Raw genomic sequence first — 1,153,433 nt, 5'->3', positions numbered from 1 at the left:
TGTACCAAATAGCTCCTCTTTCACAGTGGACTATTTATTGGAAACACCAATATCTCTTGTGCTCTTCAAACGTTATATTCCCAAAGGACCTGTGCTTACAGTGTCTCCGGTGATCATCAGCCTTCAATAAAAAAAAACCTCTCATCACTTCCTCGTTCTGTTTCAGCTGAAAAATCCACCAACAATGAACAGAAGAGGGAAAGGGATCTAGTGAATTAACTTTTATTGTGCATAAAACTCATATAAAAACTCAACAAATAAAAATATAAAAAGATAAATACATTCTTCCAGCAATAATAATAATGACTGGATTCGTACCAGACTTCTCTGAATCAAATGGCGCTCAAAATTTCATTGTTGAAGTCCCAAGAAGTCGGGCCGAGTTCCAGCTGCCAATGCGTTTCGACTCTTCCCACTAGTCTTTGTCAAGGTAAGTTATTCAATCATACTTGCCGGCATTTTATAGTTATTTCCCCGTTAATAGCGAGGCTTCAATCCAGTTTTCCACTTCCGCTTTTGTCAAGCCCGGAAGTCTCAATAAAGTTGTTTAGTTCCATTCGCTTACATGTCTAATTAAGGCTTCGCTTTCCTAATTAACATATCACATGACCTGACTGAATGCAGAATACTATACAAACAATATGCTTTATGATTATTCACATAAAATATCACAATAAAATTCACTAAAAATCTATCAATAGAGTTCCATTTGCATCATTTAACATAACTGAAAATCATTTTTTAAACGTCGCAGACATAGTCCATAATAATCATTCATAAATCTCACATCGAGACCATTTAAAAAAAGATAACATTAACAATAAATCAATAAGCATTCTTTTCTGAATGTATACTCTTATTAATTATCTATCATTGTATACAAGAGATGTCCATTTTACACCTACATCAATGAAATTCTTAATTATATATCTCTCCCTTGTTTTTATTTCTAGCCCCCACCTGGAGACAAGACTCTTTCTTCTTTCAAATGCAGCTGTGTTTCCTTATTGCAAAAATATAATTATTCACCCCTTCTCAATGAATTAATTAATACCTCCACCTAACCCAATACAGCATATGTTCAAATAATGTCTCATATTGTTTGAGTCATATACAACCCATATGTAGCTAGAGGGATAATATCTTAAGCTGGGTACACACTACAGAAATTTCAACCAACTTTTTATGCCAAGAGATTTTACATGTGAACGATGGTCCGATCGCTCGGTCTATGGACTGCATACACAGTAGCCTTGTTTAGGACGATAAACGGAAGAGCGAACATCCCTTTAGCGACTTTTTACAGCCATGTTGTCGTGAGCAATGATTTTAATTTCATACACACTGAAGCGACATTTGCGGGAAATGTAACGAGATACCAAAGACATTAGCATAAAGGGGCAGAGCTTTAGTAACATACATAAAATTTAGAAAAACATTTAACTGCTAAAGTGCAATGCAATGATTATTCCCTAATAAAAAAAATCCCTTTGGATGTAATGGAATGCTCCATTCTTGGCATGCATCATAGCTGATTGGTCCACAGCAGATACGAACGCCCATGTCTGCGTTTACACATAGTGTGTGCTTCCTCAACAGTTCTTATTCCAATGAGTCCCTTATATGAACCACTTCAATTCACAGTCCACATTAAGACCCTTGGGGACCGGGATTTTTAATGTAAAGATCCATTTAATTTCGGTTCTGGCCAGACAGTCTACAGTATCTCTATTCCTCCAATTATTTTCAATCATTTGTAAACCCCAAAACTGTTTAATGTTTTCTGGTTAACAGGAATGATAAACGTTAAAATGATTGGATAATGAGTGGGTCTCTAGTCCCTTGCGTATGTTGTATATGTGTTCTCATAATCTGACTTTTAAAGGACGCGTTGTCTTTCGAACATAAAACTTTCCACACCCACATTCTATGACATATACTACATTACTCGTATGGCACATTATAAATTATTTAATCTTAAATGTATATCCATTGATCTCTAGATCCGTGATCTTGCTCATATTGGACATACAAGCCCTATAGGCCATGCAAACTCCACATCTATGGAAACAGTTCTGATGGACTTCCTCAATTCCTAAGGTAACAAATTCCACACTAATTTGTTTTTCAAATTAGGGGCTTTCATATACATGAAGACTGGTCTCTCCGGAATAAGATCCCCTATTATGTTATCCTTTCTTAAGATATCCCAATGCCTATTGAAGATTTTATTTATATGTTTGAAAACGTTACGATATTGGGATATGAATGTCCAATCATATTTCATAGATCACTCATTATTTGTTTATCTTTTTGGTATTAACAAATCTTCTCTATTAGTTTGTAACACTTTATCCTTTGCTTTATCTAACAACTCCCTCTTATAGCCTTTCTTGACAAAAGCTGATTTCAAATCCTTAACTTGGTCAACAAACATATGATCTTCCGTACAGTTCCGTGTAAACCTCTTCATTTGACCAAATGGTATGTTGTTTAACCATATATGGTGGTGATTGCTGTCATATTGGATATAACCCACTGTGTCCGTAGGTTTTTTGTAGGTCTTCGTTTGTAGACCTTCTTCATTAATGTATATTGAAATATCGAGAAAATTAAAACTAGATTTACTAAACTCAAAAGTGATTTCAATATGGCAGCTTTTCGCAATTAAATGTTGGCAACATTTATGAAGGTCATCTTCAGAACCTCTACAGATGAAAAAATTGGCATCTATGTAACAGTACCAGACCACCAGGCTTGCCCCAAAATTATGTCCACACCACACCCACAATTCTTCCCATTGGACCATAAAAGTATTGGTGTAGCTTGGGGCGAACTTGGTGCCCATTACTGTACCGATACATTGTAAATAATAATGGTCCTGAAATCTGAAATAATTGTGCAAGAAGAATTGTCTACCATCAAGTGTATTTGGAGGTCTTATCTATCCCCTTTTGTGCCATAGATTGAGCGCTAGATGCACGTATGTATTTGTTTTTTGCCAGTTGTTAAAACATGTTTGTCACTTTATCAAAGGACCATCTCCATAAAAGGTATCTTTGTTCAATTCCAGCATAAAATCTCTATCACCTAAAACCAGAATTCTGTCTGAATTATCCACACCTGAATCATGAAGAATCAATTTACTATACTGTTAAGGAATGTCAAAATGTATGCTTTTTGAATTGGACAAATTACTGTGAGGTTCTGTGATAGAGAAGACTTCTTGCGAGAGAAGATTGTCTGGGCATATGGGCCAATATATTATTATTTAACCATGACAACATATGTCCCATCACATTGCGAGGAGTGGAACTTGCTACTCTCATGTCTTGCCTCATTTTGTTTCTGGCAACATTTGCTGCTGCTTTTTGAGAACAAGAGTCATGGCAATGTTCTGTTGGTTCTTGAACTATGTTGCTAACTTTTGTTTTATAATTGAATGACACTTTATAAAGCAATTTTCTTGCATATCCAAGTCACCACTCCATAGGGTGAAAAACAAGATATTGAAACCCCAAATAAATCATAACTTTGTTGTTTTTCTGGCTTCTCTAAAACTCAATTGTTTGCACTAGGAAGGAGCCCTGTGTGAGGATATAAGGTTTGCAGATCATTCAGGTATGGAGTTATCAGAGGACTACTAGCTTACAATAGGATACTTTAAACATATTTAAACAAAGAAGGCTTATCCGTGAGCAATTTTCCTGTGGGATATTTTCATGTGAGCTTTTTTCTGGTTACCGGTGACTGTATATCTTAGTGCATCGACTTTGACATGTTGGCTGTAATAAAAGAGCAGTTTGAAAATGGATTTTTGTACTAAATGATCTGAAGTCCTTCCTATGTTTGCTCACTAATCCATAATTTGTGAACAGTGGCACTATATGCGAGAGTCTTGGCTTGGATAAGACCTTATTCATGTGAAAATACTTGAAGATGACAAAATTAAACACTCAAAAGAAAATATTTCTTAACTGTAAAATCTTCCCAGGCCCTGTTAACCACCAGTGTGTTGCAATGTTATTATCTATTTTTACTTCCACACAAAGATGTGAACAGACATTCTCTAAGATGGGACACATTAAAAAGAACATGCACATTAGGTTGTTGGATGGGAAGGAGTAGTTTGTACTAGCTATAACAAATATCTTTTTATACTATTTTTTTTTTTTTCTTAAAATGCCTATCATTATGTTATTATAGAGTGGTGTCTCTTTCTCTGATAAAACTTATTGTTGTGATTTATTACATTTAAGGGTACTGTACGTCCCTTTTCAAGGTAAGAGGGAGCACATGCGGCCTTTAAAGTTTATTAGGTTGTCCATCACTGCCTTAGGGTTATAGTCACTTAACTGCCTGAAAACTCAAAACGCACACTTTACTTGTGTTTATTTATTAATGCACCTTTTTCTGGTGAAAAACTAAAGTGTTGATGTAGAGTGAAATTGTCTGACCATCCTCTCCAAAGGAGGCAAACAGCTTAAAAATGTGCCTAGTCAGTTTGCGGGATTTAGAGTTTTTGTATGGGAATCTGCTTCATTGATTTTGTTATATACACTTTAGATAGAGATGTCTGTGCTTTTAATTAGCTATATGCCCTATCTCCCACATAATCTCCTTCTGACAATTTTAAAACCATTGCAAAATTGTGAAGGCAGTGAGAAATTACAAGGCGGTGCCGAGGATTATTATCACACCAAAGAACGGGTTGTTGAAAAGGATTTGCATATCTGCAATTATTGGGAACAAATATCCTGTCCAGCAACAAGCACAACTCCAAAAATACCACTGATATGATAGTTAGCAGGTAATCACATGGTGAGAACAGGAGGATGTTTTAACAAGCCCAAAAAAATTATGGACACACTAATAACCATGCAGAACATTAACTTGTTATTTGACACAAAATTCAAGAAGAATATGAGTGTAGACAGGGCTCTTGGCTTTTATGCCCTTGACTTGGAATCAAAACAAGATGGAGGTCCAGTTAATTTAAATGGTGAAGGACAATTAAGGTGGAAGCTGACTGTCTTAAGATTTCTACAATGTCATGCTATCCGTACTATACCAATAATAACTGCACAATTCCAGCCACTAATGACTGCTTTATTGTTGGTGGCTGTTAAAGCTTCTGCCTTACTGTAGCCACACACATTCTCCTAAACAAAAACTGCAGTTGTCATTCCGCTACCTTATGTAACAATTTTTTCCAACACCTTTTAGATTCTTAGGTAACATGCTCATTTGGGAAGGACCGTTTTTATTTCTGATTTGTTTAATTGTATGTAGTTTATTTGCATTGTGATCCCCTTGATGTACAGTGCTGTGCAACATGTTGGCACTTTATAACTAAAGGATATCTTTATTTGTATAGAAAAGGGGAGATACTGTATTGCAGATATAGATACTTGCATTTGCAAGGGGTATAGAGAGTGTATTTAATGATTTGTGATGCAACATTTCTCCCTGCAAAAAATACTTTATTTTTGGCAAAGCTTAGACCTTGTCCTACAGTTATGGCCCAAAGATTTGAGAATCACACAAATATTGGTTTTCACAAAGTTTGCTACTTCATTGTTTTTAGACCTTTTTGTCAGATGTTGCTATGGTATACTGAAGTGTACAGACTGATATTCTGCAAACGGTACAGGGATTGGACTGCTGAGGACTGGGGTTAAGTAATTCTCATTGAAGAATCCACTTTCAGATTGTTTGGGGCATCTGGGAAAACGCTTGTCCGGAGGTGGAAAGGTGATTGATACCATCAGTCCTCTGTCATGCCTACAGTAAAGCATCCTGAGACCATTCATGTTTGGGATTGCTTCTCAGCCATGAATAAAAAATGGTGCCAAAATATCCGCCAAGAGCAACTTTTCCCAAACATCCAAGAACAGTTTGGTGACGAACAATGCCTTTTCCAGCATGATGGAGCACCGTTTCAAAAGGGAAAAGTGATAAGTAAGTGGCTCAGAGAGCAAAATATCTACATTTTGGGTCCATGTCTAGGAAACTCCATAGACTTTAATCCCATTGAGAACTTGCGGTCAATTCTCACGAGGTGGGTGGACAAACAAAAACCCACAAATTCTGACAAACTCCAAGCATTGATTAGGCAAGAATGGGTGGCTATCAGTCAGTATGTGGCCCAGACGTTTATTGACAGCATTCCAGGGCGAATTGCAGAGGTCTTCAAAAAAAAGGGTCTGCAAATATTAACTCTTTGCATAAACTTAATGTAATTGTCAGTAAAAAGCTTTTGACACTTATGAAATGCTTGTAATTTGACTTCAGTATGCCATAGCGACATCTGACAAAAAAGTGTAAAAACACTGAAGCAGCAAACATTATGAAAACCAATACTTGTGTCATTCTCAAAACTTTTGGCCATGACTGTATATTGACCGCCTTTTGAACCTTTCAGGAGCACTTCATTCAGAAAAGCATATTCATAATTAAAATTCTACCCATGTAATAAAAACATTTAAACAAACTGTAGAGACACATATAATAAATACAATCATGATATCCCTTCTTTATTCTAATTTAATGACAAACATAAAATAGGCTCAAATAATCAATATATTAGAAGATAAATTGTAAATTTGGAAATAATTAAGTGGCTACCCTAATGTTGTAATAACCTAAACTTGAAGTGACCTCCCCCCCCACCACCACCATGAGCACTTCCATGTCAAAAAACATTCTTTGGGTTACTTACTGTATATACCAGTTTGTTAAGGGCCCCTAGTAGGCTACTAAAGTAACTGAAGGCTTATAAGTCCAATTTCTTTTATAGCTTGAGAAGGGAAGCTCTGAAAAATAAGCATTTTAACAATAATCCTTCTGGTCTCAATTAGACTACTGCATTGGAAAAAAAATATGTTTTTAAGTGTTTGACATTTATATTATTTACTTATTTTTGAAGGTCAATGATCAAAAGAAAAACTTGCAGTTTGACAATTTTTTTCTTCCTGGAGCAAGTTCCTTCAAGGTTAAAGCCGTAGGAGAAATATGAAACCTGTAATCAAGCTTCCAATTCCATTTCATTTGTTCATTGACCAATAATATACCATTCTCAGCAGTTAAATGATTCACTTTGCTCATCATGCTCCTAAGAAACTCGCAATCACTTCAGATCTATCCAAGCACTCATAATTCTTTCCATTCTTTTTAAATCATATATCTTTTTTTGGCATAGATCATGAATATGCGAAATACTTTTGAAACATTTAAAGAATCACAGCAAAATGCCTGTTCTAGTGACATGTACTTTAAGGGTTTTGAATAGCAACAAAATGCATTTCACCTCTGAAAAGAATTAAAGTTTTCACCTGAAAATGTATATTTGGTAATCTTTTTTATTTAATGAATTGTTCATGTTAAAATTAATGCAAACATATTTACTACTTGTCTCACAATTATATCTGCATTTACAGTAAATGTACTGTAAATCATGGTTCATAATTCAATGGTTATCAAAATGTGTTTGACATTTTAACAAAAATAAGAATTGCAAAATTAAATAAATTAGCTCTACTTTTGCTACAAATGTAAAACGAAGTTAAATGTCTACTTTTTTCAGTTAAATAAAATAAATATGCCCACTGACAAAATGGACTCTAAAGGGGTACTAGTCTTACAAAATTTTGATCAATGTAAAAAGGGAATCACTATAATGTGAATGCTATGTGAAAGTTCTGTCATGTGTATAGTTGAAATGTTTGATGCCTTGCTTTCTACCTCATGCAAGTCATTGTCCTCTGTTAGCAGCCATCTTGGGTTCAGAAATAACTTGTGACAAATAAGGTAGCAACAGATCTGTAATGACAGACACTAATGAGAAACCTATCAACTGTATGGTAAATAGGCTATTGTATGTTTATTCTATCCAAAGGTTATAAATTAGTAGCACACCTTTGATATCCTTCATGGGGAATAAAGACTTATAACTGGTTACATTTGTAACTATTCATCTTCTGCTATACACTTGTAATTATACCCTCAATTATAATTTTAACTTGGTTTAGATTAAGGAGCCAATATTTGTCAAAAGCCCTAGTTGCATTGTTTTGTATATCATTACAATGCAAACTGCAGTGCAACTTGGAAAAACATATAGAAATAGAATATGTAAGATATCTTCTTGTAATTTCCTAATGTGATGTTAAATACTTTTGTGTCAAAAAAGACAAATGTATTATAGGAGTGATACCTTTATTGGCTAACCAAATAAAATATTATTATATTTGCTAGCTTTCAGAGCAGAGAGGTCCCTTCATCAGACAACTTTACAAAGGAATGACTAAGAAACAGGCACAACATTTAAGAGCTGTTACGTCAAGAAATTTGTACAGGGAGGATGGGAATATTTCATTAAGATAAGCTACAGTAATAAAACTGAGGTTTTATTTATGGATGGAAGCTTAAAGTCCTATGAGTTCAGAGATCAGGAGTCACTTTGCAGTGGGGTGTGAAGTGTGTCCAAGTAGTGGGTCATAAATCCAGGTGTTAGATTGAACCCTTGTGTCAATGAGTGGAATGTTCTTATGAGCTTAAATTCACAGATTATTATCTCCCTTTCATTTTTAAAAAGACCTTTCAGGACTTTTAAATCAGTCATACTGTGTCCTGGTCCAGAAAAAGTGTTTACCCACGGGGGTGTCCAGCCTAAAGTTGTCTGATGAAGGGGCCTCTGTGCTCTTAAAGCTAACAAATATATATTAGCCAATATTTGTCAATATATCGTGCTATGTTTTTCAACATATATATTATTGATTTAAACTTATTTTATTTTAAATAATAAATAATAATAATAATGCTAGATAAAAGTTTATGCCATAAAAAATTCTCCACACTTATTGTTAGGGGTTTATTTTGTGTTTACAGATTATTTTTTCCCTGAACTAATATTGTATTCGCTTCACTTTTAACTACCTTATGAATAACATGATGCAAAATTATTACACTCTAATTTTATTCTTACAAGGTCTCATTCATTTGATTTTTTCCCTTCTTTTACTATATGTTGTCCCTGTATTACAGAATGTTTTGTTCAACTATTGTACTACAAACAAATATATTAAATTTATCCAAACTTTTCATATTAGAAGTTGTTTCTGCTAAGGTTATGTACATGTTACAAAATGCAGTGTGGTGATTTAACCTGTTTGCTTAACCATGAAGCTACTGATAAGTAAAATACATTTAATCAGACATGTCTCTCTTTGGGACATTTATAGTCACAAGGCAATTTGCTATAATAGAAAGAGAAATTACAGAGATAATTATTTGGGGATTTAGTTTAGCTCTCAGTCAGCAAATAATTGTCCCTGTCCTCATAAGTGAATGGCCTACAGAACAAGAAATGCTAAATCTACAGTAGGAAAAACAATCAACAAATAATGCAGTATTTTGGCAAAGATGGATAAATGTTTAACAAAACTATAGAGGATTCTGAACAAGTGGGAAATGAATAATTATTCAATTAGTATTGACCTAATTAAATTGAATTGTAACTTCTTTACAACTTGCGCTTTTTTTCTCTTTTGTTCAAAGAAGGTATATTGCCTAACATATAGGTGGCTTTTAGTAACATGTTAAACGCTGTATATATATCACATATTACATTGGGCCACTGGTTACCATGCTTTGCACTATGTGGCAGTTTACTGAAGCCTGGTGATGGCTAGAAGTCGTAAACCCTACATTATACTGTCAAGGGTTTTATTATGGCTAATTTGTTAAAAAGCAAATGCCTTTGTGAACACTTATATTAACTGGTCAAGCTGAGGTCCAGCTTAATTTAGATTATAGAAATTAGCCCTCCAGTCTAGAGCAGCACTGATTTAGTATTTTTGCTATATTGCTTTCTATTAGATAACATGTAAATTATATATTGTAGTTTAACAGGTCAGCTTTTGTTGTAAGGCATCTAGAGGTAGATATTCCAAATTACACTTCCACATTGCACTAAATATCAGTAAGGATTTGGGTGGTGCCCTCTTCATCTGATGTTGTTGCAATTGTCCCTGTTATACTTACCTCATATACTCTGGGCATTAATTTATAAAAGAACATATCTGCAGGGAGTAGTACAAATACCCACAAACAGGCTCTGCATACACCTATAGTCAACAAGGAATGGATGTCAAGATACGTTCCTTGTCGACTACGGATGCTTTTTGACTCAACTCTGCTCTACTACACAGGATGCTGCAGGATACGTACCTATCAGGTACCTATGTACCGTTTTTCTTTCACTATTTTCTAGCTTGTTTTTCTGGGAGTTGACCACTCCCCCCAGGTACTGCATGCTTTATAACATGGAGGTTCAGGGGAAAGTTTTAAATGGGACACCCTGAATATAAATTTGTATAACTAGCTTTGGGACTCACTTACAGGAAATTACTTGACACTGGCAGGTGATCTTACTTCCAATATAGCTATATTGTGCACAAAATACTTATTTATGTATATACTGACACATAGTGATTTTTATATATTGTTTGTTTCTGAGTGGCCGACAAAGTATTTATTTTATTTGCACATGCACATTGGTCTCATTTGTCCTTGGCTGCCATCTCAATGATTTTATTCACTTGTTCACATTTCATTAATTTAAAGAAGCGCCCTTTTTTTCTCTCTCACTAGCTCCTGCAACTACCTACAGGTCTGGAGGCATTGCAGCCGCCGGATCTGACAGCACTATACAGTATTTAAATAAATCATTTAAAAATAAACAGCGTGTCTCCCCTCTCCCAATCAGATTAACCCTTGTGCTGCCAGCCTAGTGCTAGTAGTTGCAAAATTAGGGGACAAGGAGTGTGGGGTCCCCCCGATTCTATGATAGCTAGCACTAGGCTTAGCCAGTTGGCACTTTTTCAGAGGAACCCACAGTGTGGGGTACCCCTGCCATGATGCCATCCAGCTGGTCAGCACGGGCCAGGATTCCCTAGGTGGTTGAGGTCCGCAAAAAAAATGCGGGCCCCCCCTAAGATTACCCAGCCCAGTGCTGAAAAGCACTAGGGATCTTCCCAAACCCCTGGGCAGTGGGTGTAGGGCAATAAAGTGTTATTTTGCTTTGTGAAACTACATGTCCCAGCAAGCCCAGCCTGTCATTAACAGTCTGGCTATGTTGGTACTTGTATTAGTACAACCATCAGCATACCCATGGCAGCCACGGAATGCTGGCACTTGGGGAACCACAAGTGCCAGCATGCCCTGGCACCCAGGGCCCACTGTGACATGTAGTGCCACAAAACAAAATATTAAAAAACACACACCTTGTTCAAAGCATATTATTTTAATAAAAAATACATAAACCCAATAATACCAACATCTGTGTTTTTCATCTGCATGATCCAAGTCTTGTAAGCTTTAAATCCAATTTGTGTGTAAAAAATAAATAAATCCTAAAGTGTCCTCGTTTATTATTGCTTGAAACCACTAAAATATGCAACAGGAACGGTTTTGGCAAAAAAATAAACCATGTCAAACACAGAGAACTTACTTCTATATGAAGAAACAGCGATTGCATAATGAAAAAATGAAAGATGGGAGGTCTATTTCCCTAGCGGCTTTCCCAATTGCAGCTTGAACACTTAGCACTTGACCTGGTGTAAGCACTAAGACTAGACCCCTAGCTGCCGCAGGAAATAGGGCTGCAATCCAGCACAGTGAGAAGTGCGGCGGAAGCTAACTTGGGCATCCCTGCATGGGAATGCCACTAGTATACATTGCCTATGTGAATCCGGCCATTCCCCACCCCGTTCACCCCCCTAAAACATAGCCTTGCGTAAGTCTTTTTTCACTGAAAAAACAGCCGGTTATGCGCATGCGCAGAATGATTTTGTACAGGATACGCTCAAAACAGCCACCTATGCTCCTTCATGACTCACGCCCTATGTGTGTATTTTAACAGTAGCAGTGGGAAATGGGTTACATGACTCGTTATGTTTAAAATTTGCCAGGTGGATGACTCATAACACCTGGCGAAATATACAACACTGACCAGAAGTATCTGTAAGGTTATCTACCAGCAGTCAACAATAATCACTTTGAGGTTAAAGTTCAGCACATATGGTGGTAATCATGTGGAAACCTCATTACTGACAGATTGCTTCATCCCCATTGGACAGATTATCCTACTCTGTTCCTTCCAGGAGCCATAAAATTGTGTGTTTGTCTGTGTCGGTACCTAAACCATATCACCTGAGGGTGGTGGGAAGGTTTGGCCAGGGACATGTTTTATCCTATGAGAGGATACTTCATGGCAGAGGGGCTGTCTGTTCCCATGGCCACCCAAGGTTGCCAGAGCTCTGTTCATTTTGGAAAAGGTTGACTTAAGAAGTGTAATCGGCACTCCATTGGATTGGTGCTCTATTGGGACTTGTTGCCAGCCATTTACTTTGAGAACTGTAACCTGCCATTTGCCAGACTCTATTACACACTTTATGATTGTATTTTATGCTGATGTGATATGTTAATGTCCCTGACTCTTAAGAATACCTTCAACACTTAAATAAATCGCATTGGATGTATACCTGGTGTTCATCTGAGTGATATAAAGAATCCCATACCCACACACATAGCATCTGTGATGATATTTATTTTACACTTCACTGCCGTGGACTTAAAATATTATCAATGACACTAAAGCCCTGTATTCATCAATAATGGCTAGAGTATTGATATGGCTGTCTCTTAAATGTAATCAAAATTCATAAGGGTACAAGAAAGGGTTGACCTCTGTTTTCTTTCATGTTTGCATCAGTGATTGAAACCCTGGCTGCATTTTTTAAGAACATCACAAGATGTCAAAGGAGTGAGTGTGGGAGACTCCAAATATAAAATTATTTTCTTTACTAACATTCTCCTTATCCACACACAACCACGAACTACGCTTGCTAACCTCTATAAAATCATAGATGGTCTCTGAATATATGACACATTTTTCAAAGTCAGAAGCTATGATGCTTCCTATTCCCCCACATGAAAAAGCCCTCATTGTCTCGTCATTTCATTTGAAGTGGCGGCAAAAAAATTAAATATATTGGAATCTTCATAACCTCATAAGGATAATTGTCCTCCACTCTTGAACAGCATAATTAAAGACATTTCTTCTTGGAAACACTTGATAATATTGTGGCTAGGTATAATCACAGCTATTAAAATAAATGTCCTCCATAAACTCTTATACCATTTCAAGACCTGTAGTGAAAAGTTAAGAATTGCAATTATAAGAATTAACTAATAACATAATTGTGGGGAATAAAGCTTAATCAGTAATGCAGAGTAAATATGTTATATGAAATCAATCCATTGATAAATGAAGCTACAAAAGTGTAAAATGTGAAGTCAGAGGTTCTGTTGTGTGTTTACCTTGGAGTTCTGCCCACTTCTATGTTAAAAGATAACAACAACCCTTTCAGAAAAAGCTAAGCAGCTTCAAAGGCCCCTGAGGTGAGCGGTATCCTGACATAGGAGAGTTTTTTGACACTGAGAGAGACTCTAAGGATCACAGCTTGAGATCCTTGTAGACAAAGGCAACACATGAAGACTCTCTATGCAGGTATATAGAGATATGAACTTAAAAAAAATGCCTTCATATTTCATATTTTGGGAAATCCATGTAATACTCCATACAGAGGGACAGAAACCACACCAGGATTGTGAATTACAGGTACTAGCAGTACAGGGAACAGCTTTAGTCACGTGTCTATGGGAAAGTTATGTCTTGTTCTTATAATCTCATCACATTTGGTATTTAAATGTGCGGTAGATTATGACCAGTTTATTGACAAGGGAGTTATGTTTCTGGGATATATCTGAGAAAAGTTAAGACAGGTCAAAATTTAGGAATAGTTTTGAACAAGTCTTAGGTGACACCCAAGGGCCTTTTCCACCCCCGCATTGGCATCCACAATGCCCCTGTGAAGGTCGTTCCATTTGAGTTTGCTCAAAAACCAGTGTTGTAAAGGGGCAAACTGTCAGTCCTTTGGGAAATCAATCATCATTGAGCCAATTTCTCTTGGCGCAGATTATACCAACTTGCCTGTAATATATGTATGATGATATATTGTTTGATTCTGTGAATATATAATAAGATATTAAATCAGGGAGTAGCCAGAGGGGGCTATTTGTGACAAGACCCTTTTGCTATCTGTCCCACACAAAATTTTTATGGAATGGTAAGCCCTTAGGAATTAAACACTATAGTCTGGGTTGATGTTGAAAACAATTTTTCAGCTTTTTCCTCCCTATCCTTCTTATGGAGACTTCCCAAACCTTATCAGCATATTAAGCTTAATCGCTTACCTACCCTCAAATTTGCAATAAAAGTATGGACACCTGCTTTCATAAGTTAAACCTCTCTACCACTATTTCCACTTTTTATCTGATATGGGAAAATCCTCTGTTTCTGCCAGTGTGATCTCTTGGATACTTTGTGCATTAGTCCAATGTGGGTATTGCAGATCTCACCAATGACTCAAAATTGGCTTTGCTTGATGTTATTAGGCAAAATGACCCTCTAAATTCTAAATTCTTGGAATATTTTCAAATTGAACAATTTGCCCATTCCCCTCCCAAACCACACACACACACTTTGTGTTCCGCTAACTAACCTCATTCAATGCAATCTGCCTACAAAACCCTCTAGATGGAGCATGATCTCGTCAATTTATAGTATACTGCAAGGTTCATCTTCAGAACTTCATCACAGATATGAGCTTGAATGGGAGGCAGATCTTGAACCTCCTACTGATGATGAGACATGGCAGCTCAGGGAGAGAATATAATGCACCTTTGTTTCTACTCTTATCAAGTGAACAGCTTAAAAAGTGGACAATCGATGGTACTATAGCCCTGATAAAATTAATAAATTGTGGAGAAATTGTGGTCACAAGGGAATCTCCTATCATATATTGTGAAACTGCCCTTAGATTTAAGTATTTTGTAACAAAATACACATAATCATCAACTACATGATGGAAGCTTGGATTCGCAAAGATCAATGAGGTTTTCTCCTTTCCCTTCTTTGCATATCCTGGACTGTAGACAATCAACAATTTTTTTCACACATGCTAGCATCTGCCAAATCCATGATCGCATCCTACTGGAAGAAGGCGGATACACTCTTTCAGTGGTCAAAAACCATTTGTTTCCCCTGGCTCTTCAACAAACTACCCACACCTAGAGCTCAGCCATCACACACTTGGATGTTTTTCTTGATGGAGCTGCCCTCCTCTCTCAAATTTGAGTGCACCTACTACCAAAAAAAATGTGCTTTATGCCTTTCATATGTTTTTCTTTCCCCCCCTTCACCCTTTCTCTTTGACTTCACCTCCCTATCTTCCCTCCATTTCTCATCACCAAAATCTTGTTGTATAATCTTATTGTTTACTCGAAAGTGCTTTTTTATTTGTAAGCAATGGACCATGTACATGCTGGTTTTCTCTTTTTCTTTATGATTATGTTTATTAAATGTGTCCTTCCAAAATAAAGAGTTAATTTATTTTTTAAAAAATGCAGTTGCAGCGACATTTCTCACATGTCATGTGTTCTTCATTTCTTTTTATTTTATCTTTACTGTGTCCACATTCCTTCATTACAGTATAAAAGTATTAACTCCTTTAAAAAAATTCATTATCGTTGAATCAAAATGATTTTTATCAAATAAAAAAACTCTAAGGGCTAGATTTACTAAGCTGCGAGTTTGAAAAAGTGGGATGTTGCCTATAGCAACCAATCAGATTCTAGCTTTCATTTATTTAGTACCTTCTACAAAATGACAGCTAGAATCTGATTGGTTGCTATAGGCAACATCTCCCCTTTTTCAAACCCGCAGCTTAATAAATGTAGCCCAAAGCTCTTTCTTTATTAATTACACATATAAACTAGATAATGATTGTAAATGTATTTATAGAATATGTATAAAAATACATTTTTGGGATTTAAGAAAGTTTAAAATAAAATAGCTTTAACTTTTCAATAATGGGCCAATTATAATCCGCCTAAATTGTTGGCTTGAGTAAAACTTCACTGAACCAACAGGCAAAATAACAAAGCATTTCCTTTCATATATTACCAGTGAATTATATCACTGTAATCACCTATAGCATTAGACTGTAGGTTCCAAAGTTCTAATAGGATATGAAGTTTCAACATAAGGCAAAAATTTTCAAACACGGTGTCTCTGTCTCTTTCTTGTCATATTACCATTCCATCAATTGCCAAAAGACCTTAGAAGCAGCTTTATTCTCTGTTTTGGTCACTTGATGAAAGGAGATCCACTAGCATTCTAGTCACACAAGGAGCTGGTAGGTGCAGTCTTCTATTCAAAAAGATTAGATAAGTATTCAGATTTGCTAGCATGAGTGTTTCAAGAATTGACAAGAATTCACAACTATGGGGCTAAAAAAAGGGTTAGGATATTAAAACAGAAAGAGAAAATAATAAAGCAGGAATTCATCATGCAGCTTAAGATTTCAGTAACTCATCATTCACGTAGAAGCCTTTGCCATGTATACAATAGTGACAAGCAAGCATTGTTTTTCTATTCATACATTCATACCAAAGGTATTGGAACAAACCAAAAAACATTGACATTTTGAGGCAAACTGTGGCACAGGTACAAGTCGAGGGCTTTTGGAATAAAGGAAAAAGTGGTAATATTGGAAGAGCTATTCTGTCTGCTTAAAGACACATCCTTGAGAATCAAAGTACTGACACAATGATTTTAGCAACATCCAACAGATCCCTAACACTCTATCTAATCTTCATCAGTCACCTTTTCTGTGTATTTATCTTCTCTATCCATGAAAGTTTTGAGATATATTTTTCACTCAGAGGCAAGGCATGGTAGCAAAGTTAGGCATTATCAGGATTCAAAATACTGTATTAAGCTACATTTATACTGGAGAGTTTTACCTCGAGTGGAGTTGGCTACATCCACTGCACAGTGGACACAGATAACATGGCATTCACTATAAAGATCATTGATACCTAGATAAGCACAGCTACCATGCTCACTAAGAGAAGGATATAGCCCACGATACTTTAGGTGTGTTACAGAAGAGTTCAGTATTCAGGTGTGTTTAAGCTGTATTTCTAGAGATTGCTGCTTTAGACTATTTTTATTTGTTCAGCCTGGCCAGAATTGCTACTTTCACCTTGCCATAGTCTTTAGCTTAGTCTGGCTTTGAATTTTAATAGACTTTGGAGCAAATTAATCTTGTCTTTCATACAGATGGCCTGCGTTTTCTATCTAGAGAGGAAAGCCTTTACATCACCTGCAGTTATTTTAAGCAACAGATGAGACTCAGGGCTAGATTTACTAAGCTGTGGGTTTGAAAAAGTGGGGATGTTGCCTATAGCAACCAATCAGATTCTAGCTTTCATTTATTTAGCACCTTCTGCAAAATGACCGCTAGAATCTGATTGGTTGCTATAGGCAACATCCCCACTTTTTCAAACCCGCAGCTTAGTAAATCTAGCCCTTAGATTTGTTTCCTAGCCTTTTGTAGAGAACCCCATCAATCTGGAGTGTGGGTATTTTGTCAGAGAGGGTGAAAGACAGGAATGTAGGACTAATAGCATTGTAGAAATAACTGAAAAGAAAACATTGTGCAATTTGGCAAAAACACAAAGTGGGGCAGGTGACATTACAGAGGAGAAATGCTTCTAATGATTCACAGTCTTGCTCCTTCTAAGGAATTACTTGGACCAATTTGTCATTTTTTCCAGAGATAGCCCTTGTTAGCAACAGTATATGGGCTACCAACCTACAATCCTTTAATAAGGCAATGTTGTCGAATAGCAAGCTTGCTGAAATGTTTACTAAGGAGACAATGACCTTTATTTTTATTGAGTCTAAGGTATTCTGTAAGCCTAACTAGACCATCCAACTCCTTAACTTTACCTCCAAGTTCATTCCAATGACGCACAGAGAGATCTACAGTTATTATTAATATTATTATTATTACATGAAAACAAAAGGAAGAAGGTCTCTGCTCAAGAGAGAGCTTACAGTCTACTTGAAAGAGGGTACAGCTGACACAAGATGAATGAGTGTGGCTCAGAGAGGAGATCCTGGCAGCTAGTAGGAATGATGAGTTTTTAGAGAGTTTTCAAAGATTTGAAGGCTGGGAGTGTCTGACTGAATGCGGTAGGGAATTCCATAAGTGGATAGCAGCATGTAAGAAATCTTGTAAGCAGGATAAGAGATAGTAGCTAGAGATAAAGCAAGGCGTGGGCCAGTGGTAGATCTAAGAAAATGAGAGGGAGAGTATATTGAGATGAGATTTGAAATGTATGAAAGAGTGGAGCTGACAAGAGATTTGTAGGTAAGAGTGATTAATGTGAATTGGATTCTGATGTACGCAGAGCAGAGTAGCCCACAGCTAAAATCGCATATGGGAGGTGTATTGCTGTCTATCTATCCAATGCTCCACTAACTCTGGGTATAATTGAGCAAACCCTATCAGTCCATGCAAAGTATCTCCTTCTAAATTAGGCAAGTGAGCAAAAGCATCCAGCGAGATGCCGACGCGCGTTTCACTGAGTATGCTTAGTCTTGACATAATGAAATTATTACTGACAGCTCTTAAGTACTCAATGGGGGCGGTTGTTATGATGTAACAATGATTAATTGGCCAATGATGAGAGAGCGTGGAGATAGACGTAAATACTAGCCAATGCGGAGAGACATAATCATATCCGCTGTCTCCAATAACTAAGGAGTATAGTCATAGCAACAAATGACGAGGCTCGAATTAAGCCAATACAAAAAAGTTTTAATGTCTGCAACTCCTCCTCCGGAGTATCTATTGGGTAATTGCAGTGTAAGTGTTACTATAGTAACCTGAAAGCGGAATATAGTGACCATCTAAAATCATAAGTTTACTGTCAGCAAATAATCATCTGACAATGTGTCAGATTTAACAAGGATTTGTATACTAATAATGTAGTGTATGGGGACCTGAATTTATGTTAAGCCACTGATGTAATAATCCTATATTAACATAATAGGTTCCTGTTTGTCCACCACGGCAACTCGGAAATATCCAAGTGTAAAGATATGCAGACATATTAAGTTTCTCCTCACGCTGGGGAGGTGTTGATATAATAACGGATAACAAATTTATCTAAGGTGACTAGCGATCATTATGAAGATTTGTAAGAAAATATCTACCATTTCTCCTTAGGGCTATATATCTAATAGCCTCATTGTGAGAGTGTTATTATAGTAACCAAAATACGTGTCTGACCAATATTAATTAATAGTGACTGGGTAAGTATAAATCGATTTAAATTCAACTAGTGAAAAAGTGTATATCAATAAAAGGGTGATAAAAATACCAAATTATTGGTAAAATGTGTAAAAAGTTAATGTAAGGGAATAACCCCGGAATGTGAAAAAACACATGCAGGAATATTATTCCATAATAAGTGTCAGAATAATAAACTAATCTATGGTGTACTCAAGAAAATAAAGTGAATTGGTATAATATATAACATTTCAATTCCATAAGGAGCATGTAAAGAATTCGAGAACTGCTACTTAGATAAATTAAAGAAAAACAGTGTAATTATTTTTGTCATTTAAACCTGCGGGGTGTGTTGTTCCCATCAGGAAAATGATATGTCTATGTTTCTGCAAAATTAATTCAATGATGCGCCATTGGTTATTAAAAGTACTAATGAATCTGACGCAAGCATTATCAAATTTCGGTCGACGTTGTGGAAAGACAAGAGAATCTCGTAAGATATTTCTTGTTTCTCTGTAGGCTTTTTCACCAAATTATGACTATACCCTCTTTAAGTAACCTCTTACGTAATTCTTCTGCTCTTTTGTCAAAAATATTTAGGTCTCCACAATTGTGTTTAGTTCGCAGAAATTCCTTTTTCGGGATACTGCAGATAGTTGCTGGCAGATATGAACTAGAGGCATGAAGGATACTATTTGTCGCTGTAGTTTTCCTAAACATATCACTAGATAATTATTTTTGTTCAGTGATGAAGATTGTTAAATCTAGGAATGTCACTTTCTCAGAATTGATGTCAAAAGTGAGTCTGAGATTCAACTGGTTATTATTCAGATGGCTAAGGAATTCAACGAGAACATCCCTGTCTCCTTCCCAGACCAGGAATATGTTGTCGATAAACCTTAGCCATAAAACAACATGTCGTGTGTATACTTCATTTGCCATTGTAAACACTGCCTCACTCTCCAACCAACCCATATAGAGGTTGGCATAAGTCGGGGCACAAGTCGTCCCCATAGCTGTACCCCTCAATTGGAGGAAAAATTTGTCATCAAAGACGAAGAAATTATTTGTTAGAACAAATTCTAGCAATTGTAGGATGAAGATATTATGATCATTTCTGACTTTAGTTTCCAAAAAATGTCTGACAGCCTTTAAGCCTTGCTGATGTTCAATGCTCGTATACAAGGCTTCAACATCACAAGTGCAGAGCCAGGTCTCATTGTGTACCGTAACATTCTGTATTTTACTTAGTACATCAAGAGTATCATGTAAGTATGAAGGTAAGGAGAATACAAATTCTCACAAATAGGTGTCAACATATATACTGGCTTTTTCTGTCAGGTTGTCTTGATCAGAGACTATTGGTCTACCTGGTGGTCTCCTTTCATTTTTATGAATTTTAGGAAGTACGTAAAGACTAGCTATTTTTGGGTTTTCAACCCATAAAAAATCATATTTGGTTTGATGAATTATTCCTTCATCAAAAGCCTCCTTAATAAGATTTTGATATGTTCGGAGAAAATAAATTTGTTATCTGTTATTATATCAACACCTTCCCAGGGTGAGGAGAAACTTAATATGTCTGCATAGCTTTACACTTGGATATTTCTGAGTTGCCGTGGTGGACAAACAGGAACCTATTATGTTAATATAGGATTATTACATCAGTGGCTTAACATGAATTCAGGTCCCCATACACTGCATTATTAGTATACAAATCCTTGTTAAATCTGGCACATTGTCAGATGATTATTTGCTGACAGTAAACTTACGATTTTAGATGGTCACTTTATTCCGCTTTCAGGTTACTATAGTAACACTTACACTGCAATTACCCAATAGATAGTCCGGAGGAGGAGTTGCAGACATTAAAACTTTTTTGTATTGGCTTAATTCGAGCCTCGTCATTTGTTGCTATGACTATACTCCTGAGTTCTTGGAGACAGCGGATATGATTATATCTCTCCGCATTGGCTAGTATTTACGTCTATCTCCACGCTCTCTCATCATTGGCCAATTAATCATTGTTACATCATAACAACCGCCCCCATTAACAGTACTTAAGAGCTGTCAGTAATATTTTCATTATGCCAAGACTAAGCATACTCAGCGAAACGCGCGTCGGCGTCTCGCTGGATGCTTTTGCTCACTTGCCTAATTTAGAAGGAGATACTTTGCATGGACTGATAGGGTTTGCTCAATTATGCCCAGAGTTAGTGGAGCATTGGATAGGTAGACAGCAATACACCTCCCATATGCGATTTTAGCCGTGGGCTACTCTGCTCTGCAGTGATTGTCTGGATTTTGTGGTGGTGCTCTAACCTAGTAGCTGTGATTATTTTTCGCAAACCAGATTCTCATTTACATACTCCTGATAAATTGTAGGTGATTTTTCCCCTTTTCATTGTATACTAATTGACACCTCCATGATATTTAATCTTGTATCTATTCATAGGGAAGGCTGTCTCCATACAAGGTATATTTCTTTGAGCCATTTCCCTGATTTTGTGCTACTCCCATATTATGTATAATTAAGGCAAGCAAGCATCCAGCTATTTTAATACATTTTATTTTTGATATGTCATATATCTCGCTGTTTTAATGTATTAATAAAAGTTATATATTATTTAGATTCCACTGCATCACAAACAATGTTATAGTGAGCATCAGTGCACCTAATTCTTTTCGTTCCTTTTTCATTTCGATATATATATCTCTACGGTTGGTTGCACTCCTTATGGTTAGATTGTTACAGGTTTTTACCTGTCCTTATTACCAATTTTTGGTTGACGCTCTTCATTGGTGCGATAGGACAAAACTTTTTTCCTTTTCTTTTGTATCCCCTATTTATATTTAACATTTTACATTGTAGCCTCAGACCACCCTATAGTAAATACAGCACTTTGGATTACAAAATCGCTGACTATGTGTGGCAGATTAAATCCGCCATCAAGCGCAATTTTTAGTAAATTCACCCCCTTGTGCCTGAATCCAAATCATCTTTTTCCACTATTTGAATAATCCTGTGCTGCAATTGTCTATCAAGTTTTCTATGTCCAGGAAGATTGACTAAATCTTCCTAATAACATTATGTATGGTTAAAACTGGAACATAAAAGTCTGTAGATATTAATTTAAATTAAAATCTGATCTAAATCTAATTATTTATAGCTGCTTCTAATAGGTGACAACAATTTTGGCCTACCCATATAATGATTACTTTGTAGAATAACTTATAAATTAGTACATATTCAGCTTTTTGTGTTTTATACCACTGAAAACCAACTATGCAATATATTGTTTATTTATTTGGATACCAATATATATATATATATATATATATATATATATATATATATATTTATTTTTTTATTTCAACAATTCTCTGGTAGAAATGGTGCATTATTAGAAAAAAAAACCTGCAAGGGTGCCAATATTTCTGGAGACAAGTACAAATCTAAGATAAGATGTAATATTCGGCTATAAAATGAAAAACATATGTTTGACTGTCACTATAATATTATCAATATTATCATTATAGAGCTTCTGAGATATAGAGGTAGATTTTCTAAACAGCAGTTTTGTAAAACCACATGAGTTTTGGTGTCTGAAAACTGTGCAATTTACTAAATGCAAAACTACACATCAAACTGCATCAATCAAACGCACCAAGTCTAGAACTGCTATCCTAATCTGTAGACCTGGCAGATATACAATCCCAATTACTAGGCAGCGGATTGCCAAACTGCATGGCAAAGTTACGTTTATTAGTAGAAAAATAAAATTAAATACAGGGTTCAGACAGGTGACATAGCTTAAACCTCATACTGTGTAAGCTATCTTTATACATATGTTTTGGTGCACACAGCTGAAATTGTGGTGTGTGTATATGATTCAGCAGCTAGAAAAAAGGGGGCATTCAATCTCCCTAGAGAGATACAACAAAATATTCAGCACTTAAATCAAGGTTAAAGATGAACATCAGCAGGTGACTAAGTAAAAAAACTATTTAATCAGATAATAAAATTATGCTAGATAAAACCATGGATATCAGTCCACTGTATAAGAGAAGTTAAGCACAAATATACAGTTCTTAGGAGAAATTAGTTCACTACTGTTACAAGAAAAGGAGGGACCAGTCTAAAATAGAATAATGTGGTTCTTGTGGTTCAGTTCCTCAGTTCTCCTTGGTACAGATCCAATTCAGGAAATCCTGGTTCTGACCTTGACCTGCTCCTGACTAATCTTCTGTCTGATGATTTGGTTCTGTTTGGATCTTCCAGTTCTTACCTCGGCTACCCAGAACACTTTTCTGATCTCTCCTCAGTACTTTGCTGTCTGTCCTGGTTCTGACCTGGTTTGCTCACCACTAGAGATGGGCGGGCTCGGTTCCCCGAGATCCGAATCCATCCGAATTTCGCCTATCCGATTACCAAGCCTTTTCAATTCTATTATTAAATCAAATTCTATTTGAAATTGTTAGAGCAGCAAAACAGGAGGATAGAGGAGGCTTATTTTTCAATTTGTTTTCACTACAAGTGCTTTGGGGTCTCCCATATTCCCCAGTGTTTTAGACTAATTTTTCTGGCTGTCAAAAGTGACATTTGTCAGCAGTATTTCTAAAGTTTTTTTGCACTACAAGTGCTTTGGGATGTCCCATATTCCCCAGTGTGAAACACTAATTTTTCTGGCTGTCAAAAGTGATATTTATCAGTAGTATCTATACAATTTATTGCACTATAAGTGCTTTGGGGTGTCCCATATTCCCCAGTGTGAAACATTCATTTTTCTGCCTGCAAAACTGATATTTGTCAGTAGTATTTCTAAAAAATGTTTGCACTACAAGTGCTTTGGGGTGTCCCATATTCCCCAGTGTGAAACAATAATTTTTCTGGCTGTCAAAAGTGATATTTGTCAGCAGTATTTCTAAAAAAAAATTTTGCACTACAAATGCTTTCGAGTGTCCCATATTCCCCAGTGTGAAACAATACATTTTGTTGCTGTCAAAAAAATGTCATATTTGTCAGCAGTATTTATCTAATACAATGTTTGGCACTACAAGTGCTTTGGGCTCATTAAAATGGATTCAAAGCAGTCCACATATGAGCCGAATCAGCAACCAGGTTCTGTCACCAGTCCTGATGGTAGTGTTCCCAGTACGTCATCTGGTAAAGGAGATGTAAAAGCACATAGTCTTTTTAAATCAGGGAAAAAAACACACAACACAAAAAAATGTACCGCGTTGTATCGAAAAAGAAGTGTAACTGAGGAAAAGTTAAGTGCCGATAAAAAAAATTCCCAACATGCCATTCTACACACGCAGTGGCAAAGAAAAAAATGAGGCCTTCGCCTTTCTCTATTAGTGGCAGATCAAAAAATGTTACTGGGCATTCTTCTTGTACGGTCACTCGTGACCAAGCAAGACCAAGTAATTTTGAGTCTAAAAGTGGTGCACAACTACTGTTACGCGTGAAAGCCGAGCTGCAAGTAAACAGAAAGGCATTAGAATCAGAAATGACACCAATCCCTGTGGAGAGTCCATCCACCAGTGGTATCTCTAGTAAGTGTAATCACATAAGAAAAGATATATATGGATTTAACCAGTTGAAAACACTTTAAGAAGAAAAACCCAAGTTTAAAGTTCAAATTTATATTTATTGTTTAAATTATATCACACTATGTTGTATTTGTTTGTTTTTTTTATATCATGTACCATTCATCTCATAATATGAAGCAAAGAATCTGAATTACACTACTGAAGAATCTTATCATAAGATAATATAAATATAATTTTTTTATTTTTGGTTTTTAATTGTTGTTGTATGATCACATGAATTATATACACATATGTGAACACTCCTGATTGCGCTGCAATACTCTTATCCAATATACAAATAACACCAGTGGTATGTCTAATCGTGAGCATTCTGTTAGTGACAGTGTACCCATAAAGAAAGGTCCTTTAAGCAGTTCTGCTGATGTGTGCCTTAACAGCCCGAGTGTAGCCGGTGATACACCAATTGAGGATGCCACTTTGGAATTAGAAAAGGATGAGGGGGAGATTTGTGTAAGCGACGAGGGCACTAATGATGATGTTGATGATTATGATGCAGACAGATACCAAATTGCCTTTCTCAATTTCTATTTATATTCTAGACTCTATAACGGCTGAATAGTTTTCTATTTTACTCCTAGTGGAGAGGGGGTCTGATGCAGACAGATACCACACTGCCTTTGTCCATTTATTTTTATATTCTAATTCTACAGCCTATGCAGGTTGCTTTTTTTCTATTCAACTGCAAGTGGAGGGCGGGGGGGGGGGGGGGTCATAGACAGCCACCAAACTACCTGGGTCCATTTATTTTTATATTCTAATTCTACAGTCTTTGCAGGCTGCTTTTTTTCTATTCAACTACAAGTGGAGGGCGGGGGGGTGGGTCATAGACAACCACCAAACTACCTTCGTCCATTTATTTTTTATATTGTTCAGTCTATGCAGGCTGCTTTTTTTCTATTTAACTACAAGTGGAGGGGGGGGGGAGGCTATAGAGACAGAAACCAAACTGCCTTTGTCCATTTCTTTATATATTTAACTATAAGTGTAGGGTGTAATATACACCCAAAGACAATGGCTGCATTGCCAATAGGTTAAGATGGAGAGGAAGACAATCAGGTTTGTGTGCAGAATTAAGGACGGCCTACCTGGGATTAAACTGTTTTCTTCCTAATTTATTAGCTTTAGAATTACCTTACTTATCCAAGAAACAGGTGGAGCACTAAATTACATTGATTTTTAAACAAAATTGCAAAACAAAACCAAATAAAACCAAAACCAAAACACGCAAGGGCGGTTACCAAAACCAAAACACGACGGTAATCCAGATCCAAAACCAAAACCAAAACCCAAAACATGGGGGTTAGTGAGCATCTCTACTCACCACTCTAATTATAACTCCAGCTACCTTGCTACTTCTGAGTCATGTTAGACTCTGCGTTTCCTTGTCCAGTTGTGACAACTGCTAGCAGGTACATGTCCAGTCTTCCTAGTGAATTTATTACAATCATCAACTCCAAATTAGAGAGAGGCAAAATCCCTGAACTAGGACGAGACCCCCAATAACCCCAATAACCTAAAACTTTAAAAGGAAACGCTTTTATCTCAAGGAATGAAGTACAGGGACAGAAAAGGCAAACGAGTGTACTTTTTAGGTGGATGATTTTTACTATAAATGTAAAACTCTTATGAAAGACATATCTATACCACATTAATACATAAACCATGATACATTTTGCCTGAATCTTAGTGTATCCAGCTTATCCAGCAAACTGATAAATTATTTCCACAGTTACTTTATGCCTGCAACTTCTGAAATTTGTATGAATGGGCCATTATTTCCTCTCCTATACTGATTGTATTTTCTCTATGCTCTGTAAGGTGGCCTAGAATCTCTGTATGTTCCTTTGGAAGATCCCACAAATTAGGTTCTTTTAAACTGACACTGGTCAATGTTAAACAATACCTTGTCTTTTTTTTCACCTGACCATAATATGGTTTGAGGAAGTGTAGGACTGCACATTTACATCAAACAAATGAGTAGGTTACTTAATTGTCTAAACAACTGAATCCTCAAATGGTTCTGATGTCTTTGGGCCTGATTCATTAAGGAAAGTTAGGCAAAAAATTAAGTAAGTTTTCTTGCTCAAATTTTCTGGACAAAACCATGCTGCAATGCAAGGGGTGCAAATTAATTTATTATTTTGCACATAATGAAAATAATGACTGCTTTTTTATGTAGCACACAAATACTTGATAGCTTTTTTGTACACTTAAATTCAAAGTTCATCTAGGACATGCCCTACCCCAACTATAAATCTGCCATCACATTTTAACTTTAGTTCCTCCTCCAATGCAACATGGTTTTGCCTTACTTACTTACTTTTGCTTAACGTTCCTTAATTAAGCAGGCCCAAAGAGAGCAGGTTTTCTTCTCTAGATATCAGTTGCAGCTCTCGGTCCTCTGACACTTCTCTGAATTTTACTTGTTGCTGCTCTCACTATCTTCTAACATCTGTCTTAGTAATCACTTTGCATTGTTTAATCTACTCTCTTCCCTAGCTCAGTTAAATAATCATATTCTTCACTATGGATTTCCTTTTACTTCTTTTTTCCTGCACCTTTATGGTTATCTTCTTTTGTCTCACTGTTAACTCTCTTATTTAATTGTATGATTTCCTGTCTTTCTCTCTCTGTGCTTCATCTCTTATCTCATTATTTTTCTCAGACACTTTAATTGCCTACATCGGCTATTCCAGTCCGGTCTTCTGGTATTCATCACTCACTTTTATTCAATTTCCTCTTTATTTCCTGATAGTTATTCCTACCTCCCCCCGATCTACTTATTTTGTCTATTTTATTATTAGTTTACTTTCCCTGTCTACCACCCAATCCTCTTATTTCCTTCTTACTTTTATTATCTCGCTCTCTTGCTCCTCCTTCTCTCTGCTCACTCCTTTGCGTTTGCAAAGTCAGCTGTAAAACCAGCACTCCTAAACTTTGAGATCTTTCTGCTGCAGCTGACTGTTGACTGTACCATTGTGGGGAACGCTGGGAGACTTGCTCCTACCACATGATCTGCCATTTTAAGTAAAGGCAACATCAATTGTCTCCCATTATTTGTATATAGTTAATTACATACATGCATATTTTAGTCTAGTCAATTGCTCCCACATACCTGGGTGCAGGAACTCCATATTGTAGGGAATACAAAAAAGTGCAAGTTGCCATTTTCAGTTAACACTGTATTCCAGATTAGCCCACTTTGACTAAAACAATATTGTTTTATTACTATATATATATATATGTATATGTATATATATATATATATATATATATATATATATATATATATATATGCAAGTTAACCCGTGCATGATACTCATGCATTCTAGTCAAATCAAGCTACTTAAGGTGTTAAAAAGGTTCTTGTCATGCATTTGGGCCTAGCCCAGGCCTCCTCAGGGGAAGAGCGTTACTTCCCAATGCAAGCGCCCTTTTTTAACGTGGTTTTGTCCACATGTCACCACCTCATCATTTTCCTCCATCACCTCATCCTTCATCTTCATCGCCACATCCTTCATCAAGCTACTTAAGGTGTTAAAAACTCCCCACTGTCACCCCTGGCAACCACCAACCACTCCCAACTGTCACTTCTCCTTCAAGAAATATATAGGTCAGTGTATAAGTCTGCCCAGCAGGTGGCGCTGCAGCTTGTTTTTTGTTTTTTTTTCACACACGCCACTAGGCATTTATATAGTAGATATATACAAGTTAACCCGTGCATGATACTCATGCATTCTAGTCAAATCAAGCTACTTAAGGTGTTAAAAAGGTTCTTGTCATGCATTTGGGCCCAGCCCAGGCCTCCTCAGGGGAAGATCATTACTTTCCGACGCAAGCGCCCTTTTTTAACGTGGTTTTGTCCACATGTCACCACCTCATCATTTTCCTCCATCACCTCATCCTTCATCTTCATCGCCACATCCTTCATCAAGCTACTTAAGGTGTTAAAAACTCCCCACTGTCACCCCCGGCAACCACCAACCACTCCCAACTGTCACTTCTCCTTCAAGAAATGTATAGGTCAGTGTATAACTCTGCCTAGCAGGTAGCGCTGCAGCTTGTTTTTTTTTCCAACACACGCCACTAGGCATTTATATAGTAGATATATATATATATACTTACCTCCTAGGATACAAGTATGTAACTTTATTTTCCTTTTTAAACACTTATAGCAAAACATATATTTTAGAATAACAGTATTTTGACTCTTGTGCATCCATGTAGAAAACCAGTGGAAAATAAACCCTTACAACATTATTAAACTTCAGGGTGTTGTGAAAGTAGCAGACAATATACAGTACTTTAAAAACATTTTGGTTGGCAGGAAATCCTTACAGAGTATTACACAGAAATTATTTTATTTACTACAGGAAGATCTATCTACTCATTTAAACATCCCTTGCAGAAAATTTATGTTCTCCTCTTTCTCTGACAAAGGGGCTTGTAATTGGCATTCCTGTTTTTTGTTTTTCTCAAGGGGGAGGCAAACTTAAGTTTAACTTGAACGTCAAACACACTGTGGTTGCTTCGCTAAAATTAAATGCCTTTCAAACTAAACAGACAGCTCTTACATCATTTCGGATTCTTCAGTCTGACCTGTTTGAGCAGTGACATTTGAAGACAGACTGTCCCTTACCCTCTAATCTTCAATTACAATTTTCATATTTATTAGATGCACTTTTCAACGTCTTCAGTGTTTAATATTTGGAAAAGAATGCCTAACTTTGTTGTTTATAGTTTATTGTAGTGAGATTAAACCTCTAATAATAAGTAGCAATGATACAAATAATGATCATCCCATATTAAAATTTTTTTTTTTTTACTATTACATATTTTCTCTATAGAAAAATTTAACAGAGGCATAAAGGCATTTAAGACATAATTATACATTTATTAATGCTACTGCAACATTTTTATAGGAATTGTGCAAAATAGTTTACTTAATTGAAAGTAAATTTAGACCAGAACATTGCATCAGAACCAGTATATAAAAGTATTTAACACTAAAATTAAGAATATCAGTGTCAAAATGTAAAATAATTTTTATAAGAGAAAACTGAAAAGACTGATTGTCGAGAAATTTTGGAGATTTTATTTTTGTATTTAATGCTATAAAACCTTAGAAAATACCTGAGTTTGCTGTACATCAGGTAAAGCATCTTGGGTCTGGTTTAATAAGAAAAGTAAATGCCTATACATGCCGTATTTCATGCAAAATCACTCTGTGCATGTCCACAACCAGACTAAACGCCAGTCAATGCATCTACATCCAATTCATCTTCTAGCATAAAGGCCCCATACAGTATATGCACATAGTCAATGCACAGTAAGTACTGATTACTAGTGATGTGTATGCATGATAGAACATGTGTTTGCAATCAGGAAGAACTGTAAAAATATTTTTAATGTACGGTGGACATTAAAAACATCATGATAAATGTTTTGTAGTGAAACAAAATAGAAATAAAATGTTATCATTAATGATCATGTTGTTAACAGGTGATAATCATTAAATAATTTTATTTTGTTTCCCTTTGGAACTTTATATTTCACATATGTATTGAACGTATCCTGCAGTGTATTGTCTGTCAGAGCAGAGTGTACCCTGACCAGTATTTCACAAGAGACCTTTCTTCAGGTTCGCTCCTAGTTGAATACGGATGTGGGTATGCCCAATTTACGTGTGTTTTTAAAAAAATACAAATAACGTTTACTTTGCGAGCCTTAATTAATCAGACCCTTATGTGATGAGACCCAGTGCTATCAAGCAGCGGGCTGTTTGTCCCTAGGGAAGAGGGTCTCCACATCATTTGTGGGCCCAACTTGCAAACCAAACTGCAACGGCAGAGGTACTCCCTGCTATTATGTGACTAGCCCAGCCTGGTAAAGCCTGGTGCTGATTATCGCTTTGCAGAGGAACCCCACAATCATTGTCCCCATGCTTTAATGGTGACCAGACCAGACTATAGCACTGGTGCTGGTTACTTATATTAGGGGATTACATCATTTATTTATTCTCTTTTCTTTTAAACCAGTACTGATACAGTAGTTATCATCACCAAGTTAATGATGGCTGACATACCTTTATTCCGATCACATTTATACACTCTGAACGTATCTTGATGCAGCCTCAGGTATACACTGCATTTTGAGTTGCACATGCTTCCTGATAGAAAAAACACACATAAGGCTCAATTTTGCAGTCATAGGTTTATGTCTACATTTGGGCTACAAAATTGACTCTAAATCAGATCCATAGTGCACACTGGCCTCTTTATTTTCCTACTTGATATTGTAATGATTGCAGTTGAGTAAAAGCAAATACATAGGCAGATGTTGCAAAATACGATTAGTTTTTATGATGTTTCAATTGATTAGTCAGTGCATGGCCAAAAAAATGTGAGCCTCTAAAACTACACACTGTTCACTGACTATGCCGGTGAGCCAAAGAGAAACTGAAAGTGACATTATTTTAGGTGTGAGACCAGTTTCAACATTTCACAAATGGTAAGCATGGTGGCTTAGTGGTCATGAGTTCACTTCCCAACCATGGCCTGTGTGGAGTTTATATGTTCTCCCAGTGTTTGCGTGGATTTTCTCCGGACGCTCTGGTTTCCTCCCACAATTCAAAAAACATACTAGTCTCTCTCTGTCTGTTTGGGTGTATGTTAGAGAATTTAGACTGTAACCTCTATTGGGGCAGGGACTGATGTGAGTGAGTTCTCTGTATAGTGCTGTTGAATTAGTGGTGCTATATAAATAAATAAATGATAAGATATGATTAATAACATAGTGTATATTTATTTCTGGGTGTAGTACAGTTCTCATGTCTTTTTTAATATGATTGTTTCAATGGTGGATGTCTATGAAATAAAGTACAATCGACAACTAACTGCCTAAGAAGCTTGAATGTTAATGTTCATTTGATTTGTGCAATGCCAGAGGTTTAGTTAATAAGGCTTCCTGCAATAGCTTAAAGACATTAATCATGAAGCCTGATAGCTTTGTAAAGGGATGCTTGATGTGCCCAATTATTTTAAAATGGTGCTGTGGTCTCATGTGCAAAGCTTGGTACTAGTAATCATCTCTATTTTATACTGTAATTGGTGCTGATCCAAACATATTGTAAATATACTGGGAAATCTCTGATTGATCCTCTTCCTGAAAAGAGACTGTGCCCAGACTGTCATTATATCCTTTGCTTCCTTGGGAGTCAAATAATGTTAAGTCAAAGAGTCAAATAATGGTCTGTGGAAACTAACACAAGTGGTAGAAGCCAGATCTGCACTTTGTCTTCTTGTTTATTACCAAACCCAAAGCAAAGTGGGGAGATTGGTTCTACACTGGTCACTATGGCCCCAACCCACCACATGACCTAAATCAGAATATATCAGCTCTCTTCTTGTAAATAGTGTTGTCTAGGTTGAACACTGCATAATGCTTCACTATGTTTGCCCTTCGGTCATCAGGGGTCCTAAGCTCAGTATCAACCCGCTATCTTTCCCCTCTCACCCTCCACCTTCCATACCATATACACTGTGACACTCTCTCACACCTCTTTAATCCTTTTATCTATTTATGTTGTGCTAGTGCCCCGACTCTGTTTGATCTTTATATTATGGTTTACAATTTATGATTCCATTTATTTATGCCCTCTTGGAACAGTGTCTAATATCTGTTAATTGTGTGACAATTATTTACAAGTAAAAGGTTTAAAAAAACAAAAACAAAGTAAAGGAAAATCTTTATGTTCTCAACTTGAATTCTCTGACTAGCGATAGTTTCTATGACAAAGTGTGTGTGTGTGTGTGTGTGTGTGTGTGTGTGTGTGTGTGTGTGTGTGCGTTTACATGCATTCTTATGCTAATGGGGACATTGATCTGGTTACACACCAACACTTTGGGGACCTGAGTCATAGTGGGGATGAAAACTTAGGTCCCCAGAAAGCTGCCCAAGGTTAATCAATGCAGGGGACCTGGCTGATATGCTCAGCATAAAAATCTGACTTGTTTCCGCAAGTCACATTTGTCAGAACAAAAGTGTGCATGTGTCCAAGATGGAGGGGAGAGTGTGTGACCATCCCACCGCCAGAGGCCAGTAGACTGTCCAAATGTATAGCAGGAGCAGGATGAGGAAGTGACTGCAACTTGCAGGTGCTTTATACACTAAGCGAGTAAAGACACAGTCGAATCCGTCTGCTGCTGAAGATAAAGCGGGGACAGTGAAGCATGACAGAGCTTCGACTATAGCCCAGAGAGCAGTAGAGATGAGTATGCTCTTGACACTTTGGAAGAGAGCAGTTCAGACACCAGCATTGATGCCCTGTTGCCCACCAGCGCAGCAGAGTGCAGGTACCCAGAGATGAGTTCTATGTTCGACCTTTCTCGACATTCTGGCAACTGTGTTTTAAACACAGAGGGTCAGAGAGACAACGCGGTGTCTGTCCAAATGCTATCCACAAACAGTGATGGTTCCAGGGTGTATAACAAAAAGCAGTACTGCCTGTACCATGAGAAGGCCCTCTTAAAAATTCCCCGGCAGATGGAGCTTTATCATTGCAATGAGACTGAAGGAGCCTGGGCCCTGAAATTCCCCAAGCATTCGAAAGAAAGGTGGATGCAAATGGCACATCTTCACAATACGGGCAACTTTGCACACAACGCTGAGGCAATGAGGGCAGGCCACGGTGGTCTGGTCCTGTGCAAACTTGCAGACAAAGAGTTGGATGCTGATGACTTCATGCACTGCATAGCCTGCCAGGGCTTGTTTGCAAGGAAATACATGTGACGACACATGAAAAGATGTAAGCTAAACCAAAGAGGGAACAAGTGAACACATGACAAGAGCAGAGAGCAGACACTGTGCGCCTTTGCTCAAACTGATCCACCTGACAACAGTGGTAACTTTGGTAGCATTTTAGTGACATAATCCAGGATGAGGTCTTACTCGCAATCAAAAATTACTGATGCATCATGCAGATGGGGCAGCATCTCTTCAACCAGGTCAGTTCAGATGTTGACAGACACGACTACATATGTCAGAAGCTTAGAGAAATGGGCAGGCTACTGCTACAGGCCAGAAGATCTACCCCTTTGGAGAGGATGGAAGACTTTACCGCCCCATCGAACTTTCTACATGAAGTAGACGCTGTGAAGCTGGTAGCTGGCTATGACGAGGAGACAAGTACATTTAAGATGCCCTCACTTGCAAAATATAGTGAACATTGTGGAGTGCCAAGCCATGTTTGTGGGCTGCACTGCTGCAGTTGAAAACACAAAATTTCAGAAAGCTATATGAGGCGAAATGGAATGAGATGATCTCATCGGCTGTCTTAAAAACTCTTAAGGAGTTGAAGTGAAACATGCTGAAGTGGTCTATCCACCAAGCCTATGGTTAACCACAGGGCACTATTTGCAAAAGTCACCCTGGCAGAGGTGTTCTTGTTCAATCGAAGAAGGGAAGGGGAGGTTTAAAAAATGTTATTGACTACCTTCTCCTCAAGAGATACTTTGGATCTCCATTAAAATGTGTCCCTAGTGCCTTCCAAAGTTGAGAGGAAGCTCTGCTGCCACTTTACTCGCATTGAAATCTGAGCTAATTCAGGGAGAAAAGTCCCCATCCTTCTGACACCAGCCATGCAAGCTGCAATGGAACTTCTTGCTGAAAAGCGTGACAAATGTGTGGATAGCCCAAATGTCTACATGTTCGCAAGACCAGCTGCCTTGTCACACTTCAGGGGCTCTGAGTGCATACGACTGTTTGACAGTGTGGGGCCAAGCATCCCCACACACTGTCTTTCACAAAGCTTCAAAAGCTTGTTGCCACTATCTCGAAGATCCTCAACCTAAATGACACAGAACTGGATCAGTTTGCAGATTTCCTTGGGCACGACATCAGGGAGCACCAGCAGTATTACCGCCTCACAGAAGGTACCCTCCAACTTGCAAAGATCGGCAGACTGATAATGGCTTTCGAGAGTGGCAGATTGGCTGAATTCAAAGGCAAGAATTTGGAAGAGATGCACCTTGATCCGGATGGTAAGTGGAAAATCTGGTGTCTGATGTATGCTTTTGACTTTTACCTCGGTCATTTACATATCTGTTTCCTTTCAGAACCGGTCCAACTACAGAGCAAGATGTCGGATGATGAGCAATCCCCAGTAACAGAGGGACAAGTGGCCAAGCGTTTGATTGACATTTCCATGTCAGAAAAGAGGCGGTGTATGTACCTGGCAATATGGGACCAGTGCCCTGGCATGGCTTTCACAGAAAGTTGTAGCACACAATTTTGCTAGACAGAAGAACTTTGCATTTTGCAGAGCCATAATGGATCAATCTACTTCCTTTCAGGTTGCAAAGAAGTGCATAGGAAATCCTGGGACAGAGAGGAGGTCCAGGCTGTGGAGCAACACCCGAAAAGGGTTAATGCAGAAATGTGGGGTACCCGGAAAGCGAGACTGTGTTGCATGCCTCGTGGCTGAACCATCCATACTGAAAGATCGGAACTGGTCGGGGGTGAAATTCTACATAAAGAACCGCATAACAGCTTTAAAGAGGGATAAAACTTGTTGAAATGATGCACAGTGGTTTGGACAGGGCTGTAGCCTCCATGGCTAGGTGTCGGTGTAAGCGTGGATGCGGATGTCCTCAGACGGCCAGGCAGGGCATGACAGCCTGTGCGCTGAGCGATGGGGTCGGTCCTACACTTATTCCTGGTGTGGCCACGCGTCCCCTTCTCCTCCCCTCAGCTGAATGGCCGATGAGTGTCACATGGGACGTACACCATGTGATAGGTGCCATCCCATGTGATAGAAGAGACTACAGAGCGCGCCGCGGAGCGCACAAGGTAAGGGGACGGGGGTAGTTTGTGTACAGGGGATCTCTGGTAGGTTTTGTGTGTGTGACAGGGTATGTATAGTATGTTTTGTGTGTGTGACAGGGTATGTATAGTATGTTTTGTGTGTGTGACAGGGTATGTATAGTATGTTTTGTGTGTGTGTCAGGGTATGTATAGTATGTTTTGTGTGTGTGACAGGGTATGTATAGTATGTTTTGTGTGTGTGACAGGGTATCTATAGTATGTTTTGTGTGTGTGACAGGGTATCTATAGTATGTTTTGGGTGTGCGACAGTGTATGACTATAGTGTGTGTATGTGTGTGACAGGGTATGACTACTGTATGTGTGTGGGGGCCGGCGTATGACCATAATGTGTGTGTATGTGTGAGAGCCGGTGTATGACTATAATGTGTGTGGGGGCCAGTGTATGACTATAATGTGTGTGTGTTAGGGGCCGGTGTATGACTATAATGTGTTAGGGGGAAGGGTCTCAATATAATATGGGAGGTAGGCTATTAATCTAATGGTGAATTGCAGGTAGGGGCTAATTTTTGGGTGTTATTTTATTTGTGGGGTGATGGTGGGGCAATTTAATAGTGGGGCCTAACAATTTAAGATGGGGTGATTGGATTTTTAATTTAATGCTGGGGTGGTTTAGGAGCTATTAATTAAATGCGGGGCTGTTTGGGGAAAATGAGGTCTATTTATTAAATGTGATTATGAGTTAATGCCTGGGGTGGTTGTGGGAAATGGATATATTTTTTAAACGTAAATGCTATTTAATTTCTTGCTGGAGTTGTTTGGAGGGAAATAGTTTTATTTATTAAATGGGAATACTATTTAATGTCAGGGCTAGTTGGAGAGAAATAGATGTATTTATCAAATGTGAATACAAGTATTTTAATGTTGTGGCTGCAGTGAGGCCTAATTTTAAAAGTGGATGCTATATTGATTTAACACCGGGGCTAAATTTCATGTACTAATTTTTTTTCTCCAAATAGGGCATCCAACATTCCAGGATCCAGACAAGCAGCAACTGATATAAAGACACCAGCAGCCACAAGTGGGGACCATGACAAGACAGGTAGGAGAGACCAGGACAGTCTGCCAACTGCTCTGAATTTGGTGGGTGACTATCCCGCTTAGTCAGGATTTGGTCTGACTACAAGAACAGTTGGGAGATATGTCCTACATCACACTGTACTGCTTGTTAAGGCAGAACTGCGTGCACCTAACAGTAGTGCATACATTATTGCCTGTGTATTTGTCAAAAATATGTCTAATAGCCAAATTACATCATAGGAGCCCCCCTGCCTTAAGTGCCCGGGTCCCCACGAGCCTTGATCCAGTTCTGGTCAGCAGGAGGAATCTGTGCTTCCAGTCCAAGGCAGGACACAGACTGCAGAGCAAGCCGAGGAGCTCTAAATTTCATGAGATTTATTAATCTCGTGAGACTAAGAGCTTCCCTGCTCACTCTACAGGAATGTCAGCAGCATTTGAAGCATAGTTAAGTACAGTGGGCTAGGGGTGTCATAATGTGTCTGGGGGGTGATGTAATGTGGATGGGGAGGGCCTGATAAATGTAATGTTTTATTATAATGTATGTATCAACGCACCATTTTGACCACGCCCCCAACATAATGTAGCTACGCCGCAAATGCGCTGCGGCACGCTTTTTTTCCCTGCTCGTCAACAGAGGTGGGCATGTATGCTTTAAATGCAAGGGCTGATTTTTAGTCACAGTCCGGCCCTGCGGCCAGGATACACAATACTTTCCCTACCATTCCTATTATTTGTTAATTTATGTATGCAGGAATGTGTATGTCCTCAGACAGTCAAAATATATGACACTTTCCCCATTTTGCAGTCCGTGTCAGTACTTTATGTAAAGTCAAAGTGTAAATCTCATGTGGTAACTCTGGTGACAGCCCGCTCCTACACATACCCCTATGATTGTTCTATTGACAGGGCATTAGGAAAGGGGTGTCCCTATATGCCATGTTTCAGACATTGGTTGTCACAATGCAATAAAAACAAGTATGTGTGTGTGTGTGTGTGTGTGTGTGCGTATGTGTGTGAGACTCCGCTACAATTCTTTGCATAAAATAATTGCCTTCAGTAAAATGCCCATGATACTCCCTTGAATATTTCTGATCTTTTAAAAAAAGTTGTAAAGCATTTTTCTTTTGCCGAATATGAACATTGTATTTTATATCCTAGATAGAAGGCATCCCAGTAAATTACAGTACTGATATTTGTATTTTAGAGCATTACTTTTTTAACTTGGTGCCAATCTTTGTGCTGCAAATATGACTCTGAGTGTGTATTTATGAAATAGGAAAAAAACTAAAAATTAAGCATTCTTTCTATGATGAAACAAACATTCCCTTATATGTATATTAAATTAGTCATTTATCTAATCTGAAAAGAGTTTTAGTTTCACATTCAATAATAAAGCCAAGAAAAGAACATTTTTACAAACCAAAATCTACCATTAAAGCTTTACTTTTTTAGATAATTGGTTCTTTTAATCTATAATAGAACATGGACTTATGAACAGCCATGATTAAAATTAAACCTTATTTGTCTTTTAATATGGAGCTATGTTCTTTTATAATTAAGTGAGGATCGATGCCAGCTTAGTGATAGACAGTAAGCTTATCCAACATGACGGAGATAGATTTCAGGGAAAACAGGATTACTATTACTGTGTACAAGTGGGATGACTAGGCCATATCAGCAACAATTAATTATTTTGCAGGTAATTATTCATTTGAGAAACATGTTCCAGAGTAATATCAGAACAGAAAAAAACCCAAATATAATTACTGTTTGTTTCTCTCAATATGTTGTTTGCACTGTTGGATATAAAATCCTAATGAGTTTCTGAAAGAATATACAAGAATGTACTTAATAGTTTAGTGACACAATAAAATGTTCTCATACAATATAAAGTTATGTTCAAAATAGGAGGTGGACTTTTAAATGAAAAATATATTTACAAGTGTATATTTAAAATAAACTGAACAAGTTTAAATTGATTAAAAGAAAACAAACTTTCAGGTAAAATTATATTTACGATGATTATTCCATGCTTTGAAAAACATGTTGTTTGTGTTATAATTGATTAAAATTAAGCATTTTTATTGATTTGTACTATGTTGTCTGTTTGTTTTGCACTTCAAATAATCTTCACATCATTTAATGTGCTACAAAACATATTTTTCCATACTAACCACATTTAGTATAATTAGTAGAGCAATATAATAATTCCACTTGCAACAGTAGGTAAATTTTGTCATGCTTATGGTCAATATGGGAAAATGAATGATATACAGTATATGTGAATATTAAATTGATAAGAAAATGATAATAATAATATATGGGATCAGGTACCCTTAACGTAAAATATGAAATGTGAAAAAGAAAATGAATAATGATCAAAGTGGTATTAGGATCAGAATATTATTTCATATACCTTGTTAAAACGTACATATGTAAGTAAAAGGGTTGTAGGTGGGACTTGCAATGATTATTACTTCTTAACTTACACCTGGCATTTTAATACTGTTTGGAATAATTCAAAGTTCATAGTGATGAGCCCCCAGGTCAGTTTATTCTCTATTCTGTTTCAACATGTGCATTCTTAAAATGTTCTGGAAGATCGAGTTCATACTCATCTGAGTTCATGACACCATCATACAATTCATAAAACATTAAAAAGCCATCTCATGTATTAACTGGAAGATGCATTACTCTAAGTGAGATTCATTTTTTTACTGCTTATATAAAAGTCCCAAATCTGTTGTTTTAGTGCCTGCATACAAGTCCCAGAATGTTTTTTTTAGATAATCTGTACCATAATACAATTGATATGAAAAATGTTTGTCTGTAACTTTTTCCCTTTGCTTTATTTTGTATTTACTTTGTTTATACTCTGACACTAGTTGCAGGAAACATTGTCTATGATGTGTTAAATATGGGACAAGCCTACCTCAATCACAAGGAAATTACTAAAGTGAGTTATAGTTTTTCACTTATCCCAGCTAACATTTGCACTGGGATTGCAGCATCAGGGGAGAAATCCAATTATTAGTAAGGACTTATGCAGGAGTACGTGTTAGGATGTTTACACTATACACATATTCTTCTGACATTCAAACATGCCATTTAGACAGATATTAATTACAGAAATGCCATTGACAATGTCAATAGACATACATTAATCGAATTGGAAGATATTGGTAGGCAGATTTCAGTAGATTAGAGGCTAGGAAAAGCTACAGCATTCACTCATAATTAGAGCAAACATGTGTCCACTAATGACAATGATTAATATTCTGCATTTGCTGGCTGACCAATTTTTATATCCAGTGCTGCATTTTTAGGTGAGAGAGAGATAAAGAGAGAGAAAGACTATTGAATATTTTAATTTTGACGGTCTAAATACATGAGATTCATGGAGAAATAAGGTAGAGGGCCTTCGTGAGAGCTTACATTCTAGCGGGAGAGGTAATGAGAGACAATAGGATCAAAAGGGACATTACGTTTAACGGTCCAGATAGGAAGCAGAAGAGATGAAGGCTAAGCTGTCAAAATGGAAGGCAGGTAGTTTGAAGTGGTGATATGCTAGGTTGAAGTAGTTAGGATATTAAGCAGGCTGAATGTGGAAGAAGGGCGGCAAGGGAGGTTAGGTAGGATAGAAGATTATGATGGGGCAGTGCTGGAGAGACATAGAAAGCAGTCAGTGTAGTGTGGGTAGAAGTAATTGGTAATACAGATGAATAACTTGGTAATGCAGTGAAGAACAGAGTGGACATACTCCAAAATAAAATAGGACTGTAGGAAGAATGCAATAATACACTGAGTTATGCAACAATGAATACAGTTACCAGATGGAGTGAGGGAGATAGATGGCACTAAATATATTAATGCAAAGGTCAGAGGATGGAGAATTAGTTAGTACAGCAAGACATTAATTTATACCACCAATGAGTATATCATAGGTACCACCAGAAACTCCAGTAATATAATCAGAAGTAGTGTATTCTAACTCCTTGCTTTTAGATGATGTTCTCATGTGAGTCACCTGGCAGACAGCAATGATCAGGACCACTGAATCTTTTAGTTGTTGTCCCCAAGTGCAGATAATTTACCTTTTTCTTTATCGTTGCAAGATGGTGCTGCAGTAGCAGAGTAGACAGACTATTGTCAATGCAGGGTGCCCTGACAATGGGTGGAACTTTCTGGGTAGATGAAAATGACAAGGTCACTGTGCTTGGTGGGATGAAGCTCACTCCTTGTTAGTTTAGACCAAAACGTCAGCAGTGGGGTACTGCTCAGGATGTTGAGAGGCTCAGTGGCAGGATGTAGATCCTGATGATGTGGGGATTCATGTGAGAGGCCGATGGCACCAAAGCCAGTAAATGCAGTAGATAAGAACCTAGGATTGTCTGAATGAATGCAGTCCACAGAGACATTGATTGCTCACAAGACAGCAGAGCTGAGGAGACCCCAGGGACATCCGATGAGCTATCAACTGCAGGTCTCAGGTATCCATGTATATCTGACTGTGCTGAGCCGGGATGTTGAGTCAGAGGAGGGGGTTGGCTACATTAATGCCACAGGTGCAATTGGGGTCAAAATGAGGTGTTGCTGATAGAGAAGGTCTGAGGAGAAGAAAGGCTGTTGGAAGAGGAGTCATTAGAGGGAAGTAGAGTCCAGGTGTATGGGTCTTGACTCCCAAAGGAAGCTGATGGATGGTTCAGGATGGTCACATTAATAAAAAGGGCACCCTTGGAAATGATTTGGTGCTCAAAAAATGGGCCAGATGGATGGATGGAGGCAGATTGTGAAACCGGGGATGGTTACTAAGTGACCATCCTTCTTGGTTACTATTTTTAATGATGACTCAATGTGATAGTTCTCAGTGAAATCATGCTAGCCAAATTAGACATGTTATAGTTAGTTTAATGCATATGAGGAAGGGGGGAATCTGCTACTTTTGCATTTGGTGTACTAGACAATGGGTTTGCTAACTATCATATAATAATGTTTAAAATGATTAATCTATATATTGCCATCAGTAACATCATTATTGATATAATTTGTCTTGTGATTTTATTAGTGATGTCATCAGAAAATCAATGAGAGTGGGGTTATATTAGGTTGTACCCTAGATTTTATTCTAGTAATAACAGCTGTCTATCTATCTATCTATCTATCTATCTATCTATCTATCTATCTATTATGCACAAAGCAAGCATGTTGCCCACAGTGTTTTCTTTTTCTATATACTTTTTTTCAAAATGCATTTGAGTATATGTAAATCAAAACTGTCAGTGGGCAAGATTCCTTCCATGAACAAATCTTATGAGGTTCTCTCCTCCCTATTTATAAATTTAACTGTCTGTGTAATAAAATTTTAACTGCACAATATTATATTTTAACAGTGTAACAAATCCAATAAAATCTCTGTATTTTTTAAATGCTCTCTGAAGAATTAACTTTAAAACCAGCATAATTATTTACTTTTTAACATAATTATGTCTCTTATGCAATTTTTCAACGTTAATTCCTTGTATAAAAGATTGAATGTATGAACACTTGTCAATGTGATTTTATAGGAATTAATTGCATTTTTGGAGGAATACATCAGTTTAACATTAAAATAACTACATTGCCCTTGTATAACTATTTTATTAAGTAATGTTTACTTATAGTACATCTGGTAGAACACATAAAAAGGTTTCCAAGTTGTCAGCTCAAATTGAAAACAAATATACTGTATAGACTGTAGTGTAAGTGATCAAATTAGGAAAATTGAGAAGGAAGATGCTTACTTAATCAGCAGAAACACCATAGAAGTATTTTGTGTTTTCAATATATAGGAAGACATGGTAAAATTAAATGTCAAATATAATTTGGCTGTAAAAGGTTGAAATATATGATTATCTCTAGGGAAAAAATCTGAGATCTGTTTGCCAAATTGCTATTTGCATAATGTTGAGGTTTAAAGTATATATCAAATTGTGGCAGACCTCCAGCACATAAACTTTTTGGAAACCATTAAAAACTTCAATCTTAAATACATTCATCTTTGTAAAAAGGAGAAAGCTCATATAAAATATGAAATGTATTGACACTTTTAGTAGTTCTTGGGAAAATAGAATAGCTGTTAAATGCTATTTATTTTAGCATCTCTCAAGTTGAACAGTGCTGGACACAAATGCAAAATGAATGCTGACATACTGTATTTTGTAATATATGCAACTATTTTAAACAGCCTAAGCTGTTCATGCATCTTCCAGGAGATTGTATACTGAGTTAAGAAATATATACACACACAGTAAATATACAAAGCTTATACAACTAATACAAAAACAATCTGACTTGGAAAATGGCGAGGATTAATCACAGTAGCATAAAATTAATTTTCTCAAAAAGATTATTATTATTATTATTATTATTATTATTATTATTAACATTTATCTATATAGCACCAACATAATCCACAGTGCTTTGCAATTGGGAACAAACACAGTAATAAAACAAGCATGGGTATTACAGACAGAGAGGTAAAAGGGCACTACTCGCAAGATTACAATTTATAAGATAGTGGGAGTTTAAAATATGATGTTAAGTTCTACATATTTCACATTGATATTGCAATGGTACTGTCAAACACCAGGTTCTCAGGTCCTGTCACTTAGCTCTCTGCTGTCTTTCCAAGCTGACTTTGCAGTGCTCAAGCTATGGCGGTTTCAGATCTCTCTGCAAAATGCTTCCCGTTCTGTCTCCACTCCAGAGATCCCTCCAGAATCAGGGTATGGGCGCTGCCATTTTGGATTCGGTCACATGATTCCTCCCAACCAATCAGGGGATAGCAGCTTCCACTTCAGGTTTCCTCCAAAACCAGTTCATGGGAGCTGCCATCTTGAATATAGTCACCTGATCCATCTCAGCAACTCAGAGTCCTGCTTCTGCGCAGCTGACCGCAGTCTCCAATAAGGAATCATCAACTACTATAAAAGGAATTCCAGGAGCCCTTACCCATTGCCAGTGCAACATCATATTTCCAAGTACCAGCCTGGTTCCCAACAGTCTTTCTATCCTTCCAGCTCAGACAATGCAGTCTGCAATCCGGTTTCCAGCATTCTGGTTCCAGTTTGGTTCAGCCTTCCAGTTCCTGAATTGTTTCCTCTGCTCATCTATCAACACCTGTGCCAGTCATTTCATCTTCATTCAAAAGAACATAATCAGTCCACGAAGCTTTGTGTATGTAGTCACCAGCCTAACTCCAGACACACCACCCAGTCTGGGTACAGACAGATCCTCAGGCGTGACAGGTGCAAGTCCTTAGTGGTCTATATGGATCTAGTCATACAATAATTTTGGTCAGGGATCAGATGGTATTTGTCCTGTGTGAAATGTGTAAAGGAGTGATAAGAAGATCCCCAAGGGCGTTTAAGAAGGGGGTTGAGGAATTTAATATGCTTGTCTGAAAATATTGATTTTAAAAGTATGCTTGAAGGGTTGAAAACTAGATAAAAGTATTGTTGTGCTAGGTAGGGAATTCCAAAGGTGGAAAATGTCCTTTAACCGGGAATGGGATCAGGTAGTGAGTGCTGATGAGAGATGCAGATCTTGTGAAGAATGGAGGTGTGGAAATGGGACATATTTGGAGAGAAGCAACGCTGTTGTAGTTTTGTTGATGGCCTTGTATGTTAGTAGAAGTGTTTTATTTTGGATTCAGTAACAAACAGGTAACCAATGTATAGTCTGACAGAGAGGAGAAGCAGTGGAAGAACGATTTGCATGGAAAATCAATCTAGCTGCTGTGTGCAAATTAGATGCTAGGGGTAAGAGTCTGGTTTGTGAAAGGCCAGTAAGATTGTTATTTCAGCAGTCCATGCAGGAAATGATGACTGGATGAATTAAAGTTTTGAACTGTTTTTTTGTGTGAGGTGTGTGCATATTCTGTAAATGTTACTTAGATGTATGTAACAAGATGTAGATATAGATTGTTTGAAGGGAACAAAGGATAGTTCTGAATCAAGTATCATACCAAGGTAAAGAACTTATGAAGAAGGTAGGATTTATTGTCATGTTATCAACAGAAATAGAAATGTCATGTAGGTAACTTCTGATTGCTGATGGGAATATTAGCTCTGTTCTTAAAAGATTGAGTTTTAGGAAGCGAGAGGACATCCATGATGAAATGGCAAAAAGACATTCAGCAACGTGGGCCAACACAGATGGTGACAGATCCAGATGGCATAGATACATTTGGGTATAATCTGCAAAGAGATGATAATGAAATCCAAAAAAACTTTTTATTTTTCCAAGAGAATAGATAGAAAAGATCAGCAGACCTAGGATTGAGCGACGTGGTACTCCAAATGATAAAGTAAGTGGAGAGAAGGTGGATAAAGAGAAACTAACACTGAAAGAGCAATTAAATAGGTAAGATGAGAATCAGGCTAGGACAGTGTCCTGAAAAACTTAGTTATTGTAGTGTTTGTATGAGAAAAGAATGGTCAAAAGTGTCAAGTGCAACAAAGAGATCCAGGAGAACTAGAAATGAGTAATTTAGATTTAGGAATGATCAAATCATTGACAAACTTCGTCAGTGCAGTCTCTGTGGAGTGTAATGATTAAAAGCCTGACTGAATAGGGTCTAATAGGTTGAGAGCAAAGAAAGCGAGTGAGGTGAGTATAGACAATTCTCTCAAGAAACTTGAAGGGGCATGGAAATTAAGATATGGGATGGCAATTTGAGGGACAGTTTGGGTCAGAATTAGAAGTAATCATTATGTGCTTCAATAATGTTGGGAAGATACTAGTAAAGAGAGAGATTACAGATTTTAGTTAACACCTGTTCATGGACTGTTGCTAGGGTTTTGTGAAACGTGGTACGCGATATAGTAGCATGTTTATTAAGGGGTTAAGAAGCTTGACATGGTTGCTGTTCCTGGGACTTTTTTATATTTGTTTATGCATATTGAAGGAAATATATTTGAACCCTGTTATATTTGCTTTTCATAGCTATATATTCGTTTTTACAAAATGATTGCAATACTACATAAATATGTATCATCATCATCATCATCATTTATTTATATAGCGCCAACATATTCCGTTGCGCTTCACAATTGGGGACAAACACAGTAAACTAATAAACAAACTGGGTAAAACAGACAAAGAAGTGAGAAGGCCCTGCTCGCAAGCTTACAATCTATATATATATAATTTAAGTAAAGATTGTGTTTTAAATACTTTGTCTATAGCGTTGTCTATTCTTTATTGGAGAGATGTTTAGGTAGTTATTTGAAGGAAACGCTTAAATGGAGCAAAGCTTAGACATAGAAGATCTGTTTGCCAACTCTTGATAATTGCTGATAAATATGATAATCTTAACAATAGATAACCACTTTACTACAGACCAGTATTAACATTTGGCAAAATTCAAAAATTGCATATATTATTTCTCCACACATACAATTTAGCCCATTCTATTACTGACCAATCAGATGGGTGAAAAGCCCAAATACACACTTAGACCTACCTATGCTCAATTGTTTTGAAGCATCAACCAGAGAGACTAAGATGGTTTTGCAAATCCTGCATTGCTTGTTTTCTATACTGTTACAGTCAATTTAACTCATAAAAATAATATAAGGAACAGTTGTACACTGCAAATTTACTGATTAGGATGACTGATTTTAAATTGTGCAAGTGAAATTGCAAACCATTTGGAAAAAAAAGTCCTTTGAAGGAGGAAGTAAAATTACAAATAAAGTTTGACAACCAGTATTACCTTGTTGCATGTGAATTATTCAGTACAAAATACAACAAAGAAGCTTTTACGCAGATACATTGCAGTGACAATATGCGTCTCAAACATATATGATTCTGATGGGGAAGATTAAAGTAACATGCTAGCTATGTAAATCGAGACACATGAATGACAAATATTGAATGAACAGTTTAAATGCATCTATTTTAATAAAATGCAGTGCCAACATGAGATTAACATGGCTGATGTAGTAAAACTAAGAAGTAACTGTCCTTTAATTTGCAGTGAAATCGATCTTACTTTACCTTATGTCAGACACCAGGCTCTCAGGTTCTGTGACTTACCTCTTTGCTGCTATTCCAAGTTGTCTCTGCTGGATTCAGACCTGTCTGCAAGATGCTGTTCAGTCTGGCTACACTCCAGAGATCCCACCAGAATCAGAATATGGGCGTGGCCATCTTGGATTCGACCAAATGGTTCCTCTCAGCCAACCAGGTGATAACAGCCTCCATTTCAGATTCGCTCCAAAGCTAGTTCCTGGGAGCTGCCATCTTGGATATGGTCACATGATCCATCTCAGCAAATCAGAGTGCTGCTTCTGCCCAACTGACTACAGTCTCTAATCTGGAATCAACAACAACTATAAAAGGACTTCCTGGAGCCCTTAGCTGTTGCCAGCGCAACTTTGTATTTCAGATGCCAACCTAGTTCACAGCAGTTTGCAGTCTTGCTATCTATCTTGCTACAGTCTTGCTATTAGTCCAGCTCTGACAGTGCAGTCTGCATCCTTGCTCCTGTCCGATTCCAGTACTCTGGTTCCATCCACTCTGGCTTCACTCCAATTACAGCATTCTGGATCCAGTTCGGTTATGGCGATTCACTTCCAGCATTCCAGTTACAGCATTCCGGTTCCAGTCCAGTTCCAGCTATCCTCTTTCAGCATTCCAGTTACAGCATTCCAGTTTGAGCATTCCGTTTACAGTCTGGTCCAGTATTCCGGTTCCAGTCCGTTCGAGCAATCCACTTCCTGGTTACTCTCCTTTGCTATTGTAGCCACCATCGTCACCAGTCCTCTCGCTACATGCAGAGGAACATTATCAGGACACCCAGTTTTGTCCACGTAGTCACCAGTCCAGCTCCAAAGACACAACTCAGTCCGGGTACAGACAGATCCTCAGGCGTGACACCTTACCACTGGGGCACATTTGAAACTCTATGATATTTTGGGCTTATGATAAGCCTGCTAATGATGTGACTATCAACTTAATTATTCGATCAGTTTTTGTCAACTGTAGTCACTCCCTTGTGTATTACCATTTGAATTGATGTTTTGCGTGTGTATGACAGATTTTGCTTTAACTAATAAAAATATAGTACAAAAAAGTAATGTACAGCACTATATGTGATGTGGTTGTGGACGGTGGAATTCTAACCTGTACTATGAAAGTAAATGTCAAAGAATTCAAGATAATCACTACTACATAAGGAAAATATTCAGGTTCATTCTCTGTGTGGCAAGAGGAAAATGGACCACAAAATAGTACAATGTATCTAGAAGTGTGAAAAAAATCAGTTAATAAAATACTACAATAGAATTAATATAGGCCTTGATTGATATCTGATTGTACTTTTTGTGGTGGAGGTTGGAGGTACAACTGTACCTAAAAAGTGTGCATTGGGCTGCTGGGTGAGTGAAAACTCCTGTGTCCTGATACAACACTATATCTATTGATGGTAGTTAGGAATGTAAATGGTAACTCAGGATAAACAACTTATAAAAACAATAAATCTAACATTTTGCAGGTTACCATCTATTTTATTACTATATGGTAATAAAAGTCAAACAAATAAAAGTCACTGTGACATTTTTGAAGTTGTGGTGATAACATTAACTGAGAATGTAAACAAAGTAATAGAGGATAGATTCTCAATAAGTAGCATATATTTAACAATCCAATAGTGAATTGTGTGAATGAATATATTTATTGCAAAAGATGTATTAGAGGAGATGGATCAATCCAGGGAGTGGTGAAAATGAGCAACTCAACTGCTTCTGTCCGGACAGAGTTTTGGTGCGCACCACTGGTATCGGACTTCATCTCTGGACTCAGAAGACCGCACGGCCGGACGATCGTTGTGAGTGTAAGCAATCTTGCGCATATGTAGTGTTTCTGCCTGCTACTTTGCTGAGCTCCAGGTGATCGCTAAAGGCATTAGCAATGATTGAATAAGCTGAGTATATAAAGAAGATAGTTAGTGAGACCCCATATGCCTTGTCAAAGAGTTTTACAATTGAAACGCATTGGGTGGTGAAAAGCTTCTCTGCCCGATTATTCTGTTCCCGGTTTTGATGGACTGCGTATTGCTGGTGATCTTTGTACATATGTATGTGTTTTACAACTAACATCCTGGGGGTAAGAGTCCATTTGGAATGAGTTGCAATAAGGAATGTTTTTTCTTCTGTTTTTATTGTGTGTGTTGGAATAAATATCACTTTTTGAAATAAGAGGTAATGCACTATCGGTACATTTTGTTCTCTCCTATGAGCAAAAACTGAAGTTGACCTGTTGGATGTTACTAAAGCAAAGAGGAGCATATAGGAGACTACACGCCTACTATCAAAAGCCTTCTTGTAAGTGCATTTCCTGAAGGGTAGAGCACGGAGGGAGTGATTGGTTCACATGAGAGAAGGGTGTTCTGCCATCATTTGAAAACATACTTGGGTGTATTCAACTACATTTTTGATATAAGCACTATGATGGTTTCTGTCTCTTCTCTTTCATGTGGGAGGATGAGATAATATGAGAAACATTATCCATCAAGCTTATCTCTTCACTTCCATCGAGCACATCTTAAAGAAAATTTGTATTCATCAGCGAAGAAGTCACTTCAGCCACTATTGAGACGCTCCACTGTTGAAAACTGCGAGATTTCTGTTTCGGATTATTTCAGACCATTTAGTACAAGTCACTAGCGTCATACCTCTGCTTTATATTGTTTGTCACTTAAAAAAAAGGGATGGGAAAGGGAGGGTAATGGGCGGAGATTGGGCGGAGATTGCACTGACTTAAGAAGAGTAGACATTTACCTCCGTATCCGTCGGATAGATAAGAAGAAATGCTTAGCGTTCTTCTTAACCTCTTGCCAACATGTAAGGAAGCTCTGGGTCATGTTTAAGTCCAGAAAAGCTATAGCAGCAGTGAATAACAACACTAAAGAGTAAAAAAAGGCATTGTTCATTTAAAACACTAATAACGAAATATGCACAATATACATCTTAACATCTTCACTCAGAATTTTTTAAAAAAAATATTATATTAATGTCAAACATGAAACAATGAACCATTTTTTTTTTCAGCAACCATGTTGGATGCACAGTTGTAATAAACTTGCAATGTGAAGTGGTTGATGTGTAATATCTAATAGTTAGACTAAACCTTTTTTTTTAAACGGCTAATAATAGTACGCTAGTATAAATAAAATGCGTTACAGCTTAATTTGTTTAAAGTATGTAAAAAAATGTGAGTACATAAACCCTGTGGTAATCGTTTTTATGATTACCACCATTCCGACACGCAGAATTCCTGCAAATAAAAAAACGAAAGAGTGGAAAAACGAAAGAAAATGAAACAGACTTACCTTTAATCCGACGCTGGAGATGACCGATGGAAACAGCATGCTGGCAGTAAGCCATTCCGATGAAAGAACTGTGCGGCACTGCAATTTGACATTATCGCAACGTCTGTTAATCTAAATTCAATGCTGCAATGTGGGGACCCCTAAGATTAAGTGTTTAAACACTTAACCCCACATTGACACTTTAAATTTACTGTCAGCATGCTGTTTCTATCGGTCATCTCCAGCGTCGGATTCAATGTAAGTCTGTTTCATTTGCTTTCATTTTTTCACTCTTTCGGATTTCTTTTGCAGGAATTCTGCATGTCGGAATTCTCTAGCCACAAAGCCATAGTTTAGATAGAAACAAGCATACAACACAACACAGGCACTAGTGGCAACCTAAAGTGTTAATGAGCATAATTAAATGAGCAATTGCACACACCTTCTTAGTAACATACATGAAGGATGATTTTTTTTATAAAAATTAAAATAATAATAATATCTATGTAAATGCATCTCAGAATAAATAGCAATCAGAAAAAAAACACAAACATATTTTAGTCAGTATAATATGAAATAACAGATTCTCGTGTTGCATAGACCCAGCATCTGATCTCGTCATCTGATACCACAGTGGGCCATACACCTGCATATACTTGTCTCCTTACAATCCACTATAAAAGACTGCTTCATGCACACTTGAAGTTGGTTAGGAGTCTATAGTGGAGTTTACTGATGTGGCTTTGTATAGTGGACTTTTATTTGCATTGTTAGTTATATTTTAGGTTACTCCTTTATAGATCTTTTAAAAAAATGTGCTTGAAAGATATTTTATGTTCTATAATAACAGTGCATCTCTGTTTTCATATGTAATGTGCATCTTAACGTGTGTGTTGTTTGTATTATAAATTTTAACCCAATTTTTTTTCTACTTTTTCGGTGGGGGAGTGGTGTTGTGAAGCTGCTCAATCCCAATCCAATGGGCAGCATGGTGGCTAAGTGGTTAGAACTTCTGCCTCACAACACTGGGGTCATAAGTTCAATTCTCAACCATGGCTTTATTTGTGTGGAGTTTGTATGTTTTACCCATGTTTGTGTGGGTTTCCTCTGGGTGCTCCGGTTTCTTCCCACAATCAAAAGACATACCAGTAGGCTAATTGGCTGCTAAAAAATTGACCCTATTCTGTCTCTGTCTGTCTGTCTGTCTGTGCATATTAGGGAATTTAGACTGTAAGCTCCAATGGGCAGGGACTGATGTGAATGAGTTCTCATCACTAATTCCACAGCGCTGTGGAATTAGTGGCGCTATATAAATAAATGATGATGATAATATCTAATAAGATGATTCTTATGTGTTTTTGCACTTCCCCATGTTGCATGCTTATCCAACAGATCCCCAGTCCTCCTGAAACTGTGGAGGCAGGTCACTTCAGGTTCCAGACTGATTTGCAAGTTAAGATATTCTTCTAATATGGTTTATATCACACAGATGAACCCTCAATATAGGAATATTTTCTGCGCCACATACAGTATTATGTGATTTCCCCACTAGCGTGGGAAAATACCATAATACAGTAGTTAGCTCTTACGCAAACGGCGTAAGAGCATTGCGGCTAGGACCTCCTACTGGGTAGGAGGTGTTTGCGGGGCCTCAAGTTTTTTTTTTTTAAGAACTTCAATCAAGCCTAAAGAGTCGGGATGTTACAAATATGTGCCCCTTCTGGGCGAACAGTTCCTGTTGGAAAAGATTCCCTTATGGAGGTATAAATGGCTGGGACTGGGGCAAGCCGGCAAGATGGATTTACAAATACTTAAGGACAGGACCAAGCCATCAAGAAAGAAGACATCATTGGTAAGTATTTGGGTTTTATTATTTTTAATAAATACTTGTGGTTTAAAAGAGGGTGGTTAGTGTCTTTATTGTGGGGTTTATTATTTTCAATAAATATGTGTGGTTTGTATGAGGGTGTTGTGGCTTTGTAAACTTTTTTCTTTGTGGAACTACAGGGCCCAGCAAGCCAGGGATGCCAGGGCATGTTGGCACTTGTGGTTCTCCAAGTGCCAACATGCCCTGGCTGCTGTGGGTATGCTGGTGCTTGTAGTTATACAAGCACCAGCATGGCCACACTGTTTTTGGCAACCTGGCTGGCTGGGACTTGTAGTTCCACAAACAAAATTGGTGTCAGTTTGTTTTGTTTACTACTTTACGCCGTATTACCCTACTACCCACAGCCCAGGGGTAGTAGGAAGAGCCCTGGTGCTATCAGCACTGGGCTGGTTCTTTCTAGGGGGGGGCCCGCTCGTTTTTTTCAGCGGACCCCACTCCCTAGGGAATCCAGCCCAGCGCTGAACAGTCTAGGGTTGGTTAGTCATTATGGCAGGGGGACCCCTGCCGCGCGTCCCACTGCTATAGTGCCGCCAACCCTGGCTGGTTTGCCTAGTGCTGGTAAAGTGAAAATCGGGGGAACCCCACGCAAAATTTTTCCCCGATTTTCACGGGACCAGCACTAATCAGGCAGCACTAGGGTTAAGCATAAATAGCGGGGGGACCGCACGCTTTTTTTTTTTAAAACTTTTATCTGTTCTTTAACATTTTAACAGCTGTATGACAGGGGCAGTGTAACAGTGATGTGTTTACAACTCACTGTTACAACACAGGAGAGTTTGCCAAACACAGGAGAGTTAGCTAAACTCGGGAGTGTATACATCGCTCAAAATCGCCAGAGATGACAAGCGATTTTGAACATGAGTGTCAAAATCGCAGCTTGATACATTTCCATTTTTTTAAAAAAAAAATCGCGAGTAAACACCCGCGATTTGCCGCGATTTCAACACGCTGGCAAACTCGCAGCTTGATACATTTACCCCCGGGTCCTTGCATCTCCCCCTTAATACCAGCCATGTTACTATCGCCCCTTTAAGTGACGAGCATCCCAGTGCCGGCTTGTTCGCCTCTCTGCCTTTATATCAACCATGCCGGGAAATGTTGTTTTTAAGTATTTCACAGTCTGCATGTCGGCATTTTAATGTCGTTCTCTTTCTTGTCAGATTTTTGTTGTTGCAAAGTGACTACCACCGATAATAGCAGTTACTATCACCAGTGTGGTTTTAGTAATGTCTAAACTTTTATAGACATCACTATGATGTCAAAACCTTGTCCTTTCATGGTAATAAATCACTGACACAAACTTCCAGATTAAATTTACAACTATCACCTGTCCTAAATTTAACCCTCTCTTAATTAACATCACTTGAGTTATACAGACCTTGCGCATCTTTTTTCCTTGTTCCTTTTTCAGAAAATAGCTGCATTCTCAAACGCCTATGTGACTTTGCCCTAACACTTGAAATGGAAAGTTATTTGCCTTTTGCAAAATTGTTTCCCTTGTATTTTAGCAAAGTGAAAAAAATAAAATAATCATGTAACCATTAAAAGAATAAATATAAAATAACTACATAGTGTCACTCAGTAACACAAATAATAATAGAAACAGTTAACTGAACATTTAGAAACTGAATAACTTTATTAGGTGTCCATCAAAATTCAATCATTAATCACTATGTGCCGAAAATGCGTACTTCAGAAACTTATGAGCATTTTGAATTAAAATCATCTTTTATTGAACCAAGTTTCTTTGGAAGAGAACAAAAAGTGCCTCTAATACAATTATTGCAATTCAGTGCTTAATGCATGTGCCCTAAGCAAAGGTTTTAATGCTCTGTACTGATGTGCTCTCGGAAACCTATTTTCTAATATTCCTTTTTTAAATATAGGTTTTAGAAAGTAGAATTGATAATCTGCAATTTACTGAGTTTGTCTTGAAAGTTTCTTGCTAAGTATCTTTTTAAACATGTGATTGAGCAGCTATAACAAATATGCACTTTCATGAAATGTCTCAACAAAACAATAATATTACATACACTGTACTATTTTACACTATACACTGGATTTGGATAGTGTCAGTGACAGACACTGACTTCACTGCCCTTTTTTTTAGCTGTTACCCCTCTGTAGTGGTTGTCAGAAATAGATTAACTAGTTTTAGAAAAACAAAAAATAATATATTTAAAATGAAATGACATCACCAATGTCATTATGCACTATAAGAATGCCATAAATGTAATACTTTTGTTTAGTTAAAATTTGTTATACACTATGTCCTTAGTATAAATGTCTAATAAAGTTTTATATTCTGCAAGGATAGTATAACATGTCCTCACTGATGGTATCTAAAAGTAATTCTTAATGAGGTTGCCTGATATATTGGATAAAATGTATATTGCCATGAAACCTAAACGGTACCCCTACACATATATTATATTATTTTTATAAAACAAATGGAAGAAGAGGGACTTAAAAATGTTGAACTCTTCTTCCTAAGTGTTCCCATTCAACAACTTTTCATCTACCTCATGTAGAGCTACCTTAGTTATGATGCTCACAAGTAAGGGGTTGCCATGCAGTCGCTTGAATTATAACCTGACACAGGTTGCAAACTGTGTTCCAGGATGCCCTGATTTCTGTATAAGGATGTTCCGGTGGTCTGTCCTGTGGTGGCTTCAAATTCTTATTCCAAAAGCGTTGGGCATGTGCACTAATAGTATAAATCAACCACAATACACAGGGATATCCGCAAGTGGAGTTGTCCACTTAGCTTTCGGCCTGTGTTGGATTGCATGCAATCCATTATAATTTCAGAATTGAAAAGAAACCTACGTGTAGTAAGACTACACCACCTACTGTAGATTAAAAGGCGATGAGAAGTTAAAAATATATCACTGTTAGAAACTGGGCAGTAGATGGCCTCACCTGCTGGTATCAGCGCTGCTACGTTGGGAGGCGCGGAGTCTAACCATGCCTCAAGTCTTCACCAGGGAACCCCGCAAGGAGATTTGGGCTTAGCTGCAGACACGTGTCGGTCGCGGCCCTCCCAGGTAGCTGCCAGCGAGGTCTGGTGAACAATCAAATTCGAACAGTTGAACAATCCGGGGTCAAAACCGAGCGGACAAGAAGGCACCGAGGGATAAGGCAGGAAAGTAGTCAGGGAGCCAGGGGTCAAACCAGGAAATCAGAACAAGTACAAAGGATAATCCAAAGGGAGTGGTCAGGCAGGCAAGGTCAAATACGAGGAGGCAAGTAAGTATACACAGAGAGAACAGGAGCCAAGAGACTGGAGGATAGACACTGGAGACTAGATACTTTGGCACCCTAGTGGTGTCAGAGTCTGGTTTAAATACTTGCCCTCCTTCCTTCATTGGTGGACGTGGAGGTCGGCGGCCAGCCGGCCTGACCGCTGACAGGAAGTGCGGCCTGGCGTCTCCGTCGCCTAGCAATGGAGACACGATGTTAGGGCGCATACACCCGAACTACCTGTCCTGGACGCCCGTCCCGTTGCTAGGCAAAGGAACGGGCGGCTGGAGAGAGGGTGTCCGCCTGACAATCTCTTTGGATAAGCAAAGTGATTTGTAGTATCCTTTTAATATGCACTAAGGTCACATGGAAATGTTTAGCAACATTGGTGACATTAATCGATTTTTTTTCCGTGCATTCTTTTGTAAGTTTATCTTCTACTAATGTCCTGGATGTATCCTGCAGTGTAATTATCTTTTAGAGCAGTGCAGACCTATACCCATATTCAGTACCACAAATATCTTCAGATCATCCGTTCCTTGTTTAATTTGGATGTAAGTTTACCTGATTTATGTGCATTTTAAAACAAATGCACATTGCTTTCATTATGCATCCCTTAAAGAATCAAGAACATAGTGTGCAGCATAAAAAATGTATGGTAACTCATATAGCTGTAAATAGAATGTCCAGAATATGGAAGTTGTATAAATTTTTATGGTTTTTGGAATTGTGGGAGGAAACAAGGAGCATCCAAACTTCCAAAAGAAAACATGTGTGGTCACTCGTACAGCTGAAATTAGTATGCCCAGAATATGAAGCTTGCGCAATGGTGAGATTCTTAATGATTACTTATTTAGTGCCACAATTTTATACAGAGCATTATCGAGAATAATAAATTTAGTCACATCAGTACTTGCACCATTGGAGCTTGCAGTGTAATGGACAGATTTATCAAAGAGTAAAACTTTGGTGATAATATTGCTATGATAACATTGATAACAGCATTACATGTATCTAATATAAATGAATTGGAAAAAATGGGATGTCTACAAAGTGTGGTGGCACCATATGTGCACTGAGAGACAGCAAAGCATATGTTCACTTATAAGACTATCATATTATTTGAGTTGGCACATGTATCTATTCTGTAATCACCATTCCAGGATGGAATAACTTAAAAAATGCTTTATTATTTGAATAAAATATATATTTTTTAATGTCTAAGACTCTAAAATCCAAAATCTGGACTTTTAGTTCCACCCCCAGATGCATGCTAGCTAGCCGGCTCATGCATGCGCATATTGGCAGAGACTGGCCCAGAAAATTGGTAGGTTAACAGTATCTTTAACCTATCTTTTTTATAAATTGCGTCAAAAAAGGATTTTTCTATCATGATAAGCAACGATATTAAAAAAAATTATCAGTCTTCTTGATGCAAATGGGGACCTATTGATAAATAGGGGCCTGATTCATTAAGGATCTCAAATGGAGAGGATACTCATTTCAGTCTCCTGGACAAAACCATGTTACATTGGAAGGGGTGCAAATAAGTGTTCTGTTTTACACATAAGTTAAATACTGCCTGTTTTTTCATGTAACACACAAATACTTGATAGCTTATTTGTACACTGAAATTTAAAGTTGATATTTGTGTGCTACATGAAAAAACAGTCAGTATTTAACTTATGTGCAAAACAGAACACTTATTTGCACCCCTTCCATTGTAACATGGTTTTGTCCAGGAGACTGAAATGAGAATCCTCTTCATTTAAGAACCTTAATGAATCAGGCCCCAGGTCTCTAAGTTCTCTTCCACACAAACACACACACACTACAGTCCATTTAGCTAAAAGCCAATTCACCTATTGGTATGGTTCTTGATAATGCAAAAAAAACCATGTTAAAAGTGCATTCTAGTTTACCACCACTATCATCATCATCATCATCAATCATCATCATCATCATCATCATTTATTATATAGCACCAGCAAATTCCATAGCGCTTTATAATATATAAAATGTGTAGCTTCTGTTTCATAGTACTTATTTAAAAAAAAAAAATGACATCACATTGTAATCTTAGTTAGTACTTTATTTTATTCTTGTTTACTTTTTATTTTAGTTTTTTTGTTTATTTATTGTAAGAGATTTCCAGAAGGAGAATAATATTAAACTTGCTTTATATTTCGAGTATTCTATGTAGCTTGCATATCTTTATCATATAGCACATATGCTTAATCACTGGTGTTTTCTACAACTTTAATACTTGAACTGAATTTGAAGAAGTAAACATTCTAATGCTTCTATACACACAATAAAAAAAAGTCTTATTATGTTGTCATATTTTGCTTTAAAATCAATCACGAATCTACACAAAGAACTGGCCTTGTATAGTTTGATCTGTAAAACAGGTGGTGATTAATTCTTTGGCATTCTTCTCCGTATCTGGCATAGAGGCATGAATGCATTATAGGAAGCTAAATGGCTCAGTGAATTATTCTTCCCTTTTATGATGGCTTCAATACATGACACTTGGTAAACCTTTCTGTAGAAGTCAAGGCACTTGGTAATTTTTCTACAGTCACAGCTGTATCTCTTTTATTTCATACATTAAATGTAAGACTGTGAATTGCATACACAGCAAATAGACATATTACAAAATAAGTATATTTACATATAAAAATCTATTTTACTAAGGGTATACATGCTTTAGGGGTTGGGCATTTGGGTGTATACATGCTTGCCAAAATAATCTGTATGAATTAAATTGTGCATAGATGTGTATGTACATTAAGGATTGTTAATAAATGTTTTGAAGAGAAGTAAAATGAGTTTGATATATTCTATGTATGTGTGATTTAAAACTGCTGTGTATTTTCCTTCCAGTGGTATTGCCATCTGAAATGGCAGACTAGAGCATCACGCAAAGTAATGCAGTATGCCAGTACCACTTGCAAATCTTCTTTCTGGCAAAATCTAAATAATATATTATTAACTAAATATTTTCCCTAAATCTGTGCATATTCTGATGTGTAAAATTTGCCACTTGGACCATTGAATATATACCGTATATGTACTCAAGATGAGCCCTATGATTTACAAAGATAGTCTGCACTTATCTGTAATGTCAAGCAGGACTTTTTTAAATGTAGTTGGTCTGTTTAAACATTTAATACTAAAACCATTATTTAGCCCTATGTATTAACAATGCATTTGTTACATCTCATAATAGATTGCACTATAGATTGCATGAATAGTACACTTTGATTAGTTTGTAGGCACCTCATGGTTAGTCTATTTTGTTCTTCCTTTGGACGAAAAAAGTTTCTGGGGTATATTAACTAAGTTTCGGGTTTGGAAAAGTGGAGATGTTGTCTATAGCAACCAATCAGATTCTAGCTGTCATTTATTTAGTACATTCTACAAAATGGCAGCTAGAATCTGATTGGTTGCTATAGGCAACATCTCCACTTTTCCAAACCCGCAGTTTAGTAAATCTAGCCCTCTGTGTCCTTATGACTTCACCGTTGCCTATACATACTGTAAATGGACTTCTGCTTCCCTCTTCCATGTGAAATAGATGCAATGCATATTCTATTATTGTTTTCTTGAATGATGATTGTTAGTATACCATTCTGATCATTTAAAGTGAAAACACAGTTTGCTACTGATTTCTAAGTACAGAAGTCTATATATATTGGCAGCTACACTGGCAGTCTGTAGTGCTTCACAAACTTGTAGAAGTGGACACAGTACTTACAAGATGCAATATTGGTATTGGAGACTATCCAATTTTCCTGATATACCTAGAGAGAGAAAAAGTCCAAGTGAAACTGAGAGAAGCCTAGAGCCCCTCAGTGCTGTAATTAGCTGGGAGAGTAATATAGAAAAATGTCCTTCTTAGCCAGCTGAACAATGTTTAATAGGCTGTGCAATGTTCAAATGCTGTAATCACAGAGAGTGGTAAAAGTAAGCTGGATGTCGGTCTGCTGAGTTGGAGTTATAATGATGTTTGACAGGGTAATAGAGACAGAACTGAAGAAAAAAATCAGAAAATTTAAGATTCCCATTGAGGAAACTGTAAAGAAGTCTAGAGTGAAACTCTATTACTGACAAAGCTGCACAGAACAAAAGCGATTTTTAAACTCTTAAGATCTAATCAGGTCAGGAGAGAAGCACATCCTATTTTAATGAGAAACGAGTACAATTGTTCATGCTCACCCCAGCTGAAGAGATAATATCAACATATGTAGTCAATAACTGATAAAAAAGAGTCATTCCTAATATCCTAACAGTTTGACTCTTTCTCCTGGTCCATCCTGCTTTCTTGGTATCTTTTCCATTATTTTTCCCATCTTGCCCTGGGTTCAATATAACACTTGACCCTGGTCCAGTAATTTTCTGAATATGGTTTTGACTGGTTTCAACTGCTATTTAGTCATATTTTTATCCATTATTGTGCATATGACCTTCTCCCTTTATATCTGTGCCTCTTTAGCTCTCTCTAATTTACGTATCATAATTTTTTTCTTCTTTAGCATTTGTCCAGCAACTCTTGTTTGTCTCAGTGGGTATCATGTGTGCATTATATGTCTTAGGAAATCTTTGTACCTTATGATGCCTTCTGAAAAGAAATATAAACACTAAGGGGGAAAATCAATTAACAGTAGGGATGTGCACCGGCCACTTTTGGTGTCTCTTGTTTTGTGTTTTAGATTCAGATTTGCTTGAGGTTTTGGGTTCGGATTTGTTTTGCAAAACACCTGACGAAAAGTTTTGGTTCGGATTCAAGGTTTTGGATTCGGACTTATTTTGAAAAAAACATAAAAAGTGTTAAAAACAAGTTTTTTGGTTTATTTTCACTCCTACGCTATTATTAACCTCAATAACATTCAATAACAATCATTTCCACTAATTCCCAGTCTATTCTGAACACCTCACAATATTGTTTTTAGTCCAAAACGTTTCACCGAGGTAGCTTTCTGGACTGCATAGTGCAGTGGTCCCGGTACACAATTTGGTACCGGGGCCACAAAACCTCCGCCTTCAAATGGTCTGAATTCCACTGCACAGCTGCCTGCTCCTACATCCTCTGCAGCATATACAGGGTGTAGTTCAAGCGTGTCAATACCTCTTGTTTTTGACGATGACAGGTCATTTTCATTAATTTATGATTTGGCAGCAACAGTCAATGTTGTTTAATATCTGATACGCCTCTATCTGGACTGCATAGTGGAGTGGCCCCGGTACCCAATTTGGTACCAGGGCCACAATACCTCCTCCAACTTTCAAATGTAGTGTTTATAATTTATAAAAACTACAGTAGTTATAGCACGTCAATAACTCTTGTTTTAGACGACCATGGTACAGAGCATTCATCATTGAGATCCCATCAAGTATGTGAAAGACAGACAGGGTCAAAGTGTTATTTGTTGACTTTGTTAACCAAAAAACTGTCCCTGTTGCAAATATTCGTGCAATGAAGAGTGACTTTTTCTATTAAAGGCTCAAGCTTTCAAGTGTAGTGTTTATAACTTATAAACACTACAGTAGTTCAAGCACGTCAATACCTCTTGTTTTAGACGACCATGGTACAGAGCATTCATCATTGAGATCACATCAAGTATGTGAAAGACAGACAGGGTCGAAGTGTTATTTGTTGACTTTGTTAACCAAAAAACTGTCCCTGTTGCAAATATTCATGCAATGAAGAGTGAATTTTTCATTTAAAGGCTCAAGCTTTCAAGTGTAGTGTTTATAACTTATAAACACTACAGTAGTTCTAGCACATCAAATCCTCTTGTTTTTGATTATGACAGGGCATTTTACTTTTGGTTTAATTTGTTGAATTTGTTTTAATTTTGTTTTACTTTGTGCTCATGGCAAACGACTGTTGAACGGTCACATAATGGCAAAAAAAGAGTTGCAAGATGGAATTGTCCTTGGGCCCTCCCACTCACCCTTATGTTGTTGAAATAGGACATGCACACTTTAACAAACCAATCATTTCAGCGAAAGGGCCTACCAAACTGTGCCTGAAATGATTTGTTTGTTTGGACCCCCACAAAAAGAGCTGGCAAAGAAATAAAAGAGTTGCAAGATGGAATTGTCCTTGGGCCATCCCACCCACCCTTATGTTGTTGAAATAGGACATGCACACTTTATCAAACCAATCATTTCAGCGACAGGGCCTACCAAACAACTGTGGCTGAAATGATTGGTTTGTTTGGGCCCCCACACCAAAAAAGCTATTCATCTCTCCCTGTACAAAATAAACAGGCTCTACTGAGGCAAGATGTCATCCTCATCCTCAACCTCTGATTCCTCTCCCCCTACAGTGTGTACTTCCTCCTCCTCACACATTATCAATTCGTCTCCGCTGGACTCCACAACCACAGGTCCCTCTGTACTATCTGGAGGGCAGTGCTGTACTTGATTAAGGAATTGATAATTCAATTTTATGAGCATCATTTTTTCAACGTTGTGAGGAAGCAACCTCCTTCGCCGCTCACTGACCAGGTTCCCCGCTGCACTAAAAACTCTTTCCGAGTACACACTGGAGGGGGGACAACTCAGGTAAAATAGAGCCAGTTTGTACAGGGGCTTCCAAACTGCCTTTTTTGCCTGCCAGTAACAATATGGACTGTCTGACATGTCTATTTGGATGGTGTCAGCAAAATAATCCTCCACCATTTTTTCTATTGTGACAGCATCCAATGCAGCAACAGTAGACATGTCTGCAATGGTTGGCAGGTCCTTCAGTCCGGACCAGATGTTATCAGCATCCCCGCCAGCGGCTCTTGTAGGAAAACTGAGCTTTTTCCTCGCAGCCACAGATGTGGAAGAAAATGAGGGTAGAGCTGTTGGCATGTCACAGTCCTCTTCAGAGGACAATCTCCTGACCAGCAGGTCTTTGCACCGCTGTAGACTTGTGTCCGCCGGAAACAGAGACAAAACATACGCTTTAAACCGAGGATCGAGAACGGTGGCCAGAATGTATTCCGCTGACTTTAAAATAGTGACCACCCTCGGATCCTGGCAAAGCGTACAAAGGGCTTCATCCACAAGAGCTACATGCTTGGTGGAATCGCAATGGTTTACCAGCTCCTCCCTCACTTTCTCCAGCTGCTTCTGCAACAGCCTGATCAGGGGAATCACCTGACTCAAGCTGGCAGTGTCGGAACTGACTTCTCGTGTGGCAAGTTCAAACGGCTGGAGAACCTTGCACGACACGGAAATCAGTCTCCACTGCGCTTGACTCAGGCGCATCCCCACTCCTTTGCCTATGTCGTAGGTGGCTGTGTAGGCCTGAATGGCTTTTTGCTGCTCCTCCATCCTCTGCAGCATATAGAGGGTGGAGTTTCAGTGCGTCACTACCTCTTGTTTGAGGTGATGGCAGGGCAGGTTCAGAATTTTTTGATGTGCCTCGAGCCTGCGGTAGGCACTGGCAGAATGCCGAAAGTGTCCAGCAATTTTGCGGGCCACCACAAGCATCTCCTGCACACCCCTGTCACTCTTGAGGTAATGCTGTACCACCAAATTAATGGTGTGGGCAAAACATGGGACGTGCTGGATATTGCTCATATGCAATGCCCGCACAATGTTACTGGCGTTGTCTGACACCACAAATCCCCAGGACAGTCTAAGTGGGGTAAGCCACTGCGAAATAATTTCCCTCATTTTCTCTAATAGGTTGTCAGCTTTGTGCCTCTTATTAAAGCCTGTAATACACAATGTTGCCTGCCTTGGCACGAGCAGATGTTGTGTAGATGCTGCTACTGATGCAGCTGCTGCTGTTGCTGCAGAAGGGGATGTATCTACCCAGTGGGCTGTCATTTTCATATAGTTTTTCGTTTACCCAGAACCACTTGTCCACATGTCCGTGGTTAAGTGGACAGTGGGTACAACCGCATTTTTAAGAGCACTGAGGACACTTGATCGTACTTCTCTGTACATCTTTGGTATCGCCTGCCTAGTGAAGTGGAATCTCGACGGGATTTGGTACCGGGGACACAATACTTCCATCAACCCTCTAAATCCCACTCCACTGATGGCGGACATCGGGCGCACGTCTAACACCAACATAGCAGTTACAGCCGCAGTTATACGCTTTGCAATAAGGTGACTACTATCGTATTTTGTGGTCATGGCAAACGACTGTTGGACGGTCAATTGTTTTTTGAAAGACGTAGCGGTCTTACGACTTCCCCTCTGGGAAGATGACCGACTAACAGCAGCATCAGCAGCAGTGGCAGTAGTAGGCGTACCGCTGCAGGATTCCTTGGATGAATCCCGTATAGAAGAGGACTCAGTCTGGCTGGTGACATGGCCTGCAGTACTAAATCTGATGGAGATCGTGGAGGAAGTTGACGAGGAGGGTGTTGGTGGTGTGTATCTAACAGGACCAAGGTATTTAGGTGTCCCTGTACTGATGACGGTCCTAGGCCCAGTTCCTGAACTAACCACTGAACTATGAAGGTGATTTAGGTGACGTATAAGGGAGGATGTCCCTAGGTGGGCAAGATCCTTACCCCTGCTTATTTGAGCTTTACATAAGCTTCATATGGCCATACATTGGTTGTCCGGATTTGGATAAAAATAACTCCAGGCCAAAGAGGTGCATTTTTTGGTCTTCTGACCAGGCATGACAATGGGCTTTTTCATCCCATGGACATCAGCTGTTTCCCCCCCTGGTGCCTCATTTACAATAACCACATCACCATCCTCATCATCAAGTTCCTCCACAGCGCCAGCTACATCAATAGCCTCCTCCCGGTGTACAACATTGACACCTTGATTATCCAAATCTGGATCTACACTGTGGGTTATCCTTCCAACATATGCAGAGGGTGTGCTGCAAATGCTGGATGGAGTCACCTCTTCCCGTACAGTGATGGGAAGGTCAGGCTTCACAACCACCAACACCCTTGGACTCGCCTTGGGGATTTGTGATGTCATCTGTTTAGAAGGCAGAGTTCTTTGCTGTTTTGTTGTTGTTGTTGACAGCATAACTCTCTTAAATTTTTTGTAGGGGGGGGAGGAGGAGGGCTTAGATCCTTGGGTGAAGCTGGACCACTAGTCATGAACACAGGCCAGGGCCTAAGCCGTTCCTTGCCATTACGTGTCGTAAATGGCATATTGCCAACTTTACGTTTCTCCTCAGATGATTTTAAGTTTCTCTTTTCGCTACTTTTTGAAAACTTGGGCTTTTTGGATTTTACATGCCCTGTACTAGGAGATTGGGCATCGGGCTTGCCAGACTACGTTGATGGCATTTCATCATCTATGTCATGACTAGTGGCAGCAGCTTCAGCATTAGGAGGAAGTGGGTCTTGATCTTTCCCTACTTTATCCTCCAAATTTTTGTTTTCCATTATATGTAGCACAAGAGAGCGTACCCCTAAGCCACACACACTCGGCAAAGCCTTTAAAAATTATATGCGTCACAGGAGAGTACCACTGGACTTATACTGCTGAATCAGTGAACTTTGTAATATTGCAGTACCACTGGACTTATACTGATGAATCAGTGAACTTTGTAATATAGCAGTACCACTGGAATTATACTGCAGAATCAGTGAACTTTGTAATATTGCAGTACCACTGGAATTATACTGCTGAATCAGTGAACTTTGTAATATAGCAGTACCACTGGAATTATACTGCAGAATCAGTGAACTTTGTAATATTGCAGTACCAATGGACTTATACTGCAGGATTGTTTTTGGATAGTTAAAATGGAAATATCGTATATATAATGTAAATTGACAAATGTGACTCCACAAATATAGCAGCCACACCAATGATTTAAGGCTATCAACTAGAGAGGTCAATCTAGAGCCAGAATCAGATTCATAAATGGTCATTGTATATAATTACACCAGCCCTCCAACACCTGAAAGTGATATACCTACTAACAAATGTATCTACATGTGCATCCATGTCTACTTTAGTCGCAATTATGTGAGAACACAATTACTGTAGTCGGCTTACATTTGTCCACTGTTTTCCTTTCCTGTTCTGCCTCTCCATGCATAGGAAGTTGTGGGTCTAAGATGCACAAATATCTAAACATGGACGTTCGTATTTGTATGTTTTCTGATATGCATGTACATTAAAAAAAATGCATACATTATAATAAACAATAAAGCTTCAAATAACATAGACATAATGTTAGATGCATTGGGTGCAAATGTGTTAAACATTGATCCATTTGCCTCTCCCACAGATTCTCCATTGTCAGGGAACCGATGAGTAGCCAAAATGATTGTGCAGGTGATCACAGTATTTGCATGTATGCTACAGAAGAGGCTCGGCTTGGTAGCTCTTTACTGATCAGCTTTCAGACTTTTAAATAACAGGAAGTTTTGTTTCTCAGTGCTGGTTATAGATGCTGTTATTCTGTGCTCCGTTTCCTGCTCCTTGTTACTTGTTGGATCTTGTTACTGACTTCTACCTGAAATACGGAGCACTCTCTGTCTGCCAATTGTCCTGAACCTTTGCCTAGAATATTGTCCAATCTCTGATTGCCACCTGCCTTGATCTTTCAGCCTGGAACTCTGACCTCAGTCTGGAACCTCTGCTTTGGATAAAATTACAGTTCAACCTCATTCTTTGAATCTATCTGTAATTATTATTTATTATTTTGCACTTTGTACCCAATATATTTATTGTGCCAGTGGGTCCAACTTAGGATAATACTTAGGATAACTTAGGATAATACTGCATGTTCAAGTCCTGTGGATAACTGAGCAACTCTGAGCGAAATGTGTTCTATTGGAAAGGGGACTGCTAAGGGTAAATGTCATGGATATCTGAGTGTAGTAAATGTATCTGTTGTCCAGACTACCGTCCACACATTACCTATGAATCTTGTGATTCTGGGTTATCCTTGGTTGTTTAGGCATAACCCTAATATTATTTGGACCACATGGGATATAACTCACTGCAGCAAACTTTGTCAGGAACACTGTCTGTCTTCCCCAATTCATCTTGTATCTACTGGTTATGATACTTTTCCTAATCTATATAGGGAATTCTTTGATGTATTTAGTAAGAAAAATGCAGATCTATTACCTCCTTATAACAGATTTGATTGCACCATCAATCTCATTCCCAGTTCTAAACTTCCTAAGCATAAACTGTATCCTCTCTCAGTTCCTGAAACTAAGGCTATGGCTAAATATGTCAATAAAAATTTAGGGAAAGAGTTTATCAGAGCTTCCACATCCTCAAGAGGTTCAGGTTCCTCTTTTGTATCCAATAAGGACTTTGGATTACGTATATTGTCCTGCCTTGAATATCTGTAATGAATAGAATAAGATCTAGTGCTAATCTAGATTGGTGCTGGCCGATCAGAGATGCAGAGTCTAACGAGCTCCCTGGTATTCACCAATATTTGCTGCAAGGCGTGGTGGACTGCTGAGGTTGTGGTCCACTCCTGCTTCAAGATGTAACACTGCGAATAATGAGGACACTGGGATGCAGGAAGAGAAGTGTAGTGTAAACAGACAACCAAGTCCAGATACTCGTAAGCAGAAGAATCAGCAGGCAGTTTTGGAGTCAGAATATGCTGGGTCAGGTACACATTGGATGGCGAGGTACAGAATCAGGAGGCGGTCTCAGAGTCAGAGAATTACAGATCTGGTACACAATCCGGTGGCAAAATACAGAATCAGAGAGTGGTGTCAATGTCAGTACAAGTCGGGAATCACATACCGGGTCCATCGATCGCTCGGTCAGGTCCCAGCCTACTTACCTAGGGGGTCTCCTGGTCCAGTTCCCTGTCGGGAAAACACTGCAAGCTCCTATGTCTGGCGCCATCTTGCCTTTGGTCTGTGCATGCGCAGATCGGACATTTAACAGCTTCTAACCTTTTCTATTGGATGGCGCACTCTATTGGTTGCATTATTTCAGGACACCTGTTTCAGTCATTCTCTTCCAGTTCTTTGCGTCTTCCCTCTATCCTGATCCAGTACCAGTGCTCACTAGCATCTCTGGATTTAAAAATACAGCCTGCCACAGTTCCTTGTACTCTTCAGTTCTTGCTACAATGTTTTCAACAAATACTTATCCACTGTCGTCTACCGTCATACCATTTCTGATACACTACCTGTGCTCAACCGCACTCAACCTGGACCCAAGTATACCGCCTGCTGCAATTCCTTGTACGCCATCAATTCAATAAAATTTTGGAAGGTTGTACAAGGAGTTAAATATTTAGTGGACTGGAAAGGTCTTGGCCCAGAGGAACATTCCTGCGTAAAGGTGACTAATGTAAATGCTCCTTTTCTCTTAAAACAATTTAATTTCAAAATTCCCAACAAACCCAGGCCTAGGTGTCCGGTGTTTACCTTTAAAAGGGTGGGTACTATCACATACTGGGTCCGCCGATCGCTCGCCGGCTCCAAGCCTTTTTTCCTGAGGGTTCTCCTGGTCCAGTTCCCTGTCTGGAGATAACCACGGGCTCCTCTGTATGGCGCCATCTTGCTTCCGGCCTGCGCATGAGCAGATCCGTCCATTAGCAGCTCCTATCCTTTCCTAATGGTTGGCGCCCTCTATTGGTTGCATTATTTAAGGACACCTATTTCATTCATTCTCTGCCAGTTCTGAGACTTCCTTCCTGTGTGGATGTGTTTCTCTTGGCTCTAGTACTCCCAACAGTTCCTGAATTTCTGCCACAGTCCAGTGTACTCTGCAACTCCTGTTACAGTACCCTCAACAGTTCCTGGATTTCTGCCGCATACCGTTATACTATCCTGATCCAGTACCAGTGCTCACCTGCGTCTCTGGACCTAAGTATACAGTCTGCCACAGTCCAGTGTACTCTGCAATCCATCCCTGTTATTAGTACTCTCTATAATTCCTGAAGTTCTCTCCCACACCGCTATACTATCCTTGATCCAGTACTGCCACATTTCCTTGTACTCTTCAGTCATTGCTACAGTGCTTACAACAAATATCTAAACCACTGTCGCATGCCGTCATACTAATTCTGATCCAGTACCTGTGCTCATGCACATACCTGGACCTAAGAGTACAGCCTGCTGCAGTTCCTTGTAAGCCATCAGTCCTCCAATATTGTAACTTATACATCTGGTCTTCATCTCAGTAGTAATTGCAAACTAGATGACGCCTAATATCTGTTAGGTGGACCATGACCTGCGGCTTGGAAGCAGTCAAGCCCATATCTCCATGCAGGGGTCACTGGTGAATACCTTCCAATTCGGTAGACTCTGCACCTCGCTAACGGGCAGTGCTAAACTAGGCTGGTCTAAAGGGTTCTCTGAGCCCAGTGTCATGACACTGGGTCTAATACACAATAAGTCAGCAGCGTCACGTCAACAAGCCAGGGGCAGTATATGAAATGTAGGAGGATCAGGAATAGTCACACAAACAGCACTGGTACACAAGAGGCAGTTAGAATACTTAGGCAGCACAGGAAAATCACACAGTATTGGAGTAAGGAAGCCTACTAGTTGCTCTGACCCTAAAGGATTGTCAGAGCGAGGTTTTCAAGAATTGTAAGGAACCTCTGAAAACTCGGGACACCAAGATCTGTTTAACTTTATACTCCAATTGGTCCTGATCCACAACTGGCAGTGGGGTTTTGAAGGTAGTAGAAAACTGATTAGTGACCACTGGTTTCAAGAGCGAAACATGGAAGGCATTGGTTATGTGCAAAGAGGGAGAAAGTTTTAATCAGAAGGTATTTGGGTTAACGACTTCAGAGATCACAAAGGGTCCAATGAACTTATCTGCTAATATTCTACTGGGGACCTTCAACCGAATATTTTGAGTAGACAACCACATTCTATCTCCAATGGCTAGTCTGGGAACAGCACTTCTCTTCTTATTGAAAATTTCCTTGGAATACTTATAAGATCTTTTCAGGCTAGCCTTGACAAGCCGGGTCTGGATACACAATAAGGCAGCAGTGGGAGGTCAACAAGCCGGGGTCAGTACACAAAACACAGAAGGATCAGGAATAGTCAAACAAGCAGCACTGGTACACAGGAGGCAATCAAAATACTTAGGCAGCACTAGGGAACTGCACATTAATGGAGTCAGGAAGCCTACGAGTTGCTCTGACACTAAATGAGTGTGAGATTGAGGTTTAAATAACCATTGCAATATTAAAGTCCATGCCCACGGGTTGCGATCACTTGATCGCCAATACTCGGATGCGCAGACGGATGGTGCTGAAATGTGGAGAGGTAAGTTATAATACCACTATCAGGGCCTTAATAAAGTTACTATAAAAATAGTTACCTACTGCCTTTTATTTTTGAACTGTTTGACCAGACAAAGGTAGCTGTCCTTTTTTCCAAGATAGCCTACAATCTTATTCATATCCAGAAAAGTAATAAATGGAAGACTGCATTAAACAACATTTAGACATATCTAGTTATGCCATTTGGCCTAAGGGGATCTCAGACACTTACGACAATAAGCTCAAACACCAGGTGGCCATATGTTGGTGGTTACCAATAACTTCAATAAAGGTGGCGCCCCTCTGAGTCCCCTGCTCTAGGGACAGGCTTTATGGGGCAAATTTAGTTTCCACCTTTGGTGCAGCATGTTGCATAGAAATGCTGAGTGGACAAGAATCAGGGAATGGCTGCTCCCTGATACTTTCATTTTGTTCAAAACACAATTGGAGCAGCTGAGGAGCATCAGTTGCCTGCTTTCAAGCAATCAGTTGCAGACATGCAGTGTGGACCTGTACAATTACTTGATATGACAGGATTTTGTCATACCTAGTAGATGACTCCTAGCACACTGATTAGCAAATGGTGCTGGCCATTCACCAATCAGATTGCTGAATGGTTGGAACTATCCACCAATCAGAATGCAGGAAGCTGCCAGATGTCTTCTACCACAGAGCCAATGTGGGACTTCAGGAGGGATTAATAAATTATTTGGTTCATCACCAAGGATATGAGGTCTCATTTATATTATAAACATATATTGTGGTGGGAGCAGGTCTTCATTACAAAGCCAACAAAGAGTTAAAGTCTGATTTTGTCACCAACAAATGTACTTCTGGGTGTTACATTGTAAAACCACCAAAGATCTGGGGTCTTTCTGTCCTACTCTGTATCCTCTCTCTAAGATCATCCATATTAATTCAGTTCAATAGTATTGTTGTTTGTTATACCTTCTGATGTTACTAAAGGTGTTCAGCGGTGTTAATGTGGATGTTAAGCCACAACGCTTTTGTAACTGAAACAGGTTGCTGTTTATTTAAAGATGATAACAAGAAATGAATGCAGTTACTCACAGCTGCTTGTAGTACAGCAGTATTCAGCAGTAACAACAATTGCAGCAATCAGGCAATACAGATTTTATAAGCAGTACACACTTGTAGATATGCTCATGGTGATGCACTCTTATGTAGATATACAGTTGCAGGCAGGACTCTTTGTATATACTGCACAGCCATGCAGTCTATTGTATGCAGACTCCTCTATTTATTATGGGATACAGTAGGTAGCCTCTGGTCACCATATTAAACACTTTGGGGACTTATATTATACTAGGTGCACTGCTCCTGGTGCTGCGCTTGTTCACTTTACTGTCTGGATGGAAGGGCGGCGCGAAAAGCCGAACTTACGGTTTCGGAGGTCTGGGCACAGTAGCGCAAATCGGACACTGGAGTCCTACCCCACTTGCTGTTTCCTTTTAGACCACCTATGGAAATGCGGTAAGGAGACCGAGCAAAGCGTTCCTTAATACTAACAATTGTCACCTATACATTACTGCTTATATTTAAACTATAAACCTGTGTATGCGTACTGAGTTGAGATAGGGCTATGCATCAAATGATCAAGCCGAAGATTAACCCCATAATTTTTTAGTCTGTACATCAAAAGTACACAACAGTCATATCATCACCTGTGACAGAACATATGTTTTCAACCAGGAACATTTTATTAGTAGAATTAAAGTAAGATATAGGACACTGAGTTCTGTCAGTAGTCATTGGCAAATGTTTTGAGAATGACACAAGTATTGGTTTTCACAAAGTTTGCTGCTTCAGTGTTTTTAGGCCTTTTTGTCAGATGTTGCTATGGTATACTGAAATAAAATTACAAGCATTTCATAAGTGTCAAAGGCTTTCATTGAAAATTGCTTTAAGTTTATGCAAAGAGTCAATATTTGCAGTGTTGACCCTTCTTTTTGAAGACCTCTGCAATTCGCCCTGGCATACTGTCAATCAACTTCTGGGCCAGATACTCACTGATGGCCGCCCATTCTTGCTTAATCAATGCTTGAAGTTTGTCAGAAATTGTGGGTTTTTGTGTATCCACCCATTTCTTGTGGATTGACCACAAGTTCTCAATGGGATTAAGGTCTGGGGAGTTTCCTGGCCATGGACCCAAAATTTTGATGTTTTGATCCCCGTGCCACTTAATTATCACTTTTGCCTTATGGCAAGGTGCTCCATCATGCTGAAAAAGGTATTGTTCATCACCAAACCGTTCTTGGATGGTTGGGAGAAGTTGCTCTTGGAGATTGTTTTGGTACCATTCTTTATTCATGGCTGTGTTCTTAGGCAAAATTGTGAGTGAGCCCACTCCCTTGGCTGAGAAGCAACCCCACACATGAATGATCTCAGGATGCTTAACTGTTGGCATGACACAGGATTGATGGTAGCGCTCACCTTTCCTTCTCCGTACAAGTGTTTTTCTGGATGCCCCAAACAATCTGAAAGGGGATTCATCAGAGAAAATGACATTACCCCAGTCCTCAGCAGTCTAACCCCTGTACTTTTTGTCTCTGATGTTTTTTCTGGAGAGATGTGGCTTCATTGCTGGCCTTCTTGACACCAGGCCATCCTCCAAAAGTCTTTGTCTCACTGTGCGTGCAGATGCACTCACACCTGTTTGCTGACACTACTGAGCAAGCACTGCGCTGGTGGGAGTGCACTCACTCACAATTGTACCTAAGAACACAGCCATGAATAAAGAATGTTACCATAACATCCTCCAAGAGGAACTTCTCCCAACCATCCAAGAACAGCTTGGTGATGAACAATGCCTTTTCCTTCAGTTCTTGAATTTAAGATTAATATTTAGTTTAGTATCTGTATTGATGTTAAAATAAAGCTGTAGTGGGGATTACTTCTATTTGCTTTACTGTACAAAATAAAATTAATTTGGAATAAAAAATTCATAAAATGTAATAAAATTATGTAATAATGTAATAAAATTAAATAAAAATAGTTACATTTATATTCTCAAAAAAGGACCCATATTGAAGATCCACCTTGTCTTTGTTTTAGATAGATTTTCTACAGAGTTCCTCCCTCTCCAGAATTTCTGAACCTGTTCAATCCCCAAGATTTCAGGTTTCTTTGCTCACTGTTGTGGACTTTTCGATAATTCAAATCAAAAGAGAAGAGTTGACTAGGGTTGCACTCCAGGTATAGACATATTTTTAATGCATTTATACGTTTAAATTTTATTGATATAAATTAAAAAGATATATTCAACCAGGTTGAACTAAGAGCGAAATATTAAAATTAAGTGTTGGAAAAAGAAGAGATTAAAATCTAGTGACCCAGTAGTGGGACTGGATCATGTATACTAGTGTCTCTAGAAAGATCCCCATTAGGGGATCTTTCTAGAAACATTAGTATACATGATCCAGTCCCACTACTGGGTCACTAGATTTTAATCTCTTCTTTTTTCAAATTAATTAATTGCTACTGCTGTTTGCACAGTGGTAGGAAATTAAGATTTCTATTTGATTTTTAAAGGGAACAAGTGGAGGAGTTTCTATTTAATGTAATGTGCATTTTCTATTTGATTTGTATTTAATTATATTTAGATGCTATATGCGACTTTTGCATTTACTAATAACACTCTTGTTACATTATGGCACTTTATTACATTATGTACATTGTGTATATTGTGTACGAATAGGACTTTATTATAAACAATAGTTAGCCACATTCTACGTTCTTTGTTTTCACTTTTCTTTCTCTGCACAGTCTTGGGACGCAGCCTATATTCTAGTGATATAAAAGTGGACGCCTCTTGAAATGCCTGACTGAACGTATGCACGTAAATCTACTTTTTCATGTGTGCATCACAGAAGGCACAAATGCTTCCTGCTCTACATGAGCACAAGTGTGTGTAAAAAACAGACTTTGAAGCTGAGATTTCTTAAGGATTTATCTCACTTATTATGACAGTGAGAAATATGTTTTGCAGTTTTCATATGGTCAGGTATGACATTAACTATTTTGTGATAATAGGGTGTACTAGCTGAAAGTTCTTTAATTTCAATGCGACATGAATGTGTTTTTGAATATATTTTTGCTACTGTATGTTTAAGGTTGTTTCTTCCCAATGTTCAGAATATTTCCCTTGATTCTCCAAGATCACATCAGTAATTGTATTTATTTTTAATAAGGTTCCCAAATACCTGCCTTCAATGTGTCAATATTCCACGTATTTGTGGTAGGAACAAATGCAAAATATGATTTAAGCTGTTTCAAGTGCGCTAGTATCATGTCTGTATAAATCTGGCTGAAGTTTAAATTCCTGTTATCCTAGTACTGATCACTGTTCAACACCATCTATAAGTGGTTTGTAACAATGATACAGTCATGGATGAGGACTCTAGTAAGCATGTGGATAAGGAAATTGAATAAAAAAACTCAATAATTTACACAAACCCTGTAGATATTTGTCTCTCTGTCTACTATTCTCTTATGTTCTTCATAGAAAAGCTCCATGATATGGTAAGTGTTCTATGGAATGTATCTTTCTTTATCCACAATATTTTATCCTGTGAAACTATCAGAGTCTCCACATGAGTCTGAATAAGAACTTGGCAGGTAACCCAGGATTAGAGCAGCCAGGGGTCGACTCAGGAAGTTCCCCCTCCCCAAAACTACTAAACTTAACACATTTATATATTAGAAAAACAGTTTTCTATGGTAGAACTTCAATCAATCAGTATATATTTATTGATCTATTCAAGGTTTAAGCCACTAAGCAATTTTATAATTGATAACTAATTAATAAAGCCATTTCATAACTTCATGTCTTTGAGAAAATTCCCCAAAGGCATTAAAACGATTCAGTTTGTTAGATAGATGTATATGTATGCTGAGAGAATATTGGTTTGAACTGCCAATACTGGTTAATACCTGTTATAAATAGCACATTGGCTACTGCTGCAAAGACGCGCCGTGGAACATACAGTGACATCGCACAGTGGAGACTTAAGATAAATATATGCGGACCAAATGTTCTACTAATCATCTATAATCAATCCATTAAGGAGGCATAAGAACCAATACACACAGGAAGTTCTTGAGGAGGGAGTACTTTTGTTGATGCACAACTTCGAACGGCAATATGCGGCCAGTGCGATTTTGATACTCCTAGGACTGTAAGAACGAACTATAGTCCAGCAAGCTGGTAAGCTGCCGATTATTTCCTCATCATCTTAGTTGGTGTTACCGAGAATCTTCCATATTCAAGAACGATTCTGACTATAAACTGTGTATTAGCAGCCTGAGTAGCCTAATTTAAACAGGATACTGTGGGATGCAAACCCATACCCTTGTAATACCTTTGATTTAAGGAAGTCTTTGGAAATTTATAATATTACTGTACAGTCTTTTTTTCCCTGAAGAATGATAAGAATTTCAAGCGGATATCTGTTGACTATATCCTTATTAAGGAGCTGCAACATACTATAATCAGATTATCTACTGAGAATCTTTATTTTATACAGGTTCCTGATACACTCGGCACTTCTTTGGTGCAATATATATGTTTTATTAGATGATTATTTTATTGTATGGAATTTATGTTTTTAATGAATTTATATAATAAATATCTTTTGAAAATCCACAGTTCACATATTTGGTTTGTGGTTATAAACACACTGGTGCTACTTTTTTCTTTTCAATATTTGTTTAATTGAGGATCGCAGACTTCTTGCATCGAATGATCTATAACAACTGCCGTATTAAGCGCCAGAAGGTAAATTTTCTTCATTTCCTAACTTCAGAATCTATGAATAGAAAAACTACAATAGTTCCAATGAATGTTTTCTTTCAATATGTAAGCTCTTATCTGGCTGCAAAACCTATTAAGCATTATTTACACTAAATAACTTCTAATACAATGAAGATACAATACTATATACAATTTTTATGGCTAGCAGCTATTGTCATAAGCTTGCAGAACTAGAAATAGAGGTCTTCGCCTATAGCTAGGGCTGCCAAGAGGAATTCAGGGCCCCGGTACAACAAATTCATGGGTCCCCCCCTTATAGTCAAGTAAGCTAAAAAAAAATGCGACGCCTAGCAGCGGCGCAACGTTTTTCAGGGGTGTGGTCATACAATTGGGGACGTAGCAATGCACCATTGGGGCGTGGCTAGCACATCAAAATCACTAGGTCCTGAGTTCACCGGAGCGTGACATATGTCCAAGCACTCCTGACTATCAAGACATCTAGCACCATAGTGTAGTATAGAAAGAATGCAGTGTGTACAGAAAGAGTTCAGTCTTGGCCTGCACCTTACCTTGGGAACAACGCTCACCAAAAATTGGCATTGTCCCTACTAGAATCACAACATTTCACACACTCTGCTGCTCTCTCCTACCTGTTCTTCTCACTTTCACCACCTGTGGCTGCTGGTTTCTTTAGTTGCGTCTTGTCTGGATCCTGGAATGTTGGAGAACCTATTGGGGGAAAAAATGGCTACATTTAGAAAATTACAACCACCCCCGGTCTTAAATCAATAGCACCCATCACTGCCACTAAATAATTCATAGTCACATTTAATAAATAGACCTCATTCTCCCCAAACTCACCCCCATATTCAATAATCCCCAAACCCCCCCATCTTAAATTAATAGTCCTCAATATTAAATTGCCTCACCATCACCCTACAAACAAAATAGCATCCATTAATTAGCCACCACCTACCTCACACACACTACATTGCAACAAACCTGTTCTATCACACACACATTACTGTGCCCCTTCATCACAACTACACTGTGCCCCCTTATGCTCACACTGCGCCCTCCATGCTGCTTTCCCCTTCTTTTTCACTCTGTGCCTCTCTTCCCCCCTTCTTTTTCACTTTGGTATCTGCTCTGTGCATTATTTGTATTTTACCTTATTATTCATATCTTACAATTTAATTGTTTTTCTTAGGCAATATGGTAATTTGCATAAAAAAGTACATTTTAATCATGCCTGTTTATGATGTGAAGCTGTTTCTTGACATCTGTATATCACATTGCATGCACCAGGTACTTTCCTAGGCAGGAATCCACCACTGTGCATTTACGGTCAACTTAAGCCTTTTCTTGGTAACCTCTTTCTTTTACTTTTATAGCAGTAAGTTGAAGAATACCAGAGAAGTTGATGCTTTGGGTGTGGCTGCAAGCTTGAGTTTGAACTGATTTTTGAATTTGCTTGGTAAGTTCAAAATGGCTGGTTACAGCTCATTTTCACTATTTACCAGATGTTCCTTAAAGTATTCTTAACTACTGTAAGAAACAGACTTTGAAGCAGTATCTTTTTAATATTTTACCCTTATCCAAAGTATTGCAGTTTGTGTAGATTACAGGTGCATGGAAGCAGGGGTGTATAAATAGAATGGTTCCAAATGCAGGAGGAGGTGGGGCAGGTAATGACTGTGGAGGGGGCCATCAGTCTCTGCCAACTTAGAGTTTTCTAGGTGTAAAAGTCCCACAAGTCAAAGGGATAAAACATGTTCCCTTTGACTCATGGATCCTTGTGCACTACCCAATCTGCACCCATAGTAGATACTTTAAATCTTAGAAAGATACAGTCACACATTATCGCTCTGTCACTCATCGGTGTCTTAGTCCCTCTTACCTGGTTCGGCAGTGTCACCTCACGGCCTTGACTCACACCTATCCTTTGTTCTCCACATTGACTCTATATCTAAGTAGTGTTACATACATCTAAAAACATTTCCAGAATTCACACATATCTCACTGCAAAAACCTGAATTCATGCACTTATCATCTCCGCATTGACTATTGCAATTCCCTCCTTACTGGTCTTCCCCAAAACAAACTCAAAACCCTACAATCTTTTGCACGCTGCGGCAAGATTGATTTTCCTTGCAAATTGTTATTCCTCTGTTGAATCACTCTGTATGTCTCTACACTGGTTGCCTGTTTTCTACCAAATCCAATATAACATACTTTTACTAACCTACAAGGCCATCAGCAAAGCTGCACCAACATACATCTCCTCTCTTGTTTTAAAATATCTCCCAACTCGGCAACTTCGTTCTGCACAAGATCTGCGTCTCTCATCCACCCTCATTACATCCTCCCATTTCCGGTTACAGGACTTTTATTCGGGCTGCACCCACTCTATGGAATTCTCTCCCTCGCACAATAAGACTCTCCTCTGGTCTACAAACTTTCAAGCTTTCTCTGAAAATCCACCTCTTCAGACAAGCTTATAATATTCCTCAACCACTCTCTTAACCTCACTACATTACCCTATTACCACTCGTTACACAATTTCACACAAGACAACTACTCCCTGACCAACATTGTTGTGTGACAGAATCATTTAGCTTATGAGTCACTTTTACCTTTGCAGTCTGGCTGGGCCGAAATGCAAAATGTAGACTTAACCTCATGCATCAAACTCCCATTGTCCCATAGATTGTAAGCTTGCGAGCAGGGCCTTCTCACCTCTTTATCTGTTTTACCCAGTTTGTTTGTTAGTTTACTATGTTTGTCCCCAATTGTAAAGCGTTATGGAATATGTTTGCGCTGTATAAATAAATAATGATGATAATGATGATGATCTGTGCCCCTGCTATGGTACTCCTGATTCAAGTGTCACTATCTGTAAACAAACACTCCCAACTTCATTGGTGTGGTCATCTTGGATTGCATCACATTATTCACTCTGACATCCAGCCTATCAGTGCATAGGATGCCCTACTTAAACCAGGAATTCCTAGCTGCACATTGCCAGAAGAAAACTCATCCCCCTGGGTGAAGGTTTCCTGACTCTAATCCTGTTCCTGTCTGCAGTATCTTCTACCAACGTTACCAAGTGCTCTGTTCCTGTCTGCAGTATCTTCTGCCAGCATTTCCAAGTGATGGTATGTGCATACCAGTACCAGCTTATTAAGGTATTTTACATAGATCCATCACAGAATGAATTGTTCGGAAGTTATATTATAGTGGTGTTATAGTGCTCACCTGCACAAAAAAATTAAGCTATCCAAGCAGAGAGCTGATCCACCCGCATCCACAGCAAGGCAAAAACTCATCTGTATCCAGCAGCAACGCAGACAATTTAGAGACAAATGTAGTTCACCAGTTTTATTAATACGTTTGTCTCTAATTTATCTGCATTGCTGCTGGATACAGATGAGTTTTTGCCTTGCTGTGGATTTGAGTTTGCACATACAAATTTATAAACGGAATGACTTGAGAAATAACAATCACCTAGTAATCCCTCGTGGTTTTTCTTTGTCTTATCTTTATTAATTGTATATAATGACAGTCCAGCAGAGATATTAATGATTTATCTCTCGATAACATTGCCATGCTTTCTCCTTGCTACCTTTTATCCACTGTTTACCTACTTATTTATGCGGTTACTTAAATTTTCTATTACTCACAGAGCAACCACCCCTCCCCTGCCTGTGTGGGGACCCTCATATGTGTCCCCCTTTTATATTCTGTACTCTCAATTTCCTTTAAAAAAAAAATAAAAAAATATATATATATATATATATATATATATATAGTATTCAGGTACTTGGCACTCATAAATTACATGTGTACATTACCCTGTTGCCTTCCTCTGTACTTCACGTGTGTGGATAGTACTACAAATAGATTCCAGGTGAGGCAACACTCAAGGATTTAAGTCAAATTGTAGTCTGTAGCTCTGCCACCCCAGCGTGCTATTCCCTTGCAATGCATGCTGGGATGGCAGAGCTAACTTAGGCAGCTCATTTCACATTGCAGCAGGTGTATGGTATGTTAATTATGCTGTGCACTATATTTATTGAGTATGTTTGTCAGATTCTCACATGATGTCCCTGAGGAAAGTACTATACTGAAACGTTGGAATGGATTAAATACACCCCTTTGATACAAACCACAATTTGTCTTAAATCCTTGAGTGCCGCCTCACATGGAAACTGTATATATATATATATATATATATATATATATATATATATATATATATATATATATAAACATTGATGTAAAAAAAGACATGCAATTTTACCTTAATGTCAATGTCAATGATTAAATGCTGCACAATTGATAATAAAAAAAAAATGGTATCCATTTAATTCATAGCCATAAAATGCATTTTTATAGCTACTCTTACTTACATAAACAAGTTATGGCACTTACACTTGCCCTCTAGCTGGTGCAAGTGATACAGTAAAAAACACATAGCTGAGATAGGCCCTGAGCTTGAATCGAACAAACGTGCGTAACCTTACTATAGATTGCCTATGTGCGTCCACCCCTTCTCACCTCCATGTCTCCCCAAAGTCATAGGCAGTAGGAAATGCCATTTGTGTTTGGACATGATGTAATAATATATGAAAGAAACACTTAAACAATGCTTTTACAGAAGTGCTAAGCTTTACAGAAGCAATGTGTGACTAGCCAAACAACCAACCCCATCAGACTTTGCATGCTCAACTTGAGATGCATAGCATTAGAAAACCTGAGTCTTGTTTGCTTTGTACAAAGCAATATGCACACATTGATAGCTTCAAGTTTGTTGAGTTTCAGTTCACAGAAGTAATTTTAGGCTTGTGACATCTACTGCTATCAGTTTACTAATAATGAGTTCGCTAGCAGTACCAGCTTGCTCAATGACTCTGAAGTAGTTCCCCCACAGGGATACTCATTTTCTCATGCTAATTTCTATTAGTGAAATGACAGCAACATCTTATTAAGTCTGTTTTCAAAATAGCTGTTTGAGTTGCAGAATAATGAAACAATTTCTGACAGAAAACAAATCCATTGCAGATCTAAATTTGCAATGAATATTAAATTCTTGTTGATTATATGTAAATAAGTCAAATACTACTAAATAAATGAAAATATGTATAAATGAAAGTATTAATTGTGAAAATAAAGTAAGTGGTCAATGTTTATCAATACATAAAGATGTTTTTATTTGTCCAGGACAGGAGAGTTGCATCATTTTCATATACAAAATTAAATAATAATAATAATAATAATAATAATAATAATAATTCTGGAATTGTATTTTACAACAGTAAACCTAGATAGTAAACCTAATCTCTGTAGATGTTTTCTCAAATTAGAAGGGCATCTAGAGATGCAGAGATGTGGAAAATCTGAACAATCTATACAATCCAACTTCCCACCCTTACATGCACCAACAAACCCTGATAGCTATTGACTGTGCGTGTTTGCAGCAACTTTTAGAACTGCAAGCAACAGCATCAGGCTGAGTCGGTGGGCAGAGTGGCATCTGCCCCAGTACCAGTACAATTTTATTAGTTTGGGACTAGTAGGATGCCTATGCATGAGAAATAGGCAAGACTGGAAGCTGAGATTATTATTATTATTATTATTATTATTATTATTATTATAGCAGCAACATATTATGCAGCACTGTGCAGATAATTTAGACATTCAGATTAGTCTTTGCCCCAGTGGAGTTTACAGTATAATTTCCCTTCAACAAGCCAACTGACATGCACACACCAAGGTCAATTTCAAGAAAAACAATTAATTTGGCTAGGGGAGGAAATTGGAATATTTTAGCATTTTCTTATTTGAATTGCCAACAGTACTAGTTCCAAGTTTGTTATTTATGTTGGAAGTTTGCAGTTGGCCATTAAAAACAGTTAACGTGTCTTAATTTAAGTTCAAACTTGTTCAAGCCGGTCTGCACATGTGTGAACCAACTTGAGCATCATTGAACATACTCAAACATGCTCAAGTGGATCAGAAATTCAGATAAATTATCAAATTTAACAAATTATAAACAAATATCGAAAAGGTCACCATGTTTGGTGTAAAGTTGTTGATGAGTCCTACATGAGCATACAATTCATAAACATAGATTTCATACAAGGTGTGGAAATAAGGGAATAAGGAGTTAGTGAATTTATGCATTTTAGACTACCGGTAATCATTGTTTAATTAGGTTAGTTTACAGTTTCAGCTCTTATGTCTAAAGTTCTTTACTGCTAAGGCTATCAGTATTCAATTTGTGAGAGCAAACACCATTTTTTAAGATTGTACTTCATGCTATCTTATTTGTTTCTGGTGAACTTGAATAAACTGGACATTTTTATTCAAAAGATTCTTGGCTGATATCCCCTTTTTGGTAACTCATGTTATAATCTGAATGTCAAGTAAATTATCATTTCTATTTTTCAGCTATATCATACTAACTTACTGGAACCATTTTAACATCTTTTCTGACAGCCTTTGCAACTCTCCCACTTGTCTTTGTTATATATTTCATTTGCCCCCAGCTGTAATATTTGTGCACCACAATTCTTCCATCATCACCTTTTTCCAGAATGGCAAATAGAGATTAATAATTCATTCTTCCCCTGTGTTCTGAGTTAGCTGTTTTAATTTCTACATTCAGTACAGTGTCTATGTTAGGATAAGAACATTTTTCCTTAGGAATAACAATGATTCCAGCTTCAAGAGCTTTTTTGGAGAAGGACCCACCATGTAGCATACTGTTGAACACGTCAGTAAGATAAGGCAAAAGCAGAGCATTAAATGTTTTATACTACATGGAGGTGAAGCCATCTCGGCCTGGGGCTTTATTTAGTTTTAGATTTTTGATGACATTAGAGATTTTCCAGCAGAAAAAGGATCGAAAAATAATAATGTAAATTAATGACAGTTATTGTAACCCCTAATGAACAAATGTTAATCTCTGCAAAAAGTGTGTTCTTTACAGGAATTCTCCAGCTAGCAAGTAGGGAGGATGTGAACCTGCCCACACAGGTTTGTGGTGCAGTAATGATGGACCAGGAAAAAAAGAGTTTGTAGCCTGTTTTGGCACAGCTTAGTTGTAGTTTAACACACAAAGACTGCTATGGCTCAATTAATTATGGCCTACTGGTATGCTCCGAGATTCTTTACACTAGCTGCAAATTTCTGCTACTTGTTTAGCCTGTTTGCAGGCACATCTTGGATGCACTGTTTTCACAAAACCAACACACCTCCCAGCTACAGAGAGATACCCTTTAGATAATCCAGATTGAATTTATCCAACTTTCAATGAGTAGAGGAATGCAATATGTTTTGGGTTGTGTGAGTCCACAGCCACAACAAACATAAGTAAACACTAGAAAGATTTACGTGATATAGATTCCGCTGAGTATGACTATTATGTTTTATAAAAAAGACTTAAGACTTTATGAGCTATTATCTGTGATCCTGCATTGGCATTTTTGGAAAATAGCAAGTCATTTGAACTCTCCCTTAAGCAGGAACAAATGTTTAGCCAATTGAAAGGCGATGTAACCTCAGCGCCAGCACTGGCTTTGCCAGATTTTAACAAGTTAGTTAATCTGTTTTCTCATGAAACACAGGGACATGCCCAGGTAGTGCTCACACAAGAACATGGAAGGAAAGAGACTCCCTTAGCATATTAGTATATGCAGTTAGATGCTGTAATCAGTGCATTAAATCAGAAGCCGCGGCCTCATGTACTTGTAATACAGGTACCTCATTCTGTAACAGAAATCCTTAATCAAGCACAGACGAAAAACCTGTCCTCAGCGAGGCTTACAAAGTATGAAGTAGCTTTGCTGACCTCCTACAATGTAAAAATAAAAAGGTGTGCAACTCTGAACACAGCAACATTATTCTATTGCTGCTGTATTCAAGAGGGAAAGAAGGGGTGCTTACTGACACAAGAAGCAGATATTGATAAGACACATAGTGAATGTAACAGTCAGTCACAGCAGCTGCAAGACACAGAAAATACATAAACTTTTTATTTTTCTTCCTGCATGATTGCATTGAACTAATGTGATTAGAAAGTGCAGCTATACCTGACATATCTGAAATCCCTATACCAAATGCTGATTTAGAATTGTTTGTAAATTGTTTCCGATAATATGTTGATGGCAAACCATACACAGGGTGTGCAGAACTCATTAGGTCTCTGTTTGCTGCTCTTCAACTGCTTAAGTAAATGTAAGTGATAAAGGTACAGGCACACACTAGGGAACAAACCTCAGAAGCCAAACATAATGCCCTAGTAGATGCCGCTGCAAAGCAAGCTACTGTAATGCCACTGTGAGCATAAATGTTGTGGCCCTACCCCCAAGACTTAAAAGACACTCATAAAATTTCAAAAATAAGCCCCAAATGCTGTAAAACAGGCCAGAGAAAGGCTGGGGCAGAGGAACAAGGACATGAATGGCGGTTGCAGGATTGTTATTGTTTGCCAAAAGCATTGTACCCAGTGATGCCACAAGCCCTACATGGAAAGGTCAATGTGTCCAAGGGCACCATGTTAAAGGACCTGGAAATAAACTGGGTGGCTCCTGGATTTGCACAAGCTGTAGAAGGATATGTATCTTGATGTGTGATATGTGCTTTACACAAACCTGGTAAGACTGTAAAAGTCCCATCCAAAAGTACCCAACAGAGTCTGTACTCTTTCCAAAGGCTGCAGATTGACTTCATACAGTTGCCAAAAATAGCTGGCTATGAGTATGTTCATGTGTGTACTGCACTTACTTAGTCACAAAGTGGAGGTGTGGCCTTGTAGAACAGCAACCAACAAATCAATGTCAAAGGAAAAATTTCAAAGTAGTATGTTGATATGGGTTTTTCAGAAGTGACAGAGGTACGCATTTTATGGGAAGAAGCTACAGCAGGAACCAGAAGAAGTGGGTATCACGTCAGCACTACACCCCCCCAAAGTAGTGGGTGGGTAGAAAGGCTGAATGGTACATTAAAATTAAAAATGAAGAAACTAATGGCATACACAGGAAACCATTGACTAACATCCACTACTAGGTGTTCTCTTCCATTCCAGATCCAAACCAGGATCCTAACACTCAACTGTAGGAACCTGGAGATTGGGTTGTTATAAAGAAAACATGAGAAAAGTTCTTGAACCAAGGTTTGAAGGAACATACCAGATCTTATTGACAACTCCCACTGCAGTAAAGGTGCAAGGAACAGACACCTGGATACACGCTTCACACTGCAAGATCTTCAGACAAGGGGAGTCTGAGTAAAATGTATAAGTACAAGTTACTTAAAGGTCCAAGGAACACAAGAGAGTGGTGTTCAATGATCTTAGTGGGAGGCATATTGATTGCAGGTTATTTTCTTTTGTTGTGGGCTGTAGGTGCTTATCAGTCTACAAAAGAAAGCCAGGTCTGGAAAAACCAGACTCACGCCAGTAGTAGTGTAGAGATTATTATACATAATAATAAATATTCCAATATGAAAGTTCAACTCAAACACATAAAGGAAAGAGCAACTCACGACTGTAGGTGTTTACCGCCAGTACAGAAATGTATTTGTGAATATTGTGGACACCCTCCTGAAACAAGGTGTATCAGATGGTGCCAGAGCCCCACTAGCAAAGAGCCCAGTGTTGCATCTTTTTCATAAATGACACAGATGACCCCAAAAAAATAGTTGGTGAACACTTACAAAAATGAAAGACATGAAATCAAAATTTTTAAAGGAACACACTGGAGATGCTTATCTAGAAGGATGGTTTATATGACTGAACCTGACCAATTGGTTCAAAGGTATAGGATTATGGATATCAGATCTAATACAGTTTGCATTTCAAGGACTGTTACTAATCCTTATTGTATATATAGACACTAATAAAACTGATGATGTGGCTTTTCAACAAGTGTATTAAAGCTAAGTGTTTCTTTTCCAGAAAAATTAAAGCCACCAGTCTTAACTGCTGTACTGTACACCCCGCTAAAGAAATGCGCTTTGTGTGGAACTCTAAGCACCACTTCCATTTGTGAACAACACAGATGCCAAGAACCTCTTTCATGGAGTCCGCATGAATATTACTGATGATAGAACCTACCCAAATGAAGATATACAACACAATGGACAATCCTTTATATTGTGAAATAAGTGACATATAACACTTGCAGAGCGCACTATGTATTTTCTCCTTCCCTTTCCTTTTTGCCTTTCCATGAAATCCATAGTTAGGGTGAGATTCTATTTGGTACAGCCACTAGGCTTGAATGAATCTATAAGATTCCATTGTATAAAACCTTTAGGGAATTATACCATGAAGTAAGGTTTATACAGGAGCCAAATAGGATTACAGGCAGGGTATAGTTTAGAAGTTTTAGATTCAATAAGGTGAATAAAAGGAAGGGAATGATAATATATTTTATATAAAATGTAGTGTACCTTTAAGAATGTTTCACATTGAATATGCTCAGGGATATATTCTAGAATTTGTAAGAAGTTTGCAGCAGAAGTAAAAAATCTGCAGAAGTAGCTAATTACAAATAACTTACTACCTCAAGGCTTTTTGGAAAATTGCACCATAAGGCTAGAATAAGTACAACCGCAGGCTTGTCAGGAAACTGATCTTGTGATTCATCAACTGTTTTTGCACATGAACAAGATCCTCAAATGCACTATAAAGGTTTTAACCTAATATGCATTAAAGCAGAGCAGATTTATACAGAAGAGATAGTGTTGTGTATATTCTGTTCTCTGATCGATCATAATGCATGCAGGAAGATTTCCTTTAATTGTGTATAAGCTCGGCATCAATGTAAGGATAGCATACATTGAATTTGACACCTGTGAGGTGTAAACTGCTCCCAGCACCTCAAGTGCATAGGGTTGAAGTCTAGGCACGTGACATTGAAATAAAAAGTCCTGGATTGATTCCACCAACACCAAAGGTAAACTACCCTCAGATGAGATGTTATATAGTTTACTGTAGAATCTCCGGAACTCCTCAGTGATTTGGTCAGATTCATGAGTGGTGACTCCCAAATGTAACTTAATTTGCGTTACATTACTTTGGGATATTTTGGATCTCAGCCTGGACGCCAGCAACCTGTCGGTCTTATCACCTTTTTCATAAATGGTCTGGTTCAAGTGCTTAAGTGTGTTTTCAGCTTTGGCAGAGAGGTAAAGATTAAGCTCACCTCTAGCCACCACAAAGTTGTTATAATCCTCTGGCAGACCTGTGGATTTGTGGAATTTGTCTAAGCTGGCAACTCGTTTAGAGACTCCAAGAAATTTCTGGGACCTCATTTTTTTAGTGTAGGAAGCTGCTGTTATCAGACGACCGTGAACCACAGCTTTATGGACATCCCAGAGGAGCAAAGGAGAAATTGAAGGGTCAACATTAGTGGTATAATCATCATCATCACCATTTATTTATATAGCGCAACTAATTCCGCAGCGCTGTATAGGGAACTCACTCACATCAGTCCCTGCCCCATTGGGGCTTACAGTCTAAATTGCCTAACAAACACACAGACACATGGACAAGGGTTAATTTGTTAGCAGCCAATTAACCTACCAGTATGTTTTTGGAGTGTGAGAGGAAACCGGAGCACCCGGAGAAAACTTACACAAACACGGGGAGAACATACAAACTCCTCACAGATAAGGCCATGGTCGGGAGTGGAACTCATGACCCCAGTGCTGTGAGGCAGAAATGCTAACCACTGAGCCACCGTGCTGTTGAATTTCAGTGGCGATTTGTGATTTTAGGTGAGGGTTGAGTAGAGTACTGTCGTTTAAGTACCAGGTAAACTGGCCAAGGCCTGACGATGTCCACCGTAGCCGGGCAGCAATGCGAATTCTTGCAAAGATTACAGTCATTTAGGACAAACTCATTTTATTTTGAGTTTTCAAGGCAATGATTTTATTTTTTAGCGATATTGATTTCTACGTAGAGTTTTTTTTCAGGCAGCAAGTGACTGCATGGCAGTTAGTGAGAAAAAATAAGCCTAATGAATATTTGAGGGCAAGCACCACAGTCTATGAAGTGTTTTCATGGGAGAAAGTTCCCTTGTCATTATTACTGAGTCATGATACATGGGGCATGACAACACTCTAGACACATTTTTGGAACGCAAGCTGAAATAGTTATCTCTAGAAATAGAGATAAAACTGAAAAAAGCTAACAATCTAGTGTAACAAAGAAGTGTAATCAATCCATTTTTGAATTAGGGTAAGCCACAGCCTCCCATACAATTCTGAGGGACGTTCGGTGGAATTGGAGAATTCTATAAAGGATCCCAGTCTTCCAAAGATCTTCAGAAACCATGTCTGTTCTATCATACAAAGGGCAAGTGCACTATACAATATTTGGTACAAGCAGATTGCCAACCTGAAAAGGAGATACAGATGTTTTTACCTGAAAAAAAAAAATGTTACATATCTTTGTTTAAGTTTCACCCACTGTAATTCTGCTATAAAAGGGATAAATCCATATTCAGGTGTTTCTCTACACAGATGTTTTTATAGTCATTTGTTGTTCACTTGATAAGTTTTCCATATGGCAAGATTAATGTGGGAAAGATGATTAGCTCAATGAAGGTTTGAATATCTGAGTGTAAATGTCATACAAGCTCTAAGAGTTTTAACAAAAGAACATATTGGTTACCCTGTAGCTAAGTATTTGTAGAAGATGAGTCATGGTGTTAGTCGATTACAGTGGCAGATAATTGATTCAGTAACCCAGTTAAGGAGAGATGATAGTAGAATTCTTTTTTTTTAAGAAAGAAGGTATGTTTTTGGATGTTTATATCGTAAAGTTTAGCACCAAACTATATGAAGTAACATAATGAATTTCATTCTTTATAATTTGAAATGTGACTCGACACTGTCAACTTTATAAGAATGACATGCTGAACTACTAACTACCTTAAATTTTTGTTAACCCTTTGTTATATCTGTGCTATGTGAATTAGTTTGTAGTAGAAGCGTTTTCTTGATGTTTTTCACTGTCTAACTTATTTGGTGCTGAGAACTTTTTACATATTTCATGTCTGGCATTCCGTAACCCTTTTAAAGAAATCTTATGAGTGGGGATTCTTCTATTTGAATGTAGAAAAATGCAGTTCATGGTGTTATATGCATTATCGATACAGAAACTTAATTGTCATTTTTATAAAAGTATTTCATAATCTTGTGATTTGGTTAGAATTTCTAAATATATATTACTTATAATCTTTCACTATGATTGCAATATGTATTTGTTTGAATAATTTACATTGCTTAGTTAAGCATTTCATTTGATTACAATGTTTCATGTTTTTGCCCTTGGTCAGATCACATGTTGTTGTATCTGTCATAAAAATACATTTTGTAGGAAGCATTTGCGCAAAAAAATAATAATATATGCTTTGGCTGAAGTATGTTGTCTTGTATTTTGAGATAACGTTATGGTGCAGAGCATGATGCATTGTTATGCATGTGTAATGTTGCATCTATTTGGCTGAATCATTTTTGTAAAAATAGAAGATTTGAATGTACACATGTAGGCCACTGTGTGTGGCTCAAAAGTTTGATTTATGGGATATTTAAACTTCTCAATAAATGAAAGAAAACAATATTTTACATGTATGTCTACTTTTGACTGAAAATTGTTTAATTGGTGCTGCTTAGGATTTTGTTTTTGGGATATTTTAGATAAAATATTGTATTTCAAATTTCGACCCTGAAAATTTGTTTCAGAGACAAATTTTGTTTTTGTGTCATTTTGTAGAATGCACTAAATAAATGAAAGCTAGAATCTGATTGGTTGCTATCGGTAACATCTCCACTTTTTCAAACCAGAAGTTTAGTAAATATACCCTCATGTGTTAGCTAATTTTCAATTTTCAATTTCCTAATAAATATTGTAATTAGAAAAGAAAATTATCAATTGTGTGTTGTGGTCTCCAAACATCTGCTAACAAACTTTTGAAACCCATCGATTGCTTAACAGTTATGTATAGCTGTTCTTAGGGGGGCAATTTGAATTTATTCAGAAATGGATCTGGGGAAAGATTAAAATTGCCCAAGATGATCAAAGAGCACTGTCTAAGTAAAAGAGCACAAAAGGGGTAGCTAACGTTAAACAGAAAGTAAACTTTGTTATGTTTTGATGAACTGTTAGATGAAAAACTAGGGAAAATGATTGTCAGACATTCAATGTGGGAAATTATAGGAAAAGTTTGTCTCTTGTATTGTTAATAGTGCAGTCTTAGCTTGGTGGAAGGACCACAGACCCAACCAACATCCCTCTGGCAGCGTTAGAAAGCCCCAAGTTATAAAAAGACCTAGCGCCTGTCATTTTATCATTTCACGATGGAAACTCCTGCAGTCAGGAGCTAGTCTCTGTCATGTGATATGGTTTTTATCTTTATCAAGCTGGAAGAACAGAAGAAAATTTTTTTTCCCCGCTTGGACCCTGGGATTCATTTTACTAGGTTTTATTTTGGACAAGCATGAATATTGGGAATTATTATATACTAGCTAAAGTACCCGGCATTGTATAGACTTATATCTTTAATCCATTAAGTTATAAATGAGTTGGATGTAATTGTCGACATTTTAAAATTAACTAGCATCTTAGCAGCTCCAACACACCATGAAGTGGCTGCCTAGTGTCATTTTTCTTTTTATATTAAATATCATCCAAATCCATCCAGTGGATGTAAAAGAGCAGGCTCTCCAAGTCAAAGTTCTGGCCAGTGTACACCGACGGGAGGTCCAACTGGGACCTCAACTGTATAGTATGCCTTCTGGAATCCAATGTTACCACTTTGTGAAGTTTTCATCCAAGTCCATCCAGTGGAAGGCTCATAACAGGCTCTCCAGGTAAAGTTCTGCCCAGAGTACATCAATGGGAGCACCGACCGGTACCCTAACTCCCCTAAAACTTGGCCAGGATCCAACTGGACCAGCTCACATTGGTTTGATCCCAATCAGTGCCGGGTGTCCAAATGTATAACAAGACAGACAAACAAACCAAATCCATCCAATGGAAGGCCCAGAAAAGGCTCCCCAGTCAAAACTCTGTCCAGGGTACATCGCTCGGGACTTTAACAACCAAGTATGTCTTCTGGGATCCAATATTACCAGGCGGTGAAGTTTACGTCCAAATCAATCAAGTGGAAGGCTGAGAACAGGCACTCTGGGTAAAGTTCTGCCCAGCGTACATCAACAGGATGTACGACCGGGACCCTAAACCTCCTAAAAACTGTCCAGGATCCAACTGAACCACCTTGTGTTTGTTTCATCACAATTAGTGCAGGGGTGTCCAAATACATAACCGGACCGACAAACAAACCCAATCTATCCAGTGGAAGGCCAAGAACATGCTTCTCATGTCAAAGTTCTGCCCAGCATACACCAACAGGAGGTCCAATCGGGACCACAACCGCTAATATATTAGTAATTTGACAGATAGGCACCAGGAATTGTCCTTCTCGAAAGATCTTTCACGAAAGTGAATGTCCATACGATTGCATAATGAGATCATATCGTCTAAGGTGGTTGGACATTCCTGCAAGGCAAGGACATCTTTAATTTTGTCCGACAGGCCTTGCCAGAAGGTAGCCACCAAAGCATCGTTATTCCAGCAAAGCTCAGAAGATAAGGTTTGGAATTGGATGACATATTGAGCCACAGCGAGAGCCTTGACAGAGGCGAAAAATACTAGCTGCAGCAGAGGTTACTATTCTGGGCTCATCAAAAATGTTACAAAATACAGCAATGAAACCTGCACTGTCTGCTAGGAGCGGATCATCTTTTTCCCAGAGGTGAAAGGACCAGGTTAAAGCTTGACCCGACAACAAAGAAGTTAATTGCGCCACCTTGGATTTCTGGGTAGGGAAATTTTATGGTTGCAACTCAAACTTGAATGTATGGAGCATTGGTTCAGGAAATCACGACAGGATTTGGGATCCCCATCAAACTTGGTAGGTGCTGAAATCCGTAGGGTAGAGGTAGAAGCTGAAGTTGTCACCTGCGCAGGAAGGTGGTGCAGCAGAGAGTTGAAGTAGGATTGCGCCCTGTTGTTCCACTCAATTAAGCAAATGCTAAAGCATATCTTTGGCTGATAGTTCCACGTCCGGATCCGTTATTTGGCCTGTTCTTACTGTCCTGGTTCAGGAAATGGATCCTTTGGTTTGCCCAGACTTGCACTACTCAAGTAAAGCGTGGAGTCTAACGGGGACACAGTATTCACCGGTGTGAGGATACCGGGTCTAACGTAACCTTCTGCACCACACAGCTGGCCTACCCGGTACCTTCCCAAGGTTCAAAATCACCCAGGCAAATATCCAAAATAAAACAATTAAGTTTATTCAACAAAATGGTTGCACCAAACAGCAATACACATATTTAAATAATAACTTGCAACAAATAACACTACAGTCTGGCACAGACAACATACAGGGTATAATGAAAACAACTCACCAGTATACTTGTCACTTTCAAGGACTGCTGTCTATCAATCCAAGCTTCTCCCCTCTCTCCTTTAAGGCTACCAGCAAACGTAGCAGTCCTAAATCATTAACCCCCCTTCCTTTTTTAACGGACACATAGCTCCCCAAGACTTGGAGAGGTAGATCAATGCAATAGCAGTACTCCAGGGACCGATTGTCCCGTTCCTGTCAGGGGCAGAGATCTATATCTCAATGCCAGCCTGACTTCAGATATCACTTGGTAGTGAATGCCAATTTGCTGTCCTCTAGATCTCTCTTTTAAGCCCACAAATGACCTCATCAGGACCTGCCTGATTGGTCCATTTCTGTGTTTACCTTTTCACAGGTAAACACGGAGACAAAGGGATAGCAGATGAGTCACTCTGGATTTAATTAGGGAAAGGTATTGTTCTGTGGCAAAACAGCATAGTTTGTTAAAACAGGAGAGATCACAATCCAGACACATTTACATTTAAATACAAAATGCAGTCCTCCGTAGTTAAACATATAGCTCACTGCTAAACTAAGACAAGGGACCCCCTGGTGTGGTGTACATTCATACAGGACTGGTGGACAATAATCCATTTGCCTAGACTGTAAAAATGGACTAGTCTGCAAGATAACAATACATGCTGGTAGATATTTTAACTACTTTCAAAATAGTCTAAATATGACTGAGAAATATGGGGGACAAGAGGGCTAGAAAATGTATATGTTTTTATAGTCCGCAGTTTGTGAGAAACAAGGTGAAGACAGGTTGAGGTGATATTAATACCTCATTTCCCCACAACTGGGAAAAGCCGTGAGGCAGTTTGGCCTGCGTCTATTCCAGCAGGTCGCGGCCCCTACTAAGAGTACAAGGCAAAACACCTTAGGAGAACATGCAAAGATGGTCAGCAATGGCAGACAACACGAGGAAAAGAGTAGTGGGGATCGGCAGGTACCAACTGGAGAGATGGTAGCAAGTACACTATGAAGTGTTAGTTCTGCAGTAGACAAGTTACCACTGGAAAGGCGGTGAAGTACACAGTAAAGTGTCAGTTCTGTGGACAACATGTTACCACTGGGATGGTGGCAAGTAAACTGTAGAGTGTCAGTTCTTTAATCAGCAGGTTATCACTGGAATAATGGTAAAGAACTCAGTAGAGTGTCAGCTCTGTGCACAACAGATACCATTGGATAGGCGGCGAGTACACTTTGGAGTGTCAGCTCTGCAGTCAGCAGGAGAAGAGGAGCCACATCTAGCACCTAGGAGGTAACTAAAAGAACAGGTATCAAACATCGGTAGGAAGTGCCTTTTAAACTTTGGAGCCAAAACCCTTAGCCAATAGGAATGGAGCAGAGGGAATGAAGATGGCGGCGGCCAGGACAGAGCGAGCGGTCGGCGGGACCAGGTAAGAACGCCAGGGATCGGGTGTGAAGCCCGATCGCCCGACGACAGAACAGAACCAATTGTATCATATTTAATGATATTGTGGACCAGTGTTTTGAATTGCCAGGTAAACAGTCCCTCCTTTTCCTATCTCATTGGGCATTCTCCTGTTCTGGTGGCAGCTACAAGTAGCTCCAACGTCAAGTAGCTACATTAAACTCCTGTTGTTAATCATGGGTCAGTCTATAGATCAGAAGCATTCCAGTATTAGTACTGGAAGTAGTAGTAGTACTTTTTGTACCTCTACTAGTAAAAAAGGTAATGTGGGAAGAAAGTGTAATAAACGTCACTCCAAATCCAAACAATGCTTGCCAAATTTAATGAAAACATCAGCTTTTGATGTAAGTATTTAGGGAAAAGTTATTGATGAATGTGGTGATTTGTCTAAATGGAAAACCGCTAGCATTCCATACACCACACACAGTGGCAACAAAAGGCTCAAACCATGGCCACTTTTTTGATGGCAGTTGTCCTGTAACTTCTCTTACACATACAGGAATGCCTACTGAAAAATGATAGTGACCAACACAGTCATTCATATTCTGTAACTTCCCGAGCACCACCTTCTCTTTCTGAGTGTAGGACTGTCACCTCCAAACCAGTCACATCAGTGCATGAATAGACCACAGAGGCTGAAGAACAACTTGTGTACTTACAGAATTCTGAGTGGAATCTAAGGGTGTCCATGAGTTATTTGTGCTTGCATTCAGGAGCAATCTGTAACAAGTTATTTTATGTACAGTAGGCATTAAGAACATCGTAATAAATGTATTTTATGGGGGGTGGAAACACTTTATTTTTATTTTTAAATGTTGTGTCATTAATGACTATAATATTAACAGGTGACATTCATTGGGACATATTCAATTAGCTTCTGGGATCGCAGCATTGCACGGCCAGGCCACACACATAAAGTGCATTTATGGTAACGCCACACCACAGATTTCCCTTTGGTCCCCATAGTGTCTGTAGTGTAGCGGTATCAGGAAGGAGGCGGCCGATCTTAGCTGTGATCATGGAAGCTAATTCAATATGCCCCATTGAATATTATTTTTCTTCCTTTGCGTTCTTTTGTGATTTGATATTTCAACATATGTATTGGACGTATCCTGCAGCATATTGTCTTTAAGAGCAGAGCCGTATTCCTCAGCACACATATCTTCAGATCGGCTCATTTCTGAATACGGACGTGTGTATACCCATTTTTAAAAAAATGCACATTACGTTAATTTTGTGTTTTGTTCATGAATCAGGCCCAAGGTCATTCAGTCTCTAGAAATTGGCATTGTACTGACTATCCGTTTACAGTAACTACAGGTATGTGGACAAGTGTTACTGGTCAAACAAAAGATTAAATGACTGTGTCAGCCCACTGGGTAGGTGTATTGTCTTCAGTAGCAGCACCTGTAGCAGCAGCATTATCATCATCATCCTCATTTCAGAATAGTAGTGCTAGTACACAATTCCAGGTTAATTCACAAGCAAGCTACTCTTTGTATCGTTGGTTTCACTTGGAAACATAGGGGTGTCAATCTGTTGGAAAAACTCGGAACCGTCATTGCAAAATGGCTCACTCCACCAAGACTCTCTTCAGGATTCCTCATAATTGATAAAAGAGAATATTTTGTGTGCATCACGACTGGGTGAATTTCAACACATACCCTGATTTTCACACACAACAAACCTGTTGGTTCTAAATTTCTTAAAAAATAAGAGGTCAGTGCAGGAGATGCTGTCTGTGCCCCATAAAATTTCTGCGTATTTTTGCCATTCAGCGATAGCATGCAGAACATTGCAGTCGATGCATAAAAATATGATATGCCATACCATCAAGTGAAGCAAAATTAGTAACAAGGGGGAATTCTTCATTTTATATACTTCAGCAAATGGAGGAACAAGCTTTCAAAACCTACACATCAAGAAAGGATATAGGGAGAAGGGGGACATGTCACCTTACTCCAACACACCGGAAAGTCTTTTCGCTTTCATGCAAGCGTCTCAAATAATTTGAAATTGTAACAAATGTTGTGAGTTCAACACTGCCAGCCTCAAGTCAAGTTTTTTATTCACTTTGTCAGGAGCCAGTGGTTTGCAGCACCTTGAAATAGGATTATTACATTTTTGGAAACAATGCTATCCTAGGTTTAAGTCATATGTAATGTTTTTCTTTCCAAATGACAAAAATTTTAAGAGAAGAAAACAGCTCCTTGTGAGCAGGCTACCAGCTGAAGGGACACATGACACGTCCCCTGCTTCAGTTTCTCTTTAAAAATGCTACTTCTAGAAACAAAACAAACCTTTTCTTAGAGTCACGCTGATAATGAGTCAACACAGCACGCCAATGTGAAAGATTTTTATGACATCTGGTCAGGCTTAAAAGAATTGCCCAAAAATACTGTCACTTCTGCTACTATTCTGTCAGATACACTTTGCATTAGTAGAATGGTGGAAGATTATTTTAATGATAATGATATTAATAATTTAAGGATAATGTATAAATTAGCATCTCAGGCATTCCCTTTGAATTTTGGAAGAAAATAAAACAAGCAAACCAGCTATGCACAAACTATCTGGTGTACTTAAGCTGTTGTACTTGAAAGAGTGTTTAACACAGCCAAGAACATTGTGAGCAATTGTTGTAGGAGGCTACTTCCACAACATCAACATTGATGATGATGACCACTATTAGCCTAATACCTATTAGTAAATTGTTAACACCCTTAACTATTCTACAGTTCAACCCCAATTTTTTTTTGTGTTGCTGAAGTTTAATATAGAAAATAAGGGTGGGTGGGAGGGCCCAAGGACAATGCCATCTTGCAGTATTTTACATTATGGGCGTTTCACACCTTGCTGTAACATCCTTTCTAAAATGAGCTTGTATTAATGCTACTGCTATCCCTTTCCATGTCACACATGCTATATAACATTGAGAATGAAATAGAACCATTTTCTTTCTGAAAACACATCACTTCTGGGTGAGACCCACCTGGTGTAACTTATTTTGTAAAATGACAATTTATTATGGCCTCTGCTCCCCTTTTCAATGTGTCACACATTGAGAATGTAATAGTACCATGTTCTTTCTCTACCATTTCACTTATGGGTGAGTCCCTCCTTGGTGTATCTTCTTTACAAAAATGACCTTTTACTACTGAGGCTGCTCTCCCTCTACAATCTTTCACACAAGCTGTATAATATTAAAAATAAAATAGTACCATTTTATCAAACCATTTCATTTGTGGGATATCTTCCCTTCTAAAAGAACTTCCTATCAGCCAGTACTCTGCCTCTATGTTTTAAAGGTGTCCTTTACTTTATTAAACGTCCATCCTATATGCCACAGCTGTGCCACTATGCTTCAAAGCTATCATATTTTTTTAAAACTGCCATTTTTTGTGTCACTGCTCTTTCACTGTTTTTAGCCAGTCAACTGTTTTTAGCCAGTCAGCTCGCTGCTGTCTTCAGCCAATATCGATGACAATATTGACAGTTGTAAGGTGATTATTAGAAAATTTACTGTAAATCATCACTTATTTATATAGCGTCACTAATTTTGTAGTGCTGTACAGAGAATTATTATTAATATTATTATTATTATTATTAATTTTTATTTATAGGGCGCCACTAGGTGTCCGCGGCGCCGTACAGGGACAAACGAAATTACAATACGAGGTGAGACAGCACAGTACAGTAAACAATAATCACAATAACTCAGTGAGCTCAGTGAGCTCAGGGCACAGCTAGAGGGGGGAAGAGGAGAGGGGATGGTCTGCCAACAACGGCACCTAGGAGGGAGGGCACGGATGAGATGGAGACCCCCAGGGGGAAGAGGAGGGAGAAAGAGGGGGCGGGGGAAGAGGGTCCTCGAGGAGGAAGCAGGGAAGCTGGCGAGCAGAGTTGAAAGTGGAGAAGACAGGAGGAGAGAAGACCCTGCTCAAAGGAGCGTACAATCTAAGGGGTGGGGTAGACTGACAAAGAGACACAGGGGAGAGAGGGAGAGAAGGAGGAATAGAGAGGGGGAGGGGAATGAAGGAAAGGGGAATGAAGGGGAAGAGTCAGAAGAGCAGGTAGGGAGTTAAGTAGGAGACTGAAAAGCTTTAAGAAAAAGGTGGGTTTTTAAACACCGTTTGAAAATGGACATATTGGGGGATGTTCTGATGGAGGGAGGGAGCTTGTTCCAGTGGAGAAGGGGAGCGCGGGCGAAGTCTTGGATACGCGCGTGGGAGGAGGTGATCAGGGGGAAAGAGAGGCGACGGTCATTGGCCGATCTGAGAGGGCGGGATGGAGCATGAATAGAGAGGAGGGAGGAGATGTAGGGTGCTGTGGAGTTGGCGAGGGCCTTGTATGTAAGAGTGAGGAGCTTGAACAGGATTCTGTAGGGTAAGGGGAGCCAGTGAAGGGATTAATAGAGGGGGAGACAGAAGAGGAGCGGCAAGAAAGGAAGATAAGCCTAGCGGCAGCGTTAAGTACAAATCGGAGGGGAGCAAGGTAAAAGTGGGGGAGGCCAATGAGGAGGAGATTACAGTAGTCCAAGCGGGAGATGATCAGGGAGTGAATGAGGCATTTAGTGGCATCTTGGGAAAGGAAGGGCCGGATGCGAGCGATGTTCCGCAGCTGGAAGCGGCAGGATTTAGCAAGAGAGAGAATGTGGGGGCCAAAGGAGAGAGAGGAGTCGAGGATGACCCCGATGCAGCGAAGTTGGGGGACAGGGGAGATAGAGGTGTTGTCGACAGTGATAGAGAGGTCCGAATGGGGCGGGGAGCGAGGGGGAGGGAAGACTATGAGTTCGGTTTTGGTGAGGTTAAGTTTGAGGAATCGAGAGATATCCAGGAGGAGATGGCAGAGAGGCAGGCGAACACCCTAGAAAGGAGGGAGAGAGAGATCAGGAGAGGAGAGGTAGATTTGAGTGTCGTCAGCGTAGAGATGATAGTTGAGGCCGTAGGAGCTGATAAGTTCACCTAGGGGAGAGGTGTATAGAGAGAAGAGTAAGGGTCCCAAAACAGAGCCCTGAGGGACCCCGACTGGAAGGGTGGAGGGGGGGGAGAGAGACCCAGAGGTGGTGACGGAGAAGGAACGGTCAGCAAGGTAAGATGTGAACCAGGACAGGACAGGGCCGGAGAGGCCAAAGGACTGGAGGGTGTGGAGGAGGAGGGGGTGGTCGACGGTGTCAAAGGCTGCAGAGAGATCAAGGAGGATGAGAAGGGAGAAGTGGAACCTGGCTTTAGCCGCGAGGAGATCATTGGTGACTTTAGCCAGGGAAGTTTCAGTTGAGTGAAGGGGGCGGAAACCAGACTGGAGAGGATCAAGGAGGGAGTGTTCAGAAAGGTAGGAGGAGACACGGCTACAGACGAGCCTCTCGAGAATTTTGGAGGCAAAGGGGAGAAGAGATATGGGCCGATAGAGGGAGAAGTGGGGTCAAGATTAGGTTTTTTTAGAATGGGGAAACGAGAGCGTGTTTGAAGGAGGAGGGGAAGATTCCGGAGGAGAGGGAAAGGTTAAAGAGGTGAGCGAGGTGGGAGCAGGTAGAGGGGGAAAGGGAGCGAAGAAGGTGGGATGGGATGGGATCCAGGGGACAGGTAGAGGGGGGGGAGATGAAATGATAGAGTGGACTTCCTCGCCCGTGGTCGGGCGGAAGGAGTGGAGGGGCTGGTGGCTAGGGGGGAGGACGGAAGAGTGGGGGGGGTGAACGAGAGAGTGGAAGAGGAGATTTCAAGTCGGATGGCCTCAATTTTAGAGGAGAAAAAGGAGGCGAAGTCGGAGGCAGTCAGGGAGGAGGGGGTGGGAGGAGGGGGCAGGGCCAGGAGAGCGCTGAAGGTGGCGAAGAGGCGGCGGGGGTTGGAGGATTGGGAAAGGATGAGGGACTTGAAGAAAGGTTGTTTAGCGAGTGAGAGGGCAGAGCTGTAGGATGAGAGGATGAATTTGAACTGGAGGAAGTCAGCCAGGGAGCGGGATTTTCTCCAGTGGCGTTCGGCAGTACGGGAGCATTTTTTGAGGAGGCGGGTAAGTTTGGAGTGCCAGGGTTGGGGTCTGGAGCAGCGAGGGTGGACGGATTGGGTAGGGGCGACCGCGTCCAGAGCAGAGGTGAGGGTGAGATTGTAGAGGGAGACCGCCTGGTTGGAGCAGGACAGGGAGGAAAGGGGAGAAAGGAGAGTATCAAGAGAGGAGGACAGAGTGGCCGGATCAAGGGCATCGATGTTGCGAATGGATAGAGTAGGTTTGGGCAGGGGGAGGGTAGCAGGAGAAGAGGAGAGAGAGAAGGAGAGGAGATGGTGAATGGCAAAGGCAGTATGAAAGACAATGGCAATATGAGAGACAATGGCAATATGAAAGACAATGGCAATATGAAAGACAATGGCAAAATGAAAGACCATGGCAATATGGAAGAAGTTAGGGCGAGGAAGGTAAGGACAAAGAATGAAGTAGGACTGTAGAGGGCTAAAGACCAGAGCGGAATAAAAAAGCAGTGTCAGAGACAAAATAGAGTACAGTAAGCAAAAAATAAAAATAGGAAATACAAATAAAATCAGAAAAATCAGATGCAGTAAATAAAAACAATGAAATGAACTAAAAAGAGAGAAGGTAAAGGTGGCCTAATGGTAAGATTGAAATGGGAGAAAGAGTACAATGAGAAAAAATACAATGTAGATGAGATGAAAAATGTAGATAAGATGAGAAATGCAAAGAGAACTAAAATAAAAATACAAAATAACAGAAGAATGGAGGACTAAAGAGAGCAGGTACCAGGCGATGAGGAAGGAGATCGCAGGAAACAAGCGAGTCCAGGCAGAGTCCAGGCAGATCACGGGTCACAGGTAGTAGCTGGAGGGATGGTGATCTGAGGGAAACCGAGTTCAGGCTGGATGAGAGGTCCGGGGAGTCGCAGAGTCACAGAGAGCAGGTAGGACCAGAGTACGGGAGACTAGAGGTGAGGAAGGACCAGGAGAGCCCAGAGATCAGGTGGTCCAGCGATTCGGAGGGCCAGAGGAGACAGCAATGGAGCAGCAGGACGGGAGACCACAGAAGACGGAGCAGCAGGAAATCACAGGCGGCGGCCCAGGACAGGATCAGAAGGATCGGAGAGAGCAGCAGCGTCGTCCCGGAGGAGTGAAGTAGAGAGGGCCACAGGACTGGAGGCAGCCGGAGGACCAGGATCGGAGGCAGCCAATGAAGGAGCAGCAGCAGAGAACAGCGTCTTGGAGGCAGGAAGCGGCCACGTGGTCGAGACTGCAGGTGTCCAGCGGAGACGGAGTCAGGAGGGCAGCGGGAGTCGGCAACATGAGAGCCAGGAGGCAGCGTGGCAGACAGGTAAGAGCACCATAGAATAGGCAGCCGGGAAGTCAGGTGGACAGCCGGGGAGATGACCCAGGTCAGGGCGGAGGGGGAGGCCGTAGAGTGAGGCCAAAGCCACGGCCTGGAGTGAGGTGAGTTGTCCGGGGGGGGAGGCATCGCCCAGTAGCCTAGTTCCCCATCAGCAGCAGCAGCAGTCATCAGCGGGGAAGGCAGGCATCACCGTGGAGGGTTAGATCGCCCGTTAGCATAGTTCCCCATCAGCAGCAGCAATCGTCAGCGGGGGAGGCAGGCATCACCGAGGACAGTGCAGGAGCCAGAAGGGGTTCCTAGCTGGGCTCCGACGGAGGACAGGAGAGCGTGGAGGACACGTGTGTCCTGTTCAGTAATTACTAATTACTTAACCCTACATTAAGGGGTATATTAATGTTCGCATTACACAGAGGGACCTTAATTTCCCGGTAAGAGCACTATCGTGCTTTCTTAAATATGCCCCTAAGACCCAAAGAGACCAAAAACTTTCACTGACCAATTACAAGCAAGACAGAGCACACGTTAAGGTGCGCTGCAGCGCTCATTGCACTATCCAGCCGTGCATCATTCCGTAACACACACACACTTGTTTTTCTTGCATCGTGTGGAGCTATGTGTAGACCGCATAAAGTATAAAATGTGTACCATTAGGATTTTGCGACATTTAAAGTGAAGCATAGAACATCTACCCTTAGTTTACATATTTGGATAAGTTTTTGGGGCTCATACAGAGCTGGATGTACATGTTTGTTTTGTATACAATACAAATTTCTGTACTATGCATCTGCACACAAAAAAATAAACTTCCATTTGTATGCTATATGGAACGATTCTTATTTTTATAATACACAAAGATGAAAAAAACCGTCCGCGCAACAATAGATTTGCTGCTGTTAATTATACCAAAAATAGAATCCACCTGATTTCTATATTAAAGTAAACAGTAAAACAAAGTATAACATACAGCGCTAAACTTTTACTCATAAGATTATATAGTTGAGTCCAAGACTTTCTATGAGTCCATATAGTTGCTTGATCCAGGAATTAGTCAAATAATTCACTCAAATATGTCCCCATTAGATACTTCAAATCTTCTCCATATATGTTGGAAATAAGCATCAGTATTTAAAAGCATATGATCTTACTGGTAATGGTATCCTCAAAAAAAAGGGAAAAACATGTGTCAGAATTTATCCGATAAAACTCCCCTCGTCTAGGACACACCTCATGTGTTTAACACTCTAATTTTCAAAAGATTTGTGAAGTCAAAGAAGCCCATCCATGTTATTTTACAGTGGGTCATGCAATAAAGTTGTGACAAAGAGCATACATAAACACCACAGTATGCACTTACACAGAAGATGGTATAATTCGTCACATGATCATCATGGCTGTTAGTTTGTATCACACTACTACTTCTCCTGCAGATTTTCACTCTCATGTATTTCACAAGATGGAGAGATTTCAACAAGACAGGGAAGATATAAAAGTATATAGTGTTTTATCGTTTATTACAAATGACTAACAGCAATATTACAAATAACAAAATAATCAATTAAAAACAAAGTCCAATCCACAATCAGCGTAAATCAATAGATGCAAGTCCGCCTACCAGAGCTCCGGAGTATAATCAGCCTGTTTCAAATCCTTGGGCATATCTCCTCTCCGCAATCTAGATGTCAGCTCTGTAAGAAGATGGAACTTGTCTCCGTGTAGCCAACACGTTTCGACCTCACCCAAACGGTCTTTATCAAGGCTGCTTTTAAATACTGATGCTTATTTCCAACACATATGGAGAAGATTTGAAGCATCTAATGGGGACATATTTGAGTGAATTATTTGACTAATTCCTGGATCAAGCAACTATATGGACTCATAGAAAGTCTTGGACTCAGCTATATAATCTTACGAGTAAAAGTTTAGCGCTGTATGTTATACTTTGTTTTACTGGATTCTTATTTTTATGTCTCCTTACGCTTAGAGAGGCAGAATGTGGAAGGGAAGGGGCTGGCAAGCATAGAGTAGGTATAGTAAAGGCATGTTTACGTAACTCTAGCACAATCAAAAGTAGAATTAGCAGCAGATACTCTTTCTTGCTTGCATTTATTATAGTGTTTGTCAGGTTAGCTCACAAATACTTGACTGAGATCCCATTGTCACAATGGATATTGACTAAACTTCCCTGGAGGCGCGGAGTCCAACAAAATGGAAGGTGTTCACCAGGGATTCCCACAAGGGAATATGGACTTCTGTGGCTCCCACCTTGCAGGTCGCGGCCCTCTAGGAAAGCTCCCTGTGTGACAGTTGTAAAACAAGTTACATAACAGAAGGATACAATTCGGACATCAAATGGTGGTAACAAAGATTACCATTTATTATTAAATATTAATACAAGAGTTCAATGAAGACTTGAGTAATTTGCAACTGATGATCATGAAGACATGCAAGTGTAGTAATTGTCAGCAACATCCAATAATACAGGCTGCAGATGTAATAGTCAAAGTCTCTACTAGTAATAGATTTGAGGCACAGGAATAAGCAGAGTTCAGACATACGCAGCCACGATGAGACACAGCTTGTCACAGATTTATGGAACCAGAAGACAATAGTCAGTAATGCAGGCAAAGTAGATACGGGAGTAGATTATAGCGTTTACCATCGGCAATAGAACAGGTGTGCAGAGATTGAAGAATTCCAACATACAGCTGCGATGAAACACAGCAACGATGAATAGTAGCTTACCTCAGATTGTGGAACAGGAAACAGTAGTCAGCAATGCAGACAGAGTAAGCAGCAGGTGGGGATAATCTGTGTTTACCACGAACAGTGGAACAGGTATGCAGAGATCGAAGAATTCCAACATACAGCTGCGATGAGGCACAGCTTCCATGGGTATGCCTCACAACAGAGAAATCAGAATACAACAGGTAAGACTTGAAGAACCAACAATGTAAGGATGAAAGGTGGGACATTATAAAGGGAGACTGACCAATAACAGAACTGATCAGCATACAGGTGTAATAATCACAGGTGCAGACCATGACCAATAGTCAGTAATAGGAACAGAAAGTGACAGTCTGTGTTTAAAAGCTCGGGCAGAGGCACCCGGGGAGCAGAGTGTTTCAGTAATGTTGTGAACAGTGGCTCGCGCCCACCTGTTCTCATCTGCTTCTTGGCTGTCATGACAACAGCTGGGGCCTTACTTCCAGTAGTGCTTTCCTGGCCACCACCACGGCAACGGCCGGGACGTCTTTGCAATCAGCATAATGTTCCGGCATCTGTGGCTACTATATAGGCAAAGACCTCTGTTACCTCTTCTGGAAGCTTATATCAGTAGCCGCTAGCTGTAACATTATAACTGGATTATAAAAAACACATTGGAGGACTCTGCCTAATGTACTCCAGTCAAGCCACTCACGGTTCGGGTCAGGTTCTGACAGGCCAGATCCAGACCTTGTCACAGGTAAACAAGAACTCTCCCATCGTTTGTCTGTGCAAGAGGAAGCTTCAAAGTCCTCACCAGCCACTATGACACCACCTGTGGATCCTAAACTTAATCCTCTGAATCATAGTTTTCTGGGGACCGCATCTTGTTCTGGAACTTCAAAGAGAGTTGTGAATTATATTTTCGTCTCACACCTTGCTCCTCGGGTTCTGAGCAAACAGAGTAGAAATTGTGATCTCTCTGTTTCAAGAAGATCAACACACCTGGGTCTTTGTGCTGAATCCAAGTAGTCCTACCCTGCAATCCGTTGACACGTTTTTTAATGCCTTAGCTATGATGATCTAGATTGGCTAGCTTCGGCTGAGTCCCATCTCCGATCCCTGAAACAAGGTCGGCACTCTTCTGAGGAATATTGTGCTGAATTTAGGAGATGGTCAACTGACAGCAAATGGAACGATTCTGTTCCCCGCAGTCAGTTTTGTCTTGGAGTGTCCAAACAAAACAAACAAATTATGGATTCCCTGGTACAATTCCGTTCCCCAGCTTCATTGGAAAGTCTCCTGCAACTGACCATTAAAATTGACAGATGATCAAGGAGAGAAAGGTGGAGAAGGAAGCGCCTCCTTCATTTGTTGCACCTGCTTCCTTTCCTACACCAACGGAAAGAGTAGAGCCTATGAAGTTAGGGGCATACCGTTTTTCATCAGAGGAGAGAACCAGAAGACGAACCGAAGACCTTTGTCTTTATTGTGGCAACAAAGGTCACTTCCATCGCTCTTGACCCTATAGATTGAGAAAAAAGTCAGGCCTAGGCAATGAGGAGGAGGTTTGTCTAAGTCTACCGGTAATTTTCTCCAAAAATGCAGTCTTGGTCCCTGAACACATTACCTGCAGTTTACGCTCCATTGAAATCTTTGATTGTGCCATCGAGTTAATTCTAGGATCTAAGTTCTCTCTCTGGTCCTAAAAGCGAGACAATGCAAGAATGTGTGAAGGATAATGAAAGACCTTATTAGGCCTTCAAAATCTCCAATAGTAGCCGGATGTTTCTTTGTGGCTAAAAAGGACGGTGGAATGCATTCTTGCATCGATTTTTGGGCCTTAACAAGATCATGATAATGGACACCTATCTACTCCCTCTCATCTCAGTTTTGTTTGATCAACTGAAAGGTGCTATTATCTTCATTAAGATTGATCTTCATGGTGTTTATAATCTTATTCGTATTAGAGAGGATGACGACTGGAAAACGGATTTCAACACCCATTCTGTCCATTATGAATACTTGGTCATGTCGTTTGGTCTCTGTAATGCAGCCGCTGTCTTTGAAGACCTCATCAATGAGGTTCTCCAAGATTTCCTTGGTCAGTTCGTTGTTGTGTACTTGAATGACATCCTGATATACTTATAATCCTTGTCGTAACATCGTCTGCATTTCAAACAGGTTCTCCACAGACTTCGAGATCATCACCTCTTCGCCAAACTCGAAAAATGTGAGTTTGAAGTCCATAAGGTATAATTCCTGGGATACATAATCTCCTCTACTGGACTCTCTATGGATCCTAGAAAAGTCCAAGTCATCCTGGATTGGGCCCACCAATCTGAAGTTCATCCGGAGGTTCTTGTCTTTTCATATTACTATCGAAGATTCATCCGTGCTTTTTCAGATCTGGTGGCTCCCATTGTTGCTGTTACCCGTGAGTGGGGCAGACCTCAGTAATTGGTCACCAGAGGCTTTAACCTCTTTTGAAGCTCTTAAAAGGGCATTTGTCTCTGCTCCTGTCCTGAGGCATCCCTTATCCTTTGTACTGGAGGTAGATGCCTTTGACATAGGCACAGTTCAGTCCCAGAAGGACCCTCGTAACCACAAATTGAATCCTTATACTTACTTTTCCTGTAAATTCTCTGCCACTGAAGACAATTATGATGTAGGCAATCGGGAACTATTGGCCATAAAATGAACCTTTGAAGAGTGGCATCACTGGCTAGAAGGAGCTATTCATACCATCTCTGTCATCACTGATCATAAAAACCTCCAGTATATTGAATCCGCTAAACGGTTTAAACCCAGGCAAGCTCGGTGGGTATTATTCCAAACCTGGATCCAAGAATATCCAGGTGGATGCATTATCTCAAAGTTTTGTTTTCCATTATGTACCTGTTGCTGAACCATTGCATATTATACCATCTTCTGCTATTCATGCCGGGCTGACCCAAGACTTGGGGATAACGCTTTGACAATTTCAAAAGTTGGCTCCCTCAGGAACCCCTGCAAATTGCTTATTTGTTCCAGCCCACCCTAGGAAAGCTGTTGTCTCTGAAGCTCATGAAAACAAAACGGCCGGACATCCTGATATATCTAAGACTGTGGAGATTTTTCACACTCCGTCTGGTGGCCTTCCCTGTCTTCAGATGTCAGGAAATTTCTAGTCCCCAGAAATTGCACTTCAGGCCAGCTCATTATCTATCCCTACAATTCTCTGGACGCACCTGTCTATGGTGTTTAACACAGATCTCCAATGTTCAGCAGGGCACAACACTATATGGGTGGTTGTAGACCGATTTATTAAAATGTCCCATTTCATTCCCTTGACTAGACTTCCTAGTGCAGAGTCTAGCATCACTCTTTATTCAGCACATCTTCCATCCCCATGGCTTTCCCACAGATATTGTCTCAGATTGTGGCTCTCAGTTTGTTGCTCACTTATGGAAATCCTTTTGTGCACTCCTTTGGATTAACATCAGTCTTTCATCAGAGTTTCCTCCATAGTCCAATGGATAGACTGAAAAGGTTACTCAGTCCTGAATTCCCCAACAATTGGTCATCTTTACTACTATGGGTGGAGTTTGAATATAATAAATGGTGTCATTCCTCTACTCGCACCTCTCTGTTCTTTTGTAAGTTTGGTTTTCACCCTAGGTCCAACTCCTTGTCTTCTCTCAATCCTTCTGGTCTTTCAGCGATATGCTTTTTATTGACTTCTAGTCTCAGGGTCATTTGGAAAAAAGTTTAATCTGCCTTGATGTGGGGCTCGTTCCATTCCAAAGTGCACCATAGAGCTTGTTCCTTTAACGTAGGTCAGAAAGTCTGGCAATCCGCTCGCAATATTAAGCTCAGACAACTCTGTAAAAGACTCGTTCTCTATCATCCAACAGGTTATTCCTGTTGTCTTCAAGCTAAAGCTTCCTCATTCTCTGACGATTTCAAACACATTTCACTGCTCTCTTCTCAAACCAGTTATCTATTCAAGCAAGTTTAGACGCCACCAACCACAGAGTGCTCGTTTAGTCAACAGGGATGGACATCAGGAATTTCGTCTAGAAAATGTTTTTGATTCTAAGAGGGTCGAAAGGCAAATCCATTTTCTGGTACAGTGGAAGGTCCGTGGGCTGGAGAAACGATCTTGGGTTCCATGGAAGCGTTTACACGCTGACAAACTAATCAAGAAGTTCTTCAAATGATTTACAAAAAAAACAGGGTGTTGGGGTTCCTTGACCCTTTCTCAAGGGGGGTACTGTTGCATGAGCCAGCTTGCGTCCTCCTGCTCTCACCTGCGTCCTGGCTGTCATAACAACAGCTGGGACATCAGTTCCGGTAGCGCTGTACCAGGCGTCACAAAAGGCAATGGCTGGGAAACTTTTGCAATCAGTGCAGTGTCGAAGCATCTGTGGCAGCTGGGTGCATGAGCAAATAGGTATAATTATTTAGGTACCATCTGGAGAAGCAATTAATTCCATCTAAACCCTATCCTCTGATTGGCCACTTCCTGTATTTAAGGCAGGGAGAGCTTTGCCTCCCTTACTGCCGGTTATAGCATGGATACTGTCTGTTGCTGACCTGCTCTGTTGCTGTGTTTCTGTAATATCTGCAGAACTTCTGATTGACCCACTGTTGTGAATCCTATCTTGTTTCATGACCCTGCTAGTACTTTGATTGCCCCGACCTTTGGCTTTGTTCTTTGGATAGCCCTGCTCGCTGCCAGTCCTTGGTCCCTTTGGCCTGTTCCTGATCACTCTACCTGCTATAGAGTCCTGACCATGGCCTGCTTCTGACCATCTGCTTCTATCTTGGCTACCGCCTCCTTTCTACGTGCTGCGGTATCGCATATACGTTTCCACTATGCTAAGAGTTAAAACCTGGGGCATAGAAGTGCCTGTGAGCACAACAAGCTCTACAGGAAAGGCAACTGCTACAGATGATGACCTCTGTCACATGTTGTGAGGACACCGGGGTTAGAACCAAAGCTCACTAGATACCCAGTCCTCTAGGTTCACAGGTCACAAAGGTAAGGAGACAGGAAAGAAATGATAATCCCTTTTATTAAACAAAGTGCACACACTTAGTAAAATACAACAGTGCTCCCCAAGGAGAAACTTGTTCCCCCACCAAATATATCAAGTGTCAGAAAATCAACTGTGCAAGTAAAAACTCCCCAACAAAGTCCCCAGCAGGTTACCTCCAAGCACAGAGTCCTAGCAGGCCCAAACTCCAGGTAATAAAATCCACAGCTGACAATCCAAGTGGGCCAGGGTTTCTGATCCTTAAGGTGGGTTTGTGTATCTTGCTGATCCCAGCCGCTCGGCCAACTCTCCACCAGCTTGGTGGGACCCTGGGTATTAGTCTCTCTACCGATGTAGGCTCACCAATTCCCCAGAATCTGCAAATGTCTCCCGATGGAATGGTAACAGAATCAGTCCTAGAGGTACACTGTCCGATCTCTGTCAAGAAGCTCCTGCTCAAAGCATTCCTTTAAGGCCCTGTGAGAATACGGTTACTCTCGCTGTCTCAAGATTCTCCAACAACACCCCCCTCCCCGAGACAGCTCCTTTTTGTCTCTTTTCATAAGACATCTGATCCTGGCCACCTCCCTGGGTCAACCCCCCCACTCATTGTCCTCTTGTGATTGGTGGTGTGAAGAGTTTGGGTGGTAACAGGGGTGGAAATAGAGCACGACATCAGTGGTCTCCCCCCTGCGGTGATGGTGCCATTCGGACTGTGTTGCAGAGTTGCTAGAACAATAGTTAGCAAACAGACGCCCTCCTGATTTTAGATAAGGTCCTGACCCTCCTCTTTTTAACCACATCCACTCCTTTTTGATGTCACAGGGTCCACAGCTGATTCACACTTCCTGTGAGCTGCTTCCCCCCTCCCTCTCTGGACACCACAACAATAACAGATCTGGCCACCGGGCGGCATTTAATAACAGAGTGGGCCATGGTTGTTTAATTGGCCCACTGAGGACAGACCGGGTTGGCACAATATTCCCAATGTAAGGCCCGGGTCTGTCACACCTGTTCTGGAAGCTTATGTTAGTATCCGCTAGCCATAACAAGTAATTATAATATAAATTAATAATATATTAATAATATAATAATAATTAATCATATAAATTTTTCAGAGACATTTTGCGTCTGCATTTTGAATGAAACTGCATACAACCCTACATTATGCCCTTTATGTTACTTTATGTTGTGATTAGACCATTTGATATTAAAAAAATAATATTTTATAAGCAAGTAAAACAAACATTATTTGATATATGTAAGTAATGAACATTTTTAAATGTCAAATTTAATTAGTATAAAGTTTGTCTCACATTCACTATTATTATGAAGCTCTTGTTAAGGTATAAAGTTTCTTTATAATGTTTATTAATATAGATATTTCAAGTATTGTTTTGAGAGCCATTTCAAGTAGATGGATCCGTAGAAAAATAAGTTAAAGTGTTAAACTGCTTTAAAAATAGAAGAAAACCAGTTCTGACAGTAAACAAAATATTTCTGCAATTCTATCAGACTATTTAATGAGTTCTGCTTTAGAATGTTCAGAATTAATTCTACGTATCTCTTTGGCAATGACCTCTCTGATCTTTCTGGATAAACTTAGAATTAAATCCTCATAGCCTTTCTGATGCAAAAGATAAGCCTTTAGATAAATTGTTATTGTAGTTGCTTTCTCATCCTAATGTTGAGCTGCCAGTTAAATTGCAAATTAAAGGCTCAAAATCTGGATTATGGGAACATACATTGTTATTAATAATAATAATAAAATATCTGTCTCACAGCTTGTCATTTTAAGTATGTTCTTTTAAGGATTTTCCCATACTAATAAAAACTTAAGCTGCTGCTATCTGCGATCATGTTTAATGCAGAGTCTGACAATTTAAATCTAATTTACAGCAGCAAGGCACAACATACATTAGCTTTCAAAGTGAGTATTGTACATTGTAGCATCACAAAATGCATGTTTTTTGTTTTGAATGTAGATAAATTTACTATACATATACATTCTAAAAAGTATGACATAAATAAACATTTTAGTAAATGACTGGATATAGAAGTACTTAATATTAAACATTACGGTTACCAGAAAATAGTTTATGATTTATACCCATTTAAGTGCAGTGCTAACTTTCTACTGTTAAAATATTTTCCCTAGAAAGGACTGTTGCTATTTTTTGGATACTATGGGGGACTTTCAATTCAATGGTCTGCATATTCACAGTACAGTGTCATTTACACACATTTAATATGCATCTAACAGTTGTCAAAAGAAAGTCTCTTTTAACTCATCAATAAAGTCATTACCTGAAGTAACAAAACAACACTTCGGCATATTTTTTAAGAAGAAAATACTGTAGACTGATAAAACAAAAATGTTATTTTTTTGACCCTAATAAGATGCATTTGCAAAGAAACAAAAGAGCATTTGAAGAAAACTTCACTTCAACAATCAATAGATATGATGTGGATCTGTTAAGCTTTGTAGTTATATGGTAGCCAGTGGCACATTAAATATTGTCTAGGTAAAATAAAATGATTCAACTAATAACAACAACACTTGGAAACTAATATTCCAGTGTCAATGAAGACATCGAAACTGAAAAGAGGTTAGATAAATCATGATCCAAAAAATACCTCCAAATCAACTATATAATTACTTACAAGAATGAAATTTACGGTTTGTGATGGCCATCAGACTGTGGAAAGATCTCAAATATGTAGTACATGCAGAAGACCTAAAACTGAGCTAGAAAGGCTGTACAAAGATGATTGGACAAAGACTCTTAGCTGGCTACAAACTGCCTAATTGGACTTCACATCAGTCACTTTACTATTTTGGAGTCTCTGGACGGTGTCTGCTTTATTCAGAATATCCTAGCCTTATTCTGTAGGTATTATGTGCTCTTTCCTAAGCTCTGTTTCCCAATTTCAGCCTATTGTGTTTCTCAGCTCTCTGCAGTCATTGTGCCTGACAGTATTAGTTTCTTTCCATGTGAGAAGCTTTTTTTTATTATTGTGTATTACTATTTGAATAAATTCATTGTTTTTTTGTGTTCCATATTATGCTTATTAGACATCTATTCAATTTACACCTGTGTTATTTTGTTTTTTGAGCGAGACCGGTATGTAAGTTCAAACCCAAGATTCCATCTCCCTGGATAATCTCTGCTATAAAGGTGGTGATAATGTGCCAGTCTATATGTGCATAGAATGTATGTCTGAATGGGTATATATTGTACAATGTTCCAAACCACAAGAAAATCCATTCATATGAACCTTATCAAATGCTCAGATCCTGAATGATCAACTGTTTTTGAACAGAAATTAAGAGCAGTGAAGAACAAATGTAGTATTACATTGTGGGCAGCACAGTGGCTAAGTGGTTAGCACTTCTACCTCATAGAACTGGGGTCATGAGTTCAATTCCCGACCATGGCCTTATCTTTGTGGAGTTTGTATCTTCTCCCCGTGTTTGCGTGGGTTTCTTCCGGGTGCTCTGGTTTCCTCCCACACTCCAAAAACATACTTGTAGGTTTATTGGCTGCTATCAAATTGACCCTAGTCTCTCTCTCTGTTTGTGTGTGTGTTAGAGAATTTAGACTGTATGTTCCAATGGGGCAAGTACTGATGTGAATGAGATATCCGTACACCACTGCGGAATCAGTGGCACTATATAAAGAAATGATGATGATGATGATTAGGTAGAGAAAGTAGAAATGTTGACTAGAGAGGGAATTGATGATAAAGAGTGGAATTTTAAAGTGAACAAAGGTAAATAGACTTAGGTTACTTGTTAGGATATTGGGAATGCCTCTCTAACTCTGTTAAGCATTGCACACCTGTCTCATTAAATTAGGGTATGCTTCCTGATATGATTGTACCTTTCCGGTTTGAAACTTTCTTCTGTTCTATGCTTATTTGACAGTGATAGATTTTACGCTGGATTCCTGCACAGTCTCCTCTCTGGGATTCTTCAGATCCTCTGCCTTAACTTTGGCTTTACAGCCCTGGCAAACAGCATAGAAATAATTCAGACTCTGTATTTTGTCAAGCAGCAAACAAAGACTTCAGACTCTGCACCCTGGCAAACAGCATTACTACTCCAACAGAGCATTCTGGCATCCTGTTTAATGTGAATTCTCTCTAAGTGAGTACAGCAGCCTGAACACAAATTTATTGAAGACATATCTGCTGCCTAAGGAAGAATCTTTCTTTATCACTCTGCCGTCTGATACTGCACTGAGGAGCTCTGGGCTTATCTGAGTTGAACTTGGAGTTTTGCTGCCTAACTTCCCTTTACAAGGCAGCGCCGCTTTAAATTTAAGCTGCGAACACGGCCGATCTTCCGCGAGTTACAAAAACCGGGGTATAATACATTTACCCCCTGGAATACTGAATATTCTCCATTACCAAGATTACATTTTGTGAGTACTGTGTCTGTGTCTACAAATCTGAACTTTAATTATGGAGATATTTTATTCACTTCAGAGACTGCCATTACTAGTGATTTTGTTCTGTGCTTATTAATAAAAGGCAAAATGTATTTACAAGGTATACGATCATTGATTATCCTGGATATTTTCAACATAATTAAATAAAATCACACTTGTTTGAACTTTTCTCATGCTTCTATTTTGAATTGACTTACCTAACACTACTTATGCAATTTAATAAGCTTCCTATAACAGTTACATTTTGGGGAATATTTAAAAGTTTGAATGGTATGGCTTGGACAAAAAGAGTGGTATTGAGCATTCAAGACTATAATTGCAGCATGGGACATATCTTGAAGACAGGAATGTGAAGAGATAATGATAGATACATTGGTTGTTTGTCAAATCCAATTGGATGATTAGGCAAGTATTTGGAGACTAGTGAAGAAATGTATACTGGTGTTTCATTTATAAGGATGTTTTAGGTGAGAATATTTTTTTTTCCTGGAAGATATGACTAACCAAGACAATGGACCTCATTTACTATACCCCTGTGATGGGCAGTGCAAAATGATGAGTACATCAGGATGACCCATCTAATCATTTATCTGCTCTTGGTAGACACCTTTGTAAGATAACAACATGCCTAGGTATGTGGAAAGGCATACTGAAGAGGTGCACTTTGCAAAGATGTAATTGCCACATTAAAAGTCCAGTCTGCTACCATATTGGAACCACCCCTTTTTATTAAATAAAACCAACATTGTTCTAATAAAATCCTTCTGTATTATCTTATTTATTAATCTTGAAAGAGAGGTGCCATCGGGAATTCCTTTATCGCATATGTCACTTATATATGTTTTTAAAATGTTTTGGGTAAGGTAACACACAAAATGCTTCCATTAAAAGTATACATTGAAACCTAATCTTTGAGGCTCAGAAATGGTGCAAAAGTGAAGTAATTTTGCCATGCTCCACAAGACAAGGCTCATCAGCAGGCCTATTCCAAAATTTGCAGAGAATTTTCTAACTCCAGCCAATTCCAGTCAACATTTTGCTTCAAAAACCCAAGCGTTTTGGTAATATATATGCAGTCTTGTGCAAAGGCAGATAATTTAGAAATTCTCAAAATTCCCCAGGTTATCCCTTATAGAAATGTATGTACAGTACTTAAACATATGTTTAATATATGTTGTGTTTGAACACTCATGAGTATAAAGCAATGTTGCACAAGCCACCTTATTAAATAGGTGATATGCATTTTAAAAATACAAGGGTTGGTTCACAGTTGCAAATATTATGTCACATAGAAGAAAAATTGTGTCACATAGAAGTTCTATTCGTACAACAACCTCATAATATCATATTAACTTACAACATACATAACATAGATGCAATAGATGATTGATATCACTTAATAATTAGTTTAATATGCCTTAGGTGCTTGGTAGGATAATGTTAAATAATGACATTTTGCAGCAGGAGAAAAAATAGTGTGACAAATATGTTCTATTTGCCCTTCTCAAGCAAAATATTTTCTTGATTGAGATTCACATCATGAGGTTCATTAATATTACCAACATTTATAGCATATATCTTGCATGTAAGAATTTATGATGAATAATGCACCATACAAAGTTGAATTAAAGCCACAAAGACCAATGTTATCAGAACTGATTTGTAATAAGTTATAATGCTTCAACATTATAATACATGCAATTATAACTACAAAATATATTATTTAAAGTTTTGAAGTCTCAATTAAATGCACAGCATCTTGATAAATTTCTTATTCAAAATATCAGCATGTTATATACTACAATTCCCTTAATCATGCAGAGCCAACTTCTGAGCACTGTGAAACTAAATAAAACATTAAAAATCAAACCAAATTAAATAAAATAGCTTTAGTTTCTACATAAACCAATGTTTAGATTATAAAGCGGGCATTGATGTTGTTTACTTAAGTATTAGTGATATTACAATTCTTTATACATACTAGCTAATTTTTCAAAATTATTTCTGTTGGATCTTTTTCTATTAAGCAGCTGACCCTGCACACATTGACACTCATGTATTGCTGAACTTAACTCTGAAAAAATATGGAAGAGTAAAATGTGCTTTTCCTTACTGCACATGTGAAGTAGGAAGGAGCAGCCAGAGATGTATCTACCCATTGCACCTATCTAGGTGTAGAGAGCCAGAACAGGGAAGAGAAGGAGCAGGCTGTGTAGTCCGAGTACAGTAAGGGCATGTTAGTCTAGCAGTATCTATTATATTTTTTTATTTTACAAGGACCAGGATTTTTACATCAAGATGCCAATGGTTCCTACCCTATCCAAGGTGAGGAAATAAAGAGGGTAAAAGAGGGTGCAGAGGAGTATATATTTAAATCTAATTATTTTTCAAATCTGTGTGTTTGTCTGATTGCCCCTAACCTCTGCCTGTCTTCTGGATATACTTTGCTTGCTACCAGCCCTGACCTTTGCCCTGTCCCTGTTTACTCTGTTTGCTGCTGATCCACAACCTTTGGACCATCTCTGATATTTGTCTCCTGCCTCCAGTTTTTCCTTCCATCTGCACTAGGGCTGCCATAGAGAAACTTTTACTACATAAGAGCTTAAGACCTGGAGGCATCCATGTAGCTGCGAGCACATTAAGCTCCACAGGAAAGGCGGCTGCTAAAGGTGAAAACCTCTTTAACATCTGTTCTAAAAATTCATCTTGGCGAGTGTTAGCCCTAACATCTACACTTCCGGCTCTGGACGAGGAAGGACGTGCCGCGCGAGCTCTCCACTGGGGTCATATCCCTGGCTCCTTATTCCCGTGGAGCAGCTCGGCAACTCCCCGTTGTCGTTCCCTCCTCACTTCTCACTTACCTCCACTCACCCGGCTTCAGCACCAATCGGCGATCCTCACTACGGCTGCATCCCGCGGTGCCACCTAATCGAGCCCCCGGCTCCGGCCTGCTGCCTCCTGGCTCATCGCTCCTGGTGTCTCTGGCTATGGCCCAGCTGGCTCCTCGCCTCTGCTCCTGGATCTCCGGCCCAACTGTCCCCCCAAGATTTTCTACCTCCTCCGGATCTTCGCTGCCTGCACGTCGGTGAGGCCTACTTCCGGCCTGAATCCCCGGCCTCGGGTGCCGGACTCCTCGCTTGCCTTGTACCGCAGCCGCCTTCTTGCCTCCGCTCCTGGCTTTCCTGGATCTCCAGCCCAGCTGCAACCACTGGCTGTCTTGCCTCCTCCGGATCTTCGCTGGGGCCTGCCTGCACGTCGGTGAGGCCTACTTCCGGCCTGAATCCCTGGCCTCGAGTGCTGGTCTCCTCCCCTGCCTTGAACTGCCGCTGCCATCATCCTCGCCCAGGTCACCTCCTCCTCCACTGATCGCCATCGGATACTTCCCCCGTGCTCCTGGCCTTCAGCGATCCTGCTGGCTCTCCTCACCTGATGCCCACCTCCTGCCGTGACTCATCTCCTATCCTCCTCTGATGTCTTCTCCATGTTCCTGCTCCCCCTCATCTCATCTGGTGCCCTGCTTCCACAACCGTCTCCCTGGACCTGTGACTGACCTCCTCACCGTGACTTTAACTTTCCCCCCTGGATCTGCACCTCTGCCTGCACCTCAGACTTGATTGGTACCAGATACTATTTTTCCGGATTTTAATCTTTATCTGTTTTAGTCTACCTGCCATTATTTTGTTTTGTCTTATAATACTTTACCTACCTTTACTCTGTTTTGTTTCTTTTCTTCTTGATTTTACACTTACCTGTTACTTTTTTTTACTATATATTTTTTACTATTTGTACCTGTTTTCATTCTGACCTGTTTCATTGCCCTTAGTATCTCTCTGTCCTGTTGCTCCATGCCTTCCACGCCCTAACTTTGTTATTGTCTCCCATTTTGCCATTGTCTCCCATTTTGCCACTGTCTCTCATTTTGCCATTGTCTTCCATTTTGCCATTGTCTCCCTGTTGTCTTCCATATTGCCATTGTCTCCCTGCCTTGTTTTATCTATATTTCTCTGTCCTCTTTCTCTTTATCTCACTGTTCTGTTACTCTTTCCTCCCTGCTTTATTTCCTGTTTTTGTCTTCCCAGCCCTCCCCGCCTGATCTTTAGCTTCATCATACTAGGCCTCTCTTACCGACCTCATCCCCTTCGCTCTTGGTCTCCCTTCCTCCTCCCTCCACCCTTTTTTTGCCATCTCTCTCCCTACTATGCCTCCCTGCTCTCGTTCCATACCCACACTCTCCCCCCGCCCTACCTCTCCTGCTCCTCTCAGCCCTCCCCCGCGTACTGCCCTTCTTGCTAACCTCATCCCCATCTCCCCCCTCTCCTCTCCCCCTTTCTCTTGTGCCCTCTGGAACGCTAGATCAGTTTGCACCAAGCTGACTGCTATCCACGACCTCTTCTTATCCACCTCCCTCAACCTTCTCGCCCTTACTGAAACCTGGCTCTCCGACTCTGACACCACCTCTACCGCTGCCCTCCCCTATGGTGGCCTCTCCTTCACCCACTCCTCTGGAACGCTAGATCAGTCCGCAACAAACTGACTGCTATCCACGACCTCTTTTTATCCAACTCCCTTAACCTCCTTGCCATTACTGAAACATGGCTCTCCGATTCTGACACCGCCTCCCCCGCTGCCCTCTCCTATGGTGGCCTCAACTTCACCCACTCCGCCAGACTTGGTGCCCACCCAGGCGGGGGAGTGGGCTTCCTCCTATCCCCCACCTGTACTTTTCGCGTCATTCCCCCTGAACCCTCCCTCTCCTTCTCCTCCTTTGAAGCCCACTCCATCCGCCTCTTTTATCCCATCCATCTCCATGTCACGGTCATCTACCGCCCCCCTGGCCCCACCTCCCTCTTCCTTGACAACTTTGCTGCCTTGCTTCCTCACCACCTCTTCTCCGACCTCCCCTCCATCATCCTTGGCGACTTTAACTTCCCCATGGACAATCCCACTGACCCCGCTTCCAGCAAACTGCTCACCCTTTCTTCCTCCCTTGGTCTTACCCAATGGACCTCCTCCTCTACCCACTGCCTTGGTCACTCCCTAGACCTTGTCTTCTCCAACCTCTGTAGTCTCTCTGACTTCTCCATCTCTCCCTTTCCTCTATCCGATCACCATCTCCTCTCCTTCTCTCTCTCCTCTTCTCCTGCTCCCCCCCCTGCCAAAACCTACTCTATCCATACGCAACCTTGACGCTCTTAACCCGGCCTCTCTGTCCTCCTCTCTCGATACCCTCCTTTCTCCCCTTTCCTCCCTGGCCTGCCCCAAACAGGCGGTCTCCCTCTACAATCTCACCCTCACCTCTGCTCTGGATGCGGTCACCCCTGCCCACTCCGTCCACCCTCGCTGTTCCAAATCCCAACCCTGGCACTCCAAATTTACCCGTTTCCTCCAAAAATGTTCCCGTACCGCTGAACGCCACTGGAGAAAATCCTGCTCCCTAGCGGACTTCCTCCACTTTAAATTCATCCTTTCATCATACAGCTCTGCCCTCTCTCTTGCTAAACAATCTTTCTTTAAATCCCTCATCTCTTCCCAATCCTCTAACCCCCGCCGCCTCTTCACCACATTCAGCACTCTCCTGGCCCCACCCCCTCCTCCCTGACTGCCTCCGACTTCGCCTCCTTTTTCTCCTCTAAAATTGAGGCCGTCCGACTTCATATCTCCTCCTCCACTCTCTCATCCACCCCCCCTCTTTTCCATACTCCCCCCCCTAGCCACCTTCCCTTCCACTCCTTCCGCTCCACCACCGGCGAGGAAGTCCACTCTCTCATTTCATCCTCCCCCCATCTACCTGTCCCCTGGATCCCATCCCCTCCCACCTTCTTCGCTCCCTTTCCCCCACCACCTGCTCGCACCTCGCTCACCTCTTCAATCTTTCCCTCTCCACCGACATCTTCCCCTCCTCCTTCAAACATGCTCTCGTATGCCCCAACCTTAAAAAACCTAATCTTGACCCTACTTCTCCCTCTAACTATCGCCCCATTTCACTTCTCCCCTTTGCCTCCAAAATCCTCGAGAGGCTCGTCTGCAGCCGTCTTTCCTCCTACCTTTCCGAACACTCCCTCCTTGATCCCCTCCAGTCTGGTTTCCGCCCCCTTCACTCCACTGAAACGGCCCTAGCTAAAGTCACCAACGATCTCCTCTCTGCTAAATCTAGGGGCGACTTCTCCCTTCTCATCCTCCTTGATCTGTCTGCAGCCTTCGACACCATCGACCACCCCCTCCTCTTCCACACCCTCCAGTCCTTTGACCTCTCCGGCCCTGTCTTGTCCTGGTTCACCTCGCACCTTGCTGACCGATCCTTCTCCGTCACCACATCTGGTTCTCTCTCCCCCTCATCCTCCCTTCCAGTCGGGGTCCCTCAGGGCTCCGTCCTGGGACCCTTACTCTTCTCTCTATACACCTCTTCTCTGGGTGAACTCATCAGCTCCTATGGCCTCAACTACCACCTCTACACTGACGACACTCAACTTTACCTCTCCTCTCCTGATCTCTCTCCCTCCCTCCTCTCTAGGGTGTCCGCCTGCCTCTCTGCCATCTCCTCCTGGATGTCCTCTCGATTCCTCAAACTCAACCTCGCCAAAACAGAATTCATAGTCTTTCCTCCTTCTCATACCTCGCCCCCTGCTGACCTTGCTATCACTGTCGACAACACCTCTATCTCCCCTGTCCCCCAACTTCGCTGCCTCGGTGTCATCCTCGACTCCTCTCTCTCCTTCGGCCTCCACATTCTCTCTCTTGCGAAATCCTGCCGCTTCCAGCTGCGTAACATCGCTCGCATCCGGCCCTTCCTCTCCCAAGATGCCACCAAGTGTCTTATTCACTCTCTGATCATCTCCCGCTTGGACTACTGCAACCTCCTCCTTACTGACCTGCCCCAGTCCCATCTCGCTCCCCTTCGATCTGTTCTTAGCGCAGCCGCTAGGCTTACCTTCCTTTCTCGCCGCTCCGCGTCTGTCTCCCCCCTCTACCTATCCCTTCACTGGCTCCCCTTCCCCTACAATCCTCTTCAAGCTTCTCACTCTTACATACAAGGCCCTCGCCAACTCCACTGCACCCTACATCTCCACCCTCCTCTCTATTCATGCTCCTTCCCGCCCTCTCCGATCAGCCAATGACCGTCGCCTCTCTTCTCCCCTGATCACCTCTTCCCATGCGCGTATCCAAGACTTCGCCCGCGCTGCCCCCCTCCACTGGAACAAGCTCCCTCCCTCTATCAGAACCTGCCCTAATCTGTCCAGTTTCAAACGGGCTCTAAAAACCCACCTTTTTCTTAAAGCCTTCCAGTCTCCCACTTAACTCCCTACCAGATCTTCTGCCTCTTCCCCTTCACTCCCCTTCCCTTATCCTCCTTCTCTCCCTCCCTCGTATCTCTCTGTCTGTATACCCCACCCCTTAGATTGTACGCTCCTTTGAGCAGGGTCTCTCTCCTCCTGTCTTCACCACTTTTAACTCTGCTCTCCAGCTACCTTGCCCTCCTCCTCTCCGTTCCCTCTTGCTCCCTCCTCTCCACTCTGGGGGTTTCCCTGCCTTCCGTGCCCTCTTGGGCTCCGCCGTATGCGGGACCTTCCCCTCTCCCCTCCCCCGCCCCTCTAGCTGTGCTTTGAGATCTCGGAGTTACTGTGCATTTTGCTTACTGTATCGTGCTGTCTCACCTTTGTATTGTAACTTGTTTGTCCCTGTACGTCGCTACGGATACCTAGTGGCGCCCTATAAATACCATGTATGGTGGCCATTTTGCGCATGCGCAGTGCGCGGACTCTACTGCGCATGCGCAGTGTGCAGGTGCTACTGGAAAAGGTTGGTGAAACCGAGTGCGGCGGCCATCTTGGATAAGGGCATCTAACATAGATTGTCATCAAGTGGAGTCTACAGTGGCATTTTCCTGGACTTTCTTAACTTATATAGGACACTAGACTTGATCCACTGGGGCCCAGAGACTCTGCCCTGCATGTCTATAGATACCTTTAGAGTATCATCCATCCTGTAGCACCTGCACACTGCGCATGCACAGTAGAGTCCGCGCACTGCGCATGCGCAAAATGGCCACCATACATGGTATTTAAACAAGCCCTGAGAGTGGGCACTTGTTTTTCCTCCTGAAGAAGTCTGTCAAGACGAAATGCGTTGAGGCCCCATCACTTAGCTATATGCTTGTGTAGGTCACACTACCATCCTGGACATCTATTGTGTATACCCTGATACTTCTGTGTGGAGATCGTTGGTAATACCTGTAAAGCTCTCCAGGGATCCATACTGGTACAAGCTGACCTACTGCCTAATTACAGATAAGCTTATTATTATCTTGTTAAATGTGAGTGTGCATTTATATGATTTCTGAATACATTTTTTGTACATAAATTACTACACTATATGGCTCCTCTATCTCTACTATTACGGTTGATTGGAGACTGTGAGCGGTGATTGTATGGGGACGGCTGCCCGAGGCTAAGAACTACTGTATACTGCATTTGCTGTCTTGCCTGTTCCTGACACACCAGACGGAGCTGAGATTTCCTGTCGGAGACCCTGATACAGATAAGCTGGTTTTATATTACTTTCTGGTACGCTCCCACCTATTTGATTTGTTATCTGGTGAACTGTATCATTTCACACATTTCCACTTATCCCTGTCTATCTGTTGAATCGTAAGCAGTATTACTTCTGTTCGACGAGCTCCATATGGTTAACTAGCACACCTCAGACTGTGGCATTAGAAATTGACTTTCTGTACATCAGTGACTGTTACAATTGAACATTCTGTCTAGCATTTGGATTTGTGAACTGGTTCAATTACATTATTGTTGGATACCAACCCAGAGATTTGTATCACATCCTTATGCCAACCTATTCTGTACCCACCTTGTTCAGTATAATCTGTTAACATCACTATTGCGCCCTCCTTCTGTTGCACCTACCATATATATATATATATATATATGTATGTATCCCCATCTCTGTCGCCATTCATGCATCATCTTCTTCCTATATGACAGCTCACCTGTCCTGGCACCCCACCGATCCTTCACATCATCCCTGACCAGTTTTCCCACTGCATACAACCATTCTGGCCTCTCATGACAAACCGCACTTCCACCCTCCTCACTCAGCATTGTTCCACTTGTTTCCCCCCGCACGCATCAGTAAGGCATGCCAAACTTTTCCCACAGTATCTTTCTCTCTGTTTTTTCCCAGAATTCCAGAGAGTTCTCCCATTAGCAGCTCTTTGGTGTCCAGGATGCCCAGACCTTGGGCATCAACCTCCCTTTCCAAATCCCCCCACAGAAGCCTCCTTGCCCCCTCATTCCCCCACCTTCGCTCATCAGCCCCTTTTTCCCCAATTAATCACAGCCACCAAGCCAAGCACTAAGTACTGTTTCCCCTAGTGGCATGTAAAGATATCAGGCTTTCTGGCCCATGCTACTCACTTCACGCTGGCTGGACATCCATGGGTGCCTTTCTATGTCAGTGACTACCCAGTACCTTCTAGGGTTCTCAATCACTCAGACAAATGCAGTTAGAAAGTAAAGCAATACATTTATTGTAATAAAAACAATCACTAGATTATTATGTACACACAGTAAATAAATGCTAGGCAAGATTACCACATCATCTATCCCTTACCTCACTAGCTTAAGGAGTTCAAGTCACCTGGCTGCCCAGACTTGACGACTCATGGATCTCTCTTAGCTGCATATGTAGAGAAAGACAACTCACAACCAGACCTTGCACCTTCCATGAATGAAATCCCAGAATGTACACCACTTCCCCATTGGTGTGGCTCATTACATCTAGGGTCAAATTTCCAAAGTGCTTCCCCCTCCCTCGGTAAACCCCTGGGTCTCTCTCTTTAAACATTGGTAGGTCCTGGATCAGGGGGTAGGAGGGTGGAGTGGAGATGAGCTGTGCTTCCACAGAAGCCCCTTACTGGGACACAGATAAAACATCTGGACTAGTCCCATGAAGAACAATGGATACTTATTGGCTTCCCAATCTCCAAAGATAGGGTAGCAGTCAGCCACTCCTAAAATTAATCCCTCACACTACCTTGTGATGTCACAAGGTCCCCTGCTGTCCCATGCTTCCTGTAGAGGAAGGAGGGGGGAGAATGAATGCAGCTCCAGCTCCCTCACCTGTATCCTAACCACCACCAGATCTTTAAATATAACCCATCCGGCTTCACTTTAAGGGCAATGAATAACAACCTCACTGCCAAATCATCGATATTCAATACACAATATACATATTTACAATGAGCTACAATGCCCCCTTATCCACATGTAATTAGATGCTACAGTTGTAGTCTGTTGAGCTGTGGAACAAAAGCAAGGGCTATAAAAAGTACTTGCTGTAATCCTCATTATGTGAGAAATGAGAAACAGGATGGTAAGTGTTATCACACTCATTTCGACACACAACATTTTGCACCAGAGACACAAATGGCACGTCCTTGTGATGCCCATTTATACTGATCCCATGCTTCACCACTCCCAGCCCAGTTGCCCACCTCTCTGGTACGCTCCTTAGACCCCTTCACAGCGCATGAATTCCCAGCACTAAGATCTCGATGCCACCCTAGCCCCCCCTCCCTGGGGACAATGGCAGCCGCAATTGGGCTCTTCTAGCCATTCTCAGGCTCCCGCGGCCTCAAGGTTCATTCCCCTGGGTTTTGCTCACTGACAACCTGCCACTGCGCATCACCAAGATATCTGACCATTTACATCCACAAACCTTCAATGAGCATGTGCTAACTGGCTCTATCATGTGCCCCACTTTAGCATGGCAGATACCAGTGAGACAAGAACACGTCTGATGAAAAAGCGGATATTGGGGAGATTTCTCATAAGTCCTAGCCCAACTGGCTGACTGTGTTTTATGTTTTCACGGTGGAGTTAATGGACATGTTGCATTATCTTCGCATAATAAACATAATGTACATAAGTGAGAAGGAGTACGGCGTCTGTACAATGAATGTTTTCAAGCAAAGTTCAGTGGCTAGCCTAGTTTACCACTGGGTTTTAAGGATGTGAAAATCTGATTTACCTTGATGAGGCCTAGCCGAGTCAATGCACCTGGTAACTTTGAGAAAAAGGTTTTCAATTCAGAGAAGGCGTGGCACACTTCTCCAAAATAAAAATGGGTGCTTTGCTTTTAATAACGCACACTGCAACAGAGGAGCAGCATGTAAATACAGGTATGTATGTACTCGTTGCAGAGGCAACCACTTTGCAAAGGACTGTGCCAGGAATAATGTTAGAACAGGAAGGTGCAGGGGTTTATGGGGAACTCTTCCTAACCAAGGACACTTCTCCAATTGACCGCCAGTTCCTGGGGAGATGGCTACGTGGCTACAACTTTTTCTGGATACGGAAACAGCGACCTTCTTAGAGCAATGTTTTAGGATAGGTTTTTGCTTGGCTATTAATAGGCTAATCAAATCCCATTTAGCTGGGAGTTTCAGATCAGCTTACATTTTCCAAATATTTTAACTGAAAAGTTAGCAAAGGCTTTCAGCTAGGAAGCATGTGGGATCTATTTGGCAAGCCCTCCTTTAAAGCTTTATTCATTTAATCAGTAGGGATAGTCCCAAAGAAAACCATTGGAAAATTTAGACTAATCCAGCATCTGTCCTACCCGGTGGGCGGATCAGTTAAAGACGCAATAGAGCTCCACCATTGCAGTCTTTCGAATTTACTCTTTAAGGGGTCAGGAATTTTGGGCGAGGGGCCTTGTTGGCAAAATAGAACATTGAGGGCTTGATTCGTCAAAGAACGCAAAGCGAACACAATTTACATTTTGTTAATTGCATGCACGTATACCCATATTCTAGTACAAGCGGATCTGAAGAATGGTTTCCAGTTGAATATGAAGAAAAGTGCAATTGCCTTATGCAAACAGACACAACACACTTCAGGAAAAGCAAAAGCCATGTGTCCCAACAGAATGCACAGATAAAAAAAACAAAAAAAAAAACATTAACACCTGTTAATAATATAATCATTAACAAAAGTACCTTGGAAAAAATGTTTGTTTCTTATCCAATGTTTTTTAAATTAAATACATTTATCAGCATGGGTGCACCTTGCCTCCTGTGGATTCTGTCCAAATTGATGAACATGAAGAATTTCTAGTAGAGAAAATACTAGATTCACGAATATTTTGAAATAAATATTTAGAAATAAACTTTAATATTTGATAAAACAGCAGGGATATGGTTGATGAAGAGAAAACCCCCTCTTCATTACAATTCTATTTAGCAAAATCAGTTTGCTTGGCTTTGATATCTATACAGACCTAGAGTTGGCCTGGTTTCATCTAAGTTAATTAACATCTTAAAAGAAACCAACGGCAATAGATACTGAGATTCCCCCCACCTTCGGGGGTGAATCAAAAAAGCGTATGTTCATTCATGCATGCATTCACTGGCTAACAGGAATTAGAAGGAGAAACATTATTTCCCTGTATCTGGAGACCTTGCGTGGATTTCACATGGGCCCAAACAGGAAGTGGTAAATTGTTTGAACATGAGGAAATAGAATTAAATAATATTATACACTGTTTAATGCTAGTGTTTTGAAGGTAAAACTATAAATGATAGGAGTTACATTGCGACAGCATGGAGGGCTGATATATATAGAGAGATCAGATTTGGTACCCATCCCCAATGTGTGGGACTTCCTCTGATTATAATGTTTGTGAGAGCATAAATTATCAAGACAATATTATGATATGTGGTAATCAGAGTAAATAGTGCAAACATTGGAATAGAGTTATCTTTCTAAGAAGTGGGTTTAAATTGGAATTAACCCTGTGTGATAATTAAGGTAGCTTATTAAATAGTTATTACGATATTAGCCTTATTAGCATATTTGCCACATCATTGGACCATCGTGCTTTTAGACTAGCACAGTAAGTAGCACTAAAATAGCTACCCTTTTACAATGGTCTAAAAGACAATGGGAACCAGAAGAGAATGTCCATGCACCTCATTTGCTGCGTGAATTTCATCAAAGATACCTGGAAAAACCCAGAAAAGCAACGTCCAGAGGATGTTATTAAAAGGAGGGAATACTCTAAGGATTACTCTGATATTTCTACCTCAGACCACTAGAGGTCTCTGTATTTGTAAACCTGTCCTTACATTTGTCCTCTTCCAAGATGACCATTAAGGCATCAAAAAAGAAACCATTCTGGATTCTGTTTTCTGTTTGGGTCTATAATAAGCACTTCCTGGATCAGACATGGGCTTGATTATTCTGCCTGCGTAGCTCCTGCTTATGCCTGATCAGCTTCTGATACTGCCAGCTCAGCTCCTTTGCTTACCTACTTGCACTGAACGGCAAACATCTGACTACCTGCTTGTACATCGACATATGTCTGACTACTCAAGGTATATTTGCTCGGCCATTGGACTTCAGATAATGCAACTCAGATTGTTACACTTACGTTCCTTAATGAATCAGGTTCTGAGCCCATTGTTCGCCTCCTTCCTGTCCACCCGGACTCATTTCGGTATATGGGTTTCCAATTAGATTATATTTTTTACATTGATAAATGTTTTTCCATGTGGTGTTCCATGTCTTGCGCATACTTCGAAAGGCTTAATTCATTCATTCATTGGTGCTTACAGGCGGGAAAAAAAATTCAGCAAATGTGCCGACACCCTTTTTGCTGCTCAAACTCTATTTGCTACCATCTGGGTGCCCACACCTCATGACTGTCCAGACTGTGAGCTGAATGGAGCTACTAACTGGTATTAGCTGAACTGTACAGGGAGGCGCGAAGTCTAACCCAACACCAGTGTTCGCCAGGTACCCCCGCAAGGAGGTTTGGACTTCACAGCAAGAGGTGCACAGGTCGCGGTTCTCCAAGACAGTTACCAGTGTAGTAGTGACAAGGGTAGTCAGGTCAAATCGGGTCAAGCCAAAAGGACAATGCAGTACTGTGGGAGATCCAAAAGAATGGTCAGAGAAGACGAGGTGAAACCAGGAGAGCATACAAGTAGAAACAGGTTCCAGGAGAGTAGTCACAGAATAAGCTGGGTCAAAACAGCATAGAAGTAATATCTAGGCAGGAATTGACCTGATACTTAGGTTTAAATAGTGGAGCCCTGGAGCTGATAGGTCGGCGGCCAACCAAGCTCCTGTTTGGGTGGTGCTCGGTTGGCCGGGGGATACTGCTTCTCTGTTGCCTAGAAACAAAACTCCCTCAGCCAGAAGTGAGAGACAGCCGTTCCTGCTCCATGGTCATTTTGCGAGGACGGTGCCTGACAATGACAAAACAAAACAGAGGTCACCTCCTTCTGCTTGTCATTTCTTCCAGGCTTTGAGACAAGTTCAGTCCTTGTTACGCTCACTGAATTTTGCGTGCCATATCATCGCCATATTATTTCCATCGGCAAGGTATTTTGCCTCAAACTCCAGTAGGCTACGACAGTAGTACTCTGATTTATGCACGACTATGCTTATCAAAAGACATTAATGATGACTTAGCGATCAGGTTGAGATTCCTGGAGGATTTCAACAAGGTCCACAATGGTAACCGTCAGTTTCAGTTATATATCAACACAATGGGAGTCAAAGGGTTTCAGAGCCTATCTCAATGGTGAATGGTGCATTGCACCTTGGCCAGAGGTATGGCACCAACATGCTTTGGATTTTAACCTACTAGTCTTGGAGCAATTTCTCATTATAGTAGCGTTCGAGCGGTGAGAGAACTTCTTAAGCAGCAGAGACATCATATTTTGTGGCTTTTTTAACCATTGGATGGAGTCCAATGGTTAAAAAATAAATATTAGCCCTCCTATAAAGTAATATGTTCACCCACCGACATCGGTAACCAAACGCTTTGCTGTTCATCACTTTTAGTGAGGGTATGAAGGGATTTTTATTATTTTGTCTCCGAGATTTTTTTACGGGTTTTACCTTCATATTTGTTAATGCAATTTCTGTTCACATCCTCATCCATCTCAACTCTTTCAACTGTGTGTCTATATTGGCCGGTTTGCTGCCAGGATGATATTTGTGTCTTAATTTCAGGTATAGCCATGAAAAAGACACAAATATAGGTGGTTGGACACTCTTTTGTGTTCTGGGAGTACAGACATGTTTGGCCAATAATTGGGCACCGTTTTTCTTAGGTTGAGAAGTGTGAATTGTGCTGGCCTGGACTACGAGAAATTCTGTACACAGGGTTGGGAAGAAGAGGCCTTCCAAAGTCCATCCCAGTCATACATCTTGGGTGAATAAGTTTGATAAAAACAGAAACATTGAATTGATTATTAAAATCAGGGAAGACTTAGAAGTGAATAAGAGTAACTGGCCACCCCTAGGATCTGCTGGAGGGGTCATTTTAACAAATAAGTTATGATGCGAATTCTAGAGAAAATGAATAAGTCCACTGGTAATTCAGTAAAGGAGCAAAACCAGGGTGGCAATTAAACGCCTCTTGATTACAGTTTCTCAGGCCCATTTCTTTATGCACAATAGGGTTCACCTTACCAATGAGGGCTTGTGGTTCTTAATTAAAAAAAATATTGGAAGTTGGACATTTTAGTTAAGTCACTTGGTGTTGGGCCTGTGTCTGTTAAAGGAACACAGCAGTGGCAGAAAGTATTGTGGTTAGTGACTAATACAAGGCACTCTGGTTAATTGGCTGCAGGTTACTTCCCCTTTGAGGTACTTTGGTCATTTGTGTGGAGGATCCCTTGACCTGTTTATGTGGACAGGTCTCTGTGAGTCCAGAGGGGGTGCTGCTTCTCTGACACCAGGTTAAGCGCCAGCAATTAACAGTTAAAGGATTTCATCTTTAGTTTTTAATGGATTCTGGGTCAGTTGGCCATCCACTCATTTTGGTTTAGTATCAGGGGTAAATTTATCAAGTTGCGGTTTGAAAAACTGGAGATGTTGCCTATAGCAACTAATCAGATATTAGTTTTCATTTATTTAGTACATTCTACAAAATGATAGCTAGAATCTTATTGGTTGCTATAGGCAACATCTCCACTTTTACAAACCCACAACTTGACACATTTACCCCATAGTGTGGTTTAGCTGAACTCATATTTGCTTTCTCCGCCGCCCATTTCCAATTATAATTATAATTAAAAAGTCACCATTTTGCGTTTTTTTGGGGATTAGAAATGAAAAAGCAGCTCTTTTCAATTGCTTCAATTATACTACTGTTAGAAAATTAATTAATGGTTTTATTGTAAAAATAAGATTCCTCCTTCCTTGGTCTATGTGATAATTTTATTGCAAAGCCACCCCCCCCACCACTACCACCACCACACATAATATGTGCATACAATTGTTTTTGTATTGAAAAAAGTATATGTTTGAAGTAATTTTACAATTAATTCACAAGTCGACTTAATATATATCACATTATGTACTATGGCAGTCCAAAAGTCTGGTCATTTATCCACCTCTCCTTTGTATTAACATTTCTTGAACCATTCACTCTAATATATATTTACCATTCACACCCATTTTATTCAACTTGTTTACTACTGCACAGCTATCCAGAACATTGTTCAGCTGCAATACATATTTTACTATTACCAATCCCTTCCCTTCTCTCAACCTTTTTACATTCCCCATTTTGCACAGGTAACCCGAAAAAAGTAAATTATTAAACTGAAAAATCTCAGAAAGTGAATGCAGTTCCTGTGTTATTTTTATTTTTAAACTTATGATGCTTCACTAAATATCAATGGTAGTTTCCAAATGTTACAAATCTATAAAAGAGGAACTATGATTTTTCACAATGTATTACCTTTTCACATATTTAAATATCATCTAGGTTTTTTAACATCAAACCTTATCACGTTTCCTAGGACCAGACAATTTTAGTCTCTATAGGGTGCAACTAATTTCAGTTTCAATTTTAGCACCTTTGATAGTTAATTCAAGTGGAAAATGTATTTGACCTAGTATGTCAAGAATAACCATAAAATCCCAGAGGTAATGTCAATTGGCAAAGGATTTCGCTCACCTCTGGTTAATGTGTAGAAGGGAAGGCTTTTGTACCCCTCTTCATGAACAAAATATTCATTAATACAACATTTTTCACACCTACTCCTGAATAAACAGCCACAGAGTGGAATAATTACCATGAAAGCAGTGTGAAAACAGCATCAGCATGCTATGCTGAAATTAAACACATACACTCCCTACAATAAATACTCAAATTACTTTTGGCCACGATAAACATGATTCAAATACAGAAACAATAATGTCCTGTTTGTTTTAGATAAAACTAAAAAAACTGTAGCACTACTGTAGCACACAAATACTTGATAGCTTATTTGTACGCTGACATCTAAAGTTGATATTTGTGTGCTACATGAAAAAAGCAGCCCCGTATTTAACTTATGTGCAAAATAATAAACTCATTTGCATGTCTTGAATTGCAACATGGTTTTGTTCAAAAAACTTAAGTAAGAAAACTTACTAAAATTCTTGCCTAAGTTCCTTAATGAATCAGGCCCAGAAACTGGACTTTGTTTTTGCCAGGTTTAAGGTTGTCACACCATTGATTTAGCGTAGAGTTCTTTATGTGTCGCCACAGTTATTTTCTATACATTGTTTGTATACATTTGTTCCTTTGACTTAAGTAATTAATATAGTTAGCACCTCTAGGAGATCATAACAGAATTAAATTTCAAACAAATATACGCCAAAGTTATAGACACAAAAGTGAATAAAGACAAAGCAATGAATTAGGTGATGCTAGTAGCTGGAGGCTGCATGCACTACTTATGACACTTAATACATTTTCCCAGGATCTTGAGGTATCCTGCTTGTTTAAATTATCCTCATAGTCCATATTCAAGATGACACAATACTTTACACTTGCTATAGGTTTTTTTTGCGCTTTTATTATAAACACGCATTTTCAATGAAAAAAAACTGACGTAACTTTGATTCAAAATATTTTAATATATTCAATATACTAAATATAAATAAATTTGACATATAAACTGATTTTTAAAAATAAAAGTTGAAAAACAATGCTAGGAAACACTACTCCCAACTGCAAGTCACATTAGTCAACTAGAGAGAGAGAGAGAACAATGGCTTTGGTGTTTGAGAAAGCTAGCTGAATTTGCCAATCCTATAGGAATTGTTCTTGTAATCACCAAATTGATTTGTGGATTCACAAAGTTTGCAATTCAATTTGCCAAATCAACTGTGAATCAAACTTTTAAAGTTTTGCTAATGTCTAAAGAAAGTAAAAAAAAAACACTGAAATATACTGCTTACATAAGTATACTAAGCACTCTGGTTTGGTAGTTAGCACATTTTAAAGAAATGTCAAACCAGCATAAAACTAACTTATCATTGACCCCTATTTCTGCACCATAAATGTGACTGTCTTTTTTTAGTGCATAAACAATCCAATCAGTTTGAGATTAATCAAACAGGCATTTAATTTAAAACAAAGGTACAAATTAAAAACTAAAGAGCTTTCAAAGAAAGAGAGAGGTAAAATTAAATGATATACATAGATTAGGAAAAATGTACAAACGTATTATCGTGTTTGGATGCCCCAATGAACACTGTTGATTTAATAATTAAGACATTTAATATGCATCACAGCATCCAGACACTCTCTAGAAAAGGCATCATATACCACTCGACTTTAGCAAAAGAAAAACACATTTATATAAAGATACATTTAAAGGAAGCCAAGTCAACTTTACAAAGCCCTCCTGATTTTGCCAGGCTGCACAGAAGCTGGGATACGAAAAAATGGCTTTTGGAAAATTTTGGCAAAACTCCAAAGCACTATCTGTGGTGCAAGGCTAAAAGTGCCCATGCCAGAAGAATCTCTACATCAACAGGAAAGTATGGCAGCAGCACCATCAGGCTTGAAGGATACTCCTCATCAGCAGGGCTCAAGTATCTTTTTAAAGAATGTGGGAAATGGAGAGGAAAATGTTGAAGAAAAGTACAGATTTTTTTCTAAAGTCTTTATTACTTGCTAACTGATTCCTAGTGAGAACCATCAAAGGCCGCTTCATGTATGAAATTTATTTTTCTTTATTATTATTTTTTGACACCCCAGGTGGATGGGGTCATGAATGTGTGAAGGAGTTGGTCGCATTTGGGATTCGCTCTCTGATATCTTGATTATCATGGGGTGATCCTGTCAGTGGAAAGTGACAGACAGCCAAACGCTCAGCTTCCTGTTTCTGGGTGGAGTGGGGGCTGGGGAGATTTCATGCAGTGCACTTCTTCCGCACAGAGGCCAAGCTGTGCTATCCCTGGACATCCCATGGTAAGTAATGTTTTACTACAGGTACAAACACTAGGCATACATAGACAAGTACACACACTGGGCACACATAAACTAGTACAATGGGCACACATACACTGGTACAAACACTGAGCACACATATACTGGTGCACACACTGGGTATAAATATACTGGAACAGACACAGGGAACACATACATAGAAAAACACCCTGAGCACAAATACACTGGTACAGACACTGGGCACACATACATTTGTCAGGCTTATACAGGTACAGACACTGGGCAAGCATACACTGATACACAGACTGGCATACATAAACATGTACAGACACTGGGCATGCAAATACTGGTACATACATTGGGCATGCATATACTGGTACACAGACTGGCATAAGTTCACAGGTACACACACTGGACACACATACACAGGTGCACACACTGGGCATACATACACTGTTAGAGATATTGAGCTCAAATACACTGGTACAAACAATGGGCACACATACTCAGGCACAGACACTTGGCAAGCATACACTGGAACAGACGCTGGGCAAACATACTCAGGTACACACTGGGAAAACATACACTGGTGCAAACAATGGGTACACGTACACTGGTACAGACACTGAGCATGCATTTACTGTTAAAGAGACTGGGCACACATACACTGGTACATACAGTGGTCACACATATACTGATACAGACAATGCACACGCATATACAGGAACTGAACTCTGGGCACACATTGCAGTCTTTTGAAACTGAGGGAGGTAATGAGGGGGTTAATGAATATGAATAGAGTGGGGATTAATAATTAAACTGGATAAGGGAGTTAACGATTATAAAGGGGGTTAATGATGAAGGAGTTTTTATGATGAGGCTGGAGTTGTGTGGCAGGCACAAAAATGCTTTTTGTATTATATGGGTTCATTAGCATGCTCTCTGTATTGTGATCACAAGAATGCTCTCTGTATTGCATGGTGGGCACAAAAATGCTCTCGGCATTGTATGGCGGACACAGGAATGCTCTCTGTATTGTATGATGGTCACTAGGATGCTATCTGTATTGCATGGCAGTCACTAGGATGCTCATTGTATAGTATGGTGGTCATAGGAATGTACTATGTATTGTATGCCAGACACAAGAATGCTCTCTTTATTGTATAGCAGTCACTAGGATGCTATCTGTATTGTATGGGTTCGTTACGATACACTACGATACTCTTTGTATTGTATGATGTTCAATAGATTGCTTTCTGCATGCTGGATTAATCAGGGAACGCATTCTGAGCGCAATGTGCGATTGTTTAAAAACTCACATAAATCGGTTGCTCTGATCTACTACACAAGACACTATAGGATTAGTCTGATACCTATGTGGATTTTAAATTCGTAAAAGAATGTACAGCAAAAAATACAATTAATGTCACCTGTTGATAATATAGGCATTAATGATAAAACAGTAAAAATACATTTATTAAGATGGTTGATCCTGTTTGCAAACACATATAGCATGCATACAAGACTGTCACCACTAGTATTAAGACTAGCCCTGTAACTATAAGAGATATGTCATGAAAACAAGTAATTTTGCAATGCCCAGAGCTTGATTCAGACATGGCTGCATGTGCTTGAATTTGGCATGCCCTGTTCCAGGTTGAATGAGGTTCTTTCAGTTTCAAAGAGTTAATGGCTCATGAATTCAAGATTTATTGTGAATTTTACCTTTATTTTTACAATAAACATAGCATAAAAGACAAAGTAAATCAAATACTTAGCTTCCAATATGGTCAAGTAGCAGTCAATTTCCAGGAGCCTTCCTTCCCACGATAGCTAGAAAAACAATAGGTACCTTTCGTCATCAAGGTCCAGTCATCAGGTAAGGGTCTCTCTGGCTGTATTCGAGTTTTATACTCAGAGAACAAAGGGTCTTGGAATCAATGTATATATAAGGGTATGAATATATTTGCAGACTCTCTTTTGGTACATTACTGATTAAAAATATACATTCTATGGATATGTGCAGAAGCATCCGAAACACCACCCGGATATAATATGTGGAGATTATTATTATTATTATTATTATTATTATTATCCTTTATTTGTTAGGCGCCACAAGGGTTCCGCAGCGCTGTACACTGCACAAACAGTAGACTATACAGGGTAAGACATTACTGAACAATAAACAATAAATACCAAAACTTCAGAGGCTCCAGGCAGGCTAATGTAGTAAGGACCGAGCAGAAGAACAGGTATGGATACAGGAGGGAAGAGGGCCCTGCTCAAATGAGCTTACATCTTAAGGGAGGGTGAACAAGACTCAGGCACAAAGGGAGTCAGTTGACGTGTATGGGAGGGAGAAGGGACCAGGAGGAGAGAGGGGATAATGGATTAGGTGGAAGGATGGTAGGCTTTAAGGAACAGGTGAGTTTTAAGTGCCCGTTTGAAGGAGCTCAGATTGAAAGAGAGACGGATGGAGCGAGGGTGGTTGTTCCAGTGAAGAGGGGCTGCACGGGAGAATTCCTGGGTTCTGGAGTGGGAAGAGGTGATCAGGGTGGAGGAGAGGCGACGGTCATTTGCCGAGTGCAGGGAGCGGGCAGGAGTGTGAATGGAGAGGAGGTTAGAGATATAAGGGGAGATGTCTCGGCCTAGCCTTTGATCAAAAAAGCTTTTTACAATGCACACAGAAAAGTATGAATACAACAAAATGGAGCTGAGTAGCCATTTTGATGGGCCTGACACATACCCTTATTGTAAATTAACTATGGCCAAATGACTCTTCCCTACACTGTTCACTCCCCAAAATTGTAGGTTGTAGTAAGTATCCTTTGCGTTCGAAGACACAGTGGACATGGGTGCGTTTATTGGTGTTTGGTCTGGTTCTGGGCATGCTCGGAGTGATTTTGCATACTATACGCTCAAAATCTGCAGATAAGTGCCTTGATGAATCAGTCACTGCATTGTATGGCAGTCACTAGCACGTCCTTTGTATTGTATGGTGGGCACAAGAATGCTCTCTGTATTGTATAGGGGTCATTAGAATGCTCTCTATATTGTATGGCAGTCACCAGAATGCTCTTTGTGGTGTATGATAGTCACTAGGATGCTCTCTGTATTATATGGCATTCACTAGGATGCTCTTTTTATTATATGGTGGACACAAGAATGCTCTCTGTATTCTATAGTGGTCATTAAAATGCTCTTTGTATTGTGTGACGGTCATCAGGATGCTCATTGTATTGTATATGTATCACTAATACTGGCCAAATTATAATGCAGGATAGTATAAACCCTGATATACATTTTGAATGGCACATTCTTGGGAGTATTTTCATTTATTTAGAATTGTTTATGCTAGTGTGATTACAAGTAATCACAGTTTTATTTAAAAGTATGTGTTTATTTTCTTCAAATCCCACCCCTACCCCAAGAAGAGGTACAGAAGGCATTGGGAGGAACAGAGGGCATTGGGACAGTGGCACCTCTGGTGGACAGAGACAATGTGTTTTTCTTGTTTTTTTAATTTATGCTGTTAGGTAGACTTTTAAACCGGTAGGAAACTTAACTGCTATTAAATTAATGCTAAACCTGGGAACCCCCTGCTGTTGGATTAAGCTGCTCTACTCACATAACCAATGTGTGTACTCTACCCACTTCTGTGCTGATTCCGCCTATAAGTGCAATGCTTTGAATACTTGTTTGTTAGCTCCGCCAACTGGAACAGGCGGACTCTGCCTACCATTGCGTATTGCATTTGCTTTGCCTTAAACCAATGTGGCTAGGGCTAATGGTTTGCAAACCCCACCCACTCTTGGCCCCACCTACCATTTATTTGGTCTCGGCTACATGAGGCTACTTTCAAAATTTTTACCAGGGCCACTTTAAGTTCCAAATCCACCCCTGGTTGCTCTCAAAGCCTGTTGCCACAAATAGCAGTCACAATTTATACATTATATACAAATCTGACTGCCAGACGTAAACCATGTACACATAGACATACAGGGCCTGATTCATTAAGGCACACTAAACAAACATACTATGTGTTTTTTTAAAAACACATATAATTTGGGCATAGGTACATCGTCATTTAATTACAAGCAGATCTGTAGGTGCGCTCTGCATATGTGGCACTTACCATATTGAGACAGACACAACAAACTGCAGGATACGAAAAATACATATGTGCAATATAAAGTCCCAGTTGAACACACAGAAAATACAAAAATCAATTATCATCTGTTGATAATTTAATCATTAGGAAAAAGACACTGAAAAAATGATACGACTGAAAAACACATACCTTAGAGACAGAAAAAAACAAGATGAATATAAGTACGGCTTTAATAATTAGTATTTGATCGTAGATAACTTCAAAATATAAAGTCTCGGATATTATTAAATGTTCTCACAGTATGGTTGATAAATTCACCAAGTCAGTCTGATTAAAGGTTATCCACCTTCATGTATATCCTCAATGTAATATGCAAAAGAATCAAAGAAAGACAATCATAGTGCAAACTTGTATGTATCATTTCTATCACTTGTATCATTCAGACGCTGTGTGTACTTAACATGCAGCACCAAACATTACCAGGTGACTTTCTCCAAAACAAGCCCCTTAGGGTATGCACTAACAGCAATTCATCCAATATCTCACATGTATCATGGTCTCTTATTCGTTACTAGTAGTTTTATTCTCGTCCATCTAGACCAGTGTTGTTTCTCAACTCCAGTCCTCAGGACCCCTATCAGCGCATGTTTTCCATATCTCCTTGCTTAAGCACAGGTGTATTCATTACTGACTGACACATTGTAACAGATCCACAGGTGGTATAATTATTTACCTTGTCACCTGGAAAGCATGCACTGTTAGAGGACCTGAGGACTGGAGTTGAGAAACACTGATCTAGACTGACTCAGCTGTTTAGCGAATAACCAATGTCATTACGATAGGGTTTCATGTAAACAGTCCACTGGTGGGTATGCCCATCTTCTTCTCTTTTCTTACCAAAATATTTGCCTATATTGCCATAGACTATAGGCTTCACAGTTGTAATTCCCGCAATAATTAAACAGACTATGCCGAGGAGAAAGTAGCCACTACAGGACTATTGTGGGAATTTCAGCGGAACATGTCATGAGCGAAGTCCTGGTGCAAATCCTCACCGAGGATATAACAGTGGCTGCTATCTCCTCGGCACAATCTGGTCGCTTCCTGAGCCTTATATTAATCTTGTTTTTTTCTGTACTGGATTGCCAACTCTCTGGTGGATCAGATTGATTATATAAGTGGCTGCTGGAAACCTAGGGTGTTGCGCTGTAATACAACTTTATACAGGTTTTGTGTTTTATATCTACCTTAGGGATGCCCAAAGCTTGAATCAGACACTGTGCTCGACTTTGGCACACCCATACTGTACATTGACTGCGTGCATATGCCCCGTCCCTTCTCTGTTCTGCCCTTCAAAACATAGGCAGTCAGGAGTGTCAGTTATGTGTGAACATTAATTGTGTCCATTGCCACAAGGTTTGGTTTTGCGCATGTGTGTCATGAGCCACGGCAGTACTCACAGCCGCTGCGGCTCGCTTCCTGTGCCCTCTGGCGTCCCGGCCGTCACCTTGACGACCGGGACGTCATTTCCAGTTCCTGCCCGGCCGGACGCTTCTCCTCTGGCGCATGCACGCAAATTAACACAGCCTGTGGGCTGATTAATTTAATTAGTATAGGGGCTGTGTGAGACTCAGAGCTAGGCTCTGATTGGTGGCCTTTGGTATTTAGGGCAGTGAGGTCTGCAGCCTCACTGCCGGTTATAGCGTTCTGTCCTCAGTTCTGCTGCCTGCTTGTTCTCTCTGTTGGTTATTATTACCTTGGATTGACTACCCGTGTTTTGACCTTTGCTTGTTCCTGGACCATTGAACCTTCGCTTCTGACCCTGACCTTTTTGCCTGGATTCCGGATTTTGCTTCTTTTGCCTGTGTGTCTGACCTTTCGCTTGTCCCCGGATTTTGTACCTGGGTGCTCCTTTAAGTCAGTATACGTTACTCGACCCTCGGTCAGCCCGCAGCCAAGTCTGTCCCCACCACTAGGGGCTCCAGCGAACACCGGGCCTTCAGAGTAGTCCCCGAGTTTCACTGTACTGGCTTGGGAGTTCCTAACAATGTGCAGAGTGAATATACACAAAATGAACTTACGTTTCTTAGTGAATCAGGGCCATAGTCTGCCTACACAAGGATATTTTAGTGAACAAGTTAATCTGACCAGTACAACCATTAACCTTAATAGGGAAATTTTGTGGGCTGCTGTTTACTAATTCATTTCTTTGTCGGAAAAAATTAAGGATATTGTCAAAAGTCTGTGTATTTAATAAATCTATTTTATTATTTTTCCTTCTCTCTCTGAATCTGTGGCAGGGACTAACCATAAGTACACTCTTAACAATACTGAGAAGATTTTTCTCATATGGGCATCTTTTTTTGTCAGTAATACTGACAACAGCTTTTAGTGTGCTTATATCACAAACAGGTGTCCTGTTGGTGCAGTCGGCATTAACCACACTGCTGGAACTATGGCCACTGCAGGCATTGAGGCTGCTATGGGGCATGGTCATGATGGATCGTTTTCTACCCACCAGAGGCATCCATTCTGCTCTTATGAGCATGTGTGAGGTCCAGCCCATATGCTTGTGGCTTAACGGCACATATGCCAGCTCCAATGCATGTTCAGAAGAGCAGAATGTGGGCCTCAGGCATTGGTGGACCTCCCCTAAATTTTACACAGGGAGGACAATCATCCCAACACTGACCCTGGTCACAGGGGTAATGAAGATTTGATTTTAACCTATCATTATGGCAGTGCCAGCTAGGGAAGCTATCTATCTATTTAGCTAGCTAGCTATGTTTTCAAAGTGGAATTAACTTTAAGAAAAGTTTCAGTCACTTCACAAATAAATCAAGACATTATAACAAAGCAAAGAAGTCATACAATCCTTAATAGAAATTGAAATATAAAGTAGTTGCTGTGTATTACTGTATCACAGTCAGTATATAATTTACATCGCTTTGTAATGATACGCATGACATTTATTTGAATTTTTCCCTTTGAACATTCCCATGTGGTTTAATTTGTTCATTTTGCAATGATATTTGTTATCTTGACAGAAAAGGTTGCTTTCTAAAGTGACAGATTCTAACTCAGACAAAATTCCTAAAGGATTTAGGAAATAATGCTTCTGATTTATTCTGTTTTATGTAAAATGAATACATTGTAATCATCTTCAGTCTAGGTTTTGGAATGATAGTTGAAAAGGAAAACAAAGGCACTAAGGTGTGCAGTATAAATGCATAACATGTATTGATTAGATAATAACATTGTACATATTTATAGGATAGATAGATAGATAGATAGATAGATAGATAGATAGATAGATAGATAGATAGATAGATAGATAGATAGATAGATAGATAGAATAAGGCAAAAATGAAATAGTTAAAGATAGTGGAAACCATTGTGCTCTATGTCTGTAATAACTCTGTCCATGCAAACAATTAGAACAAGTTTTCCTGGGAATCCTGCACCAGGTCTGTGATAACTCTGCTTATGCAAGCATTTGGGACAAGTCAATTTTGGCATCATAGAAACTGCTTATGGAATTGGCTAGCACACTCCATATATATGTTTGTCTGGGAGTGGTACCTGGATAACAAGTGTGATGGATGGATCACTTGGGAGAGATCTGCTGGGAGAATGCATTGGTCTTGATATTGCTGGACTGAATTTGGTTATAATGAAGTTAATCCGGGTTAAGAATAGCCTCTTTGCCCCTGAATATATTGCAGGTTCTTGTGTTCAATGAGGATACAGAGAGGGAATCTAGCCCCCTCCAGAAGGTATCTTCATTTATTGAGAGTCATGATGATGGCCAGCAGCTCCCAATTCCCGAAGCTGTAGATTACCTTTATGAAAGTGAACTTTCTTGAAAAGGAAGGAGATGTCCTTGTTGTCAATCTGGAACTGCAAGGCTCCAGGCAAAAATCTTGGATGCTGTCAACTGGTGATTGACTAATAAACCAGAATAACTGTTTGCTTCAGAACACCAATCTATGGTTCACGTATCTCTGAGCAGTGTTTTAAAGTGTCACACTGCAGCTCTACTTCAGCATGCTCCATACTGTAACAATGCCAGTTGCTCCCAAGCAGGGCCGCCGAGAGGGGGGGATCTTTTTTTTTAAAACTTTTTTTTTCTAATGTGTTTTTTTTTTCGGAGGGGGCGCCGGCGTCCCTCTTCCCCTCTCTGTTTGCAATGAATGTCGGGCGACACGCCCGACATTCAGTGATGGCAGAAGACAGAAGAGAGAAGAAAATAAAGATGAAAGAAAGCAATACAGAGGTAAGTGAAAGAGGAAAAACTCATAGAGGCACAGGGGGTTAAAGAAAGGGGGACAAAGGCAGCATGGCACAGGGAGTTAAAGAAAGGGGGACAAAGGCAGCATGGCACAGGGGGGTTAAAGAAAGGGAGACAAAGGCAGCATGGCACAGGGGGTTAAAGAAAGGGGGACAAAGGCAGCATGGCACAGGGGGTTAAAGAAAGGGGGACAAAGGCAGCATGGCACAGGGGGTTAAAGAAAGGGGGACAAAGGCAGCATGGCACAGTGGGTTAAAGAAAGGGGGACAGAGGCAGCATGGCACAGGGGGTTAAAGAAAGGGGGACAAAGGCAGCATGGCACAGGGGGATGATGAAAGGAAGGGACAAAGGCAGCGTGGCACAGGGGGATAAAGAAAAGAGGAACAATGGCAGCATGGCACAGTGGGATAAAGAAAAGAGGAACAAAGGCAGCATGGCACAGGGGGATGAAGAAAAGAGGGACAAAGACAGCATGGCACAGGTGGATGATGAAAGGAGGGGGCAAAGGCAGCATTGCACAGGGGGATGAAGAAAGGGGCAAAGGTAGCATGGAGGGCGCAGTGTGATCATAAGGGGGCATAGCATGGTGATGATAAAGGGGCACAGTAATGTGTGTGTTATGGCACAGGGATCTTTTGGCAATGTAGTGTGTGTAAGGTAGATGTTGGCTAATTAATGGTTGCTATTTTGTTTGCAGGGCAATGGGAATACTGTTTTAATGTTGGGGATGGAGGAAGGCCTAATTATTAATCATGGGTGCTATTTATTTAATGGTGGGGCTGGCTGTAATTTTCTAAATGTAGCCATTTTTTTTTCCAAATAGGTCCTCCAACATTCCAGGATCCGGACAAGCCGCAACTAAAGAAACTAGCAGTCACAGGTGGTGAAAGTAAGAAGAACAGGTAGGACAGAGCAACATAGTGTGCGAAATGTTGTGAACTCTTTCTGTACACACTGCATTCTTCCCATACTACACAAGGGTGCTAGATGTCCTGAAAGTCAGGAGTGCTTGGACAAATGTCACGCTCCGGTGAATTCAGGACCTAGTGATTTTGATCTGCTAGCCACGCCCCAATGGCACATTGCCACGCCCCCAATCGTGTGACCACACCTCTGAAAAAGTTTTCGCCGCCTAACTTTTTTTGCTTACTCAACTATATGCTTACCCATGAATTTGTTGTACCGTGGCCCTGAATTCCTCTTGGCAGCCCTGCTCCCAAGTAAGAACTACTTGGCTGGGGTAATCAAGTAATCAAAAACGCACCACGTGACCAAGCTGCTTAGTCCTGAAAGGAGGGATGTTGCTGAATTTGATAAGCAAGCTAACAGAATAAGGCTCTTTTAAAAACCAGCAAGAAACGTAATTCAAAAATTTGCTCATGCAAATCTTGGTAGTAGTGAGGGACATATAAAGGCTCTACCCAGATGAGATCTCTTAATCACAATTGAATTGAACTTTAGCAAAAGTGCTGATTACAGCAAGTGATAAAGTGTGTGCAGTTCTCAGTGTTTATAGTTCACTGCCACATATCTTCTGCAGCAAATATTGTGCAGGATCACCATATTGTTTGTAGCTGGTATTGTGGCCTGTTCTCACAACCCTCTCCCTCTGCATCTGTCAATCTACCACACTGTCTGCTAGAAGATTTTCAATATATTTGACAGTCATTTTTCACGCTACTACCGTTACAGGTTTTACTTCGTTACCTCCCATGCGTACCCTTGTTATATGTAACATTGTCTCAACCCCATCTCTCTTTCCACTGTCACTGGACTCCATTATTTCTCTCCAATTTCACACACCCCTTAGTGTCCAGAATGCTCTGAGAATCATAAATGAAAAAAGTGAGTGAAGGCTGCTGCTCAATCTGTATTTCACATACAGATAATCACAAGCAAATCCTCATATTACCACCGTGGAGAGCACTGCTGCACAAATTAATTGGGAGGGGGCATTTTAATAGATTACCCAAGCATTTTGGATACATTTTTATTTTCAAAGTTTATATCTACACACCGATCAGCCACAACGTTAAAGACATTGAGAAATGAAGTGTATAAAATTGATATCAATACAATGGTACCTGTCAAGAGGTGGAATATAATAGGCAGCAAGTGAACAGTCATTTCTTGAAGTTGATGTGTTGGAATCAGGAAAAATGGGCAAGCCTAAGGATCTGAGTGACTTTGACAAGGGCCAAATTGTGAGGGCTAGATTATTGGGCTAGAGCTTCTGCAAAATGGCAGGTCTTGTGGGATTTTGATTCCTTCCAAAATTGCTTCAAGGAAGGATAACCAATGAACCGGACACAGGATCCTGGGTATCCAAGGTTCATTGATGAACATGGGTAGTGAAGGCTAACCCATCCAGTCCAATCCCACAGCTTAAAAAGTTAATGCTGGCTATAATAGAAATGTCACCAATTTTGAAGAAAAGAAAAAGATTTGCTTACAAGCGGGCGCTCCGCAATTCTTGCAATTGTTTCATGATAAAATTACTATTCTTTATTAATTATTTTTAAAATAATAAGCATACACCATTTAATAAGTGAAATATTTAAAACAAATTTTAGATAAGTGATAGAAAAAAAAAAAAGTTGTGCATTAAAAAGTTGTGTTATGCAACTTCTTAAGTTGTGTTATACAACTTCTTAAGTTTTCTTCAAAATTGGTGACAATATAGTTTTCTCTTGGGGCTGCACCTTCTACTTTAGTAAATTATGATGACTAAGATTATTATTATTAACTAACATGATCCTAAGTAGGATAATTCAAATTATAATCTTAGTCCTATGTACATTAGGTTAATTGTATGCGGAGGTACTCTAAGAAAAAAATCTTTCTTTATAATAGAAATGTGTCAGAAAACACAGTGCATTGGAGCTTGCTGCATATTAGGTTGCGTAGCCGTAGACTGGTCAGAATGCCCATGCTAACCCCTGTCCAGCACCTACTATGGTTATGTGAGTGCCAGAAATGGACTTTCTTCCATTGAGCAATGGAAGAAAGTACCCTCGTCTGATGAATTATGTTTTCTTTAACATCATATAGACAACTGGGTGCATGTTCGTGGTTTACCTAGGGAAGAGACGGCACCAAGATGTACTATGGGAAGAAAGCAAACCATTGGAGACTTGTTCTAGGGAATGTTCTGCTGGGGAACCTTGGGTCTTGGCATTCATGTGGATGTTCGCTTGATACACACCACCTATCTAATCATTACCGCAGATCAATTACACCCCTTCATGGTAATAATATTCCCTGATGGCAATGGCCTTTTTCAGGAATAGCTTAAGGAACATGACAAACAGTTCAAGGTTTTTACTTGACCTCTAAATTCCACAGATCTCAATCCGATCAAACATCTCTGGGATGTGCTGGAAAAACAAGTCAGAGCCATGGAGACCCCATCTTGCAATTTACAGGGATTATCTGTTGTTATTGACTTGGTGCCAGATACCACAGGACATCTTCCATGTCTCAAAAGGTCACAGTTGTGGCAGCACAACTGGGACCTACACAATATTAGGCAGGTGGTTTTAAGTTGGGGTTGATCTTTGAAAAATAAATATATATATATAATACTAATTTTGTCTGAGGCAGTGACATCTGAATTAATTTTGAAAAAAACTAAATGTTTGCTTGTGAGTGTCACAGTAGTAGAACCCCTCCAAAAAAAATTATATTATAAAAAAAAATATATTTTGCAATACTTGTCAATTTTTAAAGAGTCATCAGTGAAATCTATATTTAAAAGGGTATATATATGTGTCAGTATCATTGCAGCTGTACACCCACAAAAAAGCTATATATTGTAATCTTTCCTAGATAAAAAAAAATGGTGTTTGCATATGCAATTTTTTTTCTGAGCATTTTCGGCATTCAGCGACTGCACGTACAACATTGCAGTGATTGCCCAAAAAAATTGTCATCTGCCATGCCACAAACTGAAGCAAGACCATCAGATAAATTAAACAACAACATTTTGTTTATGTGATGTGCAAGAGGTAAAATTGTTGAAACGCTACGCACACACTAAATTTGGAACCTTATACAGCATTCATCATAGAGAGTAAAGAGGCAGTAGTGTTCACTTCTCGATGGGGAGAGCTTTTCACAGGCGGTCCCATCGTGCGTCATGTGATTTGCATTCAGTTTATGCTGACGGCACCGCTTGTATCCACGGGGGGGGGGAGGGGGGGTAGCGGTCCAAACAGTTAAACAGCGATTATACTGAGCGTCCCGGGGGTAGATCTGTACTACAATGCTGCCCTTTATAATCAAACAATATATACATGATACATATGCCATGTATATCTACATCCAGTTACCATCTCCAGTTTGAGATTAAGATGTCAATCTTGATTCATCCTTTTGCCTAAGCATTGTCCCTCACCTAGTAGGGTTGATTCAAGATGCCCTTGGTCTGGTGGAGCCCAAGGTGCCTGTGTCTCCAGGGGACGGCACCCATAAGTTACTTGATAATGCAAAGGTGGTGGAACTAGAACTTTCACCTTGCACATCCCTGGGGTATAAGTGACTGTCTGAGACTTGCAGCGGAAGTGGTCTCCTAGATCAATATGGAATATATATATGTAGCACTAGCTACCCAAGCAGGTCACACATCTGCTTTAGAGACCTCCCCTGCAGGCAGAGAACAGCATCTCCCAGCATGCAGTGGGGAAGAAGAGCTGGTGAAGTAGCAGTTGAAATGATAGAGTAGAGATGAATTCTGAGAGGGACTGAAAGAGGGAGTGCCGCAATTGTGAGGAATAGCATGGAGAAGAGAAGAGGAAACAGTATTGAGCAAGTGCTACTACGGTGATAAGTGAGACTAATGCAGTATAGACAGAGGAGTGTGCTGTAACAGGAGACACTATAAGCTGGACTGGTGTGAGAGATCTGAACAGAGCAGCAAAAGAGAAAGTACCAACGTTTCTTATATTGTTCATATGATTGGACTGAGCCATATTATTAGTCAGGTGGGGAATAGGCCTGAAGAATATTGTATTATGCCCTTTTGATGCACTGAGATAAAAAAAAGTGTGAAGTACAGGTACATTCAGCTAGGGGAAAGAGACTGAGTTTAAACCGTGAGAAACTGCCCTTTGGCATTATCTGCTATCTGTGAAAAAGCCATATAACTGCATGGTGAGGAGCCAGCTTTTATTAAAGTGATTTTATGCTTACGCCTAAGGGGAATAGGGAGCACAGCGGGGTTGTACATTGTGTTTTGCATTCGTGTGAAATTAGGATAACCACAGACAGGGAAGTGTGCTTTGTCAAATTGCCTGGAAGAAAGTAACTGTTCATTGGAGGAGAGTAACAGTGCAAAGTGCCACTGTGTGGGATTATCAGTGCTAAATTTAAATTGAGGAATGCTGGGAGCTGTGACGGTGCTCTGTGCTATTTGCCACTGAATATTTATTCGATCTGGGAAAGAGAAGAAGTGAACTGTGTTTAAACTGCCACTGTATAGATACTCTCATACCCATATACCTCTGTTTAACATCCAAATGTACTTGAATGATATGTATCTACAAAGCTAAAGCAGCTGTGATAAAGTTTAATGTATATTGTTAGTGATAGTTATCATTGTTAGAGAGATATTGTAAGATAGTTATTAAAAGGTATAGAGGTACCTCGTAGCTACATCAAACTAGTGAGCACTGTCTAAATTATATACTATATACTAATCTATATTGTTTAAAATTATCTGTGACTATTTGTTTGAACCAAAGTAATCTATTTTTTATATAAAATCTATTAAATAAAACCTGTAGAGGTTCATGCCTCACTAGTAAATTTGCCGGTTTCGCTTCTAAAGACCAATTTGGTGTGATAATATTTCCTTTGTGTATGCCTGTGGTCCATTGTAGGGGTGCGAAGAGTTCCTTGGTCTCTCTCTATTGTTACTAATTCCAGACACACTACCCGACAAAGAGCCTACAGACTTTGTTCAAAATTTGTGAAAATTGGGACAGTTGTGAAAAGATCATTAGAAAATATATTGGAAATGATTGGAAATAAGAGCAAAAACAGCTCAAATTACATTTTACCTATTATTCAAATTTTTTTTTATTAAATCCAGACCCAAAACCAAAACTTTTCACAATTTATTATCAAAACCAGTTAGAAAACCAACATGCAACATATATATATTGTTACTTTGTGTGTACTGGACTCTAGTTAGCCAAGTAGAGAGGGAAGCCATAGGCCTAGGATTTACTGATGTTATTTTATTTAGCTTATTTGTATGTTGCACAAAAAAACTAGCTTCAGGCTAGTTGCACTCTACTTGCTGGCCTGTGTTAGCCTTCCTGACTGATTACTGACTGCTTTGTTGAAACGTGTCACAGTTTATCCCAGGAGACGATTGTTGCTACCTAAGTTCATCACAGTACACACGCTCACACATACTAGATATAGATTTATTACTGTAAATACTAATAAGACCTAATAAGACAGTTTAGCTCATAGTTAAATAGTCAATAAATATTTATATAATGTGTACCTTTGTATTGAATGCTGCATTTTATTTTTTATTGATGCTATAGAAGGTAGTAATAATTTACAGTGGATTCTAAGGAAAACGGTAATGTAATATTAATCTGATCCCTAGACACATATGGTAGCTAAAGATTAGTATAGTTTAAACACCCTTTAGATGATAACTGAGAAGTCACAGGAAACTTTTTAATGGCCTCTCCTGACTGTACTTGAAAGCATCACAAAGTGTATTAAATTCAAAAACTTAAAAAAGGTTTGCAAGATTGAAGTTTGTAGTGTGGTTTACAACATGCAGCAAAAGGTCACACAGTGCATCCATTGCCAGATGTACTGTAAAAATAAGATGAGATTGAAAATAGGATTTGGTGAAGTGTTTGCCACCTTATCTCTTTCAAATTTTGTTGCTAAATATCAACATCAAAGACTATTATTTCTGGGGCATATGTGCACATTCTTTCGAAAAATATATGCAATATTTCCTTGTGTAGATATCAAACTTAGTCAAAAGCTACAAAAAAAGAGCAAAGTTTGTCTTCAGTAAAGGAATTATCTACTATTATTTATTATTATTACTATTATTATTATTATTATTATGATCTATTAAAATCGCATTATTTTAAAAATTCACTGTATATTTACCAGTCCTTGTTTCTGAGGAAAAATAATAATAGTAAGTCAATTACCTTATTAAAGTATATTCAAAAACTGAAATGCTTATTTCTTTCGGGAAAATAAATTTTTCTTTTGTTCAATTTTTTCACATAATGATCTTAATTTTTGATGTGAGAAACTGTGAGATACGGTAAATGATTCTCAATTTGCTTATTCATGACAGATATAGGACCATTAAAACATTGTCCTGGAGTGGGGATATTGCACAAACCTTTCTTGATTTGAATCCTAGAGCTGAAATTTTTGGTATTGGAGTTGGATGATATAGATATTCCAATATCCCTGGTGGCTAGTTTTTGGCTGCAGATTGGGTAAGTTGTCTATTGCATATAAAGGTGCATTATAAGAGGAAGAGGACCTCGTGACCCGACTTTCAAATATTTTTGCCCATAGTGTTCCACCTCTCTCCAACACCTTCTCTCCCCAATTTTTACATTTTCCTCCCCTGATCGGGCAGTACCCCATTTTCATCAAACCCTAGCAACTGCCCTGGATAAAGTGGCTACAGCGACACTACATACTTCGCATAGAATGCGTTGCCAGCCGTGGCACACTACAGTAACACGAACTCTACAAAAACTTTCTCGTAAAGCAGAACATCACTGGCGTAAATCTTGTGCCTCTAATGATTTCATCACATATACTGATATCTACCACTCCTATAGAAATGCTATGGACATTGCTAAATAAGCATATTTCCGATCTCTCATCTATGCTCAGGCTTCTAACCCCAAACGCCTCTTTAACACATTTAACTCTCTTCTGAATCCTCTTGCCCCAAATCCTCCAACAAACATCAGTGCGCAGGCTCTTGCTTCCTGTTTCAAGGACAAAATTGATAAGATCAGGCTTGAAATGGTATCATCTCCCTTGACAGGCAATCAATTCAGGCTCAATTTCTGTGTAGCACCCTCTGACACTCTCTCTTCATTTGATCCCACGAATGAAGAGGAAGTTTCTACTCTCGTCTCATATTTCTACTCTACCTCCTGTCCTCTTGATCCCATTCCCTCATAAATTGGTACGTCCCTGTCTTCTGTTCTCATTCCACCTCTAACTAAAATCTGTAATCTCTCTCTTTCTACTGGTATTTTTCCATCACTATACAAGCATGCAGTGATTACTCCTATTCTAAAAAAAACCAAAACTCCCACCCAAACTCTCTGTCAAATTACCGCCCCATCTCTCAGCTCCCTTGCTCCTCCAAGCTTCTAGAGAGACTTGCCTACACTCGCCTCACACGCTTTCTTTCCGCAAGCAACCTGTTGGATCCTCTTCAGTCTGGCTTTCGTTCTCAACACTCCACAGAGACTGCGCTGACCAAGGTTGTCAATAATCTGATCACTGCTAAAACTGAACGCCATTACTCTTTCCTAATTCTCCTGGATCTCTCGGCTGCATTTGACACCGTTGACCACTCTTCTCATAGAAACGCTGCAATCCCTAGGTCTTGAAGGCACTGTCCTATCCTGGTTCTCATCCTACCTATCTAATCGCTCTTTCAGTGTTAATTTCTCTGGATCCACCTCTGCTCCGCTTCCTTTATTAGTTGGAGTACCACAAGGCTCAGTCCTAGGTCCTCTGCTATTCTCTATCTACACCACTTCTCTTGGAAAACTAATAAGCTCCTTTGGATTTCAGTATCATCTCTATGCGGATGATACACAAATTTATCTATCCTCTCCTAATCTTTCACCATCTGTGTTTTCTCGCGTTACTGACTGTCTTTCTGCCATTTCATCTTGGATGTCTTCTCGCCAACTCAAACTCAATCTTTCAAAAACTGAATTAATAATATTCCCACCCAAAAACAGAAGCTTCCTGCCTGACAATTTTAAATTTCTGTTGATAACATGACCACAAATCCCACCCCGCAAGCTCGTTGCCTAGGTGTAATCCTTGATTCACAGCTGTCATTTATCCCCCACATCAACTCTATATCTAAATCACGTTACATACACCTAAAGAACATTTCCAGAATACACACATATCTGACACAAGACACCGCAAAAACATTAATTCATGCACTCATCATCTCCCGCATTGACTATTGCAATTCCCTCCTTACTGGTCTTCCCAAAGTCAGACTTGAACCCCTACAATCTATTTTGCATGCAGCGGCTAGATTGATTTTCCTTACTAACCGTTTTTCCTCTGCTGAGCCACTCTCTCAGTCTCTACATTGGCTGCCTATATTTCAACGAATCCAATATAAAATTCTTCTACTAACATACAAGGCCATCAACAAAATTGCACCGACATACATTTCCTCACTGGTCTCGAAATATCTCCCCACTCGACACCTCCGTTCTGCACAAGATCTACGTCTCTCCTCCACTCTCATCACATCCTCCCATTCTCGGTTACAGGTTTTTTTCCGGGCTGCACTCACGTTGTGGAATTCTCTCCCTCGTACAGTAAGACTTTCCTCTAGTCTTCAAACCTTCAAGCGTTCACTGAAAACCCACCTCTTCAGACAAGGTTATGATATTCCTCAGCCACCATCTTAATTTACCTAGATTACCCTATTACCATCCTCTACACAGCTAATGCAAGACAACAACCCTCTGACCATTACTGCAACACACACACCCAACTCAATACTTTTACCTTTGCGTTCTAGCTGGTCCATTGTGCAATATGATGTAGCACATGCCCTTATGTTTCTAACTCCCATTGTCCTATAGATTGTAAGCTTGCGAGCAGGGTTCTCTTACCTCTCTGTCTGTATGTATTACCCAGTATTGTTTTATCAATGTTTGTTCCCAATTGTAAAGCGCTACGGAATTTACCTGCGCTATATAAATAAATGTTGATGATGATGGATAGTTGAGAACTAAATCACTAATTGTTATGGCTACCGACTACTATCATAAGCTTGCAGAAGAGAATGTAGAGGTCTTCACCTATAGCAGCCACCATTTTTGTAGAGCTTGTTGAGCTCACAGGTACTCAGATGCCCCCAGGTCTTGAACTCAGCATAGTTCAAGCTTATGAATGTTACTGCAGTGTGGTATAGAGAGTGATGACAGGAGATAAGCATGGTCAGGAGCAAGCCGAGGTCCAAGGGCAGAAGCAAACAGCGAGGTGAGATTCAGGCAAGAGAAGGCTAAGCCCTACCTGCCTTAAATATATAGAGAAAACAATCCACAAGCCAGAGACCCAGCAGAGTAATCAGCCTCAGAAAGCTGCTAATTAATTAAAACAAGTTTGCGCACACGCTCGGCCACCCCTCATGACGGAACGAGGCGATCAGAGGCAGAGCAACGGCTGGGGTTTAACTGGAAATGATGTCCCGGTCATCCTGGAAACAGCCGGGACACAGCCAGAGTGAGACAGCGAGTCGAGGAGGCTAGAGGCACCACCACGACTTGTAACACCAATTACACATTGTCAGGATGAGAGCATAAATCTTATATGATGAAATAGAATATTGAATGTCAGGGCCCAAATAAATATTTGCATGAATACCTAAATTAACCTGATCTTCAATTTAGATAAATGTGTGACCAAATGAGCCCAGGAGGAGGTAATTGAGTGAGGCAAACCCTTTGTGCAGAGACCAGCTTAAGATATGCAGATCACAGACATCCATTGTATTTGATCATGTATTTCCCTAGCTAATTGACTTCCTTTCAATAGGTAGTGTAAACACAAACTAACCCCTGGGTGTAAATTGGAGAACCATATGCCTGGGTGAGATCCTTGTAGACAAAGATAGCGTTTGAAGACTGTCTATAAAGATATATGGAAATATGGGTTTCAAAGGAAAATGTCTACATCGTTCACATTTTGGGAAATCTGGATGCCGCTCTGTACTGAGGGGCAAAAACCACCCAAGGGTCTTGAAACATAGATACCAACTACACAGGGAATAGCCTTAGGCACAGGTATTTCAGGATGAGATTGGATATTGTTCTAATCTCATCATATTTGGTATTTATATGTGCGGGAAATTATGATTGGTTTATTGAAGGGAAAGTTATGTCTCTGGGAGGTATTTGAGGAAAGCTAAGACCGGTCAAAACTTAGGAATAGTTTGAACAAACCTGAGGTGACACCCAGGGGACATTTCCGCCCCCACATTAGCATTCACACTGCCCCTGTGAATGGCGTCCCATTTGAGTTTGCTTAAAAATCTGTGTTCTGAAGGAAAAAACTGTCAGACTTTTGCGGAAATCAAGTTACATTGATAAGCTGTCCATCTTGTTAGCCAATTCCCCTTGGTCAGAATGCAATTCATGTAAGTGCAAATCTGAATGTAATTCTTTTTATTTTAAACTGTTTTTGCTTGTTATATCAAATTTATTAATTGTTTATTCATTATTTTTGTTATCTGTATGCCCTGTACTTTTTGTATATTAAATCTATATTTTAATAAGTATCGTCCTTGATACTCTAAGGAATCCATTGCCTGTTTAGAAGAGAGATTGTTCGACCAGGTTAACCCTTGGAATGCCAGTGTGTGATTTGTTGATACATTTGATTAACAAGCTGTGTGTGCTTGTATTTACATTTTTGTAACAGTCTGGAGGTGTTTAGAGTTAACCCTGTGTGTGCTGGTGTGGGTCTTGTTAGTTTGTGGATAAGTAGAAGCCTGTGTCCCAGTGTGGGACAGTATATTGGGGTCCTATTGCCCGTACCCAATAGGTGGTGGCTGAACCTTGAAGTGTCTGGGGGTGTGAGGGCGCTGTGTTTGGGGGTGATTCTGTAGGTCTAGAACCTGTGTGATAGGTGAGAGAGACTGCGGGCTGAAATCGTGTGTGACCTCATACAGCAAACACCCCAAAGTCACGGCAGCTGGGAGCGTGTTCGTGGCACACATTTTTAACCCCTTTCGGCAATATGACATTTACACAAAAAAATCAGCACTATCATTACTTTGCTGAAAGATAGTGTGGTGCCTTGATTGCTACAGGCACCCTAATCTCTGTGACAAATTGTTCATTAGACATTTTTGTGCTACCATTGTAGACACTTTATTGTGCTGGAAGGAGGCCATGAACATAAATTCTATATCAACTGGTATCCACTCTCATAGTGTTCAAAGCTATCTTTGACAGGCAGAAAACACTAATGACGTGAAAACTCTTGCTTCCTGTTCGAAAAAGGTGATCTAGATCTAATAAAAACCAGATTGCCTCTACATCAGTGCAAATGTTAGAAAAGGATGTAACTACTGGGTTATCAGGGGTAGTAGCCACCAGGACTCATAATGCTCCACCCTCGCTCTGCTAGAGACATGCTCCATGCAGTCCATGGTCTTCAAGGATCTTAATGAGCCCCCTGTTCTGTTAGCTCCAACATTGTAAATTATGCAAAACTTCAATATACTGTTCAAGCGAGTAGACATTCTGTGGTTCTAAAATTAAATTCTGCTTGGAGGGAGCAGAAGCTCTGGTGTTCCCTTTCTCTCTGAGCAGGGAGTGAAGTATAGAATGGCTCAGTGAGGTAAGTAAGGTTAGGTGAGCCGAGCAAGGGTGTCCCTACCTAAAATAAACACAGGGTGGCCACCAAATTATTTGCTATGGTGTCCCCAAAGATCTAGATATGCCCCAGGGGTGTATTTAACTTACTCATGCTTTCACCCAGGGGTCGGCAACCCGGGGGTGGCAGGCAGCCACCTGAGTCCTGGCATGCTGTCCGACCATCCTAAATGACAAGCGGAGAAGAGCTGAACTGCTGCGCTTAAAAATATTTTAAAAGTACTTTTTTTTATTTTTTTTATTGAGTGCAGGTGGGATCGGTAGTGGCTAAATTCCCTACAGCTAAGGTACCTTCAGACGCCAGGTCATGTGATTGCAGTGGTCACATGGTACTCGGCGGGCTGCTGGATATCTTCCCATGCTGCGCAGTGGAGAATAAGGTAAGAAGAAGGTGTGCTGGAAAGGGGGCCTTTGTGACTAAAGGTGATGGAGAGGGGCAAGTGTGACTAAAGGTGCTGGGCAGAGGGGGGATTTGTGTGACTAAAGGTGCTGGGCAGAGGGGGGGCAAGTGTGATTAAAGCATGTTGGCAGAGGGAGGCACGTGTGATTAAAGCATGTGGGCAGAGGGGACATATGTGAGCAAAACTGCTGAGCAAGGGGGCATGTGTGAGTAATGCATTTTTCTGTAAGAGGGTGGTCTGGTGCTTTTCACCTGCTAGACATGCCCCCAATGATGCACTGCCACGCCCCCAATTGTACGACCACTTGCATGGCAAAAAAATGTTGCGTCGCAGCACAACATTTTTTTTTACTATGCTTGACTATAAGGGGCCATGAATTTCTCTAGGCAGCCCTGCATGTATGTATGTATGTATGTATGTATGTATGTATGTATGTATGTGTATATATATATATATATATATATATATATATCTCTATCACACCCAACTGGCACACTTGGGTTTGACTAGATTTTATCTGGCACTCTGATAGAAAAAGGTTGCCAACCCCTGCTCTAACCTAGTCTTTGGTGTCTATGACATCAAATTCTAAGGTGCTGCATGCCAACACTTGGTTTTTAAAAAGAAGTTGGAGATTTCTAAAAATAATAAATTAATACAATTAGTTTTAAAAGATTTAAAAAAACTCACACTTTTTTATATATATTTAGGTATGGTCCAAAATATACACATATCCAATAATGTACACATATTTGGAATTCTTTAAAATGTTATAAGTATGGTAAATTATTATATTTTATTTATTACATTATATAATGTGATATATTTCATAAATTAAATTAATATTGTAAACATAGCTGAGAGCAGAATCAAGAAAAAGTGCATTTCTATACTTTTTATTATTCATTTACTAAAACAAATAATTTAACCCTTTGTTTCTGCTGCATTTCTCACCTCAGTGCTGAGCCTATTTTTGCGCTTATGTGCTGGTACATTCCAACACCAATATCAAATCTATGCAAAATAGCCAATAAAGTGTTTTTTGGGGGGTTATTGAAATTGCAAGAGGGTGAAGGTAAAGTCAATGGGCTAGATTTACTAACAGGCGTGATGCATGGCGGCTTGAAGCCGCCATGCATTGCGGCGGTTTTCCGGCGGGTTTGCATTGCAAACAGCCGGATTTACTAATGGGCGCATTTCAGCTTCAATTTGAAGCCGCCGGCGATGTCATGGCGAGATGTAATGCTCAAAGCCGCCGGCGGCTTTGAATAGAACATGGCGCTTTTGCTTGAAATGACGGCGCTTTCGTGTAAAGGCGTTTTTTTTAAAAATTACACCTGTCTCCTGGCCTGTTACTATTGGCTATTTTCAAACTCAGGAGATTTGACATCACAAGCCCTATATAAACCAATGGCCTGACACTTAGTTCTCTGATAGGGTTTTGAGGAGTTTTGAGAGAGGAGTTAGTTGGTTTGTGCTTTGTGAGAGTTGGTGAGAGTTGGACTTTGGTGGATTGGTGGAGCGATATCTGATTGAAGTGGGAATAGTCCTGTGGTATTTTTCTGTTTTGTACATTTATTTTCTCTTTTATTTTCTGTCTTGTATTTTTTGTATTTGATTTGTCCTTTGTCTGTGTTACTTGTGTGTGCCTGTCTGGAGAGTGTGTCTGTATTTAGTGTAGTTTGTCCTTTGTGTTTGTAAGTCTTTCTGTGTTTTCTGTGTTTAGCATTTATTTGTCATTATGTCCAGAGATAGGAGGGGAGAACAGGCTGAGGAGAGGGAGATGGAGGTTGAGGGGTCAGAGGAGGGAGAGGGAGAGGTTGAGGAGGCAGGACAGGGCAGGAAGACCAAGACAGGGAGGAATGTGCGCTTCTCACATCATGAGAATTGTGTGTTGGTGCACAATATCATTTCCTGCTATGAGGTCATCCTAGGCAACCTGGCAGCCCGGACTCCTCTAAGGCGGCGTCACCAATTGTGGGGGCGTGTCTGTGATGCCGTGAACGCGGAGGGCCCACTGAAGCGGACAGTGGCACACTGCCACAAGCTCTTCTCTGATATTAAGAGGAGGCTTAAAGAGAAGATGGCCCAGGAAAGGAGGTCTACAAGGCGCACGGGTGGTGGCCCCCCACTTCGTATAGAGTACACCACATATGAGGAGGAGCTGCGCCAGATAATGCCGGCTGAAATTGTAGAGGGCATAAATGTGCAGGACACAGATTGAAAGCAACCTGTTGCCAAAAAGTGAACTGCACACAGTAGTTTGTGTAGTCCTGACACTGCATTAGAGCGGCTGCTTGTAGGCTCCAAATCAACCTTCACTTGCTCATACAGTGCCATGAGGTTAGTACGATTGAGGTAAAACATTTGTACTACCTCCACATCAGCCAAAGACTCCAGATTCAAACGCACTGGAAATGCACGTGGAGTGCGGGGTCTTTGCAGGCTCCGCGGAACAGATGCCAACTGCTGTTCATCCTCCTCCTCCTGGCGCCTTTCTGCCTCCATCAGGTAAAAAGCTGCAAACATACACTGGCAAGAATGCACCACATTACCTGCAAAAGCCATTCTCCAACAAACCCACACCTGCCAAATAATGAGGGGCCCTTTTTGTAAGCATCATGATTAACTGCTGGGCAATAGATGGTGATTGTCTGTGATTGCTTCAGGCAGAAAAACTATTTTTCACATGTGGATTGCATTAGCATTAAAATAAGGGTTAACTATGTAATGCAACAATTCCCATCCTAATTTCTTTGAGGCAACAGTATTCTAGTGGTTTTTTGGAAAGTACAAAACAACTAGAAAAGGAAAGGTGAAATGAGATTTTACTATGCAATCATACTGGGTGAAAAAATAATGGAAAAAAAAAAAAACCAGTAGCCTGAAATTTCATGACACTTTGGCCATTTTCTATACACAGTCCTAATGGGTCATTAGACATGAAATAGGCCTTTCTCTTATGGTCTGATTGGCAAAATACCTGAAACAGCACATTGTTTGAACCGTCACGCCGCTCACAAGCAGCGCTTTCATTTTGGTCTCTGAATGGCGGTTTTCCGGTGGCTTTATAAACCCCCTAATAGTAAATCCGGCTGTTTGTATGTTGAACATTGTTGAAACCGTCATGGCGCTTTATACAGAGGCGGGTTTGAAAACATCTTTTCTGGTCGTTTGGACGGCGGGTTTAGCCTTAGTAAATCCGGCAATGGCTAAACCGCCGCCAAACCCGCCGAAAGTCAACGGGTTTACAAACACGCCTGATAGTGAATCTAGCCCAATGTGTGTATTTTGTCTTCTAAATACCATAAATAAACACTTTGTGGGTTTTACTTTGACATCAATCCAAAAAGCAGGATTTTTTTTCACAATATGGTTGCACAATACAATCTGCACTTGATGCTAAGGATACTATTTATAATAATGCATTTTTTTTATTTTTTTGTTAATTTGCACAGTCTTGAATACAATTACATTTTTTTTTAGAAATTATATCAATAGCCCATTTTTAAAAATAGATAACCTACCACATCAAATGAGATGGGGAGATCAGGGCATTAAAAACCCCTACCCTATCCTGTGCACCGTTACATTTTCTGTAGTATAGGGTGTTATTGTCTGGGGATCACAGATAATTTCAAAGAGGAGACTCCCCTCTTTCAAATGAAGGTAGCGTAGTGTGTTACAGTCTGGTGATAACTAGAGATGTTCACTGACCCCCTTGTTCTGGTTTTGGTTTTGGATCTGGATTAACTTTGTGTTTTGGTTTTGTTTTTGGAAAAACCGCCCTTTGCGTGTTTTGGTTTTGGATCCCTATTCATCCTAAAATACCTATTTTTTCTTGCTAAAATCACATAATTTTGCTTTCCCCCCCCCCTACATTATTATTATTAACCTTAATAACAATAACTTCAAGTCATTTGCAGTCAAATTGGACCATCTCACAGGTCACAATATTATTTTCATACACTTTCACACAAAGACTGCAGCAACCTGGCTGGATGCTAAGCGACAGAGCAATGACTCAAACACATGGCAGTTCCTAGCACATCTAGGAAACACTGCCACACAGCAGTGCCAGTAAAGAAAAGTGGTGCAAGATGGAATTGTCCTTCATCACCATGATATCAGGTATGGTTCATTTGATCGCTCCACCTGTTCCTTGGATAACTGTGGTAATTCTACAGCTAATACATGGTGATGCAGCACAGTGGCGTAGTGGTTAGCACGTCTGCCTCACAGCATTGGGGGTCATGAGTTCAATTCCCGACCATGGCCTTATCTGTGTGGAGTTTGTATGTTCTCCCTGTGTCTGCGTGGGTTTCCTCCGGGTGCTCCGGTTTCCTCCCACACTCCAAAAACATACTGGTAGGTTAATTGGCTGCAATAAAAAAAAAAAAAAAAAATTGACCCTAGTCTCTCCCTCTCTGTCTGTCTGTGTGTGTGAGTGTGTGTCTATAGTAGGGAATTTAGACTGTGAGCTCCAATGGGGCAGGGACTGATGTGAATGAGTTCTCTGTACAGCGCTGCGGAATTAGTGGCGCTATATAAATAAATGATGATGGTGATGATGATGATGAGCGCTGACCCCCCCCCCCCTCCCTGGGATGCATGCTTTTATCAGACCCAGACCAATCCAGGGTGCCAGACAATGCACTAATATGAGCCATTGTAATTCACAACAAAAAGAAAGTTCATCACTGAGCTTCGAATCAGCCCCAATTTCCCAAAAATTATAATATATTTAGGTACCTTTGACGTAAGGTGAAAATTACAAACACTTTGTGCAATACTGATGAAACAGCAGCAAAGTGGAAGGTAATACATATACACGTCTATTTAGGCATCCATGCTTAAATTACTTCTGCAGAGGTGTCACTAATTCTGGTTTACAGTATACAACCTGATGTCAAAATGTTGTGCTGAGTCATCTGCATCATCAATGGGTGTCTAAGATTCTTGCAAAGCACACAACAGTATATAGCACATTTAGGTAACATTATCACACAGTGGTAGCTGAAAGGAAACGTGGTGCAAGATGGAATTGTCCTTGATTTGTTTGGGGCCCCACAAAACAAGCTAACAATGGTATTAAGGCACCTAAGGTAACAGTGCTGTTAATGAACTCTACTGTGGCAAGATGTTGTTGTCATCATCCTCAGCCTCATCCTCACCCTCATCAGTTTGTACATCATCCTCACACATTATTAATTCATCACCACTGGAATCCACCATTACAGAAGTCTCAGTATTTTGATGTAATTGGCAGGAAACGCCTTCCTTGTGGAAATTGAAATTAATTTTTACAAACATCCTCTTTTCCACATTTTGAGGAAGTAGCCTTCTACGTCGATTAGTGACAAGATTCCCAGCTCTACTGAAAACTCTGGAGGGTGGGCAGCATAGGGAGTGCAAGGCGAGCTGGTACATGGGTCTCCAAATTCCCTTTTTTTTCATCCCAGTAAGTGGACCGTCTGATGTGTCTATTTCTATGCTGTCATGAAAATAATCCTCCACCATCCTTTGGATGTTGATAGTAGGATCAGGTGGAGTTACGGCAGAGGTGTCACATTTTTTGGTCAATTCTTTTAGACCAGACCAGAAGTCAAAATGTTGTGCTGAGTCATCTGCATCATCCCTGGGTCTCTTGGGAAAGTTAAGTTGAGTGAGGAATTGAAGGAGGAGACGCGTCCTGTCACGTAATACTTGAGCTGTCATCTTGCTCAACAGGAGCTCCTTGCATCTCTTCAGATCTGGGTCAGTTGGAAATAAAGAGAAAACATAGTCACCATGACGTCTGTGATCCACTTTGTGACGAAGTTAAAGCTTTCATACTTGCTTCCTCTTGCAAAGGATTGTTTAACAGTCAATTGTTGTAAACTACTAGTAGTCTTCTTGTTAATTGTTGTTAATTTTTTAGCATAAGTTTCTGATTTTCCCAACAGCTTGCCATGATCTCGCTTCAAATGGTGTAACATGAATGAGGTTCCTAGATGGTTAAGGTCCCTACCTCTACTGACTGTGGCTTTACAAATGCTACAAATGGCAAGACAACTGTTGCCAGTATTTGGGTAAAAATAATTCCACACATAAGTGGTGGATTTTTTGGTCTTATGCCCAGGCCTGAAATGGCCTTCTTCACTTCACGTGCAAGAAGTGCTTGCATTGGTGCAGGACTTACACAAACAACATCATCCTCATCAACATCCTCATTAGCCCATCATGTTGCTATTCCAAAGTGGAATTTGTTTATCACCGGCTACACTTGGGCTGTTCATGCACATATCTGCAGAAATGCTGAAAGTGGCCTTATCAGACAGGTCAGGATTACACATAGCACTCGTGGATAGACTCTCCTCAGGGATTTTTGTCATTTCTGAATTTGAACACACATTTTCCTCTAATGCCTTACTATTTTCTTCCAGCTCGGAATTACACGTAAATGTATTTGGACACCAGTTTTGAAGTCCGAATGACAAGGTCTTGCTTTGTCACGACTGATTTTACCTCAGTAACAGTTGCAGAACTAGCACTCATAGAGAAAGGCGAAGGCCTCATTCTTTCCTTGCCACTGCGTGTGTAGAATGGCATGTTGCCAATTTTATTTTTGTCTGCAGACAACTTTTCCTGGATTACAGGTTTTTTTTCTTGACCAAGGTAAAAGGTGTTTTCTTACATTTTTGTTTCCCTGACTTAAAAACACTATGCACTTTAACATAGGCTTTAGTATATGACGCAGAGGGATTACTGTCATCATGACTGTTGCCAGCAGCTGCTTGGTGCTCCTGGTCTTCTCTTACTGCTGTGAATCCACTTTGATAACACAGTACAATGTGACAGCAAATTAAGAACAACACTGCCAGCCCTATTATTTCTATTTCAGCAATGACAATTAGCAATGAAGCTCTCCTCTTTCTGTTTTACCTATATAACACAGTACAATGTGACTGCAGATTTAGAGGACCAAACCTGCCAGACCTATTATTTGTATTTCAGCAATGACAATTAGCAGTGGAGCAATGGAGCTCTCCTCTTTGTGTTTTACCTATATAACACAGTACAATGTGACTGCAGATTTAGAAGACCAAGGGTTGTTACCTATAGCAACCAATCAGATTCTAGCTGTCATTTTGTAGAATGAACTAAATAAATGAAAGCTAAAATCTGATTGGTTGCTATAGGCAACATCCCCACTTTTTCAAACCCGCAGCTTAGTAAATCTAGCCCCAAGTCTGCCAGACCTATTATTTATATTTCAGCAATGACAATTAGCAATGGAGCAATGGAGCTCTCCTCTTTGTGTTTTACCTATATAACACAGTACAATGTGACTGCAGATTTAGAAGACCAAGGGTTGTTTTATAGCAACCAATCAGATTCTAGCTGTCATTTTGTAGAATGAACTAAATAAATGAAAGCTAAAATCTTATTGGTTGCTATAGGCAACATCCCCACTTTTTCAAACCCGCAGCTTAGTAAATCTAGCCCCAAGTCTGCCAGACCTATTATTTATATTTCAGCAATGACAATTAGCAATGGAGCAATGGAGCTCTCCTCTTTGTGTTTTACCTATATAACACAGTACAATGTGACTGCAGATTTAGAAGACCAAGGGTTGTTACCTATAGCAACCAATCAGATTCTAGCTGTCATTTTGTAGAATGAACTAAATAAATGAAAGCTAAAATCTGATTGGTTGCTATAGGCAACATCCCCACTTTTTCAAACCCGCAGCTTAGTAAATCTAGCCCCAAGTCTGCCAGACCTATTATTTATATTTCAGCAATGACAATTAGCAATGGAGAAATCGAGCTCTCCTCTTTGTATGTAACCTATATAACACAGTACAATGTGACTGCAGATTTAGAAGACCAAGATTGCCAGACCTATTATTTCACTTCATCGGATGATGCATCTAGCACTGCACCAGTTGTATATGCGCCAGGTTTACATTAGACATACTTAAACTAGAGATGCTCGGACTCAATTTTCTGAAAACCAAACCCACCCGAACTTAAGGAATCCGAGTAGGCTTGCAAGCCAGCTCGGTACTTTTGTGCGTCCTGATATTGAGGCAAAACATCATTGTTGCATTGACGGATCTCGCGGGTTTTGGATTCCATATGTACATCCCTCCCCAGGAGATCCAGTGCCATTGCTCATACAGAAACAGGGGTAGCAGTGTTTATGACACTCTCCATTCTCCAGTGACATTTCTCAGTGCCATTGCTCACACAGAAACAGGGATAGCAATGTTCTTGTCAATTTCCAGTCTCCAGTGCCTTTGGTGAGTGCCATTGCTCATGCAGAAACAGGAGGAGTATCAGTGTTCTTATCACTTGACAAAAATTGACAGGAAATGACTGGAAATTAATGTTATTGATGTTAATAATAATGTAGGAACAAATAAAGAGCCAAATTATGTGATTTTAGCAAAATAAATAGGGATTTTAGAAAAAAAAAATAGGGATCCAAAACCAAAACCAAAAGACGAGAGGGCTGTTTTTCCAAAACCAAAACACAAAGTTAATCCAGATCCAAAACCAAAACCAAAACATGGGGGTCAGTGAACATCTCTAACTTAAACTCAGATATACATACACTTATTCAGGTCACAAGCACAATAAATGTTTGTTAACATTTGTTTTGCTAGGAAAAAATATACCAGCTGAATCAAATTAAAATGACTTCTATAATATAACAGGTATATTCTTCCTTCTAATGCACGAATGAATGCAGCAAAGTTAACTCAAAAATATGCTTACAAAGTCATACAATATAGACACAAGCAATAAAGAAAGATTCAGAGGTGAATCCGCAATCAACCCGTTAGAAGTGGCTAGCTAGTGCTAGCGACTGTCATCATCCTTATCAGTGTGAATTTGCATCAGCCCTCAGGCACTTGCAATTGACACATCTACTGCCAAGTGCCTCTGCATCTCTGTGCAAGTCTGCCTGAGTTTGCAATTACGCGACCATGCACTTACTGTTCTCAGTCGGTATTTGAATGCCTCTTCCCTCAGTCAGTCAGTCAGTAATGAATACACCTATGCTCCAGCAAAGTGATATGGAAAACAAGCACTGTTAGGGGTCCCTTATTGTCTACTCTAGTGACAGGGAAGAGTGCTGCTGCTTCTATTGCTTTAAGAACCATTTGCATTGACCTCTTCAAGTCTATGCCAAAAGAATAACATATTTTCTTTCTTTTTTCTCAGTAGGCTGGAGGGTAAAGGGAGGTTGTAAATGCTAAATTGCTTGAACTTTGTGTTTGTTTAGTATTGTGGGTTTTAAATAATGTCAATTTCAAATATGCGGACATCACATTTGGACTAGTTCTGTATCACATTAACACTATATTGAATCAAGTAAGTGTCCCTCTAAGTAAAATGCAATGTCAGTGCAATAAGAGCTACATAGCATTTTCATTTAGTTACTATAACACTGTTTGTTACTCCTGATATCACTTGTCAATTAAACTATGGTATTTCATGATGATATCAATCAATCAGTCAAAACAAGTTAATATTTTAGGTGGGGATTTAATTATTTCCAACAAACAATGTAAGTTCAGACAAGATAAAAATTATGTTAATGTGAGAATATACATTTACAAGTTAACCCGTGCATGATACTCATGCATTCTAGTCAAATCAAGCTACTTAAGGTGTTAAAAAGGTTCTTGCCATCTTCATCACCACACACACACGCCGCTAGGCTTTTATATATTAGATAATGCTAAGAATTTAGTAGGTCAGTGTAGTATATAACTCCGCCCAGCAGGTGGCGCTGCAGCTTGAGCACTCTCTCACCCGGTAGTTTTTTACACACACACACACACACACACACACACACACACTAGCACAGCATGTGTGTTCATGAGGTAAAATTACCTCACGAAAATGAGTTTGAGCCCTCAACTGGTAAATTTAGCCTTTACTACCCATCCCACGGGGGAAGTGGGGATGATGGAAGTTAACTGAGTTCACTATTATAATTTTTTTGTCAAATAATGTCAGTATACCAAATTTCAGGTCAATTGGATGAGCCCTTTCTGAGAAAATATTTTTTTCCACACACACACACTAACACACGCCGCTAGGCTTTTATATATTAGATAATGCTAAGAATTTATTAGGTCAGTGTAGTATATAACTCCACCCAGCAGGTGGCACTGCAGCTTGAGCACTCTGTCACCCGGTAGTTTTTTACACACACACACTAACACACGCCGCTAGGCTTTTATATATTAGATAGTGCTACTAATGCTTACTGAAACTAAATATAAATTTCACTAACCTTTATGGATCTAGGTGAAATAGCTAAAGAGACCACTTAATATAACATACACACCTATGCAGCAAGCTAAGCTCTACTGGAGTCCTCCAGCATGGGAGGCTGCAGCAGTATCCAGCGGGTGTAGTACCATTTTACGTTACCGACTACCCTGACAACGACTACAACAACATGGCAATTCTGAAGAGTACCATGACATGAAAAAAGAAGACTTACCATGACACAGATGAAGTGATGCGGCGACCCGATGTGTTGCCGACTGAGGAAAATGACGTCACATCAAAACACGACTCTTTTTAAAGCGCTGGTGGACGGACCTGGCTTGTAAGGGTAAGGTTAACCCTAAACCTAAAATAATATTTACATTGGATGAATGGCAGCTGGGTCCGTCAATTGGCGCTTTATAAGGAATCGCGTTTTGACGTGACTTCCTTTTCCTTAGTCGGCAACACATCGGGTCGTCACATCACTTCAGCTGTGTCATAGTAAGTCGTTTTTTTTCATGCAGGTTATTAGTCTTTGGAATTGTCATGTTGTTGTAGTCGCTGTCCCGGTAGTCAGTATCGACTACAACCGGATCCAGCATAGATAGTGGGTTTACTCCAGAGGGAAATGTCCAGATAATATTCTTTATTCTAATATATTAGGAATATGAAAAACACTGAGTGTTAACAATGGGGCTGAATCTGATATGGATGCATATGAGTTAAAAATAAACTCTTTATTTATTTATTTTTAAAAAATAGCATCTCAAGATGTGTCCAACTCTGTACTAGTAGAATATGTACCAGGTTTATGTCAGGTGTGCATCAGATACACTTACACCCAACCAGATCATAAACACAAAAATATTTGTTTTAACATTTGTTTTGATAGTAAAAAATGAATTAATTTAAAAAAACCTCTATAACACAGCATAAATAATCTTCCTTCTTATGTATGAATAAAAGCAGCAAAAAGCTAATTCTAAGATACACAAACAAAATTATTATTATTATTATTATTATTATTATTATTATGTTTAATTTATAAAATCATATAATATAGGCACGAGCAATAAAGAATGACCTTTGAATGTCATAGTTCTATCTGCAGTCAGCCAATCAGAAGGGGATAGTTAGTGCTGGCAACCATCATCATCATCAGCGTGTATCTGCACCAGTCGTCAAGCAGCAACAAGTGATACCGCTACTGACAGCCGTATGCAAAAACGTAAACACATCTTTACTATACTCAGGCTGCAATTAACTGCGCTTTCCCTCCTCTGTCTTTCCTATCCAAGTGTATGGAGTCACAAAGGTCAAATCTGCATGAGCAGCACAAATTTACATGTTTTACTCTAAACAAATGGACATAGGTCCAACTCAGCATCAGCCCTAATGTCTTTAGGGGTATATTTACACTAAACTAATAAGTAGTTATCATTTATTTGTAATTGGTTACAATGATTTGGTGTAAGTTTCATAATCATATGAACAAAATCCTACAAAGCACAATGATCAGTGGTCGAAGTGGAAATTTAGAAGTGCTGGTATGGAAAATTGAAGTGAATTGCCTGGGGGCTGAGAATGGCCATGGTCCCCAAAAACTTTTGGGATTTTGATAGTGTAAAATTAATTTCAGATACTTTTAACACTATATAGTACAATATAAAACATATTAAATGATGCAAGGCTATCTGCCCTGGGTCCCCCTCCTCTCCTGTGTTCAATTACTACTCTTTATGTACCCTGTGTTACTTTGCTATTCCCTAATGTCTTCTATGTTCCTACATCACTCTCATGTGTCATTTTTGGATTTATTTTTTTTCCTCATATCTCCTGTGTCATTTTATCTTTCCATAATGTCACCCCTGAGTTTCTTCACCACTAAATTATTTTTTCCATGTGTCCCTTTCCATTATTTGTTTACCCATGTGTCCCTATCTACATCCCAGGTAATCCCATCTCCTTCTGTTCTCCTCCGCAACATTCCCTGCTTCTCTCACTCCCTCCCATACCACCTGCCCCAGTCTTTGTATCCCTGTATCTATTTTACCCTATTACCCGCAACAAGATTTCTAAAAGCTCTGGTGATAGTTCTCCGTGTGCTATGTATGTAAAATGTGTAAAGAGGGTGATACCTTCTATGTCCATGTATGTAAATAGATGTGTAATGAGTGATACTGTCTGTGCTCTATGTATGTTGACAGATGTGTAATTAGGGCAATACTGTGTGTTCCATGCATATAGATAGATGTGTAATGAGAGTGATACTGTGTACCATATATGTAAATAGATATGTAATGAGTATGATTCTATGATCTATGTGTGTAGATAGATTTGTAATGAGGGTTACTGGGTGTGAGATAGATTGGTTGGGTGACACATTGCAGAGATCAGGCCTCCTTATACATTTCTCATAAGCCACTGTGAGCCCAAGAACTGACAAACTAGCAAGGCATATACACACTTACCTGACAGACAAGTCCTTCCACTAAGCTGCTTCTGCCTCTGCTTTTCTGGTCCGTCCTCCTGCACAGAAGACTTCATTACCCGACACACTGCCCAGCACTTTCATAGTGTCTGTCACACTTTACTGCACAACCACGCCTGTCACACATGAAATGACAGCCCTGCCCAGTGCAGTCTGGATGAGCGTCATCACCCAATCCCAATATTGAAACATTATTCTGGTAATGAATCAGGACTAATTAAAGAAACACCTAGGTTGTTTAATCTGGATAATGTGGACAATTTGCTCAAAAACATATATAAATTTATATGAATGAGTGAAAGGTCAATTGCTAAAACAACCTTTGAACTCATTAGAAGACATAGTGTTTTTTCTGTAGACCAAGGGGTTAAAAAAGTGATTTATAAAGAATGGACACAAGTTGTGAAACATTAGTCTAACTCAAAGAGACTAAAACGAATGTAACCATTTGGAAATGAGGAAGATCAAAAGTGGAGCTCAATCCTAAAGTTAGACAGAGCTATACTAAAACAATCATTCCACTGGAAAAAAAAGTGGCTCTTTAAGGTATCCCATAGATAGGAAAGCTAAGAGATCTTTGAAGAAGATTCATGTTTCTTCTGGGAGTTGCTATAGCCTACAACCAGGGCTTTAAGGTTACAGGATTATAACCTTTATAAAGACATCATGGGAAAGGTGAACAGACAAAGTTTACTTAAAGTCTTGAAATTATGCAAAAAGCCATAGAATTTCTCTGTGATGTATCTTTGGACACTATTGTTTTTTTCTACAAGGTCCATGGCCTCAGCAGCAGTGTCAATGAGATCTCTCTGATTACGTCCTTTGGGCGCAGCAGATGCCCAGTCAAAGAAAAAATTAGCTAACCTTCTATTTGAATATGCTCTTTTTTATAAAGAAAAAATAGATACCATGATACATAAATTATTTTTTTAATATAATATCCGCTCACTTTTGTTCGCACCTCATAGAGCCGCGATGTTCCTTGAAACATCACGGCTAATTGAATCTGCCCAAAGATGGTAAAGTTGGATGGAAAATCAAAGTTAACAGAAATATTATTGTCAAGAGCAGTCTACAATAACAACTATAAAGGGCAGAATGCAACCTATTTCAGAAGCTTGGACCCACTCTATTATCAATGGGTATTGAACATTGTTAAGAATAGATACAAAATAGAGCTCAATAATTATCTTAAAGGAAATTTCATTGTCCAGTCCAAAACTCCATCAAGCTAGGCATGGGTATAAATGTTATATAAAAGTCCACAAGGTTTAATGAGAAGCAAGGAAATATCTCAGTTCCCCCAGTGCAAGAATGTAGGGGCTTTTATTTAGATTGTTCCTTGTCAAGTAAATTTCAGGGTCCTTTTGTACAGTTTTGGATTTGAGGAGACTCAACAAGTTTGTACATGCCAGACATTTTCATATAGAATCAGTGAATTCCATTGTCAGGTCTATCAACGAAGGAGACTTCACGACATCCATACACCTTCAGGGTGCTTACTTTCATTTTCCTGTGGAAGCGCAGCACAGGAAATGCCAAACTACCTCAAGCACACAAAAATCCATCTGGGGAGTGGAGTCTAAACCAGGAAGAGTTCCAATTACCAAAAAACAAATAGAAGCTTCCACAAGTAGAGATAATGGCAACAAACCAGAATGCCAAAGCTTACAGATTTCTTTGTCGCACAAAATTTCAGGAACACAAGGAATAGATGCTTTAGCAGTTTCATGGGTGTTCCAGTTAGGGCACATCTTACCTCTGCTTTCAACCATTTCTTGTGTATTGGGGAAAATCAAGAAGGAGAAATCAGAAGTAATAGCACTTCTACTATTTTGGCCAAGATGTCTTTTAATCCCGATAGCCCGGGAAATGCTCAGAAAAAAATCATGGCCTCTACTTCTTGAAGCAGATTTACTAAACAAGGGTCCAGTTTTACAGTAAATTTTTAAACACTAGCTTAAATTGCTTGGAGATTGCGTGTGAGTTAAAGGAGATTCAGAATCTGTGATTAGCACACTTTTACAAGTCTGAAAAAAATTCTTGTATAGTTTACTAGAAAATATTAAAAATATTTGTGTTCTGTGAGAACATAAAGTTAACCCAACTTCAACAGCTATTTCACATATCTTAGACTTCTTGCAAGATGGACTTACAAAAGTACCCTTCCAGATACCAAATTAGTTTCGGAAGAACTAATTTTTTTCCATGCAGTAAAAGAAATGCGCCCCTCAGTTAGATCTTGTATGGCTCCATGGAACCTCAATTTAGTCCTCAATGCATTGTTACCGAAAGTAGCATCAACATTTCACATCAATCATCTTTAGGTTTCTTCCCACAACCTAAAGTTAAGAAAGAAAAAAAATGCATTCTCTAAATCTGGTCAGAGACATCTCTATATTTTTGTCTGGGCACAGGAGTTCAGAAAAACAGAACAACCCTTTGTGATAGCTACAGGCCACTAAAAAGGATATTCCCCCTATAAACAAGCTATGACCAGGTAGATCAGAGGCATACAAGATCATTTATACAAGAAGAATGGGAAGAATTATTAGAAGTACTGATAGCCCATTCAACACAAGAAGTAGCTTCATCTTTGCAAAAGAAGACTTAAGCCACTATGACACTGTTGTGCAAAGCAGCAAGATGACCATCCTTCCATACTTCACTAGCCATTATCCCCTGGACTCTAAATTTGGGTATGTTCTTAAGTCAGCACTCCAATTCATCTTTATTTAGCATATGTGGCCAAATGTTTCCTTTATTATATGTGGACCTCCCACAGATAAAAAAAAAATGCAAATTATCCTTATAGTTAATTAGTTTTCCTCTATGTACCCCATGCCAGTCTGAAATTTCCACCCATGTTTCTTTTAATGTTTCAAAGACAGCTTGGGAAGTACTCAGAGAATAGTCTCTAACAAAACAAATGAATACCTACCCATTGTAAAGGCTGTCATGGAGTACTTCAAGTGAAAGGAATTAACGTTAAAGATAATTCAGATTTATTTTTTACCCAAATGTAAATGTTTTTGCTACCAAAACATTTTCAATTTTATCTCATGATCTTTCATCTTGAGTACTTTAAACTATCTGACATTCTTCTTCTCTTTCTTCTCTCTGCAAATTTGGATTTCCACCCTAGTATCTTACTTTATTTACAGCAAAGTCTAATGGTCTTTTCTCAATAGCCTTCTTCCTAGACCTCTATGCCAATTTCAACATCATTGATCATCTTTTTGTATTGCATATACTTCCCTCCACTGGCCATCATGCTACATTGTCCTCACGATTCCTGATCCTCCTTTAAGCTGTAAAACTGGACCTACAGTTTTTACCTCTAGCACATCCTCCCCTTCACTCCCACTATCTGTTGGGCTTCTGCAAGGCTCTTTTATCAGTCCTTTTCTTTTCTAACATAGTCTCAATTCCCACCACACATGTAATATACCTAAATACAGCCTCACCGGGTAATCAGTATGTCCCATATTGCCTCACATGCCACCACATGACTCTCTACCCACCTCTTGCTCCTGTATCTGCTTATTTAAGAGTTGAACATCTGAATTATAACAACATATATAGTTTCAAAGTGTAAAGAAAAAAAGCTGTGACTGTGTGACTTGGCAGGCCAGCCTATTTTTTAGATAAGACAAAATTAAATGTACGGCTGGATCATAATCAAAATCAATATAATTGGGCAAATTCTTTTAAGGTAAAATTGTTAAAACAATAGTTTGTTCCTGGAAATTAAGGACTGTTAGCAACTATGGTCTGAATACCCTAAATATTTTTCTTATTTTTGATTATTTTAACTGCTTTATTGACCCCTTCCTGGGTAGTGTCACTGCAACAAGAAAATGAACTTAGTAACCTGAGTCTCTGGTGATTGTATCCCCACAGCTGGTAGCTGGATGGACCTGAAGACGGATAGTCAAATTGGCCCTTGTGTATTCTGATTCTAGACCACGTGTAGTATTGACGGTTTCTAGAAAGTATAGTCCTTAATCAAGCTAGGAAAGTACAGAGTAAGACAAGTATATAAGAAAGTTCCAAAGATTATATGGTCAGTAAATCCAAAACACAAGCCAAGTCAGTACACAGGGAAGCAGGGTTCCAATGGGAAACACAGAAAGCAAAATCCAAGGTCAGCACACAGGTAATCAAGTAAATAAGCAGGATACCAAGGGAGTAATGCAGTCACAAAGTCCAGAAGTCCAAGCCAAGTTAGTACACAGAGGGAAGTAGCAAGTAATTTTGCACAGGGTTCAAGGAGCTGGATAAAGTTAACATAATTACATAGCAATTGCTGTAGGGATGATCTATCCCTTTTATACTTGTAATCCAGTGCAATTTAATGATGTCAATGGTTTACACATAGAATCTGAGGAATCTGCACCTGTGTAGGATGCTTGAAGACGTTGTCAGGTGACCATGACTGGATATTGTGCAGGGTCCATCAGAGACGATTAGTCAGTGCTGAAAATGTCTAGGCGTTGTATTGGCAGGCAACCTGTGAGAAGTGGCTTGCCCTAACAGGTAAGGTCAACATGTCCAGATTGAGACCGAACAGGCCGCTGTTTGTGACAGGTAGTCACTGCAATTTTCTACAGTGCACTGAACATGTCCATATTCCTCCATTTCAAATTGTCTTCCTGATAAGGATATGATAATGTTTTTTGTTGTGTCTCTGCTGGACTTCATCTAAATATCATTAAAGAATATATTTCTAGGGCACACTTTCTGCATTTTCATAATTCTGAAGCCAAGTTTAGCTGTAGATAACAAAATTGTTTTATTCAGGAAAACAGTTTACATTTTTCTATATGTTTAAACTACCACAACTAGTTACTTTGTATACATACATATAGAAACATCTTAAATTATACCCAAACAACCATCATCATTAAGCAAAAGAAAAAAAGAGTGGCAATTTAGTTAAAAAAACATTGCATGATGAATTAATTAGAGTACTTAAGAATAGAAAGCCCTTAGAACAAAAATAGATGGCATGTTGAGTTAATGGAAGATATTTGGTAGAGACAGATGGGATGTTCAGATTTCCCACAAGTATTTGCATAGTGCTTCTACTTAAGATTGTAGCACTTACAAATACATTTGCATATAAATATAAACATCATTAGTGGGGGCTAATTGCTTTGTATAAAATAAATCTGAAATATAGCTCATTACAGTACATTTTTGCTTGTTTGATATTGAGTATTTTGGAATAGGACTGCATGGAAGGAACACATAACTGAGATAAAACCAAGGGCCCCTGTAAACCATCTTCTGAAATTATATATTTCTTGCATCTTTTGTAGTCAACAGAATTGAGGCTACTTTATTCATGTCCTAATGCATATTCATTAATGATCTGTGATTTACAATACCGGGAGGTTTCATATCTTGCCAACAGAACAGTCCTAAAACCAGACCTGAGATCAAAGGTAAGTTTAGACATCACAAGAATATATCCTGGAATCTGTCCAGAAAACTTAAGGAATTATTTATGTTGATGTACTGATGAGAACAAAAGGTAACTTTGAGAAACATGTAAATTACAGTATAATAAGGTTCATCATTCATCTTGTTGATTAGTTACTCTGGGATTTTAAAATGCAAACATTATATTTATACACATGTGTATATATTTTTCCGGTTTAATGAACTATAGACAACAGATTGTCCAATAAATGCATGTACATTAATTAAATCAAACTATAAATCAGAATGAATCACTAATTGCATTATTTATAATATTGATTTTTGTTACTCACAGACTAGTTTTACAACACACACTAGTAACCCTCACCACCTAATGAATACTGGTAGCAATGGGTTAAATGGACCAGTAACTTTCTGGACAGCTCATCTAGCTTAGGAACCACTGAGGAGTTTGCCATTTATGGATGTTTGGCTGCTAGAAAAACTACATCATCCAGCAGTCTTGTGTAGAAGTGTATTTTTTAAAAAGGGAGAGATCTACCCTGTAGAGTCACTATTATATTTCTTATGGTGGGATCAGCAACATGAACAGATACAGGTGCAGTATGAGAGCCTACTGCCCAGGAAAAGGCCTGGACAAGCCACAGTTGATTATATTATTTTACACAGTACTTACCAGAATAAGAATAAGGGGAGTCTGGGACCCAAGTAGGAGACTCCTGATATCAGTGAATGCAGAGAGATTCTTGATGAAGTGTTCAGCAAGCCTAGGTTCTGAGAGGGAGACCCTGAGGCTCAATACATGCCCAAATGCCTAGAAGAGCTGGGATCAAGCATTGTAGAAAATGAAAACTGTCAGGAACACGCTGTTAGAGCTGGTTGTGAGTAACTTTGGTCCCTTTACAATTTGTCACACACAGAGACTAATGAAACTGTAGTAAGAAGCATCAATATATGTAATGTAGTGTTCATAAAAGCTTGAGAACAATGTATATGGTAAGCTTCACCAGAGACAGAACTTCTAAAGTTACCCACAATGTTAACCAGATACAGCCAGGGAAAGACTGAGGCATTTGATTGAAATATAAACTCCACAGGAAATTGTTTAAGTTTTACTATGTGCATTTACCAAATTGCTTTCCATTTTCAATTTCTCACATCAAAAATGTCAGTTAATGTCCGGTATTGCCTTTCTTGGGATGGTTTCCTGTCTCCTCTGTGTCTGCACTACTTCTGTTCCCCCTCTATTTTAGCAACACTCTAACACCATTAGAGTGCCAGAGTACTGTTTTTTCCCCTGTGCTCCAGTGTTCCTTGTGAAACTTATATAGACACATGGTTTCTGACTTCGACTTCCTTGTGACTATACAACTTTGGATCTTCCCTGGCACTAATACTACTTGTAATTCTGACTCGGCTTGTCTTGACTACTCCTTTTGGATTCTGTATTGGTACCACATTGCCTGCTTGGCCCAGATCCAGATTGACTGACCACTCCTTCACCTTACTACTTCGCTGATAGTTGCTCTGGAGAATCACGACATGTTTGTTGTTAGCAGCGAATCCAAAACCTCCTTGTGGGGGACACTAGGAAAGACGAGGGGCGTGTTAGACTCTGCTCCTCCAATTGCAGCTGTGATAATATTAGCAAGTAGACAACATTCTAAAAGCATCAGTATGAAAAAGAGTTGCATATATATGTGTGTGCATGTGTCTTGGTATTCTTTGGACCAAAAATATGAAGAAAAAATAATATATCCTTATTCTTTTCTTAATTTAGTACCCCACTTAAATTAAGGCTTTAGTAGAGAGATGAAAAAGGCAGGTGTCAGAATTTGCAGAAAGACTCTGTAGCCATTTGCAATTTTAGTGCATACAACAAAGAGAGATGCAGAATGCAAACACATGCTTAAGATCTTTAAAATCAAAGTTTTCTTTACCAGTTTTGGGTTTAGAAATATAGAAATGTTTAAGATCGACCCGGCAAGAGGACATACTGTATGTGAAATCTATGACATGGCATATGAGTTCTTATCAATAGATATACATGGTAAAAAAAAGACACCAGTAAAGGCTGACTGCATTCTTTTCATCTCATCTGTGTAAGCCTACATTAAACAATGGCCTAATGTCCTACTGCTAGTAATTAGTTACTAATTACTAGCAGCCAACACCTGAGGCTTATTGAAGGCCTATTTATGCAGATTCCTGGGAAGAACACATTGACTGTTTATCAATCTTCTCTTCTTGATCTTTTTGTTACCTGCCTTTCTGTATTTGATCCTCAGCTCTCTGATGACTGCCCTCTCTTGCTTTGACTCCTGGTTCTTGAACAACTACCTTCTCTGGCTCTGGACCCTTGCCTATTCCGTGGACTTGCTGCTATCTGAGTATTTAGGTTATTTCTCTGTACTTAAAGGTACAGTGCTTGTTTTCACTAAAGACTATTCCTGTCTGTTCCTGCAACTGAACATTAGGTTGTTGATTTTCCAACAACCTAATATTTATACAATTTATACAGCATAAATCCTAGAGTTCTGACAATAGTCATAACAAACTCTATTTTAGTGTCTTAGGCTGGTTACACACTACAGGAATTTGTGTTATCTATAACGATTAAACAAACAAGTGAAGTTCCGATCAGTATGACAATTTATTCGTACATACTGTACATGTTTTAAATTAATTTTACACGATTTAGCATCTGGGCTGTGGTTTTTGTCTGTTGTAACATCTCCTCAAAAGATTGTGACTCTGTATACACTGTGCAGATATATGACCTCCCAGCAGCAACATGCTAAATAAATTTAAATAAATGGTTGAACCTCAGTGCACACAACACCTACAAATAAGGATTCTGCAAACGGAAATACATAATCACCATTCATTCTATTGTACAGGTTTGTGTATAGTGTACAAGTATGTTCATCAACTCTGTTTGCAACTGCACAATTACTACGGTTTATTTTAATATAATGGCCACAATAAAGGAATATAAAGCTTGTGGTTTGTTGCTTCTCGCTATGGCAAGAACGCTGCAAACATAGACCTGGAAAAAAACAAGATGAAAAAATTGGACTTGTAGGATAGGATATTCAGGACAACAACTCAGATGACTTAAGGATGTTCCTGCAGATGACAAATTCCACATTCCAAGAGCTGTTCCAACTTTTCACCTAACTCATCCAGAAGGAGGACACCCATTTAAGGAGACCCATATATGTAGAGGAGAGACTGGATGCTACCCTACGATTTTTGGTCACAGTAAGGACACTGGCTGATCTCAAATATAGCACAGAAATTTCACTGCAAGCTCTAAGTTTGATCATACCTGAGACCTGTGACGCTATCTTAGCTAGTTCTGCATGGTCAATATATGAATGTTGGTGGAAGAAATAGTCTGATTTTAAACAAACCTTTTTGTATTAAAATAGAAACAGAATATGTCAACATATTAAAAATGCCAATATAGAGTAGAAGTGTAGCAGTGCTAATATGGGCCTATAGGCTGTCGGGATATGGAAAGGTGGGAAAGCTAAAATGAATATTTATGAGAATTGCAGGAAAACACGCGCTTACACTATATGGCAGCATGCAGTAGAAATGCTAATATGTGCCTATAGGTGGTAGGGATATGAAACCCATCTCTGCACATCAGAGATTGGTTAAAGATGGGAAAGCAAAATTAATATTTTAAGTGAAATAGGGCACACATAAAACATATGAAAACTTAAAAAAACTAACTTTAGTATAAAAAAAAATCACAGTTGTCACAGCTGTTTATAAAGTTAATGTTTACTATGTTCCAAGTACGATGGACTTTCTTTGTGTTGTGCCATACTTGTGCTTCACATTGGTGAAGGCAGGAGGGGTATTTGTTTGGCTTCCCATGACGGGAATGCCTTTAGAGCGGTAGTGGATGCAATGTTTGAGATTGGAGGTGGTGAAAATGCTTCTTTGTGTGTGTGTGTGTGTGTGTGTGTGTGTGTGTGTGCATGTGTGTGGGTGTGTGGGTGTGTGGGTGGATGGGGGGTATTGTGTCAAAATAGTGTCTTGTGAGATATACCCCTCTTTGCCTTATAAATCATATCATTAACTGAACATTCCATTTTCATTCACGTTTCAACAGGCATCATTCTTCAGGTTCCTTTGACATTAACTGCGTCACAGACACTATCATTTTTCTAGTAAGGGCGTCACTTTGTTCAAGGTCTCGTGCAATTTTTCCTCCCTTCTGCCAGTTTGCGGCTGGTTGGCTTTATCAGTGCCCTCTATGAGTCAGGCTGTGGTAAGCTAAGTGAGTATGTCAGTTCTTTCTATCTGTCTTCTGCAAGCTGGGTGACATGCAGCATTGTCCCACATTGCTCTGTCACATCACAGAATCTGGCTTCAGATAAAACAACTGGATGTGTAATAAAAACAGAATGTAAACTAGTTAGTATGATAATGCATGCATGCATTGATTTAACATTGCAACATTTTTTCTCTTACAGTTTCCTGCAACGGTTGAGGAATGACAGTTTATTGTACAAGATTTTGAAACACTTTGGAATTTCCCAAATTGTGGGGGCGCCATAAATGGCAAACATGTGAGAGTTAAGCCACCCTCAAAAAGTGGATCGTATTACTACAACTACAAAGCATTATTTTGATGGCCATAGTGGATGCCAAATATGAATTTCTATTCGTGGACGTAAAAATGCTAAAGTGTCAGATGATAGGGCATTGGGCAAACTCATTTTATGACAAACTAAAAAACAATCCACTGAATTTGCCACCATGCACCAAAACAAAATTTGGACTAAATTGTATATTTATTGCTGGTAAAGCCTTTGTGCTGCACAACAATATATTAAAACCTTATCTCCAAAATACTCTAACACCAGAAAGGAGGATCTTTAATTATTGATTTTCAAGAACAAGGCGAGTTGTGGAAAATGCTTTTGATATAATGAGTAACAGATTTTAGGATTTTCCATTCAGGAAAAAAATCTGTGCCTGTACAAAATTGAAAAGGTAGTGATGGCTTGTTGTGTCCTACACAACATTCCTAGGTGTAAAAGCCCAGTGTGTGCAGCATACCTAGTGTTATTTAAAATAATATAGTTGTAGAGGAAATGATAGGGTTGACACCGTTGGAGTCGTCACAGATGAGATTTGCCAGCCACATGGCAGAGCTAAACAGGGAGGTTTATTTAGAATATTTTAATGGTGATGGTGCTGTGTCCAGGTAGGCTGAAATTCTGCAATGTATGTACGTTGATATTGTATGTTATATTGAATAACTTTCAATGTCAGCAAAATGTAAAATACATTTTTTACACATTAACAATGTTCTATGTTTAGTTACTATGCCACTTCCCGATATGTCGTCTGATTGTTGAATGTCAGGTGAGGAACTGCTTTTCATCTCCATGTAGCAGATAGACTCTCTTGCAATTTCTTCATCACAGGTGAAATTCAGAAGGTCAAAATACTACAACTTGGGCACATAAACATCTACAGCCCCTGCCCTTGGTCTTTTGAAGGCCTCCACCTTATTAAGATTTTTTTAAAGACAGCCCTCATGTTTTTTTTATCTTTCCCTTGACCCACTCTACAGTTGTTTCTGGATAATGGGTAAGGCTCACTTTCACCATTACATCCAAAGCCAAGCTCCTCTTCTGCCTGTTGGAGTACTCTTTGGATTTTGTTATCCACAGGCAGGTATGGGACTTTTAATGGAGGTTTCTCTTTTTTCTCCTTCGAAGTTCACTCTATCCATCTCTTCGTCTCCATCCACCTCCATGTCTCTGTCATCTATCGCCCCCCTGGGCCCACCTCCCTTTTTCTCGACAACTTCACAGCCTGGCTTCCCACTACCTTTCCTTTGACTTCCCCTCCATCATACTTGGAGATTTTAACATTCCTATTGGCAACCACTCTGACCCTGCCTTCATCAAACTTCTCCCCTCTCTTCTTCCCTTGACCTCATTCAGTGGATCTCATCCCCCACCCACTGCCTTGGTCACTCCCTTGACCTCATCTTCTCTAATCTTTGGGCTATCCCAGACTTCTCCAACTCTCCCTTCCCACTCTCTGACCACCACCGCTTTCACTCCATCCTCCTTCGCTGCCCCCCCTGTCTAAAACCACTCTCACTAGGTGCAATCTTGACGCTTTTGACCCAACCTGATTTCACCCTCTACTAAAACTCTCCTTTTCCTTCTTCCCAGCCTGGTCTTCCCTGACCTGTCGACCTCTCTCTATAACCACTCCCTCACCACTGCCCTGGATGCTGTCACCCCTGTCTCTTCTGTCCACCATTGTCAGCTTAATTTCCCAACCCTGGCAGTCCAAATTCACCCGCTTTCATCGCTGAACGCCTCTATGCTCCAGCATTCCAGCCTGTTTCCCTGCTCTCTGGCTAACCTCCTGTGTACCGACCTGGCTTCCTCTGGTTCTGTTCCTGGATCTCCCTTTGGCCGGACTGTATTCCGCTGTATCTGACATTTGGCTTGCTGACTCTGAATTGCCTTCTACTTTGATGTCATGTTTGCTGCAACGGTTTGACCTCTGCCTGCATGACCACAACTGTTCATCATCCACTTCGCTGATAATTAGTTTGGAGGGCCATGATCTACACCTCCCTTGCAGCAAACTCCAAACTCCCTTACGGGGGTCCTTGACAAAGTCCGGGGACGTGTTTAGATTCTCCTAGTTTAGCAGCTCAAATATCAGCAAGTGGCCTTCAGTCCCTGTATCTCATGACAGTATTCTTTGGCCATGTCTACTGAAGAACTCAGTGAAGCTTCTGCTTGTGATCTTCTATTGCACTTGGCTCACAGAGTAGTGAAGCAAGAAACTGAGCAGGCCCAGCTCCTCCAGTGTAATCAGGGAGTTGCCGCAAGAATGAAGTCACTCCAAGCATCAGTAACGGTCTCTCAGTCAGTCGTAGTCACCTCCTCAGGGGTTACCTTACCTACCCAGGCCTCCCTTGCAGTGCTCAATCTTTACGCCTTCCATCACCGGAGAAATTCAATGGAGACTCGAAGAGATGCCGGGGATTTTTGAACAATGCCTGATACATTTTGAATGCAACCCTGGATCCTTCCCCTCTGAACACATTAAGATTGTGTGTATCATCTCCCTGCTCTCCGGTCAGGCCTTGGCTTGGGCTTCTCCCTCATGGGAGCACAAAGATCCTCTTCTACAGAATGCCTCATCCTTTATTGAAGGATTCCGCAAAATTTTCTACGAGCCTAGTCGAGTCTCTTCTGCTGCTCCCAGTTTCCTGAATTTATGCCAAGGCTCCCAGACCGTTGGTCAATATGCAGTCCAGTTTCGCACTTTGGCATCCGAGCTAAAGTGGAATAACGAGGCTCTGGTGGAAACCTTTAGGCAGGGCCTGGCAGACCTCATGAAGAATGATTTAGTCTCCCGTGAGCTTCCTGCGGACCTCGCTTCCTTAATAGCTTTATGCAACAGGATCGACTTATGATTTCGGGTACGAACACAAGAGAAAACGTCTGGCAGACACTTCCTACCATTCTTGGCTCCTTGCTTTTCAGAATCGAATGTCTCCTGATGAACCTATACAGATTGGATGGTCCCGTCTCTCTCCCGAAGAGAGGGAGAGGCGCTTTTCCTTGCTCTAAGAGGCCGGGAAATGCCTTCTCCAAGCCGGTATCAGGGAGGCCGATCTAGAAGTCAAGTTCACTACTCCCTATACCTCTGCTGGTTCAGATTTCTTGATGTCTATCAACCTGGATACTCTTGATGAGAATCACGACATGTTTTTTGTTAGCAGCGAATTCCAAACCTCCTTGTGGGGGACACTAGGAAAGTGAGGGGCGTGTTCATGACCTCTGCCTTTGTGGATTCTGCTGGGAATTTCATCTCAGCCACTTTGGCATCGGAATTCCACATTCCTACTCAAGACCTACCTCAGCTGTTATACCTCACCACAGTGGATGGGAACTGAGTTACTAATAGCTCTGTCTTCTGGATCACTTCTTCTATTCGACTGATGGTAGGGGTGCTACATTCGGAATGGATTGAGTTTTTGGTTCTTCCCCAATCTATAAAGTCTGTCATTTAGGGCTTACCTTGGCTCAGACTTCATGCACCCCAATTTGACTGGAATTCGGCTCAGGTCACTTCTTGGGGTACTCAGTGTTTTAAGAGATGTCTTTCTGCCATCAAACCTAGAACGCCCGCTGTTCCTTGCAAAATTATCACATCCCTACAGGGGCTTCCAGCTCCCGATACTTCTTTCCAGGATGTCTTCTTTAAGGTGGCTTCCGAGACCCTTTCTCAGCACCGTTCCCATGTGAAGGAGGTCCTCTCTCGCCTCCATGCTAACCAGTTGTGTCTGCAAATGTCTCATTCTTGGGATATATCATTTCCCTCTCAGGAATCCAGGTGGATCCAGAGAAACTTTCTGCTGTCCTCAACTGGCCTCAACCCTCTGGCTTGAAAGCTGTGCAATCTTTAATTGGTTTTGCCAATTACTACAGGCAATTTATCAAGCACTTTTCCCACCCTGAGTGCTTCCATTACTGCACTGACCCGGAGGTCGGCCAACCCTAGGAACTGCCCCCCCTCAAGCCATCTCTTTTGCCTTTAGCATTTGCCACTCTGAAGGAGGCTTTCATTTCTGCTCCTGTTCTTGTTCTTGTTCAGCCCAACCAAGAGACACCTTTTTATGGAGGTGGATGCCTCCTTAGTTGGAGTAGGGGCTGTTCTCTCACAAGAATCCCCTTTGGGTGATCTCCATCCCTGTGGTTTCTTCTCTAGAAAGTTCTCTGTGTCTGAGCATAATTATGGGATTGGTGACAAGAATTGCTAGCAATAATTCTGTGCTTGAAGAGTGGTGTCATCTTTTAGAAGTATCTCATCATCCATTTACAGTTTATACTGACCATAAAAATCTTCAGGATGCTCAGTGTTTGATCCCCCATCAGGCCAGGTGGTTCTCATTTTTTGCTCACTTTGACCTTAAACTTACCTATCGTTCCAATGTTCATAATTTCCAGGTGGATGTCCTATCTCAGTCATTTGTGGAGTTGGATCTTAATCCTACCTAGGGGCCCCCTGCATTTTTGAGCCTTTCAGTATTGCTGCCCTCACCAGGACTTTGTCTAAGACCCCTCGTGTCGGCTGTTCCTATTTGGAACCACATCTTCGCCTTAAAGCTACTTCGTTGGGTTCACACCATAAAATTTGCTGGTCATACTGTTCTGTGATGGCTCTCTCCTTACTGTCACGTCGTAACTGGTGACCCACCCTTTACACTGATGTGAAGGAATTTGTTGCGGCTTGTGCTATATGTTCTCAGAATAAAGTACCCAGACAACCTCCATCCGGGTTATTCTTACCATTGCCCATCCCTTATCGTCCCTGAGCAAGTGTTTCCATGAACTTCATCATGGATGTACCTCCCAGTAACGGTTTTAATACCATTTGGGTAATTGTGAACAGGTTCTTCCATACTTGCTCAAGTATTTATCAAATTTTTCATCTCCTTGGGTGTCCACAGGAAATCATATCCAATCATGAAGTACAGTTCATCTCCCGTTTCTGGATGGCCTTATATAAAGATCTGGGGATGGGGCTGAAATTCTTCTCAGTTAACACCCCAAGACTAATGGCTAGACGGAGCGGGTTAACCAAGATTTTGAATTATTTCTCCGCTGTTTTTACAATAATAACCAATCTGACTGGACCAATCTACTTCCTTGGGCGGAGTTTATCCATATTAACCAAACCCATGCGTCTTCTGGTTCCTTCCCCTTCTTTACTGCATATGGTGCTCACCCCATTCTTCCAGATTTTTTCTCCTCCCTGACAGTTACAGTTACTGCTGCTCATGCTATGGTTTGCGATTTTGGTAAAGTCTGGTCTGCCACTAAAGAGAAGTTGTTACAGTCCTCTCAGCAGTATAAACTCGCAGCAGACCATCTGTGAAAAATGGTACCAGTTCTGCAAGTTGTGGATGAGGTACGGCTCTCCACAAGTAACCTTAAGCTACGGGTACCCTTCATGAAATTGGCCCCATGATTTATTGGGCCCTTTCCAGTACTCCAGGATGTTAATCCCGTAACCTATAGGTGCCAACTCCCTCCCTCTCTTAAAGTTCACAATACTTTCCAGATTTGTCTGCTGATACTATTGGTGCTCAATAAGTTTTGTCATTTACCATCCTCTCCTCATCCCATCCCTACAGCTACTGATAACGAGTACGAGATTAGTCATATTTTGGATACTCCCCCAATCTCAGCTCATCCCCCTTCACTGTATACTTAGCGCGGCAGTGAAATTCATCTTCCTTTCTCGCCGCTCCTCTTCTGCCTCCTCTCTCTGTCCTGCTTTACACTGACTCCCCTTCCCCTACAGAATCCTTTTTAAACTCCTTATCATCACTTACTAGGCCTTCTCCCACTCAACTGCACCTTATATTTCCAACCTCCTCTCTATTCACACTCCCTCCTGCTCCCTGTTTTCGGTCAATGACCGTTAGCCTCTCCTCCACCCTGATCACCACATTCCATTCCCGAATCCATGCTCCATCCGACTGTCCACTAATTTGTGCTCCTTCAAACGGATACATAAAACTCACCTCTTCCTCAAACCCTACCAGTCTTTCACCTAAACCTCTCTCCATGCTCGTCTCTTCACTTCACTCTTTTCTGACCCTTTTCTTGCTCCTTCTGCGCTTGATCCCCTGACTCCCTTATGTGCCTGCTGTATGTTTGCCCTCCTTTTAGGATGGAATCTCTCATGAGCAGGGCCCTATTCCCTCTTGTCTCTATACCATTTCTCCTGCTCCAATTTCACGATAATTGTTATGAATGGAGCTTCTGGAGTCTTGGTATTACTCGTTTATTGTTCTGTACTGTATTACCTTGTTTGGTCTACTGTTTATATTGTGTACGTTGGCCCGAAGACCATGTGGCACCTTAAAAATAAATGATAATAATAAAATAATAATAGTAATGGAGTCCTTTATGAGCTTTACAGTTTTGTCAGATAGCATCTTTAATGTTTTCCTACAAAAAACACTAAGATATGTCTTGTCATATTTACACCCCCCAAAAAATATACACAAACTCTAATGCTAAAATGAACTTACCTTGCTATATTAGCGATTAAATAAGGTAAATAAATAATTGTATATGTTCGTATGCTATGGAAACTTCAGCCGAAATTCTTCATGACATATATTATTTGCAATGTAAATAATTTTCTGGTTTATTGGATGCACTTGCTAGATAGGTAGACCTGAAATTAAGGCAAAACCAGTGAACCAGTGAACATTTTCTTACATTTTGGTACAGACACATGGTGGATGTAGGTGTCCATAATGGGTGCAATTAAAAAAGTAGACATATCAATATCTTAAGAAAATCAAATATACATAGACAAATTAATGGGTATAATAGGTACAATTAGAAAAGTAGACATATCAATACACATATATAAAAATGTATTCTTTCTCTGCTATTATGTTAAGAAAATCAAATATACATGGAGATATTAATAGGCATAATAGGTACAATTATAAAAGAAGACATATCAATACACATATAGTATTTATAAAGATATTCCTACTCTGTCATTATATTTTTAAAAAATGTAAATACACAGAGATATAGTAAAAAAACATGTAGTAATGTTTATATAATATTTCAGAATTTAAGAGATGGACACATGTCATCAGTAAATACATGGTACTTTAATGAAAATATGTATTTTCACATTTGTGTTACCAAAGCATGTTGTATAGACTTGCATGCAGTAACACATAAATGACGTATGGAGCATGTAAAACAGGTTTATTATTGCTTCTCCATTAAAAAAAATGCTATTCCCATTTGCATGACGTTTTAACACAGCACCACATGGGAGACAGAAAGGTGTTGCCGTTGGAGAAACTTTTGGCAGTTTGGCAATTAGTCAAGAGTACGTACACACTACAAGATTGGAACAATGTCGTTCCATCGATGAACAAGGTTTTTTGTCAGATTTAAAATTAAATGAATATTGTTTCAAATGATATAATGAGAATTGTCATTCATTTTTGGAGCGTACACACTAATGTGACCCTCGACTATCGTGTGATTGTGATCCGATAATCGGCTGAACACAATGTACCCAGTCTTACAGGTCGCTTTTCTAATCACATAATCTAAAAGGGAAACCAACCAATAAATGGATAGTTTTTCAAACACTTAATATTCAAATTTCCAGAAATCATAAAATCACTAAAATCATAGAATTCTTAGTGAGAAGTATAGAACAGGTGAATCTATGAAATATAGATTTAGTAAATAGATCTTGGGAATATCTGAAAATAAACCCACTGGTTTTAAAGACTCAAGATGAGTTAAACACCAGTGAGATAAATAAAAATGTTTATACATGTACAAGCATTGATATGACTCATTAATTGAATGTTTCCATATGTTTGTTAATAATTCAATGGAATTAATGCACACATTCAAATGAAGGTTAAAATCTATTCAGTTTTCAATTACTCGCCAAACCTGCTAGATATAGAATAGTCTGACATTTGGAAACCCTTATGCAGATGTCAGTCAAATTCTAAATGATTCTGCTTTTTTTCCCCATGAAGAGTGCCATAGCTATTTTACTTGCTGTTTTTCCACATCAATGAAGATTTGGAAATATTTGAATTAGTAGTAAATGTATTGACTTATATTATGATAAAATTAACATAATTGTGCCAAATAAGTTAATTATGGTAGAAACACCATTGAAATGAATGGGGACATTGAAATAAATGGTGAACGTTCAGAGATCTCTTGGTGATTCACCTTTTTTAAATAATGAGACTCCCTTCAAATCATTGCCTGTGGATTCGAGATTTGGAACAAAGCATTCCTGTTCCTTTCCAATTATTTAAAGCAATATTGATCAATTTAAAAAAGGGTGTAAAATTAACCTCTAGTAGATACCCCCAAATTATCAGCTGTCACAATGTGAATTTTGTTTTGCCTTCTTCTGAATCAACACAATTATGAAATCTAAGAAAAATTTAATTGAATGGACCTGTATCTCTTCTCCACTATACTTTTGTCAACCATGTCGTAGTCATCATCATCATCCTTTATTTATAATGCTGCACAGATTCCACAGCACTGGACAGTCAGAATATGGATACATGAATACACTTAACTATAATGACAAATACAATTAAGCATACTAGCAGAAGTGTGGTCGAAACCAAATAAAGAGCTTTTGTTAAACCATTACAGATAGCCCAAAAACATGTATAAATTCTTGTGAATGAGTAAATGATATAGGACATCACAGGGGCAAATAAGGTGTATCAACAAAGATGAGACATAGCAATTTTAAAAAAGTTGTTTACATCAATTAAATGTTGATTGATAGCAAAATATATGTATTTTCCACATGAATTTTTTTAACGATAATAATTAGCAAACAAAAAATTTACTGTTTAAAAGCATGGACAGTTAAAGAGACCATATAAAACATATCTACAGTAAGATTTAATGCATTTAATAAGATTTAATGCTTAAATGTCTTTGCATTTAATGCGTGGACATTTTAGCAGTAAGTTTGCTTTCCTTTAAGTCTCATTCACATATGGATAAATCCAAAATAAATGTAAGATTATCCCCTCTGAATGGCAAGCATTGCTAGGGCACTTGGTTTTGCCACTAGTCCTGTCTATGCTAGTGTTCTCAGGTAGGTAGTCCCTGGTGGACAATTGCCCAGACAGGGTTATTTGCCAGTAGCTGCCCATACTCACTGTTCACTGAAGTTTTGATCTTGCCTGAAAAAATTGAATACTGAAATTATATCCCCTGAACTTTGTCACCTTCCTTTGAACAACCAACATTTAAGGCTTTTTATATTTTTAGATGGACAAGATTGACCTTTTAGCTTAAAATTTCAAAATGCATCGGGAGGTTAAAAGCACAAAAGAAATGAAGACAAACTTAAACCAATTTCTGATAAACCATACCTGCAATATATCGTAAAAATCAGAAAACACCAGTGATATTAAAAAAGAGCATTATCCAAGAGACATTGTTAACACTATTAAATTTATAGAAAAAAATCAGACATGAACTTTTCCATCTTATACCCCTCAGGAATATAAAGCAAATTTAGTGAGTCTATTAATAGACTCACTTAATTATGGGGAGGGTAACGGGAGGAGAGCTGGAAGCCACAAACTGAGAGATGGACAGTTGAAGGAGAAATGTCCCATTATAGAACTAAATAGTGATAATAATCCCCTGTCATGCTAGGGCAGAAAGACTGTGGTGTCAAAAGAAACTCTATATGACAAGAAGTTAATACATATTTTTCATGTATAAAATTCTATATCAAATTGTACTTACTTCATTAAAAAAATGATTGGCACGTCTGAAACCGTCATTATATGTGAAATGTTTTTGAAACTTTACATATAATTCTCTGCTTTTTTTAAAAAAAAAATAAAAAAAAATGTAACTGTATACTGTATTTAACTAGGTAGTGTGGAGTTCACATAAGTTCAATGTTATTGCTAATTATTTTTACGTGTTGCGCTAGCTGTTTATATTCCTAGCTCACTATGCTTTACTGGACTATGATTAAGCTACCAAAAAGCAAATCATTTTAAACCACCTGTTGTGTTGTCTTCATCTTTGATCATACCATGTTGATTTTGCTTTGTAAAATGTTTTTTTATTTTACTGTAACTCCTTCCTTATTGTTTCATTTTGATACATATATTCATTTTTCTATTTTTTTTACTTGCATGGATGAAATGGTAATATAACACCATAGTAATCAAATTGTATCCCTCTCTCCTTGTAATACATGGTTGATCAACACACCTGAGTGCAGACATATTCATGTCTATATGTGTCTTTTTATTCCAAGTGACCTCATTGCATGTGTCTAAATTCATTACTTTCTGACTAAACACAATGCATTAATTTTGGTTTGTAAAAGTACTACTACTGCCCCCATTAGCCAGCTGTAAAAATGTAGCAACTTATGGGTAATGTGACATTGGAGATTAGAGCACCTGGATATTTTAGCACTGGGAGCCCAACATTACAGTTCTATTTTGCCTATGGCAGAAAGTGTAACTACTGGGTTTCTGTCTCAAAATGACTTATTTTTAATATATCAATATCATCATTACCTATAAGGCTCTGACTGATTGTACAGTATATATATATATATATATATATACACGCACACACATACCAAGGACGATAATACAATAGTGTGCTCTTCCATGAGTATTAAAACTAAGTTAAAGCTGGGAAACAAGAGGAGAGTGCTCGCATGTTATGTACAAACATACATTGATCCTCTGCACTCACCAAAGGCATTATTACTTATTATAGCTAGTTTAAACTATATTCCACTTTAAAGCTGTAAGGTTTTTAAAATACATGCACTTATCTATTCTGGTCAATCCTATACTAAATATAAACAATAATTCAATCTAAAATTGACCATAATCATTTCTCTGCTTCTTAACTGCGTTGAGTCTAACCTGCAAAAAGCTTTGAAAAGCAGGTTCTTCATGAGCAGTAGAGACTATATTAGACACCTAGAGAATCACTTGGCCCATGTTGAATGGGGATGGGGGAGCCACTACAAGCACTTGGTCAGAAACAAAACCCATATTTAACTAAAGAGACTATTGAATAGTGTGCTCTATAATATACTGTATATTTAATGAAATGACAAGACATTAAATTAAATGAAAACTTGGGTGCAAGAGGCATGTGACCATATATTATAAACAAAAACACATTGACCCTCTGCATTCACTAAAGGCATCATAAATGCCATCATATATATTTTAAACTATACGTTGTATTTTGGAAATTATGTCAGATCTATAGATCTGTAATTAAAAATTAGGGGCCTGATTCATTAAGGATCTTAACTTGAGAAACTTCTTATTTCAGTCTAATGGACAAAACCATGTTACAATGCAAGGGGTGCAAATTAGATTTTGTTTTGCACATAAGTTAAATAATGACTGTTTTTTCATGTAGCACACAAATATCAACTTTAAATTTTCAGTGTACAAATAAGCTATCAAGTATTTGTGTGCTACATGAAAAAACAGTCAGTATTACTATTTAACTTATGTGCAAAACAAAATCTAATTAACACCCCTTGCATTGTAACATGGTTTTGTCCAGGAGACTGAAATAAGAAGTTTCTCAAGTTAAGATCCTTAATGAATCAGGCCCTATGTTACCAAGGTTCATTGACGAGGAGAGAAATGCCCTTGTCAAAAAACTCCTGCACTTCTATTGTTCCATCACTGTGGACAAAGACACTTTTGCACACACGGATACCATGAAGATTAAAATAGCTAAGATTAAGGAGCAAGCCATGGTAAAGGACGGGAAACCTACTGGAGATTCAACTCCTTTATTGGGAGGAGAAGCTGAAGGAGCGGCTTTGCCTATTCCTTGTCAAAGGATATGCAGGATTACTTGAAACAGTGGAGAATCACTTTGGAAAGCCATCATAAGACTTTATAAAAAAAAATGAAAAAATAAAGAAAAAAAGACTTTATTAAAAAAAAAAAAAATGAAAATAATTGTGAAACTGTTATGCTCGGAGATCCAAATGGCATATGTTGAAGGAAGGAGGTAAGCTAATTTCTCTTGCAATATTCAGAGTTCCCAACCATGTTTGAATCTTGTGTCTTTCCTTTCCTTTTCTGTTATTTTTCTCTTCTATTCTTTGTGCGCAAAATCTTCTCAAATTGGTAAAGGCTGGTATGTGGGAGGGTAGAGCATCATCTGGAGGAGGTAATTTAATAGAATACTTCACAATTTCATAGACTTCCTACCCTATCCGATATTTAGTTTCCCATTCAATGATGGGATTGTAGATGGGATTGCATGATTTTACAAACTTCCTACCCTGTTAATCATAGATTGCTTTAATTGAATTTCACAGCTATTACAAAGTAGTGGAGGTTAGATTTCTGTAACAGCAGAAAAGTTGAAGAATAAGATCAACAAGGGATATAAAGATCTCCACAATCTTAAGACACAAATAAGATTTACATTTGGTGATAGATTATAGGGGACAGCATTGTCCATAATAGGTTGTAAAAATAGTTCTTATTGGACATATGTTTTTATTTTCTTTATTCCCTATTCTCAGATACATGCAGAAGAATCTGACATACTGCCAGAGTCTTTGCTACCTTCTGCACAAGCATCAGTGCCATATTTTTGGTGCTCTCTTTGTAGGTAGTCAGGAGGCCAGTCAGTGCCAGAAATATGGCACAAGAATGACACTGGACAGGGTGTAGGGTGAGCAGAGCGACTAGCAATTATAGATTTGCCACTGGCACAGAATCTAGTCAAGTTATGACACAGCACAATCCCAAGAACATGGATGGAACTGAAATTCAGGAACATAATCCTGGGTGCGGTAAAGAGAAGTGTTTAACAAATTTTTGCTTTTTAGTTTATCCTGCTACTTGTCTTTGTGTTCCCTCATGTGATGTTTAAAAAAATGTAACCGATATAGCCTAATATTTTTTTTAAAAAACTCCATGGGGGGGGGTTGTGGCCTCGCAGCCATCATGAGTGGATGCAGACATCTAGAGCTCCATTACTGATACCTGAAATGTGCTTAATAACTGGACTCCTCAGTTCTTCACACATAGCTCTGATAAAACCTCCTCACTGCATCAGACTGCCAAATAACCTAGTGAGACCCCATTACACGAAGCCTCCAATCTCTATCTACCTGTGCAGGCCTGGACAAGCTAAGTATGAGAATATTGCAAGCGCTCTTACAACCGAGGCAGCCATCACAGCTTTCTCCCTGAAATGGAGCACTTCAACTGCCTGGCATCTCCCCTACTTAATTTCCCCACAGGATCCCCATTATTGGCACCAATCCAATCCAGCTAGTTTGACTTTCTGGGATTCGGCTCTTTACCAGCCCCAGAGATTTTCCAGATAAGTCGCAGACAAGATCGGCAGCATTATAGAAATACAGGAGACAGCTATTTGCCAGCTTCATTCAGTGACATCAAGTCCCTGCTTCCCCTAATTTATTGTGAACACCCCTCATGGAAAAGGCTGACTCCACCAGCACTTCATCCAGCAAGGTGGAGAGTATTACAGCAGCTCAGTGCAGTGCAGCTCAGAAACCGATCTTGCAGAGAACAGCTCACATGGATTGTGGATTTTACATTACCCAGCACAAGTGATTATTTTCTCTCCATTTAAAAAGGGACACTCTTGTGAGAAGGCAATTTTGTATTCCTGTTCCACACCTAGTGGATTTCTGCCAGCAGCGCTATCTTTTCTTAGCAAACGGGACCAGAGCTGTTCAGGTTCTCACAGCCAATAGCTTTCCTTTAATGGTAATCTCTATCCCTCAGCTCTGAAGCCACCCCAGAATTCCTACTATCCACTACCCTATCCCCATGTTTCCACACACTTTTGAACACCAAGGCTTGCTATCAGCACAGGTCTCCCCAAAATAGATAACATAGAGATACTTCACAAACTTAAGACACTATCGCTATTTCACCCCTTGGACATAGACTCCCTTTCCAGCTAGACCAAAGAACCGATCAAATTGCCTTCATAGTTATCAAAGCCCTGTCAATCCTGTCCTTCCTTGGTAGTAAATTCCCTGGTCACAGCAATTGACAATGGCAAGCAGTTCAACATTCTTAAAGAAAATCAAGGAAACAGGAGTCCCTGTGCTTCAGAAGATTCCTGAAAATATCCTTTTGTGAAACTGTCTTTGTTTGCTACTAACCATGAAGGCTGCCTTCAGTCACTCTTCATTTCTTTGAGCCCCTTAACTGACTGTTATTTTAACGACAAGACTGCTCAAAAGTTGACATTTTGTTGAACTCTTGTGAGACCTCTACCTAACTAGCCCACTGAGTATTGACCTATGTAGGTCTCGTTTGCCGACCAGGGTTACAAACTTTGTCATCTCGTTTTAAAGTTAAATAGATTATTGACCCAATTGGGAATTTTTTCATATTCCTTGCATTTCCATGTTTTTTCCAAGGTTTTTGATGTTTAATTGTTTAGAATAACCATCGAACTATAGTTTTCATTATTATACAAGTGTCTTTATAGTTACTGTGACAAGAGCACCCCTCTAGAGATACATGCAAGAACAACTTCTTGATCTATAAACTGTATTTTTATTGTTCCATCACATTAAAACAGCATATATATATCCATCAGGATGACACCAGGCAGCCTAACATTGACTAGACAAAGTTCTTCTGTGTAGAAACCGGCTACTATTTGGCACCGGTCACATTGAACAATGAAAAAGACAGGTTTTTAACTTTGACACTTCACTCACAGCCCAAGCTTGATGGACAGGTGACACTCACACCTTGCCCTTAAAAAGGTGTTCTCTGCTGTGTGTATGCAATGAAGAATAATTACAGAACACCTGTAATTATTCTTCACTGCAGATGCACCCTGTCAGCTTTGCTGTTAGATGTGGAAACAGATACTTCCAAACAAATTCAAAGCATATAAGTTAAATCACACTCTGCACTATTATTGTGTCATATTTATGTTCTCCACCAGTTTAACTTTGAAATAGGTACACTTCTGTATAAGCTTGTAATATCTGCAGCTTTGCTCTGTAGACTGGCAGCTGAATATCAGCTGCATATCTAATTCCTCTCTTAGATGCCTGTGGCAAATCACTCCCTTTGTCACTCTATCAATTGTTACCATTACTAATTACCTATTGACATAATTGTAAGAAACGTACGCACAAATTCAACATGCTGCAGTTCTTCAGATACGTACCAAGATGAGTTTTATCGAAATCCACATACGCAATGTAAAAATCAAAGTAAGAGGGATATGCATTCAAACACGGAAATCATGGATACGTCAACAATGGAACACAGACTACAGAGTTACTTACGATGGCGTACTCAATGAAATGTCCTAATAGGAATAGTTCTGTTTACTCGTGATGTGTTGAGATTGTTTATGTAGTAATAAATATTATATTACCAAAAACCAATGCAGACCACAGTGGAGCAGCACAGTGGTTTAGTCACTCACACTACTGCCATACAGCACTGGGGTCATGAGTTCAATTCCCAACCATTCCCTTATCTGTCTGGTCTTTATATGTTCTCTGCCATGTTTGTGTGGGTTTATGCTGACATTCTAAGTTGATGTTACGCAATGCTCTTTCCCTAATTTTATTTGAACCTCATATTTAACATTTACCTCCCCCTTCAATGCAAGATGGTTTTGGGAAGGTGGTAATTTGGTTTGCCATTTGGCATATACCTTCTTTAATGATTCAGGCCCCTAGGGCACTTTATGTGTATGATATTATTACGAATGGCCTACCTTTTGGAGGGGGGGGTGGTGGTGTTGTGAAATGCAATTAGCATCTGCCAACCTTGATTTCTTCATCTCCTGCTTGTATGTTATGTCCCCATCTTGTAAAGAAAAACACTGCAGCCAACACTGGATCTGTACGGTGGCTTAGTGTGTAGCACCGCTACCTTCCAGTGCTGGGGTCATGAGTTTGCTTCCTGTCCATTGCCCTATCTGTGTGGAGTTAATGTTCTCACCATGCTAGTGTGGCTTTCCTCGCAAAATCTAAAGACATACTAGTAGCTTCATTTGCTGCTAACAAATTGTCCCTAGTCTTTTTGTGTTACTGCTTTAACATTGTAAGCTCTTTTGGGACAGATTGCCTTCTCTGTACAGTGAGGCAGAATTAGTGGTGCTATATAAATGTGGAAATGATGATGTTATAGTAACGAAACAATCTACCTTAAATATGAATTAATTATTGTATTATTGAAATCTCCATTCTTTATTGTCCTAATATGCACATATTGTACAATAGTAATAAATTAATAAAGACTAATGAATAGAATATATTACTTTCACCATTTTTGAAAAAAACCATATGTAATTTTTATATTAAAAAAATAATAATCCACCATACAGATCATCTAATAATTTTAGATCCTGTTTAATTTGTTTTTTTGGTATTTGGCAATCTTGCCAGAATACCGCCTGGTGCTGGCAGATATCTCCCCCACCGAAGGCAGCTGCTTTGGTCTGATGGAGGTGTATTCGGAAGCTGTAAAAGAAAATAAAGAAAAAATGAATACATGGCTACCGAATGTTGAACACACATAAGGTGTTAGCAGAGACATGTACTGTTACATAACTTTAAAATTGCAGCAATGTCCAATGGGATGCTAAATACATTTGGAGCAAGAGGCCTTAGGCTTTTTGGTTTCAGATGTATATATCTACATATTTCTGTTGTGGCCAGGGAAGGGGGGAGGAGTGTTTTTCCAAAAATACTTAGTAGGCCCATCATGATGGAAACCTGTGACATTTATAAGTATGCCGACTTTAATTGACCATGGGTGAAAACAGGGATTTATTACCAGTACAATGGATGTCTAAATGGGAGAAAGTTATGTAAAGGCTTTAATGTAAATACTTCCCATCTACCAAGAACTCTGCCTCTTGTCTGACCTCTGCCACCTCATCTTCCTCCACCGCTTCCGCGACCTCCTCCTCCTCTGCCTGCACCACCGCCTCCACCACCTCCGTGACCACCTCCTCCTCTGCCTGCACCACTGCCTCCACCTCTTCCTCCTCCGCCTCACGTCTATTATGACGTCTACAGTCTGTTAGAATAAATATAACAGATAAGTGTATTGTTCAAAGATCAACCTGTTTAACAATTATATAGATGTAGTCCGATAATAATGTGATTAGACATTGTGAAACATTTATTTTGCACCACAGATAAAGATAATCTTTACTAAAAAGATATAAACTTGAAAAACACACACCACTTTCACATGACCGGTTTACTTTAGGCTTAGTGATGTTGAAAATCTCAGTTTAAGTCTGTAAGTTTTAAATAGTCCTTTTTTATTGGACCTATCATAATTAAATCAACCAGATACTTTCTGACTGAATGGGGATATATAATACAGGAGGCATTTGTGTTTGGCCTGCTAATATGTGAAAATCATCTTAGGCCAACTGTGAGTGTCAGCATTGTTTACAAAGATGGCATTCAATTCTTTTTGCAATATAACACATATGCCACTTTCATATTTAAAATATCTGTATGGTAATGTTAGAATGTTGCCTTAGTGGGTAGCAATTCTGCCTCCCACCACTGGGTCAGCAGTTTGAATACCAAACATGGCTTATTGGTCTGGAGTTTGGCCTCAATCATTAAGGAAAGTAAATGTTGCACCATAAAATTAGGATCCTGGGGTCTAAGTATGTGGCATTGGAGAGGGATAACATTTCGAATCTAGAGTCAGATTTATCTTTGGGGTAGGGCACCTCCTTGGCAAACGTTGACACTAAACGTTTAAATTATTCTTACAAATAAAGCAAGTGTTTGTATTACAATATTTTATACGATTAAAAGAGAACTCACTTCCTACTATCTCCTCCCTGAGCTCCGCCAAAAGCTGGGTCTGGCATTGGCGTAGGTCACTTCAGCGCCGCTGAAGTTGGATTATTGTGCGGCGGCGGTTAAAACACCATCAGATATAGCAGCGCACCAACTGGTACGCCCGCAATTTTATGTCATTTGAGATGTACTGACCAGAGGACATGCTGTCCATGCCCTCCGTCAGCACCCTTAGTTTTCTCAGAGCGAATGTGAAGGGCCTCATCTTGTATTTCTACAATCTACTCTCCAATATACTGCTCTCTGATTGGTTCTCTGAGCACACGTGGGCAAGCTTACGTCACACACAGATCTTTTCTACACCTGTGTGTAAAATGTCTGCCTGTCATTCACACATCGCATCCTAGCAAAAAGGGGGCGGATCAATGGGAAATGTATGCTGCTATTTGCAATTACTGGCACTTTATAATATGAACCTGTAATTACAGGCACCTGATAACAGGCCCTAAATAACAGGCCCTAAATGTGGTAGTTTATGGCCTAGCTGATTTGTAAATGTAAGTGTAAAATTGAGATGTAACTACCAGAAAAAGCAGATAGTAATTTACTTACGGTTTTAAATATGTGTCTGTAATTTCAAACATAACTTTGGAATATGATTTTGATCAGGTTCAACATAAAAAACATTTATTGGACTATAATTTGCATCATGATTCTAGTCATCCTATCCTCACAAACTTAATGAAAACTGACATTTTAGGCAACACAGAGGGTAGAGTGGTGTTATAGACAGTGAGTGAGATTGGAGGCCAGTTGGTGACTCTGGCATGAGAGACAAGTATGAGCTCTGTATAGAACATGATTTTGCTTTAGCTATCTTTGTGACATCCATGGGGCGAATGCAGAAAGACAGTGGTTTTCAACCAATAGTGTAGAAAGAAATAGGTCGGGGAAAGCAATGTACATTTGGGTGTCCTCGGCGTAGAGGTGGTATTGGAAGCCATGACCAAATTACTAGCCCAAGACAAGAGGTATACAATATTAAAGTACAACATTTAGAAAACAAAATGAGCCTTGTGAGACCTCAATAGACAGTGAGAGTGAGTGAGTTGGGTACAATACAGGATCAGTTAGAGAGGTAGGAAGTGACCCAGGACGTCAGTATAAAAGGATGTATACCAGCACATATTTAGCATAAGCCTTACTAAAGACCACGAATTGACAGGTCGAAATGTGTTGGAAGTGAACTTGTGTCATCATCTAATTACCAGAACTCCTGCACACACTGTCATCAGTGCGATAGATAGAACAGCGTGGATCTGCATGCTACATGCTGTTTAATCTTGGGACTCCGATAGGCGGCCTTCCCACTTCTGTATATGTGCTGCAATATCAAATTGGCATTGGATGCTATTGTTTTTATTGCTGTTTTTATAGTCCATCTTTTAGTTGATTTTTAAATAAGGGATAATACACTATGTTATCCCATTTGTTCCCTCCATTCCTCTGCTCTCTATATCATGGAGCATACATGTATCCAGATGCAATTAAGGAGAGGTTCAGAAGGAAGGAAGTGAGGAATTTTGGTGTTACACTTTGAAGCTTGTGAAAGTTTTCAAGTGTGTAAGTGCATCCACAAAAGAGGCTTCGAACAACAGGTGGAGGAGATCCACTCATTATATTTGTTGTATGCACTTCTTCTATTTGGCTGTTTCACTATTTTTCTATCCTGGAATTTGGCGAGTTTACACCATTCCTGGAATTTACAGTGTGGAGGTGTTGTCTATACAGGGTGTGTGCACGTGAAACCTTGGATATATTACACCATGATTGTTTTCCTTTATTTATTTATTTTGAGGATATCTGTTTTTGGACATCGTCTTAAGCGACAGCTCAGTGGTTGCAAACATTATCTGTGGATTCCTTGAGGATGGAGGATTCACATTTAGAGACTGGTATCAACTACCTATTTGGACTAGTGGGTATTTGAATAGTACATGCTCCTTATAATATTGAGAACTTTCCATCAGAGGTGTATATCTCTATGTACAAGAGATTAGCGTCATATTGCTATATCTGTTTTTGTGTTATTGCAGGATAGGACAGTGCCTTCAACACCTAGGGATTATAGCATTTGTATGAGGAGAGACTGATCAACAGTGTCAAATGCAGTAGAGTGATTCAGGAGAAATAGAAGAGAGTAATGGCCTTCAGTGATCAAATCATTGACAACCTTGGTAAGTGTAGTCTCAGTGGAGTGTTGAGAGTGAAAGTCTGACTGAAGAGAATCCAGTAGGTTGCTTGCCGTGAGAAAGTGTGTGAGAAGAGTGTAGGCAATTCTCTCGATAAGCTTGGATGGGTATGGGAGCTGTGGCATGGGGTGGTAATTTGAGAGAGAATTTGAGTCAGAATTTTGTTTTTTCAAAATAGGAGTAATCACTGCATGCTTGAACAGTGATGAAAAATACCAGCATAGAGAGAGAGATTACAGATTTTAATTAGAGGTGGAATGAACACAGGAGACAGGGATCCAATTTGTGAGGTTATGGGATCAAGAGGACAGGAGGTAGAGTAGGAAGATGAGAAGAGAGTAGAAACTCCCTCTTCATTTGTGGGATCAAATGAAGAGAGAGTGTCAGAGAGTGCCACAAAGGAATTGAGCTGATAGCTTGTAGAGGGAGATGATACCATTTCAAGTCTCATCTTATCTATTTTGTCCTTTAAATAGGAAGCAAGATCCTAGGCACTGATGGTAGTCGGAGGTTTTGGGTGGGAGGATTGAGAAGAGATTTAAATGTGTTAAAAATGCGTTGGGGGTTAGAAGCCTGAGCATAGATGAGAGATTGAAAGCATGTTTGTTTTGCAGTGTCCAAAGCATTTCTATAGGAGTGGTAGATAGCAGTATATGTTATGCAATCATTAGAGATACAATACTTATGCCAGTGAAATTAGGCTTTACGAGAAAGTTTTTGTAGAGTTGGTGCTACTTTAGAGTGCCATTGTTGGCAACGAAGTCTGCGCTTACTATGTAATCACAAACTTCCTTATGATTAAAAATGTAGGAAGGGCCCTATGTAAGTGAAATACTAGTTTATGTTGAAAATGTACCTTCATTATTATTACATTTTCCAAGAAAACCTTTTTCGGTTGAAAAATAGAAAATACACAGACACACCAATGTTTTGTACAATTTTATTACTAAACAAATATACTGATAAATAAACACAACAATGTAAAAAAATTAGGGATGTGCACCGGCCACTTTTGGTGTCTCGTGTTTTGTGTTTTGGATTAGGATTTGCTTGAGGTTTTGGGTTCGGATTTGTTTTGCAAAACACCTGACGAAAGGTTTTGGTTCGGATTCAAGGTTTTGGATTAGGATTTATTTTGAAAAAAACATAAAAAGTGTTAAAATCATGTTTTTTTGTTTATTTACACTCCTACGCTATTATTAACCTCAATAACATTCAATAACAATCATTTCCACTAATTCCCAGTCTATTCTGAACACCTCACACCTCACAATATTGTTTTTAGTCCAAAACGTTTCACCGAGGTAGCTTTCTGGACTGCATAGTGCAGTGGTCCGGGTACACAATTTGGTACCGGGGCCACAATACCTCCGCCTTCAAATGGTCTGAATTCCACTGCACAGCTGCCTGCTCCTACATTCTCTGCAGCATATACAGGGTGTAGTTCGAGCGTGTCAATACCTCTTGTTTTTGACGATGACAGGTCATTTTCATTAATTTATGATTTGGCAGCAACAGTCAACGTTGTTTAATATCTGATACGCCTCTATCTGGACTGCATAGTGGAGTGGCCCCCGTACCCAATTTGGTACCGGGGCCACAATACCTCCTCCAACTTTCAAGTGTAGTGTTTATAATTTATAAAAACTACAGTAGTTATAGCCCGTCAATACCTCTTGTTTTAGACGACCATGGTACAGAGCATTCATCATTGAGATCCCATCAAGTATGTGAAAGACAGACAGGGTCGAAGTGTTATTTGTTGACTTTGTTAACCAAAAAATTGTCAATAGGGTGACTACTATCGTATTTTGTGGTCATGGCAAACGACTGTTGGACGGTCAATTGTTTTGTGAAAGACGTAGTGGTCTTACGACTTCCCATCTGGGAAGATGACCGACTAACAGCAGCAACAGCAGCAGTGGCAATAGTAGGCATACCGCTGCAGGATTCTTTGGGTGAATCCCGTATAGAAGAGGAACAGTCTGGCTGGTGACATGGCCTGCAGTACTAAATCTGATGGAGATCGTGGAGGAAGTTGACGAGGAGGGTGTTGGTAGTGTGAATCCAACAGGACCAAGGAATTTAGGTGTCCCTGTACCGATGAGGGTCCTAGGCCCAGTTCCTGAACTAACCACTGAACTATGAAGGTTATTCAGGTGACGTATAAGGGAGGATGTCCCTAGGTGGGCAAGATCCTTACCCCTGCTTATTTGAGCTTTACATAAGCTACATATGGCCATACATTAGTTGTCCGGATTTGGATAAAAATAACTCCAGACCGAAGAGGTGCATTTATTGGTCTTCTGACCAGGCATGATGATGGGCTTTTTCATCCCATGGACATCAGCTGTTTCCCCCCCTGGTGCCTCATTTACAATAACCACATCACCATCCTCATCATCAAGTTCCTCCACAGCGCCAGCTATATCAATAGCCTCCTCCCAAGCCACCTCTTCCCGTACAGTGATGGGAAGGTCAGGCTTTACAACCACCAACACCCTTGGACTCGCCTTGGGGATTTGTGATAATTTCTCTTTAGAAGGCAGAGTTGTTTGCTGTTTTGTTGCTGACAGCATAACTCTCTTAAATTTTTTGTAGGGGGGGGAGGAGGAGGAGGGCTAAGATCCTTGGGTGAAGCTGAACCACTAGTCATGAACACGGGCCAGGGCCTAAGCCGTTCCTTGCCACTCCGTGTCGTAAATGGCATATTGGCAACTTTACGTTTCTCCTCAGATGATTTTAAGTTTCTCTTTTTGCTACTTTTACTGAACTTGGGCTTTTTGGATTTTATATGCCCTGTACTAGGAGATTGGGCATCGGGCTTGCCAGACAACGTTGATGGCATTTCATCGTCTATGTCATGACTAGTGGCAGCAGCTTCAGCATTAGGCGGAAGTGGGTCTTGATCTTTCCCTACTTTATCCTCAAACTTTTTGTTCTGCATTATATGTAGCACAAGAGAGTGTACCCCTAAGCCACACACACTCGGCAAAGCCTTTAAAAATTATATGCGGCACAGGAGAGTACCACTGGACTGGAGTTATACAGCAGTACCACTGGACTTATACTGCAGAATCAGTGAAATTTCTAATATGGCAGTAACAACAATGGACTTATACTGCTGAATCAGTGAACTTTGTAATATTGCAGTACCACTGGACTTATACTGCAAAATCAGTGAAATTTGTAATATGGCAGTAACAATGGACTTATACTGCAAAATCAGTGAACTTTGTAATATTGCAGTACCAATGGACTTATACTGCAGAATGTGTGAACTTTGCAATATTGCAGTACCACTGGACTTATACTGCAGAATGAGTGAACTTTGTAATATTGCAGTACCAATGGACTTATACTGCAGAATGAGTGAACTTTGTAATATAGCAGTAACACTAGACTTATACTGCTGAATCAGTGAACTTTGTAATATAGCAGTACCAATGGACTTATACTTCAGGATTGTTTTGGGATATGTTTTTTTTTTTTTTATAATTACTTTTTTTGTAATTTTTTTTATCAATATTTTTGACATTTTTTATAATTTGGGAATAATGGGGAAATAACAATGCCCTTAGAAGGACAGAGCACTGGACACAGCACCACTGGACTGAACAGGACACAGCACAGGACCCAGCAGCACCACTGAACTCAGAAGGACAGAGCACAGGACACAGCGCCACTGGACTGAACAGGACACAGCACAGGACCCAGCAGCACCACTGAACTCAGAAGGACAGAGCACAGGACACAGCACCACTGGACTGAGCAGAACACAGAGCACAGCACAGCACAGAACTGAACAGCACGAGATATAGCAGGACAGAGGACCACCTAACACACCCTCCCTCTACCCTGATCAATGCCCGAGTGAAGATGGCGGCGACTAGCGGGGAATTTATAGGATCCGAGTATCGCGAGATCCGACAGCGGAATTATGACTCAGAGCCTCGCTTTCAGTTTTGCAATTTGCGGGAATACCCGGATCCGGCTCGGATCCGGCTCGGATCCGCAACGTTCGGGTGGGCTCGGATTTCAGAAATCCGAGTGCGCTCATCTCTAAATAAAATATAGTAAAAAAAACACATAAGCATATTACATAGATATAGCCAGATAATGTTAGGTAACATTGTAAATTGTGCATTTCTAAACAGAGACAACAGAGTGTGTATAACAATAAATTACTAAATATAGATACACACACATCACTTACAGAAGGCCTTGGTCAATGGATGGACTTGGCTTATGGCACATAGGATAATAATGTTCATTAATGTCAAATAATGATATAATCATTGCCAGGTGAGGAAGACACATTACAGGTGGTATTTTGTTAAGCCCTTGTAATATGGGTAATTAATTGTAGTACCAGTTTCATCATTGCATGAAAATAATCTAACACTTAAGCTATCAGCTGTATTTAAGCAATCCGATTACTAGAAAACTCACTTCTTCTGATTTCATGGCGCAGCTCCTTCTGAAGCTGGGGCTGGTGCCTTCTCAAATCGCTCCTGTGGCCTGGAGCTGGACCACTGTCCACCTCCGATTGTTTTGCAGGCAAAAATGTCTATTTATCTATCATTACGGGCAAATGGACATATTATAATCATTATTTGTCCATATGTCCAAATTGTCCATTATCTCAGAAAATAAATGGAGCTCTCATTGGACAAATGGGACTGCCCTCATTTTGCCTAGAGAATGTCTTTCTGACGTTCTGCTCTGTGATTGGTGCTCAGTGCACGTCTGGGCAAGCTTACGTGACTAGCAAATCTCTTCAATATCTATCTGTAAAATGTCTGCTCATCATTCAACCATGCATCGTATCCGAGCAATCGAGTAGACAAGACCAGATGTCAAAATGTTGTGCTGAGTCATCTGCATCATCAATGGATGTCTAAGATTTTTGCAAAGCACACTACAGTATATAGCACAGGTAGGTAACATTGGCACACAGCGGTAGCTGAAAGGAAAAGTGGTGCAAGATGGAATTGTCCTTGGGCCTTCCCACCCACCCGTATGTTGAATTTTAAAAAGAACATGCACACTTTAACAAACCAAGCGCTTCATCGACAAGGAGTGCCACTTTTGAGGCTGATGTGCTTGGTTTGTTTGGGTCCCCACAAAACAAGCTAAAAATGTCCTTAAGGCACCTAAGGTAACAGTGTTGTTAATGAACTCTACTGTGCAAGATGTTGTTGTCATCATCCTCCGCCTCATCCTCATCAGTTTGTACATTATCCTCACATATTATTAATTCATCACAGCTGGAATCCATTACAGAAGTCTCATTATTTTGATATAATTGGTGGGAAAATCCTTCCTCGTGGAAATTGAAGTTCATTTTTATGAACATCATCTTTTCCATATTTTGAGGAATTAGTTTTCTACGCCAATCGCTGACAGGGTTCCCGGCTGTGCTGAAAACTCTCTCCTAGTACACACTGGAGGGTGGGCAGCTTAGGCAGTGCAAAGTGAGTTAGTACAAGGGTGTCAAAATTCCCTTTTTTACCTCCCAGTATGTAAAGGGACTGTTTGATGTGTTTATTTCTATGCTGACATGAAAATAATCCTTCACCATGCTTTGGATGCTGATAGTAGGATCAGGTGGAGTTACGGCAGAGGTGTCACATTTTTTGGTCAATTCTTCTAGACCAGAACAGAGGGTAAATCTATCAAGCTGAGAGTTTTCCGGCGGGTTTGAAAAGTGAAGATGTTGCCTATAGCAACCAATCAGATTCTAGCTATCATTTTGTAGAATGTACTAAATAAATGATAGCCAGAATCTGATTGTTTTTTGAAATCCGCCGGAAAACTCTCAGCTTGATACATTTAGCCCCAAATTTCAAAATGTTTTGCTGAGTCATCTGCATCATTCCTTGGTCTCTTGGGAAAGCTAAAACATTTTTTAGAAGCAGTTGAGTGAGAAACTGGAGGAAGAGACGCTATCCTGTCACGCAACACTTGAGCTGTCATCTTGCTCACCGGGAGCTCTTTGCATCTCTTCAGATCTGTGTCATTTGGAAACAAAGAGAAGACATAGCTCTTAACCCACAAGCACAGTCGCCAAAATGTAGTTATCCAATTTCAAGATTTTGATAACTCTTGGATCCTAGTGAAGCGAATAAAGTACTTGATCTACAAGTCTGACATACTTAGAGTAATTGCTTTGTTTAATATCCTTCTTCAGTTTCTCAAGCTACTTTTCCAAAAGTCTAATTAAGGGAATCACTTGACTAAAGATAGCAGTGTCTGAACTCACTTCACAGTTGACTACTTTGAATCGTTTCAGCACCTTGCACAACACGGAAAGTATTCTCCACTGCGCTTAAGTAAAATACATCCCCCTCCTTTCCCAATGTCATGTGGAGTAAGCCTGGATGGCTTTTCGCTGTTCCTTCATATACAAAGTGAAATTCCACCTTGTCTCCACCTCTTGCTTCAGTTGGTGACGGGGCAAATTAAATTGCTCTTGTAGCTGCTGCAATCTGCTACATGCTGTTGCCAAATGCCTGTAAATGTCCAGATATTTTTTAACGGGCCACAGACAGCATCTCCTGCACGTCCCTGTCATTTTTAGGAAGCTTTGCAACATCAATTTTATTGTGTGAGCAAAACAGGGAATGTGATGAAATTCACCCAGCTGCAATGCTCTCACAATATTGGTGGCGTTATCAGATATGACATATCCTGAGGAGAGTCCAAGTGGAATAAGCCATGTTCCAATGACATCCCTTAATTTTTCTAACAGATAGTCAGCTGTATGCCTCTTAGGGAAGCCAGTGATACATAGAGTAACCTGCCTATGAAAAATGTGACGTACTTGGGTACATGCTGCTGCTGTTCCTGCTGGTAAAGGCGAATCACCCACCCAGTGGGCTGTCACAGTCATATAATCTTTAGTTTGCCCAGTTCTGCTTGGCCACATATCTGTGGTTAAGTTTACAGTGGGTAGAATGGCATTTTGTAGACCAATAATTACATTTTTACGAACCTTCTGGTAGAGGTGAGGAATAGCTTTTCAAGTAAAATGGTGTTGTGATTAAATTTGGTAACGGAGACACAAGACCTCAAGCAATTGTCTAAAACCAGCTGCATTAATAGTGGATATCGGACGCAGATCTAATACTAGCATAGTCGCCATGGCGTCTGTGATCCGCTTTGCGACTGGGTGACAGATTTCATACTTGATTTCTCCTGCAAAGGATTGTTTAACAGTCAATTGTTGTAAACTACTAGTAGTCTTCTTCTTGGTCTGCTTCTGGGATAAAGATTCAACCCCAGCAGCAGCCGCTGTAGCAGCAGTAGGATTAACGCTCAAGAATAATTCTGAGGAATCCAGGATAGTGGAGGAGTCATCTAGCCTTAGTAACTTGGATGCAGGACTAACTCCGATCGCTACTTAGGATATTGATGACGACGGTGTTGTGGATGAGGATTGCAGGTGTTGGGATCTAGCTGAGAGAAAGGATCTAGCTGATGATGGACTGCTTGTTGTTATTTTTTAGCATGAGTTTCCAATTTTACCAACAGCTTGCCAAAAACTCGCTTCAAATGGAGTAAATGGATGAGGTTCCTAGATGGTCAAGATCCCTACCTGTACTGACTGTGGCTTTACAAATGCTACAAATGGCTAGACAACTGTTGTCAGGATTTGGGCAAAAATAATTCCACAAAAAAGTGGTGGATTTTTTGGTCTTATGCCCAGGCTTGACAATGGCCTTCTTCTTATCACGTGTAAGAACTGCTTACGCTGGGGCAGGACTTACACAAACAACATCATCCTCATCAACATCCTCATTAGCGCCATTGTCAGCTACACAAATATCCTACTCATCCTGTTGCAATTTTTTTTTTTTCTCAAGGCAACCTCAAGGTGTTGAGAAAACTATTGTTAGTGAAACGCGTGTCAGCACTACACGCGCCGGCCCTTGTTCAAATTATATTATACATTCAAAAGATCAAAAAGTACTGATCTATTACTATGTAGAGCAATCTTATGTGGGAGAAAATATAACTATATAAGGGCTAGTTCGTCCCATTGAAGGAATTAAACTAGTTTGTATACATAGTCTTTGAGCTCACAGTGTAATGCTTTCATTTATAAGAATGTGAACATATCTATATATTTCTACTGACCTTTTGTCTTAATGACAGTATAAGGGTTCTACATACTATAACTGTTATATTTAATTCAATTACCTCCTCATACACTACCAAATGTATTGCCTATTTGTTATTTTAGGATGGTATTGTTTTGGGTCAGTAGAATCTTATTAAATCGGTCAATTTAGGCTAATGTTTAACATAGGTAATTTACTTTGATACATCTTTGTTAACCATTTATTATAGGGTTACCGGCGCGTCTTAGCAGATTTTCTGCTAGTTTTATCAGCTTAACAATTAGGTTCATAATTCCATTTACCTTTTTTAAATATTTCACTAACTGTGTTGTTATTCTAATTGTCATTATTTTAATGCATAGCAATAAAATTTGATCTAGGTTTTATTTATTTAACTTCCGGAGTGCCCCTTTTACACACCTTTGTTTTCTGTGAATATATTCAATCCCATAGAGGCTGACACATTTCCTGAAGATGTGCTCCCTGGGCAGGCGACATTGGACCAGTTGCTGGTTTTGGAGGATAGGACACCTTTCGCCCTTCTGAGGTGCATCCACCTTTTGCTCAAAAGCAGTTCCTTCACCTAAGGATTGGCTATATGTGAGAAAGATGGATGAAGATTGAAAATATTTAAAATTACATCATGGCGTACAACCTTTTGAGTTGGCATGTAGACTAAAGAGTAAAAACATACTTGCAACAGCTTCTGCCATCATATTGCTCAATCTTGGAATTTTTGAAGGGGTGGGGTGAAAAAAGAAAACAAAATAAGTTACCTGCCACAGTGATAAGACACACATAAGAAGCATCTTACTAACAACTGGAAGAAAAATAACATAGTAACATAGTTGATGAGGTTGAAAAAAGACAACAGTCTATCAAGTTCAACCTATTTTGAATCTCCTGCGATCCCTGTAATCCAGAGTAAGCAACCGCCAATCGGTTTCAATTGTGAAAATTCCCCTAGACCCAATATTGCAGTCCTATTTTTATCCTATATCCACTACAATCCATCATTTTAATAAATGGTCATATCACTGGATTCACTTTTCTGCTACAAATTTGTCTAACCCTTTTTTAAGCATATCTATTGAATCTGCCATCACAACCTTCCCAGACAGTGAATTGCATATCTTGACTGCCCTTACTTTAAAGAACGCCTTCCTTTTGTGGTTGTGAAATTTCCTCCCCTCTAACCTTAGGGGGTGACCGCGTGTCCTGTGTATAGTCCTTGGGGTAAAAAGTTCCCAAGAAAGTTCTCTGTATTGACCCTTAATGTATTTGTACAAAGTAATCATATGTCCTCTTAGACGCCTCTTTTCTAAAGTAAACATGCCTAAACTGGCTAACCTTTCCTCTAACTTAATGACTCCATACCCCTTATAAATTTTGCCGCCTTTCTCTGAACCCTTACTAGTTCCAAATTATCTTTTTTAAAGAATGGTGCCCAGAACTGTACTGCATATTCAAGATGAGGTCTTACCAACGATTTATATAGTGTCAAAATTACACTGTCTTGCCTTGCATCTATGCCCCTTTTTATACATGCCAATACTTTATTTGCCCTTGAGCTGCTGCTTGACTTTGAGGACTATTGCTAATTCTACCGTCTATGAGCAAATTCTTTTCCATTATAGATTCTCCTATATTAATTCCATTTAATTTATAGATTGCATTCTTGTTTTTGATGCCTAAATGCATAACCTTACATTTATCTATGTTAAACCTCATATTCCATTTGGCCACCCAATCCTCCAGTTTATTTAAGTTCCTCTGTAGAGAAGCTACATCTTGCTCTGATTTTATTACCTTACAGAGTTTAGTGCCATCTGCAAAAATAGAAACTTTACTTTCTAAACCATCACCAAGGTCATTAATAAATATATTAAAAAGGAGTGGCCCCAGCACGGAACCTTGAGGTACTCCACTTAAAACTTTTGACCAATTAGAAAATATTCCATTTATCACAACTCTGTTCCTTATTCTCTAACCAGTTTTCGATCCAAGTACAAATGTTGTTTCCTAAACCCTTCTTTTGTAAACCAACCTCTTGTGTGGCACTGTATCAAAGGCCTTTGCAACATCTCAGTAGACCACATCTACTGTGCTGCCCTGGTCTAAGTTCCTGCTAACTTCCTCATAGAAACTAATTAGATTAGTTTGACATGACCTATCCCTCACACATCCATGCTGATTCCCACTAATAATCTTATTGAGCACCAAGTAAAAGTGAATACTATCCCTTAATATACCTTCCAGTAGTTTCCCCACTATTGATGTCAGGCTTACAAGTCTATAAATCCCTGGTTGTGATCTCGTCCCCTTTTTAAACAATGGCACCACATCTGCTATTCGCCAATGCCTTGGGACTGAGCCTGATGAGATTGAATTTATGAAAATTAAGAATAGCAGTCTAGCTATTTCTAAGTTTAGCTCCAAAAGAACCCTTGAGTGTATGTCATCTGGAACTGGAGCTTTATTTATCTTAATTTTTTTCAGTCACCTTTGGACTTCTCTCTCTGTCAACCAAGTATTAATTAATGTTATGGATTAATTTCCATTTTTATGTATTATTTCTACCATTTGTCCCTCTCTTGTAAATCTGAAGAAAAGAAAGTGTTTAATACCACTGCTTTTTCCTTAGTATCATTTATCAATTCACCCATCTCACTTCTTAGGGGTCCTATTTTATCTTTTTTAATCCTTTTGCCATTTATATACTTAAAAAAACTTTTGGGGGTTTGTCTTACTTTCTTTTGCAACTTGTTTAGCCAATCTAATTTCCTTTTTGCATGTTTTATTACATTCCTTGTACCTACGGAAGGACTCCTCAGACCCCTCAGATTTAAACAATTTAAATGCACGCTTCTTCCTTTGCATTTCTTCCCTTACCTTTTTATTTAGCCACATTGGTTTAGATTTATTTCTTTTACATTTATTTCCCATAGGAATGAACTTATACGTGTATGTTTCCAACAACATTTTAAAGACAGCCCATTTTTCTTCCGTATTTTTTGCTTTAAAAACTTTGTCCCAGTCTATGCCCTTTATAGACTCCTTTAGCATACTAAAATTTGCCTTTCTAAAGTTTAAGGGCCAAGTTGATCCGTTATACCGTTGTTTCTGGAAACTAATTTCAATTGAGACCATATTATGATCACTGTTTCCCAAGTGTTCTCTTAGTTGAATATTTGATATTTGATACTGGTAGGTTAATTGGCTGCAATAAAAAAAAATAAAAAATAAAAAAAAAAAAAAAAAATTGACCCTAGTCTGTCTGTCTGTCTGTGTGTGAGTGCGTGTCTATAGTAGGGAATTTAGACTGTAAGCTCCAATGGGGCAGGGACTGATGTGAATGAGTTCTCTGTACAGCGCTGCGGAATTAGTGGCGCTATATAAATAAATGATGATGATGATGATGATGAAGTGTTCTCTTAGTTGAATATTTGATATTACGTCTTCATTATTTGTTATTACAGGTCCAGTATAGTTCCTAGTTAGTTCCTCTACTAATTCTGACATGTAATGGTCTTTTAGCGTGCTCAGAAACCTATTTCCCCTAGCTGTACCGCAGGTGTCATTACTCCAATCAATGTTTGGATAATTAAAATTCCCCATAATTAAAATTTGATCTAGTTGTGTAGCCTTTTCAATTTGCTGTTGAAGTTGGGCTTCCTCGGTCATACCAATATCTGGCGGTTTATAGCATAACCCTATCAGCAACTTTTCTGAACTTTTTCCTCTGCTTGATATTTTCACCCACAATGTATCCATATTATCACCAATATTCTCATAAATACCTTCCTAAATATTTGGTTTTAACTATGGCTTAATATAAAGACATACTCCTCCTCCCCTTTTCTTTAACCTATCGCTCCTGAAGAGAGTATAGTCTTTCAAGTTGACTGCCCAGTCATATGTATCATTCCACCAGGTCTCCATAATAATTATAATATCTAACTGCTCATTCATTGCTACTAGTTCTAACTCCCCCATTTTATCTGTCAGGATTCTTGCATTTGCAAGCATACACTTATGTTTATTGCCTCCCTTAGGTATTTCTTTTTGCTTTAAAAAGGACCTTTACTTATCGGCTATGCTTACCCCCCTCCACCCCCTTGACTCTTGTTAAATTCCTCCTTACTACTCTCAATGTCTATCCCATAAATACTTGCTTGCCACTCCCTGAACCTAGTTTAATATCTCCTCCAACCTTCTAACCATCCTCTCCCTTAGCACAGCAGGCCCCTCCTCATTCAGGTGCAATCCATCTCAACAATAAAGATGGCAACTGACCGAGAAATCAGCCCGGTGCTTTAAGAATCCAAAACCCTCCTTCTTACACCAATCTTTTAGCCATGCATTAACCTCCCTTATCTCCCAATGCCTCCCTGGACTAGCGCATGGCACAGGTAGTATTTCCGAAAATACTACCTTGTATGTCCTTGCCTTAAGTTTGCGACCTATGTTTCTGAAATCATTCTTAGGACACCCCTTCCTCCTCTAACTCGGTCATTAGTGGCAACATGCACCAAAACCACCAGGTCATTCCCAGCCCCCTCCCAACAATCTGTCCCCCGATCTGCAATAGGCTGAGCCCGAGCAACTGGGAGACAACACACTGTTCTGCATGCACAGTCCCGGTAACAAATTGCCCTATCTACCTTCCTAATAATTGAATCTCCTACCACCACAATCTGCCTGGGTCCCTGAATAACTTTGGTCCCCTCTATGCTGGAGAGAATGTTCCCCTGGTTGCTATAGGAAGCAGTCTCACCCAACTCTACCAATTCTGAACTGCCTTCCACAGTATCTTCATCCAATCTGGCAAATCTGCTGGGATTGCTTAGCTCAGAACTGGTCTGCCTCTTCCTCCCGCTACTACCCCTAGTATCTGTTACCCAGCTGCCTACCTGTGCATCCTCCTCTGTCTCTGCTCCACCCTGCTCAGCTAACGCATCAATGGTGAGCTGTAAACTCTGCTCCAGGTTGACAATCTTTCTCAATGTTGCAATGGTCTGCTTTAGATCAGTGACCTGGACTTCCAAAGAGACCAATTGCTCACATTTCTCACAGAGGTATAAACCTTGGAACAATTGCTCCAAGTGTGTATACATATGACAAGATATGCATTGAGTGAGATCATCAAGCCTGCTACCACTCATCTTATTATGGCTAACATAACTTCTTATAGCCTACAGTGAACTCGAGAATACTAACCATTGCTAGCCACTTACCAGATTAAACCTCTTCCTGGATTCAACTCCTTACTGGATCTAACTCCACAGTTTAAACAAACAGCACTTGAAATCAAACAGCACTGGAAATCACAAGCTTAATGAAATCGCTTACCACCACCTGTTAAAAAGAGCTTGCATTAACCAGTTGTATCAACTAATGCAATAACTAGAAAGGAATACAAGAAAGACTGCAAACATACCTGGCAAAATACTAACTAGGCAGGACACCAAAAACTATAACTGAAAACACAGAATTGCTGCCAAATGGTAATAAATATGCCGAACACTGTTTGGGGGGATGAAAAAAGAAAAAGAAAATAAGCTACCTACCACAGTGACAAGACACACATAGATGCATCTTGCCCCCAAAATTTTTTTAAACTTTTTGTTTTAATTTAAAAAAAATATAAACACATACACAGGCAACCCAAAAATTAAAAACAATACCATGTGAGAAACTTTTCAACAGGAACATTAAATTAGAAAATAGAGAAGCATTGTTAGTGTGGAAAATAATTTATTACATACAGTTGAGACACAATAAAAGCAAAAAAAATTGGCATCCTAAGACATACCTCTACAATATATGCCACAAACAACCTGTAAAATACGTCAAACTCCTCTAGACTCTCAACAATTGCAAGTGTGCAGAAAACAGTCTTTTACAATGAATTGTAATAAGAGAAAAGTATGCAGGTGTATGGTCGGCTATGATATCAGATGACAAGAACGACAGCTATATCTATGCAGCGCTGCCAATATTATTGTCGTGGACTTAGACATGACCCCTAGCTAATGCAAATGTTACGTTGTGGATTTCTTAAATTGTTGCATTAAGCAGAGTATAAATCAGACGTTTCCTGAGGTAAACGCCTAATTTGAGTAAGTACCAGAGGTGTCCGCCCATCGCATGCCCCTTTTTACTCACTAAAACGTAGTGTGTCGTAAGTGGTCCTTGCTTGTACCTTGCTTGCTTGTGCGTACATATCTCACTGTTTTCAGTAAGTAGCACCCTTTTCTGGGCATGCAAAGTATCGTTTGGCACACAATACGCAAAACATTTGCAGATACGTCCGCTAATGAATTAGGCCCTTTGTGTATAAATATATATAAAGGCCCAAGGCAAAGCAGAGGGACTATCATTATTGACATGAAAATCGCTTTGGCGTGTGAAAATGGTGAATTGAATAGGCCCCTAAAATTTTGTACTCATGCATCTTAACCACATTGGCATTGTACCACATTTGCAGTGAGTTTTAAAACTGTATACAGATAACTAAAGGAAAAATATTTGCTTATATATTCAGTACAGAACATAATTTTTTTCTTCTGCATACTGTCTGCTTTGAAGTTAGGCAGTTCAAGAAAGTGATTGATCTAATCTAAGTTCATAACTTTTTAAAAGTACTGGTTAAATCATTAAATTTTAATTAACCCTTTGAGCTCCTTCTATGATGTAAGGATGAGCAAACATCAAAGATGTGTGTTGTACAGAATATTCTCTATCTTTCAAGCTTGCCAAACTGTATTAAAGAAAGGTCATCTGTAAAATATTTACATTTTTAGTTTAGAACTCAGTGTATGCCTCGCTCATTTTTGTCCAAAGACATTTTGGCTTTAGGGGGCAGTGCAACTATACTATACTTTAAATTTAAATGATGTTGCTGTTTGGTGTACATAATTAAATCTTACAAGGAAAATCATTGTTATAAGAGTTGCATGTAGAAACATCAATTAAGTTAGTTGAGTAGATTTCTGACTCACACATAGGCAGAATAAGATCAACGTTCATTTAAGGAGTGATAGTTATACAGTAATTATTTTATATGTTTTATTACCTGTTGAAAAATAATAACTTGTCTCTATTTAAATTCGATTGGTTAATCCAATCAATATGTTACATAAGACTTTATTAGTAGGGGATTTTTAAACTACCAATTTCCTTCTTTTTAGGGCAACCATAAATGTAGTCCATTTAAGAAAATTCATGTTACAAAGGGTATACAGTTAGGCTTATAGGTTGGTTAATAGTAACCTGTTTTGTTCATGCGGACACTGACAATTTCAATGAAGTGGAAATCCAGTACACACATTTTGTGCACCAGTCAACTCTACTTATGACTAAAAAGATGGAAATGGGAAAAGAAGGGACTGCCGCACGTAGGCCAATGCAAGATTTGGTATAAGTGCAACTCAATTAGACATGAACGCAGTCGAAAATATTCCTGTCAGGAGGCATATTTTTTGCAGCTGTTGGAGGGCTAGTGGATATATACATAATGATGATGACTATTGGAAGAACTATCTAGCTGCTTCAGATTGTCTGCTTGCGGTTTCACCTCTTCAGCTCACAGGACTTAAAACATTGGTGTTTCAGATTTACTTTACTAATTTAGATTTAGATTTAGATTACTAATTTGTCATTTATATTTGCACTACTACAGGAAAGGATATTTCCACTAGATTTATAAAAAAGTAACAAACCATACATGTGTAATTTACCAGTAAAACGTGTTTATACATTTTGTGAACAACAATTATTCACAATATATCAGTAAGAGCAATCAAAATAGATTGATACAATAGACAGTAATAAATTACTAGTGAAATAATTGCAAGTGAAATATTTCTATGGTGTTCACTAGAGCGGAACTGTAATTGTTAAATAGCAGTGTTAGAGAGTAAGTGTTATTGTTAATTTTAATATTTTATATAAGGTTACTTCTAGAAACAGGTGTTTTTTTCCAGCCATATGTATCATATGTGCTGTCTGGGTGTCATATATACATGTTTTAACTGTTTAGACTTACCTGCTTACATTACATTATCGAAACCAGAGGTGCCCAAACAGTCCTCAAGGGCTATCAACAGTTCATGTTTTCTGGATTTCTGTCTGTAGAAACAGGTGTGATAATTAATGACCCAGCCAAAAAGATTAATTCACCTGTGAATGATTAAAGGAATCTTGAAAACATGAACTGTTGGTGGCTCTTGCGGACTAAATTTGGACATCTCAGATCTAAACAATGATTAGTGAAGATCTTCAACATACATTTTCTGTATTATTTTATGTTATATTATGTTATACCAATTATTTTGCAAAATGAACATAATTCATCTGTTCTTGTCTCATATAGACATTTTTTGGCAAATAAGCTTTGTGAAAGTGTCATCAGTGAAAGCACAGGGAGCATGTCTATAGGTCACATGTAAGCCTGACCCAGTTCTAATGTTTGTGAAGATTGACATCAGCTAGGCTTTTGTACAGCAATGCTACCTAGCAGACCACAGTATCTGTGGCAGCAGGGTACTGAAGCATTTTCGAAAAACTCATTGGAAACAGTGCTCAAACCAGCAAAAATAATATTGAGTGCTGTTCTATTTTCTTGTATTATTCTTTACTGAACTGCATATCCTTTTCAAGTTCAGCTGACTCCCAGGGAATTGCATATTAATTTATTATCTATTGCTTATTATATTTATAACATTAAGAGGGTTTATCAATTTCTTTGTAGGCCCTAAAGCAAGTGGCATTAGGCAATTTATTAATTTGCCATTGGATAAGGGCTACCTTTTGTGGCTAAATTAGCAATTTTACTACATTGCTCAGTGTCCTGATGTCAAAGGCTAAGTGACTCATGCTACCAAAAAATTGTTGTCAGTTGTTATCACTGTAACCAACTCCTTCTAGTTGCTATTTTGTTCCCACTGCACAAAAATGTGTTCTTTCTGCCTTGTGACTTGCAAATGCTACAGGAAAGCTAGTTCTTACAGGAGGTATATAAGTTGTTCTATACTATGCTAACCTGTGGCTCTATCTACATGCTGTTCCTCAAATTTTATATGTGGGCCCTCCTCAGTCATTGGGTAATCCTGAGCTTAGGAAATAAAAGATAAATGAGATGTTATGGAACATACTGCTTTCATTAGTGTTAAATTTAATACATATTGCTTAATTGTGGGAATCCATTTTTTTTCCTACTCCCACTTCATCCACTTGAGTATCCTAGCAAAGCCTCCACAACAGTAGACTGCATTTTACATTGTTTATGTTATGCCCTACAAATGAGGAGCTATTTCTTTAAATCTTAAACTGAGTGGCTGGTAAGGTTTATCAATTGACATTTGTGTCAGACAACAGAGCGAAAGCCTTCTGCTGTTACCTCAGCAGCTCATAGAGGAGCTGGAAGAGTTGATGGAAGAGAGGATGTAAGAGTACCAAGATAAATTAAGTAAAGTAAATAAAGACTTTAAGAAAGAGAAAGAGAATAGAACAAAAAGCAATATTATATAGAGGTGGCAGGAAACAAGGAAAAGTCTATCAGAGAGAGACAAAAAGTGTAGCAAGAGTAAGCTTGAAACAGGCTGAAATGCAGCTGACAGAAGATTGTAAAAGACCACAGGTTTGAGAGATATACAAAATAGTTGTGACACAAAGTAAGGTGAAAACTGACAGGTGTTGAAAAAACTATAAATTAAAAAAACTATAAATTAAAAATATGCATGACCCAAAAATAGGGACTCTCATTGTTTGGAGTTAGGACCACACCACCTATTAGCAGTAAAGCTGAGGATGGCTTTCCATACATTTGCAAATGTGTGCAACTGATATTTCTGCATTTTCATGTGCAAATCAAAATAGCATCACCTTTGCTGGTTATAGCAGTGTGCTGGGGGATTTTTCTCTATATTTGCTCCTTGTTGGATAGCTCAACCCTTTCAGGCACCTGCTATGAACCTATAAATTGTTTGAGAAGCTTCCACTTCTGTATTATAAGGTGTTAAAAAAACAGAGAGTGACAGAGGATATACTTTTATTTCTTATTGAGAAATAAAAGGTAATTTGTGGAAGCAAATAGTTGTCACCTCATATTTGCAATATCTTTATTTATATAAAATAAAGGGCCATTTATATAAGTGGGCATTTGCTAAATCTTTATAGATAAATATAGGATAATATCAAGCCATCTCTCCTGAGCTACATTGCATATCAACACTCCAGGAACGACCCCCTGAGGAATCACATGTCATCAGGAAAAGAATCCCGGGAGAGCTACGTTCATCATCCATATATTTCTGCACTAAATAAATGCTTGACATTGCAGGTCTGCACTTTACATTTCATGCACATTTTAGCAAGCTTTGATCAGGTGCAGAAATGAATAACTTTTATTGTGCACAGAAATAGGAGTCAACACTTTCAGCAGAATAAGACTACTCTATTACGCAAACATATTAAAGTATTATATAAAATAAGACAATCAATGACTCGTGCTCCTACCTAGTAGTCCATTGAAATTCATAAACTGTTAGGGTCCATTTTTTCCATTATTAAAGGGCAGTGGGCTCATTTCAGAAATGTATTAAGAATATTCTTAGGCAGCAAGGACAATTTAAAAATAGTAAAGACATTCAGTGCCAGGACCTGGCCTCTAAGGAGTCTGCTTGCGACAGGAAAGCTGAAGGACCACACTACTACCTCGATATGGCAACACACAAGGGGCAGCACAGTGGCCTAGTGGTAAGCACTTCTGCCTCACAGCACTGGGGTCATGAGTTCAATTCCCAACCATGGCCTTATCTGTGTGGAGTTTGTATGTTCTCCCTGTGTTTGCGTGGGTTTCCTCCGGGTGCTCCGGTTTCCTCCCAACACTCAAAAAACATACTGGTAGGTTCATTGGCCGCTATCAAAAATTGACCCTAGTCTCTCCCTCTCTGTCTGTCTGTCTTTATCTCTCTCTCTGCCTGTGTGTGTGTGTGTGTCTATATTAGGGTATTTAGACTGTAAGCTCCAATGGGGCAGGGACTGATGTGAATGAGTTCTCTGTACAGCGCTGCGGAATTAGTGGCGCTATATAAATAAATGATGATGATGATGATGATGAAGTGAATTTTACATTTCGTATTAAAACTTTGCAATACTCTTTCACCCTAGACCTGGATTATTCAGAGGGACTAATGGATCACAACTTTGCAGACAAGATAAGCAGTAGACACAAGCACATAAGTCTACTGATGTGAGTATAACTTACCTTTTCATATATTCATATGTCAATACATTTTCTATGCAGCTATTTTCTGGTCTCTCCCGGATAATATATGGTTGAATTGGAGGGACACCGGGAGCAATTAAATAATGCATTGCACTTGCATTAAAAATTCAGGGCCTGATTCATTAAAGCATGCAGAAAAAGTGTAACAACCTTTTTGTTTTAGCGCATACGCACATCCGTCTTCAACAAGAAGTGGAACAGAAGAAACGTAGTTGAATACGGGTCTAGGTGCACTCTGCTTTGACAGGCACAATACATTGCAAGAAATGTCTAAAACATATGCGGAAAATAAAGTTCCAAAAGAACGCACAGAAAAAAAAAGTATTCACTGATTGTCACCTGTTAATAATATAGTCATTAATGATAAAACATTAAAAAAAGTATTTTTCCCATTTCCCCACCATTAAATACATGTATCATGATGTTATTAATGTCTACTGTACATAAAATGCATTTTTACAGTTGTTCCTGATTGTAAACACATGTTCTAGCTTGGATACACATCCGTCATCATTATCACTCAACTTACACCTGTCCAGTAGCTGATGCAAGTGATACAACAGAAAAATACGTACCTTTCAGTTGTCCAAAACTTGAATTAGATGCTGCTGCGCGCATTTGAGCTTAGCATGCCCTTACTGTACATTGACTACGTGCTTATGCCCATTCCGTCAATGAAATTGTAGGCTGTGATAAGGGTCCTTTGCTCTCAAAGATGAACTGGATATTGCTTCGTTCTCTAGTGTATATTCCAGTTCTTGGCATGCGCAAAGCGATTGTACATAAAATACAGCAGGAATTTCCGTTCCTTAATGAATCAGCCCCTCAATAACTAAATGTCAATGAGTAACCACCCTAAACTTGGGTACATCGATTTAATAGATGAATATTTTCTAAATTGGCTGCAGGATTATATAATCTATGCATAAATTAGAATTGAGAAAGACAAAAGGGCTTAGATGTATTTATAAGTGGGTGCAAAAGAGACAGGCAACAGAGTTATGGCAGCTGAAAAATAGATCATTTAGTTAAATTTATATATAGAAGATAACAACCTGGGTTGCAAAACACAAATTTGAGTTACCTAAAGCAAAGTTTTCACAATTGCAATATTGATTCATTTGATGCTGCTACAATATGAAGAATTCTCAGAAATAGGCTGTGAATATTCAAATCCTTAGAGCAGTGGATCCCAAACTTTTTCAGTTCGAGGCACCCTTAGGGTCTCCATAATTTTTTCAAGGCACCCTTAAGCCAAAATAATTACCAAGTAGTCCCCCAACTTGCTTACCACTGGCCCTGGCCGAGCATCCCTGTGAGATTGCCGAGGCACCCCAGGGAGCCTAGGTGCACAGTTTGGGAAGCCCTGCCTTACAGTTAGAGTAGAGTAGATTGAAAGTGGGGAGCAGTGTATCTCTATGATAAAAGTGATATGAAAGTGAGTATAATGGATGAAGTAATTTGAATGGAAATATAATAATGCTGAAACATTATGGATAACGCTTCACAAAGGTTTAAACACAGACTAGATGGATTATGTTATGTGCCCTGTGGTTTAAATGAGGATATAGAAATACTGTTCCTTTCACAGATAGAAAATACTGCACAATTAGGCAATGCTGTATAATTACAATAGCAATTTTAATTACCCTGAGTGGTAAAATGGTATGAGTTGCACAGCTGAGGAGTAAAATGCGTTGTAGAACAGTTCCAGTTCAGTAGGTGTACACGCTAATTAAAGAAGATGGATACAGTAATCCAAAAAAATTCAAAGCATATTACAAATGTTAACATTATGAATAACATGGAGAATAGTGGTCTTAATGTACAGTAGGACATTTTGAATTAAGCTTTTGCATATTGAATAAATGCACATTGGTTTGACAAAAGAGATTAATCTTAATTTCACTATCAGAAGAACATCACAATATTATATTGATTAGGATGAAGCCTCCTTAAGAAAATTCATAGAATAAATAGGTGAAAGGAAATGGAAATGGAAAGGGAAGCAAGGATATAATCTTCATTTAGACAGGTACAAGACAATTATAATTATCGCCATACCATTATTTCAAAAAGTGCACACATAACATACAATGCCAATTTTTATTATCATCTAGAGGAAACATGGTATTATTTTGTCTTAAAATGACCGTAGACACAATAAAATGAAATTCAGTTTTGATAAACAATCCACACAACTGATTCACCAGAAATACATAAAGTACTGAAAAATGACAGACCTTGGTTGTAGTGGAAAGCAATCCAAGCTAGATTTTATTACACTAGATAAGAGATACTTATTGCTAATAAAATGCATTGATGCCACCAGTTGTAAAATGAAGCATATAGTTCCTTATTTACGAAGTGCACTTGATGTGCACCACAAACAAAAGTTTGTTTAGTACTTGTGCACCTAAAAGGTCCCACTGCCGCTTCATGATGCAGGCCCAATCTTTGCTCTGGGGAGATGCCTCAGTATACTAGAAATGGTTTGTCGGTGCATTCTACAACATTCTAAATATCACATCAAAATCCAATCTCCTACCCCTTTAAAATGATCCTTTAATACAATACATTTTTGAGTTTTTCTCCTATAGCATTGTTTGGTTTATCCTCAAATATGGCTAAAATGAAGCTGAGAATGAGAGGACATCATCTGTATTTACATGGGGCATTTTTGTGTCCGTAGATTTGATTTACAATGAGCAAGATCACCTAGAAATTCATTTTTCTTTGCAACTGGAAGGTACAAAATATATCCCGTAAAAAAGTGTAGAATGAGGCCTAGAGGTATATTTCGCGAACTGCGGGTTTGAAAATGTAGAGATGTTGTCTATAGCAACCAATTAGATTCTATTTATGATTTATTTATTTACTAAATAAATCATTTCTAGAATATCATTGGTTGCTATAGGCAATATCTTCATTTTTTTGAAACCCGCAGTTTAGTAAATCTAGCACCTAATCTATGCGAGCTCTGAGCTGATGCAAATTCAAATATTTTTGTAAAGTGAATGTAAAAATGGCTGTGTACCTATCAGCACAGCAAGGAAGGTCCCTAAAAATGCACCCCTTCACCTTTTTATCTCATTTCCATAATCCATCTTAGCAAAATGAAATCTTATTTTTACACTGCTCCACAAAACTATGATCACTGATGCACCAACTCTATACTTAGCAAGAAACATTTTCTCTCTACCCACATTCTCCAATCAGCCGGTGCAAACTTCTGCTGCTCCAGGAATGCAGTTGTCAATGAAGATTTAGCATTTTTCACATAGTAACTGAAGCCCACTAAGTATCAACAGATCTACAATATTGGTTGCCCACCAAAAGGAAGGGCTTCATAGTTCAAGCGTAAATTTATGTGAGTATATATACTTTGTATATTATTATGTTTTGTGCTTTGTAGGGAGTTGATAAAGAGTGGGAATTGACTACATGAATTTGCACATCTATATTATATTTATTCACAGGGCATTACTAATAATGAACTTACTGTTTGTTATTTAAACTAATACATGATCATTTCAGTATATATTGTTTTTAACCTTATTGTAATTATGCACATTTTAATAAATTAAGATGTTCCAACTAATCTAAAGTGATTGGACAACTGTTTTATTGACTATAACAAAACCGGTATCTTTTTATTTTTAAATATTCCATAACTATCCAGAAATGTGTTACATTGTCATAAAATACATTTTATTGAAAAATATGGCAGCATTATCTAGACAAAACTTATTTTCTGTTTTTAGGATTACACTCAGACTATGCATAGGATATTTGAATAAATCATAAATACATGCAGAGAAGATTTTTTCCTATCATTGTGTACATAGATTACACAACAGCTGGAGACAAAGATTAACAAGAGCTTATTTCATTTCTGCTTTTGTATTATTAGGAAAAATATATAATTTCAATGGCTTCAAGTCAAAAATTCATAATTTTTAGACTTTTTATTTCCAGTGTAAACATTAAGAAGAATATTTTCTAGATATATTCTTTAAATTGTGTTAAGCAGTCCTAAGGTATTATCATTCTAAAATGTAATCAATCCAAAATACAATATATTATATTATGATTCATGTAGTCTGCTGTCTTAGAATGTAAATATCAATGCATTTGTATTTGCATTCTTTGAACATTTTCAGTATCACATTTTTATATTCCACATGTATCTTTGTATTCATAAATAAATCTCATAGTTTACAATTTAAGAAAAAACAACCAAAATATACTTTGTATCTCAACACATTATTAATAATAATAATAATAATAATAATAATAATAATAATAATAATAAATAATAAGCATCAGAAGCAATGATTGTACTTCATTATCATAAGTTTAATATGTCTGCTTTGTGAAGGACAGATCCTTATTTACATTACAATAGAGTTACTTTATATTTTAAAAGGTTGAAGTCTCCCTGAAGATGCTGACATACTGTATGAGTACAGGGAAACATTTTATCCAATTGTAGCCAGTGTAGTTCTAGTGCAGTGATAACATTTTATACTTTAAAAAACACTGATTACAGACTAACTCTTGATAGAGTTAAAATATCTTCAAAGTAAAACATTCCCTATGGACATGGAGCCTGAGTCATTAAGAAATATAAATGCCAATATGTGCCAAATTTTGTGTTAAATTGCTTTGCGCATGCCCAGAAACACACTATACACCAGAGCATGTAAGTTAACGCAATTCAACTTAAAACGCAAAAGACACTTATGACAGGCTATGATTTCATTGGCGGAATGGGGAGAGGAATAGGCGCGCAGCAGTGTCCAATGCAAGGCATTATTAAGGTCATGTGTAAGTGCAGGGTGATAGTGATAACGGTCGTGTATATATGCTAGAACATGTGTTGCAATCAAGATCAACTGTAAAAATGTATTTAATATGCAGTGGACATTATTAACATCATGATAAATGTTTATCATGGAGAAAAAAAAGAAACATTTTTTCATTATATGAACAGGTGACAATAATTGAATACTTTTTTACCCTGTACATTCTGCTTGGATTTTATATTCCACGTATGTACTGTATGTATTGTGCAGTATATTGTCTGTCAGAGCAGAGTGTACCTAGGCCAGGATTCAACATGGGACATTTTTCAGCTCCACTTATAGTTGACTACGAACGAAAATGCACAATACATTCTTTTAGTGTGCCTTGATGAATCATGACCATGATTTGTAGTAGCTAAAGGTTCAAAATTATTATATTTAGAATTAAATTTAATAACAGAATATAATGAACATTATGGGAGGTATTCAATTGTCCGCAAAGGTTTTTTTTTCCCCCCGCAGCATTAAAAAAAAAATCACTAATGGGTTTTTAGCTGCTATGGCAACCATTTTTAGTTAACGCAGCGTGAAAACTCGTGCAATTCAATTGAAAAAGAGGGAATGCTGCCCCCACGCGTAAATCATTATGTTTGCGAGTTTTCTGGGGGGATGAAGGGGAGTTTTAACGCTGTTATGTATAACACAGAAAAAAGGATTGGCATACATTTTCATACATTAAATTGCATTACACATTGATAATATCTACATTACAGTACTTTCTTTAGCATATTTTTTTATTTAACTATTTTTTAATATAGAATCATCTATACCATGTGAAAACACATTAGTACATACATATTTGTACCAAAAATATACATAAATATGTTTAGTGACTGTTATATATATATTTTTGTATGGTTTTTTTTCATTATTTTTTCAAAACAAAATCAACTTTTACATGTTAGGCAATACTGATAAACATAGTTTATCTTTTTTTTTTTTCATTATTACATGATTTCAAATACTTTTCTTAGGTTTTTTATTTTTATCACATCCCAAAGAGGTGCGAGATAAAACAGCATATTGGCCTGTTTAATGTGCCGCGTTAAAAAACAATTGAATAGCTTTTAACGCGGCTTCCTCTCACACACCCTATACTTTCAATTGACCTTCTACTGGACCGTGAGAGGACCGTTTCATGAAAAAAAACGGAGCGTTAAAAAGGGAATTGAATCGCGGGTAAAGTTAACCTGCTCGAAAATGATAAAAAAAGAGTGTTAAAATGACTTAACACGCTCTTTAAAAAAACTTGCGGTCAATTGAATACCCCCCGAGTCCAGGGATAGTGGTAGGATTTTTTTTTTTGGGGATACCAAAAATAGATTCCAAAAGAAATTATTGTGCAAAATACTGAGCATCTGAAAAGCAGTTGTTTGGTCATGGTGCGGTTGGAGGAAATAAGTGGCAGTACCAAAACAGTACAGTAGGAAGGGAAAATATGTATCCTTGCATATATTTTTACAGGGATCTATTAAGATAATGATGTTAATAGACACTGCCAATTTTAGACAAGATGGGGCCCAAAACAGATACTAAGGTTGGTGTCACTTTGCTAAAACTATACACAAAAACAATAACACCCATAGAATGAATACTTCAAACTAAATCCAGTACACAGAATAATGTCTAGTATTACAAAATGCCCTATACCCAGTAACACACATTCCTTAAATTAACATACATTGACCTATACCTAGCAGTACACACTAGTCCCCAGTTGCAGGATCCTAAAAAGTTTGACTAGTCTCTGCTCAGTAATACACACTACCCCATGAGCAATAATAAAGACTGACACATGCCCATTATTACACACTGCCCTCAAATAAAACACACTGCCCCATATCCATTGATGCAAATTGTCCCTTGTTCAGTAATACAAAATGTTGAATGTGGATCCTGAGGATATGATAATCTGACTGAAGTACCAAGGCATGCTTCTTATAAATATAATATTTTGGTTATCATTTGGCTAAACCTAATTTGTTTGATAAAATATTTCTGGACCTATTTATCAAGCCTTAAATCATGCATGTTTCCACGTGGTTTAGGCATATCTAAGTAATGGATAAACAAAACAGAGATCTCCCAGCACATAGAGAAAGGGGTAGAGTTGCCACAAATAAAGGGGTCACAGAGCAGGGAATAGATGCAAAATGTTTATGTATTAGATGCATAACTAATAAATAATGAACATCTTAACAACATGGCATGCAGCTACCAAACAAACAATATTGCCTGCAAAAAGTAACTGTTGCCTACCTATGCTCTTGGGCAAGAGTTCATGGAGTACCATAAACAAGTTAAAACAACAACGGGTAGAATCCACAGATCCAGAGAGTACGTCCCAGATAGAACTGGGTAGATATCTGACCACTAATAGTGGGTTATTTATTGTGCCAAAATAAGTCACTAAACTGAGCAACAATAGGCGGCAAAGCTAGGACAAACAAAAAATCCAAAACTAAGTCCGCTCACAAATCTGGGAAGGGTAGGTAGTGCACTTACCTTCCTCCCCAGGTCGGCTGGACTGGATATCTCAGTCTGAATGTCTAATCCGCAAATCCTGCTCCTCTGGACCTGTTGGGACAGTCTAGTCAGTCCGCATGTCCGTCTGGGATAGCATCGGCAGTCCTGTCTCCAAACAGGGCTGATGCAGGAATTATTATTTATGCATCTAATACATAAACATTTTGCATCTATTCCCTGCTCTGTGACCCCTGTATTCGTGGCAAACTCTACCCCTTTCTCTATGCGCTGGGAGATCTCTGTTTTGTTTATCTATATTAGGGGTGTGGGACTCTCCCCTCATTTATCTCCCTGGCAGCCTATTTTCTTACCATTGGGAAGCGCAGACTCACCACTACCTACACTATAATATCTAAGTAATGGCGCTATTTGACTAGAGCTTAACTCAGGAGATATTTCCTGCGTTATGTAAACTAAGGCAAAATATTTCAGTCCCCATAATCATGAATGAAGACTGCCGAGTGGAGCTATTTATTAAGCTCCATTTTAGGATGGCATTATCAGGTGTAATATATAGCTAGAGCACTGTTGGAGAGGGATAAGCAGGTTGTACGCTCCTCCCCTTCTTCATCTAACTAATGTGTTTGTGCAAATGTGCTGACCGATGGCAACACATGTGCAATAGAGACACAGAGGGCCTGATTCATTAAGAAAAGCAAGGCAAAAAAATGAGTACGTTTTCTCCTGGACAAAACCATGTTACAATGCAAGGGGTGCAAATTAGTTTTGTATTTTGAACATAAGGGAAATACTGTCTGTTTTCCATGTAGCACACAAATACTTGATAGATTATTTTTACACTGTAATTTAAAGTTGATCCAGGACATGCCCTACCCCAAATATAAATCTGCCATCACATTTTGAATTTACCTCCCCCTCCAATGCAACATGGTTTTTTCAAGGTGCAAAGTTCCTTTTTTTTTATTGCTTTACTTTCCTTAATGAATCAGGCCCATATACATAACTAGAAACTTTATTATTTTGCAGTGTGATCTGTGACATCAAACAAATTCAGATTTACAGTGCTGTAGGACCAATGCTCAATAATGTAGATTGAATTTTAAATCTCAAAAAAACATTTGTTTGTATAGAAAAGTGAGGATTCACACGGATCACCTGTATAATATAAATATTTTTACTAAAATTGGTAAATAAGCATTTTTCAATGTAAGCTACTAACTGAAACTTTTAAATGCAAATTTAATTTCAAGTGTTTAATGGTTAAGGACGTAACGACTGCTGCAGAAAAAGCAAAATAGATTTGCCCAAAAATTGATGGCTGTAAATCAAATTAAATTCTTACTGGTTTGAATATTTCCAGCTATTGTACTCTTTAGCAGACTTTCCTGCAATTTCTTGATCTTTGGTAAGCCAAGTATACACTGCCCTTGGTCTACAACTAGACCCAACTGCTGTATCAAATCATCAACATCAGTAGATTGAACTGAGTAGATGTTGAAATTGTGGGGACTAGATGTAGACTATAGACCAAATACACTCAGCAGAACAATGTTTAAGAATCTGAAAGGATTCAAAAAGTTACTGTAGATTCAAGCTCTGGGCATCTCAGGTCTTTGTCATAGAGCCTAGAATTCTCAGACCTTGATCTGCCAAGTTTGATGTTACTCTTACTAGAGGCGCGGAGTCTAAAGTAGCGGCTGGTCTTCTCTAGGGACCCTCGCAAGAAGTTATGGGTTTAGCCTGCATTCTGCAGATCTTTACCACTGGAATGGTGAGAAAGAGAGCAATGATCTGCGGGCTGCAGAATAGTACCACTGGAATTGTGAGGATGAGAGAGATGATCTGCAGACTGCAGAGCATTAACACTGGAAAGGTGAATATGAGAGCGAAGATCTGCGGACTGCAGAGTATTACCATTGGAATGGTGAATATGAGAGCAATGATCTGCGGGCTGCAGAATAGTACCACTGGAATGGTGAAGATGAGAGCGATGATCTGCGGACTGCAGAGTAGTACCACTGTAGTGGTGGAGATGAGAGAGATTATCTGCGGACTGCAGAGTATTACCACTGTAGTGGTGGAGATGAGAGAGATTATCTGCGGACTGCAGAGTATTACCACTGGAATGGTGAAGATGAGAGCGATGATCTGCGGACTGCAGAGTATACCACGGAAATGGAGAGAATGAGAATACACAACCTACTCAGAGCAGGTAGTAGACCTAAAGAACCGGCACTGAGTGAAGAGGGAAGGTGTCTTTAATAACAGGAGGTCTAATTGAGGACTAATTGGAAGTCAGGCAAAGTGTTAAAGAGAAATCGGGTCTAAGATGGCGTCCGGCCACAGTAGAGAGAGAACGCCGGCAGTCGGGTAATTGAGCCGGGTCTCGGTTTAGCAATACCGAAAACCCAGCGCATGACAGTCTTTATATTTTACCCATATCTCTTGTTCCAACTACAAGTCTAGTCTAAGTGACAATTATTAGTGATGACGGCTGTGTATGTATGCTGAGACATGTGATTGTAATAAGGAGCAACTGTAAAAATGTTTGTTAAGTATAGTAAACATCAGTTACTTCATAATAAATGTATTAGTATTTTGTCATTAACATGGAACAATAATTGTATAGTTTTTTTAAAATTTTCTGTGCTTTCATTTGTGACTTTATATTCCTCATATGTATTGGATGTATCCTGAATTGTTCTGCTACTTGTTGAATTCGGGCATACGTATACCTGATTTACATGTGCTTTAAAACAAGCGCACATTGCGCTCAGTTTGTGCCCCTTAATGAATCAGGGAAAATACTGTGAACCTCTGGTTATCAATTCCATGAGAAGGCACAAAAGTAGGTTCGTACTGACAAAGAAGTGTTTATGTTGACAGTAACATCGCAATTGGCATAAGAAAAAAAGTTTTGAATTAAAAATGATAAATTAATTATGGGCTACATATCAGAAAACTATGTGCAAAACTGAGACATAATGAGCTTATGTCACACTTCTTTAAGCTCATCTCTGCAATGCATCAACAAAGGTATTTTATTTTAAGTGAAAATGTTTTTTGCCTATAGTGGAAACATAATGTAAACATAAGACTATAAAACCATCTTGCTAAATTAATAATTAGTAAGCATATATGTTTGTACTGGTCAAGCTGGGCCTGTATGACAGCTTCAATTGTGTTTATGGTTAACTCATGATTTAGGGCTGGTTCTTTTTTTATTCAGCCTCTCATTCAAATTCTGGAACTGAATCTAAAATGGCAAGATAAGGTTCAACATGTTACCTGCCATCATGCCATATCCACATCATAGTATTAATACCTGTGATGGTAAATATCACAAATATTTACTAACCTGACATGTCTGCTAGGAGCCAGTGTAGCATTTCTAAATTTACAATTTGAATATCACATCTTTTAAGGCAAGTCTAACTTCTAACGTGCTTCCTTCCACCTTTGTTCCTGCACTGGCATTTCAAGGTAACAATGGTCCCTCCACTACACTAAACAAGATCAGCTAACCAGAAGAGCCTTGGGTTTGTCAGCTTGTGAAATAAAAAAAATGAAGAGTTACTAAACTCATTTTAATTGCAGAACAAAGTTTCTATAGGAAATATGTCAGGATACCAATTCATTTTCAATTTGACATGAATTAGTTCCACTGAAAGCCACAATCACAATTATTACAATGAACGACATAGAAACCGGTATAGTGAATTAAAAATCCTATTTCCCATCAATGCAGACCATCAATTACTATGTTAATGCTCACTGTTGGTTACAGGAAAGGCTAAGAGGTGAATCATGGTTGTTTACCTGATCTATAGGTTAATGATGAGCTTGAGTTTCCAGTTGCACACAGCGTGACATCTTCCATCAGTAGAAAATATTAACAATTAAAGTGAAAAATAAAATGTATAAAATAGCCTGGTTATCATACTATTAATATTTAAATTTAGAACAGATTGCTAAACTGCAGATTTAAATTGAAGAACTGGTAGGCACTGAAATAATATCAGAAGATTGATGGAATATCTAAATCACTTGGATCACAATTTTAAATTATTTAACTGACAAATATGCATCCATTCTGCCTCATGCACTTAGAAAATGTGAATGAAGCTTTCATTCAGATACCTTAAACAATTATAGTTTACATCTCACATCAACTTAAGAAAACTCTAGTTTTAAGATTTGCAGAGTGTTCCATGGTTACATGTTTCTCATTTACACGAAATGTTTCGCCAAGGATAATCCCAGTTCTGATTCCCAGTTCTGATTAAAAACATTGTAAGTTAATATAGAAAGAAATCATTATATTTACAAATTACTTTATGGCCCTCAGTCATAGTGTGTTCTGGGTGCCAAGGCATGCGGGGACTTGTGGTTCCCTATTGGAATGCTGATGTCCTACCAAATAATTATGGGCTGGGCCATCTGACATTTGATATAGGAGCAAATAAAGGAGAATAGTACACTAATTAAATAATGCATCTTTATGCTCCCATATTTAACCTGCAAGTAGCACAATTTCTCTTCTAAAGGCTAAATTGTGTCATGTTCTAACTAAACTCATTAGCTATTACTGCACTGGTCAATGATCAAAAGTAGTATTGAAGAAAAATCTAATTATATTTTTAATAGATGTATATTTAGGGTCTAATTCATTAAGAGCGTAAATGCAGATACTATGATTTTCATGATTGCCCCTGGGTTTTAGAGACATATACTAAAGGAAAATATATGCAGATGCAGAGAATGAGTGAACATCCCTGATTGGACCTTGGGACTTTAAAATCTGTAGATTGAAGTAGTCAATAAACTTGTTGCTCCTAATGAAACCAACAATAGAGATGGAGTAATGCTTCAATGAAACAACTGCTGTTGCTAAAAGTAATATTTAAATATGCAAGCTGTATAAGGACAGAATTTGGTTTACACCAACGAATTGATAACCTTAACCACGATTAAGATCTTTCAGCTATGGTAAGATTGTATATAACCAGGACTGTGTGATTGCTGAACTAAAGAGCTAATATATAGAGGGACAAAAACTGTTGCAAATGCTTCTCACTGTATTGATTATATTAGTTTTTTCCTAATGTTTTTTCCTGTAAATTTGTGTTAATTTCCTTAAGTTGTAGAACTGCTCTGTGTATAATGCTTCTGCTTTTAATGTGAATAGAAAAAAACAAATTAATTAACTTTTACTGGTTTCTGCTTAGCTAGCTTTTATAAATTTTACAAATGTGCACCAATAGGATTGCCAAATATTTTGTTCCCAACAAGTCACAGAGAATTCACTTACACAAGTTGTCAATGATTTTATCATCACTTAATCAAAGGACACTACTCGCTTCTAATTCTTCACGACATCCTTCCTTCATTTGACACCATTAACCACTCATTTCTCAGAAAAATGCTGCATTTATTATTATTATTATTATTATTACCATTTATTTATATAGTGCCACTAATTCCGCATCGCTGTACAGAGAACTCACACACATCAGTCCCTTCCGCATTGGGGCTTACAGTCTAAATTCCCTAAGACACACACAGACAGACAGACACACACACAGACAGACAGACTAGGGACAATTTGTTAGCAGCCAGTATGTTTTTGGAGTGTGGGAGGAAACCGGAGCACCCGGAGGAAACCCACGCAAACACGGGGAGAACATACAAACTCCTGACAGATAAGGCCATGGTTGGGAATTGAACTCATGACCCCAGTGCTGTAAGCCAGAAGTGCTAACCACTTAGCCACCGTGCTGCATTTCTTATATCACTCTCCTATCTGGGTTCTCATTGTAAGTATCAAACAGCGCATTCATCATTTGTCTTCGCCCTTTACACTTTTCTTCTGCCACAAGGCACAGATCTCTACATTATTTTCTTTGGCGTTCAGTATCACATGTATGTGGATGACAGCCAAATGCTGTTTGGACCTTTCTCTATCTGTGTTGGCTCACTTTATTGACTGGCTTTCTAAAATTACTTGGATGTGTTCTCTCTACCTTTCAAAAACCTAGCCATTTATCTGTTTAACATGCAATAGCACCTAGTTACCTGTTATTACTACTTCTGCTGGCAGTAATACAATACACCTTACCACACAAGCTCACTATCTATGTTTCATCCTTGACTCAGAACTGTAAATGCATCTAAAAACCTCTCCAGAATTTTATTATCATCACCATTTAATTATATAGCGCCACTGATTCCGCAGCGTAATATAAAGAACTCATTCACATCAGTCCCTGCCCCCATTGGAGCTTACAGTTTAAATTCCCTAATATACACACACACACACACACACACACACAGAGACTAGGGTCAATTTTTGATAGCAGCTAATTAACATACCAGTATGTTTTTGGAGCGTGGGAGGAAACCGGAGCACCTGGAGGAAACCCACGCAAACACAGGGAGAACATAGAAACTGCACACAGATAAGGCCATGGATGGGAATTAAACTCATGACCCCAACGCTGTGAGGCAGAAGTGCTAACCACTAAGCCACCATGCTGCCTGTATTTCTCACAAAACACTAGAAAACATTCATTTGGGCACTCAGAATCTCCCACATTGACTATTGTAATTCCTTTCTTATTAGTGTTCTCCTAACCAAGTGTTACATTAAAACTCACCTCTATAGACAAGTGTATCAAATTGCTGAACCCTGATCTTAACCTTTTCTACCTAATTATCACCTCTCTACAGTTTAAATAACATTTATATTTATTCTGTTTTCAAAGTTAAATAACCTACCTATCCTCAAACCAACATTGCTGGATTATAATCCCTATACATGTTTACCAGTTTTAAGTCTTTTTTACTGGAAACATACGCGAGTGCTTGAATGGCTTTTATTTGTACTGTAACTTACACTAAAGGATATAGTGTTAATATCTTGAAGTATGTGAAATTGGAGTACATCTCCTCACATGTGCTTTGATAAGCAGCAAGTAATTATACTTATGTTTTGTATAGGCATTAGAGTGTGCTTATACTAATGTTTGTATATTACTACATATATTTTGTAGGTTGTGTATAAAGGAGTATATGTGTTTACAGCATAATACATTACTAATACAGGGACTTTGAATGTCGTTGCTTGCAAGGGCTTTGCCTGTTAATAAGTGATAGAGAGGACTATAGTGGGGCATTGGTATAAAGAGGAAATTTGGTCTGATTTCATTATATATGCCACTTTTGTCTGTGAAGCTTCTATAATAAGGCTTGCAGTGGGCCTAAAAATACTCTTCTCTGGTGGGTTGCAACATGGAAGCAAAAATAGATATATTGAGCCTATTCCAGAAAATTATATCACTTGAACCTCAGCATCAGTCCTGACATGGTTAGCACTGTTTATAATATACAAAAATACAAAATTGGCAGCATGACCCCTTCCTCAAATCCTTAGCCAGCCCTGGCACAAGACTGGACTGTTTTCCACTATAACAGGTGTAGGGTTCAATTGCGATATGGAAAGCCAACCCCCACACTGGGTCAGTGTAGGGGTTGAATTAAAGATTTGTGGGAAGGGCACAATACACAGTGGCCCCCCTCCCCTGAAGCTATATCCTCATGCTGAAAACCCCTACTGATCCCAGTTTAATGTAATTTATGTTTAAGTTTTGAAGGTAATTTTTCAAGCACTTAAATATTAAATTGGACTTCTTTTCTGCATACCATCCATAGTCTAAAATACAGATGAAGAGGGTCAATCAGATTCTTGAACATTACTTTTGGACTTTTGTCTGCACATCAAGATGATTTAGCAGGTTTGTTTCTCTGAGCTGAATTTTCACACAATAAACATGCCCATGAATATACTAATAAAACTAAAATTTTTATTAGTGCTCTTGCTTGGCTTTCAGTCCCAAATACAGCTTTTTCAGGGGTTCTTGACTTTTAATCCACCATCTCAGATCTGCAAGTTATCTGTAAAAGAAACTTGAGCGTGTCAATCATGTTTCATTCTAGTTAAAGTTACACTCTTGTTTAAGTATTTTTAGTACATTGTATTGCTGTCTATGGGCTTATCTTCTTACATGTAACTGACCTGACTTATTACTGACCATCTTTGAACATTCTTTCTAATTGCTGTTCTGATTATTCATGACTGACCTGGCCTGTGTGTGACCTTTTGTGACTGCCCATGACCCTGACCCTTGGCTTGCTTTTCATCACATTTGTGTTGTGGACCTCTGGCCTATTCCCAACTGTGTTCATACCATTGTTATTTATGCACTGTCAGCTGCTGCCTAGTGGGATTCATCTGGGTGCTACAATATGTGTATGTTTAGTAGAGATGGGCGGGCTCAGTTCCCCGAGAACCGAACCCACCCGAACTTTGGGTATCTGGGTACCGCCCATTCGGAATCCAAATCGAGGCTAAACGTCATCGTGACATCGTCAGATCTAGGGGCTCGGTTCTTGCGATACTTGAAGATTATAAATACACGCCTCCACAGCAATCCATCGCCATTTGACAGAGGGAGAGAGCAGGGTGTAGTCACAGGCTGATTAGAGCAGGGACAGAGAATACAATATTCTGAATCCAATTGTGCTAACAAAAATCGCTAGAGAAGAGAGAAGGATAGGGGAGTTTTGTTTTTTTCAATATTTGGCACTCAAAGTGCTTTTTGGGTGTCCCCCATTATTTTGCCTAAATATTTCTGGCTGTCAAAATTACTATCTGTCAGCAGTATCTACCAAATAATTTTTAGCACTCTCCAGTGCTTTTGGGGTGTTCCCCATAATTGTGCATAAATATTTCTGGCTGTCAAAATTACTATCTGTCAGCAGTATCTACCAAATAATTTTTAGCACTCCCCAGTGCTTTTGGGGTGTCCCCCATAATTGTGCATAAATATTTCTGGCTGTCAAAATTACTATCTGTCAGCAGTATCTTACCAAATAATTTTTAGCACTCCCCAGTGCTTTTGGGGTGTCCCCCATAATTGTGCATAAATAATTCTGGCTGTCAAAATTACTATCTGTCAGCAGTATCTTACCAAATAATTTTTAGCACTACAAGTGCTTTGGGCTCAGAATGGATTCAAAGCAGTCCACATATGATCAGAATAAGCAACCAGGTTCTGTCACCAGTCCTGATGTTAGTGTTCCCAGTACCTCATCTGGGCAAGGCGATGTCAAACTACACACATGTTTCGAAATCAGTCCAAAAAACAAAAACAAACAAAAAATTTACTGTGTTGAAGCGAAAAAGAAGTGTTACTGAGCAAAAGTTAAGTGCCAATAAAAAAAAAATTGCCAACATGCCATTCTACACACGCAGTGGCAAAGAGAGAATGAGGCCTTCACCTTTGGCTATTAGTGGCAGATCCCAAAAAGTTACCCAGCCTACAATTGGTGCACAACTACTGTTACGCGTCAAAGCTGAGCTGCAAGATAACAGTAAGGCATTAGAGGATACTGTTTGCTCTGATTCACAAATGACACCAATCCCTGCGGAGAGTCCATCCAACAGTGGGATGTCTAATCGTGAGCATTCTGCTGATGTGTGCCTTAATAGCCCGAGTGTAGCCAGTGATACCCAAATTGAGGATGCCACTTTGGAATTAGAAGAGGATGAGGGGGAGTTTTGTGTAGGCGACGAGGGCGCTAATGAGGATGTTGATGAGGATGAGGTTGTTTGTGTAAGTCCTGCACCAGTGGCAGCAGTTCTGGCACGTGACAAGAAAAAGGCCATTGTCATGCCTCGGCATAAAACAAAAAAATCCACTTCTTATGTGTGGAATTATTTCTACCAAAATCCAGACAACAATTGTATAGCCCTTTGTAGTGTATGTCAAGCCACAGTCAGTCGAGGGAGGGACCTTAACCATTTTGGAACCTCGTCTATGTTACGCCACTTAATGAGAATTCATGGCAAAGTGTTGGGAAAAGCTGAAAGTTCTTCCCAAAAAATTACAAGCACTCCATCATCAGCTAACACCCTCCGCTCACCGACATCCCGACGGCTACAAAATACACCCACCACACCATCCTCATCAATATCCTCAGTAGAGCTCGGAGTTAGCACAGCATCCCACTTATTAAGGTTGGATGACTCCTGCACTATTATTGATTCCTCTGAAGAAAGCGTTAGTCCCACTGCTGCTGCTGCTGTTGCTGCTGCTGGGGGTGAATCGTCAGCCCAGAGGCAGGTCAAGAAAAGGAGCAGTCCTACATTTCAGCAATTAACTGTGAAACAATCATTTTCTAGGGGAAGCAAATATGACAGCAGTCACCCAGTCGCCAAGCGAATTACAGACGCCATGGCTGCAATGTTAGTGTTAGATCTGCGTCCAATCTCCACAATAAACGTAGCTGGTTTTTCACAGTTAATTGAGGCTTTGTGTCCGCGTTACAGAATTCCATCGCGACACCATTTCTCCCATAAAGCAATTCCACAACTATACCAAAAAGTGTGTAAAAATGTAGAGATTGCGCTGAAAAATGCCATTCTGCCCACTGTCCACTTATCCACAGATATGTGGACAAGTGGAAGTGGCCAAACAAAAGACTATATGACTGTGACAGCCCACTGGGTAGCTCATTCACCTTCACCAGCAGGAACAGCAGCAGCATTTACACCACTACATAACATTTGTCACAGGCAGGCCACTCTTTGTATCACCGGCTTCACTAACAGGCATACAGCTGACAATTTGTTATGCAAACTGAGAGATGTGATTGATACATGGCTTATGCCACTTGGACTCTCCCCAGGGTATGTCATTTCTGATAACGCCAACAATATAGTGCGAGCATTACAGCTGGGTGATTTCCAACACATTCCCTGTTTTGCTTAAACCATCATCTTGGTGGTACAGAGCTTCCTACGAAATAACCGTGAGGTGCAGGAGATGCTTTCGGTGGCCCGTAAAATTTCAGGCCATTTCAGGCATTCAGCCACAGCATGTAGGAGATTACATCAGCTCCAAGAGTAGTTTAACTTGCCCTGCCACCAACTTAAGCAAGAGGTGGTAACTAGGTGCAATTCCACCCTGTACATGCTTCAGAGGATGGAGGAACAGCACAAAGACATCCAAGCGTATTGCACAAGCCATGACATTGGGGAAGCAGTGGGGATGTATTTTACTCTTGCACAGTGGGGAATTCTTTCAATGCTGTGCAAGGTGCTGAAACCATTTGAAGTTGTGACGTGTGAGGTGAGTGCAGACTGCTAGTTTGAGCCAAGTCATTCCTTTAATTAGACTATTGGAAAAGCAGCTTGAGAAAATGAAGGAGGAGCTCAAAGTAAGCAATTCAGCAAAGTATGTTGGCCTTGTCGATCAAGTACTTCATTCGATTCACAATGATCCTCGAGTTATTAACATCTTCAACTCGGATCAGTATGTTCTGGCCACTGTGCTTGATCCAAGGTTTAAGACCTACATTGAGTCTTTACTTGTAAATGAGCGAGATCTGAACTTCTGCAAAGAGCTATTGCTCAGCAAGTTGGCCGCTGAACTGGGCATCGGCTTGACGACGTGTCCTCCTTCACTTTCTCAAGCTGCTGCTGCTCGTAAAAGGGGGCAGACCAGAACAATTTAACATCTTGGCTGGTTTGAAGGATTTTTCAAAAAAATGTGTCACTTTGCCCATAACTCCATCCAATACAAGTATAAACATGCAAAGGATGGTTGAGTATTACTTTCAAGAGGTAGGTAATATGGAAATGTCAGACAGTCCATTTCCTTACTGGGAAGAAAAGCAGGCCATTTGGAAACCCATGTACAAACTTGCTTTGCAATACTTAAGCTGCCCACCCTCCAGTGTGTACTCTGAACGAGTGTTCAGCACAGCAGGGAACTTAGTCAGTGATCTCCATAGAAGGTTACTTCCCAAAAATGTGGAGAAAATTATGTTTATCAAAATGAACTACATCTTCCACGAGGAAGGCCTTCACCATCCAAGACATCCAAGCACTGACTGTTCTCTAATGGCGGATTCAAGCGGCGATGAATTGATTGTCTGTGATGATGACGTACACACTGATGTGGGTGAGGATGAAGCTGAAAATGATGATGATAACATCTTTTTAAAACTTTCTATGTAAGTGTAGGGTGCAATCTACCCCCAAAGAGGAAAGGGACTTGTGGCATTTCCATATCACGTATGGTCTTGAAAGGCTGCTGTTTGGGCAATTTCTCCTTAAGGGTAGGGTGTCATAGACAGAGTGACCCCAAACTGGCTTTGTCCATTTCTCTTAATATTGTACAGTCTATAACGGCTGAATTTTTTTGTATTTTCGACAAGTGGAGGGGGGCCTAGAGAGCCAGAAACCAAAATGGCTTTGTCCATTTTAATTAATATTGTACAGTCTATCACGGCTGATTTTTTTTGTATTTTCGACAAGTGGAGGGGGGCCTATAGAGACAGAAAGCAAACTGACTTTTTCCATTTCTTTACATATTTAACTATAAGTTTAGGGTGTAATATACATCCAAAGACGTTGGCTGCATTGCCAATATGCATAGATGGAGAGGAAGACAATCTGTTTTGTGTGTAGAATAAATGAAGGCCTACCAGGAATTAAACTGTTTTTTTGATAATTTATTAGCTTTACAATTAGATTACTTATCTATGAAACAGGTGGAGCACTAAATTGGGTTATTTTAGGCCCAAAAACATTGATTTTCCAACAAAATAGCAAAACAAAACCAAACAAAACCAAAACCAAAACCAAAACACGCAATGGCGGTTTTGCAAAACCAAAATCAAAACCAAAACACGACGGTAATCCAGATACAAAACCGAATACAAAACCAAAACACGGGGGTCAGTGACCATCTCTAATGTTTAGTAGTGCAGTTTTTTACCTCGTTTAGAGGATTCCTGGTGAAAACAGTTCAACCATTAGAATAAAACATAAAATAGTGCAAACTGTGCATGTGGAAACATATAAAACATATAACATTAATATAAATCAGTGTCGTATTTACTGTGTCCAATATTGTAATAATATATAGTCCCAATGTTATGTCTCTTCTCTTGATTTGAATAATACTCTTCTTCTTTTACTCTCGATGTGACATGTGAAAAAATAAAAAAATAAAGAACATCTTAGTGCAATCTGCATAGGCAAGTTTCTTGTTGTTTCTTTACATGCAATTAGACTTATGGGCAAAAGCACAGAAAAAATACCGACAATATATTTTGTTTTTATTTATCACTCTTTTGTGTGACATATAGGGGTAAATGTATCAAGCTGAGAGTTTTCAGCAGATTCTAGCTATCATTTATTTAGTACATTCTACAAAATGATAGCTAGAATCTGATTGGTTGCTATAGCCAACATCTCCACTTTTCAAACGGGCCGGAAAAAAACTCTCAGCTTGATACATTTACCCCATACTGTCTTTCTTAGAAAACATTACAGTCACTTCACAAAAAACCTGCATGTAATTGTTTTTCCAACTCCCTATTACACAATAATCATATGAAATATTTTAAACACATTGTTTTTCTTTTGTAAGAGAAAACAATACAAATGTTAAGTTTTCTTAATTAGAATCTAAGAAATAAGATCCTGTTTCTAACTTTCTCCTTATTAACCTTTTAATCTTAAAAAATCAAGGCAGCTTAATTAATAATCTCAATAATTGAAAACAATCTGTTGTATATAAAACAGAACTTTATTAAAAAAATAAAATCATAATCTTTATTACCAGACATGATTTGAATAAAATAACCAAACAAGACATATATCCATTGTAGCTTCAAAGCATTGACACCTGTGTAGATGTACTCTTACCCCCGTCAGATGGTATCAAATATGTAGCGTAAACAGTTCTTTGCAGACTGGTATTGCAAAGTGCTGGCAACATGCCCCAGAGATTTTGGGCTGTCGGAGTGCCTTACACTGAATGTCGGGTCCCCACAGCCGCTTATGTGTTTCGATTGGAATCTTTGTCAAGGTGCAAGGGTAACTTCCTTGTGTCCATTTTCTTTAAATGTTTATGGAATCAATCACCTTAACATACACACACATGTATTTATTTGCATGATTTAACATAATTAGAAACCTATTTCTAACATACGGACATACGATAATGCTTCTTTATACCCCTAACTACGATCGGAATAAAAATTATAATATATCATAACGATCACAGTTTGATTTACATAGTTGAATGCGTGTTATTCTTATCCAATATTAACCTGCCGTGGCAGTAAGTGAGGCATGTTCAATCTGTCTTATATTAATCTGTGACTCAGCTATACTTAATATACAAACAGACATATTAAAACGAAAATAGCATTAAACACATATTAATGCATCAAAAGAGAAGTGTGTATACTTAAAACACACCTTATAAAAAAGGCTTGATCAAACTGGATCAGAAGGAAGCTGTTTGATTTCAGCGTGCTATGTTAACTAACCGCGAGAACCTAACCTGCCTCCTAGTAGAAGCAATTAGCGAAATGTATGTCAGGTTTAGGTTTTAGAAGGAGTCTGTGTGTCAGGCTGAATTGGGAGATTATCGTTTAGTTGGTTATGATAGCTTCCATGGATGTATTAGAACATGAATTCTGTCTTACAAGAAAACTCCTCTACACAAACTTATTTGTAGACAATCACAGATGCCATAAATAGAAATTACAACAGATATATCATAATGGGACTTCTGTAGCTTCTCTGTTATAATTAATTCAATTAGGTTCTCATTATGTGTGTCAGAACATTAGGTACTTCAAGAAATCTGTGACCACATAATAATATCTAAACAAGAATTAAATGTGGGATACATGGCAACATCTATATACTGTAATTTTAGATCTATAAATGAATTAGCCCAGTGGTTCCCAAACTTTTGCAGTTAGCGGCACCCTTAGAGTATTCATAATTTTTTTAAGGCACCCCTCCAAAATAATTACCGAGCAGTCCTGTTTTAGAAGTAGTTGGATCAAAAAATTGTAATAAGTATTTAGGTCAGGACAGAAATGCTTATTTAGTTGTATGCAAAAATGCCCCTTCTGCATGCAGACACCCTGCCCTCTCTCATGCTGCCCCCTCTGCCCTCTCTCATGCTGTCCCCCCTCCTCTGCACTCTCTCACGCTGTCCCCCCTCCTCTGCCCTCTTTCACTCTGTTCCCCCTCCTCTGCCCTCTGTCTCCCTCATGTCACGTTGTCCTCCTCCTCTGCCCACTGTCCCCCTCCTCTGCCGTCCGTCACGCTGTCCCAGATCATCTGCCACGCTGTCCTCCTCCTCTGCCCACTGTCCCACTCCTCTGCCGTCCGTCACGCTGTCCCAGATCATCTGCCACGCTGTCCCCCTCCTCTACCCTCTGTCACGCTGGTCCAGCTCCTCTGCCCTCTGTCAAGCTGTCCCAGCTCATCTGCTCTCTGTCCCCCTCCTCTGCCCTCTGAAACGCTGTCCCAGCTCCTGTGCCCTCTGTCACGCTGTCCCAGCTCCTCTGCCCTCTGTCACGCTGTCCCAGCTCCTCTGCCCTCTGTCCCCTCCTCTGCCCTCTGTCACACTGTCCCAGCTCCTCTTCCATGATGTCCTCCTCCTCTGCAATCTGTCACGCTGTCCCAGCTCCTCTGCCCTCTGTCACGCTGTCCCAGCTCCTCTGCCCTCTGTCACACCATCCCAGCTCCTCTGCCCTCTGGCACGCCGTCCTAGCTCCTCTGCCCTCTGTCACGCCGCCCCAGCTCCTCTGCCCTCTGTCACACTGTCCCAGCTCCTCTGCCCTCTCTCACGCTGTCCCCCCTCCTCTGCCCTCTCTCACGCTGTCCCCCCTCCTCTGCCCTCTCTCACTCTGTCCCCCCTCCTCTGCCCTCTTTCACTCTGTTCCCCCTCCTCTGCCCTCTGTCTCCCTCATGTCACGTTGTCCTCCTCCTCTGCCCACTGTCCCCCTCCTCTGCCGTCCGTCACGCTGTCCCAGATCATCTGCCACGCTGTCCTCCTCCTCTGCCCACTGTCCCACTCCTCTGCCGTCCGTCACGCTGTCCCAGATCATCTGCCACGCTGTCCCCCTCCTCTACCCTCTGTCACGCTGGTCCAGCTCCTCTGCCCTCTGTCAAGCTGTCCCAGCTCATCTGCTCTCTGTCCCCCTCCTCTGCCCTCTGAAACGCTGTCCCAGCTCCTGTGCCCTCTGTCACGCTGTCCCAGCTCCTCTGCCCTCTGTCACGCTGTCCCAGCTCCTCTGCCCTCTGTCCCCTCCTCTGCCCTCTGTCACACTGTCCCAGCTCCTCTTCCATGATGTCCTCCTCCTCTGCAATCTGTCACGCTGTCCCAGCTCCTCTGCCCTCTGTCACGCTGTCCCAGCTCCTCTGCCCTCTGTCACACCATCCCAGCTCCTCTGCCCTCTGGCACGCCGTCCCAGCTCCTCTGCCCTCTGTCACGCCGCCCCAGCTCCTCTGCCCTCTGTCACACTGTCCCAGCTCCTCTGCCCTCTCTCACGCTGTCCCCCCTCCTCTGCCCTCTCTCACTCTGTCCCCCCTCCTCTGCCCTCTGTCTCCCTAATGTCAAGTTGTCCTCCTCCTCTGCCCACTGTCCCCCTCCTCTGCCGTCCGTCACGCTGTCCCAGATCATCTGCCACGCTGTCCTCCTCCTCTGCACCCTGTACCCCTCCTCTGCCGTCCGTCACGCTGTCCCAGATCATCTGCCACGCTGTCCCCCTCCTCTGCCCTCTGTCACGCTGGTCCAGCTCCTCTGCCCTCTGTCAAGCTGTCCCAGCTCATCTGCTCTCTGTCCCCCTCCTCTGCCATCTGAAACGCTGTCCCAGCTCCTGTGCCCTCTGTCACGCTGTCCCAGCTCCTCTGCCCTCTGTCATGCTGTCCCAGCTCCTCTGCCCTCTGTCCCCTCCTCTGCCCTCTGTCACGCTGTCCCAGCTCCTCTTCCATGCTCTCCTCCTCCTCTGCACTCTGTCACGCTGTCCCAGCTCCTCTGCCCTCTGTCACGCTGTCCCAGCTCCTCTGCCCTCTGTCACGCCGTCCCAGCTCCTCTGCCCTTTGGCACGCCGTCCCAGCTCCTCTGCCCTCTGTCACGCCGTCCCAGCTCCTCTGCCCTCTGTCACGCCGTCCCAGCTCCTCTGCCCTCTGCCATGGTGTCCCCCTCCTCTGTCCCCCTCCTGTCACGCTGTCACTCTCCTCTGTCCCCCTGCTGTCCTTCTCCTCTGTCCCCCCTTCTGTCACGCTGTCCCTCTCCTCTGTCCCCCTCCTGTCACGCTGTCACTCTCCTCTGTCCCCGTCCTGTCACGTTGTCACTCTCCTCTGTCCCCCTCCTGTCACGCTGTCACTCTCCTCTGTCCCCCTGCTGTCCCTCTCCTCTGTCCCCCTCCTGTCACGCTGTCCCTCTCCTCTGTCTCCCTCCTGTCACGCTGTCACTCTCCTCTGTCCCCGTCCTGTCACGTTGTCACTCTCCTCTGTCCCCCTCCTGTCACGCTGTCACTCTCCTCTGTCCCCCTGCTGTCCCTCTCCTCTGTCCCCCTCCTGTCACGCTGTCCCTCTCCTCTGTCCCCCTCCTGTAATGCTGTCCCTCTTCTCTGTCCCCGTCCTGTCACGCTGTCCCTCTCCTCTGTCCCTGTCCTGTCACGCTGTCCCTCTCCTCTGTCCCCCTCCTGTCACGCTGTCACTCTCCTCTGTCCCCCTGCTGTCACTCTCCTGTCCCCCTCCTGTCACGCTGTCCCTCTCCTCTGTCCCCCTCCTGTCACGCTGTCACTCTCCTCTGTCCCCCTGCTGTTACTCTCCTGTCCCCCTCCTGTCACGCTGTCACTCTCCTCTGTCCCTCTCCTGTCACGCTGTCCCTCTCCTCTGTCCCCCTCCTGTCACGCTGTCACTCTCCTCTGTCCCCCTCCTGTCACGCTGTCACTCTCCTCTGTCCCCCTCCTGTCACGCTGTCACTCTCCTCTGTCCCCCTCCTGTCACGCTGTCACTCTCCTCTGTCCCCCTCCTGTCACGCTGTCACTCTCCTCTGTCCCCCTCCTGTCACGCTGTCACTCTCCTCTGTCCCCCTCCTGTCACGCTGTCACTCTCCTCTGTCCCCCTCCTGTCACGCTTTCACTCTCCTCTGTCCCCCTCCTGTCACGCTGTCACTCTCCTCTGTCCCCCGCCTGTCACTCTCCTCTGTCCTCCTCCTGTCACGCTGTCACTCTCCTCTGTCCCCCTCCTGTCACGCTGTCACTCTCCTCTGTCCCCCTCCTGTCAAGCTGTCCCTCTCCTCTGTCCCCCTCCTGTCACGCTGTCACTATCCTCTGTCCCCCTCCTGTCACGCTGTCACTCTCCTCTGTCCCCCTGCTGTCACGCTGTCACTCTCCTCTGTCCCCCTCCTGTCACGCTGTCACTCTCCTCTGTCCCCCTCCTGTCATGCTGTCACTCTCCTCTGTCCTCTCTGCTGCGCACCAGCCATAAAACAAACAAACAGAAACACTTACCAATCCGCCGGGCGCCGGGACCCAGCATCCTCCTCTCTCACGCAGCCTGTCACTGATATGACAGCTGCGTGAGAGAGGAGGATGCTGGGTCCCGGCGCCCGGCGGATTGGTAAGTGTTTGTTTGTTTGGTTTTTTTTATGGCTGGCCCGCGGCACCCCTGAGACAGCGCCGCGGAACCCCTGGGAGCCGCGGCCACAGTTTGGGAACCGCCGAATTAGCCCTTTCTGTTAATATTTGAGAGATAGTATCGGAACTGAAATTTGCATAACCAATTGACCATCTGTGATGAATGTCAGTTTGAGGTTTTAAAAGGAGTCTGTGTGTCAGGCTGAATAGGGAGTTTACCATGCAGCTCGTTACGATAGCTTTCATGAATGTATTGGATGTGAATTCTGTCTTACAAGAAAATCCCTCTACACCAGTGTTGGCTAACCTGTGACACTCCAGGTGTTGTGAAACTACAAGTCCCAACATGCTTTGCCAATATATAGCAGCTTATTGCTGGAAGGGTATGCTGGGACTTGTAGTTTCACAACACCTGGAGTGTCACAGGTTAGCCAACACTGCTCTACACGAACTTCTTTGTAGACAATCACAGATGCCACAAATAGAAATTATAACAGATATACCCTAATGGAACTTTTTTTTAGCTTCTCTGCAATTATTAATTGAATTATACTCTCATTATGTATGTCAGAACTTTAGACACTTCATGAAATCTGTGGCCACATAATAATATCTAAACAAGAATTAAATGTGGGATACACGGTAACATCTATATAATTCTAGACCTATAAATGAATTAGCCCTTTCTGTTAATATTTGAGAAATAGTATTAGAACTGCAATTTACAGAACCAATTGACCATCTATGATGAACGTGTGTAGTATATCTAAAGACCAATAAACATTGTAACATTGTGAGGTTAATTCAGTGTGATACTTTCATCTATGATGAATGCCGTGGATATGTGTGCAGTACATTTCAAGACCGATAATTATTGAAGTATTTTGAGGTTAATACAGCGTGATATTCTCCAAAATATTTTATCATACCAGGATACTTTAAGTACGAAGCTCAGCAGCGCTAAAATTTGTATATCTATATATATATATCTATATCTATATATATATATATATATATATATATATATATATATACGAAGAATACTAGCAATCTGAGATCTCTATTCAACACCCGTTTGATTACAGTTAGTGAATATTTCAAATAAGTTTTATATAATAGGATGACAACTGAATATAACATGCTTTGCAGAGGATAATTGTATAATAGCCGCACAATTTTAATGCAGATATTAACTGACTGATAGCGGGAGAAACATTTGGCACAAATAATATAATCAATAATTGCCAGTTGTCTACCAATATTGGTATCCGCTATTTATGTCCACTGATTTAAATACTAATCCAAGGCATATATACATACTTCATCATCATCATTTATTTATATAGCACCACTAATTCCGCAGCGCTGTATAGAGAACTCACTCACATCAGTCCCTGCCCCATTGGGGCTTACAGTCTAAATTCCCTAACATACACACAGACACAGACACACAGACTAGGGTCAATTTTGATAGCAGCTAATAAACCTACGAATATGTTTTTTGAGTGTTGAAGGAAACCAGAGCACCCGGAGGAAACCCACACAAACACGGGAAGAACATACAAACTCCACACAGATAAAGCCATGGTCGGGAATTGAACTCATGACCCCAGTGCTGTGAGGCAGAAGTGCTAACCACTGAGCCACCATCCTGCCCTTCTTTCATTATGGCTAGCTTATGACTGAATATAACATACTCTGTAGAGGTCAATCATATAGCAGCCGCATAATAGTATATACCATATACCATATACCATACCATATAGTATATGGGGACATTAACTGACTGATAATGGGAGAAATATTTGACATAAATAATATAATCAACAACTGTCAATTGTCTGCCAATATTGGTATCTGCTACTTATGTTCACCAATCTAAACACTAATCCGAGGTATATTTATATACACTTGTCCTCTTTTATTATCGATAGTCATCAATGAAAAGAAATATACTTACCTTACTTTATTTCAACGTAATAAGTGCATATGTTCTATGATCCCTATATAAGGGACAATATCGGGGCTGTAACCGATATAAATAACCTGATATTTGAGGCTAATATCATGAACACACTTTAAGATCTTTTGATCATTGGAATTTGTTAATGTGAACTCACTATTATAGTGCTTTCCATTTATTTTCCTGACGCTAGTAATACAATAGATATCCATTATCAGCTGAAGGTACAAATAAAGAGAACACTCGGGAACTTTACTTGTATATGTATAACCAATTAATGGACAAGTATATTCCACGAATGAGAACTAAATTACCCTATCAAAGTCTGAATTACAAGCATGAATTATTGAAAATATCTACATGAAGTCTAACCACTAGTATGAACTGTTGAGTTCTTATTTGTCTTGAGATCTGAAAGCAATACAGACTGCAATAATTTTGGATAGAGATATATATACATACACCCTATCTCATTATTAATAAACTTCTGTATCATTTCACCAATACATGTATTTTGTATAAATTCCGAAATTTTAATATTTCGCTTTTCAATCAATTATTTTTAATGTATATCAATAAAATATTCAGTTTTTATGTTAGATGTCCATTTACTATTCCTATCCACCTCCACAAAAAAACTTTTTGAATTGATACAGAATGTCCTTTTACTATTAGATTTAATAACGTGTATCTAGTGTGCATTCTGTTCAAGTAGTACTTATTTTCTTTTTTGTCTCTACTGTAATTCATTACTACTGGAAGTTGCACCTAGCAGAATCAACTTCATTCCAATCATATAAATCTACATCTTGATATTGCCCTTGTGTATCTTACAATATGTAATATAATAGGAATATTTATATAATATAGTAAGAACATTTATATAATATAATAAGAATATTTCTTGTGCGAGAGACAATTCAAAATACTTATACTTAAAACACACCTTATAAAACAGGCTTGATCAAACTTAATCAGAAGGAAGCTGTTTTGATCTCAGCGTGCTATGTTAACTAACCGCGAGAAAGGCATATAGACCTGTCTCACCCTAATCCACATTTGGCTTCACTTAATGTGGAAACTGTATTTCTGTAACCATCTTAAAAAGAAGCAATTATACATATTCAATGTCTGTCAAAAAATAACATTGTATGGCAAATTTAATTGGAATGCATTTCTTAACTGTATACGTTCACTCTTTAATCCACAACTTTATTCCTTTATTTCATAGGTGGAATATTTGTAGAATTACCCCATTCGAATTTGTTAAAAAATGGGAGTCATCCCTCTTTATTATTAATGATCCTGTTTATGGGGATCAATCTTTAAACCTCTTATCTCATAGATGGTATCCTTACCATACAAACCACAGCCTGTTCATATATTTTGTGTTTTATAAATATACCTGTCATGTGCAAGCTAATTTTGAGGCATATAAATCTGCAAATATGTGTTTGTGAATTAATTCCTAGAAATAGTGTGACATGGCTCAGAGGAACTGTTTAAATCAATGTGTTTGTTTATGTTAAACTACCCATAGCGTGCTGGTAGATAAGAACCTAGCTCTATTGTAGCCCCTTGTATCATTTATGGCAGATCGCAAATGTGAAAGCCTTTGAAAATATCTCTTTCAGGACAGTGAAATCTAACACCTCTCTGGGAAGCCTCAGACATGCCGACTGCAGACACAGGGTTATATATGAATGATAAATTCAAGCTGAACAGGGTCACAGGAAAATATCATATCATTTTCTCCAATATTATACTTACCAGAGGCACATGTAGTATGCAGATGAAAGGGAACTTATAACATGTTGTGTAGAGGTAAAATCATGTTTGTACGCCATACTGGTAATAAATCGGGGCAGTGTATTCAAAACCTGACTTAGAAGCTGTGTCCACAGGGGTTATAAAGCCCTAATTTGCATTGACACTGACCTTAGTTCTGACATCACAAGAAAAGGGTCTGTGAGCCCTGCAGCTTGGTTTAAAAACTGCACTGTGACTCTAGGAAATTGTTCACTTTTGGGAGTCAATCTGATATTGAAGAGTATTCCATTTTCCTGCTTCTCCCAGCACCAGAAACTTGATTGTATGTGAGTTTTCAATTGTGTGTTTTATCCTTTTTATTTTATAAGAAACAATTGCATTACATTTCTATGTCATTTTATTAACTGTTTTATCTTAAGCATTGTGGATGTAGTTTCCATATTAAATTACACTTAATAAGTGCAAGTCTCTGTGTTCTTATGAATGCACGAGACAGTTTGGCCAAAACGCTACATAATTGAAAAGAGGAAAACATTGTGGTTTATGTTAACTCTGATCAAAGTAAATTGTGCTAGAATAATTCTAAAGGGGAACTGAAGGCTTCCTAAATAAGAGTGTCAGCTCTTCATAAAAAACCTTTGCAGTAGCATAGTTGGTACGGAAAAGCTAGTGTGTGGCATAGATAGGGAATGATTTAATCATTTTAGACAGACCAGGTGGTTGTGTTTGGTTAACCCTTTGTCACACACATGTCACGCAGGCTCAGGTGGATGTTGTTCGTGACAATACCCATAATCTTTTATTTACAAGAAGACAAATGAAACAGAAAGGATATGCATTCTGTTCTTTCGTTTCCAAATAGTCAGCCAATACATACTTTATATTTACAACTTTGTTTACAGAAGAAACCATTTCATCTCAAGATAAGCATTCAGGCCGTTAGGGAATGAAGTGCCAAAGGAATAAATGAATTGCATTTCTGCTTGTGCTAATGCAATTCTAGAATTACTTTTTCTCCAATCCCAACCAACTGTTTTTATTCCACAAAATTATATTATGGAATTAATGTCACATTATGTTTTTGTTTGCAATGTGCTGATAGGGAGTGTAAGTTATATCCTTTTTAAAATTCCTTACTTGGAGAGCGTAGCTAGGACGCCATCTCGGACGGACACACATCTTGGGATCTCCTCTTTCTGGGACCCTCACAGCATCCTATATTGGGTTTCCCTTACTAGCCACACCACCCCAACTGAGCGGATTTCTTACCAGACCTACTTGTGAACCCCCTTAGCCACATTCATCTTTTGAGTTGCCTGTCCTCAAACTTACTGACTTCATGCAGCCTGCTGGACATCCTGTTCCTGGAGACTCCCCAATTGGGCAATTCGCTTCCTCCCACCAGTTGCATCCTTCCTGCCTTTGGAGGACTCCTCTGGCCCCAATCAATCCGGATTGGCTCCCTGCCTCACTATCCACCCATGGCAAAAGTGGTAGCCTACTTCCAATAGAGACCACGATCTAAAGTTCCAGCCCTTTTCTGGATCCCTCAATAGCGGTTTTGCCGCAGCACAATTGGCTGGACCCGACTGCAGAGGTGAGCAGGGCACCCGCACAACTTCCCCTGTCCTCCTCACTCTCATCCGCCACACTTGAGCCACTAGTGGTAGCTACTCCTGTTGCACTTCTCTGACATCCAACTGGGAGTTTTGGGCAAAGTGCCTAGAAAATAATACCCACAGCCCTCTTCCCCCCTTACTTTCATGATCTTGTTGAGTGCTGTGGGCAGCAGGATCTCTCACCTCTCTATTTCGGGACACCATTCCAGCATGGGGCTAATAATACTACTAAATCTGTGTGCCCTCCTGCACTGGACACACAGCTGTCCTCATTATCTCCCCTGCTATCCCACTGCATCTCCTGCTCTGCTCCAATGTGCCATTCCACTGGCTGTATCCTATTTACTATTTACCACAAAGGATATTTATGTAATTTCAACTGAACAAAGACATCACATCTGATTTGTGGTCCTTCTCATATTCTAGTCCAGTCTACTCATGTTTTAACCCCACATGACTTATAGGAGAAGGCTACCTTCTAACACATTCCTTTGAAATTACTCTGCTGCAGCATCTCCACTGCCTCTGACGTGATACTCTTCTAACTTCTTTGCTTTTCTTCTGTCTCCATGTCTCACAAACAAAAGAAACAGCCCCCACACCAAACAACCAACATGATTTCCAGAAGCAGCCGACATCTCCAAGCTCTGATACAGACTTTCCGCAGACTTCTATGACCGATTTAATGAAGCAAATAAAGTCCACCATTCATTTGAAATTTCAGGGCTTGGTTACAGAGTTACACACCGAAATTGCTGCTCTGGGCTCAGGCACTGATTCGTTGGAAAAAATAACTGACGATCTCTGCGCTTTCCAGACTCAAACCGACCAGGACTTAACAGCTCTTAATGCTGACCTAGACGCTCTCAAAGACCAACTTGAAGATCAAAATGCTCTTGTCGGAATAATATAAGACTCAAAAATGTTCCCGAGTCGATTTCTGAAGAAGATTTATCCTCCTACTAGCAGGTCCTATTTTCCTCCTTGGTCCCAGGTTTACCACCATCTGATTTTCATTTGGATCATGTTCACCAGGCCCTCCGGCCCAAACCTCACTCATCTCAACCACATTGAGATGTTATCATATGCTTACATTATTATTCCATGAAAGAGAAGATCCTCCTTGCCATTCGCGAACAGCCGAACATCTCCTACACTGGGACCAACCCACTCTTCCAGGATCTCTCTCCTATCACCTTGAAGAAACGACGAGATCTAGCTGATATCATACAACAACTGCGTTCTGCTGGCAACTTACCTTTATGTACGACAATCCCACATATTCTTTCAAGAATCCTGAACAAACTCAGGACCTGTTACTTGGAAAGTACCTGATCTCCCGGGCTCATCCTCTTCCTCTTCATTTGTAATCCGCAAACCACATCTGCAAGCTGATTGGTCTACTAAGTAAATATTACAGCTCTGATTCTTTATTTTTCAGGTGTTCCACAACCATTACTCAGGCTTTAAATTTAGTATCTCACAAATACTTTTATGTTGCAGCATTTTGACCATTTTATTTTATTGCTGTCTTGCTTGGGGTATCGCTGTGACAGGGGATTCCCTGAACTCATGCGTTCCACCAATTTGTCTATGGGGCACGCCCGTGTCTTATGTCCACTCTGATCGGCCCTTTCCTGGCACGTTGACGCCCCTGACCTGACTTTTTTTTTACTTCATGTGGTTTATATATATATATATATATATATATATATATATATATATATATATATATATATATATATATATATATATATATAATTATTGGAAAAAACTGCACTCACATCTTCAAGTAAATCCTCTTTGGGGTGCTCCACAATAGCTCCTATTTCCATAGTAGCTAGTACATGTTCAAAAAATAGAGAGGGCACTCCCCATTTAAAGCATATAGATTATTCTTTATTTTAAATCTAGTATCTTTGTATTATAGTCGACATTTCGGTCTTGTATCCAGACCTTTTCCAAAACAGATTTTCATTGAACAGCAGACAAGACAAGCATAGACAATACAATATTATAATTACCTGACTATATATTGTGCCAAAGGGTTGTCAGCTGTAGCTCCTTTTAGGAAATTGTCAATTCTAGTGCATGTGTCCACCTCTCACAGTGTTACAAACAATATGTGTTCCACCCTGGAATGCATATGAAGGTCACATGGTTTCAGACTTCTGTTGATAAACTACTACTAAATACTACATTCTTCAGCTACACAGTAAGTATCATTTCCCATTACTCCACCAATGAACGTATCACCTTCTCCAGACTCCATTTCTAGCTGCACAACAAATTAGCTATAAATTCTTTAATACAAGTTTGTAATTCTAATTCTGTCATTCGTTCCACTGTGGAACGCATAGCAGGAAGTCTAAGAAGGCATTTTGTTACTGGGACCAACAGGTGATGTATTATCTTCAAGCAACAATACTTGGATATTGTCCAATTAGACAATAGTTGTCTAGTTGGAAACATCACTTCCAGACTCAGTATAGTTAGATTTTATAGTTAGATTTTATATATAAATTTGCTATGAGTTCCACTGTGGCACGCACAACAGGAACTGAACAAACAGACTTCTGATTAGTACTCAAGCCAACCATATTGTGATTTTTAAAGCTTCTTATTTATGTATCCCAATGCACTTACAGTAATAGTAATATATAGTTAGTAAAGTTTGTGGCATTTGGCAATGTATATAGTATCATCATATTTCTTCACCAATATATAATATAGTATCTTTATGATTCCTACACTTTATTATTAAATATTGCACAGCCCCAAATATTACTGTAGCCAATAATTGGAATTATGGTTTCTGATATCTATGGTTCAATTGTTGTATATTATTACACAACCCTAAGTATTGTAGCATTCGACAGATAACACTATATTCTCGGATATCCTTTATACATTTCAACATGTCATCTATACTCTTATTTTAAAGACAAAACTTTCATCAGAGAATTATTATATATAAGATATGTTTTTCATTAAAAACAATAGAACAAAGCTTGTGAATACATAGGACCCTATAGGTAGATATAATAGCCATGCATAGCCGAGCTCTTTCTTGCTAGAAAACAATATCGTGTATCCAGATTTAGATTTCTTAATCCCTCCAGAATATATTTAGAGGGTTATTTTCATTAAGTCCTTTTGGCATAATAGTGTCCAACTGGTGAATCCATCTAGTCTCTTTCTTTTTTAGCATTAGTTCTCTATCACCTCCTCTGGATGGTGGTGGCATCCAATCTATAAGCATACATCTCAATTTTGACAATTGATGTTTCTTTTGGAGGAAATGCTTTGCCACTGATTTATCAGTTTGGTCTGTGGCCAATGCTTGTCTGATTGATGATCTGTAATTGGCCATACGTTCACAGAATATCCTAGTGGTCATGCCCACATAAGTTAGGCTGCATGGACATGTTAGAAGATAAATCACATGGTCCATTGTACAAGTCAATCTGTGTTTAATTCTAATTTTTCTTCCAGTTTGTGGATGTGAGAATGTTGTTCCTGTATACATACTTCTACATGTCATGCAATTTATGCATCTGTAGCATCCTGGCTTTCCAGCTCTCTGCCAGTATTTAGTTTTTTCCACAGTAGATTTCATTTCTGGTCTCATCAGTAGTTGTTTGAGGTTGAAGCCCTTACGGAAGGATACTAATGATGGTTTTTTACATTTTGTTTGCAGTAAAGGATCTGTGGCAACAATTGACCAGTATTGTTTTATGGCCTCTTTAACCCTATAGATTTGTGTGTTAAAGGCTGTTGAAGACTATCCGGTCTGTAAGATCTTTATTTTTATCATGTCCTTTTTCTCCCAGGTTATATTGTTTTTTGGCTATGGTGAGGCACCTCTCTATCTTTTTTTTACTGTATCCCCTTTGGAGGAAACTTTGTCTCATTTCTTTAAGTTGTTTTTCTGCAATATCCAACTCTGTATTATTTCTTAATACACGTATGAACTGTGAAATGGGTAGACTCTCCTTTAGTGCTTTGGGGTGATGGCTGGTAGCATGTAAAATTGTATTCCGATCAGATGGTTTTCGATAAAGTGTCGTGCCCAGACCAATAGTTTTTAGAAAAATTTTGATATCCAAAAAAATCTATTTTATGTCTATCATCATCACCATTTATTTATATAGCGCCACTGATTCCACAGTGCTGTACAGAGAACTCATTTACATCAGTCCCTGACCCATTGGAGCTTACAGTCTAAATTCCCTAATATACACACACAGACAGAGAAAGAGAGACTAGGGTCAATTTTGATAGCAGTCAATTAACCTACCAGTACGTTTTTGGAGTGTGTAAGAAACCGGAGCACCCGGAGGAAACCCACGTAAACACAGGGAGAACATACAAACTCCACACAGATAAGGCCATGGACAGGAATTGAACTCATGACCCCAGCGCTGTGAGGCAGAAGTGCTAACCACTTAGCCACCGTGCTGCCAAGTCTATCCACATTGTATGCAAATTTTACAGGTGTATCTTACATGTCAATGTCATTTATACATCAAATAAACTCCTCCTTTGTATCCAACCAAATAAAAAAAACATAATCTATATATCTTTTGTAATATAGTATTTTTGAACCATAGTTAGGGTAAATATGATTTTTTTTAAATTCTGACATATACAGTTTGGCATATACTGTTGCCAGGTTAGACTCCATGGCAGTACCTGCTAATTGTATATAGTAAGTATCTCCATATTTGAAACAATTATATTCCAAAACTATTTTCAACAGATTTAATAAAAATTCAGTTGGAGGGTTAGTTGTTCTTCTACCAGTCATTATCTTTCTTACTGCTTCAATGCCAGCTTCACGTGGTATAATAGTATATAGTGAAGCCACGTCCATTGTAACTAGCCAGGCTTCTGCCAGTATGTCTATCAATTCATAGATTTTTTTGAGTAAATCGGCTGTATCCTTTAAATAGCTTGGAATCTCTTTAACAATCATCTGTAAATATGCATCTAAAAACTGTGCAATTGGTTGTAATATAGGGTGGTCCATTGTTTTATGTATTTTTGGGATTGTAGAGATGATCGGGCACTTTGGGTGTTAAGTTTCTAAACATTCCCCAACTATTTCATTTATCCAGCCACATTCTATCCTTTGGTCTATGAGGTTATCTACCTTAGTTTTTGTACTTTGAGCCTGGACTGGTTTCCCTCCAGGGAGACTGGTCCCCCCCTCTCTTCAGTCACTAGCCTTCATACTCATTTGAAGTACTCTGACTATCCATGACCCTTAAATTTATCTCCCTCAATTGTAATGGCCTTAATTCTCCTACTAAACATACAATGGCCTTACAACATTTTAAACGCCTTAGGGCAGACCTCATTTTCCTACAGGAAACATATTTCAAGATTCCTCACCCATAATTTGACATGTGAGACATTCCCACACACTTGTTACAAATCATCTGACAGTAAGCAAAGAGGTACAGCCATCCATATCCATTGCAACATTGCTTCCTGGCTAGAATTTCTTTTTGCAGACCCATTAGGCAGGTACCTTATCATTGTGGGATCCCTTGGTCTTGCTAAATTAACATTGGTTACGCTATTGTGGGACAAGGTACCTTTTTCTCCACTTTTTTTGAGCAGTTCTGCTCCCTGGTACAGGACCAAGTAGTTATAGGTGCTGATTTTAACTCCATGCTAGACCTCTGTGTGGACCGCTCCTCTGTGTTCTCCCTCCATGCCTCTTCTCGCTGGGAATCCAGTACTTTGACATCCCTCAATAAAATCTATGACTTTTACAATGCTTGGTGCCTTTTCCATCCCACTGGCAGACAATACACCCATTTTTCGGCCCCTCATAACCTTCACACCCGCATTGATCTTATTATTGATCACTTAACCACTCAACAAATTATCGACATTCTTTTGTTTTCCTGGCATTCCGCCGACCCATGTTCCTCCCCACCGAAATGGCACCTTGATGACACTCTGCTTTTAAAACCCAATCAAATCTCCACTATCTCTGACTCTATTAAGGCATTTATCTCCCTGAACTCCTCTCCAGATATCTGCCCTTCCACTCTTTGGGAAGCACGTAAAGCTACCAAAAGAGGCACATTTATTGACTTCCCGAAATATAAAACTCGCCTCAAGCCGATTACTTTACGCGGTCAATTACATCAACTTCTTTCCAAAAAAGCTCCCAAAACTTTACATTGGCTCCACCAGAAGTTCTACGAGAGGGTAGATCGAGCAGACAGATTTTTAGCACCGAAATTACTAGACAAAGGCACTCTTAATCACATCTCCTTTATCAAGACCTCATTTGGTGACCCTACAAACAACCCTAAACAAATTGCAGACTTTTTAGAGACTTCTACTCCTCTCTTTATAATATCTCACCCCAAATTCCAGACCCCACATAACTATGATCTAAAATCAAAGACTTCTTATCCTCTATCAACCTGCCTACACTTTCCTCTGCACAATCTGACTACCTAAATAAACCCATCATGACTGAGGAACTCATTTGAACAAAGAACTCAAAAACACGCTTTACTGCCATATATTACAAAACATTTGAGAACCCCCTCTTACCCATGTTTCTTGAGCTGTTCAACTCTATAATACTTGGCACTAAATTTGTTCAGGCTACCACCCACGCAAACATCGCAGTTATAAGCCTGGCTCTGATCCACAGCTCTGTGGTTATTACAGGCCCATGTTACTTTTGAACGCAGACCTCAAATTATTCCCAAATCTCCTCACCAATCGCCTGAACACTGTCATCACCTCACTGGTTGAGCCTGACCAGGTCGGTTTTATTCCTGGTCGGCAGGCCTCGGATAACACTAGCAGAGCAATTGATTTGTTCTATGTCTCCAACCTCCATAACATTCCCACTCTGTGGGGAATACGGAAAAGGCATTTGACAGGGTGGAATGGCCATATATGCAACAGACTTTTGTGGCTATAGGCACAGGGGGCTAAATTTTACGAGGCGTGACCTCTCTTTATTTTAACCCTACTGCCTCTGTCCTGGCTAATAGCTTCCAGTCCTCTTCCTTTGTAATACGTAATGGCACACATCAGGGATGCCCACTATTTTCACTAAGATTTGCTTTAATGATTGAGCCCCTGGCTTGTAAAATTCACATTAATTCCAATAAATCTGGAGTTTACATCGTTACCTCTGAATACACTGAATACAAATGATCAATTTTATGCTGATGATATTCTTCTATCAATTACAAATCCCACATATTGCTACCAAGTTTACTTATTGCTACCAAGTTTACTTAACGTCATCAATTCTCAACCTTAATGTACTCCCCTCCCCCCGCTCTTTTGTCATCCTTTAAATCTAACTTTGATTTCCGGTTGCAGTCCCTTAATCTAAAATATCTAGGATTTTACCTAACTCGTTCCTATGATCAACTGTATGCTGCAAATTTCCCCACTTTAGTGTCTGCCATCAAAGCGGATCTTTTAAAGTGGGATAAACTCACAATCTCCTGGACAGGTAGGATGAACTCTCTCAAAATTAATGTTCTACCCCTGCCTTTTATACCTTTACCAAGCTTTAGCCCTTAAAGTCCCCTCCAATTCTTTCAAACTTCTAAAGAAAAGGCTACGAAGTTTGTTTGGTCTGCTAGGAAGCCTAGGATCCGAATGCAGATACTTTGTAAATCAATTCAAGAAGGTGGACTTGAAATTTCTCTTTTCCTCAAATATTACCACTCTACTCACCTTACTCAATGTGTACTCCTTCATTCTCCTTCAGGACAGCGTGTCTGGGTTGATATCAAATTTGCTCTTTCTGATACTCTCATACCCACTTCTGTGGCTGAAACCACAACACCGACCCCCCCCCTCTCACCCACCCGACATTCTCGCTAGTTGCTGGTCCCACATGGTCTCCTCCTATAATCTATCCCCCATAGCGGTGATATAGAGGTGACATGCTTGGTGCACGTCACCTCTACGGCACAATCCCTCTTTCACCCCTGGACTCCACCATCCCAATTTTCTAACTGGAGGCATGTTAACATTCATTTTCTCTCTGACTTAGCTCCTCCTCAATTCTTCCCCTCTTTCGCTGATATAGAAACACATTTTCGCATCCCATCGACTTGCTACTTTCAGTACCTCCAACTTTGACCCTTTCAAGACACTACCTGACACACGATCATTGATATCCATCTCTCCCTTCCGTTGGTTTCTTTCTGTTCTCTTCGCTCCTCCCCAAGGAGTCTCATATCTACCTTCTACCATCTTATTTTAAAACATAAATGACCGCTCTAAGGACCCCCACAAACTTAAATGGACGATATATCCGGGCATATCTCTGATGTGCTAGCAGCTCTGTGGACACAAGGGTACCCTGTCTCACATCTGGTGGCACTGCCGGAAACTTCTTCCCTTTTGGGAATCCATCCACCATTTAATTTTCAATATAACTCAGACCTTTCTCCCTCCCTCTTTCTCCTATTCACTTCTTTCTCGCTCAATTCCTAAGAGATCAAAACTCACCCAGAAACTCATTACACATATTCCCAGTGCTGTTAGATGCCAAATCACCCCCTTTCTTGGAAAAATCCAAGCCCACCTCCCCATTCATCCATTATTAATGGCATATGGCAAGTCTATCACGTGAAATATATTACTAGCATTCTTCACCATACCCCGGTTCAATTTAATAATGTCTGGAGCCCTTGGATTGAATATCATAGAGCATCTCCCCCTCTGACTTTTTAATGCCTTTGGGCCCTTACTTTCTCTCTTAGTCATGTTCTGGTTCTTTATATCCACTTTTCTTCTCACCTCTCTGGCTAGTTTCTTTCCCCTTCCTCCGCCCTCTCTCCTTTCTCTCTTCTTTTCTTCTTCTCTTCACTCTCTTCCCCTTGACATTTTATGCTGTTGGTTAAATGCTATCTAAATTCTTTGGAAACTAAACACTGTTTTGTTTTACGTGTTATGCCAGTTTCCCTCCCTCTGCTATTTATTTGAAAAAAACTAATACAATGTCTTTTAAAAAAAAATAATCCTTGAGTGTTCTCCCCATGTTTCTTCCTAGGTATCCTCCCTATATACTGTTTTCTACAACTACATTCTTTAACATAAATGCAATTCTTAGAGATACATGTTATACATTTGTTTATTTGATATGCATAATTTGTAGAGGGAGTTTTAATTTCCAGAATTTTCATGATATTACTTTGAATATTTTGTACACATTATTAAAGATCCACTTCTGTGAAATCTTTTAGATGTGATTAAATTCCCTATTTTCAGTTTGGAAATATAACTTCTAACAAGATGCTCTTTTGAAATTGCTGCTTTTCTGTATATAAACTAAGGGAGGAAAAGGAAGAGGAGAAAGGTCGCTCTAATTATAGGAGTAAGAACACCCTTATTGTATGAAAATATTTAATGGATTTTTCCAATATTTCCTTAAATCAAGGGGTGCATCATAAACCCATACATAGTAATCACACAGAAAAAGAGGTTATTTAAAGTTGATGCACAGCTTACTCCTGATTATCAATCAAATAATGATGTGGGATTATCTAGGAATTCTCAGATTGATATAAAATATAAGTTTTATTAATAAATATTAAAAATATCATATAATTAAAAATCAGCGAAATATAACTAACAAGTATATAAGTGATTAAGTGATAATAGTGTTCTATTGAAATAACTGGATGCACCTATCCGTCTCTATTGATCATGAAAATATTGCATGATCTCTAATGAAAAAGGGGCAAATGGATTAGTTACAGATAAATGAAGTAACTCCCTTGTATATCATGAATATCTATATTTCCTTTAATCCTTCATTAGTATGAAACTCGTTAATAGTATTATATCATCATCATCAACATTTATTTATATAGCGCCAGCAAATTCCGTAGCGCTTTACAAGTTGGAACAAACATTACTAAGGCAATACTGGATAATACAGACAGAGAGGTAAGAGATCCCTGCTCGCAAGCTTATAATCTATAACATCACCATAATTCATATCTAAGCTCACATTCAGGTAGTTATCCCACATATTTATGTTTTTTAATGTGCAGGAATTTGCTAACCAGAGGAGCCAATATTATATGTGTTATCCATGTTATCTGAAATCCTATCAATATTGTATCTGATTGCTAGACGAAATAGTTGCAAAAATTGTTGCTATTGTAACTATTTTCTGTTAAACAGTAGCATTCCGAAAAGCTAGATAGTTCAAATAGGTAGAATTAAATCTAGCTATGCTAGTATTGTGAGTCCTAATGGATTGTAGTAGTTCACCTTGATCACACTACCGATAGGAGAGCCTCTAAGGAAATGTCAACGCTAATTATATTAGAAATCACAGCCGAATAATCGGTATTATTAAAGATGCACTGATGATTCCTCTAATTTGGTATGGAGTTACATGGAGTGTGGATTATAAGATCTGTTTGTTGAAGAAAATAAGAGATTTACACAACATATAATTATGTGGTTCAGATTTATTGATGACATCTTCTTAAATTGGGGAGGAGAAAATATTTTATTTATCGAGTTCATGTATCAACTAAATAAGAACGAAATAAATCTGAAGCCAACCTTTGATATGAATATGACAAAGATAAATTTCTTGGACTTGATCATATTCATTACAGAAATGGAGAACTCTCAACAGATATATTTAGAAAGACAACTGCTACTAATAGTATTCTCCATGCAATCAGTTCCCACTTACTCTCCACTATAAGAAGTGTCCCGAAAGGAGAATGTTTATAAACAAAACGTAATTGTGGTCAAAAGAATATTTTTGAGAAATGAGCAATGAAATTAAAGAGGAGATTGCAGAAAAGAGGATATAGTCAGAATTTGATTAAAAAATCATATAATGAAACAAAAGATATCAACAGAGATGACTTAATTTTCCTCTAAGAAGCACAAAACCAACGAAGGAACAAATTAGATTCATCAGTAGATTAAATAACCAATGGCTGGAGATACAGACTATACTGCAAAAACATAGCCATATTTTAAAATTAAATCCAGATTTACAAGAAGTAATAGGAGAGAAAATCTCAATGAGTTAGAAAATATCAAAACATCTAAGAGTCATTTTAAAGAAGAGAATAAAGCTCAATTAACAATTTAAAAAAATCACAGGATTTTATTCCGGTGGAAGGTGTAAAGCCTGTAAATTTGTTAGAAAGACAAAAAACTTTGTTGACAGATATGGTAAAAATTATTTTATTAATTCCTTTATAAATTGTGAAACTAGAGGGGTTATTTATTGACTCATTTGCACTTGTAATCTCAACAACATAGGCATGACGAGCAGACCTCTTAAACAGAGATTAATCAAACACATTGGTAACATAAGGAATGCACAACTAGATGTAAAAAGATTAAAAAAACAAACTACAGTAGCAAAACATTTTCTAAGAACACATCAAAGTGATCCTAGCAATTTAACAGCATTTGGTATGGAGCAGGTAAAACTGGACATCAGAGGAGGTGATTTAAAGCATGATTATTGAAGAAGGAAGCAAGAATGATTTTTCTAAAGAATACCATAGAACCATTAGGTTTAAATGAGAATACAAATTATACAGTATTTCTCTAAACTTAAATATTTTGGAATAATATCAATCAGAAGACCTCTATAAGATAATATATTCTTGATTTCCAATATTAGATCAGAAACTTAATAACAATATTAAGAATATATTTTTTCCATAACCAGTATTTTCTAAAATATACAAAGGATTTGTATGACAGATTTTCAATAACAACAAGAATGTTGAACCTTAAAAAATAATGACATAATTTAAAATTAAAAAGAAGGGATATATAAAAACAATTTTGATGATTTATGTTAACGAAAATACTTACCAGTATTGGATGATGGGTGGTCCATCTGTGGTTGATTGAGTGGAATGGCTCATTTTTTAAAAGGAATATACAAAAATAAATTAATAACATATAGATGAAGTATAAACAGCTCTAAGAGTTTATAAAAATATAGAAATAATACTTACTTTCTTTTGGAGAAAGGAAGGAAATATGTGAGCCACCTATTGATGGATAGATATCTGGATTATAAATGGATTTGATGAAGAAATATATAATCAATTTTTCAGATTAAAGATTATTAGATTAATTTATGATTGATTATTTAGAAAACATAATTCTGGTGTATTTATAGTTCACTGAAATATTGGTCAAGACACTGATTATAATATTAGAAATCTTACCACTATTAAACACATAATTGCATCACATAACACAATATTTGATATCAATAGATTATTCAATGTAAAAACTGGGTTATCTATCACATTAATATGTAAACAAAACACTTTTATATTTATAATTTTTAAATGTATCACTTTTACACACTAATCTATTTGAGTTCATTATCTTACTGACTTATAGGGGTATATTTACTAATCTGCAGGTTTGAAAAAGTTTAGATGTTGCCTATAGCAACCAATCACATTCTAGCTGTCATTTTCTAGAATGTACTAAATAAATGATAACTAGAATCTGATTGGTCGCTATAGGCAACATCTCCACTTTTTAAAACCTGCCGTTTATTAAACATAGCCCATAATCTCTTACAATTCATTTAAACACTCACAATTTATATATTAACTTAGGCACTAAATCTGATAATAATTACATTAATATGCATTATACTGTAATAGTTTGATAAATTATATAAAATTCATGTGTAACCAATATACAATTAATATTAACCAATTTATAATCATTGACATACTATAAAATCAAATAATGATTCAATTTTATGTAATATAAATCAGTTCCGAATAACTATTCTTCTCTTTGTTGCTTCCGTATTTTAATAGAACTATTATTTCCTTTTGTCATTTTTCACTATTCATTCTCCTCCCTCCCTACTTGTATGTCCTCTGGTTTCTTATTAGAGAATATATATCTAATAATACATGGAATCTACAGTCTCACATCATTATATCATGTCCGAAACATGGCCAATTATTGAGAATCAAAACCGGGAAAATGGCCAGTCATAGGAGACTTTGAGAATAGACAAAGTTTAAAAACTCCTGCTCACCCGGCAAACGGGTTTGCCATGATATAGCTTAGCACCAACGAAACGCGCTTCGGTTTCACTTGATGCACCTAGTTATGTCCGTTTAAATTTACAGATCTTATAATCCACTTGCCATGTAAATCCATACCAAATTAGAGGAATTATCAGTGCATCTTTAATAATACCGATTATTCGGCAGTGATTTCTAATATAATTAGCATTGACATTTCCTTAGAGACTCTCCTATCGGTAGTGTGATCAGGCTGAACTACTACAATCCATTAGGACAATATTAGCATAGCTAGATTTAATTCTACCTATTTGAACTACCTAGCTTTTCGGAATACTACTGTTTAACAGAAAATAGTTACAGTAGCGACAATTTTTGCAACTATTCCGTCTAGCAAGATTTCAGATAACTTGGAGAATACGTATAATATTGACTCCTCTGGTTAACAAATTCGTGCACATTAAAAACATATATGTGTGTGATAACTACCTGAATTTAAGCTTAGATATGAATTATGGTGATGATATAATAGTATTAACGAGATTCATACAAAGGAAGGATTAAAGGAAATATAGTTACTCATGATATACAGAGGGAGTTACTTCAATTATCTGTAACTAGTCCATTTGCCCCTTTTTCATTAGAGATCATGCAATTTTTTCATGATTAATAGAGACGGATAGGTGCATCCAGTTATTTTAATAGAACACTATTATCACTGAATCAGTTATACACTTGTTAGTTATGTTTCACTGATTTTTAAATATATGATATTTTTAATATTTATTAATAAAACTTATATTTTATATCAATCTGAGAATTCCTAGACAATCCCACATCATTATTTGATTGATATTCAGGAGTAAGCTGTGCATCAACTTTGAATAGACTCTTTATCTTTGTGATTACTATGTATGGGTTTGTGACTACTATAAATTGAGGGGTATCAGACACAACCCTTTCAAATTTAGGTCCCTAATTAAATTGGGCCAATGTTTGTTTATGACCCTTTCTATCATTTTAAAGTCAGAATTGTATTGAGTAATAAATAGAAAATTATTCAAAAACTTTTGTATGTATTCTTTCCTTTTGGGAATTAACAGGTACTTTCTAACCAGGATTTCAACTTTCTTTATAATTTTATTCAACTTATCCTCCTTGTACCCTTTTGATACAAATTGATTTTTCAGCCTACCAGCTTGTTGTTTAAAAATCTCTGGTTCTATACAATTTCTCTTTATTCTTTTAAATTGACAATCCAGTATATTATCTAACCACTTGAAATAGTGGTTTCTATCAATTGAGATGTAAGAATTCAAATCCACTGATTTATTATAATTATTAGTAAAAAGTTTATTTCTTTTTTCAAAGGTAAATTTGATACTGAAAGAATTAAGATTCAAGCTGAAAACAACCTCTTCTGCGGAGAACTTCTATATCCTCAGGTGCATTCATTGTGTGCTCAAAGTCTGTGAAATGATCACTTGATCACAGTCAATACTTCTTTCAATGATGCCTCAAAGACTTTTATTGATCGTGGACATGTAGCCTCATATGTATTCTTCTCTTTTTCTTCATTATTCATTCAGACAAAACAGCTCCAAAATATACCCCCAAAACAGTGGATGCACTTGGATCACCAGCAATGCAGGTACATATATATTCGGGAAAGAACTGTCCTTCAGAGATGTCCACTCCCTTCCAACCGGTGGTAGTCAGCATATTGATGCTGTCTACACTGACTCCACTTACCACGACACCTGTACTTTAAACCACATATGTACATGGCCCCATACTTACATTACCCCCTTTAAAGCAGCGGTAACAGCGTCGGTGAGGTCACTGACATCATCCAGTGCAGCCGGCGTCTTCATTGTTCTGCATTGCTTCTGCATTGCTTCAAGTCGTGAAGTGCAACAGTCGTGTTGTATACTCATCGTGGAACCAGGCAGCCAGACTACAGACATCGTGGTAAGTGGTGTCGGTGCAGTCAGCACTGATCCCACCCCATCCAATGCGTTTCAATTAAAACAATCTTTGTTAAGGCACCTTTGTCACACCTTGACAAAGATTGTTTTAATCGAAACCATTTGGAGATATAATATATAGTATAAGGCAGACTTACAGTGCCCAAAGTGCTGTAGATGGTATTTGGTCCCTCTGGCAATGGTACCATCTATTCCATACGGTTCTATAGCCCAACGCTTATCTATATCAGTAATATCTACAACAACAGCTGATCACTGTTTGGTATGGAATCGGCTATCAGAACATGATTGTTTATTATTGCACATGAGATTTTCTATTATTATTTATGCTATTGTCTAATGAATTTCAATATTTGTAATTGATTTTATTGATTTTTAACTTTCATCACATATTGGTTATTAATTTTGTGTGTGACAAATAAATTGTTATAATTTACATACTTTTCAGCATCGAGTTATTATCTTGAGCAGATACAGTGCTGTTATTTTCCATTTTCTATTGTGTACCAAGTGTATTAGACTCACACAACCCTAGACAGCTGTCTTTCAGATCAAGAACTGAGTAACTATTACTTTATTAAGTTTGCATTTCAACTGTCTTATTACTTAACCAATTAGATACAGTGCGCCATTTGTATCTATTGTTGGAAATTTACAATAGGCTTCATATAATGCAGTACTCATAACCTTCCTTTTCGCATATAAATGAATGTAATACTTTCTTTGCTTTTTAAATACACACACAAAATAATAAAATGTATGCTTGATCAATGAAGAAAGCACTCAGAAGCTTCAGGCTGGTGAAAATAATATTTACAGTTAACTCTTAACACACTTTTCTCTCCTGAACACACTTTTATAACAAACATATCCAAACTGCCAATATACCTAACACTCTCACCCTCTGCTTTCCAAACTACAAGCCCTTGAGCTCGTGTTCTCCAATTTTAAACCATCACCCCCATTACCTCTTACCCTGGCTACCTACACCCAACAAACATCCTTATCTTTACTCACATTCTTACCCATTTTATCTCCAGCTCGACACTTCTATAGTTATCCGGTTCCACAAACCATGACCCCACTACAATGACGACACTTTACGGACAACAGCACAAAACCACATCACAGCAGCTCAACACAGCATGCGCTTCATGACCATGGAAATATAATTATTACCTATTTCTAGTTCTACTAGGTGGAGGAACCCGTGTTAGTAGCTCACCCATACCAACACCCATGCAAGCCTAGCGCAATTATACTCCAAAACTGGTGTAAATAATATGGCTGTAAAAGGCATATCTGCATCTCAATTCAGGTGTGCATCAGCTCAATTTTCTTCTAACACAATCTTACTGTACTTGATCTACCTTAGAACTAGCAATGTGCGCATGTATTTTGGTTTTGACATTGGATCTGGATTTAATAAAAAAATTATGAAAAATAGGTACAATCTTGTGATTTTGAGCTGTTTTTGTTTCTATATTTCTATTTAGATAATTAACTGTCATTTAGAGTCATTTACAGTCTATTTTCAAATGATCTTCACAACTGCCACTGAAATAGTTTGCAAAAATCATTGACGCATATAAATTGTGGAATTCCACCTCGTTACTACCTCTGCAGGTTGTGATACATATGTTCAATAGTTACATGATCAACATTTTCATGGTTAACACCATAATATAGATAGGTTTGGAAAGTTGACAATAATGACATCAACAGTTATTAGGTTGTCAACTGAAATGTAGACAGTATTATTAGATTGAGAATTTAAATGTAGACAGTATTATTAGGTTGACAATTCAAATATAGACAGTATTTTTAGGCCGACAATTTAAGTGTAGACAGTATTTTTAGGTTGACAATAATATCAATATCCTTAACCCAATCCTTAGCCCTAGCCCTAGCCTAACCCTATCATCATCATCATTTATTTATATAGCGCCAGCAATTTCTGAAGCAATTTACAATTGGGAGCAAGCACATTAATAAAATAATACTGAGTTATACAGACAGACAGAGAGGTAAGAATTCCCTGTGCCCAAACTTACAATCTCCCTATTATGATATTTGCAACTAATTCATTCAAGAAGTTTATCATAAGGTGGAAAATCCTTTATAGTAACAAACAGTCCAGCATCAGCCAGCTGCAGAATGGACAGACACCACATGCAATCTTCACTATCAACACCTTTATCATCAACCTCCTCAATATTAATATGTAACCAAGCATCAAATTTCCAATTGCAAACTGACTCCCCTAATGCAATCCATGATTCCCAAGAAGCGTCCTTGTGCACTACAGCTGCTGCTTCTGCTGGCGGTAAAACTTCTTTGCAGAAGAGGACAAAGAAGAGTAAGCATAGGTTTAAACAACATTTGTTTGTGAAACAAGCATTTGCAAGTATGACAGTCAGCATCCTCTTGCACAGTGGTTCACAAAAACCTTAACAGGCATGTTAGCTTGGATATGTGTCCAATTTCCGAAATCAATGCATAAGGTTTTAGCAAATTGGTTGAGATCATGTGTCCACACTACCAAATTCCTGCTCTATTCCATTTCTCCCAAACAACAATTCCTCAGCTGTATTAGGAGGTTATACAAAAACTCATTCAGTCCCAAGAAAATGCCATTGTGCTGACTATCCACTAAACTACGGACAAGCGGTACTGGACAAACATGACTTAATATCAAGTCTGCATGACCGTGACAGCCCACTGGGTAGGTACCTTGCCTTCATCAGCAACAGTGCCTGTAGCATATTCATCATCTTTCTCATCCCTTCAGGTTAGTAGTGCTAGTATGCAGTGCCAGGTCATTCACAGCACCTTATTTTTTGTCCACTAAATAGTTCATATGTCACCAAAACTTCTCCTCATACAATTGCTCTCAGATTGAAACACTTGGAGTATGCTGCTCAGGGTCAAAGAGCACCTTATAAATAATAAAGCGTAGCAAGCCTTAATGAAGGAAAATAGCATAAGGGTAAAAAATTGGAAAGCAGCCAGAAAACCTAAAATACGGGTGTCCAAACTGTTTGAAGAGTAAAGTTATTAAACCAGGAATTCACTGCTCAAGATAAAACATACATATATATGGAAAGAAAGATCAGATTTGCTTACATATGATAAAATATTTGAAATAATTAAAAAAATATGAATATGAATAATGAGAATAAAATGTTTAGATAATTGTATGTAAATTACACCAATGCAGACAGAATAATGATTAAACAACAGGCTGATCTCACTAATCAGGGAGACAAACTGCGGTCTGATAAAATTCAATTTGGCTCTAACAGTGTGTTTCCTCTTAACATGTAAAAGAAATATTAGAGTTCAGATAAACAAACTGCTTAGATATATGAGTGTCCCACAGCCTGATTGGTTCTAAAAGGGCATATGCTATTAACTTAATAAGTGGTACCTTGAACTCCATATTGTCCGCAATAATAATGCTAGTCAATGATTTATGAGTCTTGGGTCCCCTCCCCTTCTATTACTTTTAGGGTCAGCCAGATTCTGGAAGGGTTTGTAAGTGGGTAACTATGTACAGCCTACCATCCGATCAGTACCATGGTACTACATAAAAGAGAAGGATACGACATCATGGTTTTGGACCACTAAATACTTCAGATGTCACTAATACTGCCCCTCATACAATTGCTTGCAGATTGAAATACTTAGAATTTTTAAAGCAAGAAATCTGTTTGTTTTTTGGGGTATGCTGCTCAGAGTCATAGATCACCCTGCTTTTCCACTACTAAATAGTTCAGTTGTCTATACTATATGTACTATTATGACCAGTAGCCACTACCAGGGGCAAACACAGGATTTAATGATGGGGTAGTTTAATTGCCACAGTGCCAGTGTGTATGGTAGGGATATGACTATCATTTTCAGACATTGCTAGGCTGCTCTCAACTCTTCAGGTCCCTTTTCAGATACATGGGCAATGGTAGCCAACAGCTTCTCATTCTGGTGGAGCAGTCCCAATTTTGTGTAACTGTCCCGCTCAGTTAGGACTTTGTACGGACTGCATCTAACAATAGTACACACAGTTTGCCCTTAACAAGCAGTAAAGTGGGAAGGGAGACATACCTCACAACTATTTTTGCAGTTGGGACAAAGTTCTGACTGAGCGGAACATTCACACAAAATTGGGACTACCCCATCAGAATCTAGACAGTTTGGCAGACTGCACTGATCTCTACTCATTGCTGCCTATTTCTTAAGCTGAGTTGCTTCTTGTCTGGATCCTGGAATGTGTGGGCCTTGTTTGGAAAAAAGGAATAGGTACATAAAATGTGGAAAGTCTAGCACTGAGTGAACCATTTAGGCCTCTTCTCCTCCAACCAGCCACAATGGTAAATCATTAGCATCTACATTTAACAATTAGTTCTCTCTATCTGAAACCATTGCAGACATTAAATGAGTAGCATTCATATTTATTAAATAAATTTATTGTCTCCCTATCAACTCTGACATTAAATAGCATTTACACTTAATAAACAGACCTATTTTCTCCTAACTAGCACAAATATTAAATTAAAAGCATTCAAAATTAGTAGATCCCTACTTCACCCCTAACATGCCCTGAAATTAGATGACATTAAATGACTCACATTTAGCAAATAAACCTACTTCCCAATGAACAGCCTCAATATTAAATAATTAGTATCCACAATTGATAAATAGCCCTCCCTTTCACTAAACTCAGCCCACATTAAATTAATAGCCCCCAAACCACCCTAGCATTCATTAAATAATGCCATATCACCAGCTTAAATTAATACTTATTACTATGACCCACTATTAAATATTCCCCATCATCAAATAAATTAAAATTTCCCACTCACTATTCGGTAATTACCAGCCTCGCTCACCATTAAATGAGGATCCAGCCTCCACCCCTACTACTGTAAGAATACTCTTCCTGACTTACCATCTACCATCTCAAACTGTAGTTTTTCAAGTCAGAATCTTCTATTTGTCACTCTTTATTTTATTACTGTTAGCACACAATTCTAGCAGACTGTTCTCTAAATAAACTGTAGAAAAATCACAGCTATTGCTATATAAATTGCGTCTTTTCCACATCCAATCCTCTCAAAGTGATTTTCTTAGCACAGAATTGTAGCCAACATCCTGTCCATGTACTATCACTTCTAAAATGGCAGATGAGAACAGAAGGGAGAGATGTATATAGAAGATGTCGTTTCAAAAACTCGCAAGATAGAACATACTTGCCAACTCTCCCGGAATGTCCGGGAGACTCCCGCATTTTGTGAGAGTCTCCCGGACTCCCGGGCGAGTGTGGCAATCTCCCGAATTCTGCCCACTTCACTAGGAAGTGCCCCACTTCCTAGTGAAGTGGGCAGAATTAGATCCCAAACGCCGCGATTCCCGGTGAATCGCGGCGTTTGGCCCCGCCCCCGCTGTCAAATGACGCAATTTGCGTCATGACGTCACAGGGGGCGGGGCCGAAATGACGCGATTTCGGCCACCCCGCCCCTTCACGCCCCCCTCCACTGGCTGGCTCCCGGAAGGGAGCTGAAGAAAGTAGGTAAGTATGAGATAGAACATTTTATCGTAAATTATGTTTTGATTCGTTTTGAATTTAGCGTGCAAAGCCGAGTCGTGTTTCAGGGTTCGACTGGGAACTTAAAAATTCAGATCTGTCAGATTTGTCTGAATCTGTACCATTCATTTCTAGTTAGAACATCCTTCTCCTTCCCCATCATGTCTCTTCAGACAGAAGAAAATATAAATGTGAATGCATTCAACTCTACATAGGTGAAAGTTTTTTTTGTGAGCATGTGCAGAGTGATTTCACCTAACTTGAAGTGTGAATTGTCATAAATTAACATCATTTGTGTAAAGTATCTTAATTAAATCAATATACACTCTCTGATGCATCCAAGATCTCATGTCATTTTCTCTACCATAGTTACCTCAACTACTGCTGATACTATTTATCATGGTAACCAAATGTAAAATACTTTGCATATGCATCTTTTGGAAAATGGTATTAGACATTCCACAACAATATCAGAAGATGTAAGCTAAGAAAAGCTGTATTAAAATGTCATATATTTTATTCCAGCATGAAAATATTTCAAGTTATGACTTATGGTACTAGGGTGCTATGCTGTAAAATTAAATCTTCTTTGCTTCAAATATATGCAAAGGTAGTTTACATATTATTTTTGTTAGAGTGGTTTCTTTTTTACCTATAAATATATACTGTTGATGCAGAAATATATTTCAGATGTTTATAGTTGGAAATTAATACATGTCTACTGAGGGGCTATAACTGTTGTCAAATTGTTCAATTTTAAATCATATGAAACAATATCAGTCACCTGGTATCAGAGCAAAATTTTCTGTCTAATCTTTGACAGAAATGAATTACTTCATTTGGGACAGCAACATTTTGCCTGATACTTTTTGTCAGCTCTCTCAGTGAGATGTGGGTTTCAGAAATGAGTTCCACGGATCAAATGAAATGAAATCTTAGCAGAGAATACAAGTTATACCTCTGAAATAAATTGCACATGCAAAATGATACAACAGGTAAAAAAGTAAATTATATAATTCCCTCCAGCAGATTATCAAAATGTTCAAAATGTACCCTATAAAATAATGAAGCTTCTCTGCTAGGCCTAATGGTACAATTCTCAATATTAGGCATTGCCTTAAAAATAGCACTTTAATAAGTTTTTATTTCATGGGAATATGCACATAAAGATTTATATTAGTGTTTCAATTATCTACCCATCTATTAATGCAGTATTGTATTATGTATTGTATTGTGCTCATCTTCTCTGATACTATCTTGTCAATTTTTATTAAATCATGTTTCATAAAGAATATGTCAAAGTGACAACTATCAAGAAGGAAATTATTTTCTTTAAAAAAAAAACTGCTTTAATTGAAAAAGTATTGTGATTACAAATAAAATTGTAACCACTTTGTGAGTTTTTGACAGCACTGTTTTGTGCATGTAGTATATATATATATATATATATATATATATATATATATATATATAGCAGTATACAGGGTCTTCAGCCCTGCTGATTATGTATATTTATATTACCATTAATGTATTAGAATTTTAACAGCAACATTAATCATTTTGTTTGATGAACACTCTGGCTCAGGTGATACCAAAGAAAAATATCAAATAAAAATAGCATAAACCTGTTAAAACAAATTCAGTGATAAGGTGCAAAATATAGAGTAAGTGAGTGAGAGTGAAACTTGAAAATCATCATATTTTTGCCTACTTCCCATGTGCAAGGAACAATCCTGTAGTGTAACCCATAGTAGATAAAAAAAGGAAAGAGATCTAGTGCTCTCTGTACATTGGAGAAATCTATATATAATAAATGGTAGTATTAAACTAATCTATGAAATGTGCAAACAAGCCTTTAATAATTAAATATTAAAAACCCTTGGCTCCATGTATGTTTCTGAAACTGGAACAAAAAAATCAAGATTAAAATGCTCTCTGTTTAAAATAAAGGGAATCATTAAACATTTTTTTAATAAACTTACCAGTCTGAATTGCCTTAAACAGTGAATAGTTAATGTAATTCTAAAGGGTGTATCAACTAGTACAAAAAGGTTAGCCTAACAATTTACCTAGAGAAAATGTAGACCATTTCTTGAAGAACAACAATCATAACCAAAGGACTCCACAGGAATGTATATTCTTTCAAGATTAGGAGAACATAAATAATTACCTAGATGAGTTTCTCCAGACTTGTCTTGATGCTGGCATTGGTTCTGGAATCCTACACATTATTCTTTTTCTGAATTATTGTATTTCTTATGGCAACCAGTGCGGCATAAACTTGTAGAACTATAGCGGTAGAGGTCTTCACCTATAGCAGCCGCCTTTCCCGTAGAGATCAGGAATGTACTTGCGGGGTGGGGTATATTTGTGTGAAGAAGATGATATTCAAGGCATAATGATTATCTGTTAAAATAGGTAAGACATGTGTGAATGAAATTTCAGGTGACAAAGAAGCTTTTAGGATAATAAAGCAAATTGTTTCACAAGAGGCAACTTACTAATAATGATATTTCTTCTTTATTATGACTTAATATCCCACATAAGTACTATAAACTTTTTTCTACTAGACATTGTATTGATCCAAACTGCACTGTCATTACATCTTATATGTAACTATATACATGGATACTATGCTTACTAAAATCCTAGCTTCAGCAAAATAAGGATGACTTTACTTATATTGTGCCACTTTTTGGCTATGAACTGCTGTTAATTTGCATCAGTTCTGTCTGAGTCACAACATATATTTGAAATCATGGCAGAGCAAATAATCACACTTTTATTTATTGTATATTCCTAATTGACAATTCAGTCACAATATTGAATTAGGTACCTTGGAAATTCAGTCATAACACTCATGTATACATTCTCCTCAGTCTGAACCATATCATATATTTTATAGATGGGTAGAGCAAATCATAACATTTCAAATGTTTCATTGTATCTTACAGTCTTCACGCATGGTGAATCTCTGCATTTTAAAGAAAAGCAGGTTAAGTTCAATCGGATTAGGAACAATTCAATCACAAGCAAACAGCCTACTTTAATCCTCCTGCCCACTGATGGCAAATTATAATAGCTATTTTAACCATTCATTTATAATTTTGTAGAGTACATCATCACTCTGAATTAGCTTTGATACACCACAGACAAAGAGCAACAAAGCATTGCATTGCATTGTTAATGAGTCTATTCTCAAGCTTTACTAATTGTGACACTCACATACCCTACCTGATCATTAAAACAAAATTGAGAATCAAATTAATAAACTAAGGTTATATATCTTTATTCATTAATCAATAATTCATATACTTCGTTGTTAATCTCCATTCCGGAAAATGGGTGATCGTTTTGTACATTGTAAGTGTTATGAAGGAAACAGACAATGGACCATTTGGATCATTCACATAGTTTATCTATTGAGAACATCACATGCAGCTAGCCTACAATAGGGAAAGTAACAATAAATACTAGGAAGATCAATATGTCCTCTACATTTTGGAAGAGTTACAACAAGCCTGCCGAAAAGAACCAACCGATAAATCAGAAATATCTTGTAGGCCCATATTGAAGAAAAAGTGTACATTTCTTTCCAGATCTCCCGATCAGACCCCAAGAAACACTGTATGTGAAACTTCTTTCTAAACATCTGGACATACTGAAACAATAATCTATGTCATCATCTAGAAATAAAGATAACCATAATAAAGTCAAGAAATTGGTTATCAAGGAAATTCAGAGTTTGAAAGACATCAGTTTCAAACCTTCAGACAATGGAGGGAACTTAGTCTAAAGCTTCAGTGAAAAATATCTCACAACTTATGGATGTGTTGGGTTAATATTTAACCTAACACATCATTTTCTGAAACTGTTTGAGAATATTGAATGGGCCTATAAAGATGGAATAATTACAAAGACATATGATGAATTCTGAAAGACACAGAATCACATGATACCTATATTTTTATATGCTCCCAAAAGTCTACAGAGATAAAAAAAATCCCTGAAATGTCAATAATTTTGGGCAACAGAAAAGACCAGCATCTTTGTGGATAAATTCTAGGAGAAATTAATGACCTCTTTTTTGTCCTATGTGAAGGATATTCCAGATGGTTTGAAATGGTAAAGATTGGTTGGCAACGTGTGACTTAGTAAATTATTTTGTGGAAAAAGAAGTACAGAATGACCACAATGCATTTGCACTGACATTATTGGTCTTATATTAATGAAAAATGATTTTGTATTTCAGGAAAGTATATCCAACAAATGATAGAAACCAAGATGGGAACAATCTATGCAACTAGGTATCTGGAGTGTTGTGAACTTAAATATGTTTTCAAAGAGGGTAATGGGTTTACTTATGATAGCCTCATTATTTGGTATGGGAAAAGGGATCTCTTTGAGAAATTAATCACCAATCAGAATTCAAATAACTTTATCCTGAAATTAACATCTGAGATAAGACAGCAAGCAATTTTTTTGACTTATCAATAGAAATAGCAGCAGATGTTTTCCACAAGGAAATGTCAATAAATAGCATCCTGCATTTCAAAAGCTCTAATTTTCCCCCTTATGTTAAGAGGGGTACCACAAGGTGAATATCTATGAACAAAGAGAAACTGCTCTGATGAAAATCCATTTCAGAAAAGGGCTAATGAATGAAGCATATTATCAGTGAGAGACTGCAAAAAAAAGAATCATTAACCATGCACACAAGCCATCTAAGGCAAGAAGTAAAAAATCACTTATCCTAGAGACAAGAAAGGGGAAGAAGACAAAGTAATATTTATCTGAACATTTTGTGACGAGTAAATGGATATGCAAAGAATTCTCCAGAAACATTGGTACATATTAAAATCAGACGCAAAACTGGCAGAAATCTTAGAAGACTGCATATTTATTAGCTGGAGAGGATCTCCAAATCTGAAGAACAACCTGTTTACGAGTCATCTACACACAGACAAGTTTTATGTCAACAAAGGTAAGGACTTTAATGAGTGTAATGTGCGAAGCCTGTCAATACATGGTCCACACTGAAAGAGTTAACAGTTAGATTGACTTTGTTCAAAAGTAATGTCAGCTGAAACTAAGCAGTTTCTGTTTAGGAAAAACATATTTAATTTGGAGATTTGTACTTTGCTACACGCTGGCTCAGTGCCATGAAAGCTACACAACTCTCTGTTACTTGTGGAACCAAGGACGTATGACGTATATAGATAAGGCACCTGTTTGTTATAGAAGTTTCTAGAATTATGTTATAATATCATTACCCACTTCTAATGTATTTTCTTTAGTCTGCTTAAGCCTTGAGATATGTATATTTCTATTTGTTGGCATAATGCCGTATATTATACGCCTGCGTGATTGTCATATGTCTATGTAATGTGAACTTCAAAACTGATGTATTTTGTCTGAATAAATCAGAGTTCTTGCAAAGAACAGACCTGTGTGTTTCTTAGCTCTCTCCGGTTGGTCGCATTAATCTGATACACCTTATCTGATCGCTGACCATTCAAGAAATAACGCTATCAACACCAAACAGTCCAAACATAAATACATTCAGGCTTGGCACATCAGAGAATTTACAAACTTTGATACAACGGTGTAATTTATTGTCTACATGCCCTTGTATCAACCTTTATGTTGGTATGACAAGCCAACTCTTCAGGAGAAGTTAGTTAGAACATGCAAAATGACAAAACAGACCATACCAAATTTAACCCACTGTCACAGACACTAAACATTTCCTTCAGATGTATATTGGTGATCCATATAACAGCATCCAGAGGGCTCATACATCTCAGAGCCCTCATTCTCTATAAAGCAAATAGAAGAAGAAGCTAGCTATAACAAGCTAACGCCAGAAATGTGAAAAACCTTTGGTCAGGTTTGGCTGGAATTAGATCTTTCAATATTCACTAGATATGATCAATCCAGTACTTACGACACGGAGACCACATCAGAAAAAATGTCTACACATTCTCCATTAGGACATGAATTAACCAATGTAGTTGGAACAGATTCACAGACAGATTTAGTGATGTCACAAATGAATACTCAAATTTCAAAAGATCAGACAAATATTTTTAAGAACCAACCACCAGGGGGACCTGGACGACAATAAAATAACAACAGCACAAACACCTTCAATTAAAACAAAACATAAGCTGGAAATAGAAAAAGAGGTTACTGTGGGGGTCAAAAGAACAAAAATAACAAAACACATGAAAGCAGAAGTAAAGACACCACACGCTTAGGGATTTTTAACCTAAGCACCCATTCGTTGACACCAGCTCACACTTCTTTATTAAACAAAGGACTTAGGTTTGCGCCAAACAATGAGATGACAAAATTGTACATATTCTTAGCCATACATAGGTTCACAAGGACACTCGCCTGAAGAAATATTTTCTCAAATCACCAATAACAGCGAGTAATTCCCAGAATCAACCATCCACAAACACATTCCAACATACTAATCTGAAACCCCAATCAACATTCAATCCAACTATTTGAAAGGCCCTTATATTTACACTTTCTAAAAGTTAGCTATTCAAGAGATTAAAAAAACATACACTACAAAAAGACCTATATTTTCAAAACTAACAAGAAATAAAGGAAATGCATTGCAAGATTTATAAAAAAAAAATGAGAATCTCCCTGAAATCAAACTTGCAGACAAGGGGTGGGAGGGCACTGTGATTCTAGATAAACAGGACTACATCAAAGAAACTTTAACTCTATTAGGTGATACATGCACATACTATCATTTGGGTACATATCCCACAACCACATTTCAGGAACAAGTGCAAAAACTTCTCAAAAGATGTCTCAACAGAAGCATACTATTAAAAAAGGAATTTGAATTCCTTACTATGAACCATCTAGTTATTCTGGTATTATACCATTTACCTAAGATTCATAAGAATGTAAAGAACCCACCAGGTTGCCCCATCATTTCAGGAATCAATTCACTTACTGCTAACCTGTCACATTACATAGATTTCCTTCTTCAGAAATATGTGAACAGCCAGCCATCCTATCTTATGAACACCCGTCAAATCCTTCAGATCCTCCAGGATGTAATCTGGAAGTAGGATTACTGGTTGGTTACTAGCAATGCTACATCATTGAAAACAGTGATTGACCACACACAGGGACTAGCTACCATTTAATATCATTTAACATAAGACAGTTAAAATTTGCCACAAAATACAGTAAAACAGAGATAGAATTGGATTTAGTAATGTATACACATGGTAACAAGCTGGGAACTAAAATTCATTATAAGGAGTTAGATGTGATTAGCTATATTATTGCTACGAGCAACAATCATCCTCACTGGCTTTTCAATATCACTATAGGTCAGTTCAAGAGGATAAGAAAGAACTGTTCAGACATTAGGATGTTTGGACACATGATGAAAATCTAAAAACACAGTTCAAAGAGAAATTATATGACCAAGGTCAGTTAGGCAAAGTCTTCACATATATAGAGAACCGCAATAGACAAGATTTACTATAAAGACAAAAAAAAAACCAGAGTCAGAAAATAAGATCTATTTTATAACCAATTGCAATGGTTCAGCATTCAAAATAAAAAACCTCCTCAAGAACATTTGGAAGATTATTCTGCAGAATGAGGACCTTAAACAAATCTTACCTCTACATTCTGGTGTAGTATTTAAGAAGGCCCCTGATTTGAGAGCCAGGTTAGTGAGAAATCATATTAAACTGAGACAAAAAATTTAAACATCTCTAACAACTAATGGGAACCTGCAGCACTTAAGAAGTAATTTATCTTTTAGAATGACCTTGCAAGTTTCAGTACATAGGTCGCACAGTAAGACCCCTAAAAAACAGAATAGGGGAACAAATACAAAAATTTCAAGCTATACAGAAAGTGCAGAGAAACTAAAGGGGAGAGGGAGACTTTTTGAAGACCATCAACATTTTGGAAACTAAGTGGATCTTTGAATCAAAGACCTTGTCGCCAATGGGTCTGAATATTGACTTCGGGATTCAGAGCTGTCTTTAGGATTAGTTTCTGACAGATTATCATCCAATAGATGTGTCCACCCGAATGCTTACAGCCACACAGTATTGAAAAATACCCCACTCCATTCGAACTTGGAAGCGAAACAGGGTTGGAATATGTAAATATCAAGCTCTGGTGAACTTGAGAATATCTAGTGCTGTAAGCAATGGCAAGCAATGGCAGTACCACCTGGGTAAGATAGCTCAGAACCATTCCATTTATCTGCTGAATTTTCCAGCTGCCATCTGTCCATCTCCAGCTTGAAGACCACATAGAAGCCCCCCATAATTTCACAGATTCCTGTCCAGGTCAGCATCAATTTGGGCCCTAAGCATCCAAACTATGTATAATACCTTTGTCACTATCTTTGCACTACGATATCAAGTGCAAGTCATAAATGGCATAGTCAATACAAAATCTTCCTCACCTGCAATACCCTTTCAGTTACAAATAAGGCTGTTTTCCCATCACAACCTCTAATGTTCATCCCTTATATATCCCATACATCAGGCATTTTAAAATACATTAATGGTAGATATTTAACCATGTACGCACCTTTTTCAAACAGTAATTAATTACACGGTTCTTCACACCATCAATCACAAGGAGAGGGAGAGAGGTTGTTGGAGAATCTTGAGAGAGCACAGACTTGGACTGATTGAGAGTAACCATATTCTCTCAGGGTCAGAAAGTATTGCTATAGCAGGAGCTTCTTCACACAGAGCAGAGTGCACCTCTAGGACAGATTCTGTCACCATTCCATCAGGAGACACTCATAAATTCTGGGGAATCAGTGAGCCTGCATCAGCAGGGAAACTAATACCCAGGATACCATCAAGCTGGTGAATAGTTGGCTGAGTGGCTGAGTGGCTGGAATCCTCAATGTACATGGACCTACCTACAGACCAGAACACCTGGCCTACTTGGACTATCTTCTGTTGACTGCTATTGCTGGGACTTTTTGTCTCCTAGAAATCTATGCTGGGGAGGTAACCTGCTGGGGACTTTGTTGGGGAATTTGCTTGCATTGCTGATTGTCTGACTTGTTCATTTTGGTGTGGGGACAAGTTTCTTCTTGGGGAGCACTGTTGTATTTTACTAAGTGTGTGCAATTAGCTTAATAAAAGGGATTATTATCTCTTTCCTGTCTCCTTACCTGTGTGACCTGTGAACCTAGAGGACTGGGTATCTAGTGAGCGTTGGTTTCAAACCCGGTGTCATCACAGCATACATCATCTGTGGGCCATGCAATATATACATTTGAGTTTATTGTGACATTCAAACATGCTTTAGTGATTTGCAGGACTTGCCAAGCCATATTGAGGCCTCATAAATATCCTAGTCTATCAATATCTATATATTTACTGATTTCTTTTGATGCAAATCATTTTTCTTTGTCTGAATACATATACTGTCCCTTGGAAAGCTGCAAATCATTGAAACTTCTCTGTATCACTCTTGGCAAACTCTAGCACTGGAGTTCTCATTTTTATATATGTGTGTTTATGCAAGTCTACATGAGCTGCTATTACTCACATGCCTTTAGTGTACTCATCCTGCAGGCCCAGGCAGCATAAGTGTAAGTATCATGCAAGTCTACATTACAGCATAAATGTGCACTTACTTTCTTTGCATGCACCGAGCGTTTTCATACAAGATGCACTATGCAAACTGACACATGTACTGCTATGGATCAGCCCCAAAGGGTATATTATTTAACAATTGTTTACTTAACAAAAATGCTTTGCTTTATTTTTAGGATAACAGGACACGTAACATATAAGCTATTATTAAAAATCACACAATTTTTTTACATATAATATATAAGCACATAGCACAAATTGTAGTTCTCAAGGGGAAATTATATTTGCCTATAGAATGATTTCAACAGGGTTTAGAATATGCTGTTAGTGGGCAGGAGGATTAGAGTAGGCTGTGTGTCTATAGTTACATATTGGATGGATAAACAGTAAAATATGGATTAATATGGTGCCTAAAAAAAAAATCTAACAACTATGTAGACTGAGACATGGAAATAAAGGAACAGATTAATACTAAGTATATCTGTTGAATATTAAGTAGCTAGAAAGCATAGATACCAGGACTGATTCATTAGCAGACTTATCTGCTGTTTTCTTGCTGATCGTAAAGAAATCCACTCTGCACATGCCCAGATCCGCGAGGTAAGGAAATCAGTCACTTAAGAAAGAAATCTTACTTAGATTAAGACCGCATTTGTGTGCAAGTACACTTAATCAGCTCTCCGAACTCTTAAGATAAAAGGGTGTGAAAAAGTTGGATAGATAAAAAGTAGTACTTAGCGTTTTCATTACATTCATGCTTAACACTTAAGGAAGCTCAGGGTCAAGTCCAAAAGGTATAGCAGCAGTGCCGAATAAGACAAAAGATTAAACTTTGAAAAACCATTTTTTGTTAAAAATCCCCCTAATCACAACTAAATGTGCACACCATACACCTGCATACACTTCTCTCATAACAAACCACTATGATTTTTTCTTTTGCATTAATGTCAATAAATATGCAATGTACAATTTTACACAAAAATTCATGGTAGATGCACAATTTTAATAAATTGCAATGAAAAGTGGTTGATGTATACTATGTAATAACTATTAGCTAATAAAACTGTTATATATATTATATAATATAATATTCATACATTAATATATATATATATATATATATATATATATATATATATATATATATATATATATAAATATAATACTATTACATAATAATACTATTAGACACTAATTTGTTCGTAATTTTTTGGGTTCTGAAGAGTTTTTTTGTGAATTAGGTGTTTTTTACTTTTATTTCGATGTCTAAACTGTATGCAATCTGTTGTGAGCCATAATAACATTTCCCTATTTTAAAATGTGGTTTTATTTGGCTGTGGCATACTTTTTCACATGCTTTATTGCATGTCATTTTGCCTAGGCTTGGTTGGGTATTCCTTATATGTGAATATTTTCTAATTCATTGGATCAACTTTATTTTGATCAGTCGCTTGTCTTTGTTGTAGCTGCACACACAAAAAATTACAATTTAGGGATAGTCAGGAATTGAATTCATGACCCCAGTGCTGTAAGGCACTGTGCTGCCCAAGTGTTGCATGCATTGATTTTTAGAGAAACTAAGAACATAACATACAAGCGGTAGATGAAACAAGGTTTGCAGACGATAGTTGCACTTACCTCAAAGGAGCCTGTCCCCTCCAATTCAACAACACCCCCCCAGCTCCAAGTCTTAGGGCAGTCATAGTAATAGATGGCAGCATGCACATAATGTGAATGAACGTGCCCTGTGGGCCAGATTTAATTTGGGAAAAAAACATTGTCATAAATAAAAAATGCACCTTGGCCTAACAAAGTTTCATTTGAGGAGGAGGTAAATTTAAAATATGATTACAGATTTATAATTGGAGTAGAGCGTGTCGTAGATCAACTTTGAATGTCAGAGTAAAAAAAAAGCTATCGAATGTTAGTGAGTTACATGAAAATATAACCATTATTTTCCTTATGAGCTAAATAATGTTCACCCTTGCTAATTAAAAAACATCTGGTTTGGGCAAAGTTCCTCTTTTGTTCCTTTCCTTAATGATTCAGGCCCACAAACTGCACACAGATGCTAAGGCCATAGTTAGGATTTGAACTTATGAAGCCAGTGCTGTGAGACAGAAGTCCTAACCATGAAGGTAACATGCTGATATTAACTCCCATATATATTTAGTAATAAGGAAGTTTGTGAGGAGGGTAGCAAGTATCCCCAAACTTGAACATCCTACCCCTTTTATAAGTGTAATGAATGAAGTGTCGCCTTTCCACACATTCCCTAGGAAAATGTGCCCCCTCCTTCTTAGAGGTACCCACCCTGTGATCAAAGCATTCTAGCCCTTCCCTGACCGGTGTGTGTGTGTGTGTGATTAATATTAGTAATAACACTTTAAAGACATTTGTCCCAGGATATATAATTATATTAATGTTAATCCTAATAATTAGATAACAACAGTTCTGCACAATACACTCCAGTTTGTTTTGAAATTGCACAAAAAATACCTCTTCGCATCTCCACATTTCTCGTTCCCTAATACAGACTTATCGGTGAGTACTAAATAGTTCATATTTTTAGTTGCAGTTACAACTTAAGATCGGTAGTTGTTTACATCTATGTGATGCTTTTTTGCCTGCAATACGTAAATGGCTTAAGAACGGATTCATCTTTGTTCGTATCTTGACTTTCGTTACCTGTTGAATCGCTCATTACCTATCTCCCTGTTTTTACTTAAAATACTCTGCACAACTTCTGTACAAGATAAGTGTGCTAATGAATCAGGCCCACCATTATTAGTAAGTTGCTACAGATTAGCAGCCTAATATATTAAGGACTGTAAGAAGGTTTTTGAATATATACTATACTTTATGCTTTTTACTACAGAATTCCCTACTTATACATTTCTTCAATTAACTTTTATTCAATGTTTATTTTTATAAAAAAAAGAACTCACAATGATTAAAGGTTAATTTTTAATGTAAAGCAATAAATATATGTACAATCAAAATAAAAGATATATCTGGCGCTAATCACCACAGCGTGACAATTTGAATTAAAATAATATAGTATCAGTCCCACATATAAAATCCATAAAAATCACTTTACTCTCGTAAGAGTGGCAGCCTCAGTAGCCTGAAACCAGATGGTTGGTCCGGACGGATGTAATGCTGTAATACAAAGACAGGCAGGGCGCCTCTAAGTGGAATATCAAATATACAAGGTGGAAATGCGTAATAATATGCGTACCGTAAGGTAAGCAGCAATGGGTTTCCAGGAAAAAATGGAGCAGTCTCTGCTGTTCTTATAGTCCTCCAAATCTCCACCAATCAGTCATACAATGTAAAAAGAGCAAACATAGTGTAACACTGAAATGTAATTGGTAAGGGTCGTTCACCAAATACCCCGACATCCTATGGAGTGTCTGAGATTATTGTCTCAGATTATCATATACAGGACACCCAAATGAGTGCAACAAATATGTAATAAAATCTGCGTACCAAAAATCATGTAGATCTCACGTCTAGGAACTTAAGACATATGCAACATCAATGACTTCACAGTCCCAGCCTCATACACGTGGCGAAAATGCATAAGGTTGAAAAAAGAAGATGATTCAATGTGTATGCAAAAATATTTTAATAAAAAGTATAAAAGCACTCACATGAGGTAATGGAACTAACGCTGGATACCGCTCAACGCGTTTCGTCTTGTAACACCCAAGAATGTCTCTGTACGTTCCTGTGGTCCAAACAGAGTAGCATAGTGTTTGGACCACAGGAACGTACAGAGACATTCTTGGGTGTTACAAGACGAAACGCGTTGAGCGGTATCCAGCGTTAGTTCCATTACCTCATGTGAGTGCTTTTATACTTTTTATTAAAATATTTTTGCATACACATTGAATCATCTTCTTTTTTCAACCTTATGCATTTCCGCCATGTGTATGAGGCTGGGACTGTGAAGTCATTGATGTTGCATATGTCTTAAGTTCCTAGACGTGAGATCTACATGATTTTTGGTACGCAGATTTTATTACATATTTGTTGCACTCATTTGGGTGTCCTGTATATGATAATCTGAGACAATAATCTCAGACACTCCATAGGATGTCGGGGTATTTGGTGAACGACCCTTACCAATTACATTTCAGTGTTACACTATGTTTGCTCTTTTTACATTGTATGACTGATTGGTGGAGATTTGGAGGACTATAAGAACAGCAGAGACTGCTCCATTTTTTCCTGGAAACCCATTGCTGCTTACCTTACGGTACGCATATTATTACGCATTTCCACCTTGTATATTTGATATTCCACTTAGAGGCGCCCTGCCTGTCTTTGTATTACAATAAATATATGTGTTTTAATTGATATGTCAGTGCACCTCAGTAAAAATAACCACTTGTCTTTTTATGAAACAATTTGCTTTATATCCTACAAGCTTCTTCGTCACCTAAAAATAAAATAATACTTTAATTCATACACACCTTCCCTATTTTACCAAATACTTTTTCTTCCTTAAATACCATTGCCCCCCCCCCCAAATATGCTTGTACTTTCTTGATCTTTAGCAAAATACATGCCCTCACCATTGCTTTCTTTGAACTATACCACAGCTAGTCGTCACAAATGATCTTCACATATCTTTAAATCATATTGGTCATGTGAATTGATTAAGAGATGAAATAAGCAACATCATCATCATCATTTATTTATATAGCGCCACTAATTCTTCAGAGCTGTACATCAGTCCCTGCCCCACTGGGGCTTACAGTCTAAATTTCCTAACACACACAGACAGACATAGAAACTAGGGTCAATTTGATAGCAGCCAATTAACCTACTAGCATGTTTTGGAGTGTGGGAGGAAACCGGAGCACCCGGAGGAAACCCACGCAAACACAGGAGAACATACAAACTCCATACAGATAAGGCCATGGTCGGGAATTGAACTCATGACTCCAGTGCTGTGAGGCAGAAGTGCTAACCACTTTTCCACCGTTCTGCCCCAACATCTCCATTCTCAAAAAACAACAAGTTCCAACTTCTGTCTTATGACAACCACAGGCTTCAGTCATGCTACCAAGCAGACAAAAAAGACAACCAGCTGTGAGAATGGACATACATATGCTTGTGACCCACACCTACCATCTTGGTTCAAGGCTCGTCGTCTCTCCCAGTAGCAATATGTTTACAATTATACCACCTATTAATGGAGGAAGGAAGTCTTCTTATACAGTGAAATGAATATCCAAAATTTTGTGATAGTTATTATTGCTTTACAGGTTTTAATTAAGTTCAGTTGATGGTTTATAAAGGCAAGAGTTGGTTTATGTCTGTGTGAATGTGTGTGTGTTGTTTTCCTTTAAATCTTGATAATGATACTAACCATTACTGAGTAATACAAATTATTGAATTCAAATAAAAATGTATTGTATGTGTTTTTTTGTTAGCTGCTTTTTGTTATAGAAACTGTTTTGAAAATATGAGTTACCTTTGAAATTATTTCCTACAGAAGTTATTCTTATTGCTACTTACCATTTTCTATGCAAGTACAGTCAAAATGCATTTTTCTACTTTTGAATAGAGTATAGTATAATTGTTTCTCATTTTAGAAATACAAATGTAAAGAAATGTTCCTTATTCGCACAATTCTGCAAATAACTTCCAGGCTTACAGAACTAGTAAGAATGATTTGTTTAACAAAGATTTATACAAATCCCTATGTTTCTGACTCAATATATCCACTTTAGCAAGTTAGAATTTACAGTTCTATTTATTAGAAAAAATAAAAATAATTACATATATTTTCTTTAAAACACATCAATGTATTATTTTGGCATTATTTATGCATACCATCTTTCAGAGCTGTTAATTTTTTGTGTAATTGAGCACAGCATTTCAAGCAATGCAGAATGTATTTCAAGTCATATGCATATAAATTTGAAATGAGCTTTATTACTAAATAGTACCCTAAAGCTTGCCTAGTTTGTCACAATACATAAAGCATGTTCCCCATCAATAAATTAGCTTTGCTGCAAAGCACAATTGATAGATCACAATTTTGTATTTCCCCAAACACTACTATAACTACTTAAAATGTAAAGAATAATACATGTTTCAAGAGTACATTCTATACACAGAAAATAATCTAAAATCCTGTAAACTACAGATGATAATTTTTTTAATATTGTAAAATGTACAGTTCATTGTGGTATTAATGTTAATGTGAAGAGTTTGAAGGGGAGACTAATTTAATAGAATATACTATTAATTAAAATAATATATACTGTATTTCTTAAAAATCAAAATGATTGGCATTTTAGTTACAGTAACTAGTCCTTTTCTAGTCTTTTACCGTAGTGCAGGCGTTTTTTTCACTTTGGACTTTAGTGCTCCATTTGATTACATTTGTAGTTAGAAACATTATTATTATTAAGTCACCTAGCAGTTGATTCCATATTACTGTTACCCAAATGCTCTTAGCAATTGTTCGCTAACTTAATAAATTAGAAGCACATGAGACTTGTTTGTTGAAAACAATGTCACAAAATGTATTGAAAATCAATCAATCAATTAAAGTGGTGGCAAATAATAGCATGACAAATCAGTTACCAGACATTACAATACAAAATTATGGCAACCAAACAAAAACATACTCTGACACTTCTAGGCAGTCCCACTCTTCCACTTTTGGCTCAGTAGCTGAAGACCATCCATTCAAAGCAGTGCCCCATAATTCTACAAGGGAGGTGTTACTAACATGAGCCTTCCTGTTGCGTCATTGATGGCTGCTGATTGGCCTCCTTTTATGCAACACTGAGGCCCACTGTAAAGAAAATCACTGATTAAACACAATGCAAACTTGACAAACAATACAAGAGACCAAGTGGGATGGGAAATTTCCAGTGACAGAAAAAGTAACCAGCCTATGCCTAAATTTGTAAAACTTCTGAAGCCCAGGCAGTTCTCAAAATCTCTTTTGATTGGCTCACAATTGTTAATAACCAAATCATTAATAACCCCTGCCAGTGACACAGCTTCATTTTATTACCTGCTCTCTGTTATCCTTTTATTGTTATTATTATTATTATTATTATTTAGAGCTGGTCTGGTCACACTAAAATATATAGCAGCAACCTGTTCAGTAGAGGATTGTATGCATAATGGAAAAAAATGTAGGCCTCAACCCCTTAAGAAAAAATGGCCCTGCGCTGATTACCATGGGGTTTCTTCCAACATCACTGGCCATTGACTGTTTGGGTAATAATTGCCAAAACTCACAAAAAATATTTTAATATGCAGCACTACTGGTCTCAGCAAGCATTTGCAGTCATGAACTGCTTAGGTATGTTGGTGCCATTAGAACTACAAATGTCCGCACACCATTTGATACTGGCACTTGTAGAACTATAAGCACATTTACCCCTATGTTCCTATCAAGTGACCCATAAAGTGGACTGGAGTGCTGGTTTGGCAATAAATACAGGTTTCACCACAGCCTCAATACTGATACCAAAAGGAGTTCACATTCTCATATATGCAATACATGTGGATATATCAACCTGCATCGCCTATTTGAAGTACAACGCTGTTTGGATCAATCATAACAATAGTGAAACTGCTGTACAACTAACTAACAGACTGATGCTTGCCCTTTATGTGAGTAATATGGGACATGGAACCATTTCCCTATACCCTACACTGTAATTTATATTCTTTATGTGGGGCACTAAATGATTAGGAGAACATTTTTTACTTTCCAATGTTAAGTATTTTACAGGATCCCGCAAGCTAATGGTTTATTATTTATATGAAAGTTTAATTATGTATATTTAATCAATTAGTGTATAGAGATACATTAGATTTATTGTGGTCATAACAAAACTGGCTGGTTTAAAAATTATATGTTTATGACTTGTTGTTCATATGACTTGTAAGTAATTGATGATTGGTTTAAATGATTTAATAAAATGCAGATCATTGAGTGTCTGCACTTGTGTTTGTACTATCCACAGTTTACCATTACAAATGTTGAGGATATTAAATACTGAAAAAATAATCATTTTATATGAATGAACCAGCAGCATCTGTGACCTGAACAGAGGTAACAGTCAGTCATTTGCAGTAAAACCACATGCTACTGATAAGAGCTGGAGGTTTTTGGCAGTTACCTCTGTCGAAGTCAGCAAATTGGATAAAGTCATTTCAATTAAAGTCTAGCAAACTTGGTTGTCTTTGTCTGAAAAGATGCGTACGGTACGCTATGACGTACAAGGGCACGCTACGGCGTGAAAGGGCGTACGCATCCACTGCACGTGGCAGCAACAGTAATTGGTCTTTTACCATACATTCGCACTAACACGCATACTTATAAAATAGTACACATTAATGGTAGTTGCAACACATAGTCAGTTATGTAGAAATATAGTAGTATTTATATGTTATATCAGAGTTACATGCATATTAGTGAAATACACGGAACAGGTTAAAGGAATAACCTCATGAGTGGTATCATAATGAACCTTGTTACATATCCTACTGTTTGGTTCACTCTGCGAGGGAATCGCAGAGTGCAAATGCAAGTTATGAATGATAGGGAATTATGAACTACTTAAGACTAAGGAATCCTGGCGGGAAGAGCAGAGCATACCCCCTGCAGAGATGACCCCCTCCTTTGGATTCCTTAGGATGAACCAGCCAATGATTGACGACCCCTTGGACGTTCCTGAGACCCGGACCAATAGATGCAAGCTATACCATCTTCATTGTATTACTGTGTTTGATTGTGTATATAAGCAGCAGCTTGTGATCCAGAGTGCAGACATCTTGTCCCCAGACTTCAGGATTGAATGACTGCACTGGATCCAGAGCGCCTGCGATAAGTAACGGCTGTATTTACTATTACTTCGCTTGAGCATATTATTCCACTTATTGCGAATAAATCTTTGTGCTTTGGAAACACAAATCGAGGTTCGACAATCGTTATTGGTTAGCGACAATACGCACATAACTATTTGGGGGCTCGTGAGCTTTGGAGGTTTTGTTGCCGATGATACGCAAGACCAACGGATTTCGGTTCCTCAACAAAGGGTGGAGACGCGTCATAAACGGGTAAGAACGCATGGTGTTCAAAACCTGAATTTTACTCTGTGTTGCGAAACCGAATGTCCGTTTTGCATTATCTAGGGCACGCTAACTAGAACCTAGGGACAAAAGAGAAAACTGTTTCTTTTTTCTGTCATTGTGCGTTTTAACTGTATTGCATTGCTTAGCGTATGTGTATTTCCTGCTGTGCGTACGCGAACTTCCGGTAGACTTGCCACGTGGTTAAACAATCGTTTTGATCGTTATTGTACATGTATAGTATAATTACTTGTGAAAGCCTCTGAGATATTATTACTGTTGTTGGGAACTTTTGATTTTCTGCGCAGAAAAGGTGTATAGTGTGTGATGTTGTAACGTAGATACACTGTTTTATTGTGGATTGTGCTCAGTTGCTGTCTGACGAGGCGGATTGCCCAACTGAAGGACGGTATACAGGGCAGGTATACCAAATGCGAAAACCGGGTTTTCGCAAAAAGCGCTACCAATAGATCGCAAGGTTTGCTAATAATTAGTATTGGTAGGCAGTGCGATCCGATCGCACCGTTAGTGCGAATTGGTGAAGCAGCTAGGAGGAATTATACTGGAAAGGCAGGTTGATTGTATTAACTTGCGCTCCCAGCGATAATAAACTCAGCAGATTTTTGTGGTTGAGCCAGGGTATCGAGGAGCTGATAGCCCTTGGGGCCCACAGTGATATTTCTGTATTAGGGATCCTCGCCAGGGGTGAGAAAAGCGAGTGAACGCGGCTAAAGGAAATACGTTCACCGAGCATTATAGATCTCTAGCGGTGAGTATAGCAACAGAGTTGAAATTATTAGGTGGAAAGAACAGAGCATTGCGGTGTGTCTGTGTTTCACATTTGGCCGGAAGGAACAGAGCATTGCGGTGTGTCTGTGTTCCGGGTAGAAGGTATATTGTTCAACATGGGTGCTAAGCATACGCTAGAGATGGTCAGTGTACTGCCTAAGGAAGGCCCTATTGGTTCAGCGAAGTTTCTCATGTGTAAGAAATATGGTGCATACGCAACTGTGTATTGTGACACGTGGGTCAAGATGACCAAAACTTGTGATAGGCCTTTCCCAACAATAGGAAGTTTTAATGCAGAGGTACTAAATACCGTAAAAGATAAAGTATGGTTGATTACCTCAACGAAAGTGAGGAATAAACATAATGATTGTTTAAAATTGTGGCAAATGGAAAGTAACACGTGGCAGAGCAGCGAATGCAAACCGGAAGTAGGCGTGACGAAAAGCGCGCGCAAGGCGGATGTAACCATTGCGAAGCGTGGCGAACTCAGCGCAAGCGCGCCCCCGCCACCTTATGTGGCGGGAGGGGTAAGTACAGCCGTTGTTAAAACTGAAAATAGAAAAATTGCTAAGTTGTATCCTGTTTTAAACCAGTTTAAATCAAGTGTATCTGAAAGTGAAGATGAACCCACTGTGATTTCGGCCATTGCCCATGCCGTTAGTGTACTAGAGGCTCAGCGCAAGTATGAGAAAATGGCTGAGATAGGTGAGAGTAGCGTGATCACTAGGAGTGAAAGCGTTCTAAATCTAGGACCAGTAAATCCTGTAGTGTCTCCTGAAGTCAGTGTACCAGAGGGTGCGTTCCCGGTCCGCACAATATCAGTTCCCAATGGGAAACCGGATAAGGATGGTGTAGTTCCTTTAAGAAATGTTACAATGCATTGTCCCTGGACTAGATCAGAATTACGTTCCATTATGACTGAATTCCCAGATCCTAGAAAAGAGTTAGCTAAATGTCAGAAATTTGTTAAAGACTTAGGAAATGCTCACGAACCAACCAGTAAGGATTGGCGGGTAGTGTTGAGGGCGTGTCTTCCTCCCAATACTAACATACAAAAATTTATTGAAGATTGTTTGTTGGAGGAAGATGACACCTTGACTGATGAGATTAACCAACGGAATATAGAACAAATTGTCAAACACTTAGCCATCTGTTTTCCAGTAGTAGTAAATTGGAGTAAGATTTTCACCATTAAACAAAAGGATAGTGAAACTGCCTCAGATTACTTTGCTAGAGCTATAACAGCGATCGCACGATTTACTGGGATATCCAACATAAGTGAGGACCCACATCACAGAGAGGTAGCTGTAGGAGTACTGATGGATGGCCTTAGAGAAAATTTAAAGACGAGAGTACAAACCACATTACCTAATTGGAGAGGCGTCACGGTAGACTCTCTTAGGGAGTCTGCTGTGGAGCATGACAAAAACCTTTTTAGAAAAAGGGAGGAGAAAAGTGATAGGTTAATGATGGTAAGTATACAGGCTCTAGAAAGGGTGCATACACGACCACCAGCATACAACCCATATAACAGGAAACCTAAAGTGATCAGGTGTTTCAACTGTAACGAGGAAGGACATTACGCTAGAGAGTGTAAAAAGGAAAGACTCAATACACAGAAAGGTGGGTCACATAGATATCCTCCAAGGAGGGATTCACATAGACTAGAAGACTCACATCTACCCGCGCATATTACGGCAGCAAATGCTGCGCGGGAAATCAATAGTCAGCGGTAGGGGTCAGGTCATACCTGTAGTCTACAGCCAGTGAGGTTAACTGAGAGTCAGAGTGAAGAACCAACAATGATAGTTGACATAGCTGGTAGGAAACAAACTTTTCTTGTAGATACAGGGGCGGCCCGATCTGTGATAACCTCTCCTTTCAACCTACAGGTGACCAGTAAAACTATTCCAGCTATGGGGGTAACGGGAAAAGTGTTACAGTATCCTCTAACTAAACCCGCCGAAGTTACTATCGGGCCTCTGCATACTAAGTATTCGTTTCTCTTGGCTGCAGCGGCTCCTACTAACTTGCTAGGGAGAGACTTGTTATGTAAAATGGGATGTGTCATATACTGTACACCCCTCAAAGGTTAATGTTACACTCTACTGTTATAGAACAAAGTCCATCTCAAGTAAAGGGGATGTTGCTGGGAATACCAGGTTCCCTATGGACCAGAGATGGACAGGACACTGGACTGATGGCAAACGTAGCCCCTGTCATGGTCAATCTAAAAAGTGGTAGGATAGCTCCAAAAATCCCACAGTATCCATTAAAACCGGAGGTGGAACTAGGGGTATATCCTGTTATTGAGAGGCTGTTACAACAAGGGATTTTAATTCGTACAGCCAGTACAGCAAATAGTCCCATTTTCCCTGTGAAGAAGAGTGGGGGGAGGGGCTATAGATTAGTCCAGGACTTAAGGGGAATTAACAAAGTTGTTGAGAGCCAATTCCCCGTAGTGCCGAATCCAGCTGTCATCCTCATGCAGATTCCACCGTCTGCCAGTCATTTTACTGTCATTGATCTATGTTCTGCTTTCTTCTCAGTCCCTCTTCACCCTGACTGCCAATACCTTTTTGCATTCTCCTACAGAGGAGTGCAATATACATGGACCAGACTACCCCAGGGGTTCATTGACAGCCCCAGTATTTTCTCCCAAGCCTTACATGACTGTTTGCAATCCTTTCAACCCCACAATGGGTCTGTTCTAATTCAATATGTGGACGATTTGTTGTTGTGCTCTGATTCTTTTAAGTCATGTTTGCATGATACTAAATTGTTGTTGCTTCATCTTTCACAAACAGGGCACAAGGTGGCAAAGGATAAATTACAGCCATGTCAGACTAAGGTCAAATACTTAGGACACTGCCTCACTAAGGGGCTAAGACACCTGACAACCGACAGAATTGAGGCCATACAACACATGACCCTGCCGCAGAGCCAGAAGCAGATTCGTACTTTCTTGGGGATGTGTGGATACTGTAGGTCCTGGATCCCAGGTTTTTCTATTCTGGCATTACCATTGCAGGAGCTAGTCTCTTCCTCAAAACCAGAGCGTGTTGTACACACAGAAGAGTCAGAGCAAGCGTTCTTTAACCTTAAAGATAGTCTGACAAGAGCACCTGCATTGGGAATACCTGATTATGAAAAGCCTTTTGAGCTATTTTGTACAGAAGCTGATGGCTGTGCAGCAGGTGTCCTCGCACAGAAACATGGTGACGCTAGCAGACCGGTAGCATACTACAGTGCACAATTAGACAATGTGGCAAGGTCACTCCCAACATGTCTCAGAAGTGTAGCAGCAACGGCCCTTTTAGTAAGTAAGAGCAAAGATGTAGTATTAGGTCATAATTCAACCATCTATACACCCCATGCTGTATCAGCTCTGTTAAATTCAGCCCAAACCAGACATGTTTCTTCAGCTAGATTCACAAAATAGGAACTAGCCCTGATGGCACCCTCAAACATCACCATCAAACGATGTAACACCTTAAATCCAGCTACATACCTTCCGTATGTGTCTTAAGAGACACAAAGGGTGGGAGGTGAGGAGACCCTGGTTGATGATGAGTTAGGCAAGAATACTGACACGCATGACTGTATGGAACACCTGAATCAGACCTTTACTGCAAGGCCCGACATACGTGACACCCCCTTAGAAAAAGCAGATTTTACGTTTTATACAGACGGAAGTTGCCATAGACAGACAGAGACAGGAGAGCTATGTACTGGTTACGCTGTTGTAGACGATCAGGATGTGGTAGAAGCTGAACCCCTTGCTCCACCTCACTCAGCCCAGGTGGCGGAACTAGTAGCACTAAGGAGAGCGTGTGAATTGGCAGAGGGTAAATCAGCCAATATATATAATGACTCTAGGTACGCCATCGGGGTAGTGCACGATTTTGGGGCCCTTTGGCGTCTTAGAAACTTTACAACAGCAGCAGGTACACTAGTAGCACACTCACAACACATAAAAGGACTTCTGACAGCGATACAGTTACCCAGAACAGTAGCCGTCATAAAGTGCAAAGCCCAAACCTTTGAAGAAGACCCAGTGTCATTGGGTAACAACAGGGCAGACGAAGCTGCTAAATGGGCAGCAGGGCAACCTATGACTGTATCGACCGAGACTATGATGGTTTTTCAGACATTAGACACGCAGAAATTAATTGAAATGCAAGATTTGTGTTCCCTGCAGGAGAAGGCGGTCTGGAAGGCGAAGGGATGTGGTCAAGAGTCCTCAGGACTCTGGAGGGATGGACAAGGTAAGCCTGTAGCTCCCCGAACATACTATCCAAGCCTGGCTGAAGCAGCACATGGCCTGACTCACCTGGGTAAAGAAGGTATGTGCAAACTGGTGAGAGCATACTGGTGTGCTCCCGGATTTTCCTCTCAAGCTGGTAAGAAAGCAATGTCATGTCTTACTTGTTTGAGGAAAAATGTTGGGAAAACTATTCCAACTGAGCCATCCCACATCCCTCCTACAGACGGACCTTTTCAGGTAATACAAATTGACTATATCCAATTACCACCGTGCAGGAATCTAAAGTATGTGTTAGTGTGTATTGATGTGTTTTCCGTTTGGGTAGAAGCATATCCGGCAGCCACTTATACTGCTGTGTTCACTGCAAAGAAAATTGTACAAGACTTTGTGTGTAGGTTCGGTATCCCTAGAATCATTGAAAGTGATAGGTGTACCCATTTTACTGGTGATATCTTCCAAAATATGTGTAAACTCATGGGAATCAGTAGCAGACTTCACACCCCTTACCGACCACAAGCCAGTGGTAAGGTGGAGAGAGTAAACGGTACTATCAAGAACAAACTAGGTAAGATAATGGCTGAAACTGGGTTGGCATGGCCTGAGGCTTTGCCGTTGGTCCTCCACAGCATTCGAACCACTCCTAGACCTCCTCTCAATCTGTCCCCCTTTGAGATACTGTTCGGACGACAACCTCATTTGATTGTGAGTCCACAAGACGACTTAAAGTGTAATAATGAAGTGACTGTACAATATCTTATAAGAATGAGTAGACAGCTGAAACAACAACAACAAAAACTAAAAATGCTGTCACCTGGTATGCCAGAGACGAACTGTCATGATGTTGAACCTGGAGACTATGTTATGATCCGCAATTTCTTACGTTCAGGTTGTTTAACAGACCGTTGGGAAGGCCCGTACCAAGTGCTGCTGACCAGTACTACATCACTGAAGGTTGCAGAGAGAGACACTTGGGTCCATTCCACCCACTGCAGGAGAGTCCATAATCTGGAGAAAGTGCAAGACAAGACTCAGACCGACGACATAGAGCTGTCACTCGTAAGCCTGTTCCGGGAGACCTAAAGCCTGCAGTTGAGACACCTGAACCAGAGACGTTGCCTCAGAACTACCTTTCCAGCGATGGAGTGGCGGTTTTTGTTTTTCTTTTGTTCCAGGATTTTCCTTGTTTTTACTTTTACTAGGACATTCTATTTTTGTGAAGGAGGATGGAGGACGGAGGAGAGTTCTGGCAGTGATACGGATGAAATGGAGGCCGAAGAAAGGTTAATAGGATATCCTGAGCAGCCCATTATCAAACTTGGTCCAGGGGTTATGAAAAGGTCTGCTAGCTCAGGAACTCGGAGGCAGTGTGAGGGGCTATTGTCTGATGAGTATTGTATCTGCAAGTTCTGCAACTCCCTAGTTGAAGAGAGATGCATCCAACGATGCCAGTCCCCCAGTACTCTGAATATAGGCGGGCATCCTTTGGAGGATTATTACTCCCTGGTGGGTAAGGTGCTAAACCAAACCGAGTGTTGGGTGTGCTCTCATGTGCCTCAAGGGCAGCATAACATAGGACTAGTGCCATTCCCTCTAAACATATCCGAAGTACTCGAATTAAGGGGTGGGAGGCCCATAGAAGGGAGGTACAATAACACTAGGTCCCCTAGTCTGACGCTTCGACAATACTCCATAGGCAGATCTTTGCTGTGCCTAAACATATCTCACGCAAAGCGCCTGGAGAATTGGGAGGCTGACCTATCAGATCAGACAATGGCTCGCCACACTCATTTTAGAGAGAGACTCACAAGGTCACTACTAGGCAGGAATATTGATGGAAGTCACAAGTTAGGGCGTATAACCAAACATAAGAAGGTATCCATTGGAAAAGTCTCTACAGATAAATGTGAAAATGTCATTAATGCCGACACATGTCTAGAGCAGATGGAGACACTAGGCATGGGTAGTTTTATCAAAACTCTGTGTGACATAATTCATGGGCATACCGTCCCTTATGTTCTCCCTGAGGATGTGTACTTTGTTTGTGGAAGAAAAGCTTATTCCTGGGTGACTCCGAGTTCCAAAGGCTTGTGTTTCTTAGCTAAACTGGTTCCTGAAATCATGACTATTACTCATGAAGAAATGGTTGATATTCACAAGACTACATCACCACCATACATACACACACAGTATGAACACCGTGGCAAGAGAAATATGATTCCTGGTGAGGAACCCATAGCTACAAAATTGATTAGTGAAACTGCTGGTTTCCAAGTTATGGTTGCTCTAGATCTCACCAGGACCGCTCGGGGAACATTAAACTTTAAATATATCCAAGACCTAGCTAAATTAATAGATAATATCACCGAGATGTATGATGACACTTTCAGGTATACTGGAAGGGAGCTACAAGCGTACAAAAAGGAGTTGGTGCAACATAGACCGGTACTAAATTATCTCACCTCTATTACTGGTGGGTACTGTGTGACACTGGCCACCCAGTTCGGTGTCAAATGTTGCACGTACATTACTAATAATACTGATGACCCTAAAGAGGTTATAGACCGGAAGATGGATGAAATTTTGCAGCTGAAATGGGAATTTCGAAAGAGCCATAATTCTTCGTTATATGAGGTCGGGGAAAAGGTGGCGGGTTGGTTCTCATGGTTGAACCCAGCAAAATGGTTCTCCGGTCTGGGGGAGTGGGTACAGGAAATGATTGCGAGTGTAGGTAAGCTCCTTCTCCTTATACTGGGTGTCATCTTAGCAATTGGTTTAGTTGTCAAATGTGTTCCTACTGTGTTGAAGTGTGGAAAACGGTCTCATGGGAGTAACACTGAGAAAGAGACTGAAATGGTGGTACCAGATACTGAGATCATGGTCTGTGAAGAAGTATTGTATAATCCTAAACTTGAAACGGTGATTGGGTGATAGTTTATTACACTATCAAAGGGTGGAACTGTCGAAGTCAGCAAATTGGATAAAGTCATTTCAATTAAAGTCCAGCAAACTTGGTTGTCTTTGTCTGAAAAGATGCGTATGGTACGCTATGACGTACAAGGGCACGCTACGGCGTGAAAGAGCGTACGCATCCACTGCACGTGGCAGCAACAGTAATTGGTCTTTTACCATACATTCGCACTAACACGCATACTTATAAAATAGTACACATTAATGGTAGTTGCAACACACAGTCAGTTATGTCGAAATATAGTAGTATTTATATGTTATATCAGAGTTACATGCATATTAGTGAAATACATGGAACGGGTTAAAGGAATAACCTCATGAGTGGTATCATAATGAACCTTGTTACATATCCTACTGTTTGGTTCACTCTGCGAGGGAATCGCAGAGTGCATACGCAAGTTATGAATGATATGGAATTATGAACTACTTAAGACTAAGGAATCCTGGCGGGAAGAGCAGAGCATACCCCCTGCAGAGATGACCCCCTCCTTTGGATTCCTTAGGATGAACCAGCCAATGATTGACGACCCCTTGGACATTCCTGAGACCCGGACCAATAGATGCAAGCTATACCATCTTCATTGTATTACTGTATTTGATTGTGTATATAAGCAGCAGCTTGTGATCCAGAGTGCAGACATCTTGTCCCCAGACTTCAGGATTGAATGACTGCACTGGATCCAGAGCGCCTGCGATAAGTAACGGCTGTATTTACTATTACTTCGCTTTAGCATATTATTCCACTTATTGCGAATAAATCTTTGTGCTTTGGAAACACAAATCGAGGTTCGACAATCGTTATTGGTTAGCAACAATACGCACATAACACCTCAAACCACAGATGGTGCGCTTTGTATTTAAAGCATTGCTCCATATTGTCATCCAGACCCAGCTCTAGACAGCCTGGGATAGCTTCCATGTAACAAGAATATCATTAATGTAGGATCCCCCTACTATCATGAAAAACACCTGGAGGTTGGTACCTCTATGGCAGGCATGTCAAACTCAAAACCCCAATTGGGCCAAATGATAAAATGTGTGGGCCGCAAGAAAAAGAAAAAGTCTCCTATGAAATTTTGTAAGGTTTATTATTAAGAAAAAACAAAAATAAAACTTAATGTTTTCTTCGAAATGCTTTCACACTGTGACCTTCATGCTGCTTTTACTCCCCTTCATCTGTCTCCCCTGTTTCACAGTGTGTCCTTTATGCTGCTTTTGCCTCTCTTCATCTGTTTCCTCTGTCTCGCATTGCGCCCTCCATGCTGCTTTTGCTACCCTTTGCCTGTCTTCTCTGTTTCACACTGCGTCGTTATTGTTACTTTTGCTCCATTTCACCTGTTTCTGTTGTTTCACAGTGCGCCTTTCATGCTGCTTTTTCTCCTCTTCGCTTACCTTTCTATTGCCTTCTTTCTTCTCTTCTGTTCTCTTTTCTTCTGTTTTCTTCTCTTCTTCCCATGGCTCCTCTTTGTGCACACCTCACTGCAAATGAGGGGCGTCATGACGTCACGCCCAACATTCAGTGTGAAGGGAGAAGGGGAGGTGGGCGCCGGCCGCTGCCGCATCAGATAAGTAATTTCTTTTTAATAGGCCCTAGCAGGCCAGCAAAATATATGCGTTTGACCTGCATGTGGCCCGCGGGCTGCAAGTTTGACATATCTGTTCTATGACGTGGTGTCTCTTAACTATCTAATATATATCACATCTGCAGGGACTTCCATTTACCCATATTAACCCATATACTCTTAGATAAAAAAAGACTGAGATACAGCTGGGTGGCGTGCCTAAGTTTATCGCAAGGTAATTGTCAGGGAGAACATGGTGCCATACCACATCAATGCAAACAGCGTTGAATATCACATATCCATTGGTTATTTACATGTGTTTTAACACAAATATAAATGCAACTAAATAGTAGAATGGTTCGATTTATGTTTGTTATGCATTTTGTCTATTGTTCTTACTTGACTTTCAATGAATTTCAAAGCAGGGTAACACAACACTGTTTAAAGCGCCAATAGGTATATTAAAGCTAGAAGCATTGGCTTCTATTGACAAACCCTTTTACATGAATGTTACAAAAATGCATGTAAAATACATTTGAAAAACACCTGTGGATTTGATGCATAAAAAAGGTCATAGACTCAGTAGTGATTACTAGTATCCATATTAATTTGCAAGAGAGTTACATCATTATTCATTAAAGGCAAATAAACATGAACCAAACTAGTCTACTAAATTACAGAAACCCTTCTTAGTCACAAAATAAGAGAGCTAAGAATATTACCCTTAATAGTGTTTCCAACTATTCACAAAAAAAATAAAAATGTATAGCACAAATAATAAACACACTATTATGATTATACAATCTAGGAAATGCAGTCAAGAATAAGATGAAATAATGAAGTACAATCTTATTTATTAAAAAATAAACATAAATAAGATAAACGTATACCATATGAGTCAGGGTAGATAATCTTTAAAAACGTTCTTCCTTTGATGTAAGTGTGTATGTACTGATCTTAGTTTCAATAAAATTGATACTGGTGATACTGATGCTACTTATACTCTGAAATCATGAAAACTCTAAAGTCCCCAGGAAATTGATGGCTTTCCCAAGACCTTCTATAAAATCTTTGCTCAATCTTTATCTTCTCATTTATTACAACTTTTTTAGCAAGCTTCTCGAGGGAGCATATTTTCACCCTGAAGTTCCTCACTCAAAATGTATAGTTATACCAAAACCAAATAAAGACCCTTTGTACTGTGTCAATTAGAGTAAAATACCCCTTTTAAACACTGATTTTTAACTATTCACCAAAATGTTTGCAAATGGTCCTTTACTGCCATCCATAATTGATTCTGATCAGGTTGGTTTGAACCCATCCTGTCAAGAGTTTGACAATACACGCAGAATAATTATTCTAATACATCACATTAATGACTGTAAGTTACCATTGGTTGTCCTTTGACACTATCGTCACACTATACGCGCATTATAACATAACCCTACCTTCTCTGTCCCCATAAATGGCCTCAACTCACTAAGATTCAAAATAAGCCATGGCATAAGATAGGGATACTCCCTTTCACCATTGATATATGCTCTCTATATTGAGCCTTTAGCAGCTAGATTATTTGCCAACCCAGATGTCAAAGGGATCCATTTAGACTCCTAGCACTACAAGATGTCACTTTTCACAGACAATGTAATACCTTCACCAACTCACACATTTCCTGGCCAAATTTGTTTTGGGAAATAGATATTCATGGATCCATCTCTGCATACAAGGTCAATAATCAGAAGGTTTGGCATTTCATCTATCTGCCCACACAAAAATCTATTGGAGATCAATTTGGAATTTCTTTTGAGATCCAATGTATCCAGTATTTAGGCATCTCTATAACTAAGCACTTTAATCAACTATTACAATCAAACTTCCTGTCATTAATTTACCTGATTCAAAGGGATTTGAAAACATGAAGCCCTTCTCAGCACAAGTATTGCTGAGTAGAGATGAGCTGCACAGATAATAGCTGAGTAGAGATGAGCTGCACAGGTAATTGCTAAGAAGCAGTAAGCAGCACAGGTATTCTGAGCTGCACAGGTAATGCTGAGAAGTGTTGACCTGTACAGGTAGTTACTGAGAAGCAGTAAGCAGCAAAGGAATTCTGAGCTGCACAGGTAATGCTGAGAAGTGATGAGCTGTACAGGTAGTTGCTGAGAAGCAGTAAGCAGCACAGGAATTCTGAGTAGCAACAAGCTGCACCATCCACGATGTCAGGAACAACAGGAGTCAGAGGAAATGCTTCCTATCAGGTATAGAGCCCTGATGATCTGACACCCATTAAAGGAAGGAGGGCCCTTATAATGGGAACTGGCTGCAGATGATCCAGAAGGTTCCCAGGGAAACCCATGCGCAGATCACTAGGCAAGGTGGTGTTTGATGATAGAGGAATGCCAGGCTGAACAACAGAAAGCAGTAACCAAGGGAAACCAAAGCACACAGTGAATCAAACGGGGCGAAACTGGTGAGATGCATGCTAGTATCCTCTCCTTAAAAAGTTGGGCACTGAACACCTAAGCTTTTGGTTTCCTGGGGTTTTCCTAATGAAATCTTTATATCCGAGCTAGAGAATGAACATTGGAGGAGTCGATCCAAGAACGTTCCTCTGGTCCGTATGCCTTCCAGTCAACTAGATATTTTATTTTGCCTCGTGAGATATTAGAATCCAATATCCGTGAAATCTCGAATTCATCTGAATGCTGCACCACCAGGAGAGCCGAAGTTGCCGTAGTAGAGAAAAACTGATTAATAACAAGAGTTTTAATGAGAGACACATGGAACGAATTAGCAATCCGTAGTGAATCTGGTAATTTCAGCTCGACTGACACAGGATTAATCACTCGGAGGATCTTATAAGGACTGGTATAGCGGGGTGCAAATTTCATGGATCGGACTTGAAGACGAATGTTCTTGGTTGATAACCAAACTTTGTCTCCCACTTTCAGTGGAGGTACGGCTTGCCGTCTTCTATCTACAAACTGTTTATAGATCAATGAGATGCCTTCCTAAAACATTTGAGAGTCCGATCCCATATGGACAAGAAATCTCGGTGGAGTTCGTTGGCTGGAACTTGAGTTGGAGAAACGTACTTGAAGCTGGATAGATTAGGATGTAACCCATACACAATAGAAAATGGGGTGGATAACGTGGATTCATGATAAAGATTGCTATGGGCAAACACGGCCCATGGTAGAAGGTCCACCCAATTGCCTTGTGAAGCAGAAGAGTATAACTGAATAAAAGTCTCTAGATACTAATTTACCCTCTCGGTTTGATCGTTGGACTGAGGATGATAGGATGAGGAAAAGTTTAACTAAATATCCAACAGTTTAGACAATGATCTCCAGAAATTCACTGTGAATTGAACTCCCCGATCAGAGACAATCTCTAGAGGACATCCATGCAGGCGGAATATCTCTTTGATAAATAATTGAGCACGAGCGGGGCTGAAGGCAGACCAGTCAGTAGAATAAAATGTGACATTTTCGAAAAGCGTTCAACAACCACCCATACAGTATTAAATTTCTTGCATGGCGGAAGGTCTGTCACAAAATCCAAGGAGATGTGCGTCTAAGGTTTGGAAGGAATTGGAAACGGCACCAGGGGACCAACTGAAGATCGACGAGGAGTTTTGTGTTGCGCACAGACTTGACAGGCTGCTACGAATTGTTTAACATCTGCTCTAAGAGTAGGCCACCAATAGTTTCGGGAAACTATTTCAAAGACTTTGGCCATGCCAGCGTGACCCATAAACTGGGAACAATGATACCAGCGTAGAAGTTTTTTGCGCTGGTTAGGAGTAGCAAAGCTTTTCCCCGGATGAGACGTCGGAAGAGGAGATACTGATGAAGTTTGTAAAAATTATGGTTCCAAGATGGGACGATTAGTGACATCGGACAGTTCTGGATCACATGAGAAAGCTGTGGACACCATATCTGCCTTCTTATTTTTTGATTTTGGCCGAATTGTAACATGCAAGTTAAAACGTGAAAAGAAGAGAGACCAAGGAGCCTGTCTGGGATTCATGCATTGAGCTATCTAAAAGTAAAGTATATTTTTGTGGTCAGTAAAAACCGTCACAGGGAACAATGCTCCTTTCAACAGATATCTCCATTCTGTCAAAGCCAACTTCATAGCTAAAAGTTCCTTATCCCCAATTGAATAATTCTTCTCAGCCGGTAGAAATTTACGAGAGAAGAAGGCACATGGGTGAAGTTGTTTCTCTGGAGGAAACCTATGGGATAATACTGTGCTGACTCCAACCGCTGAAGCATTTACTTTAACAAAGAATGGTAACAAAGTATTGGGTTTTCTTAAAACTTGAGCTGTGGAAAAATCCTTTTTAAGGGCATGGAATGCAGATAATGCTGGAGCTGGCCATGTGTTGGTATCTGCCCCTTTCTTTGTGAGGGCAACAATTGGTGTTACAATCGAGGAATAATTCTGGATGAACTGCCTGTAATAGTCGGCAAATCCCAAGAATCATTGGATGTCTTTCAGGCTGGAGGAAATAGGCCAGTTGATAATAGCTTTGACTTTCTCGGAATCTATGCGTAATCCTTGTCCCGAGACAATGTAACCCAAAAAGGTAGTTTCCGATGTTTAGAAAACACATTTCTCTAATTTACAAAAGAGCTGGTTAGCTCATAGCCGAGACAGCACCTCCGCTACATGAGCCCAATGAGATTTTAAATCCTGTGAGAAAATCAAAATATCATCCAGGTAGACAACGGGGAGAATACAGACGGCCTCTGAAAATTTCTGAGGGCATTACGTCCAAACGGCATAACCAGGTATTCGTAATGGCCGTCTCTAGTATTAAATGCTGTTTTCCACTCATCTCCATCATGTATCCTAATAAGATTATAGGCGCCCCTCAGGTCCAATTTGGTAAACATATGTGCACGCTTTATTCGGTCGAATAATTTGGTGACCAGAGGAATGAGATACCAATTTTTTAAGGTAATAGCATTGAGAACTCTGCAGGCAATACAGGAACGTATTGTCCAGTCTTTTTTTTAACAAAAAAGAATCCTGCACCTGCTGGAGAGGTAGATGGTCAAATAAAGCCTCGAACAAGGTTTTCTTTCACATAATCTGACATGGCTTGCATTACAGGAACAGATAGAGGAAAGACCCGACCCCTGGGTTGTATTTTGCCAGGAAGAATATCAATAGCACAGTCCCAAATGCGGTGAGGAGGTAGTAACTCAGATTTTCATTTATCGAATACATCTGCAAATGATTGACACTGGGATGGAAGCTAAGTTTTGGCAGTCGCGGAGAGAGATGTCATGCTGAGCAGAGGTTTCACTTGAAGCAGGCAGCTTGAATGGCAAGAAGGACCCCAGGACAATATCTGAGAAGAGGTCCAATCGATATAAGGGAAATGCAATTGTAACCACAGAAGACCCAGAATGATGTTACTAGTGGTTCACGCCAATATATAAATATAAATATAAATTTTTTCGAAATGTAATGCTCTGATCTGAAGGGACAAAGTTTCCGTCCGGCATAGAATTTTCCCTTTAGTACTCGGACTTCTATCAATAGCGGTAATGAACACCCGTGTAGCTAGTGGACAGGTGGGCATCGACAAGGATTTGACCACCGAGGAGGAAATAAGGGTCCCAGCTGCCTCAGAGCCCAGTAAAGCTGATAACAGTTTGGGGCCAGAAGGTCCATGGAGAATTACTGGCATGGCACAAAATTATTATCAAGATATGTTTTTATGAATAAATTGTTTATATCATTACCTCACGGATCTAGTAGTGGGTGTTGTGTGTTACAGTGGTCAGCGCTGTTACTTGTGCCATTTTGATTGTTTATTTTTTGAGATCTCATTGATCTCAACAGCTGCAGACACTGTTTTCACTTACATCCTGTATTTAATTATCCTATCTCTGTGTGCCAGGTTTGTGGATTTTTTTTGTTCTTTACAAATAGAGGATGGACTGATATTCAAAGAGGATTTAAATATCCCTAAACTGACTCCCCGATCACAAGTTAGGGTTTGGCATTTCCCTGCCGTTTATAACAGGAAGCAAGAAGATGCCCAGGTTCACCACAGTAAATACATAATTTTTTGAGATTCTTCTCAGTCTTTCCTTAGGAGACAAACAACAAGAAGGTTTGTTGCCAACCCGTTGTGGGCATTCCCTTTCAGATGCCGTTTACCCATAACGGATATCCATGGTAAAACGAGATAAGAGCGTCAAGTGTAGAGGGTAACTCCTGTGGAGCCAATATATCTTTGATTCATTCAGCGAGACCTTGCCAGAAGGTGGCTACTAAGGCTATATTGTTCCATTGAAGTTCTGATGAAAAGGTTCTGAATTGGATCATATATTGGGTGAGGGTCTTGGAACCCTGACGCAGTCTGAGAAGACTAGAAGCGGTCAAAGAGACACAACCTGGTTCATCAAAATTTTCCTGAATGTAGCCGTAAAAGCAGCAATATCTTGCCGAAGGGAATCATTCCTCTCCCAAAGGGGCAAAGCACACGCAAGGGCTTGTCCTGATAACAGATATAAGTGACTTTAGAGCGGTCTGTGGGAAAGTTCTGAGGGAGCAGCTCAAATTGGATTGAGCATCGATTCAGGAGTCCTCGACAATCCCTGGGTTCACCATCAATTTTTGAAGAGTTGGCAACCGCAGGGAGGATGAAAAGCTGACAGGAATCATGTTCTTGGCCTCGACTGAGGTAACAACAGGATGAATGGGTAACGATGTCTGTAGTGTGTCCAGACGTGATGCTAAAGCTTGAAGACATTGGGTAGTCTGAATTTGAGTGGCATCCTAGTGTTCAAAACAACCCACCAAATGTTGCAACAAGTCTTTGGCTGATGGTTCTCGATCAGGAAAGCCAGATAATGGGAATGGTCCTGATCGCTGATAGAGTGACAGGTTACCCTCAGAGAGGTGCAGAGTCTAACGGTGGAGAGGTGTTCACCAGGGATTTCCTGGCACTTAGTCAATGTACAGTAAGGTCGTGTGAAGCTCGAGCACACTCATCAGCATTCAAGCTTTGGGCATTTCAAACATGTGTGTGTTTCTGTTGTATCACTTGCACCAGCTACAGTGGTGTAAGTGCTGATTACTAGTGATGACGGTTCCAAATGCAAGCTAGAACATGTGTTTGCAATCAGGAACAACTGAAAAAAAACAATTTAATGTATAGTTATTTTATAGGGAAAAAAATATTTTTTTAATCTTTTAACGTTTTGCCATTATTTTAACATTTGTGCTATCAACTATTAGTTCACTATTAGTTCATATATTATTTTTGTTGTTACACTATTGTCATTATGTTTTACTCAATTGTAAGTTTGTTTTCTCATTTTTTATTTGGTGCATTCACCTACTTGTGGATTTCTATAAATGAAGAGATTTTTTAAAAAAATGCATTCACAGTAATTTCCAATAGATTTCTTTGGTTATAAACCTGGATATCACCACTACATGGGTTTAGCAGCAGGATACCACTTTGCAACCAACCCCTCATGATTTAGTCCTCAATCTTTAGGATGGGGTCTATCCATTTTTTGATGAGAAGCACGGTTTCTCAGTGGTTAGCACTTCTGCCTCAGGACTGGAGTTGTAAGTTCAGTTCCAGATAGGGCAAGTATTCTCTGAACATAGGTGGCGTTATATATATTGTGATGCTAATGATGAATATGTTCTGCTAGAAAAGGAAAATGATAAATACCGCAAGAAAATACACTTGGGGTATAGTCTCCAAATCTACTCTGGAGACTATTAATTTATTTCTTCCCAACCGCACTATGGAGGCATTTCCATGACCCCAATCCACTCTAGGTATGGGTGTGTTGTTTGCTACTTTTTGCCTCAACACCTACCTCTCAAATGAGTTGGGAAGAACCTCTTGGTATCAGGTTGGCAGGTATGGGACCGCAGAAGTACACTAGGAACTATTTCATTAATCCCCAAAAGAAAATACCAGTTGGTGGCCATGCATAATTCTTAGTTATTCTCTGCACCAGTTGTAGGAGATAGAAATGAAGCAAAAAACTATTAAGACACAGTGCAACAAGAATTATCTTAACGTCACTCTCTGGCATGGGTAAAGTACTGTATGTACTAAATTGTATGGCGTAATGAAAGATATTGTAACCTTTGTTGATCTCTGACATCATTAGTTTCCAAAGATAATGATATAATTTTTTAGGTGTTTATAAAAAAGAAAGGTGCAAAGTACTTCCCATTCTAAGTATGGAGATGACACCTGATATTTGGGACCTCACAGGAGCAGAAGAATTCCTCCTTTTGTGGGAAGAAAATGGCCATGCTGCCTCTCATAATGCTGGGTAAATTCATTCATCTCATTTAAACAATCCTGTCCCTTAAAAATAAATCCTATTTCTACATTTTATAAGCCACCATTTGCCTTGAAAATCCATGGACTTTCCTTGAAAATGGGTGCAATTATGCAAAGTAGCTGCGTGACATAACAAAAGATTGTTTGCGCTACTATTTTATAATTTAATGGTATGTAATTGCCCTTTGTGAAGATAAATTAGATGAGGATATGAGAATAAATTCATACAAGTAACATTTTTAAATGTCCAATTAAGATAAAACCATCAACATATTCTGAAACTGATATAAATTAATAAAGGAGTATGAAAAAACCCCAAATATATTTGTTTGAAAACAAGTACATTTTTTTAGACATTGCCATACAATGCACAACATTTAATTAGTAGTTTTATAAGGGTGGATAAATATAGCTGAAGATGATGATGCTTTTATTACATCAACATTTGATCATTTGCAATAGCCCTATAATGTTTGCTTGGCATTAGGAACATAGTTCCTCGCTCCAAATCTATAGTACCCAATTTCTAAAATCTTTAAATTTGTATTATTCAATAAAAAAAAAGAATATTAAAGAATATTAAAATAATGATCAAATAATATAATTTACTATGGCAACAGTTAACTGGGGAGTTAATTAAAATTTCTTAAGAGCACCCTAGACAACTGAGGGATTTGAATAATATTGCATAACATATTATAGCATTTTGAGGAAACTTTTTGCTTCTATGACAAGCTGCTATATATTTAAAATACAAAACTTTTATTAACACATATTAATAGTAATAACCAACCTCATTTGAAATATATCTGTGAACTATTACATAAATCCGCAGTCTTTGTACGTATGATTTACCATTTCTTTTATATCACATTCTTTAACTTTATAGCCTTTTGTTTTGCTTTGCTATGTATGATTCTCAAACCTCTCCAGAAAAGTTGGTTTCAGATATAAAATCTGGAAATATGACATACTTTAGTATTATTTTTCTACATTCTATGTTCCTGTCGAGCAAACTATTTTGCAATGTCTTGTAAATAAACCTGTGATATTATATTGTGAAAGGAAACAGAATAAGTACCACTGCTTCAGCTAATGGGCCTTGAGGGAAATTAGGAAAGATAAAACACGTTAAATTGATGCTGTTCTTCTCTGTGTTTTTTCCTGGAAGGATACCTGTCAAAATATCTATTTTAAATCACGTCTTTTAACTAAAGATGTGTAGGACTACTTTCTCCGAAGAGAAACTAAGTCTTTAAAGAACAGCTTGCAAATACCTCAACTTGTAAATGTTTATATTACTTCTTACACAAACATTAATGTGTTCAAAGTATGATTATGAAAAACTGCTGAATCTTCCTCTTCACATCTCTCTCTCTCTCTATCAAAAAAATGGAACACCTGGGTATATTAAAAATACTGAAAGTATACGCTTCCACACAGGTGTGGCTCATACATTACATAAGCAAATAACATTGGTTAGTGGCCTATTATTATGGCTGAAATAGGAGACATCAGTGACTTTAAAAGGTAGGTGATTGTTGGTAATCTAAAGTGAAGTCAGCTAGGAACTCCAACAGATAAATATCACAGTTACACAATTCAGTGTACGGCAAAACAGATAAGCAAACTGACAACTAGCAAATAGCCAGTTTCAAGACAGACAAGAACTTCACAGATAAATATGATAACCTTGTTGCAGTGCATGAACTGTTCATCACACATAGGAATGACCATGTGTGAGTTCAGTGGTGCAAAGAGCAGAGACAATGGGCTACAAAGTAAATGAATTACATGGCAAGGTCAAGAGTAATTGCTAATAGTATTTTGCAATCATCTTCATCCCATGTTACAGCAGTTCTTTCCTGAAGGGAGGTGTGACTTACAAAATTATGACATAGGGCGTGTGTGGTCACTCAATAATTTAATAAGCATAACACTGATGTTAACCATGCATCATGACTTTTTAGTCACCAGATCCTAATTGAATACTTATGGAATATTCTGGACCGAAGCCTGATACAGCGTTTTCAACCATGATGAACGAATATATTTCAATATATTTCAATAAGTGAGCTATTAATATTTTCCCAGTCAAAAGAAGCTACTTATCTGACATACCTACAACCAAATAGACCCCAATGGGTTAAATCTGGCGCTCTATAGGGAAAGTGAATATATTTTTAAACCAATGTAAACACATATGCAGAGGGTAGAAAGTCTCTAGAGAATAAACCACCCTCCCCTGCAGCTCATCAAGGGTCTATTGGCACCCTAGAAAAAAGGAAAAGATATATACAAAATAATGGCGCTGGAGAAGGAATAGTCAATCATCCAAAAGAATTTAAACAAGATTGGCACATACTTCAAATAAAAATAAAATGGATTTAATACATCACACATTAAAATATACACACAAAAAAACAATCCAATTGCTTGGCAGGGCTCCTATGCAAGGATAACGGAATAAATGTCCCGGTCAAATTCAATCTAGATAAATTCTCTTTATAAGGTGTCCGGATTAAATATATGAGGTCCCGATATTCATCTTATTGCAGTATAAAGATATAAAGTCAAAATAGTATTTTCAATGGGTAAAATATGTGGGTAAAACCACCAGAAAAAAACATTCCAGTTAATCTTCAAAAAAATGATGTATTCGCATGATTAACATACGCACAAGTCAAGGAAAATTACAGAAATTCTTTTGTCATAAAGTATATACCTAGCTGTAATAGCAATGAAAGCAGGAAAAATGTTCATAGTATCCCTTTGTATTCTATGGAAAGTTATCTGTAAATTATTCTCATAAACAAACAAAAAAATCCTGCGCTGGGCTACACCTTTCCTGAAAATAACACAGTGCAGCTGTTGTTAATAGGGGTAAATTGCCAATCCCCTGTATAAGACACTATAGAACAAAATATAACAGAGCAAGAGTGGATTAGGAGGAAAGCTGAAAAATAGTATCAAAAACCAGAGCAGAATATAAACAGTAGTCAATAAAATTAGTGTCAATACAATTTAATAATAAATAAATAAAATGACAAATCAAAAAACACCTATAATTAATACAAAATCCTACTCAGGCTAATAGAAACTGGTAGTCTAAGTCTCTAGAGAAAATTTGACCTTCCAAACACACATGAATAATGGAGGAAATAACTGTTAGTAAGTATGAGGGAGTCAATATCCCACTGCCACTTGTTTCTTGGCATTAATGTATTATCCGCACAAATTCAACAGCGGTTACAATAGATAAATCCGATCTGGATTAGAGAGCTCAATATTAGTACAAAGTAATATAGATAGGAGGATACAGCGGTCGGTACTCAAGGACATTATTATAATCTGTAACAGAAAAATGTAACTCACAGCGCTAGAAGGATCACATGCAATGGATGCCAGCATACATGGATAGCTGTAACACATAAAATAATACACACATAGAGCAGTACAGTCCCAATAGATAAATAAATGTCAGAAATATTTTCCAGTGAAAAATCCCTCTTCCAATGGTGATCTTCGTGGCCAAATAATGTGAATAACCACGTGGAGGGATCCCCCGCACGGTATACGCTTACAAGATACTCTCTTTGGGTACAGCACGTCAAACAACCATCTGGCGGTGACTCCAACGTTATCTTCCATACAGAACTCCAATAATATGGGATATATGCATAGAGAAAAGATCATAGTATAATGCCATTTTTATTAAAAGTATTATAAAACAACAAACAAGTTATACTGTGCTACTAGGAGCGTACAACAATAAAGGATTCAAATAGTGTCTTAGAACGAGGATAGGAGTGGGTTTACCCGATGTCCATCAGCTCTCAATCGACAGGTGAATCCGTGTGGTGGTCCAGATGCCGGTCTTCCTAATAACCAACGCGTTTCGAATATAGAATATTCTTTATCAAGGTAACAGGAAACCCAGAGTAATATCCTTATAAATTCTTGCAATCCGGTCTTGTGATTAGGCCCACAAATCCCGTCAAAAGTGGGCAGTCATGTGATAGTATCCGGAAGCGTCACTATAGATCAAAACGAGGCTTGGAACCTTCTCATCTTGTAAATGCGCAGATGAAGATTAGCTCTCCGTTGTTTAAGACTCTACTAGATCCTCGTAGTGGAAGCCCGTTCGGTCTCTCTCATATTCTCAGTAAATAGATTTAAATAGAAATAGAGATAAAATCAATCTTGGTACATATAACTTTCAATCACAGCAATCAGACTGTACATTTTCTGGACATCTTAGTTTATGTTAAGGAAAGTGTCATACACACTAAAACCTATATAAAACCTACGGATAGATCCTGCTATGTACATTATGAGAGCCATCATCACAAAAATTGGCTTTCAAATATCCCAGTAGGACAAATGAAACGCCTGAAGAGAAATTGTACTGAGGAGAATGTTCTGAAGGATCAACTTCATGAACTTAAAAATAGCTTTAAGAATAGAGGTTATAAAGAAGATCTACTTAACAAGTCTGAAAAGGTAGCCCAAGAATGGGATAGCAAAGTGACTAATAAGCAGGACAGAGATATATCCCACCAAAAAAGGTTTGAATGGTCCTTTGTTTCCCAGTACAGTGCAGCTCATAAACAAGTAGAAAATATACTTCAAAAACACTGGTCCATTTTGAAAAAAGATCCTGTAATAGGAGGGAGTCTCCCGGAGGCACCATCCTTTATATATAGGAAGGCACGAACATTAAGGATAAAATCGTAAGAAGTGTGACCTTCGATGTAGATCAGTCTAATGTAAAGAGTACTGGATTCTATAGATGCGGTATGTGTAGTATGTTTAAGATCACAGTCCGTAATTGTAAGAAATTAGATACTTTATCAAGAAATAACCATACTTTCCGTGTCAAGCAGTTTATAACATGTAATATGGCTAATGTGTACGCCATCGAATGTAGCTGTAATCTTCTATATATCGGTCGAACTACAAGACCTTTAAAGATTCGGTTAAGAGAACATATGAATAACATTAAGAAAGGGTTGGAGACTCACAGCTTATCTGACCATTTTAGAAAGATACATCAGTGTAATCCCAACCATATAGTTAGTTTTTGGGGGATAGAACGTATCCTTCCAAATTGGAGATGTAAGAATACTCTTCAAAGGCTAGCAAAGGCAGAAATGCGATGGATATTTCAGTTAAAGACCCTAATACCTAGGGGTCTCAATGCTGAATTTGAGCTAAAATGGTTCTTATGAACCAATATATTATAGATCTTTTCACCTGGGCTAGGTGTATATGATTCTGTTCTTTATGGGAGTATTTTAATGTTTTATATGTCATCTTTATAGCAAATTGGAGCATAAAGTGAAGTAACAAGTTTTTATTATTATTTTTTATTTTATGTTTATGTTGGTCTATTATCCATGTCATTTTAATTAACTATATCCATGGTACCTTCATAATGAATGGAATATATTATTTCATTTATATGACATATGAAATATGGCCCGTTCTGTTTATGTATGTATATATTTAATATGGTACTTTATTCCTGGGACATATTTATATGTACCAAGATTGATTTTATCTCTATTTCTATTTAAATCTATTTCCTGAGAATATGAGAGAGACAGAACTGGCTTCCACTACGAGGATCTAGTAGAGGCATAAACAATGGAGAGCTAATCTTCATCTGCGCATGTACAAGATAAGAAGGTTCCAAGCCTCGTTTTGATCTAGAGTGACGCTTACGGATACTATCACATGACTGCCCACTTTTGACGGGATTTGTGGGCCAAATCACAAGACTGGATTGCAAGAATTTATAAGGATATTACTCTGGGTTTCCTGTTACCTTGATAAAGAATATTGTATATTCGAAACGCGTTGGTTATTAGGAAGACCGGCTTCTGGACCACCACACGGATTCACCTGTCGATTGAGACCTGATGGACATCGGGTAAACCCACTCCTATCCTCATTCTAAGACGCTATTTGAATCCTTTATTGTGGTACGCTCCTAGAAGCACAGTATAACTTGTTTGTTGTTTTATAATACTTTTAATAAAAATGGCATTATACTATGATCTTTTCTCTATGCATATATCCCATATTATTGGAGTTCTGTATGGAAGATAACGTTGGAGTCACCGCCAGATGGTTGTTTGACGTGCTGTACCCAAAGAGAGTATCTTGTAAGCGTATACCCTGCGGGGGATCCCTCCACGTGGTTATTCACATTATTTGGCCACATAGATCACCATTATAAGAGGGATTTTTCACTGGAAAATATTTCTGACATTTATTTATCTATTGGGGCTGTACTGCTCTATGTGTGTATTATTTTATGTGTTACAGCTATCCATGTATGCTGGCATCCATTGCATGTGATCCTTCTAGCGCTGTGAGTTACACTTTTCTGTTACAAATTGTCTATTTTTGGGAGTTGGTGGCTCCCTTTGTGTACCTCGGGCTGCTGTTTGGAGATACATCAGCGCTCATACTTGATTGTGTATCTATATTATTATAATGTGCCTCCTGTGCCTCTCCAAGTCCGGCTATAGCTGTATTAAAAGGTGCGGTGAGTACCAAAAGTCTGCCTGGGCAGGAAGTAATTAGAATGCTGATGGTTCCTCTTACAATCAACATTCAAGCATATACACAATGTGTATCGTTGTGTCCGTATTTAATCAATAATAATGTAGTATCTCCACTTGTAAAGTTGCCTGACGTGTTTCGCCTCTAAATATGAGACTTTTTCAAAGCCAAAGTAAATGTATTCTCATCACTAGAGCCCATGTTTAAATAGGGAAATAGAAATCCCAAAACTCATTCATTAATTAGTAACATTATGAGCAGCTGACATAGAATATGTAATATAACATTTCTTAACAGATTTTTTATATTTTTTGGCCATAACTTTATTATCCTGGATAATGAAAATAACATCAAGATAATTAATCTCTACTTCATTATATGTATATGTATTTAAGTTATGGCCAAAAATTATAAAAAATCTGTTAATACTAACAGCTGTTTACATTATACTAGTGGTCATTATAGACCTTGGATTAATACCATACCAAAGAGCAAATGAATTAATTAAGACACAACTGTACATTAGATGATGACTTTACTATACAAGCAGATAATATGTGTCATTTGCTATACGAGGCTATCAATGTGAGCTATTGTATGATGCAAAAATATTTGCTTCTTAAATAGATGGGTAAACACTTCTTAAACCTAAGATTTGGGAAGAAGAAAAAACAGCTAATGGATTTGGAAATAACAATATGGAGCAGATAATTTACCTGTATTTCAATCTAAGTATAATACGAAATCATTGAGTATTAGAAAGATGATAATTAAGAACTATGAATTATTGAAACAGGAAGTTATATTAGAACCATTGTTAGGGGACAGACCTAAGGTTGTCTAATTTAAAAACAGAAATTTGAGGAGTTTTTTGACATCAAGCTATTTTACATCAGAAAAAAAAAATACTCTCAGTTGGCTCCCACCAAAAGTGTTAGGTTCTTTTAGGTGTAATAAGAAGATGTGTATAACATGTACCTTTATAAATAATAAAAAGAAGGAGATTACTTCTGCTATCTCAGAAGAGATATTCCCCATAAAACAATATATTAATTGTGATTCTAGTTCTATAGTCTATGTGTTACAATGTCCATGTGGACATCAATATGTGGGCAGATCTACCAGACCTTTGAAAGTGCATTTTTGAGAACATAGATGCAATATTAATCTAGGTTTACAAACACATAGTCTATCAAGACTATTCTCTCTAGTCCAAAATTGGGACCCTTCAGGATTATCACTAACTGGAATTTAATTTATTGGTTGTTTATATTTATATTTATTAGGTTTTTATATGTTTAATATATTATTTGAAGTGATTTTAACTGTCTATATATAGTTATTTTGCTATCAGATATGTGTCGTTTAGATTTGTGTTATTGGGTTAGCCAGCCTTTATCTATCATTATAGTTTTTTCTATAGATGTTATTGTAGACTATTGTAGATGTTTTTTGATTTGTCATTTTATTTATTTATTATTAAATTGTATTGACACTAATTTTATTGACTGCTGTTTATATTCTGCCCTGGGTTTTGATACCATTTTTCAGCTTTCATCCTAATCCACTCTTGCACTGTTATTATTTGTTCTATAGTACTGTAAATTATTCTGTCATATCAGCAAACATGAGGTACTTATACATGAATGAACGTTCACAGACAATGCTCTATTCTGTACCTGTACCAGCCCTGATTTGTCCATTCCAACTGCGAATGCCCATGTCTGCATTTATAAAATTAGAGAGGAGACATTCTGGAGGCAGTGGTACAAGAAAGATAGCGGATGGCAAGCAGCTGCAGCAGAAAAGTGACAGAAGTGATGGAGGAGTGGAGAGGGATAGAGAAGAGTAAAGGCAGTTGACAGACATTAAAAGACCAAAGCCATTGAGCCCAATGGAAAAGAGATCATGGTGTGAATGCTAGACCAGTATGACTACGATTGTTTAAAGTGAAAATACCGAAAATTTAATCACATAAAAGTAATGATTATGCAGAAACTCCTAAATCAGATCAGGGATAAATTTGTGAAAAATGAACGAAACTCCAAATCCAAAAATAGTAGTCTGAATTAAAAAATGAAGAACAGAGGAGGCTTTTGAGAATCCGAAAAAACATAAAGAGTGAGTATTAAAAGTGGTTATTAAAAATGGTTAAAACACATTAGTGAACGGTGTAAGTGATTTACAGTAAAAAATAGTGATTAGTATGATTAATAAAACTTTTATATCTATTTACAGAAATAAGAATGCACGATGAAGTGCGATGCGTAGGTACTAAATAAGTTAAAATGGAATAAGCTGTACTGTCTGTAAAACAAGAAATAACAGAACTAGAAATTGGAGAAATTAAAGAGGAAGGTAAAGAAGTTCATTCTGAATCCTTATAAAATTGTAATAAAACGTAAGGAGCATTCTTTTATAATTAAAAAAAGGCGCCTATTTTTTAGATGATATGGACCACCATGGCATCATGCATTACACAACCCAAGAGTGACCCCACCATAAAATGCAGTGTCCAAGCAGTGTGAGCAAATGTTGGCACTCTGGTAAAAACAAACTTGTATTCCGTTTCTTCATTCAATATAATAAAAATGTGTTTCCTTTCCTAATTTCCTAGTAAATCGCTACGGAATATGTTGGAACTATATAAATAAATGATGATGATAATAATATAGATGCCATCGTCATATCTGATGAAAGTTCAGAAGGAGAGAAGTATGCAACACGGAGTAATATTTCTAGTTCTTCCGGTGATGAAAAAGGTGTGATCGAGAAGATGGAAAATCTGAATTAATATATTTTACAGAATTAAGCTCAAACATCAATGATGTTGATATAAAGTTTAAGAAACTGGAGAAAAAAATCCTGGAATTGTTGCAAGTATATGAGAAAGTAATGTCAGAATGCAGTAGCCAGTATAAATGTTAAATATGTTACAAGATTAAGAATTTCTTTCTTTTATTCTACATCCATTTGTATGGATATTATTTAAAAATAAATGCTATTGATAACAACTACATGGTTTATTTGTTGCACTTGCAAGACATATAGGGCCTGAGTATTAAGGAGAGTAATGCGAAAAAAAGGAGTAAATTTGAAACTCAGAGGAATATAGAACCACAACTGGGACTGGGAAGAGTCAGAACTCAGGCAGAGACTATACAGGGAGTGGCAACCTCCTGAGCAGAATAAGCCTGGACAACTCAGAACTCAGAACCTGAGGGAGGCCTGGAACTTAAAGTCCATACCCCGAAACACAGAGATGGCTGCAGAAAGTGGATGACTCAGAACAACAACCTACTACCCCAGATAGCCAGTAGGAGAGGCAGGAATAGATTGATGAGAGGAGGATCCACACAGAAGGTAACAGCTGGAAACTGTACACGAGCAGATAGAATGAAGGTAAATATCCAAAGTCCTTATTTCAGCAAGCAGAGTGATGCTGAATTCACACAAAGGGTTAATGGTTTGAAATCCATACAACAGCAAACACGATGAGGCTGAACTCACTCAGAGAGTAAATGGTTGAAGTCCATGTATTATCAACAGGATGAGACTGAATTCACTCAGAGGGTAAATGGTTGAAATCTGTATACAGCAGGTGGAATGTAGCAGCAAAAAGGATGAAGTTGAATTCACACAAAGGATTGGTGGTTGATATCTGTATACAGCAGACAGGATGAAGCAGCAAACAAACAGCAACTGTGGAAGGAACCAGGAACTAGAAAAGCATTGCACTGGCAATTTGCTGAGTGTCGGAGGAGGCACTTATGGTCTGCAGAGGAAGCTTATTGGTGGATGAGATGAGGTGTTCAGACTCAGCAGGATGTTAAGCAAATTCCTCACCCAAGGTGGTAGCCTCCAATACTGCAGACAGAAGTCACACTTGTCCCAGTTTAGAATGCTGCCTTCGATCAAGAGGGAGATGTACGGTGATATGGTACCGCCAAGTGGTTTAAACAGAACTAAGACCCCGATTTATGACAACATGTTACTTCAAGAAATACTTGATAATGTAATGAGAATATATATTTTCACATGTGGTAAGAATACATGTTGTATACACTTACATACAGCAACAAATAAATATCATGTGGAGCATGTAAAACAGGTTTACTATTGCTTCTTCATTAAAAGCATTTTTATTCTCATTTGCCTGATGTTCGAACGCCGCACAATGTGGGTACAGACATCTTAAATTTACATACATACGCCCAGAAAGGAGTCGCTGTTTAAGGATCTATTGGCAGTTGCTCAAGGAATTGCTTGTGAATTCATACACACTGCAGAATCAGAGAGCGGTTGGAACGAGAATTTTAAACAGGACAAACAATCAAATTAAGCGACGATCGATACTATGTGACTGTTCTCATACATGTTGTAAGTATACACACTAATGTGATAAGTTGTCAAACGGTCGTTTATCAGGTGATTAGCCCGATAATTGGCTGAAAACACTATAGTGCAGTGTGTTGGCTAACCTGTGACACTCCAGGTGTTGTGAAACTACAAGTCCCAGCATACCCTTCCAGCAATAAGCTGCTATATATTGGCAAAGCATGCTGGGACTTGTAGTTTCACAACACCTGTGTCACAGGTTAGCCAACATTGCTATAGTGTGTACCTAGCCTAACTGTTTACACCATCACAGGTGCTAGGCAATGCAAGAACTGCAATAATACATCACATTATTATTATTACCATTTATTTATATAGCGCCACTAATTCCGCAGCGCTGTACAGAAAACTCACTCACATCAGACCCTGCCCCATTGGAGCTTACAGTCTAATTCCCTAATACACACAGACAGACAGACACACAGACTAAGGTCAATTTTTATAGCAGCCAATTAACCTACCAGTATGCTTTTGGAGTGTGGGAGGAAACCGGAGCACCCGGAGGAAACCCACGCAAACATGGGGAGAACATACAAACTCCTCACAGATAAGGCCATGGTCGGGAATTGAACTCAAGACCCCAGTGCTGTAAGACAGAAGTGCTAACCACTAAGCCACCATGCTGCCCACCAAGCAGTTCTATATATAGTGACGGGCTGAGTTGAATACAGAAGCATTATATGCTCTATGAGATAAAGACTAAGGAGAAAAATTGAAAACTAACTGCCCCATTAGCATCATCACACCCCCATCACTTTAAACAAATTTATTTTTTTCTTTATCAATATAAATTTCTTGCTCTGACTCCCCTTCAGCATCATCATTATTAAATTCAAAACCATAAACATACATTAGCTCTTCAGAATTAGGTAACTGTATAATAATTACCTAACTTTTGTGTAATAATTTGCATGTCCAGTTTGTCTACATTAGTGACACTATTAAATAATTGCTTTGCATTTTGAACAAATGCTGCTGTTGTTCGTGTTTCTCAGATTGTGTAATCATCAAAAGGGACACTACAGGAAAGGATTATATTTACTATGCATGCAATTAAGGTATATAAGTATTTAAAAGAATAAATAAGATTGGTGGTTTTGTTTATTTGTTTTCCTTTCTGTTTCTGTACTGTACTAGTATCAGATAGCATTGACTCTCCAGCTTTTTTCAGACTATAAGTTCCAGTATGCATTTTTAGACGAAGGCACAAATGCCAAAAACCCACTCAGTCATCATTAGAGGAAGCAAAACCATAAGATGGCTTTCAAACAATGTGCCCCACTAGACGTTATTGTCTGCTGATCACACATGATACCCCCATCCTGGCTTCATTAAATTCAGGGCTACTCTCATTTGAAAGAGGGTAGACCCCACTTTCAAATGATGTGGCCCCTAAGTAGATATTGTTTGGTGATCACCAGACATTAACACCCTACACTACAGAAAGTTTTATAAAGTCATGAGAGATGTGGGAGGGGATTATAATGCCCACACATGCTTCATCCTGGACTTAATAAATGCTTGGGTATCCTCATTTTATGAGGTAGGTTGTCTATTTTTAAAAATGGGCTACCCATATTATTCTTACCAAATTTATGCATGTTATTAAAGACACAGTGCATAATAGCAAAACATCAATTATTACTTTCAAGTGCAGATTTTTTTAATGAAAATCCATGTATAGAATCCTGCTTTTTGCGGTTTTGGAAAAATTTGATTCTAGTTCACTTTCTTGCAATTTAAATAAAACAAAATAAAATATGATTTTTACTATTCTGGGTAGGTTTTCTTTGCTGGGTCAGTATTCTGAAAAAAAAAAAACAAGCTATAATGTACCTGGGTACTACATAAATTAACTGCTGATAATTATTTTAGAATGTGACCAGCCCAGAAGGAGCTAAAATAGGCTCAGCATAGTGGTGGGAAAATCCTCAGCTGTGAATGGGTTAGCATAAGCATAGAATATTTCAGCTTTCATATTTGTTAATGTGTTTTAAGACTCAAATTGGCTCCACTTGTGCACTCTATTTAACACCATGTTGAATAAAGTTAATGTACTCCAACTTTAATTTGGTGAGTTTAGTGACTTGTACACTCTAGCAAAAGAGTAATCAAATCTGTTTGAAGTTTCACAGAACCACAGAATGCCACTAAACCCCAAAGTATTTATATTGTGTACTTTATGGTGAGTTAAACTTTAACTATACTGATGGCTTCATATATTTGTAGATATTTGTTGCATCCAGTAAATATCATAAATGCTAAATAATTCTCCTGGGTGCATGGCTTGCCGAGAGTTCACCACACACTTTACTTATTCATTAATTGGGTGTATTATGTAGTTTTACAGATGACCAAGAGGAATAGTGATCCAAAAGCAAGATTGGAATATACCATTTAGTTAATTTAGTACACTAATACATGCTATGTTGCTAGAGAGCACTAACGACTCATAATCCTGAGCTATGCAATCATTATAAATGCAGTGTCCTGGAAAAAAGTAATAGTCATAATTATATTCATACAAAATATGTACTGAAATGTTAATGCAGAAACAAGGGAAATAGCATTACGTTCTTGTCTGTAATGTCAGCCTATTCATGTATTTATTTGAAACTGCTTTGAGTGCTTAGGGAAACTGCAAACAGTTTTAGAATGTCAAGGATTCACCGGGGGCATTACAGTTTTTTGAGGCATGAAGCTAATACATAGTTGTCTCATTACTGTCACAAGATCAGAGTTATTTCATAGATGACAATACATCATAACTCAAATAAGATATAGTTACAAATGACCTCTGGAAGGTCAGAAGCTGAACTGATTTCTACATTCTTAGCATAAGATTGTCATAACCAAGACACAAGGTAACACATGAGCTTTCAAAAAGCTAAGCATATAAATAGTAAACCTTAATAAGTGTTAAGATTTTGGGCACCTCTACAAATTGAAATTCACAATGTGTTATTTTGCCATTAACAATTTTCAGGGATCATAACACTGTTATCAAAAAAACAGAGAAGATGCTGCATTTACGATTTATATAATGCACCTAAGGACCATGCTTTAAAATGAGAAAACAAAGCATTGATATTAACCTGAAAAGTCTTCCTCCTGCACATTTTGCTGGTGATGGATTTGCAAATCATGATTGATGTGCTCTGCAAAACACCATGGATTAATTCTATTTCTAAGTGCGCGCTTAGTGTTTGTTAGGAGGCGATAGCTCAGGAAACTATAAGGGCTAGGTTTGCCAGGATGTTGGAAATATAAAGGAACACACTGTGGAAGCATGCAACTTCAACAAACATTATCCTGTGTAAGGCTCACACTCCAATATACATGTAATCATTAAAGTATGCGCCTTGTGCGATTGCAAAGTTGAAACATCGCTGGTCATCTCTGGCGATTTTCTGCGATTTCAAACACTCCCGTGTTTAGCTAACTCTCCTGTGTTTCCTCGCTGTCAGATTAGTAAACACATCACTGTTACACTGGCTGTTTACAGCTGGAGGTCCGGCAGCTGTCAAAAGTTTAAAAAAAGAGAAATGTAAAAAAAAAAAAAAATGTGTGGGGTCCCCGCACCAGACCACTTTTTACCCTAGTGCTGCCAGCCTACTGCTGGTTGCATGAAAATTGGGGAAAAATTTGTGTTGGGTCCCCCCGATTCTCACATAACCAGCACTAGGCAAACCAGCCGGAGTGGTTGGCACTATAGCAGGGGGACACACCGCAGGGGTCCCCCTGCCATAATGACATACCAACCCCAGACTGTTCAGCGCTGGGCTGGATTCGCTAGGGAGTGGGGTCTACAAAAATAACATGCGGGCACCCCCTCAAGGAATATCCACCCCAGTGTTTAAAGCACTAGGGCTCTTCCTACACCCCTGAGCGGTGGGTATAGGGTAATATTGGCGATTATAATGTTAAAAAAACAAACAGCCATGCCAGGGTGCCATAAACAGTGTGGGCATGCTGATGCTTGTATAACAACAAGCACCAGCATACTCATGGCAGACAGGTCATGCAGGCACTTGGAGAACTACAAGTGCCAACATGGCCTGACACCCATGTCTGTCTGAGACCTGTAGTTCCACAAATAAAAATGTTTACAAAACCACAACACCCTCATTAAAACCACATACTTTTAATAAAAATAAAAACAACAATAAAAACTTAACACAGCCTCTTTATTACCACATAAATTCAATTAAAGTAATAAAACCCCATATACTCACCGATCTGAATTCTTCCTCTTTTTTAAGCAGCTTTTATCCAACTGTATTTAAAACCCATGTCCATAAATATTTACATAATCAAATGTCCATGCTTGAAAAAAACTTTTTTTCTTCGGGTTACACACGTTTCATGTTGTAGTCTTCTTTTTTAAATTATATTGCACTACTATATGTCAGTATGTCTAGCAATCCTTGACTAATTGAATATGTTACCTGAAAGTGTGAGTCCTTGACAGGTTAAAAGGAGCTTAATCATTTTACTTAAATACATGTTTTTATAGTTAAAGTCGGTTTTAGTATTAAAGCAGAGTTGGAGTATTCATATAGGTGGAGGTTATTTCTGTGCCTATAAAAATGTGCATGTCAGAGCTTGAGGGGGTCAGTGTTTTTGTTATCTGCTGGTGGGATTAGAAGCTGAGGCTTCATCTTCAAAGCCCACAAATCCAGTGGGGTGTTAGTTTGGAGTGAGGGATTGGAGAGGTGATACTCTGTTCTGAGTAATTTTGACATTTTGAAACAGCGGTGATCTAACTTTGTCTGAGATTTGGCTATCTTTGCCCTAATGCTACCAGCCTGGAACTTTGATTTGTCACTTGTTAAACTATTGTTACCCACCTGATACAGAAAACATTGCCATACATTGGTACTTAATAAAGTATAATTGTATCTGTACATACAATGAAACATAACACAAGAGATCACTCATTTTCAGATTTTTTTTTTTAATTTTGCACTTCTGCTTCACCCAATATTTCCATTTAGTGATTTCTTCTTTTCTATCTTTCTCTAGATATTTTTGTCCACTTATTTATGCACTTTGTAGCCATCCATCATTGTGAAATGGGATGGTAAAGGGGTCTTTATAATTATTTTGTAAGCATATCTCTGACAATATTTTGCTACTAATGTTTATTTATTATATAGAAAGGCATTTATAGGGTAAGTATAATAACATAGTATAATAAGTTTAATATAATAGTATCTTGGGGTTTGCTAATGTGAGCTTTTAATTCTAACCAATAGTACCAAATGGCAACTAATTCAAAATACCTATCCAGAGCTAAAATTGTGATAAGTTCCATTTCCATGTACATATCAATTCTTTTGAACCAGTTTTGTAAAGGCATGAGTGTGGAGTTTTCCAGTAGACAAGTATAATTGTTTTTTCTGCATTGTTTAGATGTTTTATCATTTTTGTTTGTATCTGGAAATGGGGTTTCTTGTGTGATTAAGGAGTTAGACAGCAACTAGTCTCTCAATATTTATCTAATGACTTTGATTAGTGGTTCCTGGGGCTTGTTCACATCCACAAAACTTGTTTGCTAGGACAGAAAATATTTTGTTTAAGAATGCATTATATACCATCGCAAAATTAATTTGTAGTATGTTTCTACAACCATAGCAAATAGTGAATTTAAATATAATATTCAAGCCTAGTTCTTGCGGTCACACTCATTTGAAACTAGGATGAGTGAGATATTGGCATTATGTACTTAAATAATATATGCTAGATATTATGGGCCTGATTTACTGTACATAAAATGCATTTTTACAGCTGCCCTTCATTGCAAACACATGTTCTAGCATTAATACGTGACCATCATCACTATCACTTGGCCCCTGCGCTGGAGATGGTGTAAATGATACAGCTGAAATTCAAGTCCATCAATGATGCCCAGAGCTTGAATCAGATGGATGGGTATGTGCCCCTTACCTTCTCCAGTTCCACCCATGAAATCATATAGGTTGTCAAAGTTGTCCTTTGCTTTTAAAGATGAATTGGATGTACTTGCGTTCACTGGCATATAGGCCTTTTCTGGATATGCGCGGTGCAATTTTGCGCAAAATACGCCACGTATCGGCATGTGTATTCCTTAATGAATCAGGCCCTGCATGCTTAAGTTTCCCAGAGGTAGAACTAAATGTTTCAAAACAATTGAATTATATTTGCATGGTATTATCTTTGTTGGATATCCTCAATAAATGTTTAATCTGAGTATTTGTTCTGAATTCCTAATTTGGACAAAGTGAATTTTTCCTGAATTGCTTGAAATAAACACACCTTGCCTCAATCCAAGAGCTGGCTGACCTCAAGTATTCCAGCATTTGATATAGTGTGGTGTTATCCCTGAAGAGAAACCCGGATTACATGCATAAGTATGGACAGCATTTGTTGGAAGTAAAGTATTTTAGGCAGGAATAATCATTTTAATTATGTTAACTCCAATCTAATTATGTTGACTCGAATCTAAGAGACCGAGGAGCAGATTTACTAAAGGGTGGTTTGATGAAGCCGCCAGTTTTCAGTAGTATTTACAGCAGTTTCAATACTACTGGATTTAATAAAGGCCAAACCACCAGTAAAACGCCTGAAAATCACAGTTAAACAAAGCCTTATATTACAAAATTGCAATCCAAATTTTTAACATGATCAAAATAAAGTCAGATTTATTAAGCTGCTGTTTCACAAACCACCAGAACAACCTCCAGAAACACAACCAAAATAAATGATCTGGTTGTGAGAGGTGAGATTGCTCATATTACACACTGTTTGAGCTGCTTTGCAATTCAGAACATAAGATAAGGCACCACTTACTTATGAATTATGGGGGCAATCATTGTTTATTAATTAAGGGGTCAAATTAATTTATGATTAACTTATAGGGGGAAAAAAATCATTATATTAAGGTGCAATGTTATTGTTCATTATTTTAAGAGGGAAATTATTGTTCATTATATTAAGGGGGCAATATTATTCGGTTGCTAATATGGGCAATAATTATTTATTATGGGTCAAGACTGTTTTATGATAAGGGCACCATTGATACTACATCCTTGAGGCACTACAAGTCCGCGTATAACAATATATTTGCCACTTAATATAATAAAGAAATACACTTGCTAGCACAAATTAATCATAAATTAATGTTGCCCCTTAATCAATAAATAATGATTTCCCCCAAAATTCATAAATAAATGGTGCCTCCTCTTATTTTCTAATTGGCAAGATAGCTCAAAAGTATGTTTCAGCTATGTAGTCAATCATAAGCAGGTATAAAAAAAACCCTGTCTTTTTTGTAGTGGTTTTTACTAAACTGACAGCAGTTTAATTGTTTTGAATCCGTCACACATGGCTGGCCATTTAACAGCCCAGCTTCAAACTGCCCTATCCAAAATTTAATCAGATTGGAGCACTAAAACACTGGCTCTGACAGGATGGACCGCCTATGCCACCCAGTCTGTTGTCGCTATGACCGGCTGGGCTTACTTTGCCACTGTCCCCTTTCTTTATCCCAAATCCGCCACTCCTTTTGCAATAGAAGGACCCTGCTCCACCACTAGGTTCCTACACCGGCACCTAGAACTGCTTCCTTCTGGGTAAGTCTCGCTGCTAGAGTACCCCCTTGTTTGTACACCTGGGCTTGTATACCTGACCTGCCTTTAGATCAGTGTAGCTGTGGATGGTTCCTCCCTGGCTTATCACCCTGGCCAGAGCTGCAGGTAGCAGGCAAAACGTTGGTACTGGATTCGGGAATAATCTGTAGGCCACAGGAATTTACAGCATGGTAGGTAGTTGTTAGATCAGGTTCTTGAAACAAAATGATGTTTTATTAGCTCAAGTAGTCCTAACAACGACAGTTCACAATCACTAGTTGAAGCTACTAGTGACATCCAGAAAGGTACATATGGTATGATCATTTCATACAGTTCTGTCTCCTGGCAGGGGGTAACGCTACCCTCTAATCCTCCCCGGCCCCAACACATCTAAGTTATTTTTAGTATCAGGATACAATATGTTTCCCCGGACATGGATTCACATGCAATGCAAAGTTAACAATATTTACACTCTGTTATATCCTAAATTGCTGCTTGCATTATTTAAACGGAATCTGAGATGCAGCCACCCCACAACAGAAAGGCAGTGCCCTCCTGTTGTGTGTACAGGCTAAACAGACATATTGGTCACTTCACATGAATAGGTCTAATTAACATGAGTCCTCTTGTCTACAGACAGTCACAGAATACACATTTCCTCCCCTGGCATATGCCTCAGAAATAAATACATTTCCTAGACACAAATATAACCAAATATAATAAAATAAGTACATTTCTAATACACAGTATCAAGAATCAGTACATTTGCAACAATATATATTGGCACATATGTGGTAATAATTTAAATATATTATTACAATAAGTTATAAAACTCTGTGTGAGACTCATATCTTTATACCCTAATGTCATACAAACTCGTAGAATAGTAAAAGTCTTTTTTGCTATCTGAAACCTTCCCTAACCATGTGTAGCGTGTATTCTTCAATATTAGGTGGTTTTTCATTAGCTTAGTCTGTAAATCAGGGCTTTCCTGAATACTATTTTGTATTGTGATGTAAATATTTCTTTCAGTATATTATTCTTCATGAGGATATGCCAGTGTTTCTTAAGGGATTTGCATATCTATCTAGCTGATGTTGAGTAACCAGTAATGAAGTATGGATATTCAGTTGATGCAGTTTTTATGTGTGGTTTATATGTGAGCAATTCTGTCCTGTCCCTTTGTTTTGCATGCTCAAATGCTTCCTCGATTAGATGTGGATCATACAGTCTCTCCATGAATTGATCCTTCATTCTAGCTCGCTGTTCTAGATAGTCATCCAAATTATTACAATTCCGCCTAATATGGGTGAATTGGCCGATTGGAAACCCTGCCAACTAGCTTTGGTGATGACATCTGGTAGCCAAGTTGAAGCTATTTACGTCCACCTGTTTGTGATATGTCTTGGTGTTAATCCGTCTATCGTTAAAGAAAATAGTAAGGTCTAGAAATTGAATTTGTTCCTCGCTATATTGAGTGGTAAAATGCAGGTTTCTATTGTTGTTATTAATGTATATCAGCTTCCTCAAGTGAATCTACATAGCCTCTCCATAGAAACAGTATGTCATCTATATAGCATCACCACAGTACAAGGTTTGCCCCAAAGAAACCGCTCATCAAAATGAAATCCTCCTCCCACTTACTCATGAACAAGTTGGCATAACTCGGGTCCAACCTTGCACCCATAGCTGTTCCTTTGCATTGTCAGTATTAGGAACCTTCAAACATAATTGTGGTTCAAAATGAAATCAATACTCTCCACAATTAAGTCATTCTGCCTGATTGGTAGAGTGCCATTCCTTTACAAAAAATGTCTTGTGCTATGCATACCCTGTTTATAATCTATTATGGTGTAAAGTCACTTGAAACCAACCAAATGTTTATTTATCTATGATATTAATTTCTAATTAGTTTCTAATATCTCAATATTTAATTAGTCCATTTAATATGTCAACTTACAGACATGGGTTTTTTCTGATCATGAAATGTCAACATGCTACACATTCTCTCCATATTGTATTGAAGATAGTGATAGGACCATATACTGTATACATTTAATAAATCTGTACATACGTTTGTCTAGAAAAACAACAACATTCTACAATATGGAGACATATCAGTTTGGTTATATATATGGCATTTAGTAGAATTCACTCAGATGTAACAAACAATGTCAGCGAATAGATGATGGCAATAAAATAGTGGAATAATCATGGTATAAGATCACAGTCTACAGACGCTAAATGGTGTGGGTGAGTCCACATAGCACAGTATACATGGTATTCAATCAGTATCGGCAACTACCAAGCAAGTATTTAACGAACAGGTGATCCATACATGCGCATCTCTTTGAGAAAGTCCTCACAGCAGGATGAAGTGCTTTGGAGTCTAACACAGAATATTCTCACTAGAGCTATATTAACCAAAATGGGGTACAGAGGTGCACCAAATTGGGATACAGATCACGAACAGAACGGCAGAGCAAGCTATGAGTTTCCAGATCCTAGCAGCCCAATAACTGACTAGGAGGTAAATGTATCAAGCTGAGAGTTGTCCGGCAAGTTTGAAAAGTGGCTGTCATTTTGTAGAATGTACTAAATAGATGATAGCTAGAATCTGATTGGATTTTCAAACCCGCCGGAAAACTCTCAGCTTGATACATTTACCCCTAGGTGTCTTTCTACTGGATTGACTATCGCCACACACCACAAGAGGTAACTCATCTTTATACACATCTACAGTGACCGAGTCTCAGGTTTCATCTAGTCCACTACCCATATTCAATACCCTCCATCTTTATCCATACATTATCGTCTTCTACTATATAAATATCTTTTTGATACATATATATATAGATATACATATATATATATATATATATATATATATAGTTACTGACTACCCTATGTGGTCATGTGACACAGCTTGCAGATACGCTGCTCAAGACCCTTGTCTTACAGAACTTCATAACCCAGGTAACGGGCGATATACCACTAGTTAATGATTGGATTAGTACACCGCATGCCGGCACATAGTTACTGATTTCTTATATGTCCATTTGTTATCAGACTTGTGTGAATAATAGAAATCAGCTCTGCTTACCATCATCCCTGTGACTGTAAAGGACTTTTTTTTATCATTTTTTAATTCAGCCGTTATAGGATCAGGAATACCAATCTGATTTATTTTTTGCCATGTATGGGCAGTTTTCTCAATTCTCAAAATTCTCAAAATTAATTATTTTATATCTTATAGATTGTATGCTTATTAGATACACTACGTGAGGGTCAGCAGCTCACTAGACTCACTAGACATCATCAGGTTGTGCGCTGGGATACATTTGTTTATACTGTTCAATTATCTAAATAAGAGGGGTTGCTCTAGGTCCCAAGCAGGACTCACAACAATTTTCTGTGTAGTGCGCTAATTTCTCCCAATTCTTATGGATAAATGCTGGTGTAGGAGCTCTTTAATTTCATCTGAAAAATGTCGGGCATGTAATTGAGTTTAAGTAGTTATCTACACAATTACCTTTCTGTAAATTTTCCTTAATAGTTTGGGAAGTATTTCAATGATGTAATATAGTGTAATAGTTCTGGAAATTTTTTGATATTTCCTCCATTTGGTGCAAGAAATTTTCTTTGTCATCCTTAATTTTGTGAATATAAGATGAAGCTCTTTGGTTTCTAAAAGACTTGAGACAGCAATCTGTTAAGTTATTACCTCACCTAAAACTGTGTGCCTACATTTGTGAAGTGCCATTGTGAGAATATGTGGTTCTTTGGTCACTCAAGTCAACGGCAGATGAATATACAGTGGAACAATGTATGACAATGGAATGCCAACAGGTGATGTTCTCTTTACCAAGTGAGTAGCAAGAGTCCAACAAGTGACAAGGCAAAGTCCCAATACAGTATCAAGATAGCCAAACCCCAGACAACTTTAGTTCACTGCTATTTCCAGATACTGACATTACTCAACATTACTGAATTGGTGGACTTTGAAGACGAAGCCTCGTTTCCAGTCTCACCAGCAGATCATACCCACTGACACCCCTCATGCTCTGGCATTTTTATAGGCACTCCTTTACTCCCAAAACCAACTTTTACTATCAAAATCTGTATTTGGGTAAAAGTATTAAACTCATTTTACTCTGTCAAGGACTCACCCTTTGATTTAAAAAAAAAAAAAATAGTAAAGGTCTGCTAGATATACTGATATTACAGATGTGCAGTATAATGTCCCTTTTATAAACAGCACAACACATTACCCTCTCAGCTTTCAGTACAGTCAGTTATTAATTACTCTGTTTCATTTGTATTCAACTACCATTGGGACTAGCAGAACCTCTTATGGATCTGTTCACTGTGTAAACAATATCTAGGCTGCTGACTACACAAATTAATGCTGACCAAGGCCTGTCTAACTAATTGGATTAAGACATTAGGCTGCTGCAACCACAGTCTTACAATATTAACCTAATTGTAACAATATGTATAACCTATAAATGAACTATGCACATTTTCCCATCTACAATATGAAATTGCCCAGCCAATAACTATAATCAAAGTCTGCTATTTTAACTTACACAGAACAGTTATTGAATACAAGTTGCCAATTTGTTACATGTTACCAACCTAGCATAATTTAAACATTATATCCCAATATACCATAATTTAACAAAAACATCACAACATAGGAAATATGACAGATACTCTATGCATAAAAATGATGTTTCAACAGTAGGATCGTACCAGTCGCATATTTTAATGATTACACAAGATAATGCTCATAGCAACTGCATTACGATTTTTAATATTGTGTATCCTGCTTTCTCGTAGTCATTTTACTTCTGTACTTTAGTAATTCGTTAAGAGCACTTTTGACTTCTACTAATTGTCCATACACATTTTTAATTATGGATGTCTTATGTTTTTTTCTAAAGACTTAGGGGTAGATTAATCAAATCTTCTAAAAAAGAAAAGTATAGATGTTGTCCATAGCAACCAATCATATACTAGCTATCATTTTCTAGAGTGTACTAGATAAATGATAGTTAGAATCGGATTTCTTGCAATGGGCAACACCTCTGCTTAAAACGTTTGATAGATGTTTCCTTAGACTGTTTCTTAAGAACAGAGGTTAGATGCATTTCCCTCTGACTAGCCTGAACACATTTCCCTCTGACTGTATCTGTAGGTGTCCCAGATTGTGGTCTTTCCACCCCTGGAGCATTATTTGTAGATACTTAATTATCTATCATTGTTTCTAATTGAGTCTTACCATGTATGGTTTTGATAAAGTCTTCATATTAGGGCGAAATGCGTCAGTTGGCATACACTTGTTACTAAGACTGGGGTGAAAAGCAGCTGTGTGATTACCTGGATACGTGCTGAGTGCTCAACATTTTGCTAAGTCACAAAAGGACTATTCTATATTAATGAGAAATAGCATGGTATCCTACATGCAGCTGTAGGTGAAGAGCTACATATTATGGGAAACTGAGGACAGTGAAAGTTCCCTGATAACCAATTGGAGCAGCACGGTGGCTTAGTGGTTAGCACTTCGGCCTCACAGCAATGGGGTCATGAGCTCAATTCCTGATGATGGCCTTATCTGTGTGGAGTTTGTATGTCCTCCCCGTGTTTGTGTGGGTTTCCTCCAGGTGCTCTGGTTTCCTCCCACACTCCAAAGGCATACTAATAGGTTAATTGGCTGCTATCAAATTGACCCTAGTCTCTCTCTGTCTGTCTGTGTGTGTATGTTAGGAAATTTAGACTGTAAGCTCCAATGGGGCAGGGACTGATGTGAATGAGTTCTCTGTACAGTGCTGCAGAATTAGTGGTGCTATATAAATTGTGATGATAGTAATAACAACTGATAACTTACTAGACACAGAGGGAGATTGGAAGGGAAAGGAAAATACTCCATAGGTGACATCTACCCAGATCCGGTGAGACTGTTATTTGCTGTTTTCCATGATTGAAAACAATTGTCTTTGATGTGTAATGATCTATTCCAAATATAGGGCATATCTTTATTGGTCCGAGGGTGATGTGGAGGATAAAGACACATGTAAAAATGTGCAGACAATTCGGGTTCGATCCCAGGAGTGAACCTCTGAAATAAAAGTCAGCTTATTAAGAAATAGTTGGGATACCTGTGAAGATACCAGGTTTATCTGGCTCAATGCTACCCAATACACGCCGGCTGGCCACCCACGGGTGCCTTCCTATGCCAGGGAAGTCTACCCAGTACCTTCTAAGATTCGTATAGTCACTCAGGCAAATGCAGTTAGAAAAATACAACAGTATATTTTTTTGTCATACTATTAACACTATAATATTATGCACACACAGTAAATAAATGCCAGGCAGGTTTACCACATCATCTGTCCCTTACCCCACTAGCTTAAGGAGTTATAGTCACCTGAGTGTCCAGACTTCACGACCCATGGATATCTCTCAGCTGCATATATAGACTCTAGTAGAGAACAACAATTCAAAACCAGATCTTGCACTCTTCATGAATGAAATCCCAGAGTGAACAACCCCTCCCCTCTGGAGTGGCTCCTTATATCTCAGGACTAATTTCCACAGTCTTTCGACTCCCTGGGCTAACCCCTGGGTCTATTCTTCTTAACCATTGGTCAGTGCTGGAGTAGGGGGGTTGGAGTGGGAAGTGAAGATGAGCTGTCCTTACACAGAGCCTCCCCTGTTAGATGGCCTGTCTGGACTAGCCTGGTGAGAACAATGGACACTAATTAGTTTTCCCACTCCAGAATCGTGCAACCTTATCCCTACCCATAATCCCCCTGGCTTCACTTTAAAGACATTGAATAACAACCTTACTGCAAGTCATCATTCTACAATACACAAAATACATATATACACTGAGCTACAATGTCCCCTTAGCCACATGTAATTAGACAATGCAGTTGTAGTCTGGTGAGCTGGGGAACAAAAGCAAGGGCTATAAAAAGTACTTGCTATAATCCACATTATGTGAGAAACAAGAAACAGAATGGTTACAGGGTTATCACACTAGTTTCGTCACAATACCATTTACATTTGAATAGATCTGAAGGACCCACATGATTGCGATCAACATGGTGAACTGGCCACTCACCTTAGGATTGCTTAAAATTGTTTCTTGAAGAGACAATTTATACAGTGCACATAAACCAGGTTTTCACCTATATTAAGCTTCTTTGAAGAGATAAACCCATTCCTTTTTTAGACATTGCCAAATACACATTGCAGATAGTGGAATTATTTATCTGTGTGTTTATTATCTATTATATTATTGTTATTATGATGTATAATATTAGATGAATTACATAAGTGATGAATTAGTTAAAACATTTTTGATTAAGATTCAAACTCCTCTGTTTCCGTATTGATATCTAAGTAAGTCTGTGTAATATATCTCTCAAAAGGCGAACCTTTCTTTATATATGTATTTTGTGCTATTAAATTGGTGCATTAGGTGTAAATGTATGTAACTAAGATGAGATAAAAATGTGTAGTCCTGTTTTTCCTTGTGTTGTACTCTTCAGATATCAGTCAACTGGTTGTCTTGGAAAATGTGTCTTACCTTACCTTACCTTATGTGTCTTATTTTAAAAGGTCAATATAGGTGAGCTGCTGGACATAACTAATGTAGGGTAAAAAAAAACAATTTTAGTCACCTACAATCATCATCATTAACAATTAATTATTTATATAGCACCAACATATTGCAGTATACCTTGCTGGAGATATTCAGTCTGCTCCACTATCTTCTTGAAGAATGTTGAGTCTATTTGGGGGTATATGAATTAACAAATGAGTATATTTGATCAGAAAGTTTTCCTTTTACCAAAAGTCCCCATCCAGCATCAAATGAATGTATAGAGAGATCAGTCAGGAGGAGTCATCTAAAAAACAGGATTGACACATGTTTAGCTTTCTCCTTTTTGATGATATCTAAATTTAGGAAGTGATAGTTTCAGAACGTGCAGGATGTCGCTTGTTTAAAATGTGTCTCTTGTATGAAGACAACATTAAGATTTAATGAATGGAAAGAGCATAATGCTTAAACTTTTTTTAATTCATATTTTGGCTTTTGATCTGTTGTATAGGTGGGAAATTGATTGTAGGCAGGGTCATTAATGTGGGAGATACGTCATGTATGTTTCAATTACTGTGGTTGTTTTCTGCCCTAAATATATGTTATGGTGCACCTGAATATGTGACTTTTTGTCTTGATTTTCTCAGCTTTTTTTATACACTTACCCCCCTTCATCTGTCTTTTCCATTGCACACATAAACTCTCACGGCCTGAGTCCTTAAGGAGAGCAAAGCTAAAAAATGCACCTTAACAAAACCATGTTGCATTGGAGGGGTAGGTACATTTAAAATTGGGGGACAGATTTATAGTTGGGATAGGACCTGTCCTAGATAAATTAAATAAAATTCAGTGTAAAAATAAAGCTATCAAGTGTTTGTGTGCTACATGAGAAAACAGCCAGTGTTCTCCTTACATGCAAAAAAATAAACTAATTTGCACCCCTTGCATTGTAACATGGTTTGTTCAGGATCAAATTTACTCCTTTTTATTGCCTTACTTTCCTTAATGACTCAGACCCCCCATATCTATTCAGTGCAGTTCATTTATTTATTTTTTGTTTCATATACTATATTCACATTCTCTTGTGTATTTAACAGGCAGCTTGCATACTGTCACTACATACCTGGAGAAAGCCCCTAGAGTTCTTGCATACTTCTTAACTCTCCAGCTGTCTTTGGCACTTGCAAATATTATAGTGGCTTCTTATTACTTAGCATACCATGTGACTTTTATGTAATAGGTCCATTCTAGTGGTGGGGCATTGAAAATCAATACTGATACATTATTATTATTACTATTATTATTATTATTATTATTATTATTAATAATAATAATAATAATAATAATAACAATATTAATTTATGTATTTATTTATTTATTTATTTATTTGATAGCATCACTATTGTGTATAGCTATATGATATTACTACAGTTGACCGCTTCCACTCACTGTATACCTGTCTGTATTCCTGTCTGGCCTTTGTGTACAGGTGTTTACACTTGGGTTTAATTCCCAATGCCTCCTAAGGTTTTTAAGGGTGTTGGACTGTGTACATGTTTAGTCTTGATAAAGGGCTACATGGAGCCCAAATCGTTAACCTTCTTTTCAATGGAGTAAACATTTTTATTTTACTTAAAAAACGTCATGTAACTTCTCTCTACACATCCTCCTTGACCTCTCTTTCAGAACTGTTTCACTGAATTTTCCTGAAACCGCTCTTTTAGTGTCTCTACCTTTGGCACATCCTCCCTTTCACTTTCACTGTCTGTTGTTGTGCCTCAGGGTTCTGTTCTTGACCTGTTGCTCTTCTTACTGTATACCTCTTCACTTGCAGAACTAATTCACTGATTCGGCCTTTACTGCCACCTCTATGCTGAAGACATCCCAAATCTATTTGACCTGCCCTCACCTTTCCCCTTCCGTGCGTCACATGGATGTTCCAATGTTACGTAAAGCTCAACATTTCCAAAATAGAGCTTGTAATCTTTCCTCTTCTTCTTAGATTCACCACCTTCTCTCAAATCTTCCTCACCATCAATAACTCCACAATTTCCTCATTCTCCCAAACCTGCTGCCTTGGTGTCATCCTTGACGCCACCCTCTGCTTTATTCAGCACATCCAGTCTCTCCCCCAGTCCATTCACCTCCACCTTAGAAATATTGCCAGAATATTGCCCTTAGATTGTACGCTCCTCCGAGCAGGGCCTCCTCTCCTTCTGTTCTCCACCACCTTAACTCTGCTCTCCAGCTCCTTGTCTCCTCCGCGAGGTCCTCCGGCCCCTGTCTCTACCCCGCTGGGGGCTCTCACCTCTAATCTAGCTGTTCATTGAGCTTCTGAGTTACTGTGATTTCTGTTAACTGTACTGTGCTGCCTCACCCTGTATCGTGTTTCTATCTGTCCCTGTACGGCACTACAGATGCCTAGTGGCGCCCTATAAATAAAAATTAATAATAATAATAATAATATGCCCATTATTACCAAAGATGTGACCAAAACTCTTATCAACTCTCTTAAATCCCTCTTTGACTACCACAACTTATCTGGCATTCCAGTAACCCATCTAGCACACTTCAATCCATCTTAAAATCTGAAGCAAGACTGAAATTTCTCTCTCTCACCATTCAACATATGCCACACCCCTTTATAAATTCCTACACTGGCTTCCCATGTTCTCCAGAACCCAATTCAAATCCCTACCCCCATTACCTACAAGGCCATCAACAACTCCACCCCTGCATGCATATATACATACTCTCAGACTTTATTTTCATGTCTGCATTTATTTTGTTTACCTTGCTAAGTCCTTGTTTTATTTATGTCCTGTTTTCCACACTGCCCACGACTTAGTTGCACTGTGGTGGCTTATAAATTAATAATAATAATATCAATAATTATAATAATAATAATAATAATAATAATAATAATAATAATTGAAAACATTGTCCCCACTATAATATACATATTAGTAGTGGACACAGTATAATCTAAATATATAGAAATGCTTACATTGAAATATAAAAATATAAAAGTACCCACTGGTTTAAAAAAATAACATTGTAGTGTCTACGTAAAAATTAAGTTAAAATTAAAACTTTTACCCCTTATAATAATAAAGTTGCCTCCATAATTACTTACTAAAGTGCTCTTTTCATCTTCCTATGCCGTAATCCAAATGGACTCTTGAAATTCGAGAGGAGAAAAAAAAAACATTGAGTGAATGGACAGGTCCTGAGAAGCACTTGATTCACAATTAAATAAGGTCTGGTGAGCCTTGTTACTTAATATCTGGGCAGCCAGGAGCATTCTCTTATATCACTCAGACAACAGTAGATCACATATCAGAACTCCTAAAGGCAATAGAGTAATTATTAGACAGTTTACTAAGACAGATGACATTTCAAAATTGGACTGTCTACTTAGAAGATAATGGTCAAAAATACAATGAACCAATGAATGTGCACAACATTATTTCTTACTTTATAACTGTAAAATAACAAATTAGTTAATTTTACCCTGGAGCTTCCCCTCACTTTTAGTCTCTTGGTGTGAAATCCTAAGTAACCTCATTACGTCTTGTGAAATTGGAAAAGCTATATTTTTCCTATAGGAGATGCTACATGATCAGATCACCTTATTATTTTTTAATATTAGACATCTTTACTTATTTAATTTCCACATGTCATAATGTTGTAATTTCTGACATGTGTCAATCAGTCTTTCCTACAGAGATGTTGCAATACTCCATTGCTCAAATCCAGAAGCCAGACAAAGACTCCTCTTTCAATATCAACTATAAGCTTATTTCCTTATTAAGCGTAAACAAATAGTTATTTGCTAAGACTGATTAAATATCACTTCGCATCACCATACTATTATTAATACAGACCAGGTTGGTTTGTTCCCAGGCACATATATTCCTCATAGCACTCTATATATATATTTAGGCTTGATTACAACTCTCTTGGATGACTGAAAGGCAGAGAAGGCATTTGACAGAACACATTGTGGTTAAAGTTAATAAAAACAATACAGTTTACTCATATCTGAACTATCACAAATTCATTTATTTTTGAAGCAGCACAAAGAACTTAAATTAACAACTGACTTTGAAAACATATCTAGCCCATTGAGCCTCTCTAAGAAGGACCAGCATGCTAACAAATACTGTTATATGGTTGAAGCCTAAATGTGCCCTATAAAGTGAAAAGGCTTACAAATGTCAATGCCCAAAGACCAATGGTATTGGATTTTCATTTTTGTACCTGAGTTCACCTAACATACATAAAGTTGATTCCTAGTTCCTGACATATTGCATAGAATTGACAAAAAATTTTCTCCAATGTGCTAAAGACAATGTCGATATTCTGGCACTTTCTATCTTTCCAAATGGGATTGCTCTAAACTTATACCTGTAAGGGCCTCTGTGCTTGACTGCCTTTAAAATATATTGGATATTCCTCTAGCATCTGACCCTTCAATTGTTCTGATGGTTGTTTTAGAGCAATCACTACCTAACAGTTCACTTAATCTTCAAATCAACTATTAGGAAGCACATACTATATGATCCAAAACCAGCTCAAGTTGGTGCTAGCTACCATGCAGGTAGTTCCACAGACGTAGGTTTTGAGTGTGGTTGCGAGCAGGAATAGAGTACCAGGGTATATATATATATATATATATATATATATATATATATAAAACCAAATGAGAAGTATTGAAATAAAGATATAGAATAGGCATAGAAAAAAGAATAAAGTGCTACAAAAATGGTTAGATGGATGCAGAGCAAGGAGGGTATAGAACCAGGATTAGATTAGCAGGGAACAGGACCTGGTTAGGCTAGTAGGTAACAGCACTAGGAATAAGTGATACAAAAACTGTATCAGGAATACGGAAAATAAAAATAGTGGAAAATTTTTAGCACTTGTGATAAATCAATATGAAACAAATGAACGCATAAATAAAACAAAATAAGGAATGCTTAAATTTCTGTGTGTCTCTATGATTCTTTGTTCCTCTCAAGACATCCAGTCTGGAATGATCAATTACCATAGGTATAAAAATTCACAAATACAGTTATCATTATCTAAAATTATAATAATTACACCACAGTGTTCTTATTAGAAAAAGAAATGAAATGTGAGTCCAAATGATCCAAGATCCATGTCTCTTTTCATGTTGTAAAGCTTGAAATGTCACACATGTCTCCTCCTAGGGGTATCTCACTCACCAGATATCAGACTTAAAATAGTACTTCTGGGTAGTCTTGCAAGGTATATGGCGTCCTCAAGATGTAAGGTCTCAATTCAAATTTCCCAATGTTTGATATGAAAACACATAAAAAGAAGAAAAGTAGATCTAGTGTATTATCATTTTCAATAATAAGGCTTTTAATTCATACAAAAAACCATACACAAACGCACATAATAAAAATGCACATATGACTCCAAATAATAACAAATGTGCAAAATACTCCTTCTGAAAGATAAAGAATAAGTAGGCAGAGTTGAAACAAGATCTCAAATGTCCTCGGGGTGCAAAGGAACACTGGATGCTTATCTGGATCAGGATGGAGTATTAGCAGGTGATTGACACAAGGATTATCTTCTCATCCTAGCTGGGAATTTTCTAATACTGAATCAGGAATACATCAGCAAAATGGAACTGCTCCAGGAGTATCCCAGCAATATTGGGACTGCTCCAGTATAATGGCAGCGATATGAAACTGCACCAGGATATCAGCTATATAGGAACTGCTCCAGGGTATAAACACTATAGAGCCAGGAACAAAGCCTAGGCTTAGGGGTCCAAGCTAACTGCTCTGGCACCCTGACAGTGCACACAGTGAGTTCAAATAGTGTAGGAAGAGAGGGGACATGATGGGCATGATTGGTCATGTGACCAAGTTCATAAAAGATCGGCATGCATGTGGCAATCCAAGACCAGGAGCAGAAGAAGAGTCGGCGACTCTGTAAAGAAGAAGGAAAAGAATAGTGCCCCAGACAGATGAAAGTCCAACATATGATATTACCTCCTTTTTTAAGTTGGACTCCAAACACCTTAGGAACGGCTTTAGGGGAATTGTTTTTGAGAAATTCTTGAAAAGAACAGGGGGCCTGGACATCTTCAGCTTTCACCAACCACACTCTTCAGGACTATATCCTTTACAGTCAATAAAAAAAATGGAAAAGGCAAAAATAAAAAATGTTTTCCTGATGGCGAACTCAATGGGCCTGAGTTATTAAGGAGAGCAAAGCAAAAAAAGGAGTAAGTTTGCTCCTGGACAAACCATGTTACAATGCAAAGAGTGCAAATTAGTTTATTATTTTGCACATAAGTTAAACACTGGCTGCAATTTCATGTAGCATGCAAATATTTCATAGCTTTATTTTCACGCTGAAATTTAAAGTTGGTCTAGGACATACCCTAGACCAACTATAAATCTGTCCCCACATTTTAAATTTACCCCCCCCCTCCCATGCAAAATAGGTTTGCAAAGGTGCAAAGTTACTCCTTTTTTATACTTTGCTCTCCTTAATGACTCAGGACCTATGTTTCTATAATTATCACAGTTTAACAGTTTAAGCTGATTTAATAGTTTAAGCTGATTCATTCACAAAGTAGTCTGATTTATCCATGTCCCTGACTTGCCAAAGGCAATACAAAGATAAAACACAGTGCTGAGGATGGCCAAACTTTTAAGTATTAAAATGCCAGCACAGAGAAAATAAAATAAATGTATACTTTATTATCAATACAAATATAAATATATTCACAACAATGTATGCTGTTTGCAGTGACATTAAAATTCTGAGGATGCTCATGTATAGTGTATACGATTTTTCTATTCTTCTTATTTAAATAATAAATGAGATGAGCAGGTTTCCAAAATATAATATTTCTACTTTTTATTAAAAAGATATTATGCATAGATACAGCCATACTGGACAAAGCAGACATACGCCCAGGGTCTCAAATGCCAATTGACAATCTATATTTGATTAAGTCATTCTTTTATAGAAAATGTTACTCATCATTACTTTAAAACACACCTTCCCAGCTTACATCACTGCTGGCACTCTAAGGGCTAGATTTACTAAACTGCGGGTTTGAAAAAGTGGGGATGTTGCCTATGGCAACCAATCAGATTCTAGCTGTCATATTGTAGAAAGCACTAAAATGAAAGCTAGAATCTGATTGGTTGCTATAGGCAACATTTCCACTTTTTCAAACCCGCAGTTTTGTAAATATACCCCTGAGTCTTTATCATTAGTCTTCATTAAAGTGACATGTTCTTGGAGGTTTTTTTTGGAAGGGTCTCCTTGACCTTATTTGGAGCAAATATTTCATGTTTTTCCATTCTCTTAAAAGCACAGACACATAAAATTCAAGTTCATTAGTTCATTCTATTGAACTAATTGGTAATATAGGGTTTTTGTTAATTATTGCTTCGACAGGTGCACCCTTTTATATACACATAAAAAGGTACTTTTTCATGTGACTATAATTAATTGAATGGGAGTATATATTTCTGTCAGCACTGATGTTCTCGGATTGGTTTGGCTGTCACAAGACTTTGTATACAACACAACCCATACTTGTAACAAGTATAAAGAAACAACATTGCCACAATTATTATCATAACAAATTTCATGGAAATATACATTAGGTTATATAGCCACTTTCCAAGTCCAAAGAACCATATACTTGGATTTAACCATGTCCATGATGAATTATTTTCAAAGTCTTTATAATAATGTTGTCAGCAAAATCTTTCTTCATATTATGGGCGTTGTTTATATAACGTGTAATTACAGTTTCTGGAGTGAAAGTGTTGTTGATTAGGTAATAAACAATGGACTCCAAGTTCAGTCTCAAGGATTAAACTTTATCCTCCTATTTGAGCCGTTAAATGGTCCAAAACTACTCAATGTTGTAAAAGTAAATTTTTAATTACCTTTAATTCAAGTCCAACATAACAAAAGGTATCATGATAAATTCCAGTCACATTGTCAATTAAATCCTGACAAACGTTTAATTTCGTATTGATTAGTCATAAATCCATAATTTCCATAAGTAAACATATTATACATATTTATACCCACTTTATGTCTTACTGACTTATTAATGAGTAGAACATATTTTTATTAAAAATATATTTTTCAACTCATCGTACAATACTGTATAAAACTGAGGAACTACTCTTCCTAAATAGCATAATCCTTCATAATTAATTGATAACAATTTAAATGCATATTTTCCATATATATAATAAATGTTTCCTGGTAGAATGAATGGTATGTGATGCTTTAACACCATGGATGAGACGGTCATACCCAAGTGACATTTCGTATCTGGTATCTTGTCCTCTTCGTCTGAGTCTGGTTCTGGTAGTGTATGATTAAAAAGTTGATTGTAATAATACATAGTACATTGTGTACATATTTTAGTCTTTAGTGCTTTGTGTCGCTCACCGGACTGTTGGTGCCTCTAGGTTGGGACATGGGTCTCTCTCGGTCTGCAGGCGCCTCTCCTGAGCCGCGGCCGTCCGCCATCTTGACTAAGATTGCGCATGTGCAGAGACCCTGAACTGTTAATACCTCGCCTATAGTCTCATTGGTTAATTAATCACCTCTCAGTACTTAAGGCACCTGTTGCCCTATTACCTTTGCCTGTTCTTGGTTCTCATTCCTTGAGACTCTGAGGTGTTTCCTGTTTCTGCTCGTGTAATCCGTTACCTGCCTGCTTCTGGACAAGTCTTCTCTCCACATCGGTAGTAGAACTTACCCGCTGCAGACTACTCTCGCTACTTCCGTTACCTGCCTGCTTCTGGACAAGTCTTCTCTCCACATCGGTAGTAGAACTTACCCGCTGCAGACTACTCTCGCCACTTCCGTTACCTGCCTGCTTCTGGACAAGTCTCCTCTCCACATCAGTAGTAGAACTTACCCGCTGCAGACTACTCTCGCTACCTATGTTACCTGCCTGCTCCTGGACAAGTCTCCTCTATACATCAGTGGTACGACTTGCCTATTGCAGACCACTCACATTGCTCCGCTACATGCCTGCACCTGGACAAGTCTTCCCTTCACATCAGTGGTAAAACTTGCCTATTGCAGACCACTCACGTTAACCCGTTCCATGCCTGCGCCTGGACAAGTCTTCCCTTCACATCAGTGGTACAACTTGCCAATTGCAGACCACTCACGCTATTCTGTTACACACCTGAGATGGACAAGTCTTCTCTACATATCCGTGGTGAAACTTACCAGCTGTAGACCATTCATGTTTTCTTTGTGATATAGCTACTACTCTGTATGGTACCTATTAGCTGGACTAAAGTCTACAAGTGTCTCTGTATTGTAGCTGCAAGTCGCTGACTTTTCTACTATATTGTTGATTGGTCTTTGCCTAACGTTATCCAGTTATCAAGTACTGGCCTGCTATATGCTACCTGCGTGCTAAGGCACTTGGACTCTTTTCTCATTTTATCCTGTTTACTAAACTGCTGTACCATCACAGTTCCACAGTGCCAAGACTCAGCATTTATACTATTGACATTCCTTTCCTCTATTCTACTGTGTGGTTCCACTGATTCACCACACTACCCAGAGGTCCGCACTTCTGGTAAGTGTAGCTACACCTGGTGAATTCTGGGTAAAACTCCTAGTGCCCGTGACACTTTGTTGGCATACCTTTCAAACTTAGTGATATCTGTTTCAAGTTCTAGTTTTAGCTTTGTTTTCTCCTCATCTGCAATTTTTAGATCTCTGTCTACATCAAAAGTACAAGGTTCTTTACATACGGGCACATATGTTTTTGGCACTGTAACAACTGTATCCCACTTCCCTAAACTGACTCTTCCTACTTGGAGTATTTGTTTTTCCAAAGCAGCATTGTATATACCTGATGCTGCCCATATTTGAGGTGTTATTCGTTTTAACCTCATGTATTGTTTTATTAAAACAAAAAGGAATTTATTCAGTTATGTGTGGTGCTAAAACTATAACCGGAGGTTTAGTCAAGTTATATATACTTTCAACAATTCGACCACAATCACTCAGATCTCAATTTTGTTCTTGACATTTTATATCAAGACTAATGTGTGTCATTCTTCATAGGATATCGAAACATTGAAAAAAATATAGGTGACATTGGTATATGTTTACCCAATAAAGGAGTTTTAGTACACACCCAACAATTTGTAACTCCTAACATTTCACTTAACGTAACATGAAATTGTTCAACTGGATATTCTCTCTAGCAATATTCATTATTATTAGACCACCATATTAAACACCTTTCTTTTGGTGGACTGCCACAATCCTCGCAAATACAATTTGGAATTGATGGTAATCCTTTACATGACTGAATTCTCTGGTTTTCCTGTTTAGAAAAGAAGCAGAAATGGTCTCATTAAAATCATCCTCATCTAATATGTCAGATGGGATATCACTTTCTCACCTTCTCCTCAATTCCTTTACAAAAGATATAAATAATGCATTGAGGCTACAAATGTCATTGTTCCTGTAAGTCAGGCAACAAGACTGAATTTGTTTTTGTGTCATAAGTCGATAACAATGTAGCTGATTATACATCATCACTTCCATCTTGATTGAAGAGTTATTTTAATTATAACTCAGTCTCTTTATCTGTGTTCACTTCTGAGTCCTTTGGTTCCTTTAAGCTTAGGTCTTTGACCTGTTTGCAATGGTAACTGTGGATATAAGTGTCTTTCTCTGCAACCTTTACAGCAGTACAAGTTGTTAATAGAACTTGGTTTTAGCAGGACCATCCCATTGATCTGTAAGGGAACCAGAGCGCAAGAAATTTCTTACCCTAACATAGTCTCTAGGTTGTATTCTGTGTGCAGGCCCAAGAGCTGCTTCTGGTTAAATTACTTTGTTCAAGTGTTCTTCTGGGCCTTCTGAAGATTCTGCAACTGTTTAGACAACTGTATACCATATTGAACAGTTAGATCATGAAGTCAGTCTGTGGATTAATAACGTATCTTGGTTGTAGTTCAAATAACAGTTCATATGGAGAGATATTGAGAAAAGGTTTAGAAGTAATTCTAATACTATGATAAACTAAAGAAGTGCCATGCCTGTTTCTTTAGTAAGCTTAGTTATTATTTAATTACTTCATTTATCATTTCAATTTTCTCTGAAGCTTGAGATGATATAGTATACAAAATTTTTAATCTATTCCCATCATATTACACATTCTTTGAAGCAACTTTTTTACTGTGAAATGAGTTCACTCTCTGGGTAAACTACATCTACATACACATTCTGGCAAAATCTTCTTAGCAGTAAATTGCACATGTCTGAGGCAATTAACTAGGCCTCAAACCACCAACACATATCAATACAAACTAACACATACTGTAACCCTCTTAACTTTCTTTTCTCTTAATTGAATAAAAACAATAAACTAATTTGTAAAGTCTAAAAAGGTTATATTAGGCACCTGTCTGACCTTAGTAGGTACTATCTTTCCTTCATTGTTCTTAAGACAAATGATACATATTTCAAATTTAAACTTAGCAACTGTAGTAATTTCTGGGCATACCAACAAGATATAACAATTCTAATCCTGTTCTGCTCCCATGCATACTCACATGAGCACTTTCTGTAAAAGCTGGTAACAACATTTTTAATGCTACTGGTTTATTTTTTATATCTTCCCAAATTTTATCCTCTGTTTTATAACATTGTCTCAATTTCCATATATTAATTTCTTTCAATGTAGCCTTTTCCTGACATTGTCGTAAGTTCTCAAATGTGATATCATGAAAAATCATTAATTGGTTATGTGGCTGCCTTTCTAAAGCAGCTTCTCGAGCTGCTAAGTCTGCTAGTTTGTTTCCTAGTGAGACTTCATCTGTCTGTTTTGTATGTGCCTGGCACTTAATGACTGCAACATCTTATGGCAACTGTATAGCCTGTATCAGTTGTTTGACTATTTCTGCATGTGATATAGGTGTTCCTGTTGATGTTAGGTAACCCCTATGTTTCCAAATAGTTTCAAAATCATGAACCACGGCAAACGAGTAACGTGAATCTGTATAAATGTTTACTCATTTTCCTTCAACTAGCTAACATGCTCTGATGAGTGCTTTAAGTTCCACTACCTGAACTGAGTGCAAGCCTAATGACTTAGCTTCAATTATCTCATTATGTATATGAACTGCATATCCTGTTACTGGTGAAACATCATATGTTATCTATAAAACATTTTCATCAGTAAAGAAACTTTAATCTAAATTCTTCAATGTAGTCTCAGAAATGTCTGGTCATAGAGAAAAACTTTCACATTTACTTAATACAATCATGATCATTATCTTCCTTGTCCTGTGAGGTTTCTAAGGGCAACAATGTAGCAGGATTGGGATTTTGACATTTGTATATTGTAATGTTAGAAGAATTAATACAATTTAATTTAATTTTAATTTCAATTTCCCATTGTATAAACCTTGCTAAATACTCATGTCTGGTCTGTGTACTATTCAGGAGGGACAAACAAATGTAACCCACGCTGCAACACAATATCCTGTGTCTTTTTCACAAGAATAGCTGCTATGGCTATGAACCTTAAACATGACATTAATGCTTTTGCTACCTATCTAATTGTACACTAATTATATTTTATATATCCTAAACAATGTTTTCATCATCGGTACAATAGAAAACATTTGTTATAATTGTGGATGCCTAATGCCGGAGTAAAGGCCAAAAGCCTATTAATCTCTTCAAATGCTCAATGGATTCAGGAGTGTGTGCAAATTTATCTAGCATATAGCTGTGGCTAAAAATCCTGGTATTCACTGGCTACAAAGTTGTTATATCCGTGATGAAGTCCACGGATGAAACGCGTTGGAACACAGCATACTACAACCTAAAATAACTCCCTTGAAAGAACCCAGCAAGCTCCCACACCAAGACCAACATCTGGACATCAACAGCACAATCCAAAGAACCGTAACATCCAAAACGAGGAAGAAACCACAAGGAGAGAACTGCTCCACAGTGGAACGCACAGGCGCCTGTGCGTTCCATCCCAATACCGGAAGTTCGGCATTTGGAATGCATATGCGTTCCAAATGCCGTTGTGGGAAGCCACTCGGCCATAGCTACACTGACCTCTCGGCCAGCGCTACGAGCACCACCCAGGAAGCAGCCTCTCATCACCCACCACTGTAAAGGCTGCCCAGACCCCCCACCAGGAAGGACATCTGAATCTGAAAACTGCTCTTATAAGAGCATTTGAGCAATATAAAAGTCCACGCACTTCAAGCCATCCACTGCATTCATAGCCTAGCCTCCAATTTACACACTCCCAAACACACACAGACACATACAACCACATAGACTACACATATCCAATACTCCATCATTTCCCATCTGGGCAGACTCTGCTCAAGAGACAAAAACACATAACATCCCACTAATAATATCACCTCCAGTACCCAATACCATTGAGCCAAAGAGCAAAACTGATTGAACTATAAACATACAGCCATAAATATCGCTGTCACAACTGTGAGCTATAAACACTGAGCTAAATATAGGGCTATAAACACCCCTGCCCGCTATAACCCCCAGAGCTATAAACCACTAACAATATAGAGTCACGGTACCACCACCACAACAATATACACTGCATTAGAGCTATAATCAAAGCAAAAGAGCTATAGACGCCAAAAATGACATAACAAGCTAAAATCAACTGCTAAATTTAACAGCATCTAAGTATATTGTCTGTACCGTGTATACTGTTTCTCCCACCCCCCCACTCTTTTGCCTCCCACACCCCTCTCTATTTCCATCCCAGGTTGCGCCATGGCAGAAACAACGAAATAGTTGTGACATATCAAGAAATAAATATACTGCTTTTATTTATTTTTCTTTCTTTGTTTTTTATTATTCTGAGGTAGAGGGTGTTCAAATATCAGGGCCACCCTTTAGGAAATCTAAATATCTCTGGCCAGGTGTCAAACAATTTAACCTTTTTAGTACATAAATTAATTTTCTCCTTCTTGGATACTTCTGAAAGAAAACACAATAATTGTTTAGTATCTTCACAGTAGAATACAATTCACATATTCTGGTCACCTGTGGGTACAAATGATTGCAAATTATTCGGAAAACATTAAAACAAATAATTAGAACTGTCTATGAAACCTTATAAAGATTGAACCCCCCTGTAGGTAACAGCAAAAAAAAATATTGTGAATAGTTTTTATTAGCATTACAAATCAGCGCTGCACAATCTATGACTGTAATAAATAGATCTGCATTAGAAATATAGGACGGGTTCGAGTCATTTGACCATAATCGGTCAGGGACTTCGTCTAACATGTCCGCTATATCTGACGAAACAAACATTGGATATTCAGGCATTGGTATGTGAGCTGTGTCTAAATGAGCCTGAACTTCCTCTCTGTTAGGTTCTGGAACATGTAACTATACTCCGTCCGGAGTACAGAAAACTTTGCAATTTAACTTGCATAACAGATCTCTCCCTAACAATTTTGATGAAATTACGGCTGACAAAACAAAAGCATGTGATGTAGAAATTGGACCGAGGATTACATTCTGGCAAGTAGATATAGGAAGTGTTAAGACCTGCCCCATTATTCCCACAGCCTGAACTGTTTGTGAAGTTTTAGGAATATTACACCTATCCTTTAAAATAGATCTGGCCATGCCTGTATCAATTAGAAAAGATACCAATTCATCTCCCACTTGCATCATAACTGTTGGTTCTGGAAGGGGTTCTATTTGTGATGCAAGTATACAGGCATGACCTTCATCCTATGGTTGAGACACAACCCTTTGTCCATACAAAAGTCAGTGTGCGTGGGTTTAATGCTGATCCTCTCCCTGCTGCATGGGAATCCCCGCCCCCCCCTCTGTGCTCATCCATCACGTTCTGCATGGGGATGGGGAGGAGGATGAGGGAGTCTTGGGTGTGGGTTGTAAGGATGTGACATAAGCACTGGACAATACCTCTGAAAATGTCCTATCATTCCACATGCATAACATTTTTCAGACTTTATGTTTGGAACTCACGATTCAAAACTTTGTCAATAACATATTGAGGAGTTTCCTTAACCTGTTTCTTTCCCCAATCCTATCTTTCTTTATTTCACCTTCCAATGTTTTTATCTGCAAAAACATCAACCTCTCTTTTGCCTTGCTCTTTTTGTAAAATATGTTTATCTCAAGTTTTTCTGCCGATTCAACCAACACAGAAATTTCTAGTCCCTTCCAATCTGGGTGTGAGATAGTGACCCTGTCTCGTATTTGCCTGCTTAATCCATCCATAAAAAGTCCTCTAATCATAGGCTTCATCTGAACATCTTCCAAATTCATAAAACCAGGATATTTTCTAACAATCCTTTATGATGTTCAACAACTGTTTCTAACACAAATACAAATACAACTTAGACCACGCAATCACAAGCTTTCTACTGAATATGAAGACGGTTTAATTTTTTTTCTCTATCTCCCTGCCTTTCTTAAAATTAAAGGTAAATGTACCATTTTCTCATAACGTTTAACATTTTGACACATTTCTAAAACCAGCTGTTTCACTGAAATCACACACACAAAAACTCAGGCATGCGCGTTCACAATAAAAACTTTAGAGAAGTTAACACTTAGCTTGCAACGGGACATTTATCTACGCTTTAAAACCACATTTCATTATTACACAAATGTTAACAGGCACTATAAAAAACAGTCTACTGTCTTCATAAACTGACTTATTTTCACATATAAATATTTATTCGCACCTCTGTCTCCAAAGTGATAAAGAAATTAAGGGTTAGATTTACTAAGCTGCGGGTTTCAAAAAGTGGGGATGTTGCCAATAGCAACCAATCAGATTCTAGCTGTCATTTTGTAGAAAGCACTAACTAAATGAAAGCTAGAATCTGATTGGTTGCTATAGGCAACATCCCCACTTTTTCAAACCCGCAGCTTAGTAAATCTAGCCCTAAATGTCCAGCATTTATTGAAATAGAGCTGAGTGGATAGCCCCAGAATAACAGAAGTATGAGACAGATATACCATGTCATTTTATCACATATGGAACAAATAATTCACTGATCAATAATATTAACACAGCTAAAGTAAGGTGTGCAATTCTAAAAACAGATGAAGTATTTTACACAAAGACAGCAGGACAGTTATTAATTCTGAAGCAGCTTTCTTACCAGACCCGTCCTCTGGAACCATAGCTCGATATAATTCCAACATCTTTTTAGTTATAGCTCCGATATGCATCTGTTCATATAAAATACTCCCAATATTTCAACAATGTACAATATGCAGTGATCCAATAGTATTTTCACAACAGACACATTTTAGTTTAACATTTGCAAACCATTAGGATATAAAAAAAGAAAGCATTCAGTTATTCAGGGAGAGCTGAAACATGAGAATGCTATACACGGCACAAAGGCTGTATCATCATTTTTTTTCCTGCTTTATTTTGAAATTCATGCAATTTTGACTGCTCATATCACTTATTAACAACTAACAATTGAATAATATTTTAACTGTCTTATTTTTCACTTTACTCTTATAAGATAATTTTATCCCTCATTACGTCTAGGGTTCAACATTAAAAAATCCAGTCTCTGGAAAACACACTTCATAACTTTTTTTTTGTTATTTTCCCCAGCACCAATTTTCAGTTTCATGCAATCAGGATTGAAACTCTACAGGCACACTTTTGCCAGGGTGCTACCTTTTCGCTCCTTAGAAATAACAGACCCTATCCTGACTTAGGGTCTCTATTTATCTAAGGGATGCGTCCATCACGAGAAACAGGCATTTCTACTCACATATTAACTTATTAACTTTCCAAGTAAGTCTACAGAGTAGTTCACAATAAGTCTATACGGCAATGCATTTCATTTAACACATTAACTTTGCAAGTCACATCTCTTAGCTTTGCAAACAAGTATGCACAGTGTTAAAACACTAAAATGTCTTTTGCCAGTTATGGGTGGCCAGTCCATACTGAAGAAAAGCACATTTTAGCAACATTTAAAACTAACAATAGTTTTAATTACTACAAGCATGAACAACAAGATTGTACAGACTTACGAACTGAAATAAACTGATATATAATTTATATCAATCTGTATTCTTGCATATATATATATATATATATATATATATATATATATATATATATTTATATATATATTAATTGTATTATTGAGTAAATTAAATTTCTTATTCCAAAGGTTAGGGCTGAAGCCTCCTGCATGCGAAATATGTAAACATTCCACTTGGGTATTTCAAAAGACTAAGACAAAGCTGTTACGACATCAACAATTTCAAAACACAGGGATAGAGACTCAAACATCAGTTTGTGGACAAAAAGTATTTCCACATGCCATATTTAATCCAACCTATGGCGTATTTTTAACACACATACGATTACTTAGTTGATTTGTATGTTATTTAGGTTGCATGCTTCTCTATAGCTGCACACATGATCAATGAATCTTGTTTACTATTAATTGTGAAATAAGACACCGGACTGTCTTGAGATTTGCTGCTACTGTAGTATTTCCCGATCCAGATAGCTATCTATCCTGAACTAGCCTCTGTGCACATATCCACTCTGTTTGTAATCTCTAAATCTTGATTTACTCTCTCCATTTGGCCATTAGATAGCAGGTGCTTCACAGAAAAAAATATACCTGAATCCCGATTAGCTTGCATAAGGCTGTCAGGAATCTGGAAACAAATTTTACACTGCGATCAGAGATGATTTCTTTTGGACAATCAAAAAGGGTCAGTGAGGGTACTGAGAAGGGCAGCAAGAAGAATGAAATAAGTGACAAAATTGGTTTACCACCACCCAAATGGCATTGATCTACTAGGCAGATCTGTGATGGAGTCGATTGTACTATGGGACCAAGGTCTGTCAGGAGAAAATAAAGGAAGCAGCAGACTGTAAGGAGCTTGTTCAGGTATTTTATGCTGAGCACAAATTTGACAACCACAAACTCTCTCACATGCTTACGAAGGGATGGCTGCCAAAGATTTCTGACAATTAGCTCAAGGTCTCTTTAGCTCAATGATGACGAAAGAAACATGATGTTTGAGTCCAATGAAGAAGACTTTTCTGAAGATTCTTTGGCAGAACAGTTTCATCAGTTGGAGAGCCTTGACAGGAAGAAGATGATGTGATACAGATCTTCTGGGGATTTAAAATAATTTCTATCAGTGAGTCCTTGCTTTCAAAATATTGAGAAAGGTTGTTTCCTTTTTTATTCCTTTCTCCTGAGCAGAAAGAGATCAAATTGAGAAAAAACTGAGACCTCTTTATAAAAATAAAATATTTTTGTAGCTTATATATATGGTAACTGGGAAGCGAGTGAGTCCTCTATGATGTAATTAATTTTGTCACGAAGAAATATTTGGAGTAGAAATCATACAGGTTGAATTTCCCCGAGAAGAAATCTTGGGAGAGAATAGCCTCTATTCCTACAGAAGAGATGTCAACCTTGACAATGGATGAATATGAGGGATTTGATTTTATGGGTACAGGAGCAGAGACAGAGGGTTCTTTTAGAAAACTGAAAGACTGAATTGCCTCACACAACCATTCCTTAACATTAACAACCTTCTTGATGAGAGCGGTAATGTGTGCCACTATGGTAAATTAGTTTGGAATAAACTGGCGATAATAATCGGCAAACCACAAAAAATGTTGACTTGCCTTCCAACCAGATGGCTGAGACCAACTATCAATAGGTTGAACTTTCTCTGCATTCATCTTCAATCCAATCCCAGAGACAATATACACAAGGAAGTTAATTCTTTCTTGCTCAAAGATACACTTCTCGATTTTACAGTATAAGCAATGTTTGCGAAGTCAAGAAAGCACCTCTTTTACATTGGAACAATAAGAAATACATTGTCATACATTGTCCATGTACCATCTAATACATAAATCCTTTAAATATTGCGTGAGAGTTCTAGAGACTGAAAAGCATGAAGAGTTATTCGTAATAACCTTATCTGGTGTTAAAAGTTGTCTTCTATTCACCTCCAGTTCTGATGCAAATTAAATTATATGCACCACATAGATTGAGTTTAGGGAAAAAGGAGGCTCCTTTAATGCTGTCAATAGCTCCACGATGAAAAGTGAAGGATATTGATTCTTTTTTGCAATTGATCTGGGAGCTCTATTATTAATACTGAGTCTGAGATTGCCAACCTTTTTGCATTTTTTTACATTTTTTTTTGCAAAGAAGAAACCTACTCCTGCTGGTGAGGAAAACGTTTAAATGAGCTCTCTCTCTCGAGATTCTCTTTGCATTTCAACATGGCTCAGATTCTGAGAGGGGGAAAACCCTTCCATGACGAGGCAACTTCCCAGAGAATAAATCAATAGGATAGTCCCAGAGAAGGGAAAAAGGAAGTACTTTGGATTGTTATTTTCTAAATACCTCCTGAAAGCTGAATATTGAAGAGGAATGGCTGAAGATTCCGTATGTGAGATAATAGAAGAATGATTGAGAAGCTGAATGTTCTTCAGAAAATAATTCTGACACTGTGAGCCCTAGCATAAACTTGAGCAGTATGACAATCTATAATAGGGACTGTAACTGCAGGTAGACCTAGTATAATCGAGCATGAGGCTTTTGTGTAAAGCCCACATCTGTAAGGTTAAGTGAATGGAACGTAACCTTACAAAAGGAATTATGGCTGCTGGGACTCTATGTCCATCAATGGCAGTCAAAAATACTTGAGGTTTGACCAAAATAACTGGAATAGATAACTTGGAAATCAGGTTTTGCACAATGAAGTTTCTGGCAGCACCAAAGTCCAATAATGCTGGCAAAGTGATCATCATCATCATCATCATTTATTTATATAGCGCCACTGATTCTGCAACGCTGTACAGAGAACTCATTCACATCAGTCCCTGCCCCATTGGAGCTTACAGTCTAAATTCCCTAACATACACACACACAGACAGACATGCATATTTCAATGCATGAGGATAACAAGCTTCACAGACTCAACAAGTTCCGAGGAGACATCAGGTAACCCCACAATACAGTGCGCTTAGACAAGAAGTATTCACTTCCTGTCTGAGCAGCATGGAGCAAGGCACAATGGTGAAAAACAGCCCCAGTTATCGCAACTAAAGGTAAGTAAGGGTGCTGTAAATATAACAATAGGGAAGGGGCTGTAAATATAACAATAGGGATGGGGCTGTAAATATAACTACATGAAGGGGGCTATATAGGGAACTATAGGGGTCTGTAATGAGAGCTAAAAGGCATCAATGAGAGATATAGAGAGGGGTGCAATGAGAGAGACATGGAGAGGTGCAAAGGGAGAAACATGAAGGGAGGTAAAGAGAGAAACATGAAGAAGGGCGAAGGGAGAGACATGGAGAAGGGCAAATAGAGAGACATGGAGAAGGGCAAAGGGAGAGACATGGAGGGGGCAAAGGGTAAAACAGAGGTGGCAATGGGAGAGAGATGGAGGGGCAATAGGGAGAGAGATTGAGTGGGCAAACAGGAGAGAGCTATGGAGGGGATGATGAGAGAGATATGAGTGTAAGAATAGCATAGTTTTCTCTTTCTTTTTTGTGAAAGATGATACTGTGCCCTTAAATTTAGATCATAGGGGCTCTCCTGTCTTTAGTGCCCCAGGATCCCCAAAGCCTTAATCCAGCCCTGCACACAGACGTGCAGTGTTAAGAATAAGCTCTGACAACAACTGCCTTTATGAATCTACCATTCCCAGCCAGGTTTCAAGGAGATGATAAATGTCAACATATCTTATAACAAAATAAGGCTGTGATATAGATGTGCATGTCTATAGGTTTGTGCACATATATTATTATTTACTATTACTCCAACAGTTTCTTCCTCGCAGGTGTGACACAATAATCAAGGTTTTGTTTTTTTCTTCCCCTTCAACATGTATTTATGATTTTTATTATCTGATTTTGCATTTTTCTCTCCACTTGTACTCCGTTTTGCATTTTGCTCAATTCACTTTAACTTGAAAGGTGAAAGTTTACGCTTTTAAAATAATTATTCATAATTTTGAAGATGTTTAGGTCTTTTTCTATATTTTTTGATATCAATGATATCACATATTGATGAGCTGCAGATTCTACCTCCATGCAGATGCCTTACACAACATTTTGTTTATGTTTAAACTAAAATATCAGCTAAAAGTGCTGCTTATAATGACTGTTTGTTATCACATCATTATTTTGCTAATCTGTGATTGTACCTGTTACAGTTCAATGAACTCGTACCCAGAAGGATGTAAAAGCTGTCATCTAGAGATTGTACTGCAGAAACAGGTAAAACAAACAACTTAAGTCCAAATCCAACAGGCTTAAAAGAACTACAGAAGGAGAGATGATAACAATAATAACACATACAAATGTTGTGTAGAAAAGTAAAACCTGCTTAAAAAGACTAAAATATCTTAATAGTTATAATTTGGAGCAGAGAAGGGAATGGGGGGGTCTATATAGAAGCTTTCAAATATATCAGAGGTTTTAACAAGGTATAGGAGGGAAACTTTCTTCAAAGGAAGAGAAATATTAGAACATGAGGTCATGCAATGAAACTGGAGGGAAGTTGATTCAGAGGACATATGAGGAAAAATGACTTCACAGAAAGGGTAGTGAATAAGTGGAATAGCCTCCCATTGGAGGTGGTAGAGGCTAACACAGTAAAGCAGCTTAAAAATGCTTGACATAGACAAAATGAAATCTTTACAAAGAATAAGGGATCAAATAATGTTTGAGGTTACCATAGGTTAAAGTTTGGCAGACTAGATGGGCCAATCTGTTGTTATCTGCCGTCAAATTCTATGTGTCTATGTAAAAACTGGTTTATAAGGGTAAACAGTTAGAATACATTTATTTTTAATTGATTGAAAAACAAGTTATGGACGATTTTTAAAATACAGTGTATATATTTGTTGCCTTTATCCAGTGACACCCTTTATCTGAGCTATAATAAATGTGTGCTATTAATATTACCAGTTTTGCCTCAGCCTTATTGATCTGGACAGATCAATATGCTCTTAAATACAGTATAAATGTATAGTCAGCTTTGTGGTGTATGATTCCACATTGTAGAAAAGCAACATTATTATCACATATCTGGGAAGGATGATCATTTTTTCATTTATTGCTGGATATATTTAATTAAGAATGCTACCTTATGTACAAAGATATGCAGTATAAAATAGAACTTTAGTTTCCCTTGAAAAGACAGAACTTTGTGTCCATGCTGTGAATTTCTGGTGACAGTTATTTTACTTACAGACAAACTGTAGGATAAAAACACATTTTTTAGAGTAAAGTTCCAAGTTCTTAAGCACCCTGCTGGTATTAAGAAAACTCAGTGTGGTGCCTTGCGACTCTTTCAAAATTCTCCCAGCAAAACCCTACTGTGACAAAGTGTCAGCTTTGACAGATCAGTGTTTCACTACTGGACAACTTTGAATTAATAAAGGTCAGAATAGTCAACAGGAACTGACTGCAATTGTACCTGGGAGAACATATATTTAGTTTAGAAATGAACTGAAATAGAGAAAAAAAATAATCCTGTATGAATACTGTTGAATAATTACAATTTTAATTTTATATATATAGATGTGTATAGAGTTTCATTTATATATATATATATATATATATATATATATATATATATATATATATATATATATATATATATATATATATATATATATACCTATCTAAGTATGCATATATATATATATATATATATATATGTGTATATATATATAGATATATATATATATATATATATATATATATATATATATATATATATATATAGTTATCTATCTATCTATCGTATATGATGCAGTGTACTGTTCAACCAAAACAACGTGTTATTCATGAATGATCATCATCATCAACATTTATTTATATAGTGCCAGCAAATTAAATCGTAATTTCTACACCTGTAATATCATGTGCACGAATATTCATTAATTTAATGAATGATGATTCTTTAACATACACACCTGGTTCCACTGAAAGACATATCCTTTATAAGTGTATTATTATTATTATTATTATTATTATTATTATTATTAATAATAATAATAATAATAATATTATTATTATTATTGTTATTATCATCATAGATTTGTAATGTTTGTAATATTATGCCAGAGCATCCTTACTGATGAAATTCCAATTGTGAAAAAGATGTGGACTGGAGGAATCTTTACATCCTTGATTATATGATGCTCCATTTTGTGTGTTGTAATATTATTGTGAGAAGGGGTTTGCTACTAAAGCTTTAAGGCCTGATTTATTAAGTCACGTAAAATGAACGTACTGTGCATTTAAAAAAAAAAAATTCAATTACATGTGGATTTGAAGAAATATATTTTGTTGAAAATGGGTCTAGTTACTCTCTGCATATACAACACTTGCCGTATTGAAACAGACACAATACACCGTGTGATACATATAATATATAGGGATGTGCACCGGCGACTTTTGAGGTCTCCTGTTTTGTGTTTTGGATCCGGATTTTCTCGATGTTTTGGGTTTGGATTTGTTTCGCAAAACACCTGCCGAAAGGTTTTGGTTCGGATTTAAGGTTTTGGATTCGGATTTTTTTTGAAAAAAAACTAAAAAGTGTAAAAATTAAGTTTTTGCGCTTATTTTCACTCCTACGCTATTATTAACCTCAATAACATTCAATAACAATAATTTCCACTAATTTAAAGGCTATTCTGAACACCTAACACCTCACAATATTTTTTTTTTTTTAGTACAAAACGTTGCAACGAGGTATCTTTCTGGACTGCGTAGAGGAGTGTTCCCCACAATATAATTAAAAACCCATCAACTGGTCTGAATTACACCCAAAAATAGTATCTGGACTGCGTAGAGGACTGGCCACTGGCCACCACAATATAATATATAGAAAACCTTCAACAGGTCTGAATTACACCCAAAAATAGTATCTGGACTGCGTAGAGGACTGGCCACTGGCCACCACAATATAATATATAGAAAACCTTCAACAGGTCAGAATTACACCCAAAAATAGTATCTGGACTGCGTAGAGTAGTGGGCACTGGGCACCACAATAAAATATATAGAAAACCTTCAACAGGTCTGAATTACATCCAAAAGTAGTATCTGGACTGCGTAGAGTAGTGGGCACTGGGCACCACTATAAAAAATATATAGAAAACCTTCAACAGGTCTGAATTACACCCAAAAGTAGTATCTGGACTGCGTAGAGTAGTATGCACTGGGCACCACAATAAAATATATAAAAAACCTTCAACAGGTCTGCATTACACTGCACATACGGCTGCTCCTCCATCCTCTCCATCATATACATGTTGGAGTTTCAGCGTGTGAAAACCTCTTGTTTTTGATAATGTCAGTGCATTTTGAATATTTTTCAATTTGCCCCACAACACTGTATGTACTTTATCTATGATACGCATCTATCTTTCTTGACTGCGTAGTGTGGTGGCCCCGATACACAATTTGGTACAGCGCCAACAATATAATTAAAAAATTGGGCATCAACTGTCACCGTTGTTTAATATCTGATACACCTAAATATGGACTGCACGGTGGAGTGGCCCCGGTAGTAAATTTGGTGCCGGGGCCACAATACCTCCTCCAACTTCCAAGTGTAGTGTTTATAAAGACAGACAGCGACTAAGTGTTATTAGTTGACTTTCTTAACCCTAAAATTGTCCCTGTTGCAAATATTCGTGCAATGGAGAGTTACTTTTCCATTGAAAGACTCAAGCTTTCAAGTGTAGTGTTTATAAAATATAAACAACAATACAATAGTTTTAGAGCACGTCAATACCTCTTGTTTTAAATTATGACAGGGCATTTAACTTTTGGTTTAATTTCTTGAATTTGTTTAAATTTGGTTTTACTTTTTGAACATGGCAAATGACTGTTGATTGGTCATATAATGCAAAAAAAAATGTTCAAGGATGGAATTGTCCTTGGGCCCTCACACCCACCCTTATGTTGTTGAAATAGGACATGCACACTTTAACAAACCAATCATTTAATCGACAGGGCCTACCAAACAACTTTGGCTGAAATGATTGGTTTGTTTGGGCCCCCACACCAAAAAAGCTATTCATCTCTCCCTGTACAGACTAAACAGGCTCTACTGAGGCAAGATGTCGTCCTCATCCTCAACCTCTGATTCCTCTCCCCCTACAGTGTGTACTTCCACCTCATCACACATTATCAATTCGTTCCCGCTGGACTCCACAACCACAGGTCCCTCTGTACTATCTGGAGGGCAGTGCTGTACTTCATTGAGGAATTGATTATTCATTTTTATAAACATCATTTTTTCAACGTTTTGAGAAAGCAACCTCCTTCACCGCTCACTGACCAGGTTCCCTGCTGCACTAAAAACTCTTTCCAAGTACACACTGGAGGGGGGACAACTCAGGTAAAATAGAGCCAGTTTGTACAGGGGCTTCCAAACTGCCTTTTTTTTTCCTGCCAGTAACAATATGGACTGTCTGACATGTCTACTTGGATGGTGTCAGCAAAGTAATCATCCACAATTTTTTCTATTGTGACAGCATCCAATGCAGCGAGAGTAGACATGTCTGCAATGGTTGGCAGGTCCTTCAGTCCGGACCAGATGTTATCAGCATCCCCGCCAGCGCCTCTTTTAGGAAAACTGAGCTTTTTCCTCGCAGCCATAGATGTGGAAGAAAATGAGGGTGGAGCTGTTGGCATGTCACGGTCCTCTTCAGAGGACAATCTCCTGACCAGCAGATCTTTGCACCGCTGTAGACTTGTGTCCGCCGGAAACAGAGACACAACATACGCTTTAAACCGAGGATCGAGCACGGTGGCCAGAATGTATTCCTCTGACTTTAAAAGAGTGACCACCCTCGGATCCTGGCAAAGCGTTCGAAGGGCTACATCCACAAGAGCTACATGCTTGGTGTAATCGCAATGGCTTACCAGCTCCTCCCTCACTTTCTCCAGCTGCTTCTGCTCAGGGGAATGACCTGACTCAAGCTGGCAGTGTCGGAACTGACTTCTCGTGTGGCAAGTTCAAATGGCTGCAGAACCTTGCACAACACGGAAATCAGTCTCCACTGCGCTTGACTCAGGCGCATCCCCACTCCTTTGCCTATGTCGTAGGTGGCTGTGTAGGCCTGAATGGCCTTTTGCTGCTCCTCCATCCTCTGCAGCATATAGAGGGTGGAGTTCCAGCACATCACAACCTCTTGTTTGAGGTGATGGCAGGGCAGGTTCATGCTTTTTTGATGTGCCTCTAGTCTGCGGTAGGCACTGGCTGAATGCCGAAAATGTCCAGCAATTTTGCGCGCCACCGAAAGCATCTCCTGCACACCCCTGTCACTCTTGAGGTAATGCTGCACCACCAAATTAATGGTGTGGGCAAAACATAGGACGTGCTGGAAATTGCCCATATTTAATGCCCGCACAATGTTACTGGCATTGTCTGACACCACAAATCCCCATGAGAGTCTAAGTGGGGTAAGCCACTGGGAGATAATTTCCCTCAGTTTCTCTAATATGTTGTCAGCGTTGTGCCTCTTATTAAAGCCTGTAATACACAATGTTGCCTGCCTTTGCACGAGCAGCCATTTTGTAGATGCTGCTACTGATGCAGCTGTTGCTGTTGCTGCGGAAGGGGATGCATCTACCCAGTGGGCTGTCACAGTCATATAGTCCTTCGTTTGCCCAGAACCACTTGTCCAAATGTCCGTGGTTAAGTGGACAGTTGGTACAACTGCATTTTTTAGAGCACTGAGGACACTTGATCGTACTTCTCTGTACATATTTGGTATCGCCTGCCTAGTGAAGTGGAATCTCGACGGGATTTGGTACCGGGGACACAATACCCCCATCAACCCTCTAAATCCCACTCCACTGATGGCGGACACCGGGCGCACGTCTAACACCAACATTGCAGTTACAGCCGCAGTTATACGCTTTGCAATAGGGTGACTACTATCGTATTTTGTGGTCATGGCAAACGACTGTTGGACGGTCAATTGTTTTGTGAAAGACTTAGCGGTCTTACGACTTCCTCTGTGGGAAGATGACCGACTAACAGCAGCAACAGCAGCAGTGGCAGTAGTAGGCGTACCGCTGCAGGATTCCTCGGATGAATCCCATATTGAGGAGGACTCAGTCTGGCTGCTGACTTGGGCTGCAGGACTGAATCTGATGGAGATTGTGGAGGAAGTTGACGAGGAGGGTGTTGCTGGTGTGTATCCAACTGGACCACGGGATTTAGGTGTCCCTGTACCGATGAGGGTCCTAGCCCCAGTTCCTGAACTAACCACTGAACTATGAAGGTTATTCAGGTGACGTATAAGGGAGGATGTTCCTAGGTGGGCAAGATCCTTACCCCTGCTTATTTGAGCTTTACATAAGCTACAAATGGCCATACATTGGTTGTCTGGATTTGGATAAAAATAACTCCAGACCGAAGAGGTGCATTTTTTGGTCTTCTGACCAGGCATGATGATGGGCTTTTTCATCCCATGGACATCAGCTGTTTCCCCCCCCTGGTGCCTCATTTACAATAACCACATCACCATCCTCATCATTAAGTTCCTCCACAGCGCCAGCTACATCATCAATAGCCTCCTCCCGAGCCACCAACACCCTTGGACTCGCCTTGGGGATTTGTGATAATTTCTCTTTAGAAGGCAGAGTTGTTTGCTGTTTTGTTGCTGACAGCATAACTCTCTTCAATTTTTTGTAGGGGGGGGAGGAGGAGGAGGGCTAAGATCCGTGGGTGAAGCTGAACCACTAGTCATGAACACGGGCCAGGGCCTAAGCCGTTCCTTGCCACTCCATGTCGTAAATGGCATATTGGCAACTTTACGTTTCTCCTCAGATGATTTTAAGTTTCTCTTTTTGCTACTTTTTCTTAACTTGGGCTTTTTGGATTTTACATGCCCGGTACTACGAGATTGGGCATCGGGCTTGGAAGACGACGTTGATGGCATTTCATTGTCTATGTCATGACTAGTGGCAGCAGCTTCAGCATTAGGAGGAAGTGGGTCTTGATCTTTCCCTACTTTATCCTCCAAATTTTTGGTCTCCATTATATGTAGCACAAGATACTGCAGAATGTGTGAACTTGGTAATATTGCAGTACCAATGGACTTATACTGCTGGATTGGTTTTGCAAATTTGGTTATAATTACTTTTTTTTTTTTATTTTTTATTTTATTTTTTTTTATAACTTTTTTTTATTTTTTAAAAACTTGGGAATAATGGGGAAATAACTATGCCCTTAGAAGCACAGAGCACAGGACACAGCACCACTGGACTGAACAGGACACAGCACAGGACCCAGCAGCACTACTGAACTCAGCAGGACAGAGCACAGGACACAGCACCACTGGACTGATACTGCAGAATGTGTGAACTTTGTAATATTGCAGTACCACTGGACTTTTACTGCTGAATGTGTGAACTTGGTAATATTACAGTACCAATGGGCTTATTCTGCCGGATTGGTTGTGCAAATTTTGTGGTAATTAAAAAAAAATTAAATTAGTTTTTGGTATTTTTTTAAATAACTTTTTTTTATTTTTTTAAACACAGGGGAATATTGGGGAAATAACTATGCCCTTAGAAGCACAGAGCACAGGACACAGCACCACTGGACTGAACAGGACACAGCACAGGACCCAGCAGCACCACTGACCTCAGAAGGACAGAGCACAGGACACAGCACCACTGGACTGAGCACAGCACAGCACAGCACAGCATGAGATATAGCAGGACAGAGGACCACCTAACACACCCTCCCTCTACCCTGATCAATGCCCGAGTGAAGATGGCGGCGACTAGCAGGGAATTTATAGGATACGAGTATCGCGAGATCCGTCAACGGGATTATGAGTCAGAGCCTCAGTTTCAGATTTGAATTTGGCGCCAATACCCGGATCTGTCTCGGATCTGACTCGGATCGGCAACGTTTGGGAGGGCTCGGATTTCATAAATCCGAGTGCGCTCATCTCTAATAATATATAGGTGGAATATAAAGTCCTACCACAATGCACAGAAACAAAATGTTCAATTAATGTTATCTGTTTTTTCATTAATGAAAAAACATTAAAAGAAAAAAATATATATCCCCCCATGAAATATGAAATACATTTATCAGGATGTTATTAATGCCTATTGTACATAAAATGCATTTTTAAAGTTGCACTTGATTACAAACACATGTTATCGCATATAAACAAACAGATGATCCAGTGTTAGAAAAAGCAAAATGGAAGGGTTCAGAGGTAACAATCAGGTCACCAAGTGAGCACATCCCTAAGTAGACAGAACTCTACAGTTGCATCCAAATGAATAGATCTGTGTATAAATACCAATCATTCTGAGATAAATTATCATATCTATAGCAAATGGGTCTTTCCTTTTGTATATTGCAGTAAAAGAGTAATAAAAAGTGGGGAACTTCATTTTGCCCTGCATAGGCTCAAATTCATACCACAAATAAAGAGTCTTAGTCCACTTAGATCAAATTTGCCAAAAATCTAATTCAATATGATGTGTCCCGAATAGTGGGTTCTCAGACCTAGACACCTTCTGTTTGAAGTGCTTTCTAAGTAGTCCTTAATGTTCCATATGGTCAGCTCTTGTGTAAGTGTCGCAACTCCGTTCAGTGTTGAACGCACAAACAGCTTGCTGTTTTCTGCCTGTGTTTCTTATTAGCGGGTGGTTTCAACGCGTTTCATCCCTATTGGTGACTTCTTCAAGGGGGATGTGCCTTCTTTCAGTACTGACTCGTATTTATATATGCTGATGTTGATGACTTGTTAATTCAGAAGTGCACGTATGTTGTAATGAAAGATACCATGATGTATCTCATTTTTAACAGAGGCAATCTGATCAAGAGCAAATGTACCCTTCCTGTGATTCCTTGTGATTATAACACTATGTCTAGTATTAAAATTGTAAACTATACATATATAACTACAACAAAAAATGCAAAACAAATAAAATTATAGATGGCAATTATAATAGGTTTCCATTACACTGCTTAAGACTAATATAATTAAAAAAAGTAGTATAATAGTAAAACACCTATCAGTTGTGACAACATAATTGTGAATAATCGTGAATATAATGTCATCAGTTGGTATTATTGCAAGAATAGTTATATCCATAATCAGCACTTTTAACTTAGTGAGCCTTATGACTGCTAGTGATCATAAAATTACATAAGTGGTTAGATGACCACCCTTGTATTAGCTCAGAAGCCCCCTCAGTTGGATGGATAGAGTAACATAAAAATGTTAAAATAGATGGAAACAATGTGTTGATACTTGCAGTCAAATTAAACTAGGATACTGTAAAATGAAAGTCTGACTCAAACCATACTTAAACTAGAGATGCTCACTGACCCCCGTGAAGTTGTTTTGGTTTTAGATCTGAATTACCTTAGTGGTTTGGTTTTGTCTTTGGTTTTGGAAAAACCACCCTCGTGTGTTTTGGGTTTGGTTTTTGGTTTTGCATCTATATTTTTTTGGATTTTTTTTTAACATATACTAAAATCACATTGTGCTCTTTTTTGATCCTACATTATTATAAACCTCAATAACACTAATTTCAAGTCATTTGCAGTCAATTTTGACCACCTCACAGGTCACAATATTATTTTCATACACTTTTGGACAAAGACTGCAGCGATCTGGCTGGATGGTAAGCGACAGAGCAATGACTCAAACACACGGCAGTTCCTACCACATCCAGGGCACATTGGCACACAGCAGTGGCAGAAAAGAAAAGTGGGGAAAGATGGAATTGTCCTTGGACCATGAAATCAGTTATGGTTAATTTGACCGCTCCACCGTTTCTTGAATAAGTGATGCATTTCTACAGCTATTACATGGCAACGAGCGCTTACCCCCCCCCCCACTCCCCGGGATGCGTGCTTTTATCAGACACACACCAATCCAGGGTGCCAGACAATACCCTAAAAAGAGCCATTGTAATTCCCAGCAAAAAGCAAGTTCATCAGTGAGCTTCGAATCAGCCCCAATTCCCACAAATTTATAATATAGTTAGGTACCTTGGATGTAAAGTGCACATTAAAAACACTTGCTGAACCAACAGCAAAGTGGAAGGTAATACATAAAAACGTCTATTTAGATATCCATGCTTACATTACTTCTGCAAGCAATGTTGTTCTTTGTTAATAAAACTGTTGTCATTATACCGTTCAAACAAATTTAAAATAATCCTGCACCATTCTTTGGATGTTGATAGTTCATAGTAGGATCAGGTGGAGGTACAGAACAGGTGTCACTAATTCTAGTCAATACTTTTACAGTAAACAAGACCAGGGTGTAAATGTATGAATCTCCGGATTCTTCATCTCCGGCGTGTTCAGCCTCTTCAGCGCTTAAATTTAAAGCGGCACTGCATTGTAAAGGGAAGTTTCCCTTTACAATGCAGCGCCGCTTTAAATTTAAGTGCTGAAGAGGCTGAACACGCCGGAGATGAAGAATCCGGAGATTCATACATTTACCCCCAGATGTCAAAATGTTGTGAGTCATCAGCATCATCAGTGAGTGTCTAAGATTTTTGCTAAGCACACAAAATTTTATAGCATATGTAGGTAACATTGGCACACAGCGGTAGCTGAAAGGAAAAATAGTGCAAGATGGAATTGTCCTTGAGTCCTCCCACCCAACCTTATGTTGGGACATGCACACTTTATTTTATTATTATTATTTTTTTATTTATTTTTTTTTTAAATCTGTTTATTTTCGACAACAACAGGAACATAAAGTGAAAAACAAATGGCATTAGATATTTGAATTCTAAATAAAAATGTCATTTTTGCATATAATTTTTATAGCTAGAAAATAGAGTTTATACCTGTGCTACTAAATATATTCGAAGAATAGGAAGCATGTTCCAAAATAACTTATTGCAATAGTGAAATACAGTACAGGCGTCTGACAGGTAATGCCTGGATCTGAATCTAATCTTGGAATTAAGGCTGAGAAAAGTACAATGTTGTTGGATTTTTCTGTATAAATGTAGGAAAGGGGAAGGAACCAGGGAAGGGAAAGGGGGTGGTAAGGGAAGACAAGATATATGTCCATCTAGGGTGGAGAGAACTACACCTCTACCGCCCCAGAGGGTAAAAGAGATAATACTTTGTGAGAAAGAAGAAAAATATTTAAATTTCAAGAAGTGAGGAAGTGTCTCATCTAGTACTAGGTAATGGAGTGTGATAAAATGTGTACCATGAATCCCATGTCTTGTGAAATTTTAAAACCTTTAAAAGGCTTGTGATGTACTCCATTGACACTATATACCATACCCGAGAGATCACCGCCTGGATGCATGGAGGAGATGAGGATTTCTAATATGCAGCAATTTGTAAGCGGGTAGCTGCACAGACGTATTGTACAAGTTTGTCCCTATGTTTATCAATGGTTTTCACTGGAGAGGAAAGCAGCATGACCAGGGGGTCAAGGATTATGTCACTGTTCAGGGTCTGAGTAAGTAGCGCAGTCACCTGTCGCCACAAAGTTGAGATGTGAGGGCATTGCCACCAAATATGGTAAAAAGTCGCCACTCCAGATACCAATGTGTGTAAACCTTGAATGCATTTTCCCTGATTGAGGTGTTAATTGATACCTTAGATATCCTGAGCCTCAGCTTGGACCAACCCTCCTTGCCCAAAGTCTTCTGAATGTCATGCTCCCATGTTGTCTCAAACGGTTCCAAGGTCTCAGTGGATGGTGATAAGATATCATGGTATCTGAGGGATACCAATCCTTGGAAACCCACTTGGTGCATGCAAAATTTCTCAAAGGAAGTAGGTTTCCACAATTTGGAGGATTTACATTGGGCGTGGATAGATTGATAGATGGAATTGTACTTGGGCCCTCCCACGCACCCTTATGTTGGATCTTAAAAAGGACATGCACACTTTAATAAACCAAGCACTTCAGCCACAAAAGTGCCACTCCTTGGTTTGTTTGGGCACCCACAAATCAAGGTAACAATGACCTTAAGCCACCTAAGGTAACAGTGCTGATAATGAACTCTACTGTGGAAAGATGTTGTTGTCATCATCCTCAGCCTCATACTCACCCTCATCAGTGTTTACATCATCCTCACACATTATTAATTCATCACATCTTGAATCCACCGTTAGAGAAGTCTCAGTATTTAGAAGTAATTGGCGGGAAAGGCCTTCCTTATGGAACTTGAAGTTCATTTTTATGAACATCATTTTTTCCACATTTTGAGGAAGTAGTCTCCTACACCGATTGCTGACAAGGTTCCTGGCTGTGCTGGAAACTCTTTCCGAGTACACACTGGAGGGTGGATAGCTTAGGCAGTGCAAAGCGAGTTGGTACATGGGTCTCCAAATTCACGTTTTTTCCTACCAGTATGTAAAGGGACTGTCTGATGTGTCTATTACTATGCCGCCGTGAAAATAATCCTCCACATCCTATGGATGCTGATAGTAGGATCAGGTGGAGTTACAGCAGAGGTTTCACTTTTTTTTGGTCAATTCTTTTAGACCAGTCCAGATGTCAAAATTTGGTGCAGAGTCACCTGCATCATCCCTGGGTCTCTTTGGAAAGTTAAGTTTTTTCCTAGCAGCAGTTGAGTGAGAAACTGAAAGAGGAGACGCAGTCCTGTCACGTAACACTTGAGCTGTCATCTTGCTCACCAGGACCTCCTTGCATCTTTTGAGATCTGGGTCTGTTGAATAAAAAGAGAAGACATAGGTTTTAAACCGAGGATCAAGCACAGTCACCAAAATGTAGTAATCCGATTTCAAGATTTTGATAACTCATGGATCCTGACGAAGCGAATAAAGTACTTGATCTACAAGTCCGACATACTTGGCGGAATTGCTTTGTTTAATGTCCTTCTTCAGTTTCTCAAGCTGCTTTTCAAAAGTCTAATTAAGGGAATAACTTGACTCAAGCTCACAGTGTCTGAACTCACTTCACAGGTGACTACTTCAGCACCTTGTTCAGCACCTTGCACAACACGGAAAGTATTCTCCACTGCACGACTAAAATACATCCCCCCACCTTTCCAATGTCATGGCTTGTGGAGTAAGCGTGGATGGCTTTTCTCTGTTCCTCCATATGCAGAAGTATATACAGGGTGAAATTTCACCTTGTCATCACCTCTTGCTTCAGTTGGTAGCAAGGCAAATTAAATTGCTCTTGCAGGTGCTGCAATCTCCTACACGCTGTTGCCGAATGCCAGAAATGTCAAGATATTTTACGGGCCCCAGACACCATCTCCTGCATGTCCCTGTAATTTTTTAAAAAGCTCTGCACCACCAAGTTTATTGTGTGAGCAAAACAGGGAATGTGATGGAATTCACCCAGCTGTAATGCTCAGATAATATTGGTGGCATTATCACAAATGACATATCCTGAGGAGAGTTCAAGCGGGATAAGCCAAGTTGCAATGACATCCCTTAGTTTTTGTAACAGATTGTCAGCTGTATGCCTCTTAGTGAAGCTGGTGATACAAAGAGTAGCCTGCCTCTGACAAATGTGACGTACTTGGGTACATGCTGCTGATGTTCCTGCTGTGAAGGCGAATCACCAACCCAGTGGGCTGTCACAGTTATATAATCTATAGTTTGCCTAATTCCACTTGTCCACATATCTGTGGTTAAGTGTACAGTGGGTAGAATGGCATTTTGCAGCCCAAAAATAACATTTTTATGAACCTTCTGGTAGAGGTGAGGAACAGCTTTTCTACTGAAATGGTGCTGTGATGGAAATTGGTAACGTGGACACAAGACCTCAACTAATTGTCTAAAACCAGCTGCATCAATAGTAGATATTGGACGTAGATCTAATACGAGCATAGTCGGTATGGCGTCTGTTTTCCGCTTTGCAACTGGGTGACAGCTTTCATACTCGCTTCCTCTTGCAAAGGATTGTTTAACTGTCAATTGTTGTAAACTACTAGTAGTCTTCTTCTTGGTCTTCTTCTGGGATGAAGATTCACCCCCAGCAGCAGCAACAGCAGCAGCAGTTGGACTAACGCTCAAGAGTTCTTCAGTGGGATCAAGGATAGTGCAGGAGTCATCTAGCCTTAGCAACTTGGATGCAGGACTAACTCTGATAGCTACTGTGGATATTTATCAGGAGGGTGTTGTGGGTGTAGATTGCAGGCGTCGGGATGTAGGTGAAAGAAGGGTCCTAGCTGATGATGGACTGCTTGTTGTTATTTTTTTACCATAACTTTCAGATTTTCCCAACACCTTGCCATGAAATGGCGTAACATGGATGAGGTTCCTAGATGATTAAGGTCCCTCCATCGACTGACTGTGGCTTTACATACACTACAAATGGCTAGACAACTGTTGTCAGGATTTGGGTAGAAATAATTCCACACATAGGAAGTAGCTTTTTTGGTCTAATGTCCAGGCATGACAATGGCCTTCTTCTTATCACGTGCCAGAACTGCTTCCACTGGTACAGTGTCAGGATTTCTCAGGTATGACCACGGAGAGAGCGTAAGTGGTTAAAGTGGCTTTATTAAGAACACAAATAACAATCCAGCACGGATTGTGGCACAGATATACCGAAATGGAAAGACAGAGCAACAGTTCAATGGGATCAACAATTTGACAGAAATTGGTAATGCAGACTGGAGATATCAACTTGGTAATGCAGACTAGAGATGACAACTTGGTAATGCAGACTGGAGATGACAACTTGGTAATGCAGACTGGAGATGACAACTTGGTAATGCAGACTGGAGATGACAACTTGGTAATGCAGACTGAAGATGACAACTTGGTAATGCAGACTGGAGATGACAACTTGGTAATGCAGACTGGAGATGACAACTTGGTAATGCAGACTGGAACAAACAACTTGGTAATGCAGACTGGAACAAACAACTTGGTAATGCAGACTGGAACAAACAACTTGGGAATGCAGACGGGAACAAACAACTTGGGAATGCAGACTGGAACAAACAACTTGGTAATGCAGACTGGAACAAACAACTTGGTAATGCAGACTGGAGATGACAACTTGGTAATGCAGACTGGAGATGACAACTTGGTAATGCAGACTGGAACAAACAACTTGGTAATTCAGACTGGAACAAACAACTTGATAATGCAGACTGGAACTGACAACTTGGTAATGCAGACTGGAACAAACAACTTGGTAATGCAGACTGGAACAAACAACTTGATAATGCAGACTGGAACAAAGCACATGGAAATGCTCACAGAAGTGACCTGATGATCTGGCCCAGACTGTTTGAAGCAGGCAGGTTTAAATAGGCCTCATGCAGCTGAAACCACTCTCAGTGATCAAGGAGAATAATCAAAGTAGCACAGTGGCCCCTTTGGTGGGCAGTGGTACTACAAGTAGAAAGCATAACAAATCCAATAGAGTGACTGCAGACAGCAGCTGCAGAGTGCAAGTCGTGACATACAGGACTTACACAAACAACATTACCCTCATCAACATCCTCATTAGCGCCCTTGTCGGCTACACAAATAGCCCCCTCATCCTGTTCCAATTCCAAAGTGGCATCCTCAATTGGTGTATCACCGGCTACGCTCGGACTGTTCAGGCACACATCAGCAGAAATGCTGAAAGGGGCCTTCTTTATGGATACACTATCTGAATGGTCACAATTACACATAGCATTCATGCATGGACTCCCCTAAGGGATTGGTGTCATTTCTGAATCTGAGCATCCATTTTCCTCTAATGCCTTACTGTTTTCTTCCAGCTCGGCTTTTACACGTAACAGTATTTGTGCACCACTTTTGGAGTCCGAATTACTTGGTCTTGCTTGGTCACAAGTGACCTTACAAGAAGATGCCTCAGTAACAATTTTAGATCTCGCACTCATAGAGAAAGGCGAAGGCCTCATTCTTTCTTTGCCACTGCGTGTGCAGAATGGCGTGTTGGCAATTTATTTTTCCTTGCAGATAACTTTTCATGGATTCCATCTCTTTTCATCTTCACCACTGTAAAAGGTGTTTTTTATCTGTTTATTTCCCTGACTTAAAAAGACTGTACTTTTACATAGGCTTTAGCAAATGACATACAGGGATTACTATCATCAGGATTGGTGGCAGCAGCTGCTTGTTGCTCCTGCTCTTCTGTGTACTGCTGTGAATCCATTTGGATAACACCCTACACTTATTGCTGCAATTTCAGAAAAAAAGTCTGCAAGGACTAGTATATTATATGTGTATTTCAGCAATGACAAATTCAGCAATGCAGCTCTTGTCTTTGGGTGTATATAACACCCTACACTTATTGGTGCAAATGCAGAATAAAAGCCTGCAAGGACTAGTATATTATATTTGTATTTCAGCAATGAAAAATTCAGCAATGTATCTTTTGTCTTTGGGTGTATATAAAATCTTACACTTTTTTGATGCAAATTCTGAAAAAAGCCTGCAAGGACTTGTATATTTGGATTTCACCAATTAGCAATGAAGCTTTGTTGAACACTGCTACCACCCTCGACTTTCACTTCTGTACGTCTGTCTGCCCAACTGCTCTACACTCTATCCTAGGCCTTCTCTATCCCTTTCTCAAATGACGAAAGATCGCCATGGAAGGCGGTATTTATAGATACCAAAACTCCCGAGATCCGACGACCTCACAATGATGTTTTGCCTCGTTTCGGAATCCAAAAAAGCGCAAAGCCAGCTCGGTACTCGGATCCCCTAAGTTCAGATGGGCTCGGTTTTCGGGAAACCGAGCCCGCCCATCTCTAACTTAAATTATTATGAAGAAAATTGTCCAGCATAGAATAAGTAACCATAAGCTTAATGGCTTGGCACATTGTAGAACCAAATATACAGTAAATCTAAGAATAAATCAAGGGGTAACTGCAATTTTCTTTTTCCAGTCATTTTCTCAGGCAAGTTTAAAATCGCCGATTTATTAAACAGCGATTTCATATAAAATCGACAGAAAAGTGTTTCTTTCAAAATGGGCATTCTCAAAATCACTACAAATCACAGTCCCGATATTTTGCCACTATAGCCATACAAATCGCCAAATGTATGAAGCTGCGATTTTGTAAACTCACCTGAGTTTCAGTTCAAAATCGTCAGAAACAACACGCTGCTTTCTATAGACGAGATTGCCAAACACATCATTGTTACAGTGATAGACAATGTTAGTATCACAGGAGGCTGAATGGGAGTTTCAATAAAGCATGTTTTATGTTTTAGAGGGGCATAAATGTTTATAAATTAGCTTACGGATTATTTTACAAACAAATTACTTGTGCACATTTATGTAATATTTTTAATCAGTCTACAGTATGTGCTACAGTATTATTATCATCATTTAGTTATAAAGCACATGACATGTTAATGTGCATTGAGGGGATCATTACACACAAAAAATAATTGCAATGAAGTGGAACAGAAGGTAAAGATGGACCTCGCCAAATTTTTTCAATAAAAAAGAGGTGTGGGGAACAGTTAATACTCAAGATAGCAGAATAACTATCGTAGCTGCTGGTGAGTAAAGTGTCTGTGGCTATTCTTAGCCATATGCAATATCATCCTCTGACCAAAACATTTTTATTATATTGACTTACTCTCTAATTAACAGTGGGGCAATACTTTTTCTTCCTATGATGTTAATATTAATATAATAATAATTTTTGCCCCACTACAACAAAAAACATGCTTTCTTTAAACTTCCATTGTGCCTCTTGTTATATTAACATTGACTAGATAGCTCAAACAACATTTTACTTCTGTTCAATCTCGGCCGAGTTTGTATTTAATCTTCAGTGAGTTTGACTACAACATGGGAGAGATAGGTATTTTAAAATTGACACAAATCACCAGAGATTGGATTTTGGAAAGTCAAAATCACAGGTTAATACATATGGTGATTTTGCTGCGATTATAAATCGCTGAAAAACTTGCAGCTTAATACATTTACTCCCAGGAATTGGACGGTGATGGTGGCTAATGTGTGGATGCCAAAATAGAAAAGAGTTTATTAGATGAAAACTGAATTGATCAGCATGTCAATGGAGTGGGTCTGACCATCTATCCCAGGTATTACAACTTAAGCTTACAGCACTAGGTATCGTCACATTTGCTAGAGCTTGATATTTTCCTAGCCCAGAGCATGCTCTGATGAAACCACACTTGATATAGAGGGGAAACGCATAAGAGACTCCTACTTTGTATAAGTGCTTTTTTGAGACTTACTCCAAACAAAGAAAATTATCGTTTCATAGATGTATGTTGATGATAAGAATGTGGCTGACATTACAGGAGAAAAGTTATATGCCAGCATGTGAGTAAAAGACTTTAGATCTGGAGAGCTGTAAGTGGAAGTTGCTGCAGAATGACAGCTGAATGAATGATCACACTTATGTCAACACGCTGAGAGATTCTGTGTTGGAAAGCAAAGGCTATGGAGGGCTGTAGGTGAAAGATGCAGCTGTCTGACAGCTTACTGGCTCTCGTGAGTAAGATCTGACAGTTATTGTCACTATATTCATAAGTGGATACAAATTAAAAATCTCACTGATATTGTCACGGTTCCATGGGAATTGGATCCCAGGTCTGTCTAGGTTAGTGCTACTTCCAGCGAGGTGCAGGAATCTAATGGGCAGATGGTCTTCACCAGAGACCCCCGCAAGGAAGTTTGGTCTTAGCGACGTCTGCTCTGCAGGTCGCAGACCACACTGGGAGTACTAAGCGAAGCCGTTAGAGGAGGTCGGGTACAAAGAATGACAGGAACTAATGGGAAGTACGAATATGGTGGAGAGCAGAGGAGGCCACAGGAATGGTAAAGCACAAAGGGGATGTGATAACTTGCTGATGACAGGATGATACCACTGAACTGGTAGAGATAAGACAGAAGGTGCAATAGTCTGCGGAAGGCAGATATACCACTGGAATGGTGGAGATTGCACAGGAGGTACAATAGTCTGCGGACGGTAGATATACCACTGGAATGGTGGAGATTACACAGGAGTTGCAACAGTCTGCGAGTGGCAGATATACCACTGGAATGGTGGAGATGCACAAGAGGTGCAATAGTCTGCGGACGGCAGATTAACCACTGGAATGGTGGTGATACACAGGAGGTGCAGAGGTGCAATAGTCTGCGGTTGACAGAATAACCACTGGAATAGTGGAGATACAAAGCAGGTGCAATAGTCTGCGGTCGGCAGGTTAACCACTAGAATAGTGGAGAAATCACAGAGGGTAATAGGAGCCATGTCTAATACCTTAAGGTAGGTGACCAAAAGAACAGGTACTGAGTTACTGGAAGAGGTGCCTTTTATAATAGGAGGCAAATTAGGCAGCAAATGACCGGGCAGCAGAGGGAATAAGGTAATCGGGTCTGCACATACACAGACCCGATGGAAAGATGGTGGCCGCTTGGGACAGAATAGCTGTCTGTGGCGAGCTGGTAAGCACACCGGGCTTTGGTTATGGAAGCCGAACGCCTGGTGTGTAACAGATATTCAACTATAGACGTATTACTAAATAAGTTTGAATTGTTATATCTAGAATGTCTTTTTTTATTGCAACCTTTTTTTTTTTACTAATGACTGATATTTATTCTGGAGTGTGCACCTCCGGCATATAATGAAGGGAGCTGGTTTCTAATTAGATGAAGTGCTTATTGATTCATATGAAGGATTGTTTGCATTTTGAATTTTATAACTTTTTTGTGTGTAATAAAAGTATTTGCTTTTAATTATAATCTTGGCTATTTGGTCCTCTTTATAGACTAGAGATATAAGTGCCTTTTTTTTCTTTTTTTTAATTGGTGATTTCTATTTATGGATTAGGAAACACTAATACTATTAAAGACAGCTATATTCTCTGTTCCTATATGGTTCTTTATGGTGGTACTCACTATCAAGACGATCCAAACTTAGTCAGTACTATGCCTGACATAAAGAGTCCGAAGCTTACATTCCCGATAGAACCATAATGCCTACTGTTAAAAAATATAACTTTTAATAATAGCGACTAAGCGAGATCTCGGTAACTGTTAATCACGTCACTATAACACCCAACACTAGTATTATCGCTGTTAAGAGGGTATGGAAGAAGGCAGTGCATGTAGAAGGTTTTTTGACAAACACTTGTACATGTGCCGCCTTCTTCCATACCCTCTTAACAGCGGTAAAACTAGTGTCAGGTGTTATAGTGACATCATTAATGGTTATCGGCATCTTGCTTATTATTAAACATCAGTTTTTTAACAGTAAGCATTATGGTTCTATTAGGAATGTAAGTTTCAAACTCTTTATGTCGGGCATAGCACTGTCGCGGTATGCTGCTTCGCTATACAGTACCCAACCCGCTCTTTAACCCCTCTTCATGGGGGTGTATAATTATATATTTTTTTGCAATATTATAAGTGTTTGTAGATATCCTAGCTATTCATATTGTTAATGAGAATTTTGTTGTTTCTTTATTCTGCACAGTATTGATCCCCTTAGCACTCAAATATTTTCCCTTGTTTTTTTGCTTGGGAACTGCACTTTGGAGATTAAAAGTGAATTGAGATTTCAAGTTGGTGTGTTGAATTGTGCTGATAAATGGTTGGGTTTGGCAATTATAGCTGGCTGTTGATGGTAATTTCAGAAAATATTTCTTTAATGCAAGTTTTTTATTCAACCTGTGTTTGTACATAAATATATCAAATTTAATAAATTGGTTAGTTGTCGCAAATTTGAGGCCTTTGTTTAGTAGGGAAACATGAGCAGGTGTCAACGAATGTGTAGTATCATTCTTTCTGCTTTTGTGGGTTTTGACTTTTGGTTCTTTTGACCCACACAGCAAACTCTTCTTCTATTTTTTAGGATCTCCTGGAAGATTGTCTTGAAAAAAAATCTGTGTCTGATTATCTGAAACCTGATCCTGCATTTTTGAAATAACTGATTCTGTCTTGGGGCTCTCATGTCTTTGCTAGGGTTGTGTGCTAGTGTCTGCTGGTAGAAACTCTGTATCATGGATATTGGGTGGTCATGTGTAGTGAATATTGTGAGTTCTAAATCCAACCAGCCCTGACTGGAGGATTCTCGTACCATCTTATTGTGACTTGCATCTTTTTCTATTTGGTGTATGGAGAATGAGGTTTCTGTATGAACCCTCTGAGGTGTTTAAGTAGTTCTCGAATTAAAACAATATTTTTGATTGTGTAGATGTATGGTCTTTAATCACATATATGTGGCTCATATATTGCGGCTAAGTGATATTTAACTGCTTGCATTGTAGTATATAAGCTTGTGTGTTTTTGTTTATTGGTAGATATGAACTCCTGTGAGAGGTCCCTTCGGTTTTGAATTGTTTAGATCTACCTTTAATTCTGAATTGTCTCAGAGTATTTCGGATTTTTACCTTTAGAATTTCATGTTCATTGCCACATATATGTTGCTAACACATATCATATGAAATATATGTTAATGTTGATTGACCCAGAGATATTGTATATAAAGATGGATGGAAATCCAATTTGAAATGGCTTATATACTTAAAATAGTGGGTAAATTTTAATGCCTAAAACATATCAAATATATACAAGAACATGTGGACAAAATGCAGTGAACTTTAGTTAGCCCTGCATAGGCACAAATTCATTTCGCAAATAAAGAGTCTTAGTCCACCTAGATAAAATTTGCCAAAAATCCAATTCAAAATGAAATGTCCACAATAGTGGGTTCCCAGACCTCGATACTTGCTGTTTGAAGTGCATCCTAAGTAGTCCTTAATGTTTCATATGTTATAGTATACATACGCGACCGTCATCACTATCACTAGGCACTTTACACATGCCCTGTAGCTTAGAGATGTCCAATAATTGAAACTTGGCACGCTCTTTCTGCTCATTGACTATGTGCATGCTCCCATTCCCCTCCCTGTTCAGTCCATGAAATCATAGGCTTTCGAAAGTGTCCTTTGTGTTCTAAGTTGAATTGCATACACTTGCACTCTCTGGCAGAGAGCTAATTTCTGGGCATTCATAGAGCTAGTTAATGCAAGACACGGTACGTACCTACATATAGGTTGCTTATTTAATGGGACGCCAGTTGCAAATATATATATATATATATATATATATATACATATATATATTGACAAAGAGAGTGCCTCGCTACAGGATTCTAAGAGAGGAGATATAGATTTAGCTGACAATATGCAGAGCAAGGCTGCAACCAGAGTTGGGTGTCAAGACTGCAGGATACTCTGGGGCACGAGGCACCGGGTGAGTCACGGTAGCAGAACTCCAGGTAACACAGAAGGCACAAGGCACCAGATAATCAGCAAGCAGAGAAAGTGTAGTGGTCTGCAGGGTGGAGTACTCAAGGGTCCAGGAAGGCAGACAGCCAGGAGACTGGATCAAACACAAAGGTAACAACTGCAGACACAGATTTAGATATGCCAGTAGGTGCAGGATTGCTAGTGGTGCAATGAAATGCAGACACGGTAAAGCAGGGGGGTCAAACAAGCCAGGGGTCAAAGCCACACGCTACACCACAATACCAGGTAAAGGCAGAAGAGAAGTCACAACAAAGTCAGGTCTGTGTCATAAGATTGGGTGCAAAACGAGGAACCAAGCAGCGGTCAAAACCAGGAAATTGATCAGGAAACATACACAGGTAAACTAGCAGCAGTAAAGGCAACAGATGAACTGGCAAGAACTGCTGGGGTTTGACAGGCTTTTATAGGCCAGGGATAGGTGCTAAACATCCCGGAATAATGAGCTTAAGTCTGGTAGATAGGAGAACAGTCTAAGTACCACAGTGGCCCCTTTGGTGGTACAGTGGTACCACAGGTTGGATATATATAAAGGCAAAAGACCAACACAGTTCTTGGCAGACAGGAGTTGCAGGAGACAGATCGTGACACACACTTTATATGCTTCATCAATTTTCTCCAACCATTTCAGTTGTGAGATGACAGTTGTGAAAGGATCATTAGAAAATAGACTGTAAATGACTGAAAATGAATGTTTATTCTTTAAATAGTCATGTATGAGCAAAAACAGCTCAAAATTACATGACTTGACATATTTTTCACAATTTTTAATTAAATTAAGATCCAAAACTAAAATTTTTCAGGATTTTCAGACAAAACAAAGACCAAAACCAAAATACGATGAATTTTTAGAACCAAAACCAAAACATGGGGGTCCATGCACATCTCTAATTATATAGATGCAGTAGGGCATTCTCTGTTTAATAAAGCTTTTAATCTCATATACTTTCTAAAAACCCATATTTAAATATTTGTGGAAGTCAAATAATTGGAAGAAGTAAACTAAATTGATTAATATTGTTTTACTGTACGATTGCAATTAGTACACCACGTATAATGACGGATTAACACACACATTTACATTCGCACTTAAACTTGTAAATAATACACATTTATTAAGTTTCCAATTCACATTTATTTATTAGTAAAATGTATTAGAAATTAATTATACATAGATAATATTAAAGTTAAGGTATTTATGGTTCAGGTCCTCTAAAAGGTGAAGAATTTGGTCCCATATTAAAGCTTATTTCACTAGCATTAACCTGGTTTCGCATCTAGCGGTCGCAAGTTATGAGCAATATGAGATTAATACTCAGAAGTACTTTGTTTATGGGTCAGTTTAAACTGGTTATACGGCGGGAAGACACGTAGGCAACAGTTGGAGTACGTTGCCGTTACCCTTGGAAAAGATCAAATTAACTGACCTATGACAAGCAGACAACTGGAACATCATTAACCCTGTACAAGTGAAGACCTTTCTTGGTGTTATCTCTCTGGGCCAGTGTTTTCTTCCTCTCTTTCTGACAACAGACAACATGACTGTAACGGAACCTGGGCCCAGGGGAAGTGCACGTGTAATGTATTTGGTTTATAATTCCCTGTTTATTATTATATTTTATTTAATTTACTGTCTGTTCATGATCTTGCTTTGCTGTCATCCTGTTATATTTGGCTATTAAATCTCTTTGTGCGTTGGACCCAGAGCCGGATTTAGACCTCATAGGGCCCTAGGCAAGATATTGGTTTAGTGCCCCCCTCCGTGAAACAATATTAACTTTTAATAGGTACTAGAAAAGATAGTGCAGACAATGTTATACCAATAAATAATAACTTTTAATTAAATCCTTACATAAAACAGAGTGCAAATAATGTTGTATATAGCTTTTAATGCTAAGAATTGGTACCCCAAGCTTTTTTTTGTAACTATACACTTGACATAAAACACAATGCAAACAATCTTCTATTCAAATTTTGTAGTTTCTCTACAGAATAAGAAAAGTTAATAGCAATTTTATTACCTATACGATACCTTACATTCTATTTTCCTGCTGAAAATGTCATCATTGTGTATTAAGCTACATCCAAACAAAAACAGAAAAGTCAATAATCCTACACAATTGCCCCCAAATAAAATTGGCATGGCAACATTCATTCCTAAATATACAAGAAATTACATACTGAAGGTTTTGGGACAACACTAATCAACTATGTTAAACATATTATCATTTCCAAAATCAGCTCTGCACTTTCTCTACCAGCTGACTGCAGCTGTTGACTAACTACAAGCCCCTAAAAAAGACCAATCACCACCTTGAAACATAAATACATTATTTGTTCTTTCACATACAGATTTCTCTACAGATACAGAAATACATATAATCGTAAAAAAGGACTATGAACCATATCCAAACTGAAGGAAGCTCCGCCACATAGGTCTATTTATAACCTAATGTCTTTCCCATGCAGAAAAAGCAATAAGCATATGGACATGTTTGAACCTCCCATTTGTGTTTGCATATTCTTGTAGTATCCATCATGTCACGTGTCAATACTTTAATGTATGGTAGAATTTTATCCATTTATTTGCATGTGATATTTATACAAGATTTAACCCAGTAGGTGTAAAGTCAGTGATCATATAACATGCAGAGGTCAGCAACCTTATACACACTTAACCAAATCATTTGCATGTGATTGTAAATATAATTTACTACTGTGTGTAACACACACTCCCAGAGAAGACATGCTCCCCCCATGATTTTGCACTATATAAAGACTTGTAATGTATTTAGGGGAACAGGTACTATCTCATTGGTGGACAGCAGCAGTAACCACTCAAGTCCAGACGTTTCAGGATAACAACCACAGCCAGTTTATTCACCAGCTTGTAAACAAAACAAAATATATACAATATCCTAGCCGTCTGGCTACTAGATAATACATTTAGCAAGACCCTCTCTCAGAGCTACAACATATTATTGCTCACTACAGCAGAGTGTCTGAGGAGGCAACTCATCTCCTCCCCAGGTCTGAGACACTGGTTGCATATCCCAGCTGCCTTTTCACAGGCACCTCCCAGGTGCATCTCTTGATCAGTCTGTTTTAAATTACAAACGACAGGAACCTGGGACTTATGTACCTGCCATTTACCATTTGCCCAGAGCTTCTGTCACAGACTGAAGAGTGAACATTATTACAATAGAGATAATTACAGCATTTATAATGATTACTTTGCATTACTCACATTTGCTGATGAAAAGAAAGGTTATTTCAGTCCCTGCAGGTTGATATTATTGGTCCAACTCTGCGCACTGTACCTTGATCCTCCGTATGATGTCACTTCAGTCACTGCACGCCCAGTCCAAGCACACTGAGCCTGCGCAAGCTCTCACAGCTCCCTCCTACAAAAAATGTATTTTGCCAAATAAGTTAAAGTACAGAAGAGAAAAAAATATCCCCAACACATTACTTTTGCTCCTCCTTCACACTGTTTCCCCTTTAGTATATTGTACTCCCTTCATCATCTCACTGTGCATTCCATTATGCTTTTGCCCTTTTATCATTACACTGTGCACCCTTCACCATCACACTGTGCCCTCCATATTTTTGCTCCCCTTGTTTATTTCACCTCACACTGCCTGTTCCACATTTCTGTCATCATGCCCCTCTGTGCCCTTAATGCCTGTTCCATATTTGTCATCATGCCCCTCTGTTCCATATTTGTCATCATGCCCCTTTTACACATTTGTCATCATGCCCCTTTTACACATTTGTCATCATGCCCCTTTTACACATTTGTCATCATGCCCCTTTTACATAGCTGTCATCATGCCCCTTTTACATAGCTGTCATCATGCCCCTTTTACATAGCTGTCATCATGCCCTTTTTACATAGCTGTCATCATGCCCCTTTTACATTTGTCATCATGCCCCTTTTACATAGCTGTCATCATGCCCCTTTTACATTTGTCATCATGCCCCTTTTACATTTGTCATCATGCCCCTTTTAAATTTGTCATCATGCCCCTTTTACATAGCTGTCATCATGCCCCTTTTACATTTGTCATCATGCCCCTTTTATATTTGTCATCATGCCCCTTTTACATAGCTGTCATCATGCCCCTTTTACATTTGTCATCATGCCCTTTTTACATAGCTGTCATCATGCCCCTTTTACATTTGTCATCATGCCCCTTTTACATAGCTGTCATCATGCCCCTTTTACATAGCTGTCAACATGCCCCTTTTACATAGCTGTCAACATCCCCTTTTACATAGCTGTCATCATGCCCCTTTTACATAGCTGTCAACATGCCCCTTTTACATAGCTGTCAACATGCCCCTTTTACATTTGTCATCATGCCCCTCTGTGTCCTTAATGCCTGGCTGTTCCACATTTCTCGTGCCCCCGACTGAACAAGCATGGGCCCTCAGTTAATTAACTTACCTTTTAATTGCCTGTTCTGTTCTTGTTTTCATATTTTTTCGATGGCGCGCTGCCGCTGCTCCTCCTCCTCTGGTCCGGCTGTGCTCCTCGCCGAATTCTCACTGAAAATGACGTCGGGCGTGATGACGTCATCACGCCCGCCGTCATTTTCAGTGGGAGACGAGAGGAGACTGCCGGGACCCGACGCTCGGTCAGCTGAGTTTTTTGTTTTTTTCTCATTTTTTTTTCTTTGATGTTGCATCCATTTGAAGCCTCTATTGTGCCTGCGGCCAGAGGGGGATGGCAGGCGGAGGGGAGCGCCCCTCTGCCTTGCCTACCCCGCTCACCGTTGGCTCTGGCAGGGCCCCCTGGGTACCGCTGGGCCCTAGGCAGTTGCCTAGGATGCCTAGCAGGAAATCCGGGCCTGGTTGGACCCATGATGATCGCATTGGACAATGTTTATTGGTAGCGATAAAATGAACATTACATATTTAATAATGAAATTTCAGTATTTTTAAATAATGAAATTATTTTCCCCTTTCTGCTTTTTAAAAAGGGTAAAGGGTATGGTTTTTGTGACATTGTTGTGTTTAAGTAATAATATATTTATAACTATTTAATTTAATAAATAAATGCTAAATAACAGTAAATAAATGTCTATTTCAACTAATACTTATTTTATTTATGGATTTTAACTTAATTCATAGATATTCATTAAATTGCTAGAATTTGAGTGCCAGTGACATACACTTCTTTGCTATGTATACGGGTTCAATAAAAGTTCCATTTCCTGAAGAGGAACATATCATATGTAGATGGATCTGGCAGATTCCAATTTAGGTATTTAAACATATTTGCCAATTTTTCACCTCCAGTAGATCCCGGAAGAGGGGGCATAGCTTAAGGGTGGCAGGGGCGGGACGGTTTGATTGTGTAATTTGGTCCTGCCCCACAATGAAATTGGTACATTGTCACAGTGGCGAGGCCAAAATGACACAATTCCCCAAGAAACCTGTCATTGTGACTCACATCCTGCCCACTACAATTGAGAGTAGGCAAGTATGCTTTAAAACCAGGATGCACTTTTTATTAATTGTAAGCTGATGCTAACTGTTTATTGTTATTAAAGGATCTATTTAAACCTTCAGCATTCTCCCCTTTCTTTGCTTGATCTTAAAAATACCAATAATAAATGTGATTACAGGTGGAAAGCAGATGTAGAGCATTATCTCACTGTAAAAAGGAATCAGGTTAGCAAGTATTGAAAGCATTTTTATTGAGTCACTTTCTACAAAAAGGAAATTTTTTTGAACAAGGGGTTAAGTACACATGTCCTAAGTATCTGCATACTGTGAAATTAATTACCTTTACATTGATTCTGCACCTGAAAGCCATTTTATGTAAAGCTTGAAGTTACATGTACCCTTACTACTTTTTCTAGTTTTGCACAGTGCACAATATAATAACTAGGTTACATATCAAGCTCTGAAAAAAAATGAAGAAAAATAAATGGAACAGGCTTTCTGCAAGTTTAAATTGTGCCTCTGCATCTCTAGATTCATGCTTTAAATCCAGTATGTATGTTAACCAAAGGGGTCAATTGTTTCCATGTCTCTATGCCTAGAGTACTGACTAACCCTTCAACCTTGATTTTATTACCTAATACAGGATGGTCTAAACTGTGACCATGCACATACCATCCGTTATAAGATGTGTGACAAAGGGAGTTGGATCCCACAGGCGTCTAAATATTAGCTATTCAGCTGACAATCTGCAGGGGAAGGCTGCAAAGAGGGTTAAGATCTTGCACAGTAAAACTCCTAGACTGAACTGCACACACAGGTTGTGCCACGAAAACCAGATAGTTGGAATGGTCTTGATCTCTGCTTGAGTGACAGCCACCCCCAGAGAGGTGCGGAATCTAACAGAGGAGAGGTATTCACCAGAGATTTCTGCAAGGGAATATGGTCATAGCTGCTCTCCCCCGCAGGTTACAGTCCTCTAGGGGATGCAGAGCAGATAATGCAGAGAACCACAAAGTAACTGTAAGGGAGAATGAAATGTAGCCTAAGGTGTATGGAATTCCGGAACAAGACGGGTGCTGTGTGATGATCAGCAGTATAGCCACTAATCTCAAAAATAGGATAGGCTGAGCAGGTAGCACAGTCACAGGTCTAAACAGCGGAATAAGCAGAACAGATATAGCTGTGAAGCGATGTACTGCGGTGACCAGAAGTACTGAGATCCACACAGGTGATATAACTCTGGAACAGGACCGATGATGAGCGATGCTCTGCAGTGAGGTCACAGGTCTTGACTGTAGAATAAGCTGAACAGGTAATGCTGTGAAGCGATGAACTGCGGAGAGCAAAAGCACTGAGATCCACACAGGTGTTATAACTCTGGAACAGGACCGATGATGAGCGATGCTGCAGCCGATGAACGAACGGCCTAATTCGCGAAGACAGGAACAAAGGAAGGAATGAGCATGGACGGAAGTCAGAGGAGATGCTTCGACGGAAGATAGAGGAGATGCTTCTTATCAGGTAGGGAGACCTGATGAACTGACACCCATAGGAAGTAGGAGGACCCTTGTAAAGGGAACTAGCTGGTGATCCTCCTATCACCCTGGAGCAGAGGTTTTAAAAGGTTCCCAGGGTTTCACATGTGCAAAATGCTTGGCAAGATGGCATCCAAGGATAGAGGAATGCCAGGCTTTACAACAGATAGGAGTAATCACGGGAAACCCATGTACACAAGGCTCAGAATGGAACTAAACCAGTGAGATGTGCAATAGTACACCCCCTTTTAAAGGTGGGAACTGAACACCTAAGGTTCAGGGTTCCTGGGATTTTTCATATGAAACCTTCTTATCAGAGCCGGAGCACGAAAATCGGAAGCGCCAATCCAAGAACGCTCTTCGGGGCCATATGCTTTCCAGTTTACCAAGTATTTAATTTTGCCTTGCAATATCTTGGAATCCAATGTTTGAGAAATCTTGAATGCGTCTGAGTACTGGGCAACCGAGGAGCAGAAGCCTTAGAACTGGAGGAAAGCCGATTAATAATAAGAGGTTTGATGAGTGAGACATGGAAAGAATTAGCAATCCAAAATGAATCTGGTAATTTTAGCTTCACTGACACAGGATTGATCACTTTGAGAATTTTGTATGGCCCGATATAACGGTGTGCAAATTTCATGGATGGGACTCGAAGATGAATGTTCTTGGTTGATAGCCAAACTTTGTCTCCCACTTTTAATGGAGGTACTTCTCGACGTCTTCTATCTGCGAAACATTTATATCGGTGAGATGCTTTCCTCAGACAGAGTCCGATCCCATATTGACAAGAAGTCCCGGTGGAGTTCCTTGGCTTCAGGAACTTGAGTTGAGGAAATGGCCTTGAAGCTGGGTAGGTTTGGATGTAACCCATATACAATAAAAAAATGGGGTGCATGAAATAGATTCATGGTAAAGATTGTTATGGGCGAACTCTGCCATTGGTAGAAGGTCGACCCAATTGTATTGAAGCTGTGGAGTATAAACAAATAAAAGTCTCTAGATCCTAATTTACCCTCTTGGTTTGTCTGTTGGACTGCGGATGATACGATGAGGACAAATTTAACTGAATGTCCAGGAGTTTGCACAAAGATCTCCAGAATTTTGCAGTGAATTGAAGTCCCCGGTCTGAGATAATTTCAAGTATCCATGCAGGAAAAATATCTCCTTGACAAATAAATGTGCAAGAAGGGGATCAGAAGGCAATCCAGTCAGAGGAATAAAGTGTGCCATTTTCGATAAGCGATCTACAACCACCCAGATAGTATTGTATTTCTTACATGGTCGAAGATGGTCAGAAAATCCATGGAGATGTGTGTCCATGGTTTGGAAGGAATTGGAAGTGACACGAGGGGACCCACCACATCTGCCTTCCTATTTCTTGATCCTGGCCGAAATGTCACATGTCATTTAAAATGTGACAAAAGAGAGACCAACGAGCCTGTCTGGGATTCAGGCATTGGGCTGTCTAAAGCTGAGGTTGGCCAAATTTTGGTATCTACCTCTTGCTTGGTGAGGGAAACGATCAGAGCCTCAATTGAAGAACAGTTCTGAATAAATTGCCTGTAATAATCGGCAAATCCCAAGTAATGTTGGATTTCTTTTATGCCTGAGGGGATAGGCCAGTTGATAATGTCTCAGACTTTTTCAGGGTCCATACGTAATCCATGTCCAGACACAACGCAACCCAAGAAGGTAGTTTCTGGTGTTTCGAAAACACACTTTTCTAGCTTACAGAAGAACTGGTTATGGTTAGCTCTGAGCCTGTACAGCACCTCCACCACATGAGCCTGATGAGATTTTAAGTCTGGCGAGAAAATCAAAATATCATCTAAATAAACAACAATAGTGTCACAACCTGCATCCTGCAGCTCCTGTCCGCAGGTACTTTGTTGGACATTTTTATATAATTGTATCCAGCCTGTAGTACCACTGTCCACCAAAGGGACCACTGTGATACTTAGACTGCTCTTACCTGCCTCGTTATTGCTAGAAGCTTAAACACCTGCTTCTGGTCTATATAAGCGTGCCTATCCCAAGCAACCTTTGTCAGATCATCTGTTGCATTTACCTGTGTTGCTGTTCTTGTTCCCTGGCTCCTGTTCTCTGAGTTCTCTACAGATTATTGCTACCTGTTGTCTGCAATCCCAGCACATCTATCCGCAGTTTTTCTCAGCCACTGTCTACTCCATTATCCTGTGGTAATGTCTTGCATATTATTGCTACCTGTTCTACTCGTCTCACCATCTTTCCAGAGGTATCCAACCCTGCAATCCACAGGTTACTCTTCTTACCACCTTCCCAGAGGTTTCCAACCCTGCAACCCGCAGGCTACTTATCTCACCACCTTCACAGAGGTATCCAACCCTGCAACCTGCAGGCTACTCTTCTCACCACCATTCCAGAGGTATCCAACCTTGCAATCCGCGGGCTACTCATCTCTCCACCTCTTCCAGAGGTCTCCAACCCTGCAACCCGCAGGCTACTCATCTCACCACCTCTTCCAGAGGTATCCAATCCTGCAATCTGCAAGCTACTCATCGCTCCACCTCCTCCAGAGGTACCCACCCTGCAACCCGCTGACTACTGCATCTCTCCATTGCTTTACAGCATTGCCTATTCCACTGTTAAGAACTGTGGTTATATCATTGTCTTACCAGTTTTGTGTCCTGAACCTGTAATACCTGTGTTTCTAATAAACCACTTCGTTCACCTACCTTCACTCCGTGGTCTTACCTTGGGAACCCTGACAGACAGAAGAATACAGGAAGTCTCTAAAAATTTTGTTCTCAAAACTTTGGAACACTGCTGGCGCATTACTGAGACCGAACGGCATAACCATTATTCGTAGTGGCTGTCCCTAGTATTGAATGCCGCTTTCCATTCATCCCCCTCACGAATTCTGATAAGATTATAAGCTCCCCTTGAGTCCAGCTTGGTGAAGATTTGTGCCCCTTTAATTCAGTCAATAATTTGGTGATCATTGGAATTGGATACCGATTATTTAAGGTGATAGCGTTGAGGCCTCTGTAGACAATACAAGGGCGTAATGTCCCGTCTTTTTTTTTATCACAAACAAAATCCTGCACCTGCTAGAGAAGAAGATGTTTGAATAAAACCTTGTGAGAGATTTTCTTTAACATAATCTGACATGGCTTGTGTTTCAGGGACGAACAGGGGATAGAAACGACCCCTAGGTGGTATTTTACCCGGAAGAATATCAATTGCACAGTCCAAAATGTGATGAGGAGGTAGTAATTCCAATTTTGGTTTATCAAAATCTTCCGCAAATGATTGATACTGGGGTGGAAGCAAGGTTTTTGGAGTCAAGGAACGAGGCGTTACACTGAGTAGAGGTTTCACTTGTAGCAGGCAATTGGAAACGCAGAAAGGGCCCAGGACAATATCTGAGAGGTCCAATCAATTTGAGGAGAATGCAAACGTAACCATGGATGACTGGTGGTGTGTGCTAACACATAAAAAGAAATTTTCTCGAAATGTAATGCTCCAATCTGCAGAGACAAAGGTTCCGTCAAGAATAACATTTTCCCTTGGAGGATTGGACATCAATAGTGATAAGGACCACAGGTGTGGCTAATGGACAGACAGGTAAAGATAAAGATTCTACCACCGAGGAGGAAATAAGCTGTCCCAGAATCCAGTAATATGGGTAACATTTTGGGACCAGATGGTTAATTGAGAATTATGGAGATGACACAAATAGAAGAAGAACTGATACTTGGAGAGGATTTAAACATTCTTAACCTGACTCTCCAATCACAAGTTAGGGTTTGGCATTTCACTGCCATTTGGAACAGGAAGCAAGAAGATGCCCGGGTTCACCACAATAAATACATAATTTTTTAGAAATTCTTCTTTGTCTCTCCTCAGGGGACATTATGGCTCGACCTAATTGCATCGGCTCATCAGAGGAATTTGGAGGACGAGAAAAAGCTTTATAGACAGCCCGTCGTGGAGATTCCCTTTAAGATGCTCTTTCCCGACAGCGGATATCCACCCTGTGACATAGTGAAATAAGAGTGTCTAGTGTAATGTGTAACTCCTGGGATACCAATACATCTTTAACTCGTTCAGCGAGACCTTGCCAGAAGATGTCTACTAAGGCCTCATTGTTCCATTAAAGTTCTGAAGACAGTGTTCTGAATTGGATTATATATTCTGTACGGATTCTAGAACCCTGATGCAGTCTGAGGAGACTAGATGCAGCTGAAGCGACACGGCCTGGTTCATGAACATTTTTTCTAAATGAAGACGTGAAGGCAGCAGCACATCGCAGAATGGAGTCATTTCTTTCCCAGAGGTGCGAAGCCCAGGCAAGAACTTGTCCTGCCAAAAGGGTTATAATATACGCGACTTTAGAGCGGTCTATGAAAAAATTCTGTGGAAGTAGCCCAAATTATTTTGAGCAATAGTTCAAGAATCCTCGACAATCCCTGGGTTCACCATCACATTTTTGGGGAGTCGTCAATCGCAGGGGAGAACGAGGACCGACAGAAACCGGGGGCTCCACCTTGACAGGAGTAACACTTTAAGAAGCAAGTAATTGTGACTGTAACAAGTCCAAACGTGAAGCTAAAGCTTGAAGGCATTGGAGAGTTTGAATTTGAGTGGCGTCCTGGCATTCAATATGACCCACCAAATGTTGCAACAAGTCCTTGGCTGATGGTTCTTGATCAGAATCCATTCCTGTGGTCAGTTTACACTGTCACGAAAGTCAGAATGGTCTTGTTCTCTGCTTGAATGACAGCTACCCCCAGAGAAGTCCGTAGTCTAACGAAGGAGATTTATTCACTAGGGATTCCCGCAAGGGAATATGGTTTAGTTGCTCCTCTAGGGGACGCAGAGCAGATATTACAGAGAACCACAAAGTAACTGTAAGGTAGAATGAAATGTAGCCTCAGGTTTTAGGAATTCTGGAACAGGGTGGGTGCTGTGCGATGATTAGCAGTATAGCCAGGAATCTTGATAATCGGATAGGCTGGGCAGGTCACAGGTCTAAACAGCGGAATAAGCTGAATAGATACAGCTGTGAAGCGATGCACTGCAGTAAACAGAAGTACTGAGATAATAAAGGGAGCTGGCTGGTGATCCTCCTATCACTGTGGAGCAGAGATTTTAAAAGGTTCACAGGGTTTTGCATGTGCAGAATGCTTTGCACATGTCTGAGGATAGAGGAATGCCAGGCTGTACAACAGATAGGAGTAACCACGGGAAACTCATGTATGCAAGGCTCAGAATTGAACTAAACTGGTGAGATGCGTGATAGGTGGTCTAATGAGGTAATTAGATCAAAGGGGGGGTTTGTGTATATAAACCTGTATTGAGCATATGTACAATGTGACCGATGCTAGATAGTGGCTGGTGTCTAGACAGAAAGACTCTCTGTCTAGTCAGTGTTAATTTGCATTGTGTCATCCTGACAGAAATGTATGTTGCTTTATTTTGATGGAACCAGTGGTCGATGTGGCGGTGAATACAGTGGTATGCCATACTGCTACTTCTACTGCCTTCATTGTAAAAATATCAAATTCCAATACTAACATTCCCATTACATTCTTCATACCACACCTTATATATTTCAACTTCGGCCAGTGGGTGGAACAATGAAAGTACTGTTTATATATCAAGAAGTTGTTCTTGTGTTCATCACTGGATGAGTGTCCATGCCACAAACACTGTCAGAAGTGGGATCGCAAAGGACAGCCATAGCACAGTTGTTCACCCAGCCAACCAGATTTAGGTGGTGATACAGTTTATCAAATACCACTATCACATACTAAATTGTTATAAAGCTGTCATTTGCAGTGGGGAGATTGCTGTGTTGCAAAAAAAACCCAAATATTTTGTCTGTGGAGAGGTAGAGAAATGAGTAATATAACTGTGAACTGTTCAGCACATGTTTATGTTTTGTTTTGCAAAGAAAGCAAACATTTTAAAAAATTGCTAGTTGTTGTAGTGTCACACCTGGCCATTTGTTGAGCTGTGAGTGTGCTCAGGAAAAATCCCTGCATACAGAAGTTTGATATTTGCATGTGTGGGATGCTAAAGCACCTGTTCATTTTGCTAATTGCCTATGGAAAGTGCTGTAGTAACTACTACTTACTGCAAATTGCTAATCAGTGAGAAACGACGTAGCAGCTTTACACTGTGGAAAACTTCCAGGTAACAGATGTTATTCCATCAATAACGCAGCAAGGAGCACATGTTCACACCAGTATCATCAGGTAAGACCAGTTTTCTCCCTATTTTTTTACTCCAAGTGACCTCATAATATGGACTAATTGCAGTGCCAGCAGTGCACTCACATTTACCAGCACCCAAACTGCTTTAGGGTATTATTATGTTGACTCTTTTCATTTGTACAGTGTCTTATTGGTCTCTCTAAAAAGGAACCAGAAGTAGTTCACCATCATTGCAGGGGCCCAGAATCCTTGGTAGCGATGCTCCATTGTCAGAATGTCCCCCCTGTTCATCACTTTCACTATCCAGGTTATCAGGAAAAAGTTTAGTTGGAATGTACAAAGTGAATTTTAACTGGCATTCTACAACCCATATTAATGTAGTTGTTCAATAGTTAATTCACGATGTACATGCAGTTGTTCTCTTTTCTGTCCCCTAAGAATCCACGCACAGGAGCCTTGAAGAAGGACCAAGCAGCAGACTCAAATTTCGCCAACTTTGCATTAAATATTTCATTCATAAACAGTTTCCTTATTTGGGGGCCTATAAATATACCTTATTTTAGATTTGCTTTTCTTAACTTCGGAAACTTTTCCTTCAGATAGCTGAAAGCATGGGCTTTATCCAGAGCTTTCATGAAATTCTTCAGTAGGCCCAACTTAATGTGAAGCAGAGGTAAAATGATTTTATGAGGCTCAACCAATGGAGTGCACTTAACGTTTTTCTCTCCAAAAATATAGGTTTCTCTCTCTGGCCACCTCTTTGTACTATAGTGATTTTTAGTGTCTCTGCTGTCCCATAAACACAGAAAACAGCAGGTGAATCCACCTTGCAAACCGAATAGCAGTGCAAATACCTTTAAGTCACAAAAATGTTTCCATTCATGATCCTCATATTTTATTCCTTCCAACAACACAGCCATACTTTCATGAGATTCTTTCATATCCACTGCATAGACCAGAGGCACTGAAGGGAGCCTGTTCCCAGTGCGGAGAAACACTGCTTTCAGAATACTCAGAACCAATAAACAGTCAACGCTCACTAGTACTGCGCTGCACACCAAACGCAATCAAAAAGTCTTAAAAAGGTCCTAAAAATTAAAATAAGAGCCTGTAAGTATTCAAATTATACTATAAATTAAAACATTTAATTTAAACAAGAATTATTTAATAAAAGGAGCAATTTCAAAGCTTTCATTAAGACCATGTTGTATAATAATACCCAGTCTGTCTCTCTCATCCAGACACAGGAGAATTTAATAAATAGAGTTTGACATGTACTGGACATGTGGAATATTTATTTAAATGTCATAATGATGGACTTTTGCAGAAAATAATTTCGGGTGGTCATTTGTTCTGTGTTCTTGTTTTCATAAATGTCACCTGGTGAATTCTGAAGTTATGGCATCACTAAGCATAAATTATAAAGATATAATTTACAAGAATTTAGACATGTATGAATGTCACTAATATATTTGAATGCAAATATTTGCCATTTTTGGCACAGGTTTTTAAGAAAAGAAGTACTGTACTTACATTATAAAGAATTTGGCATCTGTGGGATTTTTAAAAACACTAATTGCAGTTTTGTTATTTATACTGTCACATTAGCTTCTTTAAGATTAAGAATGAACAAGCATTATTTGACTTCCTTGTTAAAAACAAACAATTTATTAAATTCTTCAGGGATTAGTAGGCTCTGCTCAGGGCTGCAATTTAAAGATGCAAATGTCTTCGGAGACCTAATTTAATCTCTGAATCTGAAACTGTTACTTTTCACAGGTTTTTTGCTTTTCTCTTAGGAAACCTTTTCCTGCATCTATGTTAACATGCTTACTTACATCTGGGAAATCTTCCTTTAGTTACTTTATGTACATCGCATAAAAAGTGTATTGTTTTATTTTATTTTAATGCCCTGGTTTATTTATTTTATTATTCAGACATGCTGTGATGATAGTATGAAAATTGCACACAGAAAAATAATCATAACACTTTATTTGTTATGAAAAGCCGATATATTTTAACAGTGCACACACTACTTTGAAATTCTTTCAAACATTTAAACTTTGAAAAATAACATGTAAAAATATTTAATGTAGCACAATACATATAGGGCCTAATGCAATAGATACAATTTTCATCTACAATGCAAGCGTAAATTTCGTCCAAAAAAAACACATTCCATATAACATGCTGAGGCGTGTCTGCATTTGTGTCCAGGGGGTAAATGTATCAAGCTGAGAGTTTTCCGGCGGGTTTGAAAAACCAATCAGATTCTAGCTATCATTTAGTTAGTACATTCTACAAAATGATAGCTAGAATCTGACTGGTTGCTATAGGCAACATCTCCACTTTTCAAACCCGCCGGAAAACTCTCAGCTTGATACATTTACCCCCAGGTCTACATTGGTCGCATTTACTGGGACTCTCCCTTATTGTACTATGCTTATGCTTGCAGGTACCTGCCTCACCCAATCCACCTCTATAAGAGTGAGGCGTTATATATGTAAGATGTAAATGACTGCATACAGCCTCAAGTTTAAATCATTTTTTGTGGGTATGCACAGTATTGAAATATATATTTTACTCTATGCAAATGGACTCTGCATTGCGGTACAATGTTAAACAGGATTTTCTTTTGCTATGCAAGCTTATTGTAATGAGTTAAAGAGATGGAGAGGGCATCTGGAGGGATAGCCATTTCCATTATGCAAACAATCCAGTTGTGCATCAGCTCAGGGAGAGTCTATATACTTTTAATGGAACCGCACTCTGAGCAATGCAATAAAGAGTTCAATGCAAACACAATTTCCACATGTAAACCTAGCAATATATTTTAGACAACATAAAATGCTTATTTCATTGAAAGAGGTGATATTAAAGTTGAAGGAAAATGGAGTTTGACGTGACATTTATTCTTTTTCACAATTCTCCCTATTGGGACTGCATGGAGGCAGGTTGGGATTTTCCAGTCCCAAGTTCAATGATTGGGGACAGAATCTTTGTAGGCTGTACCACCCACTGCTTGTTGCCTAAGAGAGGCAGCCCATGGTCATTTACACAGGCAGCATACACCACAGCTCTCATCTCCTCTTCTCCTCTATTCTCATCCTCTTTGACATCCTTCCCCCTACTTCCTCCATTGGCCGGCACCCCATGGTAATGGCAGAAGGCAGAAATCAGAATTCAATAAGAGTATATTCCCCTTTCCTCCTCTGACTTCATTCCCGACTATTTTTGCCTCACCTTTTGTTTTGATCTGGGATCTCTAACCCCCGCTCCAGTGTGTTTATCTTTGTCACCCTATCTCTTTCTCACCCTTTGCTTTAGTCTCTCTGTCTCGAAAATTGTTTATGTACCGTTCTCTTCAACTGTCTTTCCATATGTGCTTCTGTCCCTCTTTTTGTGTCTCTGCCACCCCTTTGGGAGTGTGTCTCTGTTCCCCATTTGTTTGTGTTTCACTGCCCCCCCTTTTCTGTGTGTACCAACCTCTGTCCTCTCATTTATGTTTATGTGCCTCTGTTCCACATTCTGTGTATCCATCTGTCTCGGTCTCTGCAGGTGTGTCCATGCCCTTCAATTGTTTGTGTCTCTCTCTCTCCAAATTATGGGTTTCTATCTTATTCTTCTCCCCTTTTGTCTAAATGTCTCTTTTCCCCCCTATTTCATCAGTTCTCCCTACTTTTTCTCCCATCTGTTATCAGTTCTGTTACTGGGGGCAGATTGTGGTGGCAGTAAATCAAACCACTGAGCTTTCTTCCTCCCTCCCCCCAGAAAAGTGACATTGTAGTCAAGGAGCATGTTGGCCATAAGCCTTAACAAGACATTTCACGGTGGACCAGTGGTTAATAGGTTAGCCCAGAGGCCATCTGATGCATTTTTTATGCATGTGTTTGTTTCTATTTTTCTTAATCAATGATCTTTTTTCAGGGGAGGGTATGGAATGGCAGAGGGACAGCTTACCTGCCAGACTCATCTTGCAATGACAAACAGTATTGCAGCAAGATGAGGTAATCCTTTTCTTATGAGAATAAGAGCATTCATGCTCACTCTGCAGGAGACTGGCATGATATGACTTGTAAGGGTATGAAATGGCTGGAGAGCATGATATAAATAGCAGTGGCATGTTATGGCTTGGAGTATCATGATATAGCTGGAGTGGTATGATGATGATATGACTGGGGGCCATGTTATGGCATTCTCTCTTTTGTGTGACTGTCACAAGGATACTCTCTGTATTGTGTAACAGGCACACGCATGATCTCAGTATTGTGTGGTGGTCAAAGCATGCTCTGTGTTCTGTGGTGGTCACAAGGCTGCTCTGTATTGTGTGGCAGTCACAAGAAGGCACTCTGCATTGTGTGGTGATCACAAAAATAATCTCTGCATTGTGTTGTGGTCACAAGGATGCTCTGTATAATGTGAAAGTCACAAGGATGGTCACTGTATTGTGTGACAGTCACTAGAATGCATTGTATATAGGTCACAAGAATTCTCTGTGTTGTACAAAAGTCATGAATGCTGAAAACTAGTCAGATTTGGCTGGTAGATGTTGCATTTGGGTATAGATCTCTGACATAATACATAATAACTCCCATGCTGTCATCTATATATCACCTTCCCCGATGACTTGTCCATACTACCTTCATTCTAACTCACCTCCTCCCCTCCACCTTCATCCTCAGCCTGTCCAATCTTATTCTCTCTTTATAGTGGATACGGTGAACAGAATTATCTTCTCATCTTTCTGAGGGTCAGGAAAAGATATATGATAGGTTTTGCAATATCTCCCCTCTCATGTTCTGAGATATAGGGGTAAATGTATTAACCTCCGGATTGTTGAACTCCCGCGAGTTTGCCGTCTTCAGCGCTTAAATTTAAAGCGGCGCTGCCTTGTAAAGGGAAACAAACTCGCAGGAGTTCAGCAATCCGGAGGTTAATACATTTGCTCCATAGTGTTTATTAACATTTTGTATTATAATACAAAATGGCAAATTTTTAAAACAGGACCTCAAATTTGCAGGAGCCAGCCAAATGTCAACACAGCTCAAGAACAGGTAAGAGAGAACAGCAGTCTGTCAAAACTGCTAAAACAGGCAACAGCACAGTCTGTCTACTTTGTTACTGTAATTTTATTTATATTTTTGAAATTGTACATTTCTGATTTTGCCTACTAGTATTTGCTCCACCTACCAGCAGGGCCGCCCTTTAGCAATCATGGGGCCCAGAACGGGCCCCCCGTGTCCGCTGGGCCCATCCCCCCCCATGAGCGCCCCCCCTTCCCCATGAGCAACAGCAACACATACTTGCCTGTGACAGCCAGATCACATGATAGCAGGGGGAATGAATCCTCCACCCCTGCGATCGCATCCTGGTGCCTTACTGTCACGGTGACACCCAGGCTGAAGACAGAGTAGCGGAGACCAGCGGGGCCCCCGGTAAGTCTGTGCCGCGCTGTTGTACTGGGTGAGCCTAGGCCCGGTACAACAGTACCCCCCGTACCCCCCTGATGGTGGCCCTGCCTACCAGTACAATGCTTTGCCTACTTGTGTGTTAGATCCTTTTATTATGACATGCTCCTCCTTGCATTGACTTTTGCATTAACCCTTGCGTATCACCTACATGTCTAGAGATAACTGTGTGCTAATCCCACCAACTTTTGTGATGGCTGCACCTACAGTTGATTTGTTACCACCTATGTGAGGTCACTTTCAGAATCTTTCCAGGGCCACTTTAACTTCCAAATCTGACCCTGTTTGTAGCTTCCAGTGAGACAACACATTGTCTGAATGGTACATATTCTCTGTCATGTATATAATGCTTCAGAACCCTACATTTCAAACATTTATTTTGCTACTTATATGTCTGTTGTGTCTTTTCTGGTCTAACGCTAGACCTAATATTAAGGACTTATTCATTTATCCATTTCCAAAATAGCACCTCTCCCAGATATGCAAAATGATAAGTGAGGATAAATTAGTTTAAAAAAATTTAAGATTCAAGTCTGTCTCTCTCAATACAGTGGTAAATTCTATGAGACCTGTGCCACATGATGAAAATCAATGTATCACATTGCTTCACTATTGCAAACTGCAAATTAGTAAAACTTAAGAATTCTTCTTTAGTACAGAGAAAAAATCATTACAGTGCCCTCTTCTTTTTGCACAATGGGGTGTCTGAAGTCAGAAAAAGCTTTTCTGAAGTAATTATCACACAACAGTTACAGACTGCAATCACTTTTCTGTTTGTAATTATCCACCTCATAACACAAAGTCTTATTTTCCATCTGTACATTGTAAATAAATGTTTGATTATTTAATTCCCTTACAGCACAGTTATCATCAAAATGCATTTCAATAAGTTTGTAAAGTAGGGATCTGTAGCAATACAGCAACCCTTCTGTCTCTCTATTACTATTTATCTCTCTACTGAAACAATTTTCATAAAATGCACTGTACCATCTTGTACAGTCTGCCAAACATAAAGAGGGCTTTATATTGTCATTATGTACATGCCACCCCACTTAGCTGCTGGTCCAGTGGAAGTAGGTTTGGTCATCACATGCCCTTTTACTATAGTGTAGTGGGGTAAGCAATGGTGGATCTACCATTGGTGCAGCAGATGCGGTGCACCAGGGCCTATGGAGATAATGGGGCCTGCTGCACAGAGAACTAGTGAGCTGTGGACCCTGGTTCCCTCCTCCCTGCTTCCCTGCACTGGGGCTCACAGCTCACTCGTTCCACCTCTGGGGGTAAGGGTTAATAGTCACCTTACTCTGGTAAGGACTTCGCAGTAGTTCAGCAGGAAAAAGTTTTCTGCAGAGTAGTGATTAGTAGAGACACAGACCCCACTTCCTGTTTTGATCTACAAGCTGCCTGCAGTTGGCTCTGTTGCCTCAATTACTGAGGTTCCAGTTCATCAGATGCATCTCTTCCACAGTCAAGCTCAACTTGTTTTGCACATCTTTAATTCTCATTTTGAGTTGATAAGTGACATAAAGGATCTGACCTACTTGACGCCACACCATCACTTAAACAATTTCACTACCACTTACTGTACATTTCAGCTCCTAATTGGGTAAGTTTTTGCACCACTTGCCCACTAACTGATGTGCCTGATGCCCTCTGTATCCACAACAGGGTATATTTGCTGTTGGTTGCTTCCCTAGTTTGTAAAACACTGTAATGTAAGCAAAACATTTACGCAATCAACAAAAACCAATTTCCTTGCAACTTTTATTATCCAGTGAACTTTCATATAAAGGACCATACAGAAGACAAGTCATACATTGTAAATGGAAATAAAAATATTTCATTATATCATCAGCATAGAAAAGGATTCTTTATTGTAAGGGTAGTATATGTGTCGAATTCATTATCACTTACAATGATGATAGCAACTTTACCAACAAGGTTTATAAATGGATTGGATGCCTGTTATGCCAAACATTTGTATTATGAGGTATAATTAAAAAAAACATTATGACATACATACTCTTGTTCAATACAGTTTAAAGTGTATGAAAGGATAAACTTGATGGACCTATGTCTATTTATCAACCTTTCTATGTATCTATGTAATTCTACCTTGCTAAGAATTTGTAATCCAAACATAAGTCAAACACACAAAATCATAAGTTAAATTCTCATATTACTCTAAGCTGAGACCCTCAACCTAATTACTATAGTTTCCTATATATCCTGCAGCCATAAATTCACACTTCAGGATTTATTATGCTACATTGTCTTTCAATGTCCTTATTGACCATAGTTGGATTATCTTGTTTTGCTGGTACACACCACAACTCTTTGCATCATGCTGATTGCTCTACTTGTGTTGTACTCTAATCTACATTTGTCTCAGGCATACTTAACAGAAATAGACACATTTAAAACATATTGTAGCGCATGTCAAAAGATACCACCCTGCTAATTTTTGGTTTGATCTCAAATACCAAGAGAGTTCATTATCACTGATTGCACAGCTTGACATTCTAGTGTAGTGCCTTAATGTAGAAAGCAACTCAATCAACAATCGACTCTCCAAATATCCCCACTGGTCAGAGTTTATGTATTTTAAATAGCCATGGATTTATGAAAAGTGTTTATATAGTGCACTGGTAATGATGTCAATCATTTGGTCTTTTGTCAGAATGAGAGCCACAAAACTGGTAAAGATGTCTGTCATTACCAGAACATACTTGTACCCACTAACAGATTATTTCATAGACAAGTAGTATATAATTCTAACAAAAGTGGGAGATGTGTCTGCATAATGCGAAGAAAGACTTGCTGTTCAGTATCTGTGAATAAACTGCAGACCTGACCACCATTTTTTCGTCTCCAGATGAAAATGTTTCTATACGCAATCCTTAGATAGATAAATAGAACAAAAGATAATACCCTTTCGTACCCATTCTAAACATGGGAATATATTTCCCAGTCCTTTTAGTCTACTGTTTTTGTGTAACGAAGCAGCTAAGAGAAATCTTTAAATGCTAATATGAGGGTAAAGTTCAGATACTCCCTAGTTTTTGGAATGAATGTTGTTGGTTTTTAAAGAATGAAAGGGGCTTTCAGTCAGAGTGCAGAGTCCCATAACCCATCAATAGCTAGCATAAATGCACAGTCCTTTTTGCAGAAATGTCCTTTGCTCAGGCACTTTGCAAGGTAATTTCCATTGCTACCTTTGCATTATGGGCAGGGGGCTCAGATTTAATCAAACAACATTTACACAATTTAATTTTCAACCCATGTTCTCTCAATCGTACCACAACTTTAACCTGTGGCCTGCCTATCCAGAAGCTTCAGATGTTCTTGAAATGTAAGCATAAAGGAATAAATGTTATCCTATATCAAATGCAGCCATTGATCTACCATTTGCCATGATTTGGGATATTCCAACACAAATACTGTGGTTTTCAAACGTGAATGTATTAGAGATTCTACTTCTCTCTTTCTTTATGCCCAAAGATGGATATGTGGAATCTGTAATACATTCATATTAGAAAACAGTATTTTTGTTGGAATATTCTGTTGAGGTGGGGTATTATTATTTATTTATTTATTTATAAGGTGCCACAGATTCTGTAGTGCCGGATACAGAAGCAAGTAACAAATAGATGTGGTAATACATGTAAGTAGCACAGATGAGTAGGAGCAATGCTATGGGGATTCAGACTGCAGCAAAATACATGACTGGATGTTTGAGGGTCAGTAGATAGACGTGGGACAATAGGTAGAGAGGACCCTGCTCACATTCTAAAGGGAGGGATGGTAAAAGACAATAGGACGAAAAAGTGATGGATAGAAAGGTTAAAGGTGGTTGGATAGGTGAGCCTGAAAAGGTGAGTTTTGAAGGAGCGTTTGAAGGACTGAAGTTTGGGGGAGAGTCGAGTGAGACGGGGTAGGGAATTCCAAAGATTAGGGGCAGCATAACAGAAGTTTTGGAGGTGAGCATGGGAGTGTCACAATGGAGATGTGATGGAGGCTATCTGCTGGTGTTGACACAACTGAGCAAGGAGGCGTGGAGTCTAACGCACCCTTGGTGTTCACCAGGGACCCCCGCAAGGAGGTATGGACTTTGCTGCAAAGGGTGCGCAGGTCGCGGTTCTCCAAGACAGTCACCAGCGAGATAGGTGTCAATGCCAAATCAGGATCCAGAGAGAAGTCAGTAACAAGCTGAGTCAGTAGGATGCTAGTAACAGAAGACTGGAACCCTACTGGTATCAGAGGCAGGTTTAAATAGGGGCAGGATGCTCCTCATTGGAGCATGAGAGAGCTTGCTCTGGATAGGCAAATGCGAAGCGAACAGCCCGCCGATTCAGACAGGAAGTGTCATAGCTACTTGGCAATGGGGTGCCTAGCGTATGTAGGCGGCTAGACAACAGAATGCCTGCGGCCGGAAAGGAGTCCATCCCTGGCAGCAGCAGTACTGCGGGGACAGCGCCTGACAGGGAGGAGGTAATGAGAGGTGGACTGAGGAGGAGATCAGAGGCGGGGCAAAGTGGCCTAGTAGGTTTGTACTTTGAGACAAGGTCAGAAATGTAAGGACTGATATATAGTATCTTCAAAAAGCACTGGAGTTCTGGTACCTGGTTACAATACATATGAGTTGTCATATGTCACATTTTCATAAAACTTCTCAGTAGTAAGATATAAAGAAGGGCTTATGTTTTGAAAGTTGTTATATTAACATTAGTCTTGACTTATAGTTATTTCTGTCTTTTCAATTACTCATTTTGCTACATGAAGTTATATACGATAGTTTTTGAGATCAAAACATCATTTCTCCTTATTATGAAAATCCCATATTATTTACAGTTCCTGCTTGTTGTATTTGTTGAAAAAGTCTGAGAAGAGATTAAAATACCTCATGGGTAATGTTTCTAAAGTTCTTTTATCTGATTTACACCAGTCTAGATTTTATAGTAGAGTTTATTATTATTTCCATTATTATTAAGGGTGTTATAGGAAGCCACATAATTCTAAAAATGTTATTTTAATGTTTTAAAGCTTCTTGTTGTATTTGTTTAATATGTTTGTTTCAATCAAATTCTGTTTGTTACTATTGATCAGAATGTTTAATTTAGAAAAAATTTCCATGCTTATAATATGTCATACAAATGGGGTAATTTTATTTGTAATACACACATCCGCTTTTTGCTTTGAGACGTGTATTGTGGCTAATTGAATGCATCCATGTAACCTATTTATGTATAGGAGTTTTAAGTGTATGTGTCATAATTAATGAGATTATAACTCTTGCTTATCTCCATGTTATGATTCTTCAGGGACCTTCTTTATATGTTCTGGTTACTACGTCCCCTCAGCCTTGATAAAGATTTTTTAATCGAAACGTGTTAGAAGGGATTAGACACACATGAAGTTGCTCTACTTATCTGAGGATCCTTGGACTGTTTTCCAGCTTCCTACAGTATCACAGAATAGGTCTTTATTCTATGCGATTACTATACTTACCTCCAGTAAGAGTCCACCTTCATTTGTGTCGGAGTATATTTTTATGTGTAGTGTCACGAACACTCAGCCTGTCTCAGATACAGCAATTTGAAATTGCTGGCTGTGACTGGAGTTACCCAGATGACTTACCAATGAATACACCTTTTCTGCCACCACAAAGAATTTACTATGGAGTCCTTACATTCACCAAAACAATTTATTTTTATTACACACTTAAATCCCATACACATGTAGCATGAGCCTCACTTGGCTACGTAGGATAGCAAAAAATCATGAAGAATATGCTAGATTAAATATATTTAATCTGAAAAATGTTTCCAAGAGTTATTTACAAAACAATTAATAACAATACATACAAAATAAGTTGCACAAATATGTTTTAGAAATAAAATAGGAAATAAAACTAACTTACTAGTTTAAGACTTGGCGTGAGAGAAGTACACTTTGAGAAGGATAGCACACTTCAACCTATATATTTACGTTTCCTCAGAAAAATGAACAACGTTACCAGGTCGGGTAATGGATTTAACTTCTTACACTGCTCTCACCCCTACATTTGGAACTTAGCTCTTTCAATGTCAGGGAAGGTTGATTCCCAGAATTACACAGGGTTTTCCATATGAGTCATCTATTCCTGAGATATATGTCTGACATCTCAGAGGGCATGATTCTCATTTTTGCTCTGCTTAAGTGGACGGACTATTTACACAACTCTGTTTTGCCTGGTTACTTTCAAAAGACTCTTGACACTTGCATAGGTCACAGGTGTCAAACAGCAAAGCACACTTTACATTACAAGGTTACATACAATATACACATTGTCATACATGACTATTCAGGGGAAACATAACAAATAGTGATTAGGTACAATGCATCATCACCACAAGGATTTTACAGTTTGACTATTCCCTTTAATAACTGTTTCCTACAGTTCTTCTGGTAATTAAGGTAATACACTATTAGTTTCTCCTCTTCCTTTATTAATTAATTTAAAAAGGAATTGTACTTGGATATCGATATGCGAAGAACAGCGGAGGCAATCAGGTTAAACCCAAGTTGAATCCCGACAAAGATATAGGAAACAGAGGAGATGTGAAAGACACTGCTATTTATGCAGTTCCTAACAACCTTTTCCTAAGTGTGCACACTGAACAAGATTTTTCTACAGTATTTTATTAATTCTTAATTTTAATGCTCTTTTTTACACTCAGTTTTTTTCAGTGTATATATCACTGAAATGTTTATGACAAATAAAGAGTTTAGTTGTAATTTATTTTTTCAGACAAGTGTTATTATGTCACTTTAAGTTCATGCTAGTACGTATTAAACCATGATCTGTTTTTTCATTTGTTCACATGTTTTTTGGGAAGTTAATATGGAGGAACATAAAGACACAGAGAATCACTTGTTGCTGATATGCTTGAACTTCTAACTCCAAAACCCACTTAAAACTGAAACTTAATCATCTGTTTCATGTTGAAGCTTTTTGTTTGATAAACATTTGAACTTATACACATTTTATTGATTATTTTTATGTGGGTCATAGACATTGTATTTTATAGGCTCAACCTAGACTGTCTCACTGTAGATGGTTGAGGTTGAGAATTTTACAGACGACAATGGGAAATCAACACAGTCCTTTTTAGTTTTTAAAACAATGTAAATCAAGAACTACATTGTAAATGGAAATGTTTTATTGCTGGTGCCATATCCATGCAAACAGGACGAGTGCATAGTTTCTAAGCAAAGCTTCGGCCTACTGCTCCTCCTTCCTCCAGTACCTACTTCCCAGCCCTTCACATGCTTGACTTTTTTTTAAATAAAAATAATAACTTACCTGGCTGACTGACAAGGCTGAATACAAGATGCTCCCAAGGCTTCACTGCTGTCCATGGTCAAATACATGATTTTTAGAGGGGGTTCCAAATGTAGATTTCACAACAAAGCAAAAAGAGCTTGTTGTAATAAGCCGGCAATAGGCACTCTATCTAATTACCCTATCCACATCATTAAATACAGGTCATGCTGATATCACACACCTGATAAACACTGATCACTATACACAGGTCACACACATGGTGCAACCACTGACATGCCAAATAGCCAGTCAGTTTTTCCCTCATAAGTCCCCTAACCACCAGCTTTTTTCACACATGTACACCTGCTCACAAGTTTTTATCACATGTGCCAACCCTGCCCACCTGCTTTTTCCCATATGTCAGACCTGCTACCAGCTGGTCTTTCTCACATTTTCCCTTTCATGACAGATTTTCTGCTGCATGCAACTTTCTACCTACCAGCATTGCACTTGCATGCACCTTTGCAAACCTCTATTTCCTCATATGCCCTTTAGCCCACCAGCTTTTCTCTTACATGCTGTTAGGAAACCCTCAGCCAGTACAGCAAAACCCGAAGTCTGCTCTGAAAGTCTGGTGTTCACTGTTGCCCCTAGTGGTGGGGACAGGCTTGGCTGCAGACAAACAGAGGGTCGTGAGATGTGCACTGGCTGAGGAGACCCCAGGAATAGAGTTACCGAGGCCGTAGAGTAGGAAGAGCAAGAGGGAGTCAAATGAGACACCGAGTGGATGGTTTCAAGACTGATATATCCCACGTGGTCACTGGAATAAATAAAGGAACAGCTGACAGAGAAATCCCCTGATACACAGCAACTTCTGTACCGGTGCTTGTCAGGAAAGGAACGGAACTTGCAGTGATAGATAAAGATGATGAAACTGAACGCAGGCAGTAGCCAAGGGTAACTACAACCCACAGTACCGGTGAGAGTCCGGAGATTTTAGGGAAGTAATTCTTAAGTGGTTGCCAGGGGTAACTGCAACCCACAGTACCAGTGAGAGTCCGGAGATTTAGGGGTTTCAGTTCTTAGGCAGTTGCCAGGGGTAGCTACTACCCACAGTACCGGTGAGAGTCAGGAGATTTGAGAGAAACCGTTCTTAGGCAGTTGCCAGGGATAACTGCAACCCACAGCACAGGTGAGAGTCCGTAGATTGGAGGAAAACAATTCCTAGGCGGTTGACAGGGGTAACTACAATTATAGGCACACGGTGATATATCTAAACAGTCAATAGTACCTGTGGCAAGGTTGTGTCTGGAGCCGAAAGGAAGATGTTGAAATCTGAGCGCAGAGATGCTGCAGGGTCTGCATCTCCGTATAAGGTAGGATGTGCAGAGGAGCTGCAGATCACGCCGGAGCCATGCCTGGGAGCATGACTTTACCGGGGTCCAGGAGATAACTGACTGGTGAGTAGATAGTAGAATAGTCAGGAACAGAATCTCCTCTGGTACACGGGATATCAACACAGGAGAAGAGTCAAAGCAGAGCCGAGTTGGTACACAGGGAATCCAAGGAAGAGTAGTCAGGAACAGAAACAATCTGGTACAGGGAAATACACTAAGCCGGCAGGAAACAACAGGAACAGGCAACAGGGCAACACAAGGAATCAGAACACTAAGGTAAACGTATTACCAGCAATCATGCAGAGGATTAGCTGGCTATTTAAGTAGAGCATAACCAGTAGGCTGCAGGTAATAATGAGGAAGCCAGGTGAATGAGCTAGGAGAAACATGCTGGCATGAACCAGGTGAGGCATAATATAGAAATGACAGAATGAATTGATGGCAGATTCTGACAGAGAACAGACCTAACTGAGTATCTAATACCTATCTAATCTATCTAGCTGATCTATCTGCCTATCTGATCTACCTAAAATAATCTATCTAATCTATCTAAGAACTAAGCTAACTACCTATCTAAACACCCAGTGGCTATCTAACTTACCTAACTACCCACCTATCTATCTATCTATCTATCTATCTATCTATCTATCTATCTATCTATCTATCTATCTATCTATCTATCTATCTATCTAGCTACTCTGACAGAGAGCCCTGGCGAGCCATAACACATACCACTCCTTGCCCACCAGATTTTCATTCAATTGCTCCCTTAGTTTATTCTCCACATACCCATCTTTTCACTAGTGCTCCCCACATTACCCATTCTTCATACTTGACTCTCCTCCAGTGCTTTTCGCTACATAGGAACATTGGCAGCAGCCTGCCTCCACTTTGTAAAATGTGACTTCTGCAGAGACTAAGAGGGCGACAGAGAAGCAGCACCCCTCTTTTGTCAGCCTTCAGGCACCTGCCAGATCTTTGTGCTGACTGCTGCACCATGGTGAAACCTTGGCACCCTAGGCAGCTGCCTTAAGCTGCTTTCCGGTTTTGCTAGGACTGCCCGCAAAGGCACTTTCCCACCAAATAAAAGAGCATTGCACATACAAAAGTGACAATAAATGAAAATAGTGCTAGTGTTCTCTCATTCATGATGTTTTTACTATTTAGGAGAAAAATGTGTTTAAGTGTTTTCATTATTTTCTATGTTAAATCAATTGATTATATTACAATGACAGGAGATTGGGCTTTGATGTGATTTTATTTTACAGTGCACATGCTTAAGATTTTTGCTGATAGAATTTTACTTTTAGTTTGGGTTTGGTTGCTTCTGATTGTCTAGAGGAGCTGGGTGGACCATTGAGGTGCACTGGAGCAAAACTTGGATAATTTGCTGTGCGCTTTCTAAATGATCTCCAGTATTAGCAGCAGTTAAAGCACTTGTCATAGTGATCAATAAATTACTATGACAAATGCTGTCACTATACCGTAACTGTATGTACGCTAAATGAATACTATTTTGTCATAACCTTTTGATGTTTTACCAGAAGAATAGTTTTTCTCATAGAGGCAGGTAAACATCAAAAATAATGAATGTCAGAGCTGTCAGCTCCCTGGAAAGAGCAACTTGACTGGGGTAGCAATCAGAGACACACCACGTCTGCCAAAGCCATTTAGTCCTGAGAGGATTGGTAGTGAGGTATAAGCTGAAGTCAAAGGATTGGAGATGGTGGAATAGTAATGAATGAAGTCAAAGTAAAGGGATTGGAGAAGGTAGCATAGTGGGGTGCAAAGCTGAGGTCAAATGATTGGAGAAGGTAAAATCATGATGTACAGTTAAACAAAACAAGTCTTCTTCAAAGTACAAGTAGAGAAAATCAAAACAAAACAAAACAAAAATAGGTTTGGTAGAACCAAGGCATTTATAAAAGCTATAAACAAGTGAAATAAATGTTCTGATTGACTTGAACTTTTCTTAGCAGAGTTCTGATTACAGGAATTGAGAGAAGGTGTTTATACTTGTCATTTTGAACTTTTTTCTGATAGCTGTTCATCTAGAACTGGTGTTGAATCCTCACAAGTGTCAAATGAAAATACAACAGATTTTGAATTGTTTTAGCAAAGGTATGTCATTAGTTAAAAACAATTCAATTGCCAAATTTCAAAGTTATGTGTTTTATTCAACATTGATTGTAAAGTACATGTTTATTAATTAATTTTTAAATTGCTTATGTGTAATCTTATTGAATCAGGTTGATACATGCAAGATAAAAAGTGTTGGAATTGTGACTTCTTGAGTATTTGCCTATTTGGAAATACCAGGTTTAAGTATTTTGACTCAGTGTGATTGTATTGCTTAAATTTATCATTGTACTTCCACGTATCCTCCAAATTATTGAACTGTGACAGATATTCATTGTACATGTTAATACAATAACACCCATAGCAGCATTAATTTGAAACAAAGTTTTAAGAGGTTTACTGAATTTTCATTAAGTAATATATAGTTTAAAATTGTTTGATGCTCTCATTCAAGCAGTGGGTGTTTCTAAAAATAGGCATCTCTTGTACATAGCTCAGACATGTATATTCTCAAAAATGTTTTTATATCAAGCCATGGTAAAGTATATCCTTTGCTGTAATATAATATACAGCAAAGAGATTTCAGTGGTCATTATACACTGATTTGTAACAATGTTCTGATTCCTATAGTGACAACTCTAATATATTAACCAATCTGTGCTGAACACACATACTGTACCATTATTTTTTGTCTTACCAGACAAAGAAGTTTTGAATGCTTTCATATAAGATACAATGCTGTAAGGATCAAATGTGTGAAAGTATATTTGTTCAAATGTATTCTGGAAAGTTAACATTTAGTGCAGAAAACATCAATTACCATAAAATGCACATTTTTGTTCTTAAAATAATGTAAAAATGTTCTATTATTAGTTACTAGGCAACAGCATGTGTAGGATTAACTTTAACATTCTGTTAATATGTTCTGTCCTACTTTAACACTATACTATTTTTCTAGGCTATATTGATTTGTTCTATCCAATAATACAATAATTGAAACACTTAAAAAAAAGTTGTTGGTTTTTTTTTAAAAAAAAAAAAATGTATTTAGCAGCAGTTCACATACATTTCTCATGTACCTAACTTTGTGAAATGTATTTAATAGGGATGAGCGCGCTCGGATTTCTGAAATCCGAGCCCACCCGAACGTTGCGGATCCGAGTCGGATCCGAGACAGATCCGGGTATTGGCGCCAAATTCAAAAGTGAAACTGAGGCTCTGACTCATAATCCCGTTGTCGGATCTCGCGATACTCGGATCCTATAAATTCCCCGCTAGTCGCCGCCATCTTCACTCGGGCATTGATCAGGGTAGAGGGAGGGTGTGTTAGGTGGTCCTCTGTGCTGTTTAGTTCTGTGCTGTTTAGTGCTGTGCTGTTTAGTGCTGTGCTGTTTAGTGCTGTGCTGTGCTGTGCTGTGCTGTGCTGTGTTCTGCAGTATCAGTCCAGTGGTGCTGTGTGCTGTGCTCTGTCCTTCTGAGGTCAGTGGTGCTGCTGGGTCCTGTGCTGTGTCCTGTTCAGTCCAGTGGTGCTGTGTCCTGTGCTCTGTGCTTCTAAGGGCATAGTTATTTCCCCAATATTCCCCTGTGTTTAAAAAAATAAAAAAAAGTTTTTTTTATAAAATACCAAAAACTACTTTAATATTTTTTAATTACCACAAAATTTTCACAACCAATCCTGCAGTATAAGCCCATTGGTACTGCAATATTACCAAGTTCACACATTCAGCAGTAAAAGTCCAGTGGTACTGCAATATTACAAAGTTTACACATTCTGCAGTATCAGTCCAGTGGTGCTGTGTCCTGTGCTCTGTCCTGCTGAGTTCCGTAGTGCTGCTGGGTCCTGTGCCGTGTCCTGTTCAGTCCAGTGGTGCTGTGTCCTGTGCTCTGTGCTTCTAAGGGCATAGTTATTTCCCCATTATTCCCAAGTTTGTAAAAAATAAAAAAAAAGTAAAAAAAAATAAAAAATTTAAAAAAAAAAAAAATATATAATAATTATAACCAAATTTGCAAAACCAATCCAGCATTATAAGTCCATTGGTACTGCAATATTACCAAGTTCACACATTCAGCAGTAAAAGTCCAGTGGTACTGCAATATTACAAAGTTTACACATTCTGCAGTATCAGTCCAGTGGTGCTGTGTCCTGTGCTCTGTCCTGCTGAGTTCCGTAGTGCTGCTGGGTCCTGTGCCGTGTCCTGTTCAGTCCAGTGGTGCTGTGTCCTGTGCTCTGTGCTTCTAAGGGCATAGTTATTTCCCCATTATTCCCAAGTTTGTAAAAAATAAAAAAAAAGTAAAAAAAAATAAAAAATTTAAAAAAAATAAAAATATATAATAATTATAACCAAATTTGCAAAACCAATCCAGCATTATAAGTCCATTGGTACTGCAATATTACCAAGTTCACACATTCAGCAGTAAAAGTCCAGTGGTACTGCAATATTACAAAGTTTACACATTCTGCAGTATCAGTCCAGTGGTGCTGTGTCCTGTGCTCTGTCCTGCTGAGTTCCGTAGTGCTGCTGGGTCCTGTGCCGTGTCCTGTTCAGTCCAGTGGTGCTGTGTCCTGTGCTCTGTGCTTCTAAGGGCATAGTTATTTCCCCATTATTCCCAAGTTTGTAAAAAATAAAAAAAAAGTAAAAAAAAATAAAAAATTAAAAAAAAAAAAAAAATATATAATAATTATAACCAAATTTGCAAAACCAATCCAGCATTATAAGTCCATTGGTACTGCAATATTACCAAGTTCACACATTCTGCAGTATCTTGTGCTACATATAATGGAGACCAAAAATTTGGAGGATAAAGTAGGGAAAGATCAAGACCCACTTCCTCCTAATGCTGAAGCTGCTGCCACTAGTCATGACATAGACGATGAAATGCCATCAACGTCGTCTTCCAAGCCCGATGCCCAATCTCGTAGTACCGGGCATGTAAAATCCAAAAAGCCCAAGTTAAGAAAAAGTAGCAAAAAGAGAAACTTAAAATCATCTGAGGAGAAACGTAAAGTTGCCAATATGCCATTTACGACACGGAGTGGCAAGGAACGGCTTAGGCCCTGGCCCGTGTTCATGACTAGTGGTTCAGCTTCACCCACGGATCTTAGCCCTCCTCCTCCTCTCCCCCCCTACAAAAAATTGAAGAGAGTTATGCTGTCAGCAACAAAACAGCAAACAACTCTGCCTTCTAAAGAGAAATTATCACAAATCCCCAAGGCGAGTCCAAGGGTGTTGGTGGTTGTCAAGCCTGACCTTCCCATCACTGTACGGGAAGAGGTGGCTCGGGAGGAGGCTATTGATGATGTAGCTGGCGCTGTGGAGGAACTTGATGATGAGGATGGTGATGTGGTTATTGTAAATGAGGCACCAGGGGGGGAAACAGCTGATGTCCATGGGATGAAAAAGCCCATCGTCATGCCTGGTCAGAAGACCAAAAAATGCACCTCTTCGGTCTGGAGTTATTTTTATCCAAATCCAGACAACCAATGTATGGCAATATGTAGCTTATGTAAAGCTCAAATAAGCAGGGGTAAGGATCTTGCCCACCTAGGAACATCCTCCCTTATACGTCACCTGAATAACCTTCATAGTTCAGTGGTTAGTTCAGGAACTGGGGCTAGGACCCTCATCGGTACAGGGACACCTAAATCCCGTGGTCCAGTTGGATACACACCAGCAACACCCTCCTCGTCAACTTCCTCCACAATCTCCATCAGATTCAGTCCTGCAGCCCAAGTCACCAGCCAGACTGAGTCCTCCTCAATACGGGATTCATCCGAGGAATCCTGCAGCGGTACGCCTACTACTGCCACTGCTGCTGTTGCTGCTGTTAGTCGGTCATCTTCCCAGAGGGGAAGTCGTAAGACCGCTAAGTCTTTCACCAAACAATTGACCGTCCAACAGTCGTTTGCCATGACCACCAAATACGATAGTAGTCACCCTATTGCAAAGCGTATAACTGCGGCTGTAACTGCAATGTTGGTGTTAGACGTGCGCCCGGTGTCCGCCATCAGTGGAGTGGGATTTAGAGGGTTGATGGAGGTATTGTGTCCCCGGTACCAAATCCCCTCGAGATTCCACTTCACTAGGCAGGCGATACCAAAAATGTACAGAGAAGTACGATCAAGTGTCCTCAGTGCTCTAAAAAATGCAGTTGTACCCACTGTCCACTTAACCACGGACATGTGGACAAGTGGTTCTGGGCAAACGAAGGACTATATGACTGTGACAGCCCACTGGGTAGATGCATCCCCTTCCGCAGCAACAGCAACAGCTGCATCAGTAGCAGCATCTACAAAATGGCTGCTCATGCAAAGGCAGGCAACATTGTGCATTACAGGCTTTAATAAGAGGCACAACGCTGCCAACATATTAGAGAAAATGAGGGAAATTATCTCCCAGTGGCTTACCCCACTTAGACTCTCATGGGGATTTGTGGTGTCAGACAATGCCAGTAACATTGTGCGGGCATTAAATATGGGCAATTTCCAGCACGTCCCATGTTTTGCCCACACCATTAATTTGGTGGTGCAGCATTACCTCAAGAGTGACAGGGGTGTGCAGGAGATGCTTGCGGTGGCCCGCAAAATTGCTGGACACTTTCGGCATTCAGCCAGTGCCTACCGCAGACTAGAGGCACATCAAAAAAGCTTGAACCTGCCCTGCCATCACCTCAAACAAGAGGTTGTGACGCGCTGGAACTCCACCCTCTATATGCTGCAGAGGATGGAGGAGCAGCAAAAGGCCATTCAGGCCTACACAGCCACCTACGACATAGGCAAAGGAGTGGGGATGCGCCTGAGTCAAGCGCAGTGGAGACTGATTTCCGTGTTGTGCAAGGTTCTGCAGCCATTTGAACTTGCCACACGAGAAGTCAGTTCCGACACTGCCAGCTTGAGTCAGGTCATTCCCCTGATCAGGCTGTTGCAGAAGCAGCTGGAGAAAGTGAGGGAGGAGCTGGTAAGCCATTGCGATTACAGCAAGCATGTAGCTCTTGTGGATGTAGCCCTTCGTACGCTTTGCCAGGATCCGAGGGTGGTCACTCTTTTAAAGTCAGAGGAATACATTCTGGCCACCGTGCTCGATCCTCGGTTTAAAGCGTATGTTGTGTCTCTGTTTCCGGCGGACACAAATCTACAGCGGTGCAAAGACCTGCTGGTCAGGAGATTGTCCTCTGAAGAGGACCGTGACATGCCAACAGCTCCACCCTCATTTTCTTCCACATCTATGGCTGCGAGGAAAAAGCTCAGTTTTCCCAAAAGAGGCACTGGCGGGGATGCTGATAACATCTCGTCCGGACTGAAGGACCTGCCAACCATTGCAGACATGTCTACTCTCGCTGCATTGGATGCTGTGACAATAGAAAAAATTGTGGATGATTACTTTGCTGACACCTTCCAAGTAGACATGTCAGACAGTCCATATTGTTACTGGCAGGAAAAAAAGGCAGTTTGGAAGCCCCTGTACAAACTGGCTCTATTTTACCTGAGTTGTCCCCCCTCCAGTGTGTACTCGGAAAGAGTTTTTAGTGCAGCGGGGAACCTGGTCAGTGAGCGGCGAAGGAGGTTGCTTCCTCACAACGTTGAAAAAATGATGTTTATAAAAATGAATAATCAATTCCTCAATGAAGTACAGCACTGCCCTCCAGATACTACAGAGGGACCTGTGGTTGTGGAGTCCAGCGGGGACGAATTGATAATGTGTGATGAGGAGGAAGTACACACTGTAGGGGGAGAGGAATCAGAGGTTGAGGATGAGGACGACATCTTGCCTCAGTAGAGCCTGTTTAGTCTGTACAGGGAGAGATGAATAGCTTTTTTGGTGTGGGGGCCCAAACAAACCAATCATTTCAGTCAAAGTTGTTTGGTAGGCCCTGTCGCTGAAATGATTGGTTTGTTAAAGTGTGCATGTCCTATTTCAACAGCAGACCTCTCAACTGCAGCTCATCCCTCCTCTGCGGGGATAATGTCTCCTGTGCTCTGACACGTCACTCTGTGTACTCTCAGCCTCAGGATCTGACACTACAGCTACCATGCCTCTTGTAGCAGCCCTCACTCCAGGGCCTCTTCCATGTGCAGTGTCCCCCTCTCTCTTGGGTTCACTATAGTGGCATGGAGTTCTCACCCTCATCCAGGGCACACATTCCTTGCCCTGGCTCAGTCACCACGCTCAGACTTCCAGGCAATGCTGGGGGAGCCTGGGAGCTTCCACCCCAGGTCCCCAGCTACAACTCTCCTCTCCTGTGTCTTCTCTCTCTTTCTGACACTTTAAAGATCGTGCCTTTAAATGAAAAAGTCAGTCTTGATTGCACGACTATGTGCAAGTGCAACAGGGACATTTTTTTGGGTTTACAAAGTCAAACAGTAACACTACGACCCTGTCTGTCTGGGGTCTGTCAATGACGAATTGTCTGGAGCATGTTTTGAGGAGGTATTGTGGCCCCGGTATCAAATTGGGTACCGGGGCCACCCCACTATGCAGTCCAGATACTTGTTTGGTGGAATTCCGACACGTGGAGGGTTTTTTAATTATATTGTGGCCTCGGTACCAAATTGTGTACCGGGGCCACCACACTACGCAGTCAAGATACTTGTTTGGTGGAATTCAGACCAGTTGAGGGTTTTATTATTATATTGTGTGGACCACTCTATCTATACCACACTACAACTCTATACCACTCTATTTCCTACTTTAATTCTATTTAATTCTATTTCCTACTTTAATTCTATTACTAATTAATTAACATAAAGAGGAACAAAAAAAACCAATTTTACCAAAAGTATAATATGACTTAGACTTACAAACACTACACTTGAAAGATCGTGCCTTTAAATGAAAAAGTAAGTCTTCATTGCACGACTATGTGCAACAGGGACAGTTTTTTTCTTTACAAAGTCAACTAATAACACTTGGACCCTGTCTGTCTTTAACATACTTAATGGGATCTCAATGACGAATTGTCTGTAGCATGTTTGGAGGAGGTATTGTGGCCCCGGTATCAAGTTGGGTACCGGGGCCACCCCACTACGCAGTCCAGATACTTGTTTGGTGGAATTCTGACACGTGGAGGGTGTATTTATTTTATTGTGGCCCCGGTATCAAGTTGGGTACCGGGGCCACCCCACTACGCAGTCCAGATACTTGTTTGGTGGAATTCTGACACGTGGAGGGTATATTTATTTTATTGTGGCCCCGGTATCAAGTTGGGTACCGGGGCCACCCCACTACGCAGCCCAGATACTTGTTTGGTGGAATTCTGACACGTGGAGGGTGTATTTATTTTATTGTGGCCCCGGTATCAAGTTGGGTACCGGGGCCACCCCACTACGCAGTCCAGATACTTGTTTGGTGGAATTCTGACACGTGGAGGGTGTATTTATTTTATTGTGGCCCCGGTACCAAATTGTGTACCGGGGCCACCACACTACGCAGTCAAGATAGATAGATGCGTATCATAGATAAAGTACATTCAGTGGTGTGGGGCAAATTGAAAAATATTCAAAATGCACTGACATTATCAAAAACAAGAGGTTGTCACACGCTAAAACTCCAACATGTATATGATGGAGAGGATGGAGGAGCAGCCGTATGTGCAGTGTAATGCAGACCTGTTGAAGGTTTTTTATATATTTTATTGTGGTGCCCAGTGCCCACTCCTCTACGCAGTCCAGGTACATTTATTGGTGCGAATCAAACAAGTTGATGGTTTTCTTATTATATATATTGTGGTGACCCACTCCTCTACGCAGTCCAGGTACATTTATTGGTGCGAATCAAACAAGTTGATGGTTTTCTTATTATATATATTGTGGTGACTCACTCCTCTACGCAGTCCAGGTACATTTATTGGTGCGATTCATAAAAGTTCAGGGTTTTTAAGATATTGTGGTGACCCACTCCTCTACGCAGTCCAGGTACATTTATTGGTGCGATTCATAAAAGTTCAGGGTTTTTAATATATTGTGGTGACCCACTCCTCTACGCAGTCCAGGTACATTTATTGGTGCGAATCAAACAAGTTGATGGTTTTCTTATTATATATATTGTGGTGACCCACTCCTCTACGCAGTCCAGGTACATTTATTGGTGCGATTCATAAAAGTTCAGGGTTTTTAAGATATTGTGGTGACCCACTCCTCTACGCAGTCCAGGTACATTTATTGGTGCGATTCATAAAAGTTCAGGGTTTTTAATATATTGTGGTGACCCACTCCTCTACGCAGTCCAGGTACATTTATTGGTGCGATTCATAAAAGTTCAGGGTTTTTAAGATATTGTGGTGACCCACTCCTCTACGCAGTCCAGGTACATTTATTGGTGCGAATCAAACAAGTTGATGGTTTTCTTATTATATATATTGTGGTGACCCACTCCTCTACGCAGTCCAGGTACATTTATTGGTGCGATTCATAAAAGTTCAGGGTTTTTAAGATATTGTGGTGACCCACTCCTCTACGCAGTCCAGGTACATTTATTGGTGCGATTCATAAAAGTTCAGGGTTTTTAATATATTGTGGTGACCCACTCCTCTACGCAGTCCAGGTACATTTATTGGTGCGATTCATAAAAGTTCAGGGTTTTTAAGATATTGTGGTGACCCACTCCTCTACGCAGTCCAGGTACATTTATTGGTGCGAATCAAACAAGTTGATGGTTTTCTTATTATATATATTGTGGTGACCCACTCCTCTACGCAGTCCAGGTACATTTATTGGTGCGATTCATAAAAGTTCAGGGTTTTTAATATATTGTGGTGACCCACTCCTCTACGCAGTCCAGGTACATTTATTGGTGCGAATCAAACCAGTTGATGGTTTTCTTATTATATATATTGTGGTGACCCACTCCTCTACGCAGTCCAGGTACATTTATTGGTGCGATTCATAAAAGTTCAGGGTTTTTAATATATTGTGGTGACCCACTCCTCTACGCAGTCCAGGTACAATTATTGGTGCGAATCATAAAAGTTCAGGGTTTTTAATATATATTGTGGTGACCCACTCCTCTACGCAGTCCAGAAAGATACCTTGTTGCAACGTTTTTGACTAATAACTATATTGTGAGGTGTTCAGAATACACTGTAAATTAGTGGAAATGCTTGTTATTGAATGTTATTGAGGTTAATAATAGCCTAGGAGTGAAAATAAGCCCAAAAACTTGATTTTTAAACTTTTTATGTTTTTTTCAAAAAAAATCCGAATCCAATACCTTAAATCCGAACCGAGACCTTTCGTCAAGTGTTTTGCGAGACAAATCCGAACCTCAAAAATAACGAAAATCCGGATCCAAAACACAAAACACGAGACCTCAAAAGTCGCCGGTGCACATCCCTAGTATTTAATAGACACATTAATGTATGTCTGAATTTCTAGTTTAGTAGCTGTAAATTCACTTCCTCAGTCTCAGCACAATGGATGCAGATATTTTTTAAAAAAGATCACAAAGCTGCCTATACTGATACTGTGTCACTTAACAGAACACAATTCACTACGACCTGCCACAACTTGCAATAAGCTTTTAACATTGTATCTTTTAATGGTTCCATAAGTGTCAATAACATGCTCTGAAAATCCTCCCTCCTTTATCAACTGCTCCCTCCTTCATCAACTGCTTCCAAATCACACTGTCATTAAATATATGTACCAGACCAAACTTTCATGCAATGGGAAAGACATTAATATACCTTACTATTTCAGAAAATAGTGATATTTTTCAGTTAATACTGATTGTGTAAAATTGACTGCAGTTGCCATATATTTCTCATACAGGTTTGTGATTTCTAGAATGTAAGTTCTCACGAGGAGGAACCACTCTACCTATTGTCCCATCTCTTTCCACTGTCTGACTCTCTTGTATGTTCTGTATGTTCTGTTATGTATTTTGCTGCACTCCATTTGAGTCCCCATGGCATTACTCACACTCATATGTGCTACTTACTGTGGTGTATTACCTCATCTATTTGTTACTTGCTTCTGTAACTGGTGCTGGAGAATCTGTGGTGCCTTATAAATAAGTAAGTGATAATAATAATAATAATAATAATAATAATAATAATAGTAGTAATAAAAAAAATAATTATATTCAACAGGATGGTGAGCCGTGCCAGAAAGAAGGTTGGTGTAATGTATGGATTGACACAGCTATGTACTATGAAGTTAAAAACAAGATACATGAATATAATAATATAATAATATAATTGGATGAATGGTTTAAAAAAAAATAAAGTAGAAAAAGTCAAGGAACTGCATAGCTGGGAAGCAGTAATAAGCCACGGAAAGAACAGGAAAGAGTAAGGACTGAAGGCAAATGCCACATACTGAGTTACGATCAAAAACATGTTTAACAAAGACTAAGAACTGACAGAACATTGGGCTGATAAAAGGGTCTGTCTTCAACAAAAGTGCAATTTTCTTAGCTTGCGTATATAGAGCTGAAAGCTGCTGTGAAGAGTTGATAAGAGGCAGCTGGAGATCCTACAAGATAAGTGAAGATTAAAAAAATATTTCACCAAATTTTGAGTTTCTGAAAAATTTGTTGTTACAGTGACAGAAGATGAGCTCTCAAAGATGACACTGAAATAAATTCAAAACTCAAAAACAAATTGTTTGCTTTCTCTTTGGGGGGATTCAATTGCCCGTGATGTGCCGTGGAGTTTCTTTGGAACAGTTGCGAATACACTCTGCAGCGGTGTAACATCATGGATTTCTCCTTATACCACTTAAAGGTGTGCAGGAAAATACATGATGTTCAGGTACTGTACAGAATTGCTTGCACTATTGTAGCAGCAATTCCAAAAACAAATTCACAGACAAAAAGTAAAATATTAAGAAATTGGCTCAGAATATGCAAAAGGTATATCTTCAGGCAGCAGGTGACCTTCATTTTCTCAGCTTAAGTATTCCTAAAAATCAAAAAATAATTTCAAATTGTGGTGATTAAATCGTAACTAGGTCATCAATGAGAGAAATGATTGTACTAACCCAATGAGAATATGACTTTAGTTAAATAGTTGCAATGAACTGCATTTTCACCATTATTTCTCATCATTATTTTTAATTGGGCTTTGGTAAAATAGGCTACGGAGACATGCATATGGTTACAATAGGGGTAAATTGAAGAAAGGGGAAATTGGGTTTGTGTCAGGATCTGCCTGCAGCCCTCTGCATCGCATGCTGCTTATTGGCAGCTCCTGCCTCCAGGACCTTAGACTTGTTTTATTATATTATCTGGTAGTACCTTTTTTCACCAGAGGTGCTACTATTGTGCCTTTTCCTTTGGTATTACTAGAGGTTAACCTGTCTCACTAATTATCTCCTAAACCTGGGTGTTTCCTACTTATACCTGCCTCTCTTCCTCTTCTGTTGCTGGTCATTGTTGTTGCTGCTACATGTTGCTGTGCTGTTCCCTGCTGTTCCCTGCTCTGCTCCTGGTTCACCCGTTCTCTGGAATCTCTTCATATTACCTGCTTACCTGCATCCGCCATGTTCCTGGTATCTCCCTGCAATCTTTTTTCCTACACCATCTGGTTTGTACCTTCCAGCAATAAAAATAGTGTGTTTCGCCATATTATTGGCTCCTTAGCGTGAGTTCTGCATTGAAGTGTGACACTTTGGCTGGCTGTTCACTACTCACTGTTACTTCTCACATGATGAATTTAGTAAACATGTGAAAATGCTGCAATAGGCAGCACTGTATACTTATCGAGATTCATGGATAAGCAGGAAAAAATGTGAGAAATGGACAGTTGTGAAAATCACACAGAGGAAACCAACTCCTAGTTTGCTATGTATGCTACTTAGTTGCTGAAGCTGCACAAATCTTTCTAAAATAAAAAATACATTAAATAAAAAATAAAAATAAAGGCTAGTGTTGAGGGCACTTATTTTAGTATCCTTCTATGAAAACATGATGACCACCAGCCTATTGATTAGAGCCCTACAAATGGGGGACGGATTGGGATGGGATCTGTTTAATTGAATAATATTTCAAAACACCAAGCACCCAACCCTTCATTAAAATCTTTATTAGACCCAAATGTACACTTTGTCAATGCTTAGTCAACTGAAGCTTTGGCAGTCAGTCATTCCAGTCTACCAAGGGTTTGTAACTTATTTTAAACTTTATTTTGTATACTGGCAAACATGTACTCTATCTCCAAATGGAATGGGGAATAAGCCAGATACTGTTGTTAATATAATATATTTCTAAATCAATAATTATTCACAAATATAGCAGATGGGTGGGAGGGGCACATCTCATTAGCACCAGCATTGGAGTTCTCAATCTGTTTATAGCTTTGTAATATGGATGTAGTGTATTACACTACAGAGAAATATGCACAATGCAGTGGTAGTCAGCTCCCAGTATTGTGGGGGCTAAGACCCCTATACTCTACCTGTGGGGGTATATAATTTTAAGGAGGGTTTTCCAAAGGGGATTTCCTTTTAAAGAGAACTGTGTACACAATGTAATAAGCATAAGCAATGGGTCCCATTCATCCAATAGCTAAGATGTAACATAGCCCAAAAGCCAAGTAAGGATGTCAACATACACTACTATCTGTCCCCGTCATGCTTCCTCTTGATTTCATCTCTCTTAATGTTAGATATTGATGACGCCTGGGAGACTGCACAACACATAACCAGTATATTATTGCTTATTGCACAGTGTACAAAATATTATATACATTTAAAAAAAACAGTGACCTTTTTATTTCACTTATTTTAGCATTTAAAATATTTTTTTTGTCCAGAATACACTTTATTTAATACAATTTCACATAAGTTCACTTCAATCCATCGGATATACTGTAGGTTCTTCAAGATGTTCTATAGTTTATGAATGTTATATGAATTTCATATAAGTCATATGAATATGCAATGATAGATGTGGAAATTTAGAGGTGGCGGTATGAAAAATGTAAGTAAATGGCATTAGACAGTGTTACAATGAAATCAGTAAGAGAAGAGGCTGTATGGAATACCACCGTATACAACCCACACTTCAACCACTGTGAATGTGTGATGAATGCAGTTCTATAGAACATGAAAATAATATAAAAACAGCACTAATGGAAAGTAATACATATTTTAAGAGAAATCTCCACAGTGGCAATCAGAATTTGCTGAATTACTATTACTCATTCATCCCATAATCCCATTACTAATATGCAATATTGTTATTACGCACCATGTACTTACTATTTGTACTATACATTTTAAAATGGCATTATTCTGAATCATTACCTATTTTAAAAGTCATACAATGGATAGTTTGTAAAGATTTTTAAATTTAGAAGTCAAAGGTACTCTCTGCAATCTATTTCAAACTTTATTTCAGAGAAAATTTCTGAGATAAGCAAACCATGCTTTTGATTCACATATTAATTAGATCTATTAACCCAATTGTTATTTTTTATGCAATCATTCCCTCAATTTTTTATTTGAAATAATTAGTTTTAATTTGAATTAGAGATGTCCCACAGGTTGGTCTGAAACAGTTTGGTTTGATAGAGATATTGCACAGTTTGGTTTGAAATATCCCACACTGCACAGAGATGTGATATCCCAATTATGTGTGACTCTTATATGACACCAATTGTTTTTAAAACTATAAATAAGGAAGATGTAGAGGCTATGGCCATTTTAAATAAAGTTTATAAGATATAAAAATGACAGTATAGGTTGCAATGGTAACGGGAAGCTGAGTGTGTGACAGTTGGTGATTATGGGGTCTAACAATTGAACTGTATCTGGATATACCCATTAGAAGCAATGCGAAAAGGTCTTTGGATTTGTATAGAGACAAGGCTTTCAATACATTTATGTTGAAATAAGCTTGTATGTAACATATACAAGTAATGACAGAGAAAGGAAAACAGTAAGATATGTTGCCATAGAACATAGACTGACATATACAGTGCTGATTGCAAATCTCCCGACTGTTAATAACAGAAGATATATGGCAATAGGATTACATGGAAAGTCTATGGATATTTCTCTTTGGAAGTTTATAATATTTTTCAAAAGAGGCATCACCACTATGAATGTTGAGAAAAACTGACAGCATACTATACTGTAAATACTTACCTGGCAAGAATGCAAACTAACCAGCCTACTGGAATTACATTGCATTATCTGCAGATAAAAATTAACAATACTGTTGAAGAATAAATAACAGACTTAATGGAGTAAGCTGTTGTTTGTTATACTTGTACTGTTAAATGTAGTTATATTGTGCCTAATTCCTTAACGCAAACAAAATTAATGTATTGTGAGTTTTTGAAAAAATGCAAGTAAGTTGGGTATACACACGTCCATATTCAACTACAAGCGGATCTGACGAAACGCCTCTTGTTGAATACTGGTGTAGGTATGCTCAGCTTATCAGGCACTTTTTGACTGCAGACAGACACAACACACTGTTGGATATGTACAATATATAGGTGGAATAAAATATCCCAGCAGAACGCACAGAAAAAAAAAGGATTCAATTGTTGTCACCTGTTAATAGTATAGTTCTTAATGAAATAACACTTAAAAAAAATGTATTTCTTATTATTTCTTCCATGAAATACATTTATCAGGATGTTATTAATGTCTACTGTACATAAAATGCATTTTACAGTTGCTCTTGATTGCAAATACATATTCTAGCACTTACACCCGACCTATAGTACTAGCAAATGATGAAAAATACATACTTTAGAGAAGTACAAAGCTTGAATTGGATGTTGCTGCATGCGCTCGAGCTTGGCATGCCTCTCTGCTGTGGACAAGCTTCTGCATAAGCTGTGCATACCACATAGGGGGAAAAAGAGGCCATTTAAAATTAGGGTCACAACAAAGCTAAACTCCACTACATACACCCCACTCAATTCACAGAGATTTCCCTTTCCTTGTACACAGTCACCCCCACATTTGCAGACACTGCACCCCTTTGCACAGACTCCAGCACTTTGCACTGAGAGACCACATTTATAGTTTACAATTTCTTAGTGTGATACCTGCTCAGAACCTGACTGGTGTGGAGATTATGTGCTCTGTAAAGCTATGAACATCTATGTCAGCACAAAGATTCTCATAGCACTAAAAGCATCTCTCTACAGACACTCTGCAAATCTACAAGCTTCTCTATAATCAGAGAGATAATCATAGCTCCAAATGGTCTTGGAACCCCCTGCACAGTCATGTGGAGGTATAAGGCAGAAGAGAAGGCTGTCAGGACTTTATCCAGTGGAACGTGAATCTGAAAGCAAGGTAGATAAGACGAGCCTGGAAATCATCAGACTGTATATCACAAGAGGTAAGAAGGTGGTGGATCATAAAGGGTCATAACTTGACTGTTGTGAACGCTGTTACATTACTGGCCATATTGTATTTAAGTTAAACTAATGCTGTTAGTTCCAGATACTTTAGACATCTTGGGCCTGATTCAACAACACATGTATCCTGAGTGCAACCCGCAATCAGAATTAAACACAAGTATTTAGGCTTTGTACACTCCCAAATTTATGGATCTCAAGATACGTTGCTAGATGAAGTCAGTAGCAAAGTCATTTACATAATGTAAAAACTGGTGTGTCGTACAACTGCGTCTGACTGGGGAAGTGTTCCGCTACTGACTACATGGCACACGTACGTTTGAGTGTGCTAGGCATTTGGATTGCTTGCTTGTTATAAATAGGATGCTTCACCTTACATTGCAGGGGAGCTCTAAGGAGCTGATTTTGCATCATTTACCAGGGTTTTGGTTTTATTTCAATCCCGCAATGTAATACAGATGAAAGACCCTTGATATAGGTGACCAATAAACAAGGTCAATGGGTGTGTAGTTTTGCATTTATGGCATTAAAATGATGTTTACATTTGTCTCTGTGTTTTATTTAAATGCTTCTTTGGGACACAACAGGTCCCAGCATGGCCTTGCAACCATGGAGTATGCTTATGCTTGTAGTACTTCATGCACCATCATGCCTAGATACTTAATGACAGCCTGGGCAACCTGAGCTTTAGTGCTCCAGGGACAAAATACTTTGATGCATTATAATTTTATTATTAACCTAAACACACTTACCAAGAGCTGTGGGAAGGGCCATAGTGCTTTCAGCAAAGGGGTGCGGGGGGGGCACATCTTTATAGGGAATGCAGACCAGTGTTGACTATGATGATAATGGCATAATGGCTTTGAAAACATAATAGTCTGTGTGGAAAGCAGATTATTACCTTGTTCATTACAATAATAAGGTCATCATTTGTTTTAGCCCTGCTACCTTCATCACAAGCTTCCTTATGTCTAAAAATGTTTGGGAGTTAATATCTAGCTGAAAGGGACAAATGTAGATTAGAGATTAGTTTATGTTCAAAATGTCCCTTTATTATGGTACAAATGTACCGTTTTAAAAAAAGACACACCAATGTATGTAACTATAATATATTTTTAATATATAAACAAACATAAAAAAGTAAAAAAAATCAAGGGAAATAAATTTTTTCTATTAGCTCAACATTTCTTTATTATTTTTTTTTTTTTTCCATTAAATGCAGTTGGGATGGGGGATTGGCTACTGGGTGAGAGGGACTGGAAAGCGGTTGAGGGGGCTGCCAATATGGCTGTCTTCTTGAGCTGTAAAAAAAGGGAAAAATTAGATTAACTAGCTTAGATCAATTTGAGATAATATATTACTTCTATGGGTATACTGTGTATACACATTTGCTGAGCTCAGCAGAAGCCTGAAGTGTTACATAACTTGAAACTCTCTGTAAAGGTTCATATAATGCTAAACACAGAAGTTGCCAGAGGACTAATACTTTTTGGAGGCACATGAAGATATATATTTGTTTGGTGGCCTGGGGAAGGGGGGGTGATTGACAACAAACTTTTAAAAAAATACACCTCTACACCACTTACAGATGGACTTGACCCAGGCTCTTTATATTCATCACATAGTGAATCAGGAACTTTACTATCACATAGCAGGCTTTGTATTTTATCAAGTGAAGGCTATAACCAGATCTAACATGATTGAAAAAAAAAAAATTGTGATCCATAGAGAACTCACACCTACCAATCTCTTGTCTCCTTCGCACGTTGCTCTACCTCTACCAGAGCTACACCGCAGTATGCCTGTGGTTAAACTATAGCAGCAGGTGCATATCCATACCTGTGGTGAGCAGCTCGGCACAGGCAAACATTGCAGCCCTAATGTTTGCAAGTGAATGACTCTTCAATATTCCACACACTGATTGGTTCTCAGTGCACGTATGGGTGTAGGAACATCACTCACTGATCCCTTCAATACCATATGTAAGATATAGAGAAAATATTCAAAGTGGACAAAACACACAAACATTCTCATACAAATGGAAATCTATATAGAAAATAAAGAGTATCCAGCGCCACTGTCTGTTTTCCCATATCCCAATATACACAAAAATGAAAATAATCTCAAAATCAATACTTATAATTACCTCTCAATTGACAGTGTGACAATTAAATAGAATAGTCGCACATGAAATAAATGTATTCCTATTTTGAATAATATCAGAAAAATAATTATATTTGGTTGAAGAGTGAATCCGTATGTAACTGCTTTGTGATCTTCCCCTCTGTAATTATTCAAAGTGATGTATAGCATGTGAAAAAAGAAATTACAAATACAACATAGTGTGATATCGTTTAAAGCATAATAACATAGAAATATAAAAAACGTGCCAAAATGATAATGGTTGTTTGTGTGAATCAATCCAGACATTGTTCTACCACAATGCCTCACCTATGAAATTTACATACATCACTTTGAATAATTACGGAGGGGAAGATCACAAAGCAATTACATACGGATTCACTCTTCAACCGAATATAAGAATTTTTTCTGATATTTTTCATAATATGTATTCATTTGTTTCACATGCGCACTATTCTATTTAATTGTCACACTGTCAATTGAGAGGTAAATATAAGTATTGGGTTTGAGATTATTTTCATTATTGTGTATATTGGGATATGTGAGCACAGACCTTTTATTTTCTATATAGATTTCCACCACATGTAAGATGTCTGCCGCAATCTGTCAATTATTCTCAGTCATCAACCATCTCCAGGCAATTAGAGGCGTGACAACTGTGATTCATGCACAGGAAATGACAGGAGTACGCACCTAAATGCCCTATATAAGAGCTGGTGAGGCAATCATTCAGCACTGCCATTTTGTGCAATCATCACAACTTATGAGGTGCAACAGTTTGTGGACTAAATCAGAAGTTTAATTTTGAAACCATTGGTGAGTACAATGGCCTATGGCAGACACTTATAGGGCATTTAAGTATTGTTACTAATGATTGTCTTTTTACTTCTCTTTAAACAAAAACATGTCTGAACATGAACAGCCAGGCCTGAGTCACTCCTCAAGTTTCTCTACTTCAGCCACGAAGTGGAGGCAGCCCAGTTTTACCTCACAGGAGGAGGAGGTTTTGGCTCAGCTGGTGGCATAGAGGCTGCACTCCACCACCTGGCAACTCTCCGCCCCAGTTAAATTGTGTGCTTTGGATGAGATAGCAATGCAGGTCAATGCTGTGGCTCCAATTCGTTGCATGGTAACTGAGGAAAAAAAATGGTAATATATATTCATTGTGGTCCACTAATTCATATTTTGTTATCTGCAACCCTAGTACAGGTCAGGTTATTATTCAAAGTACTTTTTATAAGCTAGATATATTTTTTTGTTTTTGGAAAGGCTCATTATTCAAATTTGCAATCACTTTTATTGTGGAAAAATATTCTTCTTAAAAAAGTGTTCATGTGGCCCTTTTTTAATGCTTCCAAAAATCTCAAGGTCAAATACATTTTTTTACAATACGATTAGCAAATCAAAACAAATATTAGTGTTTTGCCTAATTTTAAATATTATTCTCTTTTCTAATTTCACACAGCTGGCAAGACTTTCAGCATTCTCTAAAAAACAAGTAGAGAGACCAATGCAAGCATGATCAGACTACAGGTGATGGTCCCACAGATCAATTAGACCTCAGTCCCCTGGAGACCAAGGTAATGGCCTGTATTAATGGTGCAAGGGGTGGGCCTAATTGATACTGGATGAAACCCACCCCTATTAGAATCTCTATCCCCAAGAGGTACATTGTAAAGAATAATACATTGTTTCACAGAATTAAATGTCTTTAATTGAGCAAAATACCCCCCTCTCCCCAACATTCACTGGCTTATTATTAAATTTGTACTACACATAACATCAAGGCATAATCCTTGACATATATCTTGCAACATAGTCAACCTAGTGTACAATCAGTCCACAATGTTTAAGATGAAGGGTTGTTTCATGTACAGATTATATATTAAGTTCCAAATAATACCTAGTTAACAGTCCACCCATCATATATGCTGGTTGATGTAGTGATGTTTACTTTTGAACCCTGAAATTGGATTGGAGGTAGCATTTCAGCCTTGGAACACAGCAAACTGGGGTGTAAACAATTGACATTGATTAAGATAGCGCATATAGTTGTATGTTCATGATTAACCATAGATTTTCCTTTTTCTCCTTTTACAGATGAGGAGGGTGATGAGGACATTGAGGAAGAACTAGTGGAGGAGGCCCATGATATGGAGGAGACTCATATATGAAGGAGGAAGCAGAGATCATTCGGCAGAAGACACTACTTCCATTCTATCACGACCTTCACTAATCAAACGCAAAACTTCAAAACACTACCCAGGAGTTTAGCCCTACCCTCACCTGTATTGAACAAAAGTTGGACACTTTCCTTACCGCAATGAATACCACTTTAACAGACATCTAGAATATCCTTTCCCGTCTCACTGACCTTGTTTCCAAATATATAACGTTCAACCTTCCTAGACAAATGTAACATGTTTTCTCTCCTTTGCCATTAGCACAATACCTCACACATGTGCATCGTCCTAATTTACCCACACAAGACCTTCGGTCACATAATCAAGTATAATTTTCCTCAGGTTATAACCCCCACTTTTGCAATGCTACCCCACTGCCCTCTCCAACTCAAATGCATTCTTTCGGCCCAAACCCATTTTTGTAAAAGCATAATTTAGCACTACAACCCATTTATTTTCAACCAACCCCCAGTCCTCTGTCTACTCCCCAGCCTCCTCTGCCTACGCCCCAGCCACTTCTGCCTAACCCCAGTCCCTTCTGCCTCCTCGTATATCTCTTCTGCCCAACTCCAGTCACCTCTGCTCACTTCCTCAGTTAATTCTGCCTACCCACCACCCCCCTCTGCCTAATCCCCTGCCACTTCTGTCCTCCCCCAGACTCCTCTGCCTACCCCCTGCCACTTTTGCCTCTCCCCAGCAACTTCAATTTTTTGTTTCTCTTTTCACCAGTGGAACAAGATTAGATGTTTTCATATGACTTTGAGGAGAAATAAATGCTTGCAGGGTGCTTCCAAGGAACTATGCTACAATTGCTTTAATGTACAATATAACAGAAATTTAATTAGCTATTTATTTAATATAGTATGATACAAAATTGCTACTTGGTAAACTGAATTTTTTAATTTTTATTTACAGAAATCTAACAAATGCTAAGGCGTACCTGAGAAAATGCTTCATGCAAATGTCACGAAAGCACAATAATAAAATAATACTAACAGTGTGCATCAAACGGTTACACATTTGCTCCTTGCTGATAAGCTCTAAAATTACTAACATGAATGCTTCTTTGCATGGACAGCTACCAGCCTCAAAGTCATGTACTTGCCTCTGGCTTTATTCTGATCGAAGGCACCTCCAATCTTAACAGGTATGGAATCATTGAAATGCTTTTATATACTCAATGCAGCCTTCTTGTTAAGAGGTATTGAACCAGTGGCCTCTTCCATGATTATTTAGCTTTGCAAAATAATGTGCGCACAATAAAACTATATTTAACTAGCATTCCCAATCAAAAGCTTCCTCTTAATTAAAACAAAAATCAAGAGGGTTGGAGCTATATGCAATTACCTATCCTAATCCCTGAATATTTGTTGCAGTGGTTCCACGAAGTTGTGCTACTTATTCTAATGACATCATGTCAGAAAGAATACAGCTGCTGACTAAATGACAATTCAAGAAAGCAATATATTGACTTTGTGTACACCATGACTCTGGTCAAGGTCTTTCATCTTATTATCTCCATATGGTACCAAAAACAGCATAGATCTAAAAATAATAATGTATCTCTTGGTGCATAATAGCACACATGTATTATGATCAGTACAATTTATACAAACAGGAATTTGCATTCAAATTTATACTAGATTACATTTTCTTTTAAGGTTATGATTTCCTTTTTTCACTTATAAAGATGTAAATACAGCAGAACTGTTCATATTGATATATGAAAATAGTAGCATTACACTTTAAATAAATAATTGCACTCAATAGCACATGTTGGAGTCTCCGTACTATTTTCGCAGACAAGGTTAAATGGAATATAAGCCATAAATTACAATTGGCAATGTCCCATGTGTCCACATTATTAATGAAAATTGTAGGACTTCTATGTAGCTTTAGTAGGCAATAGCAAAATAAAAAATAATTAAAATTATTTTTATGTGGCTTTTTGGCTGATTTAGGAGTTTTAATCTAAGCCACACATATTTGTTATCATTATGAGCCTGGTAATTTTGTGGATTTGGGTGAACATTATATTGGGCCTGATAAAGGCCCAATACAAAAGACATGAGGGGCCAGATTTATCATGGCACGTTTCTGCTGATTTTGAGCGTATAATACGTAAAATCACTCTACGCATGCCCAGAGCCAGCAGATACGGCTGGTGTTCCATGCACATGCGAGTGCAAAGGGCACTTACTACAGCACACAATTTCAGGAGTGTAAGGGGGTGTGAAAGGGGTGGAAACCCGTAAAGAATGCGCAGTGATGGCCTTTATCTGCACAAACGTTCAATGTATACTCTAGCGCACACAGAAATTCCGATATCTTCACACTCTAAGGAGTATATTTACTAAACTTCGGATTTTAAAAAAAGGAGATATTGTCTATAGCAACCAATCAGATTCTACCTTTCATTTATTTAGTGAATTCTACAAAATGACAGCTAGAATCTGATTGCATGCTATAGGCAACATTTCCACATTTCAAACACGCAGTTTAGTAAATATACCCCTAACAGTGCGTCACCTCAGGGTCTAGTTTAAGTGCTCATTCGCAGCTCTGAACAAATACAGCTTCATACCTGCATCTTCTAAAGGATGTTTGTACCATCCTCCAGCACCTCATTATACATCATTACATAAGACCCATGGAGTGAGATTAGTATTGTGTCATTTTAAGAAAACTGCAGTGTATTTGAGAGTTCTGGTTGTTTTTGGAATATTTAGAGATTATTCAGATCACCTTGTTCTGAAGAGGTATTTTTTTCATATTTGTCATGCACTGCATACTAAAGTGAATGGTTTAAGATGTAATTGTAGTAAAATTTGTGTTCATACGTTTATACTGTAGCAATATGCCACATGTTTTTTTATTTGATAGACTTTAAAAGTGACATTTATACAAGATTGTAACAATAACTTACATTAAAAATAAGTGGATAGCACATACTGCTTATAACGGGATGCCTCCACCGTTTCAGGAGGGCTGAGTTCTGTGTCTTTCACCTCCTCGCCAGTAACCTTAGTTTCTTTCATCCATGGAGCCCCACTCCTAAGGGTGATGGATGAGAGAGCAATGATGTTGCATACTGTCCTTGGTGCATACATAAGAGCGCCACCAGATTGGTCGAGATATCTAAACCCTGCATTTAATACTCCAAATGTCCTCTCAACAACCAATCTGTGGCCATATACACCTAGTTTTATGCAACTTCCATCCTTTGTGAGGGTTCAAAATAGGAGTGAGAAGCCAAGGGCGGAACAGGTATTTGATAGCTCCTTAAAAGGGTGACAAGAAAGAGAAAGAGAAAGAAATTAGTAATTACTTACAAAACATACCAAAAATACTTATGGAATATGTTAACATGATATGGTGCCACTATTATTGACCAAAATCTGAATCTTGCATCTAGGTGCCTAATGATTTACAGCAAGCACAGCATCCAAAAATTGCTCATTTATACCTTGGGTTAACCATGTGGCATTGGAGAGGTAACTAACTTTAAAATATGTGAGCATATTTCTATTTGTGTTTGGGCATGTCCAAGATCATCTAGATTTGTTAGCCGGGTAACATGAAAAGTTGTCATTATTTCAGCCACTTGAAAAGAAAACCACAAAAAAATTCACCACTTGTATTGTAACATGCACAATATAGTGTTCAGATTTTGCAACAGAAGGCGAGTACCTAATAGCCATGCATCACCATGTGGCTTTGCACCTCTAGCCTCAGTTGTAATCTGTGTCACATCCCTGTGTCAGTATTGCATGTAGAATTGAGCTACTAACTAGTATTGACGCAACTGAACAAGAAGGATTGGAGCCTAATGCACCCCTGTTTTTTTTTACCAGGGACCCACGTATGGAGGTTTGGGCTTGGCTGTAAGAGGTGCGCAGGTCATGATTCTCCAGGATAATTACCAGTGTAGTTGTGTGAGAGTAGTTAAGACAATCTGGACCAAGCAAATCAGGAAATGTGGTACCAACGTTGATCCAAGAGGAATGTCATATTATCCAAAGTCAAACCAGAGGGGCAAAAGTACCAAATCAGTATCCAGGAGAATGGTCAGAAAGCAAGCTGGGTCAAGCAGGAGTAACAACAACAGCCGGATATCTCACAAGGAACACTGGAGGCAGATAAAACCTGGTACTCTGGCCAATGGTGCCAAAGTCAGATTTATATAGGAGCATCTGAGGCTGATAGGCTGGCAGTCAGTGACATCACAGATCACCAACAGGGTGCCAAATATAGCATCCGGTTTCCTAGCAATGAGATGTGCTACTGTGTATGCAGCCAACAGTGCCCTAGACTGCCAGGGGAGCTGAGTCCCTGTTGCCTGGCAACAGGGCGTTCCTGGCTGGAAATGAGAGGCAGCCATCTCCACTCTATGGGAGAGATGAGGGGACGATGTCTATCACCCTGATTGTCTGAGGGTGAAAAAGTCATGCATACCCCCCCTCCACACAGCTTCCAAGTCACGAACCTGGAGAGATGCGTCACATATAGCCTGGACATTAATCGAGTGGAAATGCTTCCAATACAAAAAAATTTAAGCATTCTCACATGACGGAACCAGGGCTACTTTTGTTCCATCTATTGCCCTTATAATGTGTGGAAAGCCAGCTAATGTCACAAACTGTTTTGCCAGATGGATGAAATGACAAAACCCACAGATAGACCTATGGTAGTTTCCAGGCGCCTGATAAGATGTAAAGGTAAAATAAGGTGCAAACCAAAAAATGATGTAATGTCAGAAATGAGATGTATTAAATCACATACAAATTGACTGCACTTAGACAGAAAACTGATGTTTGATGCAAACAAACAGTACATAATCAGGGTTACAGTTATAAAAACAATAATCAATTCAGCATCCCAGGGCACATTTATGTCTAATTATTTTTAGGCATGTTGAATACATCTCATTGAGAATACCTATTGTTACATGGGAATTTAGTAATTCTAGAGGAGTTTCTTCCACATTAAAACAATATCTGCTCTAGATATAGCACTTAGATTACTTCTAAAGCATTTAAGATGGGTCCAACTATTGTCTAAAAGGGACAACTCTTATGCGTATTCAATATGATCCATTTGTGCATGCTTTGCTGTTTTTTCTTCGCCATTAGCCATTATGCCTTGCTAGGAGCATCCATCAAGAATGCTCACTATGCATTCTTCTATAAATGCAATAGCGATGGAGTCTCTCACCATACAAATTAGTGTATTAGTTCTGGCTAAGTACATGAACATATAAAAAAGAAAATTATGGGCCAGATTTACTAATACTCAAATTTCTGGCGGTTTTAAACCACCAAACACATCTCCAGTGGTTTAATGGTGCAATCCATTTACTATAGGGAGGTTTAAGTCTGCGATTTAAAATAGATGGCGATGTCTGGCGGATTGAAAAAGCTAACGTCAGCGGTTTGGTTAAAACCGCCATCAAAACTGCCATTCAAAAGACAGGACAGGACGGTTTTGTCACTCACCGGACCGTGAGTGCCTCTTCCCGGACATTTAGGAACCGTGGCCGTCCACCATCCTGAGGGTCTGCGCATGCGCAGCCCTTTTCTATACTTCGGTGTATACCCCTTTAACTTAATTGGCAGATCAGGCAACCTCCCTATATTAAACACCTGTGGTCACTACCACGTTGCCTGATCTTGGAGTCTCATTCCTCATGAGTCTCTGAAGGTGTTCCTGTATTACTTGTGTATTCAGTGCTGCTGATTCCTGTGGTTTCCAAACCACTTCTACTACTGTGGTTCCATACCACTTCTACCATCAACTTTATCATCATGACTGTTTGCTGATTCCTATCCGCTGCCTCCGTGCACTACAGTCTTCTACACCACTTCAACGTTATTTTATATCAATGTGACTGTTTGCTCATTGCTATCCGCTGCCTCCGTGCACTCCAGCTTTTACCTCACTCACCTGCTTCTCATCAAGTCTGTTTGCTGATTTCTATCCGCTGCCTCTGTGCACTACAGTCTCCTGCTTGCAACTCGCCTGTGTTCAACATCGTGACTGCCAGCTGACTACTATCCGCTGCCTCTGTGCACTACAGTCTCCTGCTTGCAACTCGCCTGTGTTCAACATCGTGACTGCCAGCTGACTACTATCCGCTGCCTCTGTGCACTACAGTCTCCTGCTTGCAACTCGCCTGTGTTCAACATCGTGACTGGCAGCTGATTACTATCCGCTGCCTCCGTGCACTACGCTCTCATCTCATCTTTGCTGTGACTTCCTCGAGACTGCCGCTTTTCATTACCATCTGCTACACTTCGTGATCTACAGCTCCTGCCCTGCGCTGCACTCCTGTTTCCCATCGCTGTTGGCTCCTGTGGTTGCTACTGGTTACCTCCGTGTGCCGCTGAGTCCTGCCGCTGTGGTCAGCGCTATCGTCCATCTCCTGCTGATCCACTCTCCACGCCTTCTCGTGTTCCACTGGCCTCTACCCTCCTGTCAGCATTGGATTTGTATCTCTTCTACTACCCTCTGCTGGATCATCTCCATTCTCCTGGGTTTCCTATGAGTCCAGTTCCACGTGTTGCTGACTCCTGTGGATTCGTGTCCCTGTCGGTCTACTCACCTGTGCGCTGCACCTGCTAGACCGCTGCTTCTCCTATCCAGGGACTTCCTATCCAGTCGGCCTCCAGCCGCTCAGGTACCGCTGCAATCCCATCTGACTGCTACTGCTGAACCACGGTATGCATACTTCTCATTGACTGTGCTGTGTATTGCATATCTTGCTGGACTGTGTTTGGTTCTCTCTGGAGTCTGCTATCCGCTGAGTCTATTGCCATCATTGACTGTGTTATCATTGTGCTGGACTACTTCAAGAGACTTTCTAGATTGCAGACCTGATCAGTCATTTACATATATATATACCTATATTGTGCATATTACTGTGGATCGTGTATAAGGTGCCTGTGTATATCCTGTGTTGCAGTCTTCCCCCGTGCACCTCCTCACATATATATGCAGTGGTACAACTTGCTGATGTCAGACCACTGATCCCTGTTTCCGGTATCACCTGTTCCATTATCCTCTCACATAGCAGTGGTACAACTTGCTACCGCAGACCACTGACTACCTGGATACCTCCACTTGGATTCCATTCCTTCACTCAGACAGCGGTACAACTTGCTACCCGCAGACCGCTGACTCTCATCACCTCCTTGTTTCTGTTGGACATTCCTCCTCACTATAGCGGTGGTACAACTTGCTATCGCAGACCACTGACTACCTTCACGTGTCCTTGTCCATACAGTTCCTTGTGTATCATTACCTCATTATTACCAGTGTTGCTAGTCATAGACTTTCCTGAGCATCTCATCGGCCATCATTTCATGTTCCGTGATCACCCAGCTACCAGAGTACCCTATTACCATCTACATTGCTCTGGTAAGCCTACCATCTGGTGATCCCTGGGTAAAGACTCCTAGTGCCCGTGACAGTAAGATCAGGCCATGACAGACCCAGATGTGGAACCTACCGCCAAAGAGATGCTGCAACATCTGGTTAGCCGTGTGGAGCAACAGGATGCCCGCCAACAGCTGTTACTTCAGTGTTATCAGTCATTAACCTCCCAAGGAACATCTGGACAGACTGTGACAGCTACTACTGAAGCTCCTGTGCTTTCCTCCGTTTCCCCATTGCCATCCCAGGTGTCTATAGCTTCCACGCTTCACCTGCCTACTCCGTCAAAGTACGATGGAGACCCCAAAACTTGTAGGGGTTTCCTTAACCAATGTTCAGTCCATTTTGAGCTCCAACCTCAAAATTTTTCTACCCATCGTTCCAGAGTGGCCTATCTTATCTCTTTGTTTTCAGGACAAGCCCTGGCTTGGGCCTCCCCTCTGTGGGAGAGGAACGATCCAATATTACAAGATAGTGCCAAATTCATTTCTACATTCCGAAGTGTGTTCGATGAACCAGGTCGTGTGACCTCCGCTGCTTCCAGCATCCTCCGTCTGCGACAAGGATCTCATACTGTAGGCCAGTACGTCATTCAATTTAGGATCTTAGCCTCTGAACTTCAGTGGAACACTGAAGCCCTAGTTGCCGCCTTCTGGCAGGGGCTTTCCGATAAAATTAAAGATGCACTGACTACCCAAGAGCTTCCTTCGTCACTTGAAGATTTGATCTCTCTATGCCATCGTGTTGATATGAGATTTCGTGAAAGAGAGGCTGAGAAAACGACTTCTGCTAAAGCACCTTTTCGCTCTAACCCTCAATTTCGTCCAGTGTCACCCGCTGTGATTCCCATGGAGATTGGACGTTCCAAGTTATCTTCTGAGGAGAGGAAACGAAGAGTCAAGAATAGACTCTGTATCTATTGTGCTGATTCCACTCATGTCCTCAGCTCCTGCCCTAAGAGATCGGGAAATGCCAGGCCCTAACTAGTTCTGGAGAGGTGAAGTTAGGGTCCCTGGAGTCCTCTCCATCGTCTATGAAATCTAAAGTCTGCGCTTTTGATGTGACTATTTCCTTTGCTACCAAGACCTTTGAGTCACAGGCATTGATTGATTCCGGAGCAGCAGGAAATTTTATTTCCAAATCGTTAGTTAATCAATGGTCTCTACCAATGATTACCTTAAAAACTCCCATTACTGTGACGGCTATCGATGGATCACGTCTCATCAACGGTCTCATCACCCAGAGTACGTCTCCAGTAACCCTTCAGATTGGTGCTCTGCATCATGAAGAGATATCGTTTTTAATTCTTCCTGTTACGACAAGTCCGATTGTCCTAGGCCTTCCATGGCTTCAGTGTCACTCTCCCCAGATTGACTGGCGCACCCCTCAAGTCACGTCTTGGGGGCCTGAATGTCACCATCATTGCCTTTCCCAAGTCATTCCTCTCAAGGTACAGCAAGCTTCCATTTCAGCTATTTCACCGGGACTCCCTCCTCAATATGCTTCATTTACCGATGTTTTTGATAAAGCTCAGTCTGAACGTCTTCCTCCTCATCGTTCTTGGGATTGTCCGATTGATCTTCTTCCTGGCAAGACTCCTCCCAGAGGCCGGGTCTATCCACTCTCGTTACCTGAAACTCAAGCTACATCTGAATATATACGGGAGAACCTCCAGCGTGGGTTCATTCGACCTTCCACCTCGCCCGCTGGAGCTGGGTTCTTCTTTGTCAAAAAGAAGGATGGATCATTACGCCCTTGTATAGATTTTCGTGGACTCAATGCCATTACTATCAAGAACCGGTATCCCATTCCGTTGATCACTGAGCTATTTGACCGCATTAAGGGAGCCCGTATTTTTACTAAGTTGGATCTTCGTGGTGCTTACAATTTAATCAGAATCCGTTCCGGTGACGAATGGAAGACGGCGTTTAACACCAGAGACGGGCATTACGAATATCTGGTAATGCCTTTCGGGCTATGTAATGCCCCCGCTGTTTTTCAGGGCTTCATCAATGAGATTTTTCGGGACTTATTATATGTATGTGTCGTCGTCTACCTGGACGACATATTGATTTTTTCACAGGACCTGCCTTCTCACCACCAACATGTGGCAGAAGTCCTCTCCAGGCTACGGAAAAATTCATTGTTCTGTAAATTAGAAAAATGTTCATTCGAATTACCCCAGATTCCATTCTTGGGGTATATTGTTTCCGGAGTTGGTCTGAAGATGGATCCTGACAAAGTAAATGCTGTACTACATTGGCCCCAGCCAACTACTCTTCGTGCCATCCAGCGTTTTTTAGGTTTTGCCAATTACTATAGACGCTTCATTCAAGACTTTTCTTCCATTGCATCTCCTATTGTGGCCCTGACTCGTAAAGGGGCTAATCCTAAGCAATGGTCTACTGAGGCTATTCAAGCCTTTCAAACATTAAAAGAGTCCTTCTCTTCGGCTCCAATCCTTCGTCAGCCTGATGTGACACTCCCTTTTTTCCTAGAAGTAGATGCCTCTAATGTGGGCTTAGGAGCTATTCTCTCCCAACGCTCGGAACAGCAAAAATTCCACCCTTGTGCCTTCTATTCTCGGGGTCTCCTACCCGCAGAGAAGAATTATACCATCGGAGACAAGGAATTACTGGCTATCAAAGCCGCATTAGAGGAATGGAGATACTTGTTGGAGGGAGCTCGCCATCCGGTGACGATCTTCACGGATCATAAGAACTTGTCATATCTCCAGTCTGCCCAATGCTTGAACCCTCGTCAGGCAAGATGGTCTCTTTTCTTTTCCCGTTTTGAATTAATAATTACCTTCAAACCAGCTGCCAAGAACAAAAAAGCTGATGCCTTATCTAGAGCCTTTGCTACGTCCTCTGATATAGAAGAGGTTTCCAACCATACCATTCTAGACCCCAAATGTATCTCACTGGCTGCTTCATCCACCAAAACGCTACCATTTGGGAAGACCCTCGTGCCTCCTACTCTAAGGAGGAAAATCCTTTCGTGGTTCCATGCCTCTCGTTTTTCTGGACACGCCGGTGAACACAAGACTTTTGAGATCCTCTCTCGAAGTTACTGGTGGCCTTCAATGAGGAGAGACGTCAAAGAGTTCATTGCTTCTTGTGAATTATGTTCGCAATTCAAATCCTCCCGCAGAACCCCAGCAGGGTTGCTGCGACCACTACCCATTCCGTCCAAACCATGGACCCATATTAGTATGGATTTCGTTACTGACTTACCACCTAGTAAGAACCATAACACTATTTGGGTCGTAGTGGACAGATTTTCGAAGATGGCTCATTTCATCCCTCTGTCTGGTTTGCCTTCCTCGTCTATCCTGGCTGAACATTTCATTAAAGAGATCTTCCGTATCCATGGATGTCCATCTGAGATTGTGTCTGATAGAGGAGTACAATTCGTGTCCAGATTCTGGCGAGCCCTTTGTAAAACCTTGGGCATACGATTAGCACTCTCATCTTCTTACCATCCACAATCCAATGGACAAACCGAACGTGTCAATCAAGATCTTGAGACTTTTATAAGGATATTTTCATCAGCCAATCAAGACAACTGGGTAGAGTTACTCCCTTGGGCTGAGTTCGCCCATAACAACATGTACCATGAGTCATCATCCAAAACTCCATTCTTTGTGGTCTACGGTCACCATCCGTCTTTTCCGGAATTTCCTGCCCTCCCGCCCACCCAAGTTCCTGCGGTGGAGACTGTTTGTCAGACCTTTAAAAATATCTGGTCTCAGGTTAGAACCTGTTTGAAGAAGACATCTGTCAAATATAAATCTTTCGCTGATAAGAAGAGGCGGGCTATTCCACCACTAAAAATTGGAGATCGTGTCTGGTTATCCACAAAAAATATTCGTTTGAAGGTTCCATCCATGAAATTCGCCCCTCGTTTTATTGGTCCATATAGGATCATTCAAGTTATCAATCCAGTATGTGTGAAACTCCTTCTTCCTAAGAGTCTTCGGATTTCTAATGCCTTCCATGTATCTTTGCTCAAACCTCTTATTATCAACCGTTTTTCAACTCCTCCCTCAGCTCCGCAGCCAGTTCAAGTCCATCAGGAGGAGGATTTTGAGATTACCGAGGTACTAGATGCAAAAATTTCGCGAGGAGCCCTCCACTTCCTCGTTCATTGGAAGGGCTTTGGTCCTGAGGAGCGCTCTTGGATCAAAGCTGAAGATCTTAATGCTCCTGCCCTTTTGAAGAAGTTTTACTCCAAAAATCCGGACAAGCCCGGTTCCAGGCGTTCTGTGCCCACCTTTAAAAGGGGGGGTACTGTCACTCACCGGACCGTGAGTGCCTCTTCCCGGACATTTAGGAACCGTGGCCGTCCACCATCCTGAGGGTCTGCGCATGCGCAGCCCTTTTCTATACTTCGGTGTATACCCCTTTAACTTAATTGGCAGATCAGGCAACCTCCCTATATTAAGCACCTGTGGTCACTACCACGTTGCCTGATCTTGGAGTCTCATTCCTCATGAGTCTCTGAAGGTGTTCCTGTATTACTTGTGTATTCAGTGCTGCTGATTCCTGTGGTTTCCAAACCACTTCTACTACTGTGGTTCCATACCACTTCTACCATCAACTTTATCATCATGACTGTTTGCTGATTCCTATCCGCTGCCTCCGTGCACTACAGTCTTCTACACCACTTCAACGTTATTTTATATCAATGTGACTGTTTGCTCATTGCTATCCGCTGCCTCCGTGCACTCCAGCTTTTACCTCACTCACCTGCTTCTCATCAAGTCTGTTTGCTGATTTCTATCCGCTGCCTCTGTGCACTACAGTCTCCTGCTTGCAACTCGCCTGTGTTCAACATCGTGACTGCCAGCTGACTACTATCCGCTGCCTCTGTGCACTACAGTCTCCTGCTTGCAACTCGCCTGTGTTCAACATCGTGACTGCCAGCTGACTACTATCCGCTGCCTCTGTGCACTACAGTCTCCTGCTTGCAACTCGCCTGTGTTCAACATCGTGACTGGCAGCTGATTACTATCCGCTGCCTCCGTGCACTACGCTCTCATCTCATCTTTGCTGTGACTTCCTCGAGACTGCCGCTTTTCATTACCATCTGCTACACTTCGTGATCTACAGCTCCTGCCCTGCGCTGCACTCCTGTTTCCCATCGCTGTTGGCTCCTGTGGTTGCTACTGGTTACCTCCGTGTGCCGCTGAGTCCTGCCGCTGTGGTCAGCGCTATCGTCCATCTCCTGCTGATCCACTCTCCACGCCTTCTCGTGTTCCACTGGCCTCTACCCTCCTGTCAGCATTGGATTTGTATCTCTTCTACTACCCTCTGCTGGATCATCTCCATTCTCCTGGGTTTCCTATGAGTCCAGTTCCACGTGTTGCTGACTCCTGTGGATTCGTGTCCCTGTCGGTCTACTCACCTGTGCGCTGCACCTGCTAGACCGCTGCTTCTCCTATCCAGGGACTTCCTATCCAGTCGGCCTCCAGCCGCTCAGGTACCGCTGCAATCCCATCTGACTGCTACTGCTGAACCACGGTATGCATACTTCTCATTGACTGTGCTGTGTATTGCATATCTTGCTGGACTGTGTTTGGTTCTCTCTGGAGTCTGCTATCCGCTGAGTCTATTGCCATCATTGACTGTGTTATCATTGTGCTGGACTACTTCAAGAGACTTTCTAGATTGCAGACCTGATCAGTCATTTACATATATATATACCTATATTGTGCATATTACTGTGGATCGTGTATAAGGTGCCTGTGTATATCCTGTGTTGCAGTCTTCCCCCGTGCACCTCCTCACATATATATGCAGTGGTACAACTTGCTGATGTCAGACCACTGATCCCTGTTTCCGGTATCACCTGTTCCATTATCCTCTCACATAGCAGTGGTACAACTTGCTACCGCAGACCACTGACTACCTGGATACCTCCACTTGGATTCCATTCCTTCACTCAGACAGCGGTACAACTTGCTACCCGCAGACCGCTGACTCTCATCACCTCCTTGTTTCTGTTGGACATTCCTCCTCACTATAGCGGTGGTACAACTTGCTATCGCAGACCACTGACTACCTTCACGTGTCCTTGTCCATACAGTTCCTTGTGTATCATTACCTCATTATTACCAGTGTTGCTAGTCATAGACTTTCCTGAGCATCTCATCGGCCATCATTTCATGTTCCGTGATCACCCAGCTACCAGAGTACCCTATTACCATCTACATTGCTCTGGTAAGCCTACCATCTGGTGATCCCTGGGTAAAGACTCCTAGTGCCCGTGACAGGTTTTAATACCTGCTTCTGAATGCCTTGATAGCTTATACATGATGTTTGATCTATTTTGCCATTCAGAACATAAGAGAAAGCACCATTGGCATGTAAATTATTTGCGCAATCTTTATTTATTGATTAAGGGGAAAAATTCAATTAATATTAACTTATAGGGTTTTTTTTCCATTATATTAAGTGGACACAATTATGTAAATATAAGTTAACCCGTGCATGATACTCATGCATTCTAGTCAAATCAAGCTACTTAAGGTGTTAAAAAAGGTTCTTGTCATGCATTTGGGGCTAGGCCAGGCCTCCTCAGGGGAAGAATGTTACTTCCCGATGCAAGCGCCCTTTTTTAACGTGGTTTTGTCCACATGTCACCACCTCATAATTTTCTCCATCACCTCATCCTTCATATTTATCGCCACATCTATCCAGATGTCTATTCAGACACAGGGATCTCTCTCAGCGGTCCTGAGTATCACACTCCTCTCGCTCTGTCACCCCCGGCAAACACCAACCACTCCCCACTGTCACCCCCGGCAATCACCAACCACTCCCAACTGTCACTTCTCCTTCAAGAAATATATATATATTTTTTTAAAATCTTTATAAACACTTTTAACAATTAACAAATTAAATTAACAAATTAAAAACATCTTAGTATACCAAATTTCAGCCCTTTCTGAGTTTTTTTTCCCACACACACTAAGAATTTAGTAGGTTAGTGTATAACTCCGCCCAGCAGGTGGTGCTGCAGCAAATTTCAGCCCTTTCTGAGGTTTTTTTTTCCACACACACTAAGAATTTAGTAGGTCAGTGTATAATTTTGCCCATCAGGTGGCTCTGCAGCTTGTTGTTTTTTTTCACACACAAACACACACCACTAGGCTTTTATATAGTAGACAAGTTAACCCGTGCATGATACTCATGCATTCTAGTCAAATCAAGCTACTTAAGGTGTTAAAAAGGTTCTTGTCATGCATTTGGGGCTAGGCCAGGCCTCCTCAGGGGAAGAGCATCACTTCCCGACATAAGCGCCCTTTTTTAACGTGGTTTTGTCCACATGTCACCACCTCATCATTTTTCTCTATCACCTCATCCTTCATCTTTATCGCCACATCTATCCAGATGTCTATCCAGACACAGGGATCTCTCTCAGCGGTCCTGAGTATCACACTCCTCTCGCTCTGTCACCCCCGGCAAACACCAACCACTCCCCACTGTCACCCCCGGCAACTACCAACCACTCCCCACTGTCACTTCTCCTTCAAGAGATATATATATAGTTTTCTAAAATCTTTATAAACACTTTTAACAATTAACAAATTAAATTAACAAATTTAAAACATCTTAGTATACCAAATTTCAACCCTTTCTGAGTTTTTTTTCCACACACACTAAGAATTTAGTAGGTCAGTGTATAACTCCGCCCAGCAGGTGGCGCTGCAGCAAATTTCAGCCCTTTCTGAGTTTTTTTTCCACACACACACTAAGAATTTAGTAGGTCAGTGTATAACTTCACCCAGCAGGTGGCGCTGCAGCTTGGTTTTTTTTTCCCACACACAGACACACGCCACTAGGCTTTTATATAGTAGATTATATTATCCAAGCTCTATGTATTGCCAAATAGTGCAGCATAAATAATTATATTCACCATTAACAATCATTTGATATTATATATTTACATATCGCCCATAAAATAATGCTATTATAGTGTCCTTTAAAAAATAAAATAAAATTGGCCTTTAGAGCAGGTGGTAAAGACAAGTGGCTGTAGTTTTTTTTAGGAACTAGGAGCAAGGAACTAGCACACTACCTGTATCCACTAACTGGAGTCAAGAAATAGCCAACTGCAATAATGAATATGTTCCCTGACCAACAACTGGAATTGCTATTCTGCAACTATACATATTAAATGTTTTCTCCACCCCTTAGATCTTTACTTTTTGTTTTCTGTCAATCCTGATGGTGCACTGCCACCTGTCATCTGTAGCTTGTATTACAGATGCTCCTCACATGTGTCTGTTGTAACACTAGCAAATGTTTTGGTTTTATCGAAATAAGCTAAAAACACACATCTATACTTTCTTCCATCACAATTCAGCTATAGTTACTCAGATGAACACACACATAATTGAACGTTTGCAGAGTGCAATAAAATTCTATGCACACTGCTTTTTGTTTTATTTTTCTAAACTAATGACAAACTATGGATGTATTAGTGGAGACTGTAGCTATAGCCTATCACCTGCTTTGTTGAAATAAATAAATTAATAAATATATATTTTTTTATCTAAAAGCCTAGATGTTGTACTTAGTTTTTAAGCTTCCCATTAATGCCTCGTTATCCATGCACTTTTCTCAACAAAAGTAACAGATATATGATGGAAAAATATATTATTGTATCCTTAGTCCATAGTCTTCCTTTTGTTGTGTTAATGGTCCTGCCAAACACACTCATTGTGTCTTCTCTTGGAAAGTCATTGCATTGTACTGAATATTTTTAAATGAAACAAGTAAATGACATACAGGTTTTTTTTCTGTTTAATACAAAGTTTCTGTTTTATTTTGTTCATGATGTAATGCAACCCTATATTTTTTTTGAGGTAAACTTTTTTCTTTAAAATAAATTGAAAGTTGAAGAAAAGTTGAATATGTCCTTTGTATGTCATTTTAAAGAACTATTATTTTGTAATGGTGCTCACAGGATAACACTTCATGTCATCCATTTTAGAAAAACATTTTTTCATTACTTTTGACATCTTTAAAGATTTTGATATTTTTAGGGTTATTTGACTTTTGCAAAAGACTTAAAACTAAACACAAAAAGACAGGCTTCAGCCTTGACTTCAAAGACAGGAAAATGACATTGCAGCATTTACTATCCATTTTAACTGTCTTAACTGTCACACAATCAAGGCTTTTGGTTTCTAAAAGTCAAAGCATATGCATTTTTGCTATGTTAAATATGTCAGTATTACTATTGTTCTGAATTCCCATATCACAATAAATAATCCACAGTCAGTAAGGCTTAAGGACATGCAGATTCTTATAAATAAATTGATATTTTTTTTCAAATAACTAAACTCTAACTTACAGACGACCTCTTGGGATTATAAATATTCTTATTAATTATAATCTAAAAGTCTGAATTTCCAGACCATTAGCAAGTTTCATTACTGTCCATGGGTGTACGGGACCACTTCAACAAGGGGAAGGTCAACATGTTTTATTTTTTAACTTAACTTTTTAAACAGGGGATACCACCAATTCGTGAATATTATGAAATTCACTGTGATGGGAATAAAAAGTAAAAAAGCAATGATGGGAAAACTACCTTATATGGATATAATTAGTTAATTTAGGAACAATATAGTTTTATTGCAACAAATTATACAATTTTTTTGTTACAAAGTGTAAATGTTAGCATACTCCTCTCTCCAGCAGCAGCAAGTCTGTAAGGTTAGAGTTGGTGGCTTAAATGCTTATAAAATCGTTCTCATAAACAAATTTTAACTAGTTTCCCAGTCATTTGTTATATCATTGATCATGTGATCAGAAACCATTGTACGGGCCTGTATATGGCTGCAGGGATTATAACCCAGATGTCCCCATCATATATATATCATTGACAACAAGGAATTAATCTCAGAAGATATCAAAGTGTGGGTTATTATGCATTTTTAAAACCACCATTTATAATTTATTGGATGCATTTTTCTAATACAAACCACATGTGGTTTACTGCAAAATAAATGCTAGTTTTCAAACTGACAATCATGCAATAATCGTTAACTTCTGATTTAACTCTTTGCAATGAGTCAATGCCTAACAAGTATATTTACTATATTCCTTTCAGGAGATATACCTGGTGCAAATTTGCTTGATGCTGATGATAACTGTCATATATGTGTTCTAAATTTATCTGCATGCTATATTTAATTTTGTACATATCTTAAGATTATGCACTTCCCCCTTTAAAGAAAATATACTTCCCCCTTTAAAATCAGAATTATACCATTTTCTTTTCTCGTTTGTAGCACCAAGGATCTTCCATACCAACTTAACATGCTATTTTATGTGTCCATATTCTATAGCAATCGAATATACATTCACCACCACTGGCTTCCAAAACGCCCCTAGGACAAGTTTATATTGAAACAAAACTGCACATCCAGATCAAGGAATTCTGAAGTCATGTGACTCAGTGAAAGAGATTATAATATCTAATTTCCCATCCAGACATTCACACAAGTCCCTGGACAATCCTTCCCCACCCAATATGGCATGATTCTAGTCTTTGTCCAACTGAGGGTTGTTAGATTAGTTTTAGACTAAAGACCTTTTAGGTATATATGAAATGACCTTCCTCACATCCTGTACAGGGGCTATGACCACAATAAGCAAGCAATAAGCAAGCAGTAAAAATATTTAGGTTTGGTCTATCTCTATTTCTTACTAGGAAGAATGCAGAAAAGACCACATCCATCTATTGCTCTCCACTTTCCTTCCAGCTTCAAAACGTGGCTTTACACAAAGAGTACTAGTTTCAATATAAGGCTGAGTATGAACTGACTGTAAATAGTGTAACACTGGACTCATAGATAATTGTGTTGGAGGTTGGTAATAGGAGTTGTAAATAGTCCCAATTGTAAAGCGCTACGTAATTTGCTATATAAATAAATGTTGATGATGATGATGATAGTCTCTGTAGATATGTTGACCTGATGAAAATTGTTATGTCATGTATACATTATATTGAAGTAGCAGTGATGTGATGCATTAGATTGCTCATGGATATTGTAGATGATAGGATTAAGTGATATTGATACATTGTACTTGGAAATCAGGAGTTATGAGCTCATGGCTTAGCAGACAAAATGGTATGTTTTACTGGGAATGCAATATGCTGGCAGTGCAATATCTTGTTGGTGATCCATAAGGAATTTCACTGCATGCATAATAGAGCTTGTGTTTGTACAAATAGGAAGTGTAAATTTTCAACTAAGAAATCCCCTCAATGTTGGAGATGTAATTCTCTTGTAGTATCCCATATCCATATATGGTGGTCCTGTTCCAAGATCTCCCCTTATTGAAACAAAATAATCCATCTTTCCACAAAAAAATTACAAGTGCCGATGTTCTGACTGACCCTGGTTTCTGGCTCCTATATTTATTAAAAATACCCATCTCTTGATATAAAAAAATCGCTCTATAAACACCTGAAAAATACAGCGAAATCCCTGATACTGGTTCACTGGAATGTCCCTTTACCTCCTAACATGTTGGAGTAGTTTACTCGTATTGATTTTTATATGTATGTGGAAAATCTATCCCTTTCAGCTAATAATCAGACTTCTGAGTTCACAGCTACTTGATTCAACTGGTTGAAATATAAAGAAAGTGATGAATACCATACAATCTAACATCAGTCCTCCCATCACACTGATAACAGTTCCATAGTGATGACTCAATACATATCTTTTCAAATTATTATCCATTGTATGAGATTCCCATATATGTTTATTCTATAATTAGCAGCCTGGAGATTTACACCCTTTGATTCTTGATATACCTACACAGTTTTTTTATGCACCTTTCTATCTAATCCTTTTTCTTTTCTCCCCTCCATTTTCCTCTCTCCCACTGTCCCTTGTCAAGATGTTTTTCCCCCATATTATATTGTATTTGGTTTTGATTTACGCTTAAAGAAAAAAATATATATTGCTGAATTGCTATATTGATTTCTTGTAAATTGTTATTATTGACTAATGTTGTCTTTTAAGCAAAGTATAAAGAATACATAAAAAATAGAAACTGTATATATTTGGTAACGACTTGTGATTGTAAGATAGCACAGATAGCACAGGCAATTGGGATTGAACAGTATAAATACTATGCTAAATATTGCATAATCATTTGGTGTGTTTTGAAAAACAAGCTTGACAAAGACAACAGACAAATTGGCTGACATTGGGTCATGTGCCTTGTTAGCATTTTTTCAAGATGGCTGACAACATACTACGATTTGTTAAACCCTGTAAGGTTGTGTGTAAGACAAGTCTTACTATGCTGTACTGTTTTACTGGGAAGTGTCTACCACGCTTAAGGACGAGAGCTGTTATAGAGTTAGACGGTGTACATGTATGAGTACAGAACAGGAACAGAGATATATATATATATATATATATATATATATATATACATATTTATATTTTTTTATATATATATATATATATATATATATATATATATATATTTTTAGATTTTCTTTATATATATATATATATATATATATATATATATATATATAATCTCTATCTATATATATATATATATATATATATATATATATATATATATATATAAAAGAACTGTTCGAATCATGACACTTGTGATTCCCAATTACAAATCTATGCTGAAAGGTTTAGAGAACGGGGATATCACGAAGAACTTTTGGAAAGTGCTCTAACGACAACTAAACTAAGGAAAAGAGAGGATATGTTGGTTTATAAAATCAAGGAGAATTCTAAAAATTAAATAATCCCTTTCATCACTGAATTTAATATTGAAAATAAAAGAATAAGACACACCATAAATAAATACTGGAGTATTAAGATGGATCCTATTTTGAACCCAATATTACCTGGTAAACCGGATATTGTTTTCAGACTAAGGAACTTAAAAAACTGTTGGCACCCAGTATGTTACAAAATAAAAAGAATAAAGAAACTTTCCTATCAAAATCAAGGGATGGTTTTCTAAAATGTATGAAGTGTAACGTTTGCAAATGGGTGGATCCCTCTAATAAAATCTTCTCTGGTTCTTTGGGTCATATGTTAAATACTGTAGGATCGCTTATTGTCTAGTTTATTCTCTCCACTTGGTTTATATGTTTTATATATTTTATATATTGTATCAAAATTGTTCTATTGTTGCCCGGATGATATGGGCGGATGTGCAGGAGAGACATCTCTCGGAGCTGGCTTCATAAGGGTGGAAGTGATGTATTGCCGTGTTGCCGTGTTGGCGGAAGTGACGTCACGGCTCGGCAGACGGAAGTCAGAGTGGTTTGGCGCACTCGCGCCTTCTGGATGGCCAGACTATTTAAGGAGATATGGTATTATGGATGGGCATTACCTTTTGATAAAGTTTTCCCGACGAAACGCGTTATGGATTGAGGAGGCACCGCTTCTGTTGTCTATTCATGGTCCCCTGTATAAGAAGGATCCTTGGGATATCTGTACTTGAGGACTTGATCAGATAAGCTTTATATTCTATATTTTAATGTACGGGCATTCATTTCTGCTGAATGTAACCTGCGGCTGAGCATGATAAAGAAAAGACAAGCTGTCTTCATACCTGGATGAGCTGAGGAAGCCATCACAGAACTAAGTCACAGATAAGCTGTTTTTTATATTATTTTCGGTACGCGGCTATTATTGGAACCTATATGTTGATATTCACAAATATTGTCTTATATATTTTGCTTTTTGTTGGCATATATTTGGGTGGTGGCACTATATGCAAGTATATCTGTACGGTATCACACTATTTGGGTTCTTCTCTCATTGCATGATCTTATGAGACACAGCGAACGTACATGACTGCGGAAAAAGCGTCTATTCTGACTTTGATGAGCTGTTTTCAAGTTTAAAGTTGGTACGCATATGCACATACCTTGGTTTTTTGGGCTACCTTACCCATAATCTTAGACCTAAGGCGCCATACCCCTTCATATCTGATTTCATATATATATATATATATATATATATATATATATATATATATATATATATATATATATGTATATATATATTTATTAATTATTTCTACAGTTCCTATTTATATTCATTCCATATTAATATTCATGACATATTTCTTTATATTATACATTACATACATGACATATTATTTATTATATTATTTACATTCCCCTTCTTCACCTAGCAAACCATCATGCACACACTCTTTTTACATGCTGCATGCATCACATATACAAACAAACTGTGTTCCTAAATGAATCCATTAAACATACACTTATTTATAAATAAATCAATGTATTTGAAAGCTCTGCTCTTGTCATGCAATTATGTGATGTCATACGCCTACTTTTGTGCATGTGCATTAAGATTTATGGGAAAATGCATGGATTTGCCAAACAAAATGATAGAGCCTACAGGGTTGCAAAAAGTTTGTCCCAGCCAAGAGGAGAAATTGGGCAGATTAGGGGTTTCCCTTACTGAGTGCAGATTAAGAGCATGAGTACCTACATGCAAAAATGAGATTTCATCTTGTGGGACAAGATTGTTTAAATGAGATACAGCTGGTGACACAATAACAGGGGCACATCATTCTCAAATCCAGGCCCACTACCAATGCATTTTCAGGTCAGCACCGGGCCATGTCCCCCAGAGCCACAGGCAACTTGGGCTCCAAACTCCACCTGCCATCGAGCATACTAGGTCAGATACTACACTTAAGGTTAGCGAAAAATATCTTGATGTTCTTGATGTTGATATCTTGAAAACAGGAGAAATGGTCAAGCGCAAGGATCAGAGCAACTTTGACAAGGGACAAATTGTGATGGGTAGATGACTAGGTCAGAGCCTCTCCAAAATGTCAGATCTTGTAGAGCATTCCTGGTATGCAGTGGTCAGTATCTACCAAACATGCTCCAAAGAAGAATATTTGGTGAACCGACGACAGGGTCATGGGCACCCAAGGCTCATTGATGCATGTGAGGAGCGAAGGCTAGCCCATCTGGTCCTATTCCACAGAAGAGCTACTGTATAACACATTGCTGTAAAAATGAATGCTTTAGAAAGTTGTCAGAACACACCGTACATCACAGCTTGCTCTGTAACGGGCTGCATAACGGCAGACTGGGCAGGATGGCCATTCTGACCACTGTCACTTCCAAAAGCACCTACAATAGGCAGGTGAACACCACAAATGGACCATGGAGCAATAGAAGAATGTGGCCTGGTCTGATGAATCATGTTTTCTTTAACATTATATGGACGGCCGGATTGCGTGTGTTTCGTTTACCTGGGGAAGCAATGGTACCAGGATGCACTGTGGGAAGATGACAAGCTGGCGGAGAAAGTGTGAAACTCTGAACAATGTTCTTCTGGGAAATCTTGGGCCCTGGCATTCATGTGGATGTTAGTTTGACACATGCCACCTACCTACACATAGTTGCAGACCTAATACATCTCTTCATGGTAACAGTATTCCCTGATGACAGTGGCCTCCTTTAGTAAGATAATGTACCCTGCAAAAATTGCTAAAAAATGGTTGCAGAAACACAACAAAGAGTTCAATGTGTTGAATTGGGCTCCAAATCAGTGTGAGAGAGAAAGAAGAACTGGGCCCTCACCCTATATGAATGTTATGTCTGGTGCCAGAGTCAAAATAATACTAGAAAAATCAGTCGGCACTCATTAAATACCAAAACTTTTAAGTATATTTATTCCATGTACGGTAGCAACATTTCAAGACCTATAGGGTATCTTTATCAAGCCGTAAATATATATAATCTCTTGACTATTTAATTTAGCTCAGCAATAAAAATGTATAATAACATTTGTTTACCCGGTTCCTGTTTTATAAATCAAAAATGTTTTAGTCTGACACAATAATGTATTAAAAGTAAGAAACTAAATAATCTGATCATAAAGTTTCATTTTTATACAGACACAAAGTACTGAAATACCGGCTTTGAAACTATCAAACCGGCTGTCAATACGTTTTACTTCAATACATTACATGACACGGCTTTTTGACTCTAGAACGCCCATTCCCTCCCAAACTTCCTGGATCACTTTGTTTTCAGCTGCTGCTCACCATGGGGCATTTAATTGAGTAGTGTTTCCCCAAGCCATTTTCTGAACAAGAACCTTTTTATCTGATACTTTGATCTGTTACTTCAGTTGGTTCAGTTATGTTGGTTGTCATGAACACCACTGAAAGATTTTTTTAGAATGCACAAGGAGAGAAAAATGTCTTCATACAGTATTGAAATAGAAATATTCTGGGCCTGATTCATTAAGAGATGCATACTGAACCTAATTTGCGTTTTTTTAAAAATGTAATTGAGGTATACACATGTCTGAATTCAACAAGGAGCGAATCCAAAGATACATGAGCTCAGGGGCAAGCTGGGCGGGGGAGCAATTGTTTTTCTTTAAAATGCTTCTAATAGGCTGCTGATTCGAGTATTGCTCCCAGGCTAAAATTTGCCAGCCCTCTCCTGTATGAGATGATGGTCTACTCTGATCTATTAGTCAAGACACTGCAGGGAATGTCCAATACCTATGTGGAATATAAACTCACAAAAGAAGAACGCACAGAAAAAGAAATAAACTATTTAATTAATGTCACCTGTTAATAACATAGGCATTATTGTTGAACCATAAAAAAAATGAAGAAGTGTGTTGTTGTTTTTTTTCCATGAAATACATTTATTAGGTTGTTATGAATGTTTACTGTACATAAAATACATTTTTACAGTTGCTGCTGCTTGCATGTCCTAGCATACAGTACATACTCAGCTGTTACCATTATCAATTGGCACTAGACTAGACCTGTAGCTGGAGCAAGAGATACTGCTGGAAAGCAAGTACCTGAGAGATGCTCCCCCCCCAGAATTCGTAGACTGTCGTAAGTGTCTTTTGAGCGTGAAGATGAATTTAACCTTCCTGAGTTCTGTGGAGTAGGTTCCGATTCTCAGCATTTTCAGAGTAAATGTGCGGATTATATGTTCCAAATGGCTGTTTATGTCCCTTTATGAATCAGGCCCTCTGTTTGGAGTACAGCTTAATGGCAAAATATAATCATTGTATTTAAAGGACATGCACCTGGACATGATTACATTTTTAGTCATAATATGATTTGCTGTTTTGAAGAAACAATGTTCCCCTTCACTTGTGGTGATAGAGTGTAAGTACAGAGCCTACAAAATACTCAGTTATACCCTCTAATAAATGAATGAGACAGCAAGCATCAGCTTGCACTAAGAACCGCCCCACACTCTGTTGGTGAAGGGGTATGGCTGCTGATATCATTACTCACAAAATAAAGTGGCTGTTAAGAGAATCCCCGGCACATCCTCTACTTGTGGGTGATTGAAAGTGTAACATCCAAGGATTATTTCGGCAGTCACAAGAAATCTGTGGTCTGTAATATTGTAAGCATTAGTGATTTGGCATCTGTATTTTATATAGGTCAGCAGAATACCTCTGTAATGCTTGTTGTCAACAGCATGCTCTTTGCATTGTACTGTCAGTAGAATGTCCTATTTCTTGTATAATGCTATAGTGGTCAGATAGAGATGCATTTTATTTGGATTTATAGTTCTCCTAAAATAACAATGTTTCATATTTTACTTTGGTTGGATGAAACTGGTTAAGATGCACCCCAATCCTGTACAAATGTAGGCCACAGAGGGGTTATTTTATTATAGTATAAAGCTGCAAAACCAAGGATTACTTTAAATTAGTTTTCCTTAGTCAATAATTAAAGAAGTACAATACATATAGTACCATTGTTTATTTGCCTCAGAATCAGTACATCTCATAGGCAGGGAGCGCGGGTGACTTATAAGAACAGCTTTTTAACAGATTAATCAGCATAGAGGAGTAAAATATACTACTGCTAAATGAGGCACTCCTTGGGTATTAAATAAGGTGTGTTATTTAGGATATGATATGTAAATCTACTTGTGATCAAGCAAAATAACAGTTATTAAATAACATTTAACTTTTATTACGTGTTTATAAAGGATACCTCCTAAAAAAGAAAAAACTTAAAATGTTAAAATAAATTGAGCAGATAGAAGGCAATCAGTATCTAACAAGTAGTTAAGCCACTATATTTTACAGTGTGGGCACCATATATTAAACTTTAATCAACCTGCATAATCCATTATAATTTAATATATAGTATACTGAAATTAAAATACTCAGAGCCTGGTAAGTAATGTGTGAAATGAAGACAGTTTTCAATAATTGACCAATATAATTTTATGATATTTTTTTCAGAATAGTTTTCAAGACGTCTAATCCATGTATCAAATACTGACCAGATAGGTACATAGATTATTACTGTTTCTGTACAATAAGGCATTTAGATTGGTCAAGAGATATTCCAGAAAAGAGAAAAAATTGAAATTAAACCTGAAGGTGAAAAGTCAGTGAACAGGTTTAGATCACAGAGAATGCAGAGAACACCCAAACAAATAGAAAGAGAAGAGGAATTTTTAGGAGAAACTCATCAACCACTACAACAAAGAGAAGGCAGAAGAATATATGAAGTGTAAGGAGCAATACCAAGAAACAAAAGAGGATAGAGAGATACTCCTCCTCAACAACAAAGTACAAAACACACAAACACAAGTGAGCCCAGAAGACCAATTGAAGATCATACATCTTCCAGATAAAATCTTTCTGAAATACACATTAAGGTCCTTAGTGGTGGTTTATCATTTTCTCTTACACAAGATCTGGAGAGGTTTGATTGGGAGAGAGACTTACATTTATTTGAGAGGAAACATGTATTACAAAATATCACTTCTATTACACAGTGCCAGAATGGTCCAACTTGCTGGAAATATCAAGTTTAAAGAATCTTGATACTTTAGTAGAATTACAAGGCATTGAAGATTCAATGAAAGAGAGAGGAGAATTCACTTTTAGAGAAATTAAAATTGACCAATCTTGAAGAGACCTTTATGCTAAAAAATATCTTCCTGTTTTCCTGACATGAATAGAAGCCCATAAATACAGATATTTGTAAAGTCAGTCTCTAGAGACCTGGATAATTTAGCCAAGATAACATCCTCAAGAACAAATAAGATCAAAAATCTAACGACTGGAGAGCTAAAAGCACTAGATGATATAATAAAATGGGATAATGTATTTATTAAACCTTCTCACAAAGGAGGCAATGTTGTTCTTTGGTCAAGCAACTTATATTTGGATGAAACTAAGAGAAAGTTAACTGACACAAGTTGTTACAAAAAAATATTTTTAATCCCACAAAAAATTCTTAATCTTGTATTTTATGTTGAACGACAAAGTTTTTAAAACTGGCATAATACTTAAAATTGAAAGAGATTTTATGTGAATTCAAAAATGTCTATCTTATACCTTTTGCCAAAAAGCCACAAAATTAGTAAAACTTCACTAGGCATACAGATTATGTCTGGGACTGGCAACCTTACTGAGAAAGCCAACATTTTTGTGGACAAATTCTTAAGTCCTTTTGTTACAACACTTCCATCATATATTAAAGATACATCTGAAGCTTTGAAAAAAGTTTATGGCAATAGAACTCAAATCTACTAGTAACAAGTGATGTGGAATCACTGTATAGTATTAAACACAAGATAGATATAGAAGCAATCATTTTTTTCTAAAAGCAAGCCATTAAACCAAATTCAATGATTTTATCATTTCACTTTTGAAATTCATACTAACCAAAAATTTGTGTTCCACAATCAATTTTACCTCCAAGTTAGAGGCACAGCAACGTGTGCCCCACTTAGAACATCAAACAAGCTTATAAATTGGCTAAATTCAAGGAAAGAACTGAAATTCTATATACCCATAAGGAAACAGATAGTAGTAAACAGATTAGATTTGTGGACACTTACTGCAAACAGTGGAGTAATATCAGAAATATCCTATAATGTAACATACATATTTTACAGACTGATGCTGACCCTGATAGAGGTTATTGGTGAAAGCATCTCAATGAGCTGCAGAACCTCACAAAATGTGAAAGATTTGCTGGTTCATAGTCATTTTACGTCCAAATTAATAAATCTTTACAGCAAGAAGGTATCATATAAGTTTGGTGGATGTAAGAGCTGTCAATTCATGACTACCACAAGAGAATTGTATGATATACAGTCAAGTCCATAAATATTGGGACATCGACACAATTATCATATTTTGGGCTCTATACTCCACCATAATGGATTTGAAATGAAACAAACAAGATGTGCTTTAACTGCAGACTTTCAGCTTTATCACTCTGGTACGAGTTGATCTTTGCCTCAACTATCCATAGGATGTTGTTCCAGAACTGTAATGGCTTTTTTAGATGTTGTTTGCCAAACTCTAATCTGGTCTTCCTGTTTTTGTGGCTCATAAATGGTTTACATCTTGTGGTGAACACTCTATATTCACTGTTGTGAAGTGTTCTCTTGATTGTTGACTTTAAAAAATATACACCTACCTCCTAGAGAGTGTTCTTGATTTGGTCAACTCTTGTGAAGGGGTTTTTCCTTCACCAGGGAAAAAATTGTTCTGTCATCCACCACAGTTGTTTTCCGTGGTCTTCTGGGTCTTTTGGTGTTGCTGAGCTCTCCGGTGCATTCTTTATTTTTAAGAATGTTCCAAACAGTTGATTTGGCCACATCTAATGTTTTTGCTATCTCTCTGATGGGTTTGTTTTGATTTTTCAGCCTAATGATGGCTTGCTTCACTGATAGTGACAGCTCTTTGGATCTCATATTGAGAGTCGACAGCAACAGATTCCAAATGCAAATACCACACCTAGAATCAACTCCAGACCTTTTACCTGCTTAATTGATGAGGAAATAACAAGGGAATAGCCCACACATGTCCATGAAATAGGCTTTGAGTCGATTGTCCCATTACTTTTGGTCCCTTAAAAAGTGTGAGGCACATGTAGAAACCATTGTAATTCCTACACTGTTCACCTGATTTGGATGTAAATACCCTTAAATTAAAGCTGAAAGTCTGCAGTTAAAGCACATCTTGTTTGTTTCATATCAAATCTATTGTGGTGGTGTATAGAGCCCAAAATATGAGAATTGTGTTGATGTCCCAATATTTATGGACTTCACTGTATATGGTGTAAAAAAACAAATCAAGGATTACATTACATGTGGCACTACTGGAATCATGTACTGCTTAACATTTTCATATAAAAAGAATTATGTGATGATGACTAGCATACCTTTCAAAAAGAGGATACTTGAAAATGTTGGAAACATAAATGCAATATCAGACATGTCCAAGAGGAATACCCTAACACCAGTAGTCAGTCAATTCCTGATAACCCATGAAGGCATTGCCAGGAATGAAAGCATTTGGCATTAAAAGGGTATATCTAAATATCCGAGAAGGTGATCTAATTTAGGAATTGCAAAAGAAGTAAAATAGATACATTTTTCTCCTTAACACAATGTACCCAGATGGTTTTAAATATTATATAGTGATTTCCTAATCTTTATGATTACTCTCTTTGAGACACAGAAATATTATCATATCGCTCTTAGAGTCATTGCAATTTTTGGGAAAATCCTCTCATCAGATCTTCAGAATTCTTCTTTGTTTAATAAACATTAATCAAGGCTATAATATTGAATTTGATACATTTAAAAAAATATTTACAGTTGATATGTTTCATTAATTGACAATTTTATAAAAAAAAAACTTACATATCGATTATACTTTATAAATTATACAAGATAGAAATAATAAATATCACATTCACTAGATAAGTTTTAAATTTTTGCCATTAATCACCAATTTATATAGCTATAATTTTTCAATAGTGGTCACATGTTTACATACTGTTTAGATTTAATTTAGCTCATGATTTATAGTACAATAAATTCACTCAAATTAACAACAGCTTTATACACTTTTCTATCTAAATATGTATAAGGAATAAGACCATTGCATTTTACTCACCATGTTAGTCACATTTCAGTAGAGTTTCAATTTTCACATATTTTCTCTCACCCAGTCTGTGCTCCTTCAAACGGGCACTCAAAACTCACCTGTTCCTCAAAGCCTACCAACAATCCACTTAACCCTTACCTCGTTGCACCTTCGCAAACATCCTTCTCTTGTTCTCCCCTCTCTCCACCAGCCCCACCCTTCTCTCCCTTACTTTAATGGCTCCCTCCTGTACCTGTTTGTCCACCCTCCCTTAGGATGTGAGCTCGTATGAGCAGGGCCCCTCTCCCCTCCTGTCTCCATACCTGTTCTTCTACTCCATCTTCACTCATATGTCTGCCCGGAGTTCTGAAGTATTGGTACTTTGTGTTTATTGCTGTGTACTATGTCACCCTGTATGGTCTCCTGTTTGTATTATGTACGGCGCTGCGGAAACCTTGTGGCGCCTAACAAATAAATGATAATAATAATAATAATAATATTTTCACTTTTTTTCATCTTATACTTATGCAATTATAAAGAATCAATTTACTTAGTCAACCATAAAAATGTAAATATTATTATATTGGTAAGAGGTTAGCACTGAAGGAGTGTAAAATTACCCAGACAATACATTGCCATCTTCTCTGGTGATGTTTGTGTGTCACAAACTCACTGCCACAATTTTTGCTTTGTACTTTCCAATTACACCATTATCTATGTAAGTGTAGAAATATAAAGGCAATCTGTGGTTATACCAACAAGTGTATTTTTTACAATATACATACTGCATTTTTTGCTCTACTAATCACTAATCAGTGTTTCAACCATCTCTTGCTAAGACCCATTTCCATTGTGAATTAAAACTATATGATTTACTTGTATTTACTATATTGTCAGTGATAGTGTTGTTAGATAGGTGCTTTTTACATTATTGCTTTTCCAACTGAAAAAAACACTAGTTTTAAAAGATTCAATTGCTCCTGTTCTCACACTTTGAAATTGAGGGTGAATACTCGTTACCTACAAGAGAGCAATTACAATGTAACATAGTTGATGAGGTTGAAAAAAGACACCAGTCCATCAAGTTCAACCTATTTTGGATCTCCTGCGATCCTGCACTTATATTTGAAATTAATCCAGAGTAGGCAACCGCCCATCTGTTTCAATTTTGAAAATCCCCCCAGACTTAATATTACAATCTAATTTTTACCCTATATCCACTACTATCCTTTATTTTAAATTAACGGTCGTATCCCTGGATACACCTTTCCGCTAAAAATTTGTTTAACACTTTCTGTGAAGATGCTGTGTCCTATTTCACTGACATGTGTCAGTACAGAAGTGATTGAGCTATAATAATGCTACCATTAAAAGTGTCCGTCTGCTCTCAAACAATCAGTGACATATTTTGAAGCATTCAAAAGAAATTCACATAATTGGCGAGACACTACAAATCCATATGTATATTGTCCTGGTGTAATATGTTTAGGGGTCATTGGGAAGAATACACCATATGGGATTTGCTATCATTATTCGGGCCTTTTGTACTAGTGGATATAGATTGTTGATACCTTATTCAAATAGCAAGGGATAACACTACCGTATGTCATCCAATAATGTAACTCGATTCAAATAATCATCATCCATTAAGCTACCCAGAATTAAGTTGATTTCTTAGACCTTAATGTCTTTGTGACAAACACTGCCAGCCATTCCATAGTGTTAATAGCCATTCCAGTTCCTCCTTGCTAAGGCTACGCCAGCCCCAGTTTCTGTGTGTGCCCATCTTGCCAAGTTTGTATAAGTCTTACATGTTGCAATTTCAGATGTTGTCAAATACATTTCTATTACTAGCATACACTTTTGCAGCATTGTTAGACTGCCATAGTTTCTTTTATCTCAGCTATCGTAAATTTGGAGTTGGCAAAACAGCAGATCAGAAAATGAATATAAAATAATTCTACATATATAGATACAAAAACAGTGGTTAAGGTGGGCTGGTATACAATGGTATGCAATACCACTACTACACCTACTGCTTTCCCTGTAAACTGGCAAAATAAATTCACTTACATTTTCCATTCAACCACTTCTAAATTTCCACTTTGACCACTGTTTGAGTGTGTATATCATCAACACAGAGGAGAGTGAGTATAAGTATTAGAGATTTTAGGCCTTGAAAAAACCTTTGATGAAAGGTGCGGCATGTTTCTGGTTGGGTTGTTTGTGTAAGTTTCTGCCTGCTGCAGTAAAAATTTAAATTTATCCCACTATGCAATTTATATCCTAAAGTTCCTGTACAGTATATAAGTCATAATTTACATTGCTATTTGGATCACAGTGTGATCCAAATAGCAAGAAAAATGACAATAGGGTAATAGAGAATGAGAAAAGCCTTATAGACAGCTCTTAATCTTGTAAAATTGCAAGTTTAGGATCATGGTCAAGTGCAATTAAATATATATACAGAACACTTCCAATTGTCATCAATATATTGTGCATTATAATAAGTAATCTATGACACAAGAATACAGTTCTCATATCTTATACTAGACTGTGTAAGTGATTTAGTCCTGGGAACAGGTCCATGTAAAGAATGAATGAAAATCAACTGCTGGATGTCATAGCACCTGTTCTTAAACTAGCAATGTATAAGTATACAAAACAAGGATCCATTTTACACACACCTATATGAAATTGTAAGAACTTACCTGCTCTATGCTCCCAATCCCAGCACCAACTTGTTCACTTCCTGCACGATGCAGTGATCATGTGACTCTGGGTAGGGAGTTTTAAACTCCCTACACTATATAAGATCCATTCTGACACACTATCTATGTCAGGGCAACAGGTTGCTAACCACTGATGGTTGGGACCTGCGGGATCCCAGCAGCAAAATCCATCCTGCCTTGCGGCAGTTCTTGGTGAAGAATAGGGAGTCCGCTATACTCTGTGCCTCGGGAAGGCCTGCCCCAATCCTGATTAATAGTTGCCCTCAATGACCGTAAAATAAATTTGGTTACTATTTACCTTAATAATTATTTACCTGAGATAAATAATTATTTATTTATATTAAATCACAGGAGCCCATACTTCAAACTCAGGTCAAACTGGTAATCTTAATTGCAAAAATCATTTCAATATAGTTACAGGTTTTTTTTCAAATTATAATAAAGGTTTAACATAATTTTTAATATTTCATAACACTTTCCTACTATTGATTGCTACTGTGAGATGGAAATATTAGTGACATCCTAAATCTTATTATTTCTGAACAGATTACGTTTTGAGAGCATGCCTATTCAACAGTGATTTATCAGATAATCTATTTGGCTACATCAAGACCCGACACATGGTGATGAAGTCATGGTATTTCTGTAATTCTGGCTTCCTCTAATCCTGGCAAATTATAACACTGGTGCTTCTGGTGTTCTCAGTGCTTCCGGTATCTGTGTACTTCTACACACACACACACACATATATATATATATATATATATATATATATATACGTGAAGATTTAAGAGAAGTTAATCTGTGTCACTGTAAAGTGGATATTTCCGTGTTGGAATTACAGAAGAGAGTAAATTTAATATGTTTGCAAAATCATTCAGCAGTAGCTAAGAAAAATTTTTAAAGTGCTTCACAGACTGAGTTTTGTTAATTGCTGTAAAGCAGATGTGTTCAGTAAAACTGTAAAGAAGGAGTTAACAAAAAACCCAAATATATTTTTATTGAAGAAAGAAAGTGTCTGACTCTGCAACACACACGTTGGGTGTGGCCTTGACCTGTGCAAAGTTAAAGAGCAAGGCAGCTCAATCTTTAAAAAAAGGTTTTTGGGACACATGCTGGGTTTTTTAGTGCCACATCTCCTAAGAAAAGTGAAATGGTTTTTCTATAAGGAAAGTGCTTCATCTCTATGAAGATAAAATTGTCTGCTTTTCAAGCTACAAGAAAAGGCAGAAGATTAATGTGTTAAAACCAGAGAGATTGCATACAGGTGTATCAAAGTCTCAATATGGATTGAGACAAAATCAAGGACTTAGAGCACATTGGTGTTGTTATGGAGTATGACTGTTTACAATATGCTGAGTTAAAAGATGATGTTTCCAAAAGAGAGCCATATACCCATTTATTTGGATTTGGGAAAAAGACTATATTACAGTGCCCTAACATTGAGAATGCAGTTAAAGCGCTGTGAGATGCTGCCAGAGTGCAGCTGTTAGCCCTTGAGGAATCCCAGAATCAATGGCACAAAGACCATAAAGCCCTCAGTAAAATGGCGCAAATTTCCTGTCCTCATCTATTGCTCCACTCAAAGTGGTGCAGACCTAATAGTATGTGGCAACAGAGGAACTCATGAGAGCACCCCACTTGCCCCTAGTTCTGCAAAGGCGATCTCCAGTGGATTCTGGTAAGACTGTTCCAGAGAGAAAGGGTGCTGGGCAGTGGAAAGAACTGAAACATACTGAGACTGCATGCTTAGAACCTGGCGATTGGCCAGTTATGCCTAGAAGGTTCCTGCCTCATCTGAGCTGTGATAAATATGTGATCAGATGACTTAGATGTGATGACTTAGGCCATATTGCTGATCATTGTTCACATACTTTTGAACCTATGCAATGTGATAATGCTTTTGTAAGTCGCAGAGTATCTTTATTTGCCCAGTTAGCATGCACTGCAGACTGCCAGTTTGAGCCAGACAAACAAATGTGTAACATTACTGCTGAAGGCAAATAAGCTAGATACTGGTCGTATGGTTTCTTTTGTTAGAACTGAGATGATGAGCGCCTTAAAACATCAAGGGGAAAACTGTTAGGGTAACCTGTACACATGGATCAATATTATGTTACCACTGAAGTGAACATAGAAACACAGTGTGTTCATTTGGTGGTCACTGTAAGATTAGTTCCTTGCTTGGGGTTTGATGCTATATTGGGGAGATATTTTCCCATTTCTGAAAGCTATGGGAAACCAAGTTGATTGCAAAAGTAAATATCCAAACCCACTTGATAATGCCACTGACACAGTAGTAGTCAAATTTTTAAGCATGATTGCAGAGTCATAAAATGATGAGGGCAGCCGTGGAGTACATGATAATGTGCCCCTACTGAAGTTAGAAATGTTGTTAAAACTGTTGACTGATTTGTAGTGAGTAAAGATGTTTTTACCTCAGAACAATTAAAAGACCCTACTCTGGTAAAGGCTAGAGAGATTGTAAAAGTGGAAATGGAAGCCTAGTAAAGCCTGATAGTGGATTGTTGTACACCTACATGGAAATAAGTCAATGTTTGCAATATCAAATGCTGAAAAATTGAGAATATATTTTGGAACGGTTGATAGTTCTAGTTATTAAAACATATAGAAGTGCTTTGTAAGATCCCGCTCATGCTTTTATAACTGAAGATCATCTAGGGGCAGAAAAAACCTCAGACATAATTTTGCAACGGTTTTTCTGGCTAGGGTTCATAAAGATGTGTTTACTACTGAGTATCCTGCCCTGATTGTCAGTACTATGCTCCCAGGCCTCATTATAAAAGTCTGCTTGTCTCATTACCTCTTGTTAAGGTATACTCACCAGAAAAAAGCAAGCCAGATGGATTCTTCTGTTAAAAGTTTAAAAACCTGTGGAGAGATAGAGTAGCTCTGTCAGCTACCCCGGTCCCTCCAGTAAGCTCTATTCCTTTGGGGCTGAAAGAAACCATAGTTAATACAATCCCACCCATTCCACACAGTGAAGCTTAAAAGTTTCTTAAAGGACTTAGAGTTGTATTTAGAATGACAAATGTTGCCCCCAGAGGTCTAAACAAGGAGAGAGTGGTGTGTGTGTGTGTGTGTGTGTGTGTGTGTGTGACAGAAGCACTGGGAAAGTGGCAAATGGTAGGTATACGTGCCCCAAGCTGTCTTATATACTCTTAAATCCCAGGGAAATTGCTTTATGTGGGAAGGAGCTTGATCAGTTATAGGAAAAAGCTGGTAAGGGTACCTGGGTATAAATAGAGAGAGAATGGTGGGCTTCATTTACAAGGTCCAGCCCAAGTCTTCTGATTAGTCTCACAGCAGACTAATTAAGAGTTGCTGAAAAAAATAAAATTATGTTTAACATGGTGCACTGATCTGGATGTTATTTAAATACCTTTCTGTTCTGATTGTGTAACAATTTTTAATAATTTCTACAGTCATTTAAAAATAAAATACAAATCTTTATTGAAACATGAAGACATTAAAATCAATTTGCAGCAAAATTTGGTAAAAATGTACTTGTGTTTGATTAAGGGTTGCACCTGCAAGGTGCTGATAAAAGCTGCTAGGCAGCTTAGTCTGTCTCAATCTGTCTTTCAGACCTGGGGAGGAGGTTGGATACTTCCTGAGAGACACTGCAAACTGTGACTAGAAAGTCATCATCATCATCATCATCATCATCATTTATTTATATAGCGCCACTAATTCCGCAGCGCTGTACAGAGAACTCATTCACATCAGTCCCTGCCCCATTGGAGCTCACAGTCTAAATTCCCTACTATAGACACACACTCACACACACAGACAGACAGAGAGGGAGAGACTAGGGTCAATTTTTTTTATTTTTTTTATTTTTTTATTGCAGCCAATTAACCTACCAGTATGTTTTTGGAGTGTGGGAGGAAACCGGAGCACCCGGAGGAAACCCACGCAGACACAGGGAGAACATACAAACTCCACACAGATAAGGCCATGGTCGGGAATTGAACTCATGACCCCCAATGCTGTGAGGCAGACGTGCTAACCACTACGCCACTGTGCTGCCCAAAGTCCAGTATTTTTTATGTGTGTGGGACACAAGGTCCCTTACTTCAGAGTGAAACTTTTGTTTATGTTTTGTTTGTTTTGAATATGGTAAATAAAAGTAGCTGTGGCTAGTTAAACCAAAACAGTTGACTGGTGTGATACCATTGGCTGATCTGTCTAAAGTGCAGCCATCTACCCCAGAAGATTGCACCCTCAACTCGATCTTGTGACCGATAATCTTTCGTTTTAGTTTCCACAGAAACCACATGATTGTGCTTTATATTAATATCACAATTAGCAAAGATTAATCACTTTATGTCAATGTAAAAGGGTTTCTAGCGTGTTTATGGGGTTTTAATCTCCTTAATAGTCTACCAAATGTATGGATGACCATTTAATAACATAAATTATGACTACTACTGTCAACCGACTCCTCGCAAAGGTAATTCTGATTTAACCTAAGAAATATTATTCTTATTTCCCCTTGAATGCACAGGATCAATATTCATATAATAACTTATGCTCATATCTTCTAAAAAAAACTATGCACAAAATATAGTTTCATTTAAAATGTGTTGTATTATTAACATTCTAATTATATAATGTATGTATATATTATAAAACAATGTATTTATACAAGCTCAACAGTTTTCGCTTCATACAAAACATTGTAGTCGATTGCTTGTTTTATAAATATATAAGATATTGTATGTGTGTTTTGACTAACTATTGTCTAAAGGTGTGTAAATGTGTGTGCATGTAGTGGAAGGAGGGGGGGGGGGTTCTGTGTGTGTTTGTTTGGGGGGGGGGCCTGTGGGGGAGAGAGACACAGAATCAAGCACACATTTTAACCTTCCAAATATTCTCACATTTATCTCAAAACTTCTACCATTTATCCATCTATCATTTCATTTATCTCAGTCAAAGTCCGACAGCCATTATTCATTATCCACATTCTCTTCACATGAAATCTTCTAGATGGCAGTTATTTTACAAGCATGGAGCTTCTATATCCATTTTCTCTATTGGCTGAACTCATCCTACTCTAAACACATGGTATTTCACCTTGCTGCCATATTAACTACATCAACATTTCCAGCAATAAACCATATTATTTCAGAGATTCAGAGTTACAAACTACCATTTAAACCAACCATCTAACAAAACTTTATATTGACAATCTGACCACTTCCTGAATAATCTAATCATTTGCTATCATCAAAGTCCTCCTCTCTTCAAGAGCAGCATAGCAGGCTTTCCAATTCCATCAAAATCTCAGTAATATCAGAAACGATATACTATCTACACGTTTTCTTAATATATTTGCAAGTCCTCCACAAATATTTATTTTACACAAAAAGACATTTAGTGAGAGCCAACAAGGCATATTACACAAAATAACTTTTGCAACCAACACAAATGCTACCATGACAAACACTTCACTAACTCCATTTATCTGAACTCAGACAATTCCATTCAAATAACCAAACAAAACTCAATTTTAACATTAAACCAACACATAACCACACAGAACTATGCATATATCCAGATTCCATTCAAAGACACAAATACACATTACACCTCTTTCAAATTAACTCCATTTACAAACCATCACAAAACTATATATTTCCAGTTTCGCTCACCTTCCATTCATTCCATTCAAAACTCCATTATAATATTGTTTCTGCTAACCAGGGACTCCCAGGCCCCAAGCTGTGTCTGCATGACTTATCAGGCTGGGAGCAGGGCACCAAGAGACCCTTTGTGCTCTTTGCTACATAACAGAATACCTTTCTACTGGGTGGGGTTTACCTTTCCACAAGGAATGGATCACAGCCCTTCATGTATTAATTTTGACCAACTAAACAGATTTGCACAAGCACTCACAAACCTTCTGTTTCTAGTAGGGAGAGTAGAGTTTTGTTCAGACCAACTTCTGCACATGTATTATAAATAGAAAAATAAAATAATAGATTTATATATTCTTCTTCAGTCAACATTTGCATTTACCGGTTATAGTATATTTGCAGCAAAATTAGTTTGAGCCTGCTTTAAAACCAGATAGCTGTATGCATCATTGACAATATCTATGTTTGGCAATAATAATAATAATAATAATAATAATAATAATAATAATAATAATAACATAATATAGAAAGCTATTTTTATTATTGAATACTATTATATACAATACATGGAATTTGAAATGTATTGTAACTATACTGAGTGCCATTCATTTTGTATTATTTGGCTTATTTTCATGAATTGAAATATGTAAAGTGGATTGACTTTATTTGAGAGATTGTAGGTGCTTCCTTACTCAAACACTTAATAATGGCTATGTAGTTTCAAAACAATAGTTTGGTATGCCTTCTTTCTGACCTTGTCAAACTTAAAAGCTCAGAGACTTCTTGCCCACCTTTTTATGACATACTGATTATAGATAATAATGTTTAAAGCAAAAGTTCCATATTATTATCCTGTCTATCACATGTTTGAAAAGGCAACAGTCAAGTTTTCTATAGTGTAAACGCAAAGTCATTTATAAAAATGAAACTAATGCCTCTCTAAAAGTAATGCTTTTGTTAGAGACTCTTGACTTTTGTTCCCTTTTCTGCAACTGACCAATTTCAAGTATACTAATAATGCAAATATTAAAAAACAAAAAGCAAACCAGTAAATTTAAAAATGTCATGCGTAATAGTCGACATATTTTCCTCAAAAACAGGTATATATTTATATTTAAATATTTTAAAAACATCCACAGCACATGTTTACACATTATTTTCAAGACATGTAATATAAGGGGATTATTTATCTACCATCAGATAAATGTTTAAGTTAAATAGTATATTATACAGGGTTTCTAGGTTTTTTCTAACACTACCTCAGCTCCCAAAGACCCAGGGCACAGGAAGAATTTACATCAGAGGCTTGATATTATATTTGCTAAAAGCTTTCTCATTTATAATAATGCTTTGCTTGGGTATTATAGTCATTAAATATTATTATTGGGTGGTATAAAGGTTCCTACTAATAATATTTATCAGCCATAAAGGGGTGACTTCATTATGTATTTAATGAGTATATACAGCACTAGCCACACCATGCAAATATAGCTGGGACAACTAGGGTACTTCTTTCTTTTTAAATCACATTTTCTTTTAAGTAGAGTAATTATCACAGAAGGATCAGATGACATGCAACTTCAGTAAACTTGCCATCATTACATGTTGTGTGACCCTGACATCTACTTCAGCCAAGTAATTCTTCCTGGGGGGGTGATTAGCACTGTAGAAAAATGTAATGATATGTTTCCTTGCTTTACTTCACATTTTAGTTCTAAAATACTAACACAAACAATATTCCAGCTCAAGATATTTCCATAAAGCTATGTAAAATATTATAATATATATTAGATTATATTTTGATTACTAAAAACAGCCAAAGCGCAATACAAAATTGTCACTGGTGATGTCACGCAAGTCAATGTGTGTGGGGTTGCGGTGGCCGATGGGAGGAGCAGAGTGGATCAAGGGCATTCCTTGCTAAGTATGGCGTAGATGCGCTGGTGTGCCTAGTCTTGTGAATCAGTGTAAAATGTAGGTTTTATTTCACAGAGTAAAATTTTTAAAATATAATGCAATGTTGCAGAGGATCCAGTGCCATTTTCAAATAATTTCATTTTTCCACTAACTCAGATGTCTAGGAGTCCCATCAATATATTTATTTTAGGGGCGCTGTTGTTTGCACTTCGATGGAGAAGCACATTTCTAAAGACACTTGAAGCAATGTAAGCAAAATCTTTAAACACACAAATGTGCATGTGGAATAAAGACATAATCATTGATCCCATCTCTGTCATGATTGTTTTTAGTCATAAATGCTAAACAGAGCAACATGTTAGTAGGCAAATTAAAAGTTGGGTGGTAAGTTAGCAGAAGGCTGACCTTTAATGTGACACCACTTCAGATATATACACCTGTACACGAATATTGGGATACTTCTAGTTTATGGAGAAATCGCCACACAATGGCCCAGAGTCATTAAGGAGAGCAAAGCATAAAAAGGAGTAACTTTGCACCTGGGCAAAACTATGTTGCATTGGAGGGGGAGGTAAATTTAAAATTTGGGGACACATTTATAGTTGGGGTAAGGCATGTTCTAGATCAGGGGTGTCAAACTCAAATTCATCGGGGGCCGCATCAGCAGTTTGGTCCCCATCAAAGGGCCGGTTGTATCTGTAGGTCTATGTGTCCACTCTTTATTATCATAAATTAATGTCACTGCATTCAATTTTTACTGTTTTTTGTAATAATGTAAGTAATAACTAGCTCTGAAAGCAGAAACATAGTCAGAATAATGACAAGTAGATATTCAAATGTACAATTATTGTACAATGTATTGAAAAATGTTTTTTGGTAACAAACATTAATTTTTTTTTAAACATACAAATATTGCCAAACACTGTTTATTAAACATATGGAAAACACAAGGCATTACCTTTTTTTTTACTTTTCTGACTAGATGGCTGACATCGTTTTCCTAAGGTCAGTCCATCGATGTCTGGCGTTAGGTCTTGTGCTGTAGCACTCCGCAAAACAGCACGGAGGTTATCATCAGTGATGCGTGATCTGAGCTTGGTCTTGTTCAGATTCATGACTGAAAACATCTGTTCACATAGATAAGTGCTCCCAAACATGGACAGAACACGTGCAGCTTGAAGTCGGAGCTGTGGCATCAAAGCAGGGGGGAGGAGACGGTAAAAGTCGTCGACTGTCGCATCCTGGAACTTCGCTTTCAGGCTGCTGTTGGACTGAAGTTCTATTAATTCCATTTGAAGGTGATGTGGTGCACTGTCAACATCGATGTTGAAGGGATTGGCAAAGCTGGTAAAGGTTAAGTTTTGTTCTTTAAAATCAGAAAAGCGTTGATTGAATTCATCAATCAGCCGATTCACTTTGGTACCCAATCGAGCACATGAAAAAGTACCTGGGAATGAGGTTGAAATGCTCTGGCAGATAGGAAAGTGGGCAAGACTGTCTTTTTCAAGCTGTGACTTCCATAGGCGCAGTTTATCCTGGAAAGCTGTTATTGCGTCATACATTGAGGTTATGACTTGTTTGCGGCCTTGCAGCCTCAGATTCAGTTGGGCGAGATGCTCTGTTATGTCACACAACATGGCAAAATCGCACAGCCAGTTTGGATCTGACAGTTCTGACAAGGGCTTCCCTTTACTTTGCATAAAAAGATTAATGTCTTCCAAAAGCTCAAAAAATCTCTTGAGAACGGTGCTCCTACTCAGCCACCTTACTTCTGTATGGTATGGCACATCTGTATGTTCCATGCTCACCTCCTTCAAAAATTGTTGGAACTGACGATGATTCAGACCCCGTGCACGCAGAAAATTCACTGTTTTCGTGACTGTGGACATTATGTTATCCAGTTGCAGAACCTTGCCACACAGAGCTTCTTGGTGGATAATGCAGTGATAAATTATCAGCGGCGTGTGGCAATTACTTTTTTCCATTTTCTCTTTTAACAGTCCAACCAAGCCATTTCTCACTCCACACATTGCTGGAGCGCCATCAGTAGTAAGTCCCACCAACTTTTCCCAAGGTAATTTCATTTTATTTACGGATTCCTCCACTGCATTGAAGTTGTCCCTCCCTGTTGTTGTCCCATACATGGCGACCACATCCAAGAGCTCCTCACTGACAGACAAGTCTTCCTTCACACCTCTTACAAAAATAGCTAGATGAGCTGTATCAGTAATGTCAGTGCTTTCATCAACAGCTAATGAAAATGCCACATAACTGCATGTCTCTTCAGCCAACTTTGTTTTAAGATTACAGGCTAGGTCCCTGACTCGGTCTGTGATGGTGTTTCTTGACAAGCTGACATTGTTAAAAGCCTGTCTCTGCTCAGGGCACACCTGTTCACATACCTTCAGCATACACTTCTTTACAAATGCACCTTCTGAAAAGCACTTTGAAGCTCGCGCAATTTCTTCAGCCACAAGATAGCTGGCTTTCATTGCTGCATCATTTTTTGCTGTCATTTTTGAAAAAATATTCCGTTGAGAATGCAGGCTACCTTTTAATTCTTGGACCTTTTGTTGCTTTTCCTGGTGGCTAAAGTTAGCAAATTTGGCTCCATGTTTGGTCTCAAAGTGCCGGCGTAAATTGTATTCCTTCATCACTGCCACTGCCTCATAGCAAATAAGACATACCGGCTTGTCTCCATTAATCACAAACATGTATTCACTTTCCCATCTCTCCTGAAATTGCCTTCCCTCTGCATCAACTTTTCTTTTCTTGGACATTTTTGGGGTATTTGATTGTAGTTTATGGTCCCTATACCACTGTAAAGTGACATGGAAGTGGTCAGTATATCCAAAGTTTACCGCTCCACCTGCCTTATATGTGCCCAGCCATCTGCCCCCTTTTAAAGTGCCCAGCCATGTGCCCCCTTTTATAGTGCCCATGCCCAGCCATGTGCCCCCTTTTATAGTGCCCAGCCATGTGCCCCCTTTTAAAGTGCCCAGCCATGTACCCCCTTTTATAGTGCCCATGCCCAGCCATCTTCCCCCTTTTATAGTGCCCATGCCCAGCCATCTGCTCCCTTTTATAGTGCCCAGCCATGTGCCCCCTTTTATAGTGCCCAGCCATCTGCCCCCTCCATTTACTTTACTTATCTTTTACTTCTTTCTTTCTTTTACTTCTTTACTTCTTTCTTCTTCAGTCTGGCTCCTCTCCGCGGCGTCCGCGCGCTCCTCTGATCCCTGGAGATGTCGGACGGACGTCACGTGATGACGTCACGTCCGACACCCAGGGAGCAGTGCGGGGCAGGAAGAAGTCGGGCCAGGTCCCGGAAGGTAAGTAAAAAAAATTTTTTTTGTTAACTTGAGCCATTTTTTAAATGAATTTACTCCGTGCAGGCACGGAGTAAATTAATTGAAAAAAAAAAAGGGGAGGCTGCAAGGCTGGCGGCGGCTCCGCGGGCCATCAGACGAGGTCTGGCGGGCCGGATTTGGCCCGCGGGCCTTGTGTTTGACACCCCTGTTCTAGATCATCTTTAAATTTCAGTGTAAAAATCAAACTATCAAGTATTTGTGTGCTACTTGAAAAAAGCCAGTGTTGAATTTATATGTAAAATAATAAAGTAATTTGCACCTCTTGCATTGTAACATGGTTTGTCCCGGAGAACATTTACTTCTTTTTTTGCCTTACTTTCCTTAATGACTCAGGTCCAGTGGGTGGTAGGTGTGCACCTTAAAATGCTCTGGAGTGATCAATGTGGAACATTACTGCAAGACCAAACTCATATTTAGCGCTCAGTGAGTGCACGTTGTGAAAGAGGTCAAATGTGTATCTTGTTATTTTGCAATTTTTTTTTACATATAACAGTTAATCTTCAGTGGTTCTGTCTATCTTTCATCAAATTGCTAATTTTTTTATTTGGAGAAATTAATCGTTCTGCAAATCAAATTAAAAGAGCTTTTTTATCTCAAAGAATGAGCTTACACATTATAGTAAATTATACATTTCCTACATAGGATGGAACTTTAGTATCTACCAATATGTGACTCATGCTTAAAGCTTGCTGAGGCACAGTCAACATTTAGTTGCTGTTTAACAGTAATAAACAGAAATGAGAACAAATTGATAGTGATGATATCCATGTCATTGTGGGCAGTGACACTTACTGGGAAGACTTTCATCAGGGCAAGCTTGCTAAACAGGAAGCTTTTCTTTCCTTCAAAAAACCTAAAGCATCTATACTTAACCCAGGCCACTTAAGCTCACCATTCACCTCCATTCTCTAGTATCAACTTATGTCATTGAGAGTATTTGTTATTTTGTTCCTCCAGTAGACATTATGCTATTATCAAGTCAACAACCTTATTTCTTTTTTCTTAATAGAAATATAAAGTTTTACTGAACATACAAAAGCAATGGATTGATTTCCCAAATGTTAACAATGAAGATTATGCCCTTTATATTTATGGAGATGGAGGTTTGCTTATAAACAATGCAACGAGGTCTTAAAGAACTAATAAATGCTACCAAAATATTCTGTTTTCGTCTCTCTCTCTCTCACTGATAATATATAGTTGTGCTCTCTAATCCCTGCTAAGGTATCATTGTAACTCAATATAACAGAGCCCATCTTGGGCTAAAGAGCAGTATGGAAAACCCATTCCATTTCTGGTCTTCAGTCTAGAAACAGATAGCTGGGATTGTGGACGAGTCCTGCAGTTTATAATGACCACTACATGGTAATGTGACTGCCATTAAATACTGCAGTAATTGTTCAGAATAGTTTTGAAGTGTAGCAACTTTCCAAAATGGTCATCCACACCACACCTCTATAGAAAATATTTTGCCAGTGTTTATGGGTTATTAATGTTGCATCAAGGGAGGGCTCTTACTCTATTCCTGTCTCCACACATATCTTATCATGCAGTGAAAAAACATGGATATGGAGACCAAATGGTTATTATAATGCTCTGGATCAAACTGTCTTCAGTCACTTTTCCCAACTGCTTACACACACTGCATGTAGAACAAAGCAGAATATTTATATCTGAGAGTTGGACTTATATCTAACTTTAATTGAGGTTTAAACTGAATAAAGCACCTTGACCAGATGGTTTATATCTATTAGTCCTCAATGAACTTAGCTCAGTTATTACTAGACCAAGTTTACTATTCTTGAAAGACTACTACTATCAAATGGTATTTTACCAAAGGATTGTCAAAAGCAAATATGGAATCCAGGGGTAGAACTCTAATTTTGGGCCAGAAATGTAAAATTTGAAGGGAGGGCAATGTAGTTCATTCTCCTCTGTTTTTCTGAACATGCACTGAAACTGGCTCATGTGCAATGTGCAGTGAAGCCTCAGTTTTGTTAAATTGTCTGAAAGTATGCTCTACAGTTACTTAAAGATTAAGTAATCAATTGATCATTTTAAATTCATACATAATTCTAAAATTCAGTTCTGCTGACTAATTTTTTTTTTTTTTAACGAATAAAATTTTTATTGGTTTTTAAAGTTTTTCAAAAAGGGGTACAGAAGAAAAAAAAGGGAAAAGGGTACATGAAGGGAATGGAACACAAACACAATGCACCTGAAAACATACAGAATCTAAATCAATAGTATCTGAAATTTTGATGAATACATTGAACTTAATTAATTAATGTACTGTAAATGGACACACAAAGGATCATTCACCAGCGTCATAAGAGGGTGGGGGTAAGGAACGTGAAGGGTTTCCCTCCCCATCAGTCACATAAATGTGCCAAGCTCTCCATTTGATCAGCGGGGATGATGTTGAAGTGGAGTATGGGACCCCCAGGGAATCCATTTCAAAATTGAAATTGATTTTAGAGATCACCTTGGCCAGGAAGGGGAGAAGAGGCTGTTTCCATGCCTGAGCTATAGCTGCTTTGGTTGCTATCAATATTTGGCCTGCCACGTATCTATCCCAACTGGGAATAGAAGAGGGATAGTACTGCAGTAAAGCTAATTCTGGCGTGGGGAGGACTGAGTGGCCAAGAACTGTGCTTATCAATTGAAAGACCTTATTCCATAGAGGCCTTACTAGAGGGCATGACCAGAATATATGGAAGATATCACCACGCTCAGAACAATTGCGCCAACATAGCGGGGATATGGAAGGCCAAATTGTATGAAGTTTGTCTGGGGTGGCGTACATTCTATTCAATAATTTTACCAGCATCTCAGTATGATTAAGGCACTTGGACATTTTAAAGAAGTTGGAAAATATTTTTCCAATTTTCTTCTGACAGTTCTAACTGGATGTCTAATTCCCATTGGATCTGAGGTTTAGGGGTAAATGTATGAACGTGCGGGTTCTTCAACACTCGCGTGTTTAGCGTGTTCGGCGATTAAATTTCAAGCGGCATTGCGTTGTAAAGGGAAGTTTCCCTTTACAATGCAGCGCCGCTTGAAATTTAATCGCCGAACACGCTGAACACGCGGGTGTTGAAGAACCCGCATGTTCATACATTTACCCCTTAGACTTAGATGTCATATTATTAAGACCCAGCAACATTTTATACCAGCGGGTAATGCTGGCTCTACTACCCCCTTTGGTTAACGTGGAGTAATACATGGCCAGGGGAGGACCTATTACCAGATGTCTCAACGGAGGTGAAGTTAATAAATGCCTGATCTGGAGATATTTATAAAAATTGCCTTTAGGGAGCGAATACAGGGCACTCAGATGAGAGTAGGAGAAGAGCTCACCCGTGTGCAGCAGGTGACCTAGAGTCTGAATACCCCTACTGATCCATCCAGATAGATTCAAGTCTGGTATTTGTTTGGCGACCATCTGTAGGGACACACCTGTCGTGGGACGCAACAGCCCCCTCAGTATCCTGGCATAACTGATCCCACACAGCCAAGGAGTCTCTAATAAGGGCCGGCAAGGTCTCCCCGGGAGGTCTCCACTGAGGGGGTATCCACAACAGATCCGTCAAAGGGAACTCTGGCATATATGCTGATTCCAAGTCAACCCAGGGTTTCACCCCCCTTGGAAGGTACAAGTCACGAATCTGGGACAAAATACAAGCCTCATGGTATTTTGTTAGATGAGGGAGGTTCAGCCCTCCTTGTCGTTTCCCTCTAGTCATACGTTGCATAGCAATACAGGGGGGTTTAGACTTCCAGACATATGTTTTCAACAGGGAGGACAATTTGGATAGCAAGCTCAGGGGAAGACGAAATGGAAGCATGCGGAATAAATACATTAGTTTAGGGAGAAGCATCATTTTAAACGCTGAGATCCTGCCTAACCAAGAGACCTCAAAGCACATCCACGGACCTATAAGCTTCAATAATTGTTGATGTAATATAGAGAAGTTGTGTTCTATAATTGAGTCTAGATAAGGGGTAATTTGGATCCCAAGATACGCAAGTCCAGTAGTTTTCCAAGAATAGCTAAATTTATCTTTTAAAGCTTGTAATTTGTCCACCGGGACATTTATAGGGAGGACTTCTGTCTTTGAGGTATTCAATTTATAAAGGGAGACTTTCCCAAACTGAAGCAGCAGATCCTGGATCGCTGGCAATGAGGTCTCCGGGTCAGTCACAAATAGGAGCACGTCATCAGCGAATAGATACACTTTATGGGATGTCTCTTTTACCTCTAATCCTGAGCATCTTTGGTCAAGTCTTATCCGTCCTGCCAACGGTTCAATGGCCATCAGATATATTATGGGGGACATGGGGCAACCCTGTCGGGTCCCATTAGTGATTGCAAAGTTTATAGAGAGAAATCCATCACTATATACTCGCGCTGAAGGGTTCGAATATAGGGACAGTATGGCGTTTAGGATATTACCGGTAAATCCGATGGTATGAAGCACCTGAGTCATGTAAGACCAGTGCAACCTATTCAACGCTTGTTCAGCGTCTAGAGAAAGCAGTAACATGTTATTGTTATTTTTATGACATTGTTCTATTAGATGAAGTATACGTCTCGAATTATCAGGGCCCTGTCTACCTGTCACGAAACCCACCTGGTCTGGATGAATCAGTTTCGGGATGATAGGAGCGAATCTGTTGGCAATCAGTTTTGCAAAAATTTTAACATCAGTATTTAAAAGGGCTATGGGACGATAGTTCTTGCAGTCAGTAGGGTCCTTTTCAGGTTTGGGGATTACTACTATATGAGATTCTAACATCACAGATTGGAAGGAACCAGAGTGGGTCCCAGCCTCATTTAATTGGAGAAGGATAGGTGTCAGTACATCTTGGAATGTGGAGAAGAATGAGTTACTATATCCATCAGGGCCAGGTGCCTTATTCTTTGGAAGTTGTTTAATAACCCTGTCTATCTCCTCCAGGGACCAAGGGGCATTTAGTTCTTCCCTGAGCGAGGGGGATATAGCTGGTAGGGGAAGATCCCTTCAAAAAGGTAGCAATATCATGTTCTGTCGGCTGATGGGTAGAAGTGTCGGTACGTAGATTATATAAGTCTGTATAGAAGGCTGCAAAAGAATCTGCTATAGCTTTAGGATTAGTAATCTTAGTACCCTTAGAAGTCGTAATGGTTTTAATACGATTCCGGGCTTGCAGGCCTCTGAGTTTACGTGCCAACAAACCGCTCGCTCTGTTACCCGCTACATCGTATTTTTGGCGTAGCTTAGGTAGTGCCATTTGGGTACGTTGCATAAGTAACTTTTGCAGTTCGGCTTTGACCTGTGTTCTCTCGAGATTTAATGCTTTAGACAGATGTGTTTTGTTCTGAGTGTCTAAAAGTTTAAATTTTGCCTCCAGTTTCGTCTGTAAGTACATGTTCACCTTATGAAGTCTGGAGGCTAATTGAATAATTCTGCCCCGAACTACCGCTTTTAGGGTGCACCAGTAAGTAAAGACCAAAGTTTCAGCTGGGTCATTAGTTTGTGTGAAAGAGTGAATAGCATCCGTTATCTCTAATTTCGCCTCAAGCGAGAGTAACAGGTGTTCTGGCAGCTGCCATGGCCGTAACGCAAAGGGTGTTCGGCTAGATTTCCATGTCCACATCACAGGAGCATGGTCAGACCATGACATGGGAATAATCTGTGTTTTGTGCGTGTTTTGTAAGGACCATTTGTCTGAGAGGATGAGGTCAATCCTAGAGTAGATGTTATGTACTGTAGAAAAATAGGTGTAATCTCTATCTTTAGGGTTAGCTGTTTTCCAGACGTCACATAAACCAAATTCGGCCAAAAGTATACCCAGGGCCATATCCGAGGTGGAGGAGGATTGTGACTGTTTAGATCCTGATTTTAGAGATCTGTCTAATTTGGGATCCACTACCAGGTTGAAGTCACCCATAATCACCAAACTACCTCTTTTAACCTTTTCAATCAGGGCTAGAGTATTTTTCAGGAAGTGGAGTTGTCTGGAGTTAGGGGCATAAAGTGAAACTAAAGTTATCCATTTCTCATTCAGTTGACCTATAACTATCAGGTATCTACCCATCTTGACTTCCAATGAATTGGAAAGTTTAAAAGAACATTTCGAGCTAAATAAAATGGCTACACCGCATTTTTTATGGGGCCCATTAGCAGTGTAGCATATAGGAAACCGCCTATCCCTACGAACAGGGGGAGCTTTGGCAGCAAAGTGTGTCTCCTGAATTGCTATTACGTCAGCTTTCAATTTATGAAATGATGTTAATGCCAACCTACGTTTAGCAGGGGAGTTAAGCCCTCTAGCGTTCTGAGACAAAAATGTAACCATCAATTAGCAAGAGGGGTTGAAGGCATATCGACTATAAAGCTATCTATGAGGCACCCGTCAAAGATGACCTGGCCTCTTAATGGAGTCAAAATTTTTGTCTTCAGGGGCTGTGTTCCAAAAGGTGAGGGGAGGGACAAACAAGGGGAGGTTATATATCCCCTCTGAGGATGGGGAAACAAAAATAATCCAAATATGGGATTAACATTTTTGCCGGAGAGGGCAAATACCGGCAAAATCACACACTTGGGGTGCCCGACCTGGGCCAGTCGGCACCACCACCAGCATGTATAACCCAAACCTTAACCCTACTAATGTCAAATAGATAAATAAATATGAGCACATAACAGAATCTATCACACAGTATGCATAACATAACAAGAAAATATACAGTGTTTCTAGATTCCCCAATCACGAGGAAATACTATGTATAAAGACATCAAAAGGGAGATTATTTATATCAGACCCCATAGTATTATATCAGTATATATATAGATCTGGTGAGAGGTAGACATCTCCTTTCCTATATATGAAATGACCAAGTAACTATTACAACAGTGGGAAATATAATAAGCTGTACGTAGACTAACTTTATACTGAATTGGAGCTCCCTCTAGCTATATTATAACAAATATACAAAATACCGGTGAGGACAAAAATAAATCAAATCAAATATAACCTTGACCGATGGATGTGTCGGTACAGAATTGTCTCTCCATTATAAATCAGTCTCTGAAGGCCATGGAGTCACTGCGTCCGTATGTTAGACCATACCTGCAAATAAAAAAAAAGGCATTGTCCAATGCAAATATACATAGAAATGGAGGAATATCCAACGATGAGCAACAGCTCAACCTAACAACTACAGAATCCGCTCGACAGACTTTAGAGGAACTTGGAAACGATCTTCTGAGACTCCAGAGGTATTGAATACACCTAAAAGACACTCAACCAAAGACCAGAGAGATCTAGATGGTCTTGATAAGAGATTGTTCCAACGGATCTCGCTGTATAATCTTTAAGGTGAAGGGATAGAGTCCCAAAAGAATTTGTAGATATCTGCCCGACAGCTACTTCCGCTTCTAAAGGAGGAATGTTTATTTGAAACTCAGTCCGAACAAGAAGGAACTCAATTTGAACTAGGATTGGAGATTCTCTGCGTCTTGAACCCCCCTGAGTAGACCAGTCATTAGAAATGTGGGGTCTAGCTTTGGGGTCAGAATGCGATATCTGAAGGTTCCAGGACGCTAGGAGTTTTGTCCCTTCTTCAACTGAGTTTATGATGTGTAGCACAATATTCCTGTAGACCAACAATTTCACTGGGAACCCCCTTCTATATGAAATATCATTACTTCTTAGGGCTCTTGTGACTGGTTGAAAAGCTCTTCGCTTCACCACAGTATGCTGGGAAAAGTCTGGGAATACTTGGATGTCTTGAAGGAGATCTGTGCCTTCTGCTTCTCTGGCCGTCCGCAGAATGCATTCCTTGATATGGAAAAAGTGAACGCATAATAAGGTATCTCTGGAAATGTTGTCTGGCGCTCTCCTATTTTTAGGAAGCCAGTGAATGCGGTCAATAGTTAGGTCTAGTATGGAAGCCGAAGGAAGAAGTTTCTGAAACAGATTTGTGGCAAAGGATGGTAGCTCTGCATTAGAAATCTGATCTGGTATTCCCCGAATCTTGAGGTTGTTGCGACGCGATCTGTCCTCCATGTCCGCCATCTTATCTCTCATAGTGATATATTCTGCCTCCAATTGCTCATGGGAGGTAATTAGCTCATTATGTGAAGAGACCAGTTCTTCTGATTTGTTCTCCAGATGTACCATCCTGGAGCCCAATGCCGCAACCTCTGCTTGAATGGCTTTCATAGAGGCTCTCAGTTCCGTTGATAAATCGGCTTTCAGAGAAGCTAATAAAGATTGCATTGACTTAAACGAGATCGGAGCTTTAGGATCGGTCATACGAGTAGGGGACTCAGAGGGCGGAGTAGATGTCGAAGCAGCATCCAGCTGTTCAGAATCATCTCCCTATCCACTCCCAGTATCCCGGAGGGGGGACATAGATCGCTGTTTGTTCTGTCTGAAGATGGTGAGCTGCGCAATTGCGCTAGGTGGATTAAGCTTTTTAATCTTTTTGATCCGTCTCGGAGCCATCTGAGTAAATTATCAGGACTCCCTGTTTAATGAGAATATCCGATAAATAGACAGTTTCAACTTGGCAGAAGCTCTACACGGAGGTAGAAAAAGATATCCAGACAGAGTTCTATATTATTATAGATAGAGGGTTCAGTTAGTTTCGGGGTGATTCTTCAGTGCTGTAATATTGACCCAACATGGAGCTTAATCCCAGGAGCTAGTCGTGCTCACTCTCGCCGAATCGGACACATGCGGGTGGTGGTCAGAACATCATGTATATTACATGGAAATTTTAGCTAGAACTGGATTCATTGTTATTCGGCAGCTGTCACCCAGTCAATACATTGCAATAAGTCATATGACCACTAGATGGCAGCCAACCCCTGTGGATGGGTCTGAATGTGGATCTATAAAGCAGTTACAGCTTGGGCACTAGAAGTATTGATGTAATTGATTACAGCAGTTGACTTTATCTGATCAGGATCTGCAGCAGGCAGGTGATGGAAAGATAAGTTATAGTCTAGTAAACAGCCATACAGGCATACATCAAGCAGCTCATCTGAGGGAGTTTTCGGGGACAAGCAGTATTCAGTAGCAGTGTTCAGACCCCTCTCAGGGAACCCCAGACTGACCTGGTGTATAAAGCTGACAGGATGTCCAGTCAATTCTGCCCACAGCTCACTTGATCTCCTGCTGGCGATTCACTGCTGTTCTCCGCGGTCAATCAGCCTCCAATCTGCTCCCAGAGTGCCCTTCTTCTATCCCAAACCGGAAATGAAGCCTGCAATGGCGCCCAGCAACTTCCGGTCCAGCGTGCCCTGGTCAAAAGCCCCGAACCAGGTCAGGCAGATAGACTCCCAGCAGGGGACCAGCCCTCCACGTAGGTTCTCCGCCTAAGCGCTCTAGATGCCACCGCAAGATGAGTGTCCCGGCACCCCTCCGATGCTCTCAGCTGAATACCGCTCCCCCGGGGATATGACTGGCGCAATTTTCTGGCTGACGGGTCTGCAGCACTTCCCACGTCTGCCTCAACCCGTCTGGACAAACAGGGTGGCCACTGGTTCTAAATTAGCGGCAATATAGCTATATATTTCTCGGAGCTCTCAAGAGACACGTCCACCTCCGACGGCTGCCAGGCCACGCCTCCACTGACTAATTTTGTGAATATGCCTTATTCAGATGAGGTTTGGCTCCTCGACACTTAGTACAATCACTGACAAGAAATAAGAAGATGAGCCAGTCATTTTGCTACAGTTATGATCACATGCCCATAACCTAATAAAATAGTATGCACTCAGTTTCACACTCATTTTTTCTGGCTATCTTAAAGGAGAAATATTACTCAGTTCATGGCTCTGCCTATTAAACAGTTTCACTCAAACAATTATATGCATTGGTGTCCACATTGCTCAGTCTGTATACTGCACAGATCTGTCAGTTTAAATAGAGTTTGTGCATCTCTTGTAATATATGTCCTTAATAAGTATATTGCAGTGAATAGTTTTGTATGTGGAATTTACATTATACCAAGGGAAACAAGGATTTTTTCTCCAGTAACTTAGATGTTTTTAGTTAAATATATATTATAAAGTAACATAAGTGTGTGCCTATAAACACCTACTTTTTCACTCAAATATATACCATAGTAGGTTTGATAAAAACAATATGAATATAACTTTGCTTATATAGCTAAAATGTTTCATATATGTTTAGAGGGGTGGGGAAGGTTTCTCTGGCTGCAAGAATGCAGACAAAACTTAGAGCAATGTAAAAATTGCAATTAGTATAAGGCCAACAAGGAGTAAATATAGATTTACCATATAACAGACATCCAACATTCCCCCGCACGCTTAATTGCTGGCAGATAAGTAAGGTAATTCTAAAGCTAATGAATTAGGAAGACAGCAGTTTAATCCCTGGTAGGCCGTCCTTAATTATGCACACAAACCTGATTGTCTTCCTCTTCATCTTAGCCTATTGGCAATGCAGCCATTGTCTTTGGGTGTATATTACACCCTACACTTACAGTTAAATATATAAAGAAATGGACAAAGGCAGTTTGGTTTCTGTCTCTCTAGGCCCCCCTCCACTTGTAGAAAATACTAACAAATTCAGCCGTTATAGACTGTATAATATAAATTGAAATGGACAAAGGCAGTTTGGTTTCTGTCTCTATAGCCCCCACCTCCACTTGTAGTTAAATAGAAAAAAAGCAGCCTGCATAGACTGAACAATATAAAAAATAAATGGACCAAGGTAGTTTGGTGACTGTCTATGAACCCCCCCACCCCGCCCTCCACTTGTAGTTGAATATAAAAAAAGCAGCCTGCGTAGACTGTAGAATTAGATTATAAAAATTAATGCCTCGATTTCGATTCCGAATGGGCGGGAGAGTACCGAGCCTGCTCGCTCGGTACTCGGATGGGCAAAATTCGGATGAATTCGGATCTCGGGGAACAGAGCCCGCCCATCTCTAGTATATGTAAAACAAATAAAGCAAGTAGTGTAAAGTTATATGCAAAGAGTTTGATGCTTACATCATTTAAAAAATTGCATGGCAAGTGACTCAATTCATCATGTCACTAGTGACATCACATAGAACATTTCTAAAAGAAATGTATATTTGACCCCTGTCATCGCACAACATCACTTATGAGTATTTTTATTTTCAAAAATAGGAATCGAAAAAAAGTTTAAACTGACACTTTTAATAGTAGCTCAAAATGTATGTATAGGAAGACAAGGCCAACCCTTTCTCTTGTTTGTTTTTATTAAATATTTGGCAAGAAAGTTATTCAGTGGAAATCAGGAACTGATAGGATAAAGTTTTACTAAAAAAAATGCTTACTACTGCTTTTACAATGTCTTTGGATCTCTTCAGAGATAAATAATTATGTAGATGTTTTTTTTAGTACATGTCGAGTTATTTACTAATATTGCTCAAAAGTGCAACTCCTCAATAATACTATAGCAACCAGACATTCTATAGCTATCACTAGAACATTAGCACAATATCTTTTTTCTCAACTTAAAAGTATACAAAATACATAGCATTGCTCTAACTTTCACATTTAAATAACACTTAATAGAAATAATAAGTCCATGGACTAGAAATTTGAGCAATGCCATCCCCTCTTAGATCCCTTTCTAAGGATAAAAAGAGAAAGAGCTCACTACACCATAGGGAAAAATACACATGTTTGCAGCCTCCCCTTTTTTGCATGCTGTCATGGTAACCAGATTCAGGTTACATTTAATTGCAGCTAAACTAATAGTCCCTATGTGCATTATCTATCCCAGGCTTGGCATATGCATAGCATATTATGATGATGGAGGTCTTTGGGGGGAGGACATTTAGTCCTGGTGTTAAACTTCATATTTATTTTACTATGGATCTAATTAAAGCAATTAATTAATCTATTGGGAATCTTTATTTCTCTTTTTTGTCCAGCACCCTCCATTTATGAAGCTGTGACTATATTGTAACAGCCTGCTTAATGCTCTGTCTGCTTCTTCAGCATCTATCTCAAGCATGAAGAATTGAAACTAGATTACCATCCCCAATTCTCTCTCCACAAGTAACTGCATCTTACACTTCTGAAGTTTTTATATCTAACCAGCTTTACTTTCCACACTTTAAGAAACTCTGTTTCGAGCAAATATAGTACTTACCTCTCCTCCTTAAAAAATGTTATTTCATCTCCTTTCAAACATCCCATTTGTTTATCTTTATGCTAATTGTTTTGCCTCTACCTTTTCTTGCAGTTTATTCAGCGTGAAGTTCACTGTCTCCATCTCACTCACTTACCTATGCTAATGAAATCCAACACTTATTCCCATGGCTCCTGCTCGTCCCTAATGCATTGAGGATCATTTCACTGTACGCCACTATGCAATTATTTAACTCTTGGCTCATTGTTCCCCTTAATAATGCTTGCCCTCATTGCCTTGCAACTTGAGCTACCTTTTTTGTTCCATTTTGACTCAGCTGCCATAGCATTCTCCCCTACCACATTTTCTCCACCTCCCTCTACTTCCACTCCCCCTACACTTTGCCTCCACATCCCATTTACACTGCTTTTCCTGCAAATCTTTCTTATGAAGTTTCTCTTTCTCCCACATTCCCAGACCTAAATGCTGACAATGCAGTGGTATGGGCATCCAATATTCTCCCTACTGCAACTTTTGGCTCATTCCCCCTGAGCTCACTCTTTCCTTTTCCTCATTTGTGGTTTATTTTATTTGTCTCTTCTATCCCGTCCATCTGCATGTGGTGGACATTTACTGGCCCCCTGATACTCAAGTTCGAATTTCTAGATACATTTTCTCTTTGGCTCCTTCACTTCTTAGTCTCAGATCTTCCCTCTTCCATCCTGGGTGATTTCAATATCCCTATTGATAAACCCATAGATGCTGCTGTCGCCAAATTTCTCTTCTTCTCTTCACTTGACTTCTCCCACTGGACTTCCTCTCACCTACTGTAATGGTCACTCCCTTGTTCTGATCTTCTCTTACCTCTGTTGCATCTCTGATTATTCCACCTGACCCTTCTCACTCTCTGACCACAACATCCTTTCCTTCAGCCTCTTCCCACCAACTGCACCACTCCCATCACGTAAAGAAACACACATTAAGTGTCATCGCGATCCTCTTGACCCTGCCATTTTTTCTTCCTAACTAAAGCCACTCCTCTGCGATGCACCAATTAGGTTATCTCCCTGTATAAGCAACTCTCACTTTATTCCATGCCCCTGCCACCACTTACAGCTTCCGGTAATCTAAACTTGTTACTTGCAAATATGCTCCTGCTCATACACTTAATTCCTCCACTTCATATTCATTACAGGACAGCACAGTGGCTCAGTGGTTAGCATTTGTTCCTCACAGCACTGGGGACAAGACTTCGACAAATGCATTATCTATGTAAAGTTTGTATGTTCTCCCCATGCTTGAATGGATTACCTCTGGGTGCTCCTTTTTCCTCCCACACTCCAAAAACATGTTAGTAGGATAATTGGTTGCTGACAAAAATAAATCCTATGTTTGTTGCAAAGGTAACCGCACTAAGTTTATCAATGATGTCAATAATCAGTAACCCCTATATTCCTGAACATATATTAGTTCCAGAATTAATCTATTGTCTTAATTGGAGGGTGCACCCTTACACTGATGGTTTAGAAGTATTGAACAAAGAGAAAGAGTGTAAACAGGGGCACTCCGGGGTATGGAGTATTAAAAATTACATTTTATTGGTATTCATTAAAATTGTAATATCTGGATACAACTAGCGAAAATATAAAAATAAATACAAAGTGAGGGAAGTGAAAATAAAATTGCAGTTACTGCTGCAAATCGCTTGTATTCTCACTGAAAATATTGAAATAATAAGTGCTAATATAGCAATACTGGCTACTGTAATGATGAATTACTCATACATCCTAGAGTTCATACCAGGATAAGACCCTAATGATAGTTGGTATTACGGATGATAAAGAGTATTAATAATACCTAAAAAATATTATTACACAAATTCTCTCAGATGTTGGCTCTCTGTAGTTACTAGCGATGAATACAGATACTTGTGCATGCCTAAATATAGTCTATGATCCTATGTTATAATTGTGCACAATATAGTGCTTCTATAATTACAATAGGATCATCTACAGCATGATCAAGGCAAATGCGGCACTAATAGACTAGCCGATCTCTGTGACCACAGAGAGTTGTCTCTAAAAGTCAATACATAAATCAATTAGGGCCGTGCTTTGTAAATTCTTGTAACATATATAATTGTCATGATACACTATGTAGCGGCCGTATATTGACTCGTTGCTATGACCCCAACTAGTATGAGAGAATATAGTATTGATCTCTATTATAAACTCAGTATTAATTAGCAGCAGCATGTGAGATACAATGCGAACGCCGACGCGCGTTTCGCTTGTATGCTTTTTCAAGGCCTTTTGCCTAATAATTGTAAACATATATTCATTAATGTGTTATTTGTATTCTCTTTAATGTCCAGTTTTGTAATTGTAACTTATTTTGCTGTTCTTTGTATATGATAACATTTATTGTTTAAAAAAGTGTACAGATGTATAATATAAAATTAGCAACCAGTACCAAATGATTACAGTAGCTACTTAAAATCTATAAATCTTTCTACATGTTAAAATCTACATGAGTCCACAGAATGCATCCTAGGACCAAAAAAAAAAATCCAGAAAAACTCCTGGTAAAAACTTGTACCCTTGAGGGAAATATGACACATAAAATAAAATATATGTCTTATTATCCAATTAAAGTTCAATAAGTGAATACAATTAAAGTTATTGCAGTTACCTATAAGATGCAAAATATGGCCATTTATGTGCAGGACTGCCAAGAGGAATTCAGGGCCCCGGTACAACAACTTCATGGGCCCCCTTTATAGTTGAGCATGGTAAAAAAAAATTGCGCAGTGCAAAGGTAACTGTGAGTGTGTTCATACGATTGGGGACATAGCTAGCAGGTGAAAAACGCTAGGCCACCCTCCTAAAAAAAAAAAACTGCATTGTTGTGCACTCCTGACTTTCAGGACATCTAGCATCATAGTGTAGTATATAAAGAATGCAGTGTGTATATAAAGAGTTAAAAATCTTGGCCTTCCCCTTAAATTGGCCAGAACAGTCACCAAAAATTGTGATTGTCCCTCTAGAATCACAACATTTCACAGACTGTCCTGCTCTCTCCTACCTGTTCTTGTCACTTTCACCACCTGTGACTGCTGGTTTCTTTAGTTGCGGCTTGCCTGGATCCTGGAACGATGGGGCCCACTTTGGAAAAAAAAATTGGTATATTTAGAAAATTACATCCAGCCCGGGCATTAAATCAATAGCACCCTTGAGTAATAATTAGGCCTTCTTCCAGCCCCAACATTAAAATAATAGTATTTCCATTTAATAAATTAACTTATTTCCCTCCCTGCAAACAGCCCCAGCAATAAATTAATAATGTTTTCATTTCATAAATATACCTATTTCCCCCAACCGTCACTGCCATTAAATAATTCATTGTCACATTTAATAAAGAGACCTCATTCTCCCCAAACTCACCCCCTACATTCAATAGCCCCTCAACCACCCCATTGTAAAATAGTCCCCACTATTAAATTGCCCCAACATCGCCCCTCAAACAAAATAGCACCCATTAATTAGCCACCATTTACGTCACACACACTACATTGCCACAAGGACCCTGTGCCATCACACACACATTACTGTGCCTCTTCATCATCACCACACAGTGCCTGCCTATGATCACACTTTGTCTCTTCATCACAACCATGCTGTGTCCCCTTATGATCATACTGTGCGTCCATGCTTTTTTTCCCTTCACCTGGCCCCCCATCATCACACAGTGCCATGCTGCTTCTCCCCCCTTTTCAATCACACTGTGCTTTCTCCCCCCTTTTTTCAATCGCACTGTGCTTTCTCCCCCCTTTTTTTAATCACACCGTGCTTTCTCCCCCCTTTTTTTAATCACACTGTGCCTTTTTCCCCCCCTTTTCAATCACAGTGTGCCTTTCACCCCCCTTTTTCAATCACACTTGACTTCCCCCCCTTTTCAATCACACTGCACCTTTCTCCCCCCCCTCTTTCAATCACACTGTGCCCCACCCCCTTTTTTCAATCAGACTGTGCCTTTCCCCTCCCCCCTTTTTCAATCACACTGTGCCTTTCTTCCTCCTTTTTCAATCTTCTTCCCCCCTTTTTCAATCACACTGTGCCTCACCCCCTTTTTCAATCACACTGTGCTTTTCTGCATTCCTCTCCTTGCCTCCGTCCCTTTACTTACCTTTATATTGGCTTCTTTCATCTCTTTTCTTTTTTCACTTCTGTTTTCTTGCTTCTTGCTTCTGCCTGGGTCCTATCTGCGCCGCTCCTCACTGAATGTCGGGCGTGACTTGGTGACATCATGCCCGACATTCAATGTGAACAGAGCAGAAAGGATGGAAGAGGGACGCCGGAGCCGCGATCACGTTAGCATAACAGAAAAAGTAAAAGAAATAGTTTTTCTTAAAAAACAAACAAAAACGTATGGCAGTGAGGCCCGCGCCTGGGTAATTTGTACCACCCCCCTCTCGGTGGCCCTGTTTATGTGTGATAAAGTCTACTGGTGAATACTGCTATGTGTTTGTCAGAAGACATTGACAATTTCAGAGAAGTTCAAGAGAAATAAAGGCAAATCATAGTGTTCTCTTTGTTGCTACTGTAAAATTACTCATACATATATTACACCCCTCAATCTTGCGAAGAGCCAAATGGGGTGTTCCAAAGTTCTCATAAAGTGCATTTTAAAATTCAGTGCTCAAAACTATAGATAAACTCCATAGTGTAATCATTGTTTAAATGAATAGGTGAACCTGTAAAAAACAATGAACAGAAATCTCATAAAATGTAAATCTTTCAAATCAACTCCATGAAATGGATTGAATCAAGTTATCGTTATTCTAAAAAAAAATGACAAATCATAGTGTAACACCTTTTTAAACAATTAAAAAATCTGATGTTAGTGCACTCAAATAAAACCAGGAGTAGAATGCAGCAATTAATTTTTTAAGATTAAATGTAGTGAAAGAAATAGAGATGCTCAGGCTCGGTTCCCCGAGAACTGAACACACCTGAACTCAGCAGATCCAAGTACTCTGTACTTTTGTACGCCCTCGGAATTGAAAACGAGGCAAAACATCATTGTTACATCATCGGATCTCGCAAGCCCTCCATGGCGATCAAGCGCCATTTCAAAGAGGGACACAGAAGAGGTAACACAGTTCTTGGCAGTCTCTAGTGCAGTTAGGCAGCGTCATAGGTAGAAAAGAAAGAGGAGGAGTAGCAGTGTTCTTCAAAGCCCCCAGGGATATTCAGAAGAGCTCCATTGCTCCATTGCTAATTGTCATTGGTGAAATAGAAATAATAGGTCTTCTAAATCTGCAGTCACATTGCACTGTGTTATATAGGTAACATACAAAGAGGACAGCTGCATTGCTAATTGTCATTGCTGAATAGGTCTGGCAGGCTTGGTCTTCTAAATCTGCAGTATTTGTTATGAAAATGACCTTTGAGGTGGTCAAAATTGAATGTAAATGTCTTAAAATTAGTGTTATTGAGGTTAATAATAATGTAGGGGAAAAAAAGCAAAAATATGTGATTTTAGCAAAAAAAATAAGGATATTAGAAAAAAATCCGGATCCAAAACCAAAACACGCGAGGGCGGTGTTGCCAAAACCAAAACACGAAGTTAGTCCAGATCCAAAACCAAAACCAAAACCAGAACACGGGGCTCCATGAACATCTCTAAATGTTTTGTGGGAACATTCCTCCAGGAAAAGTGATGTAAATGAGAAATGTTAAAACATATATAGTGTAGAGTCTATATTCATTGGTGGGTTAAATCAGAATTCAATAAAACTAAACTAAACTAAAAGGACATAAATGAAGCAGTATTTTAGCTGGAGATGCTCACCGACCCCCGTGTTTTGGTTTTGGTTTTGTTTAGTTTTGTTTTGCTATTTGTTAAAAAAAAATAATTTTTTTTTGGCCTAAAATAACATAATTTAGGTATTATTTTGTACCTACATTATTATTAACCTCACTAACACTAATTTCCAGTCATTTCCATTAAATTTTGCCCACCTCCTAGGTCACAATATGATTTTCATACACTTTCAAAGAAAAATTGCTGCAGTTCTTGCCAGTGATAAGAAAAAGGTCATTGTCATGCCTGGGCATAAGACCAAAAATCCATGTCTTAAGTGTGGAATTATTTTTACACAAATCCTGACAACAGTTGTCTAGCCATTTGTAGCATTTTTAAAGCCACACTCAGTAGAGGTAGGGACCTTAACCATCTGGGATCCTCATCCATGTTACATCATTTTAGAGCGAGTTCTTGGAAAGCTGTTGGGGAAATCAGAAACTTAGGTTAAAAAAAAATATCAACAAGCAGTCCAGTATCATCTGCCTCCCTTCTCTCATCTACATCCCAGCACCTGCAATCTACCCCCCAACACCTTCATCATCAATATCCCCAGAACCAATAATTTACAGTTAAACAATCCTTTGCAAGAGGAAGCAAGTATGAAATCTGCCACCCAGTCGCAAAGTGGATCACAGACGCCATAAGGACTATGCTGGTATTAGATCTGCGTCCAATGTCCATTATTAATGCAGCTGGTTTTAGACAGTTACTTGAGGTGTTCTGTCCCTAATTCCAAATTCCATGACAACCCCATTTTACTCAAAAAGCTATTCCTCACCTCTACCAGAAAGTTCTTAAAAATGTAATCATTGGGCTACAAAATGACATTCTACCCACTGTACACTTAACCACAGATATGTGGGCAAGCGGAACTGGGCAAGGTATAGATTATATTACTGTGACAGGCCACTGGGTTGGTCATTCGCCTTCACCAGCCGGGACAGCAGCAGCATGTACCCAAGTACGTCTCATTTTTCAGAAGTAGGCTACTCTGTGTATCAGCAGCTTCACTAAGAGGCATACAGCTGACAATCTTTTCCAAAAACTAAGGGATGTCATTGAAACATGGCTAATCCTGCTTGGACTCTCCTGAGGATATGTCATTTCTGATGATGACCCCAATATTGTTCAAGCATTACAGCGGGGTTGAATTCCATCACAGTTCCTGTTTTGCACACACAATCAACTTGGTGTTACAGAGCTTCTAAAAAATGACATGCAGGGGATGCTGTTTGTGTCCGGAAAAATTTAGGGGCAATTTCAGTTTTCTGCAACAGCATGTAGGAGAATGCAGCAGCTGCAAGAAGACTAGCATTTGAGGGAAATGTACTTTAGTCCAGCGAAGCAGTCACCTGTGAAGAGATTGTAGACATTACATCATAGTACACAGACTTCTATGATGGTGGGATGAATTAGTATTGTTTGAGGAAGATTAGCACTGAACCCTGCCACCTCTCCTGTTTCTGAGTGAGCTATGGTACAATAAAATGTAACTGCAGATTTACACAAAGAGTGTCAGCCCTATTATTTCTATTAATTACAATTAGCAATGGAGATCTTCTCTTTGGGTGTTACCTATATAACGCAGTAGAATTTGCCTGCAAATTCTACAGACAAGCCTGCTTGTCTTCCTCTTCATCAATGACTCTTAGCAATTGAGCACTCGACTTTGGGTGTACATTACAGCCAAACTGTATTAGTGCAAATTAGGAAAAATACAGTTTAATCCCTACTAGGCCCTCCACCATCCTTTGCATGTTAATAGTAGTATTGGTTGCAGTTATGGGCAAGGTCACACTTTTTTTGTCAAATCCTTCAAACCAGCCCAGATGTCAAACTGTTGTGGTCTGCCACCTGCATCATCTCTGCTTGTGTTTGGAAAGTGCAAATTGGTGCCAGTACCTCATGTAATATAATAAAAAAAACAAGCAATATAATAAAAAAATTTACAGACACTGGGGACTGCCATGGGCACCTAGTTTGCCCCGAGCTTTCCTAACATCTATATGGGGGCATTGGAGGAGGAGCTCATTTGGGGTGGCCCCTTCGAGGCAAACCTGGTGCTATATGGCCATTACATAGATGATTTATTTATTATTTGGGATGGAGGAGCACAATTGGTGGCGGATTTTGTTTCATTTCTCAATACTAATGAGTATAATCTATCTTTTACGTATCAATTTAGTTTGTCCTCTGTCAATTTTTTGGACATCACACTCTCGGCTGATGAGGTCAATAACAAAATTGTTTGTACAAATTACAACAAACCACTAGATGCAAATACATATTTTCACTACAAGAGCGCACACCATAAACCATGGATCAAAAATATCCCTAAAGGACAATTATGCAGAGTAAGACGAAACTGTACGAAAGATGAAGATTTTATTATACAAGCACAGAAGATGACTGAAAATTTTCTTGCAAGAGGATATCCTCTAGATTTGGTTAATGAGGCACGAGAATTTGCATGTAAGAAAGATAGATATGATATGTTGATTCCACATAATAAAATTATATCTGGTAAAGGCATTGGAAACGCAGACGAAGATCAGGATAATGATAAAACTTTAAATAAGAACAGAGATAAAAATAAAAATAATAAAAATAACAATAATATAAATAGTAACAGTAATACAAATAATTCCTTGGTTTACGTTTCCAAGTACAAATAATAAATCCCATATGATCAACAAGATCATTGAGAATAATTATAGAATTTTGCAGCAAGACATAAAATTAAACAATGTTCTTGAACAGACCCCTAGAATTGTGTATAAGAAAAATAGTAACTTACAGAATTTATTAGCCCCCAGTGTCTTAAGAAATAAGAAGAGACAAACTGGGGACCTGTCTTGGTTACCCTCCAAACCCTTGGGCTGTTTCAAATGCGGGAAAAAAGTATCTTACCTGTGACTTTATTAAAAAAGGAACATCTAGTATTAAGTCCCATAGCAATGCTTCTGTACATTCCATTTCACAGTTTATTAACTGTGACACCATCTATGTTATCTACGTGCTGGAGTGCCCTTGTGGACTCCATTACGTAGTTAGAACTACTCGCTCTCTGAAATGTCGGTTCAGAGAGCACAGATTGAATATCCTTAAGGGCATACATAACCACAGTGTGTGCAGACATTTCTGCGAGAGCCATAATAGTAACCCTTATGGTCTCTCAGTTACTGGGGTTGAGAAATTTGATTGTACACAAAGAGGAGGAGACAGATACAAGAGACCCTGCAGAGGCGAAGTCTCATGGATGTTTAAGCTACAAACTATGTATCCAGATGGCCTAAACGAAACCATAGCATTTAATGATTGCTACCTATGAATATGTTTTCTGTCTCATGTCATGTAGCAACTTTGGTTAGTGATACATACCTCTTTGGATATGTCTATCCTCCTCCTAAGCCCACTGCATTTGTTATTTGTTCTGTATTTACTTATACAGATATCTTTGCCTGTAGTTTTACGTTAGGTTTTTAGAGTATACTATTCCATATGATATTTTTGGTATGTATGTCTCTTCTAGATTCATTCATCACCCAATACTTACCATCATGATTTAATTTTATGTTTTTTTATATATGTGTATACTATATATTGCAACTATATAATGATATATATGTGCACAGGTTCAGTAAAGGCTCTACTCTAGATCAAATTGTGTTTGTTAATTATGGACACTTTGACTTAATGTCTGTGTATTTCTGCTGATGATAATAATAATATGTTATGCCCAGAATGATTGGGGATCTTAAATTTCACTAATCAGTATTTGGATCAATCACATTCAACACATGGTTGCTATTAACCTAATAAGGTGTCACGGGCACTAGGAGTCTTTGCCCAGGATATCACCAGATGATGTACTTACCAGAGTAATATAGCTGGTACTATGGTTCTCTGGTAGCAGGGTGACAACGGAACAGGAGAATCAGCAGATGGTGAGAGAATGCTCAAAGAAAGTCTATGACTAGCAGCAACTGGTAACGAGTAGATGAATGTACACGAGGAACCAGATGGACAAGTAAACGTGAGGAGAGTCAGTGGTCTGCGTACAGCAAGTTGTACCACTGCTATAGTGAGGAGAAATGTCCAGGAGTAGCGAGGAGGTAGTGAGAGTCAGTGGTCTGCGTATAGCAAGTTGTACCACTGTCTATAGTGAAGGAATGGATTCCAGGTGCAAGTAGGTAACGGGGAAGTCAGTGGTCTGCGTATAGCAAGTTGTACCACTGCTTATGTGAGAAGATACTAGAAACTGGTGTCACAGGGAAACAGGAGTCAGTGGTCTGCGTCAGCAAGTTGTACCACTGCTATATATATGTGAGGAGGGAAACGAGGAGATGTATTTAATGCAGAGGATACACGGGGCACACAGAACTTGATCCCACGATGATATCCACAATACAATAATAACTGACAAGCGCTGCTTGAAGTATACAAAGTCACTAGAGCGATCCAGGTAATAGGACACAAAGTCAATAGTCACAATAGCTTCAGTAGATAGAAGACTCCGGAGATGAACACAACACAGTCCAGACGGATATGCAATACAAAAGCAAAGTCAATGGAAGGTATGCATACCGCGGTTCAGGAGAGCAGGCTGTCAGTGAGACGTGCAGGGATACCTGAACGGCTGAACGCCGGCAGGAGGAAAAACCACTGGAGGATGGAAGCGGTAATCAGGTTGGTGCAGCGCACGGCAGGTAACCAGTATCAACGGAGCAATACTCAGGAAGCAGTAGTAAGTAAAACTGGAAACATGGTGAACACGGGAGAGTTGAGGCTGTCTGGTATCCGGCAGTAGTAGCGGAGGCAGCAGAGGGAAGACAAGCTGAACACGGGAGAGTAGAGGCGGTCTGGAATCCGGTAGTAGAAGCAGATAGGAATCAGTGGAGAGCTGACACGATGAACACAGGAGAGTTGAGGCGGACTGGAATCCGGCAGCAGTAGCAGATAGGAATCAGCTGAGTGCAGGCAAGATGAACACAGGAGAGTTGAGGCGGACTGGAATCCGGCAGCAGTAGCAGATAGGAATCAGCTGAGTGCAGGCACGATGAACACAGGAGAGTTGAAGTGGTCTGGAAACCACAAACGTAGTAGACGGGAATCAGCTGGAGCTGAATACACGAGGAAACACAGGAACACCTTCAGAGGCTCATGGAGAATGAGACTCCAAGATCAGGCAACCAGGTAATGATCACAGGTGGTTTAAATAGGGAGGGTTGCCTGATCATCCAATCAATTAAAAGCAACAGGTACTGAAGGTTTAATAAGGGCTGCACATGCGCAGACCCTCAGGATGGCGGACGGCCACGGTTTCTGAACACAGGAGAAATGGCACTCACAGTCCGGTGAGTGACATAAGGTTTTCCTCCTTCCCTCCTCCCCTTTTTCTAAAAAATATCCAGTGGAGAGAGAGTCAGTCTCATTGCTTGATAAAGTCTGGTTTAACAGACGAAACGCGTCGCAAGTTGCTGCTGCCTCTATAGAGTATTCACTCTTTTTCTGGCCTCATTTATTGTGAAGACTTTGATACACTGTCTCCAGAGGCGTCACGAATGATCTATCCTCAAGAGAAACTGTTCTCCATACAGCCTTGTATCCGTCCGGACGGACTTTGTTGGTGCGCACCGCAGAAAACTCAGTCTGGATTTATGAGCCGCATGTGCGGCGGGACCGGCACTGAAATCTGTCTATTCCTGAGGCGGGTAAGCCTTGTATGATTACCTACTGCTGGTTTTATTATAGATATACTGGACATAAGAATATTACATACGGCGGATTAGTTCCATGCTCCGCTGCAGTATAATGAATGTGATGTGACTATACCAGAGAGTGATACCACCTATTGCTTCTGTGATTTATCTACCATGGGACAATTGCTTACTGAAGTTATCAGCTAAAAACACGGTACAACGGAGCATGTCTGTGCTCATCTCTGTAAGAGCACTTACTTCCTCAAGTATTGATTTTTTTTGAAACATCGGGATCCCTTTTTTAATAAGGAACGACGTCCCTTGGAAGCTTTATCATATAGCTTATTATGAGCCTGTGCGTGATTTTATGTGATACATTGGTATTATTTTTAAATGTTTTGTCTATGTGGAGTAAACACTAGTTTTTTATGCAACCACTCTTTATTCTGTTTTTCTTTATATCCAGTGACCATTTGATATCAGGCCATCTCATGCGCAATCTGTTTCTTTGTACCAAAACCTCACGTGCCAGAACTGCTGCCACTGGTGTCACCCTGCTGCCACTGGCGCAGGACTTATACAATCAACCGCATCCTCATCAGCGCCCTCGTTGGCTACCCAAATCTCCCCTTCATCCTCTTCGAATTCCAAAGTGTCATCCTCACTTGGTGTATCACCGGCTACACTAGGGCTGTTCAGGCAGACATCAGCAGAACTGCTGAAAGGGCCCTTCTTTATGGGTATATTATCAGAATGCTCATGATTAGACATACCACTGGTGGATGGACTCTCCACAGGGATTGGTGTCATTTCTGATTCAGAGCAAACATTATCCTCCAATGCCTTACTGTTATCTTGCAGCATGGCTTTGACACGTAACAGTAGTTGTGCACCACTTGTAGGCTCGGTAACATTTTTTGATCTGCCACTAATAGACAAAGGTGAAGGCCTCATTCTCTCTTTGCCACTGCATGTGTAGAATGGCATGTTGGCAATTTTTTTTTATCGGCACTTAACTTTTGCTCAGTTACACTTCTTATGCGCTTCAACACAGTGAATTTTTTTTTGGTGTGTGTTTTTTTGACTGATTTCGAAAGACTGTGTAGTTTGACATCGCCTTTCCCAGATGACGTACTGGGAACACTACCATCAGGACTGGTGACAGAACCTGGTTGCTGATTCTGCTCATATGTGGACTGCTTTGAATCCATTATGAGCCCAACGCACTTGTAGTGCTACAAATTCTTTTAGATACTGCTGATAAATATGACTTTTGACAGCCACAGAAATTAATGCAAAATAATGGGGGACACCCCAAAAGCACTTGAGAGTGATAAAAATTATTTTTTTTTAGACTGCTGACAAACAGGACTTTTGACAGCCAGAAATATTAATGTAAAAGAATGGGGGACACCCTTAAAGCACTTGAGAGTGCTAAAAATTATTTTTTTAGACTGCTGACTAACAGGACTTTTGACAGCTAGAAATATTAATGGAAAAGAATGGGGGACACCTCAAAGCACTTGTAGTGCCAAATATTGAAAAGAAAGACTCCTCTATTCTCCTCTCTTTTCTATCAATTGTTATCAGAATTGTAATCAGAATTTTTATCAGAATTGTTAGCATAATTGTTATCAGAATTGGATGAAGAATAAGGTATATTCTCTGTCCCTGCTCTAATCAGCCTGTGACTACACCCTGCAGTGTCCCTCTGTCAAATGGTGATGGATTGCTGTGGAGGCAGGTATTTAAAATTTTCAATTATCGTGAGAACCGAGCCCTGAGATCCAACGGTGTCACAATGACATTTGGCCTCGATTTGAAATCTGAGCGGGCGTGAGAGTACCGAGCTTGGTACTCGGATAGGCAAAGTTTGGGTGGGTTCGGTTCTCGGGAACCGAGCCCGCCCATCTTTAATTATAGCAGAATGGGTAAATAAATACAATATCTAAAGAAGTTTCTAAAAGTGATAGTAGGCAGGACATTAAAAGAGCTATTTTTACTTTTCAGCATGAAGAATTTCATCTAGACCTGAAAACAGAAGAAGGACACCTAAAGAGTTTGTGAGTTTAAGGGGTATATTTACTAAACTGCAGGCTTTAAAAAGTGGAAATGTTGCCTATAGCAACCAATCAGATTCTAGCTGTCATTTTGTAGAATGTATTAAATAAATGTTAACTAGAATCTGTTTGGTTGCTATAGGCAACATCTCCACTTTCTCAAACCCGCAGTTTAGTAAGTATACCTCTTAGAGTTTATGGGGAAGTTTCAAAGCCAGAGTGTGAGACTGCTCCGTCTTTCTGCATAAAGCATTTGAATGGGGCATTTCGAAAGTGAAAAGTAAAATTGGACATGTTCCCTTATATGTAGGTTATGCAAAATATAAAATAATTTTTAACAAATCCTCATGTTGATTCCTAAATAGTCCTTTCATATTTATGTATGTGTATAAGACTTAAATATCTTGTATCTGACATATTTTCTTCAAAATATCACACACCATATGAGATTAAGGAAGCCACACCTCCATGTTGTGGCAGAAATGTTCATTGACAACTTCTCCCATACTAGAAAATAAGGGTAATTTAGGAGCTTAAAAATGCAAAAAGTCGGTACCAATGATACTTTGTGATAAGACATGTTTACTTTGCTCAGTTTTAGCTAGTTCAATGCACAAATGCATGGGTTTGTGGTCCAAGAAGGTGACATCTTCAGGGGTGCAAAACTTTGCACCAGCTAATGGGAACAGTTTGGCAGATTCAAGCGTTGCTTATTGTGTGTGGATTAAGAGCTTGAGTGTGCCTACTTGTGCACCAATATCTACAAGCTACATTATGTGCAAAGAAAAAATAATTTCAATGAAAAAAATGGAGGGGAAACCCACATTTACAGGGTCATTCCTTGCTTTCCACAAAAGGACTTGACAAGAGATCAAAGGGTAAATATATTAAACTGTTCTTTTGTTAAATCGCTGTTTTTTTGGCAATTTTGTCGACCATATTGAAAATTTGAATTTCATTAAAAGCAAAACCTGTAGAGATTTGCATTTTAAAAAATTGCCATTTTAAATATGGTTGGCATGCCATATAATCCTATACATTTAATGGGACTCAATTCTGCCTTTCAGATGCACTTTTGCATGATATTGTTTGAAGTATTTTCACCATAACAGATAGTTTCAGCTTAATCAGTTCAATGATGAGACAGCAGGCAGATACAGAGAAGGATATCCTGTCTAAGTGACATGTAATAATAATAATAGTAATAATACACAAATCATTATGAAAACTATTGATGTGTGCAGACCCCTGTGTTTTGGTTTCGGTTGCAAAAACCATCTTTGTGTTTTGGTTTTGACCAAAAATCCTCGCGTGTTTTGGTTTTGGTTTTAGATTTGGATCTGGATTTTGGAAGAGGGTGCTCTATAATAACGGTGTCAGAATCTGAAACACTAGACTCACATATAGCACTCATTGATAACCTTAGACTCTCCTCAGGATTCTATGAGTACCCAAGTTGCTCTTCAAATTCAATCTTCCTTTTATGCACTGATGTGGCTATTTTGGAGGTGACAGTCCTACACTCTGAAACTGATGCATGGGAAGTTAAGGAAGACTGTGTTGGGCACTCTCTTTTGCAATTGGCATTCTACTAAATATAACAGCAGTAGCAGGACCACTACTAGCAGAGGTGGGCTTGGTCTGAGCCTTTTCTTGTCACTGTATGGGGTGTATTAAATGATAGCTCTTTTTATTTTCTTAGCGAAATCACATTCATCAGAAATGTTTCCCTCAAACTTTACATTAAGAGCTGATGTTTTCTTTGAGATTGACAAACAGTGTTTGGATTGTGAGCCCGCTTTATTATACTTTCTTCCCATATGACCAGTTTTACTTGTAGAGGTTGAATAAGTACTAATACTGCCAGTACTGATACTGGGATGCTATAGACCTGTAGACTGATCCATACTTGACGAGTAAAGCTACTTGAAGTTGGAGCTGCTTGTAGTGCCACAACACCAGGTGAACGCCCCATAGATAGGTAAAGGACGAAATGTTACCTTATAATTATTTGGACAATGCTCCACAATATAATTAAAATTTAGTCAATTGGTTCTTAAAAAATATGTTTTATTTTTTTATTGGGGGTTGCTGCTCACAGTCAAGGAGCACCTGTTTTTTGGCTGCTGAGTTGTAAAGATGTCACTGAAACTGCCCCTCTCACAATTGCATTCATATTGAAACACTTGGGATTTTAAAAGCAAGAATATTTTTTTTTGAGGGTGTGCTGCTCACAGTCATACAGCACCCTGCTTTTTCTTCACTAAATAGTTCAGTTGACACTCACTCTTGCACAACTGCCTTCGGATTTAAACCCTTTGGCACTGAGTCATTAAGGAGAGTAAAGCTTAAGTAACTTTGCACCTGAGCAAAACCATGTTGTATTGGAGTGGGAGGTAAATTTAAAATGTGGGAGCAGATTTATAGTTGGGATATGGCATTTCCAAAATCAACTTTAAATTTCAGTGCAAAAATAAAACCTTCAAGTATTTGTGTGCTACATGAAAAAACTTCTAATTAATTTACTAAAATATTATTTCAATCAGTAGCCACTGCTTGTCTACTCTTCACTCTCTAACACCCAGTTTATCAGCACACAATTCCAACACACTGTTTTGTAAATAACTCTTAAGATTTGTACAGTAAAATCACAGCTATTTCAATATTAATTGCCTCTGTCACCCTGTCCAATCCTCTATAAAAACACTTTCTGAGCACAGAATTGCAGCAAACATCCTAACCACATACCTCCATTTCTAAAATGGCAGCTGTGAACAGAAGGAAGAGTTATATATAGACCATATTGATCTAAAACTCGCGAGATTCATCATTTTACCAGAAAATACATTTTGCCTTGTTTTCAGGTCCGAATGTGGCGAGTCATGACTTGGTTCCACTCAATACCCCAAAATCCAGATCTGTTGCATTTCTCCGAATCTAAACTCTCTTTTCTAATGAAAACTATGGATGCTTATAGATTTAAGCTTGTGAACACTTTCATCAAAAGCTCCATTTTAAACTGATATCAGTGAAATCCCCTGTAGCCATTCTAGACCTTGGAGATTGGATGTTGGTAACAAATTATTGAGATGTCTGTTTACATTCCTCTATTGAAGCTGTCTACTGCAGATTCTTTAAAATGTTAATTTAATGACAATATTCTGTTTTATTGCCAGTTTACAGCCCTCTGATTTGATATATTTTCAGATCTTCATACCTTGGAGGTGTGTTTTTGTAGTGTTTGGAGGTTTGATGCAAAGATATGCAATGATGATGATACCAACACTACTGCCTAGCCGCTTCTAAATGGCTGCTTGCATATTGACCCCTCAAGCTGAAATTTCTACATTCACTAGCACCTTTGAGAAGCCAAATGTCTAAATGGTTAGGGCTCAATGGAGGTAGCTTTGGTGCCAAAGTCTTGCCTGGTGTGTTATTTCAACTACTCTCTAACAATCTCATATATCACAAGCTGCCTAAAAATAAATGGAAAGATATGAATCTTAACTACTAAAAAAGAATTTTCCCATAGTTCTTTAGGTAGCACACAAGTCTCTTGCTCTTAAGTTTGTAGGGATCAATCGGTTTGTTTATTCAAGTGAGTTATTGCTGAGAAAATCCATTTTTGAGGTGGGGATACCATTTAAAGGGTTGTTTTATAATAGCTTCATTGTGTGCTTTCTATTATATATGCATTTATAAATACACCTATGTATGTGAATAAAAAAAAATACATTTAAGCTTTTCCTGCATATGTTGGACTCTGCTGGAGAATTCCTTCCTACACAAATATCTGAAATAACATGAACAGAAAGACAAATGTAATTCAACAAAATTACCCAAGAGAAACTTTTTTATACTGTTCAGAGTCATGTCTCCTGTTAGAAGTTTATGTGCTTAACTTTGAATGAGCCAGTAAACAAATTGGTTTTGACAATATATTCAGTTATTGCTTTGCTGGCTGTGTGACAGAGATGTTATTTCAGATGAAGACAGCTTAGGCAAATTAGAAGCAATATAAATGTTCAAACAACTGATGAATTGCTGTTTCGTTCATACAGTATATTTCCTTCTTTTTATATGATTAAAACAATAGGTAAATTGAAAATGTTTATATGAACCCTATCATTAACAAAAAAATACAAAATGTTTATCTCTGTTTTAATTAAGGATTGATGTAATGTAGTTTATGTAATAGCTGTATATTGAAAAATATAGTTTGAATTAAAGCTTAAAGAAAACTTAAATATATATTCATCCTTATAGAGATGTCAGGCCTGTGGATGCCTTTATTCAGCACTCTTGCACATGCCTTTCTGCAGGTTTTACTAGTTACCAGTGGTCAAAGTGAAAATTTAGAAGTCGCTGCATGGAAAATGTAAGTGAATGGAATTTGATAGTTTTACAATGAAGGCAGTAGGAAAAGTGACGGTATGGCATACACCTTGAACCAGCTCACTTAAACCACTGCTGTTAACAAAATTAGTAAGAGTGAAAAAAAAAATAAAGTAAACTCTGCTTAGATAGTAGCAAGAGTTATGCTGAAAACAACAGGAAGCCAAAATAAATTATTTATGTTACCAACTCACCAGCTTGCTGATACTTAAGTCCCTATGTGCATATTTGTATTAATGCCCTAAGAATGTCTTCCTATGCATCAATTATAGTTATAAACACCATACTTCAGTCAGCCCTTACATAAGCCACTAAATATCTAAATGATGTTGCTGATAGACTTATGAATGTTAATGCTTTGACTTATTAAACATTTCCATGTAAACTAGGCAATGGTAGTCGTTGACCTCTCTCTATGATTTTACGTGGTCTTCCACTTTGTGGATGAGTTTTTGTTGTTCTTAAAAATTTCCACTTTCTAATAATATCACCTACAGTTGAATTTCACAAACCATCTTATTGCAAAGGTGGCATCCTATCACAGTACCACACTTGAAGTCAGTGAGCTCTTCAGAACGACCCATTTTGTATTAAAATGTTTGTAAATGAAGATTGCATGGCTAGGTGCTTGATTTTATACACCTCTGGCTACGGGTCTGATTAAAACACCCTGTCACGAACGCCAAGCCTGTCGCAGATACAGCAATCTGAACAGCTGGCCGTTAAAAGGCGTCACCTTAGTCACTTAGCAATGAATAAACCTTTTCTGCCACCAGAAAGGATTTATTATGGTTTCCTTATGTTCATCAGAACCACTTAGTAATGTTTCATACTTAAATCACATACACATAAACAATGAGCCTCCCTGGGCTTCATAAGTTCACAAAGAATCACAGAGAATATACTACATTAAATTTATTTAATTTAAGACCTGGTATGTGAGGGAACACAATATGGGCATCATATTGGCCTAGTGGTTAGCAACTCAGCCTCACAGCACTGGGGTCATGAGTTTAATTCCCGACCATGGCCTTATCTGTTTGGAGTTTGTATGTTCTCCCTGTGTTTGCGTGGGTTTCCTCCGAGAGCTCCGGTTTCCTCCCACACTCCAAAAAACATACTGGTAGGTTAATTGGCTGCAATTAAAAATTGATCCTAGTCTCTCCCTCTTTGTCTGTCTGTGTGTGTGTGTGTGTATATTAGGGAATTTAGACTGTAAGCTCCAATGGGGCAGGGACTGATGTGAATGAGTTCTCTGTATAGCGCTGCGGAATTAGTGGCGCTATATAAATAAATGATGATGATGATGATGAATTGAGAAAATGGGATATTTCAATGTTGATAGACAACTCATGAAAATGCACAATTTGATGTCTAAAGTAGAAGATTTTAAACTCTTTTTCCTCAGAGCCCTCACCCCCCACCTTTGGAGTTTAGCCATCAATAAAGACAGATTAATCTCCCAAATGTCACAGGGCTTTCAAAGTAAGCTAGGGATGTCCTGAGATCGAAATCTTCACAGGAGCTTGATTTATTTCCTCTGCTCCTCCTGCTTTACTACATGGTTTACAACTTTGGGTTTCAAACTCCTCTAAGTTCCTTATCTATCCTTGGTCTGGCTAATTTCAACAGATATTGACACTTGCATACTTGTCATATTTGAATTCAACAGAAAATCAAAATCAGTCACTAGATATACTTCATAAGCTTCACACACCTCAATTCAATAATTAACAAGTGTGGCCAAATACTTTTGTCCATATAGTGTATATAATAATCTCTAGCTCACATCTTCAACCTGCTTCTTTCCACTGGCATATTTCCATCCTTCTTTAAACATGTGTTCACCAATTCTAAAGAAACCATCTCTCAATCCAGCCTCTCTCCCCAACTACAGGCCTATTTCTCTCCTCCCCTTTGCCTCCAAACTGCATGAGCGATTAGTGCACAAATGCCTGTCTCACTTTCTCTCCTCTCATTCCATTCTCGACTCTCTGCAATCAGTCTACCGTCCCCAACATTTCACTGAAACTGCACTCACAAAATTGATTGATGATCTACTTACTGCAAAGTCTAAGGGTTATTTCTCATACTCATTCTCCTGAAACTCTGTGCTGCTTTTGACACTGTTGTTCACCCTCTTCTCCTACACACCCTTCACTCCATTGGCCTTCATGACACTGTTCTTTTCTGGTTCAATTCCTACCTAGCAAACTGCTATCATGTAACCAACTGTCTTTCAGCTATTTTCACATGGATGTCCCAACGCTGCCTAAGACTTAATATATCCAAAACAGAGCTTATTATCTTCCCTCCTGCCACCACCTCCCCTCAAAGCTCCCTCACTGTCAATAACACCACAATTTCCTCAGTCTCCCAAGTCTGCTGCCTTGGTGTCAGATTTGACTCAGTTTGCTGCTTTATTCCTCACATGCAGACTCTCTACCAGTCCTCTCAATTCCAAAAACATTGGCAGAATATGTCCTTTTCATACTCAACATGCTACAAAAACTCTTATCCATTCACCGTCTCAACTACTGCAACTTGCTATCTGGTATTTCCGACACCCATATATCCACACTTCAATCGTTTGTAAATGCTGCTACCAGACTGACCATCCTCTTTCACCGCTCCACATTTGCTGCACCAATTTGTAAATGTTTACACTGGCTTCCTCTGTCTTCCAATATCCAATTCAAATTGCTCACCCTTACCTATAAAGCACTCAACAATACCACCCCTTCATACATTTCACATTTCATATAAAAATAGTTTTCCTCCTGCCCTCTTAGATCTACCTCTGATCTGCGCCTTGTCTCATTCCTTGTAACCACCTCTCAGTCGTGCCTACAAGAATTCTCCCGTGTTGCTTCCCACTTATGGAATTCTCTACCATGTCCAATCAGGCTTTCCCACGGCCTTCAAACTTTTAGACGTTTAATAAAAACCCATCTCTTTTTAAAAGTTTATCTTATCATTGGTGATACTATTCACACTAATACATCCTTACAGCTGTCACCAATCTCCACTCTAAGCCAAACTCGCTCCTCTTATATCAGCTGTGCCCTCCTCAATGTAGAATGTAAGCCCTCTAATGAGCACAATCCTCCATTCCCTTTGTTTTCAAGTCTGCTTTTATTTGTCTGCTTTGTATCTCCTTGTTTTATGTATACCCTGTTTTCCCCACTGTATGGCATGTGCAGAGCACTGTAGTGCCTTACAAATCTATGATAATAATAACAATAATAATAATAATCTGTAATACTCTTGATGTAGGTGAGCAATAAAGATGGTTAATGTGGGTTGTGTAGGGGTGTCTTTTTTGCAGAAAAATTGATGTTTATGCTTGTGTCTGTTTTATGTATATGTTACTTTGGGGCACTGCAAGTACAAGCATGGCTTGGTATCCATGTGTATGCTTCACCAGACATTTAATCTATGCCTGGTCATGCTAGGACCTGTAGTGCACCAGAGACAAAATGCAGTTTCACATTAAAATTACTTTACATTCAAATATCCATATACTTACTTTCTTCCACAAGCACCTGTGGCTCAGCACAAGAGAAGGTGGTAGACTGCATGTTTGTTAGTGAATGACACATTTAAACATCCTGCGCACTGATTGGATCTCAGTGCATGTATGGGCATAGGCACGTTAATCGTGGATCCCTTCAATACCATTTGCAAAATGACTGACTCACCTGTCAATTATTTACAATCATCAACAGTATCCAGGCAATCAGGGGTGTGACAACGATTAGCCATTCATACACAGGCAATCGCAGGAGAACTCACCTGCATATTCTGTATAGCAGAAGGAGAGCCATTCATTTAGCCCTGCCATTTTGTGATATTCGATTAGCAGTTGGAGCTCAGAAATTATTTAGTTACATATCTTGGATTTCCTTTTGTATATTATTTGTGAGTACCCGGCCCCTTATGTGACCACTTACATTATAGTACTGTTACTAATGAATGATTTTTCACTCCTCTTTAGAATCATATTTGCCCAGGAACAGCAAGGCCCAAGTCAAGGCCAGTCTGTTTTTTTCAAGCCATTTACATACCCCTCAGCCTCCTCTTTCTCCCCAGCCACTTCTGCACACCCTCCAGCCATTTCTGTACACCCTTCAGCCTCTTCTACACACCCAGCAGCCACTTTTGACCCTACATTGTTTGACACACCTTCACTCTCTGCTGCCCCAATGACCTCTGCTTCTTCTCAAATGTTGCCTACCACATAACAGGTAACCAGAAGCCAAGTTGAACATCTAGCCCAATGTGAAACAAGCAGCAAGAACCACCTGAAAAAACTCATTAATTTGTTATGTTCAGTTTGCTTCACGTGTGTTTTGTGTGGATTTATTAATATACTTTTTTCTAAAATTCAAAACTTATGTTCATTTACTTAAAACTTTACATTTATACACAATTTCAAAATTTACTTACAGGAAAATTAGGAGGAAAGCACATACTATTTATAATATAGGCATTAGAGATAAAACAGTAAAAAAAAACATTTATTAGGATGTTCTTAATGGTTTACAGTTGTTTGTGATTACAAAAACATATATATGATACTGACATCACTAACACTCGGGACTTAGACTAGTCCTATAGCTGGTGCAGGAGGTGCGGCAGAAAAACAAGTAAGTTTGAGATGCATAGAGCCTGATTTGGACATGGCTGCCTGAGCTTGAATTTGGCACGCCCATACTCTACAGTAGCTATGGCAAAACGCTCCTTCCTTGCCGCTTTAACTCCTTGGAATCAAAGGCTGTAGTAAGTGTCCTTTGCGTATGAAGATATAGCGGACAAGACTGCGTTCATGGATGTATGTTCATTGCACAGAGTGTATGATACGCTCAGAATCGGCAGATACGTCAGGAATCAGGCCCATAACGTATTAATACCCTTCCATAAATAGAGGATATACTGTATTAAATAGACATATATGTATAGCAAGTGACATAGATTAATTATATGTTGGGTTATCCTAAAACATCCAAAGATAGTATGCAACATAAAGTCATAGGGCCTGATTCATCAAGTGACGTATCTGATGATTTTGTTCATATCACACACAAATTTACATTCTTCGCATACCGTGAAATGGCGCATTACACTATTGAACGCAGCCATGTCCGATTCATCTTCGTATGCAAAGGACACTTACTAAAGTCTATGATTCTGAGAGGGAACGGGACAGGGAAAGTGCCCATAGTCAATGTACAATAAGGGCATGTCAAACTTAAACGCACACAGACACATCTGATTAAAGCTTTGGGCATCTTAAAGTGACTAGATTTTTTCCCGTATCTCTTGTACATCCTATAGATGGAGTGTAAATAGTGTAAGTCCTGATTACTAATGATAACAGTCTTGTATGCATTTTGCAATCAGAAGCAACTGTAAAAATGTATTTTAAGTTCAGTAGACACGCTAATAAATTATTACCAACACGCGAATAAATATATTTCATGGGGAAAAAAATATTTTAAAAAAAACACATTTTGTTATACTGTCTTGTCTTTAATATGTATATTGTTAACAGGGTAAAATATTTCAAATAAAGATAGGAGAAATGACAAGCAGAAAGGAATAAAATGCTCTGCTAAAATTCGAATAAATAAAATTCGAATAGACCTTCAGTTGGGTCCAAAATATGTGCTCTGGTAAATCTGTATAGTTCCAGGTCTATATGTGTTTTAATATTCTAATATGTATTATCACCTTTCATCAATGTGTTATTGTATTAAAACATGTATCTTCTTCATTATTACAGTTTTTACATTTTTTGCCACTTATAACCATATTCAATATGATGATATGTTACTTCTTTAATAAAATTGCACAATTAGTACATATTTTGAATTTGTGTTTTCATTTGTTTAATTGTTTATTCAAAAAGAAGATGTTTCCTTATGTTCTATGTTTATTGGTGCACACAATTCTAACTCCCACAACTAGGATCCAAAAGGGAAAGTGCTTAATTTATAGGAATAATATATTAATTCCAGAGGAGTAAGAATCATGAGAAACATAAGAAACATCAATTATATATTGTTTTTATATAATAATAATAATGAGAAACAGAGATATTTTTACAATTATTATTTCAAATAACATATAGACCTTTAATTATACCCCTTGTATCATAAGCTTCTACATCGCCTTGAATAGTTCAATTATATTTAACCAGATATATACTATGATTGTAGTTATGATAATATGTTTTTCAATTGCATTACGCTTCTAATGCTGTTATACTTAATCATAGTTAATCACATATGTAGTTAGTGCTTTATATTCTTAATTTATTTTGATTGTTTTTGTAATATTATCACTGTTGTTTCCTATTAAAGTTACTGTACCACTGTATAGGAAACCCAATAGACTTTCACAAAATTAAGGTGCAAACTGCACTCACTAATTAATGCTACTGGGAGAAGCTGAATATTATTCATTAGGATACTGTTACATTTTTATATGAATATAGTGCAGTGTATCCAATCTTCAGTGCTCCACATCTATGAAGAAAATAGAACAGTCATTTTTATTCTTTTATAGCTAGGGTGCAAGTTGCAACAAGAACTTGATATTGGTCAAAAACATTAACATATTGTATGTTTGCACTCATGCGACACAGCTAATAGCCACTGTGTAATATTTCATATTTGCCACTAATTATTTGGTACCAAAAACAGTGTTGTTCCTATGTAAATAATAAATGCTTCACTACCTACTTATAATGCTATTTGCATCTATTGTTCCCTGCTAATAGGACTAATATTTTATTTCCAAACTGCACAGCAGATGTTCCCTATATAGGTGATAACTGCTTCACTGCATAGATATAATCCTATTTACATCTATTACTCCCTACTAATAGTACCATTAGTTTTTTTTCCAAAAAGCACAGCTCAGATTCCCAGTATAATGTGTTACAAAGACAGCTGCTGATTTTATGAAAGCAAAGTTACTGTTTCTATAAGAGCGGCTCAAAGCTCATATCCGTTATTAAAATCCTCTACCAATCTCTAGTTGTAAGTGTTATGAGTACAGTTGAATCCTTCTCTATGTTCCATAAATATTTTATTTTAAAGCGAAATTGAGGGAACAAACATTCTTTCTACATAAGTGATGTGCAGCACATAGCTGCTGCTGGCACCAACTTTCAGGTCTGAGATGTCATGTTTGACATCTTATCTGCCGTACGTTTTACTCAGGATGCTTTATTGTAGGGATGACATGTAGTGCAGGGAACAGTACCTCTTACAGTATATCCAACCAGTCAGTGCACTTATATTTGATTGACATATCAGGCAGCCTATCAAGTGTTTCTGTTTTTATATTTTAGTCATATGCATTTTTTATCAATGTCACTTTTCATCCTGTGTCACCAATGTTATTACTACACATGCTATGACAATATATATGATGACTTATCTACATCCTTCATTACAGTATCTAAAAATTATACCTATTATGTTTGTCTGTATGTTACATATCATCCCTTATCCTAATGATAGTTATTATAATAGTCACATTTTATATACATTTCGTATACATTTTATTTATATTATTTACACTATTGTATCATTGTGTACATATATCTAACCTAACATCCATTGTGAAAATGAAAAACTGAAATTAAAGACTACTACTATGAATGATTGATGAATGATTGATAAAAAAAAATATACATTCATAGTAGTGTTCTTGTGATACTAAATAAAAACCACTAATGTAAATAAGTGAAAAAAAACATATAAACTATTGTTCTCATGATTATACTATTATGTCTTTATAATGGTGTTGGCAATGCCTTAGGCTAGGTACACACTAGAGATTTTTCATCCAATCATTGTGCAAAACAGTCGACATATGACCGTGTCGGCTTGGTGTGTATAAATACACGATGGTCAAAAGTCGCTCCAAAGTGCCGAATGTAAATTAATTTGGTTGGCTGCACTGTTTAATAATCTAGGGTCTGATTCATTAAGGATCTTAACTTAAGAAACTTCTTATTTAAGTCTCCTGGACAAAACCATGTTACAATGCAAGAGGTGCAAATTAGTATTCTTTTTTGCACATATGTTAAATACTGACTGTTTTTTCATGTAGCACACAAATATCAACTTTAAATTTAAGTGTACAAATAAGCTATCAAGTATTTGTGTGCTATATGAAAAAACAGTCAGTATTTAACTTATGTGCAAAACAGAATACTAATTTGCACCCCTTGCATTGTATCATGGTTTTGTCCAGGAGACTTAAATAAGAAGTTTCTTAAGTTAAGAGCTTTAATGAATCAGGCCCCTAGTTCCAATCACCTTATGATCAGATAATGTGTATAAATTTCCAATCAATCTATGGCCAATTTTTTTCTAGGTATTTTTTTTATATTACTGAGTATATCACCTTCATTCTTGAAAATATTCGTTCAGCTTCTCCCTCTTCTCGACCACACCCTTCAAGGTACTACCAATATTTTTATTTCCCTCAGAACTCTCATCAAATATAACAGTGGCATTTATGAGAAATGTAAAAAATATTTTTAGCATTTTTCTTCTATCACAGTAATAAACAGAACACAAGATCTGTTCCAATATCATACAAAGTTTAATTTCCTCACCTTGCACACTGCTCAAATTAAGTTTATGTTGTGGTCTCTTTTGGTGTTTCTCTACAAAGCTGACCTTTTACTCCGTAGGTACACGTAGCTGCAAACAATTATGAGAGCATTCACTTGTCATTGCAATTACCTTCTTTTACTTTTACATCTTTAATATCTTTGATTTGTGTATATATGTTTTCTTTTTTTAAAAGAATCTTTTCAGCTTGGTCTTGATCCTTTTCTGTACCTACGCAACTCACATCATTGTGCATTCTTCTTTCTGTTAATTATTTTGTTAATAATATAAAAGTAATCTATATAGTTTTTAATATTGTCATTCGTTCATCTACTAATTAACTACTGGTCCAGCACTTTCACTCTTTATCTCTCTCGGGCTCATTTGCTCTGTTAAAGCTCAGTAATTTAATTTCTTCTTCTTCCCCATCCTCCACCACTACTTTTTAATTTTTTTCCATTAGTTCTTGCACATCCACCAACACCTGCTGCTCATTCTCCATTTCTTTAAGTCTCTCATTGCCAGACAGGCACCTCTGTATTTTTATAAACACAGACATTGGTGTTCAATTCACTTGTGGACCAATAATTGATGGTATATGTCCAGAATGGAGCATTGTGGATGAAGTTCATTTTTGTATAACAATCTCAAGTTTGCTGATATATTATAATATTTCACCCCTAAAACTCCTTGGAAAACGAAGGGATAGAACGAAGGGATATTAAGAGCGTTTTATAAGTTTACATCTGTGACCAAACAAGGTGCCTACAAACAAGGATAATGTATGCTTTGTTCTATGTTTGTACTTAGCTGAAAAATTGTCTAGATATATAGCTTGTAATGATACTGCTAACGTGTGTATATTCCAAATTGGTATTAAAAAGTAAACACTCTTTTCCTTTATGATTAAAAACTCTGATTATTTGCAAAAATAACATGGATGTTATCTGTGTGTAAAAATAACATTTTGTCTTCAATATTTTTTAGATCATTTTTTGAAAATGGCATATGACTACAATGTGGAGCTCGTAAAAGATTTTATTGAGAAATATAGGGCTCATTCCTATTTGTGTAAAATAAAATCTAACAAATATTCAAACAGGCAGTTGCGGAATGTGACTATGCAAGAACTTGTTAAAACATGCCTTCCACATTACCCAGGAGCAAATTTAGTATGTGCCAAGGGTAAAAGAAAGAACCTTCAGACAGCATTAAAGAAGTAACTGAATAAGAAAGAGGCCTAAACAAAAAAACAGGGGCTGCAGCAGAGGATGTTTATGTGCCAAAACTGTGGTACTTTCACCTCATGCACTTCATCCGTGAAAATGAGATAACTAGGTAGTCCACCTGCAATCTGGATACGGACAATAATTCTCCTAGAGATGAGGTGCAAAGTGAAGATCTACCATCAAGTGGATTAGTAAGTGAAATATATGACATTGTTGATGGATAAAAAGTTTATTGTATTTCAAATATATAAAGTATACATACACAACATGATTCTATACATATATTATACAATGTCATTCTGCCATGCCACGGCAGCCTTGCAGGTAAAATATTAAGAAAATATTGAAGGTATGCCTCTCTGTTTAATTTGGTGGTGTGACTTGTATTTCTAAACTGCCCTGACTTTACTAGTGTCAGCCCAACAACTTCCGCTTCTTCAATATTGTTGTCCATATTGACATGTATACTATGCACACATGGGCATTTGCGCCTAAGATATTTATGCAGAACATAACAAGCCATCACCACTTTGTCAACCTTGTCTAAACGTAGATTTATAGCTGAATGGAAATCCATTGCTATAATTCCAAAAGGATTTTCCACTACACTCGTGGCAGCCTATAATTAAATATCTGCCTGTCTGTTGATTGATTGCATTGCGGGTACGTTTTTTTGCATGGAAGGGAGTCTGCTCCAATGTCCCTCCATCGGACACTTTCCAATTTATCCCAGTGTCCCCAAATATAAATTCATAGATGGCATCCACTATGGCCATTAGAATAATGCTGAAAATTCCTTTAGAATTGTAATAGAATAATCCACTTTTGGATGGCAGCATAATTCAAACATGTTTCCCATCAATGGCACCACCACAGTTTGGAATATTGCATTGCCTTTCAAAATCTGCAGCAATACCTTGCCATTGCTCTACCGTTGCAAGAAACTGAAAAATAAAGAGCTTTGAAATTGTTACATAGGAACATAAATTTAATGTATACATTTTGTTTTTTCTTTTTTTTTTCATTACACAGCCTGCTGTCCTGTCTGAAGAAGTCAAGTAATCTTGTTGACCAAGAGGAGACAACTACAACAACTATGTTACAGGGAAGCCAGCTAACAGTGGACAGTAAGGATGTAACAGCAACTGCAACAAAGTGTGCAGAATGAGTGAAAGAAAAGTTATACTATATCTGAAAAGATGGTGGAATGTGCATACAGTTTGATGGCAAAAAAACCACTGCAACACTTTTGATCTACTTGCAGCAACACAACAAGTAAAATGAAAACTGAAAGTAGACCTATACAGATCCAAATGGAGCGTTTGGAGTATGACTTCATGCGTAGGGCCACCACGGAGGATCTGTGGCCAGCAAGGGTGAACTAGGACTAAAAATCAGCACTGGCATTTAAAGCATACAGGCACACTGCTGTTGATGAGCAGGAAAGTAACCATGCGACTCCAAGGGAATGGCCACATTGCATTGTGGGTGTGGTCACATGGGGAATTGTTACATACATTATAATAAAACATTACATTTATCACGCCCCCCCATCCACATTATGAGACCACCAGTCCACTGTACTTATTCAATGCTTCTGATGCTGCTGATATCCATCAGGGTGGGACCTTCCTGTAGAGTGAGCAGGGAAGTTCTTAGTCTCATCAGATTAACAAATCTCATGAGATTTAGAGCTCCTTGGCTTGCTGCAGTCTCTGTCTTGTCAGGGACTGGGAGCAACTATCAGCTTCCTCCTGCTAACTAGAGCTTAATTAAGTCTCAGGGGGCCCTAGGCACTTAAGACAGGGGTCTCCTATGATGTAATATGGTTATTAGAAAAATTTTAGACAAATACACAGGCAATACATGTACAATACTGTTAGGTGCACGCAGTTCTGCCTTCACAGGCAGTATAGTGTGCACATTTGATAAATAGAACTATTTCCCTTCAACCAGCCCTGACATTAAATTAATATTCTCAAACCACCCCAGCATTAAATTGAAGGTCCCATCACCTCACCTTAATTAAATAGGCCCTGTTTGTAAAAGGTATAGATTCTGTTCACCTTCTGGAAAGCTGCGCAACTAATAAACACTCTGCGCCCCCCAACCTGCTCCAACATTAAATCAATAGCATTCACATTTAACAAATTGGACTATTTATCCTAATGACACCCAACATTACATTGTTAGCACCCCATTACATCAATAAATATTATGTCAATACATTATTAGTACCCAAATTACAGCAATAAATACCCCTGACACACACACACACACACACACACACACATTTATACTACATCAATACAAACCCACACTACAGCAATCAGCATACCCCTACACTTAACAGCAAAACTCACACATTACAGCAATCATGAAAACCACCCCCAAATTACAGCAACTGGCATTACCCCCACATTACAGTAATACCCTTTTTCACTTATTAAAAATTCTAACCCCCAAACACACTACATCGTTACCACCACCACCACGCCACCCCCACACTGCAGCAATACCACCAACTTTACGGTTGTCATTGTAGGGAACCAATGTTCTGCTTTTTTCAAATCTCACACAAAACAGCAACAACAAAGTAGCTACACAAATATAAGTAACAAGTACCCTTTTCTCTCAATTAAATTGTAATGGCAGAACTTTCATAAATCATTCAAGATAAAATAAAATGCTAACAAATATATCAGGAAAAAACAACAACTGTTGAATAATAACCTGACCCTACACTGCCACGTTAAAATTATATACATCTACTGCAAAACGTCAGAGGAAAATAATTTTTTACTACAGTAATTGGATATGTATCTTTTCTATTAATTTTAAATACCACAGTATATAAATTAAGAGGGGTGGAGGGGGGGATGAGAGCTAATTGGATGTGATCCATCAGTTAGATTAGATAGGTAACATTTAGATTATTTACCTGGAGATGTCTGCTGCCTTGACTCAAAAGCAGCATCACCAAGAGGAATTTTGGGCCCCGGTACAGCAACTTTTTGGGGCCCTTTCCATAGTTAACAATGACAGAGACTTGTGAGTGAAAAAGCACTAGGACATCCAGCTTTGACAGTAGTCCATACTATATCAACTATCACGCCTATGGGGATACCTTCGGTGCTAGTAGACAGGTCGAGTATAGTAAGGCGTTAAATTGATATAGATAAAGAAGGGAAAGGATACATATATAAATAATAAATAAATAAATATGTGGTATCAATTACAGTGCAGCTCTAGCCCGGTCCATCAAACCCTCAAAAAACATACAAAAACAAAAAGCAAAAGCGCTGTGAAATTATTTACACCCCATATGAAATGTCAGTTGTCATCAAATAAATATCTAATAAATAATCATGTTAAAATAAAATATATTCATTTAATCCAACAAAACATAATGATATAGTAAATCCTCATATACCTACATAGAACCTCACAAATTCCATAGAGGAATTAGATAATAATAAAAATAAAAATAAATCAATTCATATAACATATAAATCCTAAATATACACAAACCACAAACGAAAGGTCAAAAATCCCCAAAAATATCCACATATATGCATATATAAATATATCTCTCTCAGAGTAATATGTGGGGACTCCAATGATTTTCCAAGCACCTTAAAATTTATCCCAAAATCCGTAATGGAAAACTGCACAGGGCATAGAGATATAGAAACTGTCCTAAGGAATCCTGTTGTCAGTCATTTAGGGAGAAATATCCCCACTGTATTAAAATTAACTAGTTTTAAACGGATCCTAGTTTCCACACTTTCCTATTCAGTGTTAATGCCCTTAGTGAAGTATCCATCATAATCATTTATTTATATAGTGCCACTTATTCCGCAGCTCTGTACAAAGAATGCACTCACATCAGTCCCTGCCCCAATAGAGCTTACAGTCTAAATTCCCTAAAACATACACACAGGAACAATTTGATAGCAACCAGTTAACCTACTAGTATGTTTTTGGATTGTGGGATTAAACCGGATCGCCAGAAGGAAACCCACGCAAACACGGGAAGAACATACAAACTTCACACAGATATGGCCATGGTCAGGAATCAAACTCATGACCCCAGTGCTGTAAGGCAGAAGTGGTAACCGCTAAGCCACCGTTCTGCCCACACAAACATCTCCTCTATCAGATTGCTTAAAAATCCATCCAGAATCAATAAGTAATAAAAGGCAGACTTCTTACCGGTTTAAAGTGATTATTTACCCTCTGGAGGGATTAACAACTGGTGCACATTGGTCTGTACTTCTAGACGACATCGCTAACACATGGGTATAGTGAGTATGATATTATCTCACCTCTCGCTGTTCCGTCCAGTAGGTGTCCCCTCTTTAAGATTCTGGTGGTAATGAGGGAGATGTATAATAGTTCCTTTGAATAAAGGTGCTTGCAATACAAAACATAGGCGCCTACGACTCTGATAAATACTGACGTGTTTCGTCCCATCAGTCCCTGGACTTTCTCAAAGCTGATCTACGTTAAAACACAGGCCTTATTTAAAGGCTATGGGTGTGGTTTATTCAGACTCTAACATATAATTTAACATATATAATTTAACATACAAAAAATAATAAAAAATAATAAAAAATAATAAAATTATCATGATAAATCTTTCCTGTGGCCAAAAATCTCAGGATAGCAATCAGTCTCTGCTCTGCTTATATGTGTTTCCTTAAATGAGTGTTCTCCTTCTGGATCAGGGGGGTGACTAGTTGGAGCAGTTTCGGGAATGTGGGTTCATTAATTCGCAGGAAAATCTTGAAGTAATCAGGGTTGTTGTCACGTATTTCATGCAGCAGGAGCATATGAGAGAATGAGTCTCTCCTCTGGAACCACTCTTTGGTCCAACAAGACCGATTCTCCTTCTTTCCCTTCAGGTATGTACTTGCAGTCTTCTTTCCATAGCGAGTAGCAAAAGAGCATTGGCTTTCTGTTCTTCAAAAGAATCCATAATAGTAAAAGAATATGCTGCTGTGCAGTTGCAAACAATCATTCACTGTAAACAAGAAGGGGCTACAGAATGAATGAAGAAGACGTGTTTCTGTCTCCTTTTAAGAGCTTTTGGGTGGTTCTTAATGAACATGCTCAGTTAATTATTTAATTTTTGTGAGGATATCACTGCAGGGACCACATATGTCGTTTCTGTGTGTACCAAATCCAAATCTTTTAACATGACAAAATGGCTGTTAAAAGTCGCTGCCCAGTCGGTCCATCTTTCTTTAATCGTTTAAAACTCGTCTAGTGAATAACCAGAGCGATGGGACCTTCAGTCGGAAAATTCTGTACCTAACCCTAGAGTATGTGTAATGTAAATAAAAAATGTGATTACACCTTGTCGAAGTCAGCAAATTGGATAAAGTCATTTCAATTAAAGTCTAGCAAACTTGGTTGTCTTTGTCTGAAAAGATGCGTACGGTATGCATCGAAGTACAAAGGCACGCTACGGCGTGAAAGGGCAGCAACAGTAATTGGTCCTTTACCATACATTCGCACAAACACGCATACTTATAAAATAGTACACATTAATGGTAGTTGCAACACATAGTCAGTTATGTCGAAATATAGTAGTATTTATATGTTATATCAGAGTTACATGCATATTAGTGAAATACACGGAACGGGTTGAAGGAATAACATCATGAGTGGTATCATAATGAACCTTGTTACATATCCTACTGTTTGGTTCACTCTGCGAGGGAATCGCAGAGTGCATACACAAGTTATGAATGATAGGGAATTATGAAATACTTAAGACTAAGGAATATTGGCGGGAAGAGCAGAGCATAACCCCTGCAGAGATGACCCCCTCCTTTGGATTCCTTAGGATGAACCAGCCAATGATTGACAACCCCTTGGACATTCCTGAGACCTGGACCAATAGATGCAAGCTATACCATCTTCATTGTATTACTGTATTTGATTGTGTATATAAGCAGCAGCTTGTGATCCAGAGTGCAGACATCTTGTCCCCAGACTTCAGGATTGAATGACTGCACTGGATCCAGAGCGCCTGCGATAAGTAACGGCTGTATTTACTATTACTTCGCTTGAGCATTTTTATTCTACTTATTGCGAATAAATCTTTGTGCTTTGGAAACACAAATCGAGGTTCGACAATCGTTATTGGTTAGCGACAATACGCACATAACAACCTGTATATTGTGTTGGTCACTTTATACATACTGCCCATATAGAGTATACTTTGATTGTGTTTAAGCATGTACATCATAAAATTTAATATCAAATTTAACCGTACTATAGAATAATATCTTATACCAAACGTATATATAATATTTCCATCATATATAACCATCCATTAAATACAGCCTAGGTAGACTAGTTCATGATTTATTACCCAAAAATGCTTTTAGATAAATTCTTATACACCGTAATTGTGCTCTCAGTGTTTTTTTATCATTATTTTTATTTAGATTTACACTCCTCATTACATTATTTAAATCACATATCTCTGTCTCTGTCACATTGTGAATATTTGATTTGTTGCTTTAAAGCTCTACTTGTCATCCCAAACTAGATATTTTCACTGGGACTTTTTAGAGAATAAATTACTCCTCTTGTATTAAAATTTAGGAATTGGTCAATCTTATGTACCTCTCCATACCTATCCCTAAATTCAACAGTCTTCACCATCTGGTGACATGCTTTACATCTCTCACAACTGTAGGATCCTGTCTGTTCTGCCATTATTTACTTTGAAACAAAATTACTTTTAACATGTCTTTCCTTCAAGTTGGTTGCTCGTTTCCAACTCAAATATACCTTGCAATCCCAAATTTTTGCCAATCCCTCATCTGATAGCAAGATGGACCAATGTTTCTGTAAGATTGATTGTACATCTTTCGACTCACAAAAGAAATCACTTAAACGTAAATCTAATTTTCCTGAAATCAGATTGTTTGTTAGTTGGATATATTAGATAATTTTGATATTTTGTTTTCACTTGATTAAATACTCTCTTAATTGATCTTTTACTATATCCTCTTTCAAAAATTCTAATACCAACTCTCTTGTAAGAATTCTTTGAGTCAGACAAGTTCCTGTCTACTTCCTATATAGGTCTCTTTTTACTAGAGATGGGCGGGTCTGGTTCCCCGAGAACCGAACCCACCCGAACTTTGGGTATCCCGCCCGCTCCGAATCCAAATCGAGGCCGAACGTCATCGTGACGTCGTCGAATCTCGGGGCTCGGTTCTCGCGATACTTCAAGATTATAAATACACGCCTCCACAGCAATCCATCGCCATTTGACAGAGGGAGAGAGCAGGGTGTAGTCACAGGCTGATTAGAGCAGGGACAGAGAATCCAATATTCTTATTCCAATTGTTGTAACAAAAATCGCTAGAGAAGAGAGAAGTTTGAGAGGTTTTTTTTCTTTTCAATATTTGGCACTCCCCAGTTCTTTTGGGGTGCCCCCCCTAATTGTGCATAAATATTCCTGGCTATCAAAATTACTATCTGTCAGCAGTATCTACCAACTAAATTTTAGCACTCCCCAGTGCTTTTGGGGTGTCCCCCCTAATTGTGCATAAATATTTCTGGCTGTCAAAATTACTATTTGTCAGCAGTATCTACCAACTAATTTTTAGCACTCCCCAGTGCTTTTGGGGTGTCCCCCCTAATTGTGCATAAATATTTCTGGTCTGTCAAATTACTATCTGTCAGCAGTATCTACCAACTAATTTTTAGCACTCCCCAGTGCTTTTGGTGTGTCTCCCTAATTGTGCATAAATATTCCTGGCTATCAAAATTACTATCTGTCAGCAGTATCTACCAACTAATTTTTAGCACTTCCCAGTGCTTTTGGGGTGTCCCCCCTAATTGTGCATAAATATTTCTGGCTGTCAAAATTACTATCTGTCAGCAGTATCTACCAACTAATTTTTAGCACTCCTCAGTGCTTTTGGGGTGTCCCACATAATTGTGCATAAATATTTCTGGCTGTCAAACTTACTATCTGTCAGCAGTATCTTACCAAATAATTTTTAGCACTACAAGTGCTTTGGGCTGAGAATGGATTCAAAGCAGTCCACATATAAGCAGAATGAGCAACCAGGTTCTGCCACCAGTCCTGATGTTAGTGTTCCCAGTACGTCATCTGGGCAAGGCGATGTCAAACAACAGTGTTTCGAAATCAGTTAAAAAAAAAAAAAAAATTACTGTGTTGAAGCGAAAAAGAAGTGTTACTGAGCAAAAGTTAAGTGCCGATAAAAAAAAAATTGTCACATGCCATTCTACAAACGCAGTGGCAAAGAGAGAATGAGGCCTTCACCTTTGGCTATTAGTGGCAGATCCCAAAAAGTTACCGAGCCTACAATTGGTGCACAACTACTGTTACGCGTCAAAGCCGAGCTGCAAGATAACAGTAATACATTAGAGGATAATGTTTGCTCTGATTCACAAATAACACCAATCTCTGTGGAGAGTCCACCCAACAGTGGGATGTCTAATCGTGAGATTCTGCTGATGTGTGCCTTAATAGCCCGAGTGTAGCCGGTGATACACAAATTGAGGATGCCAATTCCAGGAAGCCTGGAATTAGAAGAGGATGAGGGGGAGATTTGTGTAGGCGACGAGGGCGCTAATGAGGATGTGATGAGGATGAGGTTGTTTGTGTAAGTCCTGCACCAGTGGCAGCAGTTCTGGCACGTGACAAGAAAAAAGCCATTGTCATGCCTAGGCATAAAACAGAAAAATCCACTTCTTATGTGTGGAATTATTTCTACCCAAATCCAGACAACAATTGTATAGTCATTTCTAGTGTATGTCAAGCCACAGTCAGTCGAGGGAGGGACCTTAACCATCTTGGAACCTCGTCTATGTTACGCCATTTAACGAGAGTTCATGGCAAAGTGTTGGGAAAAGCTGAAAGTTCTTCCCAAAAAATTACAAGCACTCCATCATCAGCTAAGACCCTCCGCTCACCGACATCCCGGCAGCTACAAAATACACCCACCACACCATCCTCATCAATATCCTCAGTAGCGCTCGGAGTTAGCCCGGCATCCCACTTAAGGCTGGATGACTCCTGCACTATTATTGATTCCTCTGAAGAAAGCGTTAGTCCCACTGCTGCTACTGTTGCTGCTGCTGTGGGTGAATCGTCATCCCAGAGGCAGGTCAAGAATATGAGCAGTCCTACATTTCAGCAAATAAATGTGAAACAATCATTTGCGAGGGGAAGCAAATATGATAGCAGTCACCCAGTCGCCAAGCGAATCACAGACGCCATGGCTGCAATGTTAGTGTTAGATCTGCGTCCAATCTCCACAATAAATGCAGCTGGTTTTTCACGGTTAATTGAGGTTTTGTGTCCGCGCTACAGAATTCCATCGCGACACCATTTCTCCCGTAAAGCAATTCCACAACTATACCAAAAAGTGTGTAAAAATGTAGAGATTGCGCTGCAAAATGCCATTCTGCCCACTGTCCACTTAACCACAGATATGTGGACAAGTGGAAGTGGCCAAACCAAAGACTATATGACTGTGACAGCCCACTGGGTTGGTCATTCACCTTCACCAGCAGGAACAGCAGCAGCATGTACACAACTACGTAACATTTGTTACAGGCAGGCCACTCTTTGCATCACCAGCTTCACTAACAGGCATACAGCTGACAATTTGTTACGCAAACTGAGAGATGTGATTGATGCATGGCTTATACCACTTGGACTCTCCCCAGGGTATGTCATTTCTAATAACGCCAACAATATAGTGCGAGCATTACAGCTGGGTGATTTCCAACACATTCCCTGTTTTGCTCACACCATCAACTTGGTGGTACAGAGCTTCCTACAAAATAACCGTGAGGTGCAGGAAATGCTTTTGGTGGCCCGTAAAATTTCAGGCCATTTCAGGCATTCAGCCACAGCATGTAGGAGATTACAGCAGCTCCAAGAGCAGTTTAACTTGCCCTGCCACCAACTTAAGCAAGAGGTGGAATTCCACCCTGTACATGCTTCAGAGGATGGAGGAACAGTGCAAAGCCATCCAAGCATATTGCACAAGCCATGACATTGGGAAAGGAGGGGGGATATATTTCACTCTTGCACAGTGGGGAATCCTTTCAGTGCTGTGCAAGGTGCTGAAACCATTTGAAGTTGTGACGTGTGAGGTGAGTGCAGACTCTGCTAGTTTGAGCGAAGTCATTCCTTTAATTTGACTATTGGAAAAGCAGCTTGAGAAAATGAAGGAGGAGCTAAAAGCAAGCAATTCAGCAAAGTATGTTGGCCTTGTTGATCAAGTACTTAATTCGCTTCACAATGATCCTCGAGTTATTAAGATCTTGAACTCGGATCAGTACGTTTTGGCCACTGTGCTTGATCCAAGGTTTAAGACCTACATTGAGTCTTTACTTGTAAATTAGCGAGATGTGAACTTTTGCAAGGAGCTATTGCTCAGCAAGTTGGCCGCTGAACTGGGCCTCGGCTTGATAACGTGTCCTCCTTCACTTTCTCAAGCTGCTGCTGCTCATAAAAAATTAAATTTCCCAAAAAGAAGCAGGGAAGACTCAGGGGGCAGACCAGAACAATTTAATATCTGGGCTGGTTTGAAGGATTTTTCAAAAAAATGTGTCACCTCGCCCATAATTCCATCCAACACAAATATAAACATGCAAAGGATGGTGGAGGATTACTTTCAAGAGGAAGTTGATATGGAAATGTCAGACAGACCCTTTCCTTACTGGGAAGAAAAGCAGGCCATTTGGAAACCCATGTACAAACTTGCTGCCCACCCTCCAGTGTGTACTCTGAACGAGTGTTCAGCACAGCAGGGAACTTAGTCAGTGATCGCCGTAGAAGGTTACTTCCCAAAAATGAGGAGAAAATGATGCTTATAAAAATGAACTACATCTTCCACGAGGAAGGCCTTCACCATCCAAGCACTGACTGTTCTCTAATGGCGGATTCAAGCGGCGATGAATTGATAGTCTGTGATGATGACGTACACACTGATGAGGGTGAGAATGAAGCTGAAGATGATGACGATAACATCTTTTTAAAACTTTATATGTAAGTGTAGGGTGCAATCTACCCCAAAGAGGAAAGGGACTTGTGGCTTTTCCATATCACGTACCGTCTTGAAAGGCTGCTGTTTTCGGCAATTTATCCTTAAGGGTAGGGTGTTATAAACAGAGTGACCCCAAACTGGCTTTGTCCATTTCTCTTAATATTGTACAGTCTATAACGGCTGAATTTTTTTGTATTTTCGACAAGTGGAGGGGAGCCTAGAGAGCCAGAAACCAAACTGGCTTTGTCCATTTCAATTGATATTGAACAGTCTATAACAGATGAATTTTTTTGTATTTTCGACAAGTGGAGGGGGGCCTAGAGAGCCAGAAACGAAAATGGCTTTGTCCATTTCAATTAATATTGTACAGTCTATAACGGCTGCATTTTTTGTTTTTTTAAACAAGTGGAGGGGGGCCTATAGAGACAGAAAGCAAACTGTCTTTTTTTATTTCTTTACATATTGAACTATAAGTGTAGGGTGTAATATACATCCAAAGATGATGACTGCATTGTCAATATGCATAGATGGAGAGGAAGACAATCTGTTTTGTGTGTAGAATAAATGAAGTCCTACCTACCAGGAATTGAATTGTTTTTTGGATGATTTATTACCTCTACAATTAGATTACTTATCTATGAAACAGTTACACTAAATTGGGTTATTTTAGGCCCCAAAACATTGATTTTCCAACAAAATAGCAAAACAAAACCAAAACCAAAACATGCAATGGCGGTTTTGCAAAACCAAAACCAAAACACGACGGTAATCCAGATCCAAAACCGAATCCAAAACCAAAACACGGGGGTCAGTGACCATCTCTAGTTTTTACCTTTCCATTTTCATCCTTTCTTATGGTAAGGAAGCCTATACTTTACTTATTCACTTCATACGTTAATCTTAAATTGTTGTCAATGGTATTTAAAATACCAGTGAAGACCAATGATTCCCTTAAATGAACTTTAATCACCATTCCAAATCAGAAAATCTTTGATATACCTTGCCCAAATAATCAACTACCTTCGCAAATATTTTAAGGTCATAATTGAAAACTGTTTCTCTTGCCCATCTAAAGCAAAAGCGCCTTGGCGTGGCGGATGGCTTAAACATACATTTGCAAATGTGTGCAACAAAGACTTTTGCATTTTTATCTACAGTAGAAATGGCAGATCTGTTGCTGGCTATAGCAGTGTGCTGGGGGAAAAAATGTTGTGTGTGTGTTCCTTGCAGGATAACCCCACCCTTTCAAGCACCTGTTATGGCCTTAAATTGATTTGAGCAGCTTCCACTTTTGTATTTGTCTGAGAGGCATGTTGGTGTCAGTAGCTGAGAGGGGGTACTGGCACTGAATTGCTGTTTGGAGGCTTCTGGGGTACCTCTTTGGTAAGTTGGCTCTCAATTTAAAAACACATATGTATGGCCCAAATATATGGTACTCTCATTGTTTAGAGTAGGACCATCCTATTAGCAAAAGCGCCTTGGCGTGGAGGATGGCTTAAACATACATTTGCAAATGTGTGCAACAAAGACTTTTGCATTTTTATCTACAGTAGAAATGGCAGATCTGTTGCTGGCTATAGCAGTGTGCTGGGGGAAAAAATGTTGTGTGTATGTTCCTTGCAGGATAACCCCACCCTTTCAAGCACCTGTTATGGCCTATAAATTGATTTGAGCAGCTTCCACTTTTGTATGTGTCTCTTGCCCATCTACCAAGATATAAATTAGAATATGGTGAGGCACACACCGATCCCATTGCTGTGTCCCGAGTTTGACGATATAATCTTTCTTCCAATACAACAACATTTTCTTCAAGATAACTTCCAAAGGTTCCAATAAAAAATTATTAAACACCTGGTTACTATCTGCTTGCATAAATAATTTTGCTGCTTGAATGTCTACTTTCTATTTGATTCTTGCGTACAGTGATTCTACAATCGAAGTTAACAACCATATTTCAAGATCAAGTGTAATTCCATCAAGCATCTTCACAATATCAGTTGCATCCGTCACATACGATGGTAAAGAAGTAATGTGTTTTTTCAGATGAACATCTACAAATGTAGTGGCCTACTCTGCTAATCCACAGATCCCAGATATAATTGGTCTTCCTGGTGGTATCCTTTTATTTTTATGCATTTTGGGTAGTAGGAATATTGTTGGAATCTTTGGAATTTCAACTTGCAGTTATTTAAAATCCGATTTTTTAATAATTGCCATCTCAAAAAGATTTTTTTTATATACTTATGGCATAATGTTTTATAGTCTTCAATTGGATTTGAGAAGAATAGTTGGAAACAACCGCCTAAGCTGCACTTGTCTCCGTTACTCTGCTAGCTGGACTGTTCATGCTGCACCTACCTTTATTGTGTCGTTATATTACAGGCTGTATAGCTCAAGCTGCACTTGGCTTCGTGACCTTGCTGACTGGACTGTTCATGCTGCACCTATCCTTTGTGCCACTACACTACAGGCTGTACTGCTCAAGCCACACTAGCCTTCATTAACCAGTTAGTGCAATTGTTCACCCTGCATCTGTCTTCACTCCGCTACTTGACTGAAGAGCTTAAGCTCCACCTGCATCCATCAGTCTCCCCTGGCCCTCCAGCCAAAAGAGCTTACATTCCATCCACTTCCATCGTGCCCCTACATAACATCTTATTATTGTCTCCCCTAGGGTCTCGTCTGACACTCCTGGTAGGGGTGCGAACTGTGGGCGGACGCCGCTAAGTCCGAATCACCTTGCGGTGGTCACTGGTGAATACCATCCATCCATTAGACTCCGCACCCTGCTGGGAGTACTACCAAGTTGGGCAGATCCAAGAATCTAGTGTACCAAACCGTGACACTAGGGCAGTTAGCATTAATAGTAAGAACCAATAGGGAGTGGTCTGATATTCCCCTAGGCAAGTAACTTGAATCTATTACATTTGGTATCAATCATCTAGACCAGTGCTTACCAAACCTAGTCCTCAAGTACCCCTAACAGTGCAGGTTTTCCAGGTCACAAGTGAAATAATTAGGACCAAATGTGGATCTTTCAAAATGTGTCGGTCAGTAATGAATACACCTGTGCTCCAGCAAAGTGATATGGAAAACATGCACTGTTTGGGGCACTTGAGGATTAGGGTTGGGAAACACTAATCTAGAGATAAGGCTTAAATCTGTCCTACAGGATGCATAATGAGAGGTCGAAAAACAAGAAAATAGTTTTTCCTCAAGATGTTTAATGCATCATATGTCTACCAATCCTATCTCAGTGATACACTCCAGGATCTAGAAGCATTTACTGCATGATATGCCCAGCCCACACAAGGACGTTAAAGAGCTAGTAAATTACCATCCATTAAATGGGTTTTAGTGAGACAAATAACATCCGCCTCATATTTCCTGAGTTGGGACATAACCAAAGATCTTTAAATTTTATCATTGAGGCCAAGAACATTCCATTTTAAGATATGTAATGGTCTGTGTCCAGATAATTTAGCAGTCATGGAGTAATACATAATATAAGGTCATAGCAGAAGTCATTCCTAAGCACCACCGTAGTACATTCCAGGAGGCACCAAGCCATCTAATATGAGTAGAAAAGATAGCCCGCAACTTAATAGTCTAACATGTGAATCGGTTAAGGTCTTTGTTGATAAATATATTATTTGTAAGGACATACTCTTAACATTTTCCTTTTCTGTTGTTGTATTTCAGATTCTCCTTCCAACCCATTGATTTATGATCCTTAGGTTTTTTATGTCCTAACCTAATGGGTTTGTACTTGTTCTTCCTTTTCCTAGAAATCCTAAAGGGTTCCCTAAAATATTCATACTTTTATGCTGTCCTCTACCATGGAATCTACTATTATCATCCTCATTGTCTTATGACTCAATTTATAAAAAGTCATAGCTTACTGATAGTTCTTGCCGAACTCTTTTGGGTCATTTTATTACAATTAAAAATGTTACCTTCTATACAATCTCTTCTTTCTCGGGCATATATTGCTTTTTTCCTCTCTATTATATTTTTCTCATATTGTTCCAAATCTTTCTTATATCTTTCATAACTTTTCTGAAATTATTCTACTGTTTCAAAGTCTTTCAGTTTTGGACTGAGCCATTGATCTAACATGAGAATATCATGTTTAAGAATGTTTTATATAATTTTGATTAGTTGTCATATTCCACAAGATCCTACTTTGTTTCTGTAGTAGAATTCTAAGTATTCTGAGATCCCTCATTCAGACATTAGTTACATTATTTGTATTACTATCACCTCCTCCTGGAAAGATAGATTCTAGATTTTCATTCCATTTTTTAAAATGCTTATTCAGATCTGCTCTCAGATTAAATTCAAAGTTAGCTGTGCTCTGATTGACTTCAACGATGAAGGATTCAAGCGTCATTTTGGTATTCAACCAAGCTTGGGTTTCAGATACAATTTCCAGACATCGATGGACCGCTTCCTTATTAGAGTTTAATTGGACTATTTTCATTTAAATAGATAGAAGGAGAAAATATAGGTTATGCATTTTTTTGCCTTTAAAAAGACTCCATTGAGGAGTAGAAAAGCGTTGGAAGACATTCTACTCGGACCCCTCTTGAACCTGTACGTACTGATTGGAAAAGGGACATCTATAAGATCTTTAAGAACCGCATCTCCTTTAAGAATCTTCAAATCTTGTACTCTTGGTAGGGGTACCCAAATGATTTACTAGTTTTTTATACTTTTTATATATGCATATGTACCTCGTACTTATATGTATCTTGTATTACAGATAATAAATCCCCGGATTTTGTAGCTCTTTTACTCATGAAATAATTATTTAATTTTATTGACAATTTAGGTACAAATAATACACCTTGAACCTCCAGAGCTAAAACAGTCATCAAGTTTCACAGGGACCCAATGGGATATATTCTAAGATCACTGCTTGTTAGTATGTCTCAAAAGGCTTGGTGCTAACATAATTTTTAAGTTGGTCCCTTTTTGAAAACTACTTTTGGATTTTTATAAGAGATCTTATGCTAGGATAAATTATTTTTTTAATAACATGTGACCGCTTATTAAACTTGAGCACATATGTTATATCAAAAGGTATTTTGATCCATAGTTGTTAAGTTCTTAGTGGGGGGGACTTGATTTCAGTAGCTTTGTCCTGTCAATCTAAAATACTTCATCAAGGGCTTTATCTAGAATCTTAAGAGAATAGCCCCTTTTTAAAAACACTCACTCACATCTTTTCCACTTATATTTTATAAGTAGCCTCACTAGAGCAGTTCCTTGTGAGGTGCATTAGTTGTCCTGTGGGGATGTTATTTTTCCAAGCCTTATAATAGGCACTATCATAATGTAGAAAGTTATTTACATCCACCTTTTCCTAAATGTGGATGTATTCAAAACCCCATTCTGAAGCAACACATGAAGGTCTAGAATATCAATTGCCTTTTTATGATAGTGAGAAACAAATATAAAATTGTGCTCATTATTGTCAAGTGCTGCAACAAAAAGTTGTGCTTGTGCTTCACCTCCACTCCAAAAAATGAATCAATCATCAATATAACAGCTGTAGAAGAATATGTCCATCCCAAACTCACCACCCCACACAAGGGCATCCTCAAGAACTCGCATGTGCATTGCTCAGGACAAACCAGGTCCCCATGGCCGTTCCCATCACCTATAAATAATAATTGTGATAAAAAAATGATTGTGCATGAGAATAAATTGATTGTATTTTTATTAACAAATTCTAGTGCACTTCTTTAATCAAAGAATCATCCATTGGCACTTTTTCTATAAAACTGGACCCTTTATCATGAGAATTATTACTGTAAAGGGATCTCATATCTAATGCTTGGAATGCAAAATGAGCTTGCCACTTGATAAGGCTCAATAAGTGGAGAAAATTATTTGAATCACAAATATATGATTTAAGTGCACAAACCTGGGGTTGTTAAAATATATCAATATAAAAAGACAGTGAAGTCATGAGAGATCCTATTCTGAAATAATGGGTTGTGTTCGCGGAGTTATCAAGCTTTTAAGTATTTTAGGCAAATAATAGTATATTGCTGTAACAGGATGTGATGGAAACTAAATCTCCATTCTTCTTTTGTGATAACAATTTTAGTAAGTGCCTCATCCAGTAGAAGCGTAAGATCCCGCTGCAATTCTAGTGGGCTTATTAATAAGGGCCTTATGAAACTTTTTATTAGTGAGTTAAAAGCCTCTTGTTTGTAGTCCTCTAAATCCTGGATCAGGTTTCCCCCACCCTTGTCTGCTACTTTAATCACGAATGAAAGATCCATTTTTACATTTTTAAGTGTTTTATGTTCAGAGTGAATAAGGTTACAATATGGTCTAGACATGCATTGACAAATTTTCTTAATGTTATCCATTGTCAGCAGGCAAAAATAATCAATGTTACAGCTTATAACCGAAATAGGGAAAAAAAATCATAGATTACCTGGTTTCTCTAACTCCCCCCCAATAACATCGAAAATAGGCATTGTTGTATATTCCTCAATATTACTCTGTTTTGAAAATTCTAATCATCTGAGAGGTGAATGAAAAGATTTATTACATCTTATTATTGTTGAATTTTTATAGACATGTGTGCACTTTAATGGAGAATGAGTCCATAAAGTTTAATTTTTTTTAAAAAGATTTTAATGTTTTTATAGCTTGATGTGAATTAAAATATATCTTTAAGACCTTTTTCTATTGAAATTACATCTTTTTGTGGACTAATTACTACAGGTGTGAGCTAAATCTAAAGAGCTGACAGACATGGGTGTACATAATTTGTATAATCTTACATTTTGCTATACAAAAGGGTGTTTCATTAAAACTGACACATGGACAAAGCTATTTATCTCAAATGAGTTTAGATTTTGTGATATTTGGTATCTTCATAAAAATTTCCAGCAAGCAGTATTGACTGTGATGAACAAGCATTTCACCAGCACCCAGATAAATTGGATTGCGACTTCGAGCAACCACTTCTTGATCATATTCTGGTTCTAGTTTTGGATCCTGAAGACTACACTCAAAGACACAGAAGATTAGTACATTAACTCTTTTGTGCTAGTTTGTGCATTATCTGTCACTGCAATCACTGCAATCAGTAGTCATCTTAATATCTGATCTGGAAAAATATATTGAAAGACACAAGAGCTAAATGCAGACATATATATTACTTTCTTGCTAATGTTTGTCAGATTTATCATTATATATATATATATATATATATATATATATATATATACACATATATATATATATGTATATACAGACATATATATATACATATATATATATATATATATATATATATATATATATATATATATACATATATATATATATACATATATATATATATATATATATATATATATATATATATATATATATATACATATATATATATATATATATATATATATATATATATACATATATATATATATATATATATATATATATATATATACAGATAGATATAATATATATATATATATATATATATATACACAGATATATATATATATATATATATATATATATATATATATATATATACACAGAGATATATATATATATATATATATATATACATATATATATATATAGTAACAAAAGGAGGCCTTTAGCTGGCAATATACAGAGAAAGCAGGGAAGTAGAGTAAAACATTTGTGCAGTAATGCACCTAGAGTGAAGACTTATGTTTGAAAAGCAATAGTTTAAATTTAGTTAAACTTACATGATCTGAAATCCTTCCTCTCAGCAAACAGACAAGGAGTGTCTGGTTGTGCAAACAGAGGCAGTGATGGGTGTTTTCTTTTAAAGAGAAGGTGGGTGTGTCACCTGTCCATCAAGCTAAGGCTGGGGGAGGAGCATCATGTATAAAAGCTTGTTTGTTCCATTTGTTCAGGGAGACCAATGCTGGGTGAGCTGGCTGGTCCTGAGAGAGAGAGCTGGACTATGTATAGCTAGTGTTTAGGGTCTCCATGATTGCTGTACAAGTATACAGTGTCAAACATTTACCATCCTGACAATAAAGCACCATAAAAAGGAAGTTGTTGTTCGCGTGTACTTCTGCAGTAGCGGGCTCTTACCACAAGTGGTGTCAGGAGTGGGATCCTCTGGGAAGCAAGTTTCCGCTACCCAACCCGTGCAGACGTCAACATGGAGGAAGTACTGAAAACCCTCGTGAATGTGGCCACTGCGCAGCAACAGCAGCAAGCTCAGATGCTACGAGTTGCCGAGGCACAGGTAGAAAACACAAGGCTCTTAAGGGAAGAGTTAAGCCAGGTGAGGCATGACAGAAATGAACCACCTGGTCCTGTTCTCCTGAAAATGTCACCAGGTGATGACATAGAAGCATATCTGGTGTCCTTTTGAGAGACTTGCAAAAAGGGCAAAATGACCTCCTAAAGATTAGGCTGAGAGACTGGCGCCATATCTGACTGGTGAAGCTCAGCGAGCTTATATGGATCTAGATGAGGAACCGGCCTCTGATTATTTGTGCCTAAAGTCTGAGATATTGGCTCGCATTGGATTTTCCGGGCCAGGCCGAGCCCAGCGCTATCACCAATGGCGCTATAATAAAGAAGAACCGGCTGAGCTTTCTAAAATTTTAAAGAAATGCAGCCTGAGGAGAATTCGCCTTCTCGGATTATTGAAGTTCTGGCGATAGATCACTGCCTCCGGGGGCTGAACCGCGATTTGCAAAGGTGGGTGCTGCAATCAGACCCACAAACTTATGAAGAGCTTACCACCGAGGTAGAAAGGTTTTGTGCGCTACAGTAAATGACTAAAGAACCTGCATTTGTGCCAAAGCTGCTGCCACGCCAAAAGCCAGGTTTGACAATCCTTGCCACATGGCCCAATGGCAAAACTGCTACGGACAGAGGGCCAGGTGCAAAGCTGTCTAATCTGAAGTGTTTTGAATGTGGTGAGCCAGGTCCCTTTAAGGCAGAGTGTCCTAAACTACAGGAACCCATGGACTGTTCCGTGGCACATATTGGTCCTGCTTTTCCAAGCTGTTTTACCATGAGTCCCACATCAGGAAGTCCTTGTTTGTTCCGGGTGACTGTGCTAATCAACCAAAACCTTGTTCTGGCCTTGGTTGACTCGGGGAGTGAACTCTCATTGGTTTCCAATTCTGCCTTACCCGAAACCATAACTTCTCGGTTGCCCAAAGTGAAGGTTCTTTGCGTACATGGCACAACAGAGGAGTATGAAAGAACAATACTACCAGTCACACTCAAAGACAAAACTGTTATGGTGGTAGCTGCCATAGCACCTAAACTCCCATATCCACTCATTTTAGGGCGAGACTTCCCACTGTTTAATGATGTCCTCGGTGAGCAGATCCGGCCGGATATGCCGGCAACTGATGCAACGGTCATAAGCCCGGTCTTAAAGGAACCGCCTAAGAATCCACAGCATCTGGACATCGATCTTTGGGAACCGCCAAACCGGAATGCCATCCTGGGAGTCATAGCAGGAGTTCCACAAAAGCATCCACCTGCGGGGAAACATGGACAGTCCAAACTAGCATTGGTCAGTGAGGATACGGACTGGTCCGCAATACCAATTTTGTTTCCTCTGCAGGACTTTGCTCGATACCAACTTAATGATGCTACTTTGGAACATGCCTTTAAAAGTGTGACTGAGGTAAATGGGGTAGCGAAAGCTGCCCAGCCTGCAGAAGGTATACCATATTTTATTGTTAAAAATAATTTCCTGTATAGAGTTGCTACTGTACAGGGGGATAAAGTAGAACAATTAATGGTTCATCAGGTCCATGTAACCCTAGTGTTAAAAGCAGCACATACACATGTCTGTGGGGGACACCTAGGGGAGGATAAAACACAGGAACGAGTTCTGCTTAGGTTTTACTGGCCTGGTGTACACATGGCAGTGAAAAAGTATTGCCGGTCCTGTCCCATTTGTCAGAGAACCTGTCCCAAACCCATGTACAGGGCACCTCTCACTCTGATACCAATAGTACAATTTCCCTTTGAATGGATAGCTATGGACCTTGTGGGGCCACTGGAAAAATCTGCATGTGGGCACCAACATATACTAGTGGTGCTTAACTATGCAATCAGATATCCAGAGGCAATTCCCCTACGAAACATAAAGTCCAGCACCATAGCTAAGGAACTTGTATTGATGTTTACACGATTGGGAATACCCAAAGAAATTCTCACAGATCAGGGTACTCCTTTCATGTCTAAACTGATGAAGGACATGTGCCAGTTGCTAGGGGTTACGGCGCTTCACACCTCTGTATACCATCCACAAACAGATGGCTTGGTGGAACGCTTTAAACGCACATTAAAGCACATGCTCAGGAAAGCAGTGGCTCAAGAGAAAAAAGATTGGGACACTCTTATTCCCTATTTGATGTTTGCCATCCGTGAGGTACCTCAAGCTTTAACAGGGTTTAGTCCCTTTGAGTTATTGTTTGGGAGACAGCCCAGGGGTATCTTGGATATGTTAAAAGAAGGGTGGGAGCAGCAAGGTCCCAGGGAGCCAAATCTGGTACAATTTGTGTCACAAATGTATGAGAGGCTAGGAAAGATAGGGCCCATTGTGCAGCAACATGTAAAAGAGGCTCAGGAACGACAGAGAAAAAGTTATGATAAAAGTGCTGTTGTTCGATCTTTCAAGCCTGGGGACAAGGTCCTAGTCCTGGTTCCCACCCAGGAAAGCAAACTTTTTGCCCATTGGCAGGGTCCATATGAAATTCTAGAGGCTGTCGGTCCTGTCAATTACAGAGTCCGCCAATTAGGTAGGAGAAGGGAGGAGCAAATATATCATGTCAACCTCCTTAAACCTTGGCATGATGAGGAAACCTCTCCTCAGGTAGTGAGTACTGCCATTGAAAAGTCTGAAGTGCCCATAGAGCCAGCTTTCTCCATTCAGCAGAGACAACAGACTGAAGAAATGGTTCGTCGGAACAGGGATGTCTTCTCTTCCATTCCTGGGTGCACTACCTTAATCGAACACGACATTGTCACTGCGCCAGGAGTCATTGTAAAGCAGAAGCCGTATCGTATTCCAGAAGCCAGACTGGTGGACATGAGAAAGGAGGTCGAGAAGATACTCCAGTTAGATGTGATTGAAGAGTCCACTAGTGAATGGAATAGTCCCATTGTGCTTGTCCCGAAACCCAATAAGACAATTAGGTTCTGCAATGACTTTAGGCGCCTAAACAGTATGCCGCAGTTTGATGCCTATCCGATGCAACGTGTGAATGAACTAGTGGAAAATCTTGCTGGTAGCAATTATTTAACAACCCTTGATCTAATAAAGGGTTATTGGCAAGTTCCCCTGACTTCCACGGCCAAGCCAAAGACTGCATTTTCCACCCCTGATGGTCTCTATCAATATAAAGTCCTACCCTTTGGGTTGCATGGGGCATCTGCCACCTTCCAAAGGGCTATGAATAAATTGCTACGACCTCACACAGCTTATGCAGCCGCTTACTTGGACGATATAGTGATTTATACCCCAGACTAGGGATCACATTTAGCCAAAGTTGAGGCGGTCTTAGCTTCATTAAGGTCAGCAGGGTTAACAGTTAACCCAGAGAAATGTGATATAGCCATGAGAGAAGCCAAATATCTGGGGTACATTGTTGGTCGAGGGCATGTAAAACCCCAGCTAGACAAAGTGGAGGCAGTCAAAAATTGGGCAAGACCAGAAAAAAAGTCGCAGTTAAGAACCTTTTTAGGCTTAGTAGGTTACTACAGACGGTTTGTAAGCCACTTCGCCACTAGAGCTGCTCCACTTACGGACATGTTAAAAAAAAGTTGTCCAGATAGATTAACCTGGTCTGATTCTGCAGAAACCGCCTGGTCTGATCTTCGGTTAGCTTTACAGTTCTACAAGCACCGGATTTTACCCGGAGGTTCTTCCTCCAAACTGATGCTTCTGGTGTTGGTTTAGGTGCAGTCTTGTCACAGGAGAAGAATGGAGTAGAAAATCCTGTCCTGTACCTAAGTCGTAAGTTGCTTCCAAGGGAACAAAAATATGCCACTGTGGAGAAAGAATGTCTCGCCATAAAATGGGCTACAGAAGCTCTGCGCTATTATCTCCTAGGCAGAGAGTTCACCTTAATAACAGACCATGCACCATTGAGATGGATGCAGAACAACCCGGAGGTAAATGCCAATGTAACCCGCTGGTTCTTGGCACTACAACCTTTCAAGTTCTCAGTAGAACATAGACCTGGGATTCTGCACAAGAATCCAGACGCATTGTCACGAAAATATGCGCTCCTCGCGAAGTCCACGTCCCCCGACTTGGAGACGCTAGGGGGAGGGATATATAACAAAAGGAGGCCTTTAGCTGGCAATATACAGAGAAAGCAGGGAAGTAGAGTAAAACATTTGTGCAGTAATGCACCTAGAGTGAAGACTTATGTTTGAAAAGCAATAGTTTAAATTTGGTTAAACTTACATGATCTGAAATCCTTTCTCTTAGCAAACAGACAGGGCTTGTCTGGTTATGCAAACATAGGCAGTGATGGGTGTTTTCTTTTAAAGAGAAGGTGGGTTTGTCACCTGTCCATCAAGCTAAGGCTGGGGGAGGAGCATCATGTATAAAAGCTTGTTTGTTCCATTTGTTCAGGGAGACCAATGCTGGGTGAGCTGGCTGGTCCTGAGAGAGAGCTGGACTATGTATAGCTAGTGTTTAGGGTCTCCATGATTGTTGTACAAGTATACGGTGTAAAACATTTACCATCCTGACAATAAAGCACCATAAAAAGGAAGTTGTTGTTCGCGTGTGCTTCTGCAGTAGCGGGCTCTTGCCACAATATATATATATATATATATATATATATATACATATACAGATATATATATATATATATATATATATATATATATACATATATATATGTTTATTTTACATGTTTCATTAATATTAACGGTTGTGTTTATGTCTTATGTTTTACCACAAACTCAGTTTTTTATCTTTATTTATTCCATTTTACTTAATAACACTATTATATCTCCAACGCTGTGGATTTAGTTTTTGATTTGTAATAGAAGACAATACCCTTCCTCTGAATTAGATCAACAATGTTCTGCTTATTAGCTCTCTCTGTCAATCAGTGTGTTGCACTTCCATCTCTAGCTACATGGCTCAGCATCAGTCAATACCTGTTTTGAAATTTGTAAAACAATGTTTTTTGAAAGGCATCATATTGTATTCTAGTCAAAATTGATATTTTCATGTTATAAATAACAGGGCCATCTTAACAACATTATGGGCCCCCGGGCAAAGCAGTGCACCGGGGGCCCCTAGATATAGATATATAGATGTATACAGATACAGATATAGATATATAGAGATAGAGATAGATAGATGAACTTGCTTAGTGACTCTTGTAGGCTTTTTCTGCAGGTTTTTTTCTTTTGCAGGATTATTTATTCTCATTAAAAGCCATGCCTATGGGGCCCCCTTGCCCGTGTGGACCCCGGGCAGCTGCCCATTGTGCCCAATGGAAAAGATGGCCCTGATAAATAATAGCTGTTATTGATGATTTACCCTGCTCACTTAGTACTTATTAATTTTTCATCATCTTTGGGTTCAAAGTTAAGGCACGAATTGAAAAAATATTATTTTTTTTTACAACCATCAAGTTTAAAGGTTGTGTGATATTTCTGAGAAGGCTATTCAGAAAAAAAAAACAATTACTGATAGTAATAAGCCACTAATTTATAGATCCAGATACACGGAACGCTAGAGAGGTTTGGTGGAAGGTTAACGCAGAATGAATTAAGATAGGGTCATCTGCCTCCCTGAATATGATAATATATAAATTAATTTCTCCCTTGTTTATTATATATTACATAATTTATGAATACCATAAAATGTTAGAAGGAGCATGGAATATTCAGACATCTTGGTGCAGGTTAGTAAAACTGACTGAAGTTTCTAAGGTTGAAATACAGGTATATAGATACTTTGCAGTTGTTTCATATTTAAACATTTTGTCGTTTTCTGCAATAGCAATTTTTATGTTGCTTTTCACATTTGAATCTAATTTCATTCAAAAAATAAATAGTAGTACAATAGTTTTACTGAAATTGGACTACAAACTTCTGATTCTTGCCACAGCAAAAGGATATGTAGCTTGAAATTAATTTTTTATTGAGTGTTGCAAATGATACAGATAAGATGGTCATAGACACATGAAAAGAATATTCATTTCAAAGTCTGTCATTATTCTAGAGAGGCAATGGATTTTAAAGTTAACATTACTATAAACAGTGCTATTTACATTAACATCTCTAAACTATGTTTTTTTTTTTTACAAATTTCATATATTACACTTAACTAATTAACTATTTTTCAAACATAATGCAATTATGTCTGTATCATTTTGTCAAATAGAATTTGTGCTATTTATAAATAATATTTGCATTTTTGTACTTATGTTTTCATGTATTTTACATTTCAGAAAAGGAGAACACACACAACTACCTCTCTGTGTACTTGGTGCCAGTGTGTACCAGTTAGTGGTTTATAGGAATATGCTTAAAGTTGCAAGTACAGTAAAAAAATAAAGGGCTTGATTCATAAAGGTAGGTAAAGAGTACTCAATTTGCGCTTTTTAAAATGTGATGGAAAGTGCATGCTGGTATGCCCATATTCAACAACGAGGAGATATCAAGAATTGTTTCTAGGTGAATACAGGTAAGAGTACGCTATACCTATACAGCACCTGCGGTATGCAAACAGACATAACACTACAGGATAAGCACAATGCATATGTATATATGAAGTCCCATCAGAACTCACATATAAAATATAAAATTGCATGCATTAACTTCTGTTAATAATATGGGGCCTGATTAATTAAGGATCTTAACTTAAGAAACTTCTTATTTCAGTCTCCTGAACAAAACCATCTTACAATGCAAGGGGTGCAAATTAGTATTCTGTTTTGCACATAAGTTAAATACTGACTGTTTTTTCATGCTTCTCAACTTGGTAGAAAAGCAGGTGCTTTAAATAGACAGAGCTGACAGGCAATTAGCCTATCAAGAGAATGCAGGAAGTATTGAGCAGACCAGGTGTGTGCTTGCTCAATTCAGCCCAGCAAGTGAATGCAGAAAGTGTGAAACAGGTGAGAACAGTGACCATAATGCAGGTTTAGCTGGTGCAATGTGTGACAGAAGGATTCTGTGACCTCCAAGAAAAGGTAACTATGTATTTACCCTCATATTACTCTTTCAAGAATGTATTAATTGTTTAGTGTTTGTAAAATAGTTTTGTGTTTTTGTTATAGATTAAGGTAGTTAAGAAAGCATAAATAATTAGAAGACTTATTATTGTGTTTTCTTATCTTGTATTTATATGACGTAGAACAAATGTACCAGTGAAATAGATCTATATTAAAACTACATAAATGTATATATGCCAGGCTGCAAGGTTGGATAAATATATTCTGCATACTCAATGAGGAAAGTTAATATATCTTTGTTTATAGTATATTTAACAACTTTAAATTTCAGTGTACAAATAAGCTATCAAGTATTTGTGTGCTACATGAAAAAACAGTCAGTATTTAACTTATGTGCAAAACAGAAATCTAATTTGCACCCCTTGCATTGTAACATGGTTTTGTCCAGGAGACTTAAATAAGAAACTTCTTAATTTAAGATCCTTAATGAATCAGGCCCAAGGAGTTTCAATAATTTTATGTTTTCATACACAATGATTTAACCTTGAAGAAATTGTCAACTCAGGTGCTACATTTGCTTTAAAATCCAAGTCAGCCACAAGCAGTTATTGAAGCACTTACTAAACTATGGCATTTAATAAGGTACATGCTTTATTACACATACCCTTCAGTAAACATTAACAGGCCAAATAAGGAATTTGTTTATTCCTTAGAAGCTACAGTGCATTAGACTGGTAGAGACAGAATTGATGTATTTTGCTATATGTATTAGACCAGTGATGGGCAAACTACGGCCCGCGGGCCAGATCCGGCCTACTTAGAGGTTCTATCCGGCCCCCCAATATTTTAAAAAATTTCATTAAAATATACATAAAATTATTAGGGCCGACCCTGTGTGTCAGAACCTTCATTTTTATGCCTTCCCAACTATTTCCTCCATTACACACATCCTCCTTCCTAAAAGGACAATTCATATGTCAATCACTCAAACACCTGCCCGCCCCCTAATGGCTGAAAGTCATGTGAGAAGAGATGGGCTGGGCCATATACTAAGGCGGATTTCGATTGGCTTCTGTGTTGTCAGTTAGTGGCTCACCAGAAAGATGGATCTGCAACAACCTGCTGAAATAAGTGCTGTGTCTGTACGATCGCTGCACTTATAGAGGTTACACTGCTATATAACACCCTCCCGTCCCATTCCAAAAATTTGCATTATATAGTTCGATATTTGAGTTTTTTAATAAATTATATTGGCCCGCCTAAAGTTTTTCTTTTTTATTTGGCCCGCTCCTGAAAAAGTTTGCCCATCACTGTATTAGACCAACGTAGAATTGGTGCCTTGGTGCAGAAGCACATTAATTTGCAATGCATAACATACATGCATATGTTTATATTACTGAGCTAGAAGAGTTCTGCAGGCAAGTACCGTATTTCCCCATGTATAAGACGCACCTTTTTTCAAAAAATGTAGGGTCTAAAAATGGGGTGCGTCTTATACAGGGGAAGTGGGGGATCCAGAGAGGGGGGGGTGCAATAGGCAGGTCCGTTCAGCTATAGTGTGCTAAAGGGCTTGCTGCCGGCGGCTGCACACTCTCCCTGCCTGTATCTGCGGAACGGACCTGCAGGGAGAGTGTGCAGTCACCAGCTGCTCACACGGAATCATCCAGCAATACACCAGGGGAGGGAGAGATGGTTCCAGCGGTGCAGAGGGTTGGCTGTCTTACCGACTCTCCATAGCGCAGAGCAGCACAACCTCTGTCTCTTTCCTCCGGTGACTTGTGCCAATTGATTACAATCAGAGCAGCCAGCCGCAACATTCTCCCTGGCTGTCTCTGCCAAACGGACTTGCAGGGAGAGTGTGCAGTCGCCACCTGCTCACACGGAATCATCCAGCAAATCATAACAGCAAATATTTTTTTTTTGAGTTTCAGAGAAGAAATTGGAGGCGCGTCTTATACAATGGAGCATCCTATACATGGGGAAATACGGTAATTCATAAGGAAGAATAAGAATTGCTCTTAGGGGGGAGATCTACCAAAGGTTGATTTTGTTTAGAATAAAAATCACTAAGCAAAATCGCTGTTTTTTTACCATTCCTTTGAATAGGCAGCAGAAAGTCCATTTAAATGCACTGCCCATAAAAATAAATTGAAAAAGCTCAGCCAATCAAATGCACTGCTTGCATGCTGGCTTGTGAAATGAATGCTGGAAAAAATCCCCAAATGTAAAAGATTTGACTTCCACTACAAAAATTCAATTCAAATTTAAATAGTAATTCTCCATACAGCAACTTTTGTCTCTTGATGTTGATAATGCTGATGTTTAACGTGATCTGTTTAACATGATCATGTTGGGAAAGACAATGCCCTCTATGAATGTTCTGAATGCAAGCTATAAGGACAGATTAATCATCAGTTAGCATTTAAGAGTACGGGCACATTTTTATTGTTATCATTAAATCTTTTTATTGTGGAGATTATGAGTTCATTTGGATATTTTATCCTAGTCTCTGATTCTATTTTGTAGCAGTCTGATACTAGTTATTACAGGCTTACTACACTATAATACGTTTCTTCTTAGTTTCCAGTGTAAATGTTAACCAAAGAAGTAAGAACTTGGTGGGACATTACTGGCTTAGAAGAATATATAAAGGCTAAGAGAATCTCTAGGGGTTTGAGGATCTGCAAGAACAGTTTTGGTCTGGACAATCCCCATTTTATTAAAGAATGGGAAAAAAATTTGAGTGAATGTTCTGTTAATCTGATGAAATTAATTATTTTTGAAAAACAAAAGAATTTGAAATCTATCCAAACTGAATTAAAAGAGAAAGAGAAAAAGGCTGAAAATTTGAAAACAAAGGAGGTTTTTAAAATCAATGAAAAAGTATTATATAAGAAATTGGATAAGATTGAACTTGAGGTCATTGAGCGTAAGCAAATTTTTTTTTAAAGAGATAAAAAAGACTGATGAAAATCAGGTGTTTATTTGGAGTAGATTTAGATTTAATCTGGAGAATTTACTGTCCAACAAGAGGTGGAATAATAAGGAATTCCAAGATATGAGTCAGAATCAGGATAAGTGGACTAAAGTTTCATATTATGGGAGAAATATTAAGATGAATAGGAAGTTTGATGCTTTTCCCCAATTGAAACTAGGGAATCGTTTTTCACCTCTACAGAGAGAGACATTTTGGAGTGTTGATGAGGATTTTTTAGCAGTAACCCCGATCTCAGGAGAAAACCCCCCAGGCAAAAGAATAGGTTTAAGAGCAAATATAAGGATTGCCTCCCCTCTGAAACGAAGATTTTTAGATTTAGAGATCACCGGGGAGGATCTAAGAAAAAGACGACGAAATTACTAGAAAATTATGATGATCCCATGAAGTTAGGGATAATTTATTTATCTAATTACCAACCTACGACCTTTGAGACTAAATTACTCAGTCAAGGATTATCTTTTGCCCCTACCCTACTAATAGATTTAATGATTTCCAGACATTTATTGATCTCAATAAGTTTAAAAGACGTCTGACTCTAAAGAGCCATTTTTTAAAAAATGGGAATATATCTGGGAATGATCATTTGAAAACCTCGAAATCAGGCCAAAAACGGCTGTCTAATTCTATCCGTTGGAATCTAGGGGAGGTAATATAGAGGTCTTTTTTCAGCTTGTAAAAAGGGAACTCTGTGATGAGAATAAGACTATTAAATATAGGGGAATTTTACCTCCTCAGGAAAAGAAAGCCAAATGAACATATTGTTATAAAACAGGCTGATAGGGGGGGGATTGTCATTCTAAACAGGGCAGATTATGTTATCTAAGCAGAAAGACTTTTAGGAGATAAGGATTCATATAGTATTCTTGAAGGGGACCCCACCATATCATTTGTTCAAGAACTAAGAACTATCCTGCAAAAAGCTTTGAAAGATAATGTTCTTGATTCTGCTTAATTTATGTATCTCTTACAGGAATCTTCAACTATTCCAATTGTTTATTACCTTCCAAAGGTACTTAAATGTTTAAAAAAAAACTCCTGGTAGACCGATAATAGCAGGAATTAAATACCTTACATCACCTGCTTCTCAATATGTGGATATTTTCCTTAAAAATATGTGGTTAATTTACCAGCATTTCTAAAGGATACCACTTCTTTACTCCAAATTTTGGAGACAGTGAAATGGAAAAAGGGCTACAAATGGGTCTCCCTGAACGTTCAAGCCTTATATACTTCTATTAGTCATTCAAAGGCGCTTGAAGCTGTTCATCATTTTTTAGAATCTGATACCAACAGTTACATCCATTATGGTAGTAACCATTTAGCAAAATGGAAGAATAACATCCTACTATTAAAATTTAGTCGAATTAAACATAATTGCTCTAACCAGAAAGTATGCAATGAACAACTACGCGGAAAGATTCAGAGAACGCAAATACCCTGAACCTATAATTTCTGAAGCATTGAGAAAGACTGATGAACTTCAAAGAAAAGATCTTCTAAGTTATATAATAAGAGAAAACAAAAGAAGTATGATTCCATTTATTACAGAATATAATAGGGATGAGAAGAGATGTAGACATATTTTGAATAAATATTGGAATTTGCTTTTGCGTAGATCATGTACTAGGCCCTATAGTACCAGATAAACCTGACATTGTTTTTAAGAAAGCAAGGAATCTGAAGGATCTTGTAGCACCAAGCAATCTGGAATCTATAGATAACAAGGCTATAAATAGTTTTTTGAAATGTTCTAATGGTTTCTATAAATGTACAAAGTGTAATGTTTGTAAATTTGTAGATGGATCTAATAAAACATTCACAGACTCTTCCAATAAACAAGTTAAACAATTCAAAAACACATGAATTGTCTAGCTACATCTGTAGTGTATATGTTAGAATGCCCCTGCAGCCTAAAATACTTTGGGAAGACGAAAAGAAATTTGAAACTTTGTATCTTTGTATCCAGGAGCATACTAGAGCGAGTAGGAATAAATCAGAGATACATTCTATTCCTAGACATTTTAATAAATATCATAATGCTGATCCTAAGGGACTTAAATTCAAAGCAATTGAACAAGTAAATTTGGGTTTAAGAGGAGGTGATTTAGCTAATAAATTATCACATAGAGAAATGTTTTGGATCTATAAGCTCGGTACACTTGCACCTTTAGGTCTAAATGAAGCTTTTTTTATTTAATAGTAGTTTTATTTTTAAAGCTGATTGATATTAATTACTATTTTTTCTTTTTTCTCTTTTCTGCTTTGTTTTTATTTTTATATTTATTTTTATTTATATTTTATATATTTTTTGAGTATGTTTTGAGTATTACTTTGTATATCTTCATTGTTACTTTGTAAAGATTGGAATACCTCTATTTGTATATTTGTAATTTGTCATTTCCAAAATGGTGTCTTCCTTTGGTCTCCAGTAAAATGGAGATGACTTTTGAGAATATGTATATTATTAGTTATTGTATTTCATTTTATTCATGTTTATTTAAATTGTTATAAGTATTACTATGCCCTTTGTGGAATCGCTCTGCTCCTATTTGAGGTTATACGGTGATGATGTACAATCCGTGTACCAGAAATGACGTAGCGACATTAAGCGGAAGTGACGCCAGTGTGCGGATGGACGCGATGTGGGAAGTTACACAGAGTATTTGTTTCAGATGCTATCTGGAACTTAGGATAATTAGGATAATTATTTAATTTGTTTTGGGACTATATAATCTCTATCTGTGACTGGATACATTTACCATTGTTGACCTCATGATAAAGTCGGACAACGAAACGCGTTGAGGTGGAGGAGGCTCTCTGTTCTCTCCATTGATTTTCCTGAACTACCCTGGCCAGGTGGAACTTTGGAATTTGTACTTTCTACCTTGGAGTTGCACAGATAAGCCTATACAATATGACTCTTATCGCATATCTACCTTTGGAGTGACTACATCAGATATGCTGCTTATTATTTTATTTTTGGTACGAGATTATTTATTTGTTTTCATTTGGAGAATATTCTATTCGTGATACACTATGTGTGGCGCTTCTATTTTTATTTTTTAGCATTTAAGAGTATGCCTGGACAGTTTTTAACCAACTATCCATGTCAACCATCCCTCAAGGAGTTATTAAACAGTAACAAGTAGACATATATGCACCCAAGAGCACAATATTGCCCCCCCACCCCCGTAGAACTAACATACCTTCAAATTGCAGTGAAGACGCTGATCAAAACCACGAAAGGGGCATAGCCAATTGGGACCAAGGGGCGGAGCAAACTAGGACCAGGCAACCAGCATGAAGGGGACGTGACTATGCTAAATCATCCCCCCCTGCTAAAAATAAAGTCTAGATCTGCCCCTGAGAGAAAGTGTGTTATTCTGGCAAAGGGAAAATCCCAGGAGCAGGTTTAAACAGGGTGTTCCTAAAAGCCATTGGTTGCACATATAATGTGATCACAGCTGAAATCTGGTTGGGCTGGAAAGATCATCTGACTGAATCCAAGATGGTCACGCCCATGCAGCAGAGCAAGCAGTAGGTGTTTCTTTATAAATGAAGACGTGGTGCTCAAGACTGCCGCAGGTGACGAGGAGAGACTGGATAGTTGTGATATGAAAGACGTGGACATGGTAAGTGTGAATAAGACCCTGACGTGTGACAGAAAACTTTTAGCGGCCCTCCTTGCTGTGTGGAGGGGAACACAGAAATTTCCACTTGAAAAATGGATTTGATTCCTGCGCCAGGATTCTTCAAATTTTTTCAATTCCCTGCACATTAAGGTGAAAATGTAATCGATATGGACGTCTTTCAAGTGTATAGAGAGAAAGTATTATGTGTGCGCTTCAAGGTATACTGGGAGGACTTTCTGTGTGCATTGGTGTAAAGCAAAGGTATTTTCGCTAAGCATCCAGTGCGCTGTGTAAATGAAAATCGGGAAAATCAGTGTGACATGGCTATATGGTATTCTTATCAAGTATAGTTGTCTGATGGTTGCAGTTGAATTGTGATTGACATCTTTTTGTTTGCATAACAGTTATTAGACTGAATCTACAGGGGACATTCTTAATTTAATGCTCTGAATCAGGGCAGATTCCAAATAAAATATTTTGTGGCCCCAAATTTAAGTAATTCATAAGAATTTATCACTGGCTTATCATATATTGCTAAGCATTACTGCTGCTACAATAAATCTTGTTTTACATAATCACTGAGATTATTATTTTCTACTATTAGTATTTATAAAGTGTCAAAATAATCCACAGCACTGCATCATACAAACAAATACATCACAAGACAATACCATACACCAAAACAAAAGATACACGAGTCACTACCTACCTAATCTTCGCATTTAGCAGCAGTCACATAGCAGTGGTTTTGGTAATCTCCTTTATTGGGGTAAAGGTAAGTGTACATTTTAATTATGTTGTTATTGAATTGTTCAGGTTTTATTTGTAGGTATAGTTGATGTCGGTATCCCAAGCATTGGGATATTGATTACCACCGGCAATAAAAGCTTTAAAGCGGACTATTGGGATTGTCCAATACTATAAATTAAAAAGATTTAAGAAAATAAAAGAAGAAAGAGTGCCGAGTTGAGAGACAACGTAAGCTGGAATCTTTTTAAATAGATCTAAAGTTTCTGTGAAATTGGGACATAGTGGGTTCTTTTCAGAAGAGTAGTAATAGCTACATGCTTTAATGATGGAATTTATCTACCAGATATCTCTTTTTTTGTTGACAATATAACCATTCAAGCTTGCTGTCTAGGCCTCATCCTTAACTTAGAGTTGTCCTTTGTTCCCACATCTAATCTGTATTCAAATCCTGTAACAGTGCCTTTAGAAAATGATTATACCCTGTCAAAATCATGACCTTTTGTCACATTACACAATGGAAATTGAAATAAATTAAAACAAGTTTTTTCCAACTTTATTTACACATTTCACGTTACAGCATTCAACTAATGAAAAAATTTCTAAATTTTGCAGAGCCCCCTTTTGCTGTAATTAAAGCCATCAGCCTGTTTGGATTTGTCTCTATAGGCTTTGTGCACCTAGATTGGGGAATATTTGCCCATTCTTCCTTGCAAAACTGTCAAGTTCAGTCAAATTTAATTGTAAGCAGTGATGAATTACTCTCTTCAAGTCCATCCCCAGGTTTTCTATCATAGGGCTTTGACTTGGCCACTTAAGGACATTCACCTTTATATCCTTGAGCCTCTGCATTATTTTCTTGCCATTAAATTTAGGGTCATTGTCATGCTGCCCATCTTCAGCTGTCTAGCAGAGGGCTGCAGGTTTTCTTTAAGAATTTGGGTGTTCTTTGGAGCATTCATCTTCCTTTCAATCCTGAACAATCGCTCAGTTCCTGCTGTAGGAAAACATGTTTCACAGTCGGTATGGTGTGTTTTGGGTGGTGTGCTGTGTTTGGTTTGTGCTTAACATAGTGCTTGGAGCTCAGTCCAAAAAGTTCTATCTTGGTCTCATCTGAACATACAACTTTTTGCCACATGACATCAGAATGTTCCAAGTGTTTTATTACAAAGTGTAAATGAGACTGAGTGTGGCACTTTTTCAGAAGATGCTTCTTTCTTCTCACCCTGCCATACAGGGCAGCTTTGTGTAAATCTTGCACAGACAGACCAATCTCATCCATTAAGACTTGCAAGTCCTTCACAGTTGCCATTTGCCTCTTTTTTAAACTTCCCTGATCAATATCCTCCTGGCTATGTCATCCAGTTTAGAGGGGCAACCCAATCTAGGCAAGGTGTTGATGGTGTCATACGATTTCAAAAGAGAAAGCATTAGAAATCTTTTTTGGTATCCTTCTGCTAACTTGTGACTTTTCAACAACTTTATTACAGAGCCCTTTTGAAAGTACATTTCCAATCATGGTGAATTCTTTGCCTTCCAATGCACTACTAATAATGAAATCCTCGAGGAGCAGTCAATTTTATCCTGAAGAAATCAAATCCGCTAAAAATGATGTCAGGTGGTGGCCAAGTAGCCCGCTGTGTAATCTGGAAGGTCACTGGTTGTATCTGAGCAAGTTTATATTGGCTACTCTAAGGGTACGATCACTTATCCAAACCAGGTATTTTAGTAATTAAAAGTTATTTTCACTCTAATGTTGATTGTTATGATGTTATAATGCGTAAATATAACTGGAAAAAGTTTAATTTTTTTTCTGCTTCCATGGTGTAGTATGACAAAAGTTGATGATTTTGACAAGGTATGATGATTTTCTGTAAGCACTGTACAAACATCTAAAAACATTTTTAAAGTGTGCATATATCTCCTTTAAGACAAAAAATATAATTTATGCATTCATTATCTTCTGAATTGACTATTGCAATTCCCTTCTTACTGTTCTTCGCTTAACCAGACATTTATCCCTACAACCTATTTTTAGCGCAGAAGCCAGACTAATCATCCCTGCAAAGTGTTCTTCTATTGCTGCTCTGCTTTGTCAGTCCCTACATTGTTTGCAGGTATTTTACCAAATCTAACCTAAAATACTTCTATTACTATAGAAGGCCATTAAGAAAACTATACCAACATACAAATGTTAATTTCTCTCAATCAATCTCACAATTTAACCTCTTCACTCTGCTTAAGGTCTGCGTCTCTAATCCACACTCATTACCTGCTCTAATTCTCAGTCACAGGATTTTTTGGGCAACTTTCTTTTTTTTCTCTCCTTCATAGACAAAGAAGACTTTTCCCTAGCTTCCAAACCTTCAAACACCCATCTTTTCAGGCAAGCTTATCAAATTCCTGAACCACCCTACATAACCAATTTTACCCGTTCACTGCCCCTTTACTAAATTACCTTGCAATTATTCCCCCTAAATCAACATTGCTATGTGTTTGGATCATATTGTCGCACTAAGCACATATGTATGTGCAACATATGGTGACAATGGGGTTATCCCTGTGCAAAATATGTCTAGCAGTGGGGGTATCTTGATGCAGTATATGACTGATAATGGGGGATGTTTGTCCAATGGTTGGAAAATAGGGTATTACTGTAAAATATATCACTGGCAATTAAGAGGTTATCTCTGTGGAATGTTTATATTGTAGTTGTCAATGTGGATGCCCTATACTCACATTGAATAATGAATCATGCCAGTAAAGTCTATACATTTAACTATATATATAGCAAAAGAATATGAAGTTCAACCCTTAATTAATATATGAGTTGAGAAGACTTGCTGAATATGATAATTATGGCTCCTTGCCATTTAGTGTGCTGGAAAATCATAATTGTTTGCTGGTCCTTTTTCTGCAATATAGAATGAATCTAATTTATCACAGATTAGTAAAAAGGTGTCAGAATATCCCCACACAGTCTTCATTCAGAACGTTAGGTGTGTAGATTTGGAAGTGCTACTACCATTGCTATTCTTCTCTTTTCTTTATTTCCATGTGATATCATATACTTGAGGCATGGACTGATGCTGAGTTTCATGGTCTGTTTCAGAAAGGGAAGGAGGGTTTTTTACATGTTTTAATCTTGGTAATGTAGTGTAGAAAAGGATGTTTTGTATCAGGTTTTATCAGATGGGTTCTCCTAAATTGCATGTGGTCTTGAGTATCTCATCTACACAGGCAATGAATTCATTAAGCGCAATAAGGACATGAAGTGTTACATTTTAGATTTAATATACAAAAGTACAATGCTTACAGATTATTAAAATGACATGACATACATAGCAAGCAAAACAGTTTAAAATAAAGGGATTAAATTCAGAGTATAACTTACAGATAAGTGGTATATTCTGGCCGAGGGAAATTGATGTGAAGGTGGACAATTTATCAATAATGATTGATTTCCCAAAAAACTGACAATTTGCCCCTTCCCAAAACAGGTCTTTTAATCAAAATGAAATGGCATGACCTTCACAGGGGCAGTGTTAATGCCAATAGGAGGATAGGGATGTCCACTAGGTGTCACTATAGTTTGCTCACAAATATTCAAAAAGTTTTGCCTTATGGTAACGATTCACAGATATATCCCAGAGACATAACTCCCCCTTCATTCAACAGGTCATAATCTCCTGCACATTTAAATACCAAACATGATCAAATTATGACAATTTGACATACCTTTCCCAAAGACATGTGATTATAGCTGTTCCCTGATACTGCTAGCACCTGTCATTTACAACCCTGGTGTGACTTCAGCTCCTCAGTATGGAGTGCCACACAGATTTACCAAAATATGAAATATGAAGACATTTTCTTTGAAGTTCATATTTCTATATATTTGTATAGGCGGCTTTCAAATGCTGCCTTTGTCTGCAAGGATGTCAAGCTGTGAACGTCTCCACAACGTCTATTCAGGTGTCACTGCTATCTTCTAACACTGAGATGTGCAGAGCCAATAAATAAAAATACAACAGTCCTTCTGACTTTGCATTCTACACCATACAAGCTCAATGTATCAGTGGATTCAGTAGATATATCAAATAAACATGTCAGTTATGAGTTAGGCCTTATTCCCCACAATTATGTGATGGGGTAACCCTTATAAATAACTGTAATTTCTCTATGTTCACGACACGCTGTGTTTTATAATTCTCTAATGTTCACCTTGGAATACCTTTCAGTTTACATTTTCATTAGGTGTTTTTATCTTGGTGATCATGGTTATAAAAAAATATGTCAAGCAATTGTCACAGTGTTGAGTAATGCCCAAGGCCAGTCTTAATCCACCACTGATTGCACATTCATAAAAACTCTATTAATATGCAATTTCAATTGGTGTGTTAACCAGGCATGCAAATAACAACATTCCAATTTCTGTTTAGATGATAGAAAAAGTAATATACAGTTGGTATATCCACTCTAACACTTATCAGAAAAATAGAGAAAACAGTTCATGAATATATAGAATTTTGGTAATAAAATGGTATGATAATATTGCATAATATACACCGATAGATAGATAGATAGATATTGTATTTATTTTAATGGCTGAATTCTTAATTAAGTACATTGGCAAACTACCAATTCAAATTAGTAACTGACATTTTGTACAAAATACTTTAGTCTAAATTTATATGCCGTTCAGACAATGTTATTCATGAATATGAACTGCTTAAATAGACATTTCTATTAATAAAAAATAATACTGAAAACACTAAAAATTTGTAAACATTAAATTGGTGCTCAGCTCAGTTAAAGCTGCTCTACCAGCTTGAAAAAGGAACTTGGATTGCTACAAAATGTCTCTGCTAACACTCAGTGTTCTTTAATTTTTGAATAAGAAGAAAATGCAATGCAAGGTAATAATAAGAAGTGCCTCTCTTTCATATTTATATGTATAAATATGTAAAGAGAAGTGTGGTATTGTAGCTTCCATCATCATAATCTATTTATTTATATAGTGCCACTAATTCCACAGCGCTGTACAGACAACTAATTCGCATCAGTCCCTGCCCCATTGGAACTTACAATCTAAATCCCCTAACATACACACACACAGACTGAGAGAAACTAAGGGCAATTTATTAGCATCCAATTAACCTACTAGTATGTTTTTGGAGTGTGGGAGGAAACCGGAGCACCCAGAGGAAACCCACGCATACACAGGGAGAACATACAAACTCCACAAAGATAAGGCCATGGTCAGGAATCAAACTCAGTGCTGTGAGGCAGAAATGCTAACCACTAAGCCCCTGTGCTTTAAGATCTTTATGGTCTTGACACATTGTTCATCAGGCCACTTTAATATAGCATATTTTGAGGAAATATAGTTCTCCAGAGTGATGTGTTCCAGTAATCTGAAGAAAAGAAGAGTTTGCAAGTCCCGACTGATAGCTCAGTCTCAGTCAGAGCACCTGAAGCCAACACCACCACTAAACTGGAATTATAGTTGCAAACATGTTTGGTGAAAGTGAAGGTCTGATCTGCTGCTAAGGTGGATTCCATATCTAGGCTCTGTTAGTCAATGAGCAGTTTCTAAGAGATGGTCATAACCTGCTAACCAATCAGGATAATGGTTTGAGAGGTGACAACCGAGTATTGCATCCTATCAATGAATATATCAATCTGAGAACTCCTGCCTCTGTACACTACAGATTATCGCACTTTAAAAACACTGTTCCTTATATAGCATTGTATTTTTCAACCAACGTAGTTTAGAACTTCTGTAACTATACCTTGCATTGCATTTTAAAATGACTAATACAGATTTTTGAGCACTACCTTCCTCTCACTGTGCACAACAGAGTAGTACACCCTCTTACTTTGTGAAACACAACTATGTGAACTATTATTGTGCACAACAGAGAACTGATCCCTCTTATTGTACACAAGTGAGCTCTGTGTCCTCTTACTGTGCAGACTTAGTCAATGATGTGAATGGCATTTAAAAGAAGAAAAGGATAGAGGGCCGATAGTGCTTGTTAGGTTCTAGATAAGCTCGTTTGTGGGTCTAGCCACACTCCCCTTATGGCAAGAGCCACACTAACTACAGTGTGATAGAGGGAGCCCCACAATGGATGTAGTATAGGACCATACATTTAAAAATACTAACTCTGTATATCAACAAAAATGATTGTCATCAGAGCCACTATAATACCATTGGAAGGATTATTTTAAACTAAGCATGCAAGGAATCCTTCCAGTGGTGTTGAATTAGTTATTTCCTGTCCAGAATAGATTGAATTAACTTGGGTGAAGCACTATACTTTTGTAAAGCCTTGTAAATTCAGAACCACTTTTATACTTCTTAAGATATAGTATGAATTCAGATGGATAGAAAGGGAGACAAAACTTGCATTGTAATTCTATAATGCTGATTACGGACAACAATCCTACAATTAAAGGCATTAAGGCATGCAAATTTCCTGATAAATCCAATGTTCACCAGTTCTTTAACTGTGGGAAATGTATTTATCTATTTAAAACATTTAGAAGTTATCATAAAAATCCCTATAGCCAACTACAATAAATAACAGAGCAGTATAAATATATTAAGTGCAAAGTCTTTCAAATTCTTCTGAAGTAAATATGAAGACTTTATTGCATTCAGATCAGATGTGGACACGTATCAAGCAGAGAGGAGTGTGTCTTTGTGCAGACAAGTACAAGCTTTTATACCTTTTAATAACATATGTTGCACAGTTTAATAATCTTCACTCATAATTCCAGTTTACTCAGGGCCCTCTTAAGAACATCTTGGGCCCCCGGGCACAGCAGTGCAGCGAGGCCCCTCTATATACAAAAAAAATAAAAAATGATTATATATATGGGCCCTGCAGCCCAGGGGGGCCCGTCGGAGGCAGCAAAAAAAAAAAAAAAACCTGGAAAAAAAGAAGAAAATACTTATCTTGCGGTCAGCTGGCGATCCGGCTCCCTCCATGGTCTCCTTTTCAGGTTTGTTTTTTTTGCTGCCTCCAATGGGCCCCCCTGGGCTGCAGGGCCCCCGGGCACCTGCCCATTGTGCCCAATGGGAAAGACGGCCCTGTGTTTACTAATATGGTAAACAAGTTTCTAATTCACATTGGCTACCTTGAGATAAAAACCAACATACATCAACATTGTTTATAGCATATGTGGTGGCATCATATATCTCAATTTTGCTTGACCTTTCTTAAACGTAAAGTTAAATAAGGCTGGGTACACACTACTGTGTTTTCTGCTGATTATTGAGCCAATCAGATGATGATAAATGAATGATATCACAGTAGTGTGTACCCTGCAATGAGGAACGATTATCGTTCCAAAACCCATCATATCATTGAAAGAGATTTTTAAACTGAACTAAAGATCTTGTTCAACTATGGAACAATGTTGTGTATATGCACTCTGCAGAATAGGAACGTCAATTTAGTAATTGACCTCATTTTTAACAGCTAGTGTATGGGATTCAGAGGTGCTGCAAGGGTTCCTGCCATTATGGATGATGCAGGCAGATGAAGTAGCATTGCTAATTCGATGCAGTGAGCATTGTCATGACAGCATGCCACATTCAAATCTAAAAAAAAATTATTTTGGCAGATCGCTACTGCACATTCGCAGTGATTGCTGTTATCATGCATTGAGGCAACCTGAATGAATGAAAAAGTTTAGTTTGGAAATCAGTCTTTCGCTTAAAAATCTGCAGAATTTCATCTTGTGACAACAACTTGGGAAATGTAGCACCCAGCAGTTAGAAATTTATGGGTTCCCCCCTCACACTGCCCTGCAACCAGTGTCCTCTAACAATCACTGACCGAGGTGGGAGAGAGTCTACACAGCTGCTAAGGAGCACTACCATGCCCTCAATATATTAACCCTGCATCTCCTGAAGAGCACTGACCCTCCAGGGTGAGCGGGCAGAGGTGGAATGAGTTTTGGATGACGAAATGAAGAACACAGATCTAGAGGTAAATCGTATACGTGTGTAAACATGAATTGGCATGCTGATCAGGACTTTTGCTTTTCCCTGTCGTTGGTAAAATAGCTTCAACTACTGTACCATTAGAATTTTCCTATAGTGTGTACTCAGCCTGTATTTAAGGTATGGTGGCTTGGGCATTAAAAGCTGTCAAGATTGGATGCTTGCTTAAGAGGACAGTAACTATTAGAAGGCAGACATTTTCAATTCTCTCTGTTCTGTATCAGACAAATATATATTCCTGAGGGACATATTGGTTTATAAAGTGATCTTCAATGTAAGATGATTGCTCACAACAGTTATCTTTGTAGTATGCATCCAAAGTGTTGAGGTTTAAAAAAAAATGTATGCAATGCTTTTGTGTCCACATCTGTTATTCCTTGCAGACAACCTCACATTTCTTATCTTCTTTCTCAGAATATATCATGTTAAATACCACAGTGCAAAACGTTTCACCTTCTCATTCCGCTAGAAGGATTGTGGAAAGTAGTGGTTTATATTGCAATGTTGCTTACACTGACTGATACAGAAAACTAATAGAAATATCTTGCCCTGTTAAGCCGCATTTTGCTTTGATTATTTTACTAGACGCCTAAGACTTAATTTACAAAGCGCTCTTAATTCATATGACATATCTAGCTCTAAAAAATAAAATCTAATGGTGCACTTATTACATGACTTACAAGGTACACCCCTACTTTTACCATTTCTTTCTATCTGATGGTGCAAACTTCTGCTCGCCCACAATTTTCTCCATCTTGCCCTGCAAACATGAGTGCTTTTGGTGGAGATGTATGTTTAATCAATGCACACAGCACCATAAGATAAGATTTTGTGCTGCACTCCAGCTTATTAGTGTCATAAATGAGGCCCTTTGTTTCCAAGCCTTTAAATTACACTCTTCAAGCACACAGATAACATTATATATAACAACTAAGCCTACTCATCTGACTTATTATCTCCCACCAACACTAGGATTTGATGTAAAAAATAAACAGTTGATTTCTGTGCATGCTTCACAGGTTTTTTTAGATACCCATTTCTCTATATAGCAATAAAGAGCATTGAGAATATAGATAAAGCACTTGACAGATCACTCCTAACATCTTTATTAATTTAGTTATTGTACATACACCAGTTGCAAAGGAAAAAGCAAATCATTAAATCATAGAGTCAAATTGCAAGAGCCTTGTGTTCTCCTCTGCTACACTGTTTGGTTTATTCTTTCTACATGCACTTTAACATGTAGCAGAGGAGGACATAATAATTTGACTAACTGACTCTGGTCATTGATATAAATTCAACTAGTGTATGTGAAAGTACTATATTAATGTAAATGTTACACATACACGTAATCTATGAAGTAATTTCTTCTTTGCTATATACACATCCATTAATTCCTGTGCTTAGCATGGCAGGACAATGAGGTTTAAATCCTCCAATCAAACATGCTGCTAATAGACTGTTTTACTGACACATAAAGACATGCACCACTTGAACTGTCATACACTTAGAAATAATTATTTGGTCTTTGAAGAGCCTAATCATATATATGTGGATATAAAAATGTATCAACAATATATAATTCAGGCAAAAGCAATAGTTTTTAGAGGTTAAAAATATAAACCACAAATTATCTATCCAGTTTTATATATAATAGCAGTTTTTTAACCCATTACCGCCCACCCATTTTGTTTCACACTGAGTGGGCATCATTTTTTTAACCTATGCGCCATGATGCATGCTCTTTTGCGGAGAAATAATTGGAATTTGGCGGCCTGGGACGCGAGAGACATGGTCAACAACCGTTATGAATGGTTTCTGCCCACTTGATAATTTGTGCACAGTGTGGATAGAATGTTGTCCAGTGAATACAGAATGCAGCTACCCTATCTGTTACCACCCTGGAAATCACATGGTTGCTGGGGTTCCAAGAGGAGAGAGCTGTTAAGATGATCCAGATTAGTTCTTGTATCAAAAAAAATAAATAAAGAAAGAATAGAAAACTGCTTTAATTATAACTAGAGGTTATATATCACTATTCGCTTCAGTGAAAGCAAACAAAAAGTTTTTGTAAAAAAAGTATGACTTAATCGGAGAGTGGGGGGGGGCATTCTATTAAAAACATAAAATAAGATCAAAATAAACAAATTAAAAAAAAAATCTCACTTCAGCCCTTTCAAATTCCATAAACTAGAGGAAATTACATATGTAAGGTATAAATAAATAAATAGGTAAAATACATTTAAATACATATTTCTAAGGACGAACAAATTGCTTGAAAATAATTATTGGTATAATTGCGGAAAGTGTATTTTGTTTTAAAAAATATCAGAATATTTAAAAATCACCTATGTTATGTGTGTATTGTCGCTAACCAATAACGATTGTCGAACCCCGATTTGTGTTTCCAACGCACAAAGATTTATTCGCAAATAGTAGAATAATATGCTCAAGCGAAGTGATAATAAATACAGCCGTTACTTATCGCAGGCGCTCTGGATCCAGTGTGCAGTCATTCAATCCTGAAGTCTGGGGACAAGATGTCTGAACACTAGATGTGAAGCTGCTGCTTATATACACACAGAAATACAGTAACACAATGAAGATGGTATAGCTTGCATCTATTGGTCCAGGTCTCAGGAAGGTGCAAGGGGTTGTCAGTCATTGGCTAGTTCATCCTAAGGAATCCAAAGGAGGGGGTCGCCTCTCCAGGGGGTATGCTCAGCTCTTCCCGCCAAGATTCCTTAGTCTTAAGTAGTTCATAATTCCCTATCATTCATAACTTGTGTATGCACTCTGCGATTCCCTCGCAGAGTGAATTAAACAGTAGGATATGTAAAGAGGTTTATTATGATACCACTCATGATATGATTCCTTCAACCTGTTCCGTGTATTTCACTAATATGCATGTAACTCTAATATAACATATAAATACTACTATATTTCGACATAACTGACTATGTGTTGCAACTACCATTAATGTGTACTATTTTATAAGTATGCGTCATTGTGCGAATGTATGGTAAAAGACCAATTACTGTTGCTGCCACGTGTAGTGGATGCGTACGCCCTTTCACGCCGTAGCGTGACCTTGTACGTCATAGCGTACCGTACGCATCTTTGCAGACAAAGACAACCAAGTTAGCTCGACTTTAATTGAAATGACTTTAACCAATTTGCTGACTTCGACACCTATATGTGATACTACTACTCAGGCGACAGTGGACTACCATGGGCTGGGTCACTGAGCCACCTGCATGTTTTTCCCTTTAAAATAGTCTGCTGAGTCAAGTCTTACCATCTGGGCTAAAGTTTGTCAGCCCTCCCCTACTACTAGTATTACCACTACTACTACTACTACTACTACTACTACTACTACTACTACTACTACTACTACTACTACAACTACTGCAACTTCTAATATTAATAGTCATCATCATCATCATAATAATCTTTAAATAACATTCACTCTGATACCCTAACAAATAAAAAAAATGTATTGTAATTTTATATAGCACTGGCTGGCCAATCTGTGGCTCTCCAGCTGTTGTGAAACTACAAGTCCCAGCATACCCTGCTAACTGTTGGCTGGCAAAGCATGCTAAGGTTTACCAGGCCTCATCTAGAACATAGCAAAAAACTCAATTGTGTCTTGTTATGAAGCTAAAACCATCCCTGGTCTGAGAGCCATAACTTAAAATGTAGCGCCTGGGACAAGAAGCAAAACCTGCCACCCTCTTAGACCTGAATTTTAACCAAATATTCATAAACTGTGCCCCCTTCAGTGTTGCGCCCAACCCTACTTATGGCCCAACTGGTCATTAAGGGGTTAAACAGTTTGCTGTCGGTTATTGAATAGATGTTGATATGTATAAAATAATTATATGAAATACAGCATAAATATCATCTAAGATCATGAAATCTGAAAATAACATTTGGCACAGGTCTTAGTTTTCACACAAAAAAATGTTCTCTGGTATTTGGCATAATCTTCTATAAAAGAAACTAGCGTTCCCAGTATATTCTTCCAGAAAGCAAATTTGCCAGATCATACTGTGCAACCATATGTTTGTAAAACAACCTTGCAGGCCTAAAATATGTGCTTGCAGTAGCAACATTAGTTCCTGACACTGTCTCAACTTTATCATGACTTTTATCAGTTTGTATATTTCTACTAATTATATAGTATCCTGTTTCTTTTAAAGTGAACAATGGGGAAAAAAAGTACTGATAAAATATAATCTATAAAGATAAAACTGATGTTCAGTATATATGATGCAGAACATCTTTACTTTAAGTAAGTACTATCTTTCATGAATGTTCAATGTTTAATGTGCCAAAGATTGATACTAAACAGAACTGTGAAACTGAAAGCAATTGGAATTATTATGCTGCAGCAAATTATGGTAGTGATAATCAACATATTTAAACTTTTTTTTGCAATTGAAATAAATGCAGTGTAACCAAATTAGAGTACTGGAGGTTACCTGTGGCACTGCTCAAACGAGAGGTGTGGAGTCTAATGTGCCTCCACCAGTGACCCCCGCAAGGGGATTTGGAATTCGTTGCGCGAGACGCACAGGTCGCAGTCCTCAATATGAAACACCAGCGAGGTAGAGGAGTGTAGAGGGTAGTCAGACAGGCCGGTTTGGTAACGTTCGGACAGCGGAGATGCACCAGAGACATCCAGAAGAATGGTTGGTTAAATGCAAATTGGCTAATTAGGCTTCATCTCATTTAGCGGGTCTGTTTCTTTTTTCATTATATGTTAATGAAAGTCAAATGTTAAATATATATTATTAGATGTATTCACAAAATTGTTGGCACCCATATTGGTCAGGTGAACATGAAAAAGCAGAATAGGACATGCTCTAATGTAATGTATATGCAGAGAAACAGGCACATATATGCGTTAAAAAAATTCTGAATCTACACATTTTTTATTGTTCTTAAATTATGCTTATTGTTTTATCTGTTAATAGAAAATACAGCAAAAAAACTTTCCTTACTTAAAAAAAAAATACATATTAAATTCTCAATTCTAAACATTAAATATCAATTATTGAACATTTTTAAGCATTGCACAACCAAAACAGGAAAATAATTTTTAAAAGTTGATTTAATTATGCCTTATTTTTCTTATACAAAATATGAAAAAAAAGTATTTTATTTTGATTTTCACCAATCTCTAGCAACTGCCCTTGATCAAGTGGCTCCAGTGACTCTTCATACTCCGCATAGACTTCGCTGCCAACCGTGGCAACCAAAGTAACACAAACTCTACAAAAACTTTCTCATAAAGCAGAACGTCACTGGTGTAAATCTTGTACCTCTAATGATTTCATCACATATACTGCTATCTACCACTCTTATCAAAATGCTCTGGACACTGTAAATCAAACATACTTCCAATCTCTAATCTAAGCTCAGGCTTCTAACCCCAAACACCTTTTCAACACATTTGAATCTCTTCTAAACCCTCTGACCCCAAACCCTCTGACTACAATCAGTGCCCAGGATCTTGCTTCTTATTTCAAGGATAAAATTGATAAGATCAGACTTGAAATGGTATCATCTCACTTGACAAGTAATCAGCTCAATTCCTTTGTAGCACCCTCTGACACTCTCTCTTCATTTGATCCCACAAATGAAGAGGAAGTTTCTACTCTCTTCTTATTTTCCCACTCTACCTCCTGTCCTCTTGATCCCATACTCTCAGAAATTGGAAGGTCCCTGTCTCCTTTGCTCATTCCACCTCTAACTAAAATCTCTTTTCTGATATTTTTTCATCATTATTCAAGCACGCAGTGATTACTCCTATTTTGAAAAAAACAAATTTCTGACCCTAACTCTCCCTCAAATTACCACCCCATCTCTCAGCTCCCATGCCTCTCCAAGCTTCTCGAGAGAATAGCCTAAACTCGCCTCACACACTTTCTTACAGCAAACAACCTACTGGATTCTCTTCAGTCAGACTTTCACTCTCAACACTCCACAGAGACTGTGCTGACCAAGGTTGACAATGATTTGATCACAGCAAAAACTGAGGGCCATTACTCTCTTCTAATTCTCCTGGATCTCTCCCCTGCATTTGACACTGTTTACCACTGTCTCCAGATATAAATGCTACAATCCCTAGGTCTTGAGGTCACTGTCCTATCTGGTTCTCATCCTACCTATCTAATCGCTCTTTCAGGTACATTTTTCTGGATCCACTTCTGCTCCGCTTCCTTTATCAGTTTGAGTACCACAATGCTCAGTCTTAGGTCCTCTGCTATTCTCCATCTACACCACTTCTCTTGGAAAACTAATAAGCTCTTTTTGATTTCAGTATCATCTCTATATACCTACCTTATCCTCTGCCTCTCCCCCTTCTTTCCCCTTCCCTGCCTCCGTCCCTCTACTCTCCCTCTCTCCCCTGTGTTTCTCCGTCTGTCCACCCCTCCCCTTAGATTGTACGCTCCTCTGAGCAGGGCCATCTCTCCTCCTGTTTCCACCACTTCTAACTCTGCTCTCCAGCTAATTTGCCCTCCTCCTCAAGGGCCCTCCTCCCCCCTGTGGTGGTCTCCCTGTCTTCCATGCCCTCCTTTTGGGCCCCGTCATTTGCGGATACTCCCCCCACCCTCACTAGCTGTGCATTGAGCTTACTGAGTTACTGTGCTTTATGTTTACTGTACTGTGCTGTCTCACCTTGTATTGTAATTCGTTTTTGTCCCTCTACGGCGCCACGGACACCTTGTGGCGCCCTATAAATAAAAATTAATAATAATAATAATATGCGGATGATACACAAATCTATCTATTCTCTCCTGATCTCTCACCATCTGTGTTGTCTCGCATTACTGACTGTCTTTCTGCCATTTCATCTTGGATATCTTCTCGAAAACTCAAACTAAATATTTCAAAAACAAAATTAATAATATTCCCACCCAAAAACAGAAGTTTCCTGCTTGACAATTCTATTTCTGCTGATACTATAACCAAAAATCTAATCCTGCACGCTTGCTGCCTAGGTGTAATCCTTGACTCTATATATCTAAATCCTGTTACATACATCTAAAGAACATTTCCAGAATACACACATATCTCACACAAGACACTGCAAAAACCTTAATACATGTAATCATCATCTCCCACATCGACTATTGCAATTCCCTTCTTACTGGTCTTCCTAAAATCAGACTTTAACCCGTACAATCTATTTTGCCTGCAGCTGCTAGATTGATTTTCTTTGCAACTCTTTCTTCCTCTGCTAAGCTACTCTCTCAGTCTCTACATTGGTTGCCTGTTTTTCAATGAATCCAATAGAAAATTCTTCCACTAACATATAGGCTGTCAGCAAAAGTACACTGACATTCATCTCCTCACTTTTCTCAAAATTTGTCCAAACTCGATACCTCTGATCTTCACAAGATTTGCGTCTCTCTTCCACTCTCTTCACATCGCCCCCCATCCCCGGTTACAGGAATTTTTTCAGGCTGCACCCAATTTGTGGAATTCCTTCTCTCACACAATAAAACTTTTATCTAGTCTTCAAACCTTCAAGCATTCTCTGAAAACCTACCTCTTCAGACAAGATTATGATATTCCTCAACCACTATTTTAATGTCTAGAGAGGCGGTTCCCAAAGTGTGCGCCGCGGCTCCAAGGGGTGCTGCGGCGCTGTCACTGGGGTGCCGTGAGCCAGCCATAGAAAAAACCAAAGAGCACATAAACTTACCAATCAGCGCGGCACCGGGACCCAGCAGACTCCTCTCTCCCGCAGCTGTCACTGAATATCGACGTCAGTGTCAGTGACGTCAGTGACAGCTGCGGGAGAGAGGAGTCTGCTGGGTCCCTGCGCCACACTGATTGGTAAGTTTATGTGCTCTTTGGTTTTTTCTATGGCTGGCTCGCGGCAGAAGAGTGAGAGGGAGTGCGACAGCGGGCAGACAGGGGCAGGAGTGTGACAGTGGGCAGACAGAGGGGCAGGAGTGTGACAGCGGGCAGACAGAGGGGCAGGAGTGTGACAGCGGGCAGACAGCAGAGCAGACAGAGGGGCAGGAGTGTGACAGCGGGCAGACAGCGGAGCAGGAGTGTGACAGCGAGCAGACAGAGGGGCAGGAGTGTGACAGCAGGCAGACAGAGGGGCAGGAGTGTGACAGCGGGCAGACAGCGGAGCAGACAGAGGGGCAGGAGAGTGACAGCGGAGCAGACAGAGGGGCAGGAGTGTGACAGCGGGCAGACAGAGGGGCAGGAGTGTGACAGCGGGCAGACAGCGGAGCAGACAGAGGGGCAGGAGTGTGACAGCGGGCAGACAGAGGGGCAGGAGTGTGACAGTGGGCAGACAGCAGAGCAGACAGAGGGGCAGGAGTGTGACAGCGGGCAGACAGCAGAGCAGACAGAGGGGCAGGAGTGTGACAGCGGGCAGACAGCAGAGCAGACAGAGGGGCAGGAGTGTGACAGCGGGCAGACCGCGGAGCAGACAGAGGGGCAGGAGTGTGACAGTGGAGCAGACAGAGGGGCAGGAGTGTGACAGTGGAGCAGACAGAGGGGCAGGAGTGTGACAGCGGGCAGACAGTGGAGCAGACAGAGGGGAAGGAGTGTGACAGCGGGCAGACAGAGGGGCAGGAGTGTGACAGCGGGCAGACAGCGGAGCAGACAGAGGGGCAGGAGTGTGACAGCGGGCAGACAGCGGAGCAGACAGAGGGGCAGGAGAGTGACAGCGGAGCAGACAGAGGGGCAGGAGTGTGACAGCGGGCAGACAGAGGGGCAGGAGTGCGACAGCGGGCAGACAGCGGAGCAGACACAGGGGCAGGAGTGTGACAGTGGAGCAGAGGGGCAGGAGTGTGACAGCGGGCAGACAGAGGGGCAGGAGTGTGACAGCGGAGCAGACAGAGGGGCAGGAGTGTGACAGCGGAGCAGACAGAGGGGCAGGAGTGTGACAGCGGACAGACAGAGGGGCAGGAGTGTGACAGCGGGCAGACAGCGGGGCAGACAGAGGGGCAGGAGTGTGACAGCGGAGCAGACAGAGGGGCAGGAGTGTGACAGCGGAGCAGACAGAGGGGCAGGAGTGTGACAGCGGGCAGACAGAGGGGCAGGAGTGTGACAGCGGGCAGACAGCGGAGCAGACAGAGGGGCAGGAGTGTGACAGCGGAGCAGACAGAGGGGCAGGAGTGTGACAGCGGGCAGACAGAGGGGCAGGAGTGTGACAGCGGAGCAGAGGGGCAGGAGTGTGACAGCAGGCAGACAGAGGGGCAGGAGTGTGACAGCGGAGCAGACAGAGGGGCAGGAGTGTGACAGCGGACAGACAGAGGGGCAGGAGTGTGACAGCGGGCAGACAGCGGAGCAGACAGAGGGGCAGGAGTGTGACAGCGGAGCAGACAGAGGGGCAGGAGTGTGACAGCGGGCAGACAGAGGGGCAGGAGTGTGACAGCGGGCAGACAGTGGAGCAGACAGAGGGGCAGGAGTGTGACAGTGGACGAGGGTTGCTAAAGGTGAGGAGCACCTCGCCTCCAGTTTACAAATCAGATGTTGGCCCAAACGTGACAATACCATTTCACATTACAATCTGAACAATGGATTTTGTTTTATAATCTGGGGATTCTTTTTATTATTTTTTTAGAATATTTCATTCATATTTTACCATTTTTATTGACTAGCTTCTTGTTGGACTTTTTCATTTATATATCAATTTATTTTTCTATAGGAGATTGGATGGTTACCCAGCTTCTACAGTCATTTAAGTAATTGATTTTGTTTCATTTTAATCTCGTTAAATAAATATTGATATATGCAAATAAAAGAACATTTCAGAAATATTACATATTATATGATAAATTGTGATTTCATTTTGATTTAGTGAGTTAATTAGCATGTGATTATTTTTACACAGGAATAGACTTCTGTTAAGTATGCCAAGTTTATCTTCTCAAAGAAAGGAAAAGCAGTATGTAAATGTATAAAAGAAAATGATTAAAATCCTCAACTGGCCTGTGGTTTTATTTGTTCTTCCTATAAAACATTGTTTTACAAAATCTGGGTCACAGGGGCCCCCAACAGTGTACAGGTGTAGTAGCTGCTGACTGACACATTGTAAAAGATAGACAAGTGGTACTAATTATTATTTAATTATTTTACTTGTAATACTTGTAATACTTGTAAGACTTGAAAAATATGTTAAAAATGTGGTCCCTGAGGACCGAATTTGAGAATCACTGATTTAAAACTTTGTTGTATGTGGGAAGTACTTAAGAATCTGATGATGTGTAGGTATGAGCGATATACACTGGCCTACTATCTGTATTCCTGTCTTATTTTGCCATGTTATATTTCCTTATTTAAATTCTCAATAATACTTAAAGGGAATCTGATTAGCACAGAATAACACAGAAACATTTGAGAAACAAAAGTGAAACTATATTCCTATATGAAGTGATGAATACTGATTATGGTAACAGAGTAGTGTTTCTTAACTCCAGTCCTTACACTTCTCCAACAGCTCATGTTAGGAGGATTTCTGCCTGTGGAAGAAGGTGGGATAATTACTGACCCAACCAAATAGATTAAGTTACCTGTGCATGACTAAAGAAATGAAAACTAGCTATTGGGGAGGTGTGAGTACTGGAGTTAAGAAACACTAACTTAGAGGAATGAACAAAGTGAGGGGAATGAAGCTGTATCATTTCCAAAGCAGTGTTGCACTTAAAAGGATAGTCAGGATCTGAGATTAAAATAGACATCACATGAAGATTTCAGTGGCAAACCACTTGATTTACCATCTGACAGTTTGGAGGGTGAGAACCCAAACCCCATACAATATATGGCAAATTGTAAATTGCTAAACTGTATGTGCAAATGCAAAACCATATAAATAAAAGTGCATGTGGTATGCCTATGTGGACTGTTTTGTTAGTTGTAGTGTTCCCGGCGTGACTAGGCAGGTAAGTTTTTGTAAGTCATACCAGTTTTATGCTCAGATTTTCTCTCTTCACATTCCATTACAAATATTACAGGTTGAAAATCCCAATAACTTAAATATTCCAAAAATATTCACTAAATTTATTGTCGGGGGAGTGGCTACTGCTATTAACTATTTAGAGAAGTCAGTGAAGGATTCTTAACAAAACTCCTAAAAGCATTGCACCAAACCAAGTATTCAAGGCGAATAAATAAGGGCAATGCAAAAAATTTATTTTATTCAAATACTTGAAATATAACAATAAATCAGTTACTATGAATATATGACCTATAATATAACAATTATTATACAGTCACTTCAATCTTAACAACACTTATAAAATCTTTGAAAATATCCATCTGTCCTATTAAATGATCACACTAGGGGGATCGCCGAAGACGCTGAACTCGCAGGTGTTGAAGAACCCGCATGTTAATACATTTACCCCTAGATCTGCTAATGCCTTCTCAGCAGGCAAAAGAGTACAATCTTCAATAAGCACACTTCATTCTTTCATTTAATCACCTGTCTAATAAGCACGATAGCTGAAACAACATACGACTTTAGCAAACTTGCCTATCAGTACCACAACTAACAAAAAAAATATGCCTTTTTTCTGGCAGTATGATGTGTGGCTTTGTAAAACGCAAATTCATAAATCTCACGGTTTAGCCTTGACATTTGAAAAAATCGATACGGCAGTTTCATATCGTACATTCTTTTTTATGTGTGGTTTGGACCTTTAGTAGATCTCTCGATTTCCGAAATGTACATAAAATTGCCCAAATAGACATGGTTTAGCAAAACCCCACTTTAGCAAGTTTACTCCTCAAACTTTAGTTATCATTTGGATTAGATAAAATGAAAATAAAAAAGACTATCCTAAGTAAGTTTGATATCAGAGTAGATCAAAAATGTCAAAAGTGTGCCGCGGAATATTCAATCAATGCCATGAAAATTTTCATGTTTCTGTAGCAGAATTCTGCCTTGAGTGTTCATGCAAAATCCCCCAACTACACCACATAAAAGAATGAAATTTACACTTATCTCAGCTCTATATAAAGGCTATAAAATCTCCAAAATGTGGAATGCAGAATTTACAAATATAATGTAGAAAGACCATTCCATGGAACAGTAAAGCAAAAAAAGAACTAAAAGACTGTTACTGAAATATTAATTACTAATATTTCTGTTGAAACGGCCTGTTCCTCCATGAAATTCATCTTGCACGGAATACGGACAAAACTTTACTCACCTCTAGCTGGTATGTATACAGCGTATATATAGATGAGCAAATCTCTTGCAGTCTTGTTGATAAAGCCAATAAGTATATTTATGTTGAATTGATTCACAATTTTTTTTAAATGTTTCAAACGAAAAAAGTTGCTTAAACATTATTTTAAGAACCTAAATAAAGTCTATAATGTACATTTTTTTCAGTTTGTTTTGCTTTATACTTTTATCATAGAATCTGTTGATGCATTTAAAAGAGAATACTGTTTAAAAATGGCATTTTAAAAGACATAAGCCGCTATAAAACCAGAAATCTCAATGTTGCCAATTTAAGTGACATAAATTCTTTGTGCCAGTATTTTCTGTGGTCACAATTTAGAGGAGCAGTGTTGAAAATATTATCAGTGTGTTTGATGGTAAGTAAATATTTATGTCATGTCGGCATGATAGTTTTCGAAATTTTTATGTCGCTATAGTCAGTGTCTATATTATCACACTCGGAAACACCCTCCACCAATAACAAAATCACAAAATGAGATGGAACTGCAAAAGCTGTCATAAACACAATGTCACGGGCACTAGCAGTCTTTACCCAGGGATCACCAGGTGGTAAGCTTACCAGAGCAATGTAGATGGTAATAGTGTACTCTGGTAGCAGGGTGATCACGGAACAGGCAATAGTAGATGATGAGATGCTCAGGAAAGTCTATGACTAGCAGCACTGGTAATATGGAGGTAATAATACACGAGGAACTGTATGGACAAGGGCAAGTGGAGGTAGTCAGTGGTCTGCGTTAGCAAGTTGTACCACTGCTATAGTGAGGAGGAATGTCCAACAGAAACGAGGGGGTGATGAGAGTCAGCGGTCTGCGGATAGCAAGTGGTACCGCTGTCTGAGTGAAGGAATGGAATCCAAGTGGAGGTATCCGGGAAGTCAGTGGTCTGCGGTAGCAAGTTGTACCACTGCTATGTGAGAGGAATGGAACAGGTGATACCGGAACAGGAATCAGTGGTCTGCCTTCAGCAAGTTGTACCACTGAAAATATATGTGAGGAGGTGTACGGGGAGAGACTGCAACACAGGATGTACACGGGCACATTAAACACGATCCACAGTAATATGCACAATATATATAAATGACTGAACAGGTCTGCAAATGTAGGAAGTCTCTGAAGTAATCCAGCACAAGGTAACACAGTCAATGATGGCAAAAGACTCAGCGGATTGCAGACTCCAGAGGAGAACCAACACAGTCCAGCAAGATATGCAATACACCAGCACAGTCAATGAGAAGTATGCATACCGTGGTTCAGAAGGCAGTCAGTTAGGAGTGCAGAGATACCTGGGCGGCAGGAGGCCGACAGGATGAGAAGTCCCTGGATGTAAGAGGCAGGAGTCTAGTAGGTGCAGCGCACAGGTAAGTAGACCAACAGGAACTCGAATCCACAGGAATCAGTAAAACATGGAACTGGACTCATGGAGGACCCGGGAGAATGGAGATGATCTAGCAGAGGAGTAGCTGATGAGATACGAATCCAATGCTGACAGGAGGGTAGCGACCAGGGGAAACAGGAAGGCGTGGAGAGCGGATCAGCAGTAGATGGACGATAGGACTGGCAGCGGCAGCAGGACTCTGCGGACCCACGGGAGAGATGAGATAAGGCTGACGTGCACAGGAGCAGCGGATAGGAATCAGCTAGCAGTCACGATGATGAACACAGGCGAGTAGCCAGCTGGAGGCTGTAGTGCACGGAGGCAGCGGATAGGAATCAGCTCACGGTCACGATGATGAACACAGGCGAGTTGCCAGCTGGAGGCTGTAGTGCACGGAGGCAGCGGATAGGAATCAGCTCACAGTCACGATGATGAACACAGGCGAGTTGCAAGCTGGAGACTGCAGTGCACGGAGGCAGCGGCTAGGAATCAGCTCACAGACTTGATGATGAACAGGTGAGTGGATAAGGAGAGAAGGCTGTAGTGCACGGAGGCAGCGGATAGGAATCAGCAAACAGTCACAATGAAATATAATAGCGTTGAAGTGGTATAGGAGACTGTAGTGCACGGAGGCAGCGGATAGGAATCAGCAAACAGTCACAATGGAATATAATAGCGTTGAAGTGGTATAGAAGACTGTAGTGCACGGAGGCAGCGGATAGGAATCAGCTCACAGTCACGATGATACAGTTGATGGTAGAAGTGGCATGGGAACCACAGTAGTAGAAGTGGTTTGGAAACCACAGAGGTAGAAGTGGTTTGGAAACCACAGGGATCAGCAGCGCTGAATACACGAGGAAACACAGGAACACCTTCAGAGGCTCATGGGGAATGAGACTCCAAGATCAGGCAACGTGGTGTTGACCACAGGTGCTTAATATAGGGAGTGTTGCCTGATCTGCCAATTGAGTTAAAGGGACATACACTGAAGTATAGGAAAGGGCTGCGCATGCGCAGACCCTCAGTATGGAGGACGACCACGGTTCCTAAATGTCCGGGAAGAGGCACTCACGGTCCGGTGAGTGACAGTACCCCCCCTTTTAAAGGTGGGCACAGAACGCCTGGAACCGGGCTTGTCCGGATTTTTGGAATAAAACTTCTTCAAAAGGGCAGGAGCATTAAGATCTTCAGCTTTGATCCAAGAGCGCTCCTCAGGACCAAAGCCCTTCCAATGAACGAGGAAACGGAGGACTCCTCGCGAAATTTTTGCGTCTAGTACCTCAGTAATTTCAAAATCCTCCTCCTGATGAACTTGAACTGGCTGCGGAGCTGAGGGAGGTTTAGAAAAACGGTTGATAATAAGAGGCTTGAGTAAGGACACATGGAAGGCATTAGAAATCCGAAGATTCTTAGGAAGAAGAAGTTTCACACATACAGGATTGATTACTTGAATGATCCTATATGGACCAATAAAACGAGGGGCGAATTTCATAGATGGGACCTTCAAACGAATGTTTTTAGTAGATAACCAGACACGATCTCCAATTTTTAGTGGTGGAATAGCCCGCCTCTTCTTATCTGCGAAAGATTTATATTTGATAGATGTTTTCTTCAAACAGGTTTTGACCTGAGACCAGATATTTTTAAAGGTCTGACAGGCCGTCTCCACCGCTGGAACTTGGGTGGGCGGGAGGGCAGGAAATTCCGGAAAAGACGGATGGTGACCGTAGACCACAAAAAATGGAGTTTTGGATGATGACTCATGGTACATGTTGTTATGGGCGAATTCGGCCCAAGGAAGCAACTCTACCCAGTTGTCTTGATTGGCTGAAGAGAACATCCTTATAAAAGTCTCAAGATCTTGATTGACACGCTCAGTCTGTCCGTTGGATTGCGGATGGTAAGAAGATGAGAGTGCTAATCGTATGCCCAAGGTTTTACAAAGGGCTCGCCAGAATCTGGAAACGAATTGTACTCCTCTATCTGACACAATCTCAGACGGACATCCATGGATGCGGAAGATCTCTTTAATGAAATGTTCAGCCAGGATAGACGAGGAAGGCAAACCAGACAGAGGGACGAAATGAGCCATCTTCGAAAATCTGTCCACCACCACCCAAATAGTGTTATGATTCTTACTAGGTGGTAAGTCAGTAACGAAATCCATACTAATATGGGTCCACGGCTTGGACGGAATGGGTAGTGGTCGCAGCAACCCTGCTGGAGTTCTGCGGGAAGATTTGAATTGGGAACATAATTCACAGGAAGCAATGAACTCTTTGACGTCTCTCCTCATTGAAGGCCACCAGTAACTCGAGAGAGCATCTCAAAGGTCTTGTGTTCACTGGCGTGTCCAGAAAAACGAGAGGCATGGAACCACGAAAGGATTTTCCTCCTTAGAGTAGGAGGCACGAGAGTCTTCCCAAATGGTAGCGTTTTGGTGGATGAAGCAGCCAGTGAGATACATTTGGGGTCTAGAATGGTATGGTTGGAAACCTCTTCTATATCAGAGGACGTCACAAAAGCTCTAGATAAAGCGTCAGCTTTTTTGTTCTTGGCAGCTGGTTTGAAGGTTATTATTAATTCGAAACGGGAAAAGAAAAGAGACCATCTTGCTTGGCGAGGGTTCAAGCATTGGGCAGACTGAAGATATGACAAGTTCTTATGATCCGTGAAGATCGTCACCGGATGGCGAGCTCCTTCCAATAGGTATCTCCACTCCTCTAATGCAGCTTTGATAGCCAGTAACTCCTTGTCCCCGATAGTATAATTCTTCTCTGCGGGCAGAAGACCCCGAGAATAGAAGGCACAAGGATGGAATTTTTGCTATTCAGAGCGTTGGGAGAGAATAGCTCCCAAGCCCACATTAGAGGCATCTACTTCTAGAAAGAAGGGGAGTGTCACATCAGGCTGTCGAAGGATTGGAGCCGAAGAGAAGGACTCTTTGAGTGTTTGAAAGGCTTGAAGAGCCTCAGGCGACCATTGCTTAGGATTAGCCCCTTTTCGAGTCAGGGCCACAATAGGAGATGCAATGGAAGAAAAGTCTTGAATGAAGCGTCTATAGTAATTGGCAAAACCTAAAAAACGCTGAATAGCACGAAGAGTAGTTGGCTGGGGCCAATGTAGTACAGCATTCACCTTGTCTGGATCCATCTTCAGGCCAACTCCGGAAACTATATACCCCAAGAATGGAATCTGGGGCAATTCGAATGAACATTTTTCTAATTTACAGAACAATGAATTCTTCCGTAGCCTGGAGAGGACTTCTGCCACATGTTGGTGGTGAGAAGGCAGGTCCTGGGAAAAGATCAATATGTCGTCCAGGTAGACGACGACACATACATATAATAAGTCCCGAAAGATCTCATTGATGAAGCCTTGAAAAACAGCGGGGGCATTACACAGCCCGAAAGGCATTACCAGATATTCGTAATGCCCGTCTCTGGTGTTAAACGCAGTCTTCCATTCGTCACCGGAACGGATTCTGATTAAATTGTAGGTACCACGAAGATCCAACTTAGTAAAAATACGTGCTCCCTTGATGCGATCGAATAGCTCAGTGATCAGCGGAATGGGATACCGATTCTTGATAGTAATGGCATTGAGTCCACGAAAATCTATGCAAGGGCGTAATGATCCATCCTTCTTTTTGACGAAGAAGAACCCAGCTCCAGCGGGAGAGGTGGAAGGTCGAATAAACCCACGCTGGAGGTTCTCCTGTATATACTCAGATGTAGCTTGAGTCTCAGGTAACGAGAGTGGATAGACCCGGCCCCTGGGGGGAGTCTTGCCAGGTAGAAGGTTGATCGGACAATCCCAAGAACGATGAGGAGGAAGGCGTTCAGACTGAGCTTTATCAAACACATCGGTAAATGAAGCATATTGAGGAGGGAGTCCCGGTGAGGTAGATGACATGAAAGATTGCTGTACTTTGAGAGGAATAACTTGGGAAAGGCAACGATGGTGACATTCAGGCCCCCAAGACGTGACTTGAGGGGTGCGCCAGTCAATCTGGGGAGAGTGACACTGAAGCCATGGAAGGCCTAAGACAATCGGACTTGTCGTAACAGGAAGGATTAAAAACGATATTACTTCATGATGCAGGGCACCAATCTGAAGTGTTACTGGAGACGTACTCTGAGTGATGAGACCGTTGATGAGACGTGATCCATCTATAGCCGTCACAGTAATGGGTGTTTTTAAGGTAATCACTGGTAGAGACCATTGATTTACTAATGATTTGGAAATAAAATTTCCTGCTGCTCCGGAATCAATTAATGCCTGTGACTCAAAGGTTTTAGTAGCAGAGGAAATCGTAACATCAAAAGCGCAGACTTTAGATTTCATGGACGATGGAGAGGACTCCAGGGACCCTAACTTCACCTCTCCAGAACTAGTTAGGGCCTGGCATTTCCCGATCTCTTAGGGCAGGAGCTGAGAATATGAGTGGAATCAGCACAATAGATACAGAGTCTATTCTTTACTCTTCGTTTTCTCTCCTCGGAAGATAATTTGGAACGTCCTATCTCCATGGGAATCACAGAGGGTGAAACTGGACGAAATTGAGGGTTAGAACGAAGAGGTGCTTTAGCAGAAGTTGTTTTCTCAGCCTCCCTTTCACGAAATCTCATATCAACACGATGGCAAAGAGAGATCAAATCTTCAAGTGACGAAGGAAGCTCTTGAGTAGTCAGTGCATCTTTAATTTTATCGGAGAGCCCCTGCCAGAAGGCGGCAACTAGGGCTTCAGTGTTCCACTGAAGTTCAGAGGCTAAGATCCTAAATTGAATGACGTACTGGCCTACTGTATGAGGTCCTTGTCGTAGGCGGAGGATGCTGGAAGCAGCGGAGGTCACACGACCTGGTTCATCGAACACACTTCGAAATGTAGAAATGAATTTGGCACTATCTTGCAATATAGGATCATTTCTCTCCCACAGAGGGGAGGCCCAAGCCAGCGCTTGTCCTGAAAACAAAGAGATAAGATAGGCCACTCTGGAACGATGGGTAGAAAAATTTTGAGGTTGGAGCTCAAAATGGACTGAACATTGGTTAAGGAAACCCCTACAAGTTTTGGGGTCTCCATCGTACTTTGACGGAGTAGGCAGGTGAAGCGTGGAAGCTGTAGACACCTGGGATGGCACTGGGGAAACGGAGGAAAGCACAGAAGCCTCAGGAGTAGCTGTCACAGTCTGTCCAGATGTTCCTTGGGAGGTTAATGATTGGTAACACTGAAGTAACAGCTGTTGGCAGGCATCCTGTTGCTCCACACGGCTGACCAGATGCTGCAGCATCTCTTTGGCGGTAGGTTCCGTATCTGGGTCTGTCATGGCCTGATCTTACTGTCACGGGCACTAGGAGTCTTTACCCAGGGATCACCAGGTGGTAAGCTTACCAGAGCAATGTAGATGGTAATAGTGTACTCTGGTAGCAGGGTGATCACGGAACAGGCAATAGTAGATGATGAGATGCTCAGGAAAGTCTATGACTAGCAGCACTGGTAATATGGAGGTAATAATACACGAGGAACTGTATGGACAAGGGCAAGTGGAGGTAGTCAGTGGTCTGCGTTAGCAAGTTGTACCACTGCTATAGTGAGGAGGAATGTCCAACAGAAACGAGGGGGTGATGAGAGTCAGCGGTCTGCGGATAGCAAGTGGTACCGCTGTCTGAGTGAAGGAATGGAATCCAAGTGGAGGTATCCGGGAAGTCAGTGGTCTGCGGTAGCAAGTTGTACCACTGCTATGTGAGAGGAATGGAACAGGTGATACCGGAACAGGAATCAGTGGTCTGCCTTCAGCAAGTTGTACCACTGAAAATATATGTGAGGAGGTGTACGGGGAGAGACTGCAACACAGGATGTACACGGGCACATTAAACACGATCCACAGTAATATGCACAATATATATAAATGACTGAACAGGTCTGCAAATGTAGGAAGTCTCTGAAGTAATCCAGCACAAGGTAACACAGTCAATGATGGCAAAAGACTCAGCGGATTGCAGACTCCAGAGGAGAACCAACACAGTCCAGCAAGATATGCAATACACCAGCACAGTCAATGAGAAGTATGCATACCGTGGTTCAGAAGGCAGTCAGTTAGGAGTGCAGAGATACCTGGGCGGCAGGAGGCCGACAGGATGAGAAGTCCCTGGATGTAAGAGGCAGGAGTCTAGTAGGTGCAGCGCACAGGTAAGTAGACCAACAGGAACTCGAATCCACAGGAATCAGTAAAACATGGAACTGGACTCATGGAGGACCCGGGAGAATGGAGATGATCTAGCAGAGGAGTAGCTGATGAGATACGAATCCAATGCTGACAGGAGGGTAGCGACCAGGGGAAACAGGAAGGCGTGGAGAGCGGATCAGCAGTAGATGGACGATAGGACTGGCAGCGGCAGCAGGACTCTGCGGACCCACGGGAGAGATGAGATGAGGCTGACGTGCACAGGAGCAGCGGATAGGAATCAGCTAGCAGTCACGATGATGAACACAGGCGAGTAGCCAGCTGGAGGCTGTAGTGCACGGAGGCAGCGGATAGGAATCAGCTCACGGTCACGATGATGAACACAGGCGAGTTGCCAGCTGGAGGCTGTAGTGCACGGAGGCAGCGGATAGGAATCAGCTCACAGTCACGATGATGAACACAGGCGAGTTGCAAGCTGGAGACTGCAGTGCACGGAGGCAGCGGCTAGGAATCAGCTCACAGACTTGATGATGAACAGGTGAGTGGATAAGGAGAGAAGGCTGTAGTGCATGGAGGCAGCGGATAGGAATCAGCAAACAGTCACAATGAAATATAATAGCGTTGAAGTGGTATAGGAGACTGTAGTGCACGGAGGCAGCGGATAGGAATCAGCAAACAGTCACAATGGAATATAATAGCGTTGAAGTGGTATAGAAGACTGTAGTGCACGGAGGCAGCGGATAGGAATCAGCTCACAGTCACGATGATACAGTTGATGGTAGAAGTGGCATGGGAACCACAGTAGTAGAAGTTGTTTGGAAACCACAGAGAAAGAAGTGGTTTGGAAACCACAGGGATCAGCAGCGCTGAATACACGAGGAAACACAGGAACACCTTCAGAGGCTCATGGGGAATGAGACTCCAAGATCAGGCAACGTGGTGTTGACCACAGGTGCTTAATATAGGGAGTGTTGCCTGATCTGCCAATTGAGTTAAAGGGACATACACTGAAGTATAGGAAAGGGCTGCGCATGCGCAGACCCTCAGGATGGAGGACGACCACGGTTCCTAAATGTCCGGGAAGAGGCACTCACGGTCCGGTGAGTGACACACAATCAAAACAACAATGTAATAACATGCTGTAATTGACATTAAGATCCGTATAATGCCTACTTCACAAGCTTAAATCAGAAGTCCAACTAAACAGTTGTATCCATAAGTTTAAGGCGACAGTGTATAGTGCCCTTCAAACCAGGGAGTCCATAAACAGAAGCCATCACTGAGGATATAAAAATCCTACAACTGGATCCATATAGACACATAGCTAAGGTGATGTCCATTAAAAGAGAAGATACTTTGTGCCCTCTAAAAAGACAAACTACAACTGATAAATTTCCTTTTATATCACAACAAGTAATTTAATAAACAAAATAGCCAACAATATTGGCCTACCAAGGACAGATACAAACATCAAGGCTTTGACAGGTATAAACATAATGCTGTGTTGTAAATGTGTCTAAGAACATAGTCATGAATAAAGAATGGTACCAAAACATCCTCCAAGAGCAACTTCTCCCAACCATTAAAGAACAGTTTGGTGAGGAACAATGACTTTTCCAGCATGATGGAGCACCTTACCATAAGGCAAAAGTGATAACTAAGTGGCTCGGGGATCAAAACATCAAAATTTTGGGTCCATGGCCAGGAATCTCCCCAGACCTTAATCCCATTGAGAACTTGTGGTCAGTCCTCAAGAGGCAGGTGGAAAAACAAAAACCCACAAATTCTGACAAATTCCACGCATTGATTAGGCAAGAATGGGTGGCCATTAGTCAGCATTTGGCCCAGAAGTTGATTGATAGCACGCCAGGGCGAATTGCAGAGGTCTTCAAAAAGAAGGGTTAATACTGCAAATATTGACTCTTTTCATAAACTTAATTTAATTGTCAATAAAAGCCTTTGACACTTATGAAATGCTTGTAATTTTATTTCAGTATACCATAGCAACATCTGACAAAAAGGTCTAAACACTGGTCTGAAGCAGCAAACTTTGTGAAAGAATATTTGCGTCATTCTAGAACTTTTGGCCATGACTGTATTTTCTGGGACACTGTGTAATTGAGCACTACTGTAATAATATGTTGGCACAGCTAATGTAACTGGGATACTATTGATATGATAATGGTGGCACAGCTGACCCCCTCAGGTAAAACATGAGTAACTGTTAGTGTAATTGTGCACTGCTAATATAATATTGGCCACTGGTAGTCTATTCTCCAGTCTCTTCTTCCTGAAAATGATTCCCTTATGGACATGTTATACAAAGGGAGGAAACCCAATGGTGGTATAATATGGTACAAGTTGATAGGATATGTAATAACAAGCTGTTATAATATAGGGCACTGCTGATATGCTACTTAAAATATAAAGGCACTATTTATGTGCTATACAAAGTAAATAGTATAGTGCACTGCTAGTACAATGCAATATGGGGCAGTGGTGGCATAATAGTGAGGCAATGCTAGCATAACATGGGTGCATACTGTTTAATTTTGGGCAGTGCTGAATATGTTGCAATTCTTTAAGACAAAGCTGGTATGGTATGTGGGCAAGTCTTGTATGTAGTAACTTTTGTATATCAATATATGAGAAGCCACTGGTGTAATGTTTTGGTGGCTCTATGGGAATTAGAAGAAACCTGCTAAACGCAGTTCTAATGTAAATATTTTCTACTTGTGTCTAGTGACATAACATTATTTTCTTGTGTTACCTTTTTTATTTACCTCATTTATTTTATGTTATTTTGTACTTATGGTATACTAAAGACAAGCATATATCCTCTAATTACAATTCCGCATAGCTTTCATTTCATACCTAATGAATTTCTTTAACTCAACATTTAAACACCCTTACTGAGAGATTAACTCACCATTTCTCCCTTGAGGGAGAGTATTCTTTAACTACTGCAAAATGTTTCTGCATAAGAACAATTTATTTTTTCAGTCGGTTCCATTTTCTGTGAATTTGTTAATTTCCCAAAGGCCACATATCTTAAGTAACTCTGTGAATATTATTTTTAATCTCAAAACAATAACATGACCATAATGTAAAATAACATATCATGTTAAGGGTATTGTGTTCAGATATACAGAGTTAGATTTGTTTATAATTCTATTCAATGCAAAATTCTGCATTGAGGCTTATAAAAAATGAATCACACTGAAACTAGTACAAGAAAATTGATTACCTGCAGATGGCGTTGTAAAAAGAGTACTGCTCGTATATTCTGAATTCTCTATGATGCCATTTTTTTTTTTAGAGAGTTAAGTTTCGTATTGGCTTTATTATGACTTATGCCATCTACTATTAGGTTCAGGCTACAATAAATATATTATTGCTGGAGTGCTTGGGAATCATGTGTACCTTGACTTGGCAGTCAGGATCCAAATAAAATGGGTAACTTAATATACTGTAATTCAGATAAGACATGATCAGGTACTCTTGAAATACTCTGTTTATGACACACAATGAATAAATATTTGATCACAGATATGAAGTGAATATATTATTTAAGTAATACTATATATAAGGAGTATTATTCTGAAATATTTTTGTAATCTTACTAAAGCGTGGTAAGAAATGCTATTATATTTCACAACTTATCACCTTTAGGGCTAGATTTACTAAGCTGCGGGTTTGAAAAAGTGGGGATGTTGCCTATAGCAACCAATCAGATTCTAGCTGTCATTTTGTAGATGGTACTAAATAAATGAAAGCTAGAATCTGATTGGTTGCTATAGGCAACATCCCTACTTTTTCAAACCCGCAGCTTAGTAAATATAGCCCTTAGTCTTTGAGATTCTTCATTAAGTAGTGTGAAATTGTGTTAAGTTCAGCCATGATCAGGAGTAAGAAGTTAAATTGAGTTGGTGTGGCATGTTTTTTCGGCAATGGCCTCACCCGCCGCCTGTATAATGTAATCCAGGCGGCGGGTCAGCCCATTGCCGCTTTAAAACCCTCATTTTCACTGTGGCCATTAGAAGTGATGTAATTTACTAGTGGAGAGATGTGTCAAACTCGTATTTTACATTTGCAGGTCATTGAGCGTGGCGGAAATAGTAGTTGTCTATTACATGGTAAGTGTACATTTTATCATTGTCGCTGTTGCAGTCTTTGTCATTTTGTAAGTGTCGTTCCTTTACTATTTGGTATTGTAATTTTGCTGTATGGTCTGTCGGCATTTGGAGAGCCGAGAAAATGACTCCCACCGAAATTGAGCCATGACCGTTGGCTGCTAAGGAAAGCATCATGAGACTCATGCTAACTTACAATAGCAGATCTCCAGCATGATGTAAAGAATATGATTATTTTAAATAAATGAATAGCAATTAGTATATAGCCTTTAGCAAGAGCTCATTTATTCTATTTTCACGTCTGTTTGTTGCAAAGAAGAAGGATGTCTAGCCATCTCTACAAAGTGCACTGAGATGCGGAGGTAAGGTATAGTAAAATAACAGCACCACTGCCTTCACAGGTATACCTGAACTACTGTGGGTCTAGGGTATATTACAGCTAACCTACCTCACACAAGCCTCTATACATTCATTGCAAGTGAAAAATATGTACTATGGAGTGGTGTATGTAGTTCTTGTTGCTGTGTGTGCTTTCAGTGGAAAGTTACACTGAAACTTATTTTGTGCTGTATATAGTTGGTGTTTGAAACTATTTTCCGTGTAATGTGTTTACTGCAGTTCTACAGTAAAGAATTAAGCAATACCAACTGTGTCTTGGTCACTAAGGAAGATTTTAATGAGTTATAAGTACACACCCAGGTGATGTAGTGACCAAGAATTGCCTGTCCAAACCACTGCAATGTAATGTGGTGTACAATGCTAGAATAGAAGGAAGCTGTACAGTCTAGTAGTGAACCAATCCAGAAACTAATCCAGTTTGACGACTTAAAATGTGATTGTAAGGAGTAAAGAGACCATGGCCAGGGGCAAACGCAGGATCTGAGGAGGGGGGTTTCCATGCCACATCTCCAGTGGGCGTGACTAGCACGTGTGGGGGCGTGGCTATAATTTTATAACATTTACACACAAAAAAATCTATATTATATATAATATATATATACACATACATACACATATATATATATATATATATATATATATATATATATATATATATATATATATATATATATATAGTTATTGGGTTACTGGGTGAAGCCAGATACTGCACACAAGCAATCTTGTATGGTGTTTCACCAAAGACAAGCAAACTTGTATAGTGTTTTAATTCATAGACCAAAGACTCCATTTCTGGAGAGCTGTGTGATAGATATATATATATATATATATATATATATATATATATATATATATATATATATAAATAAATATTGTATTATAGGATTAATAAAGTAGAAGATCCTCTACTTTATTAATCCTATAATACAATATATATATATATATATCTATATCACACAGCTCTCCAGAAATGGAGTCTTTGGTCTATGAATTAAAACACTATACAAGTTTGCATGTGGCCAGTATATGAAACTAGAAAGCTATTTTCAGATTATTTAAGATAGCCATATAAACCCTCACCTCGTTCACCAGGGAACACAGCCAGTGAGGTATTGCTGGGAGATATGTGAGGGAGGAGCTGCTGCGGCCGCGCATGCGCAGCAGCTCCATTTCGGAGAGGGGGAATTGTACAGCAGCCGCGGCGCTGTCAAACAAGCGTCTGCGGCGGTGCTGCCTAGGCAAAATGGATTGCATGTTTAAAGACATGCATTGGCGCACGATCGATCGCGGAGGGGAGGGGTTTCTGGAGAACATGAAACCCTCCCTGCGTGCGCCCCTGATGGCAAACATAGAAGCTTAATGAGATAAAAAGTAAATGCTCTTCATTTACTGTAGCCATGACAACAAAGGACACAAGACAAAAGCTGTATAAGATTGCAGATTTTAATGGTGTATAAGATTGCAGATTTTAACTTGTCCTCATGTTCACACTCCTCTTCAAAGCGTAACACAACTTTGGTTTACAGAGCCCTGGAAGAAATGTCAGCACTCTGGGAAGAGTGTTGAGCTAATATGTTGCAGGTGGTAGTGCAGCTTTATAAAGAAATAACCTTAAAAATGTATTTACTCTTCTAAATGGAGGTGCAATAACTGTGGGACATTTCAGAACTACTGACAAACTGATTTGCAGAACTCCGACTGCCTCCCTGACATCATAATATATTCACTTTATTGAGACAGGCTTTGAGTATTGCTTTCAATAAGCTACGATTCACATTAAACTTTTTTGTAGCAATACATATTCAGCTGTGTACAACCAATTATCGTGCCAATCACATGATAAACAACTGTTAGGTCTGAGTTATTGTTGACACTCCCATGATCATGTTTTATTGTACCATAGCAATCCGTATTGTTTGATTTGATTTTATAAACTGACTAAAAGTAACTATCAGGGATGGAACGAAATCAGGCAAATGTGGAATTGTGTATGCACTCACAACTAGCAGTGTAGGCAGATTTCTATAGAGTGTGCAGAGTCACAATCTTTTCAGTGGATGGTTATGACAGATGAAGAGCACAGATCTGAAGTATTATCGTTTAGGTGTTTACACATAAATCTGCACGCTCATCCGGACTTTCAGTTGTTGGAAAATTCGTTACAGAAATCACATCTGCAGTAATTTTCTGTAGTGTGTACCCAGGTTTACGTAAAGCTGTTTTCAAATTTCCCACTGCCAGGATAAGTGTAGTGGAAAAATTATGACAGCCAGGCACCAGGATTTGAAAACAGCTTTGAATAAGCTGCAGAGCTGTTGTACTTAGTTTATCAGTGATGCCCACTGGCTTGTTATGTCGAAAATTTAGTGGTAGACAATTTAGACTGTTCTTGGTAAAATTTTATGTAATTTATAGATACTGTGTAAGCAAAGGATACTTCTAATAATAGCCACATAGCTGATATCACAGTGCTTTGAGCCAACACACTGGCTTACCCAACATTCTTTATTTCTGGTGGAGTACACAGCAATTTGACTAAAACTGACAGATCACATTCATTCCCCATCATCTACAGAGGGTAACTGCCGGAAAGTGTATCCGAAATGTGGTATCATAACAGTGATTGGCTTTAATGTAGTTCAAAGTCTACAACTGGGAAGTAGATTAAGTTGGAGAAATATTTGTAAAATTAATTTAACTAATCCCTAAAAATCCATTCGGTACATATGCCACTGTATTTTTTTTAACATTTGACTTTTTTGTAAACTTTCATATTGTTCAACCATACAGGACCAGATTCTTTAACATGAGCAAAAAAACCTGTAATGTGCGTTTTTAAAAAATACGCACGTACATCGGTCATACACACGTAGTAGTCAGCAAGGTGTGGATCCGAAGAAACGTTTGTTAATGAATATGGGTCTAGGTCCACTCTGCTCTAATGGACAATATACTGCAGGGTATATAAAATACATATGTGAAATATAAAGTCACAAAAGAACATATCATAAAAAAAGCTCATATAAAAAAAACAAACTACTCAATTAATGTCACCTGTTTATAACAGTCATTAATTAATAAAACATATTAAAAAATATTTTTCCCCATAAAAAACATTTATTAGAATGTTATGAATGAGACATAACAGTTGCTCCTATTTGCAAACACATGTTTTAGCATGCATACACAGCCATCATCACTAGTAATCGATACTTACACTAGACCTGTAGCTGGTGTCAAGTGATACAACAAAAAAAAAAAATACCTTAGAGATGCCCAAAACTTGAATCAGATGCTGCTGCGTGCGCTCAAGCTTGGGATGTCCTTATTGTACATTGACTACAAGCAAATGTCCATTCCACTCCCCGTTCTGCCCCTGAAATCATAGGCTGTAGTAAGGGTCTTTTGTGCTCGAAGATAAATTGGACATTGTTTTGGCATATGGTTTGTTTCCAATTGCAGTGCGAATTTACACAAAATACGGCATGCATCAGCATTTACGTGCCTTAATGAATCAAGCCACTGTGTGTAATTTTTTATTTATTTATTTGAATGTCAATCAATAAATTGTATGATTCATGCAATGGTCTGTTTTCTTTATATTTAAAGTAGCAATCCTATGGAGGAATTAATTGGGGTTTTTTCAATCTAAATCACTGTAGCAAGGTAGAAGAAGAATCTTGATAATTACCATTTTTCCTTGGTTTGTTTCTTCACTCTACTATCAATATTTTTTAATTTAACAGTTTGCACAGTGCGTACTTACCTGCATTTGAAAAATAGTTTCAGGGACATTATGAAAGCATCACCAGGCCTATAAAGGGGGAAGGCCCTGCCTCATCCACATGGTGAGTTTTGCTCCATCTTTGGGTATATCTAGTACCACCAACGTTTGTTTCCATCACCACCAAGTGGGATCTATAGCACTGTGCATTGCATGCTGCTAGAAGGCATTTGTGTATGGGTTGGAGGCACCAGTGGGATCCATGACATTAACCTACCTTACTTAGAGATTCCCAATAATCTGGAAGGTCAGGCAGCTATTTGTATTACATGGTACATCAGAGCAGCCAACAGGGAACATTATGGAAACACTACAACCACCTCCAAGCCTTAGTGATACAACCCCAAAAAGGGCAATGCATTACTTAATTAGGTGGTATTTATTAAAGGCTTGACAAGAAAGAGTTCATGACTTTGTCACCTGGAGTTAGTGACAGCTCATGCTATGTGCATGTGACACCAACTCTGTATGTGTGAGGTGAAAATACAAATTGGGTCTGAAGAATTGTGCTATCAATAACAGCATGTAATATGCAATAGAGAGGATGCTACTAAGGACGGTAGAGAGTAAAACATCCCGTTATCCCTTTAACTCATCACCAACAGCATGTGTAAAATGATGCAGCAAATTAAATGATATCTAAAATACATCTATTTTATTTTACCATAGGGTACAGCAAAAACATAAGAACAGGAGGACAAATAAACTTTGTATAAGTACTTAGATTTTCCTGTGTATTATATGATATAAGTAGTAGCACCTAATACTTTACCTTCCAAATATTTGCATATTTAAGAAGGGACGTGGCCTATTTTCTGTCAGCTCCTGGGTGTTGAATGTCAGCACAAGAAGAGCAGAACATTGATGCACAGACAGTTCTGTGTGCACAGAAGACTGATGGAATCAATGGTATAGTGAAACAAAGAGGCTGCATCACTGACCAAACAGAGCACACATATAATTTAATGAGGTCATGTCACTGAGGTGGAGGTTGTCTTCATGCAAAGATCTTTAGTGATCTGAAAAGTGTATTTGTGAGGATAACCTACTTCCCAAGAGTCTGGGAGGTCTCCCAATATTCTGATAGTTTCCCGGATATTCGGAGAGACTAGGCTTCTATGGCACAGTGTCACATGAATACCATGGCATCCACAGTCACATGGCACATTATATAGTGAACAGAGATGCCTTTTCCTTTTACCTTGCTAGACCTCAAATGTTTAGTGTCTCAAGTTGTATGCTCTTTATATTATGATGTTATTTTCCAGTTATAGTACCTACATGTTACAAGTGTCTTCATGATGCCATGAAGGTATGATTTGGGGGGCATTTCAATCATTTTTGGGGGCAAGTAAGAGCCGTTCAGCTAAAAATATGGATATTTTCCCAGAAGATAAGATGGTAGATGTTTGATTTTCAGGAGAATGCAATGCTTTTCCCTTATTAATATTCGATAATTGCCGATGGCAAATTTGGGGTTCCTTATACTAATTATACAGCTCGGTGGAATGATCTGGGAAAACTGATGGGAATTGAGCTTATTTGGAAAATTTAGGTCATTTCAACAAAATAAAGGCACACTGGACTGGTACTTGGTTGCTTGGTTGGACATCATTTCCAGGAGGGCATGGAAGGTTTTTCAATAATGGCCCTCATTTTTATATGGCCTGATTGAAGGTAAGCTTTATTATTAGATAATTCTTAGCAGACAGATGAGATGCCGTGGTGGGCCACTTCATGATTACATTTGTGTATGATCATTGTTCAGGTTGGATAGAGTTTGCCTCAGGGAAGAAAATCTGGTCCTGTTTATTGTTTGTATAGGAGTTTTGCTGGGCTGTGATGCATCACCGTTATTGGCGGGATGCTGTTCCTGGAGTGTGGAACCTGGTTACGGTGGCAAAGCATGCCAATCAGTAGCCATAGATGACACAATAATGTGGCCGTGGAGCACTCTCCCTCAAGCGGGAGGCTCATTGTTAGTAACACTTTCACTCTGGAGGTCTTATGGGGCACCATCTGTGTGGATGGTCCCCAGCTACTGAACCAAAGAAGGAAGAGTCTAGCCTCTCAGCCTAGAAGTATTATGAGTGATGGGTTGCTCCATTTGTGGTGTTAGTGAAGGGCTGGGAGGTGATTGGCTTATGTTTTTCTTCACCACCACTAAAACTGATTTAATTCAATATTAATATTAATAAAATAATTTTGTGACCATTCTCCACCAAGCCAGCCTCCTGTGTCGTTATTTATTATTTATGAGAATGATTGTCAGGGTACATAATGTTAAAGGGAACTTTGGATCAACCACAAGGAGGCATTTACAGTTTTAACTTTAATTTTATGAATTAGTAGTGTTTACATCCATGTGGCCAGATCATTATGTTTGATTGCAGACAACGCAGTAAACAGGTGGTCTATGAAATTATTACGTTTCTTTTCTTAGGTAGTTATACCAATCACTGCCAGATGATTTATTTGCACATTGGGTCAGTAACCTTTCAAATGTGGTTTTCCATTAACCCCCTCACTAATTTCATGTGTTTCAACTCTGACGTCCAATAATACAAATGGGAAAACATATAACCATTTATTTGTGATAAGAAATCAAACATAACAACTCAGTGCAGTGTATTCCCATATCAATGAGCTAAATACCATCTTACTCAGGAGGTGTGCTGAAGCAATTGATGCCATTCTCCAACAAGAAAGCTTCAGATATTATAATCAATAAGACTTTCCCAAAACATCTTTCAACCAGAAGAAGATAATTATAATATACTGTAGACCATTCAAAAACATGTAATAATGTGGTCTGAAGTTTTGACGTACACAATCATTTAAAATATATGTGAGTGCAGAGACTCTTTAAAGGAATAAACATTTTAAACGTTATTGCACTACTGTTGCTTGTAATATATTATAATAATTGTATTATTATTTACTTGATGCCTGGATGTCTTCCTGGACCCTGTATAAGGGATTTATCACTCACAATAATAAATTAGTGCATTTCTTGATCATTGTTTCTTGTACATATTTTCATATGGAATACACTATGATATTCTTTATTTTTGAGAACACATTTTTCTGGACGGTAATCACATATCCACTTTGAAGATTTTCTGGATTTATATTTAAAAGCACATTCCGCACCTTTTATATGTGAATTTAATAAATATTCACTTTTTTATACTTATATCAGTACACAGAGAGCACTATGTTTTATTTTGTTTTCCTTTGAGCACATCCAAAAAGAAAATGAAATAATCAAGATTTAACTGTGAAAAAGTCATCAGTAATTTGTTTATTGATAAGAACATATCTCACTTTAAATATTTATTCATAAATATATTAGCACATTCCATTTTATTGAATGATCTACATTAATTTATTTTTAATTTCTTCTGGGATTCATCTGCACTAGATCTTTTAAAAGTGAACTACCATTAGAAAACCATTAAGTGCTACCGTAGATAACAAGACAGCCAAGTTAAAAGCTTGACAGTTACCATTTACATTAATAGACTTTTCAGACAAACTATTATGTAGTGACACCTAATGTATTGTTAGCTCCTAATTACTGTAGTCAAGAACATTAAACAACCTTCAGTGCCATATACAAGTCTTTCAAATATTTGACTATTTTTTTCCACACAAGTGGTTTGACAGATAAGGTTTAGAATGGTCAATCATCTGTCCAATGCCGCTTATTTACAGAGATAAATCCCCAATGCACTAGCTCCTAAAACAGACTGGACCACACTCACCCCAGAATCTGCAGTTAGAATAGAAGTCCTTGCTGTTGGGGCCCTAATGTGTAAAATGTCTCTTTGTATTCCAGACTCTGAAAAGCTACATTTTCTACAACAAATTGCCCGTAATGGACCACACCAATTTGCCAATGGACTGTAGTACATGAACTTGTACTTTTTGATCTGTACAGGACTTGGACTCTTACTGTGAACTATGATGGTTCGAAGGGTAAACAGGCAAAAAAGAAGGATACTTTGAATGATGTGCACAGAATGCCCAGAGACAGTCAATAGTAATAATGCAGTTGTACTGTTGTGTTCACATTGCTATACTGCACAGTTTGGCATCAGTCTGAAGTAAGTGATATCATTGTGGGGGTATTCTAATGACATACAAGTTTATATATATTATTCATCCCTATATATGCCTAAAGAACTGTGAGTGGCAGGAGATGGACCCAGCTTGGCTATCGGTGTATAAGAGGCATGTGGTTGCGTGCTAGGGATGCAGTGTGTTTATCTATGGTGTTTTTCTATACAATATGTATTCAATAACCGTTTGTTTAGTTCACAGTATTTTCTGACTCTTGATTTTATGCATTGTAACATTGTGGAGAGGCAACTGTGACTCAGTCATTTGCGAAATAAACAAATAAACATATACAGCGTTTTTAAAACTGGAGGACAAAGATTGTAGTCCTGATTGATATATTTATTTTAATGCACTATTTAAATAATTATTTAGTTATTTATTTATTATAGAGCAATTTATCCTCCCCTCCTCCCTAACTCTTAACCAGCACGAGCATCCCAGTATAGCCATGGATGACTTCTACTAATTCAGGGGGATAAACATCATGGGGTTCCCTTCCAAAAGTGACAACCAGCATCAGACTATGCCAGACTGGGCAGTCCACAGTGCAACAGGGAGAACTGCAACATAGTGCCTCCACCCCCTGTCATAATGATGGCCAGCCCCCAAATTCCCTCAGGGCATTCCAATAATACGTGGGACCCCATCAGGGCTAATCAACACTGTTCTGAATAGCAATCTTGTCGATAAAAAGAGTGTGGTGCCACCTAAAAGAGCAGATACCTACACTAGGCTATGACAGGCAGGGTTGGTGCCACTACAGAAGGGAAATACACAGTATGGTGTTCCCCTGCCATAATGACCGATATTATGACAACCACGTATGTGCATTGGGCTAACTTTATTTCTAATAACATAATAATTCATATAATAGCTAATAAGGTTAAAGTTCCAGTGCATTAGTAGAAAGTGCATAAAAGTTAAACTTAATGTGGAAGCACATCCAAATGTGGTAGAAGGCAGTGCTTTGGGTGAACATTTTATTTTTTGAATACCGTGTTGTTTTGGGTAATAGTAAAAAATCTGCACATCATGAAAACAGCTACACAGATGGACAATAAGATTACACTACACTGGACATATATATTACAATATGTGTACTTTGCATTTGTGTTAAACTAAATTAGCGAAGAGGGAACATGGTTACAAAATGCCATAGTTTTTTCTTCTAAACACATAGTGGCTGACACTGAGCTATATCTATGTCCATTTGTTTAGTGTAAAATATACAAATTTGTACTAACCATGTCCACAAATAAAATACACATACGTTGGTATGCAGAGTTGGTCACATCTTACACTTGTGCCTCCTTACGACTAAAGATACGGAATGTGGGGACAGAAGGTTGAGTACAGTAGGAGCATGTTCACATAGTTGCGACTGAGTCAAACCTGCACAGAGAAACATATATTGCTTTCAGGAGCCATATGTTGAGGGTGCTGGAGGGTAGAAGAAAAGATGATGCTGATGACAATTGGCACCACTAGCTAGAAACTAATGATGGGCATTCCTATCTTGCATTTGACAGTTTAGTAACTTGCCATTGGATGAGGAATCCCTTGTCTGGATAAAGCAATAATTTTACTCATTGTTCAATTTCCACATGTCATAGGGACAGTAGATTGTACTCATGTAGCTTTGGTACCAACAGGAAGAAATTAAGATGGTGTGTGGATGTTGCTCAGGGGGAATTTGATCACTGCACCAACTCCATTAATCTCCTGGGGGCCAATGGGGCCCGGCATGTTCCGCTTAATATGCGACAGGTCCAAAAAGCTCCACCACCAGTCCCCATGACATAATGGTAGTGGTCCCAGAGCTTCACTTGCAGGTGCCTTTTGAAGTCCTGCCACCTCTTCTTGATCTCTGTGATGTTTCATCAGGTAGGTGCCACTGAGAAGAGCTGCTCTGTTATCTTCTCCCATTTTCTGAGCTTGGCCCCAGCCGTCAGCTGCATGGTGTTCAGCAGCTTTTTCACCACATTAGTAACCATTACCTTAACTTCAGCATTACTGAATTAGGATTGTCTCTTCACGGTAAGAGAGAATTTTATATTTACATGTTTGTAAATGATAGCAAGGATCTCTATTTGTTTCTTGCATATAGTGCATTATATATAATATTCTAAGATTTGTGTGTAGATTTTGAATATTGCTATATATTATAATATGAATTTCTTCCACATACCTGTTCAACTCAGCATCATCTTCATAGCATTACTAAAACTATATCTTTTATCGTCTGTTCCAAGGTAGATTTTATTTCCAATACAGTAACATTAGTGAAATCTTCTGATACATAAAGTTCCTTTTCCAAAATATCATAAAATGCTTGTAAAACAGTCATAAAATAATCCTTTGTGGGTTTCTCACCATATCATTAAGCAAATGCATTTCATTGATAGCTCATGTAGTGGGTAGAAATGTTTAAAACTTGCTTCTACCAGGTAATGAGAATATTTATGAAATATTGGGAAATGACAGTGCTAAGTATGAAACCAGAGATTAATGATTTACATGAGCAATCAAAATAGTTATCTGACATCAAGATTTTCACAAAGATACACTTTATGGGCAAAATATTTGGACACACCTTTTCATTATTGAATTGAGATGTTTCAATCAGACCAGTTGCTAGAGGTGTATAAAATCAAGCACCTAGCCATGCAGTCTACATTTGCAAATATTGTGATACAAAATGGATCGTTCTGAAGAGCTCAGTGACTTCAAGCGTGGTACTGTGATTGGATGCCACCTTAGTAATAAGACGATTCATGAAATATCATTCCAACTGTTAGTGATATTATTAGAAAGTGGAATTTTTAGGAACAACAACAACTCAGCCCCGAAGCGGAAGACACGTAAAATCACAGAGTGAGGTCAACGACTGCTAAGGTGCATTGTGCGTAAAAGTTTCCAACGTTCTGTTCATTCCTTATGAATAACAAAAAGACTATGAGCTAGATTTACTAAGCTGCGGGTTTGAAAAAGTGGGGATGTTCCCTATAGCAACCAATCAGATTCTAGCTTTCATTTATTTAGTGCTTTCTACAAAATGAAAGCTAGAATCTGATTGGTTGCTATAGGCAACTTCCCCACTTTTTCGAACCCGCAGCTTAGTAAATCTAGCCCTATATGTGTTTCGATCGTGGGGAACTTTCTTGTTATATTGAAGCAAATTTAAATGTTGCCAATCTCTTAAGTATATAAATTCAACAAATTAATAGGGTGCGCCAAGAGGTGTCATGATTAAATAATCATGAATTAGATAATATATAAAGGATATCAATTGGGCTGGCAGATCTTATAAATATAATACATTTATTAACAAATAAGGTTTATACCAGAAGTATATACAGTTCAACTCATCTAGACTATATGCATAATGAGCTTATAAAAATGAATGAAGTGTAACACACCTCTTAAATGTCTTGTATAAAGTGACTGGCCAATACACTATAAAGATTAAAAAATTGGAAATAAAAACTGGTGTAACACATGTGTTATTGAAAAACTTGAAATTGAATGTAAAAGAGTTGAAATAATATTTATGAATATCTAATTCATGATTATTTAATCATGACTCCTCTTGGCGCACTCTATTAATTTGTTGAATTTATGTTGATTCCATAGCTGAAGAGTTCATAACTTCCACTGGCATTAAAGTAAGCACCAAAACTGTGCGGCGGGAGCTTAAAGGAATGGGTTTCCATGGCCGAGCAGCTGACTGCAAGCCTCACATCACCAAGACCGATGCCAAATGTCGAATGGAGTGGTGTAAAACACACTGAGACTGGATTGTGGAGCAGTGGAAATGTGTTCTGTTGAGTGACAAATGACACTTCTCTGTTTGACAATCAGATTGGTGAGTCTGCGCTTAGCATATGCTGGGAGAACGTTACCTGCCTGACTGCAGTATGCCAACTGTGAAGTTTGGTGGAGGAGGGATAAAGGTAATCGTGCTGTTTTTCAGGGTTTGAGCTAGGCCCCTTATCTCCAGTGAAGGACAAACTTACTGCTTCAGCATTCCAAATCACTTTGGAAAATGCTATGCTTCCAACTTTGTGGCAGCAGTTTGGGGATGCCCCATTTAAATTCCAACATGATTGTGCCCCAGTGCACAAAGCAAGATCTACAAAGACATGGTTTGATCAGTTTGGTGTGGAAGAACTTTACTGTCCTGCACAGAGCCCTGACCTCAACCCTGTTGAAAACCTTTGAGATAAACTGGAACTGTGATTGCGAGCAAGGCTTTCTCATCCAACATCAGTGCCTGACCTCATAAATGCTCTACAGAATGAATCTGCACAAATTCCCACAGAAACACTCCTTCTTTGAAAAGTCTTCCAAGAAGAGTGGAAGCTGTTATCACTGCAAAAGTGTAACCAACTCCATATTAAAGTATATGTATTTGAATACAATGTCATTACAGTTCCCGCTGCTGTGATGGTCAAGCGTCCAAATACTTTTGTCCATATAGTGTAGAAAAGTTAATAAAAAGCTAACAAAACACATGGAATAATGTTTTCTCTCCATGACATTGGAAGCATTCCAGTCCATTATCCATATTATTTAATGGACTAAAGATACATTACAAATGTTATTTTCTTAATGAATACATTTTATACACATTTCCTATCCAGTTGTGCCAGTGTAAGTGATGTTGTAATATAAACAAAGAAGGTAACACAGGAAACCACAAAGGTTTAGGCAATATCCACATAAGATGCATACTGTATATAATGTAAAGAGTCATAATATAGTGTGCCATTTTTTTCATATACTTGAAAATCTTGAAAATCTTAGTGGCATGGAACATTTCACTGTCAAATAAATGCTATGGACCTCATTTATAGTTGGATATAAATAATTTTGTGGCGTGTAAATATATGAATTTCCATCCTGCACATTTGTATTTGAGTGTTTCTGAGACTTGGGGCCTCTTAAGCTTGTAACAGTGGAACATGGCTGGGCCTGCACAAATTGACTACAATGTTGGGTGTACATGTAAGTATAGGATACCCCCCTGGAGATGCAACCTAAAGGTATTTGGTTTTGTTTTGTGGGTACTGGAGGCTTGTTTGGATATGATGATGATGATGACACCAGCACTCTCTAGCTGCTTCTGATTGACTGACATGTAGGACCACAATATTTGTGACAGAATTTTAAGGAGTATGTCAGAGTGGAAAATGTGTCAAACACTAATAGGCCCTATATATTTATGTTAATAGAAAGAAAAAAAAAAGAAATGATAATTAAAAATACATATAGTTCTAGTTATATAAAATATAAAAACAAGTGAAACATGGAAGCATATGAACATAATTTTATAGTAAGGGAAAATTAGATCAAATATACGTGGATGAAATATACTTCTATTGACTTAATGATCTTTTCACTCACCCATATAGGAATTGCATTTCACATTCATTGGTTACCAGTAGAGATGCTCTAACTGGCAATTACTCAACCATGTGTCATTTCTCGAAACGGTTCCTGAATTGGTAAATAAAGTAATAAGAATATTCATAAGAACAGCAAACTAAATTCAAGCACATGAACTTTGAACACACTAGTGCAAACAAGAGCAGCAAACCTCTACATGAAAGGAGAACCTCAAATGCAATTGACCTATACAGACTGCAAATATCACATGCGAATTATGACCACAAGCTGCACATTTCTAAACACAAATTCCTATCAGGGTCAATTGGCGATTGTCCTGCAAACATGTTCATGGCCATTGAACTGGTGAAATTTGATAAAATTTTGAATCAGTTTGAAATTTTGAAGTATCTCCAGATACCAATTTATAGTGTAAATCTCCCACAATTCAGTTTGAGGGTTGGTTTGTGATATTGGACAATACCTGTATTTTTAGCAAATTAAATTATACAGATTACACTAGTGTAAATAAAAAAAAGTGATTTTAAAATGTTTTAAACATGTGTAAGTTGTAAAAAATGGATTTATTTTAAAGTCACTGGGCCTGAGTCATTAAGGAAAGTAAAGCAAGAAAAAGGAGTAAATGTTCTCCGGGACAAACCATGTTACAATGGAAGGGGTGCAAATTAATTTATTATTTTGCACATAAGATAAATACTGGCTGTTTTTTCATCTAGCACAAAAATACTTGATAGTTTTATTTTTACACTGAAATTCAAAGTTGAACTAGGACATGCCCTACCCCAACTATAAATCTGTGGCTACATTTTAACTTTACCTCCCCCTCCAATGCAACATGGTTTTGCCCAAATTCAAAGTTACTCCTTTTTTATGCTTTACTCTCCTTAATGACTCAGGCCCCCTGCGTATTAATTTACCAACTCTCTAAATTAGTGTAATTTAGAGACTCTCAAACATTGCAATATTATTTGCATTATCAGTCTATACCTATTACAACATTACACATTGGCTGTGCAGTGTTTCTTTTATTACTATATATATTAAATTTGCTTGGTCACATGTTGACAAGAAGACTTAAATATTTGTTATTTATAATGAGTTTAAAGATACAATAGTTGGAAGCAGTTCAATTGTTGATGTTTTCCTTAAATGTATGCCAAATAACCAATATCATTATTTGATGATGCATACGCTATGTCTGTGTAAGAAGTATGCTTGCTAACCTTGGAATACTATTTCCAGGAACATATTGCATCTTTGCAAAGTATTGTACACAGTAGGTTACCACATTTCCCAACATTCTATGCTCACTGGACAGTGTGGATTGGAAAATTAAAGAGGCTCTGGAAAATATTCTGAAAGTGACCTCATGTGGTACGTGTGAATACAATTTTCAGTAGGCTGGGTCAAATCAACAGGAGGTGAGCTATTAGTGTGGGAGCTGGCATACAGCTGAATGTAGAAGTACCAGCAGGCAATGGGTGTAGCCATTGTATTAGACCGGGAAGGCCATCCTTCAACTTCCCATTCAAACATACTGGCAATGCACCGCTGAGTGCATGAGATAGCCTTGAATCCATGAGATTGTCCCATGACAATCGAAACATTCTCTTTCCTCTTCTTGCAGATTTCCGTACTTGCTGGTATCAGTTGATGATTGGCTGGATCCTGGAATAATCTTTATACAGTGCTGCATAATATGGTGGCTATATAAATAAATGATACAAAATAAATAAATACAGTTCTTGGGCCCAGTTTGGATACTTTCCAGTATTCACATACTAGAAAGTTAAGAAACTAATTAACACTCTAGGCCCACCAATCAACTTCAATATTAAATGAATAGCATTCACATTTAGCAAATAGGCCTATTTCTCATAATGACACCCAACATTACATTATTAGCACCCCTATTGCATAAATAACAACCCCTGACATTACATGAAATTGAATCCTTCTGCATATACATACTACATTAATGCACCGCACACCCACACTATAGTACATCAGCAATACCCTTTATATTACAGCAATCATCAATACTCCCGCAATACAGCAATGCTCCCAAATTGAAGCTATCCCCCCCATATTACAGCAAAATTCTATCAAATTATAGCAATCTGTTATATTACCCCCACATTATAACAATGCTCATCGGTGCCTCCACATTAAAGCAATGTCCTTCAACCCCTTCACATTTTGTTTTGCATGGCTGAGCTCTGTAGGAGAGATGAGAGGTGACAGTGTCCCCCCAGAAGCCAGTTTATGCCATCAAATAAATTGTTTGTGCCCTCACTTTCCAACTTGTGTTACCAGATACCAGCCTGTGCTCCTGTATACCAATCTCTGCTTCCAAATACCAAAGAGTGTCCCTCCACATACCGGTCCATGCTCCCAAGTAAATAAGTCAGGGTCCGACGGCATTGGTCTTTTAATTTCAGAATTGTGATTGGCGTCATTGTCAATGTCGTCAATCACACTGAATACATTGTCAACCTGCCTGCATAATGTAAGTGTAGACATTTAGCCTGTCAATATGTTAAGTACCAACATTAGCTCCATCAAAATTATGATGGCCATGGATTAAATTCTTGCAATTAGAGAAAAATACATTAAAATGCTTAAACAATTCAAGTTCTATATAAAATACAAAACAAAAGATGGCGCAATACAGACATAAAAACTTATTCAAGGAATGTGCAGTTCATATGTACAGATGGATTACATTTGTTTTTGTCAAGGCTCCTTTCACATAAGTTTCCCAAGTAAATGGAAGTTAAATGGACATTTTAGAAATACCATTGTACTTCAACAAATATCAAAATTGAGGGCAGGATTTTCTCATCAAGATTTGTTGTGGCAGTTTGTAAGTTTGAAGCTTGTTTTTTATATTTTGGTAAATTTCACCTACAATATACTTTACCACTGAAATGTAACTGAAAGAGAGAAGCTCATCAGATTAAAACCATTGGACAAGATCCAATCTCCACCAGTTACAGGTTAGGAAGGCTGCTACATGCAAATTTGGTTTGGAAAAAATGCGCTTCCGTTTGTGTGTTGTGGGTTTTGATGCCACTATGGGAAAACTAAGGGGTCTAACCTCTAAGATAGAAAATATAGCCATTTTAAGTTTTCCCTGGTGCAATGAAAAATATGTGGTATGTTTGGCCAATGTAAAAATGCTACATTTCAAGATAAAATAGCAATATTTATTAAAGCAATTGCAAAAATATATATGCTTAAGGTCCGGACCAAAATGACTGATTACAAATCAAACAGTATACGACTATATAGCCAAAAACCACAGTAAGTCACTTCTCTGAGTTAGACTTAGATAACACAAAATAATAAGCAAGCAAGTTAAAATCAAGATCCCAGAATAATTGCAAATCTAACATAAGCCAAACTTGGGTCCAAAATAATTTTAAATCCAGAGTCAAATATATAATCAAAGTCCAGACACCTAAGCGGATAGTGAGTTCAAAATATGGCTGTATACCTTTCTGCAAATCAATAAACACATTTATAAATGCATCCTTTTTTTGGTTTGTTGCATAATCAAGAAGTAGTTTGTAATGTCATAGCCATTAAGCTCTGAACTTCGGCAGCTGAGACAGGTTGGAAAAATTTGGGACCTGGAGCAACTTTTAGACAAGTATTTTATCATTGGCTTTAGGATGGCTTAAGGTATGATATGATAAGATAAGAATTCCATAACCAGCTATAAAAGTTTATTAAACTATTAACATTAACTTGTGAATCAGAGAATTACATTTTCAAAAGGATCTTGCAAACCGAGTCTTCTAAATTCACCCCACATATATTGTGCTATTTTCCAATAGGCCAGGAAACCATTCAGCATAGGCATTCAACAAAGTTAAACTACTTTGTCTACTTATATTTCTTGTATCCAAATGGAGAGATAGGTGTGTGTTTGGAGAAAACAGCAAAACAAGTGGAAATAGATCAAATGAAAGAAGGCTTTATAAAATCATAAAATATAAGCACTTACAATTATGCTAACTCAAGCAAAGTCTTCTTGCCTCTTTAGGTAACTTGTTCCCATGTCTTGGATGCAGGATAGCTGAAAGGAATCACCAGCAATCCTGTAATAGATCAAGTGGGAAAACACTTTATTATAGATAAAAATGAAATTTGTATCTAATGCTTGAGGAAGAATTATTTTACTTTGATACTAGTTGCAGGTTGCATACTTAGATACAGGTTACCTGTTTTCTACATGGTTCATGGCTTCCTTAAGTTCAAAAGTGCTCTATATCTGTGAAACAATGTAATTGCATATATGTGTGTTTTTATCTAGAATCTTATATCACCAGAATTTAGTAAAAATATGTCAGTGCAGCTCCCCAGCAACACTAGCTTGCAGCGGTAAGAGGCATCTTATCTTTTGTCAGGTGTGTGGTGTCAATCTGTGATTCCTGTGCTTCGGCTTCCAGTTTCAAATTCACTAAAAAAATAAAAAATACAGAACTATATTTAAAAAAAATATATATACTTTATTAAAAAGAAAAATAAACTTCATTTTATTAATAAAGCATTTTCTCCATTGTGGAGACTCGAGTCTTACCATACTTGTTTTGCTGGAACCGTTCGGGAAAAGCTAAGGCCAGAGATATCCCTTGCCGTTCCAGGGGCTTTGATAAATAGGGATAAGCTCTATGAAATAGTTCTAAACAGGTCAAGGTTTAGGACAGAATGCAATGATTCACAGCTGGGGAAAAAACAAAGGTCACATACAGACAAGGATGAACACCTATTGCTTAAGCATAGACATGCGCACAAAGAAGAGTTATAAATACAGAACCTCTAGATGTCAACAGATGTGACTCCAACATTCAGCTGCATGTTCACATAGATAAGAGTTTTAATGGTCTACTACAAGTATATAACATCAAGTGGGAGGACAAGGACATCAAACAGCCGAACTTGAAGTCCACTACCATTGTATTTTCTAAGATCAGAAGTTACTTTTAATCAAAATGGTGTCAAGTAAATCACTGTATTTCCTATAAAAGAACTAGGTGTTAATGTGTTACTATTACAATTAATAATATTACACCTCTAGCAACATGCTGTAAATAACATTAACTTGATCACTGTTGTTTTCTGTATGAGAGACAGCATATATAACAAAAAAAATAATATAAATAACATATAAAAAGTTTATAATAGTGTTTAAAAAGAATGTTTAAAAAAATATAAACATTTTAAATATAAGTTCCTTACTCCTTGTGAGAAGGGGATATTTTATATCCACCATAACATTTTGGTAATCTTTATATATTCAGTAACTAAAACCTATTTAAGTATAACCTACCAATTCATGAGCAGATAGACACCTTACACTCAGTAGCAATCAAACACAAACTGTTAGACCACTGCTATATTAAATAGCCAGCAAAATAGTGTTGTCACACTGTAAACACCAGATGATTGATAGCAGCTGAACAGTGTATAATCATAGTACTTCATGTTACTATTTTATCAGAAACCGAAATCTTTTGGGTGCTATTTCAACTTAATCTGTAGACATGATAATAAAGCAAAAACAACAATAAAAAATCAATCTAAAGAATATTGTTTTATCATGTATAGAGGATCTACTACCTTATATCACATTTAACACTCATTAAGCATGTATTAGAGACATTGGACTGCTGTTTATTTTGTATGTTGATAAACTTCTTTTGCATTAGCTATTTTTTTTAATAGCACATGCAAAGTATTTTCAATTGAGACAAAATAAATAAATAAATAAAACAACTGTTGGTCAGAACAATTTTACTATAGATGACATGCCTGTAAAATAAATACATTCTACAGTTGCTGTGAAAGCTCTTAAAACACTTCACTACAAAAAGGATTGCAAATATGTGCTTCCTGCATTGTGAGTGCCGCAATCAAACATTTCTCTAAGAAAGCATACTATAAAGAACACTTTCTTGTGAAACTGATTGCACAGCAAAATTGTTTCTGAACTGAACCCATTGAAATTATTGTTCATCTAAAAGCAACAAAAGATGTATTTTTTTATTTTGTTTTGCTTTGTTCTCATTGTACCATTAACTCCATATTCTGCAGGTTGTTCTCTTTTCTCTTTTATGAATTTAATTGTTTTGCAGTTTAAAATATCTACTCTGTTGATAATCTACAGGTAATATTAATGGGTTTTTTTCCATTTTGCTGGCGTTCCAAGTTTATGGATGCAGACAATATATGACTGATATAGGATGCATCTACAGATATTTGCTATTCCAATTAGAATGTATCTCTAAAGGGACATGCTTCATTTTCATGTGCACACCCCTGCTACATGTGAATGCCCCCAATCCACCTCTCCAGGCACAAAGGACAGTGAGTGCAAGATGCATTTCACTCTAAATATGAATGCAAGCATTGGCCAATGTCCAGAAAATTATTATTTTTTTATTGTGCAATTAGACTTATATTCAACTGTTAATGAGGCCCTTAATGTTGTTCTGACACAGCAATATTTTAATAAATAATTTTTTGTTTTATACTAGCAGTTTTATTTTTTTGTTATATATTTTAATTTCCTAGTGAGCTTTAGCTATATATTCTTAATTTATGTATCATAAATTGTAATTAAAGTAATAACTGTGAGCTCCTGTCAGGACCCCTTTCTACTATTATACCGCAAAGGCTTTTTTTTTACTTGAAAATGCTTTCCAAATCTTATGGCTCATTACCAAATTACAAAACACTGTAAGTGTCCTATAAAAGTGCTTTAACACAGAGGAAATCATACATAAATGACAGTGGCAGAGCTACCATCACTACATGGAGAGCTTCTGCTATGGGGCTTAGACCTGAGAAGGGTCCAGCACCCAGCAATTTCACCCTCAAAAGGCCTGTGCTCTGCTCTCAGTATGGTTGGGGTTTTATTACATATGCTCTGGAACCACAGATGCTTAGACCTGCAGATGTTCTGAAGAGAGCAGAGGCTACGCATCATCACTAAGTCCTCCATCAAATTTAGCTTTTGGTTCCTTCCCTATCCCACCCCTGGTGATGGGCAATAGACATAATGAGAGAGATGAAATGTGTTATGTGCAAGGATGGACTATGACAGAAATAATTCAGATTTCTGTAACATAACAAACATTGATGGTAGTTCTAAGCTGCATGTTGTTGGGAAATATCTATGGAAACACTCCTTTGGAGTCATCCATGGAGAAATGTCTATATCTAAATAGAGATAAGTAAACTATTCAAGTGGTTTTAACTAAAACAGCAAATTCCCTTTCTGCCTATAGCTATCACATCCAGTAGTAAAAGCTGCCTGTTCATATGCAACCTACCTCTACTGCATGATAAAATTCTGCTGACTCTCCACTTGATCTCAAACATTACAAAATATAGTAGGGACTGGTGCAAAGATTAGTCGTATTTGTTGTAAACCTGGGATCTAATAGTGTGTTTAACAAGTACTCTTCTGTTTTTATTTCAGAACAGATACTTTTACATACATTTGTTTATATACAAATATAATGCTATAGTGTCTCCCATAGCATACATTCTACTCCACCACTGTTCTCTTCCACATTCTTTTCCTCCAAAACAACTCCCACATTTGCATTGCCATTGTCTTCCTCCTCATACAATAGCATTAAGGTACGTGTATAATGGGAAATATCTGCGTAACTGCAGGTATGCGCCTGTGCATTTATGAAGACTCAACACAAACACGCAAGAAATTACTTTTCTAAGGGAGTTGCTCCTGGCTGAGAAAGTGCCAACTTAGATCAAAAGGGTTTAAGATAAGACACATATCCAGACAAGTGGCAGTAAAATTTACATGATGATTTTATAACATTTTGCTGTGCACAACAACGCATACCGATGTGTATAAGTTGAAAAGGACGTGTTTTAACATGTGCTTAGAAACAGTAGCATTTGCACCAGACATAGATCATATGTTTGAATGTGTACACTTGCACCCCACAATAGAGTAGAGATTCATTATATAGCAGTGTTAGTAATAACTATAATGTAATGAAGTGTCATATGCACAATAGACAATATTTTTTTGATAGCTGTCAAAAATGTGAAAACTGTATTTTCAATATAAAATGTAATTAAATCCAAATGGAAATGTCAATTAAGCAATGTGATTATAAGTCCACAACATAAAATAACATAGCTGCCATGCTAATGAACTAAGTATTATTAGCTTAAGAGGGCAACACATAAGCAGCCAATCAGAATCAATGAGATAATACAGCTAATAGATATCATAGGTTGTTGTTGCACAAGCCCTCCAGTACCCTCACAAGATACGTGTTGGGAAATCACTAGTTGAAGTGACAAATAATATGGAGATTATTTAAGAAATAATAAGTAAAAATCACAGGCTCTGAAGTAATTCTGATATGAAGAATTAGCTACAATGTTACCCAGTCATAATGCACTAATTTTACAATCTAAGGCAATGCAAAATATGACAGCGAACCTATTGTGATGCAATTTTACACAGTCTTAGGCAATACAAGGTAATAAATAATTTCTTTGTAGCAAAGCTGGTGCAAATATTCACAGTCCAACAAAGCCCTACTAGAGAGTAAAGGATTGTTACCAGAGTCTGCATCTTGGGATCCTAAGTTAATGCAGAACAGAAGGCAGGAACCAGGAGACAAAAAGAAGCAGAGCCAGGAAGTAGCGACTTTATATTAAGCAACCAGGTAACAGGAGTCCAATAGGAGCAGAGCCAGAACCAGCAATAGTGTATGGTGAAGTCCATAATTCAAGATACAAAATAAATGCTGAAACTGGAACCAGTGAAAGGTCAGGAACAAACAGGACAAGATGCAGGAGCCATGAAGCATGCATGTCAAACACTATCACTGGCTATGAGTGCATAACAAGTGAGAGTTTACATAGTTAAAGGCACACCCGCATTGCAGCTAAGAACTAATTGAAAACAGAAGCAGTACTTCAGAGGGATACACACATGTGTAGCTGAAGTGTATAGCAGATATGAGAACTCACAGGTACAGGGCATTTATAATCCTAACAATACGCCTCCTAAAAGGTGTATATGTTGATGCATCCCCCTCTAATTGTTTCACACTTACATGAACAGGCCTTTACTATACTAAGCCTACACTTGTCTGCCTCTGCCCTCCTACACTCTCCCGACGTAAGGGGACAATGCACATAAGTCTTCATATGGATATATGCATTTTTTCTTATAACTAAGGGATAACTCAGCCTGAGGGAAATTAAAAGCAGAGGTTTGTGTTCAAAATATTTGAATCATCTCTATAAATTGAAAAAGTGTCAGGCCAGGTTCAGCTAAGGTACTCCCATAGTATGACACTGGGGGAGATTACTCAAGCCACGTAATAATTTCCCTGTCTGGCTGTGATATCCCTCTGTTTGTCATTGTTGGTGACTGGGATGAGGTATTTTGGGTTCCAATACCATGTGGCATGGTAGTACTTCTCTACCAGAAAACATTGGCAGCCGTCAGTCTGTGCCTGGTGGGCACACTTTTTAATTTATGTAATGGTAGAAACCAAATCCCTTCAAAGAGTCAGGATTTGGTTTCAGCTGTAGGCATTGCCCTCCAGGGTGAATTTATTTGGTTACGTTATGGCAGCCCAGAAGTGATGCTGGTTTTCAAATGCTTGGGTATAAGAGATAACCAAGTTTTGATAAGGGTACACTCCATGAGAGAAATGTTCATTTATTTATATTGAGATATAAATGATCCTCACTGTGATATGTTGGCCATTGAGTCATCATATCAAGCCAAGCTGCATATATTTTCTACTACACATATTTTTGTATGTTCAATAAACTCCTTTATTTTCCCAGCTCTAGTTTTGTGTCTGTTATTTCTTATTAGGTGTGACAGGATGGACCGCCTATGCCACCCTGTCTGTTGTTGCTGGAAACCGGCTGGGCTTACTTTGCCACCGTTCCCTTTCTTTATCCCAATTGCGCCCTCTCCATAGTAGGAGGGGCTCACAATACTGCCACTAATGGAATCATTAATGGCATCCAGAACTGTGTTCCTTTTGTGGTACTAGGAGCTGGGTTCAAACTTCAGAACAGCCGGAAACAGATAAGAGTTTGTTCTAATCTTTAGGTTACAGGAAATTACAGCAGGGAAGAAGTTGTCAAGCAGGTCTTGAAGCAAGTGATGTTTATTTAGTTCAAGTGTCCTGACAAGGACAGTTCACAATGGTTGAAGGAACTAGTGATCAGAAAGTCAGATGGAACAATAATGATACATTTCTGTACAAACCAGTGCTGTTTCATACAATTTTGGACACAGCCTAGCAGAGGGTAAGCCAGCCCCCTGAACTCTTTGCTGGCTCCAAGAGTCTGAGTAATTTTTAGTATCAGGATGCAATATGTTTCCCCAAACATGAATTTAAATGCAATTTGTACTTAACAAAATGTACACTTATCTGTGATATCCTACATCACATGTTGTTTATAATGTTCAAACAGGTTCTAACACACTGGATAAAAGGCTACTCAGGAACACCAGTAACGACATCCTGTGGTGCATTTAGACTAAAAGGGCATGTTGGTTACTCACATAAACATACTTAACTAACCTAAATGAGGATTTTCTCTCGAAGCTACACAACAGACTCCCTCAACAAATGCTTATTGTATCAGAAAGCAAAACCTCAGAAATTAATGCATTTCCTATACCAAGTGCCACATGATATAGGAAAATCAGTGCATTGCATTGATATAAATAAGCGCCCTGCGCTAATTCCTTTAAATAAATTTATGCCATAAGTTATTTATAAGTGATCCAGCCACAGCAGGTTTATAAGATATAATGTTTAAAGGGACTTTATGTGAAAACTTCAACTGTTAAACACCAAAGAAAAAAACCTTTTATAATGGCGCTCAAAATAATTTTAAAGTGACTGGTCAAGCAGCTGTAAAGGAGGCTGTGGATACAGATCAAAACCTGTTGTTTGATATAACCACTAAATGTCTCAAATTCAGTATTACATTTATTGATTAATTTTCATACAAATATTGAATCATGGTAACTAAAAATATCATAACAAGACAAAATCTTTCCTTTTTGATAATTGGTCCATCCCAACTTAGAAGTCTCACTCATGTTATGCTGATGTCACATTGAACTGTGAGATTAAGGGCTAGCTTTACTAAGCTGCGGGTTTGAAAAAGTGGGGATGTTGCCTATAGCAACCAATCAGATTCTAGCTGTCATTTTGTAGAAAGTACTAAATAAATGAAAGCTAGAATCTAATTGGTTGGTATAGGCAACATCCCCACTTTTTCAAACCCGCAGCTTAGTAAATCTAGCCCTAACTGTTCATATAGCAAACAACCAATATATGATGTTTTTCAAAATGGGTTAGGAACAAGATGTTAATATAATTGGCAACACTGCACTGCAGATTTTAATATAACTGTGTAAAGAGTGCTCACAATACGTGTACCACAATCAGCCGAATCCACTGAACCTCCTAATCAGCAGCATTAACTTATATAGACAGGCAGTTGCACTAACCTTTCCGGATCATACTCCATCCATCCAACGGTCTGGTGGCAGTGAATATAAAGGTGCTTGAATGGTCCATCTATTTTTATTATATTGTATTGGTCTGCGTTTTCGCTGGTTACACTCTATGCCCTATTCGTGTATTTGAGATTGTCTTCAGATTAGTCTCAGCTCTGTTAAGTCCAGAGAGTGTTTGGAGCTAGTAGTAGGTAGAGAGCAAATTAATATCCATATTTGGATACTTCTAAACTGGCACATCTGATTCTTAGCCATTGAGACAAAAACATTGGTAGATGAAAGGCTGATTATCGCCAAGGCATTAATAGGGAGTTATAGAGCCCACTATAACCAGGCCATTTATGTGAGATATATCACTGCTGAATTGAATTATAAGAAGAATACATTGCTTAAGTGATAAAGACCTATAATCTAACAAGACAATGGGCTGGCTCTATCTGAGGGAAGGTGGCTGAATATATATAGGGAAAATTACATTCCAAGAAATATTATTAAATTCATCATTATACCCTCTTATATGAATCATAAATAGAGTATATACACACATTTTTATTTAGTAAAATGCATTTTTTTCTTTTATACTTTGCTGGTTTTAAAATATTTAATTTTAGCAATAATAAATAAAGGTTAAATAATAATAGGCTTAAGATGTTCCTGACTTTATATCTCTAATAGTGCTTATTTGGGAGTTTTTCAGTACATCGTCCTCTAATCAACTTCTTCTATCCAATTTGCTAGTCTAGTAAAGTTTTTGGTTACACCCCATGATGTTATGCATGAGAAAGATATATTGAAGTTATAACTAAAATCAAAGGTTTAAAGCTCTGAACATTTGGTGTGATAGGTAAATTATTCTTTTTTTCTCTTCTGGATTTAAATACGGCCATAAATATTCTCAAATTTTGTTTTCTTTTTTTAAAACTCAAGACCTTTCCTTGCCTTTTTCATGCAGTAATAGAGTCATAACACACCCCAAATGATGCTTCATATATCCCAATTTCTTTGGCTAATGCTCCAAGATATTGTATTGTGAGAGGCTGACAGGGTTGTTCATTAGGCTGGCAGGAGAGCTCTGGTGAAGATAAAGGTAACTAAGAAAAAAAGCAGACAATTAAACAGTGTAGTAAATGGAAAACGCCTCTATTTGAGCATGAAAGCTAAAATATAGAAAAAAAACCTGAAATTAGACTGCAATTAAAAAATTTTCAGTAGTGGTCAAAGACATCATGTCTGTACTACAAATTCACACTAGACAGGTATCATCTCAAATGGAAATGAATTAATGCCATGCTGACTTCTTATTGCAGTCAACTCAATATTTTTGAGAAAGGGACTAATCATATTTAGGGACTAATCATACATAATCTATCAAAAAATCGAGGACACTCCTAAAAAATAAAGGATATAAAAGTTCAGGTCAAAGATGAAGGCAACAGATTAGGCTGTAGCAACTAGCATTTTCTGAGAATCTTATGTGAGATACAGCTGCATGGCCTAAATTTGTTATTGAATTTATTAAAAGGAAAAAATGTGAGGTCATGTTATGTGTCTCGCATTATTATTTTACCTAAACCCAGACTCCTAACTGATTTTGCTATTAAAACAGGACATAAAAGTATTCAAAAGTTCCCGGTTGAAAGAGTAACCACAATTTTTCTAGACATTATTTCTACTGACCAAATTAAATGTTTGCTTATGTATACAAGATAAATAGTGCACTCACTATCTTAGATGTTGAAAAGGCTTTTGTTAATATTTGTTGGAAATAAATCTATGAGACTTGGGAAAATGGGAAAGTCTACATATCTCTTTAGTGGGAAGAATACAATTATTCAAAATTATCATTTTTCCTAGATGAATTTATCCCCTCTTAAGTTTGTTAATTCAGTATAACATTGTCACAAATATTTAATCATACTTGTTCACATTTTTGTGGAAAGCTAAAATAAATTCCAGCAGATGTGCAATCGGTTGGACTAGGCAGTGGATAGATAGTATTCCAGTAGATGACTCAACAGTCAGTATGGGCAGTGAACAAAGAGTATTCTAGTAGACAAGCTAAGGGCTATTACAAACGGAAGACAGAGAGTAATCCAGAAAACAAGCCAAGAGTGAGTGACATGCAAAGATACACATAAATGATACACACTATCCAGGAGCAACAGTGTGACAATGATATCACTAGCAAGAAGGCACAGATCTCTCCGTATAAAGACCAGGGAGCCTTTAGATACTAAGTACATTCCTGTATTTGGATATACAGAGTTTATACAAAACTCTAAATATATGTAACAACACCATGTGGATATTTATCTTAGACATGTCACCTGAGATGAAACATTAAGGTGTGTGAAAAAAATGTATAATTTGAATGCTCCACTGCATTCTTTCTTGCAGCTAATATCTCTGAGGAAAATGTTTGCATGAAAATAGCTTTAAAGCAAAGGTGTATCTTTCCACAATTTGGGCATCACTGTACAGGGTGTTTTTTTAAACATATGTATTATCTACTGAAGGTGTTCATGCCATTTTAAAGCTAATGTGCAGAAATTTTGCGCAATGGATGGGGTTCAAAAGATAATCATCAACATATGATTGGGATTCAAATTGGGAAGATGATAGGATATACATTCTAGAAAATGATAGCTAGAATTGGATTAGTTGCTAATGGCAAAACCTCCACATTTCCTTTTCAGAAGATTTGGTAAATCTACCCCTAAATCTGGTTGGACAGTGACCGCAACTGAATGTGAATGTGGTCATTTTCTGACCATGCTATTGGTGAATAAGTATGGGTAAATATGACAGAAATTCACAGAGATCTGGAAGCCTGTATCAACTCATGTTGTTACTAAATTATTTGTGCTGCTAAGTGCAAAGATGCACATATTTATACTGCGATAACAACCTTTTATTTGCCCCTTTCATGACCATACCACTATATATGTTTTGGTTATGCATGAGATATATAGGGATTATTTTTTTAAGCATATTGGATTACATATATATATATTTTATATTTAAGGACTCTTTTCCCCTTGAAGGCAATGTTGATTGTATACTTGTCATGAATTAAATTAATCTTTCCTATTGTAAGGTTCATCATCATCATCATCACCATTTATTTATATAGCGCCACTAATTCTGCAGCGCTGTACGGAGAACTCACTCACATCAGTCCATGCCCCATTGGAGCAGGTTCTCATTGATTCATGCCCTTAGCTTCATCTGCTAGTTACTCTTTGTGAAATAGCATTTTATAATAAAGGGGTCTATTTATTAAATTAGTGCAAAGACAATCAATGTCCATCACTGCAAGTTGCTGTAATGCATTATGAAGCACCGCTGTATTTTAACATGCCCAGGCTGCTCTGGGAGCCCCAGTGAAGTCCTCCCTACAGTAAATTTTTTTTAGTGCTGCCAGTGATTGGAGGAAGTGCTATTTGCATGTACATAGCATTTCCATGGGTGAGGTATCCAGCAAAGCCAGAGAGTCGTCTATGGATCCCATATAAAATGACAGGTAATACCATCCTGAGATGGTATTACATTGCTGTGAAAAGCAGAGCTCTTCAAAGTTTAATGAATTGCAGAATTTCACAGTCCCCATATTAATTTACGGGACTGCGTTAAGAAATGTTAAGTGGGTTATGGCAGGAGAAATTTTTGATTCCTCCTACAATAAAACATTCATAAGTTTTGCAATTGCATTTTATGGAAAATACTGCAGTTTTCTCCGTTTTAATGTCTGACTGTACATTAATAAATAGACGCCAAAGTATGATGAATTTTTTGCTTTTCCTTTTGCTTTTCCTTACTTTAATTTATGACCTAATCAGTCGCACTATTTGTCTGCTTAGCAAGGTCTATCTGTATCATGCTCCACATCTAAGTCTTATGGAAGCATTGCTGACATGCATAATTGTTTTATATGTTTAATTCATTGACTATATGGTGCTTTATGCATTTCAACATTATTATGCAGTTACATATCAGATGTTTAGACATTTCACTACCTTGTGGCTTCATGCCTATGCAGCTTTTTTGCTTTGCCTTAGAAATGTTCTATTTAGAGCAGATCTCTTTAAAGAATATACATCTGTCAACCACAACATTAAAAACACCTGCCTAATATTGTTTTGGTCTCCCTCGTTCTGGCAAAATAGCTCTGACCCATGGACTCCACAAGATCTCTGAAGGTCTCCTGTGGCATTTGGCACCAAGACATTAGCAGCAGATCCATTATGTCCTGTAAGTTGTGAGATGGGGCCTCCATAGCTCAGATTTGTTTTTCCAGCACATTCCACAATATCACGCATCTCACCGGATTAGTTCCATTTTGAGCCTTGCATACATGGGTTTCCCGTAGTTACTCCTATCTGTTGTACAGTCTGGCATTTCTCTATCCTCGGACTTCATCTTACCAAGCATTCTGCACATGCGCAACCCCGGGAACTTTTAAAAAACCTCTGCTCCACGGTGGTAGAAGGATCACCAGCCAGCTCCCTTTATAAAGGTCCTCCTCCTTTCTATGGATGTCAGTTTATCAAATCTTCTACCTGATAGGAAGCATCTCCTCTGACTCCCGTCTGTGCTCATAGTTATCTTTGTTCCTGTCTTCGCGACTTAGGCCAGAATTCGTTGCCAACCGTGGCACAATACAGTAACACAAACTCTACAAAAACTTTCTCGTAAAGCAGAACGTCACTGGCGTAAATCTTGTGCCTCTAATGATTTCATCACATATACTGATATCTACCACTCCTATAGAAATGCTTTGGATACTGCTAAACAAGCATACTTCCGATCTCTCTTCTATGCTCAGGCTTCTAACCCCAAACGCCTCTTTAACACATTTAACTCTCTTCTGAATCCTCCTGCCCCAAATCCTCCAACTAACATCAGTGCGCAGGCTCTTGCTTCCTATTTCAAGAACAAAATTGATAACATCAGGCTTGAAATGGCATCATCTCCCTTGACAGGCAATCAATTCAGGCTCAATTCCTTTGTAGCACCCTCTGACACTCTCTCTTCATTTGATCCCACAAATGAAGAGGAAGTTTCTACTCTCTTCTCATATTTCTACTCTACCTCCTGTCCTCTTGATCCCATTCCCTCACAAATTGGTATGTCCCTGTCTCCTGTTCTCATTTCCCCTCTAAATAAAATCTGTAATCTCTCTCTTTCTACTGGTATTTTTCCGTCACTATTCAAGCATGCAGTGATTACTCCCATTTTAAAAAAACAAAATTCTGACCCTAACTCTCTCGTAAATTAACGCCCCATCTCCCAGCTCCCATGACCCTCTAAGCTTCTCGAGAGAATTGAGTACACTCGCCTCACACACTTTCTTACAGCAAACAACCTGTTGGATCCTCTTCAGTCAGGCTTTCGCTCTCAACACTCCACAGAGACTGCACTGACCAAGGTTGTCAATGATTTGATCACAGCAAAAAATAATAACCATTACTCTCTTCTAATTCTCCTGGATCTCTCTTCTGCATTTGACACTGTTGACCACTCTCTCCTCATATAAACGCTACAATCCCTAGGTCTTGAAGGCACTGTCCTATCCTGATTCTCATCCTACCTACCTACACCACTTCTCTTGGAAAACTAATAAGCTCCTTTGGATTTCAGTATCATCTCTATGCGGATGATACACATCTATCCTCTCCTGATCTTTCACCATCTGTGTTGTCTCGCGTTACTGACTGTCTTTCTGCCATTTCATCTTGGATGTCTTCTTGCCAACTCAAACTCAATCTTTCAAAAACTGAATTAATAATATTCCCACCCAAAAACAGAAGCTTCCTGCCTGACATTTCAATTTCTGTTAATAACATGACCATAAATCCCACCCCGCAAGCTCGTTGCCTAGGTGTAATCCTTGATTCACAACTGTCATTTATCCCCCACATCAACTCTATATCTAAATCATGTTACATACACCTAAAGAACATTTCCAGAATACGCACATATCTGACACAAGACACCGCAAAAACATTAATTCATGCACTCATCATCTCCCGCATCGACTATTGCAATTCCCTCCTTACTGGTCTTTCCAAAGTCAGACTTGAACCCCTACAAACTATTTTGCATGCAGCGGCTAGATTGATTTTCCTTACTAACCATTTTTCCTCTGCTGAGCCACTCTGTCAGTTTCTACATTGGCTGCCTGTATTTCAGCAAATCCAATATAAAATTCTTCTACTAACATACAAGGCCATCAACAAAATTGCACTGACATACATCTCCACTTTGGTCTCAAAATATCTCCCTACTCGACACCTTCGTTCTGCACAAGATCTACGTCTCTCCTCCACTCTCATCACATCCTCCCATTCTCGGTTACAGGATTTTTTCCGGGATGCACCCACGTTGTGGAATTCCCTCCCTCGCACAGTAAGACTTTCCTCTAGTCTTGAAACCTTCAAGCGTTCACTGTAAACCCACCTCTTCAGACAAGGTTATGATATTCCTCAGCCATCATCCTAATTTCCCTAGATTACCCTATTACCATCCTCTACACAGCTAATGCAAGACAACAACCCTCTGACCAACACTGCAACACACCCACCCCACTCAATACTTTTACCTTTGCGTTCTAGCTGGTCCATTGTGCAATATGATGTAGCACATGCCCTTATGTTTCTAACTCCCATTCTCCTATAGATTGTAAGCTTGCGAGCAGGGTTCTCTTACCTCTCTGTCTGTATGTATTACCCAGTGTTGTTTTATCAATGTTTGTTCCCAATTGTAAAGCGCTACGGAATTTGCAGGCGCTATATAAATAAATGTTGATGATGATGATGATGATGATGATTCGTTCATCCTGCTCAAGAGCTATAACACCTGAGTGGATCTCAGTATTTTTGCTCTCCTCAGTTCATCACTTCACAGTATTACCTGTTCTGCTTATTCCACAGTCAAGACCGTGGTCTCACTATAGAGCATCTCTCATCATCGGTCCTGTTCCAGAGTTATAACACCTGTGTGGATCTCAGTACTTCCACTCTCCGCAGTTCATCACTTCACAGCATTACCTGTGCAGCTTATTCCACAGTCAAGACATGTGATCTCACTGCAGAGTATCGCTCATCATTGATCCTGTTCCACTGTTTTAACACCTGTATGTATCTCAGTGCTTTCACTTTCCGCAGTTCATCGCTTCACAACATTACCTGTTTAGCTTATTCCACATTCAAGACCTGTGACCTTACTGCAGAGTATCGCTCATCATCTGTTCTGTTCCAGAGTTATACCACTGTGTGGATCTCAGTGCTTCTGCTCACTGCAGTTCGTCGCTTCACAGCATTACCTGTTCAGCTCATTCCGCTGTTTAGACCTGTGACTGTACTTCCTGCTCAGCCTATCCTATTACCATGATTCGGGGCTATACTGCTGATCATCGCACAGCACCTGTCCTGTTCCAGAATGAGAAGAGCTAAGACCATAGTCCCTTGCCGGAATTCCTGGTGAATAACTCTCCTCAGTTAGACTCAGCACCTCTCTGGGTGTAGCTGTCACTCAAGCAGAGATCAAGACCATTCCCACTATCTGGCTTTCGTGACACACAAATGCTTGATCAGGATGCAATCTGGGGAATTTGGAGACCAAGTCATCACCTTGAACTCTTTGTCATATTCCTCAAACTATTCCTGAACACTTTTTAAAGTGTGGAACGGTGCATTATCCTGCTGAAAGTGTCCACTACCATTAGGGAATACGTTTGCCATGAAGTGGGGTGCTTGGTCTGCAACAATGTTTAGAAAGTAACATCTACATGAATGCAAGGACCAAAGGTTTTCAGGCAGAACATTGCCGAAAGCATCACACATATATAATGGACAAGAACCTGGCCTTTCACATTGCTCCTTGGTTCAGTTCTGGTGCTCACATGCCCATTGTAGGCATCTTTGGTAGTGGACAGTATGGACATTCTGACTGGTCTGCAGCTACGCAGCCCCATACACAGCAAGCAGTGATGCATTTGTGTTCTAACACCTTTCTATCATAATCAGCATTAACATATTCAGAAATTTGTGCTACAGTAGCTATTCTGTGGGATTTGACCAGACACGCTAGCCTTTGCTCCCTACACGCATCAATGATCCTTCTGCATCGATGAACCTGTCGCCGATTCACCCGTTGTCCAACCTTGGACCACTTTTAGTAGGTTCTAACCACTCCATACTGAGAACACACCACAAGACATGTCATTTTAGAGATGCTCTGACCCAGTCGTCTAGCCATTGCAATTTGGCCCTTGTCAAAGTCATTCAGATCCTTACGCTTGACCATTTTTTCATGCTTTGAACACATCAACTTTAAGAACTGACTGCTCATTTGATATATTTGTCAATGGTTTTAATGCTGTGGCTGATCAGTGTATGTTATAACATAGAAATTTAACCATCAATCTATGTGTATCACATCAGATAGTAGATAGCTTGACAAAATCCATATAAAAAAATGTGTTTTATGCCGCCGGACATCTTCTCTGAATTTACTATAGGGCAGCTTGTATGTTAAATGGTTGGCGATGTGTGGTGGATTCAAAACAGCTAAACCACTGGCGATTTAATCAAAACTGTCAGCAAAATCACAAGAAATAAAGAGAGTAGTTATAACTGCTTCGATTTACTAGATAGTTCAAACATTCTGTTGATTGAGTTGTCTTTCCATTCTGAACATAGAGAAGCACAATTGACATATGAATTATTTTGGCAATCAAGGGAGCAATATTATTGTATTATTATATTATGGGGCAATGCGAATGTGCAATTACTTTAAGGGGCCAATAATATTTGATTGCTAATGGGGCATTATTTATTATGGGGAAACATTATTTTATGAAGGGGGCACCATTTATACTGCACAAGTATGGGCGTAAGCATTGTGGAATACTTACCACTGCTTGGAATTTGTAGTTTCATTCCAATCTTTGTGCAGTTTATTTACCAAATCATTGTCTGATTTGCCTATTCTTTACTTACCTACTTACTTTTCCATATAATTACTTACAATCTACTGTATTGAAGTGTAACGGATTAAGTGGATTCTGGACTATTCTTGATTAGCGCTGGCTTACCTGAGGTGCGAACTCCCCGGTGTTCACCAAGAATTTCCGCAAGGCGGGAAAGGCTTAGCTGCTGGGAGACACAGGTCGCGATCCTCAGGCTCAAGAAGTAGTGTAGTGGCAGGAGCAGCGGATGGATGCAGCGAGGAGGTAGTAGAGGTGTCAGACAATCCGGGTCACGGGCACAGGCAATCAAAGTAGTCAGCAAGCCGGGTCGGTACACAGATATGGCAAATATGCGAGTAGAGAGAGGAGCGTCAAACAATCCGGGTCTGGGGCACAAGCAATCAGAGTAGTCAGCAAGCTGGGTCGGTACACAGATACGGCAGATCCAGAGAGGTCAGCAAGCCGGGTCGGTACACAGATATGGCAGATACAGAAAGGTCAGCAAGTTGGGTCGGTACACAGGAGGTCAAATACACTAGGAACAGGCACTAGGAGGAACAGGGATCAGGAGCCAGGAACAGGTAAGTTGCACTGACACTTACCAAGTGTCAAAGCGATATTTTTATAGTAAGCCCTGTTGAATTCCCCGTCCAGGTTTTAGTGGTCATGTGACTGCCGAACCCAGAAGTGCGGCTTCCGTGTCCAACGGAGCGGTGGGGGAACGCGGAGGGGTAAGTATTCCTTACATGAAGTTCAATACATTTGTGTACGTTTTTTTCCCATTGTAAAAGTCAACTAAATCTTCACCACCCCCTAATTATTTTAATACAGTAATACAGGCACATTGCTGCTTCACTCCACTGAGGTTATGGGTTCAATCCAGCTAAGGCCCTTTCTTTGCATGTAAAGTGCTGGCAATTCTGTTGGTACCAATATAGGTGTTCAACTACATAGGTAATACATTGCTTGCTATATCAATTGGTGTATTTTTTGCAAAAGCAATGTTTTCCTCCACTTGTCTTTAGCTATGTGTACAAAATTCATTCGCATCTCAACTTTTATATTTTTACTAGGCACTTACTCAAGTTAAAAATACTTTTCCATGTGTCACTATCATAGCTGATTCTTTCCATCTCCCATAAAGTAAGCACTTATTGTACTGGGAAGTCACAGTATCAAGTTTACTAAATGTTTATTTATGGTAGGTTACTTTATAAAAAACGTAAGAAATGAAAATTATCCTCACCAAAATTATAAAATTATGTACTTAACAAGCTTTCCAGAATTGCCTGAAATTGAGTGGTTCTCTGACTAAGGATTTTTTTTAATTGGCATTAATCTCATCCTGAGGAGCTTAAATAGGGCACAGTGCTCTCTCCAAAGGGACCAGTGTTTTGAGGCTTACTAGCTACGCCACTGCTGAGAGGCACACTGTCATGGGAGAGTTCAATAGCGGGCTTATACATCTACATAACTGTGCTATGTATAGTTGTAAGTGTAAGATATAAAGTATGGATGTATGCGTCTGCTTATTTGGTATGTATGAACAGCATGGAAGTATGTAGATCTTAAGAAGATAAGATAGAAGGACAGAAGAATTGTGTTTCCAGGGCACTCTTTTTTCTCATCATGTATAATAATCCATTATAAAAAGTATATATTTTATTGGTATGCAATAAAAACAATTATAGTGAAATATTAAAAAAACGAGAAAATGATAATGAGAGAGTGATAATAAACAATGCAGTTAAAAAGGTAGAATAACTGCCCTGCTGTCTCACTATCGTTTTTGATTATACGTTGTAACAATCCACTAACTTGCTATTATTAATATTTTTATTTTGATCGTGGGATATCCAACCATTATCTGCACATTTATTAGATTAATATCTTAATAATAGATCAGTTGGTAGGCCATGAATACCCCAATAAAAATTATTCTAAATTCTGGTTCAAAGCAGTTCAAAATTCAGTATGTTATTTCAACCAATTAAATTATAATAAATCAAATGTTAATAGTATAATAACATTTCAAGGATGTTTATGGTTCCAATCTCCTAGATAAAGAGAACATATATGTCAGACCTATTAAGAGCTAACAATACTGGCAATCTGAATGTTCTGTTGCCTACAGTGTGGTTACTCACACAATATGCTGTTTCAACCAATTAACTTATGAAAGATCAAATGCCAACGATATAATGACAATTCAAGGGTGTTTAAAGTTTCAATCTCCAGGACCCTAAAAATAAATGTGTCAGTCCTATTGTGAGCTAACAATGCTGGCAAACTAAATACTTGTTTACCAGCAGTGTGATTATCCACACTAATATTACAGGAGAGAATATCAGCATTGGTTGTTATATGATAATTGCAACCAATCTGATAATACTTAGAAGTGAATTCATTATACTAGTTGTCATCTATATAGATTCATAGCTGAATGAGCACCCTCTTTGATCCCTCTTAAATGTTCCCTTCAGCTTTGTTGATAACAGGATTATAATGCTCTGTTATCATTATAAGTAGTGGATAATCCGAGATAGAATCGAGGACACACATAAACTAACTGTTAAATATGAGCCTCATGAAAAGCAAGCTAGATATGATTCTAAATGAATATAATATAGACAGTGAGGCCAGTGAACGCCAATGCGCGTTTCACTATAGGCTTTGACAAGGCAACCCAATGGCATGCCTTATTTGGCCTTATATAGTGAGGGACACACCCCCAACAATGACGTATTCCACACGGCAATGCATAATAATTACTGAGTCACATGATCATGAACGAAAGGCGGAAGCGCATATATAGCATCCATGGCCCCATCTGTGAATGAATCTGATTAGCTAGATAATATTTATAAACAAATAGATAAATAAAAGTGAAACATAAAAAAAACATTGATTTCTGTGATTCAAACATAGATGTTACAAATTTACAAAAAAAAGGTAAAAAACGGATCACTGTCTGTTACCAACGTCTGAATTCAACCTGACCTCCAACTATTTGTTGGCCTACAATAGGCTTATTAAACAAGCTTTGGATGATGGAATAATTTCAAAAGGGAATTATAATTATTTTAGTGGTTCATAACCCTAATATACCAACATTGTACATTCTTCCTAAGATTAACAAAGATGAGTCCAATCCCCCAGGAAGACCGATTGTGTCTGGGGTTGGCAGCCTTACTGAGAATGCCAGAAAATATGTGGACGTGATAAGTTTGGACTCATTTATTAGGGATACTTTGGATGTACTATCAAAATTGAATAATATTTTGGTTAATCACTCTACCAAGTTGGACTCGTATGACGTTGAGTCATGATAAACTAACATTTCACATCAGCAAGGTATGGGGGCTGTACGATATTTTTTGACTATGGAGAAGTCAAGTAACTTTAATGTTTTCTCCTAATGTTGTTACAGTTCGTGTTGACTAAAAATGACTTTGTCTTTGAAGAAATATTCTTCCTCCAGGTACGCGGGACTGCGATGGGGATAGCCTGTGCCCCCACATATGCTAATCTGTTCTCGGGTTGGTGGAAAAGGGAATTTGTCTTCAATCAACAAAATTAGATATATACTAGTCACATGATTTTGTGGCTACGTTATATATATGGCGCCTTTATTTTATGGGAAGCTGAAGACATCCTTTTTCAAGAGTTTACTACAATCCTAAATGTTAATGAATTGAACCTTAAGTTAACATCAGAAATACATGATACTGAGATCAATTTTCTGGGCCTCAACATCTCAAAATCATCAGATGGGAGACTGATCACGGATATGTACCATAAAAAACCGGCAACTAATAGCCTGTTGCATTTCACTAGCTCACATTATCCCCCTGTCATCAAGGGTGTCCCAAAAGGGGAGCTAGTGAGAACTAAGAGGAACTGCTTAGATGAACAGGTATTTGTACAAAGATCTTGTGAGCTAAAGAGCAGATTATTAAACAGAGGTTTCAGTAAAAAAGTGATTAGACAAGCTGAGAAAGCGTTAATCTAAAGGATAGAGAGAATCTCATTTACCCGCATACCAAGAACCAAACAAGTAATCCCAAAACAAGAATGATAGGGACGTTTTGCTCGGAGTGAAAAGAAATGACCCAGATTTTTCATAAACATTGGCACGTTTTCATGCTTGACGAAGATTTAAAAAATACTCTGGAGGACAGGGTCTCCATTACCTGGAGACGCTCCAAGAACCTCAAGGACAAATTGGTACACAGTTTTCTTACACCAGAGAAGAAGAATATAATATAATCTAAGCCATCTGTTTTTTTAAAGTGTGGCATATGTAAAGCTTGCCAATATATGGTACAGGTCATAGAATATGCAGATAGATTCTCCATGGTTTGGAAGATCCATCAATTTCTAAACTATAATCCTATCAATGTAGTGTACTGTTTGTCATGTTCTTGTCAACTCAATTATGTTGGAATGACTAGTAGACTGTTTAAAAAGAGAATTTTGGAACATTTAGGTAATATTCGTAATGCTACTAGGGATAATGCTAACTTTAAATCACTTACCACAGCAGCAAGGCATTTCTTGAGATATCATAATAGTGATCCTAATTTTTTATTTTTTTTATGTAATCTCTTTTCATTGAAGTGAAACAGCATATACAAGTGAATGTAGCAGTATTAACACATAAATATAAATATAGTACTTCAAGTATTTTCGTTGCATATCAGCAAATGCCAGATCACCTAAAGTGGCGAATATCTGCTTAACTTTTCTTGTATAAAATAGTAAGAGAAAGTCAGGGGGATGGGGGATAGAAAGATAGAAGGGAAGGTTGGGAGGGAGGACATAAGGGGGGGAATTGGGTTTCATACATTCCACTGAGCAAACAACACTAAGCCTTTAAATTCAATCCATTCCGACCACATTACGTAGAAAGCTCTATTTTTATCCTCTGCCGCATAGCTTATTTCATCCATTACCATATAAAAGTCTATTCGCGTAAACCATTCTTTTATAGTGGGAGCTAGCGGTGATTTCCAGTGGACCGGAATCACAGCCTTGGCAGCGCTATTGAGAGATTTTATCGAGGACTTTTTGTATTGGGAGACTAGCATATTGGTATCGTTGAGTAGCCAAAATCTCGGGCAGTTTGGTAAATTGGTTCCCACTATTGATTTGGAGATAAGAATAACCGCTTCCCAAAAAGGTCTGATAGCCGAGCATTCCCACCATATATGTAAAGGAGTACCTGAAGCTCTCTGACATCTCCAGCAGAGATCCGGGACCCCAGGGAACATCTTTGCCAAGAGGCTTTGACACCGGTACCACCTAGTTAAAATTTTGTAATGTGTTTCTACCACTCTTAAACTAATTGAGCTGGCTTTAGTGGGCTGAAATATGACTCCCCATTCTGACTCAGGTATGTCCATGTTTAACTCCCGCTCCCAGTCCCTGGTGAATTTGGGTAGCGCTTTGAATAGATGTAAAATCAAGATCTTATATATAGATGATAATGTATGCCTGGGGCGTTGAGCCGCCATGCATAGGGTATCAAACTGCGTGCACGTCCTACCTGCCTCCTGGCGGACTCCCCTAGAACCTGCAAAGTGTCTCAATTGAATATGCCTCCAAATTTTGACATTGGGTAAGCCCCATTTTGCCTGAAGATCGGCAAAAGGTATGACTCCAGACCTGCCCACCAACTGGCCGACAAGGGTTATCCCTACTTTGATCCAATGTTGGAAAGACTGACTTGCCAAGGCCCGGGGGAAAGTCTGGATTGTCAAAAAGTGCCGTCAGGGGAGAGTGTTTTGTGGAAATGTTTGGAGTATTTCGCACCTTTGACCATCTGGCCAGGGTAGGAGAGATAGTCGGGTGTTTAGTTTTGGGAAGAGAAGACTGCCATGGGACAAGATCAATAGCTGTGTCTATTACATAATCCTCAATCCAAACCCATTGTCTGTCCCCTCCTCCTCTTGTCCAGTCGAGAACCCTGTTCAGCATAACCGCGTCGTAGTATGTTGAAAAATGTGGCAGCTGAAGGCCGCCGTCACATTTGCGCTTATATAATATGTCATGCTTGAAACGAGGTTTCCTGCCCCTCCAGACGAAATGTCTAATAGCCTTATGTAGCTCATTGAACCATGAAGTGGGGACATGTATTGGGAGTGTGGGAAGGAGATATAGAACTCTCGGGAGTAGGTTCATTTTTATAATATTAACTCTACCCATCAGGGAAAAGTCCTTCTGTAGCCAGCCCGTCAAATTGGAACGTATAGTTGCAGTAATGGGTAGGAAGTTATCTGCAAAAATCTTTGAGTTGTCTTTATTTATGATCACACCCAAATATTTAATATGTGTGGGGTGCCAGGCAAAGGGGAAAGCCAACTTCAAGTCTTCGATTACGTTAGGTGGAGAGGAAATATTGAGGGCCACTGACTTTGAGAAGTTAATTTTAAAATTAGATAGCTCTCCGAAAGTACGGAATTCTGAAACTAAGTTCGGAATAGAAACAATTGGGTTCGTGAGGACTGCAAGAAGGTCATCCGCGAAGAGTGCTAGTTTAAATTCTCTCCCTCCCATCCGGACTCCGGAGATATCCGGGTTTGCTCTAATTGACCGCGCGAGTGCCTCCATACATAAGATAAAAATCAAGGGAGAAAGGGGGCAGCCCTGTCTAGTTTCGTTAGCTATTTTAACAGGTTCCGATAGATCTCCATTAACTCTAACTCTGGCCGTCGGGTATGTGTACAATGTTTGGATTCTTCCCAGTCCCACGGGCCCCAAACCCAGATGCCTAAGTGTCCCCTGCATAAAATCCCAGTCGACTCTATCAAATGCCTTTTCCGCATCTGTGGATAGTAGGACGGTTGAATTGCTGGTAGAAGTGACATGCTGGATCAAATCAATTATTTTAGTGGTATTGTCGCTAGCCTCGCACCCTGGGACAAATCCTACCTGATCAGAGTGGATAATTGTAGGTAACAGTTACTTCATTCTGTTTGCTATGAGTTTAGCGTATAATTTAATGTCCACATTGAGTAGAGATATAGGTCTATAGCTTGGACAAAGCGCTGGGTCTTTTCCCTCTTTAGGCAATACTGTAATGTGGGCTGACAGAGATTGATGTAAAAAGTGGGCTTGGGCGGAAATCGCATTAAAGGCTTGAAGCATGAGTGGTATCAGTTTGGCTTTAAAGGTTTTGTAATAAGATATCGTAAACCCGTCTGGCCCAGGACTTTTCCCTGAGGGTGTCGTTTTGATTGCTTCCTCTAGCTCATCAGACGTGAAGGGCGCCTCCAACATTTGTATGGTGTCTATCTCTAGTGTGGGAAACTGGACCCTCTCTAGGTAATTAGCTATGCGTTCCAGTTTAACAGAGCGCTCTGCCAGCGATACCTTACTGTTGAGATTATAGAGATTAGAATAGTATGTGTGAAACGTCTTAGCTATGTCAGAGGGGGTAACGCATAGCTTCACGGTTTCTGATTTAATGTGTGGTATATACAGCTGGGCTCTCTGAGTTCGCAGGGCTCGGGCCAAAAGTTTTCCCGGTTTGTCCCCCCACTGATAAAACTTATTTCGACACTTACGATAGTCCAGCTGTATCTTACCCAACATCAATCTATTGAGGGTCTTTCTCACTTACGCTAACTCAGCCAGGGTTTCTGACTCTCTAGAGACTTTGTGTCTCATTTCAAGAGATTTAATTTTTTCTAGTAGTAGGTCTCGGTAAGCTATCTTTTGTTTTTTCATGAATGTGCCTAACTGGATCATCTTTCCCCGAACAACACATTTATGAGCCTCCCATAATGAGATTTTGGATATGTCAGGAGTGTCGTTATGAAGTATATAATCATCCAGTTCTGTCTCGTTTTGGGATTTACTATAGTTCTCCTGGATCAGGAGCTCGTTCAACCTCCACGTGAATGGCCTATAGCCAGGTTGGGGTAATGAAAGGGACAGGTATACCGGGGCGTGGTCTGACCAAGTGACCTGACCTATTGTTACTTCCCTTATCAGATCTAAGTGATTATGTGATAGGAAAAGGTAGTCCAGTCGGGAGTATATGTTGTGTGTGTGGGAAAAAAAAGTATAATCTCTCTCTGTGGGATGTTTAAACCTCCATGTGTCGGCCAGCTGGTGCCCATGCATGGTGTGTCTCACCTTGCGATAGAGTTTACCGGAATATCTGGTCAGACCTGATGAGGCGTCGACGGCAGGATGAAGCACCCAGTTGAGATCTCCTCCTAGAACGAGAATACCTTCCCGCAGCGTGTCCACCCTGTCCAGGATGGTTTCTAGGAAAACAGGTTGATTGTGGTTAGGCGCATATAAAGTCACCAGGGTGAAGGACTGGTCAAAAATTTTGCAGGTCAGGGCTAGACCTCTGCCAGCTTGCAGCTTGTGAATTGCTATATCTTTTGCCTGCAGTCGCCTGGAAAAAAGAATGGCCACACCTAATGTCTTGCTGTCAGGGTTATTACATGTGAAAATGTGGGGATAATGTTGGCTATGAAGTCGCGGCTCCGCACCTTGCTTGAAGTGTGTCTCTTGTAAAAAGGCCACATCTACTTTTTTTGCTATAAGGTCCCTTAGAAGCCTAGATCTCTTCCCTGGTATATTAAGACCCTTAACATTAAGGGTCATACAATTAAGTTTATCCCTTTTTATCTAAGTGGAACATGGCACATATGATAGCGTGGCAGCTGCGCTGAGGGGAATATGTCTGTGTAACCCAGAAAAGTGGTAGTGGAGTATGATAAGAAGAGGGGAAAAAAGGGAGAGGGAAAGAGGGACAAGGAGAAGAAAAAAGCATATAACAAAAACATTTGCAGATAGTATTAACTACTTTAAACAGAAATGTCAGCCCGCTCCGGGGAAACATGGGAGGCCGTTGACCTCTCAAGCCTCGGAAAAAAACTCTTGCGGGTCAGGGGGTACTGGGGGGGTTTAACGTCAGTGACAACTTTGTATAACAATTTTTCTGTACTTTTGTTTAAACTTATTAGTGAGAAAATGTGTAAACTAACATATCAAACAATCCTAACTTTACAAATATATTTGAAAAACATTCTGAAAAACATTCTGTGAGGAGCAGCCTCTCCCCTCCACCCAACCCCCCTCAGAGAAACAGACCACATTCAGCTGTCAGTTCTTTTCTGTGGTTTGCTGACCCTTCTCCTGATGATGCAGCACTTCCGACCTGTGGGAAAAGATACAGAAAAAGAGAGAGGAGCGGGGGGGGGTACGGTGGAAAGGAGAGACAAGGAAGCAGAGGACATGTGGCTGGTCTGCGAGGCTTCTTTATTGTGTCCATTGTTAAGGAACATACGGTGGCAAAGGAAATTCAGGTCCTCCTAGGACTACTCCTTGTAGCATTTGGATTCTTGAGTCTGTTATTAGTTGGTCAAGTGCCCTCTTGACTCGGTTGACTTTGGCGCTTTTGAGGGCCCCTCTTTGATCCGCCCGCCCGTCGGAACCTTTCTGCTCCCTGAGGAGCCTCCAGCAGCGTCAAGCGGGAGAAGGACTCCTGCCACTCTGGAAGAGTAACCTTTGGGATACCCAGTGATGAGCAGAAGTCCGAGAGACCTGACGGTTTCACCAGCGTGGCCGATTTCCCTTCATGGACCACCTGCAGCTGGAAGGGGAAGCCCCAATGATACATAATGTTATTTTTCCGTAGTTCTTCTGTGAGGGGCTTTAGCATCCGCCTTTGCTGGAGAGTGTGCCATGATAAGTCCTGAAAAACCTGGCTCTCATGACCGTTGAATTGGAGGCCGTCCAAACGTCGAAGCTTCCGCACGATCTCATCCTTTTGTGTGAAATAATGCAGGCGGCAGATGACGTCTCTGGGTCTTTCTGAGGGAGCCCCTCGTGGACTTAATGCCCTATGTGCTCTATCAAAGGTGATGACGTTCTCCGACGGCATTTCTAGTATCTTGTTGAATATTTTCGTGAGGGCGTCCACCAGACCTTGTACGAGGACATCCTCAGGAAACCCCCTTATCCTCAAGTTATTTCTGCGACCTCGATTGTCCATATCATCCATCTTGTAGTGCAGCCACTGTAGGGCTTTTCCCTGTGCTGAAACTGTGGATTGGAGGGTAGTATAACGGCTTTCTTCTGCCTCCTTGCTCTCCTCTAAAGCCACCAAGCGGTGACCCATGTGCGCCAGATCTGCTTGGAGTCTGGCCACCTCGTGGCGGACCACCTCCTTCAACCGGGTCTCCAACATCTCGAAATCCTTCTTGGAGGGGACCTCTTGTTTGGTGTGCAGGGTCCTGAGCATGCCCATGATCTGGGATAGTTCTAGCTGGTCTTTGGCGGGAGAATTTCCAGCGGCCTGGGAGACGGCTACTAGGGAATCGGGTGTGGACGCCCGCGAGTTGCTAGAGGATGCCGCCATGTCGCTTGCCTCAACTCCAGATGAAGATTTCAGAAAGACACGTAAATTTGAGCGCTGAGATGTAGCCAACGGTTGTTTAGAAGCTTTCTTGGTGGGACCTCTCTTATCCTTGCCCATCTGGGCCTTCGACCGATATCCTTGGCAGGTTACAAAAGTTGTTTTTCTTCATCAGTACTATAGCATATAGATTAGTCGTCACTAGACCCGTCCCCCCATTGGAGGTATAGACAGCCATGTCAGGCACAGGAATACATTTCACCTTTTTAGGAGCCATTGCACCAGAGGCTGGATACGGGATGACTTGAAGTGAAAGACATACAGAGGACCTTCCAGAGAAAATATATACAAGCTACTCACAGTTGGGTTTCAATAGCTGTAGTATTATATTATGTCCACTAGATGTCAGTAAAGCTTTCCTTTTTGCAGATCTTCTCCACTTCAGAACTGACTTGATATCTAGTTACAATAACACTCAGGCACATTAGCCAAGCTGAGATGCCAGCTCAATATTTACAGTGTTGAGGAGAAGAAAGAGAATCAGGCAGCTCAGACCAGCCGATTCCCCTCTATCTCAGTGCCACAGCTGAACGGATAGGGACACAGATAGTACTGTGTTGCCTTGACAACCCTCCGACTGATTCCTTCAGCTTATGCTCCCAGCATACACTGCCTCGCCTCTGCTGCCGGAAGTGAAGGAGAGAATGGCGTCTGGCGCTTCCGGTTTTCTTTGCCCACCAGATCCCAGGAAGTAAAGGGCACCCCAGCGGGCGGTCACTTACCGAAGAGGTCTAGCAGATAAGTAGAGGGTATTCCACTCTGTCCGCCCCCTCAGGCAGGCTCCCTGCGTTCCTCTTCCCTGCTGACAGTCTCTGCTTCTGCCACAGCCATTTAGAGTGCTCTAGGAGTGTGCGATCCGCGGTCCAGCCAGTCAGGATCAATGCACCTTTTCACCCCAATTCCAGTCAGTCCCAGGAGAGCCTCTGCGAACAGTCGGGAAGCGCCCGCGCCTCCAGTCCCCGCAGAACTGGCACACGCTGGACAAATGAGTGTGAGAGCTCGTAATACTGAGGACGGGCAGTCCTGGCACACTTATTTCACTATTTTAGTTACACTGATCGCGGTGGGATGGCATCAGACACCGCTATAAATTGAATTTAGGCAGAGCTCCTCCACCACGCGTCTGCTCACAATGGCTTCCAGGCCACACCCCCAGTGATCCTAATTTTTTAACGGCATTTGCCATAGAAGAAGTTAATTTGGGCTTGAGAGGAGGGGACTCACAAAAAGATCTTCTAAAGTGAGAGACTTAATTTTTTTTTTAAAGGGAAGCTAAACTCCCTATGGCCACAATTACCAAATTAACTACATGATATTTCTTTGAGATTATTCCCAACAAAATGTATAAAGGTCAGTTGAAAAACGATCTTAGACCTGATGATTATTTCATCAATGGTGAATTGCCTCCCATATCCAATCAATTAGTGGCTTATTACCTGTTAGGAGCTCCCAAGCCAGTACAGTGAAACTCGGGGACTACTCTGAAGGCCCGGTGTTCGCTGGAGCCGCTAGTGGTGGGGACAGACTGGGCAGCGGGCCGACCGAGGGTCGAGTAACGTATACTGGCTTAAAGGAGTACCTAGGAGTGGAGTGATTGGCGGGCTGCAGTTAAGGAGAATCCTAGGTCAAAGGGTCACAAGCACAGATACAAAATCCAGAGACAAGCGAAGGGTCAGACACACAGGCAGAGAAGCAAAATCTGAAATCCAGGCAAAAGGTCGAGGTCAGAAGAGAAGGGTCACAGGTCCAAGAACAAGCAGGGGTCAAAACACGGGTAGTCAAATCCAAGGTAGCAAGAACAAAACGGATAGCACAAGCAGGCAGCAGGACTGAGGACAGAACGCTATAACCGGCAGTGAGGCTGCAGACCTCACTGCCTTAAATACCAGTAGTGGCCAATCAGAGCCTAGCTCTGAAATCACATGAGCAGACTTAACCCTACCACATTAATCAGCCCACAGGCTTGTGGGTGCTTCTGCGCATGCGCCCGGCTGTCCCCGGCTGCCGGGACGCAGCGCCCCTGTAGTTAGTGTCCGACCGTTGCCCTGGCAACGGTCGGGTAAAGGCAGGAAGTGACATCCCGGTCGCCATAGCGACGACCGGGACGCCTACAGGAACCAGGTGAGAGTCGCGGCGGTGCCCACGGCCGCCGCGACTGCTAACAGTATCCTCCCTTGAGGAGGGGTCAAGGAACCCCGACATCCAGGTTTCGTGGGAAACTTATTAAAAAACTCTTTAATGAGCCTTTCAGCATGGAGACGCCTCTGTGGTATCCAAGATCGTTCCTCAGGGCCATAACCCTTCCAATGTACGAGGAACTGAAGTTGGCCTTGGACCTTTCTTGAGTCAAGGATTCTTTCGACAACATATTCATGGTCTCCATTCACCATCAGAGGCCGGGGCCTGTTGGAGAAAGGTTGATTGAACTTGCTGGGAGCAGTGACTTTCTTCAGAAGCGAACAATGAAAGGTCGCAGGTATTTTTAAGGAAGTTGGTAGTTTTAACCTAAATGCCACTGGATTAATTTTCTTCACAATTGGAAACGGTCCAAAGTATCGGGGCCCCAACTTCCTACAAGGTTGCCGCAACTTGATGTTTCGTGTGGATAACCAAACATGATCCCCCACTTTCAATGAACAGGGTCTACGGTGATGGTCAGCGAAGATCTTGGATTTTCGGGAAGCTTGACCTAGTGCAGCGTGCACCTATTTCCAGACGGACCTTAGCCTGGCCGTAAAAGCAGGCGTTCCGGAATCCCCACAGGGAACAGTAGTAGAGAATGAGTTGGATTTTGGGTGAAACCCGAAGTTGCAGAAAAACGGGGATGTATGAATAGTGGAATGGCAAGAATTATTGTACGCGAATTCTGCCCAGGGCAAAAGAGAGGACCAATTATCGTGGAATTTAGACACATAGATGCGCAAAAACTGTTCCAGAGCTTGGTTCGTCCTCTCTGTCTGTCCATTCGACTGGGGATGATATGCTGAGGACAGACTGATAGAGATTCCGATGGACTTACAAAAGGCTTTCCAAAACCGGGCAATAAACTGGGATCCTCGATCCGATACGATATCTTCAGGAGTCCCATGAAGACGAAAAATATGTGTCAAAAACAAGGTGGCCAGGGTCCTGGCATCCGGTAACTTGGGCAAAGCTATAAAATGTGCCATCTTACTGAACCGATCGACAACTACCAGGATGGTGTTATGTCCTGCGGATACTGGTAGGTCGACAATGAAATCCATCGACAAATGGGTCCAAGGCCTGCTCAGCGCTGGCAAGGGTAACAAAAGCCCAGAAGGACGGTTCCTATCGGTTTTGTTTTTAGCACACTCAGGACAAGCCCGAACATAATTCTCCACATCGTCTGACAAAGTGGGCCACCACAACCAACGAGAAAGAACATCAATAGTCCTACGGATTCCCGTATGGCCAGCAGAGCGGTTGTTGTGGCCTTCAATGAGAACAGATTTTCTTAAATGGACTGTGACAAATAATTTGTTGACCGGTGTCTGAACTGGAGCGATTCTCTGGAAGCGCTGGATAGTTGTTCCTAGTTCCTGGGTGAGTCCGAGATGAACAGTAGTTGTAGGAACAATAGGCAACGGGTCAGGAGACTGAGGATGATGGGCCAAAAAACTTTGAGACAAGGAATCAGCCTTAGTATTTTTAGAACCTGGACGGAATGTAATAATGAAGTTAAATCTGGTGAAAAATAAGGCCCAGCGGGCCTGCCTAGCATTCAGGGTTTTAGCGGTCTGGATGTATTGGAGGTTCTTATGGTCCGTGAAGATGGTGATGTATGAGTAGCTCCTTCTAACCAATGTCGCCATTCCTCCAGTGCCAACTTAATGGCCAACAATTCACGATTGCCGACATCATAATTACATTCGTCAGATAATTTTTTTTTAGAATAAATGCACAAGGATGTCATTTTTTTCTCCTTGGGTCTTTCTGAGAAAGGATGGCGCCAGCACCGATATCAGAAGCGTCCACCTCTACAATGAACGGAAGTTCCGGATCAGGATGTCTCAGTACTGGAGCCGAAATGAAAGCAGCCTTGAGTGCCGAGAAACTCACCAATGCCTCCGAAGGCCAGTTTGCTGGGTTAGCTCCCTTTCGAGTGAGGGCAGTGATAGGAGCCACTAACGAGGAAAAAGAATCAATGAACCTACGGTAATAATTTGCGAATCCAAGGAACCTCTGGATCGCCTTCAGATTAGTAGGGAGGACCCGATCTTGGATTGCTCGAACTTTGGCAGGGTCCATTGCAAATCCTGATGAGGAGATGATATATCCCAGGAATGACACAGTGGCCACCTCAAATTCGCATTTCTCCCTTTTTGCATATAGGTGATGTTCCCGTAATTTCAGCAGAACTTGGCGAACATGCTGACGGTGCTGAAGTAAAGACTCAGAATAGATTAAAATATCATCCAGATACACAACTACTGTTTTACCCAGGAACTCTCGTAAAACGTCGTTGATCAGGTCCTGGAAAACCGCTGAAGCGTTGCATAACCCGAATGGCATCACAAGATATTCATAATGTCCCGACTGGGTATTGAAAGCAGTCTTCCATTCATCCCCTTTCTTGATTCGAATAAGATTGTAAGCCCCTCTGAGGTCAATCTTCGAAAATATAGTGGCAGGTTTTAATTGATCAAACAACACCGAAATCAACGGTAACGGGTACATATTCTTAATAGTGATGTTATTCAGTCCACGGAAGTCAATGCATGGTCTAAGACTGCCATCTTTTTTTGACACGAAAAAGCAAAAGATTTAGAAGGACGTATGAATCCTTTTTTCAGGTTTTCCTCCACGTATAGCTCCATGGCTTGAGTCTCTGGAATGGACAAAGAGTATAACCGCCCTTTGGGCAACTTGGAACCTGGGACTAAATCAATGGCGCAGTCATATTCTCGATGTGGTGGAAGGGAATTGGCTTTCCTTTTGCAGAACACATCAGAGAAGTCCTGGTAGGGTACATACCAATAAAATATATAAATATATATATGGATTATCATACATAATGAGTAAAAAAGCGTGCCCTGGAAACACAATTCTTCTGTCCATCTATTATGACTTCTTCAAATGTTTAAATGTATGCGGGTGCACCTCCCCTCACTTATTATTTATATAATTATATGATTATAGAGGGGTTTATTTATACTCAGTGCGGTGTATTTTGACTTTCAAGTATGTAGTTCTACAAGCACCAGCATGCCTAGACTGTGTAGGGGAGCCCGGCTTGGATGGGACATTCTTCTTTTGATCACCATTAAATCAAATGTATTAACCCGAATCAAACTAGTTATCTTGTCGATTGGCCATAATACCTCTATTAAAATGAATATCTTCCTAAGTCTAGTATGTCAGTTTTATGCATCACCTATAAATATCCCATCCAAGAACTTTGCTGCATGTCAGCAGATGGTAACAGCATTTACTTCACCATAGTCAGATCAGACATCTGTCAATGATCAGTGTGAGCAAGCAGTTTGTGTGTCCCATTCTCTAATAATTTTTTTTCTGCTGAAAAATTAACTCCATACACTCTTTCCCTGTGCCACGTGTCTTGGTAGACAATTGAAGCAACAATATTCTCATCACCATGTACCCATTGGCTTCCAGTGGCATGCTCCCACTTGGTAATTCGCCTATCTCTCTCAATCAGATCACTCTACAATACACCATAATAAATTTTATGCCCTTCCCACATAAATTTTATGCCCTTCCCACATCTGCCTTACACCTTTCTGGTGCAATTTAGACTTCACCCCGTGCCTTATAGCTACCTCATTTACACACTTGTCTAAAGAGAATGTTAGATATTTGAATGACCGAAGCAAACTGGGAGTTTCTAATCTGCAAGAGAAATACAATCTTCTCTAAACAGTCTTCCATAAATATTTAGTTATACCCTTTTCCATGTCTCTACTGAACAATATCCTCTAGACTGCTGATTCCATTATCTGAGAAAAATGCATTCAAAGGTCTCATATCCTCTTTTTACCAATACATGCTTACTTCACATAGGACTAAAAAAGACTCTGATGATTTTAAATGAAAAAAAATTTAGAGACATTTTTGGATGCTGAGGATAGGATGGACATTTTATTTTAGAGTCACAAGATCCTCTTACCCCTATTAATGTGCATGTTAAGGAAAATTTGTATATATTCCTAATGTTGCCATCTAGTCACAGATAGACTAAATATTTCTACCCGTTGCTGGAGAGACTGCCCAGACTCATTTTTCCACATATGGTGGTCATGTCATATTATTCAGAAAATGTGAATAGCATTTTGAAACTTATTGTAAATATCACAACCCAAATAGTTTTTACTTGACTTACCCATTCCAGATCTCAATAAAGACTTAAAAAATGTAATAGGCATTTATTGGAAATACCAATTAAATACAACCCTTTGAGAAAATAAGCTTGAAATATATATGAAATTAAACTCTTGACCAGTATGTAAAGGAATTCCTCTGTTTCCTTTTATGAAATTTGGGCAAATTGAAATAATTTCCGTAATTCTCTACATCCATTATTTTAGCAAAAGCACACTCCGATTGAAACCCCTAATCCCACACTCTCCTTTCCTTTCTTATCCACCTGTTTCTTCATACAAAATAAACAAGCTTCAAAATATTTAATTGCCAAGTGCTTAGTTGAAGTTATATGGAAAAAGAAAGACTTCCCTCCCTCACAAAGGTGAAAAACAAGATATGGTATATTTATGATCTAGAGACCATGTCGATCACAATCAATGATACTTATAAAAAATTCTTAAGTAGCTGGTCCCCTTGGTTAACTCTCTCGTCCCTAATAAACACATAAAATAGATATTAAACAATAACATGGCTTCACTATGCACACTAAATAATCAAAGCAGGGAATTCCCAGAACTCCAACATTTTTATGCTTTCCCAGGTACTCCTTGTTTTGATCCAACACCAATAGAGATAATTGATATGAGGGAGAAAATAAGAATGCCTGGGAGTTTTATTCATGTCAAAGGCCCATTCATTTCAATAGAGTGTCTACACATAGCATAAATGCTGGAAATTCCCATTCAATGAATGGGTCATTGAACTGCAAAAAAATAAATAATTAAAAATTCAAGTAATTTGGCTCTAACCAAATTCATCAACCAGCCCCAATGATAGATAGTCTGGGCTGGTTACTACTAAAACCTGATTGATAATGAGCACGAGGTCCCACTACCATAGTCAGAACCAGACCCATCCTGTCCTGTTTCTGTTAATTGTCAAAGAAAAAAATGCTAATGTCAGTGGTTGAAACAAGAAAAAGTAGTGCTGATGCATTCTCAGCAAATGTATTTATATTTTTTAAATTGTAACTGGTGGAAAATATCCATCAGTTGTGCACTATGTAAAGCAGTCTTTACAGATTCTATGGTTCAAAAAATAAAATACCAATAGATAGAGATTTTTTCAGAGACTACTTGTGAAGTTCTTTCAAGTGGTGATGCGGGAAAAAGAAACAGCCATACAATTAGTTGTAGCTTCAATTCAGCAAGCACACACGAAAAAAAATTATTGCCCAAGCAACCACTGTTGAGAATAACATCCCCACAAATCTACTCCCTCCCATCCACAAAATATTACTAAATGAAAGTGTTATTTATCATAGGCTAAGTGAAATTTATACCAATTTCAAACAGTGCCATGCTTGCTAGTTCCTTTCACAAACAATCTTATAAACAAGTTCCAGGAAAGTTCCCATGTCAAAAAATAAAAGACATCTCAGTAAAAGAGTTACATGAGTAATATGGAAAGACATCATAATTTTGTTTGGGTGAAAAAAACATGAACTGACAAACCTGATGGCAATTTAAAGAAATAATATAAACTGTACATCCATCATTCTTGTCCCTACAGCTGGTGAAAAGGATGATTATGATGTACCTTTTATATTGGGACTGAAACTGCACTTAATGACTGTAAAGTGCAAATCATAAGTTCTCTGCTATTTTGACCCTAAGGCCGGTGCTATTTCCCTTGAGAGTTTGCTATTGCTCTCTGTTATCAGGAGGGTCAATGATGAGGCAAATATACTTTTAATGTTAATATCATAATGACCATTTAATAACTGCCTTCATTAACACTCACAAAGGGTAGGTTCTAGATTAAACCCAATTCTTAAAAAGATTATATTATTTCAATCTGCTCTATTTACTCTGATTACCACAGTATAATATAGGGAATAATGCATATCATATCAAGAAAGGATTTCCTCAAAGTATAATTTAAGATAAATTGATTTTTTATTAAGAATAGGTATTTTCAATAACAGTCTTCACACAGATAATAACACAGTGTAGAAAGCATAATATATTTTACATGAAATACAATGCCTCACCTATTTTCAACTGTTTAATCTATGTATAAATGTGCCTTTCTTATCTATGTTACTAAGTTAACATGGTAGTACTATATGTGTATATGTATGTATATCAGATTTCAGTGTGTGTGTATAAGTGTTAATTGTAAGACAGTGTGTGCACAAGAGAAGAGAATTCACGAGAGAAGAGTGTGCAGGAGAGAAGAGCGTGTATGAGAGAAGATAACCCACACGATAGATAGACAAAGACATTACAATCCAAAATGGACTCCAGACCACATGGCTCTGGCTCTAGAAGAAATCATGACTCACATGTCTCTCACATATCTCACACAGGAGCCATTTTGTACATTCAATCTATCCAGCACTAAACTGAATTTCACAATCCAAAATATATTCATACAGCACTGTTTTATTACAAAACTCATTTATCTCAACTATATCACTTTCTAATTCAATCCCTTCTAATTCTAAATATCATTAATATTCTTTAACGAGCAGTCTATGCAAAATTTTAGACTGAACAATCTATGCAAAACTGCAAAACTCACTTATTCCCTTCAAACTCCACATACTGAATTAACTTAACTTATCCTATGTAACACTTAATCCTGTAATACCTCAACTATTTTACTTTCTATACCAATCCCAGCTAAGTATATTAAACTATCCTTCACAAGTCACTTCCTATACAATGTAATCACTTACTATTTAAGAATCATTTTCTCACTATCCAATCCCCTACACAATGTAAATATCACTTTCGAAATTAACAATCTTCACTTACTAAAATAACTATTTTAATCTTCCAAGTCAGAATAATATTATTATTTATTATAATTATTCTTATTTAACCTAAACACTGATAATAAACACTGGCTCTAAACACTGTACATATTAAACATATTTACAGTATATATTACCTCAAAATCACATATTAAAACAGTCCAGAGGGACAATATGTTTTGTGCTTTTCCTGTGTCCAAATATGGAGAAAGATCATGTATGTGTGTCTACTGGAATCAGGGCTGCAGCAGCTGATCACTAGTTGCCCAGTGCTGTGCTATAACTGCTGCTGTAGAACCTGCTCCATTCTTCTTCTCTCTGTGCAGATGGGGCAGAACTTCATCCTACACCTGCCCGGAGAGAAGATGAAAGAACTATCAGATCCCCGCAGTGGCGTGATATCATGATGCCGACCCTATCAGAGGAGAGGAGCAAAGAGCAGTCAGTTAGGCAAAGAAGAAGCAGCAAGGTAATTATGTATCTAATAACGGGGGAAGAGGTGGCTGGAAACAAAGGGGAAGAGGGGCTAAAAGGAAGGGGGTGATAGGCGGCTATCTAAATCATGCTGGAGAGAGGGCTAAAAGAAGGGGGCTGTATAAATCCTGCTTGAGAGGGGGCACGGGGAAAGGGGGCTAAAAAGAAGTGGTGAGAGGGGGCTGTATAAATAATGCTGCAGGAAGAGGGGGCTGTAGAAAATGATGGAGAGGGGGCTGGAGAGAAGGAAGGTTAGGATGGAAAAAACATGGCGGAGAGGGGATTGGAGAGAAGGGGTATGGATAAAACAAGGGGTTAGAGGGGGGCTGTAGAAAACATGGGAGTGGGGGCTGATGAGAATAGTTGAGGGAGATGGAGAAAACAGTAGAGGTGGCTGGAAAAATTAAGAGGTTAGAAGGGGCTGGAGAGAACAAGGGGGGGATTCAGGGGGCTGCAGTTTGGAGAGAGCGGGGATTTTCTTTGTATGCCAAAAATGCATGCCACATAAATACTACAGAACATAAGTAATTAAGTATAACTATAAAAAAATAAATTTGTGATATATTCAAAAGAAGATGATGTCTTTAGTAGAAATAATAGTCTCTATTAAATGTGGGAGGGGATTTGTAAGCTAATAATTTGATTTTGGGGCTTGGGGGAAATATGTATTTCTATTAGCCCTTTAGAAGCGCTGTTATTACTTTATAATTGGTGCTGCTGGCGTATGTTGGTTTATTAAATAGGAATACTATTATTTTAATGTCATGGGTAGTGGGGGGGGAATTGATCTACATAATAAATAGGAATGCTATTAATTTAGTGTTGGGAGGAAGGAGGCTTATTATTTAAACATAAACACTATTAATTTAATGTTGTGCTGTTAGGGGGATTAATAATTAATAAACATGGGTGCTATTAATTTAATGTCAAATCTGTATTAAGGGGTGAAATAGCCATATTCATTAAATGAGAATGCTATCAATTACATTCATGTCCAGCTGGTTAAGGTGGAGGGAGCCCTAGATTGTTCACTCACTGCTCAACATTCCAGGAGGTGAACAATAACTATCTCATGCGCAGTCTGCATTTAAAGACACGCCAATTCACACCCAATCACAATGACATCATCGCTGGTTTCGCATTTAGGAGTGATTGCTCTTTTACATCTGTCATTTTCACTTTATACTTTTTTAATTCCACAAGCAAATTGCAAACCAGACATAGCTATTACCACCAACCATGTATACTGAAAGTATTAGTCAATGGGAAGAAGGCAAGACTCATACTAATCCACTCTCCATAAATGTAAACTTAGCAGTAATTAGAGCTTTTCAATTTTTTTATTTCAAGCTAATTTGATTTAAATATCAGCAATTGACAAATAAAACCAACACTATTTGCACAAATCCTATTACTTTAAATAGATTGCATGTGGTTCTTTACTGTAGTGACTTTCGGAAACTGCGCTCAAAAAGCATTAATACGGTAGTTTACTCGCGGAATTTCAGCTCGCCGCTTAGGGAGCGGCGAGCTGAAATTCCGCAAGTAATTACCGTATTAACGCTAAGATTTTTTGAGCGCTCGTTTGAGAGCGTTAACGCTAACAATTGAATACCCCCCTAAATATCAAGAGCATTGTTAAACTATTTAATTAGGTCAAAATGCTATCGGAATCTAGGGGAAAGACAGTAATTTTTTATATGTAATGTTTTACACACAAAGTACTTCAAATGCCTCAAAACCCTTTATGTGGAGTATGCATTCACAAGAGTGATGGAGGATAGTTCCCACACCTGCATAATACCTGTATACCGTAAACTTGTTATATACTACTGTATATAAATTACAGTTTTAAACAATTAAAATAGGAAATATTTTTTTTGCATTGATTCGGCTGTCATTTTCAGCTATCACTACAATACTATTGATAATGGCAATTTGACCTGAGAGCTTTTAGTTTTATTTCTATCATCATTTGTACACATTTTGTACACGTTTTGTAGCACACACAACAGCAAATAAATATGTCCCTTTTATTTCTGACCCTTACCTTATTCACCACTTCAAAAACCTTTTAAACGTCCTTGTTACTGTACACTTTGTTTTGTAGCTTTTAGCATGCAACCTCTTATTATTGGTGCACCTCCAAATTTCTGCTTTGCAGTTGCGTATATATATATTTTATCTCACTCTCACATAAAACACTAATGTCTTTTTAAATAAGCGAGCATAATAACAAACTAAGAAAATCATATGAATTCTTTAATGTATGCAAATAACAATACTGCACTGCAGTCTTCAATCAACTTCTCTCTTTCCAGGGAGGTTTGTCACAGTGCCATTATCCTTAAACTTCCTAATAATATTATGCACTGTGGAAATGGGAACACTAAGATCTCTGGAGATATTGATTTGTAGTCTTAATATTGTCCACGTTTGGCTATAATATTCGAATACATGCTACCACTGGATGAAATAATCAGGTATCATTGCCTGGACTTACCCTGTTATGTATATGATACTCAACTGTAGCAGTCCTTGCTCCGTGTACTGAGAACTCAATACCAATCCTAAATGTGTGTAATCCTGACACTTAAACATCAGGTTTCAGCCATGGTCAAATTTTCGTTTTTTCATCTGCAGAACATTGCCTAAAGCAAGCATTTGACTCCCTCAGAAAATATTCCAATGCTCATCAATGTATTAGTGTCCTCACTCTTGGACTACTACACTGCACTATAATTGGGTTTCCCAGAAAATGAACTGCACCACATACAACTGGTACAAAATGCATCAGCCAGACGGTTAACTAACCAGCCCCACAAAACCTGTTCTCCTTTCCCTTCACTGTCTGCCTGCAAGATGGCAAATCTGTCTCAAGATTAGATTATTAAGATTTATAACAAGGGTCCTTGGTCCTTGAAGCAGCTACTGATTCCTTATACTCTCACTCTCACTTATTTCAAACTACTAAAAGTACCTAAAATGTATCAATTAGCTTTGAGTCTCCTACTCTTTGCAGGATGCTGCCTCACACAGTTTGCAGCGTCAGCACTCTAGAAATCTTATAAACAGACTAAAAACGTAACTGTTTATGCAAGCATTTCATTAACACCCCTTTATCATATTTTTTTTTAATTTGCAAATCTAAGAAACCTTGAGTCCTATTGGGAGAAAAGCACTTTATTAAAAAATATATATTTAGCAGAGGAGGTTCTTTAAGACCCATGTATATAAATATGGAATGTATATAAATAATATTTACATGTTCTATTTGTTAAGTGTAAGAAACATAAAAAACAATCAGTTCAGATAGGCCAATAGTTGCCCTTCCAACAAAAGTAAGTATGTATAATATGTGTCACGGCTGAGGATCTGTCTGTACCCGGACTGGGTTTTGTCTCTGGAGCTGGACTGGTGACTACGTGGACAAAGCTGGGTGGCCTGATAATGTCCCTCTGCATATAGTGAATGGACTGGTGCAGATGTGGTTATATTAGCAAGGGGGACAAACAGAAACTGAATTGCTGGACAGGACTGGAACCGGAATGCTAGACCGGATTGTAAATGGAATGCTGTAACCGGAATACTGAAAGAGAATTGCTGTAAACGAAATGCTGGAAGAGGATTACACCGGATTGAACCGGAATACTGTGACCGGAATGCTGTAATCGGAATATTGGAAAAGGATTGCTGTAACCGGAATGCTGTGACCGAAATGCTTGAAGAGGATTGCTGTAATCGGAATGGAAACGGAATGCTGTGACCAGAATGCTGGAAAAGAATTGCTGTAACCGGAATGGAACCAAAATGCTGTAAAGAACCAGAGTGAATGGAACCAGAGTACCGGAATAGACTGGAGCCAGAATGCAGACTGCACTGTCAGAGCTGGGTTAGTAATAAGACTGTAGCAAGATAGTGAGACTGCAAAATGGTGAGAACCAGGTTGGCATCTAGAATACAACGTTGCACTGGCAATAGGTAAGGGCTCCAGGAAGTCCTTTTATAGTTGTTGTTGATTGCTGATTGGAGACTGCAATCAGGTGGGCAGAAGCAGCACTCTGAGTTGCTGAAATGGATCAGGTAACTATATCCAAAATGGCAGCTCCCATGAACTGGTTTTGGAGAGAATCTGAAATGGAGACTGTTGTCACCTGATTGGCTGCAAGAAATCATGTGACCGAATCCAAGATGGCCACACCCATACTCTGATTCTTGAAGGATCTCTGAAGTGGAGACAGACTGTACAGCATCTTACAGAGAGGTCTGAAACCAGCAGAGCCTGAGAACCACAGGGACAATTTGGAAAGCCAGCGAAGAGTTAAGTGACAGGACCTGAGAGTCTGGAGTGTGATAATATGCACATCGATTACAAAAACAAATATACACGTACACTTGGCGCTCACTCTTAAGCATACAAGATGATGATTGAATTCTTCCAAAACATTTTGCGCTATAAATTCTCCCAAAAATGCTTTGCTTAATGGGATTCTTCCTCTATACAGAATAATCTGTCAATCTGAAATGCAAACTCATACAACAAAGGAAATGATGGTGTAGTATGCCGCTATAATGAAATACAGAGTTCCCAAAACCATATAGTCCCAAGATTTTTTCTTTGCAATCTGAGGATACAGGTTAGAAACACCTATGTTCCTTGTGCTTTTTACATGTGATGTCCCCCAAAGGGCCTGTGCTTACAATATCTCCAAAGGTAATCAGCCTTTCAATGAAACCATCCTATCACTTCCTCCCTCTAAGTCAGCTGAAGACTCCACAGATCATGGAAAGAGGGAGAAGAAAGGGATCTGGTGCATTATCATTTATTAAGCACTCATCACATAAAAACACTCCAATGGATAAAAGATATACATAAAAACATAACATCTAAAACATAAAACAATGGTAATGATAGGAGAATAAACATCAATTACATGACTTTATGTAACTGTATAAATATATGCATACATCAAATCTGAAACAACATGAATTATACTCCGTTCACAATTAGTTCAGAAGAAACCAATAAATGCAGATAAAATATTTAATAACACATTTTACTATGCACGTATATAAAAAACCATAAATTACCATTTCCCATAATACATGTAAAATCATAATATATATAATAAACCTTTCGCTATTTTTGTGCATATAAAGTAGCTTGTGTTTGATACATTATGAATGATACATGTTGAGAATGAATGTGACAGATAGTGATATACATGAGATTATATGGCGTGTATTGTAATATAATGTGATAATGTGTCTGGATTATGTTGCATAAATAGGATTTGTATGCATTTGGTAGAAAGCTGTGGTTGTGATTTAGCACAGGCGACTAGGATAGAAAAGTATAAATATTTTGCTATATTTTGCCTAATCTATGGGTTTGGATTGGGGCATGAGTTTGCATGCAGACAATAGACGAGATGGACGACATTACTACATGTGCATTGTTAACATGCTTTCAAGATAGACAAGATTGCACCATGCTTTGTTAACCCCTGTAATGCTGTATAATGGGACTGTGCATATGATGTATGGGAATATTGATGAAAAATATAACATATATGTAAGATAAGATGTACTAAGCAGTGATTTTTACTGAGAAGTGTTTAATGTACACACAGATTGTTATTTATTGTCATATACATTATGTTGAATATATGTATTGTGTATAATATTATGTTATTGAAATTATATTGTTATATTATTCTATAGAAAAGTAATGATTTTATTTTCTACATATATACTGCCTTGAGTCAGGAAATATTATATAGAGCTCTGTGAGATTTGGAGGTTAATTTATTCTAAAAAACTGAATTAGGCATGTTTAAGAGGAGAAGTATAAAAGTGTACGATTATGTACTAAGCATATCAGGAATGACGTATGGAGAAAGCCTACACAATTGAGGTGAAAGCACATGTTAACATATGCCTTGCTATCACCTTTCAATGATGGCTGCCGAATGCTACTTTGGAATAATTCATAATATATAAAGATCGGGCTATTCCTTAGGTTTATAACACCACTATTGTCAGCAAATCTAATAGTAATATTATTAGCTTACAACGATGATTTACTGCCGTTGAATCGGCAGCTACGGCAGACGCATATGCGCAGTAAGCCTAGCGCAGAGCGCATGCGCGGCTTGGATCGCTTAGTGCGCAAATTGCAGCACCTATAAATAAACCCCACAGAGAGAGAGGCTGTAAAACCCTCCTGATAAAGTTTGTTATAGACTAAATGCATTGAGGTATTGAGAGTGTATTGGTATCCTTTTTCTGTGTCAGGTGCCGTCTCCGCGCTCTCCACAGACGCCGGAGATGGGCACCTTCTCTCCGCAATCCACGTCCTGTTACCTAGCAGCAGAACTCTATATTTACTCACCTGTCTGCAGCCAGCATGTCTAAACCAGCTAAATCTCACTAACCCAATCAGGAGGCACCTTATAGTACTTAAAGCAGCCTCTGACAAATGTCTAGTGCCAGAGTATTGGTTCTACCCTGCTCCAGCATTTAGTTTGCATTCCTGTTCCTGATCTCTTGTGTATAGACTCCTTGGCTTGTTTGACCTCTCTTCCGGATTTCCCTTGTACTTCGCTGCCCGCACTGGTATTGACCTTTGGACCGTCCCTGACTACTCTTGCCTACTCTCCGTGGTACCTCGCTTCCTTGGTTTCGACTCGGCCTGTCTGACTACCCTATTCGCTGCACTGGTGACTTCCTGGGAGAACCACGACCTGCACATCGCACGCAGCCAAGCCCAAACATACTTGCGGGGGTCCCTGGTGAACACCGGTGGTGTGTTAGACTCCGCGCCACTCAGGTTAGTAGCGCTAATACCAGTCGGTGATATTCTCTGTGTAATAGTGTGACAAATCTGGCTACTGTTTCCAGCAAACTACCAGTTGAATCTTATGACACCTGGATCCATCTAGATTGGAGATACGGATTATGCTTGAGATACAGATAAACTTGATTTTTTATTTACATTGTGAGTGTGATTCTTATGCTTTGATTAAACTTAATCTTATTTGAACATACTACACTATATGGGACCTCCTTACATTTCCATAATGTTTGTCCTGAACCTGTGATGGAGTGAACTGAATTAGAGATACTTCCAGCTGCAATAACCAATCCTACAGATAAGCAATTAAATATTTATTTCTGGTGCGCACAATTTATGGTGACTGGACATGTTATTGCCCTATATGCTTTACGTTACTGCACTATTTTTGGTTCTTTTCTCTCTATATATGAGTATACGGCACTAGTGTGGACCTGCACAATTGGATTTAAGTACCTGGGCTTTGTATACTGATGAGCACATGTTTTAAGAATAAATCTGGTACACATATGCACACACCTTGCTTTTTTAATCACAATTTCTATAAATATTACACCATAGGAGCCTTTCCCTTCTTCTTGACATTTTATATATATATAAATATGTGTATATATATATATATATATATATATATATATATATATATATATATAAATGTAAATATATATATATATATATATATATATATATATATATATATATATATATATATATATATACACAAGTTAACCCGTGCATGATACTCATGCATTCTAGTCAAATCAAGCTACTTAAGGTGTTAAAAAGGTTCTTGTCATGCATTTGGGCCATAGCCCAGGCCTCAACCACCAACCACTCCCCACTGTCACCCCCGGCAACCACCAACCACTCCCAACTGTCACTTCTCCTTCAAGAAATATATATATATTTTTTAAAATCTTTATAAACACTTTTAACAATTAACAAATTAAATTAGCAAATTAAAAACATCTTAGTATACCAAATTTCAGCCCTTTCTGAATTTTTTTTTCCACACACACTAAGAATTTAGTAGGTCAGTGTATAACTCTGCCCAGCAGGTGGCGCTGCAGCTTGGTTTTATTTTTTCCACACACACACACAAACACACACACAGACAGACTAACACACGCCACTAGACATTTATATTATATATATATATATATATATATATATATATATATATATTATATACTGGGAACAAGCCCATAAGTAATAATGTATTCTATTTCAGACATAAATGTTCCTCAAGTGCCAGAAAAATGTCTTGGTGTGAGGCGGTCCTTAATTGTACATTAGTAATGGTATCATTTCAGTATGCTATCAAGCAGAATTCTTGTCAAAGATTATAGGAATAATATATTATAAAAATCTTTCTCAAGTTGTATTATTATTATTATTATTATTATTATTATTATTATTATTATTATTATCATCATCTAATCTTAGAACTGATTCTTCTGTAATTGGTTTCAGAGGGCAATAAGCTGATTAGGCTAACATAGACATCTGGTGCTAGACCTTTGAAGTTAAACTGGGAGATATAATAGCTCCACTGTGTTCTGGGTCTGAGCCAGTGCCTTCTCCTTGTGGAGCATGTCATAAACCAGCTCTAATGAAAGTGGACCAACAGGCATACAAATTAGATGCCCAATTCACTGCAGCTTACTACTCTCAATTTAAAAGAGCAGTAACTCTACTCCAAGTACTTTCTTGATCACCAATCTACTCACTGTCATGGAAAGTGCATGCAGCAACCATACAGAGAAACCTCATTTCCATCACTTTGACCCGCCCTCTGTGATGTTTGATAGTTACCCACAGTTAATGATTATATTTGAGGATGGGAACACAATTTAACTGGTAAATTGTAAGCCTTCAGAGTACACTATGATTGGTAAACTGAGAAACTAAGCTTCAGCTACCCATTATTATTTATTATAATAGGACAACCCCCTAAGTTTTTTAGCTTCAGGTATAATCTTAATAAAAATATGTATCACGAAATGGAATCTCTTATTTAGAAAAACATTATCCTGACAATTTCGAAATACAGAAATAAAAAGTCAATAATTACTGCTATTTAGTGATAATGTTACACATATATACAGTATTTTCTAGTACTTGCTCTTATTATTACTGTCACAAGCACTCCTAATTAATTTAGTAAATAGAGGAAATCTAAGGGCAGTCTGGTACAGAAAGTGATACTGTTTAAATGTAATTTAATGTGTTTTAGGCATAGTGCTCAAAATTACAGAAAAAAAACCCTTTTCCAGAATACACCAAATATCAAGCATTCCATATAACAGATCTCTTACATCTGTTATATTACTAATATAGAATAATCTAAGCAATAAAAATAAGCATTAACACTCCATTTATTTTAAGAAATAAGGTCTTAAAATCTACCTATTTATTTTTCTTTGTAGTATAAAGAATTAAGATATATAGCTGTGTTCTGCTTTACTGAACCAATTCAATATGGCATTCTGTCCCACTTCGATGGTTTCCTCAAGATGGGGATTGATTGGTGAACCTTTTGCATGATACATTTGAAATATTTATCTGGAGTTCAATTGTCAGGTGTTGGCCAGCTTTCATTATAAAGCAGGAGAGGGATTCAAAGCTGTCAGAAAGATATGATCTCTAAGATATGGCTTCTTTTGATTCCTGTATGGACAGCATTGCATTGTTAAAGCAATCAAAAGCAATGGATTTTCAGCATTGGAGATATTGTAATAATAGAACAATATTTAGAATACAATAAAAAAATACAGTGTGTGTACCAAACTCATTGAAAATAATGTTCATTATACAATATTTTTGTATGACTAATATATATTACCAAATTCTTTACATTGCATACTTAAATAAGTACATTGATCCATCTTTCTAGCATTCCTGACTTTATGTCCTCAATATATCTTACAAACAAGATTATATTGCATTAATGTCCAGGGAATTCCATAAGTGGGGAGCAGCACAGGAGAGGGAGAATTGTTTAACACTTTAACTGTTTTGACTGTGCTTACAGCAGGTCATGTACATATATTAAGTCATAATTAGACAACCCAGAGTGCATTCTTATATGCATAAGAGTGACCTCCGATAACAAAATTATTTGAGGTCTAAAAATATTAAAATATAAGCAATAAATGCCAAAGGGATGTTTACAAATTATGTGTAAGCCCAAAAAATTGTTTACTGTACCTTCAAGCATCAAAATATAAATTAAAGTTATCATGGGAGCCATCATTATTGACAGCCACAGAATAAAAAAATGACTCAAACACAGACTGGTATATGAGCTACTTAAGTATAGAGGTTGAGCTGAATGTTGAAGCTGATGAAGAGTACATTAACGGGAGGAAGAGGCAACATATTATCATAATCATCATTTATTTATATAGCGCCACCAATTCCGCAGAGCTGTATTATTATTATTATTATTATTATCGTTTATTTGTAAGGCGCCACAAGGTTTCCGCAGCGCGGAGAATATGTGTCATTCACCTCAGACTCTGCCCCATTGGAGCTTGCAGTCTAAATTCCCTAACAAACACACACACACTAGAGTTAATTTTGTCAGCAGCCAATTAACTGGTGAACTAAGAGCAAACTGATGAAGAGCATATACATCTTTTATTTTATATTTCATTTTATAATACATGAACAGAAGTTGGCATGAACAAAACTCTACTCCCTCTACTAGAAACAGAAGGTTTATGAATGTTTGTGCAAGCCTGTTTAGTTGGTCAAAATTACCATGTGAAAGACTGTGATCCCTTTCCTGTGGAAAGGTAAACTCCACCCAGTAGAAAGGTATTATGTTATGTAACAAAGAGCACAAATTGTCTCTTGGTTCCCTGCTCCCAGCCTGATAAGATATGCAGACACAGCTCGGGGCCTGGGGAAGCCCTGGCTAGCAGGAACAATAATATAATGCAGTTTTGAATGGAATGAATGGAGAGTGAGTGAAACTGGAAATATATAGTTTTGTGATGGTTTGTAAATGGAGTTAATTTGAATTAATTGTAATGTGTCTTTGAATGGAATCTGGATATATACATAGTCCTGTGTGGTTATGTTTTGATTTAATGTTAAAATGGAGCTTTGTTCGGTTATTTGAATGGAATTGTCTGAGTTCAGATAAAATGCAGTTTTGGTCATGGAAGCATTTGTGTTTGTTGCAAAGGTTATTTGGAATAGATGTCTTTTATGTAATATGCCTTGCTGACTCTCACTAAATAGATGTCTGTTGTGTAAAATAGATATTTGTGGTGGACTTACAAGTATATTACTAGAGGTTTAAGAGCTGGGCCTTGTTTATTGGTAGACAATTATGCCATTACAAGCACATGTGACCAACACGTGCTTGTAACTTCTAACAAAGCAAGTCGGCCATTTTAAAAATTGGGAGCTATTTCAGTTTTTGGAAAAAGCTAATGGAAATTACAAATGCTGTGTAAAGGAAGTGTGTGGTTATAGTTTGTGTAATGCAGTTTACTGTAAATGTATAGTAAGTGTATGGAAATGGTTGTGCATTGTTTGTTTGTTAGATAGAATGGTTGTGTTGGAAAAGTATTTCATGGGAAATTGAAGACAACGTGTAGGTGGTATTGGAAAGCCTGCTATGCTGCTGTTGAAGAGTGTGGCTGAGATGAGGACTTAGATGATAGCAAATGATTGGAATGTTCAGGGAGTGGTCAAATTGTTCAATATAAAGCCTTCTCACCTCTTTGTCTGTTTTACCCAGTTTGATTATTAGTTTATTATGTTTGTCCCCAATTGTAAAGCGCTACGGAATATGTTGGCGCTAAATAAATAAATGATGATAATGATGATGACTGTTGGCTTAAAGGATAGTTTGTAACTCTGAATCTGAAATAATATGGTTTACTGCTGGAAATGTTGATGTTGTTAATATGGCAGCAGAGTGAAATACTATGCGTTTAGAGCAGGCCGAGTTCAGACAATAGAGAAAATGGATATAGAAGCTCCATGCTTGTAAAATGGTTGCCATCTAGAAGCTTATATGTGAAGGGAATGTGGATAGTGAATAATGGCTGTTGGACTTTGACTAAGACAAATTAAATGATAGATGGATAAATGGTAGAAGTTTTGGGATAAATATGAGAATATTTGGAAGGTTAAAATGTGTGCTTGATTATGTGTGTCTCTCTCTCCCACAGGTCCCCCCCCCCCTCACACACACACACACAGGTCTCCCCCCTCCTTCCCCTATAGACACACACACATTCACACACCTTTAGACAATAGTTAGTCAAAACAGTGATTTATATATTTATAGAACAGGCAATTGACTGCAATGTATTGTATGAAACGAAATCTGTTGAGTTTGTATAAATACACTGTTTACCTTTTTATAATATGTACATACGTTTTACAATTAGAATGTTAATAATGCATCATGTTTTAAATGAAACTATATTTTGTGTATAGTTTTTCTTGAAGATATGAGCATAAGTTATTATATGAATATTGATCCTGTGGATTTAAAACAGAATTACCTTTGCGAGGAGTTGGTTGATGGCAGTAGTCATAAATTATGTTATTAAATGGACACCCATACATTTGCCAGATTATTAAGGAGATTAAAATCCCATAAACACCCTAGAAACCCTTATACAGAAACCCATGAAAACATTAGAGACCATATAAACTCCACACAGGTAAAATCATCGTCAAGAATCAAACTCATGACCACAGTGCTGTTTGGCAGAAGTGCAAACCACTAAGCCACTGTGCTGCCTAGGGTATTACAAAATAATTAGGCACAGTCCAAGCAGGCCATAAATAGTTGAAAATGTAGTACATATATATATATATATATATATATATATATCATGTGATAAAGTACTGCATTCACTGGAATCTCACACAGGTTTGCTGAACTATATTCACTGTTTATTAGCAGTTGACAGGATGGCTAAACAGTTTCAGTGATGGTACAGCAGTCATATCCAGCAAAAGTTTCACAAAATCTCCCACCACCTACATCTGGCTAAACAATAGTTCCCTGACTACTAGCCGGCCACTTACTGGCTTTGGTAGTCCCACCCACAACTACAAACCGTGTCTTTATCCTCCACCGAAGCACTACAAACAAATCACAGCAAAACAAACCAATTACACCCATGTGGACACCTGTGTGTATGTGCTGAAAGAGGATCCCAGAGAAAATGTAACCCTGTCTGCAGCCTACCGCTGCAGACTAGCTGTGTTTTAAACCTATCTTCTTATAGGGGAACTATGACAAATATGCCTCTTTGCCATAATATATATATATATATATATATATATATATATATATATATATATATATATATATATATATATATAAATAAAAATATATATATAAAATAGTTTTTTTTCAAAGACTTTATCTTGATTTTCACATGCTTCAGGCCAAAAATATTAACATGCTGGAAATTGAAATAGGATTGGTGGCAATTAAACGCAAGGTACTGGGCATGAACAAAACAACAAATAATGCAAGAACACTCAAAAGTCACCTAGGAGTGTAGGTGACCTGAGTGTCTGCATATGCATAATGTAAATATATGGTAAAAGTAAGATAAGCAAAGGATGCGAAGGAAGGGACTGACAAAGAAAACTTGCTCCTAGGTCCCTGGCAGACCCAGGGTAGAAGAATGTATCAAGAGGTAACCCGTCAAACATCAACAAGTAGCTAAGTGCACATTAAAGCAAATATGCTGTGTGACAAAGAGAGCATTTTTTCCACAGCTAACAGCAAAACTGACAGTGTTTCTCCATATTGAAGAGTAATTACAGAACACTTGCAGATTACTCCCATTAATGGCAAGGTGACAGTGTTACCTGTCCATCAAACTAGGATTATGGGAGAATTTTCATGTATTTAAACCTGTATTGTGTTACTGTGAAGTGCAATCAATGCCATATAGTGGCCGGTGACCAGACAGGAGAATTAAGTCTAGTCAGTGTTAGGTTGTCTGGTGCCATCCTGACAGACGTGTATGCTGTTTGTTGTGATAGAGCAATAAAAGTACTGATTCTACAGCAAGAAATTGTTTGTGTATGCATTTTTAGAAGGCTGCTTGTGTCACAGCAGCGACTACCAAAGAAAGCCTGAAAGTCCGCTAGTGGGACAGTTTTGGGAGAATGAGCTATTGTAGTACTACCATAGACTCCAGATCTGGAAATATTTATGGTATTTACAGTTGAGGTAAGCAGATATGTTCTCCATGGTCATGAGGTGCCATTTTTTATTATGCACCTGTTGTAAAGTGGGGAGGTCCATTTTTTTAAATTACAAGCAATAAGGCATCTGGCCACATTGAGAATCATGACTGATAGTTTATCAAAGTCATTACCTAGGCCCTTGATAAGTAAGGCCAAAAGAAAGGGTCTTTATATATGGATGCTAGCATAAATTTGTAAATAAGGCTATGTTATCATAAAATTTGGCTACATTAAGGCAGGTTAACCAGATGTGATAGAAGGAGCCTAGGTCACCACAACCTCTCCAACACTGAGGAGAAGCCATACCAAATATTCTCTAAAGTCTGGTTGGAACCTAATAGATTTCATATGTGTTTTTTAGTATGAGTTTCGAGATGCAGGACTTTGACACTCTTTCCATAATTGTTGTCCATGTATCCGCATCTGGAGACCTGCCCATATCTTCTTCTCATTTGATTTCATGCTTGGAAGTGGAAGGCTGATTTGTAATTACCAAAAAGCTTAGCAGCTCTTCAAACACACTCATTAGGTGGTTGTCCAGTGTCATTTTGTTTTTATATTAAATATTATCCAAATCCATCCAGTGAAAGGCCCAGAACAGGCACGCAGGTCACACTTCTGGCCAGCGCACATTAACGAGAGGCCTGACAGGGATCCTAACCCCATTAATATCTGGCCAGGATCCAACTGGACCAACTTGCATTGGTTTCATCTCAATTGGTGCAGGGATGTCTGAACACAATATATCCAGATGGGGACACCATTTAAATTAGATACTTGTACAAGTATGTATATTAAATGGTGTTCCCATCTGGAACTATTAAATGTAGCCACAGCAGGAAAAACATTTTTTGGCCCCACTGATAATGAAATAGTGAACCACTATCTATATATATATAAGAAGAAGAAGTTTGTTTGTTTGTTTGTAGGCAAATATCTTCGACACTCCTGCACCGATCGGGATGAAACCAATGCAAGGTGGTCCAGTTGGATCCTGGCCAGGATTTAGGAGGCTTCGGGTCCCAGTCAGAACTCCCAGGGTCATAGAAGAATTTTGACCTGAGGAGACTGTTCTGAGCCTTCTACTGCATGGATTTGGATGAAAAATTCACAGACAGTTAACATTGGATCCCACAAGACATACTAGGGAGTTGAGGTCTCATTCGTGTATGCTCTCAAAAACTCTGACCCGGGGAGTCTGTTCTGGGCCTTCCACTAGATGGATTTGGTTTGTTTGTCTGTCCAGTAATGCATTTGGACACCCCTTTACTGATTGGGATGACACCAACGCGGGGTGGTCCAAATGGACAGGTTTTAGGAGGTTTCGGGTCCTGGTTAGAACACCTGTTGGTATATGCTGGGAAAAACTTTGAATCACAGAGCCTGTTCTGAGCCTTCCACTGGATAGATTTGGACAAAAACTTCACAGACTCGTAACATGGTAACATTGGATCCCAGAAGACATAGCAGGGATTTAGGTCCCAGTCAAATTTCCCGTTGGTGTAAGCTGGACAGAACTTTGACCCAGAGAGCCTGTTCTGGGCCTTTCACTGGATGTATTTGGCTTGTATGTCTGTGCAATTATGCACATGGACACCCCTGTACCAATCGGACTGAAACAAACTTGAGGTTGTCCAGTAGGATCCTGGACAGTTTTTAGGGAATTGGTGTTTGGGTTCTGGTGGGACCTCCCGTTAGTGTACACTGGGCAGAACTTTGACCCGGGCAGCCTGTTCTGGACCTTCCACTGGATGGATTTGGATAACATTTAGTATAAAAACAAAGCCGACACTGGGCAGCCACCTAATGGGTGTATTGGAAGAGTTGCTAAGCTGATAATTATTTTTAAAATGTTGACAGCTATATTCAACTCATTTATAACTTAATAATTTGAAGATTTAAGCACGGGCAATGCTGGGTACTTCAGCTAGTAATATAATAAAATTAAAATGGTTTTTTTTATAATCATTAATGAAATTTGACCCACTAATTTATTTATAAAATAATTTGGTCCCCATAAGTTAATAAAAAAAATTCTAAACAAGAAATCATGACTACCCTCATGAATAAAATTGTATCATGCCTCCTGTCATTATAACATTGTCTAGCAGTGGAAAGCTGACGTTTTTGCTAATCTCACCTATTCAAAGCAGCGTATTGATTCTGATGATTTTCACAGCATTCTCTTGTGACTTTGCAAAATCACAGCTTCACACATATGGTATCCTCAGAATGGCTAAAAGTAGGAACGCTGATTTGTAGCGATTTTGCTTGTATCACTTTACTGACAATAAACTATTAACATGCACTTTTATACATCGGCGGATTCAAGCTCCACAAAGAAAATCACTGAGAAAGGAAAAGGGCAGTTTGATACATTTTTCCGCAAGAATGTTTACGTGGAGCAGACTGGAGGTCTGCCAGGTCTACTGGTCAATGATCAGACCATGTGTTATCAAATATAAATGCATTAATAAGGTTCTGATTTGGCTCAGTACTGAGAAAGATCATATCTAACTGGAATGTATATCATTCAGTGGAAAATAGTAAATATAATCTTTCACAGAGGGGTCCTTTATTCTCCAAACATCAAACAGAAGGTGCTGGATGAGAAGAAGCGTCAGAGCTTCTTAGTATTTGAGGGTGACAATTTAGGTAGATTTTGAAAGGGACTTAGACCTGTCCCGATGGCTATTTAGTATGGTATTAAAGTCACCTGCCATAACCACATAACCTCTAATATTCAGTGATAGAATTTCACTAAGTTATGTAAGAATTGATCTTGATATGTAATAGGGACACATATATTACAAATATGTCCGGGTTATAATTCAGATCTCCTGCCAAAATGAGATCACCCATCATGTCACAGACGGTATTAGAGGCTTTGAAAGACAGTTTACTAGATAACAATGTAGTGATGTGTAGGGTCAAATGCATGGAAAGAGGAGGGGAAATATGACAATTTGAGCTCCGGGTGGCAAAAGCCTGCAAAGTGAGTCTCCTTTGGAAATATGACATCACCCTTATTTGTTTTGTAGTGCTGAATAGGGTGAAACACTTTTGGGGACAGATCAGACCTTTTACAATGTGAGTAGCTTAAGAGACATGTGGTTGTAAAAGTAAGAGTCTGATGAAAGTGACGAGAATAGCGAGTGCACAGCCACCAGGTCCCATCAAAGACAGCCTCAGGGACATAGAGAAGGTGGATAAGGAAATAGGAGATCGGGAAATAAATAAGATGCAGATCTTCCCTAACAGATGAATTCAGGAGAATAAATGGCTTTAAGCCTAGAGACCAGAACAGGGCATTTGTGGCATCAGCCACCATAGCTGGATTGTGTGTGGGCTGTAGAATTGCCCGATGTGAGTAGGAGCCATCTTATATAGACACTAAATTAATGGTAGATTAAAGAGTGGGCAGTGATTAAGATATAGAACTAAGTGGGGTTGTGTGTATGAATATGATGAAAGCATAAGAAAAACTGGAACACAAATGCATATCAACCAAAAATATGCAGATATCAATATAACATTATGTATTAGACTAAGATTTAACTACATGTATTATATTTGTAAAAAGCAATAGATGAAAAAAAATTACCCTGGCATCATTGTAGTGGAAAGTTGTTACATGGACATTGAGGTGGGTCATTATGACCCAAGTATATTTTACGCCTGATTTTGAAATTTTAAGGATAATTTTAAAACATTATTAGTATATTTGGCTTAATGAACTATTGAAGAAGGTATTTTGATAAAAAAAAACGTCATAGAGAATAGAAAACAAACTTTTTTTATTTGAAAACTTCTACATCATTGCTAATATATTAGCAAAAAATAATCTTTTCATCTAAAATAAAACTTTTTTATTGACTTAAGTATGAGATCTTTGGAAATTAAAATACTACAAAAACAAAATTAGTCTTACAACTAATCTGTTTCTCCCAGCCTATCATTATAATCTCTGTAATATGCAATCAGGTGTTCCAGGCACATAAATTTGTAACACGCTTGGCATGTATGAGTAGTCTTACGATTTTTTTTTTTAGCGGCACACATTTGACATCTTTTTCAAACTCCTGGGGCTAGATTTACTAAGCTGCGGGTTTGAAAAAGTGGGGATGTTGAGGGACATCAGACAGACAATCTAACATCTGACAGATCTAATTCTGATCAACGTCATACATAAAATATTAGGCATCTATTGTAAGACCACTCCCTCTCCAGCATCTGAGTGAGATAAAGGGTAAATCATATTCGGTTTTTGGAGAACCAAATACCATCATTTATATACCAGTTTTTTCCATGAGGTGTGACCAAAAGAAACCCTTTCTCATTACCCATGGCAGCATCTATAATGAATTAATATAAAATCTAAGATTCATCTAAAACTGGTAAATTGTAGAGATTCCACTCGTCATGTGGATTTCTCTGCTGAAAAAAACTGCTATTAGGTTATTTATATATATATATATATATATATATATATATATATATATATATATATTAAGGATGAGCGGGCTCGGATTTCTCTAATCCGAGCCCATCGGATCTCGCGAGACTCGGATTGCATAAATTCCCTGCTCGCGCCCGGCATCTTCAGTCGGGCTCAGATCATTGAAGAGGGAGGTTATAGGTTTAGTGGTGCTTCGTCCTGTGTCCTGTGTCCTTTCACTCTGTCCTGCTTAATATCCAGTGGTTACTTGGTCCTGTGCTCTGTCCTGCTGATCAGTTCAGTGGTTATTTTTTCCAGTGCTCTGTCCTGCTGAGTGCAGTGGTGCTTTTGTCCTGTGCTCTGTCCTGCTGAATCCAGTCGTGCTGTGTCCTGTGCTCTGTCCTGCTGAGTCCAGTGGTGCTGCCTGTGTCCTGAGCTCTGTTCTGCTAAGGGCATTGTCATTTATAAATTATTCAAAAGTTATAAAAAATTAAAAAAAAATATATAAAAAATGTATACAAAAATAATTAAAAAAAATTATAAAAAAATTATAAAAAAATAATTGAAAAAAAAGATAAAAAAATTAGTTAAAAAATACTAGGTACTGCTATTTCAAAGTCAAACTACGTTCACTGTTGCTGCTGTACCAAAAAATAATAGGTACTGCTATTTCAAAGTCAAACTACGTTCACTGTTGCTGCTGTACCAAAAAATAATAGGTACTGCTATTTAAAAGTCAAACTACGTTCACTGTTGCTGCTGTACCAAAAAATAATAGGTACTGCTATTTACTATTTATTTATTTATATACTTTTCATTATTTCTGTAGTTCCAAAAAAGAGGAACTGCCATTTCTATTACTACGTTCATTGTTTTTGTAGTTCCAAAAAATAGGAACTGCCAGTTCTATTACTACAGTCATTGTTTGTGTAGTTCCAAAAAAGAGGAACTGCCAGTTCTATCACTACGGTCATTGTTTGTGTAGTTCCAAAAAATAGGAACTGCCAGTTCTATTACTACGGTCATTGTTTGTGTAGTTTTAAAAAATAGGAACTGCCAGTTCTATTACTACGTTCATTCTTTCTGTAGTTCCAAAAAATAGGAACTGCCAGTTCTATTACTATGTTCATTGTTTCTGTAGTTCCAAAAAAGAGGAACTGCCATTTCTATTACTATGTTCTTTGTTTTTATAGTTCCAAAAAAGAGGAACTGCCATTTCTATTACTACGTTCTTTGTTTCTGTAGTTCCAAAAAAGAGGAACTGCCATTTATAATACTATGTTCTTTGTTTTTATAGTTCCAAAAAAAGAGGAACTGCCATTTCTAATACTATGTTCTTTGTTTTTATCTGTGCAGTGGAATTCAGACCAGTTGAGCGTGATATATTGTGGCCCCGGTACCAAATTGGGTACCGGGGCCACTCCACTACGCAGTCCAGATAGATACATATCAGATATTAAAAAAACGTTGACTGTTGCTGCCAAATCCAAAATTAATGAAAATGACCTGTCATCGTCAAAAACAAGAGGTATTGACGCACTCGAACTACACCCTGTATATGCTGCAGGGGATGTAGGAGCAGGCAGCTGTGCAGTGGAATTGAGACCATTTGAAGGCGGAGGTATTGTGGCCCCGGTACCAAATTGGGTACCGGGCCCACTTCACTACGCAGTCCAGAAAGCTACCTCGGTGCAACGTTTTGGACTAAAAACAATATTGTGAGGTGTGAGGTGTTCAGAATAGACTGGAAATTAGTGGAAATGATTGTTATTGAATGTTATTGAGGTTAATAATAGCGTAGGTGTGGAAAACAACCAAAAAACAGGATTTTAGCGCTTTTTATGCTTTTTAAAAAATAAACCAGAACCCAAAACCTGAAATCAGAACCAAAACCGTTCGTCAGGTGTTGTGGCAAAACAAATCAAAACCCAAAACCTCAAGCTAATCAGAACCCAAAACCCAAAACACGAAACACTAAAAGTGCCCGGTGCACACCCCTAATATTTATATATATATATACATATATATATATATATATATATATATATATATATATATACAGGGTGATTCAAAAGTCACAGTACACCCTTCTATTTCAAAAACTCTACAGGAAATTGGGAAACCTGAATACTCCAGTAAGGTATGGATGATGTGGTCTATCTTTTACGGTATGTACCAAAGATGGGCGCCATCTTGAAATCGGCCAATCACCCCAATTCCTGTAGAGTTTTTTAAATAAAAGGGTGTACTGCGAATTTTGAATCACCCTGTATATATAATGTCAGGGATAAGCCCCTCCAGCTACTCTCTGATTAGATATCTTATCATATATTCCAACAGTCATACAATATATCACCTCTATTTTGTCAGGAAGCCACTCCAGAACCCCTCAATCGGTCACAAACTGCCCTCTGCGCACTTGTGACTTGGAAGCTTACTGTAAGGGAACACAGAGGATTCCAGCCCGAATCTCACGCTCACCACTTCCTCTAAGGCTACACATTTCTCTGTTCCCTTCACAACACAGAGGCACGCTTCACACCTCTCAGCAACTTCCACCAGATACGAATAAGGCCCGAGGCAAGCCTATGACTTAATCACTCAATTGCGCACACTTTGTGCTCTGATAGCTAAACAGTTAACCCTTCACACACTGGTTTCGAAAGAGCTAATCCAGTCAATCAATCTGTCTCTTCTAAACAGGCAATGAATTTGTTTTAGAGCAATAAGGACAGAACTATTAAATTGTTAGATTTAATATGCAAAAAGTACAATGCTTACAGAAAAAAAACAGTTACATAAAGGTTTGATATACAAGTAAAAAATTGCAAACAGTTATAAAAACAAATGGGATGAAAGCTCGATTGATAGACTTTATCCTCTAATGCTAATAACTGGTCTATGGTTGAGGTAACCCCAGTTTCCCCCCTGAACACACACCTTATTTGGTATATGTGGGTACAGGGTGATTATGAAGCTTTCTCCAAAAGTGGTCAATTCCTTTAATACATTCCTTAATTATCTTTCCATCTCATTTGTAAATAATGTTAGATGTGTTAGAAGTAATTATTTTAGGATTTTTATGCTGTAAAAGGGTTCATAATTGTGAAGATACTGGGATTTATGGCTCAATTCTACCCACTTTGTGTTGGCTGGCCACCCAGGGATGCCTAACTATGCCAGTGAAGTGTACCCAGTACCTTCTACGGTTCTTATAGTCACTCCGGCAAAAGCAGTTAGAAAAGTACAACTGTACTAATAATAAAAACAAAACTAGAATATTATATACAAACAGTAAATAAATGCCAGGCAGGTTTACCACTTTATCTGTCCTATACCCCACTAGCTTAAGGAGATACAGTCACCTTTCTGTCCTGACTTGAAAAACCCAAGGATCTGAAGATATAGTATGCTAGTAGAGAACGACAACTCAAAACTAGCCACCCTGCAGCTTCAAGCCACCAATCCTCAGAATGAACACACCTCCACCCCTGGAGTGGCTCCATATATCTAGGGTCAAATTTCCACAGTGTTTTCCCATCCCTAGGCAAACCTCTGAGTCTCTCCTTCTTAAACATTGGTGAGTGCTAGACTAGGGGGTAGGAGGGACAGTGGAGATGAGCTGTCATTCCACAGTGGCTCCCCTGCCATTTCCCAGACAGAATGTCTCAGGCAGTCATGTGGAAGACAATGGACAATAATTGCCCTTCCCTCTCACTTGTGTCCTGCAACCCGATCCTTACCCATAATCCACCTGGCTTCACTTTAAGCACAATGAATAACAGCTTCACTGCAATATTAACAATATACAATAAACAATATACATATTTACAATGACTAATGTACAGTCATGGCCAAAAGTTTTGAGAATGACACAAATGTTATTTTTCACAAAGTCTGCTGTCTCAGTTTTTATGATGACAATTTTCCTGTACTCCAGAATGTCATGAAGAGTGATCCATTGAATTGCAATTAATTTCAAAGTCCTTCTTTGCCATGACAATGAAATGTATCCCAAAAACAACATTTTAACTGCATTTCAGCCCTGCCACAAAACGACCAGCTGACATCAGGTCAGTGATTCTCTCGTTAACACAGGTGAGAGTGTTGAGGAGAGCAAGGATGGAGATCACTCTGTAATGCTGATTGAGTTAGAATAACAGACTGGAGGCTTTAAAAGGAGGGTGGTGCTTGAAATAATTGTTCTTACTCTGTTAACCATGGTTACCTGCAAGGAAACACGTGCAGTCATCATTGCTCTGCACAAAAAGGGCTTCACAGGCAAGGATATTGCTGCTAGTATAATTATACCTAAATCAGCATTTATCGGATCATCAAGAACTTCAAGAAGAGAGGTTAAATAATTGTGAAGAAAGCTTCAGGGCAAGAACATCCAGGAAGTGCCAGGACCGTATCCTAAAGTTGATTCAGCTGCGGGATCAGGGCACCACCAGGCAGAGCTTGCTCAGGAATGCCAGTAGGCAGGTGTGAGTGTATCTGCATGCGCAGAGACTTTTGGAGGCTGGCCTGGTGTCAAGAAGGCCAGCAAAGAAACCACTTCTCTCCAGGAAAAACATCAGGGAAAGACTGATATTCTGCAAAAGGTACAGGGATTGGACTGCTGAGGACTAAGGTAAAGTTATTTTCTCTGATGAATCTCCTTTCAGGTTGTTTGGGGCATCTGGAAAAACGCTTGTCCAGAGAAGAAAAGGTAAACGCTCCCATCAGTCCTCTGTCATGCCAACAGTAAAGCATCCTAAGACAATACATGTGTGGGCTTGCTTCTCAGCCAAGGGATTGGGCTCACTCACAATTTTGCTTAAGAACACAGCCATGAATAAAGAATGGTACCAAAACATCCTCCAAGAGCAACTTCTCCCAACCATCCAAGGACAGTTTGGGAATGAACAATGCCTTTTCCAGCGTGATGGAGCACCTTGCCATTAGGCAAAAGTGATAACTATGTGGTTCGGGGATCAAAATATCAGAATTTTGGGTCCATGGCCAGGAAACTCCCCATACCTTAATTCCATTGAGAACTTGTGGTCAATCCTCAAGAAGCAGGTGGACAAACAAAAACTCACAAATTCTGACAAACTCCATTTGATTGATTAGGCAAGAATGGGTGCCATCAGTCAGTATGTTGCCCAGAAGTTGATTGACAGCATGCCAGGGCGAATTGCAGAGTTCTTCAAAAAGAAGGGTCAACATTGCAAATATTAACTCTTTGCATAAACTTAATGTAATTGTCAATAAAAGCATTTGACACTTATGAAATGCTATTAATTTTACTTCTGTGTACCATAAGAACATCTGACTAAAAGGCCTAAAACCACTGAAGCAGCAAACTTTGTGAAAACCAATACTTGTATCATTCTCAAAACTTTTGGCCATGACTGTATAGTGAAAAAGTCTCCTGTATCCACATGTAATTAAGGATGAGCGCACTCGGATTCCTGGAATCCGAGCCCCCCCCGAACATTGCGGATCCGAGTCAGATCCGAGCACTGTCCGGGTATTCCCGCCGATTCCGAAGCTTAAAACGAGGCTCTGAGTCATAATCCCGCTGTCGGATCCCGCGATACTCGGAACCTTTAAATTCCCCGCTTGCCGCCGCCATCTTCACTCGGGCATTGATCAGGGAAGAGGGAGGGTGTGTTAGGTGGTCCTCTGTCCTGCTATTTCTCGTGCTATGCTGTGCTGTGCTCTGTCCTGCTGAGTCCAGTGGTGCTTTTGGCAGTGCTCTGTCCTCCTGAGTCCAGTGGTGCATCAGTCCAGTGCTCTGTCCTTGCTGAGTCCAGCGGTGCATTTTGTCCTGTGCTTTGTTCTGCAAAGTGCATATTTCTTTCAAAAGTATTAAAAATTCTTCCATAAAAAGAAAAAAAAAGAAAAATTCTACAAAAATCCTTTTAAATTAATATAAAAAAAAAAAGTCCTTGCTGAGTCCAGTGGTGCATCAGTCCAGTGCTGTGTCCTTGCTGAGTCCAGTGGTGCATCAGTCCAGTGCTCAGTCCTTGCTGAGTCCAGCGGTGCATTTTGTCCTGTGCTTTGTTCTGCAAAGTGCATATTTCTTTCAAAAGTATTAAAAATTCTTCCATAAAAAGAAAAAAAAAAGAAAAATTCTACCAAAATCCTTTTAAATTAATATAAAAAAAAATTCCAAAAAGTCCTTGCTGAGTCCAGTGGTGCATCAGTCCAGTGCTCTGTCCTTGCTGAGTCCAGTGGTGCATCAGTCCAGTGCTCTGTCCTTGCTAAGTCCAGCGGTGCTTTTGTCCTGTACTTTGCTTTGCTAAGTGCATCTTTATTTTAAAAGTATTAAAAAATCTTCCAAAAAAATTATAATTCGACAAAAATCCTTTTAAAAAAATATAAGAAAATATTCTAAAAAGTCTAAAAAAAATTATTGCAGTCCATTAACATTAATACTGCAATCTATTAAAAATTGTTCACTGTTCTTGCAGTATTTAAAAAATAGTACTGTAATATAACGTGTGCAGCATATAATGGAGTACCAAAATTTGGGGGATAAAGTAGGGAAAGACCAAGACCCACTTCCTCATAATGCTGAAGCTGGTGCCACTAGTCATGACATAGACGATGAAATGCCATCAACGTCGTCTGCCAAGGCCGATGCCCAGTCTCCTTGTAGAGGGCATGTAAAATCCAAAAAGCAAAAGCTCACTACAATTAGTAAAAAAAGAAAATTGAAAACATCTGAGGAGAAACGTAAACTTGCCAATATGCCCTTTACGACACAGAGCGGCAAGGAACGGCTTAGGCCCTGGCCCGTGTTCAGCACTAGTGGTTCAGCTTCACCCAAGGATCTAAGCCCTCCTCCTCCCCCCCTCCAAAAAATTTAAAAGAGTTATGCTGTCAGCAACAACAACAACACAGCAAACAACTCTGCCTTCTAAACAGATGACATTTTAAATCCCCAAGGCGAGTCCGAGGGTGTTGGTGGTTGCGAAGCCTGAGCTTCCCATCACTGTACGGGAAGAGGTGACTCCATCCACCATTTACAGCACACCCTCTACATATGCTGGAAGGATGACCCCCAGTGTCGCTCCAGATTTGGATAATCAAGGTGTCAAGGAGGCTATTGATGTAGCTGGCGTTGTGGAGGAACTTGATGAGGAGGATGCTGATGTGGTTATTTTAAATGAGGCACCAGGGGGGAAAAAAGTGGATGTCCATGGGATGAAAAAGCCCATCGTCATGCCTGGTCAGAAGACCAAGAAATGCACCTCTTCTGTCTGGAGTTATTTTTACCCCAATCCGGATAACAAATGTCTGGCTATATGTAGCTTATGTAAAGCTCAAATAAGCAGGGGTAAGGATCTTGGCCACCTGGGGACATCCTCCATTATACGTCACCTGAATAACCTTCATAGTTCAGTGGTTAGTTCAGGAACTGGGGCTAGGACCGTCATCAGTCCAGGGACACCTAAATCCCTTGGTCCTGTTGGATACACACCACCAACACCCTCCTCGTCAACTTCCTCCACAATCTCCATCAGATTTAGTCCTGCAGGCCATGTCACCAGCCAGACTGAGTCCTCTTCAATACGGGATTCATCTGAGGAATCTTGCAGCGGTACGCCTACTACTGCCGCTGCTGCTGTTGCTGCTGGTAGTCGTCATCTTCCCAGAGGGGAAGTCGCAAGAACGCTACGTCTTTCACCAAACAGTTGACCGTCCAACAATCGTTTGCCATGAGCACCAAGTACGACACTAGTCATCCTATGGCAAAGCGGATAACTGCGTCAATAACAGCAATGTTGGTGTTAGACGTGTGTCAGGTGTCCACCATCAGTGGAGTTGGATTTAGACGGTTGATGGAGGTATTGTGTCCGCAGTACCAAATCCCATCGAGATTCCACTTCACTAGGCAGGCGATACCCGAGATGTACAGAGAAGTACGAACAAGTGTCCTCAGTGCTCTTAAAAATGCGGTTGTACCCACTGTCCACTTAACCACGGACATGTGGACAAGTGGTTCAGGGCAAACGAAGGACTATATGACTGTGGCAGCCCACTGGGTAGATGCATCGCCTTCCGCAGCAACAGCAGCAGCTACATCAGTAGCAGCATCTCCACAACGGCTGCTCGTGCCAAGGCAGGCAACATTGTGTATCACAGCTTTTAATAAGAGGCACAACGCTGACAGCCTCTTAGAGAAACTGAGGAAAATCATCTCACAGTGGCTTACCCCACTTAGACTCTCCTGGGGATTTGTGGTGTCAGACAACGCCAGTAACATTGTGCGGGCATTACATATGGGCAATTTCAAGCACGTCCCATGTTTTGCCCAAATAATTAATAATTTGGTGGTGCAGCATTACCTGAAGAGTGACAGGGGTGTGCAGGAGATGCTTGCGGTGGCGCGCAAAATTGCTGGACACTTTAGGCATTCTGCCAGTGCCTACCGCAGACTCGAGATACATCAAAAAAGTCTGAACCTGCCCTGCCATCACCTCAAACAAGAGGTTATGATGCGCTGGAACTCCACCCTCTATATGCTGCAGAGGATGGAGGAGCAGAAAAGGCCATTCAAGCCTACACAGCCACCTACGACATTGGAAAAGGAGTGGGGATGCGCCTGAGTCAAGCGCATTGGAGACTGATTTCCGTGTTGTGCAAGGTTCTGCAGCCGTTTGAACTTGCCACACGAGAAGTCAGTTCCGACACTGCCAGCTTGAGTCAGGTGATTCCCCTGATCAGGCTGTTGCAGAAGCAGCTGGAGAAAGTGAGGGAGGAGCTGGTAAACCATTGCGATTCCACCAAGCATGTAGCTCTTGTGGATGAAGCCCTTCGTACGCTTTGCCAGGATCCGAGGGTGGTCACTCTTTTAAAGTCAGAGGAATACATTCTGGCCACCATGCTCGATCCTCGGTTTAAAGCGTATGTTGTGTCTCTGTTTCCGGCAGACACAAGTCTACAGAGGTGCAAAGACCTGCTGGTCAGGAAATTGTCCTCTGAAGAGGACCGTGACATGCCAACAGCTCCACCTTCATATTCTTCCACACCTGTGGCTGCGAGGAAAAATCTCAGTTTTCCTAAAAGACCCGCTAGCGGGGATGCAGACAACATCTGGTCCGGACTGAAGGACCTGCCAACCATTGCAGACATGTCTAGTGTCGCTGCATTGGATGCTGTCAGAATAGAAAAAATGGTGGAGGATTATTTTTCTGACACCATCCAAATAGACATGTCAGACAGTCCATATTGTTACTGGCAGGAAAAAAAGGCAGTTTGGAAGCCCCTGTACAAACTGGCTCTATTTTATCTGAGTTGTCCTCCCTCCAGTGTGTACTCGGAAAGAGTTTTTAGTGCAGCGGGGAACCTGGTCAGTGAGCGGCGAAGGAGGTTGCTTCCGCAGAACGTTGAAAAAATGATGTTCATTAAAATGAATAATCAATTCCTCAATGAAGTACAGCACTGCCCTCCAGAAAGTACAGAGGGACCTGTGGTTGTGGAGTCCAGCGGGGACGAATTGATAATGTGTGAGGAGGAGAAAGTACACACTGAAGGGGGAGAGGAATCAGAGGATGAGGATGAGGACGACATCTTGCCTCAGTAGAGCCTGTTTAGTTTGTACAGGGAGAGATGAATAGCTTATTTGGTGTGGGGGCCCAAACAAACCAATCATTTCAGCCACAGTTGTTTGGTAGGCCCTGTCGCTGAAATGATTGGTTTGTTAAAGTGTGCATGTCCTATTTCAACAACATCAGGGTAGGTGTGAGGGCCCAAGGACAGTTCCATCTTGCAACTCTTTTTTTGGCATTATGTGACCATTCAACAGTCGTTTGCCATGAGCACAAAGTAAAACAAAATTAAAACAAATTAAACAAATTAAACCAAAAGCATAATATAACTTATAAACACTACACTTGAAAGCTTGAGTCTTTAAATGAAAAAGTCACTCTTCATTGCACGAAGATTTGCAACAGGGACAGTTTTTTTGTTTCCAAAGTCAACAAATAACACTTCGACCCTGTCTGTCTTTAACATACTTGATGGGATCTCAATGATGAATGGTCTGTACCATGGTTGGAAGAGGTATTGTGGCCCCGGTACCAAATTGGGTACCGGGGCCACTCCACTACGCAGTCCAGATAGAGGCGTATCAGATATAATAAAAAAGTTGACTGTTGCTGCCAAATCCAAAATTAATCAAAATGACCTGTCATCGTCTAAAACAAGACGTATTGACACGCTCGAACTACACCCTGTATATGCTGCAGAGGATGTAGGAGCAGGCAGCTGTGCAGTGGAATTGAGACCATTTGAAGGCAGAGGTATTGTGGCCCCGGTACCAAATTGGGTACCGGGCCCACTCCACTACGCAGTCGAGAAAGCTACCTCGGTGCAACGTTTTGGACTAAAAATAATATTGTGAGGTGTGAGGTGTTCAGAATAGACTGGAAATTAGTGGAAATGATTGTTATTGAATGTTTTTGGGGTTAATAATAGCGTAGGAGTGAAAAACAAACAAAAAAAACTAGATTTTAGCACTTTTTATGCTTTTTTTAAAAATAAATCAGAACCCAAAACCCTAAATCAGAAACAAAACCTTTCGTCAGGTGTTTTGGCAAAACAAATCAGAACCCAAAACCTCAAGCTAATCAGAACCCAAAACACTAAAAGTGGCCGGTGCACACCCTTACATGTAATTAGACACTCTTGAGGGACATGGGGATAAAAAGTACATATTCAACAGTATCATCACAATAATAATCTCCATCTGTCTTTTGTACATGTCCTTTGACCTGCATATGTATGTTGCTTTTAGTAAACCAGATATTGGAGTGGTCCTAAAGGAAACACGTTTTCACATTCTTTAAATACCAATGTCAAATATACAGTTTGGGTTCAAAAACAACTTTGAAGTTTCCTACAATTACTGTTAGACTCCATTTAACCTGTATCTATCAGCTTAAAAACTTTCTTAAATATTTTAAGTCAGTAACCATGTTAGTGATAATGTACTTAACATTATTAAATAAATAAAATTACTATATTAAATCTACTATCTTTGTCTAGGTTTATTTTAATAAGGTAGAAAGCAAGCAATGGATCTCTAAAATGGCTATCCTGCTTTTCATGTACAGAAATGTGGAAACAGCTTTTATTTTAATTTTGAAATTGAGAGCTGCACTTAAAATTTACATCTTTTATTCATCTAATTTTATATTAGCAGTTAATTTCTTTGCATCAGGAAACAGTTTCAATTGCTTTTGCAGGAATTCAAACCCCTCCCTTTTTTAAAATATATTTTAAGCTTCATAATTCAAAGTGAAAATTTGCTGAGACATATGACAGACCACATGTCTGAGGAGAATATCAAATAACTTTAAGTATAAGTTTATGTCCTTATATACTATAAGTGACTAGGGGTAGAACAGTGCATTGCTTTTCCCTACAGCAATATTCAAGTAGTGATCTTTTGACAAACTAAAGTGTGGGTCTCTTCTGATCATTGAACCGATGCATCCTCTGAAAAGGCCCTTGCTACATAGCAGCTGCATGCCCTGCACCCACTGTATGTCTGCCGCTGTAAGTAAACTGTGAATGCAGCCAACCAAATGGAACATGTGTACTAGGCAATAGCCAGATATATTTGCAATTTTATCTTTTGTTAGAGTTAAATACAGCACATTTAGCCTGAAGGAACTTTAATTACCCAGGTAAATGGATAAGATAGGGAGGAAGAAGTGTAAGGAATATAGGGAACAGGACACTTCTCTGCAATTAGGCACAAAATTTCTGATGTTTCTCTGGAATTTGGACATAAATGTTCAGCATTGAATTCCCCCTTATAATTTTTTCTGGTACTTCTTCCTTATTATCCCTCAACCATGCCACATCAAATGAATTCACACCATAATTGTAGCACTTCTATTTATAGACTTTAAAATACATGCACAATGCCCATTCTTAGGGATGGCTAAGCAGACGCCGAACTCGAAGATTGTTTGTTTGCCACTTGTACAATACAGCCTGTTCTGTTGCAAAATGTAATTTGTTCTAAATTATGCTGCAACTTTCCTCATAGCTGTGGTATATGACTTGGAGTTCTGTACTGTCGTTTAAGACAAATCTGTGAATAATCACATATTGTAACTCTACAGCAGATCTGGTTATACCATGGTGGTCTACATAACACCGTCATGTAATAAAAGCAAATTCTAGTGTCCATTAAAGCAGTAACTGGAGCATTTCCTGTCTTGAGAAGCCTTTGTGCTCTATCATTCAATAAATGATGCTCCAGAATATCAGGCAAGTCTATTTTAAATAAATCATTAGTAATGTGAGGGAGTTAAGAGGGTTTTAATATCTCAAAGGCCAATTATCGTGGTGGGAGTAAACTACCATGTGGCAGATCTCATCTAAAAATAAATGTAACAATTCCTCTATGGTCAACCAATCATTACAGACTTTTATGAGCTTTCATCTTGTTTTGTAGGTGGACACGTCTTTCAGCTATTTCTCAGACTTTATCTTGTACATCCTCTTTAACAGTCTGTCGAAGTCAGCAAATTGGATAAAGTCATTTCAATTAAAGTCGAGCAAACTTGGTTGTCTTTGTCTGAAAAGAGGCGTACTGTACGCTACGACGTACAAGGGCACGCTACGGCGTGAAAGGGCGTACGCATCCACTACACGTGGCAGCAACAGCAATTGGTCTTTTACCATACATTTGCACAAACACGCATACTTATAAAATAGTACACATTAATGGTAGTTGCAACACATAGTCAGTTATGTCGAAATATAGTAGTATTTATATGTTATATCAGAGTTACATGCATATTAGTGAAATACACGGAACAGGTTGAAGGAATCACATCATGAGTGGTATCATAATGAACCTCGTTACATATCCTACTGTTTGGTTCACTCTGCGAGGGAATCGCAGAGTGCATACACAAGTTATGAATAATAGGGAATTATGAACTACTTAAGACTAAGGAATCTTGGCGGGAAGAGCCGAGCATACCCCCTGGAGAGGTGACCCCCTCCTTTGGATTCCTTAGGATGAACTAGCCAATGATTGACAACCCCTTGGACCTTCCTGAGACCTGGACCAATAGATGCAAGCTATACCATCTTCATTGTATTACTGTATTTCATTGTGTATATAAGCAGCAGCTTCACATCCAGTGTTCAGACATCTTGTCCCCAGACTTCAGGATTGAATGACTGCACTGGATCCAGAGCGCCTGCGATAAGTAACGGCTGTATTTATTATTACTTCGCTTGAGCAATTTATTCTACTTATTGCGAATAAATCTTTGTGCGTTGGAAACACAAATCGAGGTTCGACAATCGTTATTGGTTAGCGACAATACGCACATAACAATTTGGGGGCTCGTGAGCTTTGGAGGTTTCGTTACCGATGATACGCAAGACCAATGGATTTCGGTTCCGCAACAAAGGGTGGAGACGCGTCATATACGGGTAAGAACGCATTGTGTTCAAAACCTGAATTTTACTCTGTGTTGTGAAACCGAATGTCCGTTTTGCATTTTCTAGGGCACGCTAACTAGAACCTAGGGACAAAAGAGAAAACTGTTTATTTTTTCTGTCATTGTGCGTTTTAACTGTATTGCATTGCTTAGCGTATGTGTATTTCCTGCTGTGCGTACGCGAACTTCCGGTAGATTTGCCACGTGGTTAAACAATCGATTTGATAGTTATATATGCATAGCATAAATCACTTGTGAAAGTCTCTGAAACATTATTACTATTGTTGGGAACATTGTTGATTTTCTGCGCAGAAAACTAAGGTGTATGTGTTTGGAGATTGTATGATTTTGAAGTGAAAGTTGATTTACTGTCAAAAAGACAGGGATATCGGTTGCCGTTTGACGAGGCGGGCTTGCAACCGAGGTAGTATACAAGGCAGGTATACTGGCAACAAAAGCCCTGTTTGAAAAGAGAACAGTTAAAAAGCTTTTGGAAACTTTCTCCCCAAGGGCAATCGCAAGGTTTAGCGATAGTTAGTATTGCTAAGCGGTGCGATCGGACCGCATGGTTTTACAACCGTGCTTGTGACTTGGGTTGAACGGCTGGAGGAATTACGCTGGTACAAACGGGTAAACTCCGGTACTACCAGTTCAGTAATACTCAACAGAATTTTGTGGAGAGCCAGGATATCGAGGAGCTGATATTTCTGTTGTCCATAGTGATATTTCTGTGTTAGGAGGTGTGTGGGCGTAGCCTGTGAAACCGTCCACGGATAAAAAAAAAAAAATCTCTAGTAAGTTCTGTTTGAAAGGAGAACAGGTAAAATGTCTTTTTGCGTAGCGTTGAGAAATAGGTTGTTTTCACAATGGGTGCGAAGCAAACGCTAGAGATGGTTGATGTTGTGCTGCTTAAGGAAGGACCGCTGGGGTCAGCTAGGTACCTTATGTTTAAGTAATATGGTGCATACGCAACTGCGTACTGCGACACGTGGGTCAAGATGACCAAAGATTGTGATAGGCCTTTCCCAACAATAGGAAGTTTTTATTCAGAGGTACTAAATAATGTAAAAGATAAAGTATGGTTGATTAAATCAACAAAAGTGAGAAATAGACAAAACGATTGTTTAAAATTGTGGCAAATGGAAGGTAACACGTGGCAGAGCAGTGAATGCACAGCGGAAGTAGGCGTGGCGAAAAGCGCGTGCACGGCGGAAGTAGCCGTTGAGAAGCGTGGCGAACTCAGCGCAAGTGCGCCCCCCCACCACCTTATGTGGCGGGAGCGGTAAGTACAGCTGTTTTTAAAACTGAAAAAAGGAAAATTGCTAAGTTGTATCCTGTTTTAAGCCAGTTTAAAACAAGTGTATCAGAAGATGAAGATGAACCCACTGTGATTTCGGCCCTTGCCCATGCTGTTAGTGTACTAGAAGCTCAGCGCAAGTATGAGAAAATGGCTGAGATAGGTGAGAGTAGCGTGATCACTAGGAGTGAAAGCGTTCTAAATCTTGAACCAGCAAATCCTGTAGTGTCCCCTGAAGGCAGTGAACCAGAGGGTGCGTACCCAGTCCGCACAATAGCAGTTCCCAATGGGAAACCGGATAAGGATGGTGTAGTTCCTTTAAGAAATGTTACAATGCATTGTCCCTGGACTAGATCAGAATTACGTTCCATTATGACTGAATTCCCAGATCCTAGAAAGGAGTTAGCTAAATGTCAGAAATTTGTTAAAGACTTAGGAAATGCCCACGAACCAACCAATAAGGATTGGCGTGTAGTGTTGAGGGCGTGTCTTCCTCCCAGTACTAACATACAAAAATTTATTGAAGATTGTTGGTTGGAGGAAGATGACACCTTGACTGATGAGATTAACCAAAAAAATATAGCACAAATTGTCAAACACTTAGCCATCTATTTTCCAGTAGTGGTAAATTGGAGTAAGATTTTCACCATTAAGCAAAAGGATAGTGAAACAGCAGCAGACTATTTTTCCAGGGCAAGAGCATCAATTACACACTTTACCGGAGTAATTGACATAAGAGAGGATCCACATCACAGGGAAGTAGCTGTAGGAGTGTTAATGGATGGTCTTAGGGAAAATTTAAAAACCAGAGTACAAACCTCATTACCTAATTGGAGAGGTATCACAGTAGACTCTCTTAGGGAGTCTGCTGTGGAACATGACAAAAATATCTTTAGAAAGAAAGAAGAGAAAGGTTTTAGGCTGATGACGGTGAGTATTCAGGCTTTAGAAGGAATACACACACAACCACAAACATACCAAGCATACAACTCAAGTAAAAAGGTAATGGTATGTTTTCGCTGTAAGAAAGAGGGACACATAAGGAGATTCTGTCCAGAAGCAAGGAAAGAAACATCAAGGGGGAATCATATAGGTATCCTCCACAGAGAAACACACATAGGCAAGAGAACACATAGCTACCCGCGCATATTATAGCAGCAAATGCTGCGCGAGAAAATGATAGTTAGCGCTAGGGGTCAGGTCATACCTGTAGTCTACAGCCAGTGAGGTTAACTGAGAGTCAGAGTGAAGAACCAAAAATGATAGTTGACATAGCTGGTAGGAAACAAACTTTTCTTGTAGATACAGGGGCGGCCCGATCTGTGATAACCTCTCCTTTCAATCTACAGGTGACCAGTAAAACTATTCCAGCTATGGGGGTAACGGGAAAAGGGTTACATTATCCTCTAACTAAACCCGCTGAAGTTACTATCGGGCCTCTGCATACTAAGAATTCGTTTCTCTTGGCTGCAGTGGCTCCTACTAACTTGCTAGGGAGAAACTTGCTATGTAAAATGGGATGTGTCATATATACTGTACTTCAGATGGTGTGTTCCTAGATATACCCGAGAAGGTCGCACATGAGGTACAGGATATATTGGACACCCCTCAAAGGTTAATATTACACTCTACTGTTATAGAACACAGTCCATCTCAAGTAAAGAGGATGTTGCTGCAAATACCAGGTTCCCTATGGACCAGAGATGGACAGGACACTGGACTGATGGCAAACGTAGCCCCTGTCATGGTCAATCTAAAAAGTGGTAGGATAGCTCCAAATTACCACAGTATCCATTAAAACCGGAGGTGAAACTAGGGGTATATCCTGTTATTGAGAGGCTGTTACAACAAGGGATTTTAATTCGTACAGCCAGTACAGCAAATAGTCCCATTTTCCCTGTGAAGAAGAATGGGGGGAGGGGCTATAGAATAGTCCAGGACTTAAGGGAAATTAATAAAGTTGTTGAGAGCCAATTCCCTGTAGTGCCGATTCCAGCTGTCATCCTCATGCAGATTCCACTGTCTGCCAGTCATTTTACTGTCATTGATCTATGTTCTGCTTTCTTCTCAGTCCCTCTTCACCCTGACTGCCAATACCTTTTTGCATTCTCCTACAGGGGAGTGCAATACACATGGACCAGACTACCCCAGGGGTTCATTGACAGCCCGAGTATTTTCTCCCAAGCCTTACATGACTGTTTGCAATCCTTTCAACCCCACAATGGGTCTGTTCTAATTCAATATGTGGATGATTTTTTGTTGTGCTCTGATTCTTTTATGTCATGTTTACATGATACTAAATTGTTGTTGCTTCATCTTTCACAAACAGGGCACAAGGTGACAAAGGATAAATTACAGCCATGTCAGACTAAGGTCAAATACTTAGGACACTGCCTCACTAAGGGGCTAAGACACCTGACAACCGACAGAATTGAGGCCATACAACACATGACTCTGCCGCAGAGCCAGAAGCAGATTCGTACTTTCTTGGGGATGTGTGGATACTGTAGATCCTGGATCCCAGGTTATTCTATTCTGGCATTATCATTGCAGGAGCTAGTCTCTTCCTCAAAACCAGAACGTGTTGTACACACAGAAGAGTCAGAGCAAGCGTTCTTTAATCTTAAAGATAGTCTGACTAGAGCACCTGCATTGGGAATACCTGATTATGAAAAGCCTTTTGAGCTATTTTGTACAGAAGCTGATGGTTGTGCAGCAGGTGTCCTCGCACAGAAACATGGTGACACTAGCAGACCGGTAGCATACTACAGTGCACAATTAGACAATGTGGCAAGATCACTCCCAACATGTCTCAGAAGTGTAGCAGCAACAGCTCTTCTGGTAAGTAAGAGCGAGGACATAGTATTAGGACATAATTCAACTATCTATACACCCCATGCTGTATCAGCTCTGTTAAATTCAGCCCAAACCAGACATGTTTCTTCAGCTAGATTCACAAAGTGGGAACTAGCCCTGATGGCACCCTCAAACATCACCATCAAATGATGTAGCACCTTAAATCCAGCTACATACCTTGCGTATGTGTCTCTAGAGACACAAAGGGTGGGAGGTGAGGAGACCCTGGTTGATGATGAGTTAGGCAAGAATACTGACACGCATGACTGTATTTAACACCTGAATCAGACCTTTACTACAAGGCCCGACATACGTGACACCCCCTTAAAATATGAAGATTTTACGTTTTATACAGACGGAAGTTGCCATAGACAGACAGAGACAGGAGAGCTATGTACTGGTTACAGCTGTTGTAGACGATCAGGATGTGGTAGAAGCTGAACCCCTTGGCCCACCTCACTCAGCCAGGTGGCGGAATTAGTAGCACTAAGGAGAGCGTGTGAATTGGCAGAGGGTAAATCAGCCAATATATATACTGACTCTAGGTATGCCTTCGGAGTAGTGCACGATTTTGGGGCCCTTTGGCGTCTTAGAAACTTTACGACAGCAGCAGGTACACCAGTGGCACACTCACAACACATAAAAGGACTTCTGACAGCGATATAGTTACCCAGAACAGTAGCCGTCATAAAATGCAAAGCCCATACCTTTGAAGAAGACCCAGTGTCATTGGGCAACAACAGGGCAGACGAAGCTGCTAAATGGGCAGCAGGGCAACCTATGACTGTATCGACCGAGACTATGATGGTTTTTCAGACATTAGACATGCAGAAATTAATTGAAATGCAAGATTTGTGTTCCCTGCAGGAAAAGGCGGTCTGGAAGGCGAAGGGATGTGGTCAAGAGTCCTCAGGACTCTGGAGGGATGGACAAGGTAAGCCTGTAGCTTCCCGAACATACTATCCAAGCCTGGCTGAAGCAGCACACGGCCTCACTCACCTGGGTAAAGAAGGTATGTGCAAACTGGTGAGAGCATACTGGTGTGCTCCCGGATTTTCCTCTCAGGCTGGTAAGAAGGCAATGTCATGTCTTGTTTGAGGAAAAGTGTCGGGAAAACTATTCCAACTGAGCCATCCCACATCCCTCCTACAGACAGACCTTTCCAGGTAATACAAATTGACTATATCCAATTACCACCGTGCAGGAATTTAAAGTATGTGTTAGTGTGTATTGATGTGTTTCCCGGTTGGGTAGAAGCATATCCGGCAGCTACTAATACTGCTGTGTTCACTGCAAAGAAAATTGTACAAGACTTTGTGTGTAGGTTCGGTATCCCTAGAATCATTGAAAGTGATAGGGGTACCCATTTTACTGGTGATATCTTCCAAAATATGTGTAAACTCATGGGAATCGGTAGCAGACTTCACACCCCTTACCGACCACAAGCTAGTGGTAAGGTGGAGAGAGTAAACGGTACTATAAAGAACAAGCTTGGTAAGATAATGGCTGAAACTGGGTTGGCATGGCCTGAGGCTTTGCCATTGGTCCTCCATAGCATTCGGACCACTCCTAGACCTCCTCTTAATCTGTCCCCCTTTGAGATACTGTTCGGACGACAACCTCATTTGATCGTGAGTCCACAAGACGACTTGAAGTGTAATAATGAAGTGACTGTACAATATCTTATAAGAATGAGTAGACAGCTAAAACAACAACAACAAAAACTAAAAATGCTGTCACCTGGTATGCCAGAAACGAACTGTCATTATGTTGAACCTGGAGACTATGTTATGATCCGCAATTTCTTACGTTCAGGTTGTTTAACAGACCGTTGGGAAGGCCCGTACCAAGTGCTGCTGACCAGTACTACATCACTGAAGGTTGCAGAGAGAGACACTTGGGTCCATTCCACCCACTGCAGGAGAGTCCATAATCCGGAGAAAGTGCAAGATAAAACTAAGACCGACGACATAGAGCTGTCACTTGTGAGCCTGTTCCGGAAGACCTAAAGCCTGCAGTCGAGACACCTGAACCAGAGACGTTGCCTCAGAACTATCTTTCCAGCAATGGAGTGGCGGTTTTTGTTTTTCTTTTGTTCCAGGATTTTCCTTGTTTTTACTCTTTCTAGGACATTCTATTTTTCTGAAGGAGGATGGAGGACGGAGGAAGGTTCTGGGAGTAATACGGATGAGATGGAGGCAGAAGAGAAGTTATTAGGATACTCAGAGCAGCCCATTATCAAACTTGGTCCAGGGGCTATGAAAAGGTCTGCTAGCACAGGAACTCGGAGGCAGTGTGAGGGGCTATTGTCTGATGAGTATTGTATCTGCAAGTTCTGCGACTCCCTAGTTGAAGAGAGATGCATCCAACTATGCCAGTCCCCCAGTACTCTGAATATAGGCTGGCATTCTTTGGAGGATTATCACTCCCTGGTGGGTAAGGTACTAAACCAAACCGATTGTTGGGTGTGCTCTCACGTGCCGCAAGGGCAGCATAATATAGGACTAGTGCCATTCCCTCTAAACATATCGGAAGTACTCGAATTGAGGGGTGGGAGGCCCATAGACGGGAGGTACAATAACACTAGGTCCCCTAGTCTGACGCTTCGACAATACTCCATAGGCAGATCTTTGCTGTGCCTAAATATATCTCATGCAAAGCGCCTGGAGAATTGGGAGGCTGACCTATCAGATCAGACAATGGCTCGCCACACTCATTTTAGAGGGAGACTCACAAGGTCACTACTAGACAGGAATTTTGATGGAAGTCACAAATTAGGGCGTATAACCAAACATAAGAAGGTATCCATTGGAAAAGTCTCTACAGATAAATGTAAAAATTTCATTAATGCCGACACGTGTCTAGAACAAATGGAGACACTGGGCATGGGTAGTTTTATCAAAACTCTGTGTGATATAATTCATGGGCATACTGTTCCTTATGTTCTCCCTGATGATGTGTATTTTGTTTGTGGGAGGAAAGCTTATTCCTGGGTGACTCCGAGTTCCAAGGGCTTGTGTTTCTTAGCTAAACTGGTTCCTGAAATCATGACTATTACTCATGAAGAAATGGTTGGTATTCACAAGACTACATCACCACCATACATACACACACAGTATGAACACCGTGGCAAGAAAAATATGATTCCTGGTGAGGAACCCATAGCTACAAAATTGATTAGTGAAACTGCTGGTTTCCAAGTTATGGTTGCTCTATATCTCACCAGGACTGCTCGGGGAACATTAATCTTTAAATATATCCAAGAGCTAGCTAAATTAATAGATAATATCACCGAGATGTATGATGACACTTTCAGGTATACTGGAAGGGAGCTACAAGCGTACAAGAAGGAGTTGGTGCAACATAGACTGGTACTAAATTATCTCACCTCTATTACTGGTGGGTACTGTGTGACACTGGCCACCCAGTTCGATGTCAAATGTTGCACGTACATTACTAATAATACGGATGACCCTAAAGAGGTTATAGACCAGAAGATGGATGAAATTTTGCAGCTGAAATGGGAATTTCGAAAGAGCCATAATTCTTCGTTATATGAGGTCGGGGAAAAGGTGGCGGGTTGGTTCTCATGGTTGAACCCTGTGAAATGGTTCACCGGTCTGGGGGAGTGGGTACAGGAAATGGTTGCTAGTGTAGGTAAGCTCCTTCTCCTTATACTGGGTGACATTTTAGCAATTGGTTTAGTTGTCAAATGTGTTCCTACTATGTTGAAGTGTGGAAAGCGGTCTCATAGGAGTAACACTGAGAAAGAGACTGAAAGGGTGGTACCAGATACCGAGATCATGGTCTGTGAAGAAGTATTGTATAATCCTGAACTTGAAGCGGTGATTGGGTGACAGTTTTTTACACTATCAAAGGGTGGAGCTGTCGAAGTCAGCAAATTGGATAAAGTCATTTCAATTAAAGTCGAGCAAACTTAGTTGTCTTTGTCTGAAAAGAGGCGTACGGGGCACGCTACGGCGTGAAAGGGCGTACGCATCCACTACACGTGGCAGCAACAACAATTAGTCTTTTACCATACATTCGCACAAACACGCATACTTATAAAATAGTACACATTAATGGTAGTTGCAACACATAGTCAGTTATGTCGAAATATAGTAGTATTTATATGTTATATCAGAGTTACATGCATATTAGGGAAATACACGGAACAGCTTGAAGGAATCACATCATGAGTGGCATCATAATGAACCTCGTTACATATCCTACTGTTTGGTTCACTCTGCGAGGGAATCGCAGAGTGCATACACAAGTTATGAATAATAGGGAATTATGAACTACTTAAGACTAAGGAATCTTGGTGGGAAGAGCCGAGCATACCCCCTGGAGAGGTGACCCCCTCCTTTGGATTCCTTAGGATGAACTAGCCAATGATTGACAACCCCTTGGACTTTCCTGAGACCTGGACCAATAGATGCAAGCTATACCATCTTCATTGTATTACTGTATTTCATTGTGTATATAAGCAGCAGCTTCACATCAAGTGTTCAGACATCTTGTCCCCAGACTTCAGGATTGAATGACTGCACACTGGATCCAGAGCGCCTGCGATAAGTAACGGCTGTATTTATTATTACTTCGCTTGAGCAATTTATTCTACTTATTGCGAATAAATCTTTGTGTGTTGGAAACACAAATCGAGCTTCGACAATCGTTATTGGTTAGCGACAATACGCACATAACAAGTCTTAAAATGAGCAACCAGGCAATGTCCTTTAGAAGTGTTAGTAAATCTTTTAGTTTTGCCTATGGCATTGAAATTTCCCCTGCAGGCATAGCGTTCAGTAGATTGCCTCCTAGTTGAAAAGCACAATGGACCTGATTCATGAAGGCATGCTAAACGTACATAAATTGCGTCTTTTTAAACTCACGTGGTTCTGTTTATTGCCAGGCAACTTGCCTGTCACTGCAACATATGTAAGCTGAAAATGATTATGGTCACCAATAATGAACCTTTCAAAGCTGAGCAGATCATTATTTGGCACAGTTGGAAATGTGGTTGGAAGATCACCACAGTGGTCATTATTATCATGTTTCTGCAACACATCAAGTGAGAAAAGGATAAAAGTCAAAGCACCAGGCTGAAGGCTGCTTTATTGTGCTGTGCACCACCACAGCACCAGAGGTGGGGTCATATACCTTCATGAGCATTGTCCTATGTTTTCCAGTATTAGCCTGTGGGTTATTTTTTTTTATTTTACCTATTTTATCATTGTTTATACCACAATGTCCAGCTTCTGCAACTACCTTCAACCCAACAAATCCCTTATCACCTGTTTACTGATCACTGCTAAAAGCTTTCCCTCAAGTAATTATTATGATGCTGCAGCTCTTGATATTGCTGCTATTATTTAATAACATTACATTATTTTCTTGTAGTCTAAATAGTCTTAATCGCCTTGAAAGTGATTGCCGTTTTAAATTTCCTCTGCAAAGTCGCTGAATATCTGCAACTTGCAGAATCTGCTACTTAATACATTTATCCCATGGTGTTTTATTGTGCTGCAATATTTTATTGTATTCAGTGGTTGTACCACGTGCCTTGTGATCCTGCATACCAGAGATTGTGGTTTAATTTCTAATATTTAGATCTCTGCCTCAAGTATGTTTCTTTGGGTCTGTGTCTGGGAAGTGTTGAATCCCTCAATATTTTGTCTTGCTGGGCTGGGTCCACAGGGATTAGCTGATATGGTTTAGCTGTTTCAATCTGCGGCCCTGCCTCTAGCCGCAGCATCTTGCTGCCCCCCGTCTAACTGCAACCCATGAGGACTGGGATTTCACTAACGGTTTCGCCCTGCCCATTGCTAAGGCAACGGACGGGACATTCTGCTGATATGTGTAATTCTAATGATATGTGTAAGACGAATCCAAAGCCCTCCATCGGTCAGAACGTTGTGGTTAGGCTTTAATAAGTGGAATATTTCCACAAGGGGGACTGCAGTCTGAGTGGGGATGGAGATTTGTATTTTTGACCACTTTATATATGTAATCTATGTAGCTAAGATACTTGTATGTTTGTTATTGGAAGTTTGGATTTCTAATTTTTAAACTACTCTTGTTGTGGGATATTCTGGAAAAGTATCCTATACAAAAAATGGCTTAAAAGTGATTTAAAATTTTACTTTAGTTGAAACCCATATTCTATAAAAAAAAAAAAAAGTACACACTTTTAAAGCAATTTTAACAGTCTGGAACTTTAAATGTATGCTGATAACATAATAAGTAATTAATTAATATAATGCTTCAGATTAAAAAAATACATTTTGATTTGATGTTCAATTCAAGTTAAATATAAAAATATGCCAAAATTACACTGTAGAAAGGGGCATTTATAAATGTAAAGGATATATATATTTATATATATATATATATATATATATATATATATATATATATATATATATATATATATATATATCTCCCATCAGTATCTTTAGATGCTCCTAAAGAGATATCCAAAGTTGATCAAGAAAGTGGCAACTACGGTTTAATGCCAAAAAATGCAAAACAACGCACTGGGTCTCAAAAACCCAAAGGCTATATATAGTATTAAGAGCACTATGATGGAAACTACTTAGGAGGAAAAAGATCTAGGAGTCACTAATTCAGACGATTTAATGGCAGGTAAGCTATGTAACAAAGCAATGAGAAAGGAAAGTCAGATGCTTGTTTGTATAGGGAGAGGAATCAGTAGCAGAAAAAAAGAAGTAATAATGCCAGTGTATAGGTCATTGGTACAGCCTCATCTAGAATGCTGTGTTCAGTTCTGGAGGGCCTATCTCCAGAGGGACATAAACACAATATAGACTGTACATACAAGGGCAACTAAAATGGTGCATGGTCTACAGCACAAAACTTACCTGAAAAGACTAAAATATCTTAATATGTATAGTTTGGAGCAGAGAAGAGAGAAGAAAAAGGGGGACATGATAGAAACTTTCTAATATATCAAGGGTTTTAAAAAGGTATAGGAGAGAAACATTCTGCAAAGGAAGAAAAATATTAGAACACGAATACATGCAAACTGGAGGGAAGTAGGTTCAGAGGAAATTTGAGGAAAATTTGCTTCACAGAAAGGGTAGTGGATAAGTGGAATAGCACAGAGTTGGTTGAGGCTAATACAGTAGATCAATTTAAACATGCTTGGGATAGACATAGGGATATCCTTGCAAACATTAAAGGATCAAATAGTGTTTGAGGTTATCATAGGTTAAAAATTGGCCAGACTAGATGAACCAAGTGGTTGTTATCTGCCATCAAATTATATGTTTCTAATGTTACTGTTAACTCTAACTGAAATGCTTCTCTAAGGAGCATGCTTATCTTCAGTGTGCACACAATTACTGTACTGTACTTGCATGTGAAAGCCCTCCCGTATGCCTCTTGAGGCATAAAATGCGTTGTAAGCTTTAGCAAATGTGCAGAGCATCAAAGTTTATTTTTTGCAGAGAACACAGATTGACGTCCATCTGTAACTGAGGCCCAGTATGTGCAAAAATTGGTCACAAAATAAAATTTGTTGGTTATCTGGGCTTAATGGTAGTGGTAATATTGCGGGAGGACAAGACTCTGAAAGAGACTGAGATTATTACTTTGGAGTGCTGACTGCAAGAAGTTGCTGGAGGATACATGCTACCATTTACCCTGTATTTTGTGAACGTCTTGTGGTGTTGTGCTGTCGTAATAAAGCCTTATTTTGCATATACTCTGGTATACCCAAGTGAATTGAATCCTCAGAGGGTGTTTCTCTTCAGCAAGGGCTGGCCGATTGGTCAGAAGTGAAGATGGATGTTGACAAGTACACCGGAATTCTTGAGGAAAGTCTGCGGCCCTCTACTAGTCAGCTAAAGATGGGCAGGTGGTTCATCTTCCAGCACAACAATGACATTAGAAATTCCACCAAGAAAACAACAAAGGCGCTTAGGTGTATGTCCTAGACTGGCCAAGTCAGAGCCCTAAAATAAATCTGATAGGAAATCTGTGGATGGACCCCGTCACACAACACAAAATGTGATTGAACGTGAACAATTCTGTAAGGAAGAATGGACAAATATTCCCCAATCTAAGTACAGTAAGCTAGAATACTCATACCCAAACAGATTGATGGCTGTAATTACAGCAAAAGGTGGCTCTACAAAGTATTAAATCAGAGGAGTGATTCTTTTTCACAACCCTGTTATTCTAACTTTTTTCTTTTTTAGAAATAATCAGAACTGTTGCCTTTTTATTGTTAGTTGAATGTTGTAAGGTGAAATGTGTAAGTAAAGCTGGCAAAAGTATGAATTAATTTATTTTCATTTCCATGATGTAAAGTGACAGTGATTTTGACAAGGTGTGATGATATTCTATAGGCACTGTATATTGGTCACTATGTATTGTATATCTATCATTAATACTGCAAAACTATCATGCAAAACAGAACAATACCTTATTTATCTTGTAGTGCAGTTTGTATGGCACCTTAATGGGAGTACTTCTATTTAGTTTGAAGAAAAAAAATCTTTTTTTGATTTGTTGATGCTAGAGTTTATAAGTAATCACAGTTATATTTAAATATATGTGTTTTTATCTTGGAAAGTCACGAGGTACAGAAGGAATTTAGAGGGTGGAACCATCTCTTGGGGCTAAGGGCATACCCACCACCATTGTTGGGACACACTGAAGTTTTGTGTAAAGGTAGCACAGACAATGTGATCTTTTTTTTTCTTTTTTATTGTTAGAGAGACTTTAGAACCAGTGTGTCAGGCGCTATCCCTGTGCTTTCGCTTCTGCATAGGGACGGTATTCCTGGTCTCGGTGGCGGTAGATCACTTCACCATTGCCGGTAATAATGTTTCCTCTCTTCCTCTATTTATACTCGACTCTGGCACCATTAGGGTGTCCTTACTCCAGCGTTTCCTGTGTCTGACTTGTATCCTGTTGCTCCTGTGTATGACCTTGGCTGTATCTTGACCTGTTGATGGTTCTCCCTTCTGGCTTTGGTGATTTATTCCTGTGACTGACTTCCTGATGCCTGACAACGTTTTTTGGATTTCCATTTGGTACCTTTCCTGCCAGCAAGATTTGACCTGGATTGCCTGACTCATCCATTCATCTAATTGCTTCACTGTTTGCTCTCTTTGAGGACCGCGACCTGCGTGTCTCCCTCAGCTAAGTCCAAAATCCCTTTCGGGGGTCCCTGGCGAAGACCAGATACAGACTCCACACCTCTCTGTACAGTTGAGCCAAAATAAGCAAGCAATCCTTCAGTTTCATAAAAAACATGACAGTATTCTGTGGCCATGTCTATAGATGGAACAGGTGAACCTTCTGCCAGTGACTTCTTTCTTCTTCTTGCTCGTCAAGTCGAGAAACAAGAGGCAGATCAGGGCTGGTTGTTGCAATGTGTCCAAGGTGTAGTATACCACCTTGATTCTCTGTAATGTTCACTGGAAACACCCCAAGCTGCTGTTACTACTGCTACAGTTACCACTTCAGTGGCTCCACTGCTTCTTCCTCTGTGATATGGATTCCTTAGAAATGCGACGGTGATCCCCAGAGATGCAGAGGATTCCTAAGCCAGTGACCTATTCACTTTGAAAATAATTCTGCAGCCTGTCCATCAGAGTGAACCAAAGTGGCATTTATTATTTCCCTGCTCAGTGGTCAAGCTCTCGCCTGTCAGAACAGAGGATTTCATCATCATCATCATCATCAACATAATCTTCATCAAAATTTATTTATATAGCGCCAGTAAATTACATAGCGCTTTCAGTCCAATCGATTTCTCTGATTTGGTTTTATGTTCGTTAGAGTTGAAAATCCTTGTTCGCAAAGGTAGGTTGTTGCAAAAGGCAGCAACTTTTTGACTGCCTCATGTGCAATTTTGAATGCCTTTGCAGCTGTTGACATCCAAAAATATGACAGATCTGCTTTGTTTTTAAATGCAATACGTGCTTCATTATTGCATCGAAGCTCAAGAAGTGCGTCTGCCAACCCTTGAGGCTCTTCTGATACAACAGCAATTTCACATTTAAAGGGGTCAGCAATCCAACTGTCAGCATGTGAATCGGCAGGATCACCCCCAGGAATTTCATATTTACCCCATTTGGGGTAATTTACCCCTGTTCCCTGACCACTGTACTAGAGCTTTAGTCATGCCTGTATTTTACAACAAGATAACTGTTATAACACACAGTTAATGAGAGGTCTACTAGGTATAAGTCTTTTAAACCATGTCACAGAAGATCTGCTTTTTTTTTAATGAAAATGGAAAATAAATTTCTCAAAAATTCATGCTGTACAGTTGTCTTTTCTGGCTTGTTTAGTCCTCTCGTTCTACTGCCTAGGTGGTCTCTGGTAGAAAGACTGATGTCTCCAGAAGTAGTAGACTCAGCAAAAAGACATATCTGTAGGCAACAGTTCAAAAGTTAAATAAAGATCAATAAAACTTAACAGCATTCACAACATTAGGTTCAATACATTTACAATACACGTTTGTTCTCATGCTTTTTACTGTAACTAATACACTAGTGTTTTAGGATTTTCAACAAAATTAGTTTAAATATTGTTCTAATGATGGAGTTCAAGGATGAATGGGTCAAATGGGTTTGTTTTTTTTTTTTTTTTATATAAGCAAGGGTACAAAATGAAATATAAATGTGGGACAATGGATTCTAAAAATATGAGTGCAGTGTGACTAATATGGTATATATTTCTTGAGAAAGGATCCTAGTTCAAAATCTATATTAAGTATTTCTGGAGAAAGGACTCCCAATTTGTATCTCTGCTAAATTTCTTCTTGTCTTATAAGGGAAATGTAATCCCTGGCCCTCCATGGTTTCTGAACATTTATAATTCCCACAACTATGAGGAAATGAGAGGGAAATTGGATTGTTATTGTGTTGGATTATAAAATTCTCACATACACTGTGGATAGTAAAGTGTATTAAATCTGTCTTTGATGCCCCTAAGTGTAGTTGTAAGAATCTATATTATTATTGTAAGAGATGTAGCTGGATCAGCACTGTCCTCCTTGCCCTGGCGTGTTTGACTATTTTATTCAAAACTTTCCTTGGTTTAGACTTGCAAACTTATCTTAAGTGTAATGTTTCATCTGCTGTATATAATACCAGTTATACTGCTGTTTAGTAATAAACACCAAATCTTAAGTCACAGGTCCTCAAATTTCAACCTCTGTCCTCAAGAGCAACCAACAGTTCATGTATTCAGGACTACTTTATGATGCACAGTTTAACTAATTTGTTATTCTGGGTCAGTAATTATCTCACCTATTTCTTGAGGACTGGGTTTGAGCATCTCTGTTTTAAGTTATATTTTTCATATGCCTGAATTGCATATGCCACTGTTTCCTAAATCCAGTCCTTGGGTAGCCCTAACAGTTTCAGATTTTCAATGTCCCAAGTGAAAATATTAGTACTGTGGTACTAATAACGAATGCACCAGTGCTCCAGCAAAGAGTTATTGATATGTATATGGAAAACATGCACTGCTAGGGCTTCCTGAGCATATGCCTTAAATGCATTTTGTCTTAGTAGCAATTAATTCAAACTGAAATTTATGTTAACTTTCTATAACACCTGTAATTTAGTGATGCTTATTTCTGACATCTATCTAATCTATCTTTTTTTTAGATATATTATAATTGTATATCACCAGATGCTGTTTTTAAGATGTGTTTTGAATTTAAATTGTCCATATTTTTGTACCCTGGATTAGATGCTTATGACAGAAGACAAATCTTGTAAGTAGGAAGATTTGGAACTATTTAGAAAACACAAATATGGCACAGATTGTAGGAAGGAGGTAGAAGACAAAATAACTGGAAGGGGGGAGCTTGAGAGGGTGGTTGCATTTTAATTTCTCCAACTTTTAAACACCTGATGGAGCCATTACTAATGTTGTAATCTAATAAAATTAAAATCTTTAATGTATTGCTGACAGAACAGGACCATAACTGCTGGATTGAAATATAATAAAAATATATGTTAAAAGTAATATACGTTTCAAAAATGTGTGACATTATTTTCATACAAATATTTAACCGAAAGCAGTGTTTGTGTTTAGTGACCTTTAGGTTCTTTTACAATACGTGAGCAAAACATTATTTTTAGAGCTTGTCTATACAAATTCTAAAGTATTTTTTTATTTTGCCAATTTTATTCATGTAAATATACATCGACAAGCATACTAATCAAGAAAATATATCTTTATGTCAATTTTATTCATATAACAGGTTTTGTGTTTAAATGAACCAATGATGTGGAAATATGGAGGGATAGATTTTAAAAAGTGATATTGTAGATTCAGCGCTATTTCACTATAGCAATATTCAGGTAAACATTTATGGTACCTAAAGGAACACTATGCTGAAAAATTATTTATTTTGAAATCATTATATCATTTTTATACTTTTCATGAGTGAACAAAGATACTTGCTTATCTGATAAATGACATTAGTCAAAAGGTTTTTCTTGTTTTGGAATTACTCAGAGTCCCATAGGACATAGAAACAAAAGACATAACATGCTGAGAAACAATGTGCAAATAAAACACTCTTATTATGTGTAATTGAGCTCTGGGAATTGCAATTTACATGGCAGTCATTTGAGTGAATACCAACTTTCTAAAGAATGATGCTGGCTTATGCTGACACCAAATTTCCAGTATAGAATAGCTAGAGAATCGGAGCCACTGCAACTTTTCCAAACTGACATTGATTAAAGACACCTGTATCCCATCTCTAGAAAGGATGCAACGGTTTAAAATCATTATGTTCCTGGAAGAAGATATATCAACTGTCTGTAAAACCAATAAGGGTGAATAAGATAAACTAATTTATTTACTAGGATACAGTGCTAGTGGTGGTGTAGTCATATGTATTAGATGCAAAGTAAAGTTCATGCAATGAAACATGTTATTTAAAGACAAGTACAAGTATATTCCTGCCATGATGTGAGGGCCTTGCCTCAGGTGACAAAATAAGAGGGACAGGGCACATGACCTGACCATTAAGCATGAAGCAGCACTGGATGCAGCTTTACAGTACTGTTCATTGCATGTTATGACTATTACTTTTCCATACACTGACCTCAATGTGCAGCAAGACACTGACAGCAAGAAGTATGTATTTAGTATCTCTGTGTGATTTTCACTTCTCCCTTGCATCTCCTGAAATGCTTCTCTATATACTAACAGAATGGTATTGTCACCATGTGCCCCTTTCCTTTGTGAAAAGATGGAGAAAAATAGGGGTGATGTGCAATTCCTGTCTTCAACTTACAAAACCTGTCATCATGCAAAACTTATCTTTTAAACCTCTAATGAAATAAATACAAGGACAACTACTAGTTTGACTAAATAGGTCACAGTTTTATTAATTTGATTATATAAAATTGGTAGTGGTGAGAGCAAATTGTGATCCAATTTCCTAAATCGTGGGAAATTGTGATAGGACGTCTGCGATATCATTATTGCAATGTACTTAGCCTTGAACATTATATCCTACTCTAAGCAGTACAAAACTAGGTGCTATTGCCTGACATGACAAAGAACTCTGCCTATTGATGCACTGAACCACGCCTAGGTTGTCACACCAGAAAACCACCTGTTGGCAGCAGACATGAACCGACCACAATTTGACCACAGCCACTATTGGAAATAGCTCCAAAACCAGCAGGTTCTGGACTAGGCCATTCTGTCACCAAAACTCTGACCAGGGAGCGGTGCACCATTCGTCATTTAAGTAGCCATGGAGTCTGATACATTGGTGTGAAATTTCAGCCGCCCATTGGTAATCTGGGGCTTAATCCATATGCAAATTCCATTGAAATTCACCAGGAATCTCAACCAAATATATAACTCCCCTTTAATTTTGAGTGGCAACAAAATCCAAGCGTGCGGACGGGTGACCCCTGCAATTGCCATTTGCAGCTTTCCTGAAAAACACTTACCCTATTGGTATAATTCCTCAAACAAAATTAAACGATCCCAACAGTAAATGTATTTGTCATAAATGAGGAGATAGCAACTGCAGAAAACCAGATCTTCTATTTTAACAGATGGCAATCTACAGCATCCTGCTGCTGTGTCTATTTCAATGCCTAGATAAACATCCTTCCATTCAGGGGTGGGCTGGCCCCCGGGCCGCTCGGTCAGGCCACTATTAGGGCCGGGGGGTAGGCCAGCCGGCTGCCCCCCGGATGCAAAATACAATACTTTCCCCTGCAGCCGCATCTGATGACATCAGATGCGGCCGCATCAGCGCACAGGCGGCCGTAACATATGACAGGTTAAACGGCTGGATATGCGACTAAGCATATCCAGCGAAACGCGCATCGGTGTTTCACTGGATGCTTTTTGCCTATTGCTTTAATTTTGAATGGAGGTTTTTCCCATGGACTTGTGAATTTGCTCAATTAAGCCCAGAGTTAGTGGAGCAGTGTTGAGGTAGTCAGCAATACACCCCCCATAATTTTATTGAGCCGGGTGCTGTTCCTCCACTTGATTAACAATAATAGCCAAACATCATTTAGTTTGGTGGTTTATGATTATCCAGATAGAAAGGCTGTCTGGTTTTGTATCAGGATTTTTCTCCACTACTCAATACAATTGAAGGAGGCTTATTATAGCGGTTATCCATCCATGGTTCTCCTTTATTATATATAGCTAGGCATGCATCCAGTTAGTTTTAATTATACATTGGTTTTAACTTTTGATATTTTATATATCTCGCTGTTTTAGTGGACTAAATAAAAGTTATATTTTAAGTTATTTCTGAACCCACTCTCTGAATTGGTGACATCTTAGCGAGCTTCAGTGAACCTCATTATTTCTTTCGTTTTCTCTCTCAGTTTTTCAACCGTGCTATTCTACCTGGCTGAAATGGACTGACCAACCTTGTCCATCCATGTTTTCATGTCTTTGCAGCCAAATGGGATGTATTTGCGCTTCAGTGTCTGATAAATTATTACTGGAAGATGACATTGGTAGACTACATTTGGGAGATATATGCACATACCATTTTTCATACTCACCGCTATCTGGGGCAACCAGTGTGCCCCAAGGTGATATCTGTACCAATGCTGCGCTCAGCTGGTCGCCAATCCCACCTTGACTTCTGTCTGATGCCTGATCACTCTGTGACTCACCCCTTGTGCTCCTCACAACCTTCAAAGCTGAATGAAAAGAGTCGTCAGTAACAGGATCGGCATGAGCATAACTTGAGCATGCCAGGGATCCGCATGTCAGGTATCTGATGGGAGGGAGGGCCTGGTGTCTCGGGTGGGACATGGGAGCAATGAAAGGCGGGAAGGGGAAAATAAGAAACTGATGGTAGATTTAAATGAGAAAATGAAAAGAAAAAAATAGAGGGAGAGGGGGAGTGACTGAGGGGATGAGGGGAGAGAAAAACAAGCAGGATAAAAAAAAAGAAAAGTGAGAAGAGAAATACAGGAAGAGCTAGTTAGACAGATAGACAGAATAAGAACATAATATGAACCAAACCAGCATACAGGAAATTGTGAAAGATACAGCTACTCAGCCTGATGCAAATCTGTACCCACAGAATTTATGCAACAGAAGAGATTCAGCATGCACTGCAGGAGGAATATATGGACAAGAACCGACCACTCCCACAGGCATTCTATTGTCTGAAGAGATTCACAACTTTACATTTAAAGGTAAGTGCTTGACTCCTGAACATGCAAAAGAGTTTAAGGTTGTTTGGCTTTATGCCTCACTCTTTATTAGTGTCTTTAAAATAACAAGTAATTTATTTCGAAGTATGTGTATTGGAGGGTTGACTTGTGGTAATAAGAATGGTACCGGACAAGTAACCCTTGCAAATAAACAATTGCTATGGTTTAAGCACTTTCTCCATGCCAGGTAAAGTGTGTGTGACGTAGAACAAGTGTAAATATAAACTCCAAGACGTAAATGAAAACGGTTACAGCAATTTTATAAAAATGTGTTCAACAAACGAACAGACCAGCACCAACAACTATGGGTCATATATATATATATATATATATATAATATAAATGTCTAGTGGCGTGTGTTAGTCTGTCTGTGTGTGGAAACAAATAAAACCAAGCTGCAGCGCCACCTGCTGGGCAGAGTTATACACTGACCTACTAAATTCTTAGTGTGTGTGGAAAAAAAAAATCAGAAAGGACTGAAATTTGGTATACTAAGATGTTTTTAATTTGTTAATTTAATTTGTTAATTGTTAAAAGTGTTTATAAAGATTTTAAAAAAAAAATATATATATTTCTTGAAGGAGAATTGACAGTTGGGAGTGGTTGGTGGTTGCCGGGGGTGACAGTGGGGAGTGGTTGGTGGTTGAGGCCTGGGCTATGGCTCAAATACATGACAAGAACCTTTTCAACACCTTAAGTAGCTTGATTTGACTAGAATGCATGAGTATCATGCACGGGTTAACTTGTATATATATATATATATATATATATATATATATATATATATATTTATATATATTGGGTCATGCAGTTATGCGTCTTTAACATAACACTATGAGGGTCAGATACTGATCCCATACATGCCTTGCACAGGCAATGATACATGAAATGCTCAATCAATTTAGAATGTCAGTGTTTTTACTGGTTTAATGTGCTGGTGGATTATCTGTGTCAGTTTTTTTTCATGATTACCCCTCCCTTTCTAGCACCTTTTGTTACTCAAAAATTGATTGAGCAACTTACATTTTCTGTTCAGTTCAACTGATCTGCTATTATTCTGTATGCATGTTTATTGTATTAAATTTAAGTCTCCATCCTGCTGTTTAATTGTTTTATTTCATCTATTATTCTGTGTGTCTTTTAAATTTAAATTTATGTCTATTAAATTTATGGAAGTGTGGGTTCCCATGCGTCAAAATAATATATGTGTTCTCAATTTATCAGTTTTGTAGCTTACTGGCATCATATAACTGCAAAACAACTGTAAAATCAGCAGGATCAAGTTGGTTATTGCTTGTACTGTAGATATAATAGGCAGATTTTAGCCTAACCGGAAACTGATACTCATTGGGTGGGTGTGATTGGAATACTGTAAAATGATGGTCAGGACTAGTCTACTGTCGAGATGCTGACTGACCCCTGGTTTTGGATCTGGATTAGCTTCATGTTTTGGTTTTGGTTTTGGCAACACCGTCCTTGTGTGTTTTGGTTTTGGTTTTGGATCTGTATTTTTTTAGAAAAATTGCTAAAATATGCTAAAATCACATAATTTTGTTTTTGATCCTACTTTATTATTAACCTCAATAACACTAATTTCAAGTCATTTGCAGTCAATTTTGACCACCTCACAGGTCACATTATTATTTTCATACACTTTCGGACTAATACTGCATCAACCTGGCTGGATGCTAAGCGACAGAGCAATGACTTAAACACATGGCAGTTCCTACCACATCTAGGACACATTAGCACACAGCAGTGGCAGAAAAGAAAAGTGGTGCAAGATGGAATTGTCCTTGGATCATGAAGTTATGGTTTATTTGATCACTCCACCTGTTTCTTGGATAACTGAGGTAATTCTACAGCTAATATATAACAATGAGCGCTGACCCCTCCGGAATGCATGCATTTATCAGACTCACACTAATCCAGGGTGCCAGACAATGCACTAAAAAAAGCCATTGTAATTTCCAGAAAAAAGCCAGTTCATCAGTGAACTTCGAATCAGCCCCAATTCCCACAACATTGTAATTTAGTTAGGTACCTTTGATGTAAAGTGCAAATTACAAACACTTGATGAAACAGCAGCAAAGTGAACGGTAATACATATACACGTCTATTTAGACATCCATGCTTACATTACTGTGGCTTTACAAATGCTACAAATGGCTAGACAACTGTTGTCAGGATTTGGGTAAAAATAATTCCACACATAAGAATTTTTTGGTCTTATGTCTAGGCATGACAATGGCATTCTTTTGATCACGTGCAAGATCTGCTTCCACCAGTGCAGGACTTACACAAACATCATCATCCTCATTAACATCCTCATTAGCGCCCTTGTTGGCTACACAAATGTCCCCCTCATCCTGTTGCAATTCCAAAGTGGAATCCTCAATTGGTTTATCACCGGCTACACTTGGGCTGTTCAGTCACACATCTGCAGAAAGACTGAAAGGGGTCTTCATTATGGGTAAACTATCAGAATGGTCACGATTACACATAGTACTCGTGGATGGACTCTCCTCAGGGATTTGTGTCATTTCTGAATCTGAACATACATTTTCCTCTAATGCCTTGCTGTTTTTTCCAGCTCGGCTTTTACACGTAAAAGTATTTGGGCACCAATTTTGGAGTACGAATGACAAGGTATTGCTTGGTCACTGTCAGGATCTGCCTGCAAGCCCTATGCATTGAATGCTGCTTTGCTTGGCAGCTCCTGCCTTTTGGACTTTATTATTGTTATATTGTGGCAGTACCTCTATTTACCAGTGAACTTGGTATTTACTTCTGTATTTCCCTGCAAGCTCATTATTATACCTTCTGGTTTGTACTCTTCAGCAAATAAACATTGTATGTTTTTACCATATTCGTGGCTCCTTAACAGTATTCCTACATTGAACCGTGACAGTATAACCAGCCTACAAAAAATAGCTTAGGAGTCGTGTGCATTTTATTCTAGGACCTTTTTTCTGCAATTCATTTTCATTTGATTTTTGCAACATGTCTGTTTTACCAATCTTGGAATTGCTACTGCTGCAGACTTTACAAATGGACATAATCTCGCTACGTTCTCAGCTTGCTAAATATTCTGCTCTATTAGTGGACCCACTTAGGAGACTGTTAGATTCTGTCTCTCCTAATGCAAAAGCAGCTGAATTGTCTCAACCAACCTTCTCTGCAGTGGAATCTGTAGAAACAGCACCTCTTAATTGTGCTTCTACAAATTGACAGGTTACTAAGAACTATGGTGTAACAAATTCCCGGTTTACAGGTGGTCCATGCCCCCATCTGACTGAAGAGGAGCGGCAGCGCAGAATAGCTAACAAATTGTGTCTCTACTGTACCAGTAATGTACACTTCTTACAGGACCGTCCTCTCCGCAGACCACGAGTCTACACTACCATCTTCTGTAGTTTCCTCTCCGCATTCTGGATTTGTGTACTCTTCACTTCGAGTTGCCTGTCCATGCGGTTCAGCCTGAGTTGCCAGTCCATGCGGTTCAGCCCGAGTTGCCAGTCCATGCGGTTCAGCCCGAGTTGCCAGTCCATGCGGTTCAGCCCGAGTTGCCAGTCCATGCGGTTCAGCCCGAGTTGCCAGTCCATGCTGTTCAGCCTGAGTTGCCAGTCCATGTGGTTCAGCCTGAGTTGCCACTCTATGCGGTTCAGCCCGAGTTACCACTTGGTGCTGTCTGCGCTGAGGCTTCTCACAGTGCTGTCTGCTCTGAGGTTTCTCACAGTGCTGTCTGTTCTGAGGCTTCTCTCAGTGCTGTCCCCTCCAAGTCTGCAGTCCAGTCCAGGCCTGCTGCCAAGTCTGCCACCCAGTCAGGGCCTGCTGCCAAGTCTGCCGCCCAGTCCGGGTTTGCTGCCAAGTCGAGCGCCCTTTCCGGGCCTGCTGCCAAGTCTGCTGCCCAGTCCGGGTCCTCCTCCATATGTGCCCAGCCTCTTGCTGAGGGTCTCCAGTTCGAGCCGTCACCTACCTTTGAGGGGCACCATTCTCAATTTAGTGCTCTAATGAGGTTTTGTGCTTCTTATTTCCCCTCAGTACCTAGCCTAGTCAGTGACCCAAAGAGGCAGGTTTTGTTATTGTTAGCAAACTTTAGAGGAGAGGCCATGGAATGGGCAAACCCTTTGTTTGAGACTGATTGCACCATCCTATCTGACTTACAGCTATTTGTTGAGGCAGTGATCTTGTGGGTCACCTGTGCTTTCAGAAACACTACCCAGCACTACAGTCCTAGTGCTCCTCCCAGTTGGCTCAGGCTCCCATTCCAAGAAAATCCCGTAAAAGGGGAGGACGTAAGACGAGAGGAGGTTCTGCAGTCCTTCGTTCTGGCATGACTTCTTTCGCCTTCCTACCCATGGACGAGGACTTTTCCAGCCGGTCCCCCCTTTGTGGACTATGATTCAGATCAATTTAGACATTTTTGGTAATCGGGTTTCTGGAATCCGCCCTAAGGGGTGGGGGGGATACTGTCAGGAGTTGCCTGTAAGCCCTATGCATTACATGCTGCTTTGCCTGGCAGCTCCTGCATACATGGCTGGTTATTGTTGTTACATGCTGTTGTTGCTTCCTTTCTGCTGTGATTCTGGGTTACTTGCAGCTTGGGATCTCTCCATACCTCCTGCTTACCTGCATCATCTGTGAACCTGATATTTACTTATGTATTTCCCTGCAAGGTCATTATTACACCTTCTGGTTTGTACTCTTCAGCAAATAAACATTGTATTTTTTCACCGTATTCGTGGCTCCTTAGCTGTATTCCTACATTGAACCGTGACAGTCACGACTGACCTTACAAGAAGATGCCTCAGTAACAGTTGCAGAACTCACACTCATAGAGAAAGGTGAAGGCCTCATTCTTTCATTGCCACTGCGTGTCTAGAATGGCATGTTGGCAATTCTATTTTTTTCTGCAGATAAGTTTGCCTGGATTACAGCTCTTTTTTTCTTGACCAAGGTAAAAGGTGTTTTATTACTTCTTTGTTTCCCTGACTTAAAAAGACTATGTACTTTTACATAGGCTTTACCAGAAGACGTACAGGGATTACTATCATCATGATTGGTGGCAGCAGCTGCTTGGTGTAATGCGGTGAATCCATTTTGATAACACCGTACACTTTGACAGCAAGTTCAGAAGAAAAGCCTGCAAGGCCTAGTATTTGTATTTCAGCAATGACAATTAGCAATGAAGCAATTGAGCTTTTCTATTTGGGTGTATATAACACCGTACACTTTGAATGCAAATTCAGAAGAAAAGTCTGCAAGGCCTAGTGTTTTTATTTCAGCAATGACAATTAGCAATGGAGCTCTTCTCTTTGGGTGTATATAACAATGTACACATTACTGCAAATTCAGAAGAAAAGCCTGCAAGGCCTAGTATTTTATTTCATCAATGACAAATAGCAATGGAGCAATAGAGCTATTCTCTTTAGGTGTATATAACATCGTACACTTTGACTGCAAATTCAGAGGAAAGTTCTGCAAGGCCTAGTATTTGTATTTCAGCAATGACAATTAGCAATGGAGCGCTTCTCTTTGGGTGTATATAACACCGTACACTTTGACTGCAAATTCAGAAGAAAAGCCTGCAAGGCCTAGCATTTGTATTTTTCTGCAATGAGAATTACCAATGGAGCTCTCCTCTTTGTGTGTTACCTATATAACACAGTAGAATTTGACTGTAGAATTACACCAACCCAGACAGCACTAGTGTTTGTATTTTTCTCCAATGAGAATTAGCATTGGAGCTCTCCTGAATGTCACTGTAGACTTTGTTGAACACTGCTACTCTCTCCTCTTTCAATTCTATCTATTTGGCTGATCAACTGCTCTACACAGTGTGCTACCCATTCTGTGTCTCTCTTTCAAATGGGACTAGATCGCTGTGGAGGGCGGTATTTATAGATTTCAAAACTCACGAGATCCGTGATCCGACGACGTAACAATGATGTTTTGCCTCATTTTCAATTCCGAAAAGGCGCGAAAGTAACTTGAATACCCTAAGTTCAGGTGTGTTCGGTTCTTGAGGAACCGAGCCTGAGCATCTCTAGTCTACTGCTGCAATGGTCATTTTGCCTGCCTTCCCCAAGCAAACACAAGAAAATATTGTAGTTACTTTGCAATTCAGAGCATTTTGATGAAAATAAGCCTATTTGGGGAGTGTAAACAGTTACGATGAGTATTAAGTATCCAAAAAAAACATACTGGTAGGTTAATTGGCTGCTAACAAAATTGACCCTAGTCTCTCCCTCCCTGTCTGTTTGTGTCTGTGTGTGTGTCTATATTAGGGAATTTAGACTGTAAGCTCCAATGGGGCAGGGACTGATGTGAATGAGTTCTCTATACAGTGCTGCGGAATTAGTGGCGCTATATAAATAAAGGATGATGATGATGATAAGTAGGTTGGCCTCAAAAATAACATTCACAAGGTAATGTGCTTAAAAAAATGTAATAAATAAATGTTTGTCGAGAAAGGTAAGTTTATTCCAGACAGTGACAGCACACCAGGATATTCATAATTGCATTGATTTAAAAACATAGTTGTGTTGTAAATTAACACAGAATGAAACATAACTCAATCTCCTGATTTTTTTTATATTTCAAGTTGAATCTGTATTTTTGTTTACTTTAATTTCCCTTGCCCACTGGCGCTGTAAGTTCTCTTTCTTTTTGATTGCAAAGTAGTAGACATTATTCAAATACTGAAGTCATCTTGAAGGATTCTGCCCAAAACCTACAGAATGTTGTACTCTGTTCATTAAAAGAAAGAATTTGGGGTATGCTTACTATGAAAGTCAAAGCATGCTTTTATCAGTTTTCTTTTGTAGTGGAGATGATGAAAGCAAAATGTAAGTTTGCTTTTTAAGATGTTCCGTAAGTATATTTGAGATTTTATTCATATGATTAATACGTCTATATGACCATTATTACTAATCAATTTGTAATTTAAACATTATCAAAATCGTGTTTCATTTTACAAAGCAATCTGTGAAGTTTAAAGCACTTTCATGTACCGTGTATGTCTGTGTCTTTCTGCCAACTACAGAGAAAAAGTACTGAATAATTGGCCCAGGATGTGAATTATAAAACCATACTTTGTTACCAGGAAAAAGCGATACTGTGAGGCTAGGTATTGTGAAATGTACTATACTCATTTTGAATATGTATATTAAATCTAACATTGCTTATCACCCATATTAAGATCTCAGCTATTATATCTGCAGAAATGAAAATATATGATATAGATATCTATGTATATATATATATATATATATATATATATATATATATATCTATCTCTAGATATAGATATATATATATATATCTATATATATGCTCTGCTCATAAAATAGTGTTTAGGGGATACCAGGGACATAGGAGAGCAGTAGAATCCTGACATTGTTGTAAAGCAGTTCTGTAGAGAATAGTCAGCTACAGTAGTTTGCTGATCAGTTGTTTTTGATTTCAATCTTAATACACTTTACACAGACTAGTGGCTACTGGTTGTTGTTAAAGCAGTGCATTGCATGTATCTAATAGTAATAGATAGTATATACAGACTGAGTTAGATAGATATCATTCTGAGTTATCTAGTATATTCTTTGAGAAAAACAGTGCTTTTACTGTCAGACTATTAGCAGCAGAATCCAAAAGACAAACAGAGTTCTTTCATTTAAAAGTGAAAGTTTTCTAGTGAAAGTTATCTTGTGTGGGGCAGTGACAATTGAAATAATAACAGTTCAGATAGGCCAATTGTCGCCACTTCCCACAAATGCAAGTATGTATAATACTTACATTGATGCAGATTTGTTTGCCCAAAGCATGTCTTGACAATACAATTCAAAGTCCACATTCTGAGAAATTAACAGGACAGATTTTGGACCTTGCAGAGAGTACATGTATACATGGAGATATGATGCCTGATGATTTATGCTATGTGATGTAGTTAGAGAACCGTAAAGTATGTTTAATTATTTTTTTAATTGAATTGGAGAAAGCAAATGCACTGGTGGCAGATTTACAAAATTGTTCCTTAAGACAACAGTGGACAACTACGAACTGTGGCATTATTAGACATTTAAAAGATGATGAGAGGAGCCCAACAGGTGAGATTATGCTTTGATGCATTTACATGTAGCCCTCAAGAAGTTTCTCAGGTCAATTACAAATTAGCAAAGCAAGCCTTGGATGGTTTCCTCTCGGTTCAAGCTCAATCAAAGCTCGACTACGCTAAAAATAAGTACTACCGTTGGGGCAATAAAACTGGAAAACTTTTAGCTAATATGTCTAAAATGACTAAACGTAGAAACCATATAGTAGCTATACAAACATCTACTAATACCCCCTTACTACGAACATCTGCTGAAATTGCAGAAGCGTTCGTTGATTACTACAGAGAACTTTACTCTGACATTCCACCAGATAAAAACGTGATAGACAGACTACTAGACGAGGCAGACTTACCTGTTCTCTCTGACACTCAGAGGGAACTCTTGGATGCGGATATAAGCCCTCAAGAAGTGTTTGAGGTAATATCAAAGCTTAAACTTCACAAGGCTCCTGGGCCAGATGGATTTACAGGAGAATATTACAAATTATTAAAAATTTAAATCACGCCAATCCTCCTTGATTTATACAAAACGATTCATCGTTCATATCCCACCTATTCTACATTTAATAGGGCATTTACATCCCTTATTCCTAAGCCGGACACTGACCCCAAACTATTAGCCTCATATCGCCCCATCACATTGTTGAATTTAGATTTCAAAATTTTGTCAAAAATCATGGCAAACAGACTTCAAAGCATTATACCCTCACTACTGACAGAACATCAATTAAGCTTTGTTCATGGCAGGCACTCGGTTAAGGGAATTCGCTCAGCTATTGCTGCCATAGCGGCTTCCAAAGGTATGAGTACTACCAATAATGTGCTGGTCAGCCTAGACGCCCATAAAGCCTTCGACACTGTATCTTGGCCCTTTATGTACACAATTTTGCAGAGGCGTGGGTTTGGAAGGGACTTTGTTGATTTGATCAAATACTTCTATAATAAACCAATAACTTCTCTTCTAATTAATACACTTCAAGGGGCTCCCATAGAAATGCACAGAGGGACCAGACAGGGTTGCCCTTTATCCCCATTATTGTTTAATTTATCATTAGATCCAATGTTAAGGGTTTTTCAAAATTGCCCAGTCATGCAAGGGATCCAAATTTGTGATGAGAGTATCCGTATTACGGCATTTGCAGATGATCTTTTATTATACGTGTCCAACCCTGAGGCCGCTCTGATTCCCCTGATGTCGAAGATTGAGGAGTTTGGATCTGTCTCTGGATTCAGGGTCAATTTCAATAAATCAACTGTTTTCTCTCTGGGCATGAATAGACATAAACCCAATTGGGCATCTAACATTCCCTTGAAGTGGGAGATGAATTATATATCTTACTTGAGGGTCTTCCTTCCTCGTAATCTAGCCACTCTTTATACACTCAACATAAGACGTATAATCAAATCTATAAAGATAGAGATAAAAGGGTGGGAGAATCTCAATGTTTCGTATCTGGGTAGAGCGAATCTCTTGAAGATGGTGTCCTTTCCCAAATTGCTATATCCTCTACAAACATTACCCTTACTTCTCACAAAATCAGATGAACATTTATTGAATTGCTTATTCCGCACGTTCATTTGGAGGAAAAAACGTCTCCGTATCCCGTTTATCAAACTACAACAGTCATCTTCCAATGGAGGCATCAACTTTCCCAATATAGTTCTGTATAGTTACTCTGCACATTTACGGTACTTGAGAGATTGGATATCACAAACTAGTATATATACCAATTTAGCATTGGAAAAACAATTTATACCTTCTATGCATATAAAGTCCTTTCTTCACATTCAGGACCAGAAAATATCGATAGAATCATTAAATAACCCACTGGTGATGTCTGTGAGAAAGATTTGGCACATTCTTCGATAAAAATTTCATTTAAATTCTTACAAATCTGTACACCTTCCTTTTGTTGGTAATCCTGATTTTCAGGATGGCATGGCGGCTCATCCCTTTAAGACTAGGGAACAACAGGGTCTATACTCTGCGGGTCAATTGATGGATAAATCAACCAAGAAACCATTGCGTTATGCCAAAGCTAGTGAAAAATTTCCATTTCTAGGCCCTTGCGGGATGACATTTCTCCAAGCCCAACATTATGTCAAGAGCCTACTTGTTTTTTTCTCAGACATAGATTGGGATAACCCATTAGACAATATACTACTCTCTAAATCCCCCAAACAAAAAGCTATTTCAATTCATTATAGACTCCTGAGAAACAACATAGACTATTCTACCATACGCTCGGGCCTTGCTCAATGGTTATTGACATTCCCGCACTTAACTAATGAAATTTTGCTTAAAAACTTAAACATCTCGATCAGATTACTCCCAGCCTCTACATATGTAGAAATGTTCCTCAACATATTTCACAGGGGATATATATCTCCACATCGCAGATTGGCTATGGGTCTGTCAGATAATGATAGGTGTCCTAAATGTGGGATGGGAGGGGCAGACTTGTTTCATTGTTTCTGGGGATGTCCGGTTATTAGAGGGTTCTGGATACGCGTGTGGAGGTTCGCTACTGCTGATCTGGTAAATTATCTCCCTTTCACACCAGACTGGGCTATATTGGGCATTCTCCCACCAAATACCCGCACATCCAGAGGTGGCAGACGTATGCTGCTGATTATTTCGGCAGTGGCAAGAAAATGGATCCTACACATGTGGATCCAGAGCACATCCCCCACACTGGACCTCTTTAAAGAAAAATTGTTCTTTGCCATGAAAATGGACTGGTTGGAAGCCTCCTTCCAAAAAACAAAATACACAGGGAGATTTTTTGACACTTGGGAGAGCTTTGTTGGCACTTTGTCAGTCCCGCTGAGAGAACAAATACAAAAATGTTTTCAACACACCCTTTGGTACGAAACTAGAATATTTATGCAAGACCCACCTATCTTTCTGGACTAGGAGAGTGCTTGTGTTGCCCCAGTCTCTCCAGGCTTTTGTATCTTATGTGTGATATCATATTTATAGTTCACTTCAGTAACTCACAGATGACGACTTTCCTCATACTATGTGTCATGGTTCATGATTATTAAGTATAAACATATCTTTGTTCTAATTTATTTACTGATGTGTACATGTTTGACATTCTTCAATAAAGAAATTTAAAAAAAAAATAAAAAGATGATGAGAGGGCACTATGTTAAATATTGCAAGTAAAGATGGCATTGTCCTTAGAGTGAGGTACATCTGTGCTGTAATGCTGCACTTATGAATTAAACTAAGGGACTTGTAAACATTATGAGGAAAAATCATTGCCCCGGGGTAAGCTTTCTTCAAGCCCAGAGTAAAGGTGACTTTCCAAGACTTGCAGCAGAGGTGGCCCCCAAGAAGGGGTGTATACACTCTGATGCCATGGCAACCTTGACACCTCATACTGCCACTGCATCCCATCTAGTGATAGGCAGTCAGAGTGCGAGGCTGTAATTAAATTAACAGGCAGAGTTTATTGGATGGACAGTGGTATGAATGAATAGAGTTAGACATTTTGGAAAGTAGGTAGGCAAAGGTGTCCTGCACCCATACTACAAAAATTAAAAGATTAGGCACACAGTACATTGCCAGAACATTCATCAATAACAAAGAGCAGGGCTTTCATACCTTGTTTAATTATATTATTATCGTCAGCTATTTATATAGCACTAATTCCCCAGCGCTGTACAGAGAACTCACTCACATTTGTCCCTGCCCCATTGGAGCATGTGGAAAAATCATCGCCCCATTTTAACTTCTGCTTGAGACATGCAGCAAAGACTGTCCCCAATAAGGGTGTACTCCCTCTAATGTCAGGGCGCCGTTACGCCTCAAACTGCCGCTGCAATCTGGCTAGCAACAGCAGCTGGGGTGTGCAGTTTTTTAAATTAAGATGATGCTGCTTTCTGAGTGGGCATGGGGGGCATGCTCTTGGCCCAATTTCTCCTATCTCTGTGCTACCGATTCCTGCTTATAAACCTTTACTCTGTTGACTTAAGTCAACATAGAAAAAGCTTCTGAATACCTGTGAGTGCCCCCAACTCTATGGGAAAAGGCAGCCGTTATAGGTGAAGACCTCTCCTGCTAGTTCTAAAAGCTTATGACAGTTACTAGGAAGCTGTAGCATCGTAAAGGATTATATTCTGGGGCCAGTGAGGTAATGGCAATTTGACCTTCCACTGTTTGGTTTTGATATTAGTTGTTAGCTTATTTGCAATCTCTCCGCCACCATATTTGTTTAAATAAAAACTGTGACCATTTGGCAAATGGATATTGGTGTCTGTGTGGTTATTTATTTATTTATTTATTCAATTACAGTAATAGTAAGTCTGAACATGAAAATGAGGTTTGTGTGTATTGAAAGGGAGAGTGAACTAAACAGGAATAAACAAATCTGCTCCCCCAACCAAGAGGTATCGTTTCTGCAGGCTAATGGTACAGAATAAATATCCACAGCAACAGAAGACAATGCAGATCAAAAAATAAATAAACATATAAAGAGAGATAAACATAGAAGATAGGAACAGAAAATGCACAAACAAAATGCTTATAGCAATGTGTGCTAATGCTTAGAAACAAAATTCCAGAACTGAGTGTTTTAGTGACAAGGGATGATCTGGATATTGTGGCTAATATGGAGGCATGGTGCAATGAAAATCATGACTGGACATAGCTATACTGGGATATATATTATTTAGGAAGGACAGAGTGGGAGGAATTGGAGGAGTAGTAGCAATGTATGTGAAAAAAAGCATAAATATTGCTTTAATACAAGTATTGAAGAAAAAATTGAGGCTCTTTGAGTGACCGTAGAAACGAGGGATCATCATCATCATCATTTATTTATATAGCGCCAACATATTTCATAGTGCTTTACAATTGGGATAAGGCTGTTCTTCGTACTGGGGTGATCTGTAGACCACCCGGTCAGGAAGAGGAACTGGACAGGAACTTATTGCAGGACATCAATAAAATGGCATTAACAGGAGAGGTAATAATCATGGGAAACTTTAATCTACCTTATGTGATTTGGGAGGGATCTTTGGCAAGTTCCACTAGAAGTAGGGACATTCTGAATTCTTTGCAGGGAGCATCCCTCAAGCAAATGGTGGAGGAGCCCAATCGCAAAGAGGCAATATTAGACTTAATTCTTACAAATGGTGACAAAATATCTGATGTAAATGTGGGTAAGAACCTAGGACCCATTGATCATCAAGTAATATGGTTTAGTATAAAAACAGAGACCGACTCATACCACACAAGTACAAAGGTGTTAGATTTTAGGAAGGCTGACTTTGTAGAGATGGGAAAATGTGTAAGAGACTCTTTGGCAGAGTGGAAAAACTTGAAAGAAGTGCAGGAGATGTGGGAGAAATTAAAAAGTGCAATACTTAAAGCAACAGACCTTTCTATCAAAAGGGTTAAGAAAAGTACCAGGAAAAGGAAGCCAGTGTGTTTTACTAAAGAAGTAGCAAGTATTGTGAAAGAAAAAAAGATGGCCTTCAGGAAATATAAGCAGACTCAGAATAATTAAGAAAAAGGTGTATCTTGCTAGACAGAAGGAGGCTAAGAAGGTAATCAGATGTGCAAACGCACAATCTGAACAGAAAATGGCCTAGCCAGTAGGTAAAGGGGGCAAAACGTTTTTTAGGTATATAAGTGAAAGGAGAAAAACAAAAGGAGGAATAATAAGACTAGAGACAGAGAGTGATGGTCTTGTTGAGTGAGACAAGGTAATCATCTTAATAATTATTTTTGCTCAGTGTTCACTAGAAAAAGAGCGGGGAAGGGGTCACAGTTAAGTTACAAATATACTCTTAGAAATGAGGTTGTAACAATTATATTTACAGAGGAGAAAGCCCTAACAGAGCTCTCAAAACTGAAAGTTGATAAATCACTGGGGCCAAATGGGATACATCCAAAGATAATAAAGAGCTTAAGAGAGTGCTGGTAACACCATTAACAGAATTTTTTAATCAATCACTAGTTACAGGAGTAATTCCAGAGGACGGGGAAAAATCAAATGTAGCCCTACTGCACAAAAGTGGAAGCAAGGAGGGGAGCAACTACAGACCAGTGTGCCTTACATCAGTAGTAGGGAAATTGATGGAAACACTCTTAAAAGAAAGAGTTGTAGGATATCCCAAATCCAGTAACGAACAGAATCCCAAACAGCATGGATTCAATGGGGGTAGATCATGTCAAAAAAATCTTATTGACTTTTTTGATCAGGTGACTAACGTAATAGATCAAGGGGAGGAGGCTGTAGATGTAGCTTATCTAAATTTTAGTACGGCTTTTGACACTGTCCCACATCGCAGACTGTTGAATAAACTTGAAAGCTTGGGATTGGATTCTAAGATGGTTGAATGGATAAGATCTTTGTTGCAGGATAGAAAACAGAGAGTTATAATAAATTAAGTGCATTCACAGGAGGGGAAGGTTCCCAGTGGAGTACCCCAAGGATCTGCACTTGGACCAGTGCTTTTAATATCTTTATTGGAGACATTGCAAATGGTATTCAAGGGAAAGTATGCCTTTTTGTAGATAACACAAATATATGCAACAGAGTAAACACACCAGGAGGGGTAAAATAAATGATTGCTACTCTAGGTAGATTAGAGGAAAGGTCAAGAGAATGACAACTACAGTTTAATGGCAAAAAATGCAAAATCATGCATTTGGGTCTCAAAAATCCAAAGGCTAATATCAAGGATTTGATCAAGGTACAGGAGGGAAACATTCTTTAAAGGAAGAGAAGAACTAGAACACAGGGACATGCACTGACACTGGAGGGAAGTAAGTTCAGAGGAAATTTGAGGAAAAACTACTTCACAGAAAGGGTAGTGAATAAGTGGAGTAGCCTCCCATCAAAGGTGGTAGAGGTTAATTCAGTAGAGCAGTTTAAACATGCTTGGGATAGATATAAGAATATCCTTATAAAGAATAAATGATCAAATAGGGTTCAAGGTACCATAGGTTAACTAAAAAATGGGCAGACTAAATGGGCAAAGCATTTCTTACCTACCGTCAAATTCTATGTTTCTATGAGATATCAATAATATTCACTTTATATTTTTTTTATTGAATCAGAGAAAGTGAATGCAATAGTTGCAAAGTTAAAAAAGCCTTCATTAAGACAGCTCGCTACAGACTTTGGCCAACACTGGTGAAAATTGGGACAGTTGGGAAGGGATCATTAGAAAATAGACAGGAAATTACTGGACAGTAATGTTAATAATATAAATAGTAATATAGGAGCAAAAACAGCTCAAAATAACATTAATTACCTATATTTCACAATTTTCAATTAAATCCAAATCCAAAACCAAAACCTTTTTTGATAATTCGAGAAAAACGGCAGCAAAGCCGCAAAATGAAGTAGAGGGTCAACGCTCTTCTCTAATATATATATATATATATATATATATATATATATATATATATATATATATATACATATATATATATATATATATATATATATATATATATATATATATATATATGGAAACTTGCTCAGGAGAAGCTGTTTGCATTTATTAAGATTTGTGTAAGCGTCAAGAAATCAAGAATGGCTGCCAAAAAATGGTGACCTAATTTCAAATGCTGCAAGCCCTTGGGCCATGTTGAATAAAGGATTTGATTTACAAGGCCAACATACTTAGCAGGATCATTCACTTTCATCTCCTCTTTTATGACTCATGAGTTCTCTTTTATGACTTTACTCAGACTGGCACTGTCTGAACTTTTATGTGTTGCAATGTCAAATAGATTGAGTAGCTTGCATGAAACTGAAAGGATTCTCCAGTATGCTGTGGTAAGTTAACATAGCCCCCCCTCTCCTTATCTCATGGCTTGATGTGAATTATTGATGGCTTGTTGCTGTTCATCCAGTTCTTGAAGCATATAAAGTTTGGAATTCCACCTTATTTCTACCTGTTGGTGGCATGGCAGATGATATGTTTTTTTTTCAGCTGCTGCAATGTTGTACTACTCGGTTGCAAAATTCCGTAAATGTCCAGAAATTTTACAGGCCACAGACAGCATCTCCTGCACTGACCATTTTTTAAAACAGTCTGAACCACCAAGTTAATTGTGTGTGCAAAGCATGGTATGGGTTGAAATTCACCTAGTCATAGTGCTAGCACAATGTTTGCTAATTTATCAGCAATGAAGAATCCCGAGGGAAGTCTTAGTGAGGTTTTGCCTTGATATTCCTGAGTTTTTTTCAAAACATTTTTAAGCCAGCAATACAGAAAGTAGTTTACCCATGAATGATCCGACATTGTGTGCTAGCACTACTATGCTGAAAGGATGAGGAAGAGGTTGATGATGATGCTAGGTGCTGCTGCTGCTATTGCTGAAGGGGAGAGACCTACCCAGTGGGCTGTCTTCATTCATTATGTATTTTTTATTTGACAAGTATTACTTGTCCACATATCAGTAGTTAAGTGCATAGTCAGTTCAATGGCATTTTCTGGAGACTTAATGACTTTTTGTTTAACCTTCCAGTACAACTGACAAATTTCTGTTCAGGAGAAATGGAATCAAGGTCGAATGTGTTAGCGAGGGAAGTCTTAATCTGCTAAGACCTGATGTATTTATAGTGAAAATGCTAACATAATTTTCATGACTTTAGTGATCCGCTGTGCAACAGAATGTTGGCAGTCATATTTGGTTCCTCTTGCAAATGCTTATATTTCAGACAATTGTTATTTAAAATTATGCTTGGTCCCTTTCTGTGTAGAATTTTCACTCCCAGCAGCAGCAGCCATAATATGAGGGGGTGCCTCTTGGGAATCATGGATTGCATTAGGGGAGTCAGTTTGTATTTTAAAATATAATGTTGGACTACGTAATAATAGTTTGGAGGGTGATGATGAAGGTGTTAAGGTGATGAAAAGTCCTAGCTGGAGAAAGTCAGGAGGGAACAGAAGCCATGCCAGAGGGTGAAGATTGGTCCCCAATAGCCAGGACTGTGTCACTCCAGGATTTTTCTAGGGACCAATTTAATGGTAGCGCTTTGGAAAATGCTTATAAATATGTGGTGGAAGTGAATGTAGTGTGGAAGGCTGTCCGGGCAGACCAGTCAGGGAAGAACCTTATTTTATAATAAAAGGTGATCTGTTATATAGGGTGGTAGCGGTACAGGAGAAAACAGTTTATCACCTCTTGGTGCCACAGGTACATGTTTCTTTGGTACTAACAACAGCCCATTCACACCTTTTGGGGGTGCATCTGTGAGAGGATAAGACTCTAAATCATGTGCTCCTGAGGTTTTACTGGCCGGGAATCCGTAGAGCAGTTAAGAGAAAGGGTCAATAGAAACCGTCAAGCCAGCCCAGTGTGCCAGCGGACAGCCCCCAAACCAGACTATCAAGCTCCCCTAGTACCTCTTTCTATAATTTCAGTTCCATTTGAGCGAATTGCCGTGGACTTAGTGGGTCACTTGGAGAAGTCTGCCCGAGGGCATCAATATGTATTAGTAGTCCTTGATTACGCTACACGATACCCTGAGGCAATTCTGCTAAGGAATATTAAATCAAGCACTATTGCGAAAGATTAACTGTTAATATACACTCGACTGGGAATCCTGAAAGAGATCCTAACAGATCAGGGAACTCCCTTCATGTTGGGATTAATGAAGGAGTTACGCAAATTGCTAGGGGTACAAAGACTGCAGACCTCGGTTTATCATCCGCAAACCAATGTGTTGGTCGAGTGGTTTAATAGAACCCTGAAGCAAATGATTAGACAAACTGTGGCTCAGGATTAAAGAGATTAGGACACCCTATTCCCATATCTTATGTTTGCAATAAGGGAGGTGCCTCAGGCATCAACATGGTTTAGTCCCTCTGAGTTTCTTTTTTGGAGACAACCCCGCACAGTTCTAGTTATCTTCAAAGAATAGTGGGAACAGCGAGGCCGCAAAGAACCAAATATAGTACAATTTGTGTCCCAATTATACGATCGACTACAACAGATCGGCCCCTTGGTAAAACACATCTGACAGAAGCACAGGGATGGCAAAGGAAGGGTTATGATACCCGAGCCATTAGTATATCTAATGACTGATTGTTATTTTCTGTTGTATTCATGTATGACAATGTACATTGTATGTAACCTTGTAATGTAATCTCAACATGTGCTTTGCATGATGACAAGAGATTGAATTTATGCAAGTGTCATTAATATTTTGAAATTAGCCAGGCTCGGGATAGATAAGGAGGAGTTTGAAGCCCCAAAGTTGTAAACCATCTAGCCAGCTAAGCAGAACTAGCAAAGGTGGGAAATCAGGTCTTCTGAACATTCCGATCTCAGGACATCCCTAGCTCCCTTAAAAAAGCCCTGTGACATTGAGGAGATCAATCTGTCCTTTGACAGCTAAACTCTAAAGGTGAGGGTGAGTATGTGGAAAAAGAGTTCAAAATCTTCTGCTTTAGACATCAGGGGGTAAATGTATGAACCTCCGGATTCTTCAACTCCGGCGAGTTCAGCGTCTTCAGCGCTTAAATTTAAAGCGGCGCTGCCTTGTAAAGGGAGACTTCCCTTTACAAGGCAGCGCTGCTTTAAATTTAAGCGCTGAAGACGCTGAACTCGCCGGAGTTGAAGAATCCAGAGGTTCATACATTTACCCCCAGATTATGCATTTTCGTGATGGGTCTATCAAGACTGAAATGTCTCATGTTCCTCAATTGTGTTCCCTCACACATCAGGCCTTAACTAGTAAGTAGTAACTGATTATATTTCATATTTTATTTTCTGAAACTTATTTGTGCAAAATATACTGTTTGTCTTGTTATTAATTTTTGTAGCTAAGCCTTGGAACCATTTTTCAGATTAAATAAATTAAATCTAGTGTATTCTCCGTGATTTTTTGTGAACTTACGAAGCCCAGGGAGGCTCATGCTACATGTGTATATGATTTAAGAGTGAAACATTAATAAATGGTTCTGGTGAATGTAAGGACACCATAATAAATCCTTTGTGGTGACAGAAAAGGTGTATTCATTGCTAAGTGACTAAGGTGACACCAGTCACGGCCATCTGTGCAGATTGCTGTATCTGGGACAGGCTGGGCGTTCGTGACACTGGGTATAGTTGTAATTTTAATTTAGAAATCTGTACTTGTATAGCTTTTGTAAGGTATCTTCAATAATATGTTGCCATCTGGACAAATTTTCCAGAGAACAATGTTGTTTTTCTTCCTTTTTGGACATCAGATAGATGCTTTCAGTAACAGACAGGAGGATAAGAAGAACATGCTAAGAAATTCTGTGTGTATTTTGGTTTTTCTTTATCAACAATCAATTTGTGGGAATGACAAAAACATGCAATCGGATGTATTTTCAAAGCTACAGAAAGCTTAAAAAGGTGTTATGTTTTTTGTTATAAGCAACAACATTGTTCTGAATATAATAGAGGAATCTCAGCTATATTTTTAAGCAATTTTCTTTTTATCACAAGAGACAAGTAACTTAAAGTAAAGGAAAAGCAAAATACATCTATCAAAAATGGCCCAATTGCCCATACTATGGATTAAATTAAAACTATAACTTTTTATTATATGAATAATATTTGTATGGAAAATTCCAGTTTTAAAATAATTTTGTATATTAAAAAAGTTTTAGAAGTCTGCTGCGTGCCTTTATGGTCTGTTCTCCCACTGCCTGCTCTTACCTCGCACACCTTTTCAACCTATCACTCTCCTCTGGTGTAGTACCCCTCTCATTTAAACATGCTCTCATCTCTCCTATCCTCAAGAAACCCAATCTCGACCCCACATCTCTTGCCAACTATCGCCCTATCTCTCTTCTCCCCTATGCCTCTAAATTACTTGAGCGAATTGTCTGCAGCCGCCTAACCAGGCACCTCTCGGACAATTCCCTCTTTGACCCTCTCCAATCCGGCTACCGCCTCCTCCACTCTACCGAAACTGCCCTGGCCAAGGTTACTAATGATCTCCTATCGGCCAAATCCAAGGGTCATTTCTCCCTACTCATCCTCCTTGACCTTTCCGCAACCTTTGACACCGTGGATCACCCCCTCCTGCTGCAAACTCTTCTCTCTCTCTGCCTCTCTGGTTCTGTCCACGCCTGGTTCACCTCATACCTCGCTAACCGCTCCTTCTCTGTATCCATGTCTGGTTCTTCCTCCTCTCCCTACCCTCTCGCTGTAGGAGTCCCACAGGGCTCCGTTCTTGGCCCTCTACTCTTTTCACTCTATACTTCCTCCCTTGGTGCTCTCATCTCCTCCTTTGGCCTTCAGTATCACCTTTATGCTGATGACATTCAACTTTACATCTCTTCGCCTGATCTTTCCTCCACCCTCCTCGCTCAGGTATCTGACTGCCTCTCCGCCATCTCCTCCTGGATGTCGGAGCGCTTTCTCAAAATCAACATTTACAAAACTGAACTCATTGTCTTTCCTCCTCCCAGCCTCCCATCCCACCATGACCTCTCCATTGTCGTTAACAACACCACCATCTCCTCTGTCACCCAACTCCGCTGCTTGGGTGTCACCCTTGACGCCTCTCTCTTTTGCCCCCCACATTCATTCTCTTGCCAAAGCCTGTCGCTTCCAACTACGCAACATCGCCCGCATCCATCCCTTTCTCTCTCAGGAGGCCACCAAAACCAACATACACGCACTCATCATCTCCCGCCTGGATTACTGCAACCTCCTCCTCACCGGCCTTCCCCACTCCCGTCTCTCCCCCCTCCGCTCTATACTCAATGTGGCCGCAAGACTCATCTACCTCTCACGCCGCTCCTCCTCTGCCTCCCCTCTCTGCCTTGTCCTACACTGGCTCCCCTTCCCCTACAGAATTATTTTCAAACTCCTCACCACCACTTACAAGGCTCTCTCCCACTCTACTGCCCCTTATATCTCTAACCTCCTCTCCATTCACACTCCCACCCGCTCCCTGCGCTCGGCCAATGACCGCCTCCTCTCCTCCACTCTGATCACCTCTTCCCATTCCAGAATCCAGGACTTTTCCCATGCAGCCCCCTTCACTGGATTGACCTCCCTCGCTCCATCCGCCTCTCTCCTACTCTGTGCTCCTTCAAACGTGCACTCAAAACTCACCTCTTTCTCAAAGCCTACCAACCATCCACTTAACCCCCATCTCCTCCACTCATTCTCCCCTCTCTCCCATTCCCTCAACTGGCTCCTCTTGTGCCTGGTCTGTTTAACCCTCACTTAGGATGTAAGCTCACTTGAGCAGGGCCCTCTTCCCTCCTGTCTCCTTACCCGTTCTTCTGCTCCGTGTCTATTGCATCTGCCTGCCTGGAGTTTCTGAAGTATTGGTACTTTTGGTTATTGTTCTGTACTGTTATACCCTGTATAGTCTACTGTTTGTACTATGTGCAGCATTGCGGAAACCTTGTGGCGCCTAACAAATAAATGATAATAATAATAATAATAATACAACAGATTACGATTTCAGAGGCAGAACAGGGGAGGCGAATGGGCATATACATGTAGTCAATGTACACAGTTGTGCTGATTTCAGAAATGTAATCCATTTTTTGCAACTTGCTACGGTTCTTGAGATATGTGAGGTACTATTCTAGCAGCAAAGTGCTTTTTCCTCAGCATTTGAGTTGCTGCTGACATGGCTGGACTGGCCATCTGGCACTTCAAGTGCAGATGGCTACATGGGCTGGTCCGATGGCTACATGGGCTGGTCCGCATGCCCGCCTGAACAGCAGGCTGCTTGGCAGACAGAGAGTCACTGACATGCAGCCGATGCAAGTAATCACATGGGACGGCACCTGTCACGTGGTACCGTCCCATGTGATTACTTGCAAAGGCAGCATGTCACTGGCTCTGTCCACCGAGCAGCACGCAGGAAGGAGGTGCTGCTTGGGTGGGCATGCAGACCGGCTCATGTCGCCATCGGCCCTTCTGGCATAGAGGTGTGGCCCCATGTTGCTATAGTGTGTTTGTGTGGCCCCATGTTGCTACAGTGTGTGTGTGTGGCCCCATGTTGCTATAGTGTGTGTGTGTGTGTGTGGCCCCATGTTGCTATAATGTGTGTGTGTGTGTGTGTGTGTGTGTGTGTGTGTGTGTGTGTGGCCCCATATTGCTATAGTGTGTGTGTGTGGCCCCATGTTAATATAGTGTGTGACCATGTTAATATAGTATGTGTGTGTGGCCCAATGTTAATATAGTGTGTGTGTGGCCCCATGTTAATGTAGTGTATGGCCATGTTAATATAGTGTGTTTGTAGCCCCATAATCAAATAGCGTTTGTGTGTGTGGCCCCATGTTAATGTAGTGTGTGTTTGGCCATGTTCATATAGTGTGCGTGTGTGTGCACGCAGTATTTTAACATAGTGTGCGTGCAGTATCTTAAGATAGTGTGTGTGTGCGCGCAGTAGTTTAATATAATATGTGAGGGAAGCGAGGATCTTAATATAGTGTGGGAGGTAGGCTATTCAATGGTGGAGTGTAGGTGGGGGCTAATTATTTAAGGTGAGGTGAAGGAACCTTAAATTTAATGTTGGTGGTTTAGGGCTATCAAATGAATATGGGGCTGATTTTGAGGAAGAGGGCTATTTATTAAATGTAAATATGAATTATTTATTGCCGGGGATAGTTGTGTAAAATGGCTATATTTATTATACTTTAATGCTATTCAATTTATTGCTGGGACTGTTTGGAGGGAGGGAAATATGTTTTGAGTAAATGTGTATACTGTTAATGTTGGGGCTGGTTGGAGGGAAATACTTATTAAATGTGAATATTATTATTGTGGAGACTGGAGAGAGGCCTAATTATCAGGGGAGGGCTGGCAGACTTTAGCCCGGGGGGGCAAGCACACCGCACTGGCCCATAAGTTGCGGCTCAAGGGTGGTTTTTGGTACAATATATATTTATCTATATAAAAAGAGGCTATTTTAGTGTTGCTTAATCCATATATATGTTTTTATGCCCAGGCCCAAAGCTGGAATAAGCCTCTGGGGGGCCTGGGCACTCTAGACAGGGTAACGCCCTATGATGTAACATGGTTATCATTTTAGACAAATACACAGGCAATACTGTGTGCACTAGTGTTAGGTGTACACAGTTCTGCCTTCACGAGCAGTACATGGTGAAGCGGGACATACCTCCCAACTGTCCAAAGCGAAACAGTCACCCAAATTCAGGACTGCCCCACTATATTCAGGACAGTTGGCAGACTGTCCTGCTCTCTCCTACCTGTTCTTGTCACTGTCACCACTTGTGGCTGCAATTTTCTTTAGCGCATTTGCTGCTTGTCTGGATCCTGGAATATTGGAGAACCTATTTGGAGAAAAAAATGGGTACATGAAATTTAGAAAACTCCAACCAATAATAGTATCTACATTTGATAAATAGACCTATTTCCCTCCAACTAACCCTGACATTAAATTTAATAGTATTCCCATTTAATAAATAAACCTATTTCCCTCCCTCCAAACAGCCCCAGCAATAAATTAAATAGCATTTACGTTTAATAAATATAACCATTTCCCACATCCATACCAGGCATTAAATAATTCATAATCACTTTAAATAAATAGACCTCATTGTCCCCAAACAGCGCTACATTCAATTCATAGATCACAAACCACCCCAGCAATAAATTAAAGGTCCAATCACACCATTTAACTTCATAGGCCCCACTATTAAATTAAATTGCCCCACCATCAACACAAATAAAATAGCAATACACACACACACTACATTGGCCCCTCACTCACACATACACAGTATATATGCCCCTCACACACAGAGTATATATGCCCCTTACACAGACACACAGTATATATGCCCCTCACACACACACAGTATATATGCCCCTCACACACACACACACAGTATATATGCCACTCACACAAACACACACACACACACACACACACAGTATATATGCCCCTCACACAGACTCTCTCCGGAACCTCCGCGCGGCTGAAAAACAGCAAGTATTTAATTTCTTATGCCGATATTCACTGTACTGCATACTGGATTTTACCCACATACTACAACTTAATACGGCCCGGATGGACTTTGTCTTCGTCAAGACGCCGAATCTGTTTTTCTATTGCACCTCATAATAGGCACTATACTTGATCAAACTATCGCTTTTCAACACTAGGTATATACTAGTGGGTGGATTACCATTACTCCGGCACAAGGAACACTTTATCTACACATCACTCTGGAGGTCATTACTATTTAGGGATTTACTGTGTAGACTCTCTATATACTATTACCTACACTAACATTATGTTACGTTAAAATGGTGGAAGCCTAATTATCATTTAATGTGAATTATATTATGCTAATCTTTGTTATGCAGAGTTTTTTTAAATGATCTATCTTATGTTATGCACTTATTAACTGGAATATCAAAGTCTGCAATAAATTGTTTTTATATTATTATATTTTATATTATTTATTGCCATCCTATATATCTTTAATCAATGGATATTGTTTTTACTATCATTATTATTGCATAGATTTAGAAGTCAATGAGCACCCAGCATTATTGATGAGTATAAATGCCCCACACACACAGACAGTATATATGCCACACACACACACACACACACACACACACACACACAGACAGTACACACACACACACACACACACACACACACACTATTAATATAACCCCCCACCACACTTACCTTTCTCCATCCGCGCCACGCGCTCTGCATGTCATTCTTCCGACATGGGACGGCACCAATCACATGGTGCGCATCCCATGTGACAGAACAATTCTCAATGATAGGCAGAATGCTTGGCCTATCACTGAGCGGGAGGGGGGCGCGGCCCGAATCACACTTTTTCTGACCGGCCCGGGGGACACATGCCCCCCTGTCCCCCGGGCCAGCCCGCCCCTGCTAATTATAAAACGTGAGTGCTATTGTTTTAACACCGGTGTTGTTTGGAGTTCTCTAAATCTCATGTACCCATTTTTTTTTCAAAATAGGGCATCAAATATTCTAGGATCAAGACAAGAAGGAAGTGAGCTAAAGAAACCAGCTTTTTCACTTAGTCAGGATTTCGTCCGACTGCAAGGACAGAATATTCCGCTTCACAATGTACTGCTTGTGAAGGCAGAGCTGTGTGCTTCTAACAGTAGTGCCTGTGTACTTGTGTAAAATGTTAACCATGTTACATAATAGGGGCCCTGCTCTATTAAATACACTGGGCCCCCTGAGCCTTAATCCAGCTCTGGTTAGGGGAAGGAAACTGATAGCTGCTCTCAGTTCCCGGACAGGACACAGACTGCAGAGCAAGCCGAGAAGCTCTAAGTATCACAAGATTTGGTATTGTTGTGAGACAAAGAGCTTCCCTGCTCACTCTACAGGAAGTTCCCACCCTTATGGATGTCAGCAGCACCAGAAGCATAGATAAGTACAGTGGGCGGGGGGTGTCATAATGTGCCTGGGGGGATGGCGTGATGTGGCTGGGGGGGCATGATAAATGTAATGTTTTATTACATTGTATGTATCAATGCCTCATGTTGGCCACACACACACAACACAATGTGGTCACGCCCATTTTCGGCGTAGCCGCTGAGCGGTGGCATATAGTTTCTTTCCTGCTAGAGCTGAGGTGGGCCTGCATACTTTAAATGCCAGGACTGACTTTTAGTCCCAGTCCGGCCCTGACTGCTGATATCTATAGGTGGATAATTTTTGGGTTGTCTTTTTAAATTAATGTTTCCTTTAACATAACATGTTGTGCAGCTTATTACACTTTGGTCAAACATATAAATAATGTCAATATAACCTTGTTTTTTTTCCTTAAAAAATGAATTCCTCCAGTAGAAATTGTTTGAATGACCCAGGCGTATTATGCTACATATGTGGTAACTCTAATTTTGTAAAACAAAGAATACCCATCACCAACTTTGTGAAACAAGTTTATTTGACATATTTTGGGATCAAATTAGGAGACCAGGACAAGGCATGGGCACCACATAAGGTTTGCAAACCATGTGCAGAGGATCTACGACACTGGAAAAATGATAAACGGAGAAGCTTAAGCTTTGGTGTGCCCATGGTTTGGAGAGGTTTGAAGATAGAATTTGGGAATTAATATGAGCATAAAGGTGCACTTCCTGCATAGCCACCTAGACAAATTCCGACACAACCGTGGTGATTTTAGTGAAGAAAAGGGTAGTGGTTTCCCTAGGACATAAAGGTGATGGAGGAGAGATACCAAGGCAGTTGGGACATACATATGATGGCGAACTACTGTTGGAACCTCCAGCGTGACTGTTCTAAGTTACAGTACAAAAGAAAATCCTACAGGCAGCGTTATTGAAAGGTATAAGAAAGTTGACAATTGAATATTTGCTTTACAAATGATTTTTACAGTATTTTCTAACTTACTAGTTGTAATTATTATAATTCAAAGAAAGAAAGCTAGAAGTTATTTATTCGGTGCACAGTAATTCTCATCCTACCCATCAATTATTATTGGAACATCAAGTATATTAAAATATAACCTTTATTTGCATAAGTATTAAAAACTGGTCTCTTTAAAATACGCAAAATATAATGTGTGAAATAGTGAATTTAGTGAATTAAAACTCTGGATGCGCTTTGACTTCTGTTATTAAGTAGTGACAATGAGGTATGTAGGTTCTATATGGATATTTACAGCTACTGCTGATTATTAGTACTCCTTTTGCCTCATTTACTGCTCTACTTAATGTATCTAATACTTAATATATAGTAGAGTATGGGGAAGCAATGTCCTAGGAATTGACGTTGCCTTATAGTTTATCTTTCCTATGTTACAGCGCTAGCTATAGAGATAGCTTTTCTGTGTCTCTCAATAATTAAGCTCTCAATATAGGTATTATTGGAATCTATATAGAGAGTCTAGGAAGCCACTAACTAGGATTCATTATTAAAGATGACTAGTGATTTAGGAGTGCTGCGTCGTTATAGGTTAGCAGAATATATAGCTCTTATTGGTATGGGTTCCTTCCCCATAGCCTCCTAACAAACTATATAGCTCTCATAATAAAGATTCTTCCCCATAGCTTCTATTACTGCTTCTCTTAAAAAGCTTATGATATATTTCTTACTACATGAACACTACAAAGCTAAGGTTTCCCTTATGCATCTGCTCTATCTGCTAGTCTGTATACTCTTTAACACTGGTAGTAGGACTGTTTCGTTCTATCGCTACAAGGAGATGGTCATATTATATAGTTAAATGAAGTATATGCAGGCATCCAAAGAAACGCTGACGCGCGTTTCGCTTTGCTTTATCAAGGACTAACCGATCGTCTCATTTGACAGGAGTTATATACTCTAAAACACTCCTACTATCTGACGTGACAAATTTGTGTGAGTGTGGATATACATAAATGCCATCTTTCTCTACCAATAGTGTTTCGTCAGTTATAAAGCTCCACCCTTTAAGGCAACTCCTATTGGGCTATTCGCATAACCACCTCTCCTAGGCGGTTTTGATCATTTTATATTATCAAGATGTGTAACCCTTCAATGATCGTGGTTACCTAATCTCGTGACAAATAATTGCTACATTTTGGAGTGTAAAAAAAATCTGATCATAATCCCTTCGATTTCAATTATTCTTCCTGTAAATCTGTGTAAAGATGTAACGGGGTTTATCTGCCTATACATAGATTCCCTTTAATGCATATCATTCTCCTTAAATTATTTATAATATAAACACTTAAAGGTCAATATCTTATTCAATCCTACTCATGACAAGATACATGGATATGTATACAGTCATCACGTTTAAAGGGAGATACAGATCATCTTTCCCAAAGTTATTAGTTATATGAGGAAACATAAATGTATATCTCCTTTAACATTTCTGTTAGTCCGGTGTATAGGTAAGTATGATAAGTGTCAATTGAGTCTTTGGCAATATATCATAATACCATACTTTGATTATCTTATATTGCCAAGATCTATAGACATCAGTGATCTCTTAACAAACGATCACTGTATCTTGCAATATGACAATATCTACAAAACAAATAACAAAAATGTTCATAGTCATTTCAATTGATACTATCATTACGATGAGTCTCCATTTAATTATTCCAATTGTAATATAGCGTGGATATAGTGGGATTCTTCTATCTACACATAAGTACCTTTTGGTACATATCAGTTCCCTAATTTATTAGTTATGAAAATATTCACAAGTTCATATTCTTGTTTAGTCCTGTTCATAACAAGATATGTGGGTAAGTATACATTTTGTCAAATTTACTAGAAAATCCATACTATCATTTCCAAGATTATCAGTCTTGCAGGAACATATGGATACATATCTCTTTTAACCTTTCTAAAAACCCCATGCATGACTAAGTCATCACGTTTAAAAGGAGATACAGACCATCTTTCCCAAAATGATTGATTGTATGAGGACAAATAAATGTATATCTCCTTTAACATTTCTGTTAGTCCAATATACAGGTAAATATAATGAGTGTCAAATGAGTCTTTGGCAATATATCGTAATAACATACATTTGGTTGTCTTATATTGCCAAGATCTATAGATATCAATGATCTCTTAACAAACGATCACTGTATCTTGCAATATGACAATATCTACATGACAAATAAAGGAAATGTTCATAGTCACTTCAATTACTGCGATCATTACGATGAGTCTCCATTTAATTATTCCAATTGTAATGTAGTGTGGATATAGCGGGATTCTTCTATCTACACACAAGTTCCTTTTAGTACATATCAGTTCACTAATTTATTAGTTATGAAGATATTCACAAGTCCATATTCTTGTTTAGTCCTGATCATAACAAGATGCATGGGTAAGTATACAGTTTGTCAAATTTACTAGAAAATCCATACTATCATTTCCAAGTTTGTCAGTCTTACAGGAACATATGGATACATATCTCTATTAACCTTTCTAAAAACCCCATACGCGGCTAAGTCATCACGTTTAAAAGGAGATACAGACCATCTTTCCCAAAATGATTGATTGTATCAGGACACATAAATTTATATCTCCTTTAACATTTCTGTTAGTCCAATATACAGGTAAGTATAATGAGTGTCAAATGAGTCTTTGGCAATATATTGTATATATCGTCTTATATTGCCAAGATCTATAGATATCAATGATCTCTTAACAAACAATCACTGTATCTTGCAATATGACAATATCTACATGACAAATAAAGGAAATGTTCATAGTCACTTCAATTACTGCTATCATTACGATGAGTCTCCATTTAATTATTCCAATTGTAATGTAGTGTGGATATAGCGGGATTCTTCTATCTACACACAAGTTCCTTTTAGTACATATCAGTACACTAATTAATTAGATATGAAGATATTCACAAGTCCATATTCTTGTTTAGTCCTGATCATAACAAGATGCATGGGTAACTATACAGTTTGTCAAATTTACTAGAAAATCCATACTATCATTTCCAAGATTGTCAGTCTTACAGGAACATATGGATACATATCTCTATTAACCTTTCTAAAGACCCCATACGTAGCTAAATATGATAAGTATCAATTAAATAATTGACAATATGTCATGGTGATTTTTATGATTTATACCTATAATAATGTAGCACTTACATGGCCAATCCTTCTCATGCCAGATTTTTAAGGGGATTTTAATCCTGTGCTACTAAATCTGTTGTTCTTATCACATATTTAATATTTTGTATTGTAAGAGTCGGTATGAAACTTCCGATACCTCAATCATCAATTACAGTGAGATGGTACATTCTCAAGAACAATACCAGAGGTGTCCTTGCACCTACGGAATGTTAAAATATATAAAGATAAATACATATAAGATGAGACAAGATCCTACCCAATTATAAATTTCTCATTATCTCTTATGTTCTGGAGATGGAATAACCCCAACTCTTATTTGCCTTATTTAATAAATAATGTGATATATTATTATTATTAAAAATTATTCCAAAATATATCACAATTTATTTTAAATAAACCTCTATCCATATCTATGTTGTATTCATTATATATCACCCACTACCCTTGTGGTTAACCTCGTTACTATAATGAGTGTGTGCGGGTAGTGTTTGTATTAACCATTTCAGTGCAATGATCTGTAATAGAAAATGTGATTCTAAGGTTACATATGTGTGGTTTGTGACAAACACTTAAATCTCATTCGGATGTGCTTGGTGTTTTGTTGGGATAATCTCTTTATTATTGATAAGGTGTATCTATAGATACACTTTGATTACTTAATATAATATTACGTGTCAATAGGACCAATTAATTAATTAAATTGGATAAACGTGAAGAAAATATTATGTTTATAACCCAAAATTATAAATAAATAACTAAAACATTTGGAGTTTTTAATTATGTGATAACTTATAAATATAAATATCAAGTACAGATTACCAGTGATAAGATTTGTATTGTAAAAATAATACAAAGAGGGGGGGTCCAGTTTTTTAGTTTTAGGGTTTAATGTATACTTTATATATAGTTTCTTTGTACATATTTTTTAAAGAAATACCATATAATTATTATTTTCATTAAGACCCATTGGGTGTATAGTGTTCATCAAAAAGATAATTTTTGTTTCCTTTTTTAACAATTCTTGCTTTATATCGCCTCCTCTAATATTGGGAATGGTTTTCTCCATTCCATATCCTTTAAGATGTGAGATTTTACAGTTGTATTTTTTCAGAAAATGTTTCGCAACTGTAGTTAAAGTTTTAAACTTCTTTACATCTTGTTTAGCGTTACGAATGTTGCCTATATGTTCCAATATCCTTTACTTCAAGGGTCTGCTTGTCATCCCAATATATTGCATTTTACAAGTACAGGTAAGGCAGTAAACAACACCCACAGTATCACAATTTATGAAATCCTTAATGGTGTGTTTTTTATTATCTGTAAAATATTGTGTCTTTTTCATAAACTTGCACACTTTACATTTCCCACAAGGAAAGGAGCCTGTGATTTTATTCATTATTCTTGTGGTTTTCTCCTCTTGGAAATGACTACGTACAAGTAGATCTTTCAAATTTTTTTACCGTCTCCAACTGAGTGAAATTCTTTCTCCTAGCGCATCTTGAAGATCTGGATCTTGTTGTAATACATGGATATGTCTTTGTAAACTGGACTGTATTTCTTTCCATTGGTTGTTAAAAGTAGATATGAATTTAACCGCCTCTTTTCTTGTTATTGTTTTCACACGATTTTCTGGGTATATTAGAGTATCTTTTTCTATTGTAACTGTTTCTAAATAAGATTTTTTGATCAACCTCTCACTATATCCTTGCTAAATTGACCAGTCTAAATTATTGGTTTTCGACGAATTTGCGTGACCCCTCATATCTCAAAAACTGTAGCCAATTTGCGAAATCTGACTACAGATTTGTAATCAGCACCAAAAAACTGGTCCTAAAACAACTTTAACATGTTGGGCAGTAAAAATGCTGTTAACCAGTGTTATTAGTAGAGATGAGCGGGCTCGGATTTTGCTAATCCGAGCCCACCCGAACAGTGCGGATCCGACGGGATCCGAGCACTGTTCGGGAACTTCCGGGCGCCAAATGAAGCCAAACCGAGGCTATGACATCCAAATCTCGCGTTGGATCTCGCGAGACTCGGATCTCATAAATGCCCCGCTCGCGGCCGCCATCTTCATTCTCCCTGTGGTTAGTGAAGAGGGAGGTTGATGTGCTCTGTCCTGCTGATAACTTTACTAAAATGGTGCTTTGTCCTGCTGAGTGCATTAGTACTTTGTCCAGTGCTCTGTCCTGCTGATTTATTTAGTCAAGTGGTGCTTTGTCCTGCTGAGTGCAGTAGTACTTTTTCCAGTGCTCTGTCCTGCTGATTCCAGTGGTACTTTGGCCAGTGTCTGTGCTGCTGAGTCCAGTGGTGCTTTTGTTTCTGATAAGTCCATATCAATTTGTTAATCAGCCAAAAATCTTTTAAAAAAAAAAAAAATCTCAATTACTACGTTCATTGTTTCTGTAGTTCCCAAAAAATAGGAACTGCCAGTTCTATTACAACGGTCATTGTTTGTGTAGTTCCAAAAAATAGGAACTGCCAGTTCTATTACTACGTTCATTCTTTCTGTAGTTCCAAAAAATAGGAACTGCCAGTTCTATTACTACGGTCATTGTTTGTGTAGTTCTAAAAAATAGGAACTGCCAGTTCTATTACTACATTCATTCTTTCTGTAGTTCCAAAAAATAGGAACTGTCAGTTCTATTACTATGTTCATTGTTTCTGTAGTTCCAAAAAAAAGGAACTGCCATTTCTATTACTATGTTCTTTGTTTTTATAGTTCCAAAAAATAGGAACTGCCAGTTCTATTACTACGGTCATTATTTGTGTAGTCCCCTTAAAGAGGAACTGCCATTTCTATTACTATGTTCTTTGTTTTTATAGTTCCAAAAAAGAGGAACTGCCATTTCTATTACTACGTTCTTTGTTTCTGTAGTTCCAAAAAAGAGCAACTGCCATTTCTATTACTATGTTCTTTGTTTTTATAGTTCCAAAAAAGAGGAACTGCAATTTCTATTACTACGTTCTTTGTTTCTGTAGTTCCGAAAAAGAGGAACTGCCATTTCTATTACTATGTTCTTTGTTTTAATAGTTCCAAAAAAGAGGAACTGCCATTTCTATTACTACGTTCTTTGATTCTGTCGTTCCAAAAAAGAGGAACTGCCATTTCTATTACTATGTTTCTGTAGTTCCAAAAAAGAGGAACTGCCATCTCTATTACTATGTTCTTTGTTTTTATAGTTCCAAAAAAGAGGAACTACAATTTCTATTACTACGTTCTTTGTTTCTGTAGTTCCAAAAAAGAGGAACTGCCATTTCTATTACTATGTTCTTTGTTTTTATAGTTCCAAAAAAGAGGAACTGCCATTTCTATTACTATGTTCTTTGTTTCTGTAGTTCCAAAAAAGAGGAACTGCCATTTCTATTACTATGTTCTTTGTTTTTCTAGTTCCAAAAAAAAAGGAACTGCCATTTCTATTACTACATTCTTTGTTTCTGTAGTTCCAAAAAAGAGGAACTGCCATTTCTATTACTATGTTCTTTGTTTTTATAGTTCCAAAAAAGAGGAACTGCCATTTCTATTACTATGTTCTTTGTTTCTGTAGTTCCAAAAAAGAGGAACTGCCATTTCTATTACTATGTTCTTTGTTTTTCTAGTTCCAAAAAAAAAGGAACTGCCATTTCTATTACTACATTCTTTGTTTCTGTAGTTCCAAAAAAGAGGAACTGCCATTTCTATTACTATGTTCTTTGTTTTTATAGTTCCAAAAAAGAGGAACTGCCATTTCTATTACTACGTTCTTTGTTTCTGTAGTTCCAAAAAAGAGCAACTGCCATTTCTATTACTATGTTCTTTGTTTTTATAGTTCCAAAAAAGAGGAACTGCAATTTCTATTACTACGTTCTTTGTTTCTGTAGTTCCGAAAAAGAGGAACTGCCATTTCTATTACTATGTTCTTTGTTTTAATAGTTCCAAAAAAGAGGAACTGCCATTTCTATTACTACGTTCTTTGATTCTGTCGTTCCAAAAAAGAGGAACTGCCATTTCTATTACTATGTTTCTGTAGTTCCAAAAAAGAGGAACTGCCATCTCTATTGCTATGTTCTTTGTTTTTATAGTTCCAAAAAAGAGGAACTGCAATTTCTATTACTACGTTCTTTGTTTCTGTAGTTCCAAAAAAGAGGAACTGCCATTTCTATTACTATGTTCTTTGTTTTAATAGTTCCAAAAAAGAGGAACTGCCATTTCTATTACTACGTTCTTTGATTCTGTCGTTCCAAAAAAGAGGAACTGCCATTTCTATTACTATGTTCTTTGTTTTTATAGTTCCAAAAAAGAGGAACTGCAATTTCTATTACTACGTTCTTTGTTTCTGTAGTTCCAAAAAAGAGGAACTGCCATTTCTATTACTATGTTCTTTGTTTTTATAGTTCCAAAAAAGAGGAACTGCCATTTCTATTACTATGTTCTTTGTTTCTGTAGTTCCAAAAAAGAGGAACTGCCATTTCTATTACTATGTTCTTTGTTTTTCTAGTTCCAAAAAAAAAGGAACTGCCATTTCTATTACTACATTCTTTGTTTCTGTAGTTCCAAAAAAGAGGAACTGCCATTTCTATTACTATGTTCTTTGTTTTTATAGTTCCAAAAAAGAGGAACTGCCATTTCTATTACTACGTCAATTGTTTGTGCAGTCCCAAAAATGAGGAACTGTGGCCTTAACAGCTATGTTGGTGTTAGACCTCCATCCAGTGTCCGCCATCTGTGCAGTGGAATTTAGACCAGTTAGAGGAGGTATTGTGACCCCGGTACCAAATTGGGTACCGGGGCCATTCCACTACGCAGTCCAGATAGCTGCGTATCAGATATTAAACTACATTCAGTGTTGGGGCCAAATCCAAAAATAATTAAAATGCACTGTCATGATCGAAAACAAGATGTATTGACACGCTAGAACTCCACCCTCTATATGCTGCAGAGGATGGAGGAGCAGCCATATGTGCAGTGGAATTGAGACCAGTTGGAGGAGGTATTGTGGCCCCGGTACCAAATTGGGTACCGGGGCCACTCCACTACGCAGTCCAGAAAGCTACCTCGGTGCAACGTTTTGAACTAAAAACAATATTGTGAGGTGTGAGCTGTTCAGAATAGACTGGAAATTAGTGGAAATGATTGTTATTGAATGTTATTGAGGTTAATAATAGCGTAGGAGTGTAAAAAAACAAAAAAACTGGATTTTAGTGCTTTTTATGCTTTTTTAAAAATAAATCAGAACCCAAAACCCTAAATCAGAACCAAACCCTTACATCAGGTGTTTTGGCAAAACAAATCAGAACCCAAAACCTCAAGCTAATCAGAACCCAAAACCCAAAACACTAAAAGTGGCCGGTGCACACCCCTAGTTATTAGTGATGACAGCTGTCTATGCATGTTAGAACATGTGTTTGCAATCAGGAGCAACTGAAAAATGTATTTTATGTACAGTAGACATGAAGAACATCCTAATAAACATAATTTATGGAGAAAATGTTTTAAAACCTTGCTAATTTTTTAATGGTTTGTCAGTGACAGCTGTCATCAATTGATTTTTCTTTTCTTTGCATTCTTTTGTGACTTAATATTCCATATATGAATTGGATCTATCCTGCAGTGTCTTATCTGTTAGAGCTGAGCTGACCTAGACCCGTATTCATCAGCAGATGTATCTTCAGATCTGTCCTTGTTGAATTTGGATGTGCATATACCCAATGTACGTGCTTTTTTTTAAAAATTGCACAATATGGGCCTGATTCATTAAGGAAAGTAAGGCAAAAAAATGAGTAAGTTTACTCCTGAACAAAACCATGTTACAATGCAAGGGGTGCGAATTAGTTTATTATTTTTCACGTAAGGAAAATGCTGGATGTTTTTTCATGTAGCACACAAATAATTAATTGCTTTATTTTTACACTGAAATGTAAAGATGATCTAGGACATGCCCTACCCAAACAATAAATCTGTCCCATATTTTAAATTTACCTTCCTCTCCAATGCAACATGGTTTTGTCAAGGTTCAAAGTTAATCATTTTTTTGCTTTCCCTTCCTTATTGAATCAGGCCCTACATTTGTATTTGCGGTTGTACATGAATCAGACCATAAATCTTTGGTACCTATGTACCAGATACTCTAGTCAAAAACACACAGCTTAGGGGAAAGAAGTGGTACTATACAGTTATCAATATACACGCTCTAATAACATTTGCATACAAATTAAGAACAATGCTAACATTCCTTAAATACAGAATAAGTCAGACATAAATTATTTCTAGCATACAGAACAAGAAAGTGATCCTGTGCAGTCGTCCACATAAAGTATTGTGTATTGTATTGCAGCTTAATTCCTATAGTGAAGTGTAATTAAAATACTTTACTGCTGATATCTGTCAATTCACTTAAACCTCTTAATAACTTACTTAACTTCTTTGAATAATTGACACGAGTCATAATTGTGGCAATAATAAATGGAGTTTATTTTGGAAACCAAATATGGTGGTGGAGAAAAAAGCAGTCAGTACGACACACGCCAGGCAACCAGGATATTACAGCATTAACCATAATATATCCACAAACGGTGGAGGACAAGCAAAACACAGCCTGGGTTCACATGCCTAGGTTACCAGGGCTCTCAATCCCAGACACTCCATGAATCCATGAATCCAAAACCCTTCGGGGCTGAACGAAGCACAACTATAAGACAACCCACAGGGTCTGTACTTATACCAAGACTATAGCCGACTCTTCGAAGAGAGGCAGGTTCAGCAGGCCTCTTACCGCAATGTGCGCCCCAACCAGTGGACTGCTATGGCACTGCGTTTTTCAGCTAAGCCCGGATCCTCACGACCCGAGGTCCGCCATCATATCTACACCTACTGTTGCCAAACTCCTTTAAATGTCTCCTATAAACAGGGCTATGCCCTCATTGTATCCCGCCGTAAGAGGAAGGGGCTCTGGAAACATATACATGAGTGTTCAATCCGCAAGCCATCTAAAGTGTGCATGAACCAGGGCACAACAGAATTAACTTTCTTCTAAACCTTGTCTCCTATGCAACCTTCAGTGAAGGGACACCAGACTCTCCTAGACACTACATCGAACCAGCAGAAAAGAAGGACAGGCCAGGAGGAATGGACCCATGCTAGATTGGTTTGTATCAAAACTTTCAGGTCCACAGATGTATATTGGCAATACCAATCACCAATATATGAGGGGAACCCTCATCTAGTTATTTCAGCAATCAAGAGTCCCGTAAATCCAGGCCATCATAAGCCCCACGGTCTATCCAAGAGACCACTACCAACCCCGGGAAAGAAGAGGAGGCTCCAGATGCCCTATGCAACACAGCCCAATGGATGTATGAGTGTCCCAGCACCCAAAACTGCAGTGGGGTCAGATGGTCTGTAAAGGCAGGAAATAAACCAATAAACATTAACAGATATTAACAGTACCATAAGAAAAAATGGGAGGGACAGAGAAACTGCTGAAAAAGTAAATTGAAAAATAGAGAGACAAATGAAGAACCTTACACACCCATTAGCACCAGCTGGGCCTTAGTAAAGGAAGAGGCAATCAATTCACTCTTCCTAAAAGCCCCGAAGTACATCACAATAGCAGCATGAAATAGGGAACACACATAGGCACCGCACGTGCAGTTAATAAAACATAAACATAAGGATCCGCAGTGTAAATACTGTACATAAAACAGCATAACTGTAGTGAACAAAACATAATCATAAGGGGCTGCATTGCCATAAGGGACTACATTGCCAATACTGTATATCAAATGAATCCAAAGCGCAGACTAGGGTGCAATGCCAATGACTTCAAGCAAAGTCTTCTCTCACAGGGTTAACAACCTCACACAAGGTGTAAATGTGAGGTCAGTAATACTGGACTGCATTTATACCTTGTCCCTGGCTACAAGATAACATTGTCACCCATAGGGAGAACTGTGCAGAATCAAAGGCCCCCCAGGGTGAGCTACATCCTGGTACTGGAGTGTTCATTAGTGCCTGACGAGACAGCAAGGAACCAACCACATGATTGCTTGCTAAATTTATATAGACAATAAAAATTCCCACTCCAAATACTACTTCCAAACAATATAACTAGTGATCAAACCCATATTCATAATAAGAAGACGGAAGGGCATAGAATACTTTGAAGCATGGTGTCTGTCCTGCAGGGAATGAGAGGAAATGCGTATCAGTTCAACTATTCCACTTGACCTATATCTGTTCGGTAACTGTAGACAGCTAAATTTGTATTGGAATTAATAATGCTAAAATTGGGTCTCCATGTCTCTCACAAAAAAAGATCTGATATATTTAGCACTGGGGAGTAAAAAGGGAAAATGCAAATTGGAGTTGCAACACTGTGTCACAGGCCTCCCATGAAGACCAACCCCTGTAGAAGAGGAAAAGTGACAGAATGTCTTTAACAAAGGAGACCACTTTGAAGTTATTGTCAGCTCTTGGGGTCTTAATTCAATTGAAGGACTGTTAATCAATACTGCCTGTCCCAGGAACACAGACTTCTTTATGTAAGTTAGTGCTCTGAAAGTACAGCCAACTTGTTTTTATATCTTTTATGCCTAGTTATCTGTATGTTACCATATCCAAATGCCCAGTTCCCTTGTATATTAAATCCAACATTCAATAAATTCTGTCCTGGACACTCTACAAATCCAGTAGACTTTTACAAAGAGCATTGCTTGACCACGTGTAACCTTGGAAAGCTGGAATGGAAATTATTAATGAATTTGACTAATGAGCCTAGTGTGGGCCTGTGTGTAGATTTTTGTAACAGAATACTGAGGTGTTAACTGGGAACCCTTTAATTACTGACGTGGGCATTGCTAAACAATGTGTAACTAGGAGCAATGTGTGTCAGTGTGTGACAATATATTGGGGTCCCACTGCCCTTATTCAATAGGTGGTGGCAGAACTGAGTGTGTGTGGGTGTGTGAGCACTGCTTGAGGGAAATTCTGCAAATCTATAAACTGTGTGATAGATGTGAATAAGATAGAGCACTGGAATTGTGTGTAACCCCATACACCCAAAGTCACAGACACTGGAAATGCTTGGTGGCAGCGGTGGAATGCATGTGCTATATATCTATATCCAGATTATTCATTTAGAAAACAATAGAAAGGTCCTGCTTAAACGGATACAGATAGATCAGCAGATTAAAAATTTTGTGCAATAGAAAGCTGAGTGCTATTTTCCCTTCACATACGCTCCTGCAAGAGCAATGCCACATATACATAATAAGCGTACAAGGAGAAGCCCGGGGTGGCGTTACCCACTATCAACACTGTATGCTATAAGTAAAATTATAATGCAATAGCTGCAAGACCCAGGAAGAAGTATGCCCCTAAAGCATGTGTACCTAATAAGTCTGCACACACCGTGTCAACCATGAGAATATAGCGAACTTGCTGAGGAAACACTTCACTCCAAAACTGTAAGGTACATCATTTAGATAGCAGCTCCTCCATAACATTATTTGTACATGCAGCCCTTCCTTATAGCAGACCCCATTCATATGAACTTCACCTGTTACTGGGACAAAATAAAGTGCAAGAAAAATATGAATATATATATATACTGATATACTTACAGTACATGGAGATGTGCCAGTATAAAGAAATACACATCACAATTATAATATGGACCATGAACCATCAATTAAACTTGCCATATAAGTTTAGCAGGGATTCTGCTACACAGCTCGCAAATCCTATCACAAAGACAGTAATGAGCAGGCCATTGATACATTACCCAATGGGCACGTCCATATATTTTATATAAGCAATTGGGCTCATGTAAATTGATATATGGTAATGAGAATAATAGAGGCAACACATCAGGGGCACTGACACTGCAGGCACCAAAACAGGGGTGCAGGTGTCGTAGGAAATTTACACCTGTGGCATGGGGTGCTGTTGACAGAAAAACTGCGTATGCCTCGCATGTGGGAGCAGTGAGAAGACCACCTTCCCAGGATGCGGGGAATGGGTACACTTATAACTGTGAGCACTTCTGTCAAGGGGAGGGGGGAAACCTTATTAAGTAGTTATAAATTAAGTATCCCCATTGAAATATAATGGATGAGGACAGCATTTAAGAAGCATCCCAAATTATGCAAACTATAAGGAAGCACATTAAAAGCACAATGTAAATAAAACATTTTTTTTTTCTTTAAATTGACACTTGAAGAAATACATAAGACAGTCAAAAGGTCCCCTTATTGCCATAAGATACTTGCCTACTCTCCCAGAATTTCTAGGAGGCTCCCAAATTTTGGAGAGTACTCCCGGACTAACGGAAGATCAGGCAAACTGTGGAGGTGGGGCTTAATTATGCAGATTCACTTCATCAAGCCCTGTCCCTCACTACTCTCTCCCAAAGGTAGGTTATAAAAGTTGGCAAGTATGAAATATGTGTCTACATAAATGAACAAATAAATTATAGCAAGCAGTAAATAAAATAAGCACATGTGTGCAAGAAACTGCTGTGTCACTGTATATGTCTGAGACATTCAAGCAAACCAATAGTCTCCTAAAATTTAGATCGGCACATTTAAATGGAATGTGACAGTCAATGTCAGACTGGGGCATGAAGGGCCCACCAAGGGACTGCAACGCTAGGGGCCCACCAGAGGGGGTGTGGCCAGCCATCAAAGAGGCGAGACAAGACACTAGAGGGGTAATGATCCGCCCATGAAGGACAGCTAGCACCATAGTGTACTATATAAAAAATTCAGTGTGAATATAACGAATACATAGTCTTGACCTGCCCCTTAGATTGGGCAGAACAGTCACCAAAAATCTGGATTGTCCCACTAGACTCAGAACATTTGACAGACTGTCCTACCTGCTCTTGTCACTTTCTTCATCTGTGGCTGCTGGCTTTTTGTCTGGATCCTGGAATGTTGGGGGCCCCATTTGGAAAAAAATGGGTACATTTAGAAAATTCCAACCAGCCCCAGCATTAAATCAATAGAACCCACAATTAAAACTTAGGCCTTCCTCCAGCCTCAACATTAAAGTAATAGTATTCCCATTTAATAAATAAACCTATTCCCTCCCTCCAGACAGCCCCACCAATAAATTAATAGCAGTTACGTATAATAAATATACCTATTTCCAGCAACCGTCACTGCCATTAAATAATTCATATACACATTTAATAAATAGACCTCATGCTCCTCAAACTCAGCCCCGCATTCAATTAATAGCGCCCAAACCATCCCATCTTAAATTAACAGTCCCCACTATAAAATTAAATTGCCCCACCATCACCCCACAAATAAAATAGCACCCATTAGTTAGCCACCACCTACCACACACACATTACATTGCCACAAGCCCGTTGTGCCATCACACAAACATTAATGTGCCTCTTCATCACCATGCTGTGCCTCCTTATGATGACACTGCACCCTCCATGCTACTTTGGCTCCCCCCTTCTCCAGGCACCCCTTCATCACCCTGTGCCATGCTGCTTTGGCTGCCCTTCACATTCTGCCATGCTGCTTTGGCCTCCCTTCACACTCTGCCATGCTGCTTTGGTCCCTCTTCACACTCTGCCATGCTGCTTTGGTCCCCTTTCACTCTCTGCCATGCTGCTTTAGCCCTTTTTCACTCTCTGCTATGCTGCCTTTTCCCCTTCTCACTCTCTGCCATGCTGCCTTTACCCCTTCACTCTCTGCCATGCTGTCTGTGCTCCCCCCTTCAATCTCTGCCATGCTGCCTTTACTACCCCTTTTTTCCGTTCTTGCACTTAACTTTTCTATCGGCTTCTTCACATTCAGTGCGAATGGAGCAGAGAGGAGTCAGGTGAGCATTTTTTTTTCTTTTTTCTTTTAAAGTTACTCGCTCTCCCCCACCAAGGAAGAGGGGAGTGATCAGGGTTGGGGGCCTACCGGGGGATAGCCTGCTTCCCCGGTGGCCCAGATTAGAAAAATATATATCCTCAGCAGCTCCTATTATCAGATTTTAAAATCCTCATACTGTTTTGGATCGTGGTGACTATTCTTAAGTGTTTTTCTTTTGCTATATCTGGGACATGCATGATCTAATGGGGTTAAAGAAGAGCAGGTTAGAAGGGGGGGATACATTGCTATATGATGAGTGAAAAGATTGATATCACATAAAAATCTTAAATAGCCTGGAAATTACCACACATGTATTCTTTAACCACTGACTCGATGCCATCTAATGACTATCAAAGGGCAGTGAAGAAAGTACAGAAGAAAGAGTTATAGAGGAGAAAAAGTGATATAAACATGAGCTGCAGGAAAACATCCTGGAATACAATAGCTATCATAGCGTAACACACTTAGCGCTATGACCTTCTGCAGCTAGACACCCTGAAACTCCAGAGAATTATTTACTCTTCACCCGTCACTTTTATAGACTATTCCTTAGCCTTCCTATTTGACATCAGATGGGCATACACATCCCCAGTTAATCTTTTAATCTTAGAAATTTTGTTACATGACACAGACTCAGATTTTAATTTCCTTCATGCTTACTTCAACCCTGCGTTCCTATTTCTAATTTAGATAGCAATGCATTATAGCATTATTGTATAAATGTTTAGATGTTTTTTTCTGCAGCTCTTGTATTAGAATGAAATGTTTCTGTGAAAGCTGGAGAATTGCTACTGTCTGTTTTACTGTCTCTGATTATCCTCTTATATCTTGTAATCTCAGAGCAAAATCGGAACTCTCACTAATACAATAATTTTGTATGAAGTGAATGGTGAAAGTGCATGAAGGTTGCCCTTATATTAACTGAATGTGGTCAGTTTACTGCACACCCTTATTGAAGTGGTTTTCAATGTATTCAATTATATTCTATCTCCTAGGTCCTGACAGATTAACATACAATATTAATGCATCATATGGGCCTGTCGTTTGGACTGCAGGACACAGTATTGTGAGTCTGCATGTCATTTTACAGAATTACAGAGCACATAAAGCAAGTTTTTGAATCATTCAGGACATTGAGGAAACATGACAGAGAGCAGCACAGTGGGAAAGTTTGGGCTGCACAATTTAAATAATTGAAATACAAAATAAAAAATCTGGGTAAAGTGGTACTGACTGGAAACAGGAAGCAAGTGCACCTATGCACAGGGCTACCATGCTAACTGGCAAACCCAAACTTATTTTATATTGAAGCCAGAGAAGGTAAAAAATTAAATTGGTGCGCATTTCTGTTACGCTGGCAGGTCTTGTCATAAACTTACAGAACCAGTGGTAGAGTTCTTCGCCTATAGCAGCTGCCTTACCAGTAGAGCTTGATGTGCTCACAGGGACTCGGATGCCCACAGGTCTTAACTCTAATGTTGTGGAAGTTTACAAACAACACCACAGTGGACAGGTAAGAGGAGCCAATACAGAAAGTAGCAAGAAGTCCGAAGGCTGGCCTAGATCAGGGGTCTAAAGCAGACAGGATGGTAAGGAATAAGCAATAAGGTCAGGGCTGGTGGCAAACAAAAATATCCAGGAAACAGGTCCAGAAGTCAGGGCAATCAGCAAACAAACGAAGCCCAGGAATCAAGCCAAGGGTCATAACGGTAGGTCCATTAACAGAGAGGCAGAGTATCCACAGGAACGGGGTAACAGAACAGGAGCAGGTCAGCAACAGACAAAATCTACTCTATAACAGGCAGGGAGGCTAAGCCCTCCCTGCCTTAAATACACAAGGTGACTAATCAGGAAAGAGGGGAGAGGTGAATCTCAATGAGCCCCAGAAGTTGCATACATATTTAATTAATAATTAGTCTACAGGCTATAACATTACTGCATGCATGCCCGGCTGCTCAGCGTTGCCAGGACAAGACGCTGATTGAAACAGCATCCTGGCTGTTGCCCTGGCAACGGCCGAGGCAGAGGTCATGGAAGTGATGTCCCAACTGTTGTCATGACATCCGGGACGCAGTTAGGAGCAAGCAGCGGTGAGACGTGACTCATAACAGTATCCCATCCCTTGAGGAGGAAACCCAACACCATGGTTTCCTGGAAAATTGTTTGAAGAATTTCCTAATAAGCTTGTCAGCTTGGACTTTCCTGGAATTGAGAATTTTTTCAATTACAAATCCCTGACGTCCATCGAAATTAAGTGACCGAGTTCTCAATGGCTCTAAACTGACTTGAGTAGAACACAGGCTTGAGAAGGGAGCAATGAAAAGTATTTGGAATTTTCAAAGAATAAGCATGTTTTAACCTGAAAGCCACAGGATTGACTTGTTTGATGATACAGAAGGGTCCAATGAACTAAGGCCCAAGATTTTTACGGGGTTGTCTGAACTTAATTTTACGAGTAGAGAGACAGACTTTCTAACCTACTTTAAAAGAATACGTTGTACGATGACGGTCAGAACACATCTTTGAATGAAACGAAGCCTGCATCAAGTCAGACTGAACTTTTTTCCAGATGATCTTGATATTAGAAGCTGTGGAACATATTTTTGGGTGACCAGAAGGGCTGAGTGAATACAAAGAATTGGATCTAGGATGAAACCCAAAATTACGGTAGAACGGAGAGGTGCAAGTGGAGGAATGAGATGAATTAATATATGCAAATTCTGCCCACAGTAACAAAAGGGGACCATTTGTCAAGGAATTCTGAAGTGTACAATCGTTAAAACTGTTCCAGTGACTGATTAACCCTTTCCATCTGTGGATGGTATGCGGATGAAAGGCTGATATTAATTCAGAGAAGTGTACAAAAAGATTTCCAAAATTGTGCAACAAATTGAGAGCCACGATCAGAGACAATGTTTGTGGGAAGGCTGTGAAGCCAAAACATATGTTGACCAAAGAGTGAAGCTAGACGCTGTGCAGTGGGAAGTCTAGTCAAAGGAATAAAATGAGACATTTTACTAAGTCGGTCGACAACTACCCATATAGTGTTGTGCCCTGCAGAAGATGGAAGATCTAAAATGAAAACCATAGACAGGTGCATCCAAGGTTTCGTAGGAATAGACAGCGGTACTAGCTGGTCTGAAGGGCAATTCCCTGGAATCTTGTTCTTTGCACATTTCCCACAAGACAGAACAAAGTTCCTGACATCTGAGGACAAGGAATGCCACCACAAAGATCGTGAAATAATCTCCACGGTTTTGGAGATGCCAGGATGCCCAGCGGTCTTGCTGCCATGGGCTTCAGAGAGAACCGTCTTTCTTAGGTGGACTGGAAGAAACAAACGGCTGAGGTAGCTGACTTTTGAAATTTATGAAGAGTAATACCCAAGTTTTGGGCCAACCCAGCATGAATAGCAGAAGTCGGTAGAATAGGCCAGTTCCGTAGCAGGTTTTGCAAATTCTATGTACTGGAGAGTCTTGGTCAGTGATAACTGAAATTACATGAATGGCCCATTCCAGCCAGTGAAACCATTCGTCAGAGGCCCATTTGATGGCCAAAAGTTCACAATTACCTACATCATAGTTTGTCTCTGCAGCAGATAATTTACTGGAAAAGAAAGCACAAGGATACAGTTGATGATTGCAATGCTCCTTCTGAGACAGAACAGAGCTGGCACCTATATCAGAGGCGACAACCTCCAGAACAAAGGGTAAATCAGGAATAGAATGCCTCAAAACAGGAGTGTAGATAAATGCTCTTTTAGGAGCTTCAAAAGAATAGCCTCTGGGGAACAAATTCCAGGGTCCGCCCCCCTGCCGGGTAAGGGCAGCAATGGGAGCCACCAGATCTGAAAAAGCACGGATAAATCTTCGGTAGTAATTAGCCCAGAAACCTTTGAACGTCTTTCAGATTAATGGGTCGAACACCAATCCAGGATGGCCTGAACTTTGTTTGGATCCACAGAGAATCCGGATAAAAAGATTATATATCCCAAGAATGATACTTTCCGAACTCATTTCTTCTTGTGCTGACAACCGGTGTGATAACCCTTGAACCACCTGGGACAAGGTCTGAATTTGACAAGCCAGAAACTGAGCTGGTGGTGGGTTGGTCCCGCTTTCATCTATCCAGACGGTTCCTCCAAATGTTTCTTTAAGGCTGGTTATAATGTCACGCTGGCGGGTCTTGCAATAAACTTACAGATCAGTGGTAGAGGTCTTTGCCTATAGCAGCCGCCTTTCCCGTAGAACTTATTGTGCTCATAGGAACTTGGACACCACCAGGTCTTATTGCTAACGTAGTGTAAGTTTATGAACAACAATACAGCGGACAGGAAAGAGGAGCCAATCCAGAAAGTAGGGAGAAGTCCAAAGGTAGGTCTAGGTCAGGGGTCCAAAGCAGGCAGGATGGTCAGGAAAAAGGAATAAGGTCAGGACTGGTTGCAAACAAGAATATCCAGGAAACAGGTCCAGAGGTCAGGGCAATCAGCAAACAAACCAAGGGTCACAACGGAAGATACAATAACAGAGACGCAGAGTATCTACGGGACCAGCAAGTGCCCCTATGCACAGGGCTACCATGCTAACTGGCAAACCCAAACTTATTTTATATTGAAGCCAGAGAAGGTAAAAAATGAAATTGGTGCGCATTTTTGTTACGCTGGCAGGTCTGGTCATAAACTTACAGAACCAGTGGTAGAGTTCTTCGTCTATAGCAGCTGCCTTACCAGTAGAGCTTGATGTGCTCACAGGGACTCGGATGCCCACTGGTCTTAACTCTAATGTTGTGTAAGTTTACAAACAACACCACAGCGGACAGGTAAGAGGAGCCAATACAGAAAGTAGCAAGAAGTCTGAAGGCTGGCCTAGATCAGGGGTCTAAAGCAGACAGGATGGTAAGGAATAAGCAATAAGGTCAGGACTGGTGGCAAACAAAAATATCCAGGAAACAGGTCCAGAAGTCAGGGCAATCAGCAAACAAATGAAGCCCAGGAATTAAGCCAAGGGTCATAACAGAAGGTCCAATAACAGAGAGGCAGAGTATCCACAGGAACAGGGGTAACAGAACAGGAGCAGGTCAGCAACAGACAAAATCTACGCTATAACCAGCAGGGAGGTTAAGACCTCCCTGCCTTAAGTACACAAGGTGGACAAATAGGAGAGAGGAGAGAGGTGAATCTCAATGAGCCCCAGACGTTGCATACATAATTAATTAATAATTAGCCCACTGGCTCTAACATTGTGTAATATACAGTCTGCTGTAGCTGGTGCAATTTTTATGGCTAAAGCAAGTGTACTTACGAGAAACCCGGGACTTGAATCGGTTGCATCTGTATAAGCACACCCTTGACACGCCCTTATTATACATTGACTACATCCATCCAACCCTTCCCACTATCATTTTCAAGCCTGGGCCAGTGATGAGTGTCATTATCATTCGGACAAGAGTTGCATGCAATTACATTTATTGACACGAGATCCATGTCTGAGCATGCACAGGGCTATTTAAAGGAAGGTATGGCATGCAAATGGACTTGCCTGTGAACATGAATTAGGTGCTTTTTGAGTCACCTGCTTACTTAAAATTGGTGGTCAAGCATGATCTGTCTCTAGCCAATTACATGTTCTTTAGGCACATGCAGGGGTGAATAAAGTATATTGTAATGTGAACACAACAGTCCAATTGCATAAATTACCCTTTACTGGATCTGGGCATCCTGAGCAAACCATTCAATCTAACCTTTATTTTTTAAATTATTTCAATAGTCACTGAAAAACAGGAATGCATCTCCTTGCTATTTGTTTTCTGTAAGTTTGGCGGAATGGCTGGCTTACACTTACAATCAATGTAGGTTATTGTTTGAATCCAATTCTTGTACAAATCAAAAGGAAATGGTAACTGGGCAAAGTGGTATGGTTCGTCACTGACAGTTTGCTCTAGAAAAATAAGTTTTATAGAGTCCATGATATGAAAGAATATTTTAAACTTTAAGGCCCACAAAGCAAAGTGGTGTGCTCCAGGTCCTGTTAGGGGCCATTTATCTTGTGCTCAGGTAGTTAATTGCTGCTGGATTCTTGCTCTGTGCGGTGCAGTGGGGTGTTATCGTCATGTCCCACATTGGAGATGCTGATTGGACATTGTGACCTCATATTGTAAAGTACTTGTATGGGCTAATTGGTCAACTGAGGACAGTTTTTTTCTTACATCATCTTACACAATATTTCTGATGCTGTCAGTCAAGATGGAGATCAAGACCTTGATGTGCTTTAGCTCCTTTTCCAATGTTTCAAGTGTAAAATGGGAGAAGTTGAAGTGAAATTGGGGCCACAGGTACTTGTAAAAATAAGGGGACACCTTATTCTGGACAGTGAAAGACAAGTTGTCTTGCATTGTCTCATCACTACTTAGTAAATCCATACTGTCCCTCAGCAGATTGTCTGTAGCCAATTTGTAGAGTAACACGGTTGACAGTTTCCAAGCTGGCCGTTACATCAGCAGGTATGACTGGTTCAAAGCTGAGTGGTATATCACTATAGCCAGTAAAGTTGATTGCACTTCCTCCCCTTGAGAAGTAGTTTGAGCACAAAAATGCCTCCAATTTATAAAAAAATTACAGTGATGTAAGTGTTTTGTAAAAAGCAAACCTGCTGCCACAGTGTTATAAAAACCGTGATCTGCTATCCATATTAAATCAGGTACTGTTTGAACTGCACTTCTGTTATTCATAAATACAGTCTGGTTATGCATCAACCTAATATCCTTGCTAATCTTTCATTAATTTAAAGGGAAGGAACTTGGTCCATGCACTAATATGTGAGAATAATGCTCTTTGTGAGGCCCAAATATAGAGTGCTAAACAGTCAACATGGCATTGATATAACTGAAAGCAGCATACAAAGTTTAAAATGTCAACTTTGTGGACCTTTAGTCCAAGCAGGTGCAGAATACAATATTACAATGCAATCATAAACATATAAACGGTGTAAGTATAATGTACATGAGTATAACATTCAAAACACAAATGCTGTACTGTAATAATACAGTATAAAATGTTGTATATATGATTTTAACATAGAATTTACACCGTGATAAGGGATGTGAACAAAGAGAAAAGAGCAGCCCAGGCCCTTGCTTGGATTGACAGTGGGAAACATTTCAATAACCTGATATTCTTAGAAGAACGATTTTCACTGTTATCATTTATAATTAAAACCAATTTCTCAATCAAATAAAGACCAAACCATCCTCTGCAAGTTTGTGTTTTGTGTACTGTTTCTCCAGCTTATCCAGGGCCAATCATGATTTCTGAAGGTTCTACCTACTTTATGGTTACAGAGATCATTTGTTTTTTTGTTCTATGAATAAGTTATCTTTTTATATCCTGTATGGTGTAGCAAATGTGTCTGATTGATAAATCAGGCACATTTGTTTAAGTAAATTTAAGTAAGTAAATTTAGGTTTAAGTAAATACTGTGATGTTAAAGTATTGAGATTATTCTCATAAGATTTTTATGCTCTCTGCAAATTCAGCCTGTTTTAAGCACTTCTAACTGTTGTCAATTAGAAGCTAACAATATAATTGGATTCACTACGTGGTGGTTTGTCTGTAAAGTCTGCCATTGTAAATAATAACTTTTAAGCTTTTGAATTGTCTATTTCCTTACCTCCTATAGCACTGAAAAATTCTCTAAAGTTCTCTAAAGTAAACAATACTTTAATGAAAAGAAACTCATAAACATTGCATAATAAAGATGAAGATTAGACAGAAACTATTCTAAATTTGTTTTATTTCTCTTCTGTAGGCATTATGTTTAACTAGGTCTCCCAGATTATCCTGATTGTCCCTTACATTAGGAAAGCATGGCCCTTGGGGACAAGACAATAATCCAAAGCATCAATAGAGTCGGCATATCTCCTGAGTAAGATGGTATTCAGCTCATTATTACAGGAGTGTACAGTACATCAAAGTCATGAAATAATTGATTTTAAGCTTTACTAGGCTGGACGAAGAGAAAGTCGATTAATGTATGCCATCTCAAAACATGGTTGAGAGCCACAGAGAAAAAGACCAGCATCATGTAAAACTTAAAACTTAGCTTGACATTTCACATGGTCAACAGTATTATTAGGTCAACAATTGAAATGTAGACATTATTATTAGGTTGACAATTTTAATGTAGACAGTATTATTAGGTCTACAATTCGACTGTGGTCAATATTATATGGTTTGCGCTAAGGTTAGGGATAGGGTTACAGTTAGTGTTAGATTTAGGGTTAGGGTTTGGGATACAGTTAGAGATAGAGTTATTATTACCTAATAATACTGTCTACATTTGAAATGCCTTCCTAATAATACTGTCTACAATTCAATTGTCGACCTAATAATACTGTATAAGTAATTATTGTCAACTTACCAACCCTGTCTATATTATGGTAACAGCCATATAAATGTCAATCATGTAATTGTTGAACACATATGTAAATGTGGAAAAAATATTGTATAGCTAAATCAGAAAATGTTATTATACACATGCATATAGGCATTAGACATTTTACCCTATATGGTGACACATGGCAATTTAAAAAACAATAAAAGAAAAAAATACAATAGCATGCATTTATTAGGGATTAGTTAAATGCCGACTAAACTAAATACTTAATACTTAACTAAATATTAGTTAAATCAAATCTGTTTTTAAATCAGTTGTGGAGCTTCAGTAGCATATAATGTGAAAAGCAGTTTATTAAATACAGTTTTCAAATTTCTCAATGCTTGCCAAGTACAATGAATACATTATGATCTCAGCTAGAGAGTGGGAGTTTTGAAAACACTTACAAATCTGCATTATGAATCAGTTAGTCAGTGGCATATAAACCTTCCCCATTTTTTTTACATTCTACTAATCTGTGATGGATGGAACAAATAGCCAGACAGAGTGACAAAAGTAGCACTCCATTAATGATTTGTATATAATATGCAGATTGGGCAGTGCTGCTAGAATGGCACATCTATACTTAACATGTAGTTTTTTCCCATGTACTACATGCATTAAACATAGCTTATCTGCTTTTTGTCTAAGCTCCAATGTAGAATCTGTTCTATGAGAGAAGGAGAAGACCATCATATAATGAGCAGACTACTTTGGTTTTCTGGCCAAAAGGCCAGCAACTTGAAATTGTGAGATATACTGCCATTAGAGAGGTGACCCAGGGGTTTCTGAAAATCACAATGGGAGTGGTGACCACATATGGCAAATTATGGTACTTAGCAAAAACCCCACTTTTGAGCTGCACTCACTTCTTACTACCCTAGCCTTTTGCCTGGGCAGGAATAATTATTATTTTTCCCAACTAAGACATAATTCATGGCCCTATTTCTTATTTACTTATTATTCTTTTTTTTCACTTCAGCTGTTGGGATGTGAAGACCCTTATGGGCTCCACCCCATGATTTAGGAGACGTGGTGTGGCCCTTAGGCTACTACCTACCTAAAAGCTTTGAGATCCCCCTTCCTGTTGGGACAGAAGAATCTGTCCCATCGGTGAAGGTTCAGTAGATACCAGGGTTAAGGTAACCCCCTAGCCTTATGGTGAAAGGGGTAGCTGAAGACACTTTTTCCTTGAAGTACCTTATGGTTTGAAGGTCATTGATAAAGGGGTCATTCCTCTTTAGAACAATGCCTGAGATTCTGTACCCCTGAGCATTTTTATGTGCTTTTTGCACTTTTTTTTGTGCATTTGGGTAATCGAAGGTGAGATAGAAAAAATAATGCATGAAACTTCAAAAAGTATATGGTGACACAATAAGAAGCTTTAAAAACAGTAAACAATAATAACAAATGTATTTGTTTATTCAGGATTACAGCAGTGAAAACTTATAATTTATTTGTAAGGTAGAACGAAACTGTTACTTATAATGGAATCCCAGGGATATGATTATTGTCACTCCATGGTAATGATTTTTACCCTTTATTGTTGGTCACTATAACCCCTATATTGTTTGAAAGTTTTTTTTGAAAGAGTATATGCCGTTTTACCCTTCTCCCTACTCATGGATTGATAAACACTCAGGGCCACATAAGAAATGCAAAGCGAATGTAATGTGCAATTTAAAAAAAATTGACATATATCAGGTATATGTTTGTCCGTGTTCAACAAGGATTGGATCTGAAGAAACATTCTATGAAGATTACAGTACTAAGTCAATTATGTGATGTAGAAAAATCCTTCTTAAAACTCATGTTTTATTATCATAGTTATTATCAAAATTTCATACTAAACCTGCTCATGAACCCTTTGTATGGTTGAGTATGTACCGTATTTCCCCATGTATAAGACGCACCTTTTTACCCCAAATTTTGGGTCTAAAAAAAAGGTGCGTCTTATACACTGCAAGTGCTACTTACCTGATTGAAGAAGTCGGCATCTGGTGTGAGGAGTCCCCGCTAATCAGCTCCAGCAGCTCCAGCGCGTCCACCGTTACTTTGCAAAAGGACCTTCAGGTCCTGCAGGCGCCTCGCACAGTCTCGGCGCTGTCAGTCACGTGACTGACAGTTCCGATGATCGACGCTGCAGATTCCTCCGTGTTTCCCTGACAAAAGCTGCACAGTCTTGTTGACATTAGACAAGTCACGTAGACACGATTGGGGCGTGTCTACGTGACTTATCTCTTGTCAGCAAGACTGTGCAGTAGTGCTCATTGCCTCATTGCCTCATTTTGGTCTGAATGTGTAAGCTGCTCTAGTGAATCTCAACAAATTACAAGCTCCAGTGTGCTCTGTGACAAATTGCAGGCTCCTCCAGTGTACTTTATGTAATACATCTTTTTTTTCATTTTGGGCCCCAAAATTAAGGTGCGTCTTATACATGGGTGCGTCTTATACATGGTGAAATACGGTATGCTGTTTTCATGATATTGTCTGATATGAAAAATTATCACACAGAAAAGTTTACATAATTTCTCACAGTAACAGGGGTAAGTTACTATACTTTTTTATACCTGATCCCCTCATCTCAAACTGTAGTTAATGCCCAGTTCAAAGGGACAAATGTATTTAATATATTCAGGTATGTTTTAAATGTCCCTTCATTATGGTACATATGTACATGAGTACGCATTTTACTTACCAAAAAAAACACGCACACCAACATTTTCTGAAAAAAAAATCACTTTTTATAATGTCATTTTTAAAAAAAATATAAACAACCAAAAATAAAAAAAAATGTTACAATGGAAATAATATTTTTCTATAAGTGAAGAAAACATTTTAATTTTTTACATTTGTTTTAATAATTTTTAATAATACATGTGCAGAAGGGATGGCAAATTCAGCAGGGGATGGCAACTTGGGCGTGAGTGATAGATAGTTGTGCAGGTGGGATTTCTTTGTCAGCTGCAAAAAAAAGAGAAAAAACACATTTTAATATTATGACATTTTTTAAAACATATCTTGTGTGTATTTTGTTCACACATTTTCCAAGCTCAGCAAAGTTTGGAAGTGTTACAAAAAGTGAAACTCTTTGCAAAGGTTAATGTTATGCTGAACACAGTAGTATCAAAGGACTATTACTTTGTGTAGTCACATGCAGACATATTGAGGAAAACTGGGACTTGCTTGGCAACAAACTCTTATTAGGCCCATGATGTCAAACACCTGTGGAATGGGAAACTAGGATAAGTCACATTTAGGGAAAAAAAAGGCTTTCTGGAGAACTACACTATTATGCTGCAAAACAAAATAATTAATATTAGACTGCATTCTAATATTATATACTTACATTCTATCTGGGCCTGGGCTGGCCCTGTCTCCCCCACAAGGGTCTTCTCCATGGCCTCTTCCTCCTGGGTCTCCTCTGCCATCACCAGGGATTTTCCCAGGATTTGGCCCTAGAGTCTTTCTCCAGAAGTGGGAAAAGGGCTTGGTAGGTAGGGGAGTGGAGAAAGGATCGCCACTTCCTGGGCCTCCTCCCTGTCATCCTTCTGGGCATCCTGTCATTGGCCTGTGCTTCTTCTGTCATCTGCCTCGGTCTCCTTCCTTCCCTACAGATTTTTCTGGCATATTGATTCTAAAACATCACTATTAGATAGCAGCCCTTGTACTTTGCCTAAAGGAGGTTAATACAAGCCATATTGCCTTGAAAAAGGCCAGATATAACTGTAGACAGTTAAAAAAAATATATTAATAAAATGTATTAATTGTGAACTTATGCCTAGCAATTTCCCCTCTCAAATCGGAGAGGAGGTCTAGCTGCCTTCTCCACAGATCCACCACTTTTGCAGTTGGAACATGCTGCATCTGCATTCGCCTCAGCCACAGTTTTACTGCCCGTAGGCATTGTTCTTCTCCTCACTGATTGGTTCTCAGGCCATGTGGGGGTGTACGCATGTCAGTCATGGATCCCTTGTATACCGTATCTATCATATATATACCGTATGGCTGACTTTCTGGCAAATAAATTCTGTCAATAAATCTCAATAATCATCTGTGTCCAGGAGTCCTAAATGCCTAGCCATTCACACACAGGCAATTGCAGTAGAACACACCTGCATACACTATATAACAGCTGGAGAGGCAATCATTCAGCTCTACCATTTTGTGATGTAGGAGATCAGAGGTCAGCACTTTTAAATTACTGTAAAAACTTTGTATGATTTGCAAGACATCTTTTGGTCTACAATCTGCTCTCCATTTCGTTCTATTGATGAATACAAGGCATAGTTGCCTACTCTCCCAGAATGTCCGGGAGACTTACAAATTTTTGAGAATTCTCCTGGACTCCCGAGAGAGCAGGCAAAAATCCCGGATCCAGCTGTTGCAGTTGTTGAAGATGGTGGGGGCGGGGCTAAACATGCAATCATGGCCCCACCCCCTGCTGCGATTGGCTAAAATTGCCTAAGATTGACAGGGACGGAGCCTAACGGTGCACCATGCGTGGCCACGCCTCCCTCAATGGACCCCCTCCCGGACAGCTGCCTTCAAAAGTAGGCTAGTATGATACAAGGACATATGTGAAACAGTTTAATAGACCCTTAAATGTTTTTACTATGTTTACTATGTATTATGATTTTACTAATGTTTGACTGTCTTTTCTCCCTGTTTAAGATACTACACTTTGGAAAGCTGCATCAACATCCAGCTCTTTGGGAATACAGTCTGCCCTCCATTCTGTCCTATTCTTGAGTACAGGACATATGTGAGACACTATATAGGCCCTTAAATGCTTTGTATTACTTTTCCCAGTTTAGATTAATGGCTGAGCCACAACAACCAGAGCCAAGACAAGGCTCTTGCTCCTCCGCTTCGGCCTCAAAGCAAAGGCAGACTGTCAGGCACCGTCCCCGCATGTTTGCTAATTACTAAATCTCACAGCCACATGTTGTTGCCTAGCAGCAGAATGTTCCTTCCTTCCTGGCCCGACATCTTGCGGGCACTTGCGCAGATTAACCACATCTCTGTTGCTAGGCAACGGGATGCTTCTTTCTTTCTTTTCTATGTGGTCAGCAGTTTCCTGACCACCAATTCCACTGCCACCAATCACAAACCCTTATAAACTATATAAGGGAGGCTCTGACACAATTAGAGTGCCAGAGAATCAAGGCCCCCTTATGCTCCAGCACTCCAGTCCATATTTCAGCGCTTAGACTGACCTCCTGGCATTTGCCCTGGATTGGTTTGAATCTGCAACTAGATTCTTTCTTGGGCTTATTCGATCTCCCGATTTGACCCCTGGCTACCTGACTATGATCTTGTCTTACCCTTTGGTACCCCACTTGTCCGCATGGCCTAACCTCGGATTGTACGACTATGCCTCCTCAACTGCTACTTCCCTTGTGGCTACTTTGGAAGGTCGCGGTCTGCACTTCTCCCTCAGTGATCTCCAAACTCGTTTGTGGGGGTCCCCAGCAAAGACCAGAGGCATGTTAGACTCCGTGTATTGCATTATTACCAGCAAGTACCATTCAGTTCAAGTTTATCCATGACACAGACAATAGAAGAGAGGCGGTAGTGCTGGTATAGTTTCTGGTAGAGAGGCTGCACATTACCAATAAGCTCTCAGCTCCAGCAAAATTGAGGTTATTGGAAGAAATCACAATGCAGTTTGATGCTGTGTCTCCAATTAGACTGTGACTGAGGTGTTAAACCTGTATTTTTATTTTCAAAATTATTATAATGTGCTTTGCATAACTAGTATGGTGCTTTGCAAATTTTATAAAGTTTAAATCATTGCCCAAGATTTAGCAGACCAACATCTTTAATGACTTTAAAAACTTGTACATTATCATTCCTACTTTGCCACTTTTTTTTAAGTCTTCAAAATAAGTCTTAGCGCTGGGTAGTTTGTTGTTATTAGTATGTGACCTTTAGGTTCAATACATCTCTATCTGTATTTATTTCTGCACAAGCCTTTTTAAAATATTTTGGATAGAAAGAAGGTTATTATCCAACAAATTGGGGAACATTTTAAAGAGATGTGCAGACCCCTGTGTTTTGATTTTGGCTCTAAAACCTTCTTCATGTTTTGATTTTGTCCAAAAAACCTCATGTCATTTGGTTTTGGTTTTGAATCTTGGTTTCATTAAAAATTATGAAAAACTAGTAAAATCATCTAATTGTGAGACATTTTTGTTCCTACATTAGTATTTATATAATTGACATTCAACCTCTACTAGTAAAAAATGTGACTCCAAATCTAAACAACATTTATCATTTTCAAATAAAACATTTGCTATTGATGTAAGTATTAAGGGAAAAGGTGCTGATGAATGTGGTGATTTGTTTAGCTAACATTCCATACATCACATGCTGTGCAAGAAAAGGCTCCGACCATGCTCAATGCAAAGCAAGTGCTCAACATGGTCATACATCTTCCTTAACTTCCATTCCTTCTGGCTCTGCGTGATAGCCATGTTCAAAACAGCAACATCAGTGCAAAAAAAGAACACTGAGGCTGAAGGATAAATTGGGCATTCACAGAATCTTGAGTCTAAGGGTGTCCATGAGTGCTGTGAGTCTGACATAACAGATTCTGACACCTAACCATTATAAATGTGAGGATGAGTAGTAATGATAATGATTTAGATATCGAAATTGAGTTTGCTCCTTTGTAATTTGCTAATGTGCAACATAATGAGGGGGTTAATTGTGGATCTGAAAATATTAGAATGTGTTGTACTGGAAGAAGATAATGTGGAGGTTAATGATAGTGTCCAAGTAAAGCAGCCACCAGTGGTACTAGCTCGTGCTTTATTATGCCTGGGCAAAAGCCCAAAAAATCTACATTTTGCATGTGGAAATATTTTTATCCCAATCCAGATAATATTTGCCAAGGCATCTGTAGCCTTTGTGATGCCACAATATGTAGAGATAGGGACGTTGACCTTCTCAGTTTCTCTTCCCTGTTACATCAGTCGAAGCAAGTTCATTCAAGTGGTTTATTAAACGGTGAAAAATTGTGTTTAGTAACAATCAGTCCAGCATCAGAATGGATAAACACTTCATGCAATTTTCACCATCAACACGTTCAGCCTCAACTTTCTCATTATTAGTATGTAGTCCAGCCTCCAATTTCAAATATAGACTGACTCCCCTAATGAAATCCATGATTCCCTATAGGCATCCTTGTGCACCATGGCTGCTGCTGTTGCAGCTGGAGGTGAAACGTCTATACAGAAGGGGACCAGAAGTAATCATAGATTTAAACAACAATTGTCTGTGAAGGAAGCATTTGCAAGAGGAACAGCCAACATCCTGTTACACAGCTGATCACTGAAGCCATGACAGCTATGTTAGCATTTGATGTGCATCCAATTTCCATCAATGCATCAGGTTTTAGCAGATTAGTTGAGATCATGTGTCCACGCTACCAAAATACATCTCAATTATATTTCTCCCGAACAGCAATTCCTCAGCTGATTCAGTTCTTAGAAAATGACATTGTACTGACTATCCACATAACTATAGAAATGTGGATATTAGAGCTGGTCAAACAAAAGACTACACAATCATGACAGCCCACTGGGTAGTTGTATTACCTTTAGCAGCAGTGAATGTAGCATCATCAACATCCTCCTTATCTTTTCAGCAGAGTAGTACTAGCACACTGTGCCAGGTCATTCATAGCACCCTATTTTTGGCCACTTCGTAGTACAGGTGCCAGAAATATTGCCCCGCCCACAATTGCATCACAATTGAAACACATGGGTTTTTTAAAACAAGAAATATATATAGTTTTTGGGGTGTGCTGCTCACAGTCAAACAGCACACTATTTTTTGTCATGTCACTGTTACTGCCCCTAATATAATTGCTGTCAGATTGAAACACTTGGGATTTAAAAAGCAAGAAACATATATATATATATATATATATATATATATATATATATATATATATATATATGTGTGCGGGGGGTGCTCAGTGTCAAACAGCATCCTGCTTTTTCTCCACTAAATAGTTCAGATGCCAGTAATACTGACCTCACAAAGTTGCCTTCAGATTGATACACTTTGATTTCAAAAGCAAAAAGAATGTTTTTGTTCACTAGTATATAGTTTGCTAAATAATTTACAGCTATTTCAATATACATTACTTCTTTCATCCTGTCCAATCCTCTAAAAGCCAATTTTGAAGCACACAACTTCAGCAAACTTCGTACCCACATTCTATAAATTTGAAAATGGAAGCTAAGAACAGGAGGGAGCACTATATACGTATAGAAGATATAGATCCAACACTCATGTGAGCCGTTACTTTCCAGGAAATTATGTTTTACCTAGCTCTCAAATGTCTGATTTCTCCGAAACACTCATCTCTAATTTTGGAGAGTTATTCTGGAATGTAATATCAAGGGTAGATTATCTTGATAGCCCTCTCTTGGCTGCTGTCACATATTGAACTTTTAAAGGTGGTCTTATTAATATGGGACCACTACACTATAGATAGTTCCTGAACTGATGGAGAGGAGGGGGTATATGCTGGATAAGAGGTATTGAGCATCTGCCAAACACTTAGTAGTGGGCATCTGCCAAACACATATACATCGGTGCAAATGGTGATTTGACTGTGGTATATTTCTGAGCAGTGAAACTATGGAGATAAAGTGGTGGATTTAGAAATACTGATATGAAAGAGAAGAAACTAAGGAAATAGTGTCCTGAATCAGTGGAAAGATTTTACCTTCCTCTTGTCGAGAATGTCTCCTACCCTGCAGACATCCACAAAGGGACAAACCTGACAGGGCTTCGAATTATTACCCTTAGAGAAGGAGATGTGACCTATCTAAAATTGGCCTCCAATTTATCCCACAATAAATTGTAAAAATTAGTAGCAGGGAGGATTTTTGGATGTTGAAGCCAAAAACTGTGGGTCAGGAGTTCTATATGTATCCATGGCATGAATCTGTAAACAGTATGGAACTGGATCAGCTAGGAGAATTGTACAGAAATAACCTCTAAACATGCAATACTGACAAACCTCCACTCAATGTGGAGGCAGACAAAATATCAAATAACATTCTTGACTTCCCATCCTACAACACAAAATACATAAACTCTCTTTGAAAACAGTTTGCAAATTTTAATGGGGAAAGGATTGGCAATGTCCTCAAACAATACTGAGGAGAAAAAAATTAAGGACATTTTGATTGAATACATGCCCCAGCCAGAAAACAATATAGTGTGTTAACTTTTGCAGCAGGATAGAGTAGTTAGGTAGAGGTCTGGTCTGGGTCAGCAAGATAACATCTACAAATACGGATAACATGTTTTGACCACTAACATTGCATTTTTAAGTAGCTCAGGAAAGAGATAGGAGTGAAATATATGAAATAAGTACATCCAAGCCACCCTATCAAAGGCCTTATGAGTGTCAAGTGAAAAGCGCATAGCAGGGGTCTTTGAAGAAAAGGAAAAAGACTGACCACTTAATTGTCTGATGCCTATCTTTGTTGCACAAAGCCCATCTGGTCACAATTAATCAGTGAAGGTAGAACCTCAGAAAGATGGTTGGCTATATTTTTTTTCAAATATCTTAATGTCTGAGTTAATAGGGGCGATAATTGTCATCATCATCATCATCATCATTTATTTATTTATTTATATTTATACTGCCACTAATTCCGCAGAGCTGAACAGTTGTCACAGCTAGTACTGTCCTTATGAATAATAGTAATATTAGTGTATATCATTGCCAGAATCATCTTTAAAAAAGTACCAGTCATCAATTCCTTGTTCCAATAAAGTCTACAGGATATCACTCTAAAAAAATCAAGGGAGGCTTAAGAAAAGGCCAAAGAGACCTTTAGTTCTAGTGTAAAGAAGTACTGTAAAACTTTGAAATTGCTACAGAAACTTGACAGGATGTTGGATTAAAATGACACTAGATTTTCTGGACAGATTGCTTAGAATGGTGTTATTTAAATGTCTAGCTGATAATATTTCAGTTTTTTTGGAAAACTGGTAGTAATTGTGCCTATGTGAGGATGAGTAGTAATGATAATGATTTAGGGCCTTATTCATTAAGGATCTTAACTTAAGAAACTTCTTATTTCAGTCTCCTGGACAAAACCATGTTACAATGCAAGGATTGCAAATTAGTTTTCTGTTTTGCACATAAGTTAAATACTGACTGTTTTTTAATGTAGCACACAAATATCAACTTTAAATTTCAGTGTACAAATTAGCTATCAAGTATTTGTGTGCTACATGAAAAAACAGTCAATATTTAATTTATGTGCATAACAGAATACTAATTTGCACCCCTTGCATTGTAACATGGTTTTGTCCAGGAGACTGAAATAAGAAGTTTCTTAAGTTAAGATCCTTAATGAATCAGGCCCTTAGACATTATTGGTTTATGGGAAAACTGGTAGTAATTTTGTTTATGCCAAAGGAGAACCTATTAGCTATAGACGTATGCCAGAGAAGGTTAAGAGGGTTGAAGTTTATAGCTATCAGTAAGGGCACCAAGCTAATCCGTCAGGATGATAATAGCATGACATATGGGCTCAGTCCACACTACTTTGTGGGCAACCCAGCCCAGAAGATCAGTCCATTTACATCAAGAGTATGATTAATCAAATATAAATATAAGGTCTTCTAACTCATCTGGTCCCCAACAAGGTCATATTAATCTTTCAAGCGCTTTTGCCTCTCACCTTGTCCTAGTCTTGAAAATTAAGAAACACCAATTGAGAAACAGCCACATTGCCAGCATATGTTAGAGTGAATAGAAGCAAAGAAGTCAATGTGGGAGGACGTACAATGTATGTTAGAGAAAAATGAGTAGCCATATCTACAGAAGGAAGATTATATGATACATTTGCTAAGATAGCTTTGTACTGTAGGACAAAATGTGTTTGGATTCATCATTATGGGTGATGAGTACTCAAAACAACTTTTTACCAGGCACATAGAAAGAGTTATTATATGTGGTCTACTCACATGTAAACACTTTTCTAGCAATCTTTTTATCATTTCTACAGGTCACATGGTTTCCTTGACTGGTAAGAAAACTTTTGCATTTCCAAATTTGATGTTTTTTTCCTTTAGATAGCATTATAAACTTCACTACACATATCTGGGCATGTTTCTTAGATACTGCGAGATACAGACTTCTTGCTGACAAAATGCTTGGCTAACTATGAAAAGAACTAAACAAGAAAGTAATAATTGATATGGCTTTTACATTTTTTACATATTTTATGCTTCCTGATGCATATGCAATTTAGGGGCCTATTTATCACGTTGGCATACAAGAAATTCCACAGCCTGACTCTTGTCTATAGGTGTGAGAAAATAGATTTTGCCTGCTTAGCCTTTGCACATTGTAAAGTTTCCATTCCAGGGCACTTAATTTTGATAAATTAAGTTCAGATTTATCTTCCTCTCTTGCCATTCCACGTCTGCCTCCCTTTTCTACCAAGCCTTTTTACTGGCTTCCTTTTCCCTACAGAATCCTCTTAAAAATCATCCTCACATATGAGCTCTCTCCAGCACCACTGCTCACTATATCTCCAACCTCATCTTTATACATACTTCCTCCCGACATCCCTGATTAGCCAAAGACCAACTCCTCACCTCCCCTCTGGTAATCACATCTCTCTCCTGCTTCCAAGATTTGTCCCGTGTTGCCTCCCATCTATATAATGATCTTACTAATTCTGTCAAACTATCTCCTAGCCTTCAAAACTTCAAATGCTCCTTTAAAACCAACCTTTTCATTAAAGTTTACCATTCAACTGTTTAACCACTCTTCTACACTGTCTCTCTCCTCTTTTCATGTTCCTTCTCACCCTCATTCATCCTCCCCTATTTGCATCACCCACTCTTGATTCATCCCCTCCAATATTATTTCTAGTTTCCTTAGACTGACTTATTCCTATGTGTCACCCTTTTTGCCTTTCCCTTCCCCTTTAGATTCTACGGTGTTGTGAGCAGGGCACTCTTCCCTCCTGTCATCCACTTCTCATTACTTTGTTTTCTGCATGCCATCTATATTTTGTACCTCCTCCCTGGGCTCTGTGCCTTCAATCTCCACATGACTTCTCTAATCCTCTTAGTTGTGTCACTACGCTCCTGTGCACAGGTTCAGCTTGCTCTGATTCATTCTCTATGGTTCATTCCCCCTCCTCTCCTTCTTTCTATTTTGAGTTATATGTGTATGTTTACGAAACTGCGGGTGTGAAAAAGTAAAGATTTTGCCTATAGCAACAATCCGATTCTAGCTGTCATTTTGTAGAATGTACTAATTAAATGAAAGCTAGAATCTGATTGGTTGCTATAGGCAACATCTCCATTTTTCCAAACCTGCAGTTTAGTATATATACCCCATAGTGTTTTAGGATATCCTTTATACCTTATTGTCCTGTATGACTATTCAAAGCTGTGCTGTAAATTATTCTGCAATTAATTTATTGTATGGTACTGTAATGCTATGTACTATATTGTTGTATGCTCTTTGTATGGCATTATGGACATTTGTGGGTTCCTGTAAATAAAGAATGCTACTAATAAAAAATTAATAAATACCCCGACTCTCACCGTCCAGGGGGTTCCTGAAAAACTTGGGGTTGGTATTCCCTGTGAAGGTGGAATGCTATTTATTGTGGATCTAGATAGACACCAGACCTGTGTTGTCCAGCCTGGGGCAGGTTTTAAGTATGTAAAAGGGGCACCCCCCACTCATGTTCTTTCTGTTACACTGGAAATAAGTCCAGTCTATATGTTTTTTTGAGGATTGTGGAAGATGGCATGCTGATATTTTTTAGTTATATAAATATTTTATGTCACAGTGAACTATGTGGCGAAAGTGTTTAGTCGCATGACCCTTTATACATTATTACTTGCCGAAACAAAGACTTGTATTGACAAACAATTTTCACCATTTCTTCTATACATGGCACAATAATTGTAATTGCATTGCACAATGTAATAAAAATAGTAGAGGGGGTGAGTTCAACACAATTATATACTTAAATACCTAAAAGTATAAATATATAAATAACACACATCATTTTAAATAGAGATGGTCACTGACCACCGTGTTTTGGTTTTGTATTCGGTTTTGGATCTGGATTACCGTCGTGTTTTGGTTTTGGTTTTGCAAAACCGCCATTGTGTGTTTTGGTTTTGGTTTTGGTTTTGTTTTGCTAATTTGTTGGGAAATCAATGTTTTTGGGCCTAAAATAACCCAATTTAGTGCTCCATCTGTTTCTTGGATAAGTAATGTAATTGTAAAGCTAATAAATTATCAAAAAAACTGTTTAATTCCTGGTAGGTAGGCCTTCATTAATTCTACACACAAACCAGATTGTCTTCCTCTCCATCTATGCATATTGGCAATGCAGCCATCGTCTTTGGGTGTATATTACACCCTACACTTATAGTTAAATATCTAAAGAAATGGACAAAGGCAGTTTGGTTTCTGTCTCTATAGCCCCCCCCCCTCTCCACTTGTAGTTGAATAAAAAAAAAGCAGCCTGGATAGACTGAACAATATAAAAAATAAATGGACCAAGGTAGTTTGGTAGCTGTCTGTGCCCCCCCGCCCTCCACTTGTAGTTGAATAGAAAAAAGCAGCCTGCATAGACAGTAGAATTAGAATATTACAAGAAATGGACAAAGGCAGTTTAGTATCTGTCTTCATTCTAATCATCCACATCATCATTAGCGCCCTCGTCGCTTACACAAATCTCCCCCTCATCCTCTTCTAATTCCAAAGTGGCATCCTCAATTTGTGTATTACCGGCTACACTCGGGCTGTTCAGGCACACATCAGCAGAACTGCTGAAAGGGCCCTTCTTTATGGGTACATTATCAGAATGCTCACATTTAGACATCCCACTGTTGGATGGACTCTCCACAGAGATTGGCCTTAGTGTTTTCTTGCAGCTCGGCTTTCACACGTAACAGTAGTTGTGCACCACTTTTGGAATTCAAATAACTTGGTCTTGCAAATTCTATAGACAAGCCTGCTTGTCTTCCTCTTCATCAATGACTCTTAGCAATTGAGCACTCCTCTTTGGGTGTATATTACACCCAAACCTTATGAGTGCAAATTAGTAAAAATACAGTTTAATCCCTGATAGGCCCTCCACTATCCTTTGCATGTTAATAGTAGGATTAGTTGGAGTTATGATCAAAGTCACACATTTTTTAAAAAAATCTTTCAAACCAGCCCGGATGTTAAACTGTTGTGCTCTGCCCCCTACGTCATCGCTGCTTTTGTTTGGAAAGTGCATATTGGTGCCAGAACCTCACGTGCCAGAACTGCTGCCACTGGTGCCACACTGCTGCAGGACTTACACAATCAACCGCATCCTCATCATCGGATACCCAAATCTCCCCCACATCCTCTTCTAAAGACAAAGTGTCATCCTCACTTGGTGTATCACTGGATACAGTCGGGCTGTTCAGGCACACATCAGCAGAACTGCTGAAAAGGCCCTTCTTTATGGGTACACTAACAGAATGCTCACGATTAGACATACCACTGTTGGATGGACTCTCCACAGGGATTGGTGTCATTTCTGATTCAGAGCAAACATTATCCTCTAATGCCTTACTGTTATCTTGCAGCTCGGCTTTAACGTGTAACAGTAGTTGTGCACCACTTGTAGGCTATGTAACATTTTTGGATCTGCCACTAATAGAGAAAGGCAAAGGCCTCATTCTCTCTTTGCCACTGCGTGTGTAGAATGGCATGTTGGCAATTTTTTTTTTATCGGCAGTTAACTTTTCCTCAGTTAGACTTTTGTTTTCGCTTCAACACCGTAAAAATTTTTTTGGTGTGTGTTATTTTGGATGATTTCAAAAGACGGTGTAGTTTGACATCGCCTTTCCCAGATGACATACTGGGAACACTACCATCAGGACTGGTGACAGAACCTGGGTGCTCATTTTGCTCATATGTGGACTGCTTTGAATCCATTCTGAGCCCAAAGCACTTGTAGTGCTACAAATTGTTTTTGACACTGCTGCAATATAGTACTTTTTTCTCAGCCAGATAAATTTCTGCAAAATAATGGGGGACACCCCAAAAGCAAATGGAAGTGCTAAATATGTAAATATATTTCTTATTAAAGTGCTGGAATATAGTTATGTTTTCACAGCCAGATAAATTTCTGCAAAATAATGGGGGACACCCCAATAGCACTTAGAGTGCCAGAAACTGAACAAAAAACCCTCCTCTCTTCTCCTCTTACTGCTTTAACAATCTGGTATTAAGCTTTCAATGCTGTTTAATGGAATCAATCACTGTCTCTGCGCTGATATAGCCAGTGTGACCTAACCCTGCTCTCTCCCTGTCAAATGGCGATGGATTGCTGTGGGGGCTGGTATTTATGCTTTTAAAATCTCGCGAGATCCGAGCTCAGAAAAACGAATATGTCACGATGACGTTTTGCCTCGATTTCGAAACCGAATTGGCGGGAGAGTACCGAGCGTACTCGGCTCGGTACTCGGTTACCCTAAATTCGGTTGAATTCGGATCTCGGGGAACCAAGCCTGCCCATCTCTAATTTTAAGTAAAACTTTAAGTTAAATAAACAACTCTCCAATCCCTTCAGTTTCAATAAAAATAAAATAAAGTTGTTTCTTCTTTCTGGACTTTCTGGTAGTCACTTGAAAACAAATTTGCTTTTATTATTTATTAACAGTAAATTACAGTGGTATAAAAGTATTCAACCACTAACAGATTTGTCTATATTGCAAATAGCACTTTCACAGATTGTTCCAAACAATATTTTTATTATGATCCATTAGTCTCTTAAATAAAATTTTCAAACTCACAATTCATTATGTGTCTCATAACACCCAGGCACTGACTAGACAAGATCGTCCCTCAAATCTCAGCATCAGAGCAACAAGGAGACTTGTGAGGGAAGCCACAGAGAGGTCAATTATCAATTTGAAGGAGCTACAGAGTTCAGTGGCTGAGACTGGATTGAAGGTGCATCAGTCAACTATGTCAAGAGTTTGGCATTCACCTGGCCAGCCAGGCTCGAAAAACCACATCAGCGCACATCGGGGGATAAATGTATCAAGCTGTGAGTTCTCAGCGTGTTTGGAAAATGGAGATGTTGCCTATAGCAACCAATCAGTTTCTAACTATCACTTGTACTAAATGTACTAAATAAATGATAACTAGAAACTCGCAGCTTGATACATTTACTGCCTGGAGTTTTCCAGAATCCAGCTAAATTGTGGGACATGGGTTTGTGGTCGGATGAGGCAAAAATTAAGCTTTTAGACACAATTCAAATTGCTTGGTGTGGAGCAATATTAACACCGCCCATTCCTCAGCAAACACATCAGAACAGTAAAGTATGTGGGTGGCAGCATTTTGTGGGGATTCTTATCCTCATTGGGGACTGGGCAGCATCTTGTTAAAATTGAAGGATGAAACAATGGTGCAAAGTACAATAACATACTACAAGATAATCTGCTTCAGTCATCAAGACAATGATCCCAAGCACAAGGCCAAAGCAACACAGACATAGTTGAACAGCAAACAGGTTAATGTTCTACAATAGCCAACTCTTAGTCCAGAGGGTAGATTTATCAAGCTGAAGGTTTGAAAAAGTGGAGATGTTGCCTATAGGAACCAATCAGATTCTAACTGTCATTTGGCAGAATGTACTAAATAAATGATAATTAGAATCTGATTGTTTGCTATAGGCAACTTCTTCACTTTTTCAAATTCACAGTTTAGTAAATATACCCCCAGATCTCAATCTAATAGAGCATCTGTGGCACTATTTAAAAAAATTGCAGTTCACAAGCATCACCCAACCAACGTAAACAACCTGGGGCAGATCTGCAAGGAAAAACCACAGCAAGCAACAATTTAATTTTTTTTACTTTTTAGAAAAAATCTACAAACAATTATTTATGAGTTTGAGTATGAATTTTACTTGAAGACCCTACTGGTTTACAATAAAAAAAATACTGTTTGTAAGTGAAACCTGTTGAATGTTTAGGAGGTTGAATACTTTAGTAAGCTATTGTATATAGCACCAGGAAACTCCACAGCACTTTACAATTAGGAAAAAACACAGTAATCATGCAAGACTGGGTATAAACAGGTAGACAACGAGGTGTACCCAGGTCTCAAGCTTAATATTTATAGAAAAATAGGAGTTTGATACATGAGATTAAGTGCCACATATTGCATTTTTGTCCAGCCAGATTATAATAGGAAAAAGTGTGTTATGGGTCTTTGTCATCCAGTCATACAGCAATGATGGTAGGGTTATTTGGGTATAGATAGAAATACATATAAGTTTTGTTTCAACTGTATAGAGAGTCGGTAATCAGGTAGTGTGAGGTAATGAGGTGACTGCGGACTATCAAACATATACTTTTTCTAGCCCTCTGCTTTCCCCATATTTGTCAGTCATATTTAAGCTTATGTATATTGTTTTTAAGGATGTGCACCGGCAACTTTTGAGGTCTCGTGTTTTGTGTTTTGGATCCGGATTTTCTCGATGTTTTGGGTTCAGATTTGTTTTGCAAAACACCTGCCGAAACGTTTTGGTTCGGATTTAAGGTTTTGGATTCGGATTTTTTTTGAAAAAAAACTAAAAAAAGTGTAAAAATCAAGTTTTTGGGCTTTTTTTTCACTCCTACGCTATTATTAACCTCAATAACATTCAATAACAATAATTTCCACTAATTTAAAGGCTATTCTGAACACCTAACACCTCACAATAATTTTTTTTTTTTTAGTACAAAACATTGCAACGAGGTATCTTTCTGGACTGCGTAGAGGAGTGTTCCCCACAATACAATTAAAAACCCATCAACTGGTCTGAATTACACCGAGAAATAGTATCTTGACTGTGTAGAGGACTGGCCACTGGCCACCACAATATAATATATAGAAAACCTTCAACAGGTCAGAATTACACCCAAAAATAGTATCTGGACTGCGTAGAGGACTGGCCACTGGCCACCACAATATAATATATAGAAAACCTTCAACAGGTCAGAATTACACCCAAAAATAGTATCTGGACTGCGTAGAGGACTGGCCACTGGCCACCACAATATAATATATAGAAAACCTTCAACAGGTCTGCATTACACCCAAAAATAGTATCTGGACTGTGTAGAGTACTGGCCACTGGCCACCACAATATAATATATAGAAAACCTTCAACAGGTCTGCATTACACCCAAAAATAGTATCTGGACTGCGTAGAGGACTGGCCACTGGCCACCACAATATAATATATAGAAAACCTTCAACAGGTCAGAATTACACCCAAAAATAGTATCTGGACTGCGTAGAGTAGTGGGCACTGGGCACCACAATAAAATATATAAAAAACCTTCAACAGGTCTGCATTACACTGCACATACGGCTGCTCCTCCATCCTCTCCATCATATACATGTTGGAGTTTCAGCGTGTGAAAACCTCTTGTTTTTGATAATGTCAGTGCATTTTGATTATTTTTCAATTTGCCCCACAACACTGAATGTACTTTATCTATGATACGCATCTATCTATCTTGACTGCGTAGTGTGGTGGCCCCGGTACACAATTTGGTACCGAGGCCACAATATAATTAAAAAACCCTCCACGGGTCAGAATTCCACCAAAAAAGGGTATGGACTGCGTAGTGTGGTGTGCCCGGAACACAATTTTTTACAGCGCCAACAATATAATTAAAAAATTGGGCATCAACTGTCACTGTTGAATATCTGATACACCTAAATATGGACTGCACAGTGGAGTGGCCCCGGTAGTAAATTTGGTGCCGGGGCCACAATACCTCCTCCAAATTCCAAGTGTGTTTATAAAGACAGACAGCGTCGAAGTGTTATTAGTTGACTTTCTTAACCCTAAAATTGTCCCTGTTGCAAATATTCGTGCAATGGAGAGTTACTTTTTCATTGAAAGACTCAAGCTTTCAAGTGTAGTGTTTATAAAATATAAACAACAATACAGTAGTTCTAGAGCACGTCAATCCCTCTTGTTTTAAATTATGACAGGGCATTTTACTTTTGGTTTAATTTCCTGAATTTGTTTAAATTTGGTTTTACTTTTTGAACATGGCAAACGACTGTTGATTGGTCATATTATGCAAAAAAAAAGTTCCAAGATGGAATTGTCCTTGGGCCTTCCCACCCACCCTTATGTTGTTGAAATAGGACATGCACACTTTAACAAACCAATCATTTCAGCGACAGGGCCTACCAAACAACTTTGGCTGAAATGATTGGTTTGTTTGGGCCCCCACACCAATAAAACAATTCATCTCTCCCTGTACAAACTAAACAGGCTCTACTGAGGAAAGATGTCGTCCTCATCCTCAACCTCTGATTCCTCTCCACCTATAGTGTGTACTTCCTCCTCCTCATACATTATCAATTCGTCCCCGCTGGACTCCACAACCACAGGTCCCTCTGTACTGTCTGGAGGGCAGTGCTGTACTTCATTGAGGAATTGATTATTCATTTTTATAAACATCATTTTTTCAACGTTGTGAGGAAGCAACCTCCTTCGCCACTCACTGACCAGGTTCCCAGCTGCACTAAAAACTCTTTCCGAGTACACACTGGAGGGGGGACAACGCAGTTAAAAAATAGAGCCAGTTTGTACAGGTGCTTCCAAACTGCCTTTTGGAGTTCTACCATGTCACTACCTCTAGTTAATTTAGATTGCAAGGCTTGTAAATATAAATACTTTGAAGATAAAAAAGCAAGCTGCACAGACTGTGGAGCTAGTAAGTGTAATTAAATGGACCACGTTACTTTGGTGGCTATCTATGTCCCCCCCCCCCCCCCCCCGCCCTACACTTGCAGTTGAATATAAATAAGGCAGCCTGCATAGACTGTAGAACTAGAAATTCAAATATACAAAGAAATGGACAAAGGCAGTTTGGTATCTGTCTGCATCAGATCCCCTCTCCACTAGGAGTAAAACAGAAAACTATTCAGCCGTTATATAATCTAGAATATAAATAGAAATTGAGAAAGGCAATTTGGTATTTGTCTGCATCATAATCATCAACATCCTCCTCAGCGCCAGCTACATCAATATCCTCCTCCCGGTGTACAACATTCACACCTTCATTAGCCAAATCTGTAACTGGACTGTGGGTGATCCTTCCAGCATATGCAGAGGGCATGCTGCAAATGCTGGATGGAGTCACCTCTTCCCGTACAGTGATGGGAAGGTCAGGGTTCACAACCAACAACACCCTTGGACTCGCCTTGGGGATTTGTGATGTCATCTGTTTAGAAGGCAGAGTTCTTTGCTGTTTTGTTGTTGTTGCTGACAGCATAACTCTCTTATTTTTTTTGTAGGGGGGGAGGAGGAGGGCTAGATCCTTGGGTGAAGCTGGACCACTAGTCATGAACACGGGCCAGGGCCTAAGCCGTTCCTTGCCACTACGTGTCGTAAATGGCATATTGCCAACTTTACGTTTCTCCTCAGCTGATTTTAAGTTTCTCTTTTTGCTATTTTTTGAGAACTTGGGCTTTTTGGATTTTACATGCCCTGTACTAGGAGATTGGGCATCGGGCTTGCCAGACGACGTTGATGGCATTTCATCGTCTATGTCATGACTAGTGGCAGCAGCTTCAGCATTAGGAGGAAGTGAGTCTTGATCTTTCCCTACTTTATCCTCCAAATTTTTGGTCTCCATTATATGTAGCACAAGATACTGCAGAATGTGTGAACTTGGTAATATTGCAGTACCAATGGACTTATACTGCTGGATTGGTTTTGCAAATTTGGTTATAATTACTTTTTTTTTTTTTTTTCAAAACTTGGGAATAATGGGGAAATAACTATGCCCTTAGAAGCACAGAGCACAGGACACAGCACCACTGGACTGAACAGGACACAGCACAGGACCCAGCAGCACTACTGAACTCAGCAGGACAGAGCACAGGACACAGCACCACTGGACTGATACTGCAGAATGTGTGAACTTTGTAATATTGCAGTACCACTGGACTTTTACTGCTGAATGTGTGAACTTGGTAATATTGCAGTACCAATGGGCTTATACTGCAGGATTGGTTGTGCAAATTTTGTGGTAATTAAAAAAAAATTAAATTAGTTTTTGGTATTTTTTTAAATAACTTTTTTTTATTTTTTTAAACACAGGGGAATATTGGGGAAATAACTATGCCCTTAGAAGCACAGAGCACAGGACACAGCACCACTGGACTGAACAGGACACAGCACAGGACTCAGCAGCACCACTGACCTCAGAAGGACAGAGCACAGGACACAGCACCACTGGACTGAGCACAGCACAGCACAGCACAGCACTGAACTGAACAGCACGAGATATAGCAGGACAGAGGACCACCTAACACACCCTCCCTCTACCCTGATCAATGCCCGAGTGAAGATGGCGGCGACTAGCGGGGAATTTATAGGATCCGAGTATTGCGAGATCCGACAACGGGATTATGAGTCAGAGCCTCAGTTTCAGATTTGAATTTGGCGCCAATACCCGGATCTGTCTCGGATCCGACTCGGATCGGCAACGTTCGGGTTGGCTCGGATTTCATAAATCCGAGTGCGCTCATCTCTAATTGTTTTGAAGTAAATGCCAGCCTGTATAGTTAGCATGCAGACTAGGCGATTGTTTCAGTCTAGACAAAAGGGTTATTGTCCACCAGTCCTGTATGAATGGATATCACACCAGGGGGTTTCCTGTCTTCGTTTACCTTTGTGTCTGTGTGTGCTAGCATAGGAAATGGGTCTACAGACAGAGCTCTAGGTTTAATTACAGAGGAAGGCATTGTGTATTTAAATGTAAAGGTGTCTTGATACTGATCTCTGTTTAAACAAACTTTCCTGTATAGCCACATAACAATATATGTTCCTAATTAAATCAGGAATGATTCATCTGCTATCTCCTGGTCTGTATGTTTACCTGTGAAAAGGTAAAGAAAGGAAAGGACCAATCAGGCTGGTCCTGGAATTGCTGATGAGGACATTTCTGGGTTTAAAAGAGAGCTCTAGAGGACTGCAAATTGGCATTCACTTAAGAGTGATAGCTGAGGTCAGGCTGGCATTGAGATATATTAATCTCTGCCCCTGGCAGGAAAGGGACAATCGGTCCCTGGAGTACTGCCATTCCCTAATCTACCTCTCCAGGTCTTGGGGAGCCTTGTGTCCTCTGAAAGCGGAGTACAGTTACTTTGGGGCACTACATTTGCTGGTAGTCTTAAAGGAGAGAGGCAGCAGTCCCTGAAAGAATACTGTTGAGGTGTTTTCATTATGCCCTGTATGTTGTCTATACCAGACTGTAGTGATATTTGTTGCAAGTTATTATTACTTTCATGTAATTGTTATTATTACTTGCATGATATTTGTTTCTGTTTGGTGCTACCATTTTGTTAAATAAACTTATTTGTATTATTTGGGATATTTGCCTGGGTGATGTTGAACCTTAGATAGGTACCGGGTAGGACAACTGTGCGGTCCAGAAGGTTACGTTAAACCCAGTATCCTCACAGGTAGTATAACCTAGGGTTGTTGACGGAGATCTAGGAATAACAGTAAGAAGGAAATTGCAGTAGTCAATGCTGGAGATAATGAGAGCATGAATTAAAGTTTTTGCAGTGTCCTTTGCTAGATACATGCATTTTCTTAGGAGTAAGAAGTTGTTGTAATGTAGAGACAGGGATCTAGAACCAGAGGTCACTGTTATGCAGAGTCAAAGATCAGGTGCCAAGAATCAACTAGGAAGCTAGCGTGTAAGCACTATCACCAGCAATATGAGCTGGACAAGTGAGAACCTATCTCAGAAAGACTGTGGGCCTTATTTATAGCTGAATATAAAAATGTCCCATTTATGTATGGGCAAAGATGTATCAGCACACTTGCATTTCCACATCTGTGTTTTGATTTGCATGCCTCTTAATTTAAGTGTAACCTTAAATATAGCATGTATATGCACCGGAAGCAAAGACCTTCAGCTCCAAAATGTGTTATTGATTTAATTAGTTGCACGATTTTGGGCTCATTTAGAATTGGACATAATTCTAAGCATTTGATGTGCTTTTCCGTACTGCATATCCTCTGTCCATTTTAATATATTTGTATATCACTGATTAGTGCCTCCTTAAGCCAGGAGAAGAAGAACTGAGGAGGGAAGTTCTGTTATAATGTAGGTTAAGTACAGTGAAGGCGTGTTCATGCACCTGATGTCTATTTAGAGGTCAAGAATGTGGCACATACACCTGTCAAAAATCATATCTGATGTGGGTTGCATCTTTATCACATTATTTGACACATTATGAACTAGGATGCAAAAGCCTTATTGGTTTAGGCACTCATTAGGGTTCAGTGGTGACTTTTGTGCATAAAGTACAGACCATATAAAGTAGATTAGCCAATCACTGCATTGGGTTAGTTTTTTTTAAAACAAATATCACTTGCAAGCATGAGGGCAAAAACTTTAGTATGGAGGAGCTCTGCCTTCTCACAAAATATTTGCATAAATTCACATATGGGAGGGCATCTTTTAGCAATGCCAGGACCTATGAGGCTGTTCAAAGGAATCTTTTCACAGCCATGGACATTAAGTACTCCATTCACCAGCTCCAATGGTGATAGGGTGATAAGAATAGGTGTTTGCCAGATGTGTATAGGCACCTTTCAGGTGGATTAGGAGAGGTATGCATGACATTCAAAATATTTCAATATCATGTTTAGTGATACCCATTTCTCTTGAGTTTATAGAACTTTCCAAACAAAAACACGGGTAATATATTTTATTTTATTTTATTTTTAAAAACAATTAAAACATTAAATAAGAAAATTTAGAGGGACAATTTCTTCTTTATGTACTTTGCATATGGAGCTTTCATTTTTGAAATGGACATAGCTTCAACTATGAAATTATAATGATAAGAAAGATATATGTTTGGCAATCTGTTTATTAACATTTTGTTTTAGGTGAATTTCATTTAGGCTTTTCTTAATTTTTCATCACATATTATGACTTTCTTGTGCGTTATGTCAAAAACATATATCTGCCACAAGTGTGTAAATTTCCTCTACCCAGACAAAGAGGTGTAGCTAGAAATATTTGGCCACCCCAGCAAAGCTGTAGAGGGGCCCTCATGTACCAGCCAATAGTGAGGGCTTTCACAGGGAAGGAAGGCCACCTTCAGCTGTGGGTTCTATGGCAGTTAGATCCCCTTCATCTATGGTAGGCTGTTTTATTTTTAAAATGCAATAGTACATCACTACTGTGACTGAATGAGCAAAAACACATATATAAAGGCAAATCAATTGCTTAATGCATAAATAAATATATATACAAAGTTTGTTTAGCTACCAATGTAGACATTTCGTTGGGCAAAATGGTTTAAATACAAAGGAGATCTAAGCAACTCTTGCTTATGTTGACAATAAATTTACAATATTCCAAAATGGAATCCAAAAATGTATATTATTTAAAATATTTTTGCTTAGTGTGTTAAAGTATACTATTGGCATTGGTGGTTCCAAATTAAGAGGCAGAGCAGCCTGAAGAAGCAAAGCCACTTCAAGAGCTTGAGCTTACACTGCATGAAGAAATGGTGGATTCTCTGGCGGATATACTGCAATAAGTAGATTGGATGCATGTTTTTCCACCTTGTTTAGCTATAGACACATTTACACATGGCATGCTCCATTTACAGTTGTTTTTAATTGCGACCAACATATGAATGGTATAATTGCTCTATGTATTACATGAGGTGTATCTTGAGTTGCCTGTGCCTGAAAATTCACACATTAATGTGCTTTTTGAGTACCACGTATTTTGGGCTGCACTTTGGTGCAAATGTGTCCAGCTACAAAAGGCCCTCTTTATGTCTAGTAGGTTATGTATACTTAACTTACATCTATAAACTTTTACTCTACTGCAGTTGATAAACCTCCCCAAGTGAAGGAGAGCCAAGTGCAAGATTCTTGCAACTCTAAATACAGATATAAGTTGTGTGCACACATCATTTTTCACCAAGGTGCAACTTTACGTCATGCAAATACAAGTGCAAATGTAAATCAGGTTCTTTGTACAGTTATGTATGTGAACAAGACCTAAAAAGAGCATGGTAATTGTGCACAGGACATGGCAAACCCTGACAGTATCCTATTTTTTGTACACTGCTGCTAATAGACTAGTTTATTATTTTAGTACATACATTAGACAATGTTTGTAATTTTACACTTTCTATGTGTTCGTGTTATAAATTTATATTAGCTGTATAAAATTCTGTACAGATTAAACAATTTTAGATGCTATACTAATTGTCTCAGGTATAAGATGGTTCATTTCAAAATACCTCACCTTAATCATTTTCTATTCTGTGAAGCTTATTTACCAAGCAAAACTTTTGTTTAGGCAATTGAAAAATCATCCTTATAGATTGAAACAGGTGTGAGACACTTTCTGCACTTGGGATAAAAATGACAGTTTAATAAAGCAAAGTTATTTTATTTATCCATTGATGAGTGTGGTCTTATCATTAAGTAATATTGTGTTTTTAAACTCTAATAAAATAAATTGAATCAAAATCTTTGCTTGCAAATGGAGTCTGTCACTCATCATTACATATGTGTTTGATGCTGTTTTTTAATAACTTGCTATAGGCATATTAAGGCTTTCTGTTTATTTAAATGGATAGAAAAATGAAAATATGTTTTCCAGCTATTTACAGGGCTATAATATTGACTCACAAACACACTCATTTTTCCTAGTACATTTGCTTCTTTTAAGTTTGCACATTGATTTAATGTTTGCCCTCCCTGAAGAAGGGGGTAATTATTTTACAGGCTCAAAGGCCTAGTTGAACATATGTCTAAATTAAAATCTCTGCAAATTTCTATTCCCACAAGCTATGAAAGGGTTATTACTAATTAATTGTATTAATTGACATGAATGCACAGTAGCTCAGTGTGATACTTGTACAGCAAGCTGCCTTTTTAAAGTAAAAAATGTTTCCCCAGTGCCCTGGTGCTAATATTGTGAGGTTAGAGTGCAATACATTTGCATTGAACATAATAAAGTATTTTTTTATTACTCACACTGGTTACAACATGCTTTTATACTTCATAACTGCTTAGAGATCTAAATAGCTTAATATGTTCCTTTGGGCAAGATAATGGTAACATTTTTTCAATGAAATCTAATAACACCATTAAGGAACTATTCATTTCCGAAATCTACCAATGCTGAAGGAAATTCAGTGACTCTAATGCATTAATACATTTTCTAAATTAACTATTAATATATTTTTTTATGGCTATGTGCGTCAATTTGTTATGTATATATATATATATATATATATATATATATATATATATATATATATATATTAGAGATGTTCACTGACTCCCGTGTTCTGGTTTTGGTTTTGGATCTCGATTTTCTTCTAAAATCCCTATTTTTTTGCTAAAATCACATGTTTTTGCTCTTTTCCCCCTATTATTAACCTCAAGTCATTTGCAGTCAATTTTGACCACCTCACAGTTCACAATATTATTTTCATACACTTTGAGCAAAGACTGCAGTGACCTGGCTGCATGCTAAGTGACAGAGCAATGACACAAACACACAGCAGTTTATTGCACATCTAGGAAACATTGCTACACAGCAGTGGCAGAAGAGAAAACTGGTGCAAGATGGAATTTTCCTTGGATCATGAATTCAGTTATGGTTCTTTTGATCGCTTCACCCATTCCTTGAATAACTGTGGTAATTCTACAGCTAATACATGGCGATGAGTGCTGACCCTCCCAGGATGCGTGCTTTTATCACACCCAGACCAATCCAGGGTGCCAGACAATGCACTAAAAAGAGCCATTGTAATTCACAGCAAAATGCAAGTTCATCACTGAGCTTCGAATCAGCCCCAATTCCCCAAAAATTAAAATATAGTTAGGTACCTTTGACGTAAAGTGCAGATCACAAACACTTTGTGCAATACTGATGAAATAGCAGCAAAATGGAAAGCGATACACATACACGTCTATTTAGACATCCATGCTTACATTTATGTGCCTTTACAAATGCTACAAATGGTTAGACAACTGTTTGTCAGGATTTGGGTAAAAATAATTCCACACATAAGAGGTGGATGTTTTGGTCTTATGCACAGGCATGACAGCGACCTTCTTTTTATTACATGCAAGAACTGCTTCAACTGGGCAGGACTTACACAAACAACATCATCCTCATCAACATCTTCATTAGCGCCCATGTCAGCTACACAAATCTCCCCCTCATCCTGTTGCAATTCCAAAGTGGCATCCTCAATTTGTGTATCACTGGCTACACTTGGGCTGTTCATGCACATTTCTGCAGAAATGGTGAAAGGGGCCTTCTTTATGGGTACACTATCAGACAGGTCAGGATTTCACATAGCACTCGTGGAAGATACAATGGTACAATGTGACTGCAGATTAAGAATAACACTGCCAGCCCTATTATTTCTATTTCAACAATGATAATTAGCAATGGAGCAATGGAGCTCTCCTCTTTGTGTTTTACCTATATAGCACAGTACAATGTGACTGTAGATTAAGAAGACCAAGCCTGCCAGACCTATTATTTCTATTTCAGCAATGACAATTAGCAATGGAGCAATGGAGCTCTCCTGAATGTCACTGGAGACTTTGTAGAATACTGCTACCCCTTCTCTTTCTTTTCTACCTATGACGCTGCCAAATTGCACTAGAGACAAGAACTGTGCTACCCCTTCTGTGACCCTCTGTGAAATGGCGCTGGATCACCGCGGAGGGCAGTACTTATAGAATCCAAAACTTGCAAGGTCCGACAACATATAGTGACGTTTTGCCTCGTTTTCAAATCCGATAGTGCGCAAAAGTACAGAGTCGACTTGGCTCAGTACTCGGATCTGCTAAGTTCGGGTGTGTTCGGTTCTCGGGGAACATATGGACAAGAGAGTGCATATAGTGTAATATGTTATGTTGCAATAAGCAACTCAAATGGTGTCAGTAAATAGGCATTCTACATTGAAAAGAAAAATAAAAAGCTGCCAAATGTTACATAGTTGTTTAATATAAAAATGTAAGCTATTAAACCACACAGAGAGAACGCAACAATGCGACAAAGCGACAGAGCAGCAAATATTAAAAACATCATTTTTGGGCTGTAAACAATTGCTTGACTGCTGGAAGAAAACCTCACGACAAAGCGACAAAGCAACAAATGTTATTTTGTTAATTGCATTTTTGGTCTATTTACCAAATAATTTGCTAATATATAAAAACTGCTACACATTACAATTCAGACCAGCGCAACGCCGGGGGACCCTGCTCTGTCAAATATAAAGTAATAAGCTTTTTTAAAAAAACAAAAACCAAAGTCAAAATATGCTCTATCATAATTTTATATTTTTCAAAAGTAGCATATATTACCCACATGCATAAAATATCCACATTTAGATGAAAAATATAAAAATATTATAGCCTTTTTAATGCATCAGACCAAAAAAATGGCAGACAACACTCCCCGTCCAAAAACCCTGAGAAAAGGAAGGACAAAAAATATTCAGATACTTATTTGCAAAAACAAACAAACATATAACTCAAATTCCCAGGCAATTTTACTAAAAATATTTCATATTTATATATTTATTTAAAAACTTTGCATTTTAGACGTATTAAAAATTATTATTAAAACAAAATTGGCATTGGTTGTATATGTAAGACTGCACTATAACAGTTTATACATGGATACATTTAATAAAATACATACTGCACAGTCCGAATAAGGAGGCTTGTTAAGGAGTGCCAGCAATGCTTGTGCAGCTGATGCATTTCTTTAGCAGCAGGCTAGCTTCATTAGAGGGTATTTAACTATGTCTGAACAGACTTGAAGTATCTAAACAACCTGTATTCAATCAAATATCTCAGAGTCTAAACACACCTATAATCCCTTTCTATCAAGCCTGGGAATGCTTTATTAGATGGTTAGAACATTAAAATATCACCCAATATAAAAAATTAAAAGTAAAAATTACAAACTTAGAATCTGGGGACAGCTCACGTCATCAATGTCAAAAATATAAAGTGCAAAACATTTATAAAAACTATGTTTTCTGCATACATTTCCTATTCATCATCATCATTTATTCGAATTCCGCAGCACTGTACAGAGAACTCATTCACATCAGTCCCTGCCCCATTGGAGCTTATAGTCTAAATTCCCTAATATAGACACACACTTACACACAGAGGGAGAGACTAGGGTCAATTTTGATAGCAGCCAATTAACCTACCAGTATGTTTTTGGAGTGTGGGAGGAAATCCACGCAAACACAGGGAGAACATTCAAACTCCACACAGATAAGGCCATGGTCAGGAATTGAACTCATGACCCCAGTGCTGTGAGGCAGAAGTGCTAACCACTAAGCCACTGTGCTGCCAGTGGTAACATAAACCATTAAATAAACATCATCATCGTTCATCTGCATTATAAATATGTTTTACTTCTGCATCTTATATTTAGAATAAACCAAAAAAAAGAAATAAAATGTAATAAATAATAAAATATAGATGAATAAACACAAGTCTCCCATCCAAACCCTTGAAGGACTGCCTCTTGCTAAGTAAACAGTGCAAACTTCAAGACAAAGCAACAACCCTAACATATCATACTGCAAAATTAAATATATCCAAAGACAAAAACATAGCAATAAAGAACAAAAACCTAGGGGTCTATGCATCAATAAGGTGCAGAGCACCTAAATATACATTGCTGCACATCGCAGTGATGCATATTTATGCACCGCCTGCATGCATCATGCCGGGGCTACTCTGGGAGCCTGAATTAAAATTAAAATTATTACAATAGGGCCTTTAAGTCACTTACTACACTAAAATACCACAACCTAATTCACTTTGGACTCTGGTAGTTCATTAGAAGAACATAACCAAATAGATTTCGGCTAATACTAAGATTATCTTGCATTGCCCTCAACCAAAAGCATGAACAATAAGTGAACTAACACCAATGTTACATTATTCACATGATAATGAGTGGTGAACCAGCCTTACTCTTGAGAAGCTATTCTGTGTAATGTTTATGCTGTCTACTATAGCCAGAAGTTCAAAATCATATGATGTATTGAGTGGTTGTCTGCCTTAGCAATTTGAATCAAGCTATGCATTTTATGATTTTCCATATAAAAGCTGAATGATTTATGATATGATGCACTCAAACCAAAGCGAATACATTGCTATAATTTGATCACATAGATTCAGTTGCAATTACATTTATAGAAAATAGACTAATATTTTTACAAACTGAAACCCCTCTAATATAAAATTAAGTAGTATGATGAGCAAAACTAAGACATATACATAATGCAGAATAATTTAAAATAATCATAATTTGCCATCAAGGTCAATAAGTGAACTAAAACATTAGCATTGTGACCATGATCATTGAAACTTAATAACAAAAGCCCATGGCAACCTGATCCCCTGTGTCTATGGGCACTGCCATATTTGGTGACCAATGTCCAAATGTTTTTATTTTTAACTGTAAAAATAAAATAAGTCAATATGCAACTTGTATTGTTCAAATAAGGGAAGGAAGAAAGTACATATAACAAAAACAAATTTGTACATGCACATGCAGGAAATAGGGGGTGAATAGTAACAAAAAAGTAAACAGTGCTTTAATAAGCTGGCCACACATATAGCAATTTTGTTGACCAATTTATCTCATTGATAGCAATTCAGACTGATCATGCTCAAAGAGTGTAACACTGCGTAAGTATTGAATATGCATTTAAGAGAGTCACAGAGAAATTGTTCAAACAAAGATGGCTCTCCTGCCAGGAGTCAGCTAATGGGGAAGCTAAAAATAACATTTCAGAAAAAAAACAATACTATTATTTGAGACTCTAATTGTTGGTGTAGGTAGAGAAGGTACTATTTAGATAGCTATAAGAGGTTTTTTTATATATTTATTTGCTTTGTAAGGTAGATTTATTAATGTAAAACATGTGCATCATCATTTCACAGAAACTCAATTTACAATAATGTTTTATCTGTAAATACTTGTCCAAATTCAACTCTTTTAAATGTATATTCATTGTGTCAAGTGACTTATGAATATGAGGAGTATAAAGAATAGATGAAATGAAAGAAAAGCAAATAAAAAATTATAATTGTGTGGCTTTTCTATCTGTAGGAATTCAAAACATCTTTTGAGCTGCATTTCCAAAGAACCATGCAAAAATGTACTATTTCACTAGTTATGCTTATTTCTGCTTCAATGCATATTTCTAAATGATTGTATGACTTTTACAAACAAAATTGCTGCTAAACTGATTATGATTTGTGAGCTAATATTTTGTCTGATTTACTGTATTCATTCTGTTGATTGAATCCATGTTCATCTTAGAATCAGCAAATGTAACTCACATGTAATCTGGAAACAGGAACAAGAGGAACATAAACTCTGTAACATGAAAATTAGACGCTTGTTGTACAAAATGGTACATTTATATTGAGTTTAATTAAGTTATTCTGCTATTTATGGAAGAGGCTTAAGGACTGCCTGTGCTTATTGTTGTAGTGTTGTTGTGGTGTTGCTTAGTTGTGTGGAGGGGTTCCGTGGCTCACTTTCTCTGCACTTGATTCTTTGTAAGCATAAGACAGGTGTTAGTGGGTGGTGGGAGCTTACCTTTTTGTAGCAAACTGCCTGGGTTTGGGGTGTACAGAGTGTGGGTGAGATCAAAAATTAAATTGAAGGGTGTATTAATTGTCCTTGCAGGAATGTATCAATACTCCTTGATTTTTTAGGTCTGTTGTGCTAAAGATCTTCTTGTTTCTGGTGTATCAATTCTCCTTGCACGGATAACACACCATGTAAGGCTGCTGCTTGTCATGGAAAAGATGTTTTTTTAAACCACTTCAAAACATGTAAGTTAAACAAGACTCTTTAATATTATTTTGTCACACATATGTCCTCCATCTGCATCTCTTTAACTTAAGTGAACTACTGTACAAGTGAGTAACCCTGTATGCAGCCCTTCGCTGCAGATTGCAAAATAAATACCTCTCTCCTCTTTTAGAAGTCTGTGGCAAACACCTTCCTTTGACACACATGGTTATTTGTAAGAATGAGGGGTCATTTATTGGCATAGCGAGCGATAAGACTCCTTGTTACCACTGCTAGTCAATAGTGACTAAAAAGCTGTGCATCGCTCAGCTGCCCCAGTGACTTTTCTTTGTTAAATAAGCAGCAACATAAACTGTTCAATGTCACTCAATATTAATAAGTAGACTCATAGTTATTAAAATACAGACAATAATGTAAGAGTATAGCAAACTTTAACAAACTAAGAAACATAATAAACGCAACAACATACTAAACGTAACATAGCATGGTGGCAGAGATAAATATTGAAAACTGGCTAAAATACAATTACCACTGAGCGCCTGTTTATGTTTTATTAGAAACTGAAATTATTTGACACAGGGGCACACGTAAGATTGTCAGGGGGGGGATTCCCCCCCTGACCAAAAAACACCCAAAAAACCAAAACACGCGAGCAGCAGCAGCTACGTTTCGACAGCACTGTACTATACAGCAGCCGCGGCGCTGTCAAAGAAGCATCCGCGGTAGTGCTGTATACAACCCAGAAACCTCCCCTTGCGTGCGCCACTGTGACTGGACATAGATAGCAGCCCTACCATTATACAAACTGATAAGATATCACCAGTGGAATCATTCTATCAGTGACAGCCTTTGGTTCCAGTCAGGCCTAGAACAGGTTTAATTTGTGACCTGGGCACCAAATTGCTATGCACATATCATTCAGTATGCACACCATATATCCCAATGAGGAAACACATTCGATTTGCCATGGAAAATCAGGGGTGTCATTTTAAGATTACTAGGATTTTCTCCAGCCTAAGAGCAACCATCTCAGAGCTTGACAGACCAATTCACCTCTACATTAAAATATTACTTATAATAATGTTCTATTTCTAGTTGGCAATCCAGCTAGCATTATATTACTATTACAAGTGATATCTATTGATTTTGATATGCAGGTAGAACATGGATTAATTCCATCAGTATGCGTTTGTAGCTCCACAAATGTGCCCACATCATGAAATAAAAAGTATTCCCCCACCCATACATAAATTAGTATTACCCCCATTAGCAATCAAATAGGGTTGTTCTCACAATATATTGAGGACCTGTAAATATAATCATAACTTAATTTGGCCCCCTTAATAGATTCATAAAATAATTTTACCTACTAAGATCATTTTTTGCACCCTGAATCAATAAAAATTATTGCCCTCATAATTAATAAGTGTATTATGCCTCCTCTTACGGTGGTAGTCAGTTCAGCGACTCCCCAAAATCCAACAGCACTTTCCGCGATAGGAGAACTCAGATTTTCAGGTTTTCAACTTGGCGGCCAATGAACATGCCGCCGTGTAAAAATGAGGTCATCTTAAACTGTGGCACATACATTCTTGGTATTAAGGTGGTCGTTTAAGGAAGCGTGTAGAATAAACATTATACAAGCGGAGCTTCCTTAAATGACCACCTTAATACCAAGAAAGTCTGTGTCGCAGTTTAAGATGACCTCCGGCGGCATGTTCATTGGCCGCAATTGTATACAGAAGGTATACCAAGCAGTCGATGTGACTTCAAGGTAGGAAACCTGAAAATCGGAGTTCTCCTATCGGGGAAAGTGCTGTCGGATTTTGATGAGTTGATAATTAGTACCCAACCCACCTCTTATGTTCTCATTGGCCAGGTAACTGAAATAACATGCGGTTTGAGCTATCTCACCTCTGACAACCACCTCATTGTCTGTCAGTTTTACTGTCGGTTTTTGCTGGTAATTTGTCAAACCGCAGCTTGTTAATTTCATGCTTTGTATTCTTACCATGTAAACAAATCATGATGGCGATATCTGATGTTGCAATTTGGAAATCAGTGGTTTTTTTTTTTGGTTAATAATATATATCTCTTTAGAACCCCCCCATCCCCTAGTGTTGACAAAGATAGATAACCACTTAAGTCTTTCTACTTCACTAAAGAACACTGTTGAATTAGTTAGAAATATGAACCAAGAGCTCCATTTTCTGAATTTAGTAAATTAATTCACCGTCCCATCTGTTAAATTGCACCAAATGCAAAGCCTTGTTAAGTAGATTACATAGAAATTGCTAGATCCATTTGGTAGTATATCAAATATGTCATTATCAAGTATATAAAACTGATGCAAAACATTGGTGTCATATATTTTCTATGGTACCAAACTGTGCCTCACCTTTCTATATGTGCAATCACAAAGTACTTGTCAACATGACACAGTTCTAAATTTCCACATGACCCTATTCTGAATTTCACAGATAATTTTTTTCATCATCATTCTCAACTAGACTGACAGAATGTTTTCCTGCAATCTCAGGAAATATACAATTTTCGGCTGTGTGTCTCAATATTAATTATATCCATTTGCTAAAAGACATCTCTTGAACTTTCAATCCCATTGACTGTTTTCTGAATTTTTCTATTAGTAATTTTATAAATCACTTGATAGAGAAATCCAGCTTTAATTCACTCATAAGTTAAGTCTTTTATATAGGTGAACGAAACAGAACAGCACACAAGCAAACCCTTTGTTCTCTTTGTTACTACAAGAAAAATTCAGCACCTTTTGCCAATAAAGTAAAAAATAATGGCCAACAAGTATTTTGCCTGCTTGTTTATAGCAACTACAATACTGTTGGCACATAAAGATTGCAGTATATTGTCTAATGGAGAAGGAATGTCCTCATCACTTTTTCCACTATGGTTTTCTTCCTTTTTATTGTCTTATCCTCCATTTCCCTCTCTGACATTATCATTGTTGACATCATTATAATATCCTCATTCTTCTCTTTATGTAATGTTCATTAAAAACAAGAATGACTTGTGCGGTGGAACACGACATCACCAGGCCCCGTAAAAATGTTGGTCAGGGTCAATAACACGAGTCAATCATCTCCGTAGACCCCAAACTGCTGGGCATGAATGGGAACCAGAGTGTTAGGGCTCTACTTCTGTTATCTGTTGCTGTTTTCTTGTGTGAGAAAGCTTTTTGCGTTTAATTCGTTTAAGCTGCAATGCAGGTGGGCTACCTGCATCTGATAGGATTCTGTTGTTAGATGCCAGGTTCTGCTTTAATTCCCTCTGTGAGAGCTCTCATTTTTTAATAAACTGATTGATTGCCTGCACTATTTAAGGCCTGACCATCTTTGTTAGTGATAGTGTTTTACTTCTAGCAGTAGCATCCTGGTTCTACTGCTGCATTATCATGTGTCTGCTTTCTGGTTCTGATCCCTGACTACATCTGACTATGATTAGGTTCTGATCTTGGGCTACCGCTTACTATCATCATCATCATCATCATCATCTGGGCAGCACAGTGGCCTAGTGGTTAGAACTTCTACCTCACAGCACTGGGGTCATGAGTTTGATTCCCGACCATGGTCTCATCTGTGAAGAGTTTGTATGTTCTCTCTGTGTTTGTGTGTGTTTCCTCCAGGTGCTCCGGTTTCCTCCCACACTCAAAAAACATACTGGTAGGTTAATTGGCTGTTATCAAAATTGACCCTAGGCCCTCTGTGTGTGTGTGTGTGTGTGTGTGTGTGTGTGTATTAGGGAGTTTAGACTGTAAGCAATGGGGCAGGAACTGATGTGAATGAGTTTCTCTGTACAGCGCTGTGAAATTAGTGGCGCTATATAAATAAATGATGATGATATATGTTTTAAAGTGTAAAATATGCACTTCCATTATGTGCATGCCCGCCAAAAATATACAGCATACTTTCATATGCAGATTTTGTTGCATCCTACACTTATGACTCCTTACATCAGGAGAAGCAGAACGTGGAGGGAAGGGGCGGACAAGCATAGGCTGATATTAGTATGGTCATATTCATATAATTACAAATAAGGTCAGGGCTGTCATAAGAAACTGTGGGGTTCAGCACAAATTAATCTGCCAGGGCCCACTCCCTACCTTATTACAGTACGTGCCCCCTCCTTCTTAACAGCACATGCCCCCGTCTGCACACAATATATGTCCCCCTTCCTCTGCACAATACATTCACCCCATTCACCCCTCTTCACGACTCATGTCCCCCTCACTCTGCACAATACATTCCCTTATTCACTTACCTTGTTCTTGATGCGATGGAGCTGCTCCAGACTCAAATAGACTGGGAGCATGCCAAGCAGTGATGATGTCCCCGCATTGTGGGTTCCCAACCTCTCAGTGACTTGGAACAGTCTCATTGTGAAGGGATGCAGAGTCATGGCAGTCACACTGGGGAGCCCAGACAGACTAAGGAGCCCTAATAGATGGAGGGGTTTGTCTGGGTCCCCTAGTCTGTCCAGGACCCATATAGCTGTACTATCTGTACCTCCTGAATGCAGCCCTGACTATGGTAGATGTGGACACATATACACCTATCTGGAACATATTTCTTGTGGTTCCTGGAGAGCTGGTGCATTGAGATAAAGGAAAGAAGGTTCCCTAGTGATTGAAGTTTCTGGAGAGTTGAGTGCAGCAATTATCATAATGCTCAAAACCATTTTGTTGTTTTGATCTCATTAGACTCTTCTATTTAAAACCTTTTGAACTTACAAGCTATGTTATTAAGTTAAATGCAGCTGCTATTTATTTCTATGCACTGCACCTTCATTATTTTTCTTTTGTACACTCGCACTTATTTATAAGCTTGTTGAAAACAAATGAAAAGATTTTCCAAAAAATAAAAAATGAGTTTACATTACACTAATTTACCTGTTATACAGGTTTTTATGTTTATTGGTGAGAAACAGTAACAGGCACACTAATGCTACAAACATGATGTTGTCCATCTTTTAAATCTAAAATTAAGTTATATTTAGCCATGTGTTGCAATGACAACATGAAAATCAACAGTTCTCAATAAACCCACTGAGGAAGTCACTTCCAGTGAAGAAACACTTCTGGAAAGGTTAAAATGTACAACCTACTTCAAGCAAGCAGACTCTTGCACCACTTCACTGTCTCCCAGTTACACACCACTTGCAAAACATTTTTTATCATTTTTAATATTAAACATGTTTATTCCTGCCTCTCTTAAATGTTTTGTGCCTCATAAGATCTAGCACCATCTATCTCTACAGTCATGCTCCTCTTACTCACCAACCACTCTATGAATCCCTGGATTGTATGCCACACCATTGAGGACATCAACATCCTGGACAGCCAGTTACTCCATGCTCCACAGTGACTAAGTATGTTTGTTGGTGTTCCCAACAAATACGTTTTAGGAAATTGTTCCTGTTATACTGATTGTCATAGTAATGTGGCCATATCATAAGTGGTAGATTTACTGTATTTACTGTATATCACTAGCATGTTCTCTAATGGTTGTTTATTTTATTTTGGACTGTGTAATGTTTTCTTTGTGTTTAATCATCACTACATTAAATATTAGATGTATAATGCTTTCTATGTCTTCTTTAAAAAAAAAAAACAATATGATATAAATATGGAACATATACTACAAACATTTTAAAATAATTTATTGATGAAGATCTAATGAAGAATATGTGGGGAGACTGACTAAGAATAATTAAACTGAATTGGAAAAGGATGGACCAGAAAACTGAAAGATCCAAAAATTAAGCAGAATGTATATATACCTTAAACACATTTCTTTCAATGATGATTCACTCTGAATGAGAATGTTATGTTTCTTTTGCAGATAGTTTTTACAGGTCATGGCTGTTGTTGTCTGTTAAAAGCTTCCTTGACTCTTCCTGTGACCCCGCACTTCGTATTTTCAGTCAAAAAAAGTGACAATACGAGGCGGATTTAATCAATGGGTTAAATGCAACAATTAACCTTCCTCAAAAGATTTGCCAATTTTTTGTAAATATAATTCACATCACATCTTTTATTTTAAATGCATTCTTTAGTATAGAGTTCTTCATGGAGCAATAAATGGTCTTTTAAATATATACGGACCTTACTACTGCTTTATCTGCCCAACATTACAGGGTAATGGAATTTGAATTACTAGCATGAATAGCAATAAGTGACAGAATAAAAATAATATTAAAAATAACAATATTATAAAATGGACCCTTATCGTCTACTATGCCTACCCCACTTAAAAGAAGAAACACTCCACAAATGTGAGGTTGAATCTTAAATAGTAGATTACACAAAATAAATCCAATCCAATTATCCCAGGGTATAGGATTCGGCATGTTCTTCATAGAAAGTTTTTAGTCATGACACTGTGAAATACTTGTAAATTGTATAAGTACACTGTACACTATATGGTGTACACTAAATTGTATAAGTACACTGCTATATTAATTTAAAAAAATTGCCTCCGGCAGGGAGAAGTGCCTCATTGGAAGAAAGTGTTTCCAGAATGAGTTGACTTTGCTTTAGGAACGTTTAGCTCCGTGTACGCACAAATTATGTGCGACCTGCATTGGTTAATAATTCAGCATTTTTCTTAACTTACTCTAGAGTCTGAAGGATCATAGAACATGTGAGGCATGTAAGCATAATATAGAGCAACATTAGAGCATAAGTGTATGGTAGGACCTGAAGGGTCTGCAATATACATTATGAATAAGAAATATGATTAGAGAGCAACTGTGTATTGTTAGAAGTGGACAAAAATAACTGCTGAATGTGTGCAAATTTTCCCTAATGTTGGTAGCTTTGATCCTGATATATTGCATACAGTAAAAGATCAGATTTGTATGATAAGTTCAAGAAAATTACTGCTTAAACATAGAAAAAATTGTAGCAGTATGAGGGCAAAGTTTGGTGCAAGAAATTAGCGCATTGGCAAGAAGTTAAAGAAAACTGTTCAATATCTGAGCATGTAACAGCGCCACACCAACCTTATGTGAATAGTACCACAAGTACAGCCAGGGAAAACAGTGCCCCTTGTAAATTATACCCTGTTTAGGGGAAAAGTAAATGTATTACCTTCAGTGAAGGGGATGGTGAGGACCATGTTTGAATCTCTGATGTAGCTCATACATTAGTCACAGGAAGATTCACATAGATCAGGGAGGTGAGATACTGTCCCACCCCCATTTACTGCTGCAGACACCAATAAAACCCTCTCGCATAATTGTAAACACAGGACTCTCCATTGTGCAGACCCTGGGTGTAGAATTACACCCAGTAAGGACAATTATCACCAGAAGAAGGTAATGCAGGGAGATAAGTTAATGACAGTATATATAGTAGCTTTACAGGAGCAATGTTCGCTACAGCAAATGCAGGAGTACACAAACACAAAATGTTACAACTGTGGAAAAATAGGACATCTTCCTTGAAATTGCAGACAGGATAGGAGACCCTTTCATCCCCATGTAGATAACAGGAAACAGAGAAATGGTCAAAGAATTGACAATAGGCTAAAGAGAGATTAGCATCATCATTCAATGGCAGCAAATGTCATGAATACCAAGGATAATCTCTGAAGTATGGGCCACACCTCTAATCTACAGACAGTTAAATTAGCTGATAATCAGAACAAGAACCAAAGGGAAAAAAAGAATATATCTGGTATTAATCTATTTTTTTCTTTCCAGACACAAGGATGGCCAGATCTGTATTAACTTCTCCTCTAATTTTGTCTTTCACTAGGGAAACCGTTCCAGCTGTGGGAGTGACAAGGGAAATGCATCCAAGTCCCTTGACTGCATCGGCAAAAGTTAATATTAGGACATTGCATACTAAACAGTATGCAATGGCTTCTTCTAGCTGCAGCGACCTCTACTAACTTGCTTGGAAGAGATTTATTATGTAAAATATGGCATGTAATATACTGTACTTTTGATGGTGTGTTTTTTTTAGATATTCCAGGAAAGCACAAGAAAAAAAAAGAAAAAATGTTGTACGCGCTCAGCAATAAACAATATATAGAAGTCACTGTGACAGCATATACATAAAGCAGAATTTTTGTACACAAAATACAATATTGGGTTTAAGCTCACCTACCAGCATAAAGGCATCTCCTGTAGGTGAGTCCCTAAGTTAGTAATACAAATTTATATTCATAGTGTCCCATTTAAAACCTTCCCCTGAACCTCCATCTTATAAAGCATGTAACACCTTTAAGGAGTGGTCAACACTCAGAAAAGCAAACTAGCAAATTGTGAGTGAGAAACAGGCGCACTTATTTAATTTAATGAAATATGCACAAGTGAAAAAAGTTATTTGTGACAGCTGCCAAGTTCAAATGAGACCAATGTGAATGTGCAAACAAAAGAAAAAATGTTATCCGGCGCTCAGAGGAAATCAATATATAAAAATCACTATGTGTCAGCATATACATAAAGGAGAATTTTGTGCACAATATAGCTAAATTGGGTTAAAGCTCACTTGCCAGGGACAAGGCATGCAGGAAAGTACACATAGGAAGCACAAGATATACTGGACATCCCACAGGGGCTAATGTTGCACTCCTCTGTTATAGAGACAAGTCCTTCACAGGTAAAAGAAATGTTATCACAGAAACTGGGTCCCTTATGGACTAAAGATGGCGAGGGCCCTGGATGGATGTCTAAAGTAGCTGCCATTATGATTAAAAAAAAAATAGGGGAGGGGCTGCAAATGAGTTCAACATTTAAGGTGGATTAATAAATTAGTTGAGAGCCAATTCCCTGTAGTGCCCAATCCAGCTGTCATTCTGATACAAGTTTTCTTTGTCTGCAAACAATTTTCACTATTATTGTTCTTCACTGTTTTCATCTCTGTCCCTACCCTTCCTGACTGTCAGTACCTCTTTTCTTCTCCAATAACAGGGTATAAATACATGTTCAAGACTGCTTGAAAGCTTTATAGATAGCCATAGTATCATGTTATAAGCCTTGAATGACTGTTTACAATCTTTTTCGTCCGAGCAATGGGTTTGTTCTAAATATGTATGTAGCATTGCTGTGTTCTGAATCATTTATGTCATCAGTGTCTGATACTAAACACTTGTTGCTTCATTTCTCACAAACACAAGGTCACAAAGGATAAATTACAGCCATGCAAGACTAAGTTAAAATACTTGGGGCACTGTCTCACCTAGGAGCTAAGACATTTTGACAACAGACAGGATTAAGGCTATTCACTATATGACACTACCACAAAACCAGCTGCATTTTTGTACTTTTATACTGCACTGAAGCTGCTGGTTGTGCTGTTGGAGTCTTGATATAAAAACATGGTGATGCTAGTTGACTGGTAGCATACTACAGTGCACAATTTAACACTGTGGCATGATATCTCCCTACATGTCTAAGAAATTTAGCAGCAATTGCTCTTCTGGTGAGTAAGAGCGAGAATGTAGTACTGGGACATTTTTCGACTGTCTATACACCACATGCAGTATCTACCCTCCTAAATTCTGTTCAAATTAGCCATGTCTTCTCAGCAAGATTTGTGAAATGTGCCTCGAGATTTTCATAGGGTGGAAGGTGAAGAGACTCTATCTGAAGTAGAATTTGGCAGGTATACAGTTGAGCATGTTGTATGGAATATTTGATTTAGACCTTTACCACAAAACCTGACATATGTGACAACCCCTTAGAAAAAGCAGATTTTTCCTTTTACATAGATGGGAGTTGTCATAGTCAGAGGGACACACGTGAACTATGTACTAGTCATGCTGTTGTAGATAACGAAGGTGTTATAGAAGCTGAATTCCTTGGCCCACCTCACTCAGCCCCAGTGGCTAACCTTGTGCAACTGATAAGAGCATGTGAGCTGGAAGAGGGTAAATCAGTTAATATATACAATGACTTTAGGTATGCCTTTGGGGTAGTGCATAACAATGGGGCTCTATGGCATCTTAGGAACTTTATGACAGTGGCAGTCCCACCACTAGCACACTCACAACACATAACAGGATTTCTGACAGAAATACAACTATCTAAGGAAGTAGATGTTTACAAGTGTAAAACACACACATATGACTGGGACCCTATATCACTTAGTAACTATTGGGTAGATGAGGCTGCAAGAGAGCACAGGCTAACTCATAAAAACAAATGTAAACAAATTCATGACTTTTGAAGCTCTCAGTGTCACGAAATTAATAGAACTGCGGGATTTGTGTTCCCTAAGGAAAAGGCTGTCTGGAAGTTGAAGGGATGTGGTCAAGAGTTCTCTGGACTCTGGAAAGATGGGCCAGGTAGCCCAGTAGCTCCCAAGGTATATCTTCCAGGCCTAACAGATGCAGTATATGGTCTGACTCACCTGGGTAAGGAGGGTATGTGCAAATTGGTAAGAGCATATTGGTGTTCACCAGTCTTCACTTTATAGGCTTGTAAGAAGGCAATGTCTTGTCATACTTGTCTGAGAAAGAATACGAGAAGAGCATTGCCAACAGAGCCATCCCACATTCCTCCTACAGATGGACCTTTCCAGGTCATACCAATCGACTTCATCTAATTACCACTCTAAAGGAATCTCAAGTATGTATGTATCGATGTATCAATGTTTTCTCTAATTGGGTAAAGGCTGTTACTAATACTGCTATTTTTACTGCTAAGAAAATCGTTCAGGAGTTTGTTTGCAGGTTTAGTATCCTCAAAAACATTGAAAACGATTGGGATACACATTTTACTTGGGATGTCTTTCAGCTTATGTGCAAGCTCATGGGTATTGATAGTAAGTTGCACACTCCCCATAGACCACAAGCCAGTGGGAAAATAGAGAAGCTAAATGATAAGAACAAACTGAGCAAGGTGATGGCTGAAACTGGATTGGTGGGGCCACAAGTTTTTCCATTAGTTCTCCACAGCATCAGAACCATTCCTAGACCAACTCTTAGCCTGTCACCTTTTGAACTATTTTTTTGGCAGACAACCTCACTTGATGTTAGAGCCACAAGATAATTTAAAATTCAAAAATGATGTGACAGTTCAATATATATAAAGATGAGCAAACATTTGAGACAGCAACAAAAGAACCTCAAAATACTGTTGATGCAAGATACTAACTGTCATGATGTTGAACTTGGGGGATATGTTATGATCCACAATTTCTTACGCTCTGTTTTTTTAACAGACAGGTGGGAAGGCCTGTACCAAGTGTTGATGACCAGCACCACATCTCTGAAAGCAGCAGAAAGAGAATCTTGGTTCCATTACACCCTGTCATGAGCTGCGGCGGTACGCCACATCCTGGCCTGAACTAGCAGCAGAGCGTGTGCTTTAGTTTCTGTGCTCTGTTATTATCCTTGTGGCATAGATGTTAGAGTGTGTAGGGACATCCTCCAGCACCAGGGGGTGCTCTCATGTGATTTAAACTGTTCACTTATATTTTTATACATGCTTCCTGGTTATGTTATTACCTATGCTAGTTCTAGCTAGTAATTAATTAGCTGCCTCCTGAGGCTGATTGTCAGCCCTATCCTCCTCTGTTCTGATTGGCTCTTAGTACTATTTAAGGCAGTGAGATCTGAGCCGCACTGCCGGTTATAGCGTCCTGTCTCCAGTACTGCTGCCTGCTATTTGTTCCTGTGTTTGGTGTTTAACCTGAAATTGATTACCCGTGTATGACCTTTGCTTGTTCCTGGACTCTGAACCTGTGCTTCTGACCCTGATCTTACGCCTGTGCCTGGATCCTGAACCTGTGCCTGTGACATTGACCTTTCTGCCTATACCTGACATATCCTCTGGTGCCCTGCCCAGTCCGCTGACATCTGGCCTGTTGCTATTACGTGTGCAACCTCCTATACCTGTGCGCTACCGTGTAAGCATAAACACATACTACTCTGAGCATAAGACCTGGGGGCATCTGAGTACCTGTGAGCATAACCAGTCTCTACGGAAAAGGCGGCTGCTAAAGGTGAAGACCTCGTCTACCTGTTCTATGTGTTTATGCCGCACTGGTAGCCATAACACACCCAATGCAGAAAAGTCAACACTCTGGAGAAGGTTCAAGACAAGGCGAGGCTGATGCCTACAGCCCTGGCACTTGTGAATCTGTTCCGTGAGAGTTAAAATTGCAGTCAATAACATCTGAGCCAAGAATTCTGCAGGGTCTACTCCTCCATCATGGAGCAGCAGTTTTTCTGTTTTTCATTTTCTAGTGTTATTCTCATCCATATTTTTACCAGTACAATCTATTTTTGCATTGTTGATCAGAGGATGGAGACTGGTTTGAATGATGATGCTGATGTTGTGGAGATGAAGGAGAATTTGTTAGCACAATCTGCTCAACCTAACACTTTATTCAATTTGGGTGTAAAGAAAGGGTTTGCTAACCTTGGAGCTCGGAGACAATGTCAAGGACTATTGTTTGAAGAATATTAAGAATATTATATTTGTAAGTACTGTGACCCCATAATTGAAGATAAGTGCATCCATCAATGTCAGTCCAATATTAAATTGAACCTTTGCAGACATCCATCAGATGAATTATCATTCATTGGTGGATAAGGTCTTAAACTAAGTGGATGTTAGGTGTGTTCTCATGTGCCTCAGGGACAAAATAGTGAAGAACTAGTAACCTTTCCACTAAATGCCTATGAGGTTCTCTAACTACGGGGAAGGGGGGGAACCAATAGAAGGAAGGTATAATATTACAAGATCACTCAGTAGACAAAACACTGTTGTGTCTGAAATTTACGCACACAAAGAACCTATTGGGAAGCAGAACAGAATGATCAGACAATAGCCTGCTCTCCAAGTGTTGGTGAAAGACCCGTTGATAATGTTAAAATACATTTAATCAAAAAATCAAAGAGTAATGTTTTAATAGACATAAGAAAGCATTGGTTGTTAAAAATTCCTTTGGGTTACTGTTTAAATATTATCCAAGTTGAAATGTATCTTAAACAGATGGAAATGCTAGGCATGGGTAACTTTACCATGATTTCGTGTATCATTATAACATTATAATAAATTTTATTTCAGGGGAAAAACGCATAGCTGCACATTTAAGTACACGGTCCACAGGGTTTCAGATAATGGTTGCATTGGACCCCACCAAGTTTACCCAGGGAACCCTAAACTATAAATACACACAGGGTTTGGCTAACTAATATTATATTATTATTATTATATGACAATATTACTGAGATGTATGATGACACATTCAGGTATACGGGTAAGGAGCTGCAGGCTTACAAGAAGGAATTAGTATAGCATAGATTGGTGCTAAATTATCTAATTGCAATTACCGGAGGATATTGTGTGACATTAGCCACCCAGTTCAGTGTTAAATGTTGCACTTATATCACTAATAATTCAGGCGTCCCTAAAGAAATAATTGACCATAAAATGGATAAGATCTTACAGTCAAAATGGGAATTTCATAAAGCCCACAATTCCTCTTTACATGAGATAGGGGAAAATGTAGTAGGATGGATCTCATGTCAATTGTTTTTCACGTTTAGGTATGCCTATAAATTGCTAGAAGCTGCAAAATAAATGTAATGCTATATTTGTGGACTAATAGTAACTGTTGAAAAGTTGAAAAAAACAGTCAATGGGCCTGATAAATTAAGGCACACAAAACAAACATGTTTTGCATTTTTGAAACAAAAAAGCATACACATTTCTTTATTCAAAGGCAGGCAGATCTGAAAAAATATTTCTTTTTGACTACAAGTATAGGTACGTTCTGCATGCATGGCACTTGCCATACTGAGACAGACACAGCACACAGCAGGATACGTACAATACATACTGTACGTGGAATATGAAGTCCCAGCAAAACTTACAGGAAAAAAAGAAGTATTCAATTATTGTCATCAGTTAATAATGTAGTCATCAATGAAAAACATTAAAATAAAATATATTTTTTTCTTTTTTCCATATAATGACAAGTTTCGCTATGACTGTAACATTGAGACAGTGCAGTATTTTTTACTGTTCTTTCTTAATGTTTCCTTTTTCTTCACTGATGCTTATTTTTATCTCTCCTCTTCTGTTCCTTTAGCATCCATTCAATTCTTCTTCATTCTGGCTCTCTTCTCATATTTCCCTTGGTTCCCCCTTTTCCTTCTTTTCTATGTGCAGCTTTCCAGATCTCTTTGTTATCTGTTCAGCATATTGATAATTTAGTTCAGTGCTGCTCTGGGTATTTGCTTTTGCCCCCATCCTCACTGACTTTATTATACTTTTACTTCCCGTCTCTCCCTAAAATATGTCATATAAACATATAAAGGTTAGTGAATGTTACAGACTTAACAGGACAAAAAAGAAAAAACAGACAATAGATTTGGGGTCTCTCCTGTGCTCCTCTTTGGATGGGGATAGGGTAGGGAATGCAGCCTATAGATCCCTTAGGAAATACCTACTCAATTTCCACAATACAAAAAAAAACATGAAAAATATGGAATCTGGCGCAAGTAGGGCGGTATTGATAATAGGGTAACTCAGTACCAATAGGTGCCCGAATAGCATAAAACATGCAGAAAGAGGTATACAAATATGCAATATTCACAATAGCAGTCTGATTTGTCCAACTTTCCAATCCACCAGATAGTCTCAATTCAAACACAATGATCGCGGGGTGTCCCTTCCTCAATTTCTCCCGATTCACATAAATATATATCGGATGACAAAAAGACAAATATCTCCAAAGGTGCAATAATCCAATAAAACCATATGGTATAAACAGGATAAAGATCCACTTACATCTCGTAAGAAGATCTATGCATGTAAAGGTTTAGTTCACACATTCTGCCAGCTGTCTTCTCTCATCTCTACCGATTTAATCGTGTATATATTCGGAAGATAAGAAGACAAATTCTCCAATGGTGCAATACTTCAATAAAACATTTATTAAACACAGGCTAAAAAATCTATTTACATTTAGCAAGGAGATCTGTACATATAAAGGTATCTTTCACGCACAATGCTGAATATCTGACCATCCTCATGTCGCGGTTGTTTCCAAACTAACTTCCGGGTTCCGTTGTCCTAGCAACCAGTCTCGAGCTCTCATTGTACCCTACACGTTTCGTCAGGAAGACTTCGTCAGGGGTGATCCAATGAGGGCCGAGTCTCCCTTTTTATACCGAGTCTCGAGTTTTGGTTCTAGCTAATTTAACCGGTGCAGGGCCGTTCGTAAATATGCGTGGCTCCAAATGAACAAAACAAAACAAACTAAAAAGCTGCTGATAGTAAAAGATATACGCTGTGTGCAAAGCTTGGAGCTTACATATATCTTAATGCGGAATAGTGAAATCAGTGATTGAATATATCATAAGGTTAAAAAAAAAAAAAAAATATGTATATATATATATAAAAAAGAGGTTTTAGTTCCACAAATTGATCCATGATGCCTTGAATGCATAATCTATTTTCATGAAATAGTATAATAAACTGCTGTCTGGATGAGTGCCAGTGGTGCACTAGGCATGCCAGAAAGAGAATTGCAAAGACATCAGCAATATTGAATATTTGAACACTCCCCCATTTCCTACTCACCAACTGGATCTGGATATATATATTGAAGGTGGAAAACTAGAAACAAAAACTCACTTCAAGGCAGTTGACAACAGCGATGGGGACCAAGTTTGCGCCAAGCTACGCCAATCTCTTCATGAGCTATTGGGAGGAGGATAACATCTGGTGAAATGGTAGCTTGGTGTCAAACTTTATCCTCTGGAAAAGATTCATAGATGACAATTTTTTCACCTGGAAGGGAGGAGAAGACTCACTTAGGAAGTTCATTGATAATATGAACACTCCACTTAAGAACCTTAAGTTTGACACTAACTTCAGTCGAAAAAAAGTGACCTTCCTGGATCTGGATATATATATTGAAGGTGGAAAACTAGAAACAAGAACTCACTTCAAGGCAGTTGACTGCAACAGTTATATACCCATCAATAGCCATCATCATCCAAACTGGCTAGAAAATATTCCTCGTGGGCAGTTCATAAGGATTAGGAGGAACTGTTCCAATTTGAACACATTCAGGGAACAAGGTAATATGGTTAAATCCAGATTTCATGAGAGAGGCTATAAGGCGAAAAAGGTTGATAAAGTAAAGGAAGAAGTGAGCACCCTTATTATTATTATTATTATCGTTTATTTGTAAGGCGCCACAAGGTTTCCGTAGCGCCGTACATGGTACAAACAGTAGACTATACAGGGTAAGACAGTACAGAACAAAAAACACAAAGTACCAGTACTTTAGAAACTCCAGGCAGGCAGATACAGTAGAGACGGAGTGGAAGAACAGGTATGGAGACAGGAGGGAAGATGGGCCCTGCTCATATGAGCTTACATCCTAAGGGAGGGTAAACAGAATCAGGTACATAAGGGAGCCAGTGAAGCAACGGGGAGAGAGAAAGGGGGCAGGGGAGAACCAGAAGAGGTGAGAGGTTAAGTGGATGGTTGGTAGGCCTTAAGGAACAGGTGAGTTTTAAGAGCCCGCTTGAAGGAGCACAGATTGGGTGAGAGACGAATGGAGCAAGGGAGGTCGTTCCAGTGAAGGGGGGCAGCACGGGAGAAGTCTTGGATTCTAGAGTGGGAAGAGGTGATCAGAGTGGAGGAGATTCTACAATACAAAGAAAAAGAAGAAAACAATACAGCTGGAAGCAGCATGTGCGTCCCTTTTCATTACCCAATTTTCAGAGTCGGCCAAAGATATCAAGAGGATTATAAAGAGACATTGGCACCTCTTAAGAAATGATGAAACACTTTCAAAATTTCTCCCAATGAATCCCACCATTACGTTTAGAAAGGCACCCAACCTTAAGCAGAAAATGGTCACTAGTCATCTACCAAAGGCAGTTAGCAACACATCCAACTGGTTGGTGAATGCACAACAAAGCAAAGGTTTTTTCCATTGCCTTAATTGTAAGGCATGTAGGATCACGAAACCCGATGGAACAAAAGGAGTAGTTGAATTTATTTTACACTCCCAATCTAAATCTTTCAACATCAAAGAACATATATCATGCAATTCTACAGGGGTAATTTATCTAATTAGCTGTCCATGTGGTCTACAGTATGTTGGTAGAACCTTCAGAAAATTAAAAACGAGAATAAATGAACATGTGAAAAACATCACTATTGGATTAGAAATCCATCATTTATCCAACCATTTTAAAACAGTACATCATCAGGATCCATCAGGACTGAAAATATGGGGATCAAACAGGTCAAAAAACATTGGAGAGGAGGAGATTTTAATAAATTACTTAATCAAGAGGAAGCGAAATTGATTTTCAACCTAGGCACTTTAACTCCACTGGGATTGAACTCTGATTTTGAATTATTCTCCTTTTTCTGATAACACTTTACCTTTCTGGCATGCCTAGTGCACCACTGGCACTCATCCAGACAGCAGTTTATTATACTATTTCATCAAAATAGTTTATGCATTCAAGGCATCATGGATCAATTTGTGGAACTAAAACCTCTTTTTTATATATATACATATTTTTTTTATTTATTTTTTTTAACCTTATGATATATTCAATCACTGATTTCACTATTCTGCATTAAGATATATGTAAGCTCCAATCAGTGAAACATTCCCTTTTTTGCACACAGCGTATATCTTTTACTATTAGCAGCTTTTTAGTTTGTTTTGTTTTGTTCACTTGAAGCCACGCATATTTGCGAACGGCCTTGCACGGGTTAAAATAGCTAGAACCAAAACTCGAGACTCGGTATAAAAAGGAAGACTCGGCCCTCATTGGATCACCCTTGACAAAGTCTTCCTGACGAAACGCGTAGGGTCCAATGAGAGCTCGGGACTGGTTGCCAGGACAACGGAACCCGGAAGTAAGTTTGGAAACAAAGATACCTGTATATGTATAGATCTCCTTGCTAAATGTAAGTAGATTTTTTAGCCTGTGTTTAATAAATGTTTTATTGAAGTATTGCACCATTGGAGAATTTGTCTTCTTATCTTCCGAATATATACACGATTAAATCGGGAGAGATGAGAGAAAACAGCTGGCAGAATGTGTGAAAGAAACCTTTACATGCATAGATCTTCTTACGAGATGTAAGTGGATCTTTATCCTGTTTATACCATATGGTTTTATTGAATTATTGCACCATTGGAGATATTTGTCTTTTTGTCATCCGATATATATTTATGTGAATCGGGAGAAATTAAGGAAGGGACAGACAGCGATCATTGTGTTTGAATTGAGACTATCTGGTGGATTGGAAAGTTGGACAAATCAGACTGCTATTGTGAATATCGCATATTTGTATACCTCTTTCTGCATGTTTTATGCTATTCGGGCACCTATTGGTACTGAGTTACCCTATTATCAATACCGCCCTATTTGCGCCAGATTCCATATTTTTCATGTTTAAAAAAGAAAAAATGTATATGGTGCCAATGGACACTCTTACAGCAAGCGGCGGCATGATCAGTGCCGGGCACCGGGCTGGATTGCTGCCACCCAATCACTTACCCGGCGCAGGTATATTCATCCTGCACCTGTCTGCATGGCCCAATGGTTCAGAGTGATCCACCACAATCTGCGCATGCATAGTATGCCCCTTCAGTCGTTCGGCCATTTTTACCCCGTTCCTCAGAGTGAGCAGCTTGCTGATCAGTTCAGAGGACATGCACCATTAGCACCAAGTGGGCAGAGGAGGGGGATCCTCATCCCCTCACTCTGCTCGCTCTCCCAGTGTCTGTGACACAGGCAGTGCCTAAGTCTATGTCTGTAACACACAGCACTCGGGGTTTGCAGCAGCGGGGGGAAAAACCCCCTGCTGCCACCTACTATTCCACCTTAAAATGATACACACAAAGGGCGCATTGATGATATGTGTTACAGCATTAATGAAAAAAAGTTAATATATCAACGCTGATGACACCCAAATTTATATCTCTTCCCCGACCTCTTTCCTTCTGTACTATCTTGTGTTTCTACTATCTCCACATGGATGTCTCAATGCTACCTAAGATTCAACATGTCCAAAACAGAGATTATTATCTTCCCTCCTGCCAGAGTCACCACCTGCTCTCAAATCTTCCTCATTGTCAATAACACCATAAATTTCTCAGTTTCCCAAGCCCACTGCCTTGGTGTCACACTTGACTCCGCTCTCTGCTTTTTTCCTCACATACAGACTCTCTCCCAGTCCCGTCGACTCCACCTTAAAATTCTGCACGCCAGAATACGCCCCTTTCTTACTTTACATGCTACCAAAACTTTTATCCATTCTCTCATCATCTCTTGTATTGACTATTGCAACCTCCTACTATTTGTCATTTCTGACACCAATATATCCACACGTCAATCCATCCTAAATGCTGCATCAAGACTGATCTTCCTTTCTCACCACTTCACATCTGCTGTACTACTTTGCAAATCCCTACACTGGCTTCCTGTCTCCTCCACAATCCAATTCAAATTGCTCACCCTTACCTACAAAGCCCTCAACAACACTACCCCTGCATACATCTCAAATCTAATATCAAACCACTCTCCCTCCCACCCTCTTAGAACTACCTCTGACTTGTGCATTGACTAGTCTCTGGTAACCATCTCTCACTCCTGCCTACAAGACTTCCCCTGTGCTGCTCCCCACTTATGGAATTTCCTACCATGCTCAATCAGACATTCCCACAGCCTTAAAATCTTTAAATGCTCTTTGAATATCCATAATTTTTTTAGAGGTGACCTTATTCCCAATAACGCTATTTACACTACTGCACCCCCACAACTGTCCCAATATCCACTCTGAGCCATACTTGTTCTTATTTCAGCTGTGCTCTTTTCCACTCAGAATGTAAGCTCTCTAATGAGCAGGGACCTTCATACCCTTTGTTTTTATGTCTGCATTTATTTTGTCTACCTTGTATGTCCATGTTTTATATATGTACTATTTTCCCTACTGTACAGCACTGCAGAGTACTGTGGCGCCTTAAAAATCTAATCGAATAATAATAATAACCCCCTCATGACCCCATTCAACTTCATGCCTGGGCCCTACCCTCAAACCAAACATCCCCTGTAACCTATTCCTAATTTTTTCCCCTGTATCCCCCCTCCCCATGCCCACAGAGGGCTTTTGTTTCCCCCAGCTCCCCAGCTAAAGGGTCCAACCCCCCTAACCACCCCTCTAGACTGTAGACTTAAATTTATCATTAACTCCAACTGCCACTGAGCATCATATACAGCTCCCTTATTGGGCTTTTGTTGGTTTATGCCTGTGGGGCCCCCCTCTCACTAAATGACAGTTAATCCACTACTGAGCATTAGAGTACGCGTGTTTAGACCCAGCCTGATGTGGCGTGCTTTCATTTTTTATTGGGGCAGCTACTGCTGCAGCTGAGGAGATCCATTCCATTGCTGTGGTTAAGTCATTTGGTAGATGAGGTCTGATACATACATTAGATCTGAGAATTAGAGCAGTTGTGTTCCCTTTCTCTTTTCCCTCTTTCGGTAACCCAGGACATTGCTGTTAGTTGCTTTTATCAAAGGCAAGAAATGGATTTTTCACATTTTCTCCTTGGATCAAGACCTGATTAGTACGTGCCTCTGGGGTATTTTGGATTTTTTATTTTCATATGGTTTATTGTTACAACCCGTCCCCTTGTTTTTTCCCTTCCAAGGTGGTTGCCTTGCTTTGGTGTGGAGGCTGGTGTTCGTGGATACGGCCTTGCCAAGCTTGATTTGGACCTTTGCTTGTGTTGATTAACAGGCTAGCCTAGGATTGGTTCAGCTTCTCCCGGCCGGTGGAAGTGCAGTGGGTGGATAAGAGAGGTTTGGTTTAGACAGCCCTTTTTCCGTTCTTGGCTGCCGAAGTACATTACAGGGTTCCCCTTGATATTCCGTACATTCCCTTGGGGGCAGGAGGTAATGACTTGGGCAAGGGTAAGTCTTTGTATTTCATGATTTACATTAGGGAGGATCTACATTCTGTACAGGTCCACTGGCCAATGGTAGACCTGTGCTGGTCCGATGTTATCCCCAGACTATCTTGGAGGTCCAATATCCCTGCCACTATAATGAAGACCTTCCTTAAGAAGGTCAACTGGTCTTTTGCCCATGTGTTCATGTCCCTCCTGGGGGTAGTGGTGCATCACCCCTAAATTACAGTGGACCTGGCTCAGCTATTTTGAGATGATGGGGTTCATCTTACTGATGAGGGCATTTGGTTCTTTATAGCACAGTCTCATTTGCAATATGGTGGCTTTGTGCGGTCACTTGTTGGTGGGCTGGGTGTTTGTTAAAGGACTCCGGATTTGTAAGGAAAGCCTTTGTAAACAGCAAATAATACATATGGTGCTATCGCTGAGTGGTCACAGGTCACTTCCCCTTTTTCAAGCTCTTTTTCCCTTTGTGTTGGTTATTCCTTGACCAGCTTGTATGGGAACACCACTGCGAGTCCAGAAGGGGAGTAGTCACCCTGATGCCAGATTTAGTACCGGCCAAATAATAAAGAAGTATATCCTGGACCAGTGACTAGTGCCGTACAGCCATATACTGTTTCAGTTTGGGTATTACTTGGTAGCTGACCTGCAAAGGCTTTCGCTGCAACCATAACCTATGTTTTTAAAAAGCTGTGAACTCATGCCAAAAATTTAAAATGGTGTAAGTGTCCTTATAACTGTATTCGAGTATTAAGGGTTAACAAACAGAATGGTTTGTGCAATGAAGGGAGGCATCAACAGTATGCAGTTTATACATTTATAAGGGTTTTATTAATGTCTACTGTATAGAAAATGTGTCAGGATGAGAGCATAAATCTGATATGCTGAAATAGAATATTGAATGTCAGGGGCCAAATAAAACTTTACATGGATACATAAATAAACCTGATCTTCAACTCATATAAATGTGTGACCAAATGTTTTTTAAAATGAAAGGATTAGCCCAGTAGGAGGTAATTAACTTAAGCAAACTCTTTATGAAGAGACGAGCTTAAGATATGCAGATCACAGACATCCATTGTTTTGATCATGTATTTCACGTTAACCCTTTGTGTGCTGGTGTGGGTCTTGCTAGTCTGTGAATAGCTAGAAGCCAGCATGCCAGTGTGGGATAGTGTATTGGGGTCCTATTGCCCGTATTCAATAGGTGTTGGCAAACCTGAAGTGTCTGGGGGTGTGAGAGCCCTGTGCTTGGGGACAATTCCGTAAGTCTATAACCTGTGTGATAGGTAGAGAGACTGCGGGCTGAAATCGTGTGTGACCTCATACAGCGAACACCCCAAAGTCACGTCAGCTAGGATCATGTTCGTGACAAAATGCATTTTTACAATTGCTCTTGATTGCAAGCACATGTTCTAGCACACCCAACCTGTAGCTAGTGTAAGTGATACGACTGAAAAATATGTACCTTAAAGATGTCCAAAGCTTCAGTCAGACACTGCTGCATTAGCTAGGCTGCATAGGCTGTTGGAAGTGTCCTTTGTTTTCAAAGATGAATTGGATGTATTTGTGTGCAGTGGCTTATAGTCTGTTTCTGGGCATGTACAGTGCAATTTAACACAAAATACAGCATGTATCAGCATTCCCGTTCCTTAATAAATCAGACCCAATATGTGCAATTTCTTACAACTGAATGATATCTCAGCCCGATGGAAATTAAAAGGTTATGGTTAAATAAATAAATGGTTTCTTTCCCTGATGGGGATAAAGTGGGCATGATAGATTATCATGGATGCTTCCAAGGTATGACACTGTGGGAGCTTACTTAGCATGCTGCATTCTTAATTTCCCAGCTTGGCTGTGGACTAATGTGTTTATGGGGACTTTCTTGGTCCAGACACCCTCTGATATTTATGTATAATTTTTGGTTTACCAGGACTGGTGTAAGTTGTTCTGGGGCTGTGGATCCCAACACAGGGTGGAGTAAATTCTGTGTCTGTCGACCAGAAAGCATTAGCAGTCAGAGGCCCATATCTGATGGGTTCACAGTTGTTTATGTTATGCAGCTTAAGAATTCACCTCTATTCGAAGAGTCAGGCATTGGTTTTCAAATACAGCCACCGCCCTAGGGGCTGTTTGCTGGTTGCATTTGGTTAGTCCAGAAGGGACGCAGGTCCTCAAATACTTGGGAGTTATGGATACACAATTTTTGTAAGGGAGATCTCTGGGAGCAAAATGTCCCCTACTTTGTTTATATTGTGAGGTAAAATGATCCTCATTCTGATATAATGGGAATTGGTTCTAACTGAGCTCCTTATGCTTTTTCCTCCACCATATGTTTTTATGTTTAATAAACTTGACTTCTATTTTGCCATCTCTGGTTTCTGTGTCAATTATTTAATTACTAGGTTATAAACTTGTTGATTTTTGGGACGTCATGGGTGAACATCCACTGTTAAGCATTAAATGGAAATCATATCAATCACAATGACATGTACATACAAGGTAGAAAAAAGAAGGTGCAAACATTAGACATAAGGTAGAGAGACCCCGTACAATCTAGAAAATGTATATAAATATCTATTTTATATGGTTAAATAACTGTAGGCGCAAAATAAAATCTTGCATAGGAACAATATGCTTTCCAAGAAGCAGTATTAAAATGACAATGACCAGAGATGCCTCTTGATGGCTATGTTTATGTGTATTCAGAATGTCAGAGTATGCAGTTCATTATGAGTTATACTGAATGCACTAGACAAACAGCAAATCTCTTGCTGCATTCTGACTATGATATTTTTTTTATTAATTTAAGTCTCGAAAGCCAGCATGGAAATCATTTGCTACTAAATCATTGAATATTAAAAATTATTGTTCTGAAACACAGTGCACATTTTACAATTTATCCCCATAATAAACCACTACAAACTCTGTTTACAACCAATACTCATATGAAAAACACTTAGTACAATTGTTTTATTTTTCTGTGTACTGCCAATGTTCAGTGCAGGCTTAGCAAATTTCATATTACCATATTGAAATGCTTAGAAGAAATAGCCTTAAGCAACCTAATTTTGGTTAGCACACCGTGCTAATAAAGAAAAACAAAAGTTCAATTTTGTTATCCAGTGTAAAAAAACTAAAATATGATAATGGCCTATTACTTTGTGTTTTGAAAAATCAAATCTAAGTGGATATTTTTACTGTATTTGTACATTTTTATACTCATTTATATAAATACACACTTTCCATTGTTTTATGGGAAAACAACTGTAAATACAAAATAATAAAATCATGCATAGGAACATAATACTTTATTCATATCATTACAAGCAGTGGTGCCTTCATCTAAAGAGCTAAAGCTGCGTTCAAATGAACTTATATCCTGTTGAGTTATCAAAACAATTCAACATAGTGTTTTAATGGAGCATAAAAAATGTGTGCAATCAATTAACTATTTCCCTCATACTACTGCTATAGTGGGGGAGCTAGGAAAGGAATAAGCCAAATCACAGACTGTTCTTACCTCTTCAACTAGCCCTCTGTCTACAAATTCTGTCTTCTAGTGTTCCTTTCTGTTGTGGGTTTTTGTATCCATTTCTTCCAACGCAAAACTTTGCTGCAATCTAGCCATCAGATCAAGGTAGGCAAAAGACACAAATTAAAGACTATCTATTACTGTAACATTTTTCTACTTGCTGGTGTTTGGGCATAGTGACATAAAAAGAATTTATGCTCATGTTTATCAATTTCCAGACCATGCGACTTAAACAACTCCTCTCCTGCACTTTATTAATTGTTATAAAATCTGGTACCAATGTATAGCTCTAAAGCATTACACCCCTGTTTATTATCAGCACAACAGACCATGTCTCCATATCAACTGCCTATAATGTATGCTAAATAGAACAAGTAATAAAATACATATATAGCTGTGGTAACAATTTCCATACAATTTGAAAGTGCAATAACAAAACTTGGTAAAAAAACCTCTATCTACTAAAAATTAGAGTTTGAAGAAAATAATATATGAGAAAGTAAGTGTTGATACTGGTGTGGAAGCAAATTTCTGCTTAAATTTTCTGTTCTTGAAAAGGAACGTCAATAATATTCTTGGGTATTTTCAAAGACGTATCATCCTCTAAATCAGGGCTTGGCAACCTTTTTCTATCAGTGTGCCAGAAAAAATATTTTCAAGCCCAGGAGTGCCAGTTGTATGTGTGTGGTGTGTGTGTGTATATAAGTGCGTGCGTGCATACGTGCGTTTGTGTGTGTGTGTGTGTGTGTATGTATATATATATATATATGTAATTATATTTCTTATTTTATCATGCTAATATCATGGTAATGTTAATAGTAAAGATACCAACAAATAAACATTCATGTTATGCAGCATAGATGTGCTCCCAGTTTATATTGTGCCACAAAGTTGTGTCTCAAGTTTATATTATGCATCGTACTTACTCTCTGGAGACTCAGCATGCACATCCACACATCATTCCTTCCATAAGGGGACCATGGAGCTGCTTCATGAAAACAGCCGAAGATTATCAGAATGGAACTGTTGCGTTTCGGCTATCTTAGTAAGGCAACTGCAGAACTCAGGAGTGCCGGAAAGAAGAGGTCCAAGTGCCACATCTAGCACGTGTGCCGGAGGCTGCCTACCCCTACTCTAAATTATAAGATTACCAATAAACCTTTTCTGGTCTCCAGTGTTCTAAATTGGATGTATTAATTAACATATAAATGATTGGGGAATAAAGGCTAATATTATACATAACTAAGAACTTAAATAGCTAGTATTATAAATGCTTCGGGCATAAGCAGCAGCTATTATAAACAGCTGGTTGACAAGTATTCTTTTTCACAATATTTATTTTATTTCTATTTTAAGTGAGGGCATATTTTAATATAAAGCATTTTTGTGAAATGATCTTAGATTTACATTATCAGTGTTCTCTTCTTTGTCTTCCTTTTAGAAATAGAATTCTCCTCAATTAATACAGTAAGAAGATATATGCCTTGCATTCATACACTTATTATTATCGTAGATATGTAAGGTGCCACAGTGATCCGTAGCGCCTAAACACTTAGGAGACCATTTACTAAAGTTTACTATTGTGAACTATTTCAGCAAGGAGAAAACCTGATTGAGCCACCACCAGGGCAGAGATTGTTGTGATCCATCTCTGTATGCTAGCTAAAGGCCAATATCCCTGTACAATATGGACCTTAACATTTTTTCCAAGATTTTGGCTTCCCAATTGGCTCTAGTTATCTCTTCCTTAGTCCAGCCAGATCAAGTACAGTTCACTTGAAAAGTAATAGATCTAATTCATAAAGTCTGTGGTTTCTGACCTGGTGGTAGCCTTGAACACTGAAAAAGCTTTTGACAAGGTTGATTGGGATTTATGCCACACACCGGACGCCTTTGGATTTCATGGAGATTCATACATGGTATTGTGTCCTTATACTATAATACCACCAATTTACCAAATTACTTAGCTTTAAATCCATTACTATTTACATTAATCATAATTATATTTAATTATAGAGCTAATGGTTGCCAAACTTCTACCCAAATATAGCTGGGGTTAGAGTTACCCCCTGGAATATAATCTCACTTTCTATGATAATGCATGCCTAGCATCCCTCACTATGGAAGCAACTTTATTTATATGTAGAAGTTTCAACATCAAAATATAATTCTGAAATATTTCCACTCTATATAAGTCTGTTGATGTGCAACCTCCTCAAGAACATACACATTATTTTGGATAGTGGTTAAATATAGGTCTGTACTTGTGCATCATCATAATAATTTATTTATTAATAAGTTGCCACAAATTCCACAGAACTGTGCAGTCAGCATTAAACAAACAGAACATAATACAATATTGGAGCACAAACAGCAGCATAAGACGAAAGTTAAGAGCAAGAGATGGGAGGCAGAGAGTGCTCTGCTTTTTTAAGCTAACATTCAAGAGGAGCAAGGTAACAAACAGAGACAATTGGGGTGAAATGGGCACGTGGGTTGTGAGGAAGGAGTTGTTATAGGATAGGGTTTGGTAGGCAGGCATGAAGAGGTGAATTTTGAGGAAGTTCTTGAAAGTTTGGAGGTTAAGGGATTAGCCTACTCAGGTGGGACATAGAGTTTCATAGGTGAGGAGCAGCATGGATGAAGTCTTGCAGGCAAGAGTGTGAGGTGGTGATAGGAGAGAATTGGAGGCAAAGGTCATTGGTAGTATGGGGATAATTCTTGACAAAGCTGGAGATGTAGAAGTGGGTGGCATTAAAAAGGGCTTTATAGTTGAATGTGTGCAGTTTCAATTGTATACTGTAGTAAATATGAAGCCAATGGAGGGCTTACAGACACAGCAAAAGAGGAACATGCTGAGAGGAAGATTAGTCACGATGCTGCATTCAGGACAGAGAGAGGAGGAGATTGAAATAATCAAGGTGGGAGATGGCAGGAGTGTAACATCCAGGGAGAGGAAGGGGCAAAGACTGCCAATGTTGCAAAGGTGCAGGTGTCAGGATTGCTTGAGGAACTAAATGTGGGATTAAAGTTTAGAGCGGAGACAATGATAACCTCTAAGCAGAGTGTACGATTAACAGGGGAGAGGGTTATGTTATCAACTTTGAGTGAACCGAAATGAAGGTATGTGACAATGGCCAGTGGAAAGATGACAAGTTCAGTTTTGGAGATGTTAGCTTAAGGTAACATTTAGCCAGCCAAATGGAGACACACGGCAGAGGAGAGAAGTCAGCCGATGGTGCGAATGCGTTGACAAATAAAAAAGTTGTGAAAAAAATTGCAAGTTCCCCCCAGGTTTAACCAGTCTGTGCTGAAATCATTATGATGCTTTCCTCACCCCTGGGTCAGTGGGTGTGGGGTAATAGTTATTTATTAAATGTATAAATCCATTGTGTTCCTGGTGCACATCAGAACCCAGCAGATCCAGGATGCTATCAAGTGTTTGGCCATGCTTGTACTTGTAGTACTACAAGTGCCAGGATACTCAAGACTGTCAGGACATGCTGGTGCTTTGGGAACCACAAGTGCAGTCATGTTCTGGCAGAAAGATCACCTGTAGTACACCAAGCAAGAATGTAAATAACACACAGACACAAGAGTAAAAATATATATTTTATTAAATAAAAACACCCCAAAGCATCCCTCATTTACCCGCTATATTTCTCACCTAGATACAGGCTCTTGATCTGTAATAAATCCAGGGAGCTCTTACCAGCGTATTTGTCATATATATATCCTGGGGATTTCCCATGGCTTGAACTCAAGGTTTCAGTTCAGGCTGTAGGAAATCCCCATGTTACATATATGATGGACAACATTTATATATTTAAAAAATAAATACCCTACACCCACTGCCCCAGGGGTGTGGGAACAGCCCTAGTGCTATCATCATGGGACTGGCTAAAGCTAGGGGGGGTATAATTTTTTTTAATGGACCCGATGTCCCAAGGAAATCCAGCCCCATCCTGACAAGCAAAATGGCAGGGGGACCCCATGCTGCGGGTTTCCTTGCTACAGTGCCACCAACCTAGATAAGCAGTTTGGGGAGGAAATGCACATGATTTTTTGTTTAGATTTATTGCCTAATGTCCATATTTTGCACATGTGGACATTATCAACATGTACACAGTTTATTGGTTGATATTAATACAGTATAGATATAATCACTGTTGTGATAATAATTATGGTATTGATATTTTGAATGTCGACATTATAAATGTAGATAACCGCTGAAAGCACCTACAATGGACACGTGATCACCAGAACGGGACCATGGAGCAATGACAGAAGGTGGCCTTGTCTGATGAAATAAAGTTTCTTTTCACTGTGTGGACAGACAGATGTGTGTGCATCATTTACTGGGGGAAGAGATAGCACCAAGATGCACTATGTGTAGAAGGCAAGCCAGCAGAGTCAGTGTGATGCCCTGGGCATTGTTTTGCTGGGAATCCTTGTGTCCTGGAAATCATGTGGATATTAGTTTGACATGTACTGCCTACCAAAGATTGTTGCAGATCAGGCACACCCCTTCATGTCAACTGTATTCCTTGATAGCAGTGGCCTTTTCAGCAGGTTAATGCACCCTGCCACACTGCAAACATCATTCAGGAATGGTTGGAGGAACATGACAAATTGTTCACTGTGATGATTTGGCCTCCAAATGCCCCAGCTCTCAATTCGATTGAGCATCTGTAATATGTGCTGAATATCAGGACCAAGCCATGGAGGTCTCCCACCTCACAACCCTACTTTAAGGATCTACTGCTAACATCTTGGTGCCGGATGCCAAAGCACACCTTAAGAGGTCTTGTTAAGTCCATGCTTCGATGGGTCAGAGAGGGGGGTCACCATGGGGGTTCGCAGTGGGGGTTTGCCGTGGAAGGTTGCCGTGGGGGGGCTGTCACCGCAGGGGGTGGTGGTGGAGGTGGCAACGGTCAAAAGCATTGGTGGTCAGTGGTCAGCAACAGGCAGCCAATCGCTAGGCTGCCTGTTGCTGTGCAGCAGACAGAATGCAGGAAGTCTTCACTTCCTATCTGCTGATATGAAGAGCGAGGAGCGATGCTGGCCAGCACAAGTCAACTACAGGTAAGTGAAGGGGGACTGCCATGTATATCTATAGGGATGGAGGGGGGACTGCCGTGTATATCTATAGGGAGGGAAAGAGGGGTACTGCCATGCATATCTATAGGGAGGGAAAGGGGGGGACTGCCATGCATATCTATATGGAGGGAAAGGGGGGGACTGCCATGCATATCTGTAGGGAGGGAAAGGGGGGACTGCCATGCATATCTATAGGGAGGGAAAGGGGGAGACTGCCATGCATATCTATAGATAGGGAAATGGGGGGACTGCCATGCATATCTATAGGGAGGGAAAGGGGGGGACTGCCATGCATATCTATAGGGAGGGAGAGGGGGGGACGGACTGCCATGCATATCTATAGGGAGGGAAAGGGGGGGACTGCCATGCATATCTATAGGGATGTAGGGGAGACTGTCATGTATATCTATAGGGAGGGAAAGGGGGGGACTGCCTTGCATATCTATAGGGAGGGAAAGGGGGGACTGCCATGCATATCTACAGGGAGGGAAAGGGGGGGGCTGCCATGCATATCTATAGGGAGGGAGAGAGTTGGACTGCCATGTATATGTATAGGGAGGGAGAGGGGGGACTGCCATACATATCTATAGGGTGGGAGAGGGGGGACTTTCATACAAATCTATAGGGTAGGAGGGGGGGGCTGCCATGAAAATCTATAGGGAGGGCAAGAGGTTTATATGTGTGAAGGAGGGCAGAGGAGGGGGGCTGATATATGTGACTGGGGGAGTTTTGATGTGACGGGGGGATAGCTACAGAGTGGAGGTAGGGAAAATAGCAGCAGGGGGATGGATGCAGGGTGGGAGGTAAGGAAAATGGCTGCAGGGGGGGGTTAAAGAAAATGGCTGCAGCAGAGGTTAAGGAAATTGGCTGCGGGGGGGGTGGTTAAGGAAAATGGCTGCAGGGGGTATTTAAAAAATAGAGCCGCTTTGGGGGGCATAAGCTCATGATTGAGTGGCGGTTACATGGATGCTCTGTGGTCTCAGCAATCACTAGAATACTAAATATTAGTGAGATGGGGTTGGTAGAGGTTTGTATTTGATTGACCACAAATATTCAGATATTGCTTATATATGCCTGTACAATGGGGTACCTTTAGCTGGCCATAATGGAGTGTTTTGTTTTAACTAAAGGGCCTAATCATTCAGGGTTTGTTAACATTTTGCATTATAATAAATTTTTGCATTTTCTAAACAGGACGCCAACTTTCCAGAAGCCAGTGAGAGGATAACAAAGTTGCAAGAGAGAAGAACAAGAACAGGTAAGAGACAATGGCACAATCTGTCTAAATTTGAATGCTGGAGAATACGTCTGAACATTCATATTCAGGAGTGTTCCTATACACTTATATATTCGGTGGTGGGGGCGCTGTGGCCGTATTAGCCTAGGGTGGCCAGAACCCTTAATCAGGCCCTGAAAACCACCAAAAGAAGGCAGCGAAATAGTGGTTTTACAAAACTGCCTATTGATACATTTTGTTTCTGATTATCTATATTAGTTTTTTACATTCAATAGTATTTTAACCTAATTCTAGAATACTGTTTGCTTAGAACTGCTGTGTTGATATCTTAATTTGTATTCTGGATGCACCACTTATCCCTATCCTGCTTTCTTTTTCTGTACCCCAACCCTGCTATATCTGAATAATCAATAATATTTCAAAAAAAATCCAGTAATAGTCTAATTAAACACTCCATTAAAATAAGTACAAAATATGAATAGTAGAACAATCATGCAGTTTATATAGCAAGCCATATTGCAAACTAGATTATAAGGTGCTATTCAAGTTATGCCATGTTGAAGCTTATAATAAAATCTGAGCTCATACCATGATAAAAGTCTGCAAAAAGTAACACTTTAAAACATCTACTATTGTTTCTAGCAAGTCTATAGGCATTGTTCTCCAATCCCTAAAATTACTTTGTATGATTTTTTTAATAGGCTTCATTGAGGATAATGACTGTTTGAACTACGATAATGTGGCGTCAAACTTTTAATTGATTGAAGTCACAAGTAGATGATGCGAGACAAGTAAAACACATAAAGGAGGATACAGAAATTAGTGCACTATTGAACATTACAAGAGTTGAACAATGTAAGTGTCTCTTAATGATGTAGGGCCTTATTCATTAAGGAGTTAAGTAAAAAAATTGAGTAAGTAGTCTCCTGGTCAAAACCATGCTACAATACAAGGGGTGCATATGCTAGTTTACTATTTTGCACATAAGTTAAATACTTTCTGTTTTTTCATGTAACCAATAAAAATGAAATAATAAGCAATGTTGGACATGGTCCCTCACCTTCTGTGTCAGTGTATGTTCCAATAATAATAATAATAATAATAATAAATCATTTTCATCATTAGCCAATAAGAACAAAGAAAATTCCTTATAAAGTCGCTGGGTATTAAATTAGTCACAGCAATTTTTATTAGAGCCTGCCACTTCCAAAATAAGAAAATAAAGATGTAAAAGGTGTATACAATATTAAAAAACTATTATGCTGAAACTCATGACTTAGACCCGTTAATTTTATATATTAGAATTATTTATTTTTTAAAAACTAAGCAATAACTCTTCATCTAGGCAAAACAGTTTCTCCATGCTTTCCTCTCCAATTATTCCCATGTTCCCTCTTCCTGTCGGGTTCGCTACCCTCTGCGTTTTTCCCATGGCACTCCAGAGGTGTTAGTTATCTGTCTGATATTCAACTCCACCTTTTTTCCTAAATTTGTCGACATTCAAATGGCCATAGGTATCTCAACTAAATATTGTTACCAGTATCTGTGGAAACGCAATCTCCATACCGCTGTCAAATCATGTCTTACTGTTCATCTATTCACCACGATTGATGCGCTGTGCCTACACAGAGCATTTGAGCCTGGCTTCATTTCCAATATATACTCTGAACTCACTCTCCCATCTGAATATAATAGGGACCCACACAAACAGGCATGAAAATGTGACCTGACTGACTCTTTGGACCTGACTGACTGGACCGAAATAAGTGAGAATACAGATTTAGCTAAGTATCTATTAAGAGCAAAGGAAAACTATATAAGCTCCTGTATATGTGGTATTAAAACCTAACACGGCTTCACAAGATCTTACCCAATTCTTCAGGCAGATGCTGGAGCTGTTTTGGTGTGGGCGCGTGTATTTACATTTGGTGGGAATGCCTGGAAATAGCCCAGTTCTGGCTTGACATTAAGAACCTGATTCAATCCCTTATCCAAATTGACATACCACTCGACCCTAAATTGTTTCTTCTGCCTCCGGGTTTCCCGCTGTTACCCGCCACCTGCCAAATCGCTGAGGATTGAAGCAAACTGCGCCTCCCTCCCGGCTGTAGTTAACAAGGCATGGCATGTCCACCGCATGGAATTTATGATGAGCATCAATAATATTTCCTCTAAATCTTTCAATAAAGTATGGTACCCATGATTGTCCTTTTTTCAATACAACTCTCCCCTCCCATAACATAGTCAGTGCTACTGTCCCCTGAAAACACCTAACCTCCCACTTCTCTCTTCCTCTCCCTCCGCGGTCTCAACCCCACCGCCTACTATCCTTCCCTACCAGTTCTCTTTCTTCTCTCCTTTCTCCTTCCTGCTCTCATCTCTACTTCTCTCCTCTTTTTCTCTTCCCTCGCCTACAAAAACCTTAAAACCTTACAGTCTCTTCAATTGGTTTAACTTCACCTACTTATACTGCAAACATTTATGTATATGTTGGTTTTGTTACCTCCGCAGTTATTTACCTAATAGCATTGTATTGTTCTGCTTTCATGTTAGTGATCTTTAATAAACAAATCTTTTAAAAAAACAAAACAAAAAACCCAAAAATTAAGTAATAACACATCCAATACATATATCACTCTAGCTCAAGAAAAATATAAAAACAGTAAAATAATAACAAAATTAAATAAAATAAATAAATTAATTATCTAAATTGAATAGTGATAATGTCTTAGTCAGATGCATTTCGCTCATTTATTGAAATAATGCCTTATGCCTCGTGATATTATAAACTATTCCTATTGTGATGAAATGAGGTATTAATATCCCCTCAACCAGTCTGCACCTTGTTTCTCACAAACTGTGGCTTATAAAAACATATATTTTTTCTAGCCCTCTGGTTCCTCATATTTGTCAATCATATTTAAACTTGTATATATTGTATTTGTAAGTAGTTAAAACATCTGGCAGCATGCTTTTCCTATCTTGTGTATATATGCAGACAAGTCCATTGTTTCAGCCTAATCAAAATGATTATTGTCCACCAAATTCTTGTATGAAGGCTAAATCACACCAGGGGGTTCTCTTGCCTTTATTTAGCTGTGTGTCTGTGTGTTTTAGCATAGGGAAAAGGTCAACAGACATTATATATTTAAATGTAATGTCCCTGTGTTGTAACCTTACTGGTTTAAAATTTTTTCCTATATAGCCAATACCTGTCCCTAATTATATCAAAAGTGGCTTATCTGTTATCACTTTGTCTGCAGGTCCTAAAAATCCTGAGAAGGTCATTTATGCCTTTAAACAAGACCTCCAGAGAACAGCAAAGAAGCATTCGCTACTGAGTGATAGCTGAAATCAGACTGGCGTTGAGATTTAGATCCCTGCTCCTGACAAGGAAAGGGACAATCAGTCACTGGAGTATTACCTTTACCCTGATCTACCTCTCCAGGTCTTGGGGAGCTGCGTGTCTGCCAAAAGTGGTATGGCAGTGACTCAGGATCATTGTCTTACTGGTAGCCTCAAAGGAGAGAGGGGGTGAAGCTTGGATGGATAGACAACAGTCTCTGAAAGTGACTAGGATATCGGTAAGGTGTTTTATACCCTGTATGTTGTATATGCCTTACTGTAGTATTATTTGTTGCAGGTCATTGTTTAAATATTATTATTGCTGTTTGGTGCTACCATTTTGTTAAATAAACCTATTTATTTTATTATGGATATTTGCCTGGGTGATTTTGAACCTTAGAGAGGTACTGGGTAGGCCAGCTGTGCGGCACAGAGGGTTACATTAAACATGGTATTATCACACATATGACGGGTGGTTCATTTATACATTTCACTATTTTACAAGAATGTCACAGCCATTATTGGTACAGGTACCTAACTGTTTGTCATACATTATTTGTTTTCGGACAATGTACCCTACATGACTCTTCCATATTTTTAGAGTTCTATGCCTCTTTTCTTAAATATTGATCTTATTTCTATTTCCTGGGTTCCTCTACCTTTTAGTCACTAAAATCTATCGTTCTGGTCTTCATGGCACCTATACTAAAGCTGTTCTGAGATGGGTGTACAATTTATCTAAATTCTTGCTTATCCTTATTTACTATGTATATTATGTTTTCACAATTTTTCTCTATGTATTTATCTATGTCAGTGAAGCTATATTGATCGACTTTGTGATCTTTTAAACACATTTACCGCTGTGCATTTAATTTTTTTTTTGTTAAGGGTTGCCTAGACAAAGCTACCCGATATAGATGTTGATTTTCATGATATTAGGAGTCCTGTTACTCTGGATTTAGTATACGCATGCTAATGGGTGTGGCCTGTTTTGCAGTGTACTCCTAAAATCTCTTAGAGGAAGACATTGGTTGGACACAAGAGATTACACAGGTGCAGGTTAAGTTATTTACTAAATTATATAATTAATGTATTTTTATCATTGCATGCATTATTTCCCTTAGGAAAGTTATATTGTTATATTTTTGTAACTGAAATGTTAGAATTTCACAATAAACACCTATTACTGGAAATCCTTCAGTGCATATTGTGGACACCAAGGTTATTTCATGCACATACACATTCCCTAAGCTGCCCTTCTGGGCCGTGGTTAAAAATCTCATAGAGAAAGTCTCTGGCTCATTCTTTATATGACTCCCGCTAAACTCCTCTTATGTACCTAAAACTCCCGTCTTAGCAAAACCACAGACAAATTGATTCTTCATACCTCCTGTACAGCAAAGTTCCAAATAGACCAAAATTGGAAGAAAAGCAGCCCCCCTTTCACACCAGGAGGTGATTATCCATATATGGTTCGTACATTGCTGGTCTCCAAAACAATAAGATGGACTCCTTACACAAAATTTGGGATGGTTGGTACTCGCACTACCCAACACCCCTGCCCGGCGTACTGTAAGACCACTCCTTATACTACAGCAGTTACTCTCCCACCCCACCCCCCCCCCCCCTCATCTGGCATGTTCATCTACTAATATTCCTTCCATCTCCCTATATACTTGCACCATGGCAAGGGTTCCTCGATTTGGGTACAGGCCGTGAGGCTCTACATGGCCTAATTGGATTAGTTTGGAATATTTCCATCTGTTGCCAATATGTTATACTGCACCAGTCTATGTTAACTGTGTTACATGTATCCTGACTGTAAAATTCTTGCAGTGCCATACCTGTTTGCTTGTTTCATATTTATGTTACTTTAAAACTTTTACAAAGAAAAGAGATTTTATTAAAAATACATAAATAGCAACAACATTAATAAAATACAAATGGCAAAACACTTATTTTCCATATAATAGAGCTTCAGTGTACACTGACTAATTATTAGTCGCAGCTGCTATTAGTTTTATAGTTTTTGTAGGTATAACACAGAGACTATGCTACAACAACACATTGAAACAATGCGTTCATATAATCAAGCTGTTATAGCACATATATATATATATATATAAATCCACTTAGTACATTAATAAACTTTAAATAGCACACAAAGTATATATCGGTATAGACCACAAAACCAACTTTGATACAATATGGTGCACATCTATATCACACTTGACTGTGTAATAAATCAACTTGGTACATAATTATCTTGCTGCAGATCTGACCGATAAATCACATCTAAGTGTGAGTGACTACAGTGAGGATATTGCCAGTTATTGCTATGTGTGTAAAAATCCTGTAATGATCCAAGATAGATGTTTAAGACTGGCAATAAATTATTCAATTAGGATGATCTTACCCAAAAGTTAAGTAATCGGAAAAAGCTTATCCAGATCTCTCCTAGTAGGTCACTCTCGTACTATGCAGTGTCCACACCACAGGAATTTACAGATACACGGTAGTGCGCTACAGCCAGCAGTAAAGATATCAAAGTCCCCATTTTGGTAAAATATTGCTTCACTATAATATGAGACCGTTTTAGGTGGCAAGTATATAGCTGCAAATTCGGCAGCGGCTCACATGATGCGTCTTGGGCGGTATCAGGGAAGCACTGCAGCCCGTCCGCTGTTCTGATAGTTTTGCACAGTATCTGAATCAGCTTTTGCAACCTGTCAATAAATCACCAAAAGAAAGTATTAAGGTAAAGGTGGGTCACTTTCTTATTACAGTGTAGTGTCCACACTGATAGCTGTTGCAGACACATAATAGTGCACTGCAGCTGGCAGCAGGGTACTAAAAGTCTCCATTTTGGTAATTTGTTGTTTCACTTATGTCTATATCTGACCGTTTTACATGCCAAATGTAAAGCTGCAAATTTAGCAGCAGCTCACACGATCCATCTTGAGCGGTAGCAGGGGGACATTACAGCTTGTCACACGTGGGGATTTGTCTGTATCTGGACTGGATTGTGTCTCTGAGCTTTACTGGTGGCTACAGGAACAAAGCTGACTGGCCTGATAATGTTCCTTTTGCATGAGAAGTAAAGAACAGATGCAGGTGGTGTTTGCTGAGATTTCAAGAGGCTACTAAATATGAATTGCACTGAAGACTGGCAAGAAGTCAGGAATAGGAATACCGGATCCTATTGAGCAGAGTAGGTCAGATTGGAACCCAAATGCTGGACCGGACTGGAACTTGAGTGCTGGACTTGACCTAGAGTGCTGGACCAGACTGGAACCTGAGTGCTGGACAAGAATGCAGACTGCACTTTCTAAGCAGAAATAACAGAAAAGTCTGCAGACTGCTGGGAACCAGGTTGGCAGCTGATGATTCAATGTTCCACTGGCAACATATAATGGCTCCAGGAAGTCCTTTTAAACTACCTGTACTACCTGATTGGAGACTCTGGTAAGCTGGGCTGAAGCAGCACTCTGACTGGGTGAGATGGATCAGGTGAATAGATCCAAGATGGCAGCAAGCAGGGACTGGTTTTGGAGGGAAACCTGGAGTGGATACCGCTATCCCCTGATTGAAAGCTGCAATCAGCTGAGCTGAAGCAGTACTCTAATTGGCTGAGGGAGAGCAGGTGACTGAATCCAAGATGGCAGCACCCATGTACTAGTTTTGGAGGAATCTCTGGAGTGGAAACAGATTGGGCAACATTCTGCAGAGAGATGTGAGACCAGCAGAGCCTGTGACCACAGGGACAGCTTAGAAAGACAACAAAGGGGGTTAGTAATCGGACCTGAGAGCATGGTGTGTGACACAGCCCATCTGCTGTGCTGATAATTTTGCACAGTATCCCAATCGGCTATTGCAACCAGTCAGTGGATCACCATGTGAAGCATAATTTTGTTGGGCCAAGTGTGGGTACAATATTACTACATAATTTCTGCAGCAATTAAAATTGATGGTTAGTGATCTTGTTACCAAAAAAGGTAGAATAATGGTGAAATAAGTTGGAATTACTCCCAAATCACATTAAAGAGCAAATAAAAATGCAATGCAACTTGCAATATATTTTACGTCACGTAAGTAAGTTACTACTGTATTCATCTACAAATATATTCCTTATGTGCGCTTGCCTTTGAATACATGCGTGCTTAAGTGCAGGTTACATATGTTTTGTTATATTATTTAATTATGTTAGTGTTACCTTCCTATATGAATCTGACCCATAGTCTTCACCAGCCAGGAAACTTTGATAAATACAGAGAAGCCCTGAATACAGCAAAAACTCTACCAGATTTAGGGATTTTCTCTCTTTTATAAATAGACCCCGAGTCTCTGCAATAGGTATAGGTCCTACATTGTCAGTATCCGTTCCCCTTTTCCTCTCACTGCCTTTATGAGAGGAAAAAGATTTTATGAGAAAAGTCCATATTAATGAATGATGTATCACAGTTCTTCTTATTTGTTTTTTTTTATTTAATGAAACACATACACATTAATCCTTGGTAATTCACTTATTTTCACTAAAATCTTTGACAGTCAGACATGACCAATTGGTTATTTAGACTGTTGAACACATTTAATTTTTGTTTTGTAATGTTTTATTGCTTAGGGGAGGTTACATTTTTTAAATAATTTGTTATTTCATCTTAGAAAAGAAATTTTGTAATAAAAATAATAAAAACATCAGCTTGATTAACAATAAGACACAATCAACCCACTAAAAGTGATGCCTCACTGGTTTATGCAGCTCATTAAAATCAGAATAATGTTTCACGTATAGTTTAACATCTGCTATTTGCAATTCCAAAAGGCCGTAATAGTTAAATCATGCTAAGTGGAAATGGCCATGCTAGTTATTTGCTTTACCACTAAATGCTAATGCAGCTATTTACTTGCTTCCCTTTAGTATTATAGAGAGGAAATAATTCATGAAATTGTTGTTGTGCTCAGAGCCCCAATGGGAAAATAACAAGCAGAGTCAACATTTTTACCAAAGCTAACTTGATATTCTACAGATTGGTCATGGCCTTTCTGGACAAAGGACATTAGAATGATGGTGCTGGTGATGTTAATGACACTTTATTATACATTTGCAAACTTGACCTGGGCTATTGATAGAAAGAGTGCTGCAAATTATAATAATGCATAATAATCAAGATTGTACCTAGGGCTTATTAGGCATGTTTACTCAGTACATGATGTTTTCAGATAACAGGATTTAATGGCTAACATAATGTGTTATGCAATATTCAAAAATATGCTCTAGTATTTTAGGCATCTGTATAATTTATACTTGACTTTTAAAATACATTTCAACATCAAGCAGAAATATTCCACCATGTGTGAAAGTGCATCAATTTATTTAGATGAACTTCTAATAAATGCATACATATAATTTCTGCATACTTGTGAAATTACAGTCTATTTGAAAAGGGAAAGTGTATGCTGTTCCTTTTTGTCCAAAGCTGCATAGTGTTATGCTAAAATCTGTTAATCATGTATGAAGACCTAAGACGTGTATGGGATCAATTTTGTGTATTTCTCTTTTTATTAAAACGTGTTGAACTTTATTCATTTACCATCTTAGTACTGGAGAGGTAAAATATTAACTGTATATAATTATATATATATATAACAAGGGCGGCACAGTCGTGCTCTTCTATTAAGGTTGCATCTAATAAACGGCATTCCGCAATGTTAAATCTGTCCGAGGGGGGCATGGTGTTTGAGGGGCTATATTTTAAAAGCTATTAAAGCTTTTAAGCTGAAATTTGGCATGCAAATGGAGAACTGTCCAAAGGTGCTGCATGTCAAATTTAAGACAAAAAGAATAAAAAATGACAAATTAGGAATAATCTAAACTTCAAAATCTCACTGTTTTTTCCATTTCCTGTTTTGCAAAAGTCACCGTTTTTCTATTTTTTTTGAGAGAGCGTAACTCAGTGTACAGGACGTCTTAAGACTTGGGGTCTGTTTTATTACAAGGCTATTGGGGCTGAGGTTTGCCTTTGAGGGTTTAAAATTTTGAGAAAGTTTCAGTTTTTTTACAATATGGTAAAATATGCCCCATTTTAAAGATAGAGATTGCGCAGAATTTCATAACATTCCACATGTCAGATAGAGGTGTGTGCTGGGTGTACACAGAATGGCTTCACTTGCGAGTACAAATATGGCTGACCCCTCTCGCTAATCAATTTCCTTCTGCTTGCTGGAGAAATTAGCCATATTTGCGGGGTACAGGGATGATGGCTGGGGTTTTGGGCTTTCAGGGGACACGCACTGGCATTTTTAGCCCTGGCGCCGCACTCTTTATAAAGTTTAATGGGTCCGTGCGGTGCCAGAGGCAGCTGTTACAGAGCCCATTTTAATCTACCTGCCCCTCAGTTACGTCAGTTAATTGATTCACTGCACTGAGCTGGGTACGGGAGATTTGAAACTGCTCTGTGCTGTTGCTGGATGTGGAGAGTTTGGATTTATGCTGTAGCGCTCAGGAGCTGAGAGCCAGCTAAGGCATTAATAGTAGTGTTGTTCTTACTGTACGTACATATATATCTGCCCTGGACCTGAGTAACTTTATACACTACCAAACATCGCCCCAGTTCATAGAATCCCCCTTGTCCTAGGAAAATCCCCTCTCTATAGACTGCAGCCTGTGCCAGTGTCATTCATAGTGAATGACACCTATATGTTTGCGATCCCGATCCCCCCTGCCCCCAGCAGTGTGTTTGCGATCCCGGTCCCCTCCCTTCCCACAGCAGTGTGTTTGCGATCCTGATCCCCTCTCCCTCCCCCAGCTGTGTGTTTGCGATCCCAATACCCCCTCCACCCCAGCAGTGTGTTTGCGATGCCCCCTCCATCCCTCCAGCAGCGTGTTTTGCGATCCAGATCACCCCTCCCTCCCCACAGCAGTGTGTTTGCGATCCTGATCCTCCTCCATCCACACAGCAGTATGTTTGCAATCCCAATCCCCTCTCCCACCCCACAGCAGTGTGTTTGTGATCCCGAACCCCCTCCCTCCCCCAAGCAGTGTTTTTGCGATCCCGATCCCCCCTCCCCACAGCAGTGTGTTTGGGATCCCTCCCCCCGCCCCCCCAGCAGTGTGTTTGCAATCCAGATCCCCCTCCTTCCCCCCAGCAGTGTGTTTGCGATCCAGATCCCCCCTCCATCCCCACAGCAGTGTGTTTGCGATGTCGATCCCACCCCCCTTCCCACAGCAGTGTGTTTGCGATCGCGACCCCCCCTCCCTCCCCACAGCAGTATGTTTGCGATCCTGATCCCCCCTCCCCTAGCAGTGTGTTTGTGATCATGATTCACCCCTCCCCCCAGCAGTGTGTTTGCGATCCCAACCTTCCCCCCAGCAGAGTGTATGCGATCCTGATCCCCTCCTCCCCCCAGCAAGTGTGTTTGCGATCCCGACCCTCCGCACCAGCAGTGTGGTTGAGATTGCAGCGTCCAAGTGTTACATAGATGTAATAATTCGCTGTATGTATGGTGGCTTTGCCTTTTTAACTTTTTTTACCTTTTTGGCTCCCATAGCCCAAAGAAAGAGTGAGAAGTGGAAGTGTGCGTTCCACATGCATTCCAGTGAGAGTTCCGAGTGAGGCACAAGTAAGTCAAGATGAAAGAAGTCAGCAGAGAAGCGATAGTGATTGGGAATGTTCTAAGAAAGACAAGTGGGGAAGCAGAAAAAGGAAAATTAATAAGTGAGAGAGAAGAAATCTTCAAGAGGATAGGTAAGAGAAACAGGGGGAAAGATGAGGGGGTATGTTGTTATAACGTGAGGGGAGGGAATGTTGTTGTAATGATGTGAGGGGGGTATGTTGTTATAATGTTGTGAGGGAGGGTATGTTGTTATAATGTTGTGAGGGAGGGGGGGTAAGTTATATCATTGTGAGGGAGGGTGATATGTTGTTATAATGTGCAAGAGACGGGAGACATATGTTAACAACGTGAGAAGGGGTGTATGTTAACATAATTTGGTGGGATGTAGCTTATTAATTTAGTGGTGGAATGTAGATGGGGTAATTAAGTAATGGGTGCTATTTTATTTGTGGGGTGAATGTGGGGCTATTTAATTTAACAGTGAGGTCTATTTAAGGTGAGATGACAGGACCTTTAATATAATTCTGGGGTGGTTTGTGGCTATTAAATGAATGTGGAGTTGAGTTTGGGGAGGAAAGTTATTTATTGTATGTGAATATGAATTATTTGATGCCGGGAATGGTTTTGGGATGACATGGTACGACATATCGATGCAGAGTACCCCGGCAACACTTACCCCAACATGATGAGTCCAAAGGGCTCCTTCCCGACAATGAGCAATGACAACTTGAAAGCAACTTCAACCAATCACGATGAAGCAGGAAGCCAACTTCACTTCCTGACGTCAGTGACCAAGACGACGGTATTATCGCTGCTGTTAGGGGGGTAATGTAAGTAAGCGCCCACGTACAATGTAGAAGGCTTTGTAAACTACATTGTACATGGGCGCATACTTACATTACCCCCTTAACAGCAGCGATAATACCATCACCTTGGTCAGTGACATTATGAAGTGGAGCCGGCTTCTTGCTTGTTTGTGATTGATTGTAGTCACTTTGTAGAGTAGTCTTCATCACTGATCTTCGGGAATGAGCCCTTCCGAGTCATCATGTCGGGGTAAATGTTGTCGGGGTAGTCGTCATCGGTATGCTGACTACCACTGATATTTATGAAATGTAAATGCTATTAATTTATTGCTGGGGCTGTTTGGAGGGAGAGAAGTAGGTTTATTTATTAAATGGGAATAATTTTAATTTAATGTTGGGGCTGGCTGGAGGCAAATAGGTTGATTGATCAAATGTGAGTACTATTATTTTAATGTTGTGGCCAGAGGGAGGCCTAATTATTAAAAGTGGCTGCTATTGATCTAACACTGGACTGGTTGGAGTTTACTAGATTTCATGTACCCATTTTTTTCCAAATAAATCACTCAACATTCCAGGATTCAAACAAGCAGCAACTAAGTTAAATCCAGGAAGGGGGGGCATGATCTCCTCACTAGCTGGTTGCTGGAGGCCATGAAGCTGCAGAAATTGTGGACTTTGTCTCTCATTATCTGTATGTTTACCTATCTGCTGGTCGAGATCATTGTATTTGATGCCCTAGAGTTGGATTACGAGATCAGAGAGAAAGAGAAGCGTAAAGCAGAGAAGATCTGCCTCAAAGGGAAGTATAACATCGCAAACGAAGACTACAGGCAGCTGGAGCTTGTCATCATGCAGTCTGAGACTCATCGAGTCAGGTCCAGTGGAAATTTTCTGGCTCCTGTTACTTTGCCATCACTGTCATTACCACTATAGGTAAGTGCCATTTGGAGTGGTACATAAATACATACATGCTGCACCCCACAACTGCTTGCCAGAAAATACATACATACATGCTGCATCACTCATTGTAGCACAGGTGTGGCCAACTCATGGCTCTCCAGGTGCTGTGAAACTGCAAGCCCAAATATGCTTTGTCAGTAGATATCCAGCCAAAAGGTGGCAGGGAAGGCTGGGTTTTGAAGTTTCACAACACCTGGAGAGCCACGGGTTAGCCAGGCCTGCTGTAGCGCATAAGATATGGTTGTGGGCATACAGGCTAGAATGTGAGAGAAAAACTTGTGGGCATATGGGATGGCACATTACAGAAAATCTGTTGGGCATATTTGGTGACATGTAAAGAAAAGCTGGTAAGAATGGGGTGCCATGTGAAAGAGACATAGTAGGTGATGTGAGAAAAAAAAGTGGTGCAGTTGGCAGTGGTGCGTGTGCATGTGATCACAAAGCTGGTGGGCAGTGGGAAATCTGGGAGAGAAAGGCATGCACTGGAAATGGAGGGTGCTAGTTTTAGTGGAAATCAGAGGAAAAATTAATTTACCAAAACAGTAGTGAAGGTATCCAACAGAGGTGATGGAGGTTAGTATAATAGAGTAATTTAAAAACTCTTGTTTATTAGGAATTCTTCCCTGGAAAGAGTATACCTGCCGGGAAACATCTTGGAGGATTATATGCCACGTCTAACAGGCAAAGAGTTGGGTAAGAGTTCTAATATTGAAATACTCAACACCTATCTATCTTCAATAGAAGAGTATAAACATACTGTTTGCATGTTTTATTTGTATATGTGCAAGATCGACTATCTAATTTCATGTTAGTGTTCCATGTGCTGAAAACTTGTATATAAAAATATATCAAACAGATGCATGGTCAGCAGTACAAAACTGCTATTTTACCAGTCATTTAATACTTTAAACTATCTTCATAACTACAAATTTTAAATATTTTGTTAATTATGGTGATTCAGTGATTATAGCGGAAAAAATATTTTAATGCAATAAAATTAAATACATTTCTTCATAAGATATCATTGAGTATCTCAGTTTAACACATTTTTCCTTTCTCTTTATCTTTTGTTCTGTATAATTATATTATAATGTATTATAGCACCTCCCTGAATTAATTATTTTGTATAATTGGAAAGAATCATAAAATAACTATAATAATATACTAAAGGGTGAATTATTCACTTGATGCGGTGTGAGCACGAAATAGATTATGATAGAAAGGTGCCAGAACATATAGTGCATTGCAGCTTGCAGTATATGGGGCTGTGCAGCCACAGACCATTCAGAGTGTCCATGCTGACCCCTGTCAACTGCTAAAAGGAACTACAATGGGCACAGGAGTGCCAGAACTGGACTGTAGGGCAATGGCTAAAGGTGGCCTGGTCTGATAAATCACATTTTCTTTTACTTCATGTGGACATCCAGGTGCATGTGCGTTGTTCACCTAGGGAAGAGATTGCACTAGAATGCACTATGGGAAGAAGGCAAGCTGGCAGAGACAGTGTGATGCTCTGGGCAATGCTATCCGGGGAAAGTTTGTGCCCTGGCATTCATGTGGATGTTACTTTGACACATTACCTAAGTAAATATTGTAGCAGACCAAGTACACCCCTTCATGGCATCGGTATTTCCTGATGGCAGTGGCCTTTTTCATCAAGATAATGCGCTCTGCCACACTGAAAAAAATGTTTAGGAATGGTTTGAAGAACATGAGATAGAGTTCAAGCTGTTGACTTGGCCTCTAAATTCCCCAGATGTGCTGGAAAAACAAGTCAGAACCATGGAGGACCTCGCAACTTACAGGACTTAAAGGATTTGCTGCTAATGCCTTAGTGCCAGATACACACAGAACACCTGCAGAGGTCTTGTGGAGGGCATACCTCAATGGGTCAGAGCTGTTCTGGTTGCACAAGTGGGACATACAGAATATTAGGGAAGTGGTTTTAATTTTTGTGCCAATTGGTGTACGTGTATGTGTGTGTGTGTGTGTGTGTGTGTGTGTGTGTGTGTGTGTGTGTGCGTGTGTAATTGTATACCTATGTTTGTGGGGACATTGATCTGTTTACACACCAACACTGTGGGGGACCTTAGTCATAGTGGGGACAAAAAATGAGGTCCCCGCAAAGCTTACCAAGGCTAATCAATGGAGATGAACCTTGCTGATATGCTTGGTATAAAAATCTGGCATATCCCCGCAAATCACCTTTGTCGAAACAAAAGTCTTCGTGTGTCCCATGTGGAGGGGGAGAGTGTGTGTTCCACTGCGAGCAGGAAGAGGAGGAGAATGAAGCTCTCCCAGTCTGTTTACACCGAACATGGATAAGACACAGTCGCATCCGACTGCTGCTGAAAGTAAAGTGGGGACAGTGGAAGATGACAGAGCCCATCAGTGGCTCTGACTATAGATTGGAGAGCAGTGAAGATGAATATGCCCTTGACACTTCAGAGGAGGAGAGTGGTTCAGACACCAGCAGTGATGCCCCATTGCTCGGCAGAATACAAGTACAAAGATCTATGTTCTATGCACGTCTATCCTCACCCTGCTGGAAGCATTGTTTTAAACATAGAAGGTCAGAAAGATGGTGCAGTGTCCGTCTAAATGCTCTCCAGAAACAGTGATGGTCCCTTGGCGTCTAACATAAAGCAGTACTGCCTGTATTGTGAGAATGTATTATGGAGCATGCTCATACTGGAAGAAGTGATCTTTTCAATTGAATAAGGGAAGGGGAAGTATCCAAGATGTTGCTGACTTCCTTCTTCAAGAGATACTGCATGTCAATGTGGCGCTAGTGCTTTCCAAGGTTAAGAAGAAGCTCTGCCGGCATAACACTTGTATTGAAATCCAGGGAAAACATGGGAGAAACGTCCCCATCCTGCTGACACCAGCCACGCAAGGTGTACTGGAACTTCTCACATAGAAGCGTGAAGAATGTTTAGTGGCTACCCAAAAGGTGTACATGTTTGCCAGACCAGCTGCCTTGTCACACTTCAGAGTCTTTGATTGCATACAACAGTTTGCCTGAGATTATGGGGCCAAACATCCCCACAAAGCTTCAAAAGCACATTGACATTCTTTCAAATGTCCTCAGCCTAAACGACTCAGAACTGGAACAGTCGCCAGACTTACTTGGGGACGAAAATCAGGGTGCACCGGCAGTATTAACGCCTCCCAGAAGGTACCATCCAACTTGCCAAGATCATCAAATGAATAATGGCTCTCTAGAGTGGTAGATTTTAACGGTACAGCTACAGAACAACTGGTTGGATGCTGAGCAATCACCTGTGACTGAGGGACAAGTGGTTACGGGTTCGGTCGACACTTCCATGTCAGAAGAGAGGCAGTGTAGAGACCCGGCAACATGGGACCAGTGCCCAGCCAATGCCTCTACAGATCAGTATAGCACAGAGTTTAATTTTTAAAAAGCACATTGTCTTCACTGTATTTCGCAGAGTCATAATGAACTGCTCTACTTCTTTTCAGGTCGTAAGGAGGTGTGGAGAAAAACCTTGGAAAGAGAAAAGTTCCAAGCTGTGGAGAAGTACATGATCAAATTTATCCAATTATGCTGAGCCTGACTCATTAGAGGACATATTGGCAGATTTTGTGCGTATTGTACACACACCACACTGCACATGCCCAGAACTGGGAGCTATGTATGAAAAACAGTGAGATACAAATAAATAAGTAAGAAAATTGCTTGCGAAAACCAGCGCAAGGACCACTTACGATACCCTACAACCTTGGCAGTAAAAAGGGGTGTGTAATGGGTGGATACCACTGTGAACTACTAAAAGTAGGCGTTTACCTCAGCATACGAATGATTCATACTCTGCTGAATGCAGCAAGTATTAATGCATAACTCTTACCCCAGCACAGAGTCATGTCTAAGTCCGAGCCAATGTTGACAGTGCTGCATAGACACAGTTCTGCTGTTCTCGTTATCTGATGCAGCATCGGACCATACACTTCTCTCATTACAAACCATTATAAAAGACTAGCTGATGCACACTTTAAATTGTTGGGAGTTTAGTAGAGCTTTGTTTGCTTTTGCTGTAAAGTTTATTTTTTATCTTAAGAGGTATGTTTTCTATTTCACTGCAAAATATTTTGGGTATGTTTTGCTAAACTGTATTTAATATTTTATGTGCCACACTAACATTTTTCTCTATTTTCAATTGTAATGTGCCTGTTGAATAGTTTCTCACAAGCTTATTTTTTTTTCTTTTTTCCTTTTTTTTGTTGTTGTTTTTAAAGTTTTTTCAAACTAATTTTTGTAATATGCTTCTAATGTGTTTCTTGTCACTTTCCCATGTTACTTATAATTGTATTTCTTCTTTTCTCTGTTCTTTAATTTGGGGGACCCTCCTCATTTCTGTTTTGCTAGGTATGTTTGCCGTGTTTCCTGTATTCCATACTATTGTATCCGTTTCTAGTTCTCTTTCTGCCAGTTGTTTGTAAGATGCTTCTTATGTGTGTCTTGTCACTTTCCCATGTTACATATATTTTTTTTCTACTTTTCTAACCCCCCTTCAGAAATATCCAGAATGAGCCTTATGATGGCAGAAGTTGTTGTAAGTACGTTTCCACTCCTTAGTCTGCATGCCAACTACAAAAGTTGCAAGGCATGAAGTAATGTTAAATATTTTCAATCTTCATCCATCTTTCTCACATTTAGCCAATCATGGAGGTTTTACAAAATCTATATGAGCGAGAGGTAGCTTCTTCACAGGAGGCCAACAGGCGTCACTCGGAAACTGGTCCAACGACACCAGCTCATGGAGCATATCTTCAGGCCACGTGTCAGCCTCTTTGGGATGTCAGTTCCTGAGATGGTCCATCGTTATCGACTCATTCCTCATATCATCATGGACACCCTGCGCATTGTGACCTAGAGCCAATGCACCACATTCCTACAGCAGTACCGCCGTTGACAAAACTGTTGGCAGTACTGGACATTTGTGCCACTGGATCATTCCAGACGACAGTGGGAGTCACAGCAGGGATGTCCCAAGCCACCTTAAGTTGAGTCCTGCAGGTTTTACTGAGGGCATTACTGTTGTGGCTCAAGCAATTTTTTAGCAATTTATAAATCTGGATTAATTATTTATCACTTTTTCTTTCTTCTCACCATACATAGGAGATAACGTATACCCGTTCTGCCCTTCGCTCTGCCCTTGGCTCCTCACTCCTATTTTAAGCCCAGACACAGAACGTGAATTTGAGTACAACTCGGCCCTTCCGAAACTGTGGAGGCAACCCACTACCATCAATATGTCCTAGACACCAATTTTTAAGGTAAGTTATTTGTACAATCTGGTTTAAATGTAACTAAATGAAGTCTATTAAATAAAAAACAGCATATGTGTGGTGGATTGTTAAATATGCATCAATAGGATCCAGATTTGATTTATATATAAAATATTTGATAATGCTATATACTGTGAACTGAATGTACAGTATTTTGTTGTATGAGAAATGCCATTGTTTTGTTATGTATAGTAGTAATTTATCAATAAGACAGATAATGTTTGTGGCTCGAGATTATTCTATGCAAAACAAACTAATCTCTGAATCAATGTCTAAACAGTTAGTATGTACCTATTAGTTCTCTAGTAAATTGAATTTTAAGATGAAAATGAAAACATGACTTTTAGATTTATTTAGTTGCTATGTTACAACTGTAATAGGCATAATTTGACTACAAGGTATTAGCTGTAAGATGTTTGTCTCACCTGTCAAATATTCTGGCATCAGCCATACACTGTGTTAATAAATTTTCAGATTCAATATGTGATAGATATTCTCCGACCAGATCAATTCCATCTGTAATTGATGTAGAAGTTGTTTATTTAAGCCACTGCATTGTAAAATGTGTTGAAATGGATATTTCTTACATTATCTGACTGTTTGTATGTAAGTATGGTTGTATGTACAGAGAGATAATTTGTAAAATGCTATATGTGTCCAGCTGGAGCAGCCAGGAGGTCCTGCCAGGGAGCAGGCTCAAGAGGAGGCTGAGGAGCAGTCCATGGAGAAGGAGGAGGCTGTTGAAGAATGTAAGTTTCTAGGGGTAACAATGTCTTATATTTTCTGGGATTGTGGGGCCAGCATTAAATTGTACTTATCTGAAATTGTGGATTTTACACATGGAATTTACAGTAGACCTAGGCAATGTTAGCCGTGCCACAGGTTTCAGGCATGATGGAATTTATAAGAGTTTGGAGGGAACACCTCCCCCAGCCACCCAACAAATATATATATATATATATATATATATATATATATATACACACAAGTTAACCCGTGCATGATACTCATGCATTCTAGTCAAATCAAGCTACTTAAGGTGTTAAAAAGGTTCTTGTCATGCATTTGGGGCTAGGCCAGGCCTCCTCAGGGGAAGAGCGTTACTTCCCGACGTAAGCGCCCTTTTTTAACGTGGTTTTGTCCACATGTCACCACCTCATCATTCTTCTCCATCACCTCATCCTTCATCTTCATCGACACATCCTTAATCTCCATCGTCTTACTGTTATAAAACCTCTCGATACACAACGTTTCTGATAAACACCTTATCGCTGTGCTCAATCAGTCTTCCTTGAAGGGCAGTATTCATAACCTGCACTTTCACATCACTGCTTCTCCGTACTCGTGAAAATGCAACATACAATTGTCCATGACCAAACACAGGATCTGGTAAATAAATACCCACACGGTCAAGAGTTTGAGCCCTCAACTGGTAAATTTTGCCTTTACTACCCCTCCCACGAGGGGAAGGGGGGATGATGGAAGTTAACTGACTTCACTATTATCATTTTTTTGTCAAATAATGTCAGTATACCAAATTTCAGGTCAATTGGATGAACCCTTTCTGAGAAAATAGTTTTTTCCACACACACACACACACTAACACACGCCGCTAGGCTTATATGTATTAGATATATATATATATATAAATATGTATATATATATATATATATATATATATATATACGGTCTATATATTGTAACAGATTCTGGATACTATATTACTAATCTTGATTAGCGCTGGCTTACCTGAGGTGCGGAGTCTAACGATCTCCCCGGTGTTCACCAAGAACCGCCGCAAGGCGGGGTGGGCTTCGCTGCCAGGAGTCGCAGGTCGCGGTCCCCAGGTTCGCCTCAAGATGTAGTACAGCGGAGTGAAGCGGTGGTAGCGGAGTCAACAAGCCGGTTCGGTACACAGGAATGGAGTCAGGCAGAATCAGAAGGCAACTCGGAGTCAACAAGCCAGGTTCGGTACACGGGTCACAAGAATAGGAGAATGGTCAGCAAGCCGGGTCGGTACACAGGGATTAGAGAGCCAGGGAAGTCAAACAGGCAGAGATCAGCACACAGGAGACACTGGAAACAGGAAGATACTGCAATCCACGAAGAGCAGGAGCCAGGAACAGGTAAGTGTTGCTCTGACACTCAGCGAGTGTCAGAGTGAGGTTTTTATACTGAAGGGGATTCAAAATCCCCGCCTCTAGGTTGTGGTCATGTGACCGCCTCCGGGTGCGGTCACATGGTCCTGAATGCGGAAGTGCGGCTGGTCGGAGCGGCGGGGATAAGGTAAGTCCGTGACAGTACCCCCTGCCATAAAGGTGGACTCCGAACACCTAATAGGGTTTCAAAGAAATTTTTTTATGGAAGGATTTAAGTAGACGGGGAGCATGTAGGTCAATGGCTCTTACCCATGAGCGTTCCTCAGGGCCGTAACCCTTCCAATCCACCAAGAACTGTATGGCACCTTGAACTTTACGAGAATCTAGGATAGTTTTAATCTCGTATTCAACTTGATCCCGATCCACAGCAGGAGGAGGAGTTCTGGATGAGGTGGAGAATCTGTTGGTTACCATCGGTTTTAACAAGGAGACATGGAAGACATTGGGTATGCGTAAGGAGGGAGGCAGACTCAATCTAAAGGCTACGGGATTAATAATCTCAGATATAGCAAATGGGCCAATAAACTTGGGAGCAAATTTTTTACTGGGAACCTTTAAACGAATGTTCTGGGTGGATAGCCATACCCTGTCACCAACTGCAAAACTTGGAGTCATTCTTCTCCTTTTATCGTAGAATTTTTTGGAACGAGTAGTTGCTTGTTTTAAGTTTGTCTTGGTTTGTTCCCAAATATCAGAGAAGTTACGAACCAGAGAGTCCACTGCTGGAACTTCAGAAGATGAGACTTGAGAGAAGGTGGGTAGTCTAGGATGGCAGCCATACAGAACAAAAAAGGGGGAGTTAGAGATGGCCTCATGAAAATGGTTGTTATGGGCGAACTCGGCCCAAGGGAGAAGGTCCACCCAGTTGTCTTGGTTACTAGAGATAAATATTCTTAGAAACTTCTCTAATTCTTGGTTGGTTCTCTCAGTAGCCCCATTGGACTGGGGATGATATGCGGAAGAGAAGTCAAGCTTAATCCCGGATTTATTGCAAAAAGACCGCCAAAATTTTGATATGAATTGTGATCCCCTATCGGAGACAATATGTTGAGGACAGCCATGGAGGCGAAATATTTCTTTAATAAAAATATCGGCTAAGGAGGAGGAAGAAGGAAGGCCTTTGAGAGCAATAAAGTGGGCTGTTTTAGAGAAGCGATCCGTGACCACAAGCACTACAGTACAGGATTTGGAAGGGGGAAGGTCCGTGATAAAATCCATGGAGATCTGTGACCAAGAGTAATCAGGAATGGGTAATGGGAGCAAGCATCCATAAGGCTTCTTCCTAGAGGTCTTGTGTTGAGCACATTTGGAACAAGCAGCAACAAATCTCTTCACATCCTCCAGCAAGGAAGGCCACCAGTAGCTTCGGGACAATAAGTCCCAGGTCTTGCGAATGCCGGCATGCCCAGAGAAGAGTGAGTGATGAGCCCAGTGAAGGAGCCGGGTGCGTAGATGTGGCAAGATGAATGTTTTGCCTGGAGGACAACCCTTTTTCAGGTGTGTAGCTGCCAATACTTGACATGGATTTACAATGAATTTCTTATCTTCCGAGGATTCCATGTCAGCTGGATCAAAAGAGCGAGATAAGGCGTCTGCCTTCGTGTTCTTAGATCCTGAGTGAAAAGTGATGTTGAAATCAAAGCGTGAGAAGAATAAGGACCACCTTGCTTGTCGAGGATTTAGACATCGAGCAGTGCGTAAGTAAAGCAAATTCTTATGGTCGGTATATATGGTGATAGGGAATTGCGCTCCTTCTAGTAAATGTCTCCATTCGGAGAGAGACAATTTGATGGCCAGGAGCTCTTTGTCGCCAATCCCATAATTCCTCTCAGCAGGTAAAAAGCGACGGGAAAAGAATCCACAGGGATGAAGTTTTCCAGAAGGACCTCGCTGTGATAGTACGGCTCCTGTGCCAACAGAAGAGGCATCTACCTCCAGGACAAAGGGACGAGAACAATCTGGCTGTTGAAGAATGGGTGCGGATGAAAAGAGAGACTTTAATAATATAAAGGCTTGGATAGCCTCAGAGGACCAAATACCAGCATCAGCAGATTTGCGGGTCAATGCTGTGATGGGAGCCACGAGAGAGGAGTACCCCTTGATAAATTGACGATAATAGTTGGAGAATCCTAGGAAGCGTTGAGTGGCTTTAAGGCCTGAAGGTTGGGGCCAGTCAAGTATGGCTTTCAATTTTGTGGGATCCATCTGTAGACCGGTGCCCGAAATAATATATCCCAGGAAGGGAATTTGTTTCTGCTCGAAGGTGCATTTCTCCAATTTGCAAAATAACTGATTTTTTCGGATACGAGAGAGGACCTCCAATACATGAGTACGATGAGATGCTAGATCTTGAGAAAAGATGAGAATGTCGTCCAAGTAGATGACTACAGATTGGTACAAGAGGTCTTGAAACAGCTCATTCATAAAGCTCTGAAATATGGCTGGGGCATTGCATAGCCCGAAAGGCATGACCAGATATTCAAAGTGGCCGTCTCGGGTGTTAAACGCCGTCTTCCATTCATCCCCCTCCTTAATGCGTATAAGGTTATACGCTCCTCTGAGGTCAAGTTTAGAAAAGATGGTGGCACCCTTGATCCGGTCAAATAGTTCAGAAATCAGTGGCAGTGGATACCGATTTTTAACGGTAATGGCATTCAGGCCTCTGTAATCAATGCAAGGGCGGAGGCCCCCATCTTTCTTTTTTACGAAGAAGAAGCCAGCCCCAGTTGGGGAGGCAGACTTGCGGATGAAGCCCCTGTTTAGATTTTCTTGGATGTACTCCTCCATAGCCTTAGATTCCGGGAGGGAAAGGGGGTAAACACGGCCCCTGGGAATGGGTTTACCAGGTATCAGATCAATGCCACAGTCCCAGATTCTGTGAGGGGGAAGTCTAGTGGCCTCTTGTTGACAAAAAACATCAGAGAAGGTTTGGTATGGCTCAGGCAGGAGAGTCACAGGAAATTCTTGGGTACGTCTGGGACTATTCGGGGGAACCACTCTCTGTAGGCAGCGAGAGAAGCAGGACTGTCCCCAGGACAATATGTGACCAGATTTCCAGTCCAAAGTGGGAGAGTGGACACGAAGCCAAGGAAGTCCTAGGATGACTGGGTTGGTAGATCTCTGTATTACTAGAAAAGAAATCTTCTCCCGATGAAGTGCTCCTATCTGAAGTAGAAGAGGAATAGTGCGTACCAGGATGGACCCTTCAGGGATTCTTCCCCCATCAATGGCCATTAGAGAGATGGGTTGTTCCAAGGCTTGTGTGGGAATAGCGAATTGTTTAACTACTGTGGCAGAAATGAAATTTCCTGCGGCTCCGGAATCTAGAAGAGCCGACTGCGGGAAGGTCTTTTGTCCTAACTGAAGGGAAATGGGAATAGACAGGCAATCATTACTATTGGGAACTGACTGACACTGAGAAAAGAGGCCCAACGACACAGCTCCAGAACTCGTTAGGCCCTGTCGTTTCCCGAGCGTTTGGGACAAGAACTCAGAAGATGGCCACTCTCTCCACAATATAAACACAACTTGTTCCGAAATCTCCTCTCCCTCTCCTCGGCTGATAGGCGGGTCCTCCCAAGTTGCATGGGCTCTTCAGGGGGAAGAACAGGGGTTTGGAAGTTGGGGGCCAAGCGAATCATGCTACGCCGCGACTGTTCCTTCTCGGAATTACGTTCCTTGAAACGCAAATCAACTTTGACACAGAGGGAGATAATGTCGTCCAAAGACGTAGGGAGTTCCTGGGATACCAACTCGTCTTTGATTCGGTCTGAAAGGCCCTGCCAGAATGTAGCTACTAGAGCCTCGTTGTTCCAGCGAAGTTCAGAGGCCATGGTTCTGAAGTGGACTGCATACTGCCCCACAGACTGGTTTCCCTGGCGGAGACGTAGTAAGCCGGAAGCGGCATTGGACACCCTTCCTGGCTCATCAAATATTTTCTTGAAGGTGGACAAGAAGAGGTTAAAGTTATGTAGAATGGGGTCATCCCTCTCCCATAAGGGGGAAGCCCATGCTAAAGCTTGACCGGACAATAACGAAATCACATAGGCCACTTTCGTTTTTCCGGAGGGGAAGTTCCCAGGTAGAAGCTCGAATTGTATGGAGCATTGATTTAAAAATCCTCTGCAATTTTTAGGGTCTCCATCGAACTTAGGTGGGTTAGGTAACCGTAGCTGCGAGGAAGAAGCTGCTGCTGCGGCCTAAGGTACAGGGGCCACTGCCGGCCCAGGTGATCCACCAGCCACTAGGGTGTTCTGGACAACATCCAAGCGAGTGGATAGACTATTGAGGAATTTTAAAAGTTGCTCTTGGTTAGCTTCTTGCTTATCCATCCTTCCTACTAAATGCTCCAACAGATCTTTAGCTGTGGTATCCATGGTCAGAGCAAACTGTAACAGATTCTGGATACTATATTACTAATCTTGATTAGCGCTGGCTTACCTGAGGTGCGGAGTCTAACGATCTCCCCGGTGTTCACCAAGAACCGCCGCAAGGTGGGGTGGGCTTCGCTGCCAGGAGTCGCAGGTCGCGGTCCCCAGGTTCGCCTCAAGATGTAGTACAGCAGAGTGAAGCGGTGGTAGCGGAGTCAACAAGCCGGTTCGGTACACAGGAATGGAGTCAGGCAGAATCAGAAGGCAACTCGGAGTCAACAAGCCAGGTTCGGTACACGGGTCACAAGAATAGGAGAATGGTCAGCAAGCCGGGTCAGTACACAGGGATTAGAGAGCCAGGGAAGTCAAACAGGCAGAGATCAGCACACAGGAGACACTGGAATGCGGAAGTGCGGCTGGACGGAGCGGCGGGGATAAGGTAAGTCCGTGACATATATTTATATATATATATATATATATATATATATATATATATATATATATATATATATACACACGTGCAACCCCAAAATGCTTAGAATAACATTATATATCCAAGCGCAACCCCAGGATGCTTGGAATAACATTACCCATGGAAGATAGAAATATATGGTGCCAAAATTACCTAAGATTCTTTTTTTTTTACAGCTCAAAAAGACACTGTATGCTGAATGCTTCTCTGTTAAAAGTCACTCCTATGTGATGAAACGCGCCAGTTATATATATAGGATGCAAAGATATCTAATTACTGATTAACAACTCTAGGGTTACAGCATTTATTTTTAATATATATGTATTACTATTTTTGGAGAAAACAATGAGTGTGATACTAGCCAACTTGTAATTGCCGGAAGACAGATCAGCAAGGAATTGGTGTCAGCATGGTTTAGAAGGATCTCTTCACAATAAACAAGCCGATCACTGCGGAGGTCTGTACTGGGAGAGTGTGCGCCTTCTTATGAATGAAATTTATATGCATCTTATTATTTTTAATAAATTGGATCTATCGCACATGGCTCTACTCTGAACTTGTTAATTCTTTAATACAGACTATGACACACAGTAATTGCCTGGATGATTCTAAACAGAACTTATATATTAACACGCTCTTTCTGTTCCACTACAAGACTTACATATTACACCCAGGAGGGTCAATTTGTTTGTGAAACAATGGTTATGTATAAGAGGTGATTTAATTAGATGCATCTGTTGGATCCAAATATCGGTATAATTTCATGATTGGGTTATTGTGGAATTATTTGTATATTTTTTTAGGTGGCTAGTGGATATATACAAATATATTACTATGAGATCTATGAGATTAGTATTGTGATTTCTTGTATACCCAGAACTTTTGTAGTTATGTATAGATCAGCGCACTGATCAGTAATAAATCATATCTATTTTTTTATATGGTGATTTTGCTGCGTTTTTTTGGGTTTTAATAAATTAACATGTTTTTATATATCAGTTTCACAGATTTATTTGGAGGATAGTATGTACGACTCTCATCGCTGTGGATTCATATATCTTTTGCTTCCACAAGAAGCTGCTGTAATGGACCCTGACCTGCAAATTATGACTATGTGTGTTCAGAGGTAAAGAGTGACCCTCAGGCACAAATACCAACATTTTCAGGACCCTAGCTCAGTGGTACCACAAGGGAGAGAATTACTCAAAAACAGTAATGATATACCCAGCATGCCTGGCTGCCTATCAGAGGATGGAAAGGAAACCCAATCAAAGACAGAAGGAGCTACAGCTTGAAAACTTTGGACAGTGTTTTGAAGGAAGTGACGCTTTCTCAGATGAGAGAGGGCAGTTGACATTGGGTCTGATGACGCAAGCCCCAGATTTTACTCTAGGAGATAGTTATATGGGATTGCCACATGGTGTTAAGCACCAAATTAGCCTATCAGACCAGAAGCCTTTTCAATAGCATTCAAGGAGGCTGGCCCCAGTTGACTTTGAGGACATCTAAGAACATCTGCTTAAGTTGTTGGATACAGAAATAATAATGGAGCCTAAGTGGCCTCTTGCCTCTCCTACAGTGGTGGCTTGCAAGAAAAACGGGAACATCCATCTGTTAATCAAATACAGGATACTGAGCAAAAGATCTGTCCCTGATCAATATACCATTGCACAAATAAATGAGACCCGGGATTGTTTGCATGGAAGCCAGAGGTTCTTGGTGTTGGATCTGTGGAGTGATAACTACCAGATACCAATGAATGCAGAAGATGCAGAGAAGATGGCATTCATCTGTCCTCTTGGATTATTTCTATTCACAGGGTATTACTGGAGTGCTGCCCACATTTCAGCGGTGTGTGGTCAAGTTCATGGGGGATAAAAATTTCCATGAAGTGCTGGTTTACCTTGATGACTTGATCGTTTTTGGCAACACACTACAAGAACATAATGCCAGACTATTTAAGGTACTAGATCATCTAGTTGAACATGGACTTCAATTGTCTCTTGACAAGTGTCGATTGTGCTGTAAAGTACATAATACATGTGGTCAGCTGAGATGGAATAGCCACAGATGCAGCCAAAGTAGAAGTGATATTGAAATGGCCATTTCCCATGAAGGTGAGGGAGATAAAGTCCTTTTTAGGCCACTATAGAAGATTTGTTCCAAATGTTTTGAAGATTACTAAGCTATTGACCATCTTGATATGTGGTTACCCACCTCCACAGGGCGTAGCTCCCAAAAGAAGAGAGAAAAACCTTTCAACAAAGTGAATGAACTGTTTGGAAAGAGATGTACATCTGCCTGTGAAGAGGCACTCCTATGGTTGAAGAAGTTTCGAACCCAGGCCCCAGTACTGGTTTATGCCAACCCAACATTGTCATATATGATTCATTTTAATGCTTCATTCGAACAACTTGGGGGAGTGTTATACCAGAAACAAAATGGGCAGTTATGCCCAGTGTCCTACATCAGCTGTAATCTTTCTATCCTGTCCACAAGTTGGAGTTTCTTGCACTCAATTGGTCTATTGTGGACAAGCTGCACGATTTCCTCTATGTGGTCACATTTGAAGAACACACTGAAACAATGCTTTTACCTATATACAGACGACACTGAAACTTGATGCCACAGGGCACCGATTGCTTTTTGTACTCGTGGTGTACAACTTCAACATCAATTACTGTTCAGGGAGCCATAATATTGATGCTGATGTCTTGTCTAAGCCTCCATGAGACCTTTCGAGTTAAGGGAGAAAGGCTGGATAGATGTCCCAGTGCCTGAAGTGTGAGCAATGTGCCATAAGGGGCAAGTGACATTACCTCCAGTTCAACCCTGGAAGCAGACCTACATTCAAAAATACTGCAAAACTTGCAGTGTCAGCCTGTTGAAAAAGACTCTTCCCACCAGAGCCAATCCCTTAGTAAACATCTCCAGCTGCGGACCACTTGAGCTAGACTGCATTGACTTACTATCTATTGAGCTGGATGAGGGGAATGACAGCAATGTGATAGTGGTGGCAGATCACCATTATCACATCTTGTTACACTCAGGTCTACAACACAAGGGACCAGAAGGCATCCACTGTTGTAAAAACACTTCCAATGTATTTAATGGTAGGTAGAATACAAAATCAAATATAAAATTAAATAAATATTTATTACAACTATATGTGCATTCGTTACTTAAAATTAGGTTTGGTTAAAACAGCATGTAGGTCCCCACTGCATAGCTATAAGCAGTATTTAGAATACAGCCATGCTGTGAGGCTAACATCAAAAAGTGTACAATAGTACCTATAAGTTAAATATAAGTCTACATACAATTCAAAGAAAGCAGAGGTTATCACCTCTATATAACAAGTGTTAAAATAAATCTCTAAGTCTCTCACATATGCTTTGCTCTTGAAAAAAATCAGAAATGAATAAAATGCGTAGTCTATACTTAGAGATTTATCGTAACACTTGTCACATAGAGGTGATAACCTCTTTTATGTTTTGCACTGTATTTGTAGAAGAGTGCATCCAAAAGTGAAACAGCTTGCAAACTTAAGTGAACTGTGAGTTTGAAACATCATCAGATGACTATTCTCTATCTGTTTACAGTATATGCATGTGTTTGTATCTATGTTGTACATTCTTGCTAGATGTTAATAAATAGGTGTGAAGAGAAACTAGGACTAGGGACTGAGTCTATTGTAATCAGCTTTCTGAGATTTTATATAAATAGGCAGAAGAATCATTGGAGCTTGCTCATTGTAGTAGCGTGCATCCTAAAGTGAAGCAGCTTACAAACTTAATTGGACTGTGAGTTTGAAACACAATCAGGTGACTATTCTCTATCTGTGTAAAATATATCTGTCTATCTCATACTTGCCAACTTTTCCTCCTTGGCTTCAGGGAGATCCCGGGGAAGGTGGGCGTGCAGGGGAGGGGCTTGATGAATTACATCATGATGACACAATATTTCTGTCAGTAAGTCCCACCTCCCCAAATTTTCTATTGCATCGGCGAGAACCGGGAGGTTGCCCTGCTGTTTTAGGAGGTCTCCCAGAAATGCGGGAGCCTCCCGGACATTCCGGGAGAGCACGGCAACTATGCATTAAAGAAAAGCAGCTAATGAATTTCTAGAGACTGAAGTGCTTTTTACATTTCTGCCTCCATTACTGAAGTCATGTTGTCTTACCTGTCAGTCTTTGATTAAATCTTGGTCTCCATGAAAATGGCCACCTTCATAGACATCAATACATGGACATAGGACACAATTTCTGAACTGTGTCATTATGCCACAGATGGCGAAGCCAACCACGTCTTGTACTGGCTCAGCATCAGGGAGAATGCCAGACTCTTCAGGGAGTGAGGGAGATAACCCCTATTTCAGGGAGTCTCCCTGACATTCAGGGAGAGTTGGCAAGTATGGTCTATCTGAGTGTGAATCTGTATGTGATTGTATCTGTGTTGTGCTTTTTACTAGGTGTTTAACAATAGGCATGAATAGAAACTAGAAGGAGAGCATAAGACTATTGTAATCAGCTGTCTGAAATTCTATATAAATAGACAGAGGACTCATTGGAGCTTGCTCAATGTTGTAACTTCCAAACTTAAGTGAAACAGCTTGCAAACTTAAGTGAACTGGGAGTATGCAACACAATCAGGTGTGTTAGAATACAGAAACAGGTACACAAATATTGACACTACCATTCGAATCTGATACAATGTTTGGACTAGTGCAGTGCAGTTGATATAATGTTTTTGTTTTACAGGAGGCATTCGGGAATCTCAGCTACTGTCCAATCTGTAAACAATATTCTTTGTTGTGGGAGGAGAAAGTTAAACTGCAAGCTGATGTAGGTAGGATATATATATCCTCGAGACCACTACTGCCTCAGAGAGCCACCAGAAGGCATTCTGCCTGGACTAATGTGAACTCTGAATGGAGGTAATATCCAGAGGCATGCAGAAACATCCTACAGGCTGTGGCAATGCAAAATTCATATGCTGCACTTGCAGGGCTGAAATGTAGAAATAAAATAGGTAATGCACAAAATGAGGATACGGGGACTTTTAGTAGCTATAGGTCAGGAAAATTAAAGCTCCAAAAATAACTACACTTCTCTTGGGAAATTCCATTATAAGAGGAATATATATGGGAAAAGCTACTGAAGTAGAGAAACAAGTCAGTTGTTTACCTAGAGCTTTAGCTCCAAGGGATAAGGAGCGCATGTTAACAATTGTGAGAGAAGCAAAAAAAGATGGGAAGGTGGATGTCATTGTTCACCTAGGGACAAATGATCTGACATGCTGAAATCATGGATGTAATAAATTAATGTAGAAAGTTAGGGACTGCTCTAAAGCAGGTGGCATCCACTATTTCATTTTCAGCAGTATTCCCAGTAAACAGAGGTGAGAACTAGAGATGTGCGAGCTCGGTTTCCCGAGATCCGAACCCACCCGAACTTCGCCTATCCGAGTACCGAGCCGAGGACGCTCGGTACCCTCCCGCCCGTTCGGTATTGAAATCAAGTCAAAACGTCATCGTAACATATTCGTATTTCTGAGCTCGGTTCTCACGAGATTTGAAAAGCATAAATACCAGCCTCCACAGCAATCCATCGCCATTTGACAGGGGGGGAGAGCAGGGTTAGGTCACAGGCTTTATTAGCGCAGGGACAGAGCAATAATTGTACTCATTATTTTTTCAATTCAATTCTATTCTATACAATTCTATTATTATTAATACCAATTCTATTAGCAATTCTTACAGCAGGAAGAGAGGAGGATAGAGGAGGCTTTTTTTTCAATTTTTTGCACTACAAGTGCTTTGGGTGTCCCATATTCCCTAGTGTTTTACAGTAATTTTTCTGGCTGTCAAAAAAAAGTCATATTTGTCAGCAGTATCTATCTAATACAATTATTGGCACTACAAGTGCTTTGGAGTGTTCCATATTCACCAGTGTTTTACACTAATTTTTCTGGCTGTCAAAAAAAAGTCATATTTGTCAGCAGTATCTATCTAATACAATTTTTGGCACTACAAGTGCTTTGGGTGTCACATATTCCCCAGTGTGAAACAATAATTTTTCTTGCTGTCAAAAGTGTTATTTATCAGCAGTATCTATACATCAGTTCTGCTGATGTGTGCCTTAACAGCCCGAGTGTAGCCGGTGATACACCAATTGAGGATGCCACTTTGGAATTAGAAGAGGATGAGGGGGAGATTTGTGTAGGCAACGAGTTCACTAATGATGATGTTGATGATTATGATGCATACAGATGCCAAATTGCCTTTCTCAATTTCTATTTATATTCTAGACTCTATAACGGCTGAATAGTTTTCTGATTTACTCCTGGTGGAGAGGGGGTCTGATGCAGACAGATACCAAACTGCCTTTGTCCATTTATTTTTATATTCTAATTCTATAGTCTATGCAGGCTGCTTTCTTTCTATTCAACTACAAGTGGAGGGCGGGGGGGGGGGGGGCTCATAGACAGCCACCAAACTACCTTGGTCCATTTATTTTTTATATTGTTCAGTCTATGCAGGCTGTTTTTTTTCTATTTAACTACAAGTGGAGGGTGGGGGGGTCATAGACAGCCACCAAACTACCTTGGTCCATTTATTTTTAATATTGTTCAGTCTATGCAGGCTGCTTTTTTTCTATTTAACTACACGTGGGCAGGGGGCTATAGAGACAGAAACCAAACTGCCTTTGTCCATTTCAATTTATATTGTACAGTCTATAAAGGCTGAATTTTTTTGTATTTTCTACAAGTGGAGGGGGGCCTAGAGAGACAGAAACCAAACTGCCTTTGTCCATTTCTTTATATATTTAGCTGTAAGTGTAGGGTGTAATATACACCCAAAGACGATGGCTGCATTGCCAATAGGCTAAGTTGGAGAGGAAGACAATCAGGTTTGTGTGCAGAATTAAGGACGGCTTACCAGGGATTAAACTGTTTTCTTCCTAATTTATTAGCTTTGGAATACCTTACTTATCCAAGAAACAGGTGGAGCACTAAATTAGGTTATTTTATGCCCAAAAACATTGCTTTTTAAACAAAATTGCAAAACAAAACCAAACAAAACCAAAACCAAAACACGCAAGGGCGGTTTGGCAAAACCAAAACCAAAACACAATGGTAATCCAGATTCAAAACCAAAACACGGGGGGCAACGAGCATCTCTAGTGAGAACAGAACTCATTGCATGAGAAACTTGGGTGGCTTTAAAAGATGTATTATGAGGAAAGATTTGGGTTAGACCATAGTCATGCCATCTGGCAAGATAGGTGCTTATACATAAGTGACGGCCTGCACCCATGTTCAAGGGGAACCAGAATACTAAGTGAGCAGTTTGGAAGCTTCATCAGGAAAGGGGGACAGTGAACTAAACAGGAATAAAGCAATCTGGTCTCCCAACTAAGAGGTATTGTTTCTGCAGGTTAATGGAACAGGAAACATGACTATAGCAACAGAAGACAATGCAGATCAAGGCAAACTAAACATAGAGAGAGATAAACATAGCTAGATATAGAATGTGCACAAACAAAACTCTTAGAGCTATGTGTGCAAATGCTAGGAGCTCAGTAACTAAAATCCCAGAACTAAGTGTGATAGTGATAAATGATGATCTGGATATAGTGGTTATTATGGAATCATGATGCAATGAAAACCATGATTGGGACATAGCTATATCGGAATATAATTTATTTAGGAAGGACAGAGTGGGAAGAGTCAGAGGAGGAGTAGCAATGTATGTGGAAAAAAAGCATAAATACTACTTTAATTCAAAGTAGTAAAGAAAAAACTGAGGCGCTTTGGGTGACAATAGAAACAAGGGAGAAAGCTATTCTTCAAACTTGAATGATCCATAGACTATCAGGTCAGGAAGAGGAACTGGACAGGAACCAATTGAGGACATTAATAAAATGGCATTAAAAGGAGAAGTGATAATCAAGGGAGACTTTAATCTGCCTGATATGAACTGGGAGGGGTCTTTTGCAAGTTTCAGTAGAATTAAAGACATTCTGAATTCCTTACTAGAAGCATCCCTCAAGCAAATTGTGAGGGAGCCCACTTGAAAAGACGCAATATTAGACTTAATACTTACAAATGGTGACAGAATATCTGACGTAAATGTGGGAGAGCATAGGATCCAGTGACCATCAAGCAGTATTTTTTAGTATAAAGACAGACTCATACCACACAAAAACAAGGTGCTAGATTTAAAGAAGGTTGGCTTTGTAGAAATGTGGAAAATGTGTAAGTGACTCTTTGGCAGAGTGGAAGAACTTGAGTGCAGGAGAGGTGGGAAAAATTAAAAAGGGCAATACTAAAAGCAACTGACGTGTGTATCAATAGGGTTTAGGAGAAGCACAAGGAAAAGAAGACCAGTGTGGTTTGCAAAAGAAGTAGCACTTATTGTGAAAGCAAAACAGAATCATAAAGACAAAGAGGTGTATCTTGTTAGACAGAAGGAGACTAAGAAAGTAATCAGATGTGCAAAGGCACAAGCTGAAGAAAAAATGGCACAGTCAGTAGGTAAAGGGGGCAATTTTGTTTTAGGTACATAAGTAAAAAGAGAAAAACAAAAGGATAAATAATAAGGCTAAGGACAGAGAGTGAGAGTCTAGTTGAGGGAGACAAGGTAAATCAACTAAATAATTATTTTTGCTTAGTGTTTACTACAAAAGTATTGTGGTAATGGGCCACAGTTACATTGCAAGTATAGTCATAAAAATGAGGTAGATACAAGTACATTTAGAGAGGAGAATGTCATAATAGAACTGAAAGTGAATAAATCAATAGGGCCAGATGGGATTCATCTAAGGATACTAAAAGAGCTTAAAGTGGTGCTGATAACAACATTAACAGAATTATCCAACTAGTCAATAGCTACAGGAGCATTTCCAGGGGACTTGAAAAGAGCAAATGTAGTTTCACTGCACAAAAGTGGATGCAAGGAAGAGGTAAGCAACTACCAACCAGTGAGCCTTACATGAATAGTAGGGCAATTGATGGAAACACTCTTACAACAATAGTTGTAGAATATCTCAAATCCAGCAATTTACAGGAACCCAAACAACATTGATTTACCGGGGGGAGACTATATCAAACAAATATTATTGATTTTTTTGAATGGGTGACTAAAGCAATAGTTCAAGGGGGGACTGTAGTTGTAGGATATCTAGATTTTAGTAAGGCTTTTGACAGTCTCCCACATAACAGACTTCTAAATAAACTCTAAAGCTTGGGATTGGATTCTAAGATGGCGAAATTCATAAGACCTTGGTTGCAGCATAGAAAACAGAGAGTTATAGTAAATTGAGTCGATTCACAGGAAAAAAAAATTACCAGTGGAGTACCTCGAGGATCTGTACTTGGACCAGTCCTTTTTATTATCTTTATTTGTGACATTGCAAATGGTATTGAAGGGAAAGTACTCCTTTTTGCAGCTGACACAAAAGATATGCAATAGAGTAGACACATTTGGAGGGATCAATGATTGATGATCTAGGTAGACTATAGGAATGGTCAAGAGAGTGGCAACTACAGTTTAATTCAAAAAAATGCTAAATCATGCACTTGGGTCTTAAAAACCCAAAGGCTAAATATAGTATTAATGTCACTATAATGGAAACTACAGAGGAGGAAAAAAATCTAGAAGTCACTATTTCAAGTGACTTAAAGGCAGGTAAGTAAAGTAACAAAGCAATGAGAAATGCAAGTCAGATGTTTGGTTGCATAGGGAGAGGAATCAGTAGCAGAAAGAAAGACGTAATAATACCACTGAATAGGCCATTGGTACAACCTCATCTAGAGTTGTAACGATACTGGTGGTATTATCTGAAGCCCAATAGCTGAGTAGATATCCAGTGAGTGGTCAGACGTTTGCCGGGTCGGTACACAAGCAGGTAGTCAGACGTTTGCCGGGTCGGTAGACAAGCAGATAGTTACAGATGCAAGGTAGAGTAGCAAGTAGCAGGAGCTGTGCAAGCAGAATACTCAAGCACATGTCTGAACCAGGAAGTGCCATTTATAGGTCCAAACAGGAAACATGACTCAGGATAGTTTCTCTTTGATGTCAAACTGGCCATTTTGGATAAGGGCAAATCTAAGGGCAAGTTTGTAAATACAGAGGCGTCTAGTGGTCAGAGGTGCAAATGTCAAAGTAATTCCTTACAAGAATACTGTGTTCAATTCTGGAGGCCATATCTCCAGAAGGATATAAATACATTAGACACTGTACAAAGATGGGCAACTAAAATGGTGCATGGCCTACAACACGAAACTTACCCGGAAAGACTAAAAGATCTTAATGTGTATTGTTTGGAACAGAGAAGGAAACCAAGGAACATGATAGAAACTTTCAAATATATCAAGAGTTTTAACAGGAGGGAAACATTGTTCAAAGCAAGAGAAATATTAGAACATGCTGACATGCACTGAAACCAGAGGGAAGTAGGTTCAGTGGAAATTTGAAGAAAATCTACTTCACAGGGTACCAAACAGACAAACAGACCGCAGGCACAAAGGGAGTCAGTAGAGGTTTTAATGCAGGAGAAGCAACTCATAGAGAGAGGGTCAAGTGGATGGCTGGTAGGCTTTGAGGAACAGATGCATTTTAATTGCTCGTTTGGAGGAGCTCAAATTAGGGGACAGTCAGATGGAGCATGTTAGGTTGTGCCAGTGGAAGGTGGAGGCATGGGAGAAGTTTTGGATTTTGGAGTGGGATAAGGTGATCAAAGTGGAGGAGATGCGACTGTCACTGGCCGAGCACAGAGAATGGGAGGAAGTGTGAATGGAGAGGAGGTTGGAGATATAAGGGGCTTTTGAGTGAAAGAGGACCTTGTAGGAGAAGGTGCAGAGTTTGAAAATGATTCTGTAGGGGATGGGAAGCCAGTGTAAAGCAAGGCAGAGAACGGAGGTAAAAGAAGAGTGGTGTGAAATGAAGATAAGTCTCGCAAGGAGGATGAGCAGGGAGCAGTAACCCCTGGATTTAGCTGGGAGAAGATCACCGTTAGACACCGATTGATGACGCTGGGACTATCCAGCCACACGGGATTGGAGAAATCAACTCATCCACCAGTGTTTCAAATGCTTTATGCTTGAGATGATAGAGGAGACTACACACACATACCAGCCTACTTAATTGTAAGAGGATATTATTAATTTTATGTATCCCATGTGTCACAAAGTAATATTATTTATATTACTTTTATATGGCTACAACATGAAATGTCTGTTAAACGATTGATGACACTGGGACCATCCACGTTCAGAATTATTCGATCATCAGGAATTAAGAATCAAGGCACTGAAAAACTGAAAGTTACCACTGACAGAAATGTGATTTAAACCAAATTTACTTGTACAGGTCAGACCTTCTTTTTCTTAAGATTAGAGGATAAGAGGAGCACAAATATTAGCCATGAATCAGTTCTATTGAATTCAAGACTGATGTATTATTATCTTTTATGAAAGACTGTTTACACAAACCCTTGCATTGGCAGCTATATGTAAGTCAGTTATGTTGTATGTTATATATGGTTAATTACATGCAAACAAGAGTAAAAATCAAGACACACCTGCTCAGGTTGGCAACACCTGAAAACTCAATTTAAGAAATTGATTATGTATATGAACAAGGTATTATGATCTGAAAAGTTATCTTCATTTAGAGTTTCATTAATAGAATTATACATGACCATTTATATACCTAGTTATTTGTGCTATAATGCCATACATATTTAACACTTTGATCTGATCCTTGTACACTATAGTTTACCAGCGAAGATCCATTCAGATCAGAGAAAAAATTTCAAAACTCAGGTCATAAGAGAATTATGTGAGATCTATGGGATCATGAAATCTAGGACCACTCTTTTCCATCCTCAAGGAGCTCCTCAGCCAGAGTGGTTCAATTATACCCTTCTAAATATGATGGGCACTTTAGACCTCTCCAAAATCCCAAAGGGCAGCAGACACATTAGCTAGCAGGTTATTGCTTATAATTGCACCAGAAATGAGTCAACTGGCTATTCTCCCTATATCCCGATGTTTGGAAGAGAGGCTTGGTTTCCTGTGGACATCCATTCTGGGGTTTAAACCCTCTCTCAGTTGAAGTATATCATTCAGCTGAGGAAAGCCTATAGACTGGCTGAAAGGTGCACCTAGAAGCTTTTGGAGAGGACCAAACTGTCGAGAATAGTTTGTTCGTCTGTCGGGTTCGAGAATATTTCCTTCAGCCTTGTGACAGACAAGCACAAACTAGCAAAATAATACAGAGATAATATGCACAGTGTGGTGGATAAGTTGTCTGATATTCCATCTTACAGTGTGACGCCGGTAGGTGTCCCTGGCTCAGTAAAGACATACCGTCGTTAGCACTAATTACCAATTGGGGGCAAGACCGATTTCATGAGAGCGGGCCTTATAGACAGAATCATCCATGGTGGAAGTCATAACTTTACAAGAAACCCTAGATTCTGGAGAGGTGCCCCGGGTCATTGGTCTTGGGTTCAGATGACGAGTGGGGTTTTGATGCTGGAAAATTACTCTCCTGGACCCACTATTCATTCCAAATTAATAGACAGAATCAAAAGATGTATGAGGCCGATTGGGTAAAACCGCAAACCAGAGAAGTCTCAGTAGCATTGCAGCAGAGTGTGGAAGACATGCTAGTTGAGGAAGATGCCAATAGCCAATGTGATGTCCAACAAGAGTCACCAGGGGGAGATGAGGGGGATTAATTAGCTATCAAGCACTCTAGATGGGACATTAATCCCTCTATGATGCCCACTTATGATACCTTGGGAAGAGCATCTGTGTATATATTGTGATATCAAAGCATATCTCCAAAACACCCTCCCTCCAGTCCACCTCTATCCAATTAGAAGCTGCCCCAAGGTGTCAATTACATTTAATACAGTGCTAGAGGCTTGACCTACATTATTTACTGCATCACAGGACTATACCATTAAACCAATTGGGTCACTGTAAAAGCCGGATAGACATAATAAGTTTACATCCACGCCGGCAACCATGCACATAACCTGAATTACCACCATTTAAATAAAGTGCCACATTGGTACCATGTTCTAGACAACATATGTGATATTGTTATATAGTGATAGTCAGTTATTGTGATTGTAAGGGGTTGGGTACGTTTTCCAGACTGTAAAAAAAATGACAGCAGGTATGCCTACAAAAAAAATACGAGGGTGTGAAATGCGACATGTATAGAAGACAGACTTACCAGAACACAGGCACACGCTATATCCAGCACTATATCCAGCAAGCTTCATATTAATTATGATGGAAGAAAATTCCGCCTGTCTTAATGACGTCACTTAAGAGGCTGATAGTGAGATTTGTGTGTTTAAAGCGGCAATGCGTGGACCCGCTGGCTATAATATTTTGAACCACTAGCCCTAACCCTAACGTCGACGTCAGGTTCACGCATTGCCGTTTTAAAGTTATAAATTCCAGTGTCGGGCTCTTAAGTGACGTCAATAAGACAGGCAGCATTTTCCTCCATCGTAATGAATATGAAGCTTGCTGGATATAGTGTGTGGCTGTGTTGTGGTAAGTCTGTCTTCTCTACATGTCGCATTTCTCAACACACTTGCTATTGTTCTAATTGTAGTAAAATGTCTACCACCGATTTTAAGTGACTGTGGGTTGTGAGTGTGGTGCAAACAGTATGACAGTGTGTAACAGTTATTGCCAATTAATTTCATTGTATTATATCAATTGATTTATGCCAAACTCTATCCCATTTGCCCACTCCAAATATATCCCCTTCACACATATTAATCGAGCCACCATCTACCCTTTTAATAAATAGGCCAAATAGTTATTTTAGTCCTTTCTGTGTCTGTGTAGAATTTTTTTATGTAAGCTTGTGGTCAAGTACAAGGGGTCTCCTCTGTTGGAAGAAATAACATTCTGCATCCTGCAAACTGAAGTAAAGACACCAGGTGGAGGGACTGTGACTAGAGACAGAGGTGAGACTCCTCAACATTAAAAGTGTTATTACAACCCTTTCTTTTGTGTCAGGAAAGGGAGTGTTACATAGAAATATGACTTTATGTCAAGACCATGGTTGCAATAATTACACCCTTCAGTGGTTACAATGTCACTTACTGAGCACGAAATATCAGAAACTGCTAAGTAAAATGCCAGACTGTCCCACACCTGATGACAAGATGTCTGCTCAAAACGAGATTCCCAAACAAAATTCAGAAAATCCAATAACATTTTACCTGCAAGAAACCTCTCTTTTTTTACAGCTAAAGTAAATTATTCCATATTCACTTTGAAAGTAATGGAATTGTTCAAGTAAAAGAGCATTTTCTTGCATTATATAAACTATGCATGGTGGCCACCATAAATATTGTTATTATTTATGGCCATTTAGGATTCTAAATCAAATCCTTTATTTATATGTCAATAATTTAAAAACTTTTATTGAGTAGGAACCACTAAACCTGATTGTCCCCTTCTCTGTGACTAATAGCAAGTCATAAGCTGTAACTTTCTGCATTTCAAAACTGACTTACCAGAAATAACTTTCGCACTTTGGGTTTGTTTGCTGTCATGATTCATAAGATATAAATGTCTAATTATGTACTAACACAGAAATATGATTGTCTATGCTATTATATAATAAACTTTTTGGAGTTAGTGTAGAACGCAAGTGTGAGGAAGACAAGCATTAGCTTTTTCCTGGACAGAGCCCTTTTTTCCAACTCAAATCTTTGAGGTCCCATTTCAGTTATCTACAGGTATAAGAGGGCTCCCACTGACAGTATAGCATGATACCCCATTTCCATCACCTACAGGTACAAAAGGCATTACACTGAGAGTATAGGATGATGTCCCATTTCCAGCACTTACAGAGAAACTTAAAAATCGTCACTTTGTAGAGAAAAAACATTCTGCCCTTTCCTGCTAGCCCCCAAATAATGCAATCTCTCCACTCTCTGAAGTTAATTTAAATTAGAGATGGTCACTGACCCCCGTGTTTTGGTTTTGGATTCGGTTTTGGATCTGGATTACCGTCGTGTTTTGGTTTTGGTTTTGGTTTTGCAAAACCGCCATTGCGTGTTTTGGTTTTGGTTTTGGTTTTGTTTGGTTTTGTTTTGCTATTTTTTGGGAAAATCCATGTTTTTGGGCCTAAATTAACCCAATTTAGTGCTCCAACTGTTTTAGAGACAAGTAATCTAATTGTTGAGGTAATAAATCATCCAAAAAAACAGTTTAATTCTTCGTTGGTAGGCCTATTCTACACACAAAACAGATTGTCTTCCTCTCCATCTATGCATATTGGCAATGCAGCCATCGTCTTTGAATGTATATTACACCCTACACTTATAGTTAAATATGTAAAGAAATGGAAAAAGCCAGTTTGGTTTCTGTCTCTCAAGGCCCCCCTCCACTTGTATAAAATAGCAAAAAATTCAGCCATTATAGACTGTACAATATTAATTGACATGGAGAAAGCCAGTTTGGTTTCTGTCTCTCTAGGCCCCCCTCCACTTGTATAAAATACTAAAAAATTCAGCCATTATAGACTGTACAATATTAATTGACATGGAGAAAGACAGTTTGGGGTCACTCTGTCTCTCTAGGCCCCCCTCCACTTGTATAAAATACTAAAAAATTCAGCCATTATAGACTGTACAATATTAATTGACATGGAGAAAGACAGTTTGGGGTCACTCTGTCTCTCTAGGCCCCCCTCCACTTGTATAAAATACCAAAAAATTCAGCCATTATAGACTGTACAATATTAATTGACATGGAGAAAGCCAGTTTGGTTTCTGTCTCTCTAGGCCCCCCTCCACTTGTATAAAATACTAATAAATTCAGCCGTTATATACTGTACAATATAAATTGAAATGGACAAAGGCAGTTTGGTATCTGTCTGCATCAGATCCTCTCTCCACTAGGAGTAAAATAGAAAACTATTCAGCCGTTATATAATCTAGAATATAAATAGAAATTGAGAAAGGCAATTTGGTATCTGTCTGCATCATAATCATCAACATCATCATTAGCGCCCTCGTCGCCTACACAAATCTCCCCCTCATCCTCTTCTAATTCCAAAGTGGCATCCTCAATTTGGGTATCACCGGCTACACTCGGGCTATTAAGGCACACATCAGCAGAATGCTCACGATTAGACATCCCACTGTTGGATGGACTCTCCACAGGGATTGTTATCATTTGTGAATCAGAGCAAATATTCTCCTGTAATGCCTCACTGTTATCTTGCAGCTCGGCTTTGACGCGTAACAGTAGTTGTGCACCAATTGTAGGCTGGGTAACTTTTTGGGATCTGCCACTAATAGCCAAAGGTGAAGGCCTCATTCTCTCTTTGCCACTGCGTGTGTAGAATGGCATGCTTGCAATTTTTTTTTTATCGTCACTTAACTTTTGCTCAGTTACACTTCTTTTTCGCTTCAATACAGTAAATTTTTTTTTGGTTTTTGTTTTTTGCACTAATTTGAAAACACTCTGTTGTTTGACATCGCCTTGGCCAGATGACGTACTGGGAACACTAACATCAGGACTGGTGACAGAACCTGGTTGCTCATTTAGATCATATGTGGACTGCTTTGAATCCATTGCGTAGATACTGCTGACAGATATGACTTTTGACAGCCAGAAATATTAATGCACAATTAGAGAGGACACCCCAAAAACACTGAGGAGTGCTAACATTTATTGAGTAGATACTGCTGACAGATATGACTTTTGACAGCCAGAAATATTAATGCACAATTAGGGAGGACACCCCAAAAACACTGAGGAGTGCTAAAATTTATTGAGTAGATACTGCTGACAGATATGACTTTTGACAGCCAGAAATATTAATGCACAATTAGAGAGGACACCCCAAAAACACTGAGGAGTGCTAACATTTATTGAGTAGATACTGCTGACAGATATGACTTTTGACAGCCAGAAATATTAATGCACAATTAGAGAGGACACCCCAAAAACACTGAGGAGTGCTAACATTTATTGAGTAGATACTGCTGACAGATATGACTTTTGACAGCCAGAAATATTAATGCACAATTAGGGAGGACACCCCAAAAACACTGAGGAGTGCTAAAATTTATTGAGTAGATACTGCTGACAGATATGACTTTTGACAGCCAGAAATATTAATGCACAATTAGAGAGGACACCCCAAAAACACTGAGGAGTGCTAACATTTATTGAGTAGATACTGCTGACAGATATGACTTTTGACAGCCAGAAATATTAATGCACAATTAGAGAGGACACCCCAAAAACACTGAGGAGTGCTAACATTTATTGAGTAGATACTGCTGACAGATATGACTTTTGACAGCCAGAAATATTAATGCACAATTAGGGAGGACACCCCAAAAACACTGAGGAGTGCTAAAATTTATTGAGTAGATACTGCTGACAGATATGACTTTTGACAGCCAGAAATATTAATGCACAATTAGAGAGGACACCCCAAAAACACTGAGGAGTGCTAACATTTATTGAGTAGATACTGCTGACAGATATGACTTTTGACAGCCAGAAATATTAATGCACAATTAGGGAGGACACCCCAAAAACACTGAGGAGTGCTTAAAATTATTGAGTAGATACTGCTGACAGATATGACTTTTGACAGCCAGAAATATTAATGCACAATTAGAGAGGACACCCCAAAAACACTGAGGAGTGCTAACATTTATTGAGTAGATACTGCTGACAGATATGACTTTTGACAGCCAGAAATATTAATGCACAATTAGGGAGGACACCCCAAAAACACTGAGGAGTGCTAAAATTTATTGAGTAGATACTGCTGACAGATATGACTTTTGACAGCCAGAAATATTAATGCACAATTAGAGAGGACACCCCAAAAACACTGAGGAGTGCTAACATTTATTGAGTAGATACTGCTGACAGATATGACTTTTGACAGCCAGAAATATTAATGCACAATTATGGGGGACACCCCAAAAACACTGAGGTGTGCTACAAATTATTGAGTAGATACTGCTGACAGATATGACTTTTGACAGCCAGAAATATTAATGCACAATTAGGGAGGACACCCCAAAAACACTGAGGAGTGCTACAAATTATTGAGTAGATACTGCTGACAGATATGACTTTTGACAGCCAGAAATATTAATGCACAATTAGGGAGGACACCCCAAAAACACTGAGGAGTGCTAAAAATTATTGAGTAGATACTGCTGACAGATATGACTTTTGACAGCCAGAAATATTAATGCACAATTAGGGAGGACACCCCAAAAACACTGAGGAGTGCTAAAAATTATTGAGTAGATACTGCTGACAGATATGACTTTTGACAGCCAGAAATATTAATGCACAATTAGGGAGGACACCCCAAAAACACTGAGGAGTGCTAAAAATTATTGAGTAGATACTGCTGACAGATATGACTTTTGACAGCCAGAAATATTAATGCACAATTAGGGAGGACACCCCAAAAACACTGAGGAGTGCTAAAAATTATTGAGTAGATACTGCTGACAGATATGACTTTTGACAGCCAGAAATATTAATGCACAATTAGGGAGGACACCCCAAAAACACTGAGGAGTGCTAAAAATTATTGAGTAGATACTGCTGACAGATATGACTTTTGACAGCCAGAAATATTAATGCACAATTAGGGAGGACACCCCAAAAACACTGAGGTGTGCTACAAATTATTTAGTAGATACTGCTGACAGATATGACTTTTGACAGCCAGAAATATTAATGCACAATTATGGGGGACACCCCAAAAGCGCTGGGGAGTGCCAAATATGAAGAAAAAATAATAAACCTCTATCCTCCTCTCTGCACTAGCGATTTTGGTTAGAGCAATTGCAAGAACAATATGGTATTCTCTGTCCCTGCTCTAATTAGCCTATGACTACACCCTGCTCTCTCCCTCTGTCAAATGGCGATGGATTGCTGTGGAGGCGTGTATTTATAAAGTTGAAGTATCGCGAGAACCGAGTCCCGAGATCCGACGACGTCACAATGACGTTCGGCCTCGATTTGGATTCGGAATGGGCGGGAGAGTACCGAGCTGCTCAGCTCGGTACTCGGATACCCAAAGTTCGGGTGGGTTCGGTTCTCGGAGAACCGGACCCGCCCATCTCTAATTTAAATACCACATTGTCTAAAGCTAAATCTCATCTCCTCCCATCAGTAAAATTCACTAACATAGCACAAGATGTCACAAAATGTTATTTGCTCTACAGGACTGAGTTATTGCATCTTCAGAAATTATTTTTTATGTGTAGGTCACAGAGCCATCATGTGGTCTCTGTGAATGAAATTGTTACCCGCTGAATGTAGACAGTGTACACAGTGTAGAGTGTAATGGATCATCAAGGATTCACTAGGAGAACATTGACAGAGCCCATAACAGTGGGCTATAAAAAGGAGAGAATAGGGAAGCAATTGCATGATCTTATTTTCTAGACAGCAATGCCTACATCAGTGCTATATAATACACAGTTTATCATTTAAACTTACGGTACAAACAATTTATACTATCACAGCAAGTAAACCTTATAGATAAACTAACTATATATTTATTAGTTACTATAATAACACGCCAAAGTTTCAGTCTAATAGGAACTATACTAAAAACATTATAATATTTCACAGCATGACATGTTTAGCGAAAATAAATTCCACTGCTAACCTTTTCCTTTCTTGTCAAGCAACATTTACAGGAAGAATGAGGTGCTGATTATAGTAATAATACAATTATGCTGTAATTTTTTAAAAATCTTTAAAGTATTTAAATTATAAGCTGACAACAATAGGTGCAATGGAAATAGATAAGATACAAGTTAATGCTACACACAGTTAATCCTCAAAGAAGAACATGATACGGCAGAATCTACTATCCTATGTAGATTTTATTCTTTACTTACAACTTATTTTCAACTAGACATTTATGTCAATCCTAGCACATAATACTCTTTATTAAATTTAAGTGGAAGATGAATAGAGATGGAAGTGAAAAGAATCTATGACAAATCATATAAAGTATACATTTACTATGAATGAAAATCCCTATACTAAATAACTGAAAAAGGAGTAGTCTATGGTAAAAGTAATTTAAATCAAGATGCAATAGCATATGCAATAATTGAGTCTTTTTTTACTTAAAGAGAACCTGTCACCAAAAGGAGTATGTGTCTTCTTACGTATTAAAATTAAATTAATGCTGTTTTAAAGATAATGCAATCAAAAAATAAAATTACCAGTGGTTTAGCTAGAAAACCTAGGACATTGATGCCCAACATACACATCCAGCCTGCAAGTCCATATTCATTGGAAGTAGGACAGGTATACCAAATAATAACTACCTTATTTGCCCTTGAGTCTCTAGGTGCCAGGATAGGAAAGATGTGTGCATTATAAAACCCTTCCCCCTTCCTGGGCTCCTTAATGTTTTCTGTAGTTGGATCACCAAAAAATAACTACTAAAGAGCCATATCATTTGAAAGAGGTGGCTCTATCCCATATCCCTGGACGTCTTAATTATTTTTGCTGTGTAGGGGGATGTTGTCAACCATAATCACCAGAGAATATATATTAAGGGGGAATGTCACTTGAAAGTATGGACTTTCCTCTTTTAAACAAAGGTGCACCTGAGTATCTAGGCAAGCTGATGGGGTGGACTTGACATTTTTAGTGCGTTCCTCCACATCCCCTGTGTCTTCATTTTCTTCTGTTGGTAGTGGATGAGGAGATAGGGTTTAAGAAGATCATCAAGTGATGGAGCAACTTAGTCATTAAGTAAAACAGAGTCCAATCTCTGTGTGCCTTTGTTCCGCCTATTCCACCTGATATCATTGGTGGCTTTTGGAAGCTCTTGAGTGACATGAAATTAGATGAAATTTTATTCACAGTCAAAAATGACCAATGCATCTTGCAGATGGGGCAGCATATCTTCAACCGGGTCAGTTCAGTTTTTTGCAAATACGAGTACATGCATCAGAAGCTTAGAAAAATAGGCAGGCTGCTGCTACAGACCAGAAGAGCTACCCCACTGGAGAGAATGTAAGACTTTACCATCCTATCAAATTTTCTAATTGTAGTAGACTCAGTGAAGTTGGTAGCTAGCCATGACGAGGAGACAGGTACATTTAAGAAACCCTCGCTAGCACTGAAAGTCGGGTAGGGCTTGCAAAAGTTATAAATCATTGTGGAGTGTTGAGCAATGATGGAGGGCTGCACTGCTGTGGTTGAAAATGCATGTAACTTCAGAAGATCTATGAGGCATGATGGAATGTGTTGATTTCATTGGCTGCCTTGAAAACTCTTAAGCAGTCAAAGTGGAAAATGTTTTGGCTCTTACCTTTCTCTGGATATGTTAAAAAGATGCACTTGTTTCTGATGAGAAACCATCAAGCAACAGGAACAGCAAGCATACCGAAGCAGTTTATCCAACAGGTCTACGCTTAATAACGGGGCATTGCTTGCAAAGGTCAACGTGATCTTGTTCAATCAAAGAAGGAAAGGGGAAGTTTCCAATATGCTGTTGACTACCTTCTCTTCTAATAATACTTCTGATCTCCATGAAGATTTTGTCCTAGTGCTTTCCGAGTTTGAGAGGAAACCCTGCCTGCACTTCACACATATTGAAATAAAGGGAAAACAAGGGAGAAAGTTATAATCCTGCTGACAGCAGCAATGCAATGTGCAATGGAATGTCTTGCAGAGTAGTGTAAAAATGTGGAGTGACAACCCACTGAATTGGCAGTATTAACTCCTCCCAGAATGTACCTTGCCAAGATCTGCTAAATTTTAATGGCTCTCGAGAGTGGTAGAGTGGCTGAGTTCAAAGGCAAACATTTGAACAAGATGCACATTGATCCAGACAGTAAGTTGGAAATATAGTATCTGATGTATGGTTTTGACTTTTACCTCAGTCATTTACATATCTGTTTCTTTTTAGAATCGGTCCAGCTACAGAGTGGAAATCTGGATTATTAGCAATCCCCTGTAACTGTAGGACAAGTGGTCAAGCAGGAAAGTCTTACAGAGAGCAAAATATTTCTACAGTAGCCAGTTGGACACAGGAGAAAGTCCTGTCCTGGAAAACTGGAACAAAGTGGATTGATCACAGTGACTGCCTGAAGAGGAATTTCAACAGTGTAAGGACTTTGAATTGTATGTTTTACCACTAAAGAGAAATATTAAAGTGGCCTAGCTGTCCACTGGTTAGAGAGGACCCAAGAAGTAAGGTAGTCTTCTAAATTGGGGATAGATTTTCTTGTTCTCTTAGAAACACAAAATTTAATATGTGCTAATTAAATCTCATTTATGTTTCCAAATGTTTACACTCTGATTGTTGACAGTAGTAATGCTGACAGTCACAAAACAGTGTTAACAATTAAATAAGAACACTAATAAAGCTTAAAACTACCCCACCCTGCCAAAACAAATAAAAACTTGTGCTGCCCCCCAATCAGATTACCCCTAGTGCTGCCAGCCTAGCGCTGGCACTAGCAAAATTGCGGGAACAAAAAGCATGGGGTCCCCCAAATTTTGCTAGACCAAGCACAAGGCTTTGCCAGCTGGGACTTGTTGCACTATAGCAATGGAACCTGCAGCCGGGGACTAGGGAAATTGGGTCCACATAAAATAAATAAATAAATGGGAGTTGTGTAATAACAAAATATGTTTTAATAACAAAGGCTCCATTTTGTTGGTGCATTACAGGTCTCAGCAAGTCAAGGCTGCCATTAGCAGTTTGTGCATGCTGGTGCTTGTAGTACTATAAATACCAGCATAGCCACAGCTTCCAGAGTTTGCTGGTACCTTGGGAACCACAAGTGCCAGCATGCCCCACCACAAAATTTAAGTAAACCAGACACCTTGTTTTATCAATAAATTTATTAAAAATAAAATAGCCCAGTAGTACTTACCAAAATGCAGGTTTTTCATCTGTAAGGGATCAATCTTGTAAGCTTTGAAAGGTATCCAAGCTTGTAAGATTTGTAAGGGATCCAATTTTGTAAGCTTTAAATAAACCCCCCCCCCCCCAAAGTATTCCAAGTGTCAATGGCTGTCCAAGGGAAAAAAAACAATAAAATTATTCCAAGCGTGTAAAAAAAAATTATTTTCTTTTCTTGCATCTTATAAAAACTCAAATAATCCTCCGGAACATGCTTACCACAAAAAAACAAAACAATCAAATGACGCATACTAACTCCTACAATCAGGAACTTCCATTGCATAATGGAAAAATGACAGCCTCTAAGTCTATTTACAACCAAGGACTTTACCGTGCTGTCAGAGAGTAAATTCGGGGAACTGTTACGAGCCACGGCGGCCGCGGGCACCACAGCGACTCACTCCCTGCTGCTCCTGGCGTTCCGGCCGTCTCCATGATGACTGGGACATCACTTCTGGTACTTTGCCCGGCCGTTGCTAGAACAACAGTCGGACGCTGAGCTGTAAATATTTCGCTCCCCGACGAACACTGGGCAGATTGGCGCATACGTCATTAAGCCTGCGGGCTGTTAATGTTTAATTACATTTATTAGGCCACACCTGGGGGGCTCATTGCATCATCTCCTGGCCTGTCCCTGATTGGCTGTCTTGACTATTTAAGGCAGAGAGGGCTTAGCCTCCCTGTCGGTTATAGCGTGGATTCTGTCTGTTGCTGTCCTGATCCTGTCCTGTTCCTGTTTGTCCCAGTGTTCCTGTGGATACTCTGCCCGTTTACTATTGGACCTCCTGTTGTGACCCTATTGCTTGTTTCTGTATTCTGATCTTGTGTTGGTGACCCTGACCCTTTGCATGTTATTTGACTATTCTGCTTGCTGGTGACCCCTGACCTCGGCTTACATCTGACCATCAGTAACCATCTATACAGCCTGCTCCAGTCCCTGCCGCTTCGGTGTTGTTAATGAACTTACACTACATTAAGAGTAAAGTCTTGGGAGCATCCGAGTACCTGTGAGTGCATAAAACTCTAGGGGAAAGGCGACTGCTATAGGCGAAGACCTCTTCCATCAGTTCTGTTAGTTCATTATCAGAGCAGCAGCCTAACAGAAACCCCATTATTTTTGTCAACTGATTTTGCTAGTGCCAGCACTAGGCTGGAAGCACTAAGGTAAATCTGTTTGAGGAAGGTGGGTATACTTTTAAAAAATGTTTTAACCCTGTGTGTGCCAGCAGCTGGCAGGGCCAGAGGCTTTATTGCCACTCCACCGGCTGTCAGCACAAGCTTTCATACGTTTTGGGAGGGTGGTAGTTTTAAGTTTTATTGGTGTTTTTATCTACTTGATATCACTGTTTTATGCTGGCGGGTCGGGGGCTGTATAGCCACTGGATCGACCGGCATTGCTCGCTTAATGTTGACACTGTTGACAATCACAGTGTCTACATATTAAATATGTAGACAGAATCAATCTGTCAACAGACTCAGAGTCAAAATATGACTACCACCGCTTACATCAGTATGTTGAGATGGATGTACTTCTAGATCTAAATCTGTAGTATTTATGCCTGGCAAAAATCATCATTATAAGTGTATATACTAACACCTAATGATAGCAGAAAGGCAATTTGACAGTGATAGTAGTAAATGCTAATGACACATTATCTTTTTTGTATAAAATAGAGTCCAACTGCAACCTTTGAGCTATTATCTTCAATATATTTCATAAATATATATTCCGGCTTTTAATTTTTTACAGTGTTTCCTAAATGTCTCTGTGAGTCTGCTCTTCTTCTCTCACTGCTCTATATCTGCTGGACCTTCCTGCAATCCATACTCTGCTCCCCCCCCCAATTACATCTAGAATTCAATTCAAGCTACTCACTGTTAAGATCAGCCACAATATCATATACTGACAACAGGTGGCATTAAATCAATATAGCACCCACATTTTATAATTAGGCCTCCTTCCAGCCCCAGAAGTAAAATAATAGTATTCACATATCATAAATAGATCTATTTCTCTCCAATCAGCCCTGACATTAAATTAGTAGTATTCCTATTTAATAAATATAACGATTTCCCTCCCTCCAAACAGCCCCATCAATAAATTAATTTGCTCCACCATCACCCCACAAATAGCACCCATTAAATAATTAGACCCAACCTAAACTCCACCATTAAATTAATAGCCTACTTCCCACATTATATGATTACCTCTTCTTCCCTCACACATCACTCACACCTAAGTACCTGCCCTCAACTGATATTAAGCCACTACAGAGCCTCCAAATTAAATTATGCCATACAGTAGTGCCCTAGTTCATAGTATGTCACAATAGTCCCCCCAAATCATATTATGCCACACAGTTGTACATTAAGATTATATTATACCATACAGTAGTGCCCACAATCCATATTATGCAATACAGTAGTGCCCCAGTTCATATTATACCACAATAGTGCCCCCAGATCATATTATGCCACAATAGTGACCCCAAATCATATTATGAACCAATAGTGCCCCCAAATCATATTATGCCATACAGTAGGGCTCCAAAATCATATTATGCCATAATAGTGTACCCAAATCATATTATACCACAATAATGCCCTAAATCATATTATGCCATACAGTAGTGCACCCATATCCTATTATACCATACAGTAGTACCCCCCAATTCATATTATGCAGTACATTAGTGCCCCAGTTCATATTATGCCACAATAGTGTCCCCAAATCATATTATGCCACTATAGTGCCCCCAAATCCTATTATGCCACACAGTAGTGTCCCCAAATCATATTTTGCCATACAGTAGTGCCCCAAATCACATTATTCCAGAGAGTTGTGCCCCAAGTTTAAGAAAGTATGGTTAAAAAGGAATTAAAAATACATTCCATTACGAGAAAATACATTTGCATACCTGATTATGGCATCTAATAACCCGTGTACTGTCCTCCTAGTGAACGCTAGACGAGGAGGGTGCTGCAGCTGTCAGCTCAGACAGGCAATCTGATACAAGATGTGCTCACCTGCCGGGAGCAGAGGACAGAGCAAGGAACAGAGAAGGTGAGTATCAGGATGGGCAGATCTAGTAAGGTGGCTGGTTCCTGGGGAGTAACCAGCCAACAGTAAGCCACTGGAAAGCTAGGTCTGGCCCCATTAGCTTGGGACTGCAATGACGGGACATGGGAAAAAATAAATAGCCAATCTGCCCCTGCTTGGGCAGATCCCTGCATCGATCATCTAGCCATCGGCACTTCTGGCATTCGCCAGAACTGCCAGATGGCCAGTCCGCCTCTGAGTATACACAGAAATTGAAAGACATACACTGGGGCATATTTTCAAACACTGACATAACAGTATTTACAGAGATACAAAACAACAATTACATACAAAGGGGCATGCATGCAGACAAAGGTATAGTGACTCTTTAACCAATAAAAAAACAAACACACTTTTAATTTGAAATTGTCAATTTATGTACCACTCACTTCAATATAGAATCATCAATCTTCACAGACAGAAAGAAACTGACATACAGTTAACACTTCAGAATTATGGTGGGCTGCATCTTTCTGTCTCTATCCTTCTTCCAATACCTTATAACTCCTGATCAACACAAGGTGAGGTTATCTCTATAAGCTCTCAGTACAATGTACATTACTGGTGCTGGCATATGGGATGGAGGTAAATGTGCAATTTAACATTCATAACGTATATGTTATTACATTTAAACATGCTTACATTCATGTTAAGTTATCTGTACCATAATTATAAACAAGTATTTTTAAATAAATGAAAACTTAAATATGACTAACCAGTTGCAAAAAGTGTTATCTTAGAGATTCTGATGGGGAGCTAAACTTTTTGAATTAGGTATATCCTAGAATGACTTTAAAAACAATTAGTAATGACATTTCTTAATTGATGTACCCAAGGTTCACTGGAAAACAGTACAGGCTGGCAGTTTTAAGATTAAAAAAGTAATGATTCTGCCGTTAAGCCACATTTGCACCAATCAATAGCTGAAATCATCCAGATTTCATTAGATTCACTTAGTAAGCAGAAATAGAACGCTTTGTTATAAAATAAATTGAACCTATTTTGCATGTTATTAAAAAGTACATTGGTTTAAACAAATATGTTAAAGTTCTATGCAGAAAGTTAGTTTCACTAGTTCTAAATCTATTTTACAGTATTCCTTAGCACAAATTACAGAGTGAAGATATAGCTTAAATATAAGTTTGTCACAAACAGCTACAAATAACACTTTTTTGCTTATATTTTGAAACTATCATTACTGAATATTTTCATAGTTAAGCAACTTAGGAAGTAAATATGGGGTTTGTGATTAAAAAAGATCATTTGATTATACAGTATGTCAAATTAAATCTAGAAGGTAATTTAGAATATCAAAAAAATGTTGATTTCCCAGTTTTTAATCGCAAAGGAGATGTCTTTCTTCCAACTCTGTCATCAGTGATTTTCTTTCCTATTACAGCATTTTTTTGTAATACCAGTTGATTTATAAAACATTTTTTCAACAGGTGTGTGTAGAAACCCCACTGAAATAAATGGATTCATTGAAATAAATCAGAAAGACAAACAGGATAGTTATGGAATACTCTAACATTTTGACATCCAGCAGGAGTTATCAGGTGTATGAAAAATGCTAAATGATCCTGTTTTATTTTCTTTTATTTTTTGCATTCCCATGTTTCTGGAGCTCCACAGTAGCATTACTTGTTTTTCCCCTACATCAATACAAATTTAAAAATATTTAAGTACATGATTAATTAATTTAATTTATGATCTGTGATTATGCTCAATATGGAAGGCTCTCTCTACTATTGCATTAAGTGCATTACTCTGCAGTAAGAGCTTTAAATATTGACCATAAACACAGTGATAAAAAATAATGACTTCATTAAAGAATTTTGAATATTGATGTGAAAAATCAGTTAACTGGATGTTCCAGGGACATGGAAACAAAAAGCAGATCATTTGGAATTGTTTGGCTAGTAATGGAAACTCTCTAAATTATGAGTAATTTCAATGCATCCATTTATGTCAATGTTTGTACATGGATAAAAGGTTTTGTTTGCTTTTGAACTCACTCATGGATGGTCAAGTGTCTTTCCGCAGTGATTTATTTAAGCAATATTTTATTGATTTACTCATTCTATTGTTCATTCTATTATTCAAATATTCAATGAAAAATATGCGATTTCAGTGAGTTACTGATTTCTGTTATTATGTTCCCTTTTTTGAACATTATACTGTACTGGTTGTTTAAAGGTTTATTTTTTTTTATTTTTTTCTGTGATTAGGAAATCGACCTGTAATCCCTAAAAAATCCCTAAAAAAATAGCAGTTATAAAACTGTTTCTGCACATTGCCCTTTTGTAGATTTTACCTAGAGAATCATATTGCTTTTAGAGAAGTCAAAGCATTGACACAACATTGCTAATATGTTTATAATGTTAAAAAGGGCTTCAGCTTGTATTACTTTCTAATGTACAAAATTATTTATTGTTGTTATTTCCTAAATAGATTTGCATACATTGGATTATTAAAAGATTTGTTTGAAACCTTGGCAACATTTTAATACTCTTTGCATTATGGTGTACTTAAATAAAAATGTGTGGACTATTTGTTGGACTATGATAGCACCATATAAATATTATTATTATTATTATTATTATTATTATTATTATTATTATTATCATAGATTTGGAAGGTACCACAGTGCTCCATGTGCTGCACATTAGGGATTACAAAGACATACATAAACCAAGAACAAGCAAGGCAGACAAAATAAATGCAGACATAAAAACAAAGAATATGGATAAACCTGCTCATTACAGAGATTACATTTTAAGTGGAAGAGGACACAGCTAAACAAGAGTAGTGAGTGTGGCTTAGAGTGGAGATTGGGACAGCTGTGAGGGTGAATTAGTGTGAATAGTATCATCAGGGATAAGGTAAACTTTAAAAAAAGAGAAGAGTTTTTAGAGAAAGTCTAAAAATTTGTAGACTGTGGAAAGCCTGATTGGGTGTGGGAGAGAACTTCATAAGTGCATAAGTGAGGAGCAGCATGGTAAAAGTCTTGTAGGCGCAAGTGAAAGGTTGTTACCAGAGATGAGACAAGACGCAGGTCAGAGGTAGATCTAAGAGGGTGGGAGGGCATTTTGATATGAGATTTGAGATAAATGAAGGGGTGGTGTTGTTGAGGGCTTTGCATGTAAGGTTGAGTAATTTGAAATGGATTCTGGAATACACAGGGAGCCACTATATGGATTTGCAAAGTGGTGCAGCAAATAGGGAGCGGTGAGAGAGGAAAATCAGTCTTGCAGCAGAATTTAGGATGGATTGAAGTGTGGATATTGGTGTCAGGGTTGCCGGAAAGCAGGGGTTTGCAGTAGTCAAGACGAGAGAGGATGAGAGAATGGATAAGAGGGTTGGCAGAATGTTGAGCAAGAAAAGGGCATATTCTGGCAATGTTTTTGAGGTGGAATCGACAGGAATGGGAGAGAGTCTGGATATGAAGAATAAAGCAGATGGCATAGTCAAGTGTGACTCCAAGGCAGCAGACTTAGGAGACTGAGGAAATTGTGGTATTATTAACAGTGAAGGAGATTTGAGGGGAGGTGGTGATTCTGGCAGTAGAGCAGGTAATAAGCTCTGTTTTGGACATTTTGAGATATAGGTAGTGTTGAGACATGTGGAGATAGATGAAAGACAATTAGTTACAAGAGATTACAGGGGAGAGGTCAGGGGAAGAGATAGATTTAGGTGTCATTAGCTTAGAGGTGTCAATGGAGGCCAAATGAAAAAATTAGTGCATCAAGAGAAGAGGTGTATAACGAAGTTAAGGGCTGAGAACAGAGCCTTGTGGGGACCCCAACAGATAGTGGGAGTGGAGGGGAGGATGTGCCTGAGGTAGAAACACTAAAGGAGCGGTTCGTTAGGTAGGAAGTAAACTAGCGAGAACTGTAGCATGAAGGCCAACAGAGTGAAGAGTATGTAGGAGAAGAGGGTGATCAACAGTGTCAAAAGCAGCAGAGAGGTCCAGGAGAATGAGTATGGAGAAATGACCAATAGACCTAGATCGTTGATCACTTTTGTAAGAGTTGTTTCCATCGAATATTGGGGGCGGAAGCATGATTGCAGAGAATCGAGAATGGAGTGAGAGGAGAGAAAGGCATTTGTACACTAATCACTCAAGAAGTTTGGAGGCAAAGGGGAGGAGAGAAATAGGACGGTAGTTGGAGAGAGAGGATGGATTGAAAGACATTTTCTAGTTGTCAAGAAATATAGAAACTTGCCCTGGGTGCGATAGATGACACACAACACAAAGGTGGAGTGGATAAAATGGACAGATGTATGGACTTTAAAGAAAAAGAATAAGAGTGATAGTTCAGAGCGTATGACATGGAAGGTGCAACTTGGAGAAAGTAGAATACCAACCCCATCGCCTTGTCTGTTTCTGGCTCTGCGGGTATGGCTGAGGGAAAGTCACCCATTGTTGAGAGCTGGAGGGGATGTAGTGTTAGAGGAAGTGAGCTAAGTTTCTGCCTCGGAAAGGAGGTTTAGGGATCAAGAAATTAATAGATCATGGGATGGCCAGCACGGTGACTTAGTGGTTAGAACTTCCGCCTCTCAGCACTGGGGTCATAAAGTCGATTCCAGACCATGGCCTTATCTGTGTGGAGTATCTATGTTCTCCTTTGTTTGCGTGGGCTTCTTTCCACACTCCAAAAACATACTAGTAGGTTATTTGGCTGCTATTCCTAGTGTGTGTGTGTGTGTGTGTGTGTGTGTGTGTGCGTGTGTGTGCATGTGTGTTAGGGAATTTAGACTGTAAGCTCCAATGGGGCAGGGACTGATGTGAGTGAGTTCTCTGTATAGCGCTGCCAAATTAGTAGCGCTATAGAAATAAATGATGAGGATTATGATGGTGATGGATATAAGTTTGTTACAAACAGATCTGGCATTCTATAGTGCACAGGAGAAGGGAGGAGAGCGTAATGGAGATATGTGGATAAGGTTGGCGGGATTGAAATTACAGGGTGGATGGAAATATTTAGGATTGAGCGAGGAGCAGGTGCAGAGAATGGGGATTGTACAGGGTCCAGGGTTAGGTGAGATGTCACCAGCAACTATTGAATAGGTGCATGATGAAGAGATGTGAGAGATATAAATGAATGTGTATTAGGTGGGGTTTCAAATGAGAAAGTGGAAAGGAACAATTGATTCAAAAGGTGCAAGGCAATGGAAGGATACTTTACTGCCCCTTGGCAGGGGTAACAGAGTAGGCAGTTTCTGTAGCTCTGACACGTCGAATTCCAGGTTACTGACAGTTGGGTGCATAGGGTCTAGCAGCCAAACAGAGATGACAACTGCAATTACAATTTAGCTCAGTGGGTAGCTGAACAGATGTTGAAACAGCAATGGCATTTGTGCTCTGTGGGTTCCACAGCTGAACAGAGATGTTAGCTCAGTAGATCCTAAATCAGCCTTGTTCTTGGTATGAAGTCAATCATCAGCGTTTTTGTGAGTTTGCCAACAGTATTCAGAAATATCTAAAGCTTGATATTTGTGAGAATAAAGAAAAGTGGAAGCTTGGGCAAGGAGCTGAGCTAGTGCACAGCTTACTCCAACTGCCATCCACATGCCTCCTATATTATAATTCAAAATATCTCCCTCATTTTTTAAAAAAAAGTTTGTAAAGGAAAATTCTTATAAACTTTTATTTCACTGATATTTGGTTCCTCACAGACTGAAGACTATTTATCTGATGACATCGGATCTCTGCTCGCGTAATTGTGGTCATTGGGGTTCCCTGTCCTATGTTTGGTGGAACTTTCCTAAAATTATTCTTTTCTGGAGAGAGGTTGCATACCTTATTCATAAAATTACTTGCCTACAGTTTCCTTTCCATCTCACCTATTTTCTTCTCCTACGTCTACCTCCTGATATTCACAAACTAATTTGGAAAGTCCCAAGCCACATTCTCACTGCCTCTAGATTTTTAATAGCTAGAGATTGGAAGTGGGCTGAATGTCCCACTATCCCTGTGTTGATTCAGAATGCATGGCAGATATATAATGTAGAACATATGACTAGTATCTTAATTGAACAGCCTAATCAGTTCCTCCCCACCTGGTACTCCTGGCGAGACTATTTTGCCTCTTCCCAACTTATTTACCTAATGCATTACATGTCCCAAATGTTTTGAGAACATGACTTTTTCTATTGAGTCTTTTACTTTTTATTTCTCCTACTCCCTTTGCTATCTTCTTCAATAATAACAAGCCCCCCCCCTTTTTCCTTTCCTCTTTTCTCATCTTTCCCCTTACTCTATTCAGCACTGTTTGTGTCACACAAGTAGCTTAGTTCTAAATGGACTTCTCCCACTGCTTTGTTTTCTGTTTATTTGTGTAATACTAAAATAAATGATGTATGTACTTTGAAGCCTGGGATTTGGTCTTTTTTCTTTCTCTGTAACTTCTTCATTGAAAAAAAATCAATAAATATGTATTTAATAAAAAAAAAATAAAAAAAAATGTTTGTAACAATGCATATATATATATAATTATTATTTTTCCTACATGCTTATTTTTTTCATCCTTGGCCCCTCACTCCCATTTTACATCCTCACACAGAGAAAAAGATCACATTCAATGCCGCACATACCTCAACTAGACTGGTTTTTGGGCTGTTAAAAGCCTGAGTGTTGCCTTGTCTAGATTGTAGGAGACTTTATGTATGTGTTGGATATTGTATTGGACATCATAGCTCTGTGTGCGTGATATTTCACAATAATGTCATCCAGAATGGGATTCCATGGGTTAAAGTGACTCAGGCAGCTGGACAGGAGGGAGATAATGCTGATCCTGATCCTCCAGATTTACATGTGACAACAAATTACTTTTCATGTAAGTACCTTTTGGGTTTACTTAAAATGGAATGCTTACAATAAATGTACAACAGCCAAAGAATCCATTTTTTCACAAAAAGGTACATTTAGTGAAAAAAGGCAACTTTGTGACATGCACAAACACAAATAAAACAAATAAATATCATTTTGTTTTGTGTACTGACTTTCCCCCGGCCCTATATTCCCACTGCTGGGGTACTGTACCATAGCAGATCATCTGAGCAGGGGATAAAACAGGCACAGACGCAGATGGTACAGCTTCTGTCTCTGCCTGCTAAGTCTCCCTGGAAGCAGCAGGTGCAGCAGGTGCCATTGGGCACCTGTTGCACCTGCTGGGCACCTCTTTTTGACAGATCTGCTGGGCACCTCTTTTTGACAGATCTGAGAATTGGAGCCACATAATTGATCTGCATTGCTATATCCTCCCAAACGCAGTGCTTTGCAGGAGCAGATAGCTGGTGGATAGTGTGGTGCAGTCTATCTAGCATGAACTGCAACAGCACATCAACCTCTTAGCTGAGTAGCTGAAGTTGGGCTGGATGTGTATATTGTACACTTGACTGAATCCAGACGTCTCTTCCTTACAATTGGACATAATTCAAATTGTCACAAAACTATACCTAGCAAATTGCCAAAATGGATACCTAAAATCACACTAAAATCACAAAATGACAAGTCCCAATCCACCTATTCAGCTTTATATAGTACCTGTAGAGGCTTATGCTCCCACCATTTGTTGAATGGGAATGCTCTGGCATGGGAATGTCCCTTCATTTAGTTTATCCATACTCCAGTATAAATTAAAGTATATCTGCCATTCTTGAAAGGAGCCGCAACTTACGTTCCTACATAAACACACACACGTGTCTTGTGAGCCAATCAGTGAAGATATTGTTGAAAATCCTCATTCACTTGTGAATATGCATTCAGAAAGCTTCTCTAGAATGTAGCTTTAGGAGTCTCAGCTGGAAAAGACAGGGAGCCCATCCCAGACCCCTGAAGAAGAATGTAAGTATCTTGATATAGAAATTTAGTAGTATATTTTAGTGTGTTGATTCTGCAGAAAAGTGTAGGCCTCAGAAATCATTTATTTACAAATTTTTTATTTGTCTAGGCCTAGGAAAATATTACTATTATATAGGTGTATGACTTAATGGACATAATATTGCTGGTTCCACTAGAATGACAATGCTTCCATGCATAATATGAAAAAAAGGAGGACAGGAGACATCCCTGACTTGTACCATTGGTGATAGTGAAGGGGTGGTGTAGAGGGTGCCAGTATATTCTATTTTTCACCCACGGTTTGTCATACAAGTATAGAATTTTAGACAGACAAAAGGGCCCAAGCTTAAAATGGGCAAGCACTCTACTCATAAAATGTCAGTCGATCTTGTAAAATGCCTTTTTGGCCTCAGTGTAGAGAGGCATAGTCAATGTAGTAGATAGAGAGGCCAGTTGTATCAGAATAATGACTTTAGTGGTGTTATCCCTGGTCTCACAAACCGAGTCAAACCCCATTTGATCACAATGAATATTTTCTGCCAAACAGGGCTTAAGGAAATCATTTTAGCATCTAATTTAATTTCAACAGTTAACAATGATATGGGGCTACAGCTTGATCAAAGGGTTGTGTTCCTTCCCTCCTTAGGCATAACTGAAATGTGTTCTTTAAAGGCTTGGGAGGTAAAATTCCGGGTGTCTGAGACCTCATTTAGAGCTTGGAGAATAATAGGCACAACCTGCTTTTAAAAGTCGCATAATATGAAATTGTGAAGCCATTTGTGCCAGGACTTTTACCTGAAGGACTAGAGTCTAATGCTGCTTCAATGCTAAATTTGTAAAAGATCAGTCTAAATTCAATCTCAATTCATCTAGAGTAATATTATCTACGTGCAATGTAAGTATCTATGTGTAAAGAACTAACCTCCTGTGGTGGATATAGAGGGGTTGCAAGATTATATAGATCATAATAATATTTATAGAAATTGCTGGCTATTGCTTCTGAGGTGCGATGTAGGATTCCCTGATCATCCTTGATCTTAAAAATAAAAGAAAGAGACCATTGTGAATGAACCAACATCATCCCCAGTTTATTGTCTTAAAGGAAATATTTATTTCTATACTTACAGAAGGCCAGCATAGTCAAATTAGCAAGAAGTGTATTTAAAGCCTGCCTTGCTTCCTGCAGTTACACACGAATGTTAGTAGCATTGGTGGCTTTTTGTGTACCTAAGGTTTTGATCTTTAACAGAAGAGCATCTTTCTGCTTTTTTCTCTGCTTTCTGGCCTTTTATCCAAGCTGAAAAAGTTTTCCTCTCAGTACACAGTCCCCCTCTCCCTTCCCAATTAGTTAATGTCCTCCTCTCCCCCCCAATCAGATTTAATGCTCCCCCAAACACAGTTAATGTCCTCCTCCCCCCAATTACAGTTAAGGTCCTCCTCTCCCTCCCTCCACAGTTAAGGTCCCCCTCTCCACCCCAAGGTTAAAGTCCCCCCTCTCACTCCCACAGTTAAGGTCCCCTCTCTCCCCCCACAGATAATGTCCCCTTCTCCCTCCCCAGGCACAGTTATGATGATGTCACCTTGCCACGCTTCCAGCCTATCAGAGCCTGGGAGGTAGAGATGCAGCATCACGGAGAAGAAGGGGCAGCACGGGCAGTCAGACTGAGAGGCCTGGGCAGATGGAGAGGTCTGTCTGGGCCCCCTAGTCTGTCCAGGCCCCTCAGAGCAGTAGTGGCCATACCCCCCTGATGGCAGCCCTGTGTGGTCTAATACCTGACAACCGCTTCTCTGGAATTTTGAGGCCCTTAACATTGATATATATATATATATAAACTGAAATAACTCCTTGTTAGCCATGGTCTAGTAAATTGGGGAAATGTCAGCAGCTCTCTAAACTAAGTAATTGTGGACCTTTGGTGACTCTGAAGAGCAGCTCTGCAATAGGGTAATAGAAGTTGGAGAATATTGCAAAACAGGAGCATAGGAGAGGGTCAGGAGGCAAAAAAGGATAGGGTACTAAACAAAATCAATATGTAAAAAAAGGCATAACAACAAGTTATGAACATCTGTTGAAAGCATATTGACAATTATCCGGAAATACGCTGAAGAATCAGGTGAGTGGTTGTGATATATACAGCACCCGACATCAGGTGAGTGTTTGTCCATGGACTAATATTAATCCTTTTTTCCTCTGTGGTGTTGGAGTTTCTGGGGGGGGGGTGGATATCAGACTGCACTCATGGTCAATAAAAGTCCATACTATTGATACACTTACACCCGTTAAGGATTCCTCACATTGGATGGAAAGAGATGTTATTTAATAGATAATTGTCATTCTGGAAAAACATTAGGAATATTTGGAACAATTGGCTGGTTGTCTATGGAATACTGATTTTATTGGTGAAGATACAGAGCAATTTTGTCAATCTTTCTCTACATGTTACATGTCTTATATGTTTTTTGGTTCTATGAGGCATTATGTGTTTTAAGTGTTATTAAATGTGATAAAATTTAATACATGATTTAATGACTTCATTGTGATATAGGCATCACTTGCGCAGTTCTAATTTTTTTTAATAAATAAAACCTGTTAACAGTTCAACGCAGATAAGAGAAATTGTAAAAGGGGAGTGCGGTTTAGGTGAAGACGAGTGCTCTAAAGAGGCCATGCTGGATAGATGTAAGTTTGAGTGTAGGGAGTTTGTATGTTCTCCCTGTGTTTGCGTAGATTTCCTCTGGGTGCTCCGGTTTCCTCCCACACTCCAAAAACATACTAATAGGTTAACTGACTGTGGCGCTATATAAATAGCTGCTAATGATGATGATGGTAGTGGCATTGTGGGGGAGTAGTGTCTATATTGGATTTGATATGGTGATCTTGCAATGTATGGAAGGAATGAGATATTTCAGGATCTTTTTGCTGCTGCTCAGCAGATGGCAGAAAAGTGGTGGTATAACCGCTTGTGACGTTAAGCATGGCTACAAACATATGTATATAGGAATCACTGAACCTGAGGTTCACAGAAAGTGAGTTTATATAGAGTTATGAAACCATATGCATTCATATTTAGCACCAGTAGATGGGGACAGTGCTTCATGTGCAATATCAAAAGCTGACCATTTGAGGGCAGTAAACCCTTTTGAATACTTTACAGTTGTATATAATAGTAATTGTAGGTTTTACTGTCAGCGTGGCCATAAAAATTAGGGAAGTATGAATTACTTACTCCAATGACATCTTCACTGTATCATACTGAATCACATTCCTTATTTGAAGGCATGCCAGACTGTTGGCGAGGAGCCCAAGATGACAATCGGTAGGAGATCAAGTTGTGTAGCTATTGGAAATAACATCCATCCATTGGTGAGTTCACCTGGATTGTGATTGGATGTGTCTACAGAAAATCAGATTGGTCAGCCTGAAGGATGACTGTTTGATACAAGTGGTATTGGTGAATCAGGCTGTGCTGGCAGCTAGCCAGATATTGGGTTGCATGTCAGACTGCATCTGTATGTGTCCAGACATGGTCCTCCACTGTGGTCAAGAGCTCCCCAGATGACTTGCTTTGTTTGCCAGTCTCATCAGGAGGTAGTCGGGCTGTCTGCTAAAAGATGGAGAGGAGGCCATGTTTGGCTTCAATTCAGGTGACAGCTTCTGTTTAATTGATAGGCTTGGGGTGATCATGGAAGGAATTTTGAGCAGGAATACTGTGAAAGGTTGTCCCTTGGAACCTGTGAAGAGGGTGAAGAAAAGAAGAAGAGTCTGTATCAGACTTATCTTATCCGTGTTTTAGCTCTGACTCCTCTGTGCCACGATCAGCATTTTCGTGTAGCAGGTCACAGGATTCCCCTCTCGGGGTAGGTTTTCAAATCTGCCTCTATATAATCTCAGCACTGTCACTTGCTCAGTGTCAGTACAAATAGGTTGCTGTGCATCTGACTCCACTTTATTGCTCCTAATATGGTGCTTTTCTGATGGCTCTCCCTGTGTACCATCTGTGCCTTTCTGACCAAGTGTTCCTGGATCTCTCATTGTACCAAACTTGGCCTGTCTGACTACGTGCTGCTATATCTATCTGTCTACTGAACTCGGCCTGTCTGACTACTTGCTTCTGGATCTCTCTGTGTACCGAACTTGACCTGTCTGACTATGTGCTGCTGAATCTCCTGTGTACCAAACTCAACCTGTCTGGCTACTCTCTCCCTGATTTTCCGTGTATCAGATAATAGCCCGTCTCACTATTCTTTGCCAGTTATGGTGTGTTCCTGATTTCACTCCTTGTAGTGGTCTCAGTTTTACCTTCAGAAATTCTTGATCCTGTTAGAGCCTTGTGTTACAACCTGAGGCAGTCTAGAGGGCTGCAACCTGCGGGTTCCAGGCAGCAAAAGCCATCCTCCCTTGCGGTGGTTCTTGGTGAATACCAGGGAATCCGAGCCTCTGGTCTCCAAGCGCTAGTTGGAATTGACACAGGTACCCTTCAGAGCTGTAACAGTAACTCACCTGTCCCATTCATTATTCAGGTCCCGGCACTGGCGGCAGCGAATTGGCAATGATTCACTGCCAGCCAATCAGTGGCTGTAATGGTGAGCCAATCAGTGCACTTCACCAGCCATTTGATATTTTTAGTGCTGTGGCTCGTCAATCAGGGATCTCAATTGTCACCAGTCTGAGCCCGTGCAATGACTATTATAGAGCAATCCCCTGCATCGCAGTTTCAGTTCAATGCCGAGAGTAAAGTGCAGAAGATCTTTCCAGAAAGGAGAAAGAAGACACCAGGATCAACAGAGTAGATATTGGACACAAGAAAGAAGCCAGTTAAGATATGAGACCACAGTCAGCACAGTGCTGGAGAGCTGCAGGATCAAAACAACAGACTGAAGACTCTGACTGGGAGAAGCAGAAGCACGTTGGCAAAAGAGCTATCACAGTTCACCTTTGCTGCCCTTTGGGCATCCTTCTTCCAGGCCCGTGCCTGCACTCTATCTTTTGTACACTTGGGACACTGGGTACAAGGGCCTGAACATTTCTCGGGCACTAGGTCTGTGTGGAAACAGTGGGCATATGGACCTGAAAGTTAGGATTGCTTATATGAATTTTATATTCCGTAGTTAGAAAGTAAAAGTCAAGAGTAGCCTGTAGCCCCATTTACTTCAGGCACTAGGCCTGTGATTTCAGATTGGCATTATGCCTGGTAGCAATTAGGAGGTATGATTCAAGTCCCCATTAAAGGTAAGCTTTTGGTATCCATATACCCTGTCTGCATTTTGTGATTTAAGTTTGTGAACTGTGAGGTTTCAGATAGGGTAGTGCACAACACCCAAGTGCTAGGAGTTTATTGTTGCATGGTAACTGGTCATATTGTTTGTTTGTTGGGACCAGGGCACTGCTTTGTTGTTATTGTAGCTAGCACTAGTGTGCATACCAGTCCACTAGATGTCATTGTAGGTGAGCTGTCTTGCGTCATCGCCGATCCTGTAAGTGCAAACATCCATCAATAGGAAGCGGTGACTACCCAGTTAGTACCATATTTACATTTCATCCCCTTCTCTTGGTAAGGGCCCTCACCAGTACATCAGGGTGCAGGGTATACGGACGTGATACTTCCCTGACACAAATATCTGTAGTCCTACACCCAGGCCCAGCATGCTAAAAGATCATTATATGTCCCAATTAGTAGAGGAACCAACTAGGAACCAGACTATACTGGACCTAGTAAAAACAAACAATGTAGACGTAATATAAAATATTCAAGTAAGGGAGCACTTGGGAAACAGTGATCATAATATGGTCTCATTTGAAATTAGTTTCCAGAAGCAACGGTATAAGGGATCATCTAGGACTTTAAACTTTAGAAAGGCAAATTTTAATAAGCTAAAGGAGCCTATAAAGAGCATAGACTGGGACAAAGCCTTTGAAGGAAAAAATATGGAAGAAAAGTGTGCTGTCTGTAAAATGTTGTTGGAAACATACACATATAAGTTCATTCCTATGGGAAATAAATGTAAAAGAATTAAGTCTAAACCAATGTGGCTAAATAAAAAGGTAAGGGAAGAAATGCAAAGGAAGAAGCGTGCATTTAAATTGTTTAAGTCTGAAGGGTCAGAGGAGTCCTTCCATAGGTACAAGGAATGTAATAAAAACATGCAAAAATGAAATTAGATTGGCTAAATTAGAAAATGAAAGGCAAGTTGCAAAAGAAAGTAAGACAAACCCGAAAAAGTTTTTTAAGTATATAAATTGCAAGAGGATTAAAAAAGATAATATAGGACCCCTAAGATGTGAGATGGGTGAATTGATAAATGATACTAAGGAAAAAGCAGAGGTATTAAACACTTGTTTTTCTTCAGTATTTACTAGAGAGGAACAAATGGTGGGAGTAATACATAAAAATGGAAATTAAACCATACCATTAATTAATACTTGGTTGTCAGAGGAAGAAGTCCAAAGGGACTGAAGAATATTAAGATAAATTAAGCTCCAGGACCAGATGGCATACACGCAAGGGTCCTTCTGGAGCTAAACTCGGAAATAGCTAGACTGCTATTCTTAATTTTCACAGATTTAATCTCATCAGGCTCAGTACTAAGGGATTGGCGAATAGCAGATGTGATGCCGTTGTTTAAAAAGGGGACGTGATCACAACCAGGAAATTATAGACAGGGATAGTATTCAGGATTACTTAGTGCGCAATAAAATTGTTAGTGGGAATCAACATGGATTTGTGAGGGATAGGTCATATCAAACTAATCTACTTAGTTTCTACGAGGAAGTTAGTGGGAACTTAGACCAGGGGGTAAATGTATCAAGCTGAGAGTTTTCTGGCGGGTTTGAAAAACCAATCAGATTCTAGCTATCATTTATTTAGTACATTCTACAAAATGAAAGCTAGAATCTGATTGGTTGCTATAGGCAACATCTCCACTTTTCAAACTCGCCAGAAAACTCTCAGCTTGATACATTTACCCCCAGGTCAGCACAGTAGATGTGGTCTACTTAGATTTTGCAAAGGCCTTTGATAAGTGCCACACAAGAGGTTGGATTACAAAATAAGGGAACTTGGTCTAGAAAACAATATTTGTACTTGGATTGAAAACTGGTTAGAGAATAGGGAACAGAGAGTTGTGATAAATGGAACATTTTCTAATTGGTCAAAAGTCTTAAGTGGAGTACCTCAAGTATCCGTGCTGGGGCCACTCCTTTTTAATATATTTATTAATGACCTTGGTGATGGTTTAGAGAGTAAAGTTTCTATTTTTGCAGATGATACTAAACTCTGTAAGGTAATAAAATCAGAGCAAGATGTAGCTTCTCTACAGAGGGATTTAAATAAACTGGAGGATTGGGCGGCCAAATGGAATATGAAGTTTAACATAGATAAATATAAGGTTATGCATTTAGGGATCAAAAACAAGAACGCAATCTATAAATTGAATGGAATTAATTTAGGAGAATCTATAATGGAAAAGGATTTGGAAGTGCTCCTAGACAGTAGCAATCATGCTCAATGTCAAGCACAGCTGCAAGGGCAAATAAAGTATTGGCATGCATAAAAAGGGGCATAGATGCAAGGGAAGACAGTGTAATTTTGCCACTGTATAAATTGTTGGTAAGACCTCATCTTGATATGCAGTACAGTTCTGGGCACCACTCTATAAAACAAGATAATTTGGAACTAGAAAGGGTTCAGAGAAGGGCGACAAAATTGATAAAGTGTATGGAGTCATTAAGTTAAGAGGAAAGGTTAGCCAGTTTAGGCATGTTTACTTTAGAAAAGAGGCGTCTAAAAGGAGATATGATTACTGTGTACAAATACATTAAGGGTCAATACAGAGAACTTTCATGGCAACTTTTTACCCCAAGGACTATACCAGGACATGCGGTCACTTCCTAAGGTTAGAGGAGAGGAAATTTCACAACCAGCAAAGGAAGTGGTTCTTTACAGTATGGGCAGTCAAGATATGGAATTCATTGCCAGGGAAGGTTGTGATGGCAGATTCAATAGATATGTTTAAGAAAGGGTTAGACACATTTTTAGCGGAAAAGTGTATCCAGGGATACGACCATTAATTAAAATAAAGGATAGTAGTGGATATAGGGTAAAAATAGGACTGCAATATTGGGTCTGAGGGGATTTTCACAATTGAAACAGATTGGCAGTTGCTTACTCTGGATCAATTTCAAATATAAGTGCAGGATCGCAGGAGATCCAAAATAGGTTGAATTTGATTGACTGGTGTATTTTTTCAACCTAATCAACTATATTACTATGTTACTATGTTTCTTCCCTAGACTAAAGTGGAATGGGGAGTCGTGCTGAGGGGTCCATACAAATTGTAGGTGGACCAATTTTGGACAAGGTTGGAACTTTGTGTGCATCTGTCCATTCCCCGCAGGTGTTACAATACCTTCTAAGAGACAGGGAATCCCAGATAATGCCTTGGACAGAGCGCACAAAGTTCCAAGCTTGTCCAAGATGGCAGCTGGTCCATGCACCCTGTGAGTGGGTTATCTTAAAATGATGTTTACAAGTTGAAAAGCAAAATGAAGCTAGAGAGACTAGAGTAAAAAAAACAGGACAGTATATTGTAAAGGATAAATCCATTTTCACTTTTGAGTAGAATATTATATTTGGGTATAATTATCTTTTAAGTCTATAATATGCAATAGACAGCAGCAAACTACTGACATTATGGGGGAAAACCAGTTGGCCACGCTACTGTAAAAAATTACGCAGCCTGCACATTATTACCAATATAATGGTAATAGTTTGCATAATTACTGTTAATAAGGTCATTTCAACCAGTGAGCTGCGAACAGATATCCGAGTTAAAATTATCGTTTTAGCGGTAAAAGACTTTTATTTACTTTTATTATCAAGGGAATTGAATTTCCCCCTATGTTGTAAAAGGTCAAGAAGGAAAAGTACACCATTCAATTTATTTTAACTTAATTTTTTTTTGAGTTGATACTACCTTTTTAAGTAACACATTCTTTTTTGTACACTGCACTTAGCATACACTAGTATTGTAGTGAATGCTGACTGAAGTACTGTAATTGCATTCATATTTCTTATTCTGACTGGCACAGGAGGGATCAATAAGCAGCAATCCAGCATGAAATTGATCACTTTGACTGCCAAGATATTTAGTACACACCTCATTGAGGTCGATCTTTTCAGTGTATTAACATCATAATTGTCATGTGCCTGTAGTAGTTAACTTTTCTAAATGCAAGCCAAATTATATATACATTTATTTGGTAGGAAATTCAGGAGATTTATTCCAACTAATCTTTGTCAATTACCAAAGAATTACTATATTTGTTATGTAGCTGCTTTGCAAATATTAAGCACTTATTTAAAATAGTTAAATGCACATAACATGTATGCATATTAGAGTCTATAGGTTTGTAAAATGTTGCACAAAATAAAAATACAACAATTTGGTCATACTATATTAATGTTTCGCTAAACTGACAATATTATTTGACCCAATTGGAAAAAGCATATTTAAACATTCACAAATGCCCTCTCCTTCTCCATCACCACTGTTGCACTCTCCAATAAACAAGCCAAGGATCACAATGGGTTAACAATCTAGGGACAGGGAAAATATCTAATAGCAGGTCAGCAATATGTGCAGCACACTAATGCTATAACCAGCAGGGAGGCTAAGCCCTCCTTGCCTTAAATAGTTTGATGGGACAATCACAAAGGAGGAACAAAGGCCTGACAATCAGCCCAACAGGCTGCTAATTAATGCTATTAGGGCTGGCATAGTCAGCAACATGGAACTGGTATACATAATAATAAAATGTATAAATACTAAAATAAAACAAGAGCTGCTGATTTTATAACTGACCCTAAGCAGTGCCAACTAAACTCACTTATTTACTTGCGCTGTAGATCATGTCAGAATGCGACATTGTCTGCAGAGAGAATCCCGACCAATGTCCTTGCAATAGTTGGGACAGAAGAGGAAATTACGTCCAAGTCGTCATGGTGACGGCCGGGACAAAGCTGACGCTGGAGCAGAGAGTCATGGCGGGTGAATGCACCGCCAAATGCATACATACAGAAAGGTAAAGGAGCCCTGCTCGTAAGCTTACAATCTATGGTTTAATACACAAGGGTAAATGCTACATCATATTGAATATTTGTCCAGCTACAATGCAAAGGTTACAAAATATTTAGTGGGCTGTATGCTCAGTCACACAATTATGTAGGTCAGAGGGTCGTTGTCTTGTGTTAGCTGTTTAGAGGGTGGTGATAGGGTAATTTAGAGAGATTAAGAGGGTGGTAGAGGAATATTAGAAGCTTGTCTGAAGAGGTGGGTTTTCAGAGAACGCTTGAGGGTTTAAAGACTAGAGGAAATTCTTGTGGGGCGAGGGAGTGATTTCCATAAAGTGGGTGCAGCCCGAAAAAAGTCCTGTAACCAAGAATGGGAGGAAGTGATGAGAGTGGAAGAGAGACACAGATCTTGTGTAGAATAGAGGTGGCGAGTTGTGAGATATTTTGAGACAAGTGAGGAGATGTTTGTCGGTGCAGTTTTGTTGATGGCCTTGTTTTTTAGTAGAAGAATTTTATATTGGATTCTTTAAAAAACAGACCAACAATGTAGAGATGGACAGAGTGACTCAGCAGACGAAAAACAATTTGCAAGGAAAATCAAACTAGCCACTGCATACAAAATAGATTGTAGGGGCTCAAATCTGATTTTGGGAAGACCATTTATGAGGAAATTACAATAGTTGCTGAAGGAGATGATGAGTGCATGAATTAAAGTTTTTCCAGTGTCTTGTGTGAGATTTGTACATATTCTGGAAATGTTTTTTAAATGTTTGCAGCATGATTTAAACATAGAGTTGATGTGGGGAATAAATGATAGTTGTGATTCAAGGATTACACCTAGGCAGCAAGCTTGCAGGGTGGGATTTATGGTCATGTTGTCGACAGAAACAGAAATGTTAGGCAGGAAGCTCTTCCTCCATCACCTCTGTGCCCTCTCCTCCTCTATTACCACTGTGCCCTCTCCACCTCCATCACCACTGCTGCCTTCTCCTCCATAATCACCACTGAATCCTCTGATCACTAATTGGAGGCTTAAGAATTGATGTTTTTGTTTTATTCTATGAAATTTATGTATATTGATATAAACAGGTTTATATGTTTTTATTGCCAACACTTTTAATTATTTTTTTCCATCACATTGGTCTGAGCACAGTGCTGTACCTTTGTAGCTTTGTTACATTTCTGCTTGTTGAGGGAAAGTGGCTCATATCCCAATTTGAACAGCTGCTACATTTAAAGCTGTTTAATTATAGGAGCTATTCATAACTACAATCAAACACATTTAGCACCTGAAAATCTAGCTTTTGTTCAAGACACATTAATATAGACCCTGCAAACTCCTTCTCTTACACACCTTTTTATCATGGATAGCTTATTTTGAACTCTACCAACACAGCTGCCCTCTCCTCCTCTATCACCACTGTGCCCTCTCCACCTCCATCACCACTGTGCTTTCTCCATTATTTACTTACCGGTCTATGACCTTCTTTCATTCTCTTCTTCTGTCTTGTTCTCTTTAGTCTTTTCTTCTTCTCGTCCTCTTCGGTCGATGTGTTGACTCCTCACTGTGTGTTGGGACGTGATGACGTCACACCCGACATTCAGTATGAACGGAGAGGAGGGGATGGGGAGAAGGGAGCCAAGCCACATACAGTTTTTTCTTTTTTTTTTCTTTTTCTTGTACTTGCAGACAAGTCGGGATAGCAGGTGAAGGGGAGCGCCCCTCAGTCTCGGCGTCCCCCCGCTTTGCTTACCCAGCTTCCCGCTTTCTCCCGGTCCAGTTGAGTCAGCTGCAGGTGAAAGGAGGGGGCTGCACATGAAAGGGGGGAGCTGCACATGAAAGAGGGGATACACATGAAAGGGGGGCTGCACATGAAAGGATTGGGCTGCAGATGAAAGGAGGGGGCTGCAGATAGAAAACTATAGGGAGGAGATTGCTATACAAAACTATAGAGAGAAGGCTGCACATGGCAACTAGGGGGCTGTGCTGAGAGATAGACGGCTGCAAATAGAGACATGGAGGGGCAAAGGAGAGATGTGAGAGAATGGAGGGCTGCTATAATACTATACTGTATAAGGGAATGTGGGACTGCTATATTACTATACTCTGTAAGGGAATGGGGGGGCTTCTATATTACTACAATGTGCAAGGGAATGGGGGACTATGTTACTAAAATGTGTAATGGGTGCTATTTTGTGGGCTGATGGGGCTATTTAATTTAATTTAATATTGGAGCCTATTAATATAAGGTGATGTGACAGAAAATGTAATTTGATGCTGGGGTTGTTTATGGCTATTAAATGAATATGGGGCTGAAATTGCGTAGGAGGTCCGTTAATTAAATGTGAAAATGAATTATTTAATGCAAGGGATGAATGAGGGAAATGTTATTAAAATGTAAATATTTATTAAATGTAAAAAAAATTAGTGCTGGGGCTTTTTGGATAGAAGGAAATAGGTTTATTTATTAAATGGGAATACTATTAATTTACCATTGGGGCTGATTGGAGTGAAATAGGTCTATTTATTAAATTTGTAAACAATTTAATATCAGGGCTGGTTGAAGGGAGATAGATCTATCCGTCAAATGTAAGTACTATTATTTTAATGTTTGGGCTAGAGGGAGACCTAATTATTGAACATGGGTGCTATTGATTTAATGCCAGCTGGTTGGAGTTTTCTAAATTTCATGTACCCATTTTTTTTTACCAAAAAGAGAACCCAACATTCCAGGATCCAGACAAACAGCAAATAGTCTAAAGAAACCAGCAGCCACAGGTGATGAAAGTGGCAAGAACAGGTAGGAGAGAGCAGGACAGTCTGCCAACTGTCCTGAATCTTGCAGGGCAGTCCAGAATTTGGGTGACTATTTCACGTAGTCAGTATTTGGTCTGACTACAAGGACAATTGGAAGGTATGTCCCACTTCATACTGTACTGGTTGTGAAGGCAGTGCTGCGTACTCCTAACAATAGTGCACACTGTATTGCCTGTGCATTTATCTAAAATGATAACCCCGATCTCTTAAGTGTCCAAGGTCCCCCTGAGCCTTAATCCAGCTCTGGTGAAACTTTAGTGGTTTTGCATTTATCACTTTGCCTGCCTTCTACCTTGCACTAGTCTCATTCTCAGATCAATTTGTTGATCATGTAGCCATTCCCCATTGCACTGACAATATCACTAATCCTGCCTCCTTTGCACTCACTATATCACCATCCTTGGATTTGCTTTCCCCTTCACTTATGCTATTGTCTGCTCCCACTGTACTGATCTCATTTTCACCCCTTCCTGCACTGTTATTAATTAAAAAAATCACAAATACTGGGCCCATTTAAAGCTTATACACAATTGTTACAAAAGTAGTGGTTTGTTGCAGATGCTTAAAGCATTTCACCTTGATTGCACCTGGAAAGACATTTATTATAAGAATTACTTTAAATGCACTTTTTGACACACATATACACACACACACACACACACATATACAATATCTCATGAGGGCAGAGGAAGATACAACAGTGGGTGAGGGGCTCATATGCTGCTCTGGCAATCTGGTCAAATACAATTGTGTCAACATGTTTCATAATAGTTACACTTATTAAACAAAGTTAGTTATGTTTCTAGGGGAGTTTTGGATGAATGGGTCAGTAGGCAACTAAACAAGTCATTATATCTAAGTTTTCCTAAATGTTACTACAGCCAAATTCCAGTAGTTTTAAATACCACCCACTATTTGTGTTGGCCCCACCTACAGCTGAATTGGTCCTGCCCACTTGAGGCCACTTCAATAATTTTTTCAAGGGCCACTTTAAGTTCCAAAGTTCCTCATGTGCCCCTGGCTTTGTTTGTAAACTTGTTACAATACACAGGGTTGTACATTAGGTTACTGAATTTATGTGCAGTTCTTAATGGGAAACTTGCATCAACACATTCTCTAATCTTCACTATGTATCTGCTTAACTTCTAATAGCTAATTTATAAATATATATATATATATATATATATATATATATATATATATATATATATTGAAATAGCAAAATTTAAATCAATATCACGGTAATAAATTACTGTTCATACCTCATATGACTAAAAGAGATGAGGTTCTGCCAGCAACTAAGAAACAGTACTTTTATTATAATGCAGTAAAGATATAAAATGTCAAAGTTAATGGCATTGATATATTTGGTTATGTAATTAATGTTTTTAATCCATAGTTTAAAGGGAATGTCCATTGATTACTACAACTAATAATAATAAGAAATGCTATTTACATTATGCAAGGTTAGATTAAATGTTTGTATCTGTTTTTTGCACTTTGACGTTTTTTCTGAAACCTTTGTACAGATTCTTCCTCTCTGGAGATACAATGTTATTCTTTACAATATCTGAGAACAACCAACCATGGCATTCATGTCCCATGATACATGATGTTGCTTGTACTATATGCTTCCATTCGAGCGATACTCAATACTGTTTGAAATGCTTTATAGTGAAAGTATGTTCACAGTTATTACAAAGCTTGGCTACTGGTCTCTTTTTATTTAACATTTGCTTGAATACACCAATGGCATACTATTTACCACATACAAGCTGGGGTTAACATGAGTTAGACAAAACAATGTGGAAATGAGAACATGCTTGTCAGGCTGTTTTAAAGGAACAGACTATATATAATACAGTTTCTATAGTCTTAATACATTAAAGACTTAATACATTAAATGACAATGAAGAGTTATGGATATTGCATAGATAACCAATAACCAATTATGTATAAGTGTTTATCATTAAAAACAATCCAAATACTGCCCTACACATTAGATGTTCCACAGTTATGCAGAATGATTAAATCACAAAATTATTTATTTATATATCTTGGATTTTTACTATTAAAATGTCTTGCAACTGTATTTTCAGAATTTTGTTTTTTATCCACCATCCTAAATAGTTCAATATTTGATTTATGCTCATTGAGTCTTACTAAAGATTTTTCCTACATATATATTACACCTTTACTATCATATGTAGAATAAGATTCTAACTGCATCAGTTTACACGGTACTGACAATTATATAAATGTTCCTCTTATGATACTTGTACATTAATAGTATATAATTTATGCCCTTCTGAATGCTCAATACTTAGTTTAAGGAAAAAGTCATGTGTATCACCAAAGATAGGTAGGAATTTTCTTTACAATAATCTGTAATAATGGTCAATAAAATTTGCTAAAGGTTAAAGCAATGAATTAGGTCCAAAGCGCTACACAATCTGCTAGCGCTATATAAATAAATGTTGATGGTACACTTTTTTGCCTATGAGGGTCATGTACATTTTTATGAACCTTTGACAAAATGTGTCAAAGGGCTATCATTAATCAAACAATATCATTGTGTTTTCATAATTATATCTTCAAGCACTGAGGATTATATGTAGTCATCAATCAATTTTTTAAACCTTACTGTAGGATTTTGCTAACGTACAATAATGAGCTTCTATACTGAGTTGCTTTTTAGCTTCAACAATATACTTAGCCATGTCTGTATTATAATAACTGTTTCTGTTTTTCAGTTGGCATATCTTTCCAACCTTAAACTGCCTGTAGCCTTGTATCGGGATTTGGTGCAGTGAGTTATTGAGTATCAGAGCTGCCGACAACATACATTTGAAAATTCTATCATTTGGCCTGTGCTCTGACCAGCAGAATCTTGTCAAGTTTGGCAAGCTACTTTGTCGAAAATATGGTCTTATGGTACTCAGACTGAAGGACTGAAACACATAGTCTGGATAGTCAACCAGCTGATGAATGCTCACACTGGCAGATCATTTTATTTTGTTAACCAAATTTTCATCCAGTCACTATTGATATTTTATCATTTCAGTTCAGATATTGATCAGTATTTCTGGTGATCTTGTACCCAAATGCTCTTTGTTTATAGGGCCAATTTGCTGTCAAACAACCTAACTAGCTTTGCACATTTCTGTTATTAAAAGGGGGCTTAAGTCACCCCTCTGTTAATTTATTTTACCTCTCTATTGTAATGCTATGGCTGCTTTTATCTTCAGACAACTGTTTTTAATACATTCAGCTTGCACTGATGTTTAACCAGCTAGAAATAAGTGGTTGTTATGACAGTTGTATACTCTTACTACTTGCAATACTCATATGTAGATCACTTCCTTAATTACATCAACCTTCCAGTTGTATACTCTTACTTCTTGCGATACTCATATGTAGATCACTTCCTTAAGTACATCCGCCTTCCTCCACTTATTCCTGTGCTCACCAGCGCCCATTCCAATTCTTTTTACCAATTAGTTCAAAAATCTCTGTTAAGTTTGACAGTCCCGGTATCAATTCTGTAAACAATGTATGGGTATGCTTCGCTCTTATCAGTCAAACATACTGCTATAGATACCTTCAATGTTTTACAGATGCACACAGTCTCTCACAAACTCAGGTGTATCACATGCTCACAGAAAAGTATCAAGATTGTCCCATATATTCATAGAATCAGTGGTCGAAGGGGGCTGGTATATGGTGATATGCAATACCGCAATGCTCCTACTAATTTGATTGTAAAATTATTAAACTCTGTTCACTTGCATTTTCATATCACCACTTCTAAATGTCCACTTCAATCACTGCATAGAATAATATACACATTAACAAACTTGAATATATGTAAACCAAATAAATACACCATTCTTTGCTATGTGTTGCAAGTCTTGCGTTTAATATCTTTAAAGCAGTTGGTCACTGCAGATTACTTTGTGTTTTGCGTCTTCATGTGTTGCTTGTTTCTAGAGTGTGTCTAACTGTTTTTTCCAACATGACTAATAAGGATTATAGCAAGTAGATTTTCAAACATTGTGCTAGTTTCGGAGCCTTCCATGAGTCAATCTGCCAGCAAAAAAAGTAACATTAGACAGAACTTTGTTGGAATGTTGTGCGCCAATGTTGCAGCACCATGTGTCCTTGTTTTACAAATTTAATGAAAGATGCATGTTCTGCAACAGAAACCCAATTGCAGACCATAAAAAATGAGAAAAAAAGTTGTAAAACATTCATGAAGTTCTATGTAACGTACCACTTTTTTGAAATGTGGGAGGAAAGTGACGCACCCATGGGACAACCCATATGAGCATGTGGAGAGCATGCAGGCTCCACACAGATAGGGTCACGGACAGAATAAAACATGTCGCCCCAGTGATGTGAGGTAACTATGCAAACCACTGTGCCTCATAGTACCTGCACATCCTAGATAGCTTAGGAAGTATATATATTTTGACTGTTCTTGTGGCCAAAGAAAGACTAAAGTCAGCTAATACTAATAGTGGGGTTTTTCTTTTTTTAAGATGCTCCTTATACAGGCATTCACCAGTTTGTATCACTATCATGTTGCTGTTTATTTAAGGATATTTGTGGTTTTTGGCAAGTTGTGTATTCTTGTATTTCTGCCACCAGCTAAAGAATTGTAAAGTTGTGTGCAGCCCCCTAATGATTTTAACAGCAGAATATTGCAGGGAGAGTCACTGGAGATAGCATTATCTTTAAAATCAGTGCCAATGACCATTACTACTTGTCCTGGTATCTGTAGCACAAAAGAATGTTAATGAACAATACCCAGGATTGAGTTGCGTGGCCGCTTTATTCAGTGCCCCACGTATGCAAGTCATTTGATAATGAAATCACTAGGTGCGGAGGAATTAATTATATCTGTGAAAACGATAAAAGGTGAGAAAAAATCTCAGACTCATTTTAAAGGACATTTTAAAACTAAACGTGAAATTTATATATAGAGTGTTAGTTATGTGGGCACTCAAATATCCCATGTCCACCTATATATGCACGCTGAACATCTCATTCCAAAAATATGTGCAATAATATGAAGTTGATCCTCATTTGCAGCTATAACAGCCTCCACTCTTCTGGGAAGGTTTTTCACTAGAATGTGGAACGTGACTGGGGGATTTGCATTTATTCAGTCACAAGAAGATTAGTAAGGATGAGCACTGATGTTGTGCCTAGCTCACATTCGTTATTCCAATTCATTTTAAAGGTTTTCGTTGGGATTGAGGTCAGGGCTCTGTGCAGGCCTGTCAAGTTCTTCCTTCCCCGAACTGTTGTCACAAAGTTGGATGCACACATTTAGTGAGAATGTATTTGTATGCTGTAGCATTAATATTTCCTTTATTGGCACTAAGGGGCCCAAACCAAACCTTCATCATCATCATCATCTTCATTTATTTATATAGTACCACTAATTCCGCAGCACTGCACAGAGAACACACTCACATCAGTCCCTGCCCCAAAAGAGCTTACAGTCTAAATTCCCTAACACACACACAGACAGACAGACGGATCAATTTGATAACACCCAATTAATCTACTAGTATGTTTTTGGATTTTGGGAGGAAACCCATGCAAACGCAGTGAGAACAAACAAACTCCACACAGATAATGCCATGGTCGGGAATCAAACTCATGATCACAGTGAATTCAGTGATTACGCCCTGGGGGTCTTGGGGAGTCTTTGTAACTGAATATTGATTGAGTCCACTACATTGTCTTTGAGTGAAGATGATGTCTGTCCTGTTTTGTATTGTGGTTGGGGGCTTTTTGTGGAGCTCAGGTGCTAATAGGTGTGGATTTGAGGTTTGACATGTTGCTGGTTGTAGCATCTGGGAGCATTCATGTTGAGTTTGTGATGCAGAGTGGTAGTGGAGCGGATATTCCTTTGCGATGCATTCTGTCTGGAGCGTCTGGTTCGAGGTATACACTGGCTATGCCCACTGTTGGTCAACTTGTGAGAATGTGGCATGAATATGTATTTATGAGATCATGAGTCTAGAGTGAGTATAGCTTGTTTTTGTTATGGTTTTGATTTTGAGCAATTAGTGTTACTTTGGTGTAGTGGTTCTTATGCTGGTTGTGCTATGTGGGTGTTGGACTGTCGCAGAGTTGGTCAGTATTTAGGAGGTCTATTTTTAACCCAGGGCTTGCATTACTGACAGCAATGGAAAGCTTCGCTGACGTTAGTGAGTGAGATTATAAGTACTTCTTCATTCACACAGCTATGTGATATAAACATGTACACATGTGTTGTAATTGTTTGTCTCTTTAATCCTTACTTTGTATACTGAGGGACTCTGTCTATATATTATCATTAATGGTCCCATCCATTTTGTGCCTAGGCCAGAATCCTTTGTGTGGAATTCTAACAGCATGACATTTTCTCCCACCTCCCCAAATTTTTCCTAATTCCTTTATCAAAGTGTGCTTAAATTCTCTAAGGGATTTTTCCACTTTTATGAGGTACTGATCCATTGACATTCTATAAATAATAAGGATATGCAAGTCTTTCCATAAATGCTCTGGTAATCTCATTTGTCTGCCTGTCATTAATTGAAATGGGGTCAGTCAGAGAGCTGGCAAAGGTGTGACCCTTATTGCCATTGACACTAGAGGTAGCAGGTTATACTATTTTTCCCTATTTATATCAACAAACTTTCGTAAACATAGTTTTAATCTCTCTGTTAGTGTGTTCTACCTGCCCTGAGGATTTAGGGTGATAGACATGTATTATCTCTTTTTTTTATTATAACTGTGCTTTATGGGATCTATAAGGTGTTCACACTTAACTTTAATTGTGGGGCGTGAGTTTTGCTGCATAGGTTGTGGGGCTTTAGTGGTTTTTGGGGCTCTGGAGTAAATCGGTTCTCCATTTTTATCAATTTACAATAGTGTATTCCTGCTCTGAGTAGAGAATTATGGTAGATTAAGTGAATAGGGGACCTCTGTGAGTCTACTTCTGCTTGATCCTCATCACTATTGTCTGAATCTATTAATATAGAACACTCCCTATTTACTGCTGGGTCTGCAAATTCTCCCATGGCTCTGGGTACCCTGAGAGTGGATTCAGTGGAACTCATCAGTTTCCAGTAGTATTCTCATCCCATTGATCTTCTTTACATGTATAAGCAGGAAATTGGGCACTAGGGTGATTCCTATTGTATTACTTGTTTTCCCTTTCTTTATATGTTTATCTTTCAAAATAACAATCACATATATAATATGGTTACTCTAAAATACTACACAACTCTTTAAATTATTTGGTAATTTATCTTTCTTTAACTCTACATGTGATATCCATCTATACAAGTTAGCTAGCTCTAATAAGTAAAACTCTAATAGCCACATAATTATATCCTATGCCTTTTTAATTGTTGTAGAAATTTATCCCACTGGGATCCTGTAATTTGATAGCATTAAATTCAAGACATGGCAACTCAGCTCTATTTACAAGTACATGTGTTCTAGGTAATACAAATGTACAAAATAAGAAATATACAATAGCGGTAATATTTGAAATATTTATGCTTCCTTTTTAAATGCATTTACAAGCACAAACAGGAATACTTTATAAAACAAATTACAAAGACCTCATATTTACAAGCATTAATGATTATGATATGTTGTGCATAATTACCTTTGCTGAGATCTCAGGAAAAGTCTCTTACTGACCTGTGGTTCCAAGTTATTTATCTGTCTCCTACTGTCTTCAAACTACATGCGCTTATATCCCATACATATCCAATTTATCACACCATATCTGATATTCCCATATGGTTATGGTATTCATGTAATATGGTAAAGTGATATATAAATCAGGGTTTCATAAGGTTTATGAATTCTCTTTTAACAAAGCAGCACTTCCCAGGAGCCCCAGGAGGATATGCAATTTGATAACAGAGAATAAAAAGTAAAAGTTGATCTGTTGTGTCAACAGTGTAAAGGGTACATAAAGCAGAATCTTGAAATGTGCATTTTTGTTTAATATATAATGGACTTAAGAAATGATATGTTCCAACATTCTATCATACAAATAGAATGTTTCTCAAGTAAACCAGAGATGTACCTAAACTTGAACATTGGCTTGGTAATGAAGGATGGAAATACTCTGGTTAAAATGCAAAATGGGTTTGGCTAAAATTAATTCAACCAAAAGAACTGCAATAATGCAATGAGACAATATCTTGGAAAACTGGGAACAGGGCATTTTGTTTTCAATGGACTAGGTCGTATTCAGTGAATGAGTGAGTGCTTGATTTGGCATGCATTGGTATCAGTGGGGTTTACTATAACAATGGTTGGTGTTAAGCAGATTTCTCATCAATGCAGTTCTAAATTTGTGTGAAGGTTAAAGGGCTACATTTGCTTGCATTCAATGTTACTAGTAAAATGATAGAAAATCTCCATGTTATTCTCATATAGTTTATTTGGTGAAATGTATCCTTGCAGAAGAGATAATGCTGTTTATACATGGACATTGAGAGAGTGTTCCTTCTTAGTCACACTCTCTTTTAATCCATATTACGTTGGAAACTAAATTGAACGATAAGCATAACTGGATTTCCATTGGGGAATCTAAATAGGAATATTTTTATATCTGATTCCTAATTTCTAAATTAATGTACTTCCCAGAGATATGCTATTTTATAGTTTGACCCAATATAAAGGAATGTGTCTTATTAAAATGAAAACCAGGAAAAGTTTAATTTTATTGTGGTATTCCTCAGTAATGGATTCATTTTACTTCCCAGACAGATGTAACGATGAGTATATATTTTTTATAGATAAATATGAAATAACTTCTGCTGTGGCAAAAAAGGCGGACTCTACAGGGCACAAATAGTGTGGTTGGTCGATCTTCTAGATCCACATTTGATAGTTGCTGGTACAGTAAGATTCTGAATGGAATCTATAGTTTTTCAGGACTTTACACCAGAATTACTTAATTGCCTATCTGGTTCCACTGAAAGAAGTTCCTAAAAGTCAACCTTTAACTCAATCTCCATTTCAGACTTATGTACTCTCCAATGGATCTAGTCGATGGTTTTACTTCCACTGCTTTCGATACGCACAACGGTATGTGACAAGGCTGCTCTTTATCTTCCTTGATTTTTACACTGATTATAGAGTCTGTTGCTGCCCACATTCGAAACAATGCTTATATCATTGGCATTCCTATTGGCTCTCAAGATCATATAACAGCTTTGAATACTGATGATGTAATCCTAACTATCACTAAGCCCCACATTACCCTTCCCAACCTCCTTAAAGAAATTCATGACTATAGTATTCTCTCCAATTATAAAATAAATGCAGATAAATAAGAGATTTTTGACTTGAATATACCCTATGATGTTCTTCAAAACCTGAAATCGAATTATGTTTTTTTGCTGGCAATGCCAAAATCTCAAAAATCTTGGGGTATATTTAACAATATCATATTCTCGATTATATGCAATAAACTTTCCCAGACTCATTGACTCTCTAAAATCTGATCTGGCGTGGTGTATCAAACTCATCATCTGACTTGGGTGCATAGTGACTATTAAAATGAATGCCCTCCCTAAACACTTATACCGCTGCCAAAGGCTTTCTGTCCATGCCCCAAATCATATATTTAAGAATTTGCAGCAATCCTTTTCTAAATTTAGCTTGGAATGTATCAGGCAACTCATCTAGTTCAGTGCATTCTCTGGCACACATTCCACATCAGAGTGTGGACAAACATAGAAGCAGACTTGTGGCATTTGTATTCTCCATACTCTTTATTTTGGATTGAACCTCATCATTTGACTAAAGAAGTGAATCTTATCCTTATGGTAAAATTCTCGCTGTCCATATGGAGTTATACCACCCATCTATATCTGCTCTCTCATTACCCCCTTTTGGTCTGTTTGTGGAATAACACAGAGTTTTTACCAAGGTGGTTCCATAAAGCCTTCCTCCGCTGGACTCAACACAATATTTATTTGCCTGGGACCTTGCCCTATGTGCTTCTTTCCCACATTCTCAGAGCTAAGCAGTAGATTTGCCTTCCTTCATAGTGTATTCTATCAATACCTAATCTAGCCAAATCCTCAATTTGCGTGAGGATAAATGAAAACACATTTAAACTTTGCTACAGATGGCACTGGTCCTGAAACATATCTAAGTGCAAAATTCTCAAACTCCTCCGAACTGTGCAGGGAGTCATGATCCTGATGGGGTACCATGCTGCACATCTGGTGCTCCTTTGCAAAGATAAAATGCTTCTGGAAGAAATATCACCTCATTAAATAAATAAGAAACGTCCAAATACTGTATTTGCCCCTGTATTCACTCCTACCTAGAACCATTCCAGATGCCCCATATCCAATTCAAAATGTCTAATTGCCTCTAACTGGAAGAACATTACCCCCCTTCTTTATCTGCTACTATCCATAGCACTTGGTTAACATACCATATGGAGCGCATCACTACCACCTTACATAAAACGCCCAAAAGCTTCCAAGGCACATGGACCTGTTGAACCAGTGTTTATGAGACTGAACCACTTTGAACACCATTTAACCCACTGTGATTTATTGTGAGCTTCATCTTATTAATGCACAGCAACTCTCTCACCCCTCCCTACCTCCGCACTCTGCTTTAAACTAATAATATTTTTATTTTACTGTTATCAAAAAAAAGATCTACCCATAGGTTTTATTATATTTTTTTGCTTTTTTGTTGGTTCTCTTTATATTTTACTGTGTTGATTTGTGTTGAGATTTATGATGTCTCTATCCCTCACCCTCTACATCCTACCTTTACCCTCCTTATTTTACCTTATAAAAGTTATTAATGTGTATATATTTTTTTTGTTTTGATATTTCTGTTATGATTGTATATGTATATTTATTTTTGCTTCATTATCTTTAAAAATCAGAAAAAATAATTTTTTTCCTAAATTAAAAAGAAGTTTTCAAGTACTCACCTGGGCAAGATTAATTTTCCTCATCCTTCTTCAGTTTGTTCCACTCACCCTGCCTTTTTAGATTGTAATTTATGACTGATATCACAATGGCAATACTATGTTGTTACTACTAACAAAACATCATTTTTCCACATGGTTTGGTCCTGCTCAGTAATTGCTCAGTTTTGGGGCAACATTATCAGATTTTAAATTTACATTTTTATTTTTCTCTTTAACTTTCCATGCTTTTGTGCCTCTGCATGTTTTCAATGGGTTATCCGATTCTGGTTTAAGAAGAGGAGCAATAGGAAAAGTAATTTCTGAGTAACTCCTTTGATCTGGTCCAGATTATCTGACTCCTGTTTATTCCAATGTTTTGCACCTCTGCTTATGACCAGACCCCAGGTTCGACTAACTTTGTTAATTTCTGTTCCCTGGTATTCTTGTGGATCGCTTGGCTTTTGACCCTGGCTTGCCTGGCTTCCTCCTGTCTGATCCTGTACCAGCAGTTAATCTGTCATTCATTTTATCCAGCATCTCCAGCTTCCCTGCTAAACCTGGTAATCCTAATATCCTGCTTCATCTGCTAAACCTGGAATTTGTGGTATCCTGCTTCAATGCTAAACCTGGCATTTCTTGTTATCTCCTATGATTGTGTAGAGCTGCACAAATACTTCATTCAGCTGTTATCTGTTTTATCAATCCCATTGAACTCTGCATTTGCTACCTGTTATTTCTATGGACTTATGCTAGCTGTTTAACTATTGACTGCACCTAGTTATACCTGTGTGATCCTTGTTTGTAATAAAGACATTCTATTTTCAAGTACTACTACTCTCTCTGTGGATTTTACACTGGGAATCTTTAACATGTGAAGTGGCCTAAAACAAATTAGAGCCTGCAAGATGCATGCTCCCACTTCACCTAGTGTGTTGGTTTACAAAATCAGTGTTTGACATCCAGAGACCATGTCTATTAATTCTTCTGAAATTCCTAACTTCCAGATGCTACAATTTCACTCTCAAATAACCCAGATATCTACATTATTACAAGAGCTGGTTAAACAGCTTCCTTCTTTTTTCCTGTGTGGTTACTGCTCAAATACCAATTCTGGAGCATTAATTTTTTTGTTCAGGAATACATCCTGACCGCAGTACATCCTCCAGAGACTTTTCTTTGATTAACTGTGCTGCACCTGTTCTAATATTTGTGGCCCCTACCACTGAGGAGTCCAAACTGGCAGACCACCTACATCCTTCTTTGTCTGAGGAGGAATGTAGCAAAGAATATATCATCTATGCATTTACTGTGCCAGCTCAGAGCATTTGATGGTACAGCGCCCGTCCTGGTTACCCAAAAGGTTCTCTGAACCTGTATAACAAATTCAAGTTGGGATTTCTTTCTAAACTAGCTCCAGAGAGGGTGCTGTCCCTTCAAACTGCTACATAGAGGGTCCTATCCCTCCAGTCTGCCACAGAGAGGGTCCTGTCCCTCCAGCTTGCTCCAGTGAGGGCTCTGTCACTCCAGCCTGCTCCAGTGAGTGCTCTGTCCTTCCATCCTGCTCCAATGTGGGCTCTGTTACTCCAGCCTGCTCCAATGAGGGCTCTGTCCCTCCAGCCTGCTCCAGTGAGGCTTCTGTCTCTTCGGGCAGAGATGTCTCATGGAAATGTTCTGCCAGAGATAACTCATGGAATTGTTCAGCTATAGATGCCTCATAGAACTGTTCAGTCAGAGATGCCGCATGGAATCATTCCCCCAAAGATGCCTCATGGATCTATTTAGGCAGAGAAGACTCATCGTTCTGTTCAGCCAGGGATGCTTCATGGCCTTATGCAGTTAGAGGTGCCTCAAAGTGCTGTTCGGTTAGAGGTGCCTCAATGTGCGGTCCACTATGTCTGCCCAGTCCAGGCTTCCTTCTGAGTTGCATGCCCGATGTGGGCCTTCCGAGTTGTGTGCCCGGTCCGGACCTTCTACTAAGTGTGCCCACTCCAGGCCTTCTACCAAATGTGCTCTGCCCGAGCCCCCAGAAAGATGTGTTCAGATTGAATCTGCGCTTTCTGCTCCATCCAAGCTTAGTATTGCCTGTCCTGCTGTCCCAAATTTTGCCTGTCCTGCTGTCCCAGATAATAACTCCTGTTCTATGATCACCAAGACACCTGTGTAAACTGCTGCCCAGCTTCAATATACAGTGACTGATGCCCACTGTGAGTGTCCAGATACTGCTGCCCAGTCCGGGCCTGAGGACCGTATTGCCCTGGCCTCCGGGCCTGAGGACCCTGTTTCTCTGGCCTCCAGGCCTGAGGTGCCACCACTCACTGCTTTGCCTGAGGTACCCCCAGCTACTGTTGATAGATCCTGCAACTACCAGTTAACCATCTTTGATGGAGACATTACTCAGTATATGGAACTGATGCATCAATGTGTGAGTCAATTTTGTTTTTCTTACGAAACCACTCAGTGACTTAATTGCTTCCGTATTGATGTCTTATAGAGGAGAGGCACTAAGATGGGCGATTCTCTCACTGACTCTAAAAATCCCATACTGCAGGATATTACTGCTTTCAATGCTACAGTTATAAAGAAGATTTGCTCAGCATTGGTCATCACATGGTTAGACTGTTTTTCCTGTGTAAACCTCAGACCATAAGCTCCTTTCAGGGAAAAACAAGCGTAAGGAAAAAAAAATGTGAGCCTGAATAAGCAGTCACGTGGAGCATCTGGAATCCACACCTTAAAGGAGGGACTATGTTTGGACTTTTTTTTTTATTCTGAATTAGGCCTGCAGTACCTCTGTGCTACTTGAGGTGCTGATGTTATACCTGAACAGTTCTACTTATCTGCAAGGGGTTAATCCCTCCTCAGCTTATCTGTAACGTGATCACCTGTGTCTGGCATTTTTCAGACTGCATTTTTCAACAGATTTGTGCCAGTCCATTTGTTTCTGCTGCTGCTCTTTCTGAGTAAACAGATTCTAGATTAAGAAGTGGAGCAATGGAGGAAGCCATTTCATTAACTCCTGTGATCTAGTTCTGATTATCTGACTTCTATTTGTTCCAATGTTTTGCACATTTGCTTGTGACCCACACCCCATCTTCATTTGACTTTGTTCCTGTCTGCTCTCTGGTATTATTGTGGATCTTATACAAAAGTGGAAGCTGCTCAAATCAATTTATAGGCCATAACAGGTGCTTGAAAGGGTGGGGTTATCCTGCAAGGAACATACACACAACATTTTTTCCCCCAGCACACTGCTATAGCCAGCAACAGATCTGCCATTTCTACTGTAGATAAAAATGCAAAAGTCTTTGTTGCACACATTTGCAAATGTATGTTTAAGCCATCCTGCCACGCCAAGGCGCTTTTGCTAATAGGATGGTCCTACTCTAAACAATGAGAGTCCCATATATTTGGGCCATACATATGTGTTTTTAAATTGAGAGCCAACTTACCAAAGAGGTACCCCAGAAGCCTCCAAACAGCAATTCAGTGCCAGTACCCCCTCTCAGCTACTGACACCAACATGCCTCTCAGACAAATACAAAAGTGGAAGCTGCTCAAATCAATTTATAGGCCATAACAGGTGCTTGAAAGGGTTGGGTTATCCTGCAAGGAACATACACACAACATTTTTTCCCCCAGCACACTGCTATAGCCAGCAACAGATCTGCCATTTCTACTGTAGATAAAAATGCAAAAGTCTTTGTTGCACACATTTGCAAATGTATGTTTAAGCCATCCTGCCACGCCAAGGCGCTTTTGCTAATAGGATGGTCCTACTCTAAACAATGAGAGTCCCATATATTGTGGATCTTCCAACTTCTGACCATGGCTTGCATGACCTTCCTCCTGACTGATCTTGTACCTGCAGTTATCCTGTCATGCATTATACCCAGCATCTCCAGTTTCCCTGCTGAACCTGGTAACCCTGTTATCCTGCATCATCTGCTAAACTGGGTAATCCTGGTATCTTGGAATCTTTGACAGGCTCTACCTTCTTGTCTTCATCTTGTCTGGAAGGAAGAAATAAACAACACAAAAACCATACCAGCAGAGGCAGGAATTCACCCAAAATACCTAGTAAACACACACTTAGTTAGAGAATGTAAAATAATTTTTGAAATCTTCTTCAGCACTTCAGTGGATTGTATAAAGATTTAAATACTGTGTGATGATAACAGGACGGTAGGGCAGGAAACCAGATGGACATCCTAGTACCTAGGGGTTCAGGATCACACAGACAAAGAGAGATAACAAGGATACAATTATATCTTTATTACAAAAGTTAAACATCAATCACAATCAATAACCAACATGAGAAATACTCCTTCAAGCAACTCCCAAGAGCTTAACTCACTCTAAGCAGCACTCCTAGTGCTTTAAAGTCACACAAATCCATAATAAAGATGAACAGTCTTTACTGTACACAAACCCAGTGAGCTTATGCTCTCCTTAGGACAACTGGCAGTCTAGTTAGTCAGAACAACAAATTCTGATTCTTTGCATTCTTCCAAACTACTCTCCTGGTTCAGCTGTTGCAGCGGTCCTCTTCTTACTTAATGCTCCCAGACACTCAACTAAATGCTCTCTACCAACTTGATAGAGATCTGAGCTAAAGTTTACCTGCTCCAGCAGGCTCACCAGGTGAACACGAGCACTCTAGATGGTGCAGAACTTCTCGGCAATCAGACATATAGACAGGATGCATACCACAGAGGTGTCTGGATCACAGCAATAAGAACAGGAATCAAAATGTAGCTGAGTTTCTTTGAGGTAACAGCTTTGTTATCTGGTCACCCTTTAGATCTGGTTTGAAACCCTGACTCATTAAAATAACCAACAACCCAGAATCTCCTCTGCAGGGTCGGAATGCTGCTGGTTATAAAATCCTAAGGGGATGGAGTTGGGAAGGAAGAGCTGTGATTCTCTTATGGTTTTACCTCCTGCTGTTTTGGAGCCTAGGAGTCTGATATAGTTCCAGGGAGAACAATAGCTGCTCAAACCAGTTGCCGATTGACTTAATCCAGGTTAAATAAGAGAGCCTCCCTATTTTAACCTCTTCTATGATTTTTTGATGTGGAAGGGGATTAAGATGGTCCAGACTGCCTGTTTGTAAGAGGGGGTGATGCCTTAGTCGGTACATCAACCATTTAATCCATTATTATGGTCAGATGAATAAATGTAACAACCATATTTAAGAATAGAATGGGTAAATTTCAGTCCATCTTGATTGTTTTTTATGATTTAACAAATGAGGTTAGTAAATTAAAACAACCCAATAGTACACACTTCAACTAAATAGTACACACAAGCATCTTTTCATCCTAAGTGTTTAAAATGACAGATGGGGAAAATAAAGAATGTCAGAGCCAACTTGTCACATACTCCCATTCCATAAATACAATTTGTGTTAAAAACAACTGTAATTAATTAATTCAACCTTTCAAGCAGTTTTATAATCCCCAGCTATTCTATGGTATATTAGTAAGAAGAATAACAAGTATATGGCTACATTGTAATGTTTGTATATGCATATACGAATCCCTATATAGAAATATGAATCCCTTACTAACTACCTGCTCTTAAACAGTATTACTTGATAGTACATAACAGCAGTATTTCCTGAGGTAAGTCCCATGAGAATATAATTAAACAGACCTGGTCACATCTTGATCACATAGTGTACTGATTACAGTGTGTACTCCATTGCTAAATAATATATTGAAAAAGACTTAATTTTACTTTATGATACTTAATTTTTTTCTTTTTAGTCTTGGTACAATCCTTAGTTTATTACTCAATACAATAGTAACTGTTTCTGCCCTCTATTACTGAATGTTACTCCTTCTCTACTTGTCACTGCATACTTGAATTCTTAAATACTTTTATCCCTCCTTATATTCTATACCAGACCTCTGGAAGCTATATTTCTTGTTATTATATCTCAGTCTTTAAAAAATTTTCGTTCAATAAAACAGTCTCCCCCCAAAATGATGCTTCTTATTCTCTTTTATCGTCAAAACCCAGTCATCAATTTCCTTTTATCCAGTTTCAACTTTTATTGCAGACTAACTTAATTTGTTTTCAAGTAATCTTTTCTTCTTATGTCTCTTTTTTGCTGTTTTTGCCACAGAAGTTGAATTAAGTTGTACCTATATCCATTTAGTCATCCTTTTTATCTATTCTGTTCCTTCAACAATCATGTTTCATTCTTCCTTTCCTCGGTTCCTCTCAGACTCTACAAATTTGTCTCAACTATTTTTTTTTATCAAACTGTCAAAATACTGCCCACAGGAACCTTACTGCCATTAACTCAGCTGCAAAGGGTCATATCTGCTTCTGCTCTAATTGGCATATGCTCTGTCTCTTCTTCATTATTGGCAGTATCATGCTATGTGCTGCTTTTGAACAGGTAGGGAGCAGTATAGGGCTGTACACCATGTGTTCCCTCTCTTTCCTACTTTCCCACACCATTTCCCATCCCATACTCCATTAGATCATATCTGATGCAAAATTCAAATCCTGCTGCACAGTAAAAATTGTTGTGTGCCCTTCACACAGCAAGTAACACCTCTAAAAATGGGCACTCTCCACCTGTTTATTTAATTGTAATAAAATTAAAATTAAATCTAATTTTACAACTGCTCTGACAAATTAGGTTCACCAGTGAACTTACTCCTTAATTGGTCAGGGACACCCTCACTTGACTAAATTCCTCCAATCAAAATTTGCCAACATATGTGCTTTGATGGAAATCACCAAGGGGTGCTGTACCTTGCCCATTTTCCACTTTGTAAAATCAGGCCCTATGTGTTTATCTGATATGGCTGACTTGTCCTGCTGGTGTTAGCATAAACTTGTATATTGTCTTTCATAAAAAAAATGACTAATTCTATTAAGAAGCAAATGCTACTCAGAAAATAATCACTTGTTTCTTAACAATGTACCTTTTGTAATTTTTTGCTTTCTAATAAAAAAAATGATTGCAATGTCTCCAGTTTAATCATATGCTTTGATTAAACAGTTTTGATTTTTGCTTATTCTGATTATTTGCAATATTATCTGCATTAGGTGATATATGATTTAGTGCCTGTACATTTATTACATTTTATTTTCAAAAATGCAACATAAACTTACAAACCCTCAGCATTTTGTCCTCATACATGTAACCATAAGAAAATTAAATAATGAATACATAGAAACCAATTACTTTTGCTTATTATCGACTACCACATTGACATTTTCATATGAAGAATATAAACACGACCACCAGACTGACAATATGGGGCAGACACTAATTTAACAAATAGATAAAATTATACTATGCTATCATTCCAAATGTGCAGAAATAACTTATGATATCATAATCAGGGTCTCCCTCTCTCTCCTCTTAGCACATGACCACTGTGACAGTAAGTAAAGGTTTTTGACAAGAGGCCATAAAGCCGAATACACTTAAACTCATGTGTTTGTGGGAGTGTCATTAACTTACCCATTAAGGGTTTAAGTCTCCTGCATCCCCCAGCCAATAATATCAACAGGGAGGACCTTCAGCTTCTCTATATATACTCCCCCAGTGGATGCTGGGCCTCTTTTTTGCTGCACCAAATGGCTGCTCCCTCCCTTCAGATGTCGCTGTAGTTATTGCATTTAAATGTCTGTGTTTAACATTTTTCCTTCCTCCAGATGACGCACAGTAGGTAGGACAGCATTGCAGTCAGCTACTAATTCATACGGTGCTTCTACTGATTGGCTGTAGATCACTACCCTTTTTGAAGTAACAAGACTCTTGGTCTTTTTGTATGTGAGGACCCCTTGATCTGCTTAGTATGGGCACATCATTGTGAGTTCAGAAGGGGTATAGTCACTCTGACGCCAGATTTACTACTGACCAATCATAAAGGATTATATCCTAGGTCCAGTGGATTAATGGCAATGTGGACTTCCACTGTTTGGCATCTGCTATTAGTTGTTAGCTGACTTGCATAGCTTTCTCCACCATCATTCTTGTTTAATCGAGCTGTGATAGTTTGCCAAATTTACATTAGTGTTCATGTGTTTATTTATCATTTACAGTAATAAGTCTTAATATGCGAAAGAGGTTTAAGTGCAATTAAAAAAAAGAATACTATGCTGTTTAAGATCATTTGAAATAATAAATAGCAAAACTGAGAAGAAATTAGTTCCAGCTCCAGTTCCAGCTTCAGTCTACATAGCAAACAAAGTAGAAAAAAAAAATCTAGCTATTTTATGGGTTTAAAACTTGTTAACATAGGTGTCAAATAAATAATTTTAAAATCGAGATAGCATATATAATATGGTCATGAAGTCACCATTTATAACCACAATAGCTTTTGTAGTTTGTAATGTATGTAGAATATATTGAACATAAAAATCCACTGTGAATAAATTATTGGCAACATATCACACATTTATTCATTTCTAAAATTATTATTGCTCAAAACCAATAATTTAATAGAATAGACCTCTGATGCTATTACTGCTTGAATTATATATTTTAGTATTTTAATATAGAACTGGCAAACCAACCAATAAGCCTCATAATGAGCCATATCAAGTGTAAAATCCAGAGAGTGCAGTTTTGGTTTCAAACACATTTTCTGCATGTACTAGGCAGTGTGTTCCAGGCAGCATACTCAAGGCAATAGAACACTGAAATCAGCAAAGCACTGAAAATATATGAAAAATATGAAAGGAAGTCTGCTTACTAAGCAAAGTTAAACATATTAAATACAGAACGGTGGCTGACAAATATACGATTGTAAATCCAGAAAACACTGCCAGGGTATTGAATTGCCAATGAATATTTTCATCTCCCAAATACAAGAACTCTAGAGAGCAATTTCAGTGATATCAAATTATCTTCAGATATTACATCAGATCTAGTGCTTTACTTGACACTGAATCAATTTTAAAATAACATCCATAGGGTGAATGAGATATGAATACAGTCGTTTCTGCCAGTTCTAGTACTAAAGGAGCTCTTTGACACAATGACTAACACAGTGACTAAAAGAACTAGTCTCATTGGGGCTGTTTCAATGCATTTATTGCATGCCTGACACACTTGTGATTACATTGCTAACATTGTTCTTGAGCTTTGAATAATATTACAAGGTCTGTCTTAGCATATCGTGCAGTATCTATTTTGTGACAAAACAATGAAATAATGGTAAATTTTCAGACAAAGGTGAAACTAGCAATCACAGACTACCATAGCAAACATATTTTTATAGTTTTTTTAAGGGTGGGGCAATGTGTATCTACATATCACTGCGGAGGACACTGCACTTCTGAGCATGCACTTGAATCTATGTAGCGTTGGTTAAACATTGATTGGTTTGCACAGCTTTGTATAGATTTCAACCTTATAGCAATGTTAATAAACAAACCACCATGTGCTAAAACTTAAAACTGCATAATTGTTTATTTCCATAAATATACAGAGGAGATTACCACAACGTAGAAGTAATTTAAAGAAAACTTTCCCATACCTACCTTTATCTGTCCATTTTGTTTACAAAGAATTTTATTCATACAAACAATAATATGGTTTGGCCTTGCTGCTTATAAAAGTTTTGTATCTACTACTGGAAGATAGACTTTAATCCCTTCAGTGCTAAAGATACGTGGAACTCATCTTGAGCACACAGGCATTTCAAAGAGTTTAAAATTATACCTGTCACCCACATCTTGTTGGTAGATGGGGAGAGGGGGCTTAATGAAATCATTGATTTGATGCTTTTACTTTAATAATAAGCCTTGCTTATTTTTGTGTCTCCTGGCTAACACCATGCTGAGTGGCATTAGCAATCGGAGGACAGTAATGGTACTGATACTGCCATTGTCCTTGTTAAATTGGCAAGCATTATCAAAGGTCTCTGAGGATGGCTACATCTGCGTCAATCTTCACCGGCCAGGGGGCATTGATAAATAGGAAAAAATCCTTAAATCTGGAGAAACCTGACCTTTAAGGCACAGAGGTACTTACCATCCATGGTGCAATATATATATTTATAATAGAGAGACTGACAGTTAAATAAAGTGTAACATACATAATCAGTCTCTAGTAATAATTAACCATGTTTAAAGGTAAAGGAAGTTAAATACTCTCTTACAAGTCACCACATACAAAGGAAACAGTTTTTCCCCCAATATCACTTACTCTAAATTAAAGCTAGTTTTTCTGGGCTGAAAAGTATGATTTTCCGGACACCTGCTATATGGAATCACTTTTGATTATCTTATCTCTAGTAAGGGTAGGGTATGTGTTTCCCACACAGCGGCTATACCCTCGGCAGCATTGGTCTTTTAATGTCGGCAATGTGATTGGTGACATTGTGAATGCCGCCTATCACACTGACAACATTGTCTCACAATGCAAGGGTCGGCATGTAGTCTGCAACATTTTATATAATAATTATACAAAATATAAGACAAAATCCTTAGTCATAGCAGCCAGACCCATAGCTAGCTTTTTTGTGTCTAGTTCATTTAACATTGCAGGACCCCAAAAATATTACTATCCATCTACCTTTTTAATGAAAAATACTTCTGTCCTGACCAGCCTGGGTCTGATTTTCACAAAATTATTGTCTCCATGTTATAGTGGTTGAGGGTTTGGGGAGGGGGCATGCTGCAGTGTCTTTCATTATTGATTTTTTAGTTTAAACAATGCTGGCCCTGTGAAATTAGAACCGGTGCTGGAGCCTTGGGGTCATTTTCAGGAATAGGTCCAAGTAATGAGATCCAATTTGCTCTATGCTGAATTTTGTTGAAGAAGCACATTTCCAGGATCCAAGCAATTTAATAAAATGCTTCATACGCATAAAAGTGAAATATGCGATTAAAAAAGCCCAAATATATACTCACTGGGCATGATTCATTAAGTTATGCACAGCAAAAAAAAGTAGTAAATTTTGCTCAAGGGGAAACCAGGACGACAGTTTATTTAACATCTATGTTGCATGTGTTTTTATATTTATTTTATTACACAAGATTTTTAGGTGAAAATGTAAAAATATATTCTAGATGGTTGCTTTAAAAATTATGGAGATTATTTTTTGATCAACTCTTACCTGCATATGTCAAGGAAATAAAGTTTTAATATTGAAAGCTAAGACAGGTGACTTTGCTTCATGCAATCAAATAGACATTTTTGAATCAATATATAAATATAACATTACATCAGCTGCAGTAGAAAAGAGTGGTACTTATCAAGGCACCAAAAAGCACTTTGATCAATTGAAAGAAATCCCCAGTAGGATAAAACAAAGATTGTTCAGCACCTGTCCAATAGAAACCATGTTAATTTCTCGTAGTTTAAAACAAGCTTGCTCTGCCTTGGAAGGTTATAAAGAGGAGGGTGGAATAAAAGTCTGGAAACAAATATTGTAACAGTATTTTACTAGAGAAGAGCAAATGTGCAGAGGTTTGATTTGCTGAATCGTTTAGCCAATCATTCAGAAATATTTGTTTTTATTTGAATTTGAATTAAAATTGTATGTTTATCCTAAATCATTCTTTATGAAGTTAGTAGAGTGAAATTTTTGAACTAATATGGTACAAATATATGTCCCTCCCTTCCCTCTTCCTCCAAAATACTCATATAATGTGGGATTTTTGCCGAAACCTACTACGTGAATATACCACTTTGTATCCCTTAGCATCACTATTAATAATCCCCAATTGTGTCTGCCTTCAAATAGATCCTCTGAATTGCACTGAAATCATCAAAATTGGTAATTTGTCATGACCTAATTTTAGATTTTGGGTCACATCTGAGTAAGTGTCAAAGTTCACCTTGCAATTATCTGACTTTATAGTAAGCTTCTTACAAAAATTATTTTTGCCATTTTACAGGCAACTATGCTGACACAAAAGCAAACTGTGTTTACTAGGGCAGTGTGACCGTTCAGTTCAGTGTTTATAGAATGTCGTGGCGTAGAAGCAGAAGTGGAAAACTAGAAGGATAATGGTGAGTAGCAGTGGAAAAGCTGAGTATCGGTTAGCTGCTTCAAGTTTAAAACACACAAAGATTTGACATGGTATTACAAATAGCCGCTCAATATTTTGAATTTACACAATACATAGAGTATATATGGGAAACATTCGTAATTTTGTTATTAAATAGAACTTTCATCTGCAGAGCAAAACACTTTAAATATATTGGTCTATATACTCAATGCATTTAAGGTTAAAATGATCTCCAAACCCTGCTGCAGGTATACGAATATGAAAAGGGATGGGTGTATCGATTTGGACAAATTTCAGCGATTCTCAAATCATTTTGCAAATCAGTACAAATATGCCCAAAATTCAATGATTTATTTACACCCCCTGTTAATCAGAAAAACCATAGTGCATAAAATGCAAAGAAGCCATACAACAAGTATAGGAAGAGTGATATGCCATTAGCAAGTATAATGAAATGTCATGTCTATAGCTTTAAAAGAAACTTACCTCTGGCTTTACTTCACCATGTATTATTCTAGGGGAAAATCATCTGTAAATGAAAATATTTGTGAGGTAACCTCTGAATTATCAGCTGAAGATGTTCTATTCTTCCTCTTCACTTTGGTTCTCTGCACACTTAGCAGCATTGCACGATTTGTTTATTTTGACAATATTTATCATGACTCTTTAGTTTATTCAGTACTATAATAATTTCAGAAAAGCACCATTTATATATTGCTCATTACCCATCTAGGTAATCACTTTCCTGGACATTAAATTGTTTACTAACTGTACTAGTGTATTTTAACTACAATGCATTGTCTGACTATTTCTCCACATTTCACTCTATTTAATCTGTGCACCCCCTCTAACTGCCATTATTGTATTGAGAAGCACTAATAGCAAGTTTATTGCATTTACTCTCAGATACCTTATAGAGAATGACAACTTGCATGAAAAAAAGTAGATATGAAACAGACACATGAAATCATGGACTGACTAGCCCATGTTGACAGTTCAGATGATAATGAAACTCTTGAATCTTTATCACCCCTCTTTATCATATTGTGACGCAGAGCTTTTTTTTATTTGGTGACATCTTTGCATACTTTGTGGACAAGAAGGCAGGTCCAACAGTGGTGTTGTATCTTTTGCAGATGCTGGAGGGTGTCTGTAATGAGACGCAATGATTATCATGATAAGCAGCACTAACTAGATGTTTGCGTTTTGACCTATCCAAGTAATAATATTTTATTCATACTAAATTATATTAAGTCACATTATAAAGTAATGGGAATTTGGACATTTACAACTAGCACTGTCAAGCAACATCTCTATACTTTCTCTAGATTACACTTGGTGCTTCTAAAGTAAACCTTTGGCTGTATGCATTGTAATATGTCTCTGACTGAGCATATGCATGTAACTATTCTTTTTTATGCATGCATATTTTCCTGCCAATGTTCGGAGTGCAAATGCATATAACGCTACAAAGGTCCCCTAGTCTCGCTCCATGTTCAAATGTGTCAGATTAAGATAGAAATTTAACACCCAGTGATGAGATGAAATCAGACCAAAGCAAAAGGGGGCAAATGTGCAAAGATAATAAGCAATGCTAGTGCCTGTGGAAGTGAAACAATTGGATGTGTTACTGATGCATTCTCACTCTCATTTATCTTTTTTAGAATAAGAAAATTGTAAAGAGTGACAAATATTTATCAGTTGTGCAAAATGCAAGCAACCATTGTTTGCAGATACTGTTTACACAGTCTCCCAAAATGTCATAACTTTAGACATTCACATATTATTTTCAGAAACTACTTGCAAAGTTGTGGCAGGCGTTAGTGATGAAGTGGAAACAGTCACACAAATAGATGCATCTCCAAATGAGCAGGCACATGATAAGTGTTCAAAACAAATTGCCTGTTTCACCAACCACATCTGAGAAACACAACTCCCCATCCAATTTCTACCAAAAAATAAAAATAAACAACGTGCAGTTTATCATAGGTGAAGCGAAAATAGTATCACAATATCAAACAGAGCACTGACTGCTAGCTCTCCATCATCTACAAACTTACAATTATCAAGAAAGTTCCCAATTGTCAAGTGTGGAATGTATATACAATGGGTTAATTGAGGTCATCAAGGAGCAAAACACAGAACTTTGGCCTTAATGATGATAAGAGTAATAATGACATGCACATGTTGATGGATATGTGTCTGAAGCTGCCTATTGACAATTGGAAAGTGCATACTACCTGCAATCTAAAAGTTCTCAGTCGTCATTACAAAATGTTTAGATAATACCACAGGAAAATTCAAACCAGGGACAGCTGTCAGTGCCAACTAGTACAACTAGACATATCCTAGATTACTATCCATAAATGTACATTTCTATTATTTTTAACCAAAACACTGTGCCCATTTTGTTAGGAACTCATCCTAGTTTTTACTCACTATCCAGTGCTGCACTCACCAGTCATCTGCAGAGATTGTAGATGGATAATGGGGTGAACAAATCAGAACTGGGCTTAGGTAAATTGGATTGAATCAATACAAAACTCAATTAACAATATGAATTTACAGACTATGAGTGTTAGGACTCTGCCTTTACTTAATTGGCTTGCAGTACCTCTTTCCACTTGAAGTGCTGCAGTTTTACCTTTGAACATTCCACCTCTCCTGCAGGAGTTAACCTCCTTCCCTGATTAGTGCCTGCACCTCTTCCACTGCTTTATACACCTGCCTCAGTTATTGCTCCTTTCAGTTTATTATTTGTTCCTGACTGCTGCTGTTTGTCTGCTATCCTTGTAAATAGTTTACTCCAGTTTGTTACTTCCGTTTGATCTCTGCCTGTCACCTGACCATCCCTGATAGCTGCCTGGATTGACCCATAGCCTGCGACCCTGACTACGCATATCACTGCCTGGACCAACCTTTTGCCAGGTATTTGACTCTGCCTTTCATCTTTGACTCTGCTTTCCAGTCCCAGGTTTGTGGTATCTGCTGTTTGCTTTATTGGACTTACCTGTGCTCACTGTGTTCGGACATTCAGATTTGCAGCTTGATCTGGCCTCTGCTCATACTGTGTTGTTCCCAGTGCCATCTGCACACAGGCCACAACTGGCATTACACCCAACCTTTAATCTGTGTAGCTATAGACTGAACCATTAATCGCTTCCTGCATCCATGGCTCAAACCTGGTTGACCTGCTACATTGTACTGTGGCTAACCCTTGATATCTTTGAACTGTTGTTGCTTTGTACTAACCTTGCTATTTCATATGTTTGAAATACACCATTACTTATACTGAGTTGACAGGTTCATTGCACCAATTGGTTTTCTATGTGTATCTGCATAAATAAACTTACTTTGTTTTATTCAAATACTTCAGTTTCCCCTGGAGTTCATACTAGCAATCATAACAATGAGTTCTGAGAATCATCACAAAAAGATTTTCTGGGGTTTCATAAAGCCTACAAATACATATGATGATCCTCCCTATGACCTCCTTATCTTTTTTTCCCTATGTTCCTAATCTGACTTCTTCTTGGCTTTTGATTACTCCCCCCTCTAAAGTTAGTGTAAAAATGTATGGGATTACCTTTTTAGCTTTGCATAGAAAGTGACTGCATTTCTGCAATTTTAACAAAGCTGTTTTTTGGGTTTGTTTTCTGCCAGTGTAGAACAATGTTATTGATGTATGCTCAGATCTGGGGTTTGCAGGAGTATGGGTAGAGCAACACAAGTAGTTTCTGAAGCAGCTTCTCGTGAAGATGCTGATAGAAGCAGGTTTTGTTTTTTCTATTGCTATAAGTGTGGCTTTTGATCATAGACAAGGCACTGTAGGAGCTGGGAAGCAGTACATATAAAGGAAGAAACATTTCACTTTTACAATATGCAAACTGACTCATACAGACATTCAGTGCTGACAGGTGGCACATCAGCTAGTGGAATTCTTGGATGTGTTAAAGAATGAGCACTGCATATCCCTGATAGTGTCCATATTGCTTTACAGTAGGTGGAAATTCTGCCACCATTGCTACCAATTTTCTTGCTGGTAACCTCATAGGCTCTGCTTCTGGTGGTTCCAATAGGTATCACTCATCTAGACTCAGATTGGTGTTGCAGCCATTGTGAAAGTTCCATTTGTGTCCTGTTACTAAATGCCCAGCTACCAGTTCTAGCAATGTCCAATTTGACTTTATAACAAGCAGCTAAAGGTCATGGTTACATTTGTAATTTTGAAAAAGTAAAGGGGTGTCTGATCCAAACTTTATACTTTCATATTCAATTATTTACAGATTTTCAATTTCATTACTAAGTAGCTACTTAATGTAAGTAGCAAGTAGCATCTACCAGGGCCCCAAGTGTTACACAAGTACATCAGGCTTCAGAGTTATTGCAGACAACACACTCACATGGGGACCTACCTATGAGACAGATATCTTCCTCCTCTCCTCAGGAATCAAGCAATAAACTATGGGTGCTCCCTAAAGTATAAGTAATATGTCGATCAGTGACGGTTTATGTATACATGTGTGGGCGTCCTTCTGTGGCCCTGCCAGCATCCTTTGCATAAATGAATTGCCTTTTACTCAGAAAGAGAATAATACAATATGGCACCAGACTTAGCTATAGATGGGTGTGATCATAGACCTTTTCACTGCTGCTGAGGTGGATCCCAAATAGTGTTGAGATAGATGGGTGTTGTTTCCGTTGGTCAAGTGCCAGATCTGCAGTGCTGTTTGGTCCATCTAGATGCTTACAGCACATATGCGATACTGGTTATTCACTGCAACAAAGAGTCTGTCCATAAATCTGGAGAATATAGTGAGTTCAGTATACCTGCAGATGATAGAAGCTCAAACTGGGGCGCGGAGTCTCACGGTAGGTGCTTTTCACCATGACCCTAGGAGAGGGAATGGGCTTAGACAAACCTATTACCGCAGGTCGCGGTTCCCAGAATGAGTGATGCAGGAATATAGGTAGAGCATAGGTGGATATGAAAGGAATATGACAATAACAGGTAAAGTTCACTGAGGACAATAACAAAGAGGAGGTTAGTTGATACGTTGAGAAGAGCAGTCCAATGGAAACAGTATCGATGAAGAACCAGTAGATCCGTTCAGGGTAACTCAGAGCAACAACAGCAGAACCACTGCTACAGCGACAGTTCAATAGAAACAAATGTAATGAAGAACAAGCTGATCCGTTTAGAGGGTAACCCAGAGCAACTGCAGATGAGTTACTGGTACAGCAGCAGTTCAATAGACACAAATATGTTGAAGATCTAGTTGATCCCTTTAAATGGTAACTCAGAACTACGGTAGTAGAATAGCTGGTACGGCAACAGTTCAGTAGAAACGGAAATGATAAAAGTGTTAGCTGATCCTTTAAAATGATGATAGACGCTCAAACTGGGGCGCAGAGTCTCACGTTAGGTGCTTTTCACCATGACCCTAGCAGAGGGCATGGGCTTAGACACACCTAATACCGCAGGTCGCGGTTACCAGAATGAGTGATGCAGGAATATAGGTGGAGCCAGATATGAAAGGAATATGACAATAACAGGTAAAGTTCACTGAGAACAATAACAAAGAGGAGTTTAGTTGATACGTTGAGAATAGAAATGGGCGGGTCCAGTTCCCCGAGAACTGAACCCACCCAAACTTTGGTTATCCGAAAACTGAGTTGAGTAGCTCGGTACTCTCCCGCCCGCTCCGAATCCAAATCGAGACCGAACGTCATTGTGACGTTGTCGGATCTCGTGGCACGGTTCTCGCGATACTTCAAGATTATAAATACCTGCCTCCACAGCAATCCATCGCCATTTGACAGAGGGAGAGAGCAGGGTGTAGTCACAGGCTGATTAGAGCAGGGACATAGAATACAATATTCTTATTTCAATTGCTGTAACAAAAATCGCTAGAGAAGAGAGGAGGATAGAGGTTTATTTTGTTTTTGTAATATTTGGCACTCCCTAGTGCTTTTGGGGTGTCCCCCATAATTGTGCATAAATATTTCTGGCTGTCAAAAGTCATATCTGTCAGCAGTATCTACTAAATAATTTTTAGCACTCCCTAGTGCTTTTGGGGTGTCCCCCATAATTGTGCATAAATATTTCTGGCTGTCAAAAGTCATATCTGTCAGCAGTATCTACCAAATAATTTTTAGCACTCCTCAGTGCTTTTGGGGTGTCCCCCATAATTGTGCATACATATTTCTGGCTGTCAAAAGTCATATCTGTCAGCAGTATCTACCAAATAATTTCGAATGGATTCAAAGCAGTCCACATTTGATCAGAAAGAGCAACCAGGTTCTGTCACCAGTCCTGATGTTAGTGTTCCCAGTACGTCATCTGGGCAAGGCGATGTCAAACTGCAGAGTGTTTCGAAATCAGTCCAAAAAACACAATAATAAAAAAAAATTCTGTGTTGAAGCGAAAAAGAAGTGTTACTGAGCAAAAGTTAAGTGCCTATAAAAAAAAAATTGCCAACATGCCATTCTACACACGCAGTGGCAAAGAGGGAATGAGGCCTTCACCTTTGGCTATTAGTGGCAGATCCCAAAAAGTTACCGAACCTACAGTTGGTGCACAACTATTGTTACGCGTCAAAGCCGAGCTGCAAGATAACAGTAAGGCATTAGAGGATAATGTTTGCTCTTATTCACAAATGACAACCTGTGGAGAGTCCAATCAAGTCTAATCGTGAGCATTCTGCTGATGTGTGCCTTAATAGCCCGAGTGTAGCCAGTGATACCCAAATTGAGGATGCCACTTTAGAATTAGAAGAGGATGAGGGGGAGATTTGTGTGGGTGATGAGGGCGCTAATGAGGATGTTGATGAGGTTGTTTGTGTAAGTCCTGCACCAGTGGCAGTAGTTCTGGCACGTGACAAGAAAAAGGCCATTGTCATGCCTGGGCATAAAACAAAAAAATCCACTTCATATGTGTGGAATTATTTCTATCCAAATCCTGACAACAATTGTATAGCCATTTGTAGTGTATGTCAAGCCACAGTCAGTCGAGGGAGGGACCTTAATCATCTTGGAACCTCATCTATGTTACGCCATTTAACGAGAGTTCATGGCAAAGTGTTGGGAAAAGCTGAAAGTTCTTCCCAAAAAAATACAAGCACTCCATCATCAGCTAAGACCCTCCGCTCACCGACTTCCCGATGGCTACAAAATACACCCACCACACCATCCTCATCAATATCCTCAGTAGCGCTCGGAGTTAGCCCGGCCTCCCACTTAAGGCTGGATGAATCCTGCACTATTATTGATTCCTCTGAAGAAAGCGTTAGTCCCACTGTTGCTGCTGCTGGGGGTGAATTGTCATCCCAGAGGCAGGTAAATAAAATGAGCAGTCCTACATTTCAGCAATTAACTGTGAAACAATCATTTGCGAGGGGAAGCAAATATGACAGCAGTCACCCAGTCACCAAGCGAATCACAGACGCAATGTCTGCAATGTTAGTGTTAGATCTGCGTCCAATCTCCACAATAAACGCAGCTGGTTTTTCACAGTTAATTGAGGTTTTGTGTCCGCGTTACAGAATTCCATCGCAACACCATTTCTCCCGTAAAGCAATTCCACAACTATACCAAAAAGTGTGTAAAAATGTAAAGATTGCGCTGAAAATGCCATTCTGCCCACTGTCCACCTAACCACAGATATGTGGTTAAAAGGAAGTGGCCAAACCAAAGACTATATGACTGTGACAGCCCACTGGGTTGGTCATTCACCTTCACCAGCAGGAACAGCAGCAGCATGTACACCACTACGTAACATTTGTCACAGGCAGGACCCTCTTTGTATCACCGGCTTCACTAACAGGCATACGGCTGACAATTTGTTACGCAAACTGAGAGATGTGATTGATGCATGGCTTATCCCACTCGGACTCTCCCCAGGGTATGTCATTTCTGATAACGCCAACAATATAGTGCGAGCATTACAGTTGGGTGATTTCCAACATATCCCCTGTTTTGCTCACACCATCAACTTGGTGGCCGCTGAACTGGGCCTCGGCTTGACAACGTGTCCTACTTCAATTTCTCAATCTGCTGCTGCTTGTAAAAAATGTAATTTCCCAAAAAGAAGCAGGGAAGACGCAGGGGGCAGACCAGAACAATTTAACATCTGGGCTGGTTAAAGGATTTTTCAAAAAAATGTGTAACTTTGCTAATAACTCCATCCAATACGAGTATAAACATGCAAAGCATGGTGGAGGATTACTTTCAAGAGGTAGTTGATATGGAAATGTCAGACAGTCCCTTTCCTTACTGGGAAGAAAAGCAGGCCATTTGGAAACCCATGTGCAAACTTGCTTTGCAATACCTAAGCTGCCCACCCTTCAGTGTGTACTCTGAACGAGTGTTCAGCACAGCAGGGAACTTAGTCAGTGATCGCCGTAAAAGGTTACTTCCCAAAAATGTGGAGAAAATGATGTTTATAAAAATGAACTACATCTTCCACGAGGAAGGCCTTCACCATCCAAGACATCCAAGCACTGACTGTTCTCTAATGGCGGATTCAAGCGGCGATGAATTTATAGTCTGTGATAATGACGTACACACTGATGAGGGTGAGGATGAAGCTGAAGATGATGACGATAACATCTTTTTAAAACTTTCTATGTAAGTGTAGGGTGCAATCTACCCCCAAAGAGGAAAGGGAATTGTGGCATTTCCATATCACGTACCGTCTTGAAAGGCTGCTGTTTGGGCAATTTCTCCTTAAGGGTAGGGTGTCATAGACAGAGTGACCCCAAACTGCCTTTGTCCATTTCTCTTAATATTGTACAGTCTATAACGGCTGAATTTTTTGGTATTTTATACAAGTGGAGGGGGGCCTAGAGAGACAAACTGGCTTTCTCCATGTCAATTAATATTGTACAGTCTATAACGGCTGATTTTTTTGGTATTTTATACAAGTGGAGGGGGGCCTAGAGAGACAGAAAGCAAACTGCCTTTTTCCATTTCTTTACATATTTAACTATAAGTGTAGGGTGTAATATACATCCAAAGACGATGGCTGCATTGCCAATATGCATAGATGGAGAGGAAGACAATCTGTTTTGTGTGTAGAATTAATGAAGACCTACCTATTAGGAAAAAAACTTTTTTTTTTATTATTTATTAGCTTTACAATTACATTACTTATCCAAGAAACAGGTGGAGCAATACATTTGGTTATTTTAGCCAAATTCTGCAGCGATCTGTCTTAATGATGGATTTTGTAACTTTTCCATTGTTGTATTTGCTTTGTCCATTTCAATTGATGTTCAGACTTACTATTAATTTATTGAATAAATAAATAAACACATGGACACTAATGTAAATTTGCCAAAAGTTCAAGTAATGTTTTAAACAAAAATGGTACCAGAAAGAGCAATGCAAGTCAGCTAACAACTAATAGCAAAGCCAAAAAGTGGGAAGTTAAATAGCCATTGCACCACTGGTCCCAGAATATAATCCTTTACAATGATACAGCTTCCTATATACTTTTATAAGCATTTAGAACTAGAGGGAGAGAGCTTCACCTATAGCATAAGAATTCACCATACAATTGGATGCACTCACATGATGCTCCCAGGGCTTAACTAAAAGTAGTAAAATCGTATGAGCAGGAACCCATAACACGGAGATAGGAGGCTGGGAGTCAAGCGACTCAATACACGGTGAAAGAGAAAAAGGGGCACATCTTTAAATTAATAAAATGTGTACAAGTGAATAAAATCATTTGAGATAGCAGCCAAGGACAAATAAGACCAATGTGCAAGTGCAAATAAAAGTAAAATGTTTTCCGGCGCTCAGAAACAAACAATATATAAAAATCACTGTGTCAGCATATACATAAAGGAGAATTTTGTGCACAATATAGCTCAGTACATTGATGACCAGGGTCAGACCAGAGCTTGTGGGTCAGCAGCGAGCAGTGAGCATCACAAACAGGCCAATAGGTCAGAGGTAGCAGCAAGCAAGGATAGTACAGGAGAATGCACCAAGAGGTCAGGGACAATCAGCAATCAAGCAGGGTCCAGAAAATAATCCAAGGGTCACAACAGGAATCAATCAGAGGTTTTCAGACGTTTCCCAGCACGGTGTGCAAGTTATCTATTGCAGGGAGACTTAGCCATCCTTGCCCATTAAATTGATAAGGACCCATTGCAAATGGGGCCAAGAGCATGCCCCCCAAATCCTCTCAGGATAACTGTTACTAGTTGGGGCACAGCGAGACTGTGACACGCATCCGGGTTGCCCTGGCAATGGCTGGGATTTAAAGGACTGGAAGTGATGTCCAGACTGCCACAGCAACGGCCCGGGATGCTGCTACAATTTGGATACACTCAAGCCATCACGGCTAGCTCAGTGAATCATGACATATGACTAGCCAGTGCAAAATCTAGCCTCAGAGTGACTATACCCCTTCGTGGAGGCCTCCTCTGCTGCAAGTCTTGGGCAGTCTCTTTAACTCGGGGTTAGATGAAGAATAATTCTCCCCCAGGAGAATGATTCTTCAGCGCTCCCTCCCCATAAATATATATGAGTTCCCTGGTTTGATTCAGAAGGGCAGCTTTATGGCACAGAGTATATAAATAAAACAAGGTATGAAAACCCTGCTCTTGGCTACAGATGAATGCTCTGGCCATTGAAAAATGTATTGTGTGTGTAGTCTTTGCATTTTTGTGAAATTAGTGCAGGCCACTTTCGTCTGTCATCATCAGCATTTATTTATATAGCGATAGCAAATTACATAGCGCTTTACAATTGGGTATCCACTTGTCTAAATATCTACTGATGCCTCTGTCCATCCAATGACATCTGTCTGAGAGAGTCTCTTCACTCTCTATGATGCATACTGTGCAATGTTCCAAATTCACTGTGTGCGTATTGTTTTAACATTTTTATCTCTTGCACCTTACACTAAATTTTTTGTTTGTTTAAAAAATCCAATGGTGGCATAGCAGATGACATTTTTTTTGCAGCCACTGCAATGTTCTACATGTAGTTGCTGTATGTCGAAAATGCCCTGAAAACACCCTCACACACAAACACCCTCTTTTAAATAGATGTCATTGAAAGACCCTTTGCAAACTGACAAGAATTAAAAATAGAAAAGACAAAAATATATAGCTTTTTTTGGGGGGGGGGGGTGCAGTTGCTGCTGAACTACACATGCAAGCATCCTTTTTTAAATGTAGATGTCACTGAATGACATTTCCAAACTGACAAGTATTAAAAAATAGAAAAGTTTAGAATATATAGCGGGGAGTGTTCAGCTGCTGCTGGATCTCACACGCTAGTACCTAGTTTTTAAAAAAATGGTAGGATGAGGGAGGATGTATGTGTGTGTAAAGCATGTGGGCAGAGGTGGCATGTGTGAGTAAAGCTGCTGGGCAGAGGGTGGTATGTGTGAGTAAAACTGCTGGGCAATTCTGTAATGAAAGTGCTACAGGACTTCTTCCCTAGACTATGGGAGCCCTGTAGCACCAAATAATTGTATCCTCTAAGGAGGATATATTAAACTATTCCTTGCTATGTGCTTTTCACCTCCTAGACACTCCCCCTATAATACACATCCATACCCCCAATTGTATGGCCACAGCCGTTAGATTTCCCTTTTAGTCTACTATAGGGGCGCCCCATGAAGTTGCTGTACCGGGGCCCAAAATTTCTCGTGACGGCCCTGATTATCAGAATGTAGTTACAGTTGTCCCCGAAAATAGTTTATCTTATTAATAGATCTTTTTAATTTAAATGAATACCGAAGTAGGCATGAGTTCAATTTACTTTAATTTACTTTACTCTAATTGTGAAATAAATTAAGAGCCTCATTTGTTTTTTTAAATAAATATTGCAGTAAGTGTAATTAGAATTATCTTAAAATAATGAATATGCTCAGTATAATATAAGCAAGTTTCAAACTAATGTAAATTATCTGTAAGATATAAAAGCAAAATGTAAAATTTAGACTGCAAAATCTGAAAAATACTGCAGTACTCTCCCTATCTCCTATTCACCAGAAAATATGAAATGAAGTATGTATTTGGGAGGTATGCTACCTGCACAGATAAGAACCTTTTGGATAACTTGGCTGGATAAAAATATTTTGTAGTAAATTATGTTTTAACTGTTGAATTAACAAACTAGTTAGTGGATTTCCGATGTGATCAAATTTGCAAATAGTTATAAATTGAGTTTGGAAGATCGATTTAACTCAATTTATAAGGCAAAAAACTTAGCCCTAGAACAAGATTACCAAAATTATGAAATTATGAGACTGTTCATTGATCATCACATCACTGCTATCATAATGAAAAGCTCAATGGTTATGTTATATAGAGATTTGCCAATATTTTCTATTATCCAGGCATCAATGTATGCTTCATTTTCCTGAGGAGCAAGGTCCCTTATAGTACAGCATAGTTTAGTTGCCTCGAACAGAGCTAGTGAATAAATGGATAAAATTTGTTTTTATAGCTAAGAATGTGAAAATTTAACGATGTAAAACTGTCAAGAAATTGTCCTTGAAAACAAGTGTTTTTTTATAACTGTATTTTTAAACTTGATTGCTAAATTCTTTCATTTAAAGAAGAAATATATGCTTTCTTTGCTGCATAATATGTAGTGTTATAAAAAAGGCTCTAACTTATATAAGATGCTGCATACTTGCTCTACATTTAATACAAAATACACATGCATGACCTCGTCTTTGGTAACCACATCTCACTTATCCAAGAATTATCCCCACTACTGGAATAATCTCTCTCATTCCATCAGACTATTCCCTAGCCCAGTGGAACCCAAACTTTCTCAGTTCGAGGTACTCTTAGGGTCTCCATAAAATGTTCAAGACACCCTTAAGCCTAAATAATTACCAAGTAGTCCCCTTGCTTACCACTGGCCTCTCCGCGGCACAGTTTGGGAACCACTGCCATTGAAAACCCACATTTTTGGTATAACATACCAGACTTCAAACAAACCATTCCACCATGTAGTATACCTCACCCACTTGTATCCTCCATCTTTCCCAATCTTGCTTCTTGCTGTCAGATCCCCTTACAATGCCTCACCCCCATTTGTCAACCATTTGTCTGCCCCTTTCCATTTAGATTGTAAGCACTAGTGAGCGGGGCCCTCTACCCTCTTGTTCTCTTTACCTATAACTTTTGCTCACCAGCTACACTATGCACCTCCTCCTTAGGCCCGTGCCAAAATTGGATCTGAAAACAAAGCAAAACCTTCAGGAGAATCACAGATCATTTTTGGATCAATATCTTCTTTATATAGGCCTCCCTCATGTTCTCATCTGCCATTTTAAAAACAAACCGCCTTGCAATGCTTAAACTAAAAAATGGATGACCTGAATAATTGGGGTCACAGGAACAACCTGAGAATCGGAGGCATTCCGAAAGACATTCCCACACAAGTTTTGGTTGACGTGCTTAAAAAACTGTTAAATGAGATACTGGAGCTACCACCAGATAACTTACTAACTTTTAACAGATCACATCGGGGCTCCCACCCTCGAGGGCCAAACTCAGACCACCCCAGGGATGTTTTATGCTGCCTGCAGTATGTGTCACAGAAAGAGGAGTTCCTGCAGAATCTAAGTGTCTTTACAGTTTCAAATTCAACGGACATGGGAGCCAAGTTCTAAGACCTCTTGTGGCACACTCTTTAACAACAGCAGATGTTGAGAACCCTCACAGAAGAGTTAAGAAGGAGGGATATAAAAAATCTCAGGTCACTCACGACTTGAAATCAGCTCTCTTCTGGGAGCCATCAGATGTTTATTCCTTGTGGTCTGCTTTTTATATTCAAACAATGCTGCTCCCAGGATGGCAGGAGACATACTCTCATCTAACTCCAATGGGTGCGCCTCCCTGGAGTATCTCCAAGTTGATTGACTGTTTTTCCCTATTTTTCTATTGGATTTGCAGGTCATGGACTGATCCTGGGGCGACCGCTAAAAGAACTCACTACCGACTTCTGCAGATGAGTCTCTCATCTGACATCCTCAGATAATCGCATTGAAAACTCATTCTTTCTCGATTTTTCATTGCTTGTATAGGAGGGGGTTGTTGGTCTGAGGTTATGACCGCCCCCCTGGGTTGACACCTCAACTCCATACTGTTTTCCAATTCATTGCAAAGTTTCTAATTTGTTTGATTTGTCTTTCTACTTTGTTCATTATATAGTACACTTGTATATATTTCACATATTGAAGTGCATAAAAGTTTTCATTACATAGCTGTCCCTGTGACCGACTCCTGATGCCCCCAAACTGCACAGGTTTCTTCTAGAGCATAGCAGGCTACAGACTTCCATGATCCTCCAGAGTGGTTTATTTTTTCTGTTCACTACACAGTCACCTACACCAGACATCACCAACATCTAGTTGTTCCTGTTCCTTTAACCTCCTTCCTAACCCTTCTTTCCTGGCCTCCACCCCCTCCAGCATCACTAGCCAGGCCGCAACTGTACCTACTCCTGACCCATCCCTGGATACGCTCTGATCACCATTTGCTACACTTTGCCGAAGCTGGATTAATTTAAGTTTGTCACCCTTAATGTTAAGGGCCAAAATATTCCGGAAAAGGTTGGTTACTAAGAGACATTCTAGCCGCAAATATAGATCTGACTTTCCTACAGAAGACCCACTTTAAACAAGGGTCAGAATCCTCCCTTAGTGGCCGCCCATATTCCCACTCTTTCCTGTGCAACAGCACAGACACTGGGAGTAACCATACTTTCTCTAAGCATTTACTTAACCAAAACATAGTCACCAACAAAATCCAAGCGGGCCGAAGCCTATTAATGAAATGCAAGATCTTCCATCAATCTTTCACCTTTGTGAAAGTATATGCTCCAAACCAGAATCAACCTGCTTTTTTAAAATCTCAGTGTTGGAAGCCCACAAATGTGTTATCAGGGGGTAATTTATATAACTAGGCACATTTATGAAACAACAGAATGTTGCTTAGCAAGACACCCTCCTCCTGAAAATCATATCTCCCAAAACGAGACAATAAGCCTCCTTAGAGCCAGCCACCATTGATGGGCGAGAGTGGCGCTGAACAAGATACTGTGAAACACAGTAAAGTTAGACCTCCGTAAATGCCACAATAGGTATTACCAGTGGGAGGAATAAACCAGGCAAACTCCTAGCACAGGCCCTGCAATCACATAGAGCTCAGCTGTGCATTGCACACATTAGGACTGATGTGGGAAAGCTCTGCTCCTCCTTGACTGAAATAGCTGCGGCAATTCACAACTAATATTTTAAAATCTGTAACATATCTCAAAAAAAGCTTGCAGCTGATAGGTGCCTCAAACAGAAATGTATTGCCTCTTATCTCAAAAAGATCAATTTCTCCACACTTCATGCAGACGATTTGCAATTGCTTAAGGAAGATTTCTCCAAGGGAGAATTAGAGGAGGCCATTAAAATGACTCTTTTGGGTAAGAGCCTTGCCCCAGATGGGCTAATAGTTTCTTATTACAAAACATTTAATGCCAGGTTGATTCCACTTTTGCTTCAGGCCCTCAACTCCATTTCCACCCACTCCCATTTCTCTACTCACTCCCTAGCAGCATACATCACAGTCTTACCCAAGGAAGGAAAAGATCCTGCACTATGTCCCAGCTACAGACCCATCTCACTGCTTAATGTGGACATTAAATTATATGCCAAACTTATAACTAGTAGGTTGGAGCGAATTTTGCCTAAAGTGATCAATTCTGACCAGGTGGGTTTTGTCCCAGGCCATGATATTGTGGGGGAGGAGGGAGCAAAGAATTTAAATTCACTCTCTTCACAGATGATCTTTTAGCTATCCTCACGAATCCCATTGTCTCGATTCTAAACATGGTGTTCAAATTCCGAGTCTTTGGAGGTCTCTCCAACTTTAACAATAATTATACGAACTCCATAGCCGTCAACATTTCACCCACCAAGGTGGTGTTGAAGGTCTGAAGCATGTGTTCCCATTTGTCTGGCTGTCCACCCAGCTTAAATACCTAGGTGTCATTATAAATTTAGATGTGTCCAAGACATATTTAGATAACTTATTGCCCATAACCACAACAATTCATAAAGAACTAAGAGATTGATTCCCAGGGGCTTTCTCTTGATAGGGAGAGTAAACATAGTAAAAATTAACCTACTCCAGTGAGTCCTATTACACACACTCCCAATACATATTCCCAGCCTCTGGTTCACCAACCTACACCGAGCCATATGGGACATTGTTTGGAATGATAGGAGGCCTTGCTTCAAACATGAGATCCTCTTTAAGCACAAAAGGCTACAACTGCCACTTTTCTCTGTATATTACAGCACTGTAATGTTGAGCAGGATCCTGGACTGGACAAGGGGTGAATCTAAAAATCAGTGGGTCTGGATTGAGGAATACACACTACATGCTCCCATTAATCACATACACTGGCAAATGGTGCTTACCTCTGTTCATCATCCCGACCCTGAACACATGGTCCAGACTTCAAGCAGTCCCACAATTATCCACCCGGACTTCTCCCCTGATTCCACTACTTGTGAACCCAGAATCCTCCCCCCCAGCCAACCAAAAACAGCCTTTATACGCTGGACACAGCTGGTCACTTGTGTCGGCCAGCTGGTGGGTGTGTCAGGCGGTCATACCATTTTGCAGACATCCATACAAAATGGAATTTTTATCCAACTATTTTGCGTGATGGTGGGGAGAGAGTCTTTATGCACTACACCTCAGTAAACTAGACATACATTGTCTTCCTTATATAAGAATCTAATTGAACACACGTTTGAAGCATTGCCGAAATTCACCAGAGATTGGGAATGAGACTTGAAAACTGTCATTTTTGGCTATGAATGAAATGACATTTTCCAACACACACATGTCAGTTCAGTTAGCGTCTGAACGATCGAGTTTTATATAAAGTACTGACTTGGTGGTACTGGTATCCCAGCCTACTGCCCAAAATGTATCCTGGTCTCCCCAACCTATATTGGAGATGTCACTTGGCACCTGGTACCCCACTGCACATTTGGCGGTAATGCACAATACTTTTCTGTGAGGCTGTGTTGCTTATTTCCAAGGCAATTATCAGAACCGTGATACCCAATTGTCCAAACTATTGGTTTCTTAATGCCACTAAATTGCCCATTTTCCGATACAAGAAGTCTACCCTAAAATACCTCAATTGCGCTGTGCAGGTTTTGATACCAGTCCACTAGAAGTCCCCAACTCCATAATCGATTAAGGAATGGTTTGTGAGACTAGACTTTTACATGTCCATCGATGATCTGATCTATTTGTCAGAGGACAAGTTCTGGGAATACTACCTACTGTATTTCGAATGGATGGAATTCAAAGAAACCCCTGTGTATGCTCTCTGGAATAAATGAGACCTGGACCTTCCCTATGGTCTCCCTCCCAGGTTCACCTCAGTCTCTTTGCCCACCACACACTGGAAAAGTGCTATTGATACACCCAGCTTCCATTCCCCTTGCCTTGCTTACCTACCCCCTTTCTCCTTCTCCCCTCATCTCCATTCCCACAATACAGCTCAAATTTTACACCAAACCTGTTTTGTTTATATGTTCACCGCTGTCCCATTTGTGATACTCCCTTTATCTAGTCCTGAAGATGAACCAGAAATACATACCGCAATATTTTGCTTACCTTTCCATTTCCATAAGCTGTATCCTTTTTCAATAAACACAGATTGTACAAAAAAACAGATGTCATTAGCTGGACAGCAACATCAATAGATATTTAGAAAAGTAGATGGATGCCCAATTGTAAAGTGTTACATAATTTGCTAGTGCATATAAATAAATGTTGATTATGATAGTTGAAGCTGGCTTGCACCCATACTGCAAAACTTCAAAGAATATGCACACAATGCATTTTGAACATTATACGGCATCTATCAGAGAAAATTATGCTACAGTAACAGGCAGAGGCCATTGGATGGACAGTGGTATGAATGAATAAAGTTAGACATTTATAAAAGTAAATAGGCAAAGGTAGCCTAGACCCATACTAAAAACTTCAGACTAGTACTACGCACTGCTCGGTTGCGGAACAGGTCCATAAGTGACCTAACAATGCAATGATGATGGAACTGGAATGTCACCTTGCACAACCACAACCACAGGGTAAAAGGGGAATGCCCGAGACCGTGGCAGAGGCTATCCCGAAGACACATGTATATAAATATGGAATGGATATAATGTGGAATGTATGAATAAAATATATGTTATATTAGATAAGTGTAAGAAATATGTGAAAGAGACAGTTCAGATAGGCCTATAGTTGGCCTTTCTACAAATGTATGTACAGTATAACTAACATTGTTGCAGATTTAGCTGACAAAAACATGTGTCTTGGCAAGATAATACAATTGAAAGTCCACATTCCGAGACATTTGGCACTGGCAAAGAATAGAGAGAGAGAGAGAGAGAGAGAGATGAGGGCAGACGATTTACGCTATTGATGCAGTTAGAGAACCATATTTTTTTGAATTGAATCAGAGAAAGCAAATGCAACAATGGCAAAGTTACAAAATCCTTAATTAGACAGCTCACTGCAGACTTTGGCCAAACTTGGTGAAAATTTAGACAGATGTGAAGGGATCAAAATAGACTAGAAATTACTGAAAATGAATGTTAATGCTATAGATCGATATATAGGAGAACACACAGCTTAAAACTAAATAATTTTACCTATTTTTTACAATTTTTAATTAAATCCAGATCTAAAACCAAAACCTGTCAGGATTTTTGGGCAAAACATAAAGCAAAACTAAAACACGAAGACGTTTTAGAACCAAAACCACATCTAAAACCGAAACACAGAGTCAGCACACATCTCTGTTATTTGTTTATGGTATTGTACAGTTATAACATGTACTGTCATTATGTTTGCCCTCTACATGGTGCTGCGGACCTTATGTGGTGCTCTATAAAAAAAATATTAATAATAGTAATTACCCTGATCCAGTGACTTTGTTATTCTTCAGCGAGTTCTGCTGAGGGACCATCTTGAAAAAAGTAAGTATTGCATTAAATGTTGATATATAATGGGAACCTTTCCTTTTTACTTTCTCTTTTCCTTACCATTTTCTTTTCCCCTTTTTTTCCTCCTTCACATCTTTTTGGAGCATACATTTTCCATCTGGTTCATTGTTTAATACCGTTTTAATGGTGCCCAGTCAGTGAATATGAATTTATGAAATTTATCTGGAGAATCCCATGAAGTACATTCAAAACTTGTATACTGTAAACGCAGCTGTTATGATTAGTTTGTTGTATGCAGAACTAAACTCACATTAAATGGGAAACTAGTGGCATGGCACAATAAGAGGTGATCAATTAATTTAAATTCTTCAGCTTATAAAAGTGTTATTAGCAATGAGAAAAACAATTCACAATCAATTGTAATTTGTCAAATTTTAGCCCGTTTGTGGATACTTAATTCATTAGGACAATATGCTATGCAAAATTGGACCATAGAAATCATCAGTGAGATATAACTTATAATTGACATTGCTATTTTAAAAGATTTGTAACCTTAATTATTACTGTTTTTGCAACTCATTTTTCTTCAAACGTTTTAGAAATGTGTCATGTGCCCAAAGCTCTTCTGAGTACACTGTAATATGTACAAAGTCAATTTTATGAAAGCTCTAAGCTTGAAACTCAGAAGTTGTTCATGCAAAGTATCTGATCAAAATAAAACTAATTAAGTTAAAGAACCAAATGTGAGGAGATTGCTAACTTTTGCATGTTGTTACTGTAAGACAAAAATGAAAAATTATGTTTTCTATCTGTTTAGACTTAAAATACACATTCACAAGTAGATATTTCAGGTTCTATACAGTAAATATGTCTAAAAACCAATGCTAGAGCCTTAACTAGACATTTTTTGTGTTCTGAGAGAGAAAGGACACTTCTGCCCCTCCTATATTGGTGGAAGAGATAGCAGGGGGAACATAGTGGACATGTCCACCTCAGTGTGACCAGAGTTAGAGCCACCAGCACTAAGCTGTTATTTTCAATCTCCACAATACCCAGAAATACTAAAATAGAGTATCCAGATGTTCCATTGTCCTTCCACAAACATTGGTCTTTGCTTCACCTTATTCCTCATGCACTAAATGAACTTACCACACAAGGGTTAACTGGTTAGAGGTTGGCACTAGGTTGGCATCTGTACAGTTACTGTCTCACCAACTAGCATACCATAGGGGACTTGATAGCCTTTTGATTTGCCTGTATCTCTGCTGTATCAAGGACACCTAGATAGAACCCCTGACTGCACTGTGCCCAGCTTCACCTTTGAAAGGAGCAATACATAACCAGATGAGGTTGAGAAGTTCTCCCCTTAAATCAATAGTTTGGTTTACTATATCCTTTCACCATACCAAAATGGGGTTTGCTTTGCTTTCCAGCACTGTTTTGTGTCCTATTGCTCAGTGCTTGGTCTATCATGTCACAAACCCCACTACATGAAGGAGGTTAGAGACTCTGAACAACAATAATTGAAGCATGAGATTTGAGTACTCAGCTGGCTATCGGCCCCCATACAAATTTATTATTCAATGAAAGATTGAGCCAGCATTATATATCATCACGTTGCACTGCAGATTTGTTAATCGTGGTTTTAATTTCATTCAAGTGTAGTTGTGTCATACTGTGATGACAGGTTTTTTTTTTTATTATAGAAACAGCTAAAATCACTGTAAGAAGGAGAAATAACTTTTATTATTATTATGATGTGAATTTGCTCTCAGTTTAATAAGAGAATACTGTAAGATTCTACAGGAGTATATAAAATAAATGTGCATACAATCATCACATTAGTGAACTATTGATCGTTACCAAATTTAGTAAATTGTGTAAGCCAAAAAACATGAATATAAAATAAAACAAAAGTAGTTTATGCATACACAGTTTGTAAAAATACTAAATTTTCCTATATTAAAATCCCCTGAAAGTCAAATTAATTCAAGTAGCGAGTTCAAAATAGTGAAACAATGTTCCACATAGGCCATTGCAAAAAGTTCTAAGACACTTCACAATGTCAATGATCAGCATTTCTTATGGTTACAGGATCATCTGCCCATAGAGTAACAAGATAATAACGTACAATACAAAATATCCTGCTGTGTCTATCGCATATATCATCTTCCATAGATTAAAGATCAAAAAGTAATTTGCTTTGGGATTTTGGAGACAAAACAAGATGTTAGAATATGTTGCAAATAAGAATAAGTGACCTAAATCAGACTGCAATAAAACCCTCTCCTTTTGAAGTATTGAAAGGATGATTTAATATTGCAAGTTATATTACCAATGTTCAAGATAAAACTGTAGTTGAGATAGTTGAGAACATTTTTAAATTGAAATTAACATTCTATATATTTTGCAATAATTATGTTTAAAAGTAAAACAGTAACTGATTTCTCAATTTTTTTCAAAAAATATTTAAAAAATATTTGATAATGATTTTTTTTAAAAGCGAATATGTGTTTACAATGTAACCATATAAACATTTGTTGTTTTAAAAAAAAAATTGTATAAAGTATATTTAAAATACAGTTTTATGATAATTGAAAGTGAATGCTTTAACAAATATTTTCACTCATCGCAAATCTAGACAAAAAATGTTCTAATGATTGCCTAATTGAATTGAAAAAGAATGCTAGCTTCATTAGTGTTCTTTATCTTATACCAAATGATCCATATATACCTTCATTTTCATTGTCATATAATTACAATGTAGAATAATAGAGACAGTCTAGATAAAGATCTAAAGTAAGTTTCAAAATTGCAATTGTTTGTGTTTTCATTATACTAAATGAAACAATAGTTAAATGGCAAATGTGTAAAAAACCTGCAGTTGCATAATCTGTTTTATAATTTATAGCTTTTTATAATGTATGTCCTGGGATAAACTATCAAAAAAAGGATTAGCATGCCAATTTGCAAGAATTTGCATTCATGTTACTCAAATGATTTTGCAAATTAGTGGCAATTACCAGATTGATTCATCACCTCATCTGAATCATTCAGGTTGCTGGAAATTGTAAACACATGTCAAGCACTCCATTTAGAAATATGATATTAACCCATTTGCTTCCAATGAACAAGAAAAGCAATTGCTCTCTTCTTAGTTCCCAACATTGATACACTAGAGGGGGGTGATAGCCTGACTAGAGCATTAAGAATTGCAGTGATTGGGTTTATAGCAGATTTTACATTCAGACTGCGGGAACTCATTCACACTGTAAATAATCAGTACCTGAGCCATGTTTTGCTCATTGCATTCCACCAATTATAGGAGATAAATGACTTATCCACAATTTTGCTCTCAAAATTCTCAATACCCCCGATATGATTTAACCAGTTAATATGTTCATGTTATAATTTATGCAGTGAGGGATAATTAAGTATATCTACTCTATGGGCCCTATAAAGCTAAATTATTTCATGCTTGATCATCAACTGAGAGCATGTATGAAGCTTTTTGCATTTACCAGCAAATACGTTTACTTTACACAACACTGACTATATACAGGATGTGGAGAAACAGAGAAGAGGCATGACCATCGAGTCACATCATTTCAAAAGCAAGACATTTTGCAGTGCACATTTGTGGTCTAATTTATACTTGAATTTGCACCACATAAGGATACAATTTGCATAAAAGTTGTCACACTGCGTCTGCACATAAATTGTGCTTATATTTAAATTTGAGCATATCATATTTGTATCTACTTGCTCTTGAAGAGGTGGATTAGGGGAATTCATTTATAAAATCAGTTCAATAGCGATGTGGAGACTCAAGGAGTGTACCTTGAAATATGCTAGGTGGCCTCTCTAGGTGCTTTGGCGCAAATCCAAGGTGTTTTCTGCGTCTTACCCAGTGAGTTTCGTAAATGAGGTCCACTAACTGGAGAAAAGCACAATTCACAATTGTTTTGGAATTGTCATTAGCACCATTACTATATAACGTAGGATTACATAGGCAATTTGTGATATCATCTGCAGCATTTCTTGTTGAAGAGCAATAACTTGTGCAATAACTCTTTTTTTGCCATTAATGCCAGTACCAAGCTAGGTGTAGAATTACAAATGCAATTCATTGTATTCGCAACCACTATATATATGATTTTTTAATAAGCATTTTTATTGGACATCACAGAAAGAAGGACATAAACAGGTATACAAAATGAGGGGGGTAAAGAAACAGGAGATGAAGGGAGAGGAAGGGAGCAAAATATATTGGAGGACACACAGTATATCGCAAGAACAATCAAAAACCAGCAAAATAAGTGTTGAACCTGACATTGTACTGAATATCTAGAGAATAACACCAATAAACAGTGAACAAGCAAGAAAAACAATAAAAAGGAAAAAGATTAAAAAAAAAGTGGAGAAGTGTAAAAGACCACTATATTTTTTTTACAATACAAAAAGTGGCACAAAAAGAACATTTTTGATGCATCAGAAAGAGAATTAATGATTTCAGCTTGTCAAAAAATGTTTAAAAAACGTAATAATTCATTCAGCAATAAAAAATATGCCAGCTAAAATGTGGCCTTGCGTTTACAGAAAAATTAATGTCAGTGGTAATAAATGTAGAAACAAATTCAACAAAGTGTCACTAAAGCTCCTTCACAAGGTTAAAGAAAATCTTTCCTGTCCATGTTCTAGTGAATTATTTATTGATGTGTTTAGTGTTGCTGGTGAAATTGTAATCAAAAAGCATACCCAGTTACCCCCCAATACTGTAATTTCTAAAAATGAATTGACATAGAATAACCTCTACATGCAATCCCCTCCATGCAAGATTCACAAGAGCAATAGGTGTAACAATACATACACACATTTGAGCCTTCTTCTCATGCTCCTCCATCACTAATGAATTACTTCTCCATTCCTACCGACATCTGTGCAGGTTCTTTTCTGTCAACTTTCATCCTACTGTTTCCAGCTTCACAGTTCTGCCTGTGTTTTCTACTTTAGTAAGTGAAAAAATTATTAGAAAAAAAAATTGAATAAATAAGTAAGTACAACATAGTTCTGAAAGGCCATGATGCAATGCATGCTGGATGTTATATTCTTAGACTTTCATGTTCATCCAATTTTCTACTAACCTCACTAGCTTTCAGAATACTGCCTCTACCAAGGGAAATTTAGTCATAAACTTGTGCCAGGAAGCATTATGAAATTATTCAGAGGCTTAAAATAAAGGTATTTCAAAGCTTTAAAAACAAAAGTCATTTGGTTTCATAATAAGGAATGCTCAGAAAACAACCCCTTTAATAACAATACAGGACACAAATACCACATTTAGACAATTATAATATGTATTAGCGCAACACATTAATCTATATTCAAATCTCTAATACGGAGCGGTCACAAGAGCTTTGGTAAAATACAACTGGTAACTTCTTAAAAACAGGGACCTCAGTGCTATTTATTTTGAATCTCTTACACCTGTTATTTTCATTTTGTATTGTGTTCTTATTTCTATTTTGGAATACAGTATTTTATACAATTTAAATAAACGTATACCTACATACATATATACATACATACATACATACATACCTACATTCATAAATCTTATAACTTGCCACTTCATAAAACCATGGTGACTGTTATATATTTATTTTTAATCATAGATCTCTGAAAAAAAACTCTTAAAATCCCTTCAACTATTTTATTCAGAGCTGGTCTTTAATTTCCTGGCTGAGATTTCTCTCCCTTTTTTAATATTTTAAACACATCTACTCTATATCAGTCTTGCTGCACAGACCTTGCAAAAAGAAGTCTACAAACAAAAGACATAGTGGTCTAGCTATCATTGTGCTACATTCTCTTAACAAACAACTGTAGCTGAAAAAAGGCATTTACCTGTATTATTATCACCTAGACATACCTGTACTTCCTCCTTTGCTAGATAAGCAATGTTTAATTTTTAGTTTAGATGTTCACTGACCCACGTGTTTTGGTTTTGGCTTTGGATCTGGATTAGGTTCGTGTTTTAGTTTTGGTTTTGTCAAAACCGTCCTCACGTGTTTTGGTTTTGGATTTGAATCTGTATTTTTAAGAAAAATTGCTAAAATATGCTAAATTCACATAATTTTGCTCCTTTCTTTTCCTACATTATTATTAACCGCATTAAAACTAATTTCCAGTCATTTCCAGAAAATTTTGAGCACCTTACAGGTCACAATATTATTTTCATATACTTTTGGACAAAGACTGCAGCGAGTTGCCTGGACACTAAGTGACAGACCAACAACACAAACACATGGCAGTTCATAGCACATCTAGGAAACATTGTCACACAGCAGTGGCCGAAAAAAAGAAGAGTCGGGCAAGATGGAATTGTCCTTGAGCCCATCTACCCACCTTTATGTAAGATATTGAAAAGGACATGTACAGTTTAACAAACCAAACATTCCAGCGACAAGAAGTGACATATTTGTGACTAAAGTGTTTTGTTTGTTTGGGACCGCACAAAATAAGCTACCAATAGCTTAGTCCAAAAGTGATGTCAATGATCTCTACATTATTAAACCATGTCTGCTCGTGCTGCATCTTTAATTTCCTTCTCCTCTGTGGATACCTCCCTCTCATCCCTGAAGAATTGACAAACTTATGTAGACACAGGAATGGATATTACAACTTGAGTAGCATTAGATCTGCTTCAGACAGACTGTGACACGGAAGCAGGGGAGGGCTGGCAAACTTCAGCCCGGTGGGCAAGACTCGACTCAGCAGCCTATTTTAAAGGAAAATAATGCAGGTGGCCCAGTGACCCAGCCCAAGGTAGCCCATTATGGGACCGGCCCGGGAGGCAGATGCCCCCCTGCCACCCAGCCCAGCCTGCCCCTGCACGGAAGATGTGGGCAGCATGGAATCCGTCATGTTGGAATATGCTGCATTGAACAGAGATTTAAACCAACATATAGATGCAGTTGAGGAGAACATACTTAAGTTAAAATGTGACCAACTGGATGATATCCCGTGTTTAAGAGAGCTTCTACACGAGAGATACACTGCGCCACGGAAGAATAATACAGAGCAGTCCCTGAGGCAGGACGATAAATATGTCCAGTTTAAAGAACAGCTAAGAGACCTGAGAGAACAAATAAGTGTTTCACCGGCCCCTGCAGATGAAGCTTTGGAAGATGAAGATGAGGAGATCGCTGTCACCCAGAGCACTCCGATAATACAGTTGAGATTGTGAACACAGTGAAAATCAAAATATGTGGTCATCCGTACGAGAGAGAAGCAATTGAAAGGATGATTGAAAACAATCCTCAGAAGGGTAAATCCACCAGGTGTTCAAAAATTGGCTGTGATCACTCTGACATGAGTATATCATATCTTGTTCCAGGCAATGCACTAAAAAGAGCCATTGACATTCACAGCAAAAAGCAAGGTCATCACTGAGCTTTGAATCTGCCCCAATCCCCAAAAAAATTAAATATAGCTAGGTACCTTTGACGTTAATTGCAGATTACAAACACTTTGTGTAATACTAATGCAGTGTCGGACTGAGGCATGAAGGGCCCACCGGGGGACTGCAAAGCTAGGGGCCCATCAGAGGGGGTGTGGCCAGCCATCATAGAGGTGTGGCCTGCCAGAGGGGGTGTGGGCAGCATCAGGTAATTACTGGGTGTAATATAGGTAAGACCTGTATATTTGGTTATATATAAACTCTGAATACAAATGTCTTAAAACCATAAATTTATTCCTATAAAGCAATATGTATGTAAAATCAATTGGGTATCACATAAACCTGAATAGTATAATACAGATTATTGAATTTCATAATATACAATCATAATGATGTAAACAAGATCAATTAGCTATCATATGTCACAAGATACTATTGAAATGATAGCTGAAAAAGCTAATGAGACAGTGCTGTAAAGAGGATACAATCCTAAAAAAAATTATAATTTTATAATAATCGGTCAGTCCTTGTATCACAACTGATTCTCTATTGGAAAACCAGTCTAAAGTCAATATGCCGCTGATGTCAATATTAATGTAGTATACATCAGCCACAGTAAGGTTATGGAAATGTCCATATGACAATGATTAATGTCTATGAGCCATACACCGAGGAACAGGAACGTGATATGGATAAAATGGAGCATGACGGATAAAAGGAATCTTTCTGGGTTCAGATAAAATACTTGCATTTGGTTGCTGAAAATTGGTGGTCGTGAGTGAAGTCCATATGTGTCTTTACAGAGAAGTGGTCAGTGCGGAGAATAGCGGGTGATCACGCCGCTATCGTTGGAGTCCGGTGGTGTGTTCCAACCCCCGGAACGCACACATACTTCCGGTGTGATGACACTTCCGGTTAATGTTAATGGACCAATGGCGTGGATGGGGGTGGGTCCCAACGCGCAAACTCATTTTTATACCAGAAATCCATTGCTTACCTGTACATTAAGATGTACTGAATCTATACTGAATCTATACTCTCATGAATGAGACAGCATAGGTGCAGAGAGTGTCACCGCCGATATCGCCAGTCAGGTGTTCCACGTAAGCTCCGCACTAACAGCGGAGGGGGCGGAGCTTCAACGCGCCGGGCCTACCAGTGGATAGTCCGGCTGCCTGGCAGTCCGAGGCTGTACTAATGGAACAGCAGCAAAGTGGAAGGTTTCAGTAATACATATACACGTCTATTTAGACATCCATGCTAACATTACTTCTGCAAGCAGCATTGTTCTTTGGTAATAAAACTGTTGTCTTTATACTGTTAAAAAAAAAAAAATAATCCTACACCATTCTTGGGATTTTGATAGTAGGTTCAGGAGTTACGGCAGCAGTGTCACTAATTTTGGTCAATTCTTTTACAGTAGACCAGACCAGATGTAAAAATGTTGTGCTGAGTCATCTGCATCGTCAATGGGTGTCTTGGCAAAAGCTAAGTTTTGCAAAACACACAACAGTATATAGACACATCTAGGTAACATTGGTACATAGCAGTAGCTGAAAGAAAAAGTGGTGCAAGATGGAATTGTCCCTTTTTATGTTGGATCTTAAAAAAGGCATGCACACTTTATGCACACTTTAAGAAACCAAGCACTTCAGATACAAGGAGTGTCACTTTTGTGGCTGAAGTGCTTGGTTTGTTTGGGCCCCAACAAAATAAGCTAACAATGGGCTTAGGCACCTAAGCTAACAGTGCTGTTAGTGAACTCTATAGTGGCAAGTCATGCACCAGTGGAAACAGTTATTGCCAGTGATAATATAAAGTCCATTGTCATGCCTGGGCATAAGACCAAAAAATTCACCTCTTATGTGTGAAATTAGTTTTACCCAAATCCTGTCAACAGTTGTCTAGCCATTTGTAGCATTATAAAGCCACAGTCAGTAGAGGAAGGGACCTTAACCATCTAGTAATCTTATCCATTTTCCGCCTTTTGAAGCGAGTTCATGGTGAGCTCTTGGAAAAATCAGAAACTTATGAATCTTCAACCCAGAAGCAGGCCAAGAAGAAAACTACTAGTAGTTTACAACAATTGACTGTTAAACAATAATTTTAAATAGAAGCAAGTATGGCAGTTGTCACCCAGTCGTACAGCGGATCATAGGCACCATGGCGACTATGCTAGTGTTAGATCTGGGTCCAATATCCACCATTGATACAGCAGGTTTAAGACAGTTAATTGAGGTCCTGTGTCCTCGTTACCAAATTCCATCTCAACACCATTTTACTACACAAGTAAATCCTCACCTCTACCAGGAGACTAGAAAAAGAAAATTATTGGGCTACAAAATGCCATTCTACCAACTGTACACCTAACCACAGATATGTGGACAAGCGGAACTGGAAGAACTAAATATTATATGACTTTGACGGCCCACTGGTTTGGTAAATCGCCTTTGGCAGCAGGAACAGCAGTAGCATCTAACAAACAATGCCAGATCTTTCAGAGGTATACTACTCTATGTATCATCTGCTTTACTAAGAGCATACCGTTGACAACCTGTTTGAAAAACTAAGAGATGTTATTGCAACATGGTTTATCCTGCTTGTACTCTTCTGAGGATATGTGATTTCTGATAACACCATCAATATTGTTAGAGCATAACAGAGGGAGTTCCATTACATTCCCTGCTTTGCTCACACAAAAATGACATTGACATGCAGGAGATGCTGTCTGTGTTCCGAAATATTTTGGGTCATTTTCGGCATTCTGCAACAGCATGTAGGAAAATACAGCAGATGCAAGAAGAATAGAATTTGAGGGGGAATATACTTTATAGTCCAGTGTAGTGGAGAATACTTTCCGTGTTGTGCAAGGTGCTGAAACGTCTCGAAGTAGTCACCTGTGAAGAGAGAGCAGACACTGTTAGCTTGAGTCAAGTGATTCCCGTAATTAGACTTTTGGAAAAGCAGCTAGAGAAATTGAAGGAGGAAATGAAACAAAACAATACCACTATGTTGGACTTGTAGATTATTATTATTATTATTATTATTATTAATATTTATTTATAAGGCGCCACAAGGCATCCGCAGCGCCGTACAGAGACAAACAAAATCACAATACAATGGGAGACAGCACAGTACAGTAAACACAGCAACTCAGTACGCTCAATGCACAGCTAGAGAGGGCGGGGAAGGGGGAGGGAGGATCCGCAAACGACGGGGCCCAAGAAGGAGGGCGCGGAAGACAGGGAGACCCCCAGGGGGGAGGAGGGAGCGAGAGTGGATGTGGGGTGGAGGACCCTCGAGGAGGAGGACTAAGTAGCTGGAGAGCAGAGTTAGAAGTGGTGGAAACAGGAGAGATATCCCTGCTCAGAGGAGCTTACAATCTATGGGGAGGGGTGGACAGACAGAGAGATGCAGGGGAGAGAGGGAGAGTAGGGGGACAGAGGCAGAAGATAAGGTAGGAAGTTAAGTGGGAGACAGAAAGGCTTTAAGAAAAAGGTGGGTTTTTAGGGCCCGTTTGAAGCTGGACAGATTAGGGGAAGTTCTGATGGAGGGAGGAAGCTTGTTCCAGTGGAGGGGGGTAGCGCGGGCGAAGTTTTGGATACGCGCGTGGGAGGAGGTTATAAGGGGGGAAGAGAGGCGACGGTCAGAGGCAGAACGGAGAGGGCGGGATGGAGCATGAATAGAGAGGAGGGTGGAGATGTAGGGCGCAGTGGAGTTGGCGAGGGCCTTGTAGGTGAGTGTGAGGAGCTTAAAGAGGATTCTGAAGGGGAATGGGAGCCAGTGAAGGGCTAGGTAGAGGGGGGAGACAAAAGAGGAGCGGCGAGAGAGGAAAATAAGCCTAGCTACAGCGTTAAGGACGGATCGAAGGGGATCGAGATGAGAGTGGGGGAGGCCAGTGAGGAGGAGGTTGCAGTAGTCCAGGCGGGAGATGATCAGAGAGTGGATAAGGCATTTGGTGGCATCTTGGGAGAGGAAGGGCCGGATGCGAGCGATGTTGCGCAGCTGGAAGCGGCAGGATTTAGCAAGAGAGAGGATGTGGGGGCCAAAGGAGATAGAGGAGTCGAGGATGACACCAAGGCAGCGAAGTTGGGGGACAGGGGAGATAGAGGTGTTGTTGACAGTGATGGAGAGGTCAGAAGGGGATGGGGTATGAGAGGGAGGAAAAACTATGAGCTCAGTTTTGGCAAGGTTAAGTTTGAGGAATCGAGAGGACATCCAGGAGGAGATGGCAGAGAGGCAGGCGGACACCCTAGAGAGGAGGGAGGGAGAGAGATCAGGAGAGGAGAGGTATAGTTGAGTGTCGTCAGCGTAAAGGTGGTAGCTGAAGCCGAAGGAGCTGATGAGTTCACCCAGGGAGGAGGTGTATAGAGAGAAGAGTAAGGGTCCCAGAACAGAGCCCTGAGGGACCCCGACTGGAAGGGTGGATGGGGGGGAGAGAGACCCAGAGGTGGTGACAGAGAAGGAACGGTGAGTAAGGTAAGAGGTGAACAAGGACAGGACTGGGCCGGAGAGGCCGAAAGACTGGAGGGTGTGAAGGAGGAGGGGGTGGTCAACGGTGTCAAAGGCTGCAGAGAGGTCAAGGAGGATGAGAAGGGAGAAGTGGCCCCTGGCTTTTGCAGAGAGGAGGTCATTGGTGACTTTAGCCAGGGCAGTTTCAGTGGAGTGGAGGGGGCGGAAACCAGACTGGAGAGGATCAAGGAGGGAGTATTCAGAAAGGTAGGAGGTGAGATGGCTGCAGACGAGCCTCTCGAGAATTTTGGAGGCAAAAGGGAGAAGAGATATGGGGCGATAGTTCGAGAGAGAAGTGGGGTCGAGATTAGGTTTCTTAAGAATGGGGGATACGAGAGCATGTTTGAAGGAGGAGGGGAAGATACCAGTGGAGAGGGAGAGATTAAAGAGGTGAGCGAGGTGGGAGCAGGTGGTGGGGGAAAGGGAGCGAAGAAGGTGGGAGGGGATGGGATCCAGGGGGCAGGTAGTGGGGGGGAGGATAAAATGAGAGAGTGGACTTCCTCGCCGGTGGTGGGACGGAAGGAGTGGAGGGGAAGGTGGTTGGGGGGGAGGACAGAAGAGTGGGAGGGGTGGAAGAGAGAGTGGAGGAGGAGATTTCAAGTCGGATGGCCTCGAATTTAGAGGAGAAGAAGGAGGTGAAATCAGAGGCAGTCAGGGAGGAGGGGGTGGGGGAGGGGTGGGGGGAGGGGAGGGGGCCAAGAGAGTGCTGAAGGTGGCAAAGAGGCGGCGGGGGTTAGAGGACTGGGAAGAGATGAGGGATTTAAAGAAAGATTGTTTAGCGAGTGAGAGGGCAGAGCTGTAAGATGAAAGGATGAATTTAAAGTGGAGGAAGTCAGCCAGGGAGCGGGATTTTCTCCAGTGACGTTCGGCGGAACGGGAGCATACTAGGGAGATTAGGTACTTTATTAGCTTCACCAGGATCCAAGAGTTATCAACATCTTGAAATCGGATCTCTACATTTTGGCAACTGTGCTTGATCCTAGGTTTAAGAGCTATGTCTTCTTTTTCTTTCCAACTGACCCAGATCTCAAGAGATGCAATGAGCTTCTGGTCAGCAAGCTGACAGCTCAAGTGGTACATGACACAATGACCTCTCCTCCTTCAATTTCTCTGGCAACTGCTGCCAGAAAAAAATATTAGCTTTCCCTAGTGGTGATGCAGATGAGTCAGCACAACATTTTGACATTTGATCTGGTCTAAAAGAATTGCCCAAAAATCGTGACAGCTCTGCCAGAAAAAATGAACTAGAAATTCTACGAGGAAGGCCATTACCGGCAATTACATCAAAGTACACAGACTTCAGTGATTGTGGATTCCAGCGGGGATTAATTAGTATTGTGTGAGGATGATGTACACACTGATGAGGGTGAGGAGGAGGATGAGGATAAGGTTGAGGATGATAACAGTGTAGATTGCAGGTGCTGGAATCTAACTGAGTGAAGGGAGCTAGTTGATGCTGGCATGCTTGTTTATTTTTTGGGTAGAAGGGCATGTGGCAATTTTATGTTTTTCTACAGTAAACTTTCACCTTTTTTAGAAAGATTTATTTTTCTTTAAAATGGTAAAAGCTTTTTTTATTACAATTTTGTTTCCCTGATTTCAAACCACAATGCACTTGAACATAGGCTTTAGCACATGACATAGAGGGATTAGTATCATCATGACTGAGCCTGAGGAGTGACGAGAACAATGTGACTGGAGACTGGAGAGTGAAAAGAACACTGCCACCCCTCCTGTTTCTGTATGTGCAATGAAACAGAGCAATGTGAGTGGAGATTGTCAAGGATACTGCCACCTCTCCTGTTTCTGTATGAGCTATGGCACATTACATTGTGACTGTAGCCTTTTAAGAACACAGCCTGCCCTATTATTTCTCTTTCAGCACTAACAATGAGCAATGGCATGTAGACTGTAGACTGGCAAGAACACTGGCACATCTCCTGTAGAATGTCACTGGAGACTTTTAAGAACACTGTGAGCCCCATTATTTGAATTTCTGTTTCAGCATTGAAAACTGCCACTCTCCTGTTTCTGGATAAGCTATGGCAAAGTACAATGACACTGGAGATTTTTAAGAACACTGCCAGCCCTATTATTTGAATTTCTGTTTCAGCACTGAAAACTACCACCTCTCCTGTTTCTGTGTGAGCTATAACTCTAGAATGTCACTTTAGACTTTGAAAAACACTGCCACTCCTCCTTTTTCTGCACTGGAGAGTGCGAACAACCCTGCTACCTCTTCTGTGTCTCTCTGTGAAATGGCACCGGCTCTCTGTGGAGGGCGGTATTAACAGAATCCAAAACTCGCAAGATCCGATGACATGACAATGACATTTTGCCTCGTTTTCAGGTCCGCCGACACGAGAAAGTACCGAGACGGCTGGGCTCAGTACTCGGATCGGCTATGTTCAGGTGGGCTTGGGTTTCGGAAAGCCGAGACTGAGTATTTCTATTTTTGAAATATAGCAATACAACATAATAAATAACCTAAACAATCTTAAAACACAGATTAAAGTTACTTTTAAGATTCCACTGTTAAACAGTGCTAATAATCCTCTCCAGCTTTTGGTTTTTATCCCATATGTGGACACTCAGGAGTTCATTTTGACTTAAATTAATTATTTTGTATAAAGTACGTTTTTGCGTACTGTTCATGTGCACCAAATATATGTATCCATACATTCCTCTATATTTCTTTTTGCATAGTTGACTTGTGTCTTGCCCTTGATGAGACAGAAGGGGGACAGGCATGGGTTGTCAAGTATAGGCCAAGTACAGTAAGGGCATGTTCATGTATTTGCAACACAATTAGACATGGATCCTTCCATGATAGATAATGAAACATATGCATATCTCGAGCGTCTGGGACTGTGACACTTTACAAACCAACAGGAATAGCAATAATAATAATAATAATAATAATAATACTTAAGTCATTAGCATTGCAGCTATATTATATCAAGTCACGGCCATCTATTTGCATTACTTAATTGACATTTCGATTTGGGCTTCTGCAGAAGAGAAGTTTCCCATTCGATGTTATGAAGGGAAAAGCAACTAGTTTGCAATTCATTTATCTTATTAATTTATTTAAATTTTATATTGATTATGTGACTTTTTCATTTATTGATAACTCTGTGTATATGACACTTCATTACATTATTATATTGTGCACAAACAGAGTAATGCAACCTCAGTATTTACTACTAGCACTGTGAAGCAACATCTCTATGCTATCTCTAACACTATTGTGAGTTACCTTGCAACTCAATTACATAGAGCTTCAAATTCTCTCACATATTTTAGAATAATCTCCTGATAGAATTCGATAGAAGCCAAAAGGTGTGACATCATTGGCCCCCTGTCTATGAATTAACCAAAACACCTGGTACATGTCTGATTGTTTAATTTCAAAGCTCCTCTCAGAGGTAAATCACAGAATAGTGAATTAAGGCATGGTAGACATATTTAGTAGAGAAGAGAGATTAAAGAAATCCAGGCTGGTATTTTGTTTTTGTTAGGCTTTGGAAAGCATCAGAAACTGTAAATTTAATAACAAATGTTAGACACTCAAAATCATATAATTTTGAATTTTTATTTTTTAATTCAATTTTATTTATTTAAATTATATTCAGGTAGCATTGTAGTTCAGTCCCTCCACCCACTGTTATGTGGTAGATTAATTAATAGATGCATAGTTTAACAAAACAGTCACTTCAGCTGTGGCAGGCAATGCTACTTTTTTCAACTTTATTATTGATGTTTTCAGAAATTTTACAAAGTAGGTAAAAATAGATGGGACACAGAATGAAAAGAAGGGGAAGATGGAAAGGAAATGAACAATTTCTTCCAGAAAATTGTTAAAACTAAAAAATATTTTGGTATGAAGATTACCAGGCCTTTTTGAAATGCAATTAACTGGTCTTCTAGTAGGACAATGGCCCCAAAGACACTAAAAAAAAGCACACAGGAATGGTTCAAGACAGATGCTGGAAGTGGTCCTAAATGAGTCCAGGGGTAAATGTATTAAGCTCCGGGTTCTTCAACACCCGCGAGTTCGGCGTCTTCGGCGTTTAAATTTAAAGCGGTGCTGCCTTGTAAAGGGAAACTTCCCTTTACAAGGCAGCGCCGCTTTAAATTTAAACGCTGAAGACGCCGAACTCACCGGTGTTGAAGAACCCGGAGCTTAATACATTTACCCCCAGATCTAAATCCCATAGAACACCTGTGGAGAGAAGGTATTCTGGCAGTTGCACTTGGAATGGGGAGAGGGTATTCAGGTTTTATAGATATACAATACTGATGTATCCCTTGCTTTTTATGGGGTATTACCTCTAGTTAATTGCAAAGGTTTTTGTACAATTCTTTAAAAATAAATTTATGATGCTCTTGTAGTCTTTATGGAATGTATCTTCTTTGTCCCTGATCTCTTCTATGTTGGTAGTTCTATTTTTGTAATATCATTGTTAACTTGCTTTATATAGTTTCGGAGTATTTGACTGTAGCAATAGCCTAAATTGCCTTTTGAATTTATCTAGCTGTAGGAACAAATTTTTATAAGTCACATTTTTGTGGAACAATTGTAGACTGTGGCTATTTTTTTTTTTTAGGAGATACATTTTTATTATTTACTTATGACTACATTCTTATATACTTCCCATGTGATGCTTCTTTTCCTAACCTGAATATCTATTGCAAATGCACCTGACTGATAAATATATAGTCCATGCAACTGTAGATTGATGGAAAGTTAGTATTTTTTTTTAATTTACATGTAATATTCTCAAAAAGGCCATCAATGCATGTGGGACTGCAGGTGTCTGTGAGATTTTCAACTTAAGCAATGTAAGACTTGGTCCATGACGATATATTTAGAACATTGCTCATCAAAAAGAATCCTTACTTGAATAATATTAATTCTGCTAAAACATTGACTAAGAAAAATTGTTCATAAATTGTTACTGTATATACAATACAACATAATTTTTGCAAGTGAAGAGTCCTTATTAAGAAAACATATCTTACATGTTGATGAGTATGTGTCTATTCAATGGAGAGCGAAACTGCTTATAAATAAGGATGCTGATGCCTTTGTTTTTCTCTGCACTACCAAGGCATATTTGGGAATATTCCTTACACTCATTTTGGTTGAAAACATTTTTTGAAATGAGTTTCCACAGAATAAAGCACATATCCCTTATAAGATAAATTAAGGCCAGTTACACTATTTGAGAGGGAAGTAAGAAAAAGACTATTGTCCGTAGTTTATACACTAGTGCTTTCAATGGCAAATCTATTTAAACACAAAATAAACAAAAGCTTAATCATCTTTTTCTATAATGAGGCTGTTGATATCCAACAATAGAGAGATAAATCTTGGGGGTGAAAAAATGTGTAATGATCAATCAGCCAAGCCCAGGACTTTGAGCTTATAAGAAGAAAACATAACTTTAAGCAGAACAGTGTGTGTAACATATATTTAAACTTACTATAGTTATGCATCGGTATATATATCTACTAATACTTCCACGTTATGATTACTGCAGTAACATCTCATCTAATTTTACTGATAATCATCATTTCATCATTATTTATTTATATAGTGTCAGCATATCTGTAGTGCTTTACGATTAGCTATTCATCTGCTGCCTTGTGCTTAAGAGAGCTATATCTTCACATTCTTACATGTCTGTAGCTTATTTGTTTTTAAAAGTTTCTAATTTCTGGCTAACATCAATCCAAAGGTGAGGTTTTAAGCTTGAAATTGTGCAACTTGGATCTCCAGTGTAGGTCCCCAGACTGGTCAGTACACCCTAGCCCTGTGCTAAAAAGCACTGAGACTGTACACAGCCCCATGGCTGCTGGAGTTTGGGTAAATAATGAACAAATGGAGCCGCAGAGTGCATATCTGTCATCTTTACTTATACAAAAGGATGTCCTACATGTCAAGGACATTACAGTCCAGCAGAGAACGGAAATGTATGATTAATGAAAATATTACCTGATAAGAATAGGGAAGATATTTTTACACCTATTTATTAGATGATCTTGCCCCTATCTATCCCATAGTACAGGAATTGTGTACAGCAAGATCATCAATATTGAAAATCTTAAATAGAAGTAAATTGACAACTACTAACAAAATTAACAGTATAATCAAAAAAGTAAAATTAATCTATTAGAAACACTGAGCTTACTTTTACATTACATGTCAATATTCAGTTATAACAACTTTTAAAATACACAAAAATGAAAATGTCAGAACTAATATTATACATATCCACTTTCTATTTGGGTGCAAAATTTTGTCCATAATGACTCCCGCTTTGTCTGTTTTTATTTATCTTTGGAAAAATAGATGTATTTTGCATACAAACTTTTATACTTGGGTTGATTACAGCAAATTCAAATCAGTATTTTCTTGAATAAGGAACAGTCCTATTAAAAGGATCAAAAGAAGCCCACACAGTTGCTATGAAGGCGTACATGCAAACAGAACGGAAAATTCCCTCCAGCCTAACTTCCTTACTGACTTTATTATTACCTTCAGGACCTCTAAGGCTTGATAAAAATTCCAAATACATTATAACTCATACAGTGTAACTATACTCAAGATGTCTGAAAATAGTGACTGGAAATAGTGAGGTAGAGAATATGAGCAGCTCCAGGTGTATCAGGTAAGCAAAGAAAGGGTAGCATTATAACTATGAGATAAGTACCAGATCTTATCAAAACACTAAGGCCATCACAATCCCGAGAGAGGTTAGTTTGGACTGGTTGATCCTGGCAAAACTGCTTATCATACTGAATGAAAGCTTGCACCCATACGGCTAATAAACCTTGCCAATATAGCCTCTATTAAAAAATAACATATCAATGTTAGGCTGCTCATAATGCAACTCACATCTATCAACAGAGCAAAGATCTTGGAGACAATTGATGCAAGAACAACAAGTCATGCAAATCACTGTTTGTCTTTGTAAGATACTTACTTCCGCATCTACAGATCTCATGTCTGATTCCTTGCTTCTTGTAGGCTGCTGCAGAGTCCAGTTAGACAGGTACCAATAAAAGTCCAGACTTTTGTGCCCGTTATAGGTTTTTTGGTTTCCTAATTTAGGGGCTATTGTCTAATTGAAATTACTGTTTCTGATCATTTTCTTCTTTGCCATTTTCCATGCCACCTGCCATAAACTGGACCTGTTGTAACCTTGATATTTGCATGCTCTTAGTTTGTATCACTTTGTCCATTGTTTCTGACCTGGCTTATCAGATCTCTATTACTCTTTTGTTAGTTTAGTCAGCAACAATAACTACATGTACATTATCTGGGTTCAACTGAATGCCATTGAGCACATTAAGATCTATGGGAAAGACAGTTGCTAAAGGCAAAGGCCATCGATAACCTGACATAAGTATTACAGATTGAAGCCTACTCTAGCTTATCAATAGTAGTAAAATGCCATTGTTCTATACAAGTTACCCGCAGGTATTAAAAGCAGACTTGTACTAACATTTTTAATGTCAATTAAAGCACACAAATGGCTATGGGGATGGAAACTAAAGTGGATGCAACCACAGATTTCCTTAGACATATGTTGTTACTGACATTTTCTTACTGCAAGTGGGTAAAATCCCTTAGACTGAACATATGGAGAATATAGTTGTCAACTATTAAATGAACAGTTTTAAAATTGATTTTGAAAGTCTAGTATTGTGTTTTATTACTGATCTATTGCAGAGCAACATTCCATACCAGACTCATTGCAATTTCTGATACTTGATTTGTTTACACAACCCTTCAACCAGTCTTAACCCTTGGATTCATTTTCTTGTATAGTCGTGTTCTAATTTACCTAGCTTGCCTCTTTGCTCCAAGAACACAGTAAATGCAATTTTCCTTAAATCTGAAGACATTTTAACAATACACAAATAAAAGGCATCAATGGACAAGATACATTATACTGAGTCAATAAAAGTGAAGACACAGGCACAAGAAAATGTGAAAAGGTCTATGTCAAAGATGAATACGCTTTTGTATTGGCCAAACACACACACACATATATATATATATATATATATATATATATATATATATATATATATATATATATATATATGTATATATATTTACAATATATATATATATATATATATATATATATATATATATATTGTAAAAGACCACTAACATAAACAATATTAATTCCATGATTTGTGCTATGTTTGTCTAAAATACTATGGTTAAGAGTTGGACATTATTTGCTTTCTCTCTCTTAGGATCATGCATAGTGCTACAAGGATATGATCCTGTCTGTTGCTTAATGCTTGACTGCTTGAGTACTTTGAGAAAACAAAATATATTTTTTTTCAGTTGACTGTGAAATATTTATTTATTCACTGTTTTTTATTTTAAATTCAAGTGAAAATGTTGTGTTTGGCAGTAATACCAGTTATAATTTTTATGCTCTTTGTCAACTTTATATGCCTTTCTAATTATAGTTTGTACCACTTTCTAATAATTACCCACATTGGCTCCTCATATTCTCCGGAATCCAAATTAAATGACTTACCCTCATCTATAAAGCCCTCAACAAGAAGATTCCTTGCTACATCTCCAAATACTCTCCCTCTTCTCTTAGATCTGTTTCTGTCACGTGCCTCACCTATTTCATGATAATCACCTTTCAATCCCAATTATACTCTCCTGCAAATCTTGAAATGCACTCCAAAAACTCACCTCTTTATTAGAGCCTGCCCTGTTCTCACCTATTCTACTAATACTGGTACACTCTCACTGATGTCACTAACATCAATCAACACCTATTTGTATAAAAATAATAAGTATATTTGTTATCAACAATCTCTTCATTGCTGTCTGTGTCTCACTATATTCATACACTTATTTTGGGGACAATAATGCAAGAGTACATAATAAACTGTTTTATAAAATAAGTGTCATGTTTAAATTATGAAAAAGGTAATAGAAAAAAGAGGCTGTATAAATATCTAGCTAGCTTGTGTTTACAGAAATGATAAATAAAAACTCACTGAAATATTTATTAAAATAAAGATATCTGTTGCTGAGTATTTTTCTCATTTAAATGACAGAACTGTCTTATATTTTCTTTCTTTTTTTTTAAGAAATTGAGTTTTTGCTAAGATTTCTCTAAAGAATTGTTCAAAATATAGCATTGGGCTTTGACTTCATGTAAACATTGACTCCTGTCAAGTTTAACAAGTGATTTAGTTAAACAACATAGAGCATAGCTAGATGAACAGCATATGGCCACATAGGAACAAGTCAGTTTAAAGTATTTCCCAGGACTCCTGCCTAATTTTTGTATTGTTTAACATGTTTCCCTGTTAACTCCTGAAGTGCTTTAAGTCAAAAAGTCTCTGAGGCAAAGAATTTTTGTTCAATCTCTAATAAGCAGATTGTGTACTCATTTGAAGGCAATTTTTTTGCAGTGCACCTGTCATTTATGTATAGCAGAGTTGGGCATTTTTGAGGCTGAACCAATATTAATTAAAATGCAGCCTAGATCACTAGGAACTAGTTCTACATTTGTGGACCATGGGCCGAATTAACTAAGGAAAGTAGGACAAAAAAAGGAGAACGTTTTCTCCTGGACAAAACCATGTTACAATGCAAGGGGTGCATAAAGAAAATACTGGCTGTTTTTTCACATAGGGCAAAATACTTGATAGCTTTATTTTTACACTGATATTTGAAGTAGATCTAGGACATGTTCTACCCCAATTATATATCTGCCCCCACATTTTAAAATTATCTCCCCCTCCAATGCAACATGGTTTTGCCCAGATGAAAAATTACTCTTTTTTTTTGCTTTTTCTTAATGACTCAGGCCCCATATTCCCATGAATATGGGTCCATAAAATGGATGCATTTGTTACATATAGGTGGCAGTTATACTTTAAAGAGGACAGCTCTGCTCTAGTACAGAGGGCCCTGCAGGATACCTCCAATACCTATGTTTAATATAAATTCTCAAAAGAATGAACAGAAAAATTATATTGAATGATAACATAAGCATTAATGGCAAAACATTAAAAATTGTAGTATTTTAATAGTTTTTAATGTTCAGGATAGATTTATATTTTAATATATCACTAATAAAGAATTGCATTTTATTTATGTTTCATTTAAATCCCAGAGTGTCTCAACAGACACACTTCATTTTCCTTTTCTTTACATGTATTTTTGTGTGTGAGTGCACCTCTCAGGTTACAATTTATATGAACATCCACAAGAACAAATTTAGAGGATGTGAAAATAAGAGTACCTAGTGCAGAAGAATCAATGTCTGCTGTCCTTTGTTCAGGTACTGTACTTTTGTCCTAGATCTAGTACTTTTATATAACAATCTTTTGTAATGGACAGTATCCTAAGCTTCCACAAAATCCAAATATATCACATTAATTGCACTAGCAATATTCAGCTCACATCTTACTTTCTCATAAAAACTAATTTCATTAATTTGGCATGACCAGCTTATTTTTATCCTATATTTCTGAATAGCATCCATTAGAAACCCTTTGAATAATTAACAAAAGAATGGGGTCAGAAGCACAGTTCTATAATTTCCTTGTTCTATTTTTGTTCTTAAATATTAGAAAAATATCAACCCTACAACAGTACTGGGATTTAGCAATTACTGAAATTAGTTATATTGGCCCACTTACGTGGATTCCATCCTGCCCAGAGTCTACCTTAATTTTGTTTTGATCTAAATGCACTTTTCTCTGTGTTAGCCTGGGTACACACTGGAGCATTTTCGTCCAATAATCATGCAAATCAACCGATATACGACTGTTCAGTCAGAAGTAGGGTTAATGTGTATAGTGACACAATGGTCAAAAGATTTTCCAAAGTGTTGATTGTCAGCTCATTTGTTTGTTTGCACTGTTTAACATTTTCCGACCAAGCCAACTAACTATCATGTAGTGTGTGTGTAAGTTTCTGACTGATCCACAAGCAACTGCCGATAGTTCCTCAAGCTGTGACTCCTTTGGGGGCTTGGGTATGTTAATTTCTGATGCCTGTACCAGTACCATGTGGTGCGATGTCCACATGTCACTCATATGGTAATTGGGTGCTTCTAGCGGTAAAGTAATAGCAGGTGCCTATTACATTAATGTGTACAACATATGTCTGCCATTTTAATTATAAACCTTTGTCAATGTAGTGTTATAAAAGAAAACAAGGTTTTATTTGTATGTGTATTGCTTATGTCTGCCTCCATAATTACAGCAATGTGTCACTTTATTGTACACTCAATACACATTAATAAAAATACAAAATATGTGTAATACATTTGTCTGCCTGCATAATTATATACATTTTTGTGTATAACACGTTTTTGTGTTTCCTATAGATGTGTATTTTATATATGTCTGGTTGCATATTAATACACCTGTGTTCTGTATCCCTTTACATGTACAGTCAACATGTTTTATATTCAAACCTTTATTTACTTATTAATGCATATATTTGTACAATACACAAAATAAACCATACATTGTAAATCCAACACACTTATTGTTGAATTCTGTAGAAAAAATTAACAGCTGAAAAATATAACGTTTCAACATATTCATATTAGCAGTATAACATTGGACTTTATAATGGTTAAACTGGCTAGTGATTTGTGGCTTAACGTTCTGAAAAAAACTGAAACACCTCCATGAAGTTTTTCTAGTCTTTTTTTTTCTTCTAATTTTTTTTAAATTCACTGATGTTTGCCCTAAATTCTTGAAAATATTTGTCAAGCTTTCCTATCTTCTAAACCACACCCTTCAAAGGACTATCAACATTCATTTCTTTCTCAGAATTTTCATCTGATATGACGATGGAATTTACGAGAAACTGGAAAAATATGTTTAGCATTTCACTTCTATATCTTTAATAAAGTTAAGTTCTTTTCCAACACCTAGTAATGTTCCTTTTTTCATTGTACAGCTCTTCTCTTGTATCACTAATTCGCTCATTCGGCCTCCAATACCACCTCTACGCTGATGACACTCAAATCTATATTTCTACCACTGACCTCTCTCCTTGTGTACTATCTCGTGTACCAACTGTCTTTCTGCTATCTCCACATGGTTGTCCCAATGCTACCTAAAACTCAACATGTCCAAAACAGAGCTTATTATCTTCCCTCCTGCCAGAGTCACCACCTGCCCTCAAATTTCCCTCACTGTCAATAACACCACAATTTCCTCAGTTTCCCAAGCCCACTGCATTGGTGTCACACTTGACTCCGCCCTCTCCTTTATTCCTCTCATCAAGACTATCTCCAAGTCCTGTCGATTCCACCTTAAAAACATTGCCAGAATATGCACTTTTCATACTCAACATGCTACCAAAACTCTTCTCCATTCTCTCATCATCTCCCGTCTTGACTATCACAACCTCTTGCTAGCTGGCATTTTGGACACCCATATATCTACACTTCAATCCATCCTAAATGCTGCTGCAAGACTGATGTTCCTTTCTCACCGCTCCACATCTGCTGCGCCTCTGCTGCACATTGAAAATCCCTGCACTGGCTCCCTGTGTCCTCCAGAATCAAATTAAAATTACTCACCCTTACCTACAAAGCCCTCAGCAACACTACCCCTGCATACATCTCGAATCTCATATCGATATAATCTCTCGTCCTCTTAGATCTAACTCTGACCTGTGCCTTGCCTCGTCTCTGGTAACCACCTTCCCCCATGCTGCTCAAGGCTGCCAAGAGGAATTTGAGACCCCAGTTCAGTAATTTCCCCCCCCCTCCCTCCATAGATGAGAAGGGGAGGGTCGTGTGCCCGGCGGTGCCGACAAAGGGGGCGAGACCACAGTCTTGGAGCCGTGGTCAACATGGCTGAGTCACTTTACACATGACATATTGGGGAGATTCAATAATAAAAAATTATGTGCAGTGTCTCTGGAACGGTCACGGAGACACCTCGTGTGTATTGTTTTTGCTGATTTTTGCTTGCACACCATAGAGATGCAAACAAAAAGGAGCTGATATTTTTACTGTACTACCAGTAAAAATGCACAGCCGCGATGTTCTTGAATCTCCCCCATTATGTACTAAGACAGTGTTGCTCCCATCACTAACACTGACTTTTTTAATGATATTTGAAATTAGCTGTCTGGTCGTCTCAGTTTATGATCATTTGGGGGATTTCAAGCATTACCAGATGCAATTCTAGACCAAGCCCAATCAACTCAAATACTCTCACTGAAACCAAATGAGGTTGATCTTCACCGTTTCTTGGTGCACCACAGTTTGCGGACATAGTCTGCAACCAAAAGATTGTGATTTTTTTCTTTGCATTAAAAAAAAAATTGCATGTGCACCACTTGCATCACAACATGGTTTGTCATGGTGCAAATTGCACCCCATAGCTGGATTTGGTCCTAATGCTAAATAAGGCCATATATGGTTATTGGCCAAAGTAGAAAACCATTAAAGGTTGCAGTTTAAAGCTGTATTTTTCCAGAGGTAAAAATCACAAATTTTAATGGCTTGAAAACTGCAGGATTTAAATGTCTGGCCTTAAGATGTTAAGAAAAGGAACATGTGAGCAGGAATGCATGTATGCAAGTAAAGTAGAATTGACACATATATCACTTACTGGATGTATATTATATATGTAGTAACATTATTATTATTATTATTATTATTATTATTATTATTATTATTATTATTTGCACCCTGCCAATAATATTATACAGTGCTGTATGATGCATATGAAATCATTCAGATCAATTCCTGTCCCATTGGAGTTTACATTCTAAATTTCCTAACATGCACACACACACGCACGCATGCACGTATACACACACAATTTGGGAGAAATTTCTTAAATTTGGTTATGTTATAACATATATTGTAGATATTATAGATATTGTATGCAGTTCGTAACTTATCAAACTTTATCAGGGTGAGGACTTCATTTTATAGTTTCAGATGAGAAGTCTTGAATTTGATGTTTATGAAGATTTTCTGTGTGGAAAAGTTTATTTAAAAAGGCTGAAGTGTCTAGAATCTTATCGCCACCGGTCAAGGCATAAGCTGCAGTCAAACCATTAGCTATCCACCATTGCATTCTTCTGAGGAAAAGCCCATTTTTGAGTTTAGTTATCTACAAAAGGGAACACACACACTAGGGTCTATTTTGTAAGAAGCCATTACCTTACCAGTATGTTTTTGGCTTATGGGAGGAAACCGGAGCACTCTAGTTCTTGAGGTAAAAATAACTATAAAAAATGCATTATATTTAATTGTTTTTCAGATAAAAAAAATATAAAAATGTTTGTGAGGAAGAAATTTCTATTCTGGAATATAGAATAATATAGTATAGTTGACACATTTTGATGTGTCATCAATGAGGCATATGAAATTGTGAAACCTTCAGTAATAATTGATTATTCAACGTGTCATAATTCCAAATGAACAGGAGTGAAAATAGCCCCGAAAAATGTACACAGCAGTTCTTGGACACAAATATGGTATGTGCAAGTAGTGCTATAACCTGGGAGTGCTAGTGTTTTTCATTAATGGACCTACTTTCCTTGATGAATTGGAATTATCATCATCTTGATCATCACCATTATCATCATCAAGGCTCCGCAGATTCTGCATTGCTGAACAGCAAGGATACAACAATACAAAACAAATGCATATCATCATCATCATCATCATCATCATCAACATTTATTTATATAGTGCCAGCAAATTCCGTAGCGCTTTACAATTGGGATTATAACATAGCGTTGATATTCCTGCAGGTACGAGGAGGCTTGGAAGAGTTTGACAGTAGGGAGGGTAAAGAACTGGGGGTGAGCGAGTAGCTAATAAGGTGATGATCTGAGTGGGGGAAAGAGGTGTTAAGGAAATTAGAAACTGAGCATAGTCTAGAGAAAACAAGATCAAGACAGTGGCCATCCTGATGAGTAGCAGATTCAATCCACTGGGAGAGGTCAAGTGAGGAGGTTAGAGAGAGTAGTTTGGAAGCAGCATTGGAACGTGGATTAGAAATAGGGATGTTGAAATCACCAATGATGATGGTGGGGATATCAGTAGATAAGAAGTGAGGGAGCCATGCAGAGAAGTGTTCAAGAAATTGTTGGTGTGGACCAGGGGGGCGATAGGATTTTTAACCCATTCTCTATGCGTGTTGCTGTCATCTAACAGCATGTACTTCAAAAGATGTGAATGTGAGTGATGGGACACTTGGTAGAACTGTGAATGTACACTGAGGAAAGAGAAGTAGTCCAACCCCCCCTCCTTGTTTGCCTCCTGGACTGGGGGTGTGGGTGAAATGGAGACCACCATGTGAAAGGGCTGCAGGTGAGGTAGTGTCTGAATGCGTGAGCCATGTTTCTGTTATTGCTAGAAGGTTGAGGTTGTATGAGAGGAAGAGATCATGTACGTAGGTAAGTTTGTTACAAACAGAGCGTGCATTCCAAAGGGCACATTTAAAGGACTTTGGAAGAGAGGGGAGACAGGTTATGTGTTTGAGGTTTGCCAGATTTCTGTAGTGTTTAGATATATGTGTGTGGGAGAAGTGAGGGGGACCCTGGATTAGGCGATATATGCATACATTAATAAATACAATAATATTTACATATAGCAAGTAAATCAATACAGATAGCTAGCATAGTAAATAGCACAATACAGCATACCAAATTTAATGTACAATGTAAACAGGTATATACAGACAAGACAGATCACAGAATACAAAGGGTAGATAGGACCCATGAAAGCATTCTAGAGGTTATGAAAGGTTTTGATATTACTTCATTGTGATTGTGTTTTGGCACTGCATTAATTTGTAAGAGATAGTTTTTGGTGATTAACTTAGTTTTAGTAAATGTCTCTTTTGCCCTGAATTTATTCATTTCTTTTCTCTTTAAATGTGCCTTTTCCTTTTTCTTCTTATGTGATGAAAGTTTCAAAACTACAAATATTCCTCCTTAAGCTCTTTACAAATGCAACCTTTTTTGGCACTCCATAGAAAATAATTTAACCAGGAAATATTACCAGGAAAAATAACATACCTACGTGTTGTATTATTAGAGATCAAGAAAAGCAAAACAAGGTCAAAAGATTTTTTAAAAAAACATGCAGTGTAAGAATGTAAATTTTAGTAAAATACAGAAAAAGTGCATTAAAAAAGTGTGCATGCAACTTTAACCCTCTCTTTATTAAGACAAGTTTGCAACAACTTACAGTATTAATGTGACATTCAGACTAATACAAGAAATTTAGAAATGCACTTATAGCAGTCCCAATCGTTTCTCTAAAGACCGCATGAGCTTAAATAAATAATGGCTATTTTCCTTTGCAAGCTACATATGCCTGACTGTACCTTTTTTCTATGTCTTTGACAAATGAGTTTCACCATGTTTATTTCAGATCATTCTGATGCCTGAAGCAGTTTTTTCCATATCCTATTTTAAGAGTTGCTTTGATAAATAAGTGCTACAAACCAAAACATATTTTTTTTCATCAGACAAGTGCACACCTCTCTCAAAAACTGAATCATTTAGAAATAACTTTGCATTAATCATTCTTAAGCAGGTGTTTAATCCTGCATTGTTTTCTGTTGCTTTGAGCTTTTCTGCCTTTTCTTAAATGATTATAGGATTGTTTTCATTTGTTGTATGACTTCTTAAGTATGTTATAATCACCATTGAGGGGATTTATATTATAGTTTCCCTGTTCATACTACTATGTAGCATAAAAATGATTAACTTGTTTCCTTAAAAACAAAGCAAAATAAAATTGTCCTGTTTTTTCTTGCAATTATTAATGTATTAGAGTCTTCATTCTGTAAATCAGAGAGGCAATTCAGTAAAATGCTATTAACAAAATACTGTTGCAACCAGAAATAGTAAGTCAATGACATTACAGTAAGAAATTATTTTCTAAGTATGGATTTCCCTTCAGTTTTATTAATTCCTTCTCTTCTACTGTTAAAATACATTGACGTTTCTATTACCAGAGCATGCCTCCAGTGGCTTTGAATTTGTTTTACATAACTTTCATAAATATGTATATATAAGTTTTGAATTTATCAGAACTAAAAATTTCTGTGAAAGGTGTCACCAGGCGGCATTCAAACCCCTTTTGGTAAGTCTATTTAAAGACACTGCCAGGAAAAGTTTGGTGCCTAAAATGACTAGTAACATAATTGCTGATGGTTGAAAAACATATTAAATGCATGCTGAACATTTAAAACCTTGGTCATATTGTGGGGTGTCTTAATTCTTCTACTTGTTTGTGTATGCATAGATAGTAATTGTTTGTTGTTTCTAAAAGGGAAAATGAGATCCTGTACTGATGAGTCTTCCCTGTTAATTTATAATACAAGAGAACAACTCTTTGCAAGTTAAATTCACAGTAAAAGAAAGAATGAATCTACTATGACCTGGAACATTGTGATTTATGTAATGAAACCCAAACCAAGGGTTCATATCTGGAGAGAAGAGTCAAGAGCAGACAAAGATTGACTGTGTGATCAAGCTATTTCAAAATGCTTATTCTCTCTATCCAGATGGATCAGATATAATCTCAAATTGTGACTTTTCTTCAAATGAGATGTCCATTGCAAGGATGTACTGACCAGGCGCGGGCTTGGAGAGGCGTGGCCGGGGGGCACACAGGCGGCCGCATCACATGAAAAGGGATGCAGCCGCTTCATTGATGACGCGGCCGCATCCCCTGTCATGTGATGCGGCCGCCTGTGCGCTGACACGGCCGCATCTGATGTCATTAGATGTTGCCGCGAGAGAAAGCATAGTATTTTGCAGCCGGGGGCGGCCGGCCCGTCTACCCCCGTGCCCCCCGGGCCAGCCCGCCCCTGGTACTGACTTTCTGCATTTTAGACTATAACTTTGACCTAATGCAGTTTAGTTTAGTAAGATGGTTTTCAATTATATTCAAGTGCTTAATTTAGAGCAAAATGGATGATTTCCACTATTTTATACCCTATTTGTTAATGGGTTGAAGCTTTAGTTTCAGTTGCAGCCCTAATCCTTACATAGATATGACAGGCTTTCATTTTCTTGAGCAATCACTAAGTACTACTTCATGGGTTGTTAGACAATGTACTTTAACCAGTTTTTACAATGATACCATCATGTTTAGCCTCTCTCTTAGATTGCTTGTTTGTAGGTCTTTCTGTCACGTGGTCCTACTCAAGTACTTCAAACTGCATGTATGTTTATTTGAGTAAACCTGCTAACACTTTTCAGTATGACGTTCGAAGATACTATATTCCTCATTTATAATTGTTCACTATTATTATTATTATTATTATAGATTTGTAAGGTGCCACCATGCTCCGCAGCACCATACAGTAGGGAAAAAAGGACATGCATTAAACAGAGGCATAAAGGGTCAGCAAAAAAATGCACACATGAAACCAAAGGTATGGAGGACCCTGCTTACATTCTAAGTAGAAGAGGGCACAGCTGACACAGGAATTGTCGAAATTGGGACAGTTGTGAGGCTTCATTTATGTGAGTAATATCATCAGGAATTAGGTAAGCTCTAAAAGTAAGATGGGTTTTCATCTAAAGATTTAATGTCTGCTGGAAAGCTTTATTGGGCATGTTAGGGAATTCCATCAGAGGTCAAAGGTAGATCTAAGCGGGCGGGAAGGAGAGTATTTTTATAAGAGAGATGAGATGTATGAAAGAGTGTTGTAATTGAAGGCTTTGTAAATATGGGTGATAATTTTAATCGGATTCTAGATGAACGGGGAACAAGTGTAGGCATTTGCAAAGTGGTGTAGCAGATGTGGTGCTGTGAGTGAGGAAGATCAGTCTTGCAGCAGCATTTCGGATGGATTGAAGTGGGAATACATGAGTGTAGAGAATGCCAGATAGCAGGAAGTCACAGTAGTGGAGACGGGAGATGATGAGATAATGGATAACAGTTTTGGTAGCATGTTGTGTAAGAAAAGGTGTATTCTGGCAATGTTTATAATGTGGAGTCAACAAGAGTGGGAGAGTGTTCGGATATGAAGAATAAAGCAGAATCAAGAGTCAAGTGTCACACTAAGACAATGGGCTTGGGAGACTGAGGAAATTGTGGTGTTATTGACAGTGATGGAGGGGATGTGGTGAATCTCAGATAAGGGAAGATGACAAATTCTGTTTTTGAGCTTTAGGTAGCATTGGGACATCCATGTGAAGATAGCAGAAAGACTTGTTTTTAGAAGAGGACAGGTCAAGATATATAGATTTGGTTGTTATCAGCATAGAAGTGACACTGAAAGTTAAATGGGCAAATTTGTTCCCAAAAAGAAGAGGTGTAAAGGACCAAGAACACAGCCTTGTGGGACCCCAACAGATAGTGGGAATGAAAGGGGGAATGAGGCAGAGGTAGAAACACTAAAGGAGTGCTTCTATAAGGAGGAAGTGAACCAGGAAACAACTGTATCCCAAATGCCAAAAGGAGTGAAGGGTGTGCAGGAGAAGAGGGTAATCAGCAGTGTCAAAAGCAGCAAAGCATGCCAGTAGAAATAATATGGAGAAATGAACCTTAAATTTTGCAGTAAGTAGATCATTGATCCCTTTGTGTGAGCAGTTGCAATGGAATGTTAGTGGCAGATACCTGAATGCAGAGAGTCAAGAATGGAGTGAGAGGAGAAAAATTGAGACAGGTGGTTGTACATTAGTTGCTCAAGTAGTTTGCAGGCAAAGGCAAGGAGAGAAATAGGGTGCTAGTTGGAGAGAGAGGATGGATTGAGAAATGGGGTTTCTTTAGAATTAATAACAAAAGTGCATGTTTAAAGGAGGATGGAAATGTGCCAGTGGAGAGAGAGAGGTTGAAGAGGTGAGCTAGAGGTGTTCAGTCACAACACAAAGACTAGGTTGTGATAGGCTGAAATAGTTAATAAATTGACATGGGTGGAGGCTTTAACTGTTTAGGCCATAAACACCAGGGGGTAAATGTATCAAAGTGTGAGTTTGCCAGCGTGTTTAAATCGCGTCAAATCGCGTGTGTTTACACGCGAGTTTTGAAAAAAAAAACTGATATGTATCAAGCTGCGATTTTGACACTGATGTTCAAAATCGCTGGTCATCTCTGGCGATTTTGTGCGATGTAAACACTGCCGAGTTTAGCTAACTCTCCTGTGTTTGACAAATTCTCCTGCGTTGTAACAGTGAGTTGTAAACACATCACTGTTATACAGCTCCGGCAGCTGTAAAAACTGTAAAGAATAGATCAAAGTGAAAAAAAAAAGCATGGGGTCCCCCCTCCATTCCAGCAACCCTAGTGCTGCCTGACTAGTGCTGGTCCCGTGAAAATCGGTGAAAACTTTTGCGTGGGGCCCCCCCCGATTTTCACTTTACCAGCACTAGGCAAACCAGACAGGGTTGGCGGCACTATAGCAGTGGGACACACGGCAGGGGACCCCCTGCCATAATGACTAACCAACCCTAGACTGTTCAGCGCTGTCTTTAGAGATAACCATATTCCTACCTGTAAAATGTTGACATTTTAACTCGACATTCTGATTGTCAACAGTATGGTGTCACCATTCTGAATGGCGACGATTTCATTGTCACCATATTGTATCCAATCCCTAGGTTTGCCCTACGTTTTTACCCTTAATGAAGTGGCTCAATTGGCATGAATATTACAAAGCAGCTACACACCTGATAGTATCACCACAATTTAAACATGCTTAGACCTTTAAAAATGTTTAAAAATCCATTTGTTTGGTCAGTAATGTCACCTGTACTGTTATAAATATTTATGCTAATAATAATATTGTTTTCATCCGCAATATGTACCCTTTCCCTTCCTTCCGCTTCTCCCCTAACTTTTGCTTTTTATAACTGCAGGTCCAACAAAAATGCTATAGAAATGATTGATATTACAATTGAATACTAATTTAAAAGAAAAACATTAATCAATCTGGTCATTGTGATCAATGTAATCTCATCTCAAAATACACTCCAAATTTAATCTCTAAAATTAGGTTTCTTTATATAGACTACACAATATATCAAAAACCTTATGATATATATGACAAATTTAAAAAGAAATGTAGATATTAAAATACCATACTGCAAAGGTCCCTGCTCACCCCCCCCACCAAAGATACGATCATAATAGATTGTTGGAGACATACAGAAATCGATAGGTGCATACTAAGAGCACAACACTGTACGTACTTATCACAGATGAAGATACAATTGAACTTTGCAAAATTTGAAACATTCTCTGTTTTGCTTTTCACAACGAGATTGAAGATGTCTGGCTGCACTCAGTTCACAGAACTCAGTAATATTCATCCCAGTGTCCCTTCATTCAAGAAATCATTAAATATTTTCCCTTGCAAAAAAGTGTATTCATTGCTAAATTCATCAAGCCTGATCATATTCTTTTCTTTATACATGTCACTTATAAAATGTCGGACCCACGTTTGAAAGCAGCTTTGTGTCTGGTTTAACTTTATGTGCACAGTGTATGCTAATGTAAGATTTGCCTAGACAGAGATAGACCACCACAACATGTCTTGCAAATTGTGCCACCCATCTCTCTCTGCTCTGCATTATCATTCTAATACAATTTAGTGGGTGGTGTAATCCAGCACATCCTCCTCATTTTGGGTAGTACTGGATCATGACAATAATTTAGTATTGATCCTTCTGTACATGCCAATCTGGAAAAGTAGACCTTATATATTACTTTTAATTCTTCTGCTACTATCAATGTTATATGGTCCCAACTGTTAAAAGCAGCTTTCACCAAAGGAATGACTGTGCTAACATTTTTTTTATTTATACTTAATAATGTGTGACATAATGGATTCCCTCTTTCCAAACTCTGTTCTCAAGTCACAAGATGTTGGTAAATGTCTAAGAAACATAGATAACCTCCATATCTAAAAAAAAACAACTATAATTATCCATAAGTAAATGCCAAATTAAAAGAAACATCACCATAAATTTGTGAACAGAGCCTTTAGACATGGGAAACAACCACTGAAGTCTGATTTTGGAATTTGCCAGTTATGTATTAGTGCACATATTTAAAATAGTATAAATGGTAACTCAACCAAACACATACCTATAATAAATTGATTATTGAACCAGTTCTTCTTTGCATTTTTTCACAAAGTGTTAAGTGATAGCCTCATGGTCCACAACTCAACTATTCTCTCACTCTCTCCCATAAATTTAAAACTACCTAAATAATCCAGACAAGCCTTCCTATTTCTTTTTAAAGTATGTCCAATACATTTTAATATTATATAAGCTTCTGATATTACTGCACAATTTAATATATTTCTTTATGAAGGTTTAGGGCAATTAAATTCCTTTAGTCTATAGGGAATATAGGTTTATGGGTTGGTGACTGATACATTTTGTGAAATTAGGCATTTTCTCTCAAGACATTGACATTTGAGATTTAGATTGAATAATTTAAGTTAGAGATCACAGGGGTCTGATCTCTTGTAAGGAGGTTGTGTCTCTAGATCTGTATTGGAGAGCATTTGTGAAAAGATCTGTTTCAGTGTTTGATTGTGCACAGACCAGAAGCATGGTGAATTTTGTTTTGATTTAAACACACAAGATTGGGTGGGGCTGACGCTTCCCCTAAGCTATATATAAACTAAAACACATTGAAATACTCAGTCTACAAAGAGATAAATAAAATAATGTTCTCTGACAATATACTGATTCCACAAGCTTCTTCCCTTTGTGCTTCGGTGGTGCTTATACTCACAAGAAGATCTATAAAACAAGCACAGTATCCCATTCAAATCAGATGCATCTGCCCTTCACTGAAGATTTTAAACACCAGCACATTCTATCATGCAGAGGACTTTAATAAATATACACTTCTCACTATTTCAAAGGGCTCTGATGTAACTGAAGTTTCACTTCAATCTCCTACTTTAAATTATGTCTCCGTAGCTCAAACATATAAAAAGAATGAAAGCAAATCTAGTGTAATATAGTTTTTATTAAAACATAAAACATACTAGATTGCACTTACTGAAATAATAAAAAATTATAGCCATATACATTATCTGTATCAATTAGTATCATACCAGATGTCAAAATAAAACCAGCCCTTAGTTTCTGGGAAGCGAGACCTGGGGTACGCTCACCCTTTCAGGCTTCAAGATCTCACCAACACAGTTAATATAGTTTAAACTCAGCTTCCCTATTTCAACACCAATGCATTTAGCTTAATGAAGTCTCTTTCAAGGTGATTAGGGGTGATTTTAAGGTTATTTGTATTAATACCTAAGCTGTAATTGTTAATTAAAAACACACCTGTCATCTGAAAACACTGCTATGCTAGCATGCAAAAAACTCTTCTAATTTATACATCCATATAATGGTATCTAACAGTATGTTCAACACAGGTTTGTTGTAACAGACAATATGTGTTTCTATAACAGAACAATATCATAGTACATTTATTGTCAAACCTGAAATTAACATATCCTGATCTTCATTCGTAAAAATACAAAATAACAGATGTATATAAAAGGACACTCTGTTCAAACAGCAAACATTAAAATCAATTAAAAACATAGGACTAGGTATCAACTTTCATTTACAGATAGAAATAACAAGAATCTAACACTATGTATAAAGCCCATAACTGACCCCTATAAATCTCATCTTATATTATAGGACTATGTAGTTCCAAATTTATTTGTAAAAAGCTCTATGCTAATAACATATATCTGAAAGTTCCTAAATCCTAAAAAGCGGGAACACAAAAATAAAATAAATATAAAAATATCTAATCTTTATTATAAATTATATAAAATATATATAATAGGAGACAATAATTATTAAATACACCCACATGAAATAAAATATATTATTTTACTAGTCTTCTAAAAAATATTTTAATACAAATTCCAGATTTGATCTCTAAGGAACTAATCTATTCAATTTATATTCATTTCAACTCGGCTTTAGCTAAAAAAAAAAGTTTCAGCTATTCATCTACAATTGTCTACAATTTGCTATAATTCCCAAAAATTCTTTAATCTGAATGGTTATCATAAGCTTTCCATATATTTCGCATATATTGTTGACAATTATATATAGCTTTAAATGCTAGACAATTGCAACATCACTAACTTTTCCTGAAAAATTAGGGGCCTGACTGTAAATAAATTTAGGTTTTCTTGGTGTTCTGGAAGAAAAATTAGGGTTTTTCTCAAGAATACTCCAATATTCACGGATGAACCTTTCTATTAGTTTATATTCTAAATTATATCTTGTAAGAAAGTCCCACTCAATTTTGTTATTCTTTTACGTTTTAACCTAGATTATAGCAAAGATTCTCTCTACTGTAGTGATCTCTAACATTGCTTTATTAATAATTTATGTATTATAACCCTTCTTTAAGAATTTGTTTTTCATAATTTGAGTTTGAGAAAGTAAACTTTCTTTTTCACTAGTTTCTTTTTTGAAAATAAAACTGGCCCTTTGGGATATTATTCAACCACCGATGACAGTGTCCGCATTTTTCCATGGATATAAGAGTATGTAGGTTTCCTATGAGATTTTGTAATCAAAATACCATTTGATATGAATAATAAGATCCCAAAAATTAACCTCAGTAGTAATAATATTGAATGTCAGTTCTACACTGACGGAATTATCATTCAAATGAACACAGCATGAATGAAGACTATCCTGGTCTCCCTTCCAAATAAACAAAATGTCATCTATAAATATATGCCAGTACACTAGGCTTACTCCAAAAAGAGGTTTATCCCATATGAATATGTCCTCCCAAAATGCCAGAAACAAGTTTACGTGGTTAGGGACATACCTAGTGCCCATGGCTGTGCCAATCTGTTGCAGATAATAATGGCCATTAACATAAAATAAATTATTTGTTAAAATAAATTCTACACCCTCCAAAATAAAAGTTTATAAATTAAATTCAACTTTATACTTCTCTAGAAAATATTTCATAGTGGCAAAACCATACTCATGGTACAGGGATTTAACATCCGCTGATCTTCCCATATAACATCTTTCAATTTTTCTATCACATCTTCTGTATCCTTCAAATAGGATCTGTTTTGTACCACCAAGGGTTGAATATAAAAATGTATAATTTTTGAACGATTGATAGTTAATGAATTTTGTCCCAATGACAATTGTTTGGCATGGAGGGTTCTCTATCATTGTGAACTTTATAAAATGTATATATTACCGGAGTAAGTCAGTGACAGAAAATAAACTTCATTATTAAATACTCTAATCTCCTGATATTTCTTAAACAAACAGGATAATCTTGTTATAGTTTTGTCAGTTGGATCTTGAGATAGTTTCTCATATGTGTTTCCTTCTATTAGTACTTCATTTACTTCTTTCACATAGTGATCTTTATTAAATAATACCACACCCCTGCCCTTGTCGGCGAGTTTAATAATTAATTTAAAATTAGTTTGGAGACCTTTGAGGACTTTATTTGTTTAAAAGAAAATAGAATTAGGTGGGAAACACTCTCCTTGGAGTTGTACGTTGCAGATCAGATTATCGGAATGGAAAGTTATTAAAATCTGGCCTTCTCTACTGCATCAGATGAGTTTAGAATTAAATGGTTGTATACTTTTGTTAACTGCTCTTTTTCTGTCAACTTGATTTTAAAAAACAGGCATAGAGAATTATTAAACATACTATTATATGGACATTTAAATTAGAGGAGTTTTCTGCAAGCTAGCATGGCTGTGTTTTGAGATGACTGGTGTGTTTGCAATTAACAATTAACTCTTAGGTATTAATATGAGTGGACCGATCCTTAATCACCTTGAAAGAGACTTCATTAATACCACTTTCATACTGCCACCCCTGCAATATCCCGGGTTTTTGAAGCCGGGTTTTTACAGGAGCTCGGAGCGTCCCAGCTCAGAAACACCATTCATACTGCACCTTGGACTCGGAAATTTCCCGGGTTGACCCCATTCATACTGCACAAGTCTGTGCCCTGGCAATTTGTGGGAGTCATCACCAGAGCACTTTTCATTGGCTGAAAGCTGGAATATGAAAAAAAACTCTCTCTCTCTCTCTCTCCCCCCTATTCAAAAATCCGGGTTGCACCATTCATAGTGCAGGCAACACGGGTCCGACCCGGGAATTACCCCTCGATAAATCCCGGGTTGAAGACCCGGGTTTTTAGATCTGGGATCTTTTACTTGTACCATTCATACTGCACCAAGACCCGGGTCGTTTGAGCTCGCCCCGGGAAAAACCCGGGATTTTGGTGCAGTATGAATGGGGTATAAGTTGAAACGCGTTAGAGGAGAAATAAGGGAGCTGAGATTAAACTATATTAACTGTGTCAGTGAGATCCTAAAGCCTTAAAAGGTGAGCGCATCCCGGGTCTTGCTCCCCAGAAACAACTTGCTGGTTTTACTTTTACATCTGATAAAATCTCATAGAGGGAATGCAATTTTTATATAGCTGGAATGATTTATTTCTGAAAGTGCAAACTAGTATGTTTTATGTGTTAATAAAAACTATATTAAACTAGATTTGCTTTCATTCTTTTTATATGTTTGAACTTCGGAGGCATTGTTTAAAGTCGGAGATTGAAATGAAACATCCATTATATCAGAGTCCCTTGAAACAGAGAGAAATGTATATATATTAAAGTTTTCTGCATAATAGAGAGTGCTGGTGTTTAAAATCTTCACTGAAGGATGGATACATCTACTTTGAATGGAAAATTGTGCTTGATCTATAGATCTTCTTGTGAGTATAAGCAGAAAGGGGAAACCTTGGAAAATCAGTATATTGTCAGAGGACATTATTTTATTTATTATCTCTTTGTGGACTGAGTATTTTAATGTGTTTTAATTTATATATAGGATAGGAGCAGCGCCAGCCCTACCTAATCTTATGTGTTAAATTTTTCTCCTATTGATTGGTTTATGAGTTCGATTACTGGGTGAATATTTAGGCTGCCTCCCAGGTACACATTGCTAGAGTGACCTATATTGTTCTAAATTTTGCTATGATGCCTGCTAGCCAGATGGGAATTAACTCCTTATAAGTGGACTATTTGCCTGGTAATTCCACACAACATATTACTGTATATCTAACATTTATTTTTGAAATATCAAAAGTGGGTAATTGACATTGTAAAATGTCCATGCAGACAGATTAGCACCTATTTATGCTATACTATCTACCAACTCGACACCTCTGTTCTGCACAAGATCTGTGTTTCTCATCCACACTCGTTACATTCTCCTATTTCCAGTTACAGGACTTTTTTTGGCTCTACTCATTTTGTGGAACTACCTTCCTCACAAAATAATACTTTCCTCTTTTCTTCAAACCTTCAAGCATTCTCTGAAAACCTGCCTCTTCAGGCATGTTTATAATATTCCTTAATCAACCTTTTGTGAATGGATCATATGGCCCACTAGGCACTCTATAACTCTGCATTTTGGCTGGACCAATATGCAATATGTGGAACCTGAACTCATGTATCAAACTCCCATTGTCCTATAGAGTGTAACTGGGCCCGTTTACCTCTCTGTCTGTTTGTATTACCTGATATTGTTTTATTGCTATGTTTGATCACAATTGTAAAGTGCTATGGATTTTGCTGGCACTATATAAATAAATGTTGATAACGATGATATTTTTCATAATATTTAGAACAATCCTACTAAATATAAAGATTATTTCATGATCAGTTCCATTGTAGGAATTTTCATATTTAATAAAAATACTAATAATAATTATTATTATCATTATTATTATTATTATTATTATTAATAATTTATTTTAAACTTGATCTTTCTCTTTAAGAAATTAAATGTTGTATATGCTTCTGAATAAGAGAATGTCTCATTTTCAATTATGTTTGTATCTTCATCCAGCTGTGTCCAATAACACTTATTGCTCATTATTTTTATTAAGCAATGACTTTATGTCCTTTTGCATATATCATATTCTTGTATGAGTCTACTGTTATCTACCGACTAAAGCCATAACTAATGATTTTGTGTTTTATTTTATATTGGCTTTCATTTTAGAAGGGAAAGCACTCCCTCTTGTTGGAAGCAGCATACAAACACCTCCTGTTGCTGTACATAACTAGTTAATATAGTGGGTGTCGGTGTTTTTATTATTATTCTAAACTCCTAACAGTTCCAACTTATTTCAATTTATTCATGATATGAAAAAGAGGCAGAATTGTGTTAAAAACCAATGATCTCTGAAAAATCCTAAAACCAAATTAATCATATGTGGATTTGCAATTGTTTGTTCTCATCAATTGGGTTAAGCAAATTTATTTTATGTATTCAGTTTTAATCTCTTGTCATCCCAGGAATTCTTCATCATTAGAAGAAACTGTCTACACCACCTTTGTATGGCATTAAGGAATTGACATTGTATTTGCATTACAAACGATTGTATTCACTTTCATATATTATATATTTTTTCATTTTTTATATATTTTTAACTCTAGAGTATATTAAGTCACTTTTTTTTGTCCGCATCACTTAACTTGTCCACAGCTATCACTGGGTGATGATTTCTTTCCTTTAGACTCTGACTCCAACAACATCTTAACCATTGTTCCTTATCTGATCATTCATCAGTAAATTGAGCAGTATTTGTGAACAATTACACCTTTTTCAAAGTAATCAAGTTTTCTTCCTGTAGCCATTAAGGAGAATATATTTTAAAACTAGACTTGCTCAGAGTTCTTGTAAATGGCCATAATAATGATGAGATTATTTTCTTAATCAATTCAGAAATCACATATATTTGAGTGCACCTTCAGTTTGTTTTGCATCCCTTATTTACTTAAATATATCTATAACTCTTGCTTTATAATTCAGACCACAATTATTATTATTTTCCAATCATCAAATGCAGATAGTGCAATATTTAACTATTAGAAAATAATGTTTCCATGTAAAAATTCACAAACGTGAAAAAACATTTCAAAATAATTAAACATTTATACAGGTTATCAGAGGACCTGATCAATGCAGTAGCTTCACAAGTCAGATATTTTCACTTCTACAAACTGTAATATGGAACTTCAAGGTAGTACTGGATACTGCAGTCTGACCAGAATATAAATAATTGATCAAACCTTCATGTATACTTCTCATTAGACTTGGCAGGCTTAAAATGCAAAACAATGTATAAATATACAGACACACAGATCATGCAATCAGTCTACAGTGTGACATAAACAGAGTAGAAAAATGTGACTGGTACTATATACAATATTTTCCTGTAGTGCTGATTTCTACAATATATTTTATGTTAAATTTCGAGTTTAACACATGTTCTGCTTAATCAGAGACACAAAAGAAAATGTTACTTTGAAAGTGTCTATCATATATATTTTGGTAGATTTTCATCACTTAAACAATTGTACCAAAACAATTGTTTATTTGCTTAACTACATATCCCAATAAGTTTAACTATAATAATTAATTGTTTTTTAATCCCTTTACTGCAACTCAATTTTGAAATTCCCAGCTCATTGTTGAGGTCCTTACTATAGGTCAATCATAAATAAGTGTTACAGATGAGTAAAATATTTTCAAAACCTCAAATTCGAGTTAGCCATGTTTCTTTAGAACTCTTTCCACCTCATACATTCATCCTTGGTCATTAAGAATCCCCCTCCCCCCCCATATCTGCAAACAGCAGGTAGAGATTAAGAAAGGGGTCAGCTATACCATCATCCCTATTCTGGCAGATAGAGATTAAGAAAAGGGTCATCTATACCATCATCCCTCTTCTGGCTGAATTAGGGCCCACAAGCCCAAGTAGCAAAGCAAAGCAGGTTTTATACCTCTCCTAATGCAAGCGATTCCTTGCACTCTGGAACTGATGCCATCTTTATCTCTGCCTGTAGCACTATAATGCCCTCCAAGACAACCGGACCTCAAAGGTGGACTTATCTTCATCTGATAGTGAGGAAAGCGTAGTTCTACATTGCACTTCATCCTGCTGACTTGACCTCCTCATTGCCGGTAAGCATCCTGTTCCCATTTAAATATCTACTCTCCACCCAAAAGCACATTAGAGTCCAAGAAAGAAAGTTTCCTTAAATAGTAACAGGTGTTCAATTCTAATGGTGTAGATGTCACTTCAAACTAATGAACATGTGATGGTGAATGGAATTAACCCCCTTGTATATTAAGCTTACTTAAAAGCCTCTTGTGTTATAGCATTATATTCTTTAGAATGATCTCCACATGATCTTCCTTCAATATATGGTTCCCAACATAGAGATGCAAACACAAACATAAAAGAATATCTAGTGCATTAACTTTTATTACACCATTAAGGAATAACTAAAAATCATACTCACAATACATATGGTGCACAAATAGAGTTCATCTACATAAATATGATTTTTGAAGACTTTATTTATTAAAGTTCGTCACAAGAAGTAATTACAATCAACAAAAATAAAAGATACAATTTTTTTTAACATTTGTTTTGATATTAAAATATGTAAATATTATTGGGTATAATTTAAATAAAAATCTTGTTTTAATACATATTATTATTACTATTATTATACATTAATAAGTACTCACTATTGATATTTACAGATGTACATTACATATTATTATTATTAATACATTAAGGTTGTAGGGATTTCATTGTAGAATACACCCATAAAACCATATAATATAGACATGAGGAGAATAAAACTGTAATATCTTTAGAGGTCAAATCTCAAATAGTAAAAGTGTCTAGCTAGTGTTAATGACCATCATCACTGTGTATTTACATAAGCCTTCAAGTTTCTGCAAGTGATACAATACATATATAATAATTTATGATAAAGGTAAGTTGAATAAAGGGGAAAAAGAGGGGGGATTAGAGGGGGAGGGAAATAGTGAGGTCGAAACCTGGAATTCCAGGGGTGGAAAGATAATGTAGAATATTATCTACAAAATATTATTTATAGAAAAAGGGCACATATACTTTGGGGAAGATCAGTTGAGTGTGTGATTCCAGAGGAACCATTGCAAATAAACCAATCACCCCAGATTTGAGAGAATATATGAGTTTTCTTGTTTAGATGTGCAGAATTTTTTTACATAGATGCCAGGTACCAAATTTTATTAATTAGTTGTTGGCTAGATGGAGGATCAGGGTTTTTCCAATGCTTTACAACTAGACATCAAGCAGCATTGAGGATTTGAACAGATAATTTATCTGTGTATTTATCTAAAACCTTGATAGGCTAGCCTAGAAGAAATGACCAAGGACACTTGGAAACCTGGATGGAAATAACATTACTAATCAAAGTGGCAACATCATCCCAATAAAAGATAATACGTGGGCAAGACCACCAGACGTGGAGAAAGGACCCCTGCTCTCCACAACCTCTCCATCATAGATCAGAGGTGAAACCACATATTCTTTTTAATCTAGTGGGGATCAGGTACCAGTGATAATACATTTTGTATGCATTTTCCTTGACTAAAGATGAAATAGATGCTTTAGAGACTAATTTCTAATTGTTACCCAAGCATCCTCATCAGGTGGTCTACCTAAGTCGGCTTCCCAGCAGAGCTCATGAATGGGGAAATTAGTTTGTTTGTTGGAGACCAGGATGCCATAAAGTGTGGAAATAATTCCTTTTTGTAAGGTCGAATGTATACATAAAGATTCAAGGGGAGTTAAAGGTCTTGTTATATCAATTTTAGGGAGAGAGTCAACAAAGTGTTTTACTTGGAGAAATGCAAATGGGCTTACGTTAGGGAAGTTAAATTTTTCTCGTAGCAACTGTAAAGAAATACATTGGTTTGCTTGTATAACGTTCCCCACCATCCTAATATCTCTGTCCTGCCAAGTCTTGAAACGGGAAGGACATTGTCCTGGAATAAAAGCTGGGTTATTCCTGATAGGTGTTATAAGGGAGTGAGTGGAAGTCAGATGGAAATGAAATTTGCAATAATCCCAAATTTGACATGTGAGGAGAGTAATAGGATGAGATTTCAACCGGAAAGATCTTGCGCCCATTGGAATCCCTAGGGTTGAACCTAGACATTATACAAGGCAGCAGGAGGCCTCTTGATCAATCCATCGGGGACCCGGGTGTCCTGCAAACCATGCCCCAGCCTGGCTCATGTGGGTAACCATATGATATAAGCAGATGTCTTGGAAACCTCTGCCACCACTAACTGTTGTTCTGCGTAAAGTAATGAAACGAGTTTGTAGGGGTTTATGCAGCCACACAAATTGAGAAAAGCAACAATGTAGTTGATATAGAATATATCTAGGTACCTGCATCGGGAGGGTTTGGAAAAGATAAAGCTAGCAGGGAAGGATATTCTTCTTACGGACAACTATTCGACCCAACCATGAAATAATTAATTTTTGCCATCTAGGTAGATCTAGTTTAATTGATTAATTATGGAGGGGAATTTTTCAGCGTATAAAGATTCATATTGGGCAATAATATAAACCCCAAGGTATTTTAGTTTTTATGCCGCCAAGAAAATGTAAAATTATTTTTAAGAAGACCCAAGGTGGAAGATGATACATGAAGAGCCATGGACTCTGTCTTGGAAACATTAATTTTATAGTCAGAGATCAAACTGTAAGCTGTAAGGGTGGAAAACAGATTTGGGAGCGAGGTGTGAGGAGAGGTTAATGTAACAAGGATGTCATCTGTAAATAGACTAAGTTTATATTCCTCGGGACCGATTCTAACTCCTTTAATATCTGGGGAAAGGCAAATTATGGCTGCTAGAGGTTCAATCATGAGAGCAAAAATCAAAGGGGAAGAGGGCACCCTTGACGAGTGCCATCGGTAATTGAGATTGTGGAGGAAATCACCCGATTTATTGAAATCCTAGCAGAGGAGTTTGAATATAAAGCTTGAACACCTTGAAGAAAGGTACTTTGAAGGCCAAGTGCTCTAAGAGTCTCCAACATAAAGGGCCAATTAATTTGCTCGAAGGCTTTGTCTGCATCCAGAGAAAGCACTACAGCTGGGGTTTTAGTAGAATTAATGTAGTGAATGAGACTAATGATTCTTCTAGCATTGTCACAGACCTGACAGCCTGGTATAAAAGCTACCTGATCATTATGTATCAGAAGATGTAGTATCGCGTTAAGACGGTTAGCAAGTATTTTCGCATATATCTTAATGTCTGTGTTCAAGAGTGAAATGAGTCTGTAATTAACACAATCAGACCAGTCCTTGCTCTCCTTTGAAATTACAATTAGGTTTTATAATAAGTAGCTGTAAAACCATCAGGACCTGGCGCTTTATTAGATTTTTAGATAAGTTTTTAATATCATCAGAAATTTATTTTATCGTAAAGTCAGCTGAATTTCTTCAGGTAGAAGTTTAGGCAAGTGACATTGGGAGAGAAAATGTCTTGAGGCCTCTGTAGGAGTTAAAGAGGGGTGATGTGTTAATGAGATGTTATAGAGTTTGTTATAGACTTTTTTAAACTCCTCTGTTATTTGATTTGGATCTTGAGTACTGTCCCCTCAATGAGTTTTAATACGAGATACATTATTTTGGGAAAGTTTAGATCTAAGCCTAGAAGGCAATAATCTATCTGCTTTATCACTTTTTTCATAAAAGGATTGATTTAAATATTTAAGAGAATTCTCTGCTTTGGTGGAAAGCAGAAGATTTAGCTCTCCCATAGCTGCTACAAGTTTAGTATAATCCTCTGAAAGGCCTGAATTTTTTGGATTCTATCAAGGCTGTTGACACGTCTGGTAACCTCTAGAAATTTCTGGGTTCTTATTTTTTTGGCATATACAGCTGCTCTAATCAAACTACTTTGAATTACAGCCTTATGGGCATCCCAGAGGTGAATGGGGGATATAGAGGAATCAATATTTGTCTCATAATGTTGGCAGAATTCTGTATCCATTTGCGATTTAAGAATGGTGTTGAGTAAAACCCTATCATTAAGGTGCCATAGAAATTGTTTTTGTCCTATCTGAGGACCCATAATATCCACCGCACCATGGTCCGACCACGTGCTAGGGAGAATATTCACATTAAGTATATTTTGAGTTAAATCCGTGCATAGGAAGATCATGTCAAGGCACGTATATACGTCATGAACCAGTGAAAAGAAAGTAAACATTTTTGCAGTAGGTTCCCTAACTCTCCATGAATCAAATAAAAAATGTTGGGACAAAAGAGATCTTAAGGTCTTATAGTTAGTATCAATGGTATGGTAGTTGACTGAGGGGGGGGGTGGATCTGTCCAAATGGCTGTCCAGAGTAGTGTTAAAGTCCCCCGCCAGAATTACCTTACCCAACCGGTGCAATGATTGGAGGTCACTTATAGACCTGAAAAATTGAGCTTGGTTCGTGTTAGGAGCATAAACATTTAATAATGTGTAAGTGATGTTATTAAGGTCACCTCTGGGTCCTTAATTCTTTAGATACTGTAAATGTGAGATGTTTAGCTATAAAAATAGCAACTTCCTTTTTCTTCTAAGCAGGATCACAAGCATGAAAAGAGCAAGGATAGAATCTAGATTTGAGTTCAGGATGATTGGGGGCCAGAAAAGTGAGTTTCTTGTAAAAACACTATGTTGCCCCTTAGTTGTTTGATAGTATGGAACAGATTAGATCTCTTCTTTGGACAGTTCAGACCGTTAACATTAAGCGTTATAACTTTGATAGCCATGAGTGTAGAAATAAACTATAAAAGCTCAAAACAAAAATGGTGATTAAGCCACTGGGAATCCAGATTAACGACCTCAAGAGAATGGGCGAAACAGGTTAGGGAAAGGAAAGAAAAGGTAAGGAAATGAAGGCTAGGGTCATAAAAATGAATAGCCTGAGAGGATGGACATGGGAAAAGAGATGGCATAATAGCCAAAAGTGTCCGAGACTGGTCCTAATGATCAAAGGGGGGTAATTTGGCTCTGGCATATACCAGATGTATTACAGAAGTGTGCAAATCTTACAGGTCCAAGGTGTGTGGAAGGACCAAATTATAAAATAGACAAAATAGTAATGCAATAACATAGTGGAACAATAATGTAATTTGTGAAAATACCAAAAACAATAGTACTTAACTATATGAATATAGTGTATGGTGTTAGCAAATATACTAAAATATTAGACTTATCTATAGATGAATATGAGAAAACGGCGTTTGAAAGGTAGTCCTGAAGAATTCAGGGTCCAAAATAGAGAGCAATGTAGTAGGTAACCTTGATGAAGAATTGCATAAATCCAAGATGATTGCTAAATCTGAAAAAAAAGACAAGGAAAGGACAAACAAGCAAATATAACAGGTATAAACAAATTAGTCCTGGATCCATGTGTACTCAAAGAACAATCATCGAGAATTAACAGGAATAGGAAATCCAATTAGAAATTGGTAGAGCTCAATTTTGATAGATGATAAGCATTCAGGTGATTGGAGGGTTAGTTTCTTAAATAAATATAGCTTCTTCCATAGATCTAGCAGATAGTATTCTACCCTCTCTCTGGACTATGAGAGCAAACGGAAAGCCCCATCTAGATTTTATGCTGTGGTGTCTAAGAGATCATGTCACATATTTCATCTCTCTCCATTTGATCAATGTAGAGGGAGCTAGATCTTGGAACAGCATAATTTTAACTCCATCCATGAGAATCTCCAGGCGTCCTCTAGCACTTCTAAGGATTTGTTCTTTTGCTTTGTAATAGTGTAATCGAAGAATGACATCTCTCGGAGAGTCAGTATCTTGTGAACGAGGATGAAGTGCCCATTGGGCTCTATCAAGCAGGAATAAGTTGTCAGAGATAGAGGGGGCCAAAATATGAAATAATCAGAGAGGATAGTCCTCTAGTTGAGACCCCTCCACGGACTCTGGGATATTACGAAATCTAATATTATTTTGTCTACTTATGTTCTCGACGTCTTCTTGTTTATCAGCAAGGATCTGAAGACTGTCTTGAATAGAAGCAAATTCTTGTTCTGAGGATTTTTGTTATTTTATAGTTTCATTATGAGATCGTTCAAAAGCATCAACACTATTGCCAATTTCAACGACCTCAGAAGAGAGGTTGGACATTGCTTTAGTCACTTCATCTTTAATAATTTGGTCTATTCAATCAAAATGATAACTCTAGCAAAAGATCTAAATAAACAAGAGTATATATGGTATGTATCTTGTTTATAGGACAGGTGTGCAGCTTTGGAGGAAGAAGGTGATCTTTAGAGGTTCCAACAAACAAACTTATGTTGTATGTGTATAAAGTGGTAAAAGCCTACAAAGAGACTTAATCCCATAAGGAGACTTTAGGTTGGATGAATGGCCACATATCTAGTGACCTTTAGATCCTCTTGATTAGGAACCTATTTTTTGAAGTAGGTGAACTGATATATATATATTTTTTTTTGTTTTTATGTTTTTTATTTTTTTTGTTGTTTTGTTGTTGTTTTTTTTTTGTGTATTATAAATTTATAGGACTTGAAGTAGTAGGAAAGATATAAAACATTTAGATTTTAGAAGTTGGCCACAAGGTGGCAGCAAAGTCCCGACCAAAGAATGCTATAGGCGATTTTGTATATTCAAATAAATTGGCGAGGTCTACAAAAGTTCTGAGTAAATAGCAGGGTACTCACTGTATTCCAGATCCACAAAAAAGTCAGGTGTGCAGCACCAGAGGGAAATCATATATACACTACCAGTTGATAAGTGGTGACTAGAGCCTCCTCTTACAGTGCAGTATGAAGGGGGAACGAATCTGCGATTCAAATAGACAGGAGCCGTACAGAAGCAAGATATTGTGAAGTGAGATCTCCGCAATCTGACAGGCTATCCACCCCACCGGTAAATAAAGTTGTGGTATCCGACTGGCAGGGGAGCAGCGGGTGCGATGTCTAGATGATAGGCAGCAGAATTGTATTTCACTCAGGAATCTCAGAAATGGCAGGTAAGAAGCGGTGAGGGAATCTAGCCGACAGTAGGCACCTCAGGGGACCATCATGGATACAGGGATCAGGCAACACCATTAACTCCCCGACTTCACAATTCCCCGGGACTCCACATATAAATAGATCTTATTTGGAGATCGTATGTTCAAGATAGCTTGATGAGCTGCAACCAGATCATCCAGGGCAACCCACCTCAGCAGTACCTATGTGGTCTCTGTGTGCAGTAATAGAGTGACACCGGTCTCTATCTTTGGCGAATCCTCGTTGCACAGCAGGCCATTTAAGAGGTGTGTTATATATACACCAGAAACGAGACACAGGCTTTCTGAGAATTATATAGAGTCCAACTGTAGGCAATGATATGAGATGAGCTGTCTATACAAGAGATTTGTAATGTGCTGCAGGGAATCGCGATCTCATGTCTAATAGATGAAGCGAGTACAAACTTGCAGGTAAGTATTGTTTTTATGGCCTGATGGTAATAGACAAATATTCAGATTGGCAGAGACAGGTGTTGTAGGAGAAATTGTAGCGTGGATACAGGACCCAATATAAATGTTCTGCCCCTCAATAATCTTCCTTTTTTTCCTAGATTTATCCTGAATAAAGCAGTAGTTTTAGGGTGAAAGATTATAGGGTATGGGCACTCCGATATCAGCTTCTGTATACTGAGCCAGACACAAAGTGGTGCTGTGAGGGGGAATGGCAGCACAGGTAAAGGTTCCAACCTGCAACAGTGCATACACCTCCTTCACTCTAAATAAGGCAAGCAGGGAGTCTGTAAATAAGTATCGGTTCTGTATACAAATGTACGTGTCTGTGGATTAAGCCAGATGTAAACAAACACAGTGAAGGGAATGGCGGTGCAATTAACAGTCCCAATCAGGAATAGTACACCAATAGCTGACAGGAGCCACCCATGTTAAAACAGCAGGACAACACAGAGGGTCAAAACACAGGTCTCCAAGGGTAGTAAGCTCACAAATGGATTCAGCTATATAGGCAGTGATGTTATCTCTTTTCAATGGTGTAGTGTAGGAACACACTTATTCAACAAAAATCAAGATTCAAGTTGGTAACGCCTTAGGATTAGACCCAGAAGGACTATTTAAAACTATTATTTGTGGCTTTAATTAGCATCCAGGTTATAAGTAGTTCACGTATATGCTGTAAATGTCTATTTGTGGTATAAGTTTACTATTGCTAAATTCTTTTTTCTACTTTCTGTGGCAACAGGAAGGGAATATGTGGCATGAGAGAACATGCGCAGTGTAAGTAAGCATTGTGAAACAAAGGGAAACGAACACCAGGGCACTCCCGCCACCATATAGGGACGGTGGGACAAAGAGTATCTGATAGCTAATAAAAATAACAAATCTAACTTATAACTCATACATATATCTCATATTGAGTCGTATTAAAAGGTTAAGTCTCAGAGGAAGATAATGAACCCACTTTTGTTTCAGCCATAGCCCTGCAATTAATATACAGGAAGTGCCACGTAGGCAAGAAAAGGGGGGAACGGTCTCACCCTCATTGACAGCGGCTGAAACCAGTAAGACAGGTGTTGAAAGCAATAAACTGGAGAGAGATTAGTATTCCATTCAATGGCAAGCCAAACCTTCAAAATCTGAACAAACAACAGCGACATTCCCACTTTATGTGGATGATAACCAAAGTGCATCCAGGGAAAATAGTGAGCCTTGCAAGTATATTAAATATGAATGAAGGGGATGGTAATAAGTTTGTTTTAATCCCTCTAATGGCTTATTTTTGGGGATCATAGAATGGAATACTGTCCCACACATATTTACTACTAGTAAAGAAAAGAAACAGAGATATCCATTAAGCGGAGACAATGGTTCCAACTAATTGACCCTGGGTACACTGATACTATAGAATTAAACCCAGTCAGAACAATATAACAGGGAACAGAGTAAATTGACAAGAAAGTGACAAAAGACCAGAGATAGAGTAACATCTAGATATAACTTTTGCTGTCATTGAATGGATAAATAAATAAACAGACTAAGGCTTGAAGTCTGGTTGACTTATGATAAAAACAAAAAGTAAAAAAGAAAATGTGTTTTATCTGGTACTAATCAAAATTGTTTTTCACTTCCTTATATAAGGACATATATATATATATATATAACTGTATGGGCAAAAGTATTCGAAAGCTTAAGGGGCTTAGCCCAAACCCTAAAAAAACAGCCTCATGGCATTATCCCTTCTCCATCAAAACTTCACAGTTGGCATAATGCAATCATACAGGTAACGTTCTCCCGGCATCCGCCAAACCTCGCCCTCTGACTGCCAAACAGAGAAGCGTGATTCATCAATCCACAATACATATTTCCATTGCTCCACAGTCCAGGGTTGGTGTGCTTTACGCCACTCCATCCGACGCTTGGTATTGGTCTTGGTGATGTGAGACTTGCATGCAGCTACTCGGCCATGGAAACCTATCCAATTAAGCTACCGCCACACAGTTTTTGTGCTTAAATTAATGCCAGTGGAAGTTCACAACTCTACAGCTATGGAATCAGCAAAGTATTGGCGACTTTTACGCACTATGCGCCTTAGCAGTCATTAGCATTAGCAGTCATTGACTCCGCTCTGTAATTTTGCGTGGTTTTCTGCTTCGTGGCTCAGTTGCTGTTTTTCCTAAAAGCTTCCACTTTCTAATAATATTACTTACAAATGACCGTGGAATATCCAGCAGGGATGCAATTTCACGAACCGTCTTATTGCAAAGGTGACATCCTAGCACAGCACCACGTTTGAAGTCACTGAGCTCTTCAGAACAACACATTTTGTATCACAAATGTTTGCAAATGGAGATTGCATGGCTAGTGTCAGGCTTGTCCTCCCTGCTGTTAAAATATCTAGAAATAGTGGCGCTGAAAGATAAGATTAAACAGTTACAGTGAAGGTCAGAACCGCAGCTGTAAAGGATTGGTAAGATCCTAAAAATGCACAAATGTATAAGAAACACAGCGCTGGAACTGACAAACACTCTTGATATAAATTTGTGGAAAAAAAACATAAAATCTTTATTAATACACAATACTATAACAGACCCATAAAACAATAAACATTCTTGGGCATCATTGCACTATTGTATTCATATAATGGTACTATAATCCCCTATATAACCACATCAGCGATCATGCCGGTGACTGTTATAATTATAGTTATCAGTTTTTCTTGCAATAAGCTCATACAGTTGAGTGTCTTTGTGCTCAATATATATTAATACATGCGTTTGGTGAGAAAAAAAATAATATATATATGTAGATAACAAGATGTAAACACTGGCGCTCAATGCAGTATTGTATGTAAAGTAGTATAGTTCAAACCCACATATACACCTCTTCCACGTGAGGAGGCAGCCTTCCAACAAAGCTCTGGCTGGTAAGGCCGGAAATAGAAAGTGATAGGTACAACAGATGGATGGCGCACTGGTGATGTTAGCAGATTATGCTAAACAAGGTGGGAACAAATAAATAAGCATGAGGATAAAGTACAAGTCTCTGGGTTGGTGTCCAACAATGTATGCAATAAATCCAGTTCTTAAATCCAAATGATAGACAGGGTGAACAACCGTATCAGACTCTGGTATACAGAGAATTAACTCAATCCTTATACAATCAGGTGAGCTCAATTCCAACGGTATTGGTTTAAATAACAAATCTCTGTTTCTTCTAACCAATTAACTCCTTTCTTATGCAGTTACCTGCTTTATTACTCACAATGATAAGGGGTCAAATGAAGCATTTCATTCTCAGTTTCAGCATCAATAAAAAACTAATAAATTATAAAATGAACCAATAAATAAAAACAGAATCCACATTCCCTATCAGATTCTGTCCTTCAAAATAGACCACATCTATATCTGGATGCATAATCTAAATTAGATATACCATTTATATCCACTCTATTTTCACGAATTTATAATAAAAACAACATAAAACTTCAAATTAGAACTTTAAATTACCCTTAGTTTTCTAAGACTTTGAGGTGAGTAATCAGATTTCAATAAAGGAATATAAGATAATGAACATTCATAAAGTAATATACTAAATAAACACTGTATCCATCATTATATACTCCTTAATTGTTCACAGTGCCAAACAATCAAATCTGTGAATTAACAGCTCCACCATTTTGTGAGTGACAGCAATCTCACTCCATGATAGTGCTGAATCTGCAGCTAACCACAGGATGTGATGACATACCATGTCTGTATTGCGCAAGGAACACGTCCATTAAGGTTTCTGCCTTAATCATTGTAATTTCATTGCTTTTTACAGTTTGAGTTGAAGAGTTTTCAAACGTTTTCTTACATTGTAGATTGTGTATAAGGAACCTTAATTGGACATATTAAACTGTAAGGTTTTTCGTCTATGGAATTTCATGGCTTTTTGCAAAGTGAAGTGTATGTATGTATGTTCTGGCAGTCAGAAATGTGGTGCAGTATGTACCACATTGTGCTTATGTGCTTACCACCAGCACCTGAAGCACTGTAATCACCTCCCCAGTCCTTAAACTTGAGTCCTTGTTGATGCTGGTCACCAGTGAAAGCAGACAGACTTTTGCAGAGATTCTGACAGAAAATCCATGAGTAAACCAATGAGTAAAACACAGCCCACAGCAGGCAATGAGAAGTGGGTGTGTATAGATTATCTGCAGCTTCTCTCCAGTACATGTCACTTGTAAAGAGGGACATGTCAGATGCTAATGTCCAGCTACCTAACATGTGTGATCAGTACAAGTACCACAAAGCACTTTTGAATAAATTAACTGATGCCACTGAGGAGCGAGAAGTTTACAATGGATTCACTAATAGCTGTCTCAGGGAGAGATTAAACTCTCAATTGAGAGCAGTGCCTGGGGTAATAGTCCTACAGGGTGCCCCTCCCATATCCACAAAACTATAACCAGCCCCAGGTGGCTAGAAAATTTGTGTCATTTCTTCAGCTCAGAGATGAAAATCCCATAGCCAGAGACTCAGCCATGTATGTGCTCTCAAGTGAAGCCAGTCTGAGTACACCCAGCACAAACCTCTAACTGACATGTACTAAGTTATGAAATCCCCTATCTGTAAAATGGGGCATATTTTACCAAATTGTAAAAAAGCTATAAGTTTCTCAAAATTTTAAACCCTCAAAGGCACTCCTCAGCCCTAATAGCTTTCTTATAAAACAAACCCCAAGACTTTAGACCTTCTGTACACTGAGTTACGCTCTCCCAAAAAAACCCAGAAAAACGGTTACTTTTGCAAAGAAGGAAGTGGAAAAAAATGGCGAGATTTTGAACTTTAGATTATTCCTAATTTGTCATTTTTTGTTCTTGTTTTCTGAAATTTGGAATGCGGCACCTATAGACTGTTCTTCATTCACATGCCAAATTTCAGTTTAATAGCATGCCCCCCTCACAGATTTCTAATGGCAGAATGTTGTTTATTAGATGCAACCTTTGTGTATATATATATATATATATAGTAGTAGCCAATCCAGCTGTCATCTTGATGCAAATTTAATTTTCTGCAAATCATCTCGCTATTATTATTCCTTGTCTTCCTTACCCCTTTCTGACTGTCAGTACCTCATTCTTTCTCTTATAAAGAGGTACAATATACATAGACACTGTCCCAAGGGTTTATAGACAGCCTCGGTATCTTGGCACAAGCCCGGCATGACTGTTTTCAATTTTTCCAACCAAACAATAGGTGCAGTATCAAAATGTAGTATTTGCTGTGTTCTAATTCATTTATATAATCAGTGATTTAAAGTAGATACTTGTTCCTTCATTTCTCAGTAACAGGACAAGTTTGCGATAGGATAGAGTACAGTCATGCCAGACAAAGAACAAATATATGGAATACTGTCTCATTCAAGGGGCTAAGACCTTTGACAATGGACAGAATTAAGGTTATACACTAAATTGACATGGCCTAAAAGGCAGCTGCAGATTTGTACTTCTATAATTACTGAAACAGTTTGGTTTTGCTGCAGGAGTCATGTCTCAGAAACATAATTCAACTGTTTATTTACCACATGCTGTATCTGCCCTCCTAAGTTTTGCCTAAATTAGGTATGTGTCCTAAGCAAGATTTAAAAAAAAAAATGCCTACAGATGCACAAAGGGTTGAATAAGAGGAAACTCTAGCTGAGGGTGAATTTGGCAGGTATACAGGTGCACATGGCTGTATAGAATTTTTGAATCAGACCTTTACCACAAGACCTGACATACATGACACTCCTATAGAAAATGTAAAAATGTTATGTTTTATATTTGTCATAGACAGACGGATATGTACTGGAATACTGTTATATATGACAAAAGTGCTTTAGAAACTGAATACTTTAGCTCACCTCACTTAGCCATGTAGGTGAACTTGTGAGATTGAGGAAGGAATGTGAGTTGGCACAGGGTAAATTGGTTAATATATATACTGATTTTAAGTACGATTCTAGGAAAGTGCGTCACTTTGGGGTGACCTAGGAACTCTTATGACAAAACCAGGACACCAGTAGCACGCTCACATCACATAGAGGACTTTTGACAGTGATACAGTTGCTAAAGGAAGTAGTCATCATTAAGTATGAAGCCCACACATAAGAAAAAGTTTCAATATCACTTGGTAATAGCAGGGCATACAAGCTGCCAAATTTGTGGTAGATTTATCTATGAATATGACAACTGACAAATTGATTTTTTATTTAACTGAAAAACACAAAATTAATTGAAATGCAAGTTTTGTGTTCCCTATAGGAAAATGCGGTCTGGAAGGCGAAGGAATGTGGTTAAGTGTCCTCTGGAGAGATGCACAAGATAGGTCCGGGGCTCCCAGAGTATTTCTCCCAAGTTTAGCTGTGGCTGCACATGGTCGGACACATCTAGGTAAAGAAGGTACATGTAAGCTTGTAAAAGCATACTTGTGTGTACCAGGTTTCTCTTCTCAAGTTGGTAAAAAAGCAATGTCTTGTCTTACTTGTTTGAGGAAAATGTTGGAAAGACAATACCAACAGACCAAACCCAATATCCCTCCTACAGATGGACCATTCCAAGTAATACAAATAGACTTCTTCCAATTGCCACCTTGCAGGAATCTCAAGTATGTATTGGTGTGTACTAATGTATTTTCTAATGCTGTTGTTTCATACCCAAGAACTTGAATGCAGATATCGTATCCCTACATTTATGAAAAGTAATAGGGGTACTCATTTTGGTGGTGATATATTTCAGATAATGTGTAAAACTTACGGGCATTGATAGTGAGATACATATTCCCTATAGACCACAAGCCAGTGGGAAAGTAGAGTGGGTAAATGGTGCTATCAAGAACAAATTGAGTAGAGTGATAGTTGAAACTGGATTGGAGTGACCAGAAGTTTTTGCAACTAGTCCTTCACAGCATCAGAACCACTCCTAGACCACCTCTTCACAGTTAATAATATCTGAGCAAAGAACTTCGCCAAGACTATTATCCCATCATGGAGTGGAGGTTTTCCTGTTTTTCCTTTTCCAGTGATATTCTCATCCTTACTTTTTCCAGGACATTCTTTGTTTTCTTTGGTGATCAGATTATGGTAGAATGGTTTGGGTAATGATGCTGTTGATGTGGAGATGAAGGAAAATTTGTTAGAACAATCAGTTCAGCCTATCACATTATTCAATTCAGGGGTAAAGAAAAGGTCTACTAACCTTGGAGCTAGCTCGGAGACAATGTGAAGGGCTATTGTCTGAAGAATATTGTGTCTGCAAGTACTGTGACCACATAATTCAAGAGAGGTACATCCAGCAATGCCAGTCTGGTAATAATTTGGACTTATCTGTGTCATTATTATTATTATTATTGTAGATTTGTAAGGTGCTACAGTGCTTCACAGCGCCGTACATTAGGGAACACAAGCACATACATAAAACAGTAAGTACGTAAAACAAGAACAGACAAGGCAGACAAAATTAATGGAGAGATGAAAACAAAGGGTATGGAGGACCCTGCTCATTAGAGAGCTTATATTCTAAGGGAAAGAGGACACTGCTGAAACAAGAAGTGTGGCTCAGAGTGGAGAGTGGGATAGTTGTGAGGGTGCATTAGTGTGAATAGTGTTTTTGAGAATAAGGTCACCTCTAAAAAAGAGATGGATTTTCAAAGAGCATCTAAAGATTTGAAGGTTGTGGGAAAGTCTGATTGAGTGTGGTAGGGAATTCCATAAGTGGGGAGCAGCATGGGGAAAGTCTTGTAAACGGGAATGAGAGGTGGTTATCAGAGATGAGACAATGTGCAGGTTAGAGGTAGATCTAAGGAATAGGGAAGGAGAGCATTTTGATATGAGATTTGAGATGTATGTAGGGGTGTTGTTGTTGAGGGCTTTGTAGGTAAGGGTGAGTAATTTTAGTTTTATTTTGGAGGACACAGGGAGCCAGTGTAGGGATTTGTAAAGTGGTGCAGCAGATGTGGAGTGGTGAGAGAGGAAAATCAGTCTTGCAGCAGCATTTAGGATGGATTAAAGTGTGGATATATGGGTGTAAGGAATGCCAGAAAGCAGGAGGTTGCAATAGTCCAGACGATAGATGATGAGAGAATGGATAAGTGTATTTGGTAGCATGTTGAGTAATAAAAGGGTGTATTCTGGAAATGTTTTTAAGGTGTAGTAGACAGGACTGGGAGTGAGTCTGGATGTGAGGAATGAAGCATAGGGCAGAGTCAAATGTGACACCAAGGCAGCAGCCTTGGGAGACTGAGGAAATTGTGGTGTTATTGAAAGTGAGGGAGAATTGAGGGAAGTTGGTGACTCTGGCAGGAGGGAAGATAATAAGCTCTGTGTTGGACATATTGAAGTTTAGGTAGCATTGGTACATCCATGTGGAGATAGCAGAGAGACAGCTGGTTATTATTATTATTATTATTATTATTATCATTTATTTGTTAGGCGCCACAAGGTATCCGCAGCGCCGCACACAGTACTAACAGTAGACTATACAGGGTGAAACCATACAGAACAATGAACAAAAAGTACCAATACTTCAGAAACTCTGGCTTGTCATATGCAGTAAAGACGAAGTGGAAGAACAGGTATGGAGACAGGAGGGGAGGGGGCCCTGCTCATACGAGCTTACATCCTAAGGGAGGGTAAACAGACCAGGCACAAGAGGAGCCAGTTGAGGCAAGAGGAGAGAAGGGAGGACGAGCAAAGGGAGGAGATGGGGGTTAAGTAGATGGTTGGTAGGCTTTGAGGAAGACGTGAGTTTTGAGTGCACGTTTGGTTACACAAGATACTATAGAAGGACAGAGGTCAGGAAAAGAGATATAGATTTGGGTGTCATCAGCGTAGAGGTGGTTTTGGAGGCCGAATGAGCAAATTAGTGCCCCAAGAGAAGATGTGTAAAATGAAAAAAGTAAAGTTCCAAGAACAGAGACTTGTGGGACCCCAACAGATAGTGGGAGTGTAGGGGAGGATGTGCCAGAGGTAGAAAAACTAAAGGAGCGGTTCGATAGGTAGGAAATAAACCAGGAAAGGACAGTGTCATGAAGACCAATGGACTGAAGGGTGTGTAGGAGAAGAGGGTGATCAACAGTATCAAAAGCAACAGAGAGGTCAAGGAGAATGAGTATGGAGATATTACTATTAGATTTTGCAGTAAGTAGATCATTGGTCACTTTTGTGAGAGCAGTTTCAGTGGAATATTAGGGGCGGAAGCCTGATTGCAGAGAGTCGAGAATGGAAGGAGAGGAGAGAAAGTGAGACAAGCATTTTTACTCTCTTCGCTCAAGTAGTTTGGAGGCAAAGTATTGGAGAGAAATAGGACTGTAGTTGGAGAGAGAGGCTAAATCGAGGGGTGTTTTTTTTTTTTGAATAGGTGAGATGAGAGCATGTTTAAAGGAGGATGGAAATGTGCCAGTGGAGAGAGACAGGTTGAAGTGGTGAGTTAGAGGTGGGCATTCAGTAAAGGCGAGGGAGCGGAGAAGTTATTAGGGAATAGGATATAGTGGACAGGTTGTAAGGTGAGATGATAAGATAATAGCAGAGACTTCATCGTCAGATACTTAAGAGAATTAATTAAAGGTGGATTGGAGAGTGTAGGTAAAGGTGGGTAGAGAGTGTGGAGTGAGTGGAATTTGGCATGAATTAAATATCTTGTCGAATAGTGTCAATTTTGCCTTTGTAATAGATGGCAATATCATGGGTAGTGAGGGAGGAAGGAGGAGAAGGTGCAGGTGGGCAGAGAAGTGAGTTATATGTGGCAAAGAGTCATCGTGGGTTTGAAAACTGGGTGGATATTAGATATTCGAAGAATGTTTCTTTGGCGATTAAAAGGGCAGTGCTGTAAGATGAATGGATGAATTTATAGTGGAGGAAATCGGGTTAGGAACGAGATTTCCTCCAGTGGCACTCTGCAGTGTGGGAGCATTTTTGCAGGTAGCAGGTCTGTTTGTTGTGCCATGGCTGGGTTTCGGTTTGTCGGATACTATATGTAGTAGCTGGAGCTGCATTGTCTAGGGTTGAAGTGAGTGTTTTCTTATAGAAAGAGGCAGCTTGATTAGGACAGGACAATGCAGTCATTGGAGATAATAGTTTTTTTTAGTGAAAATGAGAAGTGGATTGGGTTTAGAGTACTTAGGTTTCATTGGGTACGTGTGTATTTGGGTGCAGGGGAAGGGCATGAGGTAAGGTGAGGCTGAAGGAAAGAAGGTGGTTGCCGGAGAGTGGGAAGGCTAAATTGGAGAAACTAGAAATGGAGCAGTAGTGGGAGAAGACAAATTCAAGGGAGTGCCCAATGAGCATCCATGAGAATGATTATCATTTTTTGGTGTGTGAGGTATTAAACCAGATTGAATGCTGGGTGTGCTCTCACGTGCCTCAGGTACAAAATAAAGTAAGACTAATACCATTCCCGCTATACATCTCTGAGGTTCTTTAATTATAGGGGAGGAACCAATAGAAGGGAGATCTAATATTTCTAGGTCCCCTAGTTAGAGACATCACCAATACTCAGTAGACCGGTCTCTAATGTGTCTGAATTTTTCACACGCAGAGAAACTTAAGTACTGAAAAGCTGAACGTAATGATAAGGCAATAACCTGCCCCACAAGGTGTAAATGAAAGACTCATTAGAGTACGGTTAACCAGAAAAGCTGAAGGGTCCATAAAGGAGGTCATCTTAATAGACAAGACATACAAGCTGAGACTGGCCTTGGACAGGGGGAAATGGTAGGCATGGGAAACTAGAGTACTAGAATTATGTGTATTGATGTAACATATTTTATTATGCCTTATATTCTTCCAGATAATGCAATATATATGTGGTTGAAGGGCATATAAAAGGTTAACTCTGAGCTCCAAAGGTATATGTTTCCTAAAAAATTTTATTTCTGAAATGACTGTTTCCCATGATAACATGATTGATATCCACAGACAGTGTGATGGTACTCAGAATGAGAAATATCACAGAAGTGTACTACTATGATTCTGAAATAAAATCTTGAAAGGGTGAGAGTGTTACGTATACTCTCAAAGAGTGGCCTGTGGAAGTTGAATAATTGGATGAAGTCGTTCTAAATTAATAAATATTGATTGCAGTTTTCTGCTCGATTGCAATTAGTACTCTACAGCATACCAGGGTTAAATATGCAATGGCATAGGTAAACAAAGCAAATACACTTACATTCAAACATATATTTGTAAATAGTTCACTTTTAATAAAGTTTTCAACTCACATTCTTTTATTATTAAGACTTAGAGATATATTGCATAAATGTAAACCTACATTAAAGATATTTATAGTTCAGGTCCTAAGAAATATATTGTGTTTGGTCATATATGAATTCACATCCTAGCAACAGGAAGCTGGTATAAATGTGGAGAAGCGATCGCACATTGCGGTCGCTAGTTATGATTAGTATAAGATTAATACTCATAAATACTTTGTTAATGAGTTCGTTTTAACCAGACTTTTGGTGGTTCCCTGAGGCAAGACACGTACACAGCTGTTGAAGTGAGCTACCCCCATCTTTGCAGAAGCATTGTTTGAACTGAACTATGACCTGCACTGTACTGGACTAAGATCAATCCAGAACCAATGGAAAATGATTTTAGTGCTATCTTTGTGTACATCATTACTATTTTTTTCAATCCAAATTGTATAAAAGGCCACTAGACGCAGTAGCTGTCTCTCTCTCACCAAGCAGACGTCAGGATTGAAGAGCTGTTACTGGATCCAGTGTGCAGGGTAATGTATCGATTATACTTTCTTGTATTTTGTTGTACTTTGTTATATTTTGCTATTACATCTCTTTGTGTGTTGGAACCACATTGATCGCATCGGACAATCTTTATTGGCAAAAACAGTTACGAATATAACCCTTTTTTATATATAGGAAAATAAGCAATATTTTAGATTATCAGCCATTAAAATTAAGTATTTATTTAAACATGATTCAAAATACTAAGTTGTACTGGTAACTTATATGTTTTCTATTATACAGAATCCTTAGTCATCACTGGTCAAACATATTTAAAGCAATGTGTAAATACACGTTTACAAGTATAGATACATCAATTATAATTAGAGATGGGTGGGCTTGGTTCCCCGAGAACTCAACCCACCCAAACTTTGGCTATCCGAGTACCGAGCCGAGTAGGCTCGGTACTCTCCCGTCTGCTCGGAATCCAAATCGAGGCTAAACGTCATTGTGACATCGTCGGATCTCGGGGCTCTGTTCTCGCGATACTTGAAGATTATAAATAGACGCCTCCACAGCAATCCATCGCCATTTGACAGAGGGAGAGAGCAGGGTGTAGTCACAGGCTGATTAGAGCAGGGTCAGAGAATACAATATTCTGATTCCAATTGTGCTAACAAAAATCGCTAGAGAAGAGAGGAGGATAGAGGAGTTTTTTTTTTCAATATTTAGCACTCAAAGTGCTTTTTGGGTGTCCCCCATTATTTTGCCTAAATATTTCTGGCTGTCAAAATTACTATCTGTCAGCAGATTAACCAAATAATTTTTAGCACTCCCCAGTGCTTTTGGGGAGTCCCCCATAATTGTGCATAAATATTTCTGGCTGTCCAAAGTATTATCTGTCAGCTGATTTACCAAATAATTTTTAGCACTCCCTAGTGCTTTTGGGGAGTCCCCCATAATAGTGCATAAATATTTCTGGCTGTCCAAAGTATTATCTGTCAGCAGGTTAACCAAATAATTTTTAGCACTCCGCAGTGCTTTTGGGGTGTCCCCCATAATTGTGCATAAATATTTCTGGCTGTCAAAGTCATATTTGTCAGCAGTGTCTACCAAATAGTTTTAGCACTCCCCAGTGCTTTTGAGGTGTCCCCCATAATTGTGCATAAATATTTCTGACTGTCAAAAGTCATATTTGTCAGGAGTATCTACCAAATAATTTTTAGCACTACAAGTGCATTGGGCTCAGAATGGATTCAAAGCAGTCCACATATGAGCAGAATGAGCAACCAGGTTCTGTCACCAGTCCTGATGGTAGTGTAGCATAAAACAAAAAAATCCACTTCATATGTGTGGAATTATTTCTACCCAAATCCAGACAACAATTGTATAGCCATTTGTAGTGTATGTCAAGCCACAGTCAGTCGAGGGAGGGACCTTAATCATCTTGGAACCTCGTCTATGTTACGCCATTTAACGAGAGTTCATGGCAAAGTGTTAGGAAAAGCTGAAAGTTCTTCCAAAAAAATTACAAGCACTCCATCATCAGCTAGGACCCTCCAGTCACCGAAATCATGACGGCTACAAAATACACCCACCACACCATCCTAATCAATATCCTCAGTAGCGCTCGGAGTTAGCCCGGCATCCCACTTATTTAGGCTGGATAACTCCTGCACTATTATTGATTCCTCTGAAGAAAGCGTTAGTCCCACTGCTGCTGCTGTTGCTGCTGCTGGGGGTGAATCGTCAACCCAGAGGCAGGTCAAGAAAATGAGCAGTCCTACATTTCAGCAATTAACTGTGAAACAATCATTTGCTAGGGGCAGCATATATGACAGCAGTCATCCAGTCGCCAAGCGAATCACAGACGCCATGGCTGCAATGTTAGTGTTAGATCTGCGTCCAATCTCCACAATAAATACAGCTGTTTTTTTACAGTTAATTGAGGTTTTGTGTCCGCGTTGCAGAATTCCATCACGACACCATTTCTCCCGTAAAGCAATTCCACAACTATACCAAAAAGTGTGTAAAAATGTAGAGATTGCGCTGAAAAATGCCATTCTGCCCACTGTCCACTTAACCACAGATATGTGGACAAGTGGAAGTGGTCAAACCAAAGATTATATGACTGTGACAGCCCACTGGGTTGGTCATTCACCTTCACCAGCAGGAACAGCAGCAGCATTTACACCACTACGTAACATTTGTCACAGGCAGGCCACTCTTTGTATTATCAGCTTCACTAACAGGCATACAGCTGACAATTTGTTACGCAAACTAAGAGATGTGATTGATACATGGCTTATACCACTTGGACTCTCCCCAGGATATGTCATTTCTGATAACGCCAACAATATAGTGCGAGCATTACAGCTGGGTGATTTCCAACACATTACCTGCTTTGCTCACACTATCAACTTGGTGGTGCAGAGCTTCCTACGAAATAACCGTGAGGTACAGGAGATGCTTTCAGTGGCCCGTAAAATTTCAGGCCATTTCAGGCATTCAGCCACAGCATGTAGGAGGTTACAGCAGCTCCAAAAGCAGTTTAACTTGCCTTGCCACCAACTTAAGCAATAGGTGGTAACTAGGTGGAATTCCACCCTGTACATGCTTCAGAAGATGGAGGAACAGCGCAAAGCCATCCAAGCATATTGCACAAGCCATGACATTGGGAAAGGAGGGGGGATGTATTTCACTCTTGCACAGTGGGGAATCCTTTCAGTGCTGTGCAAGGTGCTGAAACCATTTGAAGTTGTGACGTGTGAGGTGAGTGCAGACTCTGCTAGTTTGAGCCAAGTCATTCCTTTAATTAGACTATTGGAAAAGCAGCTTGAGAAACTGAAGGAGGAGCTGAAAGTAAGCAATTCAGCAAAGTATGTTGGCCTTGTCGATCAATTACTTCATTCGCTTCACAATGATCCTCGAGTTATTAAGATCTTGAACTCGGATCAGTACGTTTTGGCCACTGTGCTTGATCCAAGGTTTAAGATCTACATTAAGTCTTTACTTGTAAATGAGCGAGATGTGAACTTTTGCAAGGAGCTATTGCTCAGCAAGTTGGCCGCTGAACTGGGCCTCGGCTTGACGACGTGTCCTCCTTCACTTTCTCAAGCTGCTGCTGCTCGTAAAAAATTACATTTCCCAAAAAGAAGCAGGGAAGAGGCAGGGGGCAGACCAGAACAATTTAACATCTGGGCTGGGTTTCAAGCAGCAATTAATTGATAGTCTGTGATGATGACGTACACACTGATGAGGGTGAGGATGAAGCTGAAGATGATGACGATAACATCTTTTTAAAACTTTCTATGCAAGTGTAGGGTGCAATCTACCCCCAAAGAGGAAAGGGAATTGTGGCATTTCCATATCACGTACCGTCTTGAAAGGCTGCTGTTTGAGCAATATTGTACAGTCTATAACGGCTGAATTTTTTTGTATTTTCGACAAGTGGAGGGGGGCCTATAGAGACAGAAAGCAAACTGCCTTTTTCCAGTTCTTTACATATTTAACTATAAGTGTAGGGTGTAATATACATCCAAAGATGATGGCTGCATTGCCAATATGCATAGATGGAGAGGAAGACAATCTGTTTTGTGTGTAGAATTAATGAAGACCTACCTACCAGGAAATAAACTTTTTTTTTTTGTAATTTATTAGCTTTACAATTACATTACTTATCCAAGAAACAGGTGGAGCAATACATTTGGTTATTTTAGGCCCAAAACATTGATTTGCCAACAAAATAGCAAAACAAAACCAAACAAAAACCAAAACCAAAACACGTCATGGCGGTTTTGCAAAACCAAAACCAAAACACGACGGTAATCCAGATCCAAAACCGAATACAAAACCAAAACACGGGGGTCAGTGACCATCTCTAAGTATAATTAACTGCTAACAATTAGTAAATAAAGGTAAACTTATCTATTTAACAAATACAAGTCCATATGGTTGAATCTGGGAGGCAGCTCTCTATTGTACTTATCTCATAGTGTACCAACTGTTCTGTAGTTAGAGACTACTTGAAGACCACTTTTGTGTGTCTTACTAAGGCACATGAATTCTCATGTATATGTCCTCTGATGTGATGATCAGGAGGTTACATTGTCACTCTTGTTTAACTACTTGATGTGAGTATTCTGAATAGCCTGTAAAATATTTTTTCTTGTGGGTACTGGATTCTGTTCATTTGACTTTCCCACGGTCTCTTGTATTTGGGGTTGCTGGCCTGTGTCTTTCTCTTCATAGTACCTGTTTCCTGAATTGTTTCTGCTATTTTCTATGCTTAAATTAAATTTATGGTCATGTACATATGGTGGGTCACTTATTTAGCAACCACAATAGTAAATGAATTCACTGAATAGCTTGTCACCATAGATTAACAAGGGGAGTTGGGGCCTTAGCTTTAATCAAAGATAAAGAAAACCCTTGCAAAATCAAATTATTTTAAATTAAAGAATGAAAAAACATATTAAATCATTTTAAATTGGATTACCTTCAAAGATAGGGAAATACAAATATTATCTCATTGAGAAATCCGATACTAGTCGCATTGGGTCTCCATCTGGTAAAACTAGAACTTTTACACTCAAGCTAAACAGAGAATGATAGGGATTATAGGGGAAACTACTTGTAAAACTCAGCATGTTTGGCAGTCCAATGTTTAAATCAGACATATAGAGGCTTTCAATAGAGCTTGGGACTCACAGATGAGACTAAAACATAATAACTGATAAGGTCAATATGCTATCTAGGTGCTACTTTGTGTATCTATACTTTTTATAGTATGAATTACCACAATACAACACCCGCTGCATTTTTTGCTTTATAAGACATATATCTCATCTTAAAAAAAGTCCTGAAACTAATTGAGCTCCAAATATTTACGTGATACAAATCATGTTTACTTGTAGTTAACTTTGAGATAACTTTATGTTGCACCTTGATACACAATTCAATGTATAACTGTTGAAGTATGGAGTCAGGAATGGATTTTATTCCTCTTTCAAAGACAAATTGACTATGCTTTTGTGTTTTTTTCTTCTGCTTTGGTTTTGGAGTATGTAGTATTGAACTTACTATATGTCTTAGCTCTGTAACTATGTTCAAAATGTAAGGCTTAAAAGTTGCATTAAGTAAAATCTGAAATATTTTGTTTATGACATAAAATCATGTTATTAAACCTGCTATCTTCAAAGTAAATTACAGCTGTCATATTCAACAATCTAATTAATATAATCTTTTTTTTTAATGTAGATTGAAATCATGATCTTGGTTAATTCCCAGCGTGAAGCACATCTTCCAAAATACATTTCAAAAGTGACCTTCAAAACAGGCTTTTACTATTTCTGAAACTAATTGAATCTGACACCACAATGCAGTAAAAGGACAAGTCCAATACTGCAAACAATTTTAAAATTTATTATCTGTTATATTTGCATATTGAGGTGCCGAATTACACCTCATTCATAAGAAGCCCAGTCTTGGCAAGGTAATGACTTCCTGATTATCTGTCTTTGAATGATGAATGAAATTAATATGTATCCATCAAATAGAATATAAAATGAGAAGCTTACAGTGCAAAGTCTTATCTATTTTCATGTTTACTGGAAAAATATTCATATATCAGCATACACACAATGTTCTATAATAAATTCAACTTACATATGATACCAGTAAAATAAACCAGGACATGATTTTTGTATTTCCTTCTTGTAGTTTATTTTATAAAGGTTTGCCATTCTATTTATTTTATATATTTTTTTAAATATTTTTTTTACAAAAATTATGTATGTTAATCTCTTCAAAACTCAAAGAAATATTTGTGTTTCAATAAAGTATATTTCAGTTCATTTTTTACATGTAATCCTCTACAAAAACCTATTCCAACTTGCCACTTCTGAAAACTGTCACTTCTCAGATAAATCCACTAATCTACCTCCCTTTCTGATGCATTCTCTATTTATAAAGTAAAGGTTTAGTGTGGATATTTTCGTATATTTTTTTTTCTGGTTCCTGGGATGTGTCATAAATCTGATGGCTTCAACCAGTGATTTCTCTTTTCAAATTCAACAAAGACCTACAGACCAAAAACATCTATGTAAGAGGTTTACAGAGTGCATCCCCTGCTGACACTCTTCTCCAAGGTAATCCTGAGGAATGACAGCATGGGTATCATAAATAACATTGTTGAAACAGCTTCTTGCTTGGCAAAATGATTTTAAATTCTATGTAACAATATACAACTTCAACAGATGTCTGCTTTTGTAGTCCACTGCTGGTGCAGTACGTAGTGTCATCATATTTCCTTGCTCTGAATTACAGAATAAAAGAAGCATTTCTATATAATATGTATACATATTTTCCTGTAATGCTTGGTCTATAATTTTTAACTAAATTTACAGTGTCTATAATCAAAATGTATATTACCTGTTGTAAAATTAGCATATATTCAAGGAATAACAAAACACAAAATATTCACAGTGCACAGTTGTTGTTTTTCTCTTGAACACTTTTTGATTTCTATATAAAGTACAAGTTCTTTAAAAGATCCTTATTAACTCCACAATTTAATATTTGAAACTAAGCGGACTGTGATCCACGCATCTTCCCCTTCAATTACTCAGTCTCCACGGGCAAATAATCCAATCTAAAAAATAAAAAATAAGGGGGTGGTTCCATGGTGTAATATCATTAAAAAAGTTTTATTAAAAACTCACAAATTCCACAGGTTTCAAAAAATCAGTTGTATGTGAACATATAGAAGCAAAAGCTGAGCATCATCCAGATATTTCCATTCACCCTGCTCACATTTTGCTGGCTTGTAGTGGAATACATACAATGACTGATTGTGAGCCAAAATACTCTATGCGTTTCATCACAGACTTCGCCAGGAGGGGTGGCTCCATATTAAAACATACACATTTTTATAAGGCAAATTTATTATTCTCAACAGTGTACAAATAAATGTATTCATTATTTCCACAAAATTCTTGTTATCTTTTTTATGTTACAAAATTTTATTATTTTTTACATTCAAGGAATAATATTTAAACAATGTATTACTGCTTTTTGTGTAGGTCTCACAAACATAAATCATTTGAAAATAAAGTACACATTCTTGTCTTAAACCAGGTAAACTACACATTGGCAAAGAATTACTCTTTAAAATAGATATAATATATTGAAACTATGTGAAGAGAGCTTATAAACTAGTCAAATAATTGCCAATAGAGCAGGGGTAGGCAACCTGCGGCTCTCCAGGTGTTGTGAAACTACAAATCCCAGCATGCCTTGCCATCTATCTGCTGGTTATCTACTGGCAAAGCATGCTGGGACTTGTAGTTTCACAACACCTGGAGAGCCGCAGGTTGCCTACCCCTGCAATAGAGTATGGCATAAAGAGTATGTTTACTTCTTCCAAAAGTTGGTAATACATAAACTCCAAAAAGTTCAACAAGATTTGTTTTGTTTTGCCACTCAATAGAAGCTCAGGCATGAAATAATTATTTTACAACAGGTGGAGGTAAAACAATGACAAACCTAAAGATAGGAATTTTTGACATTTAGCAGTTTGCAGGATGTGTCCTTTGTTAACCTTGTTAAAACTAAATGTGCCTTACTGTAACATCTGAATATGTTCACCTTTTTAACAAGGGCACTCAGTAATATTCATTTAATTAATGTTTCCCGTAATAAGCCTAAATATAGTAGGCAGCGAAATAATAAAAGAAAAAAGTAATGAAAATAAAGATTTAAAATAAAGATGTTAATAAAGTGGCAAAATAAGCCAAGCTCTGCTCCGAATGGAGAAATATTTCAAGCATATTCCAAAAATATTGGCATATATTATTATTAGATGATGATCTTAAACAAGATTTGGATGACAGAATTACAATCACATGGCGGAGAGCCCGAAAACCTGAGAGACCGCTTTGTTCATAGCCACTATGTAAAAAAAAAAAAAGAAACCAGTGAACCCAATAACGGGATTTTACAAATGTGGCAGTTGCAAAGCCTGTAAATATACCATTCAGAAACATCAATACATGGATAGGTATTCTAAAGTTTGGAAAATCAATAAATTTGTTAATTGCAATTCAATTGGGGTTGTCTATTGTTTAACCTGTCCGTGTGGCCTTAATTGTATAGGCATGACAACAAGGCCATTTAAGAGACGCCTATTGGAGCATGTTAGCAATATCAAAAATGCTCTTAGTGATAGGGATAAATTTAAACCCATCACTACAGTAGCCAAACATTTCCTATTATATCATGAAAACAACCCGGATACACTTCAAGCATATGTGGAACAAGTATCCTTAGGAATCAGGGGTGGAAATTTACAACAGGAACTTCTGAAAAAAGAATCCAAGCTAATATTTTTAATGAACAGCTTAGTGCCATATGGACTAAATGATAAAACCAATTATATGGTTTTTATTTAACAGACTTTAATGGATATAATAATATATGATCCTCATAATATTTGATTTCATTATAATCAATACTCCTCACTTTTTTCACTCCTTGTTTGTTCATTTACATTATTTATCACATTTTTACATCATACGTATTAACGTATGTCTTCTAAATTTTATTTTTTTTAAATTTTTATTTTTGAATGGTCAAGTAACAAACAAAACCGATATGCAATGTCAGCATGAGAACAAGCAACAGAAACACATCACATAAAACATTATATAAGATCAGTAGAAAGTCATAAAGAATCAGTGCAACGAGGTCAGATTGCGTGTATAATAATTGACCAGGGATTTTTTTTTAAGATGTAAAGGAGAGAGCGAAATGCCTCGACAGAGACAGGCATGATGCTGGAAGAAAAGAGAAGGGAGACTAGTACAGAACAGAAATGGAAAGGAAAGAGAGAAGAAAAGAGAAGAAAAGGGGTTCACGAAAAGAGGACGGACATATGTACGTGTAGAGTCAAGTGAAAGGGGAATAAGCCTGAAAAAATGAGAGCCATGGGCTCCATACCTTAGTGAGCGATCTTGATGTCCTATTGTTGATGCTGGTCATGTATTCTAGGCGCTGAACCTGCCAAACTCTATTAATAACGGCCTGAAGCGAAGGTGGAGCCTGCTGCTTCCAGTCTGCTGCAATTTGGCAGGTAGCTGCCGACAGAATATGCCTAGCTAGCTTGTTCTGATGTCGAGTCGCCGCTGGCGCTCCCAAGGGCAAGAGCAAAAATTTAGGCTCTAATGGTATCGCTACCTGGATAATCGATTGGATCAGGTGTTTAATCTCGGCCCAAAAGTTTGATAATTTGGGACAAGTCCACCATATATGGATAAAGTTACCCTCATGGGAGCACCCACGCCAGCAGCGATCAGAAGAGTCTGGAAGGATTTTATGTATCCGGGAGGGAAAGTAGTACCAACGGTACAATACCTTATAGACATTCTCTTTTATTTTAATGCAGATTAAGCTGGAGGCAGCATTCTCATATATCTCCGACCATTCCTCGCTCAAAAGAACTTCACCAAGGTCACGTTCCCAGGCCAGTTCATGCGAAACTCTAAGGTCTGAGGAAGGTGGGGCAAGTTCATAGTATAATGTTGAATTAAGGCCTTTCGTGGAGGACTGAACTGACGGAGACAGAGATGTTCAAATGTGGTAAGGGGACGGGAGGAGAGGCGAGTTTTGGCAGTATGGTGAAAATGGCGGAGCTGGAGATATTGGTAGAATAATTTAGTGGGAATATTTATTTGCGATTGGATGACGGAAAATGAAGGGAACATAGCCGTAGAGGTGAGATCCTTTAAAAAACTGACCCCTTGTGAGGTCCACGAGGAGAATGCTTTAGGAGTAAGGCCTGGAGCGAAGTCTGAGGAGTTAAACAAAGGAATTAGGGGAGAGGGATGGGGGTAGAGGCCAAATTTCTGGGAGCATGAGTCCCAGACCGCCAGGGAATGTGTAATGACCGGATAAAGTGAGACACGTTTTTATAGACGAGCCCGTGGGAGCCATAGGAGAGTAGATAGGGAAAGCATACCCAGACTCTCAGCCTCGATCTCGACCCAGACCCTGGAGGGAGTTAAACTACACCACAGAACGCATTGAGCAAGCTGAGCGGAGAGGTAATAGCGTCGAAAATCAGGGATTCCCAGTCCCCCTCCCCACGGGGCTCTCTGTAAAAGCTTGAAACGGACTAGGGGGCGCTTACCCACCCAGATGAATTTAGATACATGGAAATGGAGAAACTTGAAAACGTAGGGGGGGACCCAGATGGGGAGGGTTTGAAAAAGGTAAAGGAGTCTAGGGAGTATGTTCATCTTGACCGCATTAATACGACCTATCCAGGAGATGTATAGTTGCGACCACGAAACAAGATCCGACTTAATTTGAGCAAGAATGCGAGGGAAGTTGGCCTGAAAAAGCTGGTGAAGTTGCTTAGTCAAGTATACCCCAAAGTACTTGAGTTTTTGAAGACGCCAGTTAAATGGGAAGGAACTTTCTAAAGACACCTTGTCTGCTGAGGAAACATAAAAGTCTAAGACTTCTGTCTTGTCAGTGTTAACTTTATATCCCGAGAAGTGGCTGTAGAGATTTAATTTGTCTACAAGAGGTGGAACGGAAAGATTTGGGTTAGCAATAGTTAACAGGACATCATTCGCATATAATGCTATCTTATGGGAAGAACTGCCCACCGGGATGCCTAGTATCTGCTGGTTAGCCCGGATTGTAGCTGCTAATGGCTCTGTGAGAAGGGCAAAAATGAGCGGAGAAAGGGACAGCCCTGCCGTGTGCCATTGGAAATAGTGAAGGGGACCGAGGTCAGACCATTTGCAGAGACTGTGGCCGACGGAGAGCGGTACAAGGCTGAGATGGCAGTCATAAATTTGCCAGAGAAACCCATCGCTCCCAGCATCCCAACCATAAACGACCAGGAGATGCGTTCAAATGCCTTCTCAGCATCTAATGACATAAGGAGGGAGGGGAGCTTACCCCTGTGAATTGTGTGGATCAGGTCGATTGTTCTCCTAGTGTTGTCCGGGGCTTGACGCCCCGGGATAAATCCCACTTGGTCGCGATGGATGAGGGAAGGGAGGAGGGGATTCAATCTAGAGGCCAAAATTTTTGCATAAATTTTAAGGTCCACATTGAGGTGGGATATTGGTCTATAGCTAGAGCAGAGAGTTGAGTCCTTCCCTGGCTTTGGAATGACAATAATGTTAGCTCTGGTTGTGGCTGCATGAAACATCGCATCATCCAAGATCTCGTTAAAAAAAGATGTCAGATGGGGGCCTAGTACTGCAGCGAAATTCTTATAATATTGTGGGGTGAAACCGTCAGGGCCTGGAGCTGAAGAGGGTTTCAGGGATTTAATAGCCACCAAAACCTTGGTCAGGGTGATGTCTTCATTCAGGGACTCTATGTCAGGTGGAGTGAGCCTAGGGAGGGGGGTGGCAGCAAGATATTTGTCTAGAGACTTCACCGTATGAGCTCTTAGAAGGGGGGGTGGTGGGGCTAAGTTATAAAGGGAGGAATAAAATTCCTGAAATGTCTGGACTATCTCCTTAGGGTCATATGTAACTTTGCTCGCTTGTGAGTCATAAATTTTATCAAAGTGACCTAGAGCCATCTTCTTACGAAGCTTTCTGGCTAGCACAGAATCTGCTTTTTCAGATTTATTGTAGTACCAATGCTGTAATTTCTGCATAGTAATAGCAGCCCTACGGGAGAGAAGAGTGTTAAGTTGGCCTTTCAACAAGGTAATCTGGGTGAGCAGAGCAGGGTCATGAAGAGACTGGTGTTGGGAAAGAAGAGAGGCCAACCTGCGCTCTAAACAAGATATCTCTTCTGCAGCCTTTTTTGTTGAAGCCGCAGACAGGCTAATCAAGTGACCCCATATAGTGGCTTTGTGTGCTTCCCAAATAATGCCTGGGGGGACATCTATAGCAGAGTAATCTTGGAAATAGTTGGCAATTGAGTTATTGAGGTCTAAAAGGGTCGTCTGATTGAGCAGGAGAGTGTCATCTAGGCGCCACTTTCCCTGGGGTGATGATGTTTTGAAGAGGTCTAGAATAATGAACACCCCCGAGTGGTCAGTCCATGAGAGTGGGATGTCTTCTAAATTTAATTTATTTTTATCACTTTAATCAGGGATATGATAGCTAATGCTACCTTACCCCCCCTTATTTTAACACTTTTTAATAATTTTCACATTTTTTAACATTTGTAATTACCATTTATGAGCTTTATTTAAAATCAATAATGTTTATCACTTCAATGCATATTTTGCATAGTTACTATAAGAAATAAAATATAAAACACAAGACACATCTTTATATATAAAAATGGTGATTTTATTAAACATATCTACAACCACTGTTTATCACATTAATTTTCACGATATTGCAATACCTTTTAATAACAAAGTAAATCACTTAGTGAATAAATATTGGAGGGATTCATAAAGGTACAATATATCCCTAATAAAAAGATCCTTGTAGAAATGAATATATAAATATTCATAAACACTATTTACATTCATGCATGAGAATCTATTATCCTATTGAATTTGATGGGCGGAACCGTTGATTGGTTTGTTATGGTCTACGTCTATTATATAGATCTTCCTTATTATATTTACTTTGATAAATTTTTCCAATATGATAAATAATAGGAGGATCAATGAAGGACCAAAAACATATATAAAAGAAATCCATGTATGAATATATAGATACTTACGAATATTACCCATATCCACCTATGAGAAGTTACACCTATCAGCTTATCGTATCTGATGGGCGGGTCCCCTGACGGATTTGCTATTGCTTTTGTCTATCAAGAAGACTCTCCCGAATTTAATGCAATCTGATTGGTTCATACACTGTGATGTCAGTCACAGGGGTGGTTCACATCTCATAAAAGAGATGTCAGTTCCCCTTTCTCGGCTTGCCTAGTTAAAGCGAGTAGCGAAACGCGCGTCGTGGTTCGCCTCGCTATGCTGTTCTAGTACCTCACGCTGTTATAATATGCTTTGAAATACTACAAATCCAATTACCAGAGGGATATTAATCCCATTATAATAGAGATACACTGAACTATATGATCTGAAGCACTAATAGTCTTAGTATTAGAGGGACATTAATCCCGTTACAACAGAGATATATAGGACTGAGAATTTCATTAGCCAGGGGGATTTAGATTACCCGATGTTGGAATGCTAATTATTCACGGCATTCGTCCAACAACACTTAATAGAATAGAGGAGTCTAGATTCTCCTAGGCTATATTGTCTTTGAAATCGATGTGCAAACAAATACAACAGTTACGTAGCAGTTCCATTGTGTTAATCGTACTAGATCAGTGTGATCATTAACAGAGAAAAATGAGAACCTACAAGCTACTGCACTAATTAACCCAATCCAAATCTCATTGACTAATCTTTTGTAACAGACATATAATCATATGATCAATGTTATTGTGTATGAGAGTAATTGAGAAATAAATTCTGATACATGTAACAATATATTGTAAATAATGGCAAAGGTGATGAATATAAACCTTGCTAACAAGTAATCTGAATTTAGATACTGGTATATTGGGTTAACTGTGGATCTATACAGCGTGAGAATTAATTATTAATGAAATATATCTTCAAATAAATAAAACAACACAGCGAGGCTCGGCATATTTTGCCACTTTATTAACATCTTTATTTTAAATCTTTATTTTCATTACTTTTTTCTTCTATTATTTCGCTGCCTACTATATTTAGGCTTATTACGGGAACATTATATTTTAATTATATAAATAAAAGGTATTTTTTAATTAAATGAATATTACTGAGTGCCCTTGTTAAGCATGTTTTATTCTACCACATATGTCCCTAATCTTTGTGTTCTACATGTAGAGGTGCACCAATCCAGCTATATAACACAATTATTAAGGTAATAGAATATTAGTCTGGATATGTAAATTACTTAGTGCGTTGGTATACAACCTTTCTTATGTTCACCTTTTGTTTATTATAGGCTTGCTATCACATAGATATTGATGACATCTAATGCAATTTCTATCTAAAAAAGAATATACAAACAAGTAAATATAACAAACTTTCTGTAAAGAACGAAAATGTATTAGGACATATAGAACCAAAATGTAATACGATAAATTTGTAAATAGTTTTTTATCAGCTTACTCATCATCATTTTCATTGTTTTTTTATGGAGCCACAGATTCTGTGGCATCCTATAAAACTAACATAATTGACACACATGCATGGAAACTGTAAGCATAATAACAAGTACAAATGAGCAGAATAATAAATGCATTTATGCAATTACTAGAACAAATTGCATGGCATACACAAATATTCAGCATCAGACATGAAATGGGACATACAAGATGGACAATGGACTTACAAGAGACAAAAGGAGGACCATGCCTCTGAAAGCTTACAATCCAGACAGGGGTGAAGGGAGATAGTATGATCACAGGGACAGTTTAATTTTGGGTATAGAAGAAGTGATAGGGCAAAAACATGGAGAGTAATGAGTAGAGTAGAGTTAATAGTTTTGGAACAGTATGTTAAAATAATTAGTGTAAGGTCCTTGGTGATATGGTGACATGCAGTTCTAGGGAGCCCAGACAGAGAAAAGATAAGATGAAAGGTATGCAATCCTTGTAGGGAAGTGGATCTTGATCATTAAGTGGAGTCCTGAAGCATTCTAGTCTGGGAAAATCAGTGAGAAAGCAGAGGAAGACAGGCTCCAGGAGACCAGATATTAGGCTGCTTGAAATTCCTCTAGTACAGTGGGTCTTTGTCATGTGAGAAGTCCTCATTGTCTCCCTCTGAACTGAATTCCAGGAAGTTGGGTTGATGGAGAGGTGTTGTGGTTCAGAGATGTTCTGGTATCCAGCTTCTGCATATACTGCCATTTGACTCACTCACAGGCACCCATATGGGGCATACAAACCTTAGTAGGCCACAGGAATGGTTGAATAGTGGGTCAAGTGGGAGGCCACTTGTAAGGTCTCTGACAGTGGAGCATCTGAGTCAGAGTAGGCCTCCCATAGAGGCGATGATTCACTAGTAGATGGTGGTATCAGATTCATTTGTGGAGACTGGTAAGCCCAGATGCAGAGCAATCAGTGAGAACTGAACATGCAAGTCACATGATAGGCCTTGGTAACTGACATTTCACAGCCAGCATTCCTGGAGTGCAGCAGGTTCCTTGCTGCTCATAATACCTGGTCATTCAAGTAGTAAACCACCACTGATTTTAAGAAGTGGCATGTACTGCTATTGATGGATGAAAAGGGTCAATAGAGGGTGAGATGCTCTGTTCATCATGCTTGGATGTCTTGGCCTAGGAGCAGTCTATCGGGCTGGGAACGGTCCTGACTCCATCCAAGTGAGCAATACAGGGGTGCTGGTGCTGAGAGCTGGTGGAGAGAGTAAGGAAACACCAATAAACACCAATATTATTGGATTAAAGCTCAAACATGCAGGAGCTTAATTGAAACACATCCTGCATGTCTAGCCTCCACTTGATTAAATTAGGCAAAATAAATTACTGAACTAAGTAACCAAGCCATAATATTTTGATAAAATATGGCCACTTAAAATGTTCATACCGTAAAAGTTTTTATTTGTTGAACATGTTTATTTACAGTATTTTAAAATAACACACATGTTAAAGTGATGCAATTGCACATTAATGCCTTTGATCTGCCTCTCAAAGTAGAGGTGCAGCAACACATAACCATAACCAATAACCATAACAACTTAGCGCTAAGATGACTTTACAGCTTTTATTCAGATACTTGAAACTTAGCAGCATTGCCTGGCAATACATTTACATCTCAACTGTTGCAATTTTTTTTTTACAATGTATTGATTGGTTTAAAAACATATTTTTTTATCACTTGTTCCTATCAGTAGTCAAACATTCCATCCCCCCTCTAATTAAAACATTCAGGGCCTGAGTCATTAAGGAAAGCAAGGGGCTATATTCAACTATATAATCTATATGTGTATCTGGAACAGCTGTGAAACAAGGGGCTAATTGCTAAACCCCAAAAAAACGCTAAACCAACTTTATACAAAACACAGCGATGAGATCATCATCAAATAAACTGATATGGTAAAAGACCAAGGCAGAAGATACCGATATATATAAAAGAATTAACAATTTATTGCACAACTATATATAATTCTTGTTTGATAAAAATAACATTCATGTATTGAGCTCAAATAGACAAAAACCTCCTATATAAAAACCGATATGGAGCTTGAATCACCTTCAGTAGAAAAAATGTAAACCTATCTTAGCGTATAGGTATTGGACTCGATAATAAAATATCCCAATTGCACATTGTATATAAAGTCTCTCTTTTATAGATATATTCTCCACATTAGGATCACATAGAGCAATCGTTATGTTAATAGAATTGGTCCGGATAAAGAGCCTATTTTGTACTCACAGTTCCCCGTGATTTAGCGTTTTCCAGCTCTCCGGTATTCCTTTACTTGTGGTCATCTGTTGTGGATAAATCACAATACAATCAAAGGAGTGCTCAAAAGTCTGCCCGGGCAGGGATTCGCTCATTGATATTGCGTTCCTGCTGAGTGCGATCTGTACACTTAGCCTCAATGCATGTACCGCTTCAATCTGCAAGGCGGCCCACAGAGATATTCTGAGCGTATACAAAATAACTATGGTCCAATCTTCTTAGATCAATCCCGAAGGTGATAAGCAGTAATAGCCCGGGCAGACTTTTATATATACCTTCGGGCTTTGAGAAAGTCTCTTTATTGAGACGAAACATGTCAGTCAAGTATCTATTACAGCAGACACATGATAAGCAAAAAATGTGTGCGCCTCACCAATTCCTGTATTTGAGAGCCATAACTCCCCCAATCTGGCTCTCCAGAAAAACATTTTACTGCAAAGGAAACGCTAATTTATTGTATGCTAAGTGAAATTGATAATGCAATAGCAAACAATCCCATGGATGCTAACTCTCCATCACTTAAAACCAGATATCTAGACTTTTCTTTTAGGGGAGGTACTGATTAACCTACCTCCCCCTCTCCATTCCAGCCTTGACTCCTGTAGGCCCTGCGTTCTACATATGTGTTAAACAAATTATTTTTTTCTAGGATACATGTTGGTCAGGTTTGTTCTTTGCTTTAGTAAACAAAACCTTGGCACACACCCCTTAGGTCCAATGTGTTTCTAAAAATGATGTGTGTTGGTTTATTGATATGTCAACTGAAGTAGTATTGGTGTAGATGTAAAGTAAAAAATTAAAAGTAAACCTTTACTGTGATTAAAAATAAAAGCAAAAAACTGTTTCCACACGCAAGTCATAAAATTATAAAAACCTTAGTTCTCTTTCACATAATTAATCCCAATACACAAAGGGAAGACTTATAATCACACAATCATAATTATGTTTCCTTAAAATGATCAGTAAACAATAAAAGTTAATTTTAAGAACTTTGCATGTTTAGGGGGAAAAAGGTTTTTTAAAAGTCACTTTCTGCACAGAGAAGCTGGACCAGAGCAAATCTCTTATTTCTTCTTCTCTTTTACAGATGAAATAAAAGAACATTTTGTTCTTAGTTAAAGCGACCTCTGAAGTCATTCTTAGTTTGTGGTGAGGCAGCTGATGGTTACTATGTAATGCTTGGCTGTTAATCCTAGGAAGCAGGCAGTACACTAATTGCTCCATGCAGAGGCATCCAATGTGTTTCATCTGGTGTCTGTCCAGACTTCATCAGGCAATGTAGGTGAGTGTCTGTTAAGTTTTTGGTCTCCTCTTATTGTATATTGTAGAAATATATTTTTCTTTGCTTTATTTTAAGTAAAATACTATATAGCTATAAAATCACAACAACAAGAGCAGCAAACAGATATGTCTGCACAATCATCACACTGTGGTCCCTTCATCACACTGTTTCACCTCCATCAAACTGTGCCCTTCGATCACACTGTGTCCCCTTTTCATACTGTGCCTCCTTTTCAAACTGTACTCTCCAATCAAACTGCTGCCTCTCTTCACACTGCACCTTTGCTTACCTTCTTTATTTCTCTCTTATAGGCAGCTGCTTCTCTCAGTGCAGCTCCTCCCTGACAGGGTGGAGATGTGCTGACGATGCAATGCCCAACAGTCAGTGTGGAGAAGGCAGAGAGACAGTGTGTCCCATCACAGTGCAGGTGAGCTGGGCGGGTCGATCGACCCAACCCTACCTTCTAGATTCGCCCCTGCTTATAATCTTACTTGACAAAAAATTTCCCAGTTGAAGTAAAAATCCCACATATTATCTAAATGGTCTGTCACCATAGCAAGCAACAAATTTTCAGTTTGGACTTGAGTAACATGGAATTGGTCAACTGTGTGGTATTGAGCTTACCAGGGAACAAAACTTGTAACATTGGTCTAATACAACATATGGAAAGTTATCATATTCTCTCTTAGAAGAATCAAGTGATGTGACAAATTACTGTGACAGTTGGAAAAATTAATTTGTTAACTGTACACCTAATGTTGCTGATGGTGATGAGGATTATGATAATGTACATTTATATTGTTATGGGACTGAAGCTGCACATGATGGCAATTGTGAAAACCACAAGTTATTAGCCAATATCACTTAATGTTTGCAATAACTCCATGGGGAATTTCCAAACCAGCTATGGCTATGGTCACCAACCATCACCAGTAATAGCATTATACACATGTATAGCATGACCTATCCTAAAGCACTTTCTCTAAATGTGCTTTTAGTAAAAATTATTATCATCTTCACAGTGGAAGCAAATGTACATTTTTACTTCCACCTCACTGACTCTCAAATAATGGCGAAATAGGCTATACTAGTGGCCTGAAATATGCACGTTTGCCGTTGGAACTCTTTCCTACTCATGTTGTAGTTGCTTTATATAAACAGATATTCACTCATGCTGGTGGAATTGTTACAGAATAGGGAAGTCAGTCATTTCAAAAAAATTAAATGCTCACATACCAAGAATAGATAATCCCTTGCCGTGCAAGGTTTATAAGAAAATAAGTGCCGATACGCTCTGATGTTTCTTGTGAAATAAGTTAGTGTTTGACTCAGAATTTGTTCTCCTCTGCATGGCAGATGCACAACATTTTCGAGAGCTAATGCAAACAATGCATTCACATCTGTCACAGACTAAACTTGAAGCATGATGTGAATTTGTTTGCTGTCACTAGCAAGATCAGTTGGAAAGACGCTTCACTCCCAAGGAGAGCTTGACACTCCCCATTGTACCCACCAGGTCTGGTAAGCCAAACCTGAGTTTGTTCCTTGCTATGGGACCTAAATCTCAAAGCAGCTTCTGCTATGAAAAACAGCAGATATCGCTTAGCATTCCTACTAATGTTGTCAGCAAAAGATAATGGTGCACTAGCAACTTAAATTGATTCTCTCTATTCACTGTTAATAGGGGCTTGGGAAGCATTGGTACTTTGCATTGAACCTCATCCTCATAAAACAAAAAACATTTTTTAAATGGAAATAGCTTTAAACCACTAACTAAATGAAACTAGCAAATTAATGTATAGACTTACAAATATTAACATATGTATCTAAATACAAATAAAAAAGGAATAACATAAACTATAAATAAACATTTGGGGGTATATTTATTATACTGCGGGTTTTAAAAAGTGAAGATGTTGCCTATAGTAACCAATCACATCGTAGTTCTCATTTATTTATTACATTGTGCAAAATGACAGTTAAAATCTGATTGGTTGCTATAGGCAACATCTTCACTGTTTCAAACCCACAGTTCAGTAAATCTAGGCCTTGGTCCTTTAGCCATTCCTTATTAAACTTTAAACCTGTTGTATTGGACTATCTTCTGCTCTAAAAGAGATTGTTAATATCAGGTAGTAAATGTAGTGGTGGGGGGGTCAGGCATCACGAAAAAAAAATTGAGATTCATGAATTTGGAGCTGAAATCCATTTGAATCAAAGCAAACTAAATATGATCAATGTCTGCTGCGATTGGCCAAGGCTGTAAGGGAGACCTCACCTCCTTGTGTTCAAAATCAACAATCCAAGTGTGTCTTTGGCAACAGATAAAGTGAACATGAGGTCTGTTTAACAATGTGCAGATTTTGTTATATTTACTGGAAAACATGACAAGTGTGTTGCTTTAAAACCTAAAACCAAGTTTGTTTGGAGTATTAGATAATGGTAGATGAAAGCTGATGTCAGGGTGAGCATTTAATGTGCCAAATCATAGAGCCAGGAGCATTGAGCACAGATGTAAAATTAAGTAATAAGGCTTTGCATATAATCAGGGCCACAAGCAAACAAATATAGGTGTACAAGCTGGTTCAGAACATATTAATTCAGCTATAAAGTCATGAGATGCAGACATCTAAGCAACAGAATTCATTGCTCATGTCAAATGGCAGAATAAAAATAGAGGCCAAATACACCTCACTGCATCTTCCTGCTTGTCCTTCCTGCTCGCTCCTACACGGACCAGTGCCTGACATTGACAAGTACACAATGGCGCTTGCAGACCACATACTCAATGCCGCCAAATGTGCATTAGCAGCGAACTGGAAATAACCTGAACCTCCTGCCCTTCCTCAAGTGATCAATAAAATTTGGCAAACATACCACTGTGAGCCTATCACAAGTATCATTAACGACCACCCCAATAAATTCCATACCATCTGGAACCCTTAGCTTTCCTTCCATGAAACACACCAACAGAGGCCCTCTTATAACAATAAATGTTGTCACTGCTATAAACTATAGACTGCACACTCACTGCTCACCAAGGTGCCAGGCTGGACACCACCCCTTCTTCCTTACTAGCACGTTACCTCCTTACCTCCCCCCTTCCTTTTTTCCCTAACCACTGACCTCCTCCCATCCTCTTATTTCCCCCCTTTGCCTTTCTTCTATTATTTTTTTGCTTGTTTCTCTCTATGGTTCTGTTAATATCATTCTATTTGCTGATTGTTCAATGTAATTTTGTCTTTATACTGTAAAAAAGATTTAAAATTCTTTAATAAAATATGTTTAAAAACAAAAAATAGAGGCTCAATATTGTTACAGGAATGCCCCAAAAAACATGTATCCATGGTGCAACTAATCGTGTGCAATGACAAAGTGCTCACCGTGCATGCAGTCGGGATGGTGCACATGCAGGACAAACAAGAACAGAGTATTTGAGGTACTAGAATTGGTAAGTGACTGTACCCTTTGTTATGGCAGGGCCATCAGATGACTTAGTTAGGCTGTTTAATTAGAAGAGGGACATGAAGATCAAATGCATTTTTTTTGCTGTGCACCAGAGAGGATATTTCAATGCATGGTTCCATCTCTACACTATAGCCACACCCTTGAGGTAGTTCCCTCAGGCCCATTACTCAGTGGTGTCACTTATATTCATTCATACGAGACTATATACAAGGGAAACTAGACAAATTTTAATGTTTGCAAGGTAAAGGCAGTTGAAGCAGAAAGCAACAGTACTATTGTTTATTATATTATAAGGACCAATGAATCATGGAAAAACTTTCATAGAAGGTAGTTTAAATATGATGTTTCAAGTGACATGCCTGTCTCTTTCTGCAGGATTTTGTCAGGAGCAGATTTTCATTTACAACCTGTCTTGTCCTTTTCTTTTAAGTTGTAGATTTAACTATGGCTTCCAACTAAATGTTTGGTAAATTGATAACAGATAAGTCACCAGCAAGAACTCCAGAAGAAGGATGAAAAGAGTGAGATTAGGATGGGAACCATACATGAAGGAGAAGCTTTGATTTTCCAGGAGTCGTGTATATGATATTGGGGCAAAATTGGCCCAAGGTAACAAGTCTATCTAGTCTTCTTGAAATACTGAAATATAAGACTTCAAATATTGCTACAGGGTTTGATCTGACCACTGGACTGAAGGTGGTATGTCACAGAGAAATTTAATTTGACATCCAGTTACTTACAGAGCATTCTTCAAATTTTTGCCACAAACTGAGTTCCACAGTCGTATACAATTTAATATTGAAGATCATGTAATCAAACTATTCCTGGACTAAGAAACAAGAAAGGCAGTAAGAACACTTTTAAAAGGAACAAAATGTTCTAGTTTAGAAAGTTGTTAACTAAGATGACAGAAGGTGATACATTTCAGAGAGTTATAAGCATGTGGTTTGTTAGGGATGGGAAGAATTATTGCAAGAGTAATTTGGACTTTTCTCTACTACAAAGGATTGTATGAAATGTTATAGAAGAAAAACTCATTAGCGCAAGCATTTGTTAAAGATCGATTATATGGGTGACTTCAACCACGGACTCAAAGTCACTGCAGTCAAATAAATGAGACCCTTTTTAATTTTAAAGTTAAATTTTATATTTCTTGATCTGTGAGAAATAGTAAACCGGGAAAATTGCCCCAATGATCTTGATGAACTTTTATGCATTGAGCTACAGTATGTGAAGAATCTATAGATTTTTTTGTGATCATATGGTATTAGAAAAGAGTGTTTCTCCAAATGCCTTCCACTTTTAAAGTTAGTTTCATAGCCAGGAGTTTAAAATTTACAATCACGTTCTTTTCTGCTGGAAGAGATTTCTTGTAAAAGAAGGATGACTCTTGGTTTTATTGCATTGGTATAGTACTGCTCCTACTCTTGCCAACAGGCAAAAAAAGATCAGAATGATGTAATACTCTAAAAGAAAAGTTTTTTTTCTCAAAGTGAAGAAAGCAAATGTCTTTTCAAAAGATGGGTGCGGCTAGCCCCTCTTTTGGACAGGGCTATCAACCAGCTCTAGGCCAGTCAGCATGGGGCTGAACTCCCTAGGGAGATCAGGCCTGCAAAGGACATCTGGGTACCTCTAGGGAATACTAGCCCCATGCTGATTCCACTATGGCTATTCCCATACCCCTGGGCAGGGGATGTACTATTGATTAAAGCATACCCTAGCCATGGGAGGATGATTACATCTTTCAGCAGATCAGACAATTAACTCTTGAATGCGTAGATTGCTTAACAATTACATGTTACATACATTAGTCTGTCTTCTAGTTTTCCTTAATAACTTGGAAAATATGTAGATTTATTTCTAAAACAAGCCTATGTTTTCAATTCAAAAAATGTTAAACACTGTAAGATAAGGGGGAATTGTAGTGATTTTCCAACTAATTAGCTGTTCTTAATAAAAAGAACAACATAATTGATTTTAGAATACACTACCCCTTATTATGTCCTAATTAAGCTGTATATGAAGACTAATTAAATGGCATTATTCCATCTGACTTTCTTGATGTGAATTGAATAGATTTGGGTAGTGCTTTGTTTTAGTATAAAGGAAAAGACAATCAAATGTAAGACACATTACATTTTAAGTCTTCCTTCTTTAAAATGCAATTTCACATGGAAATATATAAAATAAATTTGCCACAGTCTTGACGATGTGCGTAAACTATTGTTTTCATTTTAACTGTTACAAGAAAGAAATCTTATTTGTCCTATTATGATTTCACATCTGTATTATTTCTTTGTAGAAAAACAGCATACATGACATTTGTGTACCCAGTCTTAAAACAGCAGTATAAACTAGAAATCTTGTAGACTGTTTTAAGAGATTTTCAATAAAGTGTAAGTATACATATTGTAAGGCTCTTACTTCCCATGCAAATACTAATTGTATGCAATAAAAAATGTTTATGTCTAAGTATTACCAGAGTTTCTTTTTTGAACAACATTGGAGCTCTATTGTAAAACAGTTATGGAATAGCTACTGGAATTATTTTCTGTAGTATTAAATTGCCCTTATATGTACAAAAATAAATACATTTTATAATTTGATATGAAGCTTATATATCTGTAATATGTAAAGTTTATCATTTAATGTGCTAAAATAACCTATACATGATGATTTTGATGACTGCTGATGTCAAAAGATATTCATTGTAACATTAATTAATTTCATCATCATTAACTAATGTCATTACCCTGGCCAATTGTTTTGTGTGAAAAGAATGACTCCATTCTGTACAATAGTTCTAATTTTTTTGCATTCCATAAAGTATTTGACAATCCCCTTAAGGTGTTTTCTGCATTTACCAGTCTTCTAGATGTTAAGAGTCTTTTTGACTGTGTGTTATTATGCTCTATAAATTAGCCCCTGAACTAGGTTGGGTTGCAACCTTATGGAAAACCCTCTTGATGTATCAGATCTGCCATATTTTGCAAATGACCTCCTGTACTGAGAAATAAACCATCCTGATAAAGGATTTGATAGGAGGTTGCTTGGTTTAAAGGGGGGTTTCAATTGAAGACCTGTTTGTAAGTTAAATAAGTCAATTTCCCACTGGAACTGATCATAAAAAGTAGTTGGGACAAAAGAGAGACGCTTAGACAATAACCCAAATTTGAGGTCTGTCAAAGTACAAGATGAGATGTTGTATATCAGATTTTCTTCTGTTTGGGGGCTGTTTTGGCCACCTCTTTACCCCATCCTGGGGATAAATGCATGAACTTCCGATTTTTTCAACTTGCGGCTATTCGGCGAGTTTGCAGTGAAAGTTTAAAGCGGCAATGACTTTAAAGGCATTGTTTTGCCTTTAAAGCCATTGCTGCTTTAAATTTTCACTGCAAACTCGCCGAATAGCAGTGAGTTGAAAATATCAGAAGTTCATACATTTACCCCCTGGTGTTGGGTCTTAGGTGTTTTTAAAGGTGACAATATTTACCAACATGTCTTTTTGTAATATATACCTTTATTAACTCACTTATTAAATGAAATATAAGATAATATTTGCCATTGAATGTCAGTATCTTTCTTAATCGATATTTAATATATTAGTACTAATATCTGGTTTTTGAAGTCTCTTCTGACATAGTTTGCTGATCTCCAACTTTTAATTTTTTGTAGGTTCCACCATTCCAACACTTCAGCTTGTATTAAGTAGGTATCACTTACCTAGTCAATAGTTTACTATATGTAATTCCTTGGATTCAGATATGTACAAAGCATTGGTGTTATTGCAACCAGGAGTCGTTAACTTGAAGCAAACCTCTTTGTTCAGACCCTTCCCAAAGCTGATACACCTATCTTATCTACCTTATCTCATAAAATTAGACTGTGTTAAAAGATATGGGGGATGCAGCTGCATGCTGGGCTTATTGCCAAATAACAGAAACCAGTGTCCTCTTCACTTCAGGTGGCAACAGACACCACATTGACCTAACCTGGTTGCCATGTAACAACAACCAGCAATATTTACTTTGCACTGCTAGTGTTTAGCCAGCTGCTTCTCATTGATCCTGTTTTTCTTTAAATCCCTTTACATCAATCACCTGTTCTGCTGATAGTTTCTGCTTGAGATAGTGTGCTGTTTGTATCCTCTGTTTGTGACTTCTTGTTGTGACCCAGATTGTTTATTGGATTTCACTGTCTTCTACTGGCCTTGTTCATTGACTGTTTTTGGATTTGCCTTAACCTTCCTGCCCTGACCTTGGCCTGCTAAACACATTTGGGTATTGAACTCTGCCAGCCTTGACCTCGGACAGTATTTTGGATTTATTCTATTGAATGCAGCCATCTTTGACTTCAAGCTTTCTCTTGATTACCACTTTTTATGGAGCCTGCCCTGAACTTTGGCCTGTGTTTTGTATTTCCTGCTACTCGTGCAGTTGTCTGCTACCTCCTTCCATATTCTGCCCACACCTTTGGCAATATTGCATCTTTATAAAGAGCTGCTACCACGAGTTAAGAACTAGGGGCAAACAAGTTCTGTGGAACAAGTCACATTCCTTGGAAAGAAAGACTTCATAAAACAGTTCTAGTGGTATATAATCCCTTTCAATATTGCCTTTAACAGACCATTCTCTTTTTGTTATTGGTGATTTATACATTCATTAATTTGCAATTAACAGGTATTCATTCTATTACGACCCTCCTGCTGCTAAGGGCACATTTTAGTCCTACTGTCCCACAATATATCTGATATCCACTCATTAATCAACTTTCAGGCTTAATAGTAAAATGGGAGTAGATGAGACAACAGTGGTAAATGTAGTTACGGATTTCACTAGGGCACAGCTTTATCAAGTTGTTTTTGTCTTTATTTAACATCTAGCAAATGATAACAAATATTTTGGAATAACTGAGCAAAATAATCAATCATACAGATATGGACAAACTTGTTGGTACCTTTACAACTCATTGAAATGATCCTCCTGAAAAGTGATGAAATGAATGCTATTGTCTGACGTATACAGAGAAAAGAGATAAAGTATTGCTTATTCTCCAAAGATATTCTAAAATGATCTGAATACGTTTGTTGGTACCCCTTAGAAAACATTATAAACAATTGTATTATAGCGGTATTTTAAGCTAACTGCTTTTTTGAAATTAGCATCACACATGTCTTTAATCAAAAACAGGAACAGGAGGGAGAGCTGTTTACAGCAGATTTTAATTCAAAATTTGTAAGGTCTGCCATTTTCCTGCCAATTATGTTTTGCCTCATTTTTTGGTGCAGGAAACTGTGACTCGGCTTGACTTGGTCCACCAAATTTAATTTATTTAGGGTTCCTCTGATTCTGAACTGCTCATCTCTAAAAAAAAACAAATTGATCTTAAACAACTAAAAGAAAAAACACAATTCAATAACAGGAAGCTGGAAATAAAGGGATTGAACTTTGCTCATTCACAATCACAGTAACATGGTCTGAATGGTCAAACTTCCAAGCAGCCTGAGAATACAAAGCACACCTTTTGATATGTCTACTACATACCACTCTAAATGCACTCGATGAAAGACTCTTTAACAGATGTTTGCATTATGTTTATTTCATAACAACAGCTAGTAAAAATTTTAAATGCTAACATAGCAGATAATAGCAAAGAACACAACTATAATCTTAACAACATTCTATTTACGTATTGTTTGATCTAATTCAAATCTATTAAAATTAATATATTACATTTCATACATGTTGTTTAAAACATTGAAATAAACAGCACGTTTTACATACAGCAGATATAAATGCAATAGAAATTCAATTGAAACTTGTTATCATTTGTATTTTGTATACATTTTTACACCTTGAAAAGTGCTATTTTGTCAAACGTGTTATCAAAACACTTTATTTTAGAAAGACTTTTCACTAAGAGATCATCAAAGAAAATTACTATAATCAATCTCAAATATCTATCTTTAAAGAAAAATGTTAGGTTTCGACTTCAAAACTTGATAGATTACAATTGTGGATGAAAGAAGTAGTCTGAACTCTCAATGTTTTACTATAATATGTAGATACAGATATTTCAATGTTTGAACCAAAATATTTGTAACAATTTTGTGTAAACAAAAAAATATAACCCTTTGGCACACATTCTGGGAATACATCTATTTGTGAAATTTAACGAGTGAGACATGCAAATTTCTGATAGCAGACAATAGGGAGTCAAGAGATGAACATGGAAGATAGAAAATCAGGAAAGAAACACTGCAAAGTATACTCCACAAAGACTGTATTCCAGCGCAAGCACATTAAATGTCCAGAAGAACATGCATCTCTGCACACTTACTCCTCATGAGCTTTGTATGCTGTCTACTCACGTTCACTTCTGCCCTTCTAAAGCATTTATGACTAGCTTAAATGGTAGCAACAGCAGGTATTCTCACAAGTACATAACATACTGTACTATGATTTCACATTGTTTATCATTTTGTAAAATAATATACAATCAATAGTACATTTATGGACTAATAGAACATATTAACAAAATGTAATACAACATCTACTCTAATAAGTGTACTATACAGCTTTATCATCAAATCAACAGTATATATTTTACTTGTTGTCTAGTCTTCAGGTACCTCTGGAACCATGATCAATAATACGTACTTTCCCTTAAATCCACAGGTTTAATTTTCATATAATAACTTATGCTCATATCTTCAAGAAAAACTACGCACAGAATATAGTTTAATTTAAAATGTGTTGCATTATTAACATTCCAATTTTTAAATATATGTATATATTATAAAACAGTAAACAGTGTATTTATACAAACTCAACAGATTATGTTTCAAACAATACATTGCAGTCATTTGCCTGTGTTTTGACTAACTATTGTCTAAAGGTGTGTGAATGTCTGTGTAGGGGGAAGAGGGGGGAGACCTGTGTGTGTGTGGGGGGGAGGAGGAGGGACCTGTGGGGGAGAGAGACACACAATCAAACACACATTTTAACCTTCCAAATATTCTCACTATTATCTCAAAACTTCTACCATTTATCCATCTATCATTTCATTAATCTCAGTCAAAGTCCAACAGCTATTATTTAATATCCACATTCTCTTCACATAGAAGCTTCTAGATGGCAGCCATTTTACAAGCATGTAGCTTCTATATCCATTTTCTCTATTGTCTGAATTCGGCCTGCTCTAAACACATAGAGGTAAATGTATCAAGGTGCGATTTTGTAAATTTTCTCCGGAGAGTTGAAGCTCGCAGATGTAAGAACCTGAGATTTCATGTAAAATCGTAAAAGTTGTGTTTCTGTCAAAATCGCTATTTTCAAAATCGATAGAGATCAAACTCCTGACTGTTTGCCCCTCTAGCTATACAAGTCTCAAATGTATGAAGCTCCTGAGTTTGCTTTAAAACACGCCAGATACAACATGCTGCATTCTAGCAGCGTATTCAGTAAACACATCACTGTTACACTGCCTGTCTATATAGCCGGTGGTCATGGCAGCTGTCAAAACTAATAAAAATAAAGAAAAGCAAGAAAAAAAAAGTGTGGGGTCCCCCCGCCTGGCCACTATTAACCCTAGTGCTGCCTGCCTACTGCTGGTTAGGTGAAAACGGTGAAAAATTTTGCATGGGGTCACCCCGATTTTCACATAACAGGCACTAGGCAAACCAGCCGGGTGGTGCTATAGCAGGGGGACACATGGCAGGGGTCCCCCTGCCATAATGACAAACCAAACCCAGGCTGTTCAGCTCTGTGCTGGATTCCCTAGGGAGGGGGGCTGCCAAAAAAAATAAACTGGCCCCCCCTCTATTGCTGAAAGAACTAGGGCTCTTCCTACTCCCCTGGGGGGTGGGAGTACGGTAATAACGGTGATAAAAGAGTTAAAAAATAAACAAACACCAGCATATCCATGGTAGCCAGGGCATGTTGGCACTTGGAGAACCACAAGTCCCAACATGCCCTGACACCCACAGCTGGCTGGGACCTGTAGTTTCACAAAAGAAAATGTTTACAAAACGACAACACCCTCATTAAAACCACATACTTTAATAAAAATAATAAAACTCCAATAAACACACTAAACACCCTCATTTATACCACATACTTTTATTAAAAATAATACATTCCCAATATACTCACCACTGATGTTTCATCTGTTGTCAGCAGCTTTTATTCCTAAAATGTCTCTAAACAAAGTCCCAAATAAATTTGCATGCAATAGTCTGGCTTGACCAAGTCCAAAGTAAATTTGTAATTCCCAAAGTCCTGCTTGAAATGTCCAAAAAATATTTGTATCCAAAAGTCCTGCTTGAAATGTCCAAAAATAATTTGTAAATCCAAAGTCCCTGCTTGAAATGTCTTCTCTTCTTCTTGGTCAAAAAAAACTCCCCTTGTTGCTTGAAGTATTCATTTCTTTTGGCCAGGAGGGCCTCCTTTTTTGCTTGATGTTGTCTTATCTTCAACCAGAAGGGCCCCAGATTTGTAATATCCCATCCAGAACATACTTGTGTTCAAAAAAAATAAAAATGAAGAGAGCCTCTGCAAACACCTTCTACAGTGTAGAAGCTCCGATACACAATAAACTTAGAACATGCGCAAGGTCTACTAATAGTATTAGGGGTTTTCCACGACAATCTAAAATCTAATACTATAAATAGACCTTGCGCATAAACTTAGTTTAACACACTGAAAAAATCGGACCTTGATACATTTAACACATGGTATTTCACCTTGCTGCCATATTAACTACATCAACATTTCCAGCAATAAACCATATTATTTCAGAGATTCAGTGTTACAAGCTACCATTTAAAACAACAGTCTGACAAAACTTTATATTGAACAATCTGACCACTTCTTGAACAATCTAATCATTTGCTATCATCTAAGTCCTCATCTCAGCCACACTCTTCAACAATGTTTTATTCAATTTCCCATTAAATACTTTTCCAACACAACCATTCTATCTAACAAACAAACAATACACAATCATTTCCATATACTTACTATACATTTACACTAAACTGCATTACACAAACTATAACCACACACTTCCTTTACACAGCATTTATAATTTCCATTAGCCTTTTCCAAGAACTGAAATAGCTCCCAATATTTAAAATGGCTGACTTGCTTTGTTAGAATTTACAAGCACGTGTTGGTCACATATGATTGTAATGGCCTAAATGACAACCAATGAACAGGGTCCAGTTCTTAAACCTCTAGTAATATACTTGTAAACCCAGGGGCGTACGCAGGATTTTTAGGGGGGGTTTCGGCAGCACTGTACTATACAGCAGCCACGGCGCTGTCAAAGAAGCGTCCGCAGTGGTGCTGTATACAATAGAGCACCTCCGCGGACGCTTCTTTGACAGAGCCGAAACTGCTATATAGTACAGTGCCGCTATGTGGGGCAGTTTGTTAGTGGAGGGAAGACCGAGAAACCCCCCCTGCGTGCACCCCTGAAACCCACCACAAATATCTATTTTACACAAAAGACATCTATTTATTGAGAGCCAGCAAGCATATTACATAAAAGACATCTATTCCAAATAACCTTTGCAACAGACACAAATGCTTCTATGAACAAAACTTCACTAACTCTATTTTATTTGAACTCAGACAATTCCATTCAAACAGCCTAACAAAACTCAATTTTAACATTAAACCAACACATAATCACACAGAACTATGTATATATCCAGATTCAACCATCTTCCATTCAAAGACACATTAACTCAATTTACAAACCATCACAAAACTATATACTTCCATTCATTCCATTCAAAACTCCATTATAACGTTATTCCTGCTAGCCGGGGCCTACCCAGGCCCCAAGCAACTTACTTTCCAGCATGTCCAGCTAGGAGCTGTGTCTGCATGTCTTATCAGACTGGGAGCAGAGCACCAAGTGAACCTTTGTGCTCTTAACTACACAACATAATACCTTTCTACTGGGTGAAGTTTATCTTTCCACAGGAAAGGGATCACAGCCTTTCACATGTTAATTTTGACCAACTAAACAGACTTGCAAAAGCATTCACAATCTTTCTGTTTCTAGTATGAGGAGGGGAGTTTTGTTCAGACCAACTTCTGCTCATGTATTATGAAATTAAATATAGAATAATAGATTTATAAACTCTTCATCACACCCCCAGACCATTGTACTTATCTATGCTTCTGGTGCTGCTGACATCCATCAGGATGGGAACTTCCTGTAGAGTGAGCAGGGTAGCTCTTTCTCTCACGAGGTTACCAAATCTTGTGATACTTAGAGCTCCTCACCTTGCTCTGCAGGCAGTGTCCTGTCCAAGGACCTGGAGCAGCTATCAGCTTCCTTCCCCTAACCAGAGCTGGATTCAGGCTCAGGGTGTCCAGGGTATTTAAGACAGCAGGGCCCCTATTATGTAACATGGTTATTATTTTAGACAAATTTTAGACAATTAAACAGGCAATACGGCACGTACGATTGTTAGATGTAAACAACACTGCCTTCCCAATCAGTACATTGTGAAGTGGGACTTACCTCCCAACTGTCGTTGCAGTTGGACCAAATCCTGACTAAAAGAGATAGTCACCGAAATTCAGGACTGTCCCACCAGATTCAAGACATTTGGCAGACTGTCTTGATCACTTCTACTTGTCTTGTTACTTTCACCAATTGTGGCAGCTGGTTTCTTTAGCTCAGTCCTGCTTGTCTTTATACTGGAATGTTGGATGTTTGAAAAAAAAAATGGGTACATGAGATTTAGAAAACTCCATCCAGCCCCAGTGTTAAATCAAGAGCAATCACATTTTATAATTAGGCCTCCCTCCATTCCCAACAATAATAATATTCATATTTAAAAAGTAGACCGATTTCCCTCCAACCAGCCCCAACATTAAATTAACAGTATACCCATTTAATCAAAACCTATTTCCCTCCCTCTAAACAGTCCCAGTAATAAATTAAATAGCATTAAGATTTAATAAATATAATCATTTTCCACAACCATCCCCAGCATTAAATAATTTATATTTATATTTAATAAATAGCCCTCCTCCCCTAAATCAGACCCATGTTCAATTAATAGCCCCAAACCACCCCAGCATTAAATTAAAGGTTCCATCACCTCACCTTAAATTATTAGCCCCACCTACACTCCACCATTAAATAGCCTACCTCCCACACTATATTAAGATCCTTCCTTCCCTCCCACACTATATTAAAATACTGCGCATACACACACAAACACTATATTAAAATACTGCGCCCACACACACTATGTTAAAATGCTGCGCCCATATACACAAACACACACACTATAATAAAATGCTGTTCCCACACACACACTATATTAAAATATTGCGCCCACACACACACGCACACACTATATTAAAATACTGCGCCCACACACACACAATATATTAAAATACTGCGCCCACACATACACACACACTATGTTAAAATACTGCACCCACATGCACAAATACTATATTAAAATACTGCCCCCACAAACACTATATTAAAACACTGCGCCCACACACACACACACACACACATTCACACACACACTATATTAAAATACTGCTGCCACACACACGGACTATATTAACATATTGCACACACACACACACACACACACACACACTATATTAACATACTGCACACACACACACACACACATACACACACTATTAATATACTGCAAACACTATATTAACATTGCGCACACACATACTTACTTTGTTTCATCAGCGCTCACACAGTCTGCTTCACTTCACGATCCAGGTGCTGCTGCTCGGGCGGGCATGCGGACAGCTGGATCGGCTCGTCTATCTATCGGCCCTTCTATCATTTGCCAGAAGTGCCAGATGGCCAGTCCGGCACTGTTTATAGCTAGTAGAAAGTTCATTTGGTGTTGAGCTCATTGATTGGCTAACATAGACCTTGAATCCAGGAATAACTGTGAGTAAGCTCCATCAAAATCAGGGACTATCATTTTAGGAACAGCTTTGAAAATGTCCTCTCTTTCTTGGAAATAATGTATCCTGCAAATCAAGTGTGCTCTGCTGGAAGACTTTTGGAACTCAGGATACAATGTCCTGGCTATATTGCAGCCTGCCGTTAAACAGAGTAACTGGTTAAAAATTCCTTCCAAGTTGGGATAAGATCTATCTAATATATTTCCTTACACAGTTTGTGGTATGCTTACCATCTGCTTTCATTGGGCCCTTGCCTTGTAAAAGTAGTTTTTCTTACTCCACAAAGATTGCATATGTTTTGGGGTTTTCAGCAAGCACATTAGTGTTTATGTGTTCTCCAGGTTGCCATGGCTCATTTATCAAATGAGAGGTTAGATAAGAGTAAATTGAATCTGCCGTTGAGGGAATTGGGGTAATCATATCACACTTGGCTAATGTGAGAAATTGTGTGTGCACTCTGAGAACATTCATTCCTCCAAGTAGTAACTTTGAATTAAAATTACACTTGTCTTTCCATAGCTATGGAGCGCTACTTCTAGGAGTTGGACATGGTGGTGTTATACAGAGGCTGGTGTCCATAGATGCATAGGGGTATACAATCATGGTCTATGGAAAGGGGATATATATCTCAGGGTAGCTGTTTAGCAAGTTATCGTAAGTGGTACTTGAGCAGCATAGTTGGACTATATCTTCCCAACTGTACACATACTAATGGGACATTTATGTGACTACTACCACTCTAATCACTTTCCTCTGAATTAGTTAATATTTATAGTCCAGGTGCAATAAGAACAGTCCACCTGGGAGCAGCTGACGTTAGAATAACTCTTTTGCCAGTTTCCAACCCTAAAGCTGGATAATGTGATGATAAGACTGAAGTTTAAAACCCAAAGTGCATCTCGTTTGGGCTCTGGTTTGATCATCACCCCCCCTCTAGTGCAGCTTTCCTTCAATTGGACCATGATGAATATATGCAAGAACCTAAGGTTGGGGATGATTTCCTAAACCATCCTGTCACATCATATGCAACCAGTACCAGGAGGAAATCCATTTATATTCTGTTTCAACCACTTGTTCTCAAAATTGAACATCTGTTTTTTGGGGGCCTGATTCATGTCAGAAATAGGCAAGATCTCACTTCCGAAGCACACCAATAAGTTTCTGAACTAGGTAAGACAGCACATTAAAATAGCTGTTTTCACTTTTTAATAATTTACAACATCCATGGCTTTTAAGACAGCAAAGGCCATTTGTTTTACCCCTATTAGCAGGGATACCAGGTAGATTGCCCAGGAACTCTGGGGCCAGGCCTCAAAGAAACTCTTTTACATTTAGTCATGAAGGCATTGCAATACAATGATGGTATCACTGGCGAGTTCAGAGCTATTAAGAAAATAAGCGTATAGATCAACAGGAGTTTTGCAAGACCCAAGTGTATAAATAATGAATAGACAAAGACTGAATAATGTTTTAACCAGGTGTACTGACTCACAATGTATAATTTTGCTATCTCAAGTCAGCTTATCAGCCAGCTGTAACCTAAAAATTATATTTATAAAGGTTATTTGTGCTTTAAGTGATAATGTAGATCCAACTTTTGAGGAAATATGCTTACCACATTTTCTAGATCAGATGCATCACATTACCAAGTTACATTAATACTTTGCATAGGTTTATAGATAAAATGCTAAAACATGTCATGAAAAATTTAATACTGAGTCTTATAATACTCTACCTTAATTACTCAGCAAAATAGGATTTAATTAAAAAGTAAAAAAAATACAAATACAAATAAAATAAAATACTGTAAAAAGCCAATAAAACAATGGTAATGTATATGCCTTGCTGATAACCGGTCACACAGTAGGTTTTACTTGTAGGTGCAAAATTGTAATTTTCAATGTTTCTTCCCCTCTGGAGAGAGCATTGGAAAAAAGTACACCATTTATGAAAATGTGGGGACTGATTGTAAGAGTCAGACAACATTCTGCACTACACACCCATTGTATTTTATCTTACATTTTCCCATCAATCTATATTTTGTTTGCTTCCCTCCATAGTCCGTGACAACTAGACACCTGGGACCATAAGACCATTGGACCTTATCACTCCAAAGCTGAAGATCCTAGAGACCACTCTGACATCATCTAGAAATTAATACTTACCAGCTTATGCAAAATTCTTCATACTGTTTAGGATTCTTTGGTGTATATTTTTAGCAGTGTGTTTAATGCACATTTTTCTATTCCCAAATATTTGTTTCTGTACTGTTCAAAGTTCTATTTCTTCTCACTAAAGCAAGTGATATGATTCTCATCAGCTACCTAATATTTGCAAGATCCCCCATAGCTTAATAATATAAACTGACTGATTGACAAGTACAAGACATAGTTTATAGAACAGAAAATCGTTAGGAAATTCAGAATGAATACTGTTTCTTTAGTTAAGTGCTGATCAAAATTCTGAATTTCCTTTGGCTGATAGCCAGTCTAATACTCAAAGGATATGCACATTGTTTGAGAGTTTGGTGGGAAGCCAGAAAAAAAAATCTATAACTTTACAGCTGTCAGACTCTGTTACATCCAACTCGATGCTAAATTTTCAATCCCAAATTTTCTAAAAGGTCATGTAAGAAAGTATAAAAGTCTGAGTATTTTATATTTCTTCTCCTTTTTTCAGAAAGATGCATAGGAAAGTCTGTAAAATATTTATATTAGATGCTTATAAAGTCTTTATACCAAGAGCGTTTTAAGAAATTAGTGGGTCAATGGGCACCCCCAGCTTTCCCAATATGCATATCGCTCAACATTTTTTGATTGAAGAATCAGGAGAGAGGGACAGAGTGTATCCACCTCCATGAAAGGTGATGCTATATAGGGGCATCAAATCACGACTGTCCTGCTACTATCTAGGACATTTTGTAAATAGTGCTGCTCTTTCTTGCCTAACTTTGAAGCTTTGACAACCTGCTCATCATCACTATTGTTTATTTCTACTGTGCCACAGATTCTGCAGAGCCTGACATAATCATACAGATAAGACATTTAAGAGAACAGTATGCATAACAATAGGTATAGTTAAATAGAATTATAAATGCAGGTATCCAATTAACATAACAACTTACATGGCATTCAGAAACAATTCAGCATAATACATGAAGGGGACAAGAGAAGATGATGGATAGTGAACTGTAATTGGACATAGGAAAGAGGCCCCCACATTTAATATAGAGAGACCACATTGCATTATTAGCCCCTATAATATATTAATAGCCCTAATCAACCCAAATTACATTAATAGCTCCACATTTAATATCAAGAGATCCTACATTAAACTACATAAATTATTTAAACCTAACAAATTTCACCATGGTATTCAAAGAGTACTCTTTATTTTTTTTCAAGTGTCTGTCAGTGTTGGTTTGGTTTTCGTTATATACAGTATATACCACTGTGATTCATTTGTTCCCACAGCAATACCACCCTCACCTGTAACTCCATCTCACCACCGTTCCTCTATTTAATTAGCTCCACACTACAGGCCTAAATCATTAATTAAAGCAAAGAAAAAAAAGGAGTAGCTTTGAACCTTGGCCAAATCATGTTGCTTTGGAGTGGGGATAGATTATTGTTGGAATAGCGCATGTACTAGATCAACTTTAAATTACAGTGTAAAAATAAAGCTATCAAGTATTTGGGTGCTACATGAAAAAATAGCCAGTATTTTCCTTATGTGCAAAATGATAAATTAATTTTCACCCCTTGCATTGTAACATGCAAACTTACTCCTTTTTTTGCTTTACTCTCCTTATTGACTGGGGCCCTAGCTCTTCATTAAGTTAATACTAACCCAACTATTATCTCATTTAATTCATCACACTCCCCTATACCACTTCATATCCCCGTTATTCATCACATTCATCCTCAGACATCATCCATTTCACTATCTCTCTCATCCCCAAATTCTCATTTCATACACCTATGTGTTATTCATCCCACTTCCCTGCCCCAAATCCCCCTCCCTATCCTTCCACCCATTGTTTACATTAAACACACAGTGGAATCCTTTGTAGTTTCTCTACCTCTCCTGACCATTATTCTTCTACTGTTCTGTATAGAGATGGGTGGGCTCGGTTCCCCGAGATCCGTACCCACCCAAACTTTGCCTATCCGAGTACCGAGCAGGCTCGGTTGTCTCCGACCCGTTCAGAATCGAAATCGAGGCAAAACGTTATTTTGACGTCGTCGAATCTTGGGGCTCGGTTCTCGCGATATTTGAAATGCATAAATAACCGCTTCCACAGCAATCCATCGCCATTTGACAGAGGGAGAGAGCAGGGTTAGGTCACAGGCTGTATTAGAGCAAGGACAGAGCAATAATTGTACACCTTATTCTTTGTATTATTATTTCAATTTTATTCTATTCAATTCTATTATTATTACCAATTCTATTAGCTATTGTTAGAGCAGGATGAAAGGAGGATAGAGGAGGCATTTTTTTCAATATTTTTCACTACAAGTGCTTTGGGGTGTCCCATATTCCCCAGTGTGAAACAATAATTTTTCTGGCTGCCAAAAATCATATTTAGCAGCAGTATCTATCTATACAATATTTTACACTACAAGTGCTTTGGGGTGTCCCATATTCCCCAGTGTGAAACAATATTTTTCTGGCTGCCAAAAGTCATATTTAGCAGCAGTATTTAAACAATATTTTGCACTACAAGTGCTTTGGGCTCATTAAAATGGATTCAAAGCAGTCCACATATGAACAGAATCAGCAAGCAGGTGCTGGCACCAGTCCTGATGGTAGTGTTCCCAGTACGTCATCTGGTAAAGCCTATGTAAAAGAACATAGTCTTTTTAAATCAGGGAAAAAAACACACACCAATTTTTTTTTTACCGTGTTGAAGTGAAAAAGAAGTGGAACTGAGGAACAGTTAAGTGCCGATAAAAAAAAACAATTGCCAACATGCCATTCTACACACCCAGTGGCAAAGAAAGAATGAGGTCTTCGCCTTTCTCTATTAGTGGCAGATCAAAAAATGTTACTGAGCCTTCTTCTTGTACGGTCACTCAAGACCAAGCAAGACCATGTAATTTGGAGTCTAAAAGTGGTGCACAACTACTGTTACGAGTTAAAGCCGAGCTGCAAGAAAACAGTAAGGCATTAGAGGTTAATGTATGCTCAGAATCAGAAATGACACCAATCCCTGTGGAGAGTCCATCCACCAGTAGTATGTGTAATCGTGAGCATTCTGATAGTGTACCCATAAAGAAGGGCCCTTTCAGCAGTTCTGCTGATGTGTGCCTGAACAGCCCGAGTGTAGCCGGTGATACACAAATTGAGGATGCCACTTTGGAATTAGAAGAGGATGAGGGGGAGATTTGTGAAGGCAACGAGGGCACTAATGATGATGATGATGAAAATGATGCAGACAGATACCAAATTGCCTTTCTCAATTTCTATTTATATACTAAAGTCTATAATGGCTGAATAGTTTTCTATTTTACTCCTAGTGGAGAGGGGGTCTGATGCAGACAGATACCAAACTGCCTTTGTCCATTTCAATTTATATTGTACAGTCTATAACAGCTGAATTTTTGACTATTTTCTACAAGTGGAGGGGGGCCTATAGAGACAGAAAGACAAACTGTGTTTGTCTATTTCTATTTATATTGTACAGTCTATAACGGCTGACTTTTTTAGTATTTTCTACAAGTGGAGGGGGGCCTAGAGAGACAGAAACCAAACTGCCTTTGTCCATTTCTTTAGATATTTAACTATAAGTGTAGGGTGTAATATACACCCAAAGACGATGGCTGCATTGCCAATATGCATAGATGGAGAGGAAGACAATCTGGTTTGTGTGTAGAATTAATGACGGCCTACCAGGAATTAAACTTTTTTTTTCATAATTTATTAGGTTTACAATTTCATTACTTATCCAAGAAACAGGTGGAGCACTCAATTCGGTTATTTTATGCCCAAAAACATTGATTTTTAAACAAAATTGCAAAACAAAACCAAACAAAACCAAAACCAAAACATGCAAGGGCGGTTTGGCAAAACCAAAACAAAAACACGACGGTAATCCAGATCCAAAACCAAAACACGGGGGTGAGTGAGCATCTCTAGTTCCATCCTACATTGACATGATGCTGCAGAAACTGGTCATAAATAGCCTGGGAACATGACTCGTGGTGATTAGATCACTGTGCTGTGCGCTCCTAGTCTCTCAGCAATTGGAAACTGCTGAACAAAGGCAACATGTGGAGACTGCCCATCTCTATGGGTGCAGGGTGGACCCACAAGTCAAAGGGCTGGGGCAGGGTCATGTGCGCTACACAGCCTGTGCCCATTATAGAAGTGCCAATCAATGCTGCATGCTCCAAAAATCTAATCAGAGCTGATACTTTTTAGGTGACAGCAGAATGATAATAATATGCTTTAATAACTTTTGACTATGCACAAAAGAGTACACTTCCTCAGGAGATAACAGGTAATTTATGCCCATCTTACAAAAAGTTGAAACTTGACTGAATGAAGTGATTCTCTGTATAGCAATAAGTTCAAAGTAAATTCATGGTTGATGTAAAGTATGTATACAAAAACATAATTTGATTATGCAACCTTTACATGGTAAACATAAACACCAAGGCAATGGGTGCAATGGATAGGCCTACAGATATAGTTTTTATCGCATCAATTTTTGTCACTTCTGTAGTCTTATTGTAGAAAAATGGATTTACGGTACTTAAACTAGTTCTATAGTTATGTGAAATAAAATAACATTAGCAACACTGTATACCAGGGATTCCCAAATGCAGATCGCAGGGAGTTCTAAAGTGCACAAGTGAAATAATTAGTATCGTATGTGGATCTTTCACAATGTGTCAGTCAGTAATGAATACACCTGTGCTCCAGCAAGAAGATATGGAAAACATGCACTGTTAGGACTCTCTAAGTAATGGATTTGGGAAACCTGTTTTGACAGACATTCAACAAGGGAGATGAAAGTGAAACTAAAAAAAGTAGATAACATGGAGCAGCTTGATCCACAACTGATTAGGAACAGTATCCAAAAATAAGATAATTATAAGCTCATTAAACAAAAGAACATTTCAACTGTAACTGCAACCAATTTTGAATTAGCGTTAATTTCAAAATACAACAGGAGATTTAAGGAAGTGGGTAAAATTATTAAGAATAATTATATTCTAATACAACAAGATCCATCTCTAAAATCTATTCTCCCTCCTAAACTAAAGATTTTTTTTTAAAAAGGTACTAATATTAAAAATCTAGTAGCACCCAACCTTTTAAGAGAACCTAAATTGAAAACTAGCAATACTGACTTTGAATGACTTGCAATGAAACCTAATGGGTGCTATAAATATAGGAGTTCTAGGTGTATGACTTGTAGTTATATCAAACAAACAAAAAATGTTGGTGCATAATGAGATCAAACATCCAGTGAGAGGATTTATCAATTGCAACACCCAGTATATAATATATATTCTCATGTGCAATTGTCAATGGTCCTTAAAAATTAGGTTTTTGGAACACCAACATAATATATTAATTAAATCTTGGTCACACAGTGTCTCATGCCATTTTATGAATAGACACAACTTAGACCAAAATGAGTTAACAGTTGTAGAAATAGAACATATCAGATCCACTATACAGGGAGACAGATTTAAGAAATTAAGCAGACAATAGACGTTTTGGATTCATTCTTTAAACACATTACGTCCATATGGTGTTAATGAATCTGTGGAACTAAATAATGTAATCTGAGGGCTTTTAAAATATTAATAAAGTCTAAACTCAAGAATAACTGTAGGGGATGCATTGATATATATGTTTATTAATTTAGGTCTATTTTGTACTATCATTATTAGCTATTGATTATTATTCATTATATATATGTATATATTGTTTTATATTATTTATTATTTTTTATGTTTTTGTTTTTTTTTAAACATTTTCTTTTTCTTTTCTTTTTTTATATTTTGGTTTAATATTTTTTATATAACCTCTGATTAGCTATTGTAACATCATCACTTATCTATTTTTCTGTTGATAGAAGTTTCATTAATGGGTATATATATTTGAATATATTTCTATGTGCTAATCTGATTATTAGAACTTAGATTTCGGTTGTTCAGTTGAGATGCATCCAGATTTTGTTAGCTCTATTCAATCGTTAGTTTTACTTTTTGACATTTGTTAACAGATTATTTATTGGCTCAATAGGCCATAGCCTTATAAAGTATTTTTGTGATTGAAGTGGAGGTTATCATTTTGAATCCAAGATGGGAAAATAATTATCAGTTTTATTATTCTTTATTTATTATATTAAGATTTTTTATTAGTTTGTATGTGTTATGAAACATTTTCTTTGCAATAAAAATAGAATAAGATCATATTGGTATAGGTATAGTCATCTAGAGCCCCATCATCTGGGACAAGTTTACAATTGACTACAGACAAACAAAATAGTGTCTCATCGTTTTTTCATTTATATGTATAGTTAAATCATTGTTATAGATAAACACAGTGAGCTTTGATGTGTTATTCATTTATTTTTCATTACTAAAATGTTGATTGTCAGCAAATTTTTATTTGAAAGTATCTCAGCTGTTGTGGGTGATTTTTAATCAGCGAGTGATTATAGGAGAGATATCAGTCAATTCTTACACCATCTGCTTCATTATGGTATACCAGGCTACTTCTTCTGAAGAAATTGTCTTTGGATAATAAACGTATCAGGACAAATGTACATTTGTTTATATAATGGGGCTTTCAGTTGGCTTGTGCACATTCATGTGGAGTTTATATCATCAATTTGGTTCTTGCCTAGATCAACTTTACTAAGATGGGAGAACTGCAGCAGTGATTTCATCTAAGAAAGCCAATCATAGGATTCTTTCAAATTTGCTGTTGGTTTACTGGAGCCCTGCTCGCTGCGATCTGGTGTGAGATGGAACCCTGTATGACAGCCAATCAGATATTGTAAGTCTGCTTAACATACTCCTATACTTTTGAAGCTTATTAACCTGATACTGTAATACTTGTGATCAACATCGATTGTTTCAACTAACATGATTCAACTGATTTTATATTTTAGGTACATTTTATATTTTAAGTAGTATGCGGACGGCAGTTGGTGTAAGCTGTACACTGGCTCAGCTCTTTGCCCAAGCTCCTACTTTTTCTTAATCTTATAAATATAAAGCTTTGGAAATTTCTATATACTGTTGGCAAGCTTCACAGCAATGCTGAGGATCGACTTCATACCAAAAAACAAGGCTATTTTAAGATCTACTGAACTATCATCTCTGTTCAGCTGTGGACCCACAGAGCTCAACTTTCATTGCTGTTTCAACATCTGTTTAGCTACCCACTGAGCTTAATTGTGATTGCGGTTACCATCTCTGTTTGACTGCTATATACTCTGTACCCAACTGTCAGCATCATCCTGGACCTCGTAGTGTCAGTGGCAGAAACTGCCTACAACACTAACCCCAGCAAGGGGCCGGTAAAGTATCCTTCCCCTCTTCCATCGCCTAGCACAATTTGGATCAATTGTTACTTTCCACTTTCTCATTACCTACCATAGCTAATACACATTCATTCAAATCTCTCCATCATGCGCCTACAGTCATGGCCAAATGTTATGAGAATGACACAAATATTATTTTGCACAAAGTCTGCTACCTCAGTTTTTATGATTGCAATTTGCATATACTCTAAAATGTTATAATGAGTGATCAGATGAATTGCAATTAATTTGAGTCAATGGGCAGGAAACTCCCTAAGCTTTAATCCCATTGAGAACTTGTGGTCAATCCTCAAGAGCCGGGTGAACAAACAAAAACCCACAAATGCTGACAAACTCCAAGCATTGATTGGGCAAGAATGGGCGGCCATCAGTCAGTATGTGACCCAGAAGTTGATTGACAGCATGTCAGGGCAAAATGCAAAGGTCTTCAAAAAGAAGGGTCAACACTGCAAATATTGACTCTTTGCTTAAACTTAATGTATTTGTCAATAAAAGCCTTTGACACTCATGAAATACTTGTAATTTTACTTCAGTATAACATAGCAACATCTGACAAAAAGGTTTCAAAACAATGAAGCAACAACTTTTGTGAAAGCCAATACTTGTGGGATTCTCAAAACTTTTGGCCATGACTGTACTCAATTTACAAAAAAATACCCAAAATAAGAAGCGCCAGTCACCTTGGTTATATCAAATAAAAATTAAAAATTAAACAGAATACAGAATACACTCAGATTTCTGATAATTATTAAAAAACATTTATTTAACATAAAATCAATAAAATAAATTATGTATATAACTATATCGCTGTTATCTACAAACTTATTTAACATTCATATCACATGTAAAATATGAACCCAAATGTATATGATAATGAGGTTGTCCATGATGGTAAGAACAGTAATTACCAGATTATCAAATCTAATGTAAAAATCACATATATATTATATATATTACACATACTAATTTCAAGTCCTATTTGGACATTGTCATACTCAATTTACAGTCTCTCCTATTTGCTTCTCTCCTTTTGTTTCTCCATCATCCTATTCCTCCCTCCCTGATTATGATTTTCCCTTCACTACTTCAATCACAAAGGAAATCTATCGCACAAGGTGGTCCTAACTAATTCTAGATGGTCAGCTATTTTCAAACATTATGAGGTTAAATATCCATCTACAATCTCACAGCCAACACAGAATTGGTGCACCCACACATGTGAATCATAAATCATATAAACAGACCAAAGGAAAAAAATGTGTATTGGGGCACTCTGAGGACCATACATTAAAATATATTCAAAACTTTATTGATATGCATTAAAAACATATTTTATGTCAGGGTGTTTTATGTAAATATTGAAACAATTAGCGAAATATTAAAAACATGGATAGTAGATATCTCATTTAACCCTGGGCACCATACAGTCTCCATTATCTTCTGACGCTCCTCAATCCACCACAAACCTTTCCATCCATCCCGTAATTCCAATCCCGCCAACCTTATCCACATATCTCCATTAGCCTCTCTTCACTAATCCTGTGCACTATGGAAAGCCAGATCTGTTTGTGGAAAATTTACATCCATCCATGATCTATTCATTTCTAAATCCCTCAACCTCCTTGCCATTACAGAAACTTTACTCACCTCTTCTGACACTACATCCCCTGCAGCTCTCTCGTATGGGAGACTCTCCAGCCACACTACCACTTCTCTTCCTGTGAAGTCCACACTATCCGTCTATTTTATACTCTCCACCTTCGTGTTGCTGTCATTTATTGCCCCTCAGGTCCAGTTTTCCAATTTATTGATAACTTTGCAGTCTGGCTCACTAATTTCCTATACTTTGAACTGCCTACTCTCATACTAGTTGATTCAACATTCCCATTGATAATCCCACTGTCTCTTCTGTCACTAAACCTCTTTTACTTACTTCCTCATTTGGTCTCTCTCAATTTACTTCATCTCCCACCCAGTGTGATGGGTACTCCCTTGACCTTGTCTTCTCCAGCTACTGCTCCAACTCGTTTCTCCAATTTAGACTTTCCATTCTCCAAACACAAACTCCTTTCCTTCAGCCTCACCTTACCTCATGCACTCCCCCCTGTACTCAAATCCACACATACACAATGAAGCCTAAGTACTCTTAACCCAATCCACTTCTCATTTTCACTAAAACAACTATTTTCTCCAATGACTGCATTGTCCTGTCCTAATCAGGCTGCCTCTTTCTATAACAAAACACTTACTTTAGCCCTAGACAATGCAGCTCAAGCTACTGCATACAGCCTCTGACTATATAAACCCCAACTATGGCACACTGAACAGACTCGCTACCTGTAAAACTGCTTCCACACTTCAGAGCGCCACTGGAGGAAATCTCGTTTCTATCCTGATTTCTTCCACTATATATTCATCATTTTATCTTAAAGCGCTGCTCTTTCAATTGCCAAACAAACATTTTTCAAATCTATATTATCCACCCAGTCTTCTGACCGTTGTCGCCTCTTTTCCTCCTTCAACTTACTTCTCTGCCCACCTGCACCTCTTCCTCCTTCACAGCCCATGATTTTGCCTCCTATTTTAAAGACAAAATTGACACCATTCATATTTCCTCATGCCAAATTCCACTCACTCTACCCACACTACCCACCTTTATCTACACTCCCCATTCACCCTTAATTAATTCTCCCCAGTAATTGAAGACAAAGTCTCTGCACTCATCTCATCATCTCACCCTACAACCTTCCACCTCTACCCTATACCCTAGCAACTTCTCCTTTCCCTCTCCTCCACTGCATGCCCACATCTATCTTGTGTCTTCAATTTGTCTTTCTCCACTTTCACATTTCCATCCTCCTTTAAACATACGCTCATCTCACCAGTTCTAAAGAAACCATCTCTTGATCCAGCCTCTCTCTCCAACTGCCAACCTATTTATCTCCTTTGTTTTGCCTCCAAACTGCTTGAGTGATTAGCGTACAAATGGTTGTCTCACTTTCTCTCCTTCTATTTCATTCTCAACTCCTGCAATCAGGTTTCTGCCCCAACATTCCACTGAAACTTCTCTCACAAAAGTGATCAATGATCTACTTACTGCAAAGTCTAAGGGTCATTTGGAAGTTGAATTGGAAGTTGAATTGGAAGTTGTTGCATTCTCTGGCATATGGTTGTGTCTGGGCATATGCAGAGTGATTTTAAGAAATATACAGCAATTAATGGCATTTACACTCCTTAATGAATCAGACCCAACATGCAATTTAGCAATTATTATTATTATTATTATTATTATTATTACTATTATTATTATTATTATCATCATTATGTTAGTTCTAATTTCCAAGATCTTAGTTTGTGGTTTGCTCTTGCCTGATGGGTGGTTATGTACCAAGTGTATGTGTTCTTGTGAATATGCAAACATTATTTTGAGTTTCTATTAAAATCTACATTCCTAAAAATCATTTCAGTCTTTAATCTGAAAAAAATGTAAATTCTAAAGTGTGCAAATCAACATGTACTGCTAGACTTCCTTAAGTATCACAGTTTACCTACATTATATTATTATTACACATGTGTTGATAGCTTCCCATTTTTAATATATTTATGTATTTTGTTTTTTAGACCCCCATGGTCAGTTTTCCTGCTGGAATCTAAGTATAGTCTAATATATTTCTATAGTAATTGATGTAAATGTGTTTAGAAACAACATGACTGGAGTACCAATCAGTTAATTTAAAATTTGACATTGTGGAGAACTATAGTAGGATCTCCACCCAAATCAAAACTGAACAGATTTGCTTATGTGTTCCCTCTCTCACTACAAGTACAGATAAATCAACACTATTTTAGCCTTAGCACACCATCTGGTGCTTGTGATAATGAAGAATATGTGCTCCATTGCTCCCCATTATTTCCACTCTCTCCTATACAAATGTATGTGAATACTAGGCATAGACTACAAGACCAGCACCTTTTGTTTCTACTGACATGTCACACCAAAGAACTAAAAGAGTTTTGCCCCATGTGTATACTTCTAAACTGTAACATGCCACAGAGAGATTATTTAACTGGCTGAGTTCAGTAGTACCTATATTAACATAATGTATTTATTTAACAACTTATGTAACAATAGTTTTTTTTTCACATGCATAAAATAAATATCCTGTAATATATGCAAATAAGTATATTAAACATAATTATTTATTTACAAAGCTGCAATGTCCACTTTGCATGGATGTGCTTGAGTGACATCCCATAGTGATGTTTGATGAATGGAATCACCTCTAGAGAATAGTGTTAAGGCCACAATATTTATATTTAAATATTTCATTTACTGCTAAAGATTTAAAAAAAACTATGACTTGGACTAAACATTTTCTTACAGTTTGAATCCAAGCTATTAACTTTAGGTTTAAACTTTCACTTCAGTTGGAGATTCCCTCTGTTGGGTGTGACCTTTGTGAAGTATCCAAAGTGCAGTCAGTGTGTAGAGACAGTCCACCCATGAATATAGAGTGGAGCAAGGAACAGAAGCTAAAGAGATACCAAGTAGTGAGGTCAGAGTAGTGCAAAAGAAGTTACCCTGGTTTTATATGAGTTAAAGAGTGAGAGATGGGTTAACAATTGCAAACAATGAGAGTGACTGCTCTGGGGACAAATTATGTTATTTATGTAATCAAGAAATGTGCAGTAGAGAATGGAGAGAGATATGTAATAAAAATGATTATTTCATTAAAAAAAATGGTCAGGTCCCATTGATTTTTCAACTGTCAGGCACAAGGAATGAATAAATTAGGAGAAGGAGAACAGTGAGGATGTGGAACACTGAAAACACTAAAAAAATTGGTGATATTAACTAATAGTGCCTGTTTATGGTGTGACTCAAGTTATCTGGACTTCTTATCTATTTAGATATAAGAGATTTAGGGTAGTTTTTAGAAGTGCCATTACATATGAATTTTGTTTGTAATCCCCATTTTGTCTTGTTGGGTTCCAGTTCGCTTCAAATTGGAGATCTATTGCTAGTGCAAAGACATCTGGGAATAGGTAACACCCCTTTGTGGTTCTATTTGTGAAATTAAATGATTTTGACATAAAGGCAGCATCTGCTACCATTCCATTTTGGTTGGGAAAAAAAATAAATAATAGTTCTAAGGAACAAAAATGAGAAATGCCAAACCTACAGAAGATCTATACAGATGAAAGTTATTTAAAATATGTATTTAATAATGAAATTGCTTTATAATCCAGAAGGTTTATTGTTATGTAGCTTGGGTGGGTTATTATACTTGCTTCTCTCATTTCATTGAGGAATGTGTTTTCTCAGTTTGTGCAGTTATAATAAAGATTAAGAAGATATTCTATTAATATTTGAAATAGTCTTTGTGTTTTTTTCAAGTTTAAGTCCCAAAGTGGCCCCACTTATGTCTTCAGTAGCCCATGGGAAGCTTAGTGCTTCAAAGCTTGGGGTATTCTTGCAGAGAATGATGATTGGACAGTGAGTATATCCCACATAGAAGGTATGCTTTGAGTCATTTACATAATTGTTGCAGGTGAGCTATTCGACTAATGACCTTTGGCTGCAGAGTCTGTCCCACTGTCTAAGCATTTTAAATAAAATTATATGTTTACAATAGACTAAAATTGCACTAGTTTGACAAAATTACAATATAATAATTGGACGTGGTAAAACATCAAGAGGACATCTCAAAAGGTCAACCTTTGAACGTAGTGCTAAGATATATTTTCCCTGTATGTGCACTTTGCAGAAACATATTTAAAATGTGTATGATTTACTAAAAATAAAAAAACAAAAATATTTAGTGTCACATAATACCTAGGGAATGTTTTTTAAACAGGAATCAGTTAAAGGAGATATCTAGTATTGGACAACTCTCCAGTATCATGGGACCAAGTCTTTCATTCCTCCAATGGGACCCAATCCTTTACTGTTACATGAAACTGGCAGCCTCTGAGAAATAATAATGTTGTCATCCCACAACCTGGAGAAATGGAATCTGTCCAAGTCTCTTCCGAACATTTCTTTGTAGCTCTATGGGAGCTCCTAAACTAGAAAAAAAAACAAGCCAGCGCTAAGTAGAGCCCATTTTATATATGGTACCAGCTGCATGGCCACGCATATACAATATGGGATATACAGAGCACAGGCTTATTACCATGCAGCTGGCACCATATATAAAAAGGGCTCTAGCGAGCATGGGCTTGTTTTTCTCTCTGGTTTTGTTTCAAAATATTGCCTTATTGTCATAGCAGCTGTCCATCAAGCCTATTTAAGGCACATTTGGGTTTGGCTCACAAGCTAGCCCTTGCTAGATGTAAATTCCTATGCCTGGGAGCTGAGTGCATCTGATTTAACTGCATTTTAATGGTGTTTAAAGCATATAGGTCAGTGTAGGACCTGCATATAATGAGGTGCTCTTGATGCTGGGATGAAGCTTAAATGTTTTGATCAAAATATGAACTAATACCTCATGATTTTATTTTGCTAGATACACACAAATATGCAGTTTTAAGGATAAGCGCTTACAACTGTCTTTTTTGTTTTGTATACATCTAAGGGAGCTCCTGGCTGCTTTCAGACTCAAGTAAGGTAGGAGGTATGGTCCCAAGCAAGAGTTCCCCATTATTTTCTACATGGGGAGGAGGTGAGGTATTGCAAAGTTGTGCAAGAATTATTTTGTCTTTCAAAATCACAGAAGCAATGACTCTTGCAATGTCACTACATAGTATGGAAATAATTGGCGCATTCCCCATTTGTTCTCACTTCTGCACTCTGCAGACCCAAAAAGTAGCTTGCTAAGACTGAGTGGTTATTCTGTAGCTTTCAAAATAAGTCTGTCATTGCTTCCTGTCAAGTTGCTGGGTGATGAGAAATTATTATCTAACAATATGCTATGCATTTTTATAGGATAACTATATCTAGTGTGTGTGGAGTACTTGTTTTTCTTTACGGAATCCCATTGAAATTGACTCTAATGATGAGGAGTGAATTGTGACAAACCTATGGATAACTGAATAGGCAAACTGGGCACCAGTGGTTATTTCAGAATTAGTTGTAAAATTAGTAGTAACGCTGTCCACCTTATGTTTTTTGGAAGGAATAGAAATGCCTCTGCATCCTAATACAGGTTGGAAAAGAGTCAGTTGCTGCATTGATCTTAGCAAGAGCAGAACACAAATATTTTATGTGCTTGCAGACAGTCCTTTGGCATCCCCATTGTATTTCTGATACACTTCTAAACGTGTGCAAGACCCATTAAAGAAAATACTCTATCAGACACAGCTGTTGGTAAATTAATATTAATGCCAACATTTTTTTTTTCTGCAAGAATTACAAGAGACTACATGGCAGCATAGTGGTTGGGCCATGGGATTAATTCCAATAAGGGTACAACCTGTGTAAGTGTAGTTTTTGTTTTCTCCTTATGCTTTTGGGAATTTCCTATGGGTGATCCAATTTCTTCCCACAGTCCCAAACATATATTGGCTGATTATTTGTCTTTAGATGAAACTGACCATAATGCTTTATTACTTTATGATTATAGAGATTTTTTTATTTGTTTATTTAAATTATCAAAGAACGTTACAACATTGTTGAACATTTTCTAACATTGCATCCAAAATAAAGCAAAATCTCTATCCTTCATGGAAAAACACATATCAGATAATTAGAAATTATCTCCTATCTTAATACCTGACAACAGTCACTTTAATAGTGTCTGCTTCAATTAATGGTCCATTAAATAGAGCTAGAATTGTCAGGAACAATCACATTTCCAAATAAGAATAATATATATTATTTTTTTTTAAAAAAATTCAACAAAAATTAAAAACCATTTGTTTCAGCTGATTATGGATATTTTGGATTGTCTTAATCATTTAAAAATGGTGTTGGTTTGCTTGGTTGTGGACTGTTCTCCTTAGTGTTATCATAATGGAGGATAGTATTTTGAGGCCATAAAAAAGGAATTCCGTGCAGGATGACATCTTAAATTATTAATTCATGCTACAAAATATTAGAATTTTACACTACATTTGTAAGAATATTTAGTGTTTCTTAGATGAAAGGCACAAGTGCTATTTTTGCTCAATTTATTTATAGTCCTGTACATATATGTCACTAAAGTCCACCCTTACATGTTGACCACAGTCAAGGATCAAAGAGATTGAGTTACTCATGTGGGATGTCACAAGTTACTCTACTGTGGTCTCAAAATTAAAACAGTTTGAAATTCAAGTACAATTTAATGTCATAAATATGCTTCCTGCAATGTTTGATGAACCTCTTATAGACTCCTACTACATTAGCTACGACCACAACATGACCATTACATTTTGAAGCTTAATCTGTTATTTCGCAGCCCACCAACAACTTGTGTTTTGAAAGGGCTTCTCATTTGCCTCTTCGCTATCACTTGCATATTTTGCTTTTTTTTGTTTGGAAAGATTTTTAAGTATTTTTTTCTATCTTCTATTGGCCCTCAATTCAACTGGCCTGGCTAGTTCTTTCACATTGATTCCAAATATCCACCACTATTTGACTGGACTCCCCTAGCAATTCTTTTCTATAACCTCCTCTCCCCACCACTCCTCTGTTCTCGTGTTCACCCCAGATAACCTATTCTAACTCCTATATGTTTTTGTTCACTTTTTACAGTACCTTTTCAGCCCTTCCATCCTCTGTCTGACCTCTCCTCTCTCTAATTGTGTTCCAGCTTCTTATGCTCTGATCTCTATACTACTTTACATTACCTCTTGCCTCCTGTTGGTGGCAAAGATGGTTTTATACTGACGAAAAGTCAACAAAATCACTTTATGTAGGGCTACACTATGAATTTATTTTTTTTAATTCGACTGAAGACACTTTTAATGTAATGCAATTTGAGGTAAGTAGATTTTTGCATTGTAAAAGTGTATAAAATCAAAAGAAAATTTTTAATGTTTTGCGCTTTAAACTGTAGCTTTTATGCATCTTTAAGGGCTAAGTGCTTTTCAGACAGTGACAACATTGTTGCAACACAGCAAATAAGTGATGGTGGCTGTTTTGCTGAGTTTTATTAAAGCAAATAAGTGTGAGGATTGTGTGAGAGCTCTATTTTTTTTTTTATCAAGCAAACCCCACTCACGATAATATCAGTGCAATCAGCAGAGCCTGTTGTTGGTTGTCATTTTTGCCTTTATAGTAACCAGCCCATACTGTGGAACTGGTGCTGATTATTCATTTAGAGGGAGGTGGAGGGGGGACACGGTACTGCAATGTATTTTCTGAAAGCGTCACTGTGCATTACATGAATGGCATCAAATGCTTATTATTGAATGCTTGATTCATCTTTTTGTCTTTTCTTGGTTAGACAATTAAAGTAAATATCTGATTGGTTTATATAGTTTAGTGTAGACTTGCATTTTTTAGCAATGTTTTCTAAGCACCTGTCCACTTGCTAAAACCCAAATCTGCTTAATTATTAACCTCAACAAAGATACAATGCGGTTGTATTTGAAATGTATGTGCTGTGAAGTAATCATTATAAGCAAAAATAAAGAAATAATATAAAGGTAAGCACACATAATTGTAACGATAAATATCAGATGAAGTGTAGTTGCCAAAGGTGGAGCAGCTGTATAGACTCCCCTGAGACAAACTTACCCAGACTGTGGACCTGTCAGCACATCAAAGAGACTGAAGACTGGCATGGAATATGCCTTACACATTCTTTATTTAAAGCATCTTCATTAAATTGCAATGTTAACTCCAGTGAACTAAAGTAAAAAGTAGATTCAGGAGAGCTATACATATTTATTCATTCATTCATTCATTTATTTATTTGTTAATTATTTAGTTCATAGTTCTTTTGTCATTTAGTATTTTTTATTTAAAAAAGAGCAGTTACTGGAAATTGAAAAACTAGTAATAGCTTAATTGCAGTAAATAAAAATATATATTTTTTTAATGTGTCCATTGCTTAATATCTATAAAAGAAGGCATATATTAATTAGAGTTTACTAAAAACTTCACTATTGACAGCAGAGCTAGCTTTAAAATGCTCCCTAGAAATCTGACAAAAGTCTGACAGCAGCAACCGCCAAGACAGAGTTATAAAGCCAGGTGCAATGAGTTAAATCATTTTTACTGAACTATGATTAATATATTCATTCATTTTGCAATATTAAACAATAGGTAAACAAAAATGAATAAAGCATATTAGATTTTCATTTTCACATTAGCTTTCCTTTACGATTCAATAAAAATGTGAAAAGCATTAAATATGTCATTGTTAAATTTGTGCAACGAGTGCCCGGCAATTTGCTGATCACCATTGTCATCATATATCATCCACAATTACAATAGAAATCAATACTAATCAATTCCTTAGCACTGAGAATACCACACACTGTATTCTGTTGCTGTGGATAGGTAAACAGAAATAGTGTGTTATTAGATGTAACTACTAGCAGGGACTTTTCATGCTGTGGATTTCAAACCCACTCATGTCAGTAAATGAGAAAATAAGGGTGCAGATGTTCAAGTGGAGTACATACAAAATTAGTACATTACAATATTCTAAGGAGTGTAGCTAACAAATAAAACCGATAAAAAGAGGGTATAATTTAGAAAAATAAAAGAAGCCTTTGGGACTATTAGAGTCATTAACAGTAAAAAAACAAAACATATCCTTTAGTTGAATTATACTTTAATTACACAGGTCGGCAACCAAAAAGCTGTTTTCATAATTTTATCTGATTCTTTTGTTTTTTGGTGCACTGAATTCGAAAATGACCACTGTTTTTTCCTGGGACGTCAGGTTTTTTCACAATCAAAATGTGCCTTGGTCAAACAGGTAGCTGGAAATCGCTAAATATCAAATTCATCATACTTGGGGGAAAAAAACTGAACATGGAAAAACAAATTTATTTTCAATGCCAGTGCTCCCAAAAACATGAAAATACATGTTTATTGGTCATGATGGTGATCACTGCATTTTTGAGTGTGCTTGCTAGGGCCTGCCCGGACATGTTCTTTCATGCATTAACTTGTACTCTGATTCCTCCACATTCTTGTATTTCATTTCAGTCGTCATCCTGCTATTGTCTGCAATGCCTCCAAGAAAGTGTGTAAATTCGCCTGACAGTTTCTGTTTCATATGTGGAGAGTTCATGATGATTTAGAGTAGTTGATGGCTCAGTTCCACATTCAGTATGATTCTTCTGAATGGAGACTTTTCATTGACTCTTCCAAAAGAAGCTTAAAAGCAGTTTTACTTCACAATGGTGGCCGTTATGCGCCCATTCCTGTTGCTCATTCAGTGTACTTGAAGGAGACTTATGAGAACTTGGAGTTGGTACTCAAGAAAGTGGGTTATCAAAACTGAAACTGGTTGGTATGTGGGGATTTAAAAGTATTGTGTATGCTGCTGGGGCAACAGGCTGGGTACACCAAATACCCTTGTTTTCTATGTTTATGGGACAGTAGAGACCGACAAAATCACTGGAAGCAAAAAAATTGCCCACCAAGAAGTCTAGTTATTGGTGAAAATAATGTTCTCAGAGATATATTGGTACCCCCTGAGAAGGTTTTATTAACACCACTCCATATAAAATGAGGATTAATGAAGCAATTTGTTAAGGCACATCCAAAAGATAGTGAATGCTTCAAGTACTTGGGATCCAAGTTTCCAGGTTTAACGGAGGCAAAACTGAGAGAGGGGGTTTTTGTAGGCCCGGATATTAGAAAACTCATATCCGACAAAGACTTCATCAGTTCAATGACTCCAACGCAAAAAGAAGCGTGGGTTGCCTTTACTGTGGTCATAATAAACTTTTTGGGAAAACAAAAGGACCCAAATTACAAGGAAATGGTGGAAACAATGTTGAAAGCGTTCCACAAGCTTGGTTGCTCCATGAGCTTAAAAGTCCATTTTCTCAACTCACACCTTGACTATTTTCCTGAAAATTTGGGAGCAGTGAGTAAAGAGCAAGGAGAACGTTTCCATCAAGATATAAAAGAAATGTAAAGAAGGTATCAAGGGAAATGGAGTGTAACGATGATGGCTGACTACTGCTGGATGTTATTACAGGGATCTTTCGGAAACCACCTCCAAGGGGAAAAGCTCAAAAATAAGTTTAGAGTTTAAAAAAAGACGATTTCACAAGCAATCTACTTGAGTGTGGTGTTAGTTTTGTCGTCACCTGTGCAAATGAGTTAATATTTTTCAAGTAAATAAAATATTTGCGTAAAGAGATTTTTTTAAACGATGACCACCCGTTTGTTCGAAAACCTGACATCCCAGGACAAAACGGCTGTCATTTTTGAATTCAGCGCACCAAAAAACGTAAGAATCAGCCAACTAAACCAAAACAGCTGTCCAAAAATGTTTTTTTGCAGACCTGTGTTATCACGTAGGTATTACCATAATTTATGTTAGTCCCCAAGCATCAGGATTCTAAATTGTTGCAAAATAAACATGTAAAAATGAAAAGTCCCAGGAAAATCATAATACTTGATGCTTTAGTTGTACACTATAGTTTTAGTAGCACACCACCAGGTGATATGGGGCCTGGAAGTGAGGGGGATTTGGAACACCATTCCATTCTACCAATGACCATGTCTGCTCTTCTAAGCAGTTGCAAGTGTGCCAGAATCCAGGTCAGCAACATAGAATATTTAGGGTGTCTTCTTCTCTCCCTCTGTAGCTGTATCCCTAACTTCAGCAACGTGTTTCTGCTCTTCAGTCTGGATTTTATTATTATTATTAATTTTTTTTATAGGGCGCCACAAGGTGTCCGTGGCGCCGTACAGGGACAAAACGAATTACAATACAAGGTGAGACAGCACAGTACAGTAAACAGTAAGCACAGTAACTCAGTAAGCTCAATGCACAGCTAGAGAGGGCGGGGAAAGGGGGAGGGAGGATCGGCAAACAACGGAGCCCAAGAAGGAGGGCGCGGAAGACAGGGAGACCCCCAGAGGGGACGGGGGGAGGAGGGTCCTCGAGGAGGAGGGCAAAGTAGCTGGAGAGCAGAGTTAGAAGTGGTGGAAACAGGAGGAGAGATGGCCCTGCTCAGAGGAGCGTACAATCTAAGGGAAGGGGTGGACAGACAGAGAGACGCAGGGGAGAGAGGGAGAATAGGGGGACAGGGGCGGGGAAGGGGAAAGAAGGAGGAGAGGCAGCAGAAAAGGTAGGGAGTTAAGTGGGAGACTGAAAGGCTTTAAGAAAAAGGTGGGTTTTTAAAGCCCGTTTAAAACTGGACAGATTAGGGGAAGTTCTGATGGAGGGAGGGAGCTTGTTTCAGTGGAGGGGGCAGCGCGGGCGAAGTCTTGGATACGCGCGTGGGAGGAGGTAATAAGGGGGAAGAGAGGCGACGATCAGAGGCAGAACGGAGAGGGCGGGATGGAGTGTGAATAGAGAGAAGGGTGGAGATGTAGGGCGCAGTGGAGTTGGCGAGGGCCTTGTATGTGAGTGTGAGGAGTTTAAAGAGGATTCTGAAGGGGAATGGGAGCCAGTGAAGGGCTAGGTAGAGGGGGGAGACAGAAGAGGAGCGGCGAGAAAGGAAACTAAGTCTAGCAGCAGCGTTAAGAACAGATCGAAGGGGAACAAAATGAGAGTAGGGGAGGCCAGTGAGGAGGAGGTTGCAGTAGTCTAGGCGGGAGATGATCAGAGAGTGGATGAGACATTTGGTGGCATCTTGGGAGAGGAAGGGCCGGATGCGAGCGATGTTACGCAGCTGGAAGCGGCAGGATTTAGCAAGAGAGAGGATGTGGGGGCAAAAGGAGAGAGAGGAGTCGAGGATGACACCAAGGCAGCGAAGTTGGGGGACAGGGGAGATAGAGGAGTTGTCGACAGTGATGGTGAGGTCAGAAGGGGATGAGGTATGAGAGGGAGGAAAAACTATGAGCTCAGTTTTGACGAGGTTAAGTTTGAGGAATCGGAAGGACATCCAGGAGGAGATGGCAGAGAGGCAGGCGGACACTCTAGAGAGGAGGGAGGGAGAGAGATCAGGAGAGGAGAGGTATAGTTGAGTGTCGTCAGCGTAAAGGTGGTAGTTAAAGCCGAAGGAGCTGATGAGTTGACCCAGGGAAGAGGTGTATAGAGAGAAGAGTAATGGTCCCAGAACAGAGCCCTGAGGGACCCCGACAGGAAGGGTGGACGGGGGGGAGAGAGACCCCCTGTCCCCGTGGATATCATGGATATCATGTTGCCCTGATGGTCCTGTAAATGAAAACATATTTGTAAGTTTCTGTTTTTGCACAATATGTTTAATATACATAAACAGCATACTTTATTATTGATTTAAATGAAAACGCATATGGATAAAATCATTACTATACTCAGCCTGGTACTGTGCAGTAGGCCTATAACTATTGTGTGCTTTCATGCCTTCAATTAGTGCAAGTGGCAGGATGCACCTTAGTTATTCTTCATAACATAAATATTTAATGGTAAGGGGAGCAGCCCATCTTTCCACTGAGATATTCTCCTTGACCCTCCTCTTTATATAGGATTATATTTTTTTTAAAGTGTTTTTTAGATTGTGTCACTCTGCTTTTTAAGGGTGCAACTGCATTGCAATTAACTGTATTGCATTAACTGTATTGAGTAGCTACCTTAAAATTCACCAGAAAAAAGGCATGTATCAAATATTGACTGTTTATAGTAAATTGCCAGTGGATGTGGATTTGGAAAGATTTACACATCAGATGTGGTGTGAGTTTTCAATCTCCAAACCGCAGGGTGGGAAATCCTGTGGTTTTAAGCTGAAAACAGCATCCGACGTGTGTCAATTTTAAATATGACACAAAAAAAACACCATTAGTACAGTAAACCCTTAATCTTTGTTGCTGTTTGGTAAGACCCTAGAATGTTGGACCGCTGTTTGGAAAATAAATAGTTGCTATTCACCTCCTGAAAAGCAGACCAACACACACTCTAGTCCTCCCTGTTCTCAATCAGACCTAACATTAAATCAACCACACTTACATGTAACAAATTGGTCTCCTTCTCTCCATCTAGTCCCATCATTAAATTATAAGCTCCAAATTTAATAGAAGGACCCTCATATTGCACTTTTAGCCCATTCAATGTATTAATAACCCTTTTTCAAGCTCTACATTAATACCTCACTGAGAGCAAGACACTGAGGGGCCACAGGCAGTGGGTCCCAATGAGGGATTTCCCCTGTACCCCAGTGGGCCAGTCTTAGCCTAAAAACAGTTTAGTGAAGGGAGGATAATTTAGTATTGATGGAGGCAATTTAAGCAAACATTAGCAAACTGATTTATAACACATATTTTGAAAAAGACAATGCTCACAACATATTATTAAAGCACTGTATTTCAAACAAGTGTATCATTTCTCAGATGTCTATTTCAGCATGTAAATAAGCCTTCTTTCCTAGCGCCTCTGTAGCAGTAATAATAATGGGTAATAATATGTGCTGTCCTTTGTTGTTCATGTTTACAACAAAACAAATTAGAATCAGATATATGGTTTAACTAGTGTTGGGGTAGATGTTACCCCAGGTAGAAATGTATTCCTTTGTTCTAACATTCTTACAACATTTTGGAGAATAATAATACTGAGCTTATTTAACAGATTTAAACGGTTTTTATTTCAGAAATGTATATTTTTTTATACTTTCCATCCCTCACAGTGCTTTGGGGAATAGAGGAGTGGAGTTGTGAAATATTCTCTTTCTAAAACATTCAGAAATGGTATGTTATAGTGGCAAGTAGTGCTAGAGACAATCAACAAACACATGCGCTACAGATGTCAAAAGAAAACTGCAATAGTTATACAGATTTTGAAAATTTGTCGTCCTCGTCATTTTACTATTTTTTTCATTCTGTGCCTGTTGTTACATAGTAATTGAACAGTCAAAACCTCAAACTATTGTCATATAAAAAAAAACTAGTTTGAAGCAGACTCAATAGCAGTAACATTAGGAAAAAATTACCTTCCATTAGTCTATTTTAATATCTCAATAAATAGAGATGCATTTGACCTATTTCGAATTAAAGGACAGTTTATCACCTATAATTATTAACATATAATGTATTTCCAGCTTTTATGTTAATAGAAACATTTAATAAATAAAAGAATGTCTAATAATTAAAAAGAGGATAGCTACAGAGAAAAAAGATTTTTAATCAGTAAGCCAATTTTCCTTAATTACATTTTCCTAGATATTATTATAATATTATCAGAAGGTCACATCTGTAGAATGTGGGGATAAGTAAATGTTGATGGTTATAAGTTCTAAGTGCAATAATCTTGCGTGTCCACGCCTATTGCATTAATCCTACTGTCGGTGATATCTATGTGTTCCCCAGCTTTGAACTGAACAAATGTGTACCTCTTCCACTGCTTAACATTGAAAGCAGGTTCTAGCTTTACTAAATGTCATAGTCATCCACCAACCCAAACAGTGAAAGCAGGACAAACAGATCTACAGATCAGCAAACACTCCTCCCTCCATTGTAAAGGAAATAGCAAAACTATCCTGTTTTCAGAAAAACTACAGAATGCTGTCAAGACCAGACAGGCAGAGCTGCCATGACAAATTGTGGGGCCCACTACAAACGAAAGAGGCAGGGCCCCGCTTCCTTTTGTACAGCGCAGAGTATAATACATTGACACCATAATAAGCCACACAGTAGTGCCCCAAATTCATATTATGTCACACAGTATTGCCTACAATTCATATTATGCCACACAGAAGTGCCCCCAATTAATATTATGCCACACAGTAGAGTCCCCAATTTATATTACAGCACACATAGTACCCATTTCATGTTATGCTACATATAGTACCCCCAATTCAAATTCTGCCACATATAGTACACCCAGTTCATATTATGCCACATAGTATTGCCCCCAATTCACAGTTGCCGCTGCGTTCCACTGTCTGCTCTCGTGTTTTGTACTGCCAAAGAGGACGTCATCAGGGAGGAGAGCTAGGGGGTCTGTGCTGTCCAGGGGGCCCAGACAGACATAGAGGTCTGTCCGGGCCCCCTAGTCTATCCGGGCCCCTTACAGCCATACTGGAAATACCCACTGCAGACAGGCATAGCACACTTGGATTTGTAGCTCTATCATCATCATCATCATCATTTAGCTCTATAAAAGATGGAGAGCTAAAGGTTGTCTAAATGTTGAGTAACAATATAGTCATCATGACCAATGTACATCTATCCCTTACCCATGTTATGCAAAAGTAAAATAATAAATAAAATACATCTTTGCTAGTCAAGGGTTTACAGGCTTGTTAAAAGGTAAACACTGCCATCACTGGTGCTGATTGTGCCTGCTAATTTGCACTCCCTTTCATTTCTTTTATTCCTCTTTTAGGGGGGTATTCACCTGTTAGCGAGACGGGTGAAAATCCCGTGCCCGAAAAAATATTACCGTTAATACGGTAATTTGCGCGTAAATGCCGTTAATACGGTAATTTACTTGCTGGATTTCAGCTCGCAGCTCAGGGAGCTGCGAGCTGAAATTCAGCGAGTAATTACCGTATTAATGGTAATATTTTTCGAGCACGAGATTTTCACCCGTCTCGCTAACAATTGAATACCCCCGTAAGAATCATTCAAAATCATGCTATCCAGACTAGAATGGATAATATAGGAAAGTTTTATATATTCAATTGAAATAAGCAGTTAACTTTTAAAGGTAAGGGAGAAGTAACCATTTTGAATGAAACAGCTGTAAGAGATACAACTAAACTTTTTATTACAACACAGTATCTGGTTTGTGATCAAAGACAGCAGATGTTTTTTGTAGCAATACTTTCAAAATTTCGCCAAAGCATCAAATTATTTATTATTTTTTACAAGAGAGAAACCTAAATCAAAGAGAGAGTGTAATTGTGGCCCAAACCAAGCATAATTACAAGTTCACAATGTTCCTTTTCTTTCAATATGTCTTTCAGTGGTAATGTTGTACAGTTTTGAGATCAAGCATAGGTTCTTAAACATAAAAATATTTTAAAAAGTGTTTGAGTTGAAAAGTAAGATTTTTTTTCTGTAACACACTGCTCTGTTGGTGCTCTATACTATAATGGCTAGTCTAAATCCAATGTGAAGCTGATATATTTTATTAGCAATGGTGTTGACATTGGCCCCTGGAATAAAGTAAAAACTATGCATCAAGAATAGGCGGTGCAACTAAATATACATCGCCGCACATCGCATTGATACAAATTTATGCACTGCTTGAATGTATCAGGCCAGGGCTACTCTGGGAGCATTACTTGTCTGCCCCCTCTGCTATGCAAAGCTTTTCAAAGCTCCATGCATTGCAGAACATTGCAGTCCCCATAGTAATCTATGGGTACTGCGATGCTGCACAATATTTATTTAAACAGAGGAGATGTCTGTGAAATCTCCTCCTTTAGGCAGTTAATGCATAGCAAACAGTTAAAAGATGCAGAAACAGTAGTTGTAAAATAAGCTTGATGCATAGACCCTTAGAAAGAGTAAAACTATCCAGGAAATCGAATGGGCTATGCTTAGCCCAACTTGTTTGCTTTTTGTAATTTATTATTTTACTTTTAGTGCATGATCTGACTATGCCACCAATTATTCCTTATAACATTTCCAAAACACACTTTAAGCCATTCCCTCTTATTCCATGACCCCCACATTTATATAGACTTTGATAGTAGATAAAAGGACTACATATTGTCCTGTGTTTTGTTTAAAAATAGTTAAATTGTGTATATATATATATATATATATATATATAGATATATATATATATATATATATATATATGTATATATATATATATATATATATATATATATATATATACACATATACACATTTACAAAAAGAGACCTAGATCGTCTGCACTCACCATGTACAGACTGGGGTGCAAGAGGGGGTTGCCCACATTGTATAGACAGAAAAACAGGGATACTCTGTACTCTCCAAACACATAATTAATGCTGTACTAAATACTGTTCTATAATAAAAACAGGGAATGTTAGTTCCACATATTGCAATATATGTTAAGCTGACCAACTCACGCCAAAGTCTTCCCAATCTGGTCAGTCCTAACATGATCAAATGCTATGTTATTTTATCAGGGCTTAAGGCTTACCTGCACACAGCTTTTAAAGGCAAGTCTTTCCCAAGCACTAGTAGCCATGGGAGACCTGGGACTCACCTGACACAAGTTGGAATTAATTAATGTAAAGAATGGGGTGCAATATGTGGAACTAACATTCCCTGTTTTTATTATAGAACAGTATTTAGTACAGCATTAATTATGTGTTTGGAGAGTGCAGAGTATCCTTGTTTATATATATATATATATATATATATATATATATATATATATATATATATATGTAATAGAGAACAAGCAGGGCACCTCATAGTGTAATACCATATAGACAAAATGAATAAAGGTAATAATATGTGTACCGTGAGGTAAACAGTAGTAGATGTTGAGGAAAAGCGGGAGTATCCTCTGTCAGGATTGGATTTCTTCCAAAACTCCACCAATCGGCAAATCAAAGTGTGGAAAGAACAAACTGTCACGGATCTCAAACAGAAGTACAGCTAGGAGTCACGAATTTGGTGAAAAACACTCTGTGTTTATTTGCAGAGAGGTATTAACAACAGGTAATAAGGAGCAGTGATAAATACCAGGTTCCAGCTGATGCATAAAGTAGCATGAATGTCCAGAAACAACCAGGTAAACGGTTAATGCAGGGTAGCAGAGGGTTGGTATTAACAACAGGTAATAAGGAGCAGTGAAAAATACCAGGTTCCAGCTGATGCAGAAAGTAGCATGAATGTCCAGAAACAATCAGGATTGGACAACAGGAAAGGACATCACAGGATGGGACAACAATAACCAGCCTTGTGTGCTGGGAGTGACAGGTATATAAAGGGAAAACCACACCCAGGTGCATGGGATAATTGGTGAACAAGTTAACCCCTAAAGCAAACAAGAAAGGCATAATAGCAGCACCTCTGGTAATCAGAGGTACTGCTGCAATACAATACAATAATAGGACACAAAGGGCAGGAGCTGCCATGCAAAGCAGCATTAATGCATAAGCTGAGGCCAGATCGTGACAGTACCCCCTCCCTTAAGGGCGGATTCCAGACGCCTAATTACCAGAAATGTCTGAGTTCATAGTCTACAATTGGGGGCCCGGCAGAAAATTCCTCGTCCATGGGGAAAAGGGCAAAGGAGGCCATGCCAGCTGCCAGTTCAAGCACTGCAGAACCACCTCTTTTCTTATGCCCTCCTCTCTTACGGGACTTCCTTAGAGTTGGGACCTGCGCCAACTGGGTGGAGCACAAGGGTAGTTCTCAAACTGTAGTGCCGGGTAGTGTTGCTGAAAGCATCGGTGATCCACAGGATGGCACTGCAGGGGTTGGAGAAAACTTTTTGATTGCTTCCTCAACAAACCGTTGTAAGTCAAACAGGATGGGATCTTGGGTTTCAATAAAAGGATTTGCCCATTCCAAAGCTTCTCCTTTAAAATATGAAATAAGGAACAGTACATGTCCCTTATGGTTGTTAACAAGCTCTGGTATGGAGGGCATATAAGAGGCAGCAAATTTCAGAAGAGCACAAAGTTGGGAAATGTGTCCCTCAAAGAAAGGCAACGGCTCAGACTCGGCACCCTCAGCACAGGATGACTCGGACTTGGCAACAGACTTGGGAGCAGGCCCGGACTGGGCGGCAGACTTGGGAGCAGGCCCGGACTGGGCGGCAGACTTGGGAGCAGGCCCGGACTGGGCGGCAGACTTGGGAGCAGGCCCGGACTGGGCGGCAGAATTGGAGGGGAAAGCGCTGTGAGAAGCCTGAGGGCAGACAGCACTTTCAGAAGCCTGAGGGCAGACAGCACTTTGAGAAGCCTGAAGGCAGACAGCACTTTGAGAAGCCTGAGGGCAGACAGCACTTTGAGAAGCCTGAGGGCAGACAGCACCAAGTGGGAACTCGGGCTAGACCGCATGAACTGGCAACTCGGGCTCGACCGCATGGACTGGCAACTCGGGCTCGACCGCATGGACTGGCAACTCGGGCTGGACCGCATGGACTGGCAACTCGGGCTGGACCGCATGGACTGGCAACTCGGGCTGGACCGCATAGACTGGCAACTCGGGCTGGACCGCATGGACTGGCAACTCGGGCTGGACCGCATGGACTGGCAACTCGGGGTGGACCGCATGGACTGGCAACTCGGGCTGGAGGGACAGAACCCCCTCTGGAGCAGACTGGAAGGGCAGTGCCCCCTCTGGAGCAGACTGGAAGGGCAGCGCCCCCTCTGGAGCAGACTGGAAGGGCAGCGCCCCCTCTGGAGCAGACTGGAAGGGCAGCGCCCCCTCTGGAGCAGACTGGAAGGGCAGCGCCCCCTCTGGAGCAGACTGGAAGGGCAGCGCCCCCTCTGGAACAGACTGGAAGGGCAGCGCCCCCTCTGGAGCAGACTGGAGCTCAGGAACAGAGACAGCGGCTGGAGACTCGGCACTGGAGGCAGCGGCTGGAGACTCGGCACTGGAGGCAGCGGCTGGAGACTTGGCACTGGAGGCAGCGGCTGGAGACTCGACACTGGAGGCAGCGGCTGGAGACTCGGCACTGGAGGCAGCGGCTGGAGACTCGGCACTGGAGGCAGCGGCTGGAGACTCGGCACTGGAGGCAGCGGCTGGAGACTCGGCACTGGAGGCAGCGGCTGGAGACTCGGCACTGGAGGCAGCGGCTGGAGACTCGGCACTGGAGGCAGCGGCTGGAGACTCGGCACTGGAGGCAGCGGCTGGAGACTCGGCACTGGAGGCAGCGGCTGGAGACTCGGCACTGGAGGCAGCGGCTGGAGACTCGGCACTGGAGGCAGCGGCTGGAGACTCGGCACTGGAGGCAGCGGCTGGAGACTCGGCACTGGAGGCAGTGGCTGGAGACTCGGCACTGGATAGCACGGTAACAGGAGACTCGGGTGCAGAAGCTGCGGCAGCAGGCTCACGACCGGACACAGTGGCAGCAGGCTCACGACCGGACACAGTGGCAGCAGACTCGGGACCAGACACAGTGGCAGCAGACTCGGGACCGGACACAGTGGCAGCAGACTCGGGACCGGACACAGTGGCAGCAGACTCGGGACCGGACACAGTGGCAGCAGACTCGGGACCGGACACAGTGGCAGGAGACTCAAAGCTGGAGGCAGATGATGTGACCTCAGAGCTGGAGGCAGAGGCTGGCACCTCGGGACAGGAGACAGAGGCTGGCACCTCGGGACAGGAGACAGAGGCTGGCACCTCGGGACAGGAGACAGAGGCTGGCACCTCGCGACAGGAGACAGAGGCTGGCACCTCGCAACAGGAGACAGAGGCTGGCACCTCGCAACAGGAGACAGAGGGAGTTGGTGTCTCAGGACAGGCGGCTGGAGCTGGCAGATTGGGTCTCTTCACAGAGAACAGGAATGCTGGAGCATAAACAGATTTGGAGTGCAAAGAGGAAACAACAGGTGATGGTTCAGTAAGCTGACGTGGTCTACGGATGGGACAGTCCTGCAAAAAATGTGCATTGCTGGCACAGTAGAGACACAGTTTGTTGGTTATTCTGCGCTGTTGCTCCACGTCGGTCAGATGGGGGCGTGGCCCACTTGTGAACCGGGCATTAGTTAAACTGCAGTTGTTAGTTAAATGCAAATTTGACATGGTATTATTGCAAGGTGTTGGCGGCACGGATTCAGCAGCAGACAGAGTTGGCTGGGTCAAATCAACAGTATTAGATTTCAGTGAAACAGTCTCTGATAGTCTCCTGAGTGGGTCCAAAAGCAAAGTGGAAAATTTAGCCAGCTGGGAGCGTAGCAATATAATGTCCATTTGTAAGGTTTGTAGCAGTGGTAATTCCATGATTGGTAAAACAGACATGTTGCAAAAGACAAATGAAAACTTGATTGCAGCAAAAAAGTCCCAGAGTAAAACAAAACTTTCACCTGACTCCAAAGCTGTTTTTTGGGCTGGTTATACTGTCACGGATCTCAAACAGAAGTACAGCTAGGAGTCACGAATTTGGTGAAAAACACTCTGTGTTTATTTGCAGAGGTATTAACAACAGGTAATAAGGAGCAGTGATAAATACCAGGTTCCAGCTGATGCAGAAAGTAGCATGAATGTCCAGAAACAATCAGGTAAGGACAACAGGAAATGACATCAGGATTGGACAACAGGAGAGGACATCACAGGATGGGACAACAATAACCAGCCCTGTGTGTGTGTGACAGGTATATAAAGGGAAAACCACACCCAGGTGCATGGGATAATTGGTGAACAAGTTAACCCCTAAGGCAAACAAGAAAGGCATATTAGCAGCACCTCTGGTAATCACAGGTACTGCTGCAATACAATACAATAATAGAACACAAAGGGCAGGAGCTGCCATGCAAAGCAGCATGTAATGCATAAGCTGAGAGCAGACCGTGACACAAACATAGTGTAACACCATACAGATTATATCTGCTGGGGAAGGTACACCACTAGATACCCAAGTTCTATATAGTCTAGTGGATATAACAGGACACCCTTATGAGTGCATCATATGAATAAATTCTGCGTACCAAATGGCATGGAGGAGACCTCATGAATCCAAAAAGATGTTGATTGAGGATTTACCCATATGTAGAATGAGACCACTGCACTGTCCAAACCTCACTCAGTGGCGGTAATGAATCAGGTTGAAAAAGGAAAAGGTGATATAATATGCATACAAAATTTATTAAAAAGGTAATAAAAGCACTCACATCAAATATCGGAGATAGCACTGGAAAACAACTGTGCAGCTCAACGCGTTTCGTCTTGACACAAACAAGACTTCATCAGGAGCAAAGATTTATGCACTGCTTGAATGTATCAGGCCAGGGCTACTCTGGGAGCATTACCTGTCTGCCCCTCTGCTATGCAAAGCTTGTCAAAGCTCCTTAGATTCTAGAACATTGCAGTTTCCATAGTAATCTATGGGTACTGCGATGCTGCACAATATTTATTTAAACAGAGGAGATGTCTGTGAAATCTCCTCCTTTAGGAAGTTAATGCATAGCAAACACAGTTAAAAGATGCAGAAACAGTAGTTGTAAAATAAGCTTGATTCATAGACCCTTAGAAAGAGTAAAACTATCCAGGAAATCTAATGGGCTATGCTTAGCCCAACTTGTTTGCTTTTTGTAATTTATTATTTTACTTTTAGTGTATGATCTGACTATGCCACCAATTATTCCTTATAACATTTCCAAACCCCACTTTAAGCCATTCTCTCTTATTCCATGACCACCACATTTATATATACTTTGATAGTAGATAAAAGGACTACATAGTGTCCAGTGTTTTGTTTAAAAATATTGAAATTGTATATATATAAGTATATATATATATATATATATATATATATACAAGTTAACCCGTGCATGATACTCATGCATTCTAGTCAAATCAAGCTACTTAAGGTGTTAAAAAGGTTCTTGTCATGCACTTGGGCCTAGCCCAGGCCTCCTCAGGGGAAGACCGTTATTTCCCGACACAAGCGCCCTTTTTTAACGTGGTTTTGTCCACATGTCACCACCTCATCATTTTTCTCCATCACCTCATCCTTCATCTTCATCGCCACATCCTTCATCAAGCTACTTAAGGTGTTAAAAACTCCCCACTGTCACCCCTGGCAACCACCAACCACTCCCAACTGTCACTTCTCATTCAAGAAATATATAGGTCAGTGTATAACTCTGCCCAGCAGGTGGCGCTGCAGCTTGGTTTTTTTTCCCACACACGCCACTAGGCATTTATATAGTAGATATCTGTATATATATATATATATATATATATATATGTATATATATATAAAAATATATATACATATATATATATATATATATATATATAAAAATATATATGCTATTAAGAATTGCCATCATTTTAGCAATACTGCACTATTTTGGCGCCCTATCCCATTTCTTTTGTTTCTAGATTCTTTCCAGAATTACCATCTGGAATTATTGGGAACTTTGGACTATTTGGACAATCATCATTATTGAGATATGCAACAATTTTGGTTATTGTTTGTAAAAAAAAAAAAAAATAAATAAAAAAAAAAAATATATATATATATATATATATATATATATATATATATATATAAAGTGTGTGTGAAAATAAAGTGCATTAATAATGATTGTGAACCAATTATTTTCAGTTTTATAAAGATCTGAGGTTATTCTCATGAAATTCACATATGGAACCAATGAATGATTAATGCACAAGGGATTTGTAAGTTTTCTAAGGAATATGTCATGATAAACTATATTGTTTTTGTTATTGACAAGACTCATGTTCCCTCATTAGTTTCTATGGTAAATTATTAAGTATATATATATATATATATATATATATATATATATATATATATATATATATAGTCTCTTCTGACTTGTTATGCCAGCTGTGACTATCAGTGTCCCAAACTAGCCTACTTAATTTCATACATAGCAGTCTGGATAATACTGCAACATTACAAGATTTGCCTTTTCTTTTTATAATTCAAGGCCCTTTTTTGTACTTGATAGTAGGAGGGGTAGAAATATGCAAAGCCAGATGGGTTTTAATTTAAATACAAAGTGGTCACACTGGTGTGTCATATGTGCTTGTTATTATTGATATATATATATATATATATATATATATATATATATATATATATATATATATATATATTATGTTTATTCCACCAGTGGGAAATTGGGGACTGTTTGTTCGAAGTATAGTATTGTTTCAAGCCTCTATTTTAAAAAACCATGACAATTTATTTGCACACATATGCTAATACCCATGAAACTACTTTAGTAAGTTTAGGTACACATTGGAGAATTTTCCGACCACTCTGTTATCTAAAATGATTGTACCTACGACTGGTCAGGCATTGACACTACACACGATTTACCTTCAGATCTGTGCTCTTCATCTGGTCCTATTTAGTCTCTTAGAGAATGACAGCTCAATAGTCACTCATTTATTCATTCCTGTCACACTGATTAAAACCTCCTTGGTATAGCTATCCACATGTCCTTACAGAATTGCGTTAGCTTCTGTAACTCTGAAACAAAATTTTCAGTCTCAGAACTAACGAAAAAACTATTCCATCTACAGCACTCTCTACATATAAGTAACTGGGACATCAGTATTTATATGATTAATATACAAATACTTGATTGGCTTCATAATCCACTGTGTTCCTATCCTTAGTTTCACACATTCTATCTTGACTTCGCCAACCACACCATATATAGTGTTTAACAAGTCTTTGTGGTATTTTCTATGTTGGTGAAAAGTGTTAAAATGTCTTAAGATGCTAAAAATCGTATATATAGGAATTGGGAATACAGCAATTATTATTTTTTGCAGAATAGCTACAAAAATGGTACAAAATGACAGTATGAGTAACATTAGGATCAACTGAAAAAGAAACAGTGCAAATGAAATAGTAAAAATGCAATGTTAAAGTAGGATTTTTTTTTACATAGGATACAAGTGCTAAGGATATTTAGAACACTTATGCAGCTTCAAAAGTTGTGATAGCTGCTAACAGCAAATTTGAACAAGCTTACACCCTAGCTTTTCCAGTGTCTTATTAAATACATCTGACTATGTCCATCACGGTTCTATTTTGATTACTTCTGTAAACTATGTATAATGATAGCAGTGGCAGACAGAGACAGCAGACTGCCACGTGCTGAAAAAGAATATGTGCAAGAAAAAGTGAATTACACATGCAGAATGGCTACATTGCAATTACCTCACATTGATATTGCACATTATGTTGTGGCATGAGGACAGCAATTGGACTAAGCTGTACACTGACTCATCTTTTTACTCAAGCTCCCACCTTTTTTTATTCTCACAAATATAAAGTGTTGGATATTTCTCAATACTGTTGGCAAACGTCACGCCAGTGCTGAGGATCAACTTCATACCCACACCCACAAATCCTCCTAGCATGTCCTCTTTCTCGACCTGCTCCTTCTAATGGTTGCTGGTTATATCTCACCGATCCCTGGGCCCCTTACAATCCCCATTATCTTCTCACACTCCTTGCTCTACCCCAAAACTTTCTATGCTGTACTTCCAATCCCGCCAACCTTATCCACAAATCTCCACTACCCTCTCTTCCCTTCTCATGTGCACTATGGAATGCCAGATCTGTTTGTAAAAACTTACATCCATCCATGATCTATGCATTTCTAAATTTTTCATCCTCCATGCCATTACAGAAACTTGACTCACCTCCTCTGACACAGCATCCCCTCTAGCTCTCTCCTATGGGGAACTCTCCCTCAGCCACACTCCTAGACCTGGAAACAGAAAGGTGGTGGATTAGGCATTCTAAATTCTCCAAACTGCACCTTCTAAGTCAAACCCTCTGAACCCTTCCTCTCATTCTCTTTCTTTGAAGTCCACACTATCCGTCTATTTTATGCTCTCCGTCTTTTTGTTACTGTTATTTATCACCCCCCAGGTACAGTTTCCAAATTCCTTGACAACTTTGCAGCCTGGCTTACTTATTTCCTATCATTTGACCTGCCTACTCTCATACTAGCCAATTTCAACATTGCCTTTGATAATCCTACTTTCTCTTCTGCAACTAAACTTACTTCACTTACTTCCTCCTTTGGTCTCTCCCAATGGACCTCATCTCCCACCCACTGTGGTGGACATTCCCTTGACTTTAATTTCTCCCACTACTGCTTCATCTCTAGTTTATCCAATTTAGCCTTTTCCACTCTCCGACCACAACCTCTTTTCCTTCAGCCTCACCTTACCTAATGCCCTCCCCCCTACACTCAAATCCACACATGCACAACAAAGCCTAAGTACTCTTAACCCAATCCACTTCTCATTTTCATTAAAACAACTATTTTCTCAAATGACTGCATTGTTCTGTCCTAATCAGGCTGCCTCTTTCTATAACAAAACACTCACTTTAGCCCTAGACAATGCAGCTCCAGCTACTACATATAGTCTCAGTTGATCCAAACCCCAACCATGGCACACCAAACAGACATGAATACCTGCAAAACTGCTTCCGCACTGCAGAGTGCCACAGGAGGAAATTTCATTCCTATCCTTATTTCCTCACTATAAATTCATCCTTTCATTTTACAGCACTGCCATTTCAATTGCCAAACAAACATTCTTCTAATTTCTAAAATTCAGACAGTCTTCTAACCCATGTCATCTCTTTGTCACCTTCAACTCACTTCTCTGACCACCTGCACCTCCCCCCTTCTTCCTCCCTCAAAGCCCATGATTTTGACACCTATTTCAAAGACAAAATCGACATCATTCGACAATATATTTCCTTATGCCAAATTCCACTCACTTCATCCACTCTACCCACATTAACCTACACTTCCCAATCCAACCCTAATTCATTCTCTACAGTAACTGAAGATGAAGTCTCTGCACTCATCTCAACCTACACCCTGTCCCCTCTACCCTTGTCCTTCCCAACTTCTTCGCTCCCTCTCCTTCACTGCATGCCCACCTCTATCTCACCTCTTCATCCTGTCTCTCTACATTGGCACATTTCCATCCTCCTTTAACCATGCACTTGTCTTATAAATTCTAAAGAAACCATCTCTTGATCTAGCCTCTCTCTCCAACTACAGCCCTATTTCTCTCCTCCCCCTTACCTCCAATTTACTTGAGCAACTATTGAACAAACACTGGTCTCACTTTGTCTCCTCTCATTTCATTCTCGACTCTACAATCAGGCTTCCGCCCCAATATTCTTCTGTAACTTCTCTCACAAAATGGATTAATGATCTTCTGACTGCAAAGTCTAAGGGTCATTTCTTCATACTCATTCTTTTAGACCTCTCTGCTTACCCTCTTCTCCTACACACCCTTCACTCCATTGGCCTTTGTGACACATTTCTTTCCTGGTTCACTTCCTACCTATCAAACTGCTCATTTCTACCTCTAGCACATCCTCCCCTCCACTCCCACTATCTATTGGGGTCCCATAAGTCTCTGTTCCTCACTCTTTACTTTTTTCATTATACACCTCTTCTCTTAGGGCACTAATTCACTCATTTGGCCTCCAATTCCAACTCTATGCTGATGACACCCAAATCTATATATCTTCCCCTGACCTCTCTTCTTCTGTACTATCTCATGTAACCAACTGTCTTTCTGCTATCTCCACATGGATGTCCCAATGCTACCTAAAGCTCAAGATGTCCAAAACGGAGCTTATTATCTTCCCTCCTGCCAGAGACACCACCTACCCTCAAATCTCCCTTACTTTCAATAACACGACAATATCCTCAGTCTCCCAAACTCGCTGCCTTGGTATCACACTCCGCCCTCTGCTTTATTTCTCAACATTCAGACTCTCTCCCAGTTTTGTCGACTTCACCTTAAAAACATTGCCAGAATAAGCCTTTTTCTTACTCAACATGCTACCAAAGCTTTTATCCATTCTCTCATAATCAACCGTCTTGGCTATTGCAACCTCCTGCTATCTGGCATTCCTAACACCCATATAGCCACACTTCAATCAGTCCTAAATACTGCTACAAGACTGATCTTCCTCGATCACCATTCCACATCTGTTGCACCACTTTGCAAATCCCTACACTGGCTACCTGCTGTCACGATCTCCCTCTGCTTGTATTGCTGCACAGCATCTGCATGCTGAATTGCATTGGAACTCCTGCCTCTGGGACTATATTGGACCTTATTATTGTGTTTACTTGCAGTACCTTTGAACCACCAGAGGTGCAGCTATCGTGCCTTTCTATTCCCACTACCAGGGGTTAACTAGCTGCACTAAGCTAATCATTCACACCTGATTGTCTTCTATTCATGCCTGCCTCTCCCAGTTACCTGTGCATGTCATTGTCATTTATTTTTCTGTTGCTCATTGTTGTTCTCTCCTGTTATTCCTGTTCTCTGGATCTCCTACAAGCTGCTGCCGTTATCTCTGTATCTGATTTCTCTTCAAACAGGCAGTCCAGCTGCACCAGTTGTATTCCTGTTCACCAGTTCTCAGCATCACCCTGAAATCCTTGTTTATTGTCTGCAATACTAAGTTGGTATCATTTCCTGCATTCACTGGCTCATATAAATTTTATATGTTTTCATAGCTGTCATTTCCAGCTTCCAGCATTTAATTGTGACACCTTCGTCGAAGTCGTATAATTGGATGAACGAAAGTATATTAGTTAATATTGTTTTACTGTGCGATTGCGATCAGTATGCCACATAACACGTGGCACTGCGCAATCACATGATAAAATACGCACGCATACACTCGCACTCTCACATTCAGTTATTTATATATTTCATATTTATAATGGTTCCATTCCACAGTGAGTTATGAGTAGATGGTATTTAGTTTATAGTTATATATATTAAGGTTATATGTACACTCTAATGATATTTAAGGTTCAGGTTACAGGAAACATGTCATATTTAGTATCATTTTAATCCTCTATTCATCCGCAGTTGTCCGGTTCATTCGCTGAAGGGATCGCACATTGCATACTCTAGTTAGCGATGTTAGGGAATAAATGTTTAAAATGTTACTAACTATGTATTCTGAATAGACTAGCTTAAACTGGATTCTGAGCAGGAGAATCATCTGGAATGTTGACCCTCACTCTTGGAGGGGGTTGTTTGAACTGGCCTATGACCTGTTTACACTGGACCCTCCTGAAGCCTGGACCTATAGAAGCATGCCACATCATCTGTATTGTTTTCTCTGTAACACTGAGTGTATATATACAAGCTCCCTGAGACCAGTTGCAGTCATCTCTGACCACAGACTTCTGGAGTGAAGTACTGTAGCTGGTACCAGTGGAGCACAGCGAATGGCGCGGCGGTGTGTATGTATTTGGTATCGGCTAAACTGTATTATAATTATGTATTGAACTGTTAATACTTTTGCCTCTGCTAAATAAATTGTTTGTGCTTTGGAAACACAAGAAATTGCTTAGACAATGCTTATTGGAAAACGATAAAATTACTTTAATACCTTTGTCCTCCAGAATCAAATTCAAATTATTCACCCTTACCTACAAAGCCCTCAGCAACACTACCCCTGCTTACATCTCAAATTTCATATAAATATACTCTCCCTCCCACCCTCTTAGATCTACCTGCGCCTTGTCTCGTCTCTGGTAACCACCTCTTACTGCCACCTACAAGACTTCTTCTGTGCTGCTCCCCACTTATGGAATTTCCTATCACGCTCAATTAGACTTTTCCACAGCCTAAGTATCTTTAGACGCTCTTTGAAAATCCATCTCTTTTTTAGAGGTGACCTTACCCCCATAACACTATTCACACTAATGCCCCCTCCTAATCTGTACTCTGAGCAACTTTTGCACCTCTTGTTTCAGCTGTGCCCTCTTCCACTTAGAATGTAAGCTCTCTAATGAGCAGTGTCCTTCATATCCTTTGTTTTCATGTCTGCATTTATTTTATCTACCGTGTATGTCCTTGTTTAATGTACTTTCTGTTTTCCCCATTGTATGGTGCTGCGAAGCACTGTGCCACCTTATAAACCTATGATGATAATAATATTAATAATATTAATAATAAAGTACACTTGCAGTTTTCACAATACTAGCATATCACAAACGTAAACTATTTGCAATGCAAACATGTAGCATTTGTAATTCACATGTATCTTCATTTACTTTTGTTGCTAGCCAAAACAAAACAGGCAATATGATTTTATACTTAGGGGGGGGGTCAGGGACAGGTGGAAGTATTGGATGATGATGATGGCTATCAACCAAACTAGTGAACTGCTTGTAATTAGAGGTTTGCGAATGATTCGCAGAATGTTATGGAGACTTTAGTAGTCACTTCGCCATAGATAAAGATTTGTCGAGCGTGAAATTCAAAAAAGGAAAAAGTACAACGTTCCAGAGGTCTGTGATAATCTTTGTTTGGTAAGTTCTTATTAATGAGTCACAGTTCTTTATTTATTTTATTTAATTTTTGATTGTCTCAAAAATCATGAAAAGTATGTCAGAGTAAGAGAAAACCAAAACAAAGCCTCTTTGAATACATGCAAATACCTCCTGGTGTGGTAAGTGAATGATGTACACACCTAGATGAAAAAAGTAAAATAAATAAGCGTGCATGTTAAACAATCACTGATAATGAAAATAAACCAGATTTGTTCAAAGATGAGATTTTCTTCGGGAAGTAAAAAAAATGACAATAGTGTGATATTGCAAAAAAAAAAACCCAGTTTAAACGAAGTATGAATACCTGCCAAATTTTCACTCACATAACCAAAGTAGACGATTAGCTTGTATGGAGTAATTGCAGTAGAAGTTTTTATCCTCTCAGTGGCAATTATAGTGATTTTACATGTAGGAAAAACTCTCCGATTAAGTACATAGGAAGAAAGAACAAAAGATTCCTCTGGTGTGATACGTTCCAAAAAAGTAAAATTACTTTAATATATTCCACTTATAATTTTAAAACCATTAAAACTTCACAGATAAAAATATAAACTCCTTTCTTGAGTCTATTAGGGTTCCTACCAGATTGTATATGTAAAACAGCATGGATCTCTACTCATGATGATGTGTTAAGATGTTAAGAACCCAGGTTCTAAGACAGCGCTCAGAAAAATTTCGTACAGGGAGATATCCAGCTAGGAGGAATCACTCTAATAGCGCTGAAATCACAAAGGCATTTCAATACCGAAGTGCCTTTCTCCTATAAATAGCCAGCAATGATGATGATAATAAAGCATTTGTAAGGAAGTTAGATATAGTTTGTGAATTTACAAAATAAAATAAAATCAATTATGTGAGACTAATTCCAGCACAGCCTGGGACAAATCATAGTTAGCGTGAACTAGACATTTGTATTGTTTACAGTCACAATGTAATAGCTATAATTATGATTAAAATCTCTTATGTAGTCCTATCAGTAAGTACAGGAACTCAACTCATATTAAACTATTAACTCCAGAGTGTTTTCCAGAGAGAAATGTCATTACTATCAAAGGTAAAAATATGTATTGACAAAGAAACATTACTGCTTGGATACTAATTGGCAGTATTACTATCATTAATCTCTTGTTCAGTAATACCCAGTGGGCTAGTACATGGTCCTATCCCATACCTGCACTACACCTACTGCCTTCATTGTAAAATATTAGATTCCATTCACTTAAATTTCCATTACATATCTCATTCTGCCACTTCAAAATTTCCACTTAAACCTCTAGTAACACTCTTAATACACAACACTATACACATTCTATGTTTTTATCTCTTAATAGATTTAACTATTTTAAATTTATTCTACTTATATGAGCTATTTCTAACTTTCAGTTATCCTCTGATTAGGTTGCATACTCTGCTGCTAGAAAACGTGACATGTTGATGCTCCTCATGAACTGAAGATACTTATGTTTCCTAATCCATACGGGAACTTTGCTATATTATTCTGGTATGTACCTTTACAATAATAACGGATCAATATGCCCTAAGACTGTAGCATGTATATAGCTGAACATTGTTGCAATTTTCTGTCAACAATCTACTTTAAATAGGTTGCATTTTACTGCAACTTGTTGTTAACCACCTGTTAATCACCTGTTTTTGTTAACCACCTGTTTTACACACAATTGATGGTAGTCATTATATCGACGATGAAAACGCCAACATCAGATACCCCGACATGATGACACTGAATGTACACCCTTTTGATACAAACTACATTTTGTCTTAAACCATGGGTGTCCAACCTTTTAGCTTCCCTGGGCCACATTGGAAGACGACGAGTTGGTTTGGGCCGCACATAAGATACACTAACAATAACGATAGCTGATCATCCAAAAAAACCATAGAAAACATAGTTAACATATATATATGAGAAAAAAAGAATATATATATATATATATATATATATAGATCACTTTTTTTTTCAAATCCCCCTATACTTACCTTTCAATCGCCCTGTTCAAAAAATCCTCTCTAGTTATTATACTATAATCACCTTTTGTATTGTTTCGATGCAACATCAATAAAGTGCATTTAAGCTAGGCATTGTATATCAGGGTGCCCTGACCAGGCCTGCGGTACCTGACATATACATCACTGTGACCCCAAATTGTCACCTGTTTTGCTAATTACACCACTATGTTAGTTAAGAGATAACGACTTATAATGGGCCAAAGAGAATAATATATAATGCCCCATTAGTATTATAAGTAGAAGTTTGTAGCAGGGAGATAAGGTCCATGATGCTCCAGGACCAGGAGACATTTATTCACTGGTCAGCGTCCCTTGAAATAATTAAAAAAATCCCCCTTAACTTACCTTTTAATCGGCTTGTTCTTCTGTCCTCTTCTCTTCTTTTCTCCAATTCTGTGCTGCTGATTGATCTTCTCGCGTGGGTGAGTCCTCTGTGCTGCGCTCCGCAATGGATGTTGGGCGTGATGACATCACGCCCGACATTCACTGGGAGCACTGCACGGAGGTGGAGACAAGGGAGGAAGCTGGAGTACCAGCTGACGTGACTGTGTGACCGCAAGGTAAGTATTTTCTTTTCTTTTTTTTGCAGGATTTTTTTTTCCATTAACAGTGCTGCCCCCTTGCCACAACCAAGACGCCTTCTGGGCCACATTTACAGGCGTGCTGGGCCGCATGCGGCCTGCGGGCCGCGGGTTGGACAACCCTGCCTTAAACCCTTGAGTGCCGCCTTACCTGGAATCTATTTAATGTACTATCCATACAAGTGAAGTACTGAGGAAGGCAACAGGGTTATGTACCCATGCTATTCATGAGTGCCAAGCACCTGGACACCATATATATATATATATATATATATATATATATACATATATATATATATATATATATATATATATATAGATGTATATATATATATATATATATATATATATATATATATATATATTCAGGATATATATACAGATTTTCAGGACAGTTAAGAATCTTGCCCAAATACCCTAGTGACTGTAGTACGGGTGAGAGACGAAACCATAAAACATCTGCATTGTTGATAGCTGTCTGCACACTGCCACTTGGAACCTAGACACAGGAGCGACATGAAATCTAGTTCCCTAGCTCTAATGTGCCTCCCACAACAACATTATACTACAACTTAACAATAACATCAAACAAGCAGTGCCTGATCCTATCAACAGTCTAAGTGATCGGCCACTGATTATCTCTAGCGCTAAACCTCTACTGGGTGTAGTGCATTACTCTAATTCACCCCACAGCTCCAATGCACATAAACCACAGAATGCAAACATTACCAGATAACAAAAGTCTACCTTTTATCTACCTTTTGTCCTGACTTCTGGATCCTACATGTGAAAATACTTAAAGGGACACACAGTTAGGTACAATACAATAGTATACAGTACAATTTATTACCTGCCAGCGACTACCTCACAAATATTACACCTTGCTATACAGAGTATACCACACAATGGTTAACTACACATACAAAGGGGAGAGACCAGGCACGATCACACTATGGGGACTTCCACCTACAGTTGCTTGCCTAATGCCAATTGAAACCCACAGGCCTCATGCCTGTGTTGCCCACAGATCTATCACAGGACTCTGCCCCAGGCCTATAGCCTGTTACTGGTGCCCCAGAATGTGGAACCTGGTACTGGTGCCTCAGGCCTAGAGACTAGAACGGTCCCCCCTCAGTCCTCTTGTCTGATGCTGTGCCCTCCTCAGGACTCTCACCTGGTGCTGTGCTCCCTCCTTAGGCTCCCAGCCTGTTGTGGTAACCTCTCAGGCTTTTTCTGCTATTGATAATTGTGCCCACAGAAAATCCTTCCTATTCCGTAATTGACCAGGGTCTTATTCCCACTACTGCCCTTGGGCCTAGTCCCCAACTTGCGTCACTGGCCTCCTGCCTGATCTATCTATTGGGTTGGAAATGACATGTTTCGCACAGGATACTCAGACCCTCCAGCCGGCAGCGCCTATCTTCCTGATCAGCGTGCTGGATTCAGCTGTCTTCCTGGCAGGAGCGCTCCTAGCTCTTTCAAGGGCTCCCTTCTGCCACGGTGTTCTTCTCTCTGGTCGGCACCTACTCTAGTGTCTTCTGGCAAGGGTACTTACATGACTTCCTGCCACCACATGCTTGTTTCCGATGTCTTCTGGGCGTTGCCATTCCTAGCCCTGACAAGGGCTCCTCGCCGTTGTGTTTGTCTTTTTATTTTCTTGACCCGGCGGTGTTTCTCTGAGATGTCCCCCAATATCCTTCTTGTTCAACCTCCTCCATCGAACTACAAAATGGTGTGGTAAATTACGGATTCACTACGCAATGAGGCACTGCTCCGCGATAATGCAGCATGTAGAAATATTTTTCCCCCATAAGAAAATTAATAAATATTTTTGCCCCTCTACAACAAAAAACATGTTTTCTTTAAGCTTTTATTGTGCCTCCTGTTATTTTAACATTGATTGGATAACTTATAAAACATGTTTTTATTTCTGTTCAATCTGGGGCGAGTTTCAGTTTAATCTCCGGCGAGTTTTCATGTAACATTCTAGGTGTTCTTATGAGAGAGAAAATATGCCCAGTTATTCTGTCTTCTATGCAAATAGCTATTTATGAGATATCTGCTTGCAACAAAGCAAATGGAAACTACTACCTGTCACGATTTGCATTCTGCAGCTGCTGTCTGCAGTGACTCTATTGGATTTGTTATTCATTCTACTTGTAGTACCACTGCCCACCAAAGGGGCCACTGTGCTACTTTGATTATTCTCCGTGATCACTGGGAGTGGTTTCAGATGCATGAGGCCTATACAAACCTGCCTGCTTCAAACAGTCTGGGCCAGATCATCAGGTCACTCCTGAGAGCATTTCCTGTGCTCAGCTTCTGTCTACGCTGCTTTCTGAAATCTACTACTGCTGTTATCTGTGTACTGGACTCCCACATCAACAACCATTATACCTGGTACTTCTAGTTCCACGCTGCTTGCTGAAATCTACTACTGCTGTTCTCTGTGTACTGGACTTCCACATCAACAACCATTATACCTGGTACTTCTAGTTCCACGCTGCTTGCTGAAATCTACTACTGCTGTTCTCTGTGTACTGGACTTCCACATCAACAACCATTATACCTGGTACTTCTAGTTCCACACTGCTTGCTGAAATCTACTACTGCTGTTATCTGTGTACTGGACTTCCACATCAACAACCATTGTACTTGTAGTTCCACGCTGTATGCTGAAGCTACCTGTTGTTTCTCATCTGTATACTGAACTGCAATCAAGTTACCTTGTCATCTGTGTGTCTTAATAAAGTCATTATAACCACTTACACTCTCTCCGTGGTCATACCTGGGAAATCCTGACAGTATGATCTGGCCATAATACCGAGCCTGCTGCTGCACAGCTTTCATCTCTTTTGAAAAGGATTTCCAGGGAAGTGACCTACTCCGTCTTCAACATTAAGACCATGGCTGCTATTTCCTCCGAAAATTCCCTGTTCCAGTTGCTCCAAGTGGACATTCTTCAACTTCGCACTCAAATAGCGCAAGTATCTTCTTTGCTGAACCAAGTGCTTAAGCAACTTCCAGTTTCCACCCGTAATACATCCTGCTGTAAGGAGTCTAACTGTGCTGCTAACATTTCATTACCAAGTTTGTCTGCCTTTGACTCTCTGCAAGCAGTACCTTCCAATATTCCTGTAACAAATTCCAGGTTTTCAGGTGCTCAACGCCCTCACCTGACCGAAGAGGAGCGATGGCGCAGGAGGACCTACAAACTGTGTCTTTACTGTGCCAGTGATGTACATTTTTTACAGGATTACCCGCTCCGTAGACTCCGACCATCTTCAACCTCTATCTCCAGCTCTGAGTTACAAGCTTCTGTCTCCATTGCAGACACGCTGTCTGCTTCCATGAGAACCCGGGTTCCCCAGTTCAACCCAGAGGGGGCGCTGCCCCTAAAGTTTGCTCCAGAGGGGGCGCTGCCCTTAAAGTTTGCTCCAGAGGGGACGCTGCCCTTAAAGTTTGCTCCAGAGGGGGCGCTGCCCTTAAAGTCCACTCCAGAGGAGGCGCTGCCCTTAAAGTCTGCTTCAGAGGGGGCGCTGCCCTTAAAGACTTCTCTAGAGGGGGCGCTGCCCTTAAAGACTGCTCCAGAGGGGGCGCTGCCCTTAAAGTCTGCTCCAGAGGGGGCGCTGCCCTTAAAGTCCACTCCAGAGGAGGCGCTGCCCTTAAAGTCCGCTCCAGAGGGGGCGCTGCCCTGAAAGTTTGCTCCAGAGGGGGCGCTGCCCTTAAAGTCTACTCTAGAGGGGGCGCTGCCCTTAAAGTCTTCTACAGAAGGGGCGCTGCCTTTACAGCCTTCTCCAGAGGGGGCGCAGAGGGGGCACTGCCCTTACCGTCCGCTCAAGAGGGGGCGCTGCTCTTACAGTCCGCTCCAGAGTTGCCTGTCCATGCGGTTCAGCACGAGTTGCCTGTCCATGCGGTTCAGCCCGAGTTGCCTGTCCATGCGGTTCAGCCCGAGTTGCCTGTCCATGCGGTTCAGCCTGAGTTGCCTGTCCATGCGGTTCAGCCTGAGTTGCCTGTCCATGCGGTTCAGCCTGAGTTGCCTGTCCTTGCGGTTCAGCCCGAGTTGCCACTCTATGCGGTTCAGCCCGAGTTACCACTCAGTGCTGTCTACCCTGAGGCTTCTCACAGTGCTGTCTACCCTGAGGCTTCTCACAGTGCTGTCTACCCTGAGGCTTCTCACAGTGCTGTCTACCCTGAGGCTTCTCACGTGCTGTCTACCCTGAGGCTTCTCACAGTGCTGCCCCTGTCAACACTGCCACCCAATTCGGGCTCTCTTTCAAGTCATCTGCCCAGTCCGGGTTGTCTTCTGCCCGAGTCCCCAGGGATGTATGTTCAACCCGAGCTGGCCGAGTCTCATGCTAATTCGAGTTCATCCTCTGTTCAAGTCTTCCAACCACCTACCTTCAATGGGGATATTCAGCAATTTTAGGCTCTTATTAAGTTTTCTATATCCAATTTTCCCTCTGTATCTGACTTCCTTGATACTCAATGAAAGCAAGTGTTTTACATGTTGGCCAACTTTACAGGGGAAGCTCTGGAATGGGCAGAACCCTTAATTGAAACCCAAGATCCTATGCTGTCTGATTTACAGCTTTTTACTGAGGCCGTGATCGAAGAATTTGCACCAACACCTGCCAATCTCACTCCCAGTGCTTTATCTATGCCTCATTTTCTATCTCCAGCTACTCCAACTTTGAGATTATCGTTTTCTTCACTTCATTTCCAACAACCCTCTAAAAACCATAAAAAGAAAGTGAAGAAGAAGAAAGATTCTCCTGGATCTCAACTCCCCTGTGATGTGGTTTCTATACCCTTCCCGTCCTTGCATGAAGCCTTCTCAACTACATGCCCAATTCTGGACTATGACTCTGACTTTTCAGAGCATCTCTAGTATTTGTGCGTCTGGAATCCGCCCTTTAAGGAGGGGGTACTGTCACGATTTGCATTCTGCAGCTGCTGTCTGCAGTGACTCTATTGGATTTGTTATGCATTCTACTTGTAGTACCACTGCCCACCAAAGGGGCCACTGTGCTACTTTGATTATTCTCCTTGATCACTGGGAGTGGTTTCAGCTGCATGAGGCCTATACAAACCTGCCTGCTTCAAACAGTCTGGGCCAGATCATCAGGTCACTCCTGAGAGCATTTCCTGTGCTCAGCTTCTGTCTACGCTGCTTGCTGAAATCTATTACTGCTGTTATCTGTGTACTGGACTCCCACATCAACAACCATTATACCTGGTACTTCTAGTTCCACGCTGCTTGCTGAAATCTACTACTGCTGTTACCTGTGTACTGGACTTCCACATCAACAACCATTATACCTGGTACTTCTAGTTCCACACTGCTTGCTGAAATGTACTACTGCTGTTATCTGTGTACTGGACTTCCACATCAACAACCATTGTACTTGTAGTTGCACGCTGTATGCTGAAGCTACCTGTTGTTTCTCATCTGTATACTGAACTGCAATCAAGTTACCTTGTCATCTGTGTGTCTTAATAAAGTCATTATAACCACTTACACTCTCTCCGTGGTCATACCTGAGAAATTCTGACACTACCTCAATGCTACAGGTCTACCTTGTTGGCTGGCAGTGGTAAAGATGATGGGGTCAAATGGGGATCAGTCCCCATTCATGCAGGTTCATAGGATGGGGAAATTATTGTATGGACCAATAGCTTCCTATTGTTCAGTGCGTTCACACTCCTCCTAGGCAGTGTGCTCATACCACTGCCCATTGCGTTCTGGGGAGCTTGATTACTCTTGGCAGCCCTGCTTATCACTAATTTCTTTTGTCACTACAATGCTCCTTGTTCACTTCTATACACATGGTGGATGTAAACTAAGGTTTCCTGAATTTGGGTGACCAATTGTATTTTTCCGACTTTATCTGGTTTCATCATTGATGCTTAACACTGCTTATTACATTTCACAGTTAGCGATCAAACACAGAAAATATATGTTGCAGTCCTGAACATTTACTAAAACATGAATAAGTAAAATAATGTATGTCCTATGAAAGTCATGTCTACTCTTGAGCAAGGTACTATTACTAAATTCACCTCATTTGGGATCCATTGTTTTATTGTTTTTTTATGCATATTGAATTAATGACTCTGTCTTTCTTTACTTCATTTGTTATTGCTAAATTTAATTAATCCAATACATACTCTATTTTTTCATTTATTTTGAGCATAGAGACAGCAGATGTTTTAAGGTCAGATTCAGTCATTGTTCTGTCTCTTTTTCCAGTCTTACACTTTTAAAATAATGTTGACACTGAATCAAAGGTGTATAAATAATTACTTCTTGGAATGCTTCTTCATGAGCATAGATTAGCGACATTCTTTCATGTGTTTGGATTCTGTCCAAATTGATAATTCTATATTGTATCAACTACAATTAAAAATATTCTTATTATACTGTTTCACTCATTTGGAAGTATGATTTCTAGCTTATAGCATGTCAAATGTATAATAAAATAACATACATATGAAAAATGTCTTTCTGCTCTGTGAAAAAGATGCCTCAAATGTAAATGCCTCTTTTCAGTTATCAATGGATTAGATTACAGCTTAGAAAAGTGGCCAAAGTGGAAATTTAGAAGTGACAGTATAGAAATTTAGAAGTGGTGGTATGGAAAAAGTATAAGGAATGTAAATGAATGAAAGCAGAAGAAGAAGTGGCAGTATGGCAAACCGCCATATACACCCCCACTTAGATCACTGGCTTACATATAAATGTACAGACCTTAGACATTACTTAAATAATTTGACTCATAATCAATCTGCATTATCACAGTGACCTGACAGAAAGAAAATAGAGCACTTTATTAAAAAATGCAAGAACTCACTGTGCTTGATTCATTAAGGCTTGTAAAACAAATGTATTTTTTAAAAAGCACTTAATTCGGGCATACACATGTCCATATTCAACTACAAGCAGATGTGTATGTCCAATTCATATGTGGAATATAAAGTCCCAACAGAACACACAGAAAATAAAGTATTCAATGATTGTCACTTATTAATAATATAGTAATTAATAAAAAACATTTTTTTAAAAGTGTTTTTTTTCCTTTTTCCCTCCAGGCAATACATTTATCATGATGCTATTAATGCCTACTATACATAATATAACTTTTTACAATTGCTTCTGATTGCAAACATGTGTTCTAGCATACATACTGTTAGGAACCCCTCTAGCTGGTACAACACAACCCGGAGTCTGCTCTGCCAGTCTGGTGTTCACTGGAGCCCCTAGTGGTGGAGACAGACTTGGCCGCAGACTAGCAGAGGGTCGTGAAGTGCGTACTGGTTGGGGAGAACCCAGGAAAGTGAAGTGAAGTCCAGGCAAGGGTTGAAGGCCGGCAGCAGACAGCGAATTCAATAAACAAGCCGAGGTCAAGGATCACGAGCAAACAGGAAAGTCGGTAAACACGCCAGAGGTCGGGGTCACAAGAAACACAGGCAGGGTCCAAATCCAGGCAAGGGGTCATACACGGGCAATCCAACAGAATATCCAAAGGACAGGAACAAGGAGCAGAGCAGGTCAGCAGAACTGGTAACAGAGCGCTATAACCGGCAGGGAGGCTAAGCCCTCCCTACCTCTTATACCCAGAGCAACCAATCAGGGCTTGTCCCTGAAACATACACAGCGGCAGTATACTTAACTAAATTAGCCACAGGCTGGACTTGTTAGCTGGAGGGTACTGTGCACGCATGCGCCCGGCCTCCCACATTGCCGGGACACGGTGCTGAGCAAGAAGCTTCCGACCGTTGCCTTGGCAACGATCGGGTCTTAGTCGGAAGTGACGTCCCGGTCGTCAAGGTGACGGTCGGGATGCCAGAGGGCGCTGGAAGTGAGCCGTGGCGGCTATGAGTACCGCCTCGGCTCGTGACACATACACATCCAAATCACAATCACCTGGCACTTACAGCTGCCCTGTAGCTGGTGCAAGTGACACAACAGAAAAACACCTACCTTTGAGATGCCCACAGATTGAATCGGGTGCTGCTCTGTGCACTTAAGCTTGGCATGTCCTTTTTGTATATTGACTTTGTGCATATGCCCATTCCCCTCCCTGTCACAAGTGTCCTTTGCACTTGAAGATGAATTGGATGTTCTTCCGTTCCGTACATATAGTTTATTTCTGGGCATGCGCAAAGCTATTTTATGCAAAATACAGCACGTATCGGCATTTTTAAGTCCCTTAATGAATCAGGCCCACTATGTTCACACTGAGAAAAAAAATATTGCCTTATAGAAATAAGTGCAACAATTTTATGAGATTCTGTTAATTTTATTTAAAATTAATTTATGAACCATAAACAGAAATATGCAAATAATTTTATTCTGCTCAAAACCACATAATTGTCCATCTCACCATAACAAACAGCACACACATTTTCACAGTTTCTGAAATTACTCCCATAAAATCATATTTCACCTTTTTAAACTCTGTAAGCCTCAATGGTCATTTCAGTGTATACTTGTTGCAATGAAGTGTTGCACTTCCATGTTTATTACAGCTCAGTAAGACGTGCAATAAACACCTACACCTTGAGTCAAGGATTCAAGGAACATGTGACGTAATGAGGCAGCATTTTGAAGGTCTATTTCCTATGTCTAGGTTCAGGAGCATAACTAGCATACACCAGGTTCCATAGCACAATTTGTATGGGGGTGGGGGTGGGAATGCATATCTACTGTACACTGCAGAAGCTCCCTTTTTGCTGTTCTGTGTATGTGCTGGGGCTGATACCTGTGCCGCGGAGTCCCATTTACATCTTCTATTCTTATTTTAAAAACAGGTACTCCAAAATGGGTGGAAACATATCCCTGGGTGCCCACTTACATCTGGGAAGCAATGATGGGAATTATGCCCCTGTCTACGGATACCCCATACATAGACTAAGTGAGGTAGTTACATGCCAATCTGAAATCATTACACTTCTGCTACCAGGCAGCACAGTGGCACATTGGTTAGCCCTGCTGCTTCACATTCTTTGGGTCATGGGCTCATATGTGCAAAGGGCCCAGTGTATGTGTGTGCTTTCTGTGTGTTTTTTTATTTCATTCCATAGTCAAAAACATACTGATCGGTTAATTTGCTTCTGACGAAATGGACCCATATGTGTGTGCGTGCATGCTTTGTAGGAAATTAGACTTTAAGCTCCAATGGGACAGGGACTGATTTGAATGATTACATATTCTCTGTACAGCATAACATGATTGGTGCTATATCAATAAATAATAATAATATTTATAGAAATAAATATATAAATCAGATATGTTGGATAATTTTGCACAGATTTAAGAGTATTCTGATTTCCTTTATTATGAATTTATTACTTTTTATAAATTTTCACAAGCAATATACTTTGGACAAGCCCTGCAGATGGGTTCTATGCGCACTGCTCATCATCCATCCAAATATGTATATCAGTGTTCCTCTGCTTTTGTTTAACTTGGCACTGCTGACATTGATGGGTTGGGTACTAAATCCCGATGGAAGATATACTAACACATATAGTACTACAAGCACAAGCATACCTATGGCAGCCAGGGCATGCTGACACTTAAGGAACCAGAAGTGCCAGTATGCCCTGGCACCAAGGACCCACTGCAACCTGTAGTGCACAACCCAAAATTTAAATAAACCACACAACTCCTTTAAACCACATTATTTTACTTAAAAATAATAAAACCCCATTCATAATCACCAAGCTTGTCTTCATCTGTATGATCCATATCTTCTAAGCTTTTAATCCATAGTGTGTTTAACCAAAAAAAGAACAAACACCTACTAAAATTAATTCAACGGCTGATGAAAAAAATCTTCTTGTCTTCTGTGAAAGTACTAATTAACAAACATCTAAATTACCAATTACAAAACCTATATTACTACTAATGAACTAATCTTATGTGCCTGCACTTTTAAAAGAAATGAGTATGTGGCATTTTTAGAGAATAAGTCAAAAACATATCACACAATACAGAAAAAAATAAGTTATATTACACAGATAAGAGACATGTTTAGTACATTTCCATGACCTTTTTTTATTTCATAATAACAAGGTAAGTCCAAGAAGTTCCAAAGACATATCAACTTAATGAAGATTAATGATAAAAGGCCTTGAAAGTCAGTGTTGATGCAAATCCGAAGTTGGTCTGCTTTTGGCAATGATAATTAGTATTTTTGGTAATAATGACTATAATTTTTCTATAAGAGATATGAAAAATAAAAATATGTGTTCAAATTGGCTTTGTAACCCTGAGTGTATTAGCTCCGCTCAGTATGGCTGCATTTTATTATTATTATTATTATAAAAGAAGAAATATATATGGGAAACTTGCTCATCCAATTATTACTGAAAGAAAAGATTGAAGAAAACTTACTCACTTCCTGCTTGAATTCCTAAAATAATCTTCCAGAACACGCTTGGTAGAATAAAAAAAAAATATCAAAATGACGCACACTGCAATCTACTGTGAGGAAGTCCCGTCGAAGAATGAAAAACTGACAGTCGTCATGTCTATCTATAACCTAGGGCTTTCGACTCAGACACGCTGCTGGTTCCCCTGCTATAGTGCCACCAGCTCTGGTTCTAGTACAATCGGGTACCTCACGCTTTTCTTCCGGTCAATTTTGCTAGTACCAGCACTAGGCTGCAGCCCTAGGGTTAATCTGATTGGGGAGCCACATTTTTTTTTAACTCTTTCCATGCTGGTGAATTGCGGGTCTGGCGGCTACCGGCACAATTTTTCCGGTGTTTTGGGAGGGAGGGGAAGGGGGGGGGGTTTAGTTTTAACTTTTATTACTGTTTTCTTTTTTTGTAATCTTTTTACACTGTTTTTTGCAAGTGGGTCCGCTGTTTAGGTGCCAGACCCAAACATTTTTCATTTAATGTCAGCAATGTGATTGTTGACATTGTAGATCTTAACCTTATAGAAATAGCATTTAAATTCTATATGGTAGGTTAGCATTTAAGGCCTCCTGCTTGATCCTAATTCTAATACCAGGAACAGATTCTCCTGAAGAAGAGGAGGCATTGAAAATGCTTGATTCCTCACAGTATTTCTCAACAACACCTACACAATTTCTGCCTTCACCTACAGCAATCTCCTACCTTCACTCCTCCCATTATTGACACCAAGCAACCATCTTTTCAACACTTTTGCAGAAACAGAAAGTCTGCCCAGACATATACAAAGCCCAAAGTAGAGCTCACAATTTTAAGTAAATTCAATCAGGTTCAAGAAGATATGTAACTGTATAAATCTGAGCTTCCATTGAACAATCAAACTGAATACATATAAAATAAGCTACTTTTTTTGTAAATTATTTAAATAATTTTACAAAGTACATTCAATTAGATTTGTTATGTGCCTAATTAGGAGTGTAGCTTATGATGATGTGCAGCCTCTTATATTTCAAAACAAGCGGTGTGTCAGGACAACAAATTACCTCAATAACAACAATATGTAAAGCATATGTACATTCTCATTGTTTAATAAATGGAGCAAGTTCAGTTAACAATACTGATGGGGACCAGCATGTGTTGTGTGTCACAGTAACAGTTAGAAAAATAATTATCTTACCTTATTCTGGTGGACTGAATGTGATGGCTGAGACCAGGCTGACCAGAGTGGAGTTCTTGATGATGCTGGCTGGTAAGTGAGCCGAGAAACTGCTGAGATGGTGGTTCCAGGAGGGTAGTTTACAATATAGTAGAAGATCAGTCAGGAGACTATCAAGGGGTTTAAGCTGTAGCAAGTCCAATTGTCCAGAGCCAGTTGGTGCACAGTGTAGCAATGTCAGTAAGCAAAGGTTGCAAGTGGTTAAACAATAACGAGAATTGTCCAGAGCCAGGTTGGTACATGCTTTAGCAATAGTAAGTAAGCAAACTTTCAGTTGGAACTTCACATGTACAGCCAACGGGTTGTCCTTCCCGGTTAGGACACTCTAGCCTATTCCTGAAGGACTTCATCATCCTTACCATAACATCTTAGATATATTTTCCCAAAAAAACGGCAGATTCATTACCCCACATCGTGACTATGATTATGCCATTGATTTGTTTCCTGGAGCCAGACTGCGTAAGGGAAAACTTTATTTGCTGTCTGTTTCAGAGACTAAAGCAATGGAGGAATATATGGAAGAGATTCTATGTAAAGGCTTTATTAGGCATTCCAAATCACAGGCTGGTGCCAGGTTCTTCTTCGTGTCCAAAAAAGTTGGGGGTTTACGGCCATGCATGGACTACAGAGGGCTGAACAAAATCACTATCAAGAATGCCTACTCCTTGCCTCTGACCTTAGTTCTGTTTCATCAACTTAAAGACACTACCATCTTCTCCAAAATGGATGTTTGCAAAGCATATAATCTAATTCGGACAAAGAAAAGGGATGAGTGTGTTATAGGATACTGTGTTTTCTGCCATAATAATGATACAATACCTTTGATCTTATTAATTATTCTCATTAATTATAGGAATATAATGCAATTTGAGACTGTTTTGTTATTTTAGTCATGACGATAACACGCATCCATAACATCTCACGTGTATTTAATAGGCATTGTTTTACACAACCTTTTCAAACATTCATTTTGTTCCACACCAACTGTAAACAAGGAATCCCAGTTGTAATGCTAAATCACCCCAACTAGAAATCCGTAAGGGAGACTGCGCAATTCCTTTGCTCAACTGGGTTCTGTACCACCCAAGTATTACACATCTATTGACCTACACGTCAGATAGCGACCATTAGATGTTAATTGCTAACTAAATACCAATCTATCTGTCACAAGCCAGGCCCGCGGTCGGATCCCATCATACTTACCTGCTCCGAGCAGGGCTCCTCGTCGGCACTAGTGCCACACTTCCTCCAATGGCAGCTTTCATCTTGTATTCAGGTCTGCACACCTGATCATCTTATTAATTCCCTCCTTCCTGTGATTGGCTGCCTTGTTTGGCAACAGGATATTTAAAGCACCTGACCCTGAGGACGTGCCTGTTCTTTGTGTCAAATCTCTGGCATAAGTTAAACGTGGCTCTCTCCTCTCCTGCTGCAGTCCCTGTCGATTCCTCATGTTCAGCTCGCTGCTCCAGTGATTCCACAGTTGCTGTTTAGTGCGACTCATCCTCAGGCATCACTTCCTCCTGTTCAGCTCGCTGTTCCAGTGATTCCTCAGTTGATGTTCAGTGTGACTCATCCTCAAACTTCACTTCCTCATGTTTAGCTCACTGTTCCAGTGATTTCTCATTTGTTGTTCAGTGCAACTCATTCTCATACATCACTACCTCGTGTGCAGCTCGCTGTTCCAATGATTCCTTAGTCACTGTTCAGTGCGACTCATCTTCAGACATATCTACTTCGTGTTCAGCTCACTGTACCAGTGATTCCTCAGTTGCTGTTCAGTGCTACTCATCCTCAGGCATCTCTACCTCATGTTCAGCTCTCTGTTCCAGTGATTCCTAAGTTGCTGTTCTGAGCTACTCATCCACAACTAAAATCTTCTCAACTACAGTTCGCTGTTCTACGGCATTTCTCTGAAGAGTTCCTTCTAATCCGATATTCTCCATATGGGTCTCATCTTACACTCTCCCAGAGGGCCGTGGCCTGCAGGGTAGTGGCTGCAATGCCCATACCTCCGTGCGAGGGATCTTGGTGAAGACAACCTGTCCAGCGCCTCTGGGTAGAGTAGTGTCGAGCAAGACAGGCCCAGGGATCCTATACTTCTGCTAAGAAACATGACAGTAAGAACAGGTCATAAGAATGACGGATCTGCTGGAGAACCTTCGGGGAATGATATGCTCCAACATTTGGTTGAGAGGGTGGAGCAACATGAAACCATGCTGCGCCAAGTATTGCAGTGCCTACAAACCCTTTCCGTTCACCTATACATGCTTCAGGCTGCACAACCTTCAGTTTCTGCCCCAAATCTGACTGAGCCTACCCATCATCATCATCACCATTTATTTATATAGCGGAAAAAATTCTGCAGCGCTGTACAAAGAACTCATTCACATCAGTCCCTGCCCCATTGGGGCTTACAGTCTAAATTCCATAACACACACACACAGTAGGACACACAGACTAGGGTCAATTTGTTAGCAGCCAATTAACCTACCAGTATGTTTTTGGAGTGTGGAAGGAAACCGGAGCACCCGGAGCAAACCCACGCAAACACGGGAAGAACATACAAACTCCTCACAGATAAGGTCATGACCCAGCAGGCCTCTTCTGTGGCCCCTTCTACACTTAGACCAACACTGCCTAAATTTGATGGAGATCCTAAGATTTGTTGTGGGTTCTTGAACCAATGTTTAATTCAAATTGAACTTCAGCCCCACAACTTCCCCACTGGCAGAACAAAAGTTGCTTATATTATTTCTTTATTAACTGGACAATCTTTGACATGGACTTTCCCTCTGTGGGAGAGAGACAATCCTTTGCTTAGTGATTGTACCACCTTCCACCTCTGCAGTGGCCAGTATTCTGAGATTCCGACAAGGGTCCCGCTTGGTGGCTAAGTATGTCAAAGATTTTCATACTCTCTCCTCAGAGCTCCAGTGGAATAACAATGCCATAGAGACCACTTTCGGTCATGGTCTTTCTGATCGTGTTAAGGATGTACAGGCCTCTCAGGAATTACTTTCCACCCTAGATGCCCTCATTTCCCTATGTAATCTTGTAAACTTGTTTTTCCGGGAGAGATCTGCCAAGAAGGATCATTCTTGCCACCCTACGTTTCAGTTGGCCCCTTGTTTCCAACCTCCTGCAACTCCTGATGAGCCTATGCTACTTGGAAGATGAAGGGGTAACCTTTGCATCTATTGTGCTGAGTCTGGACATTTTCGTGAGAGATCGGCCAAGAAGGATCATTCTCGCCACCCTATGTTTAAGTTGGCCCCTCGCTTCCAACCTCCTGCAACTCCCAACGAGCCTATTCTACTTGGGATATGAAGGTGTAACCTTTTCATCTAATGTGCTGAGTCTGGACATTTTCTCAACTCGTGCCCAAAAATATCAGGAAATGCCAAGCCCCAATTTGCCCCGTAAATGTCAGTCTGGGGTCATTAAAACCTCCCCCACTTCTTGTAAGTCTTCCATTTCTGTTTCTTTGCAGACTGCTTCTACCATAATCAACTCCTCTGCTCTCCTGGATTCCAGCATTGCCAGGAATTTTATTTCCTCCTCTCTGGTATCCCAGTGTTCTCTGCCTATGGTTCGTTGAAGACTCCAGTTGTCATTACCGCCATCGACGATTCCCAGCTTGCTAAATCAACTATTTGTCTACAGACCGAACCTATTACTCTCCATATTGGGGCTTTGCATGCTGAACATATTTCTTTCTTAGTTCTAGCCCAGACCACTACACCTATGATCCTGTGTTTACCCTAGCTCCAGCTGCATTCTCCGTAGGTGGATTGGAACTCGTCGCAAATCCTGGCCTTAGGTCCTACTTGCCAGTCACATTGCCTAATCCAGGTTAAAACTCACCAATTGACCACCACCTCTCCTGATCATATCTCCTCAGCTCTTCCTCCACAGTAGTCTGCTTTCTCGGATGTGTTCGATAAGAGCTGCTCAGAGCTTTTACCTCCTCATTGCTCTTGGGACTGTTTTATCGATCTTCTCTCGGGAAACACCCCCCAAGGGGTCGCGTATACCCTGTTTTCCTTCCAGAGACGCAAGCCATGGCCTACTACATCAAGGAGACTCTCCAACATGGTTTTATTCAATCTCCTATCTCTCCTGCTGGAGCAGGGTTCTCTTTTGTAAAGAAAAGGGACGGGTCTCTGCAGCCCTGCATTTATTACCATGAACTAAATACTATTACCATTAAAAACCGTTACCCCATCCCATTAATTACGGAGCTGTTTGAACACTTTAAAGAAACTAATATGTTCACCAAATTAGACTTTCAAGGGGCCTACAGCTTCATCAGAATTCGAGCAGTTGACTAATGGAAGATCACGTTTAACACCAGAGACGGTCATTATGAGTACCTTGTCATGCCAGTCGGTCTCAGTAACTCCCCAGCCATCTTCCAGAGCTATGTCAATGAACATTTTAGAGACCAACTCTACTCTTGTGTTGTAGTATAACTTGATGATATTCTTATTTTCTCCCAAGATGTTACTTCTCACCGGTTACACATTTCCAGGGTTCTTTCCAGGATCTGCAAAAATCATCTCTTTTACAAACTGGAGAAATGTTCCTTTGAAGTTTCATCTATGCCATTACTAGGATAGATTGTCTCCTGATCTGGTCTATGGATGGATCCCGAGAAGGTCTGTGCCATTTTGGATTGGCCGCTCCTGCCCTGCCTCAAGACAATTCAATGTTTCCTAGGCTTCTCTAATTACTATAGATAACTCATCCAGAGTTATTACACTATTATCGCTACCATTGCAGCCCTTACTCGGAAGGGAGCTAATACTAAAGGTTGGTCTCAAGAGGATCTGGATGCTTTCAGTTTTCTCAAGGAGCCATTTTCATCTGCTCCCATCCTTAGACAACCGGATGTCTCCCAGCCTCTCTTTCTAGAAGTCGATGCCTCAACTGTCGGAGTCGGAACAGTACTCTCCCAAAAAGCCACTTCCGACAAACTCCTTCCTTGCGCCTTTTATCTCTCAATTTTTTACCTGTAGAACACAAGTACACCATTGGAGACAAATAATTATTAGCTATGAAGTTGACTCTTTCTGAATGGCACTACCTGCTTGAAGGTGCTTGGTTTCCAGTTACCATCTTTATGAACCACAAAAACCTTCTGTACCTTATGACTGCCCAGTGCCTTAATCAATGCCATGCCCTTTAGACATTATTCATTTCTAGTTTTAACCTCCTTGTGACATACAAACCTGGCCATATGAACAAGAAGGCAGATGCTCTATCACAGGCCTTCGATTCCACTGAAGATTCTGACCAGGTCCTGGAGCATCCGATCTTGGATCCCAATTGTCTTCTATCCTCCTCAGTATCCTCTTATTCTACTCCTCCACTGGGCAAAATGTTTGTTTCCTCCCACCATCAGAGAAGGCTTCTTCATTGGTTTCATGCTTCTTATTTTTCCAGCCATACTGGCTCTCTTAAGACCTTTTAAATCAACACTCGGAACTATTGGTGGCCTACTATCCGGACTGATGTGAAAGACTTTGTGGCTGCTTGTAATACCTGCGATCAATATAAGTCCTCCCATCAACTCCCTTTCTTTCAGCCTCTCCCAGTGCCATCTAGACCCTGGACGGATATCAGCATGGATTTTGTGACTGATCTTCCTCCCAGCAGATGCTTTTACACAATTTGGGTAATAGTGTACCATTTGTCTAAGATGGTCCACTTTGTCAATTTGGTCGGATTTCCGTCTTCCTCGGTGTTGCTACAAAACTTTGCAAAGGAGATTTAACACCTACTTGGTTGTCCACTCAAAATTGTGTCAGACCACAGAGTTCAATTTGTCTCCAAATTTTGGTGAGCACTATGTAAAGCCCTGAAAATTTAGCTAAATTTCTCCTCAGCTTATCATCCGCAATCTAACGGACAAACGAAGAGAGTCAACCAAGATCTGGAGACGTTCCTTAGAATCCTCCTCAACCAGCTAAGACAAGTGGTCCGATCTGTTACCCTGGAATGAGTTTGCCCACAACAATCTGTTTCATGAATCTACCTCAACAACTCCATTCGTCGTGGTCTACGGCCTGCATCTTCCTTTTCCCAAGATTTCAGCCCTCCCACCCAGGTTCCTGCAACAGATGCTCTACATTGAGACTTCACCTCCATTTGGTCTCAAGTAATGACTTGTCTTAGAAAATCTTCAGACTGTTACAAATGTTTTCCTGTCAAGAAGCACCGGGCAGTTTCTGCACTGAAAGTGGGGGATAGGGTGTGGCTCTACACCCAGAACATTCATCTTAAAGTTCCATCTATGAAATTTGCTCAATGGTCCTTACAAGATTCTGCGCAAATCCTCTATCGCTATCAACAAAATCAAAGACATACCCTTCCCTAAATCATTTTCTTCTAGGTGCACTACTAAAATGTCTGGTATACCATGACGAACCTCTTCCCATTTTAGAAAAGGTATGAGTGATTCCCCACTGAATCTTCTCTGATCTAACCACCGTATCGATTGAGAAAACTCAGGTCCGCTTATTGCAAAAACTGTATCTGGACTCCTAGAACACTTAGGAGTGACCTACCATCCTGAAAAGCAAGTAAAATGCCATGCTAATCAAAAGGCCTTCATATTCAGACTCAGTGTCATGTCTCATTTGTCATGTTCACAAAGGTCTGGAGAATGCCCTACAATCTGCTCGAATTGGTACTTACCCCCAAGAGGCATGGAGTCTAATGGAGTGGGAGGTTCTCGCCATGAACCCCCACAAGGGAGTTTGGACTTTCCGGCTCCCAACCCTCAGGTCACGGTTCTCTTAGGAGGTGACGAGCGAGACTGAGATGAGAACCAAAGACACCAAAAGGGAGAAACACGGATAAGCAGGATCAGAATGATAGAAGAGCCTGGAGAGCGTTGCCAATAGAAAATGGAAATAACACACAGTATGCAAAAGTCTGAGGGCTGGAATACTGGAGACTCGGGAGTCAAGAAGTGATAGTCTGCAGAGGGTTACCACGCAAAACAGTGGAGAAGACACTCATGGTGTGATAGCCTGCGGGGCCAGTATGCTGGAGATTCAGGAGGAAGGGATGCAAACAGGAGCCTTGATGAGAGATGAAACCTGAAGATCTGGCAGCATACAACTGGAATAGTTGTGTTAAATAGGTGAAGCAGCCAGCTGATTTGCTGGACAGAATGAATGAGGAAAAAATGCCAGTTTGCGCATGCGCAGTCTACCGGGGAAGATGGCATCCTGTCAACACAGCTGCTGGGTCGGTCCTGGAAAAGTACAACCACCGGGGAAAAAGTAAGTGACAGCGGGGAGTCCGTCGAGCAGCGGGTCTGATAAGTGACATTATCATTGTTTGTAACACCTGTTGAAAAAGTCATTGAATGAAATGAGTCAAGGGGACTATCTGGAATCCTTGTTCTTATCAGCTGAATGTGGAGATCGCTTAATTTTGGAACCTTACAGTTGAGACTTTGTTTCCAGATAAGCTATTTTGTATCTATTTGATGTGCGGGCATATTTTTGCTTGACCTTTTATTCTTAAATATTTTTATCATTTAAGATGTACCTGGTTTTTGAATAATAATAATAATGTTTCAATGTGCAATTATATGATTTGTTTATATATGGATCAGTGTTGAGGAAGCTGGTGATGTATACAACCTCATTATCAGATAAGCTCCATACTCCTTGCAGTTTGCTACAAGGCCACTCACTCAACACCTCTGTTTACTTTGGTTATTTATGGTTTCACACTATGTTCGGCGCTTCTGCTTTCTGTTTTTGGTCCCAGGTTGTGCATCTACAATTAGGTGCTACAAGATGTGAAGCAACCTACTGTATGCGTTGTTTATTTTATTGTGCAATGTTTTGACATTTCATTTCACTAACTGCCGTTTGGTTTACTCACTGTTATTTCATATATCTATAATATAAATGTCTAGTGGCGTGTGTTAGTCTGTCTGTGTGTGTGTGGAAAAAATAAAACCAAGCTGCAGCGCCACCTGCTGGGCGGAGTTATACACTGACCTACTAAATTCTTAGTGTGTGTGGGGAAAAAAATTCAGAAAGGGCTGAAATTTGGTATACTAAGATGTTTTTAATTTGTTAATTTAATTTGTTAATTGTTAAAAGTGTTTATAAAGATTTTAAATATATATATATATATTTCTTGAAGGAAAAGTTACAGTTGAGAGTGGTTTGTGGTTGCCGGGGGTGACAGTGGGGAGTGGTTGGTGGTTGAGGCCTGGGCTATGGCCAAATGCATGACAAGAACCTTTTTAACACCTTAAGTAGCTTTATTTGACTAGAATGCATGAGTATCATGCACGGGTTAACTTGTATATATATATATATATATATATATATACAGAAAGGTAGAAATAATGTATATCAGTTTATTATCAGTCCTTGCTTTTGTGTACGCATGTTTATGTTGACATGAAAGCATACATGTGTCTAAGTAAATAGGTAGAAATTTCTGCATATGTGTGTGCGTGATAGTCATGTGGAAGCATGCATAAGTAAATAGGAAAAAGCATGTGTGTATGTGTCAGTTGATGCTTGAGAGAGATAGTACAAGCATGTAAGCATGCCTGAGAGGGAAAGTATCAAGGAGGTGTGGGGAGGGAGCCAGAGTCCTTTGCAGTATAAATAGAGTTACTTAAGAAGGTAAGAAAAAGTTAGAAATAGATAGAAGGATTATTACAGCAACAGTACATATAAATGCAAGCAGATTATATTACATTGCAAGGTAGTTAAAGCAATATATTTATATAAAACAGGCAGAATATATATATATAGGCAGTGTAGCTATAAAATGCAGTCAGAATATATATGCAGACAGAGTAGATTACAGTTATTGCAGGATAAATAAATTGCAGGAATGTAATAGGTAATATAGAGATTATGTGCGGGATACGTTAATGCAGGCGTTAGATACCTTTTGGAATATCGCAGTGCATATCCAGTAGGCTCCAAGTGAATGAAGTGTATGAACAAAAAGAGAGCTAGTTCATTATGGGTCAGAGTTTATATAACTCTTGACCCAGAATGCACTGCTTCAGGTGGGGGGGGTAGTGGCCCTCAAAACACCTCTACAACAGCACACTGACTGGAACAATGAGTCACTGCACTGTGTTGAGGTGTACTTCCTGTACTTTTGTTTGAGCTGGCTTCCTGCAAAGCACATGTTAGAATCAGTTTCTGTGTTTGAACTGGCTTCCTGCCAAATCACATGTTAATCTGTGTTTGCTTGATGTTCAATGTCTTGTAGCCAGTTCATATGTTAATCTGCACATGTCTGGCACATGCAGGCCACATTGCAACACTAGTAGACATTATCCGTAACTCAAGCTCCCCCTTCTGTGATTATGCCATCACTTACAATATTAGTTCTCCTTAACAGTCCCCCTGTTGTTAGAAATCTGACACTTTGAGTTGGAAATTTTACTTGGAATTCTCCCTATCTAAGTGTATCTTATACTATTGACTACTCCCTTCTGTAATAGCATAACACCTAACACTTTAAATCAGTTGTTAAGAGGACACATAAAAAATATTGAGTTTTACAAGGGGCAGTCTACAGGAATGGTGGGTAATCTTCAAAAGCCCACAAGCAAAATCCTTGGAGTAATCCACGAGAAAGTCTATAAATAGATATATTGGAAAGAACCATGAATAATACTTGTTAGATTTAGATCTTGTTTAAAATCCTGAAGCATTGAAATGAAATGCATTGTTCATTAGGAATTAGTATGTAAAGTCCAGACATCCAGAAGTTAGAAAATAGGTTTTAACCTTTCAATGTCCATAAAAATTATTGTTTAGAGTCCATAAGATAAATGCCCAGCAGTATGAAAAAGTAATTTATTAAATTTCATGATTTCTCTATTCCAGGGTTAGCAAAGTATTTTTTAAAGTTATATCCAACTCTTTTCACAAGCTCTGTATATGAAATTTATTTATTTACCTATTTACCTATATGCTTTAAACACCATTAAAATGCAGTTAAAATCAGATGCACTTACCTCTCAGGTATAGGGGTTTACATCTAGCAAGGGCTGGCTTGTGAGCCATACCCAAATGTGCCTTAAATAGGCTTAATGGACAGCTGCTATGATAAAAAGGCAATATTTTAATACAAAACCAGAGAAAAATATGCCCGCGCTCGTGATATCCTACATTATGTATGGTACCAGCTGCTTGGCAATAAGCCCGCGCTCGGTATGTCCCATATTGTATGTGGTACCAGCTGCGTGGCAATATAAATGCCCATATATGTATACAAAACAAAAAGACAGTTGTCAGTGCTTATCCTTTAAACTGCATATCTGTGTGTGTCTAGCAAAATGAAAACATGAGGTATTAGTTCATATTTTAATCAAAAGATTTAAGCCTGCATCCCAACGTCAAGGGCACCTCATTATATGCAGGTCCTACACTGACCTATATGTTTTAAGCACCATTAAAATGCAGTTAAAATCAGATGCACTCACCTCTCAGGTATAGGGGTTTACATCTAGCAAGGGCTGGCTTATGAGCCACACCCAAATATGCCTTAAATAGGCTTGTCATAGCTGCTGTCTATTAAGCCTATTTAAGGCACATTTGGGTGTGGTGTTTTTTTCTTAAATAATAATAGCTTTAATTTAAAGTTTGCTCACAATTTCAATCACACTTTTGTGAACTTTTTAGATTTTATTTTCACAGCACAGGGCACAAGAATAGTCTCTAAGAACTTTAATAAACCAGTAGATAGTTGTAATTATCTACGATTTAAGAGCAGTCATTATGGGCCATGGATACATCATATCACCAAAGGACTACTCAATCGTCTTAGAAGAAATTGCTCTAAGGACCTAGATTTTCTGTATCAAGATGATTTTAACATAGTGGATATCTGGAGGCATTACTTAAGGAAGCTTTGATATCAAGTACTAGTCTAAATAAAGAAGACCTGTTGATACCTAAAGTAGAAGGAAAGAAAATGAGAATGATATCCCTTTTATATCAAAATTTAATCGTAAATCATATCAAATTAAGAGAGTACGGAATAAGAACTTTGATATTTTGAAACAATATAGATCACAGATTAGTTTTAAGAATCTAGGATCCTTTTTGGCACCTAGCAAGCTGAAGAGAGAGATAAAAAAGGACTATGTATAAAGGAAATCTGGCTCCCCAATAAACCCATAGGGTGTTTTAAATGTGGAAAATTGATGTGTCTAACATTTAACTACATTTCACTACGCTGCCTTGTAAAGGAAAACTTGCCTTTACATGGCAGCGCCGCTTTAAATTTTAGCTGTCAACTCACTGATTTCCGGCGACTTGTACAAACCGGAGTATGATACATTTATTCCCTGATGTTAAATGGGTGATTAATTAAGTCAAGTTATTGAACATTCTGATTTGCTGGGGATAACTATGTAAATGTAAGGAGGACTGGGTAAATGCTCCACTATGCTTTGAAAACATTTGTTTCAGAACGAAACGTGTCAGAATTGCTAGTGGAGAAAGAAAGTTGACTATCAGAGGGAGAAGCCGGTCTAGTTCATTTTAGTTTCTGATTGCAATATCGGAAGCTTGAATGAATATATGTAGTCCTAAACAGTGATGCGCTAAACTGTCCGAAGTGGTGTTAATAGTTATTCGGTGGCCATCTGAATTCTAGTACTGCTGATAAAGAGGATTATTTGTATTGCTGCACAAGAGACTTTGGTCCCAGCTTCTGGGTAACTAATTAAGCAGCTGAGAAACTCACTGTGGGATGAAAACAGTAACACTTAGACAAGCAGTATAACTGTCAATTTTTTCGAATCGGTTTGTCACTGGACTTGGGTAAATATTTTGATGCTTGCCTACCTGAACCATTTAAATATAAATACTGTGTGGAACGACAGCGGAATCTATTTTACTTTTTTAACAACATATGAGGATGCGATCAGCTGCTTCAGTACTGTGAGCATGGATTAAAAGGGCTGCAGCTGTAATGGGACTTAGAGACTGCTGCCAACTCTGATTCATTTTTCTTTGAGAAGTTTTGAGGCTTCCCTAGATAATAGATTTATAAAAGAGAGTGCTACATTCTCTAAGAAGATTAATTTGTGAACTTCCTTTTTAATCTAGTTTTAGTTTTAGACAGGAGGACACTCCTAGTTATGTTAATTATCTACTGAGATTTAAGTGATCACGTATACAATTGTGCTGTAGACATTTCTTTCTGTTTGATCTGTATTAGGTTGATACTCATAAAATGTTTCATAAATGATGTGCTAGTTCTATAGATACTTTTTAGATTTTTATATTTTATTGTGTTTTATATGTTATATGGTCTTTATGAACCCAATTAAATCTGAATTTATTAATTTACTTCTGCCCTTTTTGTTTGAATTAATTATGAGTGGAATTTGTTTTTTGTATTGTAGTGCCCACGGTTTTGCCAAGTCTCTAAGTGTGATGTTAGAGATTGCACTACAATTGAACTGTCACTGAATACAGTGAGCCGCCCTTGGGGCCAAAGGAAAGGTGCCACTTTTACAACCTCTAACTCAGCACATTGTGCTGACAGGTGACTTGGAAGTTTAACCAGACTCTGGGTCCCAGTGGTCTCATCCAAGACTACATAACCGGTCGCACATGTCCCATCCACTAGAGAGCGAGACCTATCAACAAAGATGATTCTATCATCAGGGTGCACTATCTGCCTGAATAAAGGTGTCACGGGCACTAGGAGTCTTTACCCAGGGATCACCAGGTGATAGGCTTACCAGAGCAGTATAGGTGGTAATATGGTACTCTGGTAGCAGGGTGATCACGGAACAGGAAATAGCAGATGATGAGATGCTCAGGAAAGTCTATGACTAGCAGCACTGGCAATATGGAGGTAGTAATACACGAGGAACTGTATGGACAAAGGACACGTGAAGGTAGTCAGTGGTCTGCGGTAGCAAGTTGTACCACTGCTATAGTGAGGAGGAATGTCCAACAGAAACGAGGAGGTGATGAGAGTCAGCGGTCTGCGGATAGCAAGTTGTACCGCTGTCTGAGTGAAGGAATGGAATCCAAGTGGAGGTATCCGGGGAGTCAGTGGTCTGCGTTAGCAAGTTGTACCACTGCTATGTGAGAGGATACTGGAACAGGTGAAACTGTAAACAGGAGTCAGTGGTCTGCCACTAGCAAGTTGTACTACTGAATATATATGTGAGGAGGTGCACGGGGAGAGACTGCAACACAATATATACACGGGCACCTTGACTTTGATCCACAGTAATATGCACAATATAAATGTATAAATGACTGAACAACACTGCCAATATAGAAAGTCTCTTGAAGTAATCCGGCATGAGATAACACAGTCAATGATGGCAGTAGAGTCAGCAGATAGTACACTCCAGAGGAGAACCAACACAGTCCAGCAAGGTATGCAATACACAGCACAGTCAATGGGAAGTATGCATACCGTGGTTCAGGAGAAGGCAGTCAGACAGGAGTGCAGAGATACCTGAAGGGCAGGAGGCCAGCAGGATACAAGTCCCTTGATGGGTGAAGCAGGGGTCTAGCAGGTGCAGCGCACAGGTAGGTAGACCAGCAGGGAACACAGGAAGGCGTGGAGAGCGGATCAGCAGTAGATGGATGAGTAGCGCTGAGAAGTAACAGCAGCGGGTCTCTGCGGGAACACGGAGGTAACCAATAGCAACCAGCAGGTGCAGTAACGATGGGACACCGGAGCAGAGTTGAACTGGAACAGATGATCACGGAGAGTAGCGGGTAGCAATAGTGGCAGCAGACTCAAGGAAACACGGTAGAGTAGACAAGGACTGAAGACTGAAGCGCACAGAGGCAGCGGATAGGAATCAGCTAAACAGTCACGATGAAACACAGACGGGTTGCAGGTTGAAGACTGTAGTGCACGGAGGCAGCGGATAGGAATCAGCTAGCAGTCACGATGATGAAACACAGACGAGTTGCAGGTTGAAGCCTGTAGTGCACGGAGGCAGCGGATAGGAATCAGCTGGCAGTCACAATCATGAACAGGTGAGTGGATGTGGTTGAAGCCTGTAATGCACGGAGGCAGCGGATAGGCATCAGCTAACAGTCCCAATGATACATGGTAGAGTTGAAGTGATTAGAAGACTGTAGTGCACGGAGGCAGCGGATAGGAATCAGCTCACAGTCACGATGATATAGTAGATGGTAGAAGTGGTATGGGAACCACAGTAGCAGAAGTGGTTTGGAAACCACAGAGGTAGAAGTGGTTTGGAAACCACAGGAATCAGCAGGGCTGAATAAACAAGGAAACACAGGAACACCTTCAGAGACTCATGGGGAATGAGACTCCAAGATCAGGCAATGTGGTGATGACCACAGGTGCTTAATATAGGGAGGTTGCCTGATCTGCCAATTAAGTTAAAGGAACATACACTGGAGGTATAGAAAGGGCTGCGCATGCGCAGTCCCTCAGGATGGAGGACGGCCACGGTTCCTAAATGTCCGGGAAGAAGCACTCACAGTCCGGTGAGTGACAGTACCCCCCCTTTTAAAGGTGGGCACAGAACGCCTGGAACCGGGCTTGTCCGGATTTTTGGAATAAAACTTCTTCAGAAGGGCAGGAGCATTAAGATCTTCAGCTTTGATCCATGAACGCTCTTCAGGACCAAAGCCCTTCCAATGAACGAGGAAACGGAGGACTCCTCGCGAAATTTTTGCATCCAATACCTCAGTAATCTCGAAATCCTCCTCCTGATGAACTTGAACTGGCTGCGGTGCTGAGGGAGGAGTCGAGAAACGGTTGATGATGAGAGGTTTGAGCAAGGACACATGGAAGGCATTGGAAATCCGAAGATTCTTAGGAAGAAGAAGTTTAACACATACTGGATTGATAACTTGAATGATCCTATATGGACCAATAAAACGAGGGGCGAATTTCATAGATGGAACCTTCAAACGAATATTTTTGGTAGATAACCAGACACGATCTCCAATTTTTAGTGGTGGAATAGCCCGCCTCTTCTTATCTGCGAAAGACTTATATTTATTAGATGTCTTCTTTAAACAGGTTTTGACCTGAGACCAGATATTTTTGAAGGTTTGACAAGCAGTCTCCACAGCAGGAACTTGGGTGGGCGGGAGGGCAGGAAATTCCGGAAAAGACGGATGGTGACCGTAGACCACAAAGAATGGAGTTTTGGATGATGACTCATGGTACATGTTGTTATGGGCGAATTCAGCCCAAGGGAGCAATTCTACCCAGTTGTCTTGGTTGGCTGAAGAGAACATCCTAATAAAAGTCTCAAGATCTTGATTGACTCGTTCCGTTTGTCCGTTAGATTGCGGATGGTAAGACGATGAGAGTGCTAATCGTATGCCCAAGGTTTTACAAAGGGCCCGCCAGAATCTGGAAACGAATTGTACTCCTCTATCCGACACAATCTCAGACGGACATCCATGGATGCGGAAGATTTCTTTAATGAAATGTTCAGCCAGAGTAGACGAGGAAGGTAAACCGGACAGAGGGACGAAATGGGCCATCTTCGAAAATCTGTCTACCACTACCCAAATAGTATTGTGATTCTTACTTGGTGGCAAATCAGTAACGAAATCCATACTAATATGGGTCCAAGGCTTGGACGGAATGGGTAGTGGTCGCAGCAACCCTGCTGGAGTTCTGCGGGAGGATTTGAACTGAGAACATAAATCACAGGAAGCAATAAACTCTTTGACGTCTCTCCTCATTGAAGGCCACCAGTAACTACGAGAGAGAATCTCAAAGGTCTTGTGTTCACCGGCGTGTCCAGAAAAACGAGAGGCATGGAACCACGAAAGGATTTTCCTCCTCAGAGTAGGAGGCACAAGGGTCTTCCCAAATGGTAGCATTTTGGTGGATGAAGCAGCCAGAGAAATACATTTGGGGTCTAGAATAGCATGGTTGGGAACCTCTTCTACATCAGAGGACGTCACAAAAGCTCGAGATAGAGCGTCAGCTTTCTTGTTCTTAGCGGCTGGTTTGAAGGTTATAATTAATTCAAAACGGGAAAAGAAAAGAGACCATCTTGCTTGACGAGGGTTCAAGCATTGAGCAGATTGCAAATATGACAAGTTCTTATGATCCGTGAAGATCGTCACCGGATGGCGAGCTCCTTCCAACAAGTATCTCCATTCCTCTAATGCAGCTTTGATGGCCAGCAACTCCTTGTCCCCGATAGTATAATTTTTCTCTGCGGGCAGAAGACCCCGAGAATAGAAGGCACAAGGATGTAATTTTTGTTGCTCCGAGCGTTGGGAGAGAATGGCTCCTAAGCCCACATTAGAGGCATCTACTTCTAGGAAGAAGGGAAGTGTCACATCAGGCTGTCGAAGAATGGGAGCAGATGAGAAGGCCTCTTTGAGGATTTGAAAGGCTTGGAGAGCCTCAGATGACCATTGCTTAGTATTAGCCCCTTTCCGAGTTAGGGCCACAATGGGAGATGCAATGGATGAGAAGTCCTGAATGAAGCGTCTATAGTAATTGGCAAAACCTAAAAAACGCTGGATGGCACGAAGAGTAGTTGGCTGAGGCCAATGTAGTACAGCATTTACTTTGTCTGGATCCATCTTCAGGCCAACTCCGGAAACTATATACCCCAAGAATGGAATCTGGGGTAACTCGAATGAACATTTTTCCAATTTACAGAACAACGAGTTTTTCCGTAGTCTGGAGAGGACCTCTGCCACATGTTGGTGATGAGAAGGCAGGTCCTGTGAGAAGATCAATATGTCGTCTAGGTAGACAACGACACATACATATAATAAGTCCCGAAAGATCTCATTGATGAAACCCTGGAAAACAGCGGGGGCATTACACAGCCCGAAGGGCATTACTAAATATTCGTAATGCCCATCTCTGGTGTTAAACGCGGTCTTCCATTCGTCACCGGAACGGATTCTAATTAAATTGTAAGCACCACGAAGATCCAACTTAGTAAATATCCGAGCTCCCTTGATGCGATCAAATAGCTCAGTGATCAGCGGAATGGGATACCGATTCTTGATAGTAATGGCGTTGAGTCCACGAAAATCTATACAAGGGCGTAATGATCCATCCTTCTTTTTGACGAAGAAGAACCCAGCTCCAGCGGGAGAGGTGGAAGGTCGAATGAACCCACGCTGGAGATTCTCCTGTATGTACTCAGATGTGGCTTGAGTTTCAGGTAACGAGAGAGGATAGACCCGACCCCTGGGAGGAGTCTTGCCAGGTAGAAGGTCGATCGGACAATCCCAAGAACGATGAGGAGGAAGACGTTCAGACTGAGCTTTATCAAACACATCGGCAAATGAAGCATACTGAGGAGGGAGTCCCGGGGAGGAAGATGAGATGGAAGATCGCTGTACTTTAAGAGGAATAACTTGAGAGAGACAACGATGGTGACATTCAGACCCCCAAGACGTAACTTGAGGGGTGCGCCAGTCAATCTGGGGAGAGTGACACTGAAGCCATGGAAGGCCTAAGACAATCGGACTTGTCGTAACTGGAAGAATTAAAAACGAAATTTCTTCATGGTGTAGTACACCAATCTGAAGGGTTACTGGAGACGTACTCTGGGTGATGAGACCATTGATGAGGCGTGATCCATCTATAGCCGTCACAGTAATGGGTGTTTTTAAAGTGATCACTGGTAGGGACCATTGATTCACTAGTGATTTAGAAATGAAATTTCCTGCTGCTCCGGAATCAATCAATGCCTGTGACTCAAAGGATTTGGTAGCAAAGGAAATCGTAACATCAAAAGCGCAGACTTTAGATTTCATAGACAATGGAGAGGACTCCAGGGACCCTAACTTCACCTCTCCAGAACTAGTTAGGGCCTGGCATTTCCCGATCTCTTAGGGCAAGAGCTGAGCATATGCGTGGAATCAGCACAATATATACAGAGTCTATTCTTTACTCTTCGTTTCCTTTCCTCTGAAGATAATTTGGAACGTCCTATCTCCATGGGAATCACAGAGGATGGAGCTGGACGAAATTGAGGGTTTAAACGAAGAGGTGCTTTGACAGCTGTTGTTTTCTCAGACTCTCTTTCACGAAATCTCATATCTACACGATGGCAAAGAGAGATCAAATCTTCTAGTGACGAAGGAAGCTCTTGGGTAGTCAGTGCATCTTTAATTTTATCGGAGAGCCCCTGCCAGAAGGCGGCAACTAATGCTTCAGTGTTCCACTGAAGTTCAGAGGCTAAGATCCTAAATTGAATGACATACTGTCCTACTGTATGGGAGCCTTGTCGCAAACGAAGAATGCTGGAAGCAGCGGAGGTCACACGACCTGGTTCATCGAACACACTTCGGAACGTGGAAATGAATTTGGCACTATCTTGTAGAATTGGATCGTTTCTTTCCCACAGAGGGGAGGCCCAAGCCAGGGCTTGTCCAGAAAACAATGAGATAAGATAGGCCACTCTGGAACGATGGGTAGAAAAATTTTGAGGTTGGAGTTCAAAATGGACTGAACATTGGTTAAGGAAACCTCTACAAGTTTTGGGGTCCCCGTCATATTTTGACGGAGTAGGCAGGTGAAGCGTAGGAGCTGTAGACACCTGGGATGGCACTGGGGAAACGGAGGAAAGCACAGGAGCTTCAATACTAGCTGTAACAGTCTGTCCAGATGTTCCTTGGGAGGTTAACGATTGGTAACATTGAAGTAACAGCTGTTGGCGAGCATCCTGTTGCTCCACACGGCTGACCAGATGCTGCAGCATCTCTTTAGCAGTAGGTTCCGTATCTGGGTCTGTCATGGCCTGATCTTACTGTCACGGGCACTAGGAGTCTTTACCCAGGGATCACCAGGTGATAGGCTTACCAGAGCAGTATAGGTGGTAATATGGTACTCTGGTAGCAGGGTGATCACGGAACAGGAAATAGCAGATGATGAGATGCTCAGGAAAGTCTATGACTAGCAGCACTGGCAATATGGAGGTAGTAATACACGAGGAACTGTATGGACAAAGGACACGTGAAGGTAGTCAGTGGTCTGCGGTAGCAAGTTGTACCACTGCTATAGTGAGGAGGAATGTCCAACAGAAACGAGGAGGTGATGAGAGTCAGCGGTCTGCGGATAGCAAGTTGTACCGCTGTCTGAGTGAAGGAATGGAATCCAAGTGGAGGTATCCGGGGAGTCAGTGGTCTGCGTTAGCAAGTTGTACCACTGCTATGTGAGAGGATACTGGAACAGGTGAAACTGTAAACAGGAGTCAGTGGTCTGCCACTAGCAAGTTGTACTACTGAATATATATGTGAGGAGGTGCACGGGGAGAGACTGCAACACAATATATACACGGGCACCTTGACTTTGATCCACAGTAATATGCACAATATAAATGTATAAATGACTGAACAACACTGCCAATATAGAAAGTCTCTTGAAGTAATCCGGCATGAGATAACACAGTCAATGATGGCAGTAGAGTCAGCAGATAGTACACTCCAGAGGAGAACCAACACAGTCCAGCAAGGTATGCAATACACAGCACAGTCAATGGGAAGTATGCATACCGTGGTTCAGGAGAAGGCAGTCAGACAGGAGTGCAGAGATACCTGAAGGGCAGGAGGCCAGCAGGATACAAGTCCCTTGATGGGTGAAGCAGGGGTCTAGCAGGTGCAGCGCACAGGTAGGTAGACCAGCAGGGAACACAGGAAGGCGTGGAGAGCGGATCAGCAGTAGATGGATGAGTAGCGCTGAGAAGTAACAGCAGCGGGTCTCTGCGGGAACACGGAGGTAACCAATAGCAACCAGCAGGTGCAGTAACGATGGGACACCGGAGCAGAGTTGAACTGGAACAGATGATCACGGAGAGTAGCGGGTAGCAATAGTGGCAGCAGACTCAAGGAAACACGGTAGAGTAGACAAGGACTGAAGACTGAAGCGCACAGAGGCAGCGGATAGGAATCAGCTAAACAGTCACGATGAAACACAGACGGGTTGCAGGTTGAAGACTGTAGTGCACGGAGGCAGCGGATAGGAATCAGCTAGCAGTCACGATGATGAAACACAGACGAGTTGCAGGTTGAAGCCTGTAGTGCACGGAGGCAGCGGATAGGAATCAGCTGGCAGTCACAATCATGAACAGGTGAGTGGATGTGGTTGAAGCCTGTAATGCACGGAGGCAGCGGATAGGCATCAGCTAACAGTCCCAATGATACATGGTAGAGTTGAAGTGATTAGAAGACTGTAGTGCACGGAGGCAGCGGATAGGAATCAGCTCACAGTCACGATGATATAGTAGATGGTAGAAGTGGTATGGGAACCACAGTAGCAGAAGTGGTTTGGAAACCACAGAGGTAGAAGTGGTTTGGAAACCACAGGAATCAGCAGGGCTGAATAAACAAGGAAACACAGGAACACCTTCAGAGACTCATGGGGAATGAGACTCCAAGATCAGGCAATGTGGTGATGACCACAGGTGCTTAATATAGGGAGGTTGCCTGATCTGCCAATTAAGTTAAAGGAACATACACTGGAGGTATAGAAAGGGCTGCGCATGCGCAGTCCCTCAGGATGGAGGACGGCCACGGTTCCTAAATGTCCGGGAAGAAGCACTCACAGTCCGGTGAGTGACAAAAGGTCTTGTGAGGTAATACGACATTAAACCACAATCATGCTCTGTTCCAGTTATATTTAACTATTGAGACAGAACATATTTAACCTTGTGACAGATTTTTATGTTCCGTCCACTAAGGTCCAACATCCATCACCAAAACCTCTGCTGAGAGACCATGAAGTGTATCCCAGAGATGCAGTGTAAATGGAAAGTTGGGTATCTACACAGTAAGTGGCAATATGCTCAGTTACTTTGACAGCATAATATATGGCTGCCAGCTGTTCTGCACACTCATCAAAATCCCTTTCAATTGGTGAATGAAGTCTTGAGAAGTATCCTACTGGTCTAATTGTTGTTCTCACCTTTTGCAGGAGAACAGAAGATATGGACTCTCCACCAGCATGAGCTTGGATGGCCAATTTGTCCTCTGGGTGAAGGTTGGCTAGTACCGGGGCAGAGAGGAAAGGACTCGTTTTAGTGTTGAAAAGTCCTTCTCCTGTACTCCTGCGCAAACTTTCAGTGAGGGTTTTTCACCTCTGAGTAAGTCATAGAGAGGCTTTGTCTTAGTAGCAAAGTCCTCTATGAATTCCCTCCTGATATTTGCAACCCATAGGAACTTACCAAAGTCCTGCAGGGTGCCAGGCCTGGCAAATTTAGGCATTGCTTCCACGTAGGTGGCCGTGATACCCTATAATCCATGTGCAATCTTAACCCCTAGAAATGTGACCTCTGACCTAGCCAGGTTTGCATTGTGAGGACTCAGCTTGAGTCTTCCACGTGACAGGAGACCTAGAAATTTCTGTCAGAGGGTTACGTACTCCTCCTTGGTCTCTGTATGGAGGAGTAGGTTGTCAACGAACTGGCAGTCTTGGCGCAAGTAAACACTGTCACACATTGCACCAGCTAACCTGCATTTTGGTCACTGTTCTTACCTGTTTCCCTCTTGGTTCTCACTCCCTGCATTCACTTGCTGGTCTGAACTGAGCACCTGGTCTTTTCAAAACTTCCTGCATTCTCTTGATTGGCTAATTGCCTATCAGCTCTGTCTATTTAAAGCACCTGCTTCCCTACCAAGTTGCCAGATCTTCAGGTTTCTTTATTTATTAGGACGCTGTTCTCTCTGGCTCCTGTCTGCACATCGGTATCCTGTGTACCCGTTCCACGATCAAGACCTGGGGTATTATTGCAAGTACCTGGGTCCTCATTATCGGTCCCGTCCTCAAGCTATGCGCTTTCCATGGATTTCAGTGCATCAGTTTTCTGCAGTTCACCACCTCCCAGTCGGTATCCTGTGTACCCGTTCCACAATCAAGATCTGTGGTATTATTGCAAGAACCTCATGCCTCATCATCAGTTCTGTTCTCAGCTATTTGCTTTCTAAAGACCTCAACGCTTTGGTTCACTACCGCTCACCTGAATTTCTTCATTTATTTTCCAGCAGGCCTGCTCCACTCCATGGTTCCTTCTCACCCTGCTTTATTCCACCTTAGAGGACCGCAACCTGTGGCTAGAGAGCAGCTAAATCCATATTCCCTTGTGGGGATCCCTGGTGAATCCCTCTCTACCGTTAGACTATGCACCTCTCTGGGTGTAAGTCTATCTAGAGTGGGGCTTTGAGGTCTATTCCAAACTCAGGCTCTGTGACAAACACTCAGCACTTTTGCCAATGCCTATAAGTAGGACTACTGCGGAACTCTTGAGAAAAAAACAGAACATGTTTTACATATCACGTACAGTAAATGCAAACTTGTACCGGCAAATTTCTGTCAAGTGTATAGAGAAAAATCTGTTAGCCACATCAATGTTTGAGAATTCTTCTCTTTTGCCATTATGTCTGGGGTTTCTGCAACCAGTTGCACTGACATGAGGGTATATTTGTCCAGAACCCTGAGATCAATTGTGAGTCTCCAGGTGTTCGTCTCCATCTAAACAGTCATTAAGGGATTGCTGTACTTTGAATTTCCCATTATGACCACCCCCCTTTGGCACTAGGTCAGTTAGATCACAACACACTGAGGGCTATTTGGATCCAAATCCCGCTCCACATTGGTGATGGAGATTTCAGCTACAGTGTAAAGCATGGTTTTTACCCAAATGTTTTTTTAAATTTTAACCATGATGTGTGGTCTCCCAGAATGATCCAATACAAGGCAGGAGGAAGTAAATCCTTTTGGGACCCCTGGGTGTAAATTTATCAAACTGTGGGTTTGAAAACATGTAGATGTTGCCTATAGCAACCAATCAGATTCTAGCTGTGATTTTGTAGAATGTACTCAGTAAATAATAACTAGAATCTGATTGTTTGCTATAGTCAACATTTTCACTTTTTCAAACCCGCAGCTTCATCAATTAACCTCTTGATCTTCAGTCTGTCTGCACCAGGTTTGCTGTTGGAACCCCTGCTACTCAGACTGAAACCTCTTTATTTTGTGGTGTTACCGCTTAAGCAGACTGTTTATCTGCTTGCACATTTACAGCTGCCACACATTTTTGTGATTGTGCAACTGACAGAGCTTAAGTTCTTATAGAATTATTATATCACTTTTGGAAAACATTTGTATTTCCTGTAGTATAAAGAGATTGTTTAGAACAGTTTTTTCTCCTATGTCCTTTCTGTCTGCACTTGTAGCAGCCCAGTTCTTCATCCTCTACTGGTGGAGCAGAAGGCTGAACAGCATTAGGGATATGTTCAGGATAGGTCTGGCAGTGATAGCACACTTTACCACCAGATATACCCAGTTCCCTAACTTGCACCAATTTTGTGGCTCTCAAAATTTCCTTTCTGAATTCTTTAATAATTCTAGCTGCACCTACAAGAGTAGTTTCCCTTTAAGCATTTGTGCGCAGATTGACATTTGTTTATGGATTTTTTTCCACAAATGTGCAAGTCACATTTGGTGGAATATGGTGCTTATGGTTGTTAGTTACTGTCCTCTACACAGCTTCAATTTGACTGCATAAAGCAAAATGGTCATGGTGTATTGTAGGTTTGAAACTATCTAGGATATTGGAATTTACCTCCATATGCCCTCATGTCAGTAATATAAGAGCACCTATTCTTTCCTTTTTGTCATGGTAGTGACAATTCCTGAGGGCTGAGTCCTCAGTGGTCTCATACCTTTGACTGAGTTAAGTGGGTAACCACAACTTGAAGAGATCCATGCAATCTTCTGTTGCCACACGTTCCAAGAGGATCTATGTGCTTTACTATCATTACCTGTGAGAGGTTGATTCAAATCCTTTCTACCATTGTTGCCTGATCCTAAGACAGCAGTGGAATCTACATCATCCATACACTCTTCTGGTCTTGTGCCTGTAAATTTTTAGATATTGAAGTTCGATGACACCTTCAATGCATAATCCCAAGTATGAGACACAACTTCAGTTAGCAAAACAAATAGATATATTTTAAATATACCTAGCTACAAGTGTTGATCAACTCATAGGTATATATATCCAGTACAGCAATCGCATCAGGAATTCTTGGACCCCTCCTCAGTCAATCAGTGACGCTAGAATAGGTTTCAGGCTCCCTGTCGCTTCTGCAATATGCGTAATTCCAGTGAAAAGGCTACTGATTCTCCCTTTCTAAGTTTATATAGTAAGCACAAAATAATTGTAGCCATCTCCCTAGGTGTACATGTCCTAAGATCATATGTTACAAGATCAACTGAATCATTAACAACTAGATGGTTAAAGTGAATACTGATGAAATACATGAAATTGATGACAGTATCATCTGAGTAAAAAACAGCTAATTTTGCAAACTAAGCATATACATTTGCATATTGCTCATAAACATACATTACAAAAGTATACTTAAGAATGCACAAATACTTATATATCTGTCTGTTGTAAAATCAACATTACCTTAAGATGGTAAATAAATATTGTCTCTGAGTTGCAAATTACTTAAATAGCTGAGTTTGCAGGACATAGTCCACTGCACTAGTTTTTGGGAAACATGGTCATAAAAGACAAGTAAATAATGTGAAGAAACATCACAGACTCAGTATCTGTTCATAAAGAGACACCATCTTGTTTCTTACTAAAAGGAAAATACCATTACTATTACAGTGCCCATGCACCAACAGTATTTCCCAATGGTGTTGTGGTGTACTCCAGTGTGTGTACCACTGGGTAAATGACAGGTGAATGTTCATCCTTCTGATCAAGTGGTGGTGCAGTGAAATCCAAGCCAAATAAATTTGCTTGATACCCAGCTGTACTACCATTTTCCTTATTAAAAACACAAATTTGTTTTGTGGGTATTAACTCTGTAGAGTCCACCCAAGGATTACTTTAAGATAACTCTTTTATCGAATTTCAGAGGTCAGTTATTAAATCCTGCATATTCATGATTGTTTGAGCTCTACTATTTAAATCCTGTTGCAATTGCGCCATACGGTCTTCAGTAGATGCCATCCGATCATCTGCAGTATTAAGCTCAATTCATAACTCAGCAATCTCTTTATCTTTATTTATACAGTTTTTACAAGCTATAATCCTGGTTTATTACGTTAACTTTTTTAGTCAACATACTTCTAGCTATCATTTCTGCATGCTCCAGTCTCCAAATTGTGTCCTCATAAACCTGAACTAATCTAACCATATAATGTATTGTGGATCTGTGGAGGGATAAGTCTAGAGAAATATAATGCAGCTGTCCACCAACTGTATCATTTGTTGGGAGTTTACCAAGCCCATAGCAGAGAGTGGCAATTTGTTCCATCTTGTTGGCCAAACTGTCTTGCCTACCTCCATCTGTGTCACTTTAATTGATATGATGATTAAACTGCTTTCTTTCCTTGATTCTTGCTTACTTTGTTACAGAATCTGTTTTTTGCATTGTATGCATACCGTTGTATGTATCATCTTTTCTTACTGTTAATTTATAACAGTTTACAATCTATTGAGAAACAAATAATTAAGTATATTTAATGTATATGAAAAAGTTAAACTTTGTATTAGTGATCAAGGTTTTACATAAAGACTAGTTAATATTTAGTGTTTTGCCTAAAATCATGTATCATCTATGTCCTGAAAAATATGGAAATTGCACATGATAATTTATTTACTGATTTAAACTAGGGATGAGCGGGCTCGGATTGCGCTAATCTAAGCCCATCCGAACAGTGCGGATCCGACGGGATCCGAGCACTGTTCGGGTATTTCCGGGGAAAAAAAAAAACGAAAGAGAGGCTATGACGTCCACGTCTCGCGTCGGATCTCGCGAGACTCGGATGTCATAAATTCCCCACATGCGGCCACCATTTACATTAGAGGTCAGATCAGGGAAGGTTGTAGTAGTGGTGCTCCTGCTCCTGTGTCCTGTCACTCTGTCCTGCTGATCCAGTGGTTACTTTGTGGTGTGCTCTGTCCTGCTGATCAGTCCAGTGGTGCTTTGTAGTGGTGCTCCTGCTCCTGTGTCCTGTCACTCTGTCCTGCTAATCCAGTGAATACTTTGTGGTGTGCTCTGTCCTGCTGATCAGTCCAGTGGTGCTTTGTCCAGTGCTCTGTCCCGCTGAGTCCAGTGGTGCTTTGTCCAGTGCTCTGTCCTTCTGATCCAGTGGTGCTGTGTCCTGTGCTCTGTTCTGCTAAGGCTATTGTTATTTAAAAATTATTAAAAAGTTATAAAAAAAAAAAAAAAATTATACAAAAATATATAAAAAAATTATAAAAAAGTCTATAAAAATTTCTACTGCAAAATATAAATACATTTACTGTTCCTGCAGTCAAGAAATATTAGTACTGCAATATTTTACTACGTTCACTGTTCCTGCAGTCAAGAAATATTAGTACTGCAATATATAAATACGTTCACTGTTCCTGCAGTCCAGAAATAATAGTACTGCAATATATAAATACGTTCACTGTTCCTGCAGTCCAGAAATATTAGTACTGCAATATTTTACTACGTTCACTGTTCCTGCAGTCCAGAGATATTAGTACTGCAATATTAAACTACGTTCACTGTTCCTGCAGTACAGAAATATTAGTACTGCAATATTAAACTACGTTCACTGTTCCTGCAGTCCAGAAATATTAGTACTGCAATATTTTACTACGTTTACTGTTCCTGCAGTCCAGAAATAATAGTACTGCAATATATAAATACGTTCACTGTTCCTGCAGTCCAGAAATATTAGTACTGCAATATTTTACTACGTTCACTGTTCCTGCAGTCCAGAAATATTAGTACTGCAATATTTTACTACGTTCACTGTTCCTGCAGTCAAGAAATATTAGTACTGCAATATATAAATGCGTTCACTGTTCCTGCAGTCCAGAAATATTAGTACTGCAATATTTTACTACGTTCACTGTTCCTGCAGTCAAGAAATATTAGTACTGCAATTTATAAATACGTTCACTGTTCCTGCAGTCCTGAAATATTAGTACTGCAATATTTACTACGTTCACTGTTCCTGCAGTCAAGAAATATTAGTACTGCAATATATAAATACGTTCACTGTTCCTGCAGTCAAGAAATATTAGTACTGCAATATATAAATATACGTTCACTGTTCCTGCAGTCAAGAAATATTAATATCAGAGATTAAACTATAATGGAGTACAAAAATTTGGAGGATAAAGTAGGGAAAGATCAAGAACCACTTCCTCCTAATGCTGAAGCTGCTGCCACTAGTCATGACATAGACGATGAAATGCCATCAACGTCGTCTGCCAAGGGCGATGCCTAATCTCCTAGTAGAGGGCATGTAAAATCCAAAAAGCCAAAGTTCACTAAAATTAGCAAAAAAAGAAAATTCAAATCATCTGAGGAGAAACGTAAACTTGCCAATATGCCATTTACGACACAGAGTGGCAAGGAACGGCTTAGGCCCTGGCCCGTGTTCATGACTAGTGGTTCAGCTTCACCCAAGGATCTAGGCCCTCCTCCTCCCCCCCCTCTAAAAAATTTAAGAGACTTAAGCTGTCATCAACAACACAGCAAACAACTCTGCCTTCTAAAGAGATGGCATCACAAATCCCCAAGGCGAGTCCAAGGGTGTTGGTGGTTGCAAAGCCTGACCTTCCCATCACTGTATGGGAAGAGGTGGCTCGTTCCACCATTTGCAGCATGCCCTCTGCATATGCTGGAAGGATCACCCACAGTGCAGTTACAGATTTGGCTAATGAAGGTGTGAATGTTGTACACCAGGAGGAGGATATTGATGTAGCTGGCGCTGAGGAGGAACTTGACGAGAGGATGCTGATGTGGTTATCTTAAATGAGGCACCAGGGGGGGAAACAGTTGTTGTCCATGGGAAGAAAAAGCCCATCGTCATGCCTGGCCAGAAGACCAAGAAATCCACCTCTTCGGTCTGGAATTATTTCTATCCCAATCCGGACAACAAATGTATGGCCATATGTACCTTATGTAAAGCTTAAATAAGCAGGGGTAAGGATCTTGGCCATCCAGGGACATCTTCCATTATACTTCACCTGAAGAACCTTCATAATTCAGTGTTTAGTTCAGGACCTGTGGCTAGGACCGTCAGCAGTCCAGGGAAACCTAAACCCCTTGGTCCTGTTGTATCCACACTAGCAACACCATCCTCGTCAATTTCCTCCACGATTTCCGACAGAGATAGTCCTGCAGTCCAGAAATATTAGTACCAGAGATTAAACTACGTTCACTGTTCCTGCAGTCCAGAAATATTAGTACCAGAGATTAAACTACGTTCACTGTTCCTGCAGTCCAGAAATATTAGAACCAGAGATTAAACTACGTTCACTGTTCCTGCAGTCCAGAAATATTAGTACCAGAGATTAAACTACGTTCACTGTTCCTGATTGGTTTGTTAAAGTGCAAATGTCCTATTTCAACAACATCAGGGTGGGTGGGAGGGCCCAAGGACAATTCCATCTTGCACCTCTAGCAAACTCTTGCAAACTGCCATCCTGTCTGCCACTGCAGTGCCACTCCTAGATGGGCCACGTGTTTGTGCCGCCCACTTGTATCGCTTAGCTTAGACATCCAGCTACCTCGGTGCAACCTTTTGGACTAAAAACAATATTGTGAGGTATGAGGTGTTCAGAATAGACTGGAAATTAGTGGAAATGAATGTTATTGTGATTAATAATAGTGTAGGAGTGGAAAAAAAAATAAAATATGGATTTTAGCACTTTTTATGCTTTTTTTAAAAAAAATCAGAACCCAAAACCCAAAATCAGAACCAAAACCTTTCTTGGGGTGTTTTGGCAAAACAAGTCAGAACCCAAAACCTCAAGCTAATCAGAACCCAAAACCCAAAACACCAAAAGTGGCCGGTGCACACCCCTAATTTAAACCAAGTGAGAGATTTAAAACAGTGGTTCAAGTGGAGGTCACGCAGTGCAATACTAGTGAGTTGAGGTGGTGATACATGCATGTTGTGATGAAAGGACTTTTGTGGAAGACTGAATTCAAAGAGTTTTGAACTCATGTACAACTTATTTATTAATGAAAAACCACAAAAGCTATACTGAGCTGGTGCCTGTTTGCTGGGTAATAAGAAAGTCTGACATCAAATGGGTATGTGTCTAGACAAAGAACATTGGTGAATTAAATTATTTTATATTGTACACATAATTTAACTGTCCACCTTGCCTTTAACTATCCCCCATGCTTTTGAAAATATATGTATTTTCTGTGGAAAAAGACTATTGATATCAATTGCTACACACCTTTTCTAGTATTTTATCTGATGACTTCTCTTCTCAGCATGTTATTTTAGCTGTAAGTGCATCTAAAGGTAGGATATAATGAGAAATTTGCAGCTGCAGTTCAATCCTGTACCCATTGCCTACATTAATGGCATATTTATCTGTACAATCCTTTATGCAAATGTACTAAAACTATTAAAACAAAATAATATTGCATACAACATGTACATTATACTGCATTTTTATCATAAACATCTAACCAGTATTATTTTGGAGTCACAAACAATGAAACATGTGTTCCTTTTGTACATTCTTAATAACAATAAAATCTTAGTCATCACCATTTTAGTGTATGTTGTCTCATATGGAGTGAAACTAATACAATTTCATGTATAAATCTGTCAATGGGCGAACAATAGAATAAAAAAGCTACATCATATATTGAACTATTATCTTTATCTTTCTAAAAACATGTTTGTCAAAATAATGCAATTTGGCAAGCTTTTTGTTTATACATCTTTTTTGTACAGTCAAATCCTCTGTGTTACACTTCAAGATCAAAACAAGCTTGTTATTTTAAATTGCATTCTTAAATGCAGCTGTCATCAAGTATATCTTAAGACTTCTTGTTCATAATGGTATATAAATGACTTTGGCTAAGTAGTATTTGTAAATAGGAGTGATATGCGGATAATGAAAAAATGAATATGTTTTAATAAGTGAAGTACACAAAGTAAATTAATAATGAAATAAAATTAATATGAATATGTTTTAATAAGTGAAGTACACAAAGTAAATTTATAACAAGGAGGACCATAGAGCTGTGCAAAAGCATAATTATAAACATAGTAGCCCAAGTAGCTACTACAGGCCAATATATACAGTAATTCTGGCAGAATGTGGGTTCACATATTCTTTTTACTAACCCGGGGATAACCATTGCTATGACTGCCTCTCTGCATTTTTGTTCAATGCAGAGAGTAGTATAGGGAAGACTGTCCTCAGAAACTCTAGACAAGCAACACACACATGTAGATTTCTACAGAATCAACAGCCATAGAAGTTCAGGAGCTGTGGAATTTGGGACAGAGGCTGTGCAATGGGGTACAGAGGCTGACCAATGATGGCAAGTATCAGGTCCCTCTATGGAGGTAAGTTTTAATGGTGTGCAAAAGAGACAAAAGAGACAACAAATTGGCTTTGGAACTCTTTAATACTAGTTTTATCCCTGTAAATAAAAGTCAAGTGGCAATTAAAGTAAGCAAATCATTTTTTGTTTGCTTAGAATCTAGATTGAACTGGTTGCTCAAATCATACCATTGGAATCTCTAAAATCTTGTCTATCATCTGTGGTACCGGTATGGAAATTATTTGTCATATACATTAATTGTTCCATAAGAGAGACAAGTTGAATTTAATATTTATTCTATTAGTGTTTACACATTTGTGAATTGCATAAGAAATCAGCAGACATCTAAAATGAGTTTTATTAGTTCTGTATTTTCTCCCGCCAGGGAGCCATGGTATCCCTGTGTAGGCTCTGACCCTGATCACTCCCCTCTTCGTTGATGGGGGAAGCGGGTACTTTAAAAAAATAAATAAAAAAATAATCATGCGAACGCAGTGCCGGCGCCCCCCTCTCTGCTCCGTTCGCACTGAATGTTGGGCTTGACGTCAGTGATGAGCGGCACAGAGAGGAGTTGGCAAGAAGACAGAACAAGAAAAGAAAAGAAAGAAGCTGATAAAAAAGTTAAGTGAAGTAACGGAAGCAAGGGGGAGAAAAGGCAGCAGGGCATAGTGTGAAGAGGGGCAAAGGCAGCATGGCAGAGTGTGAAGGGGGGGGCAAAGCAGCATGGCAGAGTGTGAAGGGTGGACAAAGCAGCATGGCAGAGTGTGAAGGGGGAAAAAAGCAGCATGGCAGAGTGTGAAGGGGGGCCAAATCAGCATGGCAGAGTGTGAAGAGGGTCCAAAGTAGCATGACAGAATGTGAAGGGGGGCAAAAACAGCATGTTACAGGGTGAAGATGGGCAAAAACAGCATGTTACAGGGTAAAGAGTGGCAAAAGCAGCATGGCATATGATGATGAAGGGGGGGCAGGAGAAGGGGTGAGCAAAAGCAGCATGGAGGGTGAAGTGTTATCATAAGGGGGCACAGCATGGTGATGAAGGGGCACAGCAATGTGTGTGTGTGATGGCACAGCGGGCTTGTGGCGATGTAGTGTGTGTGTGTGTGTGTGTGTGTGTGTGTGTGTGTGGGGTAAGTGGTGGCTAATTAATTGGAGCTATTTTGTTTGGGGGGTGATGGTAGAACAATTTAATTTTATAGTGGGGACTATTAATTTAAGATGGGGTGGTTTGGGGGCTATTAATTGAATGGGGGGCTGAGTTTGAGGAGCATGAGGTCTATTTAATAAATGTGAATATGAATTATTTAATGGCAGTGACGGTTGCGAGAAATAGGTATATTTATTATACGTAAATGCTTTTAATTTATTGCTGGGGCTCTTTGGAGGAAGGCCTAAGTATTAATCGTGGACCCTATTGATTTAACGCCAGGGCTGGTTGGACTTTTCTAAATGTACCCATGTTTTTTCCAAATATGGCCCCCAACATTCCAGGATCCAGACAAGCCACAACTAAAGAAACCAGCAGCCACAGGTGGTGAGAGAACAGTTAGGACAGTCTATCAAATGTTCTGATTCTAGAGGGACAATCCCGATTTCTAGTGATTGTTCTGCCCAATCTAAGTGGCAGGTCAAGATTGTGTGCTCACTGCATTCTTTATATGCTACACTATGGTGCTAGCTGTCCTTCGTGGACTGACCATTCCCCCTCTAGCGTCTGGTCTCGCCTCTATGATGGCTGGCAACACCCCCTCTGGTGTGCCCCTAGCATTGCAGTCCCCCGGTGGGCCCTTCATTCTCCAGTCCGACACTGCATCTGATGGTAATTTGTATTAGATTTATATATGTCAAAGTATTACTAATTTATTAGTTAGTCATCCCTAAATCTATCACTATATTTCAAGAGGATTCCTCTGTTGAGATGAGTGGAGGCACCGCAGATGGAGATCCATTAGTGAGAGAGATACATACAAGCATACAACACAACTTAACACCCATTATCATCCATGTGAGAGGGAGCTACATCCAAAAATAGAGAAACTATCACAACTTTCACTATGACTATTACAAAACAATGTTAATGTCAGTTCATAGTCATTCTCAATATTACTGATGACCACCTAAATGTAGACTATATAAATATGTAGGAAGCATTACGACAATACATGACTCATTCACTGTGCTGACAATGAAAAGCAAAGAACATTTCATAAACTTTTCAAATTGATGTGAAAAACTTGTTTGGCTGCACCTATTAAAAATCATTAGTGGAGATGAAAATGTATAACAGTAGTGACATCATGCAATTCCCATTGCGGTCTCATCTCCCCAAATGCCTAACTTGAGCTACAAGCTGCCCAGGTTTATTACACAGTCCTTGAGGAATCATATGTGCAGTTTGAGCAAGCAAGTTGTACTGTCACATGGGAGAAGAGGAGACTTAACAAAGTGTTACTTCCAGCAGGAGTGATCTGTGATGAGGCCAAAAGGCTATGTGCATTGAACATTAAGGAGCACCTGAATTAAAAGTTCATCAGCAGAAGACCAATACTCTGCTCAAGAAGGACAAGTATTACCTGGCCTGCAGGAGAACTCATGGAAGTTGGCCTGAGCCTGGGAGGAGAAATTGGTGGGTGTGTGGGAGGCGGGACACAGGATGTGTTGAGGTTCAGCATCTGGAGGACCAGGCATCAGGGGCATCAGCCAGTGCTGGAGGATATGCTCATATGAACAGATTGGCTAATAGATTTTATATTGGCTCTATAGCCATGGCAGTGACGGTCATGATGCTGGAGACTCAACTTGCTTACAGTCATCAACAGCACCACCCACAACATCATGCTCATCATCCACACCATAAACCACACAATAATTGCTGGTAATCACTTTTCTGATTACCACCATTCCGACATCGCCAATTTCTCAAAAAAAAAAAAAAAATAGGAAAAAGCGGCTTGACTGACTGGTAATGCAGCCTGACATCAACACGATGTCTGTCACTAAAAATGTAAAGCAGCAATGTGAGGTTAAGTGTTTAAACACTTTACCTTAGGGGTCTCCACATTGCTGCTTTAAATTTTTAGTGACAGACGTTGTGTTGATGTCAGGCTGCATTGCCGGTCAGTTCTCCAATCGGAATGCCTTGCTGTCATTATGCTGCTTTCTACAGTGATCTCCAGCGTCGTCTTGAAGGTAAGTCTGATTATTTTCAAGTCGCTTTCCCTAGTTTCATTTTTTTTTGAGGCATTGGCGATGTCGGAATGGTGGTAATCGGAAAAACGATTACCACCAGTTATGGTGTGGGTGATGGTGTGGATCATGAGCATAATGTTGTGGGTGGTGCTGTTGCTAACTGTAAGCAAGTTGAGTCTCTAGCATCATGACCGTCACTGCCATGGCTATAGAGCCAATATAAGACCTATTAGCCAATCTGTTCATATGAGCATATCTTCCAGCACTGGCTGATGCCCCTGATGCCTGACAATGTAGCTAGTGGACACAGTTTATCCAACGGAAGTTGTAAATTTTGAACAAAGGCGGTGTTTACTAAAACTGGATAAAGAACATAAAATATATAGCAACTAATGTCAGGAGTCTTGCAATTAAGCTAGGTGAACTCAAATTATTAATATCAGAGGAGATTTATGATATAGTAGCCATAACCGAAACATGGTTCACTGTAAGTAAAACATAAAATACTCTATTAATAATAAAAAAATAGTTAATAGAAGATGCTGCTAAAAGGCTCTGCAATCCCCAAATAGATAAACAATGAACATAAAAATGAATTGCATATATTAGTACTTAAACGGTAATTGTGCAGCAAATATATTATATACATCTATCAAAACAAATAATAAATTATAGAATTAGTATTTTTATAATTACATAAAAATGCAATAAATATATTTTAAATTAGAATTCACATTTTAATTACTAATATGTGCAATTAAGACAAGTACTGCTTTCAATTTAATGGTAATTGGTATAGACATCGAAAGGCTATTGCATATTTAGGAAGGATATGAAGAACATAAAAGGGAAAAAATGTTCATAAATTACATTTTGTTGAAGACTTAGCTTATGAGAGAATATATGTGAGGACAATGAGTTTTATGGTTAAATATATATGGAGAGAAAGAAACCAGTGAAATACTTATATATAATGTATTTTTAGAAGTTAACATGCATAAAAACATGTACTGAAATTCTTTTATTAAAATTTAGCCTGTTACAATGTAAGCTAGTTTTACCTGCATTAATACATATACTGCACACATTGTACAAAAAACATTAAGAAACTTTCTATTTCTGTATATATAACATAATAACTTCATACCCAATATAAAATCCATTTAGCATGAAATCTGAACTAAATAATGAACTTCATTTAGAGTTAAGCAGATAAGAGCATCTGCGCAACAAAAAAAATGCAATTTGTTGCAAATCTGCTGAACTGTGTATACCCAAAACTTTCATCCATGTTTAGAGTTGCATGCATCTTATTTTTGCTGCCCCGTGTGCTTTGATCAATGTACCAGTTTTGAAGATGTTGATGATGATTGATGATGATTGTTATATCTTTGCTCTGAACACACAAACACATACATGTGGCATAGGGCCTGGAGGGATTAAATGTGGCATAGGGGCTGAAGGGGAGAAATGTGACATAGGAGCAGAATGGGAGAAATGCAGCATAGGGGCAAGAGGGATGAAATGTGGCATAGGGGCAAGATTGATGAAATGTGGCATAGGAGAAGGAGGGCAAACATGTGGCATAGAGGCAGGAGGGAAAGGTGGCATGGGGCAGGAGAGATATTATTGGTTACATACTGGGCAACGAGGTTAATAAGATGTTTCAAGATAGTCTCTATGTTTTGAAAAATGTGAAGAATAAGGGTGAGGGTTGTGTTCAGTTGATCTGTGTTGACTTCCAATTTTTGATTTGTGGCATACATATGGGTATAAAAGGTTTGAAAGCTGCACACTGCCCACTGCTTCATCATTCAGGGATTGTACATCTGCAACATCAAGGGTCTCCTCCACAGTGGCATCTTATATGCATCTCCAGCTAACATAGTGGATGAAAAAAAATTACATAAGCATCTATATTTGAGTCCATAACATCCACGTTTTTGCGTCAAATTAGTAGATTGCATAACAATATATTTATTTTTTTATTCAAAGTCTATGTGTAATTGTAGGGTTGTGTATAGAAAAACCATACATTTATTTGCATTTATTTGCCTTGATTTAATTTTACCTACGCGTCCATTTTAAATCGCTAAGTAATCGTCTATGGAAATACTCAGTAATCTTGAAGACCATACCTAGATTATAAAATAAGGTGACTAGGTTGCAGTATAAGTACAAAGGATTGTGGAGTTTTAGTTGAATTTAAATCAGCAAGTGCAAAAAATGGAAGTGTATATTTCTAAAAACCAAACATATAGTTGTTGGGTGTGTTAATTTCTCTTTCAACAAAACTTTAGTCATTTGAATTCTTTATGCATGTATTGTGAACTGAAATTTACCTCTGGGGATAGTGTGGGGATAGAGGTGTGGTTGGGTGCTGGAGGGGGGGGGGGGCTCTTGCTAGTATCAATGCAGCCCAGCCCCTACATCATAAAACCATCATCTCAGGGCAATGCTATGGTATCTAGAGAGCTGATGTCCAATGATGCCATTGGACCATTGCCAGTGCCACTAGCATATCTACTGTGGTCCCTCAACTTGTCCTTGAGATGACGCTTAAAGTTTTGCCACCTGTGTGAAATTTAAAATTTTAGGAATGTTGCAATGTGTACTGTTCAAAATAATTTCCAAATATATGTGCAGACATATATATTGCTAGAATTGTATTGGGTGCAAAGGTCACATACTAATAATAGAAAGTTACCCAGCCAAAAAACTTTTTAAAACTTAAAGGTTGCAAAGTGACATTGATAATATACAAGATTTAAAATGACAGCGGCTAGCAGCATGTGCATGTTAGTAGGAATCTGGACTTTAATTACACACCACAAATCTGTTCTTAAAACATTGCAATACAGTTGTACGAATTTAGTGAAATGCCTAGTGAAAATTAGCTGCAGAGTAATTCGTGGGGTCAGTGCTGAAAACCTCTACAAAACTGGAAACTGCAAAAAAAAAAAATATCATGTATGCTGTGCTGAATATTAGAGCAATAGATATTGCAAAAAATGCAACAAAATGGTACTGGAGGTATATAAAAAAAACATTTATTAATATCATACATTAAGGCAGAAATTTATTCCATTATATTACACTGAAAACCCCTCTTGTTTAAACGGACTTGAATAAGTAAAGTACAAGCAATCTCTACCGGTTAGGAATAACAAAATACGGTTGTAGTGCATCTTTAATGTAAGGCAATTTCCAAAACTTATCATGCTCACTTCTTAGACATTTTGTTTCAAAATACCGCTTCATCTGGAAAAGCTGCTAGATAATCCTGTGCTTCCAATAGAAGACCCATTCGGCGGATTGTTTAGCTGGTAATGAACGCCAGCACTGTCAGACATCCATATGATCCATATTTGGCAGATGTACAATACTCTCAATCCTTTATTTGTGGTGGCTACCTTTAATGAGCAGCTTCCAGGTATTTAACCCTTCACCATCAGAAATAAAGAAGCAAAGTGAATCTTTTTAGTGCGTATGTGTTACTCCTCGAAAAATTGTGATGTGGCAAGCCTGTTACTGCATTGCCGGTGGAGTACTTTTAACGTTTGTGTTTCTCGTCCAGATTGTCTGACGCGTTTCTTCATTTAGACTTTATCAAAAATTGTCAATGAAGGATTGATAACGTATTTTTGTATGTTCAAGTATCCAATGAGAATCTAGTTTAAATTAACAAATTGATTAGTTCACACTTGTGTAGGTGTTATACTGCAAGGTAACAGGTTAAAAATGGATTCCCCGGATGTAGATATAAAGGCATATAGATAAAAATTAACATATAATCTCTATATATACCATACAAAAAAATGAAATAATTACTGAACCCATAACTGATCCCACCCAGGTGCTCCACCTGTGTATGGAAGAGTCTGAAAACGTAACCCTGTCCACAGTCTGAGCTTGCAGATTCCCAGGAAAATTCTTAGCCTTTCCTTAACCATCTGTGGCACACTGCTATTCTTGTGACTATATATATATATATATATATATATATATATATATATATATATATAGTCACAAGAATATATATATATACTCTGTAAATATATTGTGGGACTATATATTTTATAGTATATGACTAGGTATTTCATACGTAATGTAAGGGTTTTAACGTAATGATTTATAAAGCAGAGTTATTAGCGGCGTAACAATTACATTTGTCATGTGTGGGTTTAGGGTTGACTAGTTATTATTGAGTGATTTAGGGAATGATAAGATATGATCCAGAAGATTATATAAATTATATAGATTACAAGGTGATTTCTGAATACCTCAAATGTATTCGTTTCTGGGATGTGCTATATGATGTTCACCACTGTTGTTATAATGTAATTAAAATTTTCCATTGCTATAATTAAAAAATATAAAATAACACATTTTTTAGCTGCCTGTGTAAATCTATCAGATTAAATATTACAAAGGAACTATTGTGAGGGTTTTCTAGCATTAAGGGCTAGATTTACTAAACTGCGGGTTTTAAAAAGTGTAGATGTTGCCTATAGCAACCAATCAGATTCTAGTTATCATTTATTTAGTACATTCTACAAAATGACAGCTAGAATCTGATTGGTTGCTATAGGCAACATCTCAACTTTTTAAATCCACAGTTTAGTAAATATGTCTCTAAGAATCTCAAATTTGGTGGTGTATTTTAAAATTGGAAAACTTTTGAATCATATTAAATTCTATTACATGTCAGTGTCATCTGACTTCATGAAGAAAACAATCTCAAGAGCTAAAATTAAAATGCATAGTGAAAAGTGAAATCTTACCTAGTGAAAACTGTTTATGTCCATTCTTTATGACTGTGTTATTAACGAAAATGTGGGCAGTTGGGTTCAAGTTGAAGGAGATGAGACATTTTAGAAACATAGGGCCTTGGCCAAAGTATGCTAGTTGTCTCTCAAAGATGAGTCATTTCACTTTATCAAAGTCTTTATTTTCATTAGAATAGAGTAAGGGATGAGTCCACCTTGAGTTGTATGATTAGGTTGAGGGCAAAAGAGGTATTGACCCTTGCTTCTTGAAAAGGGGACAACTGAATTATTTGGATGTATCAGTTTAGCAGATGGTAATGCAGCCCTGTCTTTCAAAGTCTTGACAAACAAATTTAAGCCACTGGGTACAGTCTTTTAGTATAATTTTAATATGGGCCACCCAAAGTGTGGTGAGGTTGTGTAGAGTCTTACGCATTGTTGTTAAAAGATATTCAGAATGAGTGAGAGTTGGTCCTAAAACATTTTATGCTATGTAAGGCATTGGCCACAAGTGCCAGGACTTTTCCCCTCTAGCCATGTGGGAATCAGGAAGGGAGAGGTTCTCCTTTCGATATAGGGGCATCACTCTTTATTGCTTAGCCTTCTATAAGGGTTGGAAGACCTGAAGATGAAATGTAGTCATCAATTAGTTAAATAGGCAACAAAGGTCTTATGGTTTTCTAATATTCTATTAGGAAGAATGTCACTTTTAAAATGCTGCTGTGGTGTCATTGGATTTATGAAATCTACTTCCCTGAGGGCTTTTGATTTTTGTATTAGGGAGAATTAGCTTTATAAAGAAGACATTTGTTTAGTTTGTCCCTCTAAAAAGTGACTTCAATTAAATTGTAGACCATGCAGGAATATTTGTATGCAGCATTTAAAGCCATGTTTTTATAGTACATCCCAAATCCTCTACTCTCTTTACTTTTAAATCATATTTAGGCAGAAACCCTCTCAATACACATATGACTGTCTCTCATGCGATGGTCAGAGGTATTACTGGCACAGAGTTTATAAAGAAATACAGATTGAGCAACTATTTGGTTTCTTCCCTCACCATGGAATCATGGATTAAGATATTCAGTTCCTAGGGCTGTTGCTTTGGGCAGTCAGTAAGATTAAAATCTTAGTGGGCACATGGTCTAATAGTGCTTTTGAGCTAATATTTATAAAATTTTTTACAAGAAGACAGAGAGGGGGACAAGAAACAATTCTGTTTTACTGTATAAACTGTCCATATGCCAGCCAGTTTATCCAGTAGCAGAGATTTTTATTGTGCCTAATAAGAATCAAGCAGATGATTGAGTGTGAAATTAAAATAATCACTTACTATTAGTGTCCCTTCTTGAAAGGACAGCTGCTCATCCCGAAATCAGCCAAGGTACATTATTTGTTCAGAACAAGGAAAGTATGGCCATACCAGCATGAGCAGTTTTGACCTAATGGTTCTTTTAATCATCAATAACCAATCCTAAAGATCATTATGGCCCCTTCCCTAGTCTTTGTTTAACTAGCACTGCTATAATAGGAAATCAGGAATTTGTTGTTGATGTTGGTCTAACTTTAAGTGCGTATTTTGAGAAAATAATTATAGGCCTTAAGTCATTTTATCTTGTCCAGAACTGCTCAGTACCTCTAAGAAAATATATATCAATATAAGTTATGCTGTCTTTCAGTCATCGGAGCTATCAGATGAATGTTGTGAGACTGTAAATTGAAATGAGACTGTCGCTGCTTAAGGCTATTGTCATCTGTTTTTCTTTAAAAACTGCTACAAGTTTCTAGCAGTCAATGTTTTATTTCCAGTTGGTCTATGTCAATTTAGAAGTACATTTTTGGGTAGGACTGGAAGTTCGGTAGGATGATCCTTACAAAATCACAACCCCACATAATCAGTTTTTGAAATATTAAACTGGTTTACTGCTTAAACTTTTGCAAAATGCTTCACTGCAAAGCTGTACTTAAATAGATTTGCACTGATTGAAAGAGCTGTTTTCAATTGACAGTAAGTTAGAAAACCTTTAGTTTTCGCAAGATGCAATCTTTTCAAAACTGAAAAATTCAGATGATCAAGGCAATTTTAAGGTGTATTCGATTTTCTGATAATTTTATTTATTTGGCTTGTACACACCCTTCTGCTACTTTGAATAATATGTTGCATTACATTTCTGCCTTTTTTCTGATCATGTATGTCATGCATTTATGTAATCAAGCATGGGTTTTCAGTTGTTGCTGTACAGTTCACTTCTGTGCAATGCACTGGATACAGCTCAGATTCATATTCCAGGAAAATAAAAATAAATAATTTTGATTATTTAAAGACATGGATAGAAAATGTAAAAAGTAGCTACAAAGGTACAACAATGTATTTAGAAAAAGTTTCTAAAGAGCATGGTTAAGCTAATAAAGTCCACTAAGGATGGAAGCCTCTTAATGTTCAAATCCATGATTGTACAAATTTATTTGTCTTAAACTTTGTTATTGACTACTTATTTAAAATAAAATGGTTACTGTTTCCAATGTAACTGCTATTAGTTATCTGTGCTCCACAAGAATGGGAGAAACATACTTTTTACTACCGGAGGCAGAAATCACCAAAAGAATAGCATGTGATTGTTCCAGGCACAGAAGATAGAGGCACATCTATAATTAGCCACAACAAATTAAAACTCAGAAACAGAGCTTGACAATGGCATGTGAACCATGGAAGGACAGCTTATGTACTATTTGCAATGACCATGTAAAGAATCAGGGGAACAATCATGGATCCCAACTATAATTCGACTCTAAAGCCTCTGTGCCCAATATAGTATGAATTGTATGAAATACAATATATGAACTCTTTGTATAACAATATAAGGAAATTTCAAACATACTCCCTAAACAAAAAACATTCCACTAACATATGTAGTAAAACACATATTCTAGAGTCTCTAGTCTTTCTAATAATGAATCGTTACAACAATGGAACATCTACATGTTCACTAGTGATTTATGTAGGCTTATGGGTACAAGAATTGCAGTGTATACCTTTATTGCATCATCATGAGCTCTCTCATTAGATGAGGAGTAGATCAATAGAAAGAACATGGTTTAGAAGAAAGACTTACATATCAAAATATTCTTAAAACTGAACTGTAGAATGTCCTTCTAATGATCTCTTTCCTCGGTTAAAGCGATAAAACATTTTTTAAAGAAATGGACAGTATAAGTTAGATTACATCACAGTTTAGTAAGAGGGTACAAATTAACTCTTTCTATGTTGATTAAAATAATGGTTCCTAACCATAAAATAAAGCCATTTGTGAATATATATAACTGCTTTGTATTATTTATGAGGTAGTTTAAGCTGTAAACTCTCCCGTATTAATTTGTTTCCCAGATTGGAGGTTTGAAATCATTGTCAGATATGTATGACTGAGCTGTCTGTACAACCAGCTTGCCACAATATTCTGAAGAAAGTCCAAATCCATGCTTAGGTGTGGCTGTATAACACAATCCACCAACATGGGACACATGGATTGCAAATGCATGAATTGTTATAATAGATCTGGTAAATCAATGTGAAGAGGTCAGGTTTAGTTTTGGTACACTTGCAGACATTTAACGCTGGCTGGATACCTGAATATACTTTATGCATCACGTGATGGTACCTGCTACCCTTTAGGGGTTCTTAGTCAATTAGGCAACAAAAGTTAGAAAGTGCAACAGTAATTTTATTATGCAAGAACACAAATGCTAGAAAATACAATATTAAATAAATGCCAGGCAGGTTTACGACATGCAATCATCTTAGTTCTCTTGTTCCCTATTCAATGCATAGGCTTTTCAAAGCAGAGCACTGAATATCAGCATGAACCCTTCATTTTTATATTCAATTTGGGTCTCGCACACATGTTGCTGGGCCAAGACGATCTTATATATGGAACCTAGCAAGCGTTGGCATTTGTCATAAGGTGGCTATTACTGAACTGTCCTTTCCCAAACCCAAAGGCCTTTCTGCTAGTATGACTCTGGACTATCTAGCTGGACACATAACATTGGGGCCTCACTTAGGTTGACTAAGGGGCTAGGTCTGCATAAACACCAGGGCCAGAGCTGTAACTAGGCATGTGTGGGCGGTGCCGTCGCCCAGGGCAAAAGCCCAAGGGGGCGCATCAGCGGCCCGCTACCTTGCTCTGTATCTTCTGCCTTTTACTTCCACAGTGGAACGCATGTGCTTTCCACTGACAGGAAGTTTGACATTTTGAACGCAAAATAGCATTCCAAATGCCGAACTTTCTGTCACTGGAACGCACATGCGTTCCACTGTGGTGGTAAAAGGCAGAATCTCTCTCTCTTCTCTCTCTCATCCCCCCAACCAGGTGCACTCGCAGTCTTATCCTGTGCCATCCCTAAGCCTGTGGCCTGCAGTGGGTCTGGAACCCAGCAATCGGTCGGAGCCTTATATAATATCGGGGGTCATCAGGGTTTATTGCTCTTATGTCTGGTTTCTATATTTTTGATACATTAGTATTTGTGAACATATTAATACACTTTCTCCAGCACTTGCAGTTCTGAAATCATCTTGTATTAGGTGCAGCATTAGCCGAAGTTTTAGGGGCAGTATTACGTGTAATGTTAGCCACAGTATTAGGGGCAGTATTGCGTGTAGTATTAGGCGCAGTATTATCATAATACTGTGCCTAATACTACATGTAATACTGCACATAATACTACACGTAATACTGCACCAAATACTACACGTAATACTGTGCCTATTACTGGCCCTAATACTACACGTAATACTGCACCTAATACTACATGTAATACTGCACCTAATACTACACTAAATACTCTTATGTGTAGTATTAGGTGCAGTATTACGTGTAGTATTAGGCGCAGTATTACGTGTAGTATTAGGCGCAGTATTAGGGGCAGTATTACGTGTAGTATTAGGCGCAGTATTAGGTGCAGTATTATGTGTAGTATATATATATATATATATATATATATATATATATATATGCATTTGTAAATATGTGTAACAGAATTCTTTCAGTAAAGTGTTAGTCACACCCCCACATTACAGTGCCCACACCTACTTGGCAAATGTCACTTCCATTTAGATGGGGATGGGCCCTGTCTCGCCCAGGGCACTAGAATGTCTAGTTACGGCACCGAACAGGGCCTCCTAGTTTAACCCTTTACATTACTTTTCCCAAATATTTAACTACCAACTGATCAGGACTCCCTGCCTGCTGTTGGAACTTGTACTGCAGCCCCTATGTGGATGATGTGACAGGCACCCTCCTGATGATTCTCCACAACCCACCTGACTACATCTAAGAATTGACACATTGACAAACACCCATATCCAACAAAATTCTTCATAATGTGCTATTGTGATTTTGAAATGACAAAGTACCTTAACAAAAATAGCCTCTATCATGATCAGGAAACATAAGAACAAATCATGTAATTCGATATACTCATTAATCTAGCAAATGATATCTGTTTAAACTTTCATTTATATGCAGCAAATTGAGTTTTAAAACATTTTCAGTGTACAAGATACAAAAGAAAGGTTAAGAACATTCAAAGCAACCTTTGTAAGAGACAGCACTTCACAATTAGACGACAATAATATTATCATGAGGATAGGAATGGAGGTAATTAAATATCATTATTCTTGTCACTGGTTTATTTATACTTGCCGAAGAGGCTATTAAAGAGGAACAAAAAGTATAAAAGCGCAAATAATGTAGATCACAAAGAACTGTAACTGAATTTTGCAGCATTGTTCAATTGCACCATCACATACCTTGTAGGTTAAAACTTTAATTCTACCTATTTGCATAAATTTATCAGTTTTATGTACTGTAGATTGGAATAAGTTTAGAAGTAAAATGATTTAACCTTAAAACAAAGGACAAGTGGACTGATTGAATTCTGTGGCAATAGATCACTATCAAGCTTTATTCATTTCACATACAAGCAAATCTAGTTTATGCCTTTGAATTTCCTTTTATGAGTGGTCACATTCATAGCAGGAATCACATTGCCAGGGATAAGAGTGTTAACAGCAAGCACATTATAGTCACATTGTGTATGATAGACATTCAGAATATGGCAATGTTAAACTCCAGATAATTGGTAATTAAACCATGATTAACGTTGAAAATTAAAAATCCCCTTGCTAAGATTAGTTCCAGATGTCTTTAGTGAGCTTCCTTTTTTTTACAGTACATGTTCATTTTACATCTTTATTTTCTAATCACACATTTCAGATGCATTTTATCTTGTATTATTAGTTGTCTCTTTATACCATTCCCCTTCCCTATACATTTCTTTCCTTTTCATCAATATAAAGAAAAAGATAGTTAAGGTCACCTTCCGTTCGTTTGCCTAACATTATTGAGATGCAATGAATAAAATGCTAAATTCTATTGAGTCTTTTTAGAACCAATGAACATGATCCATTTGTTAAACAGCTGCAATTCATATTTTTGTCTGCAACAGACTAGCTTTTATAAATAGGGACTAAATTAATGCACATATATGAATACTGATAAGTTCATTTTTAGGTATTATTTTGAAATTTGTTTAACAAAAACTTTTTTTTTTTTTAAGTTTATAGTCTAAAGTGATATCCATTGACTTACTACCAACAAATACAATGTCTTATGTATAGCACAAGGAGTAAACTTAAACTTTTTCTTAGTCTGTTTCACCGTATTGGTTTGTCTACCCAAAATGTCAGTCTTCTGGTCAGTTCTTATTAACTTCCAGGTTGTACTATAATTGTATGACTACACCTCAGTCACAAAAGATACTTTCATAGTTGTTTCATGATATTATCAATAAACCATGTGAAATAATATATTCAATGTCTGCTCTATTTAATTACATCCTTTATTAATTACATGTGTATAGCTTTCTAGCAAAGCTTTTTTTCCTTCTGACATTATTATTGATCCACCAAAGCCTAATACATGTCTATTTAAGGGGGGATTGGAATTGCTGGAGTCTGAACTTCAGTATAGATATGCCTCTAAAATGTCCAGGCATCGAGTTCTGTATCTATTTCTGTCTGCACTGGTTCATTCAGTTCCATCTTATAACTCCTACTTTATATTTGGATTTCCTAATTTATAGTTTTTTTGGGGGTAATAATTTGCTGGTGTGCTTGTGGTCTTAATCTTTGCCTGAATTCCAATTCTACAATTTTACTTGTTACCCCTAATCATATGACCAGTTGTATGGACTATACATTTATTTCACAAAAAGGAGTTGCTTCGCTAGGTTGTAGTAGGTTCCAGTGTGCTAAAACACCCTAGTCAAGTTAGTCCATTACCTCTTGAAAGTCTAGCAATATTTCTTATTGTGAATAAAAAGGTGTGTTTTTATTGTTTCAAAATGCATAACATTATTTATAGCTCCATTAGAACTTTAGACACCATATGGGAGGGAATGTAGACACTGATTAAGGGGTTCAAAGCATCTGAGGTACAGATCAATTGTAGAGTTTTGCGTGGAATTTGTAGATTCTCCCACTGAAGGTGCTCCTGTTTTCTCCCATAGTCCACAAACATACTGCTCATTTAATGTGTGAGTGAGCCTGAGTGTTTTTGGAACTTTACATTATAAGCTAAAATGGGGCAGGGACTGATGTGAAAGATTACATATTCTCTGTATAGCACTGCATAATATGGTTGGTGCTATAAGTAAACAATAAATTATTTACCTTGTACTGTTGGAGGAGTATTCTGTCATGTATCTAGTTTTTGTTCTTGACCGTGTATCTGTTGTTACTGGCTCTGCATTCTTTTGTATCCCGATACCTGTATTGAATCATACAAGTCTGGTTCACTGACACATACTTTGTAAACCTGCTCCAGTATTTTTTCAGCTATGTTTATATTTGTGTTGCAACAAAATTATTTTGTACTACTGCATGCTTCCTGCATTGTAATATTTTTAGTACAACGGAATCTCATTATTCCTGTGATTTCGTAACAATGGTTCTTTTCTATATTGTATCAGTGAAGAGGAAAAGCTTGTGTAATTTACCAGTTAATCTCCAAAGTAACAGAAATGTTTTTCCTAGGGTACAAAAAAGTGTATTGTAGATAAGAGTAACGGACTGATTTCACAGCAACTGGACCGCAACTAGACATGAATTGGTCCCACAGAAAAAAATGTAAGCTCCAATGTTTAGGTACATTCCATGCAATAACATAAATTCCCTGCCTTTTTGCATCACATGAGTTGATGTATATATTCTTAATTACTTAGCAGTACTCACAATACTGATGTATTAGTCAAATGGCTGGAAAAGCTTTTTGCAGAGTCAGTAAACTGTGCAAATTATGATATTTTGAAAAGACTGGTAACAGACGTTCAATGGATTTTTGTCTGTCGCACCAATTGTAGAAAGTTACTTTACCCTGGATTCTAATTGTGAGATATTTTCTCCTTTGCTACATATGGAATGCACCTCTAAATTATTACTGTTTCAATAGAAGAAAAGGAAAATAATAATTTTGTTGGAGAAGGTGCACTTAGTACTCCCTTATTTAATATTTTGTATCTTCAATGACTATTTTGTTTGCTTAAAAATTAACTTTTTTTATTAAAATATATTCATTATAAAACAGCACAATATAAAGAGAAAAATATTTGTGCAATGTGAATAAAACAAAAATTGTGAATTAAAATGCTGGGTGCACTTATTTTAACTTCTGGCTTTTGTTTATCTATAATGCAGTGTTCAGACTTATTGATAAGGAAGATAAAATTGTCCTTTTAGGATTTATATTTCTTTTTTCATAATTTGTAATCTTTCCTTACATAGAAGTTAGCTTTTATTAGTCCAACCCTTCAACTTAGATTTCTACCATACATATTATTCACTTTGGATACATTTGTTTTATTCAAAGTCTTCTAACAATATTTACAATTGTATCTGTTTATATCCTCTGGTTAGGGCTATCTAGCTGTGGGCTGTATATCTGTTTCTACTTAATAATAGAAAGTGGTTTGCTATCTGGCTCCTGAAGCTCCCCTCTTATTCTGGGCTTTTTAGGAGCTATATTTTTATGGGGGTGATTTGCTAGCTGCCTTCTAGTTACTCCACTCTAGTTTGGGGCTTAATCTGAGCTATATTACCCCAACCTCTGTTGTCCGTATAATACTGTCACAGTCTCTGATATTTCCATAAAAATATATAAAGTGCAGCTAGCAATAATGCCAAGGTGCATTTGGCTGGTTAAATATAAACATTATCAAGGCAAATCTGCTGTGTAAGAGAGTGAGATTTTTAAATTCTTTGTGGCTAATTATTTTCCACTTCCAAAAGCTTCCTATTGGTTAGTCTGGAGTGGCTTCCTTTTCTGAAGGGATATAGACTTTCACCTATTTTATTATTTATTTTTTAACTTTTTCCGATCTGTTTCTATAATTGTTGTTATCACTGTTTGCTTCATGTTCAGTTAAGTCTGTTGGAGAGTCTATCATATGATTTCATTCATTCATTTGTGTGATACTACAACTTGTAACAAATAAGAAACAGAAAGTTCAGTTCTCATTGTTGATACGTATCGATCATGTAGCCTTTATTTGATTATAACAACTTTTTTACTTTAGTTATCAATAATTTCAGACTACTGCAAATAAACCTATTGTATGTCAGTCATGCAGCCTCCGCCTGACATTCCCCGTCGTCCACAACTGCTGGAGGTACCCAGTCATTCATATACTTGACGGTACGGTTGCATTATGTATAACATTACTTTAAATTTCTTACATAATTATAATCAATAGATAGAACTAATAATATCAATATCTATGTTCTCATGGGTTGTTAGTATTTAAATACCTAGAAGTTGAACCGTCTCCTATAAAGGCGTATGAGACAGGAAAAATGGAGTGAAAATATAGAATCTATGTTTAGTGGATCACAACTTGAAGAGCTACCTTATCAAAACACAAAAGAGGACAGCTTAGATTTGAAACATCTACTGATCAAAGAACCTAAAACCATTTGGAACAAGTAATATATTAAGCAGATTTAACTAATTAAACTAGATCAACTCACAATTATTATAATGAAATTAGGAGATAAAAGAACATGAACATTTGGAAAAATTTGGGAAAAGAACATATGAGAAGTATAAAAAAGAAATTAAGGATATTGAACACATAGTGATTGAGAAGAAAAAGAGACAAAAAGGGTTTTGAGCAAAACAACATCTTCAAATGGAGTCAAAGCAGGAATAAATTCACTATAAAAAGAAGTAACAATCTGGGCTACACTCCATTTGAAGCAGAAACATTGGATGGAGAAATCTTAGAAAGATCTAGAGAATTACATATTTCCCAGAGGAATTTTTTAGGAAGAGGCATCAGGCAAACAGAATTAGAATTAGACACCCCATTAAGAAAATGAGAAGTGGGGGCAGAAATTTAAGAAAAAGAGAAATCAGAGAATGGGAAGAAAACCCACAAGTACAACGCAGGAAACAGAGATATTACAAGAATATGAAACATCTTTGCGAGTTATTAATCTCTCCAAAATAACTTTGACAGGGTTTATCCTTTTCCCCCTACAGCAAATATGGATAGATTTGAGATAGAAAAGGATTGCCAAATATAATCAAAATTGATTTCTACATTATGATAAGACTGTAGGTGCTAAACAACAACATAAAATGACACACAAAAATTATGCCTCCCTGTTATTACATTGAATGAAAATAAAGAAGAGAGTCACATTTCTATATATACAGGACCATGTATAAAATTATCCAAATTAAAGAACTACAGACTACAGAGTATAGAAGATGTTAGGGTAAGTAAGTCGTCCGAGTCGCATGATTAGAACATAATGATCAGATAATGGAGAAGGAAAGAAAAATGTGATCATAAAAATATGTAGAAATACGCATAAGCAGACAATAAATGAATAATATGAAAGAAAGTAAGAATAGCAGTCAGCGACACATTATTAACACAGACAGTTGCTCCTTATCTTTTGAATTATGTCCATCCTTTATAGGAGATGGTTCACCATCAAATTATTTAAATATTAACAACCCATAACAACATAGATTTTGAAATTATTAGCTCTATCTATTGATTATAATTACGCAATAAATTTATAGTAATGCTATACATCAGGGGTCAGGGAACTTTTTTACCTTTTACCCCAAAATATATTTAGATATGCCGAAGTTACCCCCTTGATTTGAAAGAAAGGAAATCATATATTATTAAATATTGGAATTCAAAATTTTATTGAATCTATTCAAAATTTCTTTGAAACTGTCAACTTCAAAACTGATGATGTTGCTTCATTTTTTAAACCAGAGCATCAATATTGGGGCATTTTGATGTCAGAGCAATTTGGATACAGTCTTCAGCGTCCAATCGATTTTTCTGCTTTGTTTTTATGTTCGTTAGAGTGGAAAATCCTTGTTCGCAAAGGTAGGTTGTTGCAAAAGGAAGCGACTTTTTGACTGCCTCCTCATGTGCAATTTTGAATGCCTTTGCAGCTGTTAACATCCAAAAATATGACAGATCTGCTTTGTTTTCAAATGCAATACGTGCTTCATTATTGCATCGAAGCTCAAGAAGTGCCTCTGTCAACCCTTGAGGCTCTTCTTGTACAACAGCAATTTCACATTTAAATGGGTTTACAATCCAACTGACAGCATGTGAATCGGCAGCATTATCCCCAGGAATTTCATTTTTACCCCATTTGGGGTAATTTACCCCTGTTCCCTGACCACTGCTATACATAATGCAACTGTACTGTCTAGAATATGAATGACTGGGTGCCTCCCAGCTGTTGTGGATGACGGAGAATCTCGGGCGGAGGCTGCGTGACTGACATACAATATGCTTATTTGCAGCAGTGTGGAGTCATATATGGCTAAAGTAAAAAAGTTGTTATAATCAAATAAAGGCTAAATGCAGTATAAGTATTAACAATGAGAACTGAACTTTCTGTCTTGAATTTTTTACAAGTTGTATTATCACACAAATAAATGAATGAAATTATATGTTTGGAGAAAGATTCACCAACAGACATAACTGAACATGAATCAAACAGTGATATCAAATAGCAACAATTATAGATATCTATTTTGAAAACAGGTCAAAAGAAGGATAAAAATAAATAATAAAATTGGTGAAAGTCTACATTGCTTCGGAAAACAAAGCCATTTAAAAGAAATATAATCCTTCTGAAGAAACAAAAGAGTTAATTAGCCTCTTCAAATTCACCAATAAGAGGCTTTTGGAAGTGGAAAATAATTGGCAACATAGAATTTAAATAATCTGCTCTCCTACACATCAGGTGTGCCTTGATAAATTTTATTTTTAATCAGCAAAACGTGCGTTGGCTTTCTTGCTGATTGCACTTTACATTTCTTTATGGAAATGTAAGAGACTATGGCAGTATTATGCGGGCAACAGAGATTAGGGTAATATATCTCAGATTAAGTCCCAAACTAGAGTGAAGCAACTAGAATGCAGCTTGCAGGCCTAAATGTTTTGATCAAAGTATAAACCAATACTTCATATTTTCATTTTACTAAATACACACACATATACAGTGTTAAATACAAGTAGTAATAACAAATGTATTTTTGTTTTGTGTACATAGAGGGCATTTATATTGCCAAGCAGCTGGTACCTTCAATAATATGAGTGCAGGCTTATTTCTTCTATAAAATGTCTATAATATGTTAGTATTTTTTATAAGAAAAAATTAAACAAGCAGAAAGATGAATTCAAACAAATAATATATTTTCACTGTTGTTTGTGTTTCTTTCAAGAGTTCCTTATTGGCAAGTGCCCTATTTTAAAAGCATTATTGTTTCCACCAGAAACATCAGGACCAAAAGCACAGAGTACATCTATATAAGTCACAATAAAGCCTATTTTTGGATGCCTGACACAGAGGTGAGAAGTCAGTTCACCTCATGTCAGACTGAACACTATGAAGATTGCGCAGAGTGAACTTGAGCTTATGATTGTCATTCGCACAGTAACACATTAAAAATTGTTTTAATCATTCCAGACCACACTAGTTATGATGGCAGGTCCTAGACTGCTTTTAGTTGGGTACAGAAGCACGTCTCATGGAAATACCTGGCACAAGTCAGTAGATCATTAATTTGCCATTGGATGAGGAATCCCTTACAGTAGGAATCATCAGAGAAGCAAGGTGAACATAAGGTGTAAAGTTTATTGAATCACAACGTTCACAAACTGTATTACATATTTTTATTTCATCTGATTTACTTCTGTAAGTATTAATGTACATAGTACCCATTGTTGCAACATTACTGCATTTGCGAAATACAATTGTTTTTTTTCATAATGTTAGAAATATGTTGCCCACAATGCTCCCTTTTATATTAAATAAAATCTTCATATTGTGTACTTCTGTCAGAGAGTTTTAAGTGTCTGTATTATGATGGGAATGAAAATGTGTTTGTTATACTTGCAGGCAGAGTCAGATCCCCAACTCTGTATTCCCCACATGAGAAGATGGTAATTGGACCCCCACTTCCTCATTGTATGCTGCAACAGTGTCTGGTTCTGGCCTATATTGATATAAGACTGCTTTGTGCAGCATTCAGCAAGTATTCACAATATTTTCCACCTTTGCAGAGACATAGAGAAGCACTCAATCGAATTGTCAAGGCACCTAAACCTGGCCTTTAATAGTCCAAAGGTACATTCCATCACACCCTAAGTGGTTATGAGGTGTGAACATGGAGTCACACTTATATCCTGAATTACCTGAAATTGCACACACAAACATGACAACATCAGTCTACCTATATTGCATTCAGCACATGTGAAGCAATGGGCAAAGTAAAACACAAAAACATACCTAGTAGCCAGCCCTATGGCATTTTCCACTGTTAAACATCTGGAAGAGAATTGACTGGTTCAGGATATAGGCAACATGACACAACCCAGGAAAACCAGACAAAAAACTCATTATTCCCATGATTGCATCACTAACTACCTACACAATGATTGAGTGGTAATTATGTCTGTTGGCTTAAATGTCTGCCTTCAAGTGGTGTGCTCTGAGCCCAATATGAGTACAATCAAGAGCTCCTAGAACATTATCTTATCATTATAGCTGAGACCCTATAAAAGGCTAACTTTAGGATATGCCATTTTGACTCTTTCTATGGAAAGTAGATAAAGGTGTGCCATACATTTTTAACAACACTAAACACTTTGCTTAAATGTCTGGAAAATATTGGCTGTGTAATCCTTAACACTTTTGAGCTCACAGCCTGGAAAGAGCCTTTGGCCATAAAGTGTAGGGCACATATTATTTTTTGCAGACCAGAGACTACATATGTCCTTGATGTTAATACTCTACATCATGTAACTGCTCCTAATAAAGCTGCAGGATATTTGTGAGGTTTAGACAAAATATTATAATAGAGAAACTCCTGCTCTGAAAGGGAGTCCAGGGTCAATCAAGATCTAAACCAGGCCTGTACAACCTGCGGCCCTCCAGATGTTGTGAAACTACAAGTCCTAGCATGCCCTTCCAGATATCAACAGGTTGTCTACTGGCAAAGCATGCTGGGGCTTGTAGTTTCACAACATCTGGAGGGCCGCAGGTTGGACAGGCCTGATCTAAACAAACAGGCAATGCAGGACCTACATGATTTCTGGATCTGGTGCTGAGGTTCCTCTGTCCTACTGCATCACTCTTCCTTAGATGGAGGACTTTAGTAATGGAGCATTCATATATGTTCCCAAAATTCACCAACTTTACCCAGCAACAATTGAAACAAGGTAAGTGTTTATGCTAATAGGCCACAAGTGTACCATTTGAGCCATCTTCCATCTTCCCTACCAGTGGCACCCATTTTGTTTGGTATGCTTTTGTGACATGTTTCCCAGCAATTTATAAAACCAAAGCTTCATATCTGCAGTGGTTTGTATTCAGGGCATGTTAAAAATTTGGAATGCAAATTGTGACAAGTCACTGTCTACAGAATTTCTCACCGGATTCATAAATAAATGTCCATTTGCGTAGTATATATATATTTTTTTTTGAAGGGCGTAACAGGGAAGGGATGGGGCATATGCACGTAGGCAATGCACAATAAGGGCGTTCCAAGGTCGAGGAATGAAAGCATTGTCTTGTTCAAGCTTTGGGCATCTCTAAGCTATATGTTTTTCAGTCGTATCATTTGCACCAGCTACAGGGCTTGTGTAAGTGCAGAGCAATAGTGATGATGGTCATGTCTACATTGTAGAACATGAGTAAGCAATGAAGAACATCTGTAAAAATGCATTTTATGTACCTTAGACATTATTAACATCCTGATAAGTGTATTTAATGGAAAAAAGTACTTTTTTAATACTTTTTCAATAATGACTATATTATTAACAGGTGGTAATAATTGAATACATTTTTTTGTGCATTCTACTGGGACTTAATATTGCACATATGTATTGTTCGTATTTTGCAGTGTATTGTGTCTATCTCAATACGGTAAATGCTCGATATGCAGAGAATATCTAAATCTATATTTAAAGAGAGATTTTTTTTTCAGATGCACTTGTAGATGAATACGGAATCTGTTTGTAACTCAGTGCTGTATACCATTCGTCTTTTTTTCCCTTTTTCAGTTGAAGGACTTTTACAATAGCTGCAGATATAGGTTGATTTCCTGGAGATATATTTACTTCAAGCGGCTAGCCTATAAGTAGCAAAAGAGAGTTGTGCCGTGCTACTCTATTTTGAATCATGATTTAAGGCCTATACTTTAAAAGATTACCAAGGCCAAGCATGTACACTAAATATATCCTACATGATTTTGTTTCAAGATAATTAAATGCATACATTTTGGTTGTGCCAGATCAATGTATTTAACGATTTATTGCACAGATTCTTGCTTTTGCAAACATATTATAAGTGGGATTTGTGGATAAAATAGCACTTACTAAAACTCTGAGCATTGGGGAGATAAAAACTGCACTAAGACTGCATCATTGTGCTCAATGAGCTTGTTTCTTTTTATTTAGAATATCCACTAAACTATTCTTTGTGAGCTGCTGTGATATTGTGGAGGGGAACATTTTTTAGAAACATCTGAAAATGTACTTTTCAGAATAATATGTTTGGGTGTGAAAACATAGCAAACAACGTGAATCAGAAATGTTACAATACAATACATACATTGGGCCAGATTTACTAAGCTGCGGGTTTGAAAAAGTGGGGATGTTGCCTATAGCAACCAATCAGATTCTAGCTTTCATTTATTTAGTAAATTCTACAAAATGACAACTAGAATCTGATTGGTTGCTATAGGCAACATCCCCACTTTTTCAAACCCGCAGTTTAGTAAATCTAGCCCATTGTGACATATGGGAATAAAGCCATTGTTTAATTAGGTAAAGAAGTAATCTGTAAACGCAAGTGGAAATGAAAAATAGTTAGTACATTTACAAAAACAACATAACAATTATAAGAATGATGTGGAATTAGGGTTACCAGTCAAGATTTTGGGTGCCCTATCAATTTCATAAAATAGACTTGAATCCCAAACATATCTTATGTACACGGTAATAGTTGTTTGTCAGGCACGCTAATAGTTATGCAAAATAGGAAAAATGAGGGCGCTTGTTCTCCATCTTATATAAAAATATATGACCAACCAACCAATTACAATAAACAACAATTAATTGATTAAGTATAACACATATAACATAAAAGATTATATTAGTCCAGTCTTGTTCTGGAACACAATTGACACTTTAAGAATCAAACTCTTATTAACTGAAATCCAGAGGTGTACATACCAGATAAATAAATAAGTTACTGCATGATTCCTAAAACAAATATCAAATAGAAATTGAAGCACCAAAAGTCAAGACTGTATGCCACAATTTGTGGAAAAAGAAAAAAGTTTGACCGCTGTTGTAAATCAATTGATCCAGAACCTTGTCATCATGCCTCTAAGAAATCTCAATCCAATACAAGTGGCAGACGTACTTGGGACTACTCTCTTTAATGTAACAAGCAGTGTAAACAATGGAGAGCCACAAATCTCATTCATAATTCACCGTAAATAACACTCTCCATAGTCTATTTCTTATACTGACAGTTTGTGTCAAACAGTAAGTAAAGCCGTCGGAGAGCAGCCGACTTAATTTGAAGCTCGCCTGTGACTAAACACCTTTAGAAGGAGTTCTTTGATAAAACGGCATATATTAAGTTCTACATTCAGATCCTCATTTAGGGAAATAACATTCTTACATGTCGATAGGCAAAATCTTGCTTGCTGCATAAAACAAGCAATCAGGCAAATGATTCTGCGTCATTAAGGTGTTCTTATGTTTCCAGAACCCTTACGCGTTTCTCCACTCTTTACACTGTGGTTTCTTCAGAGAGTATCATTTTGTGAAAAGGATCCCTTCCTTAAAAGTAGTCATGGTTCAATAGGATCCAGTTGGTAGTCAAACACAGGTGGAACATTATTTAAGCCTAATATATTTTTGCAAACGCAAATGGTTAGTTGGCATAAATTAACAAATAGCATAATATCTAAAAAATTGTTAGTTTTATTGCACATATGGAAATATATAACAATTATTAAAATGACATTATACTATTTATAAACACTGAATGTAAACTTCAATTTCATAGCAATCCCTATAACATTTATTTAACTTTTCTCAGCACATCAGTAGTTCGTTAACCTTCATCTAATTTTTTCTTGCAGTAATGTAGGATATCCAACATAGAAAAACTAGCCATAACGGAAATAATAGCAAACTGAAATAGATTAATCATTAGCTTTCTGAAAGGGTGTAAAACTAATATGATAATAGATAAATATACATTAAAAAACCATACAACAAAATTCAGTCCCAACAAAGGCTTGAACTTAGCACCCTTTACAGCAGAGACATCTTCCTATGTTGTTAGGCTATCAGAGCCTTTAATAACAATGACAACAATAAGACTGATATAGCTTGTGATATCAGTTGGGGTTTATCTAGTTAAGCAACTTTAATGACCCCAAACTTAATCAAAACATAATAAGAGACATAAAAGAAAAAGGTAAATAAAAAATCAACTAACATAAAAGTACTAACAGATTTAGTTAATTGCATTTAATTCTGGGGACTCATTTAAACCTCTAGCAAGAAAAGTCAGATGATAAAATATCCAAAAAGCCTCTCTTTTATTAAATGTTGCAAATCTATCCCAACCTCTAGCTGTAGACTTAATCTGTTCTGTTGCCATTAAACTAACACTGTCAACCACAGCACCTTGCTCCTGAATCATGTGTCTCAACAAACTACGGGTCCCAATATTTTTGCGAATATTTCACCTATGTTCTAGGAATCTTGTGTTAAGTGATCTAGTCATGCGACCTACGTACTGTAGACCACAAACCATTTGTATAATCTATATCACAAAAGTAAATTGGCAATTTATAAAACCTTTGATTTCATATTTTTGTTTTGTAGCATAGTATTCAAATTCTGTATTTTTGTTACATGCTAATGTTGCATAATGCACTCATTCTTGTTATACCTATTAAAGCCACATGGATTTTCTGGTAACCAATTGAGTGGGTTAACCTTCACAATCAATTCATCTGAGGGTAGAGTATATCCTCTATAAAAGCTAGAGATGTTCGGGCTCGGTTTTCTGAAAACCGAACCCACCCGAATTTAGGGGATCTGAGTAGGATCGTCAGCCGGTTCGGTACTTTTGCGCGTCCTCGGATCTGAATCGAGGCAAAATGTCATTGTTGCATTGTCAGATCTTGTGGGTATTGGATTCCATAAGTACCTCCCTCCTCAGGAGATCCAGCACCATTGCTAATACAGAAACAGAGGTAGCTGTGTTCTTGTCACTCTCCATTCTCCAGTGACATTGCTCAGTGCCATTGCTCACACAGAAACAAGGTTAGCAGTGTTCTTGTCACTCTCCAGTCTCCAGTGCCATTGTTCAGTGCCATTGCTTATACAGAAACAGGAGGGCAGCATTGTTCTTGTCACTTGACAAAAATTGACTGGAAATGACTGGAAATTAATAATAATGTAAGAACAAAAAAAAGAGCCAAATTATGTGATTTTAGAAAAAAAATAGGGATCCAAAACCAAAACCAAAGCACACAAGTTCGGTTTTGCCAAAACCAAAACTGAGTTAATCCAGATCCAAAGCCTATTGAATTTTAGAAATTAAATTTAAGAATTGTGTTGTATCTTTGATAAATGACCTAAGAGACAACGACATTTGTCTGCAAAATAGAATCAACAAAACAAGACAACTTAAATGTTAAAATCCCTACACATGGAATTATAGGTTGACCTGGGGGTGTCTTGAGGGATATTTTGGTAAATATTAAAAGGTTGGAACAACAGGGTGAGATAAAACCAAAAAATCCATCTCCTTCCTCGATATTGCCCCCTCTTGCGAATAAATAATTTATACTTCATCAAAAACTCTTGAGTGGGATTAAAGTGTATTTTCTTATAGAAACCTTAATTTTCTTAATGATTTTAAGAGCTAATCCTCTCTATTGAGAACCACAATTCCACCCCCTTTTCTGCAGTTTTATTTATAATTTGGGAATCGTTCTTTAGGTGCTTCAAAGCTTTTATTTTGTGTGAATTTAGATTATTTCTTAACCATTGTTTCTCAGCTTTTTTTGCACAACTTCCTAATGTTGTCTAATGTTGTAGTATAAAGGGCCTTGATAAAGGAATCTTTGTGCTGCATCAGATAAAATTATGAGTTTTTCATTAAATTTTTTTTACTAGTCTCTTTATTTAAATCATGGATCAGCATCTCCTGATCCTCCCCAGTATCTATGTTCCCATTTTCATTAAGGAGAGACTCAAGGAGGTTTAACCCTCTCTGATCACCTTCATCAAAGAGAATTGGAGTACCTATAATCCCTAACAAATCTACTTTATTTGCAGGTGAGTATTTCAACCCTTTACTCAGAAGAGTAATCTCATGGTTACTTAATATCCACTTTGAGAGCTTGAAGATACATTTTTTTCCCAGCCTATTCTTTTACTTCTTCCTTTGTACCCTTCAACCTGCTTTACTTCCTCTTCTTCTAAACCTGTATTTCTTTACATTTTTGGTGACTTGTATTCTTTTCTTAAATGAATTGGCCCTGAATCTAGATGGGATTGCTGCCCTAAAAAAATCATGTCTGAGATTAGTTTGAATCTTAGGCCTTGCGCCATTCTTGACTCCACTATTACCAATATTGGGTGAGTCTTTCAAACCAGGTTCACTTTCCAAATCACTAAAGGCTTCAAACCTATTAATTAGTGGATTTTTGTCATCCCTACTTTTAATGAGAATAAACACCCTATTTTTTATATTATGCATTGCTTTTTTGGTATTAGATTATAACATAGCATTTTTTAAAAAGGACAGCTATGTACTCCCTCTATTAATGTTTTAATTTTTTTGCAGTATTTTCACTTTTACTGATTATTAATTACGGGTTAAGGGACAATTTTAGTACAATTTTTTTAGTTTGTGTTGATAAACCCCTTGATATTTCCTCCCTATCCCCCTTTTCTTCTATGGCCATTATCTACCACCTAGCGCCCTGGTAAATTCCTGTAGACTTTGTCTTTAGATTCCCACCCCTATTTTTTTCCAGCTAATAGACTTCTATACTCCCTGGTGCCCATCTCTAGTCTCTTTGAAAACAACAGCTGATTTTTAAATCAGATGGTTGTTTTATGACATATTATTTTTCCTGTTACAACAGAAGTCAAGTAACCTTATAACAAATGATAACTTTGGTAAAAGAAATAGGGCAATTTTGGTATTGGTATTCCTAACATTTGCAAAGTAAATGTTCAGCAATGGGGTTGCCATGATGTTATAATTTATTATCTGGATCAAGCAAGCATATAAATAAAAAGTACATATGATATAAAATTACTGTACATTTATTTACACACTAATTAAAACTGAAATAAAACATATCAAAGTTATAATTTAGAAAAGTCTCAATAACAAAAACAGCATAATTCAGCAAAATTCAGACACTGTCCCAAAAACTTTATATGAATCCTTATGTATAGAATAAAACTCTTCTCTAAAATAATCTGTGAAAAACGGCCACTTTGTGTATGTCATTTTTCATAGATTTCCATAAATCTGTCAGCTATTGTGACTGAACGCATCAAAATTGCATAGGGGAAGCCAGGGAACACCATTTATCTTATCCTGATGTTCAAGGCTCTAGGACAGGTCCAGAAAACAAGTGGCTTTCCAGATATTGTGAAACTGAAAGCCAGCAGATAGTCAGGCAATGGCTGGCAGGGTATGCTGGGAAATGGAGAGCCACAGGTTGGCCACTCCTGCCATAAAAGCACTATAGAGTAAGTGGTTATTAATAATACAGAGCTATGGCACCTTCACAGTTGTGGAATCCTTTGTAACAATCTAGTTGTTATTTAACCATGGAACTATTACAGAACAGAAGAACATAGAAGTGAAAGAGTCATAGAGCTATGTATTAAATGTGGGAAATGGCTTTAAGGTGGAGTAGAAAAACGGTGGGCATTCTAAGAGAGAGAGAGATGTACACTCTTGTCATTGTTAGAAAGGAAATATGTTGAACTAAACAACATCATACAAAAGGCATTCAGAGAAAAATGCTAGACTGAGCAAACCCTTGTACTTTGTTTCACTTTTACAGAGTGTTTGAAGTGTGTTATCAGAGCTTTCCAGAAGCATATATAACTCTGTATTTTACCAAGTATAAACAATGTTGAAATTACCACAGACCCAAGCAAAGTGATGCTTGTCAGAAAGCTTGTATATACAGGTCCAGTAGCTTACATTTTTTTTTGAATCATCAGTGTCAAAGCATGTTTAATAGGCTTTGAAAATAAGCCTTTAAAATTAATATGCAGGTATATGAGACCTACTTTTAAAAAATTCTGTAGTATTTGGGCATCTGCTCTGTATCACCTCACAGTATATATCAGCAATAATTCACAGTATACTGTATGTTCTCTAGAGAGTATGGACCTGATTTGAGATGGACATTTGACAGTTTCTTTATAAGTTAACAGTCTATCCAAAATATACATGAACTACTCATTGCTACTTTAATTAAACTTGACAGTTATTTGCTATAATGTCACTTGGTATGTGCTCTATGTATGGCAGTTGATGTGAACTCTACTAAATCTATGTTAAAGAAGTAATGGTTATATTTTTTTCACTCTGTACTCGCCAATTTGTGTCACCTGAATTAACATTTATACTGCCGTCCACTTGCACAGTTATGCTTCAGTGACATGGCCATGCTCTAGAATAACTGATGGCAGGAAGTAGTACAAAATGATCCTTCACGCAACTTCTGCAAGAACTGACATGGTGAGTGGAATAGCAGCAGAAGATGCAGAATACTTACTTTCCCTCTCTTGTGCCTACATCACTCATGCACCCATGATTGAGACCAGGGGGTAAATGTATGAATCACCGGATTCTTCATCTCCAGCATGTTCAACCTCTTCAGCGCTTAAATTTAAAGTGGCGCTGCATTGTAAAGGGAAGTTTCCCTTTACAATGCAGCGCCGCTTTAAATTTAAGCGCTGAAGAGGCTGAACACGCCGGAGATGAAGAATCCGGAGATTCATACATTTACCCCCAGGCCTTTTTTTGATAGTTTTTCAAACACTTGTTCAATGTACCCTATCTCAGGTATATCTTGGAAATTACATGAAGTGAATGATTGTATTTTAATGGTGTTAAATGGATAGAAAAGACTAATATGTAACCACACATTTCCATTAAGGAAGATATATGTGCATAACATAAATTTGTTGAAAACATTGGCGAAAAACTGCACCACAATCCACCTTTCATCCCTCAATCTGTATAGCTAAAAAAATTAGTTGACTACTGTGGGTGTTTGGCAGAGCTGCTTATTGTCAATGAGATTATTTCCTCCTTCGCTTCATGTGGTTGTAGGTTGTTTATCCAAAAGATCTTGTGAAAAATATTTGTTATTGTCCTTAAAAATAACAAATTGTAAAGACCAGAATGTAATATTGCTAAAAGTCTCTACATATGCTTATAGTAATAATTTTTATGTTTGTTCCAGAAGTTGAATTACAGCTAATAACCAAACTCAAATAAAGACTTACACCTGCAAACAGTCTTATTATTATCTAAAACAACAAAGGAATGTTTAAGCAAACTTATTGGAATGTATCATTTATTAATGATTTCTTTTTTTTTTTTAAAAAAAGCAAGTTATTTTATATATTGGCTATATTTATGAGAAAGTTTATGTTTTTATTTATTTTCCTGGAAATAGTATTTTGTCTGCATAGCAATTATGGTTTTATAGATCCATAAACACATAAAAGATGTGGAATAATTTTAATCACTTAACACATCAGTGCAGAATAACATCCCAAAAGCATCTAGGAAAGTAAAGGTGTCCATACAGGGACCAATCTGGCTGCTCAACCTGACACAATTCACAGTGTTTATGGGTAACTTAACCCTAATGTATTTACTTAGCACCAGAAAAAGATGTATATGCAAAAAACAAACATGAGATGTCAACCTGTGAGGGTAAATGTAGCATTACATTATGCTTACTACATCAAAATATAAAAGGATAGATGACCAAATCACAGATTGTCAGACATGAGTATAGTATTACCCTGCCAATGGCATTTAGGAGATTTTTTTTAATTTCAAAGCAGTTTAATCAAATGCAATGCAGCCCTATATGATCTGTATACAGAGCCCAGTCTAATTGCTACTGCACTACTAAAATGCAGAGCCCATTGCTAATTTGCAATAGAATGAATTATCATTAATTATACATGATACAATATATAATCTAGTCATGTGACAACTGTACAATATGTACCCTAGTTCATTATTTATTGCAAAATCCATATATATTGATGGAGAGTCTGTGCTAATATATTTATGAATAGCATGTTCTGACAGCAGAACACAATGATTTACATTAATATTGCTTCACTTACCTTTTCCTGATGAGAAAGGATCACTTTAAGTCCTTCCCTTTTCTCCGTTCATGCTCATAGCAAATACTCGGGTCCAAGGATACAACCTGTGCTCTAAAAAGCAAAAAAAGATGCTTTAGGCCAGTGATGGGCAAACTTTTTCAGGAGCGGGCCAAATAAAAAAAAGAAAATCTTTAGGCGGGCCAATATAATTTATTAAAAAACTCAAATATCGAAATATATAATACAAATTTTTTGAATGGGACGGGAGGGTGTTATATAGCAGTGTTACCTTTATAAATGCAGCGATCGTACAGACACAGCACCTATTTCAGCAGGTTGTTGCACATCCGTCTTACTGGTAAGCCACTAACTGACAACACAGCAGCCAATCGAAATCCGCCTTAGTATATGGCCCAGCCCATTTCTTCTCACATGATTTTCAGCCATTAGGGGGCGGGCAGGTGTTTGAGTGATTGACATACGAAGTGTCCTTTTAGGATGGAGGATGAAGTGTAATGGAGGAAATAGCTGGGAAGGCATAAAATTGAAGGTTCTGACACACAGGGTCGGCCCTAATAATTTTCTGCATATTTTAATGAAATTTTTTAAAATATTGGCGGGCCAGATAGAACCTCTAAGTGGGCCGAATCTGGCCTGCGGGCTGTAGTTTGCCCATCACTGCTCTAGGCCAAGGATTCCTAAACCCAGTGCACAGGGCCCCCTAATAGTGTAGATTATCCATATATCCTTCCTGGAACACAGGTGTTTTCATTACTGACTGACACATTGTAACTGATCCACATGTGGTAGTAATTAGTTCACATGTCACCTGGGAAATCTGCACTGCTAGGGTACCTTGAGTACTGGGTTTGGGAAACACTGCTTTAGGCTGTACCCTCACTATGTAAAATGTAGCAAGAAAGTGACTGTACAATCTCTGATATATGGAAACCACTGTTAGTCTTCTTATATGGTAACAGTATCTTTATTAGGGTTGATAACAAAAGATTTACAGATTAAAAAAGAGTGGGGAGGACATGTGACATCTTCTTGGTGTTTGCCTGTGTTATTCAGACTTGTCAACATTTTAAAAAACTTTCCAGACATACTTTGCTGCTTATGAACAATACTGTTTCAGTAGACATTGGGGCACTGCAATATCCATGTCATTTCTTCTGCATTTAATTGTTTTTGCTTGTTAAATACCTCTCTTCAATAAATATCACCTTGTAAAGGCATGAGATTAAAATCTGAAGATAAGAATTGTATGTATCTTACAAATAAATATGCATTTTATGCAGAGGGGCAATACAGCAATTGTATTTCCATAGACAGACTGACCATGTAAATTAGGGAGAATTGGCAACTATAGGCCTTGGCATTCTATGTATCAGTCACTGTCATTGTAAATAAAACTACTTAAAATATTTACAGTCTGTGGCTATAGTTAGTATATGTATATCAATCAACAAAATATATAACAATTAAAAATAAAAAATAATTAAAACTACCCAAAAAAGTCACTAGTCTGTAACTCTCACACTGGGACCTGGAAATCCTTATTCTGAACAAAAATAGGTCAAATGTGTTTTTTTATAAGGTACACAACTCTACAGTTACTTCTATAATCTTTTTGATTTACAGTAGGGTCTTATATATAATGCAAAGCCCATTGGTTTTCTATAGTTTTCTGACAGCCATTGTACATTGCATAGATGATTGTTGGCCTTCATAATGCTGACTCTATTCTGACAATGAACACTATACAAAGCATAGTCCTTTGATAACCTATGAGGGCTTGAAATCAATGGCTATTTTACTTGTATTGTGGTGACCTGTAGAGGGGATAGCCATATCCCCCTTCATAAGTACTTGTCTTACTTCTAGCTATGGTTAAATCAGTTAGACACAAAATTCTCACAAACATCTTACTTTACAAAAATACACCACACTTAGAAATGGTGCAACATGGAGGGGGATTACTTTCCTTTGGCATAAATCACAGCACAATATGCAAAAGTATAATCCACATCACCCAAAGCCAACTATTCCAGCCCAAAAGCAACTATGTAAAAGAGTATAATCTTCTCACGGACCATTCCCTTGTTGTAGCCCCTCACAAACCACCTACCTTGACTCCTCATCCCATTGTCTTCCTTATGATCCATTCTAAGACACAATGCATGTATTTTATCTAATCACCAGATCATCAGATAACAGCCAGTTCATCTTTCATCAATGTGTCCACTGTGCCCTTTTCTCTGTTATCTACTTTTGCATGTCCTCTCAGTACTGGTCAAATTCACTGTTGCCAACTGTGAAATTAAAAGGAGCAAATGAAAATTCCCAAACCATTGCTTAAAGAATGGGGTACAATAGTATGTCATGTTAGACTGCTTTCCTTGAACAAAGACAAAAATGGAATATGTATCTGTTTTTTCTGCAATATTAAGCAAACACATTTGACCATATTAAAATATGATTAAACTTTATTATATTTGAGTAAATATAATTTCCTTTCTAAATAAAATTGCAGTGACAAGCAGGGACAACACTTGGTTTGTACTCCTGTCTGCGCTTTTCACTTCTAACATTTCCTGCTGAATGTTTCTAGGCCCTGGTTGTCTTGTGACATAACACTCTCGATGTGGAATGACTCCTATACCATCCACTGTGGCATAAAATAAGATCAGATACCCCTTCTCTTTGAATGCTTGTCAATATATATTTTAAAGTGGATGGAATATATTTATTTTAAATTTTTTTATTTACTTGAATCATTGACATAATTCATTCTTATCTTATATAAAGGATTGTATAGAAATAGTGTTTGCTAAAAAAAAATATACAACAATTTTTTTCTGGCCCAGTGTTCAGGACTATTCATACATACATACAAACTGTAAACTGTATTATTTTATTCTTATCCACCAATATTAATATATTCTAAACATGTAAAAACGTCTTCCTTTTGTTGCAAAACAATTTTTGAATAACACATATTCACTATGACATTTGATAATCCCACTATGTTTTACAATACATTCTGTTATTTTCAGAAACACCTATGCCTTCTATAGGGCAGTGGTTGTCGTGGATGCACTGGTAAGTTGTTTACGCCACTTTCTGTTCGTATAACCATATCATATAATAGCCACTCTGCATGTTAGTTAGGTATGTACATTATTACATGCATTTAGAGTAATTGCGAATAGAATTCAATTGCAATCTTACATGAGTGGCATGTCTTTTTTAGAGATACTATAAGCATAATGTTGGGTCCGAAGTCAAGATATGGCTAAGTTAGCATGTCATGTATCTCTACGCAGTATTTACTGTTGAGAACAGACAAACTTTGTCACTTAACAGCTTTCCCTATATCTACACTATACTGTGTTGTGTATCAAATGTGGCTGCATATGTGACTATAATCTATGTATAGTGAGAGATCTTTAGTCACAAATACGGCATTTACATTATAAAAGTAGCACATAATTATAATAATATTCCATAGACAAAAAAACCTTACGGTTTAACATGTCCAATTAAGGTTCCTTATACACAATCTACAATGTAAGAAAATGATTGAAACTCTTCAACTCTTCAACTCAAACTGCAAAAAGCAGTGAAATTACGACAAATAAGGCAAAAACCTTAATGGACGTGTTCCTTGTGCAATACAGACATGGTATGTATCACATCCGGTGGTTAGCTGCAGATTCAGCACTATCATGGAGTGAGATAGCTGTCACTCACAAAATGGTGGAGCTGCTAATTTACTTGCATGTTCTGGCAGTCAGTGGCGGCATAACAGTAGTAGTAGTGCTTAATCAAGGCGTTCCCGCTGGGTGCACTTGGTTCTACAACATTTAAAAGGGGATATTTAAGCAGTATTGCTCCTGTGAGCACTGAGTTAGTAAGGAGTATATGAGGCAGTTGGCAATGCACTACCCATAGTCTTACAATATGGATCACGGATTTTACATGCAGGACTTTTTCCGTGACCACCAACTCCACTGCATTTTCATTAGGCATGAGCATTTTGGAGACAGATTAGTACATATCTCCTTAGATCTAGAGTATAATATAGACCAAACGATTTTGTTCAGACTATTAGGGAACAGCTATACTAATATATTTAGACCTCTCTACTATTATATACAGACCTCTCTCCTATTTTCTCAGCGGCATATTTACCCATGAATTTATATATGGCAGCAATTTAAACACTGATTTGATACATCAAACAGTATGTTGATCACTTTTTAAAGCTTACATGCTGATATATAACCCTTATTTTGGTAATATAGGCTAAAGCTTTAATGTGCACCCAGTTATTTTATTTTATAAATCCACACATTTTATTTTTATATTAGTTTGATATCATTTTATATTTCGCTGGCTTTTTTAGAATATGTAATAATAGTTATATTTTAAATGGATGGTATAAGTCATTACTATAATATTTTATGAGGGACATTTTGTGCACCTTGTTAAACAAACATCTGCATCTTTTTTACCTTGCTTCATAATTGTGTTTAATATTGCACCTCAACTACAAGTGAAAATATAGAGATAATAATTCTCTTCTGGTGATAACCATGCTGATTGGGTAATTGTCCCACAGTTGGTGCGATAGAAAAACTTTTTCTCTTCTTTATTGAAAAGTCCTCCAACACAGGAAGTGATAAAACGGACTGTCAGATTAGCTGTAAGTTAACCCTCCATGTCTCAGCAGCAGTGTTCTCACACAGCAGTACAACACAACGCTGGAAAGGCAGGGCCACCTTAACAACATTATGGGCCCTCGGGAAAAGCAGTGCAGCGGGGCCCCTACCTCTATATATGTGTATCATGTATATATATATATATATATATATATATATATATATAGAGAGAGAGAGAGATAGATAGATAGATAGATAGATAGATAGATAGATAGATAGATATAGATATATTTGCAGGATTTTAAAAAAATATTTTGCAGGATTATTTATTTTACTTAAGAGCCCTGTCTATGGGGCCCCCGGGCACCTGCCCATCGTGCCCAATGGAAAAGATGGCCCTGTGGAAAGGAGCAGTGTGTGTGTGAAAACACAATCTGCTGATGAACCAATGAGTAAAACACAGCCCACAGCAGGCAATAAGAAGTGTGTGTGTATAGATTATCTGCAGCTTCTCTTCAGTACATGTTACTTGTAAAGAGGGACATGTCAGATGCTAATGTCCAGATACCTCACATCTGCTCCCCGCTGTGATCACCACTGAGTGTGATCAATACAAGTACAACAAAGTACTTTTGAATTTCTCGCCCCCAGCGCAGTGCAGTGAATAAATTAACTTATGCCACTGAGGGGCGGGAGGTTTACAATAGATTTACTAACAGCCATCTCTGGCACTGCAGGGAGAGATTAAACTCTCAATTGATAGTAGTGCCTGGGCTAATAGTACTACAGGGTGCCCCCGAATATCCCCAAAACACTAACCAGCCCCCCTGTGGCTAGAAAATGTGGGTCATTTTTTCAGTTCAAAGATGAAAATCTCTTAGCCAGAGACTCAGCCATGTTTGTGCTCTCAAGTGAAGCCAGTCTGAGTACACCCAGCACACACCTCTAACTGACATGCGCAACGTTATGAAATCCCTGATCTTTAAAATGGGGCATATTTTACTAAATTGTAAAAAAACTATAACTTTCTAAAAATGTTAAGCCCTCAAAGGCACCCCTCAGTCATAATAGCTTTCTTATAAAACAAACCCCAGGTCTTTAAACCTCCTGTGCACTGAGTTATGCTCTCCCAAAAAAAACAGAAAAACTGTGACCTTTACAAAACAGGAAGTGGAAAAAAACGGCAAGATTTTGAAGTTTAGATTATTCCTAACTTGTCCTTTTTTATTCTTTTTTTCTGAAATTTGGCATGGACGGTTCTTCATTCGCATGCCAAATTTCAGTTTAATAGCTTTAATGCTTTTCAAGGTAGCCCCTAAAACACCATGCACCCCTCTCACAGATTTAATATGGCATATTGTCATTCAAAATGTAGCCCCTAAAACACCATGCCCCCCTCTCACAGATTTAATATGGCATAATGTCATTCATTAGATGCAACCTTAATATAAGGGCACGACTGTGCCCTTATAATAAGACTATATTATGATTACAATTATATAATCACAGAATGATTGCCTAAGTTCTTTATTTTAACATAGACATTAATTCTTTGATTATGATGACTCAAACACAAAATTATATATATTTTCACTTAAGTTACACATATAACTCATAGATTTTGCCATGAAATGTGCAGAGTGTTGTGTCTTACATGTGAGATTTACATTCTGTATTACAAGTATATATATAATATTTACATTGTTGAACCTCCGCCTTCCTTTCTCCTTTCACCAAATCTAAGTCCTCCTCAACCTCTGCCATGTCCACAAACGCATTTTCATCCACCACCTTTACCTTCTCCTCAACTTTTGACTTCGCCACCTCCGCCTCCTTCATGGCACATTGTTGGTCTAGCCATTCTGTGTATTATTAATAAATTAATACTTTAATTTTTAATGTCATATGTGTTACAGTTTATAAAATAAGATTACATTGTGAATGTGTATATAAAATGAAATGTAAATGTTTTAATAATTGTGTTTTTTATACAAAGAAAATTATTGGATTATGTCTGTGTACGGTACTTTAAGACATAAATGTAAAATATTAGCATAAATGCTATGAATCTGAGCCATATGAAACTGAATATTTATATTACACAGTTATATGTTGTTGTTTTTTACTTTTAATGCATAAACAAACGTAAACTGTCAACCATAATTTTATGTTCTATATTCCATTGCTATTGTCATGCAAAATTAGTTTCACATCATAATTATTTTCCAATATACTAACAATTAAGGTGTATTTAATGAGAAAAAAAATAAACATAACTGTGGATCAGCAATCATCACTTTTAGTATTAAAATATGTCTTACATACCATCCCTTAGACTCCTCCTCATTCCATTTCCACTGCAGTTTCTTTGTACGGTATTTCTTGAACTGGATGTGCTGGGAGGAATGTTTCTTTCTATTTATTCTGTTACAATGAGGAGCTCCTTTTTTTGTAAAGTGATTGCCTGACATGCATCATGAGGGTGTGCTTGATGATGCCATGATGCAAATGCAGCAGAGTCAACACAAAACCGCAAAGTCCTTTAGCAATTATGGAGCATCAGGAAAGGCAAATGCAAAATTCCCTCAGAAAATATCTGCGGAAAATGTGGCTCATCCCATAGATTGTAAGCTTGCGAGCGGGGCCTTCTCACCTCTTTGTCTGTTTTACCCAGTTTGTTTATTAGTTTACTGTGTTTGTCCCCAATTGTAAAGCGCTATGGAATATGTTGGCGCTTTATAAATAAATGATGATGATTATGATGATGATGAAGGTGGCCCAGTATCTGCAGTCTTTGTAAGAATACGGTGCTCCTCCAATTTGTGTATATCCCAGTAATTAATCTGGCTCATCTGAATAACTCTTAATGTATTAATCTGTAAATTTACATCCCAACTATGAATTTGCATTATTTCTCAGTAGTAAGCTTACTAGTGCAGCCAGGCAGTAGTTCTCAGTCAGGTAACAGAATGGCTAAAGCCACAGAAAGAAAGACATTCAGACCTCAACAAAGCAAAGTTGAATTCCTAGGGCCTGATGCTGAGTTGGAAGTATACCCATTTGAGAAATACATATTATGGAAATTTGCACTGTGACTGCATGCATATGTGCAAATGCAGAATTGTGTGGATCTGACAACCTGTATCCTTATGACTGTAGAGACGAAACAGGGAAAGTAAAGGGCAGTCTAAAGTAAGCCAAGTATAGCAAGGCCATGTTCAGGCAGATGTGGCTGAGGCAGACCAACATAGAAACGTATATATGCCTAAAAGGAATCACGCCTTTTGCACCTGCTAGGGGACATGTAAAAGACATACTGATTAAGCTACCACATGTGCTTAGCTGATTGCAAATTCGCCTCTGAAGCTAATAGGTGCTTTGTTCAATGACCATGCGTATATATAAGGATTTTCTGGTTATATTTTCACAACTTTTTTTGCTACTTTCATTCGTACGCAAGAAGGAATATTATAATTACTGTGTAATCTGTGATTTTCACTATCAAAACAATGCCAATAAACTTTTTCTTGTGCTTATGGCCTGGTTGTGTGTTGCTTGGTGTATATACTACAGGTGCAGAGATGGACAGATCTTGAGATGCCTACAACTCAGCATATGGGTGTCAATACACTATTTTTGGCAGTGGATTTTTTGAGCATAAATTACACCCAACAAAGGACTACCAAACATGTGCTGCTGCCAACATGGCACACTGTCAACTGATTACGAAAAAAATAATGCTATGGGCTATGCCAAACGTCTCTTTGAGACTACATTTATCAGAGGAGTAAGGAGCAATGGTTGCAGTGGATAAGCACTGTCTCATAAAATGAGAACACATTTTTTTGTAAAATTACAAAGCATTACAATAGTCTGATGCATTATAGTGGTTTTTAACACACTCCATTCACCACCTTTGCATCTGGAGGCTGGGTGGACAGCTGTGTTTTAGCTGTCCTACAGATCCCACAATGACACCACATGTGATAAAGCATGGCATTCACGGGAGTCTCACACAGCTTGTCTGAACCATTTCACTGTTTATTGGCAGTTGTCAGGATCGCCTAAACAGTTTCAGCGGTGGTTACAGAAGACATTTCCAATAAAGCATCACAATACAAACAGTGGTTTTATTATCCACCCCAGCACTACAAACCAACCACAGCAAACAACAAATTAATTACACCCATGTGGAACACCTGTGTGTATGTGCTGTAAGAGGAGCTCAAGAAAAATGTAACCCTGTCTGCAGCCTGCTCCTGCAGATTAGCTGGGTTTTACCTAATTTCCCTATAATAGAGGTGTGACAAATAAGCCTCTTTGCCACATACCCCACCCTTTAGCGTTCCCAACCTCGGTGATGCTGATACTGCGGAGAGCGCATCTTGGTGAGAAAGGGCTTCTGCGTTTATGTGCAAACTCCCTGGCCAATGCTCTACTGTGAAATGTTAGGGCTGGATTGCTAGGAATCACCTAGTTACCCGGGCATTCACCTCCTTGTTCCAGTGTATCCATTTCAGTGTTGCATGGTCAATGACCAAGGTGAATTTTCTACCCAGGAGGTAGTACCGGAGAGCCTCGGTGGCCCATTTGATTGCTAGTCACTCCTGATCTGCCATGGAGTATTTCTTCCCCTTTGGCAGAAGTTTGCAGCTCAATTAAAGGATGGGTTTCTCTGGCCTATCAAACCTCTGCAAAAGCACAGTACCCAATACTACTCTAGAGGCATCCATTTGGAGATACAATCTCCCGCTGAAGTCCGGTGCTTGGAGTATTGGTGCCGAACACAGAGCCAGTTGAAGATTCTGCCAGACAGTATCCGCTGCTTCAGACCAGACTAACTTGTCTAGACAAGTCTTTTTTAGGAGCTCGGAAAGAGGAGCAGCCCTAGTGACAAAATTAGCCATAAACCACCGATAGTACCCAATTAGACCCAGGAAAGTTCCCAGCTGGGTCTTCCACACAGGTTTGGGCCGATCTCTGATAATCTTTACTTTGTCAACTTGGGGTTTGACCTGACCTTGTCCCACAACATACCCCAAGTATTTGGCCTCATGCATGGATAATGCGCACTTCTCAGTATTGGCGGTTAGACCTGCCTCCCTGAGTGAGGCTAATACTGCCTACGCTTTGGGTAGATGTGTCTCCCAATACCTGGAGTAGATAACTATGTAATCAAAGTATGCAGCTGCATTCTCCTGGTGAATTTTAAGAGCCGATTCATGGCCCTTTGGAAGGTGGTGGTAGCCCCATGTAACCCGAAAGGCAATACCTTGTACTGGAATAGCCCATCTGGGGTTTAGAAGGCTGTCCTTGGCTTGGCAGATGGTGTTACGAGAATCTGCCAGTAGCCTTTGATCAGATCTAAAGTGGCAAGGTACAAGACTATAAAGGTTTCCACTAGCTCATCAATTTTGGGCGTCGGGTATGTGTCGAAACGGGAACCTTCATTTAATTTTCTAAAATCATTACAAAAACGAATACTCCCATTCAGCTTGGCCACTAACACAATAGGGCTATTCCAGTTGCTATTGGAGTCCTTAGTGACATTGAGGTTCAACACATTTTTAACCTCCTGTTTTACAGCTACATGTTTAGCTTCAGGAATGCGGCGGTATGGTCTTATTCTCACCACCACCCCTGGAGGTGTAACTATGTTGTGTCCTAAGTGCGTGGTACGTCCAGGTACCTCAGAAAACACATCAAGGTTCCTCTGATCCATTTCCTTAGTCTGTCATCTCCACACTGGCAACAGATCATCCCCTATGGGAACTTTGGTTTCCTGCACAACTGCGTTTACCAATGCAGCTTGTGGCTCCTCCCTATCATGCCATGGTTTCAGCAAGTTGACATAATATCTCTGAATGGGTTTTCTCCTGCTTTCCTGCCTGATAATTAACAGGCCCCACAGCCTCAATCACCTCATATGGCCCCTGCCAATGTGTTAAGAGCTTTCTTGTGTGGGTACCAGGACAAGAACTTTGTCACCTGTTTGGAAAGCCCTAATTACAGCTGACTTATCATAGCTTTTTTTTTTTGTCTTGCCTGTGCCTCATGCATATGTTGTTGTACCAACGGGGTGATTTCCACAACCTGTCATATAAATGGGACACAAATTGGATCACAATGGGTTCTTTTGGACTTTGTTGCTCCCAGTCATCCTTGAGAACATCCAAAATGGCCCTTGACTGTCTGCCATACAGCAATTTGAAGGGGCTGAACTCTGTAAATGCTTGTGGTACCTCCCTCACTGCAAACATTAAATAAGGTAATAATGTATACCAGTCCGGTTTTTCCTACTTTACTGCCTTTCTCACCATATGTTTGAGTGTCCTTTTGAAATGTTCCACTCACCAATCAGTCTGCAGGTGATATACTGATGTGTGTAACGTTTCTACTCTTAACAACCAGCACAGCTCTTTCAATAGAAGGGACATAAAGGGAGTACCCTGATCAGTCAAGATTTCTTTGAGGGTATCCAACCTGGTACAATACAGAAGGAGTTCTTTTGATATTGTGTTGGATTTTATATTGTGCAAACACATAGCCGCCATAGTATGTACTTATGGCCCCGAGCTGATTTTTATAATAGGCCTATCAAATCCATCCCAATACGTTCAAATGGGGTCTGGACCACGTGGATGGGAACTAGCAGGGCCCGATAGCCTGGCTTCAGACATGTTCTCTGACATCCTGGACATTTCCTGGAAACCCTCTTTATTGCCTCGTATACTCCCGGCCAGTAGAATCTGAGCAAGATACGCGCCTGTGTTTTGTCTTCCCCCAAGTGACCACCACACAGATGTATATGCATAGCTTTGAGTATAAGAGGTGTATGGATTTGTGGTACTAACAATTGCTCTACAATTCTACATTGTACATTAGCAACTCTTTACAACAAATCATTCTTTACCATATAATAGGCAATATTATATGTCAGTCTGCAGTCTTCTCTACCCCATTTATCTCAACTACATTCTTATAGACATTAGCTAAAGCAACGTTTCCAGGTTGGTCTCGGCCAAAGTCCTTTAGTGGAAATAAGTTAGACAACCGTGACCAATCTGAGTCCTCCTAGGGAGGCATGGATTCGCTTCTAGAGGATCTGCTTGAACAGCAGAAAGTCTCTGCCCAGTATTAGAGGGTATGGCAGTTTTGGTGCAACTGCCACTACTACTGTGAGTGTCCATTTACAGTAACAGGCAAAGGGGTCCTGTCTTATTCCTCGGCCATTCCTTGGACACAAGGTACCTTCACTTTGGTCAGTTTATGAGTCAGTGTCTCTGGTAATATGGAGCTGGAAACCAAAGATAATTCACTATCCAAATCTACCATAGCCAGCACCAGATGGTGATTCACAAACACAGTCACATGGAACAAGCAGGACTTCCTAGTAACCAGATTCATTGTACAGCTGCTTGGATAGGTTGGTTTTGTGTGCGCTAGTGAACAATCCATAGTTTCTACTAATGTTGTGCATTGTGCCCTCAAATGTCCAGGCTCTTTGCAGTCAAAGCAGATTGGATTTAATGCAGGTTTGGCTGCCTTTTTATCAGGCAATCTTTCCTCACCATTGTCCTGTTCACTGTTCCATATGTCAGATTTTGACTGAGGCACAAACTTTGGAACGGGCAATGGAGGTTTGGGCAAATGCTGCAAGATGTTGAATGTATCCACTACAGCAATCAAGTCATCATAAGACTGTGGGTCCGCCTGCAGTACCCACTTTTGAAGGCCTTGGTCCATAGCCCAAATACAATGGTCAATGGCTAGAATTTCGATCATTCTGCAGTGTTTTTTCTGACTGCACCCACTTCTTTAGTGTTCTACCAAGTTCAGCAAGCTGAACCCAAACTGGTAGATCTAAATCTCCAGTCATAATATCATTGAGCCTCTCCTGCTCTGGTGACTCCAACCCTCGCCAAGATAAATTACAGCCGCTGATAGTTGCCAGCCTGGTCCTCATCCAGGTCTATATAGGTCCGTTGTGCTTCTCCTGGAAGTTAGGGAGTTAGGTGTTCGGACCAAGTCCCAGGTGGCCACTTGGCTCGGGTGGTAGCACTATCTATCTATCTATCTATCTATCTATGTATTTATTTATCATTGAGAACCTTAGTGCTTGTTTTTATATTGTTGTATTTGCTTTAATGCATATGTAGTCAGGTGAATAAGAAGCATTGTTATTGAATGTGTCGGATGTTTTAGATATATTGTATAATGTGATCAATGCAAACATAAATAGCACCAGGGTCATTATAAAAGCATTGGGCAAAGCAATGCACTGGGGCCCAACCTAAAACAACCACTCACAGGAATAAAATTGTAGATTATCTATAAAATGAAGCTTATATTTATTGGTACCACCAACAAAATCAGTGTTTAAACACTAGTAAACATGCTGTACAGCAGAGATTTATCCACACAAAAGTTTGGACAATATAACATGACTGTTGAAGTTGAAAGACGAAAAATGGTACTCAGTTAGTAAATCATACAGACGGAGAGAGCACCGTGCAAAATTACTATGAATTATTTATTATTAATCAAGTGTTCAACACAAACATTTGTGCAATTTCTGAGGTGATTAGTACACCTAACCATTTTAATAAAGAGTGTATGAAGGTTCTGAATAAGTCTCCCGGAATAATATACTGAAAAGTTGCCAAACCTATGGGGTCCCTATGCTCATGGGGACCCCGCGCAACTGCCCAGCATGCCCATGCGTTAAGATGGCTCTGTATAGCACCCACGTGTAAGTTGGCTATTTGTAATAATAATTGGTCTGCTGTACATGTTTGATATCATTTTTCTACTTTCATTTTAAAAAGGCTTAATGAAAAAGTGTTTTTTTAATACTCCAGTGGCAGAGGCATACAATAACTATCAAGCTAAGTATTATGCTCCTTTCTCAGTGGTGGTTTATCCATTTGTTGATTAGCATGGATGGAAAGGTGATTTTTTTTAAACAAGGCTCAATATCCTCTCAGTCTCTTTAAATAATTTTTCCTTTGTAGCATTCCTAACCCTTCCTTGTAGCCACATCATATTCACTTCCATACTTAAAACATCTTTCCTCAGTTACCCAGTCTTAATGTTGGAAGTTAATTTTTCATTTGCTGTACTGACCACAATTGTCAGAAAATATACCCACTCCACACTCCTGTGCTGCTGATTTCTGCTGCCGCTGTGTAGAGGTCAGCACTTCCTGTTTTGGGCAATCACATGATCATGAAGTCAAAATCTGCAGTGTATATTAAGCTCATTCTGACACTGCAGCAGTGTCAGAGCAATAGGTTTCTTGGCGGCCTGACATCCTGTTTGCTGCAGAAGCTGAGCTTACCTGTGCATCTCCTTTAGCTTGTCTCTCTGCCTGTTAACTCCTCATGTACCAATTATTGCTTATTTTCACCATCTCTTTGATTATGATTTTGTACTGCACTACTGCCTGAGTACCAGTCCTCGGCTAACTGACCTGCTTTTGGATTTCCCTTTTTCTCCGCTGTGTTATGCCTAGTGGCTGATCAGGGGGCCATGACCTGTGTGTTACCAGCTGCAGAAGTCCATACTGCCTTAGACTCCTTACCTCTGTTTGACCAGTGCTAAACACTTGTATCCATCACCCCAGGGCTCACTTCCTTAAACAATTGTTGCAACAATATCATGAAATTTGCTTTGATTCGAAAATTTTGCATACACCAAGTATACCAAGGGAATTTTATACACCAATCAGCCACAATATTAAATCCACTGACAAGTGAATAACATTGTTCATCTCGTTACAATGGCACCTGTCAAGGGTGGTGTCACGGGCACTAGGAGTCTTTGCCCAGGATATCACCAAATGATGTTCTTACCAGAGTAATATAGCTGGTACTATGGTCCTCTGGTAGCAGGGTGACAACGGAACAGGAGAATCAGCAGATGGTGAGAGAATGCTCAATGAAAGTCTATGACTAGCAGTAACTGGTAATGACTTAGATGTATGAACACGAGGAACCAGATGGACAAGTAAACGTGAGGAGAGTCAGTGGTCTGCGTACAGCAAGTTGTACCACTGCTATAGTGAGGAGGAATGTCCAGGAGTAGAGAGGAGGTAGTGAAAGTCAGTGGTCTGCGTATAGCAAGTTGTACCACTGTCTATAGTGAAGGAATGGGTTCCAGGTGCAAGTAGGTAACGGGGAAGTCAGTGGTCTGCGTACAGCAAGTTGTACCACTGCTTATGTGAGAGGATACTTAAAACTGGTGCCAATGGGAAACAGGAGACAGTGGTCTGCGTTCAGCAAGTTGTACCACTGCTATATATATGTGAGGAGGGACACGAGGAGATGAATGGAATACAGAGGATACACGGGAGGCACACGGAACTTGATCCCACGATGATAACCACAATACAATAATAACTGACAAGCGCTGCTTGAAGTATACAAAGTCACTATAAAGATCCAGGTAATAGGTAACAAAGTCAATAGTAACAATAGCTTCAGTAGATGGAAGACTCCGGAGATGAACACAACACAGTCCAGACGGATATGCAATACAATAGCAAAGTCAATGGAAAGTATGCATACCGCGGTTCAGGAGAGCAGGCTGTCAAGGAGAAGTGCAGGGATACCTGAACGGCTGAACGCCAGCAGGAGGAGAGACCACTGGAGGATGGAAGCGGTAATCAGGTTGGTGCAGCGCACAAAAGGTAACCGGTAATCAAAGGAGCAATACTCAGGAAGCAGTAGTAAGTAAAACTGGAAACATGATGAACACGGGAGAGTTGAGGCTTGTCTGGTATCCGGCAGTAGTAACGGAGGCAGCGTAGGGAAGACACGCTGAACACAGGAGAGTAGAGGCGGTCTGGAATCCGGCAGTAGTAGCGAAGGCAACGGAGGGGAGACACGCTGAACACAGGAGAGTAGAGACGGTCTGGAATCCGGCAGCAGTAGCAGATAGGAATCAGTGGAGAGCTGACACGATGAACACAGGAGAGTTGAGACGGTCTGGAACCCGGCAGCAGTAGCAGATAGTAATCAGCTGAGTGCAGACACGATGAACACAGGAGAGTTGAAGTGGTCTGGAAACCACAATCGTAGTAGACAGGAATCAGCTGGAGCTGAATACATGAGGAAACACAGGAACACCTTCAGAGGCTCATGGGGAATGAGACTCCAAGATCAGGCCACTAGGTGATGATCACAGGTGGTTTAAATAGGGAGGGTTGCCTGATCATCCAATTAATTAAAAGCAACAGGTACTGAAGGTTTCATAAGGGCTGCACATGCGCAGACCCTCAGGATGACGGATGGCCACGGTTCCTGAACACAGGAGAAATGGCACTCACAGTCCGGTGATTGACAGGTGGAATATATAAGCAGCAAGTGAACAGTCAGTTCTTTCAGTTGATGTGTTGTTACCAGGAAAAATGAGAGACTTATTGTGATGCTTACATGACTGGGTTAGAGCAGCTCCAAATGGCAGGTCTTTTGGGGTGTTCCCAGTATGCAGTGGTTAGTACCTATCAAAAGTGGTCCAAGAGAGGAAAAACGGCAAGAGGGACATGGGCGCCTAAGGCTCATTGATGTGCGCGGGGAGCAAAGGCTAGCCTGTCTGGTCCAATCCCACACAAGAGCTTCTGTAGCACAAACTGCTGAAAATGTTATTGTTGGCTATGATAGAAAGGTGAAGAGCATACAGTGCATTGCAGCTTGGTGCACAGCTGAAAACTGGTCTGAATGCCCATGATAGCCCCTGTCCACCTCCAAAACAGCCTACAATGGGCATGTAAGTACCAGAACTGGACCATGGAGCAATGGATGAATGTCTGATGAATCACTTTTTTTTTTTTAATCATACGGCCGGTCAGATACGTATGCATTGTCTACCTGTAGAAGAGATGGCATCAGGATGCACTATGGGAAAAAGGTAAGCCAGCGGAAGCAGTGTGATGCTCTGAGTATTGGTCTGCTGGTAAAACTTGGGCTCTGGCATTGATGTGTATGTTACTTTGACACCTACCACCTATCATTGTTTCAGACCATGTACACCCCTTTATGGCAATGGTATTCTCTGATGGCAGTGGCCTCTTTCAGCAGGATAAGGCATCCTACAACACATGCAAAAATTATTCAGGACTGGTTTGAGGAACATGACAATAATTTCAATGCATTTTCTTGGCCTCCAAATTCCCCAGATCTCAATTCGATCGAACATCTGTGGGATATGCTGGAAAAAGAAGTCTGAGTAGTGGAGGCCCCACCTTGCAACTTAGAGGACTTAATGGATCTGTTACTAACATCTTAGATATCAAAGGACACCTTCAGAGGTCTTGTGGAGTCCATACCTCGATGTGTTGGCGGCACAAGAGGGGACCTTATCATATTAGGCAGGTGGTATTAATGTTGTTGCTGAACTATGTATAAGCAACTGCTTAGAAAAACAGAATAGAATCAGTATGGTGTCACTTTCTTATTTTTTCATGTATCATTAATTTTCAGAAGATGATGTACCAACATAGAGAAGACCAATAAACAAAAGTTATTAAGCTTGTTAAAAATAAAATATATTTAACTACACTACCTGTATTATACAAGCAATCTAATGCTAATCTTAGATCATTAAATATTGCTTTTGCTGTGCTCACTGACTCACAGTATTCATGTTACTAGGCAACTGACATACAGTTTCTTTTTCTCAGTCCTGAAAACTTTAAACTCCATAACCTCAACATTTTCAACATGGTTGCATTTGTATAAAATATGAACATATAATCAGGTTTATTTTGATTGTGAGTTTTTTTTTTTATCTTACTCAGAATGTGTACAGAATATTTATACAAATAATTATGAACACACATCTGCTAGTAGCATTTTAGCCATGGAGATAGTGACCTGCTGTAGCAAAGTTGGTCTTTCTAATACTTATTTTATTTTGGCTTGAATCCTTTAAATCACTGCTGGCAGTACCTCTAGAAGGAGGCCTGTGCAGATTACAGCTTGTTCAAAGCTTAGCTGCCAGAACAATAATTGAACACAATGTTCACAATGCATTTCTGCTACTTTTAGGTACTTGGCTGAGACCTTCATTTTGTTGCTGTGTTTTTTCTTCCATCTTTTCAAAAGCATTCCTTGACTTTCCATGCTCTCACAGAGAAAAATATCCAAATTAAACATAATTGGTCTTATTTAAAATTGAACATAAACAATACTATTTGCTAAATTGACTTTTGTGCAAATCTAGTATAAAATGTCTATGGAAAGTGTAAAGTAAACCACTTCATTTATTTGAATTAAAATAATTTGCAACTTGTGCTCTTTAATAAACAAGCAACTTTTTGGCAGTGTGGGTCAAAGTATACAAAATCAGCATCCAATTAATCTGTCTAGTGACACAAGAGTAAAGTAGAATAAAATATATGTCATAATGTAACAATCTGAGGACAATCTAAAAAATTACATAACTAGCTCCCAGTGGCAGTGCAGCAGGTCAATGAAAAAAATGATTAGCTTTTAGTTTAGGGTTGATGATCACCCTTTTGGATGAAATCAGTTTTTTCTTGGGTTAACAGATATTGTTATTTGAGACTTCTTACAAAGTTTTTTACTCTATAATGTATTGCTTCTTCTTAGCATTTATCTTGAGCAGATTTTACTTTGTTCCAAGATTACATACATGGTGTCTAGATAAGTTGTATTTGAGCTATGCCCACTTCATTCCAGTGGTTGTCACATCAAAACACAGACAGAGTAAATTCCTACAAAATAGTGCCAATTGTAATTGTAATAAACACGATAACGTAGCTTAAAAAAGACACAGTACATCCCCGACATGTCCAGTACACGACTGGTATATTTTATGATTGAAGGAAATTCTGGCACTTGCTATTTACGACACTGATCTGCGCGACAGTCACATTTCCTGATTTAAAGTGGCAATGCAATCACTCGCCGCATCCACAGGTGAGGGCACTAGCCTAGGTACCAAAATTCTTATCAGTCAGATGCACCTACAGCACCCTGAGTACTGCAAAGTGGGTTCTTTTGGATTCCACACTGGTACAAAAACCAACAGATGGGTACCACATGTCCTTTCCAGGGATTAGTGGGTTTATCCTGATAATACAGCTGGCCCTTGCTAAAACAACTGCCAACAACATCAACATCAACTCAATACACTCTTGTCTATACTGGGTATGGCTTTAAACTCTCCCCATTCCCCACGTTCCTGCCTCCTGGAGGTGAAGTGATGTTGCGCCTGCTGTCGGTCCAATTGGATGTGTAACTTGCAGGAGGCTAGCCAATAGTGATTGGTACTGTATACCAACCCAGAAAAGATCAGCTCCTGTAAGTTTGAACAGATACGCTCCATGAAAATAGAGAGCACATGCAGAGAACAATGTCCTGTTAATCATGATAGGTGGAGAGGACTGAGTTACCTCTCCAAGTTTAATCCTGTAGATGTTAAAAGTTCACAAATTACCCACCTCCTGTTACACATAAGGGCACTGAGGGCTTAAAGTACTCATGGACACATTGTAGATAATCAAGATGCATCTTTTCCACTCCCTCTTGATAAGGGCACCCACCAGAGTTGCCACCTCTTTCCCCCCTCCACTATACACTTGCTTCTTATGAGAAATATTTATTTTTTATTTAATAAGGTGGAGAACAATGTTTTTGAGTCATTTATTCAATTGAATGTTTTTCTTTTACTATTTTGGTATAATGGGGTCGGGTCTTAGAAAGTCCTGTTCATTAAACTGTAGTCACTGGATTTGCAAAGTTACTACTTCAGGTATCCCGTTCTTGCTAAATGCTCTAGGCACTAAATCCGAGGGCTCAGATTAGCCCCAGTGGGGCTATTTTTAGCATAGAGCCAGCTTTGAGAGGGGGCACACTGTTTTTTGCCCCCCTCATCCCACAGATGTACCAGCCCTTCACTGACTAGTCTGGGGATGTTTTTCGCTATAGCAGGGGAACATCACTCTAATGGTCTCCTTGTTATAGTGAAAACTATGTGTGTGTGATTTAAATTTACATTAAAATTAAGTGTTTAATGTACTATAGTTAGTATCTGTCATTAAGTATAAACTGCGGCTCTCATCATGACCTCATATATTTACAATGATCCAACCATATGGATATCCATGGTTTCACAAGTAAAACTTATTAATGGTGTAGTATTTAACATTAACATACAGCAAAGTGAACACAGCAAATTTTTCAAAACTCACTTAATAATTCAACTCTTTAGAAGTGATGTTTCCTATCTCTGAATACAATGAACACAATGTACATCAAAACACAATTTAGCCAAGTATACCCATACTCTAATGTTCCCTGGCATTGTAATTCTTAGTTTACAGAAGTGCAACTAAAGTTTAATATAACCACCAAACTATGGACATAAGATGCAGGTAGCACCGCAGCTGGGATTAAAACTGCACAGGATGCTAAATCCTACAAATAAGCATACAGTAAAACAAACATTACATAGATCATACCAAAAACTCAACTTTCAAATCAAAAGTTTCTCGATAACAACGTAATATTGTTTTTTGTTGTTTTTTGTTTTGGGATATTCAACCTAAAATCTTTCCACACCTACATGCACCTATGATAAATATTTGTAAAATAAGTTCTGCTGACAAATGAAAAGGCCGTGTAAAATATTATAAAATTCTCAAAGCCTAACATTCAGCTTAGTAAAACACAAAAATACAAGTTGCATTAAATGATTTTATCGCATCACACCATTAATGTGCTACAATTTTGCCATGTGTTATACTATAATGTCATATTTCAGAAATCATTAAATAGTTTGGCTTGCAGTACCAGCATACTTGCCTTCTCTTCCGGAATTTCCGGGAGGCTCCCGAATTTCAGGGGTCCGGGAGGCAGAACTCCCGGATCCTAAAAAAATACAGAAATTAACGTCATTGAATATCGGGGGCAGAGCTTATTAAGCCCTGCCCCGCTATTCAGTGCTGTGAATTTCTGCATTTCATAGTGGGGGGATGGGGCAAAAGGATGCAATTTTTAAAGTCCCACCCCCACACGCCCACCTCTTCTTCCCCAGCTCCCGGAAGCCAGCTTCAAAAGGTTGGCAGTATGAGTACCAGTACTGGCTTGGGTTTGCTCATTGCAAAAATATCATTTACAAGTTTCAATTTAAAGCTGCTTAGTGACATAACTAATTTATTTACTGCTCTAGGAGTGCTTAGTGCACCAATGCAGTCACTCACCACACACAGTGCTTACCAGTGCATGAATAGTGAGCAGGTCATAAGTACAGATAAAATAAGTTATTGTAAACCTAGTTTTAATAAATAAATAACCAAGGAGGGGGGAGGGCACTGCACAATTTTACATTAGCTGTTTTGAAATACCACATGGGTGGTAAAATACTGACTGTGCTTGTATATTATTTAATTAATCCTCATTCCTACCTTTGTTGTAGTAATGCAGATCTAATGGAGGTGATTAGTCTTCAGAAATTGACTATTAAGCATGCAGATTTTAGTATACAGAATACCATACTCAACTTCTGAAACACAGCAATTAAAAGCATTGTTTTTTTTAAACTTTTATGTAAGAAAAAGATCAATATGTCGAATCTTTATTTATCCTGGTAAAAATCATTGAGCAAAGCTAATTTACAAGATGGATGTAGTGTCCTTTAAAACACCCTAACAACCTCCTCCTTTCAATATGCTGTAATTGTCATTGACACCAGCAACCTGCAAATGGAAAAATATAACAATAGAGACTTTCAATATTTAAAGATTTCATGCATAATGAGGTCCAAATTCCAGGTAGTAGTTTACATACTATTTACAGTAGGCTTTTTCACTGGTGAAATCCTAACATGAGAAATGGAGGAGCATCATCCTTAATAATGTACTTGTTTCAGACTCTACCAATTCAAGTACCCAGTAGAGTACTGTATTTTTCTCAGGCTATTTTTTACTATATTTTCACATATGAACATATTTATGGCCCCATAGTGCTGGCACATGAGAAGACGCATGTATAGTTTTCTATGTAGGCCATTTATTTCAATGGCACCTTCATTTCAATGGTGTTTCCAGTGCACTCACAGATTGATTGGCAGCATAAACAGAGTAAATCATGTTAAAAAAAGGTAAGACCTAATACTTTGGGAAAGACGCTTGACGCAATGTGCTTCCTTAAATAGTCAAGGTGTACTACATGCATGGCAGTGTGAGGTGTGATATGTCCCTTTAACACTTGCTACATCTATAGGATATTTTAGAATTTTTTGTGTAGAAGTATTTGTGTAGTGTAGCATTTTTATCTGGGACACTTTTTGCCTATTCAAACAGACTTCTTCAAACCTATTTCAGGACATTGCAGGAAAACCAATCTGACCCTAAACATTTGCTAAATTGTAGTGAAGTAAAATAGATAACTGAAGTATATAAATGTTAATTATATCACTGGATTAACTTTATTAAATGTACCTCTTGCATTATATAGATTATTCTGGTTTACAGCCAGTGGTCGAAGTGGGCTGGTATATGGTGGTATGCCATACCGCCACTTCTGTTACTGCTTTCATTGTAAAACTATCAAATTCCAATCACTTAAGCCGGGTACACACTACAGAAATTTCAACCAACTTTTTATGCCGAGCGATTTTAAATGCGATCGATGTTCCGATCGCTCGGTCCATGGACTGCATACACACTAGCCTTGTTTAGGACAATAAAGGGAAGAGCGGATGTCCATTTAGCGACTTTTTACAGCCATGTTGTTGTGAGCAATGACTTTAATTTCGTACTCACTGTTGTGGATCGGTCGGAAGTTTATACACACTACACAACGGAAACTAGATTGGAACGAAAATATTTAACGTTAAGACCAACCAAATGAGGCGACAATCGTCCATTTGGGCAGACTTTTGACCGTCGTGTCACTGCACACACTGACCCAACTTTTGAACGAGCGGTCGTATGTCGGCTGATTTAGCCGATTATTGGATGAAAACTCTGTAGTGTGTACCCAGCTTTACATTTACCATTCCACCACTTCTAAATGTCCACTTTAACCAGTGATTACAGCTTTAAATAGTTAATGAATTACAGAAAGCAGCAACATGCATTAAATTCAATTACTCAATTTGAAATACTAATTGTTTTTTTCTTTATGGATTAACAATCATTATTCTGGTATTTGACAAAACATTCACATAAATGGTCACCTAAACCACTTTTACATTGCCGCCCCTACAATATTCCGGGTTTATCAAGCTGGGTTTTTGCTGAGTCACAGAGCATCCCGGCTCAGAGACCCCATTCACACTGCATCTTGGACCTGGAAATTTCCCGGGTCAACCAGGAACATTGTAAACTACAAATGAGAAAAAGAAAGGAAATACATTAGAGACACAGAGAATGAATGAATATTGCTGAAAAATTAAATAGCAGTGTTGTAAGCTGATATGTGCTTGAGGCCTCCTCCCTCCTGCACACTAACTTCACGCTGCAACAATATATACGTGTTCATGTGTTAATATGTTTTTACTTTTAGTTTTGTAGTTTTGTAGTTTTGTTTAGTTTTTAGTTTAGTAATGTTACACTTTCATATATTTATTTCATTTACTTTAAAAATTTTAACATTAATAAACTTACTGTTTGTGCCGCAGGCAACGATTGTGTCTCTTGCAATGCTTGGGTGACTGGTGAAGGTTGTGCCACTGGCAAAGGTTGTGAGTCTGCCAATTTCTCAGCTGACATATTCATGGTTTCTTCGTTCACATTTGATTACTCCAAATCACCATGTTCTTCCAGCGAATCATCGCTAATCATCCATTATGGCACCCTTGACTGATTGCTTTCAGTTGTTGGGCTTTAAACATCATGGCAGCTTGATGATGACAATGCGATGGGATTTGCGGGGGCAGAGTTGACGAACACCAAGTTACATTGGTCATAAAATTGCCATTCCATGCGGGCAGCACCACTCTTTCTCTGGTCGTAGTCATGGACTTTGGAGTATTGTTTGCGAAATGACTTCAATTTATTTACCACCTGTTGTTGGCTGTGCTTTATCCCACACTGTGTTAGTATTTTAGATATGTTATTGTAAACTGTTGATTCCTTAACAGTGCCTGTGATCTGTATTTTGATTTCCTCTAACGGCCACCAGCTCCCGCACCTCGTTATATAGCCAGTGTGCCATATTTGCTCTTACTCTCTCTTCTGCAGCATTGAAATGACATCATCCTCCAGTGTCCCTAATCCCCCAATCAGCTTCTTTATGTGAGACCCAGGTTAAAAAACCTGGGTGGCACCGTTCACACGGCAGGTGACCCGAGACTGACACGGGAAAACCCCTCCAAAAGTCCCGGGTCATCAGACTTGGGATTTTGCACTGACCCCCTTTCACACTGAGCCTTGACCCGGGTCATCAGAGTTGCCCCAGCAAAATCCTGGGATTTTTAGGCAGTGTGAATGGGGTACTAGTTAGTATTTTTCACATGGCTAAACTAGAATGAATCAACATGAAATAATAGATATATAATATCGGAAGCAGGAATGTTGAAAGACTATTGAAAGACTATAGATCATCACAAGGATTTTAAAATCTATATGAGGGGTAATGCCTTGAAGTTGTCAAATGTGTTAACATATTGCACATTATGGTTATAATCACTGCTGTTTACAGTTTGAAAATATTTGCAAAAGTACATTCATATAAACACAGGTACAGTGCTTAAAAAGCTTTTCCTTAAACATTTTGATGGGAAAATTTACCATACAATAGCTATGAAGAATCAAAGTGCAGAATAAGATCTATTGGTAATTCTTTTTTTCTTTGAATCCATTTTGACATACAAGTCCTGATTTAGAGATGGACATCAGTTCATTTACTGCGCATGAAAATGTGCTTTACCACACTGCACATGTTCAAAAGCATCCAGATTTAGATTCTAATGTAACACATATACAATACAATAGAGATGGGCATATGTAAGTGTAGCACACATCCTGGAGGTGTGTCCTAGTTAGACACATCTGTAGATAAGACTTGAGAGAAACATATATTTTGATTGTCCCTAAGGACTGGTTTATAGATATATTTTGATAACAATGATGATAACATAAATAAATACAAGTGGATGCCTCTCCCTGCCCTAGATTAATAACCTGGACTAGCACTATAGCCTGGAATAAATTCACACTATAGCAGGAGGACAAGAAGTGTGTGATCCTCTGCAAGAACCAGTCTGGGCTGGACACACAGGAAGAACCACAGTGTGCTGTCCCCCTGTCACAATGTGAACCAACCTCAGTCTGTTAAGCATGGGGCTAAAGACACCAGGGTTTCCAGGAGAAGCGAAATAGTGGTTGTACGGTCATTCCCGATGCTGTAACTTCCGACAAGAGTTACAGTGACATTTTTACACCAAATTTTTATGTCACCTACAAACTATTAATTCCAAATGTGTAAAAAACTTACCTGCAGTAAACTCGATCGATTAAACAGGCGGGCGGCACATAATGACGTGCCTCTGTATGCCAACAGTAATATTACTACATTTAAGGGGGAAGTTATGCATTTGCTTAAGGCTACATATTGTAAGCCTTACTAATAAACATTGAACAGATGGTGCCTCTTTTAACTTCCCCCATAAGTGTAGTAATATTACTGTCGGCCTACACAGACGTATCTTTTTGTACTGCCAGCCTGTTTAATCAATTGATTTTACTGCAAGTAAGTTTTTTATACATTCGGAATTAGTAGTTTGGAGGTGACATAAACATTCAGAGTAAAAATGTCGCTTTAACTCTTGTCGGCAGTTACAGCAACGGAAATTAGTACCCAACCCGACCGATGAATAGAGTTGCACTGGGAGTGGGTGTCTAAACTACTATCCTGGACAGAATCACACAAATCTCTCCCAATCTATAATATAAATGTCTAGTGGCGTGTGTTAGTCTGTCTGTGTGTGTGTGTGGAAAATATAAAACCAAGCTGCAGCGCCACCTGCTGGGCGGAGTTATGCAGTGACCTACTAAATTCTTAGTGTGTGTGGAAAAAAAAATTCAGAAAGGGCTGAAATTTGGTATACTAAGATGTTTTTAATTTGTTAATTTAATTTGTTAATTGTTAAAAGTGTTTATAAAGATTTTTAAAAAATATATATATATTTCTTGAAGGAGAAGTGACAGTTGGGAGTGGTTGGTGGTTGCCGTGGGTGACAGTGGGGAGTGGTTGGTGGTTGCCGGGGGTGACAGAGTGAGAGGAGTGTGATACTCAGGACCGCTGAGAGAGATCCCTGTGTCTGGATAGACATCTGGATAGATGTGGCGATAAAAATGAAGGATGAGGTGATGGAGAAGAATGATGAGGTGGTGACATGTGGACAAAACCACGTTAAAAAAGGGCGCTTACGTCGGGAAGTAACACTCTTCCCCTGAGGAGGCCTGGGCTATGGCCCAAATGCATGACAAGAACCTTTTTAGCACCTTAAGTAGCTTGATTTGACTAGAATGAATGAGTATCATGCATGGGTTAACTTGTAGAAATATATAGATATACTTGTTATACATTCCTATTTATGACAAGTAGGTAAAGATTGTTGTAACATTTTTTTTATTTTCTAAATGAGATCTGAACATACTGTCGGTTATAAAAATCTTCTCTGTCTAGAATGTGTCATCAGTAACATCATTTAAAAGAGTGATGACTGCCTTTACTGAGCTTGATTTAAGATCAGTTCCTTTTTGCGGGGTAAAAATTGCGAAGTAGAAAATACCTTCAGATTTTATATTGCTCCATCACTTTTATTTCTTTTCAATTTTTTGTGAGAATGGAAAAAAAAACTTTTTTTTATCTCTGACACAACATTGTGAGCAGATCTTTATGCACACCATGGGCCTGATTCATTAAGGAAAGTAAAGCAAACAAGAAAAGGAACTATTGACCTTGGCAAAACCATGTTGCATCGGAGGGGGAGCTAAACTTTAAATGTGGGCACAGATTTATATTTGGGGTAGGGCATGTCCTAGATAAACTTCACATTTCAGTGTAAAAATAAAGCTATCAAGTATTTATGTGCTACATGAAAAAACAGCCAGTATTTAACTTATGTGAAAAATAAAAAAAATAATTTGCACCCCTTGCATTGTAACATGGTTTTGTCCAAAATAAAACTTACTCATTATTTTGCCTTACTTTATTTAATGATTCAGGCCATATATATTTAAATCTGTACTCACTTCAAAGTTTAATTCTGCTATTCCAAATAGCCATGTTGGCTAGCAAAGCCCAGTGAATAGACAATAGAGAGAAAATGGTGCCTGTACTCTACTGAACTGCTCTCAATCATTTTTAAAAGACCATTAATATTGAAATAAGATTCCATGCTGACTAGCACAAAGAATGTAATCGGCATATTTCAGCATACTTTTTCTATTAAACTGTTTCTTACGGTAATCACTTAAATTTATTTATTTTTAAATAATTCTATTTATAGTATGTTATTTTTTTTACATCTTACAGAACCAAATAATCCCTATACACAATTGATCTATTACATTTTGTATAAGGTAATGTAAATTATTTACAGAGTGGAAATGTTACCACAAATGTCCTAATATATGTGAATAAAGATTCTGGGAAACTAAGGGCTCACCTCATTACCTGATGCAGATTATATACATTACCATAAACCTTTATTTTAGCAATCAATGTAAGAGAAAATTGCTTTTACCAGTAAGGATAATTCATATTTAAAATGAGTTATGTTCTTTTCCCTGCACTAAAATGAATTATAAATCATGTTTCTTTTGGTGAAATACTTGATGGAGCGGAGTGCTTCACTTTGAAACTTTTTAACACATTTCTTTCTTTTTAAATGAATGAAAGTGTAGAAAGGGAGAAGGAGTAGATCACTTGTTAAATTCACTGACAAGTCCTTCTTACCTTGTACAAGTCACTTGCTCTCTCAGGCACCAAGCTTCATTGGACAGAAGGAATGTGTCTTGATAATTTTATTTCAAATGCTTCACAAAAAATACATGTGATGTACAAAGAAATATAAAAAAAATAATTGTTTTAATAAATGTTTGCCAAATATAGGAAACACTTTTGTCAGATCCAAGAACCAAGCTCCGCCCATCTGCAGTCTATCATGACTTAAGTTAGGTGCACACTACAGGAAATTACAGCAGTTATTTCAGTAATGTTTTTATCAACGTTTGAAAGTCCCAATGAGCATACAGATTTATGTGTACACACCTACACGATTTACCTTCAGGTGTGTGCTCTTCATCTCTCATAACCAGGGCCGCCGAGAGGGGGGGGGAGCGGGTACTAATTACCCGGGCCCGGCATGTCAGGGGGCCCGGCCCGGGCCCTTGCGCTGCTGATTTTTTTTAATTTTTTAATTTTTTTTTTCAAAACGTTTTTTTTCCTTTCCTTTTTTTTTTTTTTTTTGGCGGGGGGGGGGGGGGGGGGTGGGGGGGGGCTCGGTCGTTGGTGGGGGGAGCAGGCTAGTTTAAAAAAAAAAAAAAACATACTCACCTGATCGCGGAGCCGGCATCCCTCCTCTCTGCTGCTCTGTGCTCTATTCAGACTGTCTGAATGCTGGGTGTGATGTCATCATGTCATGCCCAGCATTCAGTCAGTCTGGAGCAATGGAGCACAGAGCAGCAGAGAAGACCAAGAGAGGAGAAAAGGTAAGTGAAGGGAGGAAAACGAGGGGGGCACAGAGGGGTTAAAAAACGGGGGGGGGGGGGCAGCATGACAGAGGGGTTAAAAAATGAGGGGGAGCACAAAGGGGTTAAAAAACGGGGGGGCAGCATGACAGAGGGGTTAAAAAATGAGGGGGCACAAAGGGGTTAAAAAACGGGGGGGCAGCATGACAGAGGGGTTAAAAAATAAGGGGGGGCACAGAGGGGTTAAAAAACGGGGAAGCAGCATGTCAGAGGAGTTAAAAACGGGGAAGCAGCATGTCAGAGGGGTTAAAAAATTAGGGGGAGCACAGAGGGGTTAAAAAACGGGAAAGCAGCATGTCAAAGGGGTTAAAAACGGGGAAGCAGCATGTCAGAGGGGTTAAAAAATGAGGGGGAGCACAGAGGGGTTAAAAAATGGGAAAGCAGCATGTCAGAGGGGTTAAAAAATGAGTGGGGGCACAGAGGGGTTAAAAAATGGGAAAGCAGCATGTCAGAGGGGTTAAAAAATGAGAGGGGCACAGATGGGTTAAAAAATGGGAAAGCAGCATGTCAGAGGGGTTAAAAATTGAGGGGGGAGCACAGAGGGGTTAAAAAATGGGAAAGCAGCATGACAGAGGGGGTGAAAAAATGAGAGGGGCACAGATGGGTTAAAAAACGGGGCAGTATGGCACAGTGGGGTTAATAAACAGGGGTCAGCATGGCACAGTGGGGTTAAAAAATGGTGGGCAGCATGACACAGTGGGGTTACAAAGGGGGGGGAGGCATGGCACAGTGGGATTGAAAAAGGGGGGGAGCAGCATAGTATAGTCTGATGAAGGGGAGCCAGATGAAGGGGGCAAAAACAGCATGGAGGGCACAGTGTGATCATAAGGCATGGCGATGATGAAGGGGCACATTATTGTAATATTGGAGCTGGAGGAAGGCCTAATTATTAATCGTGGGTGCTATTGATTTAACGCTGGGGCTGGCTGTAATTTTCTAAATGTAGCCATTTTTTTTTCAAAATAGGTCCTTCAACATTTCTGGATCCGGACAAGCCACAACTAAAGAAAGCAGCAGCCACAGGTGGAGAAAGTGAGAAGAACAGGTAGGAGAGAGCAGCACAGTGTGTGAAATGTTGTGATTCTAGTAGGGACAATACCAATTTTTGGTGAATGTTGTGTCCAATGTAAGGTGTAGGCCAAGACTGAACTGTTTGTGTACACACTGCATTGTTTGTATACTACCCTGTGGTGGTAGATGTCCTGAAAGTCAGGAGTGCTTAAACATATGTGACGCTCCGGCGAATTGAGAGCCTAGTGGTTTTTATGTTAGCCACGCCCCAATGGCACGTTTGCCACGCCCCCAAATGCATGACCGCACCTCCCAAAATTTTTGCACTGCCGTTTGGCTAGCGACGCCCCTGAATATATGACCATATACCAAATCTTTTTTGCGCCGCCGTAAGGCGGCGCAAAAAAATTTTGGGGCTTACTTCACTATGAGGGGGGCCCCATGAATTTGTTGTACCCGGGCCCTGAATTCTTCTTGGCAGCCCTGCTCATAACCATATGCTGAAAAGATCATGACATTGCACACTATAGAGATCTGCCTACACTGTTGGACATAAGTGCATACACACTTCCACATTTGCCTGACATCATTCCATCATTGAATGTGATTTTTAGGAAGTTTAGGATATGATTTGGTGCGATAAAGCATGATTGTCGAAGAGTACACACTGATGCAAAAATATATGACCAAATGGTCGTTTATCATGTGATCTGCACGATAATTGCATGAAATTACTGCAGTGTATATACCCAGCTTTAGTTTGAAGGGGTTTCAAAGTCAGGAATAAAACAAAACAGATAGTGTTTTAAACATCTCCATATGAAAAATATATATAATACAATAAAACAATAACCATTAAACCAGTGTATTGTCATCTTTAAATATTGACCAAACTAAACAAATTATAAAATAACCTAATTGCTACACTATACTATAGATGCATGGTGAGACAAGCACAACACTAAAAGATGTTAGAACCAGAAAATAAAAATATTAACAACGGAAGAGCACATGATATGGCAGTTTTTGGGCATTAGTGGAGAATAGACGAATATTTAAACATACAAACTTCTATGTATCATCTTTTTCTTTGGTTCAGATGTGTACCAGAAATGAAAATCCGAAATTGTACAGAAGAAGTCCAGACTCTGGATACACAATACAAATAACCATAGTGCTAACTAAATAACTATCCCATTCCTTCCTGTTCCACTAGTATATAGGATATATATATATATATATATATATATATATATATATGTATATCCTATATATATATATATACATATATATACATATATATAAATATATATATATGTATATATATATATATATATATATATATATATATATATAGATATATATATATATATATATATATATATATATATATATATATATATAAAATCATCATCAACATTTATTTATATAGCGCCAGCAAATTCCATACGCTTTACAATTGGGATATATATATGTGTGTATATATATATATATATATATATATATATATATATATATATATATATGTTATTTAGCTTGTTATTAAGGCAATTTACAAAGAGCACTTGATAGAAAATCTTGTATCAAAGTCCAAACTCCAACCACTTCAGAATACACCCCCTTTCAATAAAATTTACTGTTCTATCTGTCATCAGAAACACTGCTTAGCTTAGGCTTATTTACGACCTACACTACTCATGAAAATGAGGGGACATTGGGACTGTCCTTTTTATATATAGCAAGTGAATGTTTGCTGTATTTTCATTACAGTACTTTCTCAAACTGCACCTAGCATTACAAATCTCTAATAAAGTCCAACATAGAGGTGCCAAATGTGTTCTATTAAAGGTATGGGTTGAAACCTGAAAATCCACCAGCTCTAAGATGGTACAAAACTGAAGTCATTTTGTGGAGTGGAAATGACCATCCAAACCTCCATATGACAACAAATGGCTCTAAAAATGTGCACTTTCCACTCCTTTATCTTACTCTGCTAAATGAAATCTGATTTCTGCACTTGTTTGTGGTCACTTCCACTAATCATGTCGCATAGCAGCTGCTTTTGCATGGAGCAGCAGACATCTTTTGCTTCAAAAACTACCTCAATAAATGTTTTTTAAAAGTGTATTTTAACTCTAATAAACCACATAAAACCACATGCAGGCAAAGAGAAATGCATTATTTGAGATGCATATGAGTGACAGTCTACAATGTTTTTTAAATAAAGAAGATTTTTTCCCAAAATGTTTGCCATGCATTCACTAAAACGTTTTAACACAACTGTCTTATTAACTGTAGTAAAATGTCAGTTTAACTTTGAAACTAGTAATTTGCAGAATTGATGCTGAAGTTAATGTCAAGAAAATGATACATCAGATATATTAGAGAGATCAGTTTGCTATAGTTTTTATTATATTTTTGATAACTTTCAAGAAATATTGATGCTTACCTTCAAACATGACCCATTTCTTTATGGTGTGTTCCTATTTTATACACTTAGCTGCCCTGTCACTAAACTTTAATACATTGCATCACTGCATATGCCTTTTGCTAAATAGCAATACTGACAATACTGACTGATTGATGTTTTTAGGTTATTTTATTATCTATTTGTGCATAAAGCACATGGATTCTATAGGTCCATTATACATGGATTTCCCATTTCTGTGGTCGCACTAACTTTTTAACCTTTACTAGAAGAGTTCCACTACTTTTTGCAATTTAGATTGCAGGGAAAATCACACCTTTTTACCCATGCAAGTGTTGGCTAATGTTATTATGATTTGGGTAATGTGAATTGTATTGCTATTATTTTTAGAGACAGGAGGCCTCATCTATAGTTAGGAGTACATCCAGTTAGAAGGTTCAATTTTTCACATTGTGGGGGTCAAATTAATATTGTGCAGATAGATATAAATTTTGGAATGAAGCTCAACTATAAATGGCAGTGTTACAATAAAGTTGCTCAGTATTTGCCTTTTTAACATGCTCATTTTAGAGGCTTCTCTATGAGACTGGATAAGAACTATTGATAAATTCAATGTAAATAAGATGTAACTATAAGCATGGCATACAGGGTCCAAACTTTCCTCCCACAGAGTAACTTGGGGCAGCTTTCACTTAATAACTTTGTAAACACTTCGGGCAGCTGCATAATTGTTAGAGATGTTCACTGACCGCCATGTTTTGGTTTTGGTTTTGGATCTGGATTAAGTTTGTGTTTTGGTTTTGGTACTGGTTTTGGCAAAACCGTCCTAGCTTGTTATGGTTTTGGTGTTGGATCTGTATTTTTTTTAAAAAATAGCTAAAATATGCTAAAATCCCATAATTTTGCTCTTTCTTTGTTCTTACATTATTATTAACCCCAATAACACTAATTTCCAGTCATTTCCAGTCAATTTTGACCACCTCACAGGTCACAATATTATTTTCATAAACTTTCAGACAAAGACTGCAGCGACCTGGCTGGATGCTAAGCAACAGAGCAATGACACAAACACACGGCAGATCATAGCACATCTAGTAAACATTGCCACATAGCAGTGGCAGAAAAGAAAAGTGGTACAAGATGGAATTGTCCTTAGGCCCTCCCAACCACCCCTATGTAAGATATTGAAAAGGACATGTACATTTTAACAAAGCAAACACTCCAGCGACAAGCAGTGACACTTTTGTGGCACTGCTTGTGCCACATTTGTTTGGAACCCCACAAAACAAGCTACCAATAGCTTAGCTGCCTTAAGCCCAACAGTGCTGTCAATGAACTCTACTAGCTCAACAGTGCTGTCAATCAACTCTACTTTATTAAACCATGTCTGCTCGTGTTGCATCTTTAATCTTCTTCTCCTCTCTGGATACCTCCCTCTCATCCCTGAAAAACTGGCAAGCTATTATAGACACAGGAATTCATATTACAAATGGAGCGGCATTACATCTGCTTCAGACAGACTGTGACATACTTAAACTAAAATATGACCCACCGGATGAGATCCCAGATTTAAGAGAGTTTGTACACAAGAAATACACTGCACTTCAGAAGAATAATACAGAGGAGGCCTTGAGGCAGGATAATAAATATGTCCAGTTTACAGAACAGCTAAGAGAAAACAAATGGGTGTGTCATCGGCCCCTGCAGACGAAGATCTGGAAGATTAAGACGAGGAGATTGCTATCACCTAGAGCACTCCTATAATACAGCTGGAGATGGTGAACCCAGTGAAAAACAAAGTATGTGGTCACACGCACGAGAGAGAAGCAATTGAAAGGATGATTTAAAACAAACTTCAGCACTTATAGTACATGTAGGTAACACTGGCACACAGTGGTAGCTGTAGGAAAAGTGATGCAAGATGGAATTGTCCTTGGGACCCTCCCACCCATCCTTATAATGGATCTTAAAAAGAACATGCACACTTTAACAAACCAAGCACTTCAGCAACAAGGAGTGTCACTTTTGTGGCTGAAGTGTTTGCTTTGTTTGGGCCCCCCACAAAACAAAGTAACAATGGGCTTAAGGCAGCTAAGTTAACAGTGCTGTCAATGAACTCTACAGTGGCAAGATGTTGTTGTCATCATCTTCAGCCTCATCCTCACCCTCATCAGTGTATACATCATTCTAACACAATGTTAATTCAACCCCGCAGGAAACCACCATTACAGAAGTCTCTGTAACATAAATGTCAAAAACAAAAATGTAAAAAAAAAACTTTAACCTTTTAAAAGAAAAAACACATCTTTAATAAAGGTGAAAATTTACTGTAGAAAAGCATAAAATTGCCAATATGCCATTTTATCCAAATATTAATAAGCATTCCAGCATCAACTAGTATCCTTCTCTCAGCTAGATCCCAGCACTTGCAATCTACATTGTCATCATACTCAACCTCATTAGTGTGTACATCATCATCACTCAATACTAATTAATCCCATCTGAAATCCACTATTACAGAAGTCTCTGTACTTTTATCTAAATTCCAGTAAAGGCCATCGTCGTGGAATTTGTAGTTCATTTTACGACAGAGCTGTCATGATTTTTAGGCAATTCTTTTAGACCAGACCAAATGTCAAAAATGTTCTGCTTAATCATCTGCATCATCTTTGGGTATCTTAGAATAGCCAAGCTTTTTCTAGCAGCAGTAGCCTGAGAAACTGAAGGAGGGGTTGCCATCGTGTCAGGTACCACTTCAGTTGTCAACTTGTTCACCATGAGCTCATTGCATCTCTCGTGATCTGGGATAATAGGAAATAAAGAGAAGACATAGCTCTTAAACCTAGGATCAAGCACAGTCGCCAAAATGTAGTGATACGACTTCAAGATGTTGATAACTCTTCCATCCTGGTGAAGCGATTAAAGAACTTCATCTACAAGTCCGACATACTTAGCGTAATTTCATTGTTTCATCTCCTCCTTCGTTTTTTCAAGGTGCTTTTCCAAAAGTCTAATTAAGGGAAACACTTTGCTTAAGTTATCAGTGTCTGAACTCAGTTCACAGGTGACTAATTGGAATCGTTTCAACATCTTGCGCAACACGGAAAGTATGCTCCACTGCGCTGGACTAAAATACATTCCCTCTCCTTTCCCGATGTCATGGCTTGTGGAGTAAGCGTGGATGGCTTTTCGCTGTTCCTCCATCCTCACAAGCATAAAAAGTGTGGAATTCCACCTTGTTACCACCTCTTGCTTTAGTTGGTGGCAGGGCAAAATAAATTGTTCTAGCAGCTTCTGCAATTTCATACATGCAGTTGCAGAATGCCGAAAATGTCCCACAATTTTTTGGGTCACAGACAGCATCTTCTGCACGCCCCTGCTATTTTTCAAAAAGCTCTGCACCACCAAGTAGATTGTGTGAACAAAATAGGGAATGTGATGGATTTCACCGAGCTTTAATGCTCTCACAATATTTTTGGCATTATCTTAAATTACATATCCTCAGGAGAGTCCAAACGGGATAAGCCATGTTGCAATGACATCCCTTAGTTCTTCAAACAGGTTGTCAACGGTATGCCTCTTAGCGAAGGCTCTGATACACAGAGTAGACTGCCTCAGAATAATCTGACGCTGTTGGGTACATGCTTCTGCTGCTCCTGCTGCTGAAAGCAATTCACCAGTGGGCTGTCACAGTCATATAATCTTTAGTTTGCCCAGTTATGCTTGTCCCCATATCTGTGGTTAAGTGTACAGTCATTAGAATGGCATTTTGCAGCCCAATAATTACATTTTATAGAACCGTCTGGAAGAGGTGAGGAATTGCTTTTCTAGTAAAATGGTGTTATGATTGAATTTGGTAACGGGGACACAGAACCTAAATTAACTGTCTAAAACCAGTTGCATTAATTGTGGATATTGAACACAGATCTAATACTAGCATAGTCGCCATGGTGTCTGTGATCTGCTGTGCGAATGGGTGACAGCTTTCATACTTGATTTCTCTTGTAAAGGATTGTTTAACAGTCAAATGTTGTAAACTACTAGTTGTCTTCTTCTTGGTCTACTTCAAGGTTGAAGATCCACCGCCGGCAGCAGCAGCAGTGGGACTAACGCTCAAGAATTCTTCAGAGAAATCCTGGATAGTTGCCAAATTGCCTTAGCAACTTGGATGCAGGATTAACTCCAATCACTAGTGAGGATATTCATGTGGAAGGTATTGTCGGTGTGGTTTTATAAACACTAGAAATGGCTAGACAAGTGTTGTCAGGATTGGGTAAAAATGTTTGCACACATAACCAGTGTTGGACTGCGGTATGAACGGCCCACCAGGGGATTGCAACGCCAGGGGCCCAACATATGGGGTGTGGCCAGTCATCATAGAGGCGAGACCAGACACTAGAGGGGGTATGGTCAGTCCATGAAGGACAGCTAGCACCATAGTGTAGTATGTAAAGAATACAGTGTGAATATAAAGAGTACACATTCTTGACCCGCCCCTTAGATTGGGCAGAACAGTCACCAAAAATCTGGATTGTCCCACTAGAACCAGAACATTTGACAGACTGTCCTACCTGT

The 1,153,433-nt window shown here is 39.0% G+C and overlaps 1 protein-coding gene across 1 annotated transcript; it reads right to left on the bottom strand.

The window, feature by feature from the left end:
- Positions 1 to 463,614: 463,614 nt before the first annotated feature.
- On the bottom strand, positions 463,615 to 465,617 carry LOC142150827 (general transcription factor II-I repeat domain-containing protein 2-like). The gene has a single exon (XM_075206012.1). The coding sequence runs from the start codon at positions 465,463 to 465,465 to the stop codon at positions 463,615 to 463,617; it is 1,851 nt and encodes a 616-aa protein (XP_075062113.1). The 5' UTR covers positions 465,466 to 465,617.
- Positions 465,618 to 1,153,433: the final 687,816 nt, after the last annotated feature.

The sequence above is a fragment of the Mixophyes fleayi genome, chromosome 4, assembly GCF_038048845.1.
Source record: "Mixophyes fleayi isolate aMixFle1 chromosome 4, aMixFle1.hap1, whole genome shotgun sequence".
NCBI lineage: Eukaryota > Metazoa > Chordata > Amphibia > Anura > Limnodynastidae > Mixophyes > Mixophyes fleayi.
The sequence above is the reverse complement of the archived record's forward strand: the minus strand, read 5'-3'. Positions and strand labels throughout refer to the sequence as shown.

What these genes read in the sequence shown, in the direction of transcription:
- LOC142150827 (XM_075206012.1), bottom strand. Translation starts at nt 465,465, where the DNA reads ATGTCCAAGAAAAGAAAAGTTGATGCAGAGGGAAGGCAATTTCAGGAG.